Raw genomic sequence first — 1,143,576 nt, forward strand, 5'->3', positions numbered from 1 at the left:
TTTCCTCAGTCTCCTGGCTGAGCCAGGACAGGACACCAAGTTTTGGGGTGATCCTCCCCACTGAGCTCCCCAATCCAATCCCTCCCCAGCCTCTCTGCCACTCCTCTCCAAAGATCTCCCAGGCTATTTCTTTCTCCATCCCTTGTGCCAGTTCCTGGGGGTGGCAATAGAATCGATGTTGAGTCGTCTAGCACAGCACAGAAGAAAAGCCATATGGTCTCGTGGGAAGAGCTCGGGCCTGGGAGTCAGAGGACCTGGGTTCTAAGCTGCTTTTCTGCAGTGTGACCTTGGGTAAGTGACTTATCTTCTCTGTGCCTTAGCTTTCTCATCTGCAAAATGGGAATTAAGACTGTAAGCCCCATGTAGGACAGGGACGGCATCCAACCTGATACAGTGCTTGGCACATAGTAAGTGCTTAAAAAATACCAAAATTATTATTATTATTGGTCAAGAAACTAACTATGACTAGTTCATTATTATTAGAAAGCATTATTATTATTAGTATCATCTCCCAGGCTGTTTCTCTCTCCAACCCTCATCCCAATTCCTGGGGGTGGCAACAGTTTGGATGAGAAGCAGCGTGGCTTAGTGGAAAGAGCACGGGCTTTGGAGTCAGAGGTTGTGGGTTCAAATCCCGGCTCTGCCAATTGTCAGCTGTGTGACTTTGGGCAAGTCACTTAACTTTTCTGGGCCTCAGTTACCTCATCTGTAAAATGGGGATGAAGACTGTGAACCCCCCGTGGGACAACCTGATCACCTTGTAACCTCCCCATCACTTAGAATAGTGCTTTGCACATAGTAAGTGCTTAATAAATGCCATTATTATTATTATGTTGAGTTGTCTAGCACAGCAGAGAAGCTGCATGGCCTGGTGGAAAGAACCTAGGCCTGGGAGTCAGAGGACCTAGGTTCCGCTTCCGCTTCCACCATTTGTCTGCTTTGTGACCTTGAGCAAAGTCACTTTACTTCTCTGTGCCTCAGTTCCCTAATCTGCAGAATGGGGATTCAATATATGTTCTCCCTCCTACTTAGATTGTGAGTCCCATGTGCGACCTGATTATCTTGTATCTAACCCCACTGTTTAGTTCAGTGCTTGGCACATAGTAAATGCTTAACAAATACCATAATTATTATTATTAGTCAAGAAACTCCTGATGCAGCCGAGTAGTGTCCAGTAGCCATTTAGGTATCCCCACTCACGATGACTAGGAAAAAGTCACCCCTCTCTGGAGCACAGGGTAGGCAAGAGTCTACTTTCCCAGCACGTAGAACAGTTTAGATCGAAGAGAGCACTATATGGAGTGGTAAAAAGAGTAAGGACTATTTATTCCTTCCTCTAATGAATTGCTGTTCTTAGTATAGATTTAGTGCTTTGCTGAATATACCCTATTATTTACTCCCACTGCATCTGCCCTCCCCCTCTCTCCTATTTCCCCCTATGCCCCACTTTTAGATTCTGAGCCCCTGACGGCCAGGAACCAATGTCCTGAATCAATCAATCCTTGTATTAAGTTTAGTTCAACAGTTCACACATTTTGAGTGCTTAATAAATGCCACTGCTACTACTACTGAGAGAAGCAGCGTGGCTTAGTGGAAAGAGCATGAACTTGGGAGTCAGAGGTCATGGGTTCAAATCCCGGCTCTGCCACATGTTAGCCGTGTGACCTTGGGCAAGTCACTTAACTTCTCTGAGCCTCAGTGACCTCATCTGTAAAATGGGGATGAAGACTGTGAGCCCCATGTGGGACAACCTGATTACCTTGTATTTACCCCAGTGCTAAGAACAGTGCTTGGCACATAGTAAGCACTTAACAAATACTAACCATTACCAACAATAATACCATTATTATTATTATTACTACTTGCTGCATTAATATGGCAAGAGAATCAAAACAACCTCTAAACAATAAAAAAACCTTGCATATATATCTGTTGTCTTCTTACAAGTCTGCTTTGAACTTCTCTAGCTGGAAGATAAGTCTGGGAAGGTGGGACGGTAAGCATTAATAATAATGATGGCCTTCGTTAAGTGCTTACTATGTGTAAAGCACTGTTCTAAGCACTGGGGGGAATACAAGGTGATCAGGTTGTCCCATGTGGGGCTCATAGTCTTAATCCCCATTTTACAGTTGAGGTCACTGAGGCTCAGAGAAGTTAAGTGACTTGCCCAAGGTCAAAGGGCTGACATGTGGAAGAGCCGGGATTAGAACCCATGCCCTCTGACTCCCAAGCCTGGGCTCCTTCCACAGAGCCATGCTGCTTCTGTAAGCATTACAGCTGGGTGGAATGATGGTCTCTCTGGAGTGGTATGCTTAGCTCATAAGAACCGAAATGACCAAAAGGATATAAGGAACAGCTTAGATCAAACTTCCTTGCACTCAATCCACCAAAATTCCCCAAGCAAAACTCACCTTTACACCCATCTCTTCCAGGAAGTCAGTTGCTGGTATTTATTGAGCACATACTAGGTCCCAAGCATTGTGCCAAGTGCTTGGAAGAGAACAACACAGTCAAGTGGACAGTTGTTCACTATCCACAAGGAGCTTATAGTTTTGAGGGGTTGAAGTTCTGAGTCTTCTCTGACTTGTGGACAAGAGTGGGAATGCCAATTCCAATGTATGACTGGCATTCCCCTTCCCTGCCCCATCTCCCCTTTTTGGTGGAAGTTATAAGGCAGAAGAATAAAGCAGCGAATACAGTACCACCAACAGAACTCTTTAATTGGTCTCTTTAGGATCCAGGACTGGAGTGGGAAACTTTTTTAGGTGACAGACAACCAAGGGTGAAAGTAAAAATGTATTCTTGTAGGAACACTACCTGCCTGGAGGTGGCGTGTGGTGATGACAAGTAGGTGCTATGTGTAGGGGGGTAAAGGGGCAGGTGGGGGAGGTCACAGAGGGAGTCCACCTCCAGGGGAAGGACTTGGATCTCCTGAACGGGCTTGAAGCTGGGGAATGAGGGCTGTTCTCACTTCCCAAGAACCTCTAGTGGTTGCCCATCCACCTCTGCAGGCTCTAAAGCACTCAATCACATTTCCTCCTTCTATCTTACCTTGTTCATTTCCTATTACAACTCAGCACACTTACCTCACTCCTCTTCAGCTGACCTACTCACTGTACCTCGTTCTCGTTTTATCTTGCTGCCTACTTCTCCCCCACATCCTGCCTCTGGCCTGGAATTTCCTCCTCCTTCATGTCCAACAGACCATTATTCTCCAAACCTTCAAAGTCTTTTTAAAATTACACCTCCTCCAAGGGGTCTTCCTGAACTAAGTCTTCATTTCAGAGAAGCAGCGTGGCTCAGGGGCCTTGGAGTCAGAGTTCATGGGTTCAAATCCCAGCTCCACCAATTGTCAGTTGTGTGACTTTAGGCAAGTCACTTAACTTCTCTGTGCCTCAGTTACCTCATCTGTAAAATGGGGATGAAGACTGTAAGCCCCCTGTGGGACAACCTGATCACCTTGTAACCTCCCCAGTGCTTAGAACAGTGCTTTGCACGTAGTAAGTGCTTAATAAATGCCATTATTATTATTATTATTTCCTCTACTCCCTCTCCCTTCAGCAGTACCCTTGCATTTGTATTTGCACTTTTTATTCACCCCCACCCTCAGCCCCACAGCACTTTTGTACATTTCCATAATATATTTATTCATATTAATACTTGTATCCCATTCTAGACTGTAAGTTCCTTGTGGACTGTAAGCTCTTGGTACTCTCCCAAGCACTTAACATAATGCTCTGCCTGCAGTAAGTGCTCAATAAATATGATTAATTGATTGATTGATTGTTCTGGCTCAGTTTATAACCTGGTTAGGACAATGGAAAATCTACACAGGGCAGAGCGGATCTGCCACCTTGTCTCCAAGTGTTTGTGGTGCAGGATGTGGGCTGCAGTATGCCAGGCAATGGGCCCCCAGCGGTACTGATTTGCCTGTATCCCCCCAGTGCTTAGTACAGTGCTTGGCAAAGAGTGAGCGTTTAACAAATATCACAATTATTGTTATTATTATTACTGTCTGCTCCTGCAGTGAGCTGCCATGGCTCTTGGCAGAACATTTGAGGGTGTAAAGGCATCATCTGGGGCAAGGACCATTCCTGCTGTTCCAATTATGTGGCTGGCAGGGGATTGTGGCCCACCCTTATGGGTGCTGCCAGAGTGGGACTGCAGAGTCCAAACCAAACCCTGCTTTTTCTTATTTTCTTCTCTTTCTTTAATGGTACTTGTAAAGCACTATGTGACAGGCACTTTAATAAGCCCTGGGGCAGATACAAGATAATCAGGTTGGATACAGTCCCTGTCCCACATGGGGCTCTCAGTCTAAGTAATAGGGAGAGCAGGTATTGAATTCCCATTTTACAGGTGAGGAAACTGAGGCAGAAAGTAGTTTAAGTGACTTGTTCACATGGCAGGCAAGTGGCAGAACTGCGGTTAGAACACAGGTCTTCTTACTCCCAGGCCCTCAACGCAGCCAACACAGTTTGCTCGTCTAATGCCACTGTACCTTGATTTTGTTTATCTCACAGCTGACCCCTTGCCATATCCTCCCTCTGGCCTGGACCTCCCTCCCACCTCATATACAACAAACCACCAATCTCCCCACCATTAAAGGGTTACTAAATGGCATCTCTTCCAAGAGGCCTTCCCTGATTAAGCCCTCCTTTCTGCATCATCTATCCATTTGGATCTGTACCCTTCAAGCTCTTGATCTTCACCCCACCCTCAGACCCATAGCACTTATGTACAGATCCATAATCCATTTTAATGTCTGTCTTTCTCTCTAGACTGTAAGGTCTTTGTGGGCAGGCAGCAGGGAGGTCAGTGAGGAGGCTGATACTGTTGTCAAGGCTGGATAAGATAAATGCTTGGAGCAGAGGGGTACCTATAAAAAGGGAGAGGGGACACACACTGAGCCCTGATGGCAATTCCCTGCCATCTATGGAGGCTCCTCCTGCTTTTCTAGAGAGACCACCCTTTTACCAATCTGTGCCCACTTTGCCATAGGGAAACCATCATCAACCCCCAACTCCTAGTCTGGCTAGAGAGATCCCCTCTAACCAACAGCTCTCTAACAATTCCCAGCAGAAACTACCCCCCTCCCTGCCCCCACCAGCAGAGTGGAGCTCTGAAGGGAGGTGCTCTCGCTAGGGATTGAGAGGAATTTCCATTGAGGACAGGCAGTTTCCTTGACTGTTTCAGGATGGATCCTCTTCTTAGAGAGCCTTTGAATGGGATAGGTACATAATAATAATAATAATAACTATGGAACTTGTGAAGCACTTACTATGTGCTAGACATCGTACTAAGCATTGGGGTGGATACAAGCAAATCAGGTTGGACACAGTCCCTGTCTCACATGGGGCTCACGGTCTCAATCCCCATTTTACAGATGAGGCAACTGTGGCACAGAAAAGTGAAGTGACTTGTCCAAGGTCACACAGCAGAGAAGCGGTGGAGGCAGGATTAGAACTCACGACCTTCTGACTCCCAGGCCCGTGCTCTACCCACTTGCTCTACCCACTACACCATGCTGCTTCTCTAGATCCTCGGGTTGTGCGGGTGATCGTCGCAAAGCGTCCCAGGCAAGGGAGCGTCCCAAGCAGGGTAATAATAAATAATAATAATAATAACGGTATTTATTAAGCACTTACTATGTGCCAAGCCCTATTCTAGGTGCTAGAGAAGCAGTGTGGCTCAGTGGAAAGAGCCCGGGTTTGGGAGTTAGAGGTCATGGCTTCTAATCCTGACTCTGCCACTTATCAGCTTTGTGACTTTGGGCAAGCTGCTTAACTTCTCTGGGCTTCAGTGACCTCATCTGTAAAATGGGGATTAAGACTGTGAGCCCCACGTGGGACAACCTGATTACCTTGTATCCCCCAGCGCTTAGAACAGTGCTTGCCACACTGTAAGCGCTTAACAAAAGCCATCATTATTATTATTATATAAGGTAATCAGGTTGTCCCATGTGACGCTCACGGTCTTAATCCAGCGCTTAGAACAGTGCTTTGCACATAGTAAGCGCTTAATGAATGCCATTATTGTAATCCCCATTTTACAGAAGAGTTAACTGAGGCCCAAAGAAGTGAAGAGACTTGCCCAACGTCACACAGCAGACAAGTGGTGGAGGCAGGATTAGAACCCATGACGTTCTGACTCCCAGGCCCAAGCTCTACCCGCTCCATTATGCTGCTTCTCCGAGCAGTAGCCTGGGCAGCGCAGCGTCATGGGCAAAGCAGTGTCCCGGGCAGGGCAACATTCATTCATTCATTCAATAGTATTTATGGACCGCTTACTGTGTGCAAAGCACTGTACTAAGCGCTTGAGAAGGACAAGTTGGCAACATATAGAGATGGTCCCTACCTAACATGGGCTCACAGTCTAGAAACATCCTATCCCAATATCCCAGTGCTTGGCATAAAATAATAATAATAATAGCGATGGTATTTGTTAAGCGCTTACTATGTGCAAAGCACTGTTTTAAGTGCTGGAGTAGATAAAAGGTTATCATGTTGTCCCACGTGGGGCTCACAGTCTTAAGTAAGTGCTTAACAAATAATATAATAATGATGGCATTTATTAAGCTCTTACTATGTGCAAAGCACTGTTCTAAGTGCTGGGGAGGTTACAAGGTTATTTCATTTTCATTTGTTCATATTTATTGAGTGCTTACTGTGTGCAGAGCACTGTACTAAGCGCTTGGGAAGTACAAGTTGGCAACAGAGACGTTCCCTACCCAACAACAGGCTCACAGTCTAGAAGGGGGAGACAGACAACAAAACAAAACAGGTGGACAGGTGTCAAATCATCAGAATAAATAGAAGTAAAGCTAGATGCACATCATTACCAAAATAAATAGAATAGTAAATATGTACAGGTAAAATAAATAGAGTAATAAATCTGTACAAAAGTTATTCCAGCAACTGTAAATGGAAAACTGAAAATTGGCTAAGCAAGAAGTTAAATCAAACAATTAGATGACTGGTTAGTCAACTTCAAGGTTGTCCCATGTGGGGCTCACAGTCTTAAGTAAGCGCTTAACAAATAATATAATAACGACGACATTTATTAAGCACTTACTAGGTCTCAAGCACTGTTCTAAGTGCTGGGAAGGTTACAAGGTGATCAGGTTGTCCCACAGGGGGCTCACAGTCTTCATCCCCATTTTACAGATGAGGTAACTGAGGTCCAGAGAAGTGAAGTCACTTGCCCAAAGTCACCCAGCTGACAAGTGGCGGAGCCGGGATTTGAACCCATGACCTCTGACTCCCAAGCCCGTGCTCTTTCCACTTAGCCATGCTGCTTCTCTAGAACCATCCCATCCCCACATCCCAGTGCTTGACATATATTATTATGATGATGATGATAACATCATCATCATAATGTCATCCTTGGTGTCATCCTCGACTCCGCTCTCTCATTCACCCCTCACATCCAAGCCGTCACCAAAACCTGCTGGTCTCAGCTCCGCAACATTGCCAAGATCCGCCCTTTCTTCTCCATCCAAACTGCTACCCTGCTCATTCAAGCTCTCATCCTATCCCGTCTGGACTACTGCACCAGCCTTCTCTCTGATCTCCCATCCTCGTGTCTCTCCCCACTTCAATCCATACTTCATGCTGCTGCCCGGATTATCTTTGTCCAGAAACGCTCTGGGCATATTACTCCCCTCCTCAAAAATCTCCAGTGGCTACCAATCAATCTGCGCATCAGGCAGAAACTCCTCACCCTGGGCTTCAAGGCTGTCCATCACCTCGCCCCCTCCTACCTCACCTCCCTTCTCTCCTTCTACTGCCCAGCCCGCAACCTCCGCTCCTCCACCGCTAATCTCCTCACTGTACCTCGTTCTCGCCTGTCCCGCCGTCGACCCCCGGCCCACGTCATCCCCTGGGCCTGGAATGCCCTCCCTCTGCCCCTCCGCCAAGCTAGCTCTCTTCCTCCCTTCAAGGCCCTGCTGAGAGCTCACCTCCTCCAGGAGGCCTTCCCAGACTGAGCCCCTTCCTTCCTCTCCCCCTCGTCCTCCTCTCCATCCCCCCATCTTACCTCCTTCCCTTCCCCACAGCACCTGTATATATGTATATATGGTTGTACATATTTATTACTCTATTTATTTATTTATTTGTTTATTTTACTTGTACATTTCTATCCTATTTATTTTATTTTGTTGGTATGTTTGGTTCTGTTCTCTGTCTCCCCCTTTTAGACTGTGAGCCCACTGTTGGGTAGGGACTGTCTCTATGTGTTGCCAATTTGTACTTCCCAAGCGCTTAGTACAGTGCTCTGCACATAGTAAGCGCTCAATAAATACGATTGATTGATTGATTGATTGATAACAGCGTGGCTCTGTGGAAAGAGCCAGGGCTTGGGAGTCAGAGGTCATGAGTTCAAATCCTGACCACCACTTGTCAGCTGTGTGATGTTGTGCAAGTTTCTTCACTTCTCTGGGCCTCAGTTAACTCTTCTGTAAAATGGGGATTACAATGATGGCATTCACAGTCTTCTAGACTGTGAGCCCACTGTTGGGTAGGGACCATCTCTATATGTTGCCAACTTGTACTTCCCAAGCGCTTAGTACAGTGCTCTGCACACAGTAAGCGCTCAATAAATATGATTGATTGATTGACTGATTAAGCGCTTACTATGGGTAAAGCACAGTTCTAAATGCTGGATTAAGACTGTGAGCCCCACATGGGACAACCTGATTACCTTATATAATAACAATAATGATGGCTTTTTTAAATCAATCAATCAATTGTATTTATTGAGCACTTACTGTGTGCAGAGCAATGTACTAAGCGCTTGGGAAGTACAAGTTGGCAACATATAGAGACAGTCCCTACCCAACAGTGGGCATTAAGCGCTTACAGTGTGGCAAGCACTTTGGGCAAGTCACTTAACTTCTCTGGGCCTCAGTTCCCTCATCTGTAAAATGGGGATGAAGACTGTGAGCCCCCCACCGTGGGACAACCTGATCCCCTTGTAACCTTCCCAGCGCTTAGAACAGTGCTTTGCACATAGTAAGCGCTTAATAAATGCCATTGTGATGACGATGATGATGATTATCCCGGGCAGGGCAGCGTTCTGCCCGGGAAGCTAGCTCTCTTCCTCCCTTCAAGGCCCTACTGAGAGCTCACCTCCTCCAGGAGGCCTTCCCAGACTAAGCCCCTTCCTTCCTCTCCCCCCCATCCCCCTCTCCATCCCCCCATCTTACCTCCTTCCCTTCCCCACAGCACCTGTATATATGTATATATGTTTGTACATATTTATTACTCTATTTATTTATTTTACTTGTACATATCTATTCTATTTATTTTATTTTGTTAGTATGTTTGGTTTTGTTCTCTGACTCCCCCTTTTAGACTGTGAGCCCACTGTTGGGTAGGGACTGTCTCTATATGTTGCCGACTTGTACTTCCCAAGCGCTTAGTACAGTGGTCTGCACATGGTAAGCGCTCAATAAATATGATTGATTGATTGATTGATTGGGCAAGTCACTTAACTTCTCTGGGTCTCAGTTCCCTCATCTGTAAAATGGGGATGAAGACTGTGAGCCTCACCCCGTGGGACAACCTGATCCCCTTGTAACCTTCCCAGCACTTAGAACAGTGCTTTGCACATAGTAAGCGCTTAATAAATGTCATTATGAAGATAATGATGATGATTATCCCGGGCAGGGCAGCGTTCTGCCCAGGAAGCTAGCTCTCTTCCTCCCTTCAAGGCCCTACTGAGAGCTCACCTCCTCCAGGAGGCCTTCCCAGACTGAGCCCCTTCCTTCCTCTCCCCTCGTCCCCCTCTCCATCCCCCTCATCTTACCTCCTTCCCTTCCCCACAGTACCTGTATATATGTATATATGTTTGTACATATTTATTACTCTATTTATTTATTTTACTTGTACATATCTATTCTATTTATTTTATTTTGTTAGTATATTTGGTTTCGTTCTCTGTCTCCCCCTTTTAGACTGTGAGCCCACTGTTGGGTAGGGACTGTCTCTATATGTTGCCGACTTGTACTTCCCAAGCGCTTAGTACAGTGCTCTGCACACAGTAAGCGCTCAATAAATACGGTTGATTGATTGGGCAAGTCACTTAACTTCTCTGGGCCTCAGCTCCCTCATCTGTAAAATGGGGATGGAGACTGTGAGCCCCCCCCCCCCCCCCCCCCCCCCCCCCGTGGGACAACCTGATCCCCTTGTAACCTTCCCAGCGCTTAGAACAGTCCTTTGCACATAGTAAGTGCTTAATAAATGCCATGATGATGATGATGATTCTCCCCCTTTTAGACTGTGAGCCCACTGTTGGGAAAGGACTGTCTCTATATGTTGCCAACTTGTACTTCCCAAGCGCTTAGTCCAGTGCTCTGCACACAGTAAGCGCTCAATACATACGGTTGATTGATTGGGCAAGTCACTTAACTTCTCTGGGCCTCAGTTCCCTCAACTGTAAAACAGGGATGGAGACTGTGAGCCCCCCCGACGTGGGACAACCTGATCCCCTTGTAACCTTCCCAGCGCTTAGAACAGTGCTTTACATCATCATCAGCATCATCATCAATCGTATTTATTGAGCGCTTACTGTGTGCAGAGCACTGTACTAAGCGCTTGGGAAGTACAAGTTGGCAACATATAGAGACAGTCCCTACCCAACAGTGGGCTCACAGTCTAAAAGGGGGAGACAGAGAACAAAACCAAACATACTAACAAAATAAAATAAATAGAATAGATATGTACAAGTAAAATAAATAAATAAATAAATAGCGTAATAAATATGTACAAAAATATATACATATATACAGGTGCTGTGGGCGAGGGAAGGAGGTAAGATGGGGTGGGGACGAGGGGGAGAGGAAGGAAGGGGCTCAGTCTGGGAAGGCCTCCTGGAGGAGGTGAGCTCTCAGTAGGGCCTTGGAGGAAGAGAGCTAGCTTGGCGCTTAATAAATGCCATTGTGATGATGATGATGATTCTCCCCCTTTTAGACTGTGAGCCCACTGTTGGGAAGGGACTGTCTCTATATGTTGCCAACTTGTACTTCCCAAGCGCTTAGTCCAGTGCTCTGCCCACAGTAAGCGCTCAATAAATACGATTGATTGATTGATTGATCCCGGGCAGGGCAGCGTTCTGGGAACGGCGTGGCGAGCGGAGCGGCAGGCTGGCCTCGTCGACGGACTACAAGTCCCAGCAGCTCCCGCGCGCGCCGGGGGGCGGGAGCGCGCTCTGGGGGGGTGGTGCGCGCGCGCGCGCGTGGCGGGGACGCGCCCCGGCGACCATGGCGTTTCCCAGGCTGGAATGAGGGTCCGGGGCCGGAGGGCGCGGGGCTAGAGCCGGGGCCGGATCGGGGGTCGCAGCCGGGAGGGCGGCCTGGAGGGAGAGGCAAGAGCCGCCGCCGGGAACCAGGGGCCGGGGCCACGGGTCCATGCGGAGTCCCGGGGACCATGGGCTCCAGGATCAAGTGAGTGCCGGAGGCCCAGCTGGGCCCATCCCATCCCATCCCATTCCCATCCCATCCCATCCCATCCCATCCCGAGAAGCGGCCGGAGGCCGAGCCACTCCGGCCTGCAGGCCGCAGGCAGAAGGGAGGGGGCGGGAGACTTGTTGCCTTGACGGGAGGGGGAGGCTCCCCCCCTTTTTAAATTCATTCGCTGCATCCTATGTATTGAGCGCTGACTGTGTGCGGAGCGCTGGGGAAGGATAAATCGGCAACAGAGACGGTCCCTCCCCAACGATCACAGTCTAGAAGGGGGGGGCTCAATAATAATGATGATGATGGTATTTGTTAAGCGCTTATTATGTGACTGTGAGCCCACTCTTTTAGACTGTGAGCCCACTGTTGGGTAGGGACGGTCTCTATGTGTTGCCAACTTGTACTTCCCAAGCGCTTAATACAGTGCTCTGCACACAGTAAGCGCTCAATAAATAAATAAATAATAATGATGATGTTATTTATTAAGCGCTTACTGTGTGCAAAGCACTGTTCTAAGCGCTGGGGGGATACAAGGTCATGAGGTTGTCCCACGTGGGGCTCACAGTCTTCATCCCCATTTTACGGATGAGGGAACTCAGGCCCCGAGAAGTGAAGTGGCTTGCCCAAAGTCACACAGCTGACAAGTGGCGGAGCCGGGATTTGAACCCATGACCTCTGACTCCAAAGCCTGGGCTCTTTTCCCAGTGGAAAGAGTGGCTCAGTGGCTCAGTAGCCACGCTGCTTCTCCGTGGCTTGAGAACGATTGATTGCCAAGAACTGTTCTAAGCGTTCTACCCGTTGTTGGGTAGGGACCGTCTCTATCTCTTGCCGATCTGTCCTTCCCAAGTGTTTAGTCCAGTGCTCTGCACACAGTAAGCGCTCAATAAATGCAATGGAATGAATGAATAAGTGCCTGCCCCCTTTCCTCCTCATTCATTCATTCCATCGTATTTATTGAGCGCTTACTGTGTGCAGAGCACTGTACTAAGCGCTTGACCTGCTCTCCCTCCCGACTGTTATTTTATCCCGCCCCCTCTTCAATCTAAGGGGGGAGGCATAGGGAGAGGTTGCCATGGAGAAGCAGGGGCATCCAGGGGCTGGAGTTTGCTGGATTGTGCTTTCCAAGCGCTTAGTACACTGCTCTGCACACAGCAAGCGCTCAGCCAATACGATTGAATGATTGAGTGGGAGGAGTGAAGAGGCTGGGACCCCTCCCCCCGCCCAAGGTCAAGGAGTTGGGGTAAGGCAGAAGAAAGGTGCTAACTAGGGTGGTCCACAGTTGCCCCGTGAGTGGGATGAAGAGAGCTGTCAGATGAATCAAGGGCAAAATTGGATTGGGGGCCGGGCGGAGGGAGAGAGCCGAAAAAGACAGCGGAAGGATGTGGGGCTAGTGCCCCCAAACTAAATGGGTCAGGGTTTGCGTGGTTGGAGGAGCTAAAATACATTTCGTGAACTTTAATGGACTGCTATCACAGCTTTGCTTCATACCTCCTAATACAGTGTCCTGGCCTAGCCCGATGGATGGCATCTTGGCAAGCTTTTGCCACCCAGAACTATATGAATTGGGGGACCCTGAAATGAGCAACTGGTGTGTTGGGGCATCTGGTGTGTTGGGGGAAGAGGGGTCTTAGAAGTGTTGCAGAGGTCCTTGTTGGAGGTGGAAAAATCTGGAAGTAGTATGAGTGAGAGTTTTTTGGGATCTGGAAGGTTGTAGCCAGACTGCTTAAGGCTCCCAAGCCTGTCCCGCCAAGCATCTTTATGACCTTCTATTTACTTGTCATTTACAAGAGGCGGAGTTGATTCTATTTTCTTGTCATTTACAAGAGGCGGAGTTGATTTAGAGCCCTTTTGATGGGTGAACCATCTTGCAAAGCCTCTTCCGCATTGCCCACCCATTCTTGCTAGTGTCATTGATCCTGTTAGGAATTTTTGGGGAATCATCATCAATCGTATTTATTGAGCGCTTACTGTGTGCAGAGCACTGTACTAAGCGCTTGGGAAGTACAAGTTGGCAACATATAGAGACAGTCCCTACCCAACAGTGGGCTCACAGTCTAAAACCTCAACAGACCCATTCCAGTGCTGTTTCACCCCCAGTCCCATCAGTGGTCTTGTTAATAAACATGATTGTGGAAGATTAATTTCATTTTAAGACCCATTGGAACTGGGTTCACCTGGTTGCCACCTCCAACCCTGCCGAAGTTGGAAAGCAACAACTTCCTTGTTGCACTGTAGTGGGTTTGGGCTTTTCCCCTTTAAGAGTACAGTGCTGGGCACATAGTAAGCACTTAACAAATACCATTATTATTATTATCATCTCTTCCCTAACACTGCTGGCCCTCCCTCTTGCAAACCCAGACCACTAGATGCATTATCTCTAATCATAAACAAATGTTCTGTTTTCCTCTGTGACTAATAGAAATGACTAAATATTTTTTTTTCTTGACATCAGCCTAATTTCTTGTTGAAAACATTCTTGGGCAATATCGGGTTCTCTGGTGAAGTTTCTGGAATTTGACTTCTTCAGTTTTTGCGAGTGGTGCATAATGAAGTTTGGAAGCTCTTGAAAAAAAGGGGAAGAGGGCAACAGAAAAGTATGACAGTTACTTTTTTCATTAATTTATTTGGTTCCAAGTTTTGCCTGTGCCGGACTGACTGGTGTCAGCCAAGCCTTTCCATTTCAGAAAGAAGTTGTTGATAAAGAATTTTGTGACCTTTGCTGAGAAATATTGGAAAAATTTGGGTATTTTAATGGCAAAACACAAAATGGGACCCCAGAGGCCAGGTTTCACCAGCATTAAAAACTTTACAAAAGTTCTGTACTACATTTGTTAAGCAGAGAGGATCTTCCCCTTCAGTTTACATGGGAAGATCTTGGTCACTAGAAACTAGAATCTAGCACAGGAATTTTCTCGGTGTTGGGCGGCAAGTGTCAGAATCATGAAAGGACTTGAAAGTCGAAAGTTCAAATTTGTAGGCACTAACTCTTGAAATTGTATGAAGGAGGAAATTATGTTGTGTGAAATTTGGATAAAGAATAGCCTCCTGAGCCTTGAAACCACTTTGCTATGGCCTGGGGATTCTATCAGGTCAGCTGTGGAGAGGATAACTGTGATTCCTGAGTGGCATTGGAACTAACTACTCACAGGGCAACTTCTAGGTACTGTTGAGAGCATGAAAAAAGGAGAGAGGAAGTGCATTTAGCCCCAGGCACTAACCGGAACACTTGAGCAACCAAGCAGATTGGTTCTGTGTCCTCATAAAGTCTAGCTGTAGGAGAAAATTGAACTATTGTTACTGAACAGAAGAAAGCAGGACTCCAATTCAAGCTGTTCCTTAACTTGATGAGACAAAAATCTAAGGATACAGATTCCGTTTGCAAAAGGCAGCCTTGGAGAGCACCGCCCGAGGAGAGGAATGATGGAGGCTAAGTGGAAAGAGAATGGGAGTGAGAGGGCAATCACCTGCGCTATCGATACCTCATTTTTGCACATCTGTATAAAGAGGGGGTGCCTCACAGACTGGAAAGGTTAAAAATACCAAAGTGAAACAGGAATGTACCAGGAACCCAGAGAAGATGTATTTCAGATAGGGACTAGCAGGAGAGAATGTTGGGCTGCAGACCAGGCAGGCTACATTATATAAAGATTGAGCCCTGGAAATGATACTGAACATAAAAGCTGATCAGAAACAATCGTATTGATAAAGCTGACATCTTTGCATTAGAGAGGTCCTGGGAGTTCATCTCCTTTTTGTCATTGAAAGAGTAGAAGCTTGTCTCCAAATGCCTTCTTTCCGTTTCCAAAGACCAGATGAGGAAGCTGGGCCACAGCCGTTAGTGAATATATAAATCTATTTATATTGATGCCTGTTTACTTGTTTTGATGTCTGTCTCTGCCCGCCCCCCCCCCCCCCCCCCACCTTCTAGACTGTTAGCCCGGTGTGGGCGGGGATTGTCTCTGTTGCTGAATTGTACTTTCCAATCACTTAGTACAGTGCTCTGCACACAGTGAGTGCTCAGTAAATACGATTGAATGAATAAATGAATGAATGAATGGCCTCGTGGAGAGAGACTTGGCCATCAGGGGTCTTTTGGAGATGTTCATGTTTTCCTGAGACCTTGAAAAAAGTATGTCAAACCAACTTTTACATTTAAAACCTGTGGAGGGAGTTAGGCATTTTTATGGGATGGTGGAGTGGAGAGAATTAGGAAATTAGATCACAGTATTTTCACTTGGAGACCTGGTTAAGGGTCACCTAGTGGAAGGGGTGTGGATAGGGAGAAAGGGGACCTGGGCTTTAATCCTGGCTCTCCCTCTTGTCTGCTCTGTGACCTTGGGCAAATCACTTAACTTCTCTGTCCTTCAGTTATCTCATCAGTAAAATGGGGATTCACTACCTGTTCTCTCTCTTATCTAGACTGTGCACCTTATGTAGGACAGGGACTGTGCCTGACCTGATTGTCTTTTGCTGTCCCAGCGCTTTGGTGAAGTGCCTGGCATATAGTAAACCCTGAAACAAATACCAAAATAGAAGTGTCTTGTGAAACACCTAGCACCCTCAAGCCCAAACCCTTTTATTTTATGTTGCTTCATGCCTCAGATGGAGTGGCAACTTTTGTATCGACAGGTTGGAATTTTTCTCTCCTGGGACCTACAATACACTTTTGAGCCCTCTCCAGAGATACTAAAAGTCTAACCTTCTGGTTTTGAGTGCAATTAGGATCAAAAGAATGGTTGTCTTTGAGCAAACCCTGCGTAGTGAAACTTGGAGAAGCAAGTAAGTGTGCTTTCTGTGAGCTTTGATTTTTTTTCATGTTTAATAGGTGACTTGCAGCCACTTTAATATAGTGATGCTGCATTTTCCAAAGTTATTTTTTTTATTGGAAAAGATGGGAAACAAAGTAGATGTTATGGCAGGCTCCTGAAAGCTTAGTCTTTGGGCTTCTTTTGACTTTAAAAAGGAACAGACTTTCTTCTGGATTGCTACAAGAAGTAGTGATGTAGTGGCTCAGCTTTGACAGATATATTTAAATCTCATTTAGCCCGAGAGTGATCCCTGTGGACTGGAATGTGGTTATTATAAAGTGATTTAACTGATAGCAGTGAGACCCAGCAGGAAACTATATAGCTGTCTAATATCGGTTGTGGTGTCATCCCAGAAACCGTTTGAAGGTATTGAGCAAAGGAAGTGGGTTATAAGTAATCGAAAGAAGTACTCTAAATGAGTTGGAAGGAACCTGACACTTTTATGGAGCCAGAGAGAGGAGAAGAATTTTGCTGTGAGCCGGTGAGAGAGGCAGCAGGAGGGCTCATTTACCCTAACTTGTTGTTCCTTTTTTGCTATGGAACAGTGGAATAGGGAGGTTAAATTTCTCCAGCATCCTAAGCCTTTCCAAAAGACTTTGAATGCCCAGCCATTGCAGCTGCCTCGCTTCGGTTTGCCACGTTGGAGGGCTATACTGCCATCGCCTTTAGGACCCTAGTGGAAAATGCCCGGGCCCAGCCACCTGCAAGGGGGAAGGTCAGGAGAGTTACTTTGACCTGAAGACTTTTGATCGAACACCCCAAGTGAGCTAATTCCAAAGCGAGAGACTGGCACAGTGCACAGCCCAAGGTCAGTGGGAGAGGAGGAAGTCTCCAGGAGCCCGGAGATAAATCTTTTTATCTTTAATTCGGAGCCTCAGGGTGTCACATGTTCTCTGGAAAATTTACAAGTGGAGGATGTCCATTTTTCTAAGCCCAGCCAACCTCTGTGGAATCTTCTGTTTATCCAGCCCAGGAGGCTGGGTGGGAGGCAGATGTGAAAGATGGGCTGAGGAAAACTAGGGCCTGGAGGGAGTGGCTCTCCACATTGATTTTGCACTGTTTCCACACCCGAAGGTTCTCGCCCTGCTCAACAATGGCCTCCTACTTGCGCTTATCATTTGTGGTTTTGATTGGGCTTTGTAGAGCACTTTAACAATAAACAAGAAATCAAAACAAACAAAAGAATTCAAAACAAGGGGCAGGCCCTTCCACTTATGTTACTGTCAACACCCATTCTTTCCTGAACCTCTCTGCAATCAAGAGGAAACCAACAAAGGAAGTAAATAAATAAAGCTGTGTGAATTTCAAACACCGGAGGCATCCCATTGTTTGCTTAAAGGGAGCAGAAGGATGCCAATAGTTAGGTAGGCAAGGGGAGAAGGCATTGTACAGTGTAGGTGTTACAGGTTAGAATGAAGAGAGAAAAAATAAACTTGAACAGTAAGGGAGTTTTTATTTTTTGTGATTAAGCAATAATGTTCAGTGGTCAGTCATGGAGGAGAAAGCTGCATGGCCTCCCCAGAGACAGACTTGGAATTTGCCAAGAGTATGCTAAGCCTACATTCTTAGCTGCAGGAAGCAGAGCCATTGGATGCTTTGATTTAGCTAGGCAGTATGAAGAAATAGGAGATAAATACAATTTAATATGCTTCTGGGCTGGTTATCATGCTTGGAAAGGTTCCTTGATTCCTAGGTGTTCTGTTTGCTAGCTAGCATATTTGTATGCTAGCTAGTGTATTTGACACTTAAGCAGCCTTATCCTGCTGCATGGAGAAGGGTAACAGCTGTTAGATAGTGTTGAACATAACTGGGAGTTAGAGTGTAAGTTCCTTATTCATTCATTCAGTCGTATTTATTGAGTGCTTACTGTGTGCAGAGACTGTACTAAGTGCTTGGAAAGTACAGGTCGGCAACATATAGAGACAGTCCCTATCCAACAACGGGCTCACAGTCTAGAAGGGGGAGACAGACAACAAAACAAAACATGTAGACAGGTGTCAAAGTCATCAAAACAAATAGAATTATAGTTATATGCATGTCATTAACAAAATAAATAGAATAGTAAATATGTACAAGTAAAATAGAGTAATAAATCTGTGCAAATGTATATAAGTGCTGTGGGGAGGGGAAGGAAGTAGGGTGGTAGGGATGGGGAGGAGGAGAGGAAAAAGGGGGCTTAGCCTGGGAAGGTCTCCTGGAGGAGGTGCGCTCTCAGTAGGGCTATGAAGGGAGGAAGAGAGCTGGCTTGGCTGATGTCTGGAGGGAGGGCATTCCAGGCCCGGGGAAGGACGTGGGCCGGGGGTCGACGGCGGGACAGGCGAGAATGAGGCACAGTGAGGAGGTTAGCAGCAGAGGAGCGGAGGGTGCGGGCTGGGCTGTAGAAGGAGAGAGAAGGGAGGTGAGGTAGGAGGGGGCAAGGTGATGGAGAGCCTTGAAGCCGAGAGGGAGGAGTTTTTGCTTGATTCGTAGGTTGACAGGCAACACTGGAGATTTTTGAGGAGGGGAATGACATGCCCAGAGCGTTTCTGTACAAAGATAATCTGGGCAGCAGAATGAAGCATAGACTGAAGTGGGGAGAGACAGGAGGATGGAAGATCAGAGAGGAAACTGATGCAGTAATCCAGTCGGGAAAGGATGAGAGATTGAACCAGCAAGGTAGCCGTTTGGATGGAGAGGAAAGGGTGGATCTTAGCAATGTTGTGGAGGTGAGACCGGCAGGTTTTGGTGACGGATTGGATGTGTGGAGTGAACGAGAGAGCGGAATCGAGGATGACATCAAGGTTGTGGGTTTGTGAGATGGGAAGGATGGTAGTGTCATCTACAGTGATGGGAAAGTCAGGGAGAGGACAGGGTTTTGGAGGGAAGATAAGGAGTTCAGTCTTGGACATATTGAGTTTTAGATGGCGGGCAGACATCCAGATGGAGATGTCTTGAAGGCAGGAGGAGATACAAGCCTGGAGGGAGGGAGAGAGAGCAGGGGCGTAGATGTAGATTTGGGTGGCATCAGCGTAGAGATGATAGTTGAAGCCGTGGGAGTGAATGAGTTCACCAAGGGAGTGAATGTAGATAGAGAACAGAAGGGGACCAAGAACTGACCCTTCTCCAGTACAGTAAGGGGATGGGAGGGGGAGGAGGAGCCTGCAAAGGAGACTGAGAATGAATGACTGGAGAGATGAGAAGAAGCAGGAGAGGACGGAGTCTGTGAAGCCAAGATTGGGTAGTGTGTTGAGGAGAAGGGGTGAGGGGGTTGGGAGGGGACGCAAAGCTATATCTTAAGTGCCACAGGTCCCTAAGACTGGGCTAAAACCCACACGTTCCTCATTAAATACTTGTTGTCCAGATGACTAATCAGCATTATTGATTCGCAGGCATTCCATAACATATATTAAAAAAAATCTTGGCTTCTGAGATAGCTGGTACTCTTTGCCGAGAATGGAAACTGATAGGAATACTCATTATCTAAAAGCACCTATTCAGTATGTCCTAGGCATAGCCCCGCGTCTTCAGAATTAGAAATTTGTAAGCACTGATGATGAATGAAATCCTCTTCTCTCTTGCCCTTGAACCTTCTTTCCTATGTGGTCTTCCTTCATACAAGGAAACAGTTCTTATAAAAGCATTTAATTGGAGGGAGTTAAATCCTTGAAGTCTAGATCAGTCATTTGTGTTTATTGAGTGCTTACTGTGTGCAGAGCACTGTACTAAGAGCTTGGGAGAGTACATTATAATGGAGTTGAGAGACATGTTCCCTGCCCACAAAGGGTAGAGGAGGAGATAAACATTAATGTACATAAATTATGGGTATGTTCACAAATGCTGTGAGGCTGAGGGGGGTGAATGAAGGGTGCAAATCCAAGTGCAATGGTGATGCAGAAGGGAGTGGGAGAAGAGAAAAGGAGAGCTTAGGGAAGACCTCTTGGAGGAGATATACTTTTAGAAAGGTTTTTAAGGTGGAGGGAATAATAATAATAATGATGGCATTTGTTAAGCGCTTACTATGTGCAGAGTACTGTTCTAAGCGCTGGGGAGGATACAACGTGATCAGGTTGTCCCACGTGGGGCGCACAGTCTTAATCCTCATTTTACAGATGAGGTAACTGAAGCACAGAGAAGTTAAGTGACTTGCCCAAAGTCACACAGCTGACAAGTGGCGGAGCTGGGATTTGAACCCATGACCTCTGACTCCCAAGCCCTGGATCTTTCCACCGAGCCACACTGCTTGTGTTTCAGGGCAGAGGCAGGACTTGGGCAAGAGTTTGACAGCGAGTTAGATGAGATCAAGGTACAGTGAGTAAGTTGGCATTAGAAGGAGCTAAGTGTGTGAACTGGGCTGTAGTAGGAAAGCAGCGAGGCAAGGTAGAAGATGCTTGAGATGATTGCTTTAAAGGTGGTTGTTAGGAGTTTCTGTTTGATGCAGTGGGTGGATGGGTGATGAGTAGGGAAACATGGACAGAATGTTTTTGTAGGAAAAACGATCTGGGCAGCAGAGAGACTTATTGACTGGAGTAGGGAGAGACAGGAGGCAGGGAGAGGTCATCAAGTAGGCCGATGAAGTAATCAAAGCATGATAGAATAATCAGCCAATTGTATTGAGTGTTTACTGTGTGCAGAGCACTGTACTAAGCGCTTGGGAGAGTACAGTATGACAGAGCTGGTAGACACGTTCCCTGCCCACAAGGAGCTTATAGTCTAGACAGGGAGACTTTGATTCACTCAATCATATTTCTTGAGTGCTTACTCTATGCAGGGCACTGTACTAAGCACTGGAAGAGCACAGTATAAGAGAGTTGGTAGACACATTCCCTGCCCACAGTGATCTTAGAGTCTAGAGGGGGAGACTTTCATTTATTTATTCAGTCACATTTATTGAGCCCTTAATTGTGCAGAACACTGTAGTAAGCACTTGGGAGGGTACAATATAACAATAAACAGACACATTCCGTGCCCACAAGGAGCTTGCAGTCTAAAAGCAGACATTAATTTGCATAACTTATGGTTATGTATACAAGTGTTGTGAGGCCGAGGGAGGGTAAGCAGCATGGCTTAGTGGATAGAGCACGGGCCTGGGAGTCAGAAGGTCAGGGGTTCTAATTCTGGCTCTGCCACATGTCTGCTGTGTGACCTTGGGCAAGTCACTTAACTTCTCTGTGCCTCAGTTTCCTCATCTGTAAAATGAGGATTGAGACTTTGAGCCCCACATGGGATAGGGACTGTGTCCAACCTGATTTGCTTGTATCAACCCCAGCGCTTAGTACAGTGCCTGGCACATAGTTAAGCGCTTAACAAATACCACCATCATTATTATTATTATTATTATTATTAAGTGCAAGATTGACACAGAAGGGAGTAGGAGAAGATAAAATGAGGGCTAAGACAGGGAGACCTCTTGAGGAGATGTGCTTTTTTTACATAAGGCTTTGAAAGTGGAAAGGGTAATTGTCAGATATGAAGAGGGAGGGAGTTGCAGGATGTGGCTGAGATGGTCAGTGGTGAGATAAACAAGATTGAGGTAGCGTGAGTAGGCTGGCATTAGAGGAGTGAAGTGTGAGCTGGCCAAGCCCTGTCCTACTCTGACTCTCATCACTGTAATAATAATAATAATAATAATAATAATGGCATTTATTAAGCACTTACTATGTGCAAAGCACTGTTCTAAGCACTGGGGAGGTTACAAGGTGATCAGGTTGTCTCACGTGGAGCTCAAGGTCTTAATCTCCATTTTACAGATGAGGGAACTGAGGCACAGAGAAGTTAAGTGACTTGCCCAAGGTCACACAGCTGACAAGCGGTGGAGTAGGGATTAGAACCCATGACCTCTGACTCCAAAGCCCGGGCTCTTTCCACTGAGCCACGCTGCTTCTCTGCGTGGTAGGCGACGCCACTATCCTTCCTGTCTCACAAGCCCATAACCTTGGCATTATCCTTCATCATCATCATCAATCATATTTATTGAGCACTTACTGTGTGCAGAGCACTGTACTAAGTGCTTGGGAAGTACAAGTTGGCAACATATAGAGACAGTCCCTACCCAACAGTGGGCTCACAGTCTAAAAGGGGGAGACAAAGAACAAAACCAAACATACTAACAAAATAAAATAAATAGAATAGATATGTACAAGTAAAATAAATAGAGTAATAAATATGTACAAACATATATACATATATACAGGTGTTGTGGGGAAGGGAAGGAGGTAAGATGGGGGGATGGAGAGGGGGACAAGGGGGAGAGGAAGGAAGGGGCTCAGTCTGGGAAGGCCTCCTTTAGGAGGTGAGCTCTCAGTAGGGCCTTGAAGGGAGGAAGAGAGCTATCTTGGCGGATGGGCAGAGGGAGGGCATTCCAGGCCCAGGGGATGACGTGCACTGGGGGTGATGGCAGGACAGGCGAGAACGAGGTACGGTGAGGAGATTAGCGGCAGAGGAGCGGAGGGTGTGGGGTGGGCTGTAGAAGGAGAGAAGGGAGGTGAGGTAGGAGGGGGCGAGGTGATGGAGAGCCGTGAAGCCCAGGGTGAGGAGTTTCTGCCTGATGCGCAGATTGATTGGTAGCCACTGGAGATTTTTGAGGAGGGGAGTAACATGCCCAAAGCGTTCCTAGACAAAGACAATCCGGGCAGCAGCATGAAGTATGGATTGAAGTGAGGAGAGACACGAAGATGGGAGATCAGAGAGAAGGCTGATGCAGTAATCCAGACGGGATAGGATGAGAGCTTGAACGAGCAGGGTAGCCGTATGGATGGAGAGGAAAGGGCGGATCTTGGCAATGTTGTGGAGCTGAGACCAGCAGGTTTTGGTGACGGCTTGGATGTGAGGGGTGAATGAGAGAGCGGAGTCGAGGATGACACCAAGGTTGCGGGCTTGTGAGACGGGAAGGATGGTAGTGCCGTCAACAGAGATGGGAAAGTCAGGGAGAGGGCAGGGTTTGGGAGGGAAGACAAGGAGTTCAGTCTTGGACATGTTGAGTTTTAGGTGGCGGACAGACATCCAGATGGAGATGTCCTGAAGGCAGGAGGAGATGCGAGCCTGGAGAGAGGGGGAGAGAGCAGGGGCAGAGAGATCCTTGACTCCTCTCTGTCATTCAACCCACAGTTTCAATCCGTCACTAAATCCTGTTGGTCCTACCTTTCACAATATCACTAAAATCATCCCTTTTCTCCCTATCCAAACTGCTACTACGTTAATACACTCATTGTATCCCGCCTGAATTACTGCCTCATCCTCCTTGCTGACCTTGCAGCCTCCTGTCTCTCCCCACTCTAGTCAATCAATCAATCATATTTATTGAGCGCTTATTGTGTGCAGAGCACTGCAGTCCATACTTCACTCTGCTGCCCAAATCATTTTTCTACAAAAGCATTCAGGACATGTCACCCCACTCAAAAAATGCCAGTGGTTGCCCATCTACCTCTGTATCAGCAAAAACTCCTCACCCTTTGCTTTAAAGCACTCCATCACCTTTCACCCTCATACCTCACCTTGCTACTCTCCTATAAACCAGCCTGCACACTTGGTTTCTTTAGTGCTAACCTTCTCACTGTGCTCCGATCTCGCCTATGTCCTGCCTCTGGCCTGGAACACCCTCCCTCCTCAAATCTGACAGACAATTACTCACCCCCACTTCAAAGCCTTATTGAGGGCACATCTCCTCCAAGAGGCTTTCCCAGACTAAGCCCCACTTTGCCTCATCTCCCACTCCCTTCTACGCCACCCAGATTTACTCCCTTTGCTCTTCTCCCCTCCCATCCCCACAGCACTCATGTACATATCTGTAATGTTATTTATTTGTATTGATGTCTGTCTCTCCCCCTAGATTGTAAGCTCACTGTGGGCAGGGAATGTCACAGTTTATTGCTGTATTGTACTTTCCCAAGCGTTTAGTACAGAGCTCTGCATACAGTAAGCACTCAATAAATATGATTGAAAGGATGAATAAAGCAGGAAATCAGAGAGATGAGGTGAATGAATGAATAAAGCAGGAAATCAGAGAGGTGAGGTAGGAGGGGTCAAGGTGATTGAATGCTTTAAAGCCAATGATAAGGAGTTTTTGTTTGTGGAGGTGAATTGGCAACAACTGTAAGTTCTTCTAGACTGTGAGCCCACTGTTGGGTAGGGACTTTCTCTATATGTTGCCAACTTGTACTTCCCAAGTGCTTAGTACAGTGCTCTGCATACAGTAAGCACTCAATAAATACGATTGATTGATTGAGGAGTGGGGAAATGTAGTCTGAATCGTTTTGTAGAAAAATGGCCTGGGCAGCAGAGTGAAGTATGGATTGGAGTTGGGAGAGACAGGAGGTAGGGAACTCAAGAAGGAGTATGATGCAGTAATCAAGGCAGGATAGGATAAGTGCTTATTTTAACAGAGTAGCAGTTTGGCGAGGAAAGGACAGATTTTAGTGATATTGGGAAGGTTGAAACAGGCAAGATTTGGTGACACTTTGAATTTGTGAGTTGAATGAGAGAGGTGAGTTGAGGATAATGCCAAGGTTATGGACTTGTGAGACAAGGAGGATGGTGGTGCTGTTTATAGTGATGGGAATGTCAGGGGGATGGCAGGATTTGGGTGGGAACATGAAAAGTTCTGTTTTGGACATGTTAAGTGTGAGGTATTGGTGGGATGTCTTAGTAGAGATATTCAAGACAGGAGGAAACATGAGGTTGCAGAGAAGAAGAGAAATCAATGCTGGAATTGTAGATTTGGAAACCATCTGCGTAGAGATGTTGAAGCCATGGGAGCTGATTAATTCTCCCTGGAGTGGGTGTAGATGGAGAAAAGAAGGAGACCCAGAACTGAGCCTTGAGGAACTCAGCAGTCAGGGGGTGGGAGGCAGAGGAAGAGCCCGCCCAACAGACCGAGAAGAACCAGGAGAGGACAGTGTCAGTAAAGCCAAGCTTGGATGATATTTCCAGAAGAAGAGGGTGGTTGATAGTGTCAAAGGCAGCTGAGAGATCGAGGAAGATTAGGATGGAGTAGAGGCTGTTGGATTTGGGCAAGAAGATGGTTATTGGTGACCTTAGGGCTGGAGAAGTGGGAAAATTAGTTTTTTTATTTTAGGTGGAAGTAGTTGGTTGAGCACAAGGACCTTATCATTGCATTGTGTGATGGGCAAAATCTTGCAGCTCTCCCTTTTTCGGCAAAATATATCCATATATTTGTTTCTGAGAACATTATTAGAGATGAGAAGGTGAATGTAGAATCTTGAAACTGCTTGTTTTCATAATTGCACAACAAAGTTAATTATTTTATAACAAGTTTCAACAATGACTACATTCTCCTGGGAAGGTGTTGACTTGTTGAGGGTTAGAAAGCACCCTTTGATATGGTGTTTCTAACTTGGCAAAAGTGCTTTAATGTAAGTATTCACAGAAACAAATGGAGACTTGTTGTGAAATAGTAACACAATTTTAATGCCTGGTTGTCTAGTCTGAGGAAATCAATGTTTAAGAGGTGCTATTTGGAAGTAGTCTTCAGGGGTTTCTTCTGAATGAATGCGTTTTCATCCTAAAAAGTGTGTAAGTTAGAAGTTGTAGCTGCTTTGTAAAACTTTTTTTTCTAGTTAAAGATTCAGTATATATCTAAAGTCAAAGTCTGGACAAAGTACAGTTCTAGGTTACTGTTTCAGATCTGTGGCTCTAAACACTTGCAGTATTTCAAGCAGGTTACAAATGAATGCTTATGGTTGCCATATGTAACATAAATTTTGTAAATTTTATTTTCTAATCTTGTAATATGTCATGTTGGAAGATAAAGTGAGTGGTAAATGAAAGTCAGGGACAATCAACCTCATAATATCAGGTCTATGAAAATGAAGCTTTCATGTTGCGTGGTTATTGTCCACTCCTTTATGCCTACTCCATGATTTCAAACTGAGGGAGTTCATTTTATCTTTGAGATTATGACACATAGCACTGAGCTTCTGTGAATCACTGGGTGTTATGTAAAGAGAAGTGTTATGGAATCAAAATCTATTCTTCAGGAAAGCAGTAGGTTCTAAATGGGAAAAAAAAGAAAAAAAATCACACAGACTCTGGCTTACTTCCAGCTCTGCTTCCCCCTAGAAACAATAGCTGAGCAGACTTTACCTCTTTCTCAATCTCAAGATAACTGCAGGAGTCTAAAGTAATTGTTTGTATATGTCTGTTTTCCTTCCCCTTTTAAGAATGGAAGATGTTATCAGCTGGTGTGATTTTTTTTTTTTTGATATCTTTGAATCCAGAGGAAAACACCTTCAAAGAGTAACAGTCAGGTGTATGCATAGAATGTATTTTTGGTAAACCATCTCCTGTCAATACTTGCTCTCTGGAAGAGGACAGAGAACAGGAGTCTTTCAAAGACCAAAACCACATGTAAGCTGATGGAAGAAAACTGATTACTACTTTTGTTTTTGGATTTAAGGCAATTAACATGAGACACATTACACTGTGGTGGAATCCTGATATTGGCATTGAGGATGTTATCTCCTGCATCCTACAGAGGACCCAAAGAGGGCTAAGGGCCTGTGCTCACACTGGAAAATTGGCCCCAGATGCTCCATCTTCATTATCACTCATTAATAGCTAATTTGGTGGGTAATGGGACAGAAATAGGAAGCGGAAATGCTTTACCCAAAGATTTAGAAATGAAAGTCACTTGGATTAACTAATGGTTAGTAATTTTTACAGATTTGCTTGAGTAAGCAGGTGAAATAGTGGTGGTTACTATCTTTAGGGGAGATGGCTGATAGGAATCACATGCACACACATCCACCCACCCATCGCCTTCCAGAGGAAATGTGGAATGCTTTGCAGTCGGTATGAGTCTATCAGTGTACTTGAATTAGTTGCCCTAAAAAAACACCTGTCTCTGTTGGTTGGACCTTAGATAATTGGTGTTTACTACATGAATCACTGCTTCTTCCACATGTCAAATGTCATTGATCACCATTTAAAAGCATATGTGATTCATGATTATAATCTAATTTTTTCTCATGATTTTGAGAGTGGCAGTTTCTCCCAGAGATAGCTTTAGATGCCGTATGTCTCACTGGGCAAGGTGAGATGGCTCTACCCTCAATCACCCAGCTGAAGTGGAGGTTTTGATTCAAAATATCATAATTAACAAATACTATTATTATTAAAAGTAATAATAATTAAAAGGAATGAAATAATTATGATGGTACTTGTTAAGTGCTTCATATGTGCCAAGCACTGTTCTAAACACCGGGGTAGATACAAGTTAATCAGATTGGACACAGTCCCTGTCCCAAATGGGGCTCACACTCTTATCCCCGTTTTACAGATGAGGTAACTGGGGCACAGAGAAGTGACTTGCCCAAGGTCACAAAGCAGACATGTGACAGAGCTGGGATTAGAACCCATGTCCTTCTGACTCCCAGGCCTGTGCTCTATCTATTAAGCCACACTGCTTCTCAGTATAATTTTCAAATATAAAAATAATAATAATGGTATTTAAGTGCTTACTGTGTGCCAAATACTGTTCTAAGTATAGAACTGCCTTATTACTACTTGAGTGAGAACTTGTCTTAGATACTAAATTTAATGCTAGAGTCTTTTAGGGTATCTACTTGGGGAGTCTGGATTATAACCCAGTTTTTCTTATACAATTTTCCCCCAAATCCACCCCTTCCTTGCCATCCTTAAAGCCATCATGCTGGTCCAAATCCTCATACTCTTCCCTTGAGACTACTGCATCAGTCTCCTTACAGGTCATCCTTCCTCCAGCCTTTTATCTCCTAAACCAGTCCTACAGCCTATCCTTTGCTGCCCTGCTCACCTGTCCAAAAGGCTATTGAGAAGGCATCACTGTTGCCCCCCCACCCCCAAATGGTTCTCATTTCCCCCCTTATCAAACTTCTGACTCTTCACCAGCTATTTCTTGCTTACCTTTCTGCTCTGTTCTCCTTTTACACCCTAATTCACACTCTTCACTCCTCCCTAAGCTAAAATCCTAGGTGTACTTCCCTCTCGACTCACCCATCTCCCACCCTATAGTAGTAGTAGTACTAGTCGTAAATAGTACTAAGCCCTTCTGTGTTCAAAGAAGTGTACCAAGTGCCTGGGCAAATACAGTGTGGGATAAATAGACACAATCCCTGACCCTCCAGTGACTTACAGTCTAAGAAGGACTTCATATGTCCTTCTCTCTGAAAAGAATTCCCATTCCCTCTCACTCACCAAAGTGCATTCCACAACTAATCCATTCTCCATCCCTAATCCACTGTCTATCCAAACTACTACAATGTTGATCTAAGCACCTATCCTATTCCACTTTTAACTCCTGCATCAGCCTCTTTGCTGACCTCCCTTCCTCCCTTCTCTCCCTATTTCAATCCATACTTTGCTCTGTTGCCGGGATCATTTTCCTTAAAAAAAAGCTCAGTGGATATTTTCCCACTCCTCAAGAACCTCCAGTGGTTGCCCACCCACCGTCAAACAGAAACTCTTTACTATTGTCTTTAAAGTACTCAATTTGCCCCCTTCTATCTCATCTCACTGATTTCCTTCTACAACCCAGCAGACTCATTTTGCTGCTCTAACACCAGCCTATTCACTGTTCCTCCTTTTCTCACCCCTGTCTTCTTGCCCATGTCCTGCCTCTGGCCTGGATCTTCCTTCCCCTTTCATATCCGGCAGACAATCACTCTGTCCACCTTCAAAATCTTATTAAAATCACATCTCCTCCAAGAGGCCTTCCCTAACTTAAGTTCTCATCTCCCCTGTTCCATCTCCCTTTTGCATCACCCATGCACTTGGATTTGTATCCTTTATTTCCCACACCCTCAGCCCCACAGCACTCATGCACATAACCATAATTTATTTTAACGTCTGTCTTCCCCTCTAGACTGTAAATTTCTTGTCAGCGGGGAATGTGTCTACCAACTCTGTTTTATTGTACTGTCCCAAGAGCTTAGAACAGGTCTGTGCACACAGTAAGTGCTCAGTAAATACGATTGATTGATCATCTATTCCTCCCCAGTAGTAGTAGTATTTGTATTTATTGAGCTTCTATTGATTGCAATGCACTGTACTGAGCACGTCCCATTAGTAGTAGTTATAGTCTGTTTCTTGAATGTCTGCTGAGTGCAGTGCCCATAAGGAGTTTATAATTCTAATGGGGGAGACTTACCTAAAATATTTACAAACAGTAGAATCTGAATAAATTGATTGTTCAAGTGAATGTACATACACACAGAATGCTGAGGAAGGATGAAAATACATACAAATACTAGAGGTGGCTGTTGAGGTGTCATAACTCCAGGTGTAGCAAATTAGTTTGGGAAGGCTTGTGGGAGGGAGATGGGGAATTTAGATGTGTTTTGAAGTTGGGAAGGGCTGAGGTCTGATGGATTTAGGTGGGAAGGGAGTTCCAGGCTAGGGAAGACAGCATGAACAAAGAGTAGGAGGTGAGTAAAATGAGAACAGGATGCAGTTAATAGGTGGGCCTGGGAGTAGCAGAGAGCATGAGCTAGAGAGTAGTGGGAGAGGTGAGCTGACATGAAATGGAGGAAGCTAGGGAGAGCCTTGAGGCCAAAGGTGAGGAGGTTTTGTTTGATGTGGAGGGAGATGGGCAACTGTTGGAGGGTTTTGAGGAGAGGGAAGATGTCTGCTGAGGGATGTGTAAGGACAATGATCTGTACAGCAGCCTGGAGAATGGACTAAAGTGGGGAATCATCTTACTGGGATAAGAGGAGTACTTGAACCAAGGTGGTGGCCTTTCAAGTGGAGAGGAGTGGGTGGATCCAAAAAACGTTGTGGAGAAATCATTTGCAGAATTTATGAGTTAATGGGATTGGAGAGCTTGAGAGGAGTAAAGCATGGGAATTGGGGTATAGTGAGAGAGGACCGAAGATAAGTAAGGAGAAGAGATAAGGTTGAGTGCCTTAATTGAATGCAGGAGTGTCTGCTTGAAGCCGAGAGGAATGGGCAACCATTGGAGGTTTTGGAGGAAAGGGGAGATGTGTGAAAAATGATTTTTTTAAGTGGTCTGGGCTAGAGATGGGAGAGACAGGAGGCAAGGAGGTCTGCTAAGAACTGATGTGGTAATTGAGTCAAGATATGACAAATGCTTGAACCAATGTGGGGGCAGTTTGAATGGAGAAGAAGAAGTGGATTCTGGAGATACTGTGCAGAAAGAACTGACATGATATGCTGACTGATTGAATATAGGGGTTGAGGGAGAGGAGTCAAAGCTAATGCCAGAGTTTGGGGCTTGAAAAACAGGGAGGATAGTGTTGTTGTCAACAGAGATGGAAAAGTTAGGTAAAAGAGAGGATTTAAGAAAAGGGGGATGAGAAGTTCACTTTTGGATCACCTGCATAGAGGTGGTAGTTGGCTTTGGCTGTGTGAGCTGGTGAGTTCCTCAAGAGAGTGAGCCATAGGAAAAGAGTAGGAGATCCAGCATGGAGTCTTATGAAACCCCTCGAGGTCAGGGGATGAGTGGTGAAAGAGGAGCCAGCTGGACAGAAAAATAGTGTTATTTAGGTAGGAGGAGGACCAGGAGAAGAGTACTGGCTCAGCAAAAACCCACATCTGTTACCAATCCAAGGAGAGGGGGATAGTCAATAGCATTGATGGAGGCCATGGTTGAGGAGGATTAGCCACTCTTAGTGCCTATGTACATATTGATTTATTTATTCTACTAATTCATTTATTTTTGCTGTCTTTTATGCTGCCAGTTGAAACTTTTTTCCCTTTTATTCTCTAATAATGGAGGTGGTTTTATCCATAATACATTTATATATCTATAATTTATCTATGCTAATATCTGACTCCCCCTCTGGATTGTAAACTCCTTATGGGCAGGGACCATGTTTACCAACTCTGTTATATTATATTCTCCCAAGCATTTAGTATACTACTCTACACACAATAAGCACTCAAATAAGATTGATTGAGGGTTACATTACTGAAAAATTTCATGTTAAAGAAAACTTGCATCATAGTATGTGACAGCAAACTCCATGCATGTGCAAAGTAGTTTTCTTCTAATATTGCATTCTGTCGAAATAGAAGAAGGCTGTTAGGAGAACTCCTAATTTCCCAATGTGTTATGAAAGCACATTATGGGAGGACTGAGTATATTCTGTTTGTGTCTACCTGTCTCCCCAGTTAGTGAGCCTGTTGTGGGCAGGGATTGTCTCTATTTGTTGCTGAATTGTACTTCCCAAGCACATAGTGTAGTGCTCTGCACACAGTAAGTGCTCAGTAAATACAATTGAATGAATGAATTATATGTTCCTAAAGGGCAGGAATTTTGTCTTGTTCTCATATTGTGTGTTTCCAGTCACTTAATACAGTGCTCTGTACACAGGTGTGCAATAAATTTTGATGCTGATGATAATGAATAGGCACAAGCTAGCCCTTCCATTAGATTGTAAGCTCATTGAAGGCAAGGATCTAACCCTATTATATTCTTCCAAGCACCTGGTACAGTGCTTAGTTCAGAGTAAACATTCAGTACTACAGTGGAAGCTCGTTGTGGGCAGGGAAAGTGTCTACCGTGTTATATTGTACTCTTCCAAGTGCTTAGTACAGGGCTCTGTACTCAGTAAGAGCTCAATAAATTTGATTGAGTTATATTATTGCTTGTTCAGGTTTTCCATTTAATCCATTTGAATCAGACATGCTAACTTCTTTTATTATTCCCAGGTCTTTCTTTCTTTCTGAAATACAAGCTGAATCTTTTTAGCTAAATGTAGATGGAAATTCACATCAATGAAGTATGGAAACAAATTGAGAATTTTTAACTGATGCATACTCTTCAGAAACAAATTTCAGTAGTTTATTGAAAATATAATTTAACAAAATGGAAATCACAAGCAAGTCAATATTTAGAAATCAATCTTTTTCCTTTAGTTAATATATATATATTTTTCCCTGTGGGCATGTAAAGAAGTAGGTATCCTTATTAATGGGGAGAGTAGTAAAAAGTCGGGAGGCAGTTAAATAAAAAACAGTTTGAGTTCACAGGAAAGTATTTTCTAGGATGGAGACACTAAGCAAGGAACATTTTTTTGTAAAAGGTTATATTGGTTCAGCCACCATATAGTTGTTATGGAGCAGCATGGCCTAGTGGTAAGAACATGGACTTGGGAGTCAGAGGGTGTGGATTCTAATCTTAGCTCCATCGCTTGTCTGCTGTGTGACCTTGGGCAAGTCACTTAACTTCTCTGTGCCTCAGGTACCTCATCTGTAAAATGGGGATTAAGACTGTGAGCCCCATGTAGGACATCCTGATTACCCTGTGTCTACCCCGTGCTTAGAACAGTCTTGACACATAGTAAGCACTTAACAAATACAATAATAATTATTTTTATTAGTTTCTGGGACCATCCTTATTATTCTCAGTAATAATCAGTAGTATTTATTGAGCACTTACTATGTGCAGAGCACTGTTCCAAGTGCCTGGGAGAGCACAATACAAGAGAAATTAGTGAACACACATCTTGCCTCTAGTAACTTGAAAATATGTGCTTTATTTTCCTAAGAACTTTCATTTCCAAATTTCATTTGTCCTCACATCCTTATGAAATAAGGAGGGCTAATCAGTCTCATTATAGTTGGATAAATTGGGGCCGCAAGGTGTAACTTGACTCTCTATGTAACTAGGGCAGGGGCATAGTCAGGACCAGAACTCACGTTTCCTGACTTTCCTGCCCCTCTGTCAGTGGTAGTAGTAATAAATAATAATATAATAATAACAACGATAGTGTATTTAAGTGCTTGCTGGGGTAGATACAGCATAGACAGATTGGACCCAGTCTTTGTCCTACAAGGGGCTCACAGTGTAAGAGAGGGAAGGAGAACAGATATTTAATCTCCATTTTACAGATGAGGAAACCAGGGGCACAGAGAAGGTAAGTGATTTGTCTAAGATTACAGCATTAGAACCCAGGTCTTCTGACTCCCAGGCCCAGGCTCTTTCTGCTAGACTATGTTGCTTCTCAGTGGCATTTATTGAGCATCGCAGTGCTCATTTCTTAAGAGAATCCAATTAAGTATATACAACTCCTGCCCTCAAGGAGCTTAAAATCTACACTCCTTTCCTTTATTGAGAAAACTTATTCTTTTCCCTTAGCTGTCCGTCCTCCTCTCCCTTTCCCCTCTTCCTCTCCAGTCAGGTTGGAAACAGCCCATATCCTAATCCCCATTTTCCACGTGAAATAACTGAGGCAAGAAATGTTAAGCGAGTTGCTCAAAAGTCACCCAGCAGACAAGTGGCAGATAACCCAGCTCATCTGACTCCCAGTCCTGTGGTCTTTCCCCTAGGCCATACTGCTTCGAGGGGAGGAGAGAGGGCAAGTTAATTGTAATCTTATAAGAACCCAAATTATTATTTGTAATCAACACCTGTTTTCTGTTCGTCAGTCTGCCCTTTTTCAGAAAACCTAATTTCTTCCTGTATTTCCCCATTCCTTAGAGCTGATGGAATTGCTTTTTTTCCTCTCTACTACCTCCCCCGAGAAACATTCTACACCGAGCTTCTTTAATTGAAAGGCTCTTTACCCCTTCTCTGAAATACTTGTGCAAGAACTTTGTGGCCTGTTAAAAGCATTGTTACCATTGTCCAAGTAAATGTTCAAAATATGGACCATAAACCTCCTTTACGAAATCCATAATGCTTACTTATGAGGGCTGAGGACTGTTGCTACCTCTGAGACATTCCACTCCTTCCCCCCACCCCAAATCTGAGCTAATACCAATTTGTAAGCAAGGTACACTGTTGTTCATTTAAGGATACAGTGTTTTTTTTAATCTACAAACCTAGCTCCCCATTTAGGCTAAAGATACTATTGGGGATTTTCTTTTGGCTAAGTCCTCTCAACATCCCTATGAGTTGGTAGGGGCAGGCACAATTATCCCCATATGTCTGTCTCATTTCAGCCATTAGAGCCTTTAAAATGATAGAATACATTTAACCACAGGGGTTCTCTAGTCTTTTGGCACACCGAGAGGAGCGGGGTTGTTAGGGGGACATTGGGAGCCTGTGAGAGTGTTGCTTTGATCTGGGCTTTCTTTAAAGTCCAAGGAAGGCTTTGGAAAAACTTACTATAGGATTCTGAAATGTGGAGCCCTTGTCAATAATCACAATTCTGTTCCTTTCTAGGCAAAACCCGGAGACTACATTTGAAGTGTATGCTGAAGTGACCTATCCAGGGACAAGTGGCATTCTTTCAGGTACTTGTGTGTTTGATTGCTTTAAGATATGGCCTGTCAGATATGTTACCTCCTCACATGAGATAGGTGTGCAAACAGGAGCATGTTTGTTTGCTTTTTGATTTATCTAGCACCTTTCTTCCCATTTATTCTCAAAATGGATTTTTGTGTTGGCACATCTTGGGAAAGATCAATGAATAAAATTTTGCTCAGGAAAACATTTTCACCTGAAATCCAGTTGTAGTATTGTCAGCTGTAAAAAGTGTTGCCCAATCCAAGAATGATTTCCGGGCCTCGATTTGGTTCTTGCACTGGCACTTAATGGTTGACTGGCTTTTGTGAGGGATCTCACTGACAAGGAAGGCACAGTGGGGAACTTCCCTTCCCCAGAGGTAAGTATCACATCTAGGTAGGTGGGGGATTATCACTCAGATGAGAACTGGTCACAAAAAGACACATAGTTCCTGGCACTAGTCTGAGCTTGGCAGGAGACTTTTACCCATGCAAGACTCCTGGATTTGGTTTGTGTCTTGTCCATGCTTCTGATAGTCAATAAGGTGCTGTAAGATCTTTCAAGGTAGTGAAGTAACCAAATCCCAATGGCAGCTGTTCTAGAGATCTCGTTGGTGTTCTGGATTTCCTTAGAAATCATACCTAAAAGAGGCACTCAGAATATCCATTTCTTCGGGACATTTCCCCAACTGCCCGTCATGTCCCGCTCATTGGCTGCATCCTTATTTGATATTTTAGCTACTCTGGGATAACAGGATGATGGGAAATTAATGAAATAAACAACTCACTTTGTTCTGGCTCATTGACCGAATGCATCCTGTTTTCCTGGTCGTACTTGGCATAGTGGATAGAGCAAGGGGCTGGGGATCAGAGGTCTTGAGTTCTAATCGCTGCTCCATCACTTGTCTGCCGTGCGCCCTTGGACAAGTCACTTCACTTCTCTGTGCCTCAGTACCTCATCTGTGAGATGGGGAATGAGACTGTGAGCTCCATATGGGAAAGGAACTCTGTCCAACCCGATTTGCTTGTATCCTCCCCAGTGCAAAGTACAGTGCCTGGCACAAAGTAAGCACTTTAAAAATACCCCAAATTATTATTATTATTCTTATTCTGCCCAGCCACATACATTAATTTTTGGCTTAAAAGCCTCCCTGTTTGTTAGAGAAGGAATAAGCGCCCAATCAGTATGACTGATTGAATGAACTGGAAGTTGTATAGTCCTTTAGACTTGTGCGTAAGCAAATTAGGCTTATTTGGGAAAGTCCTACACTTAAGTCTTTTGTAGTGCAAAGACTGTCAGTGAGGAGGAGTCATAATTTGTAGAAAAGGGACTCTGTGTATTGCAAGTGTCACAAGCCACTTCACCCCCCTCCCTCCCCTAAGTAATGGTTAACAGAAAAGTGAGAGAGGTGGTTGAAATGATGGGCTGATGGCTGAGGAACTTGGGTCCTTAGTACCAGGCGGGCCACTAATGGAAGGTGACTTCACACAAGCTACCTGCTCTGTATCTCTCTTTCTCCCATATGAAAAGCAGGGATTAGGGGGCTGCCTTTCAGGGTAATGGGAGGAATAAATACTGAAACTGTGTTTTGCCTTCTTGTAGGTGCTATAGAAATGAAGCAATATAATGATCCCACTGTTAAGTTAGCAGATGTTTACAGGTGGGGAGAGTTGGATTCAGAAGGGCGGTGGCTTTTTCCCGGGTGGTGGTCGTGGTGGTGAGGGGGGGATGTGGGGTGTTTGTGTGTGTGTGTTATGTCTTTATAGAGTAGCGGTTTATTGAGTTCACTACTTAATTGAAAACTGGCCTCCCCTTTGGCAGTTATCTTTTTTTGTATTAAGAAGAAAATGTCTTATCTTATTTCTCCACCTGTTGACTTTTCCCCTCCCAGTTCTTCAATTCCCAGAAAGCACATTTCTGGAAGAAGCCTGAATATTCATGCTTGGCTGTCTGGGGTCTGCAAAAGTTGTTCAACTAAAATAAATTGAATTCTATGATGTTTTGGCTTGTGGCAAGGATAAGTAATTGCAAGTAAGACTACATATGCAATACGGAAAACAGGATTTCTAGCTCCAAACCATTATCAAATGCAAATATATACATATTTAAATAAACACATATATGTATATTTAAAAGAAAAAGAAAAGCAAACCCATGACAATTATAGATGGGGGAGGGGTCAACCTGAAAAACATTTTAGTTTCAAAGCCTTTTTTATCTTTTTTTTGCTGAGTTCCTCTTCAAGTTCTGTAGTGATGAGACTATTTGCGGCCCTTTGCCAACTGGTACAGAATTTTGAGTTGTGCAGATTTTATATGAGGGTACATTGTAAGTATGTCTGTATTTACTCTGTGCCCCATTGCAAAGAGGAAGGAAGGCACACAGCATTGGAGGCAATGAACCTGAATGTAAGTGGTATTTGGATATTTTAATTCATACTGAGCTTACTTTTTCCAATTATTAGGGTTTTTTTAATATGCTTTTTGAAGCCAGGGAGGGCAGTTACAATTAGCTAAAATTAAATGACTAAAAATTAAGCAATATCTTGTTTGCTATGGTCATTTATTTACTCTCCTTTTTGGTCCTGTCGGATAAGTAATTCCCTGTCCTGAAGGTTGTGTAATCCATTGTCACTACCATCGAATGTCAATGCATCCAATTCATCGTAAAACCAGCCCCTTTCCCTTGTGTTTGCACATCTGACCTGCTTTTCTGAGCAGGAGAATCTGAACAAACTGAAATTATAAACATTACACTGTACAGTACTAGTGTCTGGGTGTAATCTTCTCTTTGAAGTTTGTTTGCATCCCCTTGAGGGAGTAATTCCCTACTGTGCTGAAGGTGGGTTAAAAAGCACTGAAACTGCTTTGCAGGTTTTTAATTGGAGGGTTAGTACACATTTTGTTCTAAAAACCAAATGAATCTGTGGGAATTCCATTCTTGTTTGTTTTTTGTTTTTTTCTAATGGCGATGTTTTCACTAAAATCCGTCTTGAAATTGTTTTCCGAAATGGTTATAGTAAAGATGTTGGCAAATTATTCTGCAGGTGGGTTTCTAAAAGTCTAGTAAGTATACTTTTTGTTTTTAAATTGTAATATATTTAAATCAGAGAAATGAAAGGAAGCAGCCTGGCGTGGTCGATAGAGCAGGAGCCTGGGAGTTGGAAGGTCAGGGGTTCTAATTCCAGCTCCGCCACTTGTCTGCTGTGTGACCTTGGACAAGTCACTTAACTTCTCCGTGCCTCAGTTTCTTCATCTGTAAAATGAGGATTGAGACTGTGAGCCCCTTGTGGGGCAGAGACAGTGTCCAACCCTATTTGCTTGTATCCACCCCAGCTCTTAGTACAGTACTTGGCACATAGTAAGTGCTTAACAAATGCCATAATTTCCTCTAGTGTGTGAGCCTGTTGTGGACAGGGATTATCTCTCTTTATTTGCTATGTTGTACTTTCCAAGCGCCTTGTACAGTGCTCTGCACACAGTAAGTGCTTCTGTTTTGTTTTGTTGTCTGTCTCTCCCTTCTAAACTGTGAGCCCGCTGTTAGGTAGGGATCGTCTCTATATGTTGCCAACTTGTACTTCCCAAGCGCTTAGTACAGTTCTCTGCACACAGAAAGCGCTCAATAAATACGATTGAATGAATGAATGAATGAATACGATTGAATGAATGAATGAATGAACTGGGCCAAATAAAATAGCTTTGACCATTCCTCTGGCTGATTCCAGTTTAGCTCATCCTACTAAAATCAGAAGACAAAAGTTCTTTCATGCATTCATTCATTCATTCATACAATCGTATTTATTGAGTGCTTACTGTGTGCAGAGCACTGTACTAAGTGCTTGGAAAGTACAATTCAGAAACAGAGACAATCCCTACTTAACAACAGGCTCATGCATGTTCCCCTAGCCTATATTTCACGTGTAAATGTGTTGTGTCTGGCTGGCAGAGAACTAATTGGCCCTATGTTGGTGCTTAGGAAGTTTTTGACGGATTGTCTACTGAGCCCCTGCTTGCAGATATTAGGTTTGGAGCATTGAAATGCAGCAAAATGAAAAATGCTTCAGGAAGCAAAATGAACATGGCTCTTCTGGCTAGAGGGCTTGGAAGACGCTGCTCTGTTTGCTGAAAGAAGCAGCCTGCATGGTCCTGTGATGAGACCGCTTGCCATGCCTAAACCGCAGAATGCATTTCAAAGTACAGAGTCCCATTTCATTTGGCATGACTGAGCCTGGCCCTGGCACCCTTTTTTGGGTCAGGCAATTAACACTGGGGATAGTGGCAGCACCAGAAAGCATCTGCAGACCAGTTTCCCTTTTTGCCTCATCCAGAAAACTTCCAGTGCTCTGAGCCAAATGCTGCTTTTATAAAAGCAGCCAGATTAAGAACCCTTCCGGAAAGCTAGTTGCTGAACCCAAGGTTCTTTTCAGCCAACGCTTTTAAGAGGAAAATGCTGCCTGGATCTGAGAGGTGTTGAGATGTTAGAATGCCTTGTGGCTAACTTTGGCTGTGCATTTTAAAGCCAAGGGGGATGGGAAGCCCAGAGTATTTTAGTGTGGTCAGCTAGGGAGAGATTTGTGAGGGGGGGAAAAAAGACAACATCATTTATAAAGAGCTGAGTTGGAGTGTTTTCCTCACCAGGAAAACACCACAGGCTAGTCTTTCTGTACACTTTCATTGGTCTATTTCAGTGAGTGATCACCCTTTTGTCAATCCTGTCTTTTTCTGTGCCCTTCTGATTTCCCAGGGTATATGACAGCATTTTGATGGTCACTGGTATTTACTAGGGGGATTGAGACTGAGTCCCATGTGGGACATTGTGTCCAACCAGATTAACTCATATTTACCCCAGCGCTTAGAATAGGGCTTGACACAATAAACACTTAACAAATGCCATGATAATAATTGAGAATTTACTGAGTGCAGAGCACTATATGAAGTACAGTGCACTGTACTAAGCACTTGGGAGACTACAGTATAACAGAGTTGGTAGACATGTTCCCTGCCTGGAAGGAGATTTTGGTGTAGAGTGGGAGGCAGACATTAATTAGTAGTAATTATAATAATAATGATAATGGTATTTGTTTAGCGCTTACTGTGTGCCAGGCACTGTTCTAAGCACTGGGGTAGATACAAGGTAATTAGGTTCGACACAGTCCCTGTCCCACTTGGGGCACACAGTCTTAATCCCCATTTTACAAATGAGGGAACTGAGGCACAGAGAAGTGAAGTGATTTACCCAAGGTGACACAGCAGACAAGTGGCAGTGCTGGGATTAGAACCCATGAATTTCTGATTCCCAGGCCCTTGTTCTATCCACTATGCCATGCTGCTTCTCTAATTAATTCATTCAGTCATTTTTATTGAGCACTCACTGTGTTTAGAGCACTGTACTAAGTGCTTGGGGGAGTACCATATAACAATGAACAGAAACAGTCCCTGCCCACAGTGAGCTTACAATCTAGAGGACTGTATACCTCTTTCCATACAGTGTGTAAATTCAGGGCCACACACTCCCTTCCCCAAGACTATATCAGCCACTAATTTCTACTGAAATCCTTTGCCCTGCTTCTGAGGACTGCCCTATAGAGAAATCATTCATATTCAGTAGTTTTATTTATTTAACGAGCTCATAGGAGGGCAAAACCTCCCAATTGTGGCTCACCTATTTTTAAGAAGAAACTTTCCTCTTCTCGGAGATGTAGATTACCTTGCTGGTCTGATACATCCTGTGAACTTTTCTCTTAAAATGTCCTAGTAATTCCTGTCACTGAACCAAAGTCCAAAACAAATCGGCATGGATTAGTCGATGGTATTTACTGAGCACTTACTATGTGCATAACAGTGTACTAAGCGCTTGAGAGAGTACAATACAACTGAGTTAGCAGAGACATTCCCTGCCCATAACAAGTTTACAGTCTAGCTGCAGGGAGATTGAAATAATCTTTGTTTCAAGGACTGATGTAGATGAATATTATAGACAGATATGAAAGAAGAAAGGGTAACCAACCAATTACCGTAAAGTTAAAAGTTTTCACTTTCTCACTATTCCTGAGAAGCTGCCAGCCTTCTTGCTTTAAAAAAAAGCACAAAACCCAAAACTGTGGTATTTGTTAAGCTCTTACTCTGTGCCAAACATTGCACTAAGCACTGGGGTAGATACAGTATGTGCACTTGGGAGGTAATCCCAAATAGTCACATGCAGCCCCAGTCCCCCAAGGGGCTCACAGTATGAGCTCGAAGGGAGAACAGGTATTTCTTTCCAAGCATTTCAATACAAGTGGGAACGAAAAAAATGCTTCTGCATTTTGTTTTGCTGTATTTTCTCATATTTGTCCTCTGTCAGCTCCTAGACTCACTTTTCCTTTCTTTTCTTCTTGTGGTGCAGCCAGCTAAAATTGTAGTAAATTGCATATTTTTATCTTAATTTTAATTTGCAGTATTTTGCACCCGTCACTTTTTCCTGCCCTAATCTTTGTCTTCCAGTTTCTCTTCTGAGGTAGCACTACCCTTGCTTCCCAAGCACCTCCAAGTCTCCATTTTTGCAACTTATATTAATATAAATCAATTATGGATATTTACATAAGTGCTCTGTGGCTCAGAGAGGGGTGACTAGCAAATACTTAAAGTGTACAGACCTAGGTGATGCAAAAGGGAGAGGGAGTATCCTTCATTCAGTTGGATTATGTCAATATGTTGACCTTGAGCTGTAAAGTAGGGTGGGCAGGGCAGCAAAACACCCGTTTTATGTCGTTGAAATTTCACTGAACTCTATGCGGACTCAAAGTTCCATTCTCCTGGCATACTAATTGGAAAAAATTCTATATGAGATGGAGTGGGAAACCTGACCTCCAGCCATTTTTAGGCGGTTGAAGGCAGTCAGTTGTAATATTTGGAATCATTTTACAAAGATCAAAGACTTCTTGTCTGCTGTGTGACCTTAGGCAAGTCACTTAACTTCTCTGTGCCTCAGTTCCCTCATCTGTAAAATGGGGATTAAGCCTGCGAGCCCCACATGTGTCCAACCTGTTTAGCTTGTGTCTCCCTCAGCACTTAGTGCAGTGCTTGGCACAGTTAAGTACTTAACAAAAATAATAAAAAAATAATGATGGATTTCTGTGCTACTTAAGGGCCTAAACTTCTCTGGCATACTAACTTGAAAACTTATTTTCAAGCGTAAGAATCCCCTGCAAGTATGTCGTACTGTGCTGCATCTGTGCTTGTCTTCTCGTTTGTTGCAATCTGTGCCCCAGCAAGAACATGACTGGCAGGGAAGAGTGAATTCCAGGGCATTGCGCAAACCATTACCACATTAATTGATTCCTTAGGATCCAGGTTTTTCTGTCATTCCTGATGGAAGATTCCATCATCAGTGCAAAAATAGAAGTGTTATTCCCATTTTATTAACCAAGAAACCGAGGCATGGAAAAGTCAAATGACTTGCCCATGGTCACTCAGTGCCACTCCCCAAATTAATATAGGTGAAAATGCAGAACGGGAAGTAGCTTGGCCCAGAGGAAAGAACACGGGTAGGGGACCTGGGTTCTAATTCCGGCTCTGCTACTTACCTTAGGTGACCTTGGGCAAGTCACTAGCACAGGCCTGGGAGTCAAAAGGTCGTCGGTTTTAATCCCTCTCCGCTGCTTGTCTGCTGTGTGACCTTAGGCAAGTCATTTCTCTTCTCCGTGCCTCAGTGACCTCATTTGTAAAATGGGGATTGAGATTGTGAGCCCCATGTGGGACAGGAAACTATGTCCAACAAGATTTGCTTGTATCCACCCCAGCGTTTAGTACAGTGCCTGGAACATAGTAAGCGCTTAACAAAATGCCATTATTATTATTATTATTATTATTATTGTTATTATTTCATCATCTGTAAAATAGGATTTACTGCCCATTTTACCGCCCCCTTAGACTGTGAGCCCCCAGGTGGGACAGGGACTATGTCCAACCTGATCATCTTATATCGAGACTGTAGGCAGGCCAGGAATGCATCTACCAACTCTGTTAATTGTACTCTCCCAGGGGCTGAGAAACAGTGTAGCCTAGTGGAAAGAGCATGGGCCTGCGAGTCTGAGGACCTGGGTTCTAATACTAGTTCTGCCATTTGTCTCCTGGATGATCTTGGGCAAATCACTTAACTTCTTTGTGCCTTAGTTAAAATAGTGATTAAATCCTCCTCCCTCTTAAATTGTGAGCACTATGTGGGACAGGGACTGAGTCCAACCTGATTATCTTATATACATATTTGTAACTTTATTTATTTGTATTGGTGTCTGTCTCCCACCCTCTAGACTGGAGCTCATTATGGGCAGGGAATGTGACTGTTTATTGTTGTATTGTACTTTCCCAAGCACTTCCCCAGACTGAGCCCCCTTTTTCCTCTCCTCCTCCCCATCCCCCCCACCCTACCTCCTTAATAATAATTAATAATTATGGCATTTGTTAAGCGCTTACTATGTGCAAAGCACTGTTCTAAGCGCTGGGGAGGATACAAGCTGATCAGGTTGTCCCACTTGGGGCTCACAGTCTTAATTCCCATTTTACAGATGAGGTAACTGAGGCACAGAGAAGTTAAGTGACTTGCTCAAAGTCACACAGCTGACAATTGGCGGAGCCGGGATTTGAACCCATGACCTCTGACTCCAAAGCCCGTGCTCTTTCCAATGCTGCTCCTTCCCCTCCCCACAGCACTTGTATATATTTGTACAGATTTATTACTCTATTTATTTTACTTGTACATATTTACTGTTCTATTTATTTTGTTAATGATGTGCATATTACTATAATTCTATTTGTTCTGACAATTTTGACACCTGTCTACAGGTTTTGTTTTGTTGTCTGTCTCCTCCTTCTAGACTGTGAACCCGTTGTTGGGTAGGGACCGTCTCTATATGTTGCCGACTTATACTTCCCAAGCGCTTGGTACAGTGCTTTGCACACAGTAAGGACTCAATAAATTGATTGAATGAATGAACTTCGTAAAGTGCTCTGCACACAGTAAGTGCTCAGTAAATATGATTGAATGAATGAATGAATTTTGTATCTACCTCAGTGTGTAAAACAGTGCATGACACAGCATTTAACAAATGCCATATAAAAGTGCTTAGTAGAGTGCTCTGCACATAGAAAGCACTCAGGAAATGATTGATTGATATATCCCAACATGTAGTAGTGTTTGGCACAGAGTAAGTGCTTAACAAGTACTGTTATAATAATAAAAATAATATATAATAACAACAATAATAATAAAAGGCACCGAGTGAAGAAAATAATTCTGGTTTCAGACACTAAGCCTGTTGTCCAAGGCATTAATGCAAGTGATTCCATAAATCACTGTAGTAAACTCTTGGAGTTTGAATATGTGATTAGGAACTCAGCAATAGCCTATCATTTGTCTCATCTGTAATTAGTTCTACAGGTGAACTTGAGAAAGAAGGGAAAGATGAAGTGGCAAATTTTTTTTTAATTAGATCTTTTTAGTTATGCCAGAGTCTTTAGCTGATGGCAACTAAAAGACTGTTGAAGACAATAATTCCAATTTTACATATTGTACCAATCTCTTAGCTAGTTTCTCATAATTGATCATTTCCTAATGGAGTGGCCAAAGAGCTTGCCCAATTCATTCATTCAGTTGTATTTATTGAATGCTTACTGTGTGCAGACCACTGTACTAAGCGCTTGGAAAGTACAATTCGGCAACAATCCCTACCCAACAGCGGGCTCACAGTCTAGAAGGGAGAGACAGACAACAAAACAACATAGACAGTCATCAATAGCATCAAAAGGCAGGCACGAATGGAAAAGACAGAAGTTATTCATTCATTTGTATTGATTGAGCGCCTCCTGGGTGCAGAGCACTGTACTAAGTGCTTGGGAGAGTCCAATCAACGATTCCCATTCATTTTTGTTTGTAGATTCTGAATCTCCGTCTCTCTCTGCAGTTGGATATATCCATTCATTCATTCAATCGTATTTATTGAGCACTTACTGTGTGCAGAACACTGTACTAAGCACTTGGGAAGTACAAATGGACAACATATAGAGACGGTCCCTACCCAACAACGCGATCACAGTCTAGAATGAATATGACTGCTTGACTCTCCCTCCAGTAATCGAGACTGGTAGAGTACTGGAAACTCTCTAGGCGTGACCCCCAGAGGGGCCTTAGTACAGTGCTCTCCACATTCATTCATTCATTCAATCGTATTTATTGAGTGCTCACTGTGTGCAAAGCACTGTACTAAGCGCTTAGGAAGTACAAGTCGGCAACATATAGAGATGGTTCCTACCCAGCAACGGGCTCACAGTCTAGAAGGGGGAGACAGACAACAAAACAAAACATGTAGACAGGTGTCAAAATCCTCAGAACAAATAGAATTAAAGCTATATGCACATCATTAACAAAATAAATAGAATAGTAAATATGTACAAGTAAAATAAATAGAGTAATAAATCTGTACGAATATATATACAAGTGCTGTGGGGAGGGGAAGGAGGTAGGGCGGGGGGATGGGGAGGAGGAGAGGACAAAGGGGGCTCAGTCTGGGAAGGCCTCCTGGAGGAGGTGAGCTCTCAGTAGGGCTTTGAAAGGAGGAAGAGAGCTAGCTTGGCTAATGTGTGGAAGGCAGGCATTCCAGGCCAAGGGAAGGATGTGGGCTGGGGCAGTTCTTCTCTTCCAGAGTCTAAGCCATAGATACGTAAACAACTATTCTGGGGCTATTTATTAACTTAAAAAGGTATTCTAAACAACAAAACCATTTCCCTGTACACTGATGAATTGGTTTAGAAGTTGTTGTTAGAGCTCTTGTTTTCAATGCCTGGAGGTGTTCTTTAAATGATAGGCAACTACTCTGGCTTTTGAACTTTCCTTGGTTGTAATTCATAGCATATTTTTTTAACCTCATTTTTATATAGCACAATAGATATGCTCTTTGGTTCAGAGGTTTTCATTAAAACAAAAATGTTCTACTGATGATATCACTTGCTTACTTTTCCCAGTGGGGAATTTCAGTAAGATTGCTTGATTTGGGTTATTGGAATTTTCTATTACCCTGACATCTTTTTTTTAGGATAAAGGAAATGGTGTTGAATTGTAATTGTAGTTTGGAGGATAAAAATATCTCACCATGCAACTTCGTGGATTTTAGGTAGTGAAAGCCATTTCTACGAGAGTTACTTTTTTTCTTGTTAGAACTTTGAATGTCTTTGAGTTAAAGCTCACAGTCCATTTTGCTAATTTAAAAAATTATTATTGCATAAAATGCTCTTATTTTACCAAAAGGCCGTTTCCTCTGTCTTTGCAGTGTACTACTCAATAGGTGATACCTAAAAACACTGAAAATTACTGCTGAGAACAGAGCAGATTCTACATTACCATTCGTTTGGGCTCCATTGCCAGTGGTGGTTCTTTTACAAATATTTTATCTTTAAATGAAAATATTGCTTCACTCACCAGCTGACTGCATGTGCCATCTTTCTACCTGTTACTTTTTAATTTCCAGGAGTCATAGTATTTGCAGTTTTGTAGCTTCAGTAGAGAGACCATAGCGATGAACAAAATCATTGTAGTTTTTATTTCAAACACAGCTTTTAAACCATTGTGGAGGGAGGAGGAAAAGGTCAGTCTACAATTTGGCAAACATTTTATCTTTGTCCTAGCTAGAGTTGAAGGTTTTTTTTTTATCATTTTCTCTGGTCAATCAGATGATGGTAAATGGACCCCAGCGCTCTATCTGAGGACCATTTAACTGCTTACTTTTGTCTGTAGGAATATGATTACGTTCTTGGCCAGAAAATACCTCTATAGTGGCAAAGCCATCATTTTTTAAAAGATGTTTCCTAGCAAATGATGTTGGTTTGCATCCTGAGCCTGTCTTCGGTTTTGCCTAATGGATTATTTGTCTGGGCTCCCCAACAACCGCCTTTGCATCCTCTATCATTGAATACCACATTGTAACCAGGAGAGTTTTTGCTTTTCTAAGTCCCACCACCCTAGCACCCACTTCAGGCTGTTATTGTGGGCTCTTCAAGATGCTACCATCACCTCAGGTTGCTTGGAGCAGCAGAACTGAATAGAAACGCTAACATTAGTTCTGGTGTTGGGAAGGGTCATGCTCCGAAAAAACAATCAGGTGGGGGGAGGTATCCGTGTGCTTGCCTGAGAGCTCTATTCCAGGGAGTTGTGCCTTTGTAGGAGGACAAAATATAGAAGCAGCATGGCGTAGTGGGTAAAGCACAGGCTTGGGGGTAAGAAGGACCTGGGTTTTAATCCCTGCTCTGCCACTTGTGTGCTGTGTGACCTTGGGTAAGTCACTTTACTTCATTCATTTATTCATTCAATTGTATTTATTGAGCGCTTACTGTGTGCAGAGCATTGTACTAAGTGCTTGGGAAGTACAAGTTGGCAACATATAGAGATGGTCCCTACCCAACAGCGGGCTCACAGTCTAGAAGGGGGAGACAGACAAACAAAACAAAACATATTACCAAGATAAAATAAATAGAATAAATATGTACAAATAAAATAGAGTAATAAATACGTACAAACATATGTACATATATACAGGTGCTGTGGGGAGGGGAAGGAGGTAAGGCCGGGGGGATTGGGAGGGGGATGAGGGGGAGAGGAAGGAGGGGGCTCAGTCTGGGAAGGCCTCCTGGAGGAGGTGAGCTCTCGGGCTTTGAAGGGAGAAAGAGAGCTAGCTTGGCGGATGTGTGGATGGAGAGCATTCCAGGCCAGGGGGATGATGTGGACCGGGGATCGATGGTGGGATAGGTGAGAACGAGGCACAGTGAGGAGATTAGCGGCAGAGGAGTGGAGGGTGCGGGCTGGGCTGTAGAAGGAGAGAAGGGAGGTGAGGTAGGAGTGGGTGAGGTGATGGAGAGCCTTGAAGCCCGAGGGTGAGGAGTTTTTGCCTTTGTGCTTCAGTTGCCTCATCGGTAAAAAGGGAATTAGACTGTGAGACCCATGTGGGACATGGACTCCATCCAACCTTGTATCTACCTCAGAACTTAGAACAGCGCCTGGCACATAGTAGGTGCTTAACAAATACCATTTTAAAATAAATTCAAATAAAAAAATACTTCAGTGAGGAAGAGGCCAGTTTTCACCCTCTGATTTCTCCTTTTGTTTTAAGCAGCAGATAATTACAGTCCATTTCCATAGACCTAACCTTTGTCCCCTTTTCTCCCCTCCCCTCCCATCCAAAACGAACAGAGGTCTGCTTTTCAAGAGAACAGTCTTGGCTGCTCTGTCATTGGGAGGGCTGTGACTGGGTATTTGTCGTCCAACTTGGGTCCCTGCCCCACGTGGGGCTCATGATCTCAATCCCCATTTTGCAGATGAGGGAACTGAGGCCCAGAGAAGTGAAGTGACTTGCCCAAGGTCACACAGCCTTGGGCTTTTACAATCCCTTCAATCTTTTAATTCCGTTTTTAGAGTTTAAGCATGTAGGCTTCTTGCAGGCAGGAAAAATGTCTATCAACTCTGTGATATTGTAATCTTCCAAGTGCTTAGTACAGTGTTCTGCCCACAGTAAGTGCTCAGAAAGTACAATTGATTGATTGATATTGGTCGACAGAGGGAGTGGAAGAGCCAGAGCCACCAGCCTTTCTAGTCCTAACCACAGGTGAGTCAGGAGGTATGCAAGGGAAGCAGTCTCCATCACAACTCCCTTGTGTCTGCCCAAATCAACCTAGCATTTTCCCATTTTTCTAATCCCAAATCAACAAGAGCCAAATATTTATCCTGGCTCTACTACCTTGAGCATGATCCTGATTAGAAGCAGACAGGAACCATGAGTTTATTTACTTTTTCTTTCGTTTAAAGCTGCCATCAGATTTTTGGGTGCAGTCATGTCAGTGTATCACTTGGATTGAGTCACTCTCGTCCCCTTCCCTGACTTCTTCCTAGGTTTCTTCATATGTGAAGTGAAGATGACCTCTTTGCCACTACCACTACTGTGACTGTAATCAACTAGCTTCTGAGTGAGAAAAGTTTAACATGAATAGGGCAGTAAGGCTGAAATTAGCCCAGATGGGGCATTGATGACCAGATTGATTGGATAATAATAATGATTATGGTATTTGGTAAGTGCTTTCTATGCGTCAAGCACCATTCTAAGCATTGGGGAGGATACAAGTTAATCAGATTGGTCACAGTCCCTGTCCCACATGGTGATCACAGACTAAGTAGGACGGATAGTCTAAGTAGGTGGGGATTCTGATAGAGTTAGCAAGGCAATGAGCATTCATTCTTTGTGGATTTAATTATTACTTAATTTGAGTATCTCTGTGGGGAAGCAGGGAGTTATTATTGTTATTATATTTGTTAAGCACTTACTATGTGTCAAGCACTGTTCTGAGTGCTGGGGTAGATACAAGTTTATCAGGTTGACCACAGTCCCTGTCCCACCTGGGGCTTACAGTCCAAGTAGGAGGGGAGTGTGTAAAATTCAATATGTGGTTTATTGGCCTAGGAGTAAGTGGACACTGATGGAGTGAGACTAAAGCATTCTAATCCCGGCTCTGCCGCTTGTCTGCTGTGTGACCTTGGGTAAGTCACTTAACTTCTCTGGGCCTCAGTTACCTCATCTGCTAAATGGGGATTAAGGCTATGAGCCCCAAGTGGAACAACCTGTTTACCTTGTAGCTACCCCATCACTTAGAACAGTGCTTGGCACATAGTAAGGGCTTAACAAATGCCATAATTATTATTATTATTATTATATCCTAGTGAAAAGAGCACAGGGCTGGGAGTGAGGAGATCTGGATTTATTCATGGTTCTGCCATTTGTTTGCTGTGTGACATTTGAGCATGTCACAGCTTCTCTGCATTTTAGTTTCCTCATCTGTAAAAATAATTTTTCCCTTTCCTCTTCAGACTGTGATCCCCATGTGGTACAAGGACTTTGTCCATCCTGGTAATCCTGTTTCTTCCCTGGTGCTTAGTACAGTGCTTGGTCATAATAAGTGTTTGTTCAAACAAATAGTAATAGTAATAATAATGATGGTACTTAAGCACTTACTATGTGCCAAGCACTTGTCTAAGTGCTGGGGTAGATACAATTAAACAGGTTGGACACAGTCCCTGTCCCACATGGGGCTCACACTCTTAATCCCCATTGTACATCCCCATATGTATACATATACATATGTACATATGTATCAATCTATAATTCTATTTATATTAATACCTGTTTACTTGTTTTGATGTCTGTCATCCCCTTCTGGACTGTAAGCCCAGTGTGGGCAGGGATTGTTTCTCTTTATTGCTGAATTGTACTTTCCAAATGCTTAGTACAGTGCTCGGCATAAGTAGGCGCTCAATAGATGATGGAATGAGTGAATGATTGAATTGTATGGATGAGGTAACCGAGGCCCAGAGAGGTTAAGTGACTTGCCCAAGTTCACACAGCAGATATGTGGCAGAGCCAGGATAAGAACCCAGGTCCTTCTGATTCCCAGGCCCATGCTCCATCTATCCCTATCTTTATGTAACACTTTGTGTGTGCAGAGCACTGTTCTAAGTCGTTGGGGAAACAAAATACAGTTGAGTTGGTAGATGTGATTCCTGCCCACAAGAATACATTATTATTATTATTGATAATAATTATAACTAGGAGTAGTCTTAGAAGCATAGTAAATCCTGGTTTTCTCTGATGGTAGGTTGTGAATTGAAGAATTGACAAACTCTGAGATGCCTCATTTTGGTACTGTGTCTTTTAGGAAAAATAGCACAGTGAACCAACCTGGTGCTTCTGCCTGGACCCTCCATGCTAGGGAGAGAACTAGTTGGAGGAGAGAGGCTTATTCTTACAGCTAGAAAAAGAGGTGGGCTTTGAGAGAGGAAAAATATCATGGATAGGGAGGAAAGACAAAGGTGATGGGAAGAAATGGGAATAGAGAGAAAAAGATTCAGTATACATGTGAGCATTTATGAAAACCATAATAGCCTAAAGTTAAAAATTAAACTTATCTTTTTTCATTAATTCTCTGAACCTCAGGTTTACATATTTGAACTTTTCCATGAAGGGAAAGTAATTAGGGAAAAACTTCATATAAGTGAATCATTAAAGGTTGTGACCGTTTTTTTGGTGGGAATTTTCTGCTATGTGTATAGGTGTCTCAAGATGATCTTCTACATTGTATGCTATATTGGGTTGAACAAATAATCCTCTTTGGAATTTTCTTGCTTTTTAGAATAATATTTATAATGATGGCATTTATTAAGAGCTTACCATGTGCAAAGCACTGTTCTAAGCATTAGAGAGGTTACAAGGTGATGAGGTTGTCCCACAGGGGGCTCACAGTCTTCATCCCCATTTTACAAATGAGGAAACTGAGGCACGGAGAAGTTAAGTGACTTGCCCAAGGTCACACAGCTGACAATTGGCGGAGCTGGGATTTGAACCCATGACCTTTGACTCCAAAGCCCGAGCTCTTTCCAATGAGCCACGCTGCCAATAAAATTTTATTCCATTAATTGCTAAAAAATTAGCAAAAGAGGAAGGGATGGGCAATCTCCTCTTGAAAGCCCATTGAATTGTTTTATAAAAGGTAAATTTAGGTATGAGGTTTTACAAGGGGAAAGACACTTGGAAACAAAAGTGGAAGTGACTGGTTTATCAACTTGGAAATGAATGATATATTGGAGCAGACTTCTGATTTCCTTAGGTGCTGTAATTGAAATCACCTCTTTGTTTTCTTGATTCTTCAGTTCACGATATGAATAGAAGAATATTAAAAGTCTGCTCTTCTGCTCTGGGATTGTGCAGTCAGATTTTTTTTATAGTGTTTGTTATGTGTTTACCGTATGTCAAACACTGTTCTAAGCACTTGATGTAGGTACAAATTAATTAGGTCAGACACCGTCCCTGTCCTGCATGGGGCTCACAGTCTAAGTAGGAGGGAGAGCAGGTAAAATCCCCGTTTTACAGTTGAGGAAACTGTGTCACGGAGAAATTGTGACTTTCCCAAGGTCACACTGCAAGCAATAGGCAGAGCCAAGATTAGAACCATGAAGGAGAATGTATGTAGTAAGGAAGAGTAGAGTGCTTCTTAAAAATTTTAAAAAAATTAAAAAAGGCATTTAACAAATTAGCAAATATTTTTCCAGAGGGGAGGAGACAGACAAATGACATTGTTGCTTTGCTTTCTCAGTTTGCAAGCTGCTAAGATTAAAAGTCTAAAGCAGGGCCCATGGTGCCCTTCACTTGAAGAATTAAGCTTCTGCACTGTTTTTTATGTGCCCTCGTGGGTCTCATTCATCATCTGATACTTTTTCCCTTCCAGATTTTCAAAAATAACCTACCCTGATGTTTCAAGTTAAAGCACCATTTTTGAGAAAGTATAAATGCCCCAGCATAAATTCTAGATTAGTGTACCTAAGACCTTGATTAATAGTAGTGACAAGGAGAAATTTGGATGGACTTCTGCGTTAATAGAATTGGAAAAGTTTCATTGTTGATATGAAATGAGCAATTCCAAAGTTCTTCAAAGTTTGAACATATTGTTTTTCCTTTCATCCCTCGAATTGGACTGTGCTTAATGTATTTTTTGAATTTGCTCTAGACATAACAGGAATTTCAGTATGCTTTTTGGTATTTAGCTTTGCCAAATACTGTTTCTTCACTGTTTTGTGAGAAAAACATAAAATTTGAGTGTTCAAGGACAAAGGGAAACATGTTTATAACTCATGGATTTCTTTCCCTCAGTTCAGTCAAAAAGCTAAATGTGATAGTGCCGGCAAAATTTTAAGTGTACTAGAGTTTAACAAGTGTTCACAGGATTAGTAAAGGAAATGTAGTTTATACTGCTGCTTTTATGACAAAGAATTTAAAAGCTCTTGCCATAAGCCTCACCATGTGTTTCTTCCTTTTCTCCAAAACATACCACTAAGTTGAAAAGAGTGATGAATCTTTAGAGGGAAACTATTAACTCTGAGGCAGTTGATCATTGTTGGAGAGAAAGCAGAGAATTTGCATTTGAATTGGCCCTGAGCATAGCAAGTATCCCTAATCTTGTTCCTACTAGAAGCTGTGAGTAGTTTTAAGTACTTCCTATTTTACTTTATGCTTTGGCCTATGTAGTATACTCCACCTCATTTAGAAGGGCAAACATTTATAACTCCAAGTAGTCAAAGTGCTGAAACATCATCCCTGGCCTCACCTGTTGAGTTGTTGTAGAACAACATTCACATTTATAAAGAATTGGAAAGCATCTGACATTATTGGAAGGGGGATGTTGGCGGGTGAGATGAAGAGTGGGAAAACTCCTTATTACCTAATGACACATTTGGTGCGTAGAAGCAGTGCGGCCCAGTGGAAAGAGCCTGGGCCTGGGAGTCAGAAGATCTGGGTTCTAATCCCAGCTCTGCCACTTGTCTGCTCTGTGACCTTGGGCAAGTCACTTAACTTCTCTGTGCCTCAGCTTCCATATCTGTATAATGGGGATTAAATCCTACTCCCTCCTACCTGTACTGAACCCCATCTGGGACAGGAACTCTGTCTTACCTGAAAACCTTGTATCTACCCCAGCTCTGAGAACAGTGCTTGACATAGAGTAGGTGCTTAACAAATATCTTAAAAAAAATCTCAGAGAGAGGTTTTTGCTAAAGACAATGGATCAACATTAGGAGGAATCATTTTAAGCCTCTTGTAAAGATTAAGAAATCTGACAAGTGCATAATATGTGTTCTTTAAATCTGAGGAGCTGTACTTGTTATGCATGTGTCAAAACCTTTTTGGAACTTGTTTTATTGATTCTTTTTTGTGCTCAGTTACATTTCTAAAAGTGATTACTACCATTTTTTCCGATTTAAGTTCTTGGGATGTGTAGGCTACTTTGCCTTTATCTGCTTTCCTTACTTCATGGAGGTCTTTTTTTTTCCTTTTAATGGTATTTATTAAGCACTTACTGCATACCGGGCACTGTACTAAGTCCTAGAGTAGATTCAAGATAATCAAGTTGGGCACAGTCCATATTCATTCAGTCGTATTTATTGAGCGCTTATTGTGCAGAGAGCACTGTATTAAGCACTGTACTAAGTCCATATCCCACCTGGGGCTCATGGTCTTAATTCCCATTTCACAGGTGAGGTAACCGAAGCACAGAGAAATTAAGTGACTTGACCAAGGTCACCCACCAGACAAGTGGTGGAGCCTGGATTAGTAACCAGGTCCTCTGGCTCCTAGGCCTGAGCTATTTCCACTAAGCCACACTCCTTCTCTAGTCTTCTGATGATGGATTTAGAAAGGAAGGCCGGCCTACCTGGGAAAGAAAACGTACCCAGGAGCGCTTCTAAACGAGGCTCTTCTAAATCATAATTTGATGGTCTTTTTTTGCTCTCCTGACCTGAGGGCTGGGGGGAGTCAGAACGTTCAGTAGCAGTGTTGAAGTCTTCACCTTGTAAACACAGAACATTGTTGCCACAGAGCTCCTTCAGCGACCTGAGACTAATCACCCAAAGCCACCCCAATGAAACAGTGTGTGCTTAATGCTGCTGCCAGGGTCAGCAGGAGAGACCATGCCTGAGCTATAGTTTAATTGAACCCTGTGGCCTAGTTTACTAGGAATTAGAAAGTCAGACTTCAGGGTAGTGGAAAAATCCCACGTTCCATACATACACTCTGCGGTTGTTGGGAGTGTAGAACGGATCAGGCAACTCTTCTGTATAGCATTAGCCATAGAATACTACTGTAGAGGCTTTTAACATTGTTTATTCAGCATTTGCTCAGAGATGATTGGTGGGTTGGAAAGCATAGTTTCTTTGTGTGCTTAAACTCCGGGTCTGCAAGTTTTCTCAAAATTAGTTGCAGAGAGCAGCATTACCAGCTTGCAAATCGAGGTATTGCTGCTACTGACTGTTTAACCAGAAAGGGAAATGGTGTAGAAAAAGTCTCACTCACAAGACTTTACAAGAAACCCTCCATTGTTGATTTATATATATATATATTTTAAAGGAGCTTGACATCTTCATCAAGTTCACAGTGGGCCTGCTTTGTTTGCTTTCTCTTGAATGCTTGATAAGATTTTTCTTCTTTTGTTTTGTGCAGCAAGAACAGATCTTTCCAGGGCTAGGGTAGGTTTTTGTAAATCCACAATATGGTCATTGTCTGGTAGTGAATAATTGTGGCTGCTTTTTGTACAACCAGAACTAAGGCTTTGGCTGTGAACAGATTCCTCCTTAGCGTGAAAAGAGACTAATCCATGTAAATACAGCTCAAAAATAAAGCTTTACAGAAAAAGGGAAAGGCTGCTAAGCAGGAGGGCATAGGTCAGCAATTTAACCTTTAACCTAACAAATAAGAAGCATGAAAGTTCCAGAATTGGTTTACAAAGGAAAGCCCCTGTGATCTCTCAGTTTTTCTTTTCTCCATAGAACCAGGAGAGAGTACTGACTGACAGCTAGTGCCTTTTAACTGCATGGTAGAGTGAATGGCCAGATCGAAACTTTTATTTTTCAAGGTGAAGTTTTGAGTTTTGCTAAGAAAAATACAAAACAACCAAAGGAACTGAGATGGTATTGACTCATATGTGGGTTTCTTCAGTTTTTTTTAGGAAGACTAGCTAATTTTCTGCTTCTGGAGTATTTTTTTTTAACTGGACCTATCTTTTAGAGGTTCTTGACTTCATGAACTAATTGCAGCTTTAGATGAGATTGAAGTATTAAGGATTTGATGAAGAATTGGTGCAATTAAGTATTTTGTTATCCTGTTTTCTGAAGAATGGGTGTAATGTAATATAATAATATTTACAGTTTTACCCTGATCAAAGTCGAGGGGTTGAACAGTTTAGGAAAATCAGGCTTGAATTAAGTGCACGATTTAGACTCTTGTGGTGGTATACTCATTCACAAACTTTGCAAATAGGTTTTTTGGCGCTTATTTAATCACAACAGGTAATCTTGTTAATGAGTGTTAGTTTTTGCTTTAAGCATAATGCATCTGAAGTCAGCTGTTCTATCTCACTATAGAAGATTCTGTAACTGGTAAAGAACTTTAATTACTGAGAGTCATTCAGATTAAAAAGAAACAATGAACTAATGACTTTAAAGTAGGCTCCCTGTAGATTAATAAGAATAGTGATTATACTGTATTAGTTTATGCTATAAATGCTGTTTCAAGGATGATTTTATTATAATATGCCATCCTTCTTATTATGTAAGTTTCATAGGGGTTTGGAAGCTTACTGTGTCTACACCCTTGGATAGTGGAACGTACCGGAGACCTCTAGGAAATAGCCACATTCAATTTAGGTAGTAAATTAAAGAATGATCATTATGAGCTGGAGCAGTTTGGGTAGAGAAAAAAGAAGTTCAGGGATCTTAATCACTCAATCAGTGGTATTTGTTGAGTGCTTACCGTATGCAAAGCAGTATATCAAGTGCTGATCACATTTATTCTAACAGTCCAAGAGTTCTTGGAAAGAAGTAGAGAACAAAGGTGGAATTGCTGTTAGAGAGACAGCATCTGTATTTGAGCTCTGATGATGGGCAGGCCACTGTTCTAGGCGGCTTGGGAATGTGAAAAAAAAGTAAAAAATTCAATCTGTGCCCTTTAAACTTATACTGTATTAGAGTAACTGCAGTGCATGGTGGGTAGAAAGTCTGGGATTCTGCTCTAACAATGACACCAAACAATGTTTGGAGTAACAGTGTGATGGTTCCCATCTGGAGCCTTTGTCTTGGTTAGGGGCCTACCGTCTTACATCCCTAACTTTACCCTTTGATGGAAATCATGGATCTCTCATACCTGAATCTCTTTAAACACTTTTTGAGGCTTAAAGTATGCTCAACTTTCCCCCTTTACATTCCTAACTTCCCACTTTAGTAACATCTTATGGACCTCTCGGCCATGAACTATTTAAATCCTTTTTGGATTCATTCACTTTTTCCTCATTGCCCAATATCTTTGGCCCCATAGGTATGTGTTGAAACTAAAGTCAATAAGAAGGACTTGCATTGTGTGCTACGTAAATGGAACGGGTGATTTCAAGAGCCAGGTTTTGTTGCCACATGAAGCCAATTTGTCTAAGATACCACAGATGACTTGGAGGAGGACAAATGTGGAGAAACATAGTATATTAAAGTAAAGGTAAATGAGCTTTGAGAAAGCACCAAGCCAGAGTGCTTCTGGAGGCCTCTCTGTGAGGAAATATAATAGTCACTCTTGGGTCAATCACTTGGATTGACCCCATCTGGGAAATTGTTGGTTAAATTCAAGGATAGAAGTGTAGCATTTTGAGAATGCTGAAATGAAGAATTAAGTAATCTGTTATGAGAGGATCTTCTTTACCCAGTTATTCCAGGCATAGGATTGTCATTATGGGAAAGCTTTGTATTGAACATATGTGCTCTCGGCACAATCACTGACTGAAAGTGTAACTATGTGATGGCAGACAGACTAGATCTTACTCCAGAGTGAAAGGGAGATGGGTATCATTTTTCCTCTTTTATCTGCTGAATCAGGGGTTTGCTGTGTGTGTTGTGTAATTTCCATGGTGGCTTTGGGCAGCACCCCCAGTTTATTTACTCAAATGCTAAAATTCTAATAGGAAGATAATCTGGGGACATCCAGGTTCAAAGGTGCATTTCAGATGTCAATACATACCCTGTTACACTCTCTGGATTTGAATTAATCATCAAGTAATCCAGGGCTGAATTGTTTTTTGTTTTTTTTTCCTGGGCAGCTGAGTGATAGTGACATATCCTGTACTTTTTCCTGAGCGTACCCTTAACTCTTTTCTCACCTCTTAGTCAATCTCTTCCCTTAAGCACTGCCACCTTGGCAGTGGAGTTTATTTCTCTTCCTGCCTCCCACCCCATCCTCCTTTTATTTCAGAACAAGTTTTTGTTTTAGTTTTTTAAGTAGCTCTCTTGCCTCTTCCTACTGAGAAGAGGGAAGGGACTGAATGGCCTAGAGAGTGGAGCATTGCATTTGGCTGGGGTTAAGAGCTGAGAGCTGAGAGAAGTTAGATTCCTGTTTGGGTCAATCTGTGTGCTCTCATTTTGGCTACTTCTTTCATGCTTGTGCTAGTATCACTTTAGGATATGGTGTAGGTATGGTCATCCTACTCTGTCATATTCTCCCAAGTGCTTCATTCCATGTGCAGGGCACTGTAAGTGCTTAATAAATACCAAAAAGTAATGGATTGAGGCCTGATATCACTCCTTTCCCCATCCTTAGCACACCCACTTGGTCAAAAACACTGTGTCGAACTTCAGTGAAATCTAACAGATGTACTTGTTTTTACTCTTTTGTAAGGAGATACCGTTTATAGAGTCCCATTGAGCTGTAAGGTTTAGTGCCCCAAAAGACATGCACATGGAGGGAAAGCCAAGAAATTCTTCAACTCAGAGAGAAGTGGAGTAATGTGTCTGCAAAACAGGATTCTAGGGGTAGCCTTACGAAGGCTGCTTTTTGTTTGTACTTTGTGGTTCTTTTCCTCTGGCAACTAGTCCATGTGTGTGCTGGATAGCTTTGTGGTAGAGAATCTGATACTTTCCTAGAAAGATTTGTGCGTTTGTTCCCTGGAACCCATGAGTTAGTAAAGTGTGACAACCAGAGCACATCATTCCATTCTTTTTCAGTTAGGGAAACAGGATAAAAGTGTCTTCATTCATTCAGTTGTATTTATTAAATGCTTACTGTGTGCAGAGCACTGTACTTTTGGGAAAGAACAATACAACAATGAACAGTGACAGCTCCTGCCCCTTCTGTGTGGTGAACTGAACAACATGGTGGATAGGACAAGTATTTTAAAAACATACCTTGAGGAAGTTATCTGCAAAATGGGGATTAAAACTATAAGCCCCATGTGGGACATGGACTGCATCCAACCTGAGTAGCTTGTATCTACCCCAACACTTAGTACAGTGCCTGGAACATAGTAAGAGCTTAACAAATACCATTAAAAAAACTCATAGAGAAGAATATTTTCAGACAATGTGCTAGAGCAGGATAGGACAAAACTGATAAACCGGACATGTGGCAATCTAGAATAGGCTTCCTCTCCTTGAGAAGCTTCGGAAAGAGCAAGAACTTAACAGGCAGATTTGAAAACAGTGACAGGTTACCACAAGTGACAAGCACATTGGCCCATCAAAGTCTAATTTTGATATACTCAATATTTATTGAGCACTTTAGTGTGTTCAGAGCACTGTACTAAGCACTTGGGAGAGTGTCGATCACACTTAGGTCTTTTCAGCCACACTTGCATGCATGGATAGGCTCACTTCATGCTCTTCAAATACAAAAGACAGCTCTACTTGTTTTAAAGTAGAATGTATTATATTATTCACAAGACACTTAGGTCACTGAGCTCCTGTATCATCTTCTGTCAACACATCCTCCAGTACATATTCACATGAAATATAAATTCTTCCAAGGTGGGGTAGAGTGGCCATCCTAGAGCCTCCACCACCCTGTTGAGGAGGGCCTTTTCATGCGGTCCCTGAGTCCCCTCATCCTGGCCACTCCCGAAGAGTCTCTTTTTCATTCATTCATTGTCACATTTATTGAGCACTTTATGCAGAGCACTAAGCTCTTGGAAAGTACAATATAGCAATAAAGAGAGATAATCCTTGCCCATAATGAGCTCCCATGATAAAATGCCAAGAAACAAGGGCATTTAGGAATTACATGGCAAGTGCTGCCCAGTTTCAACGATGGTGGCATGAATATGGGTGCTGTCATTTTGAATTCAACTGCTTGTGTGCGAAGTACTTTCTTTCCCTGACTAAGCCCCCACTTTTCCCCGCCCTCCCTTCTGCGTGGCCTCTCTTCTCGGATCTGTACCTTAATAATGATAGTGATGATGATGGCATTTATTATTTATTTAAGTACTTCATGATCATCCCACCCTCAGCCTGTGTACCTACCTGTACATTCTAGTTCCCCTCTCTGTAACTCCCCCTCTAGACTGTAAGTGCCTTATTGTCAGGGGTCATGTTTACCAACTCTTTTGTATTGTACATTCCCACGAGATTCCTTCAACACTCTGCTCAGAGTAAACACTAAATAAATACCATTGATGTTTTGATTGATTATTTGTATAATATGAATATACCTGGGTGCACCTGGAATGGAATCTTCCTTAGCCTTCTTGGTCCCCCACTACAAGTGGTTTTAGGTTAAAAGAAAAAAAACCAATTCTTAATCAGGCAATCAGTCATATTTATGAAGCACCTCCTATGTGTCCAGTGCTGTACTAAGCTCTTGGGAAAGTACAATGTTGGGTAAAGAAAAATCCCTCACTTCAAGGAGCGTACTCTATATACATAGATCAAGAGAATTACATATCAATTGCCCTAAGATTGCATAGATTTAAAATGGATTTCGTAGAATAAATTAATTGATTTAGTAAAATAGACTTGCTGTAAAGTTTAACGTACATGATTATACTTATATGAACTATGTCCACTAATGACGATAACTCAATCTCTCTCCCCCTTGACTTTGAATGACCCGCACCTATACCCTCTAGACTGTATGCTCATTGTGGATAGAGACCATGTTTACAAATTCTGTTACACTGTCCCAAGTGCTAGTACATTGCTCTGTATATTCATTCAATCATATTTATTGAGTGCTTACTGTGTGCAGAGCACTGTACTAAAGACATAGCGAGCAGTCAATAAATACTGTTTTTTAAAAAATGGTATTTGTTAAACACTATGTACCAGGCACTATCCTGGGGTAGAAACAAGCTAACCAGGTTGGACACAGTCTCTGTTCCAGTTGGGCCTCACAGTCTTACTCCCCATTTTATAGATGAGGTTACTGAGACAGAGAAATCAAGTGATTTTCCCAAGGTCACAAAGCAGACTACTGATGGACTAATTGATATTCTAGACTTAGGGTGAACCCTAACCCACCCTGTCACCTCAACCTGTGCATATATGTGTTCATTCTCAGGCTACAAATATTTCCCTTCTGACATTTGCTACACAGATGGTCAGGCCTGGGATGGGATATAAGATGCTGGTTTTTGTTCATTCTCCATTTGCACTTGAAATTGCCGATTTATTCAGACTAGTAGATATGTGTTGGGGGGGGAGGGGGAAGGAGAGAGAGAGAGAGAGAGAGAGAGAGAGAGAGAGAGAGAGAGAGAGAGAGAGAAACTGAGTTTGTTGGAGAAGCAGAGTGTGGCTTAGTGAAAAGAGGCTGGGCTTGGGAGTTAGAGGTCGAGGGCTCTAATTCCGCCTCTGCCACTTGTCAGCTGTGTGACTTTGGGCAAGTCACTTAACTTCTCTGGGCCTCAGTTCCCTCATTTGTAAAATGGGGATGAAGCCCGTGAGCCTTATGTTGGACACCCTGATTACCTTGTATGTACCCCAGCGCTTAGAACAGTGCTTTGCACATAGTAAGCACTTAACAAAAGCAATCATTATTACTATTATCTATATCTATACATATGTATATACATACACATATTTTTTTTTTGTTAAAGTCAATTAATAGTTACTGAAGACCCATTGAGTATAGAGCCTTGTACTTGGTAGTATAAGGAAATATATAGGAAGGAGAAAGTGCAGGCACTGCCCTTAAGATTATTACCAAATCAGTCAAAATAAATGTTTTGCTCTAGCCATCCATTCATGTATTTTAATATTACAAGGTCTCACTGGACCAACTGATTGATTCTTTGTCAAAGTCTCAAATCATGCATTGCTATCGTAAGCAGTGTTCAAAATGCCATTATGCTAATTCCTGGAAATCTCTTCTTACAAACTTAAACTGTTAACACTGCTGCAGTCTGGGGTTTGGCTTAAAGCTCACAAACTCATGAATTAGGCTGAGAAACAGTGTGTTCTAATTCATGGATAGAGCATGGACCTGGGTTCTAATCCTGACTCCATCACTTGTCTGTGACCTTGGGCAAATCACTTCTTTGTGTCTGTTAGCTCATCTGTAAAATGATGATTAAGATTGTGAGCCCTATGTGGGATATGGGCTGTGTCCAACCTGATAAGTTTATATTGACCCCAGTACTTGATATAGTGCCTGGCAAATAGTTAACGCTTAACAAATACTATACAAAACTCTAAGATTTAGGTAGCATTTGTAAGTGGGTAGACCAGTCATACAGCCAGCGGTTTAAACAGTGTTTTGCACATAGTAAGCACTTAGCAAATACCATCATTATTATTCAGTAAATTTGTAAAGTAGTCACAGTTTTCCCTGATCCTACTCCTGTTATATTATCTCCTGGCTGCTTTTCTCCTCCCCATATTTACTGGTAGTGTATGGGACCCAAGTTGATCAATCAATCAATAATATTTATTTAGCACTCATACAGAGCACTGTACAAAGTGATTGGGAGGGTACAGTAAATAGAGTTAATAGCAATGAATCATTCCCTTGAGGAGTTTACAGTCTAGTGAGAAACCAAATGTGCTCAGAGTTCGCTTTCAGTTAACATTCAGATGATAAAACACATGTAATTTTTTTTTTTAGGCCAAGGTGTATATTAACTGACTTGAATAGAATTTGTGTAGAGACTGTAATTGTGTAATCAAATTTTTTTGGATTAGCCTAGTTGTAAATATTTTTATCTGTTTCCTCTGTTAGAGATTGAGCTAGCTTTGTTGGCATGTACTTTCCCAAGTGCTTAGCACACAGCATTGCCTCCAGTGGCCATCCAGTAAACAATATTTCTACTTCAACTACTACCACTACTTATGAACAAAGCCCTGGCTGAGGTAGTAATTTGCTAATTTGCTCTTTAATAGTATAATTTTCAACCATAAATTGGGGGAGGGTATAATATATATGCCCTAACAAAATATTTTATGTGATTAAAAATGTCCCACACATGACTGCCTCATTTACACTGCTGTTTGGCTAAGGTGTCTCTAACTGGGAGGAGGGGCTGTGCAAAAAATAAATCCTTGAAAGGATGTTGGGATTCATATTGAGAGTTCTAAGAGGAAAAGGGACACATTTCTAAATGTAGTCATATATGCGTACATCATACATGCAGATACACACACACATACATACTATGTGTGTATTTTATATCCACATATATATGGATATACCCTTGTTTATCTCTATCTTATATAAAATTCATAATGACCTCATTGCAGCTCTCTTATAATTACCATGCTTAAACTTCTCTGCATTTTTTTTTGGTTTAAACAGCCTTTGTTTTTTTGAAGCCAAAAAAAATTAATGAGAAGAGACAAAGAGACATCAAAGAGGTTTTCCCTCTGATTGCAGTGTTAGAAGTTTTGCCTGCAAATAGGTTACATTTCTCCTGTTTTCAGCCGAATCCTCATTAACTTTACATTTTAATGATGTCCAGAGCAAATTATCTTGGTATGGTTGATGCCTTAAAGGGAAGCTTAAAGGGCCTTTTTTTAATGTTTTTTGTACTAGGGGTTCTGTTTGTCCCAATGTTATAAATAGGGCTAGAATACCAAAAATATCCCAGAAGGAGTTGTGTGTATTTTGTTTTCTATTATTTTGGTTTAATTCAAATTTTTAGCCTGTTGCAGAAATTTTGCATAATATTTATACATATAAAATCATAACTAGTGTCCTCCATGCATTTTTTGAAAATACATGCCCACTTCTAATTTATTTTGCCTTGAATTCAGTTTTAATTCACAGCATCAGAAATAATTCATAAGTGGTAGCTGCTCCCTAAGAATAAATGAAGACACTGTTCTCCATGTTACTGAAACAGCAAAGGTGATTGAAATGCTAATATGTCGATAGACAGATTGTATTTGCACAACAATGAGAGAAAATGCTGCAAGGTGGAACTCTTCACAGAATTTCAAATTATTCAATTTAGAAGGACAATATCAGCTGTAATACTGGGTTGCCAGGGTAAATCGTGAATGCTTAATCATTAGTTGATGATAAATTAACTACAGGGTTGAAGCGTCTTGTTGTTTCAGACATTGTTTATCTCCTTGCTTTGCTTCTACATTTGATAAGTGGATTAACTGAACTCCACTGTCATTACAGAAACAGAATAATTATGGGAAATCCCAGTAGAGACCATATAGTTGGATAAGGTTTGTCTCTCCTGTTCTTCCTTCTCCTCCACCTCCTCTTTCTCTGTCTCTTCTTCCTCTTAGTACAGTGCTGTGCACACAGTAAGCACTCAATAAATGCAGTTGATTGATGTGGAACATTGTTTTCTTGTAGACTTTTTCCAGATTGGCAGCATCTGAGACAGCAGGATTGCTTCAGAACGTGAGATAGCACAAAGCAGGGCTACTGCTGTATGTCATGGCCAAATGAGCTTTATTTGGAAGAAAGAAAAATATTGAAAGGGAGAAAAAAGCTCTTATTTATTTTCATTGAGGTTTTTATTTACTTTTAATTCTTTTTCTTATTGCAGGACAGCACTGTCTCCTTCCATTGAGGCTGTGATCATCTGAAAACAGCTATGTTGGATGGTACATATAAGTTTCGAATTAATGCAGCAGAATAACCAATCAACTGCTGTATAGTGAGTTGCAATTGGAATTGTTGCAATTAAAAAATGTTTAAAGAATATAGTAAAATTAAACTTCAGGCAATGCTGTGTCCCAGCTGAAAACTGGGAGTCAATAGCTGTGGATAGACCAGGATAGGGTATTGCAATCAAGACAGGGGTGGCTCTTTTTGAGCAGAAGCTCCATTAAGATCAATAACAAGGAAGCCAAGCAAAACATTACCAGGCACTGGGAACTTTAGACTCACAGTAGGTCAAGGAATATCCTTAGTGAGTTTGCAGTATGGTGGTTGGCGTTGGCCTTTTCAATCTCTCTCTCTCTCTCTCTCTCTCTCTCTCTCTCTTTCTCTCTCTCTCTGTCTGTCTCTCTCTCTCTCTCTGTCTCTCTCTCTGTCTCTCTCTCTCCCCACCCCCCCCTCCTCTTTCTCACCCACCCCCAGATTTCACAGTCAGGGATATCTTCAAGTACAAAGATTATATAAAAATGAATTTAGCCTCTGCAATAGTTGTCAGTGTATTAACATATATTTGGCCAAATGAATCTCTAAGTACATTTAATTTTGTTTGTATAGCTGTCAGTCGTTGATATTTGAGAGCTTACTACGTGCATCATATTTACTGAACGCCTACTGTGTGCAGAGCTGTGTACTAAGAGCTTGGGAGAGTACAATATAACAATAAGCAGACCCATTCCCTGCCCACAATGAGCTTACAGTCCAGAGACAAGCTTCTTCTCCAGCGAAGGTCTCAAACATCAGCTTCACTTGGACAGTCACCAGTGTGTGGTCTTCCAGATTTGCCCAGGAGCTTTAGTGAGTGCCTAATGACTCCACTGACTGTCTATAAATCAGAAGTGTTGGGCTGCTAGCCCCAGCACATGGGCCCTCGCTGTTTTGCCTACTATCGGCAAGGAGAAAAGAAGGATTTCACAAAGATCTGGATAGGTCCAGTGCACCAATGCCAACATCAGTTAAGCTTATTGTCTTGGGAAGATGTGAAAGCACATGTAGGCCATGAAATTCCAGCTTGGGGGCGGAGGGGTTGGGGAGACAAGCTTTCTGCTCAAAAGGAGCAGTGTTGTCTAGTGGATAAAACATGGGCCTGAAAGTCAGAAGGACCTGGGTTCTAATTCTGGCTCTGCCATTTGTCTGTTGTGTGTGACCATGGGCAAGTGGCTTAGCTTCTCTGTGCCTTAGTTGCCTCATCTGTAAAATGGGGATGAAGATTTTGAGCTCTATGTGGAACACAGACTGTCTAACCAGTGCATGGCACATAGTAAACACTTAGTAAATACCATAAAAAAGGAACTTATAGTCTAAGGGGAAGGCAGACATTAGAATAAATTACAGATAGCCTAAATCAGAGAGTAGAAGGGTATGTATATAAATGCTGTGGAGATAGGGTTGGGGTGAATAAGTGAGTCAGATCCAAGTTAGGGTTGGGGTGAATAAGTGATTCAGATCCAAGTGGATAAGAAATGCAGAAGGGAGAGATGATAGGGGAATATGAAGGATTAGCGAGGGAGGGCCTCTTAGAAGACATGTGATTTAAGTAGTACTTTGAAGGTGGGGAGAGTGGTAGTCTGTTAGCTATAAAGGCAGGAGGGAGTCCCAGGCCAGAAGGAGTACATGGGCAAGGCATCAGCAGCAAGACAAATGGAATTGAGGTACAGTATGTAGGGTAGCATTAGAGGGGCAATGTGTGGAGATTGGCTTATGTAGGAGATCACTGAGGCAAGGCAGGATGTGAAGAGTGGTTTGAGTGCCTTAAAGCCAATAGTAAGGAGTGTCTGTTTGAGATAAAGGTGGATGGACAACCATTGGAGGTTTCTGAGGAGTGTGGAGACGTGGATTGAATGTAGTTTTAGAGAAATGATTCGGTTAGCACAGTGAAGTATGGACTAGAGAGGGGAGAGATAGGAGGCAGAGATGTCAGGGAGGAGGGATATAAGTTTTAGATCAGCGGGATAGTAGTTTGCATGGAGAAGAAGGGACAGATTTTAGGGAGATTGTGAAGTTAGAACTGACAGGATTTGGTGACAGAGTGAATATGTGGGTTGGTTATATTGTACTCTCCCAAGGGCTTAGTATGGTGCTCTGAACACAGTAAATGCTCAAAAAATATGATTGAGTGAGATGAGTTGAGGATAATGCCAAAGTTGCAGGCTTATGGGTTGGGGAGGATGGTGATGATTTCTACTGTGATGGGAAAGTCGTGGGGAGGTCAGGATTTTTGTAGGATGATATTTGTTTGGGGCATTTTGAGTTTGAAGTGTTGGTGGGGCATCCAAGTAGAGATGTCTAACTGTGGGTGAGTGGATGGCTGGTTCTGAAGCTACTCTGTGCACTCCAGTTGTAGAGTCCTGTTTTTTTTTCATAACTTCTCTGTGCCTCAGTTACCTCATCTGTAAAATGGGGATGAAGACTGTGAGCCCCACATGCGATAACTTGACTACTTCATATATACCCCAGCACTAGAACAGTGCTTGGCACATAGTAAGTGCTTAACAAATACCATCATTATTATTATTACTATTATTATCCAAGCTGATCCCTGAGACTTGGAGCGTCCAAGTCCAGACTAATTCCAGTTGGGCCCAAGAGGGAGCCCAGGACATCTTTCAGAGATGCTGCCCTGAATGTGCAGTGCGCCTGGCTGGATTTGGTTGGTGAACTGTATGACTTGGAACATGTTGCCGAGCTTGGCTTGTGTGGCGCTCTTCTGCATAGGTCCTGCTGTCCTAGAGCCAGTAAAATTCACTGTTAAAAGATGGTTGGCAAAGTTCTGGTCTACCAACTCTCTTGGAAATAAAATCATGTGCCACTCAAGTAACTGGATGTCGAACCAAAAGTAGGATTAGAAAAGGCAGGGGGCCTTGTTTTCGTGTCTCCGTTCCAGAGTAACTGTGCCAGTCAGTTATATTTTTACAGTGTCCGTTATTCCTGTTCCGAGTCAGTGAAGACAACACTCCTCTTTACCCTTTTGACAGGGTATTTGTTGGCTTGGAATAATTCAACCCATAAATCTCCTCCACGGAAGGAGCTAATTGGTTATTCTCGAGCTTCTTTGGCTCACCGTTTTCCTGCCCATGAGATCCAGGGTAGAAATATGACAGCAATTTTTTAATAGAACTTCCCATTTCAGATTGTTTTGAATATCACCATTTGAATTTTTTTCATTACAGATGGTATTTATTTATAAAACAAAATGCAGAAACATTCAGAGGGCTTTGTTTACAGAATGAACAGGTGGAACCTCTTCAGACCGTTTGCCAGAAAGGACCAGGTTGAAAGTGCCTATGCCAGGCTTCAGTTGGGAGCTGAACGAAATAGATATTTCTAGGCCTTGTGAGAAAGATGGACACCTTTCTCTAAGGATCTGGTAATTCTTGCTTATTTGTCCTTTGTCGTTTTTATGTTGTAGTATTTTATTTTTTCATGGCTCCTTCTGTGTCTGTAGCCAGTCTCTTCTTCCTGACCTATATTTTCAGCTTGTGGGGTCCTTGAGGGTTAGAGACCATGTCTAAAGACAGTGTCTAATTTCCAGCTGTGAATTCTTTCTTTATGATTAGCACAGCATTCTGCAAATGGTAAGCACTTAGTAAATACTACTATCTACTAGACAACCACTCTCCCTTGTCTCAAAGCCTTATTGAAGGTACAGCTCCTCCAAGAGGCCTTACCAGATTAGGCTCCACTTTTCCTCATCTCCCACTCCCTTCTGCATTGACCTGACTTGCTCTTGTTGCTCTTCCTCTCTCCCAGCCCCAAAGCACTTATGTACATATCTGTAATTTTATCTATTTGGATCTGTAATTTTATCTATTTGTATTGATGTCTGTCTCCCCTCCTCCAGACTGTGAGCTCATTGTGGGCAGGGAATGTCACTGTTTATTGCTGAATTGTACTTTCCTAAGTGCTTAGTAAAGTGTTCTGCATACAGTAAGTACTCAGTAAATATGATTGAATGAATGAATGAATCTACTATTATTGCTCTTTAGGTAAATCATTTGGGTTCTGTCTTGGCCTCTGTTCTCACTTGGGTAGAATCTTCACCTCCAAGTTCTACCTTTTCCTCCATGGCCATCCTCTTTGTAAGCTCCTTGAATCCTAGCTGCTGTTTGAAATTGGGGACAAAGGAGTGGTCAGCTCACTGCTTAGCTTTTTCTTCCTCACCTTCACCATCTTATTCAGTGTTGCCATGGTAAGCTTTTCAAATGGCTCTATAACTTTTGATTATAGCAATTGTATTTTGTTCTATGGGGAATTTGAAATTCATTTTTGGACACCGTGCATTTTGACTTCTTTATTCTTTAAAACCTTCCTGTTGCTTAACACTGGGACCCTATCTCCTGTGTAGCAACCTGAAACATGGATTTTGACAGTCACTTCATCCCTTTTTTCCTTCCGCCCCCTTCTCTCAACCCACACACAGACCACACTATTCTAGTTTTTCTAGATCACTGAAAGATATTTCTGGTTTTCTACTGTAGGAGCTGTAGAAACAGCATGGCTAGGGAAAGAGCATGGTCCCAGGATTCATAGGGCTTGGGTTCTTAACCAGACATGCCACTTGCCTAATGTGTGACCTTGAGCAAATCAATTAACTTCTCTGTGCCTCAGTTTCCTTATCTGTATAATGGGGATTCAGTGCCTGCTCTCTCTTCCCCTGAGATTGTGAGGCTCATGTGGGACAGGTACTGTGCCTGATCTAAATATCTTGTATCTACCTCAGGGCTTTGTAAAGTGCTTGACACATACAAGAGCTTAACAAATACTACAATTATTATTGTTGTTATTATTATTAAGTAACTAAGGGCCCGGTTGTAGGTTATCTTAATGGTGCATTAGTTTAAAGGGAGCATTGATGATGAGGAGCCCAGTATAGTGTAAACTGTGTGGAGGACAAACCCCATCCTCCTCCTGACTGTCTCATCACTGTAGACAGCACCACCGTCCTTCCTGTCTCACAAACCAATAACCTTTGTGCCATCCTTTTTTTTAAAAATGGCATTTAAGCACTGACTATGTCAGGCTCTATACAGAATACTGGGGTAGATACAAGATAATCTGGTTGGACACAGTCCATGTCCCACATGGGACTCAAAGTGTTAGTCCCCATCTTTACAGATTAGGTAATTGAGGCACAGAGAAGTGAAGCGAGTTTCCCAAAGTTACATAGCAGACTAGTTGCAGAGCCTGAATTAGAACCCAGGTCCTTCTGATCCCCAAGCCCATGCTCTCGCCACTAGACCACATTGCCATCCTGGACTCATCGCTCTATTAATCCTGCGTTTTCAATCTGTCACCAAATCCTGTCAGTTCAGACTTCACAACATTGCTAAAATGCACTCTTTCCTTTCCATCCAAACTGCTACAACATTAATCCAAGTACTTATCCTATTCTGCCTTGCTGACTTTATTGCCTCCTTGCTGACCTCCCTGCCTCCTGTCTCTTCCCATTCCAGTCCATACTTAACTCCGCTGCCCAGATCATTTTTCTACAAAAACGTTCAGTCCTTGTTTCCCCACTCCTCAAGAACCTCCAGTGGTTGCACATCCAACTCTGCGTCATACATAAACTCCTTATTCGTTGGCTTTAAAGCAGGTAATCACCTTGCGCCCTCTTATCTTACCTCACTGCTGTCCTGCTACAACCCAGCCTGCCTGCTTTGCTTCTCTAATGCCAGCCTACCCACTGTACTTCAATCTCATCTATCTCACTGCTGACCGGTCACCCACATCCTGACACTGGCCTGGAATGCCCTCCCTTTACATATCTGATAAACAGTCTCCCTACCTTCAAAGCCTTACGGAAGGCACATCTCCTCCAAGAAGCCTTCCCTGACTAAACCTTCCTTTCCTCTTCTCCCACTTCCTTCCCTCTTCTCCCACTTCCTTCTCTATCACCCTTGCACTGGGACTTTTACTCCTTATCCATCCCTTACTTATGTCTGTAATCTGTAATTTATTTATATAAATGTCTGTCTCCCCCTCTAGACTGTAAACTCATTGTGGACAGGGAGCATCTCTACCAACTCTGCTATAGCGTACTCTCCCAAGTTCTTAGTGCAGTGGTCTGCACTCAGTAAGCGTTCAGTAAATAGGATTGATTAATAGTGATTCATCCCTCATTGTAGAATCCTAGAGCTGGAAAAGACCTTGATTGGTGATCTGGTCGAGCCTTCTGCTTCCAGATAGGGGAATGACTGAACACAGTAAGCGCTCAATAAATACGACTGAATGAATGAACCATCCAGGACAGGTGGGTGATTGTTCTTTCCATAAAGGTCTTTTAGGAATAAATACTCTGACATCTCTCTTGGAAGCCTATCCTGGTGATGTATCACCATCACTGCCAAAAGTTCTTCCTTTGCTCAAATAAAATCTTACCCTCTTTAGTTTAAACCTATTTTTTGTGTTTCAGACCTTAGTGAACATGGAGACAACTGGTCAGCACCCCTCCGATAAACACCCTTTATCGATTTACAGTCCATTAAGAACCTCCCTGACACCGCCCCCCTTCTTCCCCCAACCTCTCTTAGTCTTAGCCCCAGTTCATTTTACCTTTCCTCATGGGACCTACATTCCAACCCTTTAAGCGTTTTTGTTACCGCTGTCTGCACCCTCTCAAGTTTCCTCACATCCTTTTTAAGAAGTAGTGGTGGCTTAAACTGGATACAACACTTTTAGCTGTCCTTACCAATGCGGAATAGAGTGGAAGAATTAGAGCCCTACTTCTCTATCTGATACGCCTGTTGTTTTAACTCAGTATCTTTCTTCTTTTTTCTTAAATAACAGCTCTGTATTGCTCATCTATATTCACAGCTCTACAATGCTCATTCTATATTCAACATGTGTCAACCCACTTCCCTAGCCTACCTTCCCATCAGGCTAATTAAGTAACAGGCCTTCGTGCCATTGGGTTACTTGCTTCCAAGAGTTAAAGGAAGAAGCACCTAACTCAATCAGCACAGAAGAGAAGAGGGAATGAGAGATACTTTTTCTCTGATTCCGGTCTTTTTCTGTTGGACTTTTGTGTCTAGCCAATCTTTGCCTCATCTAGCATTTATGTAGTTTGTTTTTTTATCCCTATGTGTTATTTCTTTTTGAATTTTATCCCAATTTTGCAGGCCTATTTTTCCAATTTGCTTAGGCCCCTTTTGAATTTTACCTTCCCCCACAAGTTATATTCATATACAGATAATATTATGTAGCTGTTTGAATTCCTGAAGAACATGTGAATGCCCTTTAGCAAGATACTCAAGTCTAAGAAAGCGGTCTTACATATATAAATCACTTCTTAAAAAAACTTTTTATGGAATTTCAAAGTTTTTAAAAACAGCTATTAGAATTCTCCGCTTTAAACAATCAGCAGTATTTATTGAATACTTAATGTTTGCAGAGCACTGTACTAAGTGCCCTGGAGATATAACACAACAGAGTTAGTAGGCATGTTCCCCGCTCACAGGGAGTATTAACAACATATAATTTTTTCATATAATCTTTTTGGCTCTTGTACTTTATTTTGGAAATTGGTGTGTGTTTTCTCTTGAGTCCAGACATTCTGAACACTTTTTCCCTTTTGCGAATAAGTAACTTTTCTTCCTTCATTTCATATTTTGTTACTTAGACGCCTCCTTGACTAATTGATACATTCCTGAAAGTCATGAGGTCTGGATTTTAGTCCCAATTTTTCCTATGTGACGTTTTGCAAATAACCTATTCTCAGCTTGACGAGCTGTAAAATGGGAACAGTACTTTTTTCTCTTCTTCAGACTTGGAAAAATGTGAGAGAATAAATGAAATGAAAACTTAGTCATTTTCCCCCTTCTGCTTTTCTCCTATGACTTCCATGTAGCTACTACTTTGGATGTAAAAGAGCCCTGGCACTGCCAGAAAAAGAGCCTTCCCCCAAAGGAGGGGACATGAAGGGGGAGAAGACTGCTGTTGGGGAAGCCATTAGGGAAGAACTTTGAGGGGCCACTGGCTTTCACTGCTTCAGACCCTCCAGAATCTTCCTTGGTCCTTGTTTGGCCAAATAAACATGGGCTCAGAGCCTAAAAGAAATCATAGGGTACCTTAAGGGTAAAAATTGACATGGAAATCAGTGGGGCGAATCAATCAGTGGTTTTCACTGGGCACTTACTATGTGCAGAACACTGTATTAAGCATTTAGGAGATTACAAGAGAATTAGCAGATATGTTCTCTGCCAGTTCCCAAGCGTATTTACTGTGGAGATGAGCTGAATTCTTCAAACTAGTAATAGGGAGGTCGACGAGGGAAATGGAGGGTGGCGGCATCCTAATAAAATAGGGAGCAGAAAGAAGATGACAAGAGTTTGGGGGGGGGGGTGTTTTGCCAGTTGCACACACTAAATCAAATTTCTAAGAGCCTAATAATTTTTGAAAACTATCTCCAAAGCTAATTGCATTCCCCTTACCCCCTCCTCCCAAACCTTTAAAGAAATAATATTTAAAAGTTAGCCACAAAATTAAGACAAGAAGATGCCCTTAGAATTAAGAGTAGAATGCTGTATCTTTTAGCTTCCCTGACATATGTGTTTGAGAAAATGTAGTGAGTAGTCAAAATTCTATTCCTGGGAACCTATTCAGCAAGTGTTCCTCGTCTGGCCATTTTTGCTTCATTATTTCTTAATGATAGTGCAGGAACCACAACATTCCAAGTGTTCATCTCCGCAGCTTCCCTTTCTCACATTTGCTGCTTTGTTCACTTTTTTTGCCTGCCTTACTTTGTGCCTATGTTGTGGTCACTTCACTCAGTATAATAGAAAAGACATTTGCTTTGTCTTTTGGTATAAAGCAAGTTATTTTAGAGAGATAGTTTACCAGCGATAAGAGCTATTTATGTCATAAGCTATTGATTTTTAATTAACGTTGCCTGGGCTCTCACATGTTGGCAGAATTGGTAACAGCTTGTGGCATTTTTTAATTCACTTCTTCTTTTTGGTATTTTGACAATGTCATTCATATCTTATGAAAAAGTACCTCAGTCAGGTTAAATGTGTTAGAACACCGAGCAAAAAGGATAGAAGGGAACCCGTGCTGCCTAGAAACCTTGATCTGTTGCCAAAGTATTTAAACAATTTAGTGTTTTGGTTTTCTAGCTCCAAGCTGCTTCTCAAATCCCTTGCTAATTAATCCAGTTAATTCTTTGTAGACTCACTGTATGCGGGGCTTTTGCTTGTACTTCTATCGTGGAGAGCCCTGTTTTGTTTTTGAAGCAAACCTAAGCCCTGTTAGGTTGTAGTAGTGCTAGCAGATGTGAATACAATGTTTTGGGTCTTTTAAACTGGGTGTGTGCAGATGTATGTATTTGTGAATGTGTTCTCTTAAGGGCTTTTAGATAAAGTAAACCTCAGAATAGCTAAAATATGCTTTTTCTTATGTTTTGTTTCTTGATAATCCAGACAACAAAAATAGTAGATGGAAAGAAAAACAGGATGAACACTGTGCCTTTGTTACTCCATGAATAATCTGTAATATATGTTCTTGAACTTTCGGTAGTACATTGATACTTTTAGTTAGGGAAGCCAAAGTTTATAGAAGATAGCCTTGTGTGAATTTATCTAATAGGTAAACAATTTTAGATTTAGATTTATAAAAATTTACAGGACAGAAATTGAGAAGTGATTTTTCCCCACCACCTCCTGCAGCGTCTTCCCTCGTATAAGTTCCTTGGTATTAAAGAAACCAAGGAATTTTAGATTTTCAGTCATGTCTTTCATTTGAAGATTTGAAGGTAATTTGAGATTTTACAAAATCTCAAGACATATTCTGTCCACTTTACAGGTGTAAAAGTAGCTAGAGTGCAGAAAAGTTGACACATGGTCATATTCACCTATTTAAGGAAAATAAAATCCCACAGTAGAGACCACACCACTGCCACCCCTCCCCCCCGCCCCTGAAGAATCTTCACTTTTCTGGCTTTTGGATTTGTTTTTTTGTTGTTTTTTTTTCTTAGCCCAGCTCAGTGCTTTGAGAGGTACTCCATCAAACTTGGTCATGGTGTCATGGAACAGAGTTCAAATAACAGGGTCCTAGATAGTTATAATAGAGGAAAAATAATTAGACAGCTAGTCATGGTGGCTTTTCTAGGCATTTTGTAGGGAAAAAAGAAAACTAATATGAAAGCCTCCTGTTTTTATTTTAAATGTCAGCAAATCTCAGTGTAAGGTGATGCCAGGTAGTTTCATCTGAAGACATGTCTTTGTGCCAACTTGACCTTCAGTAAGGTAAAACAATATTCTGTATGGGAATTGTTCCTCTGTCATCTCCTTCCTGGTGCCCAGCGCCCTGGGCCAATGCTGCCCCCACCACAAATAGCTGAGGGTTGCCTGGGTCAGTTCCACATAGTGCTGTCAATCAGAAAGTAAACCAGAAAAGGTGCCGGAGGCCGAGTGGTGAGGGAGGGGATTGGGGGAAGGAAGTTTACCCGATTACCAGGGTGTGGAGTCTTCAAGGCACTCATTCAGCTTGCTTCTCTCATTACACCATATCAGGCAGTCTTCATTCCCCTAAAGCTGACCTCACCGTGCTTCATCCTTAGTCTCTCTTGCTGCCCACCTCTTGCTCGTGTGCTCCCTTTCTGCCTGAAACAGCAAACCATTGCTCTCCCCACCATCAAAGCCCTTCAAAACACCATAAGCACTCATTAAGCACCAGTGAATGAATGAAATCACATCTCCTTTTGGATACCTGTTATCCAACTAAACTCTCTCATCTCCCTACCCTATATTTCCCCCAGCTGCCACTTCAACACTTCCATGGTCCCTAAGCACTTGGGAGAAACAGCATGGCATAGTGGATAGAGCACGGGCCTGGGAGTCTGAACGTCATGGGTTCTAATCCTGGCTCTGCCACTTTTCTGCCGTATGACCTTGGCCAAGTCACTACACTTCTCTGTGCCTCAGTTACCTTATCTGTAAAATGAGGATTGAGACGGTGAGCCCCATGTGGGACAGGGACGGTGTCCAACACTATTTGTCTGTATCCACCCCAGCACTTAGTACAGTGCCCGGCACACAGTAAGCGCTAACAAATACCACAATTATTATCATTATTAATTTGCTAGAATTGAGAATAGTTAGAATTTCATGAATTTATAGATTGTAACAATTTCAGGGCTCCCCTATACTAGGTCTGATTGTGTTAATTTTTGGGGAGGAACTTGCCAAGTGTTTAGCTGCACTTCCTTAGTATACATAAGGGAAGTAGTTGTCTCCATTAGTTGTCAGTACATCTGGGAAACATAAATGTCTTCGATGTGTTTACATCTGGCAGTTTGAGGGTCCTACATCTCACCCAGAAGTAGAACTTAAACAGGCTGAGGTAAAGACTCCTCTGTATGGTGTGAGATAAATATACTACTTGATAGGTCTGAATAGCATTAAATTATTTTCCTTCTTGTCCTTTCAACCCTGTTTGTTATGGCTAAAGGCGTTAGCTAAATGTAAATTCACCACCATCTCTATATTCTAGCTTTGGTCACAGCTAGGAGTTAACTTTGTTAATGGTAGCTGAAAGTGGAATTTATACAACATGGGTCAATAGTACAGACGTCCCCCCACTGAAGTTCCCTCCCAGGGCTTGATACTGACCAGTTGGTGAACTTTACTCCAAGAGAGATAAGTTGCTGTAAGCAGATGAGCACTTAGTTGTTTCTCCTTAGTTAATCTTCTTCTCACTAGATAGCAAGGTCTTCCTTGCCAAAAAAGCTAGTGTTTGCACCAAGCGTTTAGATATAGATTAGGAAAGCAACCAAATAATAAAAGACTTGTTGGAATTTGAGACCCCCTTTAAGACATGTGTTTCACCTATTTACTTTTCTGCTGCTTTTTTTTTTTCATTTGCTCCTGTCCCCAGTGGGGAAGGTATATCTTTTGTCAGTCCTTGTGTTTGGGAGCGAGAAAGTTTCCAGTTAAGTGCAGGCATCATGTCTTCCCCTTCTAGACTGTGAAGCTGTTGTTAGATAGGGATTGTCTCTATTGACTGTGAGGCTGTTCGTAGGTAGGGATTGTCTCTGTTGCCGAATTGTACTTTCCAAGCACTTAGTTCAGTGCTTTGTATGCAGTAAGTGCTCAATAAATACGATTGAATGAATGAATGGAGGGACCTTCCCAGGGTAAAAAATCAGTTTCCATTGTATAATACTTTGGACTTTATACTTTGAAACTTGTTTCAGAAAACATGTAGAAGTACTGAGCTGCTTTGGACACCGAAGCTAATTGCTCTAAAAGAAAATTGTAGAAGCAAGAGAGCTGGACTGTAAGCCCCTTGTGGTCAGGGGCCATGAACTCTCACAAGCACTTAGTACAGTGTTCTGCACACAGTAAGTGCTCAGTAAATACAATTGATTGATTGGAAGGACCCTTCAAAAGCCATTTAGTGTGTGCTTCTGTCACTCATTGGCTCCCCACTTAACCTAGTGCAGGCAAATTAGGTACCTTGCCAGTTCTGAAGGATTTCCAGGGAAGAAGTTTCTCTGACATCCTTGGTTACCAAATTTCAGTAGTCAATAACCATGGAAGTCTTTGACTGCGATGCCATTATTTATTGGGCAGACTCTTAAATTCATTGCATTAAAGAAAAAAAAGCTACCAATCAGCCTGCACCAGGTAACATCAAGATTTTTCCATAGGGAACAGATTTGAGAGCTGTCCCTAAATTCTGCTGTCTCTAATAGTGATGGTATTTGTTAAGCACTGTGTGCAAAGCACTCTTCTAAGTGCTAAGTGCTGTCTAGTCAGCACAGTGCCCAACAGCGGATGGCTGAACAGCTCAAGGTCAGACAAGTGTGATTGCTAACCTGGCATCATACTGATGGTTTAGAGAGTGATAGTAGTTTCCAGTCTTCTCTGTAGTTTTCTCACCTGGATCCACCACAGACATCACATCCAGATTTTTGAATGGTTTCATGAATGTGTATGAGTAGCAGCGTGGCTCAGTAGGAAAGAGTCCGGGCTTTGGAGTCAGGGGTCATGGGTTCAAATCCCGGCTCTGCCACAGGTCTGCTGTGTGACTCTGGGCAAGTCATTTAACTTCTCTGTGCCTCAGTTACCTCATCTTTAAAATGGGGATTAAGACTGTGAGCCCCCCGTGGGACATCCTGATCACCTTGTAACCTCCCCAGTGCTTAGAACAGTGCTTTGCACATAGTAAGCGCTTAATAAATGCCATTAAAAAAAGATAAGAAATGATGTGCAAGGTCTGCCCATTTGGACCCCATTTTGCCTTTGACAGTGGCACTAAAGACTGCTTGTAGCAATAGGAAGATAGTTGTGTTTTGTACATTCATTTTATTAGTTTGGTGCTGTCCAACTCAAAATCCTGGTTTCTCCTTTTAATTACTTTCTTAGGTCTATCATTGCCCATATGTCTTTCTTAACCATCCTTGAGCCATCAAACCTACCTAAATTTTCCTTCTGGGGTTCCAAACTTTCCCGTCTAGTAATCCATTATGAGTTTACAGTGTGTGAATTTAAACACTAGATTGTGAGCTCCTTGTGGACCGGGGATGTATTTACAAACTCTAGAGTATTGTGCTCTCCCAAGTCCTTAGTACGGTACTCTCAATAATATCATTGATTGATTGATTGATCTCTTGAAGCTCTTATTATTTTCAGCCTGCATAACCTCCTAGGTAACTAATCTCATGGGATTGCCAGTTACTATGTAAAATATTGCTTTTATGTATATGCACATTCAGTCTACATATCCTCATCCTGTTTTTTGAAGATGATACTACCACCCCAGACTAGGCCCTCATTTCCCTGTCTGTTCTTTCCTCTGCATCAACTGTGCACTTGGCTATGTAACCCCTAAGCACTTTGTTACTCACCCAAGTCCCACCACACTTATGTAGGTGTTCTTACACTCTACTATTTCCCTTGCCTGTAATTTACTTTGACATTTCTCATCAAAATAAATTATTTTTTGTTGTCTGTGCCTGTAGTCTGTGAGCTTCTTGTGGGCTGAGATCTTGCCTACCAATTCTATTATATTGTACTTTCCCAAGTGTTCTGGATAAAGTAAATGCTCAATGCAACCACTGATTGATATTAGAGGTGAGATTCTGTCCATGAGTGCACACATGGTGTGGAAGAGTAATGTACAACTGGCAGTATATATTAAATGACTTCTTTGCTAAACTGCTGCATTTGCCACCATCAAGTTTCAATGAGCACTCCATGATCCTGGTGTTAGGGTTTGATGAATGTGAGGAGTTCAGGTCCTAGAATGCTGCCATGTGCCAGCATTGAAGAAGTGTTACACTCAGTCATTTATTGAGCACTTACTGTGTGCAGAGCTCTCTGCTGTGTGCTTGGGAGAGTACAATACGACAGTTGGTAGACAAGTTCCCTGTCCACAAGTAAATTACAGTTTAGAGGGGGAGGCAGACCTTAATATAAATTAAATATTGATATGTACTACAACACATCTTTTTTGGCTGTGTCATACGAAGACCTGGACAAAACAGAATACCTGAATAGTTATCATGGGTGAGCTGATGAGTGATATCAAGCAGGATTTAAAGAGATATAAATTACATGATCAATTATTCAATCAATGTTATTTGTGTGACAGTAGTAGTGCCCTGCTGGGAGAAAATAGCAGAAGAACAAGCAGTTTAATAGGCACCAGTTAGAAGTGCGCGGAGTCTTTAGGAGGAGTGTTATATTAGGAGATAGAAAAGATGATAGTGCTAAGTGCTGCTTGATAAATCCTGCAGCCCAGAAAAAAAAATGAAAAAAAAAGTAAACAAAACTTGTACTTTGCAGAGTAGAAACGTCATTCCTTAGCCAGCCCAATTCACACATTGGCATTAGTGGTGAAGCTTTCAAATGTGAAGAACAGTGCACCTTCAGGTGTGGGTTGTTGTATTGTACTCTTCCAAGCGCTTAGTACAATGCTTTGCACAAGTAAGTGCTTGGTAAATACAATTGAATCAATGAATGAATGTGTGCACTCTCTCTACTTTTGTCTATGTGGACATGCCTCTCTTCAATCAATCCATTATATTTATTGAGCACTTCTTGGGTGCAGAACATTAGAGCACTGTACTAACCTCTTGGGAGAGTATAACGGAGTTGATAGACATGTTCCCTGCCCACAAGGAGCTCACAGTCTGGAGTGGGAGACAAACATTAAAGTGAACTACAGATATGTACATAAATTCTTTTGGGGCTGAGGATGGCTTGAATAAAGGGTATTAATCAATCAATCAATCCTATTTATTGAGCGCTTACTGTGTGCAGAGCACTGTACTAAGCGCTTGGGAAGTACAAGTTGGCAACACATAGAGATGGTCCCTACCCAACAGTGGGCTCACAGTCTAGAAGGGGGTGACAGAGAACAAAACAAAACCTATTAACAAAATAAAATAAATAGAATAGATATGTACCAGTAAAATAAATAGAGTAATAAATACGTACAAACATATATACATATATACAGGTGCTGTGGGGAAGGGAAGGAGGTAAGGCGGGAGGGATAGAGAGGGGGAGGAGGGGGAGAGGAAAGAGGGGGCTCAGTCTGGGAAGGCCTCCTGGAGGAGGTGAGCTCTTAGTAGGGCCTTGAAGGGAAGAAGAGAGCTAGCCTGGCGGATGTGGGGAGGGGGGGCATTCCAAGCCAGGGGGTGTATGGCGGATGTGTAGCGGGTCAAAAGTGAGTAAAATTGAGGAGCTGGATGGTGACCAATACTGCAGGTGCGAGATCCAATTTTTCTTCATAAAACCGAGTAACTAGCAGAAGCCATCATGAGGCCAAAATGAAAGGGTTCTGCTGAAGCGGTAGCAAGCCGAGACTAGATGGCTACATCTTCACGCCTCCTAAAGATTATTTCTTACTTTGTCATTGGCAGGCATTTACTTAAAACGTTTATCTGTGGGGTGTGAAGAAACCAATCCAATAATCTGTTTTTAATGCCCAACTCCTCCTCTAAACTCCTTGTGGGCAGGGGTCACATCTACCAACTCTGTTGTAGTGTACCCTCCCGAGCGTTTTGTGCGGGGCTCTTCACAAAGCCAGCGAGCGCTCAGTACATGCCAGAGATCAATCGATAACCATTGACAGATAAGCAGTATGGCATAGGGATAGAGCACGGGCCTGGGATTCAGAAGGTTTGCTGCCATTTGTCTGCTGCATGACCTTGGGCGAGTCACTCAACTCCTCTGTGCCTCAGTTCCCTCATCTGCAAAATGGGGATGGAGACTGTGAGGGTGACACAGAAGGGAAAAGGAGTAGGGGGAGATGAGAGTTAGTAGGGGAAAGCCTCTTGGAAGAGATGTGATTTTAATAAGGCTTTGAAGGTGGGGAGAGTGATGGTCTGTAGGATATGAAGCGGGAGAGAGTTCTGGGCCAGAGGTAGGATGTGGGCTAGGGGTCGGTGGCAAAAAGGATGAGATTACGATTGAGTTGGTTGGTATTAGGGGAGTGAAGTGTGTGGGCTGGATTGTACTAGAAAATTAGTGAGGTAAGGTAGGAGGGAACAAGGTGATTGACTGTTTTAAAGCCTATAGGAGTAAGGAGTTTCTGTTTGAGGCGGAGGTGGAGGGTCAACCACTGGAGTTTCTTGAGGAGTGAATTAGCATGGACAGAGCATTTTTTTTTTCAGAGAAACTATTCAGGCAGCAGAGAGAAATATGGACTGGAGTGGGAAGAGGTAGGAGGCAGGGTAGTCAGCAAGAAGGTTGATGCAGTAGTCAAGTCAGTCTTTGGTCAGCATTTCATCCAGTATACTAAAAGCGGCCCATGAAACACAGTGAAAAATTGAACCAAAAAAAGCCTTCATTGAGCAACCCGTGTGCAGCACACACTGAAAATGTGAAGCTTCTATAGTGTGGCTCAGTGGAAAGAGCCCGGGCTTTGGAATCAGAGGTCATGGGTTCAAATCCCAGCTCCGCCATTTGTCAGCTGTGTGACTTTGGGCAAGTCACTTAACTTCTCTGGGCCTCAGTTACCTCATCTGGAAAATGGGGATTAAGTCTGTGACCCCCACATGGGACAACCTGATCACCTAGTATCCTCCCAGTGCTTAGAACAGTGCTTTGTGCATAGTAAGTGCTTAATAAATGCCATCATTATTATTTATTATTAATATGCGTGGATATGGGAAAGTTATTTTTACTTCATTCTTCCATGCTTATCTTCATCACCCCTTCCTACTGTATTGAAAATATGTTTCTAATATTCTTAATATTTCATATAGTGACATCTGTCTTGCATACGTTTTTACTACTGGGCACCTGGAGCTAGCTTTAAGTAGTGTCTGTCATACTGAAATTTTTTAATAGTTCGATTTACTGCACTTATCATTAAACTTCATTGCACTAGTGACTTTATGGGTTTTACTATTATTAGTTTGATAAAAGGAGGTGCTGGGCAAGTCTAACACAACCCAGATTGATTCAAAGGGTCATATAATGCCAGACCCAGGTGGAGAGAGGAACTAAAGCACTTGAAGGATTGAAACATAATAGTTGTTATTCTGGTAACTTCATAAGTGAGCAATAATTAGTAATTTTTCATTGTAGCCTTTTAGAGCTGATGTATTTTTTTAATAGCTTGTAGCCTGTAGCTGCTGTCTTCAATGCCAGTGGTCAGTCTGAAGCCTTTGATGCTGTTGATTTTCTCTCCAGTAATCACTGGTTTGGATTTAAATCCCCAAGGATGCATAAATTATGATAATAAGACTGGGGAGTGCTGAAGGCCCTGTCTGCTAGAACAGTATTGACTCCATTTGGGTGATGTGGCATGTGGTTGTCTTCTGTAGGTTGTTGCTGTTAGCTGGGTCAGATTCTGCATAGGGCTTTAGGAATAATCGTTCATTTGATATAAACCTAGTGGAAATAGGCATTCTATTTGCGATCATGGGGAATCCTCAAAGAAAACTTAAAATTTTAAGTTCAGGTGGTCAAATATTTGGAAAACATTGAAATAGTTTTTTTTTTCCTCCCACAAGCTGTTTGCTTATCTTATTTAATATCTTTGGAAGCGAATTTTGTCTTCTTAAACTGACAGTTTTAGATCTTTTAATATTAGAAAGATTAGTAGTCCTAATATCCTTTTTCATCGATTTGGGCTTTCATTTTTTTAAAAAATATTATTTATCAAACCCTTCCTCTCCCTACATGTAGGTAACTCTAATTTTATAATCATGATTTTCATCCTTAGAGGAATGAAATATTAATTTTTTGTCACAAATTTTCATCACAAACAACTTATATTTTCAGAGGGAGAAAAATATTTCTGTATTGAAATTTAAAGTGTTAAGATTTGGCTGATTGTTGATGACTCAGATTCTGATACTGTCTTGGGATATGAGAAACCTGGGTTCTAGTCCCTGTCTTGCCTGTAGTGGGATTGTGGTGAAGGTGAAAACGACAGAAGCATTTCACGATGTGCTGCTTCCCTGCTTGCCTACGCGCTTGTGACTTCTGTGGCCCCGTGGGACCATTGCTGGCCAGGATGAGCAAATGCAAGTGGTGCTAGGCAAGCCACTAGCATGCGAATAGATTCGTCAGGACAGGCTCTCTCTCCCAGTGGTCCAGAGCCCAGGCTCATCCATCATTCCTGTTGGGGGAATCGATCAGTCAGTCACATTTATTGAGCACTTACTGTGTGCGGAGCACTCTACTAAACGCTTGGGGGAGTACAGTATTACAGAGTTGGTAAAAACGTTCCCTGCCCACAACAAGTTGAAACATTATTCTAATAAGATTTCAGAAGGGTGGGGCAGGGAAGTTATACTGCGTAGATGTCTCGACTTGAAAGATTCTGGTAAACTCTGAGCAGTCTTGCCAATTTTGAGATACATAAAGGAGGAAGTATTGCAATCTTGTTATCCTGCTGATCCTAACACATAGCGACTTTTGTAGCCACTAGTGATAAATGCTATTTGTAATTTAAATTGTCACAGATTCCTCCCACCCAGTTAGCATATTGAAGGGATTTGGCCAACTCCATGCACTTTACATATTACTTTTTAGGATGACTAAAATTGTTTTCTGAGAAACTCTGCAGGTTGTTCAAGACTATAGGTCTTCTGCCAAAGACTGGTTTTCAGGCAATACAGTTCAGCTGGACCATTCCTGTCCCAGGTTCATTCAATCATAGTTATTGATGGATGTCTGCCCGCCATCTAAAACTCAGTATGTCCAAGACTGAACTCCGTATCTTCCCTCCCAAACCCTCCTCTCTCCCTGACTTTCCCATCACTGTAGACGGCACTACCATCCTTCCCGTCTCACAAGCCTGCAACCTTGGAGTCATCCTCGACTCTGCTCTCTCGTTCACCCCTCACATCCAATCCATCATCAAAACCTGCCAGTCTCACCTCCGCAACATCGCCAAGGTCCGCCCTTTCCTCTCCATCCACACCACTACCCTGCTGGTTCAATCTCGCATCCTATCTCGACTGGATTACTGCATCAGCCTCCTCTCCGATCTCCCATCCTCCTGTCTCTCCCCACTTCAATCCATACTTCACGCCACTGCCCGGATCGTCTTTGTGTGGAAACGCTCTGGGCATGTTACTACCCTCCTCAAAGATCTCCAGTGGCTACCAGTCAACCTACGCATCAGGCAAAAACTCCTCACTCTCGGCTTCAAGGCTCTCCATCACCTCGCCCCCTCCTACCTCACCTCCCTTCTCTCCTTCTGCAGCCCAGCCCGCACCCTCCGCTCCTCTGCCGCTAATCTCCTCACTGTGCTTCGTTCTCACCTATCCTGCCGTCGACCCCTGGCCCACGTCATCCCCCTGGCCTGGAATGTCCTCCCTCTGCACATCCGCCAAGCTAGCTCTCTTCCTCCCTTCAAAGCCCTACTGAGAGCTCACCTCCTCCAGGAGGCCTTCCCAGACTTAGCCCCCTCTTTCCTCTCCCCCTCCTCCCACTCCCCATCCCCCCCGCTCTACGTCCTTCCCCTCCCCACAGCACCTGTATATATGTTTGTACAGTTTTATTATTGTATTTATTTTACTTGTACATATTTACTATTCTATTTATATTGCTAATGATGTGCATCTAGCTTTACTTCTATTTATTCTGATGACTTGACACCTGTCCACATGTTTTGTTTTGTTGTCCCCCTTCTAGACTGTGAGCCCGTTGTTGGGTAGGGACCGTCTCTATATGTTGCCAACTTGTACTTCCCAAGCGCTTAGTACAGTGCTCTGCACACAGTAAGCGCTCAATAAATATGATTGAATGAATGAATTGAGCACTTAATGTGTGCAGAGCACTGTACTAAGCGCTTGGGAAGTACAGGTTATTCTGCTTCCTGTGTTGGTCAACTTGCAGTCAGTACAGTGGCAGATGTCCCTGTCACTGCTTGGGCTCTTCTTGTGCCTTTCATTCATTTATTCATTCAATCGTATTTATTGAGTGCTTACTGTGTGCAGAGCACTGTACTAAGTGCTTGGGAAGTACAAGTTGGCAACGTATAGAGACGGTACCTACCCAACAGCGGGCTCACAGTCTAGAAGGGGGAGACAGACAACAAAACACAACATATTAACAAAATAAAATAAATAGAATAAATATGCAAGTAAAATAAGTAAATAAATAGAATAATAAATACATACAAACATATGTACATATATACAGGTGCTGTGGGGAAGGGAAGGAGGTAAGGCAGGGGGGAGGGGGAGAGGGAGGAGGGGGAGAGGAAAGAGGGGGCTAAGTCTGGGAAGGCCTCCTGGAGGAGGTGAGCTCTCAGTAAGGCTTTGAAGGGAGGAAGAGAGCTAGCTTGGCGGATGTGCAGAGGGAGGACATTCCAGGCCAGGGGGATGACGTGGGCCAGGGGTCGACGGCAGGATAGGTGAGAACGAAGCACAGTGAGGAGATTAGCGGCAGAGGAGTGGAGGGTGCGGGCTGGGCTGTAGAAGGAGAGAAGGTAGGTGAGGTAGGAGGGGGCGAGGTGATGGAGAGCCTTGAAGCTGAGGGTGAGGAGTTTTTGCCTGATGTGTAGGTTGATTGGTAGCCACTGGAGATTTCTGAGGAGGGGAGTAACATGCCCAGAGCGTTTCTGCACAAAGACGATCCGGGCAGTGGCGTGAAGTATGGATTGAAGTGGGGAGAGACAGGAGGATGGGAGATCGGAGAGGAGGCTGATGCAGTAATCCAGTTGGGATAGGATGAGAGATTGAACCAGCAGGGTAGCGGTTTGGATGGAGAGGAAAGGGCGGACCTTGACGATGTTGTGGCGGTGAGACCGGCAGGTTTTGGTGACGGCTTGGATGTGAGGGGTGAATGAGAGAGCGGAGTCGAGGATGACTCCAAGGTTGCGGGCTTGTGAGACGGGAAGAATGGTAGTGCTGTCAACAGTGATGGGAAAGTCAGGGATGTGATTGCGATGTGATGTAATAAGGCCGAGAGTAAGAAAACACTGCTAAGGGTTCCTTGTCCCCATTTCAACTTCCATAGCCAAGCATGGGTGCAAACTGATTTTGTCCTTATCCTTTTGCTGAAATATGCCTAAAAGGAAATGAGGCATTTCCTTTTGTGTTCTGTCATGGTGATACTGAATTAAAGGTTTCCCCAGCCTGGCACCAACAGTTAATTCAGTTTTTTTTATCGTATATGTTAAACGCTTACTATGTGCCAAGCACTGTACTAAGTCCTGGGGTAGATACAAGCTAATCAGGTTGGACACAGTTCTGGTCCCACATGTGGATCCCAGTCTTAGTCCCCATTTTACAATTGAGGTAACTGAAACATAGAAATGTGAAATGACTTCCCCAAGGTCACATAGCAGATAAGTGGCAGAGCCGGGTTTGGAACCCAGGTCCTTCTGACTCCCAGGCTCGGGCTCTATCCACTAGACCACACTGCTTCTTTGAATGGTTTGTTGCAAAGGGGAGTGGTTGTGACTTTTCAGTGTCAATCTTCAGATTAAAAAAGTATTCCTCAAATTTCACCAGTCCTCTGTTCCAGTTACATTTCACTAACTTGCTTTTATTTCCAATCACAATTTCAACTTGTGCCTAGTCATACCAGAAGCTGCTTAGGTAGCTCCCTGGATCTGATTGGGAGCAACAGCATCTTTATCTTTGAGCCAGTCCATCAGAGGAAATAAAGTTTTTGGTATATCCAGTTGAGTACAATGCTGAATCACATTAGAGATGCTTAAGAAATATCTTATTCATCATTTCTCTTTCTCGTCTTACCGATATTCAATCAGTAGTATTTATTGGCGCTTACTGGGTGCAAAGCATCCATTTGTTTATAAGGATCAAGTATGTTTAGGGTGAGTGGTACCTTCTTAGAAACTTCAATATTAAATATGTGAAATTAAATATGGCATTAAATACTTGAAAGATTGGCTCACCCCTTAAAAATACAACACTCCATCCATCTGTTCTCTTTGACAGTGCCCAGGGGATCCCTGACCTTGTTTACTGCAGGATTGTTGCAAATTGGGATGGCATCCTGCATCAGCTTTTGGAGACAGCTCAATCAGTGATATTTATTGAGTGCTTACTGTGTGCAGAGAACTGTGTACTAAGTACTTGGGTGAGTGTAGATGAGGATCCAGACTTACTCCTTCCAACTGCAGTTTAGGGAGCCCCTTGAGGGACATTGTTTGTGTCTAATTCCCACCTGTTTACTCTTTCCCAGTCTGCCCACAATAAGCACTTAATAAATACCATTACTACTACTAGAAATGTTGGCTGGAAGGTGGGTAGAGAAGAGGTGAGGTGACAGTTTTAATGGGAAAAAGCCATTCACTAGGAAAGTGGGAACTTAGGGAAGTTAAAAACTCAGAAATGACAAGGTACATTCAATTTTACCAGAGCGTAAGTTTTCATTGCTTGTTTTGGCTAGCAGAAGACAGAATTTGGCCAGAAAATATGCATCTTTCTCACTGTAGTGCAACTCAGTCTTGGAAGAAACAGTAGTATGCATTTACATGGTGCCTGACAGGGTAAATACTACAACATGCACTTTCCTTAGTGCAAGGGTCTGCAAGACTGCAACCTGCATGTTATAGGAGAACTGAGTGCTGCTGGTACTCATTGCCTTGTGGATCATTGGAAGCAGCAACAATGCTGGAGCCACAATTGTTGAGTTGTGCATGGGCTACTGTGATGTTATGAACCTGGTGCTTCTGATGTGTAAGGCTGCGGTGGGCAACCATTTTGTGCAGAAGAACCACCTGTAATTATGTCACACCAAGCATGGTGCAACAGGATGATGTCATTACATCATTCATTCATTATTGTATTGAGGGTTTACTGTGTGCAAAGCACTGTACTAAGTGCTTGGGAGAATACAATATAGCAATAAACAGATACATTCCCTGCCCACAATGAGCCTAAGGTCTGTACCTGAAGCCACAGCTGCTGCTTAACAACTGCTGCTGCCAGTGCAGCTAGCTTTTTTCTTCTTCTTTCCTCCCGAGGCCCAGGCAGGAAAGGGAAGGAAAAGGGGAGAGCAGGGGCAGCAGAAGCGGATGGGCTGGCATAGGTATATGAACCCACTTCAGGAGCTGCCCCCCACCCAGCCCTGGTCTCTCCCTAGTTCCCACCACTGAGGCTGGGATGGGGAAGTGGAAACTAGAGATAGCACCATGTTGGAGTGGATCACAGGCCTGAGGTATTTGGTATCCTGGGCAAACTTCCACCATCTCTGCCCACTCTAGCCCTCGGGAATTCATTCATTCATTCCTTCAATCATATTTATTGAGCGCCTACTGTGTACAGAGCACTGTACTAAGCGCTTGGGAAATACAAATTGGCAACATATAGAGATGGTCCCTACCCAACAGTGGGCTCACAGTCTAGAAGGGGGGAGACAGACAACAAAACAAAACATATTAACAAAATAAAATAAGTAGAATAAATATGTACAAATAAAATAAATAGAGTAATAAATACGTACAAACATATATACAGGTGCTGTGGGGAGGGGAAGGAGGTAAGGCGGGGGGGATGGGGAGGGGGAGGAGGGGAAATAATTTTGGTATTTGTTAAGGGCTTACGATGTGCAAAGCACTGTTCTAGGCGCTGGGGAGGATACAAGGTGAATCACAATCTTAATCCCCATTTTACAGATTAGGTAACTGAGGCCCAGAGAAGGTAAGTGACTTGCCCGACGTCACAGAGGTGACAAGTGGCAGAGCCGGGATTTGAACCCATGACCTCTGACTCCCAAGCCCATTCTCTTTCCACTGAGCCACGCTGCTTCTCTAACATGCTTGAGGGGGTACTGGGCTCCTTCTTTTTCCCCGATTACTCTGTGATGCTTGCTGACCTTGGAGAGCAGAGCAGAATGTGCCTCATAAGCAGGGCTGGAGAATAGCAGGGAAAGTAAGTAGGGAAAGGAAAAGTGGTGGGGAAGGAGGGAGGTGCCCCACTCTGCCATTCCAGCTCCCTTTGCAGCCACAGCCCAAGGGAGATGATGGTGGAAGAGAGGGAGGAGTTAGCCAGTAGGCCAGCCATGGTGGGAAGCTTTGTCCTCAAATCTTTGGGCACGTGCTTCCATGGCAGAAACAGGGAGAAAGAGCCGACTCTGGGCCTTCCGAGCAGCTGGAGGGAGTGGGAGCTGGAGATCTCGGACAGCCCTTCTTCTTGTTAGCTGCTCCCCAAGATCAGGCCACATGGCAGACCGCGAAGGTGTGCTTCATCTTTGGAGCAGGACTGGGGACTAACTGAGCCACCTTTGGCTTCAAGAAGAGTCAGATTAATTTAGCGGACCTTAGGGTTGCTGGCCCCAGTTCTAAGATTTCTCCTTGGAAGAATGTTAGGCACTTTGCAAGGAGCGTTAATTTTTTCAGACCGCCAAAGGATTGTTAGGTGTCTTATGCCCTGGGTAGGTAATATTTAAGTTTGATTATTGGAGGATCAGATTGTTTCCTTGTATAGTTAGGGCACCACAATTCAAATTTACCACGGAGAGTATTTAATCTCTTAACATAGTGAGGTGCTATACTTTGGGAGTGTCAGATTTCACACAGTTGCAGTCTGTATAGTTGGGAATCCTGCTTCAGGTGGTCAGTTGTTCCTGCTGATTTTAACACTAGAGGTGTGTCTCTTAGACTTGGCTTAGACTGTGTAGCATTGGTTGCTTCCACATCTCATCCTGAAAGAGGGCAGATTACTTCTTGGATATATATCATTTGAAAGAAAACAGTTATTTGTGATGTCTTCTGATGAAGGTACTGATTGATTTTTTAAAAAACTGAATTTAAATAAGACAATCCAATAAGCAAGAAAAGTTTTTTCAGGTAATTACACAAAAGCAAAGAAAAAATGTCTTTCAGGTCTTGTATTCAGTAAGAGATTTAGCCATCCATAGGATTGGTATAAAAGATTATGTGTCATTAGCCTGTAACCCAAATAATGATGCATCACTGGTAAATTTTATGACAAATACATTGACTAGGTCCCAACTGGCTAGATTTCAAAAAAACTCCCCAACAAACCCGGTTCATTAGTAATGATGATATTCCAGTTAATGTCTCTATGGCTTTCCTTGTTTGAACATTTTGCAGTAGTATTTCTTGGTCATTGGAAATCATTGAGTATTGTTTCGTGCTATTCTGTGAACCTGATTGCGTGAATTGTGGATTGGGGAGTAATTTTTTTTGGTGTAACACTTGAAGAGCTGCTGCCTGTTTACTGCACTTTTGTTCCAACCTCTCTTTGAGGCAGTTGCTATTAAAATGTGAAGTATAACCTGTACAACAATGGAAATATTTCTACAATGCCATGCTTGGGTTATTATTGAATGGTTTTGGAAAAAAACCAAGTGGGCCTTCTAATTGAATTACATATAATGAATTTGTAAAACAAAAGGCTATCTTTTTGTTGGACTATTAAGTTTTCTTCTTTGGGCAGTTGTGCAAGAAAAGAATGTTATAAAATATTCCATGAAATAAGTTGGCTGCAATAAACCAGCGAGCAAAAATTGGCCTAATACAAGTAGTTGTTGCAAGTTGTTAGGAAAATTGTGCGAAAAGGACAAGGAATAAGGTAGTTTTTGATAAGCGATGGGAGGAGAAGAAAGCCCAGGAAATAATGAAATTAACATAAGGTTCTGTTGGCAGGCCCTGTGAATTCTTGATTTGGGGAATTGATAGCAGTGAATTTATTTGGTAAATTATCCATGGCCGTGTTAGGGGCCCTTACATGAGTTCCTTGTTATGTAATGGGTCGGAAACAGATCATTAAAGTAAAATGCCATTCTTAACGTTTTCAAGTGAACAAAAAGAATTCAAATTTAGCTGTTTGATACTAGTTATATTATGTAAATTATTATAGTAAATGTGACATTATGTGAAAACTCTCTAATATAGTTACATGAGGGCTCTGTAAAGAGAAATAGTGCTTGTTAGCATATGTCATTGTACTCCCAGGAATGCAATTTAGAGGAAATGGCAACTGAATCATATATTCCATTTCTTTTCTGGCTAGCCTGGAAATTAAATATCCACCTAAATATACATTTGACCCTTTTCCAGGCTTAATATTTGAAGAGAGTTTCAATGAACTGCCAATTTGAAATTCAGGCCATGTGAATATTAAAGACTGTGAAATGCTCTCTCAGATATGTTGGTGCTGAGTCCCTACAGACCTGTCTTGAGCCTTGAGACTTCCTGTTCTGTAACTGCAGAGAAAGGTGATGGATTTATCCTGCCACCTGCTTGGGTCTAGTATTGGCAGACTTGGGATAGTAAACTAACTCTGTTTGCATTTGCTTGGTTATTTGTCAGATCCAGGTGATGCAGGTCTGAAGTACTTTTCTTTTCCTGCTGTGTCCTTAGAAAAATCTGTTTCATCTGGTCCATGAGGCCCAATGAGGTATCAACACCATGGCGGTATCACATTTAAATGGCCTCAGTGAAATATTAGTTAACTCTTTCTCCCCACATTTTCAAGACAAGGAAGGCTTTGCCAGCTGCTCTTAGAGTGAATAGGCTGTCACCAGGCAACTCTGCTGTCTGGTAGTACAAATACAAAGAACTTGGAGAAGAATGGATGTCACTATTCATGGACTGCACACTTAAAATATATCTCCATTAACTTCATATACTAAGGAAAAGGTTACAAGAAAACCTACTTGTCAGAAACCGAAATTGAATAGGGTTCCCCATATAAATTTTCTGTGGACAACCCATCTAAAGAGTTGTCTTCTGTTTAAAATTTTAAATGATCCTGTATAATTAATATAGACAACATGAGGTTATACAAAGACTTCATAAAAACATTCAGGGAAAGAAAGAGCTTGCTGTTGCCTTTATTCAAGAGACCATGGCCTATGCTTTAAGACCCTTAATGCAGTGCAATTTAGGTATTTTGGCTTTTAGGCTCTGAGCCATAGCCGATTTATATCATGCTTGCTTAGAAAAAAAGTGAAACAGAAAGCCGGGAAGGAAAAATAAATAAAACCCATTTTTTTAAATGCTTGCTGCCAACTGGGTACACATTTAGGAAGGATGTATTTGGGAGACAGCTTTTAGTTTTGCTGGAATATGTTGTAGTAAAGCTAAAAGCCTGAATATCAACACACTGATTTCTCAATTGTTCCCTGAAAAGTAGTAACCCAGGAATACAAATGGTAGAAGGGATTCTTGACATTTCTGAAGGTATATCAGTAAATTAGGCACTGTTTCCAGTTTTGTGCTTCAAGAATGAATCTAAAGACTGTAAAGGCAACAAATAATTCTTGTTAGAGAGATAGAGAGATTATTCAATGTGTTTAAAAAAAATAATAATTCTGGTATTCATTAAGTGCTTATTATGTGCCAGGCACTGTACTAAGTGCTGGGGTGGATACAAGCAAACTAGGTTGGACACACTCTGTCTCTTGTGGGGCTCACTGTCTCAATCCACATTTTACAGGTGAGGAAAGTGAGGCACACAGAATTGAAGTGACTTGCCCAGATTACTCAGCAGACAAGTGGCGGAACTGGGATTAGAACCCACAGTTAAGTGACTTGCAGTTGGCAAGTGAAGGGTGTGGCTTAGTGGTCTCAGTTTCAGTACGTGAATATGCATTGGCCTCTCAGTAGGGCTGACCTAGGGCAACTCTTTGGCCCATATGAAATTCAGTCTATCAGTAGTATTTATTGAGTTGTTACTCTGCAAAGTGCTCATCTTAGCACTTGAGAGAGAGTATGAAAGATAGAACACATGATCTTATTATGTGGTCTGGTCTCTGGGAACTGCTTAGAAAATTTGGCTGTCCTGAGAAATTCATTAAGATGCTGAGACATCTTCATGATGCCATAGTTGGTTAGGTCAGAGCCTGGGGATCCCTATCTAGTGCATTCCCCATAGCCAGTTGGGTCAAAACAGGGGTACGTAATAGGCCCAGTCCGTTTCGATTTGTTCTCCACTGCCACACTTGAGAAGGGAACAGGGCGCCTGGTTATGGTTTTTGGATATTTTTATCTCTTGGGAAACATTTCCAACTCAAAAAGTAATCAGTGTCCTAGATGCAGTTATTGAGAGTTCCTGCTGTGTTATAGGCTTCTTGATGCCAGAGACCATATCTACTAAGTGCTGGGGTAGATATAAGATAATAAGGTTGGATGAAGGGACAGTCTAAACAGGAGTGAGAACAGGTATTGAATGCCCATTTTACAATGAGGAAGCTGAGGCACAAAGAAGTTAAGTGACTTTCCCATGGCCATTCAGCTGACAAGTGGCTGTCAGGTTTAGAACCCCGGTCCTCTCACTCCCGGGCTTGTGCCTTTTTCCACTAGGCCATGTTGCTTCAGCTCACTTTATTGTATTCTCCCAAGCACTTAATATAGTCCTCTGCACAGAGTAAGCACTCAAATACTATTAATTGATTGATTTTTCTGATGCTGACCTCTCCTGGTTCACCTCCCGTCTCCCTGGCTGCTCATTTTCAGTCCCTTTCACAGGCTTCTCTTCTGCCTCCCACTCCCTAGCTGTAGGAGTCCCTCAGAGCTCAGTTCTGAGTCCCTTATATTCTCCATCTGCACCTACTCCTTTAGATAACTCATTCATTCAATTTTATTTATTGAGTGTTTACTGTGTGCAGAGTATTCACTCCTATGTCTTCAACTTTTAACTTTATGTGGGAGATACCCAAATCTTCATCTCCAGCCCTGGTCTTTCTCCTTCTTGGCATTCTCATATTTCACTTTTTTCCTTGCCTTGAGGTCATCTCTACTTTGATGTCCTGCAGACACCTCAAACATAACATGTCCAAAAGAGAACTCATCTTCTTTCCATCCAAATCCTGTCCTCCTCCTGACTTTCCCATCATTGTAGGCAGCACCACCGTAATAATAATAATAATAATAATAATAATAATAATAATAATAATAATAATTTTGGCATTTGTTAAGCGCTTACTATGAGCCAAGCACTTTTCTAAGCGTTGGGGGAGATACAAGGTAATCAGGTTGTCCCACATGGGGCTCACAGTCTTAATCCCCATTTTCCAGATGAGGTAACTGAGGCACAGAGAAGTTAAGTGACTTGCCCAAAGTCACCCAGCTGTTAAGTGACGGAGCCAGGATTAGAGCCCACGACCTCTGACTCCCAAGCCCGTGCCCTTTCCACTGAGCCACGCTGTCCTTCCTGTCTCACAAGCCCATATGACTTTGGTATTATCTCTCATTCAACTCACATATTCAGTCTGTCACCAAATTCTGTCAGTTCAACATTCACAACATCACTAAAAGCTGCACTTTCCTCTCCATCCATACTGCTACCATGCTAATCCAAGCTCTTATCCTATTTCACTGTGATTACTGCATCAGCCTCCTTGCCTTTTGTCTCTCACCACTCCAGTCCATACTTCACTCTGCTGCCCAGATCATTTTTCTACCAAACCTTTCAGTCCATGTTTCCCCACTCCTCAAGAACCTCCAGTCATTGCCCACCTACCGCTGCATCAAACAGAAACTCCTTACCATAGGCTTTAAAGCACTAGTCAGCTCACCCAGTTCTTCTGTAACATTTCCTAAAACACAGCCTGCACACTTTGCTCCTCTAGTGCAAAGCCCCTCAAGTCTCAGTTCTGGGTCCCCTTCTATTCTTCATTTACATGCAGAACCTTGGAAAACTCATTGATTCCCACAGCTTCAACTACCACTGCTATGTGGATGATCCAGCCTGTATACTTTGCTCCTCTAGAGCTTACCTTCCCACTGGGTCTCAGTCTCACCTGTCTCGCACTGACCCCTGCCCCACATTCTGCCTCTGTCCTGGAATGCCTTCTCTCCTCAAATCCAACAGTTACTCTCCCCGCCCTTCAAAGCCTTATTAAAGGCACATCTCCTCCAAGAGGCCTTCCCAGACTAAGCCCCACTCTTCCCCATCTCCCACTCCCTTCTGGGTCGCTCTGACTTGCTCCCTTTGCTCTTCTCCCCTTTCTCAGTCCCACAGCACTTATGTTCATATCTCTGATTTTATTTATTTGTACTGATGTTTGTCTCCCCCGGCTCAGACTGTGAGCTTGTGGGCAGAGAAGGTCACTGTTTATTGTTGTACTGTACTTTCCCAAGCACTTAGTACAGTACTCTGCACACAGTAAGCGCTTAGTAAATAAGATTGAATGAATGAATTTCCAAATCTACATCTCCAGCCCTGAGCTCTCACCTTATCTGCAGTCTTGTATTTCCTCCTGTCTTTGGGAAATCTCTACTTGGATGGCCCACCAACACTTCACACTTAACATGTCCAAAATAGAACTTGATTATCTAATGGAGGCAGCATGGCTGAGTGGATAGTTACTACTCTGTTTTACTTATACATATTTACTATTCTATTTATTTTATTCTGTTAATATGTTTTGTTTTGTTGTCTGTCTCCCCTGTCTAGACTGTGAGCCCGCTGTTGGGTAGGGACCATCTCTATCTGTTGCCAACCTGTACTTCCCAAGCGCTTAGTACAGTGCTCTGCACACAGTAAGCGCTCAATAAATATGATTGAATGAATGAATGATAGAACCTGAGTCTGGGAGTCAGAGGACCTGGGCTCTGCTCCCGGATGTCCACTGTGTGACCTTGGACAAGTCACTTCACTTCTCTGTGTCTAGTTCCCTCATCTGGATAATGGGGGTGAAGGCTGTGAGCACCATGTGGGACAGGGATCGTGTCCAATCTGATTATCTTGTATATATCATTCCTAGCGCTTTGTACAGTGCCTGGCACTTAATAAGCATTTAACAAATAGCATAAAAAGAAAAAAAAAGAAAGAACTCATCTTCCCTGTCCTCCTTGTCTTTCTTATTATTGTGGGCAACACCACTATATTCTCTGTGTCACAAGCCCATAATCTTGGCATTAACCTCGACTCATCACTCTCATTTAACCCACATATTCACTTTGTCACCAAATTCTGTCAGTTCTCCCTTCGTAACTGCTAAAATCTGCTGTTTTCTCTCTATCCAAACTGTTGCTAAGATATTCCAAGCACATATTGTATCCCACCTTGATCACCACATCAGCATTCTCATTGACCTTTGTGCCTTCTGTCTCTCCCTACTCCAGTCCATACTTCATTGTGCTGCCCAGGTCATTTTTCCAAAAAAATGTTCAGGCCACATCTCCCCATTCCTCTAGGACGCCCAGTGGTTGCCCATCCACCTTTGCATCAAACAGAAATTCAGTATTATTGACTTTAATTCACTCAGTCACTTAGCCCCTTCTTCTTCAACCCAGCTCACATACTTCAATCCTTTTATGCCAACCTATTCACTGTATTTTGATCTCATCTCCGGCCACTTGCTCATGTCTTCCCTCTGGCCTGGAGCTTCCTCCCCCTTCCTATATGACAGATCATTCATTCATTCAGTCGTATTTATTGAGCACTGTGTGTAGAGCACTGTACTAAGCACTTGGGAAGTACAAGTTGGCAACATATAGAGACGGTCCCTACCCAACAGCGGGCTCACAGTCTAGAAGGGGGAGACAGACAACAAAACAAAACATATTAACAAAATAAAATAAATAAAATAAATATGCACAAATAAAATAAATAAATAGAGTAGTAAATACGTACATATACATATATACAGGTGCTGTGGAGAGGGAAAGGAGGTAATGCTGGGGGAGGGGGAGGAGTGGGGGAGGAAGGAGGGGGAGGAAGAGAGGAAGGAGGGGGAGATCACCACTCTCAACACCTTCAAAGCCTCATGAAAATCATATCTCCTCCAAGAGTTCTTCCCCGATTAAGCCGTCATATCTCCCCTATTTCCTCTTCTTTCTGCTTGCCCTTGCACTTGGATTTGTACCCTTTAATAATAATAATGATGGTATTTAAGTTCTTACTATGTGCAAAGCACTGTTCTAAGTGCTGGGCTGGACACAAGGCAATCAAGTTGTCCCACGTGGGGCTCACAGTCTTAATCCCCATTTTAAAGATGAGGTAACTGAGGCACAGAGATGTTAAGTGACTTGCCCAAGGTCACACAGCTCTTACCACTAAGCACCTGCTACTCATCCACCCTCAGTCCCCTGTAGACTGTAAAATCCTGTGAGCAGGGACTGTGTCTCTTAACTCTTTGTATTGTATTCTCTTAAGCACTTAATAGAGTGCTCCAAAAACTGTTCTTCACATACCGAGTTATTTCCAACCCATAACGACTTCAAGGCTTTGACCTCTTCAGAATGTCCCATCTTCAGTCATTAGGTCGTTCTGGTATGTGTTTCTGTAGCGTCTGAATACAGTAGCCATTCAGTAAATACCACTAATAGATTGATTTGATGCAGTAGTAGACATGGAAGTAGGCGGCTAAGTATCCTTTGGGTGACTGAGACAGAGTATGGTAGTGGCGTGATATTAGGCTTCTGATCAAACTGAAGGTCTACAGAGCTGTAGTGTTGTCCACCTTTCTTTATGGTTGTGAGACCCAGGCCCTACATAGTCACATGTTTACCTACCCGTTCCCAGCTCCACAGAACTTTTATACATATGAACTCTATGTGTAATTGATTTGAGTGTCCATCTCCCCTCTCTAGACTATAAGCATCAGGGATCATGTCTGCCAACTCTATTGAATGGTACTCTCCCAAGCACCTAGTACAGAGTGGAGCACAGAGTAAGTGCCCAATAAATACAGTGATTGATGGATTGAATTAGAGTTCCTTCAGTGTCATTTACAGCCACACTTAAGATCAAATGGCAAAACAGGATCCTTAATAAAGAAGTTCTAGATTAGAGGAGCTCCCCTCTCAGGGTCGCAGAGAGTTTCCAGTACTCTATCAGTCTCGACTATGGGAGGGAGAGTCAAGCAGAGGCATATCCATTCCATTCCTAGCTTGGGCAGTGGTTAGTGAGTGGAAGATGATTTGCTATAAGTCAAAACTCACCTGTGCTGGGCAGCAGCAACTTGGGAGAGAGTTGAGGGTGTAGATTCATTCATTCATTCATTCATTCAATCGTATTTATTGAGCGCTTACTGTGTGCAGAGCACTGTACTAAGCGCTTGGGAAGTACAAGTTGGCAACATAAAGAGACAGTCCCTACCCAACAACGGGCTCACAGTCTAGAAAAGAGAGACAGACCACAAAACAAAACATGTGGACAGGTGTCAAATCGTCAGAACAAATCAATCAATCATATTTATTGAGCGCTTACTGTGTGCAGAGCACTGTACTAAGCGCTTGGGAAGTAGATTCAAGTTGACTGCACGGAAGGAGGCAATGGTAAACCATTTCTGTATTTTTACCAAGAAAACTATGGATCCACTACCAGAACGATTGCAGATGGAGGTGGGGCGTTCTGGGAGAGATGTATCCATGGATTGGAGATCACTCGACGGCATAAGACAAGATTAGAAAAGCAGCATGGTGTAATGGATAAAGCACAAGCCTGGGAGTCAGAAGGTCATGGGTTCTAATTTGGGCTCCACAACTTGTCTGCTATGTGACCTTAGGCGAGCCACTTCACTTCTCTGTGCCTCAATTACCTCATCAGTAAAAAATGGGGATTGAGTGTGAGCCCAATCTGACAGGGACTGTGTAAACCTGATTAACTTGTATTCATTCATTCAGTCATATTTATTGAGTGCTTACTGTGTGCAGAGCACTGTACTAAGCGCTTGGGAAGTACAAGTCGGCAACATATAGAGACGGTCCCTATCCAACAACGGGCTCACAGTCTAGAAGGGGGAGACAGACAACAAAACAAAACATGTAGTCTGCACTTTAGAATAGTGCATGACACATAGTAAGTGCTTAACAAGTACAATTATTATTAATATTATTATTATTACCACCAGTCCTAGAATAAAAAGTATGCTCACTTGAATACAGCTTCTGTTTGTGTGTGGGGCACAATAAAACAGACCTAAACCGCACTGCATCTCAGCTGAAAACCAGGAGACAACTGTAGGGTGCCCAGCTTGGTGCTCTGGAATGGTGCTATAGAATAGTGCTCTGCAATGGAGAAACGGTTATCAATCAGTCAATCAACTGTATTTTTTGAGTGCTTACTGCGTGTGGAGCACTGTACTAAGAACTTGGGAGATTACAATAAAACACATTCCGTGCCCAAAGTGAGCTTACAGTGTAGAGGGGGAAACAGACATTAATATAAAAAAAATTATGGAAATGTAAATAAGTGCCATGGTGCTGAAGACATGGCTGGGCCTGAATCAAAGGAGCAAATCAGAGCGATGCAGAAGAGAGTGGGAGAAAAAGAAATAAAGGCCTAGTCAGGGAAGTCCTCTTGGAGGAGTTGTGCCCTCAGTAAGGGTTTGAAGGTGGGAGAATAATTGTCTGCCGGAGGTAGGGCATTCCAGGCCAGAGGCAGGACATGGGCAAGTGGTTGGCGGTGAGATAGATGAGATTGAAGTAAAGTGAGAGGGTGGTATGAGAGGAGTGAACTGTGTGTGTTGGGTTATCCTACTCTGTGCCAGGCACTGTACCAAGTGCTGGGAAAGCTGCTTATTTAAACTTCCCTAAGGGAGGGGCACATAGAAGTGAAACTTCTGGGTTTCCTGCTTCCTAACTCCTGAGCATATGGGATCATTGGAGTGCCCACTACACCAGCAAATAACAATCACAGCTGTACACCAGAGGCATTCTTTATGTGTGCTTAATGTGGTAGGATTGGGGTTTCTGGTTTGGCTTTGGACACACATATGCACCCCTCACTGACAGTTACATCATTTTTGAGTATGATGGATATACAATATTGTTGGTGACAAAGCATTTGGTACTTTTCTTCCTCCCTGACAATATAATTTGGCACTTCATTTGCATATAGTCTGTTTTCAACTGTAATTTTATACCTTATAACAAAAACACATCATTCAAAAGTTCACTTTTGAGGCCTTTGCTGCTGTACATTTTGATGTTGCATGTGACAGTCTATTTTATGAGATGCTACTATTCCTAGATGTGCCGTAGGTGTAGCTAGCGCGACGAAGCATTATGTGCACATGTTCCTCTAGCAACTGTGACTTAACAAGCTTTCTCTTGGAAAATAGGTTTTGTTCTTTGAGGAAAAATAAATAAATAAAATATTTTATTCCAACTTTTTTTTCCAGAAAATAGAAATACCGGAGATGCCAAAGTGCTGTTAATTGCAATGCTGATTTTACTATTAATAAGCTGACTATGGTTTTTTTTTTAAAAAAGAGGGGCAATTAATTTTAGATTTTGCCATCATTCCAAAGAAGATTACATGTCGAAGGCCTTTAAGAGATTAGGTTGGCCTCTTCATTATGGTTGTTCATTCATTCAGTTGTATTTATTGACTGCTTACTGTGTGCAAAGCAGTGTCATTTAATTAATGAGTCCCCTTTCTAGGAAAATAACAATCCTTGATTTTTTTTGTACTTCGGCTGAAAATCCTGGTTATTTAGTAACTTGTCTTTTTTTAATGATAGAGTTGCCAAGATTATGACATAAACGCTACCTCATGTTTTATTTAAAATGATTGAACTTTTTACAGATGTAGTCACATTTACCTGCATTTCTGTTTGGCAGCGTTCAATTGCTTATGTGAAGAGCTAAAAGAGATCCTTGTAGTGGTGCTGACTTGTGGACATCTTGCTATGTGTATTGTTGACTCTGCCCCTGAATAATGCAAAGGCCCAGAACTTTGGTTGATTTCAAGTTAACAAGGTTCGGGCAATGAAATAGTCAAAGGATTGCTCAATTGTTTCTGATCATATACACGAAGCATTTTTGCTCAATCCATACCATTTATTGATGGAGTAAAAATGTTTAGGTTAACTATCCAAATTCAAAGAATCTATATCCAAATTGGAGATGTTATAGGCTCAGAGAGTAATTTCAGGATCATGCTACATGCAGAGCTAAGGAATTTTAAGGCTGTCCAACAAAAAGCCCCTGTCAAACCCAGGAAATGTTGTTTTCTCCTGGGAACAGCTTTCTCTAAAATAGGTTTAAATTTTATAATAGTGGTATTTTTAAGTGTTTACTATGTGCCAAGCACTTTGCTAAGTACCAGGGTTGATATAAAATAATCAAATCAGATTGGACACAGTCCATGTCTGGCACAGGGCTCACAGTCTTGGTGGGAGAGGGAGAACAGGTATTTCATCTTTCGTTTCTAGAGACAGAGAAGTGAAATTACTTGCCCAGAGCTCTGGGGTAGATACAAGGTAATCAGGTTGAACACAGTCCCTGTCCTACATAGGACTCACACTCTTAATCCCCATTGTACAGATGAGCTGAGGCCCAGAGAAGTGAAGTGACTTACCCAGGGTCTCACAGCAGACATGTGGTGGAGCTGGGATTAGAACGAATGACCTTCTGACTCCCAGGCTCTATCCACTAAGCCATGCTGCGTATCTGACCACAACCTGCTCACCTGCCTTCTCTTCCACACACCTCCACCCTGCAAATCTGAGCTACTCTCCAACAGAAGCCTCTGATCTGTTCCCCTATCTAATTTTCTCAACTCATCATACCCCAATTTAGCCTCCATACCCAAACTACCTTCCCTTGATGACCAAATTGACGCTCCCAGCACCACCCTCTGTATGCTACTCCATTCACTTACTCATTGCCCTATCCCTTCGTTGATCTTTTGCCACTAACCCATAGCCCTGGATCATCTACACACCTCCGCCTTCACTCTTGTGCATGAGCCACAGAGCGCTGCTGCTGGAAATCTAAATATCAGGCTGACTTTGCCCACTTCAAGTTTATCTTTGGTGCTTTAACTCTGCCCTCTCCTCTGCCTGGCAAAATTTTATCTCCACCCTTATTGACATCTATGCCCATCACCCTCACTAGTTGTTCCAGACATTTAACTTCCCCCTCAGGCCTCCTGTCCCCCCTCTTTCCCCATCCCTTGCCCCCAGTGACCTAGCCACCTACTTTATTAAGAAAATTGACACTTTCAGGGGTGATCTCCCTAAAATCTCCCCTGCCCTCCTCAGTCCCTCCCCTCTTCTGCCCTCTATTCAACTCTCCTACTTTTTCCAGCAGTATCTGTAGAGGAGATCTCTTGCCTTCTCTCAAAATTCACTCCTTCCATCTGCACACCTAACCCCATTCCTTCACACCTTATCAGAACACTTGCCCCCTCCCTTCTTCCCTCCCAAACAGCCATCTTCAACTGTTCACTCTCCAACGGCTTCTTCCTCACGTTTTTCAAACATGCCCACGTCTTTCCCATTCTAAAAAGACTCTTCCTTGAACCCCACGGCTCCCTCCAGTTATCACCCCATCTCTCACCTACACTTCCTCTCCAAACTCTTTGAACGAGTAGTCAACACCTGCTGTCTCAAGTTCTTCTCCTCCAATTCTCTCCTTGACCTCCTCCAATCTGGCTTCTGTTCCCTTCACTCCATAGAGATTGCCCTCTCAAAGATCGCCAAATATCTCCTTGCCAAATCCAATGGCCTCTGCACCATCCTAATCTTCCTCTAAGCTGCCTTTGACACTGTCTGCAACCCCCTTCTCCTGGAAACATTATCCATCTCGGCTTCACTGACACTGTCCTCTCCTGGTTCACCTCCTATTTCTTTGGCCACTCATTCTCAGTCTCTTTCACAGGCTCCTTCTCTGCCTCCCACCCCATAACTGTGAGTGTCCTTCTAGGTTCAGTTCTGGGTCCCTATGTCTTTTCCCTCTACACCCACTCCCTTGGAGAACTCATTTGCTCCCATGGCTTCAACTATCACCTCTATGCAGATGATTCCCAAATCTACATCTCCAGCCCTGATCCTTCTTCCTCTATGCAGTCTTGCATTTCCTTCTGCCCTGAAGACATCTCTACCTGGTGTTCAAAACAGAACTCCTCATCTTCCCACCCAAACTCTGTCCTCCCCCTGACTTTACCATCACTGTAGCAACACTACCATCCTCCCTGCCTCACAGGCCCACAACGTTGGCATTTTCTGTGACTCCTCTCTCTCATTCACCCACAAATGCAATCTATCACTAAGTCCTATTGGTTCTACCTTCACAACAATGCTAAAATCTGCCCTTTCCTTTCCATCCAAACTGCTGCCACATTTATTCAAGCACTTATCCTATCCTGTTGGGCTTAGTTGATAGAGCACGGACCTGGAATTCAGCAGAACCTGGGTTCTAGTTCTGGCTCTGCTCGTCTGTTCTGTGACCTCTTGACTGCAAGCTCATTGTGGGGAGGGAATGTGTCCATTATATTGTTATATTGTACTTTCTATAAAGCTTAGTACAGTGCTCTTACACAGTATATGCTCAATAAATGATTCTCACTGACCTTGGGCAAGTCACTTAACTTCTTTGTGCCTCAGTTACTGTATTTGTAGAATGGGAATTAAGACCGTGAGCCCATTGTGGGACATGGACTGTGTCCAAACTGATTACCTTGTACATACTCAGCACTTAGAACAGTGCCTGGTACATAGTAGAGACTTAACAAATACCTTAAAAAATTACTGTATCAACCTTCTTGTTAGCATCCCTGCCTCCTGTTTCTCCCTACTCCAGTCCATATTTCTCTGCTGCTGGATCATTCTTCTGTAGAAACTTTCAGTCCACGTTTCCCCTTTTCTCAAGAACCACCAGGGGTTTTCCATCCATCTTCGTATCAAATAGGAACTCCTTACCATCGGCTTTAAAGCACTCAATCACCTTGCCCCCTCCTACCTCACTTCTCTACTCTTCTACTGTAACTCAGCCTGTGCACTTCACTCTTCTAATGCTAACCTTCTCACTGTACCTCAATCTCGTCTATCTTGCCACTGACCTCTTGCCCAATGTCTTGCCTCTGGCAGTGAATCCCCTCCCTCTTCATATCTGATAGATAATTATTTTCCCCTGCTTCAAAGCCTTATTGAAGGCACATCTCCTCCAAAAGGCCTTCCCTGACTAAGCCTTCTTTTCCTCTTCCTCCTCTCCCTTTTGTCACCCTCACCTGCTCCCTTCATTCATTCCCCTTTCCTGCCCCACAGCACTTATGTATGTATCCTTAATTCATTCATTTATATTAATGTCTGTCTCCCCCTCTAAACTGTAAGCTTATTGTGGGCAGGGAATATGTCTGTTATATTGTTATAGTACTCTTCCAAGTGCTTGGTACACAGTAAGTACTCAATAAATACAATTGATTGGTTGATTGCTAGGCTATGCTCCCTCATGAGAAATAGAGCACGAGCCTGGGAGTCATAAGGACCTGAGCTCTACTTTCGGTTTCACCACTTGTCTGTTGTGGTGACCTTGGGCAAGTCACTTCACTTCTCTCCCTCAGTTACCTCATCTGTAAAATGGGGATTAAGACTGCGAGCCTCAAGTGGGAGGGAACTGTGTCCAACCTGATTAGATTGTATCTACCCCATTGTTTAGAACAGTTGCCGCTGATCTCCTCACCGTACCTCGCTCTCGCCTGTCCCGCCATCGACCCCCGGCCCACGTCATCCCCTGGGCCTGGAATGCCCTCCCTCTGCCCATCCGCCAAGCTAGCTCTCTTCCTCCCTTCAAGGCCCTGCTGAGAGCTCACCTCCTCCAGGAGGCCTTCCCAGACTGAGCCCCTTCCTTCCTCTCCCCCTCGTCCCCCTCTCCATCCCCCCATCTTACCTCCCTCCCTTCCCCACAGCACCTGTATATATGTATATATGTTTGTACATATTTTTTTACTCTATTTATTTATTTAATTTATTTGTACATATCTATTCTATTTATTTTATTTTGTTAGTATGTTTGGTTTTGTTCTCTGTCTCCCCCTTTTAGACTGTGAGCCCACTGTTGGGTAGGGACTGTCTCTATATGTTGCCAATTTGTACTTCCCAAGTGCTTAGTACAGTGCTCTGCACACAGTAAGCGCTCAATAAATACGATTGATGATGATGATGATGAACAGTGCTTGACACATAGTAAGCATTTATTACTATTATTATTGAATTTGCCTGATCACCCACCCCATTAATTTCTGGCATCCTGTCTTATTTAAAATGTGAGCGACTGGGACAGGGACTTTAGAGCTGTCTACCCAACTGTTTAGTCTGGTGCTTGGCATGTGCTTATTATATTTTTAAATGAATTCTAAACTGTGATATTTTGAAAATTGACCAGTCTGCTCTATGGATGAGGTTCAACCTTTGTAATATGCCATGTTAGATGTAGTGTAAGTGGCTCCTCATGTTTCTAGGTGGTTTTCCAACCTTATTGTGAACTGTATTTTTAGTGTAGTATTCCTCATTCTGGTAAGTTAAAGAGGACAAGCCAATCCATACATATAAGCATATAAGCAGTGTGTTCCTGAATCAGAATCATGCTCCACTCAGGCCAGTGTTCTGTCCCTGAAAGTAGTATCAAAGGATGCTGGGAGGACCACTGTGGTGGTTACCCTCATGTTTTGGGATGAGCTTTCCAATGTCTCTGCCTTTCCTCTCTAACATCTCTAATGTTTCCTTCTAGTATCACAGTACAGACTTAAAATCCGTGAATTTATCAAGAAATGATGCATTCTGTTTCCTAATTAAGCTCCATTCTCTAAGCAGGGCTTGCTAACAGACGTGCCACAGCATATCATTGCACACTTGGAAGCTTCCACGTAGGCCCTGGCATTTTTCCTCCCCACCATGTCACCCTGCTTTTGAGTCCCAACCTCCCAAGTGATTAGGTGATCACCCAATTCATGGCACTTATGTATGTATCTTTATACTCTGTTGGTTTTCCTAAGCCACTGGGTTATAAGCACCTTGAAGGCACAGGATTTCTTTTACTTGCTCCACTGTACTCTCCCCCGAACTTACTGTAGTGCTCTGAACACAGTAAACGTTCAATAAGTACCATAAAAATATGAATGACAAAAAAATTCTATTCAGTCGTATGGAGGGGGGCAGCCTTTTGGGCTGCCTCACTTCTCCAGGAAAAATATTGCAATCATCTCAATGTCCTGAACATTGGGAAGGCAGGCTTGGCTTCTGTGATGTCAGGTGGGGAGGCCATCCTCCCCCATAGTTGCCTAGGACCATGATGTCTTGGGGTTCCCAGTCATGTGGCTTTGTGCTTCTCCAACATTCTTTTAGGGTCTGAATGATTTTGTGTCTTTGACTTGCTTCAAGAAGAATTAGCTTAATCTAGTATAACTTGGGGGATGCTTTCTTGATAACTGTGTTTGAGAAAGGCCAGTGGTGTGAGTTAGATAAGCACTTGGAAGTAAAAAAAAAAAATGTTACAGTAGACAGCTCTTATCTTCTTAACCTACCCCTATCCAATTTGCACCCATTCATTTTAGAACATAAGCTCTTGTTCTTTTATTTACCTTCAGAACTGGTCTGAATTGTTTTCTGCTGCCTTCTATCCCAAATGAAGCAATACTGTAGTGAAAATCACAGTGGGTAGAGGACACAAAATTGGGAGGTTAGAAGAATGAAGGACAAAAAACTTGAAGAATTGGAGGCATTTCTGCTCAAGATTGATCGATTGAAAAGCAGTCATATTTACTGATTCCTACTGAGTGCAGACTGCTGTACTTTATGCATGGGAGAGAGTACATTAGAAGAAAAAGACACATCTTTGGGGAGTGTATAATCTAATGGAGGAGATAGATAAATTATATACATGCAGCAAGAAGAATATAGTAAGAACAGGTATCAGTAAAAGTATGGAAAAAACAAATCATAATTAAGTGAAACATGTACATCAGTTACCTACACAACTTCTTAGGTTAGCTGTTGGTGTGACATGATTGGGTGGAGGGCTGGGAAATTAGTTGGGTGATGCTTCTTGGAGGAAGTGGGTTTTTAGAAGGGATTTGAAAATGGGGGAGAGGCAACCTACTCTCGATATCCATAGCGCATACCATTCTGAATTTTACTGTAGTGGATGATCCCATGTTTTCTCAGGTCCATGGTTGCTCCTTGCCCCAAACCACCTCAGGTCCTTTAACAGGTGCCCCTTAAAGTCTTGCAAGAATTCTGGTGTAGTGGATAGAGCATGGGCCTGAGAGTCAGAAGGTCATGGGCCCTAGTCCCGGCTCTGCCACTTATCTGCTGTGTGACCTTGGGCAAGTCATTTCACTTCTCTGTACCTCAGTTCCCTCATCTGTAAAATGGGAATTGGGACTGTGAGCCCCATGTGGGGCAGGGACTGTATCCAACTCATTTACTTGTCTCCACCCCCAGTGCTTAGTACAGTGCCTGGCACATACTAAGGGCTTAACAAATACCACAGTTATTACTATTATTATTATTCAGTCATATTTATCTAGTGCTTATTTTGTGCCAAGCACTGTACTAAATGCTTGGGAGAGTACAGTATAACACAAACAGACATATTCCTGCCCACAACAAGCACACAGCCTAGAGGAGGAGACAGACATTAATATAAATAAATACATAGATAATTATATACATAAATTACAGATATATACGTATGTGTTATTGGGATGGGAGGGAGGATGAATGAGGGAGCAAGTAGGAGCAGTGCAGAAGGGAGTGGGAGAAGAGGAGAGGAGGGCTTAGTCAGGGAAGTCTTCTTGAAGGAGATGTACCTTCGGTAAGATTTTGAAGTGAGGGAGAGTAATTATCTGTCTGATATGAGGAGAGAGTACCTGTTTCTTATAGATTGAGCTGGTTCTGGAACGAAGGTTTCAGTGACTCCAAATCCTCCCAGTTTAGAGCAAATAGGACAAGAGTGGAGCTGCATCATGCTGGTTAAGGTACTGCTGGCCATGTTTAGTGTGTTCACACATAAGTGTTACTTCCGTGTGCTGCTGAAATTTAAGACTACATATCCCAGAAAAGCATGGAGATAGCTATGGATGTGTGGAAGGTCTCCCTGAATGGGCCACCTTCTGTTCGAAATCTGATTATTAACTCATGTACATATCAATCAATCATATTTATTCAGCGCTTCCTGGGTGCCGAGCTCTGTACTAAACGATTGGGAGAGTACAGTATAGCACAGTTGGTAGACCCATTCCCTGACCAGAAGGATTTTACACTCTAGAGGACAAAGTTCCCTTTCTTTCTGTATCTGTAATTTATTTTAATGTCTGCCTCCCTGCACTCAGATTATAGGCTCCCTGTCTTGAGGTCAGCAGTTGTGTTTAGTAATTTGTATCATACTCTTCCAAGTGCTTAGTACAGCACTCTGCACCCAGTAATCAATCAGTACTGCTCTATGCTTACCATGTGCAAAGACTGTACTAAGCACTTGGGAGAGTGTGAGTCAAGGAACCATCTAGTTGGGGAGTCAGACATTAAAATAAATTATGGATAAGGGAAGCAACAGAGTATAAGGATATTTACAGAAATGTGTGGAAAGAGTATGAAAGTGCTTAAAGGATTCAAGGGCATATGTGCAGGAGAAGTGAGAATAAGGTGGGAGGAGATGAGAGGTTAGTTAGGGAATGTTTTTGGAGATTGTGTGCCTTTAGTGGGGCTCTGAAGATGAGGAAATTAATCGTTTGCCAGATATGGAGGGGAATGGCTTTCCAGGTAGGAAGGAGGGCATGAGCAAAGGATGGATCGAGAGAGATGAGATCAAGACAGTTAGTAGATTGGTTTTCATCAATTGGATTTATTGAACAATTTGTGTGTTCAGAGCACTGTACTAAGCACTTGGGAGAGTACACTAAAAATATAACAGACACATTCCCTGGCCTAAACGAGCTTACAGTATAGGGGGTAAACAGACATAAATAAATAAATTATGGATATGTACATAAGTGCTTTGGGGCTGGGATGAATAAAGGAAGTAAGGGCGATGCGGAAGGGTGTGGAAGAAAAGAAGGCTTAATCTGGGAAGGCCTCTTGGAGGAGTTGTGCCTTCAATATGGCTTTGAAGTGGGGGAAGGTTAGCAAAGTGTAAGCCTGTAAGCTTGTTGTGGGCAGGGATCGTGTCTACCAACTCTACTGTAATCTCCCAAAGGCTTAGTACAGTGCTCTGCACATAGTAAGCACACAAATGCCTTGATGATAGATGATGATTGGGTTGTAGTGGGAAGGAAGTGAAGATAGGAAAGAGGGAGAAAGCTGATTGCAGGCCTTAAAGCTCATGGCTAGGAGTTTCTGTCTGATGTGGAAATAGATGGGCAACCATTGGTTTTGAAAGTGATATGGGCAGCAGAGTGAAATATGGGACTGGAGAGGGGTGGAGGTGGGGTGGGGCAGGGAGATCAGAGAGGAGGCTGATACAATAATCGCTGTGGGAGAGGACAAGTACTTGGACAAGCATGGTAGCAGTTTGGATGGAGATGGAGGGGTGGTGGATTCTAGAGATGTTGTGAAGGTAGACTGGCAGGATTTGGTGAAAAGTGATTTGAGCAGTAAAGTGAATATGGACTAGAGTGGAGAGAGACAGGAGGCAGGGAGTTCAGCAAGGAGGCTGTTACAGTAATCAAGGCGGAATAGGGAAATTGCTTGGATTAGTGTGGCAGCAGTTTGGGTGGAGAGGAAAGGGCAGATTTAGCAATGTTGTGAAGGTTCTACTGGCAGGATTTGGAGATAGATTGAATATATGGGCTGAATGAGAGAGAAGAGTCAAGGGTAATGCCAAGTTTATGGGTTGTGAAACAGGAAGATTGGTGATTTTGTCTACAGTGATAGGAAAGTCAGGGGAGGGATAGGGTTTGTGTGGGAAGTAAGGAGTTCTGTTTACGACAAGTTGTTTGAGGTGACAGCTGGACTTCCAAGTAGAGACGTCTTCAAGGCAGGAGGAAATGCGAGACTGCAGAGGGAGAGAAATCAGGGAAAGAGATGTAGATTTGGGAATCTTCTGCATAGAGGTGGAAGTTGAAGCTATGTGAGTAAAGGAATTTTCCAAGGGAGTGGGTGTAGATGGAGAATAGAGGGGGACCCAGAACTGAACCTTGAGTGACACTGACAGTTAGGGAGTGGTGGCCAGAGGAGGAGCCCACAAAAGAGACTGAGAATGAGCAACCAGAGAGATAGGAGGAGACCCAAGAAAGGAGAGGTGTCCAACATGACTAGCTTGTATCTACCCTAGTGCCTGTCACATAGTAAGCATTTAACAAATACCATTAGGGAAAAAAAGTGTTAAATGACTTGCCCAAGGTCACACAACAGTGGTGTGGTAGAGCTGAGATTAAATCCATGTCCTCTGACTCCCAAGCCTGTGCTCTTTCACTAGGTCATGCTGCTTCCTTCAAACCTGTCTAATCTAAGAAGCAATTAAATTTCTTTTGTTCACCTCACATTCCAGCACCCACTCACAGGATTTCAACAAACTATTGTTCCCCATTTGTTTTTTTCACCCTTATGCTTTTTCTGGGTTTTGTATAGTACCTAGCATGTTGGAGTTCATTGAAGTTCACGGAGATTAAATAATAATAAAAGCAAATAGAACTGCAGATGTAGTCTCAGTTCTCAGAGTGTGGGTCCTATAAGACTCCTAACTAAAAAGAGCAGAGAGTGGTGCAGAAGATACTCAAGGCCTAGCTCCATGCATTTGACATACATAGCCAGAACTTTGATCTTTTGGCTGTAAGAACTCTTCAATTCATTATAACTGTCACTGTTTAAATCTCCATCAATTCATTATGAATTTCATCTTTTGAAGACCAGTAGCCTACCACTCTTCCCTCCTTCCTCCTCTTCTCTCCAAACAGCTAGAGGGCTGGCCTTGTTAGGGTATTTGCAATTTCCATGGTCAGGTTACAGCTTCAAAGTAAATTTATGTACGTCTTTAAGAATCAGAGGTTATTGCTTTAGAGCCATAGAATTGTTAATAGTGTTCTCACACAATTAAAAATGGAAAAAGTTTCACCCATCCTTGCCATTTTAGGAGTTCTGTTTAAGGTGCCAGACTCTCTCCGTAAACGTTTAGAGCCTTTGAAGATATTTTTTTGAGGTGGGGGAACTGAACGTAGGTCATCAAAGATGGGTTTTCACTGGCTTAGTTTAAGGATCATTTCGGAATAAAATCATTTTTGCCAAACGGCCCAGTAATAATGCTAATTAATGGAAAGAAGAGGTTGATGAAACTCATACCAGATTGCTTGGCAGATTTCTTTGGATGGAAAACCATGCTTGGCTGTCAGGGGTAGGAAAGTGGGATTCCAGTTAAGAAAACCTTGATAAGAAAGTGCTGTATTGTTCAGAAACCAAGATGATCCTAAATTTAAAGTGAGCTACCCAAAACAAAGACTTCAGAATGGAAAAATAATAGTGTCTAACAAATATACAAAAAAATTTGGGATTATTTTATGTGTTCAAACTTGATATTGCTAGCAATTTAATGAATTGTCATGAATAATGTGATTATTCACACAATGAGCATTCTTAAACTGTACCTGGTCAGGAACTTGTACACACATCATCTTCACTTCCATTGAGGTCTATGGTTTAACAGCTTTCATTTTTTCCATTATGTCCAGTGTCCTTCTAAACTCTCATTGTCAGTCTGACACCCACAGATCCCATAGACATATTCATCCATGCTTACAATCATACATACACGGTGGTTTGCTTATGTAATCAATCAATGATATGTTCTGAGTGCGTACTGGGTGCAGAGCACTGCACTAAATTCTTGGGAGAGTACAACGGAGTTGGTAGACATGTTCCCTGTCCACCAAGAGATCACAAAGCAGCAGGGGACACGGGCATTAAAATAAATTATGGATATGTACATAAATGCTGTGGGACTGAGGGTGAGGTAAATATCAAATATTTAAAGGGTATAAATCCACTGCAAGGGTGACGCAGAAGGGTGAGGAAGTACTTGAAATGAGAGCTTAGTCTGTGAAGGTCTTTTGGAGGAGATGTGATTTTCATAATGGTTTGAAGGTGTTGAGAGTGATTGTTGGATGTGAAGGGAAAGGGAGTTCTAGGCCAGAGGCAGGATGTGGGTGATGGGACGGTGATGAGATAGATTAGATTGAGGTACAGTGAGTAGGTTGGTGTTAGAGTGAAATGAGTGTGCACAGTTATAGTAGGAAATCAGTGAGGAAAGATACAAAGGGGCAAGGTGATTGAGTGCTTTAAAGCCAATAGTAAGAAGTTTCTGTTTCTCTGTGGGTTGTGAGAGAGATGTTTAGGACAGTGCCAGGTTGCAGATTTGTGAGACGGGGAGGATGGTGGTGCTGTCTACAGTGAGGGGAAAGTCATACACACTGATTCACATAGACATCCACACATCTACCCAAGACTTGCAAATCTTAGAGCAGTGGTTCTCAAAGTGTGATATAAGAGAGCCTCCAGATGGTCTGTGGGCCAGAACAGTGTTTCCCTAATGCAGTCCTGCTTCGTTGGTCTCCACCATGTTGTGTGAAGTGAGGAGGCTGGTTTGTTTACAGCTAATAGTCTTCAACATGCTAAACAGCCTCTTTGTGGAGGTGGTGGCAGCCTCAACTATCTTGAGGTTTCTGCACAGAGTAAAAAGCAACACAGCATGTGATTTGTGGGAGAAGAAACAGGTAATAGTAGTAGTATTGGTATTTATTGAGAACCCACTGTGTGCAGTGCACTGTACTGAGTGCATGGGAAAGTGCAGCAGAAGGAACAAACATGTAACCTGCCCACAAGGAGCTTACACTCTAATGGGAGAGAAGGACATAATAATATAAAAGAGTGAAATCAGAATAAATAACTTGAACGTTTAATTGGACACTGAAATCACAGCTCCTCTTGGAGGCCTTCTGTGATTAATCACTCATCTCCTTACCTTTATGCCTCTCCAACTGTCACTTCAACATCACCTGAGAGCCCTTACGGTGATCATACTCTCTGTTGTACTTATAATAATAATGATAATGAGGGTATTTGTTAAGCGCTTACCATGTGCAAAGCACTGTTCTAAGTGCTGGGGAGGTTACAAGGTGATCCAGTTGTCCCACGGGGGGCCTCACGGTTTTAATCCCCATTTTACAGATGAGTTAACTGAGGCACAGAGAAGTGAAGTGACTTGCCCAAAGTCACACAGCTGACAGTTGGCAGAGCTGGGATTTGAACCCATGACCTCTGACTCCAAAGCCCGTGCTCTTTCCACTGAGCCACACTGCTTATCTTTAAACTATATTTCTTCCTCCTGTCTGTTATTTATTTTAGTGCCTGACTCTCCTGCTAGATTAAGCTCCTGGATCATGTTTACTAATTCTGTTGAACTTTTTGTAGTGCTTAGAACAATGTTGTGCACACAGCATGGTCTAGTGGACAGAGTACAGGTGTAGGAGCCAGACTATCTGGGTTCTAACTCCAGCTCTGCCTCCTGTCTGCTGCATGTCCTCGGGGAAGTCACTTTGCTTCTCTGTGCTTCAGTTTACTCATGTGTGAAGTGGACACTCAGTATCTGTTCTCCCTCCCACTTACACTGTGAGCCCTCTGTGGGACAGGGACTGTGTCCAACCTGATTATCGTGCACCTTACCTCATTGCTTAGATCAGTGCTTGACACATAGTAAACTCTTGACAAGTACCATAATGGTAGTAATTAGTAATGAAATACCTGTTCTCCCTCTGCCTAAAATGGTGAGCCCCAGACGGTCTGATCTGATTGTATTGTATCTATCCCAGAGCTTAGTATAGTGCTTGGCACTATACCACAAGGAAGTAAGCACTTAATACGACATTATTATTAGTAGAGGTGGGGTCTTTAAACTCTGTTGATGGATTCATTGAATGTACACAAGTGTTGAAAATGGGTATGAATACCCAAGTGGAGAGGCAGCTGTTGGGTTTTTGTTAAGCAATGAGAGGGATTCAGGGGAGGAGGGAGTCACTTTGATAAACAGGAGTTTAAATGAGTAGGATTGAAGCTGAGAGACTTGAAGAAATATTTTTGAATGGCATGCTAGAACCTTTTGGGGAGGTGGTCTTTGGAGTCTTTTGCCTTTCCAGAGAGGTCTATGGACTGAAAATTTGCCAGTGCTTAGTTTTGGAGTGAGAGGATTCTGAAGTTTTCTCCTAGTCTATGGAAATAGCAGCATAGGTTTTCTCAGCAGCTATATTCAGTTTGTTTCATTGCATAGAGCAATCTCTGCCACTCTTTGCTAGTACCTGAATGATTTCAAAATTATCCCTGGACACAGTCTTTTTTTTTAATGGCATTTATTAAGCGCTTACTATGTGCAAAGCACTGTTCTAAGTGCTGGGAAGGTTTCAACGTGATCAGGTTGTCCCACGGGGGGCTCACAGTCTTAACCCCCATTTTACAGATGAGGTAACTGAGGCACAGAGAAGTTAAGCGACTTGCCCAAAGTCACACAGCTGACAACTGGTGGAGCCGGGATTTGAACCCATGACCTCTGACTCCAAAGCTCATGCTCTTTTCCACTGAGTCTTGAAGTTTTTAATTTTTTTTCCCGTTGAAAGGGGTGAAAAACCTTCTGGATTTTCATTTCTCTACACGGTGGCACTTTCTGCATTAATGTAGGTGTTTGGAAGGGCACTGTAGCTACGTAGGTCAAAATTTTCAGGTGACATTTAATAGGGGATAAATCTCACCTCAGTTTCCTAATGGTAGAGTACCATTTAAAATGCTGGCAAAGGCACACTTTGAGGCTCTTAGGCCAATTTGGCTTGGTGAATTGATAATTTAATTCACAGTTCAATCAATCAATCCATCAGTGTTATTTATTGACAGTTGTATTGATGCCTGTGAAATTGAAATTTTCTGGGGATTTTGTAAGGCTATTGATGCTTCTGAGGTCATCTACATCTTTGCCAAGGTGAAAGGCTGGTTTGAGGTTTGGCAGTGATAATTTCTCTGAAATGGGTACTGAGACAATAAAAAAAATTCAAAGATTTCCATCCTACCCTTTCTTCTTCAATAACGAGTGATTTAAGTACTGGCAGTCTCCCCCAAATATTACTATTTGATGATGATGATGATGGTATTATGTTAAATGCTTGCTATGTGCCAAGTACTGTTCTAAGTGCTGGGGTAGATAAAAGGTAATCAGGTTGTCCTGTGTGGGGCTCATGGTCTTTACCCCCATTTTACAGATGAGGTAACTGAGGCACAGAGAAGCGAAGTGACTTGCCCAAAGTCACACAGATGACGTGGCGGAGCCGAGATTAGAACCCGTGACCTCTGATTCCCAAGCCCGTGCTCTTTCCACTAGGCCACGCTGCTTCTTGTGCTCTGCTTCTATTTACCAGTAAGTGGCTCTGGGGATTGGGTTGCTCTTCACTGAATTCAGCAAGAATACCAGGTATGTGCACCTGTCCTAGCGTGACCCATATGAGTTCCATCTGATTTAATTCCAGCTTGGTTATTAAAAAGTTCATTGGTGGTCATTGGAATTTGCTTTCATGATTTAGAATATAGGTGTCAAGAAGCCGCATGGCTTAGTGGAAAGAACAAGGGCATGGGAGTCAGAGGACCTAGTTTCTTATCCCAGCTCTGTCAATTGCTTGCTGCCTGACTTTGGACAAGTCACTTCATTTCTCTGGGCCTCAGTTTCCTCTGCTGGATTAAAGGGGATTCAATATATGTTCTCCTTCTTTCTTAGACTGTGAGCCCCAAGTGGGATAGGGACAGGTCTCCAACCTGATTAGCTTGTATCTACCCCAGTTCATTCATTCATTCATTCATTCATTCATTCAATCGTATTTATTGAGCACTTACTGTGTGCAGACCACTGTACTAAGCGCTTGGGAAGTACAAGTTGGCAACACATAGAGACTGTCCCTACCCAACAGTGGGCTCACAGTCTAGCAGGGGGAGACAGAGAACAAAACAAAACATATTAACAAAATAAAATAAATAGAATAAATATGTACAAATAAATAAATAGAGTAATAAACACATACAAACATATATACATATATACAGGTGCTGTGGGGAGGGGAAGGAGGTAAGGTCGGGGGGAGGAGAGAGAGAGGGGGCTCAGTCTGGGAACGCCTCCTGGAGGAGGTGAGCTCTCAGTAGGGCTTTGAAGGGAAGAAGAGAGCTAGCTTGGTGGATGTGCAGAGGGAGGGCATTCCAGGCCAGGGGGATGATGTGGGCTGGGGGTTGACGGCTGGACAGGCGAGAATGAGGCACGGTGAGGAGATTAGCGGCAGAGGAGCGGAGGGTACGGGCTGGGCTGTAGAAGGAGAGAAGGGAGGTGAGGTAGGAGGGGGCGAGGTAATGGAGAGCCTTGAAGCCGAGGGTGAGGAGTTTTTGCCTGATGCGTAGGTTGATTGGTAGCCACTGGAGATTTTTGAGCAGGGGAGTAACATGCCCAGAGCATTTCTGGACAAAGACAATCCGGGCAGTGGTGTGAAGTATGGATTGAAGTGGGGAGAGACAGGAGGATGGGAGATCGGAGAGGAGGCTAATACAGTAATCCAGATAGGATAGGATGAGAGCTTGAACGAGCAGGGTAGCGGTTTGGATGGAGAGGAAAGGGTGGATCTTGGCAATGTTGTGGAGGTGAGACCGGCAGGTTTTGGTGATGGCTTGGATGTGAGGGGTGAACGAGAGAGCGGAGTCGAGGATGACACCAAGTTTGGGTCACTCCGAGGGGCTGGGACCAAGTGTCACCTGCCGGTGCTTTGAACAGTGTTGATGCACAAGTGCTTAACAAACACCATAACAATGTGGCTTGTATAGTAATAATAATAATAGTAAGGTGAGGTGGGTGAGGCTGATAATGGGAGAATTAAAGTTTTACCAAGTCATGTTTCCTGTACTGTTGTGTGGGCCAAAAACTTTGTCCCCAGAACAGGAACTTTCCTGGGGAACGGAGGAGGAGAAGGAGGAGGAATTGTGATCTACAGGCCCAATGCTGGTTGGCTCTGTGGCCTGGACCTACATTATCCTGCACTTTGAAACCTGGATTTGACTCTTAAATTCTACTGTGTGACCTTTTCCTCATTCCTTTTTCCATCTCTGTCAAGTTGCTGATGTGTGAAGCCTGTAAGGAAACCCCACTGCATCACTTCCTGTTTCCTCAGGGGTAATCCTTACTTGTAAAAAAGCAGCAGTCGAGAAGCAGGGGTTCCAAGGGAATCAAGGGATTGTTTCACTTCATGAGAAGTAGCATTGCCTAGTGGAAAGATCCTGAGAGTCAGAGGACCTTGGGTTGTTGTCCTGGCTTTGTAACTTGTCTGCTGTGTGACACTGAGCAAGTCACTTTACTTCTCTGGGTCTTAGTTTCCTCATCTGCAAATGGTGATTCAATCCCTGTTCTTCCTCCTACCTATACTGTGAGCCCCATGTGGGGCTTTAGGACCTTGTATCTACCCCAGAGCTTAGTATTATGCTTAGTACATAGTAAATGCTTAACAATTATTATTATTATTATTATTACTATGAATTCCAATATTCCCAGAAAAATCCTCACTGTGGGAATGGGAAGTTACTAGCTCCCCCTGTTGGCATTGTTAGCTTTGAGGTCTTTGGTGTCAGCTTGTTGAGGAACATGTGTGACCTTGGCCAAGTCACTTTCCTTCTTTGCCTCAGTTACCACGTCTGTAAAATGGGGATTAAGACTGTGAGCTTCATGTGGGACATGGTATGTCCAACTTGCTTAGCTTGTATTTACCCCAGCACCTAGTACAGTACTTGGCACATAATAAGCACTTAACAAATATATATACATATATATATATGTATATATATTTGCCTATATATATAAAATACCATACTGTATATATAGGGTGTGGGGGTTACTAAATTCTCCTATAGTGGTCATTGTCTGTTGTTCTTATTTTGAGATACATTTTTCATTGAGAGGAAATAATGGAAGAATTTTCTGGTCCAGAGAAAAGTCTTGTCCAAAAGTGAACATACTTTATCTCTCTCTCTTTTTGGCATAGCACTGGGCTTCCCAATTAGCTGTAAGAGAATGAATGAGCTTGGGAAGTAGGATAAGCAGTCTGCAGATGTTATACTTACTAACAGAACCGGCTGCTGATTATTTTTGTGTCGATGGCCACAAGTATTTCCTGAAAGGAATTTCCTAGTGGGAAATTCTTTTTTTGAGAAGCAGTATGGCTCAGTGGAAAGAGCATGGGCTTTGGAGTTAGAAGTCATGGGTTCAAATCCTGGCTCCACCAATTGTCAGCTGTGTGACTTTGGGCAAGTCACTTCACTTCTCCTTGCCTCATTACCTCATCTGTAAAATGGGGATTAAAACTGTGCTCCCCCTGTGGGACAACCTGATCACCTTGTAACCTCCCCAGTGCTTAGAACAGTGCCTTGCACATAATAAGTGCTTAATACATGCCATTATCATTATTATTATTTATTGAGCGCTTACTGTGTGCAGAGCACTGTACTAAGTGCTTGGGAGAGTACGCTATAGCAATATAACATACTCATTTCCTGCCCACAATGAGCGTGCAGTCTAGAAAGGCAGACAGACATTAATGTAAATAAGTAAAATTCCAAATATGTACGTAAGTGCCATGGGACTAGGAGGGAGGATGAGTAAGGGGAGCAAGTCAGGGTGGTGCAGAAGGGAGTGGAAGAAGCAGCAAAGGGGGTTTAGTCAGGGAAGGCCTCTTTTAGGAGATATGCCTTCAGTAAGGCTTTGAAGGTGGGGGAGAGTAATTGTCTATTGGATATGAAGAGGGAGAGCCTTCTACAGTGATGGGAAAGTCAGGGGAAGGACAGGGTTTGGGTGGGAAGCTAAGGAGTTCTATTTTAAACATTTTAAGTTTTAGGTGATGGCAGAACATTCAGGTAGCAATGTCTTCAAGGCAGAAAGAAATGGGAGACTGCAGAGAAGGAAAAAGATCAAGGCTGGAGATGTAGATTTGGGAATCATCCTCATAGAGGTGGTAGTTGAAGCCATGTGAGCACACGAGTTCTCCAAGGGAGTGGGTGTAGATGGAGAATAGAAGGGGACTCAGAACTGAACCTTGAGTGTGTATCAGAATCTGCATAGGACATACCACATTTAAATGCTGACCTAGATTAACAGGTATTGCCTTATACACACAAAATAAGCCCTTTTGGCGCCATCTGCCCATTTCAGAGCCTGACCTAGGAACTCATTTTTTTAATGGCATTAAAGTACTTTTTATGTGCCAGGCACTGTCCGAAGCACTGGGTTGAATGGAAGATAATCATGTTCGACACAGTCCATGTCCTTCATGGAGCTCACAGTCTTAATCCCCGTTTTATAGGTGAGGAACTGAGGCACAGAAGAGTAAAGTGACTGACTTTTCCAAGGTCACACAGCAGACAAGTGGAGGAGGTGAATTTAGAGCCCAGGTCCTTCCGACTCACAGGGCTGTGCCATATCCACTAGGCCATGCTGCTTCTCTGACTAAAACTTGCCCTCCTGATTGTCAGGCCGCATTTTGGACTTTCACAGCTTCAAGTGTCGTCTTTCCCATTGCTCCTGCTGCTGCTCAAGGGAATAGCACAGAGGTGGCAGCTCCCCTGGGTAGTTCACTGGACTCCCAGGACTCAAATCCCTGCTTGCACAACCTCAGTCTGAAGGTTTTCCAGTTTTCACTATTGAATTGCTACATCAAGTGCATGTAGTGATTCCTTATCTCTCGATCGGTAGCCTTCAGATTTGAAGAACACATCTCTAGTCATGAATTTCACCAATGGGTGCCAGTGTAACTGGAAAGGTCAGTATAAGAACCACAGCTCTGACTTCACTGGGCACATACTTGCCCTGACATGTTTGGTCTTTGCAGTGCTCAGAGTTGTTTCAGCTTCTTGGATTTGCTCCCTTTATTTGCCTCACAGCACTTACATTCGCATCCAGAATTTATTTATATATATTAATGTCTGTCTCTCCTCTAGATGGTAAGCTCAGTGTGGACAGGGAATGTGTCTCCCAACTCTGTTACATCGTATTCTTCCAAGCGCTTAGTGCAGTGCTCCACAAACAGTAAGCACTCAATAAATATGATTGATCTGCCTCCTAGCCTCATGATCTGGCGACCAACAAGGTGATCTGGGGCAACTGATTCCCAGATTTCAGCTGGGATATAGCATTGCCTGAGGCTTTGTTTTACTTTGTCCTTAGAGTATATCCCAGTTTCAGCTCTGTGTACTGCAGTTGTTTGGTTATCTTGCTGTCATCCATTCTCTGCACACGACCTACCTAGTTGCAGCTGTATTACTGTGAGCATAGCTTCAGTGCTAGAAGACTGACTTTGTTGTTGGTAATCCTGCCTTACTATCGAATGTTGAGTCCAGCCCATAAGTGATGCTCTTGAGCTGTGTAAATCTTCAGGTCGATCTGGAGACCAATATCGTGCCGTGGCCACATTCTGTTTGGCAGTCTCCCACCGGATGTACCGGTGTTGCTGGTTTGATTATCTCCCATACGTGTACCTTTATAGCTGTCTAACAAGGCAGATATAGTAATAGTAATGGTATTTATGAGTGCCCTCTGGGTGTAACGCACTGTACTAAGTGCTTGGGAAAATACACCTTTTCTGATGGTATTGACACCTGTCTACAAGTTATGTTTTGTTGTCTGTCTCCCCCTTCTAGACTGTGAGCCCGTTGTTGGGTAGGTACCGTCTCTATATGTTGCCGACTTGTGCTTCCCAAGCACTTAGTACAGTGCTCTGCACACAGTAAGTGCTCAATAAATATGATTGAATGAATGAATGAATAATTCTGGCTCTGCCACTTGTCTGTGAGAACTTGGGAAAGTCACTAAACTTCTCTGTGCCTCAGTTGCCTCATCTGTAAAATGGGGATTAAAACCATGAGCCCCAACCTGCTTAGCATGTACCAACCCCAGTGTGTAGTACAGTACCTGGCACAGAGTAAGCACTTAACAAATACCATTTAAAAAAAAGTGTTGGGTTTGCCTTTTGCCGACTAAGCCATTAGGTTGATGTCTGAAATTTGGCTGTGGGTTTTTTTTTTCAAAATCCAGGTTGAGCGAATACAAATAGTTTCTTTTATAATGATAATAAGATGTTTCTCATCAATGCGTAATCATTTTTTAATTGTTTGTTTAAAGTTATCAGTTTTGGTGCTTTGTGTCGATTAAGGGTTGTTCCGGGCCTTGACTGGCTGTCGTCATGAACCATTCCTTCCTCCTTCCCCAGAGAGGCCCTCTCCTCTCCTGGGTGTAGCACTTACCTTCCCGTGCTGGCAGAGGAAGAGCAGAGATGGCTACTTGGGCTCTGCTTTGCCAGTCCCCTGGAGGCAGACAGTTGTCTCAGGCCCCGTGGAGGGAAGGGCTCCCAGAAGTGGGAGCCATGGCAACAACTGACTTGGAAACAGCAGCAGCTGCCATGGCTTCCTTTTTCGGGAGCCTTCCTACCACTTCGCCCTGGCCTGATCTGGCTGTTTCTCTCTCCAGGGCGTTGAGCTGGTGGGGCCTGAGTTCTCAGAACTGCTGCTACCCCTTCCGTCTCTAACAGGATATAGGTTCTCCACTAAGTGGGAGGTTCTGCTTGGCATAGGGCCCAGGGAAATTGCCTGGCGACTCTGTGCCCCTTCCCTCAGCCTTGCACATGGCAATAATATTGTTAATTTGGTGTGAATGCTCCCTTGTTGAAATTGTACTGTTTGGGAGTCACTGTTGAGGTTAATGGTTTGAATAAATAGTTTGATATCTAAATACATCCATCCCCACCACTATATATATATATATATATATATATATATACACACACACACATATGCACACACACATATATATATATAATTTTACGTATATTGATTATGAAGTAAGGAATGTGAGGGTATGATATCAGTTGATAGCCAAGAGGTACAAACAATTCCATGTTGACTGTATAAAGCCAATATGTAGCAGAGTCATGATCTGTTTTTATTTTGGATTTCCTTACGAGTGAAAATAATTCCTTAAGTTCCTCATTTCCCTTCCCCTCCCTTGTGTCCTTTTTTTCCCTCAACCAATGAGAATCACAAGCCATAAAGTAGGAAGGGGTTTAGAAATGTGGATATGGCTTGATCCAAAATATGCCTCTTAGTATTAAAATTTCACTGTTGTGTGTTAAAAGCCCAGGTAAACTGAAATTTCTATTGGTGCTTTGAGTCAATGACACTTACAGAAGCAGCATGGCATAATGGATAGAACACGAGCCAGGAGGTCAGAAGGTCATGGGTTCTAATTCCCGTTCCACCACTTGTCTGCCATATGACCTTGGGTAAGTCACTTCACTTCTCTGGGCCTCATTTCCCTCATCTGTATAATGGGGATTGAGATTGTGAGCCCCACATGGGACAGGGAATGTGTCCAACCCGATTTGCTTGTATCCACCTCAGCGCTTAGTACAGTGCCTGTCACAGAGTAAGCCCTTACCAAATACAATTATTAGCCTTTCTTTACAGCAGTGTTAAGGGCTTTGGAGTTTTGAATGCCCATGGGACATCTTACACCAGTTTTCATAAATGGAGGTTACACAGTGGAACTGGTTCTGAACCTGTGGAATGGAATCCCAAAAAACTTTGATGCTTTTTGGGGGTGGGAGGGGACAGAAAAGCATTGCTGCTTGGTGGTCTCTATTCTCAGTTGGGATTATCTGGCAGTAGGATATTTGGGAATTTGAGTTTTGCCCGTCATGAATTAACGGGGTTCTAAAATATAAAACATAATGTGTACGTAGAGTATCCACTCTCTTTGTGAATAGCAAATTAAGTTATACCTCTTGAGTGGATTTGACAGATGTGATATATCTATTTATATAGACCATATGCAGTGATTTCATGTTTATAATACATAAGGGGCACAGCTGTGAATTGGGTTGAGTCTTATCTAAACAAATGATTATACATGGTGGAGTCGAAATGCGACTGGTTTGTTACTTTATACAAGATGACTTTAAAAAATGGGACAGAGCCCACATAAGTGAAATGACACTTAAGGGTCAAGAGCAAAGTACGACAATTTTTTAGAGTAGAACTGCTTATGTAACTGGATCCTCTACATTTCTTATCTGGAAATTTAACAGAATTTAGTAATTAGAAAGTGCCATACTTAAGTTGGAGGAACTTTGCTGTCCCATTTAAATATCTACTAGCAAAAGGGCCCTGTCAAAAAACGGGAACAGAAGGAAGAAGGGGAGAGCCAGCTTTGGGGAGCTTTTAGGAAGATACAGGAGCAATGGTGAGAAACCAGTTTTACAGTCTACCAGCCTCTACTTCACTCCCTTTCTCATTCATAGTTAGGAATCTCTCCTGGGATTTTTTTTGACTCCTGGATGTGATTGGTCAGATATTAATTTCTGATAAGCAGTTGACAGTGAGTACCTGAATTAAAAAAAATAGGTGAAGTTTTAGTAATGATACTTCACCAGAGATGAACACGATGAAACATATTTTCCTGATGAGGCTATTTTTCCCTTTCCATTTTTGCCAGGTTCTCTTAGAATCAGCTTCTGTTCTTCTTCTGGTTTTTGGATCATTTTAATTCCGTCTTTGTCACCCAAACTGGGAAAAAGATTTGTTAGATTTGTATTCTTTTAATGGATTAATTAAACTGGTTATGAAAAAAACATTGCAAATTATCAATAAGCTTTTTGGCATCCACAGGTCAACATCCATCAAATCCCTCTAGGAAAAAAAAGATGTAAACCCCCCTACATTTTATTGCGTAATGTGAATGCACTCATTATTTGTTTAGCAGCTGATGCATTAAGTACTTGTTGATTCACTTAATTGGTAACTGTACTACATTCATAAGAACTGAAAACAATAGGTCAATGTCTGCTATTTATGCATAAATAGTCACATAGATGTAGAATATGTCTGAAAAGCAGAATATGTTAGTTTGAAGAGTAATCTGTTCCATGAATGGCTCCATTGCTTCCACACTAAGGTGGGTTGTGCTTTCCTATATTAAATCATTATGTTTGTGCTTTTACTTTAGGTGTAGTTTGTAAACCTTTCCTAGGTTAATGGGCTAAGTGCTGTGGAATATTGAGCCAGTATGCAGGCATGGATTTTAAATGTATGCATTGAAGAAAATGTGTAGACTGAGACATGGAGAAAAAGGGTCTCCAGAAAAAGCTAACTTTATGATTGGGGGCCTCCTCAAAGGATTTTACTAGCTTCTATACTTTTACTTAAAATAGTACAAATATTTTTTTTGTGTGGGTGAAAAAAATTTTTAGTAGTTTGGGTGAAGATGTTGAATGGAAACTAAAATATAAAATTATATTTTATGATTAGGTATCCCTAATTCATTATCAGGTTAGTACATTATTTGAGTTATTCTGGGAGATGATTTGCATTTTGAAATGTAGAAATTTAAAATAGCAAGAAGGTAGAATATGCAAACTTGAGTGAACCTCATTGGAGTTGTCTAAAACAGGGAAAATGTTGCTATTTGTTCTGTATTTGTAACAGAAACGTGAATTTTCAGGAAACATGTTATTCTCAAACAAACCAGAATTGTCTAGAGTGTGTTAGACACAAAGGGAATCATTGACCAAAATGATTGTGTTCAGTTACAGAAAATAAACACTGAACTAATTATCTAGGTATTTTACAACAGAGTAAATTGAGCTGACTTTGTGTAGCTGAAACAGATTAAATAGGCAGATTCTTTGAAGCTTTTTATTAGTGCAATTACAGTTTGGTGCAGTTTGCTGTTGTAATATTAAGCAACTTTTCTGTAATATGTGAAAAAGTTACTGCTTTGTCTTTAATCGTTTGCTCAATCCATGTAAATATGGGTTTAAAGAGCCTTGTGTTTGGACAGTGGGCTTTAGCTTGTCTTCAAAATGCATAACCCCCTCAAATTGTGTTTTTAAAGGCACACATTTTTAGTGTGTAATTTTGAATGTCTTCCATTTAGAAAAAGAGCAGCAAACAGACTTATAGGCCATTTGTAGCGTTATTCCCATCCTGTCATCTGGAAAATTAAATCAGGTTACAACGTGGATTAACATTTTGTCTTGTGGAGCAGGAAGGTAGGGCCTTAAAGGACATGAAATGGAACAATGAGATTATAGAGTTTACAGCTAATTTCAAAGCCCTGTTTTTTGTTTTTTTTACAAGGACAGGTTTCTCTGCTGCTTAATTTTAGCTGTGTTCATTATTGTTTGAAATAGTCTTCTATTGACTGGATAGCCAAGGGACAACTGGCAGATAAATTGAGGTGTTAAATATACAATATATTGTAACCTAACATGCCCGAGAGAGAGAGCACAGAAAGACTCTTTACTAACAGCCTCATTTGCAGTGTTGAAATTTTAAAACAAGCTTCTTGAGATAGCCTAAATATTATTTAAGAATTATAATTTGGTGTGCATATGGTTAGTTCGGTAGATGCTAAACTTGTTGAGAAGTGCTCTGCACACAGTAAGCGCTCAATAAATACAATTGAATGAATGATGCCTCATAGAACAAGAACTGAATGCAGGTCATTGAAACCAGAGTGTGTTTCATTGGAGTTTTATCGTTTCTTCCCCCTTCCCTTACTCTCCTGCCCCCACAGTCCTCCCACCCCAACTTTCCTCCCTCCCTCTTTTAAGTACCTGAGACATGTCTCAATGGAAAAAGTAGAAAGGAAGCTAATGCAGTATAAAGACCACCTACTTACTCATATGCAAGTTAATCCATTGAACATCCCTATGTTACTTGAAGGTTGTTTTGCATTTCTCTTTTAAGGATCTCTGCCCACTATAGTTTGTTTTTAAGACATATTCAAGAAACTTTAAGCCTAAAGCAGAACTCAAGGTTTTTGTTGCCTGTATAAAGTAATTTATAGCACTTCTCCAGTAAATTTGGGCATATTCTCATTCTATTAATTTAAATTTCATCTGGCAAAATCTAGTATTTTATAGTAAGCTGCAAAAAGCTTTTCAACCCTTAAGAGCAATTCCTCTGAAATATTGAGAATGGAAATGTGGTGTAAATGACAATAATTCAAGACCTGATGGATTCCACCTGAATGCTAGAACTGGTGTGGGGGGGTGGGGTGGGGGCGGTATTTTTTTTTAATGGCATTTGTTGGGCACTTACTATTTGCCAAAGACGGTACAAAGTGCTAAGGTAGATAGAAGCAAATCAGGCTGGACACAGTCCCTCTCCCGCGTGGGGCTCAAAGTCCTAATCCCCATTTTACAGATGAGGTAACTGGGGCACAGAGAAGTGAAACGATTTGCCCAGGGTCAGACAGCACACAAGTGGTGGAGCCGGGATGATGTAATAACTTCCTTTAAATAATTTGCCAAAGTGACACAGTGTTGTTGGGGTTTGTGCTTGGTGAAAATGCTTCTGATAAATTGGAGAAACTCAACTATTTCTCTCACTTAAATAACATGTATGTGTTTGGGTGTTTCTTTTAAGTGGATGCTTGTATTGTCCTGGAGTGAGCTAAAGTAGCGGTCAGTTAAAATGGAATGCAATAGTCCACTCTATAGAGAGGCCCACCGAAGTTCAAACCATTTATAGACGTTGTGGGATTCCTGGCAGGATGTTGCAAATCACATACTATTCTATTTATTTTATTTTGTTAATATGTTTTCTTTTGTTGTCTGTCTCCCCCTTCTAGACTGTGAGCCTGCTGTTGTGTAGGGACCATCTCTATATGTTGCCAACTTGTACTTCCCAAGCACTTAGTACAGTGCTCTGTACACAGTAAGTGCTCAATAAATACGATTGAATGAATGAATGAATGAAATGAATGCTTTTTTACCTTCTAATAATGTGTTCCCTAGATGGGCTGTAGTAAGGGAGGTAAATGATAAGGGGCAAAATTGGTGGGGAAAAGTTGAAGACCATATTACTATTTGGGGATGCCTATTTTGATGCTGAATTGTACTTTCTAATCGCTTAGTAGAGTGCTCTGCACACCATAAGCGCCCAATAAATACGATTGAATGAATGAATGAGTGAATATTGCCATATCATCTTTGGTTTCCTATAGACAGTCTCTTCTGAAATCTGAGTCCTGCCCATTTAAAAGTTGACTTTGAATATGCCAACAATATGTTCGTTTCATTTCTTTTAAGATAATAGCTTTACATTGAGAAGAGACCATTATGAGTGGTAATTTTGAGTGAGCTACTGCTGACACTTCTATATGGGACCTGTGACAGTTGAGAAAAGATGCAGGAATGGGAGGTGCTTAAGAAACATTAGCAGTTGTAGTATTACTGTATGGAGTATAATGAAATATAGATATAAATATTAACCTGATGCACAGTTTCCCAGTGTACGTAATTTTCCACATAAAGATATAGAGCATTCAATAAAATGTTCCCAGACCATTTAAAACGCAAAGAAATGCAGCCAACGCAATGTAATACATAAAGCAGTTGTAAAAACCTACAGACACGCAAGTGGATTGTTGCCAGACAGAAAATTTAAAAGCGGTTTGCTTGACTGCAGGGTGCCGGGTTCCTTCCGGGTGCCACACTGGTGCAGTTAGGAAGAAAAGTGGCCTGATGCTTGAGTAAAGTAGATTGTATATGAACCTTTTTTAGCTCTAGCTTCGGGGAGGTAGATATCTGGGTGATACTACCATCAACCCAACATGAGGGGAGGGAAGTGGAGATTACTGTCGTAGTAGTCGTAGAAATGATTTTTATTGATTGCCTAAAGTACTTGAGAGATGCAATAGATATGATACAAAATAGAAAGTATAAATTAAAATGTAAATAGTATTTTTTCTACCCCAGCCTCTGTTAATTTTAACCCCACTTTCCAGATGTCAAATTTATAAACACAGTGTATCTTACAATCTCATCAATAGGCAATGTATATTTAGGACTTCACCTTAACTCAGTATCTAACCTGGAATGGAATTGCTAAAGAAATTTAACCTGAGCTCACCCGCCCCACCAAGAAACAAAACAACCCCCCTCCCCCCCCGCCACCGCCAACCCTCCCCTAATGAAATTTTGTAAGGTCAATTTTGGAAGTGAAGTATTAAGAAAAGGTTGTGTTTATTTATTTGTCCTAATTCTACCAGAGTCAACTTAAATCAATTGGGAGATGTATTGTCAACATTAGTTTTTATTGCTAATAGAGTCAACCCGTATTTGGGACTAGAATATTTGAAAAGTGATCATTTAAAAATGAGGCTTAAGTAGCTACTTTTGAAGGATTTCCCATCTCCCCACTTTGGACTACCTCTTGTATCAGTGACACCATTCCACAGTTTCATGCAGAGAGCTTTCACCTCAAAACCAAGGGGTGAATTTTGGCATATTTTGGATAATGTTATATTAGTATTAGAGTTTCCTTATCATCACTCGTCAGTGCTACGTGTGATAACTGTTTCTCTAGCTCTTTGATCATTTGAAAATGTCAGAAGAGAATAATTTTACTGAGGAAATACTTGCCATGTATTTGGTTTTAATTTGTAACATTTTGAAATTTTAAACAGATTTTAAATTCACATACAAAATAAAATCCAACCATTACACTTAGATTGCAGTTTTTAATCCTCAAATCCAAAAACTATAGATCAACTGTCAGGTTGGCTTTTTGAAGCTCTTTGTTGGCTATATGGTTTTTGAAGTTAAATACCACAAATATTTCTTTATTTTGAGCTCTGTTAAGATGTCATAAACTTAAAGGTTGGAGGGTCCCTGAAATGAAAGGTTTATAAACGGATCAAAGAGGACTGCAAATTTACATATTGTTTTGAAACACGATTTTCTCAAAGCTCAGGCCAGGGGACTGGAAATGATAGAATTTAGCTAGTGGATAGAGTAGGCAATGCTGCTATGCTCTCCTGGCAGGCCTATTAGGAAATTCAGCTTCTGCAAGCAGCTCAAAAAGATTACATTCATTCAGTCATATTTTTTGAGCACTCACTGTGTGCAGAGCACTGTACTAAGCACTTGGGAAGTACAAGTTGGCAACATCATGGGATTAGATAGTTACTTCTCAGGATCTGTGCATTAGTCTTCCCAGCAGTGTGATTTTACTCTTTTCTTGGTTGGGTTTTATTTTGTATGTGAATTAAAAATCTATTTAAAATTTCAAAATGTTACAAAACATATGTTTTCAACTTTTACATTTTACAAAAATGAAGGAATCTAACATGGTACTCTTTAAGCCAAATTGTGAATTATAAACCCAATTGTGAATTATAACATTGTGAATGAAAATGTTCTTCAGGAAAATCTTCATCTGAAATGGTGACTGAGAAAATAGAGCTTTGAATTTATTGTAATATCTCACCTATCATTGGCTTTTGGTTTACATGACATTTCTAAGACAAGGTATTAAAAGATTTATTCAGTATACCCTTTCTGCATCATTTCACGGGTTGAGTGAGTTTCATGGGAGTGGACGGTACAAACCAAAGTGTTTTAGGAGTTTTTGTTCCGTAATTCCAGAAAAATAGCATGACCAAGAGGAAGGAACAAGGGCCTGGGGAATCAGATGACCTGGTTCCTAAGTCTGGGCTCCACCACTTTTCTGCTGTGTATCCTTGGGCAAGTCACTTAACTTCTTTAGGCCTCAGTTGCCTCTTCAGTAAAAATGGGGTTAAGATACTCAGTCTTCCTCTTCTTAGACTGTGAGCTCTATGTAGGTTGGGGACTGTGTCTAATTTGCTTATATGGAATATGCCCAATGTATTAGTACAGTGCTTGGCACATAGTGTGTAGCAAATGCCACAGTTATTCTCTGTCATCTAGTCTTCTAGCATCATTCTACTGCAATTACTATTATTATTATTGTTAATAATCTTGGTATTTGTTAAGTGTATACTTTGTGCCAGGCACTGTACTAAGCACTGGGGTGGATACAAGCAAATCAGGTTGGTCAGAGTCACTGTCCCACGTGGGGCTCACAATTTACAGTTGAGGTAGCAGGAGCACAGAGAAGTAAACTGACTTGCCCAAGGTCATACAGCAGACCAGCACACAGCAGACCAGTGGTGGAGCTGTAATATGAACCCATGACCTTCTGAATCCCAGACCCATGCTGTATTGACTACGCCATCCAACTACCTTCCCTCTGTGATGGATCTTATGCCATTCATTGACATTAAAAATAATAGACAAGTTACCATTTTTGTTGAACTCACAATCAATCAGTGGTATTTGTTGAGCGCTTACTATTTGGAGAGCACTGTTCTAAACACTTGGGAGTGTACAATACAAGATAATTACCAAACACAGTCCCTGCCCATAATGAATGTACAGTCTACAGGGGGATACAGGCATTAATATAAATAAATGCCATTTACAATTAATTTAAAGAGCTGTGCAACATAACCCAACCTTTTAAAAGCTTTTCTGGACAACAGGGAGAGCTCTTGAAACTTGCTTGCTGATTATACTTTCCTTTATTTGTCCATCTTTCCTGATAACCTGCTATCTTGAAGGCAGGTTCCATAGGCAGTTTAAACCCTACAGGCCTGCCACAAGGGATACTTCCATCGACGCTGCATAAGGGTGCTGTTGGCTTATTAGTCATTGGAATTTAACTGTAGTCTCCACTGAGTGGAGTGTCTGGGGGGCCCAACCTGTTCTTTAAGCCAATAGAGAACACATCTAGAGTTGAAAAGGTTCCTACTTAGTATTTTCCTATTGTACTGTTGATTGGGTAATTCTATTAGCTAAATCAGATGTGTGCATTAAAGTTTATACATTTTCAACGGGAGAGGCCTCTATTTTTAGACAAGTAACATTCATTATCTTTAAAAGACAAAGACAACTAAGGCTATTCCCCATTAGTGGTTTTAAGGATTAAAAAATGATTTCATGAGTAGTTCACCTTTTTAAAACTGATAAATGCATTTCTATCATGATAAACCCATTTGTATGGTGGTTCAGTGCTAAAGGCTAAATATTAGGATTTTATTTTCAAAGTGTTTCATCAGAAACAGAAACTGGTACACAAATTTGTAAAATAAGCTTCAATGGTGAGGTGTGACCAGTTTTGAAGAGTGGTGGAGCCTCTTACCATGTTTTAATGAAACACAAACTGTTCTTTTCCCCTCAAGCCTTAGTTCTAGTGCAGACTAAGAGTAATTGAGTAGTAAAGATTGTTTACAAACCTCACCCATATATAACGATTAGAATTTGTGGAAACATATTATAAAAGTCAGCATCTGGTAACAATATATTCAGAATACCAAGGGCAATTAATTGAAAGAGTAAACAATTGAAATTTCCTAAAATTACCTTTGGATGTATTGTAAACATACAGTATACTGATGCTGCCTGAAAACTACAGTTTTGTGTTCAGAAATTTTAATAGTTTTTCTGAGTAAAAAAGTAATTTATAGCCCTTAACATGTTGCTTTTTGTGGAAGTGTCTTCCTTTGTTTTGTACTTCACAAGTGCTTAGTCTTGTGCAATGCACTGAGTGCTCAATAAGTTCTACTACTCCCATTGAGGGAAAATTGAGGAATCTTAAAAATACCCACTGAAGGTCTTTTGCCCTTCTGTTTAAATAGATCATCATAGAAAGCATTTTCATTTAGGTTTTTGGTGGTTTCTGAACAAGTCTAATGGAGTCTGACAGAACATAATTCCTTGTTATAGTCCACAACCAAATTTCATATTTTGAGTCCCCCTCACTGATACCAGAGCCTTTCCCTGATTGTGCAGAATGTTCTGTTTTTAAAGCATTAGGTGATGAAGGAGAGAAGTGTGGCACACTAGCGAGTTTATTTTTGAGTAGTTAGTTTAGTGTTTTCTCCCTGTATATGAGTTAGCTTGGAAACGATTGTGCCCAAATCCCTCTGAAAACTGGTTTCCTGTAAGAGACTGATGAAGCTTATGCCTGTAGTTGGCTAAATGAGGCTTCTGATTAAAAATGAGAAGTCAAATCAGGTTTGGTAACCATTTTCTCTGGAAACCCACATAGAGAGCAATTTGCAGCTGGCAAGATTTTTGCATTAGGTAACGGCCGAAAGTTAACCGTCACATCAGGTCTTTTTTATTTCTTTTTGTCTTCATGGTTCAGGGTAAAGGGAGTGCCTTGAAGAGTCCTTCCTTGTGCTTATCAACATAACAGCCTCAGCTGCCCTCCTTGGATCCCCTGCCAGGGTTGCTATCATCTTCTGATCAAATATTAATGTGTGATTCTCTGCTTGCTCACTAATCCAAAGCCAATTAATATTATCTGTCAATTATTTACAGATCCTGAGGTGCTGAGGCAATTCCCCGAGGACTACAGTGACCAGGTTTGGAATGCGTAATTAATTTTTTACATGACAAAATTTATTTCAGGGTTGTTCAACATATTATTGCTGTTCTTTTTACTGAAAGAGCTGAATGCATTTTTAGAAAGGGAGAGAAGAAATAATTAGAAACCAAAGATTAAAAGTAAAACATGTTTGGAGCAGGATTAGAAATACTGGTAATAGATTTTGGTGTTTTAAGGAGGTAGTTGGTAGACAAACACCAAAAGCAGGGAAGAAAATTCAATAGCAAATTTAACTTGTTACTTTTAGGTATGTCACAGTCTGCTGTTCATTAGGAAATCCTCTGCTCGCTGCCAGTAAAAAAAACAAAAAAAAAAACCCAACAAACTTTTTAACCCAAGCGAGCACCAAAGAGGATAGAAAAAAGAAACTTTTCAACATTTTCCAGAATTTGAAATAGATTGCAAAACAAACACGCAAAAGGTAGAATATTCCTGGAAATTTGGGACTGCAAGGAGTTATCTCTTCTAGTTAAGTGGATAGGGTTGGTGAATTGGCTGACCATTTGAATATTCCTGTAAGACTGGGAGCTCATTGTGGTCAGGGAATGTGTCTATCAACTCTGTTATATCGTACTATCCGAAGTACTTAGTACAGTACTCTGCATGCAGTAAGCACACAGTAAATATGATTAATCGATCAGAACTGGGGCACCAAACCTCAAGTCTTGCTGCATCCTGTTACACTGGAGAGGGATGTTCATTCAATAGTGTTTATTAAGTGTTTACTGTATGCAGAGCTCTGTATTAAGTGCTTAAGAGAGTACAATGTAACAACAGACATATTCCCAGCCCACAGTGAGTTTACAGTCCTGAGGAGGTGGTTGTCTTTAACCCCAGCAGAATCGAACCCGTTGCTTCTGGATTTTTATTCTGCTCCTCTAGTTTGGTCTCTGCAGGATATGAATGGATTTAATGTCTTTCTGCAGCAAACACTAGTGTGAAGTAATGGGGCGAGGCGCAGGGCTTTTTAAATTTTGGGGTTTTTTAAAATGTCTTTCCTGTACAACTTCACTGACATAGAATTCTGTAGACTGTCAGTACATTATGGGGCAAGGGATCCGACAAGTATCAGGTGATAGCTTTAATAAATGCCTTTGACTGAACCTACTGCATGTATTCAGAGAGACACTCTACGTGCTTAGTTACTTGCGTGTGATAGATTGGAACTGTAGAACATGCTTCCGTAGGGTGCAACTGATATCGAGTTGCTACTGAGTCACTTACCAATTACCTAAGAACAAATTGGTCCCTGAATTTGCCTTGGCTCAAGTGACCAGCATAGCAAATGGAAGGGTTTCTCACAGCTGGTACAGTCTGCTCAGCTTGAAGACTTGAATAGGTCTGGCTTCTTCTCCGTTTATTTCCCAAAAGCTGCGGGAATAGTTTTATAGTTTTCGGCTTGTCTCCCTAGCCCCCAGTAAGGAGGACTGGATTTGAGTTCCAGCGAGAGTCGTTGGATTTAAGCTCAGCAAGATTCCTGGTTTATTAGGGATATTTCATCAAAAAGAAATGCTTTCACCAGTGTTAGCATGGAAAAGGTATAGAGAATAAATGAAAACAGTGTTTAGGATCTAACTTGGGGCCTTAGCTTTTAGAAACCTTCCGTTCCTCCACTTCATTGTTTTAGACTCAGTAAGGCTTAAGGATCCAAGGAGTTGAAGGAGCTGAAGAAGAAATTGTGGCAGAAGAAAAAAGTGTGGGTGCTCCTTCAGACTTAACATCATGGGAAAAGCACCTCATAGGGAAAAGATTTTGATCAATAGTCTCTGTGTCATTCCTTTTTCATTGGCGCTGTGCACATCTGGTATTTTGTTTGACTAGGTTGGATCATCCAAGTCATTCTGCTTACACAGTACTCTTCCAAGTACTTAGTACAGTGCTCTGCACACAGTAGACACTCAGCAAATAGGATTGATTGATTGATTATGGAAATATTCTTATTTTCTACTTAGGCTTTATTTAACTTATTGATAATCTATTCTAATGTTTGCCTCCCCCCATAAACTTTAAGTTCCTTGTGGGCAGGGATTATATCAACCAACTCTGTTGTATTGAACTTTCCCAAGCATTAGTACAGAGCTCCACTCAGGAAATGCCATTGGTTGATTTTTCCCATAGCTTCATTGTTGGAAAAATTATCCCAAGAACTTTCATATTGGAACATTGTTACTACGCGAGTCATGAAGGGTGGTAAAGAGTGTTCAGGAAAGAGAGAACGTTTGGTTTTATTGGATAGATGTTACCATTCAGAAAGGACATACTGTCGTTTTTATCTCATCTACGGTCCAGTGTTGAAATCAGTCAGCCAGTCGTATTTATTGAGCACTTACTGTGTGCAGTGAACTGAACTAAAGCACTTGGGAAAGTACAGAATAACAATAAATGGACACATTCCCTGTCCTCAATGAGCTTACAGTCTAGAGGCTATTGAAACATGGAGAATGGCCACTTTGAAAATGGGAGTAGGGTTGAAAACTCAGGAATACATGATTGAAGGGAATTCTGCGCTTCCGAAGATGATTCATTCATTCAGTCATATTTATTAAGCATTTACTATGTGCAGAACACTGTGTAAAGAGCTTGGGAAAGTACAGTACAACAATAAACAGTGACATTCCCTGCCCACAGTGAGTTTACAGTCCAGGTCAGGGAGACAAACATCAATACAAGTAAATAAAATTACAGATATGTACATAGATACTGTGGGGCTGGGAGGGAGGAGGAGCAAAGGGAGTAAGTCAGAGTGACTCAGAAGGGAGTGGGAGATGAGGAAAAGTGGGGCTTAATCTGGAAAGACCTCTTGGAGGAGATAGGCCTTCAGTAAGCCTTTGAAGAGAGTAATTATCAGATTTGAGGAGAGAGGGTGTTCCAGGCCAGAAGCAGGATGTGGGTTAGGGGTCGGTGGTTAGATAGGCAAGATCGAAGCACAGTGAGAAGGTAGGCACCCGAAGAACGAAGCATGTGGGCTGGGTTGTAAAAGGAGAGAAGTGAGGTGAGGTGGGAGGAGGCAAGGTGGTGGACTGCTTTAAAACCAATGGTGAATAATTTTTATTTGATGTGGAGGTGATTGGGTAACCACTGGAGTTTTTTGTGGAGCGGGGTGATGTGTCCTGAACGATTTTATAGAAAAATAACCCAGGAAGCAGAGTGAAATAGGGACTGGAGTGGGGAGAAAGAGGAGCCTGGGAGATTAGCAAGGAGGCTGATGCAGTAATCCAGGCAAGGTAGGATGAGTGATTATGTTAACGTGGTAGCAGTTTGAATGGAAAGGGAAGGGTGGACTTTAGTTATTTTGTGAAGATGGGACCGACAGGATTTAGCGACGGATTGAATATGTGAGTTGAATGACACTGAAGAGTGAAGGATAATGCCAAGGTTACGGGCTTGTGAGACAGGAAGGATGGTAGTGCCGTCTACAGTGATGGGAAAGTCATGGGAAGGACAGGGTTTGGGTGGGAAGATAAGGAACTCTGTTTTGGACATGTTCAGTATGAGGTGACAGGAGAACATCCAAGTAGAGATGTCACCTTCATCCATTTCTCTGGATAATGCAGCTAGAGAAATGGATGAATGGGCAAGGAAAAGATGCTATTAAGTAGCTAGAGTTTCTCATTTAGGTTCCCTCTTAGAGGGCTGGGAATTAAGCAGGTAACCGTGTCTCCGACCAAGCATGTTATATGTTATTGTTTCTGCTGTGCAGAAAGAAGCCCCTTGGTGAACTATTATAATAAAGAAACTCAGGAATTTTTCTCTGTACATTAAATATATACATTTAATTCTGCCCGTGTTTCCCTTACTCAAACATTTATGATCTAACCCATGAGGAACATTTGAGTTAAATCAACACAAGGTAAGGGACTTATTAGTATAAAAAAAAAATTCCCTCAAGTTTTTTCCCCTCATTCGTCTAAATTCAGTGCTTGTTTTTACATACAGTGTATTTCCCATGTACCAGCACATCTGATCAGAGATGCTTGCCGCTGCTAGATGTTTTATTCCATGTGTTCTTTGTACCTTACAGTAAAAGAATCTGTCACAAATTATTGTGGCTCCCTGCTTTAGAAACTGAGAAAAAAGGGAGGTTAGATTGACATCTGTGACTGAATAATGATGACCAGCCTTGTGGCTCCCCTTGAGCCGCAAAGCTAGCATTGCCTTTAGAGTGGAGAAAGAAGTAAGAAGAAAGGGGAGGGATAAAAGACAGTTACAAATCTGTGGTCCTGGAGATGTATTACTGTTGGACCAGTTGTCTGCGTGGTATGATAATCCATTTTGATCTTCTCTGTCTTAATTGTCTGCTAAAGACAAATGGGCAGTAAAAGTTCATCAGTTTCATCTTTTTGCCTCTCATTTAGAGGCAGAATAAATGATCTATCACTACAGAAGAAACCTTTCTTTCTGACACGGAAGTAATGCAGACCCAACACATTTTATTAAAATATTTCTCCCTCATTATTTCAGTCCTCTCAGCTCTGATAGATCTCACTGTTTCATGAAAAATGTAATCTGAAATGTAAATAAGAGGCCTGAGACAAAGTGAAGAGGTAATGAGCAGCCTAAGCCACATTTTAGGAATCCTGATTGTAATTACTGACAAAGTGAATTCTCTGTCTTAATTTTTTTTTTCTTCTTCTCAAGTTCTGTGTGACCCTCTCAGGCCACAATGACATCTGTGGTTTGGAATCATAAAATCACGGTAACATGCAATATGTCACATAAATGTGGCTAGGTGGTGTGTCTTATGATGGGCTTGGAAATGAGTATTTCTTAATTTTATAAACCTGGAAACATTTTCCTTTTTAAAGGCTGTCTAGGTTTTTTGCCTCCTTTTTAATATTTTCTTGCTGAAACTGTTAACCTCGTCTGACTCCTAGCTTTAAAAGGAGGGTGCATTTCAAAAAATTATTTATGTAATCTGCTTAAATAGTATGCCCATTAAATAAAATATGAGTTGATGTTAGGGGGTATAGATAATTGAATCATTCAGTTACAGATGGTAATAGTTCTAGAGTCATGTTGGATCCTTTAGAATGAAAAAGAAATTAACATATGATAATTTTATTTGAATCATTATAGTTTATCACAAAATATATGTGAAAGTTGATCAGGTTATATTTCCTTAAGAAGGATAGAATCATAAAGTAGACGTGATTGTGGACTGTTGTCTTTTTCTGGTTAGGGTTTCTAAAAGAAATCAATCTGGCTTGGAAAATTCATTTTTAAAGAATATAGTCATGTCATATTGGGTATCTTTTCCTGTTGAAAATAGCCTTGCAGTTAATTAAGTAGGATTTATAATAACTGCATTATGTTTACTGTATTCATTCATAATTATGAAAATAATTGGTAAAACTTTACTCATCATGATTAGTGCTGCTTTAATGAATACTAATTGAATTAAGAGAGTTGGAATACTTAAAATAACACGCTAGCAAATTATATACACCACACTCATCAAAATACCATCTTTGGCTGGAGAGCAGTTTGAGAATTTTAGCTTTTTTAAATTAGTCTAGGTAATTATAATGTTTGGTGTACAGTAGTTTGGAACAAAGATACAGAAACCTATCAGAGGGAAGATTTCTATAAATAGCTCTGTAATATATATTGAGAATAATTGGTTTTACACAAACCATTTTAAAGCATTTTAGTTAAAGTATTACATCCATTGCCAATACATTCAAAGTTAATATATTGGGTTCACCAGTTGTATTTTTATTGCCTGCTTTTTCTAAGATAAAAGATTAGAATGCAGTGTGTTGGAAGTTGACTTATGTGTTTGCAATGAATTAGTTTATATTTTGATTACTACAATATGTATATATTGTAGTTCTTTACAAAGGAATTTTTTGCCCCATGCATGCTATTGCTTATGCAGATTGCTACTTGTAGGTTGCAGGTAATTTTTCTTTCCACTGGCACAGAAACAGAGGCTATAATGAAACCAACAATCTTTATGTATTTATAGAAACTATAAAATTTTTATGGCAATCTTTATATAGAAACTAAGTGTTCTTGTACAAGCTCTATAAGCAATGTAGAAAACACGGCACACTGGGAAAAATAAGAGTCTGCTTTTTTCAGGGTGTACTTGTCCTGTGATTTCAGAATTTCAATAACTGAACAAATGATAAAAGTATGCTACCTGTATCATAAAAGGGCAAAAAAGTTTCTAGTTTGGGTTAATTTTGATAAAAATGGCATTTCTGAGTAGTCTGTAATTCCTTAAATGTTATGATTTGATCTATTCCCTCTCTGAGGAAACTGAGTTTTTGGTTTCTAGTTAGAATAAGATGTATCCCTTTTTAAATTGGTAAATTTCATTAGAAAGAGTTGAAGTTAATTTTAATCAAGATATAGTGTTCTCATTGGATTTTCCTAACTAATTCTTTGGTGATCTGATGTGTGGAAAAATTACCAAATCTCAATTTCCTCAAAAATTTGACATGCATAATGGAACACTCTTCTATTTTAAACCTTCTTCATATACTGTTTCATTACAAAAAAACCTGTTAAATGAGAAACTAAATCTAACGTACATAGTTATTAAATCATGAATGTTCAACAGATTCCCAGTGAATGAACATTAAGAAGATTGATAAGTGAAGATAAGTCTTCATCGTTTGGCTCCACCTGATATTCTTAATGTGATTTAAAAGAACAGAAAACAGTATACATCTTCTGTATAAAGTAATAATAATAATGGCATTTATTAAGCGCTTACTATGTGCAAAGCACTGTTGTAAGCGCTGTGGAGGTTGCAAGGTGATCAGATTGTCCCCCGGGGGGTTCACAGTCTTCATCCCCATTTTACAGAGAAGGTCACTGAGGTGCAGAGAAGTTAAGTGACTTGCCCAAAGTCACACAGCTGACAATTCGCAGAGCCAGGATTTGAAAATAAAATGTGTTTATTTTCTTGGGAACATCTGGTGTGTTTTTTTTAATGGTATTTAGGCACCTACCATGTGCCAGGCATTGTATTAAGTGCTGGGGTAAGTACAAGTTAATCAGGTTGGATACAGTCCATGTCCCACATGAGGATCAGAGTCTTAATCTCCACTTTGCAGATGAAGTAACTGAGGCACAGAAAAGTGAAGTGACGTGCCCTAGGTCACACAGCAGACATGTAGTGGTGTTGTCATTGATCATGCAACTCATGGTGTTTGTTTAGACAATGAAACCTAGAAGATTATACAGTGATTTTTGATATGTGTACATTTGGAAACAGTCACCCAATGATATCATCATCAACAGTGGATACTACTTTTGACTTGCGTGTCTTGTATCCTTTGCCTCCTCATCTATTCCGAGTGTTCCCAGTTCACTTTTAATTGAGATTGTTCTTTAATTTTTGCTAATCTCGAAGCCTTCTAGGAGATCTCCTGTGCTTTGCAGTTCTAAACTCTACCAGAGCAAAGTCCCTGATTTCTTTGTGTGAAGAGACGTTTTAAGATGTAAATAGAGCACAATCCGGTTCTATTTTAGATGGCTCTGTTTTGGCAAACGGCTGCTAAAATTTATGGTATTTTAGTGATCGAGGTTGAAAAGCTTGAAGATGATATCTTAATCCTATGGGGCACAAAGTAGCTAATTTTTAAGGTTTTCATCAGTGTGTGATAGCCTATGGAATTTCAGGGGCAAAAAATTCCTACCACATGGCTTGCAATACTTAAAGTCATAATTTTCAGACCCACAACAACTAAAGGGTGGGCTGAAGACATAATCGCCATGAAACATTCCTTCTTTCAAGTAGTTTCTATTAAGGAATGTTCCAGGATCTAAAATAGCCAAGAAATATCCATATAAATATAATCAACTGGTAAAACCTAGGTTCAACATTTCCAACTTTGAGATGCTCCATGAAAATTCCTCTTTATAACTGGACCAGTAACTGAAAATCTAGTTGTAGGTTGGAACTTGGCTGGTGGGCATCAGCATATCGGGTTCTGTCTCCCATTTTTCCCAGCGCTTTTGGGAAGCCAGCTTAACTCCTTTGCATTAGTTCCTTAAAATGTCCCCATCTTACTGCCTGAGAGTTAATGAGGGTATACTTTGGAGGGGAAAACCACTTTGCCTGGAAGCTGTGCTAGGCTGAGAACTGTTAGAATCATGTTGATGACTCTTGAAAGGCTAGGAGTTATAAAAACTGTGTTTTTAATCCCTCTGAGGGTTGTCTTATTAGGGGAAACTCAGTTTAGGCCGTTTCCAAACTGTATATGCAAAATATGAATAATTATTAGTCAATGAGAAGAAGGAATGTAATTTGTTAAATGTTTTTAAACTGCTCTTAATTCTAAGTGGAATATGTCATGTCCTCCCCACCTCAACACGCACTTTTTGTCATTGCTTAGTGGAGCTCATCTCTTGGAAAATGATGAAGTTATAGAAGTGGAGTTAATTTTAAAAAGGAAAATTCCAATTATCCTTCAGAGAGCAAAGCCAGTCATTTAGAGGTGATGCACAAGTTGAGGCTGATGCTGAGCAGCTGCAGTGATGCAATCAGTGCTTAGGCAGTATGTTATTAAAGGTGCTCCCTTAGCTCTCTACCCAGGATTGACTGAAAATAATCACCTCTCTTGGCTTTAGGGCTGCTGTGATGTCATCATTCTTTTGTATGTGATTCTGGCTGTTACAAAACAGCCCTCTGCTGTTGGGTGTGTATTGTACTGGCATTATTGTTTTGCATCATGTCCCATGTCTTCATTGTGTATTAGTGGAAACCCAAGTATAAACTCTCAGCAAAATTGAAGTTGAGTTTAGGGTTAGTCTATTGTGGATTCAGGAGGGGGAAAATTTCAGTGACATGTTAATCCCTGGTCCTTTTGAGAGATTTCTTATGGAGATAAATTGTAAGGTACTAACTTTTGTCTCTAGGATTTCACTTTCTTGCCTCATCCTGTGAGCTTGGAAAGGATATTAAAAAACAGTCCCTCTACACATCCATCCTTGCTTTCTCTCTCCAGAGTTAAGTAGGTAAAGCAAGGGTCAGAAAGGGGGAAAGTGTCATATAAATTCAGTAATAAGAGTAAATTCTGAATGTGTATATTTCTGGGTGCAAGACCCACAATTTTTAGAATAAAGCCTCTAAATGACAATTAAGAGTTTCAGAGACCTAGTTTGATTGAATGAAATATCCGTGAGGTGGAACCTTTCCATGCGTGCACGTCCAGAAATTTGGTTATAGTTCCCACTGCTCCTATAACTTGGTCCTCTTGGTCACATATAGTGCTTTGTATTACTGTGTTAACATGACTTCTTTAATACTTCTGGGCAATACTGCTGAGTTAAGGTTCCTCTGGCAACCATAACTTTAAACTCTCTGACTTGAGTGAGTGTAGAATTTCAAAGCTGATCTAGCTCGACCCTGTTTGTGGGGGTTGGGGTGGGTGAAAGAGAAATGCTGCTTAGGGAGAAGTTGGGTTGTAGTTCTCTAAAGAACAAATAAAGATGCTGCATATGTGTCTTTAGACTTTAAGTTCCCTGTGGACAGGGATTGTGTCCACCACCTCTACTGTAGTGTACTTTCCCATGCGTTTAGTCCATTGCTCTGCACACATTAAGCAGTCAACACCAGTGATTGATTAATTAGAACATATAATTGGTTTATATTTCTCACTTGGTGGCATTTGTGTATTAAATTATGGAATGGTTTGACCAACCAAGGCCTGCCAGCTGGGCCCCACCTTATCCAGTTGTAGCCTAAAGTGAGGAAACGAGCCTCTACATTTGTATGTATTTGGATCATTGTTCCTCTCCATGTACCATCTGGGGTTTGGAGAAGTAAACTGTAAATTCGTAGAACATTTATTTCTAACTCAGATCTCTTCCAATATGTCAGGCACTTGTTCTCATGGAGGTCTAAGTTCCTGGCAAATTAAGAGAAGTTCTTTGAAAAATTTTCAACTTATCTGTTACAATATACAGATTTTTATCACAGCTAAAAAAGATACCATTTCTGCATGCAGGTCTCTTTTTATAACGGCCAAGTGTCATTTTAAAAGATTTTCAAGAAGAAGAAATCTTGGCTGAGACTGTATGTGAAAAATTTCAGATTATTTATCAAAAAGAGTTTAGAAGGCAAGTGTGCCTTCTCGTTATTCTAGGGCTCTGTGGAGGAGAAAGGATTGAACTCAGTACATTTCAGTGAGTGAATATTCAAGCATACAACTTACAACCAACAAACCTCATTTTTCTACAATGGGGAATTAAGCAAAAGTAGACTATCTTGCTTCTCATACATAATTGGGGATGTCCATCATCCAACTAATACCCAGAGAACAAAGTGTTGGTGCATTTTAAGGGCCCTGAGTCAAGCCATCTTCCTAAACGAAAAATGTGGTGAAAGATGAGTCAAAAAGTACCACAAGACAAGCTATTTTCATACCGTGGGAGGCCCACCTTTGTTTGCACTTTCACTAGCCTCTAGGCAAATCTTGTTTTTCACTTTCTCTTAAGCTTTGTTCATAGAACAATGCAAACCCTACTAACTGTAAACCTGTTTAATAATAATAATTGTGGCATTTAAGTGCTGATTATGTGCCAAGCAAGGTCTGGGGTTGTTATAATGGCATCAGGTTGGACACAGTTCTGGTCTTACTTGGAGCTCACAGTCTAAATAGGAGAGAGAATATGCATTTAATCACCATTTTACAGATAAGGAAACTAAAGCACAGAGAAGGTAAATGACTTGCCCAGGGTAAAAGCAGGTAAATGGCAGAGCCGTGATTAGAACCCATGTCCTTGGACTCTCAGGCTTGTGTTCTTTCCAGTAGACTACGCTGCTTCTCAGCTATATTTGGAAAGGGTTGTACTGTTTCTCCTTTGGCTTCAGTATCAACAGAGAAGGCTAAGTAAAATGAAGACACATAAACCTGGGTAATTGAAGGTAATGGCATTCCTATACCTCCTGCAGATGCTGTCAGTACTGGACTTCCAGCAGGGAGTTGGAATATTTGCATGGTATCACTCAATCAATCAGTGGTATTTACTGAACATTTACTATGTTTAGAGCACTGCATTAAGCACTTAGGAGAGTACATTTCAACAGAATTAGCCATCATGTTCCCTGTTCCCTGTCCATAACGAGCTTACAGTCTTGAGGGGGAGACAGACATTAATGCAAATAACTATAATTTATAATTTAAAGATATGTACATAAGTGCTGTGGGGTTGTGGGGTTAAATGTCCAAAGGTCACTGATTCATTCATTCAATAATACTGAGCGCTTACTGTGTGCAGAGCACTGTACTAAGTGCTTGGGAAGTACAAGTTGGCAACATATGGAGGCGGTCCCTACCCAACAATGGGCTCACAGTCTAGAAAACTGATCTATGTGCTTATTTGATATCTTACTGTCCTCTTCTGTGTGTGCCTGGCATACCTGGAATCCTGGAGAGTTGTGGAAGTTGAGGCTTGAACAGTCTCCAGAAAGCTCATTGTTCAGGCCATTTGAGGAGCAGAGTCCTCAGGAGATGCTGATAGGGAATTAGAGTAAAGGAGTAAGGGCAGGGGTAGGGTCAATCCATGGATAGTATTCATTGAGTACTTACTTTTTGCAGAACACTCTACTAAGAGCTTGGGAAAATACAACACAAATTTAGCAGAAACGTTACCTGCCCTTAAAAAGTTAAGGAAGAGGGACTGGAGTAGGAGACGGAAATTAGAAGTTGGAAGAAAGGAATGAGGGAGAGAAGATATGAAGTTGACTGCCACTTGGTGTGTGGCCGGGAAACCAAACCTTATCTCTGGCTAATGGCGTCTTTTTATGGTATTTGTTAAGTGCTTACTATGTGTCAAACACCGTTCTAAGCCCTGTGGTAGATATAAGTTAATTATGTTGAACACCATCCTTGTCCTGCATAGAACTCACAGTCAGAGTAGGAGGGTTGAACAGGTATTTAATCTCCATTTTACAGATGAGGAAGCTGAAGCACAGAGAAGGTAAATGACTTGCCCAAGGTCACACAACAAGCAGTTGGCAGAGCTGGAATTAGAACCCAGTTCCTCTGACTCCCAGACCTGTGCTTTTTCCACTAGACCATGCTACTTCTCAGTTGCTCATGAGTCAAAATCATTGCTTCCACTTGGGTTTTACTGGAGTGGGAAAGTGGAAGGGGAGGAAGGAACAACAGATTCTGTTGTATAGTCAAAACCTCTGACTTGAGATCCAAACCTTGCCCCTACCTAATGGAATTGCCCAAACTGCTAGTGAAGAGTCAAAATCATGGCTTCCATTTTAGTTTTACTGGAGTGGAGAAGGAAAGAGAAGGAAGTAATAACAAGGACTTTCCATGGATTCACAAGCCCAAAGATGAGACAAAATGAGCTTCCAGTTTAGTGAAGGACCTTCCATTTGGGGTTTTTGGGAACACAAGGCACTTGGCTTCCTGCTGAGAAGAGGCTGTGGTGTGAACTCATCTTTAGACCTCTTGGGAAGAATGCAACACTGGGAAGACAGGGTGAGAAGAAAGAAACAGTGTATCAGCATGGTAAAAGAAGAGCTGACCAAAGAGAATTAGGGGATGTCAAGTATATGAAGCAGGAGAATGGTAATAATATTAGTACTCTTTGCAGTGTGCCAGGCACTGAGCACTGGGGTCATTACCATATATAATTTTCGGCTCACAGTGAGCTTTAGAACCTTTCACTTGAGTCACCTCCAGACTCCAGGAACTCCATTTCTTTTTGAAGTTGGATACTAATGCTCTGTCAGTTTCCTCCAATGAGACAGGTTTATACACTTTTTTATTTCTTGGTTTTAATTGTTGTGTCACTTGATGGAAAAATGGAGAGGTGTATAACCCTGGGTAGTAGGTAAATATGGAAAGGGTTTTTACTTTATTCTTGTTTCATTCATATTTTCTCTCATTGCCCATCTTTCCTAATTAAGGAAATATGAGGAAGTACATTCCTCTACTTTTGCATTAAAAAAGGTTTTCAGAAGTTTTCCATCTTATGCCTGAGATCTTTATTGTTAAAATTGATACCATCATGCATGATCTCTCTAAAATCACCCCTGCTCTTCTCGTTTCCTTCACTTCCTCTGCCCTCTTCAACTCTTCTAATTTTCCCAGCAGTCTCTTGAGATCTCTCACCTCCTTTCGAAATCTACTGCTCCATCTGTGCCTCTGATCCCAACCCTTCATACCCTATTAAATCACTTGCCCCCACTCTTCCCTCCCTGACTGCCATCTTTATTTTCTTTCCAATGTATTCTTCCCCACTGCTTTCAAACATGCTCATGCATTCCCACCCTAAAAAAAATCCTTTGACTCCACTTATCGTCCATCTCCCTCCTAGCATTTCTTTTCAGATTGAGTGAGTTGCCTACATCTGCTGTCTCTACTTTCTCTCCTCCACTTCTCTCTTTTATCCCCTCCAGTTGGGCTTCCGCCCCTTTCACCCCTTGGAAACTGCCCTCTCTAAGATCTCCAATGACGTTCTTCGCGCCAAATTATATGGCCTATACTCCATCCAAATTTTTCTAGAACTCTCAACTACCTTTGGCACTTTGGACCATCCTCTTCAAGAAACATTATCCATCCTTGGCCTCACTGACACCGTCCTCTCCTGATTCTCCTCCTATCTCTCTGACTGCTCCTTCTCAGTCTCTTTTTCAGGCTTCTCCTATGCCTCCCACCCTCTGACAGTGAGAAATCCCTCAAAGTTTTGTTTTGAGTCCCCTTCTATTCTCCATCAGCACCCACTCCCTTGGAGAACCCATTCACTCCGATGGCTTCAACCACCATGAGGATGATTTATAAAGATGATTCCCAAATTTACCTTTCCAATCATGACCTCTCTTCTCTGCAGTCTCCTCCTGCCTTCAGAACACCTCTAACCTGGATGACCTAATGACACTTAAGCATGTCCAAAACAGGACCTTCTCATCCAAACTCCCATCCTCCCTATCACTTCAGATAATGCCGCTAATCCTTCCTGCCTCATAAACTCATAACCTTGGTATTATCCTCAACTCATCTCTCTCATTCAGCCCACATTTTTAATCTGTTACCAAATTCTGTCAGTTCTATCTTCACAGCAGTACTAAAATCCTCCTTTTCCTCTCCACTCAAACTGACATTTTGCAGGTCCAAGCACTTATCCTATCCCACTTTAACTACTGCAACTGCCTCCTTGCTGAATTTCCTGCATCCTGTCTCTCCAATCCACACTTCACTCTGCTGCCCATGTCGTTTTTCTAAAAGACAAAAAACCCCCAAAACAGTTCAGTCCTTGTCTCCCTCATGAACCTCCAGTGATTGTCCATTTACCTCCACATCAACCAGAAACCACTTACCATTGGCTTATTATTATTTCAAGCCCTCAGTCAGCTTGCCTCTTCCTCTCTTACCCCACTGATTTACTATTACAGCCCAGACCTCATGTTTTGCTCCTCTAGCACCATCTTGCTTATTGTGCCTTGATCTTGTTTATCTCTCCACCAGCCCCTTTCCCACATCCTCCCTCTGGACCGAAATTTACCTTCCCCTCCATATAATCCAAACCACCACTCTCAGCAGTCTTGGAAGCCTTTTCAAGGTCACATCTCCTCCAAGAGGCCTTCCCTAATTCATCCATCTTTTCCCCAACTCCCTCTCCCTCCTGAGCCACCTACGAACTTGGATCTGTACCCTTAGAGCACTTGACATTTACTGTTCCTCGGCCCCAGAGCACTTAAGTATGTATCTGTAATTCATTTTAATGTCTGTCTCTCCCTGAAGACTCTAAGCTCCTTGTGGACAGGGACAGTGTCTACCAACTTGTGTTGTACTCTCCTAAGCACCTAGTTCAGTGCATTGTCCACAATACACACTCAGTAAATATCATTGTTTGATGTGCTATGTATGTGAAATAAAACCCCTGATTGTAAATCAGTAACTATATTGGGGAGGAATGCTTATTTGGAATTAGTGTAATCAATTGCTATACAGTTTTCTCAGAAAAGCCGCCCTGCTACCCAAATGTTCATTTTTATGTTTGAATGTAGTCTCTTTACATCAAGCTAAATTTTACTGCAGGCTAGATCAATTGAACTGATAACGTTTAAAACCAAACAGAACATTATTAGTAATTATTGTGTTACCAGACGGAATGAGAAGAAGTGGGGGTTATATTAACAAAACCATGATCTTGCCCATCTATGGAATCTAGGGACCTTTATTAACATGTCTTGTTAATGATCGTTTTCCATGCTTTAACAGTGGTGCTTCAATAATTTGCGTAAACCATGCAGTACAGATTCCTTATTTTAGCACTAAGACTTACAAAGGCTTCTTTTAGCAGCCTTTAATTTTGTACTTATGTATGTGACATAGCCTGTGGCTGTGATAGCTACTGTGAATCTGCAGTTGTTTTGGGATGAAAGAAGAAGGCAGCTGGAAACTCAGTAGCTACATCTAGCTGTCTACCTAGAGAAGGCCTTGATTTCAAGTTTATCTAAACAAGCTCGACTAATCCCAACTATCTAGGGGGATCCACTGTCAAAACAAGCAGCATGGCCCTAAGGCAAACACAACCATACAGAAATGAGGGCTGGGGCTTCCAATACTCCAATGACTGCAGACTGGAGGCTTTTTTTTTCTTCCCCTGAAAGAGGGTAAGAGAGGTAGAATTTGCATAATGCCCTTTCATTGGGAACTTTTGGAAAGCTGACAGAGCTCCAGCTTATAGATCTGTAGCCACAATACGGAGTCTATAGGAGAATCCTTGAATGACCTAACCATATTGAAAGAAAATATAAAAGCGCCCAAGTATAGCCAAGTGAGAGAGGAAAAGAGGCTGATGCATTGTCTAACATCTGCTCTACTTCTCGTTAGTTTTGTTCTTTGGTATTCTATGTGGACTTTGGAGAAACCTAAGACAGCCTAACATGAATCCTATAATCTTCCTTCTGAATATTTATGCACTGTGCCAGCCTTTAAGCTGTCCTTTGCGTTTTCCTACTTCCCCCTCATTTTCATGCTCTCAAATGAGGCCAACATTTCAAAAGCTAAATAAATGTTTGTGAATGTTTATAAAAGATTTGCATAAATTTGTCCGTGTTTGACAAAGATCACTTTTTTCTTATGCCAGTTCTGAAATTTTTTTCAAGATTTCACCGCTTTTCTTGACAACAAAGTCCTGCATCACAGAACAATGATTGCTGATTAAGTGGGTATGCAATTGTGACTGAATAGGTCTTTTGAGATTCTGGGTAAAAGGGCCTATCATCTGAAGGCAGAATTATAGAATTTAGAAAAGGTATCAAAAGTATACATTTAAATCTATTTTTTGGGCACCATGTAATTAACTGCTACAAAGAATTCCGACTTTGGTTATAGAAATGTATCCAGCTGTTAAAAAAAAAAACCCAACAAAAATCACAAAGCAACAAAAAACTTCAATGATAAAAATATTCTCAGCATTATTTTACTAATGTTTTTACATTAACCTTTTTTTGGAAATAAACCTAGGAGCTTTAATTCCGTGCTCATCAATAGTAGCTGTTCATGTGATTACCACAAATATGGATTCAATTAGAATAAGTTAAACATTTGCTGGCTTTTCCCCTTTAAAAAGCTGGAATTGAAGCAAGTGAGGACATACCTTGGACAAATATAAACCCCATGAAATATGTGCTGGGATTTAATTTTATTTAAAACTGGTGCGCACGCGCACACACACACACACGCACTCTCTCTCTCTCTCGTACCGCCAGTGTGTTTGTTGAATTCATCTATCTTTTCAAATTAGAATAGTTTTGGTGCAGTGGTGGTGCTTGTTATGGGTAGAGGTGCTAATTTAGTTCAGAAAGATTCTAAGGTTGGCACTGGTGAGAGATAACAGCCAGTTCTGTTAGTCCTTTTGTTGTATTGGTTTAGAGGTTTAAGTTGTCATTAAGGCACAAACTAGAGCTTCTTCCCTGACACAGTTTTTTATCACATCTGCTAGGCCTATGTCCCAGGAGGAGACGTGTAGAGCAGTGAATTCAGCGTGGGCCCATTATCTACTGCTTTTGCGTATGTTGTAAAAGGAGTGAGACCTCAGGGACGCTTGGAGCCTCCTCCCGTGTAATGTCCAAGTCAGATTTGAAGGACTGGTGGCAGGAAAGCTTTGGCCTTGGGGTGTGAATTCTAAGAAATAGAGGCACAATTAAGTTTAAAAAATTCAAGGACTTTGAGCTTGGTAATGAAAGATTTTTTTTTTTTTTGAGACTAATGTGAGCCGAAAAGTTCCCCATCTGTGCACATTTTTTGTGTGCATTTAAAGTATTTAAATGCTGACAGCTTTTAGCCTGATCACAAAATAGTTATTTTATGAGCCCTTTAAAAAAATTATATTTTCTGGAGAGCGAGTTGCTTCTTTGGTGTAATCATGTTATAATTTTGAGATTGGGTTACTTTTTCTCTGCCGGGATCTGTTCCTGATTCTATTCTTTTTTTTTTTTTGCCTTTTAGAAATGTTCATAAATTGCTTACATTTAAGAAAAGTGTGATCATTTCGGGTGAAGTGTAAGAAAATGATCATGCCATGGCATTCTATATTGACTCTACTTCATGTAAATGCTATTGGGTTCAACTAATTACAGTACATTATTAATTCCACTAGCTCTGCCCACTAGCATTTTTGGCTTGAAACTGAATCAGTTGCTACATTTTAAAGTACTGTAGCAGTCTTAAACATTTTATTTGCACTTAATAACTGATTCTATCAATCGCCTTTCCCATCCTAATCCCTTTTCCTCCAAGGCTTAAAGGAAAAAAGAGAAACACTAGATTAAAGTTGTCATGAAATGTCATAGCTTGGGAGCAGACTTGACAAACCCCAGATTTGTTCGTCTTGTATTTTATTAAATAAAGGGAAAAGTGGTACTGAGAATGTTTTAGGGTACAAAAATAATTTCTTTTGTTCAGAACATTTTGCATGATGTAAGGAACAGTATTTTAGTGTAGTTTTGACTTGCTATGTTTTTGGTGCTGGGATCTCTTTGTAACATGCATATGGAAGTTGAGAAAAATGTATTGTCCCTTGATATATGTAATGTTGCAATAGCGTATTCACTGGTGACATATACTCATCATACTGAAAAAAATTAAGCACTTGAGTAAAAGCACAATCAAACCTCAGTCTTTTAAGAAAAATTGTTTATGCATTCCAAATAAATGGCAGAAGCTTATCACTGTTACATGAGCCGGATGAGTCAAAAATTTTGTTCATGGCCTCTCAAAAATATATCCATGAGTTTTCTCTAAATGACTCATTTTGTGGTTTTGATTTGAAGACCTCTGGGAGTGTGAAAATATTTTCTTAGCATCAGTTTTAATCTGGTTGTTTTAAATGAGGAAAAGAAATCCTTTCATTTCCCATTTTCTTTGGAGGAATGATATTCAGGTTTCCCAGTAATTAGATGACAAATCATTTGTTAACACACTACTCTCTAGCTATATAATGGTAATATTATTTTTAAGCCTCTGTCAGCTCCCAAAAGGTGTGGTTGTTTTTTAAAAATATCTTAAGCAGATAGTCTTGATATATTTAGTTTGTTGGGGATTTTTTGGTGTTTGGCCCCTAACTTTGAACTTTAATTTTAGGATTACCAGTCAGAGTTTTTTCTTTTAATTCAGTTGCAGGATTCTAAAGACTCAGCATGATTTTTATATTGGGTTGAAAAAGTAAACTTTAAAAGTATTCCAAGGTTTAAGACTGGCCTGCCATATCACAAATCTTTATTTGTAGACAAAAATCAAAAATAAGAAACCTTAAGCACTCCCTCTTCTTATAAGCAATCATTTGCCCAAGATAGGATGATGATGATAATAGTAATTGTGGTTTTTAAGAGCTTACTGTAAGCCAAGCATTCTACTAAACATTGGGGTAGATGCAAGTTAATCAGGTCAGATACAGGCCCAGTTCCACATGGGGCTAACAGGCTAATAATATAGAGAAGCAGCGTGGCCCAGTGGAAAGAGCATGGGCTTTGGAGTCAGAAGTCATGGGTTGAAATCCCAGCTCCGCCACTTGTCAGCTGTGTGCCTTTGGGCAAGTCACTTAACTTCTCTGGGCCTCGGTTACCTCATCTGTAAAATGGGGTTTAAGACTGCGAGCCCCCCGTGGGACACCCTGATCACCTTGTAATCTTCCCAGCGCTTAGAACAGTGCTTTGCACATAGTAAGCACTTAATAAATGCCATTATTATTATTATTAATCATAATAATTGTGGTATTTGTTAAGTGCTTGCTATGTGCCAGGCACTGTACTAAGAACTTGGGTGAATACAAACTAATTCGGTTAGACACAGTCCCTGTCCCATGTGAGGCTCAGAGCCTCAGTCACCGTTTAACAGATAAGGTAGTTGAGGTACAGAGAAGTGAAGTGACTTAACCAAGGTCACACAGCAGACAAGTGGCAGAGTGGGTTTAGAACTCATGACCTTCTGACTCCCAGGTCCTTGTTCTATCCATTATGCGATGCTGCTTTTCTAATTAGGAAGGAGCAGGATTGAATCCATTTTATAGGTGAGGAAACTGAGGCACAGAGAAGGTACGTGACCTGCTCATCATCACACAGCAGGCCAATGGTGGAGTCTGGATTAGAACCCAGGTCTTCTGACTCGCAGACCCAGGCTCTTTTTAATAGGCAGCTCTGCTTCTCACTAGGCCATGCAGCATCTCGCTTTTAGTCGGCCTCTTTTTTTTTTTTCATTTTATGAAATTTGTTAAGCACTTACTATGTCCAGGCTCTGCACTAAGCGCTGGGGTAGATACAAGCTTATCAGGCTGGAAACATTCTCTCCCCCACATGGGGCTCACAGTCTTAATCCACATTTTACAGGTGAGGTAACTGAGGCACAAAGGAGTAAGTGACTTTTTCAAGGTTACCCAGTGGACAAGTGGCAGAGCTGGGATTAGCACCCACGTCTTTCTGACTCCCAGGCCCGTGCTCTATCAGTTGGACCATGCTGCTTCTCACTAATAATGATGGCATTTGTTAAGCGCATACTATGTGCCAAGCACTGTTCTAAGCACTGAGGGGGACACAAAGTAGTCAGGTTGTCCCACACGGGGCTCACACTCTTAATCCCCATTTCACAGATGATCTAACTGAGGCACAGAGAAGTGAAGTGACTTGCCCAGAGTCACACAGCTGACAAGTGGCGGAGCCGGGATTAGAACCTATGACCTCTGACTCCCAAGCCCAGGCTCTTTCCACTGAGCCACGCTGCTTCTCAATGCCTCTGTGCTCTCATGTACTGATTCCACATGAATATAACTCTATCCATTTAAACTCCTTTCATTTTGTGATGATATCACGGCTGTTATATCATATGGATATTAGTAAGCAAATATTTCTGGGCTATTGAGAATTTGCTGAAATTTATTGAACTGTTCATTCCCTCAGTTTGCAGTGAACACTCAATCCGTCATATGTTTTGTCTTTCAGATGGAGCTTTGTTGAGGGAGGTGTTTTTTCTTTAGCTGCCAAATGCAATCATTTTTTGTTTATAGGTTTCAATAAAGCACAGAAAATAAAGGAAGTATGTGTTATCTGAGCTGATGGCCTTTGTAGGATCCCCCTCCCCCCATTCAGGGTGAAGTGATGAAGCCTTCTCTCGTTATTAATGATCCCAATTAACTTCAGTGAATTCAGTCTTCAAAGTTTTGCTTCCAGACAGGACTCTATAATGGATAAAATTATAAATTTAAAACTTCACTTGGCTTTGTGACTTGAAAACAGCCAAATGGCCTCCTGCAAGGGCGAAAAGAGTGTCCCAGAGCCAGTTTCAACTCCCACTTTTTCCAAACTGGAAAAGGCCAGTAATGCCCTTCTGGCCAGAGAGAGGGATAGGGTTTTTGGGAGCATACAGAGTGGACTGAGACTTCATCTTTAGCCTCATGGATGTTTAATTGGCAGGTGTCTCATTTGATCTTACTCATTGTTAATTTTATTTTGGCTGCTCAGAGGCAAAAGCTTTTCTTATTCTTCGTAATATGCCTTGTAAACAAATGTTTGCCACCCATACTTAGGTACCTGCTTTCCCTCTACCTCATTTTTCCCTGCCTCTTCCAACTTGCCTTTCAAGGCCTGAGTATTTCTCTGGGAAAAAAAAATACCCCTTTCTTTTAGGAATGGCCAATTTCATAAATTGTCGTGTGACACAAAGGAGTTGAATGCTGTATTTTTTTCTCGTTAATTTTAAAAACTTTGCTTCCGAACTGATCTTAATCAATGAGCTCAGTGTTGTCTCCAATAAGTTATGTGTTGGATGTATTGATTGGGAGGGATTTTAGAAAACCCGCGTGGGGTTTCTAATGTCAGCAGTGTTTTGATTATGAAAAGAGTTGGAACCTGGGGACATGGAACCAGGTGGTGTATGTCCTAAAGCCAGTGGTGACATGGCGGGGCTGGCTGCCTCTGGGGATCTAGTTCATGCACTGCACTTTAACTACGCTGGCTGGCTGGCTGACTGCTAGAGATTCACTTTTTGCTCATTAAAATGTTAAAAAAAATCAAACTGCACGTAAAAAGATTTGTGAAAATATAAACTTGGGGATTGATCTGGAAAACTGGCACACGGTGCCCCTGGAGACCTCTGCTTTAGCTGGTGGCTCATTTACATTTTGTCAGCAGTGCTGTAGTGAGATCCTTTTGGAGTGTTGTTTTGGGGAGGTTATGCCGAGGCTGTTTTCCTGGAAGGTTTTGAGTTGGAAGAATGAGGGGAAAAAGCTTATTTCCTTTATTTTCTAGAATTTTAATGGTATAGAAACCCAATCCAAACAAGGACTGCTCTGGCAGCATTGGGACACTAAAAGGCAATAAGCCCCACTATTCATGAATAAGATTGTTTACCCAGAGGCCCTAATTCTGAAGAAAGGCATTTTGGGTGATGATTGTGGAGAATGCTTTCTAACTAAAGCAAACAGTGTTTTAATTTAAAATGAACCGACATAGCTCCTTAATACTGTTTGTTTTTAATACTGTAATTATGCCATTTTTCTTTGAAAGTGTTAGCTGTCTCAAGTTTAATAACATGAAATCTTCAGTATTTAATTGAAAATGCTTGATTTTATTTTCAGAAAAACTATGTCATTTTGAAATTTAATCTGGTAGTCTAATGGGCACCTCATGCCAACTCAGAAGCAAGTTACATTTTTCTTTTGTTTAGCACAGATCCAGGCTTCTTGGGCCCGGTAAACAATGGATTGGAAATCTTGCTCTATTATCATTGCCAGAATACATATCCTTTGACAATGGTTTGGATACTCTTCTTCCACCTCGAAATCCTTAGGTACAAGTGAACTACTGAAAGGGGAGTGATTCCGTTATGTGTTCTGGTTCTGAACTGGAAAAGAATGTTAGTTTGGGCTCTAATGTTGGTTTTTTGTAAGACTTGTATTGTAGAAAGGACAAGTACCAGGCTACCTATTGTTAGAGGTAATAAAAGACCTTTGGGCATTTGATATTTGCCCCACCCTCAACACTGCAGCACTTATGTACATATCTTTGTTATATGATTATTTATATTAAAGTCTGTCTGTCCCTCTAGACTGTAAGCTCGTTGTGGGCAGGGAACATGTCTACCATCTCTGTTGTATTGAACTCTCCCAATGGCTTAGTACAGTGCTCTGCACATAGTAAGCACACAATAAATACCATTGATTGAAGGCAATCTGTAATATTCTGGTAAATTATCTAGTTGGGCCTATTCACTTTGTAAAGATTCATTGTATTCATTGCTGGTAGCCAAGGAGGTTCTTTCTCCTGAAAAACCTAGAGCCATACACCAATGAAACTCTGACTTCGAGTAGGAAGAGAACTTTGTTGCTCATAACTTTTTTTCAGAATGGGTAAGGATTGGAAATAAGTGAATGTTCTTTTTCCCTGCCGAGTCCAGACTAGTTTGGTGAAGTGTTTAAAGCTTTGTACTCAGGTGGTTTTAGTTAAGAAATGTTTTATGCACCAGGTTTGAACTTGAGGTGAAAAGATGATTAACATGGGATTCTTATGTGTAAATCATTAGGTCAGTGAGTATATTGGTTGAGAGGTATTTTGTCCTTATGGCTCTAAGGATTTTGAGTGTTTCACACAGTATTCCCCATTTTAACACTTAATGGGTAGTCCCGCTACCAACATATACATTTTCATTTACTGGACATTAGCGTATATTCTATTGTTGCTCTTTAAGGGAACACTTTGAGGAACCACATTTTAAAATAATTTATATATGCTATGAAATTCATTATGCAGAGTTTATGATTAAACAGCATACGGAAATAAAAAGACATTTGAAAAAATGACCTTTAGCTATTTATATCCAATTGCTTAATAACTGGTGTTTGATTTCCCCCCATTACAGTGTTCTAATGTACACAGTACCAGCCCAAGACTCTATTAAAGAATGGGACATGCTCAATTGAATTATGTAGGAGGAACCTGGTCTGGCGGGGAAAGGCATGCTGCTTTCTGCTTCATTGAGGAGGTTATTAGATTGATGTGGTTTCTTTCTTGAATGATAGACCTGGTTTTAAAAATAAATGAAGCGAGAAGCATCAATTCAGTTAGCATTGATAATTCATTATTATTGGTTGGAAAAGTGCTACATTTGTAAACTGATCTTTAATTTATCACGTGGATTTGGGTTTGCTTAGGGTAGTCTTGTTTCAACTTGAACCAGCTTCTCAGAGATTCAGAAATGATGGCAGGGTCCCATTTCATCCTGAAGTTTGAGGGTGTTGTAGAAAGGGGAAATTTAATATATGAAGGAAATGCAATTGTAATGTATTAGAAATTTTAAGATGTTTTCCTAAGATAATAATTGGGGCAGTGTAAATATTCCATCATTCCCCAAAGTCAAGTTGCATAGCATTATTTGTTGCAAATGATTTATTGATGACCTTTATAAGAGAACGAGAGTATGTAGATAAAATAGATGAGAAATCAACAAAGTAAGATTTAAAAAGGGAGAAAGAAGGAAGGAACTGGCATTACCATCCAATTGACTGAGGGGTTTTCTTACATTAGGAAGTGTAGTCTCCATTAGGTAGCCCGTGGAAGGGTGCACCACTGAATGCTCTTTCTCTTGAAGAGTCTGTGTTCAATTTGCACATCTATATATTTTTCAGACACTTGATGTGATATCGTGCCGTAGGTAATTAAGTGTGCTACGAGCAGGTAGGCAGGATGATGCAGAGCTGTGCTATTTAACAAGATACTGGGATTTGAACTGGGTGCAATCTGATGCTGCAACAGGATGAGAAAGTAAACAAACCACAATATTAAGCTGTAAAACGATGAGATGGCTGTATTCAAGGGAAAAACTGCTCTAATGAGTTCTGTTGGCTTTATCTTTTCTTGCTATTTGCCTGTCCTATTGATGTTGGGAAGTGTTTTCTAATCCCAGACCCCTCTGTTCCTAGGTAACAGGCAAAAGCTGTGCCAACAGCAGTGGTCCTGCCAGGCCAAGCCCATGTGGTTTGGTGTTATTCACTCTGATCCATATGGTCAGGCTGGAGATGGTCCCTTGAGGGGTGTTAACACTCAACAACCCAACCTCCTCCTCCCTCCCTTTGGAGCTTTGCTGCATGGCTCCTGCTGCTTGCCCATGTGTGAATCTTGATTAATTTTTCATTTTTAATGAAGTTTGATCATGTTTATTATTTCACATGATTGACTGCCTGGTACTCCTTCCGTGTAATTGATAAAGCCCATATTTCTTCATCTGTCTCCCATTTCTTTGGGGTAGAGTCGCGAGATTGTGTGCTGTGGTTAATGTTAGATTTATTGGTCCCATTAGATGTATAAATTATCTCTTTTTCTCTCCACAGGAAGTTCTACAGACTTTGACCAAGTTTTGTTTCCCCTTCTATGTGGACAGGTAGTGTTAGATTTTCAAACTTTACAAGAAAAAACTTGTCAATAAACCTGCTACAGAAAATAAAAACCATACCATTCTTAACATTCTGTCTGTTTAACTTTGATTTAAAGCACCCATGTGCAGGAGGGAGTGCAATATCCCCCTTTCCTGGAGATTTTTATGGACACCATCAAAAAGTTTAAAAGTTAGAACTCTGCATTGGCCAACTTGAAATGCATTTTGAATCACTTTAAAAATTTGATTTGGAAAAAAAATCAATGATTAAGAATGGTTTACTGTTACTCTATGTACTGTCTGCAATAAGTGTGATTATTTAAATGCTTGACTTTGCTGGTACTGTACAATGTTTAGCTACATTTACTAGAGAATAATCTTCAGACCAGTGAAGTCATACTGAATGTTCAGTTGCCTTGCTCTATGTTAACATTTTCTTAAGTGATTTGGGGTATGTTTTGGGAAAATCAATAAATTTTGTGCAAGCTATTTCATGTTAGAAAATTACAAAATTAGTAAAATCAATCTGCATGATTTTATTAGAGCACATTAATCGGTTTCAGAGAGAGAGGTGCCCACGTCTCAGAAGAGTTCTCAATATAGTAATTTTGTTTCAGTTTTTTAAAAATCACTGATCAATGGCCAAATTTTTATAACAATTCATGATTGGGAGCTTTGAATCACAAAAGAACTTCTTACATTAATGAAAATGGGGAGATCATCTAAATTTATCACTGAGGAAGAACTGAATCTTTAGGATTTTCTGTTTAGATCTAGTGGCCATTGAATAATTCCTTTTTTCCTTCTGAGCAATATCTCAAGTGATTTTTAGACCTGCTAAAGAGGAACCAGTATACAGACTGTTTAGCATATGTTTCATTGTTAAAATTATAATTTCAGAGGCAGTCTTTTTATAGCAGCTTTATGATTGCATCATAATTTGCACATTGTGTTTTAAGTCTGTTTTTAAGTGTGCTCATCCTTGGGATAGGATCTCCTAATTTAATTACCAGTGCTCCAACTTGGCAGGGATTGAACTACTTTATGCCTGTATGGACAGCATAGAAACAAGAGCTGTAATTGAAATAATCGAATGCATATTTACTCTGCCTAGCCTTGAAGTATAGGGAGAGTTAGGAGGTAATGGCCAAGAGAATGATTGGCTTCAAAGATAGACCCCTGGACTTTCCCTACTTTGGGGGTCTTATGAGACACTGGTAATAGCTATTTCTCCATATGGTATGCTCATGAAACTACCAGTGACCTTTACAGAATAATGTTCCATTCTGGGATCTAAGTGAAAAATTGGGCATCTCAAAATCCAGGCAAATTTTGAACAAGATAGTTCCTCCCCTTTTCTCATTCCTTCAAAACAAACAACAACAAAAAACCTCAATCAAGTAGACTATTTGGGTTGGGTCTGTTTGTTAAACGCAAACTTCACATTTATATGCGTGAATCAGTGATGCATAAAATTGGCACATCCAGTCATTTATAAAACATATATTAAAATCATGGAAAGGGCATATACGTAAGGAACTAATGGAGGTGAAATATTTTAAATGTTTTGGGATAGTTACAAAGAAAGATAATTGACATGGATCTACTGTGACTTGTAATAAATGCTCTTTCACTTGTGTATGTTTGTGTTTTTCCTTAGCATTAATTTTGAACAAGTGAGAGATTAAGTAAATTAAATAAATAGAAAACATATGACGGTTGAGTTCCTAAGATGAAAGAATAAAAGGATAGGTCCAAAATGATAGTTGTAAAACATTTATTTCCAATACCTCCCATATGTTCCCTCTTTTCCTATCAAGAAAATATTTTACTCCTAAAATGTTTCCCCTCAAATTACTCTGTTTGGGTGGGAGTTCCCCTGTCCTCCCCATACAAGATTTGGGGGCTGAAATTCTCCTGCCATCAGCTGTTTTAACCCTGCCTAGGGACAATGGCTTTATATTTCATTGTAATCTCTTACACCTGTGGGTGATAATGGAGCTTTATTCTTGAAGCAATAAAAGTTATTTTTGGAATCTTGTGAGGAACACAAGCATTGATTTCTAGCAGTTCTAGCACCAGTTTTTATATAATTTAATGAGGACTAGGTTCCAGTAACTAAATTCCTTTTCAGTCAACACACAGCCCTTAATTTTTAATTTATATTAAGTATTGTCAGTGTAATTTGCCTTTTCATCCCATCTTTGCCGAAATTACAGGCTAGGAAAGAGCTCTGGTTTGGGTTATGATATTCTGTGGCATGGAGAATGAACTCCACAGGATCCTAGGTGACTGCATTCTTAAGAAGGGCAGTTTAGTCTTCCTTAGTGCTTCCTTTTTCTACTTCAAGGAATAGGAGAACAGCATCCTGGCATTTCCAATCTCAGGTCAGGCATTGTGGAAACCACTTTTAATTCTAACATTTTGCAATCCGTGCTGCTTTCAAATACTGTGCCTTAACTGGGACCTAACAAAAAATAATCAGAGTAATACCTGAGCTTTCAGTGCAGAGACTCTATATAAATCCAAAGGGTTTGAAAGGGTTTGAACATCTGTTAGCTCAGCCCTATCCACCATCCTTGGGCACCTTTCCTGAAAGAAAGAGAGGAGAAGTAATGTGGCCCAGGATTGGACGAACACATTAGTGCAGCAAGAAAGGATCTGCACATGCCACAGCACAGATAGGAATGTCAGTTGCCAGTAGGTCTTGTCAGCCACTTGCAAGTATGTGCAGGCTGTCACTTTCAGTATTGACATCTTTAAAAATGAAGGATATGTGTGCGTGTATATGTATACATATACCCACATACATATGTATATCAGCACATATAATAATAATGGTATTTAAGTGCTTACTATGTGCCAAGCACTGTTCTAAGCACCAGGGTAGATACAAGGTAATGTGGGGCTCACAGACTTTATCCCCATTTTACAGATGAGGTAACTGAGGCACAGAAAAGTTAAGTGATTTGCCCAAAGTCATATAGCTGTTAAGTGGCAGAGCTGGGATTAGAACCCACGACCTCTGACTCCCAAGCCTGTGTTTTTTCCACTAAGCCATGTAGATAGACATATCTACATTTGTGTCTATATATAGATAGATATTATCTCTATCTCTCTATTGGAAAACATTTAAATAAAGTGATATCAAAATATGCATCTACCTTGGGCATTCATAGAAAACTCTAGCATCCGGAAAATCCAATGTTATCACCAGGGAAAGAGAGTTTGGTAATAATTGCAAGAAGTTAGGAATTGTTCACCTTCATTCATCACCTTCAGCAGAACCAGGTTCCTTAGTTTCCCAGTGGGATTGTGCTAGAGTTAGTTTGCTGGATATTAGCATCCTGGGCTGGCTACCTGCCCTTTTATATCTGCTTCCTTCTCTCTCCTTCACTCAGCATTCACCTACCCTGTTTGTATTTTCTTCCCTTTCATTGCTACTGAGGGTACTGACTTCTACCATGCATAGGTGGCCAACTTGGCTACTTTGAGTCTCTCACTCTTGTCCTGTAGATTTTTTTTTTTGTATTTGTTAATTGCTTACTATGTGCCAAGCACTGTTCTAAGCACTGGGGTAGATACAAGGTAATCAGGTTGTCCCACATGGGACTCACAATCTTCATCCCCGTTTTACAGATAAGGTAATTGAGGCACAGAGAAGTGAAGTGACTTGCCCAAGGTCACACAGCTGACAACTGGGAGAGCTGGAATTAGAACCCATGACCTTTGACTCCTAAGCCCATGCCCTTCCCACTAAGAGAAAACTATTTCTTGGCAGGCAGCATAAAAATTCCACCTAGTTTCCAAGATCATTGGGAACTCTTCTCTCTTGACTTCAGTGCAGTTGAGGATTGTATCACTCTAATTCCTGAATTTATTGAGCTAGTGCAGTGGAATGACTGGTCAACTCCAATGACCTCCCACTCCACCCCACCACACATACTCACCAGCTTGGGCACACACTCAATCTCATGATCTCTAGCCATCATACAATCTCTACCTTCACCAACTCTGAAATTCCACTGTCAGATTGCAACCTTCTCACCTGTTGTCTTTCCCTTATACTCACCCTCTGCAAATCTGTTCTGTTCCCCCACAAAGACCTCAGGTCTTTTATCCCCCAAGAATATTCTAGCCACCATGCTCCATTTGGTCTCCAAACCCAAACTAACTTTCCTTGACACACAAATCGATACTCTCAACACCACCCACTCCACTGAACTCAACTCCCTTGCTTCCTGGTCCCTTTGCCGATTTCAAACTGCTACTGACAACAATGCTTCTACTTCCTAATTTACTTTTGTAACCATTGCTGACGCCAGGCATTTAATTCCCTTCTCAAACCTTCTGTCCCTCCTTCCCTGCCATTTCTTTCCCCTAATGACTTGGCCACATACTTTATTAACAAAATTGAAAACATCAGGCGTGATCTCCCTAAAATCTCCCCTGCTTCTCTCCAGTTCCCCCCTCCTCCACCATCTTCAGCTTTCCGTATATTTATTCCCTGCAGTATCTCAAGAAGAGAACTCACACCTCCTCTCAAAATCTATTCCCTGTACCTGTGCCTCTGACCCATCCCTTCATATCATGCCCCAGGATATGTTATCTTTGGATGTTTGGTATTCACTCCACCTTCAGCCCCACCGTACTTAAGTACCTAGCTATAAATTATATATTATAAATTTTGTATTTGTATTGGAGTCTGTTTCTCCCTCTAGACCCTAAGCTCGTTGTGAGCAGGGAACAGGTCTGCCAACTTTGTTATATTGTACTCTCCCATGTGCTTAATATGCTGCTCTGCACACACTAAATGCTCAATAAATACCATTGATTGAATGAAAATTCTCTCCCCTTCCCTATCCACCACCTCCAACCGTGTTCCTTTTGGACAAGGTCACAGAACATGTGCTTGTGTGAAGAGGATTAATGTGAACGCACCTGGGGCATCCATTAAGGAGTCCCCCTGTCCAGTTTGTCTACTGCCACTTCATTAGAATGAGGTACCGGGTGTTGCATATTCATGAGTATGAACTTCGAGCAACAGAGACACTCATTCATTCATTAGAACGGTGCTTTGCACATAGTAAGCGCTTCACAAATGCCATCATTATTTAGTCATATTTATTGTACTTACTATGTGCAAAGCACTATACTAAGTGCTTGGGCGAGTACAATATAATAATAAACGGAGACATTTCCTGTCCACAATAAGCTTACAGTCTTGGGGGTGGGGGAGACAGACATTAATATAAATGAATTACAGGTATGTACATAAGTGTTGTGGGGTTGGGAGGGGAAATGAATAAAGGGAGTAAATCAGGGTGATGCAGAAGGGAGTGGGAAAAGAGGAAAGGAGGGCTTAGTCAGGGAAGGCTTCTTGGAGGAGATGTGCCTTCAATAAGGCTTTGAAAGAGGGGAGAGAAATTGTCAGAAATGAGGAGGGAGGGTGTTCCAGGCCACCAGGGCTTTGAAGGGAAGTTTGTTGGTGTGAGGAGCAATCAATCAATCAGTCAGTCAATCAATCAATCAATCGTACTTATTGAGCGCTTACTGTGTGCAGAGCACTGTACTAAGCGCTTGGGAAGTACAAGTTGGCAACATATAGAGACAGTCCCTACCCAACAGTGAGCTCACAGTCTAGGAGCAGACATAAGTATCAAGGTAGTGTTAGGAAGGGGAATGAAACTTGAAGGGGTAATGAGATTTATTTATTCTTTGACAGCCCTTGAGAGAGAAATGTTCATCTAGGAAGCAGTGTGGAGGGAGGATGGCTTAAAATCTTGTAAAATCTTCTGTATCCCACTCTTACTCTTGCACAACACAGCCATTCTCTTCCATCCGTAGAGGAAAGCTACTTTGAAATGGAAAGAAATGCTTCAGGAGGAAGCAGTAGTGATTCTCATTTTGGCAACCAGTGTGGAGTTTGAATTTTCTTTCTCTCACATTCTCCTTAAGGAAAAAGAGCAAAGTAGAGTGATCAGTGCACTCTACCTTGATTTCAAAAGCCTCCTCTTGCTGCTCTTACTACGTTAACTTTGGCTTGGAGGGAGGCATAGTCCAATTTGATAATGTAACTTTGTAAATTCCTCACCTACTCACGATGTTTGCAAAAGAAACCCGTGAACTGAGTCTAGAAGTCTCTGGAGGTTTCTGTTCTTCAAGAGAGCTGATGGGGTTGTTGGTAAATCCCGAATGCAGAAGTGAAGGATAAATTCATTTAGGAAATCTAACTGCTGTCTATAAAAGTAGTTTTTGAGGAAATTCCTCTAATTTGCACCAATACGCAGAGGACTTTTTTAAATGTTGTATGTTAAGTGCTTACTGTGTACCAGACACCGTATTAAGTGCTCTGTTAGAAGCTAATCAGGTTGGACACAGTCTGTGTCCCACATCAGGCTCACAGTCTTAATCCCCATTTTCCAGATGAGGTAACTTAGGCACAGAGAAATGAAGTGACTTCCCCTTGATCACACAGCAAAGCGGTGGAGCCAGGATTAGAACCCAGGTTCTCTGACTTCCAGGCCAGTGCTCTTCCTACCAGGCCATGCTGCTTCTTTTCGGTCTTCTGAAATGCAAAAGCCTCTAAGCCTCTTCCTATCTTCAAAATACAGATTTTACTAATCATTTCAAGGGAGAGAATCTGTGAATACTGAAAATTGACTAAAGAATATAGTTTTAAATTATAATGGTATTTGTCCCAGGTTTTTATTGAATTGTATTGTACTCCCCCCAACTCTATTGTATAATTGTAAGATTGCCATTCCTGAATGCCATCTACATTTGAATCCTAGTTCAATAGTTCAATCATATTTATTGAGTGCTTATTACTGTGGCAAAGCACTGTACTAAGCACTTGGGAGAGTACAATATAACAATAAACACATTTCCTGCTCACAATGAGTTTACAGTTTGGAGATGAGCTTACAGTCCAGACGTGTGAGGACCAGTCTTGGTCATCTAAAGGAAGATTTTAATAGAAAGAAGGACTAAGATCAACATTGTCTACACTGTCATCCAAGATAGAAGTAGCCAAACAAAGCATTTCTTTGAGCCTCTATATGAATACTCTTCTTTTCATAGCTTTCCCTGTAGTATTTGCACTTGTCTCCTTTTTATTCTCAAAATCCCAAGGAATTATATACTAGCATCATTGCCTTATTTTTTGCTTTAATTTTTCAGTTGGGCAAAGCCTTCCCTATTGGAACAGTGTCAACATTGGGTGGGTCTTTGAATCTTAAAATTCACACATCAGGTTTGAGGACTGGGTAGCCATTTTAATGTTGAGGATGTCCTTTTATATTCACTGCTCTGTAAGCTGCTGTTCGTTTGTATCAAGGACTATTCATTTGTAAAATTACTCTAGTGAAACCAAACCTTGAGTTTTAAAGAAGTCACCACGAGGCATATATATTCATTCAGTCGTATTTATTGAGCGTTTACTGCGTGCAGAGTGGTGATGACTAAGTAGAATCTTGAAAAGTCTGAAAATATTTTAGAACTTTCCCAACTTGTTGCTCTAAATATTTTAGTATACAGGACCGCTACTCCCCCAAGTGAGGCTGGTGTTCCTCCCCAATCATTTTAATTATGTGAGCTAGAATCTCATTTCTCACACATCCTCAGCTCTCAACCTTGTTAAAATTAATCATATAATCCCCCTTTAAAACATAGTATTAAATCACCATAGTAACACTGTATCCAAGCTTTATAGATAAAACATAACAGCCATAAGAAGGTAGCGTTTGCTGTCCCCTTGACAGCGCTATAATTTTTATAGAAATGTGTTTGTTCTTCTGGCTTGTGCAGAGTGGAGGATAGCATTACTTACACCTGTTTTATTACCAAGTTGATTTTAAATAACCAGCCTTTTTGGTTTCTCTTCCTGGTGAAAATGGGGAGAATAGAGTTCTTCCAAATTGTTTCTTGACCTTCATTTCAGGTTATAATAAGTGGGATTTTTCTCCTTAAATATGGCCAGAGTCTGTCCTTTGACCTCCATCCCGGCCAGACCTTCTTTAAAGCCCCCTTTAATCATGGTTTCCATTGGTAGACCACCTCCTATGCAGTTTTTAAAAGAACCTTTCAAAAAGAAGAATATGGGTTTTGAAATCTGACTCAAAACTGAGCAGAGTATTATGAGGTTTTGTCTTCAGATTAATTCAACAGCCAATTCCCATTTTCCCATAATGATGTAAGTTAATTCATGGAATGAATATATAAAGCTGAAAATCACTAGATATTACTCCCTAATAATTTTGCTATGGCAGCAAATTGATTTAAAGTATATTTTTCTGTAAATCTCGTAATGGTTTCATTTTACTCAGAATAGCTTTAAAATAGCTTTGAAAACCCTTACTAAATTCTGAAACAAACTTTTTCAGTAGGCACATTTCTGTTTGTCACAGTTTGAAACTTTGGGAATTTATAAAAAGAATCCAGACCAAATTTTAAATTGTGTGTGAATTTTAGATTTAAATCTACATTTTTCATATTTACTCTATTGACAAAAATTCAGGCAATATTTAGATCAAATTTCCTAGTAATATGCTTCTATTTCAGAAGCCAGCAAAAAAAAAGAAAAAGGATTTTTGCCTCAACTTTGAGGTGTTTATATCTTTTGTTTAAATTTAATAAAACTTACTGTTGCTAGCAGGACACTTTTCTATAGCCTTGCTTTCAACTCGGGAGTGAAACAGTCCTTTAGCCAAGATCATTTATAGTGCACTTGGATCTAGAACGTGCACTAGAAATCATGGTTTACAGAGAGCAAATGCCACCTGTATTATGCCTTCCTCCCCTGTGCCAGAATGCCCTTGCCCACTGCCCAAGGAATTAAATATCAATTTAATTCCTTCTTGAGAACAGTCCACTGTGATGGATTTTTGGGCAGCAGGATGAAGATGTGGCTGTCCTTCCCAGTTCTCAGCCCACTCCCTTTAAATGTGTCAACGTTGAATCTAATTTCTAAAGACTGTCCCACTGAGAAAGGAAATGTAACAGGTTCAGTGACTTGAGTTTGATTAGATACTATAATCACTGAATGAGTTGCACATTCATTTTCCCTTTGTTCTCTTTCTTCCCAGCCTTGCTGTTAGCCAAGTTGGCCAGAACTTCACTTTTGTACTCACTGACATTGACAGCAAACAGAGATTCGGATTTTGTCGCTTATCTTCCGGGGCTAAGAGCTGCTTCTGTATCTTAAGGTAAGGCAGAATGGGATCTAGCTATTGGCTAGCTCTAGAAAACAGTGTCAGGGTCTACTTGGTTACTGTGTAATTAAATTTTCCAGCTGTTTGTCTCATCTTCCTATCTGTTCCCTGGGAGTCACTGCACTTTGAGAGAAGAATTTCAAAATATTCCTGCACTTTTCATTTCTAAGGAGATAATTTTATTTATTTATTTGTATTCCATTTTTTCGGGTGGGAAGGAAATCAATGCTTCAGTAGTATGTGGAAGTCAGGCGCTGCGTGCCTTTTTGCCATTATCTTGAGCTGTCAGAAATTATCCTGTTAGGACTTTTCTTGGACATTTGTATATGCAAGTTTATTAATAAATCATGTGCATGTAGCTAAGAATATCTTGCATATGCTCATCTTGTCCTCTTTGGAGTTTATGTGGTTCGAAAGCTCACCCCTGCTATCGTACTTGGCTAGGGCCCTCCATTTAGGGCTTGAAGAAAATGTGCTTTATATTGAGTGGGAGGGGGCTGGAGTCCTTGCAGAAGAACTCTTTAGGATCGCTGGCGGCCGGCGTGTACTCCAGAGCTCCTCTTACTTAATTTTTTATTTCTTTCTTCCAGGAAGAGTAAGGGTGTGTTTTGGGAGGGGAAGGATGTGTGGAAATCAGATTTTAGAGTTGCTGGCTTTGTGGGTTCCTGCTGGGAGCCTCCTAAGGGGGATATAAAGGTATCCCACACACTCCACTCTCCGTCTGCTTCTGTTAAATAGGTGTCGGAGGGCCTGTCTCCTGTCTTTTTCTGCTAATGTGAATCGGCACAAGACAGGCAAAGAGTGTGGGGAGGCGCTCTTGAGAAAAGCCTGTTCCAGGGACCTGGATTTGGGCCTAAGAAATGAAAGGCCAGACTCCCTGAGAGCTCCAGGAAGGCAATGTTTCTCTGGCACACCAACCACACTCCTGCACCTTTTATTCTTCTTCTCCCTCCCTGACCCTGTACTGGCTGGCCTCGAGGGGAAGGGACTAAGTCTTTGAATTCTTGCCTAAAGGTTCTGGGCATTTGGAATGCTAGAGTTTAACAGCTAAAACAGTCTTTGGAACAAACTTTTAAAATATGTGCATCCCTACAATGGCCCTAAGTGCTCAATAAATGCTACTACTACTACCGTCACCATTACCCCATGCCCCCAGAAATGTGCAGTGTAAGAGACCCATTCCAGGAACGTGTCTGGGGGTGGGCTGGGTGCAGTTTAAAACTTTACCAGTGTTTGGAGGTTGAGGGACAAATGGTACTCCTCCCTGGTCGCCTAGCAGAGCCAAGACCCAAGCGTGAGGACATTATGAGAATTGAGACTGGGCTGTGTGTTTCCGCCGAATGGACGTCTGAGTTTTTGCTGCAGCTACAGTGGGCGGTGTTGCAGCAGAGTCTTCTCCATGAACGATAATTAGGTGCTCTAATTGGGATGCTGCATGCCCACTTAATCCTTAAAAGGGTTTACCTGAAGTTAACAAAGTAAGGAAAGGTTTTTCTCAGCATTGATAATGTACCATCTTCTACAGCATGCATATTGTAATTTGCTTTCCTTTGCTGATTTTCGATTGATCAGAAAAATTTTATTTAATGTGATAATAGGTTGTGGCAAACAGAGGGAAAGATTGATTAATGTACTCACTAAGAAACCTTGCCAGTTATGTTAGTTGTGGAGAGGAGTGTGCTTTTATCTAATTCGAGGAAACTGGACCATGACCATCTCTCCCTTCTGCATTGTCTGTGTACTTGGGTCTCTGACCTTTGGGCATTTGATATTTGCCCCACCCTCAACTCTACAGCACTTATGTACAGATCTGTAAATTATATATTGTAAATTATGTGTTTATATTAATATCTCATTGTGGGTAGGGGATGTGTCTACCAACTCTGTACTCTTCCAAGTGCTAAGTATACAGTAAGTCCTCAATAAATACCACTGATGATGGTGATTATTATGATATTTTACTGGTTGAAAGGAAGTGCTCTAGCTGCTGTGCTATGTAGATTTTTTTTTAAATGTAATTCAGGTTGCTTCTGGGCTTATTAGGTCCAACATTTTCTCTGGAGCTCGGAAGAAGAATTGAGTGAGTCTCTGTTGTTATTCTTGAATTTTTTCTATGGGCAGGGAATATGTCTTTCAACTCTGTTTTATCATACTCTCCCTAGTGCTTAGTACAGTGATCTGCACACAGTAAGCACTCAGTAAATACCATTGATTGATTCTGTGAAAGGTTGCTGATCTTCGTTGAAAACGTAGAAAACATTAATTAGTACAGTGCTCTGCACATAGTAAGCGCTCAATAAATACGATTGATTGATTGATTGATTAATTCTTTCTTCAGCTATTACCAGGAGACAGCCAATGTTCAAAAGGCAGCTATGTAGAAATTATACCTACAGGGATGAGCATGCACACCTTTTAATATTCAGTTTTAACAGATTTTCATAATTAGCCCATTTATTCATATTTCAGGAGGAGAGCCCTTTGGTGTGAAATCCATCTTCAAATAACTTTTTGAAAGTGTTGGTAGAAATTTAAAATGAGAGTAAAAGTGTTGCTGATCCATCAATATGATCAACATGAACAAAGCGATCAAAATACTAAGGAAGATGGAAAGACAGTGTAGTTCTTCCAAATATTGCTGGCTAAGATTTATGTAGCAAATTAATCAATATTTTTCTCTGGGATATTCAGTTAAACACTGTAGAGTGGCTGATTCTTAAATTGAATATGGTTTATAAGGCACTCCTGTAATTCTGCCAATGTCTATTAATTATTTTATACTTTCCCAAGTGTTTAGTACAGTGCTCTAAAACATATAGGTGCTCCATAAATGCTATTGACCGACTTTGAAGGTTCAGATGCATCAAAACATATTATTTGCCAGTAACTACTGCTTTAGAGCCAGCAGAGGGAGGTCAAGTGCTCAAAGCAATATTACCATCACTACTGGGGTTACTGGTCATTTGTAATAAAAAGATGGAAATACTTCCAAATTCCATTCTAGTGGGACTTTTTCTGAATTCCTATAATTATTTTTCCTGTTTATTGCATTAGTGAACCCTTTTGATTCCTGGAAAACTTTAACTCTATAGCTTTATTCATTCATTCATTCATTCAATAGTATTTATTGAGCGCTTACTGTGTGCAGAGCACTGTACTAAGCACTTGGAAAGTGCAATTCAGCAACAAAGAGAGACAATCCCTGTCCACAACAGGCTTACTTGGGGATCAGTTGGCACAGCAAATAAAGTAGGTTGTTGAAATTGTAGATCAAAATGTGGACCTATTCTTCTGGTCCTCATTTCTTTTCAATTGTTAGCAACAGTTTTTTTTGTAAACCTCACCAAAGTGTTATTTTTCTAATGTAATTAAATTGGGCAAACCAGTAACATATCAGGAAGACGGAACAGAGGGAGTGCATGAGAGAGAAATTTTGGAAGTATCTCTGACTGTGAAGATGTGCTTACGACGACTGCCCCACCAAACTTCTGATTATCATTGGAAGGCATTGTTGCCTCAGTTTTCATTGATAGACTGCTTTGTGCTTGGTAATGTGGCTTAGATTGGACTTCACAAATCTGTGCTTCAGTTACTGACATTTTTACTACTTCTTAATGAAATCTCTCCCTAAATGCAGATATGTGATATATTGACTTTGGCAACAGTTGTCTACCTTCCTAGGCCAGCAGAGTTATTGAAACTGAGTAGAAATTTGAGTTGGTGGATGGTCTTAAGTTTAAATTTACACACTTTGACATTCAAAGCATTTAGCAGAAGGGGAGTGAGTCTTTTGCAAGCAGACTTCGTTTTAATGAATTCTTTGTGGCCAAGCACACCATTCTGTTCAATCTTCCATGTACTGCATTATATTTGACCATAAACATAGGGAAGTTTTATCCTCACACAAGAAATTATTCCCCATAACCCCTTTGTCCATCCCTCTTGAAAGTTGTTTCCTTTCCCCCAACCCTGTGCCAGATAAGTAATACTTGTGGTATCAAATTGTTTCCTTTCCCCCTACCCTGCACCAAATAAATAATAATTGTGGTATTTAAACACTTACCAAGGACCAAGCACCATACTGAGCACCTGGGTAGGTGCAAGATATTCATGTTCCACTTGGAGGTCAAAGTCTAAGTAGGAGGGAGTACAGGTTTTGATTCCCCATTTTGCAGATGGGTGAACTGAGGCACAGAGAAATTAAGGGACTTGCCAGGGTCACACAGCAGGTAAGCAGCAGAGCTGGGATTAGAACCCAGTTACTCTGACTTCCAGGCCCTTGATTTTTCCACTAGGCCACCCTGCTTCTTGAAAAACAAATCATGTATTTCTATGTTATCTAGATCAGGTGTGTAAAACAAGAGGAAGAAAATCAGAGGGCATGTTTTCCTCAGGCAAATGCTGCTGTAGAATCCCTTTTGCAACTATATGTGATGGATGCTTTCCTTTTTTATTAAAAGGGGGAGAGGTAATGAAAGGGGAAGAGTAAGGTCACCTTCCAGCTCTACCTTGAAAGCAGATTTCCCTGAGATACTGCAGAAATGGGTGGAATCCCCTGTCCTCCTTTTAAGTGTTTTATGATTGCCTTGCGAGAGGGCTCTTGCTCCAAGAACAAGCCTGGTCTAATGCCAAGGGCAGTTTGGGCATCAAAGCCAGAGACCCCTCTGGGAGAAATTGGTTATTTTCTTCCTAGAACCTTAAACGTACTTAGGAAACTCCTGCCTTTCTTACTATTAACAGAGTGGAATTTCCGTACCATCTTCACTGTGGAATTTGGTTTGCTATTTTTTACATTGGCAACAAGTCATGTCTTTTTTGATTGATTTCAGGGAAGAAAGCCAGCTATCGTGTCAAATGCTTCCAAATTCAGACAGATGCCCTTTTGCCATAAAGCAACCTCTATGATTGCAGCCATGGTTTCTCTGTTCTCTGCTGTTGTTAGTGTCCTGCTACTGTTTTTAGAACCAAAGAAGCTTGCCCTCGGTCTTTTGAACTGTGAAGGTGTGCTCAGCCAAGGGACATTCATTCCCCAGCCCTTTAGAACAGAGCCCCTCAGCTACCCTGGAGATGTTTGTCACCTAGAAGTCTGCTTTTCTAGAAAATTCTGTTAATCCGGAAAGGACTAGGTCCTGGCCCATTCCCAATTCATAGTATTTGTCTGGGATGTAAATTTCCTGTGCTTGGCAGAAATGAGCAATCTGGCATTATAGGTCCTTGAGAGCAGGGATCACGTTCACTACTAATTCTGTTGTCCCTTTCCCAAGTGCTTTGTTCAGTGCTCTGAACACCTGGTAGCACTCAGAAAATACTATTGATTGATTGGCATATGAGAAGCAGAGTGGCCTTCTGGAAAAATCTTGGGCCTGGGAATCAGGGGGCTTGGGTTCTAATCCCAGTCCTACCACTTGTCTGATGTGTATCTTTAAGCAAGTCACTTAACATCTCCGAGCCTCAGTTGCCTCATAAGTAAAATGGAGACTCAGCCCATGTTTTCTCTCCCCCTTAGACCGTGAGCCCCAATTGGAACAGGGACTAGTCTCCGACCTGATCATCTTGTATCTACCCTAGTACTTAAAACAGTGCTTGACACATAGTAAACATTTAGCAAATAGCACAATTATTGTTATTATTATCATTATCTGGGAGCTGTACCTTGGATGCCACTCCCTCCTTTCCTGCTCAGGAGCCGTTTCCAAATTTTTTTGATTTGAAAGTGAGGTGGGGTTTCACATGAGTGCACCTGCTCACCAACGTCAGTGAAGTGGAGTGGCTATTTTCTTAAAGAAACAAACTAGAGGATGTTGTTTGAGGTTCCTAGAGTGCTCCACTTTTTCTCCCCTACTCAGGAACAGAGCAAGCTCAGGATGGCCTCTATTAGCAACAATAATAAGTGCAATTAGCGTTTAAAAAGAAGAAAGAAAAGAATTCTGTTCCTCTCATTTTCTTCAAATATCCTGCCAAGGAAGCTATCAAGAGGCTAGTTGCCTTAAAAACAAATGCAGATGGAGGGAGATATGCAAGTGATTGCTCCAGAACTGTTTAGGGGTTGGCTGAGGGTCATTTTTTTTTTATGCAGGTGCTTGTCACAGGAAGGCACACTGGCTCAGGTCAGGTTCTTCCCAAGAACACTTGATTCTGGATGTTGGCCATTTGAGAATCAGCAATTCCCCTATGATTTTCATCTCTGAGACTGTGTGAATCACAGGCATTCCAAGAATGAGGGAGAGGGTCTTTTTTTTTCATAGGCGATTTAGCTCTTTAGCCTAACCCTTACAGTACCCTGATCAAGCTATTTAGTGAAAATGTCTTGGAAACTGACCATATAGTCATTGCTTACTGACAGGATTTCATATTAATCCACAGAATCTTGATATCAAGTGTTCATGGCAAACATTGCTCTCGCAGTTTCAGCTACAGTGGCTAAAGCAGAGCTTCAGGAGAACTGGCTTCTCCTTTTTGGTCCAAGCTTGAACTTTTTTGTGAGATAAAAACGATCTTTTTAGATCTCTCTCTTCTCCTTAGGACTCCAAATGCTTTCACCTCAGTGATTTCATTTAATCCTCAAATTATTTTCCCTCCTGGAAAAATTGAGACTCATAGAGGTTACCGCATTGTCTAGGGTACATAGAAGGCTGGGGTAGAAGTAGAAATAGAATCCAACTCCACATTTTTTCACTAGACCCCACTATATGTGGGGTTGTGATGCAGAATTAAGTACACACACACACACACACACACACACACACACACACACACACTCTCTCTCTCTGACATGACTGGAGGGTTTTCTGTATTGTTGTGTCTGTGGCTGAAAAAACAGTGTTGGACCCACAGCTTCACCTGGATCGTGCAAATTTGTTTTATTGTTATGTTTGATGTTTGCAGGGCCAAGTACTGGTTTCTCTCTTTTGTGTAAGTATTTAAACAGGATGTTACCTCCATGCTTGAAGAGCTCAGCAGGTATGCCATCAGATTCAGTTGCTTCGTCATTTCTCATGGCTTGGGCTGCCTTGGTGGCTTCATCTAAAGTTGGAACAAGCGCTATATGTCGATTGGTTTTCTATAATTTGCAGGGCCTTATCTTCAATATTAGAAGGTGTGTTCAAGGGGAATAAGGAGTCAGTTGAAAAGTTCCTTCATTGACAGTTTCCTTTTGTGAAACTATTTGGTATTCTCAATCAGACAGTATTCCTACAGGGTAAGAGTGAGAGAAAATGCCAACCTGGGAAAAGGATCATAATACCACCCAGAACTCTTAGAGGCATTTTGCTAGAGATCATGAGCCACTAGATAGATCCCCAGAGACACTGGCTAGTTACAAACCAGTACAGCTAATGTACGTGCTGGAAGAAAGAGACAAGAAAGCAAAAACAGAGAAAGGGGAAGGAGAAGAGAGACAAGAAGAGAGTAGAAAAGGAGGAAAGTGAATTATATGGATGAGCCCAGAGGAAACAGACAAAGTTGCATTTGTGGAGAACACAAGAAGAAAACCAGTTAAGATTTTTTAAATATTCTGGATGAAAATGGCCAAAGCAAGGCCATATTAATGAGGGGAGAATCTGACTTACTGGAGAAAAATTGTAGCTAAGGAGGTAGTAGTCTGTAAGCTTGTTTTGGGCAGGGAGCATGTCTGCCAGTTATTGTATTGCACTCTGCCAAGTCCTTAGCACAGTGCACTGCACATAATAAGCACTCAGTAAATACCGTTGATGACGGTAAGGCCTTTTTCAGATGGGCTAAAGGGCAACCACTTTGTTTTTGATTGGCCCTATATGAGAATACTTTGTTTTGCTTTCATTGCCTGGAGAAAAATAGGCACTGTCCTTACCACTTGATGTAACTGATTTGTGGATCACCAGTCTTTTCCTAACTTTGATTTTCAAAAGCCAGATCAATACGTAAGGGAAGAAATTAGTTTACATATTCCCTCTATGACTTCCCGCTATCAACGTTTGGAACAAAGCTTCTAAGGTTCAGCTTCCTCAGGTAGTACTATTATGTATGTGTGTCCATCTCACCTACTTTCTGTTAACTAAACTAAACATGGCTTCTTCTCAGATTGAAAAAAAATCTCACAAATAGGGTGATTGTTTATGACTAATTTGTAAAGGAAGAAATAGTTCTGGTTTGGGAATGTAAAAAATGTTGATAACTGAGTTGTAGTTTTTTAAAATGCAGTTTTTGCAGTCTGTTTATGCTAAGCAGTTAACATTTTGGCACATTTTCAAAAAAAAAATCAGTATGTTTTTATCTTGACTGCTGAGAGAGTTCCAGAATTTGACAATGAAAAAAAAAATGGCCATTACCTCCTGAAAACAGCAATTCTTAGGACAGTAGCAAATAACTTATTTGGTGCTTTGTTGATTTTTCTTGCTTACATCGTCCAAGTGAGTAATCCTATGTATTTTAATATACTGCTTTCTAAATTACAGAAGAAATGAGGTGGAAAAAGTATCATTGTTTTTAAATGTAGGTATTGATATTAGATGGACAAAAAAACTTCCATTAATATTGCCTGCTATAGATTAAATCTGTCATTCTTGTCAGTTTTAAGGCAAAACTTGCTTTGAAGAGTAAAAAATATGTGGAAAATCTTGGAAAATTTGTGGGCCTATTTTTATGAAGCTTGAAAGAGCTTACCCTGTTCAAAAAAGTAAATAATGCGAGTGATTTTAAATAACCAAGGGTAAATTATGTCCTTTTTTTGATTCTTTTGCAAGTTTGAGGCAGTCAAATGGAGACTTTACATCTTTGTAATCTGTAATGCAAAGCAATATTTATCACCAAATTAATTCTGAAAGGCATCATTTATGGTTTTTAATTCCTTGTATTTCAGAGTGCCTTTGAAGTAAAGTGGGTGGAGTTTTGAATGTGGTGTTAATTGTTCTATTGTTCATTTATTCAGTCCAGCATTTTAACTAGCTCTCTATGTCCAGTAATGAGCCCAAAATGCAATGAAAACTGCTTGGCTCTAAAAATGTGACATTTTTTCTTTGTTAAAAGTGCATTGGAAAAAAGCAGTTGAGTGAAATTGAGCGCACTGTAGTTTGCCGCTTGCCTCTGCGTCTGTGACTACTTTTCTGTTTGCACATTCTGGGATACTTTTAGATAAAACGGAAAGATGTTTTAAAAAAAACAAATTAAACTACATTAAAGACCCCTTAATGTAAAAAATAATCTTAAGGAAAGTTTGGTATGTCCACATTTTTACTTCTAACTATATTACAGTCTTCCATACAGCATGTTTTCACTAAGCATTTTGGATAGAGCACTGCTAGGGAATTTGGGAGTGTTCTCCCAACAACCCACATCTATGTAAACTGAGCACGATGCAGTGTTGGAAGAAATACTTCTTCTAGTGGAGTCGGTGTCAGTCAAGGGACGTGTACTATAATGTGAACTTTTCTTAATGAGGTATTCATCAAGAGCATAACGCTTGTGTTACTGTAGAACTGAGTATGTAAATGTAATTTTAGGAATCCAATTTAGGAAATACAACTAAATCAGTATTTGTACTTTTAATTCAACCCCTGTCTGTTCAAAATCCTACCTGGAGCAGGTGGAGAATGAGCTTTATTGAATTTTCAAAACAATGCATTTTCTGACAAAAAGGTAATGATTTTGTTTTAAATTTGATTAGCATCCATATTGGGTTGGCAGGTATTTTAGGGAAGGGAAATATTAAGGTCCAACATGTTAAGAGTGATTCATGGTTTCCCCTACCCTAGACTGTTTTATCTTCTGTACTCTCCTTGGCTCTGCAGTTTACCAGATATTTCTCCTATCTTCTGTAAAAGAGTGCCTATGCCTAACCATCCACCTAAACATGGATGGCTTTTCTCTAATAGCCAACTTAGAATCCAAGTTATTTTTAAAGAAATTGCGGCAGAGGAACTAGCAGGGCTGAATGGGGAAGAGAAAAGGAACCAAAACATTGTCAGTCTTCATTGGAGTGTGAAAGTTAAATGTCTAAAGAGCCTGTGCCTAGTGATCTCTCTTGTCTTTACAAGGATGCATTTCAGCATACCTTGAACTGCTAGGAAGCAGCAGAGGCACCCAGGTTGGTTGGCTGTTTTTGTGCCACCAACAGCTTGTGGGAAGAGACAGTGCTGCCAACAGTGATGGACAAACCAGTGAGAAAAGGACTCTGTGTCCTGTAAAGGTCCTTTGAGTCTCACCTGCCCACTTCGACATCGTATCACCAGGGGTGTCATGGTGAAAAACAAAGGAGAAAAAGAATTATATGGGTAGTTGATTATGTAGTTGGTTCTTCCCTTTGGCAGGCTTGGGGACGAACCTTCTGGCAACCCCCCCATTACAAGATTAATTTAAAGACTAATTGCAGTTCTCCAAGGTACATCACAATCAAAAAAATCACAATCCCTTTTGCTTAGAGTTACAGCTGCATGTGTCATGTTGTGAACTGCAGTTTCTAAATCCACTTAACCTTTGCTTGTTATTACTGCATCAGCACATTTTCATTTCTCTAATTGTTCAATTTTTAGTGTTGGCCTTTTTAGTTTTAACCTAAAGGAGTAGATGTTGGCTCTACTTCTGCAGTTGCCCTTGAAAGAGTTCTTTTTATTCTTTTCGACAGGTTTGAAAACATATTTTCAGGTAATCGCTCATTTGGGGGAGACAAACTATGCAACACAGATATGTAATTATCTGCCAGCGGTTTCTAGTTTACAGCACAATCATTATGCTTTTTATATTGGACATTTTTCTTAGAAATTTGTGTCTAATTTGGGTACAATTGAACGGTCATCCATGTAAGACAAAATCAAGCCTTCATAGTTTTGTTAGTACCATAACCTGTTGATGTTTGGACAAACTGAGCCCTCAGTGGACCTAACCGAACTTTTTGGTGGAATCCAACCTGAATTCTCCTCCTCCCCGCTCTGCTTATTCCTTTGATTTCCAGTTTTGGTTTGTTTTTTGTTGTTGTTGTTGGTTTTTTTTGTTGTTGTTGTTGTTCATCTATCTAAAGGATGAAGTTCGATTGCTGAGCAGGGCCTCTCTTGTGGTGCAAAGCGAGAATTGTTTTTAATTGAGCAGAAACATGTGCAAGGATCAGGAATATCTCAAGGGATTACAGAAAAATTCCAAATTTGTACTACTTACAGCTTGTGTTTAGAGCAGGGTCTGCTGGGAATAAATGTTAGTTAGTGTGGCCTGTGACCTTAAAAACTGTTGACATGGATTTCAGCCAGAAACCAGCCACAGACCTCCTTTGTTAAACTCATTCATAGCTCCTTGAAAACTCTAGTCCGTGAAAGTTGCCAGCTCAAATCTAAGGAAAGCAGAGCCTTTTTTTCCCATGCTTTGGAAACAGAGGACGCCCCTTAAACCAGCAAGACTTCTTTAATAGGACTACATAGCCTAAACTCAATTGGAATTGACAGCTTCCTGGCTTGGGGTTGCCAACTGGCAGAGCAATGATGCATAGGGGACAAACAGCTTTAGGGAGCTGTATACCTCTGTTTGTGTATATGCAGTAGAAACTTAACTCAAAAGTATTGTGATACCCCTTAACTCAAAAATCAACACTCTCTTGTCTAAGTTAGATAACCTTCCAGATTTTCTGGGGAAAACAATTTAGAATTGTCACCTAGTAATTTTTAAAAGGAATTAAAAAGAGCCTCTGGTTGTTATTTTTTAATACATGTTTCCCTTTCTCCCTCTTTCAGTAGTGTGACCCAGTGAAACTGAAAAAAATGATACCTGAATGAAGTTGTCATTCTCTGATATTGGAATATATGTAGAACTGGTATTTATTTCATAGCTTAATAACTGATCCAAGAGCTTTACAGATTCTTATTTTATTTGCCCCTCTTTAAAAAGCTTTCTTCAGGTCCTTAGGGTACAGGTATTGATAGCTTTAGAAAAGGGAAACTGAGGCCCAGACTGGATAAATGATTTGCCCAAAGTCACACAGCAAATTAATTCTGTGACTGGGAATAAAATTTAGGATTGTGTCTCTGTTTCATTTTCTAATCAGTACTGACTTTATTGTTCTAAGCCGAGGGGAACATTCTTTAAAATATGAAAAGGCTGATAAAATGGAAAAACAGAAAACTGCAAAAACTTATTTTTTATTACTATTAAGAGGTTTGGGGCACATTTTTTTCTTCTAGAATTATTCCATCACCAGTGCTATGAAAGGCAAAGGTAATTAATATTCAATTTAACAAAAAAATTGGTATTTAACAAGCTCCTTTTATGTGTCAAACACTGTCCAAGGTGTTGGGGTAGAGACAAGATATTAATATCAAGACATAGCCCTTGTACAACTTGTCCTCTAAACTGTAAGCTCATTGTAGGCAGGGCATGTGTCTGTTTATTATTATATCGTACTCTCCCAAGTGCTTAATACAGTGATCTGCATACAGTAAGCTCTCAATAAATATGATTGAACTGAATTAACATGGGAATCACAGTCTTTGGAAGACCAAAGAAAATATTAAATCCTCTTCCCCCACACCCCGATCAGCAGGGTAAGCTGATCAACATGGAACTGGACAAGTGGAAACTTTTATATCAGAAGTGAATAGTGGAAAGTTGGAAAGCAAACTAGAGCAAGGGGAAAGCAGTTAAAGGCTATTAGAAAAAAACACAACAGAAAAACACTGGATGTATTCGATTCAGCTGGGTCTGAGAGCATGCATCCTAAAGCACTTATAAGATCTGCTGATGTTATTGCAGAATGACTAGCATTTGTTTTTTTTTAACTCTTAGAATCAATCAATCAATTGTATTTATTGAGCGCTTACTTTGTGCAGAGCACTGTACGAAGCGCTTGGGAAGTACAAGTTGGCAACATATAGAGACGGTCCCTACCCAACAGTGGGCTCACAGTCTTAGAAGATTCTCTGTAGACTGTAAGCTCAATTGTGGGCCGGGAACATATCTACCAGCTCTGTTGTATTGAACTCTCCCTAGTGCTTAATACAGTGGTGTACAAACAGTAAGTGCTCCATAAATATCATCGATTGTTTGAAGGTTGGAAAAGGGCCCCACTATAGCTCCAACTTTAGATGGAAGAAAGACTGACCCTGATATTTGCAGGCCAGTCATCTTGATACCTGGTAAGGTTTTGAAGATTTTAAAGTAGCATGGCATAGTGGATAGGGCATGGGCCTGGGAGTCAGAAGGTTGTGAGTTCTAATCCTGGTTCCTCCACTTGCCTGCAGTGTGACCTTGGGCAAGTCATTTCACTTCTCTGTGCTTCAGTTTCTCATCTGTAAAATGGGGATTAAGACTATGAGCCCCATGTGGGACAGGGACTGTGTCCAACCCGATTTGCTTGTATGCATCCCAGTGCTTAGTACGGTGCCTAGCAAACAGAAAGCACTTAACAAATACTAGAATGATTATTTTAGAGCAAATTATTATGGTTTTGTGCTAGAGCAATTACACTTCCTTTGATGTTGCTAGAGAAGCATTATATATCTGTACTGTATAGAAGCTGTATAGATTGTATTGTATTGTATAGATTGCTGTATAGAAGCAATCTATATCTTCTAGACTGTGAGCCCACTGTTGGGTAGGGACTGTCTCTATATGTTGCCAACTTGTACTTCCCAAGCGCTTAGTACAGTGCTCTGCACACAGTAAGCGCTCTGCAAATATGATTGATTGATTGATTGTAATGGCTGATTTTAAAAATTCTGATCCACCTCATATCCTCATTTGTAAGCTGGAAAATGATAGCTGTGCTAGTACTAATGTTAGGTGAAGAGCTGTTTTCGAGGTTGTCGTAAATAACAATTATCAATAGTTAAATTAAAGCAACTTCAATAAGGTTTCTGATTCTATATTTTTGTTGGCAAGTTAGATAAGTGTGGTTTTCACCACATGGCTTGAGAGTTGCACCCCAAAGTAAGGGCAGGCCGGCGGATGTGCTGAATTGGCCGGGTCTGGTATGACAGCCAGGCCCAGTCCCTCTTTGGACTGTATTGTTCCTAATATAAACTCTGTCAATTTCCCATTGATTCTCCCTCAGCTGTGTAAATTTAGGCAAGTCACTTAACTTCTCTGTGTCTATTTCCTTTTCTGTTAAATGGGAATTAAATACGTGTCCTTCCTCCCAGTTAGACTGTGAGACCCATTTGGGACTGGGACTGTGTCTCATCTTATTACCTTATATCGACCCCCCCATGCTTAGCACAGAGCTTGGCATATAGTGAGCACTTAACAAATATTACTACAAAATAGTAGTAGTAGTTCTCATGGCTAACTTTGTCCACAAGATCAGTTGGTGGGCTTGTTCTATTCCATAAGTTCACTGAAGAAGTTGGTGAAAAATCAAAAGGATGGTAGTATTAAATTGGACAAGGATGCTGGGACTTTGAAATAATTTAATTGAGTGATCAATTAAAAGCATGGTTCTGCAAAAATAGGAAGAAATTCAATAGAAACCAATTCAAAGAGCTATTCTTAGGGACAGAATGCAATTAACACCCATACAGGTTATGGAAAGACTTGACAGGGCACTTGCACAGCAGAAAGACTTTGAAGTCATGATTGTTGTCCCCTTGGTAGAAAAGCAAAGTAATAATGATATTGAGCACTTGGGAGGTACAACAGAAGCATGAAACACATCCCCTACCCACAAAGAGCTTACAGAGGAAGTCAAACAGAAAATATTCATGAGGAGAAGAATCAGAATAAATAATATTAAATGTGGAAGATGGGCCAAAATAAATAGAAACATGAGTGCAAGAGGTAGCTGGAAAGTTTATAAGATTTAGAGTTCTGACAATTATGTAGGGAAACAATAAGATACTGGGATTTATTAACCAAATAGGAGCACTGGGCAGTTATTTTTTCTGATATGCCATATACAACAGACCCCTTTTTAAAGTACTATGTCCTGATTTGTACTCACATTTTACAATGATGACGGAAGCTTGAAAGAAAACAAAAATCAGAAGCAGTATTGAACACCCAATTTGTTCAATCTCCTCTGTCCTAAGAAATCAGAATACAAAGTAATCCTTGAGTTTATAGACTGAGAGGCAGTGGTCAAACACAAAAACATTAAATTAGATATAGTGCGACGGGCTAAGTAAAACAGTTAATCATTCAATGATATTTATTAATCACTTTGTGCCGAGCACTGTACTAAGGACTTGGGAGAGTCCAATGCAACAGAGTTGATAGACCCTGACCACAAGGAACTTACAGTCCTCAACATTAAAATAAATTCCAGATATGTACGTAAGTGCTGTGGGGCTGAGGGTAGGGTAAATATCAAGTGCTTAAAGAGTGCAAATCCAAGTGCAGTGGTGATGCAGAAAGGAGAGGGAGAAGGGGGAACGAGGGCTTGAGGGAGGGCTTTTGGAGGAGATGTGATTTTAAAAAGGCTTTGGTATTTAGGGGTATTTGGTATTTGTTAAGCACTTACTATGTGCCAGGAACTGTACTAAGTGCTGGGGTGAATACAAGCAAATCGGGTTGGACATATTCCCTTTCCCATGTGGGGCTCACAGTCTCAATCCTCATTTTACAGATGAGGGGGCTGAGTCCCAGAGAAGTGAGCTGACTTACCCAAGGTCACATAGCAGAAAAGTGGAGGAGCTGGGATTAGAACCCATGACCTTTTGACTCCCAGGCCTGTGCTTTTTCCACTGCACCATGCTGTTTCATGTATGCTTTGGAGGTTGGGAGAGTGGTGCTCTGTCATATGTAAAGGGGGAAGGAGTTCGAAGCCAGAGGGAGGATATGAGCAACGAGTTGCAAGTACAGTGAGTAGGTTGGTGTTGGAGGAGCAAAACATGTGGGATGGGTTGTATCAATCAATCGTGTTTATTGAGCGCTTACTATGTGCAGAACTCTGTACTAAACACTTGGGAGAGTAGAGTATAACATTTGGTAGACATGCTCCCTGGAGCTTTCAGTCTAGATGGGGAGACAGGTATTAAAATAAATTAGTTAAGTATATAAGTTCTCTGGGGCGAAGGGTGGGATAAATAAAGGTTGCAAGGATGAAGCAGAAAGGAGATGGAGTAGGGGATATGAGGGCTTGGTCAGGGAAGGCCTTTTGGAGAAGATAGTCTTTTAAAAAGGCTTTGAAGGTGGGGAGAGTGGTGATCTATCATATATGAAGGGGGAGAGAGTTTCAGGGCCAGGGAGGAAATGGATACTGGATCAGTGGTGAAATAGAGGAGATCGAGGTACAGTGAGTAGGTTGACATTACAGCAGTGAAGTGAGCCGGCTGGACTGTAATAAGAAATCAATAAGATATAGGGGGTGAGCTGATTTAGTGGTTTAAAACTGATGATAAGGAGTGTTTGCTGTATGCAGAAGTGGATGTGCAACCACTGGAAGTTTCTTGAGGAGTAGGAAAACATGGACTGAATTTTTTTTAAGGAAATGATCTGGGCAGCAGAGTGAAGTATGGATTTGCATGGAGGAAGACAGGAGGCAGGGAGGTCAGCGAGGAGGAGGATGTAGTGGTCAAGGTGGACTAGGATAATAATAATAACTGTGGTATTTGTTAAGCACTTACTGTGTGTCAGGCACTGTACTAAACTTTGGGATGGATACAAGCCATTTGAGTCTATTGCCGGGATCAGTGAGGAGCCGGCGCGCTGATCCTGGAGGGCCGATTTCAGCCCTTCCAGTAATGCTGTTACTTTGGATGGTGAAATTTGTATTTTCTCATTGCTAGTAGTCTACCCTTATCATTCTTTCTAGACTGTGAGCCCTCTGTTGGGTAGGGACCATCTCTATGTGTTGCCGATTTGTACTTCCCAAGCGCTTAGTACAGTGCTCTGTACACAGTAAGCGCTTAATAAATACGATTGAATGAATGAATAAAAGCAAATCGGGTCGGACACAGTCCCTGTCCCACATGGGGCTCACAGTCTCGGTCCCCATTTTACAGATGAAGTAACAGGTCCAGAGAAGTGAGGCAACTTGCCCAAGGTCGCAGAGCAGACAAGTGGCAGAGCCAGGATAAGTGCTTGGATCAGCGTAGTAGCAGTTTGGATGGAGAGGTTAGGGTGGATTTTAGCGATGTTGTGATGGTAATGTCCAAAAACATGCAGAAGGGAAGGAAGTAGCTTCCAAGAGGGATGCTTAAAGGAATTGGGGATGAGCATTTATTTTGAAGAAGATAAGGCCAGAGGGTGACTTAATTTGCTCCATAGTCTTGATTGTTATTAACATTTTTAATAGGGAGGATGCTGGCTAACTGTTCTCCTTGTCCCCTAAAAGCCAAACAAGAGAAAATGCTTAAAATAAAGCAGGAGAGAGCCCTCTAGACTGTCTCAGCTTATTGTGAGCAGGGAATGTGTTTACCATCTCTGTTACGCTGCACTCTCCCTGGTGCTTAGTACAGTGCTCTGCATGTAGTAAGCCCTCAATAAATACCAATGATTGACTCAGCTGGGCAAAGGAAGAACTTTGTGGCTATCAGTGATGAAAGCAGAGGAGCTGGTTAACAAGGGAAATTGTGGAGCCTGTAATCCTTGAGATCCTTAATAATTTTTGGCATTTATTAAGTTCTTACAATGAGCTAAATTTTGGGGTAGATATAAGATAGGAGGTTCGATACAGTTTCTGTTCCACAGTCTGAGAGAGGAGAACAGGTAGTTTAACCCTGCTGGATAGATGAGGAAACTGAGGCCCAGAGAGGTTAAGTGACTTGCCAAAACTCACCCAGCAGGCAAGTGACAGAGCTGGAATTTGAACCCAGGTCTCTTGACTCTGTGGTATTCTTTTTCCATTAGGGTATGCTGAGCCAACATACATTAGCTCTGGATATTTAGCCCTTCTCCAGCCTAGCATCAGGGCTGAGCCAGATGACCCCTCAGAATCTCTTTCAGCCATATGATTTTCTTATATCTTTATCTTCACTTGTTACTTTTTAAACTTCAATTTTGATGCCTGAATATTCATTTCAGCTTCTCTGTAGAGATTATTTTAAACCTAAATCCTCTTGCAGACATCACTTCAAAAAGCTTCTGAGGTTTGGCATGAATTCAGCATAGCATGTTTCACGGGAGAACAGGGATGTTGGTGGAATTAATTTCATGTCTGGCTGTGGGAACAGAGACTTTGATGGAAGAAAACTATTCATTGCTCTGAATGAAAAGAGAATGTTGTGTACCTTTGCTTTGTTGTAAAAAATATTGTGGCTGTTTTATTTTTTCTAAAATGCATTCTCCCCTTGTTTCTTTCCCTCCAAAGTGACCACCCTGCCAGTGAAGGCTGAAAGATGCCTTGTTCAATAAACTGGAGGATTTGAGTTTGAATTCCTCTGTCATACACAATACAGAAATGAAATCAAATCAAAAGTCCTGAGGGAGTTTGTTGCCTTCTAAGCATTCTGATTCTTTTCTTCTCTCCATATATCAACCCTCTGCAACAGCTAGAAGTTTTTAAAAGTGCCCCTAAATCCAGGTGTATTAAAAAACATCTTTAATCACCTGTTGAAATCATTTGATATTTACATGCTTGCTAAATTGTCTAATTGTGTTCTGCAACACTGTGGAATCATTGTTTTGACCCATTAACAAGAATCTTCTGAAATGAATAAGCAAATGGGACACTAGTCTTGTTTTCCTTTAGCTAAATAGAAAGTCGATGGTATACTCAAAACATCAATCAGTTCACTGAACTAGGGAGAGAGCTATGCAGTAGTACTGAGAGGTCTTTCCCACAGAATTCTGTTTGTGCTACCAGTCTTGTAGATTTAAACATTATTTTTGCTGTAGTTAATTCTAAAATCCTCCCCTGGATAGCTAATGAATTTTGTTGGGGTTTATATCCTCCATCTATTTCACCTTATTTCACTGCCTCCTAAAACAATGAAGATGTCCAGCTAAAGCATCTTTTCCTTCAGTACTTTGAAAAGGAAAATGAACTATATGCACTTATATTTCCAGTGTACCAGCAAACTAAGTATTCTAGATGGAGGGCAGGGGAATAAGGTCTTATGCTTATTATTCCCATAATTTTAGTGACTTTTATTGCATTTCTCGGAACCCCTCTGATGTTAAATGAGAATACCACTTTTTTCCTGAAAGAATAGATAAATTCCCCTCCCCCTCTCCAGACTTGAGCTAATCGCTCTCCGTGGCTGAACCAAATATTTCAGATCCTTTTTGCAGTCTCCCCCAGCTGGGAGGGTCTTGGACACATCAAAAACAGATATGAGCCTCACGTTAAAGGCTAGAATGAGTTCATCATCTCAGTGGAGTGGGTTCTGAAAACTTTAGATAATTTCCAGCCACAAACCATTTCCATGTCATCAGAAAGCTGGTGATATTCCTGGCTTCCCCAGAATTCTTTTTAATTTGCCATTCCAAGCTATCTCCAAAGTGTTAATTGTCTTGTGATTCAGTTTTATTTCTACTCAGAGATTTTCCTTACAGGAAGGGAATAAGTTAAAAAGTAAACTGCACTTTTTGGAGGCCATTAGATGTTTTTCCAGTGCCAGAAAAATTAAAAGAATCAAGAGGAAGCAAACGTAGGAAATAGAGAATTTAAGGAATTATTTTAGGTCCATTTCCACAGTTTATGGATCCAGGTTTGTGACTGTTCTCCAATTAGGCAGCTAGTGAAAGGTCACTATGTAGAACTTTAGTCTTTTTCCAACAAGCAGCCCAAATATTGGGTCCAGACTTTGTATTCAACAGGTGAGAAGAGGTTCTGAAGTCAACCTACATAAAGGAATTGCTTGTGAATCAGATGTCAATATATAGCCTTGTCAGTCAACCCCTGGGTTTCTGGAAATGCCTCCAGTGAAATGAACTTGGGGATTTCTTCCGGCACTAAATGAAATGCCATTCTGGAGCCTTGGGCTCCTTAGTGGTTGTTTATTTTCTTAAATAAAATAATACAGATACAATCATTTGCGCTCCAGCCAGTAAACCCCAGACTCATCATGCTACTCTACTCGATTTTCAGTTAGGTTTATTTTCTTTCGTGTGATCTGTTTTCTGTCTAGTGTTAATTCGACGTAGCAGAGGTGAAGCCAGTCCCCAAATTAATATTAAGATGCCCAACCTGTCGGATTTTGGCCAGTTTTGTGAGTTAATCTCTTTGACGATCTAAAACCCTAGTTCAAGTTGCTCTGAATTGTGCATTACCGCATGAATGACATTTAACTATGAAAAACAATAATCTTAACAAAAGTAGCTGATGTACTCCAAATGGTTTCTGTGCCAAGAGACATTTCTGTTGGCAGCTTGGGATTTGAAGGACTTGTTCGGTTAATAAATTGTAGTCCTAGCTTGCAAAGCGTTACTTAACAGCCGATGAATGGTGGAAGGGCAGGAGGTAAGCACACACATATATTGGAAATGCAGACAATAAAGAACAGAAGCTGTTGACTGAGCTTGGCAGTTTTTCACTCTTTGTTACTCTAGGGACAAGTTTAAATTGGGAAAGGTTTTTATTTTCTTGTGTCCTGTTGTTGAACAGAATGACAATATTTGATGTAATCCAGCCCAGATGTCAAAAATGTGCAGCCTCATGATCATTATTTATCTCCAGGTCTTTTCTTCATAGAGGCAGAGTCAGTAAGCAGCTTTTCAGGTTGCTGATGGATATCCATGATGGGATTGTATTTGGAGTGCACTTGGAACTGCCTGAGATTCTGTGCATGTGCCTACAGATATTCTGAAGTTGCCTTTTTGAAAGAAAAACATGCATTTGGCTTTTCTTTATTGCTTTTTCTTTATTGTTCATTGCACCAGTAATTTTCTCGATTAGCTCCATTTTTCTGAGAATAGCACAGCTAAGAAATGATATAGTAAATGCTGAGTAAAATCCTCTTAAGGTTCCTCACATAAAGTTTTCCCATGTGATATGTTCAAATACTTAGTTCTCGTATGGCCGTATTTCTTTGCTTCCCTCTTAATTTTTCTTGGTCAAGGTGATTTTAGATTCAGGATCCTTGAAACTCTTAGCTTAAAAGGGAATTCCTCTAGGCGTTTTCCTTTGATCAATGAATGGTTTTTATTGAGCGCATATTGTGTGCAGAGCACTGTACTAAGCACTTGGGAGAGCACAGTACAACAGAGTTGGTAGACACATTGCCTTTCCCCAATGACATTAGCCAAACTTGAAGGGACACTTTCCTGTATTGTAGGTTTTGTCGCCATTTCACTTGGATAATAAATCAGAATCTTGAATTGTATTGATTGTTTTCAAAACCCTTTGTAAAAAGTACTTGTCTCCTAGTGGCATTTGGACATTGGACACCAGGAACATATAGAGCCAACCAGTGCTCCTCTAAGTACAAACCATCTCCTTGTGCCTTGATCTTGCCTGTCTCATCACCGACCATTGGCTCAAGTCCTACCTATGGCCTGGAATGCCCTTCCTCCTCAAATCCGACAGACGGTTACCTCCCTACCCCCCTTTCAAAGCCTTATTGAAGGCACATATCCTCCAAGAGGCTTTCCCAGACTAAGTCTCACTTTTCCTCTTGTCCCACTCCCTTCTACATCACCCTGATTTGCTCCCTTTGCTCTTCTCCCTGCTTTCCAACCGCACAGCACTTACGTATTTATATATATCTGTAATTTTATTTGTTTGTGGTGATGTCAGTCTCCCCCCCGTAGACTGTGAGCTTGTTGTAGACAGTGATTGTCACTGTTTATTGTTGTACTTTTCCAAGCACTTAGTACAGGACTCTGCACAAAGTAAGCGCTTAGTAAATACAATCGAATGAATGAATGAAGGGAAGGCGCACAATGGATTCCAAAGTTTGCTTTGACTAGCGTTCCCCTCGTGTTTGAAGAATTTCCAAGTGGAAAGGTCCAGATAATAATAATAATAATAATAATGGCATTTGTTAAGCGCTTACTATGTGCAAAGCACTGTTCTAAGCGCTGGGGGGGAAACAAGGTGATGAGGTTGTCCCATGTGGGGCTCACAGTCTTAATCCCCATTTTACAGATGAGGTAACTGAGGCTCCGAGAGGTTAAGTGATTTGCCCAAGGTCACACAGCAGACATGTGGTGGAGCCGGGATTCAAACCCATGACCTCTGACTCCAAAGCCCATGCTCTTTCCACTGAGCCACGCTGCTTCTCTAATGCAATCGTCTTAGTAGGGATGTTTGTATTGTGAAGGTTACTGGCTCTTCTGACACTTTTTAGACCAATAGCTACTTTGTTGTCCCCGTTTCCAATATTCTCCAAATGCAACTTGAAAATGCTTACGTTTCTGCAACCTTGGGAAATTGCCTGCCAGGCCTAGCAAATACCTATTTTGCTCATTTTTGGTTCCGTAGCACCATATCCCGGCTTGATGTTTGTGCTGTATGGTGAGGGGACCAATCTGCTAGTTGGAATGCATTTACCTTAGGTTTAGCATTTGTATCGGCATGTAGTATTGCAGTTGAATAGACAAAAGACTTGCTGTCACACTGTGAATGCCTTTCTTAAGCTCAAGACAGAATCATCCTGTTAAACTTCTGGGGCCCCCAAGAGCTTATTATTGTCTGAAGTCAGTTTTCCTTGGGGTTTTCTCCATGTCATTGGGTGGAATGGTATACTCCATTGGAACAACTCCAGTGTTTCTGTGTAAATGTTGTCGTATAACTATTGTGTTAATACTATTGCGTTAACAGGAGTGTCTTCATTCTCTCTGGTTTTAATGCCAGTTGCTCAGAGCCCTGTGGAATTATCTTGGAGGACAAAGTACTTTACATCAGCATCTCTTTCTCCTCTCTCCCAGCCCTCCCCCTGCAACATCCCAGTAAGGTAGGAAAGGACAGTAACTTCATTGCAGACAGGGAACATGTCTGCCAACACTGTTGTATTGTAATCTCCCAAGTGCTTCGTAGAGTGTACTACACACAGTAAGCTCTCAATAATTACCATTGTTGTTGTTAATGATAGTGATAAGTGATATTTGAAATCTTACTAGGATTTATTAAGCAGTGTGGCTTAGTGGAAGGAATGCGGGCTTGGGAATCAGAGGACGTGGGCTATAATTCTGGCTCTGTCACTTGTCTGCTGTGTGATCTTGGGCAGGCTAATTAACTTCTCTGTGCCTCAGGTACCTCATCTGGGGATTAATGGGGATTAAGACTGTGAGCCCCACGTGGGATAACCTGATTACCTTGTGTCTACCGCAGCACAGTGCTTGGCACATAGTAAGTGCTTAACAAATTCCATTATCATTATTATTCTTATAATTATTATTAATCAGCACCTATGTTACCCATAACACTATTCAGCACCCAAGCAGAATGATGCAATTCTCACCAACTTTTCCCCTTATTCACACTCATCCATTTCTGGGAAAACTGAGGTAGAATGAAGGGATTTGTCTCCTGCGGAGTCACACAGTGAGGGATGGTAGCTGACCATGCCTAATGAAGTATGCCGTTTCTAGACCCATTGATGCTTTGGAGACATATCCAGGGATTGTTTTGGTGGGAGAGCACAGGAGCCACCAGTTCTAAACCCTGCCCAGATTTAGTAAAGCCCTTGAGACCAGACTCTTTGGGCTGTTTTTGATTGGCACAAGGCCAAATCTCTCCTGTTCTCCCATTTCAGGGCAGCTGAGAAAGAAGTAGCCAGAAACTTGCTTCTGGAGGGGTTGAGGGAGGGTGGGGCCATTGCTTCTGGGAATTGGTCAGGAGGGGTTAGGAGATCTGGAGGGAAGATTGTAAAGGGATGTCCTACTCTTGCCACTATTAAACTGTTCTTTTCGGGACCCAGGTTCCAATATTTAAGGCATTTTAACCATCACCAGCTCCCAATAATCTCACAACTAGGTATCAGGCCAAGAAGCCTACACTTCCGAGACAGTTTCATTGAGAAAGAGCTTTGGGGATTCCATTATGTTAAATTCACCAGATACAGAAAAGCAAGCTATGGCTGAGTTCGAATAGCTGTCGTAGAGGTGGCTATTAAGTTTAAATTCAAATTTAGTGGATTGCCTGTCATAATGGGGGGCATATAGCATTGCTGCATTAATTCCGAGGGAAGTTTTTTTCCTGCAAATAATCCACCTGCTGGAAAATGAATACTTAGTTTTAGGTGAAGAATTTCTACTTAATGGTGGATTTAAAAAATGAAATAAACATGAAATCCTTCCTCCCCTGAATAATATGCAGTAATTCAGTGTGAGTTCAGGAACATTCTTAACTAGTGCTAGGCATATGGAGCAAGATTGGAGCTGATTTCTTTGATGCATTCTGTCTGCAAATCATTTGGTTGTGATAAAGTATCTATGAGCCATTCTGACTCTCTCATCCAGTAGGCCCAGGAACTGTTCAAATCTTAATGGAAAGTAAGCAACCTCAGGGAGCAAATGGTTAATGGAAATAAGTTCTTGGGGTATCAGAGTGTCTGTGGAGCTGTTTTTTTCTTCTTCTGAAGATCTCTAAAATCTGTATTCTGTTTAACACTTCGGCCCCGCTGCTATCTTTAATGCTGATATAATCCCTCTCTAGTATTTCCTCTTTTATTTTAAAGAAGTTACATTAATATGACTGAGGAAATGAGACTGCATTTTTCCAGGGCAGAGATAATGTGACTTGTGAGGTTGCTGTCATTTACATGGCCTTTCCTTATAACCTTCCTTTGGACAAGTAACTTTCTCTGAGAACAGTTGTTCAGAAGTGCACAATTAGACCCACTGTGTCCTGGTGCCTGTTGTGTACTGACCCCATGTCAGGTCAGCGCTGCTGTAATGGAGACACGGGGAACCCATCGTTTTTGGGCCGATGGTGTCACTTGCTACAAATCTTGGGGAATGTATTCACTAGAAAACAGACTTAAAGCCATAGAAATGTGTGACAGGGCCACCTAGAAGACCTATTTACTCTGGGAATGGTCAAATATAAATAAATATTGAAGTTGATTCAGAATGCTTCTTTTAGTGTAATGGTAACTCCACTCTGTAATGAAAATTTTACACCTGTATTCAAATCCTGCATGCTCTAAAAATCCTCAAATATAAATAAATATTGAAATCTATTCAGAACGCTTCCTTTAGTGTAATGGCAACTCCACTCTCTGAAAGGAAAACTACAAAGCTGGATTCAAATCAGTTTTTTTTTAAGTAAAATATAATCCATAATAATTTCATGGAATTTTACTCAGGCTTTTTAAATCAAGATCATTAACATGGTAAATGGCCATTCTTTACTTAATTCGCCCCAGACTTATTCTTCTTCTCTCAATCATAATCATTTACCTTTGATCTCAAAAGACCTTCCCCCGAACAGCAAATTGTGATGTCAGAAGCAGAGGATTTCAAATGAAAAACCAGTGGCTGAAAAGCACAATATCTTTAGCCTTGAGCAAGCTAATAACTCATCTGATTGAATGAAGGACTTTATTCTTTGTTCGGGATCTTTGTTCATTTAAAACAATGGGATAGCATGACCGGACATCCCAATTTGGGCAGGACAGTTGTGCTTTTTGAATCTCCACCCTCCCACCTGAATGACCTAGGGCAGGACCCTCTAGAATCTCCTGTTTGCCATGGGTTGAGCAGAACATCCGACAACCACGGCGCTGGTGCCAGTGGCCCAGCAGTAAGGTGGAGGAGGAATAGGAGAGGATTTTGTAGGATTGGCACTGGAAATGCTAAAGTCTTGAGTTCATATTCTTGAAATAAAGTAGATTTAATTTCTATCATTTTACATCAATGAATGTATTTCACTGGCTCTAAATCCAAACTGGAATGTTGACTTTCCACTGGGTGCCAGCTGAAATGGAGGAGAGAGAACCTGAAAAAGTGGGTAAGTCCTGTGATTCTGAGCTCTACTGTAATTGATATATGGTATTAAACTATTTCAAGAGATGGGAAGACTTCCGCCTTCATCCCTTGCTCCTATATCCCTTTGTAAGTCAGGCCATCCTCCCATTTATTTTTGACTGCCTCAGATTGCTGGTACCACTTGGTGTGTGGCTGAGATGGCAGGACTGAAGATCCTTTCTGAGGCTTCATTATGGCTGCTATGATGTTTCGCTGAGCCATAATGGTGCTTAAAGCCAGCATATGATGTACCTTGGTCTCCTGCAGCTATTAGGCTTTGTCCTTATACAAGAATCCTAGGATTTTCATCCATGTTCTGCCCCTTTTTCCTCTCTCCCCCCCTACCCACCTCCCCTGTTCCAATTGAAATGTCCATGGAAATTTGTTACCAATTTGACACTGGTGAACTGTGTGAAGCTGTGAAAAGAAAGATAATTGGTTAGACTGCTTTTTGCAATGTTAAGATATTTTGGAGTATATTTTTGTGCTGTAACAATATCTGAGGCTTAGCTGAATGCCGGATGAGAAAAGCAGCCAGCAGTTGGGAAACTCCATGAAAGACAAAAGCCTCCTCCCTGGAAGCTCCCATTCCACCGATTGGTAACTGATTGACCCCCACAGAGCATGCACCTGGGGATCCTTTGCAAGATGAAATTCCCACATAGCAGGTTCAGTTTTTGCAGGATTCTCTCTCTTTTTTTTAAGCTCCATGTAGGAGCCTTTCTTGACAGGCTATGCTGCTCTCCCTTGGAATTATTCTAAGTTAAAACCTGATTTTTTTTAAAGTCCGTCATTCAGTCAGATGAGCTCATTTCTTTCTAAAGCCTCAAGGAAGGCAGGTTCACCAAAGAAATAAAAATTCAGTTTGGTTTCTGTGTTTTCTCAATTTGTGTCCATATTTCCCCATTCTCATTTTTGTCCGTTTAATTCCAGATGCCAAACAGCATAGGTATTTCTCTAGGCCGAACGCCCCGCATGTGAATCCACTGCAGACTTCACTTGCATAATTTGTGTCAGGATTAAGTTATGCTTCCTTTGAAGTCAGTAGCAGCCAGAAAGTACAAGGAGTGTTTACAAAAGAGCCCATCGATTCTCCCTCTTTCTGTGGAAGCATTCAAGCAATAAGACCTGCACAGTCTGTTTGGCACAGTAGCTGCACTTAGTTGGCCCCATGCCCTCCTGCTGTTAGGCCAAAGGATGGGCCAGATCTCAGATTGTTACAGAGCAGATCCTGCCTGAAAATCTGCTTGTAGTTAGCCTGGGGCCTTTTGGCAGAGTAGTACAGCCGATTGATTTTGGTTGCAATCTCTTTCTCTTAATATTTTCCATCTGGCCAACAATGACCTATAAAGACAGACACCAAACAGGGTTTGAATTATGAGGAGTGTGATAGTAAAATGCTTCCAAATCTCACTCTAGAACCTGCAGTAATGGAGAGCTGCCTTTGCATTCTGGAGGGCAAACTTTTCTCAAGACATGTTGCAAAAAACTCCATCTGATCAATGACAAGAGTCATTCTGCTTTTAAGGGCTTTGCAAGTCTTTATGAATTTTACCTCTGAATATGAAATTTCAGCCTCTGATATAAAAAAAACTTGGGGGCTGATATCAAAATTTTGAGGAAAATATAATGAAGGTACGTGGGTGCCCATGGGGCTTATTTTATTCCCATCTTCTAAGTTTAGTTAAGGCACTGAACTTTGCTGTGCCTCAATTCCCTCACCTGCAGAATGGGGATGCAATCCCAGTTTTCCCTCCTGCTTAGACTGTTAGCCCTATGTGGAGCCTGATTATCTTGCATCCACCCCAGCACTTAGTACAGTGCTTGGCACATAGTGCTTAAGAAATACCACGATTATTATCATTGTTATTATTATTTTATTATTATTATTATGTGTTACACGTTATTATTAAGATTCAGAGTTGAGATAATTAGGGAGGTTTGGTTGTGGCTCTTGGAGAGGCTCAACATTGGCAGGAGTGCTTGGCTGTAAGTTTAGTGTGGGTTGAAAGTGATGTTATCAAGGTGGTTCAGACACAATATCTTGACTCTCAAGTGGGTGTCCAAAATGTCTTGCCTTAGCATATGTGAACAAGCTCTTCAAGAAAGAACTAAGTACTTCCTAATAGAATCAGTCACACATTTTTATAAAGCAGCTACGAATGGACTTAAGCTTAGATAAATGGAGAAACAGTGTAGCCTAGTGGAAAGAACACAGGCCTGGGAGTCAGAGGACCTGGATTTTAATTCCGGCTCCGCTACATGTCTGCTCTATGATCTTGGACAAGTCACTTCTCTTTGTCTGTTACCCCATCTGTAAAATGGGGATTAAGACTGAGCGCCCCAGGTGTCCAAACTGATTAGCTCGTATCAACAGTGCCTGCTGCTTAGTAAGCACTTAACAAAAACCTTAAAAAAGCAAAAAAAAAATCAGCATATGCTAGGATTCAAATTACTTTTTTAGACTATTAGCTAAAAGAACTTAAATGTGAGGCATGGCCTAGTGGAACAAGCATGGACCTAGAAGTCTCTGCTTCTTGTCTTTAGACTGTAAGCTCATTAGGGACAGGTAATGTGTGTCCCAACTCTGTTATATTATATTCCCCCAAGTGCTTAGTACAGTGCTATGCTCACAGTAAATGCTCAGTAAAAACGATGTGTTGATTTCCCATTCTCCGACCTTGGGTGGATCACTTAATGTCTCTGTGCCTCAGTCTACTCATCTGTAAAATGAGGATTAAATTTCCATTCTCTCCCTTAGACCAGGAGCCCCATGTGGACAGGAACCATGTCCAACTTGATTGTCTTGTACCTACTCAAGTGCTCAGTACAGTGCTTGGCACAAAGTAAGCACATAATACATGCCATATTATGATAAATGCCCAATAGAACTGATCCTCCAGGGAGTTCATTTCCTCCCTTTTCTCATTAGATTCCTCTAGAAGAAGAAAACAGAGCTTATGTCTTCCAGTTTATATATGGGTAACCTGAAGAACAAAAAGGTGCATCTTGCTTTTGGTCATGCAGCAGTAAAGCCGAAGAGTTGATTATGAGTTATGATTTACAATTCATTGCTCAGATTCAGGAGCATTCATTCATTCATTTATTCAGTCATATTTATTTAGCACTTACTGTGTGCAGAGCACTGTACTAAGCACTTGGGAAGTACAAATCAGCAACATATAGAGATTTTTCCGACCCAACAATGGGCTCACAGTCTAGAAGAGGAGACAGACAACAAAACAAAATAAGTAAACAGGTGTCAATACCATCAGAGTAAATAGAATTATAGCTAAATATACATCATTAATAAAATAGAGTAATAAATATGTACAAATATACACAAGTGCTGTGGGAAGGGGAAGAGGGGTAGGGCAGTAGGGTGATAGGGAGGTGAGGAGTAGGAGAGGAAAAAGGGGGGGCCCAGTCTGGGAAGGCCTCCTGGAGGAGGCGAGTTCTCAGTAAGGCTTTGAAGGGAGGAAGAGAGCTAGTTTAGCGGATGTGTAGAGGGAGGGCATTCCAGGCCTGAGGTAGGACATGAGCCAGGGGTCGACTGTGGGACAGGCGAGAACGAGGCACAGTGAGGAGGTTAGCGGCAGAGGAGCTGAGGGTGTGGGCTGGGCTATAGAAGGAGAGAAAAGAGGTGAGGTAGGACGGAGCAAGGTGATGGAGAGCTTTGAAACTGAGAGTGAGAAGTTTTTGCTTGATTCGAAGGTTGGTAGGCAGCCACTGGAGATTTTTGAGGAGGAGAGTGACATGTCCAGAGTGTTTCTGTAATAGTAATAATAATAATAATAATAATGACATTTGTTAAGCACTTACTAAGTTCAAAGCACTGTTCTAAGCACTGGGGGGCGGATACAAGGTGATCAGGTTGAGAAGCAGCATGGCTAAGAGAAGCAGCATGGCTCCGTGGAAAGAGCCCGGGCTTGGGAACCAGAAGTCATGGGTTCCAATCCCGTCTCTGCCACTTGTCAACAGTGTGACCTTGGGCAAGTCACTTAACTTCTCTGGGCTTCAGTTCCCTCATCTGTAAAGTGGGGATGAAGACTGTAAGCCCCATGTGGAACAACCCGATCGCCTGTATCCCACCTCCAGTGCTTAGAACACTGCTTTGCACCTAGTAAGCGCTTAACTAATGCCATTATTATTATTATTATTAAACACTTAACAAATACCAACATTATTATTATGATTCTGTACGATGATAATCTGGGCAGCAGAGTGAAATATAGACTGAAGCAGGGAGAGACAGGAGGATGGGAGATCAGAGAGGAGGCTGATGCAATAATCAAGTCGGGATAGGATAAGAGATTGAACCAGCAAGGTAGCAGTTTGGATGGAGAGGAAAGGGCGGATCTTGGCGATGTGGTGGAGGTGAGACCGGCAGGTTTTGGTGATGGATTGGATGTGTGGGGTGAATGAGAGAGTGGAATCGAGGATGACATCACGGTTGTGGGCTTGTGAGACGGGAAGGATGGTAGTGCCGTCTACAGTGACGGGAAAGTCAAGGAGAGGACAGGGTTTGGGAGGGAAGATAAGGAGCTCAGTCTTGGAAATGTTGAGTTTTAGATGGCGAGCAGACATCCAGATGGAGATGTCCTGAAGGCAGGAGGAGATACAAGCCTGGAGGGAGGGAGGGAGAACAGGAGTGGAGATGTAGATTTGGGTGTCATCAGCGTAGAGATGATAATTCTGTGGGAGTGAATAAGTTCACCAAGGGAGTGAGTATAGATGGAGAACAGAAGGGGACCAAGAACAGACCCTTGAGGAACCCTTACAGTAAGGGGATGAGAGGGGGAGGAGGAGCCCACGAAGGAGACTGAGAATGAACAGCCAGAGAGATGAGGAGAACCATTCATTTATTCAATCGTATTTATTGAGTGTTTATTGTGTGCAGAGCACTGTACTAAGCTCTTGGGAAGTACAAATCGGCAACATATAGAGACAGTCTCTACCCAACAATGGGCTCACAGTCTAGAAGAGATGATGGAGTCTTTGAAGCCAAGGTTGGATTGTGTGTTGAAGAGAAGGGGATGGTCCACAGTGTTGAAGGCAGTTGAGAGGTCGAGGAGGATTAGGATAGAGTAGGAGCCATTGGATTTGGCAAGGAGGTCAGTGATGACCTTTGAGAGGGCAGTTTCAGTGGAGTGTAGGTGATGGAAACCAGATTGGTGGGGGTCTAGGAGAGAGTTGGAGTTGAGGAATTTGAGGCAGCAAGTGTAGATGACTCGTTCTAGGAGTTTGGAAAGGAAGGGTAGGAGATAACTAGAAGAGGCAGTGGGGTCAAGAGAGCATGCTGCCACCTCCTTTCTCCTGCCCATGTTTAATTTTAAACTGACCTTGTATTTTCTGTGCTGAAATCTTTAGAATTTAGCTGGCAGTAAAATCAGCTATTTCAAATGCTAAGTTCATGATATCACTGAGTCAGTCAGCTTGGGTCTGTGGCCCTGCTTTTGAGTGGAAAATTTTCCTACAGTAAGCACTCGCATTTAGAAGGAGCATGACCTAGTGGAAAGACCATGGGCCTGAAAATCAGATGACCTGGGTTCAAATCTTGACTCCATTAGTCTTCTGTGTGACTTTGGGCAGGCTTTTTTTTAAGATTGTATTTACATGCTTACTATGCGCCAGGCACAGTACTAAGTGAAGTAGATACAGCTAATCAGGTTGGATACAGTCCGTGTCCCACGTAGGGCCACAAGTCTTATTCCCATTTTACAGATGAGGTAACAGAGGCAAAGAGAAGTTAAGTGACTTCCCCTAAGTCACACAGCAGATAAGGGGCAGAGCCAGGATTAGAACTCAGATCCTTCTCATGCCCATGCTCTACCCACTATGGATGCTACTTCTTAACCTTTCTGCCTCATTTCTCATTTATAAAATGGGGATTCAGACTCTGAGCCCTATGTGTGATAGGGGCTTTGTCCAATCTAATTATCTGGTGTCTTCCCCAGGGTTCAATACAGTGACTTGCACATAGTAAGTGCTAAACAAATACCATTAAAAAACCCAAGAATTAAGCCTAAACCAGTCTGTCTTTAGGAAATTTCAGATCTACTTAGTGTAAGGTTATTTCTTACCTATAACAAATAACTGTTTGTGGTCCTCTCTTTTTTATGGCATTTATTAAGCACTTATTATGTGCAAAGCACTGTTCTATGTGCTGGGGAGGTTACAAGGTGATCAAGTTGTCCCACGGGGGGCTCACGTCTTATCCCCATTTTACAGATGAGGGACCTGAGGCACAGAGAAGTTAAGTTACTTGCCCAAAGTCACACAGCTGACAAGTGGCGGAGCCAGGATTTGAACCCATGACCTCTGACTCCAAAGCCTAGGCTCTTTCCACTGAGCTACGCTGCTTCTTCCTGGGTGATGCTTGTTTCTTATGATGAATGTCTTAGTTTCCCACTAGTTATGGTGAGAACTTCACACTCACTGAGAGAACAAATCTCCAAAGTGAGTATTGAACAAATTGTAGCACCATCAGGTTAGCTGTCACAAAAGGAATTATTTCATAACAAATCTTCTGATAAGCAGTAGACACAATCCTTGAGAGGTGGCAACACCCCAAATGGTTTGTGTAGAACCCTGGAATCAATTATTGAAAGAAACTGCATCCTGGAGATATTTTACAAATAGGATAGACCAGAGTTGGAGAACGTTAAGATGGGGGAGCTGACCTGCCAAGCGACAGGAGGTTGTGATTTCATGGTCTTTAAAGATCCTTCCTTGGATGAAGAGTGCCTGAATCTAGACTCCCAGGTATATTGCTACTCATCTAGGATCCACTTAAGGGAAGTTGAGGGAGATGGGTGATTAGTTGGTCATGAACCAAATCATCCATCAGTAGTATTTTTTGAGCACCCACTCTCTGCAGAGCACTGACTTAGCATTTAACACAGTGAAATAGGAGAAAAGACTTAATGTGAGTGTGTTCGGTGCTTTGCACTTTTCACCACAGATTCCCAGGACCTTTCCTGAGATTCTTTCTAAATGTTGAATCCTCCTACTTAAACCATCTGAAGATCAATCAATCAGTCGTATTTATTGAGCGCTTACTGTGTGCAGAGCACTGTACTAAGCGCTTGGGAAGTACAAGTTGGCAACATTTAGAGACAGTCCCTACCCAACAGTGGGCTCACAGTCTAGAATGGGGAGACAGAGAACAAAACCAAACATATTAACAAAATAAAATAAATACAATAGATAAGTACAAGTAAAATAAAGAAATAGAGTAATAAATATGTACAGACATATATACATATATACAGGTGCTGTGGGGAAGGGAAGGAGGTAAGATGGGGGGGATGGAGAGGGGGACAAGGGGGAGAGGAAAGAGGGGGCTCAGTCTGGGAAGGCCTCCTGGAGGAGGTGAGCTCTCAGTAGGGCCTTGAAGGGAGGAAGAGAACTCGCTTGGCGGATGGGCAGAGGGAGGGCCTTCCAGGCCAGGGGGATGACGTGGGCTGGGGGTCGACGGTGGGACAGGCGAGTACGAGGCACGGTGAGGAGATTAGCGGCAGAGGAGCGGAGGGTGAGGGCTGGGCTGTAGAAGGAGAGAAGGGAGGTGAGGTAGGAGGGGGCGAGGTGATGGAGAGCCTTGAAGCCGAGGGTGAGGAGTTTCTGCCTCATGCGCAGATTGATTGGTAGCCACTGGAGATTTTTGAGGAGGGGAGTAACATGCCCAGAGCGTTTCTGGACAAAGACAATGTGAGCCCACTGTTGGGTAGGGACTGTCTCTATATGTTGCCAATTTGTACTTCCCAAGCGCTTAGTACAGTGCTCTGCACATAGTAAGCGCTCAATAAATACGATTGATGATGATGGTAAGGATATTCCATTGAGCTGCATTCATATGTCCATTGTAAGCACCATCAGTATCAGAAAGTGCTACTTGTGTGCCTTTCTGCATCAACCTTTGCTTTCCAGTTAAGATGGGCTCCATGGCTTGGACAACATGATAAAATCTCAAGCACACAGTAAGTGCTCAATAAATACCATTGATGACAAAGGACATCTAGATACACATTGGATAACTCTAGATCATCTAAAATTAAAATTTACAGTATTTAAAAGAGCCACATGGTTAATAATAATATTAATGACAATGGTATTTGTTGAGCGCTTACTATGTGCCAAGCACTGTTAATTATAATAATAATGATAATAATAATAATAATAATAATGGCATTTATTAAGCGCTTACTATGTGCAAAGCACTGTTCTAAGCACTGGGTTAGATACAAGGTAATCTGGTTGTCCCAGCTGGGGTTTACAGTCTTAATCCCATTTTACAGATGAGGTAACTAAGGTAGAAAGATGTTAAGTGACTTGCCCAAGGCCACACAGCAGACAAGTGGCGGAGTTGGGATTTGAACCCATGTCCTCTGACTCCCAACCCCATGGTCTTGCCACTAAGCCACACTACTTCTGTTGCTGTGGCCAACCTGGTTTCTCAGAAATTCACCTCATTTACACTACTGGACTTCATTGTTTAAATGACATTATCAGGATTGATATGTATTGAGCACTTACTGTGTGCAGAGCACTATTCTGTGCACTTTGGAGAGTACAGTATAACAGAGGTGGTAGACACATTCCATGCCTACAATCAGCTTACAGTCTAGAAGGTGTCTACCACCTCTTTTATTATTATTAACATGGTATTTGTTGAGCGCTTAGTATGTGCCAGGCACTGTAATAATCTCTGGGATAGATACAAGCAAAATGAGTTGAACACAGTCCCTTTCCCACAAAGGGCTCACAGTCTTCATCCCCATTTTACAGATGAGGTAACTGAGGTACAGAGAAGTTAAGTGACTTGCCCAAGGCTACACAGCAGACAAGTGGTGGAGCCGGGATTAGAACCCATGACCTACTGAGTCCCAGGCCTGTGCTCTATCCAGTACGCCATGCTGCTTCCCCTTTACTCTCCTAAATGCTTAGTACAGTGCTCTACAACCAGTAAGCACTCAATAAATACAGTTGATTGATAGAGGAGGAGATTGACATTAAATAAATTAAATATACAAGTGCTGTGGGTCTGAAGGAGGGGTGAATAAAGTGTGCAAATCCAAGTGCAAGGGTAATACAGAAGGAAGTGGGAGAAGAGGAAATGAGGGCCTAGTTGGGGAAGCTTTTTGGGGAAGATGCTTTTTAAATAAGGCTTTGAAGGTGGGAAGAATGATGGTCTGTCAGATATGAAGGTGGAGTTCTAACCTGGAGGCAGGTTAGATAGCTGAGATGGTGGTACAATGCCTAGGTTGGCATCAGAGGAGCAGCGTGGCTAAGTGGAAAGAGCCTGGGCTTTGGAGTCAGAGGTCGTGGGTTCAAATTCTGGCTCCACCAATTGCCAGCTGTGTGACTTGGGCAAGTCACTTAACTTCTCTGTGCCTCAGTTACCTCATCTGTGTAATGAGAATTAAGACTGTGAACCCCCCGTGGGACAACCTGATCACCTTGTAACCTCCCCAGCACATAGAACAGTGCTTTGCACGTAGTAAGTGCTTAATAAATGCCATCATTATTATTATTAGTGGAGCAAAGTGTGCTGGCTGGGTTGTGTTAGGAAATCAGGGAGATAAGATAGGAGGGGTCAAGGTGAGTGAGAATTTTAAAACCTCTGGTAAGGATTTTCTGTTTGATGCAGAGGTGGATGGGCAACCATTGGAAGTTCTTGAGGAGTGGGGAAACATGGGAGTGAACATTTTTGTAGAAAATTGATCTGGGCAGTAGAGTGAAGTATGGGCTAGAGTGGGGAGAGACAGAAGGCAAGGAGGTCAGCAAGGAGCCTAATGCAGTAATCTAGGCGGGATAGGATAAGTGCTTCGATTAAAGTGGTAGCAGTTAAGATGGAGAGGAAAGGGTGGATTTTAGTGATGTGAAGGTTGAACTGACAGGGTTCATTGATGGATTAGTTCGGTGCCCTGCACACAGTAAATATTCAGTAAATAAATACAGTGGATTAACAGATTGGTAGGTGGGTTGAATAATAACAATAATAGTGGTATTTGTTAAGCACTTACTGTGTGGCAAGCACTGTTCTAAGCACTGGGGGAGACACAAGGTAATCAGGTTGTCCCACGTGGGGCTCACAGTCTTAATCCCCATTTTACAGATGAGGGAACTGAGGCACAGAGAAGTGAAGTGACTTGGCCAAAGTCACACAGCAGACAAGTGGCAGAGCCGGGATTAGAACCCATTACCTCTAACTCCCAAGCCTGTGCTCTTTCCACTGAGCCTCGCTGCTTCTTTTCTCTTGAATGAGAGAGACGAATTTAGGTTAATGCCAAGGTTATGGGTTTGTGAGTCTGGGAGGGTGGTGGTGCTGTCTGCAGTGATGGGAAAGTGATGGGAAGCAGCGTGGCCTAGTGGGACCAGCATGGGCCTGGAGTTAGAGGACCTGGGTTTTAATCTTGGCTCTTCCATTTCCCTGCTTAGTGACTTTGGCCAGTCACTTAATTTCTCTGTGCCTTAGTTACCTCATCTGTAAAATAGGGATTAATACTGTGTACCCCATGTAGGATGTGTACTGTGTCCAACAAATACCTTTTAAAAAAAAGGCAGGGATTTATCTGATTTCATCTCAGCCCCTCTGCTGAATCCACTACCTTATTACAGTTGAAGTTCTGAGACTGTCTTGAGGGCACTATAATGGTCTCCACTTCTATCTCCTTCTTTTACCCCTTTAGCTTCATTCACTTATGGTACCTCTCTGCCTGAACGAGCTTCCTCAGGAAAGAATATTCTCCCTTGCAGTTCTTGCTTCAGGGACTGTAGTCTTCTGTCGTTTCCTCTTGGGATTTCCTTGCACCTTTATTTCAAGGCTCTGCTGAAAGTGCTTCTTTTCTCTCTTGCCAATCCATTACCACCTGCTTTCTGGTACTACCCCCTTCTGCTGGAGAATGTGGGGGACATCTTGAAAGGGAAGGTCCTCTGCAAAGAAAGTTTGTGCATTGACTGGTTAACGATTCTGGCTTTAAACAAACAAGGTCACAAGATCTCCTTTCATAACTTAAAACAGAAAAATATGACCCTTGTAAGGGTCAGTATAGTCGGGTTTTTCCTTTGGAGGTAGTTACCCATGCCAGATAGTCTTCAGTTCACGTAGCACTTTGGATTTGAATCCTTAATTTCAAGAATGTTGCAGCCAAATGCAAAACCCATGGCTCTGTACATGAGTAGGCAGTTTAAGCAGGCCTCTGGCATTGGCGGGAAGAAAGAGAGCTCATTGGATTTTGGCTGTAGAGCAGTTGCAGCGGAAGAACTGTCTTGAGAAATCTCAATAATCAGAGAAAGGATATCAAAACTTGCACCAGAATTGTACGTATAATCACTCACATTATTTTGCTGGTGTTCAGTGGCCTAAGAAAGCTTAAGAGTGTTACCATCTGGGCATATCCAGCCAATAGTAAACTGTGAACCATTTACCAACTTAGCAGAAACTCTTACTACTTCATTCATTCATTAGGACTTCATGACACACCTTCTCTGGTTGCCAGGCAACTATAATGGCAGTCATAAAATTCTGTCACTTTTTATTAACCCTCTGGCCCAGGGTGGGTAGGGAGCCCCCCCTTTAGCTTTAATGCATTTTACATTAGTCCACCCCTTTGGGAAGTCGCATTCCCTTGACATTCAAAATGTAAGGAGAGAATAGCCAAAGTACAAAACAGATAAATTTCCTTTTTCACATTAGTTTATGTGCTTTCAAGATTTTACAAAATGCATCTGTCAGGGCCGAGGCCGTTCTCCAATTTGTTGACAGACAGACATAACACACCCAGCAAGATTAAAAGGCAGCTAGTTTCTCCAGAAAACAGGAGCTGACTGTGACTCCTGTGGTCTTAAAGGCAGGAGCTAGTTGGAAGGCCATATGGGTGGGATGTAAGAGCTGAGGCAGCTTTTGAAACTTATGCCATTTGTTGGGAACTACTGGTGAGGCATATTAAGAAGGATATGCAGCTGTCAATAACAGCCAGTTTTGTGGGGCATTGAGGAATGGAACAAGCAACATTTCCATTCCTCTTCACATCTCAAGCAGAAGTTCCGACAGTGTTTTACAGTATTCAATCAGCTCTTGCCTCCCTTATTTATCCACTGTCTTCTCCAGCTTTATTTGCATTCCTTTCATGTTATACCCCCCCACCCCCACACCCTTTATGTTCAGAGACACTACTGACAATGAAATTCACAAGTGTGTGTGTATTTGTGTGTTTGTCCATGTCTGTGTCTGAAAAGACCAAAGTGTAACCCACAGTCTTGGCCGCATTGTGCACCCAAAAAGGTTGTCCCTTGTCGTACTGTTATGTTCAATGTTAGCAGCACCCAGCTCTGCTTTTTGCCTCCTCTTCGTTCCTTATGAAGCTTTTGCCCAAAAACTTCTTTCTTTATAGCAGTAAGCCAGGCTGGTCTATCCTCAGCAGTTGACTCCCAGTTTTCAGCTGGGCTACAGTCTAGTTTGAGGCTTTTTTTTACTGTGTCCTTAAAACTTTTCCTCTGCCCTCCTTGCTCTCGGCTCTTCACATAATGGTTGTTTGGATAGCCTGCTATTATTCATTGTCCTCAAGAGTCCTACCCAGAATAGCTCTGGTAAGGTGAATATCACTTTGATTCTGGGAGCCAAACTCAGTTCCAGAACTTCATTGTTTGTGACTTTGGCTTGCCATTTGATAAGGAGTTTGGTCTGTAATAAATGATCCCGATGAAGCTGCTCAAAGAGCTGCATGTGGCATCTGTATGGAGTCCAGGTCTAACAGCCATAGTGAAGGTTGGATAGCATCATAGCGCTACATTCATTCATTCTGTGGTATTTATTGAGCACTTACTGTGTGCAGAGCACTGTACTAAGCACTTGAGAAAGTACAATATAACAGACACAATTCTCTGCCCACAGCGAGCTTACAGTTTAGAGAGGGAGCCTTTAAGTCTCATCTGGAACCTGATTCTGCACTGTTGCCGTACTCTGACAGTTTCCTAAAACATGTGGAGGCCTTGTTGATTCGGTTTGCTTCTACTTTTGTGTATTATTGCATTATTGGTCAGTGTACTTCGTAGGTAACAATTTTGGGTACTGTACTACCAATATAATTTTTTGCTTGTGGGTATGACTTCCCTGGTGCAGGCTTTTTTTTTAAATGGCATTTGTTAAGCGCATACTATGTGCCAGGTACTGTTATGTGCACTGGGGTAGCGTGGCTCAGTGGAAAGAGCACGGGCTTTGGAGTCAAAGGTCATGGGTTTGAATCCCGACTCCTCCACATGTCTGCTGTGTGACCTTGGGCAAGTGACTTAACTTCTCTGAGCCTCAGTTACCTCATATGTAAAATGGGGGTGAAGACTGTGAGCCCCACATGGGACAACGTGATCACCTTGTACCCCCCCCCCCCAGTGCTTAGAACGGTGCTCTGTACATAGTAAGCACTTAAAAAATGCCATTATTATTATTATTATTATTATTATTATTATTATTATTATTACAAGCTAATCAGATTGGATTTAGTCCTTGTTCCACATAGGACTCACAGTCTTAATCTCCATTTTACAGATGAATTAACGGAGGTGCAGAGAAGTGAGGTGACTTGTCCAGGGTCACAGAGCAGACAAGTGGCAGAGCTGGGATTAGAACTGACTCCTAGGGCCCCTCAGTTTTCTTTAGATTTATTGTCAGCCTGTAGCACCTAGACGATTCAGAGAAACAGTTGACAATCATCCGTATGTCTACTTGGGTGTGTGCCTCTGAGGCACAGACATCTGCCTTAGTGTCTGCAATTCTTGGATCACTGTTTCTAGGACTTTGGATGATGCTTGAAGTCTGTTGAGTTGGAAAGTCTCTCAAGATAATATTCTAACTGAGCCTTGTTCACCTCTTTCCTGCCATGACTTTTCGGTCATTGCTCTAGGCTGTAAGCTTGTAGTGGGCAGGGAAAGTTTCCCAACCACTTAGTACAGTGCTCTGCTGAAAATAAGTGCTCAATAAATGCCATTGATTAAAAATACGATATTGAGTGATGCCCTTCTTCCCACTTCACATCTAATTGACCACAACCCTCTCCAACTTCAACACCCTTCTGAAATCACGGCTTCTCCAGAAGTCCGTTCCTGATTAATTTCCAATCTCCACACCTTATTTCCTTCCAACTCCATAGCCAGTATTGCACCACCTAAGCTCTCAAGAACTCAAAGCCTCTATTGCAGATATGTGCATATCTTTATTCTCTATTTCTGCTTCCTAGACAATACTTTAATGTCTGTCTCCCTTACTAGATTATTAATTACTTGAGGGGACAGATCATGTTCAACAATTCCATTGTACTCTCCCAAGCACCTAATATCATGTACTGCACACAATACAATAAACACTGTTGTGTGATATATTGATAATCTGAGTGCTATTGCTAGTGAAATGGTGATATAAAATATTGCAAAGGTGTGCCCTAACAAAAGAATTGTGAACCCTCATGGGATTCCAAACAAAGGAGTTTCAAGGCTCATAAACATAAAATGGGGTGAAATCCAGAAGCAAAAAGGGCTTTGGAATCAAGAAATAGAGAAATGTTGTTTCTTTACACCCTGGCAACTGAAAATGCTGTTCATTGCACTTGAGTGGGTGAACACCAGTAGGTGTAATCCTGGTTCCTGAAAATAATTTCCTATTAATAATCCTGTGAATATTCCTCAATATATTGTTGGTCCATAACTTTAGCCAGAGAGAAAAATAACAAGATAATATCTGAGTTCACCCCCAAATCAACCTGTTTATACTCAGGTACTTGAGGACCAGATTACAAATTCCTTCATTTCACACATACGCACAGTGGATTTTTCTCCATATAATGACACCAGCCCAGTTTACAGCTACCTGTTTTTGGTTTGGAAACTAAAGTGAAAATTGGCTATAGACAGTAGTCAGAGTGCTTGGATTTTAAGTGGGCCTTATTTGTTCAACAAAATACTATGGCATATGACAGGACACTTAGGCAGTGGGAGAGCAACTATTTGTTGGCTAGCAGAGACTTCAGCATAGCCTTGTTCCTTGATTTTGAAGTCTCTCCCATCCTAAAAAAACCCTCTCTTGACCCCACCTCACCTTCTAGTTATCGCCCCATCTCCCTCCTACCATTCCTTTCCAAACCCCTTGAACGAGTCATCTACACGCACTGCCTCGAATTCCTCAACGCCAACTCTCTCCTCGACCCCCTCCAATCTGGCTTCCGTCCCCTACATTCCACAGAAACTGCCCTCTCAAAGGTCACCAGTGACCTCCTGCTTGCCAAATCCAATGGCTCATACTCTGTCCTAATCCTCCTTGACCTCTCAGCTCCCTTCAACACTGTGGACCACCCCCTTCTCCTCAACACGCTATCCAACCTTGGCTTCACAGACTCCGTCCTCTCCTGGTTCTCCTCTTATCTCTCCAGTCGTTCATTCTTAGTCTCTTTTGCGGGCTCCTCCTCCCCCTCCCATCCCCTTACTGTAGGGGTTCCTCAAGGTTCAGTTCTTGGTCCCCTTCTGTTCTCGATTTATACTCACTCCCTTGGTGACCTCATTTGCTCCCATGGCTTCAACTATCATCTCTATGCTGATGACACCCAAATCTGCATCTTTGCCCCTGCTCTCTCTCCCTCCCTCCAGGCTCGCATCTCCTCCTGCCTTCAGGAAATCTCCATCTGGATGTCTGCCCGCCACCTAAAACTCAACATGGCCAAGACTGAACTCCTTATCTTCCCTCCCAAACCCTGCCCTCTCCCTGACTCCCCATCACTGTTGACGGCACTACCATCCTTCCCGTCTCACAAGCCCGCAACCTTGGTGTCATCCTCGACTCCGCTCTCTCGTTCACCCCTCACATCCAAGCCGTCACCAAAACCTGCCGGTCTCAACTCCGCAACATTGCCAATATCCACCCTTTCTTCTCCATCCAAACCGATACCCTGCTCGTTCAAGCTCTCATCCTATCCCGTCTGGACTACTGTATCAGCCTCCTCTCCGATCTCCCATCCTCCTGTCTCTCCCTACTTCAGTCCATACTTCACGCCGCTGCCCAGATTGTCTTTATCCAGAAACGCTCTGGGCATGTTACTCCCCTCCTCAAAAATCTCCAGTGGCTACCAATCAACCTACGCATCAGGCAGAAACTCCTCACCCTCGGCTTCAAGGCTCTCCATCACCTCGCCCCCTCCTACCTCACCTCCCTTCTCTCCTTCTGCAGCCCACCCCGCACCCTCCGCTCCTCTGCCGCTAATCTCCTCACCGTGCCTCATTCTCACCTGTCCCGCCATCGACCCCCAGCCCACATCATCCCCCTGTCCTGGAACGCCCTCCCTCCCCACGTCCACCAAGCTAGCTCTCTTCCTCCCTTCAAGGCCTTACTGAGAGCTCACCTCTTCCAGGAGGCCTTCCCAGACGGAGCCCTCTCCTTCCTCTCCCCCTCCTCCCCCTCTCCATCCCCCCTGCCTTACCTCCTTCCCTTCCCCACAGCACCTATATATGTATATATATTTGTACGTATTTATTACTCCATTTATTTTACTTGTACATATCTATTCTATTTATTTTATTTTGTTAATATGTTTTGTTTTGTTCTTTGTCTCCCCCTTCTAGACTGTGAGCCCACTGTTGGGTAGGGACCATCTCTATATGTTGCCAACTTGTACTTCCCAAGCACTTAGTACAGTGCTCTGCACACAGTAAGCGCTCAATAAATACGATTGATTTATTTATTAATTGATTGATTTGTTAGCCCTCAATGTAGATTTAGTTGGAAACTCAGAAACTAGCCATACTGTTACCATGTGAAATTTTGTTTAGAGTTTGTACAAGTTGTCCTTAATGGATATCCTGTCATGTAGGTCTACTGATTATCAGTAATTTAAATTGGCTCTGAGAATGAAAGGAAACCATAGGCATGGGACTGATGTACTGTGACTTTTGTGGTCTTATGGCTTTCAAGGCAGCTGTGAAACCTGGGCAGACTTTTCTCCCTGTTTTTAAGGCTTTGAACACCTTTTTTGCTAATGCTGAAAATGAGAGCTTAATACTGTTCCTATAGAAGAAACTTTAAAAGGAAATGGGCTTGGTAAGTGTTTCTTCTTCCTTTGAAGGTGAGTGTTGTCCATAGATCTCCACTCTCTACTTGAATCAGATCTAATTTGACCCAAGAGTAGAGCTCTGTAAAGATGCTAACTGAAAAACAATGATTGCAGGCAAGTCATTTCCCTTGTTCCTATACACCAAGGCTTTTACCATTCATCAGAATTTCTTACTGGACTGTTGTCAAGGAAGTAGCTTAAAATTTGAACTCTGCTATTCACCAAAAAAATATTTCTCCATATCATGTTGGCAGGGCCTCTGCCTAACCCAGACAAGGGTTGCCCCTTACCATCATTTCAGTCTCACAGACCCCAGACCCTCCTTTGAGCAGTTGGAGTAGTTTAAAATCTACAGTTTGAGTCTGAAGAAGTGTGAGCTCAGATCCTCAGCCCCTGCCAATGTTGAAATGAATGAGGCTTTGGGTTAGATTTAGATTCATCTTAAAATCCAGATGTTAGCTATCTGGAAACAGCTTCTGATGGAGTGGTTACTGAAAATGATTGTCTGACCAGTACAACTCAGAATTACTGAGGTACACATTCCAAGCATAATTCTTTCAACCTTGCTGCAGTCTCAAGATGTGGCCAACTGACGTCTCTAAGTCAAAGTTACTTTGTGCAGAGATTTGATGATTTCATTTTTTGGGACTGTCCATTCCAAGAAAAAGAAAGTTGTGAATCCAGAAAAAAAAAATGGGCCAAGGCTCTTATGAAGACATGTTTGCTCAAGTGTTCTGTGGCCCATAGTCATGAAAACAGAAAGTACAAAAGGAAGAAAGTCAAGATTTAGAGGATGTTTTAATTTTCTCAATTTTCTATATTTTCTGCCTTATGAGACACAATAGCTCTTTTGAAATGAATTTAGAATTGTCACACACAGCATTCTGGAGTGTGCAGTAGGATTGCCAGTAATCAATCAGTAGTAGTCATTGAGCACTTACTGTGTGCAGAGCACTGTACCTGGTGCTTGGAAAAGCACAATACAATTGGTAGACAAGATCTCTGCCTACAAGGAGTTTATAGTCAAGTAGGGGAGACTGACAACAAAATAAATTACAGATGGGGGAAGCTACAGTGTAAGGGATATGTCCAAAAGTGCTATGGGGGATGAGGGGAAGTGACTATCAAACTGCTAGTGGGTATGAATGCAAGTGCATATGTAGCACATAAGATAGTAAGAATAGGGTTGGGAGGTGAGAAGTCAGTCCTGAGAGAGATATGATTTTAGTAAGGCTTAGAAGTTGGGGAAATTTGTGGTCTATTAGATTTGAAGGGTGAGGGAGTTCCAGATAGGGGGGAAGGCAAAGGCAAAGCGTCAGTGATGAGAGAGACGAAACTGAGTAAGTAGATTGATGTTAGAGGAGTGAAGTGGATGGGTTGTGTTTTAGTGGTAGATGATCAAGGATAGGTAAGGAGAAGAGAGCCTGTTGAGCGTTTTAAAGCTGATGGTGGAGTTTCTGCTTGATGCAGGATGGACACCATTGGAGGTTTTTGAAGAGAAGGAAGAGGTACATTATATATGTATAAATGATCTGAGCATCAGAGAGAAGGATGGACTGGAAAGGGGAAAGGCTGAGGCATGGAGGTCAGTGAGGAGGTTGATGCAGTAGTCAAGATGAAATGTGATACATGCTTGGATCAGCATGGTAGCAGTTTGGATGGGGAGGAGTGTGTGGACTGTAGAAATGTTGTCAAGGTAGAATAGGGTGGCTTCTGCTTTGAGACAGGGAAGATGGTGGTACTGTCTGCAGAGATGGGAAGGTCTCAAAGAGGACACAGTGTGGAAGATGAGGAATTCTATTTTGGTCATGTTATATTTGAGGTGTTAGCAGGACACCGAAGTAGAGATTTCCAGAAGTCAGGGGGTATGTGAAATTGCAGAGAAGAGGGAGTTTAGAGCTGGAGAGGTAAATTTGGGAATCATCTGTGTAGGGATGGTAGTTGAAGCTGAGAGAGTAAATGAGTTCTCCAAGGTAGTGGGAGTAAATGGAGAGTGATGATGATGGTATTATTAAGTGCTTTCTACATGTCAAGCACTGTTCTAAGTGCTGGGGTAGATACAAGCTAATCAGGTTGGACACAGTCCCAGTTCCACATGGGGCTTACAGTCTTAAAGCTCATTTTATAGGTGAGGTAACTGAGGCACAGAGTAGTAAAGTGACTTGCCCAAGGTCACACAGCAGATAAGCGGTGGAACTGGGATTAGAACCCAGGTTCTTCTGCCTCCTTCTAACTCCCAGGTCGGTGCTCTATCCACTAGCCCATGCTGCTTCTCTGTAAGCAGCATGGAATAGAATAGAATAGAAGGGGACTCAAAGCTGAGCCTTGAGAGATTCTCACATCTAGGCGGGGAAGGAGGAACTGGTTAGGGAGAGCAAGAAGTAGCCAGAGAGAGAGGGGAAGGTCCAGTAGAGAACTGTATGAGTAAAACCAAGATTAGAGAGTGTTTCCAGTAGAAGCTTGGGGAAGTCCTCTGTGTTGAAGGTATCAAAGAGGTTTTGAAAGGATTAGGATGGAGTTTATAGTCAATGAGATTTGGCAAGAAAGAGGTCATTGGTGATTGGAAAGGGCAGTTTCAGTGGAGTTTTGGTGGAAGCAAGATTCCAGGGGGTTGAGGAAAGAGTTGGAGGAGAGGATAAGGCAGCTGGTGCAAACAGCTCAATCAGTTCATGGGATTTATTGTTCACTTACTGTGTACAGATCACTGTATTAAATGCTTGGAAAAGTAATAATAATAAAAATGGTGGTATTTGTTAAGTGCTTACTATCTGCCAAGCACTGTTCTAAGCGATGGGTTAGATACAAGGTAATCAAGTTGTCCCACATGGGGTTCACAGTCATAATCCCCATTTTACAGATGAGTGAACTGAGGCACAGAGAAGTTAAATGATTTGCCCAAGGTCACACAGCTGACAAGTGGCGGAGGGGGGATTAGAACCCACAACCTCTGACTCCCAAGCCTGGGCGCTTGCCACTCAGCCAGTCTGCTTCTCAGTGCAGTACAATGCAGTAGAGTTGGCAAACCTGACCCCTGCCCTCAAGGAGTTTACAGACTTGTGAACCCTTTTGAGGAGTTTGAATAAGAATGGTAGGTGGGAGGATGGGGTGATAACTGGAAGGGTGCACTGAGGTCAAGGGAGGTTTTTGGGTTTTTTTAAGGATAGTGGATATGTGGGCATATATGAAAGCAGAGGGGCAGGAGTCTTTGGAGAGTGAGCAATTGAAGGTGGTGGCCAGGGAGGAAAGAAGGAAGGGGGCAAGCAGTTGGTATTTAGCATTTATTATGTGCCAAGCACTGTGCTAAGTGCTAGGATGGATACAAGATAATCAGATTGGACACAGTCCCTGACCCACATGGAGACCAGGAGAGAGGGAGAATAGTACTTTACCCCCATTTTACAGATGATCAAAACTGAAGGATAGTGAAGTTAAGTAACTTGTGTAGCAAATAATGAAGCCAGGACTACAACCGAGGTCTTCTGACTCCCAGTTTGTGATTTTTCCACTGTGCCCCATCATGTGGTATGACATATGATAGAGAGCTAATTGAAAGTCCAAAATTGTCTTTCTGGATGCGTGTCACCCAGTCTATGATAATCCACAAGATTAGAGGGAAAGAGAATGCTTCTTTAGATTGTACAACTCTAATGTACCTGCAAGGCAAGGTAACTTCATTCATTCATTCATTCATTCATTCAATTGTATTTATCGAGCGCTTACTGTATGCAGAGCACTGCAGTAAGCGCTTGGGAAGTACAAATCAGCAACATATAGAGACTGTCCCTACCCAACAACTGGCTCACAGTCTAGAAGGGGGAGACAGACAACAAAATAAAACAAGTAGAACAAGTAGGCAGGTGAATCTAACTTCCCATTTTAAGATAGCATTTGTTGTCTAGGGTGACAATCAAAATTGTGTGATTTGAACGCCTTCCCAAAGTGTGTAATTGTGTGAAATTGATTTTTTTAAATATTATTTAAGTGCTTACTATTCATTCATTCATTCACTTTCATTCAATCGTATTTATTGAGCACTTATTGTGTGCAGAGCACTGTACTAAGTGCTTGGAAAGTACAATTTGGCAACAGATAGAGACAATCCCTACCCTACAATGGGCTCACAGTCTAGAAGGGGGAGACAGACAACAAAACAAGTAGACAGGTGTCAATACCATTAAAATGGATAAACGTAATTAAAGATATATGCACATCATTAATAAAATAAAATAAATAGAGTAATAAACATGTACAAATAATACACAAGTGCTGTGGGGAGGGTAAGGGGGTGGAGCAGAGGGAGGGAGTAGGGGTGATGGGGAGGGGAGTAGGAGCAGAAGAAAAGGGGGGCTCAGTCTAGGAAGGCCTCCTGGAGGAGGCGAGCCCTCAATAGGGCTTTGAAGAGGGGAAAAGAGCTAGTTTGGCGGATGTGAGGCGGGGGGCCCTTCCAGGCCAGAGGTAGGATGTGGGCCAGGGGTTGACGGTGGCACAGGCGAGAAGGAGGCACAGTGAGGAGGTTAGCGGCAGAGGAGCAGAGTGTGCTGTTGGGTGGGAACCGTCTCTATATGTTGCCAACTTGTCCTTCCCAAGCGCTTAGTACAGTGCTCTGCACACAGAAACTTTTTTTGGTCTTAAAGTTGCCATTTCTTTACACAGCCAGTGCTGAGCTGCAGCTTTTATTCAGCAGGCATTGTGGAGGTTATTTGTGTTAAAAGGGCAGGTCATCCTTCAATAATAGATATATTTTATTCCAGCCTGGATGTAGCTCTCAGTGTTATGTTTTTAAGAAAAATTTAGGATTTTTCCAAGAGAATGCAAATTCCTTGCCAGCCTTTGAAACAGTCAGAATTTCATAAATGGACATAAATGACATTTTCATACCTCTGTATGGCCCTGTAGACTCTGTAAATGAGTCGTATTTAGGTGAATTGACTGTGCAGCTGCACTTCGACTTTCTTTTCAAGGTTAGAGAGTGACCAGAAAGCATCCCTTGGAGAGTGACAGCTTGGTTGAACTCGAGCTTCAGATTCCATTGCTGATACTCCCAATTAGATGTCAACAGGGCACAGACAAAAGATCCTCCAAACTGTTCCCTCAAGGTGCCTTCATGCGGTTTTAGCCTAACCAAAAAAAGTTAACTTGCACCGTGGAAACCCTTTATCCTCACCTCCCACTTTCCTTGGTTTCAGCTTTGTGGGGAGTTCTTTTGTGAAAACCTCTCCTTGTTTCCTCAAAGTGCAGCTGAGGGTATTTGAAGCAAAGCTTTGTCCCTATCTGTCCCTGGCCATTTGGACTAAGCAAGAGAATACATCTAGTGTTTCTGTTTAGTCACGTTTGTTTCTTGAGTTTTCTAGTGATAGTTTTCTGAATTGAAAGATGTGGTTTACTCTTTCGATTCATGAATAGCTGAAGTTGGCCACCCATCATATAGGCGGAAGAGAGTACAAACCCAAACAAGATTGCCTGTTGCTGCATGCCAAATTCATGTCTTAGGTTTGACAAAGCTTCGGGAATCACATACTTAACAAGTACTTTAAAGCAAAATCTCAAGGGTGTGCAGGGAAACAAACTGCACCATGGGGAGAGCAATTGGACATTTGTCAATAGGAAGTTAGAGTAAAATTAGATGTAATGTGGGAGGGCCAAGGTGAGACAATCCCATAGGAAAGGAAAACAAAAGGTGCAGGAGGCCTCTTAAAAAAAAGAATGAATCTCTGAGCATGGGGCCATTTTGAATGGGAGCATTTAAACCCCTGAACTACAGAAACCAAGAAATAAAGGCTTAAGTTTAAAGAGGCGTGTTGGTGGAGTCTTGTAATAGTAAAGCCTGCCTCTGATCAACATGCACAGATGTTGCTATGGAGATATTGCGTGCACGCGCATGTGTGTGTGTATGTGTATTTAGGCTTGCGAGGGTGAGAATGTATCGATAAAATAGACTGCAAATAAGTAAAAGTCAAAGGCAGAATAACACTTTCCTACCCACAAGGTAGGGTGCTGCATTAGAACTTGCAAGTGGCAGAATTGAAAATTAATGCAGGAGTGATTCCCAGAAGATCCATGCCAGTGCACTAGTTTCCGTTTCTGTCTGTGATTGCCAACCCAAGTTGTGTCGCTTGACCAGATCTTTGAGGCAGTTTGCAATCTGTAAACAATGCCGAGGAAATAATGGGTTCAGAGGGACTGCAGCGGATCCCTGAAAAAGTGCATTTTCAGCAGCAGCTTTTATGATGATTTAATTTTATAATGGTCTGTGTGTTTCACACGGAACTATGGAAGTCATTTCTGATTCACATTAGTGGTATCACTGATAAGGAGGTAACCTAAGCCCTGTCTCCCACCCCTTGCTCTGTTATTTTTGTACATCAGCAAAGATAATTATTTTGATTGTTTCAAGTTTTGCCTATTAATAAGGTTCCTTTAAATGGCCAGGGCCCTATGGAAACTAATGTACTGACCCTGGATCATTTCTCTCTTGGGCCAAACAGGATCTGTATAAAACTAGTAATTGCAACAGGGATCTCAGCAGCAAAATCTACAGGTTAACAATTAATGAGAACTGAGCAATCTGATCAGCTCGTTTGGAAGATAAAAAACATATGAAGTTACAATGCAAAACAGATCAAGGGGCAACAAAGCTAACACAGGCAGAGGAAGTTGCTGTCCAGTTCCCTACACCTATGTAATTTAATTTCCACTTAAGGGTATAGTAGGGAACTGAGATAGGAATCCTGGATTCTGTTGGTGGGTCTTTTCTGTTTGATGCATGTCTGTCGTACCAGTGGTAGTAGTAATAGTAAATAGTATTTATTAAGCACTTAGCCTGTACTGAGGGGGCTGATGACAGATACTTAAGAAGAGGGAAAACAGAATACTTAGACAATTGAAAAACATATAGATCAATAATAGTAATAATAATAATTATGACACTTGTTAAGCGCTTACTACGTGCCAGTTGATGTTCTAAGCACTAGGGTAGATACAAGTTAGGTTGGACTTAGTCCCTGTCTCACATGGGGCTCACACTCTTATCTCCATTTTGCAGATGAGGTACTGAGGCCCAGAGAAGTTAAGTGACTTTCCCAAGGTCACACAGCAGACAGTAGAAGCAGCGTGGCTTAGTGGAAAGAGCCCGGGCTTGGTAGTCAGAGTTCAGGGGTTCTAATCCTGGCTCCACCACTTGTCTGCTGTGTGACCTTGGGCAAGCCACTTAATTTCTCTGGGCCTCAGTTACATCAACTGTAAAATGGGGATTAAGACTGTGAGCCCCACATGGGACAGCCTGATTACCTTGTCTCTACCTCAGTACTTAGAACAGTGCTTGGCACATAGTAAGCGCTTAACAAATACTATCATTATTATTATTAAGTAGCTGAGCTGGGATTAGAAACCATGTTCATTCATTCATTCAATCAGTCGTGTTTATTGAGAGCTTACTGTGTGCAGAGCATTATACTAAGCACTTGGGAAAGTACAATACAACAGTAAACAGGTTCTCTCAACTCCCAGGCCTGTGCTCTACTCACTAAGCCACATTGCTTCTTCCAGTAGAGTACTGTGGCTAGAGAAGTAGAATTTCAGACTCCTCACTGCTGAGAGTCCACAGTGACAATTGCGGCCACAGTGATCGCTACAGCAGAAACCGCCGCCACCTTCCCGAGGTTCTGTGGAAGTAGTGCCAGGCTGGGGTTGCTTTTCTCTTGTCCACCATGGTGGAGGAAAGCAGGCTGGCATGGCAGTTCCTCACTGACATGGAGGAGAGCTGGTGTGCGATCCCAGAGGGGCAGCTTGGGGGTTAGGTAGAGGAGGATGCCAGGCATAGTGTCCCGAGAGCTGCAGTAGACAAGTAGCAGGCATGAGGAGGCCGCTGGTGGGGAGGTCCGGGCATGATCCAAAGTGGCTTAAATCCATGCGGTCATCCCGCAGTGCACAGAGCAAAGTCCCAAGAATAATAATATAACAACTTGATTTTTGTATAGTGCTTTCATTCCCAGTGCGTCCTCACATTGTTTATCCCATTTTTATCCTCATAACAATCCTGTGAGGTAGGGAGACTTCTTTTCTCCTTCTGCTCATTGCGATGACATTATCTCACAGGTGGTGTGGAGCTTGATTGATGTGTCTCATGTGCTCGAGATTTTGGCTTGAAAAGCTAAATTTGAGGACTGAGTAATCTTTTTGTGCCTGCATTTTTCAGTTCCTACACATATGCAAATTCTCAGATTACTTTATGTGAAACAGGGACCTTTTTTTTTTTGTATGTGTATGCCTTTCGTAAAGCTTCCAAATTCCTTGGAAACAGTAGGATGCTATTTTGCAATAGTTGGCTTCTTCATGGGTGTTCTATAAGGCACAACCGTTAAAACCAGCCCCCGATGATTCTTGTTTGGAAAAAGTCCACAGAGCCTATACCACCAAGTAGAAACCCCTTAGCTGTAGGTTTTTATTTGGGGTTTTATATTTGTGCTCAGTCGTCCCTCACTCTTAACCTTGGAGGTGCATGATCCCTGAGTGAGAACCATGGTGATTTAGAAATGAACAGATTTGGTCCGGCTTCTTTTCATTCTAATGAGCATCTTAAAAAATTTATCACAAGAAATTCTAATAGTGGAATCTTCACATTTCAAAGGAAAATATGTTTAGTAGAAGAGCAGCCAATTCATTAGGAATGCCTCATAATCCGTAAAGAAACAGCTGCTTTTGGTTAGCACCCACCCTGCCATGTCTCTACCCTCTCTTCCTCCAAGGGGAAGTTTTAAGTGGAGCTAATTTTTAGTTTAAGATTGCATTCTTCCCTTCTCGGAACTTCCTAATAGTAATGAATTGGATTTTGAGGTATTTGAAGCAGTTTGAACAAAAAAACCGCATGCAACACTCCATAAAACTGACTTTTTAAGGTCACAAATACTAATAAAACTATGGGATCATTTTTGTTGTTGTTGGCATTCATTGGAGACAGAGGAACATACTCTGTGGCAGAAGAAGAGCCAGGACCTCTAGGAACAATAATTGAAAGTCAAGCATTTTGGAGACTACTGTGTCTGTTAAATGCAACTTCTGGAGTTAAGTATTGTGACATGCTGTTCTAATCACTTTCCTCACTAGACAGAGCTCTTGGTTTAAAAAAATATTCAAAATCAGTCATGTAACTGAATGGTTTAATAGAATGCAGTAGGATACATCTCTTCACAGTGTTCGTATTGAGCTGATTGAGATTCCCGGGTGTAGCTATATTATTTCCTAGATTTATATCCTGGATCCTGTGAACAAGAAAATTAGTGATGGGGTAGCCCTTTCTTAGTTTTCTCTCTCTGCTATATTGATTTTTTTTTCATGGATTTTCATGCTTTTATATTTCTGGCAAAATGAAGGCTCATAGCTAACTGCTATGAGCTAGAATGCTGTTTACCCCCTATGAAGCTCATCACCCCTTGTTTCAGTTTTCAGAAGTTTTATGAACTTTAGTCTTCCTGCATTTTAGGAGGTAGCATCCAGGCAAGGAGCCAGTCTGTTGGGTTGGGTGTTTGTTCATTAGCTGATCAGACTGCAGGATTTGTATTTAGGATGGCTGGTGGGGCTGCTACCTTACAGACCAATATAAGTTAAGCTGAAACATTTGTCAAAGATAAAGTATTAACTTCAGAGTATTTGCCTAATGACAGATTTTAAAATTCTTACTACTGCTGCCATTCTTTACATTATTAGAGAATACTAAATCCTGTAGGCTTAAGTCTTGTCCAATTAGTTAACTAAGAACAATGCATTGGCATACCTTCAGCCAGGAAAGCATATGGAATTATTTGCAGTTTCAGCTTGAAAGAGTCATTCATTGAGGAATGGCTGGAAAAAATGCTGCTGACATATTTATGTTCTCTGTCTTTTTTTTTCCTTTCTTAAATTCAGTCTTTGAACTGAAATCTCCAACTCAAGACTCACAATGTTGGAATAAATATTAATAAAAATGTCCATTAACCCCAGGCCACTTATATTTGACAGGTATAATTTAAAAGGCAATGGTGAAGAATTTACATATATTCACTGCATGTGGGTGCTTTAGCTTCCTGTTATACTTTTTAATCCAAAGGTGGTGTTCCCTGTGCTGGGTGTCTGGGAAGATAGGAGGTAGAATGTTCCAAATGCCAATTCCCTGGGTTAAAGAACCTCCAGAACTTAATTCCTTTCCAGATTCCCCAGGATTTCCTGCAGATGGGTCAGGTCTGCCTTAGTTTCTTGCGAGTGCAGAAAATTGGGTAACTCAGAATGACCCTTTATAGGAAGTCACGAGGAGCAGTGTGGCCTAGTGAAAGAGCACAGGCCTGGAGTCTAATCCTGGTTCTGCCAGTTGCCCGTTGTGTGAACTTGGGCAAGTCATTGAACTTCTCTGGTCCTGTTGCCTTATCTGTAAAATGGGGATTCAGTGTCTGTTCTCCCTCCTACTTAGACTGTGAGCCTCATGTGGGACTAATTAACTTGTATCTACCCCAGTGGATAATATGGAATAATATGGAATGTGCATCCTCTGACCAATTGCAGGTTATTTCTCCTAATCTTCCTGAATCTTTGAGTGACTTTCTTTTTGGCAGGCAATAGTTAATTCATTCCCTCCAAACAAATTGGAGGTTCTAATATGTCTTCACTTTTCCATAAGTAAATGCATGTACTTACATGCACATATGTGTTCATACATGTTAGTACAGTATTTTCTGGGACTCCCCTATGTTCATCCTGCTTCTAGGAAATGGTCATCTGTGAAATGGGGAAAAAATTCCTTCTCTCTCCCCTTTCTAAACTGTGAACCCCATTTATGACAAAGACTTTGTCTGATTTGCTTATAATTTAGCTACCTCAGAGGTTGGTACAATACTTGGCACATAGTAAAGGCTTAAATGCTATTCTCTTATTTGCTGCTTCTACTGTCATTTCTCAAGCACGTAGTATAACGTTTTACCTGCAATGGGGATTCAGTAAGTGCTATTGATAGGAAACCGTGCTTGACTTCAGTCATTGAGCGGAAGAAACCGTGTGTCTGTGCCTCCACTAAATAACAGAATAAAGTTTAGGCTTTTGAGGATTAAAGTGACCCAATTAGTGACCCTAAACCAATAACATACCAAAATAACATTACCGACTTTATTGAAAGTATGAAAAAGTTGAAAATGCTTCATATGGTCTCAGGTGGGCATCCAAAGCATAGGCTACCCATGCCCTAAAAGAATATCCTACCCTCCTTTCATCTGCTTTTAATCCAGTGTTTATTTCACAGATGGAAGCAGCGTGGCTCAGTGGAAAGAGCCCGGGCTTTGGAGTCAGAGGTCATGGGTTCAAATCCCGGCTCTGCCACTTTTCAGCTGTGTGACTTTGGGCAAGTCACTTCACTTCTCCGTGCCTCAATTCCCTCATCTGTAAAATGGGGATTGACTGTGAGCCTCCCGTGGGACAACCTGATCACCTTGTATCCTCCCCAGTGCTTAGAACGGTGCTTTGCACATAGTAAGCGCTTAATAAATGCCATTATTATTATTATTATTTTAATGAAAGCTGCATAAGCAGGACTTTGCTCTGCAGTGTCATGCCACTGAGGGATGGATAACCCCCAGAGGGCATTTCGGCGGGCTTGAACTATATCCCATTCCATGCCCAACTGATGTAACACCAGATATAACCAATGCCCTGAAGTCTTGGGAGATTGCAGAGCTTGCCAGGTTGAAGAGATTTGCTTCTGTCGTGTTTTTTTTTTTCCGGGTTGCCTAAGGCTGGTTCAGTGAAGCAACTGCTCAGAGTCCCACGTCTCCAGGGACCCCTGGTGGGCAGTTGTTCAATTGCACAATTGTGTGCAGCCTTGGTCATATGAGTCCAAGCCCCAACGGAAGTTCCTGCACTTAAATGCCACAGTCCCAGCTCTCTGTCATGGCTGTGCTGCTCCAATTGGCTTAGAATGGTGCTTTTCAGCAGAAATGGATGGGAAAACAGTGTGTGCAGCAGAAATGAGGGAATTCTCCCCATCAGGCCCTGATTCTGGTCCTCCTTTACGTTCCCAACAACCTCAATCCAGACATACTGATACTGACCCTCATTTTAGTGCAGAAGACCTCATCCAGCTCCTCAGCTCTCCTTCCCAGCTATGGGTGGCCTAATTCAGAAGCATTCTGGGCCAAACAATTCTACTGGAAAGTGCCACACTTTATCTATGGAATAATAATGATGGCATTTATTAAGCACTTACTATGTGCAAAGCACTTCTTCTAAGCGCTAGGGAGGTTACGATGGGATCAGATTGTCCCACGTGGGGCTCACAGTCTTAATCCCCATTTTACAGATGAGGTAACTGAAGCACAGAGAAGTTAAGTGACTTGCCCAAAGTCGCACAGCTGACAAGTGGTGGAGCCAGGATTAGAACCCATGACCTCTGACTCCAAAGCCCAGGCACTGCGCCATGCAAGATGATCAGGCTGTCCCCTGTGGGGCTCACAGTCTTAACCCCCATTTTACAGATGAAGGAACTGAGGCTCAGGGAAGTTAAGTGACTTGCCCAAGGTCGCACAGCTGAATCTTTCTCTCAAAACGAAATAAGTGCCCCAGATCGGCCGTCATTACAACCCAAACTGCAAAAAAATACTTAGAAAGTAGACTGTGCTCTAAGACAAGTATTGTTGTTTTACTATCCTTGCCCTTTTTCTTTCTGCCTTTCTTGTTCTTCTGTTCCTTGACCCTTGACAAGGAGAGGATCAACTCGCTAGACAGATATTTTCTGGTTTTTTGATAGCTAATTGCCGAAAAGCGTAGTTTTGCTCTAACTCCTTCTCATGCCACGTGAATTTAAGAATTTACAATAAGTAGCACTGCTGGAAACCAGACTCTGACTGGCTCCAACTCTTTAACATTTTCTGTAGTGTTAACTTCTTGAGGTGGTTAAGTTATTTTTCGTTTAAGAGTAGATTAAGAAGGCTGTCATGACTTAATAAACTGGCTCTTTATATATTAAAAGCAACAAACCACATGGCTTGTTATTTGAGAGAGGATGGGGATATCCTTTTAAAAACAATTGGAAGCTGGGCTGGCTGAGGTACAGTATTTTCATCTGGGTAACAGCCACAGGTTGGTAAAAGTTGTCTCAAAAATTGTTCCTGCTCCAAGTAGCTAGGATGCTGGTTGCTTTGTGTTGCCGAACCTGTCAGTAGGGCAGCCACTGCTACTTCCCATGCATCTGCTACAGATTTATTTTGCAAAATGACCTGCTGGGGAATGCAAATCTTGGCTCTCTTCAGGAAGGAGTGGCCATTAACCCTAGCATATCCCAAGTTCAGCCTATGTAGTCTCTTCCAGAAGGCTTTTATTTAGGACTTGCCTTCCTGTAATCTAAACCGGGGCTTTGCCTTAATTGAATTGCCCATAGGTGTTGACACTGAATCTGAACTGCACGAGACTATTCTCTTTTGACAACCTTGGTGTGAAAATACAGGATCGTGGAATTATATAGGGAGGATGCATGGTCCTCTGTGAAAGAACTAATAGGTTCACTCTGAAACAGGCCAGGAATGAGTTTGGTAGTCTTACCTGAAGGGAGCTTTTCAGGGATGAAACATTTCTGAATCGGATTCTACGCGTCTTTCTGCACTTCTTTTGGCACAATGTCCAAAGCTCAGATAAATTTTGCTTATTTTGGCATGAATAAGCATGCTTCCTGCTGCCTGGTCTTCCACAGTCCTGCGGTTCAACTGCAGGCTGAGACTGTCAGAGGGACTGGGAAATAAGTGTGGGAAAGCCCACATCCCTTACCCACTGAAGTTGAAAGAGGGGCGTTTCCCCAAATATTCTCAAATCTGCTTCAAAAGCATTTGGGAACAGTATCTTGATGAGAGCACTAAGGTGAGGTAATTCTAGATAAAATGATTTAGTTAGGAGTCTTTTCTGCTGTTGTTTACTGGTCAGTAGTAATGTTCTGATTTATGCCATTTAGAAGCCTTTGAACATCAGCTGTCTTAAACAATCTCTAGCCTAGCACTTATTTTAATGCTCTTTGCACGGGGTCATTTTTGAATGTGGTGCTCTGGGCAATCTCACCCCAGAGGGCTTCCCTTCCTTTGCTTAACCTCTGACCTGGGAAAACAAGAGTTAATCAGAAGTTCTGAGGCTGTTAAGAGGAAGGGGAAGTGTTTGGTTACAAATTAAATATGAGCAAGTCATAAGCCATAAATCCCCAGGAGTGCTACCAGTTGTGCTACTTTAAGTTGCAAGGGGTACAGAACATTTGGGTTATAAATTCAAGTTCAGTATTTCTTTTGAGTAGGCTGTAGGCTAGACCCCTCCAGATTAAAACTCCTGTCCTTTTTCATTTGTTGCATTAGATTAACTGAACATGTCTTCTTACTCTTCCTTTACTCTGTCATTCTGTGGTTTGTGTATCTCTCTCTGTGTTGTGACACTGTTCAGTGAATTGAGACAGAGCTTTTCACTCAGAGTAGTGAGCATATGGAATAGGTTGCCAAGTTAAGCCATTGAAGCAAATAGTATAAATGGGTTTAAGAGACAGCCGGACACTTTTATGGAGAGAGGGGAGATTGAATGATAGAGCAACCAAGTGGGGATCTGAGGTGGAAATGAACTTAAAATAGTGACAGTCAGGTTGAGTCAATGTCCTTTCTTATCTGGCACTTCCTTACCTGTCAGCAAAAACATGCCTCTAAAAGCCTACAATAGGGAAGGTGAAATATTCTGTCGATTAAAGAACCCCTGAGACAGGCAGCTGTTTTAGTAAACTTGTCTCTAACACATTAGCTCTTTGGTACAAAAATAAGAGACTTGTGTCTCTCAAGTAGATGGGACATGTTCATATTCTGTATGTATACTTAAAAATAGGACACCAACTTAAATGGGGGGTTATATTTATCTTGGTGCAAATATACATGAAAAATTCTGAAGCAGTGTTAGAGAATTTCAAAAGTAAAGGGCCCAATGGGAGCAATCCAGAGTTAAACTGCTCAAAGTGGCAAGGTCTGTAGGGCTGTTTTTCATTGTCCGGAAGCCTTTATGTGAGATGGAGAGGAAGCACTTTTTATCCTAAACTCGGGGTGGATACTGACACTTTCCATCATAAGCAAACTACACAGCCTTATTTGTATTGCTTTTCCAACCTAGAAAATGAAAATGCTTCACTCAGCGGAATTTATTGAGCGCTTACTGTGGGCAGAGCACTGTACTAAGGTCTTGGGAAACTACAATACAGTAGAATTGGTAGACATGATCCCTGCCCTCAAGGAGCTTCCAATCTAGCCTGGGAGTTTACAGTCTAGGAGCTGCATGGCGTAGTGGATAGATCACGGATTTCGGAATCAGAAGGTCATGGGTTTTAATCCTGGCTCCTCCACTTGTCTGCTGTGTGGCCTTGGGCAAGTCACATCACTTCTCCTTGCCTCAGTTTTACCCGTCTTCTGGGGATGGGTTCATTCAGTAATCGAGAGGGAGAGGGAGAGAGGCAGAGACAGAGAGACAGAGAAACACTGGGGACGGAGAGCCTGAGTTTTGTATAAGATTTATTCCGTGAGGCAAATTGAATTATTTAGTTGTTTAGGCGCAATGGATTGAGTTTCCCTTTTGGGAGGAATGTAATCAATTAGCAATATTCGAGCTTCCCTAATGGGAGGAACACAATCATACGTTAATCCCGCATGGGTGAGGTGGCTAGCTCTCACCCATGTGCATTCCCACTCAGGACGAATCCACTTACTTTCCCACATGGGAGGAATCCATTACATTACCCGCACATGTGGCGGGCTGCTAGCTCTCACCATGTGCTCTCCCTACATGGGAGGAATCCACTCATGATCCCCCTCTGCAGCGGGGCACCTGGGTCCCACCCATGAGGCACTCACCCGTCCCGCGGCCCTTGCCTCAGTGTGTTGGTTCTGGTTGCAGAGTGGGCACCTGGCCTTCTGGGCAGGGAAAGACACGTGGGCCACTGCTGCTGTTGCGGTGCCTGCTCCTCCTGCTGCTGCATGTCTTGGTGTCCTGCAAGGATGACACGCAAATTTGTGAAGCGTTCCACATTTTTCTGGAATGCCTTCCCTCCGCACATCCGCCAAGCTAGCTCTCTTCCTCCCTTCAAAGCCCTACTGAGAGCTCACCTCCTCCAAGAGGCCTTCCCAGACTCAGCCCCCTCCTTCCTCTCGCCCTCCTCCCCCTCCCCACCCCCCCGCCTTTCCTCGTTCCCCTCCCCACAGCACCTGTATATATGTATATATGTTTGTATGTATTTATTACTCTATTTATTTTACTTGTACATATTTACTGTATTTTATTTTGTTAATGTTTTGTTTTGTTGTCTGTCTCTCCCTTCTAGACTGTAAGCCTGCTGTTGGGTAGGGACCGTCTCTATATGATGCCAACTTGTACTTCCCAAGTGCTTAGTACAGTGCTCTGCACACAGTAAGTGCTCAATAAATATGATTGAATGAATGAATGCCCCCGAAGGTCAGAGGCAACAGGTATTTATCACCTGTGCTCCTAGGCCATTCCAGCTTCCGGCCTCAGTTTATCCAATCTTTGCCCTTCTCCCTCCTCCATACCTAATTTGATTGGCACAGCGGCAAGGGACACCTTCTGTATTCCCGGCTTGGGCTGTCAATCTAGCAGTTTTGGTTTTGGGGGCGGTATCCCACCCTCACTTCCGAGTTCCGCCTGAAGGCTCAGGTGGTCACAAGATAGCATTTGACCTTGAGATGGTCACCCTGGGAGACTCAGTTACCTCATCTGTAAAATGGGGATGAAGACTGTGAGCCCTTTGTGGGACAGGGACTGTGCCCAACCCGATTTGCTTGTATCCACCCCAGCACTTAGTGGAGTGCCTGGCACATAGTAAGTACATAACAAATGCCTTTTTTAGAGAAGCAGTGTGGCTTAATGGAAAGAGCACGGGCTTGGGAATCAGAGGTCATGGGTTCTAATCCTGACTGTGCCACTTGTCAGCTATGTGACTTTGGGCAAGTCATTTAACTTGCCTGTGCCTGTTACCTCATCTGTAAAATGGGGATTAAGACTGTGAGCCCCAAGAGTGACAACCTGATAACCTTTTATCTATCCCAGTGCTTAGAACAGTGCTTGTCACACAGTAAGCACTCAACAAATACCATTGCTTATTATTATTATTAATTAATAGTAATGATAATTATGATTTACAATTAATGCTTGAAACCATGCAGGATAATTAGGGAGTCTGAAGCTACTTGAGGATGGGGCGACCATTCGCTTTACTTGTCCTCTTCCAAGTGCTCTTGTACATGTAGGCCTTCAGCAAAAAAGACTGAGTCAAATTCCGATTCTGGACTCTTGTGCAACCTTTGCCTTTCTTGACATCCCACTCCTCAGCTAGATGGGTCTCCTCACTTTGAAAGTTTCCCTAAAGCTAAATTCAGCATTAGTGTCTCATTCACCCATTACATTATCACTTGGACATTACTTATATAACTTATAACATTGGGAACTTAAACCAAAAAGGTAGAATGTCATGAATGGGGAAAAAATGTGCATGTTTGTAAATGTATATGTAGGTAGCATTGCACAGTCTTAGCAAATTTATGAAAGACGTGCTCATACTCTCCAGGCTGCTTGGAAAATATCAGAGAAATCACTCTAAATTGTCTGGGAAGGTGCATTACCACAAAGATGCTATGTTCCCAACACTTCAACATTTCTAGACTGTGAGCCCATTGTTGGGTAGAGACCGTCTCTATATGTTGCCGATTTGTACTTCTCAAGCCCTTAGAACAGGGCTCTGCACACAGTAAGTGCTCAGTAAATACGATTGAATGAATGATAATGGAAAAGTGCCTTTATGCTTTCGTACTGAACAGTCTTCCTCGATCACAGTGAGAATTTTAGATAAAAAAGGAAAACAAGTAACTAACAATTTACATGGAGCAGTTGTTGAATAGTCATTGAGGGAATAGGAGGAGGCTTGCTTCCAAAAATAAAAGTTGAATGTGCTTTAGTCCTTGCAAAGCAATGAAAATCCAAATGTTTATGAGTATTTTGTAGTTATTTATTCATAGTTAATATATTTTCCATTTCTCACTGGGACTCATAATTTGTTTATCTGCATAATAAGAAATATTGGTTGGTGTTAATTAGAGATTTGTCTGCGATTAGTAACACCACATTGTCAGAGTAGCATACTGTAACTTTTGGGTGTGATCTTGCTTTCTGATGGTATTTTCGTTACTGTATGTACTCAACTCCCCTCCAGTCCAACACACACACACACACACACACACACACACACACACACACACACACACACACACCCGCCCCCCCTGCTCCTTGCCTGTGAATTTTAATGAGCACATAGGTCTCCTTCCCACCAGGGAAAGGGTATCTTGGTCTTTAGCTAGAGAAGGAAAGGGGCATACCATTCTGATTCAGGACTGCGTGATGATAGCAATGATTGCTGTGGGGACCTTTTAATTTAATAAATGATCTAACCTCTATGGGCCAACTTCCTTGTGAGAAATGGAGATAATTCTGACTGTTGAATTGGAAACTGCATAAAAAACAACTGATAATCAAACATATTGAAAATGGGAAAGTTTCTTAAATTCCAAATGCTATCCAATTGTTGGTAGTTGTTTTAAAGGATACCAAATTCAAGAGTAGATGAAGGAGTCTTGCCTTTTGGGCATGACAAAACTGGTTAGTTAAGGTGGAGACCAGGTGCATAAAGAGGCATGTAGTCCAACCTTTTTCTCACTTCAGAGACACACTTGTGCCACTTAGGCTCTTGGAAAACCCAATATAGAATAATAGCAATACTCTAATCTTCAGACTAGTTTACCCAAACAGAAATAGAAAGGTGGTCCTTAGAATGAGGGCAGATTGATAAGGCTTATGAGCACTGAACCCTTGTAGTATGGGCACAGACTTGAAAATCCAGTGTTTAAAACCCTTTTTTTATGGTATTTGTTAAGCACTTATTATGTGCCAGGTGCTATACTAAGTTCTGGGGTTGGTACTAGCTAATAAGGTTGGACACAGTCCATATCCCACAAGGGGTTCACAGTCTTCATCCCCATTTCACAGATGAGGTCACTGAGGCATAGAGAAGTCAAGTAATTTGCCCAAGGTCACACAGCAGACAGTTGGTGGAGTCAGGATTAGAATCCAGATCCTTCTGATCCTGAGCCCCTGCTCTATCCACTTGACTACACTGCCTCTCAGCCCAGATAAACTGAGCATGGGGAAGCAACTCAGGAAATTTTAATGCTCTCCTTGGATACTGTCAGTTTTGGGTTGTACTCGTATTTTAATGAATATCCAAGTTTATTGCCGCTCTTAGTTTTTTCCATTGAAATGGCAGTTCCAATCACTTTAACCCAAGTGGACATGTCTAGATTCTTCCTGAATTAGTCTGGTTCCTTAGTTGCCTCTTTCATCCTTTCCTTTGCCACATCCACCCAAGAACATGTAGATCCAAAATTTGGTGCTACTATCATCCAAAATTTATTTTTTTAGCTAGACAAGAAAAGCCTTCACTCTTGTAAAGGAAAGGGGGTGCTAAATGACTTCCAAAAGTTGGTCAAGAGCTGTCATGTAAGGACAGAACACGGAACATAGATGAGAAATGAGACTTCCAAAAGTTGGTCTAGAGCAGGCATGAAAGGATAGAACAATAATGATGGCCACAGTAGGTAATGCAGGGTGATTCTGCCCATCTGATAAGGGTGATGAAAAAGGAAAGCAGTAGTGAGGACATGATTCAAGGAATTGAGAAAGCCCCAATGTGCCTTCCCTAAATGCCTCGAAAGGGAAGAAGCTGATGAGTATGTGTTGATTTTTTCACTTCTCTAGATGGGGAAGCCCTGTTTACTAGCTGATGACTGACAGACTTAAAATGGAGTGGGGGTCTCAGTGTGATCACCTGCAAATGAGTAAAACCCACGGCGTTGGCCCCTTCTGATCTAATGAAGCAATACAGGAAACTGTTGGCTCCGAAGGAAGATATGGTTCAGCTGTGAACCCTGCCTGGCCTCCCAACAGGGGAAAACAGTGGCTCTTTGAAGAGGTTGAGCGCCTGACTTTGATTTTGAAATCTCAACACTGCCATCACTAGATATGCATCAGTCAGTGCACATGAATGTGCAGAACTGGAGCTGGGCTGGACAGAAGGGAGAAAGAAAATGGCCCTAACAAAAAAGTGAAGTGTTAGCTGGTCCTCGAAGAAGGAAATTGGAAACTTACATGGTGGATTGTTCACAGTGTATCAGAATGAATTGACCGGGTGAGGTCAGATATAAAATATCCTCAGGGTGGATTCAGCAAATGTTGATTGCACATTAGAGCTGCTGAATTTTCACCAGTCATCACTGAGAGAGATTGGCTGGCTATCACATCATTTCATGAAACAATTCAGAGTTATATTTTAGTTTACTGACACTCAGTTGAGGATCACGAATTTTAAGAACATATTTTCCATGAAAGAGGTCCATTTTTCTTTTTAGAAATCTTTGTTACAGTTTTTTGTTTAAACCCATAAATGTGGTTGATGACATCTTCCTTAGGAAAATATTTTCTATTCCTTGGTGGCACATGTGTATTAGGTCTCCTATAATTGTCCTTACTCTGAGAGGATTTCTTGCTAGCATTATAAGGCTTTTAACTCTGCTGAGGTTTATTTAATGGAACTGGGAAGGGAGAAACTTATCTGCAGCCTAATCCCTCTTGAATGTTTACATTTGTCTGCCAAACTAAATGCTGTTTAAAGTGGTAATAGTCATTTACTCTATAATAGCCAATATGCAGCTGCCAAAGTTGATTGAAACATATTAAGAGAAGTGATAATGCTGCCACATAATGTGAAAAGTTAAGTTGCTTATCAGTATATTTTGATAAGCTACTTAAATTTTACAGTAGCATATACAGGCTTCAAACAAATGTTAACGATCGAGTGCTGTTCACTTTATCTGCCAGTATATTGTATCTCACTTCATTTATTACTACAAGCTGTACAGTTAGTAACCATGGGGGCAGTGATTGCTTTAGAGTTGGCAGGTTGTAGCTGCGTGGTGTAAAAGCTTTAAATCTTGTCCAACTTTATCAATAATATAGGCTGTTAGCTTCCCAAGACATCTGTGATAAAGAAAGTAATGACTTGATGTTTCGTACTTCTAGTTTGCCTATTCACCCTGCTCAGGGGATATTTTCTGCAGAGATTTTTGACTAGAATGGAAGGAGTAAAATAAAAAATAAAGAGCACCCCAGATGCATGGTATAAATATCCATCGAAATGTCCAGGTTACAGATATGTCTCAGTTGTCTTTTTTTTGCATTCAGTGGAAATAGCCCTAGAAGGCAGTGCTGAAGTAGTTTAGAATGAAGGTTAAGAGACAGTAAGATTGCCAGCCTAACCACAATTTCATGGACAGGTAATGGCAATCGGCGATAGTGGTGAGATATAAATTTTGTTTTTGTGGCAAAGACTGGTGATTATCCCGGAGTGGCCAGTCCTAGAGCATCAAGCCTACAGTGTGTTCTTCAGGACATTTTTCCTCACCTTGCGGCCATTTAAAACTCTGTACACTTTTGAGTTGTATTGTTTCAAGTATCTGAGCTTTTCTCCAGTTACATTTGTGTTCCCAGAGAGAAATGAAAACACTTAGAGATTAGGGTTGGATGCATGTGCTCTGTTCTAAACCTCCTGAAGCCATCCCTAGAAAGCAAAAAAAAATGACAGTGTTTCCCCTCCATGTGGGCATGTAGTGATATTTGCAGAATTAAGGGTTTCTTAGGCCAATTTGGTGGGGTGTGTGGTGGATGTGCATTTTTGGTGAAGAATCTTAAAATTCAGTTTTAGTTCATGGTTCTTCAGTTTGAAATACTGATGTACCGTAAATTTTCTGGTTGCAGGGCAAGTGATTATTTCATTCACATTCTGTTAAATTTCCCATAAAGCTGTCACGGCCGTGCCTATTCAGCTTTCCTTCTTAGGTGGGAACATTTTTTGAAGAGCCACATGGTACTTCCAGTAGTATGTAAGACTTTTAAGAACAAGCCTAAAAACTAAAGTGAACTGGTAGTGAATTACTTCATGGTTTTAGTTTTATGCGCTAGATAATTATACTTAGTGTTTTTCTTTTTTCTTTTCTAGTTACCTACCCTGGTTTGAAGTTTTTTATAAACTACTCAACATCTTGGCAGATTACACAGCAAAAGGACAGGTACTTCATTTGATTTTTTTTACTAAGTATTTAAGGGAAAATTTAAGTTCCTTTGTTGTTACTTTTCTTCTAATTTAATACTTCTGTTTATCACTTACTGGAACTAAGCTGCCTGAATCTGTTAAATATGCTTTGGAGATCGACCTTTTGTGGGGAGGAGGGGTGTGTGTGTGTGTACATTGTGCATACACACACACGCACGTATATAAACATATTTGTTATCATGGTATTTGAGTGCTTACTGTGTGTGGAGCATTGTACTAAGTACAATGCAACAGAGTTGGTAGACATGTTCCCTGCTCACAATGAGCTTAGAGGGGGAAAGAGACATAAATATAAACCATTTATAATATATAATTCATAGATATGTGCGTATGTATTTTTTTCAAAGATGCTGCTTCTAATAGTAAGGTTCTGTCCATATATATGGATTTATATATATATATATATATATATACACATACATACACACACACTCACACTCACACACCCACACACATTCATACACATGAAGAAAAGATGCATGACCAATGTTCTCTTTCACTTTTTGTGCTTTAAAAATATTTTTTATTATGCTGACATGTTGGCTCCTATCATTTTTGCAACTGCTTCTTGGTGTCCTAATCTCTGGAAAGCCTTAATTTAAACAGAATAACCCTCAATCCTTACCACTATCTGCTAGGCTGGTCTACTTATTTCATGTGGCCTCCCAGCAGCCCACTGCTATGTAATATTGTTTGTGACCAGGCTTCATTATGTTTCTGAATAATTCATTTTTTCCCACCCTGCTGGTGTGTGCCCCTTTTCAATTCTATCCCACTCTGCATCAGTTAGAAACTCCTGAGTTTTGGCTTCATGGCTCTCTATCAACTCTCTCCCTCTTACTTATTTCACTGTTTTTTCTCTTTATAACCCAGTGTGCTCACTTCTTTCTCCTCAAGCTATTGTACTCACTTTCCCCATTCTTATGTCTTCCTCCTCCCTTCTGTTGCTCATGCTCTTCCCCCAGCCTGGGACTCTTTCCCCTTTCAAAACTGTCAGGACCATTTTCAAAGCCTTTCTGAACTCTCCTCAAGGAACCCTTCCCTGATCAACTTCTTTTCCCCCTAATAATAATAATATTGGTATTTGTTAAGTGTTTACTATGTGTCAAGCACTGTTCTAAGCACTCAGGTAGAAACAAGGTAATCAGGTTGTCCCACGTGGGGCTCACAGTCTTAATCCCCATTTTACAGATGAAGTAACTGATGCACAGAGAAGTGAAGTGACTTGCCCAAGGTCACACAACAGCCAAGTAGCGGAGCTGGGATTAGAACCCACAACCTCTGACTCCCAGACCGTGCTCTTTCCATTAAGTCACGCTGCTTCCCTAGATTATATCACTGCAATCTCAGCACTTCTACACCGACTTGTATCTGTTTACTCACAACCACCCTTAGGATTTCAGTTCAAATTGTATGTACCTATTATTTATGTCCCAGCTTATATACTTACCCACTTTTCCTTTGTCCTCCTGTCTTGAAATTAATTTTGTGCCTTTCTTGGCCTGGCTTGTAGGCTACTTGATAATGCTGCTAGCACTGTTGTACTCTCCCAAGCACTTAATACAAGGTTCTGCACAAAGTAGGTGCTCAATAAATACTGTTGATTGTTTGACCATACAGTAGCTGATTGGGTATTCTGCTACCATCACTAGTGGTGAAACTGTGTGAGCGTCGTGTTGGCTCTGGTGAGCTTGTTTTAGTAATTGCATCCCACAATATGATGTCGAAAATGGTTAATAGGTAATGTGGGCTGGTTCTCCCATTTCAGAACAAGGACTGAAGGCCAAATGGACTAATGGACTACTACTACTAATAATAGCATTTATTAAGCGCTTACTATGTGCAAAGCACTGTTCTAAGCACTGGGGAGGTTATAAGGTGAACAGGTTGTCCCCCGTGGGGCTCACAGTCTTAATCCCTATTTTACAGATGAGGTAACTGAGGCACAGAGAAGTTAAGTGACTTTCCCAAAGTCACACAGCTGACAAATGGCGGAACCAGGATTTGAACCCATGACCTCTGACTCCAAAGCTGGGGCTCTTTCCACTGAGCCATGCTGACGTCATTACAGTTTACAGTGGTGTGTGGCTGGATGCTTTTTATCAACAGACTGCTGTCAGTCTCCCAGGAGCTACACTGGCCTTTTTTCTTCCATTCTCTACTTCCATGTCTATTCATGCTTCATGTGATAGCATATTGTCTAGGAAGTAGTACACGTAGAACACGTGTTTCCATTATGCACTTTGGGTAAAACCTGGCCTCAGAAGTAGGGAATATTTACCCAATGCACATTTGTCTGAATATAAGACAACACAGTGCAAGAAGGTAGAGTTGTGTGCCTGCAAGAAAAAGGAAGCCACATGGCTTAATGGACAGAGCATGGGCTTGGGAGTCAGAGGGCGTGGGTTCTGATTCTGGCTCAGCCACATATCTGATGTGTAACTTTGGGCAAGTCAGTTCACTTCTCTGTGCCTCAGCATCTCATCTCTAAAATGGGGATTAAGACTGTGAGCCCCATATGGCAGAGGGATGATATCCAACCTGATTACTTTGTTTCTACCCCAGTGCTTAGAAAAGTGCTTGTTATGAAGTAAGTGCTTAACAAATATCACAATTATTAACTGAAATAGGGTAAGTACAGCATAGGTTTTCTTCTATTCTATTTATTTTATTTTGTTAGTATGTTTGGTTTTGTTCTCTGTCTCCCTCTTTTAGATGGTGAGCCCACTGTTGGGTAGGGACTGTCTCTATATGTTGCCAATTTGTACTTCCCAAGCGCTTAGTACAGTGCTCTGCACACAGTAAGCGCTCAATAAATATGATTGATGATGATGATGATGAAGATAGAGTTCTGCAAGAATGCAACTCCTGCGTCATGAGAGAACTAGGTTTATTCAGGGACAGCATTACATTCTGATTTTAGCAAAAAATCTGTGGTTATATTTAGGGCTTCTTCAAGCATGTTTTCTTCAATCCTTTGTTAGTCTGTAGCACTGTATTGACACTGCCAAGTGGCTGATAATAATCTGCATGTTTTCTTGAATGTATGCCTGCCTGACCCTTTGCCCATCACCATCAGAATAAAACAAAGCTCCATGAGAGGTCCAGATTTGATCTACCTATTCTATGACACGATGCTTTAGGATGCAACAAGGGTTTGGAAAATAGAGTTAACATAATTCTTCCTATCCACCAGGAAACTTTTTCAACATAACACGTCCTCCCCTGAGCCCTAAGCATCATCAAAAATTTTGAGATAGTAATATCACTTTTTTTTGGTGTTAAGCACTTACAATGTCCCAAGCACTGTACTAAGCACTGGAGTACATACAAGCTAATCAGGTTGAACACAGTCTGTGTCCCACATAGGGCTCACAGTCTTAATCCTCTTTTTACACATGAGGTAACTGAGGCACAGAGAAGTTAAGTGACTTGGCCAAGGTCACACAAGTGGCTGAGCTGGGATGAGAACCCAGATCCTTTGTCTCCCAGGACCGTGCTCTTTTCACTAGGCCAGATTGCTTCCCACTATAGCTGGTGTCACATAGTCAAGTGATCTAAAGCTTTGAAGCTTATTGAATTTTGGAAAGGGCATTGAGTTATTTTCCCCTTGGGGAGTGATATCATGGCACCTCCTAAGTTTAATATTTTTGGTGGATATTGTCTTTATTTAAACCTCCTCAGCTTCTTATTTTCACATTCATTCATTCAATCATATTTACTGAGTGCTTACTATGTGCAGAGCACTGTACTTCATACGCAAGACACTTAGTCATGAGGATTTTCTTCTCCAAATGAATGATTTGTTTCATAGGGAAGGGTGACAAGTGTGCAACAAGGGGACAAAGAAAGAAAAGGAGTGTGAGCCATGTTCCCAAGTACAGGGAGCTCTCTTATAATGTGGGGATTAAGTTACTGGAGAATGGGGAAAATCATCTTATAGTAATCATTAATTCAGTGGGATTTGATGGGTCACGGCCTGGTTTGTAGATACTGCCTTTAAAGACATTTTCAATATAAATTCCTGTATTCTAATGTCTACAACAAACAGAGCACTTTACAGCTTAGTGTACTTTGTTCTGTTAAATACAGTAAAGCGGCAAAAACATGGAGACATAGTCTTGTATTGTTCAGTACTATAAGGCTGAGGCCGAAGCTGGGAAGCTCGCAGCAACATGCTTGGGTGATGCTACTTGCTTACACACAGATATTTCTTCGTCAACCAAATCTACTTGTGCCAACTCGTTGATCATGTTATATTCACCCTGTACAGAATCACGTTGTGGATGGAACATTCCCTAATTCTACCACTGTATCATATCTAAATTATATACTGAAAACGTGTGTTATAGCAAAACTAGGTGTATGTGAAAGGCTTTTATGGGGAGGGTGCAGACCAACTGCTCTCCATAACCTCTGAGATTTAAACAAGAAGAAATAGACTTAAATTATGCAGCCAGGATTATGGTTTGACAAAATTACTTCTTGGTTATTAAGATGATAAAAGCACTGGAAGAGGTAACTGAAGAAAGCTGTGGCATGTCTGTTCCTGGATATCTTTAAGGAAATAAACACTTTTCTTTCTACCCTGGATGACTTTAACACATTAAGTAAATTGGAAACAGTGGGCTTGACCAGGTGGTCACTCAGCTCCTTTTCAATGTAAGATTCTCTGATTCTAAATGTTGGATCATACCTCTCTTAATTTGGGATTCTGGAGCTCCCTTGCTTCTAGGAGGTTGGTTTCCTTCCTCCCCAGTTTACTCCTTTTAAAAATCTTCCAGGTCAATTGGAGAGTTGCCATCATATATTTAATTGATATAACAAGGTTTAAAAATCCCAGCATACTCTAGGCCTGCTGCTGCACATCTTAATTTTGCCCTTCCCAGCTTGGCAACTACATCAACATCTTTGCTGGTCTCCCTGCCTCCAGTCTCTCCCCTCTCCATTGTATATTTCACTCTGATGCCTGGATTATTTTTCTACATCTCCATTATGGCACACCTCCCCATTTCTCTCCATATCAGGTCAAAGCTCCTGACTACTAGCTTTAAGGCACTAAAATAATCTCTCTCCCTTCTGCTTTTCTACTCTCTTCTCCCACTAAACCCCAGTTCATACAATTCATTCCTCTCAAGATAACTTACTCACCAGGCCAGCTGTCTCTGACCCTCTTCCCTCCCAAAAATTCCTTTCCCCTTCACTTTCTAAAGATCACTGTTTGCCCCATTTTCAAAGGGCTTTTGTTGCCACATTTTCTCCAAGAGGTCTTCCCTGATTAATTCCTAATCTCCACATTTTATATTCCCCAACTGTCCCTTCAGCAGTTCTGCACTTCCAAGCAATTATGTACTCTTAGCCCCAAAGCACTTAATACATATATTTATGCTCAATTTCTTCCTCCTCTCTATAATTTATTTTAATGTCTTCTAGATAGTAAACTCCTTATGGGCAGGGATTATTTATACTCATTCTAATTGTACTTTTCCAAGTCCGTAGTACAGTGCACTGTACACAGTAGACACTCAAAAACCACTACTGATTGATATTTGCTTGGTAAGATTGACTATTTGGGGTAAACTGTACTTCAGCAGACATTAATTAGGTGTCCTTGTAATTATAATGATGAAGAATTATAACAAGTATTAAGTACTTCCTATGTGCTAAATGCTGTAATGGATATAAGGCTATGGGATCAGACTCAGTCCTAGTCTCACAAGGGGCTCACAATCCATTCTTATGCCTATTTTATAGGTGAGAAAACTGGGGACCGGAGAGGTTGGGTGATTTGCCCAAGGTCACACAGTATTCTAGTGCTAGAGTTGGAATGAGAACCTAGGTCTTTTGACTTCTAGTCCCATACACCTCCCCTATACTTCATACTCCTTCCCCCTTCAAGTCTTCCAGACAGGAAGCCTTCATTTTTTAGAAGCTAATGTTACATCCTCTTTTCAGAAGTGTGATTTAGATCTGGGTTTTGATTTTTGCCTTTCCAGCTTGCTCCTTGACATTCCTGGAATGGATCACCATGTTAAAATGTTAGGCAAGAGTCTGTATATTAAAGGGAAGTGGGACTAGCCTCTTGACTACTCTGGTGAACCCAAGGGAGATTTAAGTGGCCTGTGATGTGGAATGGTTTCCTCCAGTGATTAAACTTCCTCTGGTTTATTCCAGTATGGTGTTGAGGGCCGATGATTATTATGTAGTAGATAAGTGAAAGCAGCGGTTGGGAAGAATAATTCTTTGGAAAGTTTAGACTTTCAGAATCCCCGGGGAGGTAAGCGTCTCAGTGAATAAAATATCACATCAAGCTATTAATATTGTTGAATCGACATAGTAAAGCTGTTGATATATAATGTTACAGATTAAAATAGACAATTGTTTAAAATGATTGAATTGGCAAATTGTTAATGGGCCCAATTCAAAATGGCTCTAACATTTAAGTTCAGGTATTTTCAGATTTTTATGGGTTAGTGGAAAGAGCATAGAACTTGGACAGGAGCCCTGGATTCTAATTCCAGCTATGCCACTGGCCTGTTGTTTGACTTTGGAGAAGTCACTTAACCTCTCTGTGTCATTCATTCATTCAATTGTATTTACTGAGTGCTTACTGTGTGCAGAGCACTGTTACTAAGCAATTGGAAAGTACAATTGCAATAAAGAGAGACAATTCCTTCCCACACCAGGCTCAAAGTCTAGAAGGGGGGAGACAGCCATCAAAACAAGTAAACAGGCATCAATATAAAGAAATAGAATTATAGATATATACATATATACATAAGTGCTGTGGGGTGGGGACAAGGGGGGAAGAGCAAAGGTAGTGAGATGAGGTGACACAGAAGGGAGGGGAGGCTGAGGAAAAGGAGAGCTTAGTCTGGGAAAGCCTCTTGGAGGCGGTGTGCTATCAGTAGGGCTTTGAAGAGGGGAAGAGTGATTGGCGGATTTGAGGAGGGAAGGCATTCCAGGCCAGAGGTAGGACGTGGGCCAGGGGTTGGCATTGAGACAGGTGAGATTGAGGCACAGTGAGAAGATTAGCATTAGAGGAATGGAGTGTGCGGGCTGGGATGTAGAAGGAGAGAAGGGAGGTGAGGTAGGAGGAGACAAGGTGATGGAGAGCTTTAAAGCAATACATAAGTGTTGTGGGGCTGAGGGTAGGTGAATAAGGGGTACAAATCCAAATGCAGAGGGCAGCAAGAGTGGGAGAAGGGGAATTGAGAGCTTAGCCGGGGAAGCCCTCTCAGAAGAGATTGGGTGTAGGTGGAGAATAGAAGGCGACCCGGAATTGAAACTTGAGGGACAACCACAGCAGAGGGTGGGAGGCAGTGGAGGAGCCCATGAAAGAGATTGAGAATGAGTGGCCATAGAGGTAAGAGAACTAGGAGAGGATAGTGTCAGTGAAACAAAGGATGGATAATGTTTCCAAGACAAGGAGATGGTCAGCAGTGTCGAAGGGAGTTGAGAGGTCGAGGAGGATTAGGATGGTTTAGAGGCCTCTGGACTTGTCAAGAAGGAGATCATTGGTGACCTTTGAGTGGGCAGTTTCAGTGGAATAAAGGGACCAGAAACCAGATTCGGTGCTGGGGGCAGTGGTCAAGGAGAGAACTGGAGGAAAGGAAGTGGGGGCAAAGGATATATGTATACACACACATAAAAAAAACTTGCTCAAGGAGTTTGGAGACAAATGGTAGGAGGGAGATGGGACAATAACTGGGGGGAACCTTGGGGTCAATAGAGGTTTTTTTTTTAAATAGGGGAGACATGGACTTGTTTGAAAGTAGTGGGGAAGAAGCCGTTGGAAAGTGAACTGTTGAAGATGGAGGTCGGGGAGAGGAGAAAGGAGGGGGCAAGTGTTTTGATAAGGTTCAAATGGATGGAGTTGAGGCACAGTTGGAGAGAAAATGTATTGTCATCCTATTGCATCTCTTGTTCATTAAATAGGGGGCACTCTCTTGGTCCACTGGTTCTGGCATCTGGGCACCCATTGAGCCCTAAGAAGTTGCAGTAGGTCAGGTGCCAGGCCTAGAGGGACAGGGAACAGTTGGAAGTACTCCACAGGGTGCCTCAGTGGTGGTGCTGGGAAGCTGGGTTGGCGCCCTCTTCCTCTGTTCCTCTAACTCCAGCACAGAGCAACCCCACTTCCTTAGCACTACCATCGCCGCACATACCAGTTGCCTAGGTGTGGGCTCATGCTTAATGGATCCCAGCCCCCAACTCCCAGAAAAAACATAGTAGGTAGCCATGGCCACTGGGCCACTGGGACATAACAATGCCTGCACCTCCCCCATCCACTGTCAGCATGGATGAATCCTTCCAGTTCCTGCTCCATGCAGCCCTGGCCATGGTCTCCCTGGGGCTATGGGGAGTGCCCACCTGCAACTCGCGAGCCCAGGCACTGCCCGGTTACCTGGCTTCACTCAGCTGGTCTCGCTGGCTCTATCTACAGACCCCCACCCCGCACCATTACACTTTTCCTCCTAGCGGGGTGAGGGGAAATTGGCAATCATGCAGCAGTGTAAATCAATGAATAGATAAATGTTTGCGGAGACTTTATTTCAAGGGGCAGCAGGAGGGGCATTAGGGGATCTACGTACTTAAGTGTCCTGATGCTGCCTCTGTGGCTTCAGCCTGATGCTCCCCAGTAACCTGGGGCCAATAGCAGGCAAAACGGTTCAGGACCGAGTGTCTTACAGCTGATGGAGGTGGTCCCACGTAATTGCACCCTGCCCGCCTGCCTGCCGCCAACCATCAGAGGGGTGGGAGAGGAGACTGCAATCCCATGATACGTACAAACACCTGCAGGGACATGGTTCTTCAGCGGAAAGGATGTTGGGGTGGGACACAGCTCCCGGAGCTGTAAATTGGCGGTGTAGTAAGTGCTAGGCTCCCTTTTCTGTTGCTCTGCTCCACAACCCCGACACTGACTCATCCCATGAAGGAGGCCTGTTCTGGTTGCTCAGGCTCTCAGAGTGCAGGGCTGAATCCTTTTGACATTACCTGCACCAGCTTCAGGACTCCGGTGAGCAGGGCAGTAGCTTCAGGGTCCCATATGCTCTGAATCTGGATCCTCAGGACACAGCCAGCTGGACAGATTAGTGGCTGGTACCCCTGCCATAATCCACGTTTGGCTCCCGGAGCTGGGGTTGAAGCTGATGTTGGTCTCTGGTTCCCCGTGCTTGACCACTGCTCACTGCCACCCTCTGCCCACCCCAGTGGATTGAGGTTGGGGTGAGGCTCCTCTTACCCTCACTACCCTCTGCTTACCATTGGCTGCTCCTCTGGCCCAGCCCACCAGGGCCTTGGCTTCTTCAGCCTCCTGCCTACTCCTGCCTTCTGCCATGGTTCACCTCCCCATTCCAATGCCTCTCCCACCAACCTGGATCATATAAAATTAATGAGGATGATAATAATAGCAATAATGATAAAAAATATATGCTGTATCTACCCCAATACTTAGCAGAGTTCTCAGTTAGAGGCAAGATAATCTGGTTCCACAAGGGGCTCATAGCCTAAGTAGGGGGGAGAACAGGTGCTAAATCCCCGTTTTGCAAATGAGGGAACTGAGTCATAAAGAAGTTAAGTGACTTGCCCATGGTCACGCAGCAGGTAAGCAGCCGATGTAGGGTTAGAACCTATATCTGACTGATATATACCAGACTGAGCCCCCTCCTTCCTCTCCCCTTCCTCCCTGTCCCCATCCCCCCGCCTTACCTCCTTCCCCTCCCCACAGCACCTGTATATATGTTTGTACATATTTATTACTTTATTTATTTTACTTGTACATATTTATTCTATTTATTTTATTTTGTTAATATGTTTTGTTGTCTGTCTCCCCCTTCTAGACTGTGAGCCCGCTGTTGGGTAAGGACTGTCTCTATATGTTGCCAACTTGTATTTCCCAAGTGCTTAGTACAGTGCTCTGCACACAGTAAGTCTCAATAAATGTGATTGAATGAATGAATGAATGAATGAATGAATGAACGAACCCAGGTCTTCTGATTCCCAAGCCTGTGCTCTTTCCACTAGGCCATGCTGCTTCCCAAATTTGAGTGCTTAGTTTGACACCCAAATACAAAAATGTAAAAGAACCATATAGCAGAGATGCTTTCATTTCATGGGGCAGTGGGTGGAATAAGGAGAAGGGAAGATCACTAACGGATGAAACAAAAATTGGCTCCCTTGCATGCACAGTGTTTGAAAGGGTGACCAGGCTCAGTACATGTGTGATGACATGACATGTCTAGTTTGTGTACCATCATGTGTATCCTAAGCAGTGACCATCTGGTGGCCATTAGAAGGCACACTGCCACCCTAAGGAGACCACTTTGCTTACCATCAGAAGCTATCTAACCCTATTATGCTTCCAAGCTCTTCAAAATGGAGGAGCAGTTGTACACAACAATGAATTTGTTCCTATTCAACCAGTGCCACTCTTGCTGTGAATGTTCAATAAACATGCAGTAAAGATTATAAAGAAAAAGAGGAGTTCTCTTGGGAAGCATTTTGGCCTAGTGGAAAGAGCATGAGCCTAGGAGTCAGAGAAACTAGGTTTTAATCCTGGTTTTGCCACTTAGCTGCTGTGTGACCTTGGGAAAATCATGTAAATTCTCCGTGCCTCAGTTTCTTCCTCTGTAAAATAGGGATTAAGACTATGAGCCTCATTTGGAATAGGGACTCCACCCAATCCCCTTTGTTTGCATCTACCCCAGTTCTTAGTACATAGTTCTGGCACATAGTAAGCGCTTAACAATTACCATAATTATTGTTGTTATTATTAGTACAGTCCTCGGCACATTGTGAGTGCCTAACAAATATCATCATTATTATTACTATTACTGCTACTTCGGAGAAATCCCAGGAGGACAGATGGACTCCTTTCTAAAAAAGTGGCATTATAATCATTCTGGTTGATCTTGGCGCTCTTTGTATATGATGTGCCCTGAAGCAGGCATGGTAATTCTTCACTGAGGTGAAAAAGTGAAAATGTGGGTGGGAGAATATTTTGCTATTGTGTTTTGAAATGCAAATATCAGACCGATTATACTTGTTGGGAAAGTGGAGCTCTGCCCCTCCCAGGTGTTAAGGCTCCAACCTCCCTAACACCCGCAGACTCTGCCTCTGGCCTTCACCATGGGTGACTTGTTGCCAGCTCTGTTTCCTATTGTTAAAAAGGCTCCTTTTTATTTCAGGAGAGTCAGAGGAATGAGCTGCTGGAAACACTCCATAAACTTCCCATCCCTGATCCAGGCGAATCTGTTCATCTCAGTGTGGTAAGTGAGGCAGAGCACAAAAATTTAAGGAGAAAGTTTTATCTTATAAATGAAAAGCTCCTTATGTTTTCCTCTTTGAGGGGGGAAGTGGGGTTAAAAATGTCCTGTTGTTTGAGCACTCCTTCCCTCTTCATTGATTAATCCCTGTCTTTCTACCAAGGTGACCTTCTTGTCCAGAAGTTACTGATATGAACCAGCGAGGGATGGCTTTTGGAATCTTTGTTGGAGAGGGATTTCTATTTTCCCCCAAATTTTCTCCTCCCTCATGTGCCTTGCATGGCAGCACTCCCCTCCTGACCTTCTGCCAGAGATTAAGTCCATTTAAACAAGAGGACAGCAGTTAAGTGTCCTGTGAGCCTGTTGTTGGGTAGGGACCTTCTCTATATGTTGCCAATTTGTACTTCCCAAGTGCTTAGTACAGTGCTCTGCACACAGTAAGCACTCAATAAATATGATTGAATGAATGAATGGAACATTCTCCACTGGACAGTTTTTCTCACAGGTATAAAAGAAGCAAAGTGTCATCATGAAATCCAGTCTCTGGTTGGTGGTTCTGAGCCCTCAGCAGGACACTTTATTTTTAATGGTTCCTTGACTCTGATTTTCATGCCACTCAGAATGCCTGTCCCTCTTCCTTAGTAAAATGAGGTTTGAAGGGATTATAAAGCAGTTGCTTTAGCAGGAGAACTACAAGTTACTCTGCTCTGTTAGTTTGATTTAATCTGGGTGTGGGAAGTGAAAGTGGGACAGGGAAGGAAGGGAAGAGGTCTGTTCTCTTAATAAAAAAAAAAATTCTCATTTTGGGGACCTGAAAAATCTTCCCATTAGGGTATTGAATCTGTAGGCTTGAACCTACCACTGGAACTACTGATGTGCTGCTGAAAAATCTATTTTATTTGAGATTTTCCTCTTCCCCATCCCCCATTTTTGAGTTGGTTTCTACGAGCAGTTTACTCTCAGCCCTCTCATCAGTAATATGACTGGACAGGTAGCAGTTGAGGGCCCTGGCTGGGTCACCAGTTGGCAATGGAGATGACCTGGGTCCATCTTGGAAAGGAACAGCATTGCTTGCCTGACCTAAAGGACAAGGCATCTCTGAGGCAAGATGATCTACTGGGATATTTCAGTTGTTTCATGCCAGTGATTTCCAGGAATGCTTCTGGCCTCCTCTTGAGTCAAACATTTCATGGGTAGTGGAGCAAGAAAGGATATCAAAGGACAGCTTAGGAACCACTTTGTTTTCGGGTCTTGAGGTACCTTAGTTTAGCTATTTACAAGCCAGTGGTTCTTTAAGGACTTTTTTTTTCTTTCTAGTCTCTGTGAAGACTCTGCCTTCATATTTAATTTCTACTTTCAAGGGACTATTCCATACTTACTGAATTATAAATGGTGAACTATTACTGATAGAATGAAAAAATCTGTGTTTTTCCTTCTTAATCTCTTACAACTGCTGGGTGTACTTGATTGTGACTATTATGTCAGTGGAGCAAAGAATATTTAAATTTATAAGCATCACCAGAAAGGGGTGGGAGAAAGAGCTAGAAATTATGAGCCTTGAATATCTGTTCCTGACCCTTCCACTTTGCAGGGCTGTCAACCACCGAGGTTTGTCTGGAATTTGCCCAACTTTCTTGGGTCAAAGGTTGAAGTTTCATCGAGGCTGCTGTGGATTATGTATCAACATTTTCCACTGGGGTCAAAAAGCTGCATAGGAACTTGACTAGCATTTTATGTCTGTGCACCAATTTCATGTTGTACTTTTAATAAAATGGTTGATGTGGGGATGAAACTGTAACCTGGTTAGATGTGTCCTGGATTTCATCTGTAAAGTGGGGATTAAGACTGTGAGCCCCATGTGAGGCAACCTTGATTACCTTGTATCCCCCCAGTGCTTAGAACAGTGCTTGGCACATAGTAAGTGCTTAACAAATACCAACATTTATTATTATTATTATTATTATTATTATTATTATTATTATTGTGTGTAGCTTTTGAAAAAAGAAACTTTAAGAAAAGTTATCCTATTTTTCTGTTTGAGTTTATAGCTCCTACAGCTAATTGCAGCATTTCTTTATATGTAACTGACTTCGGATTTTATTTTGGTATTTGAAAAGTTGATGGCTTGGCTTTTACCTATAGGCAACATAGTCCTCTCTGTGAGTCCTTCCCCACTTCTCATACAATATGTTCTTTATTTGGTTGACTTCACACTCCTTGACTATGGGAGGATGCATTTTTATTTGTCTTTGGCCTTAGAATCAGTAATTACAGTAGATGAGTTATCATTTGTTCAAAGCATTGTCTTGATATCATTATCGTTTAATCAGTGAAAACAATTGGTTATCCAGATAAAAAATCACATTGAATATTCTTTAAACTGGCCAGTTGTCATAGCCAAAAAACCTCTAGTTACCTTCATTTCTGTTTGTTATTAGAACTCAGGGAATCTGGGCATTATCTTAGTAGGGAAGGGTGGAGGGAGCATTATCCGTAAGTTTTATTTTTGACAGGAAACTCTCCAATATGTGTAATCCTTGCAGCTGAAGAGGTCTCTATTCTGTTCTCATCATTTTGATTCAGCCAAAGAAAAGGTAGCATCTTATATTTGCCATCGATCGACAGACTCTGTTATTGAGTTTCCTTGACCAGAAGAAACTGGATAACTTTGAGTTTCAATAAAATATGTGATTGGTTAGGCATTTAGTATTCTGAACCAATTAAGAATGTAAGTTCCATGTAGGCAGAGAGCTTTTCACTTTTTTATTGTGAACTTCCTAGTCACGTATTACAGTGCACCACGGCAAGTGGATGGTCAGTAAATACCATTGATTGATTGAATACTACCTCCACAACTACCTCTCGGAGCACCTTTCTCATACTAGAAGGCATTCAGCCATGATACATAATTAATAAGGCATGACTGGTAGAAAGGTACAGTTTACCACTGTTATTGCAAGTGAGTCTTGGTCCATTCTTCACTTTCACTGTCCAAATAATTTTATTCCTTGGAAAAGATTCTTACCTTCAAAACTAAAGACACAGCAGCTGGGTCTACCCATGACAAAGTTAACTGCGGAATCAAAATATCTTACAGAAACACCATTTTTCCAACACCTGTAATGTCCTCCTGCATGTTAATCTCCCCACTTTATATTCCCCAGCTCTCACATCAGCACTTTCTAACCACCTAAGCAGTTAAGTATTTTATAAGCCCCTGTAGCACTCATGTACGTATTGTTATGTCTGCCCTTACTTCCTCCTGTCTGTAATTTGTTACTTCCTGTTTGTCCTTGCTAGATTAAAAAAACTCCTCAAGAAAGGGATTATGTCATGTAATTCTGTTGAATTCTCCCAAGAGTTTAGTGCAGTGCTGTGTACAAAGTAGGCACTCAGTATATACTAACTATTGATCTGAAATTTAGTGAGGATAGGGTACTGGGACCTTTTGTTTCTCTTGAGCATGATAGGAGTCAAAAGAACTGTTATTCCAAGGAGGATGGAAGGCACACCCATTCATTCATTCAGTCATTTATTGAGTGCTTACTGTGTGCAAAGCACTTTACTAGGCCATTCTGGCTCCTGCAGTGGTAGTAGGATACTTCAAGGTTGAAATGATGCAGTTGGTATTTTTTCCCCAAGAAATAGCACCCTCATGCATGCTTCCTAAATTCAGCAGTTCTCTGAGACAGCTCTGCTCAGGATGTTGGCAGACCTGCAACCCTTCCACCTCCACACTGCTATCAGATGCCTAGATTTCTCCTGTCTTCAGAACATCTCTACCTGGATGTCTTATCAACAAAGCTCAGCATGACTGAAACTGAACTCATCTTCCCACCCAAATATCTCTCTCCCACCCACTACTTTTCCATCACTGTTAACAACACTACTATCTTCCCCATTTCACAAGCCTGCAATTATGGCATTATCCTTAACTCTTCTCTCACCATCAATCCACTTATTCATGCAAGAACACAATCCTGCTAGTACTATTTTTAAAACGTTGCCAGAATCTGCACCTTCCCCTCCATCTAAACTACTACCATCCTAGTCCAAGAATTTACTAATAATAATTGTAGTATTTGTTAAGCATGTGTTAAGCATTTACTATGTGCCAAGTAAATAGCAAATACTAGGGTAGACAGAGGATAATCCAATTGGACACAGTCCCTCTTCCATAGGGGAGCTCCTAGTCTAAGGGGAAGGCAGAAAAGACATTTAATCCCCATTTTACATATGAGGAAACTGAGACACAAGGAAGCTAAGTGACTTATATAAGGCCACACAGCAGACAAGTGGTAGACATGGGATTAGAAACCAGGTCTCCAAACTCTCAGTCCTGTGCTCTATCCACTAGAACTTGCTGCTTCGTGTAACTTGTCATATTTGGCCTCGATGACCATATCAGCCTCCTTGCTGACCTCCCTTCCTCCAGCCTCTCCACTCTCCAGTTCATATTTCTTTCTGCTGCCAGGATCATTATTTTTTAATTGTTCTGTGCACATCTCCCCTCTCCTCATATGCTTGTAATGGTTGCCCATCAGGATATATTATATTGTACAGAACTCCTTATCTTCCAACCAAACCTCTGTCCTCCCCCTGATTTTCCCATCTCTGTAGACAGCACCACCATCCTTCCTGTCTCACAGCCCATAACCTTGGCATTATCCTTTACTCATCTCTGTCATTCTATTCACATATTCAGTCTGTCACTAAATCATGTTTGACCTTCACAGCATCGCTAAAATCTGCCCTTTCCTCTCCATCCAAACTGCTGCCATGTTAATCCAAGCACTTATACTATCCCACCTTGATTACCATACCAAGCCTCCTTGCTGGCCTCCCTGCCTCCTGTTGCTCCCCACTCCAGTCCATACTTCATTCTGCTTCCTGGATCATTTTTCTACAAAACCACTCAGTGCCTCAAGAACTGCAGTGAAGTGGTTCCCCACCTACCTCTGCATCAAACTCTTTACCATCTGCTTGAAAGTACTCAATCACCTTGACCTTTCCTACCTTACCTCTCTGTTCTCCTACTACAGCCCAGCCTGCACACTTCTGTCCTCTAATGCCACTATATCTTGATCTAGTCTACCTCACTGCTGACTTCTTTCCCATGACCTGCCTCTGGCTGGAATGCCCTTCCTTCCCTCTAGAGTGTAAGCTTGTTATGGGCAGGGAATGTGTCTGTTTGATCTTATATTGTACTCTCCCAAGTACTAAGTACAGTGCTTTACACACAGTAAGCATCAGTAAATACAATTGAATGAATATCTGACAGACAATTTCCCCACTTTCAAAGCCTTACTGAAGGCAGATCTCCTCCAAGAGGCCTTCACTAACTAAGCCCTCATTTCCTATTCTACCACTCCCTTCTGCATCACCCAGGTTTGCTCCCTTTATTCAACCCCTCCCTCAACCCTACAGCACTTATGTACATATTCATAATTTATTTTAAGTTAATGTCTGTCTACCACTGTAGACTGAAGGTTCATGTGGGAGATGAGAGGGCAGGGGATTTGAGGAGGGGCTTAAACCTCTGAAATAACTGGTGAGGGAAATGAGCATGGGAGTCAATAAGTATGGAGAAATAATGTTGCCGGGCAGGAGAGAGGGCAAAGTCAATCAGTCAATTGTATTTACTGAGCTCTTACTGTGTCCAAAGCACTGTATTAAATGCTTGGTAGAGTACAGTACAAAAATGCAACAGATGCATTCCCTGCCCACAACAACATTACAGTCTAGAGGACACTAGCATGAACTTTAGGTGGATGAGGTAAGTCTGTTATCTGAATTTCTCATCTCCTGACCCTATTTCCTCTCCCTTCTGTATCACCTATGCACTTAAGTCCATTCTCCCTAAGCATTTAGGTACTCAATAATAGTAATGATGGTGTTTGTTAAGCCTTTACTATATGCCGAGCACTGGTCTAAGTGCTGGGGGAGATACAAAGTTATCAGGTTGTCCAAGGTGGGGCTCACAGTCTTAATCCCCATTTTACAGATGAGATAATGGAGGCACAGAGAAGTTAAGTGACTTGCCCAAAGTCACACAGCTCTCAAGTGGCAGTCGGGATTAGAGCCCACGATCTCTGACTCCCAAACCCATGCTTTTTCCGCTAAGCCACACTGCTTCTCTGCCTACCCTTCTCTGTCACAACACTTATATGCATATCCTTATTCTTGGTTGCTTCCCATACTTGTAATTGATTTTAGTGTCTCTCCCCCCATCACTGGTTTGTAAGGTCCTTGAGGCCAAGGATCTTGTCTATTTACTCTGTTGTACTCCCCACAAGCTCTTAGTACAGTGGTCTGTACAGAGTTTTAATAAATACCACTGACTGACCCCAGGGCAGTCCTCAGGTAGGAGAGTTTAACTTTAGAACTTGGAAAGTCCAGAATGCAGCCTCTCAAGCAATTAGATACACTGACAGCGGGGTTCCTTGGGTAGGGATCTGGGTTGGAAATCATAATTCATAGCTCCAAAGAACATTAGTTCAGTCACCATGGAGTGAACTCCACCATTAATGTGGTACAGATTTGCTCCATGCTAATTCAGAAACGCTTTCTTTTAGTCTTATCGAGGAACAGCCAGTGGCTCAAGTTTATTTTTCAGGTGATGCACAGAAAAGTTGCTATTTGGAGTTTAGAATAAATGGCAACCTACATAAATTCTTCTTGAGCAAAGTTTTTAAGTTATTGAAATTGTTTTAGCTGAAAGAAGTTTTGGTTCCAGAGGATGTGGTTTTATCACTAGTTTGGGAAAAAATAGATCACCTTATGGCTTTCCTTTATTCTTTTCTTCCCAGCATTCGTACTTTACTGTTCCTGACATCAGGGACCTTCCTAGCATACCGGAAAATGTGAGTATTTGGAAGTAAGCACTGAACTACAGTTCCCTTGGTTTGTTTTCACCCCAGGTTCTCATGGGAGGGAGTGGGGGCATACCCAGGAGACAGCAAGTGAGTGCCTGAGCAGCTATAGAAGTGCACCTAGATGTGTGTAAATAAGACTTGGGGGGGATGCCTCCAAGCTTAGAAGGCTGATGGATGAGATACTAGAAACTGGCATTGAATACCCGGAACATCCTCTTTACCTTAAAGCAGACGGGTGCCCACCAGAGCAGGGCTTGGTCTTAAAAGACTCTTCCATGTTTTTATCTCTGCTGTTCAACTGAAATATCTAGAGAAGGATCATCTCTTCATTAGACTTCACAAATGCCAGAATTAGAGGTGTTTTCTTCAGCGTCAGTAGGTTTATACTGAAAAAAGTTAATCATGGGTTATCTGTAGAGTGGACAGGCTACCACACTTAATCCCTTTATCTTCCTAAGATATTAGAATGGAATAAGGTGGTAGGCCAGTGACATTAAATTTGCAGTGTTGTAATGGGCAGGTGAAGACATGAAGAGTTTTTTCAAAGATTAGGCTATTAAACTAATTCTTGCTTCCTCTCTTTGTATGGTTCTTAATAATTAAAACCTCAGGTATGTCTGCAAATACAATTGCAGAAGATCCTAGCCAGCCTCTTTCTCTTCAGAGACTGCCTCCTATTTTGAAAGTTGGCCAAGTGCTCGTGTGCAAGGTTCATAAAACTCTGACTGTCCCATTGATGATCAGGAAATGTTTGCCATTTCAGAAATTAGGTAGGGTGGACTTTCAGCCTTTATAGCCTTGCCACCCCTCCCTCCACCTCTCCTTTCCCCTTTCCTCCCTGATTTTGTTCCCACCCCCTTCTGTTTTTGTGCTTTTATACTCCCTCTGCTGGTTTGACAGCTTACAAACTCTGTTCCCAGAATTGGGCCACCTTTGGGAGCAGTGCTATTGTATAGCGAGGGAGTAAACATCCAGAACCATTTTAGCATGAATAGACTTGATTTAAGGAAGAAAAGACAACTTTATTTCCAAAATATTAAGGGGGAGTTGTTGTTTTTTTTAATGGTATTTGTGAAAACCTTACTTTGTGTCAAACACTGTTCTAAGCAATGGGGCAGATGCAAGTTAATTAGGTTGAATCCAGTGCCTGTTCTACATGGGACTCAGTCGAAGTAGGAGGAAGAACAGGTATTAATCCCATATTATAGATGAGAAAACTGAGGCACAGAGAAGTTAAGTGACTTGTCCAAGGTCACACAGAAGGCAAGTGGCAACACTAGAATTAGAACCCAGGTCCTCCCAGGCCCGGGCTTTTTCCACTAAGCTACACTGCCTCACTTTGGTGTTTTTTTGAAGTTTTAACAGGGTAGTGGTTAGGTTTATAGATTAATCTTAGTGGATAGCACAAGGGCCTGGGAGTCAGAAGGTCATGGGTTCTAATTCCAGCCCTGCCACTTGCCTGTTGTGTGACCTTAGGCAAGTCACTTAACTTCTCTGTGCCCCAGTTACCTCATTTGTAAAAATGGGGATTGAGACTGTGAGTCTCTTGTGGGACAGGGACTGTGTCCAATGTGATTTGCTTGTATCCACCCCAGTGTTTAGTACAGTGCCTGGCATATAGTGCCTGGCATATAGTAAGCGCTTAACAAATACCATAAGTATTATAGTTATTAATCACCATGACTTCATTGGTCTTGTGTGCTGCAGCCATTTGAAAGTTACATTTTCCATATTTTGGCTCTTTTGAAAGGTCGTATTGTTTAAATTTCAAATTTGTTGATTTCCAAACTGGGGTAAGTAATAACCATGGAGTTGGACAGGCAAAACCCACAATGTCATGTGTGTCTTGAGAATCAGTATGGTCTAATGGACAGGACCCAGCTGGGAGTGAGTGGACCTGGATTCCAATACTGGCTCTGCCCCTTGCCTGCTATGTGACCTTGGGCAAGTCATTTAACTTCTCTGATCCTCAGTTTGCTAATTTGTAAAAGAGGGGTTCAATTCCTTTTCTCTGTCCTACTTCGATTTTGTGCCCATGTGGGACAGGGACTGTGTCCAACTGAATGATCTCATTCAAGTTTATCCTTTCCTGCCTTAACTCAGCCCTCTCCTCTGCCAGACAGAACTATTTCTCCTCCCTTATTGACACCCATGCCCATAATCCCCGTCAGCTCTTCCACACATTCAACTCCCTTCTCAGGCCCCTGGTTCCTCCCCCTCCTCCTTCCCTCACCCCCAATGATGTGGCCTCCTACTTCATTAACAAAATTAAATCCATCAGGTCTGACCTCCCCAAAGTCACTCCCACCCCCCCCACTCCAACTCCCTGGCTCTCAACGCTCTCTGGTACTCTCCCATCCTTCCCAGCAGTATCCTCAGAGGGAGCTCTCCTCCCTCCTCTCAAGTGCTACTCCGGCCACCTGTGCTTCTGACCCCATTCCCTCCTTAACTTCCATCTTCAACCAATCACTCTCCACTGGATCCTTCCCCTCTGCCTTCAAACATGCCCATGTCTCTCCCATTAAAAAAACCCCTCTCTTGACTCCACCTCACCTTCAAGTTATCGCCCCATCTCCCTCCTACTATTCCTTCCCAAACTTCTTGAACGAGTCGTCTACATGCGCTGCCTCGAATTCCTCAACACCAACTCTCTCCTCGACCCCCTCCAATCTGGCTTCCATCCCCTACATTCCACGGAAACTGCCCTCTCAAAGGTCACAAATGACCTCCGGCTTGCCAAATCCAACGGCTCATACTCTATCCTAATCCTCCTCGACCTCTCAGCTGCCTTCGACACTGTGGACCACCCCCATCTCAACACGCTATCCAACCTTGGCTTCACAGACTCCGTCCTCTCCTGGTTCTCCTCTTATCTCTCCGGTCGTTCATTTTCAGTCTCTTTTGCAGGCTCCTCCTCCCCCTCCCACCCCCTTACTGTAGGGGTTCCTCAAGGTTCAGTTCTTGGTGCCCTAATGTTCTCGATTTACACTCACTCCCTTGGTGACCTCATTCGCTCCCACGGCTTCAACTGTCATCTCTACGCTGATGACACCCAAATCTACATCTCTGCCCCTGCTCTCTCTCTCTCCCTCCAGTCTCGCATCTCTTCCTGGCTTCAGTACATCTCCATCTGGATGTCTGCCCGCCACCTAAAACTCAACATGTCCAAGACTGAACTCCTTCTCTTCCCTCCCAAACCCTGCCCCTCTCCCTGACTTTCGCATCTCTGTTGACGGCACTACCATCCTTCCCGTCTCACAAGCCCGCAACCTTGGTGTAATCCTCGACTCCGCTCTCCCATTCACCCCTCACACCCAAGCCGTCACCCAATCCTGCCGGACTCACCTCCACAACAGTGCCAAGATCCACTCTTTCTTCTCCATCCAAACCGCAACCCTGCTCATTCAAGCTCTCATGCTATCTCGTCTGGACTACTGTATCAGCCTCATCTCTGATCTCCCACCCTCCTGTCTCTCCCCTCTTCAATCCATACTTCACACCGCTGCCCGGATTGTCTTTGTCCTGAAACGCTCTGGGCATGTTACTCCCCTCCTCAAAAATCTCCAGTGGCTACCAATCAACCTATGCATCAGGCAGAAACTCCTCACCCTCGGCTTCAAGGCTCTCCATGACCTCGCCCGCTCCTACCTCACCTCCCTTCTCTCCTTCTACAGCCCAGCCCACACCCTCCACTCCTCTGCCGCTAATCTCCTCACCGTGCTTCGTTCTCACCTGTCCCACCGTCGACCCCCGGCCTACGTCATCCCCCTGGCCTGGAATGTCCTCCCTCTGCACATCCGCCAAGCTAGCTCTCTTCCTCCCTTCAAGGCCCTACTGAGAGCTCACCTCCTCCAGGAGGCCTTCCCAGACTGAGCCCCTTCCTTCCTCTTCCCCTCCTCCCCCTCCCCATCCCCCGCCGCCTTACCTCCTTCCCTTCCCCACAGCGCCTGTATATATGTATATATGTTTGTATGTATTTATTACTCTATTTATTTTACTTGTACATATTCTATTTATTTTATTTTGTTAATATGTTTTGTTTTGTTCTCTGCCTCCCCCTTCTAGACTGTGAGCCCACTGTTGGGTAGGGACCATCTCTGTATGTTGCCAACTTGTGATTCCCAAGCGCTTAGTACAGTGCTCTGCACACAGTAAGCGCTCAATAAATACGATTGAATGAATTAATGAATATCTACCTCTGTGCTTAGGACAGTGCTTGATGCCTTGTAAGCGCTTAACAAATACCACAGTTATTATTTATTTTCTCTAATTATTTTCTTTCCATTCCATCTCCCTTGAATTTCCATTTTGTTCTGCTCATATCTGTTCTAACACTCCTTCTGTTCCTGTTGGTGATTTAAAGCTGAAGGATAGGGATACTAGCTTTCTGGGTATTAGCTTCTCTGTCTCTTCCAGGCTAAACTGGTTGCATTCTAGGTAGCTGTTTCAGCATCTTTATTCATTCATTCATTCATTCAGTCATATTTATTGAGCGCTTACTGTGTGCAGAGCACTGTATTAATCACTTGGGAAGTACAAGTCAGCAACATATAGAGACGGTCCCTACCCAACAACGGGCTCACAGTATCTGGAACCCTGCTGATTTGACTCCTGTAGTCACATTGCCTGTCTCTCAAGCAATGGAGATTGTCATTTGCGTCATGGAAATTTAAGAGATCCCAGTTGTCTGCCATTATTGTGCCGCTTGATGTATTTTCACAGTCTTATATTTGTCACTTCCATGCGCCCTACGCGAGTGCTTCCTTTATGCCCAGTATTTGAAACTGTTGACAGCACTGAACATTAGTTCTAATTAACTGAAAGCCATTTCTCTATAAGTTTGGGAGAGAGAAAATCACAAATATCTCTTTCTGAAGTTCTGTGAAGCTCAAATTGGTGTATGAAACTTTCTAATTTTCAGGTTGGTGTGTTTTCTAACCAAACCATGAATCTTTCTGTGGGATGTATAGGCACCCTCCCCTGGACGATCTACATGTGCAGAATGCTGGTGTTTATGCATCTTATGCCTGTTAACTTGCTCAATCTGGATTGAGTCCTGAAATTGTGTTTTATCCCATTTGGGGCCAGGAGATGAAATGGATACGTAGGAATCAAAGCCATTACATCAGAATTCAAAGGACCCTACCACAGTAAAGATACAGAGAGTAAAGACACAGAGTTGGGGGAAGGTGGTTATAGGGTGGCAAATAGATCCAAAATTCAGTGGGGATGTTACTAAAACAGGAGAATTGGGGAGTCTTTGGGGTTGATAGAGCAGGTCCTCCTGGAGCTATTAGCCAAATGGTAGAGGATTTCAAGAAATTATGGGCAACAATGAGTAGTTGCTTCTTGAAAAGAAGTCCCTTTAGATTACTCTGTCACCAGAACATCATTGAATAGTTAATAATGAAAATTAATTATTTTCCTATAAACTAGCTCTTATTGAATTTATTCTTAGGTGATTTCCACAATCTCTGTCAGAAATACTTTTTTTTCCCTTTGTGAAGGAAGAATACCACTGGGTAATTGCTCATCAACGTTTTATCTGCCTCTCTAGGTAACACACGGAGGAGTATGTTTTGTACAGGCAAAAATTTAAAAACATTAAATGAGCATAAATCTTTATAGATTTTAAACAATCGACCTGCATTTTCAAAAATGTCACAGACCGTGAACAGATGTTTAGTAATAATTACATTGTAAGCTGGTAGTGTAACTGAGCTTGTGCTGGTCATGTTTTGAAGTTCTGCTTGATTAATGGATAATCATACAGGACTCCATTTGGAACATTAACAAACATGTCTTAATTATCTGACTCTGTGTCATACTGAATGGTTAATGATGTATAGAAAGCATTTAGAATGGACAGTTACATATAACATCACTGAGGATCCACTTTTTCAAAAGATTCCATATGATACAGAGAAGATTTATGAACTCATTGAGACTTTCAAAAACAAACAAGCTAGGTTCCTTGCGGGTTACCCATTATCAAGTACTGAGCTATGCCGAGCATTTAATCATTTGCATCCTGGGTTTTTCAGGAGATTGTTTATTGCAGTGGATTTCACTAACGCAGAGGGATGGAAATTTTCCCCTCTGTAAGTCTTTGTTTTCTTTTTTGTAACCCACAGACTTCAAGTCATGTCACTGATTTGATTGCTTTCTGAACTGTTTGGGACTCTTCTCAAACTAGTTGTTTTAGAATCCGAATTTGGAATATCCTTTTTCCATAGGAATAACATCAGAGCTTTAGACTCTCCAAAGTATGCTTCACAGTTTGGCATGAAATTAGTGAAGAGTTCTGAAGACCTTTTGTGGTGCAATCTTTGGAATAAATGCCATGCTCCAGAAATAAAACCTGCTGGGAGAACCAAACCAGTTGCTTCTGGTTGCCTATCCAAGAGGGAGCATTTTTAGGGGATGCTGAAACACAATATAGTTGAAGGACTTGATTATGACCGTTGGTCATTTGGATGACCAAACACTCCATTGTCTTTGGAGTCAGAGCCACCCCAGTGTGAGTGGCAAGAAGTCAGAAGCAAGTGTACAGCCTCTCATGTCACTCATTGCCTCCAAGGAAGGCATTCCTTTCTTAGATGATGCTTCGAATGAAATGAAATAGGTGCATTTGTGTGGGGAAGGGGAGAAACTGCCCACCTTCTTCAAAGCAACTCCTGATTCAGGGTGTGCCCTCAGTTCATTTTAAGATATCTGTAAATCCTGCTTAAAATGTTTTCCCAGAAGACTCTTAGCCTCCTAGGGAGGGAATTTTGTGAGTGCTGTTTTACTCCTTGTTTTGGATTGAGGGCAGTGATTTTGATAAGGCCCCGATATATTTAAGGGCCAGAAATAGGTGAAGAAGGAAGGCACAGTTAAATGAGAAATTAATTTGGCGATGGATCAATCTGTAAGAACCGTGAAGCTGTGGTACCATCAGCCATCATCTCTAGGTCATGTAAAGGGAGAAGAATGAAAGTACTTAGCATACCAAACAAACTGTAGTTTCTCTTCCAGCTCACTCCCATTCAACCCCTCCCGATCACTCCCATTCAACCCCTTCCTACCCCTCACCCCATCCCCAGCCTCTGAGCCCTCCCCACAGCCTCAGCCAAATGTAGCCTGTGGAACCCCCGCTCCATCACGGGAAGGCTTCCGTTCATCATTGGCCTGGCCCTGCCCCAGTCACTGCTGCCCCCTGCCTTCCTTGAAACTTGGCTCTCCCCAGATGACACTCTCTCTGGGGGCGTGGGGGAGGAGGGACGCTGGGTGTCGGGGAGGGTTCGGCTTCCTTCTTGCTCCCCAGTGCTGGTTTTGCACCATCCTACCTCCCCCACCCCCTCTTTCCCTTCCTTTGATGCCCATATTATCCGTCTCTACCACCCACTCTGACTACTAGTCACAGGCATTTACCGCCCCCCAGGCTCCTCCTCCAACTTTCTGGACCATTTTGATGCCTTTCTCACATTCCTTCTCTCATTCTCCATCTCTACATTGATTCCTGGGGACTTCAATATCTATATGGATACACCTGACGACCCTTCTATTGTCCACTTCCTCTCACTCCTGTACTCCAGTGACCTCGTGCTCCATCCCACCTCACACACTCATCAATTTGGGCAGTTGATTTTATAATCTCTAATCACTGCTCAATCTCTACCCTCACCAATTCTGAAATTCCTATACCAGAGTACAACCTCCTCACCTGCTCTCTTTCTCATAAACTCACCGGCCGCAAATATGCCCTCCTCCTCCACAGAAACCTCTGTTCTTTTGACCCCTCCTCCAGTTGTCATGCAGTCATTCTGCCCCATCTGATCTCCATGCCCAAACTACCTTGGTGTTGTGGATAGGGCACGGGCCTGGGAGTCGGACGGTCTGGTTCTAATTTTGACTCTACCACTTGTCTGCTGTGTGACCTTAGGGAAGTCACTTCACTTCTCTGGGCTTCAGTTACCTCATCTGTAAAATGGGGATTGAGACTGTGAGCTCCACATGGGACAGGGACTGTATCCAACCCGATTTGCTTGTATCCATGCCCGTGCTTAGTACAGTTCCTGGCACATAGTAAGTGCTTAACAAATACCACAATTATTCTCTTGATGCACAAATTGACACCCTCAACACCACCCTGTCCTCTGAACTCAGCTCCCTGGCTCCTTTGTCCCTCTGCAAATCTCACACCACTAGCTGACAACCCACTATCACCTCCAGAGTATGCTTCCTCCACTGCTGTGCCCAAGCTGCAGAGTACTGTCGATGGAAATCCAGACACCTCTCTGACTTGGTCCACCTAAAATTCGTTCTTACCTGCTTCAATTTGGCGCTTTCCTCTGCCTGACAACAAAAGTTCTTCCTAATTCACTCCGAAATCCACTGCCCCTTCCAGTTGTTCTAGACATTTAACTCCCTTCTCAAACATCTTGTCCCTCTTCCCCTACCATCTCCTTCACTGAATGACTTGGCTACATCCTTCATCAACAAAATTGAAACCGTCAGGTGTGATCACCCTCACATTTCCCCTTCAGCACCCCCTCCACCCTCTTTGACTCTTCCTATGGTTACTACAGTAACTCAAAAAGAGATCCCTCTCCTCTTTTTAAAATAATAATAATAATAATTTTGGTATTTAAGATAAATCTATTCCCTCCACATGTGCTTCTGACCCATCCCTTCATACTTTTTTTAAACACTTGTCCCCTCCCTTCTTCCCTCCTAGATTGCCAACTTCAATTGTTCACTTTTCAACAGCTTCTTCCCCACTGCTTTCAAACATGCTTACAAATCCCCTATCCTAAAAGAACCCTTTCTTGAACCCATGGCTCCCTCCAGTTATTGCCACATTTCCCTCCAAACTTCTTGAGAGAGTTATTTACTTCAACTTTCTCCACTTCCTCTCTTCCAGTTCTCTCCTTGATCTCCTCCAATCTAACCTGTATCCCCTTCACTCTTTTTTTAGTGCAACTTTTAAGCACTTGTTATCTGCCAAGCACTGTACTAAGCTCTGAGGTAGATAGAAATTAATCAGATTGGACACAGTCCCTGTCCCATATGGACCTCACAGTTTTAATCCAGTGCTTAGTACAGTGCCTGGCACATAGTAAGCGCTTAACAAATACCAGAATAATAATGATAATGATGATGATGAAAATAATAATAATAATTCCCATTTTGCAGATGAGGTAATTGAGGTGCAGACAAGTGCAGTGACTTGTCCAAGGCTACACAGCAGACAAGTGGCAAAGCCAGAACTAGAGCCTAGGTCCATCTTACTCCTAGGCCTATGCTCTGTCCACTAGACCATGCTGTTTCTCAAAGAAACAGTCCCCTTTAAGGTCACCAGTGACCATTTTCTTGCCAAATCTGATGGCCTCTGCTCCATTCTAATCCTCCTTGACCTCTCAGATGTCCTTGACACCGTCGACCACCCCCTTCTCCTTGAAACTTTATCCAGTCTTGGCTTCACTGTCACTGTCTTCTCTTGGTTCCCCTCCTATTTCTCTGACCACTCCTTCTTAGTATCTTTTGCTGGTTCTCTGCCCTACACCCTCTGACAGTGGGGGTTCCTTAAGGCTCTACTCTAGGTCACCTTCTATTCTCCATCTATACCCCCTCCCTTGGAGAACTCATTTGCTCCCATGGTTTCAACTACCATCTCTATGAGGATGTTTCCCAAATCTACATCTCCAGCCATGACCTCTCTTCTTTCCTGCAGTCTCTCATTTTTTTAAGGTATTTGTTGAGTACTTACTAAATGTTGAACACTTGTTCTAAGCACTTGGGTAGGTACACATTTCAGGTTGGACACAATCCTGCGTGTCTAAGTTGGAGGGAGAACAGGTATCCCCATTTTACAGTTGAGGAAACTGAGGCACAGAGAAGTTAAGTGACTTGCCCAAGGTCACACAGCAAGCAACCTGCAGAGTCTGGATTAGAACCCAAGTCCTTGTGATTCCAAGGAGAGCCCATGTTCTCTCCTCCTGACTTCAGGACATCTCTACCTGGGTGTCCTGCCAACCCCTCAAACTAAACATGTCCGAAGTTGAACTCCTTATCTTCCTACCCAAACACTGTCCTTCCCCTGTTTTTCCCATCACTGTAATAATAATATTGGTATTTGTTAAGCATTTACTTTGGGCCAGGCACTGTACTAAGCGCTTGGTGGATACAAATAAATTGAGATGGATACAGTTCCTGTCCCATGTGGGGCTTACAGTCTCAATCCCCATTTTACAGATGAGGTAAAATGAGGTACAGAGAAGTGAAGTGACTTGCCCATGGTTACCCAGCAGACAAGTGGAAGAGCAATGCCATTATCCTCCCTGTCTCACAAGCCTGTAGCCTTGGCGTTGTCCTCGACTCATCTCTCTCATTCCACCCACATATTCAATCTGTCACCAAATCCCATCAGTTCTACCTTCACACATTGCTAAAACCTGCCCTTTCTTCTCCATCCAAACTGCTATCACACTGATCCAAGCACTTATCCTATCCCACCTTGACTTCAACATCTGTCTCTCCCGACTCCAGTCCATACTTCATTCCGCTGCATGGATAATTTTTCTCAAAAAAGTTCATGTCTCCCCACTCTTCAAGACCCTCCAGTGGTTGTCCATTCATCTCTGCATCTAACAGAAGTGACCAGGGAACATGTCTGCCAACTCTAAGTGCTCAATAAGTGCAATTGAATGAATTGTCATCTTCCAAATGCTTAGTACAGTGCTCTGCAAATAGTAAGCACTCAGTATGATTGATGAAACAGAACTTCTGTACAATCAGTTTTAAAGCATTCATCAACTCGTCCCTTCCTACCTCACCTCACTTATCTCTTACTACAGTCCAGCCCGCACTCTTTATTCCTCTAGCACCAACTTAATCACTGTGCCCCAATCTCTTCTATCTCACCGCAGACCCCTTTCCCACATCCTCCCCTGGCCTGGAACTTCCTCCTCATCTATATATGCCAGACCACCACTCTCCCCACCTTCAAAGCATTATTATTCATCTCCTCCAAGATGCCTTCCTGGATTAAGCCTTCTTTTTCTTGGCTCCCTTTCCTTTCCAGGTTGTCTATGCCCTTGGATCTGTGACTTTTGGGCATTTGATATTTGCCCCACCCTCAGCCCCACAGGACTTATGTACATATCTTTAAATTATTTATTATAAATTACCTATATTAATGTCTATCTCCTCTAGATTATAACCTCATTATGGGCAGCAAATGTCTGCCAAATGTTGTATTGTACACTCCCAAGTGTTTAGTACAGTGCTCTGCATGTAGTAAGTGCCCAAAGATACCATTGATTAATTGACTGATTGAAGGGATTTACAGTCTAGTGGATTTTCACCCCAAACAATCCTCCAGGAAGTTGCCTCAGTGATACGAATCCCCAAACCTGAGTGAACTTAGTTGTACCTGGAAGGGACCAGATCTGGCATCCCCAACACATAGTCTTCCTCAAAGGACATGTTCCCCGAGATGATTCTCAACATTTCCTGTGCAGCTGAGATCCAGTGGGAAGCGTCTGGACCTCTACCCCTACTCAGTATGTGGGAAACCATGAGAACCTTCCAAGTACTTGTGCCTCTTAATCACTCCTCTTCGAGAGATCACTGAACATAGTCTGAAGTGTGGTATCCCATAAGGAAGCCGGCAAGGGGGAGGAAACAGATAAAGGAGACAGCTTCTGTTTAGACACAAATATCTTGGTAATCAGCACAGATGGGATGAGAAATACCAAAAAAGTACATGACAGTTTAGTGAGGCTTTGGCTAAATGTTATATATTTTTAATACACCTGTGTGTGGCTCCCCTAACCAGTCTGAAAGTTTATGGTGCTTGATTTCTTATGTGTAATTCATATTAGCTGGTATATATATACATGCATACACTCACACACACAGTTATATATATACATATATATATATATATACACATACACTATATATACATATAGATGTATGTTAGCCAGTTTGTTAAATCAATTCTCCCCAACCTCCTACCCCCCAAAAAACTATTTCTGTGATTCTTTTTTTCTTTATCTCACCAAAATAAGGTTTAAAATTTGTCTCTAACGCTGTTTCTTCGTATTTGGATGGCAAGCTGTGGAACATATTTTTGCACAGTATGAAGCTTCTTGGCAGACTCTTCAGGCCAAGTATTGGTGGCTTTAGAGTTATCTTTGGATCTGTCAAAAGTGCTAATGGGCTTTCTGGGCCTCTTTAAGCTCCTAAATCCTATTTTCTTTTTACTTTAATCCTTTAAAAAAAATTCTACACATCTAATCGGCAGTTAAGATGCCACTAAAATTCTGAACCATTCTGTATTTTTGTCTTCAAATGTGTGCCTTCAAGGATATCTCTGCCCATAGTCACCTGAGGCATAGTGCCCTTCTAGTCTTGTTACCATGCCCCTGCATGCCTCCTTCTGCAGCGCCCAGTGTTGTGCAAGTTCTCTCTTGGTGAATCGTAAGAAAATTCATAGGTCTTCTGATCCAGATGAATTTTAGTTGGAGAAGCTCCCTCTCTAAATAAAGTTCATCAAAATCCTTTTTAATAAGTGACAAAATTCACCCGTTTCAATTCTGAGGATTGGTGGTTACCCCGTGCTCTAGGCAAACACAAATGAATCATTGGATAAATACCCACATGTATTTCCAGCCGGGACAATTGTTGTAAACACATTGGGCTGTTTGCATGTAGAATCTGAATGCCTCACGTAAATTAGTTCGGTTATAAATCTTCATCTGGTGTATGTTGCAGCTCCTGCCATTCAGAGAATCTCTTTTCCTTTTCAGAATGCATTGCGTGACACTAAATCCTACAGCACTGAAAGAATAATCATATTCTTATGGCTTATTAAACTCCTAAGAGTTGGTTGTGATGAAGCACTTATTTTCTGTTTCTTCTGGAATCTGAGCATTTTGTAGTACTAATTAAAAGAACCAAGCACAGGCTGTAGTAGAAAGCTGGAAAGAACGCTGCTTTGTCACAACCTGCTGCTTCCTATCTCTGCCTTTCTTTCTTTTTTCTTTCTTTTTTCTTTTTTTAAAAAAGGAAAAAAAAACACAAGTCTCTGAAAAGGTTTCAGTACCCAGAGGGCAGTTTGAGATCCTAAAGTGAATTGGGAGGGCTAGAGAGAAAGAAGGAGGGAGGAAAGAAGGGCCAGCTGCAATGTGAGGCGACATATGAAACTGAACCCCCCCCAGTCTGTGTGGACCGTCGGACAGGGACCACACGGCTGAGGGTCAGAACCTGGGCCGTAGAGACCTGAGGCAAACTGGTGGAGGGAAGCTAGAGGGTGCCTGGTTTTAATCTCTGGGGCTTATGATGCCCAGAGATAGTTATGTTGGCAGTTAAGGCAACAGCCACAAACTACTTCATCTTCTTCCTCCTAGAGAAATCTGACTGAATACTTTGTCGCTGTGGATGTGAACAACATGCTCCATCTTTATGCCAGCATGCTGTATGAACGCCGGATCCTCATCATCTGCAGCAAACTCAGCACTGTAAGTAGAGACTTGAGACAGCCATCCCTGTCCACCTTGCTGCTTATTGATGACTCGCTTCCTTCCCTCTCAGACAAACAAAGCTAACACACTTTTGAAGTCCAGGGCATTGGATTTCTGGAAGACTCATAAAAACTATTATTGAGTGCTCACGGGTGACTTACTGAATGCTTAGAAAGGCATGCTTTGTGCTCAGGTATTTTCTAGTGTGCAAGTGTACAGACCTGAAGCTCCTGTTGTATTTGTCAGTTTTCCCTCACTCCCAGCCCCACTTTCTTTGTTTTCAATCTGGTAGGGACCTGGGGAAGATGTGGAATAGGATCAGAGTGGTTAGTGAGAGAGGCAAAGAAGGGAAAGGAGCTTGCAGCCCAAGGCTTGTTGGCTGTTAGAAATGTTGGGAGAGGGTGGGAAAGAAAAAAAACAGTGGCCTGTGATTTTTGGATAGGACTAGGAGGTAGGGAGTCAGAAGGAAGCCAAAAAGGGGAAAATGACTGTCTCTCTCAGAGATCTGGGAGAATCTGGAGCGGAGTCTTGTCTCATTAGAGATGCTAATGTATTCAGAAACAATCTCTGATTAGCCATTAATGCAGGCTGAGATTAAAACGAGCTATTGTGCCAGCTAGAAATTTCTCACGTCCGTTACTGGGCAAGTACCACACTGGTACTTATTTTCCAGCTATTGAATATTTCATCTCGGTGAGAACTTTGGGGTAAGATTGGAGACAAATGAAAGGCATGCCCCTGACTGGGATCAGTTTGTGTGACTATCAGAAAAATCTACATCTGCAGATACCATTATCACTTCACAAACACACTTTGTCACTGACATTCCTTATTTTGAGAGTTCATCAGTGTTTTAATCCCTCATTATTTAGTCCAACAAATAGAGTATATAATCTAGGTGACTTGTGGCAGGGAAGGAGAAGAGTTTATTTCTCTGAGGCCATACCTTAGCAAGGAGAATTTTACCTGGTCATGCTGCGCAATCCCAGAGGCTTGGTTTTGGCATTTTTTTGTGTTTTATTTTTAATAGTATTTGTTAAGCACTTATTGTGTGCTAGGCACTGTACTAAGTGCTGGGGTAGGTACAAGCTAATCAGGTTGAACACAGTCCATGTCCCACATGGGGCTCGCAGTCTTAATCCCCATTTCACAGATGAGGTAACTGAGGCACAGAGAAGGTCACACAGCCCAAGGTCACACAGCAGACAAGAGAATTGCTTGAGTAGGTGGTGAAGGTTGTATTAATCTGGGTCTTCAGCTATATGTATCTGATTCCAGTCGGAAAATGATGCCATGCCATCAGTTAGTGAGTCAGGGCTGGAGTAGAATTTCACTAGCTTTCCTGGACTTCTTTCTCTTCCCACGCTGAGCTACAAACAAGGTTGACCTTTTTGGCACTCTGTAGTGCCTCAGTGGGGGGGCAGTGTGGAGAAAGGAGATGGAGAAAGGAAAGGAGAGGGACGATTGAAGATAATGGGACGCTGGAGTGGTGAGGGTATTTTCAAGGTAATGTAGTTGTCTGTAGTGTCCCCTTTACCTGTGGGGCCTATTATCGTGAGAGCTTTCTTAGTGTGAGATTGAGGCGAAGGCCCTGCTCTCCCTGCCCAGCCCCTCAGCACAGTGCCCATTTGAGCTGAACTGTCAGAACTGCCCTTTTAGCAGTGTTGAAATCCACAGTAGTCACATCCGCAGCTCACTCTGTCAGTGGATATTTGGCCTAAAACTACATAACGCAAGCACCACCCCAGCTCAAAGAGAAGCTTTTTGGAATTGTGTTAACGTCAGTCAGTCAGTCATATTTATTGAGTGCTTACTTGTGCAGAGCACTGTACTAAGCACTTGGGAGAGTCCAATGTAACAGACACATACCCTGCCCACAGTACATCTACAGTCTATTATGTGCCAAGACCAAAAAAAAGAAAAGAAAAGCACTAGAGGAGGAGAAGGAAATGTATCATCTGTTGAATTTGGTGTATGAAGTGAATTTGTCTTTTGAAAATATTTGGCCTAGCAGCTGCCTGAGCCATAGCAGTGTGGTTCAGTGGAAGGAGCCCAGGCTTTGGAGTTAGAGGTCATGGGTTCAAATTCCGGCTCCGCCAAAGTCACACAGTCAGCTGTGTGATTTTGGGCAAGTCACTTAACTTCTCTGTGCCTCAGTTCCCTCATCTGTAAAATGGAGATTAAGACTGTGAGCCCCACGTGGGACAACCTGATCACCTTGTATCCCCCCAGCGCTTAGAACAGTGCTTTGCACATAGTAAGTGCTTAACAAATACCATTATTATTATTATTAGTAGTAGTAGTAAAAGTCTCATTAGATCCCATATGAAATAGCAGTGGCCTCATGCTATTTCGTATGTAGCTCTTTCAGGGAAAATATCCCAGGAGACAGGTTTAACTCCAACATCAAGACCACCAAAACCTTGGAATTAAAAAAACTTTTGTTTTTGGTGCCATATATTTATCTGAACTAATAACATTTCCACCATGTTAATAAAATCCACATTTGTACATTTTTACTTGGAGGCAACAATATAAAGGATACTTTAGGCAGAGATTTTCTGGTGACCTTCTCTCAAAGCCAGATGTGGCCTATAATAGTTTGGCAAACCATATTTTTCACAATTTTGTTTGATAAGATGTAGGCTTAATGCTACTTAGGCTCCATCAAGCACCTGAAAGATAAAAGCTTTTGAGCACTCCGAGTGCTATTTTCTTTAAAAATGGCTGCACATCAATACTGAAAACCCCAGCTTGATTTGGTTCATAGTTCAGTGTTATACATTTCAAGACTGAAGAGTCAATAAGAGCGTGATTTTATGTGTAAAAGAAAATTGTAAGTTTGTGTTTTGTATGCTCTGTTAATGGGTATTGATTGTTTTCCTTTAGGAGTAATGATAAGGGGATGCTTAACTAAATCTTATTCTCTAATGTGGCAGACTAAATACTTCAAAGTACTTTCAAATCTGAGGGTACCCATTTCCAGGTCAAATTTTTTTTTAATCTGGACTTTCAGTTGTCTGTTTTCTGGGTACTGGGCTCTAGCTGGTTCATATATATGGCAGTTAAGACTGAAAAAGTGTTCTCAGGACATTTAAATAGTGTATATAGCAGCATCGGAGAAATGCTGAGGTGTCATATCATCATTGTGAGAAGCAGCATGATGTAATGGATAGAGCATGGACCTGGGAGTCAGAAGGTCATGAGTTCTAATCCCCACTCAGCCTCTTGTCTGCTGTGTGATCTTGGGATGTCACTTCACTTCTCTGGGCCTCAGTTGCCTCATCTGTAAAATAGGGATTGAATCTGTGAGCCCCATGTGGAACAGGAACTGTGTCCAATCCAATTTGTTTGTATCCACCCCAGCGCTTAGAACAGTGCATGGCATATAGTAAGTGTTTAACAAATACAATTGTTATCATTATCATGTAGTGTTGCAGTGAGGGTGCTCCCCACCCTTCCTTCTCCCAGTCTGGTGACTGGGCTGGTGCCCATGGGAGTCTGTCTCTCCCTTTAGACTGCAAGCTTGTTATGGGCAGGAAATGTGTCCACCCACTCTGTTATATTGTACTCTCCCAAGCGCTTAGTACAGTGCACACAGTAAGTGCTGAATAAATACAATTGAGTAGGGAAAGAATACAGAGAGGGGACACTCTCACATTGCTCCTCGTGTCTTCTAGACTGTGAGCCCACTGTTGGGTAAGGACCATCTCTATATGTTGCCAACTTGTACTTCCCTGGTGCTTAGTACAGTGCTCTGCACACAGTAAGTGCTCAATAAATATGATTGATTGATTCAGCACACCTCAAACAAGAGGGCCTGTGTTTATGTGCCAGTTGGGAATTTGATTTACTCTGTATCCTGGGTTCCAGACATGACTGATTTAAGCCATTCTAGAAGATGGTTGCCTATGTAGCTCTAAAATATTTCCAGTATCTTTGAAGAATGACTGGACTCATTTCTACCCTCCCCTTGATAATTCTCTTCCATTTTTTGCTGCTGTTTTTCCCATGAAAAGTGCCTTTAGGAAAACTAACTTTGCACTTGAGCCTATTCCATGTAACTCTGCCATTCAATCTACTGGACTGACCATCAGTTCTTTGCAGTCAGAGCCATCCTTGCCTTATGTGCTACCAGCATCCTAGTTATTATCTATAGTTGCCATTTCTAGAAACAGCTGTTTATCATATAGCTACAAGGATGTGCCGTTGCCAAACCGAATCTCAAGATGTCCTATGGAGTCTTTTTGCCTCCAACTCCATGTGGTTTCTACTACAGATGCCTCCTGGTTCTTGAGAATCTCTGAGAACTGTAGCTGCATTTTTAAATGGGGCGGTTGCCTGTCAGTCAGTCAGTCAATCATATTTATTGAGCACTTACTGTTTGCAGAGCACTGTACTAAGCGGTTAGGAGAGTAGAGTGTAACAATAAACAGATTTCCACCCCTTCCTCCAACCTGGACTGTGGGGAAAGGGGTACCTGAACATCATGGACCCATGTGTCTTCAACATTTCAGCATGGTCAGAATCATTCCTCTTACTGTAATGTACCCACCCATGTGATGGTACTGATGTTAGTCGGATGTCCTTTTGAGTTCTTCAAGCCATCCCAGGCCCTAGAAGTGAAGTTTTCCTGACTTCAGTTTTTAGCCACTCCATTCCTCTGCTGGACCCAGTTTCAGGGCTCCCTCTACAGGATGGGAATCATCATGGTTCCATAGTCCACAGGGGGATACCGAGGAATCCTGGTATGCTGTTGGAGTCGTGATTCAATTTCCTCAGGAGACGGGGTCTACTTAAATACAGTGTATCATTGTTGTTTTCTTATCCACAGCCCTCCATGCAGAGATTAGAGTGACAGTTTAAGACAGGTTTGAATTATTGGGCCAGAGCCAGGACTTCCTTGCCTACACACTCAGCTCTGCATGTTCCAGCAGTAGGAACAAGCTGCATTATTTTATTTCAAACTGTGCTCAGGGGAAGCCAAGACCCTGTAACTGGAAACTTACCAGAGAATTCTAAGACTATATTTAGTGATCTGTTTAAGAAATATAAATGAACTTTATGTTTGCTCTTCTTTTATACATTTAAAATAAAAAGATGAATCTTGTTCACACCAATAGCCTGAACAGAGAAATTCAAGGAAATGACAGGAAAAATTCATCGGCTCTTTGGAGAAGAGGGAGATCCTTAGGAAAGATATAATTAAATGGCATCTTAGGCTGAGCTAATGTCTCTCTCCAGCCAAATTTTGAAAGCAGAATAGCCTGTTTTAACTCTTTTACCTCAAATTTCACTCATGGTTCTGAGTATGTAAAAAAAATTCCAAAGAAACGCTACCACAAATTAATAAGGAAAAAAGTAGAACAGGATTTGAGGGGCGGGTTGGTGGTCTTTGATTTCTAAATATTAAAATAACTAACTGGTGAAAGATGCCCTTGTTTGGGTAAATTACAAGATAAGTTTTGCTCACCACATTTGCTCATTCATTTTTTTTATTGTATAGAGGTACTTGAGGTAGTAAACAGGAACTGCAATCTGTACAAGTGGGCTGGAATATATTGATTCTAGTGTAAGCAAATCGATATCCATACTAATTACAGAACCATATAGTTTTATTGCATTAAACCAGCTAGGCTAGTCACCCCGCCAGGATTCAGGCAAGATATGATTTTTTTGCCATTGTTCCTTTTGAAGAGCAGACATCGTTAAAATGGTCTAATAGTGGCTTAAAAGGGATTATGTGAGAGGACACATCCCTTCCTACTGCAAGCCCATATCCCACTGAGTACACTCTTCCTCTGAATCTCTTGTTGAGTCATTTGAACTTGGTACTGGCTGGATATAAAATTACATGTCGTAGGAATGGGAGCTGCTGCAACTCAGTGGATTTGGAGGGAGTTAAATATTCAGGTTAAGGCAAAGGATGATAGAAGCCCTGCGACATGCAGCCATTTTTGTGGCAATAAGGGAAAACATAGATCATAATATGCTACTGGACTCTGCCCTCTGCACTCTAAAATGGGATTCCTGATAAAAATAAAAAACAGCCCAGGGTAGTTGTGCAACCCTTGTAAAATAATTTAGGGAGACTGCATATAGCTCCACAATGGTGATGTCTAGGATGTAAATTGCAGTTGCATGAAAATAGGGCCTATTCAAGCCCAAATAGGAGATAGTAACCTGACATTTCATTAACCTGTATACATAATCTTTTCAATTGTGTTACTTTTAGTTGAGCTTCTAGAAGTAGCTGTATGAAGCAGTGGGTGGTGGAGCTGATCAAATTTTCAATATGCTGGAATCCTGTAGCTTTGTCAGGCATTCCCTAGACTGTTTTATTAAGAACAGCATGTTTTTTGAATGACAGTCTGGACTTCCCATGGAAAGGATTATCCTGTGACCAGAAGCCAAAACTTAGTAGTGTTGAAGGGCAATGTTATTGCTTCCTCAAGATGGCACAGACTATTCAGATAAACGTTGTAGAGAATTTATGGAGAGGCAGTGTAATTTTTCCTTACATTCAGGGCCCAGTTATCATGTCAAGGATGGTTCTGGAATTGATACTACCAACTGCGTGTAAGTCTTTGGGAAAAAGTACTTCATGGTAGCACCACTTACAGTGCACCACTCAGCATTTTTCGAGGAACGCAATTTATCAATTAATTCATTCAATCGTATTTATTGAGCACTTACTGTGTGTAGAGCACTGTACTACGCTCTTGGGAAGTACAAGTCGGCAACATATAGAGACAAATTAATGATATTCATTGAGCTTACTCTGTGCCAAACACTGTTCTGAGCTCTTGGGAGAGAACAACAGAGTTGGTTGACATGTTCCCTGCCCACAATGAGCTTACAGTCTAGAGGGGGAGACAGACATTAATATACATAATATAAATAAACGTCTATGTTATGGAACACAAATTTGTACAAGATTTAGAAGATTTCAGAAGCACAAAATTTATGATGCACCTTTGGGCCTGGAACAGGATCCCAAAGAGAAATGATAAAATCACCTCTTCCATAGTTCTTTGGAAATAGAACAGACCTATATGTGTTTGAGGTGGTTTAGGAATGATCCTACCAGAGGCAGTGAGATCAATCAATCGATTAATGGTATTTATTGAGTGCTTACTATGTGCAGAGCACTGTACTAAGTGCTTGGGAGAGTTCAGTACAACAGAGTAAGCCAGCATGTTTCCTGCCCATAGTGAATTTACAGTCTAGAGGGGGAGACAGATATTAACATAAATAATTTGTAATATATAATTTGAAGCATCTACTTCAGCAAATAGTATAGCACTTGATACATAATAAGCTGTTCTGTACTGTTGTTATTGTTATTCTATTGGGTTCTCTTCTTTACGGTATTTGTTAAGCACTCCATGCCAGACACTGTGCAAAGTACTGGGGTAGATACAAGGTAATCAGGTTGGACACAGTCTGTGTCCCACATTGGGCTCACAATCTTAATCCCCATTATACAGAGAGGTGGAGTGACTTGTCCAAGGTCACATAGCAAGTATGTAGGATTCAAACCCAGATCTTATATCTCCCAGATGCGTGTTCTTTCCACCAGGCTACACTGCTTCCCACAAGCAGCCAACCAGACCATTGCAAGACAAGTCAGGTCTCTGATTATTTTGCTTGGCCCTCTGCTGTGGAGTGAAGGACTTTAAAAAATAATAAAATAAGGATAACTTACATCCACATTACCTCGATCCAATTTCACAGAACTTCAATAATAGTAATAATTACAGTATTTATTAGGTGCTTACTATATGCCTACACTGTCCTAAGCACTGGGGTTGGATACAAGCAAATTGGGATGGACCCAATCCCTGTCCCTCGTGGGGCTCATGGTCTTGATCCCCATTTTACAGATGAGGCAACTGAGGCACACAAAAGTGAAGTGCTTTGCCCAAGGTCACATAGCAGATAAGTGGTGGAGCCAGGTTTAGAACCCAAGACATTCTGACTCCCAGGCCTATGGTCTGTCAAACTAAGCCATGCTGCTGATTCCATGGCACAACCATGAAGTAAACTTTCAACCTGATCAAATCAGGTAGGAAGAGTATGTTCCCTGCCCACAGGGAACAGTCTAGAAGGGGAGACAGGCATTAACATAAATAAGTATAATATGTAATTAAAAGATATGTACATAAATTCTGTGGGGTTGAGGGTGGGGCAAATATCAATTGCCCAAAGGTCATAGATCCAAGTGCCTAGATGACCTTTCACTGTGCCTTGATCTCACCTGTCTCACCACTGACCCCTGGCCCACATCCTGTCTCTGGTGTGGAACACCCTCCCTTCTCAAATCCAACAGACAATTACTCTCCCCCCACTTCAAAGCCTTATTGAAGGTACATCTCCTCCTAGAGGCCTTCCCAGACTAAGGCACACTTTTTCTCATCTCCCACTCCCTTCTGGGTCACCTTGACTTGCTCTCTTTGCTTTCCCCCACAGTGCCCCCAGCCCCACAGCTCTTACGTATATATCTGTAATTGTATTTATTTGTATTGATATCTGTCTCCCCCGTCTAGACTGTGAGCTCATTATGGGTAGGGAATGTCTCTGTTTATTGTTGTATTGTACTTTCTCAGGTGCTTAGTACAATGCTCTGCAGTCAATAAGCACTTAATAAATATGACTGAATTGAATTGAAAATTAAATTGAGAGGGAGTTGAGGAAAAGAGGGCGTAATTGGGGATGCAAGAGTGATTAGTTGATCTTTGAGTCAGTCAGTCAGTGGTAGTGAGTGCTATGTGCAGAGCACTGTATTAAGTGCTTTGGAGAGTACAATATAAAAGAGTTTGTAGACATATTCATTGCTCACAAGGAGTTTACATGGCGTAGTGGATAGAGCACGGGCCTAGGAGACAGAAGATCATGGTTTTTAATCCCGGCTCTGCCGCTTGTCTGCTGTGTTATGTTGGGCAAGTCACTTTATTTCTCTGCGCCTCAATTACCTCTTCCGTAAAATGGGGATTTAGACTGTGAGCCCTGTGTGGGACAGGGACTCTATCCAACCTGATTTGCTTGTATCCACATTGGTGCTTAGTACACTTCCTGGCACATAGTAAGCACTTAACAAATACCATTGTTATTATTATTACCGGCTAGAGGGAAGAGTCTTGCCAGCCCAGAGATGTTATTTCTGACCATTTTGAACCTCTGGTTTATAGTGTCAGGGCTGATGGGATACAGTCAAAGAATATACCAACCTGACTAGGCATGTTGGGTATTGCAAAGAGGCGCGTGCTATTGGGAAAAGGTATCTTCTGCACGTGTAAGATAGAACAAGGTTTCAATTGTCATTTCTTTTGTTTGCTGCTTCTGCAAGCTACAACAGTGTGGTTAAGTTGGCAGTCTTTGAGAAGATAACATTCGAGTAGAGTCAGCTGTGTATGCTCAACTAGTCATTTTATGAATGCAGCTTTTTCTTTTCCTTCCCACATGTGTGTTGGCATGATTGCTTACCAGACAGGCAGATCAGGCAAGCCTCTGGCATTGACTTTTCTTTGTCCCTTTGTGTTTCTACAGAAAAGTCCTTGAGGGCCTCTACTTTTGCTTATTTGTCCTTGAAATAGAACTTAGAGTGAAGGGAAAGGTGCCCATCCAGCTGATTCTTAGCGTCAGTTTTCCTAATTCATTCATTCAATTGTATTTATTGAGCGCTTACTGTGTGCAGAGCACTGTACTAAGCGCTTGGGAAGTACAAGTTGGCAACATATAGAGACGGTCCCTACCCAACAGCGGGCTCACAGTCTAGAAGGGGAAGACAGAAAACAAAACATATTAACAAAATAAAATAAATAGAATAAATATGTTAAAGTAAAATAAATAGAGTAATAAATATGTAGAAACATATATGCATAGTGACTTGAATATAAATAGCACACCCCTCTAAATGTTTATCACAACCAAAAATTTGGTAACCCAGTTTTCTAGATATGCATATGCTATTAAAGGGAGTGGTGACCAAAGCCAGGATATACAGTTAGAAGAAGGGTGTTGGCAACTTCACCAAGCAGGTTTTGATTGTTCACCTACTTATAATTAGTCCCACAGTCATTGATTAAAGTGGTAAGCGCTTCTTCATAATCATCCAGGCTATTGCCCCAGATTGTCTAAATGGCCCAATAAATTACAGTGTTTACTGTTTAAATCCACGGGAGAGTCCCTTTAGATTCCTATCCCATTAACCTCTGCTCCTTACATGAGGGGGATCCTCTATCAAATGGGCTTGTCTAATCGGATCCATTTCCTCCAACTGTCAGGATGCGTTCCATCCCCCTTCCCTCTGGAATTGACCCTCAGCCACCATCCACCTGCTGCTGAGATGATAGAACCAGAAAAGCAACACGTCCAGAAACAATGATATGGATGGAGAAAATTAGCACCAAAATTACCATTAACTCGGTCAATCATTTTAGTAACTCTGCAGCTAGACAGTTAAACCAAGTGGAAATAGCGAGGGCCTGGGAGTCAGGGGACCTGGGTTCCATCCCCAGCACTGCCACATGTCCGTTGTCTTGGGCAAGTCACTTAGTTTCTCTGTGCCGTAGTTACCTTGTCTATAAAATGGGGGATTAAGACTGAACCCTCTGTGAGTCAGGGAGTGTCCAACCCAATTATCTTGTAGCTACCCCAGTGCTGCTCAGTACAGTGCCTGGCACATAGTAAGGACTTAGCAAATAACATGAAACAAAACTAAACAAAAAAAAAACCCAACTAGGTGCTTAACATGGAATAATCATGTAAGAGAAAGGGCTAATTACCCCACAGGAAGTGATTTCATTGTTTCATTTTTGTATTGGGTTTAAGGCCTTTTTTTGTTTGGAATATAAACCATACAAAAAAAAATCTTCTTTCCAATCCTGGACTAAAGTGGGAACCAAATAAATCCCAGAAAATGTAGTTTCAGGTCATTTTCTTCTTTGATTTTAAAATTGAGAGAAGAGGTAGGTTTAGGTCATGTACAGTCACCTTTGAGCTGTTCTGCCTGTGACTTGTGTTTTCCTTAGTCTGTCTTTTGCAGAATCCATCCCAAAGGGTCAAGTAGAGTAATTACAGCTATCATGTAGAATTTCATTTTACAGGAAGCTATTGCTAATCCTGCATCTTTCATCTACCAGGGGAGAGGAAGAAGAGGTTTTTTTCAGCCGTGTTTAATATTGTGAACATCTTTGGTGCAGCTAATTTCCACATATCTCAGACAAAACACCTATGTAGTTTGTAGTTATATGAAATAGCAAGTCTCAAATGGAGACGATAAATAGGTTCCAGAAAAAAACCCAAAAAGACCCATGACCATCACTCATCAGTCTGTGTAGACTTGGTGGTACTGTGTGAAAGGAAGGTAACTGAGAAGGGTCATATCTTGCAGGGAACATATCTAGCAACTCTTGTATCCCAAGGGCTTACAACAGTGTTCTGCACATGTTAAGTGCTCAATAAATACCACTGATTGGTTTATTATCATCTGTCTTTTTTTGAGCTTTCTCTATCAGTTTCTGACACTTGAAGTTCTGAGACGCTGAAACAAAAATACACTTGCTTCTGATTCTCCAAAGCCGAGCCTTTGCCATCTAATCCTTTGCTTTCCTAAGAGTTTTGCATTAAGGAAGCAGTGTTGCCTAGTGGAAAGAGCACAGGCCTGGGAGTCCGAAGGATGTGGGTTCTAATCCCGGCTCCGCAACTTGTCTGCTGTGTGACCTGGTTCACGTCACTTAACTTCTCTGTGCTTCAGTTCCTTCATCTGTAAATTGGGGATTAAGACTGCGAGCCCTGTGTGGGACAGGGACTGTGTCCAGCCCGATTAGCTTGTTCCTTCCACAGCACTTACTCAAGTGCTGGCACATAGTAAGTGCTTAACAAATACCACAATTATCATTATTACCAGTTTGAATATATGTTGGAGTCTAGGAAGCTATAGAAAAACTCACTGCCTCCCATTCTTAAATGGTTCAATAGATGCTGACCATTTGTGAGAGCCCAATGATTTTATTTAGTATTTTTCAGGATACAAACATCACTACTATAATTCAGCAGGAGTGCTCTATTCTCATCTGCCCTTGTAGTGTCTAGAAATGTTTGATTTAAATATTTATAGATTTATCAGTGTTCACACAGAAACAAGTCCTCAAGTAAGTATCTGGCCCCACAATGGGGTTAAAATCCTTCCTTTTTGACTTAATAATGATCCCAGTGTAGTGCACTTCCTGGAGATTAAAGGCCAAGATGCACACTTTCCTGGATACTAATCCCCAGGAAATGACCTGAGGTGAGGCCGTCTTGAGAGTGACTATTTAATTCTGTTGTCACTTTAAATCCACAAATTCATTCCATGTGTATACAATCCGAGACATTGGGAGAAGGCTTTCTCTACCCTGTGCCTTCCAGAAGTGTTGTTTTACTCAAGCCTTTGTTCATTCAGACCATTTGAAGATAGCATCCATTTTTCTTTCTTAAAAATGGTTTGGGATGTGGTTGATCTGTAGAAAAGCTTTTAAAGTCTATCACCTAGGCAGCCTCTGGGGAGCAGAATTTTTCTCAGAAATGCTCAGGAACAGGACCAAGCATCTCCAGAGGACATCAATAGCTTGGCCTAGTGGAAAGAGCATGAGCCTGGAAGTTAGAGAACCTAGCTTCTAATTCCAGCTTTGCCATTTGTGTGCTCTTCCACTTTGGGCAAGTCACTTAACTTCTTTGTGCTTCAGTTTCCTCATCTGTAAAATGAGGATTCAGTCGTACTCAGACTGTGAGTCCCATAAGGGCCTTGGACTGTATCTAGTCAAGCTTTCAATTTGAGATCTTGGTAAGGGGAATGCGTGCTGCATCAGTTTCCATTGTTGGACCTGAAAGCTGGGGCTACTGCTCATTGCTCAGCACTTAATCCTATTATCATCATTGTCAGTATTTATTAAGTGGGTACTGTGTGCAGAACACAGTACTAAGCTCTCAGGAGAGTACAGTACAACAGAGTTGGTAGACACATTCTCTGTCCACAATGAGTTTGCAGTCTAGTCAGTGGGAGACAGACATTAATATAAATAAATAATTTATAATTCATAGATATGAAATTAAGTGGGGTCTGGGGCAGGGTGAATATCATATGTCCAGAGGTCACAGATCCAAGCATAGAGACAACACGGAAGGCAGATGGAGCCGGGTAAAAGAGGGCTTACTCAGGCCTCGTGGAGGAGATGTGATTTTAATAAGGCTTAAATCATATAGGGACTTACCTAACTTCACTCACTGGAACTTGAATAATTTTTATTGTTCATAAACATTTTCTCCAGGCAGTAGTCTGAAGTGAAGTGAATTCTTCAGTTGGGTTGAATTAAGGCTCACTAATGAAGGTAGTATTTTGCACACATCTCTTTCTCTCTTTTCTGACATGATTTGAAAAGTGCAGTTCAAAGTCAAGCAGAGGTTTTTTTTTTTGCCTCTACATTCGGCATGCTGGTTTCAGTACTTGTTGGCTAAACTGCTTTTAGATGTATGATCTGTCTAGTTTTGTGTATGGTCCTAGAGCATTTGATTGTTTTAGATGGTACTCTATTGGGGTGACATTAAATGGGGTTGATAACTGCTTTCTGATGAATATTCATCACGACTAATGACTTCAGGCAAATTTTACACATCTTTCTTTTTTTTTCACAAAGTGTGATTTTGAATTAGAGATTCACAATATGCCCCAGTTGTACCGAGAATACTTTTACAGGTCCTGCAAATCTTTCATATACAACTTCTTAATTCCTGTTTATGAGAAGTGGCGTGGCCTAGTGAAAGGAACATGGGCCTGGGAGTTAGAAAACCTGGCTTCTAATTCCAGCTCTGTCACTTGCCTACTCTGCAATTTTGGGCAAGTCACTTAACATCTTTATGCCTCAGTCTCCTCATTCGTCAAATGGGGATTAAATCCTACTCCCTCCTACTTAGACTGTGAGTCCCTTGTGGAGCAGGGACTGCATCTAGCCAGATTATTGTCTCAGTGCTTAGTACAGTGTTTGGCATATAGTAAGCACCTAACAACGTATAATTCATCATGATGAGAGGGACTAGAGATCATATGCACCTACAGAACGTGCAATATTTATAGGGGTGGTGTCAGACTTTAAGGGAGGTAAATGGTTGTCTCAGGCTATCATGCAGCAAAGATAGCAGAGTTGTGCCACCTGATCTTCCCTAAATGGCCACTACTTGGGGCATTCAAGATGGTGCACACACCAGAAACCTCATAGCGATGGCCACCCACATATGTAAAGTTGCAGTCATCTGTCTACTACATGTGCACAGCAATCTTTAGTTTTCTGTACTTCCATTCTCTGCTTCACTACTTCTCCCAGCACCCCAATGCCCCAGTTCTTCAAAGCTGACTGGAGTTGGTTTTTCATTTTTTTTTTTTATGTAGTTAAGCCCAAGGGTAGCAGAGAGCTGCTTGATTTGGGGAGCATGGACCTCTGAGTACTATTAGCTTCAGACCCTGGAGGTGGCAGGAAGCTGCTTGATTCAGTTACAGGAGACCTGGTGGGCTTTGCTTTCTTGGGGGAAGCAGGACAGGTGGGCAAGGATTTGTGTGTGGGGCATCTGAACTCAAGTGGACCTGCCCTAGCCTGGGCCAGCAGCATCCTTGTGAATGTTTCCAAAGCCCTACCAGCTGACTGCTTCCTTTCACTCATCAACTTCACCAACCTCCCTCTCCAACCAACTTCAGCCATTCTTCAACTTGGACACATGCTCAAACTCATCATCTCTATTCACTGCACAATCTTTAACCTCACCACTCTGACATTCCACTCTCTGGCTGCAACCTCCTGACCTATCTTCTTTCCCACACTCCCGCTCCCTGCAAATCTGTCCTGTTCTCCCGTGGAGACTTCTGCTCTTTTGTCCCCATTCAATTTTCTCAAGTCATCATGTCCCATCTGGATTCCATACCCAGTGTACTTTCTTTCAACACACAAATCCACACCCCCAACACCACCCTCTCAACTGAACTCAGTTCCCTCACTTTCCTGTCCCTCAGCCGATCGTGTTCAGCTGTAGATCCCCTCCACAAGTATGCCTCCTCCATTCTGGCACAAGAACTGCAGAGCAGTGCTGGCAGAAATCCAGGTACCAGACCAACCTTGTCCATCTCAAATTAATTCTCACCTGCTTTAATTTTGCCCTCTTCTCTGCCTGGCAGCATTATTTCTCCACCCTTATCGACTCATTCTCATTGCCCATGGCAGCTGTTTCAGACTTTTAACTCCCTCCTCAAACCCCGTGTCTCCCTGCACCCTCCCAATCTCTTGCCCTAATGGCATGGCCATGTATTTTAATGATAAAGTTGAAACCTTTAGATATGGTCCCCCTAAATTGTCCTCTGCTCCTCTACAATCCCTTCCTCCTCCAGCCCCCTCTTTGACTTTCCCATCCTTCCCAGCAGTATCTCAAAAGGAGATCTCCCGCTTCCTTTCAAATTCTACCCCACCCACCTGTACTACTGACCCCATTCCTTCTCACCTTATCAAAACAGTTGTCCCCTCCCTTCTTCTCCCCCTATCTGCCATCTTCAAGCACACACTTTTGAATGGCTCCTTTCCCACTGCCTTCAAGCTTGCCATGTATCCCCATCCTAAAAACACCCTCCTTGACCCCACTGCACCCTCCAGTTATCGCCACATCTCCCTCCTACCATTCCTCTACAAACTCATTCATTCATTCATTCATTCATTCAATCACATTTTATTGAGCACTTACTGTGTGCAGAGCACTGTACTAAGCGCTTGGGAAGTACAAGTTGGCAACATATAGAGATGGTCCCTACCCAAAAATGGGCTCACAGTCTAGAAGGGGGCGACAGACAACAAAACAAAACATGTGGTCGGGTGTCGTCATCAGAATAAATAGAAGTAAAGCTAGATGCACATCATTGACAAAAATAGAGTAGTAAATATGTACAAGTAAAATGAATAGAGTAATAAATATGTACAAACATATATACAGGTGCTGTGGGGAGGGGAAGGGAGGTAGGGCCGGGGGGATGGGGAGGGGGAGAGGAAAAAGGGGGCTCAGTCTGGGTCATTGAGTGTCATTGAGTGTGCTGTCCACACTTTCCGCCTCTACTTCCTTTCTTCCAATTCTCTCCTTAACTCTCACCAAACTGGCTTCCACGAGCTCCACTTCATGGATCTGGTCCTCTTTAAGGTCACCAATGACCTCTTTTTTTCTAAATCCAATGGCTGCTACTCAGTCCTAATCCTCTCTGACCTTTCTATTGACTTTAACACTGTGAACCTCCCCCTTCTCTGGGAAACATTATCTAACCTTGACTTCACTGATACTGTCCTCACCTGGTTTTACTTCTGTCTCTCTGACTGCCCTTCTCAGTCTTTATCCCACGCTCCCCCTCTGCCTCCCACCTTCTAATTGTGGGGGTGCTTTGAGGTTCAGTTCTCATTCCCCTTTGCACCCATGTCTTCAACTACCATCTCTATGCAGACGATTCCCAAATCTGCTTCTCCAACCCTGACCTCTCTCCTTCTCTGCAGTCTTGCATTTCCTTCTGCCTTCTGGACACTTCTACTTGGATGTTCTGCTGACAGCTCAAATTTAACATGTCAAAAACAGAACGCCTCCTCTTCTCTCACAAACCCTGGCCGCCCCACAACTTTCCTATCACTGTAGACAGCTCCACAACTCTCCGTCTCACAAGCCAGTAACCTTGGCATTATCCTCGACTCATCTCTCTCATTCAACCCACACTTTCAATCTGTTATGAAATCCTATCAGTTTTACTTTCACAGCGTCTCTAGCTGATCCAAACGCTCATCATTTTCTGCTTTGACTACTGCATCCTCATCCTGCCTTCTCTGCATCCTATCTCTCCCCTCTCCAGTCTGTACTTCACTCTTCAGCTCAGATCATTTTTCATATCTCCCCACTCCTCAAAAACCTCCAATCGTTGTCCATGCACCTCATCAAACAGAACCTCTTTCTTGTCTTGCTTATGCTGTTGAGTCGTCTCTGACCCATAGCAACACAATGGACAAATCTCTCACTGAACTGTACCCCCAACTCATCTCTCTGGCCACTGATGCTTTACCCACCTTTTCCCTTGGGCCTGGAACTCCCTCCCCATTCTTATCCAACAGTCCATCTCTCTCCCCATATTCGAAATTCTCCTAAAGTCACATCAATTCCAAGAGGCTTTCCCAGACCAAGCCTTTTATTTCCCCTCTCTGCCCTACCGTCTATGTCGACTAGTACACTGTGAGCCCCAAGTGGGACAACCTGATCACCTTGTATCCCCCCAGCACTTAGAACAGTGCTTTGCACATAGTAAGCACTTAACAAATACCATTATTATTATTATTACTACAGTACAAAAATATTTATATAAGTATTATAGGGTTGGGGTGAGTATCCAAGTACTTATGTTAATATACTTGTACTGTACTAATTTTCCTATCTCTAATCTACTTTAATGTATGTGCCCACCTATAAACTCTAAGCTCTTTGTGGTAAAGATCACATCTACCAACTGTCTTATTGTAGTTTTCAAAGTGCTCAGTACAGTGCTCTGCACACAGTAAGCACCCAATCGGTGTCATTGACTGATTGGCAGTAGAGGCCCCAGACTCCTGCATGGCCCTCTCTGGGCTTCTTGCAATGATAACACCTCTGCAGAATTTTTCCGTTTTTTTATTTTTCTGTTTTTAAAATAGGTCCACTCAGACTCTTCTGCCAACTTTCTGGCCATGGGACCCCATTGCTGCCTCTGCCAGGGACTTCTGTTCTCCTCCATGCCCTCCTCCTCAACAGTGAAGGAAGAAGTAGAATCACCCAGTGGGTGGATGTGGTGTAGCCATGGTTGAAAATGTGACCGTGCCCTGCCTCCCTCTGCCCAAATAGGAAACGGCACCTTTGTGAACAGGGACAGGCATAGGAGCACAATACGGTGGCCCTTGAGCGTGGGGGGCTCTCTGGAAGTATATATGGGGATTCAGGAAGAGTTCCATTTGATGCCATATGTCATGTGCCTGAGGTTCCACGCATAATGAAGCCACATAGAATGGGCAATTTTTTTCCAGCCTCAGGGCAGCCAAATATCTGAAACTGGCTGTGAGCAATTAGATTTGGTCACATCGTAGTAGTAAATGTTATTTAAAAACAAATGAAAAGAGAAAAATCACAGAAATGCCATTCACTCTTTCTATTAAACATGGGAGATTTTTGCTTTTGACAGATGGATTCTTTTCTCATTTTTCCGACATTTTCTTATCATTTTTACTGTACATTGTTTTTTGTTGGTCCATGATAACTGAAGTATCACTGTTACTATAATATTATATTCCATTAATGATTTCTTGAAAATGGTGATTTTTTAGGCTCAGACGTTTCCATGTATTTTTGTACAAAGGGAGAGGGAAGCTGATTCTTTCCAGGGTATCTAGAAATCATAGGATATAGTGACATTTTTAAAGCTAATTGTTTGGAAGAGAAGAGAGATAGGATGGCTCTTGCACTCAGCTTCATAATGTATTAAAGGTTAGAGGCCTATTAATAAGTAACATCACTGGCTAGTTAATTTAGGTTAATGTAGTTCTGCTTTACAAATCTATATTGGCCTCTTTGTAGAAGGGGTCCCTTTAAAGAGAATTACAAATACACTCCTGATGAGTTTTTACTATTCCTGGGGGTTAATTTTCCAGGCCTTTTTTATTCAAAAAAGCAAAAAAAACACCCAACCCTTTTAGAGCTGGAGCGGTTGGAGTTAGAGCCTCAGTCTTAACTCCGTGAACAGGATATGATTTGTGGTCCAGTTTGTGGCACTTGTGCTGCTACCATTATTGTTCTTAGATTGAAAATTCATTGTGGCACTTGTGCTGCTACCATTATTGTTCTTAGATTGAAAATTCATCCCGATTTTTTTTAAGATTGTTAGACTCTCATGCCCCGAGAATAGGGTGGGGGATTGAGCTGTCAAACACCTGGAGAGTACAAATGAGCTAATTGCTCTTTTCTATTGATTCATTTGCCTCCAAACTTAGAAAGGTTTTTCAAGGAGGATAGCATTGGTTTGCTGTTGAGAAGTGTCTAAAGCTCATGGAAGGCCTTGGTTGGTTCAGTACCGACTTGGAGGATGCTAAATGTAGGGAAAGAAGACAAAGTGGGAGCAATCCTGGTGTTGGCAGTGTTCACTGAAAAAACATGACTAAAAGTTCATTAAAGATATTTGTGTTGACTAACATTCAAAACTCCTCTAATCAGGGCTGGGACCAGCTTTCTCTCTGTTCAGATGCCCTCTGCCAGTGAATGCCAATCAATAACTTCCAAATGAGCTGGGCCTAAGCAACCTGGATTTTGGAGAAACAGGAAAACACAAATTTGCATTGGCTTTTACCCATCTGGGATCCTCCTTCCCAGTAGAGGGATATTTTTGAGATGCACTAGCCAGGATTCCAAGGATAGTAAAACTAACTGTTTTTTGGGTGGAAGGAAAATGAGTGATAGAAAAAGTTAAACGGTACGTGTCTGATTTTGAGAGTGGATAACAAGGAGCGGAGCAACCATCATAAGCGTCCATTGTTGGAGGCAGAATATCAGACTGATTGGACAACTGTACTCACCCAGGAATTCCATATTTTTAAGTCTTTTCAATTCCCTTACTCTGTTCTTATCCAGTAGAGGCCTATCTACTTTTCTCCCAAATATTTTTATTTCTATTCCAAAGATTGAATTTAGACATACTAGTAGTCATTATCACTGGACTTTCCAAGGTTTCTGAGGTCATTTTAGAAAAGATTCTTGCCAGGTACATGTATTTTTATTTTTTTAATGAATTCAACAGGTGTACTCTGATGAGAATTGAAATAGCCCTGTTGTCATATTCCTGATTTTTTGTATTCATTCATTCATTCAATCATATTTATTGTGTGCTTACTGTGTTCAGAGCTCTGAACTAAGCACTTGGGACAGTACAATACAACAATAAACAGTGACATTCCCTGCCCACAATGAGCTTACAGTCTAGGAGCAGGGAGACAGATATCAATATATATAAATAAAATTACAGATATATACATAAGTGCTCTGGGGCTGGGAGGGGGGAAGAGCAAAGGGAACAAGTCAGGGTGACTCAGAAGGGAGTGGGAGATGAGGAAAGGTGGGGCTCAGTCTGGGAAGGCATCTTGGAGGAGATGTGCCTTCAGTAAGGCTTTGAAGTGGGGGAGAGTAATTGTCTGTTAGATTTGAGGAGGGAGGGCATTCCAGATGAGAGGCAGGATGTGGGCGAGGGGTAGGTGGTGAGATAGGCTTGATCGAGGCACAGTGAGAAGGTTAGCACTAGAGGAGCAAAGTGTGCGGGCTGGGTTGTAGAAGGAGAGAAACAAAGTGAGGTAGGAGAGGGAAAGGTGGTGTATTAGGAAGATAAATTGTGTTTTTGATGTTTTGTATTGAAACCCAAATTATGTTTCTAATTCTGCTTGTATCAAGTCTGAATCTTTTTATTCTTTAGCCTGTGGCCCGTTTTAATCTTATTTCTCCTCCTGTTTTGCAGTTAACGGCCTGCATCCATGGGTCTGCAGCTATGCTCTACCCAATGTTCTGGCAACATGTTTACATTCCTGTTCTACCCCCACATCTTTTGGACTACTGCTGGTAAGGTGGCCTATTGTCATTTTGAATGTTGGTTTCATTATAACTAGCAAATGAATTCCCTGCAAAGTCAGTGGGTGGCAATCAAAATCAAGGGCCTCATTCCTAAAGTAGGAAACAAAGGGTGCTGGATTGGTGTCAGCTCCCCCACCCCAACCCTCCACACTCTCCCACTCCCCCATACTGTTTTTCCATTCCTCCCCCTCGCTTGCCCAGGAGCCAGGATGTGAGGGGCGTAGTCATTCTGATGGCCCACACTTGCCCTCACTGCCCCCAACTCTGATTAATCCATGTCTTTCCTGAGGACAAAGGAGAAGAAGACTACCTGCCAGGCCTTACCCCCCTGGCTACCATGGGAAAACCGCCTCCAAACAACCAGAGGGTTCTTGGATATGAATCAGGGTGGTTCAGGTGGCTAACCGCTTCCAGCTCAATTTGCCTCTGTGCCGGGATGCTGGGAGGCCTGGCAGGAAAGCCTCCCTGATCTGAACTGATTCCTGGATTTGAAACTATTGATTTGAAATAATCGCACTACCTTCAAGGACGATCATTGTGCCGTAGTGCATGTCTTCTGTATGCATTTTGGCAACAACCTGATTAGGGAACGTTCTTCTGCCAGTATGAGCCTGTTTTGGCTTGGCTTGCCATACTATCTACTCAGTTGCTTGTGCATGGAATGAATGAGTAAACAGCACAAGTTTTCCTTAATATCGGGCTTCTCAAGAACACAATCCTTATGTTACAAAATTGAGTATAACGTTCTTTTATTTGGGAATCAGAGCGGGTGGGAATCAGTGGGTTCTAATCCCCACCCTGCCACTTGTCTGCTGCGTGACTTTGGGTAAGTCACCTAACTTCTCTGTGCCTCAGTTACTCGATCTGTAAAATGGGCTTTAAGACTGTGAGCCCCATGTGGGAAAGGGACAGCATCCAAACCTATTATCTTGTATCTATCTCAGTGCTTAGAACAGTGCTTGGCACATTGTAAGTACTTAACAAATACCACAATTATTATTATATCCAGTGTCTCATTCATTCTCATTCAAGACAAAAGCCCAAATGGAGCTTTCATTTTACAGGTGGAGAAACTGAGGCACAGACCGATCAAGTGTATCAGCCTCCACTGTATCAGCCTCCTCTCCAATCTCCCATCCTCCTGTCTCTCCCCACTTCAGTCCATACTTCATGCCGCTGCCTGGGTTGTCTTTGTCCAGAAACGCTCTGGGCATGTTACTGCCCTCCTCAAAAATCTCCAGTGGCTACCAGTCAACCTACGCATCAGGCAAAAACTCCTCACCCTCGGCTTCAAGGCTCCCCATCACCTCGCCCCCTCCTCCCTCACCTCCCTTCTGTCCTTCTATAGCCCAGCCCGCACTCTCTGCTCCTCTGCTGCTAATCTCCTCACCGTGCCTCCTTCTCGCCTGTCCCGCCGTTGACCCCCAGCCCATGTCATCCCCCTGGCCTGGAATGCCCTCCCTCCGCACATCCGCCAAGCTAGCTCTCTTCCTCCCTTCAAGGCCCTACTGAGAGCTCACCTCCTCCAGGAGGCCTTCCCAGACTGAGCCCTCTCCTTCCTCTCTGCATCCTCCCCCTCCCCCCTGCCTTACCTCCTTCCCCTCCCCACAGCACCTGTATATATGTTTGTACGTATTTATTATTCTATTTATTTATTTATTTATTTTATTTGTACATATTTATTCTATTTATTTTATTTTGTTAATATGTTTTGTTCTCTGTCTCCCCTTTCTAGACTGTGAGCCCACTGTTGGGTAGGGACCATCTCTGTATGTTGCTAACTTGTACTTCCCAAGCGCTTAGTACAGTGCTCTGCACATAGTAAGTGCTCAATAAATACGATTGAATGAATGCAAAAGTCATATGCCCATGGTTACATAAGAGTTAATTGGCACCCCTGAACTTTCATTCATTCATTCATTCATTTAATTGTATTTATTGAGTACTTACTGTGTGCAGAACACTGTAATAATAATAATGGTACTTGTTAAATGCTTACTATGTGCTAAGCACTGTTCTAAACACTGAACTAAGCTCTTGGGAGAGTATAATTCAACAATTAACAGACACATTCCCTGCCCACTATGAGCTTACAGTCTAGAGCCGGGGGGACAGACATTAATGTAGATAAATAAAATTACAGATATGTACATAAGTGCTGTGGGGCTGGGAGGGAGGAAGTGCAAAGGGAGCAAGTCAGGGTAACCCAGAAGGGAGTGGGAGATGAGGAAAGGTGGGGCTTAGTCTGGGAAGGCCTCTTAGGGGAGATGTGCCTTCAATAAGGCTTTGAAGGGAGGTAGAGAAATTGTCAGATTTGAGGAGGGCAGGCGTTCCAGGCCAGAATCAGGATGTGGGCTGGGGTCAGTGGTGAGATAGATGAGATCGAGACACAGTGAGAAGGTTAGCACTAGAGGAGCAAATTGTGCGGACTGGGTTATAGAGGGAGAGAAGAAAAATGAGGTAGGAGGTGGCAAGGTGGTGGAGTGCTTTAAAGCCATTGGTGAGGAGTTTTTGTTTGAGGCAGAGGTGGATGGGCAACCACTAGAGTTTTTTGAGGAGCGAGATGATATGTCCTGAAAGTTTTTGTAGAAAAATTATCCAGGTAGCAGAGTGAAGTATGGATTGGAGTTGGAAGAGACAGGAGACTGGGATGTCAGCAAGGAAGCTGATGCAGTAATCCAGGCGGGATAGTATGGAGAGGAATGAGTGGATTTTAGCTATGTTGTAAAGGTGGGACTGACAGGATTTAGTGATGGATTGAATATGTGGGTCGAATGACAGGAGTCAAGGGTAACATCAAGGTTATGGGCTTATGAGACATTCATTCATTCAATCATTCAGTCATATTTATTGAGCACTTACTGTGTGCAGAGCACTATACTAAGTGCTTGGAAAGTACAATTCAGCAATAAATAGAGACAATCCCTGCCCACACAGGGTTTACAGTCTAGAAGGGGGAAGACAGACATCAAAATAAATAAACAGGCATCAATATAAATAAATAGAATTATAAATAAATACATAAATACATGAGTGTTGTGGGGTGGGGAGAGGTGGGGAAGAGCAAAGGGATTGAGTTGAGGTGCTGTGGATGGGAGGGGAAGCTGAGGAAAAGGGGGGCATAGTCTGGGAAGGCCTCTTGGAGGAGATGAGCCTTCAGTATGGCTTTGAAGGGGGGAAGAGTGATCTTTTGGCGAATTTGAGGAGGGAGGGCATTCCGGGCCAGAAGTAGGACATGGGCCTGTGGTCGACGGTGGGACAGGCAAGATCGAGGCACAGTGAGAAGGTTAGCGCCAGAAGAGCGGAGTGTGCAGGTATGTGTCAAACATTGCCGTAAGCTGCTGGGGTCAGTACAGGTCAATTAGGTCGGACACAGTCCCTGTCCTTCATGGGTCTTACGGTCTCTCCGGAGAAGACCAGGATGCCAGACCGGGATGCCAAACCGGGAGTGCTGGGTTTAGGCTGGATGCCACTTGTCCAGTCTCCGGCCTCCTAGGCAGTCCCTCCGTGGGAGCAGGAGACCCCAGCCCGAGGAGGCCCCCAGATGTGGGGAGGCCCTGAGAATGCAGTGGAAGCATCTCCTCGCACTAGTTCGGAAGATGAGGTTGTAGGAGATGATTCGGCTGGATTCCCTAGGGACACGGGGGCCGGTGGCTTGATCGCCTCAGTCACTCGGTCAGCTTCCTCACTTTCTGCAGCACCTCTATGGGCTTCCACTGCTGGTTAATCGAGTGCAACTTTTGAGGCTAGGTAGGATCCATGCTCTCCCACGGCTCTGGATTTTGGGACCTGCTGAGGCTGTGCAGTTGTGCTTGAGGGTCACTGAGAGATGGACTGCTCTGGACCGTTGTCAAGCGCTGTTATCCGAGTCACGGGACCAAATTACAATCTGACTGGCTTCCCCAAGTTTCCTGTAGATAGTCCCATGTCAGAAGAGTTTCAAGGAGTCTGGCGCCTGCAGCATGCCATCCTGGTTCAAGTCTTAGGTGGTTTGGCTTCAGCCCCAATAAGGTGTCTCAGCACAGATCTTAGATATTTGTTTTCTTTGTTCTGCGGCAGGAAGGATGGTGGTGGCGTCTACGGTGATGGCAAAGTCAGGTCCTCTGCCCGTTGCCTAATACGGTCTCACATTAAGTTCTGCTTTTGCTGCTTTATTAAAGCCAGTCCACAGTGCTTCTCACACAGTTGATGATTAATAAATACTACTACTTTTTTTAAAAAGTGGAATTTGTTAAACACTTGCTATATGCCAGGCACTGTTCTAAGCAGTGGGGTAGATACAAGATAATCATGTTGGACAAAGTCCCTGTCCTTCATAGGGCTCACAATTTTACTCCCCATTTTCCAAATGCTATTAAACAATAAGGCTGCTGCCACAGATTTCCCCACATTCAAAGCCCTTGAAAAATCTCACCTCCTTCTACAAACTTTCCCAGATTAATTTCCCAGCACTGTAAGGCATGTCATCCCTTCAACCATCTCTTGCACCTATGGATTTATGTATACAATTAGCTGATCAGTGGTATTTTTTGAGCACTTATTCTGTTCAGAGCATTGAACAAAACACGTAGGAAAAAGCAGTAGAGTAAGCAGACACAGTCCCTACTCTCAAGGAGTTTACAATCTAGGTGGGGGAGAAAGACATTAAAATAAATTGCAACAGCATGGCCCAGTGGAAGGAGCATGGGCCTGGGAGCAGAGGACTTGGGTTCTAATGCAGGCTCTTCCACTTGTCTGCTGTGTGACCTTGGGCAAGTCACCTAACTTCTCTATGCCTCAGCTTCCTCATTTGTAGAAAGGGGATTAAATCTGAGAGCCCATGTGGGACAGGGACTGTGTCCAATCTGATTATCTTGTCTCTACCCCAGCACTTAGTATTAGTACCTGGCACAGAGTAAGCACTTAAAAAATACCATAATTACTATTATTAGGTAAGGGAAACTACTGAATATAAGTGTATGTACACACTCCTGAGCACATAATTATGTGTGGTCAGTTTTTTTAATTTGATACTATTATTAATTTTTCATGGTTGTCTCCTCCATGAGAACATATGACTTCTTTATTCTTTACTTCCTAAAAGGCAAGTACGGAGCATCACACTAAGTGGGTGCTTAATAAATGCTGCTACTACTATAACAACCTCATGACCCACACCACTTGTTTTCTCTTCATTTGCTAATTTTGGAAATTAAACTACCATATTAAATTAATCAGAGAAGCAGCATGGCTTAGTGGGAAGAGCGTGGGCTTGGGAGTCAGAAGTTGTGGGTTCTAATTCCGACTCCACTGCTTGTCAGCTGTGTGACTTTGGGCAAGTCACTTCACTTCTCTGGGACTTAGTTCCCTTATCTGTAAAATGGGGATGAAGACTGTGAGCCCCATGTGGGACAACCTGATTACCTTGTATCTCCCCCAGCGCTTAGAACAGTGCTTGGTACGTAGTAAGTGCTTAACAAATACCGAAATTAGTAAATTTTTATTAAATCCCTGGAATGCGTGTCACTGCAGACAGTCCCATTCCCAGTTGATTTGGATGGACTACTAGAGCAGTACTGTGTGTGTCTGACTGACAAATGTCCATTTTGAATCTGTACAACTTCTATCTTCCAGTGCGGACTTGTTTGTATAGATTGTCTCCAAGCAACTCTAGTGTCAGGCAGTGGAATTTAGTGAGAGAATATTATCCCTACAGAGCGAATTCATGGACAGTAATTACTCTTTGGGAGTCAAGAAGGTCAGGTGGAAGAGACAGAAATGAGCCATCACAATCATTTTTGACATCTGATTACCGAAACAGGCATTTTTCTCCTGAATATAAGAAGGCATTAGTAACAGCATTTGGCTCTTTTAGGAAAGTTATTTCCTTATACATTCACTGATTCCCTTGAATTAAACTGTTTGGCATGACTCTCCCTTTTGAGACTTCCAATGGGACAGCAGTGCACAACTGGGAAACCTAGAGAGAAAAACAACCCCTCCTAGACGATCAATAATGGTGTTACTAAGCAAATGAATAGTCCATGTAGCCTAGGGTTCTGCCTTCCCACAGTGGCACCAAAAGACAGTTGGAAGAACATAATTTTTCCAACTAGTGATCCATCAAATCTTTATTTAAAGGATGAAGGGAAGCTTTCCCATGATGGAGTGAGGGTTCTACAGACCTCACTTGACAGAAGAGAGTGGAGAGGGTGGCGTGAGGGATCCTTTTATCATTATTTCTCTCCTCCTTCTCTCCCGTTTAACCTCCCCCCCCCCCCCCCCACACACACACACGTTGAGAGTGTAGCTCTTTCTCATGATCTCCGTAGAGCATCCAGGACTCAGACCTACCACGTCTCAGTCATGTTGCAAGCCACTCCAGCTTCTCTGCCACAGTCTCACTGAAGCAGAGAATTGCTTCTGGAAAGGTAGCTTCCTGTGCTGCCACTCATTCCTCTTCCTCCCACTGGGTTCTTTAAACCATGTTGAAAATTCATCCTGGGGAAGAGCTGCGCCTGCAGCAATCAAAGCAGAATTAACAGCTACTGCCCTGGCTGAACCTCCACAAGTCTCTGAGTTCCCTAGAGAAGCAACATGGCTAGAAAAGCATCATGGCTTAGTGGAAAGAGTGTGGGCTTGGGAGTCAGATGCCATGGGTTCAAATCCCAGCTCCGCCACTTGTCAGCTGTGTGACCCTAGGCAAGTCACTTCACTTCTCTGTGCCTTGGTTACCTCATCTGTAAAATGGGGATTAAGACTGTGAGCCCCACGTGGGACAACCTGATCACCTTGTATCCCCCCAGCGCTTAGAACAGTGCTTTGCACATAGTAAGCGCTTAACAAATACCATTATTATTATCATTATTATTACAAGGAAATCATGTAGTGCCCTTGCCTTGTGAGCAGAAAGGACCTGTTGTCCCCTACCATCCTGCATGTCCATCTATATGTCTGCCAACCCTTCGTCCATATTCTCCCTCTGGCCTGGAACTCCCTCTCTCTTTGTAGCTGACGGTTCACTACTCTCACCACTTTCAAAACCCTCCTGAAGTCACATCTCCTCCAAGAGGTCTTCCCTGACCATACAATCTACCAGGACAGGTGGATACCAAAATACATTATTGCTAAGGGGAAGCAATATATTATAAAGATACGTTCATGAGTGCTATGGTTGAGTGGGCTGGGTACCCAAGTGCTTAGGTGACACTTTTCTCCTGCTCGCCTTTCTCTCTGCGTCACCTTTGCATTTGGCTATCTACCCCGTAAGTGCTTTGATATGCCACCTAGCCCTGCCAAACTTACATTGCATATCCCTTTGTTCTACTATTTTCCCTGTTTGCAATTAATTTTGTTTCTCTCCCCCTGTAGACTGTAAGCTCCTTGTGACCAGGGATCATGTCTATCAATTCTATTTTATTGTACTTTCAAGTGCTTAGTAATGTGCTGTAATAATAATAATAATGATGGTATTTGTCAAGTGCTTACTATGTGTGAAGCACTGTTCTAAGCGCTGAAGGTAGTGCTTACTGTACACACAGTGAAGCACCCAGTACATGCCATTGATAGATTGATTGCCTGCTAGGTTAAATCAACTCAAACCTCCCCCTTCACAGGGGGAGAATTTGGCTCTTCATTTTTCACCGAGATTTTGAAATCACATTAGAACTCTCCTGCATTTCATTAGTGACTCCGAACACATGTCCGTTTTAAGTTTGAAGGACATGAACAATCAGACAGTTGCTCTATCGAGTGATGACATTTGGCACCAGAGCAGAAGGAAATGACAAAGATCTCTGGGCAGTCTGAAGCAAATGACATTCTCCTGATGTGGGGCTCTGCTGGATGTTCTGTTGTACGGATGTGTATTAACTCAGTTTAATTGATTTACTGTAAATCACTCCTTTTTACTCGCTTTTTCTCTCTTTGACTTGTAAGATGAGCTGGTTTTTTTGTTGTTGTTCTTCTCAGAGCAGGCTAGCCTGGCCTGCCTCCTTCTAGCCTTTTTATAAATTGCTCATGTTGATTAAGCTCATTCCTGGGTTTTAGCATTTGATCCAAGGGTTTCTTGATATTTGGGTTTAACTTTCAAGATATTCCCAGCAACCAGTGTAATCTTGAGTGTAGCTGCTCTTTAGTGTTGAGGCTGGCCTGGGATTGTTTTGAAGATAGGATGCCAGATTAATCCTAGTATAATTTCATTTAAAGAACTGAACAGATTCTACTTGGATGCTATGTTCCTAGGGCTTAAGTAGCATTCCACTGTCATCTCGACATTTACACTTGTGTAATGGGAAGGGAGAGTAGGACTTTTCCTAAACATGACTCTCAAGGTGTATCATGTATCATTTTACCACCTAGGTAACAGGTACTACAAAACTCAGTCTCCTACTTACCTACTAATCTCCCTCCATTGACTTGATTTTGTTGAGTTCAGTTGGTGGGCTGAAATATCTGATGTGATAACTACAAATTTTGAGAACTGGACTGAGAAATATAGTCAGTTCTCCAAAAATTTGCAAGTTGATATTGCCTTCAGGGCATCTCTACCTGGTTGTCCCACTGACACCTCAAACTAAACATTTCCAAAACAGAACTCCTTATCTACCCATCCAAATCCTATCCTCCATGTCTTTCCCATCACTATAAACACCACCACCATATTCCCTGTCACACAAGCCTGTAACCTTGGCATTATTCTTGACTTATATCACTCATTCAACCACATATTCAATCTGTCACCAAGTCCTGTTGATTTTACCTTCACTACATCGCTAAATTCCTCCCTTTCCTCTCCTTTGAAATTGCTACTGTGCTGATCATAAGTTGTCTTGATGCCTGCATCAGCCTCCTCGTTGACCTCCATGCCTCCTGTTTCTCCCTCTCTAGTCCATACTTCACTCTGCTGCCTGAATTACCTTTCCAAAAAGTAATTCAGTCCATATTTCCCACTCCTCAAGAACCTCCAGTGGTTGCCCTTCCACTGCTGAAACAAACAGAAACTCTTTACCATCAGCCATAATGCTGTCAATCAGCTCTCTCCCTCTTACAACACAGTCCTCACACTTCATTCCTCTAACGCTGACTCACTCACTGTATCTTGGTCTCATCTATCTAGTTGCTGACCCTAACCCCCACCCTCCCTCTGACTTAGGTCTCTCTCCCCCTCCAATTTCAATCTTCATTTTCAAAGCCTTATTAAAATTACATCTCCCCCAGGAAGGCTTCCCCCATTAAGTTCTCTTTTCCCCTACTTCCTCTTCCTTCTGCATTGCCTATGAACTTGGTGCTGTACCTTTAAACACTTGATATTCACCCTAACCTCAGTTCCACAGCACTTAAGTGCTTAGTACAGTGCTCTGCACACAGTAAGCGCTCAATAAATATGATTAAATGAATTGAATGAACTTATGTACATATCGATAATTTACTTATATTAATGTCTGTCTCCTTTTCTAGACTGTAAGCACCTTGTGGGCAGAGAACGTGTCTACCCACTTTGTTGAATTGTACTTGCTGAAGCACTTAGTACAGTGCTTTGCACACAGTAAGCACTCAATAAATACCATTGATTGATTGCAGAACCCCACATCAAGAAAAACTCACCTTGTACTTTATAGTACTCACCATGTGTCCGACACCACCCACATGTGCACAACCATTTCTTCCAACACTATGCCCCATTATATACAGATAAACGCACATTGTCAGAAGCATGTTACCAAATTTTGCTGGCATGGTCTAGCCAAAATGTGTAGTGAAAACATGCATAATGGAAGAACTAACTGTACTTTTATTTGTACCTCTACCGTATGCTCAAGTGTGAAGTTACAGTTCGACACTTGAGGAAAGAAGCCATAAGTGTATGCACAGTCTTTAGTGTCCAAGAAAATCACTGAATATTCAGGTAAAACCTGTCTGTAAATCTGAACAGCTTAAAACTGCCCCTATGTACGTGAATGAGCAATATCTATAACAAGCAATTAAAGGGACAAATAAGCAATTCTGCCTTTCCATGGTGTTGCTGCCTTTCTATGGTCTGTTTCTTGCTTTGGGGAAATTTCAGAAATCACCCAAAGGAAACAAGGGCTCATTCCCCTATTAGAATTTAAGGTGTTTTGGGGCTATGTGGTCTGCTTTGATCAATCAATCAGTGGTATTTGAGTGCTTATTTTGTGCAGAGCATCATCATCATCATCAATCGTATTTATTGAGCGCTTACTATGTGCAGAGCACTGTACTAAGCGCTTGGGAAGTACAAATTGGCAACATATAGAGACAGTCCCTACCCAACAGTGGGCTCACAGTCTAAAAGGGGGAGACAGAGAACAAAACCAAACATACTAACAAAATAAAATAAATAGAATAGATATGTACAAATAGCGGACACATTCCCTGCCCGGAGAGAGTTTGTTTATCATGATGTAGTGAATAGAGCACATGCCTGGGAGTCAGAAGGTCTTGGGTCCTAATTCTAGCTCCGCCACTTGCCTGCTATGTGACCTTAGGCAAGTCACAGTGCTTCGCACATAGTAAGTGCTTAACAAATACCATCATCGTCATCATCACTTAACTTCTCTGTGTCCAAGTTACCTCATCTGTAAAATGGGGAATAAGACTGTGAGCCTTATGCGGGACAGGGACTGTGTCCAACCCGATTTACTTGTATCCACCCCAGCATTTAGTAGTGTCTGGCATATAGTAAGTGCTTCACAAATACCGTTATTATTATATTCCCAAGCATTTATTAGACACTCAAGCACTGATAATGATATGGAACCATAAGAGCCTACCGATGAAGGTAGTGTTTTCTGTATTTATCACTGTCTAGTCATTGATGCTTCCTTTCTGAAAGTGGTAAACATTTGCTACAAACAGCATGGTTTAGTGGAAAGAGCACGGGCTTGGGAGTCAGGTGTCTTGGGTTCCAATGCTGGTTCCGCCATTTGTCAGCTGTGTGACTTTGGGCAAGTCACTTAACTTCTCTGAGCCTCAGTTACCTCATCTGTAAAATGGGGATTAAGACTGTGAGCCCCATGTGGGACAACCTGATCACCTTGTAACCTCCCCAGCGCTTAGAACAGTGCTTCGCACATAGTAAGCACTTAACAAATGCCATTATTATTATTAATCCTACAATATGGCCAAACACCCTGCAAGGAGAGGTGCTACCTCTGTACAGGCCCCACAGCTGAAACCTAGAAGGTCAGGGACCAAAAGCCCCCTTTAGCCCTTTGTTGTTAGGGATGAGGGAGGGAGCAAGAGAGAGGGGTTGAGAGAGAGAGAGAGAAAATGAATGAATCAGCAAAAGGCAGCCTCCTGGAACACCTGTCATCAGCAATAAGCAGCTTTCTCATTTGGGACCCCCAAAGGATGGCCCTGGGGTGGGGTAAACGCCCACTCCTGTGCTCTGCCTAGGGAAAATCCTCAACCTAGGGAGGGAGTTCCCACCCTTTTATAGAGATCCGTTACCACCCACCGTGGAGGCCAATGCGGGCTGTGTTGACAGACCTGACCTGGGTGAGAGGGAAGCTCCAGTTGTGGGGAGAAGTCGGGGTGCTGCTAGCAGGAGAGGAGGAGGGGGCAAGTGGGGTTTTCAGACACCCACCTCTCAGCCCCAGGAAGCCCTCACCCTCCCACAGTGCCAGAGCAGCACAGGTGAAACCTGTGTCTGTCACTAGGTGGAAATTGACAGTATCCTGCTCTGAGCAGGATCCACCCACGTCCAGAGACCTCACTGCAGCCCTTTTGTGTGTGTCTGGGGTTCTGGGGAAAGGGGGAGTGTCTGAACTGCACTGGTGTTCCTGAGTTGCAAGAGAGAGATTGCTCCTCTACTGCTTGTGCTTGGCCAAATAGGCACTGCCCTCTTACATCTCTGGGGTGTGGAAAAGAGACAGAAGGGGAAATAGGCCATGCTCTGTGAATGTCAGCCCTCTTCCCATCCCCTCTTCCTCTCCCAACCTCTGTCCCCTCTTCCTCTCCCTGTTCCCTTCTCCTCTTCTTTTCCCCATCCCCTTCTCCTCTTCCTCGTCATTGCCTTGTCCTGTACCTCTTCCCCACCTCTTTTTCCCCTTTCCCTTTTCCCCTTCCTTCTCTCCCTCTTCCTCCTCTCCCTTGCCCTTCCCAACTGGCCACAACAGCTGTTCCTATAAAGCAGTCACACAGTGCAATGTTGTAATCACATTTTGCTGTAAAGAGTTACATATTGATGTTGCATGTCATGTGACAGTACCATGAATTGTATTTTGTCTCTTTGTGTACCAACCTCTGAAAAGTTTCATTTTGTTGCACTCTTCTACACAAAAGGTTGCCAACCCATGCTTTAACATAAAGCAAATTTAGTATAGAAAACCCCTACTGGTAATTATTTTTCCTACTTGAGACAATCCTAGGAATCTTCTTGCTGTTTTCCTAGCACCTGATCACTTTTCCTTCATAACCGTTTTCCACTGAGGCCTGAGACAAAATAGAAAGAAGACAAAATCGAAATAAGCAAATAACCTCCATCTTCTGGGAAAGAATTGATGAAATTGAACTCTGCCTACGACATCTTGAATGGTGGCTTTAAACCCCAAAACCTTATTTACTAGGCACGTGGGTATGAAAGTTCTGACCATATCTGCATTGTTACATGATCTTAAGCAGCATTTTACGACAAGTTCGCGTATCTAGCAGGATTAGCATTTGATAGGCCAGCAAGGATTCTTCTTGATCTTTTTCACTGACTCCATGCTTCAAAAATACACCTCACTAGGTACCAGATAATGCTTAGGAAAGATGCACCATTGTAATCCTACAATTGCCACCAAGAAAAATCTTATCTCCTTTTTATTTGCAGGGCAGCCTGCTTTCAAAGGCTATGGCAGATGTTGGAAACTTGGTGTTTTTCAGAAACTCTTTATTTTCATTAAAGAAGAGTTGAAATATATATGTGTGTATGTATATATGTATAAAATATATATATTTTAACCACAAAGCAGTTATAATTCAGTGGCAGTCTGAATGCGTTTAGAAACTTGAAAATGTAAGATAAATGAAATAAATGACCACTTGTGAGAGACACATATAATCTAATCAAAACTTAATTTGATCACCTTTGGCCAACTGTCATTACTTCAGTCCCCATGTCCAAATGCCATGAAATTTGAGTCTAGGCTAATAACTTGATTATATTGTTCTCGGGGACCTCCCCCCCCCCCCCCATTGATGCTTAAACCTCTGCAGTGACACCATGCAAGGAACCAGCAGGGATAACTAGCGTTTGACGTGAAGTGCTAGGAGCTCGAAACATGTAAATTTGAAGGAGGTTTGTTCCTCTGCAGATGATGTAAATGTTAAGTATATTCCCATGTAGGGGATACACGAATTGGAATCTGAAAACTATTATCTGCTGTAGAAATGAACCTTCAATTTACTCACTGCACAGGAAGGGCAGATTCTAGTCATTTTCACTGCCAGCAGGTGCCTTTTCTATGCATAATAGGCTTTGCATGTGTAATTAACACATGAAGGCTGCTGCTGCCACCAGTTTTTCTTCAGGTACATGCTGCTCTGAGTTTTCAGGACATGGTGTGGGCCACCAAGAGCTTTTTGCATTGGGTTTGAAGATTAGGAATTCATTGTCTTCCTGACAGATTTGTTAAAGGGGGCTAAGGCTAGATCTGCTGCTGGGAGTCCAGGTGTGGGACAAAGCAAACACATGGGAAGCGGATGGACCCCAAGAAACCAAGAAATGGAGAGCTGTTGAGCAGGGCTCGAGGGACTGTCTCACCGCGCTTGGGGAGGGGGCTTCCACGAAGCTCCAGGAACTGGCAGATCGGTTCAAAAATCCGATTTTTTTTAAACCTATAATTATCAGGAAGGCTCTAATTACGCTTAACCAAAACAACAACTGACGATTAGCCTAGTCTGACTGAACTTTAATTAGAGTGGTAATCCCAGACAGTAATTGTCTGAATAAATCAATTTGGTCTCGACTGGGGTGTGCGCAAATGGCTCCTGAATGAACTTTTCAAAATTTCTCCCTTTCCTGTGAACCTGGAGAGGAGACCTAGGTCACCAAATTGAGAGGTGCCAGGTGTATGCCTCTACTTTTTCTTTGGCTGCCCAGGAGTGCCCAGGGAAGAGCCCTAGAATCCTTCTCTGATTTTTCACACTTCAGACTGTTTTTATTTTGTTTTTTATTTTTTAATTTAACTTTCATTATTGTGTGCTTGTTTTCATTTGCAGCTGTGGCAGAAGAATGAAAAGAGATGAAACAAAAGCAGATGGTAGGGAAAACGAAAGGAGGGAGACATTTCCAGCCTTTATGAATATTTAAAAACATGTGCTGCTGGTTCCCATTCTAGTTAGAGTTATTTGTCACCCTGGCTTGGGAAAGGAGGTTGATAGCATGTGTGGCATCTCGACTGTGGATTACCCTTACCATTGAGAATAACAATGTCATCGTAGACCACAGACAAGACTAACACGATCGGATCCCGGCGGTGATGAATATCACTTTTGTGAAAATCACTCAAAGATTCTGGATGAGTACAACCTCTAAAGATGGCCTATTTTGTCCCTGAGATTTTGTGTGAAACAATTCCACACAGCAGATTCCTGATGACTAATTTTAAAACTTAGGAGGTCCTTTAACTGTAGCACCCCAAAATTTCTCATACAGATGAATCTGCCACTTTGCCTCCTACAAGAAATGTGTCTCCAGGTCCATAAATAAGTTTCCAAGAAGAAGTAACTGACTAGGACAGGGATTGCAATAATGTACCAGGAAAGGTTGAAAACCAATTAAGTTTTTCTCAGAAGGACAGGATGGGTAAAAGATTCCTGGCTTTATTCCTATCCACAGCTAAAATAAGGTGAGAAGTTCAAATCCAGAGTCACCATGTCCTCTGTTTAAGTGACTTTGTTCCCTTCAGATTTTGGTCCAACCTGAGTAGAGCTCTTCCTCTGGGGAAGTTGCAGGAATGCTAATGTGTTGTATCCTGCTAACACCTTTAACTTAGCATATCCAACACAGAACTGTCACCTTCCCACGCAAACCTTGTCCTCTCACTGATTTTCCCATCACTGTAGACAGCACCACCATCCTCCCTGTCTCACAAGCCCATAACCTTGGAGTTATCCTAAATCATCTAAATCATCCTAAATCATCTCTCTCATTTCAGTACATATTCAATGTCTGACTAAATCCTGTTAGTTATACCTTCACATCATTAAAATACCCCAGTTCCTCTCCATCTGAACTGCTACTATGCTGATCCAAGCAGTTACCATGTCCCACCTTGATTAACACATCAGCCTCCTCACTGACCTCCCTGCCTCCTGTCTCTCCCCACACTGTTTCTTACTTCACTCTGCTGCCAGAATCATTTTTCTAACAAACTCTTCAGTCTAGATCTTCCCACTTCTCAAAACCTCCAGTGGTGGCCCATCCACCTCCACATCAAAGAGAACCTTCTTAGCATCGGTCTCCCCTCCTATTGTACCACACTGGTTTTCTAATACAACTAAGCTGGCATATTTCACTCTTCGATCTTATCTATCTTGCTAGTGTCACCACCTTCCCCATATCCTCCCTCTAGCCTGGAACTCTGTCCACCTTTATAATAATAATAATAATAATAATAATAATAATGGTGGTATTTGTTAAGCACTTTTTAAGAAGCACTGTTCCAAGCATTGGGTCACACAGCTGATAAGTAGTGGAGCTGGGATTAGAACCCACTACCTCTGACTCCCAAGCCCGTGCTCTTTCCACCAGTCACACTGCTTCTTCTTTATATATGACAGACTGCCACCTCCGCCCCACCACCAAAACCTTATTACAATCAATTTCTGCCGAAGGGCTTTCCCGACTAAACCCTCATTTCCTCTAATCTCTTTTCCATCTGTGTTGCCTATGCAAACAGTGTGGCATAGTGGAAAGAGCATGCACTGGGGAGTCAAAGGACGTGGGTTCTAATCCCATCTCTGCCACTTGTCTGCTATGTGACCTTGGGCAAGCCACTTAACTTCTCTGTGCCTCAGTTACCTCATCTGTGAAATGGGGACTAAGACTGTGAGGCATACATGGGACAACTTGATTACCTTGTATCTACCCTTGCACTTAGAACAGTGCTTGGCATATAGTAAGTGCTCAACAAATGCCATAATTATTATTTATTATTATTCTTTAAGTACTTGATATTCACCCCATCCTCAGCCCCAAAGCACTTATGTGTATATCTGTTATTTGTTAATTAATTGATTCATTCATTCAGTTGTATTTATTGAATGCTTACTGTGTGCAGAGCACTGTACTAAGTGCTTGGAAAGTATAATTCAGCAGTAAAGGGAGCCAATCCCTGCCCACAACGGGCTTTGTTAAGTACTAAGAGCTGGGACAGAGTAGGACTGTCACATTTAAAGAGATAGGTGTTTCAAGCCAGAGAGAATATGTGGGCAAGGGGTCGGTGGCAAGAAAAACAAGATTGAGATACATTGAGAAGGTTGGTGTTAGAGGAGCTAAGTGCATGGGTTGAGTTGTAGGAGGAGATTGAGGCATGGTACTAATAATAACAATAAAAATTGTGGTTTTTAATAATAATAATAGTAATTTTGGTATTTGTTAAGCGCTAACTGTGTGCAAAGCACTGTTCTAAGCGCTGGGGAGAATACAAGGTGATCAGGTTGTCGCATGCGGGGCTCACAATCTTAATTCCCATTTTACAGATGAGGTAACTGAGGCCCAGAGAAGTGAAACGACTTGCCCAAAGTCACACAGCTGACAAGCGGCGAAGCCGGGATTTGAACCCTTGACCTCTGCCTCCAAAGCCCGGGCTCTTTCCACTGAGCCACACTGCTTCCCCTAAGCAGTGTTCAGTTTTTGTTCAGTGCTTACTGTGTGCCTACTATGTGCTTACTATGTGAACTGTAATAATAATAATTGTGGTGTTTGTTAAGCTCTTAGTATGTGCCAGGTACTGTACTAAGCACTGGGGTGGATACAAGCAAAACGGGTTGGACATAGTCCCTGTCCCACATGGGGCTCATGGTCTTCATCCCTATTGAAAAGATGAGGTAACTGAGGCACAGAGAAGTGAAATGAGTTGCAGACAAGTGAAATGTTGTGAAGTCACACTCCAGACATGGTGTGTTGGGACTAGAACCTGTGACCTTCTGACTTCCAGACTCGTGCCCTAGTCATTCATTCATTCAGTCATATTTATTGAGCGCTTACTATGTGCAGAGCACTGTACTAAGTGCTTGGGAAGTACAAGTCGGCAACATATAAAGTCGGTACCTACCCAACAATGGGCTCACAGTCTAGAACCGCTAGGCCACAGCACTGGGGTAGACACAAAATAATCTGGTCCACATGGAGTGCAAAGTCTAAGCAGGAGGGAAAACAGGTATTGAATCCCCATTTTGCAGATAAAGAAACTGAGGCACAGAGAGGTTAAGTGACTTGCCCAAGGTCACACAGCAGGTACGTGGCAAAGTTGGGAGTAGAATCCAGTTTCTCTGACTCCCAGGCCTGTGCTGTTTCCATTAGGCTACGCTGTTTCTCAGGTAGAAGAAGGATGAATGAAAGAAGGTAGAATGAAGTGCTTTAAAGCCATTGATAAGGAGTTTCTGTTTGATGTGAAAATGGGCCTTATTAGGAGAAGGAGTGGGGGAAGTTACCATTAATTTAGGAGGAATTCTTTCCACTTCCTTCGTCTGTGAGCTTTTCAAGAATCCCTACAAAATGATGGTCTTGTCAGAGAGCATCACCCTCACTGTGTCTCAGTTGATGGTATCCAATTTACTTGGTGGGAGCTACCATGGAGAAATTGCAGTTTCTGTATTGCAAGGGACGTTCATTCATTCAGTTGTACTCATTGAGCGCTTACTGTGTGCAACACACTATACTAAGCACATGGGAGAATTCAACAATAAAAAGACACATTCCTTGCTTACAGCAAGCTTTGCACCAGGTTCTTCATGCTTCAGGCACCAACAAGACTGAGCAGAATTTTTAAACTCTGGTACCTGTGGCCCCCGAGAAGAGATGTCCACTATAAGAAGGGCCCTTATCTAGTGCTGATCTGTAGGTGTGTCTGCATCTAGCTTTGTGGATGGGCCAACAGTGTGGTAGTCCTTGCCTCCATGTGCTTCCACTCCCATCCCACCTCCCCCAGCTATAGTTCTGCAGTTATGAGTTAGTGTGAACCAAGGGAAAGAGAACTGCAAATTTAATGCTATTTTTTAAGCTAAGGAAAAGGCAGTGCTTCAAAATTGGCCCTTGGAAAGCTTTCCCTGCATAGGGTAACCTCTTATTTCAGAGGACTAAATGGAGCAAAGTCTGATGTTAGTCACTCTTTTTTCTTGATTTCTATGGCCAACCAAGGTTGTATCTGTGGGGCAAGGACTGAACGTTTGAAAAAGTGGTGGGGGGAAAGAAAATCTCTTCCCAGTCTTAGTTTTGTTAGCCACACTGTTCCTAGAGATTTTTTTTTAAATCTCTATCCAGTAATAACTATTCAGGATGACCACCAACCCACAACATTACACTCTACCCTCACCTCGGACGGTTATTAGTTAGGCTTGGTGAGTATATGCCTTAAGAGTGTGAAAGCCGACTGGAAGTTTTATATCCTTGGAAAAATTAAATGAGGTGTAATTCATTCCCATTGGGCAGGCACATCAAAAGAGTTCCTTGTCTTTCTCCCTTTCCTTCCCAAATGTCTTTAGAAAGACTACCTTCCAGAACATTAATGCTCATTGTGTTGTACTTTTATCTCTGGCCCTTATGTTATGTTCCATCATGTTGATTATCCTAACTGGTTCCTATTTCCACCTATGCCATACCGGGCACTTTCTTGTCTCCTTCAATGGAACTTCCTGAAATCCTCTTAAACTTTTGTGAGTCAGTAAGGACTCTGTCACCTGACCTTTTTACTATGATTAACTTTCAGTGGAAGGGTCTTTGCTGTAGAGCTCTTCCTGAGTTTTTCTGACCTGCCTCCTTCCATTAGCTTGAAAAAGAGTCAAAAAGAGCTGGTTGGGATATACTTTGATGTTGACTCCCTCAGTTTTATTTTTTAAGACGTTATCTCCATTTCTTATTCATTCTTCTCCAGTCCCCCTTTTCTTTTGGGTTGAGCCCAGTGCTTGCTACAAGAAGACCTCATAAAGCAGGCTCTTGTAAATCATTTCCTATGTTCTGGTTCCATCAGGGAGTCATCAAGTCTCACACAGACAGGCACTGCCCTCTCTTTCCCCTGTCCTCCTAGATAAGTGTGCATTGTGATACATGTGTCTAGAATTGGGAAATGATCAGTGTTACAGAAAATATATTCTTTGTCGCTTACTTTTTATTCATGGGATCATCATCAATCGTATTTATTGAGCGCTTACTATGTGCAGAGCACTGTACTAAGCGCTTGGGAAGTACAAATTGGCAACATATAGAGACAGTCCCTACCCAACAGTGGGCTCACAGTCAGCGTAGCTTGACGACTTACAAGCTGTGTTGATGCATTGGCTGTTGATCTTGTTAACCCCTGAAGCCCTCATGGAACCATTGTATTTTTCCCATAAAACATCCTTGTTTTCTTTCTGTTTTTGTACTTTTCCCCCCTATGGTTCCCACCCTTTTCTGTCCTCTCGTAGCCCGCCTGCACACCCCACCATAATGGTCCATTACCCTTTTGATTCACTTTATAGCTAACCTCTTGATTTCTCATGAGTTGGAAAGGGACGTTCTTGGAGAGGAAATTAGACAAATTGAAAACACTTTCTGTCCTCGTCATTTCAATCAATCAGTCATATTTCCTGAGTGTTTACTGAGTGCAGAACACTGTACTTAGCACTTAGGAAAGTACAGTACAACAGAGTCGGGTGACACGTTCCCTGCCCACAGTGAGCTCACAGTCTTGATGGGAAAACAGGCATTAAAATAAATCAATTACGGCTATGCACATAAGTGCTGTGGCTGCTGTTTCCTCAGTTCATGTCATAGTTCTAACTTTTTTCATCCCCCTTGCTGTCCAGGGAAATTTAAAAAAAAACTGAGTGTTATTCAAACAAGGAAGAGTTGTATTTTCTATTTCTTTGGTTTTGGATGAGTCTCTTACAACTTTTTCTTAGTATTTTGAATTGCCAGGTAAGCTGCAGAGCTGGACATGTAGCAAAGACTAATTGTACTTCCTTGCCTCCTGACAGAAAGGAGATGAGGTATTCCAGTCAGAAAGGAGTTGGGGTATTCCAGTTGGGCTTTGCGTCTATGATCATAGAGTCAGTGGCTCTTTGTGGATCATGTGTTCTCCAATGAAATTGATAATAAAATAAGTAATAATAATAATGATGGCATTTGTTGTGCGCTTACTATGTGCAAGGCACTGTTCTAAGCGCTGTAGGGATACAAGGTGATCAGGTTGTCCCAGGTGGGGCTCACAGTCTTAATCCCCATTTTACAGATGAGGTAACTGAGGCTCAGAGAAGTTAAGTGACTTGCCCAATGTCACACAGCAGACATGTATCAGAGGCTGGATTCGAACCCATGACCTCTGACTCCAAAGCCTGTGCTCTTACCACTGAGCCATGCTGCTTCTCTAAATAATAAATCTGTCTACTTACAAGACAGCAGACAAGGAGGTAGTTTGGAGAGAGACTTTTGATTTCTCCTGTGCATTAATAGTTTCCAGCCACTAGGCTGACTTAGTGAATCTCAATTTAAACCTCAGTCAAGTTGGAGATGACCATTGTTTTCCTGCTTCGAACTTTGTACGTATATGGACAATGCATTTGTTCCCTCATCTGGGTAAATGGAGATCACTCCAGCCCAGAACACCCAGTAAAAGCAGCATGGAAGAGTTCTCTTCCTCCTTTCCTCCTTCCTTGGAATATCCTAGAGGCTAAGGTTCAGGTGGGAAAGGAAAGGAATGCAGATTGATATGACAAGTTTTAAGTTATGGAAGCAGCTTGACAGATCTGCTTGGAAGTTCTGCTTGCATAGCTTCTAACAATAATAATAATTAATAATAATCATGGTATTTGTTAAGCACTTACTAGGTACCAAGCACTGTTCTAAGTGCTGGGGTAGATACAAGGTAATCAGGTTGGACACAGTCCCTGTCCCACATGAAGCTCAGTCTTAATCCCCATTTTTCAGATGAGGTAACTGAGTCGCAGAGAAGTTAAGTGACTTGCCCATGGTCACACAGCACACGGAGCCGGGATTAGAACCCACGTCCTCTGACTCCACAGGCTGTGCTCTTTCCACTAGGCCTTGTTGCTTCTATGTTTGGTCTTGTGCATGAGGCATATAGATCTGCTCATATGCAACCTTCTTTACTAGTCCTTTTTGATCTGACTTATCTTGGGCTCCCTGAAAGGTGCAGAGCAAAGATGATGAAGCCCCTTCAACTGTAAAGAATAGAGGGACTCTGAAGTTTTCCTCCTCGCTCTGCCAGTACCATTCCCCTCCCCCTTGCCCCTAAGCCTTCCCCCCGCCCCTAGTCCCACATTTATAAAAGAACCTTCAAATCCAAAAAAGAAAATTTGCTATTTTGTCCTCTGCTTCTATTGGCAGCCTTAAAATGTAAACCAAGAAAGTCCTGTTCAAGATTTGCCTTTTCTTTAAGAATAATGAATAGGCGAAAGGTTCACAGGAGCCGGTTCACTAATCAGTGTATTTTGTTAAGAAGCTGTTTTGTGTCTGAGATAAAATGTGTAAAATAACATGATGTGTGAATTGTTATGCTAACTATTCATTTTTATGAGAAAAACTGAGTGAAATTTCACAAATCCCTGGGCAGCCGTAAGCTATGTACCTTCCCAATGTCAGGGAGATTCTTTTCCTTTTTGTCTTAGATGGCTGTATTTTATGCTTTGGAGCAGCCAGGATTCTTTTATTTCACCTGACTCTTTTCCAATTAGTAGCTGCCCACCTCGGGGGAACATAATTAAGAGGTCTCTCATTAGCTGGAGGAAAGGAATTAAACAAATTGTAAAAATGCATTCATAACGAATGGGCGATATGTAGCCATTAACAAGGGTGCAGGATCCATATTCATACCAGTACGCTGCTCGCCACAGAATCACTGTTCGGTTTGTACCTACGTAGCACTCTGTGTTATAGTGCCCTCCTCTGTAGGGAGAATTGGTTTGGGAGGCTGGATCAATATTGCCTGTTTTAGAGTTCATTTTTTTGTCTGAATTTGGCATTTTAATCTACCTCGTTGGGGATGACTTTCCATTTCCCAATCACTGCCAAATCTAGTATTGGGCACCAGATGATCGGAGAAGCACCCGGGGTTTCCCTATGGGGTGAAATCCCAGAATGATTATGGGAGTTTGGCCCTGCTTGGAATGATGAGAAGCCTGAATATGCAAGAGCAAGTTGTAATTAATTTGTTCCTTTTACTGTTGTAGTTTTTGAGTCATTTTACCTAAACTATTTTTTTCTGCGTATCTCTGTCCAAATGAACTTGTTCTGGCCCGGGGTCTGTATCCATGTCCACTTATTCTTCCCAGCATTTAGTACAGGGCTTTATACAAAGAAAATGTTTAACAAGGGTTGTTATTGAGTATTAAAGGCAGGCAAACAGATTCTGTTGTAGTGTGCAGGTCCAAAACCCCCACCCCCAGAATGGAAGGGTGAATTTTAGAAGTGACTCTTCCTAGGGAAATGTGGCAACATGCTTTAGGCAGAGGTCAACTAAGACATGGGCCAAAATGCATCAAAGTATTTCTCAACAAGAACAAATTGTAAAACTCTAAAGAGCTTCTGAAGTCTCATAGACTACAATGCCCCTTCTAGATATTGTTTTAAGAACCTGCACAAGTTTGTCAAAATACATGTTTGCAGCACGGAGAGGTCAGGTATGTTGTTTTTTTAAGTTGTCTGAATATGTATTTAGTGTGTTTGCAGAGAAAATTGTAATGGATTCAGAGGAGCTTTTGTGGTTTATTGGGCAAATGATGACATTGTAAAAAATAATTGTTAAAATTTGCATTTGCACAAATCACAGAGCCATTGTGCTCTGCAGAGTAAATAATGTGTGTGCTAAACATTTTTTCAATGTAGAGCTATTAGAATCTTAATTTTACTGTGGAAGGAAACAGCTTTTTCCATGGTAGACCATAATGACTCTTTTGAAAACTCTTGTACTTAAATAATGTCTGTACTTAAAGCATTCTTAAAATGGATATCAGTGCTTGTATATGGTAACTAGAGTGTGTCCTGTATCTACATGCACTATTAAAGGATTCTATAAAGCAATTCTCTTTAGGTTAAAGGGACCGTTGGTTACTACGTTGGACAGAAGGCTGTTTATTTAGGTATTTTGTTCATCCTTTCTCATGGACTTCCCCTTTTTAATGCATCTTAAAAGTTGACCAGTTAGTGATTTTTTCCAATTCCTACATTTGAGTGAAAACACATTATGAATTCTAGTACATTTCTTCATTAGCTGTTTTTACGTGGAGAAAATAGACATGACACAAGTAATTAGATATTACAGATCTGAATTTTTATATGCTGTATGTGACAGTCTGTGTTTTTGGACACATTAATAAATGGGCAGTTTTCTGGAATTCTGCTCTCTTCCTGCTTTCTTTCATTACATTAGCCAAGGTTCCACTAGATGAGACATTTTGCAGTCTTAAGACTTCCTGCCGGGGATCAGACTTTGTATTTTTGACATTGAAGCTGTCGTGTTCCTGAAGCTACTTAATTAGAAACACATTCATTTCAGTGTACATTGGAGAAAGCTTGGACAGCAAAGCCAGTCACACAAGGAAGTTTGAGCATTTGTGCAGCTGGCAGCTAAACTAATGGTTTACACTTTGAGGGGAAAAAAATATCGTAGGGCATTTCCTTGCCCTGGAAGGCCGCCATTAAGAAGGAAGCTGAATGTGCACAGCAGACACCTTATAAGAATATAAAAAGTTGTTATTTTCTGTTGCCACTAGCCGATACAAAAATACTATACCAGTATAGTTCTTAAACTGTTTAGCATAACCTGGGCCCCCCTGAGTCATCCCTGAAGATATCTATAGGCTTTGGATTAGAAGAGAATTACACTGGACAAATGGTATGTTTTTGAAAAGTTTCTGGACTTTTGTAAAGTGGTATTTTGAAGGGTGGATAGAGAAGGTGAATGGGATGGGATTAAAGACATCACCACTTGCAGTCAGTTATGTGATAAGTGAATGAAATAAGGATTTAGCATTAGCTTGATGAGTTGTTCTTGAAGTGACATTTTGGGCAAAATGGAAATAGTCATCATAAGCACTCTAAGTCAGAGTTCAACTAAAAAGGGAAAGAATAAATTCATGTAAAATTGGAATGTCTTCCTCCCACTGAGTCCCCCCAAAAAGCCAAAAGATTCCTGCATCCTATCACAGTTAAGCAACATACTTGCCATTTCTCTCTCCATTTGTCCCAGGGGTACGCCGAAGGATTAATGTCAATTTGAACTACTACCCATTTGTCGATGTCCTTCAAAATGATTGGATGAACTTCTGCAATACCTTGCCACCTCATCCATTGTCTAAGTGGTTTAAGCTATATTACTCACCAACCTAGCGATAGTGGGGTAGGACCGGGAAAGAGGAAGGTGGGACATTTTGATGAGCCATACTCCTGCCCCTCCTGCAGCCACCTCACTGTCCCTGGGGGAGAGAGGAGGCAAAGGAGGGCTCTGGGAGTGTTGTGTTGCCAGTGTCATCCCTCTGTGGAGCGGAGAGGAAATGGAGGGTAACTCTGGAGGTACATGTTACCACTACTGCCACCCCTCCAGGACATAGAAAGGAGATAAGATGGGGGCCTTTGGGGTTGTTATGTCTCTGCCTCCCCCAGGCCAGGGGGATTGTGTTGCTCATGTAGGCACAGCGTTATCAGCAGCAGTGACTCTTCACGCCTAGGTGGATGGAGATGAATGCGGCAGGTCAATGAGGCTGGGGACGGTGAAGGACACTGTTGATTTCATTGCATCAGAAGATAGACAATTCTTCCAATTGGTCAGATCCTGTCTGCAGAAATCAGTTAGAGGATGTGGCTCATGAGCCTACCCTAAATCAATCCCATTAACTGGGTGGAGGATGGTCAGGTACAGGTGCCCAGGGATGCCTGCAATCCAGTCAAACATACCTTAGGGAATGCACACCTGAAAATGGTGTTGTACAGGGAAAGGGGAGGGGGAAGAGCAAAAAGGGGAAAAGACTAGATCTCCCAATGTTTGTACTGATACAGCTATTGAAAACCAGTTGTGCCATCAATTCTACGACTGTGTATATGTGAAACCCCTCATTTGAGGCTGTGTTCTCTGCTATGGCCTCATTGCAACTTTGATGTTTGGGGTCCCCCAAGCTCTGCTAAGGTTTGGTTAAGTACCTTTGGGTATTTCAGTTCACCTCTTTGTTCCCCAGTTTTCCTATTACCTTTCCCTTCAGGATGTAAAACAATTTATAACTTGAAGAGCTTCATGGTCTGTTGAAGGCAGACATTATTCTCAGAATCTGTGCTGAAAGCATAGATCCAGGAGGAAATGCCAGATAGGAAAAGGGAGGCAGTGAGGCCAAGGATCTACCATTGGGAAGAGGAATCTTGTTTTTCTTAGTGGATCAAGCCAACAGAAGAATCTTCCTTCTCTGTCCCAACTGTCTTTGGAACAATTTTTGTTGACAAATTTCACTTTAAACATTTCTAAATTTACACCCTGTTTCTGCTGTACAAAACATTGGTTTTAACTTTGTATCACTAGCCCCCTTCATGGCAATCGTTCTAGGGGCAACAGTGTTGGGAAAGGGGAATGCATAGGAGCTAAAGGGAAATGGGGAAAGAATTGTTATCAAGAGGGAAAGTTTAAAGAGAGCAGTGGGACAGAGCAGAAGAAGCCAGAGGGTGGAGAGGGAGAAAGTTACCTAATCATCAGGCAGAATCATCAGGGAGCGTTGACATGTACATTATATTTCTGATGAAGTAGAAGTTGGCTGCTCTATCATTGAAACTCTCTGACTCCATAAAAATTCATTAATGAAGCCATATCACTCGTTTGTAATTGCTGTATCCAAAATTGGTTCAGGAACTGGTCCCCCGTGTGTAATATTGTTCCTGTGGGAACATTGGTCCCAATATACAATGTTTCGACTGAAAACACAGCTTTTGAGAACCAGTTAGGTCAAAAATCCTATGACTTCCTAGATGTGAATCCCCTCATTTGGGGCTGTGCTAGTTAGCTCCATTTTCTAGTTTGTATCTATACGAGCTTTCCCCAACAGCAAACATTTTGAAAATCACTGGGAGGTTTCTATGGTTAGGAACAAAGTGTCACATTAGGATTTTTGTTGTGAAAGAAAATGTAACTGTGCAAACGTTTATTAAAACAGTTTTTCTGCAAATATTTAACCATCTGTAATTTTTGGTCACATGAAACAGACTTTTAACCAGCTGTTTTTCTTTGTTTCTCTTCACAGCGCTCCCATGCCCTACCTCATAGGAATACATTTAAGTCTGATGGAGGTAAGTTGGCTTGTTTCCTCATGAATCTTTGGTTCTGACTTGTTTCCTGTTTTTCCTTTTTAGAAATAAAATAGATATGGATTTCAATGTTTACAACGAGTAGATGGAATAGTATGAGCCACCCCTTGTTCTCAGTGTGCCCCCCAAGCTGGCGAATCTCAGCTCCGTTCACTAGCCTGGGGATATTTCTGAGAGTGCGAGGATCACGAGAGGATGATTCGTTTAGTTTGCCTAAAATATGAATATTCCAAGCTTTAGGTTTTGTCTGTATGATATTTTGAAGTTGGAACATTCTGCTTGAAACCAGTAAGAGACAAGCCTCTGAATTCCTCCAAACTGGCACATAATTGGAGATTGCCTTTTTTGCAGAGGAGCTAAGTTACTTGAGGATGAATCTGAAGTCAGTGCTTTCTGGGGTCCTGGGATAACAGCCTTGCACGTCTGGAAGGAAACATTTCTTCTCCTTCAAGTTAGCTTCAGCTCAGACCACCTGCTTCTCTGGCTGTCGCACACTGTGCTATTGTGCTAAGAGAACGAAGAGAGTTGGTTATCGGAAAACCTGTTTGTTTGACATTGAGAATCTTGATCAAAATAGACCATAAAAATCTGCTAGATTTTCTAAATTGGCAGGATTGCCATGTGGCTCTTGCATTCTGTTAACAGTTCCTCCCTGTCATCACCCTTTCCGAATACATCAAGCAAAGGGATTAGGGACTATCTTCGATTGTGTGTTTAGATCAGATTGGGGAATTTTTTTTTTTTCATTTTTGCATTTTGGTTTCCAAATAGATGATGAAGCACGGGGTAGATTTTGCGTGAAAAATGGAAACCCTTTCAAAGTCGTGAAATTTTCTTAGATTTCCGTAATCTAATGGGTTCTAATCCCAGATCCTCCACTTGTCTGCTATGTGACCTTGGGCAAGCCACTTCACTTCTCTGGACCTCAGTTACTTCATCTGCAAAATGGGGATTGAGACAGGGAGCCCCACGTGGGACAGAGACTGTGTCCAATCTGATATGCTTGAATCCACCCCAGTGCTTAGTATAGTACCTGGCACATAGTAAACATTTAACAAATACCATAATTATTATTTCCATAGCACTCACCTGATTGGGGATTCTAATTAGTTATTAAGGGCTATGGGTTCACTTTGGGTGCTCAGGACACCTGCAGTTGCATAGTGTAATCAATAAAAGATTCCCCTCCCTCAGTGCCAGCTTGGGTCACCCTTCCCAGAAAAATGAATAGGCCCTCCCCAAGAATGAACAACATAGAATCTTAGATTCTGTGAGCTCACACATGATTTATACTAGGGCTAGAGACAGCCTCTAAGCCACACGTTCTTCTTTCATAGGTTAAAAACACAACACTGTTAGGAAGATGAGGTTCAATTTCCCCAGATTCTCCCTATTACGGGAAGGAGACTTGGTGCTAGGAGGAGAGAAAACATGGGAAACCCGACCCAAATAACAGCTCCTTAGAAAATACATTTCCTTTGTGATTGCATAGAAACAAACTCATATAAAATCCCTCCCTCATTTTCTTTCTCTCCCATTCTCTCTCCCTCTTGAGCAAAGGATACAACAAGACTTATTTCAGACTGTCTCTCTGATTCTTCTCAAAAGCTATAGGCACCTTATTATGCCTTTGCATGGGTGCCAGAATTTCTTAAACTTCAGAGGAATGTGGCAGATGTCAGTAGAAGTTTAGAGTAAGCAAAACTGAGAACACATTTTAACTATTTTTCTGGCTCTCAGATTTGCCCCTCAGGAGGCAGTGTGAACAATGTGCTAATTTTCTTGTTTTAAAGAGGAGTATTTGGGAGGAAAAAAGCTTGTGCTGAGTTATCACTCTCCTTTTTCTGTTGGCTAGTCATTCTTAAAAGGCTGTTATTTGCCCATCCAAGTAATCTCCTTCCTAGCAAATTCTAGACCATCTTTCAGATTCACCTCACACACTATTTCTTTCTTGGGTACAGAGTTCTTTGACATAAACATTAAAGTGTGATTTGTACAAAAGCGGGAATCACCAGAACACATCAAGTGATAGCTCCATAAACCTCAACCTGACATTTTCTGGTGAAGACAGTGGCATCAGACATGGTTATTGGTTTCCTTCTTAAGACTTAATAATAATATTGTGGTATTTGTTAAGCATTTACTATATGCTAAGCCCTTAACAAGTGCTGGGGTGGGTACAAAATAATCAGGTTGGACACAGTCCCTGTCCTACATGGGGCTCACATTCATTCATTCATTCATTCAATCGTATTTATTGAGTGCTTACTGTGTGGAGAATACTGTACGAAGCGCTTGGGAAGTACAAGTTGGCAACATATAGAGACGGTCCCTACCTAACAGTGGGCTCACAGTCTAAAGGGAAGGGAGAACAGGTATTTAATCCTCATTTTACAGGTTAGGAAACTGAGGCACAGAGAACTTGCCCAAGGTCACACAGCAAGGGTCACACTTCCCAGGTCTCCCAGCTCCCAGAACCATACTCTCTCCACTAGGCTGCAGTACTTCACTACCATTGCTTCCCTGTCATTACTGAGTTCAGATCATCATTCTTGTTACAAGTGGCATACAGTTATTTGTAGTAGAAAAAGAAAATAATCAGAGGGCATCAAACTTAGTTTCTATTTACTGGAGAAAGTGGATTCCATGTTAGGTGGTGATCTTCAACCTCTTGCAGCATAGGAGATACCAAAAATTACTATTTAACAAGCCTTGGTATTATCCATTTTTTTGGGGGGGCTTATGTTATTTGGGAAGTGAGCAGTGAGCCTCGTTCTATCCCAGACTTTGTTTCTATGAGGGACACAAAATGAATGTAAGGCAGTAGTGCCAGCTTTTCATTTTGAGTGTGAAGGTGAAAAGTGGGGAGAGATTTTAGGGGGAAGATAACTGGAAAGGGACAGGCTTTGAAGAGGAAATAGGCCAAAAAGTCAACATTCTGGGTCCCTTCAACCACCAGGTTTTCAATCAGAGCCCTGGGATGAGCAGGTTGGGAAGTTGAGCTCAGAAATTTGTGGGGCCATTGCCCCTGTGGAGTGGGCTCCAGTGGTCTAGGGTAGGGTCAAAAGGGCACCTGTGGTCACAGAAATACTCAGCAATGGAGAAGAAACAGCCAGGGACTGTAATTGGTGAGATACTAGAAATGCGAATCAATTTATGTGCAGTTCTGACCTATATTGGGCTTGATTCCTGTGTAGTTGCTTGTACAGTGTATATTCCTCTGCATTGCTTAAGTCTCTTTAACCTCATTGTCTAGGCCAAATCAATTCCTTCCCAGACCATGCTTATCATTAAGTTAGTAATGCACAAAAATCCCCTATAAAATCACATGGGCTATGGACTAGTTTTCTGAACTTTCTAAGTTAACCCAAATTCCCTTGCATCCCGTTGATTTTTACAAGCTCTGGGTTCTACGTGATAGGAGTTTTTGAAAGCACTCCTTTTAATTTAGTACTGTGAATTTAGAGCCTCTCAGAATGCTCCTCTCAGTTCTAAAATAGATGCAATAATAAAGATGCTTTAATGAAGCATGGTTTACAGTCATGAAGCTTTATTAGAGGTTTTCTCTAGGGTGCCTATGGATCCATTGCCAGAATGATTGCAGATTGAGGTGGGGAGTTCTGGCAGACATTTGTCCTTGGTGTCGCTATGGGTCGGAGACGACTCAACAGCATAAGACAAGACTAGGATGTCGGGGATTTCTTTGTCTGGTTTCTTCTCCCTCTCTATGTTGTCTTCAACCATTCACAGCCCATATTTCAGTCCTTTTAAATTCAAGCTACATTAGTGTTAGTTATCAGTCAATTGATGGTATTTACAGAGTGCTTACTTGTGTACAAGACACTGTACTAAGTGCTTGAGAGAGTACAACAGAATAGGTAGCAGTGTGGCTCAATGGAAAGAGCACAGGCTGGGAATTAGTGGTCATGGGTTTCTAATTCCAGCTCCGCCACTCATCAGCTGTGTGACTTTGGGCAAGTCACTTAACTTCTCTATGCCTCAGTTCCCTCATCTGTAAAATGGGAATTAAGACTGTGAGCCCCACAGGACAACCTAATCACCTGGTATCCGCCCCAGTGCTTAGAACAGTGCTCGGCACATAGTAAGGCTTAACAAATATCATTATTATTATTATTAATAGGTAGCCTTGATCCCTGCCCTAAAGCAGCTTTCAATCTAGTTATTCTGTCTTATTATCACCTTAGGAGGAAAGTTTTAAAGAAACGTAGGCTCTCCCAATGTCATTGGAATTGAAATCATTGATTTAGAAGAAAATGGTTTGAGCTATTGATTATGAGAAATTAGGTTTTCAGGAATCCCATTCTGTTATATAACTCTGATATAATTCTGAAATAAGCCTTACCTTGAATTTCCCTGTGTCCAAGGTGTTGTTTATCTGTCTCTGGAATCGGTCAGTAGTACTGATTGAATGCTTTCTGTGTGAAGAACACTGTGTTTAACACTTGGAAGAGTACGTTAGAATCATTTATTGTCATATTTATTGAGCGCTTACTGTGTGCAGAGCACTGTTCTAAGCGCTTGGGAAATACAAGTTGGCAACATATAGAGACGGTCCCTAACCAAAAACGGGCTCACAATCTAGAAAGGGGAGACAGACAACAAAACAAAACATGTAGACAGGTGTCAAAACCATCAGAATAAATAGAATTGTAGCTATATGCACATCATTAATAAAATAGAGTAGTGAATATACACAAATAAAATAGAGTAATAAATCTACAAATATGTACAAGTGCTGTGGGGAGGGGAAGGAGGTAGGGTGGGGAGCGATGGGGAAGGAAGGAGGAGAGGAAAAAGGGGGCTCAGTCTGGGAAGGCCTCCTGGAGGAGGTGAGCTCTCAGTAGGGCTTTGAAGGCAGGAAGAGAGCTAGTTTGGCGGATGTGTGGAAGGAGGGCATTCCAGGCCAGGGGAAGGACATGGGCCGGGAATCGACAGCGGGTCAGGCGAGAACGAGGCACAGTGAGGAGGTTAGCGGCAGAGGAGTGGAGGGTGCAGACTGGGCTGTAGAAGGAGAGAAGAGAGGTGAGATAGGAGGGGGTGAGGTGATGGAGAGCCTTGAAGCTGAGAGTGAGGAGTTTTTGCTTGAATCCAGTTTTTGCTTGATTCGTAGGTTGAAAGGCAGCCACTGGAGATTTTTGAGGAGGGAAGTGACATGCCCAGAGCATTTCTGTACAAAGATAATCTGGGCAGCGGAGTGAAGTATAGACCAAAGCAGGGAGAGACAGGAGGAATTAGTCAATGCTGTATTCCGTTTCATGCTGAGCCAAATCCACATGGTACCAGTTTTATAAGAATTTAAATTCTGTCTCTCTGTCTCTCTCTGTGAGATCACTGTGGACAGGAATGTATCTATTGTTATATTGTACTCTCCCAAGCACTTAGTACAATGCTTTGCACAAAGAAAGCACTCAATAAATGCAATTGAATGAATGAATATATATATATATGTATGTATGCACATGCATACACACATATTTGAAAATGACTCAACTGATGGTGAGATTTTATCCTTTGTGGAGGTGGCTGTGGACACCTAAAATTGCCTTTTGCCTCACAGTGTAATTTCCGTTTGCAGTTCCTGATGTCAATGAATCTGGGTCTTTATATCTCTAGTCTCCTGAAGCTTCCAATCGTCAAGGTCAATGAATCAATCATATTTATTGAGCCCTTACTGTGTGCAGAGCACTGTACTAAGCACTTGGGAGACTACAGTATAAGATGGTAAACACATTCCCTGCCCATTACAAGAGCAGCTCCTCTCCTGATTGTTCTTTGCCATGTTGGTCTGCCTACGTGGCTGGTCTGCTGAACTTGTCTGCCAGCAGTTTACTACTGCACTGCCACATTGAGACTGAGCTTCACAAAATCTCTAAAACATTTCTTTGTCCTCCTCATAAACATAGGCAGCATGGCTTAGTGGAAAGAGCATGGGCTTGGGAGTCAGAAGTCATGGGTTCTAATCCCGGCTCTGCCACTTGTCAGCTATGTGACTTTGGGCAAGTCACTTAACTTCTCTGTGCCTCAGTTACATCATCTGTAAAATGGGGATTAAAACTGTGAGCCCCACGTGGGACAACCTGAATACTCTGTATCTACCCCAGCGCTTAGAATAGTGCGTGACACATAGTAAGCACTTAACAAATGTCGTTATTATTATTATTATTAGATGCATTAAGTTCACCTTACAGTAGTGGTATATTCTGCTGTTTCAAGCTCCTCCCACATCCCCAGTCAGAGAAACTGTGTTGTAATGAGCACTGTTGAGCTGACTACAATTCAGAACTTCAGTTTTGGTGATTCTGTCTTGCTATGAGTTGTGGAGAGTTGCTTTTAGATGACAATTATGGAGGCTTCTTGAGAAGCTTTCTGCATCAGATTCAGGTCCCATGGCCATCATGAGAAGATTGGATTCCCCATAGCTTTGTAGAACTTCAGTGCAGAATGATCGCTCATTGTTTCCTAATTCTGTCAGTCTCCCAAAGGACACGTTGACATTCCTGGTTTAGATTTCTATGTGAGTTATTGGATAGGATAGTTCTTAAGGAGAAAGCTTCAGTGACTGTATTAAGTTCTGTGTTACTGATGAAATCTTTGGTTCAATTTTGTTACATAACCTTGGTCTTCAGATTGTCAGTTCATATCCCCAGAGTGATTTTTTGAAATGGTCTGTAAAAATCTGTACACTGTCAAGTGGTTTGTTCTACTAGAGCATAGTCACTGATACACAGCTTTAAGTGGGTTTGCAGCAGTTCCTGAGGAAATGTCTCAAAGACTTTTGATCGTGCTCTTAGCCTGTTAAGTTCATTTCTCAGTAGATCAGAAATTTATTCTGAAATTAGGTCTTTCAAGCATGACAGACTAGAACAGGTTACAACTGAGAATTGCGTACTGCAAAGCCCTGCTTTACGTTGATGGTAATCATGTCTGAAGCATGGCATTGGATTTGGGCAAACTTCTCAAGGCAGCCAAATTTGCTTAGGAATTTTTTTAAAAAATATTATTGTTATTGTTATCATTAGAATTATCAAGGCTGTGGTCGTAAGAATTGTCAAGACTTTGGTTTTAGGAACTTGTCATGTTTTGTTTCTAGCAATTGTTAAGGCTCTGGACTTGGGATGTCCACAAGTGCAGGTGGTTCCCTTCATTTTTTATCAGTCTGGCATGCTATGAAAATCATGTTTCTTTTGCTACATTTTCATGTGAAGCCACCTTGTGAATCAGCTAATTCATGGTTCTGCAGTAGTCTGGCAAGAGGAATTCTAACTTGGATCTCACCAACAATGGAAAGTAATGATGTATCTCAGCCATTGTACTTTTCTTCTATATGTTGCCAATTTGTACTTCCCAAGCGCTTAGTACAGTGCTCTGCACATAGTAAGCGCTCAATAAATACGATAAAAAAAAGATGGAGATTCTAACATTAATTTTGAAGTTTGGGGGCATTTTTCCCATGTTATTTATGTTGAAGAAAAGTCCATTCCAGAATCTAAGCATAGATTCCCTCCTTGCTTGTAGATTTCCCCAGAATTTCAGATCTAGGAGTTCTATCTTTTTGTGTGGTTTTGAATGTCATAGCAGGACTTCCTCCAATCAGCTAATCATTCCGTGGTATTTATTGAGCTCTTACTGTGTGCAGAGCAGTGTACTAAGCACTTGAGAGAGTATGATACAGTAGAGATGGTAGACACATTACCAAAGTTATCTCTAAGGCCATGACCTCGTGCTTTGGCCTGTTCCTAGATTGGGCTGTACCCTAAATAACAACAACAATAATGCTAATAACAGTGGCACTCATAAAGCGCAAGCATTGTACTAATCACTGGGGGAGATATAACATAAACAGCTTGAACACAGTCCCTGTCTCACTTTGGGTGAGAGGGAAAATAGGTGTTGAATTTCCATTTTGCAGATAAGGTAACTGAGGCCCAGATACCTTAAATGACGTACCCAAGGTCACACAGCACGGCAGAGCTGGGATTAAAACCTATGTACTCTGGTGTCTAGGCCAACATTCTTTCTACTAGGCCACACTGTGGAAAGCATGATCTGAAAATAATTTATGTTTGTTATCTTTGCAAGATTTACTCCTTGCCTGTGTTGAAGGCAGAACCTTCTGCATTCTTCTTATTGCTGTGGACCATGCTAATGTGAACAGGTTGTATAGTTTAGCGATGAGTAAAAGTCATCGGGTTAGGGGCAGTCAGTATATCTGGAGTTCTCTTTGCCCTTGGAATCCCACAATTTGCTCATCTTTGGCATGTGTTTTTGTATGCTTCCCTTTGGGGAAGCAGCGTGGCTCAGTGGAAGGAGCCTGGGCTTTGGAGTCAGAGGTCATGGGTTCAAATCCTGACTGCCAATTGTCAGCTGTGTGACTTTGGGCAAGTCACGTCACCTCTCTGGGTCTTAGTTACCTCATCTGTAAAATGGGGATTAAGACTGTGAGCCCCATATGGGACAACCTCATCACCTTGTAACCTCCCCAGCACTTAGAACAGTTCTTGGCATGTAGTAAGCACTTAATAAATGCCATTATTATTATTTCATTATGATTATGAGGTATTTTAAAGTGTATGTTTTTTGTTGAGTTACAAGTAGTTCTTGAAACTGAGTCATGTTCATCAAATGAATCTTCATAGTGTCTTGTTGGCATAACGATATTCTTAGCTACCTGGCAAGCAGTATCTCAAAGGAGCTTTACTTCTTTTGGTTCTTGTAGCTAGAGTGCCTTTCTTCAGTAGAGCTAAAGTTATGTTGTCACAGAAATTCTGGCAAGTGACCTCATTCTTCAAGTTTTTTTGCTTCTTGATGGTTCAAATTCCACTCATCACCTCTGCAAGTTTGGGGAATATTAGGTGCTTATCGATGAGGAGAGTAATGTTTTTCATATGCCAAGAACCTGGTCTGCTATAATTAGATGTCCTTTCTTGTTTCTTATGTTAGAAATTATATATAACTTTTGTTTAGACTTTTTTGGAAGCCATTTTAGACTAAGTGGAGATAATTTTTTCCTCTTTCTTTACCACAGATATTTTCTTCCTGGTTTGACTTTAGTAATTCATTGTTTAAATGACTCCCTGAGGATTGAATTGGAATAATAATGGTAATTAAATTCAGGTGAAAATGACAATGTTCATATTTGTCCTCAGAAGTCTTGGCTATTGCAGAATATGCATTTGCTTCCCCCAAATAATGATTTTTCTGCTGTGCAGAAGTTTGATCGTGTTACATCAAAAATAGTGTCAGCCATTTACAAAGTCACTGTCCCTAAGGGTAAAAGACACCATTTTTGAGGGGAAAACTCCTCAGATTTTGTTGTGATTATCCATGTAACTTATGGGGGATTCTGGGTGAATTCCATAACCTCCCTTTGCCTCAGTTTTAGTGTCCGTAAGAAGAGGATAATCTTAGCTTTCCAGCTCTCTCTAAGTCAGTCGGTCAATCAATCAATCAGTCAAACACTGGCATTCATTGTTATTTACTGAGCACAAGAGTACTGAACTCAGCACTTGTGGAAGTACAACAGAAGCAAAAGGAACACTCTCTGCCCTCAAGGAGCTTACCATCTAATGAGGGTGGGACAAACAAATATTATTTGCAAATAGTTGAAGCAGGAGGAAGAATAAGGATAAATTAGGAAGTATTTCAAATTTTTTGGGATGAAATTAGCTGAATAAACAAACGAGTGAATGTGGATTGTGCTGAGGACAGGTGTAAATGCACAAATGTTAAAGGTGGCTATTGGGTTCTAAGGTTTCCTGCAAGAGGTAGAACAAAAGAGGCTCATTGACCCTGGTGTTCCATCCTCGCTCCCCCACTTCAGTTAGTGAATGGTAGCAGGTTAACCTCACTGGATCATGGAGCTTCAGGTTGCGATAGTTAAGTGCTGGATTTTGAAGGTATATTGATATAATCATTTTTGAGGTATTTGGAAAGTCCTTACCATGTACCAAGCTCTGTACTAAGTGCAATGGGTTGTCACCAAAGAATGCTCCTCAAAGGAAATAGGTATACTGATTTATCATAAATGGATTTTGCCATAAATAGGATCTAGAGTTTCAAAATTGAAAGGTTACTTAGGTTGGCAAGGCCCCTAGAATTTTTGTTTCTAAGAACTATTTTAGAAGTCCTGTCCACCTAAATTTTTACTCTGAATCTGCTTGCATACCTTTTGAATTGTTTGAAAATTGAGGCTGACTCTTTAATGCTATTTAGTTTCGGCTATTGATGCTTAGATAGGATTTGTAGATTCAAAGAAATGCTTTTTTTAATCCGTAAAGACAAGTTTTCTCAGCTGATTAAATTATCCTCTCTAGCCAATACATTTATATCTAATTTGTCAGGTACGAAATGGTCTCTACTGAGATAAGATAATCCCCTCTATGAGATTAGAAATGCTGTATCATTTACAAGAGAAAATCCCAGTAGAAAATGCGTAAATATCTATAGTGTCTTTATTTTTCAATTTTGGTATCACCACCTAGTTTGTCAGTGCAGAGAAGAGTTCTCTTTAGTGTTTCTGAAAATGACTTCAAAGGAAATGAAAAGTTTATAAACTGTTAGGTAAATGAAGCTTGGGATGTTGCTGAGTAATGAAACACACTTATGGTACTAATTAAATTCATATTAGGTGAAGATAAGAATTTAGTACTGATAAATTTCCCTAAGATAAGATATCAAACCTTCTAGTCTGAACTTGCCTTCCTTTCTGGTTTTCTAGTTTTATTCGTCCCCAAGTTCAACTTTATTCCAAGACTTGCATTATTTTAAAGGCTCTTTGATGTGCTCTGAGCGCTGCCAGATTGGACTGGTAACGTCTTTGCATCAAGTCCTCATGCCTGATTGGTAGAGGAGCCATTTCTGTAGCTGTGAGACGAGCTGTGGTGATGGTGATGATTGAAAAGGAGGGCCCTTGGCCTAGTCATACCTCTTGGAATTCAGGAGCATGTGGTTTTGTTTAACACAGGGCGCAGCCTTTTCAGGAGAGACTTCGGTAACTGTTGGACTTGTAACTTAACGTGCAAGTCCTGTGCATTGAGAATGTTTGTCAACTAGGTGAAATTTCTTCTGAAGAAAAAGAATTGTTTGGAGGTTCATCAAGCACTCCTATATGAGATGATCTGGGGCTGTGTGTTCAAACTGATCCATTTTGGAAGCTATGTAATGATCTGTTCAGAGAGCATAAACCTCTGTCTCTAAATTTGTGGCCCATGAAAATTGTTCTTTTCAGAGGAGATGATCAAAATTTTTTGCAGAACTATCAAATGGACTAACATGTAATGTTTCCCCTTGGAAATATTTCCCCCCCACCACCAATTAAACTTATTTCTCCATAAAATTAATTTCATGTGCTGAATTCCAGATTTGAAGAGATCCTATTCTGTAACCAGAAGGTATATATACTTGAAGTGAAATTGAGGCATGTCTCAAAAAAAGTCATACATATTTGTTGTTGATTCTCAGTTGATTGCAGAATGTTTTCCTTGTTTGCATAACGTGGTGGAATGCCATTCATTGTGCAGGATTAGGGTTGTTCCACTAGTCTATTAGAAACAGGCCCAAATTACTAAAAGCAAGACTATTGCACATGCAGATTAAGGTCACCCTATTATTTTAGTTCTGTGACAAAGGAGTTGGCAGAAGCTTACTTCTAGGTACTTGCAACAGTAATTTCGAACATGTTTTATGGAGCTGGAAGCAGTAAGGATCCAGCAATGTAGTTTATATGTCCAGCCTTAGATCCTTCCCTTCATAAACTGAAATGTCTGACAAAAGCCTTGAGCTGCCTAGACTCCTGGACGCTTTCTTAGCTAAATATAAATTCTACAGGTCCCTGTTAAATCTTTGGCACCCGCCTGGAGGTTATGCAGGAGACAGTATTAGGGAAATTGTGTTCTTTCGTTCCAGCTTTTGTATTTAGCACATTTCATGTTGGATGAAGGGGTTAAATTATGAAGCTTTGATAAGTACATATGTGCATCATCTAGCCCTAGCTTTTTAACTATGATTTTGGAAGTAATCCCGATTTTTTTTAAAAAAAGGGAATTTGGACATTTTGGCATATGGGGTTTTTAAAATGAAATTTCATGGAACTGAAAACAGTCGTCAATTTTAGGTTTCCAAAAATTGTTTTGATTTTCATGGGTATGAATTTGCTCCACATGGTTTTAGGAAAGTACGAAAAAGATACAATCTGAACTTTTTTTAAGGTGACATTTACTCTTACAAGCTAGAAATAGCATCAAAAATGGGATTTCATTTTAGTGAAAGTTTCCAGGTAGGACACAGTAAATGCTAGCAAGGCGTTTGACTCTTTTCTTTTTCTTTTTTCCTTGCTCTTTTTGTTTGTTTGGTTGGTTTTGATTAAAGGTCCCTTTGGACACCACACAATCCTTCTCCTCAACTTTCCAGTGCTGTTAGAGTCTTGTTGGCAGGGGAGGCCAGTGATTTTTGTCACTCAGTTAGCAGCAGCTGCCATTGATAAGAATCTTGAGAATCACCTGTGTAGGATCAGGGAGCTACTGCATGTCAAGGTCGGGAGATTGGCGGAAGAGAAGGGAAGATGCCCAGGAGGGGGCAGGAGGCCACCTGCTGTGCAAGGATCAAAGGGTTGAGAGGTCATAGGGCACATCCAGCCTAACCATATCTGTCTGCTGAATCGCTATTTCAGATTGTAAATCTAAGAGCGATTTCATTAAGTCCTTCTGGCTGCTGCTGGGACATGAAATAATAAAATTTTATATCTGTTGCTTTTCCTGCTTCTGGCAGCCAGATTGACACGTTGTTGTCTGCAATATGGCGATGTCTTTCTGTAAACAACCTATAAAAATTTCCCAGGTTGGCTGGTGTGTCCAGTATTGTCAATTCCCAATTAAATTGTGCCATGTCTCTGATTCGCAGTGCAAAGGCAAAGTCCGAGATACCTCATTCTCTGTGAGCGTACAAGTAGAGAAGCAAAATGGCCTAGTGGAAAAAAACTTGGTATAAAAGTCAGAGGACCTGGGTTTCAATCTGGGATGTGACCTAGGCCAATTCACTTAACTTCTCTATGCCTCAGTTTCCTCATCTGTTAAATGGGAATTAAATACCTTTTCTTCTTCCTACTTAGACTCTGAGCCCCATGTAGAACTGGAGCTATGTCTGACCTGATTATCTTGTAACTACCCTGAGACTCAGTGCAATGCTACATACACATAGAGTAAGTGCGTAGCAAATACCACAAGTATGAAATGAAGCATGATAATACAATGCCTTGGATTTAGACCACACCTTTCTTCGTAAGAGATTGAAGCTTATATCATTAAAATATCTCAGAATGCAAAACCGTGGTTTAATCTTCCATGGATGATAGTGGAGGACTCATTTTTTGAATGTTATTGCTTGTTAATAAGATCGTATTGTAATGATTTCAACATTCCTTCTCCTTTGATAACCCCCAAGTCAACTCCTCTTTCAGCACATCTTGTGGAGATTTTCTTCACTTTTCATTTGAAATATGTTTCCTCGGCATCTTCTGCAAACCTTAAAATGGTTGAAAATCTGAGTTTCTCTGCTTTTGTGCAAAGACCCATCCCACTAATGGCTGCTCATTTACTAGCCTGGTGTTTAAGACCCCCTGTAGTTTGTTTGAAAAGTTAAGAGATTTTCACAGTAAAGGTGCCATTTCTGAAATTTAAAGTGTTCCTTTTCACCAGGAGATAAGTTCACTCTGATTAAGTCAGTAATTCTTACTAAGCCATGTTTATGGAAGCCATAAACAATGTGTTCAGGGTGCTTGTTAAACTGGGTTTCCAACCTTTCCACTCTTTAAAAAGTGACATTTAAAATAAAAGGCAGGTGGAGATGTGAGTCCAGGTTTCAGTGCTTTATGGTGGATGAATGATGGCATTAAGAGATTCTCTGTAGAGAGTAAAGGCTTGTTTTTATGAGTAGGTGACCTAATTCCATGTTTGATTTTTTTCAGTCTACATATGCTTGAGGCCTACAGTGAAGCTGCAGAGTAAACTTAAGTTCTTAAAAACTGGACTAATGTAACTGTTGATCTAAGGTTACGTGATGTGGGTATGTGACCACTTCTTTCCTGGCCTGGGCTCTTCCTCAGTGGTCGTTCCAATAGTATGTTCAGTGTGTAAACTGGGAATGTTGTTGTTTTTGATTGTTTAGACTTCAGGAAAGAGCATAGTGACAGTATGAAATATCAGTTTCAACTCTGTGTTGATTAATTTGTATTTAAAGTATGCTAAGAAGGAGAAGAAACACTAAAAATATATCCCCAAGAACACCCAAGGTGTGGCCATCCTTTGAATCTTTGGAGTATTATTTCATGTTCATACAGTCCTACGTGAAATGGAAATTTGGTATCTTTGTAATTTGATCAACATAAACACACCTATCCAATAAGTAAGGCCAAAATAAAATCCAGTTTGGGACTTAAGACATTCTTCTGATTAATCCTTTCGTCTTCACAGTCATACTGACCAATTTACCACTTCTTCTTTTATCATTTCTTATTGATTTATATTTACTAATCATTTATAACCACTCACACTTCTATGGTCTTCTCAGAAATTTATCTCCACTTATCTTCCCCCATTAATCTGTAAGCTCCTGCATTAGAGTGTAAACTCTTTGAGGACAGACAACATTTTTTTTGCTTCTAATGTACTCTCCTAAGTGCCTAGTATAATGTTCTCATTCAGGTGCTCAATAAATATAGATTATTGATTGATAAAGCATTTGCTGGGCAGTGTGATCATGCTTCGTACTCCTTTCGTATGTGCCCCAAACAACTAGGACTCGGTACACAACAGGCATTTGGTAAATAATGATGATGAAGAGTGATCCAGCCTGGTTGACTACACTTGACATATCATCCAAAATTCCACCTTATGCTGTAGTGACACATCCTGCGCACTTTTTTTCAGAGAAGACACTGTTTCTGCCCTCAAAACAAGGGATATTGAGAAACAGGTCATCCCTCAAGGGACATCTAGTAATTTGGCCAGGCTTGTTTCATTTGCTTCAGACATCCACAGCTGGCCTGTCCAGCTCTATGATATCCTTACAAAACAGAAGTACTCTTTTTTTCCTCCAGGTAGGAACTAGCCGTCTATGGGTATAAGAAAACTACCCCATGGAGGAAGGGTCTTCTATTTTGTTGGAAAGTGGACAGCCCTTCCCTGTTCAAAGAGGTAGGCCTAGCTCAGCAGCTCCCTGGTGTCCCTGGGATAGAGGTAATGAGCTCTAAGATAATAGAGGGCAGCTGGACTGCTGAGTAGGTTCTAACTAAATCAGCTGACTAAATCCCACAAAGACCAAAACCTATGAAGCATTGCTCTGGTTTGTGCTTAAGGGAATATGCCCTAAGGGCAGGGAAGTCTTACAGAACCTGACAGTGAATCAAGCATACCTGTAAGGTACAGAATTCCCCTTCTTTCATCATATATTTATTGAGCTTACTGTGTGCAGAGCACTGTACTAAACACTTGGTAGAGTACAACATAACACTTAAGGGAGGAGTAGAATAAAAAAGATTGGGTGATTCCCCCTTTACAGAAAGGGGCATGTGAGCCGGCTTAAAAAAGCAGAACTTTATTATAATGGAATCTTCTGGGAACTCTGGACTAACTTTGGAGATGTATTTGGGGCCTGTTCATGTGAGTGAAACCCAGTGACCTTTGAGAAGCTGCTTGGGCTTGACTTTCATTGGGAAACCCACCATCTCCTCCCATTACAGGCTTCTGTTTCTGGTTACAGCTCATTGTGAAAGTGTTTTGGTGCCTTCTGGAGTCCTTTGAGCCGTCCGAGATTTTTAATTTTGTGAACAGGAAGGGGCAAATCAGTGGGTGTACTCCTTCCTGACTCTGAGACACAGGAAGGCACATAGGCCCCCTGCAAGCTGATCAAATGCAAGGCCCCTTGGTAACTCTGGGGAGGGGGGACGTGTGTGCCCATGTGAATGTGTGGGTATGTACATGCCAGAGAGCGACAGAGTAAGACAGAGCACATTTAGTGAGTGAGTAGCGAGCAAACAGCAGGGAAGTTGCATACTTTCTTAAGCCAGTCAGTCCCTCAAGAAAATTCCTCAGTCTGGGCCATTTTGTATTGAATGTAGATTGGGATATGAAGGAATTAGTATTTGTGTTTTCTCACTACCTTTACAAATATTTTTTTCCATTCTCTGGTGTTGAATCCCAGTTTAGCTTCTAGACACTTCACCAAGAAATGTCGTAGGAAAGGCTTGTGTTATTTAATGTTGGTCCAAGGACGGTACAGTGAGCAAGTTCTCAGATGCAAAGTGTAACAGAGTGCTGTATTCAAGTTACAGTTTGGTTTACTGAAGTTCCAAATATAAAACCTCATATCCCAAAATATAAAAAACAAGTCTATAAAGGCATAAATGCATATATGAGCCATCTCTAGTCTTTTCCTTACCATCTGATCTGATTTCTTCAGTGTCCTGCCTAAATCTTAAAATGGCTCTTTTGCCCTGGTAGCCTTGGCCTCAGGACAGAGGCCAGAACCTGGCATCTGCTATTCATCCAAACTGAAACCGTGAGTTGGCAATATTAGGGGACAATTCATGTCTGTTGGGAGTAGACTTCAGGACATATGTAGGAAAATGGCCTTGTTTATATTGCAGAGTTAGGGTTAGATGACATCCCGGCCACATCCCATCTTATTTCTACATGCTGCCTCTGCTTTGGTTTCTTTGAGAGACTGTTGAAGCATTTTACAGTATTTTTCTCTAAATGAGGCAGAAAATTAAGCCAGGTCTGTTGTAAAATGAGAAGGCATTCTTTTAAAATTAAACCAAAAATAGAAACATTTATCTCCTTTTAGTTCTGTGCAGGTAATAAGATTTAGGTAGCTGAAGACTCATAGCAAGAGCAGTAGTATTTTTTTTTCATTTTGAGAAAAATCTATAGGGTATTGTGTATTTTTTTTGCAGCTGGCAGGAGCTTTGGCATATGTTGTAACTAAAAAGAGAGGGAATGTGTTGGTGGGACAAGCTACAGGAGAGCTGTTTGTGGTGTTCTTCAGTACTAGTAAGTGTTTTAATTGGGTAGGGTTTCTGGAGGACTATTTTGACATCTGCTCATGTCTTAACTGATTTTTCTGCACTCAGTAAGAAACACAAGCTGTGGATGACGTGACTTTGGAGTAATTGGAAGTACAGACATGTCTCTCAAATTCTGATGTGAAAATACTTTTTAAGATAGAAACTGAAGCATTGAGATCAGCAAGCTGGCCCTGGATGGATGCTCATTTGGAAATTCTGCGTATAGGATGGTGGGTAGTTGTGAGAACTGTTATTGGGAAACGAAGGACATCTTGATTTCTAAATCTCGTTGGAGTCCCTGGGTCTCCGTGTGCATAGGATTTTTGATTCCGAGAGAGCATTGGTTTTACCATTGCAGCCCATGGCTAGGGCATTGATCAGCTGACCATACCGGAAACCTGAGGGAAATACAAAAGTCAAGCAAATGATGGAAGCTGAAATCCTGTCTTTTCTCTAGAGTGTGACCATGGAATAAGAGTTAGAGAAACCTGACCAAGACTATAGATTGTGCTCTGGGTAGATGATAGCCTCCATGTCATTCAGTTTAGTATTTTAAATAAATGCCTCTTCTTCTTGCTTTCATCTCCTCTTCCCCTTACCAAGCACGTACTGTTTTCTAAAGCTGATTTCTTTCTTTAGAGTAGTAATGTTGAGGTAAAGTCATATCCTGGTTGCAGGTGATGGATTTCCTGTACCTACTGTTGAGGGCAATAAAAATAGAGCCAGCCCCACATATAAAACAATCGTTTTTTAAAGCAGGTCAGTATTTTATGTTTCTGAGATAATTTCCAGGAGTATATTTGAATATTTTGCCTGTTTCTGTATGTTTAAAGAGTAGACATTGAAATGGCAAAATATAATGAGGGATTCATCTAAGTTATTTGTCATATTTGACAAATATGGGAAAAGTCTTGGGAAAAGTTTTATTTCCTGCTATTCTTGTGTGGGCAAATGCTGTCTCTGCTAGCTTCCTGTGACCCTCTGGAAACTGAATTCACCCCTTTAATGACATTTTGGTGTTAATCCAGGAGCTGTTTTAGTATTGGCCTTATTTCCACCCCAAGTTCCAAAACTCTTTCTTTTGTTTCTTTTTTTGGAAAATCTGAATCTGAAGCCCTTTAAGATTTATTTCCTTGTTTCTAGGAGCTTTCCAGGGTACCATTTTGCAAAGCTGCCAGTTAATTCAGTTCTTAGAAATGTTGATCACTGGGGAAATCCTTTCTCTTCAATCCATTGGGGGATCATGAGGAAAGAGAGTAGAATTGTTACATAAGGGGAGCTGAAATCTTGCAGCCACCTACCTCATCTCAAATCCAGGCTGCCAATGAGTATGTAAGTTACTAAGGGTACACACAGGGTTGCTGTTTAGAGAAAAGGCTGTGTTTTCTTCCATTCTCTAGCCTCCTACCATTGTAGAAAAAGTAAACACTCATCTAGCTTAGTGGACAATTCGTTGAGCTGGGAGAGGGGAACCAAATAAAAAATGTGTTCCAATGAAGAGGGCCAGGATTGTTATGGAGGGCTTTTGCCCCATTGTGGAACTGGCGATGTGAATGGATTTTTGTTCCGAGAACAACATTCCACTTGCTGAGCCTTTTCAATTTCCTTGTACAGTTCTCTCACATATTTATTTCCTCCTTTTCCTTTTTATCCAGAGCAGTTGAGGAGGTCAACTGAGACAAAATAGGTGATTCTCCTGAACAACCCCTTGTTTAGTCCAGAAAGCTTAGCATTTTGGGTCTGGTTCAGTAGTCCATTGGAAGTACTTTCACTTAATGCCATCCATTATGAAAATGGCTAAACCTTTTAATTGAAAGCCTGGTAATTTACCTAAAGAGAATTGAAAGGGTCAGTTTGGGATGTTAAAGCTCTCCAAAGTGGCAGTTTGAGGATGCTGGTCACTCTTCTGCATTCTTTATAGAATTTGCTTAAGGCATCATCACTAGTATTGACTGATTGCCTGAATTAGGTGCTGCATTTAGGAACTTATACTGAAGAAGTTAGAGGGAAGCTTCATGCCCTCAAGGAACTTTGTCTAATTGGAAATACAGGCAGAATCTAAATTGATAATATAATACAATAATTAAAAGAACATGCAAATGCAAGGGGATATAATGTGAATCAGTTCATCAATAGGAAACAAGCAGATAAATAGTAAAGAGCTGAGATGGCTATCAGAATGGAATGACCAGGAAGACTGAAGTGTTTGTTGTGGAGGGGAGAAGGGGAGGAGGAGATAAGTCCCTCTAATCGAATAATGCTTCCTGGAGGAGGTGGAAATATAGAAGGGTGTTAATATCTGCTGCCCCTCACCCCCTCCTGCCCCCACACTAGATTGTAAACTCCTTGAGGATAGAGATTGTGTTTACTAACTCTATTGTGCTCTCCCCAAATTTTAGTATTGTACTCTGCACACAGACTCTCAATCCATAAAATTTATCAATAGATCAAAAACGGGAAAAGGTGTGACTTGGTAAGGATTAGTGAAGGGGGCCTTCCAGACTGGGGGAGTGGGAGGAAAAAAGTAAAGGATAAATGTCAGATTTGTGATAAAGGAAGTTGAGGGATGTAGGTGGGACACCTGGGATCTCTTTCAAATCCCTTTTCCTACCCACCTGCTATGTTGCCTTTCACCAATCAGTTTCATGTTCTATTCTTCAGTGTCTTGATCTCGAAATGTAAGTTAATATTATTGGCTATTGGAAAGTTGTCTGTTAAGCTTTCTGGTTAAAAACCAGTATGGAACAGCAGCATAATAGTAGTGGTGTTATTTTTTTAGAGCTGTACATTGCTTTCAACCCTTTTAGAAACCTAGCCAAAAACTTTTAGTTTGGGGATGTCAATTTGCAGAAGATGATGGGGTTTTTCAAGGCTGTACTTGGAAGGCTTTTTGTTGGCCTTGGGGCCATAAATGGAGGATCTCTGATCTGAGCCAGTCCTAAGAATCACTTCCTTGCCCTCACTTTGGGAATTGGGGACAAGAATTAAATGATGAGTTTGCAATGAAAAAAATTAGCTCCCTCAGTTTACGAGTATGTTTTGTCTCATTGTCCTCCACCCCGAACTCCACCTCATCCCTGACTTTGAGAAGATCACAATACACAGAGCTGGCCCTGGGCTAAAATTTGAACTGTGCAGGGTTTGTTTTTGGTGTCCTTGTTTTTTTCTCCATAAGTAGCTAGCGGAAGGGAACGCTCCAGGTCACCCCCACCCCAAGATGTGTCCCTCGGGATATGAGTATGGGGATCCTCTTCCTCCACATCTTTTTCTTCTTTTTATGATATTTGTTAGTGCTTACTGTATGCCAGGCACTGTACTGAGCACTGGGGTAGATGCAAACTAATCGGGCTGGACACAACCCATGTCCCACATGGGGCTCAAGGTATTAATCCCCTTATGACAGATGAGGTAACTGAGGCTCTGAGAAGGTAAGTGACTTACCCAAGGTAACACAGCTGGCAACTCCCAGCAAGTACTTGCTCACATGGGTGTAACACTAATGCTTTTGTAAAAAAAAGACTTCCAACCTTGTCCCTTTCTTCCTCTGTTTTCTCCATTCTCATAGAATGCTCCAGGATGAGCCCCAGAGCAATTACCCTCTATGTATTCTAGTAGTGGGGGAGTTTTTTTTGGGGGGGGGGTGGCCCTTGCAGCAGTGGGATGAGGCCTGGAGATTGGAACATGAACTACATCCCTGGCCCCTATCTCTCCACTCATCTTGCAGATGCCAACTGCCAAGTGCCAAGGCACTTGGGCTTCATCCCTGGTCCCCTTATCCCACTGGAGCTGTGGAGTTCTGAGGTAAAGGCTGGAACCTACTCTCCCAAGAACTGAGTACAGTGCTCTGCAAACAAAACTCCAAAAATACCATTGATTGATTGCAGGAGCCCAATGTGACCCTAGTCAAGCTGGCCACCTACACTGGCAAAAATCAATCAGTCATTCATTCCATTAGTGGTATGTATTGAGTGCATGCTGTTGGAGCGCTGTACTAGGTGCTTGGGAGAGAACAAAACAATAGAGTCAGTAGGCACGATCTCTTACCACAAGAAACTTATAGTCTAGAGAGGAAAGGGGACATTCATGTACATTACAGATAAGGGAAATGGGTATGTGTAAAAGTGTTGTGGGGCTAGATTTGGGGTGAATGGCAAGTACTTATCCAAGTGTTTAGGCGAATGTGGGGAAATGATGATGATGATGGCATTTGTTAAGCGCTATGTGTAAAGCACTGTTCTAAGTGCTGGGCGGATACAAGGTGATCAGGTTGTCCCACGTGGGGCTCACAGTCTTCATCCCCATTTTACAGATGAGGTAACTGAGGCTCAGAGAAGTTAAGTGACTTGCCCAAGGTCACACAGCAGACATGTGGCGGAGCCGGGATCCGAACCCATGACCTCTCAGACTCCAAAGCCCGTGCTCTTTCCATTGAGCCATGCTGCTTCAAATGAAATGAAGTAGCAAGTTTATTTGATATCACTAGAGAAAATATTTCTAAGCAGTAATTCACTTTTAGTATTATTTAAATGTAACCCAACTAATGGTTACATACTGTCATTGCTAAGAAATGCTGATTCAGTTTAAAACCTAGTTTAGAATGAGCATTGCAATCAGCATTTCGGCTTGTCATCTGCCCACCTGATGTAAGTAGGGCTCATCACTGACTCTAGTCATTAACCAAGTGTTCCCGAAGCACGATCAATGGTGTCTTGAGAAAATTCTACTTATTGTATATATGTCTTAAATGGCTTAATAATAGAACACACTCCCATTGTAAGCATAGCTAGAGGAGAACATTCATATCCAGAATAGCTTGGGCTGTACATTCATTCTGAAAATATGCTACTCTCTGGAGGAGGGCACCTTCTTTCTTTTGTCCTTGTTTTCTGTTTGAGTTCTTTATATGACTGGTAAGCTGCCTTAAAATCTAAACTCGGAGAAAAGGAAAGAATGGATACATTATGAAATCTAACTAGGAATAGTAGTAAGTAGAAATGGTATTTATTGGGGAGGCAGACAAAAATATTTACAAACAAGGGAATGAGGGCATAGTCAGGGAAGACCTTATGGAGGAGGTGTGATATTGGTAGAGCTTTGAAGGTAGAGAGAGAGGTGGTCTGATAAATATGATTGAATGAATGAATACATAACATGTGAGAGGAAGGAATTCTAGACTAGAGAGGGAATGTGAGCAAGGGGTCTGTGGTGAGACATACAAGATCAGGATACTGTCAGAATTGTGTTAGAGGAATGAAGCATGTGTGCTGGGTTGTAGTAGGAGATTAGCGATGGAAGGTAGGAGGGGGAGAGGTGACTGAATGCCCTAAAGCTGATGGCAAGGAATTTCTGTTGGAGACTTTAATAGTAGAAAAGACCAATAAGATACCGTTTGCTACCCCTCTCCATTTTAATATCCCTTGTTCAGTCCCCCCTCCCCTCTCCCTTTTAATATCATTGAATCCTTTGCCAGGGCACCTCTAGAGCCAGTCCTGGAGACAGAGGGAGATTCAGAAATGGTACCATGCATTGTAGGTAGCAAGAGCAATAATGCTCAAAGGGTGGTCTTTGCATGCACTTAATGTGGTAGTCCTACCCTGGTCTTAACAGCCTCCCTCATACATGTACCAAAAAAATTTTCACCAAAGAAAATCCTCTTCAAGTCAAAGGAACTATAAAAAAGCTATATATATATATATGGAGAGAGAGAGAGATCCATATATCTCTCTATAAATATATATCTAAATATCTATATCTATCTGTATATATGTGCATACCTTATCTGCACCTTAGAAAAGTGTATCATACAAAAGCCTTTGGGCCCATTGCAGTATTGCCATACATGGGAGTATAACCTTACTTTCTAAATATTTAAAGAGAAGTGAAAAATTCCACATGACACAGCTAGATGCCAAACCCCAGAATGATTGACCAATCAATCACTCAATTGTATTTATTAAGTGCTTACTATACTATACTGCATTATACTAAGTGCTTGGGAGAGTAAAGGATAACACAGTTGATAGACACATTCCCTACCCACGACATGCTTACTGTCCAGAGAGGAAGGCAAACATTAATACAAATAAATAAATTACAGATATGTACATAAGTGCTTTGGGGCTGAGGGAGGGTGAATAAAAGGTGCAAATCCAAGAGCAAGGGAAACACAGAAGGGAGTGGGAGAGAGGAGATGAGACTTTAGGGAAGGACTCTAGGAGGAGATGTGCTTTTAATAAGACTTTGAAAGTCGGGAGAGACTGTCAGATATGAAAAGGGAGGTTGTTCCAGGCCAGAGGCAGGACATGGGTAAGAGGTTGGTGGCGAGATAGATAAGATGGAGGTACAGTGGCATTATAGGAATGAAGTGTGAAGGCTGGGTTGTAGTAGGAAAGCAGTGAGCTAAGGTAGGATGGTGCATGGTGATTGAATGCTTTCAAGCCAATGGTAAGGAGTTTTTGTTTAATGCAGAGGTGGATGGGCAGCCCTGGAGGTTCTTGAGGAGTGGGGAAATAGACTTAATGTGTTTTTTTAGAAAAATGTTCAGAGCTGCAAATTGCAAAAGGCAATAGGAAGCAGCCTATCCAGAGTGAAAGCGTTGGTTGCTCCTTCCTGCACTTGGTGGATAAGGTAAAGAAAATGACACTGGTGACAATGGCCCAGTGAGTGTCTAGCCAATTCTAAGACCTTAGAACCTGGTCAAAGATCTCTCTGGTACTGCAGTTTCATTAGGAAATGGAAATATGCGGAAGGTAACTACAAAGCCATCAGTGTTAAGAAAAGCTCTAATTTTTTTCCTGCCAGCCCTTGTCAAGCAAAGACAAAGATTTAAATAATTTTTCTTCTGTATTTGATTATTTTCAGAAAGTAAGGAACATGGCCCTGGAAGATGTCGTGATTCTGAACGTAGACACAAACACCCTGGAAACCCCATTCGATGATCTCCAGAGCCTCCCAAATGATGTGGTGAGTAAAAACAATTTTTATTTTTGTAACTATTGTTCCAGTGGGAGGAGGATTCTAAGAAATTTTGGGAGGTGAATAGTTGAATTTACTCTACTAGTGTTTGAGGATTTAAAGTCCCTATCCTGAATTGGGTCTGAGTCCAGTGGTGCAGTGTGTTTTCTCCCTGCCAGACATGTTTTTCCATAATCTTTCACTTTGAACTAGTGGAAAAAGAATGCCGATTTTAGGAGGGGTTATAAATTCATGGACAAATTTTCCATGGTGGGTTACTAGAGAGAAAGTTAGGATTGTAGACTGGAAAAGTTAGAGATGTTGGGCGGCTATCCATAAGCATCAAGATAGATGGCAGGATTAGATCATAATTAATGATTCAGTATCGGCAACTACTACTCTCCTATGGCGGAGAATGCAGCCATTTCATGGTTCCTCGAAGCATTCTGTTTTCAGTGTTGGAGACAATGCAGGTATAGATGAGCTGTTGGTCTGATCCAGCAATGGCTTTACTTTATGTTCATTAATCAGGAGCGGGGGTGGGGGATCTCTTCTGGGGCATTTAGATTTTGATTTCAGATCAGCTTCATTTTTTTTTAATCCAGTTATCTGAACAATTTTGAAGTTCAGATGAGCCTCAAATGTGACTCATTCTGCACTGCACCAACAGCTCAAGTCAGTGAAGCCCTTGATCTAACAGAGTGCCCCATTCTCCTAGGATCTAGATATGCTCCTAGGCAATATTAGGCTCAATGGGAAAAAGAGTCATCCACACCAAGGGACCCATTAATGTATTGCTGCCTATTTTATTCATGCACTACTGTAAAGAGGTAAAGTGTCCACTTCTCCCAAAGTGCCTAACTCAGCAGTAGATAACTTTTGAAACTGGGAATCTGGACTGAGTTGGTAAAAATAATTTAAATGGTAGGGCAAGCCAGTTGAGGAACTTTTAGCTTAAGCAAGAAATGCAAGGAGAACAGTAAATGTTTGGGCAGGCAAAAAAAAACCAACAAACAAACTTCCAGTTTCAGATTTGTTAAATAATGATAGTTTTGCAAAGGCCAAGATATGAGTAGCTGAAGTTTTACTTTGAACAAGTAATTAATGTTATTATTATTACTCTTAATAATAATAACAGTAATAATGGTATTAAGCATTTTCAATTTGCCAAGCACTGTTCTAAGTGCTGGGGTAGATACAAGATAATCAGGTTGGAAACTGTCCATATCTGAATTGGGGCTCACAATCTTGATCCCCATGTTACAGATGATGTAACTGAGGCACCAAGAAATTAAATGACTTGCCCAAGGTCACGCAACAGACAAGTGGCGGAGTTGGGATTAGAACCTAGGTCCTTCTGATTCCCCAGCCAGTGCTCGACCCAGTAGGCCATGATGCAGTCAGTGAGCATTTACTAAATGCTTACTGTTTACAGAGCAGTGCAACAGAGTTGTTAGACACAAGGAGCTTACAGTCTAGAAGGAGACAGTCACTAAAATAAATTATGAATCTGAATATTAGTGCTGTGGGGCTGAGGGTAGGGTGGAAAGCAAGTGCTTAAAGGATGCAGATCCAGGTGTGTAGGCAAGGGAGAGGGGAAAGAGAGTAGGGGAAATGAAGGATTAGTTGGGGAAGGCCTCTTGGAGGAGATGTAATTTTAGAAAGGTTTTGAAGTTGGGGAGCAAGGTGGTATGTCATATAATAATAATATTTTTTATGGTACTTGTTAAGCGCTTACTAAATGCCAAGTACTGTTCTAAGCCCTGGGGTAGATACAAATTAATCAGGTCGAACAGTCCCTATGCCACATGGGGTTCACACTCATCCTCATTTTGCAGATGAGGAAAGGAAGCAAAATGAAGTTAAGTGATTTGCCCAAGGTCACACAGCAGATTTGTGATGGAACCGGGATTAGAACCCTGGTCCTTCTGACTCCCAGGCCTGTGCTGTATCCATTAAGCCACTCTGAGGGGGAATTCCAGGCCACTGGGAGTATGTGGGGAAGGGGTCAGTGGCTAGGTAGACAAGATAGAGGTACAGTGAGGAGGCTGGCATTAGAGGAGTGATGTGAACTGGCTGGGTTGAATTAGGAAGTCAGCAAAGTAAGGAAGGAGGGGGCAAGATGATTGAGTTCTTTAAAGCCTAAGGTAAGGAGTTTCTGTTTGCAGAGTTGGGTAGGCGACCAGTGGAGGTTCTTGAGGAGCAAGGAGTTGTGAACTAAATGATTTTTTAGAAAAATGATCCAAGCAGCAGAGAGAAGTAAGGACTTGAGTGGGAAGAGACAGGAGGCAGAGAGATCAGCAGGAAGGAGGCTGATGCAGCAGCCAAGGTGGGATATAAGTGCTTGAATTGGCATGGTAACAGTTTGGATGGAGAGGTTGCAGAACTGACAGGATTTGTTGACAGATTGAATATTGAATACAGCTTCTAGACTGTGAGCCCACTGTTGGGTAGGGACCGTCTCTATATGTTGCCAACTTGTACTTCCCAAGCGCTTAGTACAGTGCTCTGCACACAGTAAGCGCTGAATAAATATGATTGATTGATATGTGAGTTGAGATAGATGAGTCGAGGATAATGCCAAGGTTGCAGTTTTGAGAGACAGAGAGGATGATGGTGCTTGTCTACAGAGATGGGCAATCAGGGGAAGAACGAAGATGAGGAGGTCTGTTTTGGACATGTTTAGTTTCAGGTGTCGATAAGACATCCAGGTAGCAATCTCTTGAAGGCAGAGGAAATGTGAGACCGTAGAGAAGAAGAGAAGTCAAGGTTGAGAGGTGGATTTGGGAATCATCTGCATAGAGGTGGTAGTTGAAGCCATGGGAGTGAATGAGTTATCCAAATGAGTAGGTGTTGATGGAGAATAGAAGGGTACCCAGAACTGAGCCCTGAGGGACTCCCATACTTAAAGCGTGCAGAGCTTCTCATCTTCCTACCCAAACCCTGTCCTTCCCCTCACTTTCCCATCACTGCAGACAACACCACCATCCTCTCTGTCTCTCAAGCCCACAATCTTGGCATGATCCTTAAAGTAGGCAAAAGGATCAACCAATCAGTGGCATTTATTCATTCATTGTCATATTTTTTGAGTGCTAACTGTGTTAAGAGTACTAGGCACTTAATTGAGAGCTTACTGTGTACACAACACTGTATTGAGCATTTGAGAGAGTATAGTACAATAGAGTAAGGAGCTTACAATTTAGTGCAGTTAGAGTCTGAGCCTAGTTCAGTTAAAAATGCAGTTAGAGCCTTCTAAAGCAGAGTGGAATAGATAGTTACTGTTAAGAAGCTACAAGCTAACTGGGGTAAAGCTATTTGAAAGCAAACCAGCAAATACCTAAAGAGACAAAAAAGCAAAGTTATTCATGCAACGGATCCAGCCCAAAATGGCTACAGCCCCTCCCCAGAGGAAAGAATTCCATGCAACTTGTTAGAGCTTGTAGCCTACCCAGGCTACTTCCCTGCCCTTGTGGCCACTAACAGAAGGATGATATGGCCATTTTGAATAAGAAGGTCACCAAAGACTCCTTTCGGGCAGTATTCCTTCCACCTTGGGATCTTCCTTAATCCACAAAGTGGAGTGTAAAGGGCCTTTTCCCAAACTGAAAAGTCTCTGGAACTGTCAACAGCCTCATTAGGATGCCTAGGAGAAGAAATAATGGGGGTCTGTGTTATCTCCTTTTCCAGACAGTGCTTCTAACAGGTTAGGAATGCTTCTCTAATCTGTGTCTCCTACTGCATACTGAACTGTCCTGTCATCTGAACAGGCAAAACCACCCTTTAAAATTCTGTGTCATAGACTGTAAGCTCCTTGTGGGCAGGGAACGTATCTACCAATTCCATTATATTGTACTCTCCCTAACACTTAGTATAGTGTTCTGTACACAGTACAGATTGATAATCCAAAGTAGTCATTTAGTCTTTCTTCATGAGGAAGCTGAGGCCCAGAGAATTTAAGTGAATAGAAAGTGACAAGAAGAGCCAAATGTCTTCACTAAATAATGATGAGAATGATGATGATGATGACGACGATAATGATAATAATAATGCTAGGCTGTAAGTTCACTATGAGCAGGGAATGTGTCTACCAACTCTGTTATATTGTACTCTACCAAGCGCTTAGTACAGTGCTCTGCACACAGTAGGCACTCAATAAATATGATTGATTGTCTAATCAGACTTCTGGAAAGGAGCAAGCCAGTTCACAAGGAAATTTTCGAATATGGCCCATTTTAGTCCCTTGTTTATTACAGGGGGATGAGTGAATAAACATTATGTTTCCTGGCCAGTGCCATGCCCGTTTGCCTGCCTGTCTCGCTGGTTTTGCAGGTGGGGCACTGGAAGGAGAGGTGTTGTGCTCCGCACTCCTGCGTCCCAGATGTTTGAGGGAGTAAGCAAGGGAGAAGACCATTTAAAAGACAAGGGCACCTGTTGCTTACTCCATCAGTGCTCACTGCACGTCTGGTTTCCTCCCTAGTCAGAATCGGAACAGAGAGTGAATATCCAGTTGTAATTTATTATCGAGTCACTGCTGGTGCCAAGCCCATGAATGGTTTATGAACCCAGGCAAAGAGAATAGTCAAGTGTAGCTTCAAGGCCTCACTTCTATTCCTTTGTTGTTGGTGCTTGGGCGCTTTAATCTCTTTAATGTTTTATAACTTTATCATATAAACAATTAACTTTTCTCCCCCCAAAGAAGTCGGCGGGCTCAGTGAAGAGAGCACTTCACTTTCACAGGGCTCAGTAAAGCTCGTTATCTCCGTGAAAACAGCCCCCTTGCATTGCCTTCCTAGTTATGGTTTCCAGAGGAATAACTCGGCAAGAAAATTCTTTATTTTATTCATTTGAAGGGCTTCTTACAAGTCTAGGGTTTATCACTAGAAGTTGATGGCTGAAAACAGAGAACCTGACTACCTGATCCATACAAATGGAAAAAAAATAGGTAGTGATTGCAAATAGATATCAAACTAAAAGTTCACTTGAATTTACTTAAATAATCATTTTAAAGAGTGTCTTTTCTCCCTTCAAGTGCACGGAGCTTCAGCTGGGCAGCCAATTGCAAGTTATTACAGAAAGTACAATAAAGAGAATTCTCAAACTGGGCCTACCTCCCTGAGAGCTTCATATCACCGTCTTTCCCTCACCTCTTTCAATCATTCAATTTATTCATTTGTATTTATTGATGTACCAATATCAATAAATACAAATATCTAAGATATTTATATATCTTCTATCTTCTTGTCATTCTCTTTGGAAAGAGATCCATAAAGGGATACCGGAGGGGAAGTTTGGGATATGGAAGGAAAGTCCGGAATGGTAGATGGTTCACTTATCACTGTGTAAGAAGAGGAACTATTATTCATTTATTCAGTAGTATTTATTGAGCACTTACATTGTGAAGAGTCCTCTGCTAGACCCTTAAGGGAGTACAGTAAAGCTTCATAGCCTAGTGGATAGAGCATGGGCCTGGGAGTCAGAAAGATCTGGGTTCTAATCTCAGCTCCACCATTTGTCTGCTGTGTGATCTTAGGCAAGTCACTTCATTCATTCATTCAATCGTATTTATTGAGTGCTTACTGCGTGCAGAACACTGTACTAAGCACTTGGGAAGTACAAGTTGGCAACATATGGAGAGGGTCCCTACCCAACAGTGGGCTCACAGTCTAGAAGGGGGAGACAGAGAACAAAACAAAACATATTAACAAAATAAAATAAATAGAATAAATATGTACAAATAAAATAGAGTAATAATTACATACAAACATATATGTTTTATATATATTATATATATTATATAATATATATTATATATATTATATATATTATATAATATATATTATATATATTATATGTATATATATATATACAGGTGCTGTGGGGCGGGGAAGGAGGTAAGGCGGGGGGAGGGGGAGGGGGAGAGGAAGGCGGGGGCTCAGTCTGGGAAGGCCTCCTGGAGGGGGTGAGCTCTCAGTAGGGCTTTGAAGGGAGGAAGAGAGCTAGCTTGGCGGATGTGCGGAGGGAGGGCATTCCAGGCCAGGGGGATGACGTGGGCCGGGGGTCGACGGCGAGACAGGTGAGAATGAAGCACGGTGAGGAGGTTAGCAGCAGAGGAGTGGAGGGTGCGGGCTGGGCTATAGAAGGACAGAAGGGAGGTGAGGTAGGAGGGGGTGAGGTGATGGACAGCCTTGAAGCCCAGGGTGAGGAGTTTCTGCCTGATGCGCAGATTGATTGGTAGCCACTGGAGATTTTTGAGGAGGGGAGTAACATGCCCAGAGCATTTCTGGACAAAGACAATCCGGGCAGCAGCGTGAAGTATGGATTGAAGTGGGGAGAGACAGGACGATGGGAGACCGGAGAGGAGGCTGATGCAGTAATCCAGACGGGATAGGATGAGAGCTTGAACGAGCAGGGTAGCAGTTTGGATGGAGAGGAAAGGGCGGATCTTGGCAATGTTGTGGAGGTGAGACCGGCAGGTTTTGGTGATGGCTTGGATGTGAGGGGTGAACGAGAGAGCGGAGTCGAGGTTGACACCAAGGTTGTGGACTTGTGAGACGGGAAGGATGGTAGTGCCATCAACAGTGATGGGAAAGTCAGGGAGAGGACAGGGTTTGGGAGGGAAGACAAGGAGTTCAGTCTTGGACATGTTGAGTTTTAGGTGGTGGGCAGACATCCAGATGGAGATGTCCTGAAGGCAGGAGGAGATGCAAGCCTGGAGGGAGAGAGAGAGCAGGGGCAGAGATGTAGATTTGACTTTTCATGCCTCATTTACCTCATCTGTAGAATGGCCATAAGAAAAACTAAAAATTTTCATCCCTGCTCTCAAGGAGTTTTTAATTTAATGGATGATAGAGGCAGATATAAATTGTATATTCCCAATGGGAGCAGGAGAGAAAATAGAGGTAACATTGGTAGAACAGAAAACAAAACACAGGCATACCCCACAATACAAGGGGAATATATTCCTTGGAAATGATTCCTTGTATCATGAATATAATGTTAGGGAGTAATATAATGTTATTGAGTACACTTTTTCCACAGATTTTATATGCAATTAATTATCCATTCCAGAACACCCCCCCCACTTCCAATAAAGCAGCCACACACTACAGATAAGTAAAACAAAATGCACTGTATATTCATTCATTCAATTGTATTTATTGAGCTCTTACTGTGTGCAGAGCACTGTTCAAAGTACTTAGGAGAGAGTACAGTGCAACGATAAGCACATTCCATGCCCACAATGAGTTTATAGTCTGGAAGAGGGGAGAGACAGACATGAATACTAATAAATAAAATTACAGTTATGTAGGGAAGTGCTGTGGGGCAAGGAGGGGGGAAGAGCAAAGGGAGCAAGTCAGGGTGACGCAGAAGGAGTGCGAGATGAGGAAATGCCAGTGGCAGGGGAGCAGGGAGGGAATTGATTTGTCTGGAATCCTTGGACATAATGTCTGGGCTGGGGTATGTATGCTAGACCAGGTCGGCAAATAGTGACTGTCCTGGGTGGGGGTAATGTGGAGTGGCATAACCTGGGCACTCTTGAATATGAATAAGTAAATAAATAAGAAGAGTATGCAAATTGATATTTACATAAATGCTAAGAGTGGCTAAATGTACATATATAGTGACTGCAGGTATAACATTAGCTGGGGAAGTCCTCTGGAGATGGGTTTTCAGGAGGGCTTTGAAGATTGAGAGCATTGTGATCTGGTGGATTTAAGAGGAAGATGTGGATTCCAAAGAATGGATAGGCATGAGCAATAGATTGGGGATGGAGCATCTAGAACCAGTACAGTAAGGAGGTTATCTTGTAGGGAGCAAGTAGATGAAGAACGCAGATATGTAAAGGAGAGCTGGTGGGCAGCCTTGAAGTCAATGCTCAAGAGATTCTCCTTGATGCAGGGGTATATGGGAACTTGTCATGTTGTTCTTCTAAGCATCCGAAGTGCAACTTTTGGAAATAGAACCCCAGGCTAAATGACTCATTGAAATTACCCAGTAGTGTCATTGCTTGTGTCTTTATCAATCAGTCAATTGTATGTGAGTGCCTACTGTGCAGAGCACTGAACTAAGCTCTGGGAAGAATAGGCAGAGGTAGATAGTTCTTGAGGAGTGGAGAAACGTGGACTGAATGGTTTTGTAGAAAAATGATCTTTAATGCCTTGCCCCATTGCCTTTCCCATTTGGTTTGGTTTTGTAAACATCTACAGTGCATATAATGTGGTTCTAGATGCTTTGGGAAAAGATAGAAAAATTGAATTAACAACAGGGCGTGCCCACAGGGAGTCCATAGTTTAGAGGAGGAGACAAATACAGTACTCATACAGAACTCATTAGCACTTTAACAGTTCAATCTGTAGCACAGTAACATTGCTTGTAATAGCAACGGGACTCTCCCCTTCTTCACACTTTCCCTTTTCCCAGTCCAGTAGAGGGGAAAATCCATGAACCTTTCCAAGATTATAAAGGTACTCCTTCACTCACCCTCCACTCTTGTTTCGAAGCAGGGTTTGCCCTTGATGTTGACAGGCAATGGACAACAGGGTGAATGCTGTGGGGGTCCCAAGCAACCTGGTCCCAATGTTTGGGGGCTCAGGTACTTGGAGATGCCTTGTAATGAAACCACTCTTCTCCACCTGAACTTTGGAGCTTTCGTCATTGGTTCTTTGGTGGATCTTGAGGCTGACACAAGGGATTCTGGGAAGGGCTGGAACCCCCAAAGTTTCATGGACTTGAGGACCTGAAGGACCCAAATGAAACCAACATATTGTTGGGAAGACAGCACTGTGCTGGGCTATAAAGGAGTACTTTGTATTGACAGGTATTTTAGAGCTGAGGCTGGTCTACCTCGGCATGTAGTAAGTGCTAAACACATACCACAATTATTACAATTTTCAACCATCCCCAGAATGGATCCTTTATTCCTCTCTCCATCCCTTCCTTACTCTACCCACTCCCCCCTGTAGACTGCCCGCTTTTTGTGGTCAGGGATCATGTCTACCACCTGTCTTGTATTGTACTTTCCCAAATGCTTAGTACAGCGGTCCACACACAGTAGGTGCTCATTAAATGTCACTGGTTGATTGTTGATGGGAGACCCCCTGTATGTCTGCTGTCTGATGTTGGGTAAGTCATATAACTTCTCTGGGCACCAGTTACCTCATCTGTAAAGTGGGGATTAAGACTGTGAGCCCCATGTGGGACAGGGACTGTGTCCAACCCGATTTGCTTGTATCCACCCCAGCGCTCAGTACAGTGCCTGGCACATAGTAAATGCGTAACAAATACCACAATTATGATTATTATTATCATAATAGCTTAATCAATCATTTATTGAGCACATACTGTGAGCAGAGCACTGTGCTAAGTGCTTGGGAGAGTACAGTATAACAGAGTTGGTAGACACATTCCCTTTTTGCAATGAGCTTACAGTCTAGAGAGACAGACATTAATATCAATAAATAAATTACCAGTATGTACATAAGGGCTTTGGGGCTGAGAGAGGAATGAATGAATAAAGGGTGCAAACCTAAGTGCAAGGGTGACCCAGAAGGAAATGGAATCAGAAGAAATGAGGGCTTAGGGAAGGCCTCTTGGAGATGTACCTTCAATTAGGCTTTGTGCTTTACCATTTAACACTGAAATTTCTTCTAGCAGTGAGTTATCGCTCTCTCTCCTACCTATCCTTGCTCTTCTCCCACTTCAACGCAGCTCACACGCTTCGCTTCTCTAACATCAATTTACTTACTGTGCCTCGATCTCATCTCTCTTGCCATCAACCCCTTGTTCACATCCTTCATTCTACCTAGGAAATCCTCCCCCTTCATATCCAACAGACCTCCACTTTTCCCAGCTTCAAAACCCAACTAAAATCATACCTCCTCCAGGAACTCTTCCTTGATTCATCATTTCCATACCCAATTCTCCCTCCCTTTTATGTCACTTTGCACTAAAGTTGTGCCCCCTAGACATGGTGATACTCCACCCCACTTCTGTCCATATCCTATACTCTGTTGCTCCCCCTACCCGTAATTTATTTTCATGCCTGTCTCTCCCACTAGATTGTAAGCACCTCAAGGGCAGGTGCTTGGGGAAGTACAATACAGTACTCTGTACATAGTAATAATAGTATCATTGTGGCATTCGTTAAGCCCTTAAGTGCTAATCACTCTACTGCACTGTACACTGGGGTAGATCAGGTCCCACTTGGGGCTCGCAGTCTAAATAGGGTGGAGAACAGGTATTGAATCTCCACCTTGCAGATGAGGGAACTGAGGCACAGAGAAGGAGAGTGACTTGCTCATGGTCTCACAACAGACAGTTATTCTTACCCACTTGAAAGCCAGCCCAGCCTGGAGTTCAGCCCAGCCTGGAGAAAATGCACAGATGCATTCAAGTCTTGAGTTACCATAATTCATTTCCAGGCAAGAGAAGTTTGTCCTTCCTTCTTTTGTTCATCTGAGTGTCTGCTATGGGCATAGCACTGTACTGGGAATTTGAAATATAGACTAATAGTAGTGGGTACAATCCCTGCCCGGGAGAAGCATATATACCGATGGAGGAAGCCAGGATGGTCTGGGAGAGTGATCCCAAAACTAACTTGACAGTACAGACCCTCACTAGAGAAAACCTGAGATGGCCTTGGAGTTTTGGTCTGTTTTGACCACCCCAGCCTCACTGGAAGATAATAATAATAATAATGATGGTATTTATTAAGCATTTACTATGTGCAAAGCACTGTTCTAAGTGTTCGGGAGGTTACAAGGTGATCAGGTTGTCCCACGGGGGGCTCACAGTCTTAATCCCCATTTTACAGATGAGGTAACTGAGGCACAGAGAAGTTAAGTGACTTGCCCACAGTCACACAGCTGACAATTGGCGGAGCCGGGATTTGAACCCAGGCCCTCTGACTCCAAAGCCCATGCTTTATCCACTGAGCCACACTGCTTCTCAGATAGACATAGTCTGGTTGGCCCTGAAACTGTCCCGACTCCCAAGTGTCCTGCAGTTCTCTGCTGCTGCCCTATGGCTGAACAAATTTTATGGGACCCACTCTGGCCTGGGACAGACTTCTTCCACCCCTTTCAGTCTGGACCTAAGTCTCTGAGGCTGAGCTGGAACTACATGGCCCTTCAGGATTGTCGGACAGGGCAAAGCAAAGGTGACCTGGGACTTTCCCCCCATCCCGCCCCCTGGGGAATTTCTCTCTTCATCCCCCAGCATGATCCTTTCTAGTCTTTCATCCTGACTTTCTGCAAGCATTGGATCATTTCATATCTTGATTAACTTGTATCTACCCCAGCTCTTAGAACAGTGCTTGGCACATAGCAAGTGCTTAACAAGTACCATTATTATTAATAATATTAGCATTATATCTTTTGGGCCATCGTCTCTGGCCCAAAAATAATTGCTCACTTGTAAATTTCTGATCGTTATGTAAGGAACATGGTGATGCAGTGAGTCCTGGGCCTACTATGTGGGTATGATTTGTCAACAATCAAGTATTTTATTAGAGTTTATGGGACTTCATTAAAGAAGCTAGAGCAGGAGCACTGTAGAACATCAGAAGGGACCTTACCAATAAACCCTAAACTTTAAGCTTTGGAATGCAGTAAATTTTTAAGAGACTTCCTTCCTTTCATTATTTACTTTTACTTCACTTTTATAGCAGTAAAGAGTTGTGTTTTATTGGTTTGAATTTCTTGATTCAGTTTTCTGCAGGTCTGTTTAAAAGCTTCATTTTATCTTTGAGGATGTTTGGTGTATGGGAGAGGAAATGCTGCCAGCGAATTCAATTAACTGGCATAGCTCTCAGATATTATACACGGTTTTCTTTTTTTCCTCTTTTTTCACAACTGCTATATAAACACAGCTGGGCTTAATATTTGTCATAACCAAGAGTTAACTTGAATCATTTTACTTTGGGTAATTAATGCTGGAAATCTCATCTGCTATCTCATTCTTCATTTGTAATCCTGCTTGTTGCTTGACTTTTGTTATCTAGATAATGCAGTGTGCTTCTCTAGAGGTCCTTTCCCTTCTTTAAAACAGTTTAATGTTTGGCTGTGACCACTAGAGAGCAGATGCTTTTCTTTGCAAGAATTGAATATGTGTCAGTTCTTTCATGCATCATGTGTTTGGAACTGTAAGTGGATCAAGTTGTTCATCACAGCAGGGACACAGTGAAGCAGATCTATTATACACCCTCATCCACCTTCCCTTTTTTTTTCTCAAAAGAGGTGGGGTTACACACCTCTTTCTCTTTCCCCCTCTCCTCTGGACTTCCTCCGAGTAAATGCATTTTTGCGATCTATCGTGGGTTCAGCAGGGCTACATTTTTGAGAATGGAAATCTTTATTTATATAGCCCAAATTGTCGTTAAGTCAGATCACGCTTTTATCTTTGTAAACTAATATAAACGCCAAGCACTTCATTAACTGCTGAATGAACAAAAAGTATAAGAAGCTGAAGAAATCCATTAAGCCTCGGCTATAATGAATGACATTTATTTGGGTGACATTTAGGTTATTGATGCACCAGAAAATGTTAACCATGCACCCATTTTTCTTTTTGACCTTTCTTTGTACGCTAAGATAGTCATTTGTAGTTGAGGAAGGATTTTTGGCTTCCAAGTTGGACTTGGGTATCCTGATATTGGGGACCTGGATAGGAGTGGCTACCCTTTAATTCACTTTGAACTAATCAGGATTCACACTGAAGCCCTCATTCCTGGTTTCTTCTTGTAGAGAATTGATTTTTTTTTTTTTTAGTGGTATGGGCTTGCCTTCACCCTTGCACTTGGATTTGCCTTTGCACTTGGATTTGCACCCTTTATTCACCCCTCTCTCAGCCCCACAGCACTTACATAACATATTCATAGTTTATATTAATGTCTGTCTCGCCCTCTAGAATGTAAGCTCATTGTGGACGGGAAAATTGTCTACCAATTTTGTTAGATTGTGCTCTCCCAAGCACTTAGTACAGTGCTCTGCACACAACCCTCAATAAATACAATCAATTGATTAATTAGGGCAGTGCAAGCTTTATCTTAACCATCAAGCACTCTTCCTAGCAATTTTTTCATTTTAGGATTAATGTTTTAAAATAACACATGCAAGAGGCCAGGGGAATCTCCAGAAGCTTGATCCTTATGCCTCATTTAATGCTGAAGCTACCATTGCTGCCTAGTGCTTTTGTTAAGGGTGTGTTTGTCCCAGGAGAGGCACATACTGGTTATAGGGTCAGAAGGATACTTTTGTACTCTTTCCATAGTTGCTGGTTCTCATGAACCATTTGGAGGATTGTGGTGGAGTCTGAGGTGCAATGTAAATTTCATTTGAGGTACTGTTGAATATGGGTCAGGGAAATCTACCTATTCATAAAAGCCCTCACTTTAATAAGGGAAATGGGGTCTATCATTCGATCAACACTTGGACTTTAATTGAACTTGATTTCAAGTCATTTTCATATCCCTCTTGAATAGGCAGTTTAAGGTTGTCTTTGTTTTATTATCCACTTAGTATTTGAAGCTATTTTTTACACTTTGGGAAATAGCTATGTGGAAAACTATGTATGTATAAGCGTCTAGCTTTCCAGCTTTCAGATATATGTCAAATTTTCAAAGGTAGCGTCCATTTTTATCTTCTCATATTGTGTTTGCAGGAGAATGCTTCTTGGTTTATTCATGTTGACAACTGAAAAGCCTTGGACCTAATTAAAAGCATTTCCACTAGCACCTTTCCTGAACCATTTCATTATGCTGCATTGCACAGATTGCATTTTGAAACATGGTGATAGTTTAACTCTGACCTTTTAAACCTGAACTGCCAGAAGTATAAAAAAAATTGCCTTTAAAAATACTCCAAGATTTTCCATGTATAGACATATATAATATAAAAGCATATTTGGTTGGAAATAATCTTCATATTGAACAACCATCTCGTGATCTTAATATGCATTTATCTTAAGTTAAATTCTTACAGCCTCATTTAGCTTAAGTAGGGGTGTTTTCTGTGTACATTAATTGTGTGTGTGTGTGTCTCTGTGTTAAAGATAAATTGTTTTTATAGGAAAACAAAGAGATGGTTTTTCTTTGAAATTGCCTTCCCTGAAAATATATTTCCTTTTTCCAATCAGGATCTAGAAAGCTGGTATATTTTTATATGTCTTTGATTTTAGTTTTTTAAAGTAGAAATGAAAAAATTAAGGAGAGCTAAGGAGAGCTACTATTCTTTAATACATGAAACTCCTACTGATCTTCTTTATGTTGCGAGAGTTGGTAATGGGGTTCTTTGACTTGGGAGGTTTGCCTATTGGCTGATAGAACATAAACCTAATCATTTTGTAGATGGAGTTAGGGAATGCTCAGCAGTACAGTTGTAGCATCTAGTAAAGTAGCAATTTATATAATGAAAATTGATCCTTTCATTTTGTAAAAAAAAAATGCTTTTGAAATGTAGCATTCAACATACTGATGAATTCATAAATGACTTCCAGGTTAGGATGTGGCCTATGATAATTCATAGGTAAAGTTAACCCTGGGCTTTAAACCAGAGGAGAGCCAAGTTAGTTATGTTAAAAAATGGCACCCTTTACTTCATATCCACTTCGGTCTTTGGAGTGTGATGTAACTAACCTGTCTCAATGTACCCGGTGAAGTATTGGGATCTTAGAGAAAGAAACGGACTGCAGAGGAGGCTTTCAGCCTCTCCTTGATAGATTAGACCAATAAAATGAGTTCACTTACAGTTCCTTGCAAGATACAGGGTGCAATATAGTACAGCAAGCAAAAAGATAACAGATGCTCTTGGGTAGGGGAAGGAATCAACTAGAACTATATCTTTCTAGGAGCATTGGTCTTGGGTTTATTATCAATCAGTATATTTATTGAGTGCTTACTTTGTGCTGAGCAGTGTATTGTTAGGGAGAGTACAGTATTACAGAATTGGTAGATACATTCCTTGCCCACAATGAGCTTACAGCCTAGAAGGCTTATTATTCATCTCCTTTACAGACATTTTTCCAGAGATCTCTAAGTGCTCAGCCTCCTGGAAATCTGTAGTGACTATGGGAGGGGAATTAAATGAAAGAAGAGCAAAATTTATTTTTCCTACAGAAAATTTGCTGCTTCAAATTTAAGGTAAAGCTAGGTGAAAAAAGAGGCACACCATTTTTGTAGTTAATGAAACAAAGGTGGGAGAGAAGGATAAATACGCCTTATAGACTGTAGTTAAGGGACTTTACCAGAAAATCTCGTGTATGGGGTACACTTGAAATGAGTACAAAAACCTGATCCAGAATATTTGCTTCCTGTAAGTGGAATTATTTTTAAAATCCAGATGCAACAGTTTTTCCCCAAATGGTTCCCTGAATATATGGGGTCTGATTTGCCAATTTGATTACTACAAACAAGTTTGCACCCCATTTAGCAGCACAACAGTTGATGCATCTAAGGGAGAGCTCTGGAACCTCTCCAGGTGTGGGTTCAGTTCTAAAAGCTGTCTGCTAAGTTGTCATGGCAAAGGCCTGATTGGTGGTGATGTAAGAGTCTGAAAGAGTGCCCTTTGGATCATCCACTCCCAGGCAGAATTGTGGCTAGAGCAGTTAGGAGAGCCATTCATTGTCTAATGTGTGTCGGGTAAATTTGATGTGGGAATTGAGATAATCGGTTTGGGAATCCATGTCATTTTCTGATTCATAAAACTTTTGTAGGCAAAGTTCATTCCTACTACTTGTCTTGGGAGATTTGGGTTCAGAATTTGAGACAACAGCTTTCCAAGCTATAGCCACATAACATGTAATGCTTAAGAATCTCTGGCAAGAGTAAATGAACCCCAGTGCGTAACATTAAAAATGTATGCCAATGGGATTGTAGCTGCTTGAGCTTCAGGAAAAAGTTGTTGTTTAGACAAAGCTTGTCCAGTATGCACACCAACTTCCACTACAATGGGTTTTCATAACATGATTTGGATATAATACAATGGAAGAATTAAGGAACGTTATTCCCACAACACAAGTTCTGATGCCATATGATCCACGAGTTGGTATAAGTAGTTTCAGTGTAGGAAGAGACAGTTCTGTGCATTCTTGTAAGATGGTCAAGGCTGAATGTCCCAGCCTGTCTCAGCCTTACTGCGTTGAATTAAAAGGGACTGTGTGTTTCTTTGTTTTAGCAATGCTACTATATTTAATATTCTAAAATCACCGTGAATAGCAAGGGTATAAAGCGTTCTATGTAAAAACAGAAATCAGGATGATATCTTCACACCATCTACCCCCTAGCCCAGTATTTCCCATCGTTATAATGGTCACTAGAGCACAAATAGCCTGGCCTAGTGGAAGGATTCTGGGCCTGGGACTTTTAGGACCTGGGTTCTGATTCCAGCTCTGCTACGTCTGCTATGTGATCTTGGGCAAGTCACTTTGTGCCTCAGTTTCCTCATCTCTAAAATGGGGATTCAATACCTGCTCTCCCTCCTCTTAAGCTTGAGCCCCATGTGGGATCTAATTATCTTGTAGCTATTCCAGTGCCTAGCACATAGTAAGGGTTTAACGAATATCACCATTCTTCTTCAAGAACACAACCCCATGTACTGACATCTCATTGTGGATAGGATAGCCAGATTTTCATCCAAGACAAGTAATAGTACCATATTTGCTGGTGTAATTGCCCCACTTCTTTGCCCAGTTTTTGCCACCCCAGAACAGGTGAGAGGTTATTGCATGGGGAATTAAGTATAGCAATAATGGAAGCAGGAGAAGGAAACAAGGAGGAAAAAAGAAAGGGAGAAGGAATCAACGAATAACGGTGACCTCCCTGCCCTTTTCTTGCTCCCCTGGAGCATACCCTTTTCAAAGCCTATATCCAAGGCTTTAGCTGTATTTGACCCTTCTCCTCTTCCAACCCTGGCAGGCTCACACACGTTTCAAAGAAATTCCCCTGTATCCATAACTTTAGCTCATTCTTCTCTTCCAATTCCAACATGCATGTGTGTATTTCAAAGAAGAAACTCCCCACTGCAAGCCTGTATTTGAGGCTTTAGCCTAGTCTAACTTATCTCCTCCTCCTACTGCAGTGTGTGCTGCTATCACATCTTACAAAAAATAAGAACGTATTTTCCCCTCAAAATTTAGGAAAGAGTGGGTGGGAATTATGTGGTGTAGACGTGTGTAAATAAATGCAGAACTTAATGAATGATCTTTAGGTATAATGCACTAATGTATTAAGTGCTCGGGGAAGAACAGCACGAAGTGGGCAGGTTTCCTCCCTGCAAGGAGTTTATACTCTAATGGGGAAGACAGACTAAAAATATTTACAGCTAGAGTAATGTGTGCCCCCTTTATTCAGTCATCCCTCAGCCCCACAGCACTTATGGACAAATCTGTAATTTATTTATATCAATGTCTTTCTCCCCCTCTAGGCTGAAAGCTTGTTGTGGGCAGGGAACACGTCTACTAATGCTGTTATATTATACCCTTCCAAGTTTAGTCTAGTGCTCTGCCCATAGTAAGCACTCAGTATGACTGATTGATTAATTGAATGTACAAGTCAATGGATATAAATGCACAAGTGCTTAGGATGGATAGGAATAAATATATACTAGAAATGGGTTTTTCCAGCTTGGGGTGATGAGAACTAGTCAGGGAATTGTTGGAGGATGTGGGATTTCAGGACGATTGTGGAGAGTTCCAGACTGGAGAAACAGCATGAGCGTGGGGCAGCGATGGAAGAGTCGAGAGTGAGGTACAATTAGAAAGCTAGTTTCAAAGTAATGAAGAGAGTGAACTGAGGAGTAGCAGATAAAAAGAACAGTTGTATAAAATGGGGAGTTTTTGCTTAATGCAAAGGAAATAGGAAGCCAATATAAGGTTCTGAGGAATAGAGAGATGCGTTCTAGTTGACATTTCAAGGTGATCTGGGCAGCAGTTTGATGGGGGAGAGACTGGGGGTGGGGAGACCAGCAGGAAGATTGATACAGTAGTCTAGTCATGCTATTTATTAAGCACTTTGTGGTATTTAAGTAAGTGCTTTTTGCCAAGAACTGTCCCAAGTACTACGGTGGGCTCACAGTCTAAAGGAGAGGGAGAACAGGTTTTGAATCCCTGTTTTACAAATGAGGAAACTGAGGCCCAGAGAAGTTCAGTCACATAGCAGGCAAGCTAGGATTAGATCCCAGGTCACCCACTCCTAAACCTGTGCTCTTTTGACTATGCTAAGCTATTTAACTAAACTTGCACAAGAGGTCGTATCTGTTGGGATGGAAAGGAAGTGGTGGATCCAGAAGATGGGGTGTAGGAAGAGCTGGCAGGATTTGATAGTAGTACTTTGCTTATGGAAATTTGTAAGTCCACTGTTTTGATGAGGGCATATGAATCCATATCACTTCCCCGAACCCCAGGGGATGTGGCTGTTCAATTTGAAAGCCCTTCCTGTGGCTTGTGGCCAATGTACCAAATTACAAATGGGTCCATTCCACTTTGCTGTTCTGTGATATCTCAGAGCTTGAAAACCCACTTTGAGAAATATTTTCTGATTTGGAGGCTATGGTGAAAGTAAGAGGGAACCCATCATTATGTAAATGTATTTTCATGATTTTCTAGAGGTGGTGAATATAACTTTCTATATACTGTATACTCGCTATAACATTACTGGGAAAGAGTACTGGAAGAGATTCAAGGTAGGATTTTGTTCCTCTGAAATGTTCCCACCTGAATTTCCCATGCTGTACTTTGTTGAAGAGGTGGTCTTCAAATACTAGATGTACAAACGTACAGGATTTCTTAAAAGCCCATGGTACTCTGAGCCCCTATTTAGATGCTTCTGAAGTCACTGCTGTGTCTAATTTTCCTTTATATGACATCTCTTTTAAAGGAGTGAATACCTCCAGGCCTGGTATTTTCAACCTCACCCCCCGTCCACTCCACTCCCACCACCACCACCAAAATCGCTACTGACAAGTCTGTTTGTTAATGATTTGGCTGAGTCTACCTAGCAAGTTACACATTAATGTGAGAAGACTCTTTTGGTGTGTTTAGTTTAGTTACATTCCTCTGGAAAATCCTGTCACTTTCAGTAGTGGTCAGATACAGTTTTGCTTTAGAAGTTTCAAAGTTGTAAACACTGAAGAGAAAAGGCATCTAAATATGGCACGTATCTGTTCGTGGTGGAAGGGGGGAATGCATGGAGGGAAGGGTGATTCTTCAGAAGAGCCACCACTGATGTACAGAAGGGAGGGAGCCCAAGAAAGCCAGGTGACCCGGATGCTTGGATAGTTTAAAATCTGCCTGGGTAAGAAGGTGTACAGTTGATATTTGCTCAGTTACAATCAGTGAATATTTCTTTGTGTAAATGGTAATGAGACCATTAGGAGTGTGTTCACCTGAAGTGCAGCTTTGTGAATCTGAGGTAATTAAACACCTCCAGAATGAAAGAGAAAGGCCAGTGAAGGTTAAGTGGGGAATAATCTGCCGCACAGGTGGTGTAGAGCCTTTGAGAAACAGGAAGAAAAGAGCTCAGTTGCTATCGACCATTTCAAAGGAGGAAAATGTCACCATTGTCCCTGGTAGGTGCTGAGTTTTTGTTTTTGTGGGGTTTATTTTTAAAATTTTAATAAATCATGTTTCTTTTTAAAATGGATATTCCAGGTTTTAGAGCACATGAATGCTAAGCTATATACATTTCCTCAGAGTGGAGCTTGATCCCAGTTGGTTGGAAGATGTTCTTGCCCAGCCAAAATGGATGAACATGTGAAGTCCCCACTTTTCAAAGCCTGCACTTAATACATTTATACAAGTGTACAGGGAAAAAAATACAGCCCCAAAAGATCCTGTTCATTTTGGACTCCAGGAGCTCAATTGGGCATGGGAGGGGGTGGACTTATTGGTTAGACTTGCTAGAGACACTGCTAGAGTGGCCAAAATGGCCTTATATCTTATGACCTTGTATTGCTCTGTCTTTTTGTTAGGGTGCTAGTTGTCGGATAGACCATTATTTTATATTCACCTTCGGCCTGAACTTGGCTCGTTTAAGTTTCCCTGCAGATTGTGGTCAATGGCTTTACGTTCTCTCTCCTCTTAGGTTTCATCACTGAAGAACAGGTTGAAGAAAGTCTCCACAACTACTGGTGATGGTGTGGCCAGAGCATTCTTAAAGGCCCAGGCTGCCTTCTTTGGAAGCTACAGAAGTGCTTTGAAAATTGAACCTGTAAGTACTTGATTCATATGTTGTGCCATTTTTTAAATCCATCAGATCCAATCGAACAGGTTCTTGTCCTTCTGGAACAGAGGGCATTTCACAGGATCTCTTTTATCCTCAAGTCAAATTGGAGAAGAAGGTGACTGGTCGGCAACAAATCAGTTGCATTCTGCAAGCCAGGCCTGGGGAAATTGCAGTCACAGTGAAGCCCCAACTACTAGAGACAGGTCTAGGAGTCAGAAGGTAAAGGATTCTAATCCTGGCTCCGCAACTTGTCTGCAATGTGGTATTGGGCAAGTCACTTAACTTTTCTGTGCCTCAGTTACCTCATCTGGGGTAAAATGGCGATTAAGACTGTGAGCCTTTTGCGGGACAGGGACTGTGTCCAAACCGATATACTTGTATCCACCCCAGTGCTTAGTACATATAGTGCCTGGCACATAGTGAGCACTTAACAAATACCATAATTATTTATTACTCCATCTTTCTCAGGGCAAGGTAATGTGCTTTAACTGGGCCCCCAAAAAGAGGATCATTACACATCCAGAAAGGGGTAAAGCCTCTGGTTTTACATAGGTGCTTTCTTTGGCAAGAGATGCAGGTAAATAACACCCATATCAAATGGAGAAATGGGGGCAAGCCTCTGTGGTCTCCTGGTTTCCCCACTTTTCCAGAGTTATTTCAGGTTTTGGATGAGAGCCCTGTTCTGAATCGAATGGCTTTCAATCTGAATCTTCCCACCTGATCATCCATTGCATTATTTGCTGGAGAAAATGGAGTAGAAAAGAATATGAAGTTAAAATGCAGAAGGAACTGAAAAATAAGTCTGAGCATTTGATGCCTTTTGTCCAAAGAGGCTGGTGTTGATCTCTTGACACCTCCCAGTTTTCCTCCTCATACACTGAACAGAGAATGCAGGCTGGATATGGAAAGGTCATGTTTTCCTGGGTCAGCACAGAGACTATTAAAAAGTAAATCTAATTTCCTTTAGCAGTAATGCTATTTATGGAGTACCCACTGTGGGCTATGTGAGAAACTACTTGGGAAATATGCTTGGGGGAGGCAGTTTGGCAAAGTACTGCCAAAGAACTGTGGCCCTGGAAGTCAGGGGTCCCAAGTCCTGTTCTTGGCTCTGCCAGTTGGCTACTGTGTACAACCTCCCTATGCCTCAGTTTCCTCAGCTGTAAAATGGAGATAATTCCTCACCCTACCTTGCAGAGGTGCTTTGAGGGCTAGGTGAAAATAAGTAGATAGGTCAGCAGGGTGGCTTAGTGGAAAGAGCATGGACTTGGGAGTCAGAGGTTGTGGGTTCTAATCCCACTGCTTGTCAGCTGTGTGACCTTGGGCAAGTCGCTTAACTTCTCTGTGCCTCAGTTACCTCATCTGTAAAATGAGGATTAAGACCGTGAGCCCCATATGGGACAACCTGATTACCTTGTATCCACCCCAGCACTTAGAACAGTGCTTGGCACAGAAATCGCTTAACGAATACCATCATCATTATTATTAAGTATTGTAAGGTGCTTTGCTAATAAGAGGACTAAATTTTCCCTCTAGACTGTAAGCTCATTGTGGGCAGGGAATGTGTCTACCAACTCTGTTGTACTGTGCTCTCCCAAGTGTAGTACAGTGCTCTACATAGAGTAAGCACACAAGAAATGCCATTGAATGACGGAGAAAGTACAACAGTCAAAAGTGCTATATTCTCTGTCTACTGGGAGCTTATATTTTAGCACTGTTTGCCCTGTTGCTCCGGCTTCTGGAGGATTCTGGCAGTATGACTTGGATAAAGAGCAGTGGACTGGGAATGAAACCTGAGCTCTAAGGCAAGGTCTATTTTGAATTCTCTGATGATCTGGGACAGGTGCTAAACCTTGCTGCTTCGGCCTCTCCAGCTGCAAAATAGGCACAGTAGGGTCTTCCCCATTATACTTCAGAGATGTGGAGATCAGTATTTGTGAAGCAAAATGTCCCAGACTATAGGCATTTATTAAAATATCCTCAACTAGTGCTGTGCTGAGGGTGCATTAAGTGGTCTGGAGCTACTTCTAATCTCAGAGCTATTGAAGGTGCTTTGGGACCAAGAGCTTTATGGATCCTCAAGGATTCCTGGGAAGAAATGGTGGGACATGTAACCCCAGCATAAGTATACAAATTAAGAAGAAACTACCTCCTTGGAGGAGTTCCATTATGCCACTCTTTCTAGGTTGAAGTTCTTTTTAGGCTGAAATTGATTCATTTTTTAATAGTATTTGTTGAGTACTTACTATGCACCAGGCCCTGTACTAAGCACTGGAGTAGATTGAAGCTAATCATGTTGAACATACTCCGTGTCCCACTTGGGGCTCACAGTCTTAATCCCCATTTCACAGACCTGGTAACTGAGGCTCAGAGATGTTAGGTGACTTGGCCAAGTTCACACAGCAATCAGTCGTATTTATTGAGCATTTATTGCATACAGGGCACTGTACTGAGTGCTTTGGGAGGATACAAACAATAATATAATAGACATATTCCCTGCCCAAAATGAGCTTACAGTCTACAGGAGTCAAGTGGTGGAGTCTCGGTTTAAAGCCCACATCCTTCTGACTCCCAGGCCCATGCTCTATCCATTAGGCCATGCTGCTTCTCTGGTATTGCTTTAATTCAAAAGATTATCCATATGTCCTCATTTTCCTTTAACTCTAGAGTTTGAGAGAAAACTCAAACTCACTTGTCGGCTGGAACTCCCTAAGTGAAATTAGGCAAAGCTTATCCTATGGCACGGCTGAGCCTGTTTGGATACAGCAAGACGTAGTTGTGTGCACGCATGCGGTGTTGGAAACATTGAGTCCTGCAATAATCAATCAGTGATATTTATTGAGCATTTACCATGTGCAGAGCACTGTGCTAAGTACTTGGGTGAGTACAAAACAACAGAATTAGCAGACCCGTTTCCTGCCCATAAAGAGTTTACGGTTGCATGGCTTAGTGGAAAGAGCCTGGGCTTTGGAGTCAGAGGTCATGGGTTCAAATCCTGGCTCCGCCAATTGTCAGCTTTGTGACTTTGGGCAAGTCACTTCAGTTCTCTGTGCCTCAGTTCCCTCATCTGTAAAATGGGGATTAAGACTGTGAGCCCCACGTGGGACAACCTGATCACCCTGTATCCCCCCCCCCCAGCGCTTAGAACCGTGCTTTGCACATACTAAGTGCTTAACAAATACCATTAAAAAAAATCCATTCAGGAAGTGATGCTAGATGCAGTTTAGAGACTCATATGAACATAAAAATGGAACCCTAGGGCTGGAAGGTACCTTAAGAGATCATCTGGTCAGGCCTCTGCCTCTAGACAGATGACTAACTCATCCAGAACACAGGAATGGAATCTCCAGCAGTGATATGCATATTATAGTATTTGTTAAGCACTTACTGTCCGTCAAGTACTAACCCTCTTTGGCAGTCCATCTTACATTTTTGTCACTTTGGGGGTCAAGACGTTCTTCTTTATGGCCAACTAAAATCTCTCCCATTTTTATTTAAGCCCATTTTTATTTAAGCCCATTTCCTCTCGATTTTGGCCTTAAGTGAGTGGAGAGAAAATTTGGTTGGCATCCTCTCCATGCAGAATCTTTGTAGACTTCAAGACAGTTGTCAACCCTCAACCTTTCTTCTCCTCAACCCCAGCAGAGCTTCCTCCAGTGGAATTTTCATGCTACCTGAAGAGCTGAGTGTTCCAGAGAAATTCTTCATAGGATAGGAGCCTATCCCAGGAGCCTTCCAAAATCATTAACATAGGTTGTGCTTTTTGCCCCACTGACTTTCTGAGGCTGTTCTAGGGCAAATAGAGAACTTGTTCTCGTGATGATTGCTTTGCCCAGGATTTTTTTCACTTGAGAGTGTTTGGCTTAGGGTGGTATTTTTTTGGTTATGTTTTTGTTTCTTTATTCTTCCACAGAATTTCATAGTTGTGCCTTCTGAAGTCAAGGTTCTATTTTATTAAAACATTCTTAGTCAAGAGCCCAGTGTAGGCCTCCTTTGTTTGAAGTTTCAGTGTTACGTGGTACTGGTAGGTTTCTAAATCATGAGAGAGGGAGGGAGAGAAGAGAAGGCAAGGAAAGTGTCTACCTGAATAGAATTCTCTGTTCAGCCCCTTTTTAAAACAGGGCTAATCCCCAGCAGCCATATGTATATTGGCCAAAAATAATCGGCACCATCCTACTATGAGGTACATAAGTGTGTTTCTACTGCACGGCACAGAGGGAGGGCCTCCACACTTCACCCAGAGAATCTATTTATGTATCCCTCAGAAGAAAATCGGGGCAAATGTCTGGATATTTTAAAATGTCAGATTTAAACCAGCTGAATGCTTTCCCATACAAGTGACAAAACTGAAACCAGTCAGGCATCCCAGCTGTTAAAAAAAAAAAAGCCCCAAACCCACCCCTCCTTTATCCATGTTAAGTGGCCGCCCAGACTTCCGTTCATTTATTGAGGCCTTTCTTGCTCTCTGACACGCCTCCTGGTAGTTGCTTGGCAACTCTAGGAGTAGCGGTGTGCACACTGCTCTAAGGGGTGTTAGGGATTAACTCGTTAGGGCTGGGCTTTTTATGGGGAGAGGAGAAAAAGACAAATCATTTTAATTGCATGTCTGCAAATCACATCCCCTTTCATTGGAAGTCTGACTGCTATAGGTGAAGGAGATCCACTTTTATTCTTTCCCTTTATGTTTTGGTTAACATGGCCCATACACCTTGAATTTTCTAACTCCTCCTTTTCCTTTGAGTGAGAACTAATGAGGATGAAGCGAGCACCTATTTATTTTCTTTGTTCACCAATTTGTTTTTTAAAAATGTCATTGGGATTAAGAAGTCTAGTTTCACAAGTTCTACTAAATAAAACAAGCCCATCGTTTTTGAATAAATTTCTGTGAATTTTTCCATCGAAGGAGTAAAATGTAGCCTTTATCCTTCACCTTTTATACTCAGAGTATCTTAGAGCTGTTCAGAATGAGATGGGAGAGGGTTGAGGGTATAGGTTTTGTCAAAAAGTGTGGATGAGCCTCATATTGAAACTTCAGGTCCAAGAATTTGCACTCAAGAATTGATCTTAGTGATGATGGTTTGTACAATATCATTCACACTCTCTCGTCCGTGCCAGTCATGTTTCCACTGAGGCATAGAGTGGAATGACAGAATTAGTGGACAAGTGTGCAACACATTACAAAACGCACACAAAGGTTTGTTGGGTTCTTTTTGCAAGCAGGAATGATGTGTAACGAGAAAAATGCTGTCATATTAACGTGCCCGGCTAACTGAAGGATCATGTGTGGGATTTGCATGCATTGACTGACTGTGTTAAACTCAGGTGACATCGTTCCTGCTTTTTTTGTTCTGATTTTCTCAACAAAGCAGGGGATTTAAAAGTGGGGGCCAAGGAGGGAGCTGGAGGTGCATAATTCAGCAGTTACTAGTGCCTTCCATAAGGAACTGAGTCAAGATAAGCCCCCATATTCCCTCCCTCCCTCCCTCTCTCTCTCTCTCTCTCTCTCTCTCTCTCTCTCTCTCTCTCTCTCTCTCTCTCTCTCTCTCTCTCTCTCTCACACACACACACACACACACACAGAGAGATAGGTAAATAGATATAATTTTGCTGATTCATGTTTACCAAAAACCCTTGGAAGAGCAGAATAAGGGATGAAGCGCAGACCAAAGCTGCAACCATCACAGAATGGAATAAATCTATATGGCAACCAGTGCTTGCAAAAACGGTAGAGATTAAGGTGAATGACTAAGGACAGGTAAATCCATAAGAGGCCAAATGTGTTCTGAAGGAACTACAAGCCAATCTCTACCCTGGCCCCAGAAGAGGGCAAACCCATGGCAAACCCACTGGGCACTTGTCTTTCTTAGATTGCAGCAGGAAGCTCTCTGTCATCAAAGAGAATTGATCCTTCAGATTGAAGCAGAAATAGAAAGATATTATGTCTAGACCACTTTGAGGATGCACCAAGTGGGTTTGATAGGGAAGGTCAACGTGCCGAAGAGGACTGCCCTCTGATTGGAACCAAACCCCAACCAAAAGCTGATCAGCACCAAGATCGCAATAGCATGAGCCTCTGCTGAGCAGATGTGTGATAACACTGGAATAAGTAAAGGAAGTAGGAGTGGTGTGACACTTGGAAAATATCCATATTGTTCTAGTTACCAATTTAATCATCTTTTTGACTCCTTCCTCTTATTACCCCACTAGAAGCGGATGAGACAGCCTTGAAAGGGGAGAGAAACAGACTTCAGTTTGAGATTCCAATATGGACTGATGTTCCGTCCTAGTCTGGAGGCAATCTCTGGACTTGACTATCTAAACCACTGGATACAGTCCCAAATGAACATAGACCCCTGAATGGAAAGTGAGCTGGCAATATATTGAAATTATATCCATGTGCATCTTTTAAGGGTAGCCAGAATATCATCATCATCATTGGAATTTGTTGAGTGCTTGCTATGCATATGGCATTGTACTAAGCACAGTGTACAGTACAACAGAGTTGGCAGATATATTCTCTGCCCACAGTGAGCTTACAATTTAGAGGGGGAGACAGACATTAGTGTAATTCCCGTATAACTGAAAACACTTTAAAGTTCAAGAACAAGGGGGCTATTTGAAAATCTCCAGTACTCGCTTCAGATCACCAGTTTCATTTCTATTACGCGCTTGTGCTTTCTGCTCACCTGTCTTTGTGTGTTCTCCGAGTGGAAGGGATGGCTGCTTATTCCTTGGTCTTGTCAGCTACGAGCACAAAGCTGAATGGAAACACTATAAGCAGCAGCATTTCCAAATATAAGGACAACGAGTTGAATGTGTGTCCGCACACACTACACAGTGAAAGTTTAAATGAGTAAATCTAGGCTGTGATTAAGAATTGATACAGTAGCTGCTGAGCAAATTAATATATTGCTTCTAGATTGTGGGAAGAGTCCACCCTCTAGGAAATTAGAATGTACCATCAGTGTTGAATCCTAATTGCAGAGACAAGGGCAAAACCCTTTTACCATATAGAAGTGCTAGACTAAAGCACTTATACTTTTAATGTGTGTGAGTGTTTTAAATATTGTTATTGTATTTGTGTCAAGCTCTGTTGCTAAAAGCTTTTTGCATATATAAGATATTCAGATCAGGCAGTGTCCACACCTTACATGAGGCTCACAAATTGAGGTAGGAAGAGCAGGTATCTTCTCATTTTACAAATCAATTATATTTATTGAGTGCTTTCTGTGTGCAGAGCACTGCACTAAGCACTTGGGAGAGTACGTGAAACAGGGTTGGTAGATATGTTCCCTGGCCCAAGGAGATTTCAGTCTAGAGGAAACAGGAAATGAAAGAACAGAGAAGTTAAGTGACTAGCCCATGGACACACAGCAGATTTGTTGTAGAGCTGGGATTAGAACCCGGGTGTCCTGGCACTTAGTTTTATGCTCTTTACTGTAGACCCACCCTCCTCACGGAATAAGTAGTATTCTCTAACAGTTGGCTCCACCCACATAAGGTCACCATGGAGTTACTACCAGATGGGCCTGGATCAGAGACTCTCACCAGGTCAGACAGAGCCTCAGAGAGCCCCAAGACTTTCCATGTTTCACCATTATTAATTGGGTTTTTTGATGCTTTTCTCACCCATCTCCAAATAGTGGTACAGAAAACACAATAGCACCTAAACGTAGTGCCTCACAGTTACGTAATTGGTTTTATTGGAAGGAGACTAAAGCATGTTATAAGTTTCAAAAGCAAGTCACTTTCTATAATAAAAGGATAAAAATTAAGCCCAGCGGACCCTGCTAGAATGCCATTTGCCCTGATGTTCTGGAGGGTCTGTGAGTAGTGACTCCAAGTGCATATTGTGTGGCGCTCCCATAACGGTTGTGACAATGAGTGTTTGCTTCCATAAGCAACATGTAGAAAAATTCCTGTAATATCTAGTCTTTGGGAAGATGTTTATTGGACTGATAGTCTAATTTTTGTGATATCCTCCTATGATACAGAGCCCAGTATAATTTTTGGAAATTTCAACAAAAAACCTCCCTCGCAATCCCAATTTCTCTTATCCACACAAATGTTTCTTGACAACGTTACCACAATTTATAAATCAGTTACCCATTTGAAATATTCCTATTAATAGGCAATAACTTGTAATTGCCCAGTATTGTGTTGCTTAAATATTTGAAGATATCCACAGTGATAATTGGGTGAAAATGTATAACAAATATGAATTTTTATCCCTAGAAATTCCTACAATTCTTTTTCTTAGACTGACACCTAGTGGTCAGATTTAGCTTCTCAAGTCTTACTGTGCATGTTTTGTTATTCCCCTTTGTTGATAATAAATTGAATTATTTTCAAATAAATGAAATAAATTTGCGAATGAAAATATATTTCACTAAGATAGTAATATCATATTGTTTGATCCTGTTAGGTGGGACTTCTTTTAAAAGCATAACATACGTTTTGATAGAATGCGTTGATCTCGGTAAAGTGTGGGCGTACTTTTGTTGCTAAGTTCTTTCTGGAAGTAGAGATTTGGGTATTTCTTGCAGTCTCTGAAACAAGGATGGAACTACCATTGGTGCAACTGGTTCATTTGTTCTGAAATGCACTGGCCCTAGGACTGAGACCCAATCTCCCTCCCTCTTTCTAGAGCTCCGTTGAGTCTGCTTGACAGGGCATAGAAAAGCCCCAGTGAGCGCTCTTATTCTATGGATGGGTGATATCGCCATGCATGTGTGGCAACATGCCCAACACGGAAATTCTGTGATTTTTCCCCATCACCTACCAGTGTCTTTCCTCAATCCTGTTTTTCCCCGGCAGGACTAAATGCACCTCCATTGGTAAATTCAGATTCATGAACATTAATTCTAAGACATTAACCTGCAAGACCATTTACTCTATATCAGTAAACCCAGTTGTAAGAGATTTGCTAACACAGTTGGCTGGACTGTGCCATGTGATGAACAGAGACTAATTGTTCAATAATATTTGTCTCTTCAGAAGTTCATCAAGATAAGGAATAGTACATTGTTATTCAAGAAAGAAAATCATTCAAATGAGAACATCTTGATATGCTACAATTAACTTCATTACATTTTCTAAAATCCTATTAATCAGTAAGTGCATGCACTCCATACTGGACCCTTCAAAAACAAATAATCTAATGGAATTATTATATCTTGCCCCATTTAGTATACATTATTCCCTCAAAAAAAGTAATTTTGAAATTTGTCATAGAGAAATATTTATGTCTAATGAATCCATCCCAAATGTATGATACAATCCTTAAGCTGGCTTCATATTTAATGTGGTGGAGGTAATTGACTCTGTTGAATCATTTTGCCTCTTGATCAATAAATATTCATGTCATACTCAGCAGAAGGCCATATCATTCAGCAAAAGTGTGATAGTATTTTATGAGAGTTCTTATCCAAGAGGTTATTTATATTTTTGGCTAGATGTCCATGTACATAATTTGACTGGCAGATCTACTTTCCCACTTTGTTTCCTATCATTCATAGCTATTGACATTAATAAATAATTTGTTAGAGACTTTTCTTTGCCAGTTCCGTACAAAGCTGTATTTTTTTACAGAGCTGTATTTTTTTTGCTTCAGCTCTTCCTAATATCCTTAAAACATCTTTAAGTAGTTGTATTTTAATTATTTTTCATTAATTGCCAAACAAGTTGAGAACTACTTTTAAAAGCTGGTATCTTTTCTTTTAAGATCATTTTACCCTTGGAAAGCTAAAAAGCATGACTAAGTAGTGATGCTCTGTAGCTCACAGTGAGAAAAAATGAGCCTTAATATCTAATTTTTTTGGCCCAGGCTAGTTCAGTATAGATTTAGTAATCCAGTCTGTCAGGGTGATGAACTTCACATGCTTTGTGCACACAGCATATTTTTGGTTTGGTTCCCTGTGGTCATCAGCATGCTGAAGTAATCTAACCTTACTTCTGGTTTCCAAAATCTATTTAATCATGATGCAGAGAAGTGTAGACTAGCCTGGGCCCAAGACAGTTTTGTTAAAAGTCTTTATACTGAGGTGACTGGTCTGTCCCCCCATGGGTTTCTATAATGATGTTTAGACTTAAACGTAACTAGTGCTAATATTCTTTCAATTTGCCTACAAATTTGGCAAGCCCATAAGTAATTATTAGCGACTTTCTTTTGCCTGTTACCCTCAATCTTAATCACTTATTGCCCTCAGTTTCCCCATCTAATCATAGCTTCCCTATTTCTTTCATTGGGGTATCATAAAGACAATTTGACTAATTCTGTCAATTATTTTTTGGGAAAATTATGGTACTTGTTAGGCGCTTACTATGTGCCAAGCAGAATGGCATAGTGAGAAGCAGCATGATGTAGTGGATAGAGCATGGGCCTGGGAGTCAGGAGGTCGTGGGTTCTAATCCTGGTTCTACCACTTGTTTGCTGTGTGGCCTTGGGCAACTCGCTTCTCTGTGTCTCAGTTACTTCATCAATAAAATGAGGATTGTGACTGTGATCTCCACAGGGGACAGGGACTGTGTCCAATGCAGTTTGCTTGTATCCACCCATTTAAAAACTGTAATTATTATTACTTTATTTCTAAGTGCTGGGAGTACATAATCAGGCTGGACACAGGCCCTGTACCACATGGGGCTCACACTCTTAATCCCTATTTTACAGATGAGGTAACTGAGATGCAGAGAAGTTAAGTGACTTGCTCAAGGTCACACAGCAGATATGTGCCAAAGCCGGGTTTAGAACCCAGGTCCTGCTGACTCCCAGGACCATGCTGTATCCACTAGGCTGCACTGCTTCCAGAAAAGAATTATATGAAAATATTGGGTTTTCATGTTAGAATGATTATTATTTGTAACCAAAGCATATTTACGTGGTTTTCAATCTTTAAACGTATTTTAAAGGAATACAAATATATTTGTCCTGTCTTTAAAAAAAAAAGATGGAGTCAAGTACTGCTAATTATATTTCTAGAAGATCTGTTTCTTTTGAAGAATCTGACTTGTATTGATGCATGTGCCTAGTTATCTATTTGCCCTTACTTTTGACGGTAATGGCAAAGGCCCACTGCTAGTTTAAATCAGAAGGCCAATTTGGTGTCTCTCTTTTTCTCTTTGTAAAAATCAAAGGTGAGAGTTTTATAGGACCAAATAGATTTTCAACTTCCTTGGGTAAATTAGTCTAGTCAACCCTTAAATGAAGATGGAATGCTTGGATTATGAGATTAGTTTTAAAATCTACCACTCCCTTGAAGACACTACAAAGGTACCTTGAAGCCCTGCTGGAAGCATGATGATTCAAAACACCCATCAGTGAGAAGACACAGAAGCAGATAGACCAGGTGACCAAGAGATTGAGAGCCATGTAAATATTGAATATAACCATTACCTCTATTGTTATGAATTAACTTTGGCAATCCATCCTGAACTTTGATCTCTTTTACCTAGGGGCAGGTGGACCCTCACTGCAAACCCTCAATGCCAAATTGAAGACTAAGCATTGTCCAAGCCAACTACCATCAGTCAATCAATTGTATTGATTGAGCACTTAATATGTGCAGAGCACTGTACTAAATGCTTGGGAGAGTAAAATAAAACAGAATTAGCAGACATTCCCTGCCCCAACAGTACGGTCTAATCTTCCAATTAAAAAGCATCCCCATTCTTACTGACACATTCTGCAACCTGTGAGACAGGCACAGTGTTTTGCACAGGCAGAGATATCACAAAGCATCAAATGCAGAAACAACAAAGCGTTTGTCTTTCAGAATTTCGCTTCTGCCACAGAGATAGTGCAGGGAGCTTTTGACACTCAGAAAAGCTAGAAAACTCTGGAATTGAGGTGTTTCTTCGTCATTTTTCCTTCCAGCTGAAATATAAAGCTGCTACAAGAAATATATAGGGGTTTCTGTACATTTTGAGTTATTCCCAATTTAATAAATGGGTGTGCTGGTCAGGAGAGAGAATATATGATGGGGTTTAGCTTCCTTACTCCAGAGCAGATAAAGGCCATTCCTCCCATGCCACTGTTCATTTTCAAAGAAAAGATTGGTGAGCTAATTATTATTTTTGCAGCCTGTCCTGATCCAGTTACATGGTTAAATTACCTTCTTACTGAATAGATTGGTATATCAATCAATCAATGGTATTTATTGAGCACTTACTATGTACAGAGCACTTGGGAGATTACAATACAACAGAATTCGCAAACACATTCCCTGACCATAATGAGCTTACAGACTAGAAATGAGTTTACAGCCTAGAAGTATGTGGGATATGATAAAATTCAATCATTTTGACGTTGAACTGTTTTAGGAAATGGATGTAATTAAACCAGCTGTAGTAATTTCCTCATTGCCACTATTTTCTTTTATCAGCTTTCTAATATTTTTACATAGATTTCTTTTAAATCCTTCTGAAGATGTTTGGTTGAATTTATAAAATCTCAAGAGACACAAGCTGTTTTACTTTTCTATTTTTCCTTGTTCTTTCTTTATAGTAATATGACTAGACACTCAACCCAATACATGTGTTTTTTCTTGGTGGTTTTTGTATTAATTTTCCAGCCAGGGGATGCATTGTCGTCATCAGAGCATCTGAATGTTAATGATCTGCTCCTCTGCTACTAGTCCTGGTGCTTGACATTTGCAAAGCCCTTTCAGAGTGTTATAGAAATTGAGGGCTTAATCCTCATCCTCTCCAGTGGTGAGAAGACCACATCAACTCCAACTTAGAAATTTCAAAGTTGGTACCTAGGAAAGTTAAGTAACTTAATTTTACAAGTTCATGTAGTCAGTGTCTGAACTGGGATTTGCCCTCTGTCTTGGGTCTAATAATAATAATAATAATAGTACTTGTGAAGTGCTAACTATATGCCAAGCACGGTTCTAAGGGCTGGGAATAACCTGAAAAGTTATTCAGGTTGGACGCAGTCCCTATCCTCCGTGGAGCTCACACTCTTAATCCCCATTTTACAGATGAGGTAACTGAGGCCCATAGAAATCAAGTGACTTGCCCAAGGTCACACAGCAGACACGTGGTTGAGCCGAGATTAGAACCCAGGTCCCTCTGACTCCCAGGCCGTGCTCTATCCACTAAGCCATGCTGCTTCTCTAATACAGCTCTAGTAATGCAGCTCAATTCCCCATCTTCATTCAATCGTATTTATTGAGCGCTTACTATGTGAAAAGCACTGTTCTTTTCTTTTATTTTATTTTATATATATATATCAGGTTTAGCTATAGAAGCTATATATGTATAGAGAGAGAGAAGCTATATATATATATAGCTAAACCTGCCTCCAGTATTGAAAGCCTGGGTTTCATCAAAATTCTAGATGAGAACAGACACATCAGAACAACTGGGCAATTACAAATGCATCTATTCGGTTATTTAAACTGATTTAAATGAGGGAATGTGACTTTGCATTTCAGTGTACTAAGGAATCCACAAACTCCTGGAAGCATTCCACCGTTCGTTTTTCACTACCCTAAATTGTATCAACCCAACACCCTTGTGGGCAAGGAATGTGTCAGTTATAATGTTGCATCATACACTCCCAAATGCTTTGTACAGTGCTCTGCGCACAGTAAGCGCTCAATAAATATGATTGACTAGTACTTTTGCTTGTACAGCAATGTTTAGGACTTGTTTATGTGTCAATTGATCAGTCAATCTGTCAGTAATATTTGTTGAGCACTTACTGTGCATAAAGCGGCATGGGAAAGTTACTTAACTTCTCTGTGCCTCAGTTACCTCATATGGAAAATGGGGGTTTATATTTTGAGCCCCATGTGGGACATGGATTCTGTCCAACCTGATTAACTGTATCTACAGTGCCTGACACATAGTAAGTACTTAAATACCATTAAAAAAATAAAAAACTGTACTAAGCACGTGGAAAAATTTAAAAATACAATTTTTTTAATGGTATTTGTTAAGCACTTACTATGTGCCAGGGACTGCACTAAGTGCTGGGGCGCTGGACTAGATACAACCTAATCAGGTTGGATGCAGTCCATTTCTCGCATCGGGTTTCATAGTCTTAATCCCCATTTTGCAGATGAGGTAACCAAGGCATAGAGAAGTTAAGTCGCTTGCCCAAGGTCACACAACAGACAAGTGACAGAGCGCGAATGAGAACACAGATCCTTCTGACTCCCAGGCCTGTGTGGTATCCACTAGGTCTCACTGCTTCTCTTGGTATACTTGGAAGACAAAATGCTGCCTTACAGACTAAAGGAGAGACAGACATTAAAGTAAATTAGAGGTAAGCTCCTTATGACCAGGGAAAGCATCTACTAGCTCTGTTGGAGTCTCCCAAGTGGTTAGTATAATGCTCTGAACCAAAATGTGCAGCAAATGCCATTGATTGATATGTGCATAAGTGCTGTGATGATGGGGGTGGGATAAATATCAAATGCTTAAGAGCTACAGATCCAGGTGCATAGGTATTGCAGAAGGGATAACAAATATCGGAAATTAGAGCTTAGTTGGAAAGCCTTTTGTAAGAGATGTGATTTTAGTAGGGCTTTGAAAGTGGGAGAGTGGTAGTCTGTCATATATAAAGGAGGAGAGAGTTCCAGACCAGAGGGAGGACATGGGCAAGGATTGGCAGTGAGACAGACAAGATTGAGGTACGGTAAGTTGGTGTTCGGGAAGCTAAGTGTGCAGATTGGGTTGTAGTAGGAAATCAGTGAGGTGAGATTGGAGGGGACAGCTGATTGAGTGTTTAAAACTGATGGATACTTTCAGTTCTAGATTGCAGGGGTTACATTTTTGATGAATCCTACATTAAGAAAACTCACTTTATGATAGTCCATGTTTGATGCCACATATCTCACACAACCATTTCATCTGACATCACATTGTGTTTTATCCAGATGCATGTTGTCAGAAAAACAATTCCTAATTTGCCATTGCAGTAGCTGAAACACATAGCAAAAACCTGTCTCTTAGGAGCCCTCACTGTACTACAGGCATACCCCCATTTCTGAACAATCACAATACATAAAATTGGTGGGTATGCCATATATTAATTGCTGACATAGCCCAGGCTCCAAAAACTCCACCTAACTACATCCAGTCACTACAAAGAATTTGATTTCCTTTCCACCTTGCTTCTCCCACATCTGCCAAACACAACCTACTAGAAGCCACCTTCTCTCCCTTTTTTTAGGGTATTTAAGCACTTACTATGTGCTAGGCACTTTACTAAGCTCTGGGGTAGATACAAGTTAATCACGTTGGACACAATACATGTAACACATGGGGATCACAGTATTGATCCTCATTTTACCAATGAGGTAACTGAGGCAGAAGTGAAGCGACATGTCCAAGGTCACAAAGCAGGCAAGAGGCAGAACTGGGTTTATAACTTGGGTCCTTTTGACTTTCAGACCTGTGTTCTATCCACAAGGCCACACTGCTTCTCATGCTGTTTCTCCCTTTATCTGAAAGCATCAAAAAGAAACCCTTGTTCAGCTGCTGCCCCACCTTGAACCAAACTGAAAGCCAGCTTCACAATTCTCTTCCAAAGCTGCTCAGAGAAACCCTAGTTTGGCCACTGCCCTGACCCTCCTTTCTAAATACAAACAAGAAAACAGGTCCTCTGCTTTATCTGAAAGCAGCACAGAATCATAGTGAGGGAGCTGAGAACCTCCAACTCCCCCGTGTAGAAGGATGGGTTGTTATGGCTGCAGCTAAGACTAGAAATCTTTGCTCCACCACCAGCTAAAATTTTGGGATTAAAAAGCCTTGTGTCAATTTTCAAGATTGGCTTCAAAGCACTCAATTGCCTTGCCCCCTCCTACCTCTCCGTGCTACTCTCCTACTACAACCCAGCCCACACACTTTGCTTCTCTAGTGTTAACCTTCTCACTGTGCCTCTATCTCACTTATTTTGCCGCCAACCTCTCTCCCACATCCTGCCCCTGGCCTGGAACTTCCTCCCTCCTCAAATCTGACAGACAATTACTTTCCCCACCCCACTTCAATGACTTACTGAAGGCACATCTCCTCCAAGAGACCCTTCTTGACTAAGCCCTCCTTGTGTCTTCTCTCACTCCCTTCTGTCTTGCCCTGACTTGCTCCATTTTTTCATTCCCCTCCCCACCCCACCCCGCATCCTCAGCCCCACAGCATTTATGTCCAACATTTAGTACAGTGCCTGGCACATAGTAAAAGCTTAAAAAGACCATAATTATTATGTACATATCTGTAATTTATTTATTAATTCATATTAATGTCTGTCTCCCCCTCTAGACTTTAGGCTCACTGTGGGCAGGGAAAGTGTCTGCTTATTATTTTATTGTACTCTCCCAAGCGCTTAGTACAGTGCACTGCCACAGTAAGTGCTCAATAAATACAATTCAGTGAATTAATTAATTAATGAGTGAAGAAAACCCTACTGGAAAGAGGAGTTCACAGAGGGGATGAGATGGGCAGAAAGACTTAGCCTACTTTATAGGGCTTTATGAACTGACATTAGGCACATTGTTTTCATTGAAGTTGGAAAGCCACTACACCACTTACTGAGCTTCTATCTCTGAAGCCTCCTGCAAGGTTTAATAATCATATTACAATTCCTTATTTAGTTAATGCTGCAATGATGCACTTTGAATTCTCTAATAGAAAATAGATAACAGCATAGTAATAATAATAATTATTATTATGGTATTTGCTAAGTGCTTACTATGTGCCAAGCACTGTTGTAAGCACTGGGGTAGATACAGGGTAAGCAGGTTGTCCCACATGGGGCTCGCAGTCTTAGTCCCCATTTTACAGATGAGGTTACTGAGGCACAGAGAAGTTAAGTGACTTGCCCGAGGTCACACAGCAGACAAGTGGTGGATTCAGGATTAGAACCCATGACCAGGCCTGTACTCTATCCACTACACCAATGCTGCTTATGATTAATGCTACAGAACATTGCATGGAATGGAATTTAATATTACTTTTCTTGAGGTTCTGCAGTAGATCTCAATTTTTAACAAATCTATGGGAAAATATACTCCGTGAAACAACGTTTCATTATATATTAACATTTTCGAGAACCGTGGTATGGCTGTAAAGTGGGGTATGCCTGTACTTATTTTTTAGCTTATTCATCTAATTCAACTGCTTCTACCAATTGAAGTTTTGGTAGAATTGAATTGTTAGATTGTAAGCTTTTTGAGGGCTGGAACCATGACTTATTTTTATTTTGCTCTCCCGACCTCTTGATACAATAATCTACACCCAATAGGCACTCAATAAACACCGTTGACTTATTTATAGGCAATAAGAATTATATTCATTTCCATATTTACCATTTGTAGAGCCAAGAAGAGAGGAATTTAAGTATTCTTCCTTTTTATACTTTTCAAAGAATCTTCATTTCTCTCATCATCTTTAGTGTCTAAATGATACATTCAGAGAGTTTTTTTGTGTGTCCCAGTTAATCCCTTTTCACTATCAAAATTTTTATTTTATGTACTCAGTGGGCGTTGCTACGTCTGGAATTTTCAGCAACAGGAGATGTGATGAAATGTTTACAATGTTTTTCTAAAAATGTTGAAAAAAGTGTATTCTTATTATCCAACATTTGTTCTTCGCCCACGAAGGGCTAGGAGCAATCCAGAATAGAAAGTCTCGGAATGGAGATTGTTTTTTTACGACCCATGTCCTTTTAGTTGAGATTGATATACCATCATTTATAATGCTGTTTTTCAGTGCTTTGGTTTTGTGAGCATTTAGCCAATAAATCCAACCAAAATAGGTTTCTATGGAGAACAGGGGGCCAGGTCCCCTAAAACAAGAGAACCAGGGGTTTGGGGGGTACCATGAGTGGCATTTGCTAATGCACTCTTCCTCTTGGAGCTGGAAAGGAGCCCGGAGGCTGGGCTAGGTTACAGACTCCACTTTGGGGCTCTGGCTCATATTCTGCAGCTGCCAGTCTGCTTTCCTGTTGCTCCCAGGGAGTGTGAGCTGAACTGTCCTGCACCGGATCCCCTTGGGAGAAGGGAATGCTCCTGGATAAACTCTCTGTTAACAACAATAATAATAATGGTGGTATTTGTTAAGCACTTACTATGTGCCAGGCATTGTACTAAGCACTGGAGGTGAAAATACATGCAAATAGGGTTGATTGTTGGATTGTGTAGTGACAGCAGCAGGGAGAAACACTTAAGGGTACCATTTATTCCATTTAAAAGCCTGCAGCTGCTGTTCCTCCTAGAGCTGCAGTAATAATTAATAATATTAATTGTGGTATTGGTTAAGCACTTACTATGTGCCAGGCAGTGTTCTAAGTGCTGAGGTGGATACAAGCAAATCAGGTTGGACACAGTCTGTGTCCCACATGGGGCTCACAGCCTTAATCTCCATTTTACAGTTGAGGTTACTGAGGCACAGAGAAGTAAAGTGATTTGTCCAAGGTCACAAAGCAGACAAGTGATGGAACTGGGATTGTAACCCAGGTACTTCTGAGTCCCAGGCCCATGCTCTATCCATTAGGCCATACTGCTTATTAACTATGGTTGAGACAAAAGAGCAGTGGAGGAAAATCAGTGAATGAATGAATGATATTTTGTGAGTGCTTATTGTGTGCAGAGCTGTGTACTAAACTCTTGGGAGAGTACAATATAATAAAATTGGTAGATATAATCACTCCCCACAGAGAGTTTGCAGTCTACGGGGAGCGGTGCAATAATTTCTGCTTTAACATGTTTTAGCAGGGGTTGGAAGGATAGGGAAACATAGTGTTTCAATCCCAAATTGACTTAATGGTGTTGGGGCTGTAGCAGGATCACTGTATGAGTTCATTATCATTTTGTAGGGAACTAGTTACAAGTCTTTAAAGATCACTGCTATGTGTTTACTGGAAAAGGTGAGCTTGAGGCAGTTACAGATCATTCCCTGCAAAATGCTAATGCATTGATATAATATTTTTGTTACCTGAGTATAATGCAGACTTTTGGATCAAGCTTGAAAGGCAAAAGCCTGGCAGTCCTTTTCCCTTCTGTGCCTTGTTAATTACGGTATTTGTTAAGCACTTACTATGGATCAAGCCCTGTTCTAAGAACTGGGGTTAGATGCAAGGTAATAAGGATGGATCTCTCCTACATGGGACTCAGTGTTAGTAGGAGGGAGAACAGGTATTGAATCCTCATTTTACAGATGAGGAAACTGAGGCACAAAGCGGTTTAGTGACACACAGCAGGCACATAGTGAAGCCAAGATTACAACCCAAGTCCTTCAATTCCCAAGCCTGAGCTTCCTCCTAACCCCTTCTTTACCGTTGAAACAGGAGCTGACACAACACAGTTTTTAAGAACACTATTAGGTTGTAGCAGGAGTAGCTCTACTCCCTTGTCTTTTCTATTTTGGTTTCCTTCCTCCAGTCTGTCAGTCAATCAGGAGTATTTATTGAGTGCCTAGGGTGTCTAGAACACTATAGTAAGTATCTCATAGAAGCCATGACCCCTGCCCTCAAGGAGCTTGCTCTGTAATGGGTGGGGGGGAGGGAGGAGAAGTGGGGGGGGGGGGCGGGAGGAGACACAAAATAATTTGCAACTAGGAGGAAGATGAGAATGGAAAAGTTAGAAACATGGATGAATAAGTGCTTAAATAGAAAAGGATGTAAGTTGATGTGTCAATGTGAGTCCCATGTATGACAGGGACTGTATCTGACCTAATAATAATAATTTTGGGGGTACTTGTTAAGCACTTACTATGTGCCAAGCACTGTTCTAAACACTGGGGTAGATTCAACTTAATCAGGTTGCACCGAGTCCCTGTGCCTCATGGGGCTCACGGTCTCAATCCCCATTTTTACAGATGATATAACTGAGGTCCAGAGAAGTGAAGTGAGTTGCCTGAGGTCACACAGCAGACTAAATTGTACCTACCCCAATGCTTAGAACAGTGTTTGACAAATAGTACGGGCATAACAAATACCATAATTAACACGGCATAGGAGAGAGAAGGCCTGCCAGGTTTCTGTGATTGCATAAGTGCTAAAGTGGTACCAAACTGATTTGGTTGGATTTGGAAGGATATGAACTCTCAGGATTAAGAATCATTTGCCATTGTCATTCCTGATGGGAGATAACATTTTCTTAACCTGGGGAGAAAAAGAGTTAATGTGGTAAAGCATCCTGGAGGAGGTGAAATTCCAGTCACTAGGAAGGGTGTGATGAAGGGGATGGAGAGTCAAGAAGGAGGCACAGTAAATTAGCTAGGGGGAATCCAAAAGGGTGAGTTGAGGTGTAATGATAGAAGAAAGAGGATAACTAAGAAGAAGAGAGCCAATGGAGTCCCCTAAGGCTAGTGTTCAGGAGTTTGTGCTTGATATAGAAAGGAATGGGTAGCCAATAAAGATTTCTGAGGAGTGGGCAGATGTGTACAGAAACTTCTTTTCTCTTCTCTCCCTGCTACCTCCCACTTACCCTCTTTCCACCCCTTTTTTCTCCAACTTAAGTTTTTCCCACATCCATTAAGAAAAGTTGCTTCCACCAAATGATCTTAAATCTCTCACTAGCTGCTTTCTCCCCAAGGGTATTACCATTCATTAGAACATTGTAACATGTAAAAACAGTGCATGTAAATGTCCCAATGAAATAGAGCAAGTAAACTGTGTTAATGTCTGAAAAAGAACTAAGTGATTGGCCAGTACAAGCACCATTCCTATCCTGAAATATGAGAGCAGACTGATTATAAAATGTCACCATTTTTAATGATATTCAGATCAATTTAAACTTTGTACAAGTTACCTTTGATTTTGCCTTCTATGACTTTTGCCTTTAGTTTTTGCTCATTAATGTAGGTGACAGTTTGGAAATCCCTGAGACTAGTCAGTTACGATTGAGAGCTGTTTTAACTCCTTCTTGGGCACTCATTTTTGTATAATTAGATCTAATAAGAAGAAGCATTGTGGTACTTGTTAAGCACTTCCTGTGTGCCAAGTACTGCACTAAGTGCTGGGGTAGATACAAGATACAAATCCCACATGGTGCTTACATTCTGAGTAGGATGGAGAACAGGCATTGAATCCTCATTTTGCAGATAAGAGAACTGAGGCACGGAGAATAATAATAATGATGGCATTTATTAAGTGCTTACTATGTGCAAAGCACTGTTCTAAGCGCTGGGGAGGTTACAAGGTGGCCAGGTTGCCCCACAGGGGGACTCACAGTCTTAATCCCCATTTTACAGATGAGGTAACTGAGGCCTAAAGAAGTTAAGTGACTTGCCCAAAGTCACACAGCTGACAATCGACAGAGCCGGGATTTGATCCCATGAGCTCTGACTCCAAAGCCCGTGCTCTTTCCACTGAGCCATGCTGCTTCTCTAGTTAAATGGCTTGCCCAAGGTTATACATCAAACAAATGGCAGAGCCAGGATTAGAACCCAGGTCTTCTGACTCCCAGACCCATGCTCTTTCCACTAGGCCACACCACCTTCCCCTGCTCCCTGACTTTAGTATCAGTAGATATTTGTTTTTCAAGAGTCTTTCTGTTTTGTATATGCTTTAACGTTTAGGATTTTTTATAGTAAGTGTTAAGTGCTAACTTTGTGGCAGTCACTGTACTAAGCACTGGGGATAGAAACAAGCTAATCAGGTTGGACACAGCCCTTGCCCCACACAGGGCTCACAGTCTTAATCCCCATTTTACAGATGAGATAACTGAGGCTTCTCTCAGCCATCCTGGGGACTCCCAACATTGTCCTCTACCCTGTCTGTTCAGCCTCGATCTAAATATTTTCAATAACCTTAATGCTATCTGGCTAATGAGTCAAATTACATGAGTATTGTTCAACTGCAGGCATATTTTACAAAGATTTTTCAACCTATTAGAAGGTGTGTACTGTGTTGCTGGGTAGCCCAGATGGCATTCATGCCTGCTAGCAAATGTTCACGTACCCTACCACCTACCAGATTTAGATGTCCACCTTCCTCTTTTAGTAATGTGCTTTGAAATTCTTAACGTCTTCTATTTATTGAATTAGACTGTGGGCATTGTTACATAGGAAAAAAAACAAAAATGATTTGAAAATGAATCTGAGATTATGGAGCTACTTGCAGTAAAGGAAGTAATGCATCCTTAACATGTTGTAGCTCCTCGGTGCCCGTATTGAAAAATAAATTATGGGAAATAGAACAAATTAAGAAACATCTCTGACAAGTGGTTGACTACAAAATTTAAAAAATCCAAGGCTTTGGAGACAAAATCCAAACTAAAGATTACTGTGCATTCCTGAAGAATCTATGCAAATGCATACAGAGACAGTTGTTCTTTATTCTCAGAGAGGATAGGATGCATGCATGGCTGAAAATAGTGTGGAAACCTCCATTTTCACCACATAGTGCACTCACATGCCCTTTGTGCTGAAGTCCTAGGACCAGTGCTCACTTTTCAATCTCAGTGGGGTACTGTATCACCCGCTGTTCTCACAGAAGTCTCCACGAAGTATTAGGTCTAGAGTTGAGGATGAAAAAAGGTCTTGGGAAGCTGGGATTGGAGTGAATTCTATACTCTGGGAAATCATTTCAAATCAGCCAGCAGACTAAGAACAAAGTCCTTGAACCATCCGACCTGGGCTGCTGACTGCTGATTAATGTACTTGAGAAGCACCCATACAAGATGATATGAACCACTCTTCAGAACAAGCTAATCTTGGTTGGACTCAAGCACTCAGTCAACTCAGCCCATCCTACCTCACCTCACTAATCTCCTACTAGAGCCTAGCCATCACATTCCACTCCTCTAATGTCAGTTTTCTAGTGCCCCAATTTCATCTGTCTCACCGCCAACCCCTTTCCCACATCACCCCCCTATCTTGGACCTCCCACCCCCACCATATATGCCAGACTATCACTATCTCCACCTTCAAAGCATTATTCTGTCCCCATCTTTCTCTCATCATACACGGAATAGAGTGATTTTGATAACGTACTGTTCCACTATCGTCAAAAGACTTGTATTCTAATTCTGGCTCTGCCACTTGTAATAATAATAATAATCATGGTATTTGTTACGTGCTTACTATGTGCCAAGGATTGTTCTAAACACTGGGGTAGATACAAGATGATCAGGTTGTCCCACGTGGGGCTCACAGTCTTAATCCCCATTTTACAGATGAGGTAACTGAGGCACAGAGAAGTTAAGTGACTTGCCCAAGGTGACACAGCAGCCAAGTGGCGGAGCCGGGATTAGAACCCATGTCCTCTGACTCCCAAGTCCCTGATCTTTCCACTAAGCCACAGTGCTTCTTGTCTGCTGTATGACCTTGGGCAAGTCACTTAACTTCTCTGTGCATCCACTACCTCATCTGTAAAATGCAGATTAAAACTGCGAGCCTCACGTGGGACATAGACTGTATCCAACCTGATTAACTGGTATTGACCCCAGTGCTTAGTATAAAGCATGGTATATAGTAAGTGCTTATTAAATACCATAAAAAAGTGAAGTATGAAGATATGTCTGTCAGTGCTGTGGGGTGAGTACCAAAGTGCTTGGGGTACACAACCAAGTGCCTACTTGACATAGAGGGGAGGATGGATAGGGGAAATAGGGCTTAGGGAAGGCCTCTTGGAGGAGCTGTGATTGAGAATGTTTTAAAGGTGAGGAGAATGTTGGATATGAAGTGGGAGGGAATTCCAGACACCAGAGAGGATGTGGTCAAGGGGTTGGTGGTGGGATAGATGTGATTTTTTTTTCTGTGGTAGTATTTGTTAAACACGTAATATGTGCCAGGCAGCGTCCTAAGTGCTGGGGTAAAGATAGACTAATCATTCATTCATTCATTCATTCAGTTGTATTTATTGAGTGCTTACTGTGTGCAGAGCACTGTACTAAGCACTTGGGAAGTACAAGTTGGCAACATATAAAGACGGTCCCTACCCAACAGTGGGCTCACAGTCTAGAAGGGGGAGACGGACAACAAAACAAAACGTAGAGAAGCAGCATTGCTCAGTGGAAAGAGCACGGGCTTTGGAGTCAGAGGTCATGGGTTCAAATCCCGGCTCTGCCAATTGTCAGCTGTGTGACTTTGGGCAAGTCACTTAACTTCCCTGTGCCTCAGTTACCTCATCTGTAAAATGGGGACTAAGACTGTGAGCTCCTTGTGGGACAACCTGATCACCTTATAACCTCCCCAGCGCTTAGAACAGTGCTTTGCACATAGTGCTTAATAAATGCCATTATTATTATTATTATTATTATTATTATTATTATTATTATTATTATGTAGACAGGTGTCAAAGTTGTCAGAACAAATAGAATTAAAGCTACAGGCACATGTCGGACACAGTCCGTATCCTACATGGGGCTCACAGTATGAATCCCCATTTTATAGATGAGGTAACTGAGAAACAGAGAAGTTAAGTGATTTGCCCAAGGTTACCCAGCAGGTAAGCGGTGGAGCCAGGAGTAGACCCTAAGTCCTTCTGACTCCCGGAACCGTGCTCTGTCCACTAGGCCATGTTGCCTCTCATTGACTGAGATACAGAGAGTAGCTTGGAGTAAGGGGAGCGGAGTTTGCAGGTTGGGCTATTGTAGTAGATCAGTGAGATAAGATTGGAGGGAGAGAGCTGATTGAGTGCCCCAAAGCCATTGAGAAGGAGTTTCTGTTTGATGCAGAGGTGGATGGGCAATCATTGGAGGTCTTAAAGGAGTAGGGAGGCTATACTTTTTTTCAGAAAAATGATCCTGGCAACAGAGTAAAGTACGGACTGGAGCGGAGAGAGACAGGAGGCAGGGAGGTGAGCAAAGGAGTCTGATGCACTAGTAAAGGTAGGATATAAGTGCTTAGATCAGTGCAGTAGCAGTTTGGAGAGGAAAAGGTAGATTCTAGAAATAGGGTATACTGAAGATATACCCTAAAAGACACTATTAGTGTCTTTTAGAAAGATTGTGAATGCTGAATGTAAGAAATATTGCGGAATCTCAAAATCTCTCAGTTGTGGACTAAATCTTAAGAAGGAAAAAGAAAGATTTTAAAGATACAATCAAAAAACATTTCAAACCATGTGGCAGAGCTATGAACTGTTGAGAGAAATCAGCAGCAGACAAACCAGTCTGGCATGTTCATAATAAATAATAATAATAATAATAATAATAATAATAATAATATGTGGTATTTGTTAAGCACTTACTATGTGCCAGGCATTGGATTAAGAGCTGGGGTAGATTCAGGATAATCAGATCAGGCACATAGTCCATGTTCCACATGGGGTTCACAGTCTTAATCCCCATTTTACAGATGAGGTAATTGAGGCATAGAGAAAGTGAGTTGCCCAAAGTCACACAGCAGACAAATGGTGAAGCCAGGGTTAGGACCCCTGTCCTCTGATTCTCAGGCCTGTCCTCTTTCCACTAGGCCATCCTGCTTCAGTTGACAGAAGAATATTCCTTTTCCCTAATCCTCTCCTACCCTAAAGATTCAGTTATGTGGGTAATCTGGCTGCCACTTTGCAATCCTGCACATTGCCCTTGAAAGTTCTTTGAATGTTTTTCCTCCAGGGATAATTTCTCTTTCCTATGGTGCTTCATATTTCCACCACTGCACTGTCTTGGCTGGGGCAGAAAAATTCCGAAGTTTCTAACAGATGTGGTTATTTATGTAGAATAGATAATAGAGCATGAGAGGAAAGGAAAGGGCTACCAAAACAAAAGAATCTCTTACAACAAATTTAACAGCTGCAACATGAGATTCAAGGGAATCTTGTCCTTAAATAGAAATCATTTTACGACCAGTTGGGTGTACTGACATCAGGAATGCTGGGGTAGAATCTGAGATGAGACTTGCAGTACATGGCATCAAACCATTATTTTTTGTTCACAAGGGGCAATCCCCGCAGATGCTGCTTGGTGATAAAAATGTTTTTTTGTGAATGTAGACTTGGTAGAAAATGGATATTTCTTCTGGGAAAATTATCTAGAAAATGAATTCTTTCTGCAAAAAGGTGTCCTTCCCCTTTTCTGGATGTTGCTGTAGACTTCCCGTCAGTTGATCGTATTTATTGAGCACTTACTATGTGCAGAGCACTGTTCTAAGCACTTGGGAGAGTACAACAATATAACAGACATTCTCTGCCCACAGTGAGCTTCCAGTTTAGAAGGGCTATGGGTAGTGAGGATAGGGAATGTGTCTACCAACTCTGTTGTATTGCACTCTCTCATTTTAAAAAAATGGTATTTAAGTGCTTACTATGGGTCAAGCACTAAGTGCTGGGGTAAATACAAATCAATCAAGTCAGATAGTCCTTGTCCTACATGGCACTCAGTCTAAGTAAGAGGGAGAAAAGGGATTGAATCCCCATTTTACGGACCAGGAAACTGAGGCACAGAGAAGTTAAGAGACTTGGCCAAGGTCACACAGCAGGCAAACTGTGGTGCCGGGATTAGAACGTAGGTCTTCTGCCTCCCAGACACATGGTCTTTTCACTAGGTTACGCTACTTCCCTAAATACCACTGATGGATTGATTGCTTCAACCAACTCCTCCTCTTGGTCTATCCTTTTCATAAAACTGCTATTATCGTTGAAATACAGGGAACGTTAAGATTGGTTTCAATAACTCATTTGAGTAGTCATATGGAAGAAGAGTCCACAGGAAGGGAAAACTGATTCACAGCAGAATTGATGTGAAAGATAAATACAATGAAAATGATGAGTCACTATCCTGAATGTCATGTCAGGTTTTTCAGACATGACTGAAATTAGATAACTCATCATATTTTGATCACCCCTCATTGCTTAAACAAAGAAATGGTAAAAAAATAATGCAAGTTATTGAGTGACAGCTGTCTGGTTGCAGTATCTTTGGAAAGCTGTTGCTCTTATTTAGAACAAAGTACTTCGTTGCAAATATGAAATCATTATATAGATCCGGAGCAGCACACAGCTTTTTGATTTCAAAGTGAGAACTGGGGTTGCAAGATCAGTGTGTGGTATTCATTTCTATAAAAGTGTTTAAGTATATAGAGTTCATGAATACAATATCTGTGTACGCATTAATGTCAATATGTGAATCGCTATTTTTCCAGGGCTCTTGCAAGCTAGGTGACTCAAAACACAAATTTTAACACTTGCTGTTCAGGATGGAAGCGTAAGGTGTACATTTTGTGCTGGCAAATTCTACCATAGTATGGAAGAAGGTCCATGAGTCTGGCATTGAGAAGAAATGGGAGCAGAGAGTCAGATGGGATGGCCTAGAATGCTCATAAACGAAAGTCAAGTGGAAAATGTTTAGTGTGCCCTATCCATAATACAGAGCTGTCTTCAGAGTTCAAAGATAACATTTTAAATGGTGGAGTACGACATAACCAGCGCTTAGAACAGTGCCCCAGTGCTTAGAACAGTGCCCCAGCACTTAGAACAGTGCCCCAGTGCTTAGAACAGTGCTCCAGTGCTTAGAACAGTGCTCCAGCGCTTAGAACAGTGCTTTGCACATAGTAAGCGCTTAATAAATGTCATCACCATCATCATCATAACCAACAATGTCTTCCAGCTTGTGTGCGTATAAAAATAGTCTTCCCCATAGTATCCCATATCTACCTTCAGTGCCTGGAACAATTCCAATTTTTCTCAAAGCCTCTGTTCTGTGTCACCCATTCATTCATTCAATCATATTTATTGAGCACTTACTGTGTGCAGAGCACTGTACTGTGCTCACAGTCTTAATCCCCATTTTACAGATGAGGTAACTGAGGCACAGAGAAGTTAAGTGACTTGCCCAAAGTCACACAGCTGGCAATTGGCAGAGCTGGGATTGGAACCCATGACCCCTGACTAAAAAACCCGTGCTCTTTCCACTGAGCCATGCTGTTTCTCTATAATAATGATAATTGTTGTATTTTTATGATATTTGTTAAGTGCTTACTATGTGCTGGGCACCATATTAAGCACTACGGTAGATACAACTAATCAGGTTGGACACAGTCTATGCCAATCAGTCATATTTACTGAGGGCTTACTGTGTGCAGGGCACTGTACTAAGCAACTGGGAAAGTACATTATAACAACAAAGGAACATATTCCCTGCCCACAGTGAGCTTATGCCTCTCACCCACATCCTGACTCTGGCCTGGAATACCCTCCCTCTTCATATCTAACAAACCTAACTCCATATCTTCATATCTAACTCCTCGCACCTTCAAAGCCTTATTAAAGGCATATGTCCTCCAAGAGGCCTTCCCTAATTAAGCTGTCATTTCTTCTTTTCCCACACCCTTATGCATCAGCCTGAATTGCCCGCTTTATCCACCACCTCCGACCCTAGCCCCACAGCACTTAGGTACATATCTGTAATTTATTTATATTGTCCGTCTCCCCCTCTATACTGTAAGCTTATTGTGGGCAGAGAATGTGTGTGTTATATTGTACTTTCCCAGTTGCTTAGTACAGTGCCCTGCACACAGTAAGCCCTCAGTAAATATGACTGATTGGCATAGACTGTGTCCAACCTGATTAGTTGTATCTACCGTAGTGCTTAATATGGTGCCCAGCACATAGTAAGCACTTAACAAATATCATAAAAATACAACAATTATCATTATTATAGAGAAACAGCATGGCTCAGTGGAAAGAGCACGGGTTTTTTAGTCAGGGGTCATGGGTTCCAATCCCAGCTCTGCCAATTGCCAGCTGTGTGACTTTGGGCAAGTCACTTAACTTCTCTGTGCCTCAGTTACCTCATCTGTAAAATGGGGATTAAGACTGTGAGCCCCCGGTGGGACAACCTGATCACCTTGTAACCTCCCCAGCACTTAGAACAGTGCCTTGCACATAGTAAGCGCTTAATAAATGCCATTATTATTATTATTACCATTGTGAATAGGACATGGTCTTGATATGCAGAGGAAGCTCACCACCCACTTGAGACATAATGGTCCAGTTCTTAATTACTTTCTAAGTGATTTTTGGGTACAGTGCCCATGTAAAAATATTATTCTGACAGTGGAAAGAACAAGACAGTTTTGTTTTACAGTATTTTATTTTCAAAAGAAGCAAGGAAGATTGGAAATGAGATGATGCTCTAGCAGCTACTTTTCTTCACAATTGTCCGTCAGGTGGGTTCCCAGGACAAGTAGCAGGCAAGACAATGACTTGCAGGGCCAAAAAATCCTGTCTCAAGCAGTGACTTTCTGCTGAGCTATATAAATTAATTGCACATCTAAAAAAACTAGCTGCAAATCCCCCTTTCAGTTGATTAAAAATGAGGCTGTAAATATTTGTGTGCTTTAACATTTGGGAGAGCTTACTATCAGGTTTCATGGGGAACTCTTCAGGCTTCTTTCTGAATTGTGATTGGATAGAAATGTTGGAAGACTCTTGCTTTTCTTTCTTTCTTTCTTTCTTCCTTTCTTTCTTTTCCACCAGTGATTTCCAAGGCACTTGACCACCTAGCGGTGATTAAGCAGTCTCTGAGAAACCTCTCCTTATTTCCCTGTAGAAGGAATTACCCTCTTTCAAACTGAAATTGGACTGAAAGATGAGCACCAGATGACCTCCCCTAGATTCTGTCTCTTTCTGTCTCTCTCAGCAGATCAGCTTCCGTTTTACATTTACCAAATTCTGGCATTTAAATAGAACAGAATTTAAAAACAGAAAACAGTGGGTTGTGCAACACAGAGAAATTCATCTAGCTACCCAGATTGGCACCAAGTATCATAATTGGTTGGAATATTTTTTAAGCTCGTAAAATAACCATGCTGCATATTTAAGGCAAGCAAGGGTAAAGAAGGAGGATGTCCTACTCAAGTGTCTGTGTCTCTTGCCGCTTCTTTACTATGTGTTGCTGTCGCTATGGTGATTTTTTTTTTAGCTATTGAATAGAACAGCGTTTAGAGTTGTTTCAAACTCACTCTAATTGCTACTGTGCACCACAGCTACCTACATGCCACTTTCTTCATGGTGTTCCTTTTTCAAATGGATATTTTAATAAGCACCTAGGCATTGTACAGCTCCCTTGCCCTCGTTCCAGATTCTGCAGTGGACAGAGTATACAAAAAAGCAACTCTGTATAGAAAGAGGAGGGGGGGGTGAGGGGGTGCCTACAAATTTTCCCTGTTGGAGTAAGCTGCAAAAATCCCTATATTAAGGGGGAAGCTTTCCTAGGGGGGAAACCAGAGAAGAGGTAGCGTTTTTGTGGGCACGGTCCATGCTACTGAGTGCTGCTACTTCTTTTATCATTATTATAAGTATTTGCTTGGAATTGATTGTATTAAAATGAGAAGCTTGTGTATGCAGGGAATGTCTAGTGTTACATTGTCCTCTCCCAGGTGCTTAGTACAGTGCTTTGAATGCAGCAAGCATTCAGTAAATATGATTGAATGAATGAATGAATGCATGAATTAATGTGAACCAATGGGTCTGAGTTGCCCCTCTCTATCCCCCTGCAGTTAATTAGGCGATATTAATGCCAGAACCTTGGGTCAACATTAGGCAGAAGGGTAGCTATCACTCCCTCTGAAGGAGAAAGACAGGTTAGACATGAGAAGCTGAATCTTGGGTGAGTTGTGACAGTCACATTTGCCCATCCTCCATTTGCTTCCCTGGGTGAAATCCCTCTTCAACAGAGCATACTGCTTTCTGTTCATTTGGCAGTAAGTCTGCACAGCTCATTTGGAAGTTGAGTTTCTTTTCCATTTCTGGCATTTACTGTAAATGTTCAGGGAAACCTATTAGATATTGCACAAAACGACTCAAAACAGAGATTCTTACAGTCAACTTAGTCAAATACTTTTTTTCCCCCAATGTGTTGTCACACTGACTGATTTAAGTGAATCAAGTACACAACCCATAGCGGGTCAGTGCATCAAGGCATAGGTGATGGAAACCTACCAAAATGTCAGAACCTGGAAATTAACTAAGTTTGAAAATGGAATATCTCCTCTGGTGATAACTGCCATAATATACAGGGAGGAAGGACGGGAGAAGGGCCCTTGGAGGGAATTTGTTTTCTCATTGCTGAATACAGCAGAATTTGAAAAATTAATTTTTTTTCTCCATTTAATCTTACATCGTGAACTGTGAGAGCGGCCGAGGTCAGGACTGTACCTTTCAAACACATTGTAAATTATTCAGTCATTTTGGGGTGTGTGTGTGTGTGTGTGTGTGTGTGTGTGTGTGAGGATTCTTGAAGAAAGTCCCCTAATTTGAATCCTAAAAAGCCTATTCTAGAAGTATTGTCCTGTATTATGCTGTTGTCGTCTCTGACCTATAATGACACCATGGATACACCTCTCCCAGAATGCCCCATGTCAATCTGCCATTGTTCTGGTAGTGTATCCATAGAGTTCTCTTGGTAAAAATACAGAAGTGGTTTAACATTGCCTCCTTCCACACAGTAACATTGAGTTTCCACCCTCGACTCTCTCCCGTGCCGCTGTTGCCCAACAGGGGAGTTTTGACTTGTAGCAGGTTGCCGTCCACTCGCTAGCCACTGGCCAAGTTAGGAGTGGAATGGGTATGCCTCTGCTTGACTCTGCCTCCCGTAGTTGAGACTGGTAGAGTTCTGGAAACTCTCCAGGTGTGATTCTGAGAGGGTCTAGAAGCATTAGGGATGCTCGAACTGCTGGAGCAGGGCAGTGGGTGAGAGCTTGTTTCATAGGTAACCAAACCTTGGATCATTTAGGACCCCTTTAGGAGTTGCCCTCCTTGTTACAGTCAGTCAATCGACAGTATTTATTGAGCACTTACTCAGTGGAGAGCACTGTATTAAGCTCTTGGAAGAATATATGGTCCCCATCCTCAAGGAGCTTACTATTCAGCAAAGCACTAAAATAAATCACACGTAGGAGGATGCAAATAGAATTTAAAAATCTGTACATAAATGCTATTAGGTGTCAGAAGATTTTCAGTACCCAAGTGCTTAATCAGTCAGTCAGGTCAATTGTATACATTGAGTGCTTACCATGTGCAGAGCACTGTACAAAGCACTTGAGAGAGTATAGTATAACAGACACATTCCCTGCCCACATGGAGCTTATGGTCCGGGGAGGTGGGGAGGGACAAACATTAATATAAATAAATTACAGATGTAATAATTGTTGCATTTAAGTGCTTACTATTTGCCAGGCACTGTACTAAGTGCTGAAGGGGATACAAGCAAATCAAATTCGACACAGTCCCTGTCCCACATGGGGCTCACAGTCTCAATCCCCATTTTACAGATGAGGGAACTGAGGCCCAGAGAGTTGAAGTGACTTGCCCAAGATCACACAGCAGACAGAAACAACCTGTCTTAGTGGAAAGAGCATGGGCTTGGTAGTCAGAGGACATGGGTTCTAATTCATTCAATCGTATTTATTGAGCGCTTACTGTGTGCAGAGCACTGTACTAAGCGCTTGGGAAGTACAAGTTGGCAAATCCCAGCTCCACCACTCGTCTGCTGTGTGACCTTGGGCCAGCCACTTCACTTCTGTATGCCTCAGTTACCTCATTTGTAAAATGGTTGTGAGCCCCACTTGGGACAGCCTGATTACCTTGTATCTACCCCAGCGCTTAGAACAGTGCTTGGCACATAGTAAGCACTTAACATGTATTATTATGATTATTATTATGTGGCAGAGTCAGGATTAGAACCCACAACCTTTTGACTCCCAGGCCCGTGCTCTTTCCACTATGCCGTGCTGTTTCAACCCCAGCACTTAGTACATGCTCCACTTATGTATATAAGTGCTCTGGGGTTGGAGAGAGGATGAATAAAGAGGGCAAGTCAGGGCATTGCAGAAGGTAGTGGAAGAAAAGGAAAAGAGGGCTTAGGGAAGGACTCTTGGAGGAGGTGTTCCTTCATTAAGGCTTTGAAGGAGGGTAGAGTAGTTGTCTGTTGAATATGAAGAGGAAAGGTGTCCCAGCCAGAGGGAGGACATAGGTGAGAGGTCGGCAGCAAGATAGACGAGACCGAGGCACAGTGAGAAGGTTAGCAATAGAGTAGCGAAGTGTGTGGGCTGGGTTATACTAGGAGAGTAGCGAGGTGAGGTAAATAAATGATGGCATTTATTAAGCGCTTACTATGTGCAAAGCACTGTACTTAGCACTGGGGAGGTTACAAGGTGATCAGGTTGTCCCATGGGGGGGCTCACAGTCTTAATCCCCATTTTACAGATGCGGTAACCGAGGCCCAGAGAAGTGAAGTGACTTGCCCAAAGTCACACAGCTGACAATTGGTGGAGCCGGGATTTGAACCCATGACCTCTGACTCCAAAGCCCGAGCTCTTTCCACTGTGTCACGCTGAGGTAGGAGGGGGTAAGGTGATTGCTTTGAAGCCAACAGTAAGGATATTTTGTTTGATGCAGAGGTGGATGGGCAGTCACTGGAGGCTCTTGAGGAGTGCAGAAACATGGCCTGAATGTTTTTGTAAAAAAATGATCCAGGCAGCAGAGTGAAGTATGGACTGGAATGGGGAGAGACAGGAGGCAGTGAAGTCAAAAAAGAGGCTGATACAGTAATCAAGACAGTATAGAATAAATACTTGGATTAGGTGATAGGAAAGTGCTGAAGTAACAGTAGAGGGGAAAATGGATGGGGAGATGAGAGACTATTGAAGGAAGACTTCTTGGAAGAAGAGATATAATTTCAGAAAGACGTTGAAGTTGAAGAGAGCAGTGGTCTGCTGGATGTGAAGGGTGGAGGGACATTGCAGGCAGAAGAGAGGGCAAGAGAGATGAGAATGAGGCTCAATAAGATTGACTCGAGAGGAGCAAAACATGCTTTGCACACAGTAAGTGCTCAATAACTACAAATGAATGAATGTGAGCTGTAGTGTAGTGGGAGAGGAGCCAAGATAAGTAGTTGGGGGAGAGCTGATTGAGTGCCTTAAAACCAATGGTCAGTAGTTTGTGCTTTATGCGAAGGAGAGGGGCAAACCAGTGGAGGTTTTTGAGGAGCAGGGAGAGGGGTACAAATCAGTGTCGTAGAAAATTTAGTGTTTAGAAAGTTCCTGAAGTATGAACTGGAGAGGGGGAGAGGCTGGAGGCAGGGAAGTGTGTGTGGAGGCTGTTGCAATAGTCAAGAAGCAGCGTGGCAGCGTGGCTTCCCTTCCAAGCCCTACTGAGAGCTCACCTCCTCCAGGAGGCCTTCCCAGACTGAGCCCCCTCCTCCCCCCGCCTTACCTCCTTCCCCTCCCCACAGCACCTGTATATATGTATATTTGTTTGTACGTATTTATTACTGTATTTATTTTATTTGTACACATTCTATTTATTTTATTTTATTTTGTTTATATGTTTTGTTTTTTTGCCTGTCTCCCCCTTCTAGACTGTGAGCACGCTGTTGGGTAGGGACCGTCTCTATATGTTGCCAACTTGTACTTCCCAAGTGCTTTGTACAGTGCTGTGCACACAATAAGCACTCAATAAATACGATTGAATGAATGAATGAATGCATGATAAAACACAGGCCTGGGAGTCAAAAGGACCTGGATTCTAATCCCTGCTCCAACACTTGTCTGCTGTGACCTTAGGCAAGTCACTTAACTTCTCAGTGCCTCAGTTCACTCATCTGTAAAATGGGAATTAAGACTGCAAGCACCATGTGGAACATAGAATGTTCCCAACCTGACTAGCTTATAACTACCCCAGCACTTAGTACAGTGACTGGCACATAGTAAGTTTTTAACAAATACCATTTCAAAAAAAAAAGTCAAGGTGGAATATGTCAAATGCTTGGACCAGTTTGGGTGGAGATGGGGAGGATTAAGAAAGTTTCTCCACTTCTGCTTCTCCAAGAGAAGCAGCGTGGCTCAGTGGAAAGAGCTTGGGCTTTGGAGTCAGAGGTCATGGGTTCAAATTCCGGCTCCACCAATTGTCAGCTGTGTGATTTTGGGCAAGTCACTTCACTTCCCTGGGCCTCAGTTCCCTCATCTGTAAAATGGGGATGAAGACTGTGAGCCCCCTTTGGGACAACCTGATCACCTTGTAACCTCCCCAGTGCTTAGAACAGTGCTTTGCACATAGTAAGTGCTTAATAAATGCCATCATAAAAGTTTCTCCACTAAATTTTTGGTATCAACTCTATTGTGTTGTACTTTCCCAAGTGCTTAGTACAGTGCTCTCTGCTGTATGAGGTAAGCACTCAGTAAATACCATTGTTTGATGCAAAGAAAGAATCAATAGGATTGTGACTAACTGAATGTTTTCCTCTTGAAGGTGAATATTGTTGAGGCTGTTATCTCCCCTGGATATATTTCAGTTGTGTACCGTAAGGCCAGTATTTACTTATGAGTTTTACTTTTAACACATGGCTGTCTTTCTAATGAGCTCCTTTCTATGGAGATATCAGAATAACTGGATCACTTTTACAACTAAATTAATGATATCCAGGAAACATTTACTTGCCTTCTTTTCTATTTATAAGGCAGTTACTAACTAATGGCCTTTGAATGTTCCTCCTTAGAGGCTCATGGTACCATTTTAAATCACTTCCATTTACTAGAATCTGCAACATGACCCACTGTTCATCTCTGGCTTGTGAAGGATCAACCTCTTGGGTAGTCTTTTAGTAGTAATAGCTACAACAATAATAAAAAAGGAAACTTGAAAATGAGTTAATTGAAGGAAAGGGCTGGGCTTTGGCTTTTTAAGGCAATGACGGGTGTTTGCTTTTTGAGACATCTGCGGATCTGCTGACAAACCATCCTTCCCTTGCTGTTCCCTCCTCAGAGAGGGCTGGGCAGTCTCTAGTGGCAGGTCCAGCCTCTCAAGTCCAAGCATAATGTGAGGGACGTTTTTGAGCTTTGCAAGACGGTTCTCACTCTGGAGCATCAAACATTCAGCACAGGTTCACTCAGTTTTTCTGTACTGTAGGGGTTGCATTCTTGCAAAGCACACATCACAGCCTAGGGCACGGGGCTAGGGATCTGAAGGATCTGGGTTCTAATCCAGGCTCTATCACTTGTCTGCCTTGTGACCTTGAGCAAGTCACTTCATTTCTCTGTGCTGAGGATTAAGCCTGAACCCCATGTGGGACATGGACTGTGTCCAACCTAATTAGCTTGTATCTACCTCTGCGTTTAGAACAGTGCCTGGTACATAGTAAGTTCTTAGCAAATACCATAAAAACATGCTCTAGTATGCCCCTGAGCAAATACACACACACATGAGAAAGGACCATTTCTTCTGAAACTGCAGGGCACTAGGTCCAAACAGGCTCAATTTGTCACACAACAGATCCTTTAATTCCCTAAGTCTAACCAGAATTCCTGGTAAAACTCACAGTATGGCAGAATGGAGAAGCAGCCTGGCCAGGTGGAAAAAACCTTCATTCAGGCAATGCCCATCCTGGACCATTGGTGGGAAAATTGTCCAGTCTCCACCCCTTCCAGCTGGGCATTGGGTGGAAGAGGGAACAGCTGATAAAACCCAAAATGGAGATTTAATTAGCTCTATAACCAAGTATAGAGATGTAGCAAACTTTATACTATGCTAAAGCAAACAAGAAAGCAACAAATTGTTCTAATCCTTCCATGGGGAAACAAACAACAGCAGTTTGTGCTGTGTACCTGGAAAGCTGTGAAGGGTCTCTGAGGGTATCCTTTCCTCTCGATTCAAACTGCTATCATGCTGATCCAAACACTTATCCTACCCAGCTTGGAGTTTGCATCGGCCTCCTTGCTGACCGCCCTGCATCCTGTCTGTCCTCACTCTAATCCATATTCCATTGTGCTGCATGGATCATTTTCCAAAAAAAGTTCAGTCCATGTGTCCTCGGTCCTCAAGAACCTCCAGGCATTGCCCATTAACCTCTGTGACAAATAGAAACTCCTTATCATTGGCTTTACAGCACTCAATCAGCTCGTCCCATCGCTACCTCACCTCAGTGATCTCCTACTACAGCCCAGCCTTCATACATTGTTCTTTTAGCACCAGCTTACTGTGCTCAATAAATATGATTGATTGATTGATTAATTAAGGGAGTTAATTGGGCATGGCACGATAGCTGCTCTCTGCCATCAGCAAACCAGTTGATGCCCTGATTTTCCCATCTTCAGCAAAAATTAGAGTAAGCTCAGCTTACAATTTTAGAGATGCTCTTGTCTTGTCTTAGGATGTGGAGTCGTCTCTGACCCATAGCAACTCCATGGACACATCTCTCCCAGAATGCCCCATCTCCATCTGCAAATGTTCTGGTAGTGTATCCATAGAGTTTTCTTGCTAAAAGTATGAAAATGGTTTACCATTGCCTTCTTCCACATAGTAAATTTGTGTGGAGTCTGCCCTTGATTCTCTCCCATGCCGCTGCTGCCCAGCACAGGTGAGTTTTGACTTGTAGCAGATTGCCTTCCACTCACTAGCCACTGCCCAATGTAGGAACGGAATGGATATGCCTCTGCTTGACTCTCCCTCCCATAGCCGAGACTGGTATAGTACTGGAAACTCTCCAGGTGCGATCCTGAGAGGAGAGAGCTGCTCTTAGCATGTGGAAAATATACTAGAAATGCCAAACCATGCAGAAACTTTTCCACAAAAAGGGCCTTTAGGGCTCTATTTATCTTTTTTTCTGTTGCGTGTGTTATTTGGTCAACTCCTACCTGATAAGATGTAATCCTTTTCAGTTTTTGTTCAGCACCTAGAATACTATGCTCAGCTGGGCTCATCAGTGTTATTCTGATGCCCATCTAAAATGTGAAAATCTTTACTCTCCAAAAGACATTGCTTTGCAGAGTCTTGGCCCTTCTCTCTTTGATCAAATGGACAATTGCCCACTGGCCACCAAACTTTTGTATGACCCAAGATGAGTTGTCTTGCTCTAGGGCCATGCCTTTGGGTTTCCTGGCCTGATGAGTAAACCTTTGGGGTAGAGGAACTAATAGTCATTTTAACTAGTGGGGCCAGTTTTCCAGTTTTATGCCAATCTGGTTATCAGAGGGTGAGTCCCCTCTTTTGTGTGCACTTGGTACCAGATACTTTTATGTCCATTATTGAAATTTTCAGCACCCAGCTTCCCTCTGCTTTGGCTCCTGATAATGAATTCTGAGGCTGAGGTGTGTCACCTGAGCACACACGCATTCACCCCTGGGAGGGGAACGCAGAAGCTGTGAACAATCGAGGGGGCCTGAATATCCCGGAGAAACATTCTAGGAAGTCCAAATTGGGCGGACTTCCCCAAAATGGCAGTTGGGTGGCATCTTCATGTCATGCTGCATGTGTGATGACGTTGACATCTCAGGATCTGTGTTTTGGAATGCTGACTCCGGTTCCCCTAGTGGTTCTGCAGGGCCATCTCTTAGTGGGGCCCTGAGTTTCTGTTGCCCACGTCATGAGGTTTTGCAGTGTGCCTGCTACCACACTGGCAAAATTGGAGGCAAAGTAAGCAGTGGGCCCAGTCTGAATGACAGTTTTGCCTTGTTCTCGGATGTGTTTCTTAGCCTGGAGCTGTTGATACCCTCCTGCTTGGTCTACCAAGTAAAATTATTCAAACATCTCACTCTCGCCAAATGTAGTACATTGGAACAGTTAAAGTCTATAAAGGAATTTTATTTATCAATCAGTACTATTCATTTAATGCCTGCTGTGTCCACAGCACTGTACTAATAGCTTGAGAGAGTACAATGGAGTTAATAGATATGATTTATGAGTATTTTGGTGTACTTGGCACTTATTAAACTGCATTTGAAGCCTGGTTCATTACATTTATATGTCTCAATTTTTATTTTAAATTAGGCTGCATTTCAATTTGCTGGAAGAATTTCCTTTAGTACTGTGGATTCAGTAGTTTTGTAACAGTGTATTTGAGAGACAGTAAGAATACACAGATTTAAGCAATGCCATGGCTGGGTCAAGTTAATTGTCCATTGAGCCTAATGTTCTGTTCCCCATAATGGCTCCAAAAAACACTTGAACAAACAGTGAATTGGTTGTCTCCTTGACATGCATCTTCATGATTAGAAATTTGCTACGTAAAATCCCTCACTTTTTAATTAATAAATCACTCGTGGTCATTCAGTGCATATTGTGTGCAGAGCCTTGTGCCAAACGTTTGAGTGAGCACAATCTAACAGAGTTCATTCATTCATTCAATCGTATTTATTGAGTGCTTACTGTGTGCAGTGCACTGTACTAAGCACCTGGGAAGTACAAGTTGGCAACATATAGAGATGGTCCCTACCCAACAATGGGCTCACAGTCTGGAAGGGGGAGACAGACAACAAAACAAAACATGTGGACAGGTGTCAAGTCATCAGAATAAATAGAAATAAAGAAATAGAAATAGAGTTGGTAGAGAACAGCTCCTGCCCACAACAAGCTTATGTCTAGAGACTGCTTCTTTCTGCTTTTCCTCAACTTGGCTTCTTATAATCACTATGAACCTTTCATTCATGAATATATCCATTTTTGGGAACCTCAGAATGCTGTTTTTTAAAATAAGATTCCCTTGCCTGCTGAAACATGGAAAGAGTCCTTTAATTCTTTACTACTTCTAACTTAATTCATAGTTTCCGTATTTCTTTTCACTGCTTTTGGCAGTGAGAAATATTATATTGTGACTGAAATGGGCATTTTGTAAGTCATAACTTTATTTTGTATTTAAATAAGCTATGTATGTACAGTGTATGTGATTTATGCACAGCACAGCTGGAGGTATTCCACTCAGCATTCCAATGACTTAAAATGTCTTTTTCAAGTCTGAAAATGTGTTATAAAATAGATACCATTATGATAATTAGTATTTCAGATTCTCTGTCTTTGCTGTATTATTTTTTAATACAATTAACACATCAATCACACTTCACCTGTTCTCTTGTCATTTTCCATTGACACTTTCTTGATATTTATTTGTATACACATGAGCCTCTGCTTAGAATTGCCTGGCTAGTAGATTCAAGAGTTTTTTAAATAAATATTTTTCTCCATTAAATATCTACAATTAATTTATCAATCAGTGGCATTTATTGAGTACTTACCGTGTGCAGATCACTGTACTAAAGTCTTGAGAGAGTACCGTACAACAGAGTTGGTAGACACATTCCTTATCCATTAAGAGCATACAATCTAGAGGGGGAGGTAGACATGAAAATAAATTACAGATATGTGCAGTGCTGTGGGGAGAGGATGGAGGGAATATTAAATCCTTAAAGGGTACAGATCCAAGTGCATAGGAGACGCAGAAGGAAGAGGGAGTTGGAGAGATGAGGCCTCAATTGTTAGGAGACTGGTCGTCTGTCGTATATGAAGGGGGAGGGAGTTCGAGGTCAGAAGGAGGACATGGACAAGGGGTTGGCAGCAAGATAGATGAGATCAATGTACAGTGAGCAGAATGGCGTTATAAGAGCGAAGTTTGCAGGCTGGGTTGTTGTAGGAAATCAGCGAGGTAGGGTAAGAAGGGGGTGAAGTGATTGAATGCTTAAAAGCCAATGACAAAGAGTTTCTGTCTGATGCGGTGGATGGACAACCACTGGATGTTCTTATCGTAATTAGAGAAATATAAGCATATTGTCAGTTTGTCTATTGATTATTTTTTAGAGGATCATGACACGGTTAAGTGATCATTTTTCAGGAAATTAATTACCAACCAGAAAAAGCAGCCATTTTCTTTCATTTTTCAGAAAGGGGTTCGCAAATGATGTACAGCAAGGCAAATATAAAAAAACTTCATGGATGTCATTTCTACCCATGAATAATGCTAGTTTGAAATGCTTATGTTTTTTTATAAGAGCGTGCTCACTCAGAATTCAAAGGTTTACTTGAATTCAGTTTTATTTTCTGGGTACAAACAGTGTGACTCTCTTTCCATCTATGAGAAAAAAGTCAAGTATTCCTCTTGCTAAAAGTTTAGTTAGTTTCATTGTGGGCTTGTTTCTTGTTTGAGTGGCTCTGGGATTACAAAACCTAGCTGATGCAGTAATTTTCTTATTATTTGTTCTCTTCAAACAGTGAAAGATGACATTATTAGCCAGATGCAAATCCTTCAAAATAGAATTGAAAGAGGCTAAGTAGATTTTGAATTGGGAAAGTGAAAGCTTTTTTAAAGTGGCTACTTTGGGAATATAAATGTTTAGTTGTTTTCTTTCCCCAAAAGTTGCTGATAAAATAAGCTTTACCATGAAAATGAGAAATGGATTTGTGATCATTTAAAACTTAAAATTTTATGTGAAAAAATGTTTGTTGATATATTTCAACTGTAAATGAGCTGGAAAACATAAATTTATATATTAGTCAAAGTTTCTGTTTCTAGTAAATTGCTGATTGGTACTATAAAAGAATATGCAGGTTCTTAGTAGAGCTGTATATTCTAGAATATTGCTGAGCTCATTCCTTTGTCATTGCTAAGACCTTTTGTAGATTTAAGGGATTTTATAGACTTAAATCATGTCCTTCATTTTTTTTTTTTAAAAAGGGAGGATGTTAAATGCCAGTCATGGAATTATTGTTCACCAGATACACGACCAGGACAAAGGGCACCCACTGAAGCATGAGGGTGCTAGGTACAAAACAAATAAAAAGAAACACTTCTTCACAGTGAGTTTAGCACATGGAATTTGTTACCCAGAAAGTATTAGTATGTTTATGAGGAATTTGAATTAATTCATAGATGAGTCTGTAATTACTAGAAGGTAAAGTTTGGAATGTCAAAGGGAAATGTTATGAATGATAGATATACATTCCTAAACATTAGGATTGGCCACCAAAGAGGCAACTATCTCATTCATTCATCATTTATTCAATAGTGTTTCTTCTGTGAACAAAGCTCTGTATTAAGCCCTTGCACTTGGATTTACACCGTTTATTCACCCCTACCACAGCCCCACAGCATTTATGTACATGTTCATAGTTTATTTTATTTATACTAATGCCTGTCTCCCCATCCACACTGTAAGCTTGATGTGAGCAGGGAACGTGCCATCAACTCTGTTATATTGTACTGTCCCAAGCCCTTGGTGCAGTGCTGTGCGCAGAGTAAGCACTCAATAAATATGATTGATTGATTAAGTCCTGGGAAAATGTACATGGATGAGAATTAGACACAGCCTCTGGCCCCCACGGAGCTCAGCAAAGTGGGTGGGGGGTTTTGGATGACGGATGTATGAGGAAAGATTGAACAATTGGAAATACAAAAACCTCATGAAAAGACAGGGACCAATGAGTACAGAAAAAGCAATAGAGCATTTTGGCTAGAAAAGCAGCGTCTGGGTGTCTCACTGCTCAAGTAGGACTGTTGAAAGTCCACCTCTCACAGTGACCACAGCTGCAGCCACAGCCTTCCTAGTGTTCTAAAAGTTGGGAAGGTATGGGGTCGCTGAATCTTCACCCTGCCAACGTAGAAGTGAGGCGGAGTGGGCTCTCTCCGGGCTGGTAGACCTCAAGGCTCAGTGGTGAAGGAGCAGCCAAGCTTCATCATCATCATCAATCGTATTTATTGAGCGCTTACTGTGTGCAGAGCACTGTACTAAGCGCTTGGAAAGTACAATTTGGCAACATATAGAGACAGTCCCTACCCAATACTTCCTGCTGCATCCTCCCACTTCCTCTTATGGTTTCTCTAAACATGATGTGGCCCCTAACGGAGAGAGAACACTGAACTGAGTGGACTTTTGGTGGTGCCCAGCAATGGCTTTTCTTAGGTTCTCCCGTTCTCATATTTTCTTTCCCTTTGGGCAAAGTCTTCATTAAAAAAACAACTCTAGAAACTAATGAAACGCTCCTAGACCAGGTTGTCTGTGTGGAAGCACCCACTTGCAAAAGCTGTTTATGTTGAAGTAAGTTTATTGGGACTGGTGAGCAATCTGCAAATTACTATATTTTCAAAAGACTGCTGAAAATCATCATAGTGTGAGTGGCTTGCATAGACCACCCAAGATAATGGCTTCAGGCACTGGGAATTGTTACAGTTAGGAAGCAGCACGGAGTATTCCAGCTGAAGAATGCCACTGGGATTTGGGGGAAGCAGCAGTGGACAGGGGACCTAACAAACTGTTCTAAATATGCATGTTTGTACTACTGAAAATGAAATCCACATTGCCAAACAAAAACATAACCATTTTTGACCGAAGGCCATCTGTGATCATCCCATCACTGAGGGATCTTTAAATATTCTATTTCAAATTGTCAAAAATTGTTTGGCTGTAATTTACTACATTTAACAAATGAAAAATCTTTGGGAAAGAAAGCTTTAAAATGGAATGGTTGTGTAATGGAATATTTCATGTCCTGGTTCAGCCATAAAGCTTAGGGCTGGTAAACAAAGCATCTGAAGCCAAATGGCCCCTCAGCTAACCCCAATTAAAATAAAGATTTCACTCCACTCTGTCCTGACAGAGGGGAGCATATTGTTGCCTTTAAGGGAGTATGGTTTAGTTAATGAAAGAATTTTGTTTCATTTTTTTCCCCAAATACAGTATCTAATTAAATAAGATTCAATTTGTTAAGACTTCAGCAGGGGCGTATTTTTAACTCTTTTTAAGCTGCCCTTCATTATCAAGAGATGTAGGGAATTTTTAGGAAACCAGTACACTGCAAATATAAACATTGTTTTTTAAAAAACAAAAACAAAATGCTTAATGTGTGTAGATTCCCAGATAAATTGAACAGTGCATTCTGAGTAAAGTAACATTTTATTTATTTATATAATGTCTGTTTCCTAGCACCTTTGTTTGCTTTAACGTATCTTAATTTATTTTTGGATTTATCTGCCCTTCCAGGCTAGCTCAGTCACCGACTGTTTCTGAACATACTATATCTGGGAAACACAAATTGGATATTGATGTCAAGTATCCATGGACTTCCTTTGAAATGAACACTTGAAAAAGTCACCATTTAACATTAGTAGTGTATACCACCAGCAATCATTTTGCTCATTTTTAAACTAGGCTGACATTGATTTTTTTCTTTAATATGTCAGCAGCTTATCTTGATTATTGGATGCGTAATTACAGAACAGAGCTTTTAGGAGTCAATGAAGTAAAGTTATTTTAGACTCCATTGGTTTAGGGGCAAGTAATCCATGACAACTTCCTGGTGAGGGATGAAGATGGTTTGTAATCAACCAATCAATCAATGGTATTAATTGAGTGCTTACTGTGTGCAGAGCAATTTACTAAGCTCTTGGGAGAGCACAATCCAGCAGAATTTGTAGACACATTCCCTGTCTTCAAGGAGTTTATAAATGGAGAAATTTTGGTGTTGACCAGAGAAAGACATCCTTGGGAAGCAGTTTCCCAAGTGCTTGAGAGTTGGCCAAACCTACTAAGGTAGCAAAGGTGTTGAAGCAGTGATACCCCAGCAAGCTCACTTCTTCTTTTTCCCTCAGACCACCCCCACCTAGCGATAATCAGTAGAAAGTCCCCACTCCTGCCCCTCAAAATTTCACACAGTATTGTGGAAATTTTGCAACCTTAAATTTGGAATTGGATAGGCCTAGTGGGCAGGGAGACTCCACCCTGGCCCTTCTCACTCCCAAACAATGCACAGTTCCCCAGGTATAAACACATCTTTTGCTACTACTGTACTCTACCAAGTGCTTAATACAACATTCTGTGCATAATAAGCTCTCAATAAATACCATTGATTGATCCTAAATCAAAAGTAAAAAAAAAAAAATCACAAAGGATCACCTTATACCCCATCATTGAGTAATGCATGGCCTAGTGGAAAGAGCACAGGTCTTCCAGCAGTTAGAAGAATTGGGTTCTAATCCTAGAAACGCCACTTAATAATGAATAATAATTAAGGTATTTAAGCACTTGCTATGTGTCAAACACCCCATTTTACAAATGAGGAAACTGAGGGACAGAGAAGTTAAGTGATTTACCCAAGGTCGCACAGAAAACAAGTAACAGAGCTGGGATTAGAACTCAGGTCCTCTGGCTCCCACGTCCATGCTCTTTCCACTAGGCCATGACCTGCAGTGTGGCCTTGGGAAAGTCACTTAATTTATCTGTGCCTTAGTTCCCTGGTCTGTAAAATGAGGATTTAAATACCTTTTCTCCCTCTAAGACTTTAAGCCCCATGAGGGACATGGACCATGTCTAATTCCCACCTGTTGTATTCTCTCCCAAACTTAGTACAGTGTAAGTGTAAGCGATTAATAAATACTATTACTACTTAGACTGCAAGCCCCATGTGGGACAGGGACTGTGTCCAACCTGATTATCTTGTATTTACCCTTGTGCTTGCTATGTACTTGGCATATAATAAGCATTTAACAAATACTATAATTATCATTTTATTTTTATTAAATTAACAAAATAAAACTCCCCCACCCTCTTCCACCTCCCTGCCAGGGACTTAGGAAATGTGTAGCCCCATTTAAGACATATCTTTTACTGACTGAATATTAATCAAACCAAAACTAAAAACTTTGAATTTTTTGAGATTTTTCCAGCCTTTAGGTGCTACACTTAGTAGATCTAGATGAGGATTTCCCTTCCTAAATGAAGGCTGCCTGGAAACTCATAATTACCAGTTGGAGCTTGCACCATCATTAGGACAAGATATATTCCTATATTGCATGCTCCTTGGGAAATTTGCCAGATGTGTTCTTCCCTCTTATTTCCTTGTTTCAAAGTACATTTTTCCTGTGGAAAGCTAGTTAGGAAACTACCTATATTTTTTTCTTGCCATTTATTTTGTGGTGATTTTCCCAAGTGATTTTTTTTCTTACCTGATTCTCTACTAACCACTGGCAGAACAAAATGACAGGAGAACAAAGAAATCTGTGAGAGGCAAATCAGACAGAAGCCCTCGTTTCCATTCAGTTAAACCCAACATATCTCTGCCTTTCCAAAAGACCAATACTGTCAAGGATCAGTCGGGACAGAACTGCATTTGCCTCAGGATGGCTGTGTCTGTTGAAGGCACATTTCAGTGCTAATACTGTAATTTCCTAGTGATTTCTCATCACAGATCTTCCAAGACAGATTGCACATTCAGAACCCTCTTCAAGTTGTCTTGCAATGGAAGTCAATTATCTGGTTTTTGAGAGGGTACCCAAATTTTTAAATAATTTGGCTTGCAGCTATATTCACATTGGGTCTAAGAAACCTAAAGAAAAGATAATGTATTCATGTAAGTGTAGCTTAATATTTAGAGGCCTTGCAGTATTAATGCTCAAGAAGAATGCTTGTCTCCTCCAATAGATTGCAAGCACTTTGAGGGTAGGGACCATGTCTTTATCTCTGTTGTTCCCTTCCAAGTACCTTGTACAGAGCTCTACACACAAGAGGTGCTCAATAAAACAGTACTGAATGAATGAGTGAATGAATGCATGATTGAATGAAAGATTGAAGGAAAGAAAGATGAGTGGGCAAGAGTTCTGAAATTACCAAAAAGTGAGAGAAATTCACCAGAAATTGCTTCCCCAGCAGGACTTTGCCTAGTGTAATATAAAAATTTCCCTCAGGCAATGCGAGAGTTCAGTGTTATGAATTTGGTGGCCAAATAGTGATCTTGCAGTAATCATCGTCATCATCAATGGTATTTATTGAGTGCTTACTGTGGGCAGAGCACAGTACTAAATAATGATTGTTTTTCCTGGAATCTTAGTAAAGTTAGCAAGAGATAATTCTCATGAGCTGGGGGAAAGAAAGGTAAATCTCTTATTGGAAGATGGTTGTATATTTAATTCTGATCAACACCCTTACATCTGTTGATTAGCTTTTCCTATTACTGGTCCTAAGGTAGATATTTCTTGTGGCCGATGAAGCAGTTAAGAGCTTTAGGAATGAAGATGGATGAACAGCATAGGGATGAATTTGAGGCAAGTGATTTCTGGGTCTTCTGAGAAGATGTGCTCTCCAGAAGAGGCTTGTTTTTTATACCTTTTATTGGCATGAAATGTGTGTTTTGTGTTGTTTCGATTGTTGTTGCTTTCCCTCAGGAGGAGTTCAGTAAATACCTTTAAATTGACTGGAAACAAAGGAGAGTGGAGGGTTAGTTTTGGGGTAGATTTTACCCACATCTAAATCTGGGCAAAGACCAGTGTTGTAAAACTCCAGAGGTATGTGTGGTCATTAGTGACTGCTGACAGAAGGTCTTTTGGTTGGTGATTCTAAAATAAAAAGTGTAAAGGGCGAGTGGTTATTCTGAGTCAAGATAAGATCCACAGCAGAGGCTTTAGCATGTTATTAGGAGAGAGAAGAGGGATCGTTTGGGCTTCTCACACAACTGTAAATTACCCCAATGATTTCCAACGTTTTCTATTCCCACCTCTCAACCTCTCCAAATAATCACTTCAAGCACTTCTAAAGTGTATGTCTATTTCCATGACATAGCATGCTCACCTATTTTGTTTAAAACTAGTTTCACTACTTTAAGCAAGAAGCAATGATCCCAACTCTTTGGAAGGCTAGCAGCATGGCCTAGTGGAAAAAACACAGACCTGGGAGTCAGAGGACCTGAGTTCTAATTCCGGCCCCACACCTTATCTGCCGTATGGCCTTGGGCGAGTCACTTAACTTCCCTGTCCCTCAGTTACCTTATCAGTGAAGAGGAGTTTTAAGACAGTGAGCCCCATGTTGGACATGGACTGTGTCCAATCTGATTAGCTTATATCTAACCCAGTGCTTAGTACAGTGCCTGGCACATAGTAGGAGCTTAAGAAATACTATTAAAAAGATAAATAAAAAGGACCCAGCAAGATCAGCTGTAAGTTGGTGGCGTGCAGGAAGCATGTCTATCAACTCTGTTTTGCACTCTCCCCAACACAGTACTCTGAGAGAGGAGAATAAGGCACAGTGAATAGGTTAGCTTGAAAAGAACCAAGGATGTGAGCTGGGGTGTCATAGTAGAAAAGAGTGGATAAATAGGAGGGAGAAGACTGATTGCTTTAAAGCCAAAGGATAGGAGTTTCTGCTTGATGCCAAGAGGAATGGGCAGCCATTGGAGGAATAGGGAAATGTGTGCAGGACATAGCACAAAAATGATTTGGGAAGCAAAATGAAGTAAGGGCTGGAGAGGGGAGTAACAGGAGGCAGGGAGATAAGCAAAAAGGTGATGCAGTAGTCGAGCTGGATAGCTGGATATGATAAAGTATCTGCAAGGGCATGCTGCCCATTTGGATGGAGAGGACCTGGCAGATCCAGGAAATGTTGTTCAAGAAAAAGACAGGATTTGGCAACAGATTGTATATGGGGATTGAAAGAGAGGGATGAGTCAAGTATAATATCCAGGTGGTAGATTTCAGAGACAGGGAGGATAGTGGTGGTGTCAACTACGAAAGGAAAAGTTAGGTTAAGGAGGGGATTTGGGAGGGAAAATGAGTTCAGTTTTGGATCTGCCGAGTTTGATGTGCTGGCAGAGCATCCATCCAGACTGCACCCACTATTCCTGCCAGCTATTTGGTAACTGTTTTGTTGGCCATAAGAAGACCAAATAATTGAGAGAACATGTAAGGCTCATTGTAATCCTTTACCATTGGTGTTGTAGCCTCCCATCAGACACGACAAAATAGTTTTGATCAGCATGGCCTGTGGAAAGAGCACAGGCCTGGGAATCAAAAGACCTGGATTCTAATCTTGGCTCCACCACATACCTGCTGTGTAACTTTGGGGAAGTCACTTAGCTTCCGTGTGCCTCAGTTTCCTCAACTGCAAAAAGGGGATTCAGTACCTGTTCTTCCTTGTACTCAGACTGTGAGCTCCATGTGGGACCTGATTTTTTTAATGGTATTTGTTAAGTGCTTGCCATATAGTCCCTTTTTTAATATAGTATTTGTTAAACACTTAGTATGTGCCAGGCACTGTGCAAATCGCTGGGGTGGATATGAGTGAATCAGCTTGGACACAGTCCTTGTCCTACATGGGGCTCACAATTTTAATCCCCATTTTATAGATGAGGTAACTGAACCATAGAGAAGTGAAGTGATTTGCCCAAGGTCACACAACAGACAAGTGGTAGAGCCTGAATTAGAATCTAGGTCCTTCTGATTCCCAAGTCTGTGTTCTGTCCACTAGGCTACCCTCTCTTTGGCAGATAGTAAGCACTTAACAAGTACTGTTATTATCATTATTATTATTATTTTTATCCTGAATAGGACTGAGAAGCTGAGTGGAGGAATTGGTTATAATACTAGTACCTTCTGCAGTGCCAATTGCACTCTCTTGTGTCTGCCAGTCATGTTCTCCTTTGGGTAAGAGTGTAACGAGTGAGTTGATGTGTAGGGACTCAGCTCATTGCAAGGTGTTTCTGAAGGTTTTTTACATGCAGAACCCATGTAGGACTCCAGTTACGTGGCATAATGTCAGATCTGTGCCTTGGAGCTATACCCAGCAGGTAGTAGCATTAAGTAGAAGACTGCAATGTACTCATCCTTTAAGTCTCTGAAATAAGCAATTTCTTTCTAAAATTTGTCTTTGGATGATTGTTTTTCTAGAATTAGTTGCTGTATGATTTTGTTGTATTAAGTGATGCCTGAATTTCTTGGAAAAACAAATTAAGCATGTGTCTTATAATAGGAGGCCCATTTTCCCTTTACTCTCCCCAAGTGTAAATGGGCAGCTCCCTATTGGAGTGTGAGATTCCAAAGGGCAGCTGGCTAGGAAACTGCCTGATGATCAAGAGATTAAAGGTGAGGTGTCCTTGACTGTCTCCTTTTCATCCCTGAGAAGCTTAGTGAATCCTTTAGTTCAGGCTTTATTTAAAACTATGATCAAAATGTTTCCACCATGAAATTATTTTTGTTGCAGATCGGTCTGAGGAACTAGATCAGACTGTGGTGATCACATAGGATACTGTAGGTCAGATTGCTAAACTAGATATAAACAAATGATCACAAGCAGGTGGGCTTCTCCTGAGAGTTCTGAGGAAACTGAGTGAAATTGCAGGACTCCTGGCAATTGTCTAATCTGTCATTGTGGATAGTCAGAGTCCTAAAGTTCTGGCAGATTGCCAATGGCACTCCCTTCCTTTAAAAGGATTCCAGAGGTGATCCTGGAAATTATAGAGCTAAATCTCACTTCTGTACCAGGTAAAATCATGGCCAAGTAGAAAGAGCATGGGCCGGGGAGTCAGTGGACCTGGGTTCTAATCCTGGATCTGCCGAGTACCTGCTCTGTGATCTGGGGCAAGTCACTTAACTTCTCTGTTCCCTCATCTGCAAAATGGGATTCAATACATGTTTTCTCTCCTACTTTGACTGTGAGCCCCATGTGAGGCCTGATTATCTTGTGTCTACCCCAGGGCTTAATACAGTGTTTGTCACATATTAAGCGGTAAATAAATACCAGTTATAGTAGAATCAGAATTAAATTTGTGGTCAAGGAGCATGTAGAAAAACACAGTCTCTTTGAGGAAATATATGTGGTTTCTGTAAAAGGAAATCCTACCTCACTAATCATCTGGAATTCTTTGAAGGGGTCAACAAGCAGGCGACTAGAGGGAAAACAGTTCACATAATGTACTAAGATTTTCAAAAAAACCTTTGACAGAGTTCCACTACAAAAACTTTTTAAGAAACTGAATAATCCTGGGATTGAAGGGGCCATTCTCTCATGGAAAGAAAACTGTCTAAAAAATGAGAAACAAAAGGAAGGGGTAAATGATCACTTTTTAGAATAATGTGAATTGTGGGTTCTCTGAGAGATCTGTGCTGGGACTAGGTTTGTTTAATGTCTTCATCAATGGGAGAGTAAAATCATAAAGTTTGCAGAAGACATCAAATGATTTTGAGTGCTAAAATGCTAGGAAGATGGGGTAAAGGCCAAGAAGACCTCTTAAATGGAGTGAGTGGTCTGAAAAATGGCAAAAGAGCTTCAGTGTGAACTAATGAGAGGTAGTATACCAGGAGAAAAAATGTCCAAATTACAAATATATGATGATGAGCTCAGAATGATCAGGTCTGACTCAAGAAAGATATCGTCGTTAACTCTTCTTTGAAATCATTGGTCTAATGTGCAGCAGCAACAGCAGCCAGAAAACTCCACTGAACACTAGGCATTATCAGGAAAGGGATAGAAAACCAAGCAAAAGGCATACTTTTGCTACCATATAGGACTTTAGTATGCCTACATCTAGACTATTGTTCTGACAAGACCCAGTGAGCTCCTTGAAGGAAGTACTCAGTGCCTAGAAAGAGGACTATTCAACAGAGTTGGTAGACATGTTCCCTACCCACAGTGAGTGTACAGTCTAGAGCAGAAGACAGACAATACAGTAAATTTTGGATGTATATTTAAGTCCTGTGGGGCTTTAAGTGCATAGGTGATGCAGAAGGGAGAAATGTGGCAAAAGAGGATTAGTCTAGGAAGGCCTTTTGGAGGAGATGTGATTTTAGTAGCGCTTTGAAGGCAGGGAGAGTTGTGTGTTGTTGTATGTGAACATCCCTACTAATTCTGTTGTATTGAACACCCCCCCAAGCACTTAATACAGTGCCCTGCATACAGTAAGCACTCAGTAAATGCCATTGATTGATAGAAGGTAGTTAACTCGAAACAAAAGGTGGAAAGCACATGGAATTTGCTATTTCAAGGAGATTGTATGCATAGAGTCCCAAAATATCCATTAGTTTAAGAGGGGCTTTGATAAATTCATAGACAAGTGGTTCACAGTGGGCTACTAGAGGGAAAGTTAGGGCTAAGGAGGTAAAAAGCTGGGGATGTTTGACTATCCGTCCCTAAATATTAGGATAAATGTCAAAGACGATGACCATTGCACAGTTCCTCCAAGCATCCTATTGCCACTGCAACAAAATACAGAGCTAGGTGGACCACTGGTCTTCCCCAGTAATGGGATGTATATTTTTTGAATATCTACTCTGCAGAATACTGTACGAGGTGTGTGTTTGTTTGTGAATATATATGTATATAGATATATAGAGATAGAGAGAGAGAGAAAGAGAGAAGGGGGGGGCAGCGTGGCTTAGTGGAAAGAGCCTGGGTTTAGAAATCAGAGGTCGTGGGTTCTAATGCCGCCTCTGCTACTTGTCAGCTGTGTGACTTTGGGCAAGTCACTTAACTTCTCTGTGCCTCAGTTATGTCATCCGTAAAATGGGGATTAAGACTGTGAGCCCCACATGGGGCAACTTGATTACCCTGTATCTACCCCAGTGCTTAGAACAGTGTTCGGCACATAGTAAACGCTTAACAAATGCCAACATTATTATTATTATATAGAAAGAGAGACAGAGAAAGGGGGAGAGGGAGCGCGCTAGCTATATATGTCCTTCATCCAGGGTGAATTGTGCACACACAAAGGCTGGACCTTCTGCTGTCCTGTTTGTTGCAGGCGGCACTTGATGCTGTTTCCATTTTTGCCTCTTTGTTTCATAATCCTTTTGTAGCTTCTGCTCCAACAAGCCACTCTTCTCCTGATTTCAGTTCACAATGTTGGTTCATCTGCAGCAAGTGACTCCCAGCTTTCAGCTGGGATGCAGCATCGTTTGATGGGTTTTTTATTATTATATCTGCTTTTTTATGGTATTTAAGTGCTTACTATATGTTAAACACTGTTCTAATCTTTAAGCTAGGTGCAAGTTAAGTAGGTTGGACCTAGTTCCTGTACCGCTTGGGGCTCACAATCTAAGTAGGAGGGAGAACAGGGATCACCATTTTAAGTTGAGGAAACTGAAGCCCAAAGAAGTGAAGTGACTTTCCCAAGGTCACACAGCAAGCAATTGACAGGTCCTTCTGAATCCCAGGCCTGTGCTCTCTCCAGTAGGCTATGCTGCTTCTCAACTCTGCCTTCTGTGGAACCTTGGGCAAGTTACATAATCTATCAGTCAATCAATGGTAGTTATTGAGCACTTACTATGTGCAGAGCACTGTACTAACTGCTGGGGTAGATACAAGCTAATCAGGTTGGACACAGTCCCTGTCCCATATGGGGCTCACAGTCTTAATCCCCATTTTACATATGAGGTAACTGAGGCACAGAGAAGTTAAGTGTCTTGCCCAAGGTCACACAGCAGACAATTGACAGAGCTGTGATTGGAACTAAGATCCTTCTGACTTCCAGGCCCATGATCTATTCACTAGGCCATGCTGTTTCCCATGGCCATGCTGCTCATCATGGGAGATTACCACACGGCAGAGTTGGGAGACATATTTCCTGCTCACCAGGACCTTATGTAACTTCTTAGTGCCTTAGTTTCATCATGTGTAAAATGGAGATCCAAAGGGTGATCCCTGTCGGGCACAGTATCAACCAAAGAGAGTCACACCGACTATCACAATCTTCTCGATATTCATTCATTCATTTAGTCATTTATTGAGCACTTACTGTGTGCAGAGCACTGTACCAAGCGCTTGGAAAGTACAATTTGGCAACAGATAGAGACAGTCCTTACCCAACAATAGGCTCACAGTCTAGAAAGGGGAGACAGACAACAAAACAAGTAGACAGGTGTCAATACCATCAAAATAGATAAAGAGAATTATAGATATATGCACATATTAATAAAATAGAGTAATAAATATACACAAGTGCTGTGGGGAGGGCAAGGGGGTAGAGCAGAGGGAGGGAGTAGGGGGGATGGGGAGGGGGGGAGGAGCAGAGGAAAAGAGGGGGCTCAGTCTGGGAAGACCTCCTGGAGAAGGTAAGTTCTCAGTAGGGCTTTGAAGAGGGGAAGAGAGCTAGTTTGGTGGTTGTGAGGAGGGAGGGCATTCCAGGCCAGGGGTAGGACGTGGGCCAGGGCTTATATACACCCTCCATCAGGTCCATTGATTGTGATGACTTCTGCTTCCTTCCTACAAAATAATAATAATAGTAATTCTGGTACTTAAGTGCTTACTATGTGCCAGGTACTGTACTAAGCACTGGGAGGGGATACAAGCCAATTGGGTTGGATGCAGTCTCTGTCTCATACTGTGTTCACAGTTTAAATCCCCATTTTACAGATGACGCTACTGAGGCACAGAGATGTGAAGTAACTTGCCCAATGTCACACAGTAGACAAGCGGTGGAGGCAAGATTAGAACCCAGGGCTAATGAAAAATGCCAGCTGGGAGATGATGAAAGCTTGAATTAGGGTAGCTCTCATAAATTTGGAACGGGTAGATCCGGTAAATAGGGAAGAACAAAAATAGCCAGATTTATACAGGTTGAATACAGGAGCTATAAAGCAGGGGTCAGCCAAAGATGGTACCAAGATTTTGAGTTTGGGGACAGGTATCAACCATAATGGGAAGATGAGACGTTCCAAAGTAGCTCCATCAGATCCAGACTGGATTAAATTGCTTGGCAGTGAGATCCCATGGACCCACTCCCCAACTAAGCCATAAAGCTAGATTAAGAACCCTAATGCTGTTCCTCTGGACCAGAAGTCCCCACTGAATGGTATTTGTTAAGTGCTTACTATATGCCAGGCACTGTACTTAAGCGATCAGTAGTTGTGTGGACAGGATAATAAATGGTTACCCAGGAAATGTGGACCTGGGTTGAATTTGACTTTTCATCACAGCCTAGTTACCAGCTGATGAAATATGCTCTGAATTTGCTTAGAACTTTGACAGCCTCAAAGTGCCTATATGTAAGAACTCATGACCACAAGTACAATTATGTATTGCGGCTTGTAGAACAGTGCTCCTCGAAACCTCTTACATGAAATTCAGAGAGTCTTGATACCAGGGGTAGAAATTGGATTTTCCTAACATAGTATAGGTAGAGAAGCTTGATCATGAAATCCTAACCATCAGTTTTAAAGCACTTAATCACCTTGCCCACTTCTACCTTGCCTTCCTGATTTCCTACTACATCCCAGCCTGTACACTTCGCTTCTGTAATGTCAATTTACTCACTGTACTTCACTCTCGTCAATCTCGCCAAATCCTGCCTCCTGCCTGGAGCTCCCTCCCTCTTCATATTTGACAGATGATCACTCTCTCCTCCTTCAAAGCCTTATCAAAAGCACATCTCCTCCAAGAGGCCTTCCTTTAGTAAACTGTCATTTCCTCTTCCCCCACTCTAGAAAAGCAGCGTGGCTCAGTGGAAAGAGCATGGGGTTGAGAGTCAGAGGTCATGGGTTGTAATCCCGGCTCTGCCACTTGTCAACTGTGTGACTTTGGGCAAGTCACTTAACTTCTCTGTGCCTCAGTTACCTCATTGTAAAATGGGGATTAAAAGTATAAGCCCCACGTGGGACAACCCGATTACCTTGTACCTCCAGCGCTTAGAACAGTGCTTGGCACATTCATTCATTCAATCGTATTTATTGAGCGCTTACTGTGTGCAGAGCACTGTACTAAGCACTTGGGAAGTACAAGTTGGCAACATATAGAGATGGTCCCTACCCAACAACGGGCTCACAGTCTAAAAGCACATAATAAGCGCTTAACAAATGCCATTATTATTATTATTATTATTATTCTGTGTCGCCAATGGGCTTGGATTGGCACACTTAACCTCTCCCTCAGCCCCACAGCATTTATGTATATATCCATAATTTTAAAATTTATATTAATGTCTGTATCCCCTTCTAGACTGTATGCTCTTTGTGGGCAGAGAACATGTCTACCAACTCTGTTATATTGTACTCTGCCAAGCACTTAGTACAGCACATAGGAAGCTCTCAATGAATACAATTGATTGATCAAAATTGCAAAAAAAGTGAATTGCAAACAACTGGTAGTCTGTAAAGAGGGTATATACACTCTGCTATGGAAATAAAATTTTCCCAGTATTCCTTAGAGAATAAATATCATCTTTTCCCAAAGCTCGTCAGGCTAACTGTACCATTGGTGTTGAGCACACAGTAATTCCAAAGTTCCCTGATTCTCTTTATGCATACTATTAATGGACTTTTGTTTCTAAAATGTGTCCAATTCCCTATTTCCAAACCCATAGATACAAAGATTGAAATCAGTTATAAATTTCAGTAGTCTTTTGAGAGATGCACAGAAGCAGCATAGCCCAGGGGAAATAACAAGGCCCTGGGAGTCAGAGGGCCAGGTGTCTAATCCTAGCTCCACCACTTGTCTGCAGTGTGGCTTTGGGTAAATCATTTCACTTCTCTGTGCCTCAGTCACCTCCTCTGTAAAATGGGGACTAAGACTATGAGCCCACATGGGACATAGACTGTATCCAACCTGATTAGCTTCTATCTACCCCAGCACCTTAGTACAGTGCCTGGCTCATGGTAAACACTTAACAAATTCCATTAAAAAATGCATATTTAGAGAGGCACTGTCTTAAATTTTGGTTTATGACCAAGGAAACCATTACTTGTTCATTTTTAGTCAAATTCAACACATTAATACTTTGCCTAATTATTAATTAAAAATAAAACTACTCATGCCAATTTTTGAAGAAAAGTTTGATATGATTGATCAAGAGATCAGCCTTCTTGCTGATCTCCCTGCCTCCTGTCTGTCCCCATTTCAGTCAATTCTTCATAGCTGCCTGGATCATTTTTCTTCAAAAACGTTGAGTCTGTGTTTCGCCACTCCTCAAGAATACCAGCTACTGCCCAGCCACCTCTGCATCAAACTGAAAATTTAAAGCACTCAATCACCTTGCCCCCTCCTACCTTCCCTCCCTGATTTCATACTACAATCCATCATGCACACTTCACTGCTCTAATGCCAACCTACTTACTGTACCTTGATCTCGCTATCTCACCACCAACCTCTTGCCCACATCTTGCCTGTGGCCTGTAATGCCCTCCCTCATCATGCCTGACAGACAATCATTCTCCCCACTTTCAAAGCCATATTAAAAGCACATCTCCTCCAAGAGGCCTTCCCCAACTAAGCCCTCATTTCCTCTTCTCCCGTTCCCTTCTGCGGTGCCCTTGCCCTTGGATTTGCACCCTTTATTAATTCTTCCCTCAACCCTATAGCACTTACATATCCAAAATATTTTGATTTATATAAATGTCTGTACCCCCCTATAGGCTGTAAACTATGGGCAGGGAACATGTCTACCAACTCTGTTATATTGTACTCCCCCAAGCACTTAGTACTGTGCTCTGCACACAGTAAGCACACAATAAATACGAATGATTGATTGATTTTTTTAAGAGCTTCACAGCTGATGATTTAAATGAAATTCAATAAATATTTCTTTCAAGTAATGGTTCTCTAAAATATATCTGTTTTTCTTAGGTAAGTCTTCCAAGAGAGTGTCTATTGCACCTGAGGAAAAAGGCAAATATATTTGTAAAAATTATACTATTTATCCACAACTGAATTTTTAGTACATCTTCCAAGAGATGTGCTGAAGTTCAACATGTTCTAGAAATCCAAAATAATTTGAGATAGCTACTCTGATTAATTTTCTCTTGGTACTTAGAGGGATGGTATATTAAAGTTATCAAATCCGACCATGGAATTGTTTATGATGGAACGGCATCTGTAAATGATGCCCATCATAGGAATAATATAGTCTTAACTTCATCTATTTAAATTTCTCAACGTTTTGAATTCATCACTGACCTAAAAATTTTTTTGTAGTTAGCATTATTCTTAGGATATTGATGTGACTTTTCAGAGTTCTGTAGATCTATGCCTTTGATGATTAACAGAAAATCTGCTTTATTAAGTAAAATAAGGAAGCTGAGAACTTGGAAGTCTCTCCCTGTAAACATACAAGCTTAGTGGTAAATGCCAGTTGAGAATATCTGAGATGATGACTAAATTTTATCAGAAAAGGGTCACCCATATTGAACATATCCCATATAACATTGTTTTTGATCATGGACTGTATTTGAATTATAGTTGCTAATATAAGTTGTTTCTCTTTTAAACACATCAGGTGTTGAAGTGATTGTTTAAAAGCTGTAATGTTAAAATAATCAAATCTCTTGTATTATTGGAACAGCAGGCCATTTCAAAGTTTGTACCTTTCCACCTCTTAACAATTGATTTTGATTAGAAACATTACACCCAGCATTTCCTTTGACATCTTTGAGCACAAACAGGCATTTTAGTGCGTTAAAAAAAAACAAAATCATGACAGGGACATCAATCCTTTCTCCGGCATATGAAGTCCTGTAATATTAATTGGCTGTCAGATTCTGAAGAAATAATGGATTAATGTGCTTGATCGTAACGCTCTGTGCATAGACTGAAGTTTGATCCTGATGTCCCCAGCCTCTCTATTTAATGCAATTACAGACACGCATTCAAGACATTGGAGTGGATTGCATTTCATTAATATGATTTGAGCGGACAACATTAAACTGCCGTCAGGTCTTCTCTGACAGCTAATTACTAGAATGAAGTGTGTTTATAGCTTAGAAACAATAGAGTACTTGTTGGGCCATTAAAACAATAGAGAAATGGTACTAAAATCTGAGATCATTGCTACCTGCCATTTAAGCTGCTTCAACTCCAAAGCCTAGTGAAAGAAAAATGAGGGAGGCAGTGGAAGAGGAGGAGAAAGAGGAGGAGCTGGAAAGAGCAGAATTAGAGTTTGTGTTTAAATGAACTGATAATTCTAGCCTCTTCAAAAATAATGAAGAAAGGGATCACTCTGTCATTGAACTTCAAGCCTGTCCTTCAGTATAAGCAGAACAAGAACTTCTAGACATGCCGTTCTTCCCATCTCCCTTTGTCATATCCGGAAAGGTGATAAATGATAGGAGGATTCCGAGTTGGTATTTAAAGAAAGGAACCCACCTTCATGTAAAATTAAAAATACTTCCCTTAGTTCTTGGTTTGGTTCTGGGAAGGGTAGTCCTTACCATCAGCTTTAAAGCACTATCACCTTGCCCCCTCCTATCTTACCTCCCTGATTTCTTACTACAACCCAGCCTGCACACTTCACTCCTGTAATGCCAACCTACTCACTGTACCTCAGTCTCATATGTCTTGTGGCAGACCTCTCACCCATGTCCTACCTTTGTCCTGGAATCCCCCCCCCCCCCTTCATATCCAATAGACAATCACTCTCTCCACCTTCAAAGCCGTATTAAAAGTGCATCTCTTCCAAGAGGTCTTTCCCAAGTAAGCCCTCATTTCCTCTTCTCTATGTCTCCCTCTGCGTTGCCATTGGACTTGTTTTTGCACTCTTTATTTGCCCCTCCCTCAGCCATACCACACTTATGTTCATATCCATAATTCATTTATATTAATAATTGCAGTATTTGTTAAACTTATTATGTGTCAAGCACTGCTCTATTAATTTCTGTCCCCCCATCTACACTATATGCTCACTAAAGGCAGGGAATGTACCAACTCTGTTATATCCTATTCTCCCCATAAGTGCTTAGTACAGTGCTCTGCACATGGTAGGTGCCCAATAAATATGATTGATTGTGTTTGACTAACTGGGAAAGAAAAAGAGACAAGGTATTGCCTTTATTTGTCTCTCTGTCTTGGCCATTTCCGATCAATTGGCATCTGAATTTTTGGTTTAAGAGGACCAATCCAGGAAGGTATTTTGAGCAGCTTCACCAGTGGTTAGATTTTTTAACACATATATTTGTTTGGTCTAAGCAGTTTCAGCCGCTCTGGACCAAGAGAACAAATGGACATTCTTTGCCATTAGGGAGCCTGTAGCATAGAAAGGAACAGTGAAGCTGCTGGCTCCAGTGAGAAGCAGCATGGCTTAGTGGATAAAGCATGGACCTGGGAGTCAGAAGGACCTGGGTTCTAATCCTGGCTCCACCACATGTCTGCTTTGTGACCTTGGGTAGGTCATTTCACTTCTTTGGGCTTCATTTACCTTATCTTAAAATGGGGATTAAGAGTGTGAGCCCCATGTGGGACATGGACTGTGTCCAACCTGATTAACTTGTATCTACCCCAGGGCTTAGAACAGTGTTTGGCACACAGTAAGGTTTTAATAAATACCATCATTATTATTCTTCCCAGCTCCGCCACTTGTCTGCTGTGTGACCTTGGGCAAGTCATATAACATCTCTGTGTGTGCTACCTCATCTGTAAAATTGGGATTAAGACTGTGAGCCCCATGTGAGACAGGGACCCTGTCCTACCTATCTGGTGTAACTCCAGTGCTTAGTACTGTGCCTGGCACATAATAAGTGCTTAACAAACACTATTTTTTAAAAAGTGCTTTGAATCCCATCCTGAAGGAAAGGATGATGTTAAAGTGCTTAGTCCTGCGATTCCCTGGGTCAAAACTCATCCTGGATTGGTGTTACTGTTTAGGAGGCTTTTCTTTGCCTAGCCCTTTCAAGGAAATTTAGAGCAGTAATTCCACTCTGAATTGTTTCCAATTTATGATCACCTCTGACTGCATTACCATGGCCCCTCTGGCTCCAGAAGAGCAGAACAAGCTGCTGCAGCCCCAGAAGCAGCTGGGAGTGATTTCCCAGGGACTTTACTGAATGTTTTTGAACCAAGTTAGGATCTCCAGAGATGTGACATCTCTGTAACTCTTACTGCTGCTGTTATAATTTGGTGATTCCCATCTAACCCTCCAAGATTGGTGCTTTTCTTCCTCTGCTGTGGGGAGGGAACAACTTGATGTTGTCCAAGAAGAATGTGATCCTTCTAAGTAAGAAAAACCCCACACTCATTCTGTCTATAACCCCAATTCCGCAAACTGAGGAGTTGGGATTCAATGGTTTGGGTGATCCCCAATCCACTCAATTTGTAAATTTCTTCTGCTGAGTGTCTGCAAATCAGCTGCTTTAATGCTTTCATTATGGCCTAGATGTGATCTCTAATTCTCTTTCATCCTCCTGATACTCTGATTTACTAATACAATGAAAGGAACTTGGTCCAAGGCAAAGAAATACTGAATAAATTGAGAAGCATCTCTCTGTCCTTAGAGATTGTTGAGAAGAGCCAAGAGCAGACCAAGTGGGTTGATTTGGGTTGATTTTTGGGGTTGAAGGAGACAGAAGTTCAGAGAGAGCATACAAAGAAAGTTAGGGAGCAATATTTAATAAGAATAAAAAATAATAATTGTGGCATCTAAGCACTTACTGTGTGCCAAGCACTGTACTAAATGCTGCAGTAGATGCAAGATAATCAGGTCCCACATGGGCTTCACAGCCTTAGTAGGAGGGAAAACAGGTATTGAATCCCAATTTTGCTTGTGAGGGAACTGAGGCCCAGAGAAGTTAAATGACTTGCCCAAGGTAACAGCAGGTAAGTGACAGAGCTGGGATTAGTCATGACTCCTGGGCCCATGCTCTTTCCAATAGGGCTTGCTGCTATGTGGGGCAGAGGGAAAGAGGAATATGAGGTTGAGGGGCTTTTTGTAGTATTGGAGGAAGCAGTTAGCCCAAGAAAGAGATGTGGGAAAGTAAGTCCAGATTGTGTAGGTGGGTGGCACAGTAAGAGATATGCTATTTCCTGGCACAGATGGGAGCTATTGCCAGCTGTGAGAGGCTGGTGCTTTCTCCTCCAGGCACTTCAAACAAGGCAGCAAAATCAGGAGGGGAGGTAAGGAGAAGAAGAACAGGCAGATAATGGAAGCATTATTTTTTAGCATGTTCCCTGCCACATTAGCAAGATGAGGTTCTAGGCTTTCTTGTTTGCTTTTCATTTACTCCTTCATCACCAGGTCTGTTGTGCAATCCAGTGTATGAAAAATATATTTGTTGCGGTTGACTCGTCTACTGATTGCATCCTAGAGGATTCAAAGCCAAACTTTCAGTAACTCAGTTGAGTGGGCAGAACTATGGAACTTCCAATATTCATTCATTCAATCAGTCATATTTATTGAGCACTTACTGTGTGTAGAGCCCTGTACTAAATGCTTAGAAAGTACAATTTGGCAACAGATACAATCCCTACCCAACAATGGGCTCACAGTCTAGAAGGGGGAGACAGACAACAAAACAAAACAAGTAGACAGGCATCAGTACCATCAGAAGAGATAAATAGAATTATAGCTATATACACATCATTAATAAAGTTGAGTAAAAAATATGTACAAATATACATAAGTATTGTGGGGCAGGAAAGGGAGTAGAGCAGAGGGAGGGAGTAGGGGCGATGGGGAGGGGAGGAGGAGCAGAGGAAAAGTGTTGGGGGGTCAGTCTGAGAAGGCCTCCTTGAGTAGGTGTGCTCTCAGTAGGGCTTTGAAGAGGGGAAGAGAGCTAGTTTGACGGATGTGAGGAGGGAGGCCATTCCAGGCCAGAGGTAGGACGTGGGCCAGGAGTCAACGGCAGCTTCTACCTGCTCAGAGCAGGAGGTGCAGTATTGATACCTCCTGTTTGTAAATGGGACAGTTATGATACAAAGCAGCAACACCCAGCAATCGTGAACCAAAGCCAGGAATAGAATTCCCAGCCCTGGTTTTCGCTATGTGGAACTACTTTTGCAAACTGATAAGGCAGAAACTGATGAGGTTTTGGTGATGGATTGGATGTGTGGGGTGAATGAGAGAGCGGAGACAAGGATGACACCAAGGTTGCGGGCTTGTGAGACAGGAAGCATGGCAGTGCCATCTACAGTGACAGGAAAGGGAGAGGAAAGGGTTTGGGAGGGAAGATAAGAAGCTCAGTCTTGTACATGTTGAGTTTTAGATGGCAGGGAGACATCTAGATGGAGATGTCCTCAAGGCAGGAGGAGATACAAGCCTGGAAGGAGGGAGAGAGAACAGGGGTGGAGATGTAGAGTTGGGTGTCATCAGTGTAGAGAATGGGAATGTACCTATCCAGGTGGTTAGTACATAGTAAGCACTTAACAAATACCATTTTGAAAAAAAGAATTCCCTAATTGTTTCATCCTTCCAGATCGATTTCATCCATCAGCGATTTTTAGCACTTATGGTTTAGTTATAATTCTTATGTGTTACTATAAATTCATCTTTCTACTTTACCTATCAACAGTAGTTGCGATGTTCTCTCTCCCATTACAATTCTTAGTAAATAATTTGTCTTTTTTCCCTATCAAAGTATAAATTATTTGAGATTGGAAACCATATCTTCTCTACTTTTAGTCTACTCTTCCAAGCACTTAGTACCCTTCCCTTCACACAGTAAGCATCCAGTATATACCAGTGGTTGTTTGGGTTTGTACTAAGCGCTTGGGAAGTACAAATTGGCAAAATATAGAGACAGTCCCTACCCAACAGTGGGCTCTTCAGTAGATTAACCGATTAAAGTCAATCAGTGGTACCTAGTGAGCGCTTACTGTGTGCTGAGCACTGTACTAAGTGCTTGGGGGAGTTCACTAGAACAGAGTCAGTAGACTAACTCTACCAATCACCACCTACACCCAAACTACCAACTATTTACTAAACTGGTAATTTAGTCTGTGGAAAAATGGAGCCACCGAATGGTTTTCATTAATATATTTGCCATCCTAGAGGGAAGCAGGCCCCTTTAGGAAAAGGGATAAATTCATATCTTGCCATAGTCTAAATCTTCAAGGGCTTAGACCTACATAAGCTACACAAACTTATCGTCTACAGGGCTTCATAACTCATAAAATTTTATGATGTGAAATCCTGCTGAAATCCCAGGCCACTGGAATCCTTTTGAAATGCTTTGCCTTGGGCTCTGGAGTTGTCTGTGCCCCCCAGAAGTTAGTTTGCTTTCATTCTGTCTTTTAGACTGTGAGCCCACTGTTGGGTAGGGACTGTCTCTATATGTTGCCAACTTGTACTTCCCAAGCACTTAGTACAGTGCTCTGCACACAGTAAGCGCTCAATAAATACGATTGATTGATTGATTGATTGATTGATTTGTTGAAACATGGTGAGGAGAAGTGACCTCCCCCTCCCTCTAGACTGTAAACTCGTTGTGGGCAGGGAATATGTCTGTTTATTGATGTCTTGTACTTTCCCAAGTTCTTAGTACAGTGCTCTGCACACTGTAAGTGCTCAGTAAAATCCAGTTGGCTGATTGGCTGACTGATCTTTGACCCTGACCTTCCCCACTATACATTAAAGCAGTTGGTAGCATTTAGACTATAACAGCTATGCATCTGGACAAGCATGTGTGAGCATGGATTGTGAGCACTGGCAGTCACAGGGACTGTTCGACTGTACACATTACCAAATTATACGTCAGAGTCCGGGGATCGGTTATATTCTGATAGCAGTTTAGCCAGAGGGATTGAAATGTTTGTCTACCAGCACTTCTAACTACCCTCCTTGCCTTATGACAGAAGTGGGTTTGGAGCACCCGGCTGTCCTGCTATCCTCTAGACTGTAAACCCCTTGTGGGCAGAGAACGTGTCTACTAACACTGTTGTGTTGTGTTCTCCCAAGCATTTAGTCTGGTGCTGTGCACACAATAAGCACTCCTTAAATTCCATTGATGGATTAATTCCAGAGTTTCTGAGAATGGGATGATTCGGCAGCTCCTGTGTGGAGGAATTAGTGCAGAGACTCCCAGTAGAGATATAGGGAAGGCTTCCTCAGAACCTCCTCCAGCCCTGAGAATGGTGCGGCTGCTGTGTCCCCTCCACAGTCATCTCCAGAGCAGCTCCATTCTAATCCACGCACCAGCGGTGGGAAGCCTGGACCTAGAGAGGCTGACGGAAGTAGCACCACCAGGATGTGGCTTTCCCTAGTCCTGGAACACTGCAGCCTAGTAGTAGCAGCCTACCACCACCATTCCTGCCAACTGCTCTGGTTTGGGCCTTACAGAGCCGTAGAGCGGTACTCAGATGAGCATGAAGAGATCCCTGGAGGTGGCAGAAGAAAGGTATCTGTAGCAGGGTCTGGTTAAAGTATGATGTCACTAGATCATCTTGGCCTGATGTCACACATCCACCTGATGTCCCACACTGATGTCCTAGTGGTCCTGCCTTAGGAGAGTGTTGGGCAGCTCATTCAGGCATATTTATTGAGCACTTACTGTGTGCACAGCACTGTACTAAGTGCTTGGGCGAGTACAGTACGACAATAAACAGACACATTCCCTTGCCCACAATAAGTTGTGAGAGAAAAATTTCGACCCTCAGCATTCAGGCAGATACTTATTCTCCTACAGACTCCATGTACGGTGAACAGTTGTTGTAAAGTAAATGCACCTGTCTTTGAACACTTGATAGAAATTTATACTATAGATATGTATTCCATACAACACGTTTCCACAGGGTGAATTGTAGGCATGAACATGCAGGATTTCAAACCTTGTATTTGACACTGCCTTCAAATGGGCATCAGGAGCAGCATGACCTAGTAGAAAGAACATGGGCATGGGAGTCAGAGGATGCCACTTGCCCGCTGGATGACCTTGGGCAAGTCACGTAACATCTTTTCTTCAGTTTCCTCATCTGTAAAATGGAGATTCAATACCTGTTCTCCCTCCCAATTAAGCTTTAAGCCCCATTAGGGACAAGGTCTGTATCCAACCAAATTATCTTGTATCTTCCCTAATGCTTAGTATGGTGCTTGGCACACAGTTGGCATTTAACAAATATAATTATAATTACCACCAGGGCCAGCATCAAAAGCAAGGATGCCATAAAAACCTGTCCTCTTCCACCTTTAAAGATCACCCTGGAAAGTGTTTTTGCAGAGTAGAAAAGGAAGCCTGCTGGCTCCTCTTCTGCCTCTTACCCTCTTACTGTGTACATTCTGCAAAGCCCTGCTCTTGATCTCCTACTGTTCTTGCTCTATACTCATTCTTGAGGAGCTCATCCATTTGCATGGGTTCAGCTTCTCCCCTATTATTATTACTATACTGAGTGCTTAACTATAATACAAGTTAATCAGTTTGGATACAGGCCCTGTCCAACATGAGGCTCTCAGCCTTTTCAGAAGTAATGGGGAGAGAGGTCCTGAGAGAGACATCAGCCCAGAGACAGTCTCTGGCAGGAAAGCCACTGCCCCTTGGGCTGAGCTCCTACTCCTTTATCTGTCTAGGTGCGTTGTCTCATCTTACCTGGAATCTCACATCTCCTCTTAACGCTGAAATATCTCCACTCAACTGTCCCACTGACACTTCAACCATGTCTAAAACAGAACTACTTATTTCTCCCCCTAACTTTTCTATCGCTGTTGAAAAACACCACCATCCTCCCTGTTCCAGAAGGCTTTGTTGTCAACCTTCACTTCCTCGCTGTCCTTCAATTCTCACATTGAGCCAGCTGCCAAATCCTGCCAGTTCTTCCTTCACAGTGTCTTGTGGATCCACCTCAGCACAAACTGCTATTGGTATAATTTCTTCATTGCAGGTTTTTCCATCTTCAAGGCTCAGACTGAGAGTTGTCTGTCATTCTCAATAGAAGACTCCATTACCATTATCATTATTAGTATCAACAATATGTTTTAGGCTTATTATATGCAGACTACACAGAAGCACAAAAGAAATAAAAGATATTGCCCTTAAGGAGCTTAAAAATTAATGGGGGTGGGGAGGTGAGGGGAAGACATAAATTGATTAATATTCCTTAGTTAAGGCTGGAGAATGGATTGAAGCATGTAAGTAACCAGGTAAATGCCAGGGTAGCTGATGACATGGTATGGTAGTGTGGTAGAGGGGTTAATCAGGGAAGGCCTCCTGGTGGAGGAGACCTTTTAAAGAAGATAAGGATGGTGTTGAGCAAACTTGAGGGAAGAATGGCAATCTGAGTTCTATGACTTAGCACTTTGTAATCCATCAATCAATCAGTGGTATTTATTGAGTGCTTACTGTGTGCAGAACACTGTACTACGTGCTTGGGAGAGTATAAAGCACCACGTGGCTTCTTGATTGTCATTTCCTTTTCTTTGAGAATGAGAAATGAAGATAGCTACCATTTAAGTGATTCTATTTCATAGTCTCCACATGAGGAAAACTTTTTCTTGGAACAGTTTTTGATATCTGGTCTTTTTTTCTTTCTCCCAGAAAAGGAAGCTTATTGTCTGTAATGCTAAAATCTCATTTTAACACTGTTTCTCTGTCAGTCAGTCAAGCAATCAGTGATATTTATTGACTTCATACTGTGTGCAGAGCATTATACTAAGTGCTTGGGAGAATCCAATATAATAGAGTTGGTATACATATACCCTGTTCACAAGGTGCTTGCAGTCTAGAGGGAGCATATGTTTGGGTTGAGTGAGTGCACTAAGGGCTCGGCAAAGTACAAAATAATAGAATTGATGCACATTCTCTGCCTGCAAGGAGCTTCTAGTCTAGAGGAGACAGATATTAAATTATATGTATACATATACATATATATATATATACACATAAGTGTTATGGGGCTGAGGGTGGAGTGAATGTCAAGTGTTTAAAAAATACAGATCCAAGTGCATAATAATAATAATGATGGAATTTATTAAGTGCTTACTATGTGCAAAGCACTGTTCTAAGCACTGGGGAGGTTACAAGGAGATCAGGTTGTCCCATGGGGGGCTCACAGTCTTAATCCCCATTTTACAGATGAGGGAACTGAGGCACAGAGAAGTTAAGTGACTTGCCCAAAGTCACACAGCTGACAATTGGCAGAGCCGGGATTTGACCCCATGAGCTCTGACTCCAAAGCCTGTGCTCTTTCCACTGAGCCACGCTGCTTGGGAGAGGGAGTAGGGGAAATGAGAGCTTAGTCAGGGAAGGCATCTTGGGGAAGATGTTGCATTTAATAAGGCTTTGAAGAAAATCATTGTCTTCAGATTTATGTGGGAGGTAAGTATATAGGTGGTAGCCAGAATAATCTGCTTAAGGAAAAACAGTGGTGTCTTCTAGGTAATGAAAACTGCTAGCGAAAATTCTGTTTGGGCAAAGACTACTGGAATGGTGCTATATGTTTCTTTTTAAAGAAGAAAAAAAATAAGGAGTTCATATTTTGAAGGCTCTTGGACAGGTAAAAGCGTCTCAAAAAGAAGACTGCCGTGTATTGTTGACGTGATGTCCTTGATCTGCTGTCCAGCAGACTGCTTCAGGATGAATTCCCAAATGGGCTCTGCCATCCCATGTTCTGTTTCCCAAGAAGAGGAAGCACGAGGGAAGTCTGAGGTCTTTCTGCCTTACCTTTTCTGGCACCCAGAGACCACTTCCTTTGCTGTGTCCTTGCCGATCAGGGCCAGCCCAAGGGATGCTTAAGTACTCCCCTAAATCCCTAATCCTTCCTCACAAGTACAAGAGCCGGCAGCCGGAAAAGCAGAGAAGAATCCTGACTGCCTTAACATTCAGGCACACATAGGGCCAGGGAACAAGGTCAGCTGGTACATTCATGGCATTGGATCTTGTAGTGGAGAACCCCGGTTGCTCGCCTAACTCCAGTTCTATTTCAGGTGTCTCTTTCATAATGTTGCATTAGATGCTTACAGAAAATATACAGAAATTATAAATTTACATTTTTCTTTACTTTGTGACTATTTCCATTTGGGTGCAGGGGAAGGAGGCAAAGACTTAAGGCCTTTACAGTCTGCCAGGAATTGAATAATTCCAGAAGAAAAAAAAATTGTGCCCTATCCCTCTAACCAGCTTGTTAATATTAATGGAATAATAACAGTTTTTGTATTCCATTGATTTTTTTTGTTGGCCTGTGTATCCCCTTAGACAGTGGGTAAGGGAGAGGCGGCACAGTTCTCATAAAATGAGAAACCTGCATGCTTACGATGTAGGAACTGCTGAATAGGTAAGGTTCCTTCAGTTCCTTTGGAAGGTAAGCAAACCTTGAATCAAGAGAAATCTTAAAGGAGCTTAGCTCTGATACCCTCTATTTCTTGGTATAAGAGGGTAGAGATGTGACTCTATTCTCTGTGCTCTGCAGTCAATCAATTGCAGAGCACTGTACAATATATGTTCCCTGCCCACATGAGCTTACAGTTTAGAGGGGGAAACAGACATTAAAATAAATTACAGATGTGTACATGAGTGCTGTGGGGCTGAGGATGAAGTGAATAAAGGGTACAAATCCAAGTGCAAAGGTGATGCATAAGGGACAGGGTGTAGGGGAAATGAAGGCTTAGTTGGAGATGTGATTTTAATAAAGCCTGGAATGTGGGGAGAATGATCATCTGTCCAGTATGAAGGGGGAGGGAGTCCCAGCCAGAGGCAAGTTGTGAGAGTGACAGTGAGTAGGTTGGTGTGTAGAGTTGTAGTAGAAGATAAGCAAGGTAATATTGGAGAGGACAGGTGATTTGAATGCTTTAAAGCAAATGGTAATGAGTTTCATGTTTGAGGTGGATGGGCAGCCACTAGAGGTTCTTGGGGAGTGGGGAAACGTGGACTGAAAGTTTTTTTAGAAAAATGATTTGTATAGTAGAGTGAGGTAAGGACTGGAGTACGGATAGACAAAAGTCAGGGAGGAACGCAAGGAGACTGATGTAGTAGTCAACGGGGGTTTGCATCAGTGCTTGAAATCAACTTGGTAGCAGTGGTTGGAGAGGAAAGGATGGATTTTAACACTGTCATGAACCACACAGTAAATGCTCTACAAATGCAGTTGGTATCAGGGAACTAGATATTGGGGGTTTTTTTTCAAATTATATTTCTGTGTATTACTCTATTAGCTAAGGGACACTGCAACAGCCCAATCACTTGTTTCAGGAAGGGTTGGGGAAAGGAGGAACCGATCAAGACCGCTAAATATGTTTAAATGTCTACTAAATCTGTCAGTGGTGTTTTGATGTGGTCAATACAAATTTAGGGGGTGTTTTATAGGTTCAGTTGAACACTTCCATACACCATCTCCGAGAGTACTGGAGGTTAGCCATATTTAGGTTTTCTCAAATATGGAATATTTGTTCACGTGAACCTTCAGAAACATTGTAGTTTGGATCTGTCCCTGAGTGAGGGAAGTTAGAGGAGCATTTGTGTTCTTAAACTCACTGGGGAGAAAAGAAGACACCTTATTCAGGCTCTCTGTGCTCCAGTGACTAAAGGACAACAGAATCTAGAAACTAGAAACCTCCCGAGAGGTTAGAGCTAAGGAAAGAAATTCAATCTGAATCTAGTGAACTTTGTAAATATTGGAAAATCAGCTTCTGAGGAATCATAAGTTTTCTAAATAGTACTCTGTGAATGCACATTATCCAAGAACTGAATGCTTAATTGGTTCCAAACTAACCAGTTTGAGTGCAGTCTTGGATGATATTCCAATTTCTTCATTAAATCAAGGGGGAAAAAATAGACAGTAAGTGAGAAAGGCTGAGCTGTTGGGGGGAAAGGATTTGAGCTCTACCGTCATGAATCTGTCAGTACTATGGTAGATTTGCAAATTTTAAATGGATGTGAGCATATCACAAATAGGAAGCTTAAAGACTGCATTACCATATTTCGGTGGGGAAGACACCTCCCCTGGAACGTTTCAGCACATCCCAAAAAGTCTTTTTTAAGACACAGATGATATTCTGAAAGCCTACTGAGCCTCAGGTGCCTGCTGAATGAGTGACTATTGCTATGAGAAATACAATTTCCTGGATAATCTGATTGCAATTTACTGCTTTAATGTTACCTTTTGCGTTTCCCTGTTGAGTGTCCTGAATTGTGATTTGTGGCAACTGAAGGGTTAAGGGCATTTTCAGCCTCTCTAAAAAGTATATAGTCAGACACTCAGGTGTTGGAACCTTGTTCTTAGCAGCCTGATCAGCTGTTGTTCGGGGGTAGAGATTACAGAGCTTAATGATTAGCTCCTATAAGATGCAGCTGATGCCAGACTCTACCCCCTTTACACCTAATTAACCTCATTAATGAGCTCTTCTGCTCTCCGCAGAGAGGGCTTTCTCTTTGGAATAAGAGGCAAAAATACCTTGCCCAGGTAGATGTGCTGAAACCTTTAATTATTGCTCACACCTGCAAAGCCGTGTGACTCACACTAAAGGATGTTGCCGAACTGAAATTGTGCTTGTTTACAATGACCATGTTAGCAGTTTTAACTCCTTCAGCTCTAAAAATCCTTGTTTCTAAAGAAACCTCAAAATTATAAAAATGGGTAGCTAGGCCCTAATAGATGGGAAAATAAAATATTTCTGCCCTAATATATTAGTTATTGTTATTAATGATAATTATTAATTATTGACACTTGTTGAGGGCTTTCTCGCTATTAAACACTGGGGAAAAGTGCAAGGATAATGAATCAGACCAGGGCCTGTAACAGAGCTTACGGTTGAAGAGGAGTCTGGGGAGGAGGGAAAGAAAAAGACAAATTCAATAATACACAACATTTCAGTAATAATAAGAAAAGCAGAAATACATTACTGATAAAAGGGAAGAGTAATCAGGCTCCTCCCACTCCAGTCAGATCCATTCTTGAGCCAACCTGCTGAAACCCTCCTTGTGTGGAAGTATACCTCTGCCTGCCCCATTCCCAAAGGACAAATCTTTTCCCTGATTGTGGCAGGTGGGAAGGGAGAGGTGAAGGCACTACAGCTTCACTTAAAAGGTGAGTCTCTCTGTTGCTAGAGTATATTGACTATCTTGTAATGCAAGCCAGACTTTCCTAGTCCATTTGCTTGTGACTCTAAATGAGAGACTTTTCCATCAGAACCACCCAGTTTGAAGGCAGTCCACCATTTTAAATAATACAAATCAGAAAACACTCCTAGTAAGCAATCTGTTTTGCCTTTGAATGAACGGAACTAATTTGTTTTAAGACATTAGTTGGCTTGGGTTTTTTTTAAAAAAAGGACTCTTTCAAATGAAAACTGTAAATACTAGATTTGATAATGTTTGCAATGTATTATTGGAAGTGGCTGACTGAATCTGTTTTTACTAAAAATACTTCTAAGTCATAAAAAGAAAATAGCACTTTATTCATCAGAGGAAATCCAATAGGAGAAATTAGTGACTTGAGATGAAACATTCAGCAAATTTCTGCCAAAGGTGAGCATGCTCAGAATAATAATAATAACTCTGGTATTTGCTAAGTGTTTATTCTGTGCCAAGTGCTGTACTAAGCACTGGGGTAGTGCAGCATCAGCTGAGGGCCCAGATGTTCCTAAAGCTAGGGCAGCAACTATTTTGCTGAAGAGCAAAACCAAATGAAATATTTGGGCATTTTGTGCATGAAGAGCTTATCGTATAATACTTCATTGGAAATGTAACAGTTTCAAAAACTTCACGTGGAGGTATTTTTAAATGTCTTGGTCCCTCGTCCCCACCATGCAATGCCAACCTGACAACAATAGTCCAGATTAACCCCCTCCAAAAGGCTCAGGGCTGTTCAGTTTGGTGGTGCCCCGTGTGACAACATTGTCATGTGGTGCATAGTACTATCATCATCATAATAATAATTAATATCATGAAGTATTTAGTCAGTTAATAAGTTCCAAACACTGTAATAAATGCTGGAGTTAGATATAAGATAATAAAAATTATAGCATTTAAGTGTTTGCAGTATGGCAAGCCCTGTACTAAGCACTGAATCAGGTCAGACACAGTCCTTGTCCCCCATGAGGTTCACAGTCTAAGGTGGAAGTAGAACAGCATTTGATCCCCATTTTGCAAATGAGATCAACCAGGGCACACAGAAATGAAGTGACTTGCCCAATTTCAAACAGCCGGCAAGTGACAGAGCTGGATTTAGAGCCCAGGTCCTCTGGCTCCCAGGACCTTCTCTAGGCCTTGTATTCTGGTTGGAACCAGTCCTTGCCCAAATGGGGCTCACAGTCTGAGGCAGAGCAAATATTGAATCCTCATTTTACAGATGACAGAACTGAGGCACAGAGAAATTAAGTGACTTGCCACCACTAGCATTAGAGCAATAAGATGTGTGCTTCATAGCCACAGTTATTCATAGAAAAAACTGTTGCTGCCAGTGGGGAAGGAGAAGGACCGAGGATAGGGGAAGGGGAAGGGGAAGGAAAGCAAAGGGAAAAGGGGAGTAGAAAGAGGAAGGACAGAAAAATGAGAATGAAGGTTGAAGAGAGAGAGAGAAATGCAGGAGGAAGGGGATGCAGAGAGGTTGCTGACTTCCCCTGCCCAGTGACCCTAAGCCATATGCCACAGTTCTCAGATTTTAGATACCTGGGTATCCCAACTACCCCAGGACATTGGCAGCTCACCACTGTCAGCTGTGAAAGTTTTAAATGCCTCAGCCCTCCCCATCCTGGCTTGAGATCCACATTTGGTTCCAAAAAGAACTAGTTATGGCTTGCAAACCATAGATTTCCAGCCACTATTTCAACTAAATATTTTGAAGTCCCTTTGTTTTCTGGGAATCCAACACATACCAAATGGCTCATATTTGAATAAGAAAGAACAAAGGTGTGGATTTGGGACTTGATTATTTTGGCATTGCCAGCCTTATTCCAGTCACAGAGAGAGGTCTAAGCTAGCAGAGGTATCCTATGCCCCTCCATTGAACGACAAGATTCAGAAGTTGGGGCTTGAAGGGAAGCTCAGGATTCCAATCCTGGAACAACTGAAAATCACCCTCCCCATTTCGTCCACTAGGGAAATGAACTGAAGATTGAAATGGACAGATAGATCATTTTCTATACAGGACAGGCTTGTTGCTTATAAACTGTGTGGTCTTCACAGTTCTGTTTAGTCTAAGGTGGCTTTTATGAAAGACAAAAGAATCTAGTATAATCTTAATGTCTTTGGAATATGTTGGAACATAACCACCTTTTTCCCCAAAAGCCAAGGGTCTTCTTGTGACATCCCAGGCAAAAACAATGCAGGAAGTCTATTTGGACTCATGCTTTTCAGTAAGCGCTCAATAAATACAATTGAATGAATGAATTGAATTGAATCACTTTGGATGTTTAGGTAGCTGGGCCTCCTTTGGGACTCCAATTAAAAGGACAGGCCAGTAGGGACGTAGCCATTTTACATCCAAAAGTCTCTGGGAGGGACTAGACATGGTAGAGATAGCAAGAAGCAGCATGGCTCAATGGAAAGAGCACGGGCTTGGGAGTCAGAGGTCATAGGTTCAAATCCTGGCTCCGCCAATTGTCAGCTGTGTGACTTTGGGCAAGTCACTTATCTTCTCTGCGCCTCAATTACCTCATCTGTAAAATGGGGATGAAGACTGTGAACCCCATGTGGGGCAACCAATCAATCAATCAATTAATCGTATTTATTGAGCACTTACTGTGTACAGAGCACTGTACTAAGCGCTTGGGAAGTACAAGTTGGCAACATATAGAGATGGTCCCTACCCAACAGTGGGCTTACAGTCTAGAAGAATCCCCCCAGTGCTAAGAACAGTGCTTTGCACATAGTAAGTGCTTAACAAATGCCATAAAAAAAGTCAATCAATGGCATTTTTTGAACACTTACTGTGTTTAGAGCACTGTACTAAGCATTTGGACAAGTACAACAAAGTTGGTTGATGCGATCCCTGCCCACAAGGAACTTACATTCTGCAGGGAGAGAAACATTAAAATAAATTCAGTTAGGGGAAACAGTAGAGCATAAGGGTATGTACCTCATTCGCTCCCACGGCTTCAACTATCATCTCTATGCTGATGACACCCAGATCTACATCTCTGCCCCTGCTCTCTCCCCCTCCCTCCAGGCTCGCATCTCCTCCTGCCTTCAGGACATCTCCATCTGGATGTCTGCCCGCCACCTAAAGCTCAACATGTCGAAGACTGAGCTCCTTGTCTTCCCTCCCAAACCTTGTCCTCTCCCTGACTTTCCCATCTCTGTTGACGGCACTACCATCCTTCCCGTCTCACAAGCCTGCAACCTTGGTGTCATCCTCGACTCCGCTCTCTCATTCACCCCTCACATCCAAGCCGTCACCAAAACTTGCCGGTCTCAGCTCCGCAACATTGCCAAGATCCGCCCTTTCCTCTCCATCCAAACCACTACCCTGCTCATTCAAGCTCTCATCCTATCCCGTCTGGACTACTGCACTAGCCTTCTCTCTGATCTCCCATCCTCGTGTCTCTCTCCACTTCAATCCATACTTCATGCTGCTGCCCGGATTATCTTTGTCCAGAAACGCTCTGGACATATTACTCCCCTCCTCAAAAACCTCCAATGGCTACCGATCAATCTGCGCATCAGGCAGAAACTCCTCACCCTTGGCTTCAAGGCTCTCCATCACCTCGCCCCCTCCTACCTCACCTCCCTTCTCTCCTTCTACTGCCCAGCCCGCACCCTCCGCTCCTCCACCGCTAATCTCCTCACTGTACCTCGCTCTCGCCTGTCCCGCCATCAACCCCCGGCCCACGTCATTCCCCAGGCCTGGAATGCCCTCCCTCTGCCCATCCGCCAAGCTGGCTCTCTTCCTCCCTTCAAGGCCCTACTGAGAGCTCACCTCCTCCAGGAGGCCTTCCCAGACTGAGCCCCTTCTTTCCTCTCCCCCTCGTCCCCCTCTCCATCCCCCCGTCTTACCTTCTTCCCTTCCCCACAGCACCTGTATATATGTATATATGGTTGTACATATTTATTACTCTATTTATTTATTTATTTATTTATTTATTTTACTTGTACATTTCTATTTTGTTGGTATGTTTGGTTCTGTTCTCTGTCTCCCCCTTTTAGACCGTGAGCCCACTGTTGGGTAGGGACTGTTTCTATGTGATGCCAATTTGTACTTCCCAAGCGCTCAGTACAGTGCTCTGCACATAGTAAGCGCTCAATAAATACGATTGATTGATTGATTGATTGATTAAGTGTTTGGGGCTGGGTTGAGTATCAGAAGCGCTTAAGGGAAATCAAGGCTTTCTCTGAGGGGATTTTTTTTTCCAAATTTAAGGTTTCTCTGGGATTTTCTTTAAGAGAAAAATCCTCCAGGAGAGTGGTATAAGGGGAGAGAATCCGGAGAAGTCACAACAATCTTAAGAAAAACACATTCAAACATGTGCTTCCTCCATCCCGAGTTTTCTGACTCCTGAGAATGATAGAATGAATTCAGGTTGCTATTCCCCGGTTGCGAATGTGTCCCCGGTCCTCACAGGCAACAACAATGGATTTCCATCTCTGCCCCCAAACTTATACACCCTGTGTTTTCCATTCAAATTTTATCCATTACTTCCCTTGTTCTCCTTACCTTTCCACATCTTCCCAGGGTGATGACCTCCTCCAGTATTTCAGGAGTTACATGGGTCTCACCCTGCTTTGCCAAGATCCCCACCCTCTTTAAGAGCCAGCATGAAGCCCAACCATGCATATTTTACCTAGTAACTTTCCCTTCTGGGTCAGTCTCTCCAGCCCGTAATCATTTCTTTTTTTCTTCTTTGAATTCCCTCCAATTAGATAGTTCAAAAGATGTGCTTCTCCGCATGAATGTGCTGCGATTCTGTTTGAAAATAGATTTTTGCCAGCAGCAGCCATCTTACCAAAAAATGACATTTGAAACTGACTGGGTGAGGAGCTCAGTGAAGAGACTGTAAACAGGTTTACATGGGGTGGGAAGGGGGGTGGGAACCAGTGTTAAGCATCTAATCAAAATGTTTATTTTCTATAAATAGCACTTTAATTTTAATTGTTGAAACAGCCAGGCACTCTGATTCTTTTTGTAAGCCACACATAATCAAAATAACTAATTTTTGAGCCTTCAGTGATCAGAACTCAGCTTTCTTAATGTGGCTTGTGGGTAGGGTGATTCTGGTGTTCTCAGTTCCTCTGAAAAATATCTTGCGAATAAATGCAGTCAGTTCTCCATTAATGCAGGAGTTGTCTTCTCAAAGAATCCCATTTTATGGTGAAATCACACCTTGGTCAGCTTCATGCCGTCTGCGCACAGCCACCCATTTCTTTCTAGGTTGCACCATGTTCTATCCAGGCAGACATGCCTTAACAGGCGAACTTTCCCAAATTCCCTAACAACATTTTATTCAAAACACTCAGGGGAAGCTCTGTGGTAGCAGAACTGACTCCCAAATATTTACCAGCTAACACTTTTCTTTTTTGATCCTCCCAGAAAGGTGATAAAATAAATTAAATATGCCTTCCTTTGTTACTCATCTACCACAACTTGCTTTAAGCCATTTTGAAGCTATTAAAAAATGGCCTCAGTAATGTCCCAAGCCCCCCACACCTTAGCCCAATAAATAAATGGCTTTGATTCTGCAGAAAGTAATTTGGCCAGGTATCCGGCTTTCGGTAGGATAGCCACAGATTTTAAAGTTTTGTTGTGCCATCCAAAACACCTCCACTGGGAGCTGTTAGGATCCCATTATTGGATGGGTGATGGGAAATGATCTGAAAGCTGCAGTTGCAACCTCCTTTAGGAAGGAAGAGGCTGTAGGGTTGCAGTCATCCTCGGCAGCCAGAATGGCCACTTCCCGCCCAACCCTGGGGGATTTCATTCATTCATTCATTCATTCATTCATATTTATTGAGTGCTTACTGTGTGCAGAGCACTGTACTAAGCGCTTGGGAAGTACAAGTTGGCAACATATAGAGAAAGTCCCTACCCAACAATGGGCTCACAGTCTAGAAGGGGGAGACAGACAACAAAACAAAACATGTGGGCAGATGTCAAATCATCAGAATAAATAGAAGTAAAGCTAGATGCACATCATTAACAAAATAAATAGAATAGTAAATATGTACAAGTAAAATAAATAGAGTAATAAATCTGTACAAACATATATACAGGTGCTGTGGGGAGGGGAAGGAGGTAGGGTGGGGGGTTGGAGAGGATGAGAGGAAAAGGGGGGCTCAGTCTGGGAAGGCCTCCTGGAAGAGGTGAGGAGCTGCCCCAAAAATATAGTAATGCCAGGCCTGAAAACTCTACGATAAATTTGGCAGTGCTGCCAGTGAGAGTCCTCATCACTACCCAGGTCTTGCCAGCTGTGCTCCCAGTATCAGAGTCAAGCCCCATCCCAGCTCTGCCAGTTGTCAGCTGTGTGACTTTGGGCAAGTCACTTAATTTCTCTGGGCCTCAGTTACCTCATCTGTAAAATGGGGATTAAGACTGTGAGCCCCCCGTGGGACGACCTCATCACTTTGTAACCTCCCCGGCGCTTAGAACAGTGCTTTGCACATAGTAAGCGCTTAAAAAATGCCATTGTTATTATTACTTGGGACCCCTTGCTCCCTCCCAGACCATGCCATTGGGAAGTTTCCTTCCATCAGTAGAATTTATTGAGTGCCTACTGGGTGCAGAGCACTGTACTAAGCACTCGGGAGAGTACAATGCAACAGAGCTGTTAGACACATTTGATAGACACGTTTCTTGCCCACAAGGAGCTTACAGCAGACAGCTGTAAGACTTCCATTACTCAAACCATAGCAATTAGTCAATCAATAGTATTTATTGAGTGCTTACTGTGTGTAGAGTACTTTAAAAAGTGCTTGGGTGAGTACAGTACAACAGAGTTAGTAGACACACTCACTGCCTACAATGAGCCTACAGTCTAGAGGAAGCTTTTATTTGGGTTGAATGTGTGTTTGTGTGTGTGTGTCTGTCTTTCTCATTCGTATCCTTTTTCCCCTCATTTTGTTACCAGCTTTTTCTATTTTCTAACTCTTTCTCTGTCTTATTCTATCTTACCCATTTCATCATTTATCCATCTGTCGTGTTTCACCTCCCCGTATCGTTATCTCCCTTTATGCCTTGGAGCTTGCAAAAGTCCAGCCACTTTAAAAGAAGGCAACAGCCAAGGTAATGTATACCAAGATGCCCACCAGCATTGTTTCATCTTCTGTAGGGTTTTATGCTGGGTGCTGGCCAGGAAGCTAGAGACCCCAGGGTATGTCGTGAGGCCATGAAGGAAGTTGAGTACTCAAAGGCCTTTACATTGCACTCCTGACGGAGACAGAGTGCTGAGGTCCTCGCTGGTGTCCAGCTACTGCGTGTTTCCCCAGTTAGGCTTATATTCAGGTCTCCAGCTCTCCTCTCTTTAACTTCAACTTCTGTACAAACTACTCATACTTCATAAGCTTGTCTGTAACCTTATTACTTGGTAACCACACTGATCATATTTGATTGGAGAAGACTTTGAAGCTAATGGCTTTTAAATTATCTCTGAATTTTAATTGCCCTTGCTTTCAGAGCTAAATCCTAGTTGTGGGGGAAGGGGTGGGGAGTGGAGGGTCCAGGGCAGACCAAGCCAGGAACATTATCCAGGCCAAAATTCACCTCTCCCACATCCTGAGGCACACATTTGCTCATGTAACTAAACCGAGGACCTCTTCCTTCACTGCCCGAGACAAGGGGGAAGGGAATTGCTGTCAGGATAGCCACTGGGGCTTTCCTGAGTCCTATTGGTTGCCCCCCACCCCGAGGACAGAGGGCTTGGGATAGCCACCTCTTCTGCCCAGGGATGAATTTGAACATGGGGAGCAGCATGGTGTAATGGATAGAGCACAGGCCTGGGAGTCAGAAGGCCATGGGTTCTAATCCTGGCTTTGCCACTTGTCTGCTCTGTGGCTTTGGGCAAGTCACTTCACTTCTCTGTGCCTCAGTTACATCATCTGTAAAATGGGGATTGAGACTGTGAGCCCCTCATGGGACAGGGACTGTGTCCACCCCAGCACTTAGTACATTGCCTGGCACAAGGTAAGCACTTAGTAAATGCCACAATTATTATGATGCTATTCTGACTGCCTTGGGTATTGCTTTTAGTAAAGCAGGGTGAGGGGAAATAGCATTTATTGGATTTTTCTGTAGCACCCCATGCGTTTGTGAAATAATAAACCAAAATGGTTTACAGGCTACTACTTCAGGAAGCTTAGGGAAAGGCATAAACACCGAACAGATCTGTTTTTCCCTGTTTTTTCCTGTTTTAAGGGCTAAAATCAGGGGAGTCTCCTATAATGGTGGAGATTAGCACAGAACATACTATACTGTATTCACCTAAGTGCTTAGTCCAATGCTCTACACATAGTAAATGCTCAAAAAATGTGATCGGTGGTCTTCTTAAATGGCACATTCATTCAGTCATATTTATTGAGCACTTACTTTGTGCAGAGAACTGTACTAAGTGCTTATCTGGGGGCTATCCCCTGAACATCCTCTGTGGGCATAAGAAATATCAGGGTGTTGGAAGAGCTAGGCCCTGCAGAACAGCCAGCCATGGATATGGGGGAAGATGACCTCTCCGATATGAAAGTCCAGGACTTTGAGGACACTAAGGAACCATGAGTTCCACTAAGATCTGAAGCCTGCCCACGTGTCATTGAGTATTACCTGGGATCCTGAGAGTAGACTTGAAAGAATAAATCATCTCACCATATGACTGACTCACAGAACTAGATCCACTTATGTAACTGCAGGAATATACTCTTCTTGCGTTCTTTCTGGGTGGCTCTTGTAATTAATATTTACTTAAAACAAATCATTAGTCTCTTCTGGGCAACACTAAACCCGTGTCGGCAATATTTTTAGCAAAGCTTTACACAACACCTGTTATCGTAAGTGCCTCACAGAAGCATGAACACCTATGGTGTTTTATAAATAACCCTTTATAGCACCTGTACAGGCCTGTCACACACACAACTCACTCTACAGGGCTTGTGTTTTATGAATGATGTGTTATGGTGTCTCAATTATAGATGCCTGTTCCTACCTAGGTGACTAGAGAATTTGAGTCCCCCACCCTGAATCTCTGTTGGAGATTATCACATTATTTATCATGGAATGTATCAGTCTTCAGCTATTTTTATTCAATTACAACCCAGCACAAGCCAACATCCCCTGGGTTGCCCTTACCATCTGTGCAGTAGTCTGGCCCTTGAAATGAGGTGCAACACTTTAAAAAGGGGACTGGGGTTTTGTATTTGTACTAAGGCTTCTTAGCTGGAAGACTTCTTTGTGTTGTGTGTAGAAGGTGATACTTTGTACAAAGCCCAAGGGATACAACCCTAATTATGCTCCTAGCTTAATGCAAACATTCTGCTCTTTGAAAGCTGCTTCTGCCTTGCTTCTTAAAATTTTCACTTTGGGAAGTATTTCTAATCTTATAACTTCACAACCCTTGAAGCGAATTACCATGGCTGTGGATTTTGTAGGTGGGGTAGATGCTATCTTAGAGCTTAACGAGAACCAAGAATTTACAGACTTCGGTATGAAAGTTTTTATTTCCTGGAAGAGGAAAAAATTGTAGAAGGAGTCTTTCGTGAATTGTTGCTCCTTTTCCTCACATAGATGAGAGATCTAAAAGTTTGGATGACTTTCAAATGACAAAAATAGCAGTTTGAACACTGATTCCTCCATGAAAGGAACTTGTAGTTCCAGGGCAGAGAAGAATGACTTTACAAGATGAAAATGATCAGTGAGGGCATGTGGGTCTGGAGGGGAACAGGGTTGGCATTTTTGGCCCTGCAAATAGCTGCCCATCTGCTCTCTGTCAGAATATATTAGAAGTGCATCTGGATCCATGCCCCTGAGTTTCAGCTCTAAGCTGGTGTGGTGGTTGTCTCCACGACAACTCAAGGAGCTGTGTAAACTGCTGGCGCTTTGAGCCAGATGCTTCTCTGCACATGTGGTCTAATTAGACTGCATTCTCCCCACCATACGATTCCACCCCTTTTCTCCCCACCTCATTACCCCCATCCCCTAATTCCCGCTAAAAAAACATGAAATTTCACAGTTTCCACATTGAAGCTGGCTAGGCATATAATAATGGGCATTGGGGGTGCAGTCTTATTTGCACAAATAGGTAAGCTCTACTTAATGAAGACTTGTTCAAAGGGCTCTGGGTAAAATTCATAGATCATATTAGTTTTCACTGGGACAAAGAAAAAATCATTTTCCACAAGCAAAGGTGTTCAGGACCATTGAGTTTATGAATTCTGTCAAGGAAGGGTGATTAACTGTTGTGAAAGCATACTGTTCAGGTTTCCCCAGACGTGTTTTGTGCTGTTACCATAAGAATCATAAACTACGTCCATCATCAAATCATAAAGAGAGATGGGAGCAAGTTAAGCATAACTGTCTTGACTCTAAGGTCATTGGATGCAGGGACCATGTCGACCAACTCTGTTGTATTGCACTCTCCCAAGCTCTCCACACAGTAAATGCTCAATGAATGTGACTGATTGATTTGAACCCAGGTGAACACTGTTGGTCTTCCCTGATTGATGTCTTAACTCCCCATATTATGCCCTCCTACTGACACTTTACCATTTCCACACCACCTAAACACTCCCACATAGCATTGATTACACCTTCCTTTAGGCTCTATTGTTTCCTCCTACCTGTAATTTAATTTAATATCTGTCTCCCTTGCTAGATTATATGCTCTTTGAGGCCAGGGTTGATATCTTCTAACTCTGTTATACTCCCCAAAGCACTTAATATAGTGCTCTCCCCCCAGTAGATGCTCAGTAAGTACTTTTGATTGGTCAGACACAGGACAGTAGCCTGGGAAGAAATCAAAACTGAATTGTCAGACTGGCCTGGCAGAAAGTGTCACATAACCCAGTGATATTCTACAGCCAGTTGGGAACTTGGGGTTTATGACGGTCTTTCCTTGGTTGGAAAAGAAGGCGTGCTAATAAAGGCAGAAGGATGGTGAAGCCTCATTGACTTTCTGTAATTGGTACTACCCTAACTGGAATGTACATTGTCAGGCCCCCCTATCAAAGCCCTGGATGAGTGAAATTTAGGACAGTCTATGAAGAAATGGACGTGGCATTTGATGAGCCATGAGGAATTCATGCCCCTCTGCCTATTAAAGGGAAGCACTTGGGTCGTTCCAAAATTGCTCCTTGAGTAAACTGAGTTATTTCAGGCTCACATTTCCCCTTTTCTGATTAGGATGCAAATGGACAGCTTCTCTTAGAATGTGAAATATAAGTAGCCTGTTGTCTTTGTGGAGGAGTGGACTGGCATGAGCAGTAGTAGTACAGTGGCCCTAACCAACCACTTCCAAAATCCTATAGAAATAAGCATAGTAAGTTCCCTGATCTTATTAGACCCTCACCCCACCCCCTAGAGAGTCTTGCAATTGGATCTGGATTAGTAAAGTTTCCATCTTTTTGATTCACCATCCCAGGGGATCTAATAGGTTCCATGACTGAACCAGCCTCTTGGCTAAATCATCATTTTCCATGGAATGACATGCCCTGTACATGCTCAGCTAATCTCAGGCATCTGTAGTTTCCTCCTCTTAGGAAGATATTTAAAAAGAGTTTCCTCCTCAGTTCTCAGGACAAGCAAAGTAATGACCAATCAACCGACATAAGTGACATGAAGTGGAGGAACTGAAAGCAGCCTAGGTATACTCAGTCATATTTATTGCATGCTGTGTGCAGAGTACTGTACTAAGCACTTGGGAGAGTACAATATAACAGAGTTGGTGGACATGTTCCCTGCCCACAAGGGAGGAAAATTCGGAATTCAGCCATCGGGGTGGATTTCATTTTCATGAAATCATAAATTCATAAATACATGAAGGGAAAGCAGCAGCATATTCTAGAGGAAGGAGCATGGGCCTGGGAGTCAGAAGACCTGGTTCTAATCTCAGCTCTGCCAATTGCCCGCTGTGTGACCTTGGGGGAGTCACTAAACTTCTCTAAGTTTCCTCATCTGAAAAATGAGGATTAAAAACCTGTTCTCCCTCCTACTTAGATTATGAGTCCCATGAAGGACAGGGACTGTGTCCATATCTGATTAACTTGCATCCCCCACGATGCATAGAACAGTGCTCGACACATAGTAAGTACTTTAAAAATGCCATAAAAAGAGAAACAGCAGCCAAAATGTGCTTACCCCCATGCAGTGCTGCCTTAGGTTGATAGCCTTAGGTTTGCTGGTACTGGAATTTGAGTGAATTAGGTTGGGGAATGCTGTTATTTATACCTTCACAGAAGCACTTCTCAAATTAAGTTGTTTCTATGTAGGTTTAATTATATTCTTTTTGTTTGAATTATGTGTTGCATCTAGCCATCCCAGAGAAGTACAGTGTGATATGTAATCAAAACAAAAATAATTCTTAATTGTTGTTATGTATATTATGTAGGAAAATAACACAGGAAAATGTTCTTTCCCTTGGGTGGCTCATAGTTCTTTGCCAACATGTTTCTTCAAGTAAGTAAGCATTTTCACTTTGTTGCTTTTTTGTAATTGTTCCTGTGGTACATTTGCAGTATGGATTGTCACCCACAATTAATCAGTGGTGTTTTAGAGTTGGTAGACATGTTCCCTGCCCACAAGGAGCTCATAGTCTAGAGAGGGAGAGAGACATTAATATAAATGAATACATTACAGATATGCCTCAGTTCCCTCATCTGTAAAATGGGGATGAAGACCATGAGCCCTATGTGGGATAGGGAATGTGTACAAACCGATTACCTTGTATCTATCCCAGTGCTTAGTAGAGTGCCTGGCACATAGTAAGCATTTAACAAATACCATAGTTATTATATGTACATAAGAGCTATGAAGCTGAGGGTAGGGTGAATATCAAGTGTCTAAAGGGTACAGATCCAAACCCACAAGTTTCCCTGCTCTTCAGATCCTCTTTGCTATTCATTGTGGGTTGCCCTTAGTAAGGTAGCTGGCTTCTGATTATAATCTTGGAAGGTGAGACCATAATCTGGTTCTGGGGATGCATTTAGCAGAGGACAGATTGATTTGATGATATAAACCCTGAAGAAGAGGTTGAGGAGGCACTCAAATTTTCAGGTACTATTAGCAGAAGCTCCTGACTTGACCAAATGTTTTCACATGGATTAGTAGTTGGAACCGAAATTTCTCCTACTGCTAATGCCTGCAGAATGTGGTGGTTTTGTGTAACAGAGCAAACATCAAAGAGCACCATTATTTAAGGTTCAGATATTAACAGCAAGCTTTGGTACCCACGATAGCCTTCTTAGCTATGGATTAGCTCAGCCTGAGGTAGAAGACTTTATAATCTAATATCATTCTCCCTGTGAAGCAGTGGAAGGTCGTTTGTGTCTGGAGGTTTCTTATTGCAAAATTCTGAGTTTTTCATAGATTATTAGTCTTTGTGATCATCTAATGAGAGGTTTAGAGCCGTGCTATTTTACTTTACCCTTCCTCAAAACTGATTTAGTCCTATTGTAGTTCTTCTATCACTGGATCATTGTATCATGTAATTAGTAAATTCCCATGTTCCCATTTCTACTCAAGATAAGAAGAGTTCTGTGGTTTTTCAGTTTGTAGGGTGTGCTTGTTTTATGCTCCCTCTAAACTTATCCAGACTGGCTCAAAGGGAGGTGCCGAAACTCCCAAGATCATGGAAGGACCCAAGCTATGTCTTTGATGCCTCTGTAATGTAGATGAGCTGCCTCACTGAGGTTACAGGGAGAGAAAATATGTCCTTTGCACCTAGGAAGGCTAAGGTTCTTCATCTTTTCCATAATCAGGTTAAAATTGACTTTGGTGAGTATTTGAATGGAGACAGAATTAAGAGTTGGAACCCATATCCTAACAATGGTTGAGGCAACAACTGTAAAAGAGAATAAAGAAAATATAACTCATACTGGTTTGGATTAAATGGTAGACAGAGCTTTGAAAGATCTCAATGTGTCCCCCAATTTCTTTTTCCTTGATCTAGGAAAAATAGCTACCTGCTCTGCCAAAGAAGTCTGAATTGCTAGAATAGCAGCACAGGGTGGTGGCTATTGTGAATCATTTAATTACCACCATTAATATTCTCCCCATTTTCCTTTTTAGAAGGTGGTTCATATCCCCATTCCTTACTGAAGTGAAATCTTATGCCTGTATGCATGAAGCGGCCCAAGTTGATAATATCATCTCTGCTCCATGTGTCTCCTAGCTCAGCGCATATTCCTCCACTAATCAGGATTTCCTGACTTCTCCCCACTTGTCTTCGTTACTGGGTTGGGAAGAAGCCATGGATGTCTTTGCTTGCACAGGATTAGTGCCTGGGTTGGATTGAACTCTTGTGATTTGAATGTCTTTACTATAATATAGATAGTGTGGGTGGAGGAAAATGGTAAATACGTAAGTGGTGAAAGCACAACGGGCAAATACTGTCTGTCGGCAATTTCTCTCTGCCTTGCTCTGCCATTCCACTCTCTGGATCATTTGAAAAGCCCTTGTTAAACCCCCATATTGTCATAACGTATGGCATTCTAGCAATGAACAAATCTCACTTTGGGAATATGGATTTGTAATTTAGGGCTCATTGTGGGGAGTGTGGTCCACTGAGCAGCATTACGAATACCTAATAAAACTGTGCTCTGTTCCTTCCCCTACTGTACATGAGCCATGCCCTTTGAATAACACTTTGATAGAAACAGTTAGGAGATGAGCTCTCGCTGATTACATTTACGGCATCGGGATGTCGAGAAACACACAGATCCGAATACCAGTTGTGGCTGAATTATTTGTCATTGCCGAGGCAAAGGAGTTGAGCCAATTGCCCCTTCCCCAACTTCAAATGCTGTTTATCAGATCATATTAGCTTCAGAGATTGTCACTTTTCCTCGGATAAACCAACTTCTTTTTGCCACTGTTCTGTCAGCACAGTGAAATAACTTTTGTGGAGGAGGCATTTCTTCTGGCAGTTTTATGCCCCTGGAAGTGAAGAGTGCATATAGTGCTTAGTATAGGGCTCTGTACACTATAGTGCTCCATAGTTCTCAGCCCCCTTCTATTCTCCATCTACACTCATTCCCTTGGAGAACCCATTTGCTCCCAAGGGCTTCAACTACCAGTTCTATGCAGATGATACCCAAAACTACATCTCCTCCCAGATCTCTCTCTGTCTCTCCACACTCGCATCTCCACCTGCCTTCAGGACATCTCTACTTGGATGTCCTCCCGTCACCTCAAACTTAACATGTCCAAAACAGAGCTCCTTATCTTCCCACCCAAACTCTGTCCTCCCTCGGATTTTCCCGTCATTGTAGATGGCACAACCATCCTTCTCACAAGCCCATAACCTTGGCGTTATCTTTGACTCCTCTCTCTCATTCAGTCCACGTATTCAATCCATCACCAAATCTTGTTAGTCCCACCTTCACAACATTGCTAAAATTCCCCCTTTGCTCTCCATCCAAAGGGCTACCATGTTAATACAATCACTCATCCTGCCCTGCCTAGATTACTGCTTCAGCCTCCTGGTTACTTAAGTAACAAGTAATTAACCAAGTTATCCAAATTCCTAAAGCTACAGTTTCATTACTTTGTGGGTAGAATAAACAGGCACAAATTATACTTTTGAATCTTTGTGGCTGTTATAGGATGTATGTTACCACCTCCTTCCAAATCATTTCCCCCCTTGTTCACACAACTGTCCTCAAAATGTGGATAGTTGGCTAATCAAGTGACTCACCTGTTGAGCCTCCAAATTTGAGCATTCTATACTGAAGCAGATTAGCTTCAATTCCCATCTTGCCTCAAAAGCTGTTAATCAGTGACTTTGCCCTGTTAGCTTCTCCCCACTCAGGGCTAGCCCCAATGGGGAAAATGGCCTCTGTTGGCACCTATGATTAGATATACATTTTTCTTCTTGTTGCTTTTGCATGTAGAATTTCTTCTGTCCACCCCTGCCCCCACACCCCACCTAGGATTGTAAACTCTTTTAAGGCAGATCTAGGTCTTTTACTTTTTTTGTATGGTCTCAAGTGCCTAATGCAGTGTAAGTTGTACAGTAGGTACTTGATAGGTACCGGTGATGGTGATGCAGTCATAAAACAGAGCTCTGTCTTGCTCTTTTATCTGAAGTTTCCAATATAGTCAGTAGCTTCTGGAGGGAAGTGACATGGAATGTTCCTTGAAAACATCTTTCAAATGGTTTTCTGCATCATCAGGAACTATGTTTAGGGCTAATGGCATTAAACATTTGAAAATATTAAACAAAAAGCAGACCAGTCAGCTTGTGCCAATAAATACTTCCTCATTCCTCAAACCCTCCTTTCTTTCCTCTTCTAATTCACATCCCTCTTTTCTCTCCTCTTCCCTCCCACCCAGACCCCTGCCTTTTCTCAGTTCCAGCTTCCTCCTTCAGCCCTTTCCACCTACTTCTTTAATTCCTGTTTCATCTTCAACTGTGTTTACTGCAGATCTGTTGAATGCAACACACTGTACAAGGTGCTTGGGGGTATGTATCAGAAGCAAACAGTCCTCCCTACCTGGAATAGGCTCCTCCTTCACCTCTACCTAATGGGTTTGGGCCCCTGAATCACAACCCTCTCTTCTCTGACTTCATCAATGTTATTTTCTGAGTGCTTACAATATGTAGAACACTGTTCTCAGCACTCAGAGAATACAGTAGAGTTGGTAGAGTTGGTTGAGAAGTTTACAGTCCAAAACTTCATGACATTTCAGGTACATGGTATTCACCCCACTCTCAGCTCCATAGCACTTAATTTATTTATTTAATTTATTTATATTGTATTCAGATGTTACCCAAATTAATAATTTTATTTATTTATATTAATGTCTGTCTCCCCTTCTAGACTGTAAGCTTGTTTTGGGCAGGGAACCTGTCTACCAACTCCATTGTATTGTACTCTCTTAATTCATTAGTACAGTGCTCTATTTTTAAATGGCATTTGTTAAGTGCATACTATTTGCCAGACCCTGTATTCATTCATTCAATCATAGTTATTGAGCGCTTACTGTGTGCAGAGCACTGTACTGAGCACTTGGAAAGTTCAATTCAGCAACAAATAGAGACAATCCCTGCTCAACAACGGCTCACAGTCTAGATGGGGAGAAGACAGACATCAAAACAAGTAAACAGGCATCAATAGCATCAGTATAAATCAATAGAGTTCTAGGTATGCACACATCATTAATAAAATAAATAGAATAATAAATATGTACATATATACACAAGTGCTGTACTAAGCACTGAGGTGGACACAGTCCATGTCCCATGTTTGGCTCACAGCCTTAAACCCCATTTTACTCATGAGGTAACTGAGACACAGAGAAGTTAAGTCACAGCACCTGTATATACGTTTGTACAGATTTATTACTCTATTTATTTTACTTGTACATATTTACTATTCTATTTATTTTGTTAATGATGTGTATTTAGCTTTAATTGTATTTGTTCTGATGACTTGACACTTGTCTACATGTTTTGTTTTGTTGTCTGTCTCCCCCTTCTAGATTGTGAGCCCACTGTTGGGTAGGGACCATCTCTAAGTGTTGCCAACTTGTACTTCCCAAGTGCTTAGTACAGTGCTCTGCACACAGTAAGCACTCAATAAATACGATTGAATGAATGAATGAATGAATGAATATGATGGAGGTGGGAATAGAACCCAGGTCCTCAGTCCTCTTACTCTCAGGCCCGTACTCTTTCCAGTAGGCCACACTGCTCTGCACCGAGGTAGCGCTCCATAAATACCATTAATTGATCTTCTGGGAATACACTGGAGAAACCTTGATACCCACCTCACATAATCCCACCCTAGCTAATTAATAGCTGGACCAGCAGCCCTCCCTCAAGAGCCTCTCCATATGAAGTCTTCTGTTTGTGGAAGCCCTTTGAAGGAATGGATCTTTTTTTTTTACCTCATACCCCGGAGTGTGCAGATCTCTGTGGGTGTCTGAGTAGTATTTGAATGGCCATTGGTGAGTGCAGAGAGTGTGTCGTGCAGGATCCTGGAAGACAGGGCAGTAGAAACTATAGACTAAAGTTCACTCTTTTCTGTCCTCCCTGGAGAACATACTTCCCTCCATCTCCATATATGTGTTCCACTTCATGGCACTGATGTTCTAACACAGCTAGTCATTTTAGCCCAGCAACAGCCGTGATCAAGATAAGATCAGGGTTGAGGTGCTGTTGACAGAGCTTTGGGGGAGCCCCTTCCAGAGATGGGGATCTTGAGTAGCTGCCCATTTTTTCCCTGATGTCATTTTTTTTTCCTGCACAAGAAAGCTAAATTCAGTGTGCATGTGGTTACTGACAGCCAAACAGTTCTAATTACTCATAAACTCAAAAGATCTGCCCAATTCCACGCCTCAACACAGTTCTTGGCTCTAGAAGCATGTTTCTGGCCCTTATGAACTGCGTTCAATGCTGCCCAGGCTTCAGAGGGGCAAGAGAACCTCTCCTGATTTGAGTGAATTGAGCCATAAAGTTTGGCTTGGCAGAAAGACAAGTTAAACTGTTGAAGAATATGACTTAAACTTTTATATTTAAACTGTGAGCACACCCATTTGTTCCAGAAAATGTGTGAAACCTTTGGCATTTCCAGTGTCACCTGTTAGTGAAAACTCAACTCACTAGTTATAGAGTTTTCAATTGATGCAGTATATGAAGAAGGTAATCCTAGAGTAAAACTTGCCTTTTGGAAACCATACTTTTGATGGGGTTCAAGATTTTAGTTTTTACTGTCCCCCCAGGTCATAGTTAAAAAAAACAGCAACTGGGCTAATGTGATCTAAGCCTGAATCCTCAGGGCCTGACCTGGCTGATTAATTTCCATATCAGTAAGCAGGAAGAGAGCCCAAGTTTTCTCCGTCCTTAGAAGATAAAAGGTCTAATCAGCTCAACAACCAACTAAACCATTAATTCTTGGAAAAAAGTGAGTTAACTAGACAGCGTCAACCAGACTCCCATTGTAGATATTGGGGGGTGTGGGGAGGAAGAGTAGTTTCTTAGCACAGAGGTTGGGGTTGAGGGGGGAGGGGGGCAAATTTGGCCTGAACAGTTTGATGTCTTCATGTCAAAGGAAAGAGCAGGGGAATGCTAAAGACTGAAAAGTGCAAATTTTACTATCAAAAAAATATTTAAAGAGCTGAGCAAATGTGCATGAAACCAATGTGAAAAGTTTAAGAGATTTTTATCCCCTGAAAAAGAGATCTGTACTTTTCTGAGATACTTCAGATGGCAAATGATTAAAATGAGGCTCTTAATTCTTGGATTTGGGAATAAGGATTTTCTTGAGTGATAAACAGATGGATTGAGGGGTACCTAGGCTTTCTGCCGTTAGTGGTAGAGGCCACTGTCACATACCAGCTACAGGGGTAATGTGGAGATGGAAGGAAAACACACAGTGGGGTCTGGCTCAGCTATCAAAACTCGTTGTGGCCAGGGCATGTCTTTATTGTTATTTTGTTCTCTCTTAAGTGCTTAGTACCGTGCTCTGCGCACAGTATTCATTCATTCAGCCACATTTATTGAGCACTTACTGTGTGCAAAGCACTGTACTAAGCATTTTATAAATGCAATTGAATGAAAACTGGGTGATATCAAGGGGCCTTCTGGAATTCTGTGGCTGTTTCAGAGTGCCACAGGCCTTCCTCAGGGGCTTGAGTCAGACCAGTGAACCTCAAGTAATTTACACCAGCCTATGGAACAAGGGAATGGGGAGGAGGAAGATCTCAGGGGAGTCTGAGGCAGATGGGGAGAGCTCCCAGTCTGTGGAACCCAGCTGAGGGGATGGGCCAGTTCTAGGCATTTCTCAGGTCCCCCTGGACTGAAAAGAGTTCTGAAGAAAGGGTTTGGATGGACCTAAACCCCCAGGAGTGCCTCTGGAAACCAGAGGAGCCTCAGAACCAAGCCAGAACCATCCCAACTGTGCAGGAGCCCTCAGATCTGAAATAATCTTTACCCAGCCACCCAATCCCAAAATAGCCCAAAACCAGAGGGAGGAAACCTCCCTCCATGTGAACTTTGCAGCTCCACTAGTATTAATAGCTGGTTGTAACTTGGTCATGTAATTTTCTTCCTGTTGTCCCAGTGAAAGAGGGGGCGGTTGCTTCATAGAGGACTTGTAATTTGTGTACCATCTGCCTTTTCTTTTGGAGATCCTAAGTAGAAAAGTGCTAGAAACCTTTTAAATATTGCTATTGACAGGCGTTTCAGACCCTGTCTTTAATCTGTTCTGTTGGTCCATTTTGGGTTGATGTCACATCTGAGAAGTTCATAATAACAGTTATTACTATTGTGATATTTAAGTTTGTACTATGTGCCCAGCACTGTAGTGAGAACTGGGGTAGGTAAAATACAATCAGATCAGACATGGTCCCTTTCCCACATGGGGCACACAGACTAAGGCAGAGCTAGAACTGGTATTTAATCTCCGTTTTACAGATGAGGAAATTGAGGCACATAGCAGGCTTGCCACTGGTCACACAGCAGCCAAGTGGCAGAGCCAGGATGAGAGCCCAGATCTCCCATCTCCCAGTCTTGTGCCCTTTCCATTAGGACACACTATGAAAGAGTGTCTTCCCAATGTGTGGGTAGCATATTTTTCCTTCTTTCAGGGCCTCAGCTGAAGTCCTAATTAAAATCTTCTTGTAACCGTGCTTGATTTTACTGATAATAATAATAATAAAAATAATGATAATAATGGCATTTATTAAGTGCTTACTATGTGCCAACCACTGTTCTAAGCACTGGGGAGGTTACAAGGTGATCAGGTTGTCCCATGGGGGGGGCTCACAGTCTTCATCCCCATTTTACAGATGAGGTAACTGAGGCACAGAGAAGCTAAGTGACTTGCCCTAAGTCACATAGCTGACAATTGGCAGAGTAGGGATTTGAACCCATGACCTCTGACTCTGAAGCCCGGGCTCTTTCCACTAAGCCACACTGATCTTATTGATCCTTCAGTTGTCACCACCTTCTTGGCAGATCAAGTGCTAAAGCTACAAGAAGCAGCTCAACGTATCCTGGCATCACTTTCCTTAAGAATCCAAAGCTCTTTACCCACTAGCTTGCATAATTGAAGTCTTCGGACACAACCTTTTTATCAAACTCAACTGAGGGGAAGACCTAATTAAAACAGGCCCAGGATACAGTATTTTCAGCCCAAACTGCTGGGCTCTTCCAGAAGTTGTGGCTGACCCTGAAGTAGCATATTGTTCTGAACCAAGTGCACTCCCCTAAGGGAAAATTTCATCTCAGAATTTTATCCAATTCAGCAATAGCAAAAGACAACAACTGGCCACAGACATTAACAAAAATGAACTTTCCCCTCCAGACTCTAGTCTTTCTGTTTTGGGGGAATGCTGATTATTGTGATGAATTTATGGTCAGAGACCCATTGGGTTCACAGTAGATGGAAAGGAGATGAAATACTGGAGGTCACATGCATGCGCTTGGAGAACCTAGCACTATTTTCAGTGCCATCTTTTCCCTTCAGTAAGCCAGACCCTTAATTTCCAATCTCTCTCATTGGGTTGCCAAAATTGGCACTCACTGGAGGTAAGGGATGGTATGTTAAGAACCAGCTCCTACTTTTTTTTAATCCATCACCTCCTGAAATGATGCCTGCCTCCCCTCCCCAACACACACACACACACACACACACACACACACACACACCCCACACACACCCCACACCCCCACACCCCCACCTCCTGCCCAAAGTCTTCTGTTACTGAGCCCCAGTTCAGAAACAAAACTGCTCACTGTAGTTCAAATCCAGAAGCCATGAATGGTACCAGAAGTTAAATCTGAACAAGTTAGTGTGTCCCATTGGCACAACAATCAGTCACGCCTGAGCACCCTGCCAATCCCAACTACCAAACAAGTAAACTCTCTCCAGATGAAAATTTTGGAGTAATTTTGGGAATGAATTGAAAGAGTTTGAAAATGAATTTGACCCCAAACATCATTTTACATCTCTTAATTTCCTGATGTGTTTTTCTTATTTAATAAATGTATTTACTTGCTGGACCGAGGCTGGAGAGTTTAAATGTGGAGGAAATGTGTGCCCTGATGGCAGTTTCACAGTAGACTTCAACATTAACATAACTCATTAAAGCAAGATAAAAGTTGAGCTTCAAAACAATCTCTGTCTTTTGCCAACAAAGCTGTGAAAAGGGGAAAGTTCATTCAATTCAAGATATGAAATACTCTAATCTTTCTCAGATTCAGATGGATTATAATTTTTAAACTTTGATTTTTTTCCCTTAAGAAAAATATTTTTAAGCTTCCACCTAAAATTGAGTATTCAAGTAATATATTTAGTCACTCTTAATCCTTTCCTACTTAGTGGTAATGTTTTTAATCAGGCATGTGTGTCCAGAAATGACTCGACTTTTTTTTTTTCCTGTGCTCTCACCTTCGCAGGAGGAACCAATAACTTTCTGTGAAGAAACCTTTGTGTCTCATCGATCCAGTGCCATGAGGCAGTTCCTTCAAAATGCTATACAGCTTCAGCTCTTTAAACAGGTAGGACACCACTAAGGAGCCCTCCTTACCTAGGAACTACTCTTTTATGGTATTTGTTAAGCGCTTTCTATGAGTCAAGCACTGTTCTAGGTGCTGGGGTACGTACCAGTTAATCAGCCAGTTGCAGTTTCTGGCCCACGTGGGGCTCACAGTCGAGTGGGAGGGACAACAGGTATTGAATCCCCATTTTTTGCAGTTGAAGAAACTGAGGCACAGAGAAATTAAGTGATTTGTCCAAAGTCACATAGCAGGCAAGTGGCAGAGATGGGATTAGAGTCCAGGTCCTCTGATTCCAAGGCCCCTGCTTTATCCATTAGGTGACACTGCTTCCCTCACTTCATTGTAGTCTCCCAGGATCATCTCTGTGGGCTTCGCGGTGGAATCACAGTGCTAAATTCCAAAACCTGGAAATAGAATGAATACTGACAGCCACTGTGTTGCAGTTTGGAAAATGTATTGTGATATAAGCCATTCGAAGACATCTTCCAATTCTCTTACTTTAGGAATACAAATCCAAATGTAATTTTTACACATGACCTAAGTGCTCCCACAGCTTAATGCATGTATCCTAAGGATCCTTAAGGGTAAGAACAGGACACTTAAGGGCTTTTCCACCTCTAATCCTGGAGATTATTTTTGCCTCTGACATAATGATGCTGTGAAGTCATTCTTTTGCCTTTTTAAAAAGTATATTCTGTATATAGTTTATTGATGGGCGCCTGGATCTTCTCAACTCTGGAGAAGGCTTCAGTGATGTTTTTGAAGAGGAGATAAATATGGGCGAATATGCTGGTAAGAAACATTCTATTTCATGTCTCAGTTGTGATAGTCCTTGAATTGCCATGAAGTATTTAGCTCTTTTCTTCCTCTCTGGAGGCTTGATTTCCATCCTGGCTAGAGAATGAAGTAAAGTGTTCGTTGGGCTGTGATCTCTGTGTATGAAAGGTTCTCTGTGTGTTCAAAGAATTGCTTTTTCAGTGTATGATGTTATCTACAAGGCCCCAGATGGATATCTGTCTGTTCTGAAATCAGTTGCTTCTCCTAAACAGGCAGGCTCTGATAAGATGATGTCCAAAAATGAAATGCTAGCTGTATCACAGTTTGCTGATGAAACCTTGACTTTAGCTGTGGTGACTTCTGTTAGACTTCAGAAAATAAATAGAAAACCCAAGGAAATTTTCAATGTTGCTCTTGCTTGAGGCCTCATCAAAAGCATAAGCCAGTGGCTTGTTTAATTTGTAACATCTTTTCCTTCCCTTTCTCCAGGGAGTGATAAACTTTATCACCAGTGGCTTTCCACAGTAAGGGTAAGTGATCTACTGTACTATCTAAATAAGTGGCTTGCTTCAAAAATGCCCTTTGTGAGTCTTTATGTCATCATTTTCACCAATCTTTGCAAGCCCAAATATTCTTACTCCAAACATTCATAATTTGAAGTTATTTTTGCTCTAAACAATAGGTTTTTTTGTCAGGTGTAGAATAAAAGATAGCGACCACAGAAACCATTCCTATGCTCAGATAAGAAAAATGGGGGAATCGTTTTATGCTTTTAGTGAGTCTTTTTCAGATAACAAACCAGAATGTAGTCTGTGGGCGTGAGGGAGGGTGGCTCTCAGTAAAATGTATGTTCATATTGTGAAAACTTAAGCTGATTTTGTTATACTCTTTTTCGGTTTCTGAAAAGATGAAGGCAGAATAGTTTGAGATGTATACTGTTCCTGTAGTGCTAGATAAACCTTAACATTTATGGTGTCTGCAAAACTCAAGAGAAGGAGACTAGTTGATTTGCTCCAAAAAATAGTTAAAATGAATCATTCAGCCCTCAAAATGATTTTTGTTGCTGTTGTTGTTTTTGTTGTTGTTTTACCTGAGTTACCCTGTTGAGAAAACCAACTAATATTGACTGAATTTTCCATGTCTTTTGGGCTGTGCAGACTTCCCCATGTGCATCACTCTCCAAGAAAGTAGCCCAGATGAATCATTCAACCTCCAAAGTGTTGGGGTTTTTTTAATCTGAATTACCCTATTGAGAAAACGAACTAATAATGGCTGAATTTTCCATATCCTTTTCCACTGTGCAGACTTCCCCATTTGCTTCATGCTGCAGTGGCTCTAATGTTTTATTTGAAACAGAGATTTAAGGGAGCTGCAAAAATGTCCAAAACCAGGTTTTTTACAGGGGAACTGTCACTTATTTAATTCACCATCATCAGTATTGGTTGACCACCTTCTGTGCAAAGCAATATATGAAACACTAAGTAACATACCATAAAAGTAGAAGATACAGTTTCTGTCCTCAAGGAGTTCACCATCTAAAGTGAAATTTTGAATACCACTTCTCCTTGCCAACCCCATTAGTAGCCCAGAGTCTCAGTTACACACAGGCAAAGTCTCAGTTACATGCAGGCAACCTGAAGATAAGAGTTCATCATTGAGAATTAAGCAGTTGTTTATCCAAAAGAGGTTTTGATGCTTTAGAACAATATTTTTTTAAAAAAATAGGATACATTTTGGAAAGTAAGGGGATTATAAATTCTAGTTATTGTAAAATTTGACAGTTTACCAGGTTACCATGAAACAGCATATGGGCTTAACAATAAAAGCAGCATATTGCTAAATTTGGTAGCTGTTATAAAGAGATTCTTTATATTTTCAATTGATAATCTGTTTTGTATACTCACTGCTTATCATTAAGTCAGTTATGCATGAAGGATCAAGAGCCTTCTGGCTCTTCTACATCCCCTTTACCCCTTTCCCCATTCCCAGAAAACAGCCCAGCAGATTTTTATTGTGACTAAACCCAATAAGTTTTTTATTTATTCATATTTGTATATTAGTTATTCTGATTCCCTTGTTTGTAAATATTTTTGTCTGCCTCCCCAATAAATACCATTTCTACTATTACTACTATTCCTAGTTAGATTTCATAATGTATCCATTCTTTCCTTTTCTCCGAGTTTAGATTTTAAGGCAGCTTACCAGTCATATAAAGAACTCAAACAGAAAACAAGGACAAAAGAAAGAAGGTGCCCTCCTCCAGAGAGTAGCGTATTTTCAGAATGAATGTACAGCCCAAGCTATTCTGGATATGAATGTTCTGCTCTAGCTATGCTTACAATGGGAGTGTGTTCTATTATTAAGTCATTTAAGACATATATACACTAAGTAGAATTTTCTCAAGACACCATTGATAGTGCTTCGGGAACACTTGGTTAATGAATAGAGTCAGTGATGAGCCCTACTTACATCAGGTGGACAGATGACAAGCCGAAATGCTGATTGCAGTGCTCATTCTAAAGTAGGTTTTAAACTGAATCAGCATTTCTTAGCAATGACAGTATGTAACCATTAGTTGGGTTACATATAAATAATGCTAAAAGTGAATTACTGCTTAGAAGTATTTCCTCTAGTGATTATCAAGTAAACTTGCTACTTCATTTCATTTGGCTAAAGAAAAGAGATCCGGATTGGTACTGACCTTATATGATTTCAGTTAAAATAGTTAATTACTACTTTCATTATAGAAAGGGAGTGGAGCAATTCTGAATACCGTGAAAACCAAGGCTAACCCTGCCATGAAGACAGTCTATAAGTTTGTAAGTATCGTGCTTGAAATCACAATCAAAACAGATCGTAGTTTGGTCCTTTGATGACTCCAAATCCAATTTTTCAGTTTGGATGGTTGTCTTTAATTATACAAGTGCTTTTGTAAGCTTTGGTGCAAGTTTGCTAAAGAATTGAGGGCTTGTTTGGAAATGTTTAGTGGTGTTATTTCATAACAAATAATTTGTCATTACTAATTGTAAGAAGCTGATTTCAAATGTAGCCTTATAGTAAACAATGAAATATGAGGCTACCTGATTTAGCATGTAAAAACAGATTTGAAAATTTTGGATGATTCAACTCTAGTCCCTGGGGGAACAAATTTTTACAGAACCTTGATCACTTTATCCATCTTTAATATTTTCATATTCTTTGAAAGTACAATGATTATTTCCCAGTTTACTTGAAAATACATGATTTGGGGGTTCGTACTTTATATTCTACTCCAAATTCCTCTTCTCCGTTTCCCTACCACCCTGTAGGCAATCCACTGTTGTATCTGAGACATCGGTCATGGAACGGAAGCAAAGAGTCACACAAGTTTCCGATGGTTTCATCTTTCACAGATGTCAAGTGTTTTTCTCTAAGATTTTCCTTACCTGTTTATTTGGTGCCAAACAACTGAGGCTGTTTCTTTTCATTTTTGTTTCCTTAGCCTTTTAAATGCTTAGTTAACAAATTAACTTAAGTGTGCCTATTTGGAAAAGGTTCCTATCTGTCCATTTAACCATGCCAGGCTAAAATGATGTGAAAGAAAAATTGAGATTTCTACAGAAATGAATATTAGAAAATGACATGATTTTTAAAAAACCGCACATAAAAATATGAGGTGTCTATTCAAGCTCCTCACCATTGCTGATCTCCAGTTTGTGAGGAAAATCTGTCCTGAGCCCTGCCCTAGTGAAATGTAACGGATATTCTAGCCGCTGCTGCCATGAAGGTTGCAGCTGTGCTATTACTGGTGGCTGTCACTGTGCTGCGGAGATAAATAATTAGGGAATGAAAGAAACCGGGCTTTGAAAAAACACTCTGTGCTATCAAAATGTAGAAAACAAAATCTCTGCAGCATCTTTAGGAGATTTTTTTAACCTTTTAGCTTTGTATTTGTTTTTATAGTCATTGTGGTTTCAACTTGATGATCCAATTTTTCCCTCCCATTTCCAGTAATCAGAAAAGGTGATTCATGATGGACTGAAATCAAGCACAGTCACTGCTGGAAACAGAAAGGGATTTTTAACTTAAATTAATTTTTCATGCAGGCAAAAGATCATGCAAAAATGGGAATAAAAGAGGTGAAAAACCGCTTGAAGCAAAAGGTACTTGAAGTTCTTATTCAAAATGTATAAGCACCATGTATGAAATGCTTAGCCACAAAAAGCATTATGTGATCAATAGAAAGCTGTTTGATACAGTGTTGTTAGCACACTTCAAAATGCATTACCAGCTGTCCTGGATTTTTCACACTGTTCTAAATATTCACAGACAAAAAAAACTGTCTTCAAATAACATTAAGACTCTGGCTTAAACCCATAAAGGCAAGGAAGTTCAGAGTTAACACCGTAAGTCTGTCCCTCATCTGCCCCGTTGTGCCCAGGGATCACAGGGGTCTGCGGAAATTGGCTGATCTTACCCACGGTAACGACACCCCTTCGTGCAAGTGAACTTTGCTCCAAATGGCTCATTGTAACATAGTCCAAGGGCCCTCTCAGGGGAAATCACTCGAGAGCTCCCAACATGCACATGGCTAACACGTGTAATGCCGAGGCACTAGGCATCGGTCTTTTCTCTGAATGTCCTTCCTATTGTGGATTTAACCAGAGAACAATGCTGTTTATTATCAAGACTTTGAGGGGCTGGGATGAGAGTTTTAGAAAGATGAAATGGGAGTCAGGGTCCAAATGAGTTCTGGTTATAAAGAGAGCAGGACTCCTTTGGATAGGCTACCCTAAAAGCTTAATGAAATGATTATGCAAGTGGAAGTATTTTTTTTAATATTTCATTTATCTTTTGGATTGGCACTGTTGTGATCTCTTGGGGCCCAGTTTGAAAAACATGCTCATTTGGGCGTTCAAAAGATGGGCAAAAAACAGGGAAAATTTTGGTCGTTCCCGTTTTGATTTGGTTGCTTCGAGCCCAAGGCAAGGACACTTGTGCATTTTAAAAAATCAGAAACATGATATATTGGTCCATCAGCCAATATATAAACTATTGTTTTGGATTTTTAATATTTCATCATCAAAGGATTCCAAGCTTTTATGTGATATTGCAGTTCATGAGAGACCTGCATCCATCTTAGCTTTTTAAGAAGAAAACCAGTTGAAAAGAATTATAAATAACTTGAAACAGTCAAATAAATTGATTTTCCTTTTTTAATTGGAAGAATAGGCCTTTCTGACTAAACCCCAGCGTTCTTTCTTACAACAGAGAATGAACTTTAGTGGTTGAGTTACATTCTCCTAAAGTGAACAGCCTGTATTTTAAAATGAAACAGGCCCTTTCCTCTCAGACATTAGGTGCCCTCCTAGCAAGGTTGGGGAATGTAGTTCTTAATTTTGATATTTAAAATTTTCAAGGATATTTTAGTCACTCATGGGTGAATTTGATCTTAGATATGAAATGGGAAAAAGAAATGCTATTGAAAGCAAAGCAATTTTTTAGATTTGACAGTTAACTCTTGGGTGATCATTGATAATAAAATAATGTACAAGTAACAAATAATATATTCCATTCCTTCTCTCCCTCCCACTGACCCCACTCACCAGAATACTTTTGACCAGGACAGAGGATCCCTATTTCATTATCTTATATGGTAGATTTCCAGTTCATATAATGATACATTGGGCTTGAAAATCTTCTCTTTGTGCTATTGACCATTGTTCCCAAAAGTTTTCAAAATACCACCAAAGAAACCCTCATTTAAATACCCCAGATCTCTTTTTGAAATATCTTCACTATGTTTCCCTCACCCTCCCTGTTCACCCTTCTCCCTCTTTCAGATAGACCTTGGAGTAGGATTTTTTTTCCCCTTTTTTCTCTCCCCCCTGCCATTCTTTTCAAGAGTAGCTTCAGGAGATAATGTTCTATAGAAAGTGTCAGTAGATTTCAGGTGACATAAATGGTGAAACCTGTTTCACTAACCATCATCCATTTTATAGAAATGTGTCTTGTCACTGTTGGACTGTTGACAGATCCATTAGTGCACCCTTTTCAATTTTCGCTTTTCCCCCTTCGGTTTTACAGATTTCTGCAGACTTGATATTTTGCAGTTGTTAGTGGTAGAGCTCTTTTGTAATTGAAAATCTAATGTTGTTCAGTATGTACATAATTTGGATTTTCTTCAGGGTTATCTACTTTCTTCTTGGGCTAATTTAAGGCTCTACGCAGGCTGACCTTACTGCCACTGAAAAAATTTCCTTCCCAATTTCAGCCAGGGTAACCCATCCTTGAGTCTTATAAGGCCATACCTCATCCCAACATCTCCCCTTCGGTTTCCACTGTGAAATAGAAGCTGTTTCTAACAATGATACAGTTTTAAAATGCGGTAGGCTAAGGATCTGCCTCCTGCAACTCTGCATAGCAATGATGACCTCTTAAATATAATCAAGAGCCCACTTTGCCCTTGGACTAGCTCTTGCCTTGGGTTTGAATTGCAAATGGAAAATGCGGGGTTGACCTATTGAGAGGTCATCCTGGTGTGTATAAGGTCCTTCTTTAATATGATGGTGGAGATTGAATGCTGCTCTGTTTCCATTCCTTGTTCATTTGTGGTACAGTATTTCAAAGCAGCAGAAATAGGAGTTTTCAGAGGTTCCTCATGACTGATAGCAAATAATTGTTACAGATACAGTGGTGTGGTTTTATTTTATATCTGCTACTCTTCAACAAAAAAAAGAAGTGAAGACCTATTTCTCTTCTTAACTAGAGGAAGGTGGAAAAGTTATACTGTTGCAGGGTCTTTTCTGAAGCCACACTGCATATAATTAGGCAGAAGAAATGCAAGGAAAACCAGCCTCAACTTTCAGGAGGGAAAATTTAGTTCACCTATGTAGCTCCATGATGTTACAGACATATGCAGCTTTGAATACCTCATCTCATAGAATTCAACCCAGCAGGACCCATGCACATTACAACCTCCCTCCAACCCCCCTTTAAAAAAAAAAAAGTTGACCCCACACACACATTTTCCCCCTCAGCTGTAGAAAGCTAAAAATGTGAAATTAACTAGTAATTTCCGCTCTAGGGTGATGTTATTTCACAATCATCAACACCATCGATATACTTTGTGCAAAACATTGTGCTAGGCACTAGCACTGATGGGAATTTTAAGGAACGGTTTCAATTCCCTGCCTTTGAGCAGTTTCCTATGAAATAGCCCTTTTTAAAAGTTTCTAAATAATGTTCATTTCCTTGAGAATCACAAAATGATTCCATTTTCATTCAGAGAATAGGTAGCTGATCCATAATTCTGTTTAACAAATATTTTTGCTACTAGGAGTTTACAGTTTGGGTATTTTAGTGAGGGAGGGGATGAAATATGAGGTTTTTTCTGTGTGTGCATGCGCACACTGGTAAAACAAACACTTTCACACCTTGTCATACAACTGTCACTTCCTTTTTCTAAACATTAAAACAGGGTCTCTGCCTCAATTCAGGGAATTCCTACATAGTCTAGTATCTTGATATCAGTATTCCTTTTTTTATTTGTGTTTTTCTTTAAGTACTCTCCTTGTGGTAGGTATTGGAAAAGAATATTGCTGCATGAGTTTGAGATAAATGAATAAATTAAACAAGAAGAACTCTGTGAGTCAAGATTTGAGGATAGCCCTTGGCTATTTAGTTGACACTGAGAAGCCTCTCGATGAAGTTTCACCCCTGCAGTCTAATGCTTCTGGAGTGACCTTTCTCTCTTTTCATTTCTTTCTAAAGCCAGTTTATAAATATGAGAGTACCTCCATTCTGAACTTCATGAACAACTTCGTGTGTGTGTGTGTGTGTGTGTGTGTGTGTGCATATGTGTGTAATTTGATTTGGAGTTTTTCAAGACAGAGTAACCTCAGGCAGATGTCTCCTACTTAACATACCTTGATTGAGTAGAAGCACTTTACCTCATGTTACCTCCAAGCAACCTATTAACATAAATCTAAGTATTTTGCCATAAAGAATTGACCTCACATCAGAGAGTTGGAAGAGATTCCCAGAACTTTACACCTATACCATGCAAGCTTACTTATCTAAGAAAGGCTATAAGCAGTTTTTCTAAGTTCTATGATTATTCTGTCCCCTTCCCCTTTCAGGAAAACCTAGATATCCACTGCTTGCCCACCCCGAGGCAAATTGTTCTCAGCAAAGTAACTGGGATCTCTGAAATTTGTCAGAGTGGTTCCTGGCAGCATTCTGTGCTAGGAGAAGTACTGACTATTTTTTATCCAATTCTTGACAACACTATCCCTTGTTCCATCTTCTCTGGGACAAATTCCAATCTGCTGTTTGGAAGACAAGTGGTTAGATTCCAATCTTCAGGTGAATATGCCCTTCTGTTGGTCACTTTCAAGAATTCTTCCATGCCATTTTCTTATCCATCCCCTTCAAGTTTTGCGATCTGAGGGATCAGTCTCCTTGCCCCAAAATAAACTTAACGAAGTTAATGTAACATGGCCCTATATCTTTTCAAACTACTACTAAATGTGCTAGCTTTCTCATGTAAGGAAAGGTGTCTGTTGGTGGGCATCACTGAGTGAGGATAGTAGACTCTTGCAGAAATAATAATTACAGTACCTGTTAAGCACTTTCTATGTGCCGACCACTATTCTAAGCAGTGGGGTAGATAAAAAAACAAATTATTCAGATTGGACACAGTCCTTTCCCACGTGGGGCTCACAGTCTAAGTAGGAGGGAAAGAAATACTGATGGAACTTGTAAAGAGTCTCAGGGGCTCAGTGAAAGTGCTCTCTGCTGTTTTTGAGCAGTTTTATTTTCCTTCTATCCTGATTCTAAGTTGCGTATTTGGGGAAGGCTCTCCCAGTGCTTAGAATAGTGCTTGGACCATAGCTTAACAAATGTCATAATTACTAAATATGCCCATTTACCCAATTCTTCCAAATATAGGTATTGTGTCCTTTTTCCTTTCCATCATCTTCTGGTTTTCAGTTAATAAAAACTTACTGGCCCAGCTTCCTGCCCATGCGTTATAGATGAAGCCTTTAAGTTTTTTCATTCCTGTATCTTTAGATGGAAAGGTACATTTCTCCTGCTGTCATTTCTCTGCTTGTCATTTTAATATTTGGAGTGAAGCAGCGTGGCTTAGTGGAAAGAGCACAGGCTTTGGAATCAGAGGTCACGGGTTCAAATGCCGGCTCCACTAATTTGTCAGCTGTGTGACCTTGGGCAAGTCACTTAACTTCTCTGTACCTCAGTTCCCTCATCTGTATAATGGGGGTTAAGACTGTGAGCCCCCTGTGGGACAACCTGATCACCTTGTATCCTCCCCAGCGCTTAGAACAGTGCTTTGCACACAGTAAGCGCTTAATAAATGCCATTATTATTATTATTATTATTAGGGACCATATTGCCAAGAGGAATGGTTTGTAACATTGTACAGAATAAGGAAGCATCTTTCCCCCAGATCCCACACCCCTTCTCCTCTTGCCCTTCCCAGTGAAACATCACTCCACCAGCTGGATCTGAAGAACTCTTTTACTTTCTGTCTGGGTTGAGCACAAACCTGTAGAGAATCCATTCACCTTTTTGCTTCTCTTGACCAATGCCCAGCACCCTGAGAACAGAGGAACCATTTATAATTGGCTGTCTATTTATTCTCTCATTATTGTTCCTCCAACAGATTGGAATTTGAGAGAGCATTCAAGGGTCATTTGATCAAAGCTAATCTGTCCCAAGCCAGCCTTGGGTTCTCTTTGCAAAGCTACTGTGGTATGTAGGTATGTCACTAGAGTTACAAAACGATGTCTCTTTTAACATCACTGCAGAAATGTGTGAGGTTTAGGTTCTTGACTAGTGAGACTATATTTCCCAGAAAACGGAGCAAGAGGTGGATGGCTACTTCCGTATTTTCAAGCGGCTTGTGTCTGTGTTTCTTTTCTGTATCCATCCCCAATGCAGAAAACTTTTAGAAGATGTAAGCTATTACCCCTCCCTATCCTCCTTTAACCACCCCTCCTCACATCCTCATTTTCCCCACTTTTTCCCTCAACCGTTCAAAGTAGATGTTATACTCTGAAGCATAGGTCTACAATTCTGTTTAGTGAAAAATTGTCAGGTGTTTCCCAAGAAAGAGTCTGTGAGTAGTCAAGAGTGTGCCAATATCCCACCATATAGATGTCCATTTTGATAGTTTGAATGTGAATATATGAATTCATTCCCAAATGCCAATTAGTAAGCTATGATATTTATTAAAAGCTTTCTAAATGTCAAGAACTATGTAAAACGCCGGGGTAAATTCAAGATATCAGATCTAACTTGATCCCCCATTTTACAGGCGAGGAAACTGAGGCACAGAAAGGTTAAGTAACTTGCCCAAGATCACATAGGCCAGTAGCCAAGCTGGGGTTAGGAATGCAGGTCTCTTGGCTCCTAATCCTGTGTTCTTTTTACAAGGAACCTGTGTTTTGGACTTGGAGTTAATTCCACCCAACGGAAGCTCATGACTTTAGCAAGCCATTTTGTTCCTGGTGCCTTTGGGGATAGACTGAACTATTTAAAACATAATACACATTAAACACTGGGAGACTCATCCAAAGGAACTTTTCCAAGCCAGTCTTGCACATATTTGGCCTTTACATCCACCAATTATTTGTTGTTTTTGTAAAGAGAATGTGAAATCTTAAGCCAAATATTGAAAACACTATTTAGATCTCTCCAGTATGCAAAAGGCCCCAAATTAGGCCCTGCTCTTTTCTATTTCTAGGGAGTCAGAGAGGGTTTAGGGAGTATACCAAATGAGCATGAACCTTCAGTTCCCTCCACTTGAGACCCATCAACTGGGGATCTTATTAGCTCTCCAAAGTTATGAATGTGTTTTGTACACTGTGCTGTTTTTCCGCACTCATGTCGGCTTGTAGCTTCAGAATGCTTAGCGTCCCTCCCTCCTGTCCCTCATTTTAGAGTAAGTGCATTCTCAACAATAACATCCTTCTTTTGCCACCACGTAGGACATTGCTGAGAATGGCTGTACCCCAGCCCCGGAAGAGCTACCAAAAACCGCACCATCCCCGTTGGTGGAGAAGAAGGATCCCAAGCTTCGGGAAGACAGACGGCCAATCACAGTGCACTTTGGGCAGGTATGGGTACCATGTTTAGGTTAAATTTGTAATGAATTGACCACGTTTATTCTGATTGTCATTTTAAAACCTTTTTTCCTGATTTTCCTCTCCTGTTCCTTTTGTCATTTGTTGACATGGCTCCTGTGAAGTTCGTTTGTTTTTTTAAAATGGAAATTGAAAAAAGCCATTTCTAAAGCACATTTTCCCACAAAGATTATTTTTGTAGTGAAGCATCAAGATAAAATTGTAAACTCTTTTGATTGTTGATTAAACCCTTTAAGTGCCACACCCCCTGCACTTTGAGGCATACTATTTAAGGTGCTTCTATTTGGTAACCAGCTCATTATAACATTTTAGCATTTTAGACTTTTGCATGCTCCTTACCATAATAAGAAACAAGCTAAGGCTTTAAAAAAATCAATTAGAAGTTCTGTATTTATGTGCTCTCTAAAAATCAGTATTAGCAGAGTGATCCAAAGAATAAACATGATTCAAGTAATTCATTTATGAAATAAATGTTTTCAAGTCTCTCTTAGTATTTAGCAAAAGGTACATTCATCTGATTTGGGTTACTGAAGAAAGAAAATTGTTTTTTATCAGTTTTTCCAAATTATGTTTTGTGTCTACTCTTATATAATTGCTCCTCACTAAGTGGAATGATTTAATGATGAAAATAAGTGAAACTTATGAAATGATGTTTATTAGATGCAGGATCCTAATCCAATAGGGAAAGCAAGACTGGCATGGGAGAATATGCAGCAGGTTTTCAAACTACCTGAAAAAGGCTTTCTGGCTGAATTTTTATTCTTTGACTATTCTTTGACCAGGATTCATTTTCATTAGTTTAGTAAGGGATGGGTAATTGAGGTGAATTTACAAAATTTGTCACTTGCAACTTTATTGCTCCTTTTAAGAATTTATGAATACTGTGTGATGGTACAGGGGAAAAGACTCTCTTTTGTTTTGAACTGGAAATTGTTGTCATAGGTTATTCATTCAAATTGTGAATTTACAGAGATTGCAAAATTGTTCTCCTCTCAACCAGTGGCCTTCAGTTAAAATATTCACACACCCTACCTTAATTTCTCTGTCATTGTAGCTTCCAGATTTTAGATTTAAAGGAATGTTGTAATATTTTAATGCCTTAATGAAGAAGGCAGTGTGCTGACTTTCACCTCAAACCATTCCATCTGTTTATGGTTTCTGTAAATTACTTTAAGCTTCTCTCTTTCTCAAAGATCAAAACTCCTTTCTTATGGCATCAGTAAGAGGGGAAGTCTCACTTACAAAATAGTTACTTCCATTGCATAATAAATGGTATCAACTCCTCCCCACCCCCAAACAAAAAGATTCAGAATGATCTGGAGTGCCAAGTTTAAGGCTATCTTGTTTCTGCCTTTTGTCTTGACATCAGCTCTCTGTGCTCCCAGATTCGCAATACTTTTTTAAGGGCAGTAAAAGGAATAAGAGGGGTTCAGAATATCAAAAAGGATCCATTTTAAAAGTGCAAATGTGCTTGCTTCTTTCCACTTCAGTGATAAGGTGGAAATGCTGTAATGCCATTTGCAGTTAAAGTAGAATAAGGTGGTGGGGGAGGGAATAAACAATTAAAAAGCCACCCGAAAACTCTGTTGAAATAAGAGCTATTTATGCCTTTGCAGATCTGCAAACTGAAGAGGATGAAAGCTGCTTTTTTCTCATTGTCACTTGCTTTACATGTCTGCTAGCATTATTCTAGTGTATGTGGCGAAGGTAGAATTTTTTAAAATGCATGCATGCGGATTAGGGTCAAGCCCTTAGTATCAGTAATGCAGTTGGCTCGCCTGTACAGCTGCAGCACTAGAGTCTACCCACAGCAACAAGATGCCTTAATTGAGACATGCTGTCAAAGTGACAAACACATTTGCATACAGTCTATTTATTTTCGCTGGAAAGGTCTGCAGTCTGCTGTTGGTTGAATATTCTTAATCAGCTTGCTGTAAGTGAGCCGGCAGCTAGCTGTCCTGTGCCTAGTGCTTTTCTTCATTACATGACAGATTAGCCAAAGGGGGATGGGCTAGAACAGCAGCAAAACCCTGTGAATTTTAACTCTTTATGCCTTAACCTCGTGGCAGGTTCGTTTCTGGATGCATCCAGCACTGTCTCATTTTGAACCATCGTTATTATTTGCCTTTTTACTAAATCTACATTGTCATGAAAAAGGCTGGAAAAATATCATAGGACAGCAAAATATTTAATGCGGAGATGCTTGACTTAAAATACCAAGATTCTCATGTTTGCACATGCCTACTAGTTTAACTGTATTATATTTTGCAGTGGGGGCTTGTGATGCGTGGCTTTGCCTATTCAATTTAAAGCAAAGTTCTATTCAGCTGCTTAATTAGGGTCGGAGAGTGTCTCAAGTAATGGGCCCAGATATCGTGGGTAGATTTCTAGGCTGAGGAGCTCTAAGCAAAGATTGCTTACGCTGAGGAGTGTAATTAAGATTTGAGGCTAGTGGTTCTGCCCTGGAGTTGGAAATGCCTCTAACCCTTATCCTTCATTCATTCAATTGTATTTATTGAGCACTTACTGTGTGCAGAGCACTGTATTAAACACTTGGGAGAGTACACTACAACAATAAAAAGACACATTCCCTTCCTCTGAGCCTTTGGGGCTCTAGATCTGGCTCTGGCCCTGCCCTTTGGTTGCACCTTAGAACTCCTTTCAAGACCAGACCAAATCCTATGTAGACTGTGATCTCCATGTGGGATGGGGACTGTGTCTGGCCTGACTATCCTGTTTGTACCCCAGCACTTAGTACAGTGCATGTAGCAATCCCTTAACAAATACCACAGTTATCATCATCATCATTATTATTCATTCATTCAATCAATCGTATTTATTGAGCGTTTACTGTGTGCAGAGCACTGTACTAAGCGCTTGGGAAGTACAAGTTGGCAACATAGAGATTATTATTCCTGGGAGATAACATCAAAGGGCATAGGAGAACTTGGGGTCTGACACAGGACAAATAAAGGACCCAGGATTCTCACTTTTTTTATTGCAGTTGCTTCCCTTTTTAGAGAGAAGAACTTGTCTATATGGTGGAGAGAGTCCCCACATTGTTCTCCCAAAGGGAGGTTACAAGAGTGCCTGGGATTTTTTTCATTTATTTGTTCCTAGAAACAAAAGTTACTTTGAATTGTGAAAAAGAGGTAACACAAGATCCAGGACCGGCCAGCCTGGTGTGACACTGCTTTGTCCCCTACCTAGGAATAACCTCCTAGGTCAGATTCATGTTTCCCAAGAACAGAAATTATTCAGCACTGTGGGGAAGGCCCTCAGGGTGCCCTGCCTTCATAAAAGCTGGGTTTTCTACCTTCTGGTCCCAAGGCTTTTTTTTTTTCTTTTTAATGGTATTTGTTAAGTGCTTACTATGTGCCAGGCACTGTACTAAAGCACTGGGGTAGCTACAGGTTAATTAAGTTGCAACAGCTTCTGCAATATTCACCTTCAAAAGGAAAACGTTCAATTTGTCACCCAATAATGATGGCATTTTATTAAGCACTTACTATGTGCAAAGCACTGTTCTAAACGCTGGGGAGGTTACAAGGTGATCAGGTTGTCCCTTGGGGGGCTCACAGTCTTAATCCCCATTTTACAGATGAGGTAATTGAGGCCCAGAGAAGTTAAGTGACTTGCCCAAAGTCACACAGCTGACAATTGGCAGAGCCAAGAGTTGAACCCATGACCTCGGACTCCAAAGCTCATGCTCTTTCAACTGAGCCACATATTGATTCTTTCTTTATATCAATCAATGGTATTTATTAAGTGATTACTATGTGCAGAGAGCACTGTACTAAGCACTTGGGAAATACAACACAGTAGAGTTAGTATATGAGAGTCCCACCCACAAGGTGCCTACAATTTAGTGGAGGAATTTTCTGAATCTGCCCTACCTCCGCCCAAACTGGTCCAAGTACATATCCTACCTTGACTCCTTTTTTTTTAATGGTATCTGTTGGGCACTTAATGTGTTTCAGGCACTGTACTGTGTGCTGGGCTAGATACAAGCTAATCAGTTTGGTCACAGTCCATGTCCCACATGGGGCTCACAGTCTTAATTCCCATTTTACAGATAAAGTAACTGTGTGTCCAAGGTCACACAGCAAGCAAGTGGCAGAACCAGGATTAGAACCCAGATCTCTGATTCCCGGGGTTGTGCCTATGCCTAAGAAATTGTGACAGGCCATGCTGCTTCTTCCAGTCCACAGATCAGTGTTATACTAGTGCAGTGCTTTTTTGTTTGTTTGTTTAATGTTATTTTTTAAGCACTTACCATGTGCCAGGCACTGCACTAAGCACTGGGCTAGATGCAAGTTAATCAGATTAGACAACACAGTCCCTGTCCACTTGGGGCTCACAGTGTAAATAGGAGAGCAGGTATTGAATCTCCATTTTACAGTTGAAGAAACTGAGGAGTGACTTGCCCAACGTAACAGCAAGCAAGTGTCAGAGCTGGAATTAGAACTCAGATCCTCTGACTTGCAGGCCTGTGGCTCTTTCCACTAGACCATGCTGCTTTCCTTGCCTCTTCTTTCCCATAGAAGTGTTACCCCACTTTACACCTTCAGGAACACTGTGGGGTTGTGGGAAACCACCAACACTTGCTCTAAAACAGGATAAAAGTCTTCAGTAAATCTCAGCCCTCTGACAATGTAGGAAGTTTGCCTTTTTGCCTGTGGGATAATTAAGATGATTGACTGACTCTCCTACTCAGAACCTGGGTTTCAGAATCTAAGTTTGTATTCATGCCACCTGAGTAGTGGCATGCTTCAGTGAGAGATTTCACTCTGAGGGTAAGATTGGACGGGATGCCCCCACTCCACCTCCCTAGGAGCATCTTGGTAAACGGCTTCAGGGCTCTTCCACTTTGCTCTTTTCCTAATTGATTAATCAGAAGAAAAATTAATGTCTGGCTTTCCAGTCAGATCAATTCCAGAGGGTGTGGGTTGAAAGCCCTCCTTTCCTTTCCCAAAACTAAATGAGTATTCTTTCAGCGATTGAGGGGTGAGTTCCACAAGCCAACAGGGAGCGCCCACGGAGAAACTCTTACGCCAAACCAAAGTAATACAATGGATCTCACAGACTTAGGACTACCCTTGATTTGGCTACTTTCCACATAGAAGCCCATTGTTGGCACTTAATTGTCTCAGTTTTTGTACAGACACATCATCCTGGCATTCCATCCTAAGAGCCAGATACTTGGGTTCCATGTTCACTGGGAAATTCAGGCCAGTGCCAGGAAAGTTCTTTCATCGTTTCCCTATTTCGAACTCAAAAAACAGCACACCCAGTAAATGAAGCTGGGCTCTCACAGAACTAGTAGGTAGTTTGAATAACTTCTTTTGCTGTCTGAGCTTTAAGTTAGTCTTATTTGAAATTTTGGTTAGCACTTTAATTAGTACATTTGTATTTGCCTTTGACTAGAAAAATGAGATCCCTCTAGTGGTTTCACACCCGCTCGCCCACATCCTGCTTCTGGCCTTGATGCCCTCCCTCTTCATATCTGGCAGACAATTACTCTGCTCACCTTCAAAGTCTTATACAAGTCACATCTCTTCCAAGAGGCCTTCCCTGACTAAGTCCTCATTTCCTTTAGTCTCAGTCCCATCTGCGTCACACTTTGTCCCCTCTATTCACCCCGCACCCAACCCCACAGCCCATTTATTTATATTAATATCTGTGTTGTCGTTCCCCCCCCCCCCCCCGCCCCAGAGTCTAAGCTCATTGTGAGCAGGGAATGTGTCTGTTATATTGTGGTGTTCTCTTCCAAGTTTCTAGTAAAGTGCTGTGCAAACAGTAAGTGGTCAATTAATATGATTAATTGATTATTAATTACAATTATTATTAAAGAACCACACCCCTCGTGTTAGCTAGAGCCATGTAATTAAAGAAGTTGAATTCAACTACCATTTCATATTGTAACTATTTTTATGGCTTCTAAAAGAACTGATGAGAAAAGATAAGTTAAAGAAAAGTACCATGTTTATGATTGAACTGATTCCATAAATGCAATATATAGAGTTGTGCACATAGTAAGCTCATAGTATATACCATTGGTTGATTGGTTAATACACATGAAAGAAAACAGGTAACTTTATCCCGTTAGCTTTACCACTGCCAGGTTCTAAATTATGCTGAATAATTAAGGATTATTCCAGAAGTCTATGGAAATTGAGAACCGTCTGCTCCCAAATTGGCCCCAAATAGCTGCCCTAACCGGTGAGCTGAAAAATTAAACATTGCACACCTCATGGCAGGAACCCTGCAGGTCAAGTATGTTTTCTGGGGTAAAAATCAACGAATCAGTTGTATTTATCAAGCCCTTACTGTGTGCAGATCACTGTACTAAGTGCTTGGGATTGTACAACGGCGTTGGTAGCCACATTCCCTGCCCACAGCAAGCTTACAGTTTAGAAGGGGAGACAGACATTAATATAAATGAATAATTTATGAAATATAATTACAGATATGTACATATAAGTGCTGTGAGGCTGAGGGTGGGGCAAATACCAAAAGCCCAAAGATCATAGATCCAAGTGCATAGATGATGGAGAAGGGAGAGGGAGGTGGGGAAATGAAGGTTTAACAGGAAAAGGCCTCTTGAAGAAGATGTGACCTTAATAAGACTTTGAAGGTGGAGAGAATGGTGGTCAGGCATATATGGAACGGGAGGAAGTTCCAGGTCAGAGGGAGGTTGTGGGAAAGGGGTCAGTGGTGAAATAGATGAGATGGAGCATGGTGAGTAAGCTGATGCTAAAGGAGTGAAATGTGTGAGCTGGGCTGTAATAATAATAATAATAATAATAGTAATGATGATGGTATATCGTTAAGCGCTTACTATGTGCAAAGCACTCTTCTAAACTCTGGGGGAGATACAAGGTGATCAGGTTGTCCCACGTGGGGCTCACAGTCTTAATCCCCATTTTACAGAGGAGGGAACTGAGGCACAGAGAAGTGAAGTAACTTGCCCAAAGTCACACAGCTGACAAGTGGCCGAGCCGGGTTTAGAACCCATGACCTCTGACTCCCAAGCCTGGGCTCTTTCCAGTGAGCCATGCTGCTTCTCTAAGGAGATCAGTAAGGAAAGGTAGAAGGGAGCAAACTGATTGAGAACTTTAATCATTTATTCTTTTCTCCCCTTGCTCCATCATTACCTTTCCCCATGTCTGTATCCAAAGGAAGGTTGATTCAGAAAGGGTTGATGTAGAGAACCTTCCCTTGGGATTTATTTTCCCTTCGAAAACAACTCTTCACTTGTCCCCCAGAAGAAGGTAGAAATGTGCAAGCTGCACATACCTGAAGCAGGGAATCCCTGTCGTTCCTTGAAGTATTGTGTGAGCAAAGATGCTAATTAAACATTTCATCTGACTTGCAATAATTCCAAACAAGATTGATATTTATCTGATGCCAGATGCTTCATACTTAGAGAGTTGAGTCAGTCTCCAGGCAGCCAGAATTAGGTGAATTGGTATTGGTTTCCGTTTAACTCAAAAGAAAGGAGGAGCTGTTTGAAGCTTAATTGTCAGTTAAATAAATCCTCAGCAGTTCCTTATAGAGCTGTTTGTGTCCTGACCCACACTTCACCAGCCTGACGAGTTACCTCACCCACCCATCAGAACTACAAAGCCCTTCAAAGCCCTACTGAGAGCTCACCTTCCCTTCAAAGCCCTACTGAGAGCTCACCTCCTCCAGGAGGCCTTCCCAGACTGAGCCCCCTCCTTCCTCTCCCCCTCCTCCCCCTCCCCCCGACTTACCTCCTTCCCCCCCCACAGCACCTGTATATATGTATAGATGCTTGTACGTATTTATTACTCTTTATTTTATTTGTACATATTTATTCTGTTTATTTTATTTTGTTAATATGTTTTGTTGTCTGTCTCTCCCTTCTAGACTGTGAGCCCGCTGTTGGGTAGGGACCATCTCTATATGTTGCCAACTTGTACTTCCCAAGCGCTTAGTATAGTACTCTGCACACAGTAAGCGCTCAATAAACACGATTGAATGAATGAATGAATGAACCACAAAAGAACTCCCTTGCTCTATCTCAACATGGTATTTGTATTGAGAAGTTGTGTCCTTCCTATCATGCTTTGAACAATTCCCTCCTTCAGCACACCACAGTAAGCCCTCCTTATTTGCACACTCCAATGGGGTTGGGAGTCACGATGCAATCTACTTTCCCATTCTGATAGATGTGATGATATGAGTATTAAAACCCCAAGTTTTTCAGGGTGTTGGCTATAGTCAATCAGTCAATTGTATTTACTGAGCACTTACTATGTGCAGAGCACTGTACTAATTGCTTGGGAGAGTACAGTAAAACAGTATCATAGACACGTTCCCTGCCCACAAGCTGAGCCCCAGAAATTTCCCTTGGGAAATGGGAATTGCTTAGGGGCAGGGGAATTCCACGAGCAAATGCTCATCCAACCAAACTCCTGGCTTTTGCTTCTCGTGCCCTCATTAATGGACTCCGTTCCTTCTCTGGTCATGGGATAACCGCAACAGGATGTCATATGAAACCAAAATATGCCCCAAGCTCTCCAAAAGTCTCCTCTGGGTTTTTCAAATTATGTGTAAAATAGAACTCCTCATCTCCCCACCCAAACCCTATCCTCCCCTTGTCTCTCCCGTCACCGTAGACAACACGGTGATCCTCCCTGTCTCACAAGCCTGTTACCCTGACATTATCCTTGAGTCATCTCTTTCATCCCATCCACATATTCCCTCTTTCACTGAATCATGTCGGTTCTACTGTCATAGTGTGGATAAATTCTACCCTTCCCTCTTCATACAAACAGTTACTAACTTACCATACACTGCATTGAAGACTGCATCAGCCTCCTCCCTGCTGTTCTTTCAGCCTCCTGTCTCTCCCCATTCCAGTCCTTACTTTGTTGTGCTGCCCAGATCATTTTTCTACAAACATTCAGTCCACATCTCCCCACTCCTCAAGAATCTCCAGCCGTTGCCCATCCTCCTTTGCATCAAACAGCAACTTCTTGCCATCTTGCCCCCTCCTACATTACCTCGCTGTTTTCCTACTTCAGCCCAGCCCTCGCACTTCACTCCCATATGCCAACTTACTCACTCTACCTCAGTCTCCTCTAATTTGCCACAAATCCCTTTGCCTATAACCTCCCTCTGGCCTGGAATTGCCTCCCCTTTCATGTCCTACAGACCACCACTCTCCCCAACTTCAAAGCCTTATTAAAATCACACCTCCTCCAGGAGGTCTTCCCCAATTAAGCCTTCTTTGGCCCAGCTCCCTCTCTCTCCTGCATCATCTGTGCACTTGATATTCACTCCACCCTGAGCTCCACAGCTCTAAGTATATATTCATAATGTATGTTAATGTCTGTCTCCCCTTCTAGGCTTCTTGTGGGCAGGAATATTTCTACCAGCTTTATGGTCTTGTGCTCACCCAAGCACTTATAATAGAGCCCTGCACACTGTGCTCAATAAATGCCTTTGATTGATTGAGTTGAATCAGAACCTGTAAACCCAAATGCCACCAGATGCTTGTAGCCACAGTCTCTTCTTCCCACTTATACTCTTAGAATTTGAGTCTCCTCCAGCCCTCTCCACCGAAAGGCAAGGGTCATGTCTAATTCCCACATGTGTAGCCTCTCCCAATGCTTTAGTATACTGTGCTGCGCCCAATAAGCACTTAACAAATGCTCTTATTACTTTGGTGTTCCAGGGGCTATCCTAATGCAGTAGGAGTATGGGAACAATACTGCTGCTGGCTTCATTGTTGCTGGTGTCATTGCTGGGGTTGGCCATAATAGCCAGAACTTGCTGGGAGGCCTCCCTTGAGGCTTTCTCCCCATTCAGGCCTCCATTCCAGGAGCTGAGGAAGTGGGTGGATTGTGGAACATGAGGAACATCTCTGGATGATAATGAGGCTATAGTGATTGACGGTCTTTGTGATTATCTTGGTCTTTGTGATTATCTCGGGTTTCTTTCATTTCAGGAGCATTGCAGGTCGTTATTACCTAGGGGGCAGTCAAATGGAAGTAGAGAGTCATTTGGCACTCATTCTAGAACAGCTCCCACCGCCACTACCTACAAAGAAAATGTCGAGAGTAGCAAGGTTAAACTAAGGGGTCTGATTCAGGGTTTCTTCTCAGATCTGTGTCAACATTGAAAGGGGAGTTTTATCACTGTAGGGAAGGGGGAAAGGCTCTTGAAATGTTGTATATGAATTATATCCCTAAAGAATCAAAATACTGCAGTTGTGAGGCCTTCAGAAACGGAAGGGATATGTTGTTCCCATTACCTTGGTTGCTAATAGTTCTCTCACTGAGTCAGAAAGCAACAGTAGGAGGTGAATTAGTTGCTCATTGGAATATTCCTTCTACTCAATAGTTCCTCCTCCTGATCATAATCTCCACAAGTCTACCAACTCTATTATATCAGACCTCCCCAGGTGCTTGGAATAGGACTCGATATCTAGTAACCTCTCAATAAAGATGATCAACTGATTCCTCTGAACTCGATTACTGCTTCCCAGTGTTTTTAGATTTTCAGAAGCTTCTGGGATCGCTTAGGGTGGAGTTAAACTGTGAGGTTTGTTTTTATGTGCAAATCGCTCACGAGGTGTGGATGGCTCGGTAAAGATAGTTCATCATGCCAGCTCTCAGATGTGTGGTAAGATATTCCTTATGGATTTTCATTCAGTTCAGGCAATCACCCTCTTAGAAGAAAGGTAGGCCTGATGAGACAGGGACATGAGCTAGTATCACAGGGGTTTGTATAAGCAGGGGAGATTTGCGGAGATGACCATAAATCCCTGGTAATGGAGACTAGTGTTTGTTGCCCAGTGTCACTTGTATTTTCACCTCAGGACTCGTACTATTTGACCTGAATAAAGTACAGGCCCAGATGAATGGCTGTATTGTGTGGAGAATGTTTTCCCAAAAACTTAAGGGCAATGTGTTAGATTCTGTACACAGAACCAGTCCAACATGATGACGTAGCCCTATCGGTAAGAAAAAAGTACACCTGCCTTCCTCCTCCCTTCATTTATTCCTCCCTCCTAGTCGTTGGGGCTTTCTTGCTCCCTGAACTCAGCCTCCTCGTCCCTTATCAGTCAGTCATATTTATTGAGCATTTACAGAGCGCAGAGCATTGTACTATGCTTTTGGGAGAGCACAATATAACAGAGTTTCTAGACATTCCCTGTCCACAAGGAGTTTATAGTCTACAAGGGGAGACAGACATTAATATAAATAAATTATGGATATATACATAAGTGCTGTGGGCCTGAGGGAGAAGTGAATAAAGGGTGCAGATCCAAGTGCAAGGGCAACACAGAAGGGAGCAGGAGAAGAGGAAATGAGGGCTTAGTCTGGAAAGGCCTCTTCTATGCTCCATGCTATCACCATGCTTCATTTTTTTTTTAACTTGGTGTATAGCAACAAAGCTGCTTCTCAGCTTGGCCTAGTGGTAAGAACACGGGCCTGGGGCTCAGAGTACCTGGGTTTTAAGCCCGGCTCCACCACCGTCTGCCGTGTGACCTTGGTCAATTCACTTAACTGCTCTTGGCCCCAGTTCCCCCATTTTCAAAGTGGAGATTCAATACCTGTCTCCCTCCTATTTAGACTGTGAGCCCCATGTGGGACCTGATTATCTTGTATCCATCCCAGAGTTTAGTGCGGTGCTTGGTACATAGTTAGTGCTTAACAAATACCAAAATTATTAGAGCAACTGTTTCTGCTGCTGGCACAGCTATTTCTTTCCAGTCCTTCCATTGGGTCACCACGGGCCTTCCAACCCCAGCCAGAATGGGGAAGGACAAGGGAGGGGAGGAGTCACACAACAGCACTGGCAGCAGTTGTCTCCGTCGGTCCCTGTGGGTCCAGCGTGGCTTAGTGAAAAGAGCACGAGCCTGGAAGTCAAAGGCCCTGGGTTCTAATTCCCCCCCTTGCCTAAAATGCCCTCCCTCCGCACATCCGCCAAGCTAGCTCTCTTCCTCCCTTCAAAGCCCTACTGAGAGCTCTTCTCCTCCAGAGGCCTTCCCAGACTGAGCCCCCTCCTTCCTCTCTTCCTCTCCATCCCCCGCGCCCTACTTCCTTCCCCTCCCCCCAGTACCTGTATATATGTTTGTACAGATTTATTACTCTATTTTACTTGTATATATTTACTATTCTGTATATTTTGTTAATGATGTGCATCTAGCTCTACTTCTGTGTATTCTGATGACTTGACACCTGTCCACATGTTTTGTTTTGTTGTCTGTCTCCCCCTTCTAGACTGTGAGCCCATTGTTGGGTAGGGACTGTCTCTATATGTTGCCAACTTGTACTTCCCAAGCACTTAGTACAGTGCTCTGCACACAGTAAGCTCTCAGTAAATACGATTGAATGAATGAATGAATGAATGAATAATTCCAGTTCTGCCAGGTGCCTGCTGTGTGACCTTGGGTAACTCACTTAACTCTTCTGGGCCTCAGTTTCCTCACCTGTAAAATGGGGATTCAATATAAGTCCTCCCTCCTACTTAGACTAGGATCCCCATGAGGGACAAGGACTAGGTCTGATCAACATGTATCAACAATAGCACTTGGAACACTGATTGATGCACAGTAAGCACCTAACAAATATAATAATTATAACAATAATAGTATGGCCAGGGCTAAGAATCAAATCAATCAATGACATTTATTGAGTGCTTACTGTGTGCAGGGAAGGGTGGGGCGCTCAGCTGGAAACTGAGGTGCAGTGCTTCATGGGACACAGTCCTGCTGGGAGAGAGTTGGCACTAGATACGGTACCTGGTACCAAGCTGGGAGAAAACGGCCTTGATCTGGCTGCGCTTGTGAGCCGCAGGAGGCCTGTGTGGCGAGGGGCCATGGAGGTCCATGTGGCCAAGGGCCACAAGGCCGTTGTGGCCAGGATCCATGGAGCCCCATATGGCTAGGGGCCATGGAGATTCATGTGGGTAGGTGCCGCAGAGGCCCATGTGGCCTGGGCCCTGGGGCTAGGGGCCATGGCGGCTCATGTAACCAGGGGGTGTGGAGGCCCATGCAGCTTTAGGTAGGTTGCTGCAGTAGTGCTGTGAGCATCACTGGTTTGAATTGAGTTCCTTGCTGCAATTAGATATGATGTTGGCTGTGGGGCTTATGAATCCTAGGTGCCTTAGCAATCAGTACGTGACAAATCTCCAGATGTGGGAAGTTCAGAGCCTGATAATATATTTTTCCCCAGTCAATTCAATTGATTTGTATATTTCTTGAGTGTCTATGTATTTATTGAGTGCCTACTGACTGCTAGGCCCTGTACTAAAGGCTTGGGAGAATGTGGTGGAAGCAAGATATGTCCCCTGCCCCCAAAGAGTTTACAGTCTAATGCAGGGAAAGACAGAGGAACGGTAGCCCAAAACTATTTACAAGTAGTGGGAGTAAGAGGAAGAGCAAGACTCTAGTAGGAAGTAATAGAATTGTATCTTTACTTTGTGAGGAGCACTGTGGCCTAGTAGAAACAGCATGAGCCTGGGTGTCAGAGGACCTGTGTTCTAATCCTGGCTCTGCCTTGGGCAAGTCACTTAACTTCACTATGCCTCAGTTTCCTCATCTGTAAAATGGGGATTCAGTTTTTTTCTCCCTCCTACTCAAGACTGTGAACCTCATTTTGGACAGGGGCTATCTCCAGCCTGATTAACTTTTATCTAACCCAATCAATCAATAATATTTATTGAGGACCTACTATGTGCAGAGCACTGTTCTAAGTGCTCAGGAGAGTACAATTCTTAGAGCAGTTCTTGGTTCAAAGTACATGCGTAACAAATACCATAATAATAATAATGGATCAAGATAATATATTTTATCATCAATTTGCTCATGCTGTTCAAGAGCTTCTGTAATATTACTGTAAATTTCATTTGCATTTTAAGACATAATATTAAATAAAATTGCAATCAGAGAGCAGGTAAAACAAGCTTCTTCCAAGAGTCTGGGTATTATATTACCTTAAAATGCAAATAATGGGGGATTAAGTCCTTTTATGGTATTTGTTAAACACCTGCTATATGCCAGACACTATATTTGTTAAATGCTTACTTTGTGCCAGTTAGTGTACTGAGTGCTGGGGTAGATACAAACTAATCAGGTTGGATCTGGTCCCTGTCACACATGGGGCTCACAGTCTTAATTTCCATTTTATAGAAGAAGTAATTGAGGCACAGAGAAGTGAAGTGACTTGCCCAAGGTCACACAGCAGACAAGTGGCAGAGCTGGGATTAGACCCAAGTCCTGACTCCCAGGCCCGAGCTGTGTCTACTTGGCCAGGCTGCTGCTTCTTAATATTGTACAGAAGCAATATGAAGTTAATTTCAGAAATAGCTCAATAGATTGGTAACACAACCCATCCCATTGTGAGAGCAACTTCCAGGTAGTTCTGCTGTACATTGCCTTCTCCTGGCCTCCCTAGGATGGTTATTTACCCATTTTGGTTCTGCAGAGGATGAGCTTTTCTAGCAGGGTGGTTTGGTAGAGGATGAGCTTTTCCACCAAAATTGGGTGAACCTTGGCCCACAGCTTCCCAGAACACATTAGAGTGAAGAGGGCAAGATGAGGAATTAGACAGTGAAATGCTGGATGTCCAGAACAGGCAGAAAAGTAGGGGAAGGTGGTCTCCGGCAGAAAGCAAGAGAAGAGGAAGTAGTGCTGCCCTGGCTTGCCACATTATAGAGCAGCTTCTTCCTTATCCATCTGTGTTCTTCTCTTCAGTCCCCAGTGACCCCTGACATCCTGTAAAGGCACCAGCGTTCAATTCAGTTCATCAATCAATGATATGTATTGAGTACTTCCTGAGCGAAGAGCACAGTACTAAACACCTGGGGGAGAGTACAACAGGACCAAAGCACTCAGAGTTTATGCTCTAATTGATCACAGTATACTTTCCAGTTTTGAACACTGCCCTGGTGTAGTAAAGTATCCTTTGAATCCCTGTTTAATCAAGCAACCTTTTTCTCTCTGTTTTGCCAGCCTCTTCAGAATAATCTAGAAGCTTATCTGAAAGTTGGAAAAGAGATGGATTCGGAGAAATTGTTCTCCCCCAGGAATAAAGAAGTGGAGGGAGCCCAAAAATACATTATGCTTCTGGGGGAGGCAATGGGGGAGTGATTCTTTGCCAACGTGAGAGATTTGTTCAAGGGAAAATCCATACCAGCCAGAGATGTAGCTTAGTTCCTTCTGACAAGTGTGTGACTCTCTTTGTGGGATGTTCAGGACATGCCCAGGGTTTTTACCTTGCATGTGTCCTGGGGCCAAAGTTGTCTAACGAACACCAAACCATTTATACTCTCTTTGGGTCCTGTGACCATTCTGTGGGCTCATAGCTCACTTCCTCCTGTAGTCCAAGCTCACGGAATAATAAGGTACACGGTATATGGGTTTGCCAACTTTTGGCGTTCTGGATCATTTCATCAAAGGATGATCGATAGTACTATGCAAAACCAACTTTATGTTCAGTGCACATATAAAAAGCCAAAAGCACAACACTTGGTCCTTGATGTATGGAGGAAGCAGAGTTGTTTAGCAGACCTCCTAGGGCGTTGTGAAAAGCCATAGCAACCATAACATTCCTGTGAAAAGGAGCCTAGTTAGGTCTATTACACCGAGGAGCCCATAAATAAATAGCAGGGTATGTCTTGCTGTATCAGTGCTACAGCATGGAAACAAAAATACACTTTATAAATAATACATATTTATAAAATAAGTACATCTCTGTAAAGCAATAACCAAATCACCTAGATTGACAACCTGAGAAAAGTACCAAGGGTCTTTTGAATGGGTTTCTTTGTCCATCAGTGTACACCAGCACACAGTAAGTTTTCAGGAACTGATCATACCATGCAGGCAGTTGGGTGTTCATGTGAATCAACCTTGGGCCTCTGAGTTAAGGCATGTTGTGAAAAAGTAGGTGGGCTCCCCAGTACAAGGGTTTTCTAACTTGGGAGCACCACAGTTTGGAGGGGAGGAGAGAGAGAGAGAGAAAGAGAGAGAGAGTGTGTGTGTGTGTGTGTGTGTGTGTGTGTGTGTGTGTGTGCGTGCATGTGTGCCTGCAGGTCTTTTAGGATCTGCCTTTCAGACAAGAGGATGATTAGATTGGACAGGATGAAACTGTTCCAGAAATGTCTTGGTTTTCTCCTGCAGGAACATGGATGGGCAAAAAGCCTATTTCCCAATCATTCAGGTTTACATTTGGAAGCACTTAATGAGAGGCTTGTTCTCTTAATATGCTTCTTCCCCCGAGCCACCCCCCCACCCGAAAAAAAACACAAAGAATTGGGATTTCACCAAATAAATCTCCCCCTTTTAGACCTAAGAGTCTCTGATATCCTCCTGGAGTTCAATAACAGGATGCAGACCTCCGATAGCCCGTAGGAAGCTGACAAAATGGCCAGGAGGAATGGTGAGCCTTTTTCTCTCGCCTCTCAGCACCCCTCCTCCCTTTTTTTTAATGCCACATTGCTGGATTCCAGTATTTTAAATGAAAAATATATGCAGTTAGCTATGCGCTGACAATGTCCTTGAGGATTTGACAGTGAGATTTTCCAGCAGTTGCTCTTCGTTAGGATCCTGGTGGTGTTTAATAAGGCAGTCGAACTGCTGGCACCTTCGGTTCTTGTTTGTTCTCCGAGGGCTCAGGGGCTGCTGCAGTAAGCACATCGACCAGGGCTGATCATTACAAGGGCGTACGCCACCATGAATAAAAATGTCACACGTTTTCCCATCTCACAGCGGTACAAAATGTCAGTCCTGTCAAACACACATTGCAGGTAGCCGTGTGCAGTCAGTACAAATTGGAGAGCTGCATATTCCCCCAGCTTTCTGATATTCTTCATTTGAAGCTGAAGAAAAACAGTTGTTAACCTATTAGCTAGGATTTTAAACTCTGGTGAGGTGGTGGATAGGTAGACTTTCACACATGGATAGAAATATATTTCGGAGGTCCAGGAATTAAAAAAAAAACTGTTTCTCTGTCCATCAGTTCCAAATGGGGGAAGAAAAACTCTATCGAATAAACCTGCCAGCTTTTAACATGGGGGTTCATACTGAGGAAAACTTCAGGTATATTACATGTAAACCTCCCATCAATTTTAACTTTCATATGAAATTTTAACAGTTCTTTGTGTTTGAAAAATGAAAAAACCATGCATTGGTTTAAGGTCGCTGGTCAGAAAGTTGGTCTCTTCCCTCCTCACCCTCCCTTGGTCCTTGTTCTCCTTAGGGGCAATTTGTCCCTCATTGACACAAACAAATTCACCTCTTTGAGTACAGGACAAACCAACTGGGGTTTATCTCAGGCTGCCCGTCATTCCTTTGGAAACTGCCTCATTTCTGGCCAAATATAATTGTTCAATATAGCCACCTCTGTTGAATAATAATATAGTTGGCTTATTCAATATATCCAGCTATGGGCTGGGCGAAGGAGACAAAGCCATTATCCCATGGAAGGAACATTCACCTTTCAGTTGAGGTTTTGGGATTTTTCAGTGTTCCTTTTTTCTGGACCTCACACTAGGTGATGGATTAGCAAACCAGGTTCAACCCTCAATCTGACAGACTGCTTGGGGAGAAGCAAACATGTTTAACTGTGTGTGACTGTGAACACAGACCCTGGGGTGGCGGACATTGGAGTTTAAAGTGGTCCAAGGAGAAGACGACATTGGTGTCTGAGAGAGAGAGACTGAGAGAGAGATGACTCCAAACCCCAGGGAGGGATGCCTGGGCTGCTCTCCCTCTGCCCTTTGGATGTCATCAATGGAACCATTACAACAAACATCTGGCAGAGATCTCCCTAAACATCTGTAAAACCCTTTCCTAGCACTCAGATGGCACATTTTTTTCCCTCCAGGGAGCAGCCAATTCCCATAGTGTTCCCGGACACCTTCCGTGTTTTTCCAGGTGACCGGCCGTGTGTTCAGCAGATAAGTACCTGTCATTCTTCCCTTTGCAAGGAAACAAGCATCCCCTCCAACTACATCAGGAGATTGACCTGCTCCTGCTTAGGTACCAGCTGCCAAACAACCATAATTGGAGTTAATCATTTAGATTCAAAATGCTCAATCTGCATTTGATTGGAAATAAAATAGTCTTCCTCTCCACCGCTTCCAGTCCCAGCTCTTCACCCAAAGTAGTTAGCCAGGTCCCTGGGTCCCTTTTTAGCAGGTTCCCCTTTGCTTTCTGCGCTGTACAGGGAGTTTCCTGACAGCGGAGCTAGTTGCCTGGGAAGTAATCAATGTTCTCGACAAGCCTTCCGACTACAAATGCCACCACGAATTAACCACTTCCACTACAAAATATTACCCTTGTCAGCATTGGAGAAGAATATGTGTAAGTTTGGAGGCATGCCCTGAAAATATCTTTCAGTCCTGAAATCCCTCAGAGGAGAAAAAATGCCCAAGGATGGTTCAAGAAAACTGCTCAGGAATGTGATTTGCTCTTGAATTAGAGGTGAAAGTAGTAAGAGTATCTATTGAAATCTTACTATTGAAATCTTACGAGAATATATACAGGTGAGAGGTAGACATAGTCCCTGCCCCGTGATGGGGCTCACGATCTACCCCAGTGCTTAGTATAGGGCTTGGTACATTGTACGTGCTTAACATATTCCACAATTATTATTAGTGAATTTCAATTCATTTCACTGTCACAAACTATAATTTTCACTTTGGAAGTAAGGAACCTGCTTTCCTTTTCCCAAACCTGTTCATTTTTTTTAATGGTATTTGTTAGGCTCACTGTACTAAGTGCAGCAGCGTGGCTCAGTGGAAAGAGCATGGGCTTTGGAGTCAGAGGTCATGGGTTCAGATTCTGACTCCACCAATTGTCAGCTGTGTGACTTTGAGCAAGTCACTTAACTTCTCTGTGCCTCAGTTACCTCATCTGTAAAATGGGGATTAAGACTGTGAGCCCCACGTGGGGCAACCTGATCACCTTGTATCCACCCCAGTGCTTAGAACAGTGCTTTGCACATAGTAAGTGCTTAACAAATACCATCATTATTATTATTATTACAAGATAATCAGGTTGGATACAGTCCATGTTCCACAAGGGATTTACAGTCTTAATCCCCATTTTACAAATGAGGTAACTGAGGCACAAAGAAGTTAAATCACTTGCTCAGGATCACAGAGCAGACAAGTGACAGAGCCAGGATTAGAATCCAGATCCTCTGTCTCCCAGTCCCGTGCTCTTTCCACTAGGTCACACTGCTTCTCTAAACTACTGCTCATACTGCTTTTCCGAAAGCAGACAGTTGGTCTGATTAATGCTGTCGCAGTGTCCTCCTGGAACTGTTCAGTTGTAGACAGACCTTGGGAAGATCTGTCCCCTCTCCCCACTCCTCAACTAGTCAAACCCTTTGGCAGAATGGGCTTGTGATCAGCAGATAACCCTTCCCTTCAAGAACTGTAAAGGGTCCCTCTTCTGTTCTGCCTTGCTGGTATCTTCTGTGTTCTATTTCGAGGATCACAAATGCCAATTGAAGAAGCAGAAGTCATTTTTTTCTGGCACCCTCCAGGACAGTGGCCCATTGTCTCTCGAATATTTAGTTAATATTTTAATGACCATAAATGGGAGGGGCACAGAAAAAAATATGACTTTACAGTGGTGTGTCATTTTGCTGTAGTGTGGCACTACTTTGTCACCAGATTGTTCTATGAATTGCAAAAATCTTATCACCTGAAGGTGAAGTTCTGGGGATTGCTTATATTTTTTAACTTTGATCTAGCATCCTCTTTGTTGTCCCTTGCAACATATTATTATATTATACATTCCTTTCTCTAAAATGAAACTCTTTTATTATGGATTCAAATTTTGCCAGTACCCAAATTGTTCCCTTTGGGTTCCTGTTGCTGGAGTAATGATTTCTGGTAATAATTGTGGTATTTGTTAAGCACTTTTTATGCTGAGCACTCTTCTAAGCAGTGGGGTAGATACAAGCTAATCAGGTTAGACACAGTCCATGTTCCCCCATGGGGCACCCAGTCTAAGAAGGAGAGAGAATAATTATTTAATCCTCATTTTACAGATGAGAAAACTGTGTTACAGTGCTGTGCACACAGTAAGTGCTCAATAAATATTATTGAATTAATGAATGAATGAATGTGGTACAGGGAAGCAGTATTGCCTAGTGGAAAGAACATGAGTCTGGGACTCAAAGGACCTGGGTTCTAATTCTAGATCTGCCACTTGTCTGCTGTGTGACCCTGGGAAAGTCACTTCACTTCTCAGTTACCTCATCTGTAATAATAATAATAATAATAATAATAATAATGGTATTTGTTAAGCGCTTAATATGTGCAAAGCACTGTTCTAAGCACTGGGGTGGATACAAGGTGATCAGGTTGTTCCACGTAGGGCTCATAGTCTTAATCCCCATTTTACAGATGAGGTAACGAGGCACAGAGAACTTAAGTGACATGCTAGAACTTAAGTGACTTGCCCAAGGCCACACAGCTGAGAAGTGGCAGAGCCGGGATTCAAACCCATTACCTCTGACTCCCAAGCCCGGGCTCTTTCCACTGAGCCACTCTGCTTCTCTGTAAAATGGGAATTAAACCCTATCCCTTTACTACCTACACTGTGAGCTGCATGTGGGGCAGGGACTATTTCCAACCTGATTAACTTGTACTTCAGCTCTTAGAACAGTGCTTGGCACAGAGTAAGTGCTTAACAAATTCCGTAAGCATTACAGAGATATTAAATGTCTTGTTCCAAGTCCCATAGCAGACTAGAGGTGGAGCTGGGATTTAGAACTCAAGTCCTCAGACTCGCCGGCCCACGCTCTTCCACCGTCTCATGCTGCTTCTGATGTTGGAGAACCCTTCCCTGCCAACATTGACTGTGTTCCCATGAGGCCATAGCTGTGGAAAGTGTGAGCTTGAAATGATGTTGGTGACTCAGGAACCAGGTGGCTGACTAGGTCGTTCACTTTTGGGATGGCTCTTAGGTCCCGTGTTCTCGGAATCATAATCGAAGGGAAGTGAATTACTTAATATTTTCTCCCATCATGAACAGTAATAGACATAGGAGTGAGCACTAGAGGCAGGAACTCATGGTAGAAGTAGCAGGGAGTGGGCAGCGTTTCCTGAGAGAGAGTGATGGACATTTCAAAGGATCTAGTCGATAAAGAAGGCTCCAACAAAAAAGGCCCTCTTTTTAATTTTCTGCCTTGCATTAGTGTTGTTTTCACTCCTGCAGAACAAAAGCCATTCTCTCTAGTTTAGGATTCATGTAGCTGCATAAAATCTCTCTATTGTCCTCTTGTATCCATCTCAGTTTCGTTCCTAGGTCAGAGCATTGATGTGATGACCAGTGAGAAAAATTAACCAGAGACCTTAACCTTTTTCCTCATTAAATTAATTAGGGCATTTAATTGTGACATTCTCTCTGTCCCTTTCTCCTTCTTCGTTCCCTTCTCTCCCTCTCTTTCCCTATCTTCCTCCCTTCTCCTCCCCCCTCCCCCCCCCCCCCCCCCCCCCATTCATTTTCCTCTCTTTTCCTCCCTCTCCTTTCCTCTTTTCAGTCTCCCTCGTATGCATAGGTTTAGGGCACATCTGCAGAGACTGCTGAGAGATGTTACCATCCTCTTATCTCTCTCCATCAAGTGCTTGATGCCAACTCAATAGCTAATTTCCTTTGTTCTGTAAAATAATCCAATCCAAGTGTTCATCTTGCTCTTTGCCCTGGAGATGATAATGTTCCATTGAGAGGCCTTGTGGGCCTCGTTCTTCCACTATTACTTGGCCTAGAATGGAGGATCTCATTCAACCAATGGCATTTGAGCACCTACTGAACACTATGCATTCTGCTAAGCGTGCATTACTTCAGTAGTAAGACACATTCCCTGCCTTCAGGGAGCTTGCCATCTATTGGCAGAGGTAGATAAAAAATACTTATGGAGAGATATAGCCAGGAAAGCATTGAAATATGAACCTGGAAGCATAATAAGCACAGCAGGATGAAACTACTGAACAAATAATTGACTCTACTGGTAAATATATAAATAAATAAAATTTACATATGTGCACAACTGCTGAGCATAGCATTAAAGTGTAGAAGGGTTAAAGGGTCTCCTGCATGAAGTTTTGCAGGTTAATTTGGGAAGTGTTTGTAGAGGAAGTTGAATTTTAGGAAGGCTTTAAAAATAGGGAGAGCTGTGGATGGAGCGGATTTGGGACTGGAAGGGAAGCATTTTCCAGGCTCAGGGACTAGCGTGAGCCTAGAGGTTACCGAGCTAAGGATTAGAATGAGGAGAATAAAGCAAGGAATTGTTAGAAGGTGAGCTTGGAAAGTATGAAGAGCATAAACTGGGATGTAGCAGATGAAGAGAACTGATATGTAAGATGGAAAGAGCCGTGGGGAGAGCCTTGAACCCAGTGGTAAGGAATCTCCCCTGGATGCAGAGGGAGAAGGGTAACCATTTGAGGTTTTGGAGGAGTGGAGAGATGTGTACCAAGCAACACCACAAGGAGATGATTCATTATTAATAATAATAATAGTGGTATTTGTTAAGTGCTTACTATGTGCCAAAAACTGTTCTAAGCACGGGGATAGATGCAAAGTAATCAGGTTGTCCCACATGGGGATCACAGTCTTAATCCCCATTTTACAGATGAGGTAACTGAAGTGCAGAGAAGTTGTGACTTGCCCAAAGTCACACAGCTGACAAGTGGTGGAGCCAGGATTAGAACCCATGACCTTTTGACTCCCAAGCCCGTGCTGTCCACTACACCATGCTGCTGCTCAAGGATGGCAAAGAAGCATGGCAAAAAGACTGACTGGGAAGGAGGCAGGCCACATGGCAAAAAGAGTGAACGGGTACAAAGAGGCCCACAAAGAGGCTGATGCAATAGTCTAACCCTGATATGGCCAGAGCTCGGACCAGAGCTGTAGCTGTTTGCATGGGGAGGATGGGGCTGATCCAAGAAGCATTATGGAGAAAGAATCGCCAGAATTTAGCAGTTGAGGGGCTGTCCCTTTTTCAGGCAAGAGACCCAAAATAAGAAGGTGGGGGCCTTGCACACATCAACCATGTTGCTCTCACACATGTATAGCCAAGTAGCCAAGTAATCCACTGTGTCCGTTTTACTGTAATCTTGCTTTAAGCAGAGTAGTGGAGCAGGAATTGTCCCCACAGCTGACTTTCATAACCCCAACAGAGTCTGTGGGTTGCAGACCAGTGAAACCAGTCCATTTAACCAAGAAGCAAACAGTGAAGAGAATGTGTCAAACCTGTCATTTTCAGCTTTGTATTCATTCATTCATTCAATTGTATTTATTGAGTGCTTACTGTGTGCAGAGCACTGTACTAAGCGCTTGGGAAGTAGAAGCTGGCAACATATAGAGACGGTCCCTACCCAGCAATGGGCTCACAGTCTAGAATCCCCCTCAACCCCCCAAATTTAACTGTCCTAAAATGTATTTCCAATTCTGAAGGAAGGTCTTATTTCAAGTTTAGCCCTTTTTTGAAAGACTAGAACCAGACCATTAGTGGGTTGTATCTTGGAGCTGAACTCTTCCTTCATATGTCTTCAGGGTGTTCTGCTAAGTGTTCCCAAAGCTGTTGGCTTCAGTATGCCTCATGATCAATTAGGAGATGTCCTGCTGGAGATTAGCTCTGAAACTTGTCCCTTAAATCAGGGCACTTTTTAATCCAAGCCAAATCTTTGTAGTAATTGTGCCAACCAAATGGCATAGTACTTATGGTACTTGTTAAGCATTTACTCTGCCAAGCACTGTTCTAAATGCTGGGTAGATACAAGCAGGTTGGACATAGTCCCTGTCCCACGTGGGGCTTATGCTTGTAATCCCCATTTTACAGATGAAGTAACTGAGGCCCAGAGAAGTGAAGTATCTTGCCGAACATCACACAGCAGATATGTCATGAAGCCAGGATTAGAACCCACATCCTTCTTACTCCCAGGCCCGTGCTCTATTCACTAGGCCACTGCCCATATAAAGTAGGTGGCTATAAATGAAATCACAGTTTACTGCTAAGGAATTTGTCAAAAGTGAGTTACCTCCTTAGCTCAGTAGACTCTTGTGTTTAAAAAGAATTTGGGATGCTTTCAGCTGAGAAAATGGTTGTTTTTGTTTTCCTTGATGTGAAAAATATAAATGTAGTTTCTCCATGTTGATTCTGTGGTTACAAGAGAAGCTGTCTCTGGGGTTGAATATGTAATAATAATAATTATGGTATTTGTTAAGAGCTTACTGTGTGTCAGACATTATACTAAGAGCTAGGGTGGGTATAAGCAAATCGGGTTAACACAGACCCTGCCCCACATGGGGCTCACAGTCTCAATCCCCATTTTACAGATGAGGAATCTGAGGCAAAGAGAAGTGAAGTGACTTGCCCAAGGGCACACAGCAGACAAGTGGCGGAGCCAGGATTAGAACCCATGACCATCTGACTCCCAGGCCCATGTTCTACCCACTGTGTACCATCAAGCTTCTTGAATCTCTCCCATTTTCAAGTTGTCTTTTTTTTTAAATGGTATTTAAGTGCTTATGAAGCACTGTTCTAAGCATCGGTGTAGATGCAAGTTTATCAGGTTGGACACAGTCCTGTCCCTCTGTGAATGCAGAGCCTGCCTCCTGGAAACCTGCTTGGTTTTCTCCCTCTTCAAAAGTGCTCCCAAGAGAGACGGAGGTAGAAATGTTATCTCTTTTTTGTTTGTTTTGTTTTGTTTTGTTTGACCACCCCACCATGTTGTTCCACTGCTTTTGCCCAAAAAAGAGAGACTTTTGAAAAAGTATAGATTTCATGGCCCATTGGCCTTCTGACTAACATAAAACTAGACTGTAAACTCTTTGAGGCCAGGGATCATGTTCACCAACACTATTGTACAGTGCTCAGTACAGTGCTCTGCACACAGTACATGCTCAATAAATAGCTATAATTGTATTTGTTCTGATGATTCTGACACCTGTCTACATGTTTTGTTTTGTTGTCTGTCTCCCCCTTCTAGACTGTGAGCCCATTGTTGGGTAGGGACCGTCTCCATATGTTGCTGACTTGTACTTTCCAAGCGCTTAGTACAGTGCTCTGCACACAGTAAGCGCTCGATAAATACGATCAAATGAATGAATGAAAGAGGAACGCAATGTCCTATGTGCACTTAAATGCATGTAATTTCCATTCATTTTCTGTTTCTTTCCCATTCTTTCACCACCTACAACAAGCTCTTCCAGTACAGAACCCCATCCCATTGCCAATATCTTATACATTGTCAGTAGCAACTCTTTCTCAATCATTGGTTTCTGTTTACAGAGGACTCTACTAAGAACTTGGGAAAATACAATACAGTAGAGTTGCTAGACACATCCCTGCCCACAAGGAGCCTGAGGTCCAATCCCAGCTCTGCTACTTGTCTGCTGTGTGACTTTGGGTAATTCACTTTACTTCTCTGTGCCTCAGTTCTCTCATCTGTAAAATGGAGGTTAGGATTGTGAGCCCCATGTGGGACAGGGACTATGTCCAACCTGATTTACTTGTTTATATTCCAATGTTTAGAACAATGCCTGGCACATAGTAAGCACTTAACCAATGCCACAATTATTATTATTGGGTTTGTCCCATACAGGGTGCCTCCTGGCATCCTGATCTTTGTTCAGCCTTTAATCAAGGAGAGCAATGCCTCTCCTGATTGTTGCATATCAATAATGTACAAACTGGATGTGGGCTGCTGAAAGGCAGTAAGCAAGATAAACCCATTCTGTTTTTTAAGTATTTTCCACTTAAGAAGACTTTTAGAGAGCCATGGCTCCTCAGCTCCTAGCTCCATGGCTTGTGTGGTACAGCGTGCTAAGCTTTTGTCTTTTTTGGTTTTTACCTTTTCCCACCCCACTCTTTCACCATATTCAAGGACCATTTCCATCTTATGCTTCTTCTGACCAGGGTGCTGGGTGATGACAGTGATATACAAATGTATATTTGTACATATTTATTACTTTATATTTTTTTTCATTTTATTTTATTTTATTTTATTTTTATGTATTTATTTTATTTATATTTATTACTCTATTTTATTAATGATGTGTATATAAGCTATAATTCTATTTATTCTGATGGTATTGATTCCTGTCTACTTGTTTTGTGTTGTTGTCTGTCTCCCCCTTCTAGACTTTGAGCCTGTTGTTGGGTAGGGACCGTCTCTATATGTTGCCAGTTTGTACTTCCCAAGCATTTAGTACAGTGCTCTGCACACAGTAAACACTTAATAAATACGTTTGAATGAATGAATGAATGACAGGGAACAGTCATCTATCAGAAAAGATTCATTCAATCATATTTATTGAGCGCTTACTCTATGCTTAAGCACTGTACTAAGCACTTATGGTGCCTCTTGTAACATGTTGGCTGGCTGTTGTGGAATCGATATCACAACACTGGCAAGTCTGTTTGCCCTGGTGAAGGACGGCTCGCAAAGGCTGCTACTCCTTGTTTCGGAGAGATCTTTCCTTATCGAAGTGCTTTGCATCCAGTAAGCGTTCAATAAATGATTGAATGAATGAATTAATGAATGAAGCAGTGGCTTCAGGAAGTGGTTTTGCAGTCAGGCAATTACAAGGAACAGGCCTTCCAAATCAGCCCAGGGGGTGTTGGTGCCTAAAACAGCCACCTCTGAGTGCTCCTGCCCTGCTCTAATACTCCTACCATTTTTGAGCTCCGGTCCATCTACTTATTCAGGTGGCAAGTTGTGTATATACTTATATATTTATTTCTTGTGTGTGGTGATTGTTGGTCTTTGTTTTGTTTTTCCTTTCTTGTTTTTAACTTTTCCTTTGGTTTGGGCAAGAAAGTGGAAAAGACTCCCCCAACCCTTAATAAGCTTCACTGAATTCCATTCTCAGCAGTGGCTAACAAAGTGAGTGAGGACTCTGTGGTGTCTGCTGCTGCTGAAATCACAGAAATATTTTGTTTGTGACCATTCTTCCCATCCGTCGTCTTGCAGTCAAAGAGGGCTGCTGGGTATAGGAGGATCATACACAGAGCGTGGTTGGCCCAGAGCAAACCATCAGCTACAGCAAAGACAACTCAACCACTAGCAGGAGGGCATAGCTTTCCCCTCTTTACCATTGGTGTCTAAATAGTGCTCACCTTTCTGAACAGTCATCACCTTGAAGGACAAGGTGCAGCTGCTGTGGGCAGGGATTGTGTCTTCCAAGTCTGTTATATTGTATTCACCCAAGCACTTAGTACAGTGCTCTGCACACAGTAAGCATTCAACGAAAACCAATGACTGATTATTTTATTTTTAGCTTCCCAAGCACTTAGTACAGTGCTCTCCACACAGCAAGCACTCAGTAAATACCACTGGACGATTGATTGAAACACTCTTGTATTTTCATGGACCCAGTGTGCATATGCTCAGATTCTCCATGTGACACTCAAATCTAGGAATGCTGTCTCCTTGGCAGCAGTGGCCCATTCGAATGGAAAGATATCTCCATTACAGGAAATAAGCAGGTAGGATTAGAAAGTATGGATGTGAAGGAACGGGTTAACTTGAACCTTTTACGCCTGTGTGTTCTGCACTCTACATTCCAGTACATGCCTAGTAATTTAGCTGTTTTCAGCACTGCAGCCACGCACGGTGTACCCATTCATCCATACAGCACAGGTAATTAAGTTGATATTCCAACACGGCTTCCCCTGCTGACCTTTTGGAAACAATGTATTTTGCTGCATCAACAAATTAACTGCAAATCAGATGCTGTCCCAGTAAATATGATCTTCATATACTATGAATATACTTGTCCCATTCCGATGACAGATACAAACACCAACATTAAAAATGAAGCACTGGCAAAGGGCAAATAACTGTTATCTTCTGGTAGACCTCCGTGTCAATTACTTTTTAGTGCCCTTCCTCAGTTGTGTTCATGTTGTGCTTTCCAACATTGATTTAGCCACACTGGTTATTTGTCAGGATGAAGACAGGCGCAGACCTACCTGACTGCTGAATCTCAGTTTTTGTTTCATTTGGTGTCCAAAGGAAAACTATTAAGATGAGGTGCTTCCTTGTAGCCATGAAGACTCAGATCTTGGGAATATACCTTTCAGGGAGCAGTAAGCTTCCCTCCCCAAGCTGATCCACTCTCCCTGCGAGGCAAAGGCACAGAAGCCATCCTGGGGATCGAGTCTAGGGCTCTGTTCAGGATGTTGTCCTCATAATACTCACTCTAAATAATGCCTTGCAAAAGTGGGTCCTTAAATACTTGCCAGGAGGTACCCAAAGACTTTGTTTGGATGGGTTTTCCCTTTTGTTTATTTTTTTTTAAATTATGACCTCAAGTGAACCAAAGCTGCTGCCATTATCTTGTAGTTTTCCACTGATTGATGATGATGGTGATGATATTTCTTAAGCAGTTACTATGTTCATTCACTCATTCAATCATATTTATTGAGCACTTACTGTGTGCAGAGCACTGTACTAAGCACTTGGGGAGTACAAGTCAGCAACATATAGAGGTGGTCCCTACCCAACAACGGGCTGGGTCAAACATTGTTCTAAACTCTGGGGTAGATACAAGCTAATCAGGTTGGACACAGTCCCTGTCCCACATGGGGCTTACAGTCTTAACAGATTTTACAGATGAGGTAACTGAGGCTCAGAGAAGTGAAGTGACTTGCCCAAGGTTTCACAGCAAACAAGTGGTGGAGTTAGGATTAGAACCCAGGTCCTTCTGATTAACAGGCCCATACTCTACGCACTAGTCCATGCTGCTCCTGCTGATTCCCACTAGAGGAGCCACAGAAAACCTCCCATCGTGTGGCTTCCCAGTTGGATTCCTCAGCTCCAACTGGGAATGATGGAGGTTATGGGGAAACATGACTCTTCTAAATTATGTCTGCGAACACTATGAGGCTCAATGTGTGGGAAATCAAATATGCCATAGAGAGAGGAATGTGGAGTGGATGTTCCTATGATGACAAAAAAAATAAATAAGATTTGTATGATGAATGAGAAATCCATTCAAAATAGTAGGGTAATCAGGGTCCCCCAACCTGTCCTCACTGAAATTTGGAAGTGTTCTTCCCACCAGGATAGCAACCCTGTAGCCTCTAGAGAGGAAACCAAAGGAGGCAGGTTGGGTCTTCACAAAATAATCTCAGAATAGAGAGGAGTGACATCTTTGAAGGTGGAAACAAAAGGGGAAGAGAAGAAATCACAGTGGTGTGTCTTAAATTACCCTTCCACTGGGATTAAAGGAGGAAAGAAGATCATATGAACTAATTACTAGGACACCCTACCCTGGAACATGAGATTCCTGAGGGGTTATGCTTAAATCTGTTAACTAGCAGACACCTGGGTAATTAAAACAGGATCCCACCATTTTGTCCTGAGATCATGTTTATGTGCTACTTGCTAGCATATTCAACCTGAGGAGACATCATACTTGTCCGCACCACACCAAGAGGAAAGAGTCATCAGCGAAGAATGGAGTAATGGGCAAAGCCAGAATTTAGCAGACCCCAATTTTCTGATTTTTCTCAGGATGAGAAGTGGGAATTGCAAAATGCAGACCAGTTACATTATAACAAAGCAAAGTTGGGAGAATTGGGAAATCTACTCAGTTTAGCAAACCAGGTGGGTTTTTCCCCCCATCACACACAGCAACAAGCTTAGATCCCAACATAGCAAACCAGTTATTTGGTAAAAATGTTTAAAAGCAGTGCATCGGTCCATATTCATGCATACACCCATGGGCTTGAGAATGAAATGAGGGGAGCTGGCCAAACAGAAAAAGAAAGAAAACAAATTGAGGTAGAAGGTAATCAGCAACTTCGAATTAAGTGATGGGGTGATGGGAATGGAGAAGAAGAGGAAAGCTACAGGGAAAGGCAGACCTAAAGCAAAGTGAGGACATATTGGCATATAGACCTAGTAAAGTCCCAGAAGGCTCAATCTGCTGTCAGGGTTGGAACCGAGTTCGGAACAAAGCTAAGGTCAGCCAAGGTCAAAAAAGGGATCAGTAACCCACAATTTGCTTCACAGCTTCCCTTTTACAGCTGTCTCAGGCTGGGAAGAACCACAGGGCAGCACCAAAGTCCTCATAGTGTATGCAGCTTTTCTTGAGTGCAGTTGTTCAAGTGGCTGCTGTTACCACCCTGAAAAGAACTCTAAGCTCAATCAGTCAATGGTATTTATTGAGCATTTACTGTCTGCAGAGCACTGTACTAAGCACTTGGGAGAGTGCAATACAACAGAGTCTGTAGACACATTCCCTGCCCACACCAAGCTTACAATCTAGCAGGACCACTTCCAGTGCTTGAGCCCAGGTTTGGGATTCACACAGCTTGGGGAGCTCCTTTTGGCAAAACCAGATAAAATGGAATGGACCGGCCCAGAGCCCAGCCACCCAGGATTCCAGGGCCCAGCAGTTGCTTCTAAAATGTAAAAAGCACAAACCACTTCAGAATATAAGAAATAAACAGTAAAACCAATCGTAAATTAACAATGCTTCAAAATGTAAGGAACAACAAACTCACAGTATCTTCAAATTGATCCTTAATGTAAGAAGCAAACACAAACCTAGGGTATCTTCAATAATCAGCAAAGAGCAAAATTATTGAAGACAAGCTCTAATGGCAAGAGCTCTAAAACTGGAATAGATATTTTGCTGTAGGGAAAAGTGAGTGTGATGCCTGGTTTTACATGGCACTCATCTCCAGGTTCAGTAATACTGATATTCTTTAGTCTGCTGTGTCACCTTCATCTCCTAAAGTCTCACAAAATTCTGGAGCCCATTCTTGAATGGGCATTTTAGTTGGTCTCATCCTTCCTGAATTATAAACTGCTGAACGGAATGCCCTGCCTGTTTTTCAGTGAGTGGGAATGGGAGAAGTCATTTCTACTTCTCAGTTTCCGTTCCTCTGCTTCTCTGAACAGCTGTTGCTACTTAACACAGGAACGAGGTCAAGGAGATAACAGTCTTCAAACTGGTAGCTCGGCCTTGACTGTTGATTCTAGGGAAAAGCTGTATGTTGTAATGGGGCCTGATATGTGTTCTTTCTGGCCTTGGCTATACTTGGAAAGGAAGGTTTATTGATTGGATATTGTGCTAGCCAATCTTGTCACTCATTCCCTTGGACAAGTATTTCTTGCGAGTAATAACAGTAGAGAGGTGAGGTTCACCACTACCATCTGTGGAAGGCCTTCAATCGATGTATTGACCATCTAGCCAAGAGCTAATCCTTGGAAGCTGTGTGGTCTCTAGCTCTCTCCCTTGTTGCCTTTGTCATTCAGTTTGGGGGAAGATTGAGTAAGTTTGCAGTTGGCTTCTACTCCACCACTAACAACACTGAAGATGGGAAGGCTTCCAACATATTCACCCAAATTTCTCTCGTTAGGGAGTGTGGATTCTAAACAAATCACTTCCCCAAGTGCAGCAGGTGAATTGTGGTACCCAGATCATTCGGCAGTGATACTACTGCCTCGAGTAGTTTGTTAAATTGGAAGGATTTTACATGTCATCTGAATTATGCCGAATTTGCTGAAATTAGTGTAGACTAAAGAGTGCCCATAGAAGTGTGTCTCTCAGCTCTCATTTTATTCAGCAGTCTCACGTGAATTATAGTAGAGCTTTTCTGGCAGAAGTTTTCTGCCATTTGGGTGTTGGAGCTGCCTAACTTCTTAGGTGATTTCCAAACACTCTGTGGGTTTGAAACTTCCCAGGATCCTCATGCCCAATCTTCACGGAGTAGATAGGAAGCTGAGAGTCTGGGGAACTTGCCCAGGCAATGGATGCGAGGCTAAATTAGCAGAACCCAAAAACTCTGGCTTCCAGTTTTAGTTCTGATCACTAAATGACAGAGTATCACTTAAGGTGCCTTGCAGAGTTTTTAAACTAGAGCTTTGCCAAACCAAACTATAAGACTGCCAAAATTTTACTGCATCCTGACTCACCATAACTGGTTCTAAGTAAAATTTGAAAGTCTTAGCATATAACTGTTTTGGAAGATTTTTCTTTTTTTCTATTTGTTGTAACAGATGACTTAGGTCTGATGTATTGATTTACTGGAATATGAGATGTGGACTTTACTTACTATTAGTTTCTTGGGCAGGGGAGAGACTTTAAAGATCTGATGTTTCACTGTCAAGTTTGGGGTGTTTTGGAATGGGACTGATGGGAATATAGTATAAGAGTGTTGGTTTCAGTGGGAAAGACCTATCATGTTGTATAGATTGCAAAACCAAATGTTCTTCATTGGGCAGAGTGTGGACATAGTTATTAACTGCTCCTGGTGTGTACTGATGTTTAAGTTTCCACTTTAATGCAGCATCAAAGACTCCGCCCTCCTCGGCCGCCTCCTCCAAAGATACAGCGCTCAGCTAGGCCCGTGAGTAGTCGGTGATTTCGCCACCCTGCCGCAGCTTACTGCCTAAACTGCTCTCTTAACAGCATTACTAAACCCTGGGGGTTTGGATTCTCCAGTCTTGCAAAAAAAAGTGGGAATTGTGCTCTTCAACTCCCATCCTCTCTGCGTGGCACCACCCTAAACTTGCATTTTCTGCTTATTTTCTCTCCCTTTTTGGACAGATTCTGCAACTTGCAGATCAGATCCTTTAGAGGGCTGGTGCTTTGGGGTGTGGTATTTTTAAGTGCATGGATTACTGAAAGCAGATCACAAGCGTGGGTCCATTTTTTTTTTTTTCGCCCCTGAGCTTTTAAAGCTCTGCACTAAATTTGTAGTGGGAAGGTATTCCTTTTTACCTAATCTTGGTTTGGAAAAGCCTGTAATGTCCCTGCCCAGAGAAAGGAGACTAATTCCAAGAAGAATAAGTTTTCTCAAGTGCAGGCAGGTCTTTGTTCCACTCCTGGCCCTACCTAGAGGACAGGAGGTTCATTTGAGATGCTAAATGAAGACCCTTCAAATGGTGATGCACTATGAACATATTGAAATCGCTGCAATCTAGGAGGAAAAACCGCACCCGTCTTTGAAGCAAGTGCTCTGCAAAAATATTCTTCAGAACAGTACCTATTTTCAGCATGAAAATGTTGTCTAAGCAGTTTTCTATTTAAACACAGATTTGTAACCACACTATCATATTAAGTATGGCAGGTGCCTTAAAAATGGAATCTACTAGAACTACAGCAGTAACCGTTATTTACCGAAGGACATCAATTGACACATTAATTGTTTAAGCTAGTGGATAATGTAGCCACAGACCCCAATAGTTTGTCATTCTAGCAAAGGTTTTTGTCCAGCTTACCTAGTTCCATTGCAGGACAGTATTGTCTGTGCTTCCTTAGCCAATGCAAGTTTTCCAATCTAGCCTCCCTTAGACCTTTAGATTCTTCAAACAACCAGGTTTACTCCTGTTTGCCTGTTTTTTAACCTTCAGTGCATGTTCTAAGTGTCCATGGAGATGGCCTATCTGTTTGCTCTCTTGTGTGGGTATTTAGTTTTCAGCGGTGCAAATGCTATAAATTTATTTTCTTTTATGTGTGTATATATATAGATATATATGTGTGTGAGTGTGTAATATATGTATGGATTTGCATATATATGCATATATATGTGTGTGTGTGTGTGTATGCATATATATCTATATATGGGTGTCCATATATGTTCTAAGGGTGTAAAATATGATTGATCTACTGTGTATTGTAGCCAAGAATGTTTTGGGGATAGAGGGCGATCCTTTTGGGTTGGTTTAACATCATATTTTGGGAGATTAAGTTCTCTCTTCAGGTTTTCCCTAAGTCAAAGTGTTCCAGAAGCTTTTGGTGGTTCAATTTTGTTGCATTGTACTCCCTCAAGTGCTTAGTTCAGTGCCTTGCATACAGTAAGTGCCCAATAAATGCCATTGATTGGTTGATTGATTCCACTTGGTTGGTTCTTAGCAAAAACAGCACACTTCATATTTCTTGGGGAGATTTCACTGGCCATGATGCAGAATAATAATCGTGGTATTTGTTAAGCAGTTACTGTGTGCCAGGCACTGTACTAAGTGCTAGGGTAGTTGTTACAAGCAAATCAGGTCAACACAGTCCCTGTCCCGCATTCATTCATTCATTCATTCAATCGTATTTATTGAGCGCTTACTGTGTGCAGAGCACTGTACTAAGTGCTTGGGAACTACAAGTGGGAAACATATAGAGATGGTCCCTACCCAGCAACGGGCTCACAGTCTAGAAGTGGGGAGACAGACAACAAAACAAAAGATGTGGACAGGTGTCAAGTTGTCAGAATAAATAGAAATAAAGCTAGATGCACATCATTAACAAAATAAATAAAATAAATAGAATAGTAAATATGTACAAGTAAAATAATTAGAGTAATAAATCTGTACAAACATATATACAGGTGCTGTGGGGAGGGGAAGGAGGTAGGGCGGGGGGATGGAGAGGAAGAGAAGAAAAAGGGGGCTCAGTCTGGGAAGGCCTCCTGGAGGAGGTTAGCTCTCAGTAGGGCTTTGAAGGGAGGAAGAGACCTAGATTGGCGGATGTGCGGAGGGAGGGCATTTCAGGCCAGGGGGAGGATGTGAGCCCCTTTTAGACTGTGAGCCCACTGTTGGGTAGGGACTGTCTCTATGTGATGCCAATTTGTACTTCCCAAGCGCTTAGTACAGTGCTATGCACATAGTAAGTGCTCAATAAATACGATTGATTGATTGATTGATTGATTGATGTGGGCCGGGGGTCAACGGTGGGACAGGCGAGAATGAGGTACAGTGAGGAGGTTAGCGGCAGAGGAGTGGAGGTTGCAGGCTGGGCTGTAGAAGGAGAGAAGTAAGGTCAGGTAGGAGGGGACCAGGTGATGGAGAGCCTTGAAGCTGAGAGTTAGGAGTTTTTGCTTGATGTGTAGGTTGGCTGGCAGCCATTGGAGATTTTTGAGAAGGGGAGTAACATGCCTAGAGCATTTCTGCACAAAGAGGATCCGGGCAGCAGCATGAAGTATAGACTGAAGTGGGGAGAGACAGGAGGATGGGAGATCAGAGAGGAGGCTGATGCAGTAAACCAGTCGGGAAAGGATGAGAGATTGAACCAGCAAGGTAGCAGTTCGGATGGAGAGGGAAGGGCAGATCTTGGCGATGTTGCGGAGGTGAGACTGGCAGGTTTTGGTGATGGATTGGATGTGAGGGGTTAACAAGAGAGCAGAGTTGAGGATGACACCAAGTTTGCGGGTTTGTGAGATGGGAAGGGTGATAGTGCCGTCTACAGTGACGGGAAAGTCAGGGAGAGGGCAGGGTTTGGGAAGGAAGATAAGGAGTTCAGTCTTGGACATATTGAGTTTTAGATGGCAGGCAGACATCCAGATGGAGATGTCCTGAAGGCAGGAGGAGATACGAGCCTGAAGGGAGGGAGAGAGCAGGGGCAGAGTTGTAGATTTGGGTGTCATCAGCATAGAGATGATAGTTGAAGCCATGGAGTGAATGAATTCACCAAGGGAGTGAGTTTAGATAGAGAACAGAAGGGGACCAAGAACTGACCCTTGAGGAACCCCTACAGTAAGGGGATGGGAGGGGGAGGAGGAGCATGCAAAGGAGACTGAGAATGAATGGCCGGAGAGATAAGAGGAGAACCAGGAGAGGATGGAGTCTGTGAAGCCAAGGTTGGATAGCATGTTGAGGAGAAGGGGGTGGTCCACGGTGTCAAAGGCAGCTGAGAGGTTGAGGAGGATTAGGATGGAATAGGAGCTGTGGGATTTGGCAAGCAGGGGGTCATTGGTGACATTTGAGAGGGCAGTTTCGGTGGATTGTAGGGGATGGAAGCCAGATTGGAGGGGGTCGAAGAGAGAGTTGGCATTGAGGAATTCGAGGCAGCGGGTATAGAAGACTCATTCAAGGAGTTTGGAAAGGAATGGTAGAAGGGAGATAGGGCGATACCTAGAAGGGGAGGTGGGGCCAAGAGAGGGTTTTTTTAGGATGGGGGAGACATGGGCATATTTGAAGGCAGAGGGGAAGGAACCAGTGGAGAGTGAGCAGTTGAAGATGGAAGTTAAGGAGGGGAGGAGGGACAGGGCTAGAGATTTCATAAGATGAGAGGGAATGGGGTCAGAAGCACAGGTGGCTGGAGTAGCACTTGAGAGAAGGAAGGAGATCTCATGGGGCTCACAGTCTCAATCCCCATTTTACAGATGAGGTAACTGAGCCCCAAGGAGGTGAAGTGAAGAGACCTGCCCAAGGTCACACAGCAGACAAGTGTTGGAGCCGGGATTCGAACCCATGACCTTCTGATTTCCAGACCCATGCTCTATCCACTATGCCATGCTGCTTCCCATGGCTTCAACTGAAATAGTTTAGGTTACCAGGAATGATGTCTCTATTTCATCTTTCCAGCCTAATATGTAGCCCATATTTATGTCACTGTGTGATCTAGTCATGTCCCATCAACAACCGCAGTACGATCCAGTCATGTCCCATCAACTACCGCAGTACCGTGCATGATTGGGGAAAGGTTAAAAGTATTCACATTGTAAGAAAAAACGTTTCAGTTAACAATGGAATGCAAGATTCTTTGGGAAAAAAAAATGGCTCATTTAAATATCTCTAGAAGCATTTATTCTTCCTGGGATTCTATCAGCTATTCCTTGCATTGTTAATTTCCTGTTACCACGGTAGGTTTGGTATTTCTTTTGTTGCCCCACCACCACACACATTCCTATTGCAGAGGTGAAGGAAGGCACCTGGAATGATAAGGAAATGATGGGGAGAAGCCTTGCATTGCAGTAGGACTGGAGGAAATCTACATGTTCTGTTCCTTTTCCCCAAAGGACCTAAAACAAGGCCAGGAACCCTTTGGTCCTCAAATGTAAATGGGAGGAAAGAAAGGGGAAAAACATGAATCTCTGTATGGGTAAGTATGAAAACACACTGGGGTTTGGACCATGTTGTTCAAGTCTTTCCGAATCCAACCCCGAGAGGGTCCTTGTGGACATTAGTTTTTAACACAAAAGAAGTAGAAATGCTAAGGGAAGAAAGCTGCAGCAAATAGAGTGGTTGGGTGTTTAAAATAAAATGTCTGGGTTTTTCTAAGTCCTTTTATGTTTCCCTTTTGTTGGGGACTCTCAGGAGCACTCATCAAGGATTTTCAGCCTCTCTGGGAGCAGTCTTGTTGCAAATAACCTGGTGACTGAAGTTAGAATGGGGTGTGGGGGGGAGGCATTTGGAGTTTGGTTTGGGTGTCCCTTTCTTCTTTATAAATAAGACAAAAGCACTTAAAGTAGACAAAGCAATAAAGGGCAATGGGAGGTGGACAGGCTACATCGGGACTGAATGTGAAGTTGCTTTATAAACTGAGAATTTGCTATTGCTCTCTTGCTCCCTCCTTTAAAATCAAAATGTACTTGGTGTTTTTGTATTCAATACACTTTTAACCCTGCCGACTTAGATTTATTAGATTTTCAGTCCAATAGGGAATTGGCTGGATTCCCAACTTTCCCCTGACATCCCCCCCACTTACGCAGACCCAAAATCCTTCTTAGCATTTTTTCCCCAGACGCTGCTGGCCTCCTGTAACACCAGAGAGGCCATTCAGTGTTGTATTTTCCTCTCCTAAGGCACCCCTGGAAAGGTGAAAGTGTTCACAGCATGATGACAAGCCAGCATTAAGCATCATCTTCCAACTCGGGCTTAATTAAACCGTTTTGTTTTCCTTCTTTTTCCCCCCCTCACTCCTTTCCTGTATCCCCCTTTCTCCCATCTCCTTTCTTGTTCTTCCTTTACTTCTCTGTGTGTCTCTTCTCATTCCTTCCACCTCCCCGTCTCTCTCTGATACCCCCCTCCCGCTTTCCCCTCTGCCTCTCCTTTTCTCTATGCTTCATTCTCTCTGTGTGTCTCTCAGTCTATCCCCCTTCCCTCTCCCTCGCTCTGTTTTATCATCCCTAATGAAGCAGTCTCCTCCATCGATCCTGCTGATTGCCAGCCCATTCCTTTTGTTTGTTGGCACTGAGCCATTCAGCTGCACTCTGACAGCTCAGCTCGTCTAATTAGCTCTGTTGTTCTTTTCCCCATGTTTCACCACGTTGCAAGTTCAGTCGAAGTTGCCACAAACTTAATCCTTCCATTCTAGCCATAAGTTCACATTCTTAAATGGCTTTTATTGTAGAGAGGCACAGCCTTGTCTGAAAGCCAGTATTTTGGACCTTAACACCTGACCTTTCCAAAAATGTCCTTCTCCTTTCTCCCCACACCCCTCTACCAAACCATTTTCCCCTCTTCATTTCCTCCAGTCAGTGGCAGCCATTCTCTGTGTCTTTCTCCCTCATCTCTACTGTATATGCTTTCTTTGAAATGAAGATTTAAAGTGTCTCATTTTCCAGATGTGGAGTGTACTTAATAGTACACTAGCACTTTCTGTGGGAATGGGAATTTATGGGTTTGTCTTACAGTAGAGCTAGAGTTTAAAGTTTAGAGTGCTCAGAAATTCCAAGTCTTTAGGTTGGGAGCTTCCACTGCAATAATTTCCTATACACTAGTTTTGGAAGAGAAAATAAAGATAAGAAAGAAGCAATTTGGCAGCAGGTTCCACCAAGGTTGGCTTTACCTTCCTTTGTCCAAACACTGGAATATATTCACAAGACAAGTCAAGTTGGACAAACCACTTGAAAATAGTTTGCTTAGATTAGACCTGTTCAGGCCTGAGGCTGCATGAGATGAGACCCAAAAAGGATTGTTTTTTTTTCCTAGGGCTTCTGAATGTGCTTCATACAGAAGTACTTGTTGGGGATTCTGACACTCCAGGTTGAAGGAGTGAGTACATTATCAACAAAATTTAGAGTACCTGCCAATTGTGTCCAGGCCCTGTACTGGGCACTTGCAGAACATACTATATATATACACACACAGCATTTGTGAAGCACTTACTATGTGCCAGGCACTATACTAAGTGCTGGGATAAATACAAGATAATCAGGTTGGACATAGTCACTGCCCCAAATAGGGCTCACAGTCTCAATCCCCATTTTACAGATGGGGGAACTGAGGCCCAGAGAAGTGAAGTGACTTGTCCAAGGTCACACAGCAGGCATGCAGCGGACCTGGGATTAGAACCCAGGTCCTTCTGACTCCCAGTCCCATGCTTTATCCACTAGGCTTTGCTGCTTCTCCAAGTTCCTGCCCCTGAGAGGTTTACAATCAAATGAGGACATATATTGGCCAAGTGGACAGTTAGAAGAGCTAAATATTAGTTACAAATGATAGAAAGCACACAGAAAAACCAACTACACAGAAGTGTAATGATGTGGTGACATGATCAAGAAGGTGGAGGAGGTGATTTTTGTAGAAGAACTTTGAAGGGGAATGGGATAGTTTAGTGGAGGTTAGTGGGGAGGAAATCCTATATAGAGCTCTCTGATCTTGCCTTTTTTTGTTTAGGAAACAGGGTGGCTTCATTTTCTATCAGGGCATTTACACTCGATTGGTAAATTCAGACTCTTCTGAATTGAGAGATTGTTACCACTTAAGTTGAGAAAAAGTTTCTACAGCCTACTTCAAAGATGTGTAGTTTCACCACCACTCAGAACATTACTTGTAGAGTTGTGGTATTTGTAACTGCTATGTGATGTTAGGAGAAAACTGTTCCACATTTAAATTTGTGAGTCAAAAATGTATATAAATCAAAACAAAGTTCCTTCCCCTTCCTGGTCCAGGGGTGCATTGAAAATAAATAGTACTTGTCATGAGGATCATGGATGGTTAGAATCTGGATTTTCTCTTTTTTTCTGAGGGCAGAGATTTTTCTCCTTTTAAAGAATGAAAGTGGAAAAATCCATCTCAAGATTCCAGACCAAAGGCAAGCTGCAAGGCCTGGACGATGTTGAATGTTTTTGTTTCAGATATGCCTAACACCATTTTTCTCTGAGCCAAAATAGAGGCCTTGGATGGACAGACCTTTCTAGGCCTGATTATCTTCTGCCTGGGGAAGTGTTGTTGAGAAGAAGCATTTAAAAGTCCAACAAAAATTCCCTTACTTGCCACTTTGGGCTCATTTTTACTTTAGTTTATAGAAAAAGTGTTTATAAATTCTGCTGAGCCAGTCATAAAATGAGCAAAGTGACATTGTTTCTTTAAAAAAAAAAACTTCAGTTATGCTATTTGAGCTTTAATACATACTTGTAGAACTTACATATAACCAAAGTGGCCTTAACGGTCTCAATGCTAGGAAACTTTCATTAGACTCATGTAGGTCACTGAGTTTCAACTTTTTTAATACAGATTAGATGATAACTCCTTTATGACAAAGAAACACTTCAGGGTCTTAATAGGGAATTCTAAAAACAATCCCTTTTCCCATTTGTTCCTAGGAGCATTTAATGTGGATAGCATCTATTCCTTTAAACTTTTCCATTCATTCTTTCCTACGCGATGTTTTTAATGTGCATTGTAGGTGCGCCCGCCAAGACCTCATGTGGTTAAGAGACCGAAGAGCAACATCACCGTGGAAGGTCGAAGGACCTCTGTTTCCAGCCCCGAACAGTGAGTATCTCTGTGTTAAATTCTTCTCTGTCCAGATGAACACAAGGACTAATGCTTTGTTCCAAAGAAGCCTGCCATCCTTTGAAAGGCTTTTCTGGGGAGTCCTGGGGTGTGCATTTCATAAGGAGGTCATTCCAGGAACAGGGGTTCACCTCAGAGGTCTGCTTCTGTTGATTCGAATTGTCATCCCAGCAGGAGCCCTGTAGAAAGCCTCGGTGGAGGCTGGAAGTTTAGAGCACCTGGCCTGCAGCTTGTGAATTATGACTAAAAGGACGTTAAATCGGGTCTCAGAGGAGGGTTCTGGGTTATTTCCTACACCAGGCTCCCTGGCGTGTTGGGACAGGGCCGTAACCAAGCCTAGGTCTGAGTACTGAAGCCAAGTCGAAATGAACGAAGTAGAACAACAGACTTCCTCAGTTTGAAAATCCCCATGCTTTTCTTTGTAATCCTGGACCCGAAACAGTTATTTAGAGGTGATTTTGCCCTGCTGGGATGTCCCAATTTATCCACAGACCTGCTTCCTGGATTGGTGCCGGGCAGATTGTCACAATTAGCAGTATTGCTCTTAAATAAACAAATGTAATCATTTTGAAGCAGGATTGGTGAGGTGGGACAATTGAAGATTAAGATCAAGAAGCTTGTTGTGAGCAGGGAATGTGTCTACTAACTCGGTTGTGTTGTAATCACCCAAGTGCTTAGTACAGTGCTCTGCATACAGTAAGCACTCAATAAATAAAAACCATTGAGTATGATGATGATGATCAATGCTGGAAGTAGACTGGACCAAAACGTGGTTCTGGTATAAGGAAGGAAAAGGCCCCGAATGACCCTTTCACCTGGTGAGAAGGGGCTCTCCGGGGAGAAAGTGACTGCAGGGCCTAGCCCTGTCCCCAGGAACTGCTGTCTCTCAGTCCCCTGAGGTTGTGGACCTGGAAACTGGGCTCCAGTCTGGGGGTTGGGGAGTAACAGTGAACTCAGAAATGAGTGAGGAAAGAGCACTGTACGGGAAGGTGAGGCCCAAGGCAGTGCCGCTAGAAGTGCCGTGACATCTTCTTGCGTCCCTATCCATTCCTTGACCCCACTTCAGGCTTCGTTTCCAGTCTGAAAAAGGCTATGAGGCACCCTGAGGCACTCAGGAGTGGAGACTCGGTGTTTCCAGGAGGAGCCTGGAGACCTTGGTCCTGAGCGGGAGGATCGGCCTACTGCTCTGGCCCTTGCTCGACCCGAACTGCGGCCCTGTGCTCCTACAGGGCTTGGGGGAAAACTGCTCCAAGTGTGGGCAGGGTAAGGATGAACAGGCTGGGCCTTGGCTTCTGACTGGGCCCACGACATCATCACGTTATGCTGTGAGCCTGGTGCAATGTGTATGGCATCATGGGCGATCTGGGAATAATTTTCTTTTCAGTGTCAGTACTGATTATGATTATTGATCTGCCAGTTATCGCAGCTGAGAAGCCCTCATTTGGTTGGCCCCAAAATAGAGGTTGTGTCTTTGGTCAACGTATAGAGGACCAACAGATATTAAATGAGAAATGAGCCCATGGAATACAACCCGCCCCAGGAGGCCAGTATACTGTTTATCAAATCCTGGAGGCAATTGTAGTTCTGTCACCAAAAATGATACCCCATTAGGAATGGAAGGTTCACTTATCTGCCATGTATTTAGTTTTATGCATAGATGTGTAGATGTGAGTATCTAGAGAAGTGTTTTTGGCAATACTGTGGGTGTGAAAACCCAAACCAGATAATGGTAAATTCTTTTAGGAGAATGTTGCCCAGAAAGCCGTTAATTTTGGTGAAATGCTTGCTTAGGTTAAATTGTCCCCCAAAAAGTGTTTTCTGGAATTGGCTAATTGTCAAACTTTCCCCAGACAGAACAGACTAGTGGAAATATTCAGTTTATATTTTCAGCCCAATATAACTGGGCCACTTTTTAAAAGAGAGTTGTGATCGTTGTGCTCCTTTAGTGATGGAACATGATTGCCCTCTTGTGGAACACATTGCACAGAGTCCTGGGTCTTACAATGCACTGAGAATTGCACATTACCAGAATTCAACTATTCCCATAAAGGAACATATTTTGTGAATGATGTCATTTGCATGCAGATATTTGACCTGTTCTAAGTCCAGATTAATCTAATAGTTTTGCAATTGACAAGTGATAGTCCAGCTGGCCAAAGGGAGTGTTTTGAAGAACAGAATTCCAGATTTTTAGACTGCTGTCTGATAAGACAGGACTAGCTAATCACATTTCTTTAGCTTTTTTGCTTTCTCAAATAAATCAAGAACTGAAAGATGACCCTTTTGTGAACAGCAGGGAGTCAGTGATTGGTAACTCCAATATTTTACAGTAGCAGGCACTCTTACGCAGAGCCATTCATGCATGGTTCTGCTTTTTTGTTTTTTGTTTTTTTGTTTTTTAATCTAACAACATGCTGTCTGCTTCCTCTCCAACAGGGATGTCCCAGAACCCTCATTTGAAATTCCTGACCAATTAAATATTTGGTATGAATTAAATGGGAGGGGACCTGGGTATGATTGAGTAGGATTGCTCAAGTGACCGGGTTGGCAAACCAGAAGACTGGTTCTTTGCAGTCATAAATCAGAATGCTGTTCAACCATAAGCAGAGGCTACGAATCACATTTTGGCATTTCACTGTGCAGGGTTTATTTTTTCTTTTCACATTTTAAACAACTCTTGGAGGGGAAAAAAACAAACCCAGTCTCCCCTAATGCCAATGACATTTTTAGTGCAACACCAGTGTTTTCCCAAACCTCTTCCTGTTCTTGTTCTAGCCTCAGTGCTTCTCGAGACCTAAATGTCATGTCACAACAGCCATTGGATGTGTTTTTCTCAACTGTCATCAGCTCCAGCTGGCAAGACCAACTTCTGATAACACAGGCAGCATCCAGCGGAAAATATTTTAATAAAACAGACTCCTCATAAAATATTGTTCTTTTTAAAAAAAAATCTGTGGGTACTGAGAGTGGCCTTCCCAAACTGAGCTCCCTCCTTCCTCTCCCCCTCCTCCCCCTCCCCCCCGCCTTACCTCCTTCCCCTCCCCACAGCACCTGTATATATGTATATATGTTTGTATGTACTTATTACTCTATTTTACTTGTACATATTTATTCTATTTTGTTAATATGTTTTGTTTTATTGTCTGTCTCCCCCTTTTAGACTGTGAGCCCGCTGTTGGGTAGGGACCATCTCTATATGTTGCCAACTTGCACTTCCCAAGCGCTTAGTACAGTGCTCTGTACACAATAAGCGCTCAATAAATACACTTGAATGAATGAGAGAGGTAGAGCAAGAACCAAAGCATTCGTGACTAGTGGCACTATCGTGGCCTGCTGAGATCCACCCTGGCAAGTAGGCCCTTCCCTGGTCAGATTCTCATTGACTTTGTCTATAACTCCTGTAAGAGTAGGTTATGCATGGGAGAATGAGGAACACTTTGAAGTTCATGATGACTTCTCATCCCACTTCCTAGCCCCCAAAGTGACAATGTAAGTCGTGAGAGACCAAGAGAAACAGCACAGCCTAATGCACAGAGCACGGGCCTGAGAGTTAGAAGGACCTGGTTTCTAATCCTGACTCCGCCGCTTCTCTACTGTGTGACCTCAGGCAAGTCACTTAACTTCTCTGTGCCTCAGTTACCTCATCTGTAAAATGAGGATTAAGACTATGAGCCCTATGTGAGACAAGAACTGTGTCCAACCTCATTAGCTTTTGTCTGCCCCAGCGCTTAGTACAGTGCCTGGCACATAGTAAATGCTTAACAAATATCATTAAAAAAAGAAGCTTTGTAAGCAGAGTTTAACAGTTGTGGTCTTGCTGTATTCCCAAGGTGTGTCTCCCTCCACTCCTGATGAAATTTTGGTTCAATTTCTTGTTTTAGAGCTGTTCTTTCAGCTGCTAGAAAAGCTGTCCCATTAAATCAGAAAACCAAAGTGCCTCAGTTGGCCTCAAAAGTACTCCGTGAATCATGGTCTCTCAAAGTAATGTTGTTTCCTTCTTGGACCAGTTGGGATACTTAGAACAGTGCTTTGCACATAGTAAGCATTTAACAAATGCCATCATTATTTATCATTATTATTATTATTATTACAATTCAACAGAGTTGGTAGACACATACCCTACAAGACCCATTATTCCCACTGCACAAAATATAAAAGAATTTCATTTTTGCCCAAGTGCGGGAATCCTGTTCTGATGCTTTCTCTTGATCAAGGTGCATCCTTGTCTTTTCAATCAGTCCTTACTAGCAACCCTTAGACAGGGAAGCATCCTAAAAGCTCCCTGCAAGGTTCTCGAAACACCACTGTTTCTCCATATTATTTAGGGCCACTCCCTGATGTTCCCCTGGGTGTTTGAGCATCTCCCATCCATTTAGTGCCACTAGAATGTAAGTTCCTTGTGGGCAGGGAGTGTGTCTTCCAACTCTGTTGCATTGCACTCCCCAAGTGCTCGGCACCCAGTAAGCAGTCAGTACCATCAAGCAATTGATTTGGCTCGTTTCGTGGCCTTAAACCACTGGACCGATGATATCATTAACATTAGGGACAGTGAGCTGGTAGGAGCACTTTTTAGAGCTGTTGAAGTGTCTGAGTTTGTTTGCCAGGCAGAGTTAATCCACCTATCGCCCTGGGAAACAAGTGGATGGCATTATCATCAAGGAAACTAGGGCAGGTTGAGACATGTCAGAGGCAGAGCCCAGAACTAGACTGCAAAGAGCAACTGGACTTTAAAAATCCCAGCTCCCTAGGTTAGACTCAGTCCTTCAGCTATTGATTATGTTCTTCCACTAAAGCCTGCCTCCGTCCTTTTGTACTCCAAGGCCCAATCTCCCCTCCCTTTTAACGGCCTCCACCCCAAGGCTCCATTGGCCCGTTGTAGACAGGGACCATGTCTGTTTATTGTTATATTGTAGTCTCCCAAACCCTTAGTACAGTGCTTTGCACTCAGTAAGCACTCAATAAATACAGATGAATGAATCGGCCAAATCCCCAAGATACCCTCCTTGAGGGTGCAAGTCCGAGGAAGAGAGATTGTGAGCTCTGCTTCAGGTGCTATTAGCCCAGCTCTTTTTGAAGCCAGATGTTATCCCCTGACCCGTTGATACATTTTGGCTAGCCTGGCCCCACTGGGCCTCACCTCCCTATCTTGGGAATCCTACTTCCAAGACTGCCGTTGGAATGCTAGTGCCACCCCGCACACATGCTCGGGATCGGCATTCTCATTCTAACCAGCAAAGAAGGCTTCTCATTTAGGCTCATAGGTAGTAGCTTCTAAATGGCCTCAGGGACTGGACCTGTCCCTCGGGCGTACTTACGCTACAATGTGGCTCCGACCGTGTGAATGGTGGCATTGTTAATCCTTGTGCAGGAACATTTCAACGAGGGAGACAAGGGGCTTGACCCCTGTATCAATTATTTTTAAATGCATATCTAATGCCTTCCCCCTGGGCCCTCAGCTCAGCTCTGTGGAGGCATACTTAATTTTCTGTCTCTGCTTTAGATGTTCAATTAAGAGATACAAGATGGACTGGAGTTCCCCCTTTCCTCCAAAGGGCAAATCAGGAGGGCACACTCTTCAAAAAGAGGCCTCTCGCAGGGTGGAAATACTGTTAAGGATTGTAGAAGTCCTGTTTAGCCCTCAAATGGATGGTTGGAGTGACATATCTCTTCCTGCTGTCTCGCCTTTTGACTGGCACCGATTTGCCTTATTTTTCAGGGAGGTCAGAGGGAGCTGACCATTCAGGGTGTTGTCTTCCGTGAAGCCAAGTACTCATTCCAAGTACTCATTCGATCCAGCAGTAAGTGTAGAGACACAATCCAATGCTTCCCCTGACAGAAGAGGGGGGCTGGTCTCTTTACAGAGTCTCCCAACTTCATCAATGATCACCTTGTTATTTATTGAGCCCCCTTATGTGCAGAACCCTGCTTCAGAGCTCCACTCCGGCTCCCCTGAGGATACACCTCCTTTCCTGTCTATTTCCCTGAGCTCCCTGCCATCCAATAGATCCATGAGAACTCTAGCATGATCATCCATGATCTCCAACCCGTCTTCCACAGCTAACTTCTTTGAAGACCAGGCCTTCTCGAGGCACAGACCCTCTGCTGAAGATTTATCTGATCAGTGTTGAGCAAGAGGCCTGTGCTAAAAACAGGTTGAAATGATTTGACACACTGTTTTCTGGGAGGCAGGAGGCGGAAGACATCTCAGAGAATGTCTGGCAGAAACTTGGGCTCCTCGGGAGGTTTTTTCCCATCCTTTCCTGCTCCTGACTTGCCTCCTAAGGGAGAAGCTGCCAAGTTCCCCAGCTGGTGGTCAGGAGTGGGAGTAGAAAGTGGAGGTGACTCAGCCCCTCACCCATACCATCTCTCAGCATTCCGCTCCTCCTCTGCTGAAGTTGTTTCTTTTCCTGTTATACCATTCCCATCTCCACCCAATGTTGGCCTGTTTTGGCTCCTCCCTCACTCTTATTCTCACCCTGTACTGCAGATGCTCTCTGTCACAGAGTGATATCAATCAATCAGTCAATCAATCAATGGTATTTGAGTGCTTACTATGTGTAGAGCACTGTACTGAGCTGTAGACTGTAACCCATTGTGGGCAGGGAATGTCTACTATATTGTACTTTCCCAAGTGCTTAGCACAAGTGCGCTGCAAAGAGTAAGTTCATTCATTCATTCAGTTGTATTTATTGAGCACTTATTGTATGCAGGGCACTGTACTAAGCACATGGGAAGTACAAGTTGGCAACAGAGACGGTCCCTACCCAGCGGGCTCACAGTCTAGAAGGGGGAGACAGACAACAAAACATATTAACTAAATAAAATAAATATGTACAAGTAAAATAAATAGAGTAATAAATATGTACAAACATATATACAGGTGCTGTGGGGAGCGGAAGGAGGTAAGGTGGGGGAATGGGGAGGGGGAGAGGAAGGAGGGGGCTCAGTCTGGGAAGGCCTCCTGGAGGAGGTGAGCTCTCAGTAGGGCTTTGAAGGGAGGAAGAGAGCTAGCTTGGTGGATGTGCAGAGGGAGGGCATTCCAGGCCAGGGGGAGGACGTGGGCCAGGGGTCGATGCGGGGACAGGTGAGAACGAGGCACAGTGAGGAGGTTAGCGGCAGTGGAGCAGAGGGTGTGGGCTGGGCTGTAGAAGGAAGGGAGGTGAGGTAGGAGGGGGCGAGGTGATGCAGAGCCTTGAAGCCAAGAGTGAGGAGTTTTTGCCTGATGCATAGGTTAATTGGTATCCACTGGAGATTTCTGAGGAGGGGAGTAACATGCCCAGAGTGTTTCTGCACAAAGACAATCTGGGCAGCAGCGTGAAGTATAGATTGAAGTGGGGAGAGACAGGAGGATGAGAGATCAGAGCGAAGGCTGATGCGATAATCCATCTGGGATAGGATGAGAGATTGAACCAGAAGAGTAGCGGTTTTGATGGAGAGGAAAGGGCAGATCTTGGGGATCTTGCGGAGGTGAGACCGGCAGGTTTTGGTGATGGATTGGATGTGAGGAGTGAACAAGAGAGCAGAGTCAAGGATGACACCAAGGTTGCAGGCTTGTGAGACGGGAAGGATGGTAGTGCTTTCAACAATGATGGGAAAGTCAGGGAGAGGGCAGGGTTTGGGAGGGAAGATAAGGAGTTCAGTCTTGAGTTTTAGATGGTGGGCAGACATCCAGATGGAGATGTCCTGAAGGCAGGAGGAGATACGAGCCTGGAAGGAGGGAGAGAGAGCAGGGGCAGAGATGTAGATTTGGGTGTCATCAGCATAGAGATGATAGTTGAAGCCGTGGGAGTGAATGAGTTCACCAAGGGAGGGAGTATAGATAGAGAACAGAAGGGGAACAAGAACTGACCCTTGAGGAACCCCTACAGCAAGGGGATGGGAGGGGGAGGAGGAGCCCGCAAAAGAGACTGAGAATGAACTGCCGGAGATATAAGAGGAGAACCAGGAGAGGGCAGAGTCTGTGAAGCCAAGGTTGGATAGTGTGTTGAGGAGAAGGGGGTGGTCCACAGTGTCGAAGGCAGCTGAGAGGTCAAGGATTAGGATAGAGTAGGAGCTGTTGGATTTGGCAAGCAGGAGGTTATTGGTGACCTTTGAGAGGGCAGTTTCCATGGAATGTAGGGGACGGAAGCCAGACTGGAGGGGGTCAAGGAGAGAGTTGGCATTGAGGAATTTGAGGCAGTGCATGTAGATGACTCGTTCAAGGAGTTTGGAAAGGAATGGTAGGAGGGAGATAGAGCAATAACTAGAAGGTGAGGTGGGGTCAAGAGAGGGTTTTTTTTTTAGGATGGGAGAGACGTGGGCATGTTTGAAGGCAGAGGGGAAGGAACCAGTGGAGAGTGAGCGGTTGAAGATGGAAGTTAAGGAGGGGAGGAGGGGCGGAGCGAGAGATTTCATAAGATGAGAGGGAATGGGGTCAGAAGTACAGGTGGCCGGAGTAGCACTTGAGAGGAGGGAGGAGATCTCATCTGAGGATACTGCTGGGAAGGATGGGAGAGTAGCGGAGAGGGTTGAGGGCCGGGGGGTTGGAGAAGGTGGGAGAGTGACTTTGGGGAACTCAGACCTGATGGATTTAATTTTATTAATGAAGTAGGAGGACAGATCATTGGGGGTGAGGGAAGGAGGAGGGGTAGGAACAGGGGGCCTGAGAAGGGAGTTAAATGTGCGGAAGAGCTGATGGGGATGATGGGCATGGGTGTCAGTAAGGGTGGAGAAATAGTTTTGTCTGGCAGAGGAGAGGGCAGAATTAAGGCAGGAAAGGATAAACTTGAAGTGAACGAGGTTGGCATGGTGTTTAGACTTTCACCAGCAGCGTTCAGCAGCTCGAGCATAAAAGTGAAGGAGGTGGAGAGTGGCAGTGATCCAGGGCTGTGGGTTAGTGGTACGAGAGCGGCGAAGGGAAAGGGGAGCAAGGGAGTCAAGCTGAGTAGAGATGGTAGAGTTGAGAGCAGTAATCTGATCATCAAGATTGGGTAGAGAGGAAAGGGAGGGTAGGTGGGGAGTGAGGCGCTCAGAAAGATGGATGGGGTCGAAAGAGCGGAGGTCTCTGTGAGGTAGTAATATATATTTACAGGGGAGGAGGTAGGTGAGAAGGTTATGATCAGAGAGAGGGATTTCAGAGTTGGTGAGGGTGGAGATAGTGCAGCGGTAGGAGGTGATGAGGTCGAGGGTGTGACCACGTTGGTGAGTGGGCAAGGTGGGGTGGAGCAAGAGGTTGGCAGCATCATGGAGAGATAGAAGGCGGGTGGCAGAGGAGTCACCAGGGATATCCATGTGGATATTGAAGTCTCCGAGGATCAGAGTGGGCATGGAAAAGGAGAGAAGGACGGAGAGGATGGGGTCAAAATCGTTAAAGAATTTGGAGGTGGGGCCGGGGGGGGGTGCGGGGGGCGGTAGATGATGGCTACAAGAATTTGGAGGGGGTGGTAGAGGTGAATAATGTGGGCTTCAAAGGAAGGGAAGGAAAGGGAAGGGGTAGGAAGTGCTCAATAAATACAATTGATTGATTGCAGTTACAGTGGTTGTGGGAAACCACTTGGGTTCCTGACTGCAATGGGAGAGATTTCTTTGGGGCCAAGGGTTCCACACCCAAGGATGGAGTGGACACTTGGGGGCAAAGATGACAGCTGCCACCCTCATAATGTTTATTTTTTTCACCAATTAAAATTGGATTTTAATTGTTTTCAGCTTAATGGCCACCACCACCTGGCAGGGAATTATCTTTCATACTGCCCACCAGGGAGAGCTTAGGTGTGTTTGAATTTCCCTTTTGGCATATCTATTAAAAAGAGATAATGAGAGATAAAAACCAACAATGAGGGCCCCTCTAGGCACTCTAGCAGAGCCCCCCTGGGGTAAACTGATGACTAAGGACAGGATTGTGACCAGGAAAGTCCTATAGGCTGGATCACTCTAGAAGCTGCATTGGACTTGCCAGGAAGCTGTTCTATATTAAACACAATTGCTCAGTAGTTTCCTGGGTATTTACTTACGTTTGATTTTCGAGGGAAGAGCTGAAATGATGATGTGTATGAGGCACACATATTCATGGCATTGTCATTTGTATTTGAAGGTGGCACTCTGCACTGCCCACATCATCGCTGTCCTTTGAGTTGTGGCTATACCTGCCACAAAAGCAATAATAATAATTGTGGTATTTGTTAAGTGCTTACAAGCAAATCGGGTTGGACACGGTCCCCGTCCCGTTTGAGGCTCACAGTCTTAATCCCCATTTTCCAGATTAGGTAACTGAGGCCCAGAGAAGTGAAGTGACTTGCACAAGGCCACACAGCAGACAAGTGGTGGAGCCAGGATAAGCTCATGACCTTTTGATTCTCAGGCCAATGCTCTATCCACTACATCATGCCACTTCACCTGGCAGCGTGGAACAGGTCTGTGCATACAGTATGTGCTCAATAAATGTTATTGATTGATTGAGTACTTGGCCACCTGGGCTCATAGCATATCCAAAGCTTTGACTCACGTCTCTGTTCAAGAAGAGTCCCTAATTCTTGGTTGTCACATGCCAAATTGCACAGGGCAAGAGAAGAGCATTATTTGAGAAACTTCAGCTTGGAGGAGAAAGGTCTCATGATGGTGTGTGATAGGACTGAAGGTGTATTCCTGACATCCAGTCCACCCTGCTGCAATCTGAAGCTCAATAATCCGAATTTAGCAGTGACCTAGAGCTACCCCAAGATTAGGCAATTTTAAAAGATGAGAGGCATTGAGTGGGCTCTGCACAAGAAGACCAGTTATCTGAATGATTTTGGTATTTCCCTCTCCTTATCCATTCCATTGGCTAACGAGGCTAACCATTGGGAAATCACTTCCTTCAACAGTCTTTCCTGAAGCATCCCAAAAAGATGTTCTTTTTTTGCTTTTTCCACATCATATCCACAGAAGTTACAGAATTGTACCAAAAGTTCTGCTTTGAGGTTGTTGTTGGTGTGTGTGTGTGTGTGTCCAAAATAACACTTCAACCCTTTTCAAATGGGCCTCAGATTGCTCCAGGGAAAATAAGCTGTAAAACTCAACAAAGAGCAACCATGAGGGACGTGAGACCTAAAAGAACTTCCAGTGATCAAATTGGAGATCATGACCACTCTTCCCCCCAAGCCCTTAACTTTCGTAGTATTTAGGGGCCAGAAGAATCGGACCCCCTGAAAGGTAGACCTGGGCTCACTGTCTGTGGAAACCCCAGGGCCCATGGTAGGTCTCTCTGAACAAAGGGGCTGATGCATCTTGCTGAACAGCCACATTCAGTAGTGACTGGCCAATTGTGACAAAAAATGGGACCATCTTTGCGCTCTCTCTCTCTCTCTCTCTCTCTCTCTCTCTCTCTCTCTCTCCCTCCCTCCCTCCCTCCCTTCCTTCCTCCCCGCCCACCCCTTGCCCCAGGAGCTGGGAATGTTTAATCCATGAGTACAGTGACAGTCAGTTTGCTTCCCAGTACCGGTGAGTATTTAGCTGTAGAAACAGTTTCCTAATCTGACTTTCTCCTCACCTGCACTGTCCACCTTCCATGTCTTTTGGAGAGGCAAGAGGTTAGAATGTATGAACAGAAGGTCACCCACCTAGTTAACAAGTCAAAACGTTTTGGCCTGGCAAAAGTCAAAATCATTTCAACAGCCTGCATGTAGCCTGGTTTTGTAAAAATGGTGTGGAGCTTCTCACCTCTAAACTATAAGTTCCTTGTGGGCAGAGAACATGTCTACCAACTCTGTTGTATTATATTCTCCCATGTGTTCACCACAGTGTTCTGCACACAGTAAATGCTCAATAAGTACCATTTGTAATGGTACTTACTATGTGCCAGGCACTGTACTAAGTACTGGGGTAGATACAAAATAATTGGGTTAGATACAGTCCCTGATCCACATGGGGCTCACAATCTTAATCCACATTTTACAGATGAAACTGAGGCACAGAGAAGTGAAGTGATTTGTCCAATGTCACTCAGCAGACTAGAATCGGAGCCAGGATTGTTGGCAGGAAATCTAATGACTGCCTTGTGGAATGAAAATGGCTTCCTACATGCTAACTGCCCTCATTACTCCAGAATTAGAGCTAAATCATCCTACCGGCTCAATAGACAGTATCCTCAGAAGATCACCTAGAGAGCTTGTGCCAAAAATGGAATAGGAGTCTTCCAACTCAGTTATTGCAAACATAAGGATTTGTTGCTGAAAAAGAATTGTCAGAATGCCTGACTAGAAAACAAGCCCCATCAACTGGCTTCACCTTCTAGCCACAACAGTAGCAGCAAAACAACCCCAGGGCCAAGAGAACCCAAGCTGAAAGGCCAAGAGGACTTGGGGAGAGCGTCTTCATCCACAGAATTGGCTGGGTACATACTGTGGACAGGGCACTGCATTCGGTCCTTGGAATCCTACACTAGATGTAGTAGATGCAGCATGGCTTAGTGGAAAGAGCAGGGGCCTGAGAGTCAAAGAACCTGGGTTCTAATTCCAGCTTCCCCACTTGTCTGCTGTGGGTAAGTCATTTCTCTGTGCCTCAGTTTCCTCATCTGTAAAATGGAGAATAAATGCTATTCCCTCTACTTATTGTGAGCCCCATGTGGGAAAGGTACTGTGTCCAACATGAATATCTTGTATATAGCCCACATTTACAACAGTGCTTGGCACATAGTAAATGCTTAACAAATATAATAATAATTATTATTAAACACAGTCCCTTCCTCGAGCTTATACTAGTACATGCTACTCTGATGCTCTTGAGATTCTATAGCTGCTCTGATCATCAGGTGGTCATGGACATTCTGCATAGAAGCAGCATGGCCAGGTGGATAAGAGCATGTTGTCTGGAAGTTGAAAGGACCTAGGTTGGCTGCTGTGTGACCTTGGGCAAGCCACTTTACTTCTCTGTGCCTGTTACCTCATCTGTAAAATGGAGATTAAGACTGAGCCCCATGTGGGATACAGACTGTGTCCAACCTGATTTTCTTGTATTCACCCCAGTGCTTAATACAGTGCCTGGCACATAGTGAGCACTTAACAAATACCATAACAAACAAGGGGCCTTCCCATGAGGGGATCTGAGAATCCAGGTCAATTAGAGTCATTGGGTGGGGAAAATTGAATGAAGAATAAGAGTAGAGAGCTTTATCTTAGGGAAGTGGGGGTTCTTGAACATTTGTCCCTGCCTCCCCAACCATCTCCCACCTCTGGGAGAGACTTGGCAGATTGACCCACTGAGGATTTGCTGAATGGAGAACTAAGATTGGAAATAAAGGCCTCAAAATTCTCAGCCTGACCCATCTTGCTTTGGGTGAGGGTGAGATAAGAGCAAGCAAAATAGATGAGCAGAGATGTCTGAGCAAAAAGTGTGACAGGGAAGTGCTTTTGAGAGGCCTCATTCTCCTGGATGCTTGAGACAAGAACCCCCTTACCAGAAATGGCTGTGAACTTAATTAGGTGGCCGGACTGGTCCGTTGTCTAGGAAGCGAACCTTTTGGTCATAAGGTTTTGCTCCAGGAACCTTGTCCCCAGCCCGGACCACCAGAGCCTTCTAAGGACCAAATACATCATGTTCCATACTGCACACCTGCTCAGCAGGAAGTATGTAATCGAAACTAGTTAAAGTAGATAATGTATATATCCGTTAAAGATTCCTCAGCTAGGAACGAAATCACCCTTTAGAAAATGATTATAGAAACCCCTTCATTAATGCCGGAGACTCACTGCTCACTGATTTTTTTTTAATCTCAAGTATATTTAAGTGTCAATTAAATTTGAAATATCTACATTTGTCAGCATTTCATTTTTGGCCAGTGTGATGTGCCGCTGATTTGTCCACGCATCCTGACACATAAAAAACTCTCGAGACGCAGATCTTCCTCATTAAAAAATAAACCCGTGCGATCATACCGCTGCACAGAGCCATGGAGCGCATCCCCAGCTTTATGGCACTGTGTTTCTGACATGATATTTAAAAAGGAACAGCCACGGCTGTCACCACTGTCATATGCTAGTGCTAACTGAAGACATGTTAAACTAAACATTAGAAAGAGATCAGCAAGTCATCTGCATGGTAACTCAGCTAAGAGATTAGGTAGGCAGGAGCCGGTGCAGTCATGTGGAGATGATGAGGGTTGGAGATGTGATGGACAGCATCCTCTTTCTCCTGTAAGACTATGACATCGCTTGCTGGGTAGCCGGGCTTGCTGTGACCTGCCTGTTCAGAGACAGCTCTTTGTGCGTGAAATCCGAGCAAGTGGTGGGTGGCAGACTGCAGGGTAGTAGCCAAGTTGGGTTAATGAGGGAAGAGGCACTTTGGGGTGATACTCCTGCCTTAAGACAATAAAAAAGGAATTGGAACTTGGATGTTTCCAGTGGTTTAAGCCTTGACATTTAGCAAATACCTAGTGGTGTGTTTTGGGGAGGAATCAGGAGCAGCTTGAATTTCAGTAAGTTAATTTTGAAATCACGCATTGATGGAAAGAGTGTTGGAGAAAGACCAGCCCCTCTTCCTGGGATGCTTCAGATTTGGGGATGGTCCCCTTGTGACAAAACAACCGAGTGTCATTGTACCCAAATCCAGTGTGGTTCTTAATTGGCCTTGCAGTTCTCCTCCTTTGAACTAGGTCACAATGCTTTGCTTTCCTGTTACTCGGGACTTGACTGAATAGAGGAGTTAAGGCATGGATTTAGCAAACCAGCCAAGACAACAGGACCTTAGCTGAGTGTGGATATGGGTTGCAGTGCCTGACGACAGACAACATCCTCAGAGGAATTCTCCAATGGCCATCTTGGAAGTGCCTGGTTCAGGCTCAGGGATATCGATGGGATGTGGGCTTTTACCTTGGTCATTGCTTTAGTTAGGCATAACCTCAGACCCGTCTAAGTGGAGCAGATTAGAAGTCTAGGATATTCCACATCATTTATTTAGTGAAATAAACCTTCTTTCCCTGGAAGCAGAAAAGCACCGCCAAGTGTTTGTTCTCCTGCAGTGTTAATTGAAACAATCACAAGTTTATGAAGTTAAGGCTCAGTTAAGTTCTTAAGGCTCATTGCTTTTATGTGAATCCAAATTTTCCTGGCAAATTAGTTAAGTTTAGCGAATGAGCCAAGCTGCTATCTGTATGATCCAGCCAAAGCAGGCAGAGAAATGAGAGCTGGGAGATTATCAGGTCAGCTCAGTGACCCAGAGTGGATTGGAAATCTGTGCAGGCCCCCATTCTTCATTCACTTTGCTACAGTAAAGATGACCATTTCTCTTACCTGCTTTCCCAAGCTAGCCTCATGTCGTCAGATAATTTTAGAGAGAGCCACAGGGAGCAGGGTATTGAACCAAGTCCTCACCCAGCAAGCTCCCTGCCATCAGGGAACAGAGATGAATTGGTGCCCAGCGGCAGTGGCAGTGCTATGCAGTTGCTGCCTTCTGAGGTCAGGGTCCAGCTTCAAAGCAGTTTTAAGAAAAATAGGACCTTGTGGGAGCCTGCAACTTCGGTATCACCTTGGACACCGCTCTGCCATTTACATCCTGCATTCTGAATAAAAAGCAGCTTGACCTAATGGAAAGAGCATGAGCCTGGAAGTCAGACGACCTGGGTTCTAATCCTGCCACTGCCATATGTTTGCTGTATGACCTTGGGCAAGTCTCTCAACTTCTCTGTGCCTCAATTACCTTATCTGTAAAATGGAGATTAAGACTTTGAACCCCTTGTGGCCTGGGACTATGTCCAACCTAATTATCTTATATTGATTCCAGGGCTTAGTATAGTGCCTGGCCCATGAGAAGAGTCTATCAAATACCATAAAATAAAACAAAAAGTTCTGCTGGCCTTCTCCAAAGTTTTGTCCCTCTATACCTTCCTTGCTAGCATCTCCCCTCTTCCCATTGTATCCTACATACAGCTGCTCTGATTATCTTTTTCAACCCCCTTTTAGCATACAGCACTCCCCACTGCAAAAAAAACCTCTCATTTCTTCTCTCGTGAAACTAAACTCCTAAACATTGACTTAAAGGTTCCCACCTACCTATCAGCTGTCTCCCACCTACCTATCCGCTGTCATCTCCTGCTGCTCCTAGCTCACACTTTTCATTCCTCCCAAACTCACCTGCTATGGTACTGTGACTCTGACACATTGTTTGTGCCCTTCCCACTATTTTAATTTCTCATGTGTTGTGCTGGAAACCTGTGGATGGACCACCGGACCACCTCTAGCTTGGGGTTCATTTGGGAATATTTATAGATTCTAAAGAGAGGTAGAATTCAGCTTGTGGAGTCAGAAAAATGTTCAGGAATTGACTGTGTACAGCAGATACTTTGTGTTGGGGCATCTCTGACTGACCTGCCAAGCTCTTCCTCTGAGTTTGACCTAGAGAGACTCCTTCTAGTCCACAGCAGAGGTGCAGTCAGAGTGGGCTGTGAGTGCCCCCCACACTGGGTCCCCCACCCACTAGGGAAAGGGATAATAATGATGGTATTTGTTAAGCACTTACTATGTGCCAGGCAATGTACTAAGCACTCGGGTGGATACAAACAAATCAAGTTGGAAACGGTCCTGTCTCGTGTGGAGCTCACAGTTTCAATCCCCATACAGATGAAGTAACTGAGGCACAGAGAAGTGAAATGACCTACCCAAGGCCACACAGTAGACAAGTGGTGGGCCGGGATTAGAAACCATGACCTTCTGACTCCCGGACCCGTGCTCTATCCACTACACCATGCTGCTTATCAAGGGATGAGGGGTAGCAGGACTCACCATTGCCTTCTATCCCTCATGTATTAATGAGGAAGTCTTCAAGAAAGCAGAGAGTAAAGAATCAGTCCCCACCTTGTTAAAATCCTGTTCCTAGTCAGGAAGTAGAATCCCAGAGTCACTGTACCTTTCCATGGATCCTGTCTCTTCCATCCTGTGATCTCCTGCTAAATCATAACACTTGGATTGACTTACTCTATTGAGTCTGGCTTGGCTACAGGACAGGGTCTAATTCATTGACTCCAGGTGTGTACTTTATAGGTGACGGATCCTTGTTTGTGTTTATAAGCAGCGTGCTTGTTGGTAGATGTATTTTTTATAATAATCAATATTTAATTCCCATATGTCACAGATGAAAAAAGACTCCATGAAGAGACTTCTGAGAGGGACCTTGAAAGGGCCATCAGCACTGGCCAAAAAAGGTCCCTTTCCTTGTTCAGTTTACTGTTGCAGTGGGTCTCTTATACAGAAACAGCCTTTAGTAAAGCACTCATTGACCTTCTCACTAAGGTTCATTTGACATGACTGATCCCCCTTCCAGGTACGTCTGCTACACATTTGGCCCAGAAGGAGATCTGACCACTGCGAAGTTCCCAGAGCCCTGAGCCCAGGCTCCTGAGTTACCGTGGCTGCTTCACCTGGATATTATAGTTGCTCATCCTTGTAGGGAAGTGACAGATAATAGAACATCCCACAATACAACCTGCTGACGAATTCTGCCTTGCTTTGGTTTTCCTCTCAGGCAACTGGGGTGATAGAGAACCTGCTGTTTACTTTTCCTCCCTGCCGGGAGCTTTGACCTTGACCCTCCTCTCCCCCTATAACTTCATTTTCTGTTTTCTCTCCTTCTTTCTCTCAGCCTGGTAAAGCCCTTGCGACACTATACAGTCTTCCTCTCTGAAGACTCCTCCGACGATGAATATCAGCAGGAAGAGGAACCTGTGTCTGGCTTCTCTGAAAACTTTTTCTTCTCTGCTCCCTTTGAATGGTCTATGCTTCTTCAGTCTCGTTCATATAAGTCTCAGGCTAGGCTTGCTGCACCATTCATTCATTCATTTAATCATATTTATTGAGCGCTTACTGTGTGCAGAGCACTGTACTAAGCGCTTGGGAAGTACAAGTTGGCACCAGCACTGGCTGATTAGTTTGGAAAGCGTAGAGCATGTGACGATTCCACTGAGTGCACCAGGGCTCTGCAGCCTTAGCTATTCTGTTGCTTGTGATGATGTCTGCCTGGATGTGCTAGTGGCTTGCCAAGATGGCTCCCGTAGGAACTAAGGGTCTTTGGGCTGAATGTGCATGAGAATGTATCCCCAGTTCCCCCTGATCCTCACACCTTTGGCTTTTCCCTCCTCTCCCTGTGCCTCCAGTTGAATCCCCACCTCTCCCCCAGCCAGCAGTCTCCCTTTCTTCTCCCTTTCTGGCCCAAGGCCGAGTTCTGCCAGTAGCCATGCTGTGGCCCTTCCCTTTTGGCCCATCCTTTCCCAGCATGTTTTGTGCTGTGTTGTGCCCTGCCAGACCTGCATTCCATTGGCTGCCCTCCTTTGGGCCATGTGGTTGCTTGAGGTGGGAGTTGTTGTTATAGCATGTGTGTAGCTTCTCGGTGCAAGGTTTCAAAGAACAGTCTTGGCAATTTATCATCCCTAGTGGTTTTCCCCTCCTTCCGGTAGGCATCCTTTATGATGGGCTTATGATTATCAGCAGGGTCTTGCAGAAAGCCAGGGCCAAGGCCTCTGGACACGTTATAGTTGTGGGACTTGTTATACATTTACTATGTGTCAAGCACATAGTTCTTGAGTAGATAAAAAATAATCAGATTGGGATTATCCCTGTCCCTCCTGGGGCTCACAGTCAAAAGGTGAGGGAGAACAGATACTGAATCCCCATTTTACAGATGGGGAACTGAGGCACAGATAAATTATTTGCCCAGGGTCACACAGCCGGTAAGTGGCAGAACTGGATTTAGATCCAGATCATCTGACTCCTAGGCGTGCCCTCTTTCTATTAAGCCACATGGCTTAATGTGGAGGCTTTGGATGGGTTACAGGGCATTGCCTGCTTCACTGCCTAAATCTGGTGTGCTCATTCCCAGTGAGAGAGGATGCATGGTGGAAATCTCGGGAAGAGCTGAAAGTGAACATTGGTTTGGCAAATATCACCTGGCCATGGGAGTATCCAGGAAATGTGGGGAAGGGGATGGACTGGCAGTGTGGCCTAATGGAAAGTAGTTGGAGTTAGAAGATCTGTGTTCCAATCCCAGCTCTGTCACTGGCTTACTATGGGACTTTGGACAAGTCATTTAATCTCCCTGTGCATCAGTTTCTTCATCTATAAAATATCTTTAGAATAATAAAAACACTATACCAATACAATATTATTCTACCAATACCAATATGCCGTTAAAGCCCCATTCCGTGGATCCCCCGCCTTCTGTGTCATCTATGCACTTGGATCTGTGCTCCTTGGGCATTTGATATTCACCCCATCCTCAACCCCACAGCACTTAAGTACATATCTATAAATTATATAAATTATGTATTTATATTAATGCCTATTTCCCTCTCTAGACCCTAAGCTTACTGTAGGCAGGGAACATGTATGTCTACCAACTCTGTTGTATTGTACTCTCCCAAGCACTGAGTATAGTGATCTACACACAGTAAGCTCTCAGTAAATACCATTGATCATGATGAATACAAGGTGAGAAGCAGCATGGCAGAGTGGATAGAGCATGGTCCTGGGAGTCAGAAGGTGATGGGTTTTAATCTCAGCTCTGCAACTTGTCTGTTATGTGACCTTGGGCAAGTCATTTTAATTCTCTGTTCCTCAGTTACCTCATCTGTAAAATGGGGATTGAGACTGTGAGCCCCATGTGGGACAGGGACTGTGCCCAACCTGATAAGTTGTATATAATTAGTATAGTGCCTGCTATATAATAATTGCTTAACAAATACCATGATTATCATTATTATTATTAAGATATTGTTACATACCCAGGAAATAAAATTGTATTTAAGAGTCCCTGGGGAATTGAGGGGAAAATTTTCTGGAGAAGAGTGCCCTTTGTTGGGTGGAAAAGTTAATGGTCTAGAGGTTCTAGAGCTTGAGTCTTCAAAGGCAGTTGCCCTACGGTTCCTCCTAGATGGAAGAGATGTGGCTAGCAGTTTTAGAGTTTAAGTAAATTCAGAAATACAGCCAGGACAAAATTTAAACCCCAGAATGGCAGAATTGGAGATCTCTGGACACCATGTGTGCTACCTGGTCCCATCTAGGGAAACCAGTCTTCAGATAAGGAGGAATTGGGGAGCTGGAGCGGGAAATTGAGGAAGGACAAAGGAAGGAATCATAGCTGACCCAATGTGATCTCTCAGGTGTATATTTTCCAACAGCTGGAGCCTACCATTCACCCCCAGGTGATACCAACCATGAATTTAAAACTTCTTCTAACCCATTCTGTTCATGGAAGCCCTTGCCCAGTTTTTCCTAGTGTAGCAAGCCAGTGGATACCTGTCTGGCTTCTTCTCCCCCAGGATAGAGTACGAGGGAAGCTTCCTATTCCCAAGACCCTTCCCCTCATTTCTCCCGACACTGCATCTCTATTTGGAAATAACAGTGAGACAGGCCACCCACCAGCCATTGGCCACAAGCACTGTGGCCATCATTTATGTGTTCTTGGTCTTAAAGAAAAAGATCCATCTCTTCCTGCTTTGGTGAATGGGCTGAGGTGGGTTTCACTTATGAATGAGTATGATGCTTGGGGTAGGTCGGGGGTGGGATTCCACCACACTATGTTTCCTCCATTTTTCTTTTCCCCTTCACAGATCTTTTCCCTTTAATCTAAAACCTTGTTAAATGCCACCGGGAAACTGGCTGCCAATCAAACGCCAATCACCTTGGAACGGCACATCAGGTCCTATTGTTAATTGAAGAGACATTATGCCTTTCTAATCTCACGCGCATGCAAATCAGGTTATGTTCCGGGTATGTTTTTGTGAGGGAGTATGCGGAAACTGTGTTTCAGGAAAGCAGGTGGGCTGGGCTGTAACTCCGGCCTAGGTCTCCCCATACCGTGCTGCATGTTCTCAGGACGGAGCAGCGGAAACCCTTACTTCACGCTATTGACAGAAAATCCTGCCCTTTGCTTGTCTCTTAGAACCAGGAATTTTTACCTCTCTGGACATCAGCTGCACACTACCCAGCTACCAGGCTGGGAGTTGGGGAGGACCAGTGGGAGAATGCCCACCACTAGAGGCAGGAGGAAGCAAGTTAATGCAGTGTGAAACGACAGATCTCATCTGAACCCAGGGCCATGAAACCTCTCTTCCTCAAAACCTGGCTATGTTGAACCTCCACCACATCCCTTGTGGGTTATGTTTCCTCATTCCATAGTGAAGCACTTCCTACTTCCTTACAGAATTCTCCTTTCCCCTCCACCAATCTTCCCAGACTGCTCTTCTCCAAGCTCCTTCCCCCAAATCCCTCTTTTAACAGCCAACACCAGTAGGTAATCAATAGTAATCATAATTATGGTATTTATTAAGTGTTTACCATGTGCAAACACTATACTAAGTACTAGAGTAGATACAAGATAATCAGGTAGGAAACAAGCCCCTGTCCTACATGGGGCTCACAAAGTGGGAGGGAAAACAGGTATTGAATCCCCATTTTAAAGATGAGGAAACTGAGTCAGAGAGAAGTGACCTGTCCAAGGCATGTGGCAGAGCAGGGATTAGACCCCTGGTTTTGTGACTCCTTTGCCTGTGCTCTTTCCACATGACCATGCTGCTTCTATGAAGGTGTCTGTTCCTCCACGATGCTGGTGAGCGTGCATGAGTTGTGTGGGGCCTGAACCCAGAAGGCGACTGTTTGCTGAAGGGTTGTAGTCACAGCAGGAGGGAGGGAAGGAAAAAAATACTGATCTCATGTCCCTCCCCCTGGAATGTGTAATAGCGAGCAGAGAGCTTCCAGGGGGCATGGGGCTTTGTGCTGTGTCAGGCGGCAAGTTTAGTGTGCGAGGATGAAGCTGGTAACAGAGGGCAGAGGGACCATCCAGAATGTTTATCTCAAAGGTGTCTTGGAAAGTGGGGAAGACCCAGAGTTCATCTGGGACTTTTTTTGTTCACACTTGAGTGCATGGCTAATGTAGAGCAAGTGCCCCCTGCCCTAAGTGGCATATCTGCATATGTCTTTAGGCCTCAGCCCTACCGGACCCTGAAAGAGTCTGACAGTGCAGACGGAGTCGAGGTGGGGAGTCCGGAGAAGGGAGCCAAGGATCCTCCACCTTTCCACCGGGACCCACCAAGCAAGATCACAGACATCAACCTCCTGGAGGGCATTTTCAGCAATTTGGAGGTGGAGGTGTCACCTCAGCCACTCAGCCAAGCCAAAAGCCTAGAAGACCTGAGGGCTCCCAAAGAGCAGGGTGACCAGTCCGGCACATTTGGCTACCAGGTACGTTTGTCTTTCACCTGTGGGACTGAGTTGTGGAAGTGGTGATTAATGAAGATGGTGATGATGGTATTTGTTAAGCGCCTACTATGTGTCAAGCACAGTTCTAAGCATTGGGTGGTTACAGGCTAACCAGGTTGGACACAGTCTCTGTCCCATCTGGGATGCACAGTCTTAATCCTCATTTTCCAGATGAGGTAACTGAGGCACAGAGAAGTTAAGTGACTTGCCCAAGGGCACACAGCAGACAGGTGGCAAAGCCAGGATTAGAACCCAGGTCCTTCTGACTCCCAAACCCGTGCTCTGTCCTCTAGGCCTCACTACTTCCTGAAGCCAGCGACAGAGGGACCCAATTCCCCGGCTTTTCACTAGGCCCTGGTGCCTCAGCTAGGATCCATTATTGACAGCTAAAGGGAGTTCTCTCTAATAAGTATTCTGTTGTACTTCCCCAAGTGCTCAGTACAGTGTCCTACACCAAGTAGGCACTTGATAAATACCATTGATTGGTGGATTGATTGGCTAATGGCTCTTTACTACTGCAGTGAGAATTAATCGATCTCGAACAACAGTCCAATGGCTTGAAGTTCCAGACTTGCAGACACGACCCACCCCTCTGCCCCACGCTGGGATTATCCGGGGTTGTCCGGGTTGGGGATCTCCCTTGAAACTCCTCCTTTGTCTTTACATTATGGAGCAGATGAGCCACTGAAACTCTGTCTTGATGATCTTTGAACAGAGAATGGACCTTGGTGGCAGCGACAGAAGCCGAATGATACCAGCCCTGAAACTGTCCCACCCATATAACAAACTGTGGGCCATGGGCCAGGATGACATGGCCATTCCCTCTAAATATTCGCAGTGCTCCCCAGAGAGGCCCCTCGCATCCCTGGGGAGCACCCCCTCCCTGACGAGGAGGCCTCGGAGTCGGGACAGCATCCTGGCCCCAGTGGAGAAAGAAGAAATGACCACGGTCACCCAAGGCAGCATTACCATCCCCAGACCACAAGGCCGAAAGACCCCAGAGTTGGGCATCGTCCCCCCACCCCCTACTGCCAGGCCCACCAAGCACCAGGCAGCCGGAGCTGCCGAAGCGGGGAAGCCCAGTGTCCCGGGGCAGGCCAATCACATCACGGGACTCCTGCAGGATCCGTTCCCAGCAGGCACCCCGACCCCTCACGCTGCACAATTCCTCTCTGCCCCCAGCGGCCCCACTGAGCTGCTCCAGCCAATGCGTCTGGTGACCCAAACCACAGGCAATGAGAGCGACTTCCTGCTGACCCTGCTGGATCCTCTCAAGTCCAGCTGGCAGTCAGCGGGCCCCCCACAAGTCCCCAGCAGCCTCCTCGGCTCTGCCGCGCCAAACCCCACTGGCTTTCCCTCCGGACCGAGCGACTTTGCCTCCGCCGCTACCCCGTTTGGGCCAAAGCTCAGATTTCACCCCGCTGCTCCCACCCCTGCCGTCACCCCTCAGTTCTTGCAGCCATGCCTCAATCCGTTCACTCAGCCAGTGTCAACAGCCCTGCCCGTGCCAAGGGTCCAGCCCTTGGGGCCATCCTTTGCCCCTCCTCCTGCCCCCCCGGTCCCCGCCTTCGCTTCCAGCTTTCTCGGCTCGAATTCTGGCTTCTTCCCGGCGCAGAGACCACAGCCCAACCTCTCTGCCCTCTCCATGCCCAATCTGTTCAGTCAGATGCCTTCCACACCCCAAGCCAGCTTGTTGAAACAGCCAAGCCTGGGGCCCACCCAGGCTGGCTCACACCAGCAAGTCCCTCTGGGTGGCCCCTCCAAGATCAGGACATTGCCCCTGATCCGCTCTGGCTCCCAGCTGGTGGAGGCCAAACAGGAGCTGGGGCCTGGGCCTAGAGATCCACCCCTCCTGCCCCCCCGGCCTCCCATGGTCCTGGAGCCGGCCTTACAGCCCCTCTCTAAGGCTAAGGAAGCCACAGATCCATTTGAAGATTTGTTAAGAAAGACAAAACAGGAGATCGCCCCCACTCCGGGTAAAGTAGAACAGCTGAGAAAGCAATGGGAAACCTTCGAATAAGGCAAACCAAAAGGCGGGTCATGAGGGAAGGGGTGTTTTTTTGTTTGTTTTGATCCAACAAACCCAGTTTCATGAATGAGGGGTGAACTGACCATCGAACCACCCTCCCCTCCCTGGGGCATTTCCCTTACCTTTTTCTCTGGCTGGAAATGAGGGTTAGTTAGTTGGTCAAACCCCAGCATTCGCCTGTTCCTACTGAGGGGAGGTCACTGGAGAAAGTGGCCGCTTCTGGCTGGCCATCCATCAGTGAGTAGTATTCCCAGGCGTTTGTGCACTACCCAAGCCTTTAAGTTCCCAACAGATCATTTCTACCTACTGTCCCCCTCCCCGAGTGCTCATGAGACAGGCACCGACCCTTGTTTCCTTGGGGCCTGTTCAGTCTTCCCCAGTTCTCGGCCATGCTTGGGCATGCGTTTACCTCCTGTGTGCAGTTGAAGATTGCAGTATTAAAGCCACCAAGCTGCTCTTCTTCCGACGGTGAGAAGAGGAAGCTCGGGTCTGGTCTCTGGAAGAAACGTGGACATTGACCCTCTGAGCTTCAAGCCTTTCCACCTGGAAGTTTTCAAAGGTCAAACTTGCCCCATGGATAGATGCAAAGTTGGACTGAGCGATCATTGTTGAAACACATGAGCTTTCACTGTAATTTTTTTTTTTTTTTCGGTTTTTTACATGGAGGGGACTTCGGGACTGAAGAATCCTTGATTCCCAGTTCTCAGAAAAAAAAAACCCAGCACAGGCCCAGTCCTGGATCTCCTGTGAGGAACTGGAAACACCAGCAACTTCAATCTCGAGAAGACATCGCCTAAATGAGTCTTTAATGGAGTCCTTAAAACTATATACGAACTCTTATGTAGTTCTGTATTCATACGATATATAAATGTTAGAGATGCAGTATTTGAATGGGATGTGGTAGCATCCCATTTTCATTGCCCAAATCAGAGCAGAATCTTTTCCACCTCATGATTTCTGGGAGCTATCCAGCGAGCAGGGGCCTCCCCGAGACTGGCAACAGAAGAGACCCAGATTCTGAGCCAGAGGCCAAGTAGAATCTGGTCCTGAGAAAATGTGCAACAACTTATAATGGAGTGGTTTCCTGGTCAGGTTGCTAAGGGATGGGGATGACTGCCTGTAATTTCCATGTTTTGGAAACATCAAGTGGCATTCAGACCTCTCCCGGGGCAGGGGCAGAACAATCTGCCACTCTGGAGGTCATATTCTTGCTGCCTTCTATTTTGGTGGTAGGGGGTTGGGGGGACGGGGGAGGGAGAGTTGGGGCAGGAACAAAACTACCGAGGCTGGGGTGAAGGGAAGAACCTTGGAGAAGCAGAGAAATCTCTAACGGGTTTCCTGTGTCTGTGCAGCATTGCTCGCTCAGTACAGATACCCATTGGGTCCTGGATAGCCAAAGTTCACTTTTTTTTTTATGAGGCAGATTTTGTTGGCAGTGGTCATTTTGTTTTTGTAACTTTGATTTGTGTTGTTGGGTTGGGGCGAGCGGCAGGGGGAGGTTGTTGTATCATTTATTTGGGGGTTTTTGTACTTAAATACAGTGTGTCACGAAGCAGGTAATTTGTGTGAATTAGTCACTACTGAATCTTACCTAAATTATCAAGGTTTTAAAAAAAAACTGTTTCAGGACGTGCTGAGCATTCTTCAGATTTCAACATGATCTTTCATTTCCCGATTCTGAATGGTACAGCTCACTCATGCAATTTACTCAAAGCCTATTTTATTGTAGTGGATAAAAATGGCTGTTGTCTTGTTTGGAGTTTGTGCAGTACCAGAGCTATGGAGCCTATGTAATCACTGAGATGTCAACAGTTTGGGGAGATCCCAATGATGCATTAGTATTTTTGACTCCTGTAAATTATCATTGCTTTTATGAATCATTCAGTCACTTTTGTATTTTGGAGCTGGAGGGCAGCTCCCACAGTTTTGATATAGCCTTGTCCTCAACAGTCAGATATTTCAAGTCTAAAGAGGAGATGCATTTGTAAAGAATGTGAATGCCTGAGTTTTATACTCAGCCTAGATTCTGAACTTCTTCCATTTCTGAATGCTGAATTAGAAGCCCATGTTTTTTAGCCAATCATGGTGGCACCCTTGTGATTCTTGGCAACGGTCCATTGTACATTCACATAACCTCTCCCCTTTCGGCACTACCCACATAGGGTCCCGATGAACTCTGGGCCCCTGGGGAACCCCGCTAGGGAACCCCGCTCCCAGAAAAGGCAATTTCCAGTCTGTCTCGACATTGGTTCCATCCATGCATTTCCATAGCGGTCTCTCTATCCCAAGCCAGGGCCACGGCTCCTCACTAGGCCAGAAGTGCCCAGGGGTCACATGGAAAAGGAAAGCCACTGAAGGCGCGGTTCGGCTGGAGATATTGAATGTATTAAAATACCTTTCTGGTCTCATTAATCACATTTCATTTTATTTTGAAGGAAAAACATGTGGGTGGACACAGCTAAGATAATCAGGGGACTCTTTGGAGCCCTCCGAGTAAGTCTGTACTCTTCTTCACTTACTGGATTGAATTTGCAAACCTGAGAAGTAATTTTGTGTGTTAGCTTAATAAAATCCTCTCGGGCCAAATTCCTGGTTTCCTGTGTTATTTCAGCTCTTCTCATATTCCATAGAGCCTGCTTGTGAAGGACGCACCCACCCCTTAACACCCCCACGCCCCCAGCATGTTGCCACTGTAGTCTTGAGTTCGGTGAATTGCTGTGAGGAGCCTTGTTATCCTGGGAGTAGGTCTCCCACCCTGGCTGTCTGGACCGCTGCTCGCCCCCAGAGGATGGAGCTTAGCTGAGCCAAGTCTTCTGGCCCCCACTTCTTCCCTAAATTCATTACCCTGCCTGCCACCCTGTACCTCAGAGCTTGGCGCACTGGGGGATTTAGCTGTTTTCTGAGCATGCTTCCTCACAGGTCATGGCTGCTTTGGTTCCCTGATGTTTGCACCCCATCACTTCTCCATTTGCTCTGAGCTGATCCCTCGCAGCCATCATACCGTGCAGTGGCGTCTCGCTCTCCAGGCTTGGACAGACAGCAGGAGTTAGAGAAGAAATGCCAACCTAATTACCAGGTTTGCCTTTATCATTCTGCATAGTCAAACTGTGGATCCAGGCTCTGGATAGGAAGAGAAACCCTGAAACTGCAGGGAAAGGAGAAGAGGAGAGAAAGAAGCAAGGGGTACTGGAGAGGAGGGTTGGAGATGAGGGCGTGTCCCATCTGAAGCTGAACAGCCATTAATCTGTGCCCTAGCTCATTCTCATTTCATGTTTTCACCATGTAACATTCAGAAAAAGTCAGGTTCCTGGAAGACCTTGTAGAGTCGCCCTGTGGTACCCGTGGAAATACAGAGAAGGCCAGGCTGCCCAGCAAAGGCACCGCAAAAACCAGAGGAGAACGCTGAGGCCCAACCCTGTTCACTCAAAGATGTTTGCTCTTTCTTCCAGTGACCTATTCACGATCCAGTTTCTTGGGCAAATGTGCCTTCCGCCTTCTGAAATTCCACCTGAAGAGTTGGTCACTGCATAGGCGAGGAGCACTGAGTCAAAAGAAAACTCTTAATCCTGGAAATGGAAGAGCCTGTCCTGGGTACCCTCACCCTGTGCTGTTCCACAGAGATTTCCAGGCCACCTGCAAGGACGGTGGGTAGACCGTAGAGCACGAGCCTAGGAGTCAGAAGGACCTGGGTTCTAATCCCGGCTTCACCGTTTGTCTGCTGTGTGACCTTGGACAAGTCACTTCACTTCTTCAGAGAAGCTCCATGGCCTAGTGGTTAGAGTACAGGCCTGGGTGTCAGAAGGATTTGGCTTCAAATCCCGGCCCCACCATTTGTCTACTGTGTGACCTTAGGCAAGTCACTTAACTTTTCTGTGCCTCAGTTACCTCATCTATAAATTGGGGATTAAGAGTGCAAGCCCCATTTTGGAACGGGGACTGTGACCAACCTGATTTGCTTGTATCCACCCCAGCACTTAGTACAGTGCCTGGCACAGAATAAGCGCTTAACGAATACCACAATTATTATTACTTCTCTGTGCCTCAGTTATCTCATCTGTAAAATGGAGATTAAGATTGTGAGCCCAATGAGGGACAGCGACTGTGTCCAATCTGATTTAGTGGGTAGAGTATGGGCCTGGGAGTCAGAAGGACCTGGGTTCTAATCCCAGCTCTGCTACTTGTCTGCTGTGTGACTTTGGGCAAGTCACTAAACTGTGCCTCAGTTCCCTCATCTGTAAAATGGGGATTAATCCTAATGTGGGATGGGAACTGTGCCCAACCCAGTTATCTTGTATCTACCCCAGCGCTTACAACAGTGCCAGGCACATAATTAGCATTATTATTATTATTATTATTATTTTTATGAGCCAAGATTTTAAACATGGGTCCCAACCTCCTGAGTTGAGCATACTGGCACAGTGCTGTGTGTGTCATTTTTCATTTGGACTCCCTCTTGCCACTGCTGCTGCTAATGGGCCTCCTTAGTAGGTACTACCAAAAGCCCGTGAGCCTGACCCTCCGGCAGCCAGCTCCTCCAGAGAGCTGACTTCCTTTATCTTCCCAGAAGCCTGCTCTGGGACCCTGGTTCCAGGCAGGGAGCCTGCAGGGTGTGTGATGATTCTCTCAAGGGTGATAAAAATGAAACCTCTGAAAGTGAGGGAACTTCTTTCAGTGTTCTCATTTCGGAAGAGTGAGCCTCGCTTGCCACAGGCTCAGGCTTAGGGTCGTAACCCTTTCCTGCCTGCCAGATTCTGCCTGGGAGGTCAGAGTGGAGGACCCGCAGTTGAAGTCAGGCAGTGACATTTTGCTCTCAGGCCAATGAGTGGCAGCTGTTGAGGAGTAGGAGGCCAGGGACTGGCACTCTACCCTTCATATAATACTAATAATAATAATGGTGTTTATTAAGCGCTTACTATGTGCAAAACACTGTTCTAAGCACTGGGGAGGTTACAAGATGATCAGGTTGTCCCATGGTGGGCTCACAGTCTTAATCCCCATTTTACAGATAGGGGAACTGAGGCACAGAGAAGTTGTGACTTGCCCAAAGTCACACAGCTGACAATTGGCGAAGCTGGGATTTGAACCCCTGACCTTTGACTCCAAAGCCTGTGCTCTTTCCACTGAGCCACACTGCATCTCACCAAACCCCACTGCATCTGACCCCAAGCCTCGGCCCCCGGACTCCAACCCTTCCCTGACCCAGCTGCTGCCTCAGTCGGCACTTCAGCTTCCAATCCAGTGGCCTCCTTCGTATTTCTCCCTGAAAAGTCATGTTTGGGCTCGAGTTTTGGATGGGGCGAGATAACCTTTTGAAGTTTGCGAGAGCCATGCTCTCTGCCCTCATGAGGTTAGTACAGGAGGCTTGTTGTTCTAACTCCAACTGAATACCTCTTTGGGAGCTTGGGCGTACAGAGAATGGGTGACCCTCAAGTTGGGTAAAAGGATTCCACAAAAACACTGGCTGAATTGTTGAGTTTTAGACCGGAGTTCACCTGTAGAAATGGAAAGTTGTTAAGTGATCTGGAGGCATGTCTTTTTCCCCCCAGTCCTACTGAAAAGATTAATGTCAGGGACAGGCAGCCGAGTTGCTTTATCTATAAACAATTTTTATTACAAATCACTTTTGAAACAGATACAATCTAATCTTTACAGATCTATTAAATTTACTATTACAACAAATGGTGATTTTCAGAATGTTTTCTCCCCTATCAAACTGATGAAAAAATAAATATCAAAAGGACATTTCCATTCTCAAAGTATGAATTCACAGTGGAGAGAAGCAAGCATCAGTAGCGGGAATGGTCCAGACCCTTCCATCGGAAATGTGTAGGGTGAGCCCACCTCTCCTGCAAGACAGTTGCAGTGTCCGGCTTCTGCTTTGATTGTGTCATAGGATGGAAGGCAGACTTCACTCTCTATTTTTCAAGGCAGATTTCCACAGCTGGCCTGTCTTGGTGAGTATAAGACAAGGCCTAGGTACAGCTTCTGGGATTGGGGCTGTTTGAGAGGGGACTTCTGTTTTAAGGGAAGGCCAGTGATCTGTGGGCATTTTTAGTTGTACCCATCCCACTGGGAAAATCATCATTTTGTGGGGAGGGAATCACCTTCCTCCTCATCCTTTTCTGCACACTTCCCCTCCCTCAGCTAAAAAAAAAATTCCAAGAGTTTATTTTGCTGCTAATTGGTGTGAATCCTCACAGGACAGTAGAGAGAAGGCCCCCTGAACAGCCAGGGCTTTCTCATCTCACCCTCTCTAAAGTATTCCCTAAGCCTGAGTGGACTCCATCAAGGACCCGGTGACTGACAATTGCCCTGAAGCGGCAGACAGAAGGTGATGCTCCTTCGCCCTTTCCTCTTTAGTAAGATCCTAGCGCTCGGGCTTGTAGCTCTTATCTGCTCCTCTTTTACTTGTTGCTATTAAGTCTGTGCTACCTTCATCTAGGGAAAAGAACAGACAGTCTGTAGAGTGCACTTTTCTTCAAGCCCTGCCGCTCCCGGGATCTGGTCGTTCAAGATTTCCTGCCTCTCTGCTTCTTTGTGTGAGTAGGTAAAGTGCTCGTGAGAAAATGTGGCCACTTCTCGCTAATCCGCTGGCTCCTGGGGCCCCCACTCACTTTCCTTAGCGCCGCAGGTTAAGTACACTTAAAAGGAACTCAAGACCCAGCCCTGTTCCCTGGCCCTTTTGCCACTCCTGGTTTAAAGGGCTGCTTTCTCTGTCTTCCACACCTGCTTCTCCCACCTGTTCTCCTGTCCGTTCTGCTGGAGTTCCCTCTGATCAGAGAGGAGGTGTGTGTCTCAGTTTGGGCCTGTGCAGATGAACTGTAAGTGGACAGAGGGCCCGGACCACTTAGCCATGGCAGGGAAGCACCCCCCAGAGTGGCGAGGGAGTGGAACTTGGTGGGGAGGGAGGAGGAAGCAATAAAAGCAACATTCTTGTGGACATCAAAATTCTCAGGAGAAAGTTTGCAGAAGGTAAAATGGGCAACAGAATCATCCCCCCCTTAAAAGGTCGAGCATCCAAAAATGACTAATCCACAAATCATACCTGCCCAAAAACTGCTGATCGTCCGCTCTTCAGTCTGCCAGCTGACTTCCTGCTGCCCCTTCTTCCCTAAATCTCTTGCCCCAGACACAGCCCCAGGAGTCTGCAGAGGTTAACAGGAAATTTACCCTTGATTTCTTTCAGCTCTCTCTTCTCAGTAGTAGTCCTCATTAGTACAAGCGACCTGGTTTGCAATTACCCCCCCCCAATCCAGTGTGTGCACACACATCCCAATACATGTCACCTTTACAATGTAAATGTTTTCAAAATGTAGGGTTGCCATGCCATGAGCCCATTCGTTATGTAGAATTAAAAAAATTGTGGCTTTTAAATTTGCTGTCCCCAATCTCTATTGCACTTGACTAGAATCGGAAAATGATTTTTTAGTTACCTAAGACAACTTTAGGGAAGAAAAAAATACTTTCAAAGGGAATGATAGCATTGGGTTTTATTCTTGCCTCTCCTCATCCCATCCAGCACCACCCTGCCATGATGAAGTGGGCTCATCTATGAGAGTTCCTGGACTAGGAAGAAGGGGGAAGGAATCCATTGTCTGTGGAGTCTTCCCTGCCATTAGGGTGACTGAGGGGGGCGTTGGGGTGAGCAGGGGCCTAGAAGTCCCTCTTAAACAAATGAAGAAGGCCAGTGTTGCCTTTTTCCAGTGTAGCACAACTATTCTAGAGTCTCCCCTCCAATTACTGTCTCAAACTTATTGAACACTTCTGTGTGCGTAGCACTGTACTAAGCACTTGGTAAAGTACAACAGAGTTGGTAGACACATTCCCGGCCCACAATGAGCTTACAATCTAGAGGAAGTTATATCCCAATGTACTTAAGGTCTCCTAAGAGATTGCAATACATTTGCCTCCCTTTCTTCATTGTTCACCTTTGAAGAACTTGGAGGTGCCCATCTGGCCTCCAGCTTCCCCTGCCCTCCACAAGAGTGCCCAGTCAAGTCTCTTTATATAGTAGGCATATGGTGAACGGGATTGAGTCAGAGATAAAGTCTGGTAAATGTTGATATAACAACATAATCCAGCCCTCTAGCAAAGGAAATGGTTCAGCAACATGTAAAACATTTCCAGGGTAATTCTTTCAAAGGCACTTCTTTTGTTACCGCAAAGTACTGCTCTAGGCTTTGTCTGAGAAAAAGATATAGTAGCACAGTGAAAGTCTTTAACTCCAGTGTATTACCAATTATAGTAAATGTGTGGGTATATGTGTGTGATATTTGTGTGCGCACATATAAGTGCGCACACACACACAGACACAGACACATATACCTATATATATATATATATGGATATACATATGTGTGTGTTTTTCCTAAAGAAACTTCTTGTCCTGGAAGGAGGCTAGCAGCCCAGAAGTCTTGGAATAAGTGACTTGTGTGAATTTCCCACAGACTGGAGAATCAGTCTTTGGCATTGCACTTTTCATTGATTAAGCAATGAAATAAAACACACACTGAGTTAATTGGGTCTCCCTGATCTTTATTTTTCAGCTCTGACCCTGGCTGCTGGCTGAGACACACTAATGGTCCATATAAAAGAGTATATGGTGAGAGGTGAAAGGGAGATTCCGGCTGACCAAGTCTTCCGCGGCCACAAGAGCAGAAGAGCAGGGGAATGTGGCGAGGAAGAGGTGGAGGGTCACACTCTGCCTCTGACTCAAGGAGTTGTCAGCTTCTGCATTGCAGCTACAGAGCAGCTTCAGGCATCTTAAATATTCCCTGCTCTGTTTGTCCCCTAACTCAGCCCCTGCAGATCCTGGCTTGGGTAAGGCCCCCTGGGCAGGGTGGAGAGGGCAAGTGGTCAACAACTCATGATTGTCCCTCACATTCACACCGACCCATGCACACACACCACCACCATCCCAGAGTTTATTATTATTATGGCATTTGTTAAGCACTTGCTTTGTGTCAAGCACTGTTGTAAGTAGTGGGGATAATACAAGTTCCATAATTGGTTCCATAGGCAGGGGATCAGATGAGCAGCTTAGGCCCATTCTCCTTCCCCACCTGGACCCCATCATGCCCTTGGGGCTGTGGGTCCCCTGAGCAGCTCCCCTCCTTCCTGTGGTTACCAGGGAAATGATGACTGAGAGAAGGGTGGTCGATGCTGCCTCCATGACGCCTGAGGCACAGATGGGTCCCCCTGAGCATCCTGGTGGATCAGGGAGGGACAGCGAGATTCAGGTCTGGCCCTCTTCTCTTCCAGGGTGAAGGGTATGCTGGTGGGGGTGGGGATGGGGACTATACAGGAGGACAGAGGATCCCCCCACGGGAAGCTGCATTTAACTTGTGTCCCGAAGGCCACATATGAGTCTTGTGAAGACAACAATCTCTACCCCCGAGAAGAGGAGGCCCCACTCTCAGCCACTGGTGCTGCCATGAGGGGAGACAGAGACCCGCTTGGCCCAGTAGACAACTCTCGGCACCCGTGGCTAAGGAGCGGATGCCATGTCTTGGGCAACTGCTCCGTGTTTCTGGGGGTTTTCTTAAGCTGGCAGAGGAAGGGATGCTCACAGCCTCAGGTAGACTGGCACCCCTCCCTTTAAACCATCAAGAGTTCACTTTTTCTATTGCTGCTGCTAGCACTGCTATTAAAAACCAACTCTGTGGTGAGGGTGCAGGACCTGCTGCTACAGCTGCTGCTCAGAGGGGACAGATCACCACCCGCCAAGCCATTGAGCACCCGGCAGAGGTGATCCACTTCCATATGAAGCATCTTCCTCGGCTGCCCATCTGCCTCCCTGCCCTCTGAGAAGGAAGAGATCAGAGTTAGGCCCTATGCAGGATGGCATGCAGGCACGCAGGCTTCCAGGTGTTTGATCTGTGGCTGTGTGTGGCTGCTCTGTCCTTCTGCTCCCTAACCTCAGCCGGCCAGCCTGGTAGCCAGCCAGACGGCTAGGCAGCCAGGCCTTGTCCCATCAAGCCTGGCCTCAGAGTCATCCACGCTGACCGGTCTGGCACCAGGATGCAGAACAAGTAGCAGTTCTCTGTGGCTTGTGGGTGCTCCAGTTGGCCGTTCTGAGGAGCAGAGGGGAGGATTAGATCAGACGCTCCTCGGGTGGCACTTTAAGCACACTGTCCATCTCCAGCCTGGCCCCCGCCACCTCCTGCTGGCTCGGGCTGTAGGTGCCTTCTGACTGCCGCCTCTTCCTGGCAGTGAGGACGGCAAACAGAAGACCGATGACCAGCAGCAGCAGGCCTCCAAAGGCCACGGGGACTGCGACTTCTATCAAGGGGAACGGAAAGAAAGTTCCCAGCATTCCTTTCTACAAAGAGAAAAGCGTGGAGAAAGCACCGTGAGTCCCCAAGGGTTTTAGACCAGAGAGCTGGTTCAGCAGGGGTCCCATGCCCTCCCAGCCAGCTGCCTGCCGGCATACTGCAGGAGAGAAGAGGCAACAGGTAGGAATGTGCAGGCCACAGGAGGACGAAGAGTGTGGGAGGAGGAGGAGTTGGAAAAGGAGGAGGGGGAAGAAAAGGATGAAAAGATAGAGGAGGAGGAGTTCCTGTGGCTAGGAGTGGAGGAAGGTTCTCAGTGTCTTTGGCCCCTGTGTGAGCCACCCCATAGCCACTGGGAAAAGAGCAGCAGGAGGAGAGTGACCTCAGAGCCCAGGGGCCGACCCCAGGCTCCTCTGCTGCCTTGGGCCTGCAGTGGACATTTGGCCACAAAGACCTTTCCTCTGGCATTGTGGAGGGAAGGACACATTTGGGTCTGGCCCAAACTCTGGCTCCTTCCCCAGGCTTACTATGGGCTTACTAACACCAGATGAGTCCAGGCTTGGGGCTGGAGGACAGACAACAACTTTGAGGAGCCACGTGGTTACGGAGTGAGATTTAGGACCAGGGCCCCTACTGCCAGCACAGCCCATGGGGAGAGCTACTGCTGCTGTTGCAGCTGCTGCTGCTGTTACCACCTGCTCAACCCATGAGGAGAGTGGCCACTGCTGCTGTCTCCATCACCACCATAACCACTGGCCTGAGCTGTAGGGAGAAGTGTTGCCACTGCATCCCCCACTAGGCCACCCTGTGGGGACCAAATTAGTCTTTGCAGCCTCCAGAACCCTAGTGCAGCCCAATGCCCAGGACAAGGTGTACAAAGGGTCTCTGAGGGCCAAACCCAGCTTGGAAGAGCCAACACCTTTGAGCCAGGCCCTCTGGCTCACTGCCAAGAGAGAGGGCTTAATGTCAGCATCAGGGTGCACCCTGGCCGAACCCCAGCACAAAGGAGGGGCCAGGCCAGGTTGGCACTGAGATGTAATCCCTCTGGAAGTCGACTAGGGCTCTGGGTCCTGTGCCCAAACTGGGCAACAGAGGCTGAGTTGCCCACCTGAAGCAGAAGGCAGCAGACTCCACTTCATCAGTGCTCTTCCCCAAGCTGGGCTACACGCTGCGGCCCCAGAGGACCAGCTAGTGGCAGGCTGGGCAAGAAAGACACCCTTCTTCTTGCTCCCTAGGCTGCCAGGGTAAGCACAGCTGGGGCAGGCTATTGCCCTCACTCCTGACCCCCCAAAAACGTGATGCCTCAGGTGGCATTCAGACCCAAAGAGCAATACCCCGCAGGTCAATGCTCATTGCGGGGAAGGACCTGCAACAGAGAAGGAAGCGGGAGTTGACAGTTGGCAGCAGCAGTGGCAGAAGGGGTAACTCAGGGAGGAGTTTGGCAGAGTGGATAGAGCACGGGGCTGGGAGTCAGAAGGACCTAATCCTTCCTATGCCACGTGTCTGCTGTGTGACCTTGGGTAAGTCACTTCACTTCTCTGTGCCTCAGTTACCCCATCTGTAAAATGGGGATTAAAACTGTGAGCACAGTGTGGCACAGGGACTGTGTCCAACCCAATTACCTAGTGTCTACCCCAGCACTTAGTACTGGGCCTGGCACATAGTAAACACAAATACCACAATTATTATTGTTATTCATTATTGTTACCTGCTGTGGCCACTTAGCCAGACCTGCGTTCTATTCAGTAAACAGGACTGGGTTCAAGATCAGGGCACCCACACCTTTTTTTTTTAATATGGTATTTGTTAAGTGCTTACTATATGCCAGGGCCTGTACTAAGTGCTGGGGTAGATACAAAGCTAATCAGGTTAGACACAACGCATGTCCCACATCTCAATCCCCATTTTACAGATGAGGTAACAGAGGAACAGAGAAGTTAAGTGACTTGCCCAAGGTCACACAGCAGACAAGTGGCAGAACTGTGATTAGAATTCAGGTCCTCTGACTCCCAGGCTCATGTTAATAATAATAATAATAATAATAATAATAGCATTTATTAAGTGCTTACTATGTGCAAAGCACTGTTCTAAGCGCTGGGGAGGTTACAAGGTGATCAGGTTGTCCCACGAGGGGCTCACAGTCTTCATCCCCATTTTACAGATGAGGGAACTGAGGCCCAGAGAAGTTAAGTGACTTGCCCAAAGTCACACAGCTGACAGTAGGCAGAGCTGGAATTTGAACCCATGACCTCTGACTCCAAAGCCCTTGCCCTTTCCACTGAGCCACGCTGCTTCCCTATCCACTATCCACTATTCCTATCATGTTCTAACCACTTGGCCATACTCCTTCTCAACTGCAACACTGATGCCCTCACTACACTATTTTGGCTCACCCTTGGCTCACTTAGAGCAGAGTTCAAGCCCACAGCCCAAGAGCAAACCATGGCAGGTGTAGTGGGCCACTCAGATCAAACCCAGGAAATCCATTAGCCTGTCATGATCCTATCCAAGGCATCGGTGGGAAAGCATCATTTACTCGGCTAGTGGCCTGGCTTGGTTTTAGCTAGAAAAACCAAGGGCAAGTTCTAAATAATGACAATGAGCAAGTCCAACTGCCCCACCACCCCCCTACCCTTCCCTGAGCAAGGTCACACTTCCTCCAAGAGGCCTTCCCCGATTAAGCCCTATTTTCCTCAGCTTGCTCTCCCTTCTGCATCATCTATGCACTTGGATCTGTGACATTTGAAGATAGTCACCCTAACCCCACAGCACTTACGTACATATCATTTAATTATATATTATGATTTATCCATATTAATGTCTGTCTGTCTGGACTGTGATCTCGTTTTGGGCAGGGACGTTTCTGCTAATTCTGATGTATTTTACTCTCCCAAGTACTTAGTACAGTGCTCTGCACAGAATAAGTGCTCAATAAATATAATTGATTGATTGGAAGTGATTTAGCAAAGATGAAAGGAATCTGCCCCCTGAGGCCTTGAAGTTGAACCCAACCAAAGAGGGCAGGCAGACTGGGCCACGTCTGTGCCTCCCATGCCAGCCCAGGGAGCTCAGAAGGGCAGCCCGCCTTGGTCCTAGGAGGGAGGGCAAGCTGGCAGAAAGCTCTCACTCGTCATAGCTCTTGCCCCATCAAGCTCCTCGGTCTCAGGAATGAGAACCCGAACCACTCCGTGCCTGGAACGCTGGCCCACCCCCGCGGAGAGGAAAGCAACTCACATCCACGTCGCAGCGTTCGCCTGTGTAGCTGCTGCCACACACGCACTTGTACTTGTTCACGGCATCCTGGCAGGTCCCTCCGTTCTGGCAAGGGTTGGGATCGCAATCATTAATATTGATCTGACATCTGGAATGCAGACAGAGGCAGTGGTGATGATCTCCAGTGGCTTAGCCCAGCTCTCTTTGGCCCAGGGTCCCAACCCAGGCCTTCCCCCACCTCCACCCCTCCAACTCCCCCCCACCGCAATCATACACCACTCCTAATCCTAACCCCCTCCACCCCCACATCATACACCACTGTTAAGCCTCACGGGGAAATTTGGGCAGGGGGTGAGGGGGATGTTTCTCGGGCTGAGAGGGAGAAAATCCTTTCAACTCTCTCAATCTGGGAAGCCGCATGGCCTAGTGGATAGAGTTCAGACCTGGGTTCTAATCCCAGGTCCATCATTTGTCTGCTGTGTGACCTGTCCTTGAGGGCAGGAAGTGTTTCTACTAACTATTGTACTCTTTTAGTTTAGTCCAGCTGGCTCTTCACAATCAAGCAATAGTTTCTACTGAGTGCTTACTCTGTGCAGAGCACTGAAATAAACGTTTGGGAGAGGACAGTACAACAGACTGGTAGACATATTCCCTGCCCATAAGCCCCCTCCTTCCTCTCCCCCCTTCCCCTCCCCCTGCCTTACCTCCTTCTCCTCCTCACAGCACCTGTATATATACATATTAATGTATGTACAAAATATGTTTGTACATATTTATTACTCTATTTTACTTGTACATATTTATTCTATTCATTTTATTTTGTTAATATGTTTTGTTTTGTTGTCTGTCTCCCCCTTCTAGACTGTGAGCCCGCTGTTGGGTAGGGACCGTCTCTATATGTTGCCAACTTGTACTTCCCAAGCACTTAGTACAGTGCTCTGCACACAGTAAGCACTCAATAAATACGATTGAATGAATGAATGAATGAATGAATGAATGAACAAGCTTACAGTTTGGAGTGCATAGTGAATCCTCACTCATGGATTGACTGATTGTGTGTTCCCCAATTCCCCGCTTCCTCCCCTACACCAGACATCCGGGGCCTGAGAAGCCCCCTATACTGGGTCACCCCCCACACCCTCCACACTTGCCCCGCCACTTGCCTTCGTCCAGCGTATCCTGCCTGACAGCTGCAGTTGGCTCCCCAAGGGCCCTGGGTGCATCTGCCCCCATTCAGGCAGGTGAAGTTCCTGCCACACTCCTCCGGCGGAAAGGGCCACCTGGAAAACCAGATGCCCCTCATGAGTCTTCTTATGCAGCCCTAGACAGGTGAGCCTCTCCAAAGAGCAACATGAGAGATCCAAAGGAGGACCCCCTGACACACCATACCCCGTGCCCTCCTGTCCCTACACACCAATCACCACCACCTCCATCTCTGGGAACAGTCTTTGGTGGGGGGGGGCTATGGCCATACCCGTTCTGAGCTCTATTTCCCTCCTCTAAGGACTTTCAAAGGGGAGAATAACACCCCCACCCAAACAGAGACTTAGAAAACACCCATCAAGCAATGGCACAAGGAGCAATGCCAAGCCCATAAATGATTAACAAACTATATTCCACTTTGCCACCTCATTCCTAAGAAAGGAAAAAGAAAAGCTCCCAGAGCAGCCCCTACAATAGTTCTGGCCCGACTCTGCTCTCTAGTCTCCAGCCAGTTCCTTGGGCAGGGGAGAGGGCACAGAGGGAAAGGTGAGAGGGTAGGTTCAGCCCTGGCCCCAGCTCCCATAGGGAGACATTCCCCCAAGTTCCCCCACCCTTATAGAAAACAACCTCACCATCGAGTTCCCCCTCCCTCACCCAGGCCCTACGGAGAAACCCTTGGCTCCCCCCGGCTTCAGCCCCCACAGAAAACAGCTGCCCTGGGTTCTCCCCCACCTCACCCAACCCCCACAGAGAACAGCTCTTCTGAGTTCTGCCACCCTCACTCAGCCCCCACAGAAAATAACCCCCCATCAAGTTTCCCCTCCCTCCCTCAGTCCCCTCAGGGAACAACTCCCTGCCATGTTCCCTCCCCTCAGAAAACAGTTCCTCTATGTTCCTCCTCACACAGGCCCCTCAGAGAACAGCTCCCCCATGTTCCCCCACCCTCACCTAGCCTCCTCTGAGCAGTTTCCCCAAGTTCCCCCACCCTCATCCAACCCCCACAGAGGACAGCTCCCCCATGTTCCCCCACCCTCACCCAGCCCACTCAGAGAATGCCTCCCCCATGTTCCGCTGCCCTCACACAGCCCCCTTAGAGAACAACTCCCCCAAGTTCCTCAAATGCTTGAGATGTTTCTCAGGTTGCCATCGTATATGCACAGTGTTTTCCTTCCCTCCCTCTCCCCCACACACAAAAATCTGTCTTTTCCTTTGCAGACACACCTCCCTCCGATGCTGGAGGCCATGATGGAATGGATTCAGAGCATGGAGGCTCTGTGGTGTCTCACTCCACACCCCACACCCTCACCCCAGGAGAGCATGGAAGCTGTGATGTATCTCTGTATCTCTCTCTCTCTCTCCCCCCCACCCCTCACCCCCCTCTACTACTGTTACACAGGGGCACATGTACATAGTCTCAGTCCCTCAGACCTGGGCCCAGAGTATCTCTGGGAGGCTATGGCCCTAAGTCATCCCTGGAAGTGTGAGGAAGGGGGCTTGCCAAGAGACAGGAAGCGGTCCCCCTTTTTTCCCCCTCCCCCAGCCATAGGGCACATACTCGCAGCGTGGGCCAGTGAAGTGGGCAGGGCACTGGCAGGAGTAGTCACCGACACCATCCAAGCAGGTGGCCCCGTGCAGGCAGCGGTGCCGAACGCAATCATCCACGTTGGTCGCACAGTCCCTGCCAATGAAGCCAGGGCTGCAGTGGCACTGGTAGCTGCCCACTAAGTCCACGCAGAGCCCATGGACACAGGGGCCAGATGCACAGTCATCCACATCGACCTCACACTGCAGGCCTACCCAGCCAGCCACGCAGCTGCAGCCAAAGGCGTTGAACAGATCGTGGCATGTGCCGCCGTGGAGGCAGGGTGAGGGGGCACACACCGGGGACCCATGGCAGCCCAGCTCTAGGCCACCATCACCACCATTGACCAGGAGGAACTGCTCGATCTGCGGGGGAGGCCGGAGTCCTGGCTGGACAAATGGCAGATCCACACCCCCAATGGCCACGCGGCCCAGGCAACCGGTGAAGTTCCTGGCCAGGATCACGGTGACTCCATCCTTTAAGAAGTCCAGGGTCCCCGCAGCACCCTCCAGGCTGGCATTTGGGGCCCCATCCAGCCGGACCAGCCACCTCGAGGCAGCAGATGCGGGCTCCTCCATGGTCAGTGCTAGCCAGTGCCAAGCTCCGTCCGACACCGGGGCCCGGCCATGGAACGTGGCCCCTTCCACGCCATTGCCGCTGTGGATGGCCACCTGCAGGGTGGCATGGTGGAGGGCCACGAGGATGGAGTCCACAGGCCCGGAAGCCCACAGCAGGACCGCATCCTCATCACGGGTCCGGAAGCCCAAGGAGAGACTGGTCAGTGGCCAGCTTGCCGACACGTTGCTGGTGTACTCTGCCACTGTTTGGCCCTGGAACGTGGCATTTGCTAGACCTGCAAGACAACAGGGGCTCAGTGAGGGATCTGAGTGAGGTGTGGGGCCCTAGACCCTGCCCCTCTCTGTCACCAAAGACCCTTCCTCTCTGCTCTTCATCCCCCACTCCCTGTCCTCTTCATCTTGGGCTCAGGAGGGCTGAGCAGCCTCACCCCCAGAGTCTCCTTATGGACAGATCACTCAGTCCCATGGACCTCAGTTTCCCCATCTGTAAAATGGGGCCATACAACCCATCACCTACTGCTTTGCAAACACAGCCCAGTGGTAAGTCAACAGCTAGAGCCAGAGCCAGTTTGAATCAGTGGAAACAGATGTCTCAGATCGCTGATCCTGTTTGGGCCCACATCTGCTCAGGAGGGTGCCCCGTTTAATTCAGTTAATTGGCCTTTAGGTCAGACCAAATCCCCATTCCAAGGCAGGAGAACCTCTGGCCACCTGTTGGGCTGATTTGCCCAGGTGGTAATTCATACCCCAACTCCTCCCCCACCCCCAGCTTCAGAAAGTAGACTCTCTTCTAGGGGCTGGCCCACCTAGTGCCCCCTCCCCACCTCCCAAGAGCTACTCTTGTGGATGGGGAGGAAGGCCATGGTCTGGCAGAGCCCCAGAGGGAGGGAGGAGGCTGGGTTGAGGGTCTGGGGTACTCACAGATGTAACCCGCTGGAACCTCCAGACAGGTGGTGGCTGGGGGGCAGGGCCTGCTCAGGCACCACACCTTCTCCCTGCATGAGCGCCCCATGAAGCCCACCGGGCAGCGGCATGTGAAGTCATTCCAAGTGATGGTGCAGGTGCCGCCATTCTGGCACGGGTCAGGCTGCAGATTAGGAACAGGTGAGAGATGGCCAGAGGCCTGGGATGGGGGGCTCGTGGACAGCGGAATGGGCCCATCTGCTGGAGGTGAGGAGGGAATGGGCAGAGCAGGGCATGATTAAGCCGGCCACACAGTGGAAACTTGAGACTGTAGCCCTGTCCATGGGACAGTGATGGCCTTCCCAGAACCTGGGACTGGGGGTGAGAAGGGGTGCAGGCCTCACATAATGTATTATCTTGGAGAGTGGGCCAGGCCCTTCCTGGACCAGGAATGTCCTTGTAGGCTCACAGTTGCCCTCATGCCCAAGTCAGAACATGGCAGGGGTGGCGAGGGCAGGGAAAGGGGTTGTGGGGGGACTTCGAAATGGAATGGTCACATGGGTTGGGAGCCAATGGGCCAGATGGGGTAGGTGGCGAGCAGCCCAGAGGATGCAGCTGGTGGTGTCTGGGGATGCCCGCCCCACTCACATGACAGGTGTTGTCTGAAAGGCAGCCGAGGGTGAGGTTGGAGGTCCGGGCCAGGTATGCCCCCTTGACCACAGTTGAGTTGCCCATGTCCACCAATGGAGAGAATTCTAGAGGTTGCTGGTTGAGCTGTATGTCCTGCAGGCAGCCCTTGAAGCTCCCACCCCACTGGTCGGCTCGGGCCGGGGTGGGCAGTCCACCCACGTGCAGATCCCAGTCCGTCTCTGGGACTGCAGCCTCCAGTTGCCCCAGCTCCAGCAGGCCGCTCAGGACCCAGCTGTTGCGGAAGCTCAGGGTCACCAGGTGCCTGAGGCCATCAGCCAGGAATCCCGGCAGTGTCACCCGGGGGGCAGCTGGGGCCTCAACATGGACCTGCCCACTTGCCAGAAACACGGAGAACCGGGGCCCTGAGCCATCGTGAGCCTGGAACAGCAGGCCCTTGGGCTGGCGCGTGCGGAGAAAGAAGGACAGGTTGAAGTCGGGTCCCAGGGCTGTAGGAATCCTGAAGGAGGCAAAGCTGGAGGCTCCCTCCCGGCTGAATGTGCCTGCCAGCCGCTCTGTGGAGAGGAGGGAGAAGGGGGGAGAGTTGGTGCCAGGGCCGAACGGAGACATCCATTGCACAGGCCTCTGGGCACATCCATGACACAGGCTGCCTTGGCCAACTGCCCGTGTGCTCCTGCTCAGCTGCATTGAGCCTGGCAGCCCCTGGGGAGGCTGAAAGGCCCACAAGATGGCGAGGAACAGGGGGCCAGCCTCGGGGGGAGGGTGGGAAGCACGTCACTGAAACCGACTTGTGGCTCTTGCCACAGTCAGTGTCTCAAACACATTAAAGTGCCCAATAGGCACCTAACCCCATGAGCCACCAGACTGCTTAAACTCCCTAGGAGAGGCTAGCAACCCACCCAGTCTCCCCTGCTCCCTGCTCCCCTCAGGACCAGGGTGGAGTTTTCCTCACTGCAGATAGAGTTTTCACCCCTTCATGGTCCTGCTCTGAAAGAACCTCTGTGGGATCAGGGAAGGACGAGGGAGAAGTGGAGAGGCTGTAGGGTTTGGTATCCATGCCAGGAACCTCCATCTCTGCATTTCTCCAGCCTCATGGGGGAGGATCAGGCCAGAGGGGTACAAGAGGGACTATCCTAGTACAGTCCCTGACAAGCCAGAGACAACACCACTCAGCACCTGGATGATGACAGGGATGCCTACTGGGTTTCAAGAGGAAGGGGCTCTTGGCACCCACTCAATTGCCCTGTTCACACCCCAACCTCTCCCTACCTACTAAGCCACAGTTCTCAGCTCCCAGGTAGCATTGCTGGGGACTGCAGCCTGGAAAGGGAAGGGCTTGGAGTTGAGTTGAGGGTCTGAGTGGGTGTCCGGGCAGAAACTCAATCAATCATATTTATTTAGTGCTTACTGTGTGCAGAGGATGGTACTAAGTACTTATAATATATATATATATATTATATACTACAATATAACAATAAATGGACATGTTCTCTGCCCACAGTGAGCTTACAGTCTAGAAACTATGCCCACATCCCCTTATCTGCCCCTGCTCCCCATCCCTATCCCCACCACACAAGCAGCCCTCGGCTTTCCAGAAATATTGGCCACGTCCTGCCCCTTCCATTCATTCATTCAGGCGTATTTATTGAGCAGTCTACCTGCCCTCAGGGGAAGAGTAAAGGCATAAAACCTTCCCTGATTAACCTGGGTAGGGTGGTCTGGCTTGGTGCCTCTTTTTTTAAAAAAAAATTGTATTTGTAAAGTGCTTACTATGTGCCATGTGGCAGACACTGTATTGCACTGTACTAAGCTCTGCAGTAGATACACAGTAATCAGGTTGGACTGATTACCCTGCCCCTGTAGCATCATCAGAAGGACCCTTAGACTTCTAAGTAGATTTGGGTTGCCCGATGTTAGTGATTGTCCCTGTCCCACCTCACAGTCTTAATCCCCATTTTATAGATGAGGTAACTGAGGCAAAGGGAAGCTAAGTGGCTTGCCCAAGGTCAAACAGCAGATAAGCGGTGGAACCAGGAATAGAACCCCAGCTCTTCTGATTCCCAGGCCTGTCTTTATCACTAAGCCATGACACCTCCACAACCACTCTCCTGAACTCTGCCCTCTCCTCTGCCAGGCTAAACTATTTTTCCTCCCTTATTGACACCCATGCCCATCATCCCTGTCAGCTCTTCTGTACATTTAACTCCCTTCTCAGGCCCCCTGTTCCTCCCCCTCCTCCATCCCTCACCCCTAATGATCTGGCCACCTACTTCATTAGTAAAATGAACACCATTAGGTCTGAAGTCCCCAAAGTCACCCCTCCCCCTTCTCCATTCCCCCTGCTTTCAACCCTCTCCGCTACTCTCCCATCCTTCCCAGCAGTATCTTCAGGTGAGATCTCCTCCCTCCTCTCAAATGCTACTCCATTCACCTGTGCTTCGGACCCCATTCCCTCTCATCTTATGAAAACTCTCACCCCTTCCCTCCTCCCCTCCTTAACTTCCATCTTCAACCACTCACTCTCCACTGGTTCTTTCCCCTCTGCCTTCAAACATGTCCATGTTTCCCCATCCTAAAAAAATCCTCTCTTGATCCCACTGCCCCTTCTAGTTATCACCCTATCTCCCTCCTACCCTTCCTTTCCAAACTCCTAGAATGAGTCGTCTACACTCGCTGCCTTGAATTCCTCAACTCAAGCTCTCTCCTAGACCCCCTCCAATCTGGCTTCTGTCCCCTACACTCCTCTGAAATTGCCCTCCCAAAGGTCACCAATGACCTCCTTCTTGCCAAATCCAACGGCTCATACTCTATCCTAATCCTCCTTGATCTCTCAGCTGCCTTTGACACTGTGGAACATCCCCTTCTCCTCAACATGCTATCCAACCCTGGTTTCACAGACTCCATCTTCTCCTGGTTCTCCTCGTATCTCTCTGGCTGTATGTTCTCAGTCTCCTTCGTGGGCTCCTCCTCCCCCTCCCATCCCCTCACTGTAGTGGTTCCTCAAGGGTCAATTCTTGGTCCCCTTCTGTTCTCCATCTATACTCACTCCCTTGGTGAACTCATTCGCTCCCATGGATTCAATTATCATCTCTACACTGATGACACCCAAATCAACATCTCCACCCCTGTTCTCTCTCCCATTCTCCCTCCAGGCTCATATCTCCTCCTGCCTTCAGAACAGCTCCATCTGGAATGCCCTCCCTCTGCCCATCTGCCAAGCTAGCTCTCTTCCTCCCTTCAAGGCCCTACTGAGAGCTCACCTCCTCCAGGAGGCCTTCCCAGACTGAGCCCCTTCCTTCCTCTCCCCCTCGTCCCCGTCTCCATCCCCCCCATCTTACTTCCTTCCCTTCCCCAATGCACCTGTATATATGTATATATGCTTGTACATATTTATTACTCTATTTATTTTACTTGTACATATCTATTCTATTTATATTATTTTGTTTTGTTAGTATGTTTGGTTTTGTTCTCTGTCTCCTCCTTTTAGACTGTGAGCCCACTGTTGGGTAGGGACTGTCTCTATATGTTGCCAACTTGTACTTCCCAAGCGCTTAGTACAGTGCTCTGCGCACAGTAAGCGCTCAATAAATACAATTGATTGATTGATTGATTGATTGCCCACTATCTAAAACTCAACATGTCCAAGGCTGAGCTGCTTATTTTCCTTCCCAAACCCTGTCCTCTCTTTGACTTTCCCATCACTGTGGACAGCACTACCATCCTTCCCGTCTCACAGGCCTGCAACGTTGGTGTCATCCTCGACTCCAGTCTCTCATTCACCCCATACATACAATCCATAGCCAAAATCCACCGGTCTCACCTCCACAACATCTCTAAGGTCCACCCTTTCCTCTCCATCCAAACCACTACTTTGCTGGTTCAATCTCTCGTCCTATCCCAACTGGATTACTGCATCAGCCTTCTTTCTGATCTCCCATCCTCCTGTCTCTCCCCGCTTCAGTCTATACTTCACTCCACTGCCCGGATTATCTTTGTACAGAAACGCTCTGGGCATGTCACTTCCCTCCTCAAAAATCTCCGGTGGCTGTCTATCAAACTTCGCATGAAGCAAAAACTCCTCACTATTGACTTCCAAGCTCTCCATCACCTTGCCCCCTCCTACCTCACCTCCCTTCTCTCCTTCTGTAGCCCAGCCCACATTCCACTCCTCTGTCGCTAACCTCCTCACTGTACCCCATTCTCGCCTGTCAATCAATCAATCAGTCGTATTTATTGAGTGCTTACTGTGTGCAGAGCACTGTACTAAGCGCTTGGGAAGTACAAGTTGGCAACATATAGAGACAGTCCCTACCCAACAGTGGGCTCACAGTCTAAAAGGGGGAGACAGAGAACAAAACCAAACATACTAACAAAATAAAATAAATGAATAGATATGTACAAGTAAAATAAATAAATAAATAAATAAATAGAGTAATAAATATGTACAAAAAGGTCGAAAAGGTTTTGCCTGCTCACCCACACAGCACATAAAGAGACCATGACTGGCAAGCCATGTATCAGCAACACAAGGACAAACAGAACAAGGACTTACACTTATAGAGTAACTATCATGTCAGAGTATCAGGATGCTAAATGATGATGAAAACTGTCACCAGTCTGCAAGAAGAACCTCTCAATAGTACAAGAACTGACTGGTTTTGGAGTTAATGCTGCAGCACTAACTGAGATTAAACCTACCAACTGAAGGACAGTTTACAGAGGTAGCCTCTGTTCTTTGGGTGAGGCCTTCCCCCATCAGGCTGGATTTGCAGTCTGACAATTACTTAACATCGGGGAACCCAAATCTGCTCAGAAGTCTAAGGGTCCTTCTGATGATGCTACAACCGCCCCTGAAACCAAAGCCCTTTGCCACCTGATAAGCACTTATGTCTCCACAAGGATGAACTGTGATGAAGAAGAAGAATATTTCTACAAAGATTTGAACAAGCTCATCACAGGAATGCCGAAGTGGAACAAATTAATGGTAATGGGCAATTCCACTGCCAGAGTTAGAAAGGTTACCTACATAATGATTAATGGTGGTATTTATTAAATACTTACTTCATGTGGGTGTCAAGTCCTGTACTAAGCACTGGGGTAGACACAAGATAATCAAGTCAGACAAAATCCCTGTCACTCACTGGGCTCACAGTCTGAGAGGGAGAACAGATAGTGACTCTCTATTTTACAGATGAGAAAACAGACACAGAGAAGTTAAGTGATTTACTCAAGGTCTCACAGCAGGTAAGTGGTGGAGCCAGAATTAGAACTCAAGTCCTCTGACTCCCAGGGCTGGGCTCTTTCCACTAGGCAACACTGCTTCCCCTACATATGGAGGAAAGTCATCAAGCCACATGGGACTGGAAAACTCAACAGAAGTAACCTATTCTTGTTAAAATAAGAAAATCAAACAGGCAGTACTCTGTGGTGCCATAGTTCAGTCAGCTGATCAGACCTTGGGCACAGCCAAGAGAAATCACCAAGATAAGTTCAATGCAAACAATGCAGAGATATAAGTCCTAGTTGCTCTGAAACAGACTTTACCAGCAGCGCCTAGTGACACCTGAAAACTTGGTGGTGAGACTCTCAGAAACCTGTGTTTCGACTTGCAAATCCAGTTCATTCATTCATTCAATCATATTTATTGAGCGCTTACTGTGTGCAGAGCACTGTACTAAGCACTTGGGAAGTACAAATTGGCAACATATAGAGACAATCCCTTCCCAACAACAGGCTCACAGTCAAGGAGAGGTGGTGGGTGCCGAAATAGGAGAGATACAAAACTGAACCTGTCTTCTCACCCAAACCCTCTCCACTCCCTGACTTTTCCATCCCTGTAGATAACAGCACCATCCTCCCTGCCTTCCAAGCCCACAACCTTGGAATTATCCTCGATTCATCTCTCTCATTTACCCCACATATTCAGTCTGTCACCCAATCCTGCCAGCCTCTATCTTCACAACATTTCTGAAATCCCTCTTTCCTCTCCAAACTGCTACCTTGCTGGTCCAAGAACTTGCATCATTCTCTTTGCTGACTTCCCTGCTTCCAGCATCTCCCCTCTCCAGTCCATACTTCACTCTGCTGGCTGGATTATTTCTCTAAAAAGCAGCGTGGCTCACTGGAAAGAGGACGGGTTTTGGAGTCAGAGGTCATAGGTTCAAATCCTGTCTCCGCCAATTGTCAGCTGTGTGACTTTGGGCAAGTCACTTAACTTCTCTGTGCCTCAGTTACCTCATCTGTAAAATGGGGATTAAGACTGTGAGCCCCCCGTGGGACAACCTGATCACCTTGTAACCTCCCCAGCGCTTAGAAAAGTGCTTTGCACATAGTAAGTGCTTAATAAATGCCATTATTATTAGTATTAAAAAAAAACTACCCATGTCAATCAACCAATTGTATTCATTGAGAGCTTACTGTGTGCAAATCACTGTACTAAGTGCTTGGGGAGAATACAAAATAATAGTTGGTAGACACATTCCCTGCTAACAACGAGCTTATAGTCTAGAGAGGGAGACCTGTCTTTCCATTCCTTAATAATCTCCAATTTTTCCCCATCTCTGCATCAAGTATTAACTCTTTATCACCAGCTTGAAGACACTTAATCAGCACTCTTCCCACTATTATCTTCGCTCTCTCCCCCTACAACCCAGCTCACACACTTTGCTCCTTTAACGCCAACATACTTACTGAGACAACCTCATTTCTCTCACCATCTACCCCATGTTCCTGCCTGGAACTCCCTCCCCCTTCAGATCTGACAGACTACTGCACTTCCCCTCTTCAAAGTCCTACTAAAATCATACCTCCTCCAGCCTTCCCTAATATCTCATCCACCCACCTCATTTTCTCCTCCCTTTTACTTCTGTGCACTTAAGTCCATACTCACAAAGCATTTTGGTGCTCACCCCTTGCCCACAGCACTTATGTACACATCTTTATACACTGTTACTTCCATCTATCTATAATTTATTTCAATGCCTGACACTCCTGTTGGACTTTAAGTTCCTTGAAGGCAGGGATCTTGCCTCCTTACCCTACTGCACTCTCCATAGACTTTACTTCAGGGCTCTGCAAACATGCTTAGTAGATTGATAGACAGACAGATAGACAAGTACAAAGATACAAATAGACTGTTAGAAATACAGAAAGATCCAGAGCCATGCAGACTGCTACAAAACCAAAAATACTACACATCCCTAAAGACATTAAATGGTCCCGTTTGTGCCATCATGGTACCACTGAAGAGTAAAGGCAGGTTGAAATCTATTACAGGAGGCTTTCATGAAAACATGGAAAGAACACTTGAATGTTCTCCTCAAACGTGCCTAAGAATAGTAATAACAACTGCATTTGTTAAGTGCTTATTATGTGCCAAGCACTGTCATAAGCACTGGGGTAGGTACAATGCAATTAGACACAGTTCCATGAGACACACAGTGTAAAGGGGAGGGTGAACATCCATGCTTTATTTCTCTGTGCCTTAGTTCCCTCATCATAAAAGCAACTTGCTAAATATCCCATAGCAGGCAAGTGAAGGAGCCAGGTTTAGAACTAGGATTATGACTCACAGATCTGTGCTCTTTCCTTTAGGCCATGCAGCTTCTCTTTTGAAGGAGACCCTATCAAACATACAAAACTTTCCAACATGTAAAGACTTGACACCCGCCCCACCTATTGGGGAAGTCAATGCAGCAGAGTCATGAGAATGGACAAGTGCCTGGACCGGACAGCAGACCCATTGAGATTGGCAAGATCTGCTTAAACGTTTACCCAAGCCCTTTGTTAACAGATGGACCTCTAAGGAAATGCCACAGGATCTTAAAGATGCCACCATCAGTATGAAGGAAGGCAAAAGGTCAGATTGTAGCAATAGCAAAAGCAACAGCATTACTCTCCAGGACCATCAAGATCCTAGCCAGAGTACTGCTGGATTGGCTTCTGGAATCTGGAACTCTCCTGAATTCACAATATAACTTCAAATCATAGCAATGCCTACCTAGCGCCAGAGTCAGGGAACAGCACCAAGACCACCGCATAGTTTTCAAAGACCATATATAAGCATTTGGAATCAGAGAAGCAGCATGGTCTAGTGGAATATGTTGCCAACTTGTACTTCCCAAGTGCTTAGTACAGTGCTCTGCACACAGTAAGTGCTCAATAAATACAATTGAATGAATGAATGAATGAATGAATGAATGAATGAAAGAGAAATGGCCCAGGAGTCAGAGGACTTGGGTTCTAACCCCTGCTCTACCAGTGTATGCTGTATGACCTTGGACAAGTCACTTCACTTCTCTGAGAATTTGTTTCCTCAACTATTAATTAAGGATTCAATCCTCTTTCCTCCTACTTACACTGGGAGCTCCATGTGGGACAGAGACTCTTGTAACTACCCCAGTGCTTAGATCAATGCTTGACACATAGTAAGTGCTTAAAAAATATAATAATAATAATCATCATATTTGTTAAGCTCTTACTAGGTGCCAGGCACTGTACTAAGCGCTGGGGTGGACACAAGCAAATTGAGTTGGACACAGTCCCTGTCCCATGTGGGGCTCACAGTCTCAATCTCCATTTTACAGATGAGGTAACTGAGGCACAGAGAAGTGAAGTGACTTGCTCAAGGTCACACAGCAGATGTGTCTGGATTAGAACCCACGACCTTCTGACTCCCTGGCCCATGCTCTATCCCCTTCCCCATGCTGTTTTTCTAATGCTGCTTCTCTAATAATAATAATAATAATAATGTCTTGTATCTACCCCGTGGTTAATACAGTGGCTGGCATATAGTAAGCGCTTAACAAATACCATTAAAAAAACAATTTGTAGAGCTGGACTTCAAGACTATTTAGAAAACTTTGTCTGCCCCCAAAAGTTCATTAGGGTTTTGAGACTACTTTATATCTGCAAAACTGAGCAGGTCAGAGCTAAAGGTGCCCAGCTGATCCATGCCTAGTTGGCCTGACTTGCTGTACTCATTCTATGTAGCCATAGTATTTATTAAGTGCATACTGTGTGTAGAACGCTGCATTAAGGAGATGGGAAAGTACGCTCAACCGAGTTGGTAAACATGATCCCTGCCAAGGAGAGACCTGAATGCAGGTGTTGGAAGATGCTTCCACACCTCTGAGAAATTCTTCCAACTCCAACAGACTTTGCATATCATCCCAAGTCCTAGGGATTGCCATTCAAGAATTACCATAGGCAGATTGCCTCCACCCTAGAGACCCATACCCAAGGAGGCACACAGATGATGATAAACTGTTTCACCAAATCAGGCAGGCATTGCAGCCTGATGATAAGTCTAGAGGAAACTGTGGTGATGGATCAGCCTGGGAAGCCATATAAACAGTAACAAATTCACAGTGAGAATCATAGACCTAAATACTGTGACAAGATTCTATTTCCTAGGTAACAGTCATTCATTCAATCATATTTATTGAGTGCTTACTCTGTATAAAGCACTGTACTAAGCAATTGGGAAAGTACAATAGAACATAACATTAACAATACAACAGTGAAGAGATGTATTCCCTGCCCATTACGAGCTTACAGTCTACAGCGGGGGAGACAGACAACAATATAAATAAATTAATTACAGATATGTACATAAGTGCTGTCGGGCTGGGAAGGCGGAAGGAAAAAGAGAGCAAGTCAGGGTGACACAGAAGGGAGTGGGAGAAGAGGAAAGGGGGGTTTAGTCTGGGAAGGCCTCCTGGAGGAGATGTGCTTTCAGTAAGGCTTCGAAGGGGGAGAGAGAAATTGTCTGTCGGATTTGAGGAGGGAGGACGTTCCAGGCCAGGTGCAGGATGTGGGCTAGGGGTCAGCAATGAGACAGTGAAATTGAGGCACAGTGAGAAGGTCAGCATTAGAGAAGACAAGTGTGTGGACTGGGTTGTGGAAGGAGAGTAGTAAGTTGAGGTAGGAGGGGGCAAGGTGACATACTGACCAACCATGAAATTATAGACAAAAAAAATAGAAAACCAAATCGAGAAGGCCAGCACCCTTTAGGGAACTGTTAGAGTGTGGTGGGAGTTGTGGTATTTTTAAATGGTATTTGTTAAGTGTTTACTATGTGCTAGGCATCATACTAAGCTCTGGGATAGGTACAATCCCTGTCCCACATGGGGCTTACAATTTTAATTCTCATTTTACAGATGAGGGAACTGAGGCACAGAGAAGTTAAGTGACTTGCCCAAGGACACCCATCAAACTAGTGGTAGGGCCAGGATTAGAACCTGGATCCTCTGACTCCCAAGCCCATGCTTTATCCACTAGGCCACGCTGCTTCTCTATTATTATTCTCCAGGCTGAACTAAAGGTCTACAGAGCTGCAGTGCTGCCTAACTTTTGCTATGATTCTGAAACCTGGACCTACAGGCATCGCATCTTTCTCATTGAGCAGTTCCATCAGCATTATTTACAGGCTAAACTTAACATCAAAGGACAAGACAGGATCACAAAGAATAAAGTTCCAGAACTTAGTCAAGTCTCTTTGCATAGACGGTAAGCTCACAGCTACACCAGGTGGGACATGTGAGGAGAATGAACACCCGTAGGAAACCCTGACGACTGCCGTACAGAGAATGGAAATTGGGAAATCAAATGCAAGAAGAAGAGGGGAAAAGTTTTAAGGAAACAATAAAACAAAGCCTCAGGCAAAGCTGTATCCCAGGTGAAAAGTGGGAGCCAACTGCTGAGGATAGTCCAGGATTGTGTACTGTTGTAATTAAAGAAATGGCTCTTTCCAACCAAGAGCTTCATAAGGAATGAGAGACAAGCAGGCAACAATGAAAACAGGATTGGGACAGGGCGGTGAAGATATGACCACCCCCTCCAGGCTGCAGGCCCCCAGGTGAGGCCCTTTCCCTCACCTGGGATCACCAGCTCTCCTACCCACCACAAAGGGAGGCAGGTGTCTGTGACCCTATGGTTCTCTGCTTTCCCCTCCCTCCTCCTCAGAAAAATTCATTCATTCATTCATTGTCGTATTTATTGAGCTCTTACTGTGTGCAGAACACTGTACTAAGTGCTTGGGAAAATACAATACAACAACAAACAGTGACATTCTCTGCCCACAGTGAGCTTGGGTGGCAAAGGGCCGGATCCCAGCCTACAACCTGAGAGCCCATAAGATGGCTATTAACGCCTGGACTAGCAACTCCCTGGGCCAGGGATCCACCCTCTTGGGTCTGTCTTTCCTACAGCGAGTCCCTTCTAACTCCACAGCCCTTCAGGAACCCAAGAGCTCCCAGGAGCCTGGGCCCATGCATGAGGGTCAGGAAAGAGAAGGATCAGGGGAGGGGAGGCTGTGAACGTACCACGGAGCAGTTCATGGCCCATAGGCCGGCAGATGGATCAGCCCAGCAGTCAAGCATATGTGCCCGTTGGCAGGCAAGGGCCATAACCACCATGGGGCTCTGGACGTGAGTGCCCAGGGATGAGACTCAATGGGGGGCCGGGGGTGGGGGTGGGCTAAGTAAGGATGATTCCTTCCCAGGCCCATAGCGAGGAGCTGTGGTGGAGAACCAAAGATTCTGGGTGCCTCCTCCTACCCCTCCCTACAGATTCGTGGCGGTGGCAAGATGTCCCCAGCCAATGCCTGACGTAGCTCAAATTCCTTGGACTCTATGACTCCCCACTCCTGCTGCCCCACTCTTGCTCCTGGCCAGCTTTGGTCTTGGGCATCAGACTAACTGGAGTGAGGAACACGGGCACTCAGGCTGTGCCTGCACATGCACAGTCTCTGGATAATTCAGGCCACCATGGTCACCCAGGGCACCAGGTTGACTGGGGTGGTAGAATACGATTGAATGAATGAGGAGAAAGGGGGGCAACGCTGGCTCATATATGCAGCTAATGGGAATTGGAAGACAACCTTCGGCCTCCCTCTTAGGATAATTTGCCTGGGCAGCCCCATACTAATCGGGTCATAGGGGACAGGGTACGTCTGGGTTCTTGACCCAAGACTCGGGAGTAAGTTCTAAGATACCTGGGTCCAGGCCTCTCCCCGGAGCATCCCCCCAGCAATCCCAAGCACTCACCCTGGGAGCACGTGGTCCCCTGGTACGGCCGCGGGCAGTCACAGCGGAAGGATGTCCAGAGATCATGGCAGTGACCCCCATGAGCACAGGGCTGCCCACTGCACCACTCAGTCCTGTTACAGCCCAGCTGCAGTGGCAGTGAAGGTTGGAGGCTGGACAGCTCCTGGGGCAGGAGTGGCCTGAGGTCTACCTGGACATCCTCCAGGCAGCCCACAAAGCCCAGCCTGGCCCGCAGTCCCCCAGCCCAGGGATCGGGCCCCACACCCCCGATGTAGGTCCTCAGGGAGGTGGGCGAGGTAGGTGCTATCCAGGCCCCAACTGAGCAGATGTCCCTGCAAGGGCCCTGGCCACAGCCCTCGTGCCAGAGCTGTAGCTCCAGGGTATCCCCCAGGAGGACTCCGACCCGGTGCCAGTGCCCGTTACTGACCATCAGGTCCCGGAGGGAGACAGTATGTACTGAGCCATTCCTCAGCAAGGAGGCCTGCAGCACACCTTCCGCCAGCTCCAGTGTCAGGCACTCCATGGCATCTCCCCGGGCAAAGAGGATGCCATCTGGCAGAGTGGTGCGGAACCTCAGGGAGATGCTGGCCGTGCCCAGCTCCCCTCCGGCCCCATCCACAGGCACGGTGCTCCCACCCCCCAGGGAGAAAGTTGTGGGTATGGAGCAGGTGGGGCCATGGAATCCCGGTGGGCAGTGGCAGATGTAGCTGTGGATGCCCGCCTCGTAGGTGGGGGCACACAGGGCCCCATGCTGGCACGAGTGATACAGGCAGCCAGTGAGCTCCACGGAGCAGTTCTTCCCACCCCATATGGGGCTGCCCTCCCTGGAGGGCGTGCAGTGACACACGTAGTCAGCGATACCATCTTCACAGGTGGCACCATGCTGGCAGGGCGCAGCCTCACACTCATCCACATCCACCATGCATGTCACACCTGCAGGGCAAAGAGTGGCAGATCAGGAACCAGCACTAGGCTCGGGGTACGGGGGTTGGGATGGGGTTGTGCGGAGGTCACTGACATCTTCTTATTCATCATCCCCACCCCAGCCCAAATGGCTGGAAAGGCTTTCTCATCCTTAGAATGCACAGGGAAGGTAATGCTTCCCACTATCTCCCCTCTGCCCCTCGTCTCTCACACCCTCCTCCTGCCCAATCTGATAGGATTCATAAGTTAGGAGGTCAGCTGCCATAGGCCCAGGAACAAGATGCAGTGTAGCAGGACTCCCGACTGCCAGGGTGGGGATGGATTGTCCCTTTCAGCACCACAAGGCCAGGGGGTACTCCAAAGAGTCAGCCCGGCCCTCCCGCAGCTATCGGCAGGCTGTTCCCTCGGCCACGGCCAGCTGGAGAGGTCTTCAGGATACTGGGGTTGAGTGGGGTCTGCTGGTCATCGAAGAGCAGAAAGGGGCTCTAGCAGGCTCCCAGAAGGGGCCCTGCCTCAGAGGTCATGGACCACCAGCCAGCCGACCCCATCTCCACTGCCAGGCCCTACTGTGTACTGAGCTCCTTGAGGAACTTATGGACCAAGTACAAGACAAATGCTCCCTGCCCCTGAGGGGGTTTTCAGTTGCTGGGGGAGACAGTAGACCCAAATTGCTGGGTGTACAATGATGAGAGAGCGAGAGGGTAGGGAGACATACAGGTGGGTATGTAAATCAGCAATCAGCAGACAGTTCTGGGCCCAGAGTGGCAGCAGTGGCTGAGGGTCTGATGGGAGGTCCATTGGCCCTCAGGAATGCCTGGGAGCCAGGGAGAGATAGCCCTTCTCATTGTACTCTCTAGAAAACAGGTAGAATGAGTCCCACTCCCCAAAGACACTGCATCCCAGAGCCTCCACCTCCCAGCCCACCCTAAGTGTCCCCTTTGAAACAAAGTTCCCAGCACGACAACCTCCCGGCCCTCTGTCATTGCAGTACCCATTCCACCCCAGGCCCCGAGGTGTAGTGCCCCAGATTTGGCCTTTCTTGGTGTCCTGTCCGAGGCCAACAGGATTCCAAGTGCAGTTTACTCCAGGCTGCAGAGAATGGTAAAGGTCAGAGTTGCCCTACCCGGACCCTAGAAATGCCCCCTGCTCTGAGATCACATCAAGCCAGGGAGGAGAATTGTATTTAAAAGCAGTCCCAGGGGCACAGAAAGACTTTCAATCCAATCAACCTAATCCCATCCCAGATGGTCTCTATCTCTCTCACACAAACACCCCCACCCTCAGTCCCCACCCTGCCAGGCCCACCAGACCTTTTCTCTGACCCTCCTGCCACCGCACCTGAAAAGCCACCAAGCCAGAAACTAGTCCAGGGGTAGCCAAGAATCTACAGTGTAGACTCCAGCCTAGCCCTAGACAGGTCAGCAGGCAAGCAGGCAAGCAAGTAGGCAGCCAGCCCAGAGAGTTCTCTCCATCCACATTAACACCAGAGCAGCTGGTCAGACCATAAAGGGTTTAGCAAAGTTTAGCTGGGGCCTTTCTGCCTGCGGGGCAAACCAAAGGCTAAGGAGTCCCCCAGCCCAACTAATCCCTGGGACACCCCACAGGGAGGAACTAACCAGGATTAGACTCAGCCAATTTCCTTTTGACACAGGGCTGGGTGGGAAGGAGAGGGGGCCCCCAGTGGGGACACCACTGTTTCCTTTCCAGAGGCCCTGAGAGCAGGCCAGCCCTCACCCCAATCAATCAACCAATTGTAGTTGTCGTGCCCTTACTGTATGCAGAACACTGTACTAAGCACTTGGGACAGTATGCAAGAGTGTGTTAGACTCTACTGCCACCCTCATGGAGCTTAACCTACAGAGTGAGAGTAAACCTAAGAAAGGAATAAGAAACTTCTTAACATCTTTCCAAACTGGGGAGGGGAAGAAGGGAGAGACTTAGGAGTCCTGCCTGACACAGCCAATGAAGCAGCACTGAAAAAGGACCGAGGCTCCAGGAGCTGACCCTGTCTCCACCGGCCAGCACAGAAACTCTCCAGCCACCCCTTAAGGGTGGGAGGAAGAGGGGAGGAGGGGGAGCTCGCCCACAGACACCTGCTACTCGCTGATGCTTTTGCTGCTGTCTGTGTACCCCTCTTCTCTCCCCGCCCGGTCTCGGGGTTGTGGGATTGAGCAGGCAGCCTCTCTGAAAATGAGAGAGCTTGGCTGGCTGTTTTTCCACTTCCTGGGCCCCACCCTCATGGGCATGGGGTCTGCCCATCTGCTTCCAGGCCACTCCTCAGCCACAGTCACTGCTGCTACTGGCTCAAAGCAGCCAACTGGTGATCCAGAGTTTTTAATAACAATAACAATAATAATAATGATAATTATGGTACTTGTTAAGCGCTTACTTTGTGCCAAGCACTATTCTAACTAAACACTGAAGTAGATACAAGTAGATAGAAGCAGCATGGCTTAGTGGAAAGATAACGGGCTTAGGAGTCCATGTACTCTGCACACAGTAAGCGCTCAATAAATACGATTGAATGAATGAATGAGTCAGAAGTCGTGGGTTCTAATCGTGGCTCCACCACTTGTCAGCTATGTGTGTTTTTGGGCAAGTCACTTAACTTCTCGGTTGCCTCAGTAAAATGGGGATTAAGACTGTGAGCCCCATGTGGGACAACCTGATTACCCTGTTTCTACGCCAGTGCTTAGAACAGTGCTCGGCACATGTTAAGCACTTAACAAATACCAACATTATTATTATTACAGATACAAGTTAAGTAGGTTGGACACAGTCCCTTATCACAATTTTACAGGTGAAATAACTGAAGCACAGATAAGTTAAGTGACTCACTCAAGGTCACACAGGAGATGCGTGGGAGAGACATGATTAGAACCCAGTTCCTACTGACTTCAGTCCCATGCCCCCTATCCACTAAGCCACGTTGCTGGTTGAGCCCCAGCCTGAGTCAGATTGTTCACTCCCTACAAAACCTAAACTTCAAGGCCAGGGCTTGGCCTTGGACAGGGCAGCGGTCTGACCAGAAGGTCAGAAAGCCAGGCCAGGGATCACCTTTTCTCCAATGATAACCCCCTTATAAGTACTTGCTCAGAGCGCTGAACCTGGGGTCCCAGACAGGGCCCGCAGCAGACCTGGACCTCTCCGTGGGCTCTGCCCTCTCCGGGGCAGAGCCCACATGGACACCTAGGCTGCTTTGGTCAGGCCCAGAGCCCTTCTCAAGGAGAACCATGCCAGCAAAACAATGAGGACCGGGTCTGGTGTTAGGGGAGAGGGGTTGGCATTCCCTGGGGAAGAGAGACTTGGCCAGCAGAGACCCCCAGCAGGAGAGGCCTATCTGGGAGAGATCGCCCCCCCCCCCCCAAATCCGGTGCCCAACACCCAGGATGGCACAACCAGGGCCCACAGTAGCCCCTCTCCAGCCTCGGCTTGAAAGCCCAAACTCCCAAAGCTACCCAACTGGCCATTTCCCTGGCAAACCCCAGCCCTTCCCATCTGGCCCCTCCCCTCCCCAGGCCAGACCCCTTCAATGAAGTACCTGTCAGAAGAGAAATTCCTCCCAGAAGCACTCCAAGGAGCAGGGGGCTCATCACAGCTCCTTCCCAGGTAAGAGCAGTGTGGGGGTGTCAGGGGAGAGGGCAGGAAAGAGGAGGGGAAGGGAGGAAGGGGCTGGGGGGAGGGGGGAAGCCAGGCAGACTGATGACCCAGGGTGGCAACAGCAACACGGGCCCTGTCAGGCAGGAGGAACGGGAACTGGAGCAGTCAATCTCCAGAGAGCTGCTCAATAGTGAGATGCAATCCAGCCTGGCTCTAAGCCCCCTTCTCTGCTCCTCCCCCTCTAGGCTTTCTCTCCTCCCTTCATCCTCCCCCCCTCACCAGCTGGCTTCCTTCAGTGCTGACAGGAAGAATGTTTGTCTTCCCACAGCTCACTGCTGGGGCACAGGGGCAATGTTGCCTGCCTGCTTTGGAGCGTCGCCCACACCACCCCAATCAGAAGGGCTGACCTGTCCCCAACCCCTATCAGAAAGGCTGGCCTGTTCACCACCCAGATCAGAAGGGCTGGCTTGTCCACCATCCAGATCAGAAGAGCTAACCTGTGCCTCACCCTGATCAGAAGGGCTGACCTTTCCACCACTCCAATCAGAAGGGCTGGCCTGTCCGCCACCCTGGCTGGGGATGTCTGGGGCTGGGGGGACTCCCTACACAGGTACTGCAGGCAGATTTCACTGGGGAACATGAAGGAACAGGGCCAGAAGCCCCAGGGCCTAGAGGAAGGGTCTCATCAGAGGTCTGCAGAGGCTGGGAGGGGTGCGCAGTGGGAAGACAAAGGGATCAGGAGAACCCATTGGGGTATAAGGAGAGGAAGCCTCCATACCAGCCTTGCCACTGTTGATGGTGAAATTCCTGAATGCCTGGGTGACTGAAAAAGCCCATTGTAAAATCCACAGTCTCAGCCACCTTGCATGTACAAGAAGGCTGCCCTTGTTGTGTTGTCCTGTTTGATGTTTGGAGCATGTAGTGCCACTGTTACCCTTTCCTCCTTCCCCTTCCTTACAAAGCTTTTGCTTAAAAAAAAAAAAGCCATTCCTTTCTTGATTGCAATGCTCATGCTGGTCTAGCCTGGGTGATTCAATTCACAGCATTCAACTGGGATGCAGCTTTGCCTGAGGAGTTGTTTTACTGTGTCCTTAGAGCATTTCCTCTTTTTTCCTAGCTTTTGGTTTCCCAACTTCAGCTCTTCATGCAGCAATAGCTGAAGTATCCTGCTGTGGTTCTTTCTCCTTGCATGTCCTACCCAGTGCAGCTTTTAGAGGTGAGCATAACTTCAGTGTTTGGTGAGGTAAGACTTTTGGCAGCCGGGTAATCTCAATTGGGAAGCTTCTTAGTTCTGGAACCTTTTCAGGTGCCTCATCCATTTAAATGTAGGCTCTTTTTTATGGTTTTTGTTAATGATGATGATGGTATTTGTTAAGGGCTTACTATGTGCCAAGCACTGTTCTAAGCACTGGGGCGATACAAGGTAATCAAAGTTGTCCTAGGTGGCGCTCACAGTCTTAATCCCCATTTTACAGATGAGGGAACTGAGGCACAGAGAAGTTGTGACTTGCCCAAAGTCACACAGCTGACAAGTGGCGGAGCCAGAATTAGAACCCATGACCTCTGACTCCCAAGCCTGTGCTCTTTCCACTGAGCCACGCTGTTAAGTGCTTATTATGTGCCAGGCATTGTACTAAGGGCTGGGGTAGATACTAATTAATCAGGCTGGACACAGTCCCTGTCACCCTTAGGAGTTATAGTCTTAATTCCCATTTTACAGATAAGGTAACTGAGGCCTAGAGAAGTGAAGTGACTTGCCTAAGGTCACACAGCAGATGTGTGGCAGAGTTGGGATTAGAACCCAGATCCTTCTGACTCCCAGGCTCCTATTCTCTTCCCACCTTGCTACTCCAGCTTGGAGCCCCTCACCCTTTCCCTTTTTGCCACATGAAATTATGTAGTATGAGCAATCTGTTGACACCACCTACTCTCTCCCATCTCTCCAGAGGGACGTGGCCCAGCCTTGGTTGAGCAGACTGGGGTCCTCGCCCATGTGGTGCTCAGCCAGATCCAAAGGATTGCCAATCCAGGGTTCACCTGGCACAGCAATGCTGGCATTCAGCTCAAAGCTGGGTGTGGCTCCCCCTTTCAACTGTAAGCTCGTTGTGGGCAGGGAACATGTCCACCACCTCTTTTGCATTGGACTTTCTCAAACACTTAGTACAGTGCACCCAGTAAGTTCTCAATGAATACTAATGATTGATTGACTGTCCATCCTAGAGTCTGGTCCCACAATTCTTGAGGCTGACTCATCTCAGTGCCTAGACTTTGGCTTCCCCAGCCATGGACACCACTGCTGGCAGTGGGAGTCGGGGTGTTTAAACTCCCACAGATCTTAGTAATGATAATGATGGTATTTGTTAAGTGACTGTTATGCTCCAAGTACTGTTTTAAGTGCTGGGGTAAATACAAGGTAATCAGGTTGTCTCCTGTGGGGCTCACACTCTTAATCCCCATTATACAGATGAGGTAAATGAAGCTCAGAGAAGTGAAGTGACTTGCCCAAAGTCACACAGCTGACAAGTGGCGAGTTAGGATTAGAACTCACGTCCTCTGTCTCCCAAACCCGTGCTATTTCCATTAAGCCACGGTAGCAAAGACAACCCAGCAATGCAAGGAGGGCATGCCAGAGCTGGGGGACTGCAGAAGAGGGGCAGGGAAGATGGCACCCTGAGAGAGTGGGAGAGGAGAAGGTGATGGGAACTTGAGGCAGAGGAAAGAGGGTGAGAAGGGGAGGGTACTCCACTTAGAGTCGTGGTTTCTGTTCAGAGATGACTGGGGGGAAGCTGGGGTTCAGCGTCACTCCTAAAAATGGGCTTCCCCAGGGTCCATTTGGATCTGAGGCATCATCTCTTTGGAGGGAAATAAAGAAAGGGAGCAAGTCAGGGTGATGCAGAAGGGAGTGGGAGATGAGGAAAAGTGAGGCTTAGTCTGGGAATGTCTCTTAGAGGAAATGTACCTTCAATAAGGCTTTGAAGACATGGGGAGAGTTACTGTCTGTTGGATTTGAGAAGAGTTCCAGGCCAAAAACAGGAGGTGGGCAGGGGGTCGGCAGCCAGATAGGCACGATGGGGCCCTCGTGCCCTCGCCCTCCTCCTGCCCAGAACCCTGGCCTCCACTTTTCCCTCCCTGCCTTGCCAGGGGCCAACTTGTGTCTCCTCCTGCCCAGCCGGGCATGAAACTGGGCGAGGGCTGGGAGTGCTGGGTAAGGACTGGTGGGGACAGAGCCTGGAGAAACTGGGGGAGCTGGGGCTGGGGGAGCTGGGATCTGGGGGTGCTGGGGGAGCTGGGGGCCTGAGGAGCTGGGGGTCTGGGCTGAGAAAGCTGGGGGATCTGGGGGAACTAGGGGAGCTGGGGGTGCTGGGGGAGCTGGGGCAGGGGAGCTGCCGTCTTGGGCCACTGCCCACCCTACGGATACTCGAGGAGGTCTTGGTCACTCAGCATTGCAGACGGAGACCCTGTCGACGCAGGCCCCAATCAATCCTACCTACTGAGAGCTTACTGTGTGCAGACTAATAATAATTTAATAATAATTTTTGGTATTTGTTAAGCACTTACTATATTCCAAATACTGTTCTAAGCGCTGGGGGATATACAAGGTAATCAGGTTGTCCCACGTGGGGCTCACAGTCTTAATCTCCATTTTCCAGATGAGATAACTGAGGCACAGAGAAGGTAAGTTAAAGTCACACGGCTGTCTGGATTAGAACGCATGACCTCTGACTCCCAAACCGGCTTCTTTTCACTGAGCCACGTGAGCGCTTAGTTAATACCAACGCCCAGCCACCCGACACCCGCACTCTCCTCCGCACACACACTGCCCCTCCCTCTCCTCGGGAACATCCCGGTTCCCGGGTCCTGGATCCCAGATCCCAGATCCCAGATCCCGGATCCCGACGCCCAGCAGCAGCGCGGCGCTGCGGCCACCAGGTGGCGCCGTTGCCTCGTTAAGCGCTCCGTCACTCACCGCTGTACCCGGGCAAGCAATGGCAGCGGAATCCATCCACCAGATCCTGGCAGTGCCCTCCGTTGACACACGGCTGGGAAGCGCACTCGTCCACGTCCACAGAGCAGTCAGCTCCTGTTTGGGATGTGAGGGCGAAGAAGGAGGTAAAGCACCACCCCAGGTAAAGTCATCAGTGCCCAGGTGGAGGGGCTCCAAGGGCCAGCTTCCTCAAAGGGACTCCCCCCTGCCCTGCATCTCCACCACCCCAGAACCCCCTCCACGGTGGCTACATGAGGGGCAAGGCATTGACAGGGGTTTTTGAAAGTACTGGGGGGGAGTTCCCAGACTTATTTATTTTACCTGTAAATATCTATTCTATTTATTTTATTTTGTTAGTAGGTTTGTTTTTGTTCCCTGTCTCCCCCTTTTAGACTGTGAGCCCACTGTTGGGTAGGGACTGTCTCTATATGTTGCCAACTTGTACTTCCCAAGCGCTTAGTACAGTGCTCTGCACACAGTAAGCGCTCAATAAATACGAGTGATTGATTGAGCCCCCTTTTTCTTCTCCTCCTCCCCTCCCCATCGGCCCCCGCCCAACCTCCTTCTCCTCCCCACAGTACTTGTATATATTTGTACATATTTATTACTCTATTTTACTTGTACGTATTTACTACTCTATTTTATTAATGATGTGCATATAGCTATAATTCTATTTATTCTGACGGTTTTGACACCTGTCTACATGTTTTGTTTTGTTGTCTGTCTCCCCCTTCTAGACTGTGAGCCCGCTGTTGGGTAGGGACTGTCTCTATGTGTTGCTGACTTGTACTTCCCAAGAGCTTAGTACAGTGCTCTGCACACAGTAAGTGCTCAATAAATACAATTGATTGATTAATGATGTGCATATCGCTATAATTCTATTTACTCTGACGGTTTTGACACCTGTCTACATGTTTTGTTGTCTGTCTCCCCCTTCTAGACTGTGAGCCTGTTGTTGGGTAGGGACTGTCTCTATGTCGCTGACTTGTACTTCCCAAGCACTTAGTACAGTGCTCTGCACACAGTAAGCGCTCAATAAGTACGATTGAATGAGTGTGTGGTATTTGTTAAATGCTTACTATGTGTCAAGCACTGTTCCAAGCCCTGGGGTAGATACAAATTAATCAGGTTGGACACAGTCCCTGTCCTGCATGGGACTCAAAGTCCAAGTAGGAGGGCGAACAGCTATTTCATCTACATTTTACTGTTGAGGGAACTGAGGTACAGAGAAGTTAAGTGACCTGTCCATGGTGAGAGAGCAAGCAATTGGCAGAGCCCAGGTTAGAACCCAGGTCCTCTGATGCCCAGGCTCTTTCCACTAGGCCATGCTGATGATTTGCAAAAGTTTCCTCCTGTGAGGGCTAGTGGGGTGGGGGGCGGGGGGTGGGGGGGTGTCTCAGCTGTGTGGGCTGAGGCTGGCCCCTCAGAGAGAGTCCAATGTTCTCAAGTCCCAATGTCCAACCTGGGAGGGAAGAGTGCAGAGAAGAGGGCAAGTCACTTAACTACTCTTTGCCTCAGTTACCTCATCTGTAAAATGGGGATTAAGACTGTGAGGCCCATGTTGGACAGGGGCTGCATCCAGATTGTCTTTTATCTGCCAGTGCTTGGCACCTAGTAAGCACTTAACAAATACCATAATTATTTTTATTACTTCAGCGCTTAGTACAGTGCCTGGGCATGTAATACACACTTTAAAAACGCCATTAAAGAGGGGCAGGAGGGGATGGGACTGAGAATGTGTGTTGGAATCTGGCCCTAGGAAGGTCCCTGTTGCAAGGACACACAGACACACACACACACACTCTCTCTCTCTCTCTCTCTCCCCCCCCCCCCCCCCCCCCCCCCCAACCCTTCCTTTCCTCCTCTAATGAGGAAAGCCTGTTCTGTGTGAACGATTACCCTCGTCTGTTGATCCAGGGGCCGGTCCTATGAAGCTTGGCTCAGAGGAGATGTTCTGGCCTCAGAAAGGGCTAGAGAAGCAACGTGGCCTAGTAAATTGAACTCAGGCCTGGGAGTAGGAAGGATCTGGGTTCTAATCCCGGCTCTACCACTTGTCTGCTGTGTGATCTTGGGCAAATCTCTTCACTTCTCTGGGCCTAAGTTCCCTCATCTGTAAAATGGGGATTAAGACGGTGAGCCCCATGTGGGACAGGGACTGTGTCCAAGTTGATTATCTTGTATCTACCCCAGCACTTAGTACAGCACCTGGCATATAGTAAGTGTTCAACAAATACCACTAAAAATAATAATAATAATTAAAAAGGGCTTCAGAAGGTGGTCATATCAGACATGATTCCCAGGCCTTTCCTGCTTCCTGCCTCATCACTCCCCACTCATGCAGCCCTTCACAGCTCTCTTCCTTGCCCTTTTCCAGTGCCACTGCTCACCTGCATACCCTGGCAGACACTGGCAGACGAAGCCGGCTGCTATGTTGTAGCTGAAGTCCTGGGGGAAGCCAGGCAGGGCTCCCCCATAGTATGACTGGTTGGAGCGCTCCAAGCACAGCCCTCCGTGGAGGCAGGGCTTCCCCGCACATTCGTCCTCGTCCATCTCGCAGTGCTCGCCACCGTAACCTGCATCTCCCGCAAACACCCGTCCCGTTACCGCCAGTCTGGAGGGCCCCATGGCAGGCCCCACTCTCGGCCAGTGGTGGACCCAGCCCACCCCTCAGCTCCATTGGGAGAACCGGCTTCCAACAGCACTGGCTTGCCTCAGATGGGATCCCTATGGGGAAGAATTATTGCTCAGGCCTGTCCTGACTGATCCCTCGACACAAGGGAACCTTGAAACCCTTGATCCACAGAGGCAGAGGTGAATTGCCAGCACCCTTCATTCAGCTGTAAAGGGAGTCTCCCTGCTCCCGCAGCTCCAGGAGACTTCTTCCCCTTGGGCAAGGGCAGAGCCTTCCCCAGGTGGGAAGGGGGCAGCAGTGCAGGTGGGAGCAGGACTCAGGATAGAGGGGATTGGGAGACTTCAGGGAAGGACAGGGGATAGTGAAAGAGACTGGTCTGGTCCCAAAAGATATTAGGAAAATGGGGGACAAGCAGAATTGTAATGGAAATTGCAAATACCATGCAAGTCTCTGAAAAGTATTTCTGACGTGGACATAGGTGCACATTTACATGCGGGCACGTTTACTGAGGGACACGATTAGGGAGGTTGGGGCAGAGGGGACAGGGGAGCAGGTGTGGGGAGGGTGGTGGCTGCTTGGAAATGTAGTCCACCAACTCCTTCCATTGAACATTAGTTCCCATCCGAGCCTCGCTGCTGGTGCCCAACCCAACCCGAGATCCTGTCTCCCCCTTGCCCTCCTGGAGCAGGAAACCTCCTGGAGCTCCAGCCCTCTGGGCTGAGGGAAAATCCTGGTTTGGGAGGATCTGAGGTGGGCTCTGCCTATTCCCTATTCCGAAGGAGCCCAGGTGGGGTCGGAGGGAGAGCGGCCCAGACACCCAGCATCAGGTTGTCAGTGAACACTTCCATGTAGAAGAATTAAAAGGACTTGAGGTCTCCAGGTTGAGGAAACGGGTTCAAGATGCAGGTCAAAGAGGCATATGTAATTGGGGTCGCTTGGCACACAGCAAATGACAGTGATACATTGAATTTATTCAGCACACTTCTGAGCAGCTTAAAGCACTTGGTATTCAGTGTTTGTCGGTCATAAAGCATCTGTGAGAAGTAGGTCATTTATATACTGGACAAAAGTCCAGAGAGGCTAAGGCTGACAGGCAGCGTGAAGACACCTGAGTGCCTGGCCCCAAAATTCTCGAGAGGGCATAGTCTTCCACCCGAGCCTGAGCTGAGGGTAAGGGTAAAATAGCACATCCTTCCCCACCACCTCTTAAGGAAGGACTGAAGCCTTTGCAGTGAGGTTTCCTTCTGTGCATTTCCCCTTCCTCCCCCTTCCCTTCCTTTAGGGTGGAAGGGCCTTTTGGGCAAAGAATGATCTCTTTGTTAATTTGTACTTCCCAACCACCTAGTACAGGGCATCACACCAAAGTGGGCACCCAATAAGTGCTACTACAACTTCTGTGGCCCAGTGGAAAGAGCATGGGACTGGGTGCAAGAACACCTCGGTTCTAATCCTGGCTCTGCACTTTTTATATGACCTTGGGCAAGTCCAGCAGCGTGGCCTAATGGATACAGCATGAGTCTGGGATCCAGAAGGTCACATGGGTTCTAATCCCGGCTCTGCCACCTGCCTGCTGTGTGACTTTGGGCAAGTCATTTAACTTCTCTGGGACTCAGTTATCTCATCTGTAAAATGGGGATTGAGACTGTGAGCCCCACGTGGGATAGGCCTTGTGTCCAACCCGATTTCCTTGTACCCTTCCCAATGCTTAGTACAGTGCCTGGCAGATAGTAACTGCTTAACAAATACCATAATTTCTTTTAACTTCTCCGTGCCTCAGTTTCAGCTATAAAATGGCGATTCAATATCTGTTCTCCCTCCTACTTAGGCTGTGAGCCCCATGTGGGACAGGGACAGCATCCAACCTGATTAACTTTGATCTACTCCAGGGTTTAGTACAGTGCTAGGCACGTAGTAAGTGCTTAACAAATACCATTATTATTATTATTACTACTACTACTACCGAAGGATGCAGCAGGCTGTGAGTCCAGTCCTGACTCCTCTCCTAACCTTCCTGTTAATTGTGGACAGGTTATTGAATCTTTCTGGTCCTCAGTTTCACAATTTGTAACCTAACGAGAATAAGTCATGCCCCAACTAGCAGTGTTACTGTGAGGAGTGTTGAGAAAGTTGGAAACATGCTAGAAAATGAAAATGGTGGCACATATTATTATTCATTCACTCAATCATATTTATTGAGTGCTTACTGTGTGCAGAGCACTGTACTAAGCACTTGGGAGAGAACAATATAACAATAAAGAGACACATTCCCTACCCACAATGAGATTACAGTCTAGAGGACAGCAATTGCTGTCCTTCCTGGGCTGTGGTGAGAACTAAAGAAATCACTAGTGGGAAAGACTCTGGGGAATAAAGGTGCTTTGGTTTTTCTCACACACACAAACCCATCTGATTACAGCAGTTAGGGCAGTGGACGGGGTGGAGGGTTGTAGATGGGAATAGAGGAGAAGCATGGACTAATGGATAGAACATGGGTCTGGGGGTCAGAGGACGCTCTGGCTGGCTGGGCTATGGAAAAAACAGCCATCCTTGGCATTGCTTCATGCTGACTGCCTCCCTCTACCCACCCTGCTCCAAACCCTGGGAGGGGAAGGTGTCTGTTATATTGTTGCATAAAAATAATAATAATGGTATTTATTAAGCACTTACTATGTGCAAAACACCATTCTAAGCGCTGGGGAGGTTACAAGGTGATCAAGTTGTCCCACGGGGGGTTCACAGTCTTAATCCCCATTTTACAGATGAGGGAACTGAGGCACAGAGAAGTTAAGTGACTTGCCCAAAGTCACACAGCTGACAATTGGTGGAGCTGGAATTAGAACCCATGACTCCTGACTCCAAAGCCCGTGCTCTTTCCACTGAACCACACTGCTGCTTCGTTGCTTCTCTATACTCTCCCAAGCACACAATAAATATGATTGACTGACTCTCCACGACACCCAGGTGAAGGGACTCCCTCCTTCCGTCCCTCCCTCTCTCCCTCCATCCCTCCTGGCCGCTGGCCATGCCACGTACCTGGCCAGCAGACACAGCGGTAATGGCCCACACCCTCCAGGCAGGTGGCATTGTGCAGGCAGGGGTCAGAAGCACACTCCAGCACCTCCACTTCGCAGCGCTCCCCCTCATAGCCGGTGTCATTACAGTCACAGCGGAACCTGAAATGACACACCCAGGTCTGGTTCCAACCCCAGCTCAGCCGGGGCAGGCCCACAGCCCACCCCCACCCCCGGGTGCACCCCACCACTGATGTCCATTCAGACCCTTCCCCAGCCTGAGCACTCCAAGATTAACCCTCTCTGCCCAGGTTTTGGCCTTTACCCCAAGTCCACAAGTGAGAATCTCACAAATCTCTCTCCCTCTGGGGTCAGTTCCCGGCTGCGGGTGAGACAACAAGCCTCTCTGATGGTGTGCCTCAGTTTCTCCAGCAGAACTAGGAGATAGCAATTGCTGTCTTTCCTGGGATGTGGTGAGAACAAATGAGATCACTAGCGGGAAGGACTCTGGGGAATAAAAGGTGCTTTGGAAGTGCCAAGACTTTTTTCTCACACACACAAACCCATCTGATTACAGCAGTTAGGGCAGTGGATGGGGCGAAGGGTTGTATATGGGAATAGAGAAGCAGCACGGCCTAATGAATAGAGCACAGGCCTGGGAGTCAGAAGACCTGGGTTCTAATCCCAGCTCTGCCACTTGTCTGCTGTGTGATCTGGGGCAAGTCACCTCGCCTCTCTGTGCTTCAGTTTCCTTATCTGTAAATTGGGGACTAAGACTATGTGGGATGTGGACTGTGTCCACCTCGATTTCTTGTATCCACCCCAGTGCTTAGTACAGTGCTTGGCACATAGTAAGAACTTATCAAATACCACAATTATTATTAGAAAATAAGCATGAGGGCAGGGCAGGCGTGGAGGCAGTGGCTTACCGCCCCTGCAAAATGATGGCTCTCACCTGGCGACGAGGTCTTGGCACCTGCCCCCATGGGCACAGGGCTGGCTCTGGCACTCATCAATGTCCACCTGGCAGTGGTCTCCCTCGAACCCCAGGCCACAGGCACAGTGGTAGAAGCCGATGCCATCAAAGCAGGAGCCCCCGTTCTGACAAGGGTCTGATTCACACTCGTCTATCTCAGCTTCACAGTTGGCCCCTTCATTAGAGAAAAGTAGACAGTCACAAATGAGCCAATATCAGGGGCCCTCCTCTTTTCCTCCTGGCATCTTCTCTACCCTCTGCCCCACACTGCCTGCTGAAGAATTTGCTTGGCTGAAGTCCTGGGTTCTGCAGTCACCAGAGTGGCTGGAGGGGACCCAATCTGCTCTGTGGGAATCAGTGTTTAAGGGCCAACTCCCCAGGTGTTGCTTCACAACTACAGAGGAGGAAGGAGAGGGTAGATTCTCCAATTTATATCCTTTTTTTCCCCTATTCCAACAGTCTAGGCACAAGCACACACAAACTGCAGCACTTTACAAACACATGCACAAACAGCAGTTACAGTATATGTGCATCTGTGTGCAGAAATACCCACACAAACTCGTAAATGTCAGAGTGCACGCAGAGCATTATACACCTACATTCACAAGCAGCAATACATGCACACAGTAGCACTCTTCCTCTCCCTCTCCCTCCACCCCTGCCCCCCGGATCCCCTGCTGGAGGATTTGCCTTTCCTCCCAAACCCTGAGCTCAGACCTCATCACTGATCAAAGGCTTCCTAATGCCTTTAGTCTTCCCCCTCCCTCCTGGCCCCGATAATGCTTTAGGCCCTGCAGGAGAATGCTGGATCCCAAATCCAGAGCTGGGCTGGAGAGGGAGGTGGTGATTTTGGCACTCAGCTTCATCAGCCAGGAGAAACGCTCTCCCTGATCCCCCACCCCTCCCAACACACACACTCCCACCCCTGACATTGCCCTGGCCCCTGGGGTTTGGGGTTGGAACAGGCTGGTCCCGGTTGGCCCCAGCCCCCCAGGGATTCAGAGCCAGTGTGGTGGTCTCTCTTGCCCCAGCATGACACACCACAAGGCAAACCTCAAAGGTAGAGCATTCCCGTGCCGGTCAGTACCAGGGGGAGCCGAGCACTGTCAGTGCTGAATTCCATTCCTGCAGCCGGAGAGGAGCCGGAGAGGCCCTCAGCAGCCCAACAGGGGAGAAGTAGCCCAAGAAACGCAGCACTGGGAATCACAGGGGGCCCCAGAATAGGGATAGAGACACACACACACACTCTCTCTCTCTCTCTCTCTCTCTCTCTCTCTCTCTCTTTCTCTCTCTCTCTCTCACTCTCTGCCACACACACACACACACACACATATGCAGAATGACAAAACACATACTCACAGCCTTCAGTGTGTCTACTCTCGAGACACACAGACCCACACATGGACAGAAATTCACAGATTCTGACAAATGTTTGAAGACACAAGCCCCTAACTTCTATCCCTTCACCTCCCCAGCATGCAGGACAGTATGTGTATACACCTAGGTCTGGCCTACTAAATGAATGTCCAGAGAGGACAGGAACCATGTCTTCTCCAACTTCATCATAACTTCAGCCAACTCTAGCACTTGTTTAAATTTATTTACACCCTCCTTAGAACTCATGTTTAGATGGCTCCTTTGTTTATTTTTGATTACTATAGTAGTAAATAGTCTCATTTCCTTCCCTCCTCTAGAGAGTAAGCTCCTTGTATGCAAGAAAGGTGTCCATCAACTCTGTTATATTGTATTCTCTCAAGTGCTAAGTACAGTGCTCTGCACACAGTCTTGTCTTAGCTTAGGCTGTTGAGTTGTTCCGTCCCATAGCGATTCCATGGACACATCTCTCCCAGAATGTCCCACCTCCATCTGCAATTGTTCTGATAGTGTATCCAGAGAGGTTTTTTTGGTAAAAATATGAAGTGGTTTATCATTTCCTTCTTCTGTGCAGTAAACTTGAGTCTCTGCCCTCAACTCTATCCCATGCTGCTGCTGCCCAGCAAAGGTGAATTTTGACTTGTAGCAGATTGCCTTCCACTCGCTAGCCAAGCTAAGAATGGAATGGGTATGTCTCTGCTTGACTCTCCCTCGCATAGCCGAGATTGGTAGAGAACTGGAAACTCTCCAGGTGCAATCCTGAGAGGGGCTGCACACAGTAGGCACTCAATAAATATCATTGATTGATTACCAACTAATGGTGATATTTGTTAAGTGCTTACTATGTGTCCAGTACTGTACTAAGCACTGAGATAGATACAAGATCATCAGGTCCTACATGAGACTCCCAGTCTAAGCACAAGAACAGGTATTGAATCCCCATTTTACAAATGAGGAAACTGAGTCGCACAGAAGTTAAGTGGCTTGCCCAAAGTCATACAGCAGGTAAATGGTGAGGCTGGGATTAGAAACCAGGCCTTCTGATTCCCAGGCCTGGACTCTTTCTACTGGTCCACACTGTTACATTGTACTCCCTCAAGTGCTCAGTACAGTGCTCTGCACACACTAAGCACTCAATAAATATGATTAATTAGAGTGGAAGCACTTTGTCGGCCAGGAACTTGTCACTTCATTATTCTATTCTTTCCAAGCACCTCATAGAGTACATCTCACCAAATGCGGGTAGTCTCTGAGAGAAAGAGAGAGGCCGGGAGGGGGATGAGTTTGTGTCTCTTCCCTGTCTTCCCCACTAGACTATTGGCCCCTTCAAGGGCAAGGTTCATTCATTCATTCATTCATTCATTCAATCAATCAATCATATTTATTCAGTGCTTACTGTGTGCAAAGCACTGTACTAAGTGCTTGGAAGAGTTCAATAAAATAGTAAACAGACTCATTCCCTGCCCACAATGAGTTTGCCGTCTAAAGGGGGAGACAAACAATATAAATAAGTACCCTTTCTAGCTACTGGTTGAGGTGCATGGTAACCAAACTAGGAAGAGACTACATGCCTATTTAAGACTTAAAGTGGCTTATTATAACTTGCAGGATTGACGTCTTTTGCTTCTATCATCAGGCATAGGTTCTGGGATGCAGAAGTTGACTTTTAATTACATCCCTCATTTTCAAAAACAGTATCTCCAGTGGAAGGTCGTGCTGTGATGTCACACTGTCAATTTATTGCAAATATGCTCAGAAACAAGTCAAGATGAACCTAGAGGTATATGATAACAAATCCCAGGGACCTTAATGTTCATGCCCTCTCCTTCTCTGCCCACCCCAAGCTATTAAGGCAGGCTGGGAACTAGTTGCTTCTTCCTTATTTCCTCTCTATCCAAACCCTACCCACTCTATTCCACTCCCACTCCCAACCCCCAGGCCCGGTATTTGTACCTGTATAGCCGCTTGGGCACTGGCACTGGTAGTGGTCCATTTGATTGAGACAGGTGCCATTGTGCCGGCAGGGCCTGGAGGCGCATTCGTCGATGTCGATCTCACAGTGGGCACCCTGGAAGCCGGGCACACAGTAGCACAGATACCCATCCAGTCCGTCCAGGCAGATGGCCCCATTCTGGCAGGGGGCGGAGGCACACTCGTCCACATCCTCCTCACACAAGGGGCCGGCCAGCCCTGGTGGGCAGCGGCACATGAGCCTGTCCCCAGCCAGGATGCAAGTCCCCCCACCCTGGCACGGCTGGCTGGCACACGGACCCTGGCAGGCAGGCCCGCTGAGTCCCGGCGGACACTCGCTCGCATTGCAGCCGGGGCCCAGGGAGTCAGGGGGGCAGTCGCAACGGAAATCCAGGCTCCCAGGGGAGCTGCTACAAGTCTGATTCCCTGGGCAGACCTGCCCCACGCAGGCATCGAACAGCAGCTCGCAGCGGAGGCCGGTGTAAGCCAGGGGCTCTGTGGGGCACGTGCAGGCATAACTTCCGGGGCCCTTGTCTTCACAGCGGCCTCCGTGGGCACAAGGGGAGGAGGAACAGCCGCTGGCAAGGCTGGCATTGGGCATCCCTGTGAAGACAGAGAGACAGTGCTGGTCTGTTTGGGGTTGGGGGGGCTGGGAGCTCCTAGCCCCGACAGTTACCCCCATTGTCACCGGATGAATTTAGAGCAGCCACCCAGGGGGTTCCCTGAGGTGGACAGTTATGGTGGGGATCTTGCATAATAGCTGGTTAAATCTGGTCAGTGCCAACAGTGGCAACAGCCGCCAAGGTAACTGTCAGCTGGGTTGCGGTGCTACAGCACGGCATCAGTACAGTGTTGCAGTCACTTTGGTTGTAAATGGGTCCTAGGAGTAAAAAGCCCCCTTAGCATTCTTTACAATGTGCTACACCCCTACCTTATATGACTTAATAAATCATATTTACTGAGCACTTACTGTGTGTAGAGCACTGTACTAAGTGCATAGAAGAGTACAAGAGAGTTGGTAGATGATAATAATGATTGTGGCATTTGTTAAGTGCTTACTATATGCCAAGCATTGTACTAAGCACTGGGGTAGAGACAAGATAATCGGGTCCCACAAAGGGCTCACACTCTGAGAGGGAGAACAGGCATTGAAAACCCATTTTGCACATGAGGGAACTGAGACACAGATAAGTTATCAAATAATCAATCAGTAGCATTTACTGAGCCCTTACTGTGTGCAAGAATTCTGTACTAAGCACTTGGGAGAGTGTAATAATAATTATAATTATGGTATTTGTTAAGCGTTTACTATGTGCAACACACTGTTCTAAGTGCTGGGAGGATACAAGGTGATCGGTTTGTCCCACGTGGGGCTCACAGTCAATCCCCATTTTACAGATGAGGGAACTGAGGCACAGAGAAGTTAAGTGACTTGCCCAAAGTCACACAGCTGACAAGTGGCAGAGCCGGGATTTGAACCCATGATCTCTGACTCCAAAGCCCATGCTCTTTCCACTGAGCCATGAGTCTAGCAGAGTTGGTGACTTGCCCAAGGTCACACAGCAGATAAATGGCAGAGCTGGGACTAGAACAAAGGTCCTGCAACTCCCGGGCCCCAGCTCTTTTCACTAGGACACACTGCTTCCCTAGATCGACCACTGGCCCACGTCCTACCTATGGCCTGGAATGCCCTCCCTCCACACATCTGCCAAACTAGCTCTCTTCCTCCCTTCAAAGCCCTAGTGAGAGCTCACCTCCTCCAGGAGGCCTTCCCAGACTAAGCCCCCCCTTTTTCCTCTCCTCCTCCTCCCCTCCCCCCCACTCTGCTCTATCCCCTTCCCCTCCCCACAGCACTTGTATATATTTGTACATATTTATTACTCTATTTTATTTGTATATATTTATTACTCTATTTTATTAATGATGTATATATAGCTATAATTCTATTTATTCTCATGGTATTGACACCTGTCTACTTGTTTTGTTGTCTGTCTCCCTCTTCTACACTGTGAGCCCGTTGTTGGGTGGGACCGTCTCTATATGTTGCTGATTTGTACTTCCCAAGCGCTTAGTACAGTGCTCTACACACAGTAAGCACTCAATAAATACGATTGAATGAATGAATCTCTGCCCAGTGGGAACAAATCTGGCAGGGGCCAGAGTGCGAGTGGTGCAGCTCAAATCACTAGTACTATCATCCATTCCTTCCCGAAGCTTCCTGACCCTGAACCCTCAGGCCCGGGGCCTGTCCATCTCTCTAGACAGAAGACTCCATTATCAGTTCAATGAACAAGCTAACAGATCACATATTTTCAGGTGTGGTCTACCCCGGATCCTACATATCAATCTATCAATCCATCATTCTATAGTAGTTATTGAACACTTTGTGCGGAGCACTGTAATAAGCACTTAGGAGAGTACAATACAAGGCTATTGGTAGACATGATCCCTGACCATGAGTATCTTACTGTGCAGAAGGGGGAGACAGACGTTAAAATAAATTACAGATAAAGATTGTGGATCTGTATATAAGGGTTATGGAGGTGAGATGGGGTGACTATCAAGCGCTTAAGGGCACAGATCCAAATGCCCAGGCAATGCAGAGGGAAGGGTTGGAAATGAGGGCTTAGTTGGGGAAGGCTTCTTGGGGAAGATGTGTTTTTAATAAGGTTTTGAGGACAAGGAGAGTGATCGTCTGTACGACTCGAACGGGAAGAGAGTACCAGGCCAGAGGCAGGATGGTGGCGAGGGATCAGTGGCGGGATAGACCTGTTTGAAATACAGTGAGTAGCAGTAGCAGCAAATCATGGATAAGACTTTGGAGAATGGAGGTGCTTCAGTGCCCTGCCTGGCTCCAGAGATTCCTCAGGGTCAGCTCTCCTATTCAGCAATTCTTAAAAGCCAAAAGTATGTCTCTCTCACTTTTATTATTAATAATAATGATAATAATAATAATTGTGGTATTGCTTAAGCATTTACTATGTGCGAAGCACTGTACTATGTGCTAGGGGATATACAAGATACTCAGATCACACTCAGTCCCTTTCCTGCATTGGTCTCACAGTCTAAGGGTGGGGGAGTACAATTATTTAATTCCCATTTTACTGATGAGGAAACTGAGGCACAGAGAAGTTAAGTGTCTTGCCCAAGATCACCCAGCCGATAACTGCAGCATGGCTTAGTGGAAAGAGCACGGGCTTTGGAGTCAGTGGTCATGGGTTCAAATCCCGGCTCTGCCAATTGTCAGCTGTGTGACCTTGAGCAAGTCACAACTTCTCTGGGCCTCAGTTCCCTCATCTGTAAAATGGGGGTTGACTGTGAGCCCCCCGTGGGACAACCTGATCACCTTGTAACCCCCCAGCGCTTAGAACAGTGCTTTGCACATAGTAAGCGCTTAATAAATCCCATTTAAAAAAACCAAAAACTGGCAGAGGTAGGAAATTGTACTTTCCAAGCACTTAGTATGGTGCTCTGCACACACTAAACACTCAATAAATACGATTGAACGAATGAATTAGAACCCAGATTCTGTGATTCCCAGGCCTGGGCTCTTTCCATGAGGCAACTTGCTTCTCCTCTTCTTTCTTCACCCACATCTCAGGGACCAAGGCTCCCAGCCCACCAAAGGAGCCAACAAACAAACAATAAAAATTAGCCCATTTATAACCAGGAAGAGGAAACACCTGAAAACCCACAGCCTGATATTATCTAGGCAGCCTGCTAGATGGGCCAAAAGTAGCCCAGAGGCCAGGAGACACCAGGGCAAGGGATGCCCAAAGAAATGCCTCAGTTACCGCCTCTTGGTCTGCCCGGGCCCTGCATCATGCCAGCCTCAACTAGCTGGCAGGGACTGGGCTGTGTGGCTGGGACAGTCAGCTTCCAGGGGAAGAGCTGACAGTCTTCCACTTCAGCTGCCACTTGTCAGCTGGGTGACTTTGGGCAACTCACTTCATTTCTCTGTGCCTCATCTGTAAAATGGGGATAAAGCCTGTGAGCCCCCCGTGGGACAACCTGATCACCTTGTAACCTCCCCAGTGCTCAGAATAGTGCTTTGCACATAGTAAGTGCTTAATAAATGCCAAAAAAAGGAGCTCATCCCAGCTTTGCCTCAATCTTTTGCTACCTCTTTTCTGAGTGTGAGGCAGGGGGAGGGAAGCCCCACGGATGGCTAGAATGCTCCAGGGTTGCAGCACTGAGGCTGTGCATTTCTCTGGCTCAGCTGGGATGGCAGAAGACAAGGATGGGGCGGGAGGAACTGGGGTGGGGAGCGGTGCTTCAGTGCCCTGCCTGGCTCCAGAGATTCCTCAGGGTCAGCTCCCCTATTCAGCAATTCCCACTCAGGCAGAAAGCGTGAGTGACGTTAGAAGACTGGAATTCATTGGCACAATTAGGCGGCGGGTTGGGGGTGGGGCCACACAGGCAAGGGGAAAAGAGTTGTATCACCTCTTAGGCTTGGGGAAAGGGCAGATGACACCCAAGTCTATCAGCAGTGTCATGTTGGGTCAGACCAATGGTCAACCGGCCCAGGACTCTTGTCTTCTTTTTTAATGGCATTTGTTAAGTGTTTACTATGTGCCAGGCACTGTACTAAGTGCTGTGGTAGATACAGGATAATCAGGTTGGACACATTCCACATCCCACATGGGGCTTACAGTCTTAGCCCCAAGAGCACGGACTAGTGGAAAGAGCACGGGCTTGGGAGCCAGAGGTCATGGGTTCTAATCCCAACTCCGCCACATGTCTCCTGTGTGACCTTGGGCAAGTCACTTAACTTCCCTGAGCTTCAGTTACCTCGTCTGTAAAATGGGGATTAAGACTGTGAGCCCCACGTGGGACAACCTGATCACCTTGTATCCCCCCAGTGCTTAGAATGGTGCTTTGCACATAGTAAGTGCTTAACAAATGCCATTATTATTCTTCTTATTATTTTACAAATGCGGTAATTGAGGCACAGAGAAGTGAAGTGATTTGCCCAAGGTCACACAGCAGACATGTGGTGGAGCAGGGATTAGAACTCAGGTCCTTCTGACTCCCAGGACAATGCTTTTTCCACTAGGTCATGCCGCTTCTCTGTCTCCAACAGAACACTGTTGCTTGGAGGATCTAGGTGATGCTTACCTCTTAGATATACACTCTCTTATTCAGGCTAGACCCACTAATGTCCCTAACTTTTCCTTCTTCAACTGGTGCTTAATTGTATTTCCCATGCACTTAGTACAGTGCTCTGCACACAGTAAGTGCTGAATAAATACGATTGAATGAATAAATGAATCTGTTGGTTTTTCCCCAGAGCTCACCTCCTCCAGGAGGTCTTCCTATACTAAGCCCCCTTTTTCCTCTGCTTGCTCTCCCCTCCCCATTGCCCCAACTTGCTCCCTTTCCTCTACCCCCTCCCTGCCCCACAGCACTTGTATACATATGAACATATCTATCATTTCATTTTCAAAGGATTTCCACGCCAATTATCCTATCAAGCAATCAATCACTGGCATTTATTGAGCACTTCTAGACTGTGAGCCCACTGTTGGGTAGGGATCGTCTCTATATGTTGCCAACTTGTACTTCCCAAGCGCTTAGTGCAGTGCTCTGCACACAGTAAGTGCTCAATAAATACGATGGAATTAATTAAAATTCTATTTTTATTAATGATGTGTATATAGCTATAATTCTATTTATTTATACTAATGCTACTGATGCCTGTTTACTTGTTTTGATGTCTGTCTCCCCTTTCTAGACTGTGAGCCCATTGTGAGGAGGGATTGTCTCTATGTGTTGCTGAGTTGTCCAGCACTTAGTACAGTACGTGGCACATAGTTAAGCACTCAACAAATACCATAATTATTAATTATTATCATTACTTCCCAAGCGCTTAGTACAGTGCTCTGCACACAGTAAGTGCTCAATAAATATGATTGAATTGAATGAATAGGAAGCAGCTGCTGCAACATCCAGGACAGACAGGGACAGCACAGAGCCATCAGACATGACTCCAGTGGGGAGGGCACAGGAGCAGAGTGGCAGGGAAAACATGGTCAGAGGGAAGGTTTTGATGATCCCAAAGCACTTTTCCTCCAAACAACTTGTCAGCCTCTGGCTAAAAAGGAGACAGAGAGGAGTGATCTCATCCAAGAGTGAAGGTATTGAGAAGCAGCTCTATCCTAGTGGATAGAGCACAGGCATGGGAGTCAGAAGGATCTGGGTTCTAATTCTGGCTCCACCACTTATCTGCTGTGTGCCCTTGGGCAAGTCACTTCACGTCTCTGTGCCTCAATTGCCGCATTTGGAAAATGAGGATTAAGACTATGAGCCTCATGTGGGAAAAGGGACTGTGTCCAAATTGATTACCTTGCATCTACTCCAGTGCTTAGTACAATGCTTGGCACATTGTAAGTGCTTAAAACATACTATTAAAAAAAAAAGTCAAACTCCAGGCCTACTGGAGCCCACCACTGTTTCGGAGACTCTGCAGGACATTTGAGAGAATCCATGGTCTCTGCACTTGGGGTGCCAACAGTGTGAAGGGGAAGACTGAGAAGACATACTTGGCACATCGGAGTGGGGATGGGGGGTTCAGAGGGTGGAGTAAATATGTCCTCTGATGGGGGAAGGGAGGGCTTCCAGCAGAGAAGATGGCAGAAACAGGACAGGCCCACAAATGGCCTGACAATTGGCCATAAAACACAAGTGGCAGAAGCAGAGGAACTAAATAAACCTCTGAGAACAAGAGGCTAATCTACCCATTTGACAGTGGAGAGGGACCCTTAGGAGGTGGTGAAGAGACCTCTCAGATAAGCAGTTAATCTGGGAAGAGGTGGGTTTTTTAAAAAGTTTAGAGCCAGGAGGGTTCCTGTTCCTCAGCGAACAATGGCCCTTGGATTGATTTTGTTAATTAAGATACTCATTAAGCATTTACCAAGTGCCAAGCACTGTGGAAAAGTGAGACAATTAGATCAAAATGCAGTCTATGCCCCACATGGGCTCACAATCTCAAGGGCAGGGAAAGCAGGTATCTAACCCCATTTTACAGAAGAGGAAACCAAGACACAGAGAGATTAAGTGATTTGGCCAAGCAAAAGCAGCAGGCTAGAGACAGAGTTGGGGTTAGAACCCAGGTCCCCAGACTCCTATTCCCACGCTCTTTCCACTAGGCCAGGTGGCCTCCCAACACCAGGAACCTGCCTATTTGACTTTGAATTCTTTTGACTTCTTCAATCAATCAGTGATATCTATTGTGCACTTACTGTGTGCAGAGCACTTTACTAAACACTTGGGAGAGTACATTACAACAGAGTTGGAGACATGTTCCCTGCCCACAGTGAATTTATGGGAATAATAATAATAATGATGATGGTACTTATTAAGCTCTTCCTATATGCAAAGCACTGTTCTAAGTACTGGGTGGATACAAGATGATGAGGTTGTCCCACGTGAGGCTCACAGTCTTAATCCCCATTTTACAAATAAGGGAACTGTTGCACAGAAAAGTTAAGTGACTTACCCAAAGTCACACAGCTGACAATTGGTGGAGCTGGGATTTGAACCCATGACCTCTGACTCCAAAGCCCGTGCTCTTTCCACTGAGCCACGCTGCTTCGGTAAGTCATTTTCTTCCATTGGTTTAGGGAACACTGAATGATTAAAATCATCCTACCAGTGTAAACACTGGGAGATTCCATCAAGGGAGCTTTTCCAAGCCGGTGCAGCTTGCAGTTTGCACCCAGCTTGGTACCCAGACCAGGCCGAGTCCAGCGGATGGAGCGTAGATTTGGGAGACAGGGAATGGGAGTTCATTTTCCAGCTCAACTATCTCTCCTGAGTGAGTCCATTCCCCTGTTCAATCAGTCAATTAATCGTACTTATTGAGCAGTTACTGTGTGCAGAACATTGTACTAAGTGCTTGGGAGAGTACAGTATAACAGAGTTGGTAGACACAATCCCTACCCACAGTGAACTTACAGTCTAGAGGGGAAACAGACATTAATATAAATAAATTACAGAAACAGCATGGCTTAGTGGATAGAGCATGAGCCTGGGAGTCAGAAGGACCTGGGTTCTAATCGCTGCTCTGCCACTTGTCTGCTGTGTGACCTTGGGCAAGTCACTTAACTTCTCTGTGCCTCAGTTCCCTCATCTGTAAAATAGGGAAGAGTGTGAGCCCCATGTAGGACAGGGTCTGTGTCCAACTTTATTGACTTGTATCTACCCCAGAGCTTAGAACAGTGTGTGGCACATAGTAAGTGCTTAACAATTATCATTATTATTATTATTAGAGATATGTACATAAGTGTTGTGGGGCTGAAGGAGGGGGTGAATAAAAGGTACAAATCCAGGTGCAAAGGTGAGTGTTAGGACTTCAGTTCCCCCCCATCAGTAACCAGGGCTGTAGGGGACCTCAAACTCACCTGGTCCAGGGGCCTGCCTCTTCCCAATCTGAGGTAGTACTAATAGCCCAGAAGCAGGAACTCTCCTGGGCAGGCAGCAAGAAGTGACCTCACCCAGGTGCAGAGACCCTTCTGATAACCCCCAATCCATGTCTCAACTCCAGGCTCTTGGGAATGAGCAGCAGCGACATCTCCGTTTCCAACATGATTCATTACAAACCCCAACTGAGATACACCCAAGCCAGGGACTTTCCCAACAAATGGGAAATTCAAACTCCAGGACACAGACTTGCGGGGCTGGTGGGATCATAAAGAGGTCATTCTGTCCCTCCCCCTGCCTCAAGGCAGGACCCCCCTCTCCCTCAGATCAGACTCTAGGGGATCTGTCTCCACTGGGGTGTCTCATCTCACCTCTCTCCCATGCTCAAGGCCAAGACCAGTTTTGACTTTTAACGTGTAGTTTTCTCCCCTTCTAGACTGTTCTCCCCATCTAGACTATAAGCTCGTTTTGGTCAGGGAACATGTCTACCAACTCTGGTGCATTGTATTCTCCCAAGGGCTTAGTTCAGAGCTCTTTACATGGTAAGCACTCAAAAAAGACGATTGATTGACTGATCCATTTATGTCTCCTTGTTTTCCCAATAGATTCATAAGCTACTCGAGTACAGGAATCTACTATTATGCCCCTCTTTTGCCAGAGAAGGCACCCAATAAATACTACTGTGCTAAAGACAATGATGGTTTATTCTGAAGCCTAGTCTCCCCTCTGCCTAGCCTGATTCCCCACATGAGTCAGAGATGGAGCTGCAGATACAGGGGTGGCGGTGGAGAGAGAGACACAGGATGAGACACTGGGCAGTGGAGCCAGTTACAGTACATCACCAGGCTCCTAGCATCAGGAAGGAAGAGCAGAGGTGAATGGGTTTCATTAGATTCACCAAAGCTGAATCATCAGGCCAGCTGAGAAGCGACGTGGTCTAATAGATAGAGCACAGGCCTGGGAGTCAGAAGGACCTGGGTTCTAATTCTGACTCCACCACTTGTCTTTTGTGTGCCCTTGGGCAAGTCACTTCACTTCTCTGAGCCTCAGTTTCCGCAACTGTAGAATTGGGATTAATTCTGTGAGTCCCATGTGGGACAGGGACTGTGTCCAACCTGATTAGCTTGTATCTACCCCAGTACTTAGGACAGTGCTTGGCACATAGTATGTGCTTAAATACAATTTTAAAAAAAAGTTAGCTCTTCAGAGTACAACTGGTCTGTCCTCCTACCAAGTGACAAGCTCCTTGTGGACAGAGAATGTGTCTTGTTCTTCTGTTGCATATCCAAAGCATCCAGTTCAGTGCACTTCACTCAGTAAGCTCTCAAAAATACCACTGTTACTACAACTGCTATTACTTTCACAAGCCTTCGAAAGCCTCAGTTTCTCCTGAGCCCACTGCTGGGTAGGGACTGTCTCTATATGTTACCAACTTGTACTTCCCAAGCGCTTAGTACAGTGCTCTGCACACAGTAAGTGCTCAATAAATATGATTGATGATGATGATGATGCTGCAGTTTAAACCTGGATCCTCCTATCCATCCTTTGAAGAACTAGGATACTATGGGGCCCGAGTTAGTGCTGCTTAGACTGGGAGCCTTATGTGGGACAGGGACTGTGCCCAACCTGATTAATTGCACCTACCCTAGTGCTTTGAACAGTGCTTGGCACATAGTAAGTGCTTAACAAGTACCATAATTATCATCACTTGACCCAAGCTGCCTAAACTCCCATTTCTCCCAACACCTCCACCCCCACCCTCCCATTCAGGCCAAAGGGACGCCTAGTCTCTGGGGAGGCAGCAGCACTGAGGTTCTCAACCAACTTACCCTGAGCACCACTGAGATCATCATCATTATCATCAATGGTATTTATGAAGTGCTTACTAACATGCAGAGCACTGTACTAAGCACTTGGGGGAAGCAGCGTGGCTCAGTGGAAAGAGCACGGGCTTTGGAGTCAGAGGTCATGGGTTCTAATCCTGACTCTGCCACTTTTCAGCTGTGTGACTTTCGGCAAGTCACTTAACTTCTCTGGGCCTCAGTTACCTCATCTGTAAAATGGGGATTAAGGTTGTGAGCCCTCCGTGGGACAACCTGATCACCTTGTAACATCCCCAGTGCTTAGAACAGTGCTTTGCACATAGTAAGTGCTTAATAAATGCCATTCTTCTTCTTCTTCTTCTTCTTCTTATTATTATTAATAATAATAATAATAATACAAACAGAGTTGGTATACCCGTTCCCTGCCCATAACAAGCTCGCAGTCTAGAGGGTGAGTTTAGTCTAGAGGAGAGACCTAACTTTTTTGTCCCTCGGGGCTCAGAGCCTGAAAATTAGGCCAGCCCTGAGCCTAGTGCCTGGCCTCAGGGAGGATGGGGGAGGGACATTCCAGGGCTGGGGAGTCCCTACTCTGTCAGACTCATCCATTCATTCAATTGTATTTAATGAGTGCTTACTGTGTGCAGAGCACTGTACTAAGCACTTGGAAAGTATAATACAGCAATAAAGAGAGACAATCCCTGCCCTCAACAGGCTCATAGTCTAGCGGGGGGAGACAGACAGCAATGCAAGTAAACAGGCATCAATATAAATAAATAGAATTACAGATATGTACATACGTGCTGTGGGGTGGGCAGGGGGGAAGAGCAAGGGGACTGAATCAGGGTGACCTCAAAGGGAGTGGGAGCTGAGGAAAAGTGGGGCTTATTCTGAGAAGGCCTCTTGGAGGAGGTGCGCCTTCAATAAGGCTTTGAAGTGAGGGAGAGCAATTGGTGGATTTGAGGAGGGAGAGTGTTCCAGGCCAGGCCTCACACTCCCACGCTCCCTCCACCTTCTCTGCACACAGGGGCTGCTCTACCCCTCCAGGCTGGACCGTGATGCTGGAAGATGAGTTAGGACCATTTTCATTGCCCAACTCTCTCTCCTCACTCTTTCTAGCCCAGGGAAAAGGCTCTGAGGCAGAGGATGACTGCCCTTGACCAGAGAATAGTCTGCCAGGGCCCGGGGTTAAGAACCCGGGAACCTGGGGCCTATCTTTCCCACTTCTACTGATTTGAGTCAATCTCAGCCAGTGTCCATGGGAGCAGAGACATGACTGAAGGGATTGTCTCAGGTCTACAGAACGCTTCCAGGCCCTGGCCATTAGAGGGGTGTTTGTTTATTTGTTTTTCAATGGTATCTGTTGAGTACCTACTATGTGCCAGGCACTGTACTAAGCACTGGGGTAGATATTTGCTTCTTTACTCTTACAACCCATCCCACACACTTTGCTCCTCTAACGCTAACCTTCTTACTGAGCCTCGATCTCACCTCTCTCACCACCAATCCCTAGCCCATGTCCTGCCTCTGGCTTGGTACGCCCTCCCTCCTCAAATCTGACAGACAATTACTCTTCCCCACTTCAAAGCCTTATATAAGGCACATCTCTTCTAAGAGGCCTCCCAGACTAAGCCCCACATTTCCTCATCTCTCACTCCCTTCTATGTCTCTCTGACTTGCTCCCTTTGCTCTTCCCCAGTTCCAGCCCCATAGCAATTATGTACATATCTGTAATTTCGTATATTTGTATTGATGTCTGTTCCCCCTCCTCTAGACTGTAAGGTCGTCATGGGCAGGGAATGTATCTGTTTATAGTTGTACTGTACTCTCCCAAGTTCTTAGTACAGTGCTCTACACACAGTAAGCACTCAATAAATACAATTGAATGAATGAATGAATCAGATAGGACACAGTCCCTGTCTCACAAGGGGCTCTCAGTCTTAATCCCCATTTTTTAGATGAGGTAACTGAGGCACAGAGAAGTGAAGTGACTTGCCCAGGGTCACACAGCAGACAAGTGGCAGAGCTGGGATTAGAATCCAAGTCCTTCTGACTCCTAGTCCCATCCTCTATCCACTAGGCAATGCTGCTTCTTCTACCTCCAGTCCAACCCCCTAATTTCCCATTTGACCTCAGCAGGACTCAGAGAACCCCTTCCCATTGCCCAAGTTCTTCTTCCCCCTCCCCCCAGGGATCATTCATTAACCTGCGCTAAGCCACTGCTCCAGGCTGCTCTCCCACTTTCCTCCATCTACCACCATAAATATGGATGCCAGGTTGCCCAGGCATGAAAGAATCTTCCGGGGTGGAGGCCGAGGGTCCTACTTGGACCCCTCCTGAGGGGAGGGGGGCTGAGGTCCACCCCTTCTGAAGGGGGGGCAACTGAGAAGAGAAGATGACGTCAGTTTGGCTGCCCCGGTGACCCTAACTCTTGTACACGTCCCTCGGGCCCCAGGTTCAGTGTGAGAAAGCTGGCTGAGGGGGCTCCAGACAGAACTCTATCCTTATGTGAAATTGGAGATGTTTATAGTGTGTATGTGACCCCCTCTTCCAACATACACACACACAAGCCTGCTTCCCCAAGGACTATGGCTCTGCTTCTGAGAAGGATGAACTTCAAAGGCAGAGACGCTAGGATAACAAGAGTTCAGCTTCTCCAAGGCAGCCTCTGGTCTTTAATGAGCAGTATAAATGGTTGGAGTGCCTCTCCTCTATTGGTTAATTCATACAGTCTGTGGTCCCCTGCAACCACACACATATATATACACAGGCACGCATGAAACCACTCAAACACACACACACACACACACACACACACACACACACACACACACACACACAACACACTCTCCCACCACTTTTGGAAATTGATTGATTGCTATAGTGGGACCCCAGCAGAGCCAGAGTCACTGGACAGCGCAGATGGGGAAGAATCCAGGCAGCCCCTTTCTCCAGCCCAGGACTCAGCTAAACCCTCTTGCCTGGCCTGACCCCTTCCCCTGCCCTCTATCCTTCCAAACCCAGAAAACTGACCATCACTCCACAGAGAAAGCAGTAGGGTCTCCTGCTGAGAGATGGTTAGGGGAAGGACCAATCTGGAGATTTTTTTCCAGTCCTGCACTCCTGTTACACAAAGCCCTAGATTGTTAACCCAGAAGTGCTCTGCACACAGTAAACTGAATAAATACCATTGATAGATTAGAGTAGGATAATTCACCTGATATTTACTTAGCTCCCCATGCCATTATTTTAGGGACAAAAGGTGAATCTTCCAATCCCTTGTAGGTCATCTTCTGGACTGGGCTCCGCATAGAGGCACCTGCTGGCTGCTTCCAAGCGGGGAAATGGCCTCTTCATGCGTACTGTGAAGCAGCATGCCCTTGTAGAAGAAGTGTGGTCTAGTGGCTAGAGCACAAGCCTGGGAGTTAGGACCAGGGTTCTAACCCCAGTTTTGCCACTTGTCTGCTGTGTGACTTTGGGAAAGTTACCTAATTTTTCTTGCCTCAGTTACCTCATCTGTAAAATGGGAATTAAGATTGTGGGCCTCATATGGGACAGGGACTGTGTCCAACCTCATTTATTTGTATCCACCCCAGCGCTTAGTACATTGCCTGGCACTTAATAAGTGTTTAACAAATACCACCGTTATTATTATTATTATTATTATTATTATTATTATTATTATTAGTGTGTGCAGAGCACTGAGTGACACATGGAGGCCTTACAGAAGTATAAGGTGCAATCCCTGTCCTCAAAATGCTTACAAGCTAATGGGAAAAACAAATAGGCATAAATTGATTGACAAGAAAACATAAAATGATGAACAGTAAAAGTTTGAGATTATTTATCAATAATAAACCCAAGTAGATGAATCAATAACAAATGAACAAATAAGAGGCAGTATGGGGCTGAGGGGACTGCTTGTTCAGTCAATGGTATTTATTGAGCGCTTACTGTATGCAGAACACTGTACTGACTGCTTGGGAGAGTACAGTACGATAGAGTTGGTAGAAATGATCCCTGCCCACAAGAAGCTTATAGTCTAGTGGTGACCCCAGCACCAGAGGGCTGGAGCAGAGTTGGAGGTCATGAGCTGAATCCCCTTTCTCATGTTCTCCAAATCTCAGATCCCTCTCATAGAAACCAAGGACCTATTTCCCAACAAGGAGCTAGAAGGAGTGAGGGTCTTTGATAGGGTGAGAGTCCCCAACATCAGCTGTCCCCAAGCCCCCTGGGGTTTAGATATTGGGGGAAGAGGTCCAGCTCTCCCCGCATGCAACCCTAACTGTCTGGGGTCCAGAATCTGGCTTCTCCCCACCCCACCCACCAGGGTCTCTTTTCCTCTTTGGCCCTTCCCTTTCACCCCAGAAACCCTCCTGGGCAAAAACTCTTGGCGAGCTGGGGACTCTCCATTCAAATCAAACTCAGAGCAGCCCCTTCATGGGGGCAGGAGGCCGACCAGACAGACAGGCCCTCCTTCCTCCCTGGCCACCATGCTAAGGAGAGTGGGGAGAAAAGGACCTGGCTTGGATATCGACACCCTGAGCCACCCCAAGTCTGAACCCAGTTTAGAAGATGAATGTGCTTCTCTCACACCTTTCACTGTGACAGGCTTTCTGGTCTCTGTCCTGCTGCCCCCGCCCCCACCCGGGCCTGAAATGTCACCCCCTGACAATAACCATGCATCAGCTACCTGCAGCTTCAAACACAGCAGCCCTGATAACACCCATCCAGTCCAGCCTTAAAACCTCACTTAACATTCCAAGGGGGAAACTGGGGCGCTCCAGAGTGGAGGGGTTATCAGGGCTGGGATCACCCAGGACAGGCCAGAGAAAAGCAGCAAGGGACAGGGGTGAGGGTGGGGGGTTGGAAGGAAAGTGTTGGGGTCATGCTGACCCAGGGGAAATAGCCTATGCCTGCAGGCCTGGGGTGAAAGAAGGAATTGAGGGATAAAGGTCAGTCCAGAGGCACAGGAGGATGTCCACCCAGCGGACCAGCGTGATTGCTGCCATGTGCTCTAATTTACAGTTGGAATTGTGGGTTCTGGGGCTGGGCTCCCCGCCCGCAACAATCCTGGGGCTGAACCACATGGGGATGGGGAAAGCAGCAGAAACACATGACAAGCTCCACAGTGGCCACACAGACCTCTACATAAACACACCCGGAAAGGCTGAGAGAGACCCAGAGAACCAGCTCTCCTCCCCACTTGGCACCGGTCCACACCGACCAGCAGGAGTCTGACACCCCTGGATGGGCATGGTTGGCTGAGCCCAACTGGCCATTTTTCCGGAATTGGCCAGTATAGGCTGACCCCAGCAAAAATGGGGGGCATGGAGAAAGCGAGGAAAAGTGAAACAGGCGAGCAAAGGCTAAGGGGAAAAGGGATGTCTATGCATTTAAACATCTAAAACGCAGCCCAATCCTGTGCAAGGGGTTCACAACTTTCCCTGAATTACTCTGGAGACAATGACTTCGGCATTTTTTTTTAATGTTATGTTTTTACGTTGTGCCAGGCATTGTACTAAGTGCTGGGGTAGATACAAGCTAATCAGGTTGGACACAGTCCATGTCTCATGTGGGGCTCACAGTATTAATCCCCATTTTAGACTGGGGATTAATAGACTGTGACTGTGCTTCTAGACTGTGAGCCCACTATTGGGTAGGGACTGTCTCTATATGTTGCCACCTTGTACTTCCCAAGCGCTTAGTACAGTGCTCTGCACACAGTAAGCGCTCAATAAATACGATCGATTGATTGATTGGTTTTACAGGTGAGGTAGCTGAGGCACAGAGCAGACAAGTGGTGGAGCTGGAATTAGAACCCAGGTCCTTCTGACTCTCAGGCCTGTGCCCCATCTGTTAGGCAATGCCAGTTCTCAAGGTAAGGCAGAAGCAGCAAGGCCCCTAGATCCCCTGGGGGAGAAGGTGCCAGGCTCTCTCAAGAGGTGCCAAGGCTCTAGCACAAGTCCCAGGGCTGAGGCCCAGGATTTATTCATTCAATCGTATCTATTGAGTGCTTACTGCGTGCAAAGTACTGTACTAAGCCCTTGGGAGAGTACAATATAATAAACGTACACATTCCCTGCCCACAACAAGGTACTGGTGCCAGCTAAATCCTGGACCTCCGTTTTCAGGGTTTTGCCACCTCCCTTCTTTCTCCCCTTTGTGCCTTCATCAGGCTCCCAGGCTCTGGACTAGAGTCCAAACCCAGGAGTGACCCATCTGGCGTTACCCCCAACTCTCCCTGGGTGGGCCAGTTTTCCCCGATCCCTGCCCCTGGAGTGGAAGCAGGGATGAAATAATGTACCTGACCCACTCCCAGCCTTTGCTGACACATTAAACTCTTGGGCCCTTCCCAGGGCCTCTGCCTAATGCATTCAGCAGGAGGGGTGGCTTGGGGTGGGGGAGGGTGGAGGGGAGGGAGAGCATGGATCCAGGGACTGAGGGCTGGAGCAGCCGTGGTCTATCTATGGGGTGAGGGGTCAGTCCTTAAGCCACCACAGCCTGAACCATCAAAGAGCCAAAGGCCCTTCTTCTGGAATCTCTGTATGATCCCCACCTCAAAGAGGAGGAATGATTAAGGATGGGAGCTTCTGACCTTAAAGCTTACAAAGATGGGGAATTCCAAAGATGGAGTAATTGCATTAAAGGCACGGGTAGGAGGTGACAGGAAGACCTGAAGCCCTGCAGGGAGAAGAATTCCCCTCCAATTATAAAGCACCTGGGAACTTATCTGCTGTGTGACCTTGGGCAAGTCACTTCACTTCTCTATGCCTCAGTTACCTCATCTGTAAAATGAGGATTAAGACTGTGAGTCCATGTGGGACATGGACTGTGTACAATCTGATTAGCTTGTATCTACCCCAGTGCTTAGTACAGTGCCTGGCACATAGTAAAAACTTAACAAATACCATAAAAAACATTCCAAGCAGGGAGATGGCCACCCATAGAGTCCTAGAACTGAAGAGGACCAGAAGGTCATGTGACCCAGCAGCCCCCTGTCTCCAGATAGGAAAGGTCCACACCATCCATTGAATATGTAAGGACCTCCAGGCCCAGTTTCTTGAAGCAGTGTGGTCTAGTGGAAAGAGCAAAAATCTGGGAGTCAGAAGACCTGGGTTCTAATCCCAGCTCTGCTGACTACTTACTGTGTGACCTCAGGCAAGTCACTTTGCTTCTCCACCTCAGTTTACTCAACTGTAAAATGGGAATTAAATACCTGTTCTCCCTCCTACTTAGACAGTGAGCAGCATGTGGGACAGAGGCTGTGTCAAATCTGACTAACTTCTATCTTCTATCTACCTTGTAATCCCCCCAGTGCTTAGAACAGTGCTTTGCACATAGTAAGCGCTTAATAAATGCCATCATTATTATTATTATTACTTCAACACTTACATCAGTTCTTGACACCTAATAAGTGTTTAACAAATACCATAATAATAGTGATAATAATAATTTTCAGGCTGACAATTAGAATCATTATGCATTTAGCAGAATGAATGGAGAAGATAGTTGAGTTCCTTGCCCACCAGTACCCCTGCTTATCCTGTTCTGGGGATCTCCAAGAAAGGATGGCCACTGACAGTTCTCCTGAATATCAGAGAAGGCAATATCACATGGGCTAGGCCAGGCACATAATGCAACATCTTAACAGCCATTTTGCAGAAGAAGATCGATTTTGCCTGACCCTGGGGCATTCACCTGGGACATTTCCCTGGAAAACACCTGAGCCTTTCGCTTGCTCCAGAGCCTTTGCCTTCTCCTCGCAGGCAGTGTCAGAGCTGTAGGACTACTCACTGGCAGGAGTTGTAGTAGAGAGAGGTTCATTGCTCCAAATTTTATTAAAGGCCATAAAAGCGTCTGGTACCATGTCATAACTGGCCAGGGGACAGGCTGAAAGATAACCAGATGGCCAGTTACCCTATCTCAAACTCCCGTCCCCCCCATACCAGGCTGAATCCTTCCAAAGTCCCCATCCCCACAGCCCTGGGAAACAGCAAGGGCAGTAGAACGACAGCACACGGACAGTCCCACCTGCTTAAGTCATTCAAGGAGCCCATTTGCAAACACTGTCCTGATCCCCCTCAGCTGCAATCCCCCCTCCTCTTCTCTGTCCTTCCCAACATCACTCACCCCAAGAAGGCTCACATGGGCCAACTGCTTCCTCTGCCATGAAGGAGATCACACAACCCCAGGGAAACAGGAGACAATCCTGGGGCCTGACAGATGACACTCTCCACAAGAGAGGCAGTGAGACACAGTGGAAAGGCTCAGTGAGAGAACACCTGGTCTGAGTCTCAGCTCTGCCACTGGCCTGCTGGGTGACCCTAAGCAGGTCCCTTAACCTTTCTGTGCTTTAGTTTTCTCAGGGAATGCCTGCTTATTCTGTTGTATTGTACTCTCCCAAGCGCTTAATACAGTGCTCTGCACCTAATAAGTACTCAATAAATATCATTTATCTGTAATAATAATAATAACTCTTTCTTGGCCTCACAAGGTGTTAGAGAAGATAAAAAGTGAAAAAGTGAAAAATGAATGAAATACAATGATTACGACGATGATGATGTGAATGATGACCCTTGGTCTTTACCCCCCTCTGAATGGCATATAATAATTAATAATAGTTCTTGTTAAGCACTTACTATGTGTCGCATGATTCTAAGCTTTGGGGTAGATACAAGCTAATCAGATTGGACACAATCCCACATGGGGCTCATAGTCTTATTTCCCATTTTAGAGATAACTGAGGCCCAGAGAAGTGAAGTGATTTGCCCACGGTCACACAACAGACATGTGGCAGAGCCTGGATTAGAACCCAGATCCTTCTGACTCCCATGCCTGTGCTGTATCCACTAGGCCACACTGCTTCTCAATAACTCACTCTGTTTCTCATTTCTATTTCTTCTATCTTCTCATTTGTCTTTCTTTTCCAGAAAAGACTCTCCTACCACATACCCCCTTCCAACCCCAAGGATCTGTTCTAGGGTCTGGCAGCAGGACCACCGCCCAGACCAGAGAAACAGATTCTCACACCTCTTTACCAGTCAGGTCCCAAGGCGAGAAGCAGCTATCTCAGGCCCCACCCTAACGGATCTTGAGCCCCAGCGGTTCCCTCCCCAACAGGTGAGTGTAGTGGACTCTAACTGGGCTGCCCAGCTCTTGCTGCCAGGGGGACAGGCAAATAGGAGGTCCTGAGGGCAGGGGGCAACTGGAAAAAGGAGCATCTACTGGAGAGCTTTGGCAGCCCACAGGGAAGGAAGGAGTTACATCTCCATGGAGACAGAAAGGTATGTGCTTATATTAGCAAATCCCGGCTGACCTCTCCTGCTCCCAGGCGGTGGTCAGAGAAAGGGATTAGTCGAAGGCCAGACATTCAGGTCCATTTTGGATTCCAGCCCTGGGGAACCAGACCCCAAGACACCCTGCTGTCCAACACCACCCTTGCCAGGGGGTGGACCAGGGCATGGGGTTACCAGCAAGGCTCTTTGAGCTGCCTGGGGAACAGAATCTCACTGAAGCGTTTCCTCTGTAGGAAACTCCCTGCAGTCTTGTGACTTTGTCACTGTGGAGGGGACGGACACACAAACACACACACACACACACACACAGTGCCAAAGGTTAACAGGCAACAGGAAAGCACACACTAGAGAAAGCTTGGCGGCGGGAAGGGGCCTTTACCAAACCACCCTGTCCCAGCCACCAGTTGTTCAGAGCCCTCAGTTCTGTCTCTCAATCACCATTATGGAGAATCCCTCTCCCACCCTCTCCTCATTGTCCCAGGCCAGGCTGGGACCCAGCAACTGACACTTCTGAGAACTTTTTGGTTAAAAAAAAATCAACAGAAAAACAACCCTGTCCCTCTCTACTGCACCTAGGGGAGGCACGGCTAGATGCGGAGGGAGGAAGAGGCAAGGTCTCTGCCCTCAATGTTTGGACCTCAGCAATTCTAAAACTACAACTGCTTGACAAAGAAATGGGCCAAAGAAGTCCTTCTTTCAGGGTCCTGAGGGCCAGGGGCTACTATGGAAAGCTTTAGAATAGGTGGGGCCCCAAGGCAAGTCAGAAGAACTTGGGTTCTAATCCAGGCTCCTCCACTTGCCTGCTGTATGACTGTGGGCAAGTCATAACTTCTCTGGGCCTCTGTTCCCTCATCTGTAAAATGGGGATTAAGACTGTGAGCCTCATGTGGGACCTGGACTGTGTCCAATCTGATTTGCTTGTACCTAACCCCACTGCTTAGTACAATGCCTGACACATAGTAAGCACCTAACAAACCATAAAAAGGGAAAGACAGAGCTAGCCCATCTCCCCAGGCTAGGGCAGGTAGAAGTCACAAAACCCTAATGGTAGATGCCTCCCTGTAATCAGCTTCCTGACCACTTAGGACTGCCTTAGTGCTCTGCACACAGTAAACACTCATTGATTAACAGCACATTGTTTGGTACCTGTAGTCTACACAACATTTCCTGGATCCAACCCACTTCCTTTCCAACTAAAATGTTTCCATCCTTGTCCAAACTTTCATCACAGAAAGAGCACAGGCCTGGGAGTCTAAGCACTGCCATTTTCTTGGGCAAGTCACTTAACTTCTTTATGCCTCAGTTTCCTCAACTGTAAAATGAGGATTAAATAAATACCTGTTTTCCCTCCTACTTAGACTGGGTGCCCCATGTGAGTCAGGGACTGTGTCCAACCTAATTAACTTGTACCTACCCCAGTGCTTAGAACAGTATTTTACACATACTAAGTACTTAACAAACATCATAAAAAAAACCGTGTCTAGACTACGGTATCAACCTCCTCGCTAGTCTCAAACCTATACAAGCTCCTGCATGGATCATTTCGAATAACCTCTCCTTTCCTCACAACATGCACTGGCTTCGTGAGTCTCTTCACGTCAGTCAATCAATCAGTGATATTTATTGAGCACTTACTATGGGTAGAGTACTTAACTTAGTACTTAGGGTAGTACAATACAACAGTTGGTAGACAGATTCCCTGCCCACAGTGAACTTAATGTTTAGAGGGGAGACAGCTTCAAAGCTCGCCACCAACAGGGCCCATCATACCTCCCTGTTCTCTTTAGCCACTATTCCCCAATCTGCTGTCTTTGTTATTCCCAAGTCAATCGTCTAGTTGTAGCTCACTCTGTACTTTCCTTTCTCCATCCCCTTGTTCACTCATGTTCTTCAGTTTAGAGCTCTCCCCTTCTTCCAAACTGACACAACCCAGCTGTCCATATTAAAAAACCCTCCTAAAATCCCACTTCTTTCAACAAGCCTTCCTTTACTAATTTCCCAGCACCCCAAACCATATGAGCCTCTCAGTCACCTCTAGCACTTTTGAACTCAATTATACCCATCCTCAGCTCTCATTTATATATGTTTAGTCGATTTTATATTCCATTATTTGTTTTGACTTTTCGAGTAAATATTTTTCTGATTGTCTCCCCTTTTAGAGTGTACACTCCTTGTGTGTAGGAAACATATCACTTCTTTATTGTCCATTTCCCAAGTGCCTATTTTTTATGGTATTTGTTGAATACTTACTATGTGCCAGGCACTGTATTAAATGCTGGTGTAGATACAAGATAATCAGATTGGACCCAGTTCATGTCCCACATGGGGCTCACAGTCTAAATCCCCATTTTACAAATGAGGTAACTGAGGCACAGACAAGTTGTGAGTTGTCCAAGGTCACACAACAGACAAGTGACAGAACTGGGATTAGAACCCAGGTTCTTCTGACCCCTGGGCCCATGCTCTATCCATTAGACCACGCTGCCTAGTACATACAATACACTGCACCATGTGGGAACTCAATAAATACTACCCTTACTACTACTAATAATAATAATGATGGCATTTGTTAAGCGCTTACTATGTGCAAAGCACTGTTCTAAGTGCTAGGGGGATACAAGATGATCAGGTTGTCCCACGCGGGGCTCACAGTCTTAATCCCCATTTTACAGATGAGGGAACTGAGGCTGAGAGAAGTGAAGTGACTTGCCCAAGGTCACCCAGCAGACATGTGGTGGAGCCGGGATTCAAACCCATGACCACCGACTCCAAAGCCCGGACTCTTTCCACTGAGCCACGCTGCTTCTCCTTGGGTCCTGCTGCTTCTGCTTACTACTACTATTATTGCTATCGCATGGCTCACTGCCCAGGCAGCTGCTATACCATGGGGTTCCTCAGAGGTTTCTGAAGTTCCTCTGTTCCCCTCCTTGTCCCTGGGATCTGCCCATGGCGTGCAAGGTGGAAGCTCATCATCATCATCATCTCAGTGGCATTTATTGAGCACTTACTATATGCAGAGCCCTAAGCACTAAGCACTTGGGAGAGAACAATACAACAGAATTGGCAGACATTCCCTGCCAACACGGGAGCTGCTAGAGAGGAATCTCTCTCAGTGGCCCTTTTTTTGCCTGGGTGTCTAGCCTCTCTTTCCTGTCCCTGTTGTGTTGTCAGGACCCAATGCTAAAAAATTCCTCAGCAGACCCCAGTGTCAGCAGTTTTCCCTCCAGTGGGCCCCTCGGCCCCTCACTCCTTGGCAGAGAAGTAGTGGGCACCGGGACTGGAGGGAGGGAAATGCGTGACAGACTGCCAAGCAGCATCCTTGGAGACGTCAGGAGAGTTTTCTAAAATGCTCTCTGTTTTTCCATGGCAACCACTCCATTTTGTGCCCCACAACAAAGGGGACAGAAAGGGGTTGAGGTGGGAGGCTCGAAGGGGACATGGGGGAGGGGAAGCAGCCATCTCAGTGAAAGAAGGACCAAATCCCAGTTAAAGCCTGTGATACTCCAATTCAGGGGGTCTCTCTCGGGCAGGGATAATGCCTGTAGGTCCAGGGTCTCCTGGGGTCTGTATTGAGTCAAAGGAATCCTTCTGACTCCCCATCCTTCATCTCTAACCATGGAAACATCTTTTCCCCAGCTGACATGTTGGTGTGTGAGCAAATCACATTACTCAGGCCTTAGACTGTTACATTCAAACGTTGTGGTCAGGGAACAAGTCTGCCAGCTCTGTTATACTGTAATTTCCCCAGTGCTTACACAGTGATCTGCACACAGTAAGTGCTCAGAGAAATATGATTGATTCAAAATCTTAGTGTCCCATCACCCATTCTGACTACGAGGGATCCCTGAGAAACTAGTGGTAGGGAAGAGGAAAGGCAGGAAAACAAAGAAGTGGAAAACAAAGTAGAAGTTTCCAGAGCCCCTGAATGATGAAGGCAGTCTTTGCTGGGCTCGAGTTTGTTTCTGAGGGACTGGAATGGGGAAAGGGCAACAGCACCCACTGTGGTGGAAAATTTCTGAGGGAGAAGGAACCACTGGGTTTATTGTAAATCACACACCGAGCCCTCTCAACCCTGGGAGCCCTTGCTGAGGCTGGGCTCCAGAGAGACAGCCTAAAGAGTAAACCCCGGCATCTCCACTTCCCAGCCCCTCTGAGCTTCCTGATCCCTGTTCAGGTGAGTGTCATGTGGGTGACGCTGCAGACCTAGAGATCAAGGAGCTCATTCATTCATTCATTCAATCGTATTTATTGAGCGCTTACTGTGTGCAGAACACTGTACAGGAGGCCTTCCCAGACTGAGCCCCTTCCTTCCTCTCCCCCTCGTCCCCCTCTCCATCCCCCCATCTTACCTCCTTCCCTTCCCCACAGCACCTGTATATATGTATATATGTTTGTACATATTTTTTACTCTATTTATTTATTTTATTTGTACATATCTATTCTATTTATTTTATTTTGTTAGTATGTTTGGTTTTGTTCTCTGTCTCCCCCTTTTAGACTGTGAGCCCACTGTTGGGTAGGGACTGTCTCTATATGTTGCCAATTTGTACTTCCCAAGTGCTTAGTACAGTGCTCTGCACATAGTAAGCGCTCAATAAATGCGATTGATGATGATGATGATGAACCCGGAGTTCTGAGGGACCGGAGACCTCACGAACCCCAACCTCTTCAGTCAAGTTTCTGCTCACCCTCCTCTCCCATCAACTGACAGCCCCCCTAAGGTCTGGAGTTGCTTCAGCCATTCATTCATTCAATTCAATTCATTCAATCGTATTTATTGAGTGCTTACTGTGTACAGGGCACTGTACTAAGCACTTGGGAAGTACAAGTCAGCATCATATAGAGACAGTCCCTACCCAACAATGGGCTCACAGTCTAGAAGGGGGAGACAGGCCACAAAACAAAACCTGTAGACAGGTGTCAAAATTGTCAGAACAAATAGAATTAAAGCTACATGCACATCATTAACAAAATAAATAGATTAGCAAATATGTACAAGTAAAATAAATAGAGTAGTAAATCTGTACAAATATACATACAAGTGCTGTGGGGAGGGGAAGGAGGTAGGGCAGGGGGGATGGGGAGGAGGAGAGGAAAAAGGGGGCTCAGTTTCAGCCAGTCGCCGCCACCCCTCTACAGCCCCAGTGAGCCCTGTCTCTACCCAGTACTCCTCACATTTTTTCTGCATAGCACTCTTCACTCCCCATCCCACCTAACCTTGTCTGATCTGCAAAGCCCCTGCCCACAGAGACCCCTCTCATCCCTAGGGCTGGGCAGAATGTGGTCGGCGGGCTACAGACAGACAGGCAGGCATAGCCCAGGCTTTGGGCCAAGCACAAAGCCTGGCAATGACGCCCCACTTCCAGCCGGTCGCTATAGTGACCGGACACAAAAGCTGGTCTCCTGCCTCCCCGGGTCGCCAGGAATTCCAGCCCGGCTCCCTCCCTGCCAGAGCACTAGACAAAGGAGGAAAGGGGCTAAGGGGCGGTGGGAAGAAGAGGAAAAACAACTTTTCTAAAAAGTTCCCTAAAAGGTCTTAGTTTGGGGGGTGGGGAGGCCTCTACTCATCCCCCAGGGCCGACTCTCTCTAGGTGGAGGTTGAATGCTGAAATGTCCCCTTGGCTGCTGTTGTCCTGGGGGCGGTGGGGCAGGCTCCCTCCCCTCTGCCAAGACAAAACTGAAGCATCTCTCACTGAAGCATCTCTCTGGCCCCTGTCCGGCACAGGCCTCTGCCACCACAGCCCCAGGCCTGCCGCACCCTCGGCATCCTCCCTCTCCCCACTACCCCCCGGCCCGCTGCCTGCCTCCCTGCAGCCCCGTGGAAAAAACAGTGGTCTCGGCTGGAGTACAGGACCCCAGGACCCCGGAGTCTGGGGTCCAGGGGACGTGGACCATGGGAATGTAGACCGGGATGGATATAACTGTGATTTCCCGGTCCCAACGGGTGATGGGCAGGTTGCGGGTGTCCTACTGTCCCGCCCCGCCCTCACACCACCCCGTTCAGTGGGCAGCTTCCCATTACTCTGTGGAGTAGCTGCAGGAGGGGACCCTCAGGGCGGTCCAGCCCCTTCTCCCAGCTGAATGTCTGTACTCCAAGCCCAGCACAGCCCTGCGCAGCCCAGCCCAGCCCAGCCCAGCCCAGAGCATCCCAGTGCAGCCCAGCCCAGCCCAGAGCAACCCAGTGCAGCCCAGCCCAGCCCAGAGCATCCCAGCCCAGCCCAGCCCAACCCAGCCCAGCGCAACCCAGAGCAGTGCAGCCCAGCCCAGCCCAGCCCAGAGCATCCCAGCCCAGCCCAGCCCAGCCCAGCCCAACCCAGCCCAGCGCAGCCCAGCCCAGCCCAGCCCAGCGTAGCCCAGAGCAGTCCAGCACAGCCTAGAGCAGCACAGCACAGCACAGCACAGAGCAGCCCAGCACAGACCAGAGCAGCACAGCACAGCACAGCCCAGAACAGCCCAGAACAGACCAGCCCAGCACAACCCAGACCAGACCAGCCCAGAGCAGCCCATACCAGCCCAGACAAGCCCAGCGTAGCCCAGAGCAGTCCAGCACAGCCCAGAGCAGCCCAGCACAGCCCAGAGAACCCCAGCCCAGCACAGCACAGCCCAGAGCAGCCCAGAACAGCCCAGTGCAGCCCAGTCCAGCCCAGCCCAGCCCAGAGCAGCCCAGCCAGTCCAGTCCAGCCCAAAACAGTCCAGCCCAGAGCAGCCCAGCCGAACTCACCGAGGGCTGAAAGCGAGAGGGAAAGGGGCAGGAGAGGCGGCGGGAGCAGCAGCAGCAGCAGCAGCGGGGGCAGCAGCGGGGGCAGCAGGGGCAGAGGTGGTAGCAGCAGCCTTGGCCCCAGGTCGGGCGAGCCGGGGTCAGGCCCCCTTAAGCCCATGTCCAGAGTGCAAGGGCCCTGCTGCCCCTCGGGGGCCGAGGCGGGGGCAGAGGTGGAGACTGAGAGGGGCAGGGGTCCGGCTCTGCTGGCATGCTGCTATTGCTACTGGTGGTAGGGGGGCAGTGCCAAGGACCAGCACTGCCGCGCTGGACAGAGTCACCGGCCCCAGGCCCTGGCCCCCCCGGGACCAAGGGAAGGCCAGGAAACGTGGGCTGGATTCCCCGCGGCCGGGAAGGGAGCCTCCCAGGGGGAAGAGGAGGAGGAGACCACGGAGAAGGACCAGTCCAAGGGGCAGAGCAAGCCTTGGCTCCCCCGGCCTCCAGCCCCACGTGGGTGGAACCTTCCTTTCCCCTCCTGCCGGTCGAGGGTTCTAATCCCGGCTCTGCCGCTTGTCTGCTGTGCGGCCTTGGGGAAGTCACCTCACTGCTCTGGGCCTCAGTTACCTCTTTTGTGAAATGAGGAGTCGGTCACTCATTCATCCAACAGGATTTACTGAGTGCTAACTGTGTGCAGACCACTTTACTAAGCGCTCGGAAAGTACAATACAACAATAAAGAGAGACAATCCCTGCCCAGAACTGGCTCACAGTCTAGAGGAGGGGAGACAGACATCAATACAAGTAAACAGGCATAATAATAATAATAATAATGGTATTTGTTAAGTGCTTACTCTGTGCCAAGCACTGTTCTAAGCATTGGGGGTAAGTTACAAGTTAATCAGGTTGTCCCAGTGAGGTTCACAGTCTTAATCCCCCTTTTACAGATGAGGTAACTGAAGAACAGAGAAATTAAGTGGCTTGCCCAAAGTCACACGGAGACAAGTGGCAGAGCCAGGATTAGAACCCACATCCTCTGACTTTCAAGCCCGTGTTCTTGCCACTAAGCCATGCTGCATCAATATAAATAAATAGAATTACGTGAGCCCTCTGAGGGACAGGGACTGTGATCAACCCAATTTGCTTCTATCTAACCCCAGAGCTTAGTACAGTGCCTGGCACATAGTAAGTGTCAACACATACCATTATTATCATTATAATTATTATTATTTCTTCCTTCAGTCACCCCCAGCCTCATGGATCCCCAGGGAGTCCACACCCCCGCCCAGCTCAAAGCGCTCCCAGCTCTACCCAGTAGAGTGGTGGTGGATTTAGAGGGACCCAAACCCCAGCACCCTCCCATCTATGCCCCTTGCTTTTGAAGCCAGTGGAAGGGCAAGGCGGCACTGAGAGGACTCAGCAGTGGAGAACAGGGCACAGGGGCTAGGCTGGGCTGAGGAGCCCCCTGACTGGGTCTGAACCGGGTGGGACTCTCCCCTCCCCACCCCTGCCCTGTGATTCAGTGCAGAGCTGGTTCAGGGCTGACACTGCTCCAGGACCAGAGAATCCAGTTCAGCTTTTCCCAGCCCCAGAGCCTTCACAATTGTACTTTCCAAGCGCTTAGTACAGTGCTCTGCACACAGTAAATGCTCAATAAATGCAATTGAATGAATGAATGAATGAATCCATGCCAGGACACCCTAATGCAACTAAGACTGATCCCCATTCTTCACCTCCAGTCAGCCCTAAATTCACACCTTAATAATAGTAATAACAATAACGGTATTTGTTAAGCGCTTACTATGTGTCAAGCACTGTTTTAAGCACCTGGGAAGTTACAAGGTAATCAGGTTGTCCCCATGTGGAGCTCACAATTTTAATCTCTATTTTACAGATGAGGTAACCGAGGAACAGAGAAGTTAAATGACTTGCCCAAGGTCACACAGCAGACAAGTGGCACACAGCAGAAACTTGGTGCAGGGGGAGGAAGGAGGAGGGAGGAGGATGGAGAGAGGAGGGAGAGAGGAGGGTAGAGGGAGACTCTTGCCTTAAATCAATCCCCTCCTTTCTTCACCACCCTGAATTGGGAGATGCAGAAGAGGGGAGACAATTGTCATGGGGGAGTAGGAGCAGGGCAGTACCAGGACCAGAACATACAGCTTATGGGTTTCCCCCTCCCTCCATGACTTTTTTATGCTATTTGTTAAGGGTTTATTGTGTCAGTTGTTGTTCAACCCTGGAGTATGAACAAGTTGGACACCATCCCTGGCCCCAATTGGGCTTACAATCTAAGTAGGAGGGAGAAAAGCTATGAATCCCAATTTCACAGTTCAGGAAATTGAAGCCCAGAGAAGTTAAATGACTTTCCCAGCCAGCAATTGGCAGAGTTGGGATTAGATCCTTTTGCTCTTCCCCCATCCCATTCTCAAAGCACTTATGTAAATATCTGAAATTGTATTTATTTGTATTGATGTCTGTCTCCCCCACTGTAGACTGTGAGCTCGTTGTGGGCAGGGAATGCCACTATTTATTGTGGTATTGTACTTCCCCAAGCACTTAGTACAGTGCTCTGCACACAGTAAGAGCTCAGTAAATATGATCGAATGAATTAGAACCCAGGTCCCCTGGCTGTCAGGCCCATTCTCCCCATGGTGGCTTCATGGGGCAATTCCAGTGCAGCAAATACTATGATCTGGCAAGGTCCGACTTTCCCCATCTAGCAGAGAGAAGGAGGATTATTTAATCCTGGACATAATGCAAAACTGTTTCCCCTCAGGGATGCCAAGATGAGGCAGGACTGAGCAGTAGCAGGTGCAGGAAGTATAATTCTTTTGTTCTATGTCTGTGTCTTTTCTAAGAAACGAAAGACAAATTCAAACACAAATCCTTTGGGCTGCAGGGAGATGGCCCAGGGAGGTTGTAGAGAGCCTGAAGAAAAGATCAGCCTTGCATCAACCTCCTTGCTGACCTCCCTGCCTCCTTTCTCTCCCCACTTCAGTCCATACTCACTCTGCTGCTTGGATCATTTTTATACAAAACTATTCAGTCAGTGTTTCCCCTCTCCTCAAGAACTTCCAGTGGTTGACCATCCACCTCCACATCAAACAGAAACTCCAAACCATTGGCTTTAAAGCACTCAATCCCCTTGCCCCCTCCTACCTTATCTCCCTGATTTCCTATCATAAACCAGCCTGCACACTTCACTCTCCTAATGCCAATGTACTCAATATATCTTGATCTCATTTATCACACTGTTGACCTCTTGCCCACATCCAACCTCTGGCTTGAAACAACCTCCATCTGACAAACGATCATTCTCTCCACCTTCAAAGCCTTATTAAAAGCACATCTCCTCCAAGAGGCCTTCCCCGACTAAGCCCTCATTTCCTTTTCTCCCACTCCCTACTGCGGTGCCCTTTCATTTGGATTACACCTTTCATTCACTCCACCCTCAGCCCCACAGAACTTTTGTGCATATCTGTAATGTATTTATAATTATGCCTGTCTCCCCATCTAGACTGTATGCTTATTGTGGGCAGGGATTGAGTGCAACAACTCTATTGTACTACAGTCTCCCAAGCACTTAGTACAGTGCTCTTCACCCAGTAAGTGCTATACTACTGCTTGGTCGATGAATCAGCCACTTGTCTCTCCTGAGTGGTGTGGTCACCCTCAAGGCAGGAGCTGGCCCAGATATGGGTCTTGAGACTCCACTCAGCTCTATGATGATGATGATCATGATTATGGTACTTATTAAATGCCAAGCACTGTTCTAAGCACTGGGGCAGATAAAAGTTAAATCAGGTTGGACACAGTTCCTGTCCCACATGGGGCTCGAACTCTTAATCCGCATTTTACAAATGAAGTAACTGAGGCCCAAAGAAGTGACTTGCCCAAGGTTTGCTGATAGTGGCCCTTGGGGATAGGAAGCAGAGATGACTGCCCCAGAGCAGAACACAGAGCAGACACCCTCATTGCTCTGACCAAGAGGAGAGAAATACCGGGCCAAGAGGTTGTGGGAGGTAGGAATGGATGAGGTTATCTCCAGAGGCCTCTCTCTCAATCAAATCGTCAATAATATTTATATTTATCCTCCATCCTCTATCCCCCTCCCTTCTCTTCCCCCCATCCACCCCCAGCTCTGAGTCTATAGCTAGTTGCTGGGACTCTCTCCCAGCCTGATATGCCCTTTCTGCTTCTCTAACAAAAAAAAGGAATTTGGTGAGGGAAGGTGTAGACTTCTGAATGGTCAGCTCCCTGTTGGGAGAGAATGTGTCTACCAACTCTGTTGTATTGTACTCTCTCAAGCACTTAGTGCAGTTCTCTGCACTCACTAAACTCTCAATAAATATGACTGATTGAAATGAGAGAGCAGCGTGACTAAAGTGACTAGAGACAACCATTAGTCTGGGCTCTTCCCTCTGCTTGCCCCCAACCCTAACACTCCCTCCCCACCCGATGCCCAACCAGGCTGGAGCCCTGACCCTGCCCGCTTTACAATGCCCAGACCCCAAGAGAACAACCAAACAGCGAAGAGCTGCCTGGGTCCTGAGGGAGGGAGAGTACGGGGGTGGGAAACTGGAACTAAGCTCTCCACCACCCACATCAGCCCTACCCTCTGGGCCCCTGGGCAGTGGAGCGGGGATACCATCATTGGGAACCTTTGATGCAGCCAGCGAATGTGCTGGGATGATCCCAGCTGGAGAGTCTCCCAGCCCGCCTTCCTGGAGGAAGCAATAAAGCCATTGACTGGAAAAGAGAGTGGTAGGAGGAGGATTGAGACACACTGGGGGGTGTGAGTTTGGTGGAGGGAGCAGAGCACCGGCCTAGCAAGGAAGGGCCAGAACTGCAGCCAGCCACCCATCCACCCATCCACCCCCCAGCCCCCCAGACCTGAGAAGAGAGTGTCCTGGGTTGGGACGGGTTAAACAGCCTCAGCCTTTAATAATAATAATAATGATAATGGCATTTATTAAGGTCTTACTATGTGCAAAGCACTGTTCTAAGCACTGGGGAGGTTACACGGTGATCAGGTTGTCCCACGGGGGGCTCACAGTCTTAATCCCCACTTTACAGATGAGGGAACTGAGGCACAGAGAAGTTAAATGACTTGCCCAAAGTCACACAGCTGACAGTTGGCAGAGCCGATATTTGAACCCATGACCTCTGACTCCAAAGCCCGTGCTCTTTCCACTGAGCCACACTGCTTCTCCCGCTGCTTTAGTTGCCTTGCCCAAGGAACCCTCTGAGATGAACCTGAGGGGAGAGGGCTAACAGCTAGATCCATTCTTGTGGGCAGGGAACATGCCCACCAACTGTTATATATATTGTACTCTCATTCATTCATTCAATCGTATTTATTGCGCGCTTACTGTGTGCAGAGCACTGTACTAAGCAATTGGTAAGTACAAGTCACAACACATAACCACTCTCCCAAGTGGTTAGTACAGTGCTCTGCACACAGTAAGCACTCAGTAAATACCATAGATTGATCTACACTCTCCAACCCTGGTCTACACAGTCGAGGCACAAGCAGAGACAACTGGATAATGGATGTTATGTTGCAGATGTAGCTCTAGGTGGAAAACTCTAGTGGCTTTACAGCTGCTCTGTGCACAGGGCTCTTTAGACACCATCCTCCTATTTTGACTGGAAAAGTGGCAGGCAGGGATGGGGCCAGGAGATGGGTAGTTTAGCTCCCGGACCTCAGGACCCAATGTGGAAAACAAATGGCTGTGAGTGCACTGGCTCTATGCTCAGGGAGGATGATCTACAGCTGTCTTTTCATTCTCATCTAGACCACCCTGCCCTTTGTCTCTGGGGTCCCGGCTCTGTTTAAGATGCCTCAGAAGGGGTTTCCCACAGGGAACCACCACCACCACCACCATCTGGAAGTCATTTCATTCACCAAAAGAACATCAGGTGACCTCCTTGTTGGCTACTCTGGGCCCCAGGGACCCTACCTGAGCCAGCTTACCCCACTGTGGGAACAACCCAGCGGTTGTCACCCCCTGCAGCTCCCCAAAGAATCCCTCAGAAGGGGGGTGGGAGGGAATGGAGATGGGGCGGGAGAGGAAAAAATGGATAAATAAAGCAAACTGACAACTGGATTATCATGCTGAGCTGGTTGATGGGATAGTGTGCCCAAGACTATGGGGAATTAATCAGGGAAGGCCTCCTGGAGGAGGACACCTTTTAGAAGGACTTTGAAGGGGAGAGAGATATAGCTTGTTTAGTTTTTTAGAATGACATTTGTTAAGAATTTACTATGTGCCAGGCATTATACTAAGCGCCGGGGTAGACACAAGTTAATCAGGTTGGACACAGTCCATGCCCCACATGGGGCTCACAGTCTTAATCCCCATTTTACAGATGAGGTACAGAGAAGTGAAGTGATTCACCCAAGGTAACACAGCAGAGATGTGGCAGAGCCGGGGTTAGAACCCAAGTCCTGCTGATTTCCAGGCCTGTGCTCTATCCATTAGGCCACACTGCTTCTCGGTAAGGCTGAGACGGTGGGTTTTCCAAGAGAGTCTCTTGGAATGAGCAGAGTACAAGCTGGATGGGGTATAGTGGCAGATGAAAGTATGAGAAGCAGCATGACCTTGTGAAAGAGCACGAGCCTGAGAGTCAGAGGTCCTGGGTTTTAATCCTGGCCTCTCACTTGCCTGCTGTGTGACCTTGGGGAAATCACCTAACTTCTCAGTTACCTCATCTTTAAAATGGGGATTAAGACTGTGAGCCTCACATAAGAAATGGACTGTGCCCAAGCTTGAATTTACCCCAGCACTTAGTATAATGCTGGGCACACAGAGGACTGAGAGGAGGTTGACAGAGAGACAGCATGGAAGCAGAAGGTCAGGATTTTTTGCTTACTGCATGGGGGTACCTCACTCTCCCCATCCCCAACCTCCTGGGCTTTGTAAACCTGCACCTCTGGGACAGCAGGACTGGGTGTGACACTGCTCATCTGTGCACCTAGCAACAGGCCAATGGGTATCCTGATTATCCAAACACAGCATTCCTCTAGACAATGACTCAGACAGGGATCTCGAAGGCAAACACCGGGAGCCAGCAGAGGGAGGAATTTTAGGATCTCTTTTTTTGGAATGGTATTTGTTATGTGCCAGGCACTGTTTCAATCACTGGGGTAGATACAAGACAATCAGATTGGACAAAGTCCTTGTCAATCAATCAATCAATCAATCGTATTTATTGAGCACTTACTGTGTGCAGAGCACTGTACTAAGCACTTGGGAAGTACAAGTTGGCAATATATAGAGACGGTCCCTACTCAACAGTGGGCTCACAGTCTAGAAGAGGAAGTCCCACATGGGACTCACAGTCTAAGTAGAGGAAAATTTAATCCCCATTTTACAGATGGGGGAACTGAGGCACAGAGAAGTGAAATGTCTTGCCCAAGGTCACACAGCAGACATGTAGCAGAGGCAGGTATTAAAACCTAGGCCCTTCTGACTCTCAGGCCCTATGCTCTGTCCGGTAATTAAGGCCACCCTGCTTCTCTCCAGCCTCTTCCTGAAGAATGTGATTAGCCTTGGAGTCCAAGGCAAGGGAAGGGTTTGGACTCGTGGCCCCTTTTTCTGCATTCAGACAGTGCTGTGTCTCAAGGGCTTTGACAGGCTCTGGTGGCCAAGCAGAGCTCTCTTGGGCTCCCACCGCTTTCCCTCTGCCTCAGGATACAATTCCAAGCCCTTACTCCCAGGTCTACAGAACCTGACCTGGAAAATCCCTCCTGTGAGCAGAGGATAGTCCACTTTTAGCTCGACAAAAATCCCAGTTCTCCCTACACCATCCCTGGCAAATCTGGGGTGGTCTGAGACAACTTGGTTGCTGGGAGTCTGTGGCTCTCAGGTCTTTAGGGCAGGAGCATGTTTTCTTTCTCCCTGCCCCACCCTCAAACACATAAACACACACACAAGTTGGGACAGCAATATCTGATAGGACAGGGAACATGTCTGCTAATTGTTTTGTATCGTACTCTCCCAAGCACTTAGTACAGTGCTCTGCACATAGTAAGCACTCAAAAAATACAACTGATTGCTTGATCTGAAAAAGTCATTTACACCAGATGGGAGAGGAGCCACTCCTGGGGCTTGGAATACGATACTGAGCAAGGCCTAGATAGTGGAGGGATGGGAGGAGGCTATAAATCTCAGAAACATTTAGCCCACGCTTCCACACCCACTCTGTCCGGCCAATCAATCAATCAATCAATCAATCGTATTTATTGAGTGCTTACTGTGTGCAGAGCGCTGTACTAAGCACTTGGGAAGTACAAGTTGGCAACATATAGAGACAGTCCCTACCCAACAGTGGGCTCACAGTCTAAAAGGGGGAGACAGAGAACAAAACCAAACATACTAACAAAATAAAATAAATAGAATAGATATGTACAAGTAAAATAAATAGAGTAATAAATATGTACAAACATATATACATATATACAGTACTTGTATATATGTATACAACTGGCCAGGGACAGTTTAAAGGAACAAGCTTTTTGTCTCCAGTAGCCTGTTTTCCCTACGTCTTGCATTGGCTGGGAGGGATGTTGTGGAGGCAAGGGAGTAGGAGAGGAGACCTCCATCAAACCGGATGCACTGTCAGCCTCAAGCGACTGCTACTTCAGAGGTTCTGAAAACCCAGCTCCTGTCCCCTCCAAACTATGAAAGGGTGCTGAGTTAATCCTGTTTTCTCTGAGCAGTAGTGAAGAATAAAATAATAATAATAATAATAATCAGCGTGGCTCAGTGGAAAGAGCACGGGCTTTGGAGTCCGAGGTCAGGGGTTCAAATCCCGGCTCTGCCAATTGCCAGCTGTGTGACTTTGGGCAAGTCACTTCACTTCTCTGGGCATCAGTTCCCTCATCTGGAAAATGGGGATGAAGACTGTGAGCCCCTTGTGGGACAACCTGATCACCTTGTAACCTCCCCAGCACTTAGAACAGTGCTTTGCACACAGTAAGTGCTTAATAAATGCTATCATTATTAATAATAATGGTATTTGTTAAGCACTTACTATGTGCCAAGCACTGTTCTAAGCACTGGGGTAGAAACAAGGTTAAGTGGGGCTCACAGTCATCATCATCGTCATCATCATCAATCGTATTTATTGAGTGCTTACTATGTGCAAAGCACTGTACTAAGCGCTTGGGAAGTACAAATTGGCAACATATAGAGACAGTCCCTACCCAACAGTGGGCTCACAGTCTAAAAGGGGGAGACAGAGAACAAAACCAAACATACTAACAAAATAAAATAAATAGAATAGATGTGTACAAATAAATTAAATAAATAAATAAATAGAGAAAAAAAATATGTACAAACATATATACATATATACAGGTGCTGTGGGGAAGGGAGGGAGGTAAGATGGGGGGATGGAGAGGGGGACGAGGGGGAGAGGAAGGAAGGGGCTCAGTCTGGGAAGGCCTCCTGGAGGAGGTGAGCTCTCAGTAGGGCCTTGAAGGGAGGAAGAGAGCTAGCTTGGCGGATGGGCAGAGGGAGGGCATTCCAGGCCCGGGGGATGACGTGGGCCGGGGGTCAATGGCGGGACAGGCGAGAGCGAGGTACGGTGAGGAGATCAGCAGTGGAGGAGCGGAGGGTGCAGACTGGGCTGTAGAAGGAGAGAAGGGAGGTGAGGTAGGAGGGGGCGAGGTGATGGACAGCCTTGAAGCCCAGGGTGAGGAGTTTCTGCCTGATCATTAATCAGGTCTTAATCCCCATTTTACAGATGAGGGAACTGAGGCACAGAGAAGTTCAGTGACTTGCCCAAAGTCACACAGCTGACAAGCGGCGGAGCCAGAATTAGAACCCATGACCTCTGACTCCCAAGCCCGTGCTCTTTCCACTAAACCATGTTGCTTCCCCTAGCTATGCTGCTTCCCCTGTGAAGAGGCAGGCTTTTTAGCATTCACATTCAAACATCCTGACCCTAGGAAAAAAATTGCAGAACAAGGAGTCCAGTGGTCCATAGCCATAGTAGACTAGTCATCATCATCATCATCATCAATTGTATTTATTGAGCGCTTACTGTGTGCAGAGCACTGTACTAAGCGCTTGGGAAGTACAAGTTGGCAACATATAGAGACAGTCCCTACCCAACAGTAGGCTAAAAGTCAGTTGCCAGTCAGTCAATCACATTTATTGAGTATTTACTGTGAGCAGAGCACTGTTCAAAGTGCTTGGGAAAGTACAGTATAACAATATAACAGACAGGTTCCCTGCCCACAATAAGCTTACAGTCTGGATTTGAAGACAGACATTAATAAAAATAAATGAAATGACAAATATGTACATAAGTGCTGTGGGCCTGGGAGGGGGGATGAATAAAGGGAGCAAGTCCAGATGATGCAGAAGGAAGCTGGAGAAGAGGAAAGGAGGGCTTAGTGAGGGAAGTCCTCTTGGAGGAGATGTGCTTTCGATAAGGTGATAAGGTGGGGAGAGTAATTGTTGGATATGAAGAGGGAGGGAGTTCCAGGCCACAGGTCAAGACATGCTTGAGAGGTCAGCAGTGAGATAGACGAGACTGAGGTACAGTGGGAAGCTTAGCATTAACGGAGTGAAGTGTATGGGCTGGGTTGTAGTAGGAGAGTAGTGAGGTGAGGTAGGAGGGGGGCAAGGTGATTGAGTGTTTTAGGGCTAGTGGGTGGCATGGGGACAGGATAGCCTTGCAACTCCCTGAGGACTTTCCACAGCAACAGATATGCTGTTTTTACTATTGCATTCTTACATTACATATTTCTGCAAAATCTTCCACATATTATTTAAATTATGCCCTGTACTTGGATAACGCACGTAGCATCACATGCATCAATGTGGTCATCCTAGGGAAGGGGCAGGAGGCAATTCCCCTCCACCTCCTCAGGGCGACCAAGCCCAGAGCCACATAGAGAAGAGCTGCTTCATGGAGAAGCAGCGTGGCTCAATGGAAAGAGCACGGGCTTTGGAGTCAGAGGTCAGGGGTTCAAATCCTGGCTCCACCAATTGTCAGCTGTGTGACTCTGGGCAAGTCACTTAACTTCTCTGTGCCTCAGTTACCTCATCCTTAAAATGGGGATTAAGACTGTGAACCCCCTGTGGGACAACCTGATCACCCTGTAACCTCCCCAGCACTTAGAACAGTGCTTTGCACATAGTAAACGCTTAATAAATGCCATTATTATTATTATTATAGAGGGGTGCCCCCCGCAACCACAAGGAGCAGAGCAGTGGCCCGGCAGATGACCCAGGGAGCGCAGCCCTCGGACTGGAGCAGAGAACAATCCCAATACTGACTAGACTGTTAACTTGTTATGGGCAGAGAACGTGTCTACAAACTCTGTTGCTTTGTACTCTCCCAAGCACTTAGTACAGTGCTCTGCACACAGTAAGCCTTTGGTAAATGGTAGAGAAACAGCATGGCTCAATGGAAAGAGCACGGACTTTGGAGTCAGAGATCATGGGTTCAAATCCCGGCTCCGCCACTTGTCAGCTGTGTGACTTTGGGCAAGTCACTTAACTTCTCTGGGCCTCAGTTACCTCATCTGTAAAATGGGGATTAAGACTGTGAGCGCCCTTGGGACAACCTGATCACCTTGTAACCTCCCCAGCGCTTAGAACAGTGCTTTGCACATAGTAAGCGCTTAATAAATGCCATTATTATTATCATTATTAAATACCATTGATGATGATGACTAATGCCTTTCCTTCCTGCTGGCAGCCAAGACCCCACATCCCAGGGCAGGCATGGCTAGGAATGGAGCCTAGAGGCAATTGCTTTAATCTCTCTGCGTGAGCTAATAATAATAATAATACTTGTTAAGTACTTACTATATGTCAAGCACTGTTCCAAGCGTTGGCGTAGATACAAGCTAATCAGGTTGGACACAGTCCCTGTCCCACATGAAGCACACAGTCTTATCCCCATTTTCCAGGTGACGTAGGAGGCATGGAGAAACTAAGTGACTTGCCCAAGGTGACATAACAGACAAGCGACAGAGCGGGGATTAGAACCCAGGTCCTTCTGACTCCTACGCCCATGCTCTTATCAGCACTTAGAACAGTGCTTGACACATAGTAAGTGCTTAACAAATACCATCATTATGATTATGATTATTATTATTTCCACTAGGCCATGCTGCTTCCCGTTAAAGGTTGATTAAGGGCTTGGATGGGGCTTACCCATGTAATCCCACACCACAGGCAACGGTTCAGATCTGACTAAACTGCTCAGATCTGAGCAGCCAGACACTCAAAGAAGGAGACTTGGTGTGGCTTTCATTTTATCAACCACTGCCACCCCAATAAATCAGTGGTACTTAGTGAGTACTTACTATGTGCAGAGCACAGTTCTAAGTACTTGGGAGAGTACAAGGCAACAGAGTTTTGGTAGACATGTTCCCTGCTCACAAAGAGCTATCAGTCAATCAGTCAATGATATTTATTGAGTCCTTACTGTATTCAGAACACTGTACCAAGCCCTTGGGAGAGTAGCAGTGTGGTTTAGTGGCAAGAGGCCAGACTTGGGAATCAGAAGTCAATCAATCAATCAATCAATCATATTTATTGAGCGCTTACAGTGTGCAGAGCACTGTACTAAGTGCTTGGGAAGTACAAGCTGGCAACATATAGAGACAGTCCCTACCCAACAGTGGGCTCACAGTCTGGAAGGGGGAGACAGAGAACAAAACCAAACATACTAACAAAATAAAATAAACAGAATAGATAGGTACAAGTAAAATAAATAAATGGGTTCTAATCCTAGCTCCGCCACTTGTCTGCTGTGAGACCTTGGGCAAGTCACTTAACTTCTCTGTGCTTCAGTTCCCTCATCTGTAAAATGGGGATTAAGACTGTGAGCCCCATGATTACCTTCTGTCTTCTCCAGTGCTTAGAACAGTGCTTGGCACAAAGTAAGAGCATAAGAAAGACCATTATCATTATCATTATTATTATTGCAACATAACAGAGTTAGTTGACACTTTCCCTGCCCACAAGGAGCTCTCAGCTTAGATGGGGAGGCAGACAGAAAAATAAATTATGGATATGTATATAAGTGCTGTGGGTCTGAGTTGAATATCAAGTGCTTGAAGCATATAGATCCAACTGCAGAGGTGATGCAGAAGGGTGAGGGAGTCAGGTAAATAAGGATTTACTCAGGGAAGACCTTTTGGAGAAGAAATTATTTTATTAGAGAAGCAGCGTGGCTCAGTGGAAAGTGCACGGGCTTTGGAGTCAGAGGTCATGGGTTCAAATCCCGGCTCTGCCAATTGTCAGCTGTGTGACTTTGGGCAAGTCACTTAACTTCTCTGTGCCTCAGTTACCTCATCTGTAAAATGGGGATTAAGACTGTGAGGCCCCCCGTGGGACAACCTGATCCCCTTGTAACTGCCCCAGTGCTTAGAACAGTGCTTTGCACATAGTAAGTGCTTAATAAATGCCATTATTATTATTAATATTAAGGCTTTGAAGGTGGGGAGAATGGTAGTCTGTCATATTGGAGGAGGAGGGATTTCTAGGACAGAGGGAGGGTGTGGAGAAGGGGTGGGTGGCCAGCGGGACGAGATGAGAACAGTGAATAAGCTGATATTGGAGGAGCACACCCAGTCCCCAGATGGTGTGCCCTAAAGCTCTCGATTACTGCCTGAAACTGGTCCCGAGTGCAGCACTTTGCAAAGTACACGCAAATCATTTTCAGAACAAAACCTATTTATAGCCAGAGTGGCCTCAGCACAGTGCCGACACAGGGCCTCTGGGAATCAGAGGTCATGGGTTCCAATCCCGCTCCGACAATTGTCAGCTGTGTGACTTTGGGCAAGTCACTTCACTTCTCTGGGCCTCAGTTCCCTCATCTGTAAAATGGAGATGAAGACTGTGAGCCCCCCGGGGGACAACCTGATCACCGTGTCTTCTCCCCAGCGCTTAGAACAGTGTTTTGCACATAGTAAGAGCTTAACAAATACCATCATCGTTGTTGTTGTTATGTCTACTAGCCCTTTTATATTGCATTCTCCCAAGTGCTTAGTATTCTGCACATGGTCAGCGCTGCACATAGTAAGTGGGCAAATGCCACTGATTGTTGAGAGCCAGGGATGCCCATCCTAGGCCAAATCCCAGGGGAAAGTCGACCTCCAAGTGCCACCTTGTCGCTAATAATGGGAGCCACCCGATGTCTTCCCTTTGGAAGATCGATTTTCTCCCCACTCAGACTTCCCGCAGGGAGAGAGGGAGGAGGGCAGAATTAATTCAATCCATCAATAGTATTTGAGTGCTCACGTGTGCGGAACACTGTACTAAGCGGTTGGAAGAGTTTGACAGAGTTGGTAGACACATTCCCCCTTCACAATGAAATCACAGTGTAGGGGGGAGACAGACATTAATATAAATTAATTAATTAGATATGTTCATAAGTGCTGTGGGGCTGGGGGGGGTGGGGTGAATAAAGGGACCAAAAGAGGGCGATGCAGAAGGGAGTGGGAAAGAGGAAATGAGGGCTTAGTCAGGGATAGCCCCCTTCTCCTGGAAATATTATCCAAACTTGACTTCATTGACATTGTCCTGTCCTGGTTTTCCTATCTCTCTGGCCGGTAACTCAGTGTCTTTAGTGGGCTTCTCTTCCTCCCCATCTTCTAACTTTGGGAGTACCTCAAGGTTCAGTGCTGGGTCCCCTTCTAATCTTCATCTACACCCACTCCCTTGGAGAACTCATTCACTTCCGTGGCTTCACCATCACCTCTATGATTCTCAAATCTACATCTCCAGTCCTTCTCTCTCCCTCTCTCTTCAGTCTCACATGCCCTTCTGACTTCAAGATATCTCTACTCGAATGCCCCACTAACCCCTCAAACTTAACATGTCCTAAACAGAACTCCTTATCTTCCCACCCAAACCCTGTCCACCCCTTGACTTTCCTATCACTGTAGACAGCACCACCATCCTTCCTGTCTCTCAGGTCCATAACCTTGACATTAGCCTTGACTCTCATTCTCTTTCTTTCAACCTACATATTTAATCTATCTCTTACTCTTCTCGGTTCAACCTTTGAACATGGCTAAAATCCACCCTTTCTTCTCTATCTCAACTGCTACCATGTCAATCCAAGCACTTATCCTATCCTACCCTAATTACTCTATCAGCCTCCTTGCTAATCTCCCTGTCTCCTATCTCCTGTCTCTCCCCATTCCAGTCCACATTTGACTTTGCTGCCCAGATCATTTTTCTACAAATATGTTCAGTCCATGTGTCCCCACTCCTCAAGAACCTCCAGTGGTTGCCCATTCACCACACCATATAGGAACTCCTTACCATTGACTTTAAAGCACTCAATCTCCTTTCCCTTCCTACCTTACCTCTCTGGTCTCCTATTACATCCCTGCTCCTCAAGCGCCAACCTACTCACTGTACCTCGATCTTGTCTATCTCACCGCTGACCTCTCGCCTACCTCCTGCCTCTGGCCTGGAGTGCCGTCCCTCTTCATATCTGAGAATTACTCTCTCCGCCATCAGAACTTAATTTAAGGCACATCTTCTCCAATAGGACTTCCCTGACTAAGCCCTCTTTTCCTCTTTTACCACTCCCTTCTGCATCACCCCAATTTGCTCCCGTTATTCACCCCTCCTTCAGCCCCACAACACTTATGCACATACCCATAATTTAGTTATTTTTGTTAATGTCTGTCTCCCCCTCCAGACTGTGAAGTCATTGTGGGTCGAGAATGTGCCTACGAACTGCTCTCCCAAGTGCTTAGTACAGTGCACTTCACACAGTAGACACTCGATAAGTACAGTTGAATGATTGGTTGGATGGTCTCTTGGAGAAGATGTGATTTTAATAATAAGGCTTTGAAGATGGAGGGAATAGTTGTCTTGAGTGGGGAAACACAGACTGAACATTTTTGTAGAAAAATGGTCTGGGAAGCAGAGTCAAATATGGGCTGGAGTAAGAAGAGACAGGAGACAGGGAGGATCAGGAACGGGGGCCACTGCAGGACCGATTCCTGGCTGCAAGACTGCACTGTTCATTCATTCATTCATTCAATCATATTTATTGAGCACTTACTGTGTGCAGAGCACTGTACTAAGCGCTAGGAAAGTACAATTCAGCAAGAAGTAGAGACAATCCCTGCTCACAATGGGCTCACATTGAGCGAGTGGACTGTCAGCTGTGCGGATGCTGCACAGAGGGCAGGGTGATCCATGAGCTCATGTGGACCATGGAAAGCAGTGTGGCTCAGTGGAAAGAGACTGGGCTTTGGAGTCAGAGGTCATGGGTTCAAATGCCGACTCTGCCAACTGTCAGCTGTGTGACTTTGGGCAGGTCGCTTGACTTCTCTGTGCCTCAGTTACATCATCTGTAAAACGGGGATTAAGACTGTGAGCCACCCGTGGGACAACCTCACCACCTTGTTACCTCCCCGGTGCTTATAACAATGCTTTGCACATAGTAAGCGCTTAATAATATTATTATTATTATTATTATTATTATTATTATTATTATTATTATTATTATTATTATTATTATTATTATTATTATTATTATTTGGCCTGGGCGGGCGGGGAGGGAATTGGCTTTGTCCTGGTGACCAATGGCCGCTAGAGGGAGCAGTCGGCTAGTTTTCCCGATTTCGTCGGTCAGCAGCAGGGGAAGGAGCAGAGGACACCCGTGATCATCAACATCATCATTATAATAATGGTATTTGTTAAGCGCTTACTATGTGCAAAGCACTGTTCAAAGCGCTGGGGGATACAAGGTGATCATGCTGTCCCACGTGGGGCTCACAATCTTAATCCCCATTTTACAGATGAGGTAACTGAGGCCCAGAGAAGTTGTGACTTGCCCAAAGTCACACAGCCGACAAGTGGTGGAGCCGGAATTAGAACCCATGACCTCTGACTCCCAAGCCCGTGCTCTTTCCATTGAGCAACGCTGCTTCCCATCCTCTCCCTGGACCAGGTGGCTTTCCGCCATCCAGACTACTCCCAACCTCTCTTCCCCAGCCCTTCACGGGCACCGTGCCCAACCTGCACCCTTCCCACCTAGACAGGGGTACAGTACCCCTGCTGCAGGGTCATCTGCCGGATTGACTTCAGGCAGGGAGGCAGGCGCAATGTGGTGGCAGGGCCTTTCACAGAGGTGGGCTTTCACAGAGGCAAGGGCTTTGTGTCCCCCTGCCCCTCTTCTAAGAGAACAGTGCTTTGCACATAGTAAGCACTTAATAAATGCCATCATTATTATGATGATGGCAGCAGGGCTGTACATAGAAGTGGTTATTAGTGGCTAGAGCACAGGCCTGGGAATCAGCAGGTCATGGGTTCTAATTCTGACTCCACCACTGTGTGACCTTGAGCAAGTCACTTCACTTCTCTGTGCCTCGGGCAAGTCGCTTCACTTCTCTGTGCCTCAGTTACTTCATCTGTAAAATGGGGATCGTGAATGTAAGCCCCATGTGGGACAGGGTCTGTTTGCAACCCCAGCACTTAATACAGTACCTGGCACATAGTATGCACTTAACAGATACCATTATTATTATAAGGGTTCTCTCAGTGGGGCAGAAGTTAGGGCCCCAGGGCCAAGCAACCCCGGTCACCCGGTCAAAGGGCAGACATGAGGGTGGTCTGGTGGGAGTGGAAATTGAGTGACTACTGACAACACTTGAACAACTTGGACAAGGAGATACATGGGAGGCAGCATGGCTTAGTGGAAAGAGCCCAGACCTATGAATCAGAGAACCTGAGTTCTAGTCCCAGTTTAGTATTATTATCATTATGGGACTCATTAAGTGCTTACCAGATCTTTCAGACTCCCAAGCCTGTGCTCTATCCACTGGGCCACGCTGCTTTCCCCTGCCACTTACCTACTATGTGAACCTGGGGCAAGTCATTTATAACTTCTCTGTGCCTCAGTTCCATCATCTGCTAAATGAGGATTCAATACCTGCTATCTCTCCTATTTAGTCTATGAGTGTCATGTGGGGCCTGATTATTTTGTACTGACCCCAGTGTTTAATACAGAGACAGACACACCCCTAAGCTCTGGGAACTCTTAGCAGGTCTGTGAATTGGGGTAGACAGTCTTTAACTCTCCTTTCCAACCCACCTAAAGCATGCATATTCTCAAAGCATAAAAAAAAGTAAAAACAGCACTGTAATGGAGATTCAGTTCAGTTGTGTCCCTCAGTCCTGTCCAAACTCTGTCCACTCCATCACCATCAGTAATATTTGATGAGTGACTGTTCTACCGAGAGCACTGTAGTGGGGGTTTGGGAACTAAAGTGAAAAACACTGTGCCTGCTCTGAGGAGTTCACAACCTAATTGGGGAGCTAAGCCAGCACAAATTAGCAAGAAACAGTAAGAGCTCAAGTACAAATGACTAAAGCAAAAACAAGCAATTAAAGAAGTAGATTAAGACATTAGTGCCAATGTGGCTGATGAGGCAGCCTTCCCACCATGGAGGGGTTAAGAAGGCCTCATGGAAGAGGTGACTCATATTCCACTTGACTACCCCTTGTGGGTTTGCTTCTCTCCATGTCTCCTTGCCAACCTCTTTCAACCTCTCCTGCCACAGGCCCAAGAGCTTTCTCCTAATAATAATAACAAGAATAATTGTGGTTTTTGTTGCTCTGTGCCAAGCAATATATAAGTGCTAAAGTAGATACATAGTATCAAATTGGACACAGTCTCTGCCTCACCTGGGGCTCACAGTTTAAGTAGGAGGGAGAGCTGGTATTTTACATATGAGGAAACAGAGAAATGACTAGCCCAGTCAGTAATAAATCTGTACAAACATATATGCAGGTGCTGTGGGGAGGGGAAGGAGGTAGGGTAGGGGGATGGGGAGGGGGAGAGGATGCCCCCTCCTTCCTCTCCCCCTCCTCTCCCCTCCATCCCCCCCGCCTTACCTCCTTCCCTTCCCCACAGTACCTGTATATTTGTATATATGTTTGTACGTATTTATTACTCTATTTATTTATTTTACTTGTACATATTTATTCTATTTATTTTATTTTGTTAATATGTTTTGTTTTGTTCTCTGTCTCCCCCTTCTAGACTGTGAGCCCACTGTTGGGTAGGGACCGTCTCTATATGCTGCCAACTTATACTTCCCAAGTGCTTAGTACAGTGCTCTGCACACAGTAAGCGCTCAATAAATACGATTGAATGAATGAATGAATGAAAAAGGGGGCTCAGTCTGGGAAGGCCTCCTGGAGGAAGTGAGCTCTCAGTAGGGCCTTGAAGGGAGGAAGAGAGCTAGCTTGGCAGATGTGCAGGGGGAGGGCATTCCAGGCCAGAGGGATGACGTGGGCCGGGGGTCGACGGCGGGACAGGCGAGAACGAGTCACAGTGAGGAGGTTAGTGGCAGAGGAGTGGAGGGTGCGGGCTGGGCTGTAGAAGGAAAGAAGGGAGATGAGTTAGGAGGGGGCGAGGTGATGGAGAGCCTTGAAGCCGAGAGTGAGGAGTTTTTGCCTGATGCGTAGGTTGATAGGTAGCCACTAGAGATTTTTGAGGAAGGAAGTGACATGCCCAGAGCATTTCTGCACAAAGATGATCTGGGCAGCAGTGTGAAGTATAGCATGAAGTGGGGAGAAACAGGAGGATGGGAAATCAGAGAGGAGGCTGATGCAGTAATCCAGTCAGGATAGGAAGAGAGATTGAACCAGCAGGGTAACGGTTTGGATGGAGAGGAAAGGGCGGATCTTGACAATGTTGCGGAGGTGAGACCGGCAGTTTTTGGTGATGGATTGGATGTGAGGGGTGAGCGAGAGGGCAGAGTCGAGGATGACACCAAGGTTGGGGGCTTGTGAGACGGGAAGGATGGTAGTGCTGTCAACAGTGATGGGAAAGTCAAGGAGAGGGCAGGGTTTGGGAGGGAAGATAAGGAGATATGTACATAAGTGATGTTTGGGGCTGGGTGGGGGACATGAATAAAGGGAGCAAATCAAGGTGAACCAAAAGAGAGTGGGAGAAAAGGAAAGGAGGGGTTAGTCAGGGAAGGCCTTTTGGAGATGTGCCTTCAATAAGGCTTTCAAGTTAGGGAGAGTCATTGTCTGCTGGAAATGAGGAAGAAGGTCATTCCAGGCCAGGATGTGGGCTAGAGGTGAGCTTGAGATAAACGAGGCAGCCTTTAGGTGTTTCACTTTCAGGGATGAGGGCAGAATGTGGATATCTGAGCCTGGGGCTCAAGTCTACACTCTCCCAAAACTTCTCCGTCCCTTTGACCAACCTCAGGGGTGCTCAGTGGAGTACTGGCAGGATCCTCTATGCTCCCCACCCCATATACTGGTCCTTCCCCAACCCAGGAGCCAGAAGGTGGAGGGTGCCTAATTGATCCCCCAGAACATGATCTGTATGGTACCCCCGACAAGACTAAGTTATCTTCAAAACCCCTGACCATCCAAAGGAACCCAAGCCAGACAGTAAAGGGCAGTGATGAGGGGGAGAAACCTACAGGAACAAGAGCCCCAAGGACAGTGTTTTAACTCTCCCCATGAACCACAGGCATTGAGAGCTTTCAGGCCCTGCCAGGATATAGAACACAGTGGGTTGGCAGCAGCCGAGTATTACCGTAATGACAGAGCGTGAAAACCCTGAGCCAGCCAGGTATCAGGCCAACACAGCCCAGACAGCAGCCATTAACTGCGGGACCCGATCCCCATTGAGACAGACGGTAAACACGTCGATTCCCAATTTTCTCTCCATCTCCTGACCACAGTTCCAGCTCCTCCTCCTCCCCTTGGCAGGACTGGCGGGAGCCCTGGGGCTGAATGTCCGCCAGTGATTATCCCTCCAAGGATGTGGGAGGACCCTTCCCCCTCTTTATGGGTATGGTCACGGTTCTCTGCCCTGTAGTTTCCTGGCAAGCAAGGCCTAATGCCATCCCCCAGAAGGGCCAGACCCCACTTCTGGTTTGGGTGTGAGCCCACCTTCTAGACTGTGAGCCCACTGTTGGGTAGGGACCGTCTCTATGTGTTGCCAACTTGTACTTCCCAAGCACTTAGTACAGTGCTCTGCACACAGTATGTGCTCAATAAATACGATTGATTGATCGATTGAGAGTCACATGGGTTGAAGAGCTTTGCCAACTCCAGCTGGACATTCCCACCAGGCAGTAGGGAGACAAGAGGGACAAGAGGGAGAGGGACTGATTCCAGTTTGATTAACTTGCCCCATCCCAGCACTTAGAATAGTTCTGGACAAGTGCTGAGCGCTTACCAAATAGCATACAAAAATGTCTACAAAATTTGCTACGTTGTACTCTTCCAAGTGCTTACTGCATTGCTCTGCATTCTATAAGTACTCAATGATAAAAGTGATTGATTGATTCTTTCCATTTTCAGGCCCTACTCTGCCTTGGAAGAGCCAAGTCCTGCTATATATCACACTGGCCCCGGCTGGTCTCAGATTTTTTTCTTTTTCTTCCTTTCTCCACCCAGAAACCTTCCCCTTCAGGTGATTATTTTAGACATAATCCCTCAACCCCTGATCCTACCCCCATGTTCTAGCCACAACCCCCTCTCCCAAAGACACATTCTGGGCTGGAAGACCTAAGTGCCCTGATGCATTCTTCTTCAGCTTCCTCCCTCAGTCTATGCTTGGTCTCCCTTCCTGCCTCCTTCCCACCCCAAGGGGTCCTGCAAAGAATAAGAAATGGGAGGAATAGCAAGGTTCAGGGGGCTTTGGGAAGGCTCTTCCCAGGCAGGAGAGTGTAGCCTGGGTTTTAGTTTCCAGAGTCACTAACTAGGACTCTATGGGTTCCTTTCAAATGGCCAATAGGTTCTAATTCAGCTTTGAAATGTTGCCCATGGTGCTAAATGCAGTCATTCTCCCCTTTCCTAAGTGTACTTGTATCTTTCTCACAATGCAGGGGCAGTTCTGGATTGCTGCTCTCATTAGGACAAGGCTTTTAAGTCACATTTAATGAAAATAACTTGAGTTTATAAAGTGCTTTTATTTCTTCAAATTTCTTTCATATAAGTGATCAAATTTTATTCACAATAGCCATGTGTGGCAAGGGGAGGTAAGCATTATTAACCTCCATCACATGTTGGGGGAAAGTAAAGCACAGATAAGTTCAGGGTCAGGAGACTTTGGGAAGAATTGGTACCAGAACCCAGATCCCTGGACTCCAAAGCCTGAAAATTGAGAGCCACCACTGCTCCCCATCCCTCCCACATACTCTGGGGCTCCCTCAGCCACCACAGGCCTCTTGTCCAGCCGAGAGTAGGTTCTGAGGATTGAGCAAAGATTCAGCCTAGGGATGACCCACTCCCTTGCCATTTTGATTTGTAATTATTCTGGTTCCATGGACCTTAAGCCAAATCCGTTCCTTGTGGGTAGGGAAAGTGTCTGTTTATTATTATATTGTACTCTCCCTAGTGCTTTGCAAGCAGTAAGCACTCAATAAATACAATTGAATGGGTGAATGAATGAAATCCAAATCTTCCTTGGGGTTGAAGGTGTGTGATAACTCAGTGTTCCCCACTAAATGTGATCCAGTCAGTGGCTCTCCCTAGGGTGAGCAGTTGACTATTAGTCCCCTGAACTGTAAGCTCAATAAATACAATTGATCGATTGATTGAATGAAGAGAAGAGAATGTAGTAGAGGCAACCAGGTCATTTTCAATAATCAACAAACAGAAGCAGGAAAGGATTTTCCTCCCTCTTTTTCACCACTATTCTCTCCCACTGCCATGATGGGGCCAGGTTTAGTCTCCAAATACCACTCATCTTCCAAGTCTTCCAAATTTAGGAAATGAGACACCCCGTCTCCCCCTCAACCTTGATTTCCCACCTCTCCTGAGTCCCTCCCCATCTCTGTAATGCTTTCCCTTTCCGAGGCAGAAGGCTTTCCCTCTCAGACTTCCACTGCAGATGGCGGCCAGGTCTACCTTATCACTTAAGTCTAGACCTTGAGGGATTCAGCCTCTTGAACAGGGTTAGGCAGAGACTGTAAGAGAACAGAGAGTTGAGGTTGCAGTGTGAGAGGAGATTCCCCTCATCAGGGATCAGGAAATATCTTTGGGAGGCACTCAGCAATCCAACTGAGTCAGAGCTCCAGAGATTAGACTCACCCTTCCCACAGGGTTCCCCACACCCTGATGTCACAGGGTAAAGTCATAGGCAGGACCTGAGCACCAGAGCGAAAAAACGTTAAATGCCGGTATCGATCAGTTTAACCAAAGTCACTTGTATTTAAACCGGATCCCAGAAGAAATAGTTAACTTTAATTACAAGTGCATTATTTATAGACCTATGGCAAATACATCTTTTATGTACTCTGCTGAGAGGTTATTGATTCCATTGATCCACAGTCAGGTCAATCCTGTGTGGAACCCTGATTATGGTGTGGGGGATATCAAGGGAAGTAAAGGGAGAGAGAAAATGAGATAGAGTGAAAATGCACAGGCCTTGGCTATCTGTTTGCCAGTCCTGTCTCCTAATTCACTATGGAGCTGGGCCTGAATTTTCTAAACCCCAACCTATCTAATTTGGGGTGAGGAGAAAGGGAGTGATGGAAGGAAATAAGATTATCCCAAGGATATGTTCTGAGGAATGTTTTCAGAGATGCTAATCAACCAATCAGTGGTATTTATTGAATGCTTACTGTTTACAGAACACTGTACTAAACTCTTGGAAGAGTACAATACAATAGAGTTGGTAGAAATGATCCCAGCCAATAAGGAGCTTACAGTCTACAGGGGGAGACAGGTATTAAAATAAATTATAGACAGGGGAAATAGGAGCAGCCATGGCTCCCTACAATCTTTAACAGACCCTGAAGTGCAGAGGCCCGAGGGAAGTTATCCTGGTTGCCCTTAGGCTATTCTGCTTCTGGGAACAGGAACTAGAATCAGCACAAGCAACTCCCACCCAACAGCTGGGGCAAGAAGGAGAGGAGCATTGTAAGCTCCTTTAGGGCAGAAATCATGCCAACTAACTCTATTGTACTCTCCCAAACACTTAGTACAGGCTCTGCACACAGTAAGCACTCAATAAACTCTGTTGAGAAGCAGCATGGCCTAAGTGGAAAGACAAATTACCTGAGAATCAGAGGACCTGGGTTCTAATCCTGGCTTTGCCACTGGCCTCTCGGGTGACCCTGGGCAAGTCACTTAACTGCTCTAGGCCTGAGTTTCCCCATCTGTGAAATGGTGATTCAATACCTGTGCTCCCTCTACTTTAGACTGTGAGCTCCATGAGGGACAGGGGATTGTGTCCAACCTGATTCTCTTGTATCTACCCCAGGATTTAGTACAATGCTTGGCACAAAGTACTTAATTAACAAATACCATTTCATCATCATCGATTGAAGCAGGTGGGGGATTTCATGTGGTAAAATGATAAGTAATAATAATTGATTATGGTATTTGTTAAAGCACTTGCTATGGACTAAACACCATACTAAGCATCGGGGTAGATACGAGTTTATCAGGTTGGACATGGTCTGTGTCTCATGTGCGGTTTGTAGTCTAAGTAGGAGGGAGAACAGGTACTGAATTCCCAATTTACTGATGAGGAAACTGAAGCATAAAGAAGTGAAGTGACTTGCCCAAGGGCACAGAGTAGGCAAATGGAATGTCTGGGAGTAGAACCCAAACCCTCTGACTCCTAATCCTGTGCTCTGTCCATTAAGCCAGGCTGCTCTCAAAATCCATCAGCCTCCGTGGCCACCAGCCTACCTTCACCTGTACGTCTCTGTGGCCTGCTTCAGACATTTGGCTACTCTGAGGGAAAAAAATTCCTGCCGATGCCCTAGGATGGCCTCCCCAACATTTGCACGATCCACTGGGCCTGCAGTGTAATGTAATGATGCCAGTCAATCAATCAATCATATTTATTGAACACAATGTGTAGAGGGTACTGTACTAAGCACTTGGGAGACTACAACACAATATAACAATATAATATAATATCACAATAAGGTAATATAATATAGTATGGTGAGGGATGATATAATAGAATACAATATAACATAATAAACATATAACATCACATGGAAGTCGGCCTAAGCCCCCCCCAGTGTAGTATAGTGGATAGAGCATGGGCGTGAGAGTCAGAAGGTGATGGGTTCTAATACTGGCTCTGCCACTTGTCTGCTGGGCAAATCACTTCACTTCTCTGTGCCTCAGTTACCTCATCAGTAAAGTGGGCATTGAGATTGTGAGACCCATGTGAGACAGGGACTGTGTCCAACCCGATTTACTTGTATCCACCCTAGTGCTCAGTACAGTGCCTGGCACCTAGTAAGTCCTGAATAAATACTATTATTATTATTAGATCATTTCTCCATTGTGACCCCCGATCCCACCCCTTGGTTCCAGAGAACTCATGTTCCCTTCTCAGTTCTCTAAACATAGGGCCAGCTTCCAAGCTGCAGTACTGGAGCCATGGCCCGAGAGAGGTTGGGCCCTTTCAAATGGATGGTGTGTGCTCTGAGGCAGCCGCCTCCATTCATTCATTCATTCATTCAATCGTATTTATTGAGTGTTTACTGTGTGCAAGAATACTGGACTAAGCGTTTGGGAAGTACAAGTCGTTAACATATAGAAACGGTCCCTAGCCAACAACGGGCTCACAGTCTAAAAGGGGGAGACAGACAACAAAACAAAACAAGAAGACAGGTGTCAAAACCATCAGAATAAATAGAATTACAGCTATATGCACATCATTAACAAAATAGAGTAGTAAATATATACGAGTAAAATAAATAGAGTAATAAATCTGTACAAATATATACAAGTGCTATGGGGAGAGGAAGAGGGTAGGGCAAAGGGGGGGATGGGGAGGAGGAGAGGAAAAAAGGGGGCTCAGTCTGGGAAGGCCTCCTGGAGGAGATGAGCTCTCTTATTACAGTCAGAAGCTGGACCTACTCATATTCACCTTCTGAGCCCTATCCCTGTGTTTCTAGTTATAGGAAATTCCAGCTTGAGGCAGCTCCCAAAAGAGATCCTTCTCAACCCTTTCTACTACGCCCACCAGACCACAAAGTGGAAAGGAATGCTATTCCAATTCCCATGGTGACAGATCTGGCTAGGTGAGAGTTTGCCCTTCTTGATTTCTAAGCACCACTTTGTGCACTGGCAGAGCTCATAGCCCAGCCCAGGACAAGGGATGTTGTGTGCAGTGCTACTTCTCTAGACTGCAAGGTTGTTGAGGTCAGGGAACGTGTCTACTCTCTGTTTTACTGTACTCTGCCAAGTGCTTTGTACAGTGCTCTGCACACAGTAATAATAGCAATGGTGGTATTTGTTAAGCACTTACTATGTGCCAGGCACTGTACCTTGAACTGGGCAGATCAAGTTGGATACAGTTTCTGTCTCATGAGGGGCCTCCAGTCTCAATCCCCATTTTACAGATGAGGTAACTGAGGCCCAGAGAAATGAAGTGACTTGTCCAAGGTCATCAGGAAAAAAGTGGAGGAGCTGGGATTAGAACCCATGACCTTCTGACTCCCCAGACTGTGCTCTCTCCACGAGGGCAAATTGACTGTAAAAGAATTGATGAAGAACAACTAGGAAACAAGCAGGTCTGGGTCAGGTTACGTTCAAGAGAAAGTGGGTGAAGAGGAAATGTAAATGATAACAATGATCTTTGTTAAATACTCACAATGTGCCAAGAACTGTGGTAGATACAAGATAGCCAGGTTGCACAAGAGGCTCACAATCTAAGTAGGAGGGAGAAAAGGCACTGAATCTGCATTTTGAAGAATGATTCATTCATTCAATCGTATTTATTGAGCACTTACTGTGTGCAGAGCACTGTACTAAGCACTTGGGAAGTACAAGTTGGCAACATATAGAGACGGTCCCTACCCATCAGTGGGCTCACAGTCTAGAAGATTCATTCATTCATTCGTATTTATTGAGTGCTTAACTGTGTGCAGAGCTGAGGCACAGAGAAGTTAAGTGACTTTCCCAAGGTTACAAAGCAGGTACATGATTTAGCTGGGATTAAAACCCAGGACCTCTGACTCAGAGGTCAGGCCACACTGCTTCTCATGAGGGCTTTAGAGAAAGGGTGAAGGGGTGAAAGGGAGGGGATGGGTCTGTTTATTGTTGTATCGTACTCTCCCAAGCACTTAATACAGTGCTCTACATGCAGAAAGCGTGCAATAAATATGATTGAATGAATGGGTAGCTGCGAGCCACAGTAGCCTGGTGGGGTAGAACTAGACTCAGGTAGCAGGGTTTGGGGAAACCTATCAGTCAGTCAATCAATGGCATTTATCAAGTGCTTACTGTGTGCAGAGCACTTTAGAAAGCTCTTGGAAGAGTACAAAACAACAGAGTTGGTAGACCCATTCTCTGCTCATAAGGAGTTACAGCCTAAAGGAGGAACAGATATTAATATAAATAAATAAATTATGGGATGTACTTAGTGCTGTAGGGGTGAGGATGGGGTGAATATCAATTTTGAGTTAGACTACGGCGGGATTTCTTCTAGGCTGAATTAAATTGTTTTTGGCCCTGCCTGGGGCTAATGCTAATTCTGCTGGCAGAATGATCCTATTTCCAAGTCATTTGGTCATTAAGGCCAGGCCCCTGCCTCCGGGCAAGTGAACGACTGAATCTCCTAGTACAGACAGGTATCTGTTTTTTCCTTAAAAATCTCCAGCGATGGATATTCTGCAGCCTCCCACCCTAGTATAATAAATCCCCCTGACAGGAAGGTCAGCATGGCCTAGTGGAAAGAGCACAGGCCTGGAAAGCAGAAAACCTGCATTCTAATCTGGCTAAAAATAATAATAATAATAATAATAATAATAATAATAATGGTATTTGTTAAGCACTTACTATGTTCCAAGCACTGCCACTTTGCTGCATGACCCTCGGCAAATCATTTCACTTCTCTGGACCTCAGTTTCCTCATCTGCCAAATGGGAATTCAATACCTTTTCTCCCTTCTACTAAGACCGTGAGCCCAATGTGGGACTCTATTACCTTGTATCTACTGCAACACTCCACAGTTAAATACCACAGTTATCATTATTATTATTATTATTATTATTATTATTACATCTAAGAGGCCATAGTCTTTGACCTCCATTACACTCTTCCAAGCATCTCATTCGGGCCTCTGTATAATAAATACTAATGATGCTGATATAGAAATTTAAAGCCATTTCCTCTCATTCATTCAGAATGTCCCAAGAAAAACAACCGGTTAGCATTTTGTCCATAAAAACTTTTCACAGATTGGCAAGCAGTTATTCAGTTACCTCTTTCTTCACCTTCTCAAGGGACACAAGATCAATCTTGTCTGAGGAAAAAGCAATAGTGAGATAGCTATGCAAGAAGACCTTTTATTAGAATGTCAAATGGCCAAAGGAATTGAGGGACCCAGAGAGTTGGGGATTTTAACACATAAGGAAATAATATATGATGTATACAAAGAACTAGAGATATAGTTGTAACTCAGTCTGGGGAGTATAGCATTCGATGGGAGAGCTGGAATAAAGAAGTACTTTAAAGGCAGACCTGAGGAAGCTACAAAATGATGAAGTGGGCAATGGCAAATTGGAAAATAATAATAATTGTGGTATTTATTAAGCGCTGATTCTATTTTTTAAGTGTCGGGGTAGATACAAAATAATCAGGTCAATCACAGTCCTTATCCCATACAGGGTTCAAAGTCTAAAGGAGAGGGAACAGGTATTGAATCCCCATTTTATAGAACAGGAAACTGTGATATAGAGAAGTTAAGTGACTTGTCCAAAGTCACACAGCAAACAAATGCAGAGCCAGGATTAATAATAATAATAATAATAATGTTGGTATTTGTTAAGCGCTTACTATGTGCCAAGCACTGTTCTAAGTGCTGGGGTATATTCAAGGTAATCAGCCTGTCCCAGGTGGGGTTCACAGTCTTAATCCCCATTTTACAGAGGAGGTAACTGAGGCACAGAGAATTTAAGTGACTTACCCAAAGTCACACAGCTGACGAGTGGCAGAGCAGGGATTAGAACCCATGACCTCTGACTCCCAAGCCCGTGTTCTTTCCACTAAGCCATGCTGCTTCTCCCAACCCAGGTCCTAGGGCTCCCAGGCCTGTGCTCTTTCCACTAGGCCACACTACTTCTCAAAGGGAGCACTTTGTTTTCCAAGATTCTCTAATGTAATTTTGTTTGTTTGAATGGTTTTTAAATGGAAGACATTAGTGACAAATAAAAAAAAAATTGCTCTCCAATTATATACCCCCCAATTCCTCCAACTTTTCCTCATCAGACTATTATTCTGGGGATCCTCCTCCAGCTTCTCAGAAGGCGGAAGCCAGAAGGAAATTCCAGCTTGCCTGCTGTAAGCCGAGATACAGTGAGCTATCCCCTTGCCTGAGCTGTGAACAAACTCTAAAAAATAGGCCTGGGAGTCAGAAGGCCCTGAGTTCTAATCCCAGCTCCACCACTTGTCTGCTATGTGACCTTAGGTGAGTCACTTAACTTCTCCATGCCTTAGTTACTTCATCTATAAAATAGGGATTAAGACTGTGAGCCCCTTGGGGGACACGGACTGTGTCCCACTGATTAGCAATCAATCAATCAATCAGTCATATTTACTGAGCACTTACTATGGGAGAGTACAATACAATAGAATTAGCAGACATGTTCCCTGCCCATAACAAGCTTACAGTATCTACCCCAGAACTTACTACAGTGCCTGGCACATAGTAAGTGCTTGATAAATACCATTAAAAAATGGCGACATCAGTGATGGGTGTTTATTGGGGCCCCTCTGTGTCTCTGGGCTTTCTCCTTTCCAGTTTCCCAGAGTTGCTGAGGTGGGAGGGCTGGGTGGGTAGAAGTGAAAATGCTCTTGCAAGCTTCTTCTTGGTTTCAAAATGATTTTTTTTTTCCACAAATGGAAAATTTGAATAGCTGCCAAGGGAGCCTGGGGCTGCATCAGGGCCCAGAGAAACAGCTGGAGATGCCCGCCTGGCTGCTGTGCCATCTTTACATGGCTAGCTGGGCCCCACTAATTGCTGCCTGGTGGCTAGGAAACAGGAAGGAAAAGAGGGAAGTGGGGGGGGTAGGGGTTGCTTCCCAGTTTATGTCTCGGCTGGTTGCATTTTGTCAGTTCTCGGCTGCCCCAGCACCCCTTGGGGGAAGTGCAGCTGTAGCTTCAGCAGGGACAATCTTCATCAGTCTTTCTCCCACTGCAGATGGGGGGGACTGAAAGGCTACAGTGTGCATTTGATTCTCAGGTTCTGAACACTGTGTGCCTCACATGTGAAAAGGACTAAGCCTAGTTACTCTTTTTTGTTGTTGTTAAAGCTGACACCTTTTAAACCATTACTGAGGCATGAGAGGAGCAGCTACCCCTCGCCATCCCAGTCTCCTCAATGTCACCTCCAGGGACACATCACAAGGAGTTATCCCTCAAAATCAGGGAGGTTTAGCAATTTGGCAAGAAAGGCACAAACCTTTCTTGAGGAGAATTATCCTTAAAATGTTCCTTCCTGACCCTCCTACCTCCTCCAGCCAGTTCTGGGGTTCAATGCCTCTGATCATCTGGCCAGCTAACTGTGGGGGTTGACACCCCTTTAGAAAGAACTGTCAGCAGTGGGGATAGGGAAGGGGGAGTATATGTTTTTCTCAGCCATCTGCTCCCTCCTACTTAGATTGTGAGCCCCATGTGGGACAGAGACGGTGTCCAACTTGTATCTACCCCAGCACTTAGAATGGTGCTTGACACATAGTAAGCACTTAATAAATATAATAATAATAATAATAATAATCTACTCTGACTCAGACATCTAGCTCAGCCTAGAGACAGTCCCGGTCCTCCCAGTTTTCTGTTTGCTTTTTTGTTTGTTTTATGGTGTTAAGTGCTCAGTATTTGCCAGGCACTATACTAAGCACTGGGGTAGGTACTAGCTAATTAGTTTGGACTCAGTGCATGTCCCACATGGGGCTCACAATCTCAACCCCTATTTTATAGATGAGATAATTGAGACACAGAGAAGTTACGTGATTTGCCCAAGATCACACAACAGACAAGTGGCGGAGCGAGGATTAGAACTCAGCTCCTCTGACTCCCCAGCTCGTGCTCTATCCACTACAATTAGACTCTGTTCCAGATCCTGAAGTGCAACACTACTTCAGGGAGCTTTGCTGTTGCTGCTGCTGCTGCTGCTGCTACTGCTACTGTCTCTGATCAAGTCCTCTACCCCCTGAGTCAATCAATCAGTGGTATTTATTGAGCACTTACTGTGTGGAGAGCATGGTACTAAGTGGTTAGGAGAGTACAACAGAATTGGTAGACCCATTCCCTGCCTACAACAAGTTTACAATTTAGAAGTGGAGGCAGACACTAATAGAATTTATAATATATAATTCTATTATTGCAATTTTATAATTTATATAATTTATAGTATATAATTTTATATAATGAAACGGTCCTCTAGTCCCTGAATGCTCTGGGATACAGAGCTCAGGTAACACTGTCAGATGGGGAAGCAGTGTGGCTCAGTGGAAAGATCACGGGCTTTGGAGTCGGAGGTCAGGGGTTTAAATCCCAGCTCTGCCAATTGTCAGCTGTGTGACTTTGGGTAAGTCAGTTAACTTCTCTGTGCCTCAGTTACCTCATTTGTAAAATGGGGATTAAGATTGTGAGCCCCCGTGGGATAAGATGATCAACTTGTAACCTCCCCTGCACTTTGAACAGTGCTTTGCATATAGTAAGTGTTTAATAAATGCTATTATTATTATTATTATTATTATTATTATTATTATTATTATTATTATGTCCTGTCCTGCTAGGGTAGTTGGGAGACTGAGTGACCAGCCAGTTCTGTTTAGTCTGGGACCAGGATGCATTCTCAAAACCTCTTAGCACAAGGCCAGTAAGCAAGTTTCCACCCACCCTAATCCTCAGCCAACCAAATGAATGTCTGACTGTCTTCACAGGCCAAGAGGGAGGATCTCAGAAGGTCTGTATTTCGGGGGAGGGCAGGTAGGTAGGAGGTGGGGAAATGCACCTTAGTCAGCACTAGGTAGCTTCGATCCTTGTGCAAGCCTCAGTAAGAGATGTCACTCCTGGAAAGAAGTGAGGCCCTGAGTGGCCAGTGCTCTAAGCACCCCACAGGAAGTGAGGATGTTGCCAGAATATTTTTCTCTGCAGTGATTTCCATTTTCCGAAACCATGCTGAACCTCTACGCTACTCACTCATTAGTACAGTACTGTTGTCACTGAAATATTATTACTACTACTGCTGCTACTACTACTACTACGAGTGAAAAGCAACGTGGCTTAGTGGAAAGAGCACCGATTTAGGAGTCAGAGGTCATGAGTTCTAATCTCAGCTCTGCCATTTGTCAGCTGTGTGACTTTGGGCAAGTCACTTAACTTCTCTTTACCTCAGTTACCTCATCTGTAAAATGGGGATTAAAACTCTGAGCCCCAAGTGGGACAACCTGATTACTTTGTATCTACCCCAGCACTTAGAACAGTGTTTGGCACATAGTAAGTGCTTAACAAATACCATGATTATTACTGCTGCTGCTGAACTCCATAAACAGCTTGCTGAGATGAGAGATTGCAACTGGCCCTATGCAAAGCCGTTAGCAGTGTAAATCAGTTCCTCCTAGTAGGTTCTTAGTCCGGAAATCTCAGGACCAATGCTCATCTCTCTTTCCTAACCAGTGACTCTATCATCATCATCATTTTTTTATGGACTTGGTTAAGCACTTACTATGTGCCAGGAACTGTACTAAGCACAGGGGTAGATACAAGACAATCAGGTTGGACATGGTCCATGACCCCAAGAGGCTCACAGTCTTAATCCCCATTTTACAGATAACTGAGACCCAGAGGAGTTAAGTGACTTGCCCAAGGTCACTGATTCTTAGCTTCACCTAGTTTGTCCAAACCTACATTTCTTGAGGCTTTGGCCTTGGAGTATGGATAGAGGATCACTGGAGTAATAGTCTGTATGAGACTGCCCTGTCTCTCCAGATCTGCCCTGACACTTGAGGATGAGGGAGGAAACACAGGCTAACAAGATACCTCCCCTTGGTCCTCCCTATCTTCCTCCCTACTTCACTTGCAGCCTCTGTTCCTGCTCAGCAGGCCTGCTTCTCACACCTCAGAGTCAATCAAGAACTAGCCTCTACATTGGGACCACTATTTTTTAAAACATTACCATTCAAAGGCTGCCTCCTCCAGGAATTTTTTTACAATTTTTCATATCCATTCCAACTTGCCAGCACCCTCCCCCACCCTCTTTTCCCCTCCAACTCATTTGGCTCATCCCAATGTATAACAGCATAGCTTGGTGGAACAAGTATGGGCTTGGGAATCAGAGGATGTGGGTTCTAATCCTGCCTCCACCACTTGTCTTCTGTGTGACCTTGGGTAAGGTGCTTAGCTTCTCTGTGCCTCAGTTACCCCATCTGTAAAATGAGGATTAAGACTGTGAGCCCCATGTGGGACAACCTGATTATCTTGTATCCACCCCTGTACCTAGAACAGTGCTTGGCACATAGTAAGTGCTTAACAAATGCCATATTTATTTATTTATTTATTTAATCATCTACTTGTAAATATTCTGCATGGTCCATCTATGTATTCATCCCATCTCCCTCCACAGATGAAAAGTTCCCAGAGACTGAGGATGTGTCTGTACAATCTCTCCTATTAGAATGATAACTCCTTTAGGGCAGAGACCATTCTCAGACATGGATCCTACATATCCGCTTTCCATAGGCCCCTGTGGCTTCAAACCATTTGCCGTCTCTGTTATTTGGGTTCCCCAAGACTGAAGGGAGATAGGGAGGACCCAGTAGTTCTTGATATGAATGAAGAAAGAGACTGTGCTGCCCCAAGAATGGTGGGTGGTTTCAATAAGTCTACCTTAGACCTTAGGTCCCAGAAGAAACCCACATTCAGACAACTTGGTGCCAATTCCAGTACACCTCCCCTCTTCCTCTTGTAAGGACTGCCAGCATGTCCCCTGGCCGCCTCACTGACCAATGGGAGAGCAGCTGGGGTCTCACTTTTGTGCCTTTTTAGCTGGAAGTACACTGCCAGTGCACAGAACAGTTCTTGGCACATAGTAAGCATTTAACAAATGCCATCATTATTATTATTATTACACTGAAGATGGTCAGATAAGAAGAATGTCCTGATTGGGGAAGGTGTCAAGGTTCTGGAATCGGCCCTGGAGGTAGCAAGTACACAATCAATCATATTTATTAAATGCTTACTGTGAGCAGAGCACTCAGTGCTTGGGAGAGTATAATTGTACACTGTTGGTCAAATTGGGCCGCGTTGGGCAAGATGCCATCCAAACAGCGTCCAGAGGGGAGGCTGTCCTTGTCGTTATTGGCACCTCTCTCCCACCCAAACTATACTGTGTGGCATCCAGGCCAACAGAGGAGAGCAGCTGTGCTAGTGAAGATTGCAAAACGGATTCCTTGAAACTTCTCATTTTAGCATTTCAGAGAGAATGTCTGGGAGAGAAATTTTCTTTCCTGCTCAGCATAATTTGCATTTTGCTCTCTATTACCAATGCCCAGGCCCTGAGAGCTGAGCAGATCAGCATTTTCCTCCCAAATCATCCAGGACAGGAGAGTCTGTTTTAATGGTCTGCTGAAGCTACATCACCTTTGATCATCTGTCTGTGTCTGCCTCTCTCACTCATTCCCTAACACTTTTCTGGACAGCTTTCTTCCGGAAGTCTGGTTCTTTAGACAGAAACAAAGCCAAGGGTGACTGAAGGATTATTGAAAGGACATATACACAGAGATTCCATTTATTCCACCCAGCTGGAGCAGGTCTAAACTCTCATTCTGGTTTCCCATTCTATTCTCCCACTCAGCAGATCCCAGGGAGCCCACTGTTGGGTAGGGACCGTCTCTATATGTTGCCAACTGGTGCTTCCCAAACGCTTAGTACAGTGCTCTGCACACAGTAAGTGCTCAATAAATACGATTGAATGAATGAATTTCCAACCAGAGACTCCAAAATAATAATAATAATAATAATAATAATAATAATAATAATAATAATAATAATGGTATTTGTTAAGCGCTTACTATGTGCCAGGCACTATACTAAGCACTGGGGTGGATACAAGCAAATCAGGTTGGACACAGTCCCTGTCCTACATTCATTCATTCAATCGTATTTATTGAGCGCTTACTGTGTGCAGAGCACTGTACTAAGCGCTTGGGAAGTACAAGTTGGCAACATATAGAGACGGTCCCTACCCAACAACGGGCTCACAGTCTACATGAGGCTCACAGTCTCAATTCCCATTTTCTGGATGAGGTAAGTGAGGTCCAGAGAAATGAAGTGACTTGCCTAAGGTCACCCAGCAGACAAGTGGCAGAGCTGGGTTTAGAACCCATGATCTTCTGATTTCCAGGCCTACGCTCTATCCACTAGGCCATGAGTAACCTTAGGGTGACAGTATTGGCTTCAGAGTCTACCAGGGGCCTTTGTACTTGTCCCTAAATTGTCTTTGGAAGAAGAGTGCAAATCTGAGAAGTCCATTTCATTTAATGCTTTTGGCCAATAGAAGGTGTTTCCCACAGGACCAGGGTCTTCAAGAATGAGCTGCAAGAGAGAAACAAGGAGACACTGGAACAGCCACTGTGCCAAGACGTATTGAAACCACCCACCATTCTGGGGCAGCACGGTCTCTTTCTTCATTTAAGTCAAGAATGCCTGGGTCCTCCCCAACTCCCTTCAGTCATGGGCTGCCCAACTCCCAGAGGTGAAAAAGGGTTTGAAGATACAGGGACGTCTGCCCATTCTGGCCCTCGAACACCAGCCAGGGAGGCATCGTTTTCCCTAAGATGTCAGAATCGATGATGGAAAGAGAAGCATTGTGACCTAATGGAAAAAGCATAGGCCTGAGAGTCAGGGGACCTGGGTTCTAATTCTGCCTCTGTCAATTGCCAACTGGGCGACCATGGGTAAGTCACTTAACACACTTAACACCTCTGGATCTCAGTTTCCTTATCGATAAAATGAGGATTCAGTGCCTGTTCTCCCTCCTACTTAGGCTCTGAGCCCCATGTGGGACAAGGACCATGTCCCACCTGATTAATTTAAAAATAATAATGGTGGTATTTGTTAATTGCTTACTATGTGCCAGGCCCTGTACTAAGTGCTGTGCTGGATACAAACAAATCAGATTAGACACAGTCCCTGTCCCACATGGGGCTCACAGCCTCAATCCCCATTTTATGGATGAGGTAATTGAGGCCTAAGGAAGTGAAGTGACTTGTCCAAGGTCACACAGCAGACAAGTGGCGAAGCTGGGATTAGAACCCATGACCTTCTGACTTCAAGACCTGTGCTCTATCAATTACGCTAGCATTTAGAACAGTGCTTGACACGTAGTAAGCACTTAAATATTCTAATAATAATAATAGTAATTATTATTATTATTCTAAAGAATAATATTGAGAAGCAGCATGGCTTGGCAGAAAGAGCGTGGGCTTGGGAGTCAGAGGATGTGGGTTCTAATCTGCCTCCACCACTTGTCTGCTGTGAGACCTTGAGCAAGTCACTTAAATTCTCTGTGCCTCAGTTACCTCGTCTCTAAAATGGGGATTAAAAGTGTGAGCCCCATGTGGGACAGCCCGATTATCCTGTAGCTACCCCAGTGCTTAGAACAGTGCTTGGCACATAGTAAGTGCTTAACAAATTCCATCATCATCATCGTCATCATCATCATTAGAGGGTTGGGGAAATGCAGTTTGCAACCTGGAGATAGCCTTTCTCAGGGGGCCTTGTGCCTTATACTCAGTATTCTTGAGCATTTCCCAGGGCTACAAACTGATTTCCTGGTTGTCCTCCCCTATTGCTCCTTTACAAGTTTCAGAGTTAGTCTTCTACTCCAACTAAGAAGATTCCTCCCTTTTTCCCTCATCTCACTGTAAGGTCCCAGCACACCCAATGGGATAATTCTTTAGAGTCCCTTGCCACATTTCTGCTGCTCAAGAAAAACACACTTTGGAACTTTCCAGTCCTGCAACTCATGGCTCTTGGCCATGTTTTTGTTCCTGCATACTACCTCCACCCTAGACCTCCACCTATTCTCCCCACCCAATTCCCTTTCTCCTCCTGACCACAGATGGTAACAGTCTAGAGTGGGAACAGTGGGAACAGAAAGAAAATGGCAGGTGAACTGAGGGTGAAGAGGATCAAATTTGGACACATCACCACTCCTGAGTGAGTTTTCAGGAAAGTTGCTACTCCTGGGGAAAATAGGATTTAACTAGGGAAGGAATTGCTTTAAGAGTTCTGATTCACCAAGAACACTGTATCTGTTTTCCCTGCTGCTTTCACTGGGCACTATCTAGGGAGATCTTTCCCCTGGAGCCTGGTGGAGAAACAAGAGACAGTGCAAAGAACCCAGGAGAAATCCCTAAAGGGAGCATTCTCCCTGACAAAGGACCCCATCCCTCTCTCCATGGCAGCAAGATGAAGATAAGCAGCAGCATATCTTCCAAACTTTTAGAACCTTGGATTTGGAGTGACTGTGGCTGTTGTTCCTGTTGTGACTCTGAACAGCCCTGCCCCAGCTCCGAGGAGCGCGAAGCTATAGCTCCTAAGGTATTTTTCCTTGTCCTCATGTTTTTATGTTGCTGTCCTTTGGATTGTTTCACTTTTCCTTATGTGTCTGTCACCAACCTTCAACCCTTCAGTTCACATCTGTGAACTTTTTTCTCACAAGAACTACAGTGCTATGCAGATAGTAGGCATTTAAAACACTGTTACCACTCCATGAACTGTGTCTTCAGCTTCAGTTCCATTCATTCATTCATTCAATCAATCGTATTTATTGAGCGCTTACTGTGTGCACAGCATTGTACTAAGTGCTTGGGAAGTACAAATTGGCAACATATAGAGACGGTCTCTTCCCAACAATGGGCTCACAGTCTATAACTACACCATGCTGCTGTTCTAAAATCCTGGAATACGGCCTGACTAATATACTAATATATGAAGACAGTCCACTGGGACTAGACAGTTTTTTTTAAAAAATGCTCTCGACATGCTATATGTACTCCTGGCCACCAATTCTGAGTCTGATTTTTCAGGGAAGGGCCTCCTCTTTCTCCAGTTTGTTTGGTTTGGGGGGAATCCTCAGACTAAGTAATAGGCCCCACGAAAAACCTTTGTAAAGTGATTCACTCAAAGCAGAAGCAATGTGATTTCTTTGCCATAGGCATAGGCATAGTAAAATTTATGTTACCAACTTGTACTTCCCAAGCGCTTAGTGCAGTGCTCTGCACACAGTAAGCACTCAATAAATACGATTGAATGAATGAATGAATAAATAGGCATGTGCCATTATTAAATGCAGTATCTCCAGCTAGACAAGGCTCTAACACCAGCCCTGCAGAATCTTGGAATTCAATCTCTCTTTCTGCAAACAAGTATGCACGCACCTTGGCCACATTCATTCATTCATTTATTCAATCGCTTTTATTGAGCGCTTACTGTGTGCAGAGCACTGTACTAAATGCTTGAAAAGTGAAATTCAGCAATAAAGAGAGACAATCCCTGCTCACACCAGGTTTATAGTCTAGAAGGGGGGAAACAGACATCAAAGCAAATAAAGAGGCATCAATATAAATAAATAGAATTATAGATATATACACATCAAAACAAGGAAACACACGCACACTTACATGCACACACATATACACATTGATTTCATTCAATCATATTTATTGAGTACTTACTGTGTGCAAAGCACCGTACTAAGCGCTTGATTTGGTAAATCTTGTCCTACCACACCCACTGACAAGGAAAACCAGGAAGACTCTGCTCCAGGAGCTGTGGTATTTATTATTCAACATTTACTGAGCAGAAGCAAAATGCTAGGCACTTTGGAAAGAACTACACATCCAGACGACCATGGGCTTAGTAAACAGACACACAGAGAAATGCAATCTCACACTTGAGACCAACAAGCCTCAGTGCAGTCTCCTTAACTCTGCCTGAAAGAGATTTAATTGATTTTTATCATAGATGAAATCATCTCCAGGCTGCTGGGGAAATGGGTAGCCTACTAGGCAAGGATGGCTGGAGACACCACTGATGACAAAATGGTGCCAGGCTGTATTCAGCCTGGTAACACAGACTCCTTTTGGACTCCCATTAGCAATGAAACTTTCCCTGCTCTTTTTCCCTCCTGACTCTGGCCTAGTTCCCTTTAAAAAATGGGAAGTAGGACCACAAAACCCCAGAAGATGACAGTTAGCCACTTAAATGGGATGAGTGGCACTTAATGGCTTGTAGGTGGAGATAAAACATATGGTTTCCAATTTTCTCATTTTCACTTGTGAGGGGGTGGGGGAACGGGTGGGGGGAAGCGAGTATCAGGTTGGGGGGAGGGAGGGTGGGGGTGTATGTATGTGTGTGTAGGGGAGGCAAGAGTGTGAAGGAGAGGAAGGGGATAATTAATACTGCCACCGTCCCTGTCATGCCATTTTCTCACCTACCTCAACATTATTGCACCCTTATGCACTTATCAGTGATTTACTTATCCATTCGTAATCACTTATACCCCTGTTCATATTTGTTTATTATATTTTTGGCAGTATATGTCTGCTTTCAGGAATCTTGCTTTATTTACTCTTCTGCACATTCCCAAAGTGCCTAGGTTAGTGTTCTTCACCTAATAGAAGCAGTGTGTCTTGCGGATAGACCAACTGCCTGGAAGTCAGAAGGGCCCGGATTCTAATCTCCACCACTTGTCTGCTCGGCGACCTTGGACAAGGCAGTTCACTTCTCTGTGCCTCAGTTCCCTCATCTGTAAAATGGGGATTAATAGTGTAAACCCTTTGCAGGATGGTCCCTGAGTCCCTGTGTCCAACCTGATTAGCTTGTATCACCCCAGGGCTTAGTACAGTGCCTGGAACATAGTAAATGCTTAACAAATACCATAAAAAAATAGCAAGCGCTTAATAACCTGTAAACAAAAATGTAGGCAGGGGAGGGTCATCTTGTCTATGCTGTCAAGCATTTCTGACCCATAGCGACTCCATGGACACATCTCTCCCAGAACACCCCACTCTCCATCTGCAATTGTTCTTGTAGTGTATCCATACAGTTTTCTTGCTAAAAATACAGAAGTGGCTTACCATTGCCTTCTTCCACACAGTAAATTTTAGTCTCCACCCTTGACACTTTCCCATGAAGCTGCTGCCCAGCACAGGTGAGTTTTGACTTGTAGCAGATTGCCTTCCACTCACTACCACTACCCAAGCTAGTAATTGAATGGGTATGCCTTTTTTTGACTTTTCCTTCCATAGCCAAGACTGGTAGAGTACTGGAAACTCTCCAGCTGCGATCCTGGGGGCAGGGGGGCAGGGGAGGGAGGGTTAAGGGGGTTAAATGTTTTTTAAGCTCTTTCTCTGCAATTGTGACAATATCTCCTTAATCTCTGGGGTTTGAGTAGCAGGCATAGTTATCCTACCGACTGCCTGAGCCCTTGAACTTCCAGGCACATCTCAAATTTCCCTGCACAGGCTGGCCACCCCTTCTTTCTCACTGCCAAAACTGAGTAGAGTTACAGTCGACCCTGGACAAGGAAGAATTCAAGGGTCGCTGAATAATAATAATCAGTGCAGTATTTGTTTAGCACTGTAACTAAACCTGGGGTGGATACTAGCTAATTGGGTTGGGCGCAGTGCCTGATCCATATGGGTCTCATAGTCTATGAGAAGCAGCGTGGCTCAGTGGAAAGAGCCTGGGCTTTGGAGTCAGAGGTCAGGGGTTCAAATCCCAGCTCCGCCAACTGTCAGCTGTGTGACTTCGGGCAACTCTCTTAACTTCTCTGTGCCTCAGTGACCTCATCTGTAAAATGGGGATTAAGACTGTGAGCCCCCCGTGGGACAACCTGATCACCTTGTAACCTCCCCAGCACTTAGAACAGTGCTTTGCACATAGTATTCATTCATTCATCCATTCAATCGTATTTATTGAGCGCTTACTGTGTGCAGAGCAATGTACTTAGCGCTTGGGAAGTACAAGTTGGCAACATATAGAGACAGTCCCTACCCAACAGTGGGCTCACAGTCTAGAAGGGGGAGACAGAGAACAAAACGAAGCGTATTAACAAAATAAATAGAATAAATATGTACAATTAAAATAAATAGAGTAATAAATATATACAAACATAGTAAGCGCTTAATAAATGCCATTATTATTATTATTATTTTTATTTTTATGTCTCTCTCCCTCTCTAGACTGTAAGCTCATTGAGGGCAGAGAATGTGTCTGTTATACTCTTCCAAGTGCTTAATTCAGTGTTCTGCACACAGTAAGCACTCAGTAAATACCATTGACTGACTGACTGACTGACTAAGCAGCAGAGGGAATAGGAATTGAATCCTCATTTTACAAATGAGGACAGTGAGGCCCAGAGAGGTTAAGTAAGGTCACAAAGAGCAGGCAGGTGGAAGAGCCAGAATTAGAACTCAGGCCCTCTGACTCCCAGGCCTATGTTCTTTCCACTAGGCCATGCTGCTTCTCAAGGGTGATGGAGACAAGGGAAGGGATTTGCCTAAATTCATCCCCCAACTTGGTGCAGTATTGGTTCACTGCAGCCATTTGCTACAGTGTGGCTTAGTGGCGAGAGCACAGGCTTGGGAGTCAGAGGTCGTGGGTTCTAATCCCGGCTCGGCCACTTGCCAGCTGTGTCACTTTGGGCAAGTCACTTAACTTCTCTGTGCCTCAGTTACCTCATCTGTAAAATGGGTACTAAGACTGTGAGCCCTATGTGGGACAACCTGATTAACTTCTCTCTCCCCCAGTGCTTAGAACAGTGTGTGACACATAGTAAGCACTTAATAATAATAATAATAATAATAATAATAATAGTATTTGTTAAGCGCTTACTATGTGCCAAGCACTGTTCTAAATGCTGGACAAATGCTAACATTATTATTATGTTCTCCCTCCCACCCAGTTTTGTCCCCCCGCCACAACATTTCCTTGTCATTTGGGGCACAGTGGATACAGCATGGGCCTGGGAGTCAGAAGGTCATGGGTTCTAATCCCGGCTCTGCCACTTGCCTCCTATGTGACCTTGAGCAAGTCACTTAACTTCCCTGTGCCTCAGTTCCCTCATCTGTAAAATGGGGATTGAGACTACGAGCCTCATGTGGAACGGGGACTGTGTCATCCATTCATTCATTCATTCAATCATATTTATTGAGTGCTTACTGTCCAACCTAATTTGCTTGTTGCCACCCTGGCGCTTAGTACAGTGCCCGCACATAGTAAGTGCTTAACAAATACCATAATTATTATTATTTGGGTAGGAAGAATGTTTTGCTTTCACCGCTGCATGAAAGTAAAATGAATGAAAGTAAAACATTCTTTCACTGCTGCACAGCTCTAAGAGGGCAGTGGATAGGGTAAAGGGAGGGGAGACGGTCAGAGGACTGAAAAAGTTATGGACCGGCAAAGGAGTAATAAAGCCATGAGCCTTCTGAAAAAAAAATACACACATTTTTCATTGCCTTAAAGACCTTCTTATAATAAAAAGTGTCACTCTCCCTTCCTCCTTCCCACTTCCATTTCCACATCCCCAGAGCCTAGTCCTCACTTAAAGCGGCCCACTTGTCACCCAATCCACAAAGGAGCAATTTGGAACATTCTCTTCACTTCCCCATTCACCCTCCCCTCTGCGTAGCCTATCAACTTGGCTCCGTAACCCTACTGAGAACTCACCTCCTCCAGGAGGCCTTCCCAGACTGAGCCCCCTTTTTCCTCTCCTCCTCCCCATCCCCCCGCCCTAACTACTTCCCCCACAACAGCACCTGTATATATGTTTATACAGATTTATTACTGTATTTATTTTACTTGCACATATTTACTATTCTATTTATTTTGCTAATGGTGTGCATCTGGCTTTACTTCTATTTACTCTGATGACTTGACACCTGTCCACATGTTTTGTTTTGTTGACTGTCTCCCCCTTCTAGACTGTGAGCCCCTTGTTGGGTAGGGACCATCTCTATATGTTGCCAACTTGTACTTCCCAAACGCTTAGTACAGTGCTCTGCACACAGTTAGTGCTCAATAAATACAATTGAATGAATGAATGAAGCCTTTTGACACTCATCACAACACCGCAAAATTTACGTGCATATTCTTATACTGTTGTTTCTCCCATCAGTAATTGATTGTAATGTCTGTCTTTCCTTGTAGACTGTGAATTTATTGTGGGTAGGAACCCTGTCTACCAACTCTATTATACTGTACTTTCCCAAGCACTAAGTACAGTGCTCTGCACAAAGTAAATGCTCAATAAATATGATCGATTGATCGAATGATTATTAGGGTTATTAATGCACGTGGTGAGCTAGGCCCCCTTTGAATAATCCTTCCAATCCACAGGATTTTCAGTCCAGCCTCCTCAACACTGTACTTTATCAGCCAATCAGTCAAAAGCCAGAGATCTTCAGACTTTGGTCCAGTTTTAAAACAGAAACCGTGGCGTTATAGGTGGCTGTGAAACCTTAATGCTCGTTTCTTTCTTTAGCTAATGGGCCCCCCAGAGTCATCCAAGTCTAAGCCAATCCAGTTCATTCCAGTGGAGTCCTTTGCATAGAGACTCTCCTGGCTCTTCCCTCAGCCCCACAGCACTCACATACATATCCGTAATTTATTCATTTATATTAATGTCTGTCTCCCCCTCTAGGCTGTAAACTTATTGTGGGCAAGAAATCTGTCTGCCAACTATGTTATATTGTTATATTATACTCTCCCAAGATCTAAGTACAGTGTTCTGCACACAGTAATCATTCAATAAATACTATTGTTTGATTGATTCCATCACCCATTCATTTCTCTCCACTGTCACAAAAAAAGTAAGTTCTTCCAGATGTCCACTTGAAATTATTTTAACTGCAATTTGTTCCCTTTACTGAACTCCAGAGTTCTTGCAGTTTAATTGACCTCAGGATGCAGTAGGTCTGTGTCAACCTATTAAGAATGCACTGATAATGCACAGGAATTTCAATTTTGCTACTCAGTCAGGAGCAGGCCAGTGTTGACCAAAGGTTCTATAGTGAGGATCAAAGAAAGAGAGAAAGTTTTACCCCACTTTAGCACCCACTGCAAGTCTCTATGCAACTTGTGTATCTTCATTTGATTCCCCCAGCTGTCTGTGCCCCAGTGGCAGGCCAGGTCTGTCCAGAATCCAAGCAGCCCCTTTTCATAGGTAGGAATGAACACTTGCCTCTTTTCATGGGATTGTCTTGAAGGATCCCCACTTGCCCCCCTCCCTCTGCTTCTCCCCGTTTCCTGGAGACCAACGTCCTTCTGCCTTTCATTAAAATAAAACCACAAAAGCCAAACATTTCAGCAGCCACATAAGCCAAGAATTGGCCCCCACTCCCCACTCAGCCCCCAAGCTCCACTCACATCACCCTGTGATAAAGGGAGCAAGGGACGGCCTGATCTCTTGCTTCCAGGGTCACTGATCTCCCAGACAAATCTCCCTCCAGCAGCACAGCCCAGTAACTTTGTTTTCCTGCCCTAGGTTGTTTTTCCTGGCACTTCCCCCATGTTGAACCTAGGAGACATGGATCTTCCCAGCAGGGAACAGGAGGTCACATGTATGCAATATAAAGACACATAGTGGAGGATAATTACTCACTCAGGAGGAAGGTTTATGGAAGAGCAGTGACTGCTGCACGGACTTAGAGCCTGTAGAGAGACTTTTCAATCCCTGCATGGGGCCCATCAGCAGGCTCTGGGGCCTGGCTGATTGTCTCGATCCAAATGAAGCTGACCTAAACATGCAAACACAGCCCACAGATCTAGAGACCAGCAACAATGCTCTCTCATCACTCTAGAAAATCCCCCTAACACCTCAAGCCTGCCTTCTGCTCACTCAGAACGTATTTCCTGATCACACCCACACAGTGAAGTGGGCTCTGGTGACTACATGACAAAGTGATGAGTTTTGAGTTCTCAATCGTGGCCTGGACTTGGGGGAGGAAGGAGATGCCTACATGTTGCAAACACATTTCTGAAAAGAGCTTCCTTCTGGTGGTTTACCCCAGGGAACCTGGGCCCTGGTCCTGGGGTCAGGGCAGAGACTGATTCTTGTCCAGATACATAAATAAATGTGCCCTCGGGGTAGGAAACGCTTTTTTCCAAAAGATTTAGGAGACTCAGTTTTCCAGACCCTCAGGCTCTTCAGAGCGACTGTGTAAACACTTCCCAGAAAGATAAATAGTTGCACTTGGTGGGGGGAGGAGAGCCAACAACAAGTCCAGTGTTTCTCGTTATTTCCGCATTGGGGGTATGCCACCTGGACCCCAGTGGAGAAAGTAACTGGACAAGAGGCTGACCGGTGGCTTGGCAGAGGCCACGGTCTTGGCTCTTTAAATCTCCAGCTAGTATTCATGAATAGAGCCTCTTCTTCCTTTTCTTTCTCCTGTACATGGCCGTTATGGGCAGGGAATCTGTCTGTGCATTGTTATATCATACTCTCCCAAGTGCTTAGTACAGTGCTCTGCACATAATAAGCACTCAATAAATATAATTAAATGAATGAATGAATGAATGAATGAATGAATGAATGAATGAATGACTGTGAGCCCATCTTCTAGACTGTGAGCCTGTTGTTGGGTAGGGACCGTCTCTATATGTTGCCGATTTGTACTTCCCAAGCACTTAGTCCAGTGCTCTGCACACAGTAAGCACTCAATAAATACAATTGAATGAATGAATGAATGACATTTAAAGGGCTGGATACAGAGAGGCTCTCCCCAAACCCCTGAAGGTCATTTTTTTGTTGTTGTTTTGGTATTCGTCAAGCATTTACAATGTGTCAAGCACTGTTCTAATCAGTGGTTTAGATTCAAGTTAACCAAGTCAGACACAATCTCTGTCCCTTCCCGTAGGTAGAAGAATGGGTAGTGAATCCCCATTTTACAGTTGAGGAAACTGAGGTACAGAGAAGTGAAGTGACTTTTCCAATTAACATCACACAGCAGGTAAATGGTGGTGCTGGGATTAGAGCCTGTAGAGAGACTTTTCAATCCCTGAATGGGTCCCACCAGCAGGCTCGGGGGCCTGGCTGGTTGTCTAGAACCAAATGAAGCTGACCTAAATGTGCAAACACAGCCCTCATATCTAGAGCCCAGCAACAACACCTTCTCACTGTTTCAGAAAATTCCCCTAACATCTCAAACCTGCCTTCTGCCCACTCAGAAGATATTCCTGAGCACACCCACACTGAAGCGTCTGACGTTCAGGCCTGTGCTCTTTCCACTAGGCCATGCTGCTTTCGGCACTTTTCCCAATGAAAGCCCAGATAGGTTCTGCAACCTACCCTTGGTCACACAGCAAATCAATAACCAGAGAGCTGAGAGACAGGGGTTTCATGAAATCCTAGAATTTTGGCTGGAATGAATCTGGAGAAGTCCTCTGTCCCAGACCCCTTTCATTAAGTAGGAGAATGCTGAGCCATCCAGCATAAATTCTTTGCACAAAGTAAGTGCTCAATAAATACGATTGAAATACAATTGAGATGGGTATCCGTTCTTTCCTCAAGATCTTCGGACATAAAGACCTCCTCTAGTAACTCATTCCAGTATTATCTCCTTCGACAGTAAGGAAATTGTTCCTAAATCCTATCAAAATCTCTCCCGCTTTACTTCAGTCCATTTTTTTCTTGTCTGGTGTTCAGCACTCACAGAAAAACTAGTCAGCATCCTCCTGTAAAAACTCTTCAAAGACTTGAAGTCCCCTTCAGCTTCCTCTTCTCTAGATGAAATCCCCCCCCCCCCCCCCCCCCACCCCACCACAGTTCCTGTTTTGGCTTCCTTCATATGACCTGTTTTCTTTCCTTTTACTCATTACTGTCACTCTTCTCAGGGTCATCTTCATTTCTTTTCTTTCTTTTTATTGGTTTTTGTCATTCTTCCCTGGATCATCTCCATTTCCTCCAAATTAATTTTACATTTGAGGACAAAAGCTGAACACTGTGCCTGACCAGAGCAGAATGCAGAGGAAGGATTACTTCCTGACTCTTGCAAGTCATTATTCTGCTGATAAATCCCAGGGCCACCAGAGCTGGAACCACATTGGATTTTCAAATAATGGTACAGGGCTGCTGATAATAATAATAATAGTATTAGCTAAGTGCATACTATGTGCAAAGCACTGTTCTAAGGGCTGGGGTAGATACAAGCTAATCAAGTTGGACACAATCTCTGTACCACATGGGGCTCACAGTCTTAATCTCCATTTTACAGAAGAGGTAATTGAGGCACAGAGAAGTTAAGTGACTTGCTCAGAGCCATACAGCAGACAAGTAACAGAGCCGGGGTTAGAACCCACATTCTTCTGACTCCCAGATCCAAGCTCTATCCTCGAGGTCATGTTGCTGATTTGTACTCAGCGTCTAGTCTACTGTGACTTGCCTCCTCCGGAGTTTTGGAGGGCTGTATTTGTGATTAGCCCTGCTTGTTCTTATGCTGGATTGCTTCCATTGGGTTGCTTTTTCCTTTCTTTTGAAAATGGTATTTGTTAAGCTCTTACTATATGCTAACCACTGTTCTAAGAGCAGAGGTAGATAATAATAATAATGATGATGGCTTTTATTAAGCACTTACTATGTGCAAAGCACTGTTCTAAGCGCTGGAGAGGTTACAAGGTGATCAGGTTGCCCCACTGGAGGCTCACAGTCTTCATCACCATTTTACAGATGACGTAACTGAGGCACAGAGAAGTTAAGTGACTTGCCCAAAGTCACACAGCTGACAGCTGCCGGAGCTGGAATTTGAACCCATGACCTCTGACTCCAAAGCCTGTGCTCTTTCCACTAAGCCACACTGCTTCATACAAGCTTGTAGCTTAGATACAAGCTGATCAGGTTGGACACGGTCCATGTCCCACATGGGGCTCACAAATCTAAATGCCCATTTTATAGATGAGGGAACTAATGCAGAGAGAAGTTAAGTGACTTGCCCAAGGTCACACAGCGGACAAGTGGAGGAGCTGGTATTAGAACTCAGTTCCTTTTGACTCCCAGACCTGTGCTCTTTCCACTAGGCCATGCCACAGTTTGGCTCAACCCCCAGCCACTCCTCTGCCACAGTTCAGCGAAGTATTGTATCTGCTCCACTACGCTGAGACACTCAAAATTCCACTCAAAGCCACTCAAGAGCCTCTCTCTGGCTGGAAGACAAATTCCCACCCCAAAAAGAAGCTAATATCTTAGAACTTGAGAAGTCAGCAGAAAGCCTCCTGTACTGGGGGAAAAAAAAAGGCAAAGCAAGAAAAAACCCTAGGCGCTGGTCCTTTGTGAGGATGCGGGGAGGCTGGGAGAGTGGAAGAGGGAAGGTGCAGAACATTTGATTAATAATTTAGAGAAAGATCATGCAGTTTCCACAGCCACACACAGCTGGCTTGCTGCAGACAACAAGACCCTACAGCACAGTGGTTATGGGGTCTTCAGGATCAGAAAATATGAAAGCACTCAGAGAGCCTTCCACCAGAGCAGCTTGACCCTTCTCCACCTCAGGGTCAGGGGCTCACTTGGGTCTCTTCTTAGAAATGAGCTTAGCTCATAGACCATGAAAGTAAGTGCTTTCTGTTTGGAAGCAGCGAGCAGGGCCACACACTTCTCTGGCAATTAATCAATCATTATATGCTTACTATGTGCAGCGTGCTATGCTAAATGCTTGGGAGAGTACAATATATCCAGTGCTTAGAACAGTGCTTTGCATATAGTAAGTGCTTAACAAATGTCATCATTATTATTATAACAGTTTGTAGACACTTTTCCTGATCAAAAGGAGCTTATAGTCTAATGGGAGAGACAGACATTATTATAAATAAATAAATTACAGATATGTACCTAAATGTTGTGGGGCTGAGGGAAGGGTGAATAAAAGGTGCAAATCCAAATACAAGGGCAAAGGAGAAGGGAGTGGGAGAAGAGGAAATGAGGGCTTAGACGGGGAAGGTCTCTTAGAGGAGATGTGCTTTTTGCTCAGGGGTTGTATTACTACTTAGCATAGTAGTCTCAAATGGCACCTGCCATTCTTAACAATACTAATAATAATTGTGGTATTTGTTAAGCACTTACCATGTGCCAGATACGGTACTTAGCCCTGGGGTGGATACAAGCAAATCGGGTTGGACACAGTCTCTGACCCACATGGGGCTCACAGTCTTAATCCCCATTTTGCAGATGAAGTAACAAAGGCGCAGAGAGGTTAGATAATAATAATAATGGCATTTATTAAGTGCTTACTATGTGCAAAGCACTGTTCTAAGTGCTGGGGAGGTTATAAGGTGATCAGGTTGTCCCACGGGGGGCTCACATTCTTAATCCCCATTTTAGAGATGAGGTAACTGAGGCACAGAGAAGTGAAGTGACTTGCCCATAGTCACACAGCTGACAATTGCTGGAGCTGGGATTTGAACCCATGACCTCTGACTCCAAAGCCCGGGCTCTTTCCACTGAGCCACGCTGCTTCTCATAATAAATAATGGCATTTATTAAGTGCTTACTATGTGCAAACCACTGTTCTAAGCACTGGGGAAGTTACAAGGTGATCAGGTTGTCCTACGGGGGGCTCACAGTCTTCATCCCCATTTTACAGATGAGGGAACTGAGGCACAGAGAAGTTAAGTGACTTGCCCAAAGTCACACAGCAGACAAATGGCAGAACTGGGATTAGAAACCAGGTCCTTCTGACTCCCAGGCCCACACTGTATCCACTAGGACCACACTGCTTCTCGCTGGCTATTGAAAGTCATCTCTGTCCGTGGGAGAAGGGAAGGAAAGGCTCCCAAAAGTGGGTATTCTAGACAGGCTTCAGGTGGATTTGAGCTCCGCAGAATCAACTGTTTATTTTCCAGGAACTGATTGTGCCACCTGTGGCTTCTCCGGGTGCCTGGCTTCTACTTCTCTCTCTTGCTGCCCTGGTTTTGGACTCTACCCTGTTGATTAGCAGGGGGCATTAAAGGCCAAACCAAGGCTGGACAATTTTGCTACTTCTTCATCACTTTGGAAGGAGAGCTGAAATGGGAGTCTGAAGGTTATCTGTGGTTTTCCATTTTCCACGTTATCTTTGATTCCACTGTCCTGGATCATGCAGAGCCTCGGTATAGGGTGGAGGGAGGTAGGAAACTCCAAGTTACACTCCACATCTCAAACCAGAGGGAGCTATGCCCAAGACTTCTTACAATGCTGTTCCAGCCACCACAACCACAGTGCTCTACCTCCTGCAGAAACAGAGTACTGCAGAGGAACAGCAAAACTTCTTTTCCAAGACCTATGAAGAAGCCCAGCTCACTGGACCCCCAGTGCTCCCCCTCCAAACCCTGTCAGGTGAGCAGCTGGGAAGGCGAAAGCTGGAGCCTCTTGCCTGGTCCCTCTTTCTGCCTGGCCATTTAAATAAACAAAAGTAAGTGCAGCTTTATAGTCTATGAATTATTCATTGCTCCTGAATTATCCATAGGGTGAAGAGGCGGATGGTAGCCCGCCTGCTGCAAGGGCACAGGTGCCAGGCTGTGCTTGTGTAGTGGAAAATAGAACTGCCCAGACCACAGTGTCCCCTGAAGCCACCTGTCCCCTGAAGTCTCCCACCCTCACCTCCTGTTTGCTTCACCTTTACCCTTAAGGAAAGTGGTTTAGACTCAATTAATAAATACCTTGATTTTACATAATGCTTTTATTCCCAAATCACTTTCAGGCAACTTAAGTAGTTTTGGTCCTCACAACATACCTGTGAGGTAGGGAAAGGCAGGTATTATTATCTCAATTTTGTAGTTGGGAAACTGAGGCATAGGGAGGTTAAGCGTCTTTCCCTAAGTCTCGCAGCAGGCAAGTGGTGAAACTGGGATTAGAACCAGTTCCTAGTTGGTATTCTTATTTTTTTATGGTATTTGTTAGACACTTACTATATGCCAAGCACTAGGTAGATGCGTGCTAATTAGGTTGGACACAGTCCTTTTCCTACATGGGGCTCACAGTCTTAATCACATTTTACAGATGAGGTAACTTATGTAGACTTTTCTACACAGTACTTATGTACATATCAGCTGTGTGATTTTGGGCAAGTCACTTAACTTCTCTGTGCCTGTTACCTCATCTGTAAAATGGGAATTAAGACTGTGAACCCCAGGCGGGACAACCTGATTACCTTGTATCTACCCCAGTGCTTAGAACAGTGCTTGGCACATAGTAAGCACTTAACAAATACCATTATTATTATTAATTATAAGAGCTTAACAAATACTATTATTATTATTAATAAGCACTTACTATGTGACAAGCACCATTCTAAACTCTGGGGTAGAAACAATGTAATCAGGTTGTCCCACCTGGGGCTTACAGTCTTAATCCCCATTTTACAGATGAGGTAATTGAGGCACAGAGAAGTTGAGTGACTTGCCCAAAGTCACACAGCTAAGTGGAAGAGCCGGGATTAGAACCTCCGACCTCTGACTCCTAAACCCGTGCTCTTGCCACTAAGCCCTGCTGCTTCTTTAAAGGTGAGCATGATTAGAAGCCATGTCCTGCTGATTCCCAGGCCCATGGCCCACGGTTGGGTAGGGACTGTCTCTATATGTTGCCAATTTGTACTTCCCAAGCGTTTAGTACAGTGCTCTGCACATAGTAAGCGCTCAATAAATACAATTGATGATGATGATGATCCACTAGGCCATGCTGCTACTCTTTCCACCATAATCTGCCCTTCTTCCTCTGAAGGCCCTCTCCAGTGCCCATCTGAGTCTCCAATCCTGGCAGGGGGCCAACATGGGGAAAGGACATGTCATCCTCAAGTAGGAGCCAGAACGAGGGAGCAGTCAATGTGGAGAAAAAGGGAGGATTCCCCCTGTGGCTCAGCTCCGATCTCTCCTCAGCACGGCAAAGGGGACAGCAGGATGGAGGCACATCACTTGGGCCTCCTGGGGCCCAACTCATTTACCTCCCTGAGGGCCAATCTTCCCCATCCAGCCTGGTGAGTAATTATCCTCCAGCTCTATCAGGCATGATTCCCATAATTAAAATAGTGGTGGCAATGACTGATTAACGAGGCTCAGCTCCACACTGCAAAAATACTCTCAGCGACACCACGGCCATTACACTCAGTGGGAATAGTCCATACGCGACGAGAGACTTCATTACTTGGCTAATCATAAGCATCAAAGGCAGGACACTTTAAACAGTGAAAACCTAATGATCAACACAGCACAAACCCCAGGGATTTCAACACATCTGTAAAGATTATACACAAGCATTTGTCTTTTCTCCAGGGAAGGTTCTCTCTCTCTCTCTTTCTCTCCCTCTCTCCCTCTGTCTTCCTATCACTCTTAGCCTCTGTGTCCCCCCAACCCTCTGTCTCTCCCTCAACTGCTTCCATCTGTGTCTCTGTTACTCTTTCTGCTCTATGTGACTCTCTCTTTTCCTAATAACTGTGGCATTTGTTAAGTGCTTACTATGTGCCAAGCACTGTTCTAAGTGCTGGGGAGGTACAAAGCAATCAGAAAAGCAGTGTTGCCTAGTGGATAAAGCAAGCTCCTGGGAGTCAAAAGGATCTGGGTTCTAGTTCCGGCTCTGGCATTTGTTTGCTGTGTGACCTTGGACAAGTCATTTCACTTCTCTGTGCCTTGGTTACCCCATCTGTGAAATGGGGATTAAGACTGTGAGCTCCTTGTGGGACATGGACTGTGTCCCAACTGATTACCTTGTATCTACCCCAACATTTAGAACAGTGCCTGGCACATAGTAAGTGCTTAACAAATACCATTTTTTGAAAAAAGGGTAGGATATATTGCTCACAATGTAAGAAGGTGGGAGAACAGGTCTTGCATCTCTATTTTACAGCTGAAGAAATTGAGATTTAGAGGAGTGAAGCGACTTGACCAATTTACACAGCAAGTGGTGAAGCTGGGATTAGAACCCAGCTCCCAGGCACATGCTCTTTCCCCTAAGCCACAGTGCCTCTTTATATGTCTGTTTCTCTAATTCTTTCTTTCTCTGTTACTGTGTTCCCCTGAGTTGCTTTCCTTTCTTATTTTCCCCATCTCTGTTTTTTTTCCATTCATTACTGAGCTGAACTTCTTTGAAGTGGAGCCAGAGACCCCTCACTAAGGGAAGAACACAATCTTCCCAAGATGGCTCCTCTCCTCACCCACCCACAACAACCTGGGCCTGGCCTTCCTCCCCCAGAACTGCTTCTCCTCACCCTCAGGATTCACCTTACTCTTTAAATCCCCTTGGCTATGGGAGACAGTGTCACAAGGAGGATAGATATGAAGAAATCAGACTCTTAGACTAGGCTGGCAGGATCCTTGGGTTTTAGTTTTGGCTCTGTGGGTCACTCGGGGGAGGCTTGGGCTAGTATCGCTCATCGCATCTCTACCCGTGTCTTCAATTTCCCCATTAGCAAGGTGGACTGCATTCACTCTGCCCTAGTGCTGAGTGAGGTGGGCAAAAGAGATGTCTGTAACTCCCCAAGGAGCTCCTTGGGGAAAAGGGACTAAACATTTTCTTTCCAGCCCAATCAATTAATCAATCAATTGCATTTATTGAATGATTACTGTGTGCAGAAAACTGAACTAAGTGCTTGGGAGAGTTGGTAGACACAGTCCCTGCCCACAACAAGCTTACAGTCTAATGAGGAAGACAGACAATAATATAAATAAATAAATTATGGATCTATACATAAGTGCTGTGGGACTCAGGGAGGGATGAAGCAGTGTAGCTCAGTGGAAAGAATGCGGGCTTGGGAGTGATTGGTCATGGGTTCAAATCCCACCTCAGCCACTTGTCAGCTGTGTGACCTTGGGCAAGCCACTTAACTTCTCTGTGCCTCAGTTCCCTCATCTGTAAAATGGGGATTAAGACTGTGAGCCCCATTTGGGACAACCTAATCACCTTGTATCCCCCCCCGGCGCTTAGAACAGTGCTTCACACATAGTAAGTGCTTAACAAATGCCATTATTATTATTATTGTTATTATATCCAAGGGCAAATTTCCTCTGGACCCCAGAGGAAATTGTATGTTCTCACTCTGTGCCTGGCAAAACGAAAAACACGTCTCTTCTAGTGTCGCCTTGTATGTTTTCCCCTTCCTGGATCAGCGACCTTCTCTGCCCACAGGAATGATGGTGTCTGTTCCATGAAAAATGCCACGCTCGCTTTGCCAGCTTTCCTCAGGCTCTTCTGGGTCTCTTCTGGCAGTAATCTCAAGCAGCCACTTGGTGGCATGGGTTAGATGCTGTAATTACAGTCTCTCTCCCTTCTGCATCCGGCCAGTCTTTCCTGTCGGGTCCTCAAGGTGATGGAGAGTTGAGTGCTTCTCCTTGAAAATTGCATATTTGGAAGTGAATTGACACCCTTGCCCTAAACATCTGCTCACATATCGAAAGGTGCCTTAGCCAGAGCTTCCCAAGAGTCTCTGTCTGGAAGATGTGTGGCAATTCACACCATGTGATAAGGTTTGCTTTGCCCTGAGATGAGTTATGTAGGACATAGCACTCTGTCTCTTTCTCTCTCTCCCTCCCTCCCTTTCTCTCCATCTCTCCATCTCCTTCCCTCTTTTTCTCTCTCCCTCCCTTTCCCTCTCTCTCCCTCCTCCCTTCCCTCTTCCTCCCTCCCTCTCCCTCTCTCATCCTCCTTCTCTCTCTTTCTCCCTTCCCCCTTCTCTCTCCTTCCCTCCCTCTCCTCCGCCCCCCTTCACTCTTCAGTGCTCTTTGAGCAGCGTCCATTGGGATCCATCTAAAGATCCTTGAATTATTAAAGTAAATTGCTGAGGCCCACAGCCCATTTGAAAGATGTAATTATAGCCCCAAATTAAACATTAGTGTTAAATCCCTGATCCAAATATGTATATACATTGAATGACAATGAACCATTTCCCCTTCACTGCAGTCTCTATCCATCTGTTCCCCTGCAGAGCCCGGCCCATTTGATTGAAATCTAATATGTTTTCTGAAAGGAGACAACTCTGGCAGGCATTACTTAGTTCCAAAGCCCCTCTCAGGTTGACCCAAGCCAACCTGAGCTAAAACCCCTAAACAGGCAACGTTTGGGAGTCAAACCTGAAGGAGAAGCGAAGAAAAGTGTCTAGAGACCCAGGAAAATCTTGTGACATGGACAGAACGTCTGCATTCGCTATTTTGGGTTTCAGCTTAGAGAACCAGAAAAAAACAACAACAGAAAAACAGAAAGACGTTGAATGAAGCAGCAGGAGAGATTAGGAAGGAAGAACCTACTGACAGACAACATTGCTGACAGCAATGAGATTTGAAATGCCTGAAACTGCTTGTTACCCTACCAGGACACTTCCAAAGTAGCATTCCTCTCTCCTCTTCCCCCAACCCACTAACCCCTTAAACAGTTTTGTCACCTCTGGTTACTAATAAGTAGGAGAGTCAACCTTCCATAGACAGTTAGGACCCCATGTCACAATCCTCTGCAGCTAACTGGTGGAAGTGTAGGCCCCTCCAGAAGTAGGCAGACAAACAAGATGGGGAGTCTGAGATGCTCTGAAGAGCTGCCAACTTGCCCCAAGAATGGACTTAGCCAATCTATTGCTGTGATTGATCACTCACTGTGGTGCAGAGTACCGTACTAAAAGATTGGGTGAATGCAATATGCCAGAGCAGGTAGACCTGTTCCCTGCCCACAAGGAGCTTACTTTCTAGAGGGAGAAGCCAAAACCATTTATCAACTCACGTACACAATAAATCAATGGTATTTATTGAGTGCTTAAAGAATACAAAGCAACATACTAAGTCCTTGGGAGAGTACAATATACAGAGAAGCAGCATGGCTCAGTGGAAAGAGCATGGGCTTGGGGCCTGAGGTCATGGGTTCTAATCCTGGCTCTGCCACTTGTCAGCTGTGTGACTTTGGGCAAGTCACTTAACTTCTCTGGGCCTCAGTTACCTCATCTGTCAAATGGGGATTAAAACTGTCAGCCCCACGTGGGACAACCTGATCACCTCCTGATCTCTTCCTCCCCATCCCCCCATTCTACCTCCTTCCCCTCCCCAAAGCATTTGTACATATTTGTACAGATTTATTATTCTATTTATTTTACTTGTGCATATTTACAATTCTATTTATTTTGTTAATGATGTGCATATGACTTTAATTCTATTTGTTCTGACAATTTTGACACCTGTCTACATGTTTTGTTTTGTTGTCTGCCTCCCCCTTCTATACTGTGAGCCTGTTGTGGGTAGGAACCATCTCTATATGTTTCCGACTTGTACTTCCCAAGGGCTCAGTACAGTGCTCTGCACACAGTAAGCACTCAATAAATACAATTGAATGAATGAATGAATGAATCACCTTGTATCCCTCCCAGCGCTTAGAACAGTGCTTCACACATAGTAAGTGCTTAACAAATGCCATCATTATTATTATTATTATAACAGTGTTGGTAGACACTGTATCTGCCCACAAAGAGCTTAAAATCTAAAGGGGGATATATACATTGTAATTATACATTATTATTTAATTATAATGTATAATTACAATGTATGTGTACCCCTCTAGATTTATGGGTAGGTACATAAGTGCTGTGAGGTTTAGAAATAGCAATAGATAGAGCTCCAAAAATAGATGTGTGAATCCGGGATTCACTCTTCAAACTTCAGACATAACTCAAGTGTTGGCCTGGCTGAGACATGTTTAAAGCACAATTTTATATTAATGGGAAGAGCTTGTAGTTGGTCAGAAATGGTCCAGAGCAGATGCTGCTCTCTAGCTGGTCCAGCCCAGGCTACATTCATTCAATCGTATTTATTGAGTGCTTACTGTGTGCAGAGCACTGTACTAAGTGCTTAGCACTGTACTAAGACTACATCAATCAATCACATAATTAATCAATTATATGTTTTGAGATCTTACTATGTGTACAGCACTGTACTAAGTGCTTGGTAGAGTACAATACGACGGAGTTGGTAGAAACGTTTCCCGCTCACAATAAGCTCCTGGCCCCTGATCTCTTGTCTTGTCTTTTGCCGTCGAGTCGTTTCCAACCCATAGTGACACCACAGATGCATCTCTGGTAGTGTATCCATAGAGTTTTCTTTGTAAAACTATGGAAGTGGTTTACCATTGCAGCCTTCGGTGCAGTAAACACTAGTCTCTGCCCTCTACTCTCTCCCTTGCCCCTGCTGCCCAGCATGGGTGAGTTTTGACTTGTAGCAGATTGCCTTCCACTCGCTAGCCACTGCCAAGCTAGGAGTGAAATGGGTACACCTCTGCTCGACTCTCCCTCCCATAGCCGAAATTGGTAGAGTACTGGAAACTCTCTAGTTGTGACCCTGAGAGGAACCCTGCTCTCTAGACCCACATAAACCTTCCCTGGGAGGATGAGAGGTAACAAAGCGAAATCCAGAGGGATTTCTTCTGGGGCCACTAATTTGGAGGGTGTGTGGGAGAACAAGGCCTTTGAAGCCAGGTCTTCTGGATCACCCAGCTCAGGGTTGGGTTATGGGCTCTAGTAGAGAGAAATGCTTTCTCAAATCACAGTCCTCCCCTTGTCTCTGCTGAGGATGGATTGAAAAGACTTCAGGAGGGCTGGGTTTAGTTCTTACACTGTTAGCTCTTTGTGGGGCAGGAATGTGTCTGCCAGCTCTGTTATATTACACTTTTCCAAGCACTTAGTGCAGTGCTCTGCACACAGTAAGTGCTCAGTAAATACCATTGAACGACTGAGTGTGTGAGTAAGTTGATAAATGGCTCTGTCTTCTTCTTCTAAACTGTAAACTTCTCCCTGTAGAAAGTAAGCTAATTATGGGCAGGGAATCGGTCTACCAGCATTGTTATATTGTATTGTCCCAAGGGCTTAGTACAGAGCTCTGCACACAGTAAGCACTCAATAAATACCACCAACTGATTAGAAGAGCAGTGAGGTTCAGTCTCTTCCCCAAAGTCCCCATCTCCTGGGACTCTCTTCCTCCCATTTGAGTTGTGAGAGTCATCGATTTCTGCTTCTTCCTGATCCATCCATTTTCTTTTTCATCAAAAAAGTTCCCTGTCCCAAAAAAGCCCAAATCTTAATGTTACTGTGAAGAGTGTAAACTTGAGCAACAACAAAAAAAAAACAATCGCTTGAGAAAACACAGCTATAAATACACTGATGGGAACCGAAAGTTTCCACATCCTCATAATTCCTGCAGATTGATAGGAGAAAAGCCAGCTGAGCTTATGTAAGATAGGTCTTAGGCTAGGAACATGGGGGTCTGCAAGCAATGGGAGAAGGGTAGAAGGAGGGATGGGGGAGAGAGAAGGGGAGGGAGAGAAAGGGAGAGAGAGATAGAGGGGGAGGGGAGAGGGAAAGAGAGAGAACATCCCACTTGCTCTTTCCCTAGTTTGGGGAAAACAATCCCTCTGGGAATATTATCAAGCATTTTTTTATGGTAATTGTTTACCACTTTCTATGTACCAGTCACTGTACTAAGCGTGGGGTCGACACAAGATAATTGTGTTGGACATAGTCCCTATCGCACATAGAGCTCACAGTCTTAATCCCCATTTTGCAGATGAGGGAACTGAGGTATAGAGAAGGTAAGTGACTTGCCCAAGATCACACAGCAAACAAGTAGAGGATCTGGGACTAGAACCCGTGTCCTCTGATTCCCAGGCCTGTGCCCTTTCTATTGGCTATGCTGCTTCTCACTGTGGGAAGAAAGGCATCTACTTCTTACCTGGGTGCTTCTGCACCACTTTCCTTGGATAGAAAGAATACCTTAACTGCCAGAAAAGGAAGCAAAATCTGCAGGAAAAGCAATTAAGAAGCAGTTGTGGTTACAAGGTCCAGCACGGGCATCAAATGAGGCAAATGCTTCTATTTTCTTCCAGATATTAGCTTGGTGTCGTCATCTGGTCTTAGAAGTTCTGTTCGGCGTAGTTCCTCAGCCCTGCCCTGAGATTCATTCAGCATAACAAGCAGCAGGGCCTAGTGGAAGGAAAACAGGACTGAGTTTTAATTCTGGTTCTGCCACTTGTCTACTGTGTGACCTTTGGCAAGTCACTTAACTTCTCTGTGTCTCAATTTCCTCATCTTTTACGGTATTTGTTAAGTGTTTATTGATAGTAATAATAATAATAATTGTGGTATTTGTTAAGCCCTTACTATGCGCCAGGCACTGTAGTAAGCACTGGGATGAATACAGGATACAGGAAATCTGGGTGGAACACAGTCCCCGTCCCGCATGGGGCTCACATTCTTAATCCCCATTTTACAGATGAATAACTGAGAGACAGAGAAGTGAAGTGACTTGCCCAAGGCCACATAGCAGATAAGTGGCGGAGTCAGGATTAGAACCCATGACAGGACTCCCAGGCCTGTGCTCTAGCCACTACATCATGCTGCTTCCTAAGTGCTTAATATGTGCCTGGCACTATACTAAGCATGAAGTAGTTTCAAAATAATCAACTTGGACACAGTAACTGTCCAACATAGGACTCACAGTCTTAATCCTCATTTTACAAATGAGGTAACTGAGGCACAGAGAAGTTAAGTGACTGGCCCAAGATCACACAGCTGACAAGTGGTGGAGCTGGGCTTAGAACCCAGATCCTCTGGCTCCCAAGCCCATCAATCAATCAATCAATCATACTTAAGTGCTTACTGTGTGCAAAGCACTGTACTAAGCACTTGGGAGGGTACAATTAACACAGTTGGTAGACACATGCCCTAGCCACAATAAACTTACAGCCAAGTTGGAGAGAGGCCCATGCCCCTTCCAGTAGGCCATGCTGCTTCTCATCTGTAGAATGGGGACAAAATACCTGTTGTTCTTCCCAACCAGATCTTGTGTCCCATGTGGAACAGGGACTGCAACTGATTGTATTGCATCTACCCCAGTTTTTGACACATAGTAAGCACTTGACAACTACCACAAATATTATTAGATCCAACCAATAACAACTGTTCCCCACCTTTCCCACCCAGGAAAGGGAAGTCCCTGTCAAAATTGGCTACAGTGCCTTTTCCTTGGACAGCCAGTTTCAAGAAGAAATGCCCATGCTTGACTTTTTTGGCAGCCGGTCATTCTGCCTGAGAGCCAGGGAAGGCAAAGTTGGGTTCACTGAGGCCCTCAGGAAAGAAGCATCTAGTTATCCCCATTTCAAAAAGAAAAAAAAAATGTTAGAAAAGGAGGAGGAGCCCACAGCTCATGTCCAACTCAAGCTTTTGCCCACAAGTGCTTAGTATAGTGTTACACACACAGTGAGTGCTCAATAAGAACGATTGAATGAGTCCCTTTAAGAGACGGTTTTTTGAGATCTTGTAGACGGTAGAGCGCAGTTGTAAGCTACAAGCTTGGTACTTTAAACTACTCTCTGTAGGCTACAAGCTCCTTGTGGTCAGGGAGTGTGACTACCAACCCTTTGTATTGTACTCTCCAAGTGCTTAGACAAATACTCTGCACACAGTAAGTGCTCAGTAAATATGATTGATTTATTATAGGTTCTGTCTCTGTTTCTCTCCTGTCCCAGAAGAATTGTGGTTGGGGTCTCCATCCTATCAGCAGAGAGGGTTTGGGCCTTAACAAAAGGGCCCCCAGACTGTAAGAAACTGATCCAAACCTCTTTCCAGAATATTTGATCCCCTGGGCTCCATCCCCAGAACTTCCTGAACAACTTCATGAATCTATTTCCCACACTGCCAGGAAAGAGAGGAGGAAGAGCAATGGCATTGAGAGCAGAGGGAGAAAGGGAAACAGATAGGGATGGTAGGGGATGGGACAGAGCAAAGCAGTGCCTTCATTCATTCATTCAATCATATTTATTGAGGCCTTACTGTGTTCAGAGCACTGTACTAAGTGCTTGGGAGAATACAATATAAAAGTAAACACACATTCCCTGCTCACGATGAGCTTACAGCCTAGAGGTCAGAGGTTGTGATGGCCACCCAGGCCACCCCCAGCCTATGACTGTGGTCCAGGCAGTCAAGAAACAGCATGGCATAATGGAAAGAGCCCGGGCTTGGGAGTCAGGGGTCCCAGGTTCTAATCCTAGCCTGTCAAATGCTTGCTGTGTGACCTCAGGCAAGTCTCTTCACTTCTCTGTGCCTCTGTTTCCTCAACTGTAAAACTGGGATTCAGTAGCTGTTCTCCAACTTAGATTGTGAGTCCATGTGGAATAGGGACTGTGTCTGACCTAAAATAACTTCTTTCTACCCCAGTGCTTGAACAGCATTGTACACAAAGTAAGTGTTTAACAAATACCATTAAAAAAATGACAGCCAGCTGCATTTTGAGCCTGGAATTAATGTACCACTTCCCCTGGAAAGGGTCCCAGACCCCTCCACAATGGCCATGGCCCAGGGCATAGGTTCTGCAGGTGGGCGATGGCCAACTGATGGGTGACGCCCTTTGCTAGTTCCATGGGCTGGACTCTTTGGGAAGGCGGAATCGCTGATGCCAGTGCTTTTTCCTCCTCTGCCCTTTCTTTAAATCTCCCAAGCGCTGTCGACTGTGTAAATTTATACAGCAAGCCCCCGCTCGAAACAGCAGAGTTATTAATAACCCAGTGTGAGCTGGGGGCTGCAGATTGACTGTGAGGAAGCTTCCGGAATCTACTGCTAGCCAGAGCCAGCGGGTAGTACAGGTGGGGGCTGCAGGCTTGTCCTCAACAGACCCACGTCCACTCAACAGTAGCTTAGCCAGACACTGTGGGGACACCCTGGACAAATATGAGCAAAAATCCAAGTGCTTGCCAAACCCGCTTGGCTCAGGAACCATGTGCACAAGCCTGGGAGTCAGAAGTACCTGGATTCTAATCCTGGCTCCGCACTTGACTACTTGCGGCCTTGAGCAAGTCGCTTAACTTCTCTGTGCCTCAGTTACCTCATCTGTAAATTGGGGATTAAGACTGTGAGCCCCATGTGGGACAGGGACTGGGTCCAACCTGATTAGCTTGTATCTACCTCAATGCTTAGAACAGTGCTCGACACCTAGTAAGCGGTTTACAAAAATACCGTTATTATTATTACAATTCCCAAGTGGAGAAGGAAAATCAGCAGGGGTTCTGAAGGCCTTAGTGCGGCAGACAGCCGCTGCCAATTCCCCAAAAGAGAGGGTTATCAAGCTCACCACCCTCTAGGGAGATGAGGAAGCAGTCAGTATTCAGAGGCTGAAGTCTGCCATCAACCTCTAGAGAAGTAGTGTGGCATAGTGGATAGAGAACAGTCCTGGAAGTCATGGATCTGGAGTCTAATGCCAGCTTCGCCACTTGTCTGCTGTGTGACTTGGAGCACATCACTTAAATTCTCTGTGCCTCAGTTACCTTTCTCTGTAAGATGGGGATTAAGATGGTGAGCCCCATGTGGGACGTGGTTTGTGTCCAAACCTGACTAACTTGTCTCTACCCCAGCACTTAGAATAGTGCCTGACAGTAGTAAGTGCTCATAAATACTACTTTAAAAAATTTAGCACTTTGGCACGAGGTATGCAGGGTGAGAGGGTACCTAAGGGTGTCTGCTTTTGAGGGGTCACTGCTTCCTGAATTGGTGGAATGCAGTTGCAATCAATCAATCAATCAATGGTATTTATTTTGCACTTATTATGTGCAAAGCACTATTCTAGTTGCTGGGAGAGTACAATATAATGTGGCCTAGTAGAAAGAGCACAGGCCTGGGTGATAGAGGACCTGGGTTCTAATTCCAGCTCCACCACTTACCTGCTGTGGGACCTTGGGTAACTCACTTAACTTCTCTGTACCTCAGTTCCCTCATCTGCAAAATGGAGGTTCAAGGTCTGTTCTCCCTCCTACTGAGAGCCTTATGTGAGATCTGGTTATCATGTATCTACCCCAGCGTTTAGTACAGTGCTTGGCACATAGTAAGCGATAAACAAACACTATTATTATAATTAGCAGACACGTTCCCTGCCAATAATGAGTTTACCCTGGCCAGTTCTCCAGGAGCGACACTTTGGTCCCCATGGGGAGGGGAGGGGGGGATGGAGAGGAGGGGATAAGGCTAGGGAAATCATCACTATCATCATCACTATCATCATGGTAGTAATGATGACTATCATGAGCTTCCGGCAGGCAAGGACCTCTGATGATGGAACATCTGAAGGGAGAAATGCTCCTCTAGACTTTGAGCTTGTTGTGGGTAGGAATGTGTCTGTTGTTATATTGTTCTCTCCCAAGCACTTAGTATGGTGCTGTGCATGCAGTAAGCGTTTAATAAATATAACCGAATGAATGAATGCCAGTCAGACTCTGCAGCCCCATGAGGCTTACACATGACTAACGCAAGGGACAATTGAGCTGACAGCAAGGCAAGAGGTCATTGCTGGGCCAGTGCACTTCTCTGTGCCTCAGTTACCTCATCTGTAAAATGGGAATTGAAACTGTGAGCCCCATGTGAGACAGGGACTCTATCCAACCTGATTACCTCATATCTACCCCAGAGCTTAGAACAATGCCTGGCACATAGTAAGTGCTTAACAGATATCATTTACAACAACAACAACCTCTTCTTTGTTTGTGAGGATAGAGAGGAGGGCATCTTCAGCTGCTCTTCTGCCCTGCTGTCTGCGGGTGGGAGCTCTTATAGACTCCAGTCTGGTCCTTTTGTAGACAGAAGGAGGCAGGGCTCATGGGCCCGTTGTTTTTAAAACTGCCAACATGGCCCTGAGATGGAACAGTGCTTTGCATATAGCAAGTGCTTAATAAATGCCATCATTATTATGTATTAACAGAAGGGTGGCATGCACCAGTTGGACAGTAGCCCTTCCCTACACTCTGCTATGGGCAGACCATTATTATTAGTCCAGTGCTTGACACATAGCAAGTCAATCAATCAATCAACAAAGTAATCAATAATATTTATTGAGTGCATATTATGTGTGGGGCACTGTACTAAGCGCTTGGGAGAGTACAGTACAAAGGAATTAGACACATTCCCTGCACACAGCGTGCTTATAGTCTAGATGGGGAGACAGACATTAATAAGAATAAATAATTTGTAATATATAATGTAAATATATGTATATAAGTTTTGTGGGGACAGAGTAAAGGGATGGAATATGGGTGCTAGGAATAAGTCTTAGCTGTTAAAGGAATTGGGGGTGTTTAGCCTGGAGAAGTGAAGGCTGAGAAGTGATTTAATAGCTGTTTTCAAACCTCTAAAGGGTTTTTAAGGGAAAGAGAACCTGACTTATTGTTCATCATTATTGCAGAGGAATGAATCAGTGGAAAATGGGGTATGCAGAAGAAGAATTTCATGACTCCCCTCAAGGGGCAGGCATTAGGAATATGGCAGCCCTGCCTGGGTAAATCAGCATTTTGTGGACTGGGCTGGGGTGGGACATATAAAGAACTACCTAATAGTGTATCAGTTCTCCGTAAGCATCCTTCTACTGAACCAAATGAGAAGTGGTGGCTCCTCTGGCAGGTAGTTAATCAGCCAGCCAGTGGTATTCATTGAGCACCTACAGAACACAAAACACAGTTCTAAGTGATTGGAAACATACAACAGAAGCAAGGCACACATTTCCTGTCCTTAAGGAGCTTTCAATCTGCTGGGGGAAACAAACAGAAATCTGTACAAATAGTGGGGGCAGAAGGAAGAACAAAGATATAAGAGGCAGTAGTAAAAATAAGGCTGAGGGAACTGAATAAGCAGTTGAATATACATTTGAATAAATGTGTACATAAGTGCTGAGGTTAGGAATAGTGCATAATGCACCAGACAAATCTTATATATATAGGGACATTATCTATCTATCTATCTATCTATCTATATCTATCTATCCATCCATCCATCCATCCATCCATCTATCTATCTATCTATATCTATCTATATCTATCTTTCTATATCTATAGATATAGATATAGATATGTACTTTTTATTTGAAGCAGCCACCACTATTGGCGACATTTACCTATGGGTGTTTTTGTGGCTGAAAAAGTCAATGTGGGCTCCACATCCTTTGTTGTGGTGTTGTACTTGGAATAAAATACATAAGTGTTAAGAGTGGTTTTTGCAACTAAAGTGATGGGAATCAATCAGGAAAGATTTCCTGACTGTGAGCCCGTTGTTGGGTAGGGACTGTCTCTATATGTTACCAACTTGTACTTCCCAAGTGCTCAGTACAGTGCTCTGCACACAGTAAGCGCTCAATAAATATGATTGAATGAATGAATGAATGAGGTGAGTTGTTTGTTTTTTTTTTTAACAGGAGGGCTCTGAAAGTGGGGAGAGCAGTGGTCTGGCAGATTTGATCAGGGAAGAAATTCTAAGCTGGGGAAACAGCAGAAGTGAGGGATCGGAGACAGGAGATTTGAGATTGAGGAAAGGTAGGCAGGATAGCTCAGGAGAAACTAAAAGTGCGAGGTGGAGAGTAGCAGATAGAGAGGAGCTGGCTGCTGCAATAAGTGCTCAATAAATGTGATTGAATAGTTTGGAAGACCTGGTGGAGATCCTTGAAGCTGGTTATAAGAAGTTTTTTGCTTGATGTTGGGGGAGGTGGTTTTTCTCTCCTTTTCCCCTCTCTCTTGTCAGGCTGAAACTCTAGAATTATAAATTGAAACAGGTGGCCAAGGAAAATTGTGGCGCTTCCCTCCCCTGATGGTGTAAACATTCACCTTCCTGGAGGCAGGAAGCTGGACTATATTGTCATCTGGGGCTCTTTCTAGCTCTGGGTTGTAGGAGTCTGTAGTCTTTGTCTGGTCTGACCCTCCTGCTGCCAGAAATCCAGACCTGCAGGCCCTGGGGGCCTGAGCTTCTTTGCACAAGGCCGCCCTAGAGGTGCAGATCTTTGTGTAGCTGCTAGTTTTTTCCAACTAGCACAGTTGTTTCCATGCAGAGCTCTGGGGCATCCTTTGGGTCCTGCTGTGGTTATTCTGAATGCCAACCGTAGGCTTGGGAAAGGAATGTGATGCAGCAGACATCTTTGGCTTTCCAGTGTCTGGAGCGTCTTAAGGCCCAGTGGCCCTATTAATTGGCAATTTCATTTGCCTATTCTTTGTGGTTTACTGGTCCATATGGAGATTAAATGGCAGGATAAAACATGCAGGCTGTGTTACTCCTGCAAGCTTAATGCACTCTGCAGAGGCGGCGATGTTGGAGGGATGAGTTGATTTACTTTTTAATGATGCATATTCTCCCTCTCACTCCTCTCTCTCTCTCTCTCTCTCTCTCTCTCTCTCTCTCTCTCTCTCTCGCCTTGGCTAATTAATAGTACAAATCCTCTTAAAGTATTACTTTCTCATTGGACGTCCTTCCTCCTCAGCTGCCAGCATCCTAGATGAGGTTAAAAGGAGCTTGGGGTCAGGGGTGTTGAGATCAGCAGAGGTGAGCTGCACAAGGTACCAGATCTGGAAGCAGCATTGCCTAGTGGATAGAGCATGAGCCTGGAAGTCAGAAGGACCTGAGTTTGAATTCCGTTCTGCCACTTGTCTGCTGTGTGACCTTGGATGCGTCACTTCACTTCCCTGTTACCTCAGTTACCTCATCTGTAAAATGGGGATTAAGACTGTGAGCCCCACATGAGACAGGGACCGTGTTCCACCTGATTAACTTGTAACTACCCCAACACTTGGAACAGTGCTTGACATATAGTAAGCACTTAACATATATAACTATTATTATTATTATCTTCCCAGTAGGGCAGGGAACTGGGAAAGAAAGTGGCAGGGCTGGTGCTTCAAGCTGTCTGTGCTCCCCATAGAGACAGCAGGTTGGAAAGAATTAATTGACCGTAAGCTTGATTCTAGACTGTCAGTTCGTTGTGAGCAGGGAACAGCGTCTGCTAACTCATTCATTCATTCTATCATATTTATTGAGTGCTTACTGTGTGCAGAACACTGTACTAAGCGCTTGGAAAGTACAATTTGGCAAGAGACAATCCCTACCCAACAATGGGCTCACTCTGTTCTATTGTACTTGCCCAAGCACTTAGTACAGTGCTCTGCACATAGAAAGTGCTCAATACATACCATTAACTCCAACAGACTGTTTTCCTAAGTGCTCCTTGATCACAAGTTTAATTACTGATTCTACTACTTTAATCGTGGTATTTGTTTAGTGCTTCTTATATTCATTCATTCATTCATTCAGTTGTATTTATTGAGCACTTACTGTGTGCAGAGCAGGGCAGAGCACTTACTAAGCTCTTAGGAAGTACAAGTCGGCAATATATAGTGATGATCCCTACCCAACAATGGGCTCACTGTTCTAAACACTGGGGTAGATTCAAGATAATCAGGTCCCACGTGGGGCTCACAGTCTGAGTAGAAGGGAGAACAGGTTTTAAATCCCCATTTGGCAGATGTGGGAACTGAGATATAGAGAAGTTAAGTGACTTGTCTAAAGCCACACAGCAGGTAAGGGGCAGAGCCATGATTAGCCCCAGGGTCTTTCCACTAGGCATACTGCTCGTCCTTGACATTCCTACCCTCAAGGACTTCACAATCTATTGGGGAAGAAAAATGCTAAAATGATTAAAAATATAAGGAAAAAGGAAAAGTAAATGTGTAGTTGAGTGAGAACTGAGGTAATATGGTAAGTCCATAGGTATCTAAGTGTTCTGGGGGGTTATAAGTTCCCAAGTGTGCTTAGTAGGTGCCGAAATGTTGAGATGGTAAATAAGTATAACCTGGGGAGAAAATAAACCAATCAGAGAAGTCCTTCTGGAAAAGATGTGATTTCAGAAGGGCTTTAAAGAGGAGGACAGCTGTGGTGTGGTGGATTTGAAGTGGGAGGGAATTCCAGGCAGAAGGAGGGCAACAACCATGGGTGGGAGGATGAAGAGATGAGATCAAAGCACCATGAGTGGCTTATCTAGAGAGAAATGAAAAGTGCAATCTGGGATGTAGTGGGAGAAAGGAGAGAGAGCTGATAGAATGTCTTAAAGCCGAAGATCCTGACACAAAGAGAAATGGACAGCAATTGAAGGGTTTTGACAAGAGGGGAGACTTGTTCAGAACAATGTTTTAGAAAAATGATTCTGGCAGGGAGAGTGTGCGGACTGGGTTTCAGTAGGAAATCAGGGAGGTAAGGTAGGAGCAAGCAAGGTGATTGAGTCCTTAAAGCCAGTGGAAAAGATAAAATATAAATAACAAAAAGCTAGAAACAAAAAAAAGTAAAAACAACATAGAAGGTGGAGGCAGGGGTAAATGGAACAAGCTATAAAATACAAGCTACAGGATCCCAGGGCTTGGAGAGCAGATATCCAGGCTTCTTGGGGGCTCAGAATCCAACAGTGGCAGCCACAGTGGGAGCCGCAGCTGTGACCTTCCTACGTCCTGAGCCTGTGGAGCCACCTTCACTGCCGCTGCCACCATCCTTCCTTCCTGCCCAGATGGAGCAAGGCAGATGTGGAGCAAGGCAGCTCTGGGATGAGGCGGTGAGGAGAGTAAAGGACGCAGCCGAGATGGAGCAAGGCAGATTAGGATGACGGCCCTGGGATGTGATAGTACAAAGGGGCCGGGGGTGGCACGGGTTCCTGGTGAAGCCACTCAGCTCTCCGGTGGACCGGGAAGCTGAAGCCAGTGCTTCCGTTGCTTCTCTTTCCCACCAAGCTGGAGATTGCCTCAGTGCCCACTGGTAGTTTTGCCTCCCATGTTACTCTGATATTTTCAGAGCTCCTTCCAGGCTTCTCCACCTCATAGAATGCCCTCAGTGGTTCTTGGGTCAGAAACCCTCACCACTAATAGCATAAGCTGAGCAGGAAATTCCAGGACTAGAATCTAGGTCAACTGATTCCCAGAGGAAAGCCCTTTCCTTGGGACCAACAGCAGGGTCTTCAGTTCCTGAGGTCCATGTTAGGGAACAGACATTAGGGAGGTCAGGGAGGTCCCAATCTGATAGGGAAGGCAGGACAAGATAGAGCCACACACATTTGCTCTTTACATTACAGGCCCATTCCACAACTGAAAGTGGCAAATGGGTTTGAGTGGATTGAAATCGATTCCTCTAAGCAAGTTCATCGTTCTGGAGTCTCAGGACCGAGCCTCATCTGTCATTTTCAATGACAGACTGCATTATGATAGCATCTGGATTGTGATATTTGTGAAGTGCTTACTAAGTGACAAACGCTGTGCTAAGCACTAGGGTAGATATACTATAATCATGTTGGACACAATCCCTGTCCTACAGGGGCACACCATCTAATCTCCTCACTGTGCCTCATTCTCGCCTGTCCCACCATCGACCCCTGGCCCATGTCCTCCCCCTGGCCTGGAGTGCCCTCCCTCTGCACATCCACCAAGCTAGCTCTCTTCCTCCCTTCAAAGCCCTACTGAGAGCTCACCTCCTCCAGGAGGCCTTCCCAGACTGAGCTCCCTCCTCCGTCTCTCCCTCCTCCCCCTCCCCATCCCCCCGCCTTACCTCCTTCCCCTCCCCAAAGCACCTGTATATATGTTCGTACATATTTATTACTCTATTTTACTTGTACATATTTACTATTCTACTTATTTTATTTTGTTAATATGTTTTGTTTTGTTGTCTGTCTCCCCCTTCTAGACTGTGAGCCCGCTGTTGGGTAAGGACCGTCTCTATATGTTGCCAACTTGTACTTCCCAAGCGCTTAGTACAGTACTCTGCACACAGTAAGTGCTCAATAAATACGATTGAATGAATGAAGCAGTGGTAGTAGTAGTATTTATTAAGCACTTACTATGTAAAGAGCACTGAACTAGGAAGGAGAAAAGGTATTTAATCTCCATTTTACAAATGAGGAAACTGAGGCACAGAGAAGTTAAATGACTTGCCCAGGGTCATACAGCAGACAAGCGTCTGAGTCGGGATTAGAACCCAGGTCCTCTGCCTCCCAGACCTGTGCTCTTTCCACTAGGCCACGCTACTTCCCATAACTCAACATTCACTCCATCTTAGCAAGTTACAAAATCACAGAAATTAATTAAATGGTAAAGGGTGGGTCAAAATTGTGCTGGTTGGTTAATCCAAGAAAGCAAATCTGGGAAGGGGATAAAATGGAGCTGAATAGTGTCCATCTGAATAGAAATGCTTGGGAGAGTAAAACCCAAAATAAGGTAAGGACACAATCCCTGTCCACAAGGAACTTACATTACTGTAACAATTGAATTACATTTTTGTCCCTCCTGACCCCTCCACACCCCAACCACCAACTGTGCAACCTTCCCTCCCTCAGTGCTTCCCCTGTCTTCAAGGTTGAATTGTTTTAATATTGCAGACAGGTTACCAGTCCTGTGCTGTGTGACCATAAGCAGGCCACCTAACTTCTCTGTGACTCAGGTTCCTCATACAAGGCGATAAGATTTTTGGTCACACTCCCTCTTGGACTGTGAGGCCCCTATGGGACAGAGACTATGTCTGATGTGATTACCTTGCATCTACAGAAATACTTAATTAATAAGTCAATCAATGGCATTTAATTGGCATTTAATGGCATTTAATTTACAGAGAAGCAGCTTGGCTCAGTGGAAAGAGCACGGGCTTTAGAGTCAGAGGTCATGGGTTCAAATCCCGACTCCACCAATTGTCAGCTGTGTGACTTTGGGCAAGTCACTTAGCTTCTCTGTGCCTCAGTTACCTCATCTGTAAAATGGGGATTAAGACTGTGAGTCCCACATGGGACAACCTGATCACCTTGTAACCTCCCCAGCGCTTAAAACAGTGCTTTGCACATAGTAAGCGCTTAATAAATGCTATTATTATTATTATTATTTAATAAGTACTTACTATGTGCAGAGCACTGTACTAAGAGCTTGGTAGAGTAGAATACAAGAGTTAACAGACATGTTAATTTTATTTATTTTATTTTGTTAGTGTGTTTGGTTTTGTTCTCTGTCTCCCCCTTTTAGACTGTGAGCCCACTGTTGGGTAGGGACTGTCTCTATATGTTGCCAATTTGTGCTTCCCAAGCGCTTAGTACAGTGCTCTGCACATAGTAAGCGCTCAATAAATGTGATTGATGATGATGATGATGATGATGATGTTCCTGGCACACAATGAACCTCCAGTCTAGAGGGAAAGACAGACATTGATATGAATAAGTAACACAATGCTGAGCACATAGTAAGTGCATAATAAACACCATAAATGTCTCTGCCATCTCTAGGATCCATGAACTCCTGGAACAGGCATCTCAGAGCTGGTTCAGCTCTGCATCTCCCCCTATATTACCATGGGTTCAAAGTCTCAAATACTCAGGGAAGAAATTAGACTGTCTATAAAAAAATCAGGCTGCAGAGCCAGGATTATAGTAAAGTGCAGTAGAATCAGTCAATCAATCAATTGTATTTATTGAGCGCTCACTGTGTGCAGAGCACTGTACTAAGTGCTTGGGAAGTACAAGTTGGCAACATATAGAGACAGTCCCTACCCAACAGTGGGCTCACAGTCTAAAAGTAGAAAGTCATGATCCACAGCACTCTGTCATCTCTAGCACCCTGAAGAGAGAGGTTGGGTCGGGAACTCTCTGAGGAATGGCAAGAATGCTGTTAGACACATTTTTGGCTACCTGGTGACATATGATAAATGTAACCTCTTCCTGGGACCCAGGAGCCTCTCAAAGTTCCTGGTGGAAGAGAGAACTCTAGGAGTGAAGCCTACTCCCCACCCCTGTACCTCAACACACACGACACAACTGAGAAACTCACTGAACTCATTAGCTGGGGGATCCCTGAATTAAACACTGTCTGCTAATTAATCCTCTCCAGCCACCATCCCTCTCTGTGCCAAATGACATGCCGGCAGGCACAGATGGAGGAAAGAAGGGAGAAGGTGCAGGGACGTTTTCCTTCTCACCCAGCCCCTGAAGTCCATTTCCCCTGTTGGATCCTCTGTTCAGCTTCAGGGGTTAAATAAAAATCCCCATAGCCAAATTATATGTGTGTGGGGGGAGGGGGGGAATGATGGTACCTGTTAAGCACTTACTATGTGCCAGGGACTGTATTAAGCACTGGGGTAGATATAAGCTAATTGGGTTGGAGACAATCCTCGTTCCACATGGAGCACAGTTTTAATCTCCATTTTACAGTTGAGATAACTGAAGTACAGAGAAGTTAAGTCACTTGCCCAAGGTCCCACAGCAGACAAGTGGCAGAGCTGGGTTTGGAATCCAGGTCCTTTTGACGCCCAGACCTGTGTTCTACCCACTAGGCTAATGCTGGGGGGGCAGGGGAGAGGGTAGGGGATAAGGGGGCAGCTGAAGACCAGCACCAGAGAGGTGTTGGAGCCTTGGGTCATGTTGTCTTGTCTCTCTGCCCCTTCTTCAGCCATTGTTGACCTCTCCAGAAGGCAGTTTCAGTGTAGCACCTGGGAACAACCCTGACATTGGTCTTCAAGATCCAGGGGGTCTCACACTTGTGAGATGCCGGTCTCCAATCAAAGAACTTTGCTACTGCCCTCCTTTGGTCCACTTGGTACTCCATTAGTCCTTGTCCAGGAGAGAATCCTCCTTGCCTTTTGAATCTGTCAGTTCCTTCCTGTCTGGCCTGGGGATCACTGTGAGCACTGGGGATCACTTTGAGCACAGTGGAAAGACCATGGGCCTGGAAATCCTGGGTTCTATGGCTGGCTCTACCACTTAATCTGCTGTGTGACCTTGGGTGAGTCACTTAACTTCTTTGTGCCTCATTTACCTCATCTGTAAAGGAGAGATTACAACTGTGAGCTCCATGTGGGACATGGACCGTGTCCAACCTGATTGCTTGTGTTTGCCTCAGTGCTAAGTACAGTGCTAATAAGCTCTTAATAAATACCATTAAAAAAAAAACAACCATGAGAACAGGGTTTGTGGATGATGAATAGGCAGGGGGTCTAAAGTGAAGGGAGTGAGAAGGGAATGTAGGTGTCTGAACAACAGGCTCCCAGTTGTGCTGAATTGGAATTCTGCCCCTGCCTTGGTCAAAACACCCTAATCTTCCCATGCCTGAGCTTTCACATGTGAAAAATGGGACTTGACTTATCCCTCTGAAAAATCCATTAGGAACTGTAATGACCCTTTCAGACCAGGTGCTCTTGGAGAGATAATGTCATAGCTTTTTCCTGAGTCACTCATCCATCTGACCCTGTTTCTCCTGCAGACAGTGGGAGGAGTACAGGAAAAGGGGCAGAAGCCTGGTAGCCATCAGACAGCCAGACTCCTCTGGATGGGGTGAAGAGGTGAGGTCTCCGGACCAACCCGACTTAGCCCTGAGGGCATGCAGACTACAGCTTCTCTGATCTTGGCTCCACATACACCCTGAGGAGGGCAGGGAGTGTCTGTTTACTGTAAAATTGTACTCTCCTAAGTGCTTAGTACAAATGTTCTACACACAGTAAGCACTCAATAAATGACTGAGTGAATGACAGCAGTGTTGAGAGTCACTTTCTGTCTCCACAGTCTCTTCCTTCTCTTCCTTCTTCCCACTCCCCATCACTGCAAACTCACTCTAAAAAGCTCCCTCTTTGAACTCAGCTGGGTCAGTGCTGAGGGGCTTCCCCTGCTTAACTGCTTGTGGTCCCCCTGTCTGATCCCAAGTCCTCAAGGCCAGTCTCCTCCTCTGACCCTTCTCACTGACCCTTCCACCCTACAGAGTGGCCACCAGGAGCCTTTCCCACAGCCCCCTCCTGCCAGAAAACTTTTCAGTTCACCCAGGAAATGGCTTGACTCAGGAAGCCCTTTAAATCTAGGGCCAGAGGAATCACCTAAAGGTTCTCATTTTGTTGCCATTTGGCTTCTCGGTTCAGGGACCAGGAATGAATGAGGCATAAGAGAATGGGCTCCATCCTTGGTCTCCCCTGCCCCAGTAACCTGCTCCCTCTCACCTGATCATGACAGCCCCAACCCACAGACTTCTCAGGGAACAGAATGTGAGGTGCCATATTTCTGCAGAACTCTTCTGGCAGGGCTACAGAGGTGAGCTGGAGCCAGAATCCAGGTCCTGAGTGTTGCCGCCAAAGCACTAGCTTTGGACGGGGTGGGGGAAAGCCACCAAAAATCCTAAAGTAATGAGGCCAAAACTCTCAACAGAGCTCCTTGCACTATAGAGAGCCCTGGTTAATCCCTACCTCTGCTGCTCCACTACTCTGCTCCCTATAACTGCTGCTCAACCCCAGTCCCCATTTGCAGAAGTACTTTCTGTGGATCTACACTTAAAGTCTGGTTTTTCCCACCCCCGGCTTGGAAAGATTGGCTTTCCTCCCCTGCTCTCCTGCTCCAGACAGTGGGAGGCTCTCCAACCTCCTTTCCGCTCACATGTCTTCATCCAAATACCTCCCAGAGCCATCCATCTTCACACCCCAAATTCCACACAGTTCTGAGCACTAAATATAGGAAGGCAGAATCACTTTGTTCCTGAGCTCATTTTTTTTTAGCCACTTTGCTGACTCAGTGGGCCAATCTGGAACATAAACAATGATGTAGGAATAAGGAATAAGATGAGAGAGAATGCTCCCTTCCCCGCCGGAGTGGGCTAAAGGATCGGAGGGGCCCAGGGCTGTGGTGGCCCTGCATTCTTGCAGACCTTCGGGATTCCTAGCTCTGCTCCATGGGGGATTTTGGAAGGCCATCCTGTCTCTCCTGCTTCTTTCACACAAGCCAGCCCCATCCCCCATCCCAGGCAGGTGAGGGAATGGGGGAGCCAGGGGGCAGGGTTATTCAGTTGAGTTTCTCCTAATCTTGAAGATTGCAGGGAATGAGCGTGACCTAGAAAGAGCACGGGTTTGGGAGTCAGAGGATTTGGGTTTCAATCCCGGCTCTGCCCACTGCTTTCTGTGTGACCTTGAGCAAGTCACTTAACTTCTCTAATCCTCAGTTTCTCCAACTGTAAAATGAGTATTACATACCTGTTCTCCCTCCTACTTAGACCGAGAGCCTCATGCAGGACAGGGACTGTGTCCAACCTGATTAACTTGTATCTACCCCAGTGCTTAGAACAGCACTTGACACATAGGAAGTGCCTTGCAAATGCCATAAAACAAACTAAACAACAAAACTCTGCCTGCCAGGAAGGACTCTGGAGGAAAGAAACTATTCAAAACCAGGATGGTATTTTTGTTGCATTTCTTGGATTGTGAGTCCCCGAAGGTCAGGGACCATGACTAATTCCCTCTTGTGCATTCTCTCCCAGCACTTAGTACAGTGTTCAGCACAAAGTGCTTAATACATACTATGACTACTACTATGACTAATACCAAGCGCTTAGTACAGTGCTCTGCACACAGTAAGAGCTCAATAAATGCGATTAAATGAATACCATGTTCTACTTGCCCTCGATCCTCTTATGGCAACTTCCACCCATTTTCTCTGCTTCTGTTCTCATGGGAGATAGAACTGTGCATTGCCCTCTGTCTAATAACACTTTAGCTACCCAGAGACAGTGAGCAGGGAGGAGTTCCACTCGGCTTTTTCCCCATGCTGAAGAATTCAAGGTCTTTTAAACTTTCCTAAGAGTTCCTACTCTCTAGTCTTTTCACCATTGCAATGGCCTTCTTCCAAGCACATTTCCACAGCCTTCAGACTGTGCACCCAGAGATGGATTCAGCCCTTTTTTAAATGATATTTGTTAAGCATTTTCTGTGCTCGAGGCACTGTACCTTAGTACACTTAGTTTACACTCAGTTAGATACAAGCCAGTCGGATTGGACACTGTCCATGTCCCACATGGAGCTCACAGTATTAATCCTCAAATGAGAAATGAAGTAACTTGTCCAAGGTCACACAGCATGTAAGTGACTGAACTGGGATTAAGAATCCAGGTCCTTCTAATTACCAGGTCCACGGTCTAGCCACTAGGCAGAACTGCTTCTTGTTGTCTAGGATCAATCCTGTCTCCTTGGATTGAACAAAGCACTCTGACTGGGGGTGCAGACGTGGCTGTCACTCGAGTATCTACTTCTGCCAGGTGGGCTGGGAGGCCCTGGAGCAATTTCTAAGAGCTAGTCAGGATAGGAAAAGGGAGAGAACACAGAAAAGGGGGAGGAGCTCCTCTTTTTGTTTTCCCTCCTTCAGCCTTCCCAGCCTTCCCAAGGAAGTAGAAATTTAAGGGGCTAGGGACTTGCCCAAGGGGCTGAAACGGTGTCTCGGCCACCACAAGATCCCTTCCACAAGATCCGGGATACAAGGCCTCCTTGTCCCGGGGGACAGGTCAACCCTAGTTAAGTGGTCAAGTGATGGTGGGGGGTCGATGGCAGAAAGAAGGGAAGGAGGCAGGGATAAGGGCAGGAGCTATCCCTTCCTCCCTCTCTCCTTCTCTCTAGCCTGAGCTGTCCAGAGCCAGCCCGGTCCTATTTAAACTCTTCTGCAAACCCGCTCTCAAGGTCAAGGTGTCCTTGTGCTCCAAAAAAGGAAGAGACCCCATGTGACTAACAGCCTGATGCAACCCAGGCCTGCCAGGAAGAGGGAAGCTGGGATGACGGTCCACCCAGGTCATCTGGCAGAGGTCCAGAGCCCAGGGGTGGGTGGCCAAATCTCAGCTGTGTACTCTGCCCTCCCTGCAGCTGGCCCCAGGCCCAGGGCAAGATCTCTGCCCATCCAGGCTGGGATCAGCACTTGGAATGTGCCACACTTAGCTGTCTGGACAATGAAAGTACCACAGCGGCAGTTTTAGGGCTTTGCAAATTCTCCCAACTCCGAATCTATGCAGCTGACAGCCCAGGGGATTTGGGAACTTGGAACCTGACAACCACAGCACCAAAAGCAGGAAATACTGTTTCCGAAACGCCTCCAGACAGACTCTTGGCTCTGCGTGTGTGTATGTGTGTGTGTGTGTGTGCGCGCGCGCGTGTGTGCATGTGTGTGCATGTGCGTGTGTGCTAGTGGGGGGGGGGAGAGAGAGAAAGAGCTCCTTGTGCACAAGGAATGTGTCTACCAACTCTGTTACATTTTACTCTACTGACCACTTAGTACAGTGCTTTGCATGCAGTATTACTCAGTAAATACCACTGTTTGATTGTGTGTGCATTTACATGCATAACTCTATCAAGAGGAAGGTTTGATAGACAGATTCTAGTCTTCATTCCCAGAGTCATGGCATCCCAGAGTCATTCCCAGAGTTTGTCGTATTTTCCACATCAGTCTTTACCCCACCTGATTCCTCTCCTCCCTCTCTCATTTTACTAAGCCTAGGAAGGGGGATCAAAACCCAACTGAGAAGCAGTGGCAAACTGGGATGGGCAGGACGGCTGCAGCAGAGAACTTTAAATGAAAAAGAAGTTCAAATAAAATTGCCTGGTCAGGTCTGATAGGCAATCTCTCCCCAAGTGCTCGGAGCCAGCAAGCTGTCTTGGGAGGTCAGTGGAAGATCCACCAACTCACCTACCTCTAGAGTCCCAGGCCAAAGAGTTTAGTTTTGCCCCTGGCAAAGGCAGAGCTCCTAAACAAAGTTTTAGGGAGCTACAGCAGCCCCCTCCCTGGACTCTTGAGGTACACTTTTCAACAGCAAGGCAAGGGAGGAGGGGAGGGAAATTTGATACATGGTGACTTAACTTTGGTTCAACAGTCCTGATCTTTCCTCCATGTCTCCTGCATTTTCTTTCTAAAGTACTTCTCAGCCTGGACCAATTGATCCTCTCCCCACTACTCTCAATGACCCGTTGTCATAAGGGGCCCGGGCAGCCTGCTGTCTCACTCCTGGACTGATTCATCCTTTGTTTTTATAGTATTTGTTAAGCACTTACCATGTTCTAGGCACTGTTCTAAGCACTGGGGTAGATACAAGATACCCAGGTTGGACACAGTACCTGTCCCACATGGGGCTCACAATCTTAATCCCCATTTTACAGGTAAAGTAACTGAGGCACAGAGAAGGGAAGTGGCTTGCTCGAGGTCAACTGCAGACAAGTGGCGGGGTCTAGATTAGAACCCAGATTTTTATGATTCTCAGGCCCGTGCTCTATCTGCTAGGCCATGCTACTTCTCCAGTGCTGCTTCTTGGTCCTAAGGAAAGATCTTCAAAATTGGGCAGAGTCAGCATCTATCTCTGGCATGATTCTGGTCTCCCCGTGGTCCTCTTTTAAAAACACCGCACCTTCCTCCTTTCTGCCCAGTTGGCTCTCTCCTTGGCACCCTTCTCCATCACCCACACACACCACCACATTAAAGAAGCAGCATGGGTCAGTGGAAAGAGCATGGGCTCGGGAGTCAGAGGTCATGGGTTCTATTCCTGGCTCCACCACATGTCTGCTATGTGACCTTGGGCAAGTCACTTAACTTCTCTGAGCCTCAGTTACCTCATCTGTAAAATAGGGATTAAGACTGTGAGCCCCACGTGGGACAACCTGATCATCTTGTATCTCCCCAGTGCTTAGAACAGTGCTTCGGACATAGTAAGCACTTAACAAATGCTATTATTATTATTATGATTATTATTATTCATGGTCCAGGGTCTGAATTTCACTGACCTCCTCCCATCCCCACTCCTAGGATTGCTGGGCAGGAAAATCCCCAAGACGAAACTTGGACAATCCCACGAGTCAGAGGGAGAGAAGCTAAAGAGGACCAACTCCTGCATCCCAACCCCAGACCGAGGCCCAGTACGTTTGTCTACTTTTGAATGGTGCCTCTTAATCTGCAAAGTCAAGGGTTCAGGCAATAGGGCTGGTCATATACACCAACCGCAGTGACTACCTGGAGATACACTGGTGTTTGAGCTGGACAAGAACTGCCCCGCTGACGACCAGGTTCAGAGACAGCCAGCTAGTGGGAACCTTCATCTGGCAAATAAATAAATCTCTGCTGCAGCCTAGGCCTCCAACTCCGCAATTTTCCCTCATGGCCTCTGCCACTGGCACCCCTCCAAGACCTCAAGGACAGCAAGTCCCTTTACCTCAGGAGTCCAGTTCAACGTCCATCTGGGAACAGGGAAAGTCCAAAATCTGTGAGAGAGAAACTGTCCGTGGGCAGATTCTAGAACTCGGAGGCTCAGGAGGCGTGCTTGAGAAGCTGGGATTGGAGCACTGAGAAGAGCCCACAGGAAGGCTGTTCCTGTCTGCTCATTAAAAACTGAAACACACAGCAGGCTGCTCTGCTCCAATCTGTTCCGCTCTGCTCTTCTGAGCCGAGTATTTTTAGCTTCCCACTGCCCAGGTATCCAAGGGCTGGACTTCTTGAGCTGGCTTGATCCCTTCTATGTCGCACGGGAGTCAGGAATTTACACCATCAATCAACTCCTGACAGAGGCTCTGGAAGACTTCACCTCCGCCATTCTCCTCCCCATCACCTCCAGGGAGGTATCTAACTCCCTGAACTTGCTCTGGGACCCACATGTGAGCAACATCTTACCTACCTGCAAAGTCTGGGGTCCAAGGCTGAGCAGCTGAGGTTCTGGGGTTTCTCTCTCACTAACACATGGGCTTTTCTGTTGGAAATTAAAGAGTAGAGGGACTTTGGGCAAATTTGCATGCATGTCTGAAAGATCCACAATATTTCTGAGACCGGTAGACACTGACGTATGGATCAAAATCATTTTCCTCTTTCATGGATCTCCATCCGATAATCTCAAATCTTTCAAAGCTCCAGAGCTCAGAAGAATAAGAATGGGTTTCCAGCCCACTCCTCTGAAAAGGCAAGGGAGGGCTGGGTGTGTCCTAGATGGCAAGATTTATGAAGCTTCTGCAATAGTGTAGCAGAAGCAGCACCCCCCTGCCCCCCACCAACCCACCACCACCCCAGGAGCAGCCCCTGCTTTTTAGCAAATTCTTCTCGTTCAAATTTTACTAGGCATACCGGAACTGGTGATCTATAGGGAAGGAGCTTCAAAAATCCCAGATTACATCTGTTTCTCACTCATTTTTCCTTTAAGAGATGGGCCCCTCCAAAAGGGAGGGTAGGCGAGGAACCGTCTCAGGGATTTCAGTGTGCAGCTCTCTACATGGCAGACCTGCCCTCTGCTTCCCTCTACCCATCCGGCGGGGAGAGGAATTCCTGAAGCCCTGCAGACCCCTGCATTCCTGCTCCTCTCCCAGCAAGGGTTATTTCTTCTCAAATCCCTGCATTGCTGAGGCAGCCAAACAGGAGATGCCTCAGTTAAATATGGATTTTCTTTTCCTTCTTTTTTTCAAGGAGGAAATGAACCTGACCTCATTCAAAGATCTCCTTGTAGGTTCCCCTTTGAATTTTCGGGCAAGCCCTTTGCTTCTGGACCAGTCATCCTATGACCTTGATGAAAGTCACTGAGCCACACATCAATTAATAATCAACATGTGGGGAGGCTGACCTGGGAGTTTGGTTCTCTGCAAAATGCGGTAGGCTACAAGCATCTCTGATGCAGTGGTAATGAGAGACGTTTCTTTTTCTCTTCCTTGAAATGAGCAGCCCACTTGTTCAAAAGGTTTTTGCCCCCCACCCTTCCTGTTGGCCAATGATTAGCTGCATAGCTGAACCAAATTCCCCTTCTCACTCACTCCCCTCCTGCTGGATCCTCCAAATCCTGCAGGAAATGCTCCTGTTTCAGGGTGACTTCTGGAAACAGCAGCCTAAAGCCAAGACCCAGCTACATCTGTCCTGCAGAAGGTGAAAGTTAAGCAGGGATTTATTCCAAGGCAGGCAAAATCAACTTCTGCTCAGTCTCTGAGTGACTTTCAGGGATTGTTTTATTAACAAGCAGGCACAAAGCATAACTCCAGCATCACTGGGGTGACAACAAAAAAAATTCCTTTCAAGACCTGGAGGGGAATGGTCTTTTGTGGAGCAGAGCAGTATAATAAAAACAAAGGCAGTAGGCTTTTTAACTCAGGGACAAGGAGAGTGGGAAAGAAAGGAGGGGAAAAGCATGCTGGGCAATTTTTCCTGGGATCACCTTGGAATCCCAGGAGCTACAGAAACACTCTATCCTAGGCTGCTTCATCCCTGAGGGAGGGCACTCAGAGATCTTAATATAACCATTGCAGGCAGCTAATGCTGATAAAGTGGAAGGGAGAGTGGTGGAGGGGCGGGGGAGTTACAGATGGGCTCTTCTGCAATCCCCCGTGCAACATCCACTGCCGCAGGACAAGACATCCTCCTTCCTGACCTCTGCACGGGATTTCTATATTTCTCTCTGTACACCTGACCTCCCTGCTAGGCAAGCACAGTCTAATGGGAAAGGGGAATCTGAGGGAAAGATACTGCAGAGTCGACAGCCCTCCAAAATGAGGAGGGGGCCCCCGCTGCAGGGCCCAGGGGCCCCAATGGCTAGGAAGTTCTTATTTGGCTGGTATTTGAAAGTGGTAGATTTAACTGCCTCCAAAGCAATAAACGTCTAATATGGCCCGATAGTGCAATTTGGATGCAATCCAGATTACCATAATATTTCTGGGACCCCATTTACTAACCCCAGAACCCATCCCCTTACCCTTTGCCTCACTGGCATTCTAGTTTGAAACTGGCACCTCCTTTCATGGGCCCATCCAGTCTGGTGGAGAAAACCATGCCATGGGACCTTTCTGTATCGGGCTTTTCAACTGAGCCCACCCAAGTGACAGGACCCAGAAACTGCTCTTTCTTACCAATCAGTCATATATATTGAGGGCTTCCTGTGTGCAGAGCATTATACTTAACACTTGGAAGAGTACAGTATAAGAGTTGGTAGATATGTTCCCTGCCTACAACCTTGGTGAAACAAATAGGGACAAGTTCCCTGATAGGATCAACCCGGGGTTGACATGGGCAAGAAGGCCAGTGGAGGAAACTCAGAGGAGTATCCCGTCTATTAAGAGAGCCTCCAGACCTCATCCATGGACTCTCACAGAACTTCCTATCTTCCCACCCAAATCCTGATTTCCTCCCTGACTTTCCCAACACTGAAGACAGCACCACCATCCTCTTTTTCTCACAATCCTGTAAATTGGGCGTTATCCTCGACTCAACTTTCTCAAACAACCCGCACATTTACTCTGTCACCAAATCCTGTCAGTTTTACCTTCACGACATCTCTAAAATCCACCCTTTCCTCTCCATGCAAACTGCTACCACGTTAATCCAAGCAGTTATACTATCCCACCTTGATTACTGCCTCAGCCTCCTTGCTGACCTCCCTGCCACAGGTCTTTCCCCACTATAGTCCATACTTCACTCTGCTGCCTGAATCATTTTTCTAGAAAAACATTCAATTCATTATTTCCCCACTCAATCAATCAATCAGTGGTATTTATTGAGCACTTACTACAAGAAGAACATTATCCTAATCACTTACGAGAGTACAATACAACAGAGTTAGTAGACATGGCCCCTGCCCACAACAAGCTTAGATTCTAAGAGATGCAGCATGGCTCAGTGGAAAGAGCATGGGTTTGGGAGTCAGAGGTCATGGGTTCTAATCCCACTCCACCGCATTCTGCTGTGTGACCTTGGGCAAATCACTTAACTTCTCTGATCCTCAGTTATCTCATCTTTCAAATGGGGATTAAGACTGTGAGCCCCACCTGGGACAACCTGATCACCTTGTATCCCCCCCCAGTGCTTAGAACAGTGCTTTGCACATAGTAAGCACTTAACAAATGCCATCATTATTATTATTATTCTAGAAGGGGAGACGGACATTAATATAAATAAGTAATTTTTAATGTAGAATTTAAAGATATGTACGTAAATGCTGCGGGGTTGAGGGTGGGGCTAATATCAAATGCCCAGAGATCACAGATCCAAATGCATAAATGATGCAGAAGAGAGATGGAGCCAGGGAAAAGAGGACTTCAGTTGGGGACTCTTGAAGGAGATGCTATAAGGTGGGAAGAGTGGTGGTCTAGCGTATATGAAGGTGGAGGGAGTTCCAGGCTATGGGGAGGTCATGGGAAAGGAGTCAGCGGTGAGATAAATGACATCAGTACAGTGAGCAAGCTGGAGCTAGAGGAGTGAAGTGTGTGGGCTGGGCTGTAGTAGATCAGCACTGAGGTATATGTGTATATATCTATAATTCTACTTATGTCTATCTTCCTCCCTCTAGACCATTGTGGGCAGGGATTTTCTCTCTTTATTGCTGTATTGTACTTTCCAAGGGCTTAGTACAGTGCTCTGCACACAGTAAGCACTCAATAAATATGAATGAATGAATCAGTGAGGTGAGGTGAACTGATTGAGTGCTTTAAAGCCAATGGTAAGGAGTTTCTGTTTGAAAAACACTCAAGAACCTCAAGGACACTCAATAAACTCAAGAACCACTCCTCAAGAACTTCTGGTGGTTACCCATCCAAATCTGCATCAAACATAGACTACCACTAGCTTTAAAGCACTCAATCCCCTAGTCCCCTCCTACCTTTCCACGCTGATCTACTACAATCCAACCTGCTCACTTCATTCCCCTAATGCCAACCTACTCTCTGTACCTCTATCGCATCTTTCACAGCTGACCTACTCTCCAAAGCATTTAGTACAGTCTTCTGCACACAGTAAATGCTCAGTATATACAATTGATTGAAAGGCCCCCAAAGCAGATACTGCTGTTAGACTATCCTTTTCAGCATCAAAATAGTAATATCATGAATCTATAATGTTTGTGCTTTACAAAGTGCTTTCACATGAACTCCTGAATGCTAGTTATAACTCATTCTAGCGGAACCAATCTCTCCTCTCACCTGGAAGTAACCCAGGGCAATTCTACCCTCCAACCCTGATCCCGCCATCTCCAACCAAAAAAAGAGAAGGTACATCTGAAGAACACACACTCAGGAGTAATTTAAGTGACAGCACTCACTCATATCCTAAGGTTCTGGTGGGAGAAGTCTACAGACAACCTTGGAAAATGACTCAAGCTCAAACTTCACTCAATTTCCTTCATCCTGGACTTGGCTAGCTAGAAGGGGTCCTGAAGATCAGGCCACTAGGCTTCTAGACATTCTTCACCTCGACTTCTCCAGCAATTCACTCAACCTCTAGACCTTATAGATTGTGTGCCCCTTGAGATCTCGGGTCCATGCAGCATGGCCTAGTGAATAGAGCACAGGCCCGGAAGTTAGAAGGTCATGAGTTCTAATCCTGGCTCTGCCACATGTCTGCTGTGTGACCTTGGGCAAGTCAATTAACTCCTCTGTGCCTCAGTTCCCTCCACTGTAAAATGGGGATTAAGATCGTGAGCCCCCTCTGGGATAGGGGTTGTGTCCAACCTGATTAACTTGATCAACCTGATCACAACCTGTTCACCTTGTAACCTCCCCAGCTCTTAGAACAGTGCTTTGCACATAGTAATCCCTTAATAAATGCCTTAAAAAAACTTGTCTCTACCACAGAGTTTAGGACAGTGCCTGGCACAGTGCCTGGCACATTGTAAGCACTTAACAAATACCATAAAAAAGGGAGAGAGGCTGCTCCAACCCTATGCCACTTGGACTCCCATCAGTCCCTGCTCCAGCCCAGGAAAGACTCAGAACAGCAGCGGCATTGACCTTCCTTCTCAACTTTTAGAAAGGTAGGGTTACCACCACGGTTGCAGCTGTGACATCTGTAACCAACGGTCTGAGCTGTGAGAAGTCTGAAATCCTGCTTCTCCTTTTGTTTCTATCATCATCCCTGTCTTTTATATTTTTGTTTCATCTTTCCTAATGCATCTGTCACCAACCACCTCTCTCACCTCTCCCATGTACTTCTTTCCCAGTGTTCAGTACTATGCTTTGCACATAGCAAGAACTTAATAAATACTATCACTACTACTACCAATGGGGAGAAAGGGACCCAGGAGGGTCACACTTGACTTATCCCACCTACAATGCAATCATTTACTTGCAAATACTTCAGATATTTTTTTTATTTGTTAGGTGCTTATTATGTGTGAGGTCCTTACTAAGCACTGGGGTAGGTACAAGACACAATCCCTGTCCCATATAAGGCTCACAGTCATAATCCCCATTTGATAGTTGAGGTAGCTGAGGACCAGAGAAGTTAAGTGACTTGTCCAAGGTCACACAGCAGACAAGTGGCAGAACCAGAATTAGAACCCCATTCCTCCTTTTCCCAGGCCTGTGCTCTTTCCACTAGGTCATGTTGATGCTTGTCATCTGGATGGGTAAAAAGCACTGATGCCTCCAACAACAGGTGATAAACTGAGGAGCAGGAAGACTCTCCCTCCAGACTGTAAACTTGTTTTGGGCAGGGAATATGTCTGTTTATTGTAATACTGTATTCTCCCAAGTGCTTAATACACTGCTTTGCACATAGTAAGAATTCAAGAAATATGACTGAATGAATGAACTTCAGGGTTTGCTGCAGGTCACCTGCAAAGACCCAGAATTACCTCAAGCAGGTTTCTAACCCACAGTACTGCATGGGTAAGGAGAGTCACATTAATTCCCATCGTTTTTATCTTTTTTTTTTCCCACACATCTCTCTCCCTTAAACTAAAAAGATTTCCATTGCCCATCTTGATGCTACACACACACAAAAAAAAACAAAAAACACTTCACGGGCCAGCAAAATTGCCTTCAATCCCTGCTAGTGTTATAGTGATGATGTGTCCAGTAGGAATACCAGGAACCTAGAGAAATGTCATGCCAGAAACACGGGTCATATTTTCAGCTGGTCTAAATCTCAATGTCTTTTAGGTCTGTCTTTTTCCATTATGCCCTTGGACTATGAACTAATGGTAATTTGCAAAGTTAAGATGACATCATTTCGGCTATTCTGCTATTTCCAAAATCACAGTTAAAAACGTGCCCAGAACAAAGTCCATTTGTGAAAAGAGAAAAACAAGTAATTGAATCTCTCTCAGCGTATGTGGTCAGATGTTTGGATTTTTCTGGGCAAATTTGATCTCTGGTTTTTCATCTTGATTCCTGCCTGAAAGAACCAGTTGGTCAAATGGCAGTTCCATACTTGTGATTAAAACAGATGGCCAGATGGGCAGCCCTACTCCCATGCATCAACTCCTCCCTCAGCAGTTGAGGGGTCCATGCAGGGAGCACGCCCAGCCTGAACTAATAGTCTGTCTCTCCCTCGACTGTAAGCTTGTCTACTGAACTCTCTCAAGTGCTTAATGCAGTGCTCCCACACAGTAAGAGCTCAATAAATACCATCGATGAGGAGGAGGAGGAGTGGAGGGGATGAAAGTAATGGGGTTTAACAAAATCAATCAATCCATCTATCATATTTACTGAGCACTTATTGTGTGTGGAGCACTGTACTAAGCACTTGGGAGAGTATAACAGACACATTCCATGTCCACAATGAGCAAAATACATAAAGCACCAACCGCAAAGGGTGGGCATCCCTCGGGCCCTGTCCTGGCTCCTCCTGACAAACTTGTTAATGGAAACAGAGGCACTGAATGGAGTATTGGTAGTGGTAGTAGTTATTTTATTTTTTTAGTGTATTTATTAAACACTTATTATGTGCCAGGCACTGTATTAAGTGCTGAGATAGATACATATAATCAGCTTGGACACACTCCATGTCTCCTCACGATCTTAATCCCCAGTTTTACAGATGAGGTAAATGAGGAACAAAGAAGTGAAGTGGCTTGTACAGGGTAACGGAGCAGAGAAATGGTGGAGCTGAGATTAGAACACAGATCCTTTGGACTCCCATTCAATTAATCAATGGTATTTACTGAGTGCTTACTGTGTGCAGAGCACTGTACTAAGTGCTTGGGCAAGTACAATATAACAATAAGCAGGTCTGGGCTCTATCCATTAGGCCAGAGCACTGTAGTAAGAACTGGGAGAGAATAAACAGGTGGGATTTAGACACGGTCCGTGTCCCTTAGGGGGGCAGTAATGAATGAGACAGCTGTCGGGTGGGCAGCTCTGGCGGGTTGGTGCTGCCCAGAGGGTACCGTCAACTCCTTAGTATTTAAATCAGTACATAAATATTTCACATGAGGCTCAGGCTAAAATAAACCTTCTGCCTGGTTATTGCAATGCTGCAGTATTCTGTCTACTTGCTTTAATTTGTAGGCAGCTATAATGCTATTTGCGTGACATACAATTCCGTAAGGCCTCCCAGCAGAAACCCGAGGAATCAATAGGCTTTAAATAAGTAATTAGGAGAGCCGAAGACATTTACGTCACCAAATAGTGAGCTGGATAAATAAAAACTCATAACTCTCCCATCATCCCTATTAGAGATGCTTTTTACATTTATTTGTCAAGTAAAGTGATGGGGAAGCAGTATGGTGAGAAGTCTTGAAGGGCAGAGGCGGAGGTTGGAGGGCGGGCGAGCACACAGCACTGATCCCTAATGGGGTGAGAGGAGGCAGGGAAGGCTTGAGGACAATCACTCTAAGCGATTCATCAAATAGACTCAACCTGCTGGGAAAGGGACGGTCCAGTAGCCCCCAAGACAAGAAGGAGTGCAGCATTTAGCCCTGAGTGCAATAGTTAGGGTATGCAGGTATTGCATAGGACCATACGTGTGTCTGCATGTACACATATGTGCACAGCGAGTGTAGTGCGCATGTGTCTGTGTGACCAACAGGAGTAGCCATTTTAATTTTAAGAGTAGAATGGAAGAAAGAGGAGAAAGAAAAGGGCTTAAAACAAAGTACAGAATGTTGACATTGTCTTCCTCCTCATGGGGGTGACAGAGCAAAAATACATGTATAATCTTACATAGATTTGTGTGTTTATTTTTCCCAAGTTCTTTTCCATCAAATTATCTTTATAGCTTTATGATACAATGAGCAGTAAGGATGATTCTTGTCCATTTTACAGGAGAAAAAACCGACAGAGAGAGCAATTGACTCACCCAAGGTTAAACCAAGCAAGTACAGCAAGTCTGTTGTGGACAGTGTTCAATTTATCTTAGGAGAAGAGCTAGGATACTGGACATAGACACCTCTCCAAAACTGCTGCTTCATGACCCCACATGTGACCTTCACCAAGTTAATCCTCTCCACCCAAAATGGTCAAGTAAAGAATGGGAGAAAGGCGGAGCTTGAGGCACCTCCTCCTGCCTTCAAGACACCTCAAACTTAACTTGTCCAAAACAGAACTCCTTATCTTTCCACCCAAGCCCCGTGACATTCCCATCACTGTAGACAGTACCATCATCCTTCCTGTCTCTTAAGCCTGTAACCCTGGAGTTATCCTTGACTCCTCCCTCTCATTTTACCTACTTAATCTATCCCTATATCCTGTCAGTTCAACCTTCACAACATTGCTAAAAACTGTCCTTTCTTCTCCATCCAAACTGCTACCACGTTAATCCAAGCACTTATCTTATCCTGCTTTGATTGCTGTACCATCCTCTTTGCTAACCTCCCTACCTCCTTTCTCTCCCCACTCCAGTCCATATTTCACTCTGCTGCCCAGATCATTTTTCTACAGAAACATTTGGGACATGTTTTCCCACTACTCAAGAACCTCCGGGGTTGCCCATCCACCTCCACGTTAAGCAGGAACTCCTAATCATCATCTTTAAAGCACTCAATCACCTTGCCCCGTCCTATGTCACCTCCCTACTCTCCTACCACAACCCAGCCTACACATTTCACTCCTCTAATAACAACCTACTCAACTGTACCCTGATCTCATCTATTCATTCATTCAATCGTATTTATTGAGCGCTTACTGTGTGCAGAGCACTGTACGAAGCACTTGATCTCACCGCTGACCTCTCGCCCATGTCATGCCTCTGGCTTGAAACACTGTCCCTCTTCATGTCCAACAATTACTCTCACCACATTCAAAGCCTTTTTGAAGGCACATCTCCTCCAAGAGGCTTTCTCTGACTATGTCCTCTTTTCTTCTTCTCCCACTCTTTTCTGCACTGCCCTGACTTGCTCCCTTTATTTACCTCCCCTCCCCAGGCCCATATATTATGGATTATATCCATAATCTGTTTATTTACATTAATGTCTGTCTCCCCCTCAAGACTGTAAGTTCGGTATGGGCAGACAATGTGTCTGTTACATTGTTGAGTTATACTCTCCCGAATGCTTAGTACAGTGCTTTACACTTTACACACTTAAGTGCTCAATAAATATGGTTGATTGATTGATTGATAGTGTTAAAACTACTTGACTTCCAGTTAAGCAGTGCTGGGAGCCCTCTGAACCACGGACCTTAGAACTACTAGGGCTCTACCTAAGGGTGGTTGGCCCGAGCGCAGGTCCCTCTCAGCGCTGATGCACAGTGAATCCCTGGCATAATTAAGACCTGTTGGTCTGGCTTTGCATCGAGATCTTCCTAATTCTCTGAACCTCACACATTCCCTCCAATTTTTTTTTTAAGAGAAGCAGCATGGCCTAATGGATAAATCATGGCCTTTGGGGTCAGAAGATCTGGTTTCTAATCCCAGCTCCACCACTTGTTTCCTGTGTGTCTTAAATCACTTACCCTCCCTGTGCCTCAGTTACCTCATATGTAAAATAGGGATTAAGACTGTGAGCACTCTGAGGGACAAGGACTGTGTCCAACTTGATTATCCTTAATCTACCCCAGTGCTTAGTATAGCACACATCAAGTCCTTAAAAAATACCATTAAAAAGATTCCCTAACTCTGAATTGCACACTTTCCTTGCTGCTTCCATTCCTCTCTATTCACTTGGCATTTTTAATAGTACTGCTAACATATATTGAAGAATTACAATGTGCAAAGCACTAGATTAAGCACTGGGATAATCAAATGAAAATTAATGCAGATGTCTCACTCTCAAGGGTCGCACAACACTTCAAACGATAAGAACTCCTTATAATTCTGTTTACAAGGAAAGCACATTAAAATTGAACAATTCAAAACCATCAAGAGTAGAGTGCTAAATTGAACAGAGAGGATAAGTCATCATCATCATCATCAATCGTATTTGTTGAGCGCTTACTATGTGCAGAGCACTGTACTAAGTGCTTGGGAAGTACAAATTGGCAACATATAGAGACAGTCCCTACCCAACAGTGGGCTCACAGTCTAAAAGGGGGAGACAGAGAACAAAACCAAACATACTAACAAAATAAAATAAATAGAATAGATATGTACAAATAAAATAAATAAATAGAGTAAAAAAATGTACAAACATATATACATATATACAGGTGCTGGGGGAAGGGAAGGAGGTAAGATGGGGGGGATGGAGAGGGGGACGAGGGGGAGAGGAAGGAAGGGGCTCAGTCTGGGAAGGCCTCCTGGAGGAGGTGAGCTCTCAGCAGGGCCTTGAAGGGAGGAAGAGAGCTAGCTTGACGGATGGGCAGAGGGAGGGCATTCCAGGCCCGGGGGATGACGTGGGCCGGGGGTCGATGGCGGGACAGGCGAGAGCGAGGTACGGTGAGGAGATCAGCGGTGGAGGAGCGGAGGGTGCAGAGTGGGCTGTAGAAGGAGAGAAGGGAGGTGTGGTAGGAGGGGGCGAGGTGATGGAGAGCCTTGAAGCCGAGGGTGAGGAGTTTCTGCCTGATGCGCAGATTGATTGGTAGCCACTGGAGATTTTTGAGGAGGGGAGTGACATGCCCAGAGCGTTTCTGGACAAAGATAATCCGGGCAGCAGCATGAAGTATGGATTGAAGTGGAGAGAGACACGAGGATGGGAGATCAGAGAGAAGGCTGATGCAATAGTCCAGATGGGATAGGATGAGAACTTGAATAAGCAGGGTAGCGGTTGGGATAAATCATTGTGTACCTCACCACCTCACTGCCTTCTTCCATGCAGTAAACTTGAGTCTCCACCCTAAACTCTCTCCCATACTGCTACTTTTAATTGGAAATAAAATTAACATGCGAACTCTGATAGTTAGGCAAACTTTCCCTTCCCGCTGCATCCCCTGGTCTCTCCCATGCCACTCAGCCCTTTTTAAGCACCCCACTTCTTCCTCCCGTCCCCCCTCACAGTTTTAGAAATTGTCTTCCCATTTTCCTACAACTCTCATGGGCTCCCCTGCCCCACATCCTTGAAGCTAGCTAGTGCATGTTGGAGTGTCAACACCAATGTGTTGTAAAGCATGAACGAGGTGTAAATTTAGAAATGCCGTTCAGTGCTATTTATTGTAATTTGAAACTGCCTATACAGGTGGCTTCTGGCCCTTCTACACACTGAGGGGGTGGGTTTTTCTCTTTGCAGTGGTACATGGGAGGATGGGGGCGGCCTTACCCACTCAGACGGCCCTCTGGGAACCATGAAGTCCTTATGGTGAGGGAGCTACAAGCCATGTACTTTCCTCCTCTAATGCTAACCTTCTCACTGTACCTTGATCTCATCTATCTCACCTCCAATCTCTCGCCCACGTCCTGCCTCTGACCTGGAACGCCCTCCCTCCTCATATCCAACAGACAATCACTCTCGACCCCGTCAAAACTTTATTAAAGGCACATCTCCTCCAAAAGGCTTTTCTGGACTAAGCCCTCCTTTCCTCCTCTCCCATTCTCTCTGCTTCACCTTCAATTGCTTCCCTTATTCATTCCCACTCCTAGTCAAACAGCACTTGTATACATGGCTGTACTTTATTTATTTACATTTATGTCTGTCTCCCCCTCTAGACTGTAAACTCGTTGTGGGCAGAGAATCTATTTATTGTTGTATTGTACTCTCCCAAGGGCTTAGAATGGTACTCTGCACACAGTAAGCGCTCAATAAATACAGTTGACTGACTGCCATGGTTTAGAGTTTCTGTGCATTTTCTGCTATCAGCCAAAGTGACAGACAGCAAGATGGCATCCACTGTTATCTTAGATAATAGGTAAATGATAATTTCTACTGCTGTTGTGGACCAATGTATGACCAAGGAGACAGCTTCACAGAGAGCAATAGAGTATGGAGTCTCAGTCATTCAATTGAATTTATTGAGCTCTTATTGTGTGCAAAGCACTGTACTAAGCACTTGGGAATTACAAATCAGCAACATATAGAGACTGTCTTTACCCAACAACAGGCTCACAGTCTAGAAGGGGGAGACAGACAACAAAACAAAGCAGACAGGTGTCGATACCATCAGAATAAATAGAATTATAGCTATATACACATCATTAATAAAATAGAGTAATAAATATGTACAAATATATAGTAATAAATACGTACAGATATACACAAGTGCTTTGGGGAGGAGAAGGAGGTAGGGCAGAGGGAAGGAGTGGGGGTGATGGGGAGGGGAGGAGGAGGAGGAGAAGGGAGGGGTCTTAGTCTAGGAAGGCCTTCTGGAGGAGGTGAGCTCTCAGTGGGGCTTTGAAGGGAGGAAGAGCGATAGTTTGGCAGATGTGAGGAGGGAGGGCATTCCAGGCTACAGGTAGGATTTGGGCCAGGGGTCTACGGCGGGACAGGTGAGAATGAGGCACAGTTAGGAGGTTAGCAGCAGAGGAGTGGAGTGGGTGGGCTGGGCTGTAGAGGGAGAGAAGGGAGGAGAGGTAAGAGGGGGTGAGGTGATGGAGAGCTTTGAAGCCTAGAGTGAGGAGTTTTTGCTTCATGCGAAGGTTGATAGGCAACCACTGGAGATTTTTGAGGAGGGGAGTGACATGCCCAGAGCATTTCTATACAAAGATAATCCATGCAGCAGAGTGAAGAATAGACTGAAGCGAGGAGAGACAGGAGGATGGGAGATCAGAGAGGAGACCAATGCAGTAATTCAGTCGGGATAGGATGAGAGATTAAACCAACAAGGTAGTGGTTTGGATGGAGAGGAAAGGGCGGACCTTAGTGATGTTGTGGAGGTGAGACCAGCACGTTTTGGTAATGGATTGGATTTGAGGGGTGAATGAGAGAGCTTCATCAGTGTCCCACTGATTTGTAGTTTTAGTGAAAGGAGCCCGAAAAGCAGTGTAGCCTACTTGATAGAGCACAAGCCTGAGAGTCAGAAGGTCATGGGTTCTAATCCCAGATTTGCCACTTGTCTGCTGTGTGACCTTGGGCGTGTCACTTCATTTTTCTGTGCCTCAGCTACCTCATCTGGAAAATGGGGATTGAGACTATGAGCCCAGTGTGGGACAGGGCTATGTCCAACTCGATTTGCTTGTATCCACCCCAGCATTTAGTAAAGTGCCTGGCACATAGTATGTGAAGCAGCGTGGCTCTGTAGAAAGAGCCCGGGTTTTGGAGTCAGAGGTCAGGGGTTCAAATCCTGGCTCCACCAGCTGTCAGCTGTGTGACTTTGGGCAAGTCACTTAACTTCTCTGGGCCTCAGTTACCTCATCTGTAAAATGAGGATGAAGACTGTGAGCCCCCTGTGGGACAACCTGATCACCTTATAACCTCTCCAGCGCTTAGAACAGTGCTTTGCACATAGTAAGTGCTTAATAAATGCTATTATTATTATTATTATGTGCTTAATAAATACCATAATTATTCATTAGTATTATTCATTATTTCAAAGGACAAAGAGAAAAATGCTACTCTGTGGCTCTGCTCCTTCAGGCTGGCAGCTGAATCAATCAATCATATTTATTGAGCACTTATTATGTGCAGAGGACTGAACTAAGCACTTGGGAGAATACAATATAACAGATTTGTTAGGCATGTTCCCTGCCCACATGGAGCTTGCAGTCTAGAGGGGGAGACAGATATTAATATAAATAAATACCTTCTGGATATGTACATAAGTGCTGTGGGGCTGAGGGAGGAGTGAATAAAGGGTGCAATTCCAAGTACAAAGGTGATGCAGAAGGGAGTGGGAGAAGAGGAAATGAGGGCTTAGTAAGGAGAAGCTTCATGAAGGAGATGTGTTTTTAATAAGGCTTTGAAGGTGGGGAGAGTGATTGTAGGTCTGATATGAAGAGGGAAGGAGTTTCAGGCCAGAGGCAGGATGTGGGCTGTAAATTCCTCATGGACAGGAAATGTGTCTGCTAGCTCTGTGGTATTATACTCTCCTAAGCGCTTAGTACAGAGCTCTGCACATAATAAGTGTTCAACAAGTACCAGTCATCGATTGATTGATTGATTGAAGGGGTCAGTGGTGAGATAAGTAAGATCAAGGTATAGTGAGGAGGTTGGCATTAGAAGATTACAGTGTGTGGGCTGTGTTGTAATAGGAGAGCAGTGATGTACAGTAGGAGGGGGTGAGGTGATTGAGGGCTTTAAATCCTATCTCTGGTAAGGAGTTTCTGTTTGATGCAGAGGTAGACGGGCAATCACCGGAGGTTCTTGAGTAGTGGGGAAACATGGACTAAATGGTTTTGTAGAAAAACGATCCTGGCAGCAGAATGGAGTATGGACTGGAATGGGGAGAGACAGGAGGCAGGCTCTTTTGGAGGAGAGTGTTGGAGTCAGTCTCAGAGGTTCCCTTAGCCACTCAGGTTCAAGTGTTATTAGGGCCTGGTGGCTCATAGCCCAAATGAGAGTAGACAGGAGGGTGTTTTTGACCTCTCCCTTTCAGTCCTCCCTGGAGCTTGTGTAGTAAATGCTGATCATATTGATTTACACCATTGTTGGAATAAAGTGGTCAGTTGAAGACCACACATGTAAATTATTCAAGATTCCTATGATTAAAAAAAGAGAGGCAATGTGCAAGAGAGAAACTGTTTACTTAAAATTGGGCATGGCCATTCCCCCAACACTGAAAGGGGTACCAGGCAGTAATAGATGCTCTTGGCAGGCAATTCAGTCGGTCAAATCAAGGCCTGCTCCAGGGACCCTAGAACTAGGAGCTGGGTGACTCCTCGAGAAGTCATCAGGTTCAAGCCCCCACCTCCAGGCAAATGAATGATTAAGCCATCCAAGACAGATGGGTGTTCACTGTCCTTGGTAACAATCAATCAATCAACTGTATTTATTGAGTACTTATTAGTGCAGAGCACTGTACTAAGCACTTCAGAGAATACAGCACTGCAATATAACAGACACATTCTCTGCCCACTGTGAGCCTACAGTCTAGACAGGGAGACAGACATTAATGTAAATAAATAAATAAATTATCGATATGTACATAAAGTACTGTGGGTTTGGGGAGGGGATGTGAATAAAGGGAGCAAGTCAGGGTGACGCAGAAGGGCCAGGGAGTAGGAGAAACGAGGCTTTAGTCAGGGAATGCCTCTTGGAGAAGATGTGCCTTCAATAAGGCTTTGAAGGTGGGGAAAGTAATTGTCTGTCGGATATGAAGAGGGTGGGTGTTCCAGGCCAGAGGCAGGATTTGGTTGAGAGGTCAGCAGTGAGATAGAAAAGATTGAGGTACAGTGAGTAGGTTGATATTACAGAAGTTTAATATGCAGTCTGATTTGTAGTAGGAGAGTAATGAGGTGATGTTGGAGGGAACAAGGTTATTGAATGCTTTAAAGCTGATGGTAAAGAGTTCTGTTCGATATGGAGGTGGATGGGCAACCACTGGAGTTTCTTGAGAAGTAGGGAGACATGTCCTGAACATTTTTGTGGAAAAATGATCCGGGCAGCAGAGTGAAGTGTGGACCAGAATGGGGAGAGACGGGAGGCAGCAAGGTCAGCAAAGAGGCTGATACAGCTCATACAGCTCATACAGAGTCAAGGATAACTTCAAGGTTACGGGCTTTTGAGATGGACCACAGTTTTATCTTTGCAACACTTCGGAAATGTTTAAGGTCACCGAGGGCAAGGATTCTGTCTACCAACTCTGTTGTACTTTCCCCCGAGCTTAGCACAGTGCTCTGCATACAGTAATAATAATGGTATTTGTTAAGCACTTACTATGTGCCAGGCACTGTATTAAGCACTGGGTTGGGTACAAGCAAATCGAGTTTGACACAATCCCTGTCCCAGGTGGAGCTCACAGTCTTGATCCACACTAATTATGGTATTTGTTAAGTGTTTACTATGTGTGAGACACTATATGAAGCACTGGGGCCGGGGGGGATATAAGCAAATCAGGTTGGACACAGTCCCTGTCCCACATGAGGTTCACCATCTCAATCTTCATTTTGCAGATAAGGTAACTGAGGCCCAGAGAAGTGAAGTGACTTGCCCAAAGTCACAGAGCAGACAAAGTGGCAGAGCTGGGATTAGAACCCATGACCTTTGACTCCCAGGCCTGTGCTCTAGCCACCACGCCACACTGCTTTAAAGTAAGCATTGAGTAGACTGTGAGCCCACCACTGTTGGGTAGGGACTGTCTCTATATGTTGCCAACTTGTACTTCCCAAGCGCTTAGTGCAGTGCTCTGCACACAGTAAGTGCTCAATAAATACGATTGATTGATTGATTGATTGATTGAGTAAATACCATTGGTATTAATTTGAATATTCTCTTTTGCTGCAATAGCATACGCCTTGCCAGGGCCCTTATTCTAGTTTAGGTTTTTGTACTCAAGAGGACAATGCCAGCCTGCTTTTAAACCTACCCCCTGCCTCTGCACCCCAACACCATCCCTTCACACTTTAATAAAGCACTTGGGCCCACTCTTCTTCTCTTGCCGACTGCCATTTTCAACAGCGCACTCTCCAATGGCTCCTTTCTGTTATCAAACATGCCAAGGCATCCCCTTTCTTAAAAAAAAAACAAACCCTCCTTTAACCCCACTGCACCACCCAGCTATTGCTCCATCTCCCTTCTATCATTCCTGTCCAAACTCCTTAAACAGAGTTTACGCTCACTGCCTCCACTTCCTTTCCTCCAACCTTGTTCCTCCATCCTCTTCAATATGGCTACCACCCCCGCCCTCCAATTAAACCACTCTCACCAAGGTCATCAATGATCTCCTCTTCTTCCTCTTCCTCACTAAATCTAACAGATTCTGCTCTGTCCTAATCCTCCTTGACCTCTCGGCAGCCTTTGACACCAGACCACCCTCTTCTCCAGGAAACACAATTGCATCTTGGCTACCAACACTAGTTCTCCTACCTCTCTGGCTCTTCTTCTGCCTCCTTTCCCCTAAATATGGAACTCCCTCAAGGTGTAATGCTGGGTCCCCTTCTATTTTCAATCTACACCTACTCCCCTGGGGAACTCATCCACACTCAAGGCTTCAACTACCATCTCCATACAGATGACTTCAAAATCTATCCAGCTGCCTGCTTCCTCTTATTCCTCAAATCTTCCATCCTTCTGCTCCACCCCACTTCACCCACTCACCAACTTGGACAAACGTGAAGCAGTGAGGCTTGGTGGAAAGAGGATGAGCTTGGGAGACAGAGGATGTGGATTCTAATTCAGGCTTCACCACTTGTCTTCTGTGTGACCTCAGGCAAGCCACTTAACTTCTCTGTTCCTCAGTTCCCTCATCTGTAAAATGGGGATTAAGCATGTGAGCCCCGCGTGGGACAATCTGATTACCTTGTATCTACCCCAGTGCTTAGAACAGTGCATGGCACATAGTAAGTGCTTAACAAATACCATTATTATTATTTATTATTATTATTATTGTTAACCACTCTACAGAAACAAAATCCTAGAACTTCAAATTACTTTACGAGACATCAGCTTCATGCCCACCCTCCTATCTCCAGACAAGTGAAGGGCTGCACTATTCAGGTCAGATGGACCTTTGTTACTGTTTTTTTTTAAGATTCCAGGAATGAAGATTCCTCAGAGAGCCTGGGAGTCAGAAGGACCTGGATTCTAATCCCAGTTTTGCCATTTGTCTGCCTTGTGACCTTGTGCAAGACATTTGATGTCTCTGTTCCTCAGTTATCTCATCTGTAAAATGGGGAATAAGACTGTGAGACTCATGTGGGACAGGGACTGTGTCCAATCTGACTGTCTTGTTTCTACCCAAGCACTAAGTACAGTGCCTGGCACGTAGTAAACTCTAACAAATACCATTAAAACAAAACGAAACAAAACAAAAAAACCCTCTTTGTCACCTCTTCTAATGTTTGATCCTCTTTTCAGTTTAGACATTTATTTGTGTATTTAAATCAACTCTTTTTTCAGTTTAAGCCCATTTACTCATTAATTCTCATGAGAACACAGAGAACCAGTCAGGATCCTCCCTATAAAATCCCTTTGGTAGCAAAGCTATCCAGAAATAGGTTGTTTCCATGACTTCCCTCCAAAGCCACTTAAAGTTTAAGACTTCTCAAACCTCTATGAACACTGTGTTCCCCCTGTGTAGTGAACAGTCAAGCCAGGCTTCCCCACATCCACTTGTTTTTTTGTCTATCCTTTTACTCAGGCTCTTCCTGTGAACCTCAAGCCCAAGTGTACTTCACTCACTCTGATCTCAGTCCTTTGCAATTTTGCATTTCACTATTTTCAATCTGTCACTAAATCCTGCTGGTTCAACCTTCACAACATGGCTAAAATCCTCCCTTTCCTCTCTTTTCAACAGATGATCATTCTATCCACCTTTGAAGTCTTACTGAAGGTACATCCCCTCCAAAAGGCCTTCCCCAACTAGATACTCATATCCTGTTCTCACACTCCCTTCTGCATCACCCTTGCATTTTAGATTTCCACCCTTTATTCAGCCCTCCCTCAGCACCACAGTATTTATGTACATATGCACAATTTATTTATTTATATGGATATCTGTCTCCCCCTCTAGACAGTAAGCTTGTTGTGAGCAGGGAATATGTCTGCCAACTCTGCTGTACTGTACTCTCCCAACCATTAAGTGTGGTGCCTTGCATGCAGTTAAGCACTCAGTAAGTACAATTGATTGATTGTGTTTCTTCCTGCCTCCTGGCACAACTCCATCTGAGTGTCCCACTGGCACATCAAGCTCAATATGTTCAAAACTGAACTCCCTTCTTGCTTCCCAAATCCTTTCCTCCCCCTGACTTTCTCATCACTATTGACAAAACCACCATTCTCCTCCTCTTTTCACTAGTTCACAAACTTGGCATTATCCTTGACACCTTTCTATAAATCTGTGTATTCGGTCAGTTACCAAATACTGTCAATTCTTTCTTCACATCTCCAGAATTCATCCCTTCCTCTCCACCCAAATTGCCACCATGGTGGTCCAAGTGCTGTAAGCTTGTTGTGGGCAGTGGACATGTCTACCAACTCTGTTATATTGTACTCTCCCAAGCTCTTAATACAGTGCTCTACTCACAGTAAACTCTCAATAAAAATGACTGATTGATTATCTCATTCCAAGGAGACTATTACAGTAGTCTCCTTTTTGACTTCACTGCCTACAGCCTCACCCCTCTCCATACTTCTCTCTTCTGCCTAGATCATTTTTCTAAAACATCGCTTTGCACATCTCCTCACTCCTCAAAATCCTCCAGTGGTTGACCATCCTTCTCTGCATCAAGCAGAAACTCCTGACCATCAGCTTTAAAGCACTCAATCACCTCTCTCCCCATACTTATTCTCACTCCTCTCCCATTACAATGCTGCTTGCACATTTCACTCCTCCAATGCCCACTCATTCACTATGCCTCACTCTTGTCTCTGAGAACTCCCCATCTTCCTACCCAAACCTGTCCTCCCCCTGACTTTCCATCACTGTAGACAGCACCAACATCCTCGCTGTCTCACAAGCCTTTAACCTTGGCGTTATCCTCATTTCATCTCTCTCATTCAACCCACTTATTCAATCTGCCACCAAATCTCGTCTATTCAGCCTTCACAACTTTGCTAAAATCCGCCCTTTCCTTTCCATTTAAACTGCTACCATGTTAATCTAAGCACCTATCTTATCCCCCTTGATTACTACGTCTCCTTTCTGACCTCCCCATCTCCTGCCTCTCCCCATTTCAGCCCATAATTCACTCTACTGCCTAGATCATTTTTCTACAAAATAGTTCAGTACATGTTTGCCATTTGCCCACTCCTCAAGACCCTCCAACGTTTGCCCATCCACCCCCTCATTAAACCAAAACTCCTTACCATCAGCTTTAAAGTACTTAATCAATTCTCCTCCTCCTACCTTACCTCCCTTATTTTCTACTACAACCCTGTCTGCATACTTGCTCCTCTAATGCCTACCTACTCACTGAACCTTGATCTCATCTATCTCACCACCAACCTCTGCCCACATCCTGCCTCTGGCCTTTTCATAACCCACGGACAATCACTCTCCCCATCTTCAAATACTTACGGAATGCACATCTTCTCCAAGAGGCCTTTCCCAACTAAGCCCTCATCTTCTAGACTGTGAGCCCGTCTTATAATAATAATAATAATAATGACATTTGTTAGGTACTTACTATGTGCGAAGCACTGTTCTAAGTGCTGGGGAGGATACAAGGTGACCAGGTTGTCCCACGTGGGCTTACAGTCTTAATGCCCATTTCACAGATGAGGTAACTGAGACACAGGAAAGTTAAGTGACTTGCCCAAAGTCATACAGCTGACAACTGGTGGAGCCAAGATTTGAACCCACAACCTCTGACTCCCGAACCCGTGCTTTTTCCACTGAGCCACGCTGCTTCTCTAGACTGTGAGCCCGTTGTTGGGTAGGGATCATCTCTATATGTTGCTGACTTGTACTTCCCAAGCGCTTAGTACTGTGCTCTGCATACAGTAAGGGTTCAATAAATATGATTGAATGAATGAATGAATGAATGAATTTCCACTTCTCACAACCCCTTCTTCATTGCCCTGACTTGGGTTTACACCCTCTATTTACCCCTCGCCCAGACCCACAGCACTTATATACATACCCATAACTGATTTATTTATATGAATATCTGTCCCGCCCTGTAGACTGTAAGCTCCTTTGGGGCAGGAAATTGATCTACCAACTCCGTTATATTGCTGTCTCCCAAGCACTTAGTGCAGTGCTCTGCACGCAGTAAGTTCTCAATAAATACGTTTGATTGACTGACTCTCCCACTAAACGATAAACTCCATGAGGGCAGGAATTGTGTCTACTAACCCTATTGTACTCTCTCCAGGGCTTAGTACAGTGCTCTGCACAAAGTAAATACTCAAGAAATAATAATAGTAATAATAATAATAATAATAGCATTTGTTAAGCACTTACTTTGTGCCAGCCATTGTACTAAGTACTGGGGTGGATCCAAGCAAATCGGGTGGGACACAGTCCCTGTCCCACATGGGGCTCAGAGTCTCAATCCCCATTTTACAGATGAGGGAACTGAGACACAAAGAAGTGAATGACTTGCCCAAGGTCACACAGCAGCTAATGATTGATTAGAACTGGAGGTAATAAAAGAAAGACAAGAGCTTGGAGAAGCAGTGTGGCTCGGTTGAAAGAGCGCAGGCTTTGGAGTCAGAGGTCAGGGGTTCAAATCCCAGCTCCACCAATTGTTAGCTCTGTGACTTTGGGCAAGTCACTTAACTTCTCTGTGCCTCAGTTACCTCATCTGTAAAATGGGGATTAAGACTATGAGCCCCCCGTGGGACAACCTGATCACCTTGTAACCTTCCCAGCACTTAGAAAAGTGCTTTGCACATAGTGAGCACTTAATAAATGCCATTATTAATTAACTAATAAAAGACAAGAGAATCCACTTTCATTAGAAGAGTCTGGAGTTCCAAGATGGTAGTACTGCAAAAGATTGGCCCAATTTGCAAGAAACTAACTTTCTCTGCAGTCACATTTTTATTGCAGTGCCATTTGGGTATGAATCTATGTTCCCAATAACAACACCACCTCACCTTCTAAGAAGAAGAATGTCACACGTAATGTGAGGTTCCTCATTAAAAAGAAATCTAATTCCAGAATGGAAAGGCAAACACACAATGCAGAGCCCTCATTTGCAGAGGCAAACATACGGCACAGAAACACTTTTTTCTTCCTTGAGCTTAACACCCACATTTATTTTCAGTAGTGGCAAACAGGTGGTTGTGTAGGATGGAGCTGGTTTGTCTCATACCCAGACTTAGTGGTACCACACTTGCAGTGGAGGATCTCTCCGACATTTCATGCTAAAGCCCTGTTTTTCGTGGCTTCATAATTGTAAATGGCTGAAATGTCTCAGATGGCTTGCAGACTGTTGCCTCAGATGTAATGAAAAGGCAGGGGCTAAGGAAAGTACCAAAAAACAGACCTCAGGAACCAGTTAGTCTGCAAAGTCAGGAGAGAGGGAGAATGAGTGAGCAGGAAAGGGTGGCTAGAGACAAGGGGGAGAAGCGGTGTTGCCTAATAGAAAGAGCGTGGACTGGGGTGTCCCAGTCCCAACTCTTCCGCTTGTCTGCTGTGTGACCTTGGGCAAATCACCTATCTTCTCTATATTTCAGTTACCTCAACTGTAAAGTGGAGATTAAAACTGTGAGCCCATAGGGGACATGGACTCTGTCCACCTTGATTAGCTTGTATCTAGCCCAGCACTTAGTACAGTGCCTAACACATAGTAAGCACTTAACGAATACCATTTAAAAAAACAAACATTGGGAATATTTAAGGATGACCTGTTTAGGATGACTGGAGCCTGGCGTATAAAGTAAAGAAGCAGAAATTTAGTCTTGGATGGTGCCTGCTGTATGTTTAAGTGCTCAGGTCCACATGAGCTGATACGTTCAATCTCATCATCTCTAGTCACTGCTACCAACCTCATAGCACTAACCTGTAAACCTGGATCACTTACACAGTATAATAATAATAATAATAATAATAATAAGAAGAAGAAGAAGAAGAAGAAGAAGAAGAAGAAGAAGAAGAAGAAGAAGAATTTTGGTGTTCGTTAAGCGCTTGCTATGTGCAAAGCACTGTTCTAAGCACTGGGGAGAATACAAGGTGATCAGGTTTTCCCATGTGGGGCTCACAGTCTTAATCCCCATTTTACAGATGAGGTAACTGAGGCACAGAGAAGTTAAGTGACTTGCCCAAAGTCACACAGCTGACAAGTGGCAGAGCTGGGATTAGAACCCATGACCTCTGGCTCCCAAGGCTGTGCTCTTTCCACTGAGCCACACTGCTTCTCTAAGTGTGCTTCTCAATATGTTTCCTTCACCCTCAAGCACAAGCTGCAGAACACTGCGGAGCACTCCTGGCAGAAATCCAGATACCAGGCCAACCTCATCCATCTATACCATTCATCCTCTCCTGCTTTAACTCTACCTGCTCCTCCGCCTGGCAGCAATACTGCACCATCTATTTTGATTCACATGTCCACTGCCTACGTCAGCTGCTTCAAACTTTTAATTCCCTCCTGAAACCCCCTGTTCCTCCCATCCTATGTCTTGCCCTGTTGATCTTGCCACATACTTCACTGATAAAACCAAAACAACTAGACATTCATTCAATTCAATTGTATTTATAGAGCACTCACTGTGTGCAGAGCACTGTACTAAGTGCTATGATTGCCCTACAATCTCCCCTGCTCCTCTCCAGTCTGTTCTACCTTCTGCCCCTTCTTTGACACTCCCACCATTTCCAGCAATTTTGCAAGAGATATCCCACCTCTTCTCAAATTTTACTCCCTCCACCTGTGCCTCTGATCACATCGAAACCCTTTTACACTCCCTTCTTCCTTCCATGATTGCAATTTTCAACCATTTAGTTTTCAATGGCTCATTCCACACTGCTTTCAAACATGCCCATGTATCTCTCTCCTAAAAAACCTTTCATTTGCCACTGCACCCTGCAGTTATCACCCCATCTCTCTCCTACCAGTTCTCCCTAAACTCCTTGAGTGAGTTGTCTCCACTCATTGTCTCCATTTCCTCCCCTCACAGTCTTTCTTCGATTCCTTGCAGTCTGGTTTCTGCCCCCTCCACTCTACACAAACTGCTTTTTCTAAGATCACTGATGACCTCCTTTTGGCCATATTCAATGGGCTCTACTCCATCCTGAATCTCCTTGAATACTTCACTGCCTGGTACACACCTTTCTCCTGGAAACATTTCTAACCTTGGTGTCACTGACAATCTTCTCTCCTGATTCTCTTCCTATTTCTTTGGCTGATTCTTCTTAGACTTATTCTCCAGCTCCTTCTTTGCCTTCCAACCTCTAACTGAGGGGGTCCTTCAAGGCTTGATTCTGAGTCCCTTCGTATTCTTCATCCACACTCACTCTCTTGGAGAACTCATTCACTCCCAAGGCTTCAACTATCATCCTTACATGGTATCTATCTCTCCAGCCCTCTCTCCTCTGCAATCTCACATTTCCTCCTGTCTTCAAAACATCTTTATTTGGATGTCCTGCCAACACCTCAAACTTAACATCTCACAAATAGAACTCCTCATATTGCCACCCAAACCCTGTCCTCCCCCTGACTTTCCTATCATTACAGCCAACACCACCATCGTCCCTGTCTCACAAGCCTGTAATTTTGGCGTTATCCTCGACTCTCTCTCATTCAACCCACACATTCAAACTGTCACCAAATCTTTTTGGTTCTACTTTCCAAACATCTCTAGAATCTACCCTTCCCTATCCACCTAAACTGCTACCACAGTGATTCTAGCACTTATCATATCCCACCTTGAATACAGTATCATCCTACTCACTGAACTCCCTACCTCTTTTGTTTTATATAGTATTTGTTGAGTGTTTACTATGTGCCAGGCACTGAACTAAGCACTGAGGTAGATACAGATAATCGGATTGGACACAGCCCATGTCCCACGTGGGGCTCACAGCCTTAATTCCCATTTTACAATGAGGTAACTGAGGCACAGAGAAGTTAATTGACAAGTGCCACTAAAGACAAGTGGCAGAGTGGGATTTAAACCAAGGTCCTTTTGAATCTCGGGCCCAAGATCTATCCACTAGAACACACTGTTTCTCATCTTGCACTGTTGCTCCCTTCTCCAGTCTATACCTCACTGTGCTGCCTGGATCATTTTTTCTAAAAAAAAAAAATGTTCAGTCCATATCTCACCACGCCTCAGAAACCTCCATTGGCTGCCCATCCACCTCCTTACCAAACAGAAACTTCCCACCATCAGCTTTAAGGCACTGATCCAGCTCTCCCCGTCTTACCTTACTTTGCTGATCTCCTATTACAGCCTAGCATGCACACTGCACTCCTCTAATACCAACTTACTCTCTATATCTCAATCTGGCCCGTGTCATCCCTCTGGCCTACAATTCCCTCACTCTTCATATATGAGAGATGACCACTCTCCCCACTTTTAAAAACCTACTAAGATCACATCTCCTCCAAGGCCTTTCCTGACTGAGTCCTTATTTCCCCTATCCCCTTCCCCTCTGTGTCACCTATGCCCTTGGGTCTGTGTGTCACCTAAGCACTTGTACTTAGATAATCATCCCATCCTGAGCTTTGCAGCACTTTTTTATTGTACTTTTAAGCGCTTACTATGGATCAAGCACTGTTCTAAACACTGGGGTAGATACAAATTAATCAGTTTGGACACAGTGCCAATCCTACATGGTCTTAATACACACTTTACAGATGAGGTAACAGAGGCCCAGAGAAGTAGAGTGACTTGCCCAAGGTCACACAGCTGATATGTTGCAGAGCCAGGATTAGAACACAGAACCTCTGGATCTCAGGCCCATGGTCTTTCCATTAGGTCACACTGTTTCTGATACTTATATATGTATCCTTACACTCTGTAATTTCCCATATCTGTAATTTCCCCTCTCTATTTCCTGTAGACTATAAGCTCTTTGTGTTCAAGAATCATTTCTACCAACTCTACTGTACTGTACTTTCCCAGGTGTTTATTACAGTGATCTGGACATAGAGGGCACTAAATAAATACCATTAATTGATGCTTAAAGTCTGTTCTAGCCTGGCACATACAACTCTCAGCAAGCATCATCCCCATTCCTCCCTTTCTCTATGTTCCTCACTAATCACTCCACCCCCCACAAGAAAGAGACTAGTTCTTCATCCCTGCAGTTTCCTTGCTAGCTTCTGGTACATTCACAGATGAAAACTACTTTGAGAAGGTGCTTTTTTAAAGCTATGTGTTTATCTTACTGATGTCCACATCTTTCCATCCTACATATTTTTTTCATTTGTGTGATCCAAATTTAGAATTTTTAAGCTCTTTATAGTCAGGGGCTTTGTCTTATTCTGTTTTGATTTTAAGCTTTGTACAATGTCCAGCCCAAAGCACATGAAGGGGCTTTATAAATCTTTTGTGGTCAGTTTCAGAAACTGTCCATTAATTCAAAAGCCAAGTGAGACAGTCACATTTATGTTACAAGTAATGAAACCTCAATTGGCACTGTTTGCCGGCTGAAAGAAATGATGGACATTTCAAACCCATTAATACCCGCCGCATCTCTTCTTTTCCTGACGACTCTGCCTCTGCCCTCTACAAAGGACACAACCATGAAAGAGAAGTTGAAACCAAGCCTATTTATCTGCGCCCTCACCGTTGCCTCTGAAATGGCAGAATTGTCTTCTAACATATTTCCTCTTCAGATTTTTCGGTTGTATTTTTAGTTCCCTTTCTTCTTGGTTTCCACTACAGTGAGCAAGGGGTTTTTGGGGGGTTTTTTAGGTCATGTTTTTATAGTCCTCTTTTTTGAATTCATTGCTCTATTCTCTTCCTCTCTGAGTTTGTGACTGTGACTGTTGGGACTGTTGGCCTAAGCTGCGAAGAGCCCAAGGCTGTTTTCCTCTAGCCAGTGTCGCTTGTCTTTATCACCGTCCTTGGCACTTACATTATTGCTGTGTTTTTCTGGTTTTGTCTTTCCTTGTGCGTCTCTAGTTAACCCCCTCCTTGACTTATTTTTAGACCAACATCACTTTGGGGTCCAGAAACTGTGACTAATTATCATCTGTGTATTTGTTCCTGCTGCTTAGTACAGTGCTCTGTACCCAATGAACCCTTAATATTTTTACTACTACTACCCGTCAATCAATCAGTGGTATTTATTGAGTGCCTATTCTGTGTAGAACACTGTACTAAGCACTATGACTACTCTGAAGATAGTGCTTTAAAAATGCTCCATTTAGGGAGCAGCATGGCCTAGTAGAAAGAGTGGAAGGCCAGGGAAACAGAAGACCTGAGTTCTAATCCCGGCTCTGGCACGTGCCTGCTATGTGACCTGGGCAAGTCACTTCACTTCTTTGTACCTCAGCTCCCTTATCTGTTAAATGGGAATTCAATACCTATTCTTGCTCCTACTTAGATTGTAATCCCTTTGTGAGATGGGGGCTATGTCCTACTGATTATTTTGTGTCTTCCCCAGAGCTTAGACCAGTGCTTGAAACAAAGTAAGGGCTTGACAAATACTGCAATTATTACTATTATTGTCATTGTAATAATAATTATTGCAGTATTTTTGAGCCTTTACTCTGTGTTAATAATAATGATAATACTAATAATGATGGTATTTGTTAAGTGCTTACTATGTGCCAAGCACTGTTCTAAGAGCTGGGGTAGATACAAGGTTATGAGGTTGTCATTCATTCAATCGTATTTATTGAGCACTTACTGTGTGCAGAGCACTGTACTAGCAGTTGGGAAGTACAAGTCGGCAACAATTGTCCCACTTGGGGCTCATAGTCAGTCCCCATTTTACAGATGAGGTAACTGAGGCACAGAGAAGTTAAGTGATTGCCCAAAGTCACACAGCTGACAAGTGGTAGAGCTGGGATTCAAACCCACAACCTTCAAATCCCAAGCCCATGCTCTTTCCACTAAGCCACTCTGCTTCTCAGTTAAGCACTGTGATGGAGCTACTGACATCTTGCCTTCAGATCTCTAAGGACCACTTTATGAACATCTTGACATTTGACTCCTCTTTCTCATCCTTCTTTCCAGTTTTCCACTTTCTTTTTTTTTACATTTAAATTTTTTTTTGGTATTTGTTAAGCTCTTGCCATACACCAGGCACTGTACTAAATGCTGGGGTCAAAAAAAGCTAACCAAGTTGGACACAGTCCACAGTCTTATTCCCCATTTTACAGACGAAGTAACTGAGGCACAAAGAAGTGAAGTGATTTGCCCAAGGTCACACAGCAGACTAGTGGTGGAGCCAGGAGTGCACACAGTAAGCACTTAACAAATATCATTATTTATTGTGATAAATTAATGGCACTGACACAAAACTGTCTACTTTTTGACTCCAAAGAACCAGCTTCCCCACCTCTCCAACTGGATCACAGAGTAGGCCTCCAATGTATGGCTGGTATTTCTTTTTCTGGGTTGTGGTTGGGTCTACTGTGATCCACGCTTCCCACTTTCAACTGCATATAACAGAAATGGAAGCCCCAGCATTCTTCTCCAGACCTCTTTTGGGGACTGAGTTTGAATTATTTGCTTGGCAGAAAGCTAGACCCAATCTTTGGAATCAGTCTGGTGATCTGTCTAATCTAGGGAATCTGTCCAAGAGGCCTTCCCAGACTAAGCCCCACTTTTCCTCATTTCCCACTTCCCCCCTGCATTGTCCTGACTTTCTCCCTCTTCTCTTCCCCCCCAGCCCCACAGCACTTATGTACATATCTGTAATTTTATTTATTTGTATTTATATCTGTTTCCCCCTCTAGACTGTAAGCTCATTGTGAAGGGAATATGAGTGTTTATTGTTATATTGTACTCTCCCAGGCACTTAGTACAGTGCTCTGCAAACAGTAAGTGCTCAATAAATATGATTAAACAAATGAGTGAATGAAGCCCAGTCGGTTACACTGCACTTGGTTTGTTCCCCTCTTGAGGCTACTGACCATTTAATCTTCAACACTGCATTGGGACCTAGGGGTATTTCAAATAGGTTTACCCATTCATCTCTACCTCTACTAATTCATTCATTCAGTCAGTCATATTTATTGAGCTCTTACTGAGTGCGGGACACTGTACTAAGCCCTTTGGGAGCATAAAACATAACAATGAACAGAGATTCCCTGCCCACAGTGAGCATACAGTCTAGAGGGGGAGGCAGACATTAACATAAATTAATAAACTACAGATATGTACATAAGTGCTGTGGGGCTGGGAGGGAGAGATGAATAAAAGGAGCAAGTCAGGATGACATAGAAGGCAGTGGAAGAAGAGAAAAGGAGGGCTTAGTCAGGGAAGGCCTCTTAGAGGAGTTGTGCCTTCAATAGGCTTTGAAGCAGGGGAGAGTAATTGCCTGTCAGATATGAGGAGGGAGCGACAGCCTCCCCTAGTTCAGTGGCCCCAGCCATTCAAAGTGACAATCTACCACTCATTGTTCTTTCCTTTTCTTTCTATGTAGTTTCTTAGCCTACTGTCATATTTTTGAAAATTACTTTCATACATTGGATCTATTCACCAGCTGCTCCCCTTTCTGTCTCCCTCAATTAGCATCAGGGAAGAATTCTTCACTGGTTGCATATGGAATGATTTCTTGCATCAGAAAAAACAACCTACTAGGTAGGTTTTTTAAAACTCTTTTTTTGTTACATGGTATAGAATGTTGGGAAGTTATGATCCCAAACAGAGGTGTTGGAATGTCACTTGAGTAGACATACAGGGTGCATTTGCAGGAGTTCATTCCATCAGATAAACTAGTGCTTCAATGCTGCACTCTTGGCTTGACTTTTTGTTTCGTTTTGTTTCGTTTTAATGGCATTTGATAAGCATTTACTATGTGCCAGAGGTAGATAAAAACTAATCAGGTTAGCCACAGTCCATGTTCCAGATAGGGCTCACAGCCTTAATCTCCATTTTCTAGATGAGGTAACTTAGGCACAGAGAAGTGAAGTGACTTGTCCAAGGTCACACAGCTGACAAGTGGTGGAGCTGGGATTAGAACCTAGGTCCTTCTGACACCCAGGCCCATTCTCTATTAACTAGGACATGCTGCTTCTTTAAATTTAGGGTTCAGGCAGAAGCATGATTTTATTTCAATTCTTTCTCCCTGGAATTCCTGTACAATAAAAAGGACATCCACGTTTCTCTCTAGTAATTTACTTGTGGTTCAAACTTCCTATTTTTTGTTCTTTGGGTGCATTTCCTAGCGCACCATCTAACATTTCTATAAATTCAGTTCCTAGATTTTACTTCCCCTTGCTCTCTCCTCACATTTTGACCCCTACTGCTGACCCAAACATTTAGTAATACTGGATGTGATTCGTATTTCCTAATTTTCTTGTGAAAAGGTGATTCCTGCTCATCAAGAATGTCAAATGGAATATGGTAACTAGGTGTATTCAACTTCCTTTTTATTGATGATTTCTAGGTCATTTCTTAGGACACTTCCTAAAATAACCACTGAACCTGGTTGTTCTCAAGAACTGTGAAGTGAAATAATAATAATAATAATGCATTTATTGAGCACTTACTATGTGCAAAGTACTGTTCTAAGCACTGGGGGTGGGGGTACAAGATAATCAGGTTGTCCCACGTGCGGCTCACAGGATTCATCCCCATTTTACAGATAAGGGAACTGAGGCCCAGAGAAGTGAAGTGACTTGCCCAAAGTCATACAGCTGACAATCGGTGGAGCCGGGATTTGAACCCATAGCCTTTGACTCCAAAGGCCCAGCTCTTTCCACTAAGCCATGCTGCTTCTCCAGCAGAAATCTTTTCATGCTACCTCCAGGCATATGCACCTTTGACTAGGTCATTCTAGAGCTATCTTGATAAAGAACTAGAAGACTGAAGTCTTCTGTGATGAGCTCTCAAGGCATGTTTAAAAGGCTGCTGTCTCTGCATAAGCATCTTTGACTTTCTGTACTATTCTTCTGGTAAGGTGCATTTGTTTCCAAAAATCATTCTCTTTTAATCAATAGAAGTTGCTCACATATAACTGAAGGCCATATTTGGCCATTTTTTCTTCACAAACCCCCTCATCCCCCATTAGATTTTATTTTGTCTTTCCCTTGGTATTACTCCAATCAATCTCATGATTTTTTATTTTAGAAATCTCACTCACCTTCCCATCACAGCACTTTTCTTTTAATATGTGTGTATATATGCACAACACCATTTGGTACCTCGTTTTTTTGCATATGTTCCATCTTAACAGCAATGTTAATTATCCACATAGTCTAAAACTTTTTAATTGAATCGTTATAGTTGTCTTTGAATTGTACTTCTTTCCTGTTATTGACTTAATATAATTTCCCCCAAAATATCACATGCAAAATCCTTTAAAATGTTTCTGGAAAATGTTATAGCACCATTTTAAACCTCCTATATCTTCTGTTCTGACTAATTTATGTGTGCTGGATTAGTAAAGCACACTTAATTCCTTGTATTTTAAAAGACTGCAGTGGTTTTCTGTATTTGCATTTTTGCCTTTGTCAAAGCATGGGGGGCTAAATTGTTTTTATTTCAGTCAAAATAAAATTTCATAAAGCAACGAAGGTCTCAGTTAACAATATCCTTTCCCTTCCTTCAAGATCCCTTTGCATTTTTCTCTTGTGCTTGTCCATCTCTCCTGCCGATTCTGCAGAAGTAAGCTCTGCAGAGATTCCCAGTCTGAAATATGCTGGATGTATCTTTTTTCTCTACTTTTCCTTGTCAGCCAGCATGCTTGGCTTCTCCCAGGCACACTGTCCTTTTCCTCCTGCCCACTCACTTTACTACTTCAATATGTTTTCTTTGGCTCCCAGTTTTGACTGTGTATACATCTGTGATTAACAGAGAATATTAAGACTAAATTCTCATTCTTCAAACCCCATAAGGGCTTGGCCCTGAATTTTGACTGGATTTTTTGCTACTCTCATCTTTAAACAGGTTAGGAAAATCTTCACATGTTAAACTTGACATTTCTCTTAAAATTATTTTCCTTCAAAAACAAAAATCAGTCAATCTACCACCCTCCACTTAAGCTTGACTCCAAGCGCATTGTTAGACTCCAGCACAATATTGATTTCTATGCAGAAAAATAAAAATAACAGAGTCCCCTAACTTCCCATCTTTATAGAACCACACGTTTGTGCCCGCAATTCCCCTAGCTAAGGCCATAGAAACATAGAAGGCCCTGAGAGATCATTTTGAGCCATTCCACTACCTTCAGGCAGGCCTGTAACGAAATCAAACCATAGAATTTTTTAGAACCTTCCCACTTTTATAGGTTACCATGCCTGGCCACCATGTTAAGAGAAAACTTAAAGAACAGGAAATAGAGCAATCAACAACTTTCAGTTTTATATTATGGCCAGAGAGATTTGGGGTTTTGAATGGTAGAGGTTATTTGACCAGAAGTTATAGAAGTCTTAAGCAGCATGGCCTAGTGGAAACATCATGGACCGCGAGTCAGAGGACCTGGGTTCTAATCATACCTCCACCACTTTTTGGGGGTGGGGGGATATTTGTTATGCACTTACTATGTGTCAAACACTAAGTTCTGGGGTAGGTACAAGTTATTTAAACCGGATACAGTCCCTGTCCCATTTGGGGCTCACAGTTAAAGTACAGGAGAACAGGAATTTAATTCCCATTTTACAATTGAGGAAACTAAGGCACAGAGAAGTGAAGTGACTTGCCCAAGGTTGCACGGCAGACCTTGAGCAAGTCACTTCACTTCTCTGTGGCTCAGTTTCCTCAAATGTAAAATGGGACTTAAAACTGTGAGTCCTATAAAAGATAGAGACTGTATCCAACCTGATTATCTTATTATCTACCCCAGTTCTTAGTACAGTGCCTGGCCCATAGTAATTGCTTAGCAAGTACCATAAAAAAAAAAGCCTACAACTCAGCATGGCATAATGGATAGAGCAAGGGCTTGAGAGTCAGAAGGTCATGGGTTCCAATCACGGCTCCACCACGTCTGCTGTGTGACCTTGGACAAGTCACTTCACTTTTCTATGCCTCACTTACCTCATCTGTAAAATGGGGATTGAGACGGTGAGCCCCACATGGGAGAGGGACTGTGTCCAACCCGATTTGCTTGTATCCACCCCAGTGCTTGGCATGGTAAATGCTAAGGAAATACCATTATTAATTATTATTATTATTATTATTATCGGTGGAGGCACAAACTCTACTTGACATAAATCCTGGCTCTGCCACTTGTCTGCTGTGTGACCTTGGGCAAACCACTTAACTTCTCTGGACCTCAGTTAACTCATCTGTAAAATGGGCATTAAGACTGTGAGCCCCACGTGGGACAATCTGATTACCTTGTATTTATCCCAGAGCTTAGAACAGTGCTTGGTCCATAGTAAACCCTTAACAAATACCATAATTATAGTTATTATTATTATTACAAATCCAACTAAAAGCCATTATGCCTAAAAGTAAGCTGGGTCCCAGAAACGATGAAAGTTAAGAAGCCATAATGCAAAATACATGTGCAAATAGATAAATCCCAGGAGAAAATGCATGGCTAAAAGAGAAAGAACCTTAAATGTGAATGCTGTGGCATGACAGAGCCTAAGAATTGAGAGGTTGTGCAGCGTTAAAGTCCGACTCCCTCATTAATCTTACAGGGAGATAATTCCTATTGACACCACAACAATTTCCATAAAACAACCATCAGTTTAGTCAATATGTAAATACCACAAACCCAATTTGTGTCAAGCAAGCCCTGGGAATGATCCAAATACAGTAAGATCTCACTGATACATACTAAAGTTGGGCTGTCTCCCTTTATAGATTCTAAACTCCTTTTGGGCAAGGGTCATGCCTATTAAATCTATTGTTTTCTCCCTCCCAAGCATTCAGTATTGTGCTTTGCAATCGGTCAGTCAATGGCATTTATTGAGCACCTGCTTTGTGCGGAACACTGAGCACTTGGAAGAGCACAATACAACAGAGCCAGCAGACTCATTTCCTGTTCACAAGGTGCTTAAACAGCAAGCGCTCAATAAATACGACTGGTATGGGTAAGGAACATGTCTGCTAATTCTGTTGTATTCTCCCAAATGCTTAGTACAGTGCTCTCCCCATAGAAAGCGCTCAATAAAAACCATTGATTGATTGATTGATCGATAGATAGATATGGGATTCTGATAACCTGGATGGGTTACCTACACCTAGTTGCCTTCCTTTGAAAGGAAAGGTTTTAAACTGAAGGAGGATGTGTTTGATCTATAGTGTAGCTAAAAGAAACTTGGTTAAGCTGCAAGCAGCAAAAGAAACCCAGCAACAGCAAAGTAGTTACAAAAAAGAGAGACATGCAGGTTTCTGATCACCTAGGCAGATTTAAAGAGGCAGTCAGAGAAAAAAAACTGACTTGTACAGAGAGCAAAAAAATCTGAATCTAAGCTTAGCACACACAGACCCACAAAACATCTTCTCCTCTCCCTTGTATTACAGTAAAGCTGCATTTTTAAAAGAAATGACTTAGCAATTCAGACTTTTGACTTACTCCTTTAGTCCCTTAAAAGACTCTTGGAGGATGGGGAGAGGGAGTTGGAAGAAACAGAGGAGGGCAAGATGAACATGGCTGTAAAATACTTGTCCAAGAATCATCTTGCCTCTGGAAGAGAAGAATCAAAGCAAATAAAGACCACGCCAATCTCAATTACATTTCATGTGGTGAGATTTTTCCTATTGATTATTTGCCAATTATTTACTGTTGTGTCTTTCTACAAGTTATTTAAAGTTGTATGATTATTCAAAGTAGATTTCTGTGGGTCATTTGGATCCAAAAGTTTTTCGAGAATGGTCCACTTGATGTTCCTAGACATAACTTGATAGAGAGGCACAGGATTCCTCTTTGAACAGTGAACCCGACAGTCTAATGCCTGTAGAATTTGGCCCACATTTTGATTATAATTCCCCAGTACACAGAAGTGTGCAGCCTTTCCAAAACAGCAAGCCTCGTTAAAGGGGTCTCTGAATTATGTCGCTTAAAGGCCATTGGCCACATTTTTTTTCACTATTTAAAGTTAATGTGTTGCTGTGATTGTGTTTATTTCCTGTGGCTAGAGACGGCTGAAGGGAGCCAATAAGTGACCTGCACTTATGACATGTATAGTCAGCCTGTTTGTCTGGGGACTTTGCTTCTAGGATCTGCTACTGTTTTTGGCTCTGAATTACAACCAGAGCAGTGACTTTATTCCATTCTTGTCATCACCACGTTTTGATTTATTTTTGTTTTCAATGTAACCTTATTCCAAAATGACTTCAAAATGTGTTTAAGAACAGCCTGGTGTGAACAGAGGAAAGGAGAGGATAGCCCCATGACCTAATCTTTTTTCAGCTGTGGATCTCAACTGTCAGGAGAGGAATGCGGGGGGGGGGGGGGGGGGCAATACTATACTTTAAACCATTAACTCCCAAAGGGCTTAAATATAATAGGTGTCTTTCTGCATAGCAGTTCTTGTTGTCTGTTGTGAACTAAACCTCAAAGGTGCCTTTTTTCTTAGTAGTTGACCAGGATTTCATTAAATATCTCGCTTGCCAGCCGCTAGCATTCTGTTCCAGGAAGCCTCTGAGAAAGGGATTTTTTGTTTAATTAATCGATCTTCAATGCTTTCCCTTGTGCAAGATTGCAATTAGATAATCTGATATGGATCACCTGGCAACTATGCTAAAAAGACATTGAATAAAATGTTTATCACAATAGTTACAAATGGTAAAGGCTACTTAAATCCTTTGAATGTATGACAATAATAATAATGATGATGATGGCATTTATTAAGCACTTACTATGTGCAAAGCACTGTTCTAAGCACTGGGGAGGTTACAAGGTGATCAGGTTGTCCACATGGGGCTTGAAAGCAGGTAACCACACATGCCAACATCAGTTAAAAAAGAATCCTCTCCTGAAGTTTTTCCTCCTGTTGTGATAGTCACCTAGAAAGCAAATGTTTTCTATTGGTTAGGATAATAAAAGTGTTTGTTTTCCTTCCCACCCAATAGCAATATAAGTAGAATCCCAATACAAGAGGAGTGGAAAGAGCATGGGCCTAGCAGCCAAAGGACCTGGATTCTAATCCTGGCTCTCCTTCTTGCCTGCTAAGTGACTTTGGACAAATCACTTAAATCTCCTGCAACTCAGTTTCCTCATCCGTAAAATGGGGATTCTATACCTGTTTTCTCTCCTACCTAAACTGTGAGACCCATGTAGGACAGAGACTTAGTTCTGACATGAATTATCTTATATCTACACCAAAACTTAGCACAGCGCTTGGCATAGAGTAAGCACATAGTAAATGCCATAAAAAATGGCACATGGAATGTCTGGTCACTAGTAATAGTGCAAAGGCAATACCATAAAATGGTGAGAAGCCCTAAAATTAAAGTTCAGAGTCTCAGCTGGGATCACAATGCCAAAATATTCTGAGGAAGAAGATGAGAACTTTTACTCCTCACTCAGTATTTGATTCACTCTGGGAGCAAATTATTAAAGTGCTTCCGCCTTGCTTGATTGGAAGCTTTGGTATATGTATAGGCAAGTTTATTTCCTCCAAAACATTCGACTACATTAGAGAATTATAGTAGTGGCTACGTGGTATAGCCCAAGAGAAGCACTCTCATTACACTTCCTGCTTTCTGATGTTTATAATTCTACAAAATTCCCAGAGCTCTAATTTCTCTTGATTCTTTAGCCCAATAGGAAATTTTTCTTTTTGGAAAGTTAACGAACTTCCATTTGCTTTCATTTGCTGCTTCCATTCGAGAAGCAGCGTGGCTTGAAGGAAAGAGCCTGGCCTTGGGAGTCAGAGGTCGTGAGTTCTAATCCCCGCTCTGTCACTTATCAGCTGTGTGATTTAGGGCAAGTTGTTTAACTTCTCTGGGCCTCAGTTACCTCATCTGTAAAATGGGGGTGAAGACTGTGAGTCCCACATGGGACAACCTGATTACCTTGTATCGACCCCAGCACTCAGAACAGTGCTTGGCACAGAGTAAACCCTTAACAAATACCATCATTATTATTATTTGCCTGGTCTTGTCTTATGCGGTTGAGTCATCTCCAACCCACAGTGACACCACAGACACGTCGCCCCCAGAATGCCCCACCTCCAACTGCAATTGTTCTGGTAGTGGATCCAAAGATTTTTCTTGGTAAAAATATGGAAGCAGTTTACCATTGCCTCTTCTGTGCAGTAAACTGTGCAGTCATAAAAAGGTGTATTTCTGCACGGGAATAAATTACTCAGATGCTATTCTTTAATTTGTATACCAAGGCTTTTAAAAAAATCTAAACCAACGCATTGATCACTTTGAAGAAGCAAGTTTAAAATTGAATAAATGACTAATGGTTGAAAAATCAGCACTCGATTTTTTCACAAAGTGCTTAGAAATTAGAATTCAGGGAGGTAAAGCAATTTATTAATAACAGTCTCTTATTTCCCTCCTTCCCTACACTTGAATAATAATGATGGCATTTATTAAGCACTTACTATGTGCAAAGCACTGTTCTAAGTGCTGGGGGGGATACAAGGTGATCAGGTTGTCCCACGGGGGGCTCACAGTCAACCTCCATTTTACAGATGAGGTAACTGAGGCCCAGAGAAGTTAAGTGACATGCCCAAGGTCACACAGCTGACAATTGGCAGAGCCGGGATTTGAACTTACAACCACTGACTCCAAAGCCCGGGCTCTTTCCACTGAGCCACGCTGAATCATAGTGCTGCTTCTGTTTCCTCCCTTCCTTCTGCTTCCACTGCCTCCACCTGATTTGGGAATCTAACGGTTGGATGAGCTAGCCAGCCAATAGGTAGATCAGGGAAAAGGAAAGAAAATATAAACCTGCAGCGAAAGAACTGGGCAAGGATCAACTGACCAAGTAACAGGAAATCTGCCCTCGAGCTACAAACCCTTCCAAAAACCTAAACTGTTTCTGGGAGTGTGCTTCCCTTTCTAGGTGATAAATGCTTTTTAATCTATTCATTGTAATGGAATTTACTCAAGAATCACACCAAATGGAGAATTGTAACAAAAGGAATCTGGCTTTCAAATCCTCGCATTGTTTGGTACATAGTAGCAGGCACTTAACAAACTGAACATTGCTATTATGAGTGTTATTACTATTATTATTATTAATAATAAAGGGCCAACAGAAAGGACAAAGTGGCATCAATGGCACTCATTGAGTCCTCACTGTGTGCAAAGCACTGTACTAAGCACTTGGGAGAGTACAATACAACTCATTGTTGGGTAGGGACTGTCTCCATCTGTTGCCAAATTGTACTTTCCAAGTACTTAGTACAGTGCTCAGCACACAGTAAGCGTTCAATAAATACAATTGAATGAATGAATGAACAGAGTTTGTAGACTCATTCCCTTCCCACAGTGAGTTTACAGTCTAGAGGGGGGAGACAGATAATTAATATAAATAAACAATTTATAATATATAATGTATAGATATATGCATGTGTTGTGGGGCTGAGGGTTGAGCATATATAAACTACCCAGCTGCCCAAAAAGGGAGCAGGGGAAAAGAGGGCTTAACTATTCTATTTATTTTGTTAATGATGTGCATATAGCTATAATTCTATTTGTTCTGACGATTTTGACACCTGTCTACTTGTTTTGTTTTGCTGTCTGTCTCCCCCTTCTAGACTGTGAGCCCGTTGTTGGGTAGGGACCATCTCTATATGTTGCCGACTTGTACTTCCCAAGCGCTTAGTACAATACTCTGCACACTGTAAGCACTCCATAAATACGATTGAATGAATGAATGAATGGGAAAAGTCTCTTGGAGAAGATGTGACCTTAATAATGCTTGATTCTCTGACCTCTCCTTCTCAGGCTCTTTTATAGGCTGCTCCTCTGCTTCCCACCCTCTAAACGCTCAAGACTCAGTTCTGGGGCACCTTCTATTGTCCATCTACACCAGTTCCCTTGGAGAACTTATTCAACTCCCATGGCTCAAATTACCTACCATCTTTATACAGATGACTCCCAAACCTACACCTCCAGCCCTGATCTCTCTCCTTCTCTACAGATTCACACTGCCTCTTGCTTTCAGGACGTCTCTACTTGGATGTCCCACCAATACTTCAAATTTAACATGTCTGAAACAGAATGGAGGGGTGAGTAAAGGGTGCAAATCCAAGTGCGAGGGTGACACAGGAGGGAGTGGGAGAAAAAGAAATGAGGGCTTAGGGAAGGGCTTCGGAGGAGATGTGTTTTTAATAAGGTTTTAAAGGTGGGGCGAGTGATCGTCTGTCAGTTATGAAGAGGGAGGGCATTCCAGGCCAGAGGCACGACTTGGGCGAGAGGTTGGTGGTGAGCTAGATGAGATTGAGGTACAGTGAGTGGACTGGCATTAAAGGAGTGAAGTGTGTGGGCTGGTTTGCAGTAGGAAAACGGTGAGGTGAGGTATGATGGGACAAGGGGAGTCTACGTTTAAAAGCCAATGGTAAGGAGTTGTTGTCAGATACGAGGTGGATGGGCAACCACTAGAGGTTGTTGAGGAGTGGGGAAAAAGGGCCAAATGGTTTAGTAGACAAATGATCTGGGCGAGAGAGTGAAGCATGAACTGGAGCGAGGACAGGCAGGAGACAGGGAGGTCAGTAAGGAGACTGATACAGGAATCAAGGCAGGATAGGATAAATGCATGGATTAACACGGTAGCGATTTGGATGGTGATGAAAGGATCGATTTTAGCAAAGTTGTCAAAGTTGAACTGAGAGGATTTGGAGACAGACTGACTATGTGGGTTGAATGAGAGAGTTGAGTCTAAGATAATGCCAAAGTTATAGACTTATTAGATAGAAGGATAATAATAATAACAATGATAGCATTTATTAAGTGCTTACTATGTGCAAAGCACTGTTCTAAGCACTGGATAATAATAGTATTTGTTAAGCGCTTACTATGTGCCAAGCACCATTCTAAACACTGGAGAAGATATGAGATAACCAGGTTGTCCCACGTGGGGCTCACAGTCTTCATCCTTATTTTACAGATGAGGTAACTGAGGCACAGAGAAGTGAAGTGACTTGCCCAGAGTCATGCAGCTGACAAGTGGCAGAGCCGGGATTAGAACCCATGACCTCTGGCTCCCAAGCCCAGGCTCTTTCCACTTGTGGTGCAGTGGTAGGAAAGTCAGGAGGAGGATGGGGTTTGGGTGGGAAGATAAGGAGTTCTGTTTTGGACATGTTAAGTTTAAGGTGTTGGTAAGACATCCAAGTAGAAATGTTCTGAAGGCAGGAGGCAATGAGAGAATGTAGAGAAGTAGAGAGATCCGGGCTGGAGATGTCGATTTGGGAATTATCAGTAGAGAGATGGTAGTTGAAGCCATGGGAGTAAATGAGTTCTCCAAGGGAGTGGGTGAACATGGAGAATAGAAGGGAACCCCATCCAGGCTGCTACCACATTAATCCAAGCACTTCTAGACTGTGAGCCCACTGTAGGGACCGTCTCTATATGTTGCCAACTTGTACTTCCCAAGCGCTTAGTACAGTGCTCTGCACACAGTAAGCACTCAATAAATACAATTGAATGAATGAATGAATGAATGAACCTAGAGCTGAGCCTTAAGAGACCACCAACTGTCAGAGGGTGGGAGGCAGAGGAAGAACCTGTGAAAGAGACTTAGAAGGAGCAGTTAGATAGGAAGAGACCCAAGAGTGGACAGTGTCAGTGAAGTCAAGGTTGGATAAAAGAAAAGGGGTGGATCCACAGTGACAAAGGCAGCTGAGAGGTCAGGGAGGATTAGGATGGAGTAGAGGCCATTGGATGTCATAAGAAGGTCAGTGGCTACCTTAGAGAGGGCTTTGTCATGGAATGAAGGGGGTGGAAACCAGATTGGAAGTGATCCAGGAGAGGAAGTTGGGGAGAGGAAGTGGGTGCGAGCACCACTCTCTAGGAGTTTGGAGATGAATGGAGGAGATAGATGGGGTGATAACTGGAGGGAGCCATGGGATCAAGGGAGGGTTTTTTAGGATAGGAGTTATGTAAGCATGTTTGAAAGCAGTGGGGAAGAAGCCATTGGAAAATGAATGGTTGAAGATAGCAGTCAAGGAGGAAAGAAGGGAGGAGACAAGTGTTTTAATAAGGTGTGAATGGATGTTATCAGAAGCATTCATTCATTCACTCAATCGTATTTATTGAGAACTTACTGTGTGCAGAGCACTATACTAAGCGTTTGGAAAGTATAATACAGCAATAAAGGGAGACAATCCCCACCCATAATGGGCTCACAGCCCCTGACAGACATCAATACAAACAAAGCAGGCATCAGGAGAAGGAGAAGGAGAAGCAGCATGGCTCAGTGGAAAGAACCCGGGCTTGGGAGTCAGAGGTCAAGGGTTCAAATCCCAGCTCTGCCAACTGTCAGCTGTGTGACTTTGGGCAAGTCACTTAACTTCTCTGGGCCTCAGTTACCTCAGTTACCTCCTCTGCAAAATGGGGATTAAAACTGTGAGCCCCCGTGGGACAACCTGATCACCTTGTAACCTCCCCAGCGCTTAGAACAGTGCTTTGCACATAGTAAGTGCTTAACAAATACCATCATCATTATTATTATTATCAATATAAATAAACAGAATTATAGATACATACACTTATATATGTGCTGTGGGGTGGAGCGGGATGGGAGGGATGAGCAAAGGGATCGAGTCACGGTGACCCCAAAGGAAGTGGGAGCTGAAGAAAAGGGGGGCTTAGTGGTGGTAGACTTGGAGAGGAGGCAAGAGATCTCTTCTTGAGAAACTGCAGGAAATATTGGGAGAGCTGAAGAGGGTGGAGGAAGAGAGGGGATTGGAGAAGAGCAGGGGAGATGTTAGGGAGATCACGCCTGAATGTTTCAATTCTGTTAATGAAGTGTGTGACCAAGTCATTAGGGTGAAGAGATGGTGCGGGGACAGGAGATTTGAGCAGGCAATTAATTGTTTGGAACAACTGGCAGGGCTAATTGATATGGGAGTGAGTTAGGAAGAAGTATTGTTGTCAGGTAGAGGAGAGGGAAGAATTTAGGCAGATAAGAACTAATTTAAGGTGGACGGGGTCTGACGGATGTCTGGATTTCCTCCAACAGTGTTCTGCAGCTCCAGTACAGGAGTACGGGGGAAGCATGCTGTGATGAACCAGGGTTAACAACAACAACAATAATAATAATGATGATGATGGTGGTATTTGGTAAGCACTTACAATGTGCCAGGCATTATACAAAGTGCTGGGGTGGATACAAGCAAATTGGGTTGGACACAGTCCCTGTCCCACGTAGAGCTCACAGTCTCAATCCCCATTTTACAGATGAGGGAACAGAGGCCCAGAGAAGTGAAATGATTTACCCAGGATCACACAGCAGACAAGTGGCAGATCTGGGATTAGAACCCATGACCTTCTGACTCCCAAGCTCGTGCTCTGTCCACTACATCATGCTGCTTCTATCCACTACACCATGGGTTGCGAGTTAATGGTAGAAGATTGGTGGAGGGTCAGGGGAGCAAGGAAATTGAGTGCAGTGGAGAGGGCACTGTAGAGGGTGTCAATTTGTCAAAAGGGGTTTAGGAGAAGGTAGCTTGGGTATCGAGACCAAATGGGGCAAGATGGCTTTAGATATTGGAGGGGGTCAAAAGACTGGAGGTGTTTGTGGAGGTACAACAAGATGGATTTGCTGGGGGTGGGTGTAAGGGAAAGAGAGCAGGTGAGGAGGCTGTGGTCTAATAGAGAAATTTCAGAATTGGTGAGGGCAGAGACTGTACAGTGACTAGTGTGTGCCCAAGTTTCTTAGGCAGCAAATCCTGAAACACCCTCCAGTTGGAAATGTTGGCCCAAGCTTTAAAAGAGCTTGCTGTTCCAGGATCATACTCACTGGGTTGTGTGGACACATAAATAGTTCACGTGGAAGAAAAAAAATCGTTCTCATTCAGAAGCGATTGCTGACAAAAGGGCTGATTGCATCTAAACCATGTTCAATAAATAATTCTTTTTGAAAGCTCTGCGGACTATTACTAAAAGCACCCTGGAGTAAAGTCTTAGGAATTTTGTCCCCTTCCCATTGATGATCCAGAAAATGAATTGCACCAATAGATACCTCAATTTCTCTGTCTGCAAAATGAAGATGACAAGTTAAATCATTGACATAACCAGATGCCCAGGCACTCGGAAGGTAAAGAAGTTTCCGGGCACCCAAGAGGCCTGGAATTAGATCCACCAAACCAGCAGCCAGAGCTAGTGATTTTGCCCAGTTAGCAGAGACCCTGAAGGAAAATGGGTGTAAAGGCCAGAGATTTCCCATGCTTGCTATATGACCTTGGGCAAGTCACTTCAGTTCTCTGTGCCCCAATTACCTCATCTGTAAAATGGGGATTAAGACTGTGAGCCTCATGTGGGACAGGAACTGTGTCCACCCTGATTCTCCTGTATCTAACCCAGTGCTTAGTACAGTGCCCAGCACATAGTAAGCGCTTAACAAATGCCCGTATATTTATAGGTATACAATTAATAATAATAATAATAATAATAATAATAATAATAATAATGATGTTGGCATTTGTTAAGCGCTTACCATGTGCCAAGCACTGTTCTAAGCACTGGGGTAGATACAACATAATCGGGTTGTCCCACATGGGGCTCACAGACTTAATCCCTATTTTACAGATGAGGTAACTGAGGCACAGAGAAGTTAAGTGATTTGCCCAAATTCACACAGCTGCAAGTGGCGGAGCAGGGATTACATATATATATATATATATATATATATATATATATATATATATGTATACATATACAAAATTTTATAATATATGTATTTCATATATATGTATATGAAAATGTTTGTGTGGTTGTGCTTAGGACAGTACTCAATAAATTCGACTGATTGAAGGGTACATTTGAAAGCTTTAATGTGAGACAAGGCCGATCTCGCAGGACCGCTCTCTGGAGGGCTGTCCAGAAGTTTCTGATGGGAAGGCAAGGAAGGAGAGCTGGAATGGAAGTGAGTAGGCAGTGAGGATATTAAAAACAATGAAGTGAAACGAAAACTGGTCCTAAATCTCCTCTATGAGGCCAATCCCCGGCCCCCACGAGCCTTGTCCGTGAGAATCTTCTTCTTCTCCTTCTTCTCCATAGTGGTCTTCCTTCGGCTGGGGGTCCTCTTTCTTGATTAATAATAATAATAATGGTGTTTGTTAAGCGCTTACTATGTGCCAAGCAATGCTGTAAGCGCTGGGGGGGATACAAGGTAATCGGATTGTCCCACGTGGGGCTCACAGTCTTCATCCCCATTTTACAGATGAGGGAACTGAGGCCCAGAGAAGTTAAGTGACTTGCCCAAAGTCACGCAGCTGGGCGGAGCAGGGATTAGAACCCACAACAGCTGCCTCCCAAGTCCAGGCTCTTTCCACTGAGCCAGGCTGCTTCTGGGTGAGAGTCGGCCCCCGCATCGAGACCTTTTCTCTAGTGGATCACCCCCCGTGGAGAGTCTCCCATTCTTCAACGAAGCCCCTTCCCCTGGATAATAATAATAATAATAATGATGGCATTTATTAAGCGCTTACTATGTGCAAAGCACTGTTCTAAGCACTGGGGAGGTTACAAGGTGATCAGGTTGTCCCACGGGGGGGGGGGGGGATCACAGTCTTAATCCCCATTTTACAGATTAGGTAACTGAGGCACAGAGAAGTCGAGTGACTTGCCCAAAGTCACACAGCTGACAATTGGCAGAGCCGGGATTCGAACCCATGAACTCTGACTCCAAAGCCCAGGCCCTTTCCACTGAGCCATGCTGCTTGTTCACTCGCCCCTTCTCTGATTTCCAACCGCTGTCCGGCCCCTACCATTCCTGAGCTGCTTTCTAGACCCCCTTCTACACGGTGAGCCCGTTGTTGGGTAGGGCCTGTCTATCTGTTCCTAGCTCTCTTTCCTCCCCCTTCAAAGCCCTACTGAGAGCTCACCTCCTCCAGGAGGTCTTCCCAGACTGAGCCCCCCTTTTCCTCTGCTCCTCCTCCTCCCCATCGCCCCCCATTCCCTCCCTCTGCCCTTCCCCCTTCCCCGCCCCACAGCACTTGTGTATATTTGTACACATTTATTATTCTGCTTTTTTTATTAATGATGTGTATATATCTATAATTCTATTTATTCTATTATTATTATTATTTATTTATTTATTTATCTATTTTGAGGTTGTTGATGTTACTGTTTTGTTTTGTTGTTTGTCTCCCCCTTCTAGACTGTGAGCTCGTTGTTGGGTAGGGACCGTCCTTATATGTTGCTGACATATACTTCTCAAATGCTTAGTCCAGTGCTCTGCACACAGTAAGCGCTCAGTAAATATGATTGAATGAATGAATGAATTGTCTCTGTTGCCGAACTGTACTTTCCAAGCACATAGTACAGTGCTGTGCACACAGCAGGCGCTCTTTAAATACGATTGAATGAATGAGTGAATGAATGAATCTGTTGCAGAATTGTCCTTCCCAAGCGCTTAGTCCAGTGATCTGCACACAGTAAACACTCAGTAGATACGATTGAATGAATGAATTGTCTCTGTTGCCGAATTGTACTTTCCGAGCACATAGTACAGTGCTGTGCACACAGTAGGAGCTCTTTAAATACGATTAATGAATGAGTGAATGAATGAATCTGTTGCAGAATTGTCTTTCCCAAGCGCTTAGTCCAGTGCTCTGCACACAGTAAGCGCTCAGTAGATACGATTGAATGAATGAATTGTCTCTGTTGCCGAATTGTACTTTCCGAGCACATAGTACAGTGCTGTGCACACAGTAGGAGCTCTTTAAATACGATTGAATGAATGAGTGAATGAATGAATCTGTTGCAGAATTGTCTTTCCCAAGCGCTTAGTCCAGTGCTTTGCACACAGTAAGCGCTCAGTAAATACGATTGAATGAATGAATTGTCTCTGTTGCCGAATTGTACTTTCCAAGCACTTAGTACAGTGCTGTGCACACAGTAGGCGCTCTTTAAATACGATTAAATGAATGAGTGAATGAATGAATCTGTTGCTGAATTGTCCTTCCCAAGCGCTTAGTCCAGTGCTCTGCACTCAGAAAGCGCTCAATAAATACGATAGAATGACTGAATCTATTGCCGAATTGTCCCGTCCAAGTGCTTAGTCCAGTGCTCCGTACACAGTAAGCGCTCAATAAATACGATTGAATGAATGAATCTGTTGCCGAATTGTCCTGTCCAAGTGCTTAGTCCAGTGTTCCACACACAGAAAGTGCTCAATAAATTCATTTATTCAATCATATTTATTGAATGCTTACTGTGTCCAGAGCACTAGGCTAAGCACTTGGGAAGTACAAGTCGGCAACATATAGAGACGGTCCCTATCCAACAATGGGCTCATAGTCGAGAAAAAATACAACCTCCCTTCTCTCCTTCTCCAGCCCAGCCCGCACCCTCCGCTTCTCTGCCGCTAACCTCCTCACCGTGCCTCGTTCTCGCCTGTCCAACCGTCCACTCCCGGCCCACGTCCTCCCCCTGGCCTGGAATGCCCTCCCTCCACACATCCGCCAAGCTAGCTCTCTTCCTCCTTTCAAAGCCCTCCTGAGAGCTCACCTCCTCCAGGAGGCCTTCCCAGACTGAGCCCCCTTTTTCCTCTCCTCCTCCCCCTCGCCCTACCCCCTTCCCCTCCCCATAGCACCTGTATATGTTTGTACAGATTTATTACTCTATTTATTTTACTTGTACATATTTACTATTCTATTTATTTTCTTAATGATGTGCATCTAGCTTTAATTCTATTTGTTCTGACGACTTTGACACCTGCCTACATGTTTTGTTTTGTTGTCTGTCTCCCCCTCCTAGACTGTGAGCCCGGTGTTGGGTAGGGACCGTCTCTAGATGTTGCCAACTTGTCCTTCCCAAGCGCTTAGTCCAGTGCTCTGCACACAGTAAGCGCTCAATAAATACTATTGAATGAATGAATGAATCTGTTGCCGAACTGTCCTTTCCAAGCGCTTAGCCCAGTGCTCTGCACACAGTAAGCGCTCAATAAATACTATTGAATGAATGAATGAATGAATGAATGAATGATCCGATTAGGGAGCGCACGCCGCGCTTGCTCCGTCGGCGTAAGGCGCCCGGCCGCCGCGCGGGGGCGCTCCTCCGCGGCCCTCCCAGGTACCGCCCGGACGGCGCTACGGAGTTCCCGTACCCCGCACGCGCGCGCGCCCCCGCGGCCCGTATTCCCCACCCCGGCTACGCTGACGGCGCAGCGGGGCTCAGGTGCCGCGGAGGGCCCGGGGACGAGCGCAACGTCCGTCGAGCGCCGCCGCCGCCGCAACCTACGCCGGCGACGGTTAGGGGCTCGGCGCAGTCCGCGCTCCCAGGTGCGCAGTCGGCGCAGCGGGCAACGGCTCTCAGGTGCGGCAGAGCGGGCTGGGCGCGGAGGGGATGCGGGGGTGGGGGGGAGGAGGCGAGCGGGGGGCGGGGATGCGTTGCCTAGCAACGCAGGGGCCGCCCCCGCTCCCGGCCAATAGCGGGGCTCGGAGCGGTCACGTGGGCCTGCCCCGGTCCTCGCCGCCGCCGCCGCCGCCGGAGCCCCGATCGTCGCCAGGGCAGCGGCAACGGCAGCTTCCCGGAGAGGCGGGCCGGAGGGGGAGGAGGAGCAGCAGCAGCAGCAGCAGCAGCAGCAGCAGCAGCGCCGAGCCTCCGTCGGGGAGAGGGCACCGGCCGCGGTAGGTGCCCCGGGGGCGGCGGGAGCCGGCCGTCCGCCCGCCCGCCCGCCCGCCCGCCCGCGAGCTCGCTCCCCCGGCGCCCCGCATTGTTTATTGTGTCCCCGGGGAGCCGGCGGGGAGGGAGGGCCCCGGCCGGCGGGGCTCGGCTCTTTCTCTCCCCCCGCCCCCCCCCCGGGATTGTGCCTCCGCGCCCCACCAGCAGCAGCAGCAGCAGCAGCAGCGTTGGGCAAGGGCAGGACGGTGCATTCACCTTTGGAGAGGAGGCGGGCCCGGGCCCGGTCCCGGTCCCGGTCCCGGGCCGCCCGCGGACAGAGCGGCCGGGGGACAGGGCCCGGGGGGGGTGGAGGGGTGGAGGGAGTGGGGATGGGGGGGGGATGGGGGAGACGGGATGGGGGGATGGAGGGGGTCGGGATGGGGGGATGGGGAGACAGGGTGGGGGGATGGGGGTTATGGGGGAGACGGGATGGGGGGATGGAGGGGGTCGGGATGGGGTGATGGGGGGATGGAGGGGGTCGGGATGGGGGTTATGGAGGAGACAGGATGGGGGATGGAGGGGGTCGGAATGGGGGTTATGGAGGGAGTGGGGATGGGGGTTGTGGAGGAGATAGGATGGGGGATGGAGGGGGTCGGGATGGGGGTTATGGAGGGGGTCGGGATAGGGGGATGGAGGGAGTCGGGATGGGGGTTATGGAAGAGACAGGACGGGGGGATGGAGGGGGTCGGGATGGGGGTTATGGAGGAGACAGGATGGGGGGATGGAGGGGGTTGGAATGGGGGTTGTGGAGGGGACAGGATGGGGGGATCGAGGGAGTGGGGATGGGGGTTATGGAGGGGACAGGATGGGGGGATGGAGGGGGTTGGGATGGGGGTTATGGAGGGGGTCGGGATGGGGGTTATGGAGGGGGTCGGGATGGAGGGAGTCGGGATGGGGGGATGGAGGAGACAGGATGGGGGATGGAGGGGGTCGGGATGGGGGTTATGGAGGAGACAGGATGGGGGATGGAGGGAGTGGGGATGGGGGTTATGGAGGAGACCGGGATGGGGGGATGGAGGGGGTTGGAATGGGGGTTATGGAGGAGACAGGATGGGGGGATCGAGGGAGTGGGGGTGGGGGGTTATGGAGGAGGCAGGAGGGGGGGATGGAGGGAGTGGGGATGGGGGTTATGAAGGAGACAGGATGGGGGGATCGAGGGAGTGGGGTTGGGGGTTATTGAGGAGACGACAGGATGGGGGGATGGAGGGAGTCGGGATGGGGGTTATGGAGGAGACAGGATGGGGGGATGGAGGGAGTGGGGATGGGGGTTATGGAGGAGACAGGATGGGGGGATGGAGGGAGTGGGGATGGGGGATGGAGGGGGTCGGGATGGGGGCTATGGAGGAGTCCGGGATGGGGGGATGGAGGGAGTCGGGATGGGGAGGGTGGAGGGGGTCGGGATGGGGGGATGGAGGAGGTTCGGATGGAGGGGTCGAGATGGGGCGGAGGGGTGTGCGGATGCCTGGGGCCGGGATTGGGGGTGGGGGACGGATGGAGGGCGTCGAGATCGGGGAGGGGGATGGATGGAGGTGCAGAGTGTCTAGATTGGGGGATGGGGGGTGCAGACCGCCGAGACCGGGACGGAGGGGGTCCGGGGGGGAGGGCGCGGAGATGGAGGATGCCGGCAGTCGGAGGGTGGGGAGGCCCCGGAATCGCAGAGGGAGTGGGGAGAAGGGAGGGGGCGGGGGCCCCGGGGCAATATCTGGAAATTTGGGATCTAGAGTGAAGGATGGCAGGGAGAGGGAGATGGGCATCTAGGGAGATGCCCCAAGTGAGGCTTCCCGATCCGAGGTGATGAAAAGAGTGCCCCATGCCAGGCCCAGGACCCCAAGGAGGCAGACTCACATTTTGAAGGGTGACAGATTGGGCCCGTCTGCGAGTACCCAAGATCTGAAGGACGCCCTGAAAGGAGGGAGTCTCCACATTGTGCAGGGGTTGGGGAGTGGAAATTCCCAAAGGGGAGGGACGGATCCTAGTTTTAGGGCCTTGAGAAGGAATGTCATTGACCGGTGTCCTGTCTAGATGGAGGTTGCTCCCCGAAGGTGAGGTCCCAGGATCAGATTGTCATCGTCTTCACTATGGAGAGGTGGTGAGTGCGGAGCATTATCATCCTTAGGTGCTTGATGTTGGGTTTTAGAATTAGGGTGACGGTGACCGAGAACGCCCATGTTCAGGACAAGGGGATGGGGAAGAAATCCTCTCGTTAGAAATCTAAGAAGGGTTGGGTTATGATATTTTCCAAGTCACGGGGTGCACTGAGCAGGGCCAACATGATACGGGTGATGGGGTGCCAGGTTCTCGCTCCGAAGCCGGGACAGTGCCCTGGAGTTGAGGCCCGAATGTCAAAATGCTTTATCCGTGGCTATATTCATTTATCCAGTCATATTTTTTGAGCGCCTACCCTGTGCAGAGGTACCCAGCACTTGGGAGAGTTCAATCCAACAACAGACAGTCGCATTCCCTGCCCACAGCCAGGTCACGGGCTGTCTGAAGTGGAAAACATTGCTTAAGAGTCTATAGTTTGGTGCGTTTAAGGCCACAGGAGAGGAAAATTGCTTTGATGGAATTTATTTAGGACTCATAGGGGAAAACTCTTCAGCATTGTACTTGGAAGGGTGTATTCGTTGAAGGGGGCAGGGATGTATGTGCAGTGCTTTCAACTTGCGAACACACGGCAAATAACTTCTGGGGTTTAAACATAGATATTTCAGTTGTAGGTCCCCGTTGGGATTCTGTGACTACCGCCAGATTCTTTTGAGATTTGAAGGGGTCAAAGAAACCGCTTCTCCTTTCACAACTTCAGTACGCAAAGGAGTCCCTAAGAACCCACTTAAAGATCAGAACGCTTTTTGACTGTACGGTACTAAATTCATGATCTCGCCAGACATTTTAATGGATTATTTTTGTCATGTTAATCCTCCACTTCAGTACTGCTCTGATGGTTTCTTGTGGCGCTAATGTCCTTGGGGCAATTTAAAATAAAATACTAAGTGCCTGGTATTCCCGTTGGAACCTAGGGAGATTTATGGATTGGTTTCACTCTTTTGAGAATTCAGGAATTGTCTAAATGTGAACACTGCTGTACAGAAGATAAGGTTGAGTGAAAGCAGGAACTATAACTGAACTTATCCTCGGGATTACTGGAGAGGCTGACTGGAAATTTGAATTTAGTAGCATGTTCATTTGCAGTTTTGTTACTCTGCTAGGGCAAACTTTCATGGAAACCAGTTCATTTTTAAGTCACGTTTTCAAGCTTTCAGGTAGCAAAATAGCATCATGCAAACGTGGCTATAGAGGGTCATTTTGAAGGAGAAATGCTGTGGAGTCAAACCTTGTCAGGATGCTGAGATTTGATATCGTGCCTCTGGATTAGGAAGTATATTTGATCACCTTGACCCTCTGTTGGGTGTTACATGCCGTAAGATTCAAGAAGAATGGGTGGCATTTGGAAATTCTCATCCAAATATTGCCATCATTTCTCTCTAGCAGTTTTTGAATCCATGGTCACAATCCTTTGAGTGGATCTAATGCAAACAGAATGCTAAATTCTAGTAGTTTTTGCCCCAGTGCTGCTATCGAGGGTGGGCTGAGGTCCAAGATAAAAATTTTTCAACATAGTTTAAAAAATTTAAAATCTTTATAATCCAAAGGAGACTGAGATTGGCTAAATGTGGTGTAGGAATTTGAGGGTCAAAATAACTGAAGCCTCTTTAGTCAGAGAAGCAGCATGGCGTAGTGGCCTGGGATGGCCCTGGGAGTCAGAAGGTCATGGGTTCTAAACCTGGCTCTGCTACTTGTCTGCCTTGTGGCCTTGGGCAAGTCACTTCACTTCTCTGTGCCTCATCTGTAAAATGGGATTGAGATTATGAGCCCCTCGTGGGACAGGGGACTTTGTCCAACCCCGTTTGCTTGTGTCCACCCCAGTGCTTAGTTGAGAAGCAGCGTGGCTCAATGGAAAGAGCCCGGGCTTTGGAGTCAGAGGTCATGGGTTCAAATCCAGGCTCCGCCACTTGTCAGCTGTGTGACTTTGGGCAAATCACTTAACTTCTCTGGGCCTCAGTTACCTCATCTGTAAAATGGAGATTAAGACTGTAAGCCCCCTTGGGACAATCTAATCACCTTGTAACCTCCCCAGTGCTTAGAACAGTGCTTTGTATATAGTAAGCACTTAATAAATGCCATTATTATTATTATTATTATTATTGTTACAGTGCCTGGCACACAGTAAGTACTTAACAAACACTATAATAATAATAATAATAATAATTATTATTATTATTATTCTCAGTTGATCAAGCCACCCACCCATTTGTACTTGTTTCCTTGCCTCCAACAATCAAAAATGCCTGTTTCCTAATCGTCTCTAGGGAATTGAGAGCATTGATATTAACCTCTTTCGAATCCCTTAAAAGAATTGTTATGTGAAAACCTGATATCAATACTATTTCTCTAATGCAGAGTACATTTTCCGTAAACCACTTTATTTTTTCAAATAAAATTCATTCTTGAAAATTGTTTATAGTGAGATTTTTGATGACAACAAAATCTTCATTGTATGAGGAATATGGGACCTTTTTTTTTTCCAAAGGAACACCTGACATTTCTGCTTCTCAATGGTCATCAGGTTTTAATTCCTCCATCACGGCAGAGGCTTGAGAAACAGTGTGGTCTAGTGGATAGAGTACGGGCCTAGGAGTTGGAAGGACCTGGGTTCTGATCCCGGCTCCATCCCTTGTCTGCTGTGTGACCTTGTGAAAGTCATTTCACTTCTCTGGGCCTCATTTAACCTCATCTATAAAATGGGGGTTAAGACTATGAGCCCCCTGTGGAACAGGGATGGTGTCCAACCTGATTAGCTTGTATCTACCCCAGCGCTTAGTTCAGTGCCTGCTGCATAGTAAGCACTTAACAAATACCACAGAAACACACACACACACACACACACACACACACACACACACACACACACACACACACACACACACACACACACACACACACACACACACACACACACACACACACACACACACACACACACACACACACCCCCCCCCCCCCCCCCCCCCCCCCATTGTAATTAGGAAGCAGGAATCCTGAGGGTGCTTCCAAACGTAGACTTTCCTGTGGCATTGTGATGACATACACTGCTTCACTCAACTGGGGGTTATTTAAGGTAATAAGGGATGTAAACAATACCATTGCCAATACATATGCCAGTTGTCTAATCAGAACTGCATTTCAGGCATACATTTTAGAAATGTGGTGAGAAGAAATGAACTAAGGGCATTAGAGCGAATTGATTTATTGCTTTCTCTATCAGAAGATTTGTACTTTAAACAAAGCCCCTTATTTGTTAAAATCAGTTATTCGTCTATTAGAGATTGTTCTAATCTGTTGACAGTGTCTATTCCCTCGGAGGGAGAGGATTTTAAATGTTTTTTTATGTTGTGGTTTGGTTACTAGTTTTAAGAAGCCTCCAGATGCTAACGTGATTGACATTACAGAACGTAAGAAGTAAATTGCTTTATTAGACATTTATTTGGCTTGAGGTTTGTTATGCCACACTCCAGTAGTAACTTTCTTCTATGCAAGCTGATGGAATTGTTCATTAACTTGTATAACCAAATTGGGGCATCTATTACTATTACACTTTCCTGAACAGCCTCTTTGTTTATATTTGTTTTGCTTAGGTTTTTTTTTTATTGGAAGATTAGGTCATTTTAAAAACCTGTTTGCCTGTAGAAAAGCTCTTGATAACAGGTAATTATGGGAGGCCTCGATTTAATCCAATTTGAGAAAACTGTTTATTGAAGTATGTTAATTCAATTAGGAGATTAAAATAGAAAAGGAATGAAGAGGGCATATGTTAGGTGCTCAGTATGGTAACCAGCATGTGAAACTATTGCTACTATTGGTGTAAAGCAGACCAATTTTTCACATGTGTATATGTATATCTAAACATGTGTATATATACACACACATGTATCTTTTTTTAATGTTAGGAACAGTTCTCCTTTAAAATACGCTGACGAAGCATCTTATTTAGTCTTTTCTGTGACTGATTTGAGAGGTCAGGTTCTTCGTTTGTGAATTAGTATTGCAAATTTGCTTGGAGATATGGGTATTAAAAATTTCCTCTGACTTGGTTGTGTAATAAAAACAATATAAAAAACAGTGTCCTTTTTCAAATCGTTAGAAACATTTCAATTGTTTCTATTGATCGCTTCAAATTGTGTGCTATCACAGCCCACTTTCATTTGGAAAGTGAGCATTCTATAGCGGTTGTATAATAAATCTGGAAGCATTTCTAACTCACCGATACGGTATATATACGTTAAGACCTCCGTTTCTGCAGGATTTACTGCCAGTTGCAGTTCATCCATTTTTCCAATGAAAAAGGGGTCGCGTTCTTGCAAAATCCTGCTTTGAGGAATACTCACACTGTAGTGCTTACCTGTTTTGATGCCGGACATACAAACCTTTCTTTGGTCACCACGGAGTGCTGTATCCAAACAGGCTTGCTTTGTCCAAAGAGTGTTTCCTAATTCCCTAACAAGACTGTAGCCAAAACACATAATGGAAACTCTGATTATGGCTCTATGTCTTTTAGGTGTCCAGGGTTTTCATAATCTTCTTTGGTCAGATCATCATTTCTGAAATTAATCCTTTTTATTATATCTTACCCACCCCAAATAGCTGCTTTCCTAAAGGGAAGAGAAAAACATAAGCTAGAAAAGAGGTAGGGGAGCGCTCAAGGGATCATTTACTTGGGTGTTGAAATAGTAACAATTTTGGAAATACCTGGTCAGCTTTTCACAAAGTGGCATTTAATCTAAAGATTTTGATTTGATGCAATAAGACTCTCGTTGTGCATTTCCTCTCATTCTTATTAGATCTTGGCCTAGTTAAACATTAAATGCTCATTGACTATAGGATACTAATACTGAAATCATCATTTGGGGTAAATACAGGGGTGGACATGAAGCAGAATGGCTTGATGTGTTCCTTCTGGCTGGAATGATTTCAAAGGACATTAATCAATCAGTGGTATTTATTGAGCGCTTACTGTGTGCAGAGCACTGTACTAGGCACTTGGGTAAGTACAGTTCAGTAGATTTGGTAGGCACAATCCCTGCTCACAAGGAACTTCCAGTTTAGAGGGGGAGACAGTAAAACAACAATGCCTACCTGTTCAACTTTATGAAAATGACTGAGCAAATGAAATATTCTTTCAGGACCGAATATATTCCTCGCTGGACTCAAATGATCAAAGTACTTCTGAGTGACAGCCCTCCTCCAAACAAACTTCCTCCACTTTCTTCTGTGGACCTTAGTCACTTTCTTTTGGGTTCACTGGAACCTAAAATGCTGCATTTATCCAGGGCTGAAAGTAAAAATTGACTCATACCACAATAGGGTGGGAGGACCAGGGCATTTAAAGGGCCCTCCAATAAGCCCAGGCATCCTGCAGAGGGGAGGCAAGGTTTTAGCATCTACAGCTTTAACATCTATTTATTTATTTATGCAGATTAATGTCAATCTCCCCCTCTAGAATGTGAGCTCCTTGTGGGAAGGGAATGTGTCTGTTGTTGTATTGTACTCTCCCAAGCACTTAGTTCAGTGCCTTGCACCCAGTAAGTGCTCAATAAATGCGATTGAATGAATGAATGACTAGAGCCTTCCATCAAACAGTCCTCAGACTTACACAGCACAGTTGGTTCCTGAAAACCACTGGAAGTTGGAACCCATTTTCTCATAGGGGCAATGTTTTAATTGGGGAATTGGATTCCGAACCTAGGTTGAATACCTTATCTGCATCAAAAGGATCAATTATTCAGTGCTATTTGTTGAGTCCCAACTGAGTGTGAAGCATTGCATTAAATGGTTGGACGAGTATACAACAGAAGCAAGGCCCTGGCCCCCGGGAGCTCACATCTACTTGGGGAGACGGGCAAAAACTATTTACCAATAATGCATGTAGGAGAATAGTAGTACCCAGAATGTAGAGAAGCAACTTGGTCTAATGGGAAAAACATGCACCTGGGAGGGAGAGGACTTGGGTCCTAATCCCTACTTGCCTTTTGCGTGAACTTGGGCAAGTCACTTAGTTTCTCTGTAGTTCAGTTTCCTCATCCATAAAATGGAGAGTAAGAACCTATTCTCCCACATGTTTTTTTAATGGTGTTTGTTAAGTGCTTACTATGTGCCGGGCACCGAACTAAGCATTGGGGTAGATATTAGCTTATGGGGCTGTACACAAACCGTGTCCTGTTTATCTGGAGCAGGGACTGTATCTGACCTGATTAGTTTGTATCAACCCTGTACTTAGTGCAGTGCTTTGTGCATAGTAAGCACTTAACTCACCATTATTCGTATGCTTATTATTACTTCAAGAATGTCATGAATTCTGTAAATAAATGCACAGATGCAAATGTTCATATGCACATGTGTGTACTCAATAAATTATAGATTAATTTGCTGCTTCTCCCGACTGAGCCCGTTGTTGGGTAGGTACCGTCTCTATATGTTGCCGACTTGTACTTCCCAAGCGCTTAGTACAGTGCTCTGCACACAGTAAGCACTCAATAAATATGATTGAATGAATGAATTTGCCTACATGAATGTATGTATATTGTCAGGTTGTTAATGTCATACAAGCAAGGACTGTGGCTTGCTTCTTTTGTGTGTTCCCTTTGCTAGTACACTGCTTTACGCTCTGGTGCCCAATAAACACTACTGATTGATCAGGTAACAATCTCCACCTCTTCCCCTCCCGCATCATCTTCATGTACTGTTTTTTTAATGGTTTTTAAGTGCTTATTGTACGCCAGGCTGTGTACTAAGAGCTGGAGTAGATCCAAGATAATCAAATTGAACACAGTCCCTATCCCACATAGGGCTCACAGTCTTAGTCCCCATTTTACAGATGAGATAACTGAGACACAGAGAAGTTAAAGTGACTTGCCCAAGTTGACACAGCAGACAGTTGGTGGAGCCAGGATTAGAACCCAGATTCCCTGAATCCCAGGCCCATGCTGCTTCCCACTCTCCTGCTTCTAATCCTCACTTACTCTCAATGCCAGAGTGGACATTTTTCCTTTCCAAATCCACCAGATGATAATTCTCTCTATATTCAAAACCATTCTGAAAAACTGCCTTCCCCAGTTAATTCCCAGGATCGAAACTTGTATAATCCCCTTAGCCATATGTAGCATTATATTTGTTTATTCCCACACTTATTGTGGGCCGGGAATATGTCTGCCAGCTCTGTTGTACTCTCCTGAATGTATAGTACAGTGCTCTGCACACAGTAAGCACTCGATAAATACGATTGAATGAATGAATGAATAAGTGCTCAATAACACCATTGATCCTGTGTATTTACATTTGTTCAACTGTACTTTTGATTATTTTGATTACCCATTAATATTTTTATACCTGCCTACTCTTGGTAAACTCTTTGTGGCTGGCAGTGTGTCACTTTTTTGTCGTTGTTACTCCCAAATTCTTAGGACGTTGCTGCCAGGGGAAAGTACACAGTAAATGCCATTGCTGCTACTACCTGGAGCTCAAAATATGTTTGACAACTAAGGAAGAAGTGTGGCCCAGTGGAAAGAGCACAGACCGGAGAGTCTGGGGACTTGAGTTCTGTCACTTGCCTGCTTGCTGGCCTTGGGCAAGTAACTTCTCTAGGCCTTAGCTTCCTCATCTGTAGAATGAGAATTCACTACCTGTTCTACCTCCTACTTAAACTGTGAGCCTTATATCGGGCAGGGGCTGTGTCTGACGTGATTATCTATTCTGTCATCTTGTATCTCTCCCAGTACTTAGCACAATGCTTAACCCATAGTAGTAGCAATTACTCAGTGCTTTCTGTATGCAGAGCACTGTACTTAGTGCTGGAAGAGAGTATACAAATGGGAATTAGACATGGATCCTGATCCTTGAGGGGTTCACAATCAATCAGTGGTAATTTATTGAGTGCTTATTAAGTGCCGAGTACCATACTAAGTGCTTGGGAGGATGCGATACAATGGAATTAGTTGACAGGTTCCCCTCCCATAACCAGTTTTTGGTCTAGATGGGGAGATGAAGATTCCTCCTTTGGGTGGTAGGAAGCGGGATGGGATGGGGAGGGTTTGGGGTGGGGTGTTCTCCTGAGAGGGGAACTGGTGCTGTTTCCTGAAAGGCTGCGTGACTAGCAAAAAGAACATGGTGGGAGCAGGCAGAGAGTTCCTCAGCCATGGGAGGGATGGGGACAGTAGGGGACTGAGGGCCCACAGGGAGACCAGCCTGCACATGCCGGATGTTTCTCTTGGCTGGAGGTGAAGAGTGTTCGGAGAGGCACTGTGGTGGCTTTTATACTTGGCCTGGCACACACAGAGCATGCCAGAGGCAGGCAGAGGGTTCCTCACTTGTGGTGGGAGAGCCTAGACCACGCATGACACACGTTTCGCTCATCTGTGCTTAACAGATCCCATTATTATTATTAGCAAGTCTTTTGGCGTGCTTTCAATTTCTTCTCATTTGGTCTGGCAAGGGAACTGCAGCAGAGGAAAGGAAAACACTGTGGACCCATGGGCCATTGGGCCTTTCTGGGAGGAGTTTGTCTTCCTTACAAAAGTGGAAAGCTACACTCACCTCAGAGGCACAGCTAAGTTTTATAAGAGATTACTCAGAGGTGAAACCTCACTTTCTGCTTGCTCTTCTCTGCTATCTCTGTTACTGCCTGCTTTGGAGCCTGCCAGAAGATTTACCCTTACCTTTGCTTCGCTCTGAGACATGGGGCGAGAGACTTTTCTCTTTGTTGAATACCTTTTTTTAATGGTATTTAAGCACTTACTGTGTATCAAACACTGTACTGAGCACTGGGGTAGGTCCAAGTTAATTAGGTCAGACACAGTCACTGTCCCGCATGGGGCTCACAGTAGAAGTAGGAGGGAAAACAGGTATCTCTATTTTAGAGTTGAGGAAGCTGAGGCACAGAGAAGTTAAGTGACTTGGCCAAGATCACACAGCAAGCAATTGGCAGAGCTGGGATTAGAACCCGTGGCCTTCTGACCCCCAGGCCCGTGTTCCAACTGTGGTAAAATAGGCCAGGGACCTAAGGACTAACTTTCTAGATCTGTGATAATAATATTACTAACTAATAATAACAATAATACTAACTGTGGTATTTGTTAAGCACTTACTATGTTCCAGGCACTGTATTAAGCGCTGAGGTAGATATAAACTAATTGGGTTGAACAAAGTCCCTGACCCATATGGAGCTTACAGTCTTAATCCCCATTTTACAGATGAGGCCTAGAGAAGTGACATGACTTAACCAAGGCAGGTGGCAGAGCCCGGTTTAGAACCCAGATCCTTCCGACTCCCAGCCGGGTTTAGAACCCAGATCCTTCCGATTCCCAGGCCTGTGCTCTATCTGCTAGACCATGTGATCCAATCCCCTTTCTCCGGTAAAGTCTTAAAGCACATGCTGCGGATGATTGCTCATCTGACGATTAATTTTTGCACGTGCAGCTTTAAATCTCAGATGGTGAATTTCCATTTTATTCTTTCCAATTGTAATATTGATTAAACATAGACTTTGCCCAAGATTCAGTCAGAGAACATTGCAGCCATGGTAACCAGAGCTTTTGTAGAGTTTCCCCTTGGATCTTGGCCAATCTCCCAACCCCTTTTATTCCTTTTCTGTGCCATGGGTGCAGGAGGGTTTACTCTTTGGCCTGGTGGGTTTCAGCACGGTGGCCCCAAATGTCACAAATCACAAAGTGCTACCAAGTTCAGCTTTCTAATTTCCACAAGCGAAGTATGGAGTTAAAATAGGGCGGCTTCCCTTTGCATATGATAATAGAGGTGCAGAGAGGTCACAGGCGGAGCTACGACTTCCGTGCCTCGACTACAGGTTCTGTTGTCTCTTCAGTTAGGCCCATTGGCCTCTGAGTGGGTGTGGTAAAATGACTGCCTTTTATTAACGGAAGTCAGTTACCTCAAAGTGATTTGGGCGCTAGTTCTAACAGTAGGAAGTACATAAAAGGTCTTAAATTATTACATACCTCTCGGAAGATTACATTTTTGCCGTGGGTCAGATAATATCATGAGCTTTGCCTTAGACCTGATTCTGGATCATTTCCAGTTTCTCTAATGGCTGGAGCCAGTGAGACCGGATTCTTGCTGCCCGTAGGTGGCATTTTCACCACTAGTTTCCTATTATTGAGATTAAAAAAAAATGCCTAGCTATGGATCCGATGCCTTTCTTTGATATAACAAAGCATATCTGAACAAATAGCTGGGTCCTGCTAGCCCTTGATCTCCTGATTCTGAATCTAGGTAATTGATTTTTATAACTTTTGGTATGTCACTGAGCTCTACATGCATTTGATCTGATTGTAACTTTAACCTACGTCTGCAAAGTTAACCAAATTGAATCGCCGAGAGCTTTAAAGTGATCCCAACGCTTCTCAGTCAATAGATACAACTTGAAATGGTGTCTATTTTAGGCCCTGCCGTACTATTTGACTCTTAGTTATAAGTATCTGCTCAATATGTATTTTTATGATTGCTCTTTTGAAGACAACACGTTAAAGACTGCCAGCAAGAACCTTAAGCTTCCAGTTGGGATGAAGCATTACTTGTTTGTTAAAAATAAAGGTCATATATTTGGCACAACCTCCAACACAGGTCCTTAGTATTAATAATCAAGGTATGGGAATTGCTGTCTCCCTCATTTCCCCTCTTCCTTCTCCTTTCTGGGTTGCCCTTGTACTTGACTTTGTACCTTTTCTTCATCCCAGTCTCAGCACCACAACACTTATTTACATATCCACAATTTGTCTCCTCCTCTAAACTCTTGTCTTCCAACTCTTTTATTTTGTACCCTCCCAAATGCTTAGTACAGTGCTCTGCACACACTAAGCATTCAATAAATACCAATTTAATTATGGAATTTGTTAGGCACTGTGTGTCAGGCCCTGGGGTTGATTCAAGCACATTGGGTTGGACAAGTCCCTGGCCCATGAGGGGCTCGCAGCCTCAACCCCCTTTAACAGATGAGGTAACTGAGGCACAGAGAAGTGAAGTGACTTGTCCAAGGTCACGCAGCAGACAAGTGGTGGAGCCAGGATTAGAACCCATGACCTTCTGACTCCCAAGCCCCTGCTATCCTCTATGCCATGCTGCTTTTATTAGATTGATTGCCAAAGCTCAAATCAATCCAAGTGCTATGAAAAAATATGGCAGAAAATATAAACTTGCTTATCCATCAGTGGTTTTCAGGTACTCACCTGATAATTTAGGTGCAGCCCCCAACTACATAAGTGTTTGTATTGAAAATGACATTTTAACTTTTTAGTAGGTTTTTTTTTTGCCTAGTCATCTCCCATTTAAAACCATTTGTCAATCAATATTATGTATGAATGCCTGTTCTGTTCAAAGTACCATACTAAGCACTTGGGAGAATACAACAAGAGTAAGGTAGTCACGAGAAGGAACATGGGCTAGTGGAAATAAAGATCATGGGTATGAGCTCTGGTTCTGACTGCCACTTGCCTGTGTGACCTGGGGCAAATCACTTAATGTCTTTGTACCTCAGTTTCCTCATCTGTAGAATGGGGATTCATTCCCTGTTCTCCTTTCCTCTTGGATGGTGAGCCCCAATGGGACAGGGACCCATAGGGGCTTATGCTGATCTGCATGAGTTGCATCTAATACAGTGCTTAATAAATGTTGCCACAATTATTATAATCTCTGCCCTCGAGCAGCTAACAGTGCAGTGCGAGACAGAAAAACAAATTACACACTGGAGGAAGAAGTAAAAGAGGATATATGCGTGTGTTAATTCTTGAATAGTAGTGTTTAAGTTAAGAGTTAGGTTAAAATATTTAAGTGCTGCAGGCAGTTGAGTGTGCACCAGTATTTAGGTGATGCAAAAGTGCTGAAGTGGCCATAGAATTAACTTGGGGAGATTGGAGACTGATTGGCCAAGAAATCTAGGAGGAGGTCTGATTTCAGAGGGCTTTGGTGTGGTAAGAGCTGTGTTCTGGCAGATTTGAAGCGAGAGGGAGTTTCAGGGAGGGGAAAAGGCTTGAGCAAGAAGTAGGTGGTGGGATAGATGAGAATGAGGCACAGTAAGCAGCTTAGTATGAGAGGAATGAAGAATGTGAACTGTGGGGTAGTGGGTTAAGGGGATAAGTAGGAGGGAAGGAGTTAATTGAGCATCTTAAAGCCAATGTTCAGGAGTTTCTGCTTGATGCAGAGAGGGATGGGCAACCATTGGAGGAGTGGGAGGATTTGTGCAGAAATATGTTGAAGAAAAATGATCTGGGCAGCAGTGTGAAGCATGGGCTGGCGAGGGAGATCAGAGGCAGGGAAATCAGTGAGGAAGCTGATACAGTAGTTGGGATGTGGCAAGTTCCTGGATCAGCATGGTGGCCATTTGGATGAAGAGGAAGGGGCACTTACTTCAGATATTGGAGAGGAAAACTGGAAGAATTTGGTGACACATTTAATATGGAGCTTGTAAAAAGGGAGAAGTTGAGGATAATGCCAAGGCTAAGGGCTTGAGAGATGGAAAAGATGTTGATGTCACTTGTTTTGGTTAAGTCATGTGGAAGAGAGGAGATAAATTCAGTTTTGGGGCATATTGAACTTGATGCACCTATGGGAAATTTCTTGGAGGCAGGAGGAGAAGCGAGGTTGCAGAGAGGGAGAGATGTTGGCGCTGAGGGACGTAGATTTCGGAGTCATCCACATACGGGTGAGAGTTGAAGCCCTGGGCGTTGGGGAACTTGCCAGGAGAGTGAATGAGTAAACAAAGATGAGAAGGGGACCCAGAACAGAGCCCCGATGGACACTCACAGTTAAGGGGTGGAAGACAGAGAAAGAACTGGCAAAGGAGACCAAGAAAGGAACAGTTCACAGTTTTGAAAGCAGCCAAAGAGGTCGAGGAGGATTGGGTTATGGAAGAGACTCTTCAATTTGGCAAGGAGGAGGTCATTGGTGACGTTGGAGAGAGAGCAGTGTCAGTGGAGCGAGGAAAGCAGAAACCAGATTGTAAAGAGTGAAGAAGGGAATTGAAGAAGAGGACGTGTGGAGGCAGTGGGTGTACATATCCTGTTCACAGGAATGGGAGGAGGAAAATGGGGTGATGAAGAGCAAAGTGGATTCCAGAGAATATTTTTTATGACAGGGGCTACGTGTGTTTGGAAGCAGAGGGGGAAGTAGTCATCAGAGTAAGCAGTTCATAACATTGATCAGGGAGGGAAGAAGAGCGTGCACTAGTGTTTTTAGAAGGTGAGAAAGGATGGGATTTGAGGCTGTGAAAGGGGTTTGATTTTTTTTAAAGCAGGCGGGAGATACTCTGAGAGACAGCTGAACCGAATGAAAGAGTGGAGATTGGGGTGGGAGGAAGTTGGAGAGGTGAGGAGACTGGGTAGCCCATCCTGGTTTCAGTTTTGTCAACTATGTGATCGGCACAGTCATTGAGACAAGAGAGGGATGAGATGGGGGCACCTGCCACCTTGGGAAGGTGTTAAAGGTCAGGGATAAACTGGTGGAGGCAGTGGGCATGTGGGAGTCAATGAGGAAAGCAGTCCTTTTTTTTTAATGGTACTTGTTAAGCGCTTACTATATGTTCTAAGTGCTGGGATAGATACAAGTTAATAATAATCAGGCCAAATACAATCCCTGTCCCACATGGGGCTCTCAGTCTAAATAGAAGGGAGAACAGGTATTGAGTCCCCATTTTGCAGTTGAGGAAACTGAGGCACAGAAAAGTGAAGTGACTTGCCCAAAGTTACACAGCAGGGAATTGGCAGAGCCGGCTTTAGAACCCAGGTCCCCTGACTCCGAGGCCTTTTCTCTTTCCAGTAGGCCATTCTGCGTTCCTCTAGGCTGTAGAAGAAGGGGGTACAGGCATAAATGCGGAGCACAGCAGCTTGCCACACTCCTATTTCCTCTGCCTTATCCCCCAGTGCCCTTACCAATAACACAGTGGTGTAGAATCCCTGCTCCGCCGTGTCTGCTGTGTGACCTTGGGCAAGTCACTTAACTTCTCCGAGCCAGTTACCTCATCTGTAAAATGGGGATTAAGACTGTGAACCCCATGTGGGACAACTTGATCATCTTGTATCCCTCCCAGCTCTCAGAACAGTGCTCTGCACATAGTAAGCACTTAACAAATGCCATTATTATTGTTATTATAAAGCTTGAACCAAGTCAATACCCTGGAATATTTTGGCTCTAATTTCAGCACTGTAAACGTTGCCCCTAACAATGGTTTATCTATATTCCAACACAAGATCTGAAGATATAAGCATGAATCCATGATCAACTTCCTGTTTTCCTGTTCCGGGCATAGGTCAGCCAAGAAGCTCCAGTTTTCTCATTTGTGAATTCTTAATGGAGATGAAACCTCAGTAGTGCAAGACTGTCCTTCAAAAAGACCTTGGTTATGGTGGAATGAAATAACAGCGTTATTGTTTTGCATGGTCATAAGCATTTAGGTCATAAGCATAAGGGAAGCAGCGTGGCTCAGTGGAAAGAGCACAGGCTTTGGAGTCAGAGTTCATGGGTTCAAATCCCGGCTCTGCCAATTGTCAACTGTGTGACTTTGGGCAAGTCACTTAACTTCTCTGTGCCTCAGTTACCTCATCTGTAAAATGGGGATTAAGACTGTGAGCCCCCTGTGGGGCAACCTGATCACCTTGTAACCTCCCAGCACTTAGAACAGTGCTTTGCACGTAGTAACCACTTAATAAATGTGAACCTGTTGTTTGGTAGGGACTGTCTCTATATGTTGCCGACTTGTACTTTTCAAGTGTTTAGTACAGTGCTCTGCACCCAGAAAGCACTCAATAAATATGATTGAATGAGTGAATGAATAGACACGATTGAATGAATGAATAAATGCCATCATTATTATTATTATTTAGGGGATATAAATTCTGACAGTGGTTAAATTTCACTTGTACACAAATCTTCACTAGGAATGCAAATGTTCTTCCATACTTTCTATGGGGGCAAAGAGACCTAAAGTAGCTTAGAGGAAGAGAGGGTGGAATTGTAGCAAGCACGGATGAATCTGAAATGTCCTAAGATGGCCTAGTGGTTGGATATCCTCCAGCAGAGATCTGCGGTCCGATGGCAGGGGTGAAGGCAGCAAAACTGTGGTGGAGACTGTAAACTTTAAGCTCCCTGTGGACCGGGTCTGTGTCTACCAGGAAGCAGCCTGGCCTAGTTGAAAGAGCACAGACTTGAGAGTCAGAGGACCTGGGTTTTTATCCCGGCTCTGCCAATTGCTTGCTCTGTGACCTTGGACAAGTCACTTCACTTCTCTGTACCTCGGTTACCTCATCTGTAAAAACAGAATTTAAGTCCTCCACCCTCCAACTTAGACTGGAAAGCCCATGTCGAGGGAAAGGGACTGTATCCAACCTGATACACTTGTATCTACCTCAGAGCTTAGGACAGTGCTTGACACATAGTAACAAATACTATAAAATAATTTTTTTTTTAAAAGCCAGCTTTAATATATTGTTTCTTCCCAAGCTCTTCTGCACACAGTAAGCTCTCAGTTAATACTATTAATTGAGATCCAGGCCTGGGGTTTGATGATGTGTGATTGAAGCGATTGAGGATGAGGAAATGAATGCCTGAGTCAAAAATCTTGAAAATCACTGCTCTATATAAGTGCATGTAGCAGGTTCAGGAAATGAATAGGGCTGTATATCTTCGTATACAAGATAGAGTTCCTATTCTTTGTTGTGTAGTGTTGGCCATTCATGTAACCCAGTCTAGGACTGGAATCAGGAAATGGTTGCTTGCTGTTTGGCAGGGGCTGAGCATAGGGAAAGAGGCATATCCCGGAGCCCTACTTGAGCTCACTGTGGTTGGCGGGTTGGATAAAATTACCTTGAAACTCCACCTGTTCAGCCCTTTACCCTCCACTTTGCCAGGTCAGTATGGCGAGTGGAAAAGGACAAAACTGTTTGTGATGCTGCTGGTAGGGAGGAAGACAAAGGAGGGGTTTCCTCACTGTTTTGTCTCTGGTGTCTTAAAATTTTAAGCCCTGGGGAAAGGAAGTTTGGGGAGAATGATTGATGGGTGTGATGGAACTTTGTCAAATTAGTGAAACTGGTTCCTGCCAAGTGAATCTCTGCCACAGGGGCAGTTGTGATTATATTAGACTTGGGGGACAAAGAGTGAAAGGCTTTAATGCAAATAGATTTCATCGCAATGTGGAAAAAAATGCAGTACTGCTACCAGGCAGAATAGCTTCTTAAGTTTTCTCCTGTACTGTATTTAAGTAAAAAGTTAACATCCATCTATCAGTGGTATTTATTGTGTACCACTATGTGCAGAGCACTGTAGTAAACACTTGGGTAGGTACGATACCAGAGAATTCAAATTTCCGTTCCCTGCCCGTAACAAGCTTCCAGTCTTAGAGGGGAGACAGACAGACTGACATATTGTTAGCGATTGATTGGCTAGGTGGATTTAGATTTCTTAGTACTGAAACTCAACTGACTTTCATTCTAAGATGTTTCAAAAAACAGAAATCCAACATCACATTATTGAATTTTCTGAGAAATTTAAAATGAGAAACTATTTCCCCTAATAACAATGCCATATTCAGGTTTTTATCTAGGGGCAGAGAATATAATAATAATGATAATAATGTTGGTATTTGTTAAGCGCTTACTATGTGCCAAGCACTGTTCTAAGCGCTGGGGGCGGGGGGTTACAAGGTCATCTAGGTTGTCTCACATGGGTCTTACAGTCTTAATGCTCATTTTACAGATGAGGGAATTGAGGCACAGAGAAGTTAAGTGACTTGCCCAAAGTCACACAGCTGACAAGTGGCAGAGTCAGAATTAGAACCAATGACTTCTGACTCCCAAGCTCGTGCTCTTTCCACTGAGCCATGCTGCTGTAGTGTGTTCCTGATTATTAAAGTAATGCTAGATAATAAAACTTTCACAATATGTGAGTGTGTTAACTATTATTAACTGTGAGTGTGTTAACTGTACTCTATGCTACACTATTTAGTTTTGGTTCTATATTGGGGTCATTAGCTACCCTGTGCACCAAGAAAGAAATCTAGTCTGTACCCAGTGTGGAACTTAGAAACTCAGGTTTCAGGTTGATATTTATAATTTTACTTCAGAACATTATGGTCCCTGGGATTTATCATCATGTATCTCAAGGTTCATCTTGGCTTGTTTCTGAGCACATTTGGAGTGAGCTGTCAGTTTGACATCACGACATCACCTTCCTCTAGAGATACTGTTTTTGAAAATGAGGGATGTAATTATAAGTCTACTTCTGCATCCCAGAACCTATGCCCGATAGAAGCAAAAGATGTGAGTCCTTCAAGTTATAATAGGCCATTTGAAGTCTTAGGCTTGTAGTCTCTTTCTAGTTTGGTAAATATGCACCTCAGCCATTATCTAGGAAGGGTACTTATTTATTTATATTAATGTCTCTCCCCCTCTAGACTGTCATCTCCTTGTGGGCAGATAACTTGTCTTTATTGTTTTATTGTACTCTCTCAAGCACTTAGTACAGTGTTTAGCACACGGTAAGTGCTGAATAAATACGAATGAATGGTACTGTGTTGGGAGAGATGGGCAGTTGTGTGGCTACCAGGGGACATTTGTCCTCTCGAATGACCTTGGGAAGATGGGACTGTCCAGGATGACGAATGAGGAATTAAGTTGGAGTAGCTGCAGATGTCAGCAAATCACCACCAATTTTGTGTATTTCTGTATTGATAGCTAATGCATTAAATTTAAAACTGCTTTCTCTGCTAATTTGTCTGGGCAGCATAGAATAAGTGCTTCAGTAAATGGACATTAGAGACTTCTAGCTTCCTCCACGTTTGGAAGTATCTCTTCAGCTCAGCTAAAACATTTGGGGTTTCATTTATTTTTTGACTCGGTGGGTGGTTTCATTCCTTTCCTTCTTTCAAAGGAAGGGGACGGCTAAATTTGAATTGAGCCATGAAAAGCAGTATTCTAAATAGTTTTGTTGCTCATGCGAACGGGTAACATTTTGGTTGCCAAAACAGTTCAAATTAAAAGTAATACCTTTGTGTGTGTATGTGTGAGCTATGATGACGTGTGTGTGTGTGTGTGTGTGTGTGTGTGTGTGTGTGTGTGTGTGTGTGGATGACCCAGAGGAAAATCGTAAGCAAAACTAGCCCAAGAGTTTCTTCAAAGACAGATTCGGGGAAACACTCCTCCAAATTGAACAATACTGACATCCTTAGCCAGGACATGACAATGATAATAAACAAAAGGGAGCTGCTGAAGCAAAATGGGAGGACTTGGTCTGAGCAAAATAGATATGAACTGATTGTGAGGCTGATAGGGTACAACAAGAAGTAGTGATTCCTTGAATTTGGAGCTTTTTGAAAGAAGCAGCCTGGCCCAATGGAATGAGCTTGGGACTACTCGGTGTCAGGAGACCCAGTTTCTAGTGCGGGCTCTGCCATTTCCACCCTTCCACCTGTCTTGTGACTCAGTTTCTTCATCTATACAATGGATAAAATGCTTCTTTTCTTTTCCTCTTGGATTGTGATCCCTGTGTCCAATTCAGTTATCTTATATCTACCCCAGAGCTTTAGCACAGTGGTTGGCACAGAATAAGTGCTTAGTAAATCCCATTAATTATTATTACCCCAAAGCATTTTCCCATAAATTTTCTCATTTTAGCCTTAAAACATACCTGTGATGTAGGAAGTGACTGCCTTTGGTGAGGGAAGCAGCATGGCGTAGTAGCTAGAGCATGGGCCCAGGAGTCAGACGGTCATGGGTTCTTATCCCAGCTCTACCACTTGTCTGCTGTGTGACCTTGGGCAAGTCACTTCAATTCTCTGGGCCTTAGTTACCCCTTCTGTAAAATGGGGATTGAGACTATGAGCCCCATGTGGGACAGAGACTGTGTCCAACCTGATTTGCTCGTATCCACTCCAGCGCTTAGTACGGTGCCTGGCACTTAGTAAGTGGTTAACAAATACCACAGTTATTATTATTATTATTATTAGGAAGAGACTGGAATTATATTGCCCCCAGATTATTATAGATGAGGATCTTGAGGCCTAGAGAGGTTTAAATGACTTGTCCAAGACTATCCAGCAGGTCAGTGTCAGACCTGGGCCTGCAACTCAGGTCTCCTGACTCCCACCTCCAATCTTTCCACTAGACCACACAAAGAATGCTGCTAAAGCTGCAATTCAATGGTCAGTTGGTACAAAAGGAATCTCTGACTACAGTATGGCTCCTTATGAAAAATAATGTTCTTTATGAAGACATTGTTGCAGTTTATTTGTGCGTTATGAGTAACTTGTGATGACAGGGATAAACTACCCATAACAATTGAAAATAGGTGGCTTTTTGTCTTCCAGAATAGTATTAATCCATCAGTAGAGTGCAGATCCTGTACAGAGCACTGTTACGCAATTGGGAAAGTACAGTAGAATTAATGGACATGAGCCCTGACCTCAAAGATTCTACAGTCTAATGGGGGAGGTAGACCCTAATATAAATTGCAGATGGGGGAAGCAACAGAGTTTAAACCTGAGTGCTATTAGAGGTTAGGTGTTGAGGTGACTTGGAGGTGCTGAAGTGGTGGTGGGGCAGGGGGATGGGGAGAAAGGGGATTAATCTGGGAAGACTTCCCAGAGGAAACGTAATTTCAGAAGGGCTTTAGAGATGAGGAGGATTGTGATCTGCCAGGTTTGGAGGGGGAGGGACATCCAGGCAGAAGCAGTGAAGGTGTGAGCAAGAGGTTGTCTGAGAGAGAGATGAGGACTAAGCACAGTGAGGTTGACTTGAGAGGAGGGAAGTGTGTGAGCTGGGGTATAGTGGGAGAGAAGGAATGAAAAACTAGGGAGGAGAGCCTTGATTGAGTGCCATAAGGTCCGTGGTCAGGTGTTTCTGAGTAATCATTAATGATACCTATATAGGAATATCAAGGTTACAAGTACACAGGAATACAACCCAAATTGGCTGTGAGACTGTGTCTGGGGTCACACACACACCGCGGGGATGCAACCTGTGGCATTTGATGCCTTACCCAACACGTACTCCCAACCTGTCGTGTCCGATGTTACAGCTGAGTACTGCGGTTCAGTAAATTTGTTTCCACTTGCCCGTCCCCCACTTCCTCTGCCTCACCTGCACTGAAATTAAGCAATCAACATTGAATGGCTCTTGAAGAAAGCCAATATTCAGGTGTTGAAGAACTCCCTGAGCAGACAGCCCAAGATGTTGTTGAACTGATGAGGCAGTTTAATTTAGAAATGGATGATGCAGCTGTCTGAGTTAATTACAACTCAGTCAAAGGAATGGTCCAACACAGATCTCAATGAACCTAGAAAATCTAGGGCCTCTTTGGAAGTAAGGAAACAGATGAATGAATTTACTACCAGATAATGTCTGCCAGATATGAGGAGGGAGGATGTTCCCAGGTCCTTCTGACTCCCAGGCTGGGTCTCTATCCACTAGACCACACTGCAACAGATCTCATTATAAAAAGGTACTCATTCTCTCATGAATTTGGTAGATTTAAAGCAAACCAAAAGAAATGTTTTTCCACCCAGAAGGGTGAGTTTGTTCAGGAATAAAAGTGTCAGTGTTTTCAATATTGGGATATGTAGCTAGGTGAGGTGACCATAACATTGTTAGAAGATAAAGATAGGGATGTTAGGTATTACACCTGTAGCTGTAAGGATGATTCTTCTTGAAAATTAATTACCCTTTTTAATGTGAAATGCTCAATTTCCTTTTTTGACCTAGATTGTTCTGAAACTTTTTTTGGTGGGGGTGGCTGGGGGACAGTGTTGAAATTTCTAAAACTTCATAATAATACAAATATTAATTGTCGTATTTTGTTAAGCACTTACTATGTGCCAAATACTGAACTAAGCACTGGGATCAGTTCAGACAGTCCTGTCAAACTGATCTAAGTAGGAGGGAGTATAGAGATTGAACCACCATTATACAGATGAGGAAACTGAGGCTTGGAGACGTTAAATGACTTGTCAAGGTCTAACAGCCGGTAAGTAGCAGAGTCAGAATTAGAACCCAGTTCCTATGACTTCCAGGCCCAGGCTCTTTCCGCTAAGCAACCCTGCTTCTCAGTGACCTTAAACTTTGTGAAGTAATTTATTTTTATGTTTTTTAACATTGTTTCTTAGCCTTGGCTAATCACTTTTCTCTTCTGGTCACGAAGTTGCTTACCTTTTCTATCAACTTAACATTTTGAATGAATAATATGGCTAAAGGCACTCTGGAGAAAGACTATTGTGGTATACAAAGCATGCTTGAAGGGGAAAAAAAAAATTCATTTGGACTGGCAGACAGCCAGTATTTTATAAGCTACAATTTTCCTTTGAATTGCTCGTGGTTTTGTAGCTCTGTAATTTGTGGTTTTCTGAACTTGTAAAACGATTACATATATTTAAAAATGACCTTATCACTGCAGCGTTCTAACAGAAGGCAACTATCAAATTCTCATTATATCAGTTCCCGCTTTGTATCTTATTAAGTCTTCCTGGGTTTAGAGCTTAGAGGGGGACCAAATCGCCAATTTTTGGTGTTAGGACAGGAGTGCAATTCAACATAAGGAAATCTGAGTTTCTGCAAATCAGGCCACCACAAAACCATTCAGCCTCCACCCTATTTCACTTCTTAGCCACAGCTGCCGACATGTGTTGAATTATACAGTGTGAGGCTTGTTTTTGTTTTCTGTGCCAAAATTAGTAGGAAGTAGATCTATTCCACTTGTGATGGAATTGAATCTTCAAGGCCAACGGTGAATAAATTAGTTAACATTCCTTTTGGTATGTTCCCGGGCTCGATCAGAATGAAGGCTTATGTTCTTGTTCATATGGTTTATGTACATTGGTTCTTTAGTTGTGCGCAAGTATTTGTAAACAACTTTATCGTTTGAGAAAGTTAAGGAGGGTGTTCCAATTAATAGGTCTGTTCAACTTTTATAGCAATTTTATAGATTTAAAAATGGTTTGAACTTCTACCTTCTAATTTTTCAAAATAAGCTTGTCAAATGCTTAATACACTATAACAGGTATTTTATGTCTGGCATTAATGGTTTAAGTATTCATTGGTTTTGGGTAAAATTTGAATCCAATTCCTCATTAGTTGAATGATTTTGTGGGAAAGGATCTTTTACCAAAGCTACCAGCATCCATATCTCTAACACCCCTCTTAAAAAGAAATAAGTATAGTCTTCTCTGTCATAACACATGCTTTCATTACATGTTTTGGTTAAAACACAATTACAGAATTGGTAAGTATGTCTTGATAGTACATCTGTGTGGATACGACGCAATCTGGTATTGGAAGTAATGACTTTATGCATACATGTGGCGTCAGACTGCATGAGTTCTATGTTGTGTGCTTTCATGAATGCAAGGTTCTTCAATCAATTAGTCGTACTTGAGTGTCAATCATATTGAGCACTAACTGTGTGCAAAGCACTGTACTAATCGCTGGGGAGAGTAAATTACAGCAATAAACAGACAAATTCCCTGTCCAGAACAAGCTTAAAGTCCCGAGGGGGAGACAGACATTAACATACATTAAATTACAGATATGCACATCAGTGCTGTGGGGATGGATGGGGGAGATGAATAAAGGGAGCAAGTCTGGGCGATGAAGGGAGGGGGAGAAGAGGAAAGGAGGGCTTAGTCAGGGAAGACATCTTGGAGGAGATGTGCCTTCAATAAGCCTTTGAAATGGGGGAGAGTAACTGTCAGATATGTGGAGGGAGGACATTCCAGGCCAGAGGCAGGATGTGTACAGAGCACTGTACTAAGCACTTGGGAAGGTATAATATAAGAGTTGGTAGACTGTTCCCTGCCCACAAATGAGCTTACAGTCTAGAGGGGAAGACAGACATTAATATAACTTAAATTATAGATATGTACGTGAGTGCTGTGGGGCTGAGGGAGGGGTGCAAATCCAAGTCAAGGGTGACACAGAAGGGAGTAGAAGATGAAGAAATAAGGGTCTAGTTGAGGAAGGCCTCTTGAAGGCCTTTGAAGGTGGGGAGAGTAATTGCCGGATATGAAGAGGGAGGGCATTCTTGCCAGAGGCAGGACGTGGGCGAGAGATTGGTGACGAGATTGACGAGATCAAGGTACACTGAGTAAGTTGGCATTAGAGGAGCAAAGTTTGTGGGCTGCGTTGTAGTCGGAAATCAATGAAGTAAGATAGGAAGGGGCAAGGTGATTGAGTGCTTTAAAGCTGATGGTAAGGAGTTTATCTTTGATGTGGAGGTGGATGGGGCAACCACTGGAGGTTCTTGCAATGGGGAAACATAGACTGAACGTTTTTGTATAAAAATGATCTGTGCATTAGAGTGAGATTTGGACTGAAGTGGGGAGAGACAGGAGGCAGGGAGGTCAGCAAGGAGGGTGATGCAATAATAGTAATAATAATAATAATGGTACTTGTTGAGCACTTACTATGTGCCAAGCACTGTTCTAAGTACTGGGGTAGATACAAGTTTATCAGGTTGGATACAGTCCATGTCCCACATGTGGCTCACAGTTTTCATCCCCATTTAACAGATGAGGTAACTGAGGCCCAGAGAAGTTAAGTGACTTGCCCAAAGTAACACAGCAGACATGTAGCAAAACCAGGATTAGAACCCAAGTCCTGGCTCCCAGGCCCATGCTCTATCCACTAAAACACACTGCTTCTCAAGGCAGTAATCAAGGCAAGGTAATATAAATGCTTGGATTAACGTGGTAGCAGTTTGGATGGAGAGCAAAGAGTGGATTTTAGCAGTGTTGTCAAAGTTAAACTGATAGAATTTGGTGACAGATTGAATATGTGGGTTGAATGAGAGAGATCAGTCAAGGATAACACCAAGGTTATGGGCTTGTGAGACAGGAAGGATGGTGGTACTGTCTACTGTGACAAGAAAGTCATGGAAAGGAAAGGGTTTGGGTGAGAAGATGAGGAGTTATGTTTTGAACATGAAGGTTGAGGTGTCTGCAACCCATCTAAATAGAGAATTCCTGAAGGTAGGAGAAGACTACAAAGGAGAGAGATCAGGGCTAGAGATGTAGATTTGGGAATCATCTGCATAGAGATTAGTAGTTGAAGCCATGGGAGCGAATGAGTTCTCCAAGGGAGTGGGTTAGATGAAGAATAGAACTGAACCATTAGGGCCTCCCATAGTTAGGTGGTGGGAGGCAGAGGAGGAGCCTGTGAAAGATACTGAAAATGAACAGCCAGAGAGATAGGAGGAGAACCAGGAGAGGACAGTGTCAGTTAAGGCCGAGGTTGGATAACGTTTCCAGGAGAAGGGGGTTGATCCACAGTGTTGAAGGCAGCTGAGAGGTCAAGAAGGATTAAGGTTGAGTAGAGCCCATTGGAGATTTTGTAAGGAGATCACTGGTGACCTTTGAAAGGGCAGTTTCAAGGGAGTGAAGGCAGTAATTGGAGGGGGTCTAGGAAAGAATTGGAGGAGAGGAACTGGAGACAGTAGGGGTAGTCTACTTGCTCAAGCAGTTTGGAGAGGAGTGGTAGGTGGGAGATGGGGTGATAACTGGAGAGAGCCATGGGGTCAAGGGAGGACTTTTTTTTTTAGGAGAGAGGCTTTTTGGGAATACAAAATGTGTTTTTAGGAATATATTTTAGGAATACAAATATATTTTCCAGGAATCCACCCCCCTTGCCATGGCAGAACTGACTTTATATTGGACAAGCAGTGTGTTTTCTTCTAACTGCTTTTTCTAGTTTTAGTATTGTGCTCTGTGAAATTTGACAACAATAATGCTATTAAGTGCTTACTATGTACCAAGCACTGTAGAAAGCCCTTGGGGTAGGTACAAGATGATCAGGCCAGACACAGTGCCTGTCCCATATGGGGCTCACAGTCTAAGTAGGAGGGAAAACACATATTGGAATCCCTGTTTTTCAATCAATCAATCAATCAATCAATCAATCGTATTTATTGAGCGCTTACTATGTGCAGAGCACTGTACTAAGCGCTTGGGAAGTACAAATTGGCATCACATAGAGACAGTCCCTACCCAACAGTGGGCTCACAGTCTAAAAGGGGGAGACAGAGAACTTCAGATGAAGTAACTGAGGCACAAGAAGTTAAATGACTTGCCCAATATCACACAGCCCTCAAGTGGCAGAGCCAGGATTTAGAATCCAGATTTTCTGACCGCCAGGCTCATTCCCTTTCCAGTGGTCTACATTGATTCCTCTTGTGGCTACAAACACATAAGAAAAAAATCTAACACATAGTCAAATTAGAAGGTGGAGGATGGGGATAAATGGAACCAGCAATAAAATACAAGTTGCACGATCCCAGTACTTGGAGAGCAGAACTCCAGGCTTCTCGGGACTCAGAGTCCAACAGTGGCGGCCACAGTGAGAGCCGCAGCTGCGGCCTTCCCATGTTCTGCGCCTGTGGAGCTGCCCCCACTGCCTCCGCCACCATCCTTCCTTCCCGCCCAGATGGAGCAAGGCAGATGTGGAGCAAGGCGGCCCTGGGATGAGGCGGTGGGGAGAAGAAGGAGGGCGGTGCGGGCTATTGGCCAAGTGGCTCAGCCGAGATGGAGCAAGGCAAGTTGGGATCGGGGCCCCAGGACGACATAGAGACCGTACTTGATCTGATTGTCCTGCATCTTCAACGTTTAGCACAGCGCTTGCTGCATAGTATGTAGTACTTATTCTTCCTTCCTTTCCTTTTGCTAGCTCTGCCCTCTTTACAAAATCTTGCAGCTGGAGACTCCCCTCTCGCCCCACCTGAGCCCCTCTCCTCATATCTGTACATAACTGATTTACAACTGTTTACATTTATATATTGGTGTGATTTTTGTGTGGGAATCTGTAGTCAGTCGTAGATGTTTCGTATTTACTCTGCCTGCTCAGAGAGCCATCCGGCAGATGCACAGTGAAACCCTGACGTATCATTGAGCCGAGCAAGCCCCACATGGCATAATGCAAAGATACTGAGCCTCGGTATGCATACATTCAGTTTTTATTAAGGAAGAAAGATCAGGATTTTTGTAAAAGTTTTTATTTATATGCAGGCTAATAGATTTAGATCTGGACTCCTTTCTGGATCCAGATCTGGGAGCCCATGGTAATTTACGCAGCTGAATAAGATCAGAGTTAGAGGAGGGTTTTTTTTTTCCCCTTGGTTGAAAATAGTTGTTTCTCCCACACATTTTGTGGACAGTTATTTTGAGTTGGCACTGTTACTTGAACAACAGGGAAGAAGGGAAATTTAAAATGTGAGGTTTTGGTCAGACATTTTGGATCTTGCAGAAATGTAGTTTTGTAAAGTGTACAAATTAAAATTAAAATGAGATCCAGAAGTGTTGAGCTAGATTTTTTGGGGTTTTTTTGCTTTATGTTTTTTTTTGCTAAAGACTAAATCTATTTCTCCCAAAATGCAGTACATGTATAAGTAATTTCACAGGTGACTTTGTCGTTCAACGTGAAAAACTTTATTATGAAGAAATTGGAAATGGGTTGTACGTTCTGCAGTTTGAGGAAGTAGTTTCCCAGTTGTTCTCACCAATGCTAACCTCTATCATTCCCCAGTATGTTCAATTCATCATCTGTCAGGTGACATTAACATTTTTCTTGGCAACACATCTCCAGCTGCAGAAATATTTTTAGGGAGTCTGATTTAGAAATTATTGGCCTTTGAACCAGGGAAAAATGATAATTATTTATCCAGTTTCAGGATTCTTAGGGAACTTGGGCAGAAGATTTCTGTTAGATGCCTATTTCGTATGGAGATATATACATATTCCTGTTGACTTTCATTTATTACCTTTGACTGTAAGCTCCTTGTGGGCAGAAAGCCTGCCAACTCTGTTGTATTACACTCTCCTAAGTGCTTAGTACAGTGGTCAGAACACAGTAAGTGCTCAATAAATGCTCTTGATTTATTTTTTAATCCAGTAGCCCCCTTCCAAAATACATATTTATGCTCTTTCATTTATTTATATCCTTCTTCTGTAGCACTTGCTGTATATAAATATAATCAGTTGTAGAGTCTACTATTCTGATTATTTGATTTGTTAATATTTGTCTTGGTAGAGCACAGAGCACAGACTCCTTAAAGGCAGAGACTGTTTCTAATGTTTCTGTTGCACTTTTCTAAGTGCTTAGTACAGTGTATTACACATAATGGTCCCTCAATAAATACCACTACTACTTTTAGTATAAGCCTTTCAAAGCCCTTGTATTTCTCCTAATTCCCTCCAAAAATGTATTTCAGAAAATAAAGGTTCAAAATAGCTTTAATGTAATGGATGGACATAGAATGATTTCCAGCTTTGTTTCATCCATTAGGCTCCAGTTCAGATTTGCCTCCAAACTTTGTTCTTGCTAGTGAAGGACTCAAAGTTAAAGAAACACGTCATTTTTTGATGTGGCTAGTAATCTGTAGAGCTCAGAGATAACCATACATTTTGTGGTGAGTTTTACCAGAAAACACAAATGGTGGTGATCCTAACACTCAAATTTGTGTCATGGATGAAGATCAGTAAGGTTTCTTTGCCACCTAGTATAACTGTGATATTTATTGACCACCTACTGTGTGCCAAACACTGTTCTAAGCATGAAGGTAGTAGGTAGAAGATAGACGACACAGGACATCTCTAGACTACACAGGTTCAGGAGGGAGTGAGGGAGAGCTGGAAGTCCATTCCAGTTTTACAGATTAGGGAACTGAGACCGGAGGTCAAGAAGCTTGCCCAAGGTCACAGAAAAGGCTAGTGGCAGAGTTGGAGCTAGAGCCTGGGTGTGCCGAATCTCACACATGTGTTCTTTCCAGCAGGCCACGCTGCCTCGCCGCAAGAAGCCCTTGTGGTTTGGCTTAGAAACAGTGTGTCTCCTCAAACAGGCGCCCCAAACCAGAGAAAGCTGAAGCCCGCCATTCTTGCAGCCCCCTGTCAGGATGGCAGCCAGGATGGAAGCTCGTGGAAGAAGGTTGCCAGGGACAGCCACACCCCATCAGTTCATTGGGCTCTCTGTCAAACTTTAGCACCTTGTATTTTTGCCCAGCCTTTTTGAGCCCCAGGCGTTCAGTTTGTTGCCTCCTGGTAAGTCCTCAAAGACAACAAGCATCTGACCTTGAATCTCCATTTCCGGAGAAGGAGCGTCATAGGTTTTTTTCCCCGGACCCCAGGGCCAGAAGCCCGGAGAAGACTGGCTCTCAGCCCGGCAGATTTTTCCTGAGACTGCTGAATTCCTCCTGACTTCTGCTGCTCATATCGCCCTGGGTACAGGCGGGTTGACCCATAGAGATCCCCCGTAGGTGTGAATGGGGATTTTCTGAGGGTTTGTGTCCACTTTTGGAGTCTTCTCATCAATAGTCTGTTTTCTTCTGTTGTATAACTAAGAGAAAGCTGTTTTCTTAACAACCCACCCACATGCTCATCTTCCAGAGGGGAGCCTACCTGCACATTAAGGGATGTAGATCTCAGATTTTCCATATTTAACAAGATGAGAGAACTAGAAGTATAATAGTCACAGCCTAAATCCTCCTGACTCCTAATTTCTGACTTTGAGAACCTTGACTTTAAGTGATTCAGCAGAAAACATTTTTTTCCATATCGTCTATGATGCATTATCTTGAGGAAAGCTCCTGAAATACTGGAAAATGAAAAGTTGGTGTTTTACAAATATGACACTTTCTGCGAAAGCTATGTAGTCCACTGTAGACAAAGCATGCTATGCTGGACAATGAGTGAAAAACATCAGGAGGCTTGGAATTTTGTCAGAACATAAATTTGTTTCTTCAAGGCCCCATCTTCCAGGTAATTAGGATTGTTTGGTTACTGTGAATTACAGTGGCTGGTCGTTGGAACACTGGTTAGGATTCGAGTACCCGCACACAGATATCAATAGTCTGTTTTCTAGACTGTGAATCCGTTGTTGGGCAGGGACCGTCTCTATTATGTTGCCGACTTATATTTCCCAAGCGCTTAGTACAGTGCTCTGCAAACAATAAGCATTCAATAACTATGACTGAATGAGTACCCTCACATAGATATCAATAGTCTGCTTTCTAGACTGTGAGCCCATTGTTGGGTAGGGACTGTCTCTGTATTCATTCATTGTATCATATTTATTGAGTGCTTACTTTGTGCAGAGCACTGTACTAAGCGCTTGGGAAGTACAAGTCAGCAACACACGCATACAGTAAATGCTCAATAAACACGATTGAATGAATTGAATGAATGAATAGATATGGGTTATGTGAGCCCTGTGACATGGATTTTGTCCAACCTGATTATCTTGTATCGACCCCAGAGTTTAGTAGAGTGCCTAGCTCATAGTAAGTACTTAATAAATACCTTTTTTAAAAAAAAAAAATTAGGTGCTCAGTAAAGTCTATGACTACTGTTAGCAGGGCCCCACCTCAGTGTGGCCTAGTGGATAGATCATGGCCCTGGGAGTCAGAAAGTCTTGGGTTCTAGTCCCAACTCTGCCACTTGCCTGCCATGTGACCTTGGGCAAGTCACTTCACTTCTCTGGGCCTCAGTTTCCTCATCTATAAAATGAGGATTAAGAGTGTGCACCCCAAGTGGGGCAGGGACTGTATCCAACCTGATTAACTTGTATCTACCCCAGTGCTTAGAACAGTGTTTTTGGCACATAGTAAGCGCTTAACAAGTACATTTTTTTTTTAATTTTTAATTCTTTTTTCTGTGCCTGTTACCTCATCTGTAAAATGGGGATTAAGACTGTGAGCCCCATTTGGGACAGAGACAGTGTGAAACCTGATTATGTTGTATCTACCCCAGCAACTTAGTGCCTGGCATATAGTAAGCACTTAACAAATACCATTGACAGCAACAGCATTTTTCAAAGTTTGGAAATTGTCTGTCCTGCCAAAATAATTGCCTACCCCTGGTTTCAAATAGGAGTGTGAACCCAATTCATATGTGTGTGTGTGTGTGTGTGTGTGTGTGTGTGTGTGTGTGTGTGTGTGTGTAGGAGGGAGGGAGGGATGGCTGGGGTATGGGTCCCACATTAGCCTTTCTAGTCACGTACCTACTGATAAGTGAATTCCACCATCAGTGTCATCATCTGAAAGTCCTAAGGAAAACTCACTCACTCTCTATATATTTTACATAAATATATAAAACCCCCAAATTAATTAGGGTTATTCACACACATACACACACACACTCACACATTCAGAGAGTTTTCCTTAGACCTTGGAGATGATGATACTGGTGAAATTATCTTATAAGAATGTATGTGACTGAAAAGGCTAATGTGGGACCCATAGTCCAGGCCACCTTGTGCGCACAGAAAAGCCATCCCTTGTTGAGCTGTTATGTTTGATGTGTATAGGACCTAGCACTGTTTTCACTTTTGTCTCCATGTCCTTCATTCTATTTGGAGCTTTTGTTCAAAAAGAGCGGCTCCTTTCTTGATTGATTGCAGTAAGGCATTGTGGTCTATCAGTGGCAAATGAATAAATGGAGCAGGACCAGGCCAACTATATATCACTGCGTTACTCCACTGACAATGAGGAATGTCCTAAATAAGAACAGCACTCTTAGTTTTGAATCGGCCAGCTATGCTGCCATGAAGTTGTCTCAGAACCTCAGTGAACTTTTTCAGGATTGCCAGATTTGCAAGGTAATTTCTGGAGCCCAGATGTATTGATAATGCCAAATACTTTCTCATAAGGGCTAAGAAAACTGAACTTTCCCTGTATCTGATGCATGGCAAAGATCATATCTGCTATGCCACCCTTGAGGACTTAAGCCATATTATGACGCTGGGAGCTTTCGGTCAACGATAACTCATTAGTAGCCTATCTGGTTGTTATCTGGCTAGGACAGTGCATATACCCAGCTTTAGTACACTAAACATTCCCCAAGTGGTTTGAAAGAGAAGAATTTTAACTTTATAGCAGGGATTCAACTTGAGCACTGTTCCCATAGTAAGTGCTTAACAAATGCCATCATTATTATTAAAATAAATCAACTCAAGCATTTTAGCATTTAGTATTTTATAGATTAAATCTATTTTATTCAACATATCTTTGCTAGAAATAGTAAACCAGGACAGAGTTTAACTGAAAAATAACACTACAAAGTTGTAAATCTAGCTGATAGCCTATGGATTGAATATAATGTGCTGTCAACCCATATTTTCACCATTTGATGCCATTTGAGAAACATAGTGGCCTAATGGAAGTCACAGGACCTGATCCTAATCCTCACTCTGCCAATTGCTTGCTGATCTAGTTACTTAACTTCCCTGTGCCTCAGCTTCCTCATCTTTATAATGGGGATTAAATATCTGTTTTCTGTCCTACTTATTCTGTGAGTCCCATGTGGAACAGGGACTGTGTCCAATCTGATAAACTTGTATCTACCCCAGTGTTTAGAACAGTGCTTGACCCATAGTAAATGCTTAACAAATACCATTAAAATTGTGGAGTTGTCGTTATGAAACTGATAATTTGATGGTGAACCACCATTCAGGGCACTAAGGTCTTCGAAGGACCTATTCTTTGTGGATCAATTACTCTACAGTCCAGAAGGCTCTAGAAGGCTCTCTTCAAGTTGTTGACTTTGATAATTTCCAAGGCTTCCATAATTCTGAAACTGGAAGAGGCTTCCATAATTCTGAAACTGGAAGGCTTCAAGAAGATGCTTCAACATGCTCCTTGGACTCTGAGTCTCATGAATGCCTAGTCACTTAAATTCCCACACCCCCAATTTGGTGCTGGTAAGAGTTCGCTGTGCAGAATTTTGTCCCTGTGAACAAGTGACCCTTCTGCAGCTGCTAGTAAACTATTTTTGGTCATTTAGAAGACAGACTTTAAAATCTGTGTTAAGAGCAATTACGAGTATTCCGAGTATTTTAAATCGATGTTTAAAGAAAGGATTGGTGCTTGCGTACAATAATTCAGTGTCTTTGTTTGTTCTGGCTTTGTAAAAGCATCAGGCAGCTCCTATGAGAGGCTACCATCCAGTGAAAGGAAATCTTCCAAAGTATTTATTAAAACCGTGTGCAGCTGCTATTGCAAAGTAGTAGGAGGAAGTAAAACTAGTAAATGATAAATGCTAACCTCACCGCACCTCGATCTCGTCTCTCTCGCCGCTGACCTTTTGCCCATGTCCTGTGTCTGGCCTGGAACCGCCCTTCATCTTCACATCTGACAGACAGTCACTTCCCCCTCCCTCACCCTTTTAAAGACTTATTGAAAGTATATCTCTAAGAGGCCTTCCCTGACTAAGCCCACCTTTCCTCTTCTCCCACTCCCGTCTGTATCACCTTGGCTTGCTCCCTTTATTCATCCCCCCTCTCCTAGCCCCGCAACATTTATGTACAGATCTGTATTTATTTACATTAGTGTCAGTCTCCCCTTCAAGACTGTAAGCTCATTGTAAGCAGGGAATGTGTCTGTTTATTGTTATATTGTACTCTCCTAAATGCTTAGTACAGTGCTCTGCACACTGTAACTGTTCAATAAATATGATTGAATGAATAAATGAATGAAAGGGTATTTCCAAAGGGCCTAATACTTAAGAAACAAGTGCAAGTGAACTGTGATGAGCCACTCCTTTTTTCATTTGTATAGTTACCGAAGGCTTCTTGAGTTTGTAAATATTCTGCATTATGATACATCCACCCTAGTTGCCTTCCTCATCCAGATAAATAATAACTGAAGAGGGCAAAACTACTGCCCCCCAGATCTCTTCATCCACTCCCCCTCCTCCTTTCCCCCCTTTCTTTGTTCAAATACCACAATTGCCAGTAGTAGTATTCATAATACTAAGTTGTAGTAATAGTACTCTGTCGGTTTTACCTGCACAGCATTGCTAAAATCCTCCCTTTCCTCTCTATTCAAACTACTATGCTGATCCAAGCATTTAACCTATCCCACCTTGACGACGGCATCTGCTTCTTCACTGACCTCAGTAACCTGTGCTTTGAGGTTATGTATAAGTAGACTGTTAGCTCATTCTCTAGACTGTAAGTTAATTTTGGATAGGGACTAATTCTGTTGTATTGTACCCTTTCAAGTGTTTAGAACATTGCTCTGTGCATAGTAAGTGCTCGATAAATACCACTGAGTGATAAGTAAATTCATAAGTACTACTTGTCTGATGGGTTCAAGTAGACCAAACCTCCTCCCTCTCCAACAGAAGTTTACACTCTAAAATAGGATTAAGCAGACATATTGAATGATAACAGTAAAATACAAGGCAATAATCAGTTACAAAAATTGACTGTCCAAGACAAACATGTAACACAAAGAAGCTGAGTGGAGGAGTCCTGATGGTTTTTTTTTGTTTTGCTTTTTAGGGGTGTTAAGTGATATCTATGGGCCAGGCACTGTACTAAACTCTGGGGTGGGTACAAACTAAACCCATTGAACACTGCCCATTGTCCCACATGGAGCTCTGTCTTAATTTCCAATTCACAGTTGAGGTAACTGAGGCACAGAGACATTAAATGACGTGCCCAGGGTCACACAGCAGACAACTGGCAGAGCCGGAATTAGGACCAAGGCTCAGACTCCCAGGTTTATGCTCTGCTAGGCCACACAGCTTGGCTTAGTGGCAAGAGGCTGGGCTTGGGAGTCAGAGGTCGTGGGTTTTAATCCCACCTCTGCTACTTGTCAGCTGGTTGACTTTGGGCAAGTCACTTCACTTCCGTGTGCCTCAGTTACCTCATCTGTAAAATGGGGATTAAGTCTGTGAGCCCCACGTGGGACAACCTGATTACCTTGTATCTACCCCAGTGCTTAGAACAGTGCTTGGCACATAGTAAGTGCTTAACAAATACCATTATTATTATTATTATTATTATTATCATTATTATTATTAGTTCTGGTTCCAGACCTAGTCTTTGATTACAAACCTGTGCAGGCTTCCCAGCCATATATCAGATATGAATGGGACTTCTGTCCCTTGTTATTCTGGTCCATTTTTGAGTTCTGGAGGTTGCATCTATTACCCAGATTGAAATGGGGTTTATTGTGGCACTAGTAACCAGGCAGGGAAACAATCCGCTTCTGGGTTGGCTGGTGGGATTGCAGTATACCCTCTTAAATACTAGTAATCTCTCATTCTACCCACATATTCAATATGTCACCAAAGCCTGTTGATTCTACCTTCACATCATCACTAAAATCCACCCTTTCCTCTCCGTCCAAGCTGCTACCACATTAATCCAAACACTTAACCTATTCCACCTCAACGACTGCATCAGCCTCCTTGGTGACCTCGCTGCCTCCTGTCTATCCCCGCTCCAGTCTCCTGCCTGGATCATTTTTCTTTGAAAACGTTCAGTCCATGTTTCCCCATTCCTCAAGAATCTCCAGTGGTTACCCACCACTTGCCTGCTGTGTGGCCTTGGGTGAATCACTTCACTTCTTACTTTTTCCCTCTAATGCCAACCTATTCACTGTACATCGATCTCGTCTATCTTGCTGCTAACCTCTCGCCCACATCCTGCCTCTGGCCTGGAACACCCTCCCACTTTATGTCCAACAGAGGATTACTCTCCCCACCTTCAAAGTCTTATTGAAGACACATCTTCTCCAAAGAGACTCCTTACTTTGCAAACCCAGGGCAACCCAGCAGTGTGGTCTAATAGAAAGAACATGGGACTGGGATTCAGAGGACCTGGGTTCTAATTTGAGCTCTGCCACTTGTCTACCGTGTGACCTTGAGCAAATCACTTAACTTCTCTGTGCATCAGTTACTTCATCTGTAAAATGGGGATGAAATCCCTCTCCCCCTGATTTAGACCATGAACCCCAAGTGGGACAGAGCCTGTGTCCAACTTCATTAACTTGTATCTACCCCAGCACGGAGAACAATGCTTGGCACGTAATAAGTGCTTAACAAGTACCATAATTCTTATTTTCTACGCCAGGGCTCAGAGCAGTGTTAATAAGTGCTTAACAAATGCCATAATGAGCCAATGTACCTGACAGGCAGTGGTGCTAGAACACCCATACAGTTCATTTGAGTTTCTGCACATCAAGCTGCCAAAAACCCATGTGGCCTCCATGCTATTCCATTTCTAAGCAAGAGTTGCCAACAGATTTTGAATTATATGGTGTGGGACTTAGTTTGGTTTACTTGAGAGGGCTTTTTTATGCCAAAGTGTTCGTCAGTGGGGAGTCGATCTATTCCACTTATGATAAATATGAATCTGCAAGGCCAAAGATGAAGAATTAGAGATTCCTTTCGGCATATTCCTGTACTGTGTTAGGATGAAACCTTAAATTGTGATTCATTTGCTTTGTGTACATGGGTACTTTAGTTGAGTAGTAACTATGTACAGCAAACTCATTGCTCAAGAAAGTTTGGGATTAGATGCAAATTAGTAGTTCTCTGACGTACTATATGAAGATCGTTCTGCAAATAATAGACCCTGGTAGCAGGGACTGACATTAATAGAAAAGACTCTGGAGTTGGAGGATCCCCTCTACTGGACCAACCTGAAACCCCCTTTATGATCCAATGATTAAACTTTTGAAGACAAAATAAATGGGTTTGACTTTGCTGCTTAATCTTCAGTTATCACTATTATTATTATCATTATTATTATTAATTTTAAACTGTCACCAATAATTTGTTTTTCTCCAGTGATAGTGCCAGCAAGGGCCCATCCTTGGCAGGGTTTTCTTAGCCACGTGGTATATGAATTTCATTTTCTTCAGTGATAATTACCAAATGTTTGTCGCTAATTGGACTGCATTTGAAGAGGTGACCTAGAAGGCTGAGTCTTCATATCTTGTCAGCAGTTTCCTTAACCTCACAGTCAGTCCCTAGTTGTTTGCTTTAGCTCTCAGCCTCACCAAAAAATGTAGCAAAGACCATCTCTTGTCAGAAACTCCTCTTTCTGTTCAGAAGTCACAGGAGATTTGTCCTCTATTTTTTTTCTTCACTTAAAATTATAAGGTCAAGATAGCACTATATCATGTTCTCATTTCTGAGGTCATAGAATGAACTGTGCACCCAGTTTTTCTATAGTGTGGCGGTTCTCTTCTTGAAAAAAGTACCCCTTCTTAAAAAAAAAAACCCTCCCAGGGTGTAATCACCCTGTTGCATGTATGTACAAACCCAACAGTTTCTTCCAGCATTGTGTCATTATATCCACACAGACTGATGGTATTGGAAGAAATTTCCTGAAATCTGTCGTTGTGTTCTAGCCGAAATGTGTAGTGAAAGCACATGCTCCAACAGAATTGAGTGCTTATATGACACTGTTACTGGGAATTGAGTTTAAGATCAAAGGTTGCATGAATATTTTACTTTATTAAGGAACAGGGTAATAATTGTAAACTCCTAGGAAAAGATGTCCACAAGGAAAAAGTTCAGAAAATCCACTTATGAAATAGCTGTCTTTAATACCTTATTTCTTAACAACTTCTCGTTCAGAAGCACTTGTACGACTTCACATAAGATTAATGGATAGCAAGTGATTGTGTGTGATATTGGCGAACAGTAGCTTTTTGACTTCATTGCTGCTTTCAGGCTAAAACCTTTTAGAATAGCACAGTTTGTTGCTGTGGTAAGCTGTCTCACCTTGATTCCATCTTTCACCCTTAATTGTGGCTATCCCACTAGGCTGTGATCTGGGTCCCTTACTTTCCTGTCTCTAAATCACTCTTAGAGACTTCATCTGTTACCTGGGCTACCACATCATTTTTTTTTTTCATTTTTTTAATGGTATTAACCACTTACTGTGTGCCAGGCATTGTACTAAGCCTTGAGATAGATACAAGCTAATTGGGTTGGGCACAGTCCATGTCCCACCTGGGGCTGACTGTCTTCATCCCCATTTTATAGATGAGGTAACTGAGCCACAGAAAAGTGAAGTGAGTTGCCCAAGGTGTCACAGCAGACAACTGGCGAAGCTGGGTTTAGAACCCAAGTCCTCTAATTCCTAGACTGGTGCTGTTTCCACCAGGCCATACTGCTTCTCATTTATGTTTATGGACAAATTGCAAATCTATCTTACTAACCCCAGCTTCTCTTTTTATGATGTTGCTTTTTCTTCTTGCCTCCAGGACATAGCCACAAAAATGTCCTGTTGGCGCCTTCACTTTAGCTTGACTTAAACTGGACTCCTTTCCTCTTAAACTCACACCACCTTATCCTCATTCTTCTCCTCTGTTCTTTCTTCTCCAGTGTTTCTTGGATCTGTCCCTTGCTTTCTACCCAAATTGCCACCACCTTGCTTCAAAGCTGTAACCCACTAACCTAATCTCCCTCCTCACTCTGTCTCCCTCCCTCAGCCTCCTCCATGATCTTTCTGCCTCCAACCTCTCCCTTCTTCGGTCTGTCATCCGCTGCTGCTCGGTTCACCTTTCCAAACCATCGTTCTCACAGGTCCTCAGCTTTGAGCAGAGACTCCTAACCATTGGTTGCAAGGCTCCAGAAAATGATCTGTAGGTTTTTAAAAATTAATTTTGATATAAAAACTGAAAGAGCATTTAGTAGAAAAGTGGCATGGTCACTGAAATGTTTGGAAAACCCTGTCAGTTAAATAGGCTAATGGACATGCTTCCTACAAACAATTTGGGAAATTGTTTTATTCCTTTTGGCAACCATTTAAAAATGTCTTCTTTCTCAGGTAAGGTATTTTATATAATTTTTTCCTCAGATTGATTAGCAAAAATGACTTCATTTTATTTAATACGTATTTGATACCAATACCTAATGGTATTTGGCCTTTGTAACCAAACCCAGGAAGCTGCATCATCAGTTGCAGTGACTTTGAATAGGAAATTGAAGGACGGTACAGGCTGATACATATTTGTCTGTGCACAACTCAATCAAATAATGATATTTAGTGCTTACAGTATGTAGATCACTGTCCTAAGGGCTTGGGAGAGTTCAGTGCAACAGAGTTGATAGACGCATTCCCTAGCCACAAAGAGCTTACAGTCTTTTAGAAAGTATTCAAGGTAAAAGAATTAAGGAAGCTTGCAACTAAATTCTTGCCACAGTTTTAGAAAGATGAGACCTTACTAGCCTCTTCAAGCCTTTGCTTCCCTTTTAAAATCCGTTGGGCATTTACACACAATGAGAAGGTCATGGCTTCTACCCGGCTCTGCCACTTGCCTGCTGTGTGATCTTGGGCAAGTCACTTCTCTGTGCTTCCGTTACCTCATCTGTAAAATGGGGATTGAGACTGTGAGCCCCATGTGGGACAGGGACTGCGTCCCACCCGATTTGCTTGTATCCACCCCGGAGCTTAGTACAGTGCCTGGCACATAGTAAGCGCTTAACAAGTACCATAATTATTATTTAAAGTGGTGTTTCCCAACTGTCATTCTGAGTAATTTTTGTGCCCACCATCCTTTTGACTTTGCGGGTATTGACAAGCATTCTGTGCATTCTTGCATATGTCTCTCTTCCCCAGGCCCCTCAGGGGAGCACCCTTCCTTCCCTCGTGCTCCCCTTTGCCATCTCTTACCACCGGCTTCTGGGTGGGGGATGGTGCCACTGACACCTTAGAGCAGCAGTGAGTGAGCTGCTGACCAGAGAGACCGGAAAGCATGATCTTCAAATTTCTTAGCTGAAACAGAGCCTCCGTTTGGGAGCTGATGAAATTAGTTGGGCGAGAATTTCATCCTTAGTGCCTAAACGAAATCACACTTTAAATCCTCGCCAGCTGTGTGACCTTGGGCAAGTCACTTAACTTCTCTGTGCATCAGTTACCTCCACCTGCAAAGTGGGGATTAAGATGTCAGCGCTTTGTGGGACAGGGACTATATCCAACCCGATTATCTTGCATCTACCCCAGCGCCTAGTTCAGGGCCTGGCACATAGTAAGCACTTAACAACTGGCATAAATTTTTTTTTAAAAAGCATCATCTTTGCTCCAGGTCAATCTTAGAATGAAAATTCGCCTCTTGAAATTATTTTTTGTTAGTTATGGTTTTAAGCAATATCTGCAGTATTTACTGTGTACCTCTGTGTGTAGAGAAAGGACTGTATAAAGCACCGGGAGAAGCTACAAAAGAAGCAAAAGTAAAGATCCCTAGTGGATTTATAGTCCAATGGAGTAAAAGGTAGACACAAATTGATAACTGTACCTTTGTTAAGAGTGAGAGTAGAAATAAATAATAGACAAGTGAATAAATGTCTTTATGTTTACTTCCAGTGAATTGGGTTTCTTTTTTTGTCCAGTGTTGACCCAGTTAATTCTGAATGATCTACAGCTGGGGAAAAGAAGTGGTGCAGATAATAGAAAACAACAGATAATGGAAAAAAAAATAAGAAGTCCGCTTTGTCCTTGAGTTGGCAGCTGGGGGGAGTTGGCTCTGAACCCTTTCAGGGAGAACCAAGGAGGGCAACACTCCATCAGAGGAGGCAGAAAAGAGCTATTGTTCTGGACTAAAGGTGCTGGGATTAGGAGAGGATCAAAAAGAAGTCAAGGTGTTGGCTGGAGAGGGTTTAAAACTCTGACCTGGTTAATCCACCCTCAGAAAATCAAGAATGGACTCTTTTATGTGTTAAAACTATTGTGTTACCTGCCTTAATGTGTAAGTTTCTGTACAGTCGAGGACATATCTGTTAAATCCATTTAGCATCTAACATAGTTATGCACAGACAGATGATTAATACAAATTTTTTGATTATGATAAATATGACTGCTATACATAGGGTTATCTTTACTCAATTAAGAAACGATTTCCCAGTGCATCTTCTCCCTTTTTTTAGCCCTCAGGAAGGTGTGATGTACTTGTATCTCTTTTACACAAAGCTTGGGAGTATATGCAGTAATAAACACACTAATCTTTTAAAATTTGATCCCTTTGAAATTATATAAAGCCATTGAAGCATCACACTGACATGCTAGAAATGCGCCTAAGTGAAGGCTCATTAATCTTTAACAAGTAGAAAAGCAAACATGTGGCCAAGTACCCAATGTGGATTTGCAATATTAAAATGCCAGTGTTTTCGTACATGTCAGAAAAGGACAGTGGGAAGTAATTTTTGTGAGAAACTGCTTCGAGAAGGTCCAGAGGTTCAGACTTTAATAAACAAAATACAGATTTGTTTTGCTTTGTTTTCACATTGTAGCTAATTGTAAATCAAAATGGAGCATAACTTTTTATAGTGATTGTTTATTTAGAGCCATCAGAAACTACATCAATTAAAACAAATTACTTTTTAGTCTCCAAAATCATAAGGCTGCTATCAAGGTCATCAAATGGAACTGAAACATTTTAAGCAAATGCCTTTGCTCTGTGTGGCTTTTAAGTTCCACCACTTTGACCTTCAATGCTCCTGTCATTAGTGTCTTGATCTGTTCTTGGTGGTAGAATCCTTTTTAACGGTTCTTTTGTTATTTCGTTGCTCTGAACACCTTTTCCTGTTGTGTGTGTTGAAAACCGACAATGCAATTTTCGGATGAGCTGCCCATTTTGGTGGGGAAGGTGAACTTCTTTTTCAATATGTTTTAGAGGTCTGAATTTTCCACCGTACCATCGCCTGGGAACAGGTGATCAGATCATGCCTTTTGTTTATCTTGGAGTGACTTCATGTTTTTCTACCACTTTGATGGTTAATTTATTTAAATTGATTTTTGTGTTCCGGGTGCTGAAATCCTGTAGACTAGTATATGGATTTTTTATTCCTGGGGCACTTTTTAGATTTCGTGATGTGTTAGAAAGTGTCTCCAAAGAAGACTTTAATTCCCGTCTGGCTTTTGTTGTTCCTTTCAAAAAGTGTGGATTCCGATTCCTTATGGAAGCATCAATCCAGGGATTTTTCTTGTTTGTTGCTCTCTGACCTTTTTCTCTTAAAGTTGTGCTTTCATGTCTGAAAGGGCTTTCCTTAGGACTCAGCCCCAAATAATCAAATGTTGCTGTTCGCAGAATGAATTTTTCTTTCCATTTTATTGTAAATGGGGTCTTGCTCCAAATTGAGGAAATTTCTTAATTCAGGGAATAATTTTTGCTATTTTGTGGTTTAAAATTTTGGGTCCACACTAGGCAGGATGTTGTCAAATTCAATTTATAGAATGCAAATTATTTTTCAATTGTTATTTGAGGTGCTAAACTTATGCCAGCTGCACATTTCATTTTGAGAATTAAGTGTATTCTAATAATATTTTTAGTACCTCGAATAGTGGGGGTTCGAGTTGAATCAAGCTTTCTCTAGTTCATACTGAACAGCACTAAGAATATTTAAAATGATGCCATTTTAAATGATGGTTTTTCAGGGAGTAAGAGTTCAAACCTAGATTTATACTGTTCTAAAAGAAACGGTTTTAAATTTGGATTTATATTGTTCATCTAGAGGCTTATTTCTGTGTTTTGTGTTTTTATCAGCAGAGTAGGACTTATCAGCTTGCTGCCTTTCTTATGTTTTAAATCCAAACCCAGAGCATCATATAAAGAAGTGATTCCTGTACTGACAGTCTCAAGCGAGTAAACTGTCCATGTTTTGGGGCAGTGTTTACTGCTCTCCAGATAGCAGTAACATTTTGCACAGTATCTGTATATACATTCGGTTCTCAAAACGCTCACTTCCCTCTGGATTGAACGAAATGGCAAAATTAGGGGACGTTCTTCTGACAACATGAGACGGAGGACGCTGTAGCAGAGGAAGAAATGGCTGTTCGCATGTGAGCGGCATCTGTTGAGCAACAGTACAACAATGCAGATATTCCTGGGCGCAAGTTTAAGAGCACAAGCCCTGCATTGTTGGAGAACCGACTGCTCTGACCCGGGTCTGGCCACTGTTCAGTTATAGGCCGAAAATGTATAGTCTCATTAGTTTTCCTTTTTCAGTAAGCCATCAAATTCCTGATTCTGTTAAGCGAAACGAATATTTTTTTCACTCTTAAATCAAATACCCTGCATAATTTATTGAAATTTTCATCAGTATTCCTCTTGAATTGCAATTATTTGGAGCAGGAAGAGGATGCTTCTTCAAGCTACAGTGTCTTATTGCTGCCTTTTGTGTTCGAGCTTCAGTGTTTTCAAAATGCTAATTTGCTCTTCCGGAAGTTTGAATTTTATTCTCATTTCACAGGACCATTTCCCTAATTCATTTTGTATTCAAAGGTGTTAGCCACCTCTCAGTTCGGTGTCATCTGCAGATGTGTGGTAAGTACAGGAGTTTCTAATAGCTATCCAGTAACCAACTAAACAGTGGCCCCAGAATCGAGCAGGTTACTCTGGGCACAGTGTCTACCAACTCTGTTATATCGTACTCGCCCAAGCGCTTAGTGCACTGCACACAATAAGTGTTCAATAAATGCCATTGATCGGTTGGTTGATAGATTTCTTTTGTCCTTGTTAGGCCTTCAGAATTTTTGGAGTCTAAGATGCATTTGTCCAAGAGGATAAGGAAGCAGTGAGGGCTAGTGGAAAGAGCCTGGGCCTGGGAACCAGAGGACCTGAGTTCTGCTCCTGGCTCTGGGATTTGTCTGCTGTGTGACCCTGGGCAAGTTGTGCCTCAGTTTCCTCATCTGTGAATTGGAAATTCACCACCTGTTCTAACTCCTACATAAACTATGAACCCCATGTGGAACAGAGACCTTGTACTTACCAAACTGTCCTCTTTCTAACCCAATGCTTAGTGTAGTGCTTGCCTCATAGTAAGGGCTTAACTAATACCACCATTAAGGGGTGAAATGAACCAAGAAATAGTTAAATGCAACATTAAAGCATTTTTTGTCCTTCCACCATCACTTCAATAAAAAAAAATGGAGGACAACAGACACTGAAGAGTAAACCAGCATCTTTAGGAAAAATACTTTAATTAGCTGCGCACCATCAAGGGACCTTCTGCTGCTGCTTCTCAGAATTGGAATTAGGACTGTCAAAGAGGAAATTAAATCTGGAGAGAAAATGGAGAAGATATTTTTAATGATGGATTCCATTTGCTGGTTGGGATTCGGTCGAGCAAACCAGTTACAAACATACAGAATTGGGGGGAAAAAATTAACCCTTTTAATTCCTTAACAAATGCAATCGTAAGTGGTCTTGATTTTTATCTTTGTAAAGTCAAGGAAGGTAGATTAAAAATAGATGTCATTAGAGGTCATTTTAAGCAGTCACCCATCACCACATTTTTAGAAATTAGAAAAGATATGTTTTGCAGTACAACAATTTTAATTCTGGTCTTTCGCCAACAGACATTCTTCTCTCCAGCATCATTTAGCTCAGTTGGAAGCTGTATATGTATGGGTCAGAAAAGACAAGTAGCTTTTTAGAAGTCAGTACCCTTGGCACCAGAGTTGATCCAAGCATCCGACTTTTTCAGAAACTTTTTATACTCTACCCAGACACAAGTCATAACAAGATTGGCCCTGATGATATTGTTAAAATAACCAGAAAACTAGCAAAATATTTTAAAACCAGGAAAACTGCCTACAGTGTGAGGGGAAGTGGAATATGGAAAATATAATATAATAATAATAGTGGTATTTGTTAAGTGCTTACTATGTGCAAAGAGCTGTTCTAAGTGCTGGGATAGATACAAGATAATCAGGTTGTCCCACGTGGGACTCACAGTCTTAATCCCCATTATACAGATGGGTTAACTTAGGCACAGAGAAGTTAAGTGGCTTACCCAAAGTTACACAGCAGGCAAGTGGCGGAGCTGGGATTAGAACCCACATCCTCTGATTCCCAAGCCCGTGCTCTTTCCACTAAGCCACACTAGTATTTTGCAATACTAATGTACTTGATTTCCTATGAAGACATTAAATATTTTATATCTAAAATCTCCTACATTACTGCCGAAAGCGCCATTTTTCTTTCTTTGATAATAGTCATAGCTTGACTTCTCAATCATTTCCTAATATTGTCCAACTCCCTATATATACAAACCAGCTCCTAGAAGGGGGAAAAACACAACATTTGATGGGCTGGAACCATGACTACTAGAATTTTCATATCTGTTGTCCCTGAAAGCACGTCCTCTTTATTGAATGAAGATATTTGTGCCAAGTGTATCATTTTCCAGAGGCCTAGTTAAGCCTTGAACTTTGGGAGCTTTGCCATAACGTGGAGTGTACTTCAGTGACTAGTTGTATCTAAGTAAGCGTACTCTTTTTAATGAAAAAAAAATCAAACTCTCTTTTAGTTAGATATTGACAGACTTACTCTCTGCCCTGGCTGCTCGGGAATTTTGGGCAAGAATTTACACAACCATTTCTCAGAGAAAAGAACTTTCATCTGAGAATCTATCATAGACATTCCCAGGAAAGACTTTGGTTACACTGTAGCTTAAAATGATTTCCAACTTTAAAAAATCATTCCCATACACACTCTTTTGTAGTAGTAATACCACTTTAGGTTCAAGGTACCATACAGAGCCATTGGCAAGTACAAAACTAAGCAAATGACACAGTCCCTCCCCTAAGGGAGGTTATCTTCCATTCAGAGAGACATGTATAAAAGTGTTTACCTGTGGTCAAAATAAATAATCGAATCTACAGTTGGTATTTTCTGCCAACCCCATAGAAATATATCCTCACAGTTAACAGAAAAGTAGCAGAATATTGTTAGGGCTTTAGGGCTCTTTACTTGCATTTTAAGTTAAATTTTCAGAAAATTCTTCTTTTACAAAAACTCACTTTTTTCTGCTTCCATCTCAATTTTGAAGTGATTTGGAAGGGCATGCACACTAAAAAAAAACATTTTTATGTGGCCAGTGACAAAGAAGGTACTTCAGGGATAAAGCAGGTTAGTTTGACTATAAGCACCGTGTGGGACAGGGACTGTGTCTGGCCTGATTATCTTGTATTACCCCAGAGCTTACCTAGAACAGTGCTTGATATATAGTAAATGCTTAGCAAATATCATAAAGACAAACAACTGATCCTGGAGTTCCTTCCTTCATCAGTAGTGAAGGGCCAAAATGAAATTCAAATATTTAACCAGGCATATCACACTTCTATCACTCTCTGATTTTCATCCTCTTTTGTCATAGGAGGTAATAAAGTACACTAAATAGATTAATATTATATAGAACAGTATTAGAACTTCTTGAAATGCATAGGTATCAATTGTAAAATCTGTTAGCGCTTTCCATAGCATTTTTTTGTGTATGTTAAATGTCCATAGTGTTAGATGGTGATTCAGTATCTAGTTCACATTAACATCCCCAAGCCATCATAGGCTGGCTTTTTTCAAATGATGATTTTAATAATAATAATTATGGTATTTGTTAGGCACTTTGTATGTGACAAACACTGTTCTAAGTGCTGATGATTTATTCAAGACCCTCTGGGAAGAAGCAAGCAGGGCTTTAAAATTGAACTTTATTTAAGAAAGCAAGTTTTAACAGGCTTAGGTCATTTGACTCAAAAGTGAGAGCATAGGTAGAAAGAGAACCTAGAGCAGGGTGAACAACTTATAATAATAATAATGATATTTGTTAAGCCCTTACTATGTGCCAGGCACTGTTCTAAGCCCCTCAAGCTATATTTGGTTCACCAAAAAAAAAATATGTCTATTGAGCATAGATGTTGCCTCCCTGGGGGTGCCACCGTTAGCTTCACCCTCACAGAGTTTGGCTTGCCCATCCCTTGGAAGTGGACTCTAGACTGTATGCTCGTTGTGGGCAGGGAAAGTGTCTGTTACCTTGTACTCTTCCAAGTGCTTGGTACAGTGCTCTGCACACAACACTCAATAAATATGATTGACTGACTGATTGGAAAGAGGCCAAGGTGGAGCCAAGATGGTGATTCCACCCCAGCCCTTGTCAGAGAAGCAGTGTGGCTCAGTGGAAAGAGCCTGGGCTTTGGAGTCAGAGGTCATGAGTTCAAACCCCGGCTCCGCCAGTTGTCAGCTGTGTGACTTTGGGCAAGTCACTTAACTTCTCTGTGCCTCAGTTACCTCATCTGGAAAATGGGGATTAAGACTGTGAGCCCCTGTGGGACAACCTGATCACCTTGTAACCTCCCCAGAGCTTAGAACAGTGTTTTGCACATAGTAAGCGCTTAATAAATGCCATCATCATCATCAGTAGATGCCGCCCATTCATTCATTCATTCAGTCGTATTTATTGAGCGCTTACTGTGTGCAGAGCACTGGACTAAGCGCTTGGAAAGTACAAGTCGGCAACATGTAGAGACAGTCCCTACCCAACAACGGGCTCACAGTCTAGAAGATCTCAGGGCCCACTGGGGTGTCCATCACTAATACTAGTAAGCAAAGTGGGATGAAGGTGCTCTCTTTCCCCCCTGCCTCCCACTGTGTGCCACCTGCCCATTTGTTCCCATTATGAGCAAGCAGCAGTGGCACCAAGGTGGCCAGTCAAGCTGGGCAGACAAAGGGAGCTGTCCCCCAAGCTGGGCGCCAGGGGCCAGAGATCATCATCAATCGTATTTATTGAGTGCTTACTATGTGCAGAGCACTGTACTAAGCGCTTGGGAAGTACAAATTGGCAACATATAGAGACAGTCCCTACCCAACAGTGGGCTCACAGTCTAAAAGAGATGTCCCTGTGCTGGCCACCGTGGATTCACAGGAGGAAGAGGAGTCACCTAGACTTGCTATCTGTCTTCTTCACCCCGCCCCCACCCAGCCCCACAGTGCTTTGCACATAGTAAGCGCTTAACAAATGCCATCATTATTATTATTATATCTGTAACTGTATTTTTTTTACATTAATGTCTGTCTTCCCCTCTCCCTCAGACTGTAAGCTCACTGTGGGCAGGGTTTGTGTTTATTGTTGTATTCTACTCTCCCAAGTGCTAAGTACAGTGCTTCACACACAGTAAGTGCTCAGTAAATATGGTTGTAGAATAAAATGTAATCAGCCAGGAGTAAGTTCTCTCTAACACTCTTTTTCCTCTTTTTCTCAGTCTTGTCTCTGCCTTTTCCTTACTCCTCTTATCCCCCTTCCTCCTACTCGTAGGCAGGGTAGAGCACAGGGTTGGCAGATCGCCCGGCTTCTCCTTGCTGGCGCTAATATGGGCAGAGTGGGGATTGATGGAAGCAATCAAAGGGAGCAGCATCCCTCTCGAGGCTGGACAATGAGGGAAGCTGGCAGGGTGGAAAGATGGGGGTGGGCCAATGTGGAGCACAGACTAAGGTGTGGGGAGGTGAGTGAATCAGTCAGGAAGGAGCTAAGGGGTGCTCTTTCTAAGGTTGTAAGCTTCCAGTCTGCGCACTCGGACCGTGGCATTACTTCTTACATGCATACGCTTTCCATGTCTCTATCTCTTTCTGTCTTTCCCTGCCCTCTGTCACTGATAGTTGCCACAAAGAACTGCTCTTCTTCCGTCTCCTCAGTTGTCAATTCTCCTCCTGCCCGTCCTTCACTAATGAGTGTTCCCCAAGGCTCTGCTCCGGGTCCTCTAATTTTCCTCACTCTATATTCTTTCTCTTGGGGTGCCTGGCAGCCTCACGTGATTCAACTATTCCCTTTTGGGATAAGTCCCAAATTTATCACACCAGGTTTGAGCTCTCGCCTGTCAATCAGTCAGTCGATCGATGATGTTCATTGAGTACTAAAAGCACTTGGGAAAGTACAATAGAATAAGTAGACAAGGAGCTTACAGTCTAGTGAAGGAGACAAATACTTAAGTTACAGCTAGGAGGAAGCAAGACCATGAAGATAAGTACATAAGTACAGCAAAGGAGTTGTGAGTATGTGAGTGCCCGATGCTGAGTTAGAAGTTCGGGATTTAGGGTGGAGAGATGAGAGATTACTCAGGGAAAGCCTCCTGGAGGAGCTGTGATTTCAGAATGGCGGGAAGATAGCCTTGCCAGACAGGGAGAAACAACGAATTTACCAATTAGTTGTATATATCTAGCGTTTACCGTAGACAGAGCACTGCACTAAGTGCTTGGGATAGTACAGTACAACAAAGTTGGTAGACATACTCCCTCTAGACTGTAAGCTAGCTGTGTGCAGGGAATGTGTGTGTTATATTGTTATTCTGTTCTCTCCCAAGTGCTTAGTACAGTGCTGTGCACACAGTAAGCTCTGTGGCTGCCCACAAGGAATTTACAGTCTGCAGGAGGAGACTAAAGGAAGAGTGGGCCTTACAGTCATTCATTTCCTCATGCATCTAGGACACCTCCATATGAATCAATCAGTCAGTGGTATTTATTGAGCACTTACTGTGTGCAGAGCAGTGTACTAAGCTCTTGGAAGAGTGCACTACAACAGAGTTGGTGTACACGTTTCCCTGCCCACAAGGAAGTTACAGCATTCTAGAAGGGGAGACGGACATTAAAATGAATTGCAGATATGTGGAGATGAAAGGAGGGCTGAATATCAAGTGCTTAAAGGGTACAGTGAGTAGGGGAAATGAGGGCCTAGGGAAAGCCTATTGAAAGAGATGAGTTTTTTTTTAAGGTTTTGAAGGTGGGGCGAGTGATGGTCTGTTATATATAAAGAGAGGGGCAATTCCAAGCCAGAGGGAGGACATGGGCAAGGGGTCAGCAGTGAGATAGACAAGATCAAGGTACAGTGAGTAGGTTGGCTTTAGCGAAGTGAATAGTGTGGGCGGAGTTGTTGTAGAAAATCAGCGAGGTAAGATAGTGGGGGGGGGGGGAGCTGATTGAGTGCTTTAAAGTCAATGGTAAGGAGTTTCTGTTTGATGTAGAGGTGGTTGGGCACCTACTGGAGGTTCTTAAGGAGTGGTGAGACATGGAACTGACTTTTTTTTTTAGAAAAATGATCCAGGCAGCAGAGCGAAGTATGAACTGAAGTGAGTGAATTGTATCTGTAATTTATTTATATTAATGTCAGTCTCCCCTCTAGTCTGTAAGCTCATTGTGGGCAGAATATGTGTCTACTAACTCTGCTATATTGTACTATCCCAAGCCCTTAGTACAGTGCTCTACACACAGTAGGTGCTCAATAAGTATGATTGATTGATTAAATAGAGTGGGGAGAGTCAGGCGATAGGGAGATCAGCAAGGAGGCTGCTGCAGTAGTTGAGGTGGAGTAGGCTAAGTGCTTGGATCAACATGGTAGCAGTTCGGATGGAAAGGAAAGGGCAGATTTTAGAGAGATTGTGAAGGCAGAATTGACAGATTGAATGCGTGGGTTGAATGAGAGAGAGGAGTTGTGGGTAATGCCAAGGTGACGAGCTTATGAGATGAAGAATGGTGGTGTTGTCTGCTGTACTGGGAAAAATGGGGGAGGGCAGAGTTTGGGTGGAAACAGGAGGAGTTCTGTTTTGGATCTATTAAGTTTGAGGTGTTGGCAGGACATCCAAATAGAGATATCCTGTAGGCAGGAGGAAATGTGAGATGTCAGAGAAGGAAAGAGGTCAGAACTGGAGAGGTAGATATGGGAATTATCCATGTAGTGATGGTAGTTGAAACCATGGGAGTAAATGAGTTTTCCAAGGGAGTGGGTGTAGATTGAGAATAGGAGACCACCCAGCACTGAGCCTTGGGAGCCTTCCATAGTGGGTGGGAAGATAAGGAGGAGCCCGTGAAAGAGACTGGAATGAGCAGCCAGAGAGATAGGAAGAGAACCAGGAGATGACAGTGTTAGTGAAGCCAAGGTTGGATAATGTTTCCAGGAGAAGAGGGCAGTCCACATTGTCAGAGGTATCTGAGAGGTTGAGGGAGAATTATGGTGGAGTAGAAGCCATTGGGTTTGGCAAGAGGGAGGTTACTGCTGTCTGCGGTTAGAGGTGCAGGTGGAAGGGGTAGATTTTGAGAGGAGGTGGGTGGTCACCTCGTGAGATAATCAGTGGTATTCATTGAGCATGTACTGTGTACAGAACACTGTACTAAGCACATGGGCGAGTATGTTATAACAAAGTTCCCAGCTCACAGTGAGCTTAGGGTCTAGAGGGGGAGACATACATTAATATAACTATATTTACATGTATGCACATAAGTGCTGTGGGCTGAGGAAGAGGTGAATAAAGGGTGCAAATCCAAATACAAGGGTAACGCAGAAGGGAATGGGAGAAGAGGAAATGAGGGCCCAGTTGGGGAAGGCGTCTTAGAGGAGATGTGCCTTCAATAAGATGTGCCTGGCACATAAGTGCTTAACAAATACCGTATTTATATTTATTTAATAAGGTTTTGAAGATGATTGTTGGTAATGAAGTGGGAGGGCATTTCCAGGCCAGAGTCAGGACATGGGCAAGAGGTGGGCAGTGATACTTCTGGGAAAGCTCTAGACTGTAAGCTCATTGTGGGCAGGGAATGTGTCTGTTTATTGTTGTATTGTACTCTCCCAAGTGCGTAGTACAGTGTTCTGCACACAGAAAGCGCTCAATAAGTACGATTGAATGAAGTCGGGAGAGTCAAAAATCAGGTCTCTCCCCACTACCTCACCTCACTGTTGTCCCACGACACGCCTGTGCTTTGTTCTCAAGCCAAGCTATTCTCATCTCTCTCACTGATGACCTTTTACTCAGCCCTCCTGTCTGGAGCTCACTCCCTCTTCAATCAGTCAACCAATCGGTATCATTTATTGAGTGCTTATTGTGTGCAGAGCACTTTACTAAGCACTTAGGAGAGTACAACACAGCAGTATAGCAGATACATTCCCCACCTGCTTTGCATCCAACAGACTGTTATGCTCCCCTTGTTTGAGGCCATTCTATAATCACACCTTCTAAAGAAAGCATTCCTTAATTTAATGTCATCTCCCCTCCCTCTCCTCCAACTGTGGCTTCAGTCCTTGTGCATCACCTAATCGCTTGGGTATTCACATTCCCCTTGTTGCACTTACGTAGAGGAAGGGTTGGGTTCTCGAAAAGTGGAGGAAAACGTGACAAGAATCGGCCACAAGGCCTAGTGTGGGGGTTGAAAGAAAGTAAAAAGTCAAGGATAATGTGAAGGTTCAGGCCTAGAGAGATGGGGAGGATTGTAGGGTCGTCAGATGTGAAGGCAGTGAAGATGGAGCAAGACATTTGTCAGACTAAATCTTACCCTCTAAAGGAACATCTTTCTAAAATTCCATTCAGAAAGAATCTTCCTCAAAAACCTATATTCGCTATTTCTCTCCACATCAAACAGGATGATCTGTCCTTGTGAGTCAAAGCTTTCTTCTCTCTTCACCCTCTGGACACTATCTATCAAACCCCACTTTGACCCCACTGCACATCCTTTTTTCCCACGTGAAACCCCCTCCTTCTTCCTCCAAAATATGCCTAATCTCTTCATCTTCAAGGTCCTCCTAATAAACCACCTACTTCTCCATCTAATCCCCAACTGTCTCCTCAGGTCATCCCTTTAGCCACTCTTAATACATATTGATGTATTCATTCCAATTGGAATGAACTCCAATTCGAGTTCCAATTCATTCCAATTCCAAGTGGATATTTCCACTTCCACTCTTTCAGTGCTCTCCTTAACCCCCTTCAGTCTGGCTTTGCAGCCTTCACTCCACAGAAACTGCCCTCTCAGTGGTCACCAGTGATCTCCTTCTTGCCATATCCAACGGCTTCTACTCCATCCTAAACCTCAGCCTCTCAGCTACCTTTGAGACTGTTCACCACCCGCTTCTCCTGGAGACATAATCCAACCTTAGCTTCACTGACACTGTCTTCACATGGTTCTCTGCCCATCTCTCTGGCCCCTCCCCTGTCTCTTTCATGGGCTTCTCCCCTGCCTCCCACAAGCACTCCCCTGGAGAACTCATTTGCTCCAGTAGATGCAACTATCATCTCTATGTGGATGATTCCCAAATCTGTATCTTCAGCCCTGAGCTCTCTCCTTCTCTGCAGTCTCACATTTCCTTCTGCCTTCAAAAATATCTTCTTGGATATGCCCTCCCAGGTTACTTGCTGGCCTCCCTGCCTCCTGTATTTCCTGACTTCAGTTCAGACTTCATTCTGCTGCCCAGGTCATTTTTCTACAAAACTTTCAGTCCATGTTTCCCCACTCCTCAAGAACCTCCAATATCTGCCCATCCACCTCCTCATCAAAGAGAAACTCCTTACTATTGCCTTTAAGGTACTCAAGTACTTTACCTCCTCCTACTTCACCTCCCTGATTTTGTACTAGAACCCAGCCCGCAACCCAATTTGCTTGTATCCACCTCAGTTCTTAGTACGGTGCCTGGCACATAGTAAGTGCTTAACAAATACTATTATTATTATACTTCATTCCTCTAATACCACTGTACCTTGATCTCTATTTTGCCACTGACCTCTCACCTGCATCCTTCCTCTGGCATGGATCGCTCTCCCTCTTATATTTGACAGGCTATCATTCTTCCCAACTTCAAAGCCTTATTGAAGGCACATTTCCTCCAAGAGGCCTTCCCCACTAGGCCCTCTTTCCCCTCTCCCACTCCCTTCTGCATCACCCCTGTACTTGATTTGCATCTTTTATTCACCCCTCCCTCAGTCCCACAGCACTTCTGTAATTTATTTATATTAATATCTCTCTCCCTATCCAGACTGTAAGCTTGCTATAGGCAGGGAACATGTCTCCCAAGTGCTTAGTACAGTGCTGTGCACACAGTAATCACTCAGTAACTATGATTAATTGGGTGTCCCACTGTCACCTCAAACTTAACTTGTCCAAAACAGAACTTCTCATCTTCCCACACAAACCCTGTCCTCCCCCGACTTTCCCATCCCTGATTTCGAACTACAACTCAGCCCATATACTTTGCTCCTCTAATGCCAGCCTACTCACTCTGTCTTGTCGCTGACCTCTCGTCCACCTCCTGCCTCTTGCCTGGAGTGCCCTCCCTCTTCATATCTGTCAGATGATCAATCTGTCATATTTATTGAGCACTTACTGTGCAGAGCACTGTACTAAGCACTTGGAAGAGCACAATGCAACAGAATTACCAGGCACATTCCCTGCCCATAACTAACTTACAGCCTGGATGGGGAGACAGATATTAATATGAATAAAGTAAGTTCTGTGCTGCTGGGGGTGAGGTGAATATCATGTCCGAAGGGCACAGAATGAAGTGCATAGATGATACAGAAGCCACTTTCAAAGCCGTATTGAAGACATATCTCCTCCAAGAGGCCTTCCCTGATTAGGTCCTCATGGGAAGCAGCATGGCCTAGTGGCTAGAGAATGGACTTGGGAGTCGAAAGGATGTGGGTTCTAATCCTGGCTCTGCTACTTCTCTGCTGTGCAATCTTGGGCAAGTCACTTAGCTTCTCTTTACCTTATTTACCTCACCTGTAAAATGGGGAGTAAGACTGTAAATCCCATGTGGGGCAAGGACTGTGTCCAACCTGATTACCTTGTAATCTACCCAGCATGGCTTAGTGGAAAGAGCACGGGCTTGGGGATCAGAGGTCATGGGTTCTAATCCCGGCTCCACCACTTGTCAGCTGTGTGACTTTGGGCAAGTCACTTAACTTCTCTGTGCCTCAGTTACCTCATCTGTAAAATGGGGATTATGACTGTGAGCCCCATGTGGGACACCCTGATTACCTTGTATCTACCCCAGCGCTTAGAACAGTGCTTGGCACATAGTAAGTGCTTAACAAATACCACCATTATTATTATTGTTATTACCCCAGTGCTTAGAACAGTGCCTGACACTTAATAAGCACTTAGCAAATACATTTATTATTATTGTTACTATTAATTTTTCCTCTTCTCCCACTCCCTTATGCGTTGCCTTTGTACTTGGATTTGCACCCTTTATTCACCCCTCCCTCTTCCCCACAACATTTATGTACACAGCCATAATTTATCTATGTTAATGTCTGGCTCCCCTTCTAGGCTATAAGCTTGTTATGGGCAGGAAACATGTCTACTGACTTTCTTATGCTTGTACTTGTGCTTAGTACAGTGCTCTGCACACAGTACATGCTTAATAAATATAATTGATTGATTCTACTTCTTCAGTTTTGGTTTATTCTTGTTGTTAACCCTTGTATCCATTTCTTCCTATTTTATGTATACTGTTTGTGCCTGCCTGTGTCCCCCAATAAGTTGGAAGGTCCTTGAAGTCAGAGTCCATACCTTGAAGTACAATGCTTTGCATGCACTAAGCATTCTCTGAAACTGATAATGATGGTGAGAAAATGAAAGGAAATTAACTTCAGTTACAAGAGGAAGGCTGTCCTCTAAACGTAAGAAAGAACTTATTTATTCATAATCAGGGTTTTTAAACACTTGGATTGAGCTACCAGGAGATGTTTAACGAAAAGAGTAGTTAGCCATCTTTTGGGGATAGTGGAATCATTCTTCTGCCTAGAGGTAGGGGATTGAACCAGACTATTCTCAGAGTCCTCTGCTAAATAGTTCATTATTATTTTGCATGCTTTCTAAGGCTAATTGTGAATGAATGTAGAAAGTGCAGTGAAACAACAACCACAACCCCGGGGCATTTTAAAATGAACAGTGTTTTCTCCCATCACTTTTGCCTTTGCTTTGAAAAGGAGTAAATGAAATACAAAAACCCTACATTAGTGTGATTTTTCAGTGATAAGTGTCAGGAAATTCAAAATTATCGTTTCCATAGCAACTAACTCAGTCATTCTGCGTAAAAATGCCTCTGTATGTTCTGTATTTAAAACCTTAGAGAAAGCACAAGGAACCATAAAGGAAAAGAGGTTATGAATGTTCTAAGAACAAATTTCCCGGTCTTGCCTTTTTTCAAAATGGAAGTCAGTATACACTCTGTTCTGCCAGAACATGTGCTTTTGTTACATATTTTCGCTCAAACATAATTAGAGAATCAGACAGCACCAGCCTGTTTGTATGTAAGATGTTGCAAGGATGGGAGTAATGGGTGTAGGCGCATGGCGATGGACAAGGCGACTAGTAGGACGTGAGTTTTCCTTGACATGAGGTTTTGTGGAAATACAACTCCTGTGTTTTAGGAGAACTGATGTAATATTCACAGAGCTTAGCTCATGTATTTATTGCTTTCAGCAGGAAATGTGTTTATTGGGTGAACAGTGTTTCATCATCATCATCATCAATCGTATTTATTGAGCGCTTACTATGTGCAGAGCACTGTACTAAGCACTTGGGAAGTACAAATTGGCAACATATAGAGACAGTCCCTACCCAACAGTGGGCTCACAGTCTAAAAGGGGGAGACAGAGAACAAAACCAAACATACTAACAAAATAAAATAAATAGGATAGATATGTACGAGAAATAAATAAATAAATAAATAAATAGAGTAATGAATATGTACAAACATATATACATATATACAGGTGCTGTGGGGAAGGGAAGGAGGTAAGATGGGGGGATGGAGAGGGGGACGAGGGGTAGAGGAAGGAAGGGGCTCAGTCTGGGAAGGCCTCCTGGAGGAGGTGAGCTCTCAGCAGGGCCTTGAAGGGAGGAAGAGAGCTAGCTTGGCAGATGTGCAGAGGGAGGGCATTCCAGGCCCGGGGGATGACGTGGGCTGGGGGTCGATGGCGGGACAGGCGAGAGCGAGGTACGGTGAGGAGATTAGCGGCGGAGGAGCGGAGGGTGCGGGCTGGGCTGTAGAAGGAGAGAAGGGAGGTGAGGTAGGAGGGGGCGAGGTGATAGAGAGCCTTGAAGCCGAGGGTGAGAAGTTTCTGCCTGATGCGCAGATTGATTGGTAGCCACTGGAGATTTTTGAGGGGGGGAGTAATATGCCCAGAGCGTTTCTGGACAAAGATAATCCGGGCAGCAGCATGAAGTATGGATTGAAGTGGAGAGAGACACGAGGATGGGAGATCAGAGAGAAGGCTGGTGCAGTAGTCCAGACGGGATGGTATGAGAGCTTGAATGAGCAGGGTAGCGGTATGGATGGAGAGGAAAGGGCGGATCTTGGCAATGTCGCGGAGCTGAGACCGGCAGGTTTTGGTGACGGCTTGGATGTGAGGGGTGAATGAGAGAGCGGAGTCGAGGATGACACCAAGGTTGCGGGCTTGTGAGACGGGAAGGATGGTAGTGCCATCAACAGAGATGGGAAAGTCAGGGAGAGGACAAGGTTTGGGAGGGAAGACAAGGATTTCAGTCTTCGACATGTTGAGCTTTAGATGTCCTGAAGGCAGGAGGAGATGCGAGCCTGGAGAGAGGGGGAGAGAGGTAGATCTGGGTGTCATCAGCGTAGAGATGATAGTTGAAGCCGTGGGAGCGAATGAGTTCACCAAGGGAGTGCGTGTAGATTGAGAACAGAAGGGGACCAAGCACTGAACCTCGGGGAACCCCCACAGTAAGACGATGGGAGGGGGAGTAGGAGCCTGCAAAAGAGACTGAGAAAGAACGACTGGAGAGATAAGAGGAGAACCAGGAGAGGACGGAGTCTGTGAAGCCAAGGTCAGATAGCGTGTTGAGAAGAAGGGGGTGGTCCACAGTGTCAAAGGCAGCTGAGAGGTCGAGGAGGATTAGGGCAGAGTATGAGCCGTTGGATTTGGCAAGCAGGAGGTCATTGGTGACCCTTGAGAGGGCAGTTTCCGTGGAATGAAGGGGACGGAAGCCAGACTGGAGGGGGTCGAGGAGAGAGTTGTTGTTGAGGAATTCCAGGCAGCGCGTGTAGACAACTCGTTCAAGGAGTTTGGAAAGGAATGGTAGGAGGGATATGGATAGTGTTTGAGAATGGGGTTTTATTTGACTGTTAGTATAATCCTCTGTAAAAATCTCCTCATTGTTTCTGAATTTAAAAAAATACACTGATAGGAAAAAGATCTTAAAACTTTGTCCAGTCAGACACTGAAGCTTTCTAAGGGTCGAAGCTTCTGAGTGATAAGTCCAGTGAACTAATCCTGGCTCTGCCACTTTTCTGCTGTGTGAAGTCACTTAACTTCACAGTGCCTCAGTTATCTCATCTGTAAAATGGGGAATAAGATTGTGAGCCCCACGTGGGACATAGATGGGGTCCATCCTGATTATCTTGTATCTACCCCAGTGCTTAGTTAATTGGCCGGCACACAGTAAGTGCATAGCAAACACCATTTATAAGATGGGGGCCGTGGTGGGGGGGAATGAGATAGAAAGATCTGCCAAAGTAGTAAGTGGTGTGAACTGCTGGCTTCAGTCTTTTGTCTACTTGCCTATTCTTGAACTCCACAGCTGGTGTGGCTCTCTTCTCCATTCCTCCTCAAGGCAGTAAAGTGGCCCTTAATGCAAGCTGAAGTGGAATCCTGTGAAAATGTAGCAGGGAAGCTCCTCCGCCTCTGCAGCAAAAGTACAAAATAGTGAGAGATAAAAAACAGAAGTGAATCTTGCAAGTCAGATGTGGTCAGAATGAAATTCACTTTTCTTTCATGAATTCTTTCATTCTGTTGTAAAATCATTTGACTTTCTGTAAAAACAGGTAGTTGATCGATCTCTGCATCATTTCTCATTTCAAAGTCAGCCAGATTTTATGAACAATGCACAATATAAATGCCAACATTTTTATTCACTTTCCATTGACAAAGAAGTTCTCTTTGGGACAAATGAAGCCGGCGTCTTAAAAAGGCTGAAGGAACATAGGCAACCACAAACTGAATTCAAACCAGCAGTACAGTATTTTATTTTAAAGCCAAAGGGTACTTAGCTGGATGAATAGGGAAGCAGCATGGTGTAGTGGATAGACACGAATCTGGAAGTCAGAAGGTCATGGTTTCTAATCCCAGTTCTACCAGTTGTCTACTGTGTGACCTTGGGCAAATCATTTCATTTTTCTGTCCCTCAGTTACCTTAACTGGAAAAAATGGGGATTAAGAGTGTGAGCCCAGTGCGGGGCAGGGATTGTGACCAACCTGGTTAACTTGTATGTACCTCAGTGCTTGGCACATAGTAAGCACTTAAGTACCATAATTATTATGGGAAATAATCTCCTCTATGCCCTGTAAAATGCTCACAATATTAGGGTTTTGTGTTGTCATTTCATTACACATTAAATAGGACATGGATAAATTAAAAAGGGAAAAACAGCAAAGCAACTGACTAAAGGGAAAAGAATTTGAGTCCTAAGAGGACAGATAGAAGGAATTGGTGCATTTGAACTCCAAAAAGACAAGCAACCTTTCTTTGTAGAGATTGCTGACAGGTCTCTGTGTCCTTTGGCCAAGAGAAAATTCATGTTGTCAGGGTGATACAACACTGGAAATATACCCCAGGAAATATATAAACAGCAATTGGTAGTATTCACTGTGCACTTACTCTGTGTAGAGCACTGTATTAAGCACTTGAGAAAGTGTACTAGAGTTACACAGTTCTCAAGAGATAATCATCTGTTGGGGTTGTTTAATAATTCACCAGCCTGGAGCCTCTGTTTTAGTCAAGGTAGCCTTACAGGTCCTTGCCAGCTCTGATTCTTAGTGTATCATGACTATATTCATATGTATTGTTTTAATCAATCAATCATCGGTATTTATTGTGTGCTTACTTTGTGCAAAGTGCTGTTCTAAGCACATCTCTTAATTTCAAGCAGCATGGTGTAGTGGATAGACCCACGGCCCTGGGAGTCAGAAGGTCATGGGTTCTAATCCTGGCTACACCACTTGTCTGCTGTGTGACCTTGGGCAAGTCGCTTCACTTCTGTGCCTCAGTTACTTCTTCTGTAAAATGGAGATTGAGACTGTGAGCCCCACATGGGACAGGGACTGTGTCCAACCCGATTTGCTCGTACCCACCCTAGCGCTTAGTACACTGCCTGGCACGTAGTAAATGCTTAACAAATACCATAATTTATTATTATTATATACCGAGCAGTGGTTCACTGTGAGTAGTCTGCTGTAGTAATAGTAGTAATGGTATTTATTTATTCAGAGCCTAATATACTAAGTACCTGGGAAGGTACAACAGAAGCAGGCTACACATTCCCTGCCCTCAAGTTTAATATGGTTAATGGGCAAGACCGTCATAAAAGCTGCAGCCTAAATACCTCTGAGAGTCAAAAGGCTGCCTTGGTGCCAAGTGGATGGGTGAGTAGGAAGACCTGGGAACTAGGTGAGGGAGATGTGTGGAAATCGAGTAGGTGGGAAGACGTGGAGGAGGGAAGGAGCCAAGGAGGAAGACGCAGAACTAGGCAGATGAGCAGAGAGGGCCCCGGCAGGGTATTGTTGGGGAGGGGAGGAAATGAATTTTGGAAGTGAGTGGCCACCTATATAACGTGTAGCTGAAAGAGGTCTTAGAACCGCTCATGCTGAGTGTGGTTTTTTGTTGTTGTTTTTTTTAATTAAAGTACAGAGCATAGGCAGTATTTCTGCTGTAATGCAGAGACCAGTGTTAAGGGATTAGAGGACATTCTTTCAAAATCACACCTTTTTGGATGCAGCACAACATGGTGTTGGAAGGAATGGTTTTGTGCAGGTGCACGGTTTTGGACACTGTGAGTGCTAAGTGGTTTTCCTTAATTTGGGTTTTTGCAAGAATGCAGCTCCTACATTCTAGAACAACTGGGCATATTTTTATATGATAAATTCAAGGTGGTTATGCTGAGTAACCTCAGATTTTTTTTTTCTGAATTTCACTTAAGAATAATCCCTGTCCCCCACCCTGGAAACTCTCTCAGCCTAACTAAAAGGATTCAGAAATCCTTTGGTTTGGAGAGTAATAGTGCCTCCCACTAATTGTTTGGTTCTTCTGAGTTTTATCCCTGTACAGTTTAAAATGAAAGTGAATCTTTTCTTTTTTCTCTTTACTAGTTGAACTTGGATTATATGATGTAAAATGTAGACTACTCCCTCTGCTCTTGTTTGGCAACTGTGTTTGTAATCTCTAACAATTTCAGAGTTACTTGGATAGCAGTGTTTTATTCCCTTGAGGATGCTGTTACACAAGCTACTCTCCATAGCACCTTTCTCCAAATTAGGAATTGAGCACAAAGCCAGTATGAGAAAAGTGACCTGTACCTGGTGGTAGTCACAAAGTGAGAGTCTGGTAGTGAAACAAGTAGGAATCGGTACCTAGTCATTAGGGAGACGGCGATAGCCATGTGAGTGGCGCCAAGGACTGTGGGAGGCAAGGAAATGAGGATTGTGAAAGAGTAAGCCCATGGAAAAGATGTGCTCCAGACTCTGAAAACGGGGAAGACGACTGCATTTCATACCCCGCAGTCCAGTTGGCGTCACCTCCTGGTGAAGTGGTGATTAAATTTAACAATGAATTGAGGTCAGAGCTGGTATTCATTGAGGGGAGAAAAAAATGGTGTAACAAAAGTCTTCACATCATCATCTGTGGGTAAGTACACTCTCACCTCCTAAATTTCTGAGTTCTTGTTGTCCCAAAACATTTGTTGTTGAACATTTATTAAGCCCTCAGTGTCCTCTGTCCTCTTTAGAACACGTAACATGATCTAATCGGTGTCCTGAAAGAAACAAGATACCTTCTCTTCCCTTCTTCTTACAAGAAGCCAGAGGGTACAGAATTGGCAGGTGCAAGCTTTTTAACCCCTTTGCTGGTATTGGCAGAGTGTTCCCAAACAAATATGCCTTGGCTGTCAGTAAGGAGAAGAATTTCAGAGTCCGAGGCATACCTGCAGCCACAGCAACTGCTAAGGCAGCCACCGGTCCTAACTGAGGTATTCTGAGTGATTTTACTCTTTCCCTCTGGGGTGGTGGAGTCTGAGTGGGGTGGAATCTCCTGGATGGCACAGAGGAGAGCTGGTGGCCGGCCGGGCCGTCTCATGGGCAGAGAGCCAAGAGCACAGGGGTACAGTTTTTATTCCTGACGTGGCATGCACAGAGCATGTCAGGAGCAAGGGCCCGTGGGGGCGACTGGAAGATTAATTAGGTGTATACTCAGTGCTTCCATAGTGGGAGTTTTCACGGCATATTTTGGCTGGAATGCTATTAAGTAATTAGGTGTGCGTCAGAAGAATATTCCCTACCTGGATAGAATGATGCCATCGGAGGTGCCGGCTTTTCATTTTGAGAGCCGGGGGTGCAAAGGGAGCTCGGAGTTTTATAGGAATGGGAACTAGGAGGGAAAGGCTTCAAAGCACTAATCAATCAATGGCAATTTATTGAGCACATAATTACTATTATTATGTAGGAAAAATCAATCAGTGGTATATATTGAGCATTTACTGTGTTGTGTGTGTGCGCGCACGGCGTGAGTGTGTCAAGTGGAATTTGCCAAGAAAGCCACCCCCCTTTTATAGGAGAAAGGAGTGTTATAGTTCCTTAATTTTTCTTAATTAAAAAAAAAATTGACTGGCCTTGAAAAGGATGTTGAAAAGCTGTGAGATCTTCCTTGGTGATATTTAGGAATATGCCGGACATCTGAATCGGACTCCTCCATAATCTAGTGTGTCTTAATATTCCTTGACCCTTCGCCCAACTTAAACACCGTTGACTACTCCCCTTTCCTGAAATGCTATCCAAGTGCTTAGTAATCAGTAAATAGAATTGATTAATTGACTGAGTGATCAGGGTTTGGTGTTGCCATCACAGAGTTCATCTAATTCTCCTCCTCTCTGATTGGTTCTTCTCAGTTTTAGTAACTGGCCCATCTTCCACCTCTTATTCCCAACCGTGGAATGACCCACATAAAGCTCTGTCCTGAGTCCCTTCCTTTCCTCACTCTGTTGGGGAGACCATTCACTTGCAGGACTTCAACTACCACTTGCACTCATTCATTCAATCATATTTATTGAGCGCTTACTGTGTGCAGAGCACTGTACTAAGCGCTTGGGAAGTCCCAAGTCTAGCCTTTCTAGCCTCAGACTCTTTCCTACTAATCAGTCTGCCATTTCCTTGTACCTTAAGGACACCTCTCTCTATGGAAGCCCCCCGTCACCTCAAACTCAACACGTCTAAAACTGATCTTTATGTTTCCTCCTAAACCCTCTGGTCCTCCTAAATTTCCCTTCTGTTGATAACACCACCATCCTCCCTATTCCAATTCCCCTCAACCTCAACTTTTCAGTATCTTTCAGCTCACACATTCTACTAGCCACTGTTATATCTCTCTGGTTCTTCCTTTCTGCAGTAAATAGAAAATACCAGCCATTGAATTCAAGGGACTCCATCAACTCACTCCCCCATACCTAGCCACTCCACTCTAATGCACTCTCCATTCTTTGATACTTTGTTCCCAACTCAGCCACCTCCAACCCCTTGCTCGTGCCCTTCCTGCCCTGTAACTCTCTCCCTCTTCAAATCTGTCAGGCCACAGCACACCCCATCTTCAAGGACCATCTGAAATCCTACCTCCTCTGGGAAACTTTCCCCCATTAATTTTTCTTTCCCTCAGGTCACACTGTGGCCCAGTGGAAATATCCCAGCTTGGGAGTCAGAGGACCTAAGTTCTAATCGCAGCGCTGTCACTTTCCTCCTGTGTGACCTTGGCCAAGTCTCTTAACTTCTCTGTGCCTAAGTTCCCTCTTCTGCATAATAGGTATTGAACACCTGTTCTCCCTCGCCCTTTAGACTGTGAACCCTGTGTGGGACTGATAATCTTGTATCTGCCCCAGGGCTTTGTACAGTGCTTGATACATAATAAGAGCTAACCAAATGTCACAATAATAATAATAATGGTTGTTATTATTTTCTTCCCAACTATCATCTCAGCATGCCTGCATAATCATTCACTCTACTACCTATTTTATCTTGTTCTTCTTCCTACTCCCTCTATGTGTAAACAATATTTTATTTGTACTCTCCCAAGCGCTTAGTACAGTGCTCAGCACATAGTAAACTCTCAGTTGATTGATTTTTTTGATTGATGTCTGTTTCCCCCATTAGGTAGTAAACTCCTAGTGAGCAGGGAACATGCATTTTGCTTTATTTAGTTGTGCTTTGACTGCAGACTCCTTGTGGTCATGGATCAAATCTATGAACTGTTGTACCTTCCCAAGCACTTAGTACAGTACTTTGCACATAGTAAGAGCTCAACAAATGCCACCAATCGATTGATTTTTTTTTTCCCCAAGGATTTAGGAGGCACTCAGTAAATACCATTGGTTGATTGATGGTTAAACAACAGTACTACATGACTGCAGAAGCTTCCTTCCTGTATTTTGACTGACCTAGTTGCTAGTCCTTTGTTAGGTAACCTTCAGATAAAATCCCATCCATTCATTGGCTGAAGAACCAGACAAACCAGTCAAATGAGCGCACCTAAAGAAATGACCACGGTAAGCTAAGGGAGCGACGAAAAGATGCTTTCTTCAGATATATCAGATTTTTGTTCAGAGGTAAATGATATGGTGATTTTTCTCCATGAAGCCTGCTGCTTTAATCAGTAGCTTGGTAATGTGCTCTACACCCTGTTAGGAAAATAATTGTAAATTAGCATTCTTAAAAGTTGTTTTTCTTTCCTTTGCAGGTGTATTACTGAGAGCAACTCTCAGCATTTTGGCTGTATTAACTCTGGGCTGTCAGGGGACACAGAGGCTTATGAGGAGGTTCTGCCACGTAAAGCCGTGTCTAGTGAAGGCAGCAAAGAAGAGGGGAAAGGAACGGAAAAAGAAGCTAAAATATTATAACACACCATGGTAGGTAATTATACTTGTTAGGCCATTTCTTTTAACCTGCTGTTGAATGCGTTAACAGTAAATTGTGAGAAGAGAATTTGTGATTATTTTTTCAGTACATACTCAGTGAAAGATGGCACTGTACTATTTAAGCAAAACAAATGGGATATGTGATTTATTATGTAGGCCTTAGACCACAGAATGGAGCCTTACAAGTCTGCAGTCTTTGAATTATTTAGTATGAATGAGAGAATACTCATAAATAACATTGATAAAACCGGCATTAGCAAATTGTTGTAAACGGCCAGGTGACCTTGAACTGAAGATTACTTATTCAGTACAGAATTTTTTGCTTTCTATGCCCCCAATCCAAGGTTAAATATTTTTCCTTTTTGCTAAAAATTAAGATGGAGATTAACACTACTATCATTACCATGAATATTGCAAAGATTTTACCCAGCCAAATAGTCATTCGCATTTAACCACTTGAGATGTGGTGATCAAATGAGTAAAAAAAATGTCTTGAAGTCAAGGAACCGCCATTCTGTTTAAAGTTCAGCCTTTGACTTATTGGGGTGACCTTTGACAAGTCACTGAAAGTTTCATTCCTCAGCTTGTTTGACTAGAAAATTTTGTTTTGATATGCCACTTTTCTACCACTTGAACACATAAAAATTAATGCAACAGAATGAAAGGATAATATTCACTAGGATCTTACAAGTATAATGACAAAAGGAATTATACTTGTCAGCTATAGTAAATTATGAAAAATGTTGACTTACTCTAGGTTCTGTGTAGTTTCTTAAATAAGAGACCATCACTAACGGATGGCAACTAATATGAGACATTTCAAGTTGGAATATTTTTGTATAATTTTGATTATTGGAAAATGAAGAAAAAACTAATTCAACCCTGTTTTTTTTAAAAAAAAGACTTGCCCTGTGATTTTAATAAAATTGAACAAATGGCTAAAATCAGGGAGGTGGCATTTCTGAAATGTGAAAACTGATTTCATATTGTCTATCAGAGCTTTATAGAAATGGTGTTGCCACCTTAGAAAATCAAAATCTTTGTAGGAGGGAAGGCGAATTGCATTGCAAGCTAGCAAACTACAAGGATGACAAATTAACTGTCCGTCAATTAACTGGCAATATTTGCGGGCCTACTATTTGCAGAAGAGGGCATGGAAGAGTACAGTAGAGTTAGTAGACATGATTCGTAGACCATATGCTCATTTTTGCTGGGAACATGTACACCAACTCTGTTATATTGTATTCTCCTAATTGCATAATTAAGTACTCTGCACACAGTAAGTACTCAATAAATACCACTGATTGTTTGATCCCTACTCTCAAGGATCATGCAATTTAGAAGGGAAGAGGACACTAAAATCAATTAGAGGAGATAATAGAGTATAAAGTTATGTAAGTGTTACTGGGAGCCGAGGGGTGGGTGTGAGTGCCCAAAATAGTACAGAAGTGCTAAGTGGAAGTTTGGTGGGGGTATGTGGGGGGAAGGTGAGAAATTAATCTGAGAAATCCTCCTGGAGGGGTCATTTCAGAAGGGCTCTGAACAGGGGGAAAGCAGTGGTCTGCAGGATGTAAAGGAGGTGAGAATTCTAAGCAGGAGGGGAGGGTATGAGGAAGAGATCTTTGGCAAGAGAGATGAGAACAAGGTGTAGTGAGTAAGTTGGATGCTTTGGACACTGCAGACCACCCCTTTCTCCCACAAGTAATATCTAACCATAGTTTTACTAACATTGTCTCATCCTGGTTCAAACAGTCAATCAATCAGTGGTATTTGTGGAGCACTTAGTGCAGAGCACTGTACAAACAGCACCTGGGAAAGGAAGTACAACAGAGTTAGTAGATGTGATTCCTGAGGATCCCTTGAGGTACAAGGGGAATTTTATGGAGATCATGCCTGTTGGGTTCCATTTTAATTGATGAAATAGATGGCATTAAATAATTGAAGTAGATTACAGAAAGGAAAATAGTGGGGTATAAGGATATGTATACAAGTGCTGTGGTGCTGACAGTGGGTGAGTAAAAAGTGCTTAAGGAGTACAGATCCAAGTGCATAGGCAATGCAGAAAGGATGAGGGTGAAGGGAAACAAGGGCTTAGTTAGGGAAGGCCTCTTGGAGGAGATGTGATTTTAGGAGGGCTTTGAAGGTGGGACGAGTAGTGGTCTGTTGGATATTAAGGGGGAGGCACTTCTGGGCCAGAGGGATGACAGTGAGCAAAGATCAGCGATGGGATAGATAAAATTGAGGTATAGAGTAGGTTGGTGGTAGAGGAACAAACTGTGCGGGGTGGGTTGTAGTGGATCAGCGAATGAAGCTAAGAGGGGGAGACCTGAGTGAGTGCTTCAAAGCAAATGGTAAGAAGTTTGATACAGAGATGGATGGGAAACCATTGGAGGCTTTTGCAGAGAGGGGAGTTGTGGACTGAACCTTTTTTTGAAAAGTGATCTGGTCAGCAGAGTGAAGTATGGACTGAAGAGGAGGTAGACTGGAGACAGGAAGGTCAGTCAGGAGGCTGATGCAATAGCCAAGGCAGGATAGGATAAGTGCATGGATCAGTGTGGTAGCATTTTGGATGGAGAGGAAAGAGCAGGTTTTAGAGATCTTGTGAAGGTAGAACAGACAGGATTTAGTGACATTGAATATGTGAGTTGAGTGAGAGATGAGTTGAGGATGATGCCTGTATTATGGACTTGTGAGAAATTGAGGGTGTTAATGTTGTCTGTAGTGATAAAGTCTGGGGAGGACAAGGTTTAGGTGGGAAGATATGAAGAGTTCTCTTTGGACATGGTGAGTTTTAGGTGTCTATAGGGCATCCAAATAGAGATGTCTAAGGCAGGAGGAAATGCAAGACTGCAGAGAAGGAAAGAGATAGTCTGGGAATCTTCTGTGCAAAGATGCTAGTTGAAGCTGCAGGAGCGAATGAATTCTGCCAGGCACATAGATGTGAATGGAGAATCGAAGGGGACCCAGACCTGAACCTTGAGGGACTCCCATAGTTAGAGGGTACTACTATTGTACCCTCTAATTTATTATTGTAATGTACTTTCCCAATCAGTACAGTGATCTGCCCACAGTAAATGCTCAATAAGTTGATTGATAATACAGACACAGTCTAGCATCTGTAGTAGATTGTAAATTCCTTGAGGGCAGGGATCTTGTCTCTGTACTCTGCCAAGCACTAAGTACAGTGCTCTGCAAACAGTAAGTCTTCGGTAAATACCATTGATTGATTGAGTATTCCTTCATTCATTCATTCAATCGTATTGAGCGCATACTGTGTGCAGAGCACTGTACTAAGCGCTTGGGAAGTACAGGTTGGCAACGTATAGAGATGATCCCTACCCAACAGTGGGCCCACAGTCTAGAAGGGGGAGACAGAGAACAAAACAAAACATATTAACAAAATAAAATAAATAGAATAAATATGTACTAATAAAATAGAGTAACAAATACGTACAAACATATATACAGGTGCTGTGGGGAGGGGAAGGAGGGTGCTGTGGGGAGGGGAAGGAGGTAAGGCGGGGGGATGGGAAGGGGGAGGAGAGGGAGAGGAAGGAGGGGGCTCAATCTGAGAAGGCCTCCTGGAGGAGGTGAGATCTCAGTAGGGCTTTGAAGGGAGGAAGAGAGCTAGCTTGGCGGATGTGCGGAGGGAGGGCATTCCAGGCCTGGGGGATGACGTGGGCCGGGGGTCGACGGCGGGACAGGCGAGAACGAGGCAAGGTGAGGAGATTAGCGGCAGAGGAGCGGAGGGTGCGGGCTGGGCTGGAGAAGGAGAGAAGGGAGGTGAGGTAGGAGGGGGCGAGATGATGGACAGCCTTGAAGCCGAGGGTGAGGAGTTTTTGCCTGATGCATAGGTTGAGTGGTAGCCACTGGAGATTTTTGAGGAGGAGAGTAACATGCCCAGAGCGTTTCTGGACAAAGGTGGTCCGGGCAGCGGCGTGAAGTATGGATTGAAGTGGGGAGAGACAGGAGGATGGGAGATCGGAGAGGAGGCTGATGCAGTAATCCAGACGGGATAGGACGAGAGCTTGAATGAGCAGGGTAGCGGTTTGGATGGAGAGGAAAGGGCGGATCTTGGCGATGTTGCGGAGGTGAGACCGGCAGGTTTTGGTGACGGATTGGTTGTGAATTCCACAGTGTCATAGGCAGCCAGGAGGTCAAGAAGGATTACAATGGAGTATTCGTTCATTCAGTCGTATTTATTGAGCACTTACTGTGTGCAGAGCACTGTACTAAGCGCTTGGGAAGTACAAGTTGGCAACATATAGCAACGGTCCCTACCCAACAACGGGCTCACAGTCTAGAAAGTAGCGTCCATTAGATCTGGCAAGGAGGAAGTAATTGGTGACCTCGAAAGAGGGCAGTTTCAATGTAGTGAAAGAGGGAGCAACTGGATAATAGAAAGTCAAGAAGGGAGTTGTTAAGAGAGGAAGTAGAGGCAACAGGTGTGTAGAATCCGTTTGAGGTATTTGGACTGCAATGGAAGAAGGGAGATGGGGCAATAGCTAGGTGATCTAGTAGGGGCCAGAGAAAACTTTTTTTAGGGTAGCGGTTTGGGTGTGTTTGAAGGCAGAAGGCAAAGATCTATCAGATAATGAGTGGTGGAGAGAGGGAAGAAGAGGTGGGTGCAAGGAGAGACATGATGGGGTCGGGAGATGGGAAATAGCTTTTGAAAGCACACTGGTGATTGCCTGAGAGATGGCCAGGAAGGATGAGAGCAGATGAGATGGTAGAAAGGAGCAGGAGATATGAGGGGGGATTTTTGAGAAAATTCATTTCTGATGGTTTCAGTTTTGTCAGCAAGTTGTTGTCTAAGTCATTAGAGACGAGGCAAATTCGGAGATGGGGCATTTGAGAATTTGATAGGGAGTTAATTTGGGAATAGTTTGAAGGGCAGTGGGCGCGAGAGCCTGAGGGAGGTGTGGTAGTGTTGCCGAGTTGTAACAGGTGAGGTTGAATTTGAAATGGCCAAATTCGGCCTAGTGTCTGAATTTCCACCAGTAATGTTCTGAGGCATGAGCACAAGAAGCAATCAGTAAAAGTGACCCAGGGCTGGGGATTGATGGGGCTAATGATTGAACAAGAGAGTGGGGGCATTCAGTTTAGCAGAGAGGATGTGGATTTGTGAGTTGGGAGATGGTGTGGGACAAGTCGAAGAACTATGGAAGCAATCCATAGGAAACCATGCCTGACTTTGGGACCATTTTCGTTTTTTTTTTTTAAACCCAAGGCAGCTGTGAGATGCTATATACAGTGTGGACTTGGGTGGGGAGGAGGGTTCTAGCCAAACCTGAGAAAAAGGGCCCTCTTTCTGCTGTGAAATTCACTTGAATTCCCAGACAGGAAGTCTGGCACTCCCAAAGCTGTGAAACTCACCATTTCTCTCTGTATGCGGGCTGACACATTTCTACTTTAGAAACTGTTTTCAGATATTTGAAAAACAAACAGGCGTCATAACAGTGAATTATATTTTTCTAAACTATATTTGGGGTGGTCATTTTTCAAGTTATATTTTCTTGATAAAATTATTTTTTCCATTTTTTTTCCCAACTCTAAAACAGAGATCTATTCGGTCTTTTGCTAATGACGATCGCCATGTCATGGTGAAACATTCAACAATTTATCCATCTCCAGAGGAACTTGAAGCTGTTCAGAACATGGTATCTACTGTTGAATGTGCTCTAAAACATGTCTCAGACTGGATGGATGAAACAAATAAGTCTGTGAAAACTGAGGGAGAGGCAGAAGTGAAGAAAGAGGAGGCTGCAGAAAGTCATGCCAAGTGAGTGAATTGACCTTTATAATGCTTTACTATACTGCACTGAAAGGATTTAGCCCTTCTGAATAAGGGCCATAGTGTTCTTTGGATTTCCTGATATGCATGTTTGGAACCAGGAAGTAGTTGTGTATGGAATGTTTCTGAGGAGTGTTTTTGGTGGAAAATAAGAAATGAATAATGAAAGGGAATCTAGTCACAAGGAAGACTTTTAATATTTTTAAGTTCAAGTCCAGAACCCTTCCTTCAGAGAATTTCAGGTAAATGTGTTTACACCTTTTAATAGGAGCTTGAATTCTCATAGCGCATTGTGACAACTGAGCCCTTCATGTCAAGCAGCCTGACTTTACATCTGTTGCTACCTAGGGAGGTGCCAGATTTTCCTGCTTCACTTCAGCTCCAAAAGCCATGAAACAACTGGAACATTGGCTGTGTTTCTGGGAGAAAAACCAGCAGCCATTTTCAGGCATTCTAGATTCCAATAGGGGAGGTACTGTAGAGGAAAGTATATTTTAAAGTCATGGTGGATTAGGTTGTTTCATTATGTGTAAAACTGACAAAACATAACTGTAATGCATTCAAATGAAGGATTTACTCTACTGAGAATAATTTGAACTGTAGCTCTTCAGAGAAAAATTCCCCCTGTCATTCTCATAAGATTTGGAGAAATGTAGTGAAACCCGTGTTTTGAAGATGGAGGATACAAGGCTGCTATAATGGGGCTCCTTCATACCCACATATGGAAATTGCTGAGAATAAAACTGGAGTCTGCAGAAGGAAACTGCAGAAGCAGTGTGGTGTCGTGGAAGAGAGCACGGGCCTGGGCGTTAGAAGGACCTGGGTTCTAATACCAGCTCCTCGCCTTGTGTGTTGTGTGACCTTGGGCTAGCCACTTCACTTCTCTGTGCCTCAGTTCCCTCTTCTGCAAAATGGGGACTAAGGCTGTGAGCCCTCTGTGGAACAAGAACTGTGTCCAACCCAATTATCATGTAGCTACCCCAGTGCTTTGAACGGTGCCTGGCACAAAGTAAGTGCTTAACAAATACCACAATTATATTATTATTATTACTTAACATCTCTATGTCTCAGTTCCCTCTAGGCTGTACGCTTTTTTTTTGATAGCATTTATTAAGCGCTTACTATGTGCAAAGCACTGTTCTAAGCACTGGGGAGGTTACAAAGTGATCAGGTTGTCCCATGGGGGGCTCACAGTCTTTATCCCCATTTTACAGTTGAGGGAACTGAGGCCCAGAGAAGTTAAGTGACTTGCCCAAAGTCACACAGCTGACAAGTGGCGGAGCCGGGATTTGAACCCATGACCTCTGACTCCAAAGCCCGGGCTCTTTCCACTGAGCCACGCTGCTGCTTGTACGCTTATAGTGGGCAGGGAATGTGTCAGTTTATTGTTGTAATGTACTCTCCCAAACAGAACAGTGCTCCACACACATTAAGCACTCAGTAAATACGATTGATTGACTGACATATAAAAAATGGGGATTAAAAGACTGTGAGCCCCATGTGGGACATGGACTGTGTCCAACCTGATTAGCATGTGTCTGTCCCAGTGCTTAGTACAACTCCTGGCATACGATAAGCACTTAACAAATATCATTTAAAAGAAAAAGAGTCTTTACTCTCAATTGCTACTCTCATCAGTAACTTCTGCTCCCTCTGGTTTTTGCAGCACCGGGAGAGTGGCCACCTTTGAACAAAGCCTTAACACACCATTAACACAACACCATATTTCGAATCCAGGAACAGTGCCAACCTTTTAGTTTGCCTTGTGGTAAATGGCTTATTGTACCGAGTGTCTCAAAAGTCCCCGGGCACCTACCTACTCACTGAATAATGCTTATCATCTACGGTTAATGCCCAGGGACTTTTGAGTCTTTGTATTTTAAAGGCAGTGAGCTGAACATGTGGAGTGTATTAGTGTATTTTTTTTTCTTTTCCTTTTCCTTTTCCCTTCTTTCCCCTCCACACCCCCCAGCCCTGTCTTTAGAGCTGATCCTTAAAAATTAACTCAGTATTAAGAGTGGGTTCTTGTGCATGGTCCCTATTTGTTCATTATCATGGGAGCCTCTTTAATTTTGTTGTTCGAGCATGAAATAGTTCAAAAAATGGATTTAAATCTAACTTTCTGGATTTGAAAATATATTAGGTAAGATTCTGTTCTTGCTAGCTTGGCTGCTGAGTAATTTGACCAGGAGCCTAGTGACTGATGCTAATGAAAGCTGTCATTTGGGACACCTCATTTCCTAGACTTTGCTCTGCTGCTGATTTGAAGGGCCTTCACCACATTTCTGAAGTACCTGTGCCCTGTAATGAGTTGTTTACGGTTCATCTTCACAAAGTTGTATTCTTGGAAATCCCTGGGTCCCAGGAAAGTGCTTTTTCTGAATCATCTGAGTCTGTGAGAAATAAAATCAATTTTTTTTTAATGGTATTTAAGCACTTACGATGTGCCAGGCACTGTACTAAGCAGTGGCATACATAGAAGACAGTTTGGACATAGTCCATGTCCCACATGGGGCTCACAGTCAAATCCCCATTTTACATCACCTTGCTGTTCTGCTACAAAATCCAGCCTACACACTTTGTTCCTCTAATTATTATTGTGGTATTTGTTAAGCGCCTACTATGTGCCAGTCACTGTTCCAAGCGTTGGGATGGATGCCAGCAAATCAGGTGGGACACGGTCCCTGTCCCACGTGGGACTCACAGTCTCAATCCCCATTTTACTGATGAGGTAACTGAGTCCCAGAGAAGTGGTGATCGTCCAAGGTCACAGAGCAGACAAGTGGCGGAGCTGGGATTAGAACCCATGACCCTCTGACTCGCAGGCCCATGCTATATCCACTACACCATGCTTCTTCTCTAATGCTAACCTGCTTACTGTACCTCAGCCTTTTCTATCTCACTGCTGACCTCTCGCCCATGTACTGCCTCTGGCCTGAAACGCCATCCTTCCTCAAATCCGACAATTATCCTTCCCGCCCTTCAAAGCTGTATTGAAGGCACATCTCCTAAGAGGCCTTCCCTAAGCCCTCCTCTCCTCTTCTCCCTCTCTCTTCAGCATCACCCTGACTTGTCCCTTCATTCATCCCCCCTCCCAGCACCACAGTACATATATATATATATATATATATATATGTATGTATATATATCTGTAATTGATTTATTTTAATGTCTGCCTCCCCCTCTAGACTGTAAGTTTGTTGTGGGCAGGGAATGTATCTGTTATATTGTACTCTACCAAGCACTTAGTACAGTGCTCTGCACACAGTAAGCACTCAATAAATACAGTTGGCTGACTGACAGCTTCAGGGGTGAAACTAACATTGAATGGAAATGGATGGAAGATATCCATAATGAATTATCAAACAAAAATATTGGATGTTAGGGAGGTTTAGAATTATTAGAGAAAAATTTAAAGATTCAAAAAGACACAAAGCATAATAATAATAATGGCATTTATTAAACGCTTACTATATGCAAAGCACTGTTCTAAGCGCTGGAGAGGATACAAGGTGATCAGGTTGTCCCACATGGGGCTCACAGTCTTAATCCCCATTTTACATATGAGGGAAATGAGCATGAGGATTGATGTCAGGAAGGTAAGTATCTCACTGAGTGCCATTGCCAGAGGTGGACCTCTGGACTGGATAGTCCACAGATTTGACTCAGTGTGGCATTCATCATTGCCTTGACCTCTTCGATCAGACCCAATTTGACAACTGCAAGATCTCCTTTAGAGTAAAGCTTTTAAGCACCTGCTGAAAAGGTATCGAGTCCTTTGATTTCTCTGTGGTGCCTTTAAATTTAGTTTAAATATAACAAACTGTGGCTTATTTTAAGATTCTAGCTTCACTTTTCCCTCAATATGTTTATCCATCTAGTCAGGTTCTTTACGGGGATTTGGCCAGGAAGCCCAGTGTGTAAAATTTTAATGGGAAGTGTTCGTAAGGAATAAAAATCACAGAAATATTCAAATTCCTTAATGCTTCTACAGAATTTGAAAACTGCTTGAATCAACATTAAAATAATAGAGGATTGGTAAGAGTATTTTTCCCAATAGAAGAGCAGTTAAGCTTTTCTTGTTTGGTAGAAAGATCATGAATGTTAGTTAATTTTTGCCTAAAGAACAGTTTTTTTTGACTTTCTTATTAAGTACCTACTAGGTGCCATGCACTGTTCTAAGCGTTGGGGCGGATACAAGCAAATTGGGTTGGACACAGTCCCCGTCCCACATTAGGCTTACAGTCTTAATCCCCATTTTATAGGTGAGGTAGCTGAGACACAGAGAAATGAAGTGACTTGCCCAAGGCCACAAAGCAGACAAGTGCCGGAGCGGAGATTAGAACCCATAACCTTTTGAGTTCCAGGCCCATGCTCTATCCACTACAGCGTGATCACTTATAAGTAATAGTATGGCCAGTTACATTTAAAATTCTGGCTAGGACTTAAGCATCATTTTAATATAGATAGAGTGCTTTGTACAGGCTTTTAAAAATGCTTTTTTTGCAATGTCATTAGCTTCTGTTACATCTAATTAAGATTATCCAATAACCCTACTTTGGCTCCATAGGTTTTTGTATTTTTTTCCCTTGGTATATGTTACCATGGATCTGTACTCTTTAGTTTTAAAGGAATTTTGCTTGTGCTTATATCATTCTTATAAATATCACCTTTAAATTACTTTTAGACAAAGTTGGCCAACTGTAGGAAATCATCTCAGCTTTGTTGTTTCTTAACAATAGGTAGCGGGGCATTTTAAAGGTTTTTAAATGTTAATGTGTCCTGAATCTTTCACTTGTGTTTTGAAATGGAACTAGATATATGAATAGATCAGTAAAATGCATAAATGACTTCTCATTTCTTTCTTGCACAAAACAGTCCCAGAGAGTAAAAAAGTTAATAGCCCAATTTAGGGGTAGAAATAGCTTGGTGTGATTTTAAAAAATACCTAAGAAACTTTTTAGAAATTCTGGAAAGTGTGGCTGAGATCAGATTAAGTATCTTCCATATTTATATGACAAACACCTTGTTTCTTCAGTGTAACCTAGTTTCATATTCTGTTTTTAATTAACGAAATATGAATCCTCCATTCCTACAAAGTCTCTCTCCTGTCCTGGAGAGCAGTCCTTGGTTTTCACTAATAATGGAATGCAGTAGAGCATGCCAGTGGGCTTTTCTATTTTCATTGGAGGGCACAGGGACTTCATTTTGCTTTTTCTGTTAATAAGGGGATGTTATGCACATGGTAAAGAGCTCAGTAGGAGAGGGTGCAGGAGGGCAAAACGCTCAAAGAAGGAAGGACAAAGAAGAATTTTAAAGTTTTACCAATCAGCAATTCAGAGTGCTCTTGTTCTTAGCTCTTTACCTCCTCGCTCCTCCCAGTTTACAGCCAGTTCAGAAGTAAATGTTGACCATTCTTGAACTTTTTTTGGTAGCAAAAAAGCACTGATAATTTCCCATATTTTTTTTTCTTTTGCTTGTAGAGTGGTTTCTCTAGTAAGTGGCTCTACTGGCAGAACCAGACTGTGGTAAACATACATGCTGCTTGCCTTCCACAGGCAGCTTTCTTGTAGTGTACATTATGGTTTTGAATATATGAATTTAGGAGGGTTTTCTAATTTTCAGTTCTCCTATAAAAAAGAGATTAAGTAGGAGTGGGGTTTATTGAGTGCCATCTGAATACAATGTGCTGTTCTACGTGTTTGGGAAATACATCAGAAGCACAATACGTGATACCTGCTCACAAGGAACTTTCACTCTAACAGACTATGAATTCTAAAACAAAGGCTAAAGGAACATTTGACTATTGTAGAGCTTTGGTATATTTGATCAAACAATCAGCGGTATTTATTGAATGCTTATTCATTCATTCAATCAATTGTATTCACTCAGTGCTTAGGCTCAGTGGAAAGAGCCCGGGCTTTGGAGTCAGAGGTCGTGGGTTCAAATCCCGGCTCCTCCAACTGCCAGCTGTGTGACTTTGAGCAAGTCACTTAACTTCTCTGTGCTTGTTACCTCATCTGTAAAATGGGGATTAAGACGGTGAGCCCTCCATGGGACAACCTGATCACTTTGTAACCTTCCCAGCACTTAGAACAGTGCTTTGCACATAGTAAGTGCTTAACAAATACCATCATCATCACTGTACTAAGTTCTTGGGACGATACAATAAAACAATAAACAGGCACATTTCCTACCCACAACGAGCTTAAAGACTAGAGGTGGGAAGACAGACATTAATATAAAAAATAAATTAGAGATCTGTACATAAGTGCTGTGGGGTTGGGAGTGGGGAAGAACAGAGGAAGCAAGTCTTCTAGACTGTGAGCCCATTGTTGGGTAGGGACCATCTCTATATGTTGCCAACTTGTACTTCCCAAGCGCTTAGTACAGTGCTCAGCACACAGTAAGTGCTCAATAAATACGATAGAATGAATGAATGAATGAAAGTCAGGGCAATGCAGAAGGGAGTGGGAGAAGAGGAAAGGGGGAGCTTAATCATGGAAGGCCTCCTGGAGGAGCTGTGCCTTCAGAAAGGCTTTGAACTGGGGAAGAATGACTGTCTGTTGGAGTTGAGGAGGGAGGGTGTACCAGACCAGAGGCATGACGTGGGCGAGGGGTCGGCGGTGAGATAGGCGAGATCAAAGAACAGTGAGAAGGTTAACATTAGAGGAGCGAAATGTGTGGGCTGGGTTGTAGAAGGAGAATAGCTAGGTGAAGTAGGAGGGGTCAAGGTGATGGAGTGCTTTAAAGCCAATGTTGAAGAGTTTTTGTTTTATTATGTGCCAAGCACTGTAATCAATCAGTCAGTTGTATTTATTGAGTGCTTACTCTGCAGAGCACTGTACTAAATGCTTGGGAGAGTACAGTACAACTGAGTGTATTGGGTGAGAACAATTTATTAGAGTTGGTGGACAAATATCCAAGGAGCTCACAGTTTAAAGAGGGGAAACAGACAGTCATATAAATGGCTAGTGGGGAGTGTATAGGGAGATGTACTTAAGCACTGTGGGCCTAGCGATGGGGTGAATATCAAGTGCTCAAGGGGTACAATTTCAAGTGCGAAGATAGTGTAACATGACGATGAGTGGGACAAATGAGGATTTAGGGAAGAGCTCTTGGAAGAAGGGATTCTAGTGGAACTTTGAAGGTGGGGAGAGTGGTAGTCTGTCAGATATTATTATTTTATCATTATGGTATTAAGCACTTACTAGTCATTCATTCATTCAATGGTATTTATTGAGCGCTTACTGAGTGCAGAGCACTGTACTAAGCGCTTGGGAAGTACAAGTTGGCAACATATAGAGATGGTCCCTACCCAACAGCGGGCTCACAGTCTAGAAGGGGGAGACAGACAACAAAACAAACCATATTAACAAAATAAAATAAATAGAATAGTAAATATGTACAAGTAAAATAAATGGAGTAATAAGTCTGTACAAACATATATACAGGTGCTGTGGGGAGGGGAAGGAGGTAGGGCGGGGGGATGGGGAGGGGAAGAGAAAAAAGGGGCTCAGTCTGGGAAGGCCTCCTGGAGGAGGTGAGCTCTCAGTAGGGCCTTGAAGGGAGGAAGAGAGCTAGTTTGGCAGATGTGCGGAGAGAGGGCATTCCAGGCCAGGGGGAGGACGTGGGCTGGGGGTCGACAGCAGGACAGGCGAGAAAGAGGCACAGTGAGGAGGTTAGCGGCAGAAGAGTGGAGGGTGCGGGCTGGGCTGTAGAAGGAAAGAAGGGAGGTGAGGTAGGAGGGGGTGAGGTGATGGACAGCCTTGAAGCCAAGAGTGAGGAGTTTTTGCCTGATGCGTAGGTTGATTGATAGCCACTGGAGATTTTTGAGGAGGGGAGTAAGCGCTATGCTGATGACACCCATCTGATGAGAGATGCCCCTGCTCTCTCTCCCTCCCACCAGGCTCGCATCTCCTCCTGCCTTCAGGACATCTCCACCTGGATGTCTGCCCGCCATCTAAAACTCAACATGTCCAAGACTGAACTCCTTATCTTCCCTCCCAAACCCTGCCCTCTCCCTGACTTTCCCATCACTGTTGACGGCACTACCATCCTTCCCGTCTCACAAGCCCACAACCTTGGTGTCATCCTCGACTCCAGTCTCTTGTTCACCCCTCACATCCAATCCGTCACCAAAACCTGCCGGTGTCAGCTCCGCAACATTGCCAAGATCCACCCTTTCCTCTCCATCCAAACCGCTACCCTGCTGGTTCAATCTCTCATCCTATCCCGACTGGATTACTGCATCAGCCTCCTCTCCGATCTCCGTCCTCCTGTCTCTCCCCACTTCAGTCCATACTTCACGCCCGTGCCAGGATCGTCTTTGTGCAGAAACGCTCTGGGCATGTTACTTCCCTCCTCAAAAATCTCCAGTGGCTACCAATCAACCAACGCATCAGGCAGAAACTCCTCACCCTCGGCTTCAAGGCTCTCCATCCCCTCGCCCCCTCCTACCTCACCTCCCTTCTCTCCTTCTCCAGCCCAGCCCGCACCCTCCGCTCCTCTGCCACCGCTAACCTCCTCACTGTGCCTCATTCTCGCCTGTCCCGCTGTCAACCCCCGGCCCATGTCATCCCCCTGGCCTGGAATGCCCTCCCTCCGCACATCCGCCAAGCGCTCTCTTCCTCCCTTCAAAGCCCCACTGAGAGCTCACCTCCTCCAGGAGGCCTTCCCAGACTGAGCCCCCTCCTTTCTCTTCCCTTCCTCCCCCTCCCCATCCCCCCGCCTTACCTCCTTCCCCTCCCCACAGTATTTATTACTCTATTTATTTATTTTATTAGTACATATTTATTCTATTTATTTTATTTTGTTAATATGTCTTGTTTTGTTGTCTGTCTCCCCCTTCTAGACTGTGAGCCCGCTGTTGGGTAGGGACTGTCTCTATATGTTGCCAACTTGTACTTCCCAAGCGCTTAGTACAGTGCTCTGCACACAGTAAGTGTTCAGTAAATACAATTGAATGAATGAATAATCCCCATTTTACAGATGAAGTAACTGAGGCACAGAGAACTTAAGTGGCTTGCCCAAGATCACCCAGAAGACAAGTGGCGGAGCTGGGATTATAACCCATGTCCTCTGATTTCCAAGCCCATGCTGTTTCCACTAAGCTACACTGCTTCTCTGCTTTTGAAAGATATGAAAGGCGGAGTGGGTTCCAGGCCAGATGGAGGAAGCGAGTAAGGGCTTGGTGGTGAGATAGGTGAGATTGAGGTACATTGAGTAGACTCTAGACTACTCAATTGATTTGATCTACATTTTTTTTCCAGGTAGGATATCACATCTCAAATTATTGCTGTTCTTTAGAAATGTATTTACCTCGGCCATTGTGTGTGTCTCTAATGATATTTTTGACACCACACTGAACTTGATGTTATTAGATGGTTTGCGGGCAGCACTAGGTGGTTAACAATCTTATCGGTTTGTGTGAGTCACATTCCTACTTTTTATGGAACTCTGCAGATTTTTAAGTGTACCGTAAGATTCTTCATATCTACACAAAAATTCATTCAATTGTATTTATTGAGCGCTTACTGTGTGCAGAGCACTGTACTAAGCACTTGGGAAGTACAAATTGGCAACATATAGAGGCGGTCCCTACCCAACAGTGGGCTCACAGTCTAGAAGACCTAAGTGTGAAAAAAGGTCTACTCTTTTAGATTTATTTTAACAGTAAATTGGACATTAATGGGCACTTTTAAATGAAACTTTGTGTTCCAAATTTGAAATTCCAAATTCAGTAATGATGCCTAGATGTAATCTACCAAGTTTTATCTCCTAATCCTCAGCTTTAACCTATGAATGATGGTCCAGCTTCTTTACCAGTTTCCAGTTGGGTCTTTGAGGACATTGCTGGCCTATATTTTTGGTGTGATGGGCATGTTCTAATAAGGAATTGTGCAGGTGGGTATCCTCCTTTCCAAAGGGAATTTACAAAAGTAAAAAATTTAGAAAAGAGCCAATTAACCTTACAAAAAACTAATTTGCAGTCACGAAAATGTGTATTAATCCTGCAAGGATAAGACCGAATTAGCCTTAACTTCCATATTTTATGGCAAATAAGGTCCTGAATGTGCATCTGTTTGAAGAACAAGTTAAACCTCTTCATGAATTGGATGCAGTCCAGGGCTTCCAGCTGGCAATGCTGATTAGAGAAGACTGACTTGTGGGCTCTTAGTCTTCTTTATATCCCTGGCAGAGATGGCTAAAATCCACTTCATTTGTTGTGTCCTTTATAAGGAGACAGGCACAGTCAGTTCCTATAACACAAGTTTGTGTGTGTGTGTGTGTGTGTTTAATGGTGTTTGTTAAGCTTTTACTGTGTCAGACACTTTTCTAAGTGATATGATAGATATAGGTTAATCAGATTGGACACAGTCCCTGTCAACACTTGGAGCTCACAGTCTAAGTAGTAGGGAGCACAGGTATTTAATCGCCACTTTACAGTTGAAGACTGAGGCACAGAGAAGGTAAATGACTTATCCAAGGTAACAGCAAGAAATTGGTGGACCCGGGATTGAAACCCAGGTCTTCTGACTCCAAGACCCACACTCTCTTCTACTTGGTCACTGTGCTTCTGATGGTGTTTCTGAAGAACTTGAAGAATCTCTTGATCACGAGAACCCAAGTTTTGGTTACTCTTGCTTTTATTGGCACATGCAGGCACGACTGTTTTTTCTGGCACTGCATTGTATTGTATCCAGACAGAAGCAGGTTGTGGGAAGAACATTCCCCAATTCCTCAACAGCATTTTATCCAAAACACATAATGAAAACATGTGTTTTCGAAGAACAGGCCGCCTCGGTGTTTCCTAATATGAAAGTATCAATTCAGAATTGTTTTGTTGTAGGGATCAAGGTGGTCGAACCTTGTGTGGTGTAATGAGAATTGGCTTGGTCGCAAAAGGCTTGCTGATAAAAGAGGATATGGATCTGGAATTGGTTCTGATGTGCAAAGAAAAACCCACAGAAGCCTTGTTAAATACAGTCAAAGACAATCTTCCGATTCAAATCCAGGTGAGTTAATTTTGGATAATCCTGTTGTGGAAGCTAAGGGAGGGTAGTATCTGAGGAGAGTCCCTCAAAGAGAAAAACAAATGGTAAATGTGCAGCTAACGAAAAACATGAAAATATGTCTGACTGTAAACTAGATATGAAGCAAATAATTCTAGGGAGTCATGTAATATAAAGTAACTCTTTGCTAAATTAAGTTGTATGTTAAAATCACTGCAAAATCTGTTGATAGGCTATATGTTGCTTCTTGCCTTACCTCAAAAGCAATGCAATTGCTTGCCTCTTGAAGCAATGTAGAATTGAAAGGGAAAAACTTGGTCTTACTGTTCCAAGCCTGGGAAGTTGTAAATTTACAAAACTGATAAGATTAAAAATTTTAAAAGTAGTTTAATTGCAGATGAATTGACTATTTAAAAATAATTCTAGAACTTCTAAAGTTTACAATTTCTGTGGTTTCTAAATGGGCTGGTGGATTCTATCAATCCTCTGTTGATTCATCCTACTAATTACCTTCTTTTTGCTTATATTTCTGAAGGGTGAAATGCAGTAGAAGTAGTATCTATTCTAAAGATAGATGTAGTATTGGACTTACTGATAATCTAGAGTTACTTTTTAGCAGGCCATAGTCCTCAATTCATCACTTCTCTCTTCCTGACCTGATCTAATTGTATCTTTATTTTGACTCTCATTTTTAAAAATTTCCCTTACTGTAATATCTATAACTAAAACAATTTTTGCCTTTTATAAGAAAACTTTTCATTTCCCGCATCTGTTTCTGAGATGGTACTCATCAACTACTCTAAAGATACATTGTTTCATCTAACTGCGACCTTTCCACTGTCGCTCCCAGCATACAGACAAACTTTGTGATGGTCTCTCCATAAACATGCTTGCATTCACAAATAACTTCCCTTTATTTCAGCCCCCTGCAGCCCACTGCACAATTTACAAGCATAGAGACCTCTTCACTGTAAGACTACTGAAACTAATTTACCCTCCTCAGTTTTACCTCAGGCAAAATGAAGAAACCTTTGACCATACTCACCTAATAAAGCCAGTTTTTGTTTTAATTGTTGGGGGTACAAGTGGCAGTTGAATGAGAAAAATCACCTACGGTCTTATTCCCATGTGCTTCTTCCCTTTTGTCCCTAAAGTCATTGAGTCTAGAATACCTTTTACAAACAACTCACAGAAGTTGTATAAAACTGGACACTTAGCCCGAGCCAGCCCTCCTGCCACATTTCTTTACTTGAATGCTTGTCAGACACCAACCTTTTCAGCCATAGTGCCCCTAAAAATGAAATCTACAGGCAGTAGCATCATATTTAAATATGCTTGCCTGTTTGGATAGAAATTTCTTCTCAAGAGACCTTCCCAATTGTGCTTTTATTCATCTTTTTTTCACAGTGTAACTGATTTTCTTCTGTAACTTCTATGCTCTGATGCCTCTTAGCTGTAGAGTCAAGAACAGGGATTCTAGTTCTGTTCTCCAACTGCTGGATAATTTAATCTTCCACAAGGACTGCACCTTGACCTATCCGTGGAGAAGGAGGGACAAGGGGCATTTCCGTTATCTGTTCCATGTCAGAGGAGCAGCGTGGTCTAGTGGATAGAGCACAGGCTTGGAAGTCAGAAGGATGTGGATTCTAATACTGGTTCCGCCACTTGTCTGCTGTGTGACCTTGGGCAAGTCGCTTCACTTCTTGGTGCCTCAGTTACCTCATCTATAAAATGGGAGTTAAGACTGAACCCTATGTGGGACAGGGACTGTGTCCAACCTGATTAGCTCGTATCTACCCCAGCACTTAGTACAGTGCCTGGCATGTAGTAAGCACTTAAATACCATAATAACTAATAAGAAGTGTGTCCCTCCTCCTCTTTCAGGGTAAGGTGAAGGTGTAGTACTTGTGGTATTGATGTTATATAGCATCTAGCATACATTGGGTCCTGCATCAGCTTCTGAGGCATTTTATGTATTGGAGCAACTGGGAGATTATTTAGCCTATTTGGGAACTACTTAAATTGGTTTTTGTAGAAAATGTGTGTTGTTAATCTTATACTAATTAATGCCAAATAATTAAATTTCCCATTTTTTCCTCTATTGGTAGGCCTCATTGCAGAAATCCTTAAAAGGGTGAATTACTTGCTTGTATTCATTTTCCACAGGATAGTGTTCATAGACCCAGACTTTTGCATCCATGATCATCCCACCTCTTTCATGGAAAGTTGTAATTGTTTTTGTAAAAGGCATGACAGTGAAAAAATGTCTCTCTCCTCCCTCTTCCCCCACCACTCCCTCCCACCTCTGACTTCGTTATCACTTAAGGATCCATGGTGTCAAAGTTACCTATACATGTGGAGTATTCCTCATGCAATGCATTGCTCAACAATTTACAAGGTCACAATCCTAAATGGAATCATTACAAGCAAATAATTCATTCTTGATCTGGTTCACATCAGTACTGGCCATTGTTCTTAAAACAATTAACTAGTGTTATTGCATTTTTGGTTAATGTGGTGCTTAATGTAATAGTAAATAGGAGAGAAGAGGAAGAAATTATGTTCCTGTGCAGCATACTGCCAGATTAAGCAAGTTGAGGGTTTCATCCTCCTCCATGATACCATTTGAAATCATTGACTTTAGTTGCAACATTCGTTTTTGAGACTGTGTTCCTAATTAATTTGGCCTTTTTGACATCTTACTTGGTGACTTTCAGAAACTTACAGAAGAAAAATATCAAGTGGAACAGTGTATAAATGAGGCATCTCTTATTATTCGTAATACAAAAGAGCCCAGGCTAACACTGAAGGTGATACTTACTTCCCCTCTAATTAGGGATGAATCGGAGAAGAAGGATGGAGGTATATAGAGATTTTTTTTTTAATTCTACTCTTATGCTATGTGGGTGCACAGTATAGGTTTAAGGAAACGCCTATTTTGTACTAAATAGATGGTAACTGGTTTTTTTTTAATACTGTCAGTAACTGAGATACAAATGTATTAATATCTATGTTCATTATGGGGGCCCATTATTACCATTACTGGAATCATTCTATTGTATTCTGTTTACATTTATTTGGCGTTATTTATAGTAGCTTTAGACCTGCTGAGGCTTTAATGATAATGTTTTTTTTTTCTGTTGCATAGTAGTAGGATTTATGTGGATAATTCTAAGCTATAGTCAGTTGTGTGAATTCCCCTTAAAAAACTCCTAAATACTCCCTTGGCAGGTGGGTATCGTGGTGAGATTCATTTGTTAATTATATGCATATATGAATACACACACACACACACACACACACACACACACACATATGCATCTGTTTAATTTTTAGGGAAAGACATTTTAATTGGTATGAGTTAAAAGGTATTTTTAAAAAGTATACAATTTCTTTTTCCTCCCGAGGAGATTTCTGACATTCTACGTGATGTTTTGGGTGTGATAAATGTGGAAAATATGTCTCATAATGCCTTCCCTTCACATCTCCCTAAGACTTGCAGTGGAAAATTCTTTAACAGTGGAGAAATAAAACCATTGGCTTTAACATCAGTGAGGATGGGAAGAAACCAAGAGAAACAAGGACATAACTGAGCTGTTTGAAACTTTTTAAAATTTTCTCTTACATCTTGATGGCAGTACCTTGCCTTCCGCCTACCAATCCTTTCCTAAAAAGTTTTTTGCAGTAGTGCCGTGCTCAATGTCAGAACTTTGACCAACTGGCCTCTCTCTGTCATGATGACTTAGGCAGCTGGGCCCACCTGGGCAAAAGGGAACTCCCTATTGCTACTTCTCATTTCTAGACAAGTTCCTCTTTCTTACTCCCCTACCCAACATACCGCTACAGTGAGAAATCTTGGTCAGTTTCTTGTCATTTATTTACTAAAGAAATTTAAAATATAATTAGTGGTAGCTGTGTCTCTTAAGAATCCCATATAAAGACATATGAGGGAACTATTCATTAAGAATTATAAGAAATTTGGAATTCTAAATTTACCTCTACTGCTACCCATTGAAGACAAGCCAGACTCATTTTTATGTCGGTCACACAGTCATTTTAAAATCTGAAATCTGTTCACTTACCTAGGTTTTGATTTAGGATCATCTTTAGAGCTGTACATTTCGGTAGACCTTCTGAAGAACCTATTTTAAATGATTTAATTTTTTTAACAGCTTTACAGTTCACCATTAACTGTAGAAATTTAAAATGGTATCTTCAGTGTCAAGATTTGTGTTAACTCTGGTAAGCCGAGCTATGTTTGACCTCCCCGTGTAAAACTGAACATTGCTAATGACGGTAGCCATTTTATGTTACTGGTTCTGAAATTGTCATTTTATTGTTTGAGTATATGGACATCAGAAACAGTATGGGACTATCACTAGTTATTAATATTATTTATAGCATAATTTTACCAAAACATAGGGTTATTGCAATAAGCAGACTATTGCATCCTAGGAAGTGTAAGAAATATGGAGGGTTCAAGCCTTTCAAAAATTTATCCCCACAGTATTTATGGGAATTTCCATTTGTGAGGAAAAACATATGGATTTCCAGTCTATTTTCCAGAGTCCCTTTAAAATTAAGGCTCGATGTCGTCCTCTCATTTGTTGATTCTTTTGCAAACATTAAATTCTGTTTCTTTTAAGTATAATCTGTCTCCTTTTACCATTTGAAATAGCATAAAACAAACATGCTAAAATCAGTAATGAGTTATATGCTACGGATCCAGTTCCTGACACTTTTGAACGTGGGAAGACGTTCATTGTGCCATTTAAAAGTCCTGCTTCCCACCCACAAAAAACACGCACACTTTTCCTTATTCCTTATTGACAATTTTTACGTCTTTTATAATTTGCTCATTGTTCTTTTGTAACCCGAGCTTCTCCATAGGTGATTTATGCATGGCCGAGGGGCAGGTGCTTCTTGCCACCCCCAGGACTTCTGCAGCTACTAATGATAAAGGCAGCTTATTCTTCAGGGGCTCACGGCATAGGTGTCCACTCCACGAGGGCCGTGGGCTGATTAGCCCCTCAAGGGTTTGAGCTGGACTCTGAGACTTGCTCAGAGTTGAGACTTGAGAGTTTCCAGTCAGGGCTGGAAAGACTCAAATGGTGGCTTTCTAGCTTACTAGCCTTTTGGGGCCTGTTCCTCTCCTCAAGTTACAGCCCCCTTTGCACTCCCCACACTCCAAATAAAAAGTGGCCACCTTTGACCCTCAGAACTTTAATTTCTCTCCTTCCAGTGGGGTGGGCAGGGGGGCGGGGGTCATAGCTGCTCCTCTCTCCCCTCTCCCATTCCTCTTAATAGTTGAGAATGACTTTACTTAAAGTTCCTCTCTCTCTCTGTCATTCATTCATTCATGCAATCGTATTTATTGAGCACTTACTGTGTGCAGAGCACTGTACTAAGCGCTTGGGAAGTACAAGTTGGCAACATATAAAGACGGTCCCTACCCAAAACCGGGCTCACAGTCTAGAAGGGGGAGAGCTCTAGAAGGTGCTCTCTCCCCAAGAGCACTCCAGGCTGAATATAACTTACTTTATTTTTGAATTTTTCACTGTAAGATCATTGGACTCCATTTTAATCGCTCAAAATACATTTTCCCAAGATTAGGTTTTGCCCTTCAGCCTCATTCCCTCCACTTTTGTAACTTTATTGTACTTTCCTGTATTGTACTTTCCCAAGTGCTTAATATAGTGCTCTGCACCCAATAAGCGCTCAATAAATATGATTGAATGAGTGAGATAACCATAGATTGGAGTAAAACCAGGAAAGAGAAATTAAAAAAAAAACAAAACTAAGATATTTGTTAAAGCTCTGTAATACTTAAAATTAGGAGAAGGAGAAAAGTTTATGGTTGTTTGGGGGGAAATTTTGGGTGGTAGATTGCTAATTCATTCATTCAATCGTATTTATTGAGCGCTTACTGTGTGCAAAGCACTGTAATAATAATGATGGCATTTGTTAAGCACTTACTATGTGCAAAGCACTGTTCTAAGCGCTGGGGGGATACAAGGTGATCAGGTTGTGCACATGGGGCTCATAGTCTTCACTCCCCATTTTACAGATAAGGTCACTGAGGCTCAGAGAAGTTGTGACTTGCAGACAGGTGGCAGAGCCGGGATTAGAAGCCAATCCCGCTAATCTTACTGTGTCCTGGAGTTTAGTCATTTTAGATGGTTTACTGGGTACTATCAATTTACACCATAATAATGATAACAGTGGTGTTATTTGTGAAGCCCTTACTTTGTGTCTAGTGCTCTACTGAGCACTGGGTTACTACAAGATATTCCTGTCCCAGACGGGGCTCAATGGGAGGGGGAGAACAAGTATTAAATCCCCATTTTACAGATGAGGCAACGGAGGCACAGATAAGTTAAATGACTTGCCCAAGTTCACCCAACAGGCAAATTTCAGACCCAGAATTAGGACCCATATCCTCTGATTCCCGAGCCCATGCTCTTTCCACTAGGCCCTACAGTTTCTGTTTTGTTGATCTTGTTAAAATTCATAAGGTTCCTATAGCAAGGGCAATTCCTTACATAATAGAACATTCCTTCGGTGATTGTTAAAAATGATGGCTGCATGAGGCTTCTCCTCTTTGGTTTTCTGCAACTCCATCCAACACTCATGCAATGCCTCAACCCCCTCTCTTGCCGCCATTCTGCCACAGAGTCAGGCTCCAGCTACCAATCCACCCCAGGGACTCCAATCTCAGATAACAGCGAGAATCATTAGGACTGTAGCAGATCTAGAACAATTAATCCGGAAATGATTAAATTCTCAGATGGAGCTCGCTATGGGCAGGGAATGTGCCACTGTTCCTGTTGTACTTTCCCAAATGCTTATTACAGTGTTCTGCACATGATAAGTGTTTAGTAAATAAGATTGATTGAGAATTTAATGACAACAAAATGAAAGCTCAGCCCTATCAAGGAGCGAAGTGGGTTCCAGGGCTAGTAATCTGATACCAGCATGGGCTTCCAAAATGATCATTCAGACATTGACCAGCCGGCTTGAAGAATCTGGCCATTGGATGATTCAGAGCCACTTGAGTCAAGACCGCACCAGTTACTCTTGAAGGCAACACATATCCAGGCCAGTGCCTTTGAAGAAAATAGTGCATTGGGCAGATCAGGGCTGTGCACTGGTTACCAGGCTGGGCCCATTAGGTACTAAATGCAGTGAGGCACAGGCCCTGAGATCTGATAAAACCAAGAGTTTGGGACTTGGAAACAAAGTGTATTGAACCCTCAGGACATTGCGTGCTGGAGGTAATTGTCATTGAAAGCACCCTGTACAAAGCTTAATATAAGAAGTAAATAAACTTGGTGTGCTTGGAATTATCTCAAGTTCAAAAAAGGAAAACAGAAATAAAACTCAGGCAATAAAACTTGAATAATCAAACGAGATTCATATCTCTTTTTGGAACTGTTTCTCCCTCCTGAATTATTTTGTTTTTTAGATTGATAGTCTCTCAAAAAGGAAAGATATGTTTTGCCTTGTTGCTGAGTTGCTAATTTATTTCCTACCTGAGGTTTTCAAATTGGTGTCATTTTTCAGTCATTCAATCAGTCATTTTCATTGAGCATTTCCTACGTGCAGAGCACTGTACTGGTTGTACAGTTGTACTAAGTGATTTCTGCCCTCAAGGAGCTTACAATCTAGTGGGATAATATCTTAGTTTTTTGGATAGCACTTTTATTTCCAAAGCACTCTTCCTTTACTTATCTCACTTTTGCCCTTCCAACAGCCCTGTGAGGTAGGTAGAAAGCCAGGTATTTGCATCTCAGTTTTGGGGATGTGGAAACTGAGGTACAGAAAAATTGTGGCCTGTGGCAGGCTGGTGTTTTTGCTTTCTCCAAAAGACTGAACAGGTATTTCCCTTTTGGCCTCACTATTTTTGAAGGATGTAAAAAATTTTCTGAAAGTATTAAAAAAGAGAAACACTGAGAACCTCAACTTTTCCATACTAATTTCTTCCCCTTGCCAACCTGGGAGCAGAAGCCTAACATCGGCTTCCAAAAGTGCCTGAAGGGCAGCCAGGAATTGCCCACCACCCACATGTTGACTCACTCTCCCAGTAAGGAGTTATACATGAGAAAAGAGAAGCCCAAAACCTGTAGTTCTGAGACAAAGATCACAGGAAAAGGAAAAATTAGAAAAGTCCTCTCTTTCGTCAATTTTTCCTCAAGTCACGTGCTCCATTGGCTTAAAGTGCATCTGTAGTAACCCGTAAAAGAAGGAAACTACAGTAGACCTCCCCTGTCCATCAAAATACAGATTCCCCACAAGTCTCATCCTTCTTTTTATGCCCCTCCCAAGAGGGGCGAGGGGGAGGGAGTCAGGGAAAATGTCGACAAGTCTCTGTGGCTTCTCAAGCTGGTTTATTTTGAGCTGAGGCACACCTAGTAGTAGTAGTAGTACTGATGGTAGTAGTAGTAGTCATATTTATCAAGAAGTTTCTGTTAGCAGTACTAAGTCCTGGGAGTGCTAGATAGGCTCTTGACTCTCAGGGGGCTCAGAATTTAAACCTAGTACAACCTAATACACCCTCATGAATCGGTCATGGCCTTGCTGTCAAATAAATCGGAGTTCCCAAGTTAACTTTTTAATTAGCAGAAGCCGCAGGGTTTCCAGTGAGTCTTCAGCCCCTCACCTCTACTCTTTGAGACAGTGGTAATTATACTCAGTGCTTCATTGCCTCAGTCCTTCGCCAGCTCTCTCTGCTAGTTCGCTGCATTCCGGGTTATACCCGGAAGTGACAGTTCGGCATAAATAAATCACCTTTGGAGAAGAGAATGTTACTTCCCAATAATTTGGATTTTCCCAAAGCATTTCTCTCAGCCCCTGGAGGTAGAGGCACACACATTTAGGGTCCACAATGTGGACGAAGAGGAGGAGTGTTTTTCTACACTACCTCTTCTCTATATAAATCATGCTTCTTTGCCGATCCCTCTGTTAATTTGCCATGCCCTGGTTATGTACCTGCTTGGCCCCTGGCCCAGGGTGTCCTTTCTGAAGAGCCTCAAGGTACTAAGGAGAGGGGAGAAGGAGCTTCTGGGCTGTCTTTGAGGCAAATAAAACATTCTAAGACTTCTTATGCCTGAGCAGCCCTAGTGTTCTCCACCCTCCTCCAGAGGGACAGGGAGTACCTAAAAGTGATAATCGAATGCGCATAGTACACCTTCAAGGTGAATCTGGGTTGTAGGTAAGTAACACACAGATCTTTGGGCTTCTATACCCTCCGTCATCAGGCTGAGGTTTTTGGTTACATGGACAGGGAGGTAGCTTGCATGCAAGGAACTGAGAGAAACTGACCAAGATTTCCTGCAGTATGGTTTGATTCTGGTCACTAAACTAACTTGTAACCAAATAAATATGGTTAGGCACAATGGATTTCTTTTTCAGTGCTTCCATTTGTCCAGTGGGAATGCGGTGTGTGCCTTCATGCCCTGATGTCAGATTAGAGAGAAAAGAATGCTCTTTCTCTTTTCACCTTTTTATTATCCAAAATCTTGTGATCCTTATGTCTGTTTTTACAGGCCAGTGTCAAAGCAAGTCTGGGAGACAACTCTGTTATTCCTTGTTATCCCCAGAAAGGTTCTTAGAGCATTCAGGAAAGCTCTGTTTTTCCCCAACTAAATTGAAATGAACATTTTGAAACCTGGACTGAATCATCAAGGCCTTCCAGCACTAGTTCTCACCCAAACAAACACATGAAGTAAATTTTCAAAAATATAATTATTAGTGATCATGAAATCAAAATAGTAGGCAGGCCAAATTTCAAAAGGGTTATACGGTTTTATTTCAGACATCATCAAACACTTCAAAAAGGACAGACTGGATATTTATGCTTTACGGGTGCCTTTAAGACATCTGATAGTACTGTACACTGACAGGCAATCAATCAATCGTTTTTATTGAGTACTTACTGAGGGCAGAGCACTGTACTAAGCACTGCAGTACCTGCTAATGTGACTAGAGACTAAACATATAGGAAGCTCGGAGAGAAAAAGATGAGCACAGCAGGAGAGAAAGGATTATTAAAAGCCCTGGTACCTCTGGGGCAGAGCTTGACTTTATGGTGTTTGGTTCAAAAAAGTTTATTTTAACATTTAAGTATGGTACCATTTTTAGTTAAAAATAAAATCAATGACAAAACCACAACCTCATAAATATTGGACAGCCTTGAATCTATTTTACTTCCTGACTGACAGAGCATGAAGAAACATGGCCATTCTGATGATGATGTAAAAGGCAATCTGGTGCAAGTCTCTTCCCCTGATCACTGCCTGTTCCTTTCATCTTTCTTTTTAATAGAATCTTGCAGCCAAATGTTGACTGCCTGCAACAAGCGAAAGTAAATTTTCATCAAGAAATAGAATAATTACAATGTGGCTTTGCGCTATGGACTAATTTTTACATATTAGTACTTTGATTTAAAATATTGGTCATCCTGTGTTTTTAACGTTCTAATGCCAGAACAAAATACAAGTCTTACTTGTATTTTATGTAATGTTTACGTCACTCTGGCTACTGAATCAAAGAAAGGGAAACTCTTCCCCTTCACTATATACAGGAAACAGCTTCATTGGGTAGTAGGATGATGGGGAAATCAGGTTGTTTTATTTCTAGCCATCAAATAGACTATCAAGATGATGTACAATTGCTTTTAGAATAGCTGCATCTACAGCTCCATAATGGTTAAATGGTCCTGCAGCCAGTCAACCTTTGCCATTTCTAACTTCAAAAAAGATTCTAATCACTCATTTATAGTAATTGTCCTATCCAATATGTGAGCTTTAAGCAGATGTTTGTATTGAAAAGCTAAAAGTTTTGCTACAAATCTACCCAATTCAATTTTACGTTTAGAAATAGTAAACGATAAAGAGTAACATCAAAGGGACTAAAGAAATGTGAGAATCAACTCTTAAGTCCTGAGGTTCTAAAGAAACTATATGAAGTGTCTATTTGGACTCATAAATAAGTACTATTCTGTTTTGGGGCCTGTGGAAGATCCATCTCAATCCAGTGGTTAAGTGGACAGTGAAATGAGAAACAATGCAAATATCTGCTGTCAAGCTCATCAGGTCAGAAAATAAGTGTGTAGCACTTCAAACCTTTGTAGGGATTGCAGCCAAAAAAAAAGAGAGCCCCCCGACCCCTCAACCAAAACATTTAATGCGTTTTCCTTTTATAATTTTTATCCATTGTTGGTACTGTAAATTGAACTTCAGGAACAGACGCCTCCTAAAGCCCTGGAGAAACTTAGGAAAGACAAAAGCATCACTGATGTCTCCCATTTTGAATAATATTAGTGCTAAAATAGGCTCTTAGTATGTGTAACCAGGAAAGGTTTATGAAAACAGTCAGCACCACTATTAAAGATGTGATTATTCATAGATGGCGAGCTTGGTAATCTAAACAGATATTTCTATAGCTATAAAAGGAATCTGAACTGTTAAGGATTTGTTATAGGCCATTTTGGATACATATGTGGTTTAAGAGCAAACTCCCAAATATAAAGAATGGGTATCTTGTATTTTAATAACAATAGAAACCCTTTCTATTTCCACACTGATTTGGGGGAAGATAATGTAGGTGTAGGTAACTTTTAAAGGCTGTACATCAACTTAGCAATGTATGGACAATATAGCTAGGTTGAAAGAATACTTCATCTTAGATTTGAAGCTTGCTCAGCTAGTTTAGTCTAAGCTCAACTTAGTCTTAACCAATTTGATTGCATTTGGTGGTGCATTATTTTAAAACATAAATTTTCTAGATTAAATAATTCAGTGATCTTCAAGATGATCAAAAAATGATTTACAATATTTTTTCCTCAGAGGAGAATTAAACAATGAAGATTCCTAAAACAAATCCTCAAAGCATTTCCCCTCAGGCACAGTCTCAAACAAGGTAACCTGATGGGAGATTTTGTATAGTTAGACAAGGTTGAAATATGATTTTGTAAGTTCATTTTCAGCAAATGTTTTGCCTCAGAAACTTTTTTTCTTCTAAATAGGAGCCGGTCATTGATGCCCCAGAGTGTACATGTATTTAGACTTTGAGCCCGCTGTTGGGTAGGGACCGTCTCTATATGTTGCTAACTTGTACTTCCCAAGCGCTTAGTACAGTGCTCTGCACACAGTAAGCGCTCAATAAATACGATTGAATGAATGAGTGAATGAATTTAGATGTCATACGTAATGGATAGACAAGAAAAGGAAATCTGTATTACAAACCTCAACAGATTTACATTTTTGTAAACGAAAGCCTCCCACCACTATTTCGAAAATCTGTTTTAATAATTTTAGGTTAGCAATTCCTATTAGTTTTGAAATGACAAAAAGGGGAAAAGAAATCCTTTAAATTTATAACGGAATCTAAAAGTTTAAAATCAACTTGAGTGGTTTTGGCTCCTTTTGTTCTTAGGAAATTAAAACCACTCTACGATATAAGGAAGTTTATCCAAACCTCACGTATCTGACCAATCACAAATTGTTTTACCTACCACGATCTAAGATTTAGATAGAACAATCATTTCCCAAAAAAAGTAATATGAGCAAGGTTGGATCTGAAATACTTTTAATTTAATGGAAGAATCACATATTTTCTGTAGTGCTTCAGGCGTGGGTGATCAGAGTTGTCCCCTCAAAAAGCTTCTTTATAGAAATAATTTTGGCGCTACTGTTTGTTCAGTGTTTCCTCTCATCTTCAACACCAGAAAAAAAAAGGGAAAAGTGCTATGTACCTATTTTATGTCTTGCAATGTGTTATACATTTTTAATAAGATCCCAGACTGTATGTAGCAATGGTCATTGATTTGTATATGGAGTGAATGCCTTTTTGCTTCTGTTGCACATGTGCACATTACTACTTTTAATGGCTGTTGAATTAAATAACCACAGTGCACTTTTTAAAAACCATTAAATCTTCTGGGAGTCTTATTAGCTCACTGAAATGCTGCTGCCTTTTTTTTTCTTTTTTTTGGTAACGTGACAGAAACCCCTTGGTCATTGTATCTGTCTCTTTTTATTCCATTTACCAGTAGAAAATGTTGCGATGAAAGATCCTCCGGACTTATTGGACAGGCAGAAATGCCTGAACGCCTTGGCGTCTCTGCGACATGCCAAATGGTTTCAGGTTGGCTATTTGTTCTTACCTTATTGTTATTGTAGCCTTATGAGGGTTGGATTTAAGACATTTAATGATGACAGTGGTTTTCATTTAATAGTTTTGGTATTAGATGCCTAGCATTTGGAATTTCAAGTGATCTGTTTCAAAAAAAAGAAAAAGAAAAACTTAATACTAGGTAGATAGATGACCAGTCTTTAGTTATCATGGGGCTACAAAAGCAATTTTAACATTATGCTTCTTCCTTTTACTTTAAGCCTGCCTTTCTAAACAAAAAAATTGCTTTTTACGTAACTTTTTTGTTTGCATGAAACTGATTATTAACTGGCTAATTAGAAATCACATTTTAAAAAAAAACATGCCCAAGGACACTGTACATAAAATGAAGAATGGATTTCAACAGGTATATTGGAACCATTTTGTTTGTTTTAGGCCAGGGCAAATGGACTAAAATCATGTGTAATTGTCCTACGTATTCTGCGGGATTTGTGCAACAGAGTCCCTACCTGGGCCCCATTAAAAGGATGGGTAAGTACCAAAGAATGGCTAATAGCATATTGGCACAGTCCTGGAGTTATATTTTGGTTGAAGTTGTTGTATTATTATGTGCCATTTATGTTATTAGACCTTATCTGAGAACCGTATTGTGTGCCATCAAATGATGAGTAACTCCTTTCATGTCTTAGACATTTTCAATATTCATTCATTCAGTCAGTCATATTTATTGAGCGCTTACTGTGTGCAGAGCAATATCTTTTATGCACTCACTTTAAAAAAATGGTATTTGAGTGCTTATTGAATCCCAAACACTGTATTAACTGCTGCGGTAGATCCATTTTATAGATGAGGAAACTGAGGCCTAGAGAAGTTAATTGACTTGCCCAAAGCCACAAAGACATGGGAGATTTGGGATTAGAATTGGATCTCCAGACCTTCCATCTTATGCCCTTTCTACTAGACAACACTGCCCCCTTGACTCTTCCATCATGGTCACATGCATGAGTTTTCCCCTCAAATATATCTTACTCCTTGTGGAAATTTGTAACTTTTAGACCCTAAGTAAGAATGTTTTATTTCTGTTTGATCCTTTCCCAGTTTCAAATTTGGAAAGCATTCATTGTCTCTCTTGCATTGTGGTGGGCAGAAAATCATAATCTTAACACATTCCATTGAATCAAAGTCAAGTTTACTGTCTGAATGCTACTTCTTTTCTATTGGCTTGAATTTCTAAAAGAAATAGCACGTTCCCCTAACGTTGTAGTTGATGTAGTACATAATGTACAAAAATTGAGAGTAGTTAAAGGTATCAATTGTTACTTTCATGATTTGGCAGCTATCCCCAAACATTGGCGTACATATCAATCAATTAGTCATTTTATTGAGCACTTACTAAATGCAGAGCATTGTGTTAAGTGCTTGGAAGAGTATAATGCAACAGAATTAGCAGTCATGTTCCCTGCCCATAACAAGACATACCTGTCAGATATGCTACTTTCTATTGCAAGTTCCATTTGGAGTACATGAGTAAGACCTCATGGAAAACACAGATGTAATGCCGTTACATTGTTTGTGGCCTTATGAATTCCTTTAGGTAGATATTAGAGGTGGACCGGACAAGAACATTGTCCATCAAAAAGGCATTACTTTACCAGGGCTTCCTGAACTGCTGGTTTGACTGATTTTTTAAGTGACCCTTTCCAAGTACCCCAAAAGGAAGAATTTAAGCATTGTAGCATCTTCTGGTCCTTGGTCACAAATTTAAGTGGGGGAGGCTGGATGGGAGAGGAAAAGATGGGCAAGTGAGAATTGTTATCAGTCAATCAATCAATCATATTTATTGAGTGCTAACTGTGTGCAGAGCACTGAACTAACCACTTGGGAGAGGATGATATAACTGAGTTGGTAGACACATTCCCTGCCCACTTATCTTGAAAAGCCAGGTTTAAGCAACTAAAATAATTGTGGTCTTCCACCTCTTGACCTTCGTAGTAGAAGAAATGTCATCTCACGTTTAACTGTACTTCTGTTAACCCCTTGGCGCATGTACTAATTTGTAATTTAATATCTTCTAGCCACTAGAGCTTATATGTGAAAAGTCTATAGGTACTTGTAATAGACCTTTGGGCGCTGGGGAGGCCTTGAGACGAGTAATGGAGTGTTTGGCATCTGGAATACTACTTCCGGGTAAGGTTTTGAAACTCTGGAAGAAAAAAAAAGAAAACAGCAAAAATCTCATTTCTGGTTTTTTGTTTGTTTTTCTGTTTGTTTTCCTATGTACACTGTTTGAGTTCTGTGCATGAAAATGATGCATGGGTTGTGTTCCATCGGAAATTCCAAGCACTTGGACTACTTGAAAGAATTTGAAAAAAAAAATATTTCCTTAAAGCTCAATCTTTCAGTAGTTCTGATTTGTGTTTTACGTATACTAACGTAAAGTGTACTAATAAATCAGAGGGCCTGTGAGGACGGTGACCTATAAATGTTTTGTAAAATTGTGAGAGTCTCATGTTTTTGGAAACCTAGCCTTGGTCTTGAAAAAGAACAGTGTGGCTTTGCATGCAACTTCTTTCAAGGTTTGAGATGGCTCATATTAGACTTTCCAAATTTCCGGTCATGCCCCCATTCTGTCCTTGAGTATCCAATGACTTTCCTAACATTTACAGAAATTTCCACCCATATCTTAGAAAATAGAGCCTGTCCCTTTGGTTCCATTTCATTTCAGCAGATAGTTGTTGGCTTATGACTTGGGCCATGGTTCAAAAGGAGGGCTTATGTTTTTGTTTGGCTTTTCTTCACAGGGGGCCCTGGACTCCATGATCCTTGTGAGCGGGAACCTACGGACGCTTTGAGCTATATGACAGTTCAGCAAAAAGAAGATATTACACACAGTGCTCAGGTAGAATGCATTTACTTTTAGGACTGAAGGTGTGTCTGACGTTAAGTAACTTACACGAAAAATTAAACCGTGGTTCAGAATGGCTTCTTTTCATAGCTTTTAGAAATAGCAAATTAACTTAAATATTCTTCTTGTAATGTTAGTGTTAGAAATTGGGCTTATTACAAGATTGTTACTATTAATTGAAGTTTGTTTTTTCTGTGTACTCTCACAATTCTGTGTACAAATGGTTAAAATTTCAATTAAACTTAAAATGTCTTGTTGTTTAGCATGCGCTGAGACTGTCAGCCTTTGGTCAGATATATAAAGTGCTGGAGATGGACCCACTCCCATCAAACAAACCTTTTCAGAAATATTCCTGGTCAGTTACTGACAAAGAAGGTGAGAGCTAATTCTTTCCTTGGAAGTGCCGTTTGACTACATTTGCATTTAGGGCTGTGTTTGGCCTGAGGTAGAGCACCAGTGTCAATCATAGCCCCTTGAAAGAGAGACTCAGTTTGGGGATCATTTGACATTTGCCAATGAAGAACTTAGTTTCATTCTGTTGATAAGTGGGTGAAACAAGTCAGTACGGGACCCAGAAGTGAATCAGTCACAAGCTTCAAAATCTGACCCAGGCCCCACCAAGCGTATCAGATTGCTTTTAGCAGACGTCTTCTGCAGAAGCTTTGGACATTTGAACTTAGAAACTGTTTCTAGACTGTAAACTCAGTGTGGACAGGAATTGTCTCTCTTTATTGCTGAATTGTACTTTCCAATCACCAAGTACAGTGCTCTGCACACTGTGCTCAATAAATACGATTGAAGGAATGAATATTTCTCCATCAAAGATTATCTCATAAATAGATGATCAGTTGGGTGCTTTATAGAGAAGTTGAAGCTAAAACTTCATGATTGTGTGTGGTGGACTGTTCCATCTAGACTGTGAGCCCATTGATGGGTAGGGACCGTCTCTATAGGTTGCCAATTTGTACTTGCCAAGCGCTTAGTACAGTGCTCTGCACACAGTAAGCGCTCAATAAATATGATTGAATGAATGAATTAAATGTTGACTCCTTTGGAGCCAGCATCCCCTAGGCTGCGCTATTATTGGCACCTAGGGATAGGAGGAACTGGAAAGTAGTGACTCTTCCTTTCCTGGAATCTTAACAGCTAAGCTGGTTTGTCAGCTTGATAAATGCTGGTATTTTGAACTATCCAATCAATCAGTGGTATTTGAGTGCCTCCTGAGGGCAAAGCACTGCACTTAGCACCAGGGAAAATACACACATTCCCTGCCCTCCATGATCTAGTCTAGTGGGGGAGGTAGGCTTACTTACAAAATTATTTACAAGGCCGTGAAAGGAAGAGGAAGAACAAGGATAAAATAAGTATCAATCCGTCAGTGGTTTTTGAGTGCTCACTATGGGCAGAGCACTGTAATAAGCGTTTGGGAGAGTACTATACAATAGAGTTGGTAGACATGTTCCCTGCCCACAAGAAGCTTACAGTCGAGAGGGGAAGACAGACATTAAAATCAACTACAGGTGGGAGAGATGTTAAAGTATGATATGTGCATAAGTGCTGTGGGGCCCGAGGGGTCAATATTCACGTGCGTAGGTGATGCAGAAGGTAGGGAAACTAGGGGACATGAAGGCTTAGTCATAGAAGGCCTCTTGGAGTAGATGTGATTTCTGAAGGTAGGGAGAGTGGCCGTCTATCAGATACCTAAGCCGGGGTGAGATGGGGGAGTTCCAGGCCAGAGGGAGGATGTGGGCATGGGTTCAGCAGCGAGGCAGATGAGATGGAGGTGCAGTGAGTAGGTTGGCGTTAGGGGAGCGAAGTGTGCAGGCTGGGCTTTAGTAGGAAATCAGCGAGATTAGGTAGGAGGGGATCAGCTAATTAAGTGCCACAGTGCTGTGGCAAGGAGTTTTCATTGGATGCAGCGATGGAGGGGCAACCATTGGAAGTCTTCAAGATGGGGAGGTGAGGACTGAACAGTATTGTTTAGAAAAGTAGTAGAGGAATTTGGTCGTCTTTCTCAAAAACATGAGCATGGCCACTGCGTCATCTAATGGTGGCACAGTAATCTCAACCTAACCAAAATATTTAATGTCTTAATAATTATGCCTCAGTTAGTGTGGAGCACTCCAGGGCCAAGGCCATGGACCAAGTGGATGTGAACTCCCATGAGGTCAGAACATAGATTGTAAGCTCCATGCAGACAGGGATCGTGTCTACCTACTTTGCTGTGCTCCTCTCAAGTGCCTGGTATGTATGGGGCTCTGTAAACTTTGAGGGCTCAGCAATTACCATCCATTGATATAGTGGATTTGAAGGTTTTCCTTTCAGGAGGAAACTTAGACATATTGATCAATGGTCCCGTCATTTCCTTGTTCTCCTTCCAAATGCAGTCAAAGCTGCTGTTTAATGAAGATCGTCTCATTCCAGTAGGATAGAATCTCAGGGCTAAGGCTTTTCTGCCATGTGGTATTACAGAGGGAAAATCCAGGCCTTCATTTTTAAAGCAAGAACATTGATCTGAAGATATTATTTTATGTTTCTATTATCAGGCCTCAGTTGTTGATCTACTGACTTTTTATGATGAATTATTAGGACAGTACTAAGTCACCCATCCACATGATGACTCTTGATTATACCTTTTTGCAGGAGGTTAGAGAGCAGACTTGACAGTTTGAGCAAGTTGTAGGAAAAGCCTTCTTGTCAGTTTCAGACAATCAGGGGTCCCTTAATGTAATTTAGTGAGAGAGTAGTTTTCCTTTCAACTCTGAGGTAGAGTTTGCATGGAGCCTTGGCACAGCCTCAATTTTGTATAATGCAAATGAAATACAACACTAAGCAGATATTGCCTTCTGTTGAAGTGAGCATCAGGATTGATTGACCTGAGTGGTAAGTATTGATGGAAAGAAAAACTGAGGTCGATATTTCCCCCAGGGGACAATAAATCTTGATGATCAAAGAATACGAAGTTAATCTCTGTTTTGTTACAAGCTTTTATCAGAAATATCTGGAAATCTTTTTATTGTGGTGTGAATCTCTTGAGCGTAACAGGCTTCAAACAAAAAATGCCAACTTTTTCAAAGAAGCTGAGAAGCGCTTCACCTCTGCACAAGTCACTCTGATAAATTAGAATTTTTGTAATGGAATATTTAAAACTGAACAGTCCACTTCTATAATAGGAAAGGTACTGTGACTGATCTACTGACAAAACTGTTCACCAAACTTCTGCATAAAAATAACCTAAGGAAAAAATGCATGTTTACTACTTAGTTGCTTTTTTCCATATAATGGCTATAGCCAATAAATGCAGTAAGCACCTGTTAACCCAGAAGCTGCTAATATCTGAAATCTGGGTTAAAGATGTTTTTCCTTCTAAAATGGGTTCTGATTAACAAACCCAGGGTAATCACTTCTCTTGTAGGTGTTGGGTCCTCTGCTCTGAAAAGGCCATTTGAAGATGGATTAGGGGATGATAAAGATCCCAACAAAAAGATGAAGCGAAACTTAAGAAAAAGTACGTACAGCATTTCTTTCCTAAACTACTGCTGTCTGGAATACAAACGAATGAAAAAGATGAGTAATATCAGAGAGGAAAATACGTATCAAATGGGGTATTAAAGTCTTTTTGATTTTGTTGTGTTTTTGTTTTTGTGGGTTTTTAATGGTATTTGATAAATGCTTACCGTGTGCTATACGAAGTGCTGAGGTAGATAAAAATAAGTCAGGGTGGACACAGTCCATGTCCTACATGAAGTCACAGTCTCAATCCTGATTTTGCAGATGAGGGAATTGAGGCACAGAGAAGTTTAGTGACGTTCCCAAGGTCACAAAGCAGACAAGTGGTGGGGCTGGGTTAAGAACTCAGGGCTTTCAGACTCCCAGACCTGTGCTATATTCACTAGGCCATTCTGATTCTCTGGATAGTTTTCTAAATCTCATGCAGTGCTCCCTCTTTATTGTTTGGGCCTCATATTTTTAGTTGGGAAGCATCTGCATGTTTAGAGTGACAGGTTTAAAAATTGGAATTTCTCTCTTTTTGTAGTGAGTATTTGTTAAACACTTATTATGTGCCAGACGCTGTACTGAGTGCTGGGGTAAATACAATTTAATTAGCTTGCCCAGAGAAATTAGTTGACTTGCCCAAAATCACACAGCAGACAAGTGGCAGCTAAGTTAATCCTTGTGCCCAGGCAATTTGTCGAATAAAACCCATTTTGGTTGTCCAAAGAAAAATAACAATAATTATTTCAAGTGGATAGAAATAGCTGTACCTGTATTGGTAGGAAATGATTGCCCTTTCACTTTTCTTTTTTTTTTCTTGTTCTTTAACAGTTCTGGACAGTAAAGCAATAGATCTAATGAATGCTCTTATGAGGTTAAACCAGATCAGGCCTGGGCTTCAATACAAACTTTTGTCCCAGTCTGGTCCCGTTCATGCTCCAGTCTTCACAATGTCTGTAGATGTAGATGGCACAACCTACGAAGCTTCAGGACCATCCAAGAAAACTGCCAAACTTCATGTAGCAGTCAAGGTAAGTTTAATTAAATATATGAGTATATATATATATATATATGTATACCCCCAAACAGTTCTCCTACAAAATGGGTGTGTGTATGGTGAATTTTGTGCAGCGTGGCTCAATGGGATAACTCAGTAACCCGGTCTTGAGAGTCAGAGGATGTGGTTCTAATCTCGGCCTGGCCACTTGTCTACTGGGTGACCTTGGGCAAGCCACTTAACTTCTCTGTGCCTGTTACCTCATCTGTAAAATGGGGATTAAGAGTGTGAGCCCCATGTGGGACAACCTGATTAGCTTGTATCTACCCCAGCGCTTAGAACACTGCTTGGCACAAAGTAAGCGCTTAACAAATACCATAATTATTATTATTATTATTACTAATTTTGTGTTACAAGAGACTCAGGTTGTGGAAACCATTGTTTCAGTGGGAAATGGTAGATGGCTTGAAGATACCATCATGTGTATATTTTCCCATGCAAATTCCACCTGTCCACCTACAGCAGAATTCCTTTCAGCCTTGCCATTCATTGTCCTTTCTACTTTATGGAATTCTGCTTCAAAAAAACACAAAAAAACTCCAAGTTCTGCTCAGTGTAGTCAAGCTGGGAAGAATCGCAGCATCACATGTTGACTCCTGGCATATGCATGCGCACGACTATTTCTTCCTGTAATGACTGTACTTGTGCCAACTTGTGGATCATGTTAGGACAGACTCAAGGTTTAGGAAGAAAGAATCTCACTTTTTCTGTCCAAATTATGTAAAGAACCTCCACATTACAGCCAAAATTGGTATATATCAGTAATTCTCTGACTAAATATATATTCATTGATCCTAATCAATCGTGTTTAGTTAGCACCTATGTGTGCTGCACACACAGTTAGGAATTACAATCCCTACCCACAAGAAACTTAATCTAATGGGGGAGATAGACATGAAATAATGTGAAAATAGGAAGAAATACTTTTCACAATCAGCCTCAAGGATCTCCGCCACCTGGCCCCACCGTGCTTAGCTGCCCTTTTCACCTGCTATTGCCTCGGGCTCAGTGAGAAGGTGAACTTGGAGGGTGGATGGAGAATGTGAGGTGAGATAGTCGGAGAAGAATGGACAGGTAAGAGGGAGAGAGCAGGTGGAGTGCCTTAAACCCAATGGTGAGTAACTTCTGTTTTATGCATAGACAAATTGGTAGCCATTTGAGTTTATTAGATGTGTTTTGCTGGAAAACACTGCGTAAATTAATTAATATTCAGGGGCTGGTGAGCATTTTTGGCAAATAAACAGGATTTTTTAAAAAGCCAGATTCCCAGCTTTGTACAGATTTCTAATTAGACTTATCTGCAGTTGGACCACAAATGACAGGAGAACAATCTTTTTTGCCGTATGACCTCACATTTGTAACATCTAGAAGTGGAAAGTGCCGAAAAAGATTGTGGTATTCATCTAGGCTATTTTTTTCCGTGGCCTAAACAAGTGTACCAAATGTTTTCTCATAATTGTTCCTTTTAATATTGCTGGCTATACTTGGTTTCTTGAGCTATGAAAAAAACATTATATGAACCTAATGCTCAGGTATGTTTTGCAGCCCAAGTGATGGGTAAAATATAAATCTAGCTTCTGTAAAATAGTTATTTTGTATAAGTGAAACCCAGCCACATTCTAGAACAATTCCACCATTGCCACCTTCGGACAGGACTTAACATCATGGCAAGATAGGATCACAAACAAGGAGATCCTGGAACCTCACCCCCAGCATTGAATCAATCAGTGGTATTTATTGAGCGCTTACTATGTGCAGATCACTGTACTAAGTGCTTGGGAGAGTACAGTGCAATAGAATTAGCAGACACTTTCCCTGTCCATAACAAGTGTACAGTCTAGAGAGCAGTGAGGAAATGCCCCTCCCATCATACCTTTACTGGATGAACTATGCCATGCGAATCAAGAGCAGGAGAATACCCATAAATTCCTTGATGTTGAGCTGAGACGGGGATGGACAGAAGCTGGAGTAATCAGAAGAAATGCTTTAAAGATATCCTGACATAAAACCTCAAATAATGTGGTCTAGCAGTGGATGATAGGGAGACAATTAAACAAACCCTAAAAAAACAACAGGTCACTCTGGTATGGAGCCTCTAGATTGTAAGCCCATCCTCTAGACTATTAGCTCGTTGTGGACAGGGAACATGTCTACCAATTTGGCTATAGTGTACTCTCCCAAGCACTCAGTACAGTGCTTGGTACATTCATTCATTCAGTCAGTCGTATTTATTGAGCGCTTACTGTGTGCAGAGCACTGTACTGAGCCCTTGGGAAGTACAATTCGGCAAGAGATGGAGACAGCCCCTACCCAACAACGGGCTCACAGTCTAGAAGGGGGAGACAGACAACAAAACAAAACATGTAGACAGGTGTCAAAATTGTCAGAACAAATAGAATTAAAGCTATATGCACATCATTAACAAAATAAATAGAATAGTAAATATGTACAAGTAAAATAAATAGAATAATAGATCTGTACAAATATATATAAGTGCTGTGGGGAGGGGAAGGAGGTAGGGCAGAGGGAATGGGGAGGAGAGGAAAAAAGGGGGCCCAGTCTGGGAAGGCCTCCTGGAGGGCTTTGAAGGGAGGAAGAGAGCTAGCTTGGTGGATGTGTGGAGGGAGGGCAGGCCGGGGAAGGTCGGGGGTCGACGGCGGGATAGGTGTATATAATAAGCATTGAGTAAATACAGTAGATTGATTGAGTCTTATTGTTTTGGAGTAGAGATTTCAAAGTACTTGCCACCCCAAAAGGGTGAAACTAAAACATCAGGCACTAGAGGTAACATTAGAGCTAGAGACAATCTCTCCATAGATATGATATGGAAGGAATGGTCTGATACATAGTGTGTAATGGGCTAAATTAGTTTCAGATGCCATCCAGCCCTGTATACATTTCTGTTCGGAGCTTTCCAAAGAACTACCGTACCTATACATGAGTAGCAAGTTAACTACACCATTGAACATTATTATTATTATTATATTTAAGTGCTTACTGTGTGTCAAGCAGTTTTCTAAGTGCTAGAGTAAATCATGCATATTGGTATGTAACATTTTTTCTGTGTACTTGTCCTCTACATTATTTTTATTTCCAGAAAACAAACTTATTCTCTCTAATTTGTGAAGGTTTTGCAGGCAATGGGTTACCCAACTGGCTTTGATGCGGATATAGAATGTATGAGCTCTGATGAAAAATCAGACAGTGAAGGCAAGAATGAGACTGTCTCTTCAAATTCAAGCAATAATACTGGAAATTCTACAACTGAAACCTCCAGTACCTTAGAGGTATTTTTACTTTTTAAAATTACTGAGTAATGCTTGTCTGGAATTAATGAGGCCAGCTGGACAAGGGAGCCCTCAAAATGAACTGGGAAATTTCATTCAATCATATTTATTGAGCGCTTGCTGTGTGCAAAGCACTATACTAAGCACTTAAATTTGGGACAAAGGAAATTACATGCTGATGATGAAGCTTAATAATGAAAGCAGTATGCATGCTTAGTCCTCCCTACTGTACAGCTTTAAGCAGATCCTAGCTTTTGAGAGATACAGTTTGTAGTCCCAGCCAAAAAAATAATGCCATATGTAGTGGGGCCTTTATGGGCAGAATGAATTGTGAAACTAAACTGGATATTTAGATTATCCGATATTCAGATTGGATTGGGCTCTCTTTATTGTAGTTTAATTTTTGTTTGTGGAATCAACCATTCACAAATAGGGAATTTACATAGTTGATTCCGCTATATGTAGCACATTAAAAATGGCAGTGCCTCTGCCTACCTTTGCTTTTCCTCAGAAGTCTGATTAGGATGATTGGAATGCACATCTTTTTTATACTTTAGCATCTTCAGATAGCACAGGCTGTAACTTGGTAATCAAATCAATGGTATTTAGCGCTTACTGTGTGCAGAGCACTGTACTAGGCGCTTTGAGGAGTTTAATGCAGTAGAGTTGGTAGACATGATCCCTGTCCTCAACGAGTTTACAGTCTGGTGGAGGAGCTTACAGTTTAGTGGTAGCTAGGCAATGGACTGTAATCACTGAAAAGCTAGTTTTCCAAATTATTCTTGATTAACTCCCTTTAAAGAACGTGTTTTAGAAGTGTTTACAGACTGTAAAGCCCTAAAACTGTATTCAGTTACTATGAAAGAAGTAGGGAAGTTTATTTTCAAAAATGGGATTATTTTTTTTTCTTGGCCTGGTCTCAGACAATTTTTTTGCTCAAGCCTTTTGACAAGTAATCATAGTTGAGCCAATTACATAACTATTGCCGTCTTGTAAAGTGCTGAGCACTGGCTCTTCTAACAATCCTCTCCCAAAGTAGAGCTGCAGTTATATTACACCTAAAGCCTTGATTTGAAAAGTCAGAAATGTTTTTCAGTCCATATGGTGGATAGGAAGGATGGCTAAATGCTTTTACATACACCTTTCTGAGTTAGAAGTGAATACCCTGTCTTTCCTTGATAGCGTAGTTGTTGGCTTCTAGACATTTGAAAGCTGTTCTCATTTTAGCTTGGAATGCCTCTAAGAATCAAGCATATCTGATTTAGATCATCCCTCTGTCATGTGCATTGGCACTTTGTGGTGAAACATGAGCTAATTTTCATATAAGCTTTCAGCCTGGCATTTTGCCCCAGGCCTACCAGATGCATGGTGCAGGAGAATTTGCAGTTCATTCATTCATTCATTGTATTTATTGAGCACTTACTGTGTGCAGAGCACTGAACTAAGCGCTTGGGAAGTGCAAGTTGGCAACATATAGAGATGGTCCCTACCCAAAAGGGGGCTCACAGTCTAGAAGTTGTTATGTGACTTACTGGAGTATGTAGTTGAAGATTCAGAGACCTTATTTCAAAGTTTTTCCTTTGTTAGGTAAGAACTCAGGGCCCTATTCTCACAGCAAGTGGCAAAAACCCAGTTATGGAGCTCAATGAAAAAAGAAGAGGTCTTAAATATGAACTCATCTCAGAGACTGGTGGAAGCCATGATAAACGCTTTGTAATGGAGGTGAGTGAACTGAGCCAGGTCGATGTTTTTAATTATTATTTTTTGTGTGTAATTCATTTTTTCAAGAAATTTCTGTTCTCTTGTACTTTTTATTCCTTTTTCAGTTCTTATAATTTATGCATCAAAATGACAAAGAAATTAGATTTTGAAAGCAGGGAACTGTTTGAATTATTTTTCCCTGCCTGTTAATCGAAGGGATAAAGGTGCAAGGAAGATGCTGTAGACAACAGTCCTGGGACTCTGATAATCATTCATCAGGCTCAAGTAAAAAGAGGGATTGCTGAAAAAACTTTTTTCCATGAAGTACAACTTGGTTTATGCTCACTCAATTTCCATTTGCTGACTTTTAGTTTCTTGTCAAATTGGCTGGGATTCAGTTGTAATAAATTTTATTTCAGAAAGTGAACAATGCAGTGGATATTCTGTTATTGATTATAGGTAGAAGTAGATGGGCAGAAATTCAGAGGCGCAGGCCCAAATAAGAAGGTGGCCAAAGCAAGTGCGGCTTTAGCGGCTCTGGAGAAATTGTTTTCTGGACCCAACGCAGCAAATAACAAGAAAAAGAAGATTATTCCTCAGGTATGATTTCCAGCATCGAACTCTGAAAGTGGCTTCTGGAGATGTTCCAGTGATGTAAATTTCCTATCTTATATCTACTTGTTTGTACAACAGTTTTGTTCTCTTGGCTGATTCAGCTTCTCTACCCTGAGTAGTAGGATAAATAAACTGAAAGGAAGTACTACAACCTAATGCTGCAGTGTTTGTCCACAAAGACTTTTTCTTGAGACTGTCAGCTTCATATTTTCGTCATGGGTGCTACCTTAACTAAATGTTGAGGCTTGAATTTTTATGAATTTTAGTGAAACACTGGCAGGAATTGCTAATGTTGCTTTTAACTCACTAGAAGCAAGCTGAACTTTCTCGAACTACCTACTGGTTTTGCCCTTTTCTGTTGCGAAGGTTGGATTCGGCTTTGGGGTGATGTAATGGCATTTGATACTCTGCTGCTTTTGTTTGCTTGTTGGCACAGTGAACAGTCCCAGAGCCTAAAGGAGCTCTAAGGGTACAGTCGTACAGAAGGGAGAAGTTTATAAAAAATGTTAGAATATGTGATGAGTCAGTAAAGACCTCAGCTTCAAGCTGTAGCTTTGATGGGTCTAAAAATGTTCTGGCCACTTCACTTGTTGATGGGGCATATTGCAGTAGAAGCTAAAAAAAATATTTTTGTAAGTTAGGTACACCTCATTAAAGATAAAGGATTGAAACAACAAAACTATAGTTATTTAGAATTAAAAACTATAAGTTTGTTTACCGTAGGTCTCAGTGAGCAAACTGATCTCCTTGAACTACATGTAACACGTCAATTGGTTATATGTAGAATAGTTGGGATTTTTCTCTATCTGAAAACATCCAGTGAATAGTTGTATGTCTTTTTTTTTTCAGTTAGGTAAGTCTTCTTGCCTTTTCATGTATATCAGGGTTATAGAGTGCATTTTTTCAAAGATCTCTGAGTCCATCAAACCAACTTATCCATAAGTCCTACATTAAGCTTTTTTCCCAGTTATTTCCAATTTTTAAAACCATCTTTCGGGTGTTTTTATATATCTGTAGTTACATTTCTTCTTGACAACTCTGAGATTAATTTAAAGCAATGTAATTACTGCCAGATTGCTTCGCTTTGAAATTCACCCCACCCACGGCACTTACATATTTGTCTGTAATTTATTTTAATGTCCATCTCCCCATCTAGATTGTAAACTCGCAGGGGGCAGGGAACATGTCTACCAATGCTTTTCTATTGTACTCTCCCAAGCTCTTAGTACATTCAGTCAATTCATTCATTGAGTTGTATTTATTGAGCACTTACTGTGTGCAGAGCATTGCTCTAAGCACTTGGGAGAGTACAATACAACAATAAACACACATTCCCTGCCCACAATGAGCTTACAGTAGGAGAAGGATTACTGGGCTCTGTCCACAGTAAGTGCTCAGTAAGTACCGTTGATAATGACGATATTCTCCCAAGTGCTTAATACAGTGCTCTGCACATAGTAAATATCAATAAATACCATTAATTAATGGATTGACTCCTACCAACATCATATGCTGGAATCACAGGACTTTTCTTTAAGCCATAAAAGAAGCAAGAGTCTGGGGGGAATAGGGAACTCATATGCAGCAATTTTCTACTCAAAAAACCTTGTATCTCAGCAAAGGAAGATAGTTCACCTTTTTCAACAAAATAGAAGAAACATCTGCTAAGTCAATCTATTGGGGACACTGGGTGCCTTGAAACTCTTCTTTCCAATAGGGGCTATTGTTTCTAGCAGTATTGCTGGCAAGGCGAAGGAGGAGCCTGTATCCTAGTCATTAACAAACTATCAGTATTTGAGGTCATGATCACTTTCTTATATCCTTGGAAAACAGTGTGGAGTCAGAGGACCTGGGTTCTAAGCTAGGCCCTGCCACTTGCCTGCTGTGTGAACTTGGGCAAGTCAGTTACTTTCCCCATGCCTCAGTTACCTCATCAATAAGGGGGATACAATCCTCCTCCTTCCTGCTTGAGCCCTGTATGGAACAGGGACTGTGTCCAACCTGACTATCATATACCTACCCTAGAACTTAGTTCAGTCCGGGCTTGGAGTCAGTGGTCATGGGTTCAAATCCTGGCTCTGCCAATTGTCAGCTGTGTGACTTTGGGCAAGTCACTTCACTTCTCTGTGCCTGTTACTTCATCTGTAAAATGGGGATTAAGACTGTGAGCCCCCTGTGGGACAACCTGATCACCTTGTAGCCTCCCCAGTGCTTAGAACAGTGTTTTGCACATAGTAAGCGCTTAATAAATGCCATCATTATTATTATTATTACTGCACTTGGTACATAGTAAGCACTTAATAATAATGGCATTTATTAAGCCCTTCTATGTGCAAAGCACTGTTTTTGTTTTCATGGCATTTATTAAGCACTTACTATGTGCAGAGCACTGTTCTAAGCGCTGGGGAATTTACAAGGTGATCAGGTTGTCCCCCATGGGGCTCACAGTGTTAATCCCCATTTTACAGATGAGGTAACTGAGGCCCAGAGAAGTTAAGTAACTTGCCCAAAGTCACACAGCTGATGAGTGGTGGAGCCGGGATTTGAACCCATGAACTCCACTGTTCTAAGCGCTGGGGAGGTTACAAGGTGATCAGATTGTCCCACGTGGGGCTCACAGTTTTTATCCCCATTTTACAGATGAGGGAACTGAGGCCCAGAGAAGTTAAGTGACTTGCCCGAAGTCACACAGCTGACAAGTGGTGGAGCCGGGATTTGAACCCATGACCTCTGACTCCAAAGCCCGGGCTCTTTCCACTGAGCCACGCTGCTTCTCTTAACAAGTACCTTTTAAAAAAAAATTGTTAGCGTGCTTTATTCAGGCAGTCGTCAGACTTACAACAAAATTGGTTCCTGAAAAGGTGTCTGAAGTTGGCATTTCATCATCATCATCAATCTTATTTATTGAGCGCTTACTGTGTGCAGAGCACTGTACTAAGCGCTTGGGAAGTACAAGTTGGATTTTGAAGTTGGAGCTAATTTTCTCATAGGAACAATGTTATAAATGGGTGATTGGTTTCAGAACAAAGTCAGTATGCCCTATTTTTACCTAAATCTCTGAGAAGTGGGTACTCTTATTAGTTACAGATGAGTAATATAGCACATAATTGAGTCAGAGGAATTCCTTAATAGTCTGTGGCTTATTTTTACTTCCTTAGAGGTAAAATGGACGTCACCTCTTTCTGGGGACTCTTAACAATCAAGTAGCCTCCACACCCTCCCATGCCCCCCTTCTGTAAACTTATTTCTGCTCCTCCAAGTGTTCCCAAGCACCTCCCTTGGCCAAGTGTTGTAAAGCTCCCGAACCTATGTGTTGTGTAGATGAAAAGGGGTAAATTGAGAAAGATTGTAGGTGCTGTGCTTCGGAAACAGAAGCATGGTAAGTTGGGGGCTTTGTGTACTCACAGGGTTGCCGAAGGATATAAAGGCCAGCCTTCTTGTAGTTCAGTGCTATTTTGTGCTATAGCATTCCCTTGTTTTCAGTTGCCTTCCCCCTGAAGCCTGGATTCTCAGGTCCTTCCCTTTGGCAGAAAGGGTGAGGGCTCTTTAGTTGCTCCTCGGGCACCCTGACATTTGCCTGGAAAGGGCCTCCTGGGGATTTATATCTGCTCTCTTCAGTTTCAGCCTAGAGACCGGCCATAGTTATTTTAGACAGACCAAAATCCCAGGCTCTGGATATAATTTGAGTACAATAACTTTAAATACCCAATAAAAGTCCTTTATATAACATTCATTCATTCAATCGTATTTATTGAGCGCTTACTGTGTGCAGATCATAACATACAGAGTCTTAACTGACTTTGCTCGTAAAGTATGCATTCAAGGGACATGGATTGTTTCTACCAGTAACGATGAATTTTGTTGTCCATAACAGGCCAAAGGTGTTGTGAATTCAGCAGTGTCTGCAGCAGTGCAAGCGGCTCGAGGCAGAGGCAGAGGAACAATAGCGAGGGGGGCATTTGTTGGGGCAGCTGCAGCTCCGGGATACATAGCCCCAGGTATTGTATAGATTGTACTGGGCTCGGCCCCCCCACTCATATAAGTTTGGGAAAGCAATCACATTCTTTCTCATTGTACAGTAAATGTGCCAAGAATTTTGTTTTCTGTCTCTGCTAGGATTTGGAAACTCACAGTTCTTTACAAATAGGTCACAGAAGGACCAAGGATACCTATTTCATACTTAGTATTGTCACCTCCAAATTTTCCCTTCGCCTCCCGTCTCACCACTCCTAGAATCTGGGCAAACAGAGGCAGAAGGGGTGCACTTCAGTTAGTCCATGTAGTTCCTCATCAGTGGACTTTTGAAAAGGGCAGGTGGTGTGATTCAGATCATTGGATTTTATAATATCTGTTTTTCCATTTTGTGCATCTCCCCCACTCCCCCCCCCACCCCCCGCCATTAATACATTCATTTAAAACTGGACTGTGAGAGTTGTGGACTCGTTTGGCTGAGAGATTATGAATCTGTTGAATTATTCATTATTACTAATCATTCTGGGGTTGCTTTCTCGTCAGCTCCTCTCCCAGCCGTCAGGGTGGTAACCTGATGAGTCTCTCCCATTGGATCACATTCATCTGTCTCTAAGCTGGGCTGGCTTCTCCTGACAAGGCCCCACTGAGCGAAAATAGCCCCGTAGTTCATCCACTGGGGGTTATCCCATGGGGGGGCAGGGTGGCCTAGTCAGAGGACCTGGGTTCTAAATCCGGCTCCTCGTGCCTGCTGTGTGACTCGGGCAGGTCACTTAACCTCTCCAGGACCCAGTGTTCTCATCTGTAAAATGAGGATTTAATACCTGTTCTTCATTTTCCCCAACCTGATTATCTTGTATCTAACCCAGCCTGCAATATGGTGCTTGGCACATAGAAGGCACTTAACAAACACTGTAATTGTTATTATTAAAAGGCAGGTGTGTACCTTAACAAACACCGTAATTGTTATTATTCAAAGGCAGGTGTGTACCTACTTAATAATGGTGGCATTTATTAAGCACTTACTATGTGCAAAGCACCGTTCTAAGCACTGGGGAGGTTACAAGGTGATCAGGTTGTCCCACGGGGGGCTTACAGTCTTAATCCCCATTTTACAGATGAGATAATTGAGGCACAGAGAAGTTAAGTAACTTGCCCAAAGTCACACAGCTGACAGCTGGCAGAGCCGGGATTTGAGCCCGTGACCTCTGACTCCAAAGCCCGTGCTCTTTCCACTGAGCCATGCTGCTTCCCTACTTCCAAAAGAAACCCTTAGATTTCTTATTGTTCGTAGGCTCTTGCATAAATTGTCATCAAGAGATCAACTCTTATATAGTAACGTCACTTTAGATATCTGCCCTTATTGTTCACCACCATCATTGCTCCCTTAGAAAGGTTGAATTTTTTTTGGCTCTGCTATTATCACCTTTTGCTAGCAGTCATTCCCAGAGGCATCATTCAGATGAGTTTTTAAAGGGTGAATTTTTTACATCCAAAATTACTGCTTCTCGGGAGAGCTTTGAATAGTCCAGCAAATTCTGTTGCTTTTTTGTTTTTGTTTAGTTCAGCATGTTATTTAAAGTAAAAAGTTCTCCATTAAACCAGTTTGGAAAAGTTGTTGAAACGAGCCAGTCAGTCCCGTGTTATATACTATGTTCCAAAGCGTTGAACGATGGAGTTTTTAATCTGGCATCCACCCGTGGTATTGTGTTTGTAGGAATGCTCTTTCAAGAGTTGGAACTGTGACTAGAGCTTCTAATAAAAACTATCATATGTTGGAAGTAACTGAGAGGTGAAACAGATATTCCATGTTCCATTTGCTAACTGAGCCAGGGCGCCTGTTCTTAAATGGTTTTCCAGTCAAATAGCAAAACTACATTGAATATAGGGGAAGGTTTACCTGGTGACACTGTGCCATGCTGCCTCTCTTTTAAAATGTTTATTTTTCACTGCCCAGAGCAAACAGAAAAGCCGGTTATGTTGTGTGTGTAGGTTGAGCAATATCTGGTTTAAGAGCTTTGGGGTAGCCAGGCAGGACGAAGGCCTCTTGTGTGAAATGGCTGCCAGGCTGAGCCCTATTGAACTGGGCAGCAGCTGAAGATGGTTATGAAAGGATGAATGGAGTGAAGGAAAACTTAAAAGTAGCAGCCATCCTTTGAGTTGCTAGACTGTAGCATCGTCAAGTGGAGACTTTGAGAGTGTTGGTAAAGTTGCTCATTGTCTGTTGGTAAAGTGATAGATTAAATGACTTCCATGAGATATCATAGGACACCAAAGGTGGGGCTGGATTCTGAGGACTCCGGGCCCCAGGGTTATGGCGCAGGGGCTCTCTGTTAGGTAGGCACACAAGAAATGGACACATTTCCTCTCATACCACAGTGAACCCGTATTAGTAGTAATGACATTTACTTAGCACTTAAAATGGGCAATAATAATAATGGTATTTAAGTGCTTACTATGTGCAAAGTACTGTTCTAAGCCCTGGGGGGGATACAAGGTGATGAGGTTGTCCCACGTGGGGCTCACACTAATCCCCATTTTACAGATGAGGGAATTGAGGCCCAGAGAAATTAAGTGACTTGCCCAGTCACACAGGTGACAAGTCGTGGAGCCTGGGATTTGAACCCATGACCTCTGACTCCAAAGCCCGGGCTCTTTCCACTGAGCCACGCTGCTTCTCTGCAAAATACCATGCTGGTGGGATATTATGTGTTGAACATACATTTTTCTTCTGACCTCAAGTTTTGACTCTTGCTTTCTATTTCTCCTGATCTTTCTGCTGGAGTGGAGAAGTCATCCCTTTTGAAAAATTATGGAAAAGCAAACATTGAAAACTAGGATTAATACTACTTACTTGGCTTTTGACAAATCTGGATATCATTTCACATCCCCAGTTGATTTGGATGTTTTGTTTTTAGTATTTTGTGTGTACATTCTCCAGGACCCTTTCCCCTCCAGAGAAGCATACTAATCCTTTACTAGTGTTTTTCGAACCGTCCCATTAAAAATGTCGTCCACGTACCTGGAAATACTTTGAGTTGATGACCTGCATCAGTCTTTTCAGCCACACTCAGAGATGCAGTAAACTGCATTGTCAGTGTCATCATCCGCAAGCAAGGAGGACAACTGATATTTAAAAATCCTCAAAATAGGATGCCATATTTTGCTCATCTAAACAGAGGAGAGGCTATTACACGGGGAATTAAGTATAGCACTCAGAACGTAATCCCCCTTAGATTTGCCGCTCAAGCCTGTCCCTTGGACATCCTGAACCTGCCTTTCTTCCTCCCCTGGCTCAGGCATGTTTCAGAAAAGAAAACCTCACGGTACGGCACCCTACCTTTCTCCCTACCCTGGCACGTGGTGTTATCACTGCTTAGAAAAATACTCTTCTATTTCCTCCTAAAAAATCAGGGGTTGTGAGAGAATTCTGTGGTGGGGGTAATTACATGAGTAAGGGTGAGAAAATTTGTTAATGTTGGCTCTAAAGAATATGAAACATTTCTATAGAGATCCTGTTTCCTTTTAAAATGGAAATTGGGGAAAATAACTTTATAATTTGGACTGGGTTTGTTATATTTTTTTGGAATGGAGATTTGGGGAACTGTTTTGTCACCTCTCACTTTATAGGTTAGTTAAGGGCCTCTCTAAGGATTCCCAGGAAGAGAGAATTCAAGGTAATCTGGATATTTACAGAAAGGCCCAACTATGTTTTATCACGAGAACAAATTGAAGCAAACGTAATCTGCCACTTGGAAGGATTGCACAAAAACACTGTGCAATGTTTTACCTAGAGAAGTCTTCCTCTGTTTTATCATCTATTACCAAAGAGCATGGAAACTGAAAGTATTTTTCATCCTTGCTCTGGCCTCTTTTCTCAAACCAAAGTTTGCCCGCTTTTGAAATCTGTATTTGGTACAAATGCTGATTTTATTTTTTTTCAGTATTGAATTGATTCCTCACTCTGTTTTTGTGTATTAGGTTATGGAGCACCCTATGGATATAGCACAGCTGCCCCTGCCTATGGTATGTACTCCACATTACTTAACTCTTGTATTACCGGCTCTATCAGGGCAGTCCAAAGTAAAATGTGATTTTATTTTTAGGATTTGTGCAAATTAATCTGAAAAATCCAAAGAGGCTTGGTCATGATGATTGCACCTTAATTCATTTTGAAAATGCCAAAACCTTGTGGTTCTTGGTTAGGTTGGAGTAGCTTTTCCCTTTGCTTTTGCCTGATCGTTGAAGGACTGTGCGTTCTAAATGCCTGTTTTTCTTTTTTTTACCACATTGAATGGGAAAAATTTTAAGTAGTATTCCTTACAGCCAATTTATGCTCCATTCAAAGGATACTTAAGGGCCTTACCAGTGTTTGGCCTAGCATTAGTCTTTGGCTACATGCTAGTAGAATTTCCATAAACACACCTAAATTAGGTTGAGTTAGGGTGCCACAGATTTTGTTGCTTCACCCTAAATATTTACACAAATAAACTGTTGCATCCAAGTTCAGAGTACCCTTGGTTAGAGCCCAGCTCAGTGATAGGACTGAGAGGATGCTAGAAAACCAACAGCATTAGAGCATTTTTACTGAGGCAGTACAATAGCTTAGGCAGATTTGATTTAGCAGTACAATTGAGAAAGTAGAAGCAAGTTAGAGACCTGTGTTTTAGAAGTTTGAACTGTGAGCCACTTTTTAATTCTGACTGGCCCCTTTGGTAACTTTGAATGAGTTTTATGTGGCAATGGAGGCAAAACCATTTGGAGTCAGTGATATGTCCTTACACAACATGCATTCTGGGCAGATTAAATAAAGGTGCCCTAGAACCGGGTACCTGCAGGGAGGGGGGGTTGTGTGGTGTGTGTGTGTGTGAGTGTGTTGTATGCATGCTTGTGCACATCCACTCTACTTTGTATGTGCCAGTTTTCCGTAACAACTTAATGGGTAAGTGAAATTTGGTCTTACCTCTTTCAGTGACTTCTGACTTGGGTTTTTCTATTGTATTTCTCAGACAAAATTTTGCTTTTCTAATAAAATTGAAAAAAATTGAGACCTCATAGGATCTAGCTTTAGCTAGGAAAGCGTTTCAGGGTATGGAAGATTATTATATCTCTCTCTTCCCTTGAAGGTAGAAGAATTATTTTTTGACTTAACTTGGACTTTGATTTTTTTTTTTAAGTTGTTGTGAAGTGGCTCCTTTCTCCTGCTTTACCTCCCACACACATTATGGCATTGAATTCTATTTCAGAATCAGCCTATACATTGGGCTGTGGTGATTAGGAGTTGGGACATAATTATCCAGGGTGAAGTATGAACTCATTTCTATACAGAGAGGCACAGAATTTCCTTTAAAACTAAGAATCTAAATTCGGTTATGAAAATGGAAATTCTAATGTCAGTTATTTATCCATTTCTTTACACCATGTGACAGTGGATTTTCCCCAGTCCCCTTCTTGAAATCAGGACTATTCCAGTTAGGTATCTTATGCTGTGGTTTTCTAAACATAGATGTGCCGTCAGTGTTCATATCTTGTTCAAAAACCAAAGCCAGACCATAGCCTTTTTCATTGAATTGCTGGAAATCTTCGTTTATTTTATTCGTACAAAAAACACAAAGTTGAGAATCACAGGCGGTTCGAGGTGAGAGTATTTTAACTCACCTTGTATATTTCATTCCCTCTTCCCCAGTTAGCCTTTTGCCTACCTCCTTGCTCCCTTTTGGACTGTAATGTTTTTCTTTTAGACCACATCCATATCTGAACTTGAATGTAAAGATTCAGATACTTCATGTAGCATATAACTGACTTCAAAAGCGTATAAAGTTGATGCCCCCATTTTTCACATAAAGAATGTGTTTTTTAATATTTTCTTATTGTGATGCAAAAAAATACTAAAATACTGCTTTTTTGGCTGTAAGGTAAACATGTCTTTTGGCCTTTGTAAAGCTGTTGCATGTTGGGAAACTTCACTTTGATCATCTGGTGCTCTTGAATACCTGCTGTTGCTGCTTTGTGATTTCTCTATAGGGTTATCTATTAGAAAACCTAAATAGGAGCAGATTTAAAAAATGTTTGAGTATGCAGAAGTTTGTGAGGCCACAAGAACGTATTAAGCAATTAATCTTTCCAGATTTGCCATTTCAATATTGTTTATTCCTGCATTTCCTCCTTAGAGGACCGTTACAAGCATGGCTTTTATTTGTTCAGTCTTGGAATGGCTCTCCTATAAGGGACAAAGAACTATCAAAGTCGAGTTAGGCTTTGATTGTTGGAATTTCCTATCTGCCCTGCCAAATTCAGTGGTGCAATGTTTGTGGGAACTGATTTGGATTTATGAATTACTTTGGAACATTAAACTGTAGCTTTATTTATAGCTTCAGAATTAATCCTAATTCACATAATGGATGGGAAAAGGTAGCTCCTTTAAGATTGGCATTCTCTTGAAATCAGACAGTTGCTCCATCCATAATGGAGCTATTATCGCTTCCTAAAAATGAAGTGATTTTGAGTTGGGAAGGAGCACTGTTGGTCACATTATTTCCTTTGAGCAATTTCAGAATAACGGGAGAACTCTGATGGAGATTTACAGACTGCTCCCCACACCAAGCACATTGATTGACTCATCTGGAAAGGGTTAATGATATTACTGTAAGATCTTTTTAACCTGAATTTTCCATTGGCTCATTAAACTTATTTGGAGTCCTCTCCGTTTCTTCTCTCTGTAGGTTTACCCAAGAGAATGGTTCTGTTACCAGTTATGAAATTCCCAACATATCCTGTTCCCCACTACTCATTCTTTTAGCAAAGGCAGAAGCTAATTCGTACTGATTGAACAGCAGTACAATACTGAATACTAGAAGAGAAAAAGCCTTTTTATCCTGTTTTCCTTTGAACACATACTTGAGCAAAATCATTTGTAAAGGACATCTTTTCCTACCTTTGGTTTTAACAAATGCAAATTTAGTTCTCTAAAACTTGAAAAAAAAAAGTTCTGTGAAACGTTACCTCATTTTCAGATAATAACTTATACCAGCCCTTTTGTTCTAGGGAAGAACTAGCAGCTTCAAGATTAAGTTTTAAATGAAGTATCAGATTATGTAAAATTAAATTTGTGAAGGATGTATAGAGTATAAAACACTGATCACAAATAAACTGTTTTGTTGTAACACAGAGTACTGCCTGGTTCCTGATGCAGTCACAGATTCTTAATTAATGACCTATAATTGTCATAGAGCTATTTAACTCAGGCTGTAGTTATTTTTTTTTAACTCAACAGAAACTTTTCAGTTAAATTTTAACTCTGTAAATATTAAGGTATGTAATACAGACAATACCATGGGTTTGAATATTGTTTTAGCTTCTTTTTGATATGATTTGATACCTAGGCATCAAAAACTTTCAAGAAATTGACAACCAAGGAAACAGTTATAATCAAAGGATTAGTAATTCAACCTAAGAAAACTTTTTTATTTTTAGTAGATGCTAAAAGCAAACAAAGGAGATTAACAGTGGATGATCTCTTTGTGTTTAGTTAAATTTTGTGACTCCTCTGTTGACCCACGGCAATTCCCAAATAAAGATTTTTCTGTGATTAGAGCAAAGCTTATTTTAATGATGACACTGCCCAGAGATGGGGCTGGGGTCATCTGACAAATAAGTTTTCAAGTTTCAAAGTTGGCAGACATATTCAATCATCCAATCAATCGCTTCTGTTCTTGTGGCCTACTTCCCTCTGTAAGATGCTGTGTTCAGTCCCTGGATTTGCCATCCGAGAGCAGATTACTCATTTTTCTTGTTGTAAATAAAGGGTCTGTTTCCGCTTCAATGACAAGAATCTAAAGCAGCAACAAGGTCCCCATGAAAACTTGCTATTCAATTGTCCCAGTTCTTGTTGAGTGCTGCTGTGAAAAGTGACAGGTTTCAGCCATAGGTCAGCATTCATTGTTGGGATTCCATAGCCGGTGCCCAAACTCAGGCTTGGCTATATGAAAAAGGAAATAAACTTCTGGCACCTCCCATTTTAACCTCCATTAGAAAGCTGATGGCAATGGGTTGTGACTTGGTAATGGTTTTATTAAGGTATCCACCCTTACAAAACAAACAGCACTGCTTTGTGCCTGTATCTAAAGGTGTATCGGTACTAGAAATGCTTTTGATGCGTTGAAAGTGAATTTATGGAATTCTGCCCTGTCAGAAACCTCCCATTCTCAAACACTGTTGACATTCTCAAACACTTTCACGAGTGATGAGATGAGAGCGGAGGGCTCAAATGTGAACTGTATGCCCCGGAGCCACGAAATGAGTGGACCGCTGTTTGTCTAGAATGGGAATACTCAAAGTCTATTATTATTGGGAACAGGTGTTTTAATCTCCGCTAGATGATTTCCTTTCTGGGTTTTTTATCTTTGCCTCCATTGAGTGGTGGTGGAACTTTAATAAAAACATGCCACTTGCTGAAAAGAGCGGTGATTTTGGCATTAGCATCCTTGGCTTTGGTGATGAGAAATCAACAAAGGGCTACATTTAAATTGAGAATTTTGATCAATGTTGACTTGTTTTGCTGGCCTATGGATGAAACAAAGCCATCACTGAGAAGAAAAAGCATGGCTGATACAGCCCAATTTTGGGGAATCAGGTGGTTTATTGGACCACTTCTTGTTTTCATTTTTGGAGTCCTGTTGATTGGCGGCCATGAGTGAAAAGTTGTTTGAAATTTAACAGCCAAATTCATTTGCAACTTCTAATATCTCCAGAGCAAATCTGTTTAGAAAATTCTCTCTAAGAAATAGCTTTACTGTTCCTAGTTCATCAGACCCCTCTGTAACTGAGAGAAGGGAGCTGTGCTCTTTTCCAACATGATGGCAGTCATTTCCAATTATTTCTACCAAGTCATTTTATTTTAATTTTGTTGTTTGTTGGGAGTTACTAACCACATTGTAAACTTGCCCAGTTGCTGCATACTTTACATTTCTCTGCTTTCCTGAAAATGAATGAGCTGTCAGTTCTTTTGTTGGAAGTGGTAACAATGCCAGTTAAGCTGTGTAGATACCGTAATGAATTTAGAGTGCCCCTTCCTCCCATTTTGTAATGAAAATTCCACTTGCAGCCGAAAGAGCAGAGAAATATAAATGGAGCTTTTGGCTTCACCAAATCAATTGAAATTAACGCGAAGTTTTGCTTCTCTGCTCTTTTCTCCGCTGTAGGTGGTTTTTTCATTGACAGTCCCTATTGCCAGCCACTGAGCATCGCACCTTTTATTGTTCACTTGGGCCCTCAAGATTTCTTCTCTGACTTCTAGAACCATCAGGTTGTGTGGCTTGAAATGGCTATTTATTACATGTCTCGGCTTGAAAGAGCCAACATGACTTATTGAGGCTTCCCAGGTTTCAAACCCAGAACGTGAAAGCAGTGACTGACCTGAACTCAAATCATTTTGAAGAGCAATATTTATTCAAAGCCACGGTGTCTGTTTAAATCCTATTTGAAAACCGAGCAATATCTGTACATACTCCTCTTACCTAAAGCCAGAGTTCAGAAGTACAGACCAATGTAGAACTTGGAACTGATTTCTGAGCTGAAGAGCCTGCGTTCGCGCTTACCAGAATTTTAAGTTCTTTGTCATGTGAATAGTTGCACAAGTTAACTCTATTCTAATCATTTCCAAGCGAGAAAGATGTCCTCCTTGAAGCCATATCTGCTGCGTGTTGTGATTTAAAAAAAAAAAAACACACAAAAAAAAACCAAACAAATGAAAAACAAACCAGAAGTGCAGCTGGTATCACTTCAGGTGAGACAGGCAAAATACCTGTTTTGCAGTGTTTGGTCTGATCTATTTCGAACATACCTCATCCTAATTATAGGTTGTTAAAGGTGGAACTAAGTGAGCGTGGTATTTTAGCCCTCTTCTTCAGTTTGCCAGCACCTATTCCAAAATCCCTCATGTTCAAATCTAAAAGTTGTAAATAACACCTGAGAAACCAATTGTTAGGCTTTACTGGTGTAAGATTAGAGGGTTTGGGTTTGGTTTTTGTGGTTTTTTTTTTTTTTTAAGAAATTTGTGCTTGTAAACCATAACTCAGTGAGCCACCACTGTTTACTCCTACAAATGTATTTTACAAAGTGGTGTTTGACCCCTCTGGTTATTGCAGGTTAATACTTTTAAGCAGTTTTCAGCATGTTTATATCACTTTATATTCATTCTCTTTGGTCCTCCGTAGCCATATTCATTTGTATAAAATAGGTTGAAATATAGTGACTGTAAGCTGTGATCTCAGTCTGAAAAGGTAAGGTCTTTGATTTTTCCGATTAACGAAAAACAAATTATTGAAATCAGTTTACACAACACACGCATATATGACAATCATATATGATGTCCATGATCTGGTAGGCCATAGAGCTCTCATAAATAGTCCTAGTCTTTCCTATCATGGTCTAAATGTTAAATATTTTATTTTAAAATGTTTTCTACAAGGCTCCTGAGACTACTTATTTTTCTCCAAATAAAAAAGGATCACCTTTGCTGAGGCAGATTATATACAGCCACATACACACATACACAAAACTGTGTGTGTATGTAATTTATTAGGGGTTTAAAAAGAAATAGTGATTAAATTTTCATACTATAGGAATAGTCTAGCCAAATTAATAAACTGAAAGTTTTATATACATATATATGTATATATGTATGTGCATATGTATATATGTGTGTGTACACCAAGGATCATAGGGTATATTTTGTGGGGAAAACAATTTACTCAGAAATAACAAAAGTTTAGGGTATGTGGTGTTGGTTTTGGCAGCAATGCATAGAATTAAAGCCTCGAAACGACTAAAGTTTTGTAGCCTAAATGAAAGATGACTGTGGAAAAGAGTGAGATTGGCGGAATTAAGCTCTGAGAAAAATTAGTGGGACTTGGAATTGAGAAAGTCACATCTACCGAGACCAAGTAGATTTTAGCCCAAATTAAATTTGCCCTGACAGTTTCAGGTAATATGGTCATTCATTTCCCATTTCAGTAAACCAACCTGGTCTTAATTTTCTAATTGGGAATTAAGCAAGGTTATTCTATAAATGTGCAAGCATTTCACATACACTAAAATATCTTTTTGTTATAGTTAAAATATATTGGATGTGTATAAGTGAAATTAAGCCTTATGTATTATATTTGCTTCTAAGTAACACCACTGCATTAGCAGTTTTCTTTCTATTACATACTGTAAAGTTGCTGGAACAACTCTTTTCATACAGAATCTGTATATAGAATATGGCTTTGAAATTCAGGGTCTGTTCTCATCTCAGAGCCTTAGGAGGTGCAGGCACTGGCTCCCAGCATCAAGAGGTGAGAATTTCTAACCACAAGGCATAAGCAGGGATCAGGGTAACTTCAAGACATGATGAACTTTTTGCTGTAGTGTTTCTAATTGACCTGGCATTAAAAGCAAGACAGATGTAAAAGCCTTAACTAACCTGACCCTTTTAAGTCAGAAACCTGTTCATCTGACACAAATTGCCCCATTTGGATGCCTAAACTGGAATAGCCACAGTGCATGATCAGAGATTCAAAGTTGGTGTCAAGTTAATGAGGCCCCAGTTAATATAGCGAACAGGTGTCTAATTGTACTTCACTCATTTTAGCCATTTCCCCTGCAGTTCTGAAAGCCTAAAGACCGCAGTGGTTAATACTAGCGGACCAGAATCCAAGTAAGTGAAATCAACAAAGCAGATAATAGAAATAGTACAAGTAAACTCAGTGTTAAATGTTTAGCTTTAGTAATTTTACACCGATGCATGAGGTTGAATATTTACTAACAGCTTTTCATGAAAATAACAATAAATGTTACGCAGCCACAACAAATTCTGCCTTTTGCACTCTTTCAGTAAGGCCATATTAGGATTCATGGCTTACAGTCATTTTCTGAAATTTAGAGGGAATGCAATGTGATAACTGAGGAGTTTGGCGAAAATACATCTTTTTAGCAGACACACTTGGATGATTTTGGAATCTGTGTCTCTCAGTTTATGGCAATGGGGTTAACAGTTAAAGTAGGGCTTTCCTTATGAGCTTAGTCTGCCTCTGTTAGTCATCTCCCAGTCCCAGCTTTTGTTATCAAGGCCTCCAGAAACAGGAAGTGTTTGATTATATTGCTTTCCCTGGTGTGGAAGAGATCTGGTACTAGTGTCAGGAGTGCTCCATTGTGATACCATACTTGGAGTGGGTGGAGAAAGATATTAGGAAAATCGCACGGGGGTGTGTTTTGCATAAATTCCTCCTTGGTGAGTTGTGTCATCATCTGGCTGCTTAGTCGATGGGTTTGCGGTATGAAGAATGGTTGTCCGGAATGAGTATTTACAGGGAAGAGGCCTGGCTACCTCTTAAACCCATTTCTAGTGGCCTTACTCGGCAGATTTCTGGCTCTTAACTGCTGTAGAGCACATGAGCTTCAGCTGAAATCCTGTCTCATCCCTGTTTCCAAAGGAGCCCTTTGCTTCATTTCCCCTCAGCGGACCCCTTCAGAGTGTACTTGGAAGGCCTGTCCTTGAGAGGTGATGGAGAACATGATCCCTCTAGTTTAGGATCCGAGCCTCTTGGCTCCTTTTCAGGGCCTCGACCTTCCTGCTCTGAAAAGAACTTGGCATCTGGAGGGAAGAGTGTGATGAGTTTGAAGGCCACGTTCCACTTCCTCTTTCTAGGCAGACCAGGGTTCCCTCAGCCGGGGGGCCACCCTTGGTTTGAAAGTTGTACCTCAGGGATGGTCTTTTCTGACGAGTAGAGGATTCGGGCAGAGAGGTTTTTTTTTAGCCCATAAAGTATCTTCCCTGCTACGGAGGAGAGCTCAACTAGAAGTGTTGATCTCCAGAAACAATTTCAAATAGCAATATGATGCAAATAAGGACACTTAAGCTTTGGTGTTTAACTTGAAAAAGCGACTAAGAGCCATGTGTAAATTAAAACAGTAGCTTTTGCAGCAACTCACGTTGCCCTGGATGTTAGAGCCGGTGAATGAGTTTCAGAACAGGGCAGAGCTCTTTGGGCTTTCTTTACTAGGTGGTCTAGTGAAACGAGCGCTGCTCTAGGAATCAGGCGATCTAGGTTCCACTCTCGGTTCTTTCTGTAGCCGACTAATGTGGGCACAGACCACACAGGCCCTTTGCAATGAGCAGCACCTTTGCCAGCCCCCTGCCTCAGTCTGAACACAGCTGGCATGGGCGAGTGAATGCGAGTGGCATGGGCAAGCCCCTAGCATTTGAATCAATTTCTCTGCATTCTCGGCTGCCGCCTGAGGCCCGAGTTTCATCCATCGTGGCTGAAAAGAGACTCCATCTCTTGTGAAGATTCTGTGACATTTTGAATTGATGATTCGTGAGCATCCTGGAAATGCTTCGCCCCAAGCTTCCACCTTGCAGGTGGGAGACGTGCTCTTTCTGGGCTTACCTTCTTAATGCTAGCGGATCTGGTGCTAACGGACTGGGAAATATGACTTCTGGCAGTAAGGGGTTAAAAGAAACCAAAGACTCAGGCCCAAGGGCAATCCAGGGAATGTCTCCTGGATTGGAGTGTGTTGAATTTTAGCATGCTTCTGACCCGCCTGCGGAGCCGATGCCCAGCCTGAGGGGGAAAAGTACACATTGGTTAGTTGCGTTTAGGAAAATAAACGGCTTGTAGGAGGGTCGCATGAAACACTGAGTGATTCAATCTTGTCCCAGCCCGTTTGTGTTGTGCGGGAACACCCCTTTGGAAAAATCAAGGAATGAGCAGCGGAATTGGAGGGAAACCAGGAGCAGAGCAGGATGGTAAGGTTCTCAGCTGACTATGGTGGAACGATTCCCTGACTAGGGACGAGGCTAGAGAAGTAGCTTCCATGTCCGTGCCTTTTCCAGTTTGTCAAGGCAATTTGGGGAACGTCCGCTTCACTGGCACAGTTCAGCTCTCCCTTCTGCCTGCCAGTCATGTCTTCCACGCGTGGAGCTGTTGTCTTTCAGCAGAAAGGGAAAAGATTGTGGAGGTGAGGAATTGGCTCTCTTCTCTCCCATCTTCCATGCATCCCCAAACCATTCCCTGACTCTGGTAATCTGTTTTGGGAATATTGGCAGTTCTAGGCTGGATGTAGGCTTCCAAGCTGAACAGCTCTGGAGACTTTTATGACGCTCCTGTCCTTATCCTGGGGCCATAAATGACCAACATGGGGAATATGAAAAGAGGAGTTGGGAGACCCTGTTAGGTAATGAATGTTTCCAGCTGGGAAATCGGCTTACCCTTCATAGGACAGTTCTCCAATCCCCCTTGTACCCAAGGGGCTTTCCCCTTGGCGGCTGACAAGTGCCCATGGCTTGTTTTTCTGTTTGCTCACATGTTGCAGCAGATCAATCACCCATCTCTGAGTGCGGGAGATTTCTTTTCTCTGCACCACTCCCACCTTCGGTGTGTTATCTAGTCATTTGATGGGTCTCCTGGACCTCTTGGCCTGTCTCAGTCATCTTATCCCTTGGAGAGCTACCTCTTTGGGGCAAGTGGGATCATTGAGTACAGGTTGGCCTTTCCAGCTCAGGGAACTCCTCTGTCAAGCAAGACTACTCTTTCAGACCAGGCACGTGGAAGGCAGTCTGGAGCTGTTGCAATAGGACCGGCAAGACGTCATGAAAAGATATATCAAACTCCTGCAAGGCAGTGCTTGCGTTCCTTCGAGTCCTTGAGGATTTTTAACTAAGTTTTGCCCAACGTTTTGGATTGGAATTCCTTCAGAGACCATGGGCTAGACAGATTCCCCTAAATAAATGCCCAAACGTGTGTAAGAAAATGGGCTTTTTAGATGAGCATCTTCTCAGATACCAGTGCCTGGCCTCTTGTATTTTTAAAGCAAATGGGAAAAGGGATAGTGATTTTGGTGATAACTTTTAGGACAGTGGAGCGTTGCTGCATTTTCGTTAGCCACATATGAAAGGTCTCGATTCAGCAAGACAGATGTATCTTTCCTGTTTGAATTTTGGGCTCTTTGTGTGCACACAGGGTAGCCAAAACTCACTCCTGGGGAACAGCCGGGAGAAGAGCTAGGCTAGGAGCTCCTGTGCTCCTCGCTCCCTCATCACCTCCTCTGCCCCTCAGCCACTGCTCCCATCCTCCAGTCTTGCTGCACCCCAGGGAGAGCAGTGAGGAGTCTGCCGGTGCCGGGGAGCTGGGCTCTCCACTACATAACGACTTCTCCTAGGCTCCATTCTGGGAATGCCAGGAAAGCCAGGCAGTTGGAAGGGTTACCCCTCAGGGAATGGAGGGCTCTTAGTGTCCCCCCCCAACCTGGCAGGCGTAGGCGCCTGTGGTCTGCAGGCACCTGCGGACGTCGTGGCACATTCTGGCTGGGTCAGAGTGGGTTTCTGTGAGCCCAAGCACTCCCCATTTGGAGATGAGAATTAGGCTCTGCAAACTGAGCCCCATATGGGACAGGGACTGATTATCCGAACTGATTATCTTTTATTTACCCCAGCACTTAGTGTAGTATAGTGCTTGGCACATCATAAGTGCTTAATAAATACCATCCAAAAAAAGGGAAGCGACAGATTTGTGTTAATAGGGTGTTCCAGTAGAGTTTTCCCTAAATTTTCCTTTTTCTCAAACCTGATGTCATAGCACCCGAGGTGGCTGCTGATTACCTGGCTCCCAAGAAGGAGAAGATCAATATTGATTGTTCATTAGGTGCAGAGCGCTGTGCTATGCACTTGGGAGAGCATAATAAATAGACCTGATCGTTGCCCTCAGGGGAGGCAAATTAAAATAAATTACAGGAAGGGGAAGCAAAAGAGCATAAGGATATGGATGTAACTGGTGAGCAGGTGAGTACCTACCTGAGTGCCTAGGGGGATAGGACTCAAGGGCACAGGTGATGCAGTAGGGAGGAAAAAGTAGAAATTAGGCTAGGAAGACTTCCTGAAGGAGATGTAATTTTAGTAGGGTTTTGAAGTCGGAGAGGTGAGTGGTGGTCTACCGGATATGAAGGGGAGGGAGTTGCGGGCGGGAAGGAGGGAGTGAGCAAGGGGTTTTCAGCGAGAGAGATGAAAGTGAGGTACAATGAGTAGGTTGGTGTTAGAAGAGTGAAATGTACCAGCTGGGTGGTAATGGGAGTACAGGCAGACAGCCCTTTTGGCTTGTGAATCCTATTTCCAGTTTGATGGATAAAATGACTTCCGATTCCCTGCAGTGCCATATGGAGCTCTGTGCCCCAATTTGAGTAGAACACCTCCTCAAGATAAATGAAGGAGTACTAATTTGAAGCCAACGGGAAGCTGTAGCAAGGTATTATCTATTCTCAGATGGGTCCCTGGATTCTAGAAAGTATTCCTAAAAGGGATGTGTGATCTTAGAAAGACCAAAAAAATGAAGACTTCCTACGCAAAGCAATTGGTTTTGAATTGTGTGACCTTGGGCAAGTCACTTAACTTTTCTGTGCCTCAGTTACGTCAGCTGTAAAATGGGGGTTGAGATTGTGAGCCTTATGCGGGACAAGGAGGGTGTCCAACCTGATTAGTTTGTATCTACCCCAGCACTTAGTGCAATGCCTGGCACGTAGTAAGCGCTTAACAAATACCATTGAAAAAAGTTTCCCACCCGTCTCCGGGGAAACACCCACATTTTGCTGCCAAGGAACGTGTGGGGTTGTGCTGCCGACATCCCAACCTGGAGAACAGATATGGGTGGCAGCGGGCATTCAGACAGCCCCGTCTCCCCCTACCCGACTTGGTTCCCTGTCCAGTCTGCCCCAGCTGACAGTAGGGTGGATGGGGTAGCATGGGGGTGGCGGGGGGGAAACCCCTAAAAAGCCCCAGGGCTTCATAAACAGCAGTTTTGCAAGAGAAGTCATTTATGATATGGTTAGTGTTGAGTCACTCAGTCGATAAATGGTATTTACAGAGTGCTTACTGTGCGCAGAGAACTGTACTAAATAATCGCTTGGGAGAGCACAATTCAACCGAGTTTGTAGACACATTCCTGCTCACAATGCACTAACTCTAAGGGGAAGAATCAGTCGTATTTACGGAGCGCTTTCTTGGAAGAGGACAATATAACTGTTGGTAGACACGTTCCCTGCCTACAGTGAGGTTAGATGCTATGAATAGGTGCCTAGTGGTAAAGGCCACTAGGACCTCTTCTGTCCTTCTCAGGGGAGTGTTAACCTCTCTAGAGGAAGAAGAAAAAGGCTTTGGTGGCTTGAAGAGCTGCAGGGAACCAGGGCCTTTTATTTGTAATGGCTGTTTTCTAGGGGCTGCCTGTGTAACCAGGGAAGCCACTGCTGGTATGATGCAGAGTAAGATAGTGGGATCGTATGGGGTTCCTTTATGCTCACCCCCATCCTAACCCACGGCAGTGGTGATGTTGCCAATTCAGTCAATCGGTAACGCTTACTGAGTGCCTACTGGAGAGTATGTCGGAGTTAGTAGGCGTGATCCCTGCCCTCAAGGAGCTTACAATCTAGTGAGGATGACAGACACTAAAATATAGAAAGGAAGTAGTAGAATGTGTATGTGTAAATAAGGTGTGTGGGGAGGTGAGAGAGAGGCATGGAAGTACCAAAATGGTAGTTAGGGCCATGAGGAGATTAGCGATGAGGGAAGACCTCCTAAAGGAGAGGTGACCACAGAAGGGCTGTAAAGATTGGGGAGGGAGTTCCAGGCACAAGGGAGACAGAGGGCCTGGGTTCTATTCCTGGCCCTGCCACTTAACTACTCTGTGACTTTCAGCATCAGTTCTCTTCTCTTTGCCTCAGTTTCCTCATCTGCAAAATGGAGATTTAAATATCTGTTCTCCCTTCTTAAGCTGTGAGCCTGGTGTGGGACGGGGACTGCGTCCGAGCTGCATAAACTACATGTATCCTGGTGCTTGGCCCATAGTATGTGCTCAACAAATCCTTCATTATTATAATTGGGTGAGGAAGCGGTTGGCAGCAGGAGTGATGAAAGCAAGGCTTAGTGAGAAGGTTAACTTGAGGAAAGATGAGTGTGAGCCGGGGTGTAGTGGGAGAAAAGGATGGCTAAGAAGGAAAGGAAGGGCTGCTGGAGTGTTTTCAAGTCAGTGATCAGAAGTTTCTGCTTGATGCAGAATAGGCCAAGAAAACCACTGGAGGTTTTTGAGGAGTAGGGAGATGTGTGTAGAGCAATGTTTTAGAAAAATGATCCAAGCAGTAGAGTGAGACCTGTGAGGAGGCTGATGCAGTAATCAACCTGGGACTTGGCACTGTGTCGGCCATTTGGCTACAGAGGAAGGGGCAGATTGTGGAAACATTGTGGGACAAGAACTGACAGGATTTGTTGGCAAACTAAATGTGGGGTTCAAAGAGAGGAAGCAAAAGTAATGCCATGGTTAAAGGCTTGAAGGATGGGGAAGGCGGAGAGAGTGTGGTCAACTGGGATGGGCAAGTTAGGTGGACGAGAAGGAAGGATTTGGGAAGGAAGATGAGTTGAACTTTAGACGTGAGTTTGAGGTACGGGCGGCACAACTGTGGAGAGCCATCCTGGAGGCAGAAGGAAATGTGAGATTGCAGAGAAAGTCAGAGGTCATAATTGGCAGTGTAGATTTGGATGTCATCCCTACAGCGGTGATAGTGATAATCTGTGGGGAACGGATGAACTCCCCAAGGGAGTGAGGGTAAATTGAAAAGACGAGGAGACTGGTTTCTCCCAGCTCTTCGTTCTAGCGGCCTAGCCTCACCGTTGGGAGAGTTGTCCTTTTGTTTCACCTCTGCTGTCATAATGTAGCCTCAGAGGATGAACAACCTCTCTGGGCCCTTTCCTCCTTGCCTCTATTCCACACACCTGGAAATCACAATCCAGTACATAAGTACCACTGTGGATGCCAATGGGCATTATGTTGAGCGCTAAATCCACCCATTTCAGAACTTTTGTCCACAGGACGTGGAGCTTCTCGAAAGGGAACAAGACAGGTTTACGTTGGGCCAAGGGCCGGGTATGTGAACGCAGCCAGTTTGTCTGTTCCCTGTCTGCTGAATTCATTTGTCAGTGATATTGTGGCAGGTCATCTCATTTGTAGTGTAACCAATCGCTGTAATAAAGTGGAAATTCTATTACAGATATTTCAAAGCAACTCCCAGAGGAGAGCACGGTGTTTCCTCAATAGTGAAGCTTTGGGCTTCACTGACATTTTGACTCTTAATCCTCAGCTATCTGTGGCTGATGTGTATTCGTATGCATGGTAAGGGTAGCCAGTCTGAGTCTCCTGTGCTGCCTACCGGGTGGGCTAAGCCTTCATAACTCTGGCAGACCTCCGATCCCCTACGCAGGGGGCCGGATAAATGGTGTCCGCCAGACTAGAAGTTGATTCTTTTGAAATTGTATCTTTGGGTGGCCCTGTCCACTGAGGAGAGATGGAGCTCAACTCGACATCCTGGGGCGATGAAGTTCTCTGCAGAATGCCATGGAGTGGAGCCTTTTCCTGGGCGGCAGTGCCATGCCCGGCTAGAGATGGGTTTACTCATTTAGTTGAGGCCGGGGGATGCCTGGCATATTGCTTTGGAGGATTTGCTTAGATGAGGTTAATGAGCGGCAATAATTCTGACTAAAATCAGGGCATGCTTCTTTCATTTCCAAATACTGTAGGGTTGTGGGAGTCGGTTTTAGGTGACTTCTCCCTCCCTAGTCTTTCCTGCCTGCCTCCCTTCCTCCCACCCGCACCTCTATGCCATCTTCCTCCTTTCTCTTTTTTTTTTTCAGAGATGGGGAGTGTAGAGTTCTGGGAAACTGAAAGATAATCAATCCAATGTATTTCATTGAGGGTATGCTGTAGGCAATGAATAGACCCAATCATCTAGGGGGAAGATGGACACAGAGCGATTTAGAAATAGAAGGGAATTGAAGCTGTAGGTGAGTGCTCAATAGGGTGTGTAAATTGATATGGTCGGAAGTGCCAAGGGTGCATGTAAATCCAGAAGTTCTAGGTGACCCAGAAGTGCTGAGGTGGTAATTGGGAAGATATGACTGGGGAGAAAGTTAATTGGGAAGTGGTAGGAAGAGAATCTATCATCTTGGTTGGGTAAATCAATCCCTCTCTATTTTAGGGAGCAGTCCTCCTTCCAGCATTGGCTGGGAAGAGAGCCCCAAGGTGAGAAAAACGTTTTTAGAAGTGCCATTATTTGGTCAAACATTACTTGGTCCACTCTATCCAATAGTCTGCCTCCAACCCTGGCAAGGGCATGTTTGGCAGAACAAGCTGTGATTGACCTTAAAATCCATCCTCAAAGTTCTGCCATGAACGATGTCTGATTGCTGCCCCTGATCTCTGTTGCAATTCACTGAGCTTGTTTATCACTGAATGCTGTATTTCAGTGCAGTGATAAATAGGAGATGGGAGGTGAAAAGAATGAACTTCTGGCACTCCTAGAAGCCACGCGGGGAACTGGCCATGCCCACTAAAGGGGCCTGACATTGTACCCCCCAAAATGAAGGGACCCAGATTCAGAGTGTCCCACCTTCGGCTAACTAGATGATAAATTCCTTGAGGGTCAAGGATCGTGCCTATTAATTTCTGTTGAATTCTCCCAAGCCCTTAGTGTCGTGCTGGGCATATCGGGAGTGGATGCTCCATAAAGCCCATGACTTGATGGCTTGGGCTGGGCGGTGATTCTTCTTGGGCCCCGCCCAGCACTCTAGAGTGAGGAGGGAGTGGAGGGAATCAATCAATCAATCAATCAATCGTATTTATTGAGCACTTACTGTGTGCAGAGCACTGTACTAAGCGCTTGGGAAGTACAAGTTGGCAACATATAGAGACAGTCCCTACCCAACAGTGGGCTCTTATCACTGGCCGGAGTTGTGGGAAAAGCCCAGGTAAAGGCTTGATGGAGCTACGCTGCACTTTAGCTGAGGCCTTTTGCCTTCACAAGTGGGAGTTGTAGATGAGATTAGAGTCTGGGGAATGGGTTGGAAGGAAGCCCACGTCTTTCTGAATCATCTGGGAGAGGGAGATGCTGGCAGGGGCGGGAGAGCTCGTCCAAGAATTTCTCCAGTTTTAGAATAGCATCTGGGTGGAGACTTTGGAACTGAAGATGTAGGTAAGGCGAGTGGCCCTTGGCTGTCAGTGACTTGGCCAGTTTGTATCCAGAATGTGTACTGCATGGACACATACGCAGCAGAGAAACCCAGCGACTGGGCCGAAACGCCAGCCCTTCTTTTCCTCTGGTCCCTGAGGTGGGACCCACCCAACTTATTTTTTTCCCCGGAGTACTAGGAGCTGTCAGGTGCCACTATGCCCGCACCACCTGAGAAAGGGGGCAGCTCCTGGGTTGCAGGCATCAGAAAGCTCTGACTGCCCCTCACTGGATTTGCCCGCCCGAGGCTCAGTCTGGAAAGAAAAATGAAGCCGGAATCTGGGGCTCTGGCCTGCTTCCCTGTTCACGGGCACGATCAGTTTATCCACCTAGGCGAGGGGACAATCAAATGTCAGTTTCCACCCAATTTCCCAAACAAATTTGGATCAGGGCGTCCATGGTGATACCAGCTCAGAGTCCAGGGTTGTCAATGTGCTCTCTGGAGCCAGCGACTCTTTGATGAATGAAGTTTCAGGTGGCGAAAATCCAATGAGAATTGAATGTCCTTAACACATACCCTACTCATCATCATCATTATCATTATTATTAGTAGTAGTAGTAATAATAACTGATAGCTTTTCCTCTTCTGTGGCTATCAGATCTTCCAACTAGGATGGCTGTCCTTTGAGCCGCGCATGGCCGTGGCTCTCTCATCCAGGGCTGGGTGTTGTGAACACCCTCTGTCCTCCGCACCTTTCTATGGGTGCCGGCCACCGGCGGCAGAGAAGGGGAGAGAGGAAGGGAAATGGCAACTCCAGTGACTTTTACCCCCTGCTGAGCTCGAGGCTCTGGGGTGCAGGCTGGTAGGGGTCCCTGTATTAAGCCCAACAGCTCCTGGGCCAGTGTATGCCTGTACCCTTCACCGCCTAATTGAACATGGGGCAGCCTCCTGGCTCTTTCTAGCCCCCGGGGGTTGCTTTCACCCAGCGATGCCTGCAAGATAAAGGAAACAGCTCTGACAAAAACCCAATTTGGCCTCCAGGATCGACGAGGGATTGAAATGGCTCCCCAGTTAACCGGGCTGGTGGCGTTTCTGCCTCTGCCTGCGGGATACGATTAGCCAGGGCGGATGGTTGAAAGGGGTTGCTTCGAAAGCAAGGTCCTCTCTCAAATGCCGAAATGAGTCACTGCCCACAATATCTTGGAAAGCAAGCTTTCCTCTTTTGAAACTAATTAGTTTAAACTCCCCAGCACCCAGGGAAATTGGTTACGTAAATCTTAATATCCCCCTTAAATCAATATTTAATGAAGACCCAGAACACAGTCCACATTAGAAAAGGGAAGAAGTTTCCGTAAATCTGGTGCTGGGTGACTTGCAGTTTGATTGTAAATCATCCTAATTGCTGTGAATTGGTTGGTGATTTTGAAATCGGTGATTTGAAATGGCAACTGGGGCCTGAATCTTTTCCATTGGGCACCCGCGGCCCGGGGATGAGCAGTGGGCCCGGTCCCTCGGGCCACACAGAACCAGCCTCAGTTTTCCAGTTGTTTGATGGGGACAGTAGCTCTGCCTTCCCCTTCCCCAAGCCCCCCACTTCCATCTTCTCACCCATCCAGGATCACTCTGGCTGTGCAAGTGGGAGGGGAGAAGATGGTGGTGGGAGGACACTTGTAAGAGGTCAAGTTATGAACACACCGGAGCAGCTCTAGGACGCTGCAAGTGAAAGCCACAGCCAAAAGAGCCGTAGTCAGCCCGGATGACCCAAGGTGGGACACAATTTCATTATCACCCTAGCGAATCCGATAGGAAAGGTCACTGAGGTCTCCTTGTCCATCCCTCTGCCTCCAGTCAGGGGAGCCCTGAATCAGAGCAATGAGGCCATCTTCAAAGGTGGGGTTCCTTCAGCCACTTAGAAAACCCCTGAAGGTATAGGTAAAGTAGCTCTGCCTTCACTTAGGCCTCCACCCATTTTGTTAGAATTTAAACATCCTCTTTGGGTCCATCATATTTTTAACCTGGATCCTGGTTAATTAGAAAGGGCACGGGTCAGAATTGAACGTATTATTAGCTTTCACCTCGAATGGCCATTATTTTTTATTGATGGAAAATGACCCCTGTTTCTTAAGCAGGGCATATCTTAATTGCTTAATTGCAGCTCATAAAACATGCCCTTTGTCTGAAAGATGAGGCAGAATATCAACCTACATCATTAGAAGGCAATTCAAAGTATAATTGCTGTCACTTTTTATACATGGCATAAATAACTGAAACCAATGTTGACTGCTGGCCCAGGATCTAATCCTAAAATTAGTTTTTCTAGAAACCCGAAGCCAACTCCACACAGATTAACCCTGGGCCCAACTTAACCTCTCCATTCTCGGCGTATTGACTGGAGAGGGTAGAGCCCCTCCTTCGAGACTTGGACACCAAAATCATCGACTTATCCCTCAACCTTCTCTGCCTCGGGTTAATGTGCCCCCGAGAGGAAAGCTGGCTTTCACATTAATACAACCCGGCTCTGATGGAATCGTCTATCCCTATTCTGCAGTCAATCCTTTCCAGGCTGGGAGCCTCTCTGTCCCGAATCTTTACACTTAGCTTCAGACTCTGGACAATCAGCACTTAAAGCTCAACGAGATATTTTGTTGTCGCGAGGGGGTAGCGTGACTCAAGGTGGAGCCCAGATCGCTAGTCCTTTCTTTAAAAAAGATAGACGAATCTGCCCGAAGCCCCGGTGAAAATGGTTGACCAGGAAACTGGGCTTGAAACGAGGCCCTGCCCGCCATCTCCCCTCTGCCTCCACTGGCATGGAGACAGGCCTTGCTTTCAACCACATACCAGAAAACACGAAAGCACCTGCCACACATGTTTTTAAATTTCCACAGCGGGGGCTTGGGGTAGCCATAGGGTATTGATTGACCCAGGGAATTGTAGAGACGGGGATGACCATTGTTTCTCAAAGGAAAGGGTGACTGATGCCTCCCCTTAACCCTCAGGAAGCCCTGGGCCGTCATGCCCTCCCCAGGCTCTGAAGGGAGGCTCCCTGGTAAGGAGTTTTCTGATATGAAGCCAACAGGGACCCCCCCGGCTTCAGGCTCCTTGTTTCTGGCTCCATAATTAACGGAGGGAGTGAGCCCCGCTGGGGTTTCCGGGAGCCCGTACTCTAGTTGAAGACACAGGCTTGGGGCGGGGGGCACGCCATCACTGCGACAAGCAGGACCGTGCGGTCCGCAGGCAGTAGCCGGTTGGCCATCACGCAGCCCCTTGCGCCTTAATGACCGGCCCTGGCAGGGAGAGCCTTCTTTTGTGGCTAGCCGGGCTCCCTCCGGGTTGTTTCAGCTTCCCTAGGCCCTACGGCTTTAAAAAGCAAGACCCAATTCAAGGCACTTTGGAAAGAGGGAGGCAAAACAAGGTCCAGATGATCTCATTATCTTGCATATCTACCCCTAGTGAGCCCTTAATTAATGCCATGAAAAAGAAGAGAGCAGTATTTAATAAGGAAGCTCAGGGCTCACGGGAGAATAGAGAAATCCATTCTGGTTTGGCAGGGGCTGGCCGGGCTGGAATCGGAAGCGGAGTTGCTTGGGTCCAGGGCGGCGGCGGGGTGCTGGGGGCCCAGTAGTACGTTGGCACTGAGCGGGCACGGGGATCGCAAGCTTGGGAGTGGGTGGTGGTGGGTGGGGGGCGGGAGGGGCATCAGCGAGCACGGAGGAGTCCCCGTGTCTGTCTGTAGTGCACCGCCAATGACAGTCGGGCTCGAGAAAGTAGAAAAGTCCCCTTCTGCCCCAGAGGGCGAGGGAATTCTGCCTCCGTCCCCCTCTCCCCGGACGCGTGACTTTGTAGGCAGCTGCATCAACAACTGAAAATCCCAGGTCCAGCAGCTATGCTGCAGAGGAAGTCCTGGACAAGCCCTAGCCTTATTGGAGGGAGGGAGGGCCAACTGGCCTTGCAACCAGGGGACTTTTGGGTTTCTCCCAGTCCCCCAGCCCCTCCCCTGGTCCAGAGCTTTCCATCTGCACTAAGCCACAGCCAGTCAAGGTCAGAAGGATCAGACGCTCCCGCCTCATTCTCTCTTAACCCTTCCGGTAGTTTGGGTAACTTGCGCTGAAACTCGGAAAACCATCTAAATGAGCACTCACCTTTAGAATCATAATGTAATAACTGCAGCTAGAGACTTGGGAGGAACCGCCGGGGTCTAATCGAAGGCTGCTTCTCAAAAGTACTTAATCCGTCACCGTCTGTGGGCTGCAGTCAGTCATCACAATCTGTAGAAGAAAAAAAAAACCTTTTGTTTAACTATAATCTTGTAAATACTGTAATTTGCAGTAGAAAGTCTTCTGGCAATAATTACTAGCAATGTGTATACTGTAAAAACAAGTGTAACCTTAATGACGAGTAGAATTGTATTTTAACTCGAGGGGAGGCGGCCGCACGGTGACTTTTAAAATCGGTTCATTCCCGAACGGCGCGCCGGGAGCTGGGGGGTCCCCTCCTCCAATGTTGTTATTTGTACATTAACTGGCCTTCTCCAACGAGGTGCTGTACCTGCTGCTTGACTTCACCCTGCTTCTTGTTGTTGTGGTCTGTGTACTCTGAGACGGCGGCGAGCTGCTCAGATCATTGGTGCCGCGCCGCCTGCCCTGTCACGGCACGTTATCGGCCGGAGAATGTAACTCGCCACTGCTGCTTTCTCAGTCTTGCATTTCCTTTAAACGATGAGAATAAAAGTTTCACTGTACAACTCGGGGTTTGGCTTGATTTGTTTCCCCCATCTTGCTGTGTAAGTAAAGGGCGTCACTGGAAAGGTTTTGCTGCATCATCATCAATCGTATTTATTGAGCGCTTACTATGTGCAGAGCACTGTACTAAGCGCTTGGGAAATACAAATTGGCAACACATAGAGACAGTCCCTACCCAACAGTGGGGTCACAGTATAAAAGGGATATGTACAAGTAAAATAAATAAAAATAGAGTAACAAATATGTACAAACATATATACATATACACAGGTATACATATATACAGGTAGACATGGATGTGGGGAGGGAGGGCATTCCAGGCCAGGGGGAGGATCCCAGCGGAAGTGTGTGGTAGGAGGGCAGGGGGGAGAAGGGGAGAAGGAAGGTGGCAGGAGGGTGAGGGAGGCTTCTGGGGCTGAACTGTGATCTGCCACCTCCACCCATCCTAACCCCAAACCCAGCTAAAACCCAGGGAACCAGAGGAATCGCTCCTCACGGCCCAAGCCCTTGCTCAATCTGGTCTGGTGTAACTTCTCCCGGCCCCAGGGCTGAGGTTGCGGGGAGAAAATGAGAGTTGGGATGAACTCACGGACACCTGCTTCCTGCGGCAAATGCCCCCTGGGCCCTGCCAGCTTCCCCGTGCAGGCCACAGAGCCCATGAACCTTCTGCAGGGATTGCCCGTGTACAATGGCCCCAAAAGGGAATCGAGTGGATGGGGTTGAGAGGGTCCTGGGAAGGAAATGGTATGAGCCTGCACTGGGAGCAAAAAAACCCCAAACACACACACAAACCCCACCCCTGCTATAAAGAACATTCAGGTAGCGTCCTAAGAATTCCCACCCGCTGCTAAGGCCTCAAAACTGACCTTGGCACCTATGACCCACTAAGTCAGGCCTCTTGGGTTTCTCACTGAGCCTCCCAGGACATTTCACTTAACTGGAAATCCCACACATTACACCTAAAAGGGTGGAGGGGTGAGCCTGAGAATGGAGGTTTCCTGTGTGGAGCTCTTCTAAGGGTCAGAGGGCTGGGGCTACCCCTAGGAGTTGCTTCACTGCCTTGGTTGCCCACGGGCTGGGAAGAGGGAGTGTCAGAGAAGAAGCGTTGTGGCTGGAGGGTGGAAGGCAGGGTGTGAGCCCTCTGTTGGGTAGGCAACGTCTCTATATGTTGCCAACTTGTCCTTCCCAAGCGCTTAGCACAGTGCTCTGCACACAGTAAGCGCTCAATAAATATGATTGACTGAATGGCTTAGTGGGAAGAGCACGGGATTGGAGGCAGAAGACTTGGGTTTTATTTTTTCAATCAATCAATCAATCAATCGTATTTATTGAGCGCTTACTGTGTGCAGAGCACTGTACTAAGCGCTTGGGAAGGACAAGTTGGCAACATAGCTCCACCACTTTTCCAGCTCCACTGCTTGCCAATCAGTCGATTGTATTTACTGAGTGCAGAGCACTGTACAAAGTGCTCTGGCAGTTCATTTTCAGATTCCTTTGTGGGCTCCTCCTCTGCCTTTCACCCCCTAACTGTGGGGGTCCCTCAAGGTTAATTCTGGCTCCCCTTCTATTTTCCATCTAAACTCATTCCCTTGGAGAACTCATTCGCTCCCATGGCTTCAACTACCAGCTCTATGCGGATGATACCCAAATCTACATTTCCTCCCCAACCTCTCTCCCGGCTTGCATCTCCTCCTGCCTTCAAGACATCTCTACTTGGATCAGTCAATCAATCAATCGTATTTATTGAGTGCTTACTGTGTGCACAGCAATGTACTAAGCGCTTGGGAAGTACAAGTTGGCAACATATAGAGACGGTCCCTACCCAAAAGTGGGCTCACAGTCTAAATGGGGGGGGGGATGTCCTCCCGTTACCTCAAACTTAACATGTCCAAAACAGAGTGCCTTATTTTCCCACCCAAACCCTGTCCTCTCCCTGACTATCCCCATTACTGTAGACGGCACCACCATCCTTCCCGTCTCTCAAGCCCGTAACCTTCGAGTTATCCTTGAATCCTCTCTCTCTCATTCAACCCACGATCAGATCCTGTCGGTCTCACCTTCACAATATTGCTAAAATCCACCCTTTCCTCTCCATCCGAACTGCTACAACATTACAATCACATCTCAAAAACATTCAGATCACGTTTCCCCACGCCTCAAGAAACTCCAGTGGTAGCCCATCCACTTCTGCATCAAACAGAGAAGTAGTGTGGCTTAGTGGAAAGAGCACGGGCTTGGGAGTCAGGGGTCGTGGGTTCTAATCCTGGTTCTGCCACTTGGCTGTGTGGCTTTGGGCAAGTCACTTCACTTCTCTGTGCCTCAGTTACCTCATCTGGAAAATGGGGATTAAGACTGTGAGCCCCACATGGGACAACCTGATAACCTCGTATCTATCCAAGCGCTTAGAATAGTGTTTAGCACATAGTAAGCGCTTAACAAATACCATCATTAATTAAACAAAAAGTCCTCACCTTTGGTTTCAAAGCGTTTCATCACCTTGGCCCCTCCTACCTCACCTTGCTACTCTATTAAGGCAACCCAACCCGCACACTTCACTCCTCTGAGTGCTAACCTTCTCACTGTACCCTGACATCTCCTGTCTCGCAACCGACCCTTGGCTCACATCCTGCCTCTGGTCTGGAATGGTCTCCCTCCTCAAATCAGACAGACAATTACTCTCCTCCACCCTTCAAAGCATTGCTGATGGCACATCTCCTCCAGGATGCCTTCCCAGACTAAGCCCCACTTTTCCTCATCTACTCCCTTCTGCATCACCCTGACTTACTCCCTTTGCTCTCCTCCCCCCCACCCCGCCACCCCATCCCAGCCCCACAGCACTTATGTATATATCTGTAATTTTATCCATTTATATTGATGTCTGTGCCTCCTCCCCTAGATTGTGAACTCATTGCGGGCAGGGAATGTCACTGTTTATTGTTGTTCTGTACTTCCCAAGCGCTCAAAACAATGCTCTGCACACAGTAAGTGTTTAAATTTGACTTCAAAGCCCATGCCCTTTCCACTGAGCCACGCTGCTTCTCTGTGAGCACCGACTATTTATTGAGCCCCTACCAAGTGCAGGGCCCTGTATTAAGGGCTCGGGAAAGTAGTACGGATGGACCAGTCGGGGGTCCCCGCCCCCTCCCCAGGACTTGTGTTCCAATGGGGGAATATCGGCTGTGGGCAAGCAGCGGCTTCCCCCTCCTCGGGCCTGGAAAGTTGCAAAGCGTTTTGCACATGGTGGGCGGGGGCAGCACCGCATTTGGGTCACCCTTCAATCTCGGGAGAGCCAGAGCCCCGAGGACCCAAGACTCCTAACACCCAGCCCCACAGCTGACTCAATTAATAATGGTATTTGTTAAATGCTTACTATGTGCCAAGCACTGTTCTAAGCACAGGGGGAGATACACAGACATCGGGTTGTCCCACATGGGGCTCACAGTCTTCATCCCCATTTTACGGATGAGGTAACAGGCACAGAGAAGTGAAGTGACTTGCCCAACGTCACAGCAGTCAAGTGGCAGAGCCGGAATTAGGACCCACAACCTCTATGACACCCGAACCCGAAATCCTTCCCCTCCCCCACCCCCCCACAGGGAGTCAATCATCATCATCATCATCATCAATCGTATTTATTGAGCCGCTTACTGTGTGCAGAGCACTGTACTAAGTGCTTGGGAAGTACTAGTTGGCAACATATAGAGACAGTCCCTACCCAATAGTGGGCTCACAGTCTAAAAGAGTGGGCCCTCCCTCGGATCCATCCATCCATGCAGTCAATCATTCGTGTTTACAAGCGCTTAGTACAGTGCTCGGCACACAGTAAGTGCTCAATAAATACGACTGAATGAATGAATTGAGGATTACTGTGTGCAAAGAGTACAATATAACCATCAACAGACTCATTCCTTACCCAGAATGAGGTTGAAGCCAGGGAGGGAATTCAGGGCCTGGGCCGGAGCAGGGGTCCCACTGTCCGCTGGTTCTGGTCCTGAGCCGCTGCCAAAGCTGTGGGGACCTGTCCAGTCAATCTCCCAGCCCTGCCCCCACCCCCACCCTGCAGCCAGCCCCCCAGAGCCCCAGAGACCCCCCAGCCCAGCTCTCTATGCCCGGGTTCGGGGCGGGGAGACGTCCCCCAGAGAGCCGGGCCTTGGGGCTGAGCCCTGAGTGATTAGGAGACCAGGCACTCAAAGAGGGTGGGCCTGGGACACAGCTGCTCTCAAGCCCCCAGGCCTGGCTCCTGCTCCCAGCAGCAGACACAAACACACAAACACACATCAGTCAATCAATCAATCAATCGTATTTATTGAGCGCTTACTATGTGCAGAGCACTGTACTAAGCGCTTGGGAAGTACAAATTGGCAACACATAGAGACAGTCCCTACCCAACAGTGGGCTCACAGTCTAAAAGGGGGAGACAGAGAACAGAACCAAACATACCAACATACCAACAAAATACCACACATCCCTACCTCCCTATCTCCTCCCTCCCACCTGGACTCCCCTCCAGAGAGCAGTGGGTCAGGTTTGAAAGAAGGGCAGAACATAGGGAATGGAAAGGAACCGGAGGTTCCTACCTTACCTGATTGGAGGCAGAGGTGTTGTACAACTGGGGCTTTTCTTTTTCTTTTTTAATGGCATTTGTTAAGCATTTACAAAGCGCCAGGCACCATACTACACACTGGGGTAGGTGAAAAGCTAATCAAGTTGACCCAGTCCTTGTCCCACCTGGGGCTAACGGTCTTAAATCTCCATTTTAAGGAGGAGGTAACTAAGGCCTGGAGAAGTGAAGTGACTTTTCCGAGGTTACACAGCAGACAAGTGGCAGGGATTAGAATTCAGGTCCTTTGGCCTCCGAGGCGCATGCTTTTTCCAATAGGCCATGCTGCTTCTCTGGTTCCCCTATAAAGCTCAGGCCTGGAGCTTCCTGTGCCAGGCGATCAAATGTCACCCACTGTGCCACTCTGCTGCTCCTCTTTGTTCTCCTCCCTGGCTCCTGTGAACACACCAAGCCCGGTAGGTTCATTTCCAGCCCAAGGAAAGGAGACCTCTTGCCCCTCAGAGAAGTTGGGCATGAGCCACAAATTCAAAGCAGCAGACCCCCAGAGGTTGGACACACCATCCCTCCTCAGGCCCCGCACTGCTCGGTTCCCAACTGGGTCTCCTCTCCCACATCCCACCAACCCCCGCCAACAGTCAGCTCCGGGAAGGCAAAGGCTTTGGCCTCTGCCGGCTCTGAGTGAGGCTGAGTCTGAGCCCCTGGGTGCAGTCAGTAAGAAGATGAACTGACCAGTCCATAGGAGACAGTAGCTAGCCAACAGGGACCCGGAGTTGGGGACTCAGGTCTTCTGCTGGAACCCGAGAGCCGAGGCAGAGGGGAGAGGTACGCAGTGTTGGCCGCAATGCACAATGAAGGGGATTTGAAGACTGAGTGGGGAGACTGAGGCAGAATTAGCACTAGCCCCGCCCATCCTACTTTCCAACTCCTGGCAACAGGGGAGAGGGAGGTGGATTAGGTGATGGAGAGGAGAAGCCCTCACAGACCAAGAACTGATAGTGTGTCCACCCCAAGGACTCTGAAGCCAGCTCAGGGGAGGATGAGGAAGGCCACTGCTGCCCTCTGAAATCAGTCTGGGGATGTATGGGGAGGGTGGTGAGAGGAGTTTACCCCCAAGTCTGCCTGTTGGGGGAAGAGGCAGCCGATGAGGTTCCCAGGGGAATCCAGGTCTTTCTCATCCACGCTGGGTGGGACCAGGGCCCTGTGGGCAAGAGCTGCATACTTAGTCCTCAAGGGCTCTTACCCACCTCCTCGGGGAAGCTTAGGGGTCTCGGGAGGCCTCAGACCAAGGTCCCCAAGGGAGCATGCTCGTGCCCACCAGGAGAGCTTGTGTTTCCTTCCACGCGTTCTCCGTCGGCAGCCCATCTCCCTCCCCAGTCAAGCCTGCTGGGTTCATCCAGAGACTGGCCGGAGAGGCCGGAGGGACTCCAGGGAGCCGGTCCCGTCTGGTGGCTGGGGCGGGGAGCGTATCCCTGCAGGGCCCTGAGCATGAGGCGGGGTTTAGATGTCACCGCCCGGGCTCCCGGGCTGGTGCGTGAAAGACCGAAGGGCCTGCTCCTGGTGGCGAGGGGCCAGCCTGGCCCCATCCACTGCTCTGCCCTGTCTGGCCTAGAGGGCAGGACCCCAGTATGAGCGGCTCCTTCAGGGGTGGGACGTTTTCCAGCCCAATTCCTAGGCGAAAGATCCGTTGTCAACCCAGAGGGCCAACGCCAACAAGCCCAGGACCTCAACAACAGCGTGCCCAGGACCGGGCACAGTCGGCAGAGCAGCACAGTCGGCGACGGGGCCGAGTCTCTTCCTGCTACGTGCCCGGGGCTGGATGGGATGGTGAGGGCCGGAGGGCACACGGCCAACTGCCACTGCTAAGCACGGCATCTGAACACGGGGGGTGGTGGTCCCCGGAAAAAAAGCTGGCTTGGAAAAAGAACCATTTTTTTAATAGCAAAATATTTAATGGACATCCTTGTTAAAATGAAACAGAACCAAAGAAATAGTAATACAATTTTACTAGTTTATATTTCAATTCATAAAGTATACACACTGCAACTAACCTAGCACAAGGTCCACACACCTAATATCGGATGGAGTTACAGTAGTTTTGGTATTAAACCGCAAAGGACGATGTAAGCAATAAGGAAAGAGCTTCGGTCTAGCCACGGGTTATACCTGGTCGTCACGGATTACGTTAGCTCGCATTAGTACAGTGAACAAGAAAAGGTAGAAGTACAAAATAAACCAAATATCTTTATATACAAACCAGTGCCTCTTCCCCTAACCAGCTCGCTCACACTGCATACAACACGTCTATCCACAGATGCGAGAGAAATACGTCAGCATAACACGAACCATATAAATTAAAGGTTAAAATAAAATTAAAAAAAAAAAAAGTACAAGGTGCTAAAAACCTCCGTCCTACAGCTTTTGGGGGGAGAAGGTCAAGCCCATCTGAACACTGAGGGGCCAGAAAGGACCAGATGGGTAGCCCAGGCAGGGCCCAACCCCAAATCCTGACTCAGATCAGGGAGTGGGAGAGCCGGTTCACACCCGGGAACTGATTCCTACCGCTCTATTTCCTCGCTGATTTGGACATTTCATATGTATACATATGTATGTATGTATATGTACTTACATATAAGATCTCAGTTCATCTCCTCATTCATACCCATGTGCAAAACTAAAAACCTTGAAGCTGAGACGCCCGAGGGACTTCCTCTAACCGCGGGCGAAGGAGAAAACAAAGACGCCAACCTCAAGTGGAGTCCGAGGCCCGAATCGCCCCCGCCACTGAGCACTCCGGGCTCGCCATCCCGGGGCGGGGATGAAAGGGGCCGTCCACATAACGTGACTCGGGGGAGATTGGGGGGGGGGGGGGGGGGGGGGGGGGGCGCAAGGGAAGGGGACAATCAAAATCTGACCCAAGGGAAGTGAAACCGTCCTGGGGTGCAGATCGTCCCGCTCTCCCAGCCGAGACCAACCACGAGACCCGAGCCCGGGAGAGGCCGCTCTGCAGCCCGCAGAGAGGAGAAACGAACGCCGGGAGAAATGACAAACAGAAAGACGTGACGGTGAGTCGTCAGCCACCCACTCACCCACCCAAAGCCCCTGGGCCTCCCTCTGAGCCCACGGACCACCCCCCAGAGAGCCAAGCAGCTCCCCGGCTCCAACCAAGTCCTCCCTGGAGTCTGTACCCTTTCCTGGCACTGAAGCAGATTTCATCAGTCACTCTCTTGATTAGTGATGATGTCTCGTTTTTTTTTTTCTTTTTTTAAATATTAAAAAACAGCTTAAAGGTTAAAAAGAAAATCCAAACCACCCCCCTCCCCGAAAGAAACCAACCAACCAAAAGATCCTCAGACCCTTACACGTGAACTCATCCTTCACGTTTGGAAAGTTCCCGTACCGACGACTTGGAGAGGAGGCCTGCGAGTGGCCACCAAGACAGAGCGTTTCTCTGGAGGACGCCCATCCCGCTATGTCACTTGGTAAACATCAGTAGTATAGAGTGCTCGCCTGTCCCTTGGGTGTTTCCATCCGCTTCATCCATGACCTCTGGACATTTGGACAGGTGGCTGGGCTTCTGCTCTATGTGCATTCTGGTCCTCTGATGGAGCTCAGAGTCAAAAATCTGGCCAAGGAAGGCAACCAAAGGTGGTGTGTTAAGAGGAGGAGGAGGAAGGAAAGAAAGGTGGAGGAGGAAGAGGACAGCTCCTGGGAGGAGTGGAGGAGGGAGGCGTCCGCTTGCTCAACAAGTCTCTTTCCCCTGGACGCCAGTCACTGTCTTTATAGAGCTGATTGTTCTGTTGAACCACGTCTTCTTCGCCGCTTGCACTTCGTTCAGTGCGAGGCCCAAATGATGTTCCAGATCCTAGGGAGAAGACACACAAGGGGCTTAGTGAGCTTCCCCTCGGCTGGGTTTTGCCGCTGCATCAGTAGCAGACGGGGCCACCCTCCCGCAAGGGGCCTTTAGGTTGCTCCTAGAGGGGACTGGTGGCTGGCAGGGGTAGGAGTGAGTTTCAAGTTGGACAGAAGTCAGTTCATCGCTACAGAGAGGCTCTTGCTATTACATTCCTCAAGCCTGCATATTCTTAGCCCTTGCTACTTTAACTCGGAAAGCAAATTTCAAGCTGGAAATTTGGAAGGCCATTCCAAGACAGAAAAAGCAATGACACGATCGACATGGGCCCAGGAGTGTTCCTTTGGTAACCGTGGAGGGGGCAAGCTTCCACCACTGACGGTTCCCGGCCACGTGGCACGGCTGAATGGATGCGCGCGGAGGTCCGGCTGGCTAGTGGGCAGCCTGGCCGCCTTACCTGTATTTTACATTCCGCTTCGACCAGCTGCAGTTTGGTCTGCGCCAGCTCGAGCTCCATTTCCCGCAGCTGGTTTTGCAATGCCTCCTTCTCCTCATCTGGGTCCTCGTCTGAGCCCTCCTTGGCCAAGCTGATGACCTTCACACGCCCCTCTTTGTTGAAGAACTCCCGGCAGCGCTCACAGTCGTCCACCTTTTGCTGAAATCAGAGCGGGCGGACAGGAGTGGGGGGTGAGGAGGACATGTGGGATGGTTCTAGGGAAGATCTGCGGCTGGCGAGGGTGCCTCAGCGGGGCTGGGCTACTCCGCCTGGGAGCCTCAGGCCCAGGACGGGGTCTTCGAGAGCAACAAGGGTCTAACGGGAGGCTCGTGGTACTCCTGAAATTGTCCCAGCTGGCCAGCAGCCCGCAACCTGCAGGACACCCTCTCCTCCTCCCCCGACCCCAGGCCCACCTGACAGAAGCTTTGAAGTGGCTCTTCAGGGAGTACGGGCTACGAAGGGATTATTTCTCCCTCCAGTCACAGCCCCGACTTCCCTACCTGCCAGCTTCTAAAAGGAAAGCCAATCCAATCATTCCACACCAATGGTGCCGGCCACAGGACGAATCGCGGGACAGGTCGGGAAGTGCCATTTGCCCCCACACCCACACTCAGTTTTTCCTAGGCACCCCCAGATGAAGCAAATATTGAGTGCAACAACTCGGAAAAGTCTTGCCTTATAGGAAGAGCCCTCTGGGACACCACACTAAACCAAGCCGCTTACCCGTATTTTCTCAATTTCAGCTTTATTAGCTGTCTGCTGCTTCTCCAATCGGTCGCTCAACTGGGAACAAATCTAGCAAAACAGAAACCAACAGGCACTAGCAGCAGTCCGCACAAGTGGACTCGGGATTCTTCTACATTAAAGGCGGACATCTGACACCACGACAAGAGCGGCCGAGATATAACTGGCCCAGAGGAGAGTCTCCCCAGCGGCCGCCAACGCCGCGATCTCGCAAGGAGCCCGCGATCTTGTGCAGCCTCGAAAGTGATGAATGATGTCAGTCAGTGTTCGCGGGATGATGGGACAGATGCACGGTGCTGAGGAAGGTGGTTCTGGTTCATCCGCATGCAGGAAAAGCCCACCCGGAGGGACGCTGAGACTCAGAGGTTGACTTGATGACATCTGCACCTCCCAGATCAGCTCCAATCGTTGAGGATTTATGATATTTCAGGATTTGCAGGGAAAGAGCTCTTTCCCTGAGCTCTCCCTACACTATCCCCATGTCCCTGGAGGGCAACCACAGGCCGGGGGCATTGCACTCACCTGCTTATAGTCCCCAATGATGGAGCTGTTTTTCTTAATCTCCGACTCCGCCTTGTCTAGTTCCCGCCGGCACATCTCTTTCAACTGTGGGGAGAAGATAAAAATGAAACCGAGCCCCGCTTCTTTAGTCCTGCTGAGCCTGACTCTCCTTCCCTCCCACTCCTCCATTCCCATGCCAGAAGAGGCCAAAGCCACAGAGAATACTGTGGATACTAAGTGCTGGGGTGGATACAAGAAAATCAGTTTGGAAACAGCCCCTGTCCCTCACAGGGCTCACAGTCTTATACCCCATTTCACAGATGAGGTAACAAGCACAGAGAAGTGAAGCGACTTGCCTAAGGTCACACAGCAGACATGAGCTCTTTACTCCCAGGCCCGTGCTCTATCCACTATGCCATGCTGTGATGGACATGATTCCTGCCTTCAAGTTTACAATCTAACAGAAGAGACCAATATTAATGTAAATTAAAGATAGATGGAAGTGATAGAGTTATCTTTAAACTGCTACCAAGGGAGGCGGGACTGTGAGTTCCTGAGTGCCTGGGTGATGCAGATGTGCTGAGGAGGTGATAGAGGAAGAAATAGGGTGGGGAGATGACAGATTAGACAGGAAAGGCTTCCTGGAGATGTGATTTCAAAAGGGCCTTGAAGAAATAATAATAATTATGGTATTTGTTAAGCAGTTACTATGTGCCCGGCACTGTACTAAGCACTGGGGTGGATACAAACAAATCAGTCTGGGCACGGTCCCTGTCCCACGTGGGGCTCAAAGTCTCAGTAGGGTGGGGAGATGACAGACTAGTCAGGAAAGGCTTCCTGGAGGAGATGTGATTTTGGAAGGGCCTTGAAGATGGGGAGAACTGTGGTCTGTCAGATGTGAAGAAGGAAGGGGTCCCGGGCAGAAGGGAGGGTTTAAGAGGTCGGCTGTGAAAGAAGGAAACAAGGCACAGTGAGTAAGCTGGCTTGAGAGGAGCAAAGTGTGCATACTGGGTTGTAGTGGGAGAGGAGTGAAGATGAGGAGGCGGGAGGGAGCCTATTCAGCACCTTTAAGCCGATGGTGAGGAGTCTCTGCTTGATGTGGAGAGGGACATGCAGCTGCCGGGAGTTTTTAAGGGGTGGGAGGATGGAGGCAAAATGATATTTTCAAAAAATGCTCCAGACCAAGGAGTGAAGTGCGGCCTGGAGAGAGGGGAGGCTGGAGGCAGGGAGGTCTGTGAGGAGGCTGAGCCAGGTACAGGCGAGGCCTGTCTTCCTTTTGTGGAAATGGTGCTCTCTGGGCAGCTCGATTACAAAGTCTGATAGCCTTCTGGTTAGCACTAACCCTACATCATGGTGATTCCCTCTCCTGCTTTAACAGAGGAAGGGACTTTTTGACGTGCTGGCTCTCCTTCTCCTTTAATTATTAAGCCCCATTACACTTTAAGCACCAAATAAAAAGTAGCCCGCAAGAAGAAACCAAATCCAGCTAGGTTTCTCATGGCCAATAAGAAATGACAGCCTCTTTACACATGTGGCTTTTGTTTTCCCTTAATTTCCCTGCTGCGGTCTAACACCAGGAAGTAGAAACCCCCAGTCACCTGGGCCGACTCATCTTCCAGCCGCCGCTTCTCTTCTTCCGCATCAATCAGCTTCTGCTTGGTCATCAGCAATTCCTTATTGAGGGCGTCAGCCTTCTCTTCGGCCTACGGCACACGCACATACACACACCCCGCCCCCCCCCGAGATCAGATGGTCAAAGCCTAGTTTTGCTCTTCTCTGTTCCCCACAGCCCCCAGGCAGGGTGCCAGACCACAATGGTCACTCTCAGGGCAACAGGCCTCCTTTTGGCTCTGTTGCATTTGACTCCTTTGGTTTATCAGGAAAAAAATTAGATGAGGCATTACCAGTCTCCTCCTCTGAACTCTTCAGGGGGCTGGGAGACAGGGAGGGAAGGCGGGAAGAAGGGAAGAGAGGGGTAGGGGGAAACCCGGGCCCCGATGTGAGACAAAGTTGCTTCAAGTTAATTCTTGGGATTTCTCACGGTACAGAGAAAGCGCCTGCTTCCCGGGTAGTGGCTTTTCAGGGATTCCTTGAGGTGAAATCCAGAGCCTATTAACTGCTGACCAGCCTATGCCAAAAGCAAGCATTAGCTGCTCTTGTTTCAAGCTCTAGACAACACAAGAATGATTCCCTGAACACCAAGGAAGTCAGAGCCAAAAGGGATCCCTTTTCTGACTTCCCAAGAACGACGGCGGTAAGCACAGCCAGGCACGGGACTAAGAATGCCTAAAAGCACAAGAGAAAAAGTCACAAGAGGCCCAAACCTACCCTTAACTCGCTAAAGGGTCAGGACCTCTCCTACCTGAACCAGCTCCTGCTATGGAGTTGGGTCCCAGCACTATTCTAAAAGGAGACCAGGAGGATGGGAAAACACTGGCTAGAAGACGTTTTCCCAAAGATGCTCTTTTTTATTAACCAGTCCTACACATTTTCTAGACTGTGAGCCCGCTGTTGGGTAGGGACCGTCTCTATATGTTGCCAACTTGTACTTCCCAAGCGCTTAGCGCAGTGCTCTGCACACAGTAAGCGCTCAATACGACTGAATGAATTTTCTTTCTTGTTCCTTTCTAAATGCCCCAAACCAGAATGAGGTTAAGCATTTGTGGAAATGATTTGGGGGCAGCCTGATCAACTATAATCATGGGATGCAGTAAGAGCCTACTTAGGTGCTGAAAGCTGAGGTGGGCACAAAATTATACTGACATTATAGCCAATCCCCAACCCTCAAGGGTCGTTCCCTGTTTTACAGATGAGGACACTGGGGGCATAGAGAGATTAGGTGATTTGCCTGAGCTCATACAGCAGAGCAGTGGCAGAGCCAGGACTAGAACCGAGTGATTCCCAGTCCCTTGCTCTTTGAACGAGGCCACACTCTTTCTCCCTCATCCACAATCAATAATCTTGATCTCTGGCCCGACCCCCCTGCTCCCTTTCTCCAGCCCATCATTTCCTCTCGCCTTCAAAGGTATCTTTGTCACTGCAGTTCTGGTGAGCCCTTTGAAAGAACATCTAGAGACCCTCTTGACCTGTGGGATGAGACCAGTGGTCCATCAAGCCAAGGATTCTTGCTTTGACGGTGGCCACCAAGATGCATGGAGAAGCACCTAAGCAAGGAACCAAGGAAGTGCCAGGACTGTGAGCCCGCTGTTGGGTAGGGACCATCTCTATATGTTGCCAACTTGTAATTCCCAAGTGCTTAGTACAGTGCTCTGCACACAGTAAGCGCTCAATAAATACGATTGAATGAATGAATGAAAGTAGCCTGTTTTCTCTGAAATGTACATTTCAAATTCTCTATGACCAAGGGCTTTTTTGGGGGATGACTAGGCTCTCAGAGTCTTCCTGCTCCCAACTAGTCCACAGTACTGGCCCAGTTTCTACTACTGAGCCTCTTTCTGACCAAGCCACAGAGGGCTCCCTGTCGATTTCACAAATCACCGTACTGTTGAATCAGATTTTGGGGAAGCACTCCTGAAAATCAGAGAAAGCGAAAGGGAGAAGAATGAATAGTCATTCTCTAAAAAAAAAGCAACAAAACCCAAAAAAACCCCACCACTACCTTTTCAGATCAATGAAAAACATCCTTCAGCCTATAGATCTAAATCAGCCCTCCCTGCCGAGGGATTCTTTGCAAAGGCTGCTGTACCAAAAAGCCATTTGGACTGAGCAGATCAATTTACGGATTACCCAGAAAACAACTGGCATTACACAAACAAGTGATGGTAGAGGACTTTTGCCGACAGAGCGCCCGATAAATCCTTAAAACCAGTCATTCAGTCCCAATGGCTTTGCAGAAAAAAGAAAAAAAAAAAGAGCGAAATGTATGTTCACTCTAGTCTGTGGGAGTGCTGGTAGCCCATAAATTCCAGTCCAAATCCTAAGGGGTGATTACTGATTTCACTAGTGGCTTCTAACATCCGTTGAATCGAGAACTATATCCCTTTGGCGCTAGAGGACACAGGTTCCCTAGCTACTATGGAAGGGGGAATTGGCCCTGTTTTCCAAACTACCAGGAGCAGGGTGGGCAACATTCCAGGCAGACCTGGCCCAACTTCCAGGGACACGCACTACCTACCAATTGTGGGGGGAATTCCAGGGGTGAGGGTATACTCAGCAACCCCAAGAAGGGTGGCAAGTCTGGGGTTGACGCGGGCACCTGCAGTTGGCCATTGTTAGGTCGGAGGCGGCGCAGGAGAAGCAGGGGGCACTCCCGGTCCTAACCTGCTCTTCGCCGTCAGCCCATGGAATACGTGGCCTGTAGGCCCAAATTCATTCAATTCATTCAGTGGTATTTATTGAGCGCTTACTGTGTGCAGAGCACTGTGCTATGATTACGTGCCCCTGGTCTACAGTAAATGGAAGAGGCCGACGGGGCCGTGAGTTCCCAGACGGGTCCCGTACACTCAGGCGACAAGCCCACCTCCATCCGAGTCTTCGGGTACCTCTCTCCCGGGTCCCCCAGACAGCTGGAGTTGAAATACAGGCTGGAGGTCTGCGGAGGCGAACCCTGGACGAACCCTAGCCCGTTGCCCCCTCTAACCGATTCACCCCTAGGGTCAGGTGCAGGGAGGACGTTTAGAGCCGATTTTGCTTTCGCGCCCAAAGTCCTACCTAATCTGGTTGATGTAAAGTGGCATCCTTAAAGTCTCCTTACGCGGCACATTCATCTCCGAGAGCAGCTTCTTGTAGTGCTTGTGGCTCCTACAGATGTGATACTTGCCCAGCATACTAGCGCGTGTGTGTGAGGGACAAGTTATGCGGCTTCAACTAAGCCTCACTGTGAGTAACTCCCACCCTCTGAGCCCGATATGAAAGACTGTAAGAAGTTGGAAGACTTCTTTAGCTCAGACTTCAAGAACCCCAAATCCCCCTTTAAGCTGGAGGGATTGTAATGTTATTTTTAGGCTTGTCAGATTCTGGCCAATTTGTGAATGCTAAAGCTCCATCCAGCTGGCGTCTCCTGACCCACTGCTTCTTGGAGAGAACAAGAAATAATCAACGTTCCCTGGATATTCTCCTCCTGGCCCCTCTCCGCGGCTGTCTTTAGCTTATACCTGAAAGTGCCCATTGGCCTTTCCCGGTAACATTCCCCTCTTCTACATCTCTCGATTTCCCCCCGCAACTAAAACACCTGGCGGGGGGCCCTAGAGTAGGCGAGACCCCTGCTACAAGACATATGATACCTTTTTAAATAGCCTCTTTACATAGTTCTTTCCAATCTGCAAGGGATTATTGAACTGCCAGATCACCCCCTTTTTTTTTTTTTTTCCAAAATATGGACTGACCAAAAGCATCCCCATCTTCAACTCACCGAAGTCACGCTAACTCTTGGTCAGGAAGCTGGACAATTTGGCTAGCATCATCATCATCATCATCAATCGTATTTATTGAGCGCTTACTGTGTGCAGAGCACTGTACTAAGCACTTGGGAAGTACAAGTTGGCAACATATAGAGACAGTCCCTACCCAACAGTGGGCTAGCAGTGGGCTGGCTACAGGAGAGGGGACTGTGTAGGGCTTAGTTAAAGGTGTGATGCGTTCTGCTCGGAGACCCAAACGGGAGATGCGCGAGTTGTTAGGAGCAGCCATCTTATAAGGCAACGACAAATATGTGCACTCACCTCTGTCCCCTTCTGAAGATTTCCGAGGATTATGAGAAAAGTCTGTTGAGCCCTGAATGGGGACCACTCTACACATATCTAATTTTCACCCCGTGAGACACCCACCTCCCGCCCCCGCAAACACCCTCCAGAAACACATTTGGGGTCTTCTTACATTATCAAGATCCTTTCGTAGGGCGATCTTACTGGTCACCAGCTCATGGGCAAGATCATCATTCTCCTGCTCCAGCCTCATGTTAGCTTCTTGTAGGCGTCTGTTCTCCCGCTGGTGTGTACAAACATACACACACAAACACACGCGCGCGCGACAAAAATATTTAAAATCTCTCTCCAAATGGGACCTCCAGTGACAGACCGCCCCAGGAATTCTTAGCTCTAAAGGGAAGTCATGGGATCTTAGAGGAAACTGGAAGATGCGGTTTGCCTTGCATTCTTCCTAGGAACAAGAATGGACTTTCCCAATGTCCTGTCTTCCGACAGAAATATTTAACTAAATCAAGTGACCTGAAAAGAGCAGCTGTGTATTTATTAACTTCCCTTCACCATGATGGAAAGATCACTGAACTGGAACACAAGGGGATGCTGGTTGGAATGTATTTACAGGCCCTGCCTTCTTATTTGCTTTGTAAAACAAATGCTTGGGAAGGCAGAGTATGTAAACCATGAGCTGCGAGCCAGCTGAAGGAAACTGGACCCAGGCAAAGATTTTCTCAGGTGATAGGCAACTAAAAACCTGCAATTACATTAACCAGGGGAGAGGGTGTTACCCCCCCAAAACAGAACTTTAGCATCCACAAATGGACCCAGAGTAAACTGAACTGTAGAGTACAGTACCTCAAACCGTTCTACGGGGCCCTCTTGCTGAGCCTGCTGCTCTCTCATCGTGTGATACTCCTTTTCATACTTTTTCAACTTCTTCTGGCTAATCTGCACGAAAGACAAAAGCCCAAAGCAAGTTAATGGAGGACGATGGGGGCTCTCCCCAGCCCTTTAAAATGACCAAAGCTCAAGTCAACTTCTTTCTTCTTCTTCAAAGGCCGTCATTTCCGACCCAGAGCGACTCCATGGACACACCCTCTTCGGAACATCCCATCGTCTGTCCGAGTCTTTCGGATATATGTGTATCCATGGAGTTTTCTTGGTAAAGATACTGAAATGGTTTACCATTGCCCTTCTTCCGCACAATAAAAGCTTGAGTCTCTGCCATTGTCTTTGATCAACATTCTGATCACTTGATCAGAAAGAGCCTTTGACAAACATTCCCGTGCCGCTGCTGCCCAGCACAGGTGAAACGACTCTGCCTGATGCTTCGGCTTAGATCTTTCCATTATGGGCAGACCTATAATCTTTCATTCATATTTATTGAGCGCTTACTGTGTGCAGAGCACTGTATTAAGCGCTTGGGATGTACTATATGGCATAGCTCTAAGCTTCATCAGCATACACAAACTCTCCTGTCACAGTAGGCGTCGATTCAAGGCATCATTCAAGTCAACTAGTCCCCCCCCAAATTTTCCAAAAGCTCTGCTCTCGGTTCTGAGAGCTGAGACACCGGCACTGGCTCAGAAGCCCAGAGCCCAAGCATTTTGACCTATTCAGTGAAATCTCATGAGCATCCCCAGGTTCTCAGGCTGCTAGTCAATCAACAGTATTTACTGAGTGCTTGCCGAATGCAGAGCACTGCATTAAGTGCTAGGGAGAGAACAATACAGTGTAGTTGGCAGACAGGATCTCTGCCCAAAAGGAGTTTATAGTCAATGAAGCTGAAACACCGCAGATTCCACCTCTCGCTCCCCCTCCCCACTCTGCGTACAATCTTTAGCCCCACCCCACCCAAGGGGATAAAGCACACTGTTTTCAGGGGTGGGGAGAGGGAAGGCGGCAGCAGGCTTGAGCTTGGCCCCACCCTCCGCCTCTTCCAATGCCACCCGGTCCCGTCAACGGCCCCCCTCAATTAGCCTTGACGAGACTAGACGAGGGCCGATTCATCAATCAATCAATCAATCGTATTTGAGCGCTTACTGTGTGCAGAGCACTGTACTAAGCGCTTGGGAAGTACAAGTTGGCAACACATAGAGACAGTCCCTACTCAACAGTGGGCTCACAGTCTAAACGGGGGAGACAGACAACAAAATCAAACATACTAACAAAATAAAATAAATAGAATAGACATGTTCAAGTAAAATAAATAAATATGTACAAACATACATACATCAATTGTATTTATTGAGCGCTTACTGTGTGCAGAGCACTGTACTAAGCGCTTGGGAAGTACAAGTTGGCAGCACATAGACAGTCCCTACCCAACAGTGGGCTCACAGCCTAGAAGGGGGAGACAGAAAGAACTGAGCAGGGGCTCTAGTATCAAGATTCTGGCTCGCTTTAGATCCTTATCTTTAAGTTTACAATCTAACAGAAGAGACCGATACTAATGTAAATTACAGATAGATGGAAGTGATAGAGTTATCTTTAAACTGCTACCAAGGGAGGCAGGACTGTGAGTTCCTGAGTGCCTGGGTGATGCAGACATGCTGAGGAGGTGATAGAGGAAGAAATAGGGTGGGGAGATGACAGATTAGACAGGAAAGGCTTCCTGGAGATGTGATTTCAGAAGGGCCTTGAAGAAATAATAATAATTAGGGTATTTGTTAGGCAGTTACTATGTGCCCGGCACTGTACTAAGCACTGGGGTGGATACAAACAAATCAGTCTGGGAACGGTCCTTGTCCCACGTGGGGCTCAAAGCCTCAGTAGGGTGGGGAGATGACAGACTAGTCAGGAAAGGCTTCCTGGAGGAGATGTGATTTTGGAAGGGCCTTGAAGATGGGGAGAACCGTGGTCTGTCAGATGTGAAGAAGGAGGGGGTCCCGGGCAGAAGGGAGGGTTAAGGCCGACTGCTTGGGAGACTTTTGATTGAGCGACCCCAAGAATGCGCCGAAATAAAACACTTGCTCATCGGTAAACGTAGGAAGAATATCACCGATCAATACTGTATGAAGGGAAAGTAAGCGCTTGCCAATTAAGACTGGGGGTCGGCCTGGGACCCATTCTGCCATTAAAACCTGGCAGCATGGGGGAAAACTGGGGCTGTAGCGCCCCCTAGCGCCCCGCCCGTTGAAACGAGCTCAGGACCTGTCACCGGAGGTTTTCCAGGAATTCCAGCTTCTTCATCCATCCCTCTCCAATCCCGAGGCAAGGATGATTACCGATCCTCGCTCGGCGAGTTCCGCAACCCAAGCCGGGACGAGGTTTTGCTAATTGCCAACAAGGTTTACTGGGAAACAGACCGTTGCTCAAAGCTAGATTTCATCTTTCGTTTCCTGCGCCTTTTTCTCCTTTGAATGGGGGGGAATCTTATGTCTTGGATTTTTGTAGGGAGTGGGTCTACCGACTCTGTTGTACTATACCCTCCCGAGTGCTTTGGACAGTGCTCTGCACACTGTAAGTGCTCGATAAGTGCCCCACCCTCCCTCTGCCCATCCGCCAAGCTAGCTCTCTTCCTCCCTTCAAGGCCCTACTGAGAGCTCATCTCCTCCAGGAGGCCTTCCCAGGCTGAGCCCCTTCCTTCCTCTCCCCCTCGCCCTCCTCTCCATCCCCCACATCTTACCTCCTTTCCTTCCCCACAGCACCTGTATATATGTATATATGTTTGTACATATTTATTACTCTATTTATTTTACTTGTACCTATCTATTCTATTTTATTTTGTTAGTATGTTTGCTTTTATTCTCTGTCTCCCCCTTCTAGACTGTGAGCCCACTGTTGGATAGGGACTGTCTCTATATGTTGCCAGCTTGTACTTCCCAAGCGCTTAGTACAGTGCTCTGCGCACAGGAAGCGCTCAATAAATACAATTGATTGATTGATTGATAAATACCATCGATTATTTTTTGTCCATTCCAAAGACAGACTTTCTGGGTGTCATTCCCTGCTGGGCTCCCAGGCCTGCCTCAGCCGTCTGGCAGGTCTTGTGACCTCTGCAATCAGCGGTACTTATTGAGCACCAACTATGTGCAGAGTACTGTCCAAAGCGCATAGGAGAATGCACAAAAATTACACGGCAAGGTCCCTGTCCTCAAGGAACTTGCAGTCTACCAGAGGTGTAGTGGGATAACAATTATTACTACTAAGGTACTTGGTTCAGCACTATGAAGAAGAAGCAGTGGCGCAGCGTGGCTCAGTGGAAAGAGCCTGGGCTTTGGAGTCAGAGGTCGTGGGTTCAAATCCCAGCTCTGCCAATAGCCAGCTGTGTGACTTTGGGCAAGTCACTTTACTTCTCTGGGCCTCAGTTCCCTCACCTGGAAAATGGGGATTAAGACTGTGAGCACCTACCCCATGGGACAACCTGATCACCTTGTAACCTCCCCAGCGCTTAGAACAGTGCTTTGCACATAGTAAGCGCTTAATAAATGCTATCATTATTATTATCATTATTATGAGCCAAGCACTGTTCTAGGCACTGGGGTAGATACAGTTGAACCAGATTGGACAGAGTCCCTTTCCCACACGAGGCTCACCATAAGTAGGAGGGAGTGGGATAAGAGTGGATAGGTAGGATGGAGGGAACTGGTCCTGCGAATGAAGGAATACGGGTTTCTGAAGGAATGGGACGGGAAGTTTGGGAGCCCAGGGAAGGGAAGACAGGAAAGTCACAGCTCTCACTTTTTAGCCATGAATGATCCCTTGCCCCCATGATGTGCTGAGTAAGCCCAGTCCAGAGCATGAGGCAGAAACCTCAAGGTGACTTGGGCTGGCCAAGGACGGGAACGGTCAAAATAGTCCTGTTAGTTCCTTGGCAGAAAGTCAACCTTGGATCGGAAGATGCTCTCCATGAATAGCAGCCCAGCCAAAACCGCTGCTGCCCCCTCTACCACCTTCCCTGATTCTGGGCTGTAGATGGAGAGCGAAGGGAGGGGGTCAGGTTTTGGAACTGTCCCGGGCTAGCTTCCTAGCCCAGCAAGCAAGGGGCAGACACCCCGCAAGCTGCAGCAGCCTCCCAAACCGCTGCCTGGGTCACCAGAACCCAAGGGTTACCCAGAATTTACCCTCTGACATCCTAGGTGAAAATGCCTCTTGATTCCTGGTGGCAAAACATTTTGGCTGCCCCCAGTCTGAAGATTCCTCTGGTGCTTTTCAGCCTGGTCCCTAAGCTCAACCAATCAATTAATCATATTTTTTTCATTCATTCAATTGTATTTATTGAGTGCTTACTGTGTGCAGACCACTGTACTAAGTGCTTAGGAAAGTACAATACAACAGAAGTGACATTCCCTGTCCACAACGTGCTGAGTGCTTACTGTATACAGGGCGCTGTGCTTGGAGAATACAACACAACAGTATAGCAGACACATTCCTTGCCCAGAAAAGCACACTGAAAACAGACCGCTTTGATCTTAAATACAAGAATTCTGTCTAATCACAGCCCTATACTGTCCCGTGGACTGCAAAAAAAAAAAAAAAAAAAAAAAAGGAAAGAGAAAAAGAAAATAGCTAGCCAAACTTCCTCCAGGGCCCTCCAGCCTATATTCCCAATGAAACAAATGGATCAAACACTCTTTTCTACTGTGCTCCTCCATCTGTTACTGGCCCAGCCCGATGGGCTATGAACACAGCTGGCATTGCCACGGGCTCACCTTCTCCCCCAGCACTGACAGGGTCTTCCCCAGACACCTACATTAGCACTCAGGTGACGAGACAGCCTGGATATCTGGATAAGAACAACTGCACTATTTAAGCACTTATTATGTGCCAGGCACTGTACTACGTGCTGTGGTGGATACAAGCAAATCAGGCTGGACAGTCCCTGTCCCATGTGGGATTCACAGTATCAATCCCCACTTCTACAGACGAGGGAAACTGAGGCCCAGAGAAGTGAAGTGGTTTGCCCAAGGTCACACAGCAGACGTGGCGGAGCCTGGATTAAAACCCACGACCTTCTGACTCCTGGGCCCATGTTCTAGCCACTGCGTCATGATCATCATCATCGTCAATCGTATTTATTGAGCGCTTACTGTGTGCAGAGCACTGTACTAAGCGCTTGGGAAGTACAAGTTGGCAACGTATAGAGACGGTCCCTACCCAACAGCAGGCTCACAGTCTAGAAGCGGGAGACGGGCAACAAAACATATCAACAAAATAAAATAAACAGGATAAATATGTACAAGTAAAATAGAGTAATAAATATGTACAAGAATTGAAGTGAAGGAAGTGAAGTCACTTCACTTCTCTGAGCCTCAGCTACCTCATCTGTAAAATGGGGTTCAAGACGGCGAGCCCCGCGTGGGACAACCTGACCACCCTGCATCCTCTCCAGCGCCTAGAACAGGGCTCGGCGCTTAACAAATGTCATCATTATTATTATTAAGGCACATTCAGGGCTCATACGAAGGGACAGGTGTACACAGCACGGCACGGTTCATTCCACCTAATGAGAGCACATATGAAGTAGCAAATTACCTTGTGGCCTTTCAGTCCTCCCACGCCTTGTCTCGAAAAGGGACCTTCTAACAGCACTCGCTGAAGCCGCTACCTAGTGAAGTAGGCGGCCTGCCTCTTTGAAAGGGGCAGCGGCAGGCTTTATTTTGCCCTCAAAATCCAATGGGAAGGCGGCGAGGTCCCTAGTTGTGGTTCAGAACCGCCGGGAGGATCCGGTGCTCAAACCCACCCCCACCCCCCACTTAATTGGACTGCAGTCAGAAGGAGGGTTAGAAAGCAGCCTTTAAAGCCTGACTCTGGCCTGGTTTCCTGCCCAGCAATTGCTGACCTTCTTCCAGCAGAACGCTGCAGACATAGCCATACGGCCTACAAGGCTATTTTCTTCTTCCTCGAAGATTAAACTCAATTCTGGGTCCTTTCCTGTTCAAAAGGACCTGCAGGTAAAAAGCCCAAGATTTCTCTACTTGCAGCAAAGGACTCAGAGTGTCGGTCAAACCAATGACTTAAGAAGAGGCACGGGAAGGGAAAAAGTTGTTGGGGGGAGATAGGAGGGAGAAGGAGAGGAGGAGAAGGAAGAGGAGTGAGAGAAAAGGAAAGAGGAGACGTAGAAAGAGGAGCAGGAGGAGGAAAAGAAAGGATGAGGAAGAGGAAAAAGGAAGGAAGATGAAAGGGGGAGACAGGCAGAAGGGAGAGCCCAGGTAGGGATCTGGGTTGAAGCCTGGGTTTCCCAGACAGTTTCTTTCATTGATTCTGCCGCCATCAGCCACATCCTCTTTCTCCCTTACCCACTGGCCTCACCCTGCAGTTTCTCAGGTGCACAAGGAAAGCTCTTCACATTCCCATATCCCAAGGGACAAGGACAGAGAGATGCAGCAAACCAGACTGTGGATCAGAAAAGTGTCGGGTAAGTAGAACAGAGAGGAAAACCGACAGCCCTGGCCTTTAGTACAACCGAGGGACTAATTTCAGGTTCCTTCTCTAGAGTGGCTTATTTGGAAGTCTGGCTCACAGTCATTTCTTGATCGGGGCTGATTTCGGAGTCTGAAGGCTAGAATTCGATTTAGAATCGGCCCCACCCCAACCTAGCAAAGAAGTACCTTCCACGTTATGGGCACGTTTGAGGTAGAGAACTCACGATGGAGAAATTGCAAGGAAGGCTTAGACTGTCTTATTCACACAATAATGGGTGGCCCCGTCTAACCTTTACAGAATCAACCCAGACATTTAACTAGGTAGGTTCTAGTGCCCAAGGAAGCCACCCAACTGACTCCTGACGGAATCTGAGGCGAGAAAGTGAAAAGAATACAACATCACCAACCTACAGTCCTACTTAGTTATGGGCAAAATTGTTCTGAAGCTGGAGATGATGAAAAGCCTCTTCTGAAGTTCTGATCTAGAGGTTTAGTGTCAAGCACAAAAGGGGTAAATGTCCATAAAAACAGATGAACACTCTGAGTGACATGATAACCTCACTGAAACAGGCGTGATTCCTGTAATTTTCTCTGGAAAGCGAATGAGGTTCCACAGGTGCAACAGAGTTCTTGCAGGTTTCCGCCCTTGGGTTTTACTGGATGCTGACACTAAATCTGCATTTGGAAAGACTTTACTGTCTGTAAAAGGAGGTTGGGATGGGGTGGAACTTGGTTCATTGCTTTCTTCAAATCATTTTATATTGTTCACAGGCTGATTAGCATCCGTAATTTAAATAATGAACTCCAATTAAACAATACTTCAACCATTCTCGCCCCCTTGGAGGGGGTTTAAGGAGCACGGGGTTTGATCAGCAGAATACATTAAACCAGCTCTTTAAACTGGTAGTCAATTGGGGTTAAATTCTAAACCAAGAGAACTAAGGAAGACTCGAAGACTCTCCTCTTTGAAACCTTTTGAACAAACAGTAAGATGTGACCCTATGATTGTTAGCTGTACCTTTAGGAGAACTATATTATCTGAACTATATTATCTACAGGGAAGACCAAAAATGAGTCAGCCATGCCAAAATGGATTCCTGCCCCTTCTTCACTCCTTTTCTCAAGTGGGATGACTGTACAGTTGTGAGCCCTAAAAAGGAGTGAAAGTCCTCAGGGTTACTGAGGTTAATCTGGAGTCTGGGCTGCTCAGGTCAGAAAGGGGACACCAGGAACAGAAAGGGAACTGAGAACAGAGCAGAGACATCCTCAACCCTCCCTCTTGGCCATGACTGATATAATAGTTTTCCCATCCTTTTCCCCGCTGTCACCCTGCAGAAGAGCAACTGCTTGCTGCCAGACCTTCTGCTTTGCCTGGTGTTGGGCAAGCGACACACAGTTCGAAGGGCCTGGGAGAGCATGAGAAAGATGGTGACCTTCTATTTTCCATCCACTTCCACTCCCTTGGAGAACTCGTTCACTCCTGTGGCTTCAACTACCATCCTTATGCAGATGATTCCCAAATCTACATCTCCACCCCCGACTTCTCTGCAGGCTCACATTTCCTCCTGCCTTTAGTGCAACTCTACTTGGATAATAATAATAATAATAATAATAATAATAATGGCATTTATTAAGTACTTACTATGTGCAAAGCACTGTCCTAAGCGCTGGATGCTCCACAGACACCTCAAACATAGCCAACTTGACAAGTCCGAAACAGAACTCCTCTTCTTCCCACCCAAACCCCATTCTCCCGATCTCTCCCATCACTGTGGCCAACACCACTATCTACCCTATCTCACAAGCCCGTAATCCTGACAATGTACCGGACTCATCTCTCTAATTTCACCCATATATTCAATTTGTCACCAGATCCTGGCGTTTCTTCTTTCACAATATTGCTAAAATCTGCCCTTTCCTCTCCATCCAAACTGCTACTCTACTGATCCAAGCACTTACATTCCACCCTGACTACTGAATCTGCCTCCTGTCTCCCCATTCCTGTCCATACTTAACTCTGCTGCCCGGATCATTTTCCTAAAAAAGATTAAGTCCATGTCTCCCCACTCCTCAAGAACTTCGAGTGGTTGTCCATACACCTCTGCGTCAAACAGTACCTCCTGACCATTGGCTTTAAATTCCTCAATCACCTTTCCTCCTCCTATCTTACCTTGCTGATTTCCTACTACAACCCAGCCTGCACACTTCAATCCTCTAACTCCAACCTACTCGCTGTACCTCGATCTTGTTTACCTCACAGCCGATCCCTCGCCCCAGTCCTGCCTCTGGCCTGGAACTTCTCCCCCATTATATCCCACAGATGACCATTCTCCCCACCTTCAAAGCCCTATTAAAATCACATCTTCTCCAAGAGGCCTTCTCTGATGAAGCCCATTTTCCCTACGCCTTCTCCCTTCTGTGTCACACTTGGAGTTGTACCCTTTTGTTCACCTAACCCTCAACCCCGCAGCATTTATGTACTGAGCCACAATTTATTTTAATGTCTGTCTCCCCCTCTAGATTGTAAGCTCCTTGTGGACAGAGAACATGTCTACCAAATCTGTTATACTGTACTCTCCCGAAGCACTTAGTACAGTGCTCTGCACACAGTTAAGTGCTCAATAAATACAATTGATTGATACAACAGACTGCACGCTTTGCTCCTCCAATGTAAACTTACTCACTGTACCTTGATCTCATCTCATCTGTCTTACCGCTAAATCCCTTGCCCTGACCTGGAACTCCCTCCCCCTTAATACGTGACAGACCAGCATTCTCCCCATCTTAAAATCACATCTCCTCCCAAAGGCCTTCCCCAACTAAGCCCTCATTTCCCCTATTCTCTCTCCCTTGTGCGTCACCTATGGACTTGGATCTTTACCCTTTAAACATATGACAGTCACCACACTCTCAATGCAACAGCACTCTGGTACATTCCTATAATTTACTTTAATGCCTGTCTCCCCCTCTGAACTGTAAGCTCCTAGTGGGCAGGAAACATGTCTACTATCTTGCACTGTACTCTCTCAAGGACTTATTACAGTGCTCCATAACTGCTCAATAAATTCCACTAAGTAAACTGATTGACTGACCTGACATAAAACTTGCAAAGATGAAGTGCCTTGTTTCCTGTAGCGGTCATACCCCAGAATTCACACAACCAAACCCTGTCACAGTTTTCATAATATGAAAATGAGGAAACCTTCCTTGGATTAAAAGCCTCTGCTTAACCTCTGAGGCTAAGGGAGTTTCTCCATCACCGTATAAAGAATGCCGCTTGGTTCCATGTAACTTTAAATCCATGCATCATGCCTGACCTTTCTTAGTTTCCAACACGGTGAAGTGAGCTACCTTCTTAGGCAGTGAATTCACTTCAGAAGAGCTCCCAACAGGTGCTCCCAATAGGGAGTTCACTTGAGATTCCTCTAATCACACCACAAAAAAGGGATAAGAGTCTTTCCAGTTCTGTATTTATGAGTAATTTGGATTCGGGCAGCTACCACGCAACATATCACACGTTCTGTTGGGGCCGGGGTCCCAGCTCTGACCTATACGCCCAAGGCCGGCTCACCTAACTCTCCTTGAATGAGGAGTCAGGAAAAGAGTGATACTGGACACGGACTGTCTGCGTGGCTCACGGAAAACACGGTACTGTGCAATATTACGGGGCTTCAAACTTCCTGAATCCAAAAGGGGAGCTCCCAGCAAGCTCTGCCTACCCTCAAGTCCGTTTCTCTTTGCTGCCAGCTCTATAGGTCCCCTCTGCAGCCTGACGAAGACAAATGCTCAGTAGGAAACTATTGTCTTTGTCTCCCAGGAAGACAGTCAAGTCAGGATCTTAAGCGTGCCACCTGCCACGAGCCTGAGCATGTATATGGATGTAAGGAGGCTTTTTACCTTCATGTTGCAAGCTAATTCCATTAGCTTTTTGGCATTTTCCTCTGAGCGATATCTCTTAGGAAGCTGAACTCGGAAGAACTTCAAAGCTCCTTCGAAGTCTGTCACCAGGAGATCATCCTTGGAAGTCTTTATGAGAAATAACAACAACAACAAAAAACCCAACAACAACAATAGCACACAGAAACAAACAAAAAAACAGAAACAATCGCTATGGAAATATTTAAAGCTCATCTGCACAGGTATAAAAAAAGCCTTCTTTATGAGACTCCCAGATGATGCTGTTTAATCTTACAACACAGCATTTGAGTCTATTCACATGGGGCTGCTCCCAATGGAGGCAGTGCCCGAGGCATAAAAATGGTCAGCAAACAATGTTGCAAAAAATTACTTCGAGAGTAAGAACATCCAACAGCTAATTCAATTTTTTTATGGTATTTGTTAAAATGCTTACTATGTATCAGGCACTGTACTAAGCTCTGAGGAGGAGACAAGATAATTGGGATGGACACAGTTCCTGTCTCGTATAAGGCTCATGGTCTTACTCTCTACTTTATCGAAGAGGTAACTGAGGCACAGAGAAGTTCAGTGACCTTGGCCTTGGGCAGGTCACAGAGCAGACAGGCGGCAGAGCCGGGATTAGAACCCAGGTCCTTTGACTCTCAGGCCCGTGCTCTTTCCACTAGGCCACACTGCTTCTCAAGTCAATGCTACAATGTGCAAAACCTCACGATTAAAAATTGAACACTTACCTTTAATAATCCAAGGGCAACATTAAAAATGACACTTATTCCCTAAAACGAAGGAGAAAAAAGGAAACCACTTTCAGAGTTTCAAGTCGAATGCTAATTTGTGGCCTCCCCCAAATTGCCATTTTTTCCACTTGAAAACGTAAAATGAAGACCTGCTAAGAAGGAAACCCACTTGACATGATTCTTTAGATTAGGATTTTCCCTGGTGAAAGGTCCTTTTTAGCCTCATCCCGCAACACTAGCCTGCGGATTTCAGTGGTTACACACATGCACGGAGCAACGCTCAAGGCACAAGTGTCAGGTAATCCCAGTGATCCAGGACAGCTGACTATTGAAAAAATCTCTTGAAAATTCTTCCCTCAGTCAGCTTCCCCTCTATCCAACACCATCATATTCTTTCACAAGAGACTATCTGCTAAGATCTGGCTCTCTAGCCCTCAAAGTATAGGTCAGATTAGTCAGTAGGGGTCAAAGTGCAGGCAGATTGGGTTTTTTCAAAACTACAACGCAGCCTGAAGACAGGAGTCAGTAACTGTGGAACACATACCTCGCATAACAGCAGATCAATGATATGGAAGACCATGTAGAGAGGGAACTTTGCAGTGAAGAGGGTAAGAAACCACTGGGAGGCATACATATGTGCTTCAAGGCTTATGTCCAGGAAGTGGTTGTACAGGTCAGGAATATATTCCTGAAACAGCAAACAAACGGATTTTGCCATAAATGCAGCTGACGCACCAATACTTTTCTCCTAAATCTGCAAGGGTGCAGAGTGATGAAGGTACCCACTTCACAGAAGGCTGTCTCTCTGACACCTACCCAAGGGATTACTCTTGGCTAAGGGAAGTTGCAGTACACTGGGACATAAAATGTTGTTAGGCCTTGTATTCTTACATTCCTCAATCTAAGAACCAGTTCTTAGGCAAGAGCGCTCCTGAAATGGTGAGTCACTCTGGGAATTGAACATTTCTTACTATGGTATAAATGCTGGGAAAAGTCTGGTTCACTTTCTGTTACCAGAACCATGAGAAACGATCTCAAAAGCTTGGGTGAGTGGCATTTTTAGCCCTGTCTGGAAAGTCGTCTGACTCTCTGGATGTTTAGCCAGATTGAAATGAGTTTGGGCACCTCAATATCACTCCTCAATTCCAAAGCTATCATGACAGAGAGAAAACGCTACCAGTAAGCGGCTCAACTTGGTCACAGGTAGTTAATACAATTAAAACCAGAGTCCTTAACAACTTAACATGACGCTTTCCCGAGTTCCTGGCTCATTTAATTACCTGCATGAGGCGTTCCAACTGGTAAAATTTGCAGTGCAAATCTTCAAAATTTTGCTTGAAAAGTTCCCTGAGTCCATAGTCAAACATGATTTTGACCAGAACACTAAACGCCTGTTCTTCAGGCATCTGTTGAAGAAGAATAAAATAGCTTGCAACACACACTGCAGTCTACTACTTTCCCTCCTTATCCCTATAAGAGAGCAGTAGATGTTATTCATTTGCAGTCCCTCAGACTTTCAAATTACACTACGTTATCTTGTCCCCCTCAAGGAAAGGGGGAGAGGGAAGACATCTTTTTCCAAACCTGCATCCTTAATCACCCAAAACCACAATAAACATTTTTCATCCTCCTCGACAAAAGTCTTCTATTACAACTGTCATAACACTGGCCTGTTGGAATGAACAAAGCATGGGGGGTAAAGATTGGCTAATTCTTGGACATGAGGGGTGACCTTTGCTAATTATCATATTACCTTCTCAGTAGCCTTCCCCTCCCAGGTCAGAGGACATGTCTGGCTGCTAAAGGGCATCATAAGTTCTACCAATCAGCATTTGGGACATCAATTATGCTTAAATTACTACAAATTTCCTACTTGGCTTCTTCTAAGAAGTGTTATTGTACAAAATTCCTAAGAATCGCCTTCACTGTTTTATGGAAAAATGCTTCCCTGAGAAACTGGCAGCAAATCTAGTTTTTCCCAAAGGTACTGAAAACTTTATATTGGGGGCATCCTGTGAGAGAAGCAGTCCCTCAAAACTGAGAAGTTGGGGCAGTGTGATTTCGTGGGTTAAGTAGTTTAGTCCTCTACCACGGAGCCCCGTGCGTAGACGCGCAGAGTCTCTGTTGCCGCAGGATGGCCCTGGCCTGTCGCAGTGGTTCACCCCCTCCCCGCACCTTCCAGCTCTCTCTCCTCCAAGGCTCCAAACCAATCCGTGTTGAACTCTACTGCGTGGGGAAGGAGATTGAAGCGGTGAAGTCCACAAGTGAACCCCGCAGCACTCAGAGGGGGCTCTGACGCCATCCCTCTGGTCCTCTATCCCCCCTTTCCTGCGGCACACCCTAAGGGCTTGAGTTGCTGCCTCTTCAGAGCACCTCCTCTGTGTTCAACAGGCGTCTCCGTTCCCGCGCGGTACCTTAAAACCCCTACGGGTCCCGGCTAGACCGTCTGGCCGGCTCCCCCTTCCCACGCACGGCCCGACACGGACGTGTTGCGGCCTGTCCCTCCAACCCCAGTACTCAGTGCTTCCAAAGTGATTTGGTATTTTGGGGGGAACCCCCGCTGGCTCCCCACCACCCCGAGGCCACATGTATCCAGATGGCGGATCAGGCCACGAGGTGGAGAGCCGTGGAGCAGTGGAGGAGGGACTCAAAGGGATGAAGGGGTACCATTGGAGACCGAGGGTTGCTAACTTTTTGCTCAACTGCCAGGGAGAAGCCATGGAACCCCACTGACAGCATGGGGACTAACGAGGATTTGCATCTTCAGGAGGGCCAAGGGAAGCTGTGTCAGCCCAGAGTGGGGAAGCAGCATGGCGTAGTGGCTACAGCACGGGCCTGGGACTCAGCAGGTTATGTGTTCTAATCCCAGCTCTGCCACATGTCAGCTGTGTGGCCTTGGGCAAGTCACTTCACTTCTCTGTGCCTCAGTTACCTCATCTCGAAAATGGGGGTAAAGACTCTGAACCCTATGCAGGACAGGGACTGTGTCCAACCTGACTTCCTTGTACCCACTGCAGCGCTTAGTAGAGTGCCTGGCACATAGTAAGTGCTTACTAAACCCCAGAATTATTATCATTATGCAAATGAAAGGAAGCATAAAGCACCCCACACTCAGTACCTGGACTGGCAGCCATGTGCTAAACCTTCTGTTGGCTCTGTGTTCTCTGCACTACACCTCACTGGGACTGGTAGCACACACACGGTAAGCACCCAATAAATACCATTGTTTGAAATCACTCAGTCCCGCTGGGCCCCAAAACTCTGCTGTTTCATCAGTGATACTGTCAGAGAAGAGAGCATCAAAACTAAAACCTTTGTGAAAGTGGGACCTGCCTCATGTTTGTAAATATATTTTACATTTCCAGTCCAATCAAGAAGAAACTAATGGATGACGGAGGGGAAACAAGTCACCTATTATTTAGGAAGACAAGATATTCTCATATTTTGGAAAAATACAACCTAGAATACTGTTTTTTGAGGATGAAAATCAGTCCAGAGGCTCCTGAGGGGGAAAAAAAAAAAACCCACAAATGCTACTGTCCAGTAAAAAGCTGGGCCTTTACTTGTCTCCAGTGTTCGGATGCTGTACCAGTTAGATGGCATTAATTAGACTTGCCAGAGGGATACTGGCTAGGGTTAACTCTGAGATCAGCACACGAGGAAACTAAGAGACTTCTTTCTGCCCACATCTCCCACCACACTTATCTCCATTTGAAAGAACAACAATCAACTTCAGTAAATTCTTGAGAAATCCAAGAAAACGCAAGAGGAAACCAAGATAAACCCTGGGGATGTGTACGATTGAAGAGGGGTTGGTCACTCACATGCAGAAGCAGGACAGCAGCAAGAAATGACTGGCCCTGACAGTAGCCAATCTCTTCATCATAAACAGAATAGGCCTGTAAAGAGAGCATAAGAGACAGAAATAAGTCTCCTCCAATTCCAGCAAAAGCAGTCAGAATCATCTGGGGCTGAAAAGTTCCTCTATTACCTTCCCATGAACCATCTCTTCATGTGGACTAGTGGAAAGAGCATGGGTCAGGTGGCCAGAGGGCCTGGGTTCTAATCCTGACTCTGATAATTGCACGCTGTGTGACCGTAAGTACATCACAACTTCTCTGTGCGTCGGTTTCTTCAACTGTAAAATGGGGATTAAATCTTACTCCCTCCTACTTAAGTTGTGAGCTCCATCTCCACGTGAGACAGGGACTGTGTTCAATCTGATAATCTTATATCTGCCCCAGCGCTTAGAACAGTGCGTGACACACAGCGTTTACCATAAAAAAGGGATGAAATATCTGGAAGCTAAGTTAAGCATTTAAATGACTTTATTTTTCCACAATGCCTCAACTACATCCACCCTGTGAACCTGAGTTATAGCGTACTTAAGTACCAAGGATACTTAATATTGTGTTTTTAACCCATGCCTTACATCAGAGAGTAGAGACTAGTTTTTCAAACCCAGCATCAAATAATTCTCCTCACAGGGCATTTCTAACTTGGCAGATCTTTCCTTAACCTGCTGACCATCAAATCACCTGTGTCCCCGGCAGACCTAGATTCAAGAAAATCTCACTAGCTAAGCATTTGCTTTCTAGTGTATGGAGGGGGAAGATGCAAAGTGGAAGTCAGAAGACCAGGAGTGAACACGTTTGGATACACTCCCTGCTTCACCTATAACTTGAAAGACAACTTTTCTGCTCTTGAAAAATAAAAGGAATAATACTTGACCACCAAAGTCTGTTCATGAAGTATGGCCTAAATCTAAAAGAGTTGGAGCCTCTGAGCTACTATTCTTTGTCTCTTAAAGCTCCAGCGCTGCACCCGTAAGGGACCTTGTTAAATTTTGGTGCCTTTCTCACATCCTAAAAAGAGATACAGACCAGTTGGAACTCTTCTGGTAAGACAAATGGTTCCTAAATCACTCAGGGGGTTTTCTGGAAATTCTTTCCTTTCCCCTTTTCTTGGCTGTAACTTGCTACTATCCATCCCTTAAGATCATTATCTTTTACAGTATTTTGACATCAAGCATTCCTTGGGCCTTTGGCTCTTCTGGCCCTATAAGCTACTTTTAGGAGCATGTTTTTATTATTGTTGTTCAAGATTCTCATGCTAGTTGTGGTGGAAAGGGGAATTTCTTATTGACTTGGGATACTTTTTCTTAGAGCATGTTTTTATTATTGTTGTTCAGGATTCTCATGCCAGTTGTGGTGGAAAGGGGAATTTCTTATTGACTTGGGATACTTTTTCTTACTTGAATAAATCCATTTCTGGAGTGTGCCTCCCTTTTTCCTCCTCCCCTTCAACCTCCCCACCCCCACTTTGCCCTTCCTCTCCTCTCTCCAATTGGGTCTCTTGCCAGATTGAACAAAATCCTTCAGATTCCAGTAAAACCACTTAGGATGAAGATGTTTTCATATCTCTTAGTGGAGGCTTATTTCCAGGCGCCCATCGAGATTAACAGGAACTATTTTGCCTCTTGGCGTAGCCTTTGGTTAGACATACAGTGGGGGTTCCCAACTGGGTGCAGTGGCATGCCAGTGGGACTTGGGAACCTCTTTGGTGGGCTCTGAAAATCCTGGGGCACCTGTGATATAAATAAATGCCTACACGTATTGTCAGAGTCTGAGCACAATCCGTCAAATCACGTCCATTACGGATGTCTGTCTCCCCCCTGTAAACTGGAAGCTCGTCGTGGGCAGGGAATGTGTCTACCAAGGCTGTTATATTGTACTCTCCCAAGAGCTCAGAACAAAGGCTCAGCACATAATAAGCACTCAGGAGTAACAATAATAATGATGGTATTTGTTAAGTGCTTACTATGTACCAGATACTATACTAAGCGCTGAGGCAGATACAAGCTAATCAGGTTGGACACAGCAATTCCTGTGCCATATGGGGCTCACAGTCTTAATACCCCTTTTACAGATGAGGGAACTGAGACATAGAAAATTTAACTGACTTGCCCAAGATCACCCAGCAGACAAGTGGCACAGCCAGGATGAGAACCCAGGTCCCTCAGTGGGCTTTCTCCACTAATCCATGCTGTTTCCCTTAATAATAAATACCAATAGATACATAAATCAAGGAACACCATTGACTGATTTAAAGGTGGGCTTGTACCAAAATGGAGCCCTTATCCCTGAGCTCTACCCTTGGTCCAGAGGTTTCTGGTTGGGAAGTGGGGAAGGGACTATAAGCTCCTCCAGACTGTAACCTCGTGGTGGGCATGGAATGTGTCTATTGTTATATTGTACTCTCCCAAGTGCTTAGTACAGTGCTTTGCACAATACAGAGCTCAATAAAAATACAATTGAATGAATGAATAATAATAATAATAATAATAATGGCATTTATTAAGCACTTGCTATGTGCAAAGCACTATTCTAAGCGCTGGGGAGGTTACAAGCTGAGCCCCCTTTTTCCTCTCCTCCTCCCCGTCCCCCCGCCCTACCTCCTTCCCCTCCCCACAGCACCTGTATATATGTTTGTACAGATTTATTGCTATTTTACTTGTACATATTTACTATTCGATTTATTTTGTTAATGATGTGTCTCTAGCTTTATTTTTATTTATTCTGGTGACTTGACACCTGTCTACTTGTTTTGTCGTCTGTCTCCCCCTTCCAGACTGTGAGCCCGCTGCTGGGTAGGGGCCGTCTCTATATGTTGCCAACTTGCACTTCCCTAGCGCTTAGTACAGTGCTCTGCACACAGTAAGTGCTCAATAAATACGACTGAATGAATGAATGAAGATGATCAGGTTGTCCCACGGGGGGGCTCCCAGTCTTCATTCCCATTTTACAGATGAGGTAACTGAGGCACAGAGAAGTTAAGTGACTTGCCCAAAGTCACACAGCTGACAATTGGCGGAGCCGGGATTTGAACCCTTGACCTCTGACTCCAAAGCCTGGGCTCTTTCCACTGAGCCATGCTGCTTTGAAGGGCGAGTGGATCCCCAGCAAAGCAGGTGGGAAAATACTGTTCTAAGTTGGGCTTTGAGAACTCTGGTAGAACCCATTCCTAGGAAAATATGTAAGGTGACCCGAGAAGGGCAACTCTAGTGAGTGTAAGCTGGGTGGGGACCCGGAGTTCGTCCCAGAGCTCTGGCTACCAAATTGTTCTGTTGTACCCATTTCCAATCTACTCGATTTTATGTTGTGGGGCTCAAAACAGATTCAACAAAGGACTCTAGAGCAGCAGGAGCAAGTGGCTATCCATCAACAAGAGCAACGTGGTCGGTGACTATGCTAAGACCAAATAAACAGGTAGGGCACGATGAACCAGCTACAGGTAGTCAGTTCTCAGAGTTTTCATTGCGAATTTCTGATCAAATGCTGTTGGGGAATTAGGGAATGCAGTTTCCACCACATACATCTGTCTGGATAAAACGCAATGGGATGCAGGAAAAAAACTGCCACGCTCCAGGCATACTGGAACATGAGTTTTCCTTAACGTGAGGTTTGCGTTCAATGAGAACTGACTGTATAGGTTGCATAATAATAATAATTGTGGTATTTATTAAGCACTTACTAAGTGCCAGGCACTGTTTGGCTTTAAAACTGGCTGGCTGTAATTTTAACTCGTTTATTTTTAGATGTAGCAGTGCAGTGAAATAAATGCTTGCAGCCATTGATCATGTCATCAGCTGACCTGCTAACTAAACACCCAGACTTGCATTAACAACTTCCAAATGCCTCGCACTGCGCTCTTGTGCATTTTCAAACAACCGCTAAAGTGGAGTCCTCTATGTGCCAGGAGTTGGAAGAGCTCCATATACAAAACATGAGAGAGGCAGAGAGAAAGAGAGAGAGAACACATCCACAAAATATTTCTAAATGTAGAACCCAGGGGCTGGAAGCTTGAGACGTTCAGGTCAAATGAGGTAATAAGATCACCAAGAAACTTCTTATTTTTTAAATACCTTGCATAATTCACTGAGCCTAAAAATGTGTTCCTCCTATTGGCCACTACTAATGTGAAATTTGTACCTGAACCCAAATCTCCTTTAATAAAGAAGAATCTCTCTGCTTCACTTTTGCTGTTATCTAGTCTCACACACTCTTGAGATCACATGCGCTCGTTTGCGATGTTTTGCAGAAAAATCAAACCCCTATTTTGAGGTCCTGTCTTGCAAGGACATCTGAAGAAGCAAAGCCACCTCCACGGAGAAAGGTGTTTGGAGTATTGAATACCTTGCATATTTTATATAAGGAATCTTGCCCATCTCCTCCTGTGTCCTTAAAATAGTCATGAGCTGGGAATGTACGATTGATATCCCTGGTGATGGCACTGTCCTGCGGTGACTCCTGTTAAAAAAACACAAAGAAAGTGACAATTTGAAAGAATCGAGGGGTGAGTCTTGCTCTTGAGAAATTCACTTCGGCCGACCGGAGCAATACTGTCTGTCCCGCAGAGGGAGAGGGGCGGAAGACAACTAGGGTCCAGTCAGAGAGCGAGAACATGGATACGTTGACTACACAGGACTAGGCCCACAACCGGGTGTGCCCAGCTCAGCTCCTGAATCCTGCCCAAAGACAAAACCAAAGTGAGGCCATCTTTTCACCTTTCATGTCCCACCCCCCTTCTCCTCCAGTAAGGAAGTGCTGTGGGCAACTGAGCAGCTGGTGACCTTTCTATTTGCATGAGGGAAGAGAGGCTATTCAGAGTGGATTTCCCATAGGAACAAAGCCATCCTAACAGCCTCTGGGGAAGGGGAGAGTTGCCAGGGAGCTCATGTCCACGAAGGTCCCACCCAGTCCGTCTGTGCAGGCCAACAGCATCCGGCGAAGAGGCCTCCAAGGACCAGCTGTATCCAGAGCTGCCTCTGAAGTGACCCTCAGCGGGAGGCCAGCGGGGAGAGCCAACCCCTTATCCAGGATCCGTCCCGGGACCGGGTGAGAATATGAGTGCTGGCAGAGAGCAATCTGTTCCCTGGGAGCACCAGAGTGCCGGATGCTGAAGGAACTCGGTCAAGCAGGATGCGGAAAAAAATATTCAGTGATATTTCAATTCCAGCCAAATGAGGGAAAATCTCTGGCGGCACCCCCTCTCCGCTCACCCCAACCCCAGAGGTTAACTGAAGCATTATCAAAACATCAGCAGAATTGGCGCAAAGCTTGTGCAGTTTCAGGGCTTGCCCCTGTTAGTTTTATTTATTTACACAATAGGGGATGAAGCACAGAAATCAGACTACCTGCATATTTCATCATCTGCACAGATGACCCACGGGAATCGACGTATTCAATCATCATTTGTAATCTTACTGTGTGTTATCACGTATTTCCAGAGCCCTCACTACTAATTCATATGAGCTGACCTCCTACTCTAGTCAGCCACATGCTCGTGTCCCCAGGGCCGGTAATAACTTCTAAGAGGCCAGCAAGGAAGAATTTTGATTTTATATGTTGCTCTCTGGGCACTGCAGGTTGATTAGCTTAAGTGGAAGGAAGATTGACCGACTTTGTCAGTTGGCACTTTTTTTTTACATTTATCTTCGGGGCAGTGTGTTAGAAGTTACTGTTTTGGAGCTCAATCAATAGTATTCATTGAGTGCCCACTTGTCCTCTGGGCAGCGGAGTACTAAGCACTTGGGAAAGTATAAGTAGACATGAACCCTGCCCTCAAGGACCTTACAATCTACCAGGGGAGACGGAACATTAAAATAAATTGGAGACAGGAGAAAGAAGGAAAAGGGGATATATACATGAAGCAACGGAGCATGTAAGACAGGCAAAATTGCTTCGAGAGGTTGAACTTAAATGCTTAGGTGATGCAGAAGTGCTGACGGGGCAGTGGGGGAAATATGAGCAGGGGAGATGAGAAATTAATTGGGAAAGGTCTCCTGAAAAAGATGTGACATCAGAAGGGCTTTGAAAATGAGGAGAACTGAGGCCTGCCAAATTTGAAGGGAGGAAGGAGCTCCAGGAAGGGACCCAACGCGTGTGAGAGGTCGACAGCGGAAGAGATGAGAACAAGGCACGGAAAGGTTGTCCTTTGAAGAATAAAGACTGCAAGCTGGCGTGTAGTGGGAGAAGAGAGTGGATATGGAGAAAGGAGAGAACTGATGGAGTGCCTTCAAGCCAAAGGTTAGGAGTTTCTGCTTGACGCACGGAGGAATGGGGAACCACTGAAGGTTTTTGAAGAAGGGAAGTAAGTGTGTAGAACAAGGGTTCAGAAAAATGATCTGGGCAGCAGGGTAAAATATAGAGCGGAGAGAGGGGAGAGAACGGGAGCAAGAGAGTAATAGGGTAGTTGAGCTGGGATACGACAAGTTCCTGGTCCAAAGCAGTCGCTGTTTCGCTGAAGAGGAAGGGGTAGACCCAGGAAACATTGTACTGGAAAAACCGACATGATCCGATGACAGACTGAAGATGGGGGCTGAAAGATAGGGAGGAATCAAGGATAATGCTAGGGTGTGGGCTTCAGCGACGGGGAAGATAGTGGTGTGACTGTGATGAAAAAGTTAGGGGAAGGAAAGGATTTGGGAGAGGAGATGACAAGGTGTTTAATTTTGGACAGATTGAGCTTCAGTGCTCGTGGGACATCCACGCAGATAGGCCCTGGAGGCAGGAGGAAATGCAAGAAGGAGAGGGGTCAGGACTGTGAGGTAGATTTCGAAGTCAGCAAATAAAAGCGATGGTAGTTAAAGCCATGGGAGCAGATGAGCTCTCCATACAAATAAGTATAAAAGGAGAGAAGGGGATCCTGAAAAGAGCCTTGAGGAACACCCAAAATTAGAAGGTGGGCGGGCAGAAGAGCTGGTGGAAGAGACTGAGGATTGGCCCAAAAGGTAAGAGGAGAACCACAAAAACACTGTCAGTAAAACCAAGGTTAGCTAGCTGTGTTTCCAGAAGAGAGTGGCTCATGCTGTCGAAGGCAGCCAAGAAGGCATGGAGAATTAGGATAGCGTCTTTTAGATTTAGCAAGAAGGAGATCACTGGTGTCCCAGAGGAGTAAAGTGAGCGGAAACCAGACCACAGAGGATCAAGAAGGGAGTTGGAAGGAAGGAGGTGGAGGCAGCAGGTGGATACAACTTATTTGAGGAATCTGAACAAGAACGGGAAGAGGGAGATGGGGCAATAAATCAATTCATTCATTTGTATTTACTGAGCGCTTACTGTGTGCAGAGCACTGTACTAAGCGCTTGGGAAGTACAAATCGGCAACATATAGAGATGGTTCCTACCCAACAACGGGCTCACAGTCTAGGAGGGGGAGACAGACAACAAAGCAAAACAAGTAGACAGGTGTCAATACCATCAGAATACATAGATAATAGGTATACACATCATTAATAAAATAAATTGAGTAATAAATATGTACAAACATACACAAGTGCTGTGGGGAGGGGAAGGGAGTAAGGTGGGGTGGGGGTGATGGGGAGGGGAGGAGGAGGAAAGGAAAAGGGGGGCCTCAGTCTGGGAAGGCCTCCTGGAGAAGGTGAGCTCTCAGTAGGGCTTTGAAGGGAGGAAGAGAGCTAGTTTGACAGATTTATTGAGAGCTTCCTGCGTGCAGAGGACAGTACTAAATGCTTATGAGAATACAATATAACAGAGTTGGTAAACACGTTCCCTGCCCACAACAAGCTTAAGGTCTATAGAAATATTTGAAAATAGGGCAATAGCTGGAGGGTGTAATTGGATTCAGAGAAGTTAAGAGCTAGGGGAGACATGGGGTTTTTTTTAAGACAGAGGGGAAGGGGCCATTAGAGATTGAGCACCTGAAGTGCAGTAGAGGAGGGAAAAAGAGTCGGGGCAGGTGATTTCCGAAGGTGAGGAGGGATGGAGCTGGAGGAAAAGTGGAGGGGTAGATTTGAAAGCAGAGGGAGATCTCCTCTTGAGAGATGGCCAAGAAAGATGACAGCATGGATGTGGGGGTGGGAGGGAGACTGAGGAACTCCTGCCTGGGGAGATCACCAGGCGTGAAGGGGGTAGTAGGAATATGTGGGTACTGGGGATTTCAGAAGGGACTGAGACATCTGGAATAACTACAGGTGGCAATGGGTATGAGAGTCAATGAGGGAGAAGTCAGTGGTGCCCTGCAGAAGTGAGGGCAGAGTTCTAGCAAGTAAGGGTGTTGTGCGGCACTCTCCCAAGCGCTTAGTACAGTGCTCTGTACACAGGAAGACCCCAATAAATATGACAGTGAATAAATGCAACTGAATGAATGAAGTGGCCAATGTCAACCTGGGGCCTGGATTTCCACCAACAGGCCTCTGGGGATACAGGGGCAGGAACAAGGGAAGCGTACGGCGGAGGCGATCCAGGGCTGGGGATTGCTAGTGGTAAACGCACAGGCCGGGGGTCACAGACCCTGGGTTCTAATCCAGCTCTGCCACTTACCTGCTGGGTGATGTCGGGCAAGTTGCTTAACTTCTCTGTGCCCCTGTGCATCTGCAAAATGGGGCTTCAATAACTGTTCCCTCTCCTACTTACAGCATGGGATTCGCTCCTCTTGTATCTATCCCGGCGCTTAGTACGGTGCTTGACACATAGTAAGCAGTAAAATACAATTATTATTATCATTATTGCAGATATAAGGACAAGGGGGTGAGGGAGTTAAGATCGGCATTGAGGTCATACATTTGTTGCCTCAAGAGAGGGTGAGTTGCAAAGCAGTCCAAACGGGTCATAAATGGCCTGGAATAGGAGGAGGGGGTCTGGGGATCAGGTTTCTGTGTGGAAAGAGAACCATTTTGTGGGGAGGGGGGGTGTAGGAGAGAAGGCAGGTGAGGACGCTGTTGTCAGAAAGTGGGGTGAGAGAGTTGGTGAGGCTAAAATGGGTGCAGTGACTTCGTGCGGATGAGATCCACTGTGCGTCTGAGTGGGTGAGGCGGCATGGAGCTGGAGGAGGGTGGAATTGAGGATGGGGAAGTGGGCGGCTAAAAGGTTCAGGCTCATCCACATGAATACTGAAGTCTCTGAAAATCAGTGTAGGGAAGGAGAAGGAAGGTGAGAAGAGCTTTAAAATTGCTCGGAAACGTGAGGTTATAGCCGGGCCGGGTGGCCTGAGATGGCAAAGTGGTAACTGGAATTGCAGTGGGTGACGGACATAGTTGGCATGGTCTTCATTCAATTCACTCATTCATGCAATCGTGTTTATTGAGCACTGTACTAAGAGCTTAAACACTGTGCTAAGCGCTTAGCTTCAGTGAGACGGTGTGAAGGAGGGATGGAGAGCAAGCAGAAGTCACCCTTGTGATTTGAACACTGCTAAAAAAATCAAAACTTATAATGAACTCCATATGATTTCTCAAATATGTGAAAATATATTCTACAGTGTCCACTGCATTATCTCACACACAAAATATTCCATATTGAAAGGGATATAAAGGAATGCCTCTGGTTCTTTCATTTTTCTTATGAGATGTGGGGTGGCTACAGGACACTATCAGAGAAATCTTCAAATCACATTCAACGAGACCCCTAAAGATCAGACCCTGGAGAAGACATCACTTGTGCCTAGGATAAATCCCGTGAACAGAAACCAAAATCACAATGGGATACTTAAAGCAAGTCACTTACCTTCTCTGGACTTAAGTTACTTCATCTGTAAAAATGGGGATTAAGGCTGTGAGTCCCATGTGGGACACGGACTGTGTCCAACCTGATTAGCCTGTATCTACCCCAATGCTACAGCATCTGGCATTCATTCAATCATATTTATTGAGCGCTTACTGTGCGCACAGCACTGTACTAAGCACTTGGGAGAGTACAATACAACCATAAACAGGCATCTCCTGCCCACAATGAGCTTACACTCTAGAGTGGGGAGAGACAGGCATTAATATAAATAAATAAATTACAGATATGTACATAAGTGCTGTGGAGCTGGGACGGGGAAAGAACAAAGGGAGCAAGTCAGGGTGATGCAAAAGGGAGTTGGAGAATAATAATAAGAATAATAATGGCATTTATTAAGCGCTTACTTTGTGCAAAGCACTGTTCTACGCGCTAGGGAGGTTACAAGTTAGTCAGGTTGTCCCACAGGGGGCTCACAGTCTTAATCCCCATTTTACAGATGAGGTAACTGAGGCCCAGAGAAGTTAAGTGACTTGCCCAAAGTCACCCAGCTGACAGCTGGGATTGGAACCCATGACCTCTGACTCCAAAGCTCGGGCTCCTTCCACTGAGCCACGCTGCTTCGCGTGGAGAAGAGGAAAGGGGGGGCGGTTAGTCAGGGAAGGCCTGTTGGAGGAGATGTGTCTTCAGTAAGGCTTTGAAGGGGCGGGGGTGGAGCTATAGTAATTGTCAGATACTAGGAGGGAGGGTGTTGCAGGCCAGAAGCAGGACATGGGCGACGGACTGGCAGCGAGTTGGAGACTGAGGCACAGTGAAAAAGTTAGCATTAGAGGAGCGAAGTGTGTGGGCTGGGCTGTAGTAAGAGAGTGGTGAGGTGTTTTTGATGTGGAGGGCAAAGAAGCAGCGTGGCTTAGTAGAAAGAGCACGGGCTTAGGAGTTAGAGGACGTGGGTTCTAATCCCTGCTCCACCACTTGTCTGCTGTGATACTTTGGGCACTTCAGTTAACTTCTCTGGGCCTCAGTTACCTTATCTGCAAAATGGGGATTAAAAGTGAGCCCCACGTGGGACAGCCTGATTATCTTGTATCTATCCCAGCCCTTAGAACAGTGCTTGGCACATAGTAAGTGCTTAACAAATACCATTAATTATTATTATTATAGGCAACCACTGGAGTTTCTTGAGGAGTGGGGAAACATGTCCTGAAAATTTTCTGAAGAAAAACGATCCGGGCGGCCAAGTAAAGTATGGACTGGAATGGGGAGAGACAGGAGGCTGGGAAGTCAGTAAGGAGGCTGATGCGGTAATCCAGATGGGATAGGATAAGTGATTGCATTAACGTGGTAGCAGTTAGGACGAAGAGGAAAGGGAGGATTTTTAACAGTGTTGTGAAGGCGGGGCTGTCAGGATTTAGTGATGGATTGAATGAGAGAGAGGAGTCAAGGATAACCCCAACGAGACGGGCTCGTGAGATAGGAAGGATGGTGGTACCACCTACAGTGATGGGAAAGTCAGGTGGACGACACGGTTTGGATTGGAAGATAAAGTTCTGTTTTGGACTTGTTAAGCTTGAGGTGATGGGAGGACATCCGAGTAGAGATGTCCTGAAGGACAGAGGAAATGCGAAACTGCAAAGAGGGAGAGAGATCAGGGCTGGAGATGGAGATTTGGGAATCATCTGCACAGTGGTGGTAGTTGAAGCCACGGGAGTGAATGAGTTCTCCAAAGGAGTGGGTGCTGATGGAGAAAAGAAGGGGACCCAGAACTGAACCTTGAGGGACACCCCAGTTAGGCATATAGCAAGTTTTTAACAAATACCATAAAAAAAATTAAGTTAAAAAGCCACATTCCAAATGGCTGTAATGTCTACACGGTGAAATACAAGGTGGGCACCAATACTACTTCTGGGGTGGATTTGTTGTATCATCTGGCAAGAATTCATACTTTCACAGTAAGATTTCAGACAAATGTCAATCCATATTCTCAAAGATTCAAATTTTTGTCCTGAGCTTATCAGGAGGTTCACAGTGAGTGGGGGGGCCGGGGGGAATAAACACGTCTGTTTTAGACAGAAATTTGGGTTCCAGGCTCCACTTTCTGTAAGCACAGTAAACATTAATGATGCAAAAAACACTACATTCAGCCTGGGAATAAGCAAGCAAGGCCAACTAAATGGAAACCAATCAGTTTTAATTGACTTTAATTGGCACAAAGAAGAGAAAGAACTGCATCATTTCACAGGGGTCTATCTGAGAACAAATATAACCATTCAGTTCATCTTTGAGCCCCCTCCCGCTTCTTCTGCCACAAGACCAGAGGCAGAGAGTCTCAAAATGGCTCCACACTCATCTTCGCCATCACAACTACAGTTTTAAATAAAGCCAGCAGAGGAGACTTTCCTTCGAAGCCACAAGCCCAACAGTGACAATAAGGATGCGCTTCATTCGCATCGCTGTGGAGATTTTGGAACGGTACCCTCCCTCCCTTGTTGCCACAGACATCTGTGTGTGACGAGAACAGCCGCCAAGCTCACTTTAGGGCGCTGGAAGTCGCTCTACCTCAATGGCTGGAAAACAGTTTATGTGGAGAAAAATATAAGGAAATGGTAACACTAGCAATATGCTTCCCTCCCTGCCACACCCCGTGGGTAGCAAGACTGCCTCTAAAGCTGCCCATGAGCACAAACTCCTGCGACAGCATTGTGTAACCTTTTTCTTGACTATTTTTATACCTTGCTGTGAGAATTGGCTCGCCGGGGAACTTCTCAGGCTTAGAGGGCACTGGGAACCGGAGGCAGCCCTTCTGGGCCCACACCCTCCGTAAACTCAGACGGAAAAATAGAAAGCTAAGAATGACAGGAAGAGAAAGAAAGTCACAAAGAAATGGCCGGGAAGATTGCCAGGAGAAATAAACCAATATAGGCCGGGTCTGAGCTCCCAGAACAGCTTGCTGCTCCAGCGAGAAAGTTACTTTTAATTTTGAAGATTATTATAACGAGAATGGCTTCAATTTGAATACAATAAATCAAATCATGGAAACGAACATCCACTTTGCTAAGAACTGACTGACTCTGGCTCTTGCATTTCCTTGGATCACGTGTTTACGCTTCCCTTTAAGACTTAGGGACAGCTGGCTACTACAGTTGCTTTTCCAGGGTCAGTTCTAAGAAGCCCACAGACAAATCAAGCAGAAACACATACAAAATTAACAGGGAGAAAGGAATTAAACATATTCGAGAACGGCTGTGCTTATGGCGAACAATGAGAATTGTTTGGAAACCTCATACATGTGAATCATGCTCCATAAAACACAAGTCACCACTAGCCATTTCCAACTGAATGTTCACAGTATGGTTTAGAAAAGAAAGAACTGCTTAAGACAAAGCAACGATGAAGATAATGGAAAATGGAAGGGAGATCTGGATACACCATATCTCCTCTACTACATGAAAAATAAGCCTTTACAGAACGCAAGCTTATTTCCTTTAATGTGCTTAACCGAAAAAACAGGGCTTCCAATTTTAATAAAATAGTGTGTGAGCTTTCTTTCTTTCTTTTTTTTTTTTTTTCGGTTGGAAGGGGGAACATCAGGAAAAAATAATTACTTTCAGGCCTAAAACCAAGTATATATTTTAAGAGCTGACATTTTTACAAATACCTTTTTAAAACAAATGAGCTGTTCAAAATTATTGATTTTTCTAAAATTTTCCTCCTAATGAGCGGCAGAGACCACCCCAGACCCCCTCTTTTTTAATGTTAACATATTTCGGTAGCAAACAAGGAAACACCTATTGAACACCTTCAGCAGACACAAATTTTAAATATATCCTCAAGTGCAGTGCTCTAGCTGGGCGCAGAAGAAACCTCAGCCCTCTACGAGTTTATTGGCTTCAAACAACCTGTCCCAAATTCAACTGGAAAACAAGATGACTGTGCCACACTGTTTCAATAACTACCTCTAAGCGGTGATTGTTCTGGGATTGTGAAAATGGATTAATACAGTACTCGGATGGGGGAAGTTTTTGAAGAAAAGGTCACGCACAGCAAATCGGTATAAGGTGAACCACCACTTGTGCATGTAAAAAGACCCATCTAGGGTCTTTCCAGCCAAACGTGAGTTCCCACCACTAAGTGCTGGGAGTTAGATATGTAATGATGTGAGGTATTGGGGAAAATGACAGTAGTTGGTGCGATGGTGACATCATCGACAGGGAAAACTTGAAAGCTCCATGACATTTTACAGCTTTGCAAAATTTGGCCAGCAACGGATGCTATTAGTCAGAGCACTGGGCTACACGTGGCCTAAGCCTCCAGATGCTGGAACTGAGTCCTCTGAGTGCCTACATTAGGCACATTCCTCCATCAAGCTGCCTGACAACCCCAAGCGCATCCCCACCCCCAAAAATGTGTGCCAAACCACGCAACTCCCACCAGCCCTGTGCCCTAATGAGGTTTTGTTATGCCCTGGGAAACAACAATAACAACATTCCTGGTTCAATTGCACCACAAAAAAAAAATATTAATACCTGCAATGAAAATTTTGGAATCAGGTGGATTATCCACAAAACAACCCCCCAAAAAACAAAACCAACCCAAAAAACCATTTTATATTCACCAGGAAAAGACCATGAGACTGCAAACCAGGGGAACTGGGTTCTACTCATGGCTCCACCACTTGCTTGCTGTTAACACCCTGGGCAAATCACAACTTCTCTCTGCTCCCATTTCCTCATCTGTAAAATGGAGAAAAATACCTGTTCTCCCTCCTACTTGGACTGCAATCCATCCCCATGTGGGACAGGGAGACTGTGCCCGACCTGATTCTCTTGTATCAGTACAGGGCTTGGCATATAGCAAGCGCTGATCAAATCCACAATTATACTATAATAAACTATTCAGTGAATATTATCCGATAAGGGCTCAGTGAAATCTTAATGAAACCTTTCCTGACCGAGCTCAGTGAAATCTTACAGCAATCTTTCCTGCCCTATTAAATGAAAGAGTCGGTTCTATGTTTTGTTAATTCTATTTCTCCCAAAGTCATCCATTTGGCAATCGGTGCCCTGACCCAATGCTAACACCAGAACAGGGCGGCATCTTTATCATTCTCTTAGAATTTAATTCTTGGAAGAGAAATTATTAAGAATCTAGAGAATGGTCCATCCTGGCACTGTTGCTCGGCTTCAACTCAGGATATTTAACGTCGCAGAACCACGGTGTCAAGCATTTAAAAACTGTTTATTGCCACAGAGCTAAGAGCAGGAACATTTCTGGAGCCAGAATTTGTGAGTATATAGTGCTTGGCCTGCCATGAGAAGTCAGTGCTTTTGCTCTGGAGAGCCTCAACAGCTGTTTTTCCTGTAATGTCTCCACGTGCGAACTCTTCCAATAACACTGTCCCTGGATGGGGTGGAAATAATAATAATAATGATGATGGCATTTATTAAGCGCTTACTACGTGCAAAGCACTGTTCTAAGCGCTGGGGAGGTTACAAGGTGATCAGGTTGTCCCACGGGGGGCTCACAGTCTTAATCACCATTTTACAGAGGAGGGAACTGAGGCACAGAGAAGTTAAGCGACTTGCCCAAAGTCACACAGCTGGCAGTTGGTGGAGCCGGGGTTGGAACCCATGACCTCTGACTCCAAAGCCCAGGCTCTTTCCATGAGGTGCAGCTGTACACATTTTGGAGCAGAATGAAAGCTAGTGGCTCACATACCAAGATGTCCCTCTCCCGGAATTTCACAGGCTTTATCTAACTGCCCACCCGAGCCATTGTCAGAGTGTGTCAACTGCACCAATACAGAGGAGCTGCGGGCGGGATAAGGAATCTCCTTAAGCTGTAGTAATGCAGGAATCTACGGGGTCAAAATAAACCTTACATGCTTCACCGCTCAGTCACAACTGAAAGTGAAGAGTAGAAGGCGAGTTCTTGACAGTGTCAACAGGGCACCATAAGCTCCTCCTTTGGCATGGAGTCAGTCTGATGTTCTCATGTTTAAAATAATGAAAGAGAAGAACGAACAATTAAGTTCACTAGTCCAGTGATTCCATACCTAGAAAATGGGTCTAAACTGCATAGCCTAGTAGAAAGAGCACAGGACTGTGAGTTTTAATCCCGTCTCCACCTCTTGCCCGCTCAGTGACCTTGGGCAAGTCATCTAACTTCTTTGGGCCTCAGTTTCCTCATCTGTAAAGTGGGGGCACAACACCTGTCCTTTCTCCCTCTTAAGACTCGATCTCTTTAGCTTCTATCAACCCGAGCACTTAGCACAGAGTACAAGCACATACTAAATGCCACGTCATATTATTTGACTTGAAAACAATGGGACCAGAAACCCGCAGGTTTGATGTGCAGCAAGTGAGTAGGTCTGGGTCCTTGCCATAGCGTGCCTTAGCGGAAAGAGCACAGGCTTGGGAGTCAGAGGATGTGGGTTCTAATCCCGACTCTGCCACTTGTCAGCTGTGTGACTCTGAGTGAGTCACTTGAGTTCTCTGTACCTCAGTTACCTCATCTGTAAAATGGGGAATAAGACTGTGAGCCCACATGGGACACCTGTTTACCTTGTATCTACCCCAGCACTTAGAAAAGTGCTTGGCACATAGTAAGCAAATTCACAAATACCATCATTATTATTAGTAGTATCTGCACCATCATCAAGTGCTTACCATCCCGTATCTACCACAGACAGCAACTTCTTTGAAGCTGCTCTAAAATCAATGGTATTTACTGAGCGCTAACTGTGTACAGGTCGCTGTACTAAGCACTTGGAACCATGTACAATATAACAGAGTTGGCAGGCACGCTTCCTGCCCACAGCAAGAGGATCCATGGGGGTCAGCACATCTGCAGGATCCTGAGATGCAATCTTTAACATATACTCTCATCATCTGGACACAGCCTACTTCATTGTGGGAGCTAAAGAACTATTATTGGTGGCCATATGACACTCCTGAAAAGAAATGGATCAGAAGATCATTGCCAAGGATCACTAGGGGAGCAGCGTTTATGCCACACCTCATCCCCAAGTGATTTAAAATAAGGAAAATATGGCTAATTGGGTAAAGAGCAACAGACTCGGAGGTACGCTGATGCTACTGGGGGCCAGGGGCAGTTACAAAACATAAAAGACTAGACTGGAAAACAGTCACTGGCATAGCAGAGAAATGACGAAGAATGGCGGCTACGTATTCCATTGATACTTCTTTACCACAGTGTTCAGATTTAGTATGATACTCGTTGGAAAAAAACAAAGCCCCCAAATGACTATAAATTTAAGGCCTCTGGACAGAAGACAAATCCAAAACCCTATGAAAGAAATTCAAGGCATGAAGACTGAGGGCACATGTTATAATGCCCCACAAAATCCTTCTCATCTAATACAGGGCATCAGATCATTTAGTGTGCATATTCACCTCGACATTACCACGTCTTTGAACGAATGGCTTTGATTACTTATTAAATAAGCCACGCTGGCAATTTCAGAGGGGTGATCATCTGGTATTTAATCAAATAATGCGCTGATATTACATATTTTCACTCCAAATATGGCATCCTAGTGCCATTCTAAAAATACAAGTGAGTCCCTTGTGATATTCAGTCCTTCAGCTCTGTTCATTTCCTTTTAGGGCTCAAGTTTCCCACAGGAAAAATTATATGCTGTTTGGCCAAACTGTCCCAAATCATGTATAGATAAGGCATAAATGCTAACTGCCCAGTCATTCTTCTCCTGCTTCAGCAATCTCAAGCCCCCTTCCACAAAGCAATTGGGTCCGGGAGGCAAAGAAGCAGGAAAGCCAGGCTCAAGAACAGTCACCGGAAACAAAAGCCACAAAGCCCACAAAGGGTTGTTTAGGAAACCGGCAATTTATGAGGCAGCAGAAACGTTACCAGTGTTTCAGGAATCTAAACTAGATCCCCAGCAAACAGTCGGGTGGAATGCCACGGAAGTGCCTGTAAGAGCTCCCGAAAGAGCCCGGATTTGGGAGTCAGAGGACCTGGATTCTAATCCCGGCTCTGCCACTTGCCTGCTGTGGGACCCAGGACCAGGCACTTGGCTTCTCTGTACCTCCGTTTCCTCCTCTGTAAAATGGGGACTCGATATTGTTCTCCCCCATAGTCAGACTGTGAGCCCCTTGCAGGCCGGTACTGTGTCCGACCTGGTTAGCTTGGATCTACTGTAGCGCTTAGAACGGCGTCACCGAATCTTGTTGTTGGTTCTACCTTCCCAACGTTCCTAAAATCCACCTTTTTCTCTCCAGCCAAACTGGTACTAGTCTGATCCAACCACTTACCCTATCCTACCTCGAATATTAAGTAATCAGCCGCCTTGCTGATCTCTGTCACCTGTCTCTCCCCACTCCAGTCCCTACTTCACTCGGCTGCCCAGATCATTCTTCTACAGAAACGCTTAGTCCATGTTTCCCCACCCCTCAAGAACCTCCAGTGGTTCCCCTTCCACCTCCGCATCAAACAGAAACTCCTTACCATTGGCCTTAAAGCACGCAATCACTTTATCCCCTCCTGATTTCCTACCAGCAACCTCACCTCGCGGGTTTCCTACTTCAATCCAGTCCACACACTTCACTCTTTTAATACCGACGACACTCTCAGCTAGCTTGGTGCCAACTCCTCACCCACGTCCTGCCTCTCCCCCTTCATATCTGACAAGTGATCACTCTGCCCATCTTCAAAGCCTTATTAAAATCATATCTCCTCCAAGAACCCTTCCCTAAGCCCTCATTTCCCTACACCTTCGCCCTTCTGGGTCACCCTTTCACTTGGATTCGTACCCTTTATTCACCCCACCCTCGACCCCACAGCACTTATGTAAGTAGCCGCATTTTATTTTAATATCGGTCTCCCCCCTCTGGACTGGAAGCTCCTTGTGGGCAGGGGACATGTCTACCAAGTCTGTTATACTGTACTCTCCCAAGCGCTTAGTACAGTGCTTTGCACACAGTTAAGTGCTCACTAAATACAACTGATTGAAACAACTTAGCCCACAAGCTTTGCTCCTCCAACGCCAATTTACTCACTGTACCTCGGTCTCATCTCATCTATTTTACCACTAATCCCTTGTACTGACCTGGAACTCCTTCCCCCGTCTAACAATAATAATAATAATAATAATGGTATTTGTTAAGCGCTTACTATATGCAAAGCACTGTTCTAAGCGCTGGATATGACAGATCACCATTCTGTCACCAAATTGTCAGTTCTACCCTCACGGCATCGCTAAAATCCATCCTTTCCACCCAAACCGTTACCACATTGATCCAAGCACTTATTCCATCCCACCCTAATTACTGCATCAGCCTCCTTGCTGAACCCCCAGCCCCTCAGTATTTATGTACCTATCCGTAATTCATTTTAATGTCTGTCTCCCCCTCTAAACTGTGAGTTCCTTGTGGGCAGGGAACGTGTCTACCAATTCCATTATATCGTACTCTTCCAAGTGCTTACTACAGTGCTCTGCACACAGTAATGATTGCTTGGCATTTAGTAAGCACTTTTATACCATAAGCATTTATAAAATGACTTTCTGCCACTTTATTTACACTTCCCAGTGGAACTGAATGTAAAATCCCCATTTAAAAATGCATTTTAACAAGCCTGAAACAAAGGACTCATTTCTTTAGATGTTCACAGCATATTTACTCATAATACAAAATTACAATAATGCTTTTTCAGAATCACCCAGTACTAATGATAAACTGCACTAAGCCAAACACTATTTGAGATGTTTATACTCCAACACCCAAATCAATAAATAATACAATTTCCAAGAAAATGTTGAGGATATATCACACTGCTTAAAACTACACAATTATAGATTCAAAGTCTAATTTCTTATGGAAGATTAACTAGTTTCAACATCCACTGAGTTTGGAATACTGTATATTAGTACCAATAAATGGCAGTTGAAACTCACTCTAGACATTGCAATACATCTCTCAGATTCTTTGTAAAAAGTCAGTGAATTGCACTAATTTTTTTCCAAGAGTGCCACATCCAAGTAAAAAGCAATTAGTTACATACAGCATATTTTTTAAATTCTAGGAACTGTACCATCTGGTTTGGGGATTCTTTTAAATTGGATATTTTTCTGCAGCTTCAGCACAAGTTCATTCCTCCAAATTACAATAAGTGATTCAGAATAAGATTTTGTGAGCCACCTACTGAAGTGTTCGATTGCATATCTCATCCCCACATAATACAGATTAAAAATGTGAAACATTTTCTTTCCTAAAAGGCTTCACTTTATCACTTGAAATCAAATGGAAACAAATATGTTTACCAGTAACATTTGTAGCTCTAATCAAATGTTTCTTTATTTGCAGTTGAGAGTATACTCTGATGGAAATCATTACAGTTTACCACACAGAACCTAGTATATTAACGTTTTATAATGACCCTAATTTTTAATACCCTTCTCAGAAAGTCGACTGCCTAAATAAAATTCATTTGATATTAAGGATTTCTAAAAAGGTTACATTAAGTGACCTACACTCCATGAATGATTGAAACCCTTTATTACTTTAAAGCAGTCAAGAGATTTCACAGGAAAATCGCTGGCACTATAAATAACCCCAAAGCCACTCTAGAATGGCCCGCTTATTTTTACTTACATTGATGAATACCTTTATATTCTTGCCAGTAAACACAAGGATAGGGCACTCTGACCATCTTCTTTCAAATCTTAATTTGTTTTGATAAAAATACCCAGGGAAAGACTATTTTGTTTATTTTTTTTGTAAGAACTTAACACTTGTTTTCCCTAAAGCATATTTCCCATTTAACATTCAATTTTTCAAAATTCCAATTTGGCTAGAAATAAAAGGAGAATTCTCGAGCTTTAAACTCTACATGTCTTAGGACAGTCCACCATTACAGCCAATTTACGTGACAGAATGGGAAGGGAAGCTGCTTAAGTGGAAAAAGCTGGTTGAATCCAAAATGCCAATGGTAGGCTTCAAATGAACTGCTCATAAGTCAAGTCGGCCGCTCATTTACCGCAGCACCCTTATAACAGTACCAATGGCATTTTCCCGAGGGCATATATTGCGGGCAAGCATTTCACCTGGGTATTTGGGGACCATCCAAAGAAAAAACTGTTGCCCTCAAGCTTACGACCTAACGGAGAAGGCAGAAGTCATAATTCAGAAAGAATCCTGACTGTAAGCTCCCTCTAGACTGTAAGCTCGTTGTGGGCAGAGAATGGGTCTGTTATATTGTGGTATTCTACTCTTCCAAGTGCTGAGCACCGTGCTCTGCACACAGTAGGCACTCAGTAAATACGACTGACATAGGAAGAACAGATATAAATAACGGACCAAATAAAGAAAAGGAAAGAGTACAGGGCTGGGAGTCAGGAGACCTGGCTTCTAAACCCAGCTGTGCCCCTCGCCTGCTGTACGACACTGGGCAACTCGCTCCATTTTTCTGAGCCTCGCTTTCCTCCTCCATAAAATGGGGATTAAATTCCTGTTCTCCCTCCCCCCTTCGATTGTGAGCCCTCTGTGGGACACGAACTGCATCCAATTTGATTATCTTATAGCCACCCCAGCACTTAGTACATAATAAGCACTTAAATCCCACAATTATTGTTACTACTACTATTACCGGTGTGGGGTAGTGGGAAAAGGGGGAAGTAGGTTGGTGGAGTGGAACAGAGCAAAATCATGAAAAGGATTTTATGCTTCTCTATGTCCCCCAAGCACATGGCACATGTTCAATAAATATTTTGGAATGACTGGCAGATGTGTAATCAAAGAGATCCCGAATTAAAGTGAACAATTAAACAACCACCTTATCTGACCTTCCAGGACACAAGTGGCTCAGTTTACTAAATTTACTACTCCTGACATTTTTTTTGGCATCCTGAACCCAAGAGAGAAACTTGGGTCCTTGGTACTTTGTCCAAACGAATTCTCCCAATGTTGTTTTTTTGCCTTGCTAAAGAGGAACAATCACAAATTTCCAAAATCTGAGGACACAAATGAGAATTCCGATTTGGTTAGGCAGCCTGCTGGCAAACGGGTCAGGACCTGCCTATTTTTAGTTCTTTCATTTAACAGTTAAGACCAAATCATCTTTTGAGTAACGGAATGGGTCTAACCAACACCTGACTGGGAAGAAAAAAACCAACCTCTTTTAAGTGTATTTGTTAATTGCTTATTTCGTGCCAGGCACTGTACTAACGCCGGAGTACAGACAATCAGGTTGCGCAGTCTCTGTCTCACATAGACTGTCCCGCAGTCCTTAATCTCCACTTTACAGATGAGGAAAGTGAAGTTATATGACGATCACGCAGCAGACCATAAAAATACAAATCAGAGAAGCAGCACACAGCAGAGGAAAGAGCATGGGCTTGGGAGTCAGAGGACCGGCATTCTTGCTGTGTGACCTTGGGCAAGTCACTTAACTTCTCTGGGCCTCTAGTTCCCTCAACTGTAAAATGGAGAATGCTCGTTCTCCTTCCTATTTAAGGCTGTGAGCCCTATGGAGGACGGGGACTGGGTCCAACCTAATTAACTTGTTTCTACCCCAGCATATAGAACAGTGTTTATTATTATTAATAATAATAATAATGATAGCATTTATTAAGCGCTTACTACGTGCAAAGCACTGTTCTAAGCGCTGGGGAGGTTACACGGTCAACAGGTTGTCCCACAGGGGGCTCAGAGTCTTAATCCCCATTTTACAGATGAGGTAACTGAGGCACAGTCTGCCCAAAGTCACACAGCTGACAAGTGGGGGAGCTGGGATTTGAACCCATGACCTCCGACTCCAAAGCCCAAGCTCTTTCCACTGAGCCATGCTGCTTGACACACAGTAAGTGGCAGAACCACAATAATAACCCAGGTCCTCTAGATTCCCAGGTCCGTGCTTTATTCATTGGGCCATACTGCTTCTCTGGTGATTATCATTACATGGGCTTGGGAGTCAGAGGTCATGGGTTCAAATCCCATCTCCACCAGTTATCAGCTGCGTGACCTTGGGCAAATCACTAAACTTCTCTGGGCCTCAGTTACCTCATCTGTAAAATGGTGATTAAGTCTGTGAGCCCCACGTGGGACAACCTGATCACCTTGTATCCTCCCCAGTGCTTTGCACATAGTAAGCACTTAACAAATGGCATCACTGTTATTATTATTGTTTCTTAAGTGCTTACTATGTGTTAAGCGTTATTCTTAGAGCTGGGGTAGATTCAAGTTAATCAGATCAGACACACTCTCTGTCCCAGCCGAAGCTCACAGTCTAAGTAGGAGGGGGAACAGGTATTGACTTTTACGGAAGAGGAAATTGAGGCACAGAGAAGTTAAGTGACTTGCCCAAGGTTACACAGCAGGCAAGTGGAAGAGCCAGGATCAGAGCCCGGGTCCTCTCTGACCCGCCAGGCCCGGGATCTTTCCTCTAGGCCATGCTGCTCGTAGGTGGGAAAAAGGCCTTAACGGCAGTACTCAAGAGACTCCCAACCTGCCCATTTTGTACAGGGGGAGCGCAAAGCTAGCTGAACAATCAACCAACTCTTAACCTTTAGTTTCCTCATACTCACAAAGAGTGGGCTCACAAATGCCTGAAGGATCACCATAAAAACTAGAAATGCAGAATATATTTTCCAGGTCTTAAATTTTGTTGCTGTTGTTAGTCTTCCGGCACTCCGACAATAAAATACTCAAAAACAGTGAAAAATGAAGGGAGGCTGATTTGTTAGTACTGTGAATGACATGAGTAGCTTGGGGTGTTTTTTTTTCCCTTTCTTGCTCACCTCTGAAATATGCCGTATCCCACAGCTGCAGAAATACATCTGATAACTACCGGCCCTTGTATTTGAGATGCTAAGATGAACACCCCGCCTGCCTGAAGCGGCATTCGAACTTTACGTTCCCTCCCCTCGCTGTGGTAGCAGAACTTCCTCAGCCCCCAGAAGCTGTCACCCTGCTCTAGACAGGTACATAAAGGGAACGACGACTGGGCAGAGGCAGCAGGATTCCAGCTGGAAATCAGGGCACCAATGAGCCAGGATGGCAAAGTCCCCGGACCTCAGTTTGCTCAAGACACGATGAACACAATGGTCGTATTCTCGACAAAGGAGTCAGAAGCATGAGAGAGGGGAAACGTTTCCGGGTCTGGAGAGGGAAAAATGGAACAAAGCATCTCCCCTCCCCCACTTCGGGGCTAGGATTGGGCGAGTAGAGATTTGGCTTAGTCACTGACAGTTAACACTCAATTTCGTCTAGACTAGGGGCCAGAAGAAACTGAAATACCATCTGTTCCTTTCCATTCCAAAGACGCCTTTGGCCATGCCAATTTCCCCTCCTTGCCTATCCAAACTCATTGCTCTGTCATCATTTCTGTCCTTCGAACGCTAGACAATCAGGGCCACAGCTCCTCTGCAGCTGGATGTGGCTGAGTCCCCTCTCCGTCCCATTCCCCCTCGTATCAGCCTCAAACGATTCCCTGAACGGTAATTCCTCTTCAGGGTTGGAGGAGCATCTGGGATGCAGAGAGCAAACGGGAAGACACGAACAAAAGGAATCAAAACCACACCTCAAAATGTAAGCCGTGTCAAAATGAGAGAGTCTTGTGTTTTTATCAAGTTAGAGTACTCCAAGGTGACACTGGAGGCCATGGGGTTCTCGGACTAAGCGATGGATCTGGGGGGAATCTGCACCATATTTCTGGTTCTGCCCGGACTCAGTCGATCTATGGTATTTACTGAGCACTTAACTGGGTGCAGAGCACTGTACTGAGCACTTGAGAGAGTGGAGAATAAAATACAACAGAGTAGGTAGACACCATCCCTGTCCTCAAGGACTCCCTGGGTAATCACGAGCATGCCACACCATCCATCTGCATTTCCACTCTTCACTTAAAAAAGGGTGAGATAGTATTGCAGGCTGCCCCTCCGGGGGATAGTAAGGCATGCTTAGAAGAATGTGTAGATGTCCATTTTTTTTTTTTGGCAAGCACAGAGTGCAATGCGAAATTTCCAGAAAGCCTCGCTAGCCAATTACCCTGGAAGGAGTAGAGTTTTCTAAAAAGCACCAGTTATTATTCTGGCCCCAGGTTTCCCACCATTGGAAAGGGGGCAGAAAAGATGATGACGACGGCCTTCCCAAATACCAGAAGGTAAAAGTCATTTGCTAAACTAACCAATCCAACTCCCCAAATTCTCTGTACCCCAAAATAGGCCGTCATGGCCCCCAACAACTTATTTTGCAAATCTTCTTTCGTACAAAAATACATATTTACATAAATCAAGTCACTTTCCATAAAGCCGCCTTCCTTGGGCAACTCTCAATACCTCCCAGACAACCGCAACCTCTCAGCCATCTGAATTTGAAAGTGACAGGGAGACCTCTGCCAGATTTATTCTATTTTTACTCACATGATGTCCCCATTTTCCAGTCAAAAACAGGAGGGCAATATTAAAGGAAAAATTCAAGTTTTTCAATCCTAAAAACTATATACCCCACTTCCAAGTCCAATGACCAGGACCCCAACTAAAGATGAGAATTTTTGATGGAGGCTCCAGGTCCCTGTATCTACCAAGGCTTCCAAACAAATTCTTTTCGGTAGATGGGCGTTTAAGAACAAGTCACAGCTCCATGAAAAATTCAAATGTTCATTCAGTTTCAATGCTGACATTCCCTTTCGCTACAGCAGTTTTGTTTCTGCGATGCTCACCTTTTAGTGATTATCTTTTCCCGAGAATCTAGGCTCAGCTTCATTAAAAACCCTGACAACAGAACACGCCACGAATTTGCAAATGCAAATGACTGAAATGACCTTACTGCACAACTTGCCGTGGAACAATTCGATGTTAGCAGACTCAATCGCAACGAAATAATACAGTGAACAACGTTTCCTGTGCTATCGAACAGCTGCAGACCATATAAAGCTAAATGAGTCTGTCAAAACTTAAGGTAACTGACTCTAAAAATACACTTTTTCTCATTCTCGAGTAGGCGCCTTGACATTTGAGCAACATGTCACCAACTGTAACACTAAATAGACACCCGGGTTTATGGAATTATTTAAGATTTAGAGACAAAATAGTCAGAGCCACATAGAGTTGGAACTACCTAAAGCCGAGCCAGAAAATGAAATTTAGTAGAAGGTAGGGGGAAAGAGAAGCCGACGCCCTCAACAGGGAAGGCCTGACAGAGAATACAATGCCAGTTATGTTTTTCTCCTAAAATCCCCAGTTCTGCTTCACTTTTCAACTGAAGTCACTAAAGGAATGGAGATTTCTAGATTAAAATAGGTCTGAAACCCGGGATTTGGGGTACCAGAAGAAACCTATGGCTCTTCGGAGCCATCACTGCCTTCGTTCCAGTCATCAAGAAATGAACACCAACTTACTCAATCATTTCCAAAGGCTTGGTAAATCACTATCAGGCTCTGGCCTTATATCCTGTAAAGATAAGCACACGGCTCTAACTGTACCAACTTCACACACCAAGACAAAAACCACCACCTGCTCCAGAACAGGTGAGAGACCTTACAACTTCTGCGCTTCCATGTTTGCTAATAACAACAATAATAATAATTGTGGTATTTGTTAAGCACTTACTACGTGCCAGGAACCGTAATAAGCGCTGGGGAGGAAACAAGCAAATCGGGTTGGACATGGTCCCTGTCTTGAGTGGGGCTCAGTCTTAATCCTCATTTTATGGGTGAGATAACTGAGGTCCAGAGAAGTTAAGTGATCTGTCCAAGGCCACACAGCCAAGTCAAGTAGCAGAGCCGGGATTAGAACCCATGACCTTCGGAGTCCCAGGCCCGTGCTGCTCCCCAGATATCTCAAAGCATATCATGCTCTGCGTTGTTTTCTCCTAACACACATTCAGAAGAGTCACAAGTCTCACCTTCCGTTTCACATCACTTGAAACCCAAGATTTGGTCCTACTAAACGGGAATGGCAAGCAGACTATTGAGAAGAAACAGGAGACCCGTGCTCCATCAGTCACGGCTGTTTAAGGTTACTTATGGTCAAGGATTGTTCTGAATATCAAAATGAAACACATTCTACGTTGGAAAAAAGTTTCTCTTGATTAAAGAAAATTAAACTTTAGCATACAAAACCTTGAGGGGTTTTCTTTGCATGGATTTACTTGGGTGGGGGGAGTAAAATCCAACCTGAAACACCTGTTATTTTCCTTTAAACTGGGACGTAATCCTGACAGTCAGAAGTCTGTTTTAATCCATTTCCTTTGGTTTCTTCCATCTCAGTGAGCTTTACAACCACAGTCCTTATCACCCCACCAAATGCAGTGTAAGTATCTATTTCCCAGAAAGTGCCAAAGCTCACCCCAAAGACTTCAGAACCTCAAGCTTCTGAGGAACGGCTAACCTTGGAATCCTTCACTCTCCCTTCTTCCTTTCCCCTGAAGACAATCAAGTCCAAGATTCCAATAAATTACTCAGACAGTGGCATTGAAAACTCAAGGGTAATGAAGATGTTGGTATAGTTAGCAAACACAACCGAGAAGGCAGAGAGACAATGAGAAAAGACATCACATAAACTCAACAGATCAGCCGAGCGTAGGTAGAGAACAACTAAGCCAACATTAAGACGACCAAATTTTAAAAGAAAATAAAAGCACGCGGCAGCCTCTCTAGAGTAATTCTACCAAATCAATAGTCGAACCAACAGATTCTGCTCATGCTTTAGCTAGAAAGGCTGTTTATACGCAGGCAAATATCCCAAAAGATTTTTCCTGAACATTGCGGCCCAAGAGAGAACACTCAATTCTGCAACTTGATCAATCAGTGCTACTTACTGAGCGCTTACTGTGTGCGGAGCACTGTACTAAGCACATTTAAAGCATTAAGACATCAGTGAAACAGCTCAAGCTTGGCCAGATTTCCCTTTGCCCCCTTCCAGATGCAGAATCCTCCAAACTTTCTCTGTTACTGTACCAGCTAAAGACAGAGGCTTTTCAAAAAGAATTAGGAGCTGCTATATTTTTAGACACCATTTAGATGGGGGAGGAGAGATGATAGAAATGCCTCAAGTTACTTGTCTTCTGTTCTTTTCGAGTTAGATGTACATCTTTCCTCCCTCAGCTGCTAATAATATAGTCACTGTCTTGATGCATATCCTTGGCAATGTCTCCAACCTCTTTGGAAAAAAGGAGGGGACTGGTAGTTACGAGAGGACCGTTCGAGGATAAATTTTTAAATCTTGTCACCGTTATCAAAAGTGTGTCCAAAACTCTCTGACATTATGCAGAACTGTGTCTTGCTTTAATAAAATACATTTTCTTATTAGAGAGAAGTTTGGCCTGATCCAAATACATACACAAACACGCACACGCACACACACACATACAAAAATGCAAATTTGATCGTTCAATCACCTTCAAGTGCACGGTTCTATTAGATATCCGTGAAACAGGGCACAGTGACCTGCACAGGACTCTATAAATATTCCGATTTCATTGCACCGATCGCATCCATGGCTCATTGCAAAGTTTTTTTTTTTAAGTTATTGTTCAAGTGTTCACATTATTCCACCTAGAGATCTCTCTAGGAAGGAAAGACATAAAACATTTGGCCCCCTAACTGACAGGGTTGAAACTCGCAGTGCAGTTAAACTTTGGCATACACAAAAAATCCCTGTAATTCACCACGGCATAATAATATTCCCTGTTAAAACCATTTACGGATGAAGCACACAGAGCTGGACAGGATCCAGTAAAGCCACAAAATATGAATTTTTCTGTTGTTGCTGAAATTCCCCTATGCCCGAATTCAGTCATGCCAGCTGGAGAGAGGTGTTGGGGTGGGGGGGACAGCTTTATTCATTAAGACCGAGAGAGCTGGAGTCACTGCCGTGACATTTAAAAAACGAGCACGGCAGTTTATGTTCACGGCTCTCAGTTCTTCTGGTCCAGTGGCCCTGCTGAGGAAGGTCTCTTTTTTGCGAACCTGGGAGGTGGGGTGTGGGTGCGTGGGTGTCTGTGTGGGGGTGGGTGTCTGTGTGTGTGTGTTTGACATTTTCATTTATTGAGTCTATTTACATGGTCTCATCCCAAATCTCCCCACGGACTAGAGATACAAAAATCAGAAAACACCCCGACAGAAACACAAATGCCCACCCAAGGCCACCCCCGCACGAACGAACGCACGCGCACGCACGCGCGCGCCCACGCACGCGCACACACAGTGAGCTGGTTCAAACGTGGCACCCATTGGGGGGGCCTTTGCTCCTGGGGGTACAAGAGTCCGCGGCCGCCCTCCGCCCGGCACAGGAGGCACACACGGCCCCCGAGAGGCGCTTGAGCCCCTTCTGAAAGACGCTGTTGGACAGGCTGTAGATGACACAGTTGCAGAAGCTGTTGCTGATGGCCAGCCAGGTGGTCAGGAAGGAGGCCGTGCGGTTGCGGTAGAAGGCCGAGCTCTCCAGCAGAAAGTAGACGATGTAGGGCAGCCAGAGGATGTAGAAGACGCTGGTGATGCGGAACAGGACCATGGCGTAGCGCTTGTCCGGGCAGGCCTGCGCCTCGCCGGCTTCCCCGCTCGGGCCGCTGAAGCGCGCCCGCCTCTCGTTGATCTCTTTGGTGTGCTGCTGGCAGATGCGGAAGATGTTGAAGTAGGTGAAGCACACGACCAGGGCCGCGGGGGCGTAGAGCAGCAGCACGATGAACAGGGTGAAGTAGGGATCGGTCAGCCAGGAGCTGGCGCACCACTCGAACACGTCGCCGTGGTAGCCCGGTTTGCCCCAGCGGAAGAAGGAAGGCAGGAAGACCGTCGAGGAGTACAGCCAGATGGCCAGGATGCAGACGCGCAGCCGCCACGGGGTGACCAGCGTGTTGTAGGTCAGGGGCTTGGTGATGGCGATGTACCTGTCCACGCTGATGCAGGCCAAGGAGGCCATGGAGACGCTCTTCAGGACGGACACCACGTAGCCGAAGATCTGGCAGGTCAAGTATTCCTCCAGCGGGAGAGGGTAGTGGAGTAAGGACAGCGAGGGGACCAGGCAGCTCACCCCCACCAAGAGGTCGGCGTACGCCATCGTCTGGATGAAGTAGCTAGTGGTGTGGTGGTTCAGCAGGGGGGCGCAGTGAAAGACGAAAATGACAACGATGTTGCCCGAAATGATCAGCACCGTCAGGAAGACGATGATCATCACCTCCAACAGGCAGAAGTCCAGGGTCTCCAGGTAGTTGACGGCCAGGAGGCAGAAGGGCCGGCTGCTCTGGTTGCCGTCCGCCGAGGAGTTCATCGTGAGGGCCGGGCCGGGGGGCTGCTCCCTTCACTCCGCGCTCCCGCCTCGCCCCCGCGGGCGGCCCGCAACGGCGGCTCCCGTCATGCCGGCCGGCTGCGTGCGGAGCGGTGTCAGCGGCACTCTGGCCCCGGGCGCCGGCCGTCGGGGCCCCTGGGCATCGCCTGCAGCGCGATTCCCCTTTAAATCCGACCGCTCTACATCCTCCTCCCCGTCGCGCTGGGAGCCGGCAGCCGCTCCGTGGCCAGTCCCACGGGCGGCCATAGTGGCGACTTCACTGTACACATAATGCCAGCGGCTGGCTGAACATCTGGGCCACTTGCTTCGAGTCCGGTCGGGGGGGGGGAGCGGGCCGGGGGTGGGAGGGTGGGAGGGAAAGAGGGACGGGAGAAGGGGAGACAGAGCTAGAAGCTTCAGCAAGAGTCGCGGCGAATCGCTTCGGAACGGCTGAGAGGAGAAAGGGAGACAACGTTTTACATTTAGCGGCCGGCGCCCTCATCCCGGAACACGCCGGTCCGAGGCCGCCGCCGGCTCTCCGACGAGTACCGCCGGCCCAAAATCACACCCCCTCTCTCTCCTTCGGGCACCTCACGCCGCCGTGGACACAGGGCAGCGGCAGGAGTGGAAGCGGGCAGCTTGGCTTTAAGCTCAACCAGACCCAAAACGTTTCGACGGGGGTGAAATAAACGGCCCCGCAGAAAAATCGATCGCCCTCCATTAGCTAGCAACCCATCCATTTCGGAAGAGAAGGAAATGAACTCATCTTATTATTTCCATGAAGCCTAACGGGAGATTTTCAAATCCACTGTCATTAACATGAAGACAATTGCCGAGTTCGGTTGACGTTTTCTGAGCTGCCGCACAGGGCTTTCTCTCCTTGCTCGGCATCCCCCCCCCCCCCGCCAACCCCGGCAGAAGGACCTCTCTGGCTGGTGGGGTTCCAGGGGGTTACCTGAAATTCCGCATGTTTCGGTCCAAACAAAAGCCACCACGCATCCTCGGCGGCAAGCCCTGCAAAGCTGGAATGCGCTTCAGCCCGGCTGCTGACTGCAGAACTGAGAGACAGGGGGAGGGGAGGGGGGAGAGGGAGGAGGAGACGGGGGGAGCGGGGAGAGGAGGGGGCTTAGGAAAAAGAGGAAAGAGGGGGAGGGGAGAGGAAGCAGGCGCGCATACACCCTGGCATCTTCGCTTCATTCTCATGCACCACCACGAGAGAGGTGGCCTCGGTTTCCCTGCCCGAACAGTGGGACGGAACACAGCCAGGCTCCCTCTCGCGGGACTGGGGCTTGCAGGTCCGGGCCCGCCTGGATGAAGCGCCGGCAAATGGCCCTGGAAACACCCCTCCACCCCTCCTAGTCGCCACATGTGCCGGAAGAAAAGCAGTTTGTACAGTGCTGGTGCCGGGGGGGAGGGGCCCGGAGCATGAAAATGCTCACACGAACCGGGCCGCGGACACGCTGCCCGCGGGGGAATAGCGGCAGGAAATTCCTGTTCCCTCACTGCGGTTTCCCAGGGGCAAAAAGGCAATACGGGATTCGAAACTGATAAGGATTTTATAACGCTGCAGAGCAGTGAAGCCACCACAATTAGGCAGCACCAGAAGCTCAGGGCAGGAGGCGAGACATTTAGCACAATTTTTCTCACAGGGGAACTGTAGGGTGGTAGCCTATTCACCGGTACCGAGAGATCGGGTCAAAGTAAGAATGACCTGATATGAATGGTAACAATAATTATGCTATTTGTTAAGCGCTTACTATGTGCCGGGTTCTGGACTAAGTACAGGGATGGATACAAGCAAATCGGGTTGGACACAGTCCCTGTCCCATGTGGGGCTCACAGTCTTAATCCCCATTTTACAGATGACGTAACCGAGGCACACAGAAGCGACTTGCCCGAGGCCACATGGTAGACAGGTGGCAGAGCGGAATTAGAACCCATGACCTTCTGACTCGCAGGCCGGTGCTCTACTCACTACACCATGCTTCAAAAGAAAAACCTTGCCCATTTTGATCAATGCCAACAGTAAACTCCTTTAAGGTTACAGTAGGACTTGAACCACAAAATACTTCGGAAACCGTCCCCTTAAAGCTCATTCTCACTTCCAAAGGCCGCTGCTAGCTACCTTGACTCCTCTCCCCATCTTGGAAACCTTTCTGAAATCTCAATCAGTCCATCATTTTTATTGCATGCTTACCAAATGCAGAGCACTGTACTAAGCGCTTGGAAGGGTACAAGATAACAGAGTTGGTAGACGCACTCCCCGCCCAGAAGGACCTCGCGATCTAGAGGGGAGACAGACGTTAAAACAAATCATGGATATGTACTTAAGTGCTAAGGGACAAAGGACGGGGTGAATAAAGGCTGCACGGGGATGACGGAATAGGGGAAATGCGGGCAGTCGGGACAGACCTCTTGGAGGAGATGTGATTTTAATAAGGCTTTGAAGGAGGGAAGAGTGATGGTCTTGTAGGACAAGGATGGGAAAGGAGTTCCAGGCCAGAGACAGGATAAGGGTAAGGAGTTGGCGGCGAGATAGACGAGATACAGATAGTGAGTAGGTTGGCGTCAGAGGAGCAAAATGAACATGCTAGGATATAGTAGGAAATCAGCGAGGTAAGGTGGGAGGGGGCAGGGTGATTGAGTGTTTGATGAGGAGGTGGATCGGCAACCACTGGAGGTTAAGGAGTGGGGAAAAAAATGGATTTAACGGTTTTTAGAAAAGTGATCCAGGCAGCAGTGTGAAGTTTGGTCTGGAGTGGGGAGACACAGAAAGCTGGGAGGTCTGCAAGGAAGCTGATGCAGTAATCCAGGTGGGAAAGAATAAGCGCTTGGATCAACGTGGTAGTTTGGATAAACCGGGTGGATTTTAGTGATGTCGTATGGTTGAACTGACAGGATTTGGTGATAGACTGAATATGTGGGTTGAATGAGGGAGGTGAGTCAAAGATAATATTATGGTTAGGGGCTTGTGAGATGGGGATAGTGGTGCTAAGTGATGGGAAAGACTCAGAGAGGAGAGGGTTTGGGTGGGAAGCTGAGGAGTTCTGTTTTGGATATGTGACGTGGATATGGCTGAAAGTAGGAAGAAATACTGGACTGCGGAGAAGGATCAGGAAGCCGATTTGAGAGCCATCCGTATAGAGATGGTAGTTTACATTTAGCAGCTGGTGCCCTGTATAGAGATGGAAGTTGAAGACATGTGAATGAATGAGTTCTCCACGGGAGGGGGTGCAGGTGGAGACTTGAGCCTTGAGGGACTCCCACAGTTAAGGGGTGTGAAAGAGACGGAGAACGAGCGACCAGAGAGATAGGAAGAGAACCAAGAGAAGACAGCGTCAGGGAAGACAAGGTTAGATGCCATTTCCAGGAGAGGGGGGTGGTTCTTAGTGTGGAAGGCAGCTAAGAGGTCGAGAAGGATTAGGATTAAGAAGAGGCCGTTAGATTTGGCCAAAAGGAGATCCTTGGTGACCTTTGAGAGATTATCTCCTCCTGGAAACCTTGCACGATTAATAATAATGAAGGTGTTTACTAAGCGCTTACTATGTGCATAGCACTGTTCTAAGCGCTGGGGAGGTTACAAGGAGATCAGGTTGTCCCACGGGGGGCTCACAGTCTTAATCCCCATTTTACATTTGAGGTAACAGGCACAGAGAAGGTAAGTGATTTGCCCAAAGTCACACAGCTGACAAGTGGCGGAGTCGGGATTTGAACCCATGACCCCTGACTCAACTCCTCATTTTATGTCTCTTCAACTGCCACTTCAGAGCATCCACACTCCCTAAGCACTAGACTGTGGGCCCGTTGAGGGCAGGGAATGTCACTGTTTATTGTTGTACTGTATTTTCCCAAGTACAGCGCTTTGAACACAGTGAGTGCTTAATAAGTACGATTGAATGACCCGACCCCCATCCCCCAAAGCACCTAAATTCATATCTTTATACTCCATCACCTCTTTCCATTTGGAATTTATTCTAGTGCTCATCTTCCCCATTACACTGCAGGGCAGGAACCAAGCCTACTAGGTTCCACGGTACTCTCCCAAGTGCTTAGTTCAGTGCCCCATACATAATATGTGCTCAGTAAATACAACTGCTGAATGACAGACGCACCTTGATGAGAAGTTGCACATTTACGGCAAGCAAAACCAGGGTGTCGAGGCCTCCTCTTCTACTCTAGCTTGAAAATTAGCCATTCGACGTGGCGTAAATTAGTCACGTATGGCATCGGCACCATTCCAGACCAGAACCGAAACTTGGTTTGCATTATGGATGCACTGGCAATGACATTAGTTATGACCACTTGCAGTTACCCTAAACAGGTAGGCAGAGTTGAGCCAAATTTTTCAAAACCTCACGTCATTCCCCGAAATTCTGCTTCCTGCCCACTCTGCTTTGAGAAAGCCAGCAATCAGGTCTTCCAATGACAACATGTGTTTTGTGTGTTCCGACTTCAATTCTTCATCTGCACATGATAATAATGTACCCACCTTCCCGCTCGGTCTGGGGAAATTCACATTAAGAACAGTCCATGTTAAAGAACCCTGCACAACTTCTGAAATTAAGAAAGTCAGGAGAATTGAAATGCCACCGAAAAATAATGGCTGTTTTTATTATTATGAATAATAATAATGATAATAATGGTCATATCTGTTAGGCACTTAACTACACGGTAAGCATTATTCCAAGAGCTGGGGTAGACACAAGATAATCCAGTTGGATACCACCCCTGATCAGGTACTGAATCCCCATTATACAGATAAGGAAACTGAGGCCTAGAGAAGGTAAATGACTTGCGCTCAGGGGCATTCATTCATTCATTCAATCGTATTTCTTGAGCGCTTACTGTGTGCAGAGCACTGTACTAAGCGCTTGGGAAGTACAAGTTGGCAACATATAGAGACGGTCCCTACCCAACAACGGGCTCACAGTCTAGAAGGGGGAGACAGACAACAAAACAAAACATATTAACAAAATAAAATCGAATAGTAAATATGTACAAGTAAAATAGAGTCATAAATCTGCACGAACATATATACAGGTGCTGTGGGGAGGGGAAGGGGAAGGAGGGGGCTCAGTCTGGGAAGGCCTCCTGGAGGAGGTGAGCTCTCAGTAGGGCTTTGAAGGGGCACAAGGAAGGCAAGTGTCCGAGCCAGGATTAGAAGCCAGGTCCTCTGGGCCCCAGGCCAGCATCTTTTCCACTAGGTCGCATTGCTTCTGTGGCCCTCCAACTGTAACTGCCACCAAAAAAACCTTTTAAATCAACAAACTTTCCTTTAAAAATTGAATACTGCAACAGGAACGCTTTCTAAAGACTTAAGCGACTACTCAATTTAAAGAAAGGAACAGATGGCTTCAACCGATTTCCCTCTAAGCGCATCCTATGGTATGTGTCCAGCACGGTTCGAAGCGCTGGGGTGGATACAAGTTAATCAGGTCGACAGAGTCCCTGTCCTACTCGGGGTTCACAGCCGAACTCGGAGGGAGAACAGGCACTGAATCCCCATTTTCCAGGTGAGGAACCCGACACCCAGAGAATTTAAGTGACTTGCCCAAGGTCACACAACAGGCAAGGGGCAGAGCCAGGATTATCAATAATAACAATGACAATAGTATCTGTTAAGTGCTTACTACCTGCCAGACACGGTACTAAGTGATGGGTGGGCACAAGCAAATCGAGTCGAACATAGTCCCTGGCCCAAGTGGGGCTCACAGGCTCAATCCCCATTTTACAGATGAGGTAACTGAGACCCAGAGAAGTGACTTGCCCAAGGTCACACAGCAGACAAGTGGTGGAGCCAGGATTAGAACCCATGACCTTCTGATTCCCAGGCCCTCGCTCTGTCCACTAGGCCATAATGGAACCCAGATCCTCTGACTCTCGGGCTAGTGCTTTTTCCAAGAGGCGACTCTGCATCCCAGAGAAGGTCATCAGCAGCAGACATTTGCATGACATGGATGGAGTCTCTGATGACAGTCACCTGTAGGGAACTATCCCCCTTTTTTTTTTAATGGTACTTAAATGTTTACTATGTGCCAGGCACCATACCAGCCGCTGCAGTAATAATAATAATAATAATAATAATAATTAGGGTATTTGTTAAGCGCTTATTATGTGCCCAGCACTGTCCTAAGTGCTGGGGTGGAGACAAGCAAATCGGGTTAGACACAGTCCCTGTCCCATGTGGGGCTCACAACTCGATCCCCATTTGACGGAACTGAGGCACAGAGAAATGAAGTGACTTGCCCCAGGTCACACAGCAGACAAGTGGTGAGGCCAGGATTAGAACCCATGACCTTTAGGCTCCCTTGCTCCATCCAGCTCGCCACACTGCTTCTCACGCGGTACTTGCGTGGTGGAGCCAGGTCCTTCTGATGCCCAGGCCCGTGCTCTAACCACTAAACCACGCTGCGCCTCGTGACGGAGCCCTGGTCCTGAGCTGGAGGACAAGAACCTGGGCAGAACCAGTGAGAGTGACGGTGGCTTACGTGACACCACTAGCAGCTGCCCATCCCTGCCAACCCCGTTTCTGCTGGGGCAGGGAGTGTGATGAGCACGTAGGCAGGGAGGGATGGAGCACAATGGGCAGTGCAAGCTAAGGTTTGTTTTCCAATGTGGGACCCGTCGTTCACCATCGAGTAGATGGGTGCCGGTATGTGGTATATGACATTAGGACCCATTGTGCACGTGCAGGACAAGCCCGCGGAAACGGCAGGAAATTACGAGAGATGAGATTTGTCTTAGCATCATGTCCAACTGAGGCTAGTCACGTAAAATGATTCCAGAGATGAATTCGTAATCTTACAATTGGGATTTAAGGCCCTCAATTAATCAAATTATTGAGTGCTGACTTTGTGCACAGCACTGAACTCAGCTGTTGGGACACTACAGAGTTGTCAGACGTTCCCTGTCCACCAGGAGCTTACCATCTAGAGGAAGAGACCGACATGAATATAAATATGTAAATTACAGATATATACCTAAGTGCTGTGGGGCTTAGGGTGGGGTAAAGAAAGGACACACATCCAAATGCAAGGGCGATGCAGAGGGAGTGGGAGAAGAGGAAATGAGGGCTTAGCTGGGGGAAGGCCTCTGGGAGGAGATGTGCTTTTTAATACGGTTCTGAAAGTGGTGAGAAGTCTGTCGGATATGAAGAGGAAGGGCATTCCAGGCCAGGGGCGGGAAGCAGGCGAGGGGTCGGCAGCAAGATAGATCGCAGCTGTATAGAAGAGGTTGACGCAACGTTTCTCAAGGAGAATGAGACATACCTGCCATTTCAAAAGCAAATCGGAACTAATTATAACCCTAAAAAGGTAATACTTCCACCAGTATGGACCGTGGGTGATTTCCTTAGGGTTTGTGGGTAGAAGCGATCAGTAATCTAGTTAGAAATTCCTAGCATTCCATGCAGTTTATGGACACAAGTACTTGCTGACTGCTTCCATTTTTAGTGGTTCTAGATTTAATTTTCAGACAATCAGGACACAGTACTAAGCACTGGGACAGGTACAAAAGAACTGGGTTGGACACCGCGCCAGTCTCACATAGGGCTCACAGTCTTAATCCCCATTTAGATGAAGTAACAAAGGCACAGAGCAGTAAAGGGATTTGTCCAAGGCCACACAGCAGACAAGTGGAGGAGCCCATATTAGAACCCAGGGCCTCTGACACCTGGGCCCTTTCCTCTAGGCCACCTGTTTCTCCAATGAATGTCTTCCCCTCCCTTACTTCAGAGGAGATGCTACATCTGAACCAGAATAAGTGAAAAGGCAAGGAATCTTCATGTTTTCCATTTTAACTTGTGAGCACTTTCACTCCCTTTAGTGAACTGCTTTCCTTGTTCCTAGCTGGGGGCTGACAGAGAACCATATTTAAATGTTTCCACATTACTCAGCTCACACACTTCTTCCTGCTCAACCGATAGGAGATTCTGCCTTTGGATTTTGGAGGCCTCTGGATTCAAGCTCAGAAATGGGTAGTTTCCTCCCTCAGGATTAATCCCTTGGATCTTGGAATACACCTCCCATTTCAAACACTCTATTAATTCTTTCTCCTTTACCTCTCCCAACCTGCAGAAGAGTCCAATTAGGAGGGATTCCAGGAAGTGAAGGCATTGGAAAAACAGAAGTTTCCATTTTTTTTTTTTTGAAACCAGGGAAATGCTTCCTTCTGGTAGTTACGAGTAATCCAACACACTGCTGCTCTAAGTCACAGACTTTTTTTTAACCATAACTACAGATTCCACAGGAGAAAGGAAAACCGTCGAGGAAAGCACAGCCAGTCCCAAAGGATGAAACCTGGAACTCGTGAATCCACTACCGTGCAGAACACCTTTCAAGAGGCACCATAGTGGCTAGATAGTTGGCCAGAAGGTTGGAAGGGTAAGGAAGGGCTACTAGACACCTCGGAAATTGTTTAGGTAGAGGAGAGAAGGTAGCCAGGTGCGGTCACTTGACCAAAAGTCAAAAATCAAGACCAGAAAGGGAAACCACTGCACTATGAACCCTCAAACAAGACAGTAGCACTCCATAGAAGAACTGGTTGCTTTAGTATTTTTCTCCCCTCATCCATTCATAATCACTAACAAGCAACATCTAGAAAGTTGCAAAGTAAATATAACTGGTAACACAATTCCTAGAGGAAATTTGTAGTACTTCAGCACTTTCTCTGGGCTGAGGGCGGGGAGAGACACAAGATAATCCAGTTGGACACAGTCCCTTCTCCCCCAAGAGGTTTCACAGTCAAGGGGAAAGAAGAACAAGAGATTATTCCCCGTTTTCCAGACAAGGAAAGTCAGGCACGGAGAGGTCAAGTGACTTGCCCAAGGTCACAGAGCAGGCAAGTCACTGAAGCAGGATTAGAATCCAGGTCTTTCTGACCCCCAGGCCTGGGCTCTTTCAAATATGCTTGATAACTGAAACCAGAGAGCATGACACAGGCATTCATCAAATTTGTTTGCCCAATATTAGCAAATTTCCTACGGTTAATGTTGGATTTGAGGGTAAATTATTTCAATGAAGAAATCTTTTTCAGGTATTCTCTGCCAGAGTGCTCATTTACAGGCTCTGGACTGAATATCTGAGAAGATGAACAGACAATGCTAAAGCAATGTAACAGCAGAAAGTTTAATGACAAGTAAAAATTCCCATTCCCATAGCAACACCATCCCTAGTAGGATTCAAGTGCCTCAAGGAGAAAAGAGCTTAAAAATATCTCGAGAGACCAGAAAATACAAATTCACACATTTTCTTGTACTTCGTGTTTAAGAATTCATCTGCCCACAAGACCGGAACCTCAGATGTGCGCCATAACCATCGTCAAAGAAATACACCGACTTGGTCCCTAACAGGAACAGACGAATCACAATCCAAAAACCAATAAAAAATGCCAAAATTAACTGGGAAACGCGCTACCAATGGAGTATTCATTTCTGAGACTGTAATAGGGGAAAAAAAACCCATCCCAAACAGATAAGTTCTACTTTACGTTCCACATGTCACATGTCTCTCTAATTTTCTTCTAGTTCATTCGATTTCCCATCTTCCATTGGAGTTACTGCACCAATGGTTTCATGATCAACAGACCACCAATGAAGCAATGAAAAGCTAACCTTTGTGATAAGGACGCGGTACTTTTCGACCAGGTGGTCATTGTTGTGGCATCCTGCTAGTAGCTGCCAGACTTCCCCTCGCAGGGCCTCGGGAACTCCACTCCTCACTAACGGCGACAACTGCTTTGGTCTCACGCTCAAATTCAGATGCCTGAAAATAAAGAATGGTTCATGAGAAAGGATCATTTCGAGCAGAGAATCCAAAATAGGAACAGAGGACCATTTCCGAGTACAACAAATCACTTCCTGTAGCTTTGTTTCTTACAGAGCCCTTTCGAAAACCTCATGCCAATATTATTCAGGACCCCGTGAATGAAAGAGGATGCATGGGAAACATTTTTCAAGCAAATTCCATAGTTTCTGTTCAATTCAATTGGCCGACACATATAAGTAGACTGACATAAAAAAAGGACCACAAAAGAGACCAAAGTTAGAACTAGGCGAAAAGGGGCATGGAAAAACATTATGGATTGTCTAAGCATAACATTTATCTGTGACCCAAACTACAAAAACCCAACAGAAAGTCTTCAAATATCAACTAAGGGGGAGAGTGGCCTCAAATCCCCAGCCTCCAAGGGTCAGGATGAGCAGAGCATCTGTAGCTTTGGATTTCCCCTGCCCCATCCCACCCATCATCAAATGCATATGTGCCAACCATGGTAGAAGCCCTGTCCTATATAGGAGCGGAAGGTCGGGGGTTAGGTTGGCGGGTGGGTGGGCAGCTTTTATTCATTTTAAAATGGGAGATTTTTCTATTTCCTGGACTAGGAAGGAGACGGGGGAGTTGGGTGAGCAACTGAGCAACACTTGCTTAAATGTTTAATATTCAATTACCCGCACGCTTGTCTTCCCCCTAAATTTGGAGCTCTTTGTGCGAAGGCCCTCTCTTTTAGGACATTTTCCACACCCATTAGTAAATCCTGCATACACTGGGGGCACTCCTGATGATGGCAATACCATCAGCCAAACTGGAAAAAAAAAAAAATCACTTCAGGGCATTTAAAATCAGCCTGGTCAAGCTTTGTATTATGTAGGACACTGCTCCCTTACTTGCTATGACCAGTGCAGGGCAGCTGGACTAAATTCTTGTGGACTCTATCACATCTCTTTGAGGTACACTGGAAACAACACTTGCATCCAGCGGGCCCACGTCTCAGAGTGGCCCAGAGGATACCTCAGTTTGGTCTGGAGAATTACCAATATGCAGAAGTCCGAAATCATGAATTTCGTCCACAGGATGCAATTCCTATTAAAGTTTTTCTCCTGTTCAATCAACAGTATTTGAGTATCTTGAGGAGCAAGGGTGATTTTAGGGAGCTCACACCTCACCTGATGGTTTTAATTCTACCATACAGCGTTTAGCCAGGGAAGATGTTACAGATGGGATGAAATAGACTGTGAGCCTCGTGTGGGCCAGGGATTGTGCCTGACTTCACAATCTTGCATCTACCCCAGTGCTTAGCACATAGTTGATACTGAATAAATGCCAGCTTCATCAACCACCTGAACAGTACCTCTGATTCTAGTCCACCACTCTGCCAAGAACCCAAGGTTTTTAATCCCTGAAGTCTAGGATCAAAAGGCCTCTCCCAAAGGCAAACTTACTGCCAACAGTAGTTTCTAAGCACCACAGACTTGCCAAAATGATTTTAAAACAAAGATCATGTTCAACTGACAATAACGCTCCCCACCTTCGAAGCCTTATTGAAGAAACGTCTCCTCCGAGAGGCCTTCCCCCAATTTAGGGCCCCATTTCCTCTTCTTCCACTCCTTTCTGCATCGTTCTAGCACTTAGATTTGCATCCTTTATTCACCCTCTCCCTCAGACCTACAGTACTTATGTATATATGTGTAATGTACTTATATTAACGTCTGTCTCCCCCTCTAGACTGTAAGCTCAGGGAACCTGTCTACACTTGTGTGACACTGTGCTCTCCCAACAGTAAGCACTCAATAAATACAATTGATTGCTTGATCGGTTGACTTGGTCTAAGAACAACTAAAAATTTACAAAGCATCCCCCGCAGATAGGCTTTACACAGTTCATCTATTCAAACTGGTTGTGGGAAAACCAAAGCTGTCAAGCCATCAATCTGAGAAGCAGAGTGGCCTAGTGGATAGAGCTCGGGCCTTGGCGTCCGAAGGACCTGTGTTCTAATTCTGGCACTGCCACTTGTCTGCTAAGTGACCCTGGGCAAGTCACTTAACTTCTCTGTGCCTCAGTTCCCTCATCTGTAAAATGGGAATTAAGACTCTGAGTCGCATGTACGACAGGGACTGCATCCAACTTGATTAGCTTGCATCTACTCCAGGACTTAGTACAGAGGCTGGCACATAGTAGGTGCTTACTGAATGCCATTTTTAAAAAATGCTGGGATCCAAGATGGGGAAGAGGGAAGCCATGTTAAAATGTCATCAAACTGTCTAATACCAAAGCTGGTGATCTACTCTTATCCATGCGCACATCTCTAGAATCCACCTCCTCTTCATCCAAACTGCTACCATGCTAATCCAAGGACTTGTATCCTGCCTTGACTATTTCATCAGCCTCCTTGCTAACCTCCCTGCTTCTTGTCTCTCCCCTCTCCAGTTCACACTTTCCATTGCTGCCCAGATCCTTTTCCTGAAAATAAAAAAATCGGCCTGTATCTCCCCATTCCTCAAAAACCTCCATTGGATACCCAACCATCTCTGAGTCAAATAGGAACTCCTTATCATCAGCTTTAAAGCATTCAAACATCTTGCTCCCTCTTACCTTACCTCCCTGATTCCTACTACAACCCAAGCTGCCCACTTTGCCCCTCTAAACACCAACCTACTCGCTGTACCTCGATCTTGTCTTTCTGGCTGCCAACCCCTTGCCCGTGTCCTTCCCCTGGGCTGGAAACCCCCCCCCACCTTTATATCTAACAGACCACCACTCTTCCCCTCTTCAAAGCCCAACTAAAATCACATCTCCTCCGAGAGGCCTTCCCTGAGCCCTCATTTCCCCTATTGGCCCTCCTTTCTGAGTCACCTATATACACTTGGCTCTGCAACCCTCAAGTACTTGGAGATTCACCCCACTCTCCAACACACTATTTTATAAAGATCCTTAAACTCTGCCATTTCACCTACCTGTTCTTTCCTTTAATATATTTCCCCTTGCAGACTGTAAGCTCTATGTGGGCAGGGATCGTGCCTACCAACTCTGTTGTATTGTACTCTTTCAAGCACTTAGTACAGTGCTCCGCAAACAGTAAGCCTTCAATAAAAACCACCGACTTGATCTATCACATCTTGATCTATCTGTGATTGACCTATCACAGTCAGTCTCTAACTCCTGCTACGTCACCTTTGGTAAGTGATTTCCCAGATCGGCTCCCTCCTTCCCACCCACTCAACCGCCACCCTGGTTGAACTACTTCAACCAATCAATCAATCAATCGTATTTATTGAGCGCTTACTGTGTGCAGAGCACTGTACTAAGCGCTTGGGAAGTACAAGTTGCGCTTGGGAAGTACAAGTTGTACAAGTACAGACTACTTCTTATTGATAGCCCGGCCTCTAACTTCACCTTTCTTCGGTCTTTTACATACAGCTCTACATAACAGCTTTCCAAAATGCCACACTACATCATTCTTCACTTTTTATTTGTCCTTAATGGTATTTTCTAAGTGCTTCCTATGTACCATGCACTGTATGGTTATCACTATGTGACAAACATTGTATTAAAAGCTGGGGTAGACACAAGATAATCAAGTGGGGGGCAATCCTTCTCACACATGAGGCTCACAATCCAAGTAAAAGGGAGAACTGAATCCTCATTTTACAGATGAGGAAACTGAAGCACGGTGAAGTAAAATGACCGGCCCAAGGTCACACAGCAGGCAGCGGTGGAGCTGCGATTAGAATCCACGTTCCCTGACTCCTAGGCCCTTGCTCTTTCCAATAAACCACACTACTTCTTAACTATTCCTCAATCTCAACTATCCCATCTCCAACCAATTGCTCCTATCTTTCCCCTGGATGGAATGTCCTACCCTATCCTCCCTGTGTGGAATGTCCTCCCTATTCGCCCTGTGCGGAATGCTCTACCCTATCCCCCCTGTGTGGAATGCCCTTTCCGATCCTCCCTGTGTGGAATCTCCCCCGGCCCCTCCCTTTTATCCTGTGTGGAATGCCCTACCCTATCCTTCCTGCATGGAATGCTCTTTCCTACGCCCCCTGTGTGGAATACCCTACTCTCTCCCTCCAGCGTGGAATGCCCTACCTTATCCCTCCCTTCTTTCAGTGCCATTTTAAAACATCACCTCCTCCAGAAGGCATTCAGGATTAATCCCCCTCCTTCCCATTCAGGCCGTCTCATCAGCTATCTCGGCATTTATGTGTTAGTCAACTACTTGTGCCTTTTACGCTTATTTTCTAACGTTAAATATAGACTGTAAGCCCGTCGTTGGGTAGGGACCGTCTCTATATGTTGCCGACTTGTACTTCCCAAGCGCTTAGTACAGTGCTCAATAAATACGACTGAATGAATGGAAGTCCAGAATATTCATCAGTTTACGTCTCATTCACCAACTGGATTCACATCATTTAACCTCACTTGTTTACTCTCCAGGGCCCAAACGGAGTGCTCTGCTCACAGTAGGTGTTCAGTGTCATTGACAGTGGCATGTTTTAGACTAAATGAGAGTTCACGCATACCCAAGTATTGCTTCTCACCATTATTCTTAAGCATCTTCTCATCTCCTCATCTTGTCACCTGGCTCAGTATCTTTTACTTTCAACTGAACAGAAATTCCTAGCCAAGGTAAGTGGGGGATTTGCTCCTCACACTTAACCACTGTTAAAGGTGCATAAACTAGAGCTGCCCAGAACAGCAGGACGCACACAATGGGTGATTCATAGATGGTTCTGAAGCTACTGATGATCTCAGAGAATCCTGGGCCTAGATTTGTTCTCTCTCATGCTCTTGGTACCGCACTCGGCACACAGAAAGTGTCCAGTAAATACCACTGATTGATGTACTGACTGATTTTAGTTTTGGTTCTAGGACCTTCTTGCTCGCAGGCTTGCTCTAGTTCTCTTAAGAATCTCATTTTTCACTGGGGGGAGTATAAAGTAGCGTTACCCAACTTACCATTTTGACAGCAGTTCTCCCCATGTTTCAAGAATTTTTTCTGCACATTCTTTGGAAACATCACCAGATCCACTCAAGAGAGGTTCATCATTATCTTTAATAAAAAGAGCCCAGAGAGGCCCCAGGTTAACCAGAAGATAAAGCAGAGATACCAATTCAATGTATTGCTCAGTTCTGGTTTCAGGTTCAGAGTTCTTTACTAGCACTCAGAGGATAAACTTGACAGGTCATACAAAGATATTCTCTCTACCCATGTTTATCTGTGTTAGAAATCCACTTTAAAAGTTAGCTGAAGCCCAAAAGGGATGAAAGATGATAACTACAAAAATGGGCTCGAGAACGAAACATGAACTTTAACAAATAAAGATCCGTAAGTGGAGCGGTTCAAACACTAGAGACCAACGGATGGCATGGTCTTGGAGCTTTAGAGGAACTCTTTAAAGGAAATTTTCACGGCATTCACAGATTTCCATGCAAGTACATCTTACGCGATAATAGCTGAAATGCTACCACACGTAATTAAACAGCAAAACAGCTAAAACTGGTTCAAAACAAGTAACCTGATTTTCCTTCAAAATATCAGGGGTCATTCTAATTGTTAATGGTTTAGCTGTAGTACCCTTTTGTATTTCAAGGTTATCACTTTGTCAATAATTTTTCTGTGCGGGGAGGACATTTTGCTGCTCAAAAAGAATACTAAGCATGTATATAAAATAATTCTCTGTGAAGTCTGTTTCTTAGTCTGACCACTTGCCCCAGTGCAAATTTGAATTATTCATCACAAAAAGATAAAAAGCAGCTGTTATTTTAACATTCTTTTGATAAAATCCCGCAAAGCAGATTTAATGCTATACCAATAGGTCCTCAGGGAAAAAAAAATCCTCCTTGAGATTGAATTCCAATAAGCCAAAGAATTTAGGTTGGAATAAAGTCCAAAAAATGGTTTGTCAAACAGTCGTCTATGTTGTCCCATACTACGATTTACCCGCAGGTTATCAGTTTGAATTTTAAAAGCATTTAACTTCCCTCAGAATTGGTTCCTGGAAGAGCAAAGTCAACTGCTGACGTTGCGCTGGACAGGAAACCGATTGACCAGGGCCCTCAAAATAAAAATTAGAAAGGGCCCTTACTCAGCCCTCTGGGGTCTAAGTCGAATTACAGAGCATGCAAGCTGTGACCCTGTGCAAACTGTGATCTTGCAGTCAACAATTCTTCAACTGCTGTATCCGTGAAACTCACTTTCTGAACTTCAAAGTGCTTCACAAACACGGCCTTCAACCAGGAGTACTATTATCTTTCTTCTTCCTTCCCTAAGTTCTAACTTTTAATTTAAAATGTGATGGTGAAAAGGGACAGGGATTTTGAAGAGGATTTTGTAGGGTCTAGAAGGGGCCAGACTTCAAAAGGCTAGCAGCCCAGAAAGCCATCATTCTGGCTCTTTTCAGCCCTGCCGGGAGCTCTCGCTTCCTGTCAAGAGAGCTCGGAAGAGGAGGCTGGGAATTTCAGCTCAAAATGCCACGATGGCAATCGCCCCCACAGAGCTGCCGCCTTCAAAGAATGGTGAGGGGGTTGGCCGTCATCGCTTCTGGGCCCCTGCAGAGCCGCTTTTTGCGGGGCTCCTTGATGAGGGAAGAATACGGGAGAGATGAGCAAGGAGCGGGGCAGCAGAGCTGGAGCATGTGAGGAGAAAAAACTGCTCTTGCAAGTCAGCTCTCTACAGCTCAGACCACAAACTCTGGTGAGCCAGAGGGGGTGGGAGTAGCAGGGACCTTTTCAGTTGCTGCCGCTACACTCCCCTGACTCTAGCTCCAACCAGGTTGAGTTCCTGCGGAGAGGCAGAGGGAGGGGAGCAAGGAGAGCTGAGATGAAGGAGCGACAGGGAGAAGGAAGGGCAGGCAAGGAAGGGAGGCAGGTCAGGTGAAACCGGGAGACTGCGATCCCTGCTCTGGAGGCCGTGGCGACTATTTAAGTGGTTCTCCCCAGGGTCCGAATGGAAGTGAAAACTGGAGGGCAAGTTGGAGCTTAAAGTGCGGTTCATTCCAAACAAACAAAACCCACAGCGTGTGAAAGCATAAGGCTTGGGTTATGAGGTAGCTACTGTTCCCTTCCCAGCATCGGAGATCATTAGGGTTTCAATTCTCCAAAAATAATCTGCATACCCCATGACAAAATAAAGCTACAAATTATGCATTGACCATGTCTAACCTTCCTCTTCATCATCCTCTGGAGGGGAGGGTATCATTGAACTCTGAGATCCAGACTGGGGCAGGCGAATTGAAGGACTTGCTGTTGTTTTTCTCCTTTCTCTTTCGGATTCACTCTCCAAGCACACAACTTCATACAGCGTGTCAGTGTTATTCTTCCTGTCCTTTTGCTTGATCTTTAAAAAAAAACAACAACAAAAAACCCCACAAGTATAAAAGGCACTAGACACTTAAATACTTCATTTCTTTCATCAAAATCTCATTCTAAGGGGATTTGGACTGGGGGAGTTAGGAAAGTTATTTTCAACACTTTCCGCTGCATGAGCCTTTGCCAAGAGAGGAAATAAAAATGCTTTAATTAAATGTCTTTTGGGCTGAAATGTGCTCTTCCATGACTGAGCACTAACGATGTTCTGTTTCTAACCTCATTTTGCCAGAGTGTAATATCAAATATTCAGGTACAAATATTTTGTAGGCTGGACCAAAAAGCTACTTGTTTTGAACCTTTTTAAGGCCTGTGTTTATGGGCCCTTCGAGCCAAATACATGGAATTCTCACATACTCAATCTTCTCTCCTTTTCTAACACATATGGCGGTAACTCAGTTTACAGTGTGTGGCAGTCACTCAAGTTAGAGGTAAGAGGGAAAATGCAAAAGTTGCCAGAGAAGATAGGAATTCACTCCTGAGGCCACCCCACCTGGAGGGAAAACTAATCTTCGGAGGTATGAGGGAGATCCACCTGGAATACAGCCCATACCCGGGAAAGATTGGGAAAAGAAGAGGAGGTTAGTAAATTGGGGGGAAGAAACCCCTTTGGCCGTTTTAAGAGCTGGTATTGAACCATTCTAGGGAACGGGATCCCCGAAGAGCAAGGCCCCAATCCGAGTGGGGCAAGTGGTCCAGTGGATGGGCAGCTGTTTCACCTTGGCACCTGACAAGGCAGCGAGAAGGATTTGAAAGGGCTGAACCCGATATCTGTAATTCCTAAGAGAGGCTGAAGGGAACGGACCAGAGGAAAAGGGACCAAGACAACTGCAGGAGAATAGGAGTCCTGGAGTAGGGAATGTATTAGAGGAAAGGGAGAGGCATCTTTTGGATTGGGACTCTTCACTGCTACCCAACAGGCTCAATAAAAAGCCTTTAAATATTTGCATTAAAAAGCAGTTAGGGCTGTAACTTGCGTGTCACTATCAGGTAAGGGGACTCAAGTGGCTGCTGGGTGCAGGGCAGGAATGTTCTCCTGGGAAGCAGACGGAAGGGGAACGACGGAAGATTCGTCCTAGCTTCCTATAGCCAATCTCAGGAGGGAGGACGGCTGGCTGGATCCCAACTAGCCCCATGCCGTTCAGGGCGTTCATCTGATGCAAAATGACCTGGATTTTGTATTTATCAATTAAGGATGACTAATATAACTACATTAGTGTATTCAGATGGAGTCAGAGAGGTTCCACAATAGGGAAGCTAGATTTCACATCATCGGAAGTGAAACGGAGGGATTGACCCTACTTAGTGACCTTGCCCAGGGATCAGGTAGTCCCTCCCCAACTTCTGAACTACCCTGCTTTTTCTGCCCTCCTTTCTTCTTAATCCCCCACCATGCTGAAAATCTCTAGCTGAAGACTGCTTGTAGTTCAAAATGCTTGGAATGAGGATATCTGGTGCTCCTATTACTTCTAGGAATTTTTTATTTCAGTTAAGTGGGAAACCGAATGCCCAGTCTGTTTTCTACCCCCTCTGGATTATCACCCCACCCCCGCTTCTAGACTGTAGACTTCTTGTGGGCAGGGAGTGTGTCTACCAACTCTGCTGCACTGTACTCTCCCAAGCACTAATGATGAATTAATAGAGTGCTCTGCACACAGTAAATACTCAAATACCATTAATTCATCATTAAGAAATTCTGCCTCCTGTCCATTTCCCTCATCTTTCATTTAATGGCCAAAGTCTCAACCTAAAAAAAGAGCTCCTTCTCTCTCTTCTCCATGTTTAAAATGTGTCATCTATAATTCTCTGCCATTTTAATGTAAAAATCCCCCACAGCTGGGAATGCTTCCAAGCTAAAAAAAGTTATTGAGTCACCAAATGTTCTCAGTTGGGGAGGTGGGACAAAGAAAAATCAATTTTATATGCAGATAACTTTTTTTTAACATCTGTCTAATTTTCTGCAATCCTCTCCATGACTGGCAAGAAACACTGGAAAGCCAAGATAAGTTAATTCTATTTATGCATTTTGAATAAACCTTGTAGAAATTATTTTCCTTTCCAGGTATGTTAGAATTCATGAAAAAACAAAATTGTGAATTGCGCTTAATCTTTCTTAAGTAAAATAGTGGAAGTTGGATAACTTGTTCCTGCCTGTGAGGATGGAAAAATTTAAAGGGCAATAAAAGTCACAAAGTGTGCAAGTTAACTAAAACAAAAGATGCCCAATGAGCTAAGTGAAGTACACAATCAATCATATTTATTGAGCGCTCACTGTGTGCAGAGCACTGTATTAAGTGCTTGGGGGAGTACACAAAAAAAGAGCTGGCAGACACATTTCCTGCCACTAGCAGCTTACAATCTAGAGGGAGAGACAGACATTTATATAAATAAATTACGGATATGTACCTAAGTGCTGTGAACTTCCTTAAATGATAAGGTAGAAATGTACATGTTTCTTCATTTGAAAATTTTGGAGCTCACAGGATTAATTTTTCAAATTCTCCATCACCCTGCCTAAAAATAGTTTATCTAAATATGGAGGAAAATGGCAGGAGTGTTATTTTCCTTTTTGCTTCATTTCCATGAAAATGGCTTCAGGGCATCTTATAGCTAAATTTAGTTTGTTGCTAAAGCAAAATGGTATCAGAGTGGTCAGGCCAAATGCCCAGTACAAACATGTATCTCTAAGCACCACCTGATTAAGTTGTCCTTACCCTGGTGCTCAGCATACAGAAAGTGCTTAACAAAGACTACTGAAGAGGGGGAAAAAAAAAAGGAAAAATCAGAAACAGGGGATGAAATTCAATTGCTATTTCATAAAAGCAGATGATGAGGCCTTCTGCCAGGAACAAGTCTCGGTCCTAAACCTTCAGGATAGAGAACTTGTGGGGAGGAATTGATGATGGTTCCAGAGCCCCCCTACACACACTCTCTTCCCTTTCAGCCACGTTCCTGTTGGGACAAGGGGTGTAACCAGCCAACAGCCAGAGAGGGGCACAGATCACACTGCATTGTACTTTTTTTTAAGCAGAAGATCCATTTCTAGCTGAAATGATTGGGGCTCAGTGCTGATGCTCTGCTGCAGGGCCATGATCAGGCAGCTGCGGCGGCTTTTGTCACCCACTTTAGCCAGCTCTTTCTCAGGATTCCTGCTCAGCCCGTGGGAGCCTCGGGGAACACTCTCACCCTGCCCGGGGAAAGGAGACCATCTCTGGGAATCGGGAGGCTGCGGTTTTGGTCCCCGTTCTGCCTGCTGGGGCTAGGCCATTACTGAATTAGGAACACACCACAGTACAAGGGATCCAATTCAAAGGCATTCAAACTGACACTTCGTTAGAGATCGAGGCATGGAGTTAGTTCCATTAAAAGCTACGAGACACGAAATGGGGAAAATCATTTTCACAGTTATCAAAAAATCTGGAATAAGATCTTGTGTGCACAGCAAATTCTTTTCTGCAATCGTTTCCTATTTTATAGTGTAGACTGAGGGAAAGGAAAAAGAAATTGAGTTAGGTTCGGTCTATAAAGAGTCAAATGTCAGAGCTCCCTACGTGTATCTATTCCAGCGCTTAGTGCGGTGCTTGGCATGTAGTAAGTGCTTAAATACCACAATTACTATTACTGTTACATTTTGAATCCAGAGGAGAGCCAATACCAAAAATGGGGTAGGGGGGAAAGGAATCAACTTCACAGTTGTGAATAGTACCTGTTTTAGTTTCAGAAAGAAGTTTTCAGTAGTACTACGCTTGCTAAAGGGCCAGAATAATCGTTCATTAGGAGAACAAACTCGGACTTTGGTCTCCAGGAGAAATCGGACAGGTTCTTGTACCTCGGTTATCACCAAGTCAACAGCTGTGGTCATGAACAGCACCTTATCTACGGAAAGACAGGGGTGAAAGAGAGAGAGAGCAAGAGACAGAGAGAGGGAGAAACAGAGACAGAGATATGGTTGAACATACAAAGGGCCTCAATTTCAGGTGAAACCATTTTTTATCCAAAAATCCTTACAAAGCTCAAAGGCATTCTTTTTTTCTGATTTTCACCCAACTGTTTGGGGGGAAAATTTCTTTTTTTAAATGAGTTAATGCCCAAAGTCCCTAGAGTTCCAGGGACTGGGGCACCCCCAAGTCACCAAGGGTGGCTGAGCATGGATGTTTTATCTATTGCCTCCTATCGTACAGCTCTCCAGTGTTTCATCTGATGCCTCCATTCAGATGCAGCCTGGAAGCAGTGCAGCAGGAGCTCTGAGGCACCACCGTGTCTCCTAGTGCACCTGTTTATACGGCCCACGCACTCCTATGTCACTTGCTTTGCTCCCCGAAGCATCCTATGGACAATCCCAATTATTTCCAGGTTGACAGCTTCAAGTCATGAGTTACGAAGGCACGAATTAAACTGTGAGGACCCAAGAGAGCCACCCTACAAAGCACCCCAAGCATTCCTCCCATCATTTTTCTAGCGAGTCCTGCCACCAAAGAGGCGGGATGGATGGGGAAAGGTGCCGGGGCTGAGTAGAGAGCAGAGCGGCTTTTGGATTCATTTCTTCTAATCCAATTTTCATCCCCTCGAGAGAAGGAATAAAACCTGAAACATTCCTTTGAAACATTTAACTGAATAAAACTTGAACCCCAAACAAAAGCACATTATCAAAAGGCAGTTCTGTGAAAGACTCCTTGTCTGTATTTCAACACTCTGAACGTGAATTAAGAAAAGAACAGAAGCAGACGAACCAGGCAGATAAACTGACCTTCAGTCCCTTCCAAAGTGAGCAGGGAGACTCTTAAAACTCCCTGTCCCAAAACACTTACTAAACTGAAATATCACTTTTACATTTGGCTTTTGGATTCATGAACTGAAGAACAAGTCACTTAAACCGGGCTCAACAGGCAGTGATGTCAGAAAAATCAAAGGGGTCTGGGCAAACGTGGGGCAGGGAACAAATGCACATGCATTTGGGGAAGTCAGTACCTTTAGGAGTTTCTTCATTTACAACTTGGAAGTGTGGAGATTTGGGATTCCAACTCCCAGTTATTACATAGGATTTTCCATCTGAACTTTTGCCCATAGATTCCTTAGGAAAAGGGTAACAAGCAAAACCAAATTAATAAACAACAGTAATTCTCTACTCCCGTGACTGTAAAAAGGCTTCTTTAAAAAAACTCAGTTTGGTGTTGGAAAAGGTTTGAGGCTGACTGACGCGCGTCAGGTGCAAAATGAGGCACTGCTTCTGCCTCTTCTTCAAGCCCTTCCTCCTGCTGGAACTCCCTCCCCCTTGACAACCAGCAAGCCAGCATTCTCCCCCATTTCCCAAGTCCTAAAATCACATCTCCTCCAGAAATCCTTCCCTGGCTAATCTCTCATCTCCCTATTGCCCCACTGTGGCATCGCCGACAAGCTTAAGTCTCTCGCCCACTAAACATCCCCATCCCCTTCTTCTCCAAAATCATTTGCATCTGGTCGCTTCTCCCTACCTGTAATGTATTTTAGTGCCTGTCCCCTGCAGCTAGAAGGCAGGGATCGTGCCTGCTAGTTTGACTGCACTCTCCTGATACTTGGTACAGGGCTCTGTCACAGAGAAATGCTCAATAAATCCTATCGATTGACTGCAACCACTGGTTTTGAGGCCAGACTCAGAGACTTGGGCTGACCGGGTCGGACTTGAGTATCCCTCGGAGGGCACGGAAACTTTCGACGTGCCAATTCCACACGTGGCGATGGGGAACATCAGATTTTCCAGGAGGGAGGAAGATGAATATATGCCCCCTTGATACAAACTGGTCTTACCAAATCTAGGAGATGCATGTCACTATTGCGCACATCTTTTCCAGGGCTAAGTAGAAGACCAAAGCACCTAAAAGGAACGTACTAGCGTTAACTCTGGGACAGGAAAAGAATCCCACCCACCTGCATTAAAGAACGAAAACCTGTCGTAACTACAAAACTATGTGATTCCCCAAATTCACTGAATGATCAACAGAACTGGACACCTTGTCCATGAAATTTTAAGTAGCCACCTCTTCCTCCTCGTGTTTAGTAATTGCAGCCAGGCAGCTGGTTGGGTATCGGAAACATCGGGGCGTGTGTCAGGACTTTCTGACTAAACTATATTGCCTATGTTGGTTTTGCCACCCCGCTAAGAGGAAACTTCACCTAGGAGAATTTCGGGAGGGAAAGACAAGGAGATAGGGAGAGGTTTGGCCCCTCCCAGGCCCTCTTAGCTCTCCATCTCCAAGCTCCCCAGGGATGGCTCTCTTTAGCCACCCCTTTGGTCACCCTTCCTGTCCCTCTCCTCCCCAACCCACTACACACCCGGAACTAGGGCTTCCATCCCTCCCCCAAACCCATTTGGTCACTGACCCCATTTGTATTTTAATAAAGCCCTTAAACTAGTTTTTCATGAAAATAAACTGATATCGCCCAAGGCAGATCAAAATACGCTCTGTGTTTCTGCCTTTGGTTGCGGTGTCTTTAGGCATCCTTAACTTGAAGCTCTAGGGAGGAATTCTGCACAGGAAGCAGTCTAAAAATCCAAGAGGGATTGGGAACCAGACCACAATGCATATCAATCTATGAAAGTGATACAGGGGCTAAAATCTTCAGCAGAAAATAGTTACCTTTCGATGGCAAGTTCTTTATTAGTTGTTTGCTGGACATAAATCACAATTTTCTTGTCAATTCCCTGGCGGAGTTTAAAGCACTGCCTATCCTTGTCCTTGGGAACTGCACTGTAGAGATGCAAAATGTTTCATTACCACAAGAATATCCTCAACTTAAGATATTTCAAGTAAAGGCCAATGGTACTTACACTTTGGTAATTTAGCCCGGCTCGGGCTTTACAACACTAGTTTCAACTTTTCTCCAGTACTTTCCTTTAGAGCACTATCAATCCATGAGCACTGACTATGTGCAGAGCACTGTACCAAGCGCTTGGGAAAGTACAATTCAGAGTTGGTAGACATGATCCCCACTCACAACTAGCTTAACTACGGGGGTGCAGTAGTCGGGGAGAAGGGTGGGAGGACTACAAAGGCATGGTGGAGGAATAATTTAAAAGTTACAATATGTGCGTGCATAAGCACGTGTGTGTGTCTGTGTACGTGTTGGGGGGAAGAAGTCAAAAGAGGGCTAAGGAATGCAACAGGGGAAGCTGGGAGTTGGGAAGCCAGCCATTCCCATTTTACTCCCGAGCGAGTAAAACTCAACACATATGACTCAATATAAATATGTCAATGTTAAGTATATTACTCATCTATAGTTCACTGAGCATGCAATTCTGGGTCATTTCAGGAAAAATAATCAATGGTATTTATTGAGCATTTACTGTGTGCAGAGCATTTTATGAAGCGTTTGGAAGAGTACAAGACAACTCAAGTGGTAGACACGTTTCCTGCCCACAGTATAATAATACTGATGTATTTGTTAAGCGCTTACGGTGTGCCAAGCAGTCTCCTAAGCGCTGGGATAAGCAAGGTAATCAGGTTGTCCCACGTGGGGCTCACAATCTTAATTCCTCTGGTTCAAGAAGCAATCCCTCCATTTTATATCATCGCTACGAGAAAACTCGTTCTGATTCGTAAAATTTCCACTTGAGGCAGATTTTCAGGAACCAGCTGGGTGGTAAGACCAAGGACTGCCCGTATCACAGCAATATTTTCTGTCACATGTACTAGAAGCAAAACTTTCAATATCTGGTTTTACCAAACAGACCTCCCAGGCCTCCTTTCCCTCTGCCCTCATTGGTCAAAAGCATTAAAAAAATAGTAGCCAAGTGATACAGAGCTGCCTGGGATGTTCTGAACCTAGGACATTTAGGCATGGACTTAATGTTCCTTACTGCCCAAAACTCGGTGCACTTAGAACAGTTTATAATTTCTAATTAACAAAAGGCTGTTTGCCCACCAATGCAATTTACTGAGCGCTTACTCTGTGCAGAGCACTCTGCTATGCGCTTGGGAGAGCACGCTATAATGGAGTAGGCATGATCCCTGCCCACAAGGAACTTACAACCTACCAGGGGAGACAGACATTAAAATAAATTACAGATAAGGATAGCAGCAAAGTATAAGGATATGTACATTGGGGCTGGGGTGAAAAGCAAAGTGCTTAAGGGGTACATACCCAATTGCAGAGACAACATAGAAGGGAGGGGAGATGACGATGGGGGAATGAGAGATTAGTACAATAAGGTTTCTTGTGGGAGATACAATTTTAGTAGGTCTTTGAAGATGGGGAGAGTGCTCTCTCCAGTAGAGGCCTCTTCTTCTCCCACTCCCCGAGACTCACCGGAAAAGGAGGAGGTGTCGGTTTCCTTCTCGCCCCTCAATGTCGCTTTCGCATTATCCCTCCTCCCCCTTCCCTTCCCTTCCTTTGAAGCCCACATTATTCGCCTCTACCACCCCCTCCAGATTCTTGTAGCCATCATCTACCGCCCTCCCGGACCCACCTCCAACTTCTTTAACGATTTTGACCCCTTCCTCACCTTCCTTCTCTCCTTTTCCACGCCCACTCTGATCCTCGGAGACTTCAACATCCACATGGATATCCCGGGTGACTCCTCTGCCGCCCGCCTTCTAACTCTCCTTGACGCTGCCAACCTCTTGCTCCACCCCACCTCGCCCACTCACCAACTTGGTCACACCCTCGACCTCATCATCTACCGCTGCACTGTCTCCATCCTCACCAACTCTGAAATCCCTCTCTCTGATCATAACCTTCTCACCTGCCTCCTCACTCACACTCCTCTCCCCCGTAAATCTATATTACTACCTCACAGAGACCTCCGCTCTCTCGACCCCATCCATCTCTCTGAGCGCCTCACACCCCACCTACCCTCCCTTTTCTCTCTACCCAACCTTGATGATCAGATTACTGCTCTCAACTCTCCCCTCTACTCAGCTCGACTCCCTCGCTCCCCTTTCCCTTCACTGCTCTCGTACCACTAACCCACAGCCCTGGATCACTGCCACTGTCCGCCTCCTTCGCTCTTATGCTCGAGCTGCTGAACGCTGCTGGCGAAAATCTAAACACCATGCCAACCTCGTTCAAGTTTCTCCTTTCCTGCCTTAACTCTGCCCTCTCCTCTGCCAGACAAAACTATTTCTCCTCCCTTATTGACACCCATGCCCATCATCCCCATCAGCTCTTCCATACATTTAACTCCCTTCTCAGGCCCCCTGTTCCTCCCCCTCCTCCTTCCCTCACCCCCCATGATCTGGCCTCGTACTTCATTAATAAAATTAAATCCATCAGGTCTGAGCTCCCCAAAGTCACTCCTCCCACTTCTCCAACCCCCCGGTTCTCAACCCTCTCCGCTACTCTCCCATCCTTCCCAGCAGTCTCCTCAGATGAGACCTCCTCCCTCCTCTCAAGTGCTACTCCGGCCACCTGTGCTTCTGACCCCACTCCCTCTCATCTTATGAAATCTCTAAAAAAAAGGTATGACAACCCACCCTTCAACATACTCCCCGTTTCACAAAATACAAAAGTGGAAACTTCTCCTTTCATTCTTTCCTATTCTGTTCCCTTCCTCAGTGATAAGACTGAAAGAAAAGATGAATTCAAAGGAAGCAATGGAATCTAGAACATAATAATAATGGCATTTATTAAGCGCTTACTTTGTGCAAAGCACTGTTCTAAGCGCTGGGGAGGTTACAAGGTGATCAGGTTGTCCCACGGGGGGCTCACAGTCTTAATCCCCATTTTACAGATGAGGTAACTGAGGCCCAGAGAAGTTAAATGACTTGGCCAAAGTCACACAGCTGATGTGGCGGAGCCGGGATTTGAACCCACGACCTCTGGCTCCAAAGCCTGGGCTCTTACCACTTAGCCATGCTGCTAGGCAGAAGAAAGCTTAAAAAATCTCACGATAGAAACAAATACACTTTACAGGACAATAACCCTATGTATCACCACATTTAGACACACACGCGGGTTATATGTGCATGTACATTTGGAGCGCAAGCAACCTAAAGACTTGTCATCCACAAATGTTTTGACTAATAATTACTCAATTTTCCTTTATTAACCTACTTCTCAAATTTTGAGAAGCAAGCGGGGTCTGATGGAGAAAGCACAGGCCTGGGCGTCAAAAGAACCTGGGTTCTATTCCCAGCTCCGCCACTTTTCTGCTGTGTGACCTTGGGCAAGTCACTCCACTTCTCTGTGCCCTAGTCACCTATCTGTAAAATGGGGATTAAAACTGAGCCCAATGTGGGACATGGACACAGTCCAACCTGATTATATCTACCCCAGTGCCTAGTACAGTGCCTGGAACATAGTAAGTGCTTAAAAAATATGTTAAAATAAAAAGAAGAAAGAAAATTAGGTCACAATGTACTCCTGTTTTCTGAATATACACGAGAAAGGGTGAACCAACAAGAGTTTTAGACTAACCCATGATGGACATCGCCATAATAAGTTTTTGTAAATGTAAGCATGCGAGCGTACAAAGAGTACAATCCTAGTTGATCTCATACACAAATACAATATATTCATTAATCAAGTAATATTATTAGTCATATTTAACTCATTAAAATACCTCACACAATATTTAAAGGCTTGTAAACATTTTTTTAAATCCACTACAATGAAAGAAGTCCCTAAGCTCTTTTTCTCTACCCTTTCCCCACTCCCTTCACTTGCCCCCCAACATACACACCTACCCTGCCCTTCTATCCCCAGCTCTCTGGATGTTGTGTTTTATACTAAAAAAAAATCTGCCAGTGGCCAACAGCCAAAGTGTACTACACACCAAAAAAAGGCCTGTGAAACTAATATAAAGGTAGCAGGGCATGGATGGCTATGAAAATGCTGTGAAGATTATTTTTCAGTAGGAAGTAGAACTAAAAGATGTCTTTCAGAAATTGAAATCCTTGGCACAAAAGCTCATACGTGGTACCATCAACATCAACGACTGAACAGCATCTTGATTTAAAAGGGAGAAGCAGCATGGCCTAGTGGATAGATCACGGACCCGGGAGTTAGAAGGACCTGGTTTCTAATTCCAGATCCTCCACTTGTCTACTAACTTGGGAAAGTGACTTCACTTCTCTGGGCCTCACTTACCTCATCCGTAAAATGGGGACTAAGACTATGAGCCCCATGGGGAACATAGACTGTGTCTAATCTGACTGCCTTGTATCTACCCCAGCACTTAGAACAGGGCCTTTCACATAGTAAGCACTTAGGGACCATAAAAAAAATTAAAAAGACAAGGCTAGAGAAGACAAATATTTACCAAGCAAAGTTCTAAAAACCAAACTGTTAAACATTAGTGAACGGTATAGAAATTTCTCATTAAATGGGAGAGACGGATTTGATTTTCAGGTAAAGCTGCGTGCAGATATATGAAGTAAGCATGTACATTTCGGGGAAGGCCAAAGTGTGAATGGGAATTTGATCTCTCAGTGGCATAAGAAAAATAACCAACGCAAGGGATGGTTAGACAGAGACTCAGTGGCCCTCGGGAAGAATATCTAGACTGTAAGCTCGGCTCTAGACCGTAAGCTCATTGTGGGCAGGGAATGTGTCTGTTGATTGTTATACTATACTCTCCCAAGCATTTAGTACAGTGTTCTGCACACATTAGGCACTCAATAAATACAACTGAATGAATGAAAGTAAGCAGAGTAGCACCGGGGCAGGGGAAGGGCACGGCGACACAGTGGCCCTAGAGGCCAAAGCTCTGAAACTTTAGAGCAACGTGCACAAGATAGAAATTCAGAAGTGAGGAAAAAAATCTTTGCGGACACCAAATCAGCATTTATAGGTGATCGGAAGACCTGGGTTCTAATTCTGGCTCTGCCACTTGTCTGCTCTGTGACCTTAGGCAACTCACAACTTCCCTGGGCCTTAGTTCCCTCATCTGTAAGCTGGGAATTAAGACTGTGAGCTCCACATGGGACAGAGACTGTATCCAACCCGATTATCCTGTATTTACCCCAGGGCTTAGAACACATAGTGAGAGTTTAACAAAATTCCATAAAAAAGTGTCTCAATCAATCAATGGCATTTATTGAGCCCACTGGTGGGTAGGGACTGTCTCTATATGTTGCCAACTTGTACTTCCCAAGCGCTTAGTACAGTGCTCTACACACAGTAAGCGCTCAATAAATACGATTGATGATGATTGAGCATGCACCATATGCAAAGCATTGTACTAAGCATTTGGGAGAGTACAATTCAACAGAAGTGGCAAACATGTTCCCTGCCCACAAGGAGTTTACAGTCTAGAGGGGGAGACCGACACTAGTATAAATACATACACATCATCTTTCGTGTGGAATAAAGTTTCTTCCAAGGTTTCACGGGAAAATCAATCAATCGTATTTATTGAGAGCTTACTGTGGGCAGAGCACTGTACTAAGCGCTTGGGAAGTACAAGTTGGCAACATATAGAGACAGCCCCTACGCAACAGTGGGCTCACAGTCTAAAAGGGGACAAGTAAAAGAGTTCAAAAGAACTAAGTGTTAAGAACTGCGGCCGGCGGAATTTTCCGCCACCTGCTGAAATACACGTTCCTTAATCATCATCAACTGTATTAATTGAGCGCTTACTGTGTGCAGAGCACTGTACTAAGCGCTTGGGAAGTACAAGTTGGCAACATATAGAGACAGTCCCTACCCAACAGTGGGCTCAAAGTCTACAAGGGGGAGACAGAGAACAAAACCAAACATACTAACAAAATAAAATAAACAGAATAGATGTGAACTAATGGGAAGGGGAAGAAAAACCTTTGGGAAAAATGATCAGTTGGGCCAGCAGATGGCGCTGCCGTCTAGAGAAGCCACACATAGTAATAATAATGATGATGATGATAATAATAATAATAATCATAATAGCATTTATTAAGCGCTTACTATGTGCAAAGCACTGTTCTAAGAGCTGGGGAGGTTACAAGGTGATCACAGTCTTCATCCCCATTTTTCCAGATGAGGTAACTGAGGCCCAGAGGAGTGAAGTGATTTGCCCAAAGTCACCCAGCTGACAAGTGGCGGAGCCGGGATTTGAACCCATGGCCTCCTACTCCAAAGCCCGGGCTCTTTCCACTGAGCCACGCTGCTTCGACTCCCTGAGCGCCCCTAAACCAAGGAGCCACATCAGAGGGTAGTACAGCTGGCACTCTGCCCTGCTTTGGGGCTGGACAAGCTGCTTAAGGGGGCACGGAGGAGAGTGGCTTTACTGAAAACCCCTTTGGACAAAGGTGCCCTGGGATGCCCGTGATCATTAGAGTAATTTACACGCTTCAGAAAAGGCCAGAGTCGACAGCCCAAGCCCTCACAGGCATCCCTGTGTACCGGGACAGGATATAATAATAATAATAATAATAATAATAATAACACTTGATAAGCACGTGCTATATGCCAGGCACTGTACTAAATGCTGGGTGGATACAAGCAAAGCGGGATGGACACAGTTGTCCCAGCTGGAGCTCACAGTCTCAACCCCCATTTCACAGATGAGGTAACTGAGGCCCCGAGAAGGGAAGTGACTTGCCCCAGGTCACATGGCAGACAAGCGGCAGAGCTGGGATGATATAAGCAGCAGCGTGGCTCGATGGAAAGAGCACAGGCTTGGGAGTCAGAGGGCATGAGTTCAAATCCCGCCTCTACCAATGGTCAGCTGTGTGACTTTGGGCAAGTCACTTAAGTGCTCTGGGCCTCAGTCCCCTCATCTGTAAAATGGGGATTAAGACAGTGAGCCCCACATGGGACAACCTGATCACTCTGTACCCTCCCCAGCGCTTAGAACAGTGCTTTGCACATAGTAAGCGCTTAACAAATGCCATCATTATTATTATTATTATATAAGCAGCTTGTAGACAGAGATTGGATCTTGTCTAACAACTCTGTTGTACTACACTCTCTCTAGAGCTCAGTATGGTGTCTGCACACAGTAAGCCCTCAATAAATACCATGGATGGACTGACTGAAGTTTGGCCCGGTTGCCAGAGACTTTTGGCTGAACTGAATCTAATACAGCTACCCAGCCTGCTCTTTGACTTGCCTCTTACTTGGGGATTTCAAGTCCAACTGCTCGCGAGAATGAAGCTTCACTAAATAAGCTATTGTGGTAGAATGATGGGGTCGCCCATCAAAAATGGCAGGAGAACCTTGGTCCTGAGAAAGAATAATTAAAAAAAACCCAAAACTCTACCACCCCCGTCCATCCCCTGCAGGGGAGAATTCAGCAAGGCTCAGTGAAAAGAGCACAGGCCTGGGGGTCGGAGGATCTGGGCTCCAATCCTGGCTCTGCCAATTGCTAGCTGTGTCACCTTGGGCAAGTCACTTAACTTCTCTGCGCCTCAGTTTCCTCAGCTGTAAAATGGGGGTTTACAGTTCTTCCAACTACTTTAGACTGCGAGCCCCCATGGGGGATAGGGGATAGCACTACTTAGTACAGTGCTCTGCACACGGTAAGCGCTCAATAAATACGATTGATTGACTGATAGGGACTGTGTCCAACCTAATTAATTTGTACCTACCCCAGCATTTAGAACAGTGCTTGACATAGTACATGCTTAATGAGTACCATACTGCATCAGCCTTCTCTCTGATCTCCCATCCTCCTGTCTCTCCCCACTTCAGTCTATACTTCACGCTGCTGCCCGGATCATCTATTTGCAGAAACGCTCTGGACATGTTACTCCCCTCCTCAAAAATCTCCGGTGGCTGCCTGTCAACCTACGCATCACTCTCGGCTTCAAGGCTGTCCATCACCTCGCCCCCTCCTACCTCACCCCCTCCTACCTCACCTCCCTTCTCTCCTACAGCCCAGCCCGCATCCCCCGCTCCTGTGCCAATAACCTCCTCCGCTGTTGGGTAGGGACCGTCTCTATATGTCACCAACTTGGACTTCCCAAGCGCTTAGTACAGTGCTCTGCACACAGTAAGCGCTCAATAAATATGATTGAATGAATGAATAAAAACAAAAACTCTCTTTTCCTCCCCCCGACCCCCTTGCCCACCGCAGAGGTGGGGGGGATTCAGGATTCCTTTTGCAGTGTTATTAAATCATTATTTCGCTCCCCAGATCAGTTAAGGCCTGAAGTTGCAAACTCATACGCACACTTGGGAAGCAGCGTGGCCTAATGGAAGGATGCCGGGTCAGAGAGTCAGAGGATCAGGGTTCTAATCCTGCCTCTGCCAAATGCGTGACCTTGGACAAGTCACTATGCCTCAGTTCTCTTCTTCTTCCTCCTACTTAAATTGTGAGCCCCAGGCAGGGCAGGGACCTTGTACAACCTAATTAACTTGTACTTAACCCAGCGCTTAGAACAGTGCTTGACACATAGTGCTTAACAAATACTCTCATTATTGTTACTGAATACCAAAAAAAAACCAACGTAAAAAACCCCACAAACTCATCATACACCCTATCTACTCGAGCCCTAAGTTTACAGTCACATAAGTGCTGAGAAAACGAATAAAGAGTGAAGGTAGTTTACCTAAAGTAACCTTTCCCGTCATCCTCTTTAATCTCTAAAGACACCGAGAAGGCGAAGGTGTCACTGTCGGGGGTCTGCGGTGGGACGAGGGCGGACAGAGGCGTCTGTTTGGCAGAGCGGCGAAAGGCAGTGGCAAAGCTGTAGAGCACGCGGCTCACCTGCAGTCACAAACAATCAGACAGGTTAGGGGAAGGTCATCGAGGCAGGAAAGTATCGCTGCTCTTCCAGAAGAAAAGAATATCCCCACTGCCCAAACACAACTTTCCCTCGAGTGTTCAATAACTTCTCCGGGTCTTCGCAAAAGACTTCTCCTGGTCACCACGGGACAATGCAGAACTGGTTGTTTTTCAACCTCTCAACTGGATTAAAACCAAAAATGGTCAAAAAACGGGTTTCAAAAAAAGTGCCCCTGAAAAATAACATCTCCAATCAATGAGTAACTCGTAAAGCAATTCTAAAACACAGCATGGACATTGGTTACTTTTCAGAAAATTACGCCGAAGCATATCCTATCTCGCCTGAATTTCTGTGTCAGCCTCCTTGCTGACCTCCCAGCCGTCTGTCTCCCCCACTACAGTCCATACTTCATTCTGCTACCTGGATCGGTTTTCTACAAAAACCTCCAGTGGTTGCCCATCCACCTCTGCATCAAACAGAAACTCCTTACCATTGGCTTTAAAGCACTTAATCACCTTGCCCCCTCCTACCTCACCTTGCTAATTTCCTACTATAACCCAGCCCGCAAACTTCGCTCCTTACTCCTCAAAGATCTCCAGTGGTTGCCTATCGACCTTCGAATCAAGCAAAAACTCCTCTCTCTTGGCTTCAAGGCTGTCCATCACCTCGCTCCCTCCGACCTCACCTCCCTTCACTCCTTCTTCAGCCCAGCCCGCACGCTCCGCTCCTCTGCTGCTAATCTCCTCACTGTGCCTCGTTCTCGCCTGTCCCGCTGTCGACCCCCGGCCCACGTCCTACCTCTGGCCTGGAATGCCCTCCCTCCACACATCCGCCAAACTAGCTCTCTTCCTCCCTTCAAAGGCCTTCCCAGACACAGACCTCCGCCTTTTCCCTCTCCTCCTCCCCTCCCCATTGCCCCCCTCCCTCTGCCCTACCCTCTTCCCTTCCCAACAGCACGTGCATATATTTGTACATATTTATTACCCAATTTATTTTATCGGTGATGTATATATGTGCACCTGTATATATATGTTTGTACATATATGTACATGTTTATATATGTTTGTACATATTTATTACTCTATTTATTTATTTATTTATTTATTTTACTTGTACATAGCTATTCTATTTATCTTTGTTAGCATGTTTGGTTTTGTTCTCTGTCTCCCCCTTTTAGACTATATATTTATATATATATATATATATATATATATATATATGTATATGTTTATATATGTATATATATGTTTGTACATATTTATTACTCTATTTATTTATTTATTTATTTATTTATTTTACTTGTACATAGCTATTCTATTTATTTTATTTTGTTAGTATGTTTGGTTTTGTTCTCTGTCTCCCCCTTTTAGACTGTGAGCCCACTGTTGGGTAGGGACTGTCTCTATATGTTGCCAATTTGTACTTCCCAAGTGCTTAGTACAGTGCTCTGCACATAGTAAGCGCTCAATAAATACGATTGATGGTGATGATGATGTGCATATAGCTATACTTCTATTTATTATGATGGTATTGACACCTGTCTACTTGCTTTGTTGTCTGTCTCCCCCTTCTAGACTGTGAGCCCGTTGCTGGGTAGGGACCGTCTCTACATGTTGCCAATTTGTACTTCCCAAGCGCTTGGTACAGTGCTCTCTGCACACAGTAAGCGCTCAGTAAATACGATTGAATGAATGAATCCGGAATTTTTGTTCCTCCAACACCCCGCCTGCCTAAAGGCCTGGAAACAGTTTGGAAAAGCTCAATGGAAGAGTGGTGGGAGGCCAAGGAGAGGTAATCCATAGGAGGCTGGGAGAGGAACAGCAATGGGGCAAGGCAGTCGGTGGTATTCTGGCTTCTGTCAGGTGGCGTTCCTCCTGCCCGGCTGACCCTCTATTTTCTCCTCCCACACCACAATTCCCACAGCAGTTTTCTCTCCACCTTCCTCTTGCCCAGTCCCCGCCCCAGGGGCCACAGCCTCCACACATCTGTTGGAGCCCGGCTCTAGTGAGACTCTGTGCATTTCAAACTTCAGCAAGTTTGGTAGTGCGCTAGAACTACAGTGTAAGAAGCAGCATGGCTCAGTGGAAACAGCCCGGGCTTTGGAGTCAGAGGTCATGGGTTCAAATCCCGGCTCCGCCACTTGTCAGCTGGGTGACTTTGGGCAAGTCACTTAACTTCTCTGTGCCTCAGTTCCCTCATCTGTAAAATGGGGATTAAAACTGTGAGCCCCCTGTGGGACAACCTGATCACCTTGTAACCTCCCCAGCACTTAGAACAGTGCTTTGCACATAGTGAGCACTTAACAAATTCCATCATTATCACATGTATATATGTTTGTACATATTTATTACTCTATTTATTTTACTTGTACATATCTATTCTATTTATTTTATTTTGTTAGTATGTTTGATTTTGTTCTCTGTCTCCCCCTTTTAGACTGTGAGCCCACTGTTGGGTAGGGACTGTCTCTGTTGCCAATTTGTACTTCCCAAGCGCTTAGTACAGTGCTCTGCACATAGTAAGCACTCAATAAATACGATTGATGATGAACTACAGTGCACACAGGGCTCACGCCTCATCCTGTTTACTTCGCCCATTATTTTATGCCAGCACTAAGGTTTCAGAAAAGTGGCCTGGGTTAGTGACTTTAGAACCTAATTTTCCCAGTGGTCCCACTTCTTGCTTTCTCCCAGAATGGCTTGCTACTTCTTTAATCATTCGTGTTCTCGGTCTTTAAAGCTTACTGTTCTTCCCACAGCTGAAAAGGTATCAAGAGCAGCATTTGTTAGCTTTCGATCCTCAGCAATTTATATTTCACCCAAAGCTTGTCAGATAGGACCCACCACCTCCCCCTTCCGCACATAAATGACGATAACTGTTTTCACATTTTCTAAACATTAACAGAAAACCCAGTGCTCAGACATATTGCTTTGGATGGCAGGAAGCCACGTTCTCAAGGACTTACTGCTTCTTGTATTTCACACCGGAAGACGTGAATCCTGAAGAGCTCTGCGTTATAATGACTTTCGGTGAAAGCAAAGCAGTCGCTCTCAGGGGTACCATCGTGCCCTCGGACACAGAAGAGGATTTTATAGATGGGATAGTTTGCTATTTCCGTGTTTGTCTGAGGATCCAAGAGTCTGTTTAGAGAAGGGGGGAAAAAAAGGAAGATTGATCACTTTTGAATTCTCACATTATCTCTTCTCCCCAAAAGATGATCAGACTCTCGTACCCTGATTGTACAAGCCCATGACTATTTCCAAAAGACAGATTCCGGCACTTCCTAATTACAGACTACACAGAGGTAACCCAAAGCGCTCAGTGGGTTTTTACAACTTCGAATTTAACAAGCACTAAATCGGAACGTCCCCAAGAAAACCTTACTTAGTGACAGTCTGATCCAAAAGGCAAATTAGAACTCTGCTAAAGTGATGTGTTTCCATCTACCTCTTACGAGTAATTTACTTTTGTCGTGTTTTACCACACTGATACCAAACTCCTCTGAAACGTGCCTGCCTAACACAAGCTAGACATGATGGGGTTTGGTTTAAAATCTACAAATTAGTAAAACAAGTGTCCTAAAAAGGAAGCAACAGCAGCTCCTCTACGTTCACCTCTACGACGGGGACTGGATCGCCTCGAGTGCGCTACGTTTAACTCACTGTTTTTACCCACATATCCAAATTTGGCTTTGATCTCGCTAGGAAACAAGTGTTAAGGGAGTATGAAGGAAATGGAAAAACCCACCATATTTTGCTGCAAATGATATTGATCTTTCTTTACAAGATTCACCACAATAAGGTAGAAAAGCTTAAAAGGGGGCACCTCATTTTTTTTTTCCCAAAGAAAGAATACCTCCATTCAAGAACTACCCCAGCATTTAGTGCTGTGCTTGGCACCTAGTAAGCACACAACAGATACCACAATTATTATTATTATATAGACTAACACAGAACAACTGAGGCCACTTAGCTAAAACCGTGTTAAGGCCAAGATACATACAGATCTCATAGATCAAAGTGATATGATTCCTTAGCTGGAAAACACAGGTATCCTGCATATATACTCAAATGAAAACAGCAAAATGGTTTTTTCAGTGTATTATCCAGCGAGTGCACATTACCTTAGGACTCTTTAGAGTCCTCCTAAACAACTGGTCCTGATCTCTGAGAGCTCTAAAACAGATGTCTCTTTTAGACCTAAATCAGAAGATTTGGCCAAACATCTCATCCCCGTGAACGGAAAGGGGACGACATCCCGGACATAATGCCCCAGAAAGGACAACTGAGGTACCTCACAGTTCCTTCAGACACGTTCGGCACCGACAGGGTCACGTCTAGAGACGTCTGGCACTGGCTTCGTAAAATTGACATCATCCTCAGGGCCTCCACTTCACTCCTGGGAGCGTTCACCGACGCACACCCCAAGTAAGTTAGTTTGCTGAAGACCACACTGTTCTCATCGGCGACTGGGGTAAAAGGACTCAACTCTTCAGAATCTGCGAGGAGAAAGGAGACAATGACTAGGTCGGCGGCCTGAGGGGACATTTTGGGTTTTTTTTGAACAACGTGCTCGATGCGGCGAAAACGCCCATGAAAATGAGGTGGGTGCGAAGTGCTAAAATCCGCGTGTCTAGTGGATAGACGAAGTGCTAATCCCGGCCCTGCCACTTGTCTGCTAAGGGATCCTGGGCAAGTCACTTCACATCTCTCTGCCTCAGTTACCTCATCTGGAAAAGGGGGATTAAGACTGTGAGCCCCATGTTGGACATGGACTGTGTCCAACCTGCTTAGCTTGTATCTATCCTATATCTTAGTAGAGTGCCTGGCGCATAGTAAGCGCTTAACAAATAGCATTAAAAAAAATGATGATGATTGAAAACCGGGGAGAAACACCAATGAAAGATCCCAGAAAGCCCATATTAGACAAAGAGCCCTGGGAAAGCTAAAAGCTAAGGATGCACTTGGATTTGCATCCTGTATCACCCCACTCACAGCCCCACAGCACTTATGTCTACATCTGTAATTTATTTACTTATATTAAAGTCTGTCTCCCCCTCCATTCATTCATTCATTCAATCATATTTATTGAGCGCTTACTGTGTTCAGAGCACTGTACTAAGCACTTGGGAAGTACAAGTTGGCAACATATAAAGACAGTCCCTACCCAACAGCGGCCTCACAGTCGGGAGCAGAGAATGTGCCTATCAACACCTGTGTATATGTTTGTACGGATTTATTACTCTATTTTACTTGTACATATTTACTATTCTATTTATTTTGTTAATGACAGGCATCTAGACTGTGAGCCCGTTGTTGGGTAGGGACCGCCTCTAGATGTTGCCAACTTATACTTCCCAAGCGCTTAGTACAGTGCTCTGTACACAGTAAGTGCTCAATAAATGATTGAACGAATGAATGAATATAGCTATAATTCTATTTGTTCTGACGATTTTGACACCTGTCTACATGTTTTGTTTTGTTGCCTGTCTCCCCCTTCTAGACTGTGAGCCCGTCATTAGGTAGGGGCCGTCTCTATTTGTTGCCAACTTGTACTTCCCAAGCGCTTAGTACAGTGCTCTGCACCCAGTAAGCGCTCAATAAATACGATTGAATGAATGAATGAACTCTGTTATACTGTCTTCTCCCAAGAGGTTAGTACAGTGCCCTACACAGGGTAAGTGCTCAAAATACCATCGAAAGACTGACAAATATAATTACCACATTTACACATCCCATTTTTTTGGTATAATTTTTGCAACCCAAAAAAAGGAGAGTAGATATTACACCAGGAATTAAGTCCGGCAATGAAGGGAAGAGAAGACAAAATAGGGGAAGCAAAAAAGAGGATGAAAACATGAAGAGGAGGAAGAGAAAGATAAGAACACGCTGCCAGGTGCTGTACACAACAGGTAGTCAATGAAGTAACTGAGAAGCAGCACTGTTTAGTGGATCGAACACAGGCTTGGGACTGAGAGGACCTGGGTTCTAATCCAGCTTCACTACTTGTCTACTGTAGGGCAAGGGCAAGTCACTAAACTTCTCTGTGGCTCAGTTACCTCATCTGGAAAATGGGGGTTAAGCTTATGAGCCCCACGTGGACCATGGACCGTGTCCATCCTGATTAGCTTGTATCGACCCCAGCTCTAAGTACAGTGCCTGGCACATAGTAAGCACTTAATGAATATTATTAAAAAAAAAAAAAGTGACTCTCGTACCCATCTCCTCTTCCTCTCCTGGAGTTTACCCTCCAAATTCAAAAGAGAAAACTTACGAGCTGTGGTTTGCATTCTGGGTGCCCTGATCGTAACTTTCTTCCTGACTCTGTGCGTTGCTTATGTAAAATATTCCCTTCTCAAAAATTGGGGAAGCGGGGATTAAATGCGGTGGAGGTGATTTTGCGAATAATTTTTTCCACAGGACTTTCTCTTTTGCTGGATTTTATGTGGATTACAAGAGCTGACCTACAATACCATCCTGGGCTGTTAAACTAAAACTAAATCAACGATTACGGCAGGAAACTTTTCTTGCATTTTTATCTTCAATATTTTATTTTCCTACCAAGGCTAAAACCCCTCCCTGCCCTTCTTGTCTTGTCTTATGCTGCCGAGTCGTTTCCGACCCCTAGCAATGCCATCGACACATCTCTCCCAAAATGCCCCACCTCCACGTGCAATCGTTCTGGAAGTGTTTTACCAGTGGAAGTGGTTTACCATTGCCTTCTTCCGCCACAGTCAACTTGAGTTTCCACCCTCGACTCTCCCCCACGCTGCTGCTGCCCAGCACAGGGGAGTCCAGACTTGCAGCAGAATGCCTTCCACTTACTAGCCACTGGCCAAGTTAGGAATGGAATGGGTATGACTCTGCTTGACTCTTCCTCCCATTGCCAAGACTGCTGGAGTATTGGGATGTGATCCTGAGAGAGGTCCTGCACTCCTCCATGTTCAAAATGAAACCTAATTCTGCCGCTTCCTCCTCCATAAAATCCACACAATCTCCTTTCTCTCCACCCATCACAGCCAAACCCCTTATCTAGACCCAGATAATCTCCATTTTGACCCACTGTCATTCTACCTTCCTTCCAACCATCTGTTGAATTCACCTTACCCATCACCTCAGTTACTCGGCTGCTCCTTTGTAACCCTCCTCTGCTTTTCTTTGCCCTCCATACTAGATTCAATCACCAGCAGCTCCCTGGCCCACCACAGTTCTGTCCCTTACTTTTCTTCCTGTTCTCATCTCCCCCCAGCCAGGAAACCTTTCCTCAAGTTCTTCTGTTTCTTTCTGCCCCTCTGAACTCTATGCCGTCTCCCAGGTACCCATTACACCCCTGGAACAAATTCTGCCTTTCTACTCTTCTATTTTTCCTTCCTCCTCCAGGGTCTCTTGTCTGCCCAAGTAGAAGTAGGTTAACAACATTCTCTTTTCCCGAACATCATTCATTCATTCAACTGCATTTACTGAGTGCCTACTATGCAAAGCACTGTACTAAACACTTGGGAGAGTACAACAGAACAACAGACATATTCCTGCCCACAATGAGCTCATAGTCTAGAGGGGGAGATAGGCGTTAATATGAATAGATAAATAAAAAAATTACAGTTATAGACACATGTGCTGTACATCACTAATCAGCCATTTGATACTTTGCCCACTATGCCAAATAAACTTAAAAAAAAGGGTGTGTGTGTGTGTGTCTCTCTCTCTCTCTCTCCCCCCCCGCCCCCCCCCCCCCCCCCCCCCCCCCCCCCCAAAGAATGAATTCTCTTAGAGGGAAGGGATTGAGTCTTCTGTTTGTTGTGAACAGGACCGCCGTACTGTGGGCGCTCCGCATAGCTTAAACCACCACGGTAAGTCAGTGGGGTCACCCAGCAATCCTCACCTCCTTGTCCTGGATTCACCGGCAGGCTCATCTCTGGTTTCTGAGGACCCGCCACTGACACCGGGTTAATGGTGGATGACGTGGACAGGTCGCCGGGAAGGGGCCCGTCGCCCTCTCCATCCAGCTGCGTTCCTTCTTCATGTTCTCCGAGGCTAGGCTGGTCTTCCACTGGTGGATCCATCAGCACGTCCTCCAACTCCTTCTGCAGCTGCTGCTCACTTCCATTCCCAACAATCTAAGGGTCACAAACACGCAGTCACCAAAGATGAAAGAAAGGCCGGTCCTGAATAAAACTGGTTTCGGGTTCCAAGAAAATGATGAGCATTTCTTTTGATACAAAGATATCTTCTGCCGGTTGATAAAAAGAAACGAGCCAACCCTAAAAGCTGAGACACAGCTGCACTCCCAATTCATACAATGGCATGGAAAAAAAAAAAAGGAAATGAGCAGGGTTGCAAAGTATTCCTCAGTGTTTACTGTGAGACAGTGTCCATGTTTTGGGACTAAATATTTCGACTGGCATTTCATATCTTTATAAGCCTGCCAAAAGAAAATACTTCAGTGGGACACAGCTCGCCTCCTTTCCTGCTTTCTGGAAACAGGGAAGTACGTAGGTTCCAAAAGCTTGTCAGTCACCGGCAGGCCTTTAAATCTATCCCAGGCATTTATACGGTGCACACCGCACGGCTCACGCAGTATTTCAAAGTACATCTATGTGACGACCAGGCCCTAACCTCTACTCTGAGAGGCTCAAATTAAAATAGGAAGAAAAGTGAGCAGCCATGAATGCACTCGTACTTTAACAAAGGCACTTTATTAGAGGTGTCATGATGGCTCAGTAGCAAATATTAGGCATGTGGGAATGTAGTAGACAAAAGAGTGGGATGACTGCTCTTGTTCCCATTAAAGAAAATCGTGTTTGATCCAGGGTTCCTGCATCCTGGGAGTGCTGAAAAAATACCAAGAGTTGATTTAAGAGGCTTTTTAATGACAAACAGGAAGATTTAGACAAAGACGGTGAGCAGGCTCAAATTAAAATAGGAAGAAAAGTGAGCAGCCATGAATGCACTCGTACTTTAACAAAGGCACTTTATTAGAGGTGTCATGATGGCTCAGTAGCAAATATTAGGCATGTGGGAATGTAGTAGACAAAAGAGTGGGATGACTGCTCTTGTTCCCATTAAAGAAAATCGTGTTTGATCCAGGGTTCCTGCATCCTGGGAGTGCTGAAAAAATACCAAGAGTTGATTTAAGAGGCTTTTTAATGACAAACAGGAAGATTTTAGACAAAGACGGTGAAGGCTGTGGGGCCAAGTCAGCTGCACAGGGATGATGGCCATCCCAAGGAAGGGGTGAAATGAATACAGACATTGTTAAGCACAAAGCCAAGAATGCAGTTACCTCTAGACTACAAGGGGAGGCCAGTACCAACACGTTTCCGTTGATTTAAACTACACGTTAAAAACTTCTAGTACCTCTGGCTGTCCAAGCCGCCTCTGCCGGCAGTTACTGGAGGAAGGTCTAACAACTTTGTAATTGTTCCCCTGGAAACAGATGTCACACAGGTGCCCCGCCTCCCAGTCCCAATGATCCAACACCAGTTTCTACAGATTTCGTCTTTTCAAGTGCTCTGACTAGGGTTTTAACCCTGAAGTTAGGCCGGACATCATCATTAAGTAGTAACACAAATAAATTTCTGAGCACCATCCTTCTTATCAGAAATAGCAACCACTTAAGAAAGTTGGGCTTGTTATCAATGATTCTTCTCTGGAAATCCGATATTAAATAGTGATATGACAAATCAATCAAGAGCAACCTGGTCCGCAAAACACTTAACTTGAAGCAACTGTTTCTACAGAAGGAAGTGACTCGGCAGGAAGGAACCTCAAGCCACTTCAAGCGGACAGTAAAGTCATCCTGAAAATCTTTGAGAGAGAGACTCTGGGCTCCAAAGTTTAAGTGTTCATTAATTAAGGCCATCCCTTTACATCTGCCATTCAGGGTGGACCAAATCAGGGAAGAAGAAGTAACTTCCCCCTTGAAAAATGTTACCCTGTCAGTCTGCTGGGAAAGTAAATAGAGAACTTAACCAACAGGATGTCTTCCACCTTTCCCATTCTGCAGGCATTGCATCTACAATACACTTACTACTGCAGGAGTGCCAGCGGGCTTTTCATTTCTTATGTTTGTGTCACTGGTGTTCTCGGCCCGTTTGCCCTTTAAGTTTGAAACTCCTTGAGAAGTACTAACAATATCTTCCATTTCCTATGTCACCTCCACCTCCCTCCCACCCCGCCATCGGCCTGTTCTGTCTAGTACAGCGTTCTACATACAAGTAACACTGTTGAATGATTGACACGTTCAGTCATTACATCAAATATACATCCCTCACTTCACATAATTCCAATGCACAGTCTCTGTAACAGACACTAAGGGTGTGTATGATACTTACGCTTTTCTTTTTTGTTTTTCATTTACCCCAACCAACACTCCTTCCCAAGATATTCAGACAACTAAGCAGCAGCTTCACAAGGCATAAGACTTACAGATGTTATGAGAGGCACACCCTCCCAAGAAGAATTCATCACCACGGGAATGCTCAGGGAGGGGAAGTCATCCAGCCTTTCCATTTGCCCTCATCCTTCCAACGAATTTAAGTTGCCTGAAAGGAGGGACCGCCTTAGGGCAGGCAAAGCAAAATGAGGACAGACGCAACTTGAACACCCCACCAAAATCTGGGTTCGAGTTTGGGGCTGCCCTACCCGCTCCAAATCTCATTTGGAGATTCTCAATCTCAAATACGATTGATGATTTTCAGCATCTGAAACCTAAACAAAACTCTACAGATTCAAAAGGTCAGGAGGCAAAGATTCAATGAGCAAAGCAAGGCAAGGGATTACAGCAAGTGAGAAATACAATCAGGGATCACATCTGGATCTCATACTCACTCTAAGCTACCAATATAAGGAGAAAGAGATGGAAGAAAAGACACCATTCACTAAGGCAAGAGTAGCTCTCTTGGAAATAAACTTGAAGCAAAAAAATTGCGAAACAATGAATCGAATGCACTTTAGTTTTCTGAACTAGTCAGCAATACCAGAATGATAATGGTGAGAACCACTCCACCATCATATCTTCACTAAAATCCACGCTTTCCTCTCCATCCCCAGTACTATCATAATCCACTAACTCATCCTATCCCACCTGGATTATCGCATCAGCCTCCTTGCTGACTTTCCAGCCTCCTGTCTCTCCCCACTCCAGTCCATACTTCACTCTGCTGCCCGGATTGCTTTTCAACCAAAACGTTCAGGATGTGTTTCCCCAATCCTCAAGAAACTCCAATGGGTGCCCATCCACCTCCACAACAAACAAAAACTCCTCACCATTGGCTTTAAAGCACTCAGTCACCTTGCCTCCTCTTACCTCACCTCACTACTCTACTACAGCCCATCCGGCACACTTCACTCCTCTAAAATGCTAACCTTCTCACCGTACCTAGATCTCATTTATCTCGCTGTCAACCCCTCGCCCATATCCTGTCTCTGGTCTGGAATGCCCTCCCTCCTCCAATCCAACAGACAATTCCTCTACCCACCTTCAAACGTTATTGAAGGCACATCTCTCCCAGAGGCCTTACCTGATTAAGTCCTCTCTTCTTCTTCTCCCACGCCCTTCTGCGTCATCTTGACTTGTTGCATTTGTTCAACCCCCATTCCCGACCCCACAGCACTTATGTACATATCTGTAATTCATTTATATTAATTTCTTTCTCCCCCTTTAGACTGGTAAGCTCATTGTAAGCAAGGTATGTGTCTGTTTATTGTTATACTGTAATAATAATGATGGCATTTGTTAAGCGCTTACTATGTGCCAAGCACTGTCCTAAGCGCTGGGGGAGATACAAGGTTATCAGGTTGTTCCAGGTGGGGCTCACAGTCTTAATCCCCATTTTACAGACAAGGTAACTGAGGCACAGAGAAGTGAAGTGACTTGCCCAAAGCCACAGAGCTGACAAGTGGCGGAGCTGGGCCCTCTGACTCCCAAGCCTGGGCTCTTTCTATTAAGCCACTCCCAAGCGCTTACTACAGTGCTCTGCACACAGAAAGTGCTCTCAAATACAGAATGAATGAATGGACTGGGATAGACACAGGACAAGCAGATGAGGCAAAGTTCCTGGCGTACACAAAAACCTCTCCACAGTCCTTCAGTTTTGCTTTCAGTGCTCCTCTTCTATCCTTAAAATATTCCCAGATAAACTCTGGGATGCCCATTTGAGGAAACAGGCAATGAAAAATATACCTCTCCCTGGTACTCCCACTTTTCCTGCATTCAAAAATTCCCCAAATCAATCAACTTAGTTTATAACCACAGCACATTCATGCACAACAGACATCTTCTGAAGTTTCTCATCTGCAATTAAACCAAACAACAGTCCCATGATAAAACTGGCCAAAATACCATTCCTTGAGAGCAAAATCTAATTCATGGACCTGAAAGACAAAATGTCCCCAGGAAAACTTTGTAGCAACTTCCTGGTCTTGATTCCTATATGGTTTTGTTTTTTCACTCACATTCGCCATACGCAACAACTCGTTTCCCTTCCCAAGGTCATTAACAATGCCACCTAGACTCCCAGTATGTTTATTTGTTGCAGGTTACACGAAGCTACCTCGAGCATATTAAAAATCCTGAAACAATGAGAGGAAGTTAACTCAAGAACGACTTCCCTGAAGAGATTTCACAATTTAAAGAGGCTAGGCACTGACACGAAATGTTTGAGAAATCCCTAGGGGCTCGTTTCAAACCGAGAATAGGAAACAACCTTCTGTAAAAAATCTCCCGTTCCCACTACTTGTTCAGGCTGCAGAGGTAACAAGGAAAGTTCAAATTGCTTTGCTCAAAAGCAAACCAACCTGGAGAAGCTGTGTGGCCTAGTGGGAAAAGCACATGTCTGGGAGTCAGAGGACCTGAGAGTCAGAGAAGCAGCGTGGCTCAATGGAAAGAGCCCGGACTTGGGAGTCGCAGGTCATGGGTTCGAATCCCAGCTCCGCCACTTGTCAGCTGGGTGACTTTGGGCAAGCCACTTCACTTCTCTGTGCCTCAGTTATCTCATCTGTAAAATGCCCAAAGTCACACAGCTGATAATGGGTGGAGCCGGGATTTGAACCCACGACCTCTGACTCCAAAGCCCGGGCTCTTTCCACTGAGCCACGCTGCTTCTCAATAATAATGATAATAGTGATGATGATGGTATTTGATAAGCGCCTACTGTGTGCCAAGCACTCTACTAAGCACTGGGGTAGATGCAAGGTAATCAGGTTGTCCCATGTGGCGCTCACAGCTTTAATCCCCATTTTACAGATGAGGGAACTGAGGCCCAGAGAAGTGAGGCCATTTGCCCAAAATCACACAGCTGACAAGTGGCGGAGCCGGGATTGGAGCTCACAGCCTCTGACTCCCAAGACCATGCCCCCACACCTCTAATAATAATGATAATAATGATGATGGTATTTGATAAGTGCTTTCTATAATAATAATTATGGTATTTGTTAAGCGCTTATCATGTGCCAACCATTGTTCCAAGTGCTGGGGTAGATACAAGGTAATCAGGTTGTCCCATGCGAGACTGTCTCTATATGTTGCCAATTTGTACTTCCCAAGCGCTTAGTACAGTGCTCTGCACATAGTAAGCGCTCAATAAATATGATTGATTGATTGATTGATTGATTAAAATGGGGATGAAGACGTGAGCCCCCATGGGACAACCTGATCACTTTGTAACCTTCCCAATCAGTGCTTTACACATAGGAAGTGCTTAATAAATGTCATTATTATTATTATTAATCCCAGCTCCACCACTTGTCTGCTGCGTGACCCTGGGCAACTCACTTCACTTCTCTGTGCCTCAGTTACTTCACCTATAAAGGCCCGATGTGGGACAGGAACTCAGTCCAACCTGATCACCTGTATCTACCGTAATGCTTAGTACGGTGCCTAGCACGGAGTAAGCGCTTAACAATTGCCGTTAAAAAAAAACAAAACCCTTCAGTGCTGCAAGCTTGTCAGCGAGTATAGTGGAAACAACCTGCTGTCGGGATGCAAAGATTTTTACAATACTCTCTGCAAAGGTGAAATCTTTCAATTAACAGTCCTGATTGAGCGCTTACTGGGTGCAGAGCACTGGCCGGAATGCCTGGGAGAGTACCGTGCAACGGAATTGATAGACACGTTCCTTGCCCATAAGGAATTTACCACGGAGAGGTGGAAGAAAACAAGACTGACTCGAGGGAGTCAATGGGTTCTACTGAGGCGGCCTTAACTTGCTTCACTACAGGTCTCCCAGGGATCCAGAACCAAGCTGCCTTCAGTGGTCTACCTTCCACGTGTGCCCGCCACAGTATCTCTCATCTTCCTCCATCCCCACCCCTGAATTCTTCCATCTGTTACCATGGCACCTGGCTTAAGAGGGTCCGCATTTCACCAAGTCTTCTCTCCCCGAGTCCAGCCCAACCCAGGCCTTACCTTGAGAGAGGGAAGACAGGATAAGAATCGGTGAACAGGACTGGAGCTGGGAGGCAGAAAGGAGTGGCAAGGGAAAGGTGTGTGGAAGTAGGATGGTTTGATCCCTTCGGGAGTCAAGGGAAAAACCTATCTTTTTTTTTTTTTTAATGGTATTTGTTATGTGCTTGCTATGTGCCAGGCACTGTACTAACCACAGGGGTAGAAACAGCTAACAGAATTGGACAGAGTCCAGGGCCTTCATGGGGCTCCCAATCCCAATCCCCATTTTTCAGATAAGGCAACTGAGGAGCCAACAAGTGGCGGAGCTGGGATTAGAACTCAGATCCTCTGATTCCCAGGCCGATGCTCTTTCCACTAGGCCATGGCAGCTTCTCTCTGTCGTGCAACTTTCTTCGGAACTGAAAGCCTACTCCAAAGGTGTGGTCAAGTCACTTAACTTCTCTGTGTTTCAGTTCCCTATCTCCAAAATGGGGGCTCAATACCTGTTTTCCCTCAGACTCTGAGCCCCATGTGGGACCTGACTATTTTATATCTACCCCAGCAATTAGTACAGTACCTGATACATAGTAAGTGCTTAAATACCACAAGTATTATTATCGTTGTCATTACTATTATTATTAGGTATGGGAATCTGAAGCGCCACTTGCCCTATAAAGAAACACAAATTCATGAGGAAAAATTTCCTGTGGAATCCTGGCCAAGTCATCCAGGCTCTTTGGGCCTCAGTTACCCACCAAAAAAATGGAGAAAAATTAGCCATCATCCCCCAGGAATGCATCCTGTGTGACTGATGATAGGTATAAGCCACATTCCTGGCACTGCTAGTTAAAAATCCCCAATAAGCAGCAGCAAATGCCCAACGCCAGACATCAACTCGACCGAATCAACCGTACGTCTGAAGTGGATTTCCACACTTCTGCTGTAAAACACGAACGATGACTTTCTAAATAAATATTAGCGGATTCTAGAAGTAGGCAAAACCCGGTTGCCCGAGAAACTATTTAATGCTTATACTGTCTCAGACGATACCAGGTGGTCCCCCATTTCCCAGGGAGCAAAGTTTGGCACCAATCTCCCAATTAGCGAGCCCCTCTGTTGTAGTTTTCAACCTACCGAAGTGGAGTTGAACCGAGCGCAGGATAAGCCTCCAACCTTTCGGAGGATTCATAAGCAGCTGGTAGTTAAATACAGAGGAAACGGGGCACAATGGGCTAAATAACACAGACTGCTCTTAGATCTTTGCTTCCTGTCCTTCGTGTGAGGAAACACCTCAGTGTACCATGTGGTTTGGCACAGCGCCCTTTGGAGAAGATGATCTGCATTTTCTAGAACTGAACCTCCTGAACACGAAGCTTTCACCAGCCAGCAAGGACTCTTGAGTGGGGTGTCTGCTTATTTCTCTTGCACTATACTCTCCCAAGCACTTAGAACAGCGCTCTGCACATAGTAAGCGCTCAATAAATACCACTGGTTGACTGGGGGGGCCGGGGGGACAAGGGCTGATGGTCCAAGGAATGGTGGTTGCGGACTTGGCAAGGTTGATGACTCAAATTGCTGAATTCAGCCCAGCAACAACAACAATGCCATGCGGTTTTAGGATTTCCTCTGAGGAGAGGGCTAAGCATTTTACCAATGCCCTGTTTTGTTCGTAGTACATCTTACTGCATCAGTCCCCTGGCAAATTTCCCTGCCTCTGGCCCTCCCTAATCCGATGCACACTTTAAGCAGCGTGGCTTAGTGGCAAGAGCCCGGGCTTGGGAGTCAGAGGTCGTGGGTTCTAGTCCCGGCTCCGCCGCTTGTCAGCTGTGTGACTCTGGGCGAGTTGCTTACCTTCTCTGTGCCTCAGTTACCTCACCTGTAAAATGGGGGTGAAGACTGTGAGCCCCACATGGGACAACCTGATTACCTTGCATCTACCCCAGTGCTTAGAATAGTGCTTGGCACATAGTAGGCACTTAACAAATACCATTATTATTATTATATTATTATTATTTTTGTGGGCAGGGAATGTGTCTGTTTATTGTTATACTGCACTCTCCCCAGTGTTTAGTAACAGTGCTTTGTATTTAAGCACTCAATAAATACAAGTGAATAAAACTCTTTTCGTGCATGTCGCACCCTCCCCAAAGACCTCTGATGGTTGCCCCTCAATCGTTGGCTGCAAGATGCTCTATCACCTCTGATGGTTGCCCATCAATCGTTGGCTGTAAGATGCTCTATCATCAGCTCTCCCCTCCCTATTTATTCCTGCTTCTCTCCCACTGCACCCCAGCTCGGACACACTTGGCTACTGTCAATCCAACCTACTCGTTAGGCCACATTCTCACCTCTCTGGTCAGCCACTTCCTGCTCCCATCCCTCCCCTTCGGCCTGGAACTCTCTCCCGTTTCAAATCAGCAGACCCCTGCTCTCCCCATCTTCAAACCCCCACCTGAGAAGTGGGGTCATCTAGTGGAATGTGCACAGGCTGGAGAGTCAGCTGGCCTGAGTTCTAATCCTGGCCCTGCCACTTACCTGCTGTGTGACCTTGGGCAAGTCACAACTTCTTGGTGCCTCAGTTCCCTCATCTGCAAAATGGGGATTTAATACCTTTTCTACCTCATACTTAGGCTGTGTGCCCCATGTGGGACCTGATTATCATGTTTCTACCCTAGCACTTAGTACAGTGCTTGGCACACAGTAAGCTCTTGACAAATACCACACATGTCATTATTACTATTATTATTAGTAGTAGTATTACCACGTCCTTCAGGAGTCCTTCTCTGATAAATTTCTTATATCCCCTCCCTATTACCTCTTCCCTAGTGGCCCTATTAACGCTTCAGCATTCTGTACCACCTAAGCACTTAGGTGACCTCAGGCAAGTCACTTAACTTCTCTGTGTCTTAGTTACCTCGACTGTAAAATGGGGATAAAGACTGTGAGCCCCACATGGGACAACCTCTGTGTGTCTACCCCAGCGCTTAGAACAGTGCTTGACACACAGTAAGTGCTTAAATATCATTATTATTATTATTATTAATAATAATAATCCCTCCCCACCCAGGATTTGTGTACATATCTATAAATTCATGTGTTTCCCAATTCCTCCAATCTGCCTCCTCCACTATAATGTAAGCTCCGTGAGGGGAGGGACCAAGTCTACTACATCTACTGTACTCTCCCAAGCGCTGAGGACAGTGCTCTGCACAGAGAAAGCACTCAATATATACCACTGCTCGACTGAATAGTTAAGCTGGGTGTGATTAAGTAGTAGCATGCCTAAATTCTCCTACAACGTGGGGGTTGCCTTCTTACAGAACCCCGTGTTGGGGAAAAACTCGAATTACAATGTGAACCCGACCGTACTCACCTACTGCCTGATGCTGGGTTAGGAGCGCCACTGTTTCCTCCCAACCCTTCACCACACAGTATCCAGTCACGTTCACGCTGTGGGAAGAACATTCCCTACCTTGCATCCTAACCCAAACTCCAACGGGAAACGTGTTCTGGCAGAACTCAGGGTACGCCTCTCTAGACTGTAAATTCCTGGTGGGCAGGGAATGGACCGACCTGTTCGACTGTACTGTTCTTTTCCAAGGCTTCCAGAAATACCACTGACTGATTGATTTCCATTGCCCCAACTTACAAAGTGAACTCTACCGTCCTCTTCTCTTCTTGCATTGCGTCCGACTATTCCTCAGCACCCGTGTTGCTGAGGAAGGCCTTCTGAGCAACCGCCTAGGGCCCTGGGATTTGTACGGTCTCCAGGGGGTAGTGGTGAAAGAAATCAAAACAAAACCACTCACTCTTTTGGAAAGAAAATGAAACCGTAGAGAAACGTCAGAAATCTGATAAATCCTCCAGTCTTGACTTCCTTTTCCACCTACGCGTTGCCCAGAGAAAACCGCCTAGTCTATAAAAGCAGAGTGATACAGGAAGATAGAGACCTAGGTGATTTGCCACGTTAAGGTCCATGGGAGATTGCTCATTTCACAATTCCTCTAGACTGGATTGTAACCTCCAATAGACTGTTAGCACAATCAATCAATCAATCACATTTATTGAACGCTTACTGTGTGCAGAGCACTGTACTAAGCGCTTGGGAAGTACATATAGAGACAGTCCCTACCCAACAGTGGGCTCACAGTCTAAAAGGGGGAGACAGAGAACAAAACCAAACATACTAACAAAATAAATAGAATAGATATGTACAAGTAAAATAAATAGAGTAATAAATATGTACAAACATATATACATATATACAGGTGACACAATGCTCACAATGTGAGCAAGAATCACAGTTACCAATTCTATTGTATTGCACTCTCCCAAGCACTTACTACAGTGTTCTGCACACGCTAGGCACTCAATAAACGTCACTGAATGATTGGCTATCATTCCAACTTTTATTAATTTCTGAAGTGATCCATTTCTACTGGAAGAAAATAATCAACCAAACAATGGTTGGGAAAGTACGATACTCCAGAGTTGGTAAACATGATCCCTGCGTACAAGGAGCTAAAAATAATTTCTGGATAGAGGAAATAGTAGAGCATAAATTTACTTAAGTGTTATAGGGCTGGCTAAGGGGTACTCAGGCGAACGCACGGTCAATGCAGAGGGGAGGGCGAGAGGGGAAATGAAGGCAGTCAGGAAAGGCCTTCTGGAGGAGAGGGGATTTTAAGAGGGCTCGGAAGGTGGGGAGAGAGGTGGCCTGTCAGATATGAAAGGGGAGGGAGTTCCAAGCCTGAGGGAAAACGTGGGTGAGGGGCCAGTGGAGGGATAAACAAGATCAAGGTATCAAGAGTAGAATGGTGTTTGGGCTGGGTTGCAATAAGAGAGCAGCGAGGTAAGGTAAGAGGGAGAGAGGTGATGTGCTTTAAAGTCTATGGTAAGGAGTTTCTGTTTGATGCAGAGGTGAGTGGACAGCCAGAGGATGTTTCTGAGCAGTAGAGAACTATGGACTGCACAGTCTTTTCAGAAAAATGCTCTTGCAGCAGAGTAAAGTATGGACTAGAGAGGGGAAAGACAGAAGGCAGGGAGGTCAGCAAGAAGGCTGATGCAGTAGTGAAGGCAGGAAATATGTGCTTGCATCAGTGTGATAGCGGATTAGGTGGAGAGGAAAAGACAGATTCTAGAAATGCTGTGAAGGTAGAAAGGACAGGATTTGGTGACAAGATTGAATGTGTACGCTGACAGAGAGATGAGTCAAGGATGATGCCAAGGTTATGGACTTGTGAGACAATAAGGATGGTTGTGCCACCTACAGTGATGGGAAAGTTGGGGGAGGTCAGGGTTTGGGTAAGAAACTAGCCCAAATTCAAGAGCTTTCTCTGTTGTTGGCTTGGTTTTTCTAACTCTGCATATCCTAAACACTCAAATACGACTGAGGAATAGAAACAGACAAAAAATTTCCACGTTCATTCAATTGTATTTATTGAGCGCTTACTGTGTGCACTATACAAATGACACTGAATTCTTTCCTGTTTCCCAAAACCTGTTCACTGGCCTACAAACACCCTTAAAGCAACATGCCGCAATATTAGATTTGACAGAGTTCCCAATTTCCTTATGGGAAGCAGTTTTTCACAAGCTCAATGATCTAAAGAACCGTAAAATGTCCCAAAGGATAGGTCAGCACTGTACATAACCGTTTAAGTTATTAATTTATATTAATGTCTCTCTCCCCTTCTAGAATGTATGCTCCTGGTGGGCAGGGAACGTGTCCACCAAGTCTGTTGTCCTTTCCCAAGTGCTCAGTACAGTGCTCTGCACACACTAAGAGCTCAATAAATACCACTGATCGATTAGCCATCTCCAGCGTTTGCAACCAGAAACTATAATCCGGTCCTCTAGCTGGCCGATGAAAAGCCAAGAGGAGGAGGTGGCAACAGCCCCATGTGGGACATGTACTGTGTCCAACCTCGTATCCAACCCCAGCACTTAGTACAGTGCCATAGTAAGCGCTTAACAAATAGCATAGATTAAAAAAAAAAAAACAGGTTAGATTGTTAATGTTCTGCGGACCACTACTAAAATTAACGTTCCTAAATCCTACGTTTGACTGGGCAGCATCCGGAGGGTTTCAGGGTGGTTAGTGGTTGTTAGTAGTGGCATGTTGCAGGGTGGTAGACCTCTCTCACCAGGTCCCTTAAGGAGTGAGGTCTGAGGAGTACTGGGGGTAACTGGCTCTGGCCACACTATGCGGGGTGAAGGTAATACCGGCAACTGCTTCGGGTTAATTCGGTTCAAAATGAAGAGCCTCTCTTCATCCCTCCCCATTGCTCTGCTAGTCCTTCCTTCGCCTCACTGTGAGCCACTTTCCCCACAGACAAATGCCCCGGGATCCCACCCCCACCCTAACTGGGCGCCGGTCCCCACACAGACTTAAAAGAAAAACCGTAAGCACGTCTCTCTAAGAGATTAAATCACCTTGATTCCGTGAGACAGTCACAACATTGCTATCTCTACAGCAGTGTTTTCGCTGACATGGGCGTCCTTTCGTCAAACAGAATGGGAAGTTTACGGGGGGCGGGGCCAATCAAAGAAAATGCTTTAATCAAACATCTCTACTGCCCATGCTGCCCGAGTGGAATACTACTTACCGGTCAAAAGCATTTGCACGTACTTTCAAATTGTCCCCGGTCTTCAAGTTCCTCGTTAAGCTAAAGTTTTGCTTAGAGGAAAAGCAGAATGAACTCCGGTTATGAAGTCTTACCTTCAATCCTGGTTTCTCATCATCACTACCGTTATTGGTAGATGGAGTTTCATCCCCTTGCCTGGAAACCAAGACAAAATCTTCACTGTTAAGAGTGGATACCGAGTCTGAGGAGACACTGATTTTTCCAACAGACGCCTTGTCATCCATGACTCAAGAAGGAAGCTCAACTCATGAATGATTAAATATTTTATAAAATCCTGAAAAACAAAAGCCATAAAGATACTTTATATAGAAACGCATGTCAAAAGGTTGGTTTCTTTTTCCAAAAACCCTTCTATTTCAAAATTAACATTTGGGTGGTGTAACTGATAGCGGCCAATCTACCGTAAACGGCACAATTAATTGATGTTTACTGAAATCTTGGTTCCTTTTTAAAGTGAAAACGTTTGTTTTGCTACTCTTACACTGACTAAAACAGAGCACGTAAAGGCTTTATGAAAAAGAAGTCCACTGGTTTGCAATGCTTTCCCGGAAATTCTCTTGCTTAGATGATCATACTCTACTTTCTCTTCTGCCAATGTGGACGTTTGGTGATTATTTCTAGCCAAGATACCTCAAGCTTCAGAAAAAGAAAACACACTGAATGGCTCTGTCTACACACGAGTGATTTCTTTGACAAATGGCAGAGTCCACTGTCAGTTTTCAAGGGTAGAGGCCAAAACCGCCACCGCTCCACATGGCCCGCTGCTCCCCAACTCCAGCAAGCCAAGCACTTGCCAAGCCAAGGGGCACCTCCCTTCTCCGCCGCTCACTCCCCGCTTGAGCCGAGCGTGGGCAGAAGCTACCTTCCCAACCCACGCAACGGGTTTTCGCAACCTACGGCTCCTTTCGACATCTGGTCCTTTGTGGAAAGAGTGATCGGGGGACCTGGTTCGAATCCGGGCTCTCCAGCTTCTCTGCTGGGTGACCCTGGGCAAGTCACTTCACTTCTCTGGGCCTCAGTTCCTTCATCTGTAAAACTGGAATTAAATCCTACTCCCTCCTACTTAGACTGCAAGCCCCAGGAAGGGCGGGGCTGTGTCCGAACTTTTATCTTTGATACCATTATCATGATTATTATTAATGACTGTCATTATTATTATTAGCCAACTGTGGAGCTTGAGTCAGGGATTGGGGAGGGAGGCATTAAAAACCAAGGCTTCAGGATCTGACGATCTGCAGGGTTCACGGGAGGACTTTCTAAGGTGAGGGGCGGTTTCCTCCCAGAAAAGGGGTGAACTCTTTCCCTGAGGGGAGGCTCCAGGGGCTTAGGGAGGTGGGAAGGCTGGAGGTGCAGACAGGAACGGGATGAGGGGCGCTTAGAACAGTGCTTTGCACATAGTAAGCCCTTAATAAATGCCATTATGATTATTATTATTATTATTATGAGGGGCAGCAGCAAGGGCAGGAACAGGGGCATGGGCAGAAGCAGGTCTTAGGCATCTAACACACCCATCCTGGGAAGCCACCCTCACCCCAGTACAACACGGCCAAAACCTACCGCTGCCCACAGGGCGGAGAGGGACCCCATGCTCTGTTTTGAGCTGGGAAGAGCAGTTGCCAGCAGCCCCAGAGACCTTGCCACAGCCTCTTCTGGGGCTCCTGAGTCCAGGAAGCAGGAGACGGGGGAGCTGCCCTGCTACTGCCCAAGGCTGGCCACAAGGAAACTGCCCTCTTGCACCTCTCTGTTCACCTTCCCTTGTCCAAAATAAAACATCTTCCCACCCAAACCCTTGTCTTTCCCATCACTGTAGAAAACACCACAATCCTCCATCTCACAACCCCATAACCTTTTCACTCTTGGCTTCAAGGCTGTCCATCACTTCGCCCCCTCCTACCTCACCTTCCTTCTCTCCTTCTCCAGCCCAGCCCGCACCCTCCACTCCTCTGCCACTAACCTCCTCACTGAACCTCGTTCTCGCCTTTCCCACCGTCGACCCCCGGCCCACGTCCTCCCCCTGGCCTGGAATGCCCTCCCTCCACACATCCGCCAAGCTAGCTCTCTTCCTCCCTTCAAAGCCCTACTGAGAGCTCACCTCCTCCAGGAGGCCTTCCCAATTGTCAGCTGTGTGACTTTGGGCAAGTCACTTAACTTCTTTGGGCCTCAGTTACCTCATCTGTAAAATGGGGATTAAGACTGTGAGCCCCACATGGGACAACCTGATCACCTTGTAACCACCTCAGTGCTTAGAACAGTGCTTTGCAAATAGTAAGCACTTAATCAATCAATCATATTTATTGAGCGCTTACTGTGTGTAGAGCACTGTACTAAGCACTTGGGAAGTACAAGTTGGCAACATATAGAGACAGCTCCTACCCAACAGTGGGCTCACAGTCTAGAAGACTTAATAAATGCCATGATTATTATTATTATTATTATTCCCAGACTGAGCCCCCTTTTTCCTCTCCTCCTCCCCATCCCCCCCACCCTACCTCCTTCACCTCCCCACAGCACTTGTATATATTTGTATAGATTTATTACTTTATTTTACTTGTACATATTTACGAGTCTATTTATTTTGTTAATGATGTGCACATAGCTTTAATTCTATTTGTTCTGATGATCTGGACACCTGTCTACATGCTTTGTTTTGTTGTCTTTCTCCCCCTTCTAGACTGTGAACCCGCTGTTGAGTAGGGACCGTCTTTATATGTTGCCAACTTGTATTTCCCAAGCACTTGGTACAGTGCTCTGCACACAGTAAGCGCTCAATACAACTGAATGAATGACACCTCTCTCATTCAATCCACAAATTCCATCTGCCATCAAATCCTGTCGATTCTACCTTCAGAACACTGCTAAAATCTGCCCTTTCCACTCAACCAGACCGCTATCATGCTGATCCAATCATTTATCCTATCCCACCTTGACTAGTGATCAGGCTCCTCACTGATCTTCCTACCTCCCGTCTTCCACCACTCAGTCCTTAATTCACTCTGCTGCCCAGATTTTTCTAAAAAAAAAAACCACACACACAAAAAAAAACACAAAACGAAAACATTCAGTCCACATCTGCCCACTCTCAAGAGCTTTCAGTGGTAGCCCATCCACCTCTGCATCAAACAAAAACTCCTTGCCATTGGATTTAAAGCGATCAGCTTGCCCCCTCCACTCTTACCTCACTAAACCCAGCCCGTACGCTTCACTCGGCATCTATCTCATCCCGACTCCTTTCCTACATCTTCCTTAGGGTTTGGGGTTTCCTCCCCACTTCATATACAACAGACCACCACTCTCCCCACATTCAAAGTTTTGTTAAAATCATATCTCCTGAAAAAGGCCTTCCTCCACTAAGCCCTCACTTCCCCTTCTCTCTCTCCCTTTTGCACTGCCTACAAACTTGGATAATAATAATAATAATAATAATAATGATGGCATTTATTAAGCACTTACTATGTGTGCAGAACTCTTCTAAGCACTGGGCAGGGGTGGGGATACAAGGTGATCAGGTTGTCCTACATGGGGCTCAGTCTTAATCCCCATTTTACAGATGAGGTAACTGAGGCCCAGAGAAGTTAAGTGACTTGCCCAAACTCACATAGCTGATAAGTGGCGGAGCCGGGATTAGAACCCACAACCTGACTCCCAAGCCCGTGCTTTTTCCACTGAGCCACGCTGCACTTGTCTTGGATCTGCCTTGGATCTGTATCCTGTAAGCGCTTGATATTCCCCCACCCTCAACCCCACGGCACTTAGGTTTATATCTGCTATTTATCTTAATGACCATCTCCCCCTCTAGACTGCAAGCTCCTTTTGGGCAAGGAATGTGTCCACCAACTCGGTTTGCTTTTTTGGTTTTTAAAATGGAATTTAAATTAAAAAAAATGGTATTTGTTAAGCACTTACCATGTGCCAGGCACTGTACTAAGCACTGGGGGGGATACAGGCCAAAAAGGTTGGACACCGTCCATGTCCCACAGGGGGCTCACAGTCCTAATCCCCTCTTTACAGGTGAGGTAACTGAGGCACAGAAGTTAAGTGACTTGTACAAGGTCACACAGTCAGCCTGGAAATCATATTTACTGAGCACTTACTGTATGCAGAGCACTGTACTAAGCACTTGGGAGAGTACAGTTTAACAATATAACAGACACATTCCCTGCCCAGAACGAGCTTACAGGCTAGAGACACAGCAAACAAGCTCTTCACACAGTAAGCATTCAAATACCACTGACTGACTGATTCCCCCTCGTCCCAGACGGCAACAGCTGTTGCTATGTAGCAGCCTTGAGGCCCAATGATGTCATTCCATTGCACCATGTGCAGCAGAACATATTGACACATATGTTTGGGTGGAGAAGGGCAATAAAAACGTGGCCTTTGAGTCCCCTGGAGGGTAGTGGATTCATCTGACCCAGATGTCATGGGGCGGAGGGGAGAAGGGGACAAGCAGGAGCAGGACGGGAGACGAGGTCTTTGAAACCCCTAGCGTGACGGTGACGCTGTGTTAACGTGTGCTTGAACTGTATGAGTGGCTCCTTACCCATCGGCTGCTCAAAACTGTCATTTTTACTTATACTCAAAAAGGTCACCAACTGCCGCTTTAGAAGATTAGGAAGGCTATGACAATCTTTTTTTGACCAAAAGACCATTTGCCCAGAGAAATTAGGTGCCCAAGAACTGTACAGAAAAGAACCACTACGCTTTTGGTCGTTTGCAGCTACATTTCTTGTAGTTCTGACATCAATTATTGACATCTCATCATTGAGCATGTTAGAGCTGCTGTGTACAGGGAACTGTAACAGCACTTGGGAGCACTTATTTCTCACCTCAATTACTGCAGTCTCCTCACTGACCCCCCTGCCTCCTGTTTCTCCCTTCTCCAGTTCATATTTCACTCTACTGCCAGGATCATTTAAAAAAAAAAAAAACAACACATAAAAAAGTCCCTATCTCCCAACTCAAAAACCACCAATGGTTACCCATCCACCTCCATGAACAGAAACTTCTTATCGCCTACTTTAAGGCACTCAATCAGTTCTCAATCAACTGCATTTATTGATACTAAGTGCTTGGAAGAGTACAATATAACAGACACATTATAATGAGCTTACAGTCTAGAGGGGGAGAGAGACGTTAATATAAATAAGTATCAGCTGTGCACTCGTGCTGATGAGCTGAGGGAGGCAATGAATAAAGGAAGTAAATCAGGGTGATACAGAACAGGAGAAAAGGAAATGCAGACTTTTAGTCAAGGAAGGCCTCTTGAAGGAGATGGGCTTTCAATAAGGCTTTGAAGGTGGGGAGAGTACAGTTGTGGACAGTTCTTGGGCAACTAATTTTGCGTCTGATATGAAAAGGGAGGACATTCCAGGCCAGAGGCAGGACGTGGGTGAAAGGTCAGCAGCCAGATAGATGAGATGGAGGTACAGTGAGATGGTTAAAGTTACGGGAGCGAAGTGTGTGGGCTGGGCTGTAGAAGGAGAGCAGCAAGGTGACGTTGGAGGCGGCAAGGTGACTGAGTGCTTTAAAACTGATAGTAAGGAGTTTGTGGAGGAGGTGGATGGTCATAGTTTTGTGGATAAAGCCTGGGTGCCAGAAGGTCATGGGTTCTAATGCCGGCTCCGCCACTTATCTGCTGTGTGGCCTTCGGCAAGTCACTTCACTTCTCTGTGCCCCAGTTACCTCAGCTGTAAAATGGGGATTGAGACTGAGAGCCCTGCGTGGGACAGGGGCTATGTCCAACCCCATTTGCTTGAATCCACCCCAGTGCTCAGTACGGTACCTGGCACATGGTAAACAGTTAACAAATACCACAATTATTATTAATCATTATTATTATCATGGGCAGCAACTGAAGGTTCTTAAGAAGTGGAGAAACATGTTCTGCACATTTCTGTCGAAAAATGATCCGGGCAGCAGAGTGAAGGATGGACTGGAGTGGGGAGAGACAGGAGGCAGGGAAGTCAGCAAGGAAGCTGATAGAGTAATCAAGACGGGATAGGATAAATGCTTGGATTAACATTGTAGCAGTGTGGATGGAGAGGAAAGAGAGGATTTTAGCCACACTGTGAAGGTTGAACAGACAGGATTTAATGATAGATTGATTATGTGGGTTGAATGAGAGAGAGGAGTCAGGGATAATGCCAAAGTTAGGGGTTTGTGAAACAGGAAGGATGGTGGTGCCACCTACAGAGATGGGAAAGTCAGGGGGAGAGACAGGGTTTGGGAGGGAAGATAAAGCATTCTGTTTTAGTCATGTTAAATTTGAGGTGACAATGTGACATCCAAGAAGATTTGTCTTGAAGGCAGGAGGAAATGTGAAATTGAGAAGAGAGATAAGGGCTGGCTTGGGAATCATCCACATTGAGGTGGGAGCTGAAGCCATGGAAGTGAATGAGGTCTCCAGGGGAATAGGTGTAGATGGAGGGCAGAAAGGGATCCAGAACTGAACCTTGAGGGACACCCACAGTTAGGGGATGGGAGGCAGAGGGGGAGCCTCCCGAAGAGCTTGGGAATGAGCAGAGAAATTAGGAGGAGAACCAGGACAGGACAGGGTCAGTGAAGCTGATCTCAACCTCCAACGCAAACTGCAAGCTCTGCTCCACTACCGCTCACCTAATCACTGTATCTCCATCATGTCTATCTCTCCACTGACCCCTTGCTCACAACCTCTCACAGGCCTGGAACTCCCTCCCTCCCTCATATCCAACAGCTGCCCACTCTCTCCCTCTTCCAAACCCTCCAAAAAAAAAAAAAAAATCACATCTCCTTCAAGAGATGGATTTCCCCTATCTGTAGCTCCCCCACTGCTGCTTTGAACATGCATTTGGCTGTGTACCCCTTAAAGCACTTTGTTACTCACCCCAGCCCCACAGCATTTAGGTAAATACCCTTATGTTCTATTACTTCCATAGTTTATTTTAATGTCTGTCTCCCCCTGTTGACTGAAAGCTCCTTGTGGGAGGGATGGAGCTGACCCTTAGCACAGTGCTTTCATTCACTCAATCATATTTATTAAGTGCTTACTGTGTGCAGAGTACTGTACTAAGCATTTGGGAAAGTATAACTCAGCAATAGTGACAATCCCTGCCCACAACGAGCTCACAGTCTAGCTTTGCACAAAGTGCTCAAATACCACTGAGTGACTGAATAAAAGTAGAAGACATTGTCCCTGCTCTTAAGGATCTGGAATAATAATAATAATGATGATGATGATGATGATGATGATAATAATAATGATAATAATAATAATAATAATAATACAGACCTGGTGAGGCAGGCTGACAGGGTGGTGACCCACCCGGTCTTTTTACATATAAACAGCTGCAGTGTGGCTTAGTGGCAAGAGCCCAGGCTTGGGAGTTAGAGGTCATGGGTTCTAATCCCGGCTCCACCACCTGTCAGCTGTGTAACTTTGGGCAAGTCACTTCACTGGGCCTCAGTTACCTCATCTATAAAATGGGGATTAAGACTGTGAGTCCCACGTGGGACAACCTGATTACCTTGTATCTACCTCAGCGCTTAGAACAGTGCTAGGCACATAGTAAGCACTTAAATGCCATTATTATTGTTATTACTATTATTATTTACCTGTCAATACAGCCACTATTTACCTCTCAGCATTCACCTATTTATTCTCAAGGACCCAAGGTTCCCCCGACTGGGTATGAACTGGCAATCAATCCAGCAATTAATGGCTGGCCACACGAGATTAAACAACTACTTCTGTGGACAATCTCTCAAAGTTTAAAACTCTCTCAGTTCACTATGCCCCCTCCAATCATCCCATCCGGGTCCTCCTGTTCCGGCAGCATGGCCCCTCAAGCTCCTCACCCCTGTGCCCGTCCCCATCGGCTCACTCCAACCCAACCCACCCCGACAGCCTCAGCCAAGCGGGGCCTGTGGAACCCCCTCACTCTATTTTAGGAAAGCTTCCCTTCCCCGGGCCCTGCTCCTTCTCATCATTCCTGAAACCTGGCTCTCCCCAGAGGCCACCATCTCCCCCGCTGACCTCCCTGCCTCCCGCCTCTCCCCACTCCAGCTCATCCTTCCCTCTGCTGCCCAGATCACATTTCTAAATAACATCCCGGCCAGGTCCCCCTATTCCTCAAGAACTTCTCAAGAGCATCCAGTGGTTGCCAATCCACCCCCGCAGCAATCAAAAGCTCCTTCCCATCGGCCTTAAGGCACTGCAGCAGCTTGTCCCCCCCATGTCAGTCCGTTCATTGATTTCGTTACAAGCCCGCTCTCTTAATGCCAACCTACTCTCTCTAATTCCATCTCACCTGGCTCGTCACCATCCCCTCGCCCACGTCCTGCCTTGGGCCTGGAACTGTCCCCCCTCAGTCCTTTCTAAAATCACACCTCCTCCCTTCTGTGTCACCTAGGCACTTGGATGTTCAGCCCTCTCCCAGCCCCACACCACTTATGTCCGTGTCAGAGTCACCTAGAATGCATTATGTCTGTCTCCTCGCTCAGGTCTGTAAAACCCTCAAGGGCATCACCTTGTCTACCTACTCTCTTGTCTTGTCCTCCCACATGCTTAGAACAGTGCTCCGCACACCACACTCCAGGATCGATAATGGTAATCAAATTGGACACAGCCCCTGACCCGCATGGGGCTCTCAATCTAAGGGAGAGGGAGAATAGACATTTAATTGCCATTTCACAGATGAAGACATGGAGGAGACCCAGAGAGGTTAAGTGTCTTGTCCGAGATCACCCGGCAGGCAAGTGGTGGAGCCAGGATTAGAACCCACATCTCGTGGCTCTCGAGCCTGTGCTCTTTCCACTAGATCATGTTGCTTCCCTGATCTACTGGAAGACATACAGAAAAGGCATCAACTGCTAAAAACAAAAGAGAGGCGGTGAAATTGGTAGGCGAGTAAATAAGTGGAACAAACTAGCCAACATACATGCTGAGGATGGCTGATGGGATTTTGTGACCAGGGCAATGGGGATTTGTCGGGGGATAGATGCAATCTGAAAGAGGTGACTTTTAGGAGGACTTTTAAAAGTGGGAAGGGACACGGTTTGGTGGATTTGAGTTAGGAGGACGTTGCACTGGGGGAAAAGTGTGCACGGTGAATCCGAGATGAGAGTCGAGAGGGAGGTGTACTTCAGAGGTTAGTTTGGGAGGAATAACAATAAAAATAATAATAATAATAATAACAATGGCATTTGTTAAGTGCTTACTATGTGCAAAGCACTGTTCTAAGCGCTGGGGGGGATACAAAGTGATCAAGTTGTCCCAAGTGGGGCTCACAGTCTTAATCCCCATTTTACAGATGAGGTAACTGAGGCTCAGAAAAGTTAAGTGACTTGCCCAAGGTCACACAACAGACGTGCTGGAGCAGGAATTCGAACCCATGACCTCTGACTCCAAAGCCTGTGCTCTTTCCACTGAGCCACGCTGCTTCTCTACGAAAAGCACAAACTGGGCTGTAGCAGAAGAGAACAGAGAGAGGAGGAGGCGGCAGTTTATCGGTATGTCCTCTCCCCATGCTTTCAGGCCAGGTACACGTCTGACTCAATGTCCATGTATTTTTCTAGGGTTTGGTTCAATGCGCTGCCCGCTGTCAGCATTTTCAAAATGCTTTTGACGAGGACAACCTTCCAGCCCCAAACTTCTAAAAATACAGAGATTAATTGAATTCAGTGTACTTGGGCCAACATTAACCTTAGAAATAGCAATATCCTGCCCAGTTCCACTGAAACCTAATAGTCACAAGAAACCTCATCTCACACCCTTCTGTGCGGCAAGGGCAACAGGGCTCGAGCCAGAATGAAAGCCAAAGAGAGATAAAAACAAGGCAGCAAGGTAGAGCACAGTACTAGAGCTGAGAGGCATTTTAAGGAGCAGTCCAAAATTAGAAATATTCAATAACTCGACCTCCCGCCCCAGGCGTTTTTGGAACGCCCCCCTACCCCCTCTACCCTTCCAGCCAGTTCTCCAAAAAACACAGGGATTACGTTCTTGGGGAACCCTGCATTCAAGAAAACTCACACTATAGTATGCACACCTGGATGTCACACAACCGGTTCTTCTGACAGCATAAACGTTTTATCCAGAAGGATGCGTGTTGTTGGAAGGAGGAGGAGGCATGGCCTAGTGGAAAGACCAAGGGATGGAGTGTCAGGAGAGCAGCTTTTAGTTCCAGCTTCGCCTACCACCTAGGTGCCCTTGGACAAGTCACTCAAATGTTCTGTGCCTCAGTTTCCACATCTGTAAAACGAGAATGAACTTCCTGTTTTTTTTTCTTTTTTTAATTTTTTTATGGTATTTGTCACACACTTACTACGTGCCAGGCACTGTACTAAAGTGCTCAAGTACATACAAGGTAATTAGGTTACACACAGTCCTTGCCCCACATAAGTCTCACCGTCTTGTTCCCCATTTTCAGATGAGGTAACTGAGGCACAGAGAAATTTAAGCAACTTGCCCAAGGTCACACAGCAGACAAGTGACGGAGCCAGGATTAGAAACCAGGATCTTAATGATTCCCAAGCCCATGTTCTATCTACTAGGTCCCGCTGCTTGGAGGACTGTATGTTGTGTCTCTGCATGTAGAAGTCACAATAAAGGTCGCTGAGAAAAGTAAACTTCTGAAATACAGACCTACAATGAAAAAGAATCCAAATGGGTGTTCCTCATATGACCTGGCAATGAGAAGCAGCCAGTGCTCTACTGACCCACCAAATAAGTCCCAACTATATCCATCATTTTTAAATCACAATTTTCCATCATTTGGTGGCCAAAACAGTTGTTAAAATAGTTGGAAAATTTTTAACTCAAAAGTAAAATAGGGATATTGAACTTTTACCTGAAAAGACTTGTACTTAAAATATATTCCAAATAGCAATCAGTACAATTAAGGGCACCACTAAAGCACTTTTTGGTAAGCATTCTACGAGATGCAGATCTGGTTGTGATAACCATTATAGCCAAAAACTTTTCAAACTTCAAAAAAAAAAATCATATATCTACCAATTACCCAACTGAAAAATTCAGTAATTCTCAAAAATGCTACTGGTGAGGTTGGGAATAAAACCCATCAGAATTTCCCCAAAAGAAATATAAACACACAGTAGGAAAGTATTTCTGCAGCACAGGCCCAGAGGGCTCCACTGTTCCAGCAATATCTCTAAATATGACAGAGAGCTGGAGTTAAAATTAGAGAGCTATACACCATTTGATGAAAAAGCAGATTTACTTTAGTTTCTGGCCTCTTGATGCTCAGGGTGTCCACATACTCTACTCATTTAGAGTTATTACTGGCCCGCGTCTGTCTTACAATTCCCCTCCCACCCCCGACCTCAGAATAACTTTCACCTCAAACACACTTCTACTTTTGAAAGTCGCGTGATTTGGAACTTTAATGTGGGGAGAGTTTCTCGGATCCTCCTCTGAGCCGAATGGGGTTCCATACAGGGTAATAATAATAATAATTATGGTATTCGTTAAGCATGTACTATGTACCAGGCACCGTACTAAGCACGCGGGTGGATATAAGCAAATGGGGTTGAACACCGTCCTTGTCCCATTTGTGACTCATACTTTCAATCCCCATTTTACAGCTGAGGTGACTGAGGCACGGAAAAGTGAAGTGACTTGCCCACGGTCACACAGCAGACAGGTGGCGGGGCCGGGGTTAGAACCCATGACCTTCTGATTCCCAGGCCCATGCTCTATCCACTAAACCATTCTGTTCCCAATACGGAATCTGGGGATAACATACGTCCTGGTTAATGGCACCAGGCTGGCGGGGTAAGGGTTTGCAGTGAATAGGAAACAAACCTTTACACCCGAGAAGTGCCGTGAATTAATTCCGCTCCCTAGAAAGTACACTATTCAAAGGCACCCAGACCGACAAAGACAGAAAATGGAATCAAGAAAGCCGCAGGGTTCTTTGGGAGATTGAGAGGCTGAGTCACATTAGTGGTAACAAACCGAACTTAAATTCTCCAGAGCAAATGTAATTGTCAGTCTTCTCTCTGGGGACAAGGCCTGGAACTCCCACCGATGTGCCAAACCTTTTCAATAGTTTCACCAGCATCACTAAGGAACCAAACAATGAAGTTTTGGAATGCAGTCAGTCCACCAGTATCAAAGCTATGTTCATTGCAACACACCTTCCCTGGGTGAGACACAGGAGGAGGAGGAGAGACAATTGCAGAATATGAAAGTGCTACAGAGGAGCAGAATCAGGAGAGGGAAATAAAGTAATAACTAGGGTAGAATTGGGGCACTGTTAAATGCTTACTATGGGTCAAGCACTGTTCAACCAAGCACTTAGTTCAGCGCTTATCACCACTGACTGACTGATTGATTCTAAGACCTGTGGTAGATGCAGCTTAATTAGGACAGGCACAGTCCCTGTCTGTCCCATATGGGGCTCACGGCCTAAGTCGGAGCGAGAACAAGAACTGATCCCCATTTTACAAAATGGGAAAACTGAGGCACAGAGAAGGGAAGTGGCTTGCCCAAGTTCACACAGCAGGCAAATTGTGAGGAGGGAACTGAGACCCAGGTGCCCCGACTCCCAAACCCATACGGTTTCAAAAAACAGAGCAATACAAATTAAAGCACAGCATCATCCACTACAGCAGCAGGCAGATCAGCACTGCTTGCCATAAGGTTTTTTTTTTTCTTTTTTTAACCCATCATTATCAAAAGTATTCACTGAGCCCCAAAGCATGAGACACTGTACTAGGAATTTGGGGGAGTACAGAAAACAGTGGGATTAAAATCTACTAGAAATAGGGGACCAACAGCCAGGAGAATTAAAATAGAGCAGTCTGGGCGACAAAACTGAATTAAAAGTGTGTTAGCTGAGGAGCCAGTGTGCTAATGATCGACCCACAGATCTCCATTACCTCCCAAATTACTTAGCCAGATTGGAAGAGGTGTGGTCGATACTAGTAATTGAGCTGGACACGCCTGACATTTGGACATAAAGTCTATTTTCCCCTTACTCCCTAACTACCCGCCTCTGCTTCTTCAAAGGGAGCAATGGAAACAGGCGCTGCATGTGCAGAGTTCAGGCTCCCTCTGTTTCTCCCGGCTGATGTGGAAAGGAAGGAGAACAGCTCTCGGCATCCTTGATTAAGGAAACCACAGGGAGCCAAAGAAAGCAGGCTAATTGAAAGGTGCGATGGGAGGGCCCTGAGGCAGGCCAGAGAGCCCAAGTTTCCTCTGGAGGGTCAGCCCCACTCTCTAGTTTAATAGTGAAGAAAAAGGAATGGTGTGAAGGGGTGGGAATGCCCCACAAGAATCACAGCATTGTTTCTAACACTGCTTTTTAGGACACAACTTTTTATGAGCCATTTTCCCCCTGCCCTGTTTTGATCTGGATTTGTGTGTCCAGGAAGGGTGAGGCAAAACCTAGCACAGTTTCATGGAAAACTTCTCTTTTCATTAAGAAAAATAGATAAAAATCACTTCCACTACTACTAATTACTGAACAGCGCATATGGTTTTGTTTTAATGATGCCTCAATTTGGGGCTGTTTCTTTGAACTCTTTTACTGATTCAAAAGAAAAATTGTAATTTTAGCTTACAGATTAGGTTCCAACGCAAAATGCTTCTACTGAAAAAAACTGAAAGGCATTAATCACCAAAGGAAACGAAAAGCCAATCAGTCACTAATAAATGCAGCTTGAGGACTTCAAAGGGTTACTCACTTGGCCTCACATTTTCATTAAAATATCTTTGACAAGAACAATGAAGTATATTTTCCAGTCAGGCTTTAGATCACATACCCCTAAAGTACTTGGGCAAAAAAGCAAGCTAACAGGGGGTATGATCACTTTGGCAAAAGCAAATACTTCTCATTTTGGAGCCCTGTGGCCTGATTTTATAGGAAACTTAACACTGCAGGAGTTTCCAATCTGACGGTGCTGTTGACCGACGTTAAAATCATGTAAAAGTTTCACGGAATGACTATGTATTGTTTCAGCACAAAACGCAATCACCACAAAATTTGAAGGGAAGATGACAAAAATAAAACCCTTCCTTAGAATAAGGGAAGATTAATTTATCAATACTACCACCTTTATGCAGATGATACCCAAATCTTCATCTCCAGCCCTGATCTCTCTCCCTCTCTGCAGTCTTGCTTTTTCTCCCGCCTTCAAGACACCTCTACTTGGATGTCCCCCGGCAACTCAAGTTTACCACGTCTAAAAAAGAACTCCTTACCTGTCCACCCAAACCTTGCCCTCCCCCTGACTTTCCCATCACTGTAAACGGCACCACCAACCTTCCTGTCTCACAAGCCCGTAACCTCGGTGTTATCCTTGACTCCGCTCTCTCATTCAACCCACATATTCAATCCAACCTCGGTGTTATCCTTGACTCCGCTCTCTCATTCAACCCACATATTCAATCCATCGCTAAATTCTGTCGATTCGACCTTCACAACATGGCTAAAATCAGCCCTTTCCTCTCCATTCAAACTGCTACCACGTTAATCCCATCATTTATCCTATCCTGCCTCCTTGCTGACTTCCCACTCTCCTGTCCCTCCGAACTCCAGTCCACACGTCACTCTGTTGCTCAGATCATGTATTGCCCTGACTTGCTCCCTTTATTCATCCCCTTCCCAGCCCCACAGCACTTATGTACATATCTGTAGTTTATTTATTTGCATTAATGTCTGTCTCTTCCTCTAGTCTGTAAGCTCGCTGTGGGCACGGAATGTGTCTGTTATTATATTATACTCTTCCAAGCACTTAGTACAGTGCTCTGCACCAAGTAAATGCTGAAGAAATATGATCGACTGACTGCCAATATAAGAATCAAAGTGCAGGAAGCAAAGTTTAAATGGTGAGGTAATACGCTCTTTAGAGTAAAAGACAGCAGAATATCTTTTCCCCCCCTCTGAAAAACATTTATCTACCTTCCCAGATGTTCGTTCATCAAGGACACAAAGGGATGAATTTTGATTTCTAAACAGAGTTACAGATTTACATCTCTGTCTAATGCTCCTCATGGGCAGGGAACACATCTGCTAATTCTGTTGTATTGTACCCTCCCAAGTGCTTGGTACAGTGCTCAACAAATACCACTGATTGATTGATGGGAGCAGGCAGGTTTGGTTACCTGTATGATAATTGACTTGACACAACCTGAATTTCAGGGACTTTGTGGAATGTCTACCAACTCTGTTGTAGTGTACTCCCCCAAGGGCTTATTACAGTGCCCTACACACAGTAAGTGCTCAGTAATAAAACTGATTGATTGACTGACTGGCATCACAGCAGGCCTCTTTTCTTGGGATATCTTCTGGCCGCCCATGATTCAAATTCGGCAGTGGCTGAGAGATGACAAGTAATTGAATTCCACACTGGGACTGTACCTGAGAAGACCTAAATACCCCAGGGAAAAACCTTTGTAATTAAATGACACTGAATGAGAACTCAAATTACCAGCAGTCCCTCAAAATAAAAACCCTAAAACAGACAGAGTTGGAAAATCAGCTTAATGTAGCATTATCTCCCCACCGTGCATTGTACCATCACACCACCTCTTTTATGAATTACTAGAATGGATTAGAAACAGTAACATGTCACAGTGTACCCATGTGGGACAGGGACTTTGTGTCCAACCCAATTTGCTTGTTTCCACCGTAGCGCTTCGTAGCCTGGCACACAGTAAGCGCTTAATACCATAATAATAATTATTATTACCTAGTTTTATGAAGGCATAGTTCTGCTTGACTAGCCCAGTGTGATCTCAATAACTTTCGCAAGCTGTTTCAATAAAGTAGATAGAACTGTCAACCCAAAAATGTAAGGAAGTACGCAATAAACTGGAAAATCATGATTGTTTTTCCAGCACTGTAGGTCAACTGATTAAAAAAAATACACCGTTATACACGAGAATTGTGTTCTTGTAAAACTTCGCATTGAAAACAATCTGCCCTATAGCAATCACTCATTCCAACACAATCAATCAATCGTATTTATTGAGCGCCTACTGTGTGCAGAGCACTGTACTAAGCGCTTGGGAAGTACAAGTTGGCAACATATAAAGACAGTCCCTACCCCACAGTCTAGAAGGGGGAGACAGAGAACAAAACATTTTAACAAAATAAAATAAATAGAATAGATATGTACAAGTAAAATAAATAGAGTTATAAATACGTACAAACATATGTACATATATAAGGCACAAGGCACATGCACACAAGCAATCAATGAATGGAATTTATTGAGTGCTTAACTGCAGAAAGAATACTGTACTAAGCTCTCAGGAAAGTACAATACAACAGAATTCGTAGACACATTCCTTGCCCGCAAGGAGTTTAGAGTCTGAAGGGTGACAGGCATTAATATGCATTAATTAATATTATTAATAATAATATAAGCACATTATGGATATGTGCACAAGAGCTGTGGGGGTGAGGTGAATATCAAGTGCTCTAAGGGTACAGATCCAAATGCATAAGTGATGTAGAAGGGAGAGAGAGTTGGGGAAATTAGGGCTTAATCAGAGAAGTCCTCCTGGAAGAGGTAGAGACTGTGTCTCCCCAACTAAACTTGTGAGGGAGGGAATTACTATTATTGCATTTGTTAAGCGCTTACTTTGTACCAAGCACTGTTCTATGTGCTGGGAGAGATATAAGTTAATCAGGTTAGACACAGTTCCTGTCCCACATGGGGAACAAACTCTAATCCGTATTTTACAGGTGAGGGAACTGAGGCCCACAGAAGTAAAGTGACTTGCCCAAGGTCACCCAGCAGACGTGTCTGTTATTACCGTTGTGTTGTATTCTCTCGAGGACAATGACTGGTTGACTTTAGTAAGGTTTTGAAGGTGGGGAGAGTGGTGGTCTGGCATATTTGGAGAGGGAGGGAGCTCTAGGCCAGAAGGAAGATGTAGGAAAGGGGTTGGGCAGCGAAATATACGAGATCAAGGGACACTGAGAAGCAGCGAGACCTACCGAATAGAGCATGGGCCCGGGAGTCAGAAGGACCTGGGTTCTAATCCCGGCTCCATCGCTTGTCTGTTGTGGAACTTTGGACAAGACACTTACCTTCTCTGTGCCTCAGTTACCTCATCTAGAAAATGGGGATTAAGACCGTGAGCCCCATGTGGGACCAGGACTGTGTCCAATCTGATTCACTTGCATCTACCCCACCGCTTAGCACAGCACCTGGCACATAGTAAGTGCTCATCAAATACCATAAAATAAATTAAGTGAGCAAGCTGGAAGTAGAGGAGTGAAGTGTGCAGGTTGAGCTGTAGTACGACAACACTGAGGTAAGGTAGGAGGGAGGGAGCTGATTGAGTGCTTTAAAGCCAATGGTAAAGAGTTTCTGTTTGACTTCACAAGCACTTTCTTAAACCAATTTCAATGTCTGTCTCCCTTACTGGACTGTACGCTCCTTGAGGGCAGGAATCACGTCTACAAACTCTGCACTGTACTCACCCAAGCGCTCGATACAATGCTCTGCGTACAGTGAGCACTCAAATACCACTGACTGACTGATAAAGTGGCATGCTAAGTGCGAACAGGCTTCTTTGGTTGGTAGAAGAATCTCTACTTCCATAACACTGTTCTTACCAAACTGCACAGTGAAAACAGGAATTATGGCAGAAGGATGTTTGCATTTTCCCCCCTCAATCGACAGCATTTACTAAGTACCTCCTGAGGGCACAGAGCTGCCCTGCGAGCTTGGGGGAGTACAACAGATTTAGAAGACATGATCTCTGTCCTCAAGGAGCTTACAATGTAGCAAGGGAGACAGGCACTGAAATAAATTACAGGTAAGAGGATGTAATAGAGTGTAAGTTCATTCAATCGCATTTATTGAGCGCTTACTGTGTGCAGAGCACTGTACTAAGTGCTTATGGTATTTGTTACTAGGTGCCGGGGTGGGATGGACACAAGCAAATCGAGTTGGACACAGTCCCTGTCCCACATGGGGCTCACGGTCTCAATCCCCATTTCACAGATGAGGTGACAGGCCCAGAGAAGTGAAGTGACTTGCCCAGGGTCACACAGCAGACAGTGGCGGTGCTGGGATTAGAAGTCATGACCTTCTGATTCCCAGGCCGGTGCTCTATCCCCTACACCATGCTGAGATCTCATCCTATCCCGTCTGGACTACTGCATCAGCCTTCTCTCTGATCTCCCATCCTCGTGTCTCTCTCCACTTCAATCCATACTTCATGCTGCTGCCCGGATTGTCTTTGTCCAGAAATGCTCGGGGCATATTACTCCCCTCCTCAATAATCTCCAGTGGCTACCAATCTGCGCATCAGGCAGAAACTCCTCACCCTGGGCTTCAAGGCTGTCCATCCCCTCGCCCCCTCCTACCTCACCTCCCTTCTGTCCTTCTCCAGCCCAGCCCGCACCCTCCGCTCCTCCGCCGCTAATCTCCTCACCGTACCTCGTTCTCGCCTGTCCCGCCATCGACCCCCCGGCCCACATCCTCCCCCGGGCCTGGAATGCCCTCCCTCTGCCCATCCGCCAAGCTAGCTCTCTTCCTCCCTTCAAGGCCCTACTGAGAGCTCACCTCCTCCAGGAGGCCTTCCCAGACTGAGCCCCTTCCTTCCTCTCCCCCTCGTCTCCCTCTCCATCCCCCCATCTTACCTCCTTCCCTTCCCCACAGCACCTGTATATATGTATATATGTTTGTACATATTTATTACTGTATTTATTTATTTATTTTACTTGTACATATCTATTCTATTTATTTTATTTTGTTAGTATGTTTGGTTTTGTTCTCCGTCTCCCCCTTTTAGACTGTGAGCCCACTGTTGGGTAGGGACTGTCTCTATATGTTGCCAATTTGTACTTCCCAAGCGCTTAGTACAGTGCTCTGCACACAGTAAGCGCTCAATAAATACGACTGATGATGATGATGATATGTACGTAAGTGCCATGGGGTGGGGGGGTGGTTGGGGGGAAGGATGTGAGCACCCAAGGAATTATGTGCCTTGGAATGGCTCAAGTGGCAATTGCTCCCTCAACACTGCAACGCAGCGCTGGACTAAAACTGCACAAAGAGAGGCTCTGTCATTAGGGGCCACAGGGCCGAACCTAACAGCCTGCTCCCACATCAATGCACCCCGACCTTCAGTCGGAAATCACCGAGAGGCGGACCGCCCCGTGCCGCCAGAAGCACAGACAGCTTCGCAGCCTTAACAAAGCTGGCGAGACCAGGACACGGAAGCCGCGGCCGCTCCGGCCCCATGTCTGGAAGGTGCCGTGGTTGGGGTTCGTCCTATCCTCTCCAATGCGGCGTGGCTTGGCGGACAGAGCACCGGACTGGGTGTCAGAAGGATCTGGGTTCTAATCCTGACTCCACATGGTGTCCACTGTGGGATCTGGGGCAAGTCACTGCACTTCTCTGTGCCTCAGATACCTCATCTGTAAAACGGGGATTACGAGCGTGAGCCCCACCATGGGACACGGACTGTGTCCAACCTTTCTTCTACCCCAGAACTCAGTTGAGTGCCAGGCACAGAGAAAGTGCTTAACAAAAACCATCCAAAAGAAACAACAAAACACCTGCCTCCCATTACTCACCTCATCCCTGACCTCCTTTCTCACCGCCACCTCAAACAACCCATCAACTCACCCTCTTCCAACTCGTCTCCACTTCTCATGCTGTCTCTTCTCTCATCCCCCCAACTCCATGGCCTGTCTAATCGGGCCCATGGAACTCCCACTTCACCGTGACCAAACTCCCCTTCATCCTCAACCTGTTCCTGATCCAATCACTCCTCCTGCAACCTGGCTGTCTTCAGACATCACTGTCTCCTCCAACCCCGGGTCTCCCCAGAAAGGAAGTAAAGGGCCAGCTCCTCTCCCCTCATGCCACTTCTGCACCATCACCACCACCCCCGCCACCCTAAATCACTCACCTTTTCATGCTTTGAAGCCTACATCGTCTCCTTCTACCAACCTCTACAACTGTCCCTCTGGACTTCCTCACTTTTCTTCTCTCCTTGGGGACTCTGACAGCCAAGTGGACGCACCTGATGACGTCTCAGCCGCCCACAACCTCTTACTCCTCAATTCTGCCAAAGTACCGATTGCTCCAGGCCACCTCACCGCTCAACAACTTGGGCACAGGCTGGACCTCATCATCGCTAGTCATTGTATTGTATCTAACCTTAGCAACTCTGAAGTTTCACAACCTCCTAACCTGCTTCTCTCTCTCACAGCCCCGCCTAACTTCCGAACAGACTTTTTCCCCAACAGAGAAGACCGATCACTGGATCTCCTCCACGCAGCCCTGACCATCATGTCCCAAGTGAACTCCCTACCCAAGTCCTCCGCTCCACCCTCTTCGCCCAAATGACCCCTCACCCCAACGCTTCCATTAATCTCACAGCGCCAGCCCCCAGCCCCACGCTCAAGTTGTCAAGTGGCGGTGGTGGAGACCCAGGTGCCAGGCCAACTTTGGCCACATCAAACTCACCCTCAACTGCTCGGACTCTGCCCTCCGTTCACCTCGGCAATGATACAGTGCTTGGCAAATAGTAAGTGCTTAACAAGTACCATTATCGTTATTATTACTCCTTCTCCCTTATTGAACCCCATACTCATTTGCCCCCACTTTACTACTGCAGACCTAGAACTCCTTCCTGAAACTTCCAGTGTCTCCATCTTCCCCCTAATGACCTCACCATCTACATTACAGGGAAAATCAAAACCATCAGGCGTGACGCGCTCTCCCCATCTCACTCCAACCACCTTTATCCCTCATCCTTCTCGGTGTCTCTGAAGAGGTGATCTTCCATCTGCTTTCGAAATCTACCCCCTCCACCTAGGTAGCCAACCCTATCCCTTCACATCTTGTAAATACACTTGGACCCACTCTTCCTCCCTGACACCCAACTTCAACCAGTCACTCTCTTTCGCTCCTTCCCCTCTGCCTTCAAAAACGCCCCTTCGCGCCACCTCCATCCTAAAAAGTCTTCTCTCGACTTCACTGGACATCATAATAACGACTGAGATATTTGTTACATGCTTGTACTAGGCGCTGGGGTAGATGCAAGATATCAGATAGGACATCCATCTGCCTAAAACTGGGATCACAGTCTACGTAGGAGGGAGGACAGACTTTGAAACCTCATTTTAATTTGAGGAACTGGAGGCACAAAGAAGTTACGTGATTTGCCCAGGGTCTCACGGCCAACAAATGGTGGACCCAAGATTAGAACTCAGCTCCTCTGGCTCCCAGGTCTGTGCTCTTTCCACTAGGCCACCAGCTCTCTCCTCCCATTTCCGTCCAAACTCGTCAAATGGATCGAATAAACCCACCACCTCAGTCGTATTTACTGAGCACTTACTGTGTGCCGAGCATTGTACTAAGCGCTTGGGAGAGTAGACAGACGTATTCCCTGACCCCAACGAGTTTACAGTCTTGGGGGTGGGTGGGAGGGGGGACAGACATAAATTACAGATATGTACATAAGTGCTGTGAGGCTGGATGCGGGGCGGGGAGAACGGAGGGAGCAAGTCAGTCAGATTTGAGGAGGATGGGTGTGGACAAGGGATCAGAGGCGAGATGGAGGCACTGCGAGAAGGTAAGCATTAGAGGAGCGATGTGTGCGGGCTGGGTAGTAGTATAAGAGTAGCAAGGTGAGGTAGGACGGAGCAAGGTGATGGAGTGCTATAAAGCCAATGGTGAGGAATTTTTGTTTGATGCGGAGGTGGATGGGCAACCGCTGGAGTTTTCTGAGGAGCGCGGTGATATGTCCTGAACGTTTTCGTAGAACAATGATCCAGGAGCCGAGTGTAGTATGGACTGGAGTGGGGAGACCCAGGAGGCTGGGAGGTCAGCAAGGAGGCTGATGCAGTAATCTGGAAGGATAGGATGAGTGGTGGGATTAACGTGGTAGCCATCTGGATATAGAGGAAAGGGTGGATTTTAGCGATGTCGTGAGGGTGGGTCCAAAAGGATTTAGTGATGGATTGAATAAGTGGGTTGAATGAGAGAGAGTAGTCAAGGATAATGCCAAGATTAGGGGCTTGTGAGACAGGAAGGACGGTGGTACCATCTACAGTGATGGGAAAAGTCAGGGGAAGAGAGAGTTTGGGTGGGAAAATAAGGAGTTCTGTTCTGGACATGTTAAACTTGAGGTGACGGGAGAACATCCAAGTACAGGAGGCAAGAGGAAATGCAAGACTGCAGTGAGGGAGAGAGGTAAGGGCTGGTGATGTAGCTTTAGGTATCATCCACATAGAGGTGGCAGTTGATGCCAAGGGAACGAATGAGTTCTCCAAGGGAGTGGGTGTAGAAGAAGAACAGAAGGGGACCCAGAACTGAACCTAGAGGGACCTCCACAGTTAGGGGTCATCATCATTTTCCATACTAACTTCCCTCCGCCTATCTTTGCCATCACAGTTGACAATACTACCATCCTCCCTCTCTCTCAAACTTGGCATTATCCTTGACTCCTCCCTCTCTTTCAACTCACATATTGAGTCTGCCACCAAATCCTTCTGGTTCTTCCTCTATTTCTAAAATCCATCCCATCCTCTCCATTCACGCTAACACTTCATCGGTCCGGACACCTTTCATCTACCAAGTTGTCTACTGTATCAGGCTGCTCACAGACCTCCCTGTCTCCTGTCTCTCCCCTCTCCAATCCATACCTCACTCTGCTGTCCAGATCATTTATCTAAGACATCTTTTCGCTCTCATCTTCCCCACCTCCAAAACCTCCAACGATTGTCGATTTCACATCAAACTGAGATTACTGACCGTCTGCTTTAAGGTATTCACTAATTCAATGGTACTTACCGAGTACCATTGAGGGCAATACAAATTAGTAGACTCAATCTCTGTCCACATAGAGTTTACAGTCTAGAGAGAAGTTTATTCTCATCAGCTCTCTCTACCTTATTTATCCCCACTTTTCTCTCACTTTATCCCACCTCATACTTATGCTTCATTCCCCTTGGGCCAAAATACTCAATGAGTCTCATTTTCATCTCTCCCATTGCAGAACTCTAGCTCAAGTCCTCCCCCCTGCCTGGAATTCCCTCCCTTTTCACAGCTGTCAGAACCCATCTTCCCATCTTCCCATCTTCAAAGCCCTTCTGAAATCACAATTCATGCAAGAAGCCTTCCTTCATTAATCTTTCATCTCCCTGACTAGATCTCCCCAGCCCCCATCTTCTACTTCACTTAAGCTTGGGTAAGCACACAGACCTGCCACAGCACGTCTGTACATAACTTTACTCTCTAATACTTGATCTAAACTGTAATTTAGAAGTCTGTCTCCCCTGCTAGATTTTAGGCTCTTTAAGGGAAGTGATCAGGTTTTCCCATTCTACTGTAATCTCCCAAGTGCTTAGTACAATGCCCTGCACACAGTAGGCATGCAATAAATACTATTGATTGGTTTATATAAGGCGGTGATGTGAGAGATTAATGCGAGAAAGCCTACTACAGTAGATGTGAATTCAGAAGGGCTTTGGAAATGGGTAGGGTGCCGGGTGTGAAGGGGGGGGAGAGTTCCAAGCAGAGTACATATCTATTCTATTTATTTTATTTTGTTAGTATGTTTGGTTTTGTTCTCTGTCTCCCCCCTTTTAGACTGTGAGCCCACTACTGGGTAGGGACCGTCTCTATATGTTGCCAACTTGTACTTCCCAAGCGCTTAGTACAGTGCTCTGCACACAGTAAGCGCTCAATAAATACGATTGATGATGATGATGATGATGATGAGCAAGAGGTCAGCAGCAAGAAAAACGAGAACAAGACCCAGTGAGTGGGTTGGCTTGGAAGGATCAAAGTGGGCAAGGAGTGGGAAAAAAGAGTGGATAATAGGGGGAAGAGAGCTGACTGAGTGCCTTAAAGAGAATGCTTCTGTTATGAGCTACAATCGATTTCCTTTCCAGAGGGGAATAAGAAAAAATAAAGTGGATTTCCTCCTTTCCCAATCTAAGGCAAATATTGCCTCTATTCAGGCTCTTTTAAACAAGCTGCAAGCAAGGCACAAATGTTCAGATCTCGAGGCATCTGAATTACTGGTTTTCCTAAAGTGAGTAGATTTCCCCTTAGCCAAGTAGTATTATCAGGTCCAGAGCTTAAAAGAAATTGAATAAACAGCCTCTCCTCTCTACGACCTATTTGCTCTGTTTTCATAGAATGTGTAGGTGAACCCTAAAAATGTTTTACAGAAGGTATGTGGGTTCTCTCAGCCTGAAGTAAGATCAATCATATTTACTGAGCTTGCTCTGTGCAGAGCACTGTACTAAGCATTTGGAAAAGTACAAAACAAGAGATGGTAGAAACGTTCCCTGCTCCCAACAAGCTTACAGCCTAAAGAGAGAGACATTAATATAAATAAATTACGGATAAGTACTTAAGTGCTGTGGGGCTAAGGGAGGGGTGAAAAAAGGGAGCAAATCCAAGTCCAAGGGCAAGGAGGGTGGGAAAAGACTGGATGAGATGAAGATGACACTGAAAAGTGTGAGCAAGGCTAGGAAACACTTTGCACATCTACGGATTTTTTTTGACCACCAACAGGTCTGGATTGTTTTGAACCTACCCCAAATGTTGATTAATACGAGTAGACAACAAAAAAGCAAGGAATAAATGCTTCAATGCAAAGGAGAGACACTTTTGTCAGGCTGACTAGCTTTTGAAAAACCAGCTTTGTCCCCTTAACCAAAACAATGATTTATCCTCTATAGATACTGGGGACAGTATCTAGAAGCAGGTGGACATCTAGAAACATTTTTTTAAAGAGTCAAGTTAAGACCCCTTTTAAGGATTATGAATGTGGGAGTTGCCAACAAAGCTTCTTTAATTTGGTGATGCAAGCTTAAGGGATGAGCCCCATATGCCACGTTCCAGTATGGAACATAAGCTATAGATCCCAAGAAGCAGTGCTATACGACGCAAATGCTGACGTTACCTTAGCTTGAGCTGCACAAGAGTGGCGTGGCATATTTGTTCACCCTTTCTCTACAAGTCCGGCGGAATTACTAATCGGAAAGTAAATACTGGCACAAGAACCTTTGGGTTTCATTACAAACTGCAAAATATAGATCCACAAGTAACTAGAACTGGCTGTTGGCCAGGGAACCAAATACAGTTCAATGTCAAATGCGGTCGAGTGTATTAAAAGTAAGGATGCTAAGGATCGCTTACTGGAAAACACAATTCTTAAAAATCTTTTTTTCCCAAAAGCAAGCACAACCCACCAAAAGAGCCGTGTTTGATTCTGGAGACCAAAAACTGCTGGCAACTTCAAAGCAGCTGAACTCGGAAAGCCAGAGGAAAATTTCAGAACAAATGCCGTCACTTTGGGTGTGCATAGCACGAAGTCAGCCAAATTTGGCCAGATCACCAGCCTTTGTTCATTAAGCATGCGCCCACAGATTGTCGGTTCAAAGGAATGGCAAAAATTCACAGCTTAAACATCTATTTCGTGAATATGGGCTTTCTGAAGACCTAAGAACTAAGGCGTTTTGGAAAAAAAGAAATGGTGTGAAACACTGTACACAAATTAATCAAACGGAGTTTTAGTTTTTCCATTTCTGGCACACTCTCAAATGTTCATTTTTATATTCTCTTTTTCCGAGGCCTGATGGTAGTGTAATTAACACTTGGGCATAAATCCTCTACAATCTATTACATAATTCCTTTACAGCCTATTAAAAAGTGCAAGCTTAATATCATTCTTCGTTCTATGCTATCATACTCTTTTACTAACATTAGGAAGCTTACAAGCACAGAGCTGGAAGGGGCCTGGTTCAGGCAAGTGAATAACTAAAGTGTGCAAGACAAATAAGGTGTCTAGTCTTTTGGGAGAGCTCTCCAGGGACAGACACTTCACAGTCTCCATTAATAGTCCATTCTGGAGAGTTATCACCAGGGCAGCCAAGAGGGCCTTCCTTTTTCTCCAACTTGCTTATTTCCTGCCTGATCTTCTGTAATAACAACAACAATCGTGGTATTTGTTAAGCGCTTACCATGTGCCAAGCACCGTACTAAGCGCTGCGATATATACAGGATCTTCAGGTCCCAGATGAGCTCACAATCTAAGTAGGAGGGAGAACAGGGATTAAATCTCCATTTTGCAAATGAGGGAACTGAGACCCAGGGAAGTTTTCAGTCTTTAGACTGTAAGAACATTGTGGGCAGGCAACGTGTCTACCAACTCCGTTATACTGTCCTCTCTCAAGCCCTTGATACAGTGCACGGCACACAGTGAGCACTCAACAAACAGGATTGATTGATGGCAGTTAAATGATCTGCCCAAGATCATACACCAGGTAAGCGGCAGAGCTGGAATTAGAACCCAGGTCCTCTGACTCCAGGGCCTGTGTTCTTTCCACAAGGCCCCGCTGCTTCTTGGTAAATGTAAATTCCTCATGGGCAGGGATCGTATTTACCAACTCCATTAGACGGAACTTTCCCAAGCACTTAGTATAAGTGTTCTGCACAAAGTAAGCCCTCAATAAATACTACAGATTGATCATCTTTCTTATCTCCTTTTTTTGAATTTAAACCTCTTCCCTTTTACACCCAGTTCTCCCATAAGGAGAGAGATCGGGATGCACTTCTGAAGCACCTCACGCTACAGAAAATTCCCAGGGGAGCACTCCTCCCATAGCCAATGCTGGGCACACGGACACAGGCATTTCTTCCAGTACTGAGTTACTACAGACCCAGTGGGCCTCACGCTGTCGGAAGCATGTTGCCCCTACTCCTGCCATCGTGTTCTATTCAAAACGTGGAGCTTTGAGGTTCGTCAACTGGCTCTTTGTCGGGATGGAAAACAGCTGGTAGCATTTTCTCTTACCTCCGGGACCTCTCTACCTGGATATCCCACAGCCAACTCCAAGAGCACTTCTCATCTTCCCTCCAGTCTCTCCCCCACTCCAGTCCATACTTCACTCTGCTGCCGAGGTCATTTTTCTAAAAGACCATTCAGTCCCCATCCCCCGACTCTTGCGAAACGTGCAGTGGTTGCCCATCCACCTGGGCATCAAACAGAAACCCCTTACCCCAGGCTTTAAGGCACTCATCAGCTTTTCCCCTATCTTACCTCGCTCATCTCCCACTCCATGCCAGCCCGCACGCTCGACTCCTCTAACGCCAACCTAGTCGCCATACCTCGATCACATCTCTCTTGCAGCCGACCGCTTGCTCACATCCTCCCACCGGCCTGAACTCCCTCCCCCTTCATAGCTAACATTACCACCATCTTCAGAGGCTTATCAAAATCATGTCTCCTCCAAGAAGCCTTCCCTGACAAAACTCTCATTTCCTTACCGTTTCTGCCCTCCCTTCTGCAATGCCTAATGCACTCGGGCACTTTGATACTCACCACACTCCAGCCCCACAACACTTATGTACACATACTTATATTCTGCTGCTTTCCCTATGCATAATTCATTTGAATTTATTTAATGTCGCCTCCACTAGATTGTAAACTCCTGGAGGGCAGAGATTGTGTTTATGAACTCTGTTGTGTTGTACTCTCCCAAGCGTCTAGTACAGTGCTCTATGCGTAGTAAGCACTCAATGAATACCATGAATTGATTGGTTCCTTCTCAAACTCTCTCTCTTCTCCCCATCTTTCCCATCACTTGAGACCCCACCACCACCACCAGCCCTTCCTGTCTCGCAGGCCTTCAACCTCGGCATTATCCTTGACCCATCTCACTTCTTCAACCTTCAGTTAGTCACTTACCTTATCGATTCCATCTCCGCATCTCCCAAAATTTGCTCTTTTCTCTCCATCCCAACCGCAATCACAGAGGTTCAAACCCACGCCACATCCTGTTGCGACTTTTGCATCAGCCTCCCTGCTGACCTCCTAGCCTCCAGCCTCTCTGGCCATTACATCACTCTTCTTTCTGCCCAGGTCATCTTTCTGAAAAACCGTTCTGCACCCATCTCCCCACCCCAAAAACTGCCCATCCATCTACACATCAAGCAGAAACTCCTTATCACTGGGTTCAAGATACTCAATTAGCTCTGTCCTCTGTACATATCCTTGGTCTTTTCCCAACACAATTCAGCCCGCTCACTTTATTTCCCTAATACCACCCTACTTGTTGCCCCTCACTCTTGCCTCGCCCACAGTCACCTCCTTGCTCCAGTCCTTCCTCGTAGAATTCCCTCCTCTTGCATATGTGACATGCCAGCACTCTCCCCATTTTCAAGGCCCTCCTAAAATCACATCACCTCCAGGAAGCCTTCCTGAACTAAGCTCTCATCCCTCCACCCTGTTTTTCCTCCCTCCTGCCTCTCCCATCCACTTACTCCCATCCACTAAGCACTAAGGTCCTCTCCTTCATCCTCCCCACTCCCCACAGTACTGACAGTCTAGTCCCCTCAAAACAGCATGCTCACTGTGGGCAGGGAATGTCTCGACCAACTTTGTTGTATTGCACACAGTACAGTGCCTTATACCGGTTGCTTCCCTTACCTACAATTTATTTTAATTTGTTTCCCCTGTTAGATTAAAAGCTCCTTGAGGGCAGAAATCAAGTCTAACAACAATCATACCTCCCGAAATGCTTAGTGTTCTGCAGAGTAAGTATTGAACAAATACCAACAATTAATCAATCGCTGTTGGGTAGGGACTGTCTCTATGTGTTGCCGACTTGTGCTTCCCAAGCGCTTAGTACAGTGCTCTGCACGCAGTAAGCACTCAATAAATATGACTGATTGATTGATTGATTGATTGAGTGCTTGGCCAGGGTTTCACACAGATCCCTCAAGGAATTGAAAAGTCAGCCCTCTTCTTCCACAGAATATCACTAATTCCTTTAACCGTCCTTATCTGACCTGTTTTCCAACCATTTAATCATTTCGGTTATTACTCCCCTAACATTCTCCAGCATCTTCACCTCCCTTTCAAAGTAAAATGACTGAAATCGGAACCAGGAATCTAATACAGGTTTGAGCCTTGCAAAGGAAGATTAGCCGAAAGATAGTTTTCTGACTTTTGCATGTCATACTCCTGTTAAACATCCCAACATATCACGCTTTTAGAACAATGAAACTACACGGCTGATTTATTTAGCTCCTCGTTGACTGATTCCCGGATACTTTTTCTAATATATCTGAACTTAGTCTGTGTTTTACCATTCTGAAAATATTTTTTGAATTTTGCCTTACCATCTATTACCTTGCATTTTTAACCTATTGAATCTTATCTTACTCAATCTTTTTTGCATTTTTTCCAAATGTCCTTTACAGCTTGGTTTACCTAAGATTTAGAATTCAACTATTCCACATATTTTATAAATGGATTAGTGATATCTGTACCCAGAAAGAGAACAGAAATAAAGGCACAAATGTTTCTGCACCTGGAAACTTTCTGCCAGGGCACTAAGCAACAGGTGCCATTAAAAGAAAACCAGGGTTTCCGTAGCTGCCTCAACATAAATATCGGAACGACAAGGGTATTAACAGAATGCAAAATGCCAGGATCAGGGGAATGAGGCTGATGAGCACTTAGATTGGGCACTCCTTGCTGACTTCCCTGCTTCCTATCTCTCTCCACTCCAGTCCATACTTCACTCTGCTGCACAGATTATTTTTCTACAGAAATGTTCATGCCGTGTTTCCCCAATCCTCAAGGATCTCCAGTGGTTGCCCATCCACCTCCGCAAACAGAAACTCCTTACTGTCGGCTTTAAGGCAATCACCTGGCTCCCTCAATTGTCAGTTGTGTGACTTCTCTGTGCCTCAGTTTCCTCATCTGTAAAATGGGGATGAAGACTGTGAGCCCCCTGTGGGACAACCTTATCACCTTGTAACCTCCCCAGCGCTTAGAACAGTGCTTTACACATAGTAAGCGCTTAATAAATGCCATTATTATTATTATTACCTCATCTCTCTACTCTCCTACTACATCTTGGCTGGCACACTTCACTCCCCTAATGCTAACCTTCTCATTGTACCTCAGTCTCATCTATCTCACCCACATCCTGCCTGTGGCCTAGAATGTCCTCCCTCTTCACTTTGGACAGATAACAAATGTCCCCCCCTCTTCAAAGCCTTACTGAAGGCACATCTCCTTCACGCGTCCTTCCCTAAGCCCTCCTTTCCTCTTCTCCCACTCCCTTCTGTGTCACCCTGACTTCTTCCCTTTACTTATCCCCCCTCCCAGCCCCACGGTACTAATGTACATGTCTGTAATTTATTTGTTTATATTATTGTCCATCTCCCCTCCTAGACTGCAATATTGCTGTGGGCAGAGAATGTGTCTGTTATACTGTACTTTCTCAAGGGCTTAGTACAGTGCTCTGCACACAGTAAGCGCTCAATACCTACGACTGATTAATTGTGAGCCTCCTCTGGGCCAGGAACCGGATCTAAACTGGATTTGATTCTCATGTAATTACCCCAGTGCTCCTACTGTCCTTAAGAGATGACAATAATAATAGTATTAATAAATGGGCTAACTATAAATTTTTTTAGTTACATCAATTCTTGGGATATTTAGTGCTTCTATAGACACATGCAACATTTATCTATGTAATATGTTCATGCATATTTATAATGTGGTACTGCTAAAAAAAAAAGTACAAGTGGCAATAGAGAAACTCAGTAACCACTAGATACATCAATCAATCAATCAATCGTATTTATTGAGCGCTTACTGTGTGCAGAGCACTGTACTAAGCGCTTGGGAAGTACAAGTTGGCAACATATAAAGACAGTCCCTGTCCAACAGTGGGCTCACAGTCTAAAAGGGGGAGACAGAGAACAAAACCAAATATACTAATAAAATTTAAAAAATAAATAAATAAATACATGAAAAATAAGGCTAAAATGCTTGAAAATGGATCCCTGATTCTCTAAAAAATACAAATTTTAAAAAATTTTTCTATTCAAACTTTTCAAAAAAGTCAAAACCATCAGATTTCACCCCATCGTCATTCACCTTACGAATACTCCAATATCAATCACTGTTGGCCACTGTAGTTCACATGTTCCTCAGTGCAAGCTGGTGGTATTAAAAACCTCTTCATGCACTTTCCTCCTCCTCAACTTAAACTATCAAACACGGCAATCTCTTAATTTCCTCTGCATTATTACTATATCTGAAGCAGTTTGAGTCGACTGTATTTCTACCATACACATGTGCTACCCACACTCCAAACCCAACTAATTCAGCCCAGACAGAAAAATAAACGGGCGTTAATTTTAATGCAAACATCGACTGAGTCGGGAAACGTTAAGTGGGAGAAATATGTATTTCCTGAAGAGACAAATGCCTAGGCACCAGAAACCCAGCCTCGGATATGAGATTTAACTGGCCACTCAAAGCCTGCTGGCTTTAAGAAATGTCCACAGTCCACTCACTCCCGAAGATGGAAAAACTAGCACTTGAAATCAGCTGGTTCACGGAAGCAAGGGAGAAAGGAAACCGAGGGAAGTTGCCAGATCCCAGGAAAGCAAGCTTTTCGGGATCTCATCCTTCTATTTCTATAATTCTGTTTTGACGATATTGATGCCTGTCTACTTGTTTTGTTGTCTGTCTCCCCCTTCTAGCTGTGAGCCCGTTGTTGGGTAGGGACCGTCTCTATATGTTACCGATTTGTACTTCCCAAGTGCCCAGTACAGTGCTTTGCCCACAGTAAGCGCTCAATAAATACCACTGAATGAATGTTGAGCCCCCTGTGTAAAGTGGGGGCTCCAAGAACATGAACAAGGGATGTTGACTCTGGGTGGTCAGATTCCCAAAGTGGATGCGGCGTGCGGGCAACGAGCTAATGACAGGCGAGGAAGAGAGAGGCAGGACAACCACATTCCCTCCCACGTTGGGACCAATGACTGTTTCGAGTCCCGGACTCGGCGAAACGGAGCCATCCGGCCGGGACAACAGTCGGTGCCTTAGGGGGCGAGGGGCTAGACCCGCGGGGGGACTTCGTTCATTCAATCATATTTAACAATAATAATAATAATAATAATGGTATTTGTTAAGTGCTTACTATGTGCGAAGTACTGTTCTAAGCGCTGGGGGGGATACAAGGTGATCAGGTTGTCCCATGTTACAGATGAGGTAACTGACGCACAGAGAAATGAAGTGACTTGCCCCAAGTCACACAGCAGACAAGTGGCGGAGCCGGTATTTGAACCCATGACCTCTGACTCTCAAGCCCGCACTCTTTCCACTGAGCCACGCTATTTATTGAGCGCTTACTGTGTGCAGAGCACTGGACTGAGCGTTTGGAAAGTACAATTCGGCTACAGATAGAGACGGTCCCTACCCAGCAATGGGCTCACACCCTAAAAGGGGGAGACAGACAAAAAAATAAAACAAGTAGGCAGGCGTCAATACCATCAACATAGATAGAATTATAGATATAGGCACATCATTAATAAAATAGAGTAATAAATATGTACAAATATACATAAGTGCTGTGGGGAGGACAAGGGGTAGGGCAGAGGGAGGGAGTCGGGGGGAGGGGAGAAAGAGCAGAGGAAAAGGGGGCTCATTCATTCAATCACATTTATTGAGCGCTTACGGTGTGCAAAGCACTGGACTAAGCGCTTGGGAAGTAAAAGTCGGCAACAGATAAAGTCCCTACCCAACGACGGGCTCACAGTCTAGCAGCGTGGCTCAATGGAAAGAGCCCGGGCTTTGGAGTCAGGGGTCATGGGTTCAAATCCCGGCTCCGCCAATTGTCAGCTGTGTGACTCTGGGCAAGTCACATCACTTCTCTGGGCCTCAGTTCCCTCATCTGTAATATGGGGATGAAGACAGTGAGCACCCCCCATGGGACAACCTGATCCCCTTGTATCCTCCCCAGCACTTAGAACAGTGCTTAGCACATAGTAAGCGCTAATAAATGCCATCATTATTATTATTATTATTAGAAGGCCCAGTCTGGGCAGGCCTCCTGGAGGAGATGAGCGCTCAGTGGGGCTTCGAAGGGAGGGAGGGAGACGGGCCGACACTAGGGCAGGTGAGGAAAATGGGGGACGAAGGCAGAGGACGCTCCCAGATGGGGGGCATCCTTTAGGGCGAGGGGGGCCGAGGGGCAGCGGCTGAAGTCGGAGGCCGGTGTGGGGCGGAGTCTGCGCTAAGCGCTGCGAGCCCGGCTGGTCGAGACGCGACTGGGAGCCTGTCGTTGGGTAGAGACCGTCTCTCTATGCTGCCAACTTGTCCTTCCCAAGCGCCGCACACAGTCAGTGCCCAATAAATTCATTCAATCGTATTTATTGAGCGCTTACTGCGTGCAGAGCACTGGACTAAGCGCTTGGGAAATACGATGGAATGAAACTTTTGCCGAACTGTATTTTCCAAGCGCTTAGTCCAGTGTTCTGCACACAGCGCTCAATAAATACGACTGGCTGAATGAATCTGTTGCCCACTTGTACTTCCCAAGCGCTTAGTCCAGTGCTCTGCACACAGCCAGCGCTCAACAGGATGGATTGAATGAATCTGTTGCCGACCTGCACTTCCCAAGCGCTCAGTCCAGCGTTCCGCACATAGTCAGCACTCAATAAATACGATTGACTGAATTAATCTGTTGCCGATTTGTACTCCCCAAGCGCTCAGTCCAGCGCTCCACACACGGTAAGCGCTCAGTCAACATGATAACCCTGTTGCCGAATTGTACTCTCCCAAGCGCTTAGTCCAGCACTCTGTACAGTCAGCACTCAATAAATACGATTGATTGAATGAATCTGTTGCCGAACTGTCTTTCCCAAGCACTCAGTCCAGCGCTCTGCAGTCAGCGCTCAATAAATATGATTAATTGAATGAATCTGTTGCCGATTAGTACTCCCCAAGCGCTCAGTCCAGCACTCTGCACACAGTCAGCGCTCAATAAATATGATTAATTGAATGAATCTGTTGCCGATTTGTACTCCCCAAGCGCTCAGCCCAGCGCTCTGCACAGTCAGCGCTCAATAAATACGATTGATTGAATGAATCTGTTGCCGAACTGTCTTTCCCAAGTGCTCAGTCCAGCGCTCTGCACACAGTCAGCACTCAATATGATTAATTGAATGAATCTGTTGCCGATTTGTACTCCCCAAGCGCTCAGTCCAGCGCTCTGCACACAGTCAGCACTCAATAAATATGATTAATTGAATGAATCTGTTGCCGATTTGTATTCCCCAAGCGCTCAGCCCAGCGCTCTGCACAGTCAGCGCTCAATAAATATGATTGATTGAATGAATCTGTTGCCGAACTGTCTTTCCCAAGCGCTCAGTCCAGCGCTCTGCAGTCAGCGCTCAATAAATATGATTAATTGAATGAATCTGTTGCCGATTAGTACTCCCCAAGCGCTCAGTCCAGCGCTCTGCACACAGTCAGCGCTCAATAAATATGATTAATTGAATGAATCTGTTGCCGATTTGTACTCCCCAAGCGCTCAGCCCAGCGCTCTGCACACAGTAAGCGCTCAATAAATACAATGGAATGAATGAATCTGTTGCCCGTCTTTCCCAAGCGCTCAGTCCAGCGCTCTGCAGTCAGCACTCAATAAATATGATTAATTGAATGAATCTGTTGCCGATTTGTACTCCCCAAGCACTCAGTCCAGCGCTCTGCACACAGTCAGCACTCAATAAATATGATTAATTGAATGAATCTGTTGCCAATTTGTACTCCCCAAGCGCTCAGCCCAGCGCTCTGCACAGTCAGCGCTCAATAAATACGATTGATTGAATGAATCTGTTGCCGAACTGTCTTTCCCAAGCGCTCAGTCCAGCGCTCTGAAGTCAGCGCTCAATAAATATGATTAATTGAATGAATCTGTTGCCGATTTGTACTCCCCAAGCGCTCAGTCCAGCGCTCTGCACACAGTCAGTGCTCAATAAATATGATTGATTGAATGAATCTGTTGCTGATTTATACTCCCCAATCGCTCAGTCAAGCACTCTGCACAGTCAGCGCTCAATAAATATGATGGAATGAATGAATCTGTCGCCGAGCTGTCCTTCCCAAGCGCTTAGTCCAGCACTCCGCACACAGTAAGTGCTCAATCAACACGATGGAATGAATGACCCTGTTGCCAAATTGTACTCTCCCAAGCACTTGGTCCAGCGCTCTGCACACAGTCAGCGCTCAATACGATTGATTGAATCTGTTGCTGACTAGTCCTTCCCAAGCGCTTAGTCCAGTGCTCCGCAGTCGGCGCTCAATAAATACGATTGACTGAATGAATCGGTTCATTCTGCACACAGTAAGCGCTCAATAAAGACGATGGAATGAATGACCCTGTTGCCGAACTGTACTCTCCCAAGCGCTCAGCCCAGCGCTCCGCACACAATAAGCGCTCATTAAATACGATGGAATGAATGACCCTGTTGCCGATTTGTCCTCCCCAAGCATCCAGTCCAGTGCTCCGCACACAGTCAGCGCTCATTAAATACGACTGATTGAATGAATGGGTTGCCGATTTGTACTCCCCAAGCACTCAGCCCAGCGCTCCGCACACAGTCAGTGCTCAATCAATACGATGGAATGAATGGCCCTGTTGCCAAATTGTACTCTCCCAAGCGCTTAGTCCAGCGCTCTGCACACAGTCAGCCGCTGAATACAACTGAATGAATCTGTTGCCGACCTGTCCTTCCCAAGCAGTTAGTCCAGCGCTCTGCACACAATAAGCGCGCATTAAATACGATGGAATGAATGACCCTGTTGCCAATTTGTCCTCCCCAAGCGCTCAGTCCAGCGCTCCGCACACAGTCAGCGCTCAATAAATAAAATTGATTGAATGGATCTGTTGCCGATTGTACTCCCCAAGCGCTCAGCCCAGCGCTCTGCACACAATAAGCGCTCAATCAGTACGATGGAATGAATGACCCTGTTGCGGAATTGTACTCTCCCAAGTGCTCAGTCCAGCGCTCCGCACACAATAAACGCTCATTAAATACGATGGAATGACCCTGTTGCCGATGTGTCCTCCCCAAGCGCTCAGTCCAGCGCTCCGCACACAGTCAGTGCTCAATAAATATGATTGATTGAATGAATCTGTTGCCGATTTGTACTCCCCAAGCGCTCAGTCCAGTGCTCTGCACAGTCAGCACTCAATAATTATGATTGAATGAATCTATTGCTGACCTATTGCCCCTTCCTTCCTCTCCCCCCATCCCCCTCTCCACCACCCCATCTTACCTCCTTCCCTTCCCCACATCACCTGTACATATGTATATAAGTTTGTACATATTTATTACTCTATTTATTTATTTTACTTGTACATACCTATTCCATTTATTTTATTTTGTTAGTATGTTTGGTTTTGTTCTCCGTCTCCCCCTTTTAGACTGTGAGCCCACTGTTGGGTAGGGACTGTCTCTATGTGTTGCCAACCTGTACTTCCCAAGTGCTTAGTACAGCGTTCTGCACACAGTCAGCGCTCAATCAATACGATTGATTGATTGACCTGTCCTCCCCAAGCGCTCAGTCCAGCGCTCCGCACACAGTCAGCACTCAATCAATAAGATCGATTGAATGAATCTGTTGTCGATTTGTCCTCCCCAAGCGCTCAGCCCAGTGCTCCGCACACAGTCGGCGCTCAATAAATAAATACGATGGAATGAATGACCCTGTTGCCGATTTGTCCTCCCCAAGTGTTCAGCCCAGCGCTCCGCACACAGTCGGCGCTCAATTAATACGATGGAATGAATGACCCTGTTGCCGACGTGTCCTCCCCAAGCGCTCAGCGCAGCGCTCCGCACACAGTCGGCGCTCAATCAATACGATTGACTGAATGAATCTGTTGCCAATTTGTACACCCCAAGTGCTCAGTCCAGCGCTCTGCACACAGTCAGTGCTCAATCAATACGATTGATTGAATGAATCTGTTGCTGATTTGTCCTTCCCAAGCGCTCAGCCCAGCGCTCCGCACACTGTCGGCGCTCAATCAATACGATGGAATGAATGACCCTGTTGCCGACGTGTCCTCCCCAAGCGCTCAGTACAGTCGGCGCTCAATCAAGACGATTGAGTGAATCTGTTGCCGATCTGTCCTCCCCAAGCGCTCAGTCCAGCGCTCTGCACACAGTCAGTGCTCAATAAATACGATTGATTGAATGACCCTGTTGCCGATGTGTCCTCCCCAAGCGCTCAGTCCAGTGCTCCGCACACAGTCGGCGCTCAATAAATACGATTGATTGAATGAATCTGTTGCCGATGTGTCCTCCCCAAGCGCTCAGTCCAGCGCTCCGCACATAGTCGGCGCTCAATAAATACGACTGAATGAATCTGTTGCCGATGCGTCCTCCCCAAGCACTCAGTCCAGCGCTCCGCACAGTCAGTGCTCAATAAATACGACTGATTGATTGAATCTGTTGCCGATTTGTACTCCCCAAGCGCTCAGTCCAGCGCTCCGCACATAGTCGGCACTCAATAAATACGACTGAATGAATCTGTTGCCGATGCGTCCTCCCCAAGCACTCAGTCCAGCACTCCGCACAGTCAGTGCTCAATAAATACGATTGATTGATTGAATCTGTTGCCGATTTGTACTCCCCAAGCGCTCAGTCCAGTGCTCCACACAGTCAGTGCTCAATAAATACGACTGAATGACCCTGTTGCCGATTTGCCCTCCCCAAGCGCTCAGCCCAGCGCTCCGCACACAGTCAGCGCTCAATAAATACGATTGATTGAATGACCCTGTTGCCGATGTGTCCTCCCCAAGCGCTCAGTCCAGGGCTCCGCACACAGTCGGCGCTCAATTAATACGATGGAATGAATGACCCTGTTGCCGATGTGTCCTCCCCAAGCGCTCAGCGCAGCGCTCCGCACACAGTCGGCGCTCAATCAATACGATTGATTGAATGAATCTGTTGCCAATTTGTACACCCCAAGTGCTCAGTCCAGCGCTCTGCACACAGTCAGTGCTCAATCAATACGATTGATTGAATGACCCTGTTGCCGATTTGTCCTCCCCAAGCGCTCAGCCCAGTGCTCCGCACACAGTCGGTGCTCAATCAAAACGATTGATTGAATGAATCTGTTGCCAATTTGTACACCCCAAGCGCTCAGTCCAGTGCTCTGCATACAGTCAGTGCTCAATCAATACGATTGTTTGAATGAATCTGCTGCCGATTTGTCCTCCCCAAGCGCTCAGTCCAGCGCTCCGCACATAGTCGGCGCTCAATCAATACGATGGAATGAATGACCCTGTTGCCGATGTGTCCTCCCCAAGCGCTCAGTCCAGCGCTCTGCACACAGTCAGTGCTCAATAAATACGATTGATTGAATGAATCTGTTGCCGGTGTGTCCTCCCCAAGCGCTCAGTACACAGTCGGCGCTCAATCAATCCGATTGATCGAGTGAACCTGCTGCCGATTCGTCCTCCCCGGGCGCTCAGTCCAGCGCCCCATCATCATCATCATCAATCGCATTTATTGAGCGCTTACTGTGTGCAGAGCACTGGGCTAAGCGCTTGGGAAGTCCAAGTTGGCAACATAAAGAGACAGTCCCTACCCACCAGCGGGCTCACAGTCTAAAAGGTGGGGGGAGACGGAGAACCAAACCAAACATACTGACAAAATAAAAGAAAATCCGTCAATACGACGGAATGAATGAATGACTGACTGGATGAATGAATGAAGGGGGCAGCGACCCAAACAAGGGGAACCGGTTTGGGCAGGGGCGCCCCCGGCGCATGCGCCCTCCGGCCTCGCGCCCCCCCCCCCCCCTCCCCGGGGCGCGAGGCAGGGGATGAAGCGTTTAGTGCAGCGCTCCGCAGCCGGGAGGCGCTCAGTAAATACGACGGAATGAGGGGCCCCGCCGCCCCGTCAGGCCGGGAGGGGAAAGGAGAAACGCGGCCTTACCCGCCCCGCCGCCGCCGCCGCCTCCTCCTCCGTCGTCTCCTCAGCCGCCTCACGCTCCCACCGCCTGGGCCTCCCGCCCCGCCCCGCCCCCATGGCACGTGACCGGCCCTCCTTCCGGCCCCGCCCCCTGGGGAGGGGGAGTCACGTGACGGGGGAAAGCAATCTCCTCCCGCCCGGATCACGTGACCGGCTCCCCTTCCGCCGCTGCCCCGCCCAACCCGTTCCGGGGCGAGGTGGGCTCTGCGCCTGCGCGCGCCGCCCGCCCCGCCCGTTCGTTCATTCATTCATTCATTCATTCATTCATTCATTCATTCATTCGGTACTTATTGAGCGCTCACTGTGCGCAGAGCACTGGGCTAAGCGCTGGGGAGGTGACGGGGTGATCAGGTTGTCCCACGGGGGAGACAGATATATATACATATCATACATATACACACGTATGATATGTACATATGATATATACATATGCACATGCATACATGATATATATGTGTACATATACATATACGATACATGTGTATCGTATGTATACATATACATATACGATACGTGTGTATCGTGTGTATATATGTGTGCACATATATCATGTATGCACGTGCATGTGCATATATCCCATGTGCATATACGTATACACATGTATGATATGTACATGTGATATATACATGTGCACATGCATGCATGATATATATGTATACATATGCACATGCGATACGTGCGTATCGTATGTGTATATGCATACATATATATCATGTATGCATGTGCTTGTGTATGTGTCATATATGCATATACACATGTATGATATGTACATGCGATATATACATATGCACATGCATATATGATACATATGTATCATCATCAATCGTATTTATTGAGCGCTTACTGTGTGCAGAGCACTGTACTAAGCGCTTGGGAAGTACAAATTGGCAACACACAGAGACAGGCCCTACCCAACAGTGGGCTCACAGTCTAGAAGGGGGAGGCAGAGAACAAAACCAAACATACTAACAAAATAAAATAAATAAATAGAATAGATATGTATGCATATACACATACGATGTATGTGTATCGTATGTATGTATGCATGCATATATACATATGGTACACGTGTCATGTATATATGCATGCATATATATGGTGCATATGTATCGTGTGTATATGTGTATGCATGTATACATATGATACATATGTGTCATATGTATGTGTGTGCGTATATATGATGCATATATGTGTGTGCATATGATGCACAGTCTTTTAGACTGTGAGCCCACTGGTGGGTAGGGACTGTCTCTACATGTTGCCAACTTGTCCTTCCCAAGCGCTTAGTACAGTGCTCTGCACACAGTAAGCGCTCAATAAATACGATTGATGATGATGGGGTGTATATATGCATGCATATATACATGCGATACATATGTATCGTATGTATGTGTGTGTGCATATATATGCATATGTATCACACATGTACATATATACCTGTGTATATGTTTGTACGTATTTATTACTCTACTTGTACATGTTCTATTCATTTTATTTATTCAATATGTTTTCTTTTATCTGTCTCCTCACAGTCTCACGGGGGAGGCAGATATATATACATATATACCTGTATATATGTTTGTACGTATTTATTGCTCTATTTATTTTGCTTGTACATACTCTATTTTATTTTGTTAATGTTTTGTTGTCTGTCTCCATGCAGTCTCACGGGGGAGGCAGATATATATACATATATACCTGTATATATGTTTGTACGTATTCATTGCTCTATTTATTTTGCTTGTACATACTCTATTTTATTTTGTTAATGTTTTGTTGTCTGTCTCCACGCAGTCTCACGGGGGAGACAGATATATATACATATATACCCGTATATATGTTTGTACGTATTCATTGCTCTATTTATTTTACTTGTACATACTCTATTTTATTTTGTTAATATGTTTTGTTTTGTTGTCTGTCTCCTCACAGTCTCACGGGGGAGACATATATATATACACACACACATATATACCTGTATATATGTTTGTACGTATTTATTGCTCTATTTATTTTACTTGTACATACTCTATTTTATTTTGTTAATATGTTTTGTTTTGTTCTCTGTTGCCTCGCAGTCTCACGGGGGAGACAGATATATATATACATATATACCTGTATATATGTTTGTACGTATTTATTGCTCTATTTATTTTACTCATACATACTCTATTTTGTTAATATGTTTTGTTTTGTTGTCTGTCTCCTCAGTCTCACGGGGGAGACATATATATATATATACATATATACCTGTATATATGTTTGTACATATTTATTGCTCTATTCATTTTACTTGTACATATTCTATTTTATTTTGTTAATGTTTTGTTTTGTTTGTCTCAGTCTCACGGGGGAGACAGATATATATACATATATACCTGTATATGTGTTTGTATGTATTTATTGCTCTATTTATTTTACTTGTACATACTCTATTTTATTTTGTTGATATGTTTTGTTTTGTCTGTCTCCTCAGTCTCACGGGGGAGACATATATATATACATATATACCTGTATATATGTTTGTGCGTATTTATTGCTCTATTTATTTTACTAGTACATATTCTATTTTATTTTGTTAATATGTTTTGTTTTGTTGTCTGTCTCCTCACAGTCTCACGGGAGAGACATATATATATATATGTTTGTACGTATTTATTGCTCTATTTATTTTACTTGTACATATTCTACTTTATTTTGTTAATATGTTTTGTTTTGTTGTCTGTCTCCTCACAGTCTCACGGGAGAGACATATATATATATATATATATATATATATACATATATACCTGTATATATGTTTGTACGTTTTTATTGCTCTATTTATTTTACTTGTACATATTCTATTTTATTTTGTTAATATGTATTGTTTTGTTGTCTGTCTCCTCACAGTCTCAAGGGAGACAGATATATATACATATCTACACTTGTACATATTCTATTTTATTTTGTTAATATGCTTTGTTTTGTTGTCTGTCTCCTCACAGTCTCACGGGAGACAGATATATATACATATCTACACTTGTACATATTCTATTTATTTTATTTTGTTAATATGCTTTCCTTTGTTGTCAGTCTCACGGGGGAGACAGATATATATACATATATACCTGTATATATGTATATATGTTTGTATGTATTTATTACTCTATTTATTTTACTTGTACATCAATCAATCAATCAATCGTATTTATTGAGCGCTTACTGTGTGCAGAGCACTGTACTAAGCGCTTGGGAAGTACAAGTCGGCAACATATAGAGTCCCTACCCAACAGTGGGCTCACAGTCTAGAAGGGGAAGACAGAGAACAAAACCAAACATACTAACAAAATAAAATAAATAGAATAGATATGTACAAGTAAAATAAATAAATAGAGTAATACATATTACAGTACATATTATATTTTATTTATTTAATATGTTTTCTTTTGTTGTCTGTCAGTCTCACGGGGGAGACAGATATATATGCATATATGCCTGTATATATGTATATGTTTGTACGTATTTATTACTCTATTTTACTTGTACATATTTATTTTATTTTAATTTGTTTTGTTGTCTGTCTCCTCACAGTCTCACGGGGGAGACATATATATATGTATATACCTGTACATGCATATATATGTTTGTACGTATTTATTACTCTTCATTTTACTTGTACATATTATATTTATTTTATTTATTTAATATGTTTTGTTGTCTGTCTCCTCACAGTCTCACGAGGGAGACAGATATATATAGATATACATATATACCTGTGTACGTATTTATTACTCTATTTTACTTGTACATATTTATTTTATTTTGTTAATTTGTTTTGTTGTCTGTCTCCTCACAGTCCCATGGGGGAGACAGATATATATACATATATACCTGTATACATATATACAGATATATATGTATATATGTTTGTACGTATTTATTACTCTATTTTATTTGTACATATTCTATTTATTTTATTTATTTAATATGTTTTGTTTTGTTGTCTCCCCACAGTCTCACGGGGGAGACAGATATACATATATTATATATGTATATGTACGTATTTATTGCTCTATTTATTTTACTTGTACATGTTCTATTTATTTTATTTTGTTAATACATTTTGTTTTGTTGTCTGTCAGTCTCACGGGGGAGACAGATATATCTACATATCTACACTTGTACATATTCTATTTATTTTATTTTGTTAATATGTTTTGTTTTGTTGTCTGTCTCCTCACAGTCTCACGGGGGAGACAGATATATATACTTGTATATATGTATATATGTTTGTACACATTTATTACTCTATTTTACTTGTACATACTCTATTTTATTTTGTTAATATGTTTTGTTTTGTTGTCTGCCTCCTCACAGTCTCCCGGGGGAGACATATATACATATATACCTGTAGATATGTATATATGTTTGTACGTATTTATTATTCTATTTATTTATTTTACTTGTACATATTCTATTTATTTTATTGTGTTAGTATGTCTTGTTTTGTTGTCTGTCTCCCGCTTCTAGACTGTGAGCCCGCTGTTGGGTAGGGACCGTCTCTATATGTTGCCAGCTTGTACTTCCCAAGCGCTTAGTACAGTGCTCTGCACACAGTAAGCGCTCAATAAATATGATTGAATGAATGAATGAATCCCCATTTTACAGATGAGGGAACTGAGGCCCAGAGAAGTTAAGTGACTTGCCCAAAGTCACACAGCTGACAATTCTGGATTTGAACCCGTGACCTCTGACTCCAAAGCCCGGGGTTTTTCGACTGAGCCACGCTGCTTCTCTATTCATTCATTCAGTCGTATTTATTGAGCGCTTACTGTGTGCAGAGCACTGTACTAAGCGCTTGAAAAAACACTGTTCTAAGCACTGGGGAGGTTACAAGGTGATCAGGTTGTCCCACCGGGGTTGGGGGGGAGGGCCCACAGTCTTAATCCCCATTTTACAGATGAGGGAATTGAGGCCCGGAGAATAATCATCATCATCATCATCAATCGTATTTATTGAGCGCTTACTATGTGCAGAGCACTGTACTAAGCGCTTGGGAAGTACAAATTGGCAACATATAGAGACAGTCCCTACCCAACAGTGGGCTCACAGTCTAGGGGGAAACAGAGAACAAAACCAAACATACTAACAAAATAAAATAAATAGAATAGATATGTACAAATAAAATAAATAAATAAATAGAGTAAAAAATAATAATAATAATAATTGGCATTTGTTAAGCGCTTACTATGTGCAAAGCACTGTTCTAAGGGCTGGGGAGGATACAGGGTGATCAGGTTTCCCCACGTGGGGCTCACAGTCTTAATCCCCATTTTACAGATGAGGTAACTGAGGCCCAGAGAAGTTGTGACTTGCCCAAGATCACACAGCAGACATGTGGTGGAGCCGGGATTTGAACCCATGACCTCTGACTCCAAAGCCCGGGCTCTTTCCACTGAGCCACGCTGCTTCTCCATTCATTCAGTCATATTTATTGAGTGCTTACTGTGTGCAGAGCACTGTACTAGGCGCTTGAAAAAACACTGTTCTAAGCGCTGGGGAGGTTACAAGGTGATCAGGTTGTCCCACGCCGGGGGGGGAGGGGGGCTCACAGTCTTCATCCCCATTTTCCAGATGAGGGAACTGAGGCCCAGAGAAGTGAAGTGACTTGCCCAAAGTCACACAGCTGACAAGTGGCGGAGGTGGGATTTGAACCCATGACCTCTGACTCCAAAGCCCGGGCTCTTTCCACTGAGCCACGCTGCTTCTCCATTAATTCATTCATTCGTATTTATTGAGCACTGACTGTGTGCGGAGCACTGGACTAAGCGCTTGGAAAGACCAATTTGGAAATAGATTCATTCATTCCTCTCCCCCTCGTCTCCCTCTCCATCCCCCCATCTCACCTCCTTCCCTTCCCCACAGCACCTGTATATATGTATATATGTTTGTACATATTTATTACTCTATTTATTTGTACATATCTATTCTATTTATTTTATTTTGTTAGTATGTTTGGTTTTGTTCTCTGTCTCCCCCCTTTAGACTGTGAGCCCACTGTTGGGTAGGGACTGTCTGTATATGTTGCCAATTTGTACTTCCCAAGCGCTTAGTACAGTGCTGTGCACATAGTAAGCGCTCAATAAATACGATTGATGATGATGATGATTCCATCGTTTTTATTGAGCCCTGACTGTGTGCGGAGCACTGGACTAAGCGCTTGAAAAAACACTGTTCCAAGCTCTGGGGAGGTTACAAGGTGATCAGGTTGTCCCACGAGAGGGGCTCACAGTCTTCATCCCCATTTTACAGAGGAGGGAACTGAGGCCCAGAGAAGTGAAGTGACTTGCCCAAAGTCACCCAGCTGACAAGTGGCGGAGCCGGCATTTGAACCCATGACCTCTGACTCCAAAGCCCGGGCTCTTTCCACTGAAGTAAATATGTACACTATATACATTGTATATATATACATATATACTATATACATAGTATATAGTGTACATATATGTATATATGTTTGTACCTATTTATTACCCTATTTATTTTATTTGTACATATTTATTCTATTTATTTTATTTTGTTAATATGTTCCATTGTGTTGTCTGTCTCCCCCTTCTAGACTGTGAGCCCGCGGTTGGGGAGGGACCGTCTCTAGATGTTGCCACCTTGGACTTCCCAAGCGCTTAGTACAGTGCTCTGCACGCAGTAAGCGCTCAATAAATACGATTGAATGAACGAATGAACAGTGCTTTGCACATAGTAAGTGCTTAATCAATGCCATCATTATTATTCTTCTCTGGGCCTCCTCTGTAAAAGGGGGATGAAGACGGTGAGCCCTCCGTGGGACAACCCAATCACCCTGTAACCTCCCCAGCGCTTAGAACAGTGCTTTGCACATAGTAAATGCTTAATAAATGTCATTATTATTATTACTATTATTATTACTATTATTATTAATATTATTATTATTCTCTGGGCCTCAGTTCCCTCCTCTGTAAAAGGGGGATGAAGACGGTGAGCCCTCCGTGGGACAACCCGATCACCTTGTAACCTCCCCAGCGCTTAGAACAGTGCTTTGCACATAGTAAGCGCTTAATAAATGGCATTATTATTACTATTATTATTACTATTATTATTAATATTATTATTATTATTATTCTCTGGGCCTCAGTTCCCTCCTCTGTAAAAGGGGGATGAAGACTGTGAGCCCTCCGTGGGACAACCCGATCCCCTGGTAACCTGCCCAGCGCTTAGAACAGTGCTTTGCACATAGTAAGCGCTTAATAAATGTCATTATTATTATTACTACTATTATTATTAATATTATTATTATTCTCTGAATCTCAGTTCCCTCCTCTGTAAAAGGGGGATGAAGACGGTGAGCCCTCCGTGGGCCAACCCGATCACCTTGTAACCTCCCCAGCGCTTAGTTGGGGAGGGACCGTCTCTAGATGTTGCCAACTTGTACTTCCCAAGCGCTTAGTACAGTGCTCTGCACACAGTAAGCGCTCAATAAATACGATTGAATGAATGAATGAACAGTGCTTTGCACATAGTAAGCACTTAATCAATGCCATCATTATTATTCTTCTCTGGGCCTCAGTTCCCTCCTCTGTAAAAGGGGGATGAAGACGGTGAGCCCTCCGTGGGACAACCCGATCCCCTGGTAACCTCCCCAGCGCTTAGAACAGTGCTTTGCACATAGTAAGCGCTTAATAAATGTCATTATTATTATTACTACTATTATTATTAATATTATTATTATTCTCTGAATCTCAGTTCCCTCCTCTGTAAAAGGGGGATGAAGACGGTGAGCCCTCCGTGGGACAACCCGATCACCTTGTAACCTCCCCAGCGCTTAGTTGGGGAGGGACCGTCTCTAGATGTTGCCAACTTGTACTTCCCAAGCGCTTAGTACAGTGCTCTGCACACAGTAAGCGCTCAATAAATACGATTGAATGAATGAATGAACAGTGCTTTGCACATAGTAAGCACTTAATCAATGCCATCATTATTATTCTTCTCTGGGCCTCAGTTCCCTCCTCTGTAAAAGGGGGATGAAGACGGTGAGCCCTCCGTGGGACAACCCGATCCCCTGGTAACCTCCCCAGCGCTTAGAACAGTGCTTTGCACATAGTAAGCGCTTAATAAATGTCATTATTATTATTACCTTTATTATTATTAATATTATTATTATTCTCTGGATCTCAGTTCCCTCCTCTGTAAAAGGGGGATGAAGACGGTGAGCCCTCCGTGGGCCAACCCGATCACCTTGTAACCTCCCCAGCGCTTAGAACAGTGCTTTGCACATAGTAAGCGCTTAATAAATGTCATTATTATTGTTATTACTATTATTATTACTATTATTATTAATAACATTATTATTATTATTCTCTGGGCCTCAGTTCCCTCCTCTGTAAAAGGGGGATGAAGACTGTGAGCCCCCCGTGGGACAACCCGATCATCTTGTAACCTCCCCAGCGCTTAGAACAGTGCTTTGCACATAGTAAGCGCTTAATAAATGTCATTATTATTATTATTATTATTATTATTATTATTATTCTCTGGATCTCAGTTCCCTCCTCTGTAAAAGGGGGATGAAGACGGTGAGCCCTCCGTGGGCCAACCCGATCACCTTGTAACCTCCCCAGCGCTTAGAACAGTGCTTTGCACATAGTAAGCGCTTAATAAATGTCATTATTATTATTATTATTACTATTATTATTACTATTATTATTATTATTATTCTCTGGGCCTCAGTTCCCTCCTCTGTAAAAGGGGGATGAAGACGGTGAGCCCTCCGTGGGACAACCCGATCCCCTTGTAACCTCCCCAGCGCTTAGAACAGTGCTTTGCACATAGTAAACGCTTAATAAATGTCATTATTATTATTATTCTCTGGACCTCAGTTCCCTCCTCTGTAAAAGGGGGGTGAAGACTGTGAGCCCTCCGTGGGACAACCCGATCCCCTGGTAACCTCCCCAGCGCTTAGAACAGCGCTTCACATATAGGGAGCGCTTACCAAATCAATCAATCAATCAATCGTATTTATTGAGCGCTTACTGTGTGCAGAGCACTGTACTAAGCGCTTGGGAAGTCCAAGTTGGCAACATATAGAGACGGTCCCTACCCACCGGTGGGCTCACAGTCTAAAAGGGGGAGACAGAGAACAAAACCAAACATACTAGCAAAATAAAATAAATAGAATAGATATGAACAAGTAAAATAAATAGAGTAATAAATATGTACAAACATATATACATCTATACAGGTGCTGTGGGGAAGAAATGCCACCATTAGTAGCAGTAGAGCGCCGTTTGGACGGAAGGTGCTCAGTAAATAGCGTCCTGGCAGGCTTGCGACACACGTGTCTCTGTGTGTGTGTGTGTGTGTGTGTTGTTATCTATGTTTCTATTCATTCATTCATCCAATCAATCGTATTTGTTGAGCGCTCACTGTGTGCAGAGCACTGGGCTAAGCGCTTTCTCTCCTTATTTCCTTCAGGTTCTTGTCTGTGGAAGTGCCTGATGAAGTAATGAACAACAATTCCTTGGGGGAAAGGGGGGGAGGAGGAGGGAGGGGGAGGGAGGAGGGAGGAGGGGAAAGGGAGGGGGAGAGAGGGGAAGGGAGGGAGGGGGAGGGAAGGGGAGGAGGAGGGAGGGGAAAGGGGAGGGGAAAGGGAGGGGGACAGAGGGGGATAAGGAGGGAGGGGAAAGGGGGAAAGGGATGGAGGGGAAAGGCAGGGAGGGGGAGTGTGGGGGAGGAGGTGGGGAGGGAAGGGGGAGAGGAGGGGGAAAAGGGAGGGGGAGAGGAGGGGGAGTGGGGGGAGGGAAAGGGACAGGGAAGGGGAGGGAGGGGGAGGGGGGGAAATGGGGGGGGAGGGAGGGGGAGAGGGGGGAGGAGGAGGGAGGGGAAGGGGGGAGGAGGGAGGGAGGAGGGAGAGAGAGGGAGAGAAGGAGGGGGAGAGGGGGAGGGAGAGGGGGAGAGGGAGGGGGAAAGGGAGAGGAGGAAAGGGGAGAGGAGGAAAGGGGAGAGGAGGGGGAAAAGGGAGGGAGAGTAAGGGAGGGAGGGGGGAGGGAGAGAGGGAGGAGGAATGGGGAGAGGGGAGGGAGGAGGAGAGAGGGAAGGGGGAGTGAGGGGGAGAGGGAAGGGAGGGGGAGATGGGGGAGGAGGAGGGAGGGGGAAGAGGGAAGGGGGAGGGAGGGAGGGAGAGGAGGAGGGAGGGGGAGGAGGAAAGGGAGGGAAGGGGGAGTGGGGGGGAGAGGGGAGGGAAAAGAGGGGGGAGGGAAAAGAGGGGGGGAGCAAGGAGGGGGGCGGGGGGCGGGGGTCCCGGAACCTGTTTCCGGCAGGCTGCGGGATTCCCTTCCACTTCCGGTGGGCAACCGACCCCCCCCCCGCCCCTCGCCCCCCCCCGCCCCTTCATTAGCATTCCCTCCCCGGCCTGCTCCCTCCTCTCCTCCTCCTCCTCCTCCTCCTCCTCCTCCTCCTCCTCCGCCGCCGCGCTGACCCCGCGGGCCCGTAAGTGCGGGGACGGGGAGGGTGTGTGTGTGTGTGTGTGTGTGTGTGTGTGTGTGTGTGTGTGTGTGTGTGCCCGGGGGGATGGGGGGGGGTCTGCCCGCACAAAGCTCCCCGCCCGGGAGCCGGGAGCCGGGGGATGGATGGGGCAGCGGGCCGTTGCCGGCGGAGGAGGCCCCGCGGAGGAGGCCCCGCGGAGGAGGCCCCGCGGAGGAGGCCCCGCGGAGGAGGCCCCGCGGAGGAGGCCCCGCGGAGGGCCGGGGGGCGGAGAGGCCGCCGGGCCTCCGGCTGCAGGATCCGTGCGGCCGGCCCTCCGACCCCCCAGCCGCGGGGCAGCCCCAACCGGACCCCGAGACCCCTCCGGACCCGCCCGCCCGCCCGCCCGCCCGGCCGGCCGGCCAGCCATCCACCCGCCCATCCATGCACCCATCCATCCATCTACCCACCCACCCACCTATCCATCTATCTACTCATCTATTCACCTACCTACCCATCCATCCACCCACCCACCCATCTACCCATCCACCCACCCACCCATCTACCCATCCATCCACCCACCCACCCATCTACCCATCCATCCACCCACCCATCCATCTATCCGCTCATCCATCCACCTACCTACCCACCCATCCACCTACCCACCCATCTATCCACGCACCCACCCATCCATCTATCCACTCATCTATTCACCTACCTACCCAACCATCCACCTACCTACCCATCCATCTACCCATCTACCCATCCACCCACCCATCCATCTATCCGCTCATCAATCCACCTACCTACCCACCCATCCACCTACCCACCCACCCATCCACCTACCCACCCATCCATCCACCCACCCACCCATCCATCTATCCACCCATCTACCCATCCACCCATCCATTCATCTATCCATCCATCCACCCATCCATTCATCCATCCATCCATCCATCCATCCATGCACCCATCCATCAATCCATCCATCCACTCATCCATCCACCCATGCACCCATCCATCCACCCACCCATGCACCCATCCACCCATGCACCCATCCATCCATCCATCCACCCATCCATCCATCCATCCATCCGTCCATCCATCCATGGAAGTGTGCACAGCACTGGGCCAATCCATCCATCCATCCATCCATCCATCCATCCATCCATGGAAGTGTGCACAGCACTGGGCCAATCCATCCGTCCATCCATCCATCCATCCATGGAAGTGTGCACGGCACTGGGCTGAGCGCTTGGGAGAGGACGACTCGGGTACTCCCTGCCTGGGGCCCCAAGAGACAACTTGAACTGATAATAATAATAATGATGATGATGACGGTGGTACAGAGAAGCGTTGTGGCTCAGTGGAAAGAGCACGGGGTTTGGAGTCAGAGGTCATGGGTTTGAGTCCCGGCTCTGCCAATTGTCAGCTGTGTGACTTTGGGCCAGTCACTTAACTTCTCTGTGTCTGTTACCTCCTCTGTAAAATGGGGATTAAGACTGTGAGCCCCCTGGGAGACAACCTGATCACCTTGTAACCGCCCCAGCGCTTAGAACTGTGCTTTGCACTTAGTAAGTCCTTAATAAATGCCATCATTATTATTATTACTTGTTAGACACTACGTGCACTGTTCCAAGCACTGGGGGAGATACAGGATCATCAGGCCGTCCCACGTGGGGCTGACAGTCCTCATCCCCATTTGACAGATGAGGGAACTGAGGCCCAGAAAAGTCAAGTGGCTTGCTCAGGGTCACCCAGCGGACAGGTGGCGGAGCCGGGATTCGAACCCCCGTCCTCTGACTCCCAAACCCGGGCTCTTGCCACTAAGCCACGGTGCTTCGAAGACTGCCAAGAGGCCTAAGCCGGACAGGAGAACATTTGAGGGCAAATTCCCCAGTTCGGGAGAAGAGAGGAGGGGACAGGCCGCTGCTGGCAGAGCATCCGTCCGGACAGAGAAATCCGTCCGGACAGAGAAATCCGTCCGGACAGAGAAATCCGGCAAGTTGAGACCCCCTTGGGGATAAGGAGCATGGCTCTTCCTGGCTAGGCCGGGAAGCCTGACCCTCCTGGCGGTGCCCACGTTCTTAATCCCCGTTTTTCTGTCCTGGAATTGGGGGGCAGGGGGGATTTTCTGGAGGGGTGGGAAGAAGTGTGTTTCGCTTGCCTCCCCAATCCCCTTCAGCGTCCCTGCTGCCTGGAGAGCATCTAGAAACACGACAGCAGAGTCACCCCGAAACAAGGAGCATCTCCAGCCTTTTGGCAGAATGTTCATCCGCTTTTCAGTACGACGACGAGGCCCCGACTCCCGCTTGCGTTTAATCCGTGTTGGACTTTTTTTCCCGTGCATCACTTTCAGATTAGGATACTTAGAGTTAGAGGGACGTCGGACGAGGCCTTTGCCTCGTCCGCTATTCCTAAGTGATTTCCAGGCCGCGGTTTCGGTTTCCTCTGCTGCTACGAACAAAGTGGAGATTTTTGTCGTGTTCGTGAAACACAGTTTGAAAGGTGCAGGATGTAGAGAGTGTTTAAGAGAAGCAGCGTGAGTTAGTGGAAAGAGCGCGGGCTTCGGAGTCAGAGGTCGTGGGTTCTAATGCCGGCTCCGCCACTTACCGGCTGTGCGATTTTGGGTGAGTCGTGTCACTTCTCTGAGCCTCAGTTACCTCATCTGTAAAATGAGGATTAAGACTGTGAGCCCCACATGGGACAACCTGATCATCTTGTATCAACTCCGGCGCTTAGAATGGTGCTTTGCACGTGGTAAGCGTTTAGCAAATACCATCATCATCATTATTATTATTTACTATTTTCCTCCTTGTTTCAGAACGGGACTTCTGTATATTAACTCATTCGTCTGAATGGTGCTTTGCACACAGTAAGCGTTTAGCAAATACCATCCTCATCATCATTATTATTATTTACTATTTTCCTCCTCGTTTCAGAACGGGACTTCTGTATATTAACTCACTCGTCTGAAGACGTTAGATTTTGGTCAGTTTATACGTGCAGTTTGCTGAAGCTGAAAGTGTGATGTGTTAGGGGGAAACTGACAATGTGTCAGATTCAAGAACGTCTTAGGAATTAAATATTGTCCCTGGCAAAGCAGAAGCATTGCATTCGTCTATCACCCTCCTTCCAAAAGTCCAGCATTTAATAAATGGTATTGTTGATGTCTAGGACAAATACTAACTGGATAAGGGACCCAGCAGTCAGTCAGTAATGTTTCCTGAGTGCTTACTATGTGCGTAGCACTGTACTAAGATCTTGGGAGAGTACAGTAAAATTAGTAGATAATAAAACATGCCTTCGAAAAGTTTACAGTCTAGCGAGACAGATTCTAATTGTATAGAGGAGGAGGAAGAAGATACGGCCGCGTCTACGTGAATTAGTTCTTTAAGTGATAGGGTATGTAAGAAGTGTACATACTCCCGTGAGAGTTTGTGAGCATGGCTTTAGTGCTTAGTTGGCCGAAGTAACAGTTGGGAGAATATAAATGAGGGAGATTAGAAACTATTTGAGGATGGTCTCCTAGAGGAGATCTGACAACTGAAGGGCTCTGATGATGGGGAGAATAGTGGTCTGAGGGCTGTGGAGGGTGAGGGAGTTTCAGACAGGGATGAGGAAGAGGCCTGTGACGGGAGAGAGGAGAACGATGCATCGTGAGCGGGGTTAGCTTTCAGGGAATGAAGAGTACAAACTGGCATAATGGGAGAAGAAGGTGGATAGTTAGGAGAGAGCTGACTGAGTGCCGTAAAGCCAAAGGTGAGGAGTTTCTGCTTGATACAGAGAGGAATGGGCAACGTTTAAGGATTTCCGAGGAGTGGGGACACATGTGCGGGATGACGTTTTTGAAAAGCGATCTGGGCAGCGATGCAGGGACCGGGGAGGGGAGACGGGAGTCCGTGAATCAATCAATCGTATTTATTGAGCGCTTACTATGTGCAGAGCACTGTACTAAGCGCTTGGGAAGTACAAATTGGCATCACATAGAGACAGTCCCTACCCAACAGTGGGCTCACAGTCTAAAAGGGGGAGACAGAGAACAGAACCAAACATACCAACAAAATAAAATAAGTAGGATAGAAATGTACAAGTAAAATAAATAAATAAATAGAGTAATAAATATGTACAACCATATATACATATATACAGGTGCTGTGGGGAAGGGAAGGAGGTAAGACGGGGGGATGGAGAGGGGGACGAGGGGGAGAGGAAAGAAGGGGCTCAGTCTGGGAAGGCCTCCTGGAGGAGGTGAGCTCTCAGCAGGGCCTTGAAGGGAGGAAGAGAGCTAGCTTGGCGGATGGGCAGAGGGAGGGCATTCCAGGCCCGGGGGATGACGTGGGCCGGGGGTCGATGGCGGGACAGGCGAGAGCGAGGTACAGTGAGGAGATTAGTGGTGGAGGAGCGGAGGGTGCGGGCTGGGCAGTAGAAGGAGAGAAGAAAGGTGAGGTAGGAGGGGGCGAGGTGATGGAGAGCCTTGAAGCCCAGGGTGAGGAGTTTCTGCCTGATGCGCAGATTGATCGGTAGCCATTGGAGGTTTTTGAGGAGGGGAGTAATATGTCCAGAGCGTTTCTGGACAAAGATAATCCGGGCAGCAGCATGAAGTATGGATTGAAGTGAAGGCAGCAAGGAGGCTGATGCAGTAATCCAGGCAGAATAGCATGGTAGCGGTTTGGATGGAAAGGAAAGGGCGGATCTCCGCTACGTTGTGAAGGTGGGACCGATGGGATTTAATGATGGGCTGAATATGTGGGTTGAATGAGAGAGAGGAGTCGAGGGTAACGCCGAGGTTAGGGGCTCGTGAGGCAGGAAGGATGGTGGTGCCATCTACAGCGATGGGCAGGACAGGGTTTGGGTGGGAAGATGAGGAGTTCCGTATTGGGCTTGTTAAACTGGAGATGACGGGAGGACATCCAAGTAGAGATGTCTTGAAGGCAAGAGAAAATGCGAAACTGCAGAGAGGGGGAGAGATCAGGGCTGGAGATGGAGATTTGGGGATCGTCCGCATAGAGGGGGTAGTTGAAGCCACGGGAGCGAATAAGTTCTCCGAGGGAGTGGGTATAGATGGAAAGTAGAAGGGGATCCAGAACTGAACCTTGAGGGACCCCCACAGAGACAATTTCCACCTTCTCTCTCCGGGACCCACAGTCTCCATTTTTCTGACGAGCCCCCCCCCCACTTTCCTTTTAACAGGTGGAAGCTGAGCCGTCCTCTTCGTCGACCGGCTTGGGCCCGACCGTTCACCGCCTGAATCGGCCACCGTCTGGTCACTCCTCTCCTCCCTCCCCCCCACCCAGGTCACAGCCAGAGACATGTGAGTTCTGCTGGTGACAAGCCACGGTCGTCTCCTTAGGCTACCGTAGTTTCCGGTTTCCAGGCCTGTGGAAGGGGAGCCGATGTGTGCGTGTGAAGAATTCTTCAAAGAGCAAACAGACTAAGATTTTCCCACTTCCAAACCAGAATCCAGACCTCAACCAAAGAGCCGAAACACCTGCCTCTTTAGGGGAACCCCTGGATGAGTTGTGCAGAATTCCAAGAAGATTGTTTGCTGAGATTCTTTGCAGCCGAGGAACATGAAGCAAGAGATGCCTCCCTTTACTCACTGAACCAGCAAGGTAAATTTATCCTGAGCAGATTATGCCGCAGAAGGTTTCGGTTGCTGAGATTGACGGAAGACGCGGTGAACTCTCCTTAGTTGGCGGGATAAATCATTGGAGTAAGGAAGACAGTGGCCCGACCTAATGAAGTCTGGACAGTCGAGCGTGTAGGAACAGTACCGATTTTGTTTTGCTGCTCAAAATAGCAATCGCTTTGTAACTCCCGGCTATAAATTGAAACATTAAGTGATGTTCCTAAAATAGTCACGCTCAACCACTATAACCTGTTGAGACTGGAAAGTGTGCCACTCTAGGTTTGCTGCTTTGGATTGTTAATTTGGTTTTGTTTGGGTTTTTTTTTTTTCATGTGTTCCAGACTGTTCCAATGCCAGGGGACAGTTGCGTGCTCTCTGCTTTGTAAGGGATGAGAGTTTCATAGTCTTTTCTCGTCTATTATCACACACACTTAAATTTTTCTCTTTTCCTTCTCTAATCAATCTGAAAACGGATCTGTTGGAACCCTGAATAACTGTGGGCAGTTATTCAACTGCCAACCCTGTTGTATTTTAGTACAGTGCTCTGCACGCAGTAAGCGCTCCATAAGTACCATTGATTGTATCGGCGCGAAAAGCTCATGCTTTGTGTCTTCACACTTCAAAACAAGAACCTCACTGAAGTCCCAGGGAAGCCCAAAATGATAACGATCATGTTGTTAAAGCAAACTCTTTGGATGTGAACTTGGACTCCAGGCCCGGTCAGATCAAGCGTGCTGCTACTCTCCCGTTAGATACAGATTGATTTGTTTGGCAACTGTGGTCTTGTATTTTTGGAAAGTAGCGTATACTCCCGAGTGCTTAGTACATTCTTTCAATCCTGTTTATTGAACACTTACTCTGTGTGCAAAGCACTGTACTAAGCGCTTGCCCAAATCTCACCGTCTAGACGGGGAGACAGACATTAATATAAATAAATAATGGTACAGATGTATACCTATGTGCTGTGGAATTCTGCTCTACCCTCTTCCCCGCCCCACAGCACTTGTGTATATTTGTACATACTCAGTATTCTATTTATTTTATTAATGATCTATATATATCTATAATTCTGTTTATCTATTTTGAGGCTATTGATGCCTGTCTGCTTGTTTTGTTTTGTTGTCTGTCTCCCCCTGTGAGCCCTTTGTTCGGTAGGGATTGTCTCGACCTGTTGCCGAATTGTATTTTCCAAGCACTTAGTACAGTGCTCTGCACACAGTAAGTGCTCAATGAATACGATTGTTTGAATGAATGACTGAATGGGAGGGAGGATGAAGGAAGGGAGCGAGTCAGGGTGACGCAGAAAGGAGTGGGAGGAGAGGAGGGCTTAGTCAGGGAAGGCTTCTTGGAGGCGATGTGCCTTCGTTATGGCTTTGAAGTAGCGGAGAGCAATTATCTGTCTGATATGAGAGGGAGGGCGTTCCAGGCCAGAGGCAGGACGCGGGTGAGAGGTCGGCGGTGAAACAGAAGAGATCGAGGTACAGTGGGAAGGTTGGCTTTAGAGGAACAAAGTGTGCCGGCTGGGTTGTAGTAGGAGATTAGGGAGGTGAGGTAGGAGGGGACAGGGCGATTGAGTGCTTTAAAGCCAATGGCGAGGAGTTTTGGTGTGATGCGGAGGTGGATGGGCAACCACTGGAGTTTTCTGAGGAGTGGGGAAACGTGATCTGAACGTTTTTATAGAAAAATGATCCGGGCAGCAGAGTAAAGTATCCACTGGAGTGGGGAGAGAGAGGAGGCAGGGAGGTCAAGAGGCAGGAGGCAGGTCTCTTGATACAATAATCAAACCCAGTTAGGGTAAGTACTTGCGGTAACGTGGTAGCAGTTTGGATGGCGAGGAAGTGCTGGACTGTAGCGATGTCGTGAAGGTAGAGCTGACAGGATTTCGAGATGGTTTGAATATGTGGGTTGAAGGAGAGAGGGGAGTACAGAGTATAGTGCGCAGTGAATACAATTGATGGATCGACCGAGTCACTGAAAGGTTTCCTCCAAGCATAAAGGTGACGTGTAGGCCCATGCCTTAACCCATTCATGGTTAATGCAAGATTGGGGTCTTTGATGTTTCTTTGACAGACGTTTACATCACTTTAAATTGAGGAAGTTCTGGCTGTGACATTTCTGTGACAGCTCACCTCCGTTTAAATTGAGGAAGTTTGCCTGGAAATAACACAAGCGTCTCAGTTGTTTTTCGAAAGAGCAGTCCGTGGGAAGGATTTTTTTTCTTACAAGAAGCAGGCTCTTGTTGTTTATTAAATGTTTGGAGAGAACTGCAGAGTCTGATGATGATCACCTTTAGTGATGGTTCTGAGATAGCATTAATATAAACTTCAGGTTTCTTTTTGGGTTTTTTGGGGGGTTTGGTTTTTTTTTGCTTCTGAAATTAGCTGATAGTTCTCTCCGTGGAATATGATAGTCCGGCATAGATTGACTAGAGACCGACACTTTATCTGTCTACGGAAGCAACATGTTAAGTTTGTATTTGTAAACAATCAATTCCCTCCAAATGGTGCTCCTAACACGTCATGTTGAGAAATACTTTTCAGCTACCCTTGGAGGTTCTTTTAGTGGCCTCATCTCTTCATTTTGGGTGGATAAAAGTAAATTGGAAATTGCAAATGACTCTGAAGATGACAGCAGATTTTCCTGAATTAAGTCTTTGAGTTTCCTCATTTGCAACCTCTGTATCTTTCTGTCCTTCAGGTCTGCCAAAATGTCTGAAAGATCAGATCTCCTTCACTTCAAGTTTGAAAATTATGGAGATTCAATGTTACAGAAAATGAACAAATTAAGAGAAGAAAACAAGTTTTGTGATGTTACGGTTCACATAGATGACGTTGAGGTTCAGGGCCATAAAATTGTTTTCGCTGCAGGCTCCCCTTTCCTGAGAGATCAGTTTTTGCTGAACGACTCCAGGGAGGTGAAAATCTCTATTTTGCAGAGTTCAGAAGTGGGAAGGCAACTGCTGTTATCCTGTTACAGTGGGATTCTGGAGTTTCCCGAGATGGAACTCGTCAATTATTTGACGGCGGCCAGCTTTCTCCAGATGAGTCATATCGTCGAAAGATGCACCCAGGCCCTGTGGAAGTTCATAAAGCCCAAACAGCCGTTGGAGGGCAAGGAGGATTGCGAGCAACACAGCGATTCTTCAGAGTCAAAAGATCACCGGGGAGATGACCGGGAGTCTCAGAAGCGGGATTCGCCCTGCATTCAGCCCTCCGAGGACAGCATGGACATGGAGGACAGCGACATCCAGATCGTCAAAGTGGAATCTATCGGCGAGGTGTCAGAGGTGAGGAATAGCAAGAAGGAACCGAGTCAGTTTGCCTCCTCTGAACCCGCGGCTTTGCATTCGTCGGAACCTCAGCATTCCTTAATCAATTCAACGGTGGAGAACAGAGTGAGCGAGATTGAACAAAACCACCTCCACAACTATGCTCTTTCTTACGCAGGGAGCGACGGCGTCGTCCTGGCCTCCAAAGACGTGTTTGGCCCTAACCCTCGGGGCGTCGACAAAGGCCTGCAGTGGCATCACCAGTGCCCCAAGTGTACCAGGGTATTTCGACATCTGGAGAACTACGCCAACCATTTAAAGATGCATAAACTCTTTATGTGTCTGCTCTGCGGCAAGACTTTCACCCAGAAGGGCAACCTCCACCGGCACATGAGAGTCCACGCGGGGATTAAACCTTTCCAGTGTAAGATCTGCGGGAAAACCTTCTCCCAGAAGTGCTCCCTGCAGGATCATCTCAACCTCCACAGTGGCGATAAGCCCCACAAATGTAACTATTGTGACATGGTCTTTGCCCACAAACCCGTTCTGAGGAAACACCTTAAGCAGCTACACGGTAAAAACAGCTTTGACAATGCAAATGAAAGAAACGTGCAAGACCTAACTGTGGACTTTGATTCCTTTGCCTGTACTGCTGTCTCAGACAGCAAAGGGTGCCAGCCGCAACCTGAGGCCGCCCAGGTTCTGGATGCAGGTAAACTGGCCCAGGCTGTTCTCAGTTTAAGGAGCGACGGTGCCTGTGTTAATTAACTAGGTGTGGACGCACACGGCTGTCTGACCAAGAACGGGCGAAGAGTAGAGTGAGAGCTGGGCGATTGAAAGAGCAGGTATGGCTGGTCGGATTCCCCGGAAGACTACCCTCTGGGAAGTCTGGGCTAAAAGAATGGGGGCGGAGCAGAGTGAGATCAGGCCTGTCGCGAAGGAGCAGGTTTGGCTAGTCGGGAGCCCCCGAGGACCAGCCGGGTGGTCTGGGCAAAAGAACGGGGGAAGAGTAGAGCGAGATCTGGGCTCTCCGAAGGGCAGGTTGGGCTAGCCGGATTCCTCGAAAGACCATCCCGGTGGTCTGGGCAAAGTCCCGTCTCAAGCCGTCCCTCCAACCCCCCCCATCCCGTCTTGGGTGGTGAAGGACTTTCTCCTTGGTGTCCCTTTTCCTGGCTCAAGGAGGACTCCGCCCGGGATGCATCCCGTTGGCTTGCGGTCTGGGCCGACCCTGCTCCTCGGCTCTTCCGTGGGACGTGGTCGTCAGATAGTAGCACTAAAGTAACCGCATCTATCCTCTGACCGTCAACCCTGTGCAGAGAGGAGAAGGAGGCCTTAGGAGGGAAGGGGCTGAGATTCAAGTTGATCCTGCCGTGGGGCCCGCTGGGGGTTGTTCAGTAGCTAATTTCGCCTCTTTCTGTCCAGTGTCTCACATTCTCCTCTCGAGCCGTTTGTGTTGAAGCTGTTTACATGAAGTACTTGGGTTCTTTCTACACTCTCTTCTCTGAAAAACAGTATTATGCCCTCTCCCCGACAGTTCCAAGTTATTCACGTAGAGCAGCGTGCCACGGGCACTAAGCCCGAAAACTTTGTATCGGTGTCAAAAATCCTGCCGATGCTCTTAAAGGCAAAGCTACTGAAGGCAAGTACACGGTCTGAGAAACGGTGATCTCTTGACGATAAAGCAGCTACTCCGAAATCTAGGTACTCTGCTTCAAGGGAACCGTAGGCATTTTGAGTTGGGGTTATAAGACGTGTTTTCTTATATTGCCTTGTTGATCCGGAATTTCCATAAATTACAAACACATCGTCCTCTACCCCTATGGTACCTCGGTCGGTAATACTGCTATCAACCCAGCACAAAAAGAGGCAAACTCAGGACCTTTCCCCCCGGCAGGTACTCGTGCTCCACTCCCCAGTCTGCTAATAACCGAGACCACGTTGGTCAGTCTATGTAGATAGAACCATTTTTCTTGAAGAAAATGTTTGGGCCTGTAAGTTTTGGAGTTGTTACTTGGTGTTCGTGCTCATTAGATTTAGACACGGTAGATCTGTGACTGTGGTATAGGTCAACGTGTGGCAGCCTCCCCCTTCTTGGTCTAAAAAAAATTAAAAAATAAATAAAATACATAGAAGAAACAGTACCAGGTCAAGAGAGGTACGCTAACACAAAAGCGATACACAAAGTGCTGCACTTTCGCTTTATCCTCAGATTCTTTGTTATCCTTCGGAGGCGGTAGAAGACACGAGCTGAAGGTTTTCTAGTAAAATGGCTTTCGGGGGTTGAGTCCCTTTCACCAGATTTTTTTTTTATGGTATTTAGCACTTACTTTGTGCCTGGCACTGTTCTAAGCGCTGGGGTAGATATGAGGTCTTCAGGTGGGACGCAGTCCCTGTCCCACATGGGGCTTCCATTTTACAGATGAGTGAACTGAGGCACAGAGAAGTGAGGTGACTTGCCCAAGGTCACACAGCAGACGAGCGGCAAAGCCGGAGTTAGAACCCGGGTCCCTGTGACTTCCGAGCCCGTGCTCAATCCATCAGTTGTTTCCTGTTGTGAAACAATTCTCTTGACAGTAGAGTATCCTGGAAAACCCCTGAAAGGTGGTTCTTGGGCAGACAGTAGGAATAGGAGGGGAAAAAAACGGACAGGTGCTTCAGGGGCCAGTAATTTGGCAAGAGGATTCGTGCCTTGTTCACTTCAAATTTATCTTGGAGCTGAGAGAATGCATTTCAGGAAAAATTCAGCCACATCTTGGCTAACTGGAGGAAAAAGCCTATTGTCATTACCCCTGATAGAACCGAATATTGGATTTGATCGGAGGCAAAATCCTCACCTATTTCGTTAAAGATTTCACTGTGCTATAGGTATCCTCATTTAAGCTGGAATTCGTAATCAGAATGACGCAGCCTATAGGCACATCAAACCTAGCTGATAATTACGACTTTCTAGTTTTGTTGAACTCACACGCTGCTCTCCGAAGGCACATCAGACCCGGTTAATAATTAAGACTTTCTAGTTTTATTCAATTTGCACACCGTCTGAGGGCCCCGCCGCACTCTGTACCGATCAGTTATCTCCCTATCTGACGCGGGGATGTTAGTCTCGATTGACTAGTCTTTCCTTAGGGATGAGATACGTGTGTGGAAGGATGGGAACAGCAGTTTAGGTCTGTTGAAAAATAGTGCTTCCTGCTCTCTGACTCTCAAATTCAAATGCGTGCTTTTGCCTAGCGGGCATTAAGATCGAGTCCGCTGTTGCTCTTTGGCCTTGCCCTGCGCTAACTGGTATTTGCCGAAGGGCCATGAAGACGGTGTGGTCCGTCGGAAAGGGAACAGACCCGGCGTCAGATGCGTGTGTGTGTTCTTGTCACGTCTCTGCCGCCTGCCTGCCGTGGGACCTTGGGGGAGAACTTTCACCTCCGTGTGCCTCCATTTCCCCGTCTGAAAAATGGGGGGAAACACCTGCCTCTTTCTACCTCACAGGGGTGTTGTGAGGAGTCAAATGAGGTATTATTATCCTCAGCGACCCTTGATCTTTTTATTCCGATTTCAGACCAAGAACAGTGACCGACACCTGCCTGGGTTTGTTTGAACACTTCACTGATGATATTTTCAGTTGGGCTTTTATTCTAGGAACTGTTATTTCAGCAAAACCTCATTACCAAGTGCTGCAACTTTCACTAGAGTTATCACCTTCATTGCCTAGCTGAGGATCTAGCCTACATCCTGTCTATGGGACACTCGTAATGAATTACAGCTAAAGATGCCATTATCAAAATATGGTATATTTGGTTGTAAGGGATTTGATGTTTTTGTTTGTTTTTTTTTTTCTTCCAGACTCAAAGGCTTCCTAGGTCTAAGGGCGAACCGGTAAGACTACTACTGACCTTGGGAAGCTATTTCTTTAAAATGTGTGTGGCCAGAGTTGAGGTTAATTACTTCTGTCTTTGAATCCTATATGACAATGTAAGCAGTACTTAAAGTAAATTCAGAAAGAAGTTCAGGAAGAGGGAAGTTGCATGTAGCGGGAACCTTTTAGGGCTTGGTGTGAACAGCTGTGCCAAGGTAAACAGAGAATAAAATCCAACAGACTGAAGTGGCTGAGTCTTGGAAATGTCAATCGGACCTGGTTGCAATTCTGTTTTTATGAAAAACCGTTGTAAGAACACTGCTTCACCCTAACTGCCGTTATCGACAAAGTTTGTAACTACCTGCCCTCTTCCGTCACCACGCCAGCTAATGGACAGCTTTCCTAAACTTGCTGTATGTTACACATACTGACTCTAAACTACCTCTTCACCTATTATGAGGAAGTTTCCTTAATAAAAGTGTGACGACTAAAGCTCTGGTGTAAGTGGCTTGTTTCCCCTTTTTTTTTTGGCCCTGCCCCTTCAAGTTCAAGCTGGACCACTCCACACCTCCCCCCCCCCCCAAAATCACTAGCAATGTCCCCCACACCCCACCTCTTGGGTTTGCTTTCCTCATGGATGCAGTGGTCGACCTTATCGATCAGTCGTATTTATTGAGTCCTTACTATGTGCGGAACACTCAATCGTGTTTATTGAACGCTTACTAAGCGCTTGAGAGAGTATCATTTGTATTTATTGAGCTCTTACTGTGTGCAGAGCACTGTACTAAGCGCTTGGGAGAGTACAATCATCTCCCAAGATGATTACTCTCCTCCCCTTCAAAGCCTTACTGAAGGCACGTCACCTCCAAGAGGCCTTCCCAGACTAAGCCCCGCTTTTCCTCATCTCCCACTCCCTTCTGCGTCACCCTGACTTGCTCCCTTTGCTCTTCCCCCTCTCCCGCCCCACAGTTCTTACGTATATTTCTGTCATTTTTATTATATTGATGTCTGTTTATTTGCACTGATGTCTCTCACTTCTAGACAGTCCCTTATCAAGAGGGACCGCCACTCTTGATTGCTGTATATTGTTCTTTCCTAACCACTTAGTACACACACAGTAAGCACTCAGTAAATACGAATGAATGAATATAATACAAAATTTGCAGACACAATCACAGTAAGCACTCAATAAATACGAATGAATGAATATAATACAAAATTTGCAGGCACATTCACAGTAAGCACTCAATAAATTCGAATGAATGAATACAATACAACAAAATTTGCTGCGCATTCCCTGCCCACAAGGATCTTACAGCCTAGAGGGGTAGGAAGACGTTAATATAAATAAATAGCAGCTATGTACATAAGTGCTGTGGGGATGTTGGGAAAGAATGATCCGACCCTTTTCCCTGAGGAATGGGGGTCAGTTCTTCTGCAGGCCTTCCTGCTGGATCTCCTCCAGGAGGCCTTCCCAGACTGAGCCCCCTCCTTCCTCTCCCCCTCGTCCCCCTCTCCGTCTCCCCCACCTCACCTCCTTCTCTTCCCCACAGCACCTGTATATATGTTTGTACATATTTATTACTCTATTTATTTTACTTGTACATATCTATTCTATTTTATTTTGTTAATATGTTTGGTTTTGTCCTCTGTCTCCCCCTTCTAGACTGTGAGCCCACTGTTGGGTAGGGACCGTCTCTACATGTTGCCAACTTGTACTTCCCAAGCGCTTGGTGCAGTGCTCTGCACACAGTAAGCGCTCAATAAATACGATTGATTGATTGATTGGGCAAACCAAGTGCTTACTATGTGCCAATCACACTTCTCCCTCCCCCGACCCCTTCAAAGCCCTCCTGAAGGCTCACCTCATCCAGGAGGCCTTCCCGGACTAAGACCCCCTTTTCCTCTGCTCCCGCACCCCATCGCCCCGACTTGCTCCCTTCGCTCTACCCCCCTACCCACCCCACAGCACTTGTGTTTATATGTACATATTTATAATTCTATTTATATTAATGATGTGTCTTGTAGCTATAATTCTATTTACCTTGATGCCTGTTTACTTGCTTTGATGTCTGTCTTCCCACTTCTCGACTGTGAGCGCCTTGTGGGCAGGGATCGTCTCTGTTGCTGAATTGTACTTTCCAAGCGCTCAGTCCAGTGCTCCGCACACAGTAAGCGCTCAATAAATACGATTGAATGCACTGAATGAATGCCAGGCACCGTACTAAGCGCTGGGGTGGATACCGCGAATCAGGTTGGAACCAGTTCCTGTCCCACACGGGGCTCACCGTCCCGATCCCCGTTTTACAGACAAAGTAGCCGAGGCCCAGAGAGGGGAAGTGACTTGCCCGAGGTCACAGAGCAGACAAGTGGCGGAGCCGGGATTAGAACCCCTGACCGTCCGACTCCTGCACCTGAGCTCTACCCACTATGCCAGGTCGCTGCTTGGAGCCCATGAGTAGCAGCAGCGTGGCTCGGTGGAAAAGAGCCCGGGCTTTGGAGTCAGAGGTCGTGGGTTCAAATCCCGGCCCCGCCGCTTGTCAGCTGTGTGACTTTGGGCAAGTCACTTCACTTCTCTGTGCCTCAGTTCCCCCATCTGTAAAATGGGGATGAAGACCATGAGCCCCATGTGGGACAACCTGATTACCTTGTATCTACCCCAGCGCTTAGAACAGTGCTTTGCACATAGTAAGCGCTTAACAAATACCAACATTATTATTATTATTATGAGTGACTTTATGAAAACAAGCCCACGCCAGCAGCCCAGAGGTGACAGACTGACTGACGGACTGACAGATGGACTGAGTCATTCATTCATTCATTTAATTGTATTATTAAGCGCTTACTGTGTGCAGAGCACTGTACACCCCTCGCCTCCTTCACCTCAGCCTGGAAACACTAAGCCCCAAACCAATGGATGAACAACTGGGCCACCTCCTGCTCACCCCCTCCAGGAGGCCTTCCCAGACCGAGCCCACTGTTGGGCAGGGACTGTCTCTATATGTTGCCATCTTGTACTTCCCAAGCGCTTAGTACAGTGCTCTGCACACAGTAAGCGCTCAATAAATACGATTGATTGATTGATTTTCCTCTGCTCCTTCTCCCCTCCCCATCGCCCCCCCGACTCTACCCCCTTCCCCTCCCCACAGCCCTCGTGTATAGCTGTACATATTTATTACTCTGTTTATTTTATTAACAATGTGTCTATAGCTATAATGCTATTCATCTATTTTGATGCTATTGACGTCTGTCCACTTGTTTTGTCTTGTTGTCTGTCTCCCCCTTCTAGACTGTAAGCCCAATGTTGGGCAGGGGTGGTCTCTATCTGTTGCCAAATTGGACTTTCCAAGGGCGTATTGAACACGGTAAGCATTCAATAACTATGAATGAATGAATGAAGGAATAATGACGGTATTTGTTAAGCGCTTACTCTGTATCAATCAATCAATCAATCGTATTTATTGAGCGCTTACTGTATGCAGAGCACTGTACTAAGCGCTTGGGAAGTACAAGTTGGCAACATATAGAGACGGTCCCTACCCAACAGTGGACTCACAGTCTAACTGTCAAGCACTGCTCAAAGCGCTGAGGGAGATACGAGGTGATCAGGTTGTCCCCCGTGGGGCTCACAGTCTTCATCCCCATTTTCCAGATGAGGTCACTGAGGCCCAGAGAAGCGAAGTGACTTGCCCAAAGTCACACAGCCGACAAGCGGCAGAGTCAGGATTAGAACCCATGAACTCTGACTCCCGAGCCCGGGCTCTTTCCATTGAGCCACGCTGGTGAGTACGTGAGTGAGTGAATGCACTTGTGTATATATTTGTACAGATCTATTACTCTGTTTTACTTGTACATATTTACTATTCTATTTATTTTGTTAATGATGTGCATATAGCCTTAATTCTATTTGTTCCGATAATTTTGATACCTGTCTACATGTTTTGTTTTGTTGTCCGTCTCCTCCTCCGAGACTGTGAGCCCGTTGTCGGGTAGGGACCGTCTCTCTATGTCGCCGACTAGTCCTTCCCGAGCGCTTAGTCCAGTGCTCTGCACACAGTAAGCGCTCAATAAATATGAATGAATGAACGAGTAGGCCAACCCCATGCTTGTAAAACGGCGGGTGGGGAAAGGACGGAAAGGGCCTGGATTCATTCATTCATTCATTCCTTCCATCGTATTTACTGAGCGCTTACTGTGTGGAGAGCACTGGGCTAAGCGCTCGGGAAGGACAAGTCGGCAACACATAGAGACGGTCCCTACCCACAACGGGCTCACTGTCTAGAAGGGGGAGACAGACAACAAAACAAAACATGTAGACAGGTGTCAAAGTTGAGAAGCAGCGTGGCTCAGTGGAAAGAGCCCGGGCTTTGGAGTCAGAGGTCGTGGGTTCAAATCCCGGCTCTGCCGTTTGTCAGCTGTGTGACTTTGGGCAAGTCACTTAACTTCTCTGGGCCTCAGTTGCCTCATCTGTAAAATGGGGATGAACACTGTGAGCCCCACGTGGGACAGCCTGATCACCTTGTATGCCCAGTGCTTAGAACAGTGCTTTGCACATAGTAAGCGCTTAATAAATGCCATCATTATTATTATTATTATTGTTATTAAAGTCGTCAGAACAAATAGAATCACAGCTATAGGCACACCCTTAACGAAATAAATAGAACAGTAAAAAGGTACAGAGAAGCAACGTGGCTCAGTGGAAAGAGCCCGGGCTTTGGAGTCAGAGGTCATGGGTTCAAATCCCGACTCTGCACACAGTAAGCGCTCAATAAATATGATTGAATGAATGACTCCGCCAATTGTCAGCTGCGTGACTTTGGGCAAGTCACTTCACTTCTCTGTGCCTCAGTTCCCTCATCTGTAAAATGGGGATTAAGACTGTGAGCCCCACGTGGGACAACCTGATCACCTTGTATCCCCAGTGCTTAGAACAGTGCTTTGCACACAGTAAGTGCTTAATAAATGCCAACATTATTATTATTATTAAAGTTGTCAGAACAAATAGAATTACAGCTATAGGCACATCCTTAACGAAATAAATAGAATAGCAAATATAATGATAATAATGATGGCATTTGTTAAGCGCTTACTATGTGCAAAGCACTGTTCTAAGCGCTCGGGAGGTTACAAGGTGATCAGGCTGTCCCACGGGGGGCTCACAGTCTTAATCCCCATTTTACAGATGAGGGAACTGAGGCCCAGAGAAGTGAAGTGACTTGCCCAAAGTCACACAGCCGAAAACTGACTGTGAGCCCGCCGTTGGGTAGGGACCGTCTCTATATGTTGCCAACTTGTACTTCCCAAGCGCTTAGTATAGTGCTGTCCACACAGTAAGCGCTCAATCAATACGATGGAATGAATGAACTGGTGGACCCGGGGTTTGAGCCCACGACCTCTGACTCCAAAGTCCGGGCTCTGTCCACTGAGCCACGCTGCTTCTCAAAAGATGTACACGTAAAATAGAGTAATAAATCTGTACAAATATATATGTACACAAGTTTTGTGGGGAAGGGAAGGAGGTAGGGCTGGGGTTGGTGTGGGATGAGGAGAGGATAAAGGGCAAAGTAAGTGCTCAATAAATACGATTGAATGAATGAATAATAATAATAATAATGACATTTATTAAGTGCTTACTATGTGCAAAGCACTGTTCTAAGAGCTGGGGAGGTTACAAGGTGATCAGGCTGTCCCACGGTGGGGAATCACAGTCATAATCCCCATTTTACAGATGAGGTAACTGAGGCCCAGAGAAATTAAGTGACTTGCCCAAAATCACACAGCTGACAATTGGCGGAGCCAGGATTTGAACCCGTGACCTCTGACTCCAAAGCCTGGGCTCTTTCCACTGAGCCACGCTGAGGCAGAAAGAAAGAAAAGAAAGGAAGAAGGAGAGAAAGAAAGAAAGGGAGAGGAAGGAAAGAAAGGGAAAGGAAGGAAAGAAAGGGAAAGAAAAGAAAAAAAGAAAGAGGGAAAGGAAAGAAAAAAGGAGGAAAAAGAAAGGGAAAAGAAAGAAAGAAAGAAAAAAGAAAGAAAGAGAAAGAGAAAGAAAAAGAAAGAAAAGAAAGGGAAAGGAAAGAAAGAAAAGAAAGGGAAAGGAAGAAAAAGAAAGAAAGAAAGGAAGGAAGGAAGGGAAAGGAAAGAAAGGAAGGAAGAAAGAAAGAAAGAAAGAAAGAGAAAGAAAGAAAGAAAGAAAGAAAAAGAAAGAAAGAGAAAGGAAAGAAAGAGAAAGAAAAGAGGGAAAGGAAAGAAAGAAAGAAAGAAAGGAAGGAAGGAAGGGAAAGGAAAGAAAGGGAAAGAAAAGAAAAAAAGAAAGAGGGAAAGGAAAGAAAAAAGGAGGAAAAAGAAAGGGAAAAGAAAGAAAGAAAGAAAAAAGAAAGAAAGAGAAAGAGAGAAAGAAAAAGAAAGAAAAGAAAGGGAAAGGAAAGAAAGAAAAGAAAGGGAAAGGAAGAGAAAGAAAGAAAGAAAGAAAGAAAGAAAGAAAGAAAGAAAGAAAGAAAGAAAGAAAGAAAGGAAGGAAGGAAGGGAAAGGAAAGAAAGGAAGGAAGAAAGAAAGAAAGAGAGAAAGAGAAAGAAAGAAAGAAAGAAAAAGAAAGAAAGAGAAAGGAAAGAAAGAGAAAGAAAAGAGGGAAAGGAAAGAAAGAAAGAAAGAAAGGAAGGAAGGGAAAGGAAAGAAAGGGAAAGGAAAGAAGAAAAGAAAGAAAGAAAGGGAAAGGAAAGAAGAAAAGAAAGAAAGAAAGGGAAAGGAAAGAAAGAAAAGAAAGGGAAAGGAAAGAAGGAAAGAAAGAAAGGGAAAAGAAAAAGGGAAAAGAAAGAAAAAGGGAAAGGATGGAAGAAAGAAAGGAAGAGGGAAAAAGAAAGAAAGAAAGAAAGAAAGAAAGAAAGAAAGAAAGAAAGGGAAAGAAAGAAAGAAAGAAAGGAAGAAGGGAAGGGAAAGGAAAGAAAGAAAGGGAAAGGAAAGAAAGAAAGAAAGAAAGGGAAAGGAAAGAAAGAAGAAAAGAAAGAAAGAAAAGAAAGGGAAAGGAAAGAAAGAGAGAAAGGGAAAAGAAAGAAAGAAAAGAAAGGGAAAGGAAAGAAAGAGAGAAAGGGAAAAGAAAGAAAGAAAAGAAAGGGAAAGGAAAGAAAGAAAAGAAAGGGGAAGGAAGGAAGAAAGAAAGAAAGGGAGGAAACAAAAGGAAAGGAAACAAAAAGAAAGAAAGAAAGGAAGGAAGAAAGGGGAAAGAAAGAAAGGGAAAAGAAAGAAAGGGAGAGAAAAGAAAGAAAAAGAAAGGGAAAGGAAAGAAAGAAAAGAAAGGGAAGGAAAAGAAAGAAAGGGAAAGGAAAGGAAAGAAAGAAAAGGAAGGGAAAGGAAAGAAAGAAAAGGAAGGGAAAGGAAAGAAAGAAAAAGAAAGAGAAAGAAAGAAACAAAGAAAGGGAAAGAAAGAAAAAGAAAGGGAAAGGAAAGAAAGAAAAAGAAAGAAAGGGAAAGGAAAGAAAGAAAGAAAGGGAAAGGAAAGAAAGAAGAGAAAGGAAGGAAGGAAGAAGGAAAGAAAGAAAAGAGGGCCCAGCGTGGGGATTGGGGGCGAGGGGGTGGAGGGAAAGTGGTCCTCGGGGGATGTGGTTCCGGGTTTTTTCCGCTCTTCCGTTTGCCCTCCGTCTGCGGCCGGGAAGGGCTGGGGCGGGGGGGGGGGGGTGACCCCGGAACTGCTTCGGCCCCCCCCCCCCCCCGATATTGGAGTGGCAGGCCGCCGCCGCCGCCGCCGCCGCCGCCGCCGCCGCCGCCGCCGCCGGGCCTTGCTTCACCGTGTGGGCGCCGGTGGCGGGAGGAGGGACGGACCCCGTCGCCGCCAGCCTGCGGACTGTAAGAGACGCCCGGGCGGTCAGCCCCTCTTCCATCGTAGTTACGGAGCGACCCCCGGGTGCGGAGCACTGTTCTAAGCGCTGGGGAGGTTACGGGGTGATCAGGTTATCCCAGGGGGGGCCTCACAGCCTTCATCCCCATTGTACAGATGAGGGAACTGAGGCCCAGAGAAGTCAAGTGACTGGCCCAAAGTCACACGGCTGGGATTTCAACCCACGACCCCTGACTCCAAAGCCCGGGCTCGTGACCACCCCGGCGCTTAGTACAGTGCCCAGCACGTAGTTGGGCGCTTAACAAATACCATCATCATGACCACAGATCGGCAGCAGATAGAGACGGTCCCTAACAACCAACAACGGGCTCACAGTGTGGAAGGGGAACAAAACACCCTCGGGTCGTCAACGCCGTAGGGGCCGGCGGGGGAGTAATCATTCAATCCTATTTATTGAGCGCTTACCGTGTGCAGAGCACTGGACTGAGCGAGTCCAGTGCCGTGCACACTGTAAGAGCTCAGTAAATAATAGTAACAATAATAATAATGGCATTTATTAAGCGCTTACTATGTGCAAAGGGCTGTTCTAAGCGCTGGGGAGGTTACAAAGTGATCAGGTTGTCCCACGGGGGGCTCACAGTCTTCATCCCCATTGTACAGATGAGGGAATTGAGGTCCAGTGAACTGAAGTGACTTGCCCAAAGTCACACGGCTAAGTGGCAGAGTCAGGATTTGAACCCACGACCTCTGACTCCAAAGCCCGGGCTCTTTCCACTGAGCCACGCTGCTTCTCTGGTGATGGCATTTGTCAAGCGCTTACTATGTGTGGAGCACTGCCCTAAGCGCTGGGGGGGAATATGAGGTCATCGGGTTGTCCCCCGTGGGGCTAACAGGCTTCATCCCCATTTTCCAGATGGGGGAACTGAGGCACAGAGAAGTGAAGGGACTTGCCCAAAGCCACACAGCTGACAGGTGGCAGAACCGGGATTAGAACCCACGACCCCCGACTCCCAAACCCGGGCTCTTTCCACTGAGCCACAGCGCTTCTCAGATTATCCCACTCTTTTAGACTGTGAGCCCACTGTTGGGTAGGGACTGTCTCTGTATGTTGCCAATTTGTACTTCCCAAGCGCTTAGTACAGTGCTCTGCACACAGTAAGCGCTCAATAAATACAATTGATGATTATGACTGCGAGCCCTGTGTGGGACACGGATTGTGTCCGGCCTGATTACCTTGTATTCATTCATTCATTCATTCATTCATTCATTCATTCATTCAGTCGTATTTATTGAGCACTTAAACTGTGTGCAGAACACTGGACTAAGCGCTTGGGAAGTACAGTTCAGCAACAGAGACAGTCCCCGACCACAACCGGCTCGCAGTCCCCAGCGCTTAATTAGAACAGCCTCTGGCGTACACTAAGCGCTTGACAAATGAGAGAGAGAGCATGCAGTGATTTGATACTCTTAAAAACTCTACTGAAATCAATCGTATTTATTGAGCGCTTACTGTGTGCAGAGCACTGTACTAAGCGCTTGGGAAGTACAAGTTGGCAACATATAGAGACGGTCCCTACCCAACAGTGGGCTCACAGTCTAGAAGCTCACCTCCTCCAGGAGGCCCTCCCAGACTGAGTCTCCCTTTTCCTCTGCTCCTCCTCCCCTCCCTCTGCTCTACCCGCCTCCCCGCCCCACAGCACTGGTGTATATCTGTACGTATTTATTATTCTGTTGATTTTATTAATCATGTGTATATATCTATAATTCTATTCATATCAATGCTATCGATGCCTGTCCACTTGTTTTGTTTTGCTGTGTGTCCTCCCCCCTTCTATATTGTGAGCCCATTGTTGGGTAGGGAATTGTCTCTATTTGTTGCCAAATTGTACTTTCCATACAGTGCACTGCACATAGTAAGCATTCAATAAATACGATTGAATGAATAAATAAAATGTAGAGAAAGCTGTATTCATGGGGTTGAGCAGAAAGGTCAGGAGGTCAGGTCTGGGTCACGACGTGACTAAAATCAAGAAACGTGACCCCCTCCCTCCCCATCTAGGCCATTAACAAAGAATTGGTTTAATTTTAGCCCAGCAGGTCCTGATTTCCCTCTTAAGGGGTCCCCCGAATCGGCTCTCGAGTACGTCGTGTCCGTGAAACCTGCTAATGTCGGAAGGCTACAGCGTCCAGCCCTGGGGGACGGGCATGGAGGCCCGATCCCGGCTCCGCCACTTTTGTGATTTGGGGGCAGTCACTTAACTTCTCTGTGCCTCGGTCACCTCATCGGATCGAGACTGGGAGCCCCACGTGGGACAGGGACCGTGCCCAACCCGATTTGCTCGTATCAATCAATCAATCAATCGTATTTATTGAGCGCTTACTATGTGCAGAGCACTGTACTAAGCGCTTGGGAAGTACAAATTGGCAACACATAGAGACAGTCCCTACCCAACAGTGGGCTCACAGTCTAAAAGTCGTATCCACCCCAGCGCTTAGTCCTGCGCCTGGCACAGAATAAGCGCTTAACAGATACCGTTATTATTATTTATTATTATAGCAATAGCGTTGCACACCTCTGTTAGGAGAGAGATTGAGACAGTAAGCGCTTCCTGGCCCTTTACAGGTTTTCCCGTTGTTTTTCCAAACAGGACTGTGACCATGGCTACCGAGTCGGATGTCCTCCACTTTCAGTTTGAGCAGCAAGGGGATGCCGTCCTCCAGAAGATGAACCTCCTGCGACAACAGAATCTATTTTGCGACGTGTCGATATGCATCAATGACACGGAGTTCCACGGACACAAGGTCATCTTTGCCGCCTGCTCCACTTTTATGCGGGATCAGTTTCTGCTCAATCAGTCAAAACAGGTCAGGATCACCATCCTGCAGAGCGCCGAGGTGGGACGGAAGTTGTTGCTCTCTTGTTATACTGGGGCGCTGGAGGTGAAAAGAAAGGAGCTTTTGAAATACTTGACTGCCGCGAGTTACCTCCAGATGGTTCACATTGTGGAGAAATGCACAGAGGCTTTGTCCAAGTATCTGGAAATAGATCCAACCGTGAAGGGGAACAGTCACCACGCCGAAGCGTGCCATTCCTCTGACCCCGAAGTAAGGAACGAAGGGGAAATGTTTGATAAAGACTGCGAAATCATTGAGATAGCTGAAAATAGCCCTCTCAACTTGGAGCTCCAGGTGAAACAAGAAAAGTCCATCGCGCCGCAGCCAGCTGTACAGAGTCTGGTTTCGGAAAGAAAGGAGGTGAAAACCCCAGAGATTTCTGCCGTAGAGATAGGCTATAAAGATGAAGAAATCTGCGTTTTCAGGATGGATCCCCTCGGTGCGGCGGGTGTGGAAAGTGGACAGTTTTCCCAGCCCTGTACGTCCTCTAAAACGAACTTGTATTTCCCAGAAACGCAACATTCCCTGATAAATTCTACAGTGGAGAGCCGACTGACTGAGGTTCCCGGGAATCACTTTCCGGGACTGACGGGCGAGAGTACGGAAGGAAACCAGAGCGCAGGGAACGGGCTCCCGAGCCTCGAGGTGGGGTACTCGTGGCGGCATCAGTGCCCAAAGTGCCCGCGAGGGTTCCTCCACCTCGAAAACTACCTACGGCACCTGAAGATGCACAAACTGTTCTTGTGCTTACAGTGCGGGAAAACGTTTACGCAGAAGAAAAACCTCAATAGGCACATCCGAGGTCACATGGGGATCAGGCCGTTCCAGTGCTCCGTTTGCCTGAAGACCTTTACGGCCAAAAGTACCCTTCAGGACCACTTGAATATCCACAGTGGGGACAGGCCCTACAAATGTCACTGTTGCGATATGGACTTCAAGCACAAGTCCGCCTTGAAAAAGCATCTTACGTCCGTCCACAGGAGGAGCGGCGGCGACAAGCCAAACCTGGACACAATTACAAAAGTCAAAATAGACTACGATTAGTAGGATGGCCTGCTCTCCGTCTCTGGAGCCGCTTTGCGGTTTCGGCTGGCAGTCCCTAACGCTATAACTTTTATTAAGACTTCTGGAGTTGTTACAGAAAGAACTGACAGGTTTCCGGTCCGTTCCGTATATCAGCCACGTAAACGATGTGGTTGACTTTCAGGGACGTAATCTTTGTTGCATATGGGGATGTGATGGACAGAACTATTTAAGCGGTCCCGTTTTTACTGGTAACATGTGAATGACAAAAGAACAAATCCGGAACCCCCATTTTCAGTCGTTAAAGTCACTTCTGAGAGCCACTCGCTGTTTAAAAGAAAACCAGTGTGATTTTGACTTTTTTGGCCTGAAAGCTTTTAGAAATGTTTAGTTTATTTCTAAGCTTAGCGATAGTCCGTTAAAAATATTTGTCCCCTGTGCAGAGCACTTGACTAGGTGCAGACAAAAGCGCGGCTGTCTAGTTAATTGGTTGATAGTTCAATGGAATAGGCTCGTAGTTCACCAAGCATGTGTGAATTAATAATAGTAATAATAATAATGATGGTGTTTGTTAAGCGCTTACTATGTGTGAAGCACCGTTCTAAGCGCTGAGCACTGTTCGAATTGTATTTCACGTGCCAATATTGCATTTTAAAATATCTCTAGTTTTTGTTTACAGTATTAGCATAAAAGACTTGTCCAACACATTAGGAACGACTGCTCAGTTGGCGCACACTCTCTAGGCTATTATCTGTTCAGAGGATATAGAGAGAGAGAATCGCGCCAACAAAATGAAACCCTAAAACAAGCTCCTTGGTTTTGAAAGCCGTATTTCTCTGAAAGGTATTCATTCTGTCCTATCGTCTTACTGTAGTTGCCAATAAACATTTAAGGCGTTTTCCCTTAGCCTTTCAATGTTTCAATAGAGTATATGTGTGTTTTTGTACTTTTGGGAAGTACAGGTTGTGTGTTTACATGGGGTACTTGGAGACATGTATGTGTCAATAACAGTTATAGCTTTCCCTATACGTCCATCCCCCGTGTCAAGGATTGATAGTAAATGGCAAATAATTCTTATTTGGTGCTTGGATTTGTCTTTGTAGAGTGACAGAAAATATATGTATACAGTAAGTAGAGTGGAAATAATTTATTTTAGGTCTCTTTATAATGGTCGTGGCCACATATTTTATTACTACATGCAGTATCTCTTCTGTAGCACTTAACGGAATATTTTTGAATTTATTCCGCATTTCAGCCACTTGTTGGGTTGAATCTGATCTTATAGCTCAATATTTTAATGATACATTTCCTGGAAAAACATTTTGTATTTCCACTTAGGATGGTGGTAGGGAAGAGGAGGAGGAACAACAAGGGGTTATGCTTAGGTAAGTCTTTGTTTTCATTTAGATGTATAGAATTGTTAAAATTATAGTAAAAGAATATCACTAAAAAGAAGTTATTTTTCGCTATCAGGCTCTATTTCTGAGAACTTAATTTTGTAGTCATACAAATTTCCGTGGACCTGAAATTGGCTCTATGTCGGCATTAAAATATTTTCTTTTTAGAAATAGTTTTCTTGTAATTAGGTGCAGGAGTGCTTTTACCTCTTCTAGGTAATTTTTTCTAGTGGTTTAAATAGTGAATTGTTTTCCTAGAAATTGGTGTCAGGTGTATTGGATGCTGAGTTTTAAAATTGGCTTTTTCACAGGTGTGCCTGCCTTTGTTTTATTTGTGCCTTGTAAGAATGTTGTGAGACTTTAATATCTGTAACAGATTCTAGATGTTTCTGTGAAGGGGACTGCAAGAGTGCTGGATTTTTATTATTTATTGCTATTCCAAAACAAAGAGAATTATCCCATGAAAACATCATGGAGGAGTGTGTGCTTGTGTGATTTGTCTACACAGTAACAGGAAAAATAGAGTTCAAGTTTTAAAAATGCTGTTGAGGTAGGATTAAGTGTGTAAAGGCTATATTTTTTTATTATAGTTGTATGTGATTCTGACATGCCCAAGAGAGATTCCCCAGGGCAGGTAGGTTTGAGTAAAACCGGGTCCCAACTTCAGTATGTTTTTTAAAAAAAAATTTCTTGATTTTTCTGCTCTCGGGTACGACATTTTGCTTTGCGGGAAATAAACTAGCACGCAAGCTCTGCTTGTTCTGTTGTACTATTCACTCAACTGTAACCAATTGTCATCTTCGGAGGAAATAATAAAGTGTAGTTTGGAGAAGAGAGAAATGGATTTTGTATAAATCTGTGAACGATACGCAGAAGGAAAAATTGACCGACACCAGATAATGGCTTAGTACAGTGCTCTGCACACGGTAAGCGCTCAATAAATACGATTGATGATGATGATGATAAAGGCAAAGTAGAGAAACCCTTTCAGAGAGCCTTTCACTGTGGGTGACAGAGTAGTTTGGTAGGTTGATGCAAGCTAAATTATATCCAGTCGTTAGGAAATCTGGCACTCCTATTCCCATCTGAGTGAAAAACACGCTGGCCCTCTGTCATGCCGGAGATTAGAAAGGTGAACCAACCTTCGTGGCCCTGGAGCCTGTTTAGTCTTGCTAAAGTATCAGGTGGCATTGCCCCCCGCCCCCTCCAATCTGCTATAAAAGCCAAAAGGAGGCACCTCCAATTTTGGATCCCATGTTTTCAGATCTACCCTGTGTCCAACCCGATTTGCTTGTGTTCATCCCAGCGCTTAGGACAGTGCCTGGCACCTAGTAAGTGTTTAACAAATACCACAATTAGTATTACCATTATCAAGCCCCTTGCTACAGCATCAGTCTCCTCACTGACCTCCCTGCCTCCTGTTTCTCCCCTGACAGTCAATCAATCAATCAATCGTATTTATTGAGCGTTTACTGTGTGCGGAGCACTGTACTAAGCGCTTGGGAAGTACAAGTTGGCAACACATAGAGACGGTCCCTACCCAACAGTGGGCTCACGGTCTAGAAGGGGGAGACAGAGAACAATACCAAACATATTAACAAAATAAAATAGAATAGATATGTACAAGTAAAATAAATAATAGAGTAATAAATATGTACAAACATATATACATATATACAGGTGCTGTGGGGAAGGGAAGGAGGTAAGACGGGGTGGGGGGGATGGAGAGTGGGATGAGGGGGAGAGGAAGGAAGGGGCTCCCAACTTTTTTCCTCTCCTCCTCCCCATCCCTCCCCTCTCCACAGCACCTGTATATATGTTTGTACCAATTTATTACTCTATTTTACTTGTACAGATTTACTATTCTATTTACTTTGTTAATGATGTGCATATAGCTATAATTCTATTTGTTCATTCATTCATTCAATCGTATCCATTGAGCGCTTACTGTGTGCAGAGCACTGCACTAAGCGCCTGGGAAGTAAAAGTTGGCAAGATATAGAAGCATGGCATCAGAGAAGCAGCGTGGCTCAGTGAAAAGAGCACGGGCTTTGGAGTCAAGAGGTCAGGGGTTCGAATCCCAGCTCTGCCACATGTCTGCTGTGTGACCTTGGGCAAGTCACTTAACTTCTCGGAGCCTCAGTCCCCTCATCTGTAAAATGGGGATTAAGACTGTGAGCCCCACGTGGGACAACCTGATCACCTTGTATCCCCCCCCAGCGCTTAGAACAGTGCTTTGCACATAGTAAGCGCTTAACAAATGCCATCATTATTATTATTATTATTATTATATAGAGACGGTCCCTATTTATTCTGACGATTTTGACACCTGTCTCCATGTTTCGTTTTGTTGTCCGTCTCCCCCTTCTAGGCTGTGAGCCCTTGTTGGGTAAAGTCCATACTTTACTGCCCAGATCATTTTTCTAAAGCACTGTCCGGTCCACGTTACCCGACTCAAGAGCTACCAGGGGTTACCTCTATCCACCTCCTGCATCAAATAGAAACTCCTTCCCAAAAGCTTTAAAGCACTCGATCACCTTGCCCCACCTATCTTACCTCACTGATTTCCTACTGCAATCCAGACTGCACACTTCGCTCCTCTGACACCAATCTACTCAGTGTACATTGTCTCGTCTATCTTGCCGCTGATCCTTCAACCCATGTCCTTAGTACAGTGCTCTGCACACAGTAAGCGCTCAATAAATACGATTGATGATGTCCTGCCTCTGGCCTGGAACGCTCCCCGCTTCATATCTAACAGGCCACCGCTCTCCCCACCTTCGAGGCCTTATTAAAATCGCATCTCCAAGTGACTTTCCCTGACTAAACCCTCATTTCCTCTGCTCCCTCTTCGTTCTTCGCTGCCTTTGCACTTGGATTTGTATTGTTTTTCTTTTTTATAGTATTTAAGCGCTAGTGCCAGGCACGCTACCAAGTCCTGGGGTAGATACAAGCTAACCAAGTTATACAGACTCAGTGTCCCACATGGGGTTCACGGTCTTAATCCCCATTTTACAGATAAGGTAATGGAGGCACAGCGGAAAGTGACTTGTCCAAGGTCACACAGCAGAAGTGGGGGAGCTGGGGTTAGAAGCCAGGTCTTTCTACTTCCCAGGACCATGCTCTATCCACAGCACTTATGTACGTATCTAACTTATTTTAATGCCTGTCTCTTCCTCCCTTCAAAGCCCTCCTGAGAGCTCACCTCCTCCAGGAGACCTTCCCAGACTGAGCCCCCTTTTTCTCTCCCCCTCCCCATCCCCCCCGCCCTACCTCCTTCCCCTCCCCGCAGCACCCGTACGTATGTTTGTACGGATTTATTACTGTATTTATTTTACTGTGAGCCCACTGTTGGGTAGGGACTGTCTCTATATGTTGCCAACTTGTACTTCCCAAGAGCTTAGTACAGTGCTCTGCACACAATAAGCGCTCAATAAATACGATTGATTGATTGTACATATTTACTATTCTATTTATTTTGTTAATGATGTGCATCTAGCTTTACTTCTATTTATTCTGATGACTTGACCCCTGTCCACATGTTTTGTTTTGTTGTCTGTCTCCCCCTTCTAGACTGTGAGCCCGCTGTTGCGTAGGGATCGTCTCTATGTGTTGCCAACTTGTACTTTCCAAGCGCTTAGTACGGTGCTCTGCACACGGTAAGCGCTCAATAAATACGACTGAATGAGTGAATGTCTCCCCCTCTAGCCTGTAAGCGCCTTTTGGGCCAGGAACGTGTCTATCAACTCTGTTATATTGTACTCTCCCAAGAGCTTAGTGCAGTGCTCTGCACACGGTAAGCGCTCAATAAATACGATTGAATGAGTGAATGTCTCCCCCTCTAGCCTGTAAATTCCTTTTGGGCCAGGAACGTGTCTATCAACTCTGTTATATTGTACTCTCCCAAGAGCTTAGTGCAGTGCTCTGCACACGGTAAGTGCTCAATAAATACGACTGAATGAGTGAATGTCTCCCTGTATAGCCTGTAAACTCCTTTTGGGCCAGGAACGTGTCTATCAACTCTTATACTGTACTCTCCTAAGAGCTTAGTGCAGTGCTCTGCACACAGCAAGGGCTCAGTAAACACGAAAAGCGCTAAATAAATACGATTGATTGATTGATTGATTACCCTGAAAACCTTATGTAGGGCCTGACAACAGGGTTAGGGCCTTTCCCCATTGAGGTTCCTTGTGTGAGGTGAGCCCTTCCCACAAATATCCTTGAGGCTGAGTTTGAACCACCCAGAATCACGGTAGCAGGCAATGAAACTCTGTCTCCCCCTTCTAGACTGTGAGCCCACTGTTGGGTAGGGACCGTCTCTCTGTGTTGCCAAATTGCACTTCCCAAGCGCTTAGTACAGTGCTCTGCACACAGTAAGCGCTCAATAAATACGATTGAATGAATGAGCACTGACTGCGTGCAGAGCACTAAGCTAATTATGGGCAGGGAATGTGTCTATTTCATCATCAATCGTATTGAGCGCTTACTGTGTGCAGAGCACTGTACTAAGCGCTTGGGAAGTACAAGTTGGCAACATATAGAGACGGTCCCTACCCAATAGTGGGCTCACAGTCTAAAAGGGGGAGACAGAGAACAAAACCAAACATACTAACAAAATAGAATAGATATGTACAAGTAAAATAGAGTAATAAATATGTACAAACATATATACATATATACAGGTGCTGTGGGGAAGGGAAGGAGGTAAGATGGGGGGGGATGGAGAGGGGGACGAGGGGGAGAGGAAGGAAGGGGCTCAGTCTGGAAAGGTCTATTTGTTATATTGTACTCTCCCAAGCTCCCTTCAAAGCCCTACTGAGAGCTCACCACCTCCAGGAGGCCTTCCCAGACTGAGCCCCCTCCGCCCCCTCCTCCCCCTCCCCACAGCACCTGTATATATGTATATATGTTTGTACATATTTCTTATTTATTTTATTCGTACATATTTATTCTATGTATTTTATTGTGTTAATATGTTTTGTTTTGTTCTCTGTCTCCCCCTTCTAGACTGTGAGCCCGCTGTTGGGTAGGGACCGTCTCTATACGTTGCCAACTTGGACTTCCCAAGCGCTTAGTACAGTGCTCTGCACACAGCAAGCGCTCAATAAATACGATTGAATGAGTGAATGAATGTAAAAGGGACTGGAACAAATACACAGATGTTGCCAAACATACACATGGCGATTGAGACGTGGGCCCTGTCCCTCAGTGTGGGAGGTGTAGGATAGCCTTCTTACCTCACCTCCATTCTCTTCTTCTCCATCCTAGTCCGCACACTCCACTCCTCTGGTGCTCATCTTCTCACTGGGCCTCCATGTCTCACCGTCGACCCGTTGCTCAGAGCACCCTTCCTCCTCAAATTCTCCAATCGCTCTTCCCCCTCCTTTAAAGCCCTATTGGAGGCTCACCTCCTCCAAGAGGCCTTCCCTGATTTAAGCCCCCTTTTCCTCAGCTCTTCCCCCTTTCTCCTCACCTCACAGCACTCGTGTACATATATATGTATATGTACACACACACATATAGCAATAAATTATTGGTCCATTTTGTATCTGTAATTCTATTTATTGATACCGGTTTACTTGTTTTGATGTCCCTCTCCCCTCCCTTGAAGCAGCGTGGCTAAGTGGAAAGAGCAAGGCCTTGGGAGTCAGAGGATGTGGGGTGGGTTTTTTTGGGTATTTACTAAGCACTTACTATGTGCAAAGCACTGTTCTAAGTGCTGGGGGGATACAAGGTGATCAGGTTGTCCCACGTGGGGCTCGCAATCTTAATCCCCATTTTACAGATGAGGTAACTGAGGCACAGAGAAGTGAAGTGACTCGCCCAAAGTCACACAGCCAACAAGTGGCGGAGGTGGGATTAGAACCCATGACCTCTGGCTCCCAAGCCCGTGCTCTGGCCACTGAGCCTAATCCCCACTCTGCCAGTTGTCTGCTGTGTGACCTTGGCCAAGTCACTTCTCTGTGCTTTAGTTACCTCATCTGTGAAATAGGGATGACGACTGTGAGCAACACGTGGGACAAACTGATAACTCTGTATCTACCCCAGTGCTTAGAAGAGTGCTTGGCACATAGTAAACGCTTAACAAATACCGTTATTATTATATTAGAAGTATTAGTAGTAGTAAGCCCATTGTGGGCAGGGATTGTCTATTGCTGTTTAGTACTTTCCAAGTGCTTAGTACAGTCCTCATTCATTCAGTTATATAATAAATATATTATATATGAATAAATAAGAGCGCTTTGTGTGCAGAACACTGCACTAAGTGCTTGGAAGGTACAATTCGGCTTCAGAGACAATCCCTACCCAACAGCAGGCTCACAGTCTAGAAACAGAGAAGCAGCGTGGCTCAGTGGAAAGATCCCGGGCTTGGGAGTCAGAGGTCGTGGGTTCTAATCCCGTACCTGCCAACTGTCAACTGTGTGACTTTGGGCAAGTTATTTCACTTCTCTGGGCCTCAGTTACCTCATCTGTAAAATGGGGATTAAGACTGTTAGCCCCATGTGGGACAACCTGATTACCTGGTATCCCCCCGGTGCTTAGAACAGTGCTTGGTGCTTGGTATATATATATATGTGTGTGTATATATATATATATATATATATGTGTGTGTATATATATATATATATATATATAATGGTATTTGTTAAGTGCTTACTATGTGCCAAGCACTGTTCTAAACGCTGAATAGTAAGTACTTAACAAATACCATTATTATTATTATTAGAAGGGGGAGACAACAAAACAAGTAGACAGGCATCAGAAGCAGCAGAGAAGCAGCGTGCCTCAGTGGAAAGATCCCAGGCTTGGGCGTCAGAGGTCATGGGTTCAAATCCCTGCTCCGCTGCTTGTCAGCTGTGTGACTTTGGGCAAGTCACCTCACTTCTCTGTGCCTCAGTTACCTCATCTGTAAAATGGGGGTTAAGATTGTGAGCCCCCCGTGGGACAACCTGATCACCTTGTATCCTCCCCAGCACTTAGAACACTGCTTTGCACATAGTAAGTGCTTAACAAATACCAAAATTATTAGGGTTATCAGAATAAACAGAATTATAGCTATAGACACATCATTAATAAAATAGAATAATAAGTATGTACAGATATACACCAGTGTTGTGGGGCGGGGAGGGGGGTAGAGCAGAGGGAGGGAGCCGGGGAGCAGTCCTCCTCCCACAGTAATAATAATAATAATGATGGTATTTATTAAGTGCTTAGTATGTGCAAAGCACTGTTCTAAGCACTGGGGTAGATACAAGGTGATCAGGTTGTCCCCACGGGGCTCACGGGCTTAATCCCCATTTTACAGATGAGGCAATTGAGGCCCAGAGAAGCAAAGTGACTTGCCCAAAGTCACACAGCTGACAGTTGGCAGAGTCGGAATTAGAACCCATGACCTCTGACTCCAAAGCCCAAGCTCTTGCCACTGAGCCACAATGCTTCTCTAAGTGCTCAACAAATTCCTATGAATGAATGATAAGTATACCAGGAATGGCCTACAACGAGTAAGAACTGGGAAAACTGAGAGAGTTGGGCAACTCTAAGTGGGGATGGTAAAGGGAAGGAGGCCATTCCCAGTGTGGCTCAGTGGTCAGAGCCCGGGCTTTGGAGTCAGAGGTCATGGGTTCAAATCCCTGCTCCGCCAATTATCAGCTGTGTGACTTTGGGCCAGTCACTTCACTTCTCTGGGCCTCAGTTCCCTCATCTGTAAAATGGGGATGAAGACTGTGAGCCCCCCCGTGGGACAACCTGATCACCTTGTAACCTCCCCAGCGCTTAGAACAGTGCTTTGCATATAGTTAGCGCTTAATAAATGCCATCATTATTATTATTATTATTATTAAAGTGGGGGTTAAGACTGTGAGCCCTGCGTGGGACAACCTGATCACCTTGTAACCTCCCCAGCGCTTAGAACAGTGCATTGCACATAGTATGTGCTTAATAAATGCCATCATTATTATTACTATTATTGAAATGGGGGTTGACTATGAGCCCCCCGTGGGACAACCTGAGCACCTTGTATCCCCCCAGCACTTAGAACGGTGCTTTGCACATAGTAAGTGCTTAATAAATGCCATCATTATTATTATTATTAAAATGGGGGTCGAGTGTGAGCCCGCCGTGGGACAACCTGATCACCTTGTAACCTCCCTAGCGCATAGAACGGTGCTTTGCACATAGTAACTGCTTAATAAATGCCATTATTATCATTGTTATTATTATTATTAAAATGGGGGTTAAGACTGAGCCCCGCGTGGGACAACCTGATCACTTTGTAACCTCCCCAGCGGTTAGAACGGTGCTTTGCACATAGCACTTAATAAATGCTATTATTATTATTATTATTATTATTATTATTGTTGAAATGGGGGTTGACTGTGAGCCCCCTGTGGGACAACCTGATCCCCTTATAACCTCCCCAGCGCTTTGAACGGTACTTTGCATATAGTAAGCGCTTAATAAATGCCATCATCATTATTATTATTATTGAAATAGGGGTTGAGTGTGAGCCCCCCGTGGGACAACCTGATCCCCTTGTAACCTCCCCAGCGCTTAGAACAGTGCTTAGCACTTAGTAAGCGCTTACCGCTGTTGGGTAGGGACCGTCTCTATATGTTGCCAACTTGTCCTTCCCAAGCGCTTAGTCCAGTGCTCTGCACACAGTAAGCGCTCAATAAATACGATTGAATGAATGAATAAAGGCCATCATTATTATTACTATTATTGAAATGGGAGTTGACTGTGAGCCCCCCGTGGGACAACCTGATCACCTTGTATCCCCCCAGCGCTTAGAATGGTGCTTTGCATATAGTAAGCGCTTAATAAATGCCATTATTATTATTATTATTATTATTATTGAAATGGGGGTTGAGTGTGAGCATTATTATTATTATTATTATTATTGAAATGGGGGTTAAGAGTGTGAGCCCCCCATGGGACAAACTGATCGCCTTGTAACCTCCCCAGCGCTTAGTACGGTGCTTTGCATATAGTAAGCGCTTAATAAATAGAACAGTAGTCACCGGTTTTCCATTTTTTCAGAAGGCCGAACAAGAGGACATGGGCTGAGATGGCAACGGGAGGTTTAGGCTCGACAGCAGTCATTCAGTCAGTAGTATCATTGAACACTTACTGTGTTTAAGAGCACTGTACTGAGAGCCTGGGACAGTATAGTACAGGGTAGGGACCGTCTCTCTATGTTGCCAACTTGTCCTTCCCAAGCGCTTAGTACAGTGCTCTGCACACAGTAAGCGCTCCGTAAATACGACTGAATGAAATGAGAGAAGCAGCGTGGCTCAGTGCAAAGAGCCCGGGCTTTGGAGTCACAGGTCGTGGGTTCAAATCCCGGCTCCGCCACTTGTCAGCTGTGTGACTTGGGGCAAGTCGCTTGACTTCTCTGGGCCTCAGTTCCCTCATCTGGAAAATGGGGATGAAGACTGTGAGCCCCACGTGGGACAACCTGATCACCTTGGAACCTCCCCAGTGCTTAGAACAGTACTTTGCACTGAGTAAGCGCTTAATAAATGCCATCATTATTATTGGAACAGTGCTTTGCCCATAGTAAGTGCTTAATAAATGCCATTATTATTATTATCATTATTATTATTATTGGAACAGTGCTTTGCACATAGTAAGCGCTTAATAAATGCCATTATTATTATTGGAACAGTGCTTTGCCCATAGCGCTTAATAAATGCCATTATTATTATTATTGGAACAGTGATTTGCACATAGTAAGCGCTTAATAAATGCCATTATTATTATTGGAACAGTGCTTTGCCCATAGCGCTTAATAAATGCCATTATTATTATTATTGGAACAGTGCTTTGCACATAGTAAGCGCTTAATAAATGCCATCATTATTATTATTATTATCATTATTGGAACACTTAGTAAGCGCTTAATAAATGCCATCATTATTATTATTATTGGAACAGTGCTTTGCACATAGTAAGTGCTTAATAAATGCCATTATTACTTTTATTATTGGACCAGTGCTTTGCACATAGTAATCACTTAATAAATGCCATCATTACTATTATTATTATTGGAACAGTGCTTTGCACATAGTAAGCGCTTAATAAATGCCATCATTATTATTATTATTGGAACAGTGCTTTGCATATAATAAGCGCTTAATAAATGCCATCATTATTATTAATATTGGAACAGTCCTTTGCACATAGTAACCGCTTAATAAATGCCACCATTACTATTATTATTATTATTGGAACAGTCCTTTACACATAGTAAGCGCTTAATAAATGCCATCATTATTATTATTATTATTATAACAGTGCTTTACACATAGCAAGCGCTTAATAAATGCCATTATTATTATTAGAACAGTGCTTGGCACATAGTAAGCGCTTAATAAATGCCATTATTATTATTATCATTATTATTATTGGAATAGTGATTGGCCCATAGTAAGCGCTTAATAAATGCCATCATTATCATTATTATTATTGGAATAGTGATGTGCACATAGCAAGCGCTTAATAAATGCCATTATCATTACTATTAGAACAGTGCTTTGCGCATAGTAAGCACTTAATAAATGCCATCATTATTATTATTATTATTGGAACAGTGATTGGCACATAGTAAGTGCTTAATAAATGCCATCATTATCATTATTATTATTGGAACAGTGATTGGCACATAGGAAGCGCTTAATAAACGCCATCATTACTATTATTATTATTGGAACAGTGATTGGCACATAGTAAGTTCTTAATAAATGCCATCATTATCATTATTATTATTAGAACAGTGATGTGCACATAGTAAGCGCTTAATAAATGCCATTATTATTATTATTATTATTATTATTATTATTGGAACAGTGATTGGCACATAGTAAGTTCTTAAATGCCATCATTATTATTATTATTATTATTGGAACAGTGATTGGCACATAGTAAGTGCTTAATAAATGCCATCATTATCATTATTATTATTATTAGAACAGTGATGTGCACATAGTAAGCGCTTAATAAATGCCATCATTATCATTATTATTATTGGAACAGTGATGTGCACATAGCAAGCGCTTAATAAATGCCATTATTATTATTATTATTATTATTATTATTGGAACAGTGATTGGCACATAGTAAGTTCTTAATAAATGCCATCATTATCATTATTATTATTAGAACAGTGATGTGCACATAGCAAGCGCTTAATAAATGCCATTATTATTATTATTATTATTATTATTATTGGAACAGTGATTGGCACATAGTAAGTTCTTAATAAATGCCATCATTATCATTATTAGAACAGTGATGTGCACATAGTAAGCGCTTAATAAATGCCATCATTATTATTATTAGAAGTGATGTGCACATAAGCGCTTAATAAATGCCATCATTATCATTATTATTATTAGAACTGTGATGTGCACATAGTAAGCGCTTAATAAACGCCATCATTATTATTATTATTATTATTGGAACCGTGATTGGCACATAGGAAGTTCTTAATAAATGCCATCATTATCATTAGAACAGTGATTGGCACATAGTAAGTTCTTAATAAACGCCATCATTATCATTATTATTATTCATAATTATTATTAAATGATCATTATCATCAATTATTAAATTACGATGAAATGATTAAAGCGGTCGCCCCCCGACGAGCGACGGCCGGCCGCTCTCGCGAGACTTGGGGCGGGTTGAGGAGGGCGCCGGGCGCCGGCCGGCCGGTCTCGCGAGACTTGGGGCGAGGGCGCGGGTTGGGGAGGGGCGTCGAGCGCCGGCCGGCAGGTCTCGCGAGACTTGGGGCGAGGGCGCGGGATGGGGAGGGGCGTCGAGCGCCGGCCGGCTGGTCTCGCGAGACTTGGGGCGAGGGCGCGGGATGGGGAGGGGCGTCGAGCGCCGGCCGGCCGGTCTCGCGAGAAGCGGGGCGCGGGTGGGAGGGGGCGTTTTCTCGCGAGAAGTAGGAAGAGGTGGAGGAGGAGGAGGAGGAGGAGGCGTCGCGGCTCCTGCCGCCGCCGCCGCCGCCGCCGCCAAGGGGGCTTTCCGTGCGGCTCCCGATGGAGTTGTCGGCTGAGGCGACGCCGCCGAGCTGTGCCCCGGGGACAGGAGGCGTCCCTGCCGCCGGACACGCCCCACGCCGCCGCCGCCGCCGGGGGGCCCTCCGGGCCCGCTCAGGTAGGGCCGGAGACGGGAAGGAGGGGCCGGCCGGCCGGCCCGCCCCGTCAACAGCCTCCCTCACAGAACGAGTGAATGAATGAGTGAATGAATGAGTGAATGAACGAATGAATGACGGGGGTCAAATCCCGGCTCCGTGGGACCGCCTCTCTACGTTGCCCGCTTGTCCTCCCCACAGCGCCTAGCCCAGTGCTCTGCACGCAGTAAGCGCTCAATAAATACGATTGAATGAGTGAATGTAGGGACTGTCTCTCTACGGTGCCCACTTGTCCTCCCCACAGCGCTTGGCCCAGTGCTCTGCACGCAGTGAGCGCTCAGTCAATACGATTGAATGAATGAATGAATGGGTTCAAATCCCGGGTCCGTGGGACCGCCTCTCTGCATTGCCCACTTGTCCTCCCCACAGCGCTTAGTACAGTGCTCTGCACGCAGTAAGCGCTCAATAAATACTATTGAATGAATGAATGAATGAATGGGTTCAAATCCCGGGTCCGTGGGACCGCCTCTCTACGTTGCCCGCTTGTCCTCCCCACAGCGCTTAGCCCAGTGCTCTGCACACAGTAAGCGCTCAGTAAATGCGATTGAGTGAATGAATGAATGAATGAATGAATGAGTTCAAATCCCGGCTCCGTGGGACCGCCTCTCTACGTTGCCCGCTTGTCCTCCCCACAGCGCTTAGCGCAGTGCTCTGCACACAGTCAGCGCTCAATCAATGCGATTGAGTGAATGAATGAATGGGTTCAAATCCCGGGTCCGTGGGACCGCCTCTCTACGTTGCCCACTTGTCCTCCCCACAGCGCTTAGCCCAGTGCTCTGCACGCAGTAAGCGCTCAGTCAGTACGATTGAATGAATGAATAAATGGGTTCAAATCCCGGGTCTGTGGGCCCCCTGTGGGGTAGGGACCGACTCTGTACGTTGCCGACTTGTCTTCCGCACAGCGCTTAGTCCAGTGCTCTGCACGCAGTAAGCGCTCAGTCAATACGATTGAGTGAATGAATGAATGAATGGGTTCAAATCCCGGGTCCGTGGGACCGCCTCTCTACGTTGCCCACTTGTCCTCCCCACAGCGCTTAGCCCAGTGCTCTGCACACAGTAAGCGCTCAGTACGATTGAGTGAATGAATGAATGAATGAATGGGTTCAAATCCCGGGTCCGTGGGACCGCCTCTCTACGTTGCCCGCTTGTCCTCCCCACAGCGCTTAGCCCAGTGCTCTGCACGCAGTAAGCGCTCAATCAATACGATTGAATGAATGAATGGGTTCAAATCCCGGGTCCGTGGGACCGCCTCTCTACATTGCCCACTTGTCCTCCCCACAGCGCTTAGCCCAGTGCTCTGCACGCAGTAAGCGCTCAGTCAGTACCATTGAGTGAATGAATGAATGAATGGGTTCAAATCCCGGGTCCCTGAGCCCGCTATTGGGTAGGGACCGTCTCACTGTGTTGCCCACTTGTCCTCCCCACAGCGCTTAGTCCAGTGCTCTGCACACAGTCAGCGCTCAATCAATACGATTGAATGAATGAATGAATGGGTTCAAATCTCGGGTCCGTGGGACCGCCTCTCTACGTTGCCCACTTGTCCTCCCCACAGCGCTTGGCCCAATGCTCTGCACACAGTAAGCGCTCAGTCAGTACCATTGAGTGAATGAATGAATGAATGAATGGGTTCAAATCCCGGGTCCGTGGGACCGCCTCTCTACGTTGCCCACTTGTCCTCCCCACAGCGCTTAGCCCAGTGCTCTGCACGCAGTAAGCGCTCAATCAATACGATTGAATGAATGAATGGGTTCAAATCCCGGGTCCGTGGGACCGCCTCTCTACGTTGCCAACTTGTCCTCCCCACAGCGCTTAGCCCAGTGCTCTGCACACAGTCATTGCTAAGTAAATACGGTTGAGTGAATGAATGAATGAATGGGTTCAAATCCCGGCTCCGTGGGACCGCCCCTCTACGTTGCCCACTTGTCCTCCCCACAGCGCTTAGCCCAGTGCTCTGCACACAGTAAGCGCTCAGTACGATTGAGTGAATGAATGAATGAATGGGTTCAAATCCCGGGTCCGTGGGACCGCCTCTCTACGTTGCCCACTTGTCCTCCCCACAGCGCTTAGCCCAGTGCTCTGCACACAGTAAGCGCTCAGTAAATACGGTTGAGTGAATGAGTGAGTGAAGGGGTTCAAATCCCGAGTCCGTGGGACCGCCTCTCTACGTTGCCCGCTTGTCCTCCCCACAGCGCTTAGCCCAGTGCTCTGCACACAGTAAGCGCTCAGTACGATTGAGTGAATGAATGAATGAATGGGTTCAAATCCCGGGTCCGTGGGACCGCCTCTCTACGTTGCCCACTTGTCCTCCCCACAGCGCTTAGCCCAGTGCTCTGCACGCAGTCATTGCTCAGTCAATACGGTTGAGTGAATGAGTGAGTGAAGGGGTTCAAATCCCGAGTCCGTGGGACCGCCTCTCTACGTTGCCCGCTTGTCCTCCCCACAGCGCTTAGCCCAGTGCTCTGCACACAGTAAGCGCTCAGTAAATACGGTTGAGTGAATGAGTGAGTGAAGGGGTTCAAATCCCGGGTCCGTGGGACCGCCTCTCTACGTTGCCCGCTTGTCCTCCCCACAGCGCTTAGCCCAGTGCTTTGCACACAGTAAGCGCTCAGTAAATACGGTTGAGTGAATGAGTGAGTGAAGGGGTTCAAATCCCGAGTCCGTGGGACCGCCTCTCTACGTTGCCCGCTTGTCCTCCCCACAGCGCTTGGCCCAGTGCTCTGCACACAGTAAGCGCTCAGTAAATACGACTGAATGAACGAATGAATGAATGGGTTCAAATCCCGGGTCCGTGGGACCGCCTCTCTGCGTTGCCCGCATGTCCTCCCCACAGCGCTTAGCCCAGTGCTCTGCACACGGTAAGCGCTCAATCAATGCGATTGAGTGAATGAATGAATGAATGAATGGGTTCAAATCCCGGGTCCGTGGGACCGCCTCTCTACGTTGCCCACTTGTCCTCCCCACAGCGCCTAGCCCAGTGCTCTGCACGCAGTAAGCGCTCAGTCAATGCGGTTGAGTGAATGTAGGGACTGTCTCTAGATCAATCAATCAATCAATCGTATTTATTGAGCGCTTACTATGTGCAGAGCACTGTACTAAGCGCTTGGGAAGTACAAATTGGCATCACATAGAGACAGTCCCTACCCAACAGTGGGCTCTAGATGTTGCCAACTTGGACTTCCCACAGCGCTTAGCGCAGTGCTCTGCACACAGTGAGCGCTCAGTCAATACGATTGAGTGAATGAATGAATGAATGGGTTCAAATCCCAGGTCCGTGGGACCGCCTCTCTACGTTGCCTGCTTGTCCTCCCCACAGCGCTTAGCCCAGTGCTCTGCACACAGTAAGCGCTCAGTCAATACGATTGAGTGAATGAATGAATGAATGGGTTCAAATCCCGGGTCCGTGAGCCCGCTGTTGGGTAGGGACCACCTCTCTACGTTGCCAACTTGGACTTCCCACAGCGCTTAGCGCAGTGCTCTGCACGCAGTAAGCGCTCAGTAAATACGGTTGAGTGAATGAATGAATGAATGGGTTCAAGTCCCGGGTCTGTGAGCCCGCTGTTGGGTAGGGACCGTCTCTCTGTGTTGCCACTTGTCCTTCCCAAGCGCTTAGTCCAGTGCTCCGCACACAGTAAGTGCTCAATAAATACGATTGGATGAATGTAGGGACCGTCTCTAGATGTTGCCAGCTTGTCCTTCCCAAGCGCTTAGCCCAGTACTCTGCACACAGTAAGCGCTCAATCAATACGATTGAATGAATGAATGAATGAATGGGTTCAAATCCCGGGCCCGTGAGCCCGCTGTTGGGTAGGGACCGTCTCTCTACGTTGCCCACTTGTCCTCCCCACAGCGCTTAGCCCAGTGTTCTGCACGCAGTAAGCGCTCAGTCAATACGATTGAATGAATGAATGGGTTCAAATCCCGGGTCCGTGATCCCGCTGTTGGGTAGGGACCGCCTCTTTACGTTGCCCACTTGTCCTCCCCACAGCGCTTAGTCCAGTGCTCTGCACACAGTAAGCGTTCAATAAATACGATTGAATGAATGAATGTAGGGACTGTCTCTATATGTTGCCAGCTTGTCCTTCCCAAGCGCTTAGTCCAGTGCTCTGCACACAGTAAGCGCTCAGTAAATACGATTGAATGATTGAATGAATGGGTTCAAATCCCGGGTCCGTGAGCGCGCTGTTGGGTAGGGACCGTCTCTGTATGTTGCTCACTTGTCCTTCCCAAGCGCTTAGTCCAGTGTTCTGCACACAGTAAGCGCTCAATCAATACGATTGATTGAACTGTCAGCTGTGTGACTGTAGGCAAGTCATTTCACTTCTCTGGGCCTCGGTTCCCTCATCTGGAAAATGGGGGTGAAAACTGTGAGCCCCCCGTGTGGGACAACCTGATCACCTTGGAACCTCCCAGCGCTTAGAACCGTGCTTTGCACATAGTAAGTGCTTAATAAATGCCGTCATTATCATTATCATTAGTGTACCGCACACAGCGCTCAATAAATACTAGTGAATGAATGTTGCCAACTTGTCCTTCCCAAGCGCTTAGTACAGTGCTCCGCACACCATCAGCACTCAATAAGTATGATTGAATGAATGACTGTTGCCAACTTGTCTTTCCCAAGCCTTTGTACAGTGCTCCGCACACCATCAGCGCTCAATACATACAATTGAATGAATGAATATGTTGCCAACTTGTACTTCCCAAGCGCTCAGTACAGTGCTCCGCACACAGTCAGTGCTCAGTAAATACGAATGAATGAATGAGTTGAGCGCTGACTGTGCGGAGCACTGGACTAAGTGTTTGGGAAGGACAAGTTGGCAACATTAATTCATCCAATCGTATTGAGCGCTTACTGTGTGCGGAGCACTGGACTGAGCGTTTGGGAAGGACGAGTCGGCAGCATTAATTCATTCAATCGTATTGAGCGCTTACTGTGTGCGGAACACTGGACTAAGCGCTGGGGAAGTGCAAGTCGGCAGCAGATTCATTCTATCGGATTTATTGAGCGCTGACTGTGTGCGGAGCACTGTACTAAGCGCTGGGGAAGGACAAGTCGGCAACATAGATGGTCCCGTCCCCCCCCCCCCCCAACAACGGGCTCACAGTCTAGAGGGGCCTCTCTCCTCCTCCCTCCCTCCTGTCCCTTTCCCCCTTGGATATTTTTGTACATGTTTATTACCCTATGGATTTTACTTGTACATATTTACTATTCTGTTTTATTAATGATGTGCACAAAGCTACACTTCTATTTGTTCTGATGGTTTTGGCACCTGTCTACTTGTTCTGTTGTCCATTTCCCCCTTCTAATAATAATAGCATTTGTTAAGCGCCTACTATGTGCCAAGCACTGTTCTAAGTGCGGGGGGTGGGGGTGGGAATACAGTGTGATCAGGTCCTCCATGGGGCTCACAGTCGTCATCCCCGTTTGACAGATGAGGGCACTGAGGCCCAGAGAATATAAATAAATAATGACGGTATTTAAGCACTTACTATGCGCCTTGCACTGTTCTAAGCGCCGGGGGGATACAAGGTGAGCAGGTTGTCCCCCATGGGGCTCACAGCCTTCATCCCCATTTTCCAGATGAGGGCACTGAGGGTCAGAGAAGTGAAGTGACTTGCCCAAAGTCACCCAGCTGACAAGTGGCGGAGTCGGGATTAGAACCCACGACCTCCGACTCCCAAGTCCGGGCCACTGAGCCACCCTGCTTCTAGACGGTGAGCCCGGCGTTGGGTAGGGACCGCCTCTCTATGTTGCCGACTTGTCCTTTCCAAGCGCTTAGTCCAGTGCTTTGCACACAGGAAGCGCTCAATAAATACGATTGAATGAATGAATGAATGAATGAACAGCTCACAGAACCCCGCTTTTCTCCCCCCCACCCCAACCGGCCCGACTCCTGGGAGAGGGAGCAGCCGCGGGCCCCCCACCCTCCAACCCCGGAGAGCAGAGAAAAAGGGGAGATGCCCGTTAAATAACAACAATAATCATCACAATAATCATAATAATAATGATGGTATTTGTTAAGCGCTTACTGAGTACCAAGCACTGTTCTAACGGCTGGGGGAGATCTCCCCCTTCTAGACTGTGAGCCCGTTGTTGGCCTCTATAATGCTGCAGGTTTGCACTCTCCCAAGCGCTTAGTCCAGTGCTCCGCGCACAGTCAGCGCTCAATAAATAGGACTGACTGAATGAATCCCAGGAGAAAGAGGAGGAGGAGAAGGACCAGCCTCCCGTGGCGGGCCCTGCCACGAAAGAGGGGCCCAGGCCCCCCTCTCAACGCTTTCCTCAGCAAAGGCGGAGAGGAGGGGTGGTCCCAGGTGTTGGCACTGCAACCATGGCAATGAAATGGAGTCAAGGCATTTTGTTAGGGGAGGGTTTTCCTCATTTTTTCCTTCCCCTTGTGGAGGAGAGCCTCTTGGGGAGAGCCCTCCACCATCTTAGAGGAGCCGGCAGAAGCATCATTGTTTCAGCCCGTTTTAAAACAACTGCCCTGGACGGGGACTGGGCCCGGAGAAATGTCTGAGGCTCCCCGAGGACGGGAGTCAACGGGGTTTTTCTTCCCCCCCCCCCCCCCCCCCCCCCACTTTCGTTTCAGTGATGCAAACGGGTCGCATCTGGAGGGAGGGAGAGAAGCCGAAAAATAGCCCCAAATTCAGGATTAGAAACATTACAGAAGGTCTAAACATAGCTCTCTTACCCCTCCCCCCCCTTCCTCCAGCTGAACCCGGCACCTTTCAAAATTTTTAGAGAAGAAAAAGGACACGCTATTCATACTTTTCTTCTCCTTTAATATTCGCAGAGCTATTCAGTCAATCAATCAATCAATCAATCGTATTTATTGAGCGCTTACTATGTGCAGAGCACTGTACTAAGCGCTTGGCAACATATAGAGACAGTCCCTACCCAACAGTGGGCTCACAGTCTAAAAGGGGGAGACAGAGAACAAAACCAAACATGCTAACAGAATAAAATAAATAGAATAGATATGTACAAGCAAAATAAATAAATAAATAAATAGAGTAATAAATATGTACAAACATATATACATATATACAGGTGCTGTGGGGAAGGGAAGGAGGTAAGATGGGGGGATGGAGAGGGGGACGAACCCCTATCTCCTGCTAGATAGTCCAACCACTCCCTTGCTGTTGCATTTTTTTTTTCCCCCCGCCCATACCATAGCCAGTAACCTTTCTAGACTGTGAGCCCACTGTTGGGTAGGGACTGTCTCTATATATAGTTGTCAGCTTGTACTTCCCAAGCGCTTAGTACAGTGCTCTGCACACAGTAAGCGCTCAATAAATACGACTGAATGAATGAATAGAGAAGCAGCATGGCTCAGTGGAAAAGAGCCCGGGCTTTGGAGTCAGAGGTCATGGGTTCAAATCTCGGCTCCGCCACTTGTCAGCTGTGTGACTTTGGGCAAGTCACTTCACTTCTCTGTGCCTCAATTCCCTCATCTGTAAAACGGGGATGAAGATTGCGAGCCCCCTGTGGGACAACCTGAGCACCTTGTAACTTCCCCAGCGCTTAGAACAGTGCTTTGCACATAGTAAGCGCTTAATAAATGCCATCATTATAATAAATACGATTGATTGATTACTAGGGTTTAGAAAAATAATCGTCCGTAACCTTACCGTGGTCTTATTAGGGTTTAGAAAAATAATCAGTAACCTTCCCGTGGTCTTATTAGGGTTTAGAAAAATAATCAGATGAAAATGTGTTCAGTGTTTAGAGATAGGTGTCACCAAATTTACCATACCATCTGACTGAATTGTTAAAATTCTAGGTACTAGTTATTAGGTTTTTAAAAGCTAGGCTCCATTTGTAAAGTCTTCAGTCTTTATCTGACTTGGAACGAATTTACATTCTTTGCCAAATAGTTCTGTGGATTTCCAATTTTATTATTGTATTCCTTTGTTTTTCTTTCCACCTTCAAAAGAAGAGGTGTATTTCTCCATTTTGGGGAAGGGGTATCTCTCTTGTTATTGGTTTATCTGTTTTTGGCTCCGATTCCCACATTTTGTACAAGGAAAACTAGGAATTTTCATTGGCGGCCAGTGGCTGAGATTTTGACCACATAACAGTTCAATTTTTACTGACCTCTTTGGTCTGACATGGAAGTATAAATGTTTCCCCTTTTAATGTTGAATCATCAAAACACCTGAACAATATTAAGAAATGAAACTAGTCAACTTAAAGTTAATGTACAACAGGAAACATTCATGATGGCATCTTCCTTGAGATTCTCTTTGGCTTATAGTACCATGAAAGTAACTGACATTCTCACCTTCAAATTTCTTCCCTGCTATTTTAGAACAATAATATATTTCAGTCAGGGCCCTTTGAACTTTGTACTATAGTGATAATTGCCTTAGGGCATCACAGTTCTCCTGTCCAAAGAATAAATTATTTCAATAAAAACCGATAGATGAAAACAAAATTCCATAATACATTTTTCTGTCATGATTAGCCTATCAGTGAAGTGATTGCCTAGCTTTAATTTCTGTCACAATGATCAATATATTAGTGGATATTACTTGGTGTGCTAACTTGAACGAGTATGTATTATTTTCAGTTTTCAACTCGCGTTTTACAGTTCGTATTTTAACAGCCAGAAAGTGTGGTATTATATTAGGATATTAGGAAAGAACTTTCCCCCTTTGGCTTCTTGTGGTAAAACAATAAATAGGATTTGGAGATCTTTCAGAAAATACAGAAGGAATGTGTAATCTTGAAAATGATAAGAACCAGCAGGAAGTTGACATGGAAATCATCCCAAGATTTATGATCTGCTGTGCCACCCACTTGTAGAGAAAGTAATCTTAACTGAAAAGTGACCTCAGAAAAATTTATTCATCATCCATACAGTGACTCCAGATGATTTATCTGCTAGATGAATTAGAAAGCTGAAATAGGTTGATCTTTAAAATTGGCGTTTGTTCTGCATGCTCATTTTGAAACACTTCTCAGAGGAGTTTGGTCCAGACTTGAAACCACAAGATTATTCTCATGGTTTTGTAGTTCATTTGACCAAAACTTCAAGGAGGATTATTTAAAATTTCTTTCAAATATAATGCCATTTTCCCGAAATATGAAAAGACTGTTTCCAGTCACTCCCCTCAATAACTCAGTTTCCTAATCTTTAACACCTTTACAGCCATGTAAGGTTGGAAGAAAAAAAAAGAAAAGTTGGGTTTGGCAGACCTAATCAAGGAGTTCTTCAAGATTAGTTTGTGATATTTTTATTTGAAGAGTATTTCCATGCATATGAAGATGGGTGATTTCAAGGATTTTGTCTAATGACAGGGAAAAGAGTAGCCTAGTGTTAAACTTTTTCTTTAAGGTTAAGAAAATGAGGCCCTCGAGGGATAGGTTCCATGTTTAACTTCCACCTGTGTTCTCTTTCCCAGGGCTCAGAGCTCAGCACATAGTAAGTGCTTAATAAATACTGTTACTACTTCTAAAGAAAATATGACGAAAGTGAAACTTGTGCCACAATAAACCACTGTTGGACTGAAGTATAGCGACAAGTGTTGAGTGATAAAATTTATTTTTTAATACTTATGCTTATGAAGCACTATTAATATACCAATCTTTATGAAGCGCTTCATTTTGTTAGCTCCATTTATTTTAACAGGTTAGGAAACTGACCCGCAAAAGAAGTTTACATCCTGATAAGCATGAGGTGAACGTATAGCTTCGGTCATGCCTCAGTCAGCTTCAAGATAAGTAAAATTTAGAACTTTACCAGTAATATGTTGTTCTTCAATCAGGTGAAAATTCAGAATCTTGGAAACCAGGTAAATGAACGTATTTGAAACTAGTTTCACCAAACGTAGCTTTTTAAAGTTAGGAGTCTAAAGCTTTTCAACAATATTGTTTGGTTTGGTGGCTCCTTCTCCAAGTGAATACTGAAAGTCCACAAATTCCTAGAAGGATTTTTCATCTTCGTCATCAGTGGCATATAATGAGCACTTACTACGTGCAGAGCACTGTATTAAGCACTTGTACTAAGTACAGTAAAACAAAGTTGGCAGACCTGTTCCCTGCTCACATCAAGCATACAGTCTAGTGGAGTTTTATCATTTGTGAACGCAAATATTCTAATTAAAGTCTTAAAAATGTCTTCATCTGTCCTACAAGGAATCAAAGTTCAAGTATGCTACAGCCTCAGTTAGGAAAATAATTCCTGGTGAAGTAGTTAAGCATCTCAGTAGTTGGTATTGAGGATAAATAATTTTTCACATGTCTTCAGATTAAATCCTCGAGGCATCCTGACAGCAAATTTGCATCACTTACATTATTTAATGATGGTTATCAAAATGAAGAAAAAAGAAGAAATGAAAGTTTGGCCACGTTTTAGCTATTTTCAGTTTCTATTCAGAATCTTTCCCTCAAAGTAAAAAGGATTGTTATACAGCATATTAAGTGAGTTGGCTTAGGTGTTATTGGGTGAAAAGTAGGGAAGTATGCTCTCAGTTTCTCAGAAAATGTACTCCTTTTTTGTTCCAAATAGTCATTTAATAGTGTTTCAAAAATTGGTAGGCCTTGGAGGTTGAAAAATACCCAACCGCAGGCGATGGATCCCAGAGCTATGGTCTTCGGGACTTCTGACTTGTGGTGAATTGTATTTAAAGTAGTTTTGAATGTTGAGGGCATTGGAATTTGTTTTTGTTCCATAGGCTTTTGTGATTAGTTTATGCAGTTTGAAATTTCATCAGGATTGTCTTGAAAAACTAAATGAGAATATCTGATACCAAGATTAGTTTGGAGAGGCAGCGTGGCTCAGGGGAAAGAACACGAGCTTTGGAGTCAGAGGTCATGGGTTCAAATGCCGGCTCCGCCACTTATCAGCTGTGTGACTTTGGGCAAGTCACTTAACTTCTCTGTGCCTCAGTTCCCTCATCTGGAAAATGGGGATGAAGACTGTGAGCCCCCCGTGGGGACAGCCTGATCACCTTGTAACCTCCCCAGCGCTCAGAACAGTGCTTTGCACATAGTAAGCGCTTAATAAAAGCCATCATTATTATTATTATATATTGAATACCCACTGAACACTGTAATACCTCCCAAGTTAGCATTTCTAAACGTGATCATTATGAAAATAAAATACAGACATTTGGAGTGATCCTGATAAATGTTTTAATAGTCCAGTATATCTTTAGTTCAATCGCTTAATGGTATTTATTGAGCACTTTAAATTTAAGTAATTTTTTTTGAGATAAAATTAAAAAACTAGAACCTAGATGGCTTTTTCCTGGGAAAATGTTGTATTCGTTTTTGTAAAAGGAAAGATTTCCATTAAAAGGTGTATAACTGATTAATTTTACTTTGCTTAAAGTAAAACTGAAAGTTGACCAGTCTGGTGAGCTGGGAAGTAAATGAACAAATTTGTAGAATGATGGCCGTAATAGGTGTGGTTTTATAAAAGGTATGAAATATGCATTTTTTTTTGACTAGCAAAATTTGGAGTCTCTTGGGGTTTTTTTATACACACTTAGGATTTGGAATGAATTTGAGTAAATTTGCATAGCTACCATCTTTTATAATTTTATATAGGGTACTAGGTGTGTCTTAATTTCTTAGAACTAAAATATCTCAAGATGACTCCTGGGATCGTGGTTGTTGAGGGAAGATTTTCATTGAATCATTTGTTCTCTTGGATTTAAGCTTGTTTAAATCTTTGTTGTAGAACTAAGTATATACCAGAGTTTGTAAACAGTTCTATGAACAAAGTATAAGCTGTGTAATTGTCCTCAATACCCAGATTTCTAGTTCATCAGAGAGCCTTCTGTTACAGACTTACATAAGTGGTGTTTAATTGTGTTCTGAATTTGAAGCAGAGAATGTGCGCCTTGTGAGTCGACATGCAAGATTCAAGCAAGTACCCTTGAAAATTTTCAAGTTAGAGATAGCTGTGTAAAGATAATAGTGTTTAGGACCTCAACTCCTCCAGTAAAAGTTCATATTCATTGTCGTATTTATTGAGTGCTTACTGTGTGCAGACCACTGTACTAAATACAAACTATAAGGCCCTAAGTACCTTGTATTTTAATATTTCCAATTATATTTAAATTATGATAATTGGTCAGATTGTGTTACGTGAATGTCAAGGTTTTTTGAGGTTTCAGATTTTTTTTTTTTCCTTTTCAGCCTTCTTTCAGTAATATTCATTCAGGAGTTTTTTCCTCCATCTCTCAAAAGGTACAACATTGGAACAACCCTGTCTTGAATATGTGATTTTTTTCATTTTCATCAGTGACTGAATTTAGAAGTGACACTAGAGATGGTATTTACCTGAGGAGCTGCCACCTCTCTAATTGAAGTCGTCAACCGGGAGAAAAGACTGGGCAGCCAAGCACTTCTCTCAGTGCATTTTTTTGCAACTTGGGTTCTAAAACTCAGTTTTCCATATTTAGAAATTGTTATTCAAGCTCTCCTTTTTTTTTGTTCCTAGTTCCCGTAATTGGTCATTATTCCGTAGTAGTTTTATTTTTTTTTTAAGGAAAGGATTATAGAATTAAAGAGTTGGCAGGCACCTTGAAAGAGCACTTCCCCCTGCCTCTAGGCAGGTAAATGACTAACTCATCCGGGACTGATAGGTTTCTAGACTTTCCATAAAATGCCTGGCGATGGAGACGCCACAGCACCTTTCGCTCCTTTGAGAGTCTGCTCTAGTGTCTTATCACTCCCATAGTCAAGAAGCAACAGGGCCTGTTGGAAAGAGCATGACCCTGAGAGTCAGGGAACATAGGTTCTTATACCTGCTGCACCACGTGCCTGCTGTGTGATTTTGAGCAAGTCACTTAACTTCTCTGTGCCTCAATTTCCTCGTTCGTAAAATGAGTAAATACAGCGTCTCCTTCCCCCTTAGACTGTGAGCTTCATGTGGACCAGGGACTGTATCCAACACGATTACCTTGTATCTACCTCTCTGTGCCTCGTACATAGTAAATGCTTAACACAGTGCTGTCAACATAAGTTCTCAAATAACACTGATTGATGAACAAATACCACAATTATTATCTACTAGAGTTTGACACATAGTAAAAGAATGTTTCATAACAGTCATACTATCATATAGTAAGTTCTTCCGTGTGGCCAACCAAACCTCTCCTTTAAGGGCCACGCTGCAACCATAATTTGGTTAATCCTAATAACTGGTGGGACACAGGTGGGTATTTCATTCATTCATTCAATCGTATTTATTGAGCACTTACTGTATGCAGAGCACTGTACTAAGCGCTTGGGAAGTACAAGTTGGCAGCATATAGAGACGGTCCCTGCCCAACAACGGGCTCACAGTCTAGAAGAAAGTGTATAGGGATATGGATAAAAGGCCAGTAGGGGTAGGATGAGTAATAATAATAATAGTGATGGTATTTATTAAGCGCTTACTATGTACAAAGCACGGTTCTAAGTGCTGGGGAGGTTACAAGGTGATCAGGTTGTCCCATGGGGGGGCTCACAGTTTTAATCCCCATTTTACAGGTGAGGTAACTGAGGCACAGAGAAGTTAAGTGACTTGCCCAAAGTCACACAGAAGACAAGTGGTGGAACCAGGATTTGAACCCGTGACCTCTGACTCCAGAGCCCGTGCTCTTTCCACTGAGCCACGCTGCTTCTCTGTACTGTTATTTATACACTCAGTCCCCATCAAAGTGTATATTTTCATTATGCATTTTGGCTAGAGTGCGATTAATTAGGGGGTATTATACTGGCGACTCGTATCTGTGGATTCATTCAATCAGTCAGTGATATTTATTGAGTGCTTACTGTTACTGCAAGAGCACAGTCCCCGTGATACTGAACTGGATGTATTTTGTTATATTTATTTCCCTGAAATGAGTATCTGTAATCTGAGCCATTTGTAGTGCGGGGACCAGTGGAGCCCTGGGACAGCTAGGCTGGTATGGGGCTCCCTGTCAGCAGGGGAAAGTTTAAAGACAGAGATTCTTCCCGTAGACCCCCAATTCCCTCCTCCCCCCCATCCCTTCAAAGTGATATGCAGGAGTACCTCCTTTGCCTTCCCACCCTTCCTGATGCAGTCCGTAGAGCGAAAGACTTAAAACTCTAGCCGTCCCTCTCTCGCTCTCTTCCAGCCTCTCTTGCTTCCTCCTCCCATCTCTGTCCTTTGCAGATGTTCTGAGAGGAATGGTAGGGCCTGCCCTGAATGTCAGCAGGGGCTGCCTTCTCTCTGCCCCTCTCATCAATCGTGTTTATTGAGCACTTACTGTGTGCAGAGCACTGTACTAAGCGCTTGGGAAGTACAAGTTGGCAACAAGAAGAACTTCCCAAGAAGTTCCCAAGAAGTCTCGGAGATGACTCCAAAGAGCTGCCGCTGGATGGGATGGGATTAGATGGCTGGGCAAGGGGAAAGGCAAGAGGACTCCAGGGGCTCAGATATGCGATCAGTTCCGCCCTCCCAATGCCATTCTGCCCCATGGTTGATGCCCAGATACGCTGCCTCCTGGGGGAGCAGCACTCAAGATAATAATAATCATAATAATGATGGCATTTGTTGAGCGCTTACTATGTGCAGAGCACTGTTCTAAGCGCTGGATAATAATAATGGCATTTATTAAGCACTTGCTGTGTGCATAGCACTGTTCTAAGCGCTGGGGAGGTTACAAGGTGATTAGGTTGTCCCATGGGGGGCTCACAGTCTTAATCCCCATTTTACAGATGAGGTAACTGAGCTAATTGCCCCAGTCATCCTAGGACAGATGACTGAATTTTAGAAAGTTGTCTGTGAACTAAACAGTCTCTGCCCCTTTTCTTCAAATCAAATAGACAGTGCCCTACACATTCAGGCAAAGGAAACTAAAGTGCAAAGAAAGAATTAACTTATAGGACATTAATTTTGGTTGGTCCAGTAGTTTAACCTTGAATTTATACATTGGATTAATTTAGAAGAGGTTTTATAGTGTGACTTTTTTAGACTCGATTTTACTCTATTTTTACTCAATTTACTCTGTTATACATATGCGTAGTTTACGGGGCAAAAAAAATGTCAGCTTAGCTGTCTTACCTACCAAAGTCATTAAAACTGATTTTCACGTCTGTTAACTATGAGGGCATGGAAGTAATTTTTGTTGTTGTTGTTGTTGTTCATTTGCAGCTTAGAAAACACTACACAGTGAAATAATGGTCTGCTAGACTACTACCCAAGCGTCCAGCTTCCATAATGCCCGTGCAGGCAGCTCAGTGGACAGAATTTCTGTCCTGCCCAATCTGCTACAATGAATTCGATGAGAACGTACACAAGCCCATCAGTTTAGGTTGCTCGCATACCGTCTGTAAGACCTGCCTGAATAAACTTCATCGCAAGGCATGCCCTTTTGACCAAACTGCCATCAACACAGACATTGACGTGCTTCCTGTAAACTTTGCACTTCTCCAGTTAGTTGGAGCCCAGGTAAGACTTGATATGGAGTTCATCTTCTCAAAATGTCTAAGCAACGCTCCCGCCTTTCTCTTCATTTATTTACAGTCGTAGGGTTCCGTGTTTGGTTTAGAAAAAAATCCTCAGGGCTTCCCAGCACACTCCATTCTTTATCGTGAGTTTTGGGTAGCGCTCAAGTAAGGGAATGGTCCTCTGACGGTGCACATCTGTCTGGAAAGAACATGACGCGCCGTCGGAGAGGCTGTGCACTGGTGAAGCCTCTTGTACGACGGCGCAGGCTTTCTTCAATGCGGAGTTCGTAGAGAGTGTGACCTCCGTGTCCTAGGAGAAATTGAGTGTATATCGAACCCTTTTCCTATCAAATTTGCTCCCCCAAATCAGATTGTACCTTCAGAAATAGCCCTTGCAGTAAGAGCTAAGAGTGGTTGTCATCTTATCTAACATGCCGATATTTCCTCTAATGCAATTTTCCCTGGGTGGACCAGAGCTGGCTTGCACAGCTGGCTCCTCCCTTTGAACAGAGCACAATTTGCAAAGAAAGGAAAAGGGACGGTAGAATTGCCGAACTCTTGTATTTCAGGATTGCTAGTGGGTGTCTTGCAAACTCCCTGGACATCCGTGCATCTTGGCAGGAAAACGGTTTGGAATTTTTAGGCATACCAGCATTAGCAGTTTCACCAGCTGGAAAACTAGTGTGATCTCACTTTTAATATGAGATGCCCTAAAATGCTTGGAAACGATCGGTCCCGTTTCTGGTATTAACTTCTGTAAAACCGCTACAGCGTCTCAGCTCAAAAAATCCAAATGGTATTAGTATTGTTGGGGATGCTCGGATTAGAGATATCGTACAAAAGACTGACCTCTGCTTTTCCTGTGACTTCCTTTTTAGGTACCAGATCATCAGACAGTAAAATTAAGTAACCTGGGAGAGAATAAACACTATGAGGTGGCAAAGAAATGTGTTGAGGATTTGGCACTCTACTTAAAACCACTAAGTGGCGGAAAGGGTGAGTATTTTAAAAAGCAATGGTTGTTTTATTGAGTAATCCTTGAAGGGAATGTGTTCCAACGTCGTTGAGAGAGGGATGTGAATTTAGGTTTGATTAAAATGCCTGGCAAACTCTTCAAACCTTCTGATTGTCCATTTAAAAACTAATTTTTTTTTTAAGGATAACCACTGTCTTTGTTAACCAAGGAGAAACTCACCCTTCAAGTTATATGAAGTTGAGTAACTAGTCATCTAATTGTTTGGTTTAACTTCTTGCTTAGCCAATTTTCAGTTTTCCATTTACGGTTGCTGGAATAACTTTTGTACAGATTTATTACTCTGTTTTACTTGTACATATTTACTATTCTATTTCTTTTGGTAATGATGTGCATCTAGCTTTACTTCTATTTATTCTGATGACTTGACACCTGTCCACTTGTTTTGTTGTCTGTCTCCCCCTTCTAGACTGTGAGCCCGTTGTTGGGTAGGGAACGTCTCTCTATGTTGCCAACTTGTACTTCCCAAGCGCTTAGTACAGTGCTCTGCACACAGTAAGCGCTCAGCAAATACGAACAAATGAATGAATGAATAGGAGACATGTTATTAAACCAGTGCCAGGCAGATTTTGATTAGTTTTTGGTGTAGATTATTCCTGACATTTATTAGGTGCTTATATTGCGAAAGGCAACATACTACATCCTGGGATAGGCAAGCTCACATTAGGACTCATTGCATGGCTCACAAGGGGCTCAAAGTCCAAGTTGGGAGAGACAGCACATATAAGGGAAGGTAGTTATGGTACCCAAGTTAAAAACAAGTTCCTATAAAAGAATGAAAACGATAAGTGGTCATCATTCTGAGAACTGAACAGAACTCGGAGGGGCCTTCCATGGGTACGTCTTTGGTTGCCGCAACCTTCCCCATGTCCAAAGAGGTTAGAGGACAAGTTTCTATCTGCACCTCTGTCCTATACAAGGGTGGGAAAGCTTCACTCCCATGATGGTCAGCCGGAGTGGGGAAGCTAGTCTGGGTCCTAAGGCTGTGGGATTTCCTGCTTCTGCTCACCCTGTTTCTGCAGGGTGGTGGGCCTTCACGCTCAGGGTGGTGTTTGGTATTTGTCAAGCCCTTACCATGTGCCAGGCACTGTTCTAAGCACTGGGGAAGATACAAGCTAATCAGGTTGGACCCAATCCGTGTCCCACATGAGGCTCACAGTCTTAACCCCATTTTACAGAGGAGGCCGGCAGGGAGAGGAGGACTGATCCAAACAGCTTCAGTGGCTCGGGGCTACTGTTCTTATTGCTCCGGTCTTTGGGTATCTGAGTTTAGGTAGTTCATATTGCTATATTTGGGGCGATGCTTCAAAGGCCATTTTTTTTGATAGTATTTGTTAAGCTCTTACAGTGTGCCAAGCACAGAACGAAGCACTGGGGCAGATATAAGATAATCAGGTTGGACACGGTTCTTGTCCCATAGTAGGAAGGAGTAGGGTTTAATCCCCATTTTACAGATGGGGGAACTGAGGGACAGAGAAACGAAGTGACTTGCCCAAGGTCACACAGTCAAGTAAAAGCAGCGGGGCTCAGTGGAAAGAGCCCGGGCTTTGGAGTCAGAGGTCATGGATTCTAATCCCGGCTCTGCCACTTGTCAGCTGTGTGACTTCGGGCAAGTCACTTAACTTCTCCGGGCCTCAGTTCCCTCATCTGGGGATGAAGACTGTGAGCCCCCTGTGGGACACCCTGATCACCTTGTAACCTTCCCAGCGCTTAGAACAGTGCTTTGCACGTAGTAAGCGCTTAATAAATGCCATTATTATTATTATTAATAAAAGAACTGGGATTAGAACTCCATCCCTCTTGACGCCCAAGCACTTTCCGGTGACCTGGCTGCCTCCCTAGTAGATTGATGGGTGTCTTATTTAGCTTTAAGAAATCTTCCCAGGGTCCAGGCCTGTTCTGGAGGCCACCAAGAGATTGACTGGACTCTTGCTGGGGCCAAATGGCCTGGTCCTCCCATCCACAATTTTGGCGTAGCAGCTTCTCCTAAACAGTGGAACTGTCTTTTCTGCAGGCTGCGTGTGCAGCACCTGCAGACTGCGAAGATCCCTTTGTAGAGTCACCATCCCTTGCTGCCCAGAGAGAATGCCATAGTCCAGGTGCCTCTGTTTCAAATAATTTGAGCACCACTTCTTCCATCAGAATGGATAGTTAAGGAATTCCTTCCTTTCGTCAATCCTAAATCTTTGCTTCTTCACTTTAAGCCCATCTCTGTCTAATTTGTCCATCATGATATGGAGAACATCCTCCCTGGAACAATAATAATAATAATGGTAACATCTATTAAGCTCCTACTATTTGCCAACACTGTAAAGCACTGGGGTAAATGACAAGATAATCAGATCAACACAGGGCTCACAGCCTAAGAAGATAAGGAGCTCGGGGATCTTATCCCCATTTTGCAAATGAGGAAACTGAGGAACAAAGGGGTTAAGTGATGGGAGCAGAACTAGGAGCCTTGCCTCCCGATTCCCAGATCTTTTCTTTTCCGCAGTAAATAATGATGGTGATACCTGCTGAAAGCTACATGCTTCTTCGGAAGCAAGTTGACCAGGTAAGCTCTGGAACGAAAAGGCAGTGTTGTTCATCAGAGTTCAGTTGGAATTTTCCAAGGAGAGTGTTTATGAAAGGGCCATTAAACAATAATGTCTCAAAGGATATTTCCTGGAGATGCCGATAAATATTCCAAGCTGGTGTAGTTAAACGTTCACAGGGAAAACCGGTTCTCGTCTTGTGTGCAACTTTTCCTAAAAGGCTTGGTTCCTTTTTTTTTCCTCCCTCCCCCTAAAGGTGTTGCCAGTTTGAATCAAAGCGCACTGAGCCGTCCAATGCAGAGGAAACTGGTGACCCTGGTGAACTGTCAGTTGGTCGAGGAAGAAGGTCGCGTAAGAGCCATGCGAGCAGCACGGTCCCTCGGAGAGAGAACTGTAACGGAACTGATTTTACAGCACCAGAACCCTCAGCAGCTGTCTGCCAATCTGTGGGCTGCCGTGAGGGCTCGAGGATGCCAGTTTCTCGGGCCAGGTAGGAGTCCTCAAGCCCAACCGGTTTTATCCCTTTCCTAGAGAACACAATTCCTAACGGAGGCAAGGGGAAAGTTTTCCAAGGAGGGCAGAGGAGTTCCCTCTCATAGGATGACAGGGAAGTGTTCTTTTTGAGCAAATCGGCCAAGCCCCCGTTACTGCAACATGAGTTCCCTAATTAGTCTGCTCAAGCACATGGGGAACGTAATGTACTCTATTCATTTGCAGTCTTTTTAGAGAGCAGCTAAACCCAAGCAGCGTGTAGGTGAAGCTTGCTATATCTTTGCGTTTTTCTCCTCTTTTCTCACTTTCCCTCACCCTCTCACTTTCCCAAACCTGATGGACTTTTCATTAATTGTGTTCGAGAAGAAAACTGAGTGTTTCATAATAGTAATTGGAGGGTATGGGTGATGCTGGGAAAAGTTTCTCAATGAGTATTCCTTCCTCGCTCCTTACCGTGAACCTAAAGGATGAAATGAAGACACAGAATCCAGGTATTGAGGAATGAGAAATGCATAGGTGCGAGGGAGACCAAGGCCGGGGCTATTGGGGCAGAACGACCCAGCAGCCTTACTGCGTGCCGGGCACTGTACTAGCCCTCTCTGCCCTTGCAGCCCGGATGGGACTGGAAGTGGAACAAAATATTGGTTCCATCTACTGCCAAACGTTGCCCAACAGAGGGCTGCTGGCACCATGCCTTTCCTCACCCTTACTGGGTTATGAGGCCGGGCCGGCGAGGCCCCTCTCATCCTTGGCCATGAGGATGAGTCAAGAACTGTGGCTCTGAAGCCACCTTGATGGTGGGAACTTTTTAGGGCCACAAACTCTCCATGCCACTACCCGGCTGTCAGTCATCGCCTACTTCCACTTCAGCAAAAGCTAGGGAGGTAGGCAGAAACCATGCAGCTCAGTGGGGTTCATCCTTTGGGGCAGCGAATGAGTAGCAGGGGAAGATGATTTCTTTCCCTTCCTCTCCTTTCCCCTCACCTTTCCCTTTTCTCCTATCTCCCCCTTACTCCTTTTCTCCTTCTCTCCCTCGGCTCCTTCCCCTTTGTTACCCTTCTCTTCCCCACCTTCCCCTCTTTTTTCCTCCCTCCCCATCCTAGTAATAATAATAGTTGTGGCATTTGTTAAGCACTGACTGTGTGCCAGGCACTGTACTAAGTGCTGGGGGTGGATACAAGCAAATTGGGTCGGTCACAGTCCCTGTCCCACTCGGGGCCCCCAGACTTAATACCCATTTTACAGCTGAAGCAGCTGAGACCCAGAAAAGTTAAGTGACTTGCCCCAAGTCACACAGCAGACAAATGGCAGAGCTGGAATTAGAACCAGGTTTTCCTGCATCCTGGGCCCATGCTCTAACCTCTGGGCCATCGTATCTTCCTTGATTTTTTTCCCTTTCCTTCTCTTCCTCTCTCTCACTCCCCTTTTTCTCAGGGCCTGCCCCTTCGTTATTCTGCCCCTTTGCTCAGAATGAAAAATTGGCCTCCCATTGACATAATTTGCTCCAGCTTCTGTTTAATGACAGCCAGGGCCTTAAGATTTTGATTAAATATATTCTCTACGTCACATGTAACACTTGCATCGTTGCCACCATTATTAGATAATGAAAAATGAACCCTTATGGAATGCTAGTCAGTATAGCTTCTGTCTTTGCTTCTGTTTGCATACATCTTGAAATGAAATTTCAGCATGTGCTGCCCAGTTGTGGTAATTAATTCCTCAGTATTGTGGATATTTCCAGCTATGCAAGAAGAGGCTTTGAAGCTGGTGCTGCTAGCACTGGAAGATGGTTCTGCTCTCTCAAGGAAAGTTTTGGTCCTTTTTGTTGTGCAAAGGCTAGAACCAAGATTTCCACAGGCATCAAAAACAAGCATTGGTCATGTTGTGCAACTACTGTATCGTGCTTCATGTTTTAAGGTAAAATGCTTAGATTTAAAATTAAGACTTTGTTTAGTTTAAGACCGAAAGCTGTGTTCCACACACATCTCCCCTCTCCTCAAGACATCTACTGGTTGCCCATCCCTCTCCGCTTCAAGGAGAAAACGCCTTGCCGTCGGCATTAAGGCACTCAGTCAGCTCCCTCCCTGGTATTTCTCTTCTCTCCACTCATAGTACAACCCAGCCCATATACTTCACTGCTCTAATACCAGCTTACTCACTGTGCCTCGCTTTTCTCTCCCTAATCGTCGATTAAAATCACATATCCAGGTATCCTTCCCTGGCGTCTCTCATCTCCCCACCCTATTTCCCTCTTACTGCATCCCTGTTCACCTGAGTCCTTACCTCCTACGCATTTAGGAACTCACCCCACCCCATCGCCCCACAGCACTTCCGAATAGATCTTTTATATTCAGTTACTTCCCCTTGTATTTGCTTTGTGTCTGATTCCCCCGTTAGACTCTAAGCTCCCTGAGGGCAGGAATCGGGTCTCCTACCTCTATTGCACTCCCCCAAGTTTTGAATATAGTGGTCTGCCCAGAATAAGCATTCAGTAAATGCAGTTGATTGATATTGATTGAAAATGATGTGTTGAATTAGGGAAAAATTAAGGGAAGTGAATTTATTCTTCGTGAAAGATGCTATCCAGTTTATGGATATTTGAAATTGGAAAACTGAATTAGAGGCTCACTCACAGAAAGCAACTAACTGGCCAGTCTCTGACACAGAGAAGGGTGGTTACTGTTGGTTCTTCCATTTAGATCTTCTGATACTTCTGATTTCCAAAATATCGCCCAAGAATAGTGACCTTATTTGCTAGCTTAAGAATGAATAAAGTGCAAGATTCTGGTATGTCTGATGTCACTGATTTTGATATGCCAATTTTAATAACATTAAAGTCAGAACCATCATAATGGCTGTGTGGCATAGTGTTCAACACAGGACCACTCATCTGGAATTTGCATTCTGATCTTTGCCACCAACTGTGAAGCAGATCATTTTACTATTAAGTAAAAAAAATAGTTCATATATTGTGATCCCTTATTTTCTTCAAGTTGGGGCATTTGTGACTTACCTTCACAATGATTGTAAAGTGTGTGCCGGGATCCGAACCCAGGTCCTCGGACTCCCAGACCTGTGCTCTTTAGGACGCTCTGCTCCTTAAGCACATCACGCGCCTGTGCTTTTTTCACAGAAGAACCAAACTTCTCTATGTTTCATGGAAAAGAACTGTTTGACAGACATTTTTGTCCTGGGGTAGATCTTCTGGTTCCTCTAGCGTGTTGTTTCATTATTGTCGTATAAGAAGTGAGGGTATCCTGGGGAGAACTCGTCATAACTTTCTACCTGCAGTCCAAAACTGACCAAGTTATGCTGTTTGTGGATTTTTTGTTGGTGGTGGTGTTTGCCGTTGGCTGTGCCCATACTCACAGCCACTGCCATGGCAGTGACACCTAGCCCTGGCAAAGTCCCTGACGGTCTCTGGTCACCAGCATCCACAATCCCACCTCTTCAGGGTCTGACTGACCACCTTCCCCGCCGCCAACACCAGAAGGCCTGAATAATCCGGCGTTTAAGATAAACTTTCCCGTGCTTTAGATGCAGCCGCCATTGGGTGCAGAGGGGTAGTAATAATAATAATCATAATTCTGGTATTTAAGCACACACTGCGTGCCAGGCACTGGATTTTCTCTTACCAATTCCCCATGAAGATTGAGGGATTGCTATACCTTAAGCATGAGCATTTGGGAATGTCTTGTTGTTTCAAATTGTAAATTAATTTCTCTCCTTTTTTTTAGGTTACTAAAAGGGATGAAGACTCTTCTCTGATGCAGCTGAAGGAGGAATTTCGTAGCTATGAGGCTTTGCGCAGGGAGCATGATGCCCAAATTGTTCACATTGCTATGGAAGCAGGACTTCGTATATCACCTGAGCAATGGTCTTCCCTTCTTTATGGTGATTTGGCCCATAAGTCACACATGCAATCCATCATCGACAAGGTTTGTGATGTCAGATGCTGTTCTTCTCCGGAGATTTGACCCAATTTGTAAATGGATAATTAGGTTGGCCAATAGTTAAGTAGACCCGGTTCTTTCGTAAGACGTGTTTTACTACACCTTTTGAGTAGATGGCTGATGGGGAATTAGGGAATGTTCCTCTGTTCACAAGCTTCTGTGTGGATAGCAGGTGATTGTGGTTTTGGAAAAGATGGATGTGTGCTTGTGTGCAATGCTAATTAAGGAACTGGTACTCTGCCAGAGTTCATCTCAGAGTTTATCAAAAACATGCCCTCATTTATATATAAGTCTGAGGATATTAAATATCCTTGCAGTGCACGATTCAATACTTGGAAAGATTGCAATATTTTATAGAAAGCATCAGACTAGAAGTGAATTAAAGTTAAAAAGTGTCTAATGATGAGGACTCAGGGCAGATTCTGAGGTGAGAACTGAACTCATCACTGATACTTGTTTGATGCAGTCTGAAGACACTTGAAAGACTGTGTTGGGGGGAAAAATGCAGTGAAGAATTTTGAAAATTGGCAAACCCCAGGTAAAAGAGTAGTACTCTGATTTTGATTTTTCAGCTCCAGTCTCCAGAATCATTTGCAAAGAGTGTCCAGGAGTTGACAATTGTCTTGCAGCGTACAGGCGATCCAGCTAATCTGAATAGACTGAGACCTCATCTAGAGCTTCTTGCAAACATAGATCCCAATCCAGGTATGAGATGAAAAGCCTTGATTTTTTTTTTCCCCCCCCTCCATTTTTTTGTTCTTGCTCTTCGAAGAATTCTGTGATGACGGTATGCGTAAAAGAGCTATTTCTAATGTTGATTGCACTTCTTATGGTTGTTATTCTTAGACGCTGTCTCTCCAACCTGGGAACAGCTAGAAAATGCAATGGTAGCCGTCAAAACGGTTGTGCATGGGCTAGTAGATTTTATACAGAATTACAGTAGAAAAGGCCATGAAGCACCACAGGTATGCATATTATTTATTATTTATATCAATGCTAACAAAAACTTCCTCATTGTTGTATTCAGAAACATTTCTCAAGAGCTTCTCGGCATCTGGTGCTGGTCTAAGGGGCTTTTAAAAGCCAGTTAGATAGACGGGGTTCCTGGCTTTTTTAGGAGCTTTGAATCCAAAGCAGACTGAATTTTGGGGGTCATAAAGGTTACAGGGCAACCAGACAGATACTGGCCAATTATCTAGACTAAATGAAATATTTATGTTGTGATCCTGCAGAGATGAGAGTGAGTCTTGTGGGTACTAAGTGAATTGGGCGGTTTTGGAAGTTGCATATTTAGTCAGGATAGCTCACTTACTGACTAGAATAGCGAAGTGTGTCCCTGGTGAAGTACTCATCCCTGATGGTCTCCTTTTTTTGACGGGAACAGTGTGGGAGGTCTCATTTCAGTATCCCTGGCCCTCAGTTTCGTAGCTCAGCGAGAGTTTGGTGAGGATCTCAGGTGCTGTTTTGCAGAACGCTCGTGAACCATTATAGATCATTGACTTGATCTCAGAGGAGTTCCATTTTATTAGCCCGCTAGTGTTGCGGATACAATGGTTGTAGTAAAAACCATTCTGAAGAGCAGCGTGGCCTAGTGGAAAGAGCACAGGCCTGGGAATCTGAAGACTTAGGTTATAATCCTGGATCTGTCAGTTACCTGCTGTGATCTTGGGCAAGTCATTTCACTTCTTTGTGCCTCAGTTTCCTCAACTCTATAATGGGGATTCAATAATGTCTGCTTTGCCTCCTTCTTAGACCGTGAGCCCCATGTGGAACAGCGACTGCGTCTGACCTGATTAACTCGTACCTACCCTAGATCTTAAAACAGTGGTTGACACAGATTAAGTACTTAACAAATACCGTAATAATAATAATAAAAGCTTTTTTCCTAGTACCAAGTGGTTTCTTGTTTGTCCTGAAAACTGAAATGGCCCCCATTCTCTGCACTCATTTTATTTTTCAAAGCAACGTTCTAGAGTGTTGTTTCATTTCATTCATTCAGTCATATTTATTGAGCGCTTACTGTGTGCAGAGCACTGTACTAAGCGCTTGGGAAGTACAAGATGGCAATATATAGAGACGGTCCCTACCCAACAACGGGCTCATTTGAGTTGAAAATGTGAAGCGTCGGAATTGTTTCATCAGTTCCCGCTTGGAAGGCATTCTAAAGTTCAAGTGGTAACTGAAAAATATGTGGTTGGATTATTTAGGACTTGATCGAGGTGATAACCAAAGTAATCATTTTGTATCTATATCAATACAAGAGATGGAGCCTTGTCAAGCAGAGTTAATTCATAAGTGTGCTTTAAGTATGCTTTGTCAACTGTGATACCATTCCAAATAATAGTAATTAGGGTTCAACAAATACAGTACACTTATCTACACGTCAGTGACAAATGAAATACCAAGGTTATGAGTGGGCTGCTTCCTTAAATCCAATTGGTGTCAGCAGATTCGGTAGCTGGAGGCAGCTGCATTGAGTGGAGACATCAGACTAAAACCATGAACAGATAAATCAGAGATCATCTGAGGAGTAGTCATTTTGTTTGGCTGGACACCTCAGCCAACATCTGTGGAGCCTTGATGATAGTAATAGTTATGATTATAATAATCTCAACAGTTGAAAGGGATTAGCCGCACCTCAATTGCAGAAAAACGGAAGAAGGCATTCAGTGTATGAGGTGGGAAAATAATGAACGCATCTTGATGCAGATAATAACTCCAGAGGAATACACGATTGACAGCACCAGTTTAAACAGATCCATTTGGTGTTCTAGAATGGCCCAGTACAGAACTAAAGACCTCAGATATATCAGTGTTAAAGACAAAGCATAGTGTGCATCAGCTCAAAGCTGCACTAGAAAGGATTACCATATTGTTTGGAAAGGTGGAAGAGGAGTTTGATTTTTTAAATTCTCGTTTGTCAGTGAAAACTTGGGATCTATTCATACTTTTATTGGATTCACATCAGTCAATCTTATTTCTTGAGCTCTTACTGTGTGCAGAGCACTATACTAAGCACTTGGAAGAGCACGATATAACAGTTGGTAGACCTTGCCCGCAAAGAGCTTACAGTCTAGTTGGGGAGATAACCATTAAAATAAATTACAGACATGTACGCAAGTGCTGTGGGTCTGAGGGTGGGATGAATAAAGGGTGCAAATGCAAATACAAGGGTGCCGCAGAAGGGAGAGGGAGTAGGGGAAATGAGGGCTTATTTGGGGAATGTCTCTTGGAGGAGATACGCGATTTTAATAAGGCTCCGAAGGTGGGGAGAGTGGTCTGTTGGGTATGAATAATAATAATGATACCATCTGCTTAGTGAGTGTTTCTGACTTCCAAACCTAGTTACTTTAGGGTAGTTTCGTATTTGCTAGTTAATTACCTTATGGAAAGGTGATTTATGTAAGCTTCTAGTCAAAAGTTCCCACTACTGGATCTCAGTCCCAAATAGAGCATTTAAAAGTAACTGTGATGGTAGTTGACCAGTGCCCCATTGTCGTAATGTGTAAGAGTAAGATGAATCTGAAAAATAAAAACTGTGCCTCTTCCAAGGTGCTCAAATCATTTTTAGTGCTCTTCCTAATGTCCTTGTTCATGTGGATTTCAGCAGAGGGAGTGAAAAGTAGCAAGTGAATTTCTAGGTTGCTGCCCCTCTAACTTTGCTATTTAAGAGAAAATTGTGTGCTGTCTTCATTTTTTTAATGGTATTTATTAACCGCTTTCTATGTACCGAGCACTGTATTAAGGGCTGGGATAGATACAGGCTAATCGGGTTGGATGTAATCCATGTCCCATGGGGCTCAGAGTCTTAGTCCCCATCTTACAGATGAGGTAACTGAGACACAGAGAAGTTAAGTGATTTGCCCATGGTCACACAGCAGGTAAGCGCTTGAGCTGGGATTAGAACCCAGGTCCTCTGACTCCCTGTCACGTCTTCTTTCCACTAGGTCATGCTGTTTCCTTAGAAGCACCATCTTTTATAAAAGAGTTTGAGTTAAAATAGCTTGACTTCTGCAACCCTAGAAATGTTAATTGGAGATTACAGCCTTTTTTTAGACTGAAGGAATGTTTAAGGAGGACTCAGGTGACGAAATAAAATTTCTAAGACTCATGGATTTGATGGACATCTTTGAATTGTTGCTTAAAAATACATATTCATAAGACTTCATCCAATTTCAGACAATCCACTATGGACTGTTAGAGTGCCAAATTTAGTGCTGCTACAAAGTGCACAATAGAAAATCCAGGATAATTTAAATGCTAGCCAACATTGAAGTGAGAGGTTTTCTCGTCTCCTGAAATGGGGAAAAAATTAAAATGGTGTAGCGAAGTCAAAGCTGGCACGAGTGAATTATGTTTAAAAATCTTTTTAAAAACTCTATAATGCGTTGACATTTTAAGTGTAATAATTTTTCTTTTTTCTATTTTAGCCTCAGCCAAACAGCAAATACAAAACGAGTATGTGCCGAGATCTACGCCAGCAGGGAGGGTGTCCTCGCGGAACAAATTGTACATTTGCTCATTCTCAGGAGGAGCTTGAAAAGTACGTATTATCAGTTAATTTCCTGTGGGATATACTGCCTGAGCTTTTGCAAGTGTGCAGCGTGCATGCTGTGGTGGTGTCGCCATGTGTTTTGGCTGGAACGCTGTTAGGGAGATAAGCGTATTTGCCCTACGGTTTGAGCCTTTTTGTATACAGCATGCCATGCTGGTGCAGGCATATGGCGTTGGAGCCAGTTGGTAGGTACTACAATGCAAGCTTCACACAGACAGGGTTTTGCCAAGGACACAACCCCCACATTAGAGAGCAATTGGATGCATTATAGTTTTAGTTTTGGTAATTAGTGTAAAGCGGGCGTAATTTCATTTTAGATCCCAGGAACTGCAAAACAGCTCTTTGGTTTTCTAGCCCTCTTTTGCTCATCCGAACACAAAGGACATTCGATGATCAAGTTCACCCTCCATTGAACTCCAGTAAGGGTGGTGGTGAAGTCATTTTGTTGACTTGTCAATCTGCCTTAATCAATCAATCAATCAATCGTATTTATTGAGCGCTTACTATGTGCAGAGCACTGTACTAAGCGCTTGGGAAGTACAAATTGGCATCACATAGAGACAGTCCCTACCCAACAGTGGGCTCACAGTCTAAAAGGGGGAGACAGAGAACAGAACCAAACATACCAACAAAATAAAATAAGTAGGATAGAAATGTACAAGTAAAATAAATAAATAAATAAATAAATAAATAGAGTAATAAATATGTTTAAAAATAAATAATAAAATAAATAAATATGCCTTAAGGTGTAAGCCCCTTAAAAACGATGGGCGGAACTTTGCGTGCACGTTCATTGAATCAAAAATCTTTATTCTTGCCTGGTAGATTAGAAATTTCTTGAGGGCAGGGCTCATGCCTGCTCAGTTGCAAACTTCCCCACCACTCAGCAGTGTAAACACTGAAAAATTACCATCGACTGCCTGATTGCCATTGCAGAGAGGAGAAAATCTGACATACGATAGTTTGGTATTTGCGATTTTGTATGTCATATTTATTGAGCACTTACGTAACACTTGGGAGAGTACAATTTAATAGAGTTGATAGGCACATTCCCTGCCCACAGCAAGGTTCCAGTCTAGAGGAGTGTAGGGGCTCTGTTGTAACCGTCCTGTTTTCAGTTTCTTTTATCATGCTTTACCACCTCACTTTGCTAGGGGCTCCGTCAGAATCTTTAGAGTAGGGGATTCTGCTGTTGAGGGATAAAGATTGATTGAGCTTAATGATAGCAACATTTTTAGCACTTTTCTCCCATTCATTCATTCATTCAATCGTATTTATTGAGCGCTTACTGTGTGCAGAGCACTGTACTAAGCACTTGGGAAGTACAAGTTGGCAACATATAGAGGCGGTCCCTACCCAACAGTGGGCTCACAGTCTAGAAGGGGGAGACAGAGAACAAAACCAAACATATTAACAAAATAAAATAAATAGAATAGATATGTACAAGTAAAATAAATAGAGTAATAAATATGTACAAACATATTCATTCAATCATATTTATTGAGCGCTTACTGTGTGCAGAGCACTGTACTAAGCGCTTGGGAAGTACAAGTTGGCAACATATAGAGACGGTCCCTACCCAACAATGGGCTCATATACACATATATACAGGTATATAGAAGAAAGCATTATCTCTGAGGCTTGAGTTCAGGTCAAATCTGATGACAAGGGGTTGAATTGTTACCAAAACAATTTGCATCATTGTATTCGCAGTGGTTGGTGATGTGTGCATGTGCACAGCTGTTTCTTCCAGCACTATGCCATGCCGTGTCCACGCAGGCATGTGTTGTCAGAAGACTGTTTCCTAACTCTGCCATCATATTCTAGCCATATGATGCATTCTGGCAGAACTGAATATGTCCCCAAATTGCATTCCTTTTCCCACAAGATGAAGCGAGGATGTAAAAGTTTAGTTTTACATGCAGCGTGCGCTGCTGTTTGGAGAGAGTAGTAATTATTGTATTCCTTTTAATGCACTTTCCTCCCTTTTTAAATTCTTCCGTCACAGTAACACTTGATCAAGTGTTTATTGCATTTGTCTTACTCAGATATCGATTAAGGAACAAAAAGATCAGTGCGACTGTGAGAACATTTCCTCTCTTAAGTAAAGTTGGTGTGAACAGCACTGTCACCACAACAGCCGCAAATGTCATCCCTGTCATAGGAAGTACAGAGACATCGGGGAAAATCATCCCAAGCACAAATGGAATTTCAAGTACCGAAAGTGGCGTCTCCCAGTTAATCCCCCGTGGCACTGACACCACCCTAAGAGCTTTGGAGAATGTGAAGAAAGTGGGAAAGGTTGGAACAAATGGGCAAGGTGTCTCTGGGTCTCCTACAGAACCTGTTTCCGAAAAGTGGGTATTCGATGAGACTAAAATTCCTGTTTGTGTATTCACATTCTTAGCGGCGGGTGTGATTTGCTAGATTTGTTAAGCACACATATTCCTTGGGATGCGTATATCTGAGTTAAAACTTTAGTTCTAAGATATATGGAGTCAGTTCTCCAATCTAACAGGCGTTATGTTGTTGAAGAACCATTAGATTAAGGAAAACTCACATAGAGATACTTCAACCAACATTGCATTGCCTTCTGTCCAGACAGGTGTGTTGTCAGAAAAATGTTCCCCGATGCCCCTAAAGCATTCTGTGTAAAACGTATAATGAAAGAGCACGTTTTGGGAGAGCTGATGTGCACTACATTACGCTTTATACTACACTTTCCCGGAGCTTAATGCACTATATATAAGACCTACCTGTGAGGTAGATGGAAACAGATTGGGAAACTGCAATCTGTTTACCTAAGAGGCCTTTCCTAATTAATCTCTCTCCACTGTTTATTATCCCCTTCCCCTCCCCGCAACAACTACATCAGCCACCCAACCACTGGTGTATTTTAACATATCCCCTTTACCTTCTTTCTCCTGTCCTTAAATTATTTTTACGTCTGTCTTCCCCATTGGATAGTAAACGTGCCTTTTTACTCTATTGTTTCTCCCAAGTGCTTAGGCCAGGGCTCTGAAGGCACTGAGTAAATTACCTTGGTGGGTTGATTGTTAATTTTACTAAGATCTTACACTCACTTATTAGTGAAACCTCCCTACAGCTGTAAAACACAAAAGATTGTTTTGTCTCGGCTGCTGTTTTGGCCACGTAACTTTTTTTGGGTGCTCCTTTTCTGAAAATTAGGCGAATGACATTTTAACATTTTTAAATTGGTTTTGAATTGATGCCCTTTTGGCAGATGACACTGTGGTTGTAAGTTGAAGGTCTGTAGGCAAACAAGAACTTAATTATATGCCTGAAAATTGAGACTTTCCATAAGAAAATAGAGTATTTCTGTTGGTGGCCATAGGAGATGATTCGATTTGTAACCTTGGTCTAATACCTGGGATAATGCCCTTAGACAATAGATTTGCCTTTACTTCTTCCAATTCTTGAGTCCTTAGTACCATCATGTAATACCTCACAAATGCTCTGACCTTACTCAGCTCCTAGAATAATTATCTTCACTGAGCATTACCTTCTACATTAATGCATGTTAGAAATTGGGTGCTCCACTTGGGTTTCTTTACCAAAAGAGAGGTTTCTTAGCGGGGGAATGCAAAACGTTAGTTACCTTAATGAATAGCAATGGGGTTGTGTTGGGCTGTGAGCCTGTCTAGCGTTTTGAGTTTCAATTAAATTAACCTTTCCCAGGGTATGTGCAGAGCAACAGTGCTTTAAAAATTAAAAATAAAGGGGGTTAATGAGAGGTATTTTTTAATGCAATGAATTTGGTGTCCTGAATTAAACAGAAGGAAGGGTTAATTGATTTCCTTATGGCCTTCACTTGCATTGTGCGGCGGATCGACATGCTCCTCAAATATAAATTGCAAGCAGGAAGCATAATCTTGAATTTATTAGCCCCTACCCCACTTCGTATTTGATTTTTTGAAGCACTTAGTACAGTGCTCTGCACATAGTAAGCACTCAATGAATACAATTGAATGAATGCACAGAGCTGCTCCAAGAAGGAAGAATTTGCCCAGATTCCACGCTACAAGTGGAATCGTGCCCATCTTTGCATCCTCAGGTTTAGTAGAGCTTGATACGGAACCCCGTAATCCAGCTGGGATATTGTTTGTTCTTAATCCTGGATTCACTGTTCTAGTTCTCAGAGTGAAAGGCTTGGCTGGGCTGGTAACTGCCCTCGATTCCAGTCTTTGTGAGTTAGAAGAGCCATTATATGCAGTTGTAATTTCAGGAGACTTTAGTTTAACATCGTGCTACCAAATGATGGCTTTGCCCAAGATAGATAAATTGCTAGACTAACGTGGAAGAATGACACTTCAAGGAGTAAATCATCAATGGTATTTATTGAGCACTCACTGTGTGCAGAGCACTGTACTAAGTATCTGGGAAAGTACAACACAGTGTAGTGTCTCTTCTCTGTCCCAAAGAAGCTTTGCTTTCAGGAGTACTGTCTTCCACGCTGCTGGGCCCGGTGAGCTTTTCAACGAAGATTTCCCGTTCAGAAGACCTACCTCTCAGTAGGCCTTCCTCTCAGAGGACGGTGAAAAATTCAGGGAAACGAATTGTTCTCCGGCTGGGACTGTTGGCGTGGTTTGCGCTGCTAGTCTTTGCATTGGCCCAGTGGAGTGGCAGATTTGGAACCCAGGGCCTTTTTGGCCCAAGTAGAATTGTCCTTTGGTGGGGTTTTTCCGATTGTCTTCACAACTGAAATTATGCAAAGATTCCTCCTGAGAGATTCAAGGACTGATCGTCTTCCTTTGTGGTGTCTTTCCTCCTCCGCCTCCAGCAAAATTGGTTCCCCCACCAAGACTCCTGTAAGTAACGTAGCAGCTACCTCAGCCGGGCCCCCGAGTGTCGGAACAGAGATGAATTCTGTACCTCCAAAGTCGAGCCCTTTTATAACCAGACTACCAGTGTATCCGCAGCATTCTGAAAACATTCATTACTTTCAAGATCCAAGGACCCAGATATCCTTTGAAGTCCCCCAGTACCCACAGACAGGTGAGTAACTGGGGAGCCAATTTAATGCGGAGCCCGAAATTTGCACTGGAATGTTTCAGATATGTAGTTCTTTTCCGAGTGCAGTATCTGTTTCTTTTCTGAGTGCAGTAGCTATTTCTAAAAGTAGCTACTAAATTATCAGTCTAAATTGTTTATGGGTTGCCGGTTGAATTATCCATCCATCCATCCCGTGTGCTATGGGAGTTATACTGGGGAAAATTTGAGGTCTTTGAAGCCTCAAGCAACATTTATGTCTTCCTTGTAGTCCCCAGTCTGGGTATAGAGATGAATTCCTTCTGCAACCATTTGAATATGGAATAGAAAAAGCACTATTAGTTTATTCAGAGGGATTCTCTGCCTAATTTGAGTAAATTACGGGGATTTAAAAGTCATGTATTTGAGCGTCTCAAGGAAAAAAAAAAAAGACCTAAATCCAGAATGCACCTGAAAGTTAGGCGTGAAAGCAGAATAGATTTAGGAATTTAGGTCGTCGGTATTTATAGTGAATTTTTCTTATTTAAAACCGTTTACGAAGGCCACAGGTTTCTTACACAGTCATCTAATACACGTGGTCTCAGAGATCATGGAGAATAAATTGGCCCGCAGGCTGAAAAACTGGAAGATGCTAGTAAATGTGGTTCGCGTCTTGAAGTAGTGATTTGGCAAGGGATAGAATGTCAGCTGTTTCCATGTGGGGGTGTGATAACGTGAGCTTGTAGCCGCGGTGCCGAACAGGGGAGGTATGAGGTTAGTGTTCAGATGGAGGAAACCGTGCCTGTTAGACTCTTTCGAATTGACTGAGTGCTGCTTACAACTTAAACCATTACGATTCTGGCTAGTACTGAGCCCACATTAAATATACCTCTTTCCGATTTTCAAGGATACTACCCACCACCTCCAACGGTACCAGCTGGTGTGGCTCCCTGTGTTCCTCGCTTTGTGAGGTCCAATAATGTTCCAGAATCCTCCCTCCCACCTGCTTCCGTGCCATATGCCGATCATTACAGTACATTTCCCCCTCGAGATCGAGTGAATTCTTCTCCTTACCAACCTCCTCCTCCGCAGCCGTATGGACCGGTTCCCCCAGTACCTTCTGGAATGTACGCGCCCGTCTACGACAGCAGACGCATCTGGCGTCCACCAATGTATCACCGCGATGACATTATTAGGAGCAATTCCTTACCGCCCATGGATGTGATGCATTCGTCTGTCTATCAGACGTCATTGCGGGAGAGGTATAACTCTTTGGACGGATATTACTCGATGGCTTGTCAGCCACCAGGCGAGCCGAGGACGGCTGTGCCTTTGCCGAGGGTAAGTAGCAACGGGAAGGGCGAGCCCTAAACCTTCCGGACTCTGCGGTGGAGTGCCGACAGGGAACGAGAGCCTCTGCGTTTACGACAGTTTTAGGTGTGTGGAACATTTGAGGCCCTATCCTCTTTTTTGTTCTACAAGGTAGTGTACTTTCTCTGTCTTAATATAGGCATTAATATTACCTTGATGATCTCATATCTGCCCCAGTGCTTAGTGCGGTGCTCGGCACATGATAAGCGCTTGACGAATACCATCGTCATCATGGGAAGCAGCGTGGCTCAGTGGAAAGAGCCCAGTCTTGGTTGTCAGAGGTCATAGGTTCTAATCCCGGCTCCGCCGCTTGTCAGCTGTGTGACTTTGGGCCAGTCACTTCACTTCTCTCTGCCTCAGTTCCCTCATCCGTAAAATGGGGATTAAGACCGTGAGCCCCACGTGGGACAACCTGACCACCTTGTATCCTCCCCAGCGCTTAGAACTGTGCTTTGCACATAGTAAGCGCTTAACAAATGCCACCATTATTATTAATACATTAGTCCTGTTACTGTTCATTAGAAGCTAAGCCGCGTGGCCTAGTGTTGAGCGCACGGGCCTGGGAGTAAAAGGACCTGGGTTCTTATCCTGGCTCTGCCGTTTGTCCCTTGGGTGACCCTGGGCAAGTCACTTAATTTTCCTGTGGCTCAGTTACTTCATCTGTAAAATGGGGATTGAATCCTACACCCTCCTACTTAGACTGTGAGCCCCATGTGGGACAGGGACAGTGTCCAACCTGATTATCTCTTATTCATTCAATCGTATTTATTGAGCACTTACTGTGTGCAGAGCACTGTACTAAGCGCTTGGGAAGTACAAGTTGGCAACATATAGAGACGGTCCCTAACCTCTTATCAACCCCAGCGCATAATACAGCGTCTGGCTTGTAATAAAGCACTTAACAAGTGTCATTTTTTTTTTTAAAGTGTAGTCCTTAATTTTTAAGGTACCAAGAGTGCTACTTTTTTCCCTCCAGGAATCTTGTAGCCACTTAAAGACCGGTTACGATGAGCAGTTAAGACGGAAACCGGAGCAGTGGACCCAATACCACACTCAGAAAGCACCTCTTGTTTCATCGGCTCTCCCTATGGCCACTCAGTCTCCAACACCACCTTCTCCTCTCTTCAGTGTAGACTTTCGCACAGAGGTAAGATGTTTCATCACTGGCTCACGGGCATGAATTTAAACGAGGACTATCTAGAGTGGAAATTTCTGGCCTAGCCTTTTCGGTCGTACTCCAAGGCCCGGACCACAGTTTCCCAGGCAGAAAGGCGAGCATACGTAGCCTGCCCTCCCTTTGGATTTGTAAAACAGTCGGAGGAAGAAACAGGATGGTGGCTTCACCTCTTGCCAGCTGGGGCCAGGAGTGCTCGTGGGAACTGGGGTTCTCACGGCGCCCGCGGGGCCGCGGGTCTCCGTGGCATGAACAGGGACTGGACGTGGGCTGGGGTCAGTGCAGTGCAGATGGGGAACGGGGTCTCCGCAGTAGGAGCTGGGGTCTTCCTGGCAGAAGCCGGGTACGGCGTAGAGTCGCTGCAGGAGAACTGCAGGCCGGGTCCCTGGCGATGTGAGTCAGAGTTCCGGCTGCATAACGGCTGTCCCGGTGTAAGACTCGTGTGGTCCCAGACGTGAGACACGCTTTTAGGGTCGGGGGTGAGGGAAACAGTAAGGTGAATGTGGAGCGGGGGTAAAGGGAGCTGCTGGCATCTAACCCCACTGCCTGAGGTGAGGTGATGGAGAAGAAAGTGTCCTTCCTTTTATTTCCCCTTCCTTCCCCTTTTCCTCTCCCCTCCCCTCCCTCCCTCTTCCATTCCCGCCGCCCCTCTCCCCACCTTTCCCTCCACCACTTCTACCTCCGTTGCCTCAGAGCTCCACCTCCACAGCCTCACCCCTTAAAACTCCATTCCCCAGCTCGAGATGAAAAGTTGGCACCGCTAATTGTACGTAGCAGCAGAAGTTGTGTTCCTTCCCAGGAACATAACTGTCACATATGAAGCCCAGCAATGTCGTTTCCGTAGCTAGAGGAGCTATAAAAATTGCTGTTCGAAAAAATTATTTTTACTCCTAAGTTTCTAGCTCTTGCTTTTTAGGGCATATCCACCAATCGGTCAATTTAAGATCTGGAATGAGGAGTTAATGTATCATAATTAGAGACAGCAGTATGGCTCAGTGGAAAGAGTGAGAGACTTGGAGTCAGGAAACCTGGGTTCTCATCCCAGTTCTGCCAGCATCCTTTTGTGTGACCTTGGGCAAGTCACTTAACCTTTCGGGGCCTCAGGTTCTTCAACTGTAAAATAATAATAATAATAATAAAAATGGTATTTATTAAGCGTTTACTCTGTGCAAAGCACTGTTCTAAGCGCTGGGGAGGTTACAAAGAGACGTGATACCTGCTCTCCCTGCCTCTTTAACTGCGAACCCAGGGGTGAATGGGAACTTGATCTGATCTGATCTGATCATCTTGTCTCCATCCCCAACATTTAGCCCAGTGCTTTGGAATAGGGTAATCAATCATTTGTATTTATTGATTGTTTACTGAGTGCAGAGCACTGTACCTAGCCCTTCAGAGAGTACAGTGTAGCAGAGTTGGTAGACACGTTCCCTCCCACAAAGAGCTTACAGTGTAGTAGACACTTAATAATCAATCACTAATATGTATGGAGCAGCTACGGTTTGCAAGCACCGTCCTAAACACTTGGGAGAGTGCAACAGTTTGAGTGATCAGCTCCCTGCCATCAAAGAGCTTACACTCTAGCTGGTTGGAGAGACACAAAATACTATATATATAGGGCAGAGAAAGGAAAAATTAAATATGTAGGTGAGTAAATATTCATATGTTGCCAACTTGTACTTCCCAAGCGCTTAGTACAGTGCTCTGCACACAGTAAGCGCTCAATAAATGCGATTTGATTGATATGAATTGTATCAAAAGGTATCATATTTTGGCATCAAAAATGGCGGTTGTCCTCAGGAAAATATTTTCCTTTCAGGATGGTTGTGTTAGGAAGGTATATCGTACAACTTTAAAATCAGATGTTTTCTTGACAAGTGTAAGGCCAGTTTTACAGTATGAGCCTCTGGGGGGGAGAAAAAAAAAAGAATTTGGTGGAGAAAGAAGAGAACCTTTTTTTCTAGTCATAAGTGACACATTAAATTGCTCAAGAACTGTTTCTGGCCACTTCCATTTTATGGAAAAAAAAGTGATGGTTAATTACTAAAATTCACTGAACTGAAGCCCACCGTACTGCTTGTGAAGTATGACTTTCTTAAGGGTCGACTCTGCTCTTGTTTTTTTAACTAGTTCTCTGAGAACGTAAGTGATTTGCGTGGTACTAAATTTGAGGAAGATCATCTTTCCCATTATTCACCCTGGTCCTGTGGAACTATCGGCTCCTGTATGAATGCCATTGATTCAGAGCCCAAGGATGTAATTGCCAATTCAAATGCTGTGCTCATGGTATGATTTGGGGGAGGTAGTGCATGCTGACTCTCATTTAAGAACATGCTTTCTTTTCATTTTATTTCCGAGTAAACCCGTCTGTTAAAAACCCAGGCTTCTATTCATCGAGGCTTGAAATATCAGTCAGTCAACCAGTAATATGTACTGACTTCTTACTCTGTGCATAGCACTGTATTAAGCCCATGGGAGAGTTCAGTAGAGTTAATGGTCATGATCCCTGCTCTAAAGGAGCTTACAATCTAGCTGGGGAGACAAGCAGCAAAATAAGTAATTGGTAGGGGTGAGCAACACTATTTAAGGATGTATTGCATACATGCTGTGAAGTGGCGGGGGAGTACACCGGGTTTAGGAGCTCGGTTCATTTAACTTGCATTGAGGCATCGAGAAGATGTGGACTCGTCCACATAAGCCGAAGCTAACGTTCAATTGCCTTTTTGGGAAGTGTTCAGTGACTGAAGGAATTTACGGGAACCTCTCGTTTTAGTGTTTTTGCTTTTCTTTTTGTTTTGTCCCCGACCCCGGAACGGTCAGGATCTGGACAGTGGAGATGTGAAGAGAAGAGTGCATTTATTTGAAACTCAGAGAAGGGCAAAAGAGGAAGACCCTATAATCCCCTTCAGTGACGGGCCTATCATCTCTAAGTGGGGTGCAATTTCCAGGTCATCCCGCACAGGTTACCACACCACAGACCCTATTCAGGCCACTGCTTCCCAAGGAAGTACAACTAAGCCCATCAGTGTCTCAGGTAATACTGAAAACCGCCAGCGGCTTTCTGGTTCCGCACCCCCCTTGTTCTGATCCCTTCAGTTAATTACAGATGATTGAATTGCTTGCCCTAATAAATCGCTCCACGTTTCCGCAGATTACGTCCCGTACGTCAATGCTGTTGATTCGCGGTGGAGTTCTTACGGCGCCGATTCCACCTCGTCAGCCCACTATATCGAACGGTATGACTACTTTTCTACTAAATTTTTTGGTCCTGTGTTGTAGAACGTAAAGGGCATGTAGGCGTGTGTGTTCACAGTACAAATTCCAACAAAATATTTGGAGCCAGTTTCCCCAAAAGATGTTCTATGGATACATGATTTTTTTTTTTTTTTTTAGTTAGGTACAGTGAATGAAAAATTGAATTCATTTATCCCATTGTAGCTCTGAAGAAGTCGTGGAGAATAGTCCCTTCCAAATCCTTTCCCTGAGCCAAGTTTTTAATCCGGTGCCATTGGAGAATTGCTTCCCAGCACCAATGGCCTCCCAGGCCTCCTGCTGCCTCACAATAGGAGCACACAAGCCCATCCCTCTGTAGCCTGAAGCAGCTCTTTCCTCTTCCACAATCAGGATTGGGATCCGGATTTCAGTATTTTTGAATTACATCACCGTTCTTAAATCCAGAGTAGTTCTGTAGTTTCATTTTCCCCTGAAAATGTGTGTAAGGAAACGTATTATTCTTTCTCTTTAAAGGGAAAGATTTATAATTACCGATTTGTCTGGTCAGAGAAAGCATTCCAGTACTGGAGATCTGCTGAGCGTTGAACTGCAGCAGGTAAGATTAATTATACTGCCTACCAGCGTGTCTACTTATGTTTCCCAAGCGCTTAGTACAGTGCTTTGAACACAGTAAGTACTCAATTCCATTGATACTATGCTTCTAGTTAAGTAGGCCAAAGCCCTTGTTGACACTTTCCGTTTCCTCATATTAGTGTCTGCTTCCCGCTCTGGACTGTAAGCTCGTTATGGGCAGGGAACATTTCTGCTTATTCTTTTGTGTTGCACTCTCCCAAGTGCTTAGTACAGTGCTCTGCACCTAGTAAGTGCTCAGTAAATACCACTGATTGTCTTGGAGCCATAGCTCAAAACAGAATTAGCCGAGAGAGGTGTCAGAGCAGGCAGGTAGACTAAGAAGGAGCCTGTAAAGATTCTACTACTGTTAGCAGAAGACAAGCCAAACAGAGATAAAGAAGCAGAGAGGAGCAGGTGGATGAGTGGAGAGATGGAGGGAACCTGGACTTTTAGTTCTTTTCAGTATCCAGCTGGTTTGTCGGTATGCGATTCGGAATCCTTAAGGTATATTTAAATGGTGAAGTTATCTGAATATCTTGTCTTGTCCAGGCAAAGAGTAATTCACTGCTACTTCAGAGGGAGGCCAATGCATTAGCTATGCAACAGAAGTGGACTTCCTTGGATGAAGGCGGACACCTTGCTTTAAATCTCCTAAACAAGGAAATAGAATTGAGAAATGGCGAGGTAAAAAAAGAAACGCATTTTGTAATTTAATGAGGCGATTTCAGTGCATAGTGGGAAAGGTCCTTCCTCTTTTATTTTTTGGGGGGTAACTGTTGCGACATTCTCCAGTGACTAAAATCAGTGCAAAATGCCTCTCCTCCAGCCTTTTTGTAATTCTGTATTTATTGACCTGGGTGATTGTGAGGAAAAAAAAAAAATACGGGTGCTTGTGGGCAGAGACAGTATTTGTTTGATTTACAGACTGACTATTCAGAAGATGCCACCGATACTAAACCTGATCGAGATATTGAATTAGAGCTCTCAGCACTTGATACTGATGAACCTGATGGACAAGGTGAACAAATAGAAGTAAGTACAGCCATTAGAAAGTCTGGACAGTTGAGGCATTCTGCTTTATCGAAAAAGTTGTACCTCTTCATTTGTATGCTTAGATTTGGAGACCTTTATAACTAAAGGATTTTTTTTTTTTTACATTGGCCTTTAAGGGTTTGCTGTAACTCAGCGCTTAGAACAGTGCTTTGCACATAATAAGCACTTAATAAATGCCATTATTATTATTATTATTATTACTATTAACTCCACCTTATCCTCACAGTGCTTGATTTCCTAACTTTTCTTCATCTTCGTACCCAAATTTAGATTTCACGTGTGCATCTCACTTTTCGATCACTTCCTTTTTATTGTTTCAGTATTGATCACAGCATGCTTTTTAAAAACAATTTCCAAACAAATGATAAAACATTGAAATTGTTTTATTCAGTATTCTCCCAGTTCCCATTTCCTTTGGAAACTTTTCCAGTGATCTTCCATTTTAGATCACTTTAATATTGTGGTTCTTGGGGATTAAAATAGACTACAGAACTTTTCCTTTGGGCACTAATAGCAATATATCCTGGGGTTGGGGAGGGTAAGTTTTCCTTTCTCCTCCCTTCCTTCCTCCTCTCTTTCTCTGTCTCCATTATAGCCTAGCCACTCCTTTGGAAAAGAGCTCCATAGTGGATTATTAGATGGTAAAACTAGGGATGGTTAGGGGGTAAAATTGGGAGTGGTATAAAGCTCAGGATGGGTAAGCTAGGTTTGTGAATTGTGGATCAGTGAAGGGTTACAAGAGAGGAAAGCTAGTGTTACGTGATATAGCTTCAACCAAGATGATGGGTGTGAATAAATAATGTTGAAGCAGGGATTTGCGGTCCTGTTTCTCCTCAATCCTTCTACTTGGGGGGACAGTACAAGAGTCATGCATTCCCTAGAATGTACAGGTATATCCCCATGTGTCTTGAAAATGGGGTTGTTAGTGTACTTTTTCCTCATAGATTTACTACCTGTTAAATTAGGGTCCATTCCAGGACCAAGTCGAATATTACAAGGTCATTACAAGTCATTCTTTGTCACCCCAATGCCCCCTGCACTCTTCCCCTCTCTCCCCCACCTGTAAATGCATTGCACTAAGTGGGTCCCGATTAAAAAAAAAAAATCTTTACGACTACTACTATAAGTTTTTCAAGTCCTCCACTAGCTAACTCACTGCCGGACAAGCTTGAATTTTTACCTCGGCCGCAGCAGTTAGCGCTGTGTGCCCTCTCCCAGCTTTTAACCCCACTTCTCTACCTTGGCCAGAGCTGTGGGGACAGGAATGAGGATGGAGCAGGGTGGGAAGCAGGAGGGGGCAGGTGGAGGCCTAGTAGAGGGTCTTCTTTTGTCCCCTCTCCCCACAATCTGTCCCCGTCTCTGTGACTTTGGTTGAAATGGAGCTGCAAGCCGGGAAATGGGGAGGGATGGGTAAGCTAAAATGAAAGTTAAAACTAGAAAAAAGCCAGGCTGGTTATTGGAGCTAGGCCAGGGGGAGCGTGGGTGGTGGCCAGGCTAAGTTTTTTGGGATTTTCTTTTCTTTTTTCTTTTTTTTTTTCTCAAAATAGCCATGGGGATAACTGGGCAGGCAAGGGGAGTTTGCAAGACTGAGGTGCGGGGAGGCCCAGGAAAGCTGCCAGGAAAAGAGGAAGGGGTGGAAAGGTAATTTACTTGCCTGAAGCCCTTGACTGGTATGTTGAGCTTGGTCAGATGCATACCAGAGTACACCTGTTATCCAAATTTGTCATAAAAACAATATAATGGCCATTATGTAGCTGAAAATATGGCTGACACAAAGGAAGATTATCTGTTTTAATCATCCAGGTTGTGTAAATTGATGTCTTTTCAGAGAAGGTTTGCTCTGGTCATGAGAAGCCCCTTGGAAGTGTAATTCCCCAGATACAAAATAAGAAAAAGTTTTCCCAACAAATCTTGTTTCATTTCTCAAATGAAACAGAGCGTAATTGTTTACTCCATCGGTGGTATTAAACAAACTTGTTCCGTGCGCACAGCACTGTACTAAGTGCTTGGGAGAATACAGTAGTGAAGGTCGACATCCCTGCCCTCAAGGTGCTTATGAACAGTCGAGTGGGAGAGATGGATATTAAACTTAACAGGTAGGAGAAAACAGAGGGAGGAACCATTGAAGATGGTGGTCAGGGAGGGAAGGAAGGAGGAGAAGGTAAGTGATTTAATAAGGTGCCAAGCGATTGGGACAGAGGAGGAGAGAGAGGGGCTAGATTTTGAAAGGAGGTGGGTGATGCCTTGAGAGACAGCTGGCAAGGATGAGAGTGGATGGGTGGCAGGGGTGGGGTGGCACTGGCATGTGCCCAGGAGATTTTAGGGAGTTCACTCCTGATGGTTGCAATTTTGTTGATGAGATTGATGATAAGGTCATCAGGGGCAAGAGAAGAGGAGGACTAGGAGTTTAAGAAGGGCATTCAAAGTCGGAAACAGTTGGCGTGGAAACAGGAGTCGATAAGGAGAAGCACTGTTGCTGGACAGAGGCCTGATGTCCGGATTTCCCCCAATACCCCTGTAGGGCCCAAGGACATGAAGGAAGAAATTACTTGTATGGTAAGTCTGGAATGTTAGGCCATCAGTCGTGGACCAAATCTCAAGTTCCCCAGAGATTTATAGATTTATTGGGCACCTGCTTCATGCAGACTGTTCTAAGTGCTCGGGAGGGTACAGCGGAGAACAGAAATCCCCCGCTCAAGAAAAGAAAAGGAAATTCAGAGGTAGTGTCAGTTCAGTCATGATCCACACATTATGGCAGAATTAAGAGAACGTTCTTCCAGCCCACTGTTGGGTAGGGACTGTCTCTATATGTTGCCAACTTGTACTTCCCAAGTGCTTAGTACAGTGCTGTGCACACAGTAAGCGCTCAATAAATATGATTGATTGGCTATAGTGCAGTGTGAGAAGGAATGGTTCATTCATTCATTCATTCAGTCATATTTATTGACTGCTTACTGTGTGCAGAGCTCTGTGCTGAGCGCTTGGGAAGTCCAAGTCGGCAATATTGTGTACATGCCCACAGTGCATGGGGTGAGCGGTGTGATGTAAGTTTTCCTTAAAGCCGAACGCAAGTCCCACATTATAGAGGGACTGACTCTCCATCTAACAACCGGCCAGGAATTACTTCCTGCCCAAAAGGAACGGAGAACCTGAAGCCTGTATTTAAAAGGCAGCTTTATTTCCTTTTAGGAGATTCTGGATATTCATCTTGGTATCAATTCTCAGAATGATCAGCTCCTGAATGGAACGCCTTTGGAAAACGGACACCCGCTTAAGCAGCACCAGAAAGAACCCGTGGAGAAGAAGAGACAAAGTTTAGGTGAAGATCATGTGATTCTGTGAGTGTTAGAGAGAAATTTAGCATCGGTGGGGGTAAACCACCAACACTGGAAAAAGACGGATTAAATCCAGATTCTGAATTTGGGGGCTCATGGAGAGAACTGCTTAAGGCTGGATATGATTAGGACAATAGTTTTTCCTCAGTTTGGATTTTAAAAAGAACCAGTTGTGGTGGGAAATTTTAGTGAAAATCAGAAACTTCATTTATTTCAAGCACCCACTTTTTAGGTGTGTGAGGGATGAATAATATCCCCATGGGGTTTCGTTCCCACAGCTTTTTGGAGAGCGGGCAGCTGTAGGTAGCCCCTCTCCTCTCCCTTGGAGCCAAAATGTTATGTAGTAATAATAATTATGACACTTGTTAAGCTCTTACTACGTGCCAAACACTGGAGTAGATACCAATTAATCAGGGTGGACGCAGTCCCTGTCCCACGTGGGGCTTACGCTCTTAATCCCCATCTTACAGATGAGGTACCTGAGAAGTGACTTGCCCAAGGTCACACAGCAGGCATGCGGCAGAGCCGGGATTAGAACCCAGGTCCCTCTGGGTGGGCCCACGCCCTATCCACCAAGCCGTGCTACTTGTATCATCGTCAGGCCTCTCGTCGTCTGGCCCCTCGGCAACCCTGCTCGGGAGAATGAACCGGGAAACCCAAATTTCACCGACCGTCAAGGGACACTTCCTCAGTGTAGCCCCGAGCCCTGTTGTTTAGGACCGCAAAGTCGGAACGAAACCTACTGCTTCTTGCTCAGACTCAGTTTCCTTCAGCCCGGGCCCGTTGGTACTACAACGCCGGTCATTTAGAAAGCTACAAAGCCTAACCTCTTTCATTGTCTCGGTTTCTCTAAGGGAGGAGCCAAAAGCAATCCTGCCGGTAACGGCCTGCTTCAGCCAGGCAGTCCCAGCGCCCACGAGCAGCGCGGGCGGCCTGCCCGTCGCCGCAGCAGTCAGCGTCGGCAGCCTCATGCTGAAAACCGCTCACATCCCGTCCGAAGACAAAAATGACTTTTTACAGCCCGTTGCAAATGGCAAGATGGTTAACAGCTGAGAGTTCGTCTTACAAGCTGGTGACCAACCCCAAGAAAGCATTTACACTAGCTTTTTATATATATATATATATATAATATATATTATATAATGTATATTTTTTTTAAAAAAAATGATAGCGGGGGCATCCATTTCCTGTGGACTCTTTGATACTTCAGGCCCTCTTGCATTAGCATTCTGACGAAATGAATTTACTTTACTAGGGTAACGCGTTCACTTTCCAGAAGTGATTGGAATTTGGACAACATTTTACTTAAGCTTAAAGCAGCTTTTTATGAGTTTGTAGCAATCCGGTGCGGTAACTGAGCCATTCCTGTGTAAAATGGCTTCTGTGGAAAATTAACAACTCACTTATTAAACTAGCAGGATCCTACAATGATACATCTAGTGAAAGTAAACTAACTTATTTGTTTCTATTTCGTACTTCACTGAGAGGAGTTTCCATCTCATTGTAGCTGCTTTATTTATCTTTCGTAAAGGAACTCTGCATGGATTTTTTTTTGTCTTTTGAAGAATGATGAAAGGTAGGCGATCTTACCTTAGACTTTTACAGGGTTAACACACTTTAGCTTTGCTCTGCTGCGTTTTGTGTCGGAGTGCGGTGCGGTGCTTTGCCGTCGCATTTGAAACGTTTGTTATTTTCAGGAATAATTTCTGCTTTATTAGTGTTGGTATTTATATGCAGGCTACTTGTTGAAGTAAGTAAAAACAATGTAACCAAGTGCCTAAGTCCTTCAGCTAATGTACGAGAAATGGAATTCTCTTAAGTTATATGCAGAATCGTTTTGAACAATTTTGATCAATTATGCACTAATATAATGGCAGTTTTTTTCATGCAGGTTCCTATCTGCATATTACTGAATCTGATGAGTTGGCAAAGAATCGGGTGCTTTTGGCTTCGTTGTGAAAACCCTGTATGTAGTGTTTGCACTGACTGACAAGATGGTATTGCTGGGTTTTTAATTTAAACTAATTTCGTTTTGGATGTTCGTTGCATCATCCTGGTTAAATATTGTTCGGCATAACTTCGTGTTCAGGTTTCATTTGGCTTTTACGCTCTCTGGCTGTTTGGTTTCAGACCATGAACCATAAAGCAATATAGCATGGCCTGATCTTCAGTTATCCTGAAAAACGTGAATCATTTGTGCCCTGCTAAAATGTGACTGAAAAATCGTTTGACAGTTGTACCCAGCCAATCATCCTCGGAATATCCGGGGACAATATCCTACTTCTTTGAGTGCTGAAACTTTCAGTCACCATTTGGCGAACAAAATCAGGGCATGCCTTCCTGGTGATCCGTAGCTCGTCCGTTATTTTTTCTGTTTCTTTAAGGTGTTTTACTTTTGTGTTTTTATTAACTTCTGTGAAGTTGTTTACTCTGACGATTGTACTGGAATATTTTAAGCCAAGCCGATCTTTCACCAGGTGTACTGTATGTAAGGGCTTTTCCTGCTAGCAGAATGCTTAAACGGGATCATGTTAATGGTCATCTGAGTTGTTCAGTTGTTTTACAAAACCACAGCAATGTGTCAGATAAGATTTTGATAAAAAAAAAAAAAAGTTTTGTGCACATTTCCAGGGAGGCTGGGGGTGGGGAGGGGGTGGGGGGGTGGGAAAGCGGGGGTAGGAGAGGTAGGGCTCACAGTTCCCTGAGGCTTGTTGATAGGAATGAGTAAATACCGGTGTTTGATACCCGTCTTAATGAACGTGTCCATAAAGTGACTGATATGTTGTAAATATACCTGACAAACAAAGGGGTAGTTTTGATATTCTGGTATCAGTATGGAAGATCTTACACATTTATTTAAAACTCAACTGCTTGGAGATGTTTGTAGCTAAAACAGCACAGTAGCCTTTCAGTAGTTTTCCTTTGGCTAATACTGTACTTCCTTGCAATGGCCAGTGCCCCCCATCCCCTGCGAAGAGATTTTATTTATTTCACTTTGTAAGATGATATGAGTAGGAACAGGAATGAACTTGTGTTACATTAACTTATTTCCGACATAAAAAATTAGTCTAGGATATTTACAGGAACATGATTGTTGTATAATTTATATCAGAGCCTTTCTATAAATATGAGCTTAGTACATTTGAAATGCTTCCAACGTACTTTCTTTGCTGTATGTCATTCCAACAAGGATATGCAAATCAGTAGGTCTATTTCATGATTATTTAAAATAGTGAGATCTTCCATGTTGAAAGTGATGTATTTTTTTTTTTTAGATTTTTAAATGGCTATTTTATTACAAAAATAGAGACCTATTAACAGTTTGAGAGCTCCTTACTCGCCCTCAGGGAAAAAGAACCCTCTGTGCAACAGAACTACACAACATCTTCAGCACGTTCTGAGGGTGAATATATATTACATAAATTGATCTTGTGTATTTAACCGAATCTTTTTAATTTTAAAATCGCAATTTTAAAACTTGGTTACGCTCTGCTGAAGGGAGTTGGGATAAGCTGCTTAACATATTCGCCTTCTCGTCCAGTGAAACTACATTTTCATTAGTGTTATATACCTTATTGGTATGTTTCAGAACCGATGTATTAAAATATGCTTGTCTTGCAGCAGGTGGTCCTCATGAAAAGATACCTTCCTAACCAGAGAAACTCACTCTCCTTCACCAATTCCATAGGAATCAATTCTGTGTTGGGTGAATTCCGTATTGAATCCTTAATTATTCAAGTGGCAGCCTTTGTGTGTGTAAATGTGGGTGTGCTTACTGTGAAGCAAAGGAGTCGATTTTACGCAAACTTTTATGAGGAAAGTAGAGAGCGCGCGGCTGTCCCTTTAAAGGGGAGGCTAGTAACTCCATGATGAGAAAGCTACATACATATAGACCAGAAAATAGGTGTGACCGTTCGTTTTTGGGAAGATGATTTCCGGTCCTTTGTCCCCTTAGAAACAAGCCAGTGTGTTTCTAGGGTCAGATGATGTGACCCTGGTCTGTTAGGAGCTTAATTTACCACCTGACCCACAGTTACTCGTCTGCATGGGTTGCCTGGGGTCAGGCCCATTTAACTTGGCCAACCGGTGCTGCTGAGGGAACGATCAGGAAAAGATTGACAATCCGGAGAGTGGGCTGGTGGTTTTTCCTGTCCCCACCACGGATTCCGTGTACCACAGACAGTTTGGCCGTAGCAACGGCAGTAAAGTTAGCCTAGGTTGCCGTATTTCTCGGGTGGGTGGGTGGGTAGGTAGGTCACCGTGCTTTACTGCTTTGTTATCTTGCTCAGAAAGTCAAGCAGGTAGTCTTAGGAATATCCTGATCGGAGTTGTCTTTGCAGTCGAGTCTTGATTCCAGTACCAACCTGGATCAGAATTTTGTTGCCGAGTTTGAAAAGGGTAAATTTCCAAGCAAAGCTAGCTTTCATAAAACCAAGTGACAGTGATTCTTGGTGTGTGTGTGTGTGTGTGTGTGTGTGTGTGTGTGTGTGTAAGAGAGAGAGAGAGGGCACAAGGGACTTCTTATTGGTGTGAAACAATTGGTATCGTCATGCATTTAATATACTTTTAACCAGAAGTTTGTGTTGATGTGTAGTATAAAGCATATCCTCGTTTTATGCACTGAGTGAGTTTTAGGACAAGAGAGGCGCACAGCGGTTGGGGGAACCTAAAAGGAAATCATTTGGCAAGTTTCCTCTGAAACTGACGTAATGTTGCCTTTGACTCTGTTGATGGCAGAGATCGGATCGGGAGTGGCACTGTATTACCAGTGTCGGACGCAGCGTCCGTTTTCAGCACCGTGCCTGAGAGTCCCCTACCTGCTTATTTGGGTTCATTTTTAGGCAGAATGTCGCTAATAGCATTAATATTAAAGGGAAAAGTCACGTTATAGAATGTGACTACGTGAGAAACTCCCTGGAAATGTTTTCTCAGGTCTTACTTGAACGTGTAATGTTGGTGGGATCGCTTGTCGCAACGTCCCCTCTAATACGGGGGCCCCGGTTGCAGGCACAATGCAAATAAATGTGCTCATGAAATGATCCACATTTCAGTATAAATGTGCAGTGAATTCCTTGGAACTGGTGGCAGCCAGGCACCTCGTTACTGGCAAGGGAACGAGCCAGGTAATCAAGACACCTAACGGCAGGGTTTACGGGCAGAGCGTGGAAATTTCCCACGCGTGAGCAGAGACCCGATTTCGGCAACCATCCCCGAAACCTCCCCACCTCCGTCCCGCGAAATGGGCCCATTTCTGTGAAAGGAACCAGCAAAATGTAGGCAACTGGCTGCAGCGGGCACTGCCAACAGGCCAGTCATTTGCACATATCCCGTCGATCTCTTCCGAGTTAGGCCTCAGTTAATCCAAGGCATGGAGGTGCATGCATTCACTTAGCTGGGCAAACAAGTACATTATACTGTAGTTGTGATACAACACACGTGGCTTTTATTTGTACTGCACATACCCACTGTACAGCCACTTTTGGAGTATCGTGGTTAGCTTGCAGCATCTGCTTTCGGCATTTATACTGTTTATTGCATATTCTTTTCCCTGGAAATTAAAGAAAATGTCTTTTCTTGTTGCATTGATTACATTTTTATAAATTAGCTTAGCTGGAAAGTTCGGGAAAAGAGGCCTGTTTGTCAATTGTACAACCGATTGTGAAGCTCTAGTGTGAATATTTTTACGTCTGTATTAGACATTTTCTTTGCAAATCTATTGTTCGATTGAAATGTAAATGAAATTAAAGATGGTGTACACCCATCATGTATAAAGCAGGCACCATCTCTAAGATGGATTTAATGCTCATTTTTAAGGCATATACTCAGCTTCTATTTAAAACTATAATTTAAAAATAATTCTGTACAATGAAAAGGGAAAGCTATGGGAATAAATTCTATTCCGTGTATTTCAATTTGAATTTCCAAATTGTAATGTTTCCCTTTTGTGCTATAGGACTAGGATTAAAGGGGGGAAAGTTTAGACTCTAAGGTCTGTACTGGGGGGTGGGCAGAGACGGAACAATGAGGGTTGTGATGATACTGACTAGCAAGAGTGAATTCTGTGTGTTTTTGCTGTAGCACTGAAGTAAAGAGATATTAGCTTTGGCTGTTCACAGAATAGAGCATCCTGGTTTTCAGTGTTTGAGAGAAAATTGATGGAAAAAGTTTGCAGTACTTGACATGTATTTGCATGCACAAAATAAAATTATTTGTCCACCTTAAGTCATCGGTTTCGTTTGCGTTATTAAAGTCATCTTTAATATTTACCGTTTAAGAGGTGTGTCGATCCATGTCCCCAGTGATTAGTTACATTTTTGGGGGGCGGGGGGAGGGCACAATTATTTTCCTTAAGCACGAAAAACTCTATCCGTATTTTCAGAAGGGTCTGGAAAAGGTTGGAATTAGGGCACATCAAAAAAGCGCAAATTTCCCCCCAACCCCTTTTCCACCAAATCTCTGTGCCCGTCTCAGCAAAATGTTGTCTGCACCGATGATCATCATCATCAATCGTATTTATTGAGCGCTTACTGTGTGCAGAGCACTGTACTAAGCGCTTGGGAAGTACAAGGTGGCAACATACAGAGACGGTCCCTACCCAACAGTGGGCTCACAGTCTAAAAGGGGCTCACAGTCTAAAAGATAATACTAATAATGAGACGGTCCCTACCCAACAGTGGGCTCACAGTCTAAAAGGGGCTCACAGTCTAAAAGATAGTACTAATAATGATGGTATTTAAGTGCTTGTTACGTGCAAAGCACTGTTCTAAGCGCTGGGCACTGCTCTAAGCGCCGGATCTTTACCGTGTAAAGCACTGCGCTCCCACCATCCCCTGAAAAATCTAAAATCAAAAATTGGAATAATGCCTCTTGGTGTCGGACGTGGCGCCTTAAATGGGTCAGACAGTACATTCGGTTACCCACAACACATGTGATCGGTTAATCCGCAGCCCTGAACATCGTATTGAAACTCGGTTTATGGAATTTATCTATTTATTTATTTATTTTACTTGTACATATCTATTCTATTTATTTTATTTTGTTAGTATGTTTGGTTTTTTTTTTTTTTCCTCTGTCTCCCCCTTCTAGACTGTGAGCCCACTGTTGGGTAGGGACCGTCTCTATATGTTGCCAACTTGTCCTTCCCAAGCGCTTAGTACAGTGCTCAGCACACAGTAAGTGCTCAATAAATACGATTGATTGATGACACACAGTAAATGCTCAATAAATACGATTGATTGATGATTGCACACAGTAAGCGCTCAATAAATACGATTGATTGCACACAGTAAGCACTCAATAAATATGATTGATTGCACACAGTAAGCGCTCAATAAATACAATTGATTGCACACAGTAAGTGCTCAATAAATATGATTGATTGATCATTGCACACAGTAAGCGCTCAAATACGATTGATTGATGATTGCACACAGTAAGCGCTCAATAAATACGATTGACTGCACACAGTAAGCGCTCAATAAATACGATTGATGACTGCACACAGTAAGCGCTCAATAAATACAATTGATTGATTGCACACAGTAAGCTCTCAAATACGATTGATTGATGATTGCACACAGTAAGCGCTCAATAAATACGATTGATTGATGATTGCACACAGTAAGTGCTCAATAAATAACGATTGATTATCAAAATCAATCGTATTTATTGAGAGCTTACTGTGTACAGAGCACTGTACTAAGCGCTTGGGAAGTACAAGTTGGCAACATATAGAGATGGTCCTACCCAACAGTGGGTCACGGTCTAAAAGAGATGGGAAAGGAGGAGGGGAAGAAGAAGGGAAGGAGATGGGAAAGGAGGAGGGAAGGAGATGGGAAGGGAAGGAGATGGGAAAGGAGGAAGGAAGGATAAAGTAAAGAGGGCAGGAGTCCGGAGCGGCCCGTCCGCTCAATAAATACGATTGATCGATTGCATGCAGTAAGCGCTCAATAAATACGATTGATTGATGACTGCAATCAATCAATCGTATTTATTGAGCGTTTACTGTGTGCAGAGCACTGTACTAAGCGCTTGGGAAGGACAAGTTGGCAACATATAGAGACGGTCCCTACCCAACAGTGGGCTCACAGTCTAAAAGCACCCAGTAATGGCTCAATAAATACGATTGATTGATGATTGCACGCAGTAAGTGCTCAATAAATACGATTGATTGATGATCGCACACAGTAAGCGCTCAATAAATACGATTGATTGATGATTGCACACAGTAAGTGCTCAATAAATACGACTGATTGATGACTGCACCCAGTAAGCGCTCAATAAATACGATTGATTGATTGCACACAGTAAGCGCTCAATAAATACGACTGATTGATGAGTGCAATCAACCAATCGTATTTATTGAGCGTTTACTGTGTGCAGAGCACTGTACTAAGCGCTTGGGAAGGACAAGTTGGCAACATATACAGTCCCTACCCAACAGTGGGCTCACAGGCTAAAAGCACCCTTTAGCGCTCAATAAATACGATTGATTGATGATTGCACGCAGTAAGCGCTCAATAAATACGACTGATTGATTGCACACAGTAAGCGCTCAATAAATACGATTGATTGATGATTGCACCCAGTAAGCGCTCAATAAATACGATTGATTGATGATTGCACCCAGTAAGCGCTCAATAAATACGATTGATTGATGAGTGCAATCAATCAATCGTATTTATTGAGCGTTTACTGTGTGCAGAGCACTATGCTAAGCGCTTGGGAAGGACAAGTTGGCAACATATAGAGACAGTCCCTACCCAACAATGGGTTCACAGTCTAAAAGCACCCAGTAAGCGCTCAATAAATACGATTGATTGATGATTGCACCCAGTAAGCGCTCAATAAATACGACTGATTGATGACTGCACCCAGTAAGCGCTCAATAAATACGATTGATTGATTGCACACAGTAAGCGCTCAATAAATACGATTGATGACTGCAATCAATCAATCAATCAATCACGTATTTATTGAGCTTTTACTGTGTGCAGAGCACTATGCTAAGCGCTTGGGAAGGACAAGTTGGCAACATACAGAGACGGTCCCTACCCAACAGTGGGTTCACAGTCTAAAAGCACCCAGTAAGCGCTCAATAAATACGATTGATTGATGATTGCACCCAGTAAGCGCTCAATAAATACGACTGATTGATGATTGCACCCAGTAAGCGCTCAATAAATACGACTGATTGATGATTGCACCCAGTAAGCGCTCAATAAATACGATTGATTGATGAGTGCAATCAATCAATCGTATTTATTGAGCGTTTACTGTGTGCAGAGCACTATGCTAAGCGCTTGGGAAGGACAAGTTGGCAACATATAGAGACAGTCCCTACCCAACAGTGGGCTCACAGTCTAAAAGCACCCAGTAATGGCTCAATAAATACGATTGATTGATGATTGCACCCAGTAAGCGCTCAATAAATACGACTGATTGATGACTGCACCCAGTAAGCGCTCAATAAATACGATTGATTGATTGCACCCAGTAAACCCTCAATAAACACGATGAGTGAATGAATGAAGGAAGGAAGGAACGAATGAATCTGTCCCAAGCCGGCTTCCGTCGCGAGGCCGGGCGGCCCCGCCCCCTGCTCTCCCGGGGGCGCATGCGCACTGACGGGCTGGGGGGCGCCTCAGGGAGAAGAGAGCAGCGTCCCTTCCGCTTACCCTGAGGGGCCGCCACCGCCGCCTTGGGGTGGGCTGCCTTTCCCTTCCGTTCCCGGGAGCCCCCACCATCACCGTCGGACGGCCTCGGCGTCAGGTACCTCCCCTCCCTCCCTTCTTCCCGGGACTTTTTCGTTTCCAAGCGGGGACCGAAGCCCTCACAGGCTCGGGGCCGCCATTGGGGCCTCGGCCATTTCCGGTGGCGGGAGGCCTGCGCATGCGCCGGGGGCGAGGCCTGCGCATGCGCCGGGGGCGAGGCCTGCGCATGCGCCGGGGGCGAGGCCTGCGCATGCGCCGGGGGCGAGGCCTGCGCATGCGCCGGGGGCGAGGCAGAGGCGCCCCCCCTCCCGCCCTATTCATTCATTCATTCAATCGTATTGATTGAGCGCTGACTGTGTGCAGAGCACTGCGCTAAGCGCTTGGGCAGGTACAAGTCGGCAACATAGAGACGGTCCCTACCCATTCATTCATTCATTCAGTCGTATTTATTGAGCGCTGACTGTGTGCAGAGCACTGCACTAAGCGCTTGGGGAAGTACAAGTCGGCAACATAGAGACGGTCCTTAGCCATTCATTCATTCATTTAATCGTATTTATTGAGCGCTTACTGTGTGCAGAGCACTGCACTAAGCGCTTGGGCAGGTACAAGTCGGCAACATAGAGACGGTCCCTACCCATTCATTCATTCATTCAGTCGTATTTATTGAGCGCTGACTATGTGCAGAGCACTGCACTAAGCGCCTGGGGAAGTTCAAGTCGGCAAAATAGAGACAGTCCTTAGCCATTCATTCATTCATTTAATCGTATTTATTGAGCGCTGACTGTGTGCAGAGCACTGCACTAAGCGCTTGGGAAACACAAGTCGGCAACATAGAGGCGGTCCCTACCCATTCATTCATTCAGTCGTATTTATTGAGCGCTGACTGTGTGCAGAGCACTGCACTAAGCGCTTGGGAAAGACAGGTCGGCAACATAGAGGCGGTCCCTACCCATTCATTCATTCAGTCGTATTTACTGAGCGCTGACTGTGTGCAGAGCACTGCACTAAGCGCTTGGGGAAGTACAAGTCACTGTTCACTGTCTCTATGTTCCCTGTCTCTATGGGTTGTCGACTTGTACTTCCCAAGCGCTTAGTCCAGTGCTCTGCACACAGTAAGCGCTCAATAAATACGATTGATTGAGTCAAGTCGGCAACATAGAGACGGTCCCTAGCCATTCATTCATTCAATCGTATTTATTGAGCGCTGACTGTGTGCAGAGCACTGCACTAAGCGCTTGGGGAAGGTCAAGTCGGCAACATATAGTGACGGTTCCAACCCATTCATTCATTTAATCGTATTTATTGAGTTCTTCCTGTGTGCAGAGCACTGGACTAAGTCGGCAACATAGAGACGGTCCCTACCCATTCATTCATTCAGTCGTATTTATTGAGCGCTGACTGTGTGCAGAGCACTGCACCAAGCGCTTGGGGAAGTTCAAGTCGGCAACATAGAGACGGTCCTTAGCCATTCATTCATTCATTTAATCGTATTTATTGAGCGCTGACTGTGTGCAGAGCACTGCACTACGCGCTTGGGGAAGTTCAAGTCGGCAAAATAGAGACGGTCCTTAGCCATTCATTCATTCATTTAATCGTATTTATTGAGCGCTGACTGTGTGCAGAGCACTGCACTAAGCGCTTGGGGAAGTACAAATCGGCAGCATAGAGACAGTCCCTAACCATTTATTCATTCAGTCATATTTATTGAGCGCTGACTGTGTGCAGAGCACTGGACTAAGCACTTGGGGAAGTACAAGTCGGCAACATAGAGACGGTCCCTGGCCATTCATTCATTCAATCGTATTTATGGAGCGCTGACTGTGTGCAGAGCACTGCACTACGCGCTTGGGGAAGTTCAAGTCGGCAAAATAGAGACGGTCCTTAGCCATTCATTCATTCATTTAATCGTATTTATTGAGCGCTGACTGTGTGCAGAGCACTGCACTAAGCTCTTGGGTAAGTACAAGGCAACATAGAGACGGTCCCTAACCATTCATTCATTCAATCGTATTTATTGAGCACTTACTGGGTGCAGAGCACTGGAGTAAGCGCTTGGGGAAGTTCAAGTCGACAACATAGAGGCGGTCCCTAGCCATTCATTCATTCAATCGTATTTATTGAGCGCTGACTGGGTGCAGAGCACTGGAGTAAGCGCTTGGGGAAGTTCAAGTCGACAACATAGAGGCGGTCCCTAGCCATTCATTCATTCAATCGTATTGATTGAGCGCTGACTGTGTGCAGAGCACTGCACTAAGCTTGGGAAAGACAAGTCGGCAACATACAGAGACGGTCCCTACCCAACAACGGGATCACGGTCTCAGTCATTCATTCATTCAATTGTATTTATTGAGCGCTTACTGTGTGCAGAGCACTGGACTGAGCGCTTGGGAAGTACAAGTTGGCAACATATAGAGACGGTCCCTCCCAACCGTGGGCTCACAGTCTAGAAGGGGGAGACAGACAACAAAACATATTAGTAAAATAAAATAAATAGAATAGATATGTACAAGTAAAATAGAGTAATAAATATGTACAAACATATATACAGGTGCTGTGGGGAGGGAAAGGAGGTAAGGCACAGCGTGGCTCAGTGGAAAAAGCGTGGGTTTTGGAGTCAGAGATCATGGGTTCAAATGCCAGCTCTGCCATTTGTCAGCTGTGTGACTTTGGGCAAGTCACTTAACTTCTCTGGGCCTCAGTTCCCCCATCTGTAAAATGGGGACTGACTGTGAGCCCCTCCATGGGACAACCTGATCATCTTGTAACCGCCCCAGTGCTTAGAACAGTGCCTTGCACATAGTAAGCGCTTAATAAATGCCATTGTTATTATTATTAGGAGGGGTAGGTAGCAAAACAAAACATATTAGCAAAATAAAATAAATAGAATAAATATGTACAAGTAAAATAGAGTAACATACGTACAAACATATATACATATATACAGGTGCTGTGGGGAGGGGAAGGAGGTAAGGCGCAGCGTGGCTCAGTGGAAATAGCGTGGGCTTTGGAGTCGGAGGTCATGGGTTCAAATTCCGGCTCCGCCACTTTCATTCATTCAGTCGTATTTATTGAGCACTTACTGTGCAGAGCACTGTACTAAACGCTTGGGAAGTACAAGTTGGCAACATATAGAGACGGTCCCTACCCAACAGTGGGCTCACTGTCTAGAAGGGGGAGACAGACAACAATACAAAACATGCCAACTTGTACTTGCCAAGCGCTTAGTACAGTGCTCTGCACACAGTAAGCGCTCAATAAATACGATTGAGTGAATGAATGAATGGGAGTGACTGTAGATAGACAGGCTGTCCCACTTGGGGCTCACAGTCTTCATCCCCGTTTTACAGACAAGGTAACTGAGGCACAGAGAAGTGAAATGACTTGTTCAAAGTCACACAGCTGACAAGTGGCGGAGCCAGGATTAGAACCCGTGACCTCTGACTCCCAAGTCTGGGCTCTTTCCACTAAGCCATGCTGCCCTTGCTGTGACCTTGGGCAAGTCACTTCACTTCTGTGTGCCCCAGTTCTTTCATCTAAAAAGGGGGGATTAAGCAGCTGTTTTCCCTCTTGCTTAGGTTGTGGGCCCCATGTGGGACAGGGACTGTGTCCGACCTATCTGACCCTGCACTTAGTATAGTATTTGGCACAGGGTAAGTGCTTATAAAATGATATTATTATTGTTATTAATAATAATGATAGTAAACGTAGAAACAGTGTATAATTCTGCTTTTTGTATAGTAGTGCTTATCAAATGCCATTATTATTGTTATTAATGATAATAAACCAAGAAACAGTATAGAATTTTGGCTGTAGTTCATTCAACCGTATTTAATCGTATTTATTGAGCGCTTACGGTGTGCAGAGCTCACAGTAGAGTTGGATATGTAGTAGTTATGAGTGTCTCCTGGGTGTCAAGAGCACAGCTGGGAGTGTTTAATAGTGAAGTAGATACAATTCCTGTCCTTAGGAATTTATGAGCTAAAGAGGGAAGCACATACATCAGAGGAAACTAGACAGGTAGGTGAATAAGTGCTGAAATAGGATGCATAAGTTAATATTTAGAAAAGTGCTGTGGTTGGCTGTGAGTGTGTGAATGCTGAGGTATAAAATGGGAGGGTATGATTTGGGATTGAAAAAATTAATCCGGGGAGGTGAGCTACAGGAAGATATTGAGGATGGAAGAGGTGTACTTTGGCGAATCCGAAAGGGGAGGGAGCAGTGCTCTGCACATAGTAAGCGCTCAATAAATACGATTGATTGATTGAAAAGCGATTGAAGCAAGAGCCTGAGCAAGAGGTTGAAGGCCAAGAACGAGGAATAAGGCAGTGAGAGGGTGAGCAAAAGTGCAAGCGGGAGTATGATGGGAGAAGAGATTACGATGGAGAGAGCTGATTGAGTGGGTTGTAAAGGAGTGGTTCGGTAAAGTGTCCGTGAGAGTGAAAATGAGTTCAGTTTCAGGCACACTGAGCTTTAGGTGCCGGTGGAGCATCCATGTGGAGATGGCTGGGGCTCAAGAAGAAGAAACTGGAACAGGATCGGGGGGGATGTGCATGATTAGGAATTGAGCCAGGGAGAGACACTGAGAAGGAGCTACTGGAGAGATAAAGGAGCGGGGAGAGACCTCTATCAGTAAATCCGAGGTTGGATAGCGTTTCCAGAAGAAGAGAGCGGTCAGCGGTGTCAAAGGTGAATGAGAGACAAGGGAAGATTAGGACAGATTGGCACGAAGACCGTCACTGATGATCTTGGGAAAGTGCAGCCTCAGTTTTGAGTGAAGAGAACAGATTGTAGTAGGTCAGGAAGGGCTAAGCGCCTAGTACAGTGCTGTACACACAGGAAGCGCTCAATAAATACGACTGAATGAATGAATTGAAAGAAGGGAGTCAGGGAGAATTGGTAGGCAGCCAGACTATTTCCCCTGCCCAAGGAGTTTGGCTCGGAATTGGAGCAAGGAGGTAGGCCGGTAGCTGAAGGGGACTCTTGGATCAGAGCAGGTTTGGCAGGGGGCACGCCGGAATCACAGACTGGATCCATGGTGATCGATCAGTCGGTTGTAGTTATTGAGCACTTCATGTGCGCAGAACATTGTGCTAAGTGCTGGGGAGAGTATGATGTAACAGAGTTGGTAGACACGTTCCCTGCCCACAGGTCTAGATGGGGAGGCAGACATTAATATACATAAGTAAATTACAGATATGTACATGAGTGCAGTGGGGCTGAGGGGCAGGTGAGTGAAAGGTGCAAATCCAAGCGCCAGGGCAAAGCGGAAGGGAGCGGGAGGAGGGGAAAGGAGGGCTTGGATCGGGGAAAGCTCTTGAAGGAGTCGTGCTTTTAATAGGGTTTTGAAGGCGGGGAAGAGTTGGGTATGGAGAGGGAGGGCGTCCCAGGCTAAAGATAGGATGTGGGCAAGCGGTTGGCAGTGCGATAGATCAGTACAGTGCCTGGCACACAGTAAGCGCTTAACTAATATCACAATTATTATTATTATCATCAATACATAGCCCCCTCGACTGTAAGCCCCTTGCGTGCAGGGAACATGGCTATCAACTCTGTTTCTTGTACTCTCTAAAGCGTTTAGTACAGTGCTCTGCACACAGAAATTCATTCAATCGTATTTATTGAGCGCTCACTGTGTGCAGAGCACTGTACTAAGCGCTTGGAGGGGTTGATTGATTGAAATGGTTATACCCGTGATCCTACCACCCTTTCCTGCCTCGGCCTCAGCCGTACTGTGCCATTCTGTAGAATACTAAGTGACTCTTTGTGTCTGGGCAGTTTTACGTGATTTAATTAAAATAATAATGAGTGGCATGGGTGTAAAGCATTCGGCTACGGGCAGTTATGACAATACTATAGAAATGAGCAGTGTGGTCTAAAGGGTAGAGCACGAGCCTGGGAATCAGAAGGACCCGGGTTCCAATCCCAGCTCCATTACTTGTCTGCTATGTGACCGTGGGCAAGTCACTTCGCTTCTCTGTGCCTCAGTTACCTCATCTGTAAAATGGGGACTAGGACCGTGAGCCCTACGTAAGATACGGTCTGTGTCCAACCTGATGATCTGATATCTAACCCAGCACCTTAGTACAGTGCCTGGCACATAGTAAGAGCTTAACAAATACCGTTAAAAAGAAAGCGGTATTGCTAAATGTTCAGTCCGGGTGGTATCTTTGAACCATCTGTTCCCTAGCAGTTCTCATCGGCTCAGGGTTACCATCGTGTGATTTTTCCAAATAACTGGAGGTTTTTCAAGAACACAACTGCTGCCGTGTAGCAGAAATGACTGCAGTTGAAGAATTTTTGGTTAATAATAATGGTACTTGTTAAGTGCTTACTGTGTGCCAGCTACTGTACTAAGCATTGGATATTGGGTTTGGCTTTGCACTGGCTGCACTTTGTATTTAGCCCAACTAATTTCTGAATTACACCAGCCCTGCCACTCTTTATGGAGTTTCTTGTTCACTTTCAGGTGTGCTTTCCCTTGTTGAAAGGGTGACCTTTTCCTCGGATGGCTTATTTGACCCTGCAGGATAGCTATGCAGGATTTTTCCGTGGCCACCTGTTATCGTTTAACAGTCTGTTCTAGACTGTAAGCTCCTTGTGGGCAGGGAATATGTCAGTTTATTGTTGTATTGTAGTTGTAGTACAGTGTTCTGCACACAGTAAGCACTCAATAATAATAATAATAATAGCAATTATGGTATTTCTTAAGCACTTACTATGTGCCCGGCACTGTACTAAGCACTGGGGTGGATACAGGCAAATTGGGTTGGACACAGTCCCTGTACCATGTAGGGCTCACAGTCTCAATCCCCATTTTGCAGATGAGGTAACTGGGGCACAGAGAAGTGAAGTGACATGTCCACGGTCACACAGCAGTCATGTGGCAGAGCCGGGATTAGAACCCATGACCTGCTGAGTCCCAGGCCCAGGCTGAATCCCTTACACCACGCTGCTTCATACTGTGTAATGAATGAATATTATTATTAAGAAGCCTTCTTTTCTTCCCTTTCCCACTCTGTTTGCCTTCATTCATTCATTTTCATATTTATCGAGCACTTACTGTGTGGAGAGCACTGTACTAAGCACTCGGAAAGTACAGTACAGCAGTAGAGAGAGACAATCCCTGCCCGCAAGGGGCTCGCAGTGTAGAGGGAGGGAGACAGACATCAATAGAAGTAAGCAGGCATTAATAGAAATAAATGGAATTATAGACATATACATATATACGTAAGGTCCTTCTGCATCACCAGTGCAGTCTGTACCCACTAAGCCCTTTGATTCTCACCCCACCCCCACAGCACTTACCTACACATCCTTATTCTCTGCCGCTTTTCTTAAGAATGGTACTGCTCATACTATGTGCCTGGCACTGTTCTAGGCGCCAGGGTACCTGCAAAATTATCAGGTTGGACACAGTCCCCCTCCCACTAGGAGCTCACCGTCATTTTTTCAGGTGAGGTAGCTGAGGAACAGAGAAGCTAAGTGATTTGTGCAAGGTCACACAGCAGCCAAGTGCCGGAATGGAATTAGAACTCAGATCCTCTGATTCCCAGGCCCGCCCTATTTCCACTAAGGTTATCGTTTTAAGGGTTCGCTCTAGACTGTAAGCTCATTGTGGGCAGGGATCGTGTCAGTTTATTGTTGTATTGTAGCCTCCCAAGCGCTTAGTACAGTGTTCTGCACACAATAAGCACTCAATAATAATAACAGTGATGGTGTTTCTTAAGCACTTAGTACAGTGCCGGGCACATAGTAAGTGGTGGGGTGGATACAAGCAAATTGAGTTGGACACAGTCCCTGTCCCATGTAGGGTTCACAGTTGCAATCCCCATTTTGCAGATGAGGTACCTGGAGCACAGAGAAGTGACTTGTCCACGGTCACCTTGCAGACATGTGGCAGAGCTGGGATTAGAACCCATGACCTATAAGGTGTAAGCTTCTTGAGGGCAGGGATCATGTTGTACTCTCCCAAGCAGGCTGTGCAGTGCTCTGCATACATCCAAGCACTTAATAAGTACCATGGATTTATTGATGTGGGTAGCTTCCCCTTAAACAGCAGAGGAAATCAGTGCTGAGAAGTTGCCTACTTTTCACTAGGACACCTAAATTTTAGTTGAGGCCTTGATAGTTTTTGCCAGAAGAAAAAGGCCTGTGGTATGGACCAAAGTATTCCTTCCCACTGTTTTCCGTAGAATATACTGTGCTGAGTTGGAAAATTTGAATTTGAGCCCTAGAAGTCTTTGGAATGGTCCATCCACGTTTCAATTTGAGATGTTCACCGAGGCATGGTTGTGTTTTTTTTCACCTGCCGCTTCAGATTTTGAAAAGGACCCAATTCAAATCACAGGAGGAGAAGCAGATAGCCACCATGTGCTCTACCTCATTCATCAGGGTAACACGTTTGCATCAGTAAATGTGTCTTACAGACCCCCTACACTGTAAGCTCGTTGTGGGCAGGGACTGTGTCTCTTTTCTTGTACTCTCCCAAGTGCTTAGTACAATGCTCTGCCCACAGCAAGAGCTCAGTAAATCCGATTGATTGCCAAGAGAGGACCCGAATGAAACAGTTGGGCTCCCCTCCTTTAGGAACAATGACGACGCTGGACGACAAGCTGCTTGGGGAGAAACTTCAGTACTACTACAGCAGTAGTGATGATGAAGACAGCGAGAGGGAAGATAAGAGCAAAGGAGCCACGCTGGATGAATCTGTCCCAGGAGAGGCTGAGCTGGGCAGTGATGGCCTCACAGTTAACACAGGTAATATAATATGAAATCCTGCCATGGTTTGGAAGTACTTTTCTCCTTTTCCCTCTTCTTCTTCTTACTACTTCTACTTCTTACTATCCTCAGGCCTTCTTGCCTGAGGATCACAGAAATGGTCCAGAGAGGCTGCATTGCCTTATGGATAGAGCCACGGGCCTGGGAGTTAGAAGGTCTTGGCCACTCTTGCCGGCTCTGCCACGTGTCTGCTGAGTGACCTTGGGCAAGTCACTTCACTTCCCTGGGCCTCAGTTACCTCATCTGTGAAATGGGGACTAAGACTGGGAGCCTCATGTAGGACCTAATCCTAATAGCAGTAATTGTGGCATTTGTTAAGCGCTAACTCTGTGCCAGGTACTCTTCTAAGCGCTGGAGAGAATCGGGTTGGACATAGCCCCTGTCCCACGTAGGGTTCACAGTCTTAATCCCCATTTTCTAGACGAAGGAACTGAGGAACGGAGAAGGTAAGTAACTTGCCCAAGATCACGCAGCAGACAAGTGGCCCAGCTGGGATTAGAACCCAGGTCTTTCTGACTCCCAAGGCCTCTGCTCTATCCCATAAGCCACGTTGCTTCTGCATGTTCCCAGCCATGTAAAAACTTATCAGATTGAACACTGTCTTTGTCCCATATGGGGCTCACAGTCTTAATCCCCATTTTACAGATGAGGTAATTGAGGGTAATTGGGAGTCAGAGAACCTGGGTTCCAATCTCAACTCCATCACGAGCCTGCTGTGTGACCCTGGGCAAGTCACTTCGCTTCTCTGTACCTCAGATCTCTCTTCTGTAAAATTAAGATTCAATCCCTGTTCTCCCTCCCAATTTGACTGTGAGCCCCCTAAGGGGCCTGATTATCTTGTATCTACCCCAGTGCTTAGAACAGTGCTTGGCACATAGTAAGCACTTCACATCTACCGCAGTCATTATTACTGCAATCCATCTTTTCCTTATGGTATTTGTTAACTGCTTTCTAAGCGCTTAGTACTTAGCTAGATACAAGCTAGTCGGATGGACACAGTCCATGTCCATATCAAGACATAGTGTGGCCTAATAGGAGTATGGGCCAGGGAATCAGAGGACCTGGGTTCTAATCCCAGCCCCTCTACTTACCTGCTGTTTGTGACCTTGGGCAAATCACTTCACTTCCCTATACCTCAGTTTCCTCATCTGTAAAATGGGGATTCTTCGCCTGTTCTCCCTCCTAAATAGACTGCAAGTCCCATTTAGGACAGAGACTGTGTCATTCATTCATTCAGTCAGTCATATTTATTGAGCACTTACTGTGTGCAGAGCACTGTACTAAGCGCTTGGGAAGTACAAGTTGGCAACATATAGAGACGGTCCCTACCCAACAGTGGGCTCACAGTCTAGAAGGGGGAGACAGAGAACAAAACAAAACATATTAACAAAATAAAATAAGTAGAATAAGTATGTACAAGTAAAATAAATAAATAGAGTAATAAATACGTACAAACATATATACATATATACAGGTGTTGTGGGGAAGGGAAGGAGTTAAGGCAGGGCGGATGAGGAGGGGGAGCAAGTGTCCAGCCTGAGTGTTCTGTATTTACCCCAGAGTTGAGTATAGTGTTTGGCGCATAATAAGCACTTAACAAATGCTATTATTATTATTGCTATTATCATCATCATCATTTATTACCCAGGATATTCAGGTGTGGGGCACCATATTTTTATGCAGTGGGAAAATGGTCTTTGGTCTTCTCTGACCTTCCTGATGATGCTGAGTACGTGGTTGCCCTTTTCAGCTGCTGCAGCACCGCGGATGGATGACTTAAAGGAGCAGTCAGCAGGCACTCAAAGATCTCTCTCCTGAACTGTGAGCGACAGCTCCGAGTCCCTTTACCCACCGGGGTGCATGACGCCGCACTTGCTCATGTTGAAGTACTTGTGCCATTCTTGAGCCTTGTAAGAGCTTCCTCCCCTCTCAGGGTCGCACCTGGAGAGTTTCCAGTCCTCTACCAGTCTCGGCTGTGGGAGGGAGAGTCAAGCGGAGGCCTACCCGTTCCGTTCCCAGCTTGGCCGGTGGCTAGCGATTGGAAGGCAACCTGCCACAAGCCGAAACTCACCCGTGCTGGGCAGCAGCGGCACGGGAAAGAGTTGAGGGTGGAGATTTCGAGTTTACTGCGTGGAAGGTGGAAATGGTAAACCACATCCGTATTTTTATCCAGAAAATTGTACGGACACACTACCGGAACGATTGATGATGGAGAGCGGGGCGTTCTGCGAGAGGTGTGTCCGTGGTGTCGCTATGGGTCGGAAACGACTCGACGGCATAAGACAAGACAAGAGCTTCCTGGGGGACATCCCTACCTTTATGGCATTTCACTCACATTTTGGGTCATCTGCAGACCAAGAGAGTTCACTGCACAAGCTGTCTTTACTTTTAAGTAATGGATTGGTTCATTTGTGGACTTCTAGACTGTAGACCGGTGTGGGCACGGATTGTCTCTCTTGATTGCTGAATTGTACTTTCCAAGCGCTTAGTACAGTGCTCTGCACACAGTAAGCACTCAATAAATATGATTGAATGAATCTCCCCGGCATTTTCCCACTGAAAAATGTTGCCGCAAAGTAGACTGGAACATTTGTCAGAGTTTATAAAGCTGACTATCCGCCATTTGGGAGGCAGTCACAGGGGTCGAACCCCACCGTTAAAGGCAAAGCGTATCAGCAGCCGGGTTTCGTGTCTCTGCGACAGAGGGACTTCTTTCTTGTGCATTTTTGTCTCTTAAGGCGGATCAGAAGCTCCCGATCAAACGTCAGACTTTTCCTTTAGAAGCCCTGTCTATTTCTCTTCCCCGGGGGAGTGTCGTTGGCCCATAGGCTCTCTGCAATACCGTGGCAGCTGTTTCTGTGGCCGGGGCTACAGCCCCAAGGCATTTGCATCATGGCATTATCTTTTCTATCACTCTGGGGCCCGTGGAGAACAAAAATGTCCAGCACATAAATCGTATGCGCCTCTGGGAAGGAGAAGGCAGCGCCGAGCACTTTCTGAGTGAAATGCGTTCTCCCGGCTTTCTTTGTTTCTGGGAACTTGGAGTGCCCGAGTAAACAATGCCGTAGAAATTTGGCATCATTGTTTTCGCCCGATTCAGTTATGATTGATTGTCTCCCGCCCTCAGGTCCGAAAGGTGTGATTAACGACTGGCGGAGGTTTAAGCAACTGGAAACAGAACAGAGAGAAGAGCAGTGTAGAGAAATGGAAAGACTTATCAAGAAGCTGTCTATGACCTGTAGGTCTCATTTTGATGAAGAGGATGACAAACAGAAACAAAAGGAACTTCAGGAGAAAATCAACGGGAAGGTAATTGCGTGACCCACGCGGACCCCCCAAACTACCCCTGGTTTCAGAGACGAAGGGAAAGGCGTTCAACACATGTCGTTCATTCAGCCGTTGGTTCAGTTGTATTTGTGGAGTGCTTACTGTGTGCAGAGCACTGAACTAAAGATGAGTAGGGGTGGGTGACTTTTGGGGTTTTTTAAAATGGTGTTTGTGAAGCGCTTGCTACGTGCCGGCACTGTACTAAACGCTGTACTAAGCTAGTCTGGTTGGACCGTGGGGTTCCCAGTCTTCACCCCCCTTTTATAGATGAGGTAACTGAGGCCCAGAGAAGTGAAGCGACTTGCCCACGGTCACGCAGCAGACGAGTGGCGGAGCCGGGACGAGAACCCAGGTCCTTTCCACTCGGCCTTAGCCCTGCTGACCTGGCAGGGGTTTTCCGGCTTAAAGGTGAACCGCTCTAGGGTCTTTGCAGGGGTCCCACAGGAGGTCTGCGTTTCCCCCCCGTGTCCGCGCACCTTGCAGATGACGCTGAAGGAGTACGGCATAATGCAGGACGGCCAGGACGACGAAGCGTTCCTGCAGCAGTACAGGAAGCAGAGAATGGAGGAGATGAGGCAGCAGCTTCACGGCGGGCCCCAGTTCAAGCAGGTCTTCGAGATCCCCAGCGGGGAGGGCTTCCTGGAAACGGTGGACAAGGAGCCGAAGGGCACGCTCGTCATCGTCCACATCTACGAGGACGACATCCCGGGGGCCGAGTCGATGAACGGCTGCATGATCTGCCTGGCCGCCGAGTATCCGGCCGTCAAGTTCTGCAAAGTCAAGAGCTCCCTCATCGGGGCCAGCGCCCGCTTCACCAACAACGCCCTCCCGGCCCTCCTCATCTACAGGGGCGGGGAATTAATCGGCAATTTCGTGCGCGTCACCGACCAGCTGGGAGAGGATTTTTTCGCCGTGGACCTGGAAGCGTTTCTGCGGGAGTGTGGTTTGCTCCCGGATAAAGATGTTGTGCTTTTGACTTCCGTGCACAACCCAAACGTTTGTTATAGCGAGGATAGTGACCTGGACATAGATTGAAACCGCAGCTCAAGGGACCGGTGTCCGTGCCGCATATTTCCGTACAATTATTTTTGTGTCTTCCCATGTGTTTTGGCTTCTCACCTGTCCTGCGTTAGTTCCTCTGTTGTGTGTGTAAAGTCAAAAGTTCTCAACATTTCTTAAATTACATCAATAAAATGCCCTCAGTGGTGTAAATAAGCACAACTCTGAACTGTGTATGGGGCTTTGACTCTGCTTTTGCATATACCCCTTGCCATCTTGTATTTTCTTACCGTCTGTGGGACCTACGTCACTGAACCGAGCACTCCCAATCATAGCAGGATGCTAGTCACTCCAGATATATTCTGTTTACTTTTTGGTTTTTTTTTTAAATGGTATTTTGTTAAGTGCTTACTAGTGCTAGGCACTGTTTCAAGCCCTGGGGTAGATACAGTGTATTCCAGTTGGAAACAGTCCCTGTCCCACCTGGGGCTCATCGTCTTAATCCCCATTTTATTTCATCAGATGGGGTTCAACCTAAGCTTTGGTTTGGAACTCGGTGTTTAGATGTTGAGGGGCTTGTAATTCCTAAAAGGTTAATGGGGAAATGAACCCCTGCCACCCTGAAGACCCAAACATGAGCTTCATTAAGTAGTTAAAATCAGACTTCCTTACCGGCGGCCAAGGAGAACGGCCTTGAACAGTCGAAAAGCTTGAAAACAGCTGCCTGAGTTTCCTGGCGATAGGACGGAGTAGTGACCGCGGAGAAGTAAACCGAGAAGGCTAACAGTAGCACATAAACCCAAGGATGGAGATCTCGACTTGCCTTCACCTCTCCTTCACTCTTTAGGAGAGTGAGAAAACATGCACAGGGAAAGGGAAGCAGTGTTTGAGGAAGCAAAGGGAGCAGGAAGAAAAGCCTTGACTACTGTATCAGCCTCCTTTCAGACCTTCCTGCCTCTTCCCACTGCAGTCTATATTTCACTCTGCTGCCCAGATCATTTTTTCGGCAAAAACATTCAGTCTGTGTATCCCCACTCCTCGGCAACCTCTTGTCATTGCCCATCTACCTCTGCATGAAGCAGAGACTCCTCACCGTTGACTTTAAAGCACTCAATCACCTCGCCCCTTCCTATCCTACCTTGCTGATTCCCTACTATACTCCAGCCCGCACACTTCACTCCTCTAATGCCAAGCTCGTCTATCTCGCTGCCAACCTCTCGCCCATATCCTGCCTCTGGCCTGGAACGTCCTCCCCCTTCATATCCTACAGACCGTCACTCTCCTCACCTTCAAAAACATATTCAAATCCCATCTCCAAGAGACTCCTCCCAATTAAGCCCTCATTTCCCCTACTCCCTCGAAATCCCCACTCTGCCATTGGCCTGCTGTGTGACCTTGGGCAAATCACTTCTCTCCATTCCTACTGCCACCCCAGCCCACTGTCCTCACCAGTTGTTTCAGATGTTTAACTCCCTCCTCAAACCTCCTGTCTCCCTCCCCGCCACACCTCTTGTCCCTAATGACCTGGCCACCTACTTTATTAAGAAAATAGAAACTATCAGGTGGGATGTCCCTAAAATCTGCCCTGTCTCTCCCAAGTCCCTCCCTCCTTCAACTTTCCCATCTTTTAGACTGTGAGCCCACTGTTGGGTAGGGACTGTCTCTATATGTTGCCAATTTGTACTTCCCAAGTGCTTAGTACAGTGCTCTGCACATAGTAAGCGCTCAATAAATACGATTGATGATGATAATGATCTTTTCCAGCAGTATCTCAAGAGGAGATCTCCTGCTTTCTCTCAAAATCCACCCTCTCCACCTAGGCATCCAAACCCATCCCTTCCCATCTTATGAAAACATTTTCCCTCTCCCTTCTTCCCTCCCTAACTGCTGTCTTCAACCGTTTGCTCTCCAATGGCTTCTTCCCCACTGCTTTCAAGCATGCCCACGTCCCCTCTACCTAAAAAAAAAACCCCTCCCTGACCCCGCAGTTCCCTCCAGTTATCGCCCCATCTCCCTCCTACCATTCCTCTCCAAGCTCCTTGAGCGAGTTATCTGAACCCGCTGTCACAAATTCCTCTCCTCCAGTTCTCTCCTGACCCCCTCCAATCTGGCTTCTGTCCCCTTCACTTCACAGAAACCCCCGTCTCAAAGGTCTCCAATGATCTCCATCTTGCCAAATCCCTCTGCCTCTACTCCACCCTAATATTCCTCCATCTCTCAGCTGCCTTCAGCACTGTGGACCACTCCCTTTTCCTGGAAACATTATCCAATCTCGACTTCATTGGCACTGTCCTTTCCTGGTTCTCCTCCTATCTCGCGGCCTTCCCTGACTAAGCCCTCTCTATTCCTTTTCTTCTACTCCTTTTTGCATCCTGCTTTTTCCTCCATTATTCATACTCTCTCTTTCCTACAGCCCCACAGCACTTATGTACATATCCTCAATTCATATTAGTATCCCCTAGACTGTGAGCTCCTTGAGGGCAGGGAATGTATCTTATATTGTTATTGTACTCTTACGCTGTATAAGATATTGTGTATAAGTATATTGTATAATACACTTGTATTGTGCACTTGGTACAGTGCACGTGGTAAGCACTCAATAAATACCATTGATTGAGCTCCGTGCCTCACTTTCCTCATTTGTAAAATGGTGATGATGATATTTGTTAACGTGCTTACTGTGTGCCAGGCACTGTACTAAGCACCGTGGTAAATACAAGATAATCATGTTGGGCACAGTCTCTGTCTCACCTAGGGGTCAAAGTCTCAACCCCCATTTACAGGTGAGGTAACTGAGGCCCAGAGAAGTGAAGTGACTTGCCCAAGGACACCCAGCAGACAAGTGGTACAGTGGCAAGTTGGAAGGAGCCTGGGCTTTGGAGTCAGAGGTTATGGGTTCAAATCCTGGCTCTGCCACTTGTCAGCTGGGTGACTTTGGGCAAGTCACTTCACTTCTCTGGACCTCAGTTACCACATCTGTAAAATGGGGATGAAGACTGTGAGCCCCACGTGGGACAACCCAATCACCTTGTAACCTCCCCAGTGCTTAGAACAGTGCTTTGCACATAGTAAGCACTTAATAAATGCCATTATTATTAAGTGGTAGAGTTGGAATTAGAAATCAGCTCCTCTGACTTTAAAACCCGCACTATTTCCCCTAGGCCATGCTGCTCTAAGTCAGGATTAAACATTCATTCATTCAATCATATTTATTGAGCGATTACTGGGTGCAGAGCACTGTACTAAGCGCTTGGGAAGTACAAGTCGACAACATATAGAGACGGTCCCTACCCAACGACGGGCTCACAGTCTATAAGGGGGAGACAGACAACAATACAAAACATGTAGACAGGGGTGAAGCAGCGTGGCTCAGTGGAAAGAGGACGGGCTTTGGAGTCAAAGGTCATGGGTTCAAATCCCAGCTCTGCCAATTGTCAGCCGTGTGACTTTGGGCAAGTCACTTAACTTCTCTGCGCCTCAGTTCCCTCATCTGTAAAATGGGGCTGAAGACTGTAAGCCCCCCCGTGGGACCACCTGCTCACCTTGTAACCTTCCAGCACTTAGAACAGTGCTTTGCACATGGGAAGCGCTTAATAAATGCCATCATCATCATTATTATTAAAACCGTCAGAATAAATAGAATTATAGCTCTGTGCACATCATGGGACTCATAGGGACTGGATCTAAATCTCATTGTTTTGTCTCCATCCCAGCTCTTGGCACTTAGCAAGTGCTTAATAACTACAATTATTTTTATTATTATTATTATTATTATTCAGCTTGGGTCTCAAGGTGAATTCAACTCCCAATAAGTGTGACAAAATTGTCAGCACCCAGTTATGGCCACGAGATGGCAGCAGAGGGGCGGTTTAAGAAGAAAATAATAATAATAATTTCATTTATTAAGTGCTTACTATGTGCAAAGCACTGTTCTAAGCGCTGGGGAGGTTACAAGGTGATCAGGTTGTCCCACGGGGGGCTTACAGTCTTCATCCCCATTTTACAGAGGAGGTCACTGAGGCACAGAGAAGTGAAGTGATTTGCCCAAAGTCACACGCTTTGCCCGGAAACCTTGGGCAAACCCTTTTTTGCTGCCAACGTCTTCTGAGGATTGGTTTTCTATCAATCAATCAATCGATCGTATTTATTGAGCGCTTACTGTGTGCAGAGCACTGTACTAAGCGCTTGGGAAGTCCAAGTTGGCAACATATAGAGACAGTCCCTACCCAACAGTGGGCTCACAGTCTAGAAGGGGGAGACAGAGAACAAAACCAAACATACTAACAAAATAAAATAAATAGAATAGATATGTACAAGTAAAATAAATAAATAGAGTAATAAATATGTACAAACCTATATACATCTATACAGGTGCTGTGGGGAAGGGAAGGAGGTAAGGTGGGGGAGATGGAGAGGGGGACGAGGGGGAGAGGAAGGAAGAGAAGCAGCGTGGCTCAGCGGAAAGAGCCCGGGCTTTGGAGTCAGAGGTCGTGGGTTCAAATTCCGGCTCCGCCACTCGTCAGCTGTGTGACTCTGGGCAAGTCACTTCACTTCTCGGTGCCTCAGTTCCCTCATCACTTGGGAAGTACAAGTTGGCAACATAGACGGTCCCGACCCAACAGTGGGCTCACAGTCTTCTCCAGGAGGATTTTCCCACCTGCATCTTCTTCGCAGGCCGAGGTACCGTGCGGTCGGCTGGGATACTCACTGCTGCAGTACGACAACCCCCACTGCCGCACCCTCATCGTGAGTCTAGGGGGTCCCTGCAGGAGTTTCTGAGCACAAAGGCCAGCATCCAGTTGAGACTTGCGAAGCCGCATCTCCTAGTGGATAGCGCACTTGCCTGGGAGTCAGAAGGTCCTCGGTTCTAATCCCTGCTCCTCCATTTGGGCTGTGGGACCTTGACCAGACTTTAAAACTTGTCTCTAGACTGTGAGCCCATTGTGGGCAGGGAATGTGTCTGTTTTTGTTGTGCTGTACGCTCCCAAGTGCTTAGTACAGTGCTCTGCGCACAGAAAGCATTCAATAAATGCAGTTGACTAACCTCGGGTATGTCACTTCATTTCTCTGTGCTTCAGTTACCTGTAAAATGGGGAGTAGGGGAGTAAAATGGAGTAGGGGAGTAAAATGGGGAGTCCTTCTAGACTGTGAGCCCACTGTTGGGTAGGGACTCTCTCTATATGTTGCCAACTTGGACTTCCCAAGCGCTTAGTACAGTGCTCTGCACACAGTAAGCACTCAATAAATGCGATTGATTGATTGATTAAGACTGTGAGCCTTGTGTGGGAGAGGAGCTGTTTCCAACCCGATTGGCTTGTATCTACCCGGCACTTAGAACAGTATCGGGTACAGGGTAAACACTTAAGAAATATCTTTGAAAAAAAGACATAAAAGGAAAATGAAAGTACTGAGGATATTGCCATTGTACCAGCCCTATCAAGCAATCAACCAATTGATTGAAAGGCCTTCCCAGACTGAGCCCCTTCCTTCCTCTCCCCCTCATCCCCCTCTCCATCCCCCCCATCTTACCCCCTTCCCTTCCCCACAGCACCTGTATATATGTATATATGGTTGTACATATTTATTACTCTATGTATTTATTTATTTATTTTACTTGTACATATCTATCCTATTTATTTTATTTTGTTAGTTTGGTTTTGTTCTCTGTCTCCCCCTTTTAGACTGTGAGCCCACTGTTGGGTAGGGACTGTCTCTATATATTGCCAATTTGTACTTCCCAAGCGCTTAGTACAGTGCTCTGCACATAGTAAGCGCTCAATAAATATGATTGATGATGATTGAAACCTTCCTCTGTGTACTAAGCACTTGGGAGAGTACACTACAACACAATGTAGCTGGTAGACACATTCCCTGCCCTCCATTACCTTACGGTAATGATAATAATAATAATTATGGTACTTGTTAAGCACTTACCATGTGCCAAGCATTGTTCTAAGCTCTGAAGTAGATATAAGTTAATCAGGTTGGACACAGTCCCTGTCCCTCGTTACCCCCATTTTACAGATGCGGTCACTAAGGCCCAGAAAAGTGAAGTCACTTGCCCAAGGTCACACAACAGACATGTGGCAGAGCAGGGATTTAGGACCCAGGTCCTTCTGATTCCCAGGCCTGTTCTCTATCCACTAAGCCACTTCTTATGGTCTGGAAGAGGAGACAGACACTAAATAAATAAATGAATAATAAATAAATCATTTATGGATATGTAGCCCTAGTGAAGAATTGATAAGCTAGCTCTCTTCCTCCCTTCAAGGCCCTACTGAGAGCTCACCTCCTCCAGGAGGCCTTCCCAGACTGAGCCCCTTCCTTCCTCTCCCCCTCGTCCCCCTCTCCATCCCCCCATCTTACCTCCTTCTCTTCCCCACAGCACCTATATATATGTATATATGTTTGTACATATTTATTACTCTATTTTACTTGTACCTATCCTATTTATTTTATTTTGTTAGTATGTTTGGTTTTGTTCTCTGTCTCCCCCTTTCAGACTGTGAGCCCACTGTTGGGTCGGGACTGTCTCTGTATGTTGCCGACTTGTACTTCCCAAGCGCTTAGTACAGTGCTCTGCACACAGTAAGCGCTCAATTGATTGATTGATCGATCGATTGATGAGGCTCTGCTCTGTATTTGTCCAGTCAGCAAACGAGCCAGTTCCGTGACCAAAAGTTCAAGGGGAAATGAGGAGGAAGAAGGTTGGGGGCCATGGTGGTCTTACTGAACCCAGGAAAAATGGCACTGCGTGTCACATGGGGGTCGCAAAAAAATCCAACAGCCCTGGGCCTCCAAGAAGATGAATCGGGCATTGGAGAGCGACACTAGCTCAATTCTGGCTCACACTGCACCTGACAAAGGATCTGCTCAGGAACAGCTTTGGACTCAACCAGGAAAAATCAATAAATACAAACCGGATGGTCTCTGTCTGGGCAGTTTGGGGAGCAGCCTGGGCTTGACTGCACGAAGCCAAATCAGTGTTTCTTGCTTGTTTCCATTCTCTCCCATCCCCCGGAGCCTGACGGAGCCCTATCTGCCTTGCTCTACTCTGCTCTGCTCTGTTCTCCTTCAGGAGTTAGAGCTGAAGCAGTTCAAATTCCAGCCAACTCAGATAATTCGGGGGATTACCTCTCCATCCCCCTCTCCATCCCCCCCTTCTTACCTCCTTCCCTTTCCCACAGCACCTGTATATATGTATATATGTTTGTACGTATTTATTACTCTATTTATTTATTTATTTATTTTACTTGTACATATCTATTCTATTTATTTTATTTTGTTAGTATGTTTGGTTTTGTTCTCTGTCTCCCCCTTTTAGACTGTGAGCCCACTGTTGGGTAGGGACTGTCTCTATATGTTGCCAATTGGTACTTCCCAAGCGCTTAGTACAGTGCTCTGCACATAGTAAGCGCTCAATAAATACGATTGATGATGATTACCTAATCTACAAAAGACCAAGGGAGGGGAACAAAGGCATTGTTGAAAATAACTACAAGGGAGAAGGTTCCGTGGTATGTGTTAAGTGCTTGCTACATGGCAGGCACTGTACTAAGCACTGGGGTAGATACAACCTAACCAGATTGGACGTGGTCCCTGTCCCACATGGGGCTCACGATCTTCACCCTCAGTGGACAGATGAAGTGCCTGAGGCACAGAGAAGTGAAGTGACTGGCCCAAAGTCACACAGCAGACAAGTGGCAGAGGCAGGATTAGAACCCGCATCCTTCATAGACTCTCCAATAAGCCACGCTGCTGCTGCTGTAGCAAATTCCTCCGGTCGCTTTATCCTCTTAACTTCACCCCAGCCCGTCTGAGGAAACATGGGCTTTTTTCGCGAGATGAGGCTCCCGTGGGCCGGGAAGACATTTCTGCAGCAGAAGCCGGGCCTGTCAGAGGAGGGAAACCCAATCCCCTTGCCCCGAGGTGGGCGGGAAGATTTGGGGGGCCATGGGGGAAGAGACTTGGGACAACCCCAGACCCAGAAGAAATAAAGGACACCATCACCCCGAAAAGGAAGCCATCCAAAAAAACAAGAGTAACAGGAGTCTGGGCGGCAGGGCTGGAGACTGGATCTCTTTCTCTCTCTCTCCAGGCCCCAGCTCTTGCAGAGCTCTGGATGGAAGGTAAGGGGAGATGGCCTTCCTGACTCCCAAACAGACTCCATGTTCTTTCTGACAACATTTCCCTCTCTGCTTTCCCCTTCGCTGTCTGGTTTGGTGTCATCTCCGGAAAGTGCCATCAGTAGACTTAACTAAAGAGAGTCGCCTCTCCAAAGAAGGGGTTATAAACCCTGGGAATTTCAATCAATCAATCAATCAATCGTATTTATTGAGCGCTTACTATGTGCAGAGCACTGTACTAAGCGCTTGGGAAGTACAAATTGGCATCACATAGAGACAGTCCCTACCCAACAGTGGGCTCACAGTCTAAAAGGGGGAGACAGAGAACAGAACCAAACATACCAACAAAATAAAATAAGTAGGATAGAAATGTACAAGTAAAATAAATAAATAAATAAATAAATAGAGTAATAAATATGTACAACCATATATACATATATACAGGTGCTGTGGGGAAGGGAAGGAGTTGATCATGTACTATGCCAGGTACTGTGGGATAGATCCAAGCTAATTTGACTTTCCCCCCCTTTTCCTCTGCTCCTCCTCCCCTCCCCATCGCCCCGACTCCCTCCCTCTGCTCTACCCTCCCTCCCTGCCCCACAGCACTTGTGTATACATATACATATTTATTATTCTATTTTATTAATAATGTATATATATCTACAATTCTATTTATATTGATGCTACTGATGCCTACTTGTTTTGTTTGTCTCTGTCTAGACTGTGAGTCCACTGTTGGGCAGGGATTGCCTCTGATGCCAACTTGTACTTCCCAAGCGCTTAGTAATTGATTGTTGCCGAATTGTACTTTCCAAGCGCTTAGCACAGTGCTTTGCGCACAGTAAGCGCTCAGTGAATACGATTGAATGAATGAATGAATGTTGGAGGCAAAGTATGTTAAAATTCATTCGATCAAGGAATTATGGACAATAAAAACATTGAGATGAAGCTGCTCAGATACTTTATGGTATAGACTTGGGGAATGTGTTTGGTAAAGCCCTATTAGCCAGTCGCATTTAATGCCTGAAAAAAAATTGGTTGGAAAGAAAATGTTTTTCCCAAATGACCATTAATCAGTGCCCTATAAACAAGAGACTTCGTGGACATGGAACTCCTCCCCGGCACTGCCCACATTTTAAGGAAAATATCAGAGTAATGGGGTTTTCCACAGAGAAACAGAATCCCAGAAGCCCTGCTGCTGGGATGGACAGGGATTAAGCGCTTAGTACAGTGCTAAGTGCTTAGTACAGTGCTCTGCACACAGTAAGCGCTCAATAAATACGACTGGTGAATATGGGAAACGGAAAACAGTTGTTCCTTCAAAGTAGATGGAGCTGGTCTTCGGATGAATGTGGCGGTGGGGGTGAGCAGCAGGGGAGTCAGGAGACAGAGGAGGGAGGACTGTGAACCCGTTATTGGGTAGGGACCGTCTCTATCTGTTGCCAAATTGTACTTTCCAAGCGCTTAGTACAGTGCTCTGCACCCAGTAATCACTCAGTAAATATGACAATATGATTGAATGAATGAAGCGGCGTGGCTCAGTGGAAAAGAGTAGGGGATTTGGAGTCAGAGGTCATGGGTTCAAATGCTGGCTCCGCCAATTGTCAGCTGTGTGACTTTGGGCAAGTCACAACTTCTCTGGGCCTCAGTTACCTCATCTGTAAAATGGGGATTAAGACTGTGAGCCCCCCAAGAGTGGGCAAGTCACAACTTCTCTGGGTCTCAGTTACCTCATCTGTAAACTGGGGATTAAGACTGTGAGCCCCCCAAGAGACGACCTGATCACCTTGTAACCTCCCCAGCGGTTAGAACAGTGCTTTGCACGTAGTAAGCACTTAATAAATGCTATTATTATTATTATTATTATTATTAATGAATGACCCATAGCTGCCACCTCCTGGCCAGACGGCTTGGATGTTTTATTCTTTTATGATGCTTAGAACAGTGCTTTGCACATAGTAAGCGCTTAATAAATGCCATTATTTATTTTTATTTATGATTGGTATTATTACTATTATTGTGATTATATTGTGCTAAGCACTTAGTGTCAAGTACTAAGCGCTGGGGTAGATATAAGTGAATCAGGGCAGGCACAGTTCCCCTCCCACATTGGACTCACAGTCTAAGTGGGAGGTAGAACAGGCATAGTCATATTTGTTAAGCATTTACTACGTGTCTGGCACTGTACTAAGTGTTGGGTTAGATGTGACATAGATTGGACACACATTTACTGCGTGTCTGGCACTGTACTAAGCGTTGGGTTAGATATGACATAGATTGGACACACATTTACTACATGTCTGGCACTGTACTAAGCGTTGGGTTAGATACAACATAATCAGATTGGACACACATTTGC

General features: G+C 44.1%; 9 protein-coding genes and 4 non-coding genes across 21 annotated transcripts; 8 read left to right on the forward strand and 5 right to left on the reverse strand.

The window, feature by feature from the left end:
• Positions 1–11,296: 11,296 nt before the first annotated feature.
• Positions 11,297–526,265, forward strand: DENND1A (DENN domain containing 1A). 4 transcript variants are annotated; one of them, XM_038744796.1, is made up of 23 exons: positions 11,297–11,443; positions 34,364–34,434; positions 131,206–131,249; positions 156,077–156,126; positions 165,207–165,326; positions 230,295–230,364; positions 241,595–241,675; positions 248,482–248,535; positions 261,945–262,055; positions 282,619–282,719; positions 309,159–309,204; positions 333,164–333,265; positions 353,331–353,456; positions 446,959–447,060; positions 447,765–447,852; positions 448,327–448,367; positions 450,585–450,656; positions 451,923–451,979; positions 458,829–458,957; positions 499,348–499,436; positions 517,041–517,169; positions 521,374–521,632; positions 522,366–526,265. In XM_038744796.1, exons 1-23 carry the CDS (start codon positions 11,427–11,429, stop codon positions 523,668–523,670), a joined length of 3,264 nt encoding a protein of 1,087 aa, XP_038600724.1. In that variant the 5' UTR covers positions 11,297–11,426; the 3' UTR covers positions 523,671–526,265. The 4 variants fall into 4 exon arrangements, with proteins under 4 accessions (XP_038600724.1, XP_038600726.1, XP_038600725.1 ...); XM_038744798.1 differs by having other exon boundaries at positions 526,115–526,265; XM_038744797.1 differs by lacking the exon at positions 517,041–517,169.
• Positions 390,723–390,860, reverse strand: LOC119927909. Its single transcript, XR_005450874.1, has one exon. It is a non-coding gene; the product is annotated as a small nucleolar RNA SNORA7 (small nucleolar RNA).
• Positions 526,266–532,193: 5,928 nt separating the features above from the next.
• CRB2 (crumbs cell polarity complex component 2) lies at positions 532,194–573,433 on the reverse strand. The gene is made up of 12 exons (XM_038745903.1): positions 572,580–573,433; positions 569,232–569,427; positions 568,299–568,438; positions 565,021–565,206; positions 562,616–562,729; positions 554,125–555,057; positions 542,078–542,631; positions 541,448–541,613; positions 539,922–540,801; positions 538,327–538,443; positions 537,185–537,311; positions 532,194–534,000 (listed from the first exon to the last, which is right to left on the reverse strand). The coding sequence occupies exons 1-12, from the start codon at positions 573,277–573,279 to the stop codon at positions 533,773–533,775; spliced, it is 4,341 nt and encodes a 1,446-aa protein (XP_038601831.1). The 5' UTR covers positions 573,280–573,433; the 3' UTR covers positions 532,194–533,772.
• Positions 573,434–655,993: 82,560 nt separating this feature from the next.
• Positions 655,994–656,130, reverse strand: LOC119927452. Its single transcript, XR_005450454.1, has one exon. It is a non-coding gene; the product is annotated as a small nucleolar RNA SNORA7 (small nucleolar RNA).
• A 69,194-nt stretch (positions 656,131–725,324) lies between these two features.
• On the forward strand, positions 725,325–845,213 carry LOC119926665 (spermatid perinuclear RNA binding protein). Of its 4 annotated transcripts, none has more exons than XM_038744926.1 (18): positions 725,325–725,382; positions 790,876–791,044; positions 796,615–796,835; positions 807,700–807,865; positions 810,580–810,724; positions 820,914–821,008; positions 821,432–821,527; positions 823,072–823,183; positions 823,798–823,895; positions 824,165–824,276; positions 827,317–827,409; positions 828,228–828,427; positions 831,582–831,740; positions 833,328–833,462; positions 833,901–834,041; positions 837,931–838,054; positions 842,007–842,051; positions 844,748–845,212. In XM_038744926.1, exons 2-18 carry the CDS (start codon positions 791,042–791,044, stop codon positions 844,822–844,824), a joined length of 2,022 nt encoding a protein of 673 aa, XP_038600854.1. In that variant the 5' UTR covers positions 725,325–725,382; positions 790,876–791,041; the 3' UTR covers positions 844,825–845,212. The 4 variants fall into 4 exon arrangements, with proteins under 4 accessions (XP_038600854.1, XP_038600855.1, XP_038600853.1 ...); XM_038744927.1 differs by lacking the exon at positions 725,325–725,382 and adding an exon at positions 725,629–725,696 and having other exon boundaries at positions 820,917–821,008; positions 844,748–845,213; XM_038744925.1 differs by lacking the exon at positions 725,325–725,382 and adding an exon at positions 725,629–725,696.
• A 26,012-nt stretch (positions 845,214–871,225) lies between these two features.
• On the reverse strand, positions 871,226–982,138 carry RABGAP1 (RAB GTPase activating protein 1). The gene is made up of 26 exons (XM_038744805.1): positions 982,094–982,138; positions 979,246–979,445; positions 966,021–966,255; positions 962,433–962,637; positions 961,105–961,279; positions 957,963–958,120; positions 949,131–949,241; positions 948,301–948,367; positions 947,485–947,587; positions 946,223–946,392; positions 942,313–942,487; positions 940,108–940,201; positions 934,986–935,136; positions 899,813–899,926; positions 895,442–895,516; positions 892,898–893,023; positions 892,162–892,305; positions 891,615–891,656; positions 890,863–890,991; positions 880,454–880,546; positions 879,774–879,884; positions 875,537–875,641; positions 873,960–874,043; positions 873,417–873,488; positions 872,655–872,852; positions 871,226–872,209 (listed from the first exon to the last, which is right to left on the reverse strand). The coding sequence occupies exons 2-26, from the start codon at positions 979,393–979,395 to the stop codon at positions 872,087–872,089; spliced, it is 3,210 nt and encodes a 1,069-aa protein (XP_038600733.1). The 5' UTR covers positions 979,396–979,445; positions 982,094–982,138; the 3' UTR covers positions 871,226–872,086.
• On the reverse strand, positions 921,876–925,662 carry GPR21 (G protein-coupled receptor 21). The gene has a single exon (XM_038744804.1). The coding sequence runs from the start codon at positions 925,376–925,378 to the stop codon at positions 924,329–924,331; it is 1,050 nt and encodes a 349-aa protein (XP_038600732.1). The 5' UTR covers positions 925,379–925,662; the 3' UTR covers positions 921,876–924,328.
• A 46,275-nt stretch (positions 982,139–1,028,413) lies between the features above and the next one.
• ZBTB26 (zinc finger and BTB domain containing 26) lies at positions 1,028,414–1,041,673 on the forward strand. Of its 3 annotated transcripts, none has more exons than XR_005450397.1 (4): positions 1,028,414–1,028,458; positions 1,033,625–1,034,046; positions 1,036,761–1,038,176; positions 1,041,169–1,041,673. XR_005450397.1 is itself a non-coding variant. In XM_038745878.1 (4 exons), the coding sequence occupies exons 3-4, from the start codon at positions 1,036,771–1,036,773 to the stop codon at positions 1,041,183–1,041,185; spliced, it is 1,290 nt and encodes a 429-aa protein (XP_038601806.1). In that variant the 5' UTR covers positions 1,028,414–1,028,458; positions 1,033,625–1,034,046; positions 1,036,761–1,036,770; the 3' UTR covers positions 1,041,186–1,041,673. The 3 variants fall into 3 exon arrangements, 1 of the variants encoding a protein (XP_038601806.1); XM_038745878.1 differs by having other exon boundaries at positions 1,036,761–1,038,043; XR_005450398.1 differs by lacking the exon at positions 1,028,414–1,028,458 and adding an exon at positions 1,032,119–1,032,193.
• Positions 1,041,674–1,048,938: 7,265 nt separating this feature from the next.
• On the forward strand, positions 1,048,939–1,053,851 carry ZBTB6 (zinc finger and BTB domain containing 6). Its single transcript, XM_038745911.1, has 2 exons — positions 1,048,939–1,049,018; positions 1,051,659–1,053,851. The coding sequence occupies exon 2, from the start codon at positions 1,051,669–1,051,671 to the stop codon at positions 1,052,947–1,052,949; it is 1,281 nt and encodes a 426-aa protein (XP_038601839.1). The 5' UTR covers positions 1,048,939–1,049,018; positions 1,051,659–1,051,668; the 3' UTR covers positions 1,052,950–1,053,851.
• A 12,517-nt stretch (positions 1,053,852–1,066,368) lies between these two features.
• Positions 1,066,369–1,112,900, forward strand: RC3H2 (ring finger and CCCH-type domains 2). Its single transcript, XM_038745040.1, has 22 exons — positions 1,066,369–1,066,487; positions 1,078,679–1,078,729; positions 1,081,647–1,081,943; positions 1,082,821–1,082,938; positions 1,085,766–1,085,999; positions 1,087,743–1,087,918; positions 1,089,739–1,089,939; positions 1,090,527–1,090,659; positions 1,090,801–1,090,919; positions 1,094,385–1,094,497; positions 1,096,558–1,096,866; positions 1,099,311–1,099,525; positions 1,100,406–1,100,839; positions 1,101,846–1,102,016; positions 1,104,171–1,104,326; positions 1,104,861–1,105,074; positions 1,105,192–1,105,276; positions 1,105,788–1,105,869; positions 1,106,436–1,106,570; positions 1,106,811–1,106,918; positions 1,110,129–1,110,277; positions 1,111,129–1,112,900. The coding sequence occupies exons 3-22, from the start codon at positions 1,081,713–1,081,715 to the stop codon at positions 1,111,325–1,111,327; spliced, it is 3,582 nt and encodes a 1,193-aa protein (XP_038600968.1). The 5' UTR covers positions 1,066,369–1,066,487; positions 1,078,679–1,078,729; positions 1,081,647–1,081,712; the 3' UTR covers positions 1,111,328–1,112,900.
• Positions 1,090,332–1,090,441, forward strand: LOC119927569. The gene has a single exon (XR_005450561.1). It is a non-coding gene; the product is annotated as a small nucleolar RNA SNORD90 (small nucleolar RNA).
• Positions 1,112,901–1,119,922: 7,022 nt separating the features above from the next.
• PDCL (phosducin like) lies at positions 1,119,923–1,133,313 on the forward strand. The gene is made up of 4 exons (XM_038745860.1): positions 1,119,923–1,120,045; positions 1,128,574–1,128,744; positions 1,131,893–1,132,074; positions 1,132,576–1,133,313. Exons 2-4 carry the CDS (start codon positions 1,128,579–1,128,581, stop codon positions 1,133,125–1,133,127), a joined length of 900 nt encoding a protein of 299 aa, XP_038601788.1. The 5' UTR covers positions 1,119,923–1,120,045; positions 1,128,574–1,128,578; the 3' UTR covers positions 1,133,128–1,133,313.
• On the forward strand, positions 1,130,689–1,130,826 carry LOC119928082. Its single transcript, XR_005451038.1, has one exon. It is a non-coding gene; the product is annotated as a small nucleolar RNA SNORA7 (small nucleolar RNA).
• Positions 1,133,314–1,143,576: the final 10,263 nt, after the last annotated feature.

Source organism: Tachyglossus aculeatus, chromosome 4 (genome assembly GCF_015852505.1).
Source record: "Tachyglossus aculeatus isolate mTacAcu1 chromosome 4, mTacAcu1.pri, whole genome shotgun sequence".
In the NCBI taxonomy this organism is placed as follows: domain Eukaryota; kingdom Metazoa; phylum Chordata; class Mammalia; order Monotremata; family Tachyglossidae; genus Tachyglossus; species Tachyglossus aculeatus.

Excerpts from the sequence above, each read along its gene's own strand:
- CRB2 (XM_038745903.1), bottom strand. The coding sequence starts at position 573,279 with ATGGGGGTAACTGTCGGGGCTAGGAGCTCCCAGCCCCCCCAACCCCAA. Across the intron at positions 555,058-562,615 it reads TTGCTTGCCCGGGTACAGCG|GTGTGACATGCATGGTGGAT; the intron begins GTGAGTGACGGA and ends TTTGCCCTGCAG. Across the intron at positions 540,802-541,447 it reads GGTTCCAGCGGGTTACATCT|GTCTAGCAAATGCCACGTTC; the intron begins GTGAGTACCCCA and ends GTTGTCTTGCAG.
- RC3H2 (XM_038745040.1), top strand. The coding sequence starts at position 1,081,713 with ATGCCCGTGCAGGCAGCTCAGTGGACAGAATTTCTGTCCTGCCCAATC. Across the intron at positions 1,104,327-1,104,860 it reads ATTCAAATGCTGTGCTCATG|GATCTGGACAGTGGAGATGT; the intron begins GTATGATTTGGG and ends CGGAACGGTCAG. Across the intron at positions 1,106,571-1,106,810 it reads TAGAATTGAGAAATGGCGAG|ACTGACTATTCAGAAGATGC; the intron begins GTAAAAAAAGAA and ends TTTGATTTACAG.
- ZBTB6 (XM_038745911.1), top strand. The coding sequence starts at position 1,051,669 with ATGGCTACCGAGTCGGATGTCCTCCACTTTCAGTTTGAGCAGCAAGGG.
- ZBTB26 (XM_038745878.1), top strand. The coding sequence starts at position 1,036,771 with ATGTCTGAAAGATCAGATCTCCTTCACTTCAAGTTTGAAAATTATGGA.
- DENND1A (XM_038744796.1), top strand. Across the intron at positions 230,365-241,594 it reads ATTACACAGCAAAAGGACAG|GAGAGTCAGAGGAATGAGCT; the intron begins GTACTTCATTTG and ends TTTTTATTTCAG. Across the intron at positions 451,980-458,828 it reads AAAACCGCTTGAAGCAAAAG|GACATTGCTGAGAATGGCTG; the intron begins GTACTTGAAGTT and ends GCCACCACGTAG.
- GPR21 (XM_038744804.1), bottom strand. The coding sequence starts at position 925,378 with ATGAACTCCTCGGCGGACGGCAACCAGAGCAGCCGGCCCTTCTGCCTC.
- LOC119926665 (XM_038744926.1), top strand. Across the intron at positions 796,836-807,699 it reads GCTGCAGAAAGTCATGCCAA|GGATCAAGGTGGTCGAACCT; the intron begins GTGAGTGAATTG and ends GTTTTGTTGTAG. Across the intron at positions 831,741-833,327 it reads AAACCTCCAGTACCTTAGAG|GTAAGAACTCAGGGCCCTAT; the intron begins GTATTTTTACTT and ends TTCCTTTGTTAG.
- RABGAP1 (XM_038744805.1), bottom strand. The coding sequence starts at position 979,395 with ATGGATGACAAGGCGTCTGTTGGAAAAATCAGTGTCTCCTCAGACTCG. Across the intron at positions 966,256-979,245 it reads ATGAGAAACCAGGATTGAAG|ATTGTTGGGAATGGAAGTGA; the intron begins GTAAGACTTCAT and ends TGTGACCCTTAG. Across the intron at positions 935,137-940,107 it reads GGAGAACTGCTGTCAAAATG|GCATCTGAATTTGAGCGTGA; the intron begins GTAAGTTGGGTA and ends CTTTATTTTCAG.
- PDCL (XM_038745860.1), top strand. The coding sequence starts at position 1,128,579 with ATGACGACGCTGGACGACAAGCTGCTTGGGGAGAAACTTCAGTACTAC. Across the intron at positions 1,128,745-1,131,892 it reads TGGCCTCACAGTTAACACAG|GTCCGAAAGGTGTGATTAAC; the intron begins GTAATATAATAT and ends TCCCGCCCTCAG. Across the intron at positions 1,132,075-1,132,575 it reads AGGAGAAAATCAACGGGAAG|ATGACGCTGAAGGAGTACGG; the intron begins GTAATTGCGTGA and ends CGCACCTTGCAG.